The 1,153,433-nt window shown below is 38.2% G+C and overlaps 7 protein-coding genes, 2 long non-coding RNA genes, 1 other non-coding gene and 1 pseudogene across 80 annotated transcripts in view; 7 read left to right on the top strand and 4 right to left on the bottom strand.

Moving 5' to 3' along the window:
• The window catches only part of TCF7L2 (transcription factor 7 like 2), a 235,416-nt gene extending 171,092 nt beyond the window's left edge, over positions 1-64,324 (bottom strand). For 26 of the 43 annotated variants that reach the window (XM_072622737.1, XM_072622552.1, XM_072622558.1 and 23 more), the window contains exons 1-4: positions 63,341-64,290; positions 63,026-63,092; positions 62,647-62,771; positions 49,930-49,998 (exon numbers count right to left, since the gene is read on the bottom strand). In XM_072622737.1, the coding sequence (XP_072478838.1) occupies positions 49,930-49,998; positions 62,647-62,771; positions 63,026-63,092; positions 63,341-63,529 (450 nt within the window). In that variant the 5' untranslated portion in view covers positions 63,530-64,290. Of the gene's footprint in view, positions 1-49,929; positions 49,999-62,646; positions 62,772-63,025; positions 63,093-63,340 lie in introns of all 43 variants that reach the window. The other 17 variants (XM_072622650.1, XM_072622679.1, XM_072622746.1 and 14 more) reach the window with 1 other exon arrangement.
• A 93,334-nt stretch (positions 64,325-157,658) lies between these two features.
• On the top strand, positions 157,659-159,517 carry LOC140510640 (transketolase pseudogene; annotated as a pseudogene).
• A 100,739-nt stretch (positions 159,518-260,256) lies between these two features.
• Positions 260,257-656,274, bottom strand: VTI1A (vesicle transport through interaction with t-SNAREs 1A). 5 transcript variants are annotated; one of them, XM_072622511.1, is made up of 9 exons: positions 656,143-656,274; positions 642,257-642,315; positions 638,425-638,535; positions 582,604-582,681; positions 576,137-576,157; positions 571,424-571,508; positions 421,606-421,676; positions 420,815-420,887; positions 260,257-261,418 (listed from the first exon to the last, which is right to left on the bottom strand). In XM_072622511.1, the coding sequence occupies exons 1-8, from the start codon at positions 656,234-656,236 to the stop codon at positions 420,822-420,824; spliced, it is 585 nt and encodes a 194-aa protein (XP_072478612.1). In that variant the 5' UTR covers positions 656,237-656,274; the 3' UTR covers positions 260,257-261,418; positions 420,815-420,821. The 5 variants fall into 5 exon arrangements, with proteins under 5 accessions (XP_072478612.1, XP_072478595.1, XP_072478622.1 ...); XM_072622494.1 differs by having other exon boundaries at positions 420,826-420,887; XM_072622529.1 differs by lacking the exon at positions 260,257-261,418 and adding an exon at positions 418,984-419,173 and having other exon boundaries at positions 420,826-420,887.
• Positions 656,275-656,680: 406 nt separating this feature from the next.
• Positions 656,681-671,940, top strand: ZDHHC6 (zDHHC palmitoyltransferase 6). Of its 2 annotated transcripts, XM_072622480.1 has the most exons (11): positions 656,681-656,815; positions 659,030-659,505; positions 660,835-660,926; positions 662,350-662,509; positions 663,209-663,370; positions 664,251-664,304; positions 666,530-666,697; positions 669,521-669,562; positions 669,649-669,794; positions 669,880-669,926; positions 671,314-671,940. In XM_072622480.1, the coding sequence occupies exons 2-11, from the start codon at positions 659,239-659,241 to the stop codon at positions 671,415-671,417; spliced, it is 1,242 nt and encodes a 413-aa protein (XP_072478581.1). In that variant the 5' UTR covers positions 656,681-656,815; positions 659,030-659,238; the 3' UTR covers positions 671,418-671,940. The 2 variants fall into 2 exon arrangements, with proteins under 2 accessions (XP_072478581.1, XP_072478585.1); XM_072622484.1 differs by lacking the exon at positions 669,880-669,926.
• A 306-nt stretch (positions 671,941-672,246) lies between these two features.
• LOC140513155 (uncharacterized) lies at positions 672,247-676,950 on the top strand. Its single transcript, XR_011970085.1, has 3 exons — positions 672,247-672,374; positions 675,562-675,700; positions 676,724-676,950. It is a non-coding gene; the product is annotated as an uncharacterized lncRNA (long non-coding RNA).
• On the bottom strand, positions 676,455-730,062 carry ACSL5 (acyl-CoA synthetase long chain family member 5). 6 transcript variants are annotated; one of them, XM_072622453.1, is made up of 23 exons: positions 706,794-707,076; positions 706,497-706,630; positions 704,542-704,727; positions 702,807-702,915; positions 696,949-697,013; positions 696,746-696,847; positions 695,598-695,697; positions 692,041-692,219; positions 690,922-690,954; positions 690,775-690,826; positions 688,329-688,402; positions 687,942-688,019; positions 686,312-686,446; positions 684,722-684,856; positions 682,602-682,697; positions 682,256-682,328; positions 681,915-682,003; positions 681,325-681,441; positions 679,437-679,580; positions 678,650-678,751; positions 678,158-678,229; positions 677,459-677,605; positions 676,455-676,807 (listed from the first exon to the last, which is right to left on the bottom strand). In XM_072622453.1, the coding sequence occupies exons 3-22, from the start codon at positions 704,695-704,697 to the stop codon at positions 677,465-677,467; spliced, it is 2,052 nt and encodes a 683-aa protein (XP_072478554.1). In that variant the 5' UTR covers positions 704,698-704,727; positions 706,497-706,630; positions 706,794-707,076; the 3' UTR covers positions 676,455-676,807; positions 677,459-677,464. The 6 variants fall into 6 exon arrangements, with proteins under 6 accessions (XP_072478554.1, XP_072478526.1, XP_072478561.1 ...); XM_072622425.1 differs by lacking the exons at positions 706,497-706,630; positions 706,794-707,076 and adding an exon at positions 729,974-730,062; XM_072622460.1 differs by lacking the exons at positions 706,497-706,630; positions 706,794-707,076 and adding an exon at positions 729,974-730,062 and having other exon boundaries at positions 676,455-676,735.
• A 3,899-nt stretch (positions 730,063-733,961) lies between these two features.
• LOC140521802 (U6 spliceosomal RNA) lies at positions 733,962-734,066 on the top strand. The gene has a single exon (XR_011973093.1). It is a non-coding gene; the product is annotated as a U6 spliceosomal RNA (small nuclear RNA).
• Positions 734,067-749,886: 15,820 nt separating this feature from the next.
• Positions 749,887-828,243, top strand: LOC140510562 (guanylate cyclase 2G-like). Its single transcript, XM_072619313.1, has 22 exons — positions 749,887-750,238; positions 751,883-752,231; positions 756,061-756,170; positions 758,109-758,294; positions 760,534-760,678; positions 767,261-767,396; positions 770,033-770,136; positions 771,839-771,999; positions 773,952-774,089; positions 775,364-775,447; positions 777,480-777,584; positions 778,635-778,706; positions 786,909-787,077; positions 788,831-788,986; positions 795,096-795,273; positions 796,523-796,663; positions 797,713-797,905; positions 803,563-803,737; positions 815,098-815,196; positions 816,536-816,627; positions 818,412-818,513; positions 822,382-828,243. Exons 1-22 carry the CDS (start codon positions 749,909-749,911, stop codon positions 822,406-822,408), a joined length of 3,252 nt encoding a protein of 1,083 aa, XP_072475414.1. The 5' UTR covers positions 749,887-749,908; the 3' UTR covers positions 822,409-828,243.
• TECTB (tectorin beta) lies at positions 827,906-852,502 on the bottom strand. The gene is made up of 10 exons (XM_072622417.1): positions 852,302-852,502; positions 851,289-851,479; positions 849,706-849,848; positions 849,530-849,602; positions 840,306-840,409; positions 840,122-840,205; positions 836,605-836,767; positions 831,794-831,863; positions 831,171-831,203; positions 827,906-829,132 (listed from the first exon to the last, which is right to left on the bottom strand). Exons 1-10 carry the CDS (start codon positions 852,375-852,377, stop codon positions 829,056-829,058), a joined length of 1,014 nt encoding a protein of 337 aa, XP_072478518.1. The 5' UTR covers positions 852,378-852,502; the 3' UTR covers positions 827,906-829,055.
• A 17,962-nt stretch (positions 852,503-870,464) lies between these two features.
• On the top strand, positions 870,465-901,679 carry LOC140513083 (uncharacterized). The gene is made up of 4 exons (XR_011970060.1): positions 870,465-870,531; positions 898,600-898,667; positions 900,759-900,854; positions 901,146-901,679. It is a non-coding gene; the product is annotated as an uncharacterized lncRNA (long non-coding RNA).
• Positions 901,680-905,900: 4,221 nt separating this feature from the next.
• Positions 905,901-995,975, top strand: GPAM (glycerol-3-phosphate acyltransferase, mitochondrial). 19 transcript variants are annotated; one of them, XM_072622347.1, is made up of 23 exons: positions 905,901-906,205; positions 956,131-956,185; positions 956,474-956,547; positions 957,202-957,332; positions 957,654-957,770; positions 959,845-959,918; positions 962,535-962,648; positions 968,187-968,336; positions 970,245-970,341; positions 970,760-970,896; positions 972,093-972,192; positions 972,935-973,147; positions 976,743-976,856; positions 977,926-978,011; positions 978,881-978,999; positions 981,590-981,660; positions 982,368-982,632; positions 983,377-983,519; positions 985,508-985,585; positions 988,574-988,714; positions 990,120-990,309; positions 991,287-991,345; positions 992,245-995,975. In XM_072622347.1, exons 4-23 carry the CDS (start codon positions 957,231-957,233, stop codon positions 992,359-992,361), a joined length of 2,487 nt encoding a protein of 828 aa, XP_072478448.1. In that variant the 5' UTR covers positions 905,901-906,205; positions 956,131-956,185; positions 956,474-956,547; positions 957,202-957,230; the 3' UTR covers positions 992,362-995,975. The 19 variants fall into 19 exon arrangements, with proteins under 19 accessions (XP_072478448.1, XP_072478476.1, XP_072478498.1 ...); XM_072622327.1 differs by lacking the exon at positions 905,901-906,205 and adding an exon at positions 926,465-926,554; XM_072622329.1 differs by lacking the exon at positions 905,901-906,205 and adding an exon at positions 926,465-926,554 and having other exon boundaries at positions 956,131-956,189.
• Positions 995,976-1,153,433: the final 157,458 nt, after the last annotated feature.

The following is a 1,153,433-nucleotide window of genomic DNA, read 5'->3' as shown; positions in this document are numbered from 1 at the left end:
ATATACACACACATATATGTATATGTACACATATAAAAGTGGAGAATCCTCTCACAGACAGTTTAGCATGTATTGCCAGTGATTCTGTGATTCTGTTTTCCTTTCTGTCCCAACAACTAATTCTTGTCATTAAGGGCAAGGTGGTATAGGGAGCTAGTGATGAACTCTTACTTCTATCATACAAAACCTGACCAAGCCAAGCTTGAAGAAATACCAGAAGACTCTCCTCCCAGTGATTAAAAAAACAGATTTTCAAGGGATGATTCATTAGAATAAAAAAATTTAAAGTTGGGCAGTACCTTAAATGTCATGTAATCCAGTACCTTCATGCTTCAGGTTTGGAAAATGAGGCCCAGAAAAGTTAAATGATTGAATCCAAAGTAATCAAACTCAAGGCAGAGCTTAGATTAGAAAGCAGATCTGAATTAAAATCAAACTTTCTTCCCATCATATCACAGGTGTGAAGGGTTACGATTTGCATGACGGATAAAACAGCCACAATAATGAAATAATGGAGTTGAGAAAAGTATCTATTACAAGCTCAATGATCCTCTAGGAGATTGAGAGGGTTAGCAGGCGCCTGAGTCTATCCTTCGTGAGATCAGGGATATGTCTAGGTCAGACCAGTGCCGGGTTAGACTTCTTTTCACTAAACAACTGAGGCCTAGGTTAGGCACCATCTGCCTGAGTGTATCCTATGTCAGTCTTCACATGTGAATGTGCTCTAAAGGAGAATGAAGCAGACCAAGTAGACTAAAAATGGAATCTTTCTTTAAACAAAAAGTGAACAGTCCTGCAGAGAGTAAGACCTGACAGGTGTAATCTATAGTGGACGCTGAAGTCATCAAGGTCAAGAAAAACTGCTCAAGAGGACTACTGCTTAGGCCATTCAAGTGCTTTGTGGGGGAAGGACAGGTGAACCAAAAGGGGGCATGCTAGTAAGGAGTAGGGGGGTGGGTTACTTAAGTGGGGATTATACATTGGAATGAAGGGAACAGATGTTTTTATGGGTAAAAGCGGAATAAGGAAAAAGTCAAGACATACAAGGAAAAGTAAAGAAATTTGGATATGTTTGGTTTCAAGAAGACAACTAACTAAAAAAAACCAAAGATAGGGACCATACTTTCAGTTAAATGACAAAAGAAGAGATGTAGCTACATAAGCTTTGGGGACTGAGACCTTACATTAATATTTACAAGAATTTTATTTGCTACAAAAATAATGATGCCATGGAAAAAGCTTTAGACTTTGCATCTCAGAACCTGGATTAAAATCTTAACTTTGGTATGTACAGTACCTGGGTTGTGTGACGTTGGACAAATAACTTATCCTTTCTGGGCTTCAGTTTTCTTGTCTGCAAATTGAATAGATTGGACTAGATGACCTCTAAGATCTCTTCTTACTCAAAGTCAGAGGTTCTTAACCTGGGGTCCATGAACCTCCAAAGTGTCTATGGATAGATTTAAGGTGGTTCATGAATTTGGATGCGGGAAAAATGCACTCATTGTCACTAACTTCTAACTAAAATTACAAATTACAAATTCATACAACAAACAATAGTATTATTAGTTTTACCAAAGTGCCAAAGGGATCTGACACAAAAAGAAGTTAAGAATCTCTGCTTAAGGTCTATGAAACTAGGATGCTAAACTGCCCACTGGTTCCCACTGGCCTGGCATAAAACAGAGGGGAACTGGCTATACCAATTTCATTCTCACTTCTGATTCATTTTAATTTCACTTTCTGTTTCTCATGCCCCATTCTCCTTGCTGCTACATTTGGGCTATAAACAACTCCCTAAAGGCAGAGTCAAAGCTGTATTCCTATGCTCTCTGAATTCTGCCATCAATTAAAAACACAGAGCTAAACTGGGAGTGATGGGCAGAGGTCCAAGCCACAAGATAGGACTCTTAATATTCAAAGGTCCAGAAACCAGGACCCAGAACCAGAACTAAATCAAGTATCTGGGAACACTGATCAGATGGTAGAACTGCCTCACTTAGCCAAATCATCATCCCTCCTTTTCCCTTCATGTTTTCCACACTTAAAGAGGCAAGGAAGAAACGAATCCAGCTCACCCTAGCCAAAAGTCATTCAAAATGTAAATAAATTCCTTTTATAATATTAGGTTCCATTTCCAGAGAAATGTGGCCGAATGGCCGGTGTTTACTGCAGTCTCAGTCAGCAATGCAGCCCAACCTTCAGTCAAGCTATTAACTTGAACGTTGAACTTCACAGCGCTGGCTGTCTTTCTCAGCCATCCTTTTGATGTTACCTCCAAAGCAAAAAAGATCAAAGGCTTTGAGTGTGGTGAGGGGAAGTCCCAGGCTCTTAGCCTACCCGCCTGTGATATATGTTAAAATCCTGGCCAAGAGAGAGTGTGCGCCTGAGTGAGCCAAAGCACTAGAGAGACACAGTGTAGGGGGATGGGGGAACCAAGGTGAAGGGAGGAGGAAGAGGAAAGTGGTCAGAAAGAACAAGCCATCAGAAACCCTAGCAAAATGAGGTCTTGTGACATCTTTACTTGTACCCAAAATTAACTGCCCCTTCTCCTTACCACCACTCCTGCCCTACCCCAACATATACGAACTTTTAAGTCTTCCCTTAAAACCCCTAAGTACTATACAAGTAGCTCCCCTGAAATCTCCCTCCATCCCTCCTCCATTGAATGTGTATGTCCTCCAAATAGCAGAAAGCATATCTGAACTTTTCTGGCTCCGATTATTGCCTTGGAAGAAAAAAAAAATGAATAAACCACCAATTTACCTAGAGAATCCACTAGGATTTTGTTGGCATTGAGTAACATAAAAAGAACTCAAAGGCCAGTCAGTTACCTGCTAGATCCTAGAGAAATTCAACCTGTCTACCTGAATAACACACCATAGCAAGGGGCACCAAGACCTAAAAAGATAACTCTGATCCCCAAAGAAAGGATTTAGTGGGAAACATCACATCTAAATTCCAAGGGAGAAAAATGAAAAGCACCCCTTCAGTCCCCCTAAAAACACAAACAGTACAGTAAATGTAAACCCTGAGATATTCTTTGGGGAATGGACTAACACTATATTCTCACTCCCTAATTTCTTTAGAATTTTTTTCATTGGGGGGTGGTGACAGTGTTGCTTTTTTAAATAAAACTAATTTAATGCCATGACAGACAAATTTATTCCCACCTTCTGAATCTCTAAGAATTTCACTCCTCTAAAATATTGACAGATATTCTTCCTCCTCCTCCCCTGTTTTCCATTGGGAGTTCATTCTATAGCTTATTTTAGATACTTTTAACTATTTTCTGTACTTCCTTTCCCACATACCAAAATCCTAACCCTCCCCCTACTTGCTTGGGTTGGGGTTTGTTTTTTGTTTTTTTTTTCTTTGAGTTATGTTTTCTTTTTAACATCTTCCCAGAATACACAATAATATTCCACATTCAGACAATGACATGGAGGCTGAAGTGGTCAAAACAAATGCAACAGAGGGAAACTGCCCAACCAAGTCCCTCATCCATCAGCTACTGTCCTTGTAACTACAGGGTCACAAAGAAATCAACAACTGTCATGTTGTGCGCCTCCCCTCCCTCCCACCCCCTTGACTAAAGCCTGGCTCCTATAGGAGCTTCCATGGCCCACTGCTGCCGCCATGGCTGCCTCCTCTTCCCTTCTCTTCCTCATAGGGGAAATCAAGCCTCATTTGCTAATTACTTTTGAAGCACTGTGCCCCAAAGAGAAGCAATTCACCCTAAAACCTCTGTCAAAAGAGTTTGAAGAGAAGGTTGAGGGAGTGGTGCCATCAAAGTCCCTTCCACTCAAGCAATTCAGGGCATTTGGAGAACCATCCCCTCCCTTCTCCAAAGGATCAAAAATGAGAAAAAAAAAAATTTCACAAATAGAAAAGCTGAAAAATGTATTGGAGCATAGAAACACAGTGTAAAGAACACAAAGGTATTTAATAGATGCTGGTTCAAATGAAATGGAAAAGAGTGCTCTACTTGGAATCATAAACTCTAGGTTCAAATGGGTCACCTTAAACAAGTCTCAATCCCCTGGGACTCAGTTTCCCCATCTAAAAACTAGGGGGTTGGATAACACAACCTGAAGGTCCCTTCCTGTCTTAGATCTTACAAGCTGAGAGACAGATTTTCCATCAGCTCAAAGGAACTTCAGGGAGTGGCTATTAATCTTATTTCATATGAGAAAACCAAAACCCAAGATAACACAATGTAGTAGTAGCAGGATTGATAAGAGTCTGGTTCCTGGCATCCAGTCCAGCATGCTTCCTAGTATTTCATACTATCTTATATTATTTACATGGATAAAAAAAGGGGTCACTGCAGCAGTACATAAGCTCTTGGAGGGCAAGACTCAATTTCATTTTTGTCAATGTATCTTCTAGTCTAGCAAAGAACCTTAAACAGAGTAGACACAAAGTCTGTTGAGATGAACTCTGCCTTCAAACAATATATCTAATGACCCATGCACAGCGGAACTGTACTAGCATTGAATTTTTCCTTTTATGAGTTTAAAATCAAATATAAAATTGTAATCCAAATGAGAATGATAAGTGTACAGGAAAGGCACCAAGAAAATGCTGCTCACTCCAATCTAGAGAGAGATTACTGGCATAGGGAAAAAGGAAGCGGTGAGGAGAGGAGGAGGTTAAGAAGAGCTATGGTCTACTGACAACCAGTATCTACCTTCTGTATTCTGCATAGAGTTCCATACATACATATACATCACAGATTTAAAGTTGGATATGACCTCAGGGGTCTTTCAATTCAACTTTCCTGTTTTACAGATGAGAAAACTGAGGCTCAATGAAGTCATTAAGGCTTTCCCAAGATCATAGAGGTGGAAAAAGCCAAATTCAAATCCAGACCATGATGCTCCTTCTACTTCAAAACCCTACTCCCTTTTTCCCTCAATCGTGCCTTGCTCCATCCTAAGTGGTTTTTTCTTATCTGATATGCATTCTTCCTCTATCCAATTAATAATACTCAGTCTCTAATAAGCTCTGCTCAAATTTCACCTCTAACACAAAGGATTCATCAACCACATCTTGCCTTCCCAAACAGATTCTATGGTCTTAGAGGACAGGGATGTTGCTTTTAAGTCTATGAAGCCTATACACAGGCTAACACAAGATAGGCCACAAGATAGGCTCTCAATCCTTGTCATGAACTGATTGAACCTCATGGTCGAAACTGTAGTGGTTTCTCTACATTTCTGCCACTCACCCCACGGTTCATCTAGTAAAGATGAGTTGAAAAAACTATGGAAGTTAGAGATTACAGAGAAAACCAGCAACTGATTCAGAACATAAAGATTGGAACTCCAAGAATAAATAAGATAGGAGACTGAAAGGTCATCTTAAAGTCAGGTCCAAATTCTAGGACCAATTCACCTTGTGGCCTTTGCCCCAAAACTCTAGGGACTAGAAGGCTTAAAAAGGAGGGGAGGGGACACACTTTAGCAGGGTCTCAAAAGACTGAAGGAAAGACAGAAGTCACAATTTACCAGCAAAGCAGCCACAATTAATATTTGCTCAAAAGGTGGGAGAAAAAAAAGAACCATCTTCCTCAGTAGTATCTAGAAAATGCAGACCTACATGTCCACTGCTAAAGAAAGGCCCGCTTTATACATTACATAATGGAAAGACTGTTCACAGATGGTGAGCCACCTTACATAAGCAATGCCACCTATAGGAATGATATAGGTCAGTGGCAGCTTAAAAGAGATCAGAGAGGCGAGATAGATTAACACACACACACACACACACATATACACATATGTGTGTCACATGCTACACAGACTATGTACAATACATACTTTTATACAGAAGTTTAAGAGGGAGTAAAATCATTATTCTTGTTACAACAATAACTGTGGCAAACTTAATCTTGAAAACAGACACTGATTTCTCTTATTTAGGAAGTTTTGCTTGTTGGTTTTGGGGGAGATGATTATGTTCTGAATCAGTTGCTGGTTTTCTCTGTAATCTCTAACTTCCATAGTTTTTTCAACTCATCTTTACTAGATGAACCGTGGGGTGAGTGGCAGAAATGTAGAGCCACAGGTGGCTTCTGATCTTAAGCCCCCACTGAATTAACCCCAGGCCACAGAGTCAAGGTGCAAATCCCCATAATAGCCACAAACTAAATTTCAAAAAGTGTTCTTCCCTTAAAGCTTTAAAGAAATTCATTCCAGTGAAACATCCAACATCCCTAGCCTCTCAAATATTAATAATAATAATAAAGAAGATATAGGCACTTTAACCTTGTGGCTCTAACACCTTGAAACGCCTCTAGCCAAACATTTAAAAAGCTAAATGAGAGACCAGGAAAATATCAGAAAATAACCGCCATTCCATCTTCATGAGACCTCAAAATTGAGTTCCTGTAAGGAACAAGTACCACCTTCTCTCCTTATCCATTCGTATTACACAGAGTTCTCTGCCAAAGAACAAGAAGAAAAACAAGGAAGCACCTATTATCCACTTGCCCTCTTGGGGAGTAAGAGAAAGTTTTCACTTTCTTCATGGCTTACAGGGCCCATGCCCTTCAACCTGTACCATAAAGCCAATAAGCACGTCCTAGACCACTGCTTCCCTTTTACCACACAATTTAGCACTTAATTACATTACATCTTGTGCTGTTTGCTGACATCTCAGGGATCTAAGTCTTCTCCCCAGAAAGGCTGTAAATTTGAACAAGGCACTTGCTCTGTTTGGGTCTCAGTTTCCTTGAGGGGGCAGGAGAGAAAAAAACTGGGGGTGAACTATAAGGTCCTTTCCAACTCTTGGATTCTTTGATCCCATCCAATACTTTTGCGTCACTCAGAGCATCTAACCCAGTGCTGGGCACAAAGTAGACATTTTAAAACCCTGAAAATACCCATTAAATCTTATCTTTTCTTCTCAGTCCTCCAATTCTAGCACCCTCTTGTACTAATATATTCTGCTGATGGCCTTGCTTACAACTTTGTGGAAGACTGAGGATACCATGAACATCCTCAGCTTCCTTCCTCTGCTCTTCTAAATCTTTCTATCTCTGCTATTTTCTCTTTGTTCTTTCTGATCTCAATGTAGAATCTATCTGAAAAAATCTACCTGTTTCCAAGGACTTCCTTGCATCAGGAGAAGCATCTTCGACCAAAACTTTTATTACACTAAACAAAATAAACCTGCCCATTTCCTCCCCAAAAAATCTACTAGTATGGGAAATTCTACCTCCACATCTCTGCATAGCCCTGATCCATCAAGAAGCAGCTCACCCACCAACACCTCCTGTATTCGCACCTTTGCCTCTGCTCATAAACGTGCTCAGATGTCCCCTTCACCTAAAAAGCAAAACCTTCTCTTAAGCCTGGTACAGCTCAGTTTAGTATTTTCTTTTCTTCCCTTTGAGGAAGAATAGTTGACGCTCACTTTACTTCCTCATATACCTCATTACTTTGTGACCTTCATGTCTTCACATGACCCTACCAAAACAGTTCTCTCAAACGTCACTCTGGATCACTATACCCAAAAGTCATTGGGGGGGGGGGTCCTCCTTGGTCTTCCAGTACCACTTGGTACTGCTAACCACCCTCTCTTCTTTCTGATACCCTCTGCATCTCTGACACTATATTCTCATTATTCTCTTATCTCTCTTTAACAGCTCTTTCTCCATTTCCTTTTCTGGTTTCTAATCCTTTCTTGCCCTCCTTAAGGAAGTGTGTGTGTGCCCCTAAGGTTTGTTCTTGATGCTCTCTACCCTCTGTCTCTATCCCTTGACGATCTCATCTACTCCTGTGGCTGCGGGAATCACTCAATGCAGGTGATTCCCAGACCATTCATCCAGTCTCATATGCCCAACTGCCTCTTGATCATATCCATATGGGTGTCCAACCAGCACTTCAAACTCAACATGTCCCAAATTAAACTCATCCACTTCCCCTCAAAAATCTGACCCTCATCCTAATTTCTCATTCATTATGAACAGAAAGGTCATATTCCCACTCACCAGACTTGAAAACTAGCATTCAGATACTGACTCTTCTCTCGCCTTCACCCTCAGCTGCCACATCCTACAAAGATCCCTCTCATATCCATTTCCTCCTTTCTATTGTCACCTTTGCTCAAAGGTTCATAACATTTCAGCATCTGAATGGCCCCTCAACTGATCTTCCTGCTTCTAAGTTATCCCCTCTCCAGTCAACCCTTCACTTACTCACCCAAGTAATCCTCCTAATGTACACCTTGACCAAATACTACCAAAATACCCTTAGTGGCTCTCCATTGATTATTAACATAGAAACTCCTGCTCCTGGCATTCAAGGTCCACTCCAATCTACCTCTCCAGTTTTACACTATGCCCCTTCATATACTCTATCTTCTAAACAAACTAGTCTACATACCTGTTTTAATCCTGTTCTCTCCATCTCCTTTCTTCTGTTTGCTCTAGCTCCCACCCAATGCCAGAAATGGACTTCCCAATCCCCTGCACATCAAATCTCTACTGAATTAAGTCTCTCTCATCTTAAGGGAATGGGAAAGTGCCCTAACACCTAGGCTAAAAGCACTTAGCTTAGGCCTATCTTGCCTTTACACTTATCATATTTTCCCCTTGTATCATAATTAACTGTACACATACTTCACCTGTCTATTCGCTATATCCATCTGGCCTCAACCATAAAAGCCAAAACTCATCTAAAATAGAGCCTGTTTCAAATCAATCTTCATATTCATAGCACCTAGCATAGTTCTTTGCCCCTGAAACACTTAATAAGTGTTTCAGTTGCACTGTAACTTTTTAAAGTCAGAGGCATATGAATTGTTTTTCTCAATTCATTTATTAACTCATTCAGTAAAAACTGAGTAAGTTAGCACCTAGAAGGCATCTTAATTTTGTAGGAAGTGAATTCTTGGTAAAAAGAAAAGAAAACAAGAATGTTTATTGGAAATTATGAATTAAGAGACTTAGCTTCTACCTAGTCTTTGTACTAGCTTCTCTATATGACTATGGGTAAGTCTCATGCCCTTTTTGGCCTCTTCTTATCTGTAAATGAAATGATCTCTAAGCTTCTTTCCAAATAGGGCTTTCCATATTTCTATAATACTCAATGAACCCACAGACTAAAATCATTTCCCCTTGGTATAGGTTTGACTTTGTTATTGAAAGAAAATGGAAGTTCCTCCTTATTAATAAATGGATGATAATGTAGGACTTTGGAGAGCCCATAGCCTCACTCCTCATTATCCCAAGTGCTTCTGCTCCCTTCAGAAGATGATGATGATAATAATAATGGTGAGATAGTTGGGCACTGTAGATGGAGAACTGGCCTCAGGGTCAGAAAGACAGTGTTCAAGTCCCAACTTAATCTCTCATTGACCCAGGTAACTGGATAAATAGGCTAATACAAGTCACAAAGAAGCTGCCAATTTGGATTGAAAGAGATTGTTCTTTTATACCAATAACAGGTCTAGTTGAAAAGTAATGAAAATAAGTCACCTGGATGAGCACTTTGGGTAGCTAGGTGGTGCAGCAGATAGAGTGCTAAGCCTGGAGATAGGAAGACCTGTGTTCAAACGCCACTTCAGATACTTATTAGCTGTGTGACCCTGGGTAAGTCACCTAAATGTCTGCCTCAGTTTCCCCATTGCAAAAAGGAAATGGCAAACCACTCCAGGATCTTTGCCAAGAAAACCCCAAACGGGGTCACAAAGAGTTAGACATGACTGAAACGACTGAACAGCAATGAGCATTTTAAAGATGACAAAAAATCTTTTATCACATTTGCCCTAGGAGGTGAGAGTATTATTATACTGATTTTCCAAACACACCAAACAAGGCTCAGAGAACCTTATTCTGGGGTCATGTGCAAGAAGAGCCAGGACTCAAATCAAGGTTTTGTGATGCTAAGTCCAGTGTTCTCTCCATCATATCAGCTGTCCCAACCTCTGAGGCACAGTTCACCCTTCTTAGAGAGAATAGGTAAGGTACAGAAGGTCTCCCTAGGAAAAAACTCTACTGGCTAACTCAAAGATAACAGTCAGCAAGGCAGGATAATCAGTGAATTGGTAGCATCTCCCCAGCTACCTCTCAGCAAACTAAAAGCACAAACTCTTACTCAGGCTGGCCGGCTGGGCTTCTACTTACCCTGCAGGCATTTTTCCTATTTCAAAGTTTCTATTAACTCCCCACTGATGTGCCCTAAAAGAATTTTTAAGGGCTTGGAAGCACATGAATAAAATAGACTTTGTTGGACCAGCACAGCCAAATGAAAGTCTTTCTCCTGTGGCAATGCTGATAAAAGTTTCAGGACTGGCTGCTCTTATCAACCAGCCAAAGACTTTGGGTGAACCTGGGATTCCCAAACTATCAGCCACACTGCCCTGCAGGCCTCGCCAAGTCCCTTGCTGAGGGAAGGGTGAGCCGAGGACTTCCCCGTCACAGATCAGACACTGCTCACACGATGCAGTCAATCCAACCATATCCAAAGAGCAAAACCCTCACTGATGTCTGGTTGAGTGAAGAGACAAAAGGGGGAGACCCACTTCCTGCCTTCCAGAAGCTCCCTACCCTCTCATCACTCCCTTCCCCCCTCCAACAGATCCCTAAATCAGATTTATCAAAGCTGAAATCTCAAATGGAGGCACTAAAGAGAAGGCATCAATGCAGGTCAGCCGAGCAGAGGCAAGATGATTTGGAAAGGGACGAAGAGAGGAGATGAAAAGGGACTTCTGCAAGGAGGGGAAATGGAAATGCAGCATATCAAATATTCTGAAGTAAGCAGAAAGCTAGAGGTTTGTTTCAAACCTGCGGCAACACACTAAATCTTCGGTCCTGTAAGACATGCACAGCTGTCACACCTGCCCCTTCATGCACCTAGGACTCCCACACTCAACACATTCTATCATGAATATTATTTCGTGACTTTGCCTCCAGCACCACACGGTAATGGTTACCTGCGAAATGATTCCAACAATAGCACTAGGTGTTGTCACACAGCAAACCTTCCTCCAAAGTGATCTGAACATGAAAGACACACTCACTCATGAAATCTAACCCAGAAAGCACACTATCATCCCCATTTTACAGATTAAGTCAATGAATCAGGATAAGACCAGGGGACTTGCTCAACCAAACCAGCTCTAGGTTGGGTTTTATTTCCATCTCTCTCCCCCTATAGAGCTTTGGTTGTGAATTTGAGCATGACAACATCCCCAAGGCTAGTAAATGGGTAAAAGGCTTAACAATTTTGCCTTTGTGGCCTCCACCTGGATTCCCCCTTCCCATGGTGATATTTTTCTCTAACTGCTGACTAGTGAGATATATGGCACTAATGCCATTTGAGAAATAAGGCTGAGAGAAAATCCCAGCATCAGGGATGGAAAAGACCTTAGAAATCATTGAATCTAACCCTTGAATTTGACAAATGTGCAAACTGAGATCTAGAGATAGGATATTATTTGCTCAAGGTCACCTGGCTAATAAGTGACAGAGCCAGGGACTACTTTTTGCTGTGCTAGGTTGCAAATGAAGTTCAATCCCAACCCAGAGGTGGGGAACCTGCAGCCTCGAGGTCATATGTGGTCCTCGAAGTCCTCAAGTGTGGCCCTTTGACTGAATCCTTAAGTTCAGCCCTTTGAATTCCATCAAAGGGCCACACTTGAGGACCACATGTGGCCTCAAAGCCACAGGTTCTCCACCCCTGGCAAGCACTCCTCTGGGTCTGGAATGACAGGATCCCTAGGAGGGATCTTATGGTTCAGTTCTACTGTCCACCAAGGATCAATCAGTAAAGAGAAACTATAGCCAGAGGAGTAAAGGTCATAATTTCCTAAGTATTTCTGACCATCTCTACATTTTAATTCTCTTATGAACATCAGCATTATTGAACCTTAAATTCACAGTCCATGGACTGAAAAGTAAAAAAGTGCCAGTAGTAATTTCTACCTCTTCCCCATCTTCCTCCCAAGATATATAACTAGATAGTATCTATAAAGCATCTTGTACTTCTAAGTAGAAAGCACCTTCTTCTGTTGGGCCTGTTATATGCTTAGAAGTGTCCTAAGTCTCATCACAAAGAGGCAGGCAACTTATAAACACAGATTTCAGAGGACAGGATTCATTCCAAGGTCCATCACCACCTTCAGCTGGCCCTGGGTCCACAGATCCCTGGATGTTATCCATGATAACAGGCTCACTGTAGGATGGACTATCACTCAGTTAAATACAACAGATTATTGGTTTGAAGACTAAGACCAGGGCCAATAGAAGGGAAGAGAGAACCAAGAAGGCTGTTTGGGGAAGTCTAGAATGGAGTGTAGGAAAACAACAACCATTGTTAACACTATGGAATATCTCTGAGAGTCACTCTCATGCTTAATATAAGCTGATTTTGCACAAAAGATAATAATTAAGTGTCTGTGCAGAAAAGAAAAACCATCAAAGAGAATTTTAGGCTTTAAAAAATTCCAGTCACTTTTTTTACTGCCTTTCCCCTGCAAATTACCCATTTAAAAAATTGTCAGGGATCTAAAATCCTAAAAGTGACTGAGCCTATCCTGATCTGGGTGACTTCTAGAGAACCATATCTAACCCAATCAATTCTTTCTGAGAAAAAGAATAGGGAGCATAATGCTAAGATCCCTTTATCTTTTTAAGTTAATCTTATATAGAAACTGAGGAGGACAGGAAGCAAAAACTTAAAACCTCATTATTTTCAACTTCATTAATTTGCAACAATTTGAGGAGAGGCTAAAAAATTTGCCTTTGCACAAGGGACAAAAAAAAAAAAAGACAAGCAAGTGCTAAGCAAAATAGTAATGCAAATAATAGGAATGTTTAATCTCTAATATCAGCACAATACTATATAATATCTAAGAACTGAAATAAACGGGCAATACAGAGGCTCCTGGTGGCCACAAGCAGGCTCCCCTTATAGTATAACAAAAAATTACTGTGGTAGAAATGGTAACAAGGATGTCTGAAAAACAAGATATATCAATTACATAGAGAAAACAAGAAATGACTTATGGACAGCTCTCTGTTCTACTACCATTCAAACAACTTTAAGTGATGGCATGAACAAATATAGAACAAGATGGGCAGATGTGGATGGAAGTGTTACTCTAACACTGATGAGATCTGTTAGTATATCAAGATATTTATGAGAATAAATTGTTTTCCATAATTTAAGGACTACTGATATAAAAACAATTCACATTCTAGTTCCAAGTTGTTTATTAAATATTGCTCCCCAAAAGACCTCTGGTCTTTTTATACCTGAAAGTAATAAAAAATTATTTTAAATATTTGATAATTCAGACTTCTATAAATCATAAAGAACTTCCCAGATTAGTCTGAAATTGATGAGTGGTGGTCAAGTATCTTTCACCCTTTGCAATTCTGGAAAATCAAAACAACCTATGTGCCTATGACAGCATCTTCTCCAGACTACAGAAAAATAGCCTTGATACAGATGCTGTCCTGGACACGAGACACTCTCTGCAGAAAATGGGCTTTCTCTCTAGCCTAGTAATCAAAACAGTAGCTTTGTTTCTTTGTCAAAATTAGTACTTCATCATTTTCTCCAAAGATGGCTGTAAGTCACTGGGAAAGAATGGAAACTAAAAGGAGGAGGTACATCAGGAATTAGGAGGTCCCAGGATTCAAACAAGATGAGGATTCACCTTCGAGAGAGCTAGTGCCTAGATTTGGAAAGCTATGCAAATGAGCTTTGGCTTTCCTTGGCAACACTACCACACATGAATCCTCAACTCAGTGGAAGGAAGAACAATTTGGACTCCATTCAAAATGGATCCTAATTCTGAGGATGAGATTCCTTAGCAGGCAGGAGCCAGTTCCCTAATATGGTTCCACAGGATATATCCAGGCCAATTGAGGGTGTTTGATATTCAGTCATTCCTCTTTGGCAAAGTGGGAAAGGACACTTCCTGGCTCACCTTTCTGTTTAAAAATATATAAACAAGAGCTTAAGAGAGATGAGGGGTCTTTGCCTAACCAATCTCAGGAAGGCAGGGATATTCCAACTCTCCCTTGGAGATTTTGTGAGCTCTTGGGACAGTTTTATGCAGGGATGCCAAAGAAATTACAACTGTCTGCACCTCCAGGCCCGTCCTTAGATAAATGCCCATTACAGTGGAGTCACCTTATGATGAATATTCTATCCACAGGGGAGATATGAAATTTAAATCCTCAACTTTTCCAAAATATTTCTACAACTGAAGGCCTCACCCAAAGCAAGGAGGCAAAAATTAACCATTAAACTAATCAACAAATCCCACACCAAAAAACACTAATATGTCCTTTCTTAGATCTACTTCAGAAAGTCATTCCTCTGTGGTTTTCCTTCCAAGCAGGGAGAGCTAGAGCTTAGCTCAACCATCACTTTGAATCCAGCCCAACAGCCTTTCAGTGATGTCATGTAGGAGAAATCAACCCCACCCTTTTTATTCAACATTCTTCCTAAATAAAATATTGCAATTTCTTTCTGTTCCCTTAGGAACGGAAGAAATCCATGCAGTTCTAGGAGAGCCCACATAATTCCACAGAGTAAAAGTTTCACTGCCCACTATATGTCCCCACAATTTGCAACCCTACCATATTCCAGGAAACCCTCCCCAGAGTATTAAACCATGAGTCAAGAGAAACTGGAGTCTGGCTCCAGTTCTGCCACAAACTACTATTCTATGACTCTAGACAAGTGGCTTCACCTCCCAAGTCCTCAGTGAATAGGTCTCAGGATTTATAGCAATTCTCTGTAAGTCAAGAAAATTGGACTTACGAAACAACAGACTGTGAGCTCCTTGAGGTTAGATACTGTTTCATTTTTGTCTTTGTATATCCAATACCTAGATCACTGACTGGCACATAATAAGTGATTCATAAATATTTCCTGAAGAATGAAGAATGACTCTCAAAAGGCCCATCAAATGCTGACATTCTAGAATTCTATAGTTTGAAAAGATCCTTTGGGAATGGTCTACTTACACTTCTCTGGTCCATTTCACAGACTTAGTTTATTGGCCTAAAAACTCAGCTCCTACACAACTGACTGGTTGAGTCAAATAACACTTTCCAGGAAGAGTCTACAAAAAGCCTTTCTTTTGATTTTTAAGATAAAACTAATTAAGAGGGTCTTCTGGCTCCTTCAGAACTCTAGCCAAAGGGGAAAGATGGACAGAACATGGTACAGTGGATAGAAGTACTGGGTCTGGACTGAAGAATACTCATCTTCATGAGTTCAAATCCATCCTCAGACACTTAATGTGTGACCTTAGGCAAGTCACTTAACCCTGCCTGCCTCAGTTTCCTCATCTTTAAAACGAACTGAAGAAGCCACACACACACACACACACACACACACACACACAAATGGGGTCACAAAGAGTTGGACATGACTGAAAACAACTTAACAACAAACAGGCATTAAATAACTCTTTTCAGCTACTGGGACCTCCTTCTATTTAATCAATAGCTTTTAAGGATGAATACATTTACCTTCTATGACACTTTCCTCTAAAGTCTATTCTTGTGGTACCTATCATTTCTTCCAGACATCCAGCATCCTACCACTGCAGTGATAGAAAAACAAAGAACATACGGTGCTTGTCTATTGAGTACGCAGTACAGCAAGGAAATTGGCATGTACAACAGGTGACAATCTTGCAAAGCAGAATGAATAAGGGTGACATACTTCTTTCTCTATATAATCCAAGGAGGGATCCGGCATTTCCCACTAGGAAGAACAGGGCAGTCAATGCAGAGAAATTGCCATTTTCGCTGACCTTTGAAAGATGGGTAGAATTAACACAAATGGACTGAAGGAGATGAAGCAAGAAATTTGAGGAATAGGGAAAATTAGGAGCATCAGGAGGAGAGTTTGGACCAAAGCTGGGACAAGTTCAGGAATTACTAAAAAAAAAAAGTTTTATTGCTAGTGATCACAAAGATCTCTTCCCACTCTTCTACCTTTTCAAAAAAGACCATGGAAAGCCTTGAATGGTGAACTAAGGAATGTAGCAGTGAGTTCACAGGTGAAAGAAAGACAGGAAAAAATGCTGAGCATTCATACACCATCAAAGCTATGCCCCTACTTCTGTCCAAGTGCTTAAACACAAAAATCATCACTGTGTTGATCCTATGGAGAACAACTGGGTACCACAAAGAATATTGGTTCCCAGTGACATGACAGATGCCTACTTCTTTATTTTGGACTAGACATATGCTTTCATAGAGAATTCTTCATGAAGAGCCCGCCCTTCCCAAGGCAAGCCAGGCTGGCACTGAGAAGTTAATCCAGCTCTTCAGGTAACATAGCAAGTATATCATAGACAAAACTTGAACCCAGGTCTTCCTGGGTTCCTCTAGGCAACTTTCTGCCCATTATCCAACACTTCTCCTTTACTTTTTATGTAGGATCAAAATGTGTCCTGGCTGTTCTGATTCTCATTTACTACCTGGCTCCTCAACAGGAATTTATTATAAATACTAATTTTGACTGTTTCTTTGGACTGACCTAGACTGTAAACTGAGGAACCTGGCTTTCCAGGGAGTCATAACTTTGCCACAGTAAAGTGCCATGGCCCAAGGATTCCCTTCACTATAATCTACACCTTGCTGATCTCTAAAAATTCAGTAATAATAGTCATTTATATACACATATACATAAATGCTTTGAAGTTTATAAAGTACTCTTTAAAACTCTATGAGACCGGTAGTAAAATTATAATCGTCTCTATTTTACAAATAAGGAAACTGACAGAGAGTTTAATTAACTTCCCATATACCCATGGACAGCAAATTAATTCTGTGAGAGTCAGGATTTGAACACAAGTCTACCAAATGATTCCATATCCAGTGCTATTTGTACTGAATGAAAAAAATTTAATTATTACACTACACAGGAAGGTCAGGGAATTCAGAGCCAGACACAAGCTCCTTCCTGCAATCCAAGATAATTTTACAGGCAAAATGGAAAATATAAGCTATCAGAGGGCAGGATTCAGGTTAAAATTTAGGGTTAAAATAAGCTGTGCATGAACATAGGGTCTGGGTGTATGGCAAGCAGATTCTAGGGAGAGTTCCCCAAAATGCGATTCTAGAGAGAGGGAAGAACTGAGGAGAAGAGAAAAGAAAGAAAAGCAGCAAGGCAGGCCGACCATAGTGAGGATGGAGTGGACCATGTGCCCCCTGTCCATCCAGGATTTGTTTTCTCATTTTTTTGGCTGAAGACAAGGCTGGATGGCAGAAGCCAGAGATGAAAGAAACAAATTATGAAGCAACAGAAACTTGCCAAGCTGATATTGACTGGAAAGGAACTGCCTGGGGAAAGAAGAAAGTTCATAAAACTGTTATAGCAGATCAGAAACTTTGATTTTACTTAAAGACCACAGAAAGAAACATTCTGTTTGAGTTTGAAAAGGTAAATATGTTCACCAACCAAGGATGATGCACTTCAACTATCCTAAAGTCCAGGTAATATTAATAGCAAACATTTACATCATCACAGACCATGGTGAGCCAAAGCAGTGACAGAAATGCTCCCCAGGAGCTTCAACCAGCTTGGACTTGCCCATGTGACTACCTTAAGGAGTGGTAGAGCATCTGCCCAAATAACATGTGGATGGAAAACACCACTTGTCAATGAGGATGAAGATGAGGAAAGTGAAGTTCCAGACCTTGATGAGAATTTAGAGGAGGTTTCCGAGAACTAAATTGAGCATCAACTTCTAAAAGTTAAAACTTGAAAAAAAAATTATACAGAAATGCTATTTTACATTCTGTGACTTTTTTTCTTTTGTCTATGTTTACTCATCTTAAAAGTTAAGAATCCCCTTGAATATTGCTACTCTTTTTATTTATTTCTTCTAAACAATTCATTCTTTGCAGATCAACTCTACTAAACAAGAATATAATTAAAATTTGAAACAAAGGTTATAAAAGATTTTTCCTAGTATTAAAAAAAAATAAGTTGTGCACCTTAAGTCATAAGAACCTTGGGGTAGTTCTGACAAAACCAAAGATTCAAATAATCATGAGAGCCGATGGGGATTGGAGTTCAAAGGAGACTTAAAATGCCCAAATGTTAGATGTTAAAGGCACCTTAAGAGTTTGTGCAGTGGCAAGGGTGGGGAACCTGTAGCTTTGAGAGCACATGTGGCATTCTAAGTCCTTGGGTGCAGCCTTTTGACTCAGTCCAAGTTTTATAGAACAAATTTTTTTATTAAGGGGATTTCTTCTCTGAAGTTTGGATTCAATCAAAAAACAACACTTGAGGATCTAGAGGGCCACACGTGGCCTCAAGGCCACAGGTTCCCTACCCCTGTCTAACCTCACTTCCTTATATTCACTCTAGAAATGGAGCAACGTCGCTCAATGGAAAAAGTCACTAAATGGGAGTTCTTATCCAAGTTCTGCCTCTTCATGCATATGATCTTGGACAAATCACTACCTCTTATCCCAGGACCCCACTTGAGATTCAATTTCTTCATCTATAAAATGAAAGGGTTAGATTTGAAATTTTTAAGATCCTTTCCAGCAAAATTTGTCCATAGTCATAAAGCTACAATAAGTGGCAAAAACGTAACAGGAACTCGGAACCCTCGTTCCCTGTCAAAAGTTTTTTCAACCATACTATAGTTGGTAAAAACCAAACAATGGACCCCAGATGGATAAGAAGAGGCCTTAAAGTAAAGAAAAGCAAAAAAAGGCATCCTAACATATATAAATCTACATTGTTAAAGTGAGAACAAGCAAAAATAACCATAATAAACCTAGTCATTATCAAAAGACAGGTCACATAGCAGCTGACTCTACGGATGGTCATTGGTTGCTACCGGAAAAAAAAATCAGAACAGCAAACTTTGCATAGATAAGGAAAACTGCCTTCCCAACTAGACTCCTTCCAATAAACTATCCAACCATGACTTCCTCACCTTTAGCATCACCTTAGAGCAGTTTTTCACTGATGTTTCCTCTTTTAAATAGGATCAAAATTGGCAGATGATGGTGCAGAACTACCACAACTAATAGTGATATGACCTCTCCCAACCTGCCTCAATTTCCTTGTTTTTAAAATGGGGATAAGAATACCTGTCCTACCTACCTCACAGGGGTTTTTCAGGGAAACCTTAAAACTACATAAATATTACAGTGTCTAAGAAATGTGAGTTGCATCTTCATCCTCAGTAATATACTCCTAGAGTCTTATTCAAAATTACCCATGGCCAATATCACCTGCTCCACCTAGGTAGAGAGAAATATTTGAGCTCTGTCCTGTCAAAACTAATGCTGAAATGGGCAACTGATGCAGCGATGTAACTAGAAGCAAGAAAACAATTTGCATATTGACCACTGGAAGATGTAAGGAAAATGACACTGAAAGATATAAGAACTCTGACCAGTGCCACAGCTAAACGTAACTAGCGAAGCATGCTTCTCCTCTTCCAGCAGACAAAACAAAGTCAAGTGCAAGTCATGTCATCATTTCTCTGACAGCATGGTCTTCTTCAAAAATGAAGGATGAACACAGACATAGTACACTGGAGAAATGGAATTAGGCATACACTGTGAGGCATGGTAAATGAATTGATTTGTTTTGATGATAGTTCTTTGTTACAAGGAAGGAAGGATTCTATAGGAAGTCCATCAGCAAAAAACAGAGATTTTTTAAAATAAAGATATTTATTTTCAAAACAACAATACAGATTCTACTAGATGCTGGAGGACTTTAACACAAAGGGGAAAAAAAGGAAAACCATCAAGCCACCTGAAAAGAAGTCTAACTACCTAAACATATGTCTTCTTATACCTGCATGCTCCATCGTTTCTAAACAATACATGTCGCCCTCTAAACAATACACATCTCTTTGTGATTTACAAAGGTAAAGGCATGCCCCCATCCACATCTTACAGAAGAGAACTCTAAGGATTCAGAGGCAAAGTGACTCACTTAAGGTCACACAGCTGCTAAGTGTCACATCTGGAACTCAAACCCACATCTTCTTTCTATGTCTGATTAGATCTCTACTATTCACACCACATCTGCTACAGAAAACTGAGTTTTGTTCTTGTACACAATACTACTCAGGAACAAGAAAGTGCAGTGGAAATAGAATAATGAATTTAAGCCAAAGGTATAGGTTCAAATCTCACCTGACACTCACCACCTGTGGGACCTTAGGAAAATTACAGAACTTCTCTGCTGTGGTATTCGATTGTCTCATCTGTAAAATGAGGGAGGTGAACTAGCTAATCTCTGAAGTTCCTCCCACCTCTAAAACTATGATTCAATGATCACAGGCTCTCTTGCATCATGAATTAATTCACAACAGAATTGGAAGATTAAACCACCATTCTCCCCAGAATTGAATGAACACACTTCTCTGGGGTAAGATTACATATAATTGCTGCAGAATATTTTGGCAACAGGTTCCAGAAAACTACATTCAATTCATTCTTATCTAGCTTTGCAGCATGACCATATAAGTTCTAGGTATCTGTCAATAAATATTATGCCAAATCACATGTGAGCCTTATTTTTCTTAATGTATAAATTTTGTTGCTCATTAATTTACCTTTCCTAGTCATCTATGCATTTTTGGGAGGGAAAGCATTCTAGGTTAAATGACTTGCCCAGGGTCATACAGCTAGTAGCAGTCATCTATGCTTTTGAAGGACAAGGCAAACAGAATATTTTCAGTATGGCTCGAGTATGTTCCTTATGTCAAATAACATGATTCAATCACTTTCTTGAATATTAATTTTAGAGATTAATATTAAATACAATGCTTCATTGGGTGCTATTTTATTTTTATTCTTGGTTACCAACTTACATATAGTTCCATCTTATTATCTCCTATCACATACATACATATAATCTTTTTTTTCATTTAAATCCAATAGAGAATGACAAAAGTCACATATGAAGTTTAATGGTAGCACTTTATATACAAAAGACTAGGCTTCATCTATATTTCAGTGGAGAGTCACACTGAGGTTATCCTAGGCATTTTATAAGTGGGTAAAGAGATTAGGACTGGGTTCTAGTGAGATTGGACCATACAAGTGCACACACATGCACCCAAATATACACACACTTTCAGTTCCAAATCTTTGGATTCAAAGGTTCAAACCTTTGGCACCCACCTGAATACTTCAAGCATCTATCACTTCATCTGTATAGATTTTCTCTACACCAAGGTAGATCACAGCCCTTCCATGACTTTGTAAAATGTTTCCTGAGTTGTTGTTGTTTTTATTTTCTGTGTTACAAAAGACTGAGTACACACACATGCACACACACATACATACATTCTTATCCATATACTAGCCTGTGCAGACCACCAGCCTCACTTCACCTCCGGAGCCATCTGAACCCAACGACCAGATATTCCTCAGGATGACTGGAGATGACCCAGGATGAGGCAATTGGGGTTAAGTGACTTGGCCAAGGTCACAAAGCTGGTGAGTGTCAAGTGTCTGAGGTGAGATTTGAACTCAGGTCCTCCTGACTCCTGCACTGGTGCTCTATCCACTGTACCACCTAGCTGCCCCCAAATACACACACACACACACACATGAATGTGTGTATGTATATGTGTGTATGTTTATGTATATATACACATATATACACACCACACACATAAGTATATATGTATACACATGTGTATCTGCATACATGTAAGTATGTGTATGTGTATATGTATATGTAACTACTTTCTTATGATGAGCCTCTGCCAACTTAGCTAGGATTATATGTGGATAAGAATTCATTGTGAGAATCTTGCTTTTGAACTCCCTCCAGCATAGGTAAGGCCTGCTTTGCCAGAGCCTCTGTTCTTTTAACATTTAAGGAGTCCAAGGTCATTTCCACACCACGAAGAAGCATCAGAGTAGGACTTTAATATGCACATATGTGTATATATTTACACAGATAAATAAACAAGAGCTCAACAAGTACAATTCTCTTGTTTTACAGATCCACAAGCATATGTGGAATTTTCAAATTGGCCACTGTCTCAGCCTCTACCTTGTCTAATGTATCATTGAAATAGAGACACCACAATGTATCTGGTAAGCAACTGACATCCATACTCAGCTTCAAGAGTCCTAGTGAAGGCTGACTCACTATGTCCTGAGGCGGCTTACCCTAGTTTGGGACAGCTCTAACTTTTAGGGAGCTTTGCGAGACTTAGTTTTTCTTAAATGTATCCCTATGCAACTTCTTTACCCACTGCTACTGTTCTGCCCTCTTGGGCCAAAGAGAACAAATGATATTCTTCTTCTACATGACAATCTTCCAGTCTCTCAGAGGCTTGTAACCTTCTAGGTCTCCTCTTTTCCAGAGAAGAGAACATTTCCAGTTCCTTTGACCAATCCTTACATATCATGGACTCAGTCAATTAACCAATAAACACTGATTAAGTGTCACTCAGTGTCTTCTGGGAATTCAGATACTAAAGTGAAAAGAAAGTCACTTCCCTCAAGAAGCTCACAGTCAACTAAGAGGGCACAACATGTTCACAGGTAAGTACATGCCAGAAATACACAAAGTAAACACAGTAAAGGGGAGAACGGTACTATCACCTGGAAGAATCAAGAACGGTCTTTTAAAGCAGGGAGCACTTGAGAGCTGAGTCTGGAGGAGAACACTGGGTTCTAAGAGACGAAGGTGAAGAAGAAAGGTAATTCCAAATTCTTCTCTCTCCTCTCCCTCTCCCCTCCCCAAGACAGTAAGCAATCTTATACAGGTTATACACGTTTTTGCATTTTATCTGAAGTGTAATACAGGGAGCTGCTAAAGTTTCTTGAGCAGGGGAATGACATCATGGAACTTTGACTTTAAGAAAACCATTTTAGCAGCTAGGTGGAGAGCTTTCGTTGTCCTAATTGCCTTCCTCTGGAGGTTTTCCATCTTATCAATGTCCATACAGCACAAAAATAATGACACCCTTACCCCTCCCCCCTTCATTTATCAAGTGAGTTAACTTGTCAAAAAAGAAGATAAAATTAGTCTGGTACTAGTTTTTTTATGAGGTCATGCTGGGTCTAAGGGAGAAAAGGAAATGATATGGAGAGAAAGGGGATGTCTAGGAGGGTACTACTTTACCCCCTGTCTTGTCCCTTTATTACTAGTATTAAAAAATTCTTAGGAAGCCATTGAAGGAATATGAAACTGTGACCAGGCCTAGTTGGCTGGCAAGGAGAGAAATCATGGCTAGATACAGAAAAGTTCCAGAACTGATCCACTGACCTGGTGCGGACAAAGACAGAAACACAGAAGTTCCACTCACCAGCCCCCACAGCTCCTTAGTCCACACCCTGGATGCCTTGTCTCCACCCTTTACCTCCACCTAACTAGAGTCCCTTGCCACAGAAGGTACCATCAGTGGCTGGGAGGTGAGCAAGTCCTAGTCTCACTTTCAGGAGAGAGAGAGAGTTGGATTCCCCAAATACAAAGCCAGAGTTCTGAATATTTCCCACAGAAACTTTGTTACCTATGAGAGTTATAGTTGATAATGCTACGATAATATTGCTAGTGCAATATTCTGCTTCAGATTTCTGTGGAATGGCCTGGGAATAACTGCTATGGGTAACATTGTTTCTGTGGGAGAAAAGCTTTTTCCAAGAACAGACTTAAGAGAAGCATTGAGAACCCAAACCATTGTTGAGATGGGTCTGCCAGCATTCTCTTCCCCTGGCCTGTTTCCTTGTTCCTGTAACACAGACCATAGGACTGAGGACTTAAACAGGACCCTTCGATGTCATCTCTTGGGATGTCCAATACCCTCCTCTGATATATGGACATGATTTCACCAAGGCAACACAATCAACAAACACTTATTAAGAACCTACTATGTGCCAAGCATTTTTCTAAATGATGAGGATACAAAGACAAAATAAAACAATCCTTGCCTTCAAGGAGCTTATATTCTACTGAGGAAGACAAAATGTGCATATTTAAGTATATAGCAGCAAGCAGAGCAGGGATTTAGGGTGCTCTGAGCTCCCAAACAGTGCTCTTTCCATTACCTTTTGCTCTTTCTATTTTACTTTTCCAACTGGGAGTACAAGCTCCCTGAGGGCACAAACAATGACTTTAAGTTTAAAAGACTAAGTAAAATATAATTAATAAGTACAGATTAAAGGAGTCCACTCAGCACAAGTCTTCCATGCTAGCAAGGGTCCTCAGGGTATGATTGTCTCTCAGTCCTCAATTCATTCTTAGTTCTCTAAGCCAGTTGGGCATTGGGTCCAAAAGCTACTAAGCATGGGGTTCTCAAAGTGCCAGTCTGAAACTGAGCCAACTGGCAGCTAGTTGAGAACAAAATTTGGGTGTCCTGACTTGCAAGGGAGTCTCATCTTTTCTACAGGGATCAGCTGGAGGCATGTTTCACTTCCTTGGAAGGAGAGAGATGAATGAAGGGGCAGAAAATATATGGACCATTAGTCTAATTTCAGCTTCATAGCTACTCTTCCCCCTAAGTCAGTGAAATCAGTTTGGGTTCTGCATGGGGGAGAGAAAGAAGAAAAGCCTGGCAAGGGTGAGTTGGAGTTCTCTATAATCCCTGAAAAAAAAGACACACATACTTCCTGCGTGTATGTGTGTGTGTATGTGTATATATGTGTGTGTGTGTGTGTTCATCCAATGCCTGACTGACAGGCCTCTTAGGGCCTGTATCCCTGCCAGTGTAACAGGCCTAGGAGCAAACATCAGGACGCTTGTTCAGACAAGCTCTTTTGGCCCAGTGAGGTTACCCTCTAGAAATACTTCTAAATACACACATAAGCCAGCCCATCATGAGGTCTACAAGCAACCCAGCTCAGGGCACAATGCATGCCACGGCAGCATTTCATTTGTCAGCTGCCCATACAATTACAAGCACCTCTATTGTGGTGTGCACTCCACCTTCACCACGAGATTGCCTCAGAAATCAGAAGCGAAAACTATAAGCAGGCTGGTTTATGGGAAAAAGAGAATGGGTGGGAGAACTGGGAGAGTGGTATTAGGAGGGGGAGGGTTCAAATACCATCTCCTCCATCCCACTGAGTCTCCCCTACACACACACACACACACACACACACACACACACACACACACACACACACACACACACACACACACACACACACACACACACACACACACTTTAAGAAGAGTTGTGGTTTTAGAGCACTAAATCTTCTTTAAACAAATGTAGCTTGGCTATTTCTCCCCCGCCTCCTACATCAGATTACAAGTTTCTTGAAGCAATCACTATGTGTTTCTCATCTTTGCCTCTTTAGTGAAGAAAAGAGCGGAGGAAAGGAGGAGGGCAGGAGGGGAAAGGAGGGGAGGAGAGAATATAGGGGAGGCAGACAAGGGAGGGGACAGGAGAAGAGAGAAGAGATTTTTTTTGATGTGATACTCATCTTAATGGCATCCTCCCAAAATTTCCTGTGTCTTAACCTAGGAAATGATTTCTAGGTCATGTCACAGCTAAATCAAATATCTATTTACATATCGACAGTCTCTTTTTTATTTTGAGAGTACAAACATAAACATTTGATTCACAAAAAAATTCAGGGAAATGAACAAAGCAGGTGGTATTGTCTCCATCTCACAGACAAAGAAACTGAGACATAGAGGAATAAAGGGATTTGCTCAGTTTTTTAAATTTTACAAACCAGGACTTCTCTGACATTTCATGAAGGAAACTAAAAGGCCATTCTTAGAGCAACAGATAAATGCACTTTGAAAGAATTAAAAAGGCTCATGACTTTTTACTATAGGAACTGGATGAGACAAACTTCCTAACATACACTATACTAAATATGTAACTCCATGGAGAAATGCCTATGTTGGTAGTAGCTTAAGAGGTGGATAGTTTTTTTATGCTACTGATAATAATGGGAATATAACTACTAAGAAAAGTCATTTTTACATTACACCAACTTGGAACTTTCATTTTAGCATACAAGTCACTATGAAGCCAAGAAATTCTTAGAAAACCTCACAAAGGAAAGGGGGAACATTAAGGGAGAAAGATCTGGTTCTCTCTCTCTCTCTCTCTCTGATCCATTTGAAAACACTTTTTAAAAAATCTAACACTCTATCTCCTGTGCAACATTAAGTAATCAGAAAATTATTGCTTAGAAAAATAATCAAAAACATGCCTTCAATTTTTCTATTTAGATCCCAACCTTGTCGCATCTTCCACCACCACCCCCCTCCAAACCAAACTGGATAACATTCTATCATGTAGCTAGCTAAGTATCAAAACAGTGTCCAAAAAAGGTAGAAAAGGTTACCCACAGCAAGCAAGGACTCCGATCTTCACCATAGCAACGAGCCTATTTATTATAGCCTACCTGCATCAAAGGGATTCAACAAGATGCTAAATGCACGTCTAGTGGTACATTCAGGCCCTCAGATGAAGAACCCCTCATAAGCATGTCAATGAAACACTTCCAATTACATTACTAGGCACAATTATTAGCATTTACTCCAAATATCTTTTTTTCTTTTTATCCCAGGGAAAAGTAAGAGAAAAAAATGAATTTTGAAAGGTTCTAGTACAGAACAGAATCAAAGAAAGTGACTTCCTAAGCGTCTTGGCTTTTAAAAGGAGTGACTCCAAGGCCGGGGAGGGGAGGGAGTGGACAGTCGAGAAGAGCCAGACCACAGAAGTAGGGTGAATCCTCAGGCATCCCAAGCAGCACTCAGCCTGGTCAACAGAGCCGCTGATTCCAAAAGGCAGCCTCTGCACTCACTTTGCCAGAGGGAGATGATCTAGGAAGCCAACACCAAGTGGCCTGGTCTAATACTAACAAGCAAAAAGGCTTTTAGAGAGAAAAGGGACTAGGAACCCAGAGATACTTTACTCCCTCTAAGGTAGATTTCATTGCACCAAGGATTCCAACAGATTATCCACATCTCTTACATACTAAATTATTCACATTTACTCTGAACTCTCCCCCACTTTTATTTCAGGCATAACACAAATAAAAATAATTTTTACAAGGTTCTGGTGCAAAGTAAAATCAAATAAAGTGATTTCTTAAGTGTCTTGTCAGTTAAAGGAGTAACTGTGAGGCAGCACAGGGTAGAGAAACTGGCACTCAACTGTAGAATCAGAAGCCTTGGTTGGATTCAACTCTAGACTGGGCCACTTTCTGGCTATCTGGCCATAAGTAAGTCCTTCCATCTCTCTGAGCCTCAATCTACTTATTTGTAAACAAGAGATAATCTCACAGCACTGTTTGTTGGCGGGTGAGGGGGGGATGTATTTTGTCAATTGAAAAGCTGCCTAAACCATATCATGAGGCATATTATGGCTGAAACAAACTCTTTTGGCTACTTTCTGGTGGTCACCCACAAAGACTTTTCAACCCCCTAACTTTTCCAGACCAGTTCTGCAATCCTCCTCTTCCCCCCCCCACCTCCACCTGCCAAATAGCAAAGAAAAACCAAAGAGAATGAACTACTGACACTTAACAGTTGCAAACACTTTCACATAGATGAATGATCTCCTTAGCCCTCCTAACAACTGTGATATAAGCAGGACAAGTATTTTTTCATTTACCAGATGAAAACAGATTCAGAGGAGATACATAACTTGGAAAAGATCACACAAAAGTAGTGAATGGCAAAGCCCACAATCTGAATCCTAATCTCCTCACTCCAAGTCTATCTATGGATCAAAATTCAATGGATCTATGGAGGGGGAAAGGAATCAGGGATAAACAAGTACCCCATAATACACAACTTGTACAGATATTCCAAGACCTAAGAGGAACATCAAGGGCTCATGGGAAGTGGGGGGGGGGAGTAAAAAGAAGCATTCATGGAAAGATGATTCATGAAATATTGATTACAAATTTCCCTTTCAAAATCTAGTTGGGGGGTGAGGGTAGGATTGAGGAAAGGCAGTTAATAAAGGTAGAAACAACTAAGAAGAAAAGGCTATAAAACATTCTCTTAGCGAGAATCTGAACAGTTTTTTCCACCAGAGAGGCAAAGTGAGAGCAACACTAGTGACATCTAAGTGTGCAGGCCGATTACAGCTTTACTTTTAAAAAGAGCTTTGATTGATCTTTTTTGATAGACCTGAAATAAATTAAACTAGATTGACTCACTTGAGAATGGACTATAATCCCTTAGTCAGATCCCGGAGAACTCAAACCAAACCAGCTGTTAATTTAGGCTTTATAAGATAAAGCATGAGAAATCCAAGCTGATGTACCCCAGAGCAAAGCTTACATCATCTCTGTAAGCAATCAACTTACTGCTTCTTTTAGGAACTAATCAGAGTTCTCCAGTGCCAAGCTTGCACTCTGAGTAGAATAAGCTAAGAGAAAGGGGGAGGAGGAAGAGGAAGAAATAGGAAGAGGGAGGCAAGGGGGGGAAATGGAAGAAGAGAAAAGAAGAAGAGAACTATGAAATGGTTTAGACCTCAATCTCCTTAGGAATTTTCATTGCCCTTTAGAAAAGCAATATTTTGAAGATGTTCCTTAACAAATAACCAATAGGTTTAATAAGAAATGCCCAATAAGATACCAACGAAAGAAGTCAATTATATTGCTAATTTAATAAATAAAATAAAGGTGGGCAAAATTCCTCAGGATCCTTTTTTTTATTCCCTCAGCTTTGAAGCTCATACCGTCTGTCCCCTTTATCTCTCCTCTCTGTGCCTTTGATTTGAATATAGGGATTCTAAGACTTTATAGTGTGGCAGATGCAAAAGGCACTAATATACCTGAGTGATAAAATTTCAAGTTCTGTCCACAGCTAGCTAGACCAGATAACAAGCAACACCCAATTTCCAAGAGTCTAGTTCCTCCAACATTCTCCCACCCCCGCCTGCCCCATCATCAGGTAAGTTTCCATCCTTCTTCTCAGGGACCCACGTACATCATGACCTCATGAAACTTAGATATAGTATAGTTTCTTTCTTAAAAATGCAGCTCTGCCAGCAAATTATTCCTAAACAATGATCTTTCATATAACACTCTGTTTACTGAACAGAAGGGGATCAAGGATTGAAATCCAATTTAAGGAATTATGGTGCCTTCAGACTGTTTTTGCTCAACGATGAAAAAAGACAGGCATGTTGTTTCTGGAATTCGGCCAGAAGAAACTGATCCTTGCAGTAATACAAAAAAAAAAAAAAAAGGGGGAAAAAAGAACCACAAAAAAAAAAAATACAGCCACTCCCCCTATGTGAAACATGAGTTAAAACTTGATTAGCAAGTGTGCGGTTGTGATCAGGTTATGGAATTATTCTCAAGTTTATTCCCAAGTAGTGTTTTGATCTCCAACTGACGAAGCAGAACATGGTTTGTTTCTTGATGCTTCACTGGGGTATTGTCTTTATTCTATCAGTTGAAAATGGACAAGGTGGGGGTAGGGAGGGAAAGAATCAATGAAATCTACTAAAGAGATGGAGGAAACTGGCTACTGGTGTCTGCTGGAAAGTAAGAGACCCATGCACTTCAAAGACAGCTACACTTAGCTCTGATTCTTAGACTAATTTCACCTCCTAACAGGAAGTCATAGCAAGGTCTTTTAGAGGACACTTTTACAGACACTAACTTGGCTCACCACCAGTTAGTGAGCCCATTACTAAAGGAGTTTCATCAGTTGATCAGTTGACAAACTGAGGCCAAAAGAGATACCTACAGTCACATAATTCAGTGGCAGTGCTGGGAAAAGAACCAAGGCATTCAGAACCCCCGGTTCCCAGCTCTAATTATGAAGCTTCATTCCTTTCCTTTAATTAATTCTTCCCCACTGCCTTCCAGAAAGACAATGAACTCTCAGGAGAAGAATGCATTGTCTCACCAAGTGCCGCCTGGGGAAATAGTTGGTGGGGTTTTTTTCCTTCCATGTAACTATTAGATTAAGTAAATTAAGACAGATTTTGATCCATACCTAGCAAATCCTTATTTTGAGAAATCAACCAACTAAAAAGGGCTAAGGAGTTACATTTCAACATGTTCTCCCCCTGAGAAAGTCACCATCCACCATTCCAGAGGCAATGCCTGCGGGAAAGGGTGGCTTTGAAGGAAGGGGAGAGAGAAATGTAAGGCACTTCCACAGCCTTGGTCAACTGAGAGAGGGCAGAGAAGCTTCCTTCACATCAGGAAGGAAGCCAGAGACGGTGTCATAAAACACACTGGCTTTTTGATTAAACAAAGCCTGGCTGAAGTAGCAGTCAGTGAGAGAGAAAGAGAGAGAGAGAAAGGGAGAAGGAGAGGGAGAGGGATAGAGGAAAGAGAGAGACAGAGAGTGAGACAGAGGAAGAGGGAGGGAGAAGGGGGGGGAGAGAGAGAGAGAAAGAGAGGGGGGAGAGGGAGAGGGAGAGAGAGAAAAGAGAAAGAGAGGAAAGAGAGAGGGGGGAGAGGGAGGGAGAGGAAAGAGAGAGGGAGAGGGAGAGGGAGAGAGAGAGAGAGGAAAGAGAGAGGGAGAGGGAGAGAGAGAGAGAGGAAAGAGAGAGGGAGAGGGAGAGAGAGAGAGAGGAAAGAGAGGAAAGAGAGAGAGGAAAGAGAGACAGAGAGACAGAGGAAGAGGGAGGGAGGAGAGAGAGAGAGAGAGAGAGAGAGAGAGAGAGAGAGAGAGAGAGAGAGAGAATGTGTATGTGTTTGGGGGAGGGGGACAGAGAACAGAAAAGCCACAATCTCTTATTAATCTTGTGTTTCACACCTCCTGAAGCTACAGCCACTGATTAGGGCGGCTTTCTGGTTCCTCCAATCACATGGGGAGCTCAAGAAAGGCAAACATACCTATCTTTAAGAATCTAGTTTTAATTCACACATCTTTAAATGCAGAGTGTTGCCTCAACCAACTTCTGAGATCAAAAAGGCAGTATAGAACCCACTGTCCTGACGTCTTTCCCCACCATTAAAAGAATACTGAACAAACCATTTCTTCCTATGGCATCACTGCTACCAACTTTACAATTCTAAGAGGCCAGTTTCGTGGCTGTCGGTCTCCCCAACACCTGACTTCCTGTTTGGACTTATACATTGCCCTATGTGAAAATAGAACTCACTCAATCCATCCATCTGCATCGTGGGGCTGCAAGCAGGCACTGGGCTATAATTCCCCAAACAGTCCCCAAAATCTAGAGGCCCTCTGTTACTCAGGGACAGAGCCAATCTTTAGATAGCACAGGAAAAGTCCTTTCCCCTCCCCCCTTGCCAGAAGCCAAGGGGCACTGCTTGTCTTCTGAGGCAAATTGGAGGAGAGGGCTGTTACACGCTTATTACAAGCTCAGAGAAACAATACTGAGTTAAGTTTTGGCCTTAGAAAATACACTCATAAAAAAAAGAAAGAAATTGGGTTCATCAACTAAGCTAATGTTGAGATTCTTGCCTTCCAAAGAGTAGAAGGGTCTCAGCAGAAAGGAAGAGACTTGGAGCAGTAGAAATCCTGCCAGCAGAAAGACAACAGACATTACCAACTGGCCACAAATTCCCCACTCGTTGTCACTAATTTCATGCCCATCAAAAACCGAATAATTCTAAGTCCAGTCTCCCCCGAAGCCTTTGTTTTCTCTCCACAGGGAGATAAATTATGTCACATCATGGACTCTTTCACCCTAGCTCTCTTAAAAAGTATTCAGGCCACCTGCCTCGGCCCACTCACTAGTGAGGGTCACAACTTGAAATTTTGTGCATCATTTTGTGAGGTTTCTTTATTTATTAACATTGGAGGGGTGTGGTTATGAGGGCAAAGGAAAAAACAAGCTAATTATCACACTTTGGATCACAAAATCATAAATTTAAAGCTTAAAGAGATTTTTAGATCTAAGACTGGCTCTTTCGTTTTACAGCTCAGGAAACTGAGGCTAAGAGGGGCAGTAATTTGCCCAAAGTCACACAGGTTAAGTGGCACAACCAAATGGTAAAAATACCGCAACCATGTCTCCTGGAACAATGTGCTACTTCGTTATCTTCCGCAACATTCTGCAGGTTAGCTAACCCAAGGGGAAAAAAATCTAAGGAATGGATTAGCTCTGTACTACGGCTCATCAACAACACATTAATAACTAGTTTTAACTAATACAATGTAATAACAATATGGTGGTCTAAAGGAAATTGAGGCAGTCAATTGAAGTATTCCCTAGCCTCCAATCTAGTTAGTAAAGAGAAAGTATTAATGAGAAGGAAAAGAGAAAAATTAAGAAAGCTAGGACATCCAAGAAAATGCACCTGCATGGTACAATTTTATTTTTAATAGCCCTTAGGACCTTTAGATTGACAAGACCAAAAAGTTAAATCCCAATACGTTAGTTAAGATCGCTTCAACAAAATATGCCCCAAACACATACACATACAGTGGTTTGTTGTTATTTTTAATAGTACCTTCTAAGAAGAGGTCTTTCTCCAGTCATACTTCTATCATCCCTTTGGTGTAGAGGACTGCTCTTTCCTTCACACTTCCCTCTGCTGCTCCTGCAGCAACAATTATTACTATAAGGGAGAGATGGCTAAATGGAGAATAAGATGGGGGCTGGACTTGAAGTCAGGAAGACCTAGGTTCAAGTCCTGTCTCTGTCTGTGACAGGCAGTGTGACCCTGGGCAGATCATTTAACCTCTCAGTGGCTCAGAAACTCTCTAAGAATATAAATCTCAAAACAGGTGCAAATCTGGATTGGTAGAAGATTCCACACTGGTAGTTCTCTATAACAAAGAAATCACAGGGCTGGTTCAGTAGAAAATAATAACTGACAACGGTATAGTGCTTTCAAGTTTCTAAAGCCCTTTCCATACATTATTTCACTTTCACATAGGACCAAACTGTCGTGAGAGCTCATATCTTAAAGAGAAAAACAACAAAACAAAACACAGTGAACACGATCAGTCTAGAAGGTGGTACAAGAACTTAACTCTCAAACAGCTGTTTCATGAGCTACAATGACAAATGGAAGCCCTGGTGAGTATTACCAATAAAACCACAAACCTTTTGTGAACTTCACCAGAAACCAGATGAAAGTTCACAGAGGGAGAAACAAAAATCCACTCCCTGAAGACAGAAACGATAGCAGACCCACTGAGGCTGAAATCAAAACCATTCAGACTTTGCATGTGGTTTTGTGTGTATCATATCAGTAATAGTGCAGTATGCCTTTCCTTAAACAACTATGAACGTACTTTGGTTAGAGAGATTCTAATCAGTTTCTCAATTCTAAAAGATTACAGGTAGGTACCGATACTTTGCTGCCTTCTGAGGAGAAGGAAATAAAAAGAATCAAATAATTCAAAAACCTCAAAGGCTGCTTTTTCTATTAAGAAAAGCAGACAGAAAAAAATGCTCATCTTGATATTCTAAGTCAGATATCCAAGAATAAACTAATAGATTCTTCTCATACAGAATCTCCTTGATTAGAAGGAATTTTCATTTTGTCTTTATATTCAGTACATAATACATCCTGGGGGGCAGTTAGGAAGTGCAGTGGATAGAGCACTAGTACAGGAATCAGGAGGACCTGAGTTCAGATCTCACCTCAGACACTTGACACTCACTAGCTGTGTAACCTTGGCCAAATCACTTAACCCCAATGGCCTCATCCTGGGTCATCTCCAGTCATCCTGATGAATATCTGGTCACTGGATTCAGATGGCTCTGGAGGAGAAGTGAGGCTGGTAGCCTGCACAGCCCTCCCTCACTCAAAACAAGTGCAAGTCATGTCATCAATTCTCTCATGGCATGGTCTTCTTTGGCAAGGAAGGATGAACACGCACTCACACACACACACCCTAGGAGATTAATAAATGACTAACTAGGGTATAGGAATACAAACCGCACTTCAAATCCTAGCCCATCTTCTTGGGGGAGAATGTTCTTGATCAGAAACCTGCATATCTCTTCCCCCACCACCTTTAACATTACTATAATATGGTAAAAACAGAAGGTGAATCTAAAACCCAGGGACTTCAAGTTAGGACTTTAGCAAATGTCGACTTAGTTAAAGATAACACTAGCTCCTCGCTGCTCTCTCTCTCAGTAATCTCTTTCCAAATGGAATAAGTGAACTCTCAGATGCAGGCAAGGAAAACTCAAGATTTCATTTGTATGAACTGATGCAAAGTAGAATAAACAGAACCAGAACAGCAACATGTACAATGACTACAAAAACATAAGTGAAAAGATTTTTTAAAGGAATTCAAATTATATTCCAAGGACATTAAGGACAGAGGGAAAGGATTCATACATACTGAAAATCAAGTGCCTATCAGCTAGGGAATGGGTGAACAAATTGTGACATGTGAACATAACAGATACATTGTGTCATCAAAAGTGATGAATATTATAGCTTCAGAGAAACATACAAAGATTTATATAAAGTAATATAAAGTGAAACAAGCAGAACCAAGAGAACAACTCACAGCCTAAGGATAACATGAGGGGAAACAACTTTGAAAGGCCACAGAGCTCAGGTGAAAGCAGGAGCCAATCAAGATTCATAAGAACTGACAAGGAAACATACCTCCTGACCCTGGAAGAAAATATGATTGACCAGAGATCTAAACTCAGACTTTCACTCTCAGAAAAGGACAACTTGTTTGTTTTGCTGGACTCTACAAATTTATTAAAAAGCTTCCACTGAGCTGCGAGGGGAGAAGTATGTTATTTGATAGGGAGAGGCAATCATTCGTTGTTACAAGGGAAGGTTTGATGAGGATGGGGCAGGGGTGTGATTTCTATTAATAACTATAAGGAAAAGCATCACTATTTTTTTAACATCAAAGTTACAATCATAACTTCAGAAGACTAACTGTTGTCTTGGCAGAAAGGTAGTGCAGTACAGATGGGGAATAAGCCTTATGTTTCTGAGCATGATGCTTTATCCAACTTGCTTCTTTTTCAGAAGAAAAGATACTACTAGGAGAGGTGTGAGCCACCGGGAAGTGACGGCGATTCAATAAAAGCTATCAATAAAACATCTTTAATTAAAAAAAAGCTAAAGGTGTATTCCATTTGACAGTCATTATCTGTCATTAGGATTCAAACCACAAATTAGTACAATGTTAAATTTCTAAGTAACCTAAAGTGGTCTTCTTTCAAAGGTAAGAGTCAAAATTCTGAATTTTGCTTCTCCTGTACATGCCACTTCAGGGTTGTTTGGCCTGATATACCAATTCAGCATAATAAGGCTTTCCTTCATCTAGAAGAGAAGAAATTCAGAACCCTTAACCTCTGACACAAAAATAGAAGAGAAATTGAATTTCAAAATCACTTTTTCTAAGAAAGTAATTTCTTGTAGAACTAAAGATCTGAGATCTTATTTCAGTTGTTTCACATATTTTATGGAATATTGATATGTAAATTCCCCAGGGGCCTTTGGTTGCTACTTTTATTTCTTAGAATCTAACTAAAAGTATCTCCTCAGCTTTTATATCTGAGTTAAATGTAGTCACCAGAAAAGTTCAGCTGTAAGAACTACCAGGAAAACTAACATTCAGCAATCTATCTAGCGAGCTCTGAAATTGACACACTTTCCTTTAGACGAGAATCTGTTCTCCAGGAAGATTTACGTTCATCGCACTGTCTATCCGCCCTCCTTCATGAGTGTAAATCTGATGGCTGGCTACTTTCCAATCACAGGACAAAGTTCCTTGTAAAATTCATGGAAGGCCATAGTGTACTCCCTTTTTTAATACGGAGACACTGCAGTGAGGCATGGCATAGCAACATTCTGTTTCTACCTTTGTTTTTTGTTAAATGACTTAAACGTTCTAAAACTGAATGAGGAATACAAGTGATCAGGACGCATCCTATCTGGTCCAGCCAGTTTGGGGACTAACTCCAACTTGTTCTCTGTTTATTTAAAGTATTCGGTCTATCTGCAAAGCAGACATACTTTACATTGGTTTATTCAGTGACTAGATCTGATTCTAAGCTACTCTCATAATTCAGGGTCAAGATTCTGTAAGATGCTAAAGAAGCTTCTGTGAGGTCCCTAATGGGGTTTGAGGAGAACAGGGAAAGAGGGAGAGAGGGAGAGAGGGGGGGGGAGGGGGGAGACAGAGAGAGAGAGATCCTATAGAAAATAACTCAAGAACAAAAAGTACATTTGCCTTCTGAAGAAAGACTGCTTCACTAGATTGAACAAAAACATACCCCAAAACAATTTGGTACCCCAATTTCAAAACACAATTTTATCCCTTAATGTATGTGTATACATATACATACACACATACACAAATACATACATGTGTATATATACGTATACATGTATATATACACACATACAAAATATCTCAACACTGAGTACTTACATTTATGGGCACTGAGGGTGATCAGTGGGCAAGATCTCAGAGCCATGAACATATTAGAAAGAGGGTCAACATCTCTACTTACACTAGAGCCTACCACTACAGCTTCTCACAGAAGATAAGGCACCTTGCATCTAATTCACTTTAGAAACTAAAAACTAAGGAAACCTCATAGCCAACACAATTCAGTTCCCTCTGAAAGACACTAACAGACAGTTGGCTCTGCAACTCAATAAGGATAACTGCTCAGACAAAACCAAAACCATAAAGAAAAAGAGAAAACTTAAAATATACCTCCCCCCTACACTAATTGCTGCTGAGGCATCTAAGCTAATCCAATAACCAGTTATAAAGTGCCTAGCTTTACACAGATGGTCTGTTCTATGTAGTAAAGATACTAAGACAAATCAAAGACAGGTCACCACTCTCAAAGAACTTACATTCTACTAGTGTGAGAAGCAACACCCAAGGGGATAGTTATTTAGATTTTCTTAATGAATTCTAGATGGAAACCTACAACTGGGGCCATAATATTGCTTTTAATAAGTGCTAATTATTTCAATTCATTCAACAAATATTAATTGAACATCTATTGTGTTTTCACCAGATAGTGTTTAGGGAAAAAAAGAAAAGCAAAAAATGAAGAAACTCTTAGCTAAATATTTTTCAAAGCACCTGAGATACAAAAATCCCACAAATGTTACAGAATAAAGTATCTCCTCTTAAGATTTCCAGGTGATAATCCAAAGCTCAATTTATTAATTTCTATTTAGTTGTAATTTTTTATTAAGCTTTCCTGCTATTACTTAAAAAGCCCACAAACTCTCCTATGACATAGTCAGTGCAATCCATCATGGAGTACAGAGTTGGGAGGGGAGGCAGGAGAACTACAAATTTCCTTCTCAAGTCACACTGTCAATAGTGTTTAAGAAAAACACTGCCTCCCATTTCTGCTCCAAACATCTTGGTTATTGGCTCATTTACACAGCAGTGTTCTCAGCACAGCAGTGAGTACATCTTTTTGCCATTTTTGCCTTTTTCAGCCATTAGTAGCAGCTACCGAAATGATACAATCACTTGCCATCAGGGCTGAACATCAGTATAGTGCATCTCTTTTCCCCCAGTGGCTCCCTTCTTTGAATAATGTTCACCAACACTCATACATCATTCCCAAATTGGTCCAAATGAATTAAACACAGCTCTGCTTAACATTACGAGATTTAAATGGATTTTCTCTCTACAGGTCGGCCCCATAATTGGGTTTATCCATCTTGTTGAAGTACAGTTTACACTTGTGAACATCAGGCCAATTCAAGCTACATTTTCTGCTCCAGTGGCAGGAGGAAAGCAGATTTGTCATCGGATCATAACAGGTAATTCAAACAACAATTAGTTTGATGACGGCCTGTATGTCAATGTCTGTTCCCAGTCAGCCTAGCTCACACCCCGTGCTCTCTGTTCCCCGAAGATGAATTGTGCTTACAATTCTTCAATTTCAATCATCAACAATGCTGACTGAGACAACTTAAACTCTCCTGGCACAAAACTATCTTCCCTATACCGGCAGCCCCACCGATACCCTGGTGAAAGCTAACTTCTAGCCTCACCCCACCATGGAATTAATACCACAGATCCTATTCAAGTCAAAACCCAAAATTATTTAAGATCTGCAACTAAAGCTAAGTATTTTGGCTCATCTTTATAGCCATTTATGGCAATGGAAGAACTGGGAAAAGTATCACATATTCATTTGTGTGAATTCCTCCAAGAATCTGACGGTATTTGGGATTTCTTTATTTATGGGTTTTTCTATATAGGCAGAGATGACAGTTATCAAAACTTCTGTTAAAAGGAATAACTCAATGAACAGATTAACTTGGTAAAAAATAATTGACATTTAAAAATTTTAATGAAGCATCAGGGCTTTGGAAAATATGAAGGGCTTTGTAACTGCAAGCTGGAACTATCTTTATTTTTATTCTTTCGTTATTACCCACAAGCTAAGGGGATTTTGGATTTCTGAAAGTCCCTGTGCAAATCATTATATGAGGTAGCAGATTTAGGCTTAATACAATTTCAAACTCTGACAATTAGAGCAGTTCAAAAATGGAATCATGAGCTTATTCATAAGATTCTGAGATCCCCAATCCTAGAATAACAACTTACCACTTACTCTGTACTTTATTTTCCTCAAAACAAGGTGGCAATGAAAACATTACTATCCACCCATTCTGCAGATGAAGAAACTGAGACTTCAAGGAATGAACGCTATCCAAGATCACCAGGCTAAATGTGAGAGCTGAGACTCAAACAAATTACTTCCAAGTCCAATAATCTTCCCACTGGGCCACCCAGCAGACCATTTGTCAGTAAAATTATAATTGACGTCCACTTACCAGACAGAGGCTGGCCAGTGGCCTTCCTTCCAGCTAAGCCTAATCTCTTCACTTATGCCTATGGCATCTCCTCACTCCACCTATTATTCCCCTTTTTTCTCATATTCTCTGTGTTCCTCTCTACTGGCTTCATCTCCTCTGCCGAGAGATTGCTTGGTTCTGACCTTGCTACCCATCACTACCCACTACTTACATCTCTTCTCCCCTTATCTGCTATAATTCTCATGAGTATTTGCTGCCTTCACTCACTGAATAAATAAATACATAATCCTCTGTATCCTCCTCCCTCCCCTTTACAATCTGATTTTCATTCTTCGCATTACTAAAACTACTCACTCCGAAGTCAGCAATCTATCCTTTTAATCGCCAAGTCCAAGGGTCTTTTAAAGTCCATTTTAAAGGCCTTCCAGGCCTTTGTACAATAGTGTGATAGTTAGTTATCATCCTCATTCTTTTTTTTTTTTTTTGAGACAATTGAGAGTTGTGACTTGCCCAGGGTCACACAGCTAGTAAGTGTCAAGTGTTTGAGTGCTCTGTCTATGACACCACCTAGCTGCCCCTCATCCCCCTCATTCTTGATGCTCTCTCCTCCCTTGGTTTCTATGACACTACTCTTTTGGGGTTCTTTTCTTTGGCTCTCTTTTCCTTCTGGACTTCTGGATCACCCCAAAGTATGTTTTCCCTACCACCACTACATCTTCAGTATTTCCTCCCAGTTAACATTTTCATGAATTCCTATGGATTCAATGATCACTGCTATATGAATGACTCCCAAAGAGACCTTCATCCCCAAGCTCTCCCCTAAATCCCAGTTCGACATATTCAACAGCCTGCTAGATATCTCCACTTGGTCACTCCCATGGCAACAAAGTCAACAGATCCAAAATGAACTCTATTTCTGTTGATGACTCCACCATCCTCCAGGCTCTAAATCTAAGTGACCTGTGATTATTCTCCATTGTCCCCTAAATCTAATTAATTGCCAAATGCTTTCATCCCTACACAATTTCTCTGGGCATTCTTCCGCTATTTTTTATTCTCCCTATTGCTAAACTAGTTCAGACCCTCTTTACTTCTCATCTAGACCACTGTCATAGCCTTCTAAAGGGCCTCCATTTCTTTCTTACAAAACCACCCTTCACACAACCAGCAAAGTAACTGTCCTAAAGTACAAGTTTGCCCCTATCACTTCCCTGCTCAAAAGCCTTCACCAGCTCCTTATGACCTCTATAAGAAGAAGCAAACCTTGCCTATTAATGGTTCCTCCCTACCTGTCCTGCCTTATTTTGACACTGACATTTCACAATGATGGGAATAACTGGTATGGAATCAAGATAATCATAAGAAAGGTAATAAATAGATAATAAAATAGTAATAATAAGATCATTTAAGGTAACATTAGATAAAAGATAATATAATAATATTAGATATTAAATAATCATAAGGTGATATTCCCTATGTATTTATTTACCATAACAATGCTCTCCTTAGCATGTCTAAGGTTAGGAAAAGGGAACTTAAGCGATATTGTCCTTTTCAATCCAAACAGCAATCTCCAACCCTCAGCCTAGCCACTCTTTATCGATCATTCCTTCTCGAAGTTTAAAGTGTTATATACTAAGGAGACACATTCATTTATTCACTCAACAAAGAATAATGCATTCCTTTACTCAGCATTTGTACTGATTGCCTCCAACATGTCAGGCTCCCTAGATATTGTGTTATGCAAAAAGAAATCGCTTCCTGCTCTTAGGGACAACTAGGTGGCCCAGTAAATAGAGCTCTGGGGAGTCAGGAAGGCTCCAGTTCAAATCCGACCTCAGACTTCTACTAGATGTTTGACCCTGGGCAAGTCACTTATCCCTGTTTGCCTCATTTCTTCATCTGGAAAATGAGAGGGAGAAGGAAATGACAAACCACTCCAGAATCTTTGCCAAGAAAACCCAAAATGGGGTCACAAAGAGTGGGACATGAGTAAAATGACTGAACAACCAGAATGTCCTGCCCTCAAGAAGCTTACAGTACAGTGCAGGGGCTATTAACCTGGCTCTGTGAGAGTGTTTCCCTTGTAATATGCTTAACCATATTTCAGATACTTTGTTTCCTTTGTATGTATGTATGCATTTTAAAAATATTATTTTGAGAAGTTCATAGGTTTCAACAGGCTTTCAAAAAGGACCATGACACACATACAAAAAGGTTAAGAACCTCTGGTCTAGTGGGAAAGATGGCAGGATTTAAAAGTGTAGGAAACCTTTGTGATGATATAAAGTTTAATTTCATTTTACTTCTGATGGGATTGAGGCCCAGAGAGATTGTGACTTACCTGCAGGCAGCAAGTAGCAGAGGCCAAAATCAAACCAAAGTCCTCTGCTGCCAAAATTCAAGACCTTCCTACTACACCATAGTGGCTCTCCTAAAACAATATACTTCTTCAGTATTTCAAGGAGTCAGGCCCTTTCTCAATGAATGGCATTCATCACTCACTATACTAAGACCAACTCAAAGCAATCTGCAACTTAGGAGAGAGTCTTTGAGAGCAGTGGAGCCTCTCCAAATCAAGCAAGGTCAGTCCTCAGAGATCAGACATGAAGTCCATCCCCTGGCTTGTACTCAAAGACTTTCCAACAGGGTGATATCCCACAGTCTCTGTGGCCATAGCCTTCAAGAAACTGGGTAGAATCCAGGACACACTGAGGCATCAGGAAGTGAGACTTAAATAGTACATAATAACCATGAAGACAGTTGCCAATAAAATTTAATTAAGATTGGGGTTTTTTTTTGCTAGGAGAAAATAGTATGCAAATAGGAGGGGATGCATTCTGATACTCAAGTGCCCTTGCATGATCACCAGCATAAAAATAATAATTATCCTAGCTTTCTTAGACAAAGGCAATGCTATTGGCCTGTTATTAATGTTTCCAGTACTGGGTATGTGTTTCTAGGATATAGAGAAAAACTCTGAAAATCTTAAAGCCCTACATAAACCCTGTACAAATGCTACCTGTTCTTATGTGTAGAGGTCTTGTGATATGGAATATGGGCTTGACTTAGTCAGGAAAGGGACGGACTCAAACTACAGACACTAGCAGGGTGATTATAAACAGGTCATCTGACCCCAGGAGGCCTTAAGGTGCCTCATCTGTAAAATGGTAATCATAACAATCCCTGTGGTCCAAGGTTTTTGTGGGTATTAAATGAGAGTTTTCTAAACCTTAAAACGCCGCATGTCAACTTACTAATTAATAATAGTAAATTGACCAGCCAATAATGCACATGATCACATTTGGAACTATGTTCCAAAAGTGAATATACTCAACATATTATATATTTTCAAAAAACATGTTTTATATGAGAGATTTAGTTTCATGTTCTTCCTGGTATAAAGAAATGTTCATATTTACTCATGTTTGTTAAATTCACAATAACAAGAAATAAAGCATTTATTTAAAAATTTTCTAAAATTATTCTAATTGACTGAGCTAATAGGATCATGTAGTCATAGATGTGGAGCTGGAAGAGACTATACAAAGCATCTAATCCAGTCCTTTTGTTTTACTGATGAAGAAATTAAAGCCAAAGAGGTCTTCTACAAAGGTCAGAGGAAAAATCACTTTGGATTCAGTCATTTTCAATGGACCACACTGCCTCTGGCCATGATCACATGGGGTATGTTGATGCACACCTGGGCAAATTTTCCTATTCACAAACAGTAATATATTTCCTATCTATAAACATCCTATTATCATCATAGCACAATTCTAGCACCTCGGCATCCCCTAAGTTTCAGTTATTATAAAAATCAAAGGCAACCTGACTTCTGTATTATCAGTCCACTTGCAAACTAAGTTGGATAATTTCTTTCAAAAATAGTCTGAAAGGTTTCGTTATAAATGCTTAAGGTGCATGCCAGCATCTGAATTGATACAGGCATCTGTAATCTGTTCAACAATTTCGATGAAAAGCTAAAAATTTGTTAGACTGATCCATCTGATGTGGGCAACACAGTTAGCATTGGTACTTACAGGGGGGCTTCCACCCAAGAACAAGGAAATGAGATCTGACTTAAGCAAGACATGAATTCTAGTCCTGCCTCTGTTTCTATCCATCGACTTGCTTAAGTAGATGGATCTTCTTTTGCTCAAAAAGCATGAGGATCAGATAGCAAAGCAAAGAACTGTGGGTCACATGACCTGGGGTCCTAAATCTTCTACCAAGTGGTTGTATAACCTCATATAAGTCATTTCCCCTCTCTGGACTTCAGATACCCCTCTTAAAATGAGGGAATAGATGATTTTTTTGGTCTCTTCTTACTTTAACTGCCTTCAGGTCTATGGGAGTAGAAGCTACTTAAAAACAGCCACACTAGATTCTTCTACTGCGTTCCAAACATTCATTTTTGATCAGTGGCACTGACGCAGACTAAATGGGGCAATGCTACATACTGACGACATGGTCACACAGTCCTAAGTCTGTGCTGAATGTCTAAATCAAAATAGTTTATCCTAGAGCTTGAGCTCAGAAATGGAACTATTCCTTAGTTTCATAATCTTGCCATCTGCTGAGAGTCAGCCCTGCAGTCAACCTACAGGAAATACTATTCAAGAAGAGTCTCAGTCCCCGTTATATTTAATTCTATGCTGACAGTGAATATGATAAATTCTCAAGCATGGCCTCTGGCTCCCAAGACCATGGAAACTGTCCAAGAGTTACTCCCTCTTCCCCCACTGTGACTTGGCCCTTCCTCTGGCATTGCAAACCTGCCTGCCTGGTTCTGCATCATCGCTAAAAAGCTACAGAACAAACAGACCTAAACCATCATGTGAATGACTTGGTTTCCCTATTAAATTGCAAGTTTCTTGAAGACAGAGATCATATCTTATTCCTCTTCATCCTTCCCTTAGCAACAAGGCACAGGATTTTGGACATATATTAGGTGCTCAGTGTTTGCTGAGGATGGGGAAATGACTTTCCCCTTCTAAATCATTATAATACTAATTAGTATAATACTACTAATCAGTATAACAAATTACTATTCTCTCTTGTACATTCATTCATTCAAACATGTATTACGCATACCTATAAAGCACAAAATATTATGTCATTTGCTAAGAGAAAACAATTTATAAATAAGACATGCTTCCTGCCCTCAAGGAACTTACCATCTATAAAGGGTACACAAATAATCATAATGTAAATCAAACTATGCTGAGTATATAAGAAAAACATAATATTGAAAAGATTGGGGGGGAGGATTGTGTTAACACTCAGGATAACCATTTTCTTCTGAAATGTAATTCAATCTTCTTCTAATCCTTTGTGTACAAAGAAGCACCATTAGCACCCATGTAGAACTTTTACCTTTCATTTCAAGATCTAAATTAAAAAAGGAGAGATGAAGAGGAGGAAATTGGAGAAAGTAGAAAAACGTGGAGGAGTAGAAAAGGTAGAAAGGTGAGTTTATTCAATTCCTATCTATTTCTTCTCTTTTTCTTTTTTTTTTTTTTGTGAGTTGTAAAGCCTCTTTGAAGACCTCAAAATCTCCTACTCAGCAGTGGGGGCATGGATAGAAGGAAAATTGGTCATTAGAGGCAAAGGAAGCAGGGAGGTCAATGCATGGGGCTCAAAGAAGAAAAGAAAGTGGGAGTGGGGGGCATCAGGAGCTGGCTAACGGTTCAAGAAGTTCTAGAACTCCACATCCCTTTAGCCTCTGTACCCTGGAGCTCCTCCCCTTGACCATCGTCTCCACCCCCTCCCCCACTGACTTGAGAACTTGCTCCAGCTTCACCCAGGTAGGGGGAGAGGTGTTCCTGGAATCCCAAGTTCAAACAATAAGTACCTTTCCCCATAGGGATGTTGTTACCACTGTTCATTACAAGTTATCCTTAGGTTCTCTTGTACTGAGAATTTGTGCAGATCTATATGTACTTTCAGGTGCTGTACTCAGGGCACATAAGGGGTCCTTTATGGGCTAGCCTGAGGACCTAACCACTATGCAGAACATTGTTTCTATGAGGAAAATGTGTTCCAAGTTCCAAATAACTGACAATTGATCTTGTGGAATACAACCCAGTGGGTAAATGGGGGTGGAGGGGAGGGAGAAGTCTGCACATTATTTTTGGCAAGGAGGGGGTAATCCTAGTTTGAAATCCTAAAGTATTAAAACACCTGATCCAAATCAAATGGGAAGGTGCACAAGTCTTTAAGGCTCTGAAGACTATCCCTGAAGGAACAAGCAATGCCTAACCTACCCATCCTCCTCCTATCTCCAGGGCACACAGGAAGAGGTCAAACCCCACTTCTCTAGGATGTAGAGCCTTAAAGTCCTCCAAATGCCAGGAACAACTCTCCCCCATCTGAGTGAAACTGAAGACTCTTTCTCTCTAACTCCTCTCCCCCACATTTCACTTGTGGCTACTACCTTCATCTGGAGCAAGATCTCAAGTCAATGGGGGAGGGGGAGGAGATGATGGGAAGGGGAGGAGCTCCAGGGTATAGAGGCTAAAGGGCTATGGAGTTCTGGAACTTCTTGAACCTTTAGCCACCTCCTGGTTTAGGAGTCCACAAAGATCATGAACATTAGAGGATCCTTTATAGTCCTAGCCCTTCTTCTTCAACCCCCAACACACTCAACAGCACCTGGAAATCAGCCCATGTAGGCAGAGCCCACGCACAGTCACAGGGGAAGAAATCACAAGGTAAGACTAAGATATGACTTTGTAAAAGTCTGATAAGGACCTGAAAGAGTGAGGGGAAGAGGGTAGTGCAGCACCCACTGGAAATTCTCTGAAACTCAGCTGTATAAACAAATAAAATGGTCCATTTCTTCTGGATGCTCCCCAAGTTGACTTGTATACACACATAATTTCACATCTTCACAAAAGGAAAACAACCCAAGAAGGTCTACGTGGGTAAGCACGTGTGATCTGGTGTTAAAATACCAATGTTTGGCCAAAGTACTCATAAAACAAAAACGTAATTGCTTCAGTGATAGCCCTTCTGGAAACCAAGTGGAAAATTATCTGGAGGCCTTGACCTTGATTGCAGCACTGCTATTAGGGTTGGAATAATGATGGGTTGTGAAGTGTTGGAAGAGATCCCTCCAGGGAGGCATTAGAGAAGCACAAACATTTGTCTAAATCAGCTGCAGAACTTCTACAAGAGAGGAAAGGCCAGTCAGCCTATTCATTTTTACCCACCTAACACGGGTATAACCAAACTTACTGGACTGAAGCTGCTGAGGGTCTATAGAGGAACTATAGTAAAGGTCCAGCTCCAAAATGCTGGACTATGCCAAAAGAATTAAAAGGTGGGTCAAGGACTTGGGAGTATGATAGAAATCACAAAATCAAGGGAGAATAGAATTTAGCCCAAAATCTGTCACTCACCAGCTGTGTGACCTTGGTTAAGCAGTAACTGACTTTTTTACTGGGGGCTTCATTTCCTCATTTGATGAGGGGGCTGGTCTAGATCAGCTTCTCCCAAACTGGGTTGTTAGAAAACATGTTGATGGGTTTTGTTTGGTTTTTTTTTGTTTGTGTATTTGGGGGGTGGGAGTGTTGAGATGTGAAGAGGGATTATATGCACACACATACTTCAAGATATCATTTATGCTATGGTGCATATAATTCCTACTTAGCACATTAAAATATATATACACATTTGTGCCAAAAATACTTATTACCTATGGGTTTTTTTCCTATATTAAAGTAACTCCAATTTCCACCATTTGGAGCCAAAGAATGTCTCCAATGTTTCATCCTCAGGGGCTCTATAGCCTCAACCACTACTTTATGGTTTCTTACATTCTATTCCAATCCTCCAAGCTTCCTATGGCCAAAGCAGTACAAGAAACACTGCAAGGAATGATTTCTAAAGTCCCGACCATGCTATGGCTCCATCTTCTCCAGGACACTGATCACCATGAGAAAAGACCAAAAGTGGCCTTGTTCTCTCATAATCTCAGAGCCAATTTATCGCTTTTCACGTCTAACTCAACTCTGAAACATGGAAACAATTATGTTAACGAGTATACATAAGAATACTTGAAAAGAGGGGTTCTAGTCTCACTTAAAAAAAAGAAAGCCTGGCTAGTAGATTGAATGTTCTTAAAAAAAAAAAAACAAAAAAAAAACCTCGTACTGTTCTACTTGGATTTGGCAAGGGGAGTAATGATTATTCATGGAGTTAGATTTGGGACTTCCATGCTATTTTTAGCTTTTAAAACTGAAAGTAAGCAAGAAGGATATTAAGAGGGAATGATCCCAACATAGCAACTGATAGTGTCCAAACCTTTTATAAGAACATGACACATGTATAGAATCATCCTCATGTCATTCATATAAATTGTAAACTTGGCTGGTGCAGAGAGAGCAGCAAAAGGGCAGGAGGAGTGGAAGGGGACATGAATCTCATGTGATGTACAGTGTCATGCTGCCCTGGGTTATTTTAGGATACAGCTGAGGAAAGCGATAGGACTGGGATCAGTTCAGGTGGGAAGGGGGGTTGCGGGGTGGAGGGGAGATGTTCCAGTCTTGTAATTTTATCAATGAAGGAAACTCTTGGTGTGGCAACTCTCTCCACAAATGAAGACTGGCAACTCAGTCTGTTACTTATAATCTTAGAGAACTGCTCAGGACAACGGGAAGTTAAGTGACTTGTCCAGGGTCTCATGGATCTAGTGTATGTCAAAAACAGTATTTAAGTCCCGGTCCTCCTGATGCTAAAGTTGGCTCTCATATGGTATTTTTAAATAGTTGAAGCTCCAGGACAGAAATTCTGGCTATAGAAATGCTTTGCTTTTATATACTGAAAGGCAGCCCCCCCGCAAAAAAAAAAATGAGAGAAATTTTTCATCATTTAAAATGGGATCAAAGCAACAGAACTCTCTCCCCCAATCAAAACTGGCCACTTAAATTCAACCCCGATACTCAGAAAATTTTATTTCATCCACTTTTTTAAAAAAGAAAAATTTCCTCATTTTTTTTCATCGTTGATCAGACTAGTCATTTGTTCTTTGAGGATCAAACTAAATGACAATGGGTGACATTTGGCTTTATCAACTTCAGTCTGGTCTAGCAAGGGTCTGGAAGGATAATGAATACTGAAAGCATTCTAGGGCTACACATCTAACAAAATGTCTGTTTGTCCACACGGGCATGCAGCCTTCACAAACAGAAGCAGAGGAGAACAATACTACCTGTTCGTGAAGGAATATTGATGGTTTCACTTCTCTGAACAACGAGCTCTGTAATTTACTCCATCCTCGTCCTGAGCACTATCTTCACATGGCTTTCAGGGCCAGGTAGTCTGGAGGGAATGACTATCTAACCTAACAAGGGGCACTTCGGGAAAAGGTGTAAAGATCCAACAGCTGGGTTGGTCTTCCATCACAGAGGCCCAGCAGACCTCCACATTCTGACAGAGATCACGCTGCTATTTAACTAGCGGAAACAATTGCAACATCAAAGGCAACAAGATTTTCAGAGAAGCCTTACACTCTTCCAGGTCATAGAATCTACTTCATATATCCCATTAAGATTTGTGGTTTGGATTACTCTTCCAGAATTCAACCAATCCTTCCTGAACTATAATCTGGAACGCTTTCCCCAAACCTCAACATAAACTAGAAGGGACCTCAATTTATGAACATGGAAACTATCGTAAAGAATAGGAAATGACTTGCCCAAGGTCACACAACTTATTGGCAGTTCTGGCACAAGAACTCAAGTTTCTTAATTCCCTCAAGTCATAGCTTCTGCCCCTACACTAATACGTACCACTCTATTAATAAACACAAAGAACCTCTCTATTCAAGCAGGAAAAATCTCTAAGACATTTACCTACTCCATTTTCTACAGAACTTACTGATCTCAAAGATTCTAAGCAGGTTGTCCAGTAAGGACAACAATACCTTAGGACTCAAGATGCCCTAGCCTGAAAACGTTTTCAAAAAGCAAAAGTAAAGTCTCTCTTCCCCCTAAAATACAAACACTTAACATCAGCACCACAGCACAGTGGAAATGATCAAAGGAAGACAATTTATTGTAGCCTTGCAAATAAGTACCAAAAAATCTTAGGAACCCAGAAACACACATAAAATAAGTAAGTTTGCTGGCCTAGGTAGCCTCAGGGATACAGAGGCAGTGAAAACAGATGTAATCAACGTTCTTTATTTACCACTCCAACATAATTCCAACTTCACCTTGGGCAAGTGGCTATTTGCAAGGCTGATTTACTGACTATCTGGTTCAGTTAAAAATGAATCCTGCTACAAGATGCAACTGTTACTCTCGATCTCCATCCTGCCTATCTGGACACGTAATATTATCTACAAGGTTAGCAGTGGCCAACCTTCAGAAAAGAAGAGAAGAAATAGAAGAATATTTTTAAAATTATGTTGCAAAAACAAATTAATTTGGAAGAAAAGAATCTGTAGCCAGGCTTTAAAATCCCTACAATATTTTAATTCCTCAATGGAAGGAAAGAGTTAAATCTCAGTGTTCAAAGTTAGTTGTTGTTATTGGTGGTGGGAGGAAGATGTAAAATTATTCTTGAGCATATCCTTTCTTCAAGGGCTCATTTCACCAAGCACGACAGACGGACTGAAAACCTTATTAGTTGGCTTTCTCGCACTACAGCCCTGTTCTTTTGGCATGAATTCTGCTCTCTTGGTCTATATGAGTCTTTGATTGGTTCAGCCTTTGAATTTAAGAGAACAGTCATACTACATGAGCAGGAAATAGGACCTCTCAACAGAAGCTGGGATCTGTCCCTCTCCTCCTTCTAGCACGTTTAGTTTCATATATCAATAGGTCACATATAAATCAACATTTCGAGACAATCAGGTCAAAAGCGATATTCTTAGCACCACTTAACATGATTTTGAGCCACCGGAAACAAGCAGCTGGCTAGGACACAACCTCTTCTCATTCCCCCCTCATTTGCCACATTGCCTTTTTGGCTGCCTGTTACTCACCCTGTCCAAGGTCCTTCCCTATGCAAAACAGTTTCCTCTCTAGGGGCTACACCCTTCCATGTGAACTGGGAACTCAAAATAATTGATTTGACAATAGCTGGTTCTTCCAGACATCTTTAAATTATTTTCACATTTCCCCTCAATCCCTCCAACCCCTGTTTCTTATTTGCCTCCCCCTCCCCAAAGAATTAATCAATAATAATATTATAGTTTAGGGGGGGAACCACACACACACGACCTATGTATTGACAGCTCAAGCTTCAGGTTCACTTGAATTTCCTACCTGAATTGCAATCTGGTGTTCAATCGTTTTGTACGCAGAGTAATGTGTGCTCCCCGACTGAATATGGAGCTGTGAAAAAAACCAAATCAAAGCATTCTGCTTATGTCACAAACTACAAGAAAACATCTTAAGCAGTTTATGAACAGCAGACAAACCTTCCTAGATTGGACTACAGCCTTGGCATTCAAGGAAGACGCGTGGCTTTTTATTTGTTGCTATGGATAAGATGATCATAATAATCGAAGGGGGGAGTTAAAAAAAAGGCTATTCAATAAGCAAAAGGGGGGGGAAGAGTGAGAATCAATGACATGAGAAAAGAAAAACTGATGCCCATTAAGACATAAAGAAAGCCAGTGTATTGTGAGTGATGCTGAAGAAAAATTAACAGTGTGTGCTGCTAAGGAATTATTAGAATTATAACATATAGGGGAAAGGAAGGAACATAAGATGCTTAGGAATCTGCAACAGGTAGAAGCCCAGATTTTTGGTACTCAACCCCTGCTTATTTAAGGAAAAAAAAAGCTACTAATAACAAATCTATTTCTGGGGCATCAGATGAGTTGTGATGAGAGGGTTACCCAGTTTATCATGCATTCCATTAAGATAACCACATACTGGAACTCTCCTGATTCTCCCTCTACAGGCTGCCCAATGGTATCCCACTCTCCACTTAGCAATGTCACAGCCTAAAAAAGTGGCCATAAGTTTTGCTGGCCAGTGATTCTGTTTTCTTTAGCCAATGAGAGAATGCTGGTCACTGGCTCCTCCATTCACAGTCCCAATTCAATCTTCAAATTTCTTTGATTGACTCTTCTGCAAACCTCCCACCATATCTAAATTATAAAGGGTTAATTTGGCCTGAAGTATGTCCATCTTTCCAGGGAAGCAGCTAGAGAACCCAGGTACGCTGACTTAAAGAGAAGCAGAAAACTTCACCCAAATGTAATTTCCTCCAATAATTTCACTCTCATTCTAAGACAGTAACTGGTTACAATTTCTTTTATACCGACAGCAGCAGAGGGCCCCAGGGATAGCTGACCACATACTCTAAATCACCCTATATGCGCAATGGTTGGGGGATCATAGAGTCACTTGTCATAGCCAGAGCTCTTACAGAATCCACTTTATCCAAAACTCAGTCACATCTGACTTCTATATTGCTTCAAGAAAGGCATAACTGAGGTTTTAAATGGGATTTAAACCAAGTAATCTGCATCTCGATCATTGTAAGAACAATCAAGCAGCTCATCCAGTTTTGAACACACACACACACACACACACACACACACACACACTCCAGCTTCTGAAGATACTCTACACAGTCATGATAAAATCCAACATTTCAGCTGAATCCTGCACTGCTCTGAGTGTATAACAGTGGTCCTTTTATTGGCTGCAAGTGACTGTTTTTAGGATACAAGTGACTTTGAAATAAACTCATTTGTCCCTCCCAACTGAAGTGCAGCCATAGAAATACAGGTCCCCTCCTCCCGCAGGCTTTAAAAATCACTGCCTCCATTTACTGCACCAACTTCTCCAACACAGAAAAAGCAACCGAAGGTAAAAATAGGATCCAAATAAAGAAAGAATCTCTACAGCTTCTCAAGACTGAGAAATCAACCAGGTTCCTCTAAAACAAAGAATTTAATGATGAGCAGTTGAAAATGTGGCCCCCCACACACTCCCCAGCAGTTCATCAAAAGTGAATCAGTAAAAGAGAAAGATGAATTTGGACCCTTTATCCCCTGTCCTTTTTACACAGACTGCCAGTCAGTGAGCGGAGATTGCCCTAATTACTGTGACAATTCTGCATCGCGTTCAAACAACTTTTGTGTTCTGGACAGGTTTCTCTGCGAGTTTGAAATTCTTGGCCTGAGAACCGCTCTTGTGTAAAAGAGGTTTCTCCTTCTAAGCAGAGAATGCAACACTAACAAGTTGTCCCTCTTTTCAGCCTGTTTTATTCTCCTCTTTTCCAATTGCCTGATTCAGAGCTTAATGGAAACTTGTCCAAGCTTTTCTTCCCACAAACCCTGTAGAGCCCTTAGGCAATCTGTACTCGGGGTAACCACAGGAATCTTATATTGTCAATTAAAATTGAATGGACACCTGATAACTAAGTATATGTCTTGGGGAAAAAAAAGCATTCAAAGAATCACAGTCTTCCAAATAAATGAATGAAAACTGTGGATAATCCAAATTCAATCTTCTTCCTTGTCCAGTTCCATTTTAAATCTTCATTTTCATCACTGGCTGGACAACAACATATCCCACGAGTGTTGAAATGAAGGTGAAAGCTTTGTTTTTAACTGTGGCCAGAAACTCCAAAAGTGGCTACGACCAGAGAGAGACCAACTCCGTGCAAACTAAGTCGTAGTTTTCAGCACTGCAGGGCAAGGATAACTCTCCCCCCATGGGCCAGGACCAAGACAGAAAAGCCAGAGCCTGCTCACAAACACACAACACAAGGAAGTCATTCTCTAGAGTTCAACTTGTCTTTGCGAACAGCCTGTGACTGTTGCTGAAGACGTTTACTAGTTAAAGAAAAGGACTTGAGATGTCCTTATTCCTTCTCTGTTTCCCCTCCCTCTTCCCCTTAATGTACTTTTCTTATATACACACAGTTTAACTGCTTTCCTTTCCCCTGTAACACAAAGATGCCTTGTTCCATCTATTCTGGCTTTTTAAGACAAAGATAAACTAAAAGTACCCAGTAAAATCTTGGCACCCTAACATGGAATAATAATTTATACCCTCCCTAAAATGCCATGAGAAAGAAGGGAACAAGTAGTGGTTACCTCTTTTCATTTTTTTGGATGATGGGGAGGAGGTTAATAAACCCATTAACAAAACATTCAGGAATCATGGCTGAACCAAGGGAACGTTATAAGCTCCAAGGCCAGATAACTAGTTCCAACGTTACTAACTTGCTGCAACTGCCCTTCTCTGTGACCTGGAACACCTCATTTAACATCCTAACCCCTTCATTTTGCCATCTATAAAATAAAAGCAATGTTATTCTCCATGGACCTGCCTTCCAGGGGTGTCCCAAGCACTCATGAAACAGGAACCCCAAAGGGACTTTGAACTCCTTATAATTAAGTAGTACCACTCAACAAAGATTAGTATATTTTCCTGAGTTGCTTTCTAAGGTAATATACTTCACCTATTCCGAGCTCCTTTTAGCTCACCCAGACATAACTCTTCACAGTGGTCCCCAGGAGGTTTTCCATATCCCAGAGCAGGACTAGTAGAGACCAGAAAGAGAATAGAAGGGTGGGACTTTGCATGTCATGTGATCTAGCAATGAATAAATCACCATTTCATGCAACTAGAGACTATCAGAAGTACAAGGAACATTGGCAATCACCATATCCCTCATTCAACGGATAAGGAAACTGAGGCCCCAAAAGCAAAAGTGGCTTCAAGGTCACATGGGGAATTTGGGACAAAGCAGAGACTAAAATCCAAATCTCCTGACTCCCTATATACACAACTCTTCCCACTAACCTTTTTAAGGAATTACTGTACCCTGTAATTTCTCAATTTCTCTTCATTTCATCTGAATCAGCCTCACTTTCTAAGATGCCTTATGTTGAGAAGGTCACACTAAAATGATATCCAGAGGCTTCGTGGATGGTCAAGGAAAAAGAAGACAGTGACCACCGGATCCATGTTTGGAAAACATTTCTTTCAGAACCAGCTAGACTAAATACAGGGCCCAGAAGGGCAGAACCTCACTCAACAGTAATGGATTCTTAAACACACACACAGATATACACACACACATACACACACACACACACACGCACGTGCACATACACACACACACACACACACCTCTCCCTATCCTAGATATTTCCACAACTCAATTTTCAGTGTCTTTCAGTTTACTTTTCAGGATGTTCATCACACATGGAACTGGAAAGGATTGGGCTGGACACTGGACTTGGGCCTTACTTGGCTCAACAGAGTCTATTTTTTTAATGGGCTGATTTTGGGTTTATTCCACCAACCCTTCCCCCCTCCTCTAGTTCAAAAAAAAAAATAAAAACAAACAAAACCCTATGCTCCAGATCCTATTTAAAAAAAATACTTATAATTTGATTTCCTGGGAAACTATTTCATCTATTTCTCAAGAACTATTTCTTTAGTCACCCTCCTCTTTTTTTCCTCCTCCCCCCAAGTGACTAGGGGACTTGTTGGGGTTCTCCCATTTCTATATCATTAGCCCAAAAGATAGCAAACAGGCAGATTTACGTAAACCCTTCTCTTATGTCTTAGGTGTGCCATGCTTTGGGACACATGGACACCCACAGGGCCAGAGTGGGTGGGGCCCCGGGTCTCCACAGGTGCTAAGGCTGTTGTGTCAGAGAACAAAGTTTGGGTTACTGCCTTCCTTTTTACAAAGCAGTGGTAGGGGACCTGGAGCTTCCACGGTGACAGCAAACCAGTATCAACTGGCAGGGACATGGGTTTAAATGTTCCTGCAAAGCCCTATAAAAGCTGAATATTCAGGGCCTCCAAAAAAAACAACTTCACAAAAGCTTCCCTTTCTGAATTGAAGGGCTATATCCCTTCAGTCAGTCATTCTGCTACAACAAAATACATGTCTATGGAAGGAGACAATCTTTCCCACTGTCTAGTTGTTTCAGCAAATGTCTATTTACCCTCATTAACTTTTTTTTCCTTTTCCTCAACCTGAAACCATCAGCTATGAGTCAGAGAACAATCATTAACTTTTACAGCTTCCATACAAATCCACCTACTCACATAAGAGAAAGAAGTATTGACTTGCAAGGTAGCCAGAGACAAAAATCCTCTAAGAAAAAATGAAGGGGGAGGGTATGACAGAAAGAACTCTACAAGAAAGTTCTCTCTAGAGTGGGGAAGGCGGGCAACAAACACCAATCACATTCACTGTTTTTCAATTTAGGGCTGCAGTCTTTTAAAAGAGTTGATTCTCTGCTTGGATATGCTGACGTACAACTCAAAATTTCTATCATCATCACAGAAGAGAGTAATATTTTTCTTCCCGACACCAAAATGTAAAAATCAACCATTTCTGAAATTGCAGAGAGTAAACCAAATCCAGTCTCCGGGGCTTGTAGTAAACACATTTCCACCAGAGATAAACATACGGGGGCTGCTACGCTGAGACATGTTCCTAACACAGCATTTTTCATTAAAAGTTGCTACACTAACAGTCATAAAATGATGCCCAATCATTATTACTTCACTTAGCAGTCACTGTGCGGCAACTCATAACGAATTAATTTGCATTAATGTGGGCTTCATGTGTATTTCCCTCAGCATTCCATTGTGATTCAGGCTTCATAAAAGTGAAATGAAAATAAAAAAACGATGCCTTTTATTTCACTTTCCAAAACAAATCAACCCACCCAAAGACCTGCATATATCTTCTAGATTTTAAAACATTTTTTTTTTGCTAATATATTTAGTGCATCATAATTGGCCCAGCATGGAGGAATCTAGTTATCTTCTCCGTAAATATTTATAGCATCACTCTTTCCCATTCATTCTGCATTTTCTTAGAGAATCTCACTGTAGCCTACATCTGCAATTCATTGACTTTACAATTTACCACATGTTGAGATGGGAGAGGTCTTAGCTCCATTTGTATCACTGCACAAATATGCGAGTGATTTATCAGTTTAAAACTGAAGACTGCAGAAGGAGGACTCCACTTCTGAACATGACTCTTCCTGGCAAAGCATGGACAATTACAGTATGCACTAATTAAGCTCTGTGAATGTGCTGTGCCCTGGTAATGCCTACCAGGCCTCAAATTTATTTTCATGATGCCAAACTTTAGCAAGCAGTTTAACTCATTCAGGGCTGATTCAGTCATGGATGCCCAAGTGACTTGGGTGAATCCCCTTGCTCCTCATTAGGCAGCTTGGGGATCTCTAAGACAAAAGAATGAGATATGACAGATTGAATTATCCATGTAAAATTAGATGAGCCAAAGGAAGAAAAAAATATCAAGGGAAATCTGAAAAACACCACTGCTGATAGATAACCTGTTCAAAGGTCCCACACAGCACCATATTCATAAAGTCCTGTTAAGGGATTCCTTTCTGTCCCTGAGGGCTAGTAAGTTTCAGGATTCCACTGATTAGGAAATTAAACCCTCCCAGACTTGTTTGGTTTTGGGGGAGGGAGAACAGCCCCAAATGACAGGGCCCATCACGTTCCTGACCTCCTTCAACGTCTATGACTTGCACACAATTTCATAGACAAAAAAAAAAAAAATCAGTCCTCTCACTCTGACTCTTCTTTCTCCGGTCTTCCTGTTTTCCTATCTGTGATCAATATGTGAGGCAATGTAGGAGGATGTCAGAAATAGAAAGATTTTGCTTTTTACAGAAATTAAAATCTGGAAGTCCATACCCCTTTTATACTGATCCACTCCAATGCTAAACCTGCGCCTATTATTTTAAACAATGATTTCATTAGACATATTAGGTTATCGAGAGAGAGTGAGCAAAGCAGTAGTTTTTCTCATCCTCCCTCCCTCCCTTATGTCCTTCACTACCACCATGGATTCCTGACTCTCAAGAGGCAGTCCTTGGATCCCTAACCTCCAGCTGAATCTGTAGTACAAATATGCTTTCCCCTAAGTTTGTAATCTCTCTCCTCACATTATTCTCCCCCCGGTCTGGATTTTTCAGCATACTCCAGCCCCCAGACACCGGTTCTCTTCCCCGCCCCCAGTCTTCCCCTATCTTCCCACCCTCAAATAAGCCTAGCTTCTTCCCTTAGTCTAGGTTCCCAAGGCTTTTTAATCAGCTCCCCCTCCCCCGAGCCCCCTCAAAAAAAAAAAAAAAAAGCTCAATATCTCAAGATGTTAACTGGTGCCCTGTGTTTGTGTTTTCTCCCTTTCCAGCTCAGTGGTACATCAATAAATTAAAGAGCAGTTCCCCGTATCAGGTTTCTTTAAGTATTCTGGGAAATATTTTGTTGGTTTGGTATCAACACACACACTCCACAATACAGGCAGTGTTGTTCTCTAAAGATGAGATGAAGAAACCTGTAGCAACTTTGTTTTTAAAACTGCATTGTTTTCAGTCCCTGCTCGAATTCTCAGGCCTGAAAGTGTTAACCCTAAGCGTAAGGGCAGTATCAACATAAAGTGAGAAGGGTGGGTACCCAGAGACTCAGATTTGGGAGGTGAGATTGGGGGAAGAGGATGAAGGAAGAAAGCTTTGTGACATTCCCCCTTCCCATCTCATTGCTTATAATTAGTGAAAGAAATTTGACCCACTGCCAGTGTCTACGGACCTTGGATATTATAAGGCCAGCGTGGCGTCAAATATCTTAACATTCATAAGTGTTATAGGCTGTAAATAAACCCTGCGGATTTATGACCCAGTGGCTCTTGCCAGCAAATGACTGGGGCACATTTCTTTCAGCAGCCCTGGTGAGGTGCAAGTTAGCTTTTGGTTGTAAAATTAGCCAAACAAACGTGCCCAATTAAAAGTCAAAGTTTAAGGTTTGCTTACATATTTGCCACTAAGAAAAACCCAGGCTCCCCTACCCTCCAAAGGGCCAGAGAACTTTGAAATCCTCCCTCCCCCACCCTTTCTAAAAACTCTAAAAAAAAGTTTCCTCCGAATAGTTAAAAACGTGGCTCCCAATATTGTCTGATTCTCCCCCCCCCATATATATGCACACACCTAGATACTCTGAAAAATGCCCCATGCTGCATTTGAAAATGTTTATTTATTCCTTAACACCATAGTTTAAAAAAAAAAAAAGGCAAATTCCCTCCTAGCCTGTTTCTCTGCCTGAAGCTGCCTGGGCCTCTCTCTTTCCCTTCCCCCATATAATGTCATCTACTTCCTGTGTAGGAGAGAGCATTTGCTAAATCCAGGTTGTCTCATACTTAACTGCCAATAATCCAACTTCCACATAACTTCCAGACAGCTGGGAAAAGGTCCTCTGAGTTTTAGTCATGGTTCAAAAACACACGTCCACACAAAAATGCACAGCTGCTCTGTTTTCTCTACACTGCATTTTTAATATGATTTGGGGGCCCTGTTGTGAAACATCTGACAAAACGTAAAATCCTTTTAGAGACCTTCCAGTTTACATGCTGCCAGTGTGGAATCGGAGTTCCATGGGTAATACCCCTGCCCTCCCCAAAACCAAGAAATCGATGCATTTGGTGTTAACACGTCCCAACTAAAAGGGAGCCCCTGGAATGTATGAAGGCATTCAGGAAACTCCCTCGAAAGGCCTCTACTGTAATTCTAAAGGCAAAGATCGACCTGGTGCAGCTCTTAAAATGTGCAATTTCTAGGGCAAATATTATTTTTAATGAAGTGCAGGGGTCCAATTATCCTGCTCACTCACAGTGCCGCATTATTTGGTTTGCAAGCTCTCTCAAACTTTACAGCAACTTTTCCCCAGCCCACTCACAAAATTCACCGACTACAATAGCACTGTCAATGAAGTCCAAAGACATTAAAATCCAGGTGGAAAGGAACAGAGGCTAGCCTGTCTGCCACGGCCACGGAAGCCAGTCTGAACTGGAGATGGCCCAGGAAGCCCCCTCCCTCCCTCGGGCAGGCAAAAGTTTCCCCCAAACATCCTCCTCCTAAACTTCAATTCAAGTCTTCATAAATTCATCACTGCACACCATTTTAGAAATTAAAGAAAACGCAAGTCACTGACATGTTTGGCTGTATCTACTTCGTTAAACTAACGAGCTACTATGGAAACCATAATCTATACAGTAGATATGAAACCTAAAACTCAATAAAGATTAGCAAAGAATTAATACCAATATATTGAGATTGAAATCAAAACAGGCTGGTCATAAATATTTCTGAAGGAGATGAAAAACAATTAGCATAAATGCCAAAGAAGGGCAAGAACACCTGTTCTTTTTCAGGGGCGATAAGCATTTTATTGTTCTCTATTTAAAATGTAATGACCTGTGTAATTACAGTAATATTACATTGTTATGTAGGGGCTTGGAATGTCACACTTTGAAAACTGTTGTCAAAACAATCAGAGGGAAAGAAGGGGGGTGGGCTGGGGGGGAGGGAAAGGAGGACCACCATTAACCCTTCACACTCCTGGCCTCAAAGCTTTCGCCTTGGGCTTCTGCTCTGGGAAACATCCACTTTTCCTATATCTGTAAAGAAAAAGTTTCTTAGCTAAAAAAGGCATCCAAGTGATTAGGTTGCCCTTGCTTTTGCTGAAATGAACGATTCCAAATTTTTAAAAATGCATTTGAGATGTTGCTTGCGTTTCCTATCTAGTAGCAAACAGATCACTTAGAAAATAAATAACTTTGGATGATGGAAGCTGCAAAAACCCTAACAGGTAAGCTTTAAATAAGCAAAGACCTCTTGGAAATCGTGACCCCCACAAATCTTCTCTGCTGTTTGCAAGTACCAATGACAATGGCTCGTAAAAGTCCCTTGTTTCATTTTCAACTTTAAAATGGAAACAGTTTCCTTTTATCCCTAATATACAAATGTAACCAAAATTCTACTATCTGCAGCTAGATCACTTCCTATCTAGTTAACTAGCCCTCTTCTTAATGCATGTCTCTATTTGAATCTGTACTCTTAAAAGCCATTTACATTACTGTATCAAAGGGTAAATTAATGTTATGCAGAAATTTTTGTCGTTTTAAAATAAAATTATTACTATCAAGCTTTATGGAGTCTTCAGCAATTAAAGTATTATTCTTGAGATAATGTATTATTCATCATAAGCTGGTTTAATGATACTCCTTAATTCTTTACATTCTTAAACAGAAAAGCAGAAATCAGGGTTCTTGGGAGTTTGCTTCTGAGCGGCAAGCAGCTGCTTCCAGGTAGACTCAAAAGTAACAGAAATCCTAGCACCAATAAGGCCTAAGAAATGAGGAAGGTACACATTGCTAATTTGTCTTTTCACCTTGCTCTCAAAAACCAAAACCCCAAACTGCATAAGGCCAATACAAATTTCTGATGGTCACTGAAAAGTCTGCTGTCTCCTCTCTCCATATTCCTCCCTGCAGCAAATCTGGAATTCAAAGCTGGTACCTCAGATAGAAGGTGTCAGGAGACCAGGATGCCACAGAGCAGCTATCTCGATTTAATCTAAATTATTCAGCTTTTGGGCCTAAATAAATAACTTCAATTCCAGGAAGCCCACAATTAAAAATTAAATTAATAAGGTATGCTTAGTGCAGGGGGAAAAGTGGTAAATACCAGGAGAGAAGTATTGGTGTTTGAGATGCAAATACAAAAATTGCCTATTGAGTACAAAGCAGTCTTTTTTAGGCTCCATGTGATGTCACACTACAATGCCACCTGCTATGTCAACAATAAAATAGCTAGAAGTTTTTCTGTACCTCTTAATTCCCACAAAAGGACTAATCTTAGGGAGTCATTTTTAACACAGGGCAAAATAATAATCTGATGATCAAGATTTGCCTTATTTTTTAACTACTGGAAAATTTCCACTTCCAAGTTTAAAAAAAAATCTATACTGAGTTGCAGCTATATTTGTGAAATAAAGAAAGAGAGAAAGAAAAAAAGGCCACCATGCCAAAATTCAGCGTCTCGAACTTCTCCCTTAGTTTTAATCACTCTCAAGTAAGTGCCACTCAAACAAGAATTTTTAAATGGAAAAATAACTACCCTTTCCCAGAAACTCTCAAATTCGAGTAGAAGGGAATAGGAACAGTCCCTGTTAAGGTTACACTGTAATATTTTGTTTCCTTCTGGCTAGTCACAAACCATCAGGTTTTGATCCCAAGGCTCACAAGTAAAGAACCCCATACACAGAAGCTTCTAAGGAAAAGACAAAGTAATCAATCTATGCTTCCCCTCAGAACTCCAATCACTACAGTGCATAAGCAGTCACTCTAGCTCCCATGCATCTTTAAGGAGCAGAGCAGGCTTTTAGATGCCATCTAAGAGGAAGTCAGCCACAGACGCGTCCTCTTAGCTTCCCATGCAAGCGAGTGGGGAGGGGGGGAGATGTGGGGAGAGACAGAGAAAGAGAAGGTAACTATTTCTCATTTCCAACCATGCCCCTACTATTTTCTAGTGGTTTAAAAAAATCACAAACAAGTCAAACCTGATGGTTAATATTTTAATTCTATAAAACACTTGTAGATGATAAGATTCAATTTCTGCAAGACCTCGGCCATTAACACCGATTCCACGGCTGCTAAACAGTGGATGGATTATTTCAAACTGCTATCTCGAGTTACCAAAAAAAAAAAAAAGTGTAAATAACACAGGCACGAGGTGGGGGTGGGGGGAAGCTAGGCGACCCCGGGAAGGTGAAACAACAGGGGGGGGGGGGGGGGGGGAAGCATTCACAAACACGTATTAACGTTTTGTTCTCTCCAGGGGGTTGGCAAGCCAGGCCCCGGGTGGGGTGAGATTTTTTTTTTTTAGGGGAGTTAAGGGAGGAAGGAGAGGAAGAGAGAAGAGTGGGCAAGGATGAAAAGGGAGGGAACTATTCTTAAAAACAAAAATGTCAGTGGCATCGCAGGAGATCGGGTGGGAGTGTATGCACACTGCAGGAAGCTGACAGAAGGCACCGGGAAGCCCGGCTCTTCCTTCCTCGTGGCCCCAAAGTTGAGGAGGATCCTTATTCAGCACTCTCCAGAACTGAACCTCACTGCCCCGCCTCAGTCACCAAACAGATCTTTCTAGGCTTTTCTCAGTTGTGTATCATTTTTAAAAATCCCTCGAAGTATTTAGACTCTCCTTAAGTCCCGGAGAGGAGACAAAACGAGCGGCACACAAGTAAAGGACGCGATCAGCAAGCCTCCCTCAGCCCCATCCTCACCCCGGCCTCCCACCTCGACCCCCACAGCCGCATGGCCTGAGGGGACGGGAGGCACAGGGCGATGCCAAGTTCCCTTCTACTCTGCGCTGCCGGCCCACTGTGGCAGTGCTTCCCTCGGCCCAGAGGTTTGAAAGCCGAGCCAAGAGTCAGCAAGCAGCCTCAGGGCCACCAAGTTTGCAGAGACAAGTCGATGAAGCCTGACCTTGCAAGGGATGAGGGGGGGGAGGGTAGAGAGAGGGAAGGTGTAATACTAACAATACTCGAGAGGATAAATAAATAGAAATCCTTCAGAAAAAGCCAAGGTCCCCTTCTAGCGCATGGGGCTCTCCTTTGGTAAAGTCCATTGCCTAATAGGAAAGATACTATCTAGCAAGCAACTCAGTTTGGCGGTTTCGCTAAATCAGTCACCAGAGGGCTTTCTGCAGCAGCGAAATGGTTAAACGGGGAAAGACGAGAGAAAGAGAGAGAGAGAGAGAGAGAGAGAGAGAGAGAGAGAGAGAGCCAGTGATCACAGCAATCTTCCCAAGGAAAAGAAACAAACAAAAAAAATCAGAGCGCAAAAGTTACTGATCTTATTTTTTTTAAGCCTTGGTTTGAAAGGAAGGTTTCGAAAACAAACGAGGCACCAAACTGAAAGCAACAACATGGCGAAGGGCAAACAAATCCCAGTCCACAAAAGGCAGAAAAGTTTGGAAAGTTTCTGGCAGCCTTGCAATAGCTGGTGAAGGGGAGGGGAGAGGAGGGGAGGGGAGGAGAGAGGAGGGGGGAGAAGGAGGAGGGAGGGGGAGGGAAAGGAAGAGAAGGGGCTACATGCAGGGACCCTTCGAGGTCGTGACTCTAAAGCGAAGGAGGAGGGAGGGAATTTACAAGAATAAAAATGTCACTTACTGTTCTTGCTGTCGGAGAGAGGGATCCGTTGGGGAGGTACGGGCTAGTCAAGTCGGGTATCATAATGAAGGGATAACCAGGGTACGGTGGCCCCTTAAACAACCCTCCATCTTGCCTCTTCGCGGCTAACATGGCGGGGGAGCGAGAGAAAGGGAACAGGGAGGACAGAAAAAAAGAGAGAAAACTTTTTAGAAAGTGTCCCAAAGTTGCACGGCTACACAGCTGGACCAGCGCACAGCTGGATCAAGGCAGCCAGCGAGTTCTGCAAAACAGGATTTGGGTTCAAGAAGGGGGGATTCTTGGTGGGAGGGAGGAGGAGGGAAAGGGGAAGGGAAGAGATTGCTTTGGGGGTAATTTCACTCATTTGGGGGGTACTCACCTTCTTCTAAACTTTCTCTGGATTTATCTCGGAAACTTTCGGATCGAGGCGGGGGCCGTCTTTCCGCCTTTCGAATGGGTGTTGGTGGGGAGGGCGAGGATAATAGAACGGAGAGGGGAGAGAGAACAACAAATGGGGGGTATTAAAAGGGGAGAGAAAAAAAGTGTTACAAGTTTTTGCAATGGAAGAAACCCACAAACAACAACCAGAGCGATGCAATCTACTCTACTGACCCCCTCCCATCCATTTTTTAAAAAACATTTGCCAAGCCAAGGAAATAGATTAAACCCCACCAGCCCGAGGGGTTCGCCTTACCTCGGAATCTGAGGAGCTGTTTTGATTCGTTTCTGATTCATTGACTAGGGACGATTTGACATCAGCTAAATCCCTCTCGGCCGAGGAGTTCTCCGAGATTTTTTCCTCCTGCTCCCCTTCGTCTTTGAAGGAGATCAGCTCATCGTTGGCGCCTAGGTCATCTCCTCCACCGCCGTTCAGCTGCGGCATTTTTTTCACCCACCAGCAGCAATTTTGGAAGAAAAATAAAGGGGGGAAAACGGGGGAAAAAAAACCACAAAAAAAAAAGTTTTGCCAAAAAAAATTGCAAGAAAAAGGAGTCCAAGGTGAAGTTTTTGATTTGGGGTCTTTTTCTCCTGGGGAGGGGAAAAGAGGGAGGAGGGGAGGGGAAGGGGGGGGAAATCTCTTCTCCTTCTGCACGCGTGAGTTTGGGTTCCTTTTTTCTCTCTCTCCCAAGGATCCGATCAATGTGCAAAAAAAATAATAAATAAAAAAGGGGGTAAAAAAACACACCAACAACAACAAGTCAGATATAAAGAGCGAAAGGGAGGGGGGAGCCGTAGATATAGAAGGAGCTCGTGCCGCTCGGATTTGAGTGAGTTGAAGTTAGACTGAGAGCTTTTCAGTTCAAAGGCGGCGCTGATTGACAGATAGAAAAAGGGGGATCGAAATCCGGAGAAACGGAGAAGTCTGGGAGCCTAGATTATTGACAGGGAGAGAGAAACACACTAGCCCCTTAATGAGATGCAGGAGGGGGCGGGGCCAAACCGGGTTACGTGTGCATAAATAAACAGCGCTGGGAGGGGGAAAGAGCTAGAGAAACTAACAATGATCCTTTCTGGCAACCAAGAGGGAGGGAGGGAAAGAGGGAGGGAAGGAGAGAAAGAGAGATAGGGGGACTGGAAGAAGGAGAAAGAGGGAGGGAGGAGAGGAGAAGGAGGAGAGAGGGAGGGACAGGGAAAGACGGACTAGGACTGAGTGTGAGAGGCCGAGAGTATATGTAAGTGTACAGGGGAAAAGGAATGGTTTTAGGAAGACTATGCAAATTAGGAGAGGAGGAGAAAAGGGGGGCTGGCAACTGAGTTTGGAGTGGGAGCCCGGGTAGGGCCTAGGAGACCCCACATGGGGGGGAGGGTCCAAACAAAAGTGCACTTTAGAATCGAGTTAGGAAGGAAAAACTGCGCGGAGGACGGGGGCGGGGAGTGGAATTAGGCAAAGGAAAATATTTTATGGTTCTCCAGCAATGGATGCACTAACCTTTAGGTGGAGCAAATCAGCAGTGTGCAAAAGGGGGGGGGGGGGAATACTCTTAACTTTTGAGCACGAACAGAGAAAAAGGAGTTCCTGGAAAATGTTTTTTATTTCAGTAGCTCGGCAGTCTCGATTTAAAAAAAAAAATTTAACCAAAACAGAATTTTTCTTCTTTACAAACAAATGAGGGGTTGTAGCAATATTCACTCGTTCCCCAATTAAAAACTCTCCCATAAAGATAGATTTGCAGAGATCATTTTTTTAAAAAATCAATGACCGAACACTTCGGAGATTTAAGTCAGAGAAAAAAGAAACTATGTGTTTAAAGTTATCTATATCTTGCGGATGTGTACTTGTTTAAGTGGATAGTTGGGTTAGATACAAAGCATTTGAAATCAACATATTGGTGGGAGTGGTTGGTAGTGTGGGATCCAAAGTCCTTCCTGGTTCTGGAGGTGAAAAGTTTGGGTGTGGGCTCCCCTAGAGAGAAATAAAGTTACACAACACTGGACCCTTGGGACTTAAGCCTCCTTCTTAGGGGGTCTTGAATTAAATCGCTAAAGGATACAAACAAGTGATCAGATGTAGGTCAATGACTGTAGAAAGAAAGCAGCAAACTGAAATAACTAAACTATTTTAGTGCTAAAATAGGGGTCCAGGTAAGTGAGAATTGGAATATGTTTGTTATTGTTTTAAGGCAGGAGCCAAGAGGTAAGCATTTTGGTGGCAAAGTAGGGAGCAGAAAAATGGAAATGGAAATTAGGCATATGGCCCCTACATACAGTGGAGATAGGGCAAGCACATTGATGTCCCCCAAATGCCCAATTATATAATGGAAGAGTCCATTGGAAACTTTAAGTTCGAAGAAGACAAAGGGGGTCAGGCAGTAAATTCGATGGGAATTAGCCAATTGTCTCATAGATGGTGGGAAGAGAGTCATGTTGCACTAAGTATTCCAAACATTCCCAAAGAAATCTAACCTGCTGCTCTATAGAAAGGGCCACATTCAGCACCCAGGATTTGCCAAAGAAAGACAATTTATCATGTAATAGTTAGGGAATTTGGGGGCTTCAGCAAAACTGTCTTATAGGTTATGTTCTCTAAAAGCAGAGGACTGAGAAATCATAATGCAAAGATTGACAAAGCTAACAAATTCTCAAGCCCTAAAAATTTTCACCATCACATTTGCACACAAAAGGGAAAGATTCAGGCAAAATAAAAATAGGAGTAGGGGGGTGGGAAGGGGGAGGGAACCACAGAAACTTAACAACTTTAATATTAATCAGAAAAGCAGAAAGAGTGAAAGGAGGCATAAAAAGAAGTAAAACAAATGTGTACATTTAATCAGACAGGATTGCATAGGATACAAAGAACAGGGCTAATTAGTCTCAGCAGGTAGGGACTAACCTTCAGACTTCATAAATAAATAAGGCTGTGAACAATGTCTAAGTACGAGGATGGAGACAGAAAGGGGATTATTTCAAGACACCAAGTAAAAACAAGAAGAATGAAATACTTCACTGTTAAATCCACGTACAAAATGGATTTATCACTGCTTTTTCTTTGGGCCTTTTGACTAAGTTCCTTTTGGTTGTAGACTTTTGGTGGAAAGACTGTCGCTATGCACACTTGCCAATTGTCACCTATAGCCTGGATGTGCTCTGTATGCATGCTGCCGACTTCCCCAAGGCTCTGTTTTAAAAGGATGTTTACCTGCATAGCAACATTTTTGTAGTAACTTAATTTTAGGGCAATTTATTTGTCTTCTGGGTTTATTTTCTGTTTCCATTTTCTTTTGCCCCTGTCCTGAATTGAGTCAGAAAACAAGTTTTCTTATTTCCTTTATAGTCCTGCCTATTTTAACAGAACCTGGCCAGATGGCACAGAATTCAAATTTTCAAAGATATCCGTATTCTTAAACCCTGGCAAGTATTTTTGCCAAATTCCATAGCAATTCTGCAATCATCAGTTAATAACTTTATGCATTTGGGTTTGCTCTTACTTTTTCTCTTCCAAAGGCGAATTTTTTGCACCTTGCCTTCTTTTAAAACCATGATCTAATTAAGCAGCAAAGTTATTCCATGTTAGAATATGTGCCACAATTAGTTTAATAATTTAATAGCATAAACTGCTCAAAAATGACAAGAGAGTTCTTAAAGAATCAATAATTCCAGTTCGCTAGAGGAGCCTCATGGATGCCTTGATAAAGAATTTGTTTTCAACTTGTAAGAGCCAAAGTCATGTAATGAAAAGAGTCAGTCTCACCAGTAATAGGGATGTTGGATTTATAGATTTGGTTTAAAATTTTCAAGAGCAGAGTGGTGTGGAGCCAGATGCTGGGGCTACCCTTCCAGAGCCTCTGATGAATTCTGGTCTTCAGAACTAGTGGCCTTGTATGGACAGCCAGTTCTTCGTGATTGTAAAGGAAATTTCAGTGGGTCTATCTAATATAGCAATGGGACAAATTTGCCTTTCCTGTAGAAATCTGGCTTGAAGTGCCATAGCTAAATGTCCTGTGAAGACAGAGTAGTGTTTCTTCAAATTCATTGGTCCCAGTAGTCTTTGAAGCCCCCCCCTGTTTTGGGAGCATTTTCCTCAAATGGTGCAAGGGAGTATCTGTGGCCAGGACTGGAATGGCAAAAGGCCTAGGTAAAATTTCAAAGTAGGTAAAGGACTCCTGACTTGGTTACCCCTTTCCCACAGACCCTTCAAGGGCTTAGAGCCTGAGTAGTCTCTCCTCCCTTCCGACCTCCCCTCAGCAGTATAAGAACTTAGAAATAGATTTGGTAGGAAACATTTACATTCTAGTCTAAATTTCAGTCTGTATTCCCTCTCTCGGGGATACTAGCATGTCTAGCTTGATCTGTATTGTATAAATGAAAGGCTTTGTTTCTGTTAAAATAATTATAGCAAAAAAACAAACAAACCAGCAAGCAGCTCAAAAGAAAGCCTCTGAGCACCCTAAAATGACATCGGTAGATCAGCTACAATGAGGTCAGTCTTGTCAAGAATCGCGGTCTACATAGAAGTCAGCTGGTTGTCAGTGCGATTCGATTCATGCCTGCCATGTTTTCAGAGGACATCGCAGCTAAGCAAAGATGTCTAAGAGTGTGCTAGCACAAGGATGAACTGCAGTGAAAGCTCAACTGGTTATTTTTAAAATAACAATACACCACACCCATCCACCAGAAGCAGAGAATACATATTGACAGCCATATTCAGCTGGACTAATCACTAAGTAAGAGTCCATTAAATTCCACTCAATAAACACACATTTAACCATTTTAAATACGTGTATATACATATATAGATATACACACATATGTATATTTATTAATTCAGCAAAACTGAAATGATACTGAGAGAAACCAAAAAACCTAAGAAAGCTAGAAAAAAAGGAAATCTTTAAAATCCTAAGTTGTTGTTCCACTCTAAAGCTCCTTTTTGATTTTATTTTTCATGTGATTAGTCTTGGAATACGAGTGTTCTCTCAGCTCAGGTAAGGACACTGGGATGCCCAGAGACCTCACTGATGATCCTACAATGTTTTTCATTTTCAGTTGGAAACAGGGGTGGCGGTGGTAAAGAGGGCCCAACTTCTCTGGTCCCATGGTGCACTTTTCACCAGCACCTAGGGAATTGGAAAGAAATCGACCTACCTCTCTAAACCCTAAGGAAACACAGTTCTGTTCTGGTACTTCCAGGATGTGCCTGGCTTGATCACCTTGCTTAAGCTAATAAAAGGTACTTATAATGAAGTGACAATGATGCCTGATGATCCAAAGGTTAATGGGGAGATGTATGCATTTGTACAGAGTTTCATCACCTGCCTTCATAAGCTGATAGCTACTGTTATAGGCATATATGACAAGAAGCCGTTTTCTGAAAGACATCCTCCCTCCATAAATATACCTTTCTTATTGACAAGATGTCTTTTAACCCTAATAGTAATGGAAGAAGGCCAATAAATGAAACATTTACTGCATAACTTTCCTTATTTTCGGGTGGTGTGTGATTCCTTTCTAGCTGTCTCTAGAAGATGTTTTCAGCCTAATTTGCTCCCTAGAAATTTCACTTGCTACAGTTATACGTCTATGACGTTTTATTGCCTGAAGCCAAGTCTGAATAAGAACTTTCTTAAGATATACTTATCCTAATGCCAGTCTACACGAATTGGGCTGTTTTATTCTGAATTATTTGTGCACCCTCACTATAGCATCCACAGGCTTCCTGATGGCCCTTGCCATGGGGGAGGTCTAAATGTTTCTGAAATAAGGGAGGAAAAGGTAGAGAAAGGGATGATAAGTGGGGCAGCAAGAGAGATTTCAATAGAGATTTAGAATTAATCATATGTGTGTGTATCATATTAAAATACCCAAGGTTTTTGTTGAAGTTACTTTATATCAATATAACCACATTCCAAAATTATAGGATACCGTTTTTCCCAAGGTCCACCAAGTAGATACTCGATCCCTTTAAGTCTCAATAAATCAAGTCAAATTAAATCAAAGTTGGCACCAGGAACCTGATATCTCAGTACAGTGAAAAAAGTTCCGGCTTTGGAGTCAAAGAGTTAGAATTCAAATACTGGCTTTGCTACTTACTAGCTGTATGACCTTGGGCAAGTATTTAACCTCAACTTTTCCCTTCTCAAAATTAAATTTTAGATCTGATTCCCCACAAAGTTCCTTCCAGTTCTAAAATCAGTGATCTATCACCTTGCATTGAAGTCAGGAAGAGATCAGCCAGCCTTGAGCTGAGAGGGCAGTTGAGGCCCCAAGAAGAAGACTGTTGAGGACAGGTGGAATTTAGGGAGCAGAAAATGTCATCCATGGTAGCAGTTAATTTATGTGACCACTGTATAGACTAACCCACAATGCCTTGATCAGGTAAGGAAAAAGATGGGAGGAAATTTTTCTGTTTAAAGCCTGTAAATATACTCGCAGGGATTTCCCTTGAGGAAGAGTGACTGTAGCTTTGAGGCTGGGTTTCTGCTTAGGGTGGTAATGCCAGTGTTTATGCAAGTCACTTGGGGTTGAGTTAGAACAGCACCCTCCCCGTCTTCGAAATCCCAACTGATTTTATACATTCCACTGGTACAGATGGGTTGTTCTTCATGCTTCCTAATGAAATCCTCACCTGGACAATAAAAAGGAACAAGGGTAAATGAATGAGTTCAGGGGCCCAGAAGTGAGTTTGGAGTCTGGTGTAGACAACAGCCTCTAGCAATGGTGGAGAGGCTGTGAGTTGATTGTCACCCTCAGCAAATCTGGTTTCTTTGTAGCCTGAAGGCACACTGTAAATACACAGAGCAGAAGGGAATTAATAGTTATTTCTTAAAGGTTCCAGGGATGCTGAGACTGCGAGGTAGTAATGACCCAAAACCCCACAGGAAGTACAGATGCCTATGCCACTGATTCTCTCACATTGAAAAATGAGCTTTTTCTTGCCTCCATGCTGGGGTGCTTACTTGGTCTTTACCCTGTCTCAGAAGGGTATGTATCCCCAAAAGGGATGCTCTGGACCCTCTGCCTGATTGTGATTCTCTTGGTCTGTCTTCTTACTGACTTTGCAAATGGATCTGCCCATGTCCGAGTTCAGGAGCAGTCAGAATGTCCCTAGGACTCCCTGTTCCTCAACCTTTTTCTACTTCTGAGCAGAAAATCAGTAAGAAAGAGAGAAGGAAAGGGTAGGGATGACAGGGAATCCCCCTATGAAAGCAAGTTCCAGGCCCAGACTTGCCAGGATCCAAAGCTACTGGAGCACAAACAGAAACTACAATTGTCACAATAAGAAGATATGGTCCTTGGCACTGACCTGGTGTCTGCCCTACGATGTAAAAATAGCTGAGAGCATGACATCTGACATCCAGGTTCTGAACTCACTAACCTATAATATCCAGCTATATACACAGATTACTGACCCTAAGCTGTGTGACCTTGGGCAAGTACCTTAACCTCTCTAAGCCTCAGTTTCCTTCTTTTGTCAAATGGAAGATAATAGCACCTGCAATACTGCTACCTCAGTTGTGCTAAGGCTTAAATGAGATGACGTCTGTGAAACACTTTAGAAGTTTTAAAGTGCTATATATTAGTTGGCAATAATAATAATAGTTCTAAGCACTACTATATTCCCTAAACCCCTGCCACCAGAACACTCATGTGTCCTGGGAGCATGGTGTTCTTGAGGTAGACTAAGAAGAGTTTGGACCCTGGAACAATATAGTGAATTGAGGCCAGAGGATTGAATCTGATTTATCCCAATCTCTGTAAGTAAGTGTCCAGTTCCTTAAGGCATTTTGGAAGCTATTGCAAATATCCCAATGCCAAGGTATGGATATAATGCCACCATCACGGAGACTGGGGCAGGATCTTCATGCAGACTCCCAAACAGCACCCGAGCAGCACCAGGGATGAGTGCTTCGTGAAGCTGCTTTGGGGAGGGAGTAGGTGGAAACAGGGCAGTGCGGAGGAGATAAGACTTTGATGCCAGCGTTAGGAAGTAATACTATTCCACCTACTCTAGGAATGAATAAACAGATGGAAATGCCTGAGGACACATCAGTCCCAAGAACCATTCGAATTGATTTCTGGAACACACTGACTTTGAGATCTATAAAAGCAAATTCAGGGGCAAAAACCACTTGACTGGAGTTGTGACACATGGCAGTACAGAGCAGCATCGGGTAAGATGGTGAGGTATTGGGACAGTGTTTGCTACAGAGAAAAAAGAAAACTTGTTTCCATCCCCCAAATTGGCACAAAGCCTCACTGCATCTAGTTGACTATTTGTTCCCCACCATTTCTACCACGTTAGGGTCTTGGTTTCAAGGTTTCCATCCCTCCTCTCAGCCTTGTCTCAAGTCTTCCCATCTACTTCTTGCCTTGGGGTGGAATTCCTGTTCCAAAATTGAAAGGGAACCTTTGGGAGGGAATGCAGTTAGAACCACTCCCTCTTCACTCTCACACACTTAAATGGAGTCTTGAGACCACTTAAACTTGAAGACCCTGGGGCAACTGGCTCTTTTGTTTCCAAGGTAGGGTATCACTCTGTCCTTTATTTCTTCTGCCAATAAGATATCTTGTCAAATTGCATTTCTTCAGTGGTATAGTCCCTGGGAAGAGTTAATTCATACATATATTAAGTAGGATGTACAGCCCATGAGCAAATATTCCCTAACTATTATACACCAACTGTATACACACCTGGACACTTCAGGGATGATGTCCTTTCTGGCTATTTCTGGCCATCCTTTTGGGAGTATACAGAAAACCTGGAGTGGTCTTTTGGATCTCTTCTTCCCCCAGTCCTGTGACAGTGCCAGGCAGATAGGGAACTTTGTCAATTAAAAGGACAAATAACTTCCATCTTGCTCTCTTGCTTCAGTTCTACTATATAGAAAGTAATACTTTCTGCTACTAGATTTCCATTGAAGATGCAGGGGAGCAAGTGATGATTTTCAGCTGTTTCATTGGAGCATGGATTCAATTAGATGAGCTTGTTTCTGAGCTCCTGACTGCCTCTTCCACTCTGTGGAAGCTTTTCCATTTTACCGTAAGATATGGGCTATGAGATGATTGGACAGTGCAGAACCCAGTTAAAATGTAACAATGCCAACTCAACAATGTTCCAGTGAAGTATCAGCCTCCTCAAGGAATAGGATAATCGTTATAAATTAAGTTACTGAATCATGTTTTAAATTGTTCTGTCAATCCATGATTGATATCTTTCCTGTCTGTTATCATTTTTTTTGTGCATATACATAGGACATCGATGTGCCATACCTGATTTATTTGTGTCTTGAGCATTGTTCACCTTCTCCTTTGGGGAGACCTAGACATAAGCCAAAACCTAAACTTTCAATAATTTGTCTCTGGGACACAGGGGTCAGGGTTTAATAAGCCAGATATTATGAGAAAAAGGAGTCTAACCCTACTCTCATTAGAGACCCAACTCCTCCATTCTCTCTGGCCTGACTACAGACCAGGATCCAGAGCAAAGGGATATTTTAGTCAGGCAATAAACATTTATTAAGCACCTATTATGTGCCAGGCACTATGCTAAATATAAAAAGAGGCAAAAGATAATCCCTGACCTCAAGTAGGGCAATCTCTGTAGGTCCAGTGCTATTAGACTCAGTAGATGTTCTTAATATTCAGTATAATATGAAAGTAAAGAAAAAGAGAAGTACCTAAAAGTAATCTATCAAAAATAATCTGGGGTGCTTATAAATTTATTGAATCTGCCTACCCATTTCCCTGTGAATCCTGGTATGGGATCTGACCCTATAGCATATGTAATGGTGACAAGGTTGAGTCAGGAGAGGTCAACAGCTTGTCTTTATTATTCCCAACTTCTCACCAGATTTTTTTTTCTTCCAGTATTCACTTCACATGAGAGTGATTCCACCCAGCTTCCAGTTTCCCAGGTTTATCCTAATGTAAAGTTTTAAAAATTATCACTAGACCCTCACCCAATCAAGAATAGTTACAGATGATATCTATCTGATTCTAGGTACTTCACCATCATATCAGAGGGTCTGACTCCATCAGTGACTCATGTCACTAATCCCTTCTCTCCAAATCATGGAAGAGAAGGAAAAGGAACTTCAGATTAAGTGTAATGTGACATTGTTCCCATCACTCAAAGATTAAATTATCTCAAACACCAGTTCAATCTAGAATTTATCCACTTATCACCAGCAAACCTCCCACCAACTCTATCAGGCAAAGGATTCTTTGAGAGGTGTATACCAACTATTTCTCCTAACCCTTTATGGGTTCAGATCATTCCCCCTAACTCCCTCATCTGAGGCAGTTAGGTGGCATGGTATATATAGAGGACCAGACCTGGAGTCTGGAAGACCTGAGTTCAAATCTGGCCTTAGACACTTAAGAGCTGTGTGACCCTGAGCAAGTCACTTACCCTCCACCTGCTTCAGTTTCCTCAAATGTACAATGGGCATAATAATAGCCTCTTGCTCATAGGGTTGTGGTGAGGCTCAGTAAGATAATATTTCCAATAAATTCTTGTTTCTTTAGCTTCTCCATTATAAATCTTTGTTTCATCAGATCTCTGTTCTAGATGGTCCTATTTTGACATCTATTTTCTCATTAGTAACCCTGCAAATGGTTACTCACCTTGATTGGGAAAGTAATGCCACCATTTTACCAAACCCTTTTATCTTCTTAGACATTCCAGAAAGTCCCTATGCAACAGAAGGTCAATAACACTTCCAAGTTCTGTTGAATTTTTATATGTAAGATCTAGCTCTATCTGCATCTTATCCCTGATCACTTTCCACAGAAGTCAGAATTCTTGGTCAGGTGGAAATAGATTCTATGGCAGGAAGGGTCCATGTTCTGGAGAGCCTCTCTATCCGTGTTGACTAATATACTATATAACCTTCTAAGGAAAAAAGTCATAAATTTAGGAGTTTATACGTTATAAATAATGTCTTTTTCCTTATGTATTTTCAGTCTACCAAGACACAAACTGCAGGTGGCCAGAGGACATCAGCTGAGAGTTTAATAGCAACCTCTTAAATGTACCCATTGAACTGATCCATCATCATATCTATCTTCAACGTCTTTTGTAGATAACAAGGCCAGATTTTCAACAGTCACAAACTGCTCCCTCACATAAAAATTCATTAGTATTCTTCTAGGGATGTAATATGTCTTTGAATTGTCAATCAATCAACATAAATTTACTTAGCATTTTTTGTGTATCATGTACTCTGGTAGATAGATAGTCAAACAAAGCGAAATAGTCCCTGGCTTTAAGGAGCTCTCATTCTGTTGGGGAAAACAACACAAACCAATATAAGTAAATACAAATTAGATAGCTAAAAGGGAAACATGAAGTCTCTGGCTGGGGGGAGATGGTGTTAGTAGCAAGGGACATGAGGAAAGACCTCATGTAGAAAGTGGCATTTCATGGGAGCTTTAAGGAACCTAGGGAAGTGGAATTCTAAGAGCCAGAAAGAAAGAGGCAGTATATTTCCAGGATTGGGCTGGGGGGGGAGGGGGGTTTGGTAGTGGGCAACCTATGTAAAAGCAGAGAGATGGAAGATAAAATGTGTATGAGTAAGCCAGTTTGACTGATATGTAGCAATATACAGAGGTACAGAATATATCCTAAGTCTGGAAATATAACAGCTATTATATAACAGTTATTATATAATAATCTATATTACATACCAATTACATGACATTATATAACGTATCTGGATAAATGTTTTGAAGAATGACATGCATATAGATAATACTTGAATTTGTTAAAAGTTATTTTACATGGATGTTATCATTCAGTTCTCAGAATACCCCTGTGATGTAGGCAGAACTAAGATAAGTCCCATTTTTTCAACTAAGAAGACTAAGAGTCACAAAAGTTAATAGAGTTGTTCTAAGTGATGCAGTTTAGAGGGGACAGAGCCAGGACCCCAACACAGATCTCCTGGTGACTAGTCCAGCGTTCTTTCTACCCTACTATGCTTCTGGGGATCAACTATCTGAGGTTCTTCCAGGCCAAGAGACAGTTCACAGTTATAGTCTACTCCAGGGTTTATAAAGTGTTTGGAGAAGTAGAAAGTGTGGAGAGAGGCAAGGGGATAATCACCGTCACAATGCACAGGGGACCAGCAACTTCCTCAGGAGCAAGGTTGCTGCTACACGGCTAGAACCCCCATAATGTGGGGTGCTTCAGAGCTCGTTTTAAAAGTTCAACTCATATAATTTTTTAATTAAACTGTGTTGCCCCCCTTTCCGCTTCTCCCTTTTCCTACCAAACCAAACCCTTGCATAATCAAACAAGATAAATTCTCAAGTTGGCCATGTTAAAAAACATATGTCTTATTGTCCATAGAAGTCCAGCACCTCTAGGTCAGTATGTGGGCTGCATTGTTCATCAGTCATCTAGTATCATCGTTGATATTTGCATTGAACAGGGCTCTCAAGTCTTTCAAAATTGCTTTCCCTTACAATATTGTTATTGTTTCAATTTTATTCATTCTGCTTATTACACTCTGCATCAGTTCATAGAAGTCTTCCAGGTCTCTGGGAAATGATCACTTCTTACAGCTTGATAACATTTCATTGCCTTCATGTATCATAATTTGTTCAGCCTTTTCTCAATTGACGGACAGCTCCTTAGCTTACAGTTCTTTGCCATCACAAAAGAGCTGCTATAAATATCTTTGTACATGTGTCCTTTTCCTCTTTCTTTGATCTCTTTGGGGTATACAGGCCTAGTAAAGCAGGGCCAAAGGGTATACACAGTTTAGTAACTTTTGGAGCACAGTTCCAAACTGTTTTCCAGAATGTCTGTTCTGATTCCCAGCTCCACCAACAACTCACACAATTTGAACACAAACATCCTCTTCTTTTTTTCTCAGGCCTAGAGCCAGGGCTGGTTCCTCCTACCTTCACAGTCTCAAACAAGGCCCTGGTAGATTTGAATGGGCCCCAAGGCTCCTTCTCAATTGCACAGTAATTTAATAATATCCAACCCTTTGTGAATACTAATTAAGCTGCTGCCAGTTCCCCAAAGAGGCAGGTGTTATTACCCACCCACCCCCTTTTCAAAGGTGAGAAGCTCAAAGGATAAGTGGTTTGCCTCAGGCCAGAGAAGGAGCGGGTGTCAAAAGGGAAAAGTGGAATTCAAGGTCACTGGGCTTCTGAATCCTGGGCCAAGTTAGGTCAAAAAGTATTATGTGAAGGGGACGAGGGGCACCGAATGCCACTAACACTGTCAGGTCCAGTAGATTGGTTGTTCAAATTTTTCTTTGCTACAAGGGAGGATTCCGTAGTGTGGGATATAATGAGAAATTATTCTAATATGAAAAAAGACAAAAGTAAAAGTTATGTATTGGGAAAATAATGATAATAACATAGTCCAAAATATAGCATGGTAGTGTTTTGAGAATTGGCCTGAGTCAGGTTGACCTGGGTTCAAGTCCTATCTCTAACATATGGATTTCCCAGGCAACTAGGACCCTAAATTTCAGTTACATTGGTAGAGGGATTCAAATCCAGTTTTGTTTCCTATCATTAGGAAACTCCTGTTTGTGAATAAGAAGAGGAAATTGAAGGAGCTGGAACTCATACTAGACATTTTTATCTGTCTGACCTGGAGCAGGTCATTCCATTTTTCAGTCTCAGTTTCCTCATCTATTAAATTATCTGAGGAATTCATTTTGTCAACTATGAAATGCTATATAAATGTAAGCCATTAGCATCTTAAGATTCCAAAGGTCCACACTTTATTTGGAACCTAGGTCAATTCTGGAAATACCAAGTTGCCCAGTTACAAAGTCCAGTGAGTAGAAATTTCCCTGGAACAGCTAAAATGTAAGCAAGGTGAGTCATATAAGACAACTGACTTTGATAGCACTGGGTTGTGGACTTCTCTGTTCTGCTTCCCCCCCAGATCTTCCACTAAATCCCTGGGTCAGTCAGCCACACCATTGGTTACATGGCTAACGCTGCTGACTGGGTGCACTTTGGGGAGGAGAACAGGGAGAGAGTAGTTAAAGAAAAACAAAAGAAGAGGCATTTTGATGACAATTTCTGTCGGGAATTTGGGGAAATATAGTCTGCAGCACAGGTTGATCTCCCAAAGGTCCACCCTAACCATTGCCATCCACTGAGCAGGGTCTTAGGGGATTCAGTCCTTTCCTGGCTGGCTGGATTATCCCATACAGAAAAATTCTCCTTTCCCCTAAGTAAAATGGGAGAATTGTGGGGAGAGTGTTAACTCCCAAACCTGAGAGCCACCAGCTCAGTGTTAAAATGCAAATATAGGGTCTTAAGTATTTTAAATGTTTAGGGGAAGACAGTGGGAACTTTCTTGGACAAGTTGGAGATGATCTTTTAGCATGCAAATGTGTATTGTGAATCCCTGAAAGGAGATATCACAAGGGGAATACAAAAGGACTCCAGTTAAGACTGGGTTAGGGGAGGGCATGCCCATGAGCCAGTACAGGGTAGAGTCAGAGACAGCTGAAGAACACTTTTTGAGAAAACCACTAAGGAAGAAGACCCAAAGTAGTACAAGTTACATCAACATTAGCTCTCCAGTTGACAAACCACTTTTCTTGCCACAGCCCTGTGATTGTAGATGGTGGAGATGTCATCTCCGTTTTACAGATGAGGAAACTGAGGCTCAAAGAGCCCAGTGTTGCAAAACGAGTAAATTTCAGGACCAGGATTTGAACCTAAGAATTCTGACTTCCAATCCACTGCTTTTTCTGCATAGAATAGGTTTTTTAAAAAATATTTCAATAAGCTTTGATCAGCATTGCAGGAAATAGTGACAAAAACTCTAGAAAAGCTTATGCCAAAGACTAAATAAAGCAAATAGAAGGAAGATGTGGTTGCCAAGACAATGTTGGGAAAAACCAGCAGGGTCAGTAAAGAATGTGTTTTAAATATACCCTAGAAGCCCATGGAAGCAGCAAAAAGCGGCAAAAAAAAAAAAAAAAAAAAAAAAAAAAAACCAAAACAAAACAAAAACCAGCACTGGACCCAGAAGACCTAAATTCTAATCCTGATTTTGCTGATAAATAGCCATATATGGGCAGCCTTGGGCAAGTAATTTTTTTTTTCTTGACCTCACTTTCTTCACTCATAAAAATATAGGGTTTAGACTAAATTAAGGATTCTTGACCCTTTTTGTATATGTGTCATGGCCTAATCTAGCAGTCTCTGGTGGGATTTATGAATGAAGCAATGAATGAAATCTAGATTCATATTGGTCCTAGCTGTGGGATCAGCTTGTCCAAATAATGACTTTAAAATGCATAAGATAAAATCCACAGGATTACAAAGAAAATCAAAAGTACTAACTCTTTCCCATTCAAGTTCACAGACCTCAAGTAAAGAACTACCAGACCAAAAAATCTCTGAGGACCCTCCCAGTTGACCTCCTATAAGTCTGTGTCCTGGAAGGTGTGTCACCTGCCATTCCAAAAGGAGAAGGCCTGATTCACTGGGGAACCAGAGGCAATGGACTCATCCAGTACCAGAGGAGAGATGGCGGGGGGGATTTGGAGTGAACATACCTCCAAGGGGCCAGGCCCAGGGGAAGGACCTGCTGACTAAAGGGGAGTGCCCACAGGGAGTGTTGGGATTGTATGGTGCTCTAAATCTGTGAAAAGAAAGCGGGGAAACATTGTGTGTCTGCTAGTCTCACTTTTATAGATCAGGGGACTGAAGGGACTTATCTAAGGTCACATATGCAGTCAGTGGCAAAAACAAAGACTCGAGATCAGATTCTCTGGATTCAAGTTCAATCATCTTCCAACTATATAAATGTCATTAAACTGGGACAGAACATGAGGAGGAAGTAGAATCTGCTGAAAACTGTGGGTAGACCATTTTTGAGAAAATTATTTTCCAAGGTAGCCTACGGCTTCTCTTCCCAGATACTAGCTAAAAAAGATATTCTGTTTACTCCTCCCTTCTTAGAACACCTCCTATTTATAAAATGCTTTGAGACTTATAAAACTCTTTGCTTGAAGCAGATTTGTTGAGGTAGGCAGTACAAGTGTTTATCATGAGGGAAACCCCCAGAGCACATTTCCTTGTCTTGTAAAAAGTGAGGCGAGGCTGCAAGCCTCTCTTTGTTAAGGAAGAGGAAGCTCATACTCCAACAGAATAAGTGACTTGCCTATGGTCCCACAGCTAGTTGGTTTCTGGGGCAAATTTGAACCCATATTTCATTCATTCATTTAGTAGTGTTTAAAAGCTCCTACTATGAGCTAGGTTGCTTGAACATAGAGACAGAAATGAAATAGTACCTATCCTCAAGGATCTTACGTTCAAGTAGAGTGAAACAATATGTACACAAGTAAGTCAAGGAGGAGCCAAGACAGCAGAGTAGAGGCACCATTCCAGGTGAACCCTTTCAACATCCCTTTTGGAGTGGCGTAGCCCACAAGAAGTTAGGGTGAGATATTTTTCCAACCCATGTCAACATAGGAACACGGAAGGGGGTCTGTGAACTTGTATGGGAAAGATTTCTTATGTAATCTTGTGTATTTTATTTTATGCATTTTAAAGCCATTATGTGATACTGGTATGGGGGCTGGTGCAGAACACATTGTAGAAGCACTAGTTATGAGCCCTGGAGGCAGGTGAGACAACAGAAGCAATAGCTTTGGGAATTCTCAGCCCACAGGCAGTAAGGGCTTTGGACAACTGGTCAGAAAGAAATTATAATGAGATTATAGGGACTCCTGTGTTGACACTGGAAACAGGATGGAGCACTATTTGGCAACTTTATTAGCCATACCCAGTTCAAGGTCGCAGTCCAGGTTGGAGAGAAGTGCTAGTTGGCACGTGGCTAAGGAAGAATAGAGGTCCTACCTGGGGAAGGACCAGAGCCCAGACCAGAAGAGGAGTAGATCTCCCTAGATCACACTATGTTGGAAGCACTGAAAACATATAGGCACCTCAGAAGTAACTATAAAAAAAAAGCAGAGTAAAAAAGCTTAAAGCTTGGGACAGAACCTTTCTACCCCAAGTGAACAGAGCTCTACTTTAATATAAAGTTCAAAGTTCAGAAATAGGCTAGAAAAAAAATGAGCTAACAATAATTTAAAAAACTGACCATTAAAAAACTACTGTGGTAACAGGGGAGCTCAAAACACAAATTCAGAAGAAGACAACAGTGTGAAAACAGTTTAAAGCCAAGCATCACATAGAAACGCAGATTGGACTCAAGCCTAGCAAGAATTCTTGTAAGAGCTAAAGAAAGAGCAAAAAAAAATTTTTTTTAATCAAACAAGAGTGGAGGAGGAAAAATTAGGAAAAGAAATGAGAACAATGTAAGAATATTATAAATTAACAGCTTGACAAAAGAGGTACAAAGATACTAAGAAAAATAAAACCTTAAAAACTAACTGGTAAAAAAAGAGGCACATTTTTTTCACTGGTGAAAATAACTCCTTAAAAATCAGAATTGGTAAAAAGAGGTACAAAACTTCACTGACAAAAATAATTTCTTAAAAATAAGAATTGGAAGGTAATAATTCCATGTGATATCAAGAAACAATTAAAACAAAATCAAAAGAATGAGAAAAAAAGAGAAGACAATGTGAAACATCTCACCAGAAAAACAACTGACCTGGAAAATAGATGGAGTAGGGGCAGATAGGTAGAGCAGTGGCTAGAGCTCTTGCTAGCTATATGATCCCTGGGGCAAGTCATTTAACCCCAATTACCTCACCCCCCCCAAAAAAAAAACCACAACAGAAAATATATACAAATAAATGTGTGGAGGGGGGTATGTGAATGCAGATATGAGAAAGGATCATAGGATTTAAGGTTAGATGGAAATTTAAAAATCATCCTGTCTAGTACTATCCCCCTTTTTTTTTTAAGGAAAAAATGGAAACCAAGAGAGGTGAAGTGATTTCCTCTAGGTCACAGAAGTAGTAAGCAACAGACCTGGAATTGGCCCCAGATGCATTTCTGTGGGGTAGAGATCACAAAATGAGCACTGCTTTGTGGCCATTTTTGTTAAGTTAAATTGATGTGTTCTCGAATGCATCTGGGACCTTGAAATAGATTAGGTCAGTGAACATTTTTTTTTGTGGGGGATAGGAGTGGGGGTGGTCAGGGACAGCAAAGAACCATCAATATTAGTGATAGGAGGGACTTAAAAGTCATAGAGCAAAAGAGTTAGAAGGACCTCAGAGGTCTAGTCTAACCCCCTCCTCTTACTTTGGGAGGCTCTCAGGCCCAGGATGTCCTTTGTAGCTGTGAATTTGAACAGAAACCCTATCTCCCCTTTCCCCCCAGCCCTTGTTTAGCAAATGACATCTTGCCCTAGGCTTGGTTCCATTTTGTCCTTGTTCCCTGAAAACTTTGGAAACCTTAGGAAGACTGTAGACAAGTACGCCACCAAGTTTCACTTTCACAGACAAACCAGTCATAAAAGTGTTTTTCAAGCATCTCCGGGAAATAGCTCACATGTCAACCCTGGACCCCTCCCTATTTGTTCCTGTCTTTATAATGAAGACTTCGGTCCTATAGAATCTGAACTCTTGTACCTGAGGAAGGAAAACACATGATCCCTTGCAGAGCATACCTCCCTAATCCTTGTGTAAAGCTGAAGTGGGTTAGAGATGTCTGCCTCTCCCATCTCCTTTTTTTTCAAATTTATTTATTTATTTGTTTTCAATTTTCAACAATCCCTTCCCCTCTTTCTGGCCTCCCTTCCCAAGATGGGATGCAATCTTATATGGGCTCTACACATACATTCCTATTAAACACATTTTCACATCAGTCATGTTGCACAGAAGAATTAAAACAAATGGGGAAAACCATGAGAAAAACAAAACATATCAAAAGAGAAAACAGTCTGCTTCATTCTGCGTTCTGACTCCATGGTGCTTTCTCTGGATGGCATTTGCAGCATGTGTCTCTCCCATCTCTTTAAAAGGAGTGAGAGACATGACTAGGTCCCATCTGCAGGTTGTTTAGAATCTCCAAGAGGTCTATAGTGTACTTTATAGGTGCCTGAATTTACCTGTGGCTGTCTGTAGAGCCAAAGACTCATCAGCATCGCTAAGGAATGCCCTTGGATTATACCAAAACAAGCTTCAACTCTGCTTTCTTATTTGGTGAGAGGGAGGTTGTTAATTTTAGGAAGTTTTTATTCACTTTATACCAAATAATATAATACAAGTAAAACTCCTTGCAAACCTTTTTTAAATTTAATTTTATTAAATTTTTGTTACATTTTAGGTTCCAAACTGCCTCCCTGCCTCCCCACCAATCCCACACTAGAGAAGACCACTGTTGGACACAGACACGTAAACATGTGCTTTTTGCAAACCTTAAAGCTTCCTCTAAAGAAACAACTATTATTTTTGCTTTGTTTTTTGCCTACAATTTCAGCTGTTCAGTTTCAGTTTAAAGTTTATACTATGAACTAAAGCAATGATCTGGGATTCTATTTTTTTTTTCTAGTACCGCTTGCTTCTCTGCCAGTTTGAAGGATGCAGTGGAAGTGGCAATATCATCTGGCTTGGTACAGCACAATGTAAGCTTTCTCAAAAGAGTCTTTGACATCCAAGAACAGAGGAGCCACACCAGAGATCCCCATCCTTTAGATACAGAAATCCCTTGGGGAAGCACCAAGATTGCCTAGAAAGTATGAAGTAGAGTTGCTCAAGATTTGAACCAAGGTCTGATTGCAATTCCTGTGCTCTTACTAGCATTATGTTAGCTTCTTTTAATGACACTGTAGCCCTGGATGGACTGACAGACTTTCTGTTTATCTTTCTTTTCTCGTCAGGCAAACCTCTCTGCCACTACCTTTGGCTGAGGGTTTGCAGGACGTGGATTGAACAGTGAGCTGCTTGATCCTCCCTACTCCTTGCCTCTTAATACTGCCATGCCTTCTCCCCATCCTGGTGCCCTGCTCTACCAACCATTTTTCTAGCTTATCTCTGTCCACTAAATTTCAGCATTCTCCAGACTTACCCAATTGCTCACTCCCTAGTTTTCAGGATATCCACTGCAATATATCCCACCCCATTCTCTGCCAGCTTTCAGGACCCAGAGGAGATAAACATGCACATTTTCCATTTATTGGAACCTGGCTCTTTTACTCCTGGGCAGGGATGTGTTTGGTGGGATTTGATAGGAACTTCTAGCTGCCTTCCTAGGCTTTACGTCCATGTAGTTCACGTGATCTGCCCTAATACTGTGCTATAAAGTGAACTTGGACCATCTACTTTGTCCTTGTTTCTGGCCATTTTCTCTTGACCAGCTGTGGCTTCTGGACATTGATCCTTGGACCCAAATATGCTGTTATGCTTCTATTCCCTACCATATGTCTGCATCTCCAGACATTTATTATAGCTCACCTTCTTGGACTTTGCTCCTTGTTTATTTGGTTGGTTGTCGTCCATTTTTGAAGAGGGCCAAAATGACATCATATGCTAGAGTCAAGTTTCAGTGTGTCCAGCTGTGGCTGATCAGACCAATAGGAGCTCTGAATGTTCTACCACAGGTCAGGCACAAATAGTCCATGTGAACATTTGGGGTAGATTTTCTAAATTTGCATATCTTGTTTATTTTGTTTCAGACACTCGCTGGATCCAGGGTACATGCTCATTGTAAGCTCCTTGAGGGCAAGGGCTGTCTTTTACCTCTTTTGTATCCCTAGCACTTAACACAGGGCCTGGAACAGAGTAAATGTTTAATAAATGTTTATCGAATTCAACTCCTTTTTCTCTATGTATTGACTTTTTAACTTTGACCTTTCATTCAGTTTCACATATCTGCCAGACATCAATGTCCCTACCCTATTCCTGGTCCTCACCTCATCTGTTGGTGCCCAAGACCAGTCCCTGACAACATCTGGAAGCAATTGTTGGTGGCCCTTCCTACCATATATGACCTGAGTATCCAATGAATCATTTTTTTTATACACCAGTCTTAGGATTGAGAGCTGGGAAGGACCTTCTAGATCATCTACTCCATCTCCCTCATTTCACATATATTTACAGTAAAGAAATTAAAGTGAAGAGAAGAAAGGGACTTTCTGAAAGATAACAAATAGCTAGCAAATAACACAAAGATATCATATAACCAATGGTTATATGATAATATAACCCAGGTCTTCTGAATCCAGATCCACAATTTTAACATCCAAATGAATGTGGTTCCTTCCAAAGGCTGGACAGCACCATAGCTGGCATCATGTCCTTCCCCCTTCTTTGGGAATTGGCTTCTGAGGTAAGCTAGAAGCTAGGCAAGAAAAGTTATCTCATTACTTTATACTTACCCTGTGTTCTGTGGTGATTAGAAATGATATACTACAGACTGATATTCATCTGACTGGGCTCCAGTTAACAGTAGTCTGTCTCTCCACCCCCCTTCCCCCCAAAATCAAACCCACAGTCAAAAAAAGAAATATTTGCCACCTCTGAGATTCCAAAGACTGTTGTTGGCAGTATGGGCAGCTCTCCAATGGAGTTCTCAACAAGTTCTTGACAATGGTTGCAGCATATGAGTGTGTGGGCTCCGAGGGGACTATTTATTTGGACTCTAGTCCAGGGGTGGGGAACCTTCGACCTTGAGGTGACCTGATGGCTGCGGGTTCCCCACCCCTGCTCTAGACTATAGATTATTGGATGATTAATCAATCAGGCAACTGATTTTAAAGTTTATAACTCTTTCTTTTCTCTTTTCCTTCTTCTTTCTTCTATTCCTTGTGGGCTCCGACTCCCTTTTTCCTTCCTGTTCCAATTTCTTCACACACACACACACACACACACACACACACACACACACACACACACACACACACACACACAGAGTCTCCATTCAAAGCAGCGGATCAGCTGCCAGTGCCTAGGAAGGGCTAAAAGGTTGCTGACCCATGGCACTATATGCGTCTCAAAAGCTGTGGCCAAAGTGCCCTCATGCCAGCATTTCCTCCCTATTTTTTCTTTTTTTCTGCCATGCTGCTGTGGAGCCTGCTGGGTTGCGGAAGTGCTAATTAGCCCAATTAGCCCTTTCTGTATGGTCACCCACAAAGCTTCCCCAGAATTCTCTGGAGGAAATACATAGATAGTTAGTGAGCCGCATGGAAAATTTTAAAGAGAGGCAGGTAATTTCTTTAAATCCCTGTGGGCCAGATGTGAAGGGCTCCTAGGAGAGAAGGTATAAAGGGGGAGGGAAGGAGATATGAGTTTACCTTGGAGCCAGTATGATGACTCAACCAATAGCCTTGTGATTTGTGTCTAGTATCTAACTGTTCTCAATTCCAGAATCAGGGAGCCAGATTTTCCAAGCTAGAAGGGAGATCTTTAATTCAGTCTTTTATTTTACAAGTAAGAAAATTGAAGTCAAGAGAAAGGAAGTGATCTTTGCCCTACCAGCACCTGCTCCTGTACTCTGAGCTGCTGCTGTTGCTTGGGTGTGTCCAGAGGAACAATTGATCTTTGGTGGTATGCCAATCAGAGCTGTAACTAGCACAGAGTAACTAGAATTTTGCTAGAAACAAGCACAGAGAGGAAGTGAGTGTATTTCTTCCCCCTAATAACCCCTACCTCTGGGTCTTGCTCCATGGTCTTCCATTGACCATAGTTGCCAAGTGGGTGTATGGGGTGTTCCTGGAGGGCTAGCACCTCTGGTGTGAGGGCTTGCCTAGCCCTTTTCAGGGCTGCTCATCCACCTTTAGGTCCACCTGTCACCCAACTCTCACTTGTGGCTCCAAGAAGATGTAGTATGCCCACAGGCCATACCCCGGTAAAACCATCTAGACAGGCAGGCTAAACCAGGTTGAAGCAAACTGACAGAAGGGATAAAACTGTCAGTGAGTTAGAGGGATGTCTACCCCCAACCCCCCAGCATACAATCACTTTCCTCAGTGGAACGGGTAGATAAGAACAATTTGTCCCAGTAACCACGAGGCAGCTGAAGCAAATGCTGTGGAGTACTTAGAGCTATAGTCAAACATTAATGCTGCCAAAGTCATCCACTGCACACCAGGCAATTGCAAGCAGTTTTGTCCTGCCATTGAACTTCAATGACACTGGAAGAAAGAGTGAGGCTGATGACTGTGCAACTGTGCCTCAATTAAATCCAGTTCTTGAGAAAGTCCCAAGACATCATCCCATGATGTCATTGCTCCTTTCCAAAAATGAAGGACCACCGTCACCACCACAACCAATAGCCCCTAAACTGCCTTCACTAGAAAAATGACTCTATCCTAACACCTGCTTTCCCTTTCCCACCCAATTTTCTAATTCCCATCAGAACAAGGATTGTACTCTCTGGGGATGGGTAACCTGCACCAACATCTGCATTGTTCTTTGGGCTATCACCTTCCTGACATACACATATATGCTGAATTTATCTAAGCCTAAGAATTACTAAATTATGACCCTAATCCCAGAGATATTGTATTCAGCTGCCTCCTCCTCTTCCTCTTCTTTCTCTGCCTCCTCTTCCTCTTTCTTCTCCTTCTTCCCCCTTAAGAAATAAAACAAGCATTTCCATAATGTAGAAGAGGAAAAAAAGATGAGTGTACATGAAACTTATAAATCTATTATATGCAACTTGCTATTCTTTTTAAATATGAAATAAAGTTATGATGTAATTTTCTTTCTTTTTTTCCTTTCCTCCCTTCCCTGCACTAGAGATGGCTATCATTAGACACAAATATGTGTGTGTGTGTGTGTGTATGTGTGTATGTTCTTTCTCTGGAGACAGATAGCATCTTCCTTCATACTTCCTTTGTAGTTAATTTTGGTGTTTATAATTGTCAGAATGACTTAGTCACTCAAAATTGTTCTTAAAACAATATTTTTGTTACTGTATACAGTGTTGTCCTGGTTCTGCTCATTTCACTCTTCATTATTTCATGCAAGTCTATCCATGTTTCTCTAAGATCATTGAGTTCAACATTTCTTATAGCACAGCAGTATTCCATCACAATCATATTCCACAACTTGTTTAGCATTCTCCAATAATGCTTAAAGCTTAAAATACAGATGAAAACATTAAAAATGGTTTAAGTAAAATAATAGAACAAGACAGCTATTTTCCATTTTCAAGTGAATAAGCATTTATTAAGGATCTGCTATGCATCAGGGAGGCTAAGTGCTTTTCAAAATTAACAATTTCCAGAATGAAACTGTAGGGTTTTATTTTTATTTGTTTTTGTCTCTTTTTGTATCCCCAGCACTTAGCACACTGCCTGCTACACAGTAAGTACTTAATAAATATTGTTTGATTAATTGATGATTGTTTAAACAGTCCAAGCTAACAGGAGAGGGCTCTAAAGTGTTAGTGTATAAGGAGCAACCCTCTCAGGGTTTTAATCTACCACTGGGCATGAGTAAGTGACTTTTCAGGATCCTTCAGTGCCTGGAACATCTGATTCCTTGGTACTTGTGAAAAAAAGTTTAAATACCTGGAAGGCATCTTCCAGCTTCAAGGTAGACTCTGTCCATGAGAGCAGGATGGAATGACTTCATGGTAGGTGAATCTCTGCCAGGGCTGAGGGTGCTAGTTGCCTTGTCTGCCAAAAAAAAAAAAAAAATGAGGTGGGAGAGCTGGCAAGGAAGAGCCAAGTCCAACCGGATTTTCTTCCCTCTTTGGTGCAACTCAACTTGTCTTACAATCCTTTGTTCTTAAAAACAAAATGGAAAAGAAAAGTCACTTCAGCCCCCAAACGCTAAGGCTCCAAACCTAGCATTAGAAAATGTTGCAAGGATTTTCAGCAGCTAAAGCCCCTTCCAACAGCCTCCGAAGACCCCAGCAACAGCATATCACTTCAGTCCTTTAGCTTCTTGTCCTTATTTACAATTAGGCTTTTAAGAAGCCTATCATTAGTATCTCATTTCTTCATCCCTCCCTCCAGGTCCATGATACTGATATATTAGAAGCAATGAATTGAACCACGGGCCACAGGATTATGTCAGAGAAGTTGCGTGGGAGACATCTAGGGTGTTGGAATGTGAATGTATGAATGAGAAAAATATGTCACTGGTTCCTCAGGCCCTGTGCTTGCTCTCTGTCTCTCTCTCTGTCTCTCTGTCTCTCCCCCCCCCACAATAAATTTGCAAAAGGGACAAAGAAAGCAGTTTGTTTCCTGCCCTATATGATACCAAAATGTCTTATTGCTCTGATGAAGGTCTGAGGTGGATAATTTAGGAAGATATAATAAGGCATTCTCATACACCAGCTAAATATTGGACACAATGCCACAGCTCTTCCTGCTTAGGGACTGGAAGGCTTGAATATTATTAAAGGATCTGTCACAAAGTACACCAAAGCTGGCATATGCTAAAGCTAGATAGTTATTTGCCAAGAACTGGGGGGAGGAAGAGGGAGGAGGAAATCTCAGCAGGCTTACAGTCAAGGAGTAGTGGACACAGCTTTGATTTGAGAAAGTGCTGGCATATACAACTTCCCAGATGCCGAAAACATCATGGACTTTGGGGAACATATGAAGTTGCTCCCCTTGTGGCTTGGTAACTGCTCTGGATGTGAATTATGCAATTCTCAATTGATATGTTAAGGACTTGAATGATTCCTGTCTCCAACCTGTGCAACCTTTGAGCAATCTGCTTTATGCTTAGGGTTAGGTGGCTCATTCCATATGGGATCATGGTTCCCTCTCCCACCAGGCCTATCCTGAAGAAAAACAAAATTAGAAAAATTAAGAAGTGTCCTTCTCACTGGGTCTGAACAAGAAACCAAGCACAAAACCTTGAAGGGAAGGTCCTTTCTTTATATAAAATTAGAACTATAAATGCTACCTCCTATTTGCATAGCACTTAGATTTCTTTAAAAGCTTTTTCACAGTCATTTTCTTATTTATTTCTCAACCACCCCTGTGAGATCGGAAAAATGGATATTATCATTAACCCCATTTTTAAAAATCTTCTTCCAATTGTTCTTCATATTCATATCATATTTCAGATACTTCAGAAAGGTCCCCGACTTTGCTTCCACACCTTGGTGACTGGTCTTCATGAATTACTGCAGCCAAAACTATCATTGCCTCCTAGCCAACTTTCTGGTAATGAGCCTTTCAAAATTTCTCTAGGCTAGTCCTCAGACAACAAACGTACAGTAGGCTGCCAGGTCTGTACTCAAAGCTTTTCCCGCTTGGTAAAATCGGCCAAAGCTTGTGCCCCACTGGGATAATATTGAAGAACTCAGGGTTATCTCAATGTCATGATGAAACATCAGGGTACATCTTAATTGTTATGATGATGATGGCTGTAGTTGATACCAATGAATCATGCTCTCATTTTCTTGAATTATATTTTTCCACTAAACCCAGAGGAAAATAATGATGATTAATAGAGCAAGTGGTACCTTAGGTGTTAAGAAATGCTTTTTCTTTTTTCTTTGGAAGCCCAGACCCTTCAGATTATGCTTCTGCCTCTACAGGCATAACTGCCTTCTTACTCTGAACTGAACTTTTCCTCTTCCATGACAGCCTCTTCTCCCACTGGTGAGTTCTTTTCATGGTCTCCATTTTGGGTATAAAGCCATGCTTCATTCCCTTCCCAGTAGTTCATTTGCTTCATTACCATGCCTCTTAGTAGGTATCCTCCCTTTCCCCCAAAGAAAAGCAGAAATGGAGGCTTTTTGTAATGAATTATCCTTCTTTATTATCCTGAACAATAATTTTGCTTATGTTTATGGAGCCTAGGTCAGCAAGGTTTTCCCTTTGCCCATCTTTGAAGCTTTTGGGGTTGTGGGCTACTGTAATGTGCCTAGAGGGGGTCTTTTGTAAATGTGGAAAGTCTGATGAGACCTCTGAACTTGGAGCTGGAGTAATGAAATTCATGTTTTAATGGGCAAAATAGTAAACTGCCCTTTCTTACTGGTATGTGCAAAAGTAACACCTTGTTTTTGTGTAAGCCTAGGGAAAGTAGTGCATGAGCTGTGTGTAGACTGCTTTGGTCCTTCAGCACTATGTGTCACATATAGCACTGGGATACTCACCAAATACCCAGAGAACTTGAAATATTGTCATGTCATTAGCATTAGTAACCTGATCATTAAATAGGACTCTGAGATTTCTCTACTCGATTGCCCAATGAGGTCAACTCTTCGATAGCTTCTCTCCACTAAACTTCTTTTGTTTCTCAGTTACCCAAAGAGATTTTCCTCCTGAGAACATTTGAGTTTGAGTCATTCCTAGGGCACCAGATTTGCCTTCAAAACCCAACACTACCAAGACACATTTGTATATAAAATATATTTATTACAACACATGAGGACAGAGATAAGGCTTGCCTCAAGCTCCAATTAGCAAAGGATAAGTGATATATCACTCTTCCTTTTTCTCTGAGGAATCACCTGCTGTCCCCACAAAAATAAACCTGCCATGATGATAGGGGAAGTCATGGTAGGGTGAGTGAAGCTGGGAACTTCAGTGAAAGCAGTATCAGCCTTCTGTCTCCTGGCCTGCTTCCCTCTAGAGTATCATTGGCCAGGCTTGTGTCTACATCCATACACCTGCCTGCATCTTGTCTCTTCCCTTTCCAAGTCTATATTTCTACATACCTTAAAACAGTAGTTCAAACAGTGAGGGTAGAGGCACTAACCATATGTAAGGATTTCCTGTGGACCATATATTGACTTAGTTTTAAGAATGTAATACTATCTATGCTTTATTGTATTTTTATTCATTTTGTTAAGTATTTCCCAATTATATCTTAATCTTGTTGCCATGGTACTCCAGGTATTTGACACCTGTGCTGTAAAGCATAACCTTTGGGTCTAGCCCCCATAACCTACCTGGTGCTGTTTGATTTCAGATAGCCTTGCTTTTGCCTGTTCTTCATTCCTGATTGGTACCATAATTAGCAGACACATAATTTCCATTTGCCTGGCCTGCCACAGCCTTTTGGGGGACTGGTGTTAGGGGAAGAATGTTTTATAAATGCCCCATTTTTATATTTCACTACTATTTCCAAACAACTCCCCTCTCCCCTGAACCTTCCTTTCTAACAAATAAAAATACACTTAAGGAAAACAATTCAACACATTGCCTAGCTTGTTTTCTTGCCCTCAACATTCCCCATTTTTCTCTAATCAATGCTTATATCTTGACCTCATGGCATTAGAGGACAGAGAGTTCTTTCCTATCAATACCTGTGCCTCAGGCTCACAGAATTATGAGAAAGTGAATCTTTTCCTAAAGATATTATGATTCATCTATTTTAAGCATTATTTAGTACTATTGTCATCACTGATAAACATCTCTTGTTTGTGGGTGTTTCAAGGTACTGGAATGATAGAAGTGTGTAAGACATGGCATCTTACAGAGTAGGTTTAGTTGGGGACATAATGATGGATAACAGTGTATACACCACCACAGAAATGGTTACATACTCTCCATTTCTCCTTTCCCTGAGGATTTGGCTGGACTTGGGATCCTTTTATACACTGGAAATGTCCTATCTAGCTCTAACTTGGAGGGAATAAGGTCAAGAAAAGGTTGAAAGGAATGCTGGTCCTTTTCTAAAGTGGGGCATTTAGTACTAAAGCTTGAGCTTCTTAAAGTAGGGGGGAGATACAATCAAGTCACAGGCAAGGGAGATTCAGTTCTTTTGCTTAGACCCAGAAGACAAAAATAGGAGCAGTGGGTCGATGCTACACGAAGTCAAATTTAGATTGGATGTAAAGAAAAAGTTCCAAATAAATAGAGTTACCCCAAAATGGAAAAGTCTGCTTCTGGAGGTTGTGGGTTTCTCCTCACAGGAAGTCTTTAAACAAAGGTCAACTGGATAACCACTTGTTGTGTATATTCTGGAGTGTGGGAGGGAATGTTTACTAATTATAATAGCTTGCATGTATATAGCACTATAAGGCACATAAAATATTTTATATACATTATCACATTTAAATCTCACAAGAAATCTATGAAATAATTTTTCTTATTGTCTCTATTTTACATATAAAAAACTGAGGCTCAGAGAGATTGTGACAATCTCAGGGTTATCCAACTTGTAAATGATGGGTTGGAATTTTGGATTGAGGTTTTTCTGACTCCAAGTGTGGAAGAGTTTTTCAACTTTCTTTGTATATCATGGACCACTTTGACAATATAGTGAAGCCTCTGGACCCTTTTCCTGAATAATAATTTTTTTGCTTACATTCAGAATTGAAGAAAATGCTAAATTTCACTTAGAGGTTAGTGAAAATAATGATGTAAATTTTTTCCACTTCCAAGTTCATGGACCACCTGAAAACTATCCACAAACACCATGTGGGTCCATGGTTCCAATGCTAAGAAAGCTTGTACCACATCATATTTCCCTGATCAAGTTTGGGTTAGACTCAAGAGTGTCTAAGGTCCCTTCCAACTTTGAGATTCTATGATTCTGTGGGATTTTCTTCTCTAGGCTAACTGGAACAAAATCAAACATTTCAGATCTCCATTTTTAAAATTACCTGACCAGTGTCAAAGATTGAAGACCAGTGAGTTCAGTAAATTAGCCACCTTTGTCGTTCTTGATATTTTTTTGGTAAATCACACCGTATTGATAAACTAGTCTATCCATTGGTCTTCAAAGCGACCCAGACCTAAGTCATGTATAATTGCTTTTCTTGATAAAGAGGAGTTGACTAAGAAATTAGGAAAAACTTTTCCACCCAGAGAAAGCATATGCATATGACATTAAGAATTTCTTTCCCCAGGGGATTTTGTAGCTGCGCAAGGTTCCATCCAGATGAGGTTTGAAAGATAGAGACCTTTCACCAGCAAATGCATTTTGAACCTCTTATCCATGCTTTCCACTGAAAATTCTCCCCCTAGGTGCCTCTTTTTAATGGGTGGACAGACACTGTAGAAATTTTAATGGTTTCTGTATGAAAAAGGCTTGCTAATTACCATATCTAATAATCCAAATGTACAGAATTCACCAAGGAGAAGGAAGACAGCAACTTTGCCTGAATTTCGCTCCATCAAATAACCAGGATTGATGTTGGCCAACATAGATTTGTAACCCTCCAAATATTTTTATGGCTTTAGAGTTTAGGATTTTGACTATATTTATAGCTTTACTTTCTTAGATTCATAACCATATTATGGCCATTTATTCTTTATTATGCAAGGATGGTTGCAATTATGAACATATTTAGAACTCTGCTAATAGCTATGCTTATTGAGAGTGACTTTTTTTTCACTTGTTTCATACCCAGAACATAACTTACCCTAACATGGTAATTATAGGTATATATGTATATGCAAGTGTAGATGTGGGCATATTAAATCTTTGTGCAGTTTTGAAACTTTAAATAACTTAGATTGTAGGTATGCTGGAAACAATGAATTGATTTTTCTTGTAATGAGCCCCAAATTGTCTTCTGACAGCTGACATACATTTCAATTATTCCTGTTATAGTATATGGGATAATGGTAAAAATCCATATTTATATTGCATTTTAAAGTTTGCAAAACATTATTCACAACAACCCTGAGTGTGGATAGTATAGATGTTATTGCCTTTGTTGTACAAGTGGGGAAACAGAGACGCAGACAGATGGAGTGACTACCCCAGATTACATAGAGAGTTATGGAAGAAGCCAGGACTCCAATCTAGATCTCCTGAGTCAACTCAAGTCAACAAACACTTATTAAGTGCATACTATCTGTCTGTAACTGTGCTGAGTGCTGGAGATAGAAATGCAAGCAAAAATAAGACAGTCCTTGCCCTTTGAGAGTTATGTCCTAATGGGGGAAAACAATATATAAAATGAGAGTTGAAGAGTGGAGGTAGAGAGGGGAGGAAAGGAGGTACTCAGGCGAGGGGCATGCTGGCAATAAAGGATGGCTGGTCTGGGGCCCTTCCCCAAAAATGGAGATCCCAGAAAGAATGGGAGAATGAGGCCCATAGGAACACAGTCAAGAGGCAGCTGAGCATCTAGTGCCATACTCTTTTCAATGTACCTTGCACTCATAGGCTGCAGCTTGTTTCCTTGTTACATAGGCTATTTTTTTTTCTAATTACAGATTCTGAAATAGGAATAAGCTGTGTATAATTGTGTTGTTCCCCTTCTGGCTCTGCTTCTGACTTTCTAGACTTTGTCACCATGTATCAGTCACATTCTTACCCTGGAACTTCCCTCAGGACCTGGGGCTTCCTCACTTTTGACAGTCCTCAGCCATGCCAACCCACTTCTTTCATAGCTGAGTTCCTCCTGGGCCCTTCATATTGAGGAATCTGCCTTCATTCTCCTCCTGGCTTTGCTTCTGACTTTCTGAACTTCATAGCTATCACATTCCTACATATGAAGCTTCCCTGCTGCCACCTTCAGCACATTTGATTCTCTCTTTTGGGTGTTATCTTTTCCCTTTAAACTATAAGCTCCTTGAGGACACAGACTGTCTTTCTTTTTGCCTCTATTTCTAGCCTCAACCCTTAACACAATGCCTGGCCCGTAGTAAATGCTTAACAAATTCTTGCCATTTTGCCATAGTGCCTTATTGAACAGTCGTTAAAGGAAACAAATTTGCTAGCAAATGTACTTCATACACTAATGTGTACCTTGAAGTTTCATGAATTTTCTGTAGAAAAATGTATATTTATAGCCATGCAGTTTAACTTCATGATATAATATGAGTTAGAAAGTATGAGTCTGAGTCAAGCTTTACTATGTGTTAAAACTTTGTATACAAATAAAGTCAGATCTAAATAACTAAAGTAATGTTTATTGTTCATGGTAGGTAAAGACAATATAATTTTTTAAATGACAATTTTACCTAAGTAATCTATTCATTCAATGTCATCCCAATTAAATTACTAAAAATTATTTTACTGAGAAAAAATAACAGTTCATTTCTTTTTAAATTTAATTTAATTAATTTATTTTAAGTTTTCAACATTCATTTCCACAAAATTTTGAGTTCCAAATTTTCTCCCTATCTCTCTCCTCCCCCCACCCCAAAATGCCTTGCATTCTGATTACTCCTTCCACCAATCTGCCCTCCCTTCTACTACCCCTCACTTCCCTTATCCCCATCTTCTCTCTTGTACTGTAGGGCAAGATAAATTTCTATACCCTATTACCTGTATTTCTTATTTCCCAGTTGTATGCAAAAACAATTCTCAACATTGGTTCCTAAAACTTTGAGTTCCAACTTCTCTTCCTTCCTCCCTCCCTACCCATCCCCACTAAGAAGGCAAGCAATTCAATATAGGCTACATATGTATAGTTTTACAAATGACTTCCATAATAGTCATGTTGTGTAAGACTAACTATATTTCCCTCCATCCTATCCTACCCTCCATTTCTTCTATTCTCTCTTTTGACCTTGTCCCTCCCCAAGAGTGTTTACTTCTAATTGCTCTCTCCTTCCATTTGCCCTCACTTCTATCATCCCCCCCACCCTGCTTATCCCCTTCTCCCCTATTTTCCTGTAGTGTAAGATAGGTTTTCATACCAAACTGAGTGTGTATATTATTCCTTTCTTGAGCCAAATGTGGTGAGAATAAGTTCTACTTTTTCCCCTCTCACCTTCCCCCCTTTCCCCTCCATTGAAAAAGCTCTTTCTTGCCTCTTTTATGAGAGATAATTTGCCCCATTCCATTTTTCCCTTTCTCCTCCCAACATATTCCTCTCTCACCCCTTAATTTTATTTTGTTGAGATATGATCCCTTCCTATTCAACTCACCCTGTGCTCTTTCTCTCTCTCTCTTTCTGTGTGTGTGTGTGTGTGTGTGTGTGTGTGTGTGTGTGTATAATCCCTCCAACTACCCAGATACTGAGAAAAGTTTCAAGAGTTACAAATATTATCTTTCCATGTAGGAATGTAAACAGTTCTACTTTAGTAAATTGCTTGTGATTTCTCTTCCCTGTTTACTTTTTCATGCTTCTCTTGATTCTTGTGTTTGAAAGTCAAATTTTCTTTTCAGCTCTGATATTTTCATCAAGAATGCTTGAAAGTCCTTTATTTCATTGAAAAACCATTTTTTCCTCTGAAGTATTATACTGAGTTTTGGTGGGTAGGTGATTCTTGATTTTAATCCCAGTTCCTTTGACTTCTGGAATATCATATTCCATGCCCTTTGATCCTTTAAAGTAGAAGCTGCTAGATCTCATGTTATCCTGATTATATTTCCACAATATTTGAATTGTTTCTTTCTAGCTGCTTGCAATATTTTTTTCCTTGACCTGGGAACTCTGAAATTTGGCTACAGTATTCCTAGGAGTTTCTCTTTTTGGATCTCTTTCAGGAGGTGATCAGTGGATTCTTTCAATATTTATTTTGCCCTCTGGTTTTAGAATATCAGGGAAGTTTTCCTTGATAATTCCATGAAAGATGATGTCTAGGCTTTTTTGATCATGGCTTTCTTGATCATGGCTTTCAGGTAGTCTCATAATTTTTAAATTGTCTGTCCTGGATCTATTTTCCAGGTCAGTTGTTTTTCCATTGAGATATTTCACATTGTCTTCCATTTTTTCATTCTTTTCGGTTTTTTTTTTTTGTCATTTCTTGGTTTTTCATAAAGTCATTAGCCTCCATCTGTTCCATTCTAATTTTAAAGAACTATTTTCTTCAGTGAGCTTTTGAACCTCCTTTTCCATTTGGCTAATTCTGCTTTTGAAAGCATTCTTCTCCTCATTGGCTTTTTGGACCTCTTTTACCAACTGAGTTAGCCTATTTACAAAAGTGTTATTTTCTTCAGCATTTTTTTGGGTCTCCTTTAGCAAGATGTTGACTCGATTTTCGTGATTTTATTGCATTGCTCTCATTTCTCTTCCCAGTTTTTCCTCCACCTCTCTCATTTGATTTTCAAAATCCTTTTTGAGCTCTTCCATGACCTGAGACCATTGCATATTTATTTTGGATGTTTGGGATGCAGAAGCCTTGACTTTTATGTCTTCTCCTGATGGTAAGCATTGTTCTTCCTCATCTGAAAGGATGGGAGAAAATATCTGTTCACCAAGAAAGTAACTTTCTGTAGTCTTATTTTTTCTCCTTTTTTGGGCATTTTCTCAACCAGTTACTTGACTTTTGGGTCCTTTGTGAAGAGTAGGATATACTCTGGGGACATGTAAGTTCTCAGGTACTCCAAGGTGGCATAATCAAGGGAGAGGAGGTTACTCCTCAAGGACTTCCAGCTCCACCATGCCCCAGGACTGTGCTCTGGGTTGAGCTTCAGATCAGCTGCTCAATTCCCCCAGGGGCTTTAGGGGGAGGGTTCCCAGAGCTAGGCAGCCATTCAGTGTGAGATTAAGATTAGCTGCTTGATTCCTCCATGGGCTTTAGAGGGAGGGCAGGGCCACCACTCAGGGCTAAGGTCAGATCAGCTGCTCAGTTCTTCCAGGGGCTTTAAGCTGAGGGTTCCAACAATGGACACTGGCTACTGTCTGCCACGGCCACCACCACTGCAGCTGCCACTGTCCGCTGCTGCTGCTGCTGCCACTGCCACCACCACCCAGGTCCAGGGCTAGGGGAGGACCCTGCTCCCTTATCATTGAGGTGAAAAAGCCCTCTCATTGACCTTTGAAGCTTCCTTTGGTGCCTATGGTTTGAGGGATCTGAGAACAGCTGCTGCTGCTGCGGATTCTGCCCCTGAGGCCTGCTTTGGTCCTGCTCCTCCCAGTGCTGAGCAATCAAGTCTGGGTTGGGCTCCACTTCTTGTCCAGTGCAACAGATCTTTCCCATTTGCCTTCCAGGTCACCCTGGGCTGGAAATCTCCTCCACTCCATAGTTCTGTGGCTTCTGCTGCTCTAGAATTTGTTGAGAGTCATTCTTTACAGGTATTTTATGGGCTGTGGGGGAAGAGCTAGAGTATGTGTGTCTTTCTACTCCACCATCTTGGCTCCTCCCCACCCTCCCAAGAACAAAATTTCAAGAACTTCAAAGAAACCAGGGGAAAAAGACATAAAGGAAATAGATTAAGGAGTATCAGACCTTAAACTATATTATGAGGTGAGAGTGTTGTTGAAGTATAAAATGGCTAATTTTTATGATTTTAAGTGAAAATTTTCCTGTATAAATAAAACCCATGTAGCCAAGAAAAGTAGGAATGTAGAAAATTGGGGGGAGAAACTTTCATAGACAATCTCTCAGGTAGGATGGGATTGGGTTGGAATACTGCTGTTATAAAGGAAATCATGAGTAGCTGATTTAGAAAAACATAGAAAGACTTGGACTTATGAAAGAAGATGCCATCCACCTTCAGAGAAACATGACAAACGAAAATAAGTATGGTCTTTATATACGTGGATGAATGTATATGTGTATGTTTGTAGATATCTATGTTTCTATGTACAATTAAACATGGATATATATGTATATATCCATATAATTAAACATGGATATATATGTGTATATCCATATAATTAAACATGGATGTGTGTATATACATACACACACGCACACACACATCCATGTTTAATTGTAACATTTTTAGGCTGAAGTGTACAGGAGAGATCCAAAGAAGGCCTACAAGGAAGCAAAAAAAAAGCTGGACAGCTTAGAAAACAGTGGGTAGTATTTATTGTATATAGATTTTCTTGAAATGGAAATTTATTGCTCTATATTGAATCCTCTCTTATGTTCTGCTGTGTACATGGCAATGGTTTTTTTTTTCTCATTTTGTATTTAGGTTTAAAACAAATTTTAAAACTTACAAAAAAATCCTGTTAGCATTATAACCACAAAGAATAATTATGTGCATCATTTGAGGTGGTCCTTTTTCCTTGTCAAGACAAAAACTACTCTAGATTCACTAATGTTCCCATTCTATCCTGTCTTTTCCAATAAATGGCCTTCTTTTTCATCCACACTCTCTCACTTCTATTGTCAATTTCTCTTTGTCTATTGGCTGCTTCCATTCTGCCTACAAATATGCCTATATTTCTCCTATCTGCAAAAACCCCTCACTTGTCCATCCCTCACCACTAACAATTATCCCACCTCACTACTCCCTTTTGTGGCTGAACTCTTTGAGAAGGCCATCTACAATAGGTTCTTCTTTCCACCTCATAAATCAACTGAAGTTACTTTCTCCAAAGTTGTTACTGTTCTCTTAATAGCAAAACCTGTTCTCACCTTTCTTGATCTTTTGGCACCCTTTGGCACTGCAGATCTCCTTGTCCCTGATACATTCTTCTCTCTAGGTTTTCAGGACACTTCTTTCTTCTGATTATCCCTCTTAAGACTCCTTTGTTGGGTCTTCATCCTGATTATGTCAGGTATTTCTGAGTTTCTAAACTTTTTCTGTGTTATCATGTGCTGGCCTTCATATGTCATCTGAAGCTTCTTCAGAACTCTCCAAAAATTCCCATTTAATTTCTTATGCCAACCAGCCACTTATTGATACATTCCTCAGATAGGGAAACTTGTGATATAGAAAAGATAGCTATATAACAGAAATATGAATTTCACAAAGCAATGAGTGTACACCATACACCAATATCAGCTTGATAATTTCTGGGGCACTGTACATACGCAAATAGTGATCGATCAGTTGGAGGTTCCAATGTCTATCTTGGACTGCATTCCCCATAAGTCATAGGGAACAAAGAGCTACACTCATTGCAATAGGATTCAGAATATGATGATCCGTAGTATACGTGCTGGACATGGAGGTCATGAAGTCCAGGGCATTTCTGAGCCTTGGAGGTTTTTTTGAAAAGAAGACTGGGAAGGAGAAGTCAGAAGAGGAAAGTTTATGTTTGTCAGATTTAATCTCAGGTGAAACCAGTCAGAGTGGTAGAAGCAGCAATACAGTCCCAAGATATGGTATTAGGTCCCATCAATGAGAGGCTTTCTATGCTGGTATGGCAGCACCATGCTGTTGTAATGCATCCCTAGTAGAAACAGTAGTAGGAGGCTTTCCCCACAGATGCATGGAGACCATGCTGAATTAGTGAGGACGTTGCTGGTAGAACAAACAGTAGGAGACCCTCCCCTTCCTGAGCAATTCCTGTCCAGATAACCAAGCCTGCTGGCTTCCATGCTTCCCAACATACTCTAAAAGCTACAGCAAGGTTTTCTTGTAGAAGCATCTAGGTGGCACAGTGGCTAGAAACACCATTCTCAGCATCAGGAAGAACTGGTCCAAAGTTGGCTTCTGACAGGTATTAGTTGTGTAATCCTAGGCAAGTCACTTAGCTTGTTTTTGTAAATATTATTTTTTTCCAATTACATGCAAAGATAGTTTTCAACATTCATTTTTATAAGATTTTGAGTTCCACATTTATCTCCCATTCTCCCTCCTCCCTCCCCAAGATGGCAAAGCAATCTGATATAAGTTATACATGTGCAATCATGTCATGGAAACCTATTTTCCCATTAATCGTGTTGTGAAAGAAGAACAAGACAAAATGAAAAAAAAAAACACAAAAAAACAACAAGAAAAGTGAAAATGATGTGTTTTGATCTGCATTCAGACTCCATAGTTCTTTCTCTGGATGTGGATAGCATTTTCCATCCTGAGTATTTTGCTTCACTTAACCCCATTTTCTCCTCTGTAAAATGGGGGTAATAATATCTACCTCCTTAGGTGGTTGTGAAGATAAAATGAGATACTATTTGTAAAGCACTTTGTAAATCTATCATTAGCAAAAGCTATTCTTGTTGACGTCATTATTGATTATTGTTATTACTCTACCACCTCCTATGAGTAGATGGTTAAATGATTCTCCTTCTTGTTGTGTTAAGGGCAGCAGAGGGGCTACTTGGGAGCTGGTGCAACTTCCTGTAATTGCCTGAGTCCTTCTCTCTTGGTGCCAAGTGACAGCAGGAGAAGTTAGGGATCTGACCCTTATAGGGAAGTGGAGAAGCGTGTTTTCTGTTAGAATCTGTGGGAAAGTTCATCCCTGAGTGAGTGGGAGGCAGTGGCACAAAATTTTCCTGGTTGTCCATTTTGCTGTACTGTTAAATTAAATGTTTATTGCTTGGACCTAATGTGTTCTCTGGTTGGTTTAGTGAAAAATACTTTGGTGTGGGCTAGTGAGCTCTTGTTTTGTCTGCCTTCTGACCCAAAACATTTCTTAAAATTTGGATACAATGTTCTTTTGGTTCTGCTCATTTCACTCTTCATTATTTCATTCAAATCTTTCCCTGTTTTTCTAAGTTCATTGAACTCATCATTTCTTATAGCACAGAAGTGTTTCATCACAGTCATATAGCACAACTTGTTCAGTCATTTCCATTGATGGGCATCCCATCTCTACGGCAGAGGAGGAGGGAAGAAAAAAAAAGAAATTTACATGATAATCTTATTATCTATTTAAAAGGAATAGCAAATTGTGCATAATAGATTTGCAGTTTCATGTGCAATTATCTTTTTTATTATACTGTTATGTTAATGACTATTTTATTCCATAAATTAAAAATAAATAAATATGAAAAAATACTGGAATTAGCTCCCCCCTCCGAGGTATGAGATTTATCAGATGATCAGGATACACACACACACACACACACACACACACACACACACACACACACACACACATACACACAAATGCTCACTTCTGTTTGGGAGGAAGTATGGTGAGGAGAGAACACTGGTCATTAGACCTGAGTTCTTACCTTGGTCCTGCTCCTTATTAATTTGGGACCTCAGACAAGACCTTACTTCTTTATTGGTCTCAGTTTCCTTCTTTGTAAATTTAAGAGGGTAGACTAGATGATTTCCAGCAGTTTGTTGTCTCAATGGATAGAGTGCTGGGCCTGGAGTCAGGAAGACTCATCTCATAAGTTCAAATTCAGCCACAAACACTTGCTACCTGTGTGTGACCCTGGATAAGTCACTTAACCCTGTTTGCCTCAGTTTCTTCATCTGGAAAATGAGCTGGAGAAAAAAATGGCAAATCACTCTGGCATCTTTGCCAAGAAAACCTCAAATGGGGTCATGAAGAGTTGGACACAACTGAAAGAACCAAACAACAAAAGATGTTCTATGCCCTTTTAAGCTCTGATATCCTGTGTTCTCAATGATATTATTGTTTAGGCTAATTCTAGATGGTTCCTAAGGCCCTTTCTAGTTTTAGATTAATGACTCTTATGTACAGATATGATCATGTGACTCCCCTCATCAATAAACTCCAGTGACTCCCCGTTGTCACTAGAATAAAATATAAATTTCTCTGTTTAACTTTCAAAACCTGTCATAAGCTGGCTCCAAACTGTCTTTCCCACCTCCTTGTACTTTACTTCTCTTTCCATACTTGATGACCCAGTCAACTGACTCTCTCTCTGATTTTCACACAAGTTATTTCATCTCCCATCTCCACACTTTTGCACTGGTGTCCCCTGTGTCTAGAATGTACTCACTTGTCACCAGTGCTTCATTGAATCCCTCTCTTCCTTCAAGATAAAACTGAAGAATCACCTTCTGTGTGAAAGTTTTTCTAATTCCTTGTCCCTCCCTCTAGTACATTTGCTCCCCCTCCCCCAACCACTTTATATCTAGGCACATTTTTTTTCTACTTCTGTTTATTCTGTATGTACTTATACACTCCTTAACTCTAGATTATAAACAACAATAGAGACTGCTTCATTCTTTGTATTTGAATCCCCAGGGCCTAGCTTAATGCCTGAATAAATAATTGGTACTAATTTGACTAATTGATGGATTGATTCTATCTTCTCATTGGAAAGGGTATTATGGAGTTTTTCCTTTCTGGAATTTTACTTATTTCAAATAATAACCACTTTGGGTTCATCCTGAAGAGACTAAGACATTCTGTACATATTCATTTTCTCTCCCCTCCCCACTTAATAGTATTTTACTTTTTTACAATTACATGTAAAGATAGTTTTTAACATTCATTTTCATAAGATTTTGAGTTCCAAATTTTTCTCCCTCTCTCCCTTCCTTCCCCCCCTTTCCAAGACAGCAGGCAATCTGATATAGACTATACGTGTACAATCATATTAATCATATTTCCACATTAGCCATGTTGTCAAAAAAGAATCAGAACAAAAGGAAAAAACTATGAGAAAGAAAAAACCAAAAATAAAAGTAAAAACAAATGCTTCATGCATTCAGACGCCATAGTTCTTTCTCTGGATGTGGATAGTATCTTCCATCATGAGTTCTTTTTGGAATTGCCTTGGATCATTGTATTGCTGAGAACTTAGTCTATCATATTGATCATCCCACAACGTTGCTGTTACTGTGTACAATGTTCTGCTCATTTCACTTAGCATCAGTTCCTTATACATGTTCACTTTGAAAGGATTACCTCAATGGGCTGGTTCTTCCAACTTACTAATAAGAAAGAAGGAGGAAGGGAGAATAAAGAGCATCTGTGTGGTGGAGTAGGAAGTTCGACTGACCTATTGCTCCACTGTTATTCTTACAAAAAGAAATGTTTTTGAAATAGTGGGAAGTCTTCAAGAGTAACAAACAATGTATTAAAAAACGAAGTAAAATAAATAGCAGTACATTGTATCAAGGAAGGGAGTGTAAAGGCAAGAGAAAGACTTGGGGATAGCAGAAGAGGAAGCTTCCTGGGGCGATTGTTTCCGTCTTCTGATCATCTGTGGAAACCTCATGATAGAATGATGGCAGGTCTTCAAAAGCCATAAAAGCCAGATTAAGAAACTCAAACACACACACACACACACACACACACACACACACACACACACTCCCCCCCCCCCCCCATTCTTAATTATAGTAGGGAGGCTTGTATAAAATTCAACCCATTTTGAATAATGTTGTGAAGATTAAGCCCTAAAAATGGACATTTTCTTCTCATTTTCACTTCATTAAGATACTATACTGGCTCTAGCCTCTTCTGGGATGATATCACCAAAAGCTGTCTGCAGTGTGAATATTGAAGGTTAATGACTGAACGGCATTTGATTACGTTGTTTATAGGCTATAAATAAATGGATTTCCTCTATAGACATTGGACATGGGTCAGGGAGGGCTGGAAAAAGGTTGTTGTTGGGGAGCATTGGAGATTTTTTCTTGGCCAAGAAGAGTAAGAATCTAAACTATTGTTGACCACAGCCAAACAAGAGGCCAAAGAACAATTTTCCCTTTTACTATGTTCTTAATGTCCTTAGGGCTTATAGGTAACTCCAGGAAAAAGGAAGAACCAGAGAGGGACATTTAAGAGGAAAACCAGATAAAAACAAATTGAGCCTGATGACTGTGAGTCATATCAAATGTCTTTTAACCAGCTAGTTTTAAGAAACAACAGCTTAGTACTTGAATTTAACCTCTGAATTTCAGACACTATAGATAAGTTTGAGAAGGAACACTTCATTCAAGATCTACATTTAAGGAAAGAAAGGACAAAGGAATCAGAATGATTCCTCCTCATATACACCAAATGTGATCATGTCCCCATTCTGCGCCCTGTTTCCCAAGTAGGGTTTTACCCATCCATCTATCATTCTGGAGTTTGTTGGGATAGGGAAAGAGAGGGAAACAAAATTAGTGAGAGAAAAAAGACTAGACGAGAGAAAAGAAAGTAGAGAAGTGGAGAATCAATAACAGAATCACAGAATTTCAGTTGAAAGGGACCTTGGTGACTGTCTAGTTAAACCCCTACATGAAAGAAATTCCATTATGACATACCTGACTAATCATTATCCAGACTCTACTTGAAGACCTCTAAGGAAGGTCTTCTTAAATGACACCTCTTGAGAAGAAGGTCCTTTTTTGGTAGTTATGAGAACACTCTCGTGAAGGGCATCAAAACTCCCCAAATTCCACTAGTTTACCCTTACCTCATCTTCTGTCTGAGATTAAAAATCCAAATGGCAGAGTATCACTCAAGGGAATGACAAAGTATAAATGAAGTGGCCAGTAGGTATGTCACTAGAGGAAAAAGCACAGGTGCAAGAAAGAATGATGGAATATGAAGTAAAAGAATTTTGAACTATGACCAAAACTATGGGAAAGTAACCCCAAAGGAACCCCAGACAACAGATTATCTCCAGTGGGCATACAGTGGAGTATCTCTGAAGGAAAAATAGGAGAACATAAATTACTGGAGAAATTGTTTGATTTTTATCTTTGTAATCCTAGCCCTTAGTACATTGCCTGCCACACAGGTGCTTAATAAATGGTTATCATTTCCAGAGTCAGAGCAGGAACTAGCGCAGAAAAGTCAGAATTTTGTCTTAGAGGCTGCTGTTGGTAAGTCTAAATTTCTTAAATTACCCAACAGAGCACTTCATTCATGAACCAGCTTATTCCCTGAACCAGCTTAACTGCTTCTTCCCCTTCCCTCACCCCCATCTGATCTTGTTTTCCCACTTGGTCAGATTACCCCATGTACCTGCAGACCTAAGAGCCTACATCACACAGGATGTGAAGGATGAATTAGAGATCTTTTCCTTGTTGTTCAGTTGTGTCCAACTCTTCATGATTCCATTTGGGGTTTTCTTGGCAAAGATACAGGAGTGATTTGCCATTTCCTTCTCCAGATCATTTTATAGATGAGAAAGCTGAGGCAAACAGTGTTAAATGACTTGCCCAGTGTTACATAGCTAGTATCAGAGATTAGATTTGAACTCATGAAGATGAGTCTTCCTGACTCCAGACCTGGCACTCTATCCAATGAGCTACCTAGCTGCCCCTTAGAGATGTACAAGGGATCAGAAGTGAAGAGGCATCAGTTCCTCCCCTCCTTCACAAAAGTAAATTCATTTTTCACTTCCCTGTAGGCCCTGTCTTTTCATGCCCTCTCATCCCACTATGTATACCCTTTGGTTTCCAGTCTCTATTGCCAAATTCACCTTCATCCTGGATCTCTTCCCGTCCTCTTCCTCATGTCACCTGAATCTCACTGAAATCAAGTTCTCCTTTGAAGGCACCCTATTTCTGGGTGGCTGCTCTCTATGAGGTTAGCTGGCACCTGGGGCAAATTAAGTTAAGGAGCCACTCAAATTGGGAGAACCAACAATATGTACCTTAATGAACCAATCCCTAGCACTCATGACACACACCCTGGCCATTAACAGTCAGTCAATCCAACACTTATCAAGCCCCTACTATGTACTAGGCACCGTACTAAATTCTGGACATATAAAGACAAGCAAAAGATAGTCTCTGCCCTCAAAGAACTCACAATCTAATGACGCCCCAGCTTCCAACATGGGAGAAAGAGGGTACTGGGAAGATGATCCCTGGGCAAGGGGCAAATTTAACCCTAGGTTAATTTGAGGAAAATTTGCTCCATGTATGATGGGAATTGTCATTTGAACCTCTGATCAGAAGGGATAGGGGAGATCCTCTCTATCCCTGGAATGCAGGATTGTTGTCAGAAGGAATGGAGGGGAGAACATCTTTAGAAAGAATAAAAAGGAGGGTATAGTCTCAGAAAGGTTACTAGATTAATGATAGTGAGACCACGCTTTTGAAGGAGAGAACAAAAATGTTCCAGATCTTTTAGGGAGACTTGGTGAAGCAGCCTCTCCCTTCCGACCTTGTCGAAACTCTCCATCACTCAGTCAAACTCTCTTTAAGGGCAGCCACTGGGCACCAAATGGTAGTTGGGGTGGGGGGTGGGGCCAAGAAGAAAGGCCCAGTGACTTGTGCCAGGTGCTATTTTCCAGTTCAGTCCCTTTCTCTGTTTCACGATTTGTAGCATTTAATGAGGTAAGACATCAGATTACAGAGACTTTTTTTTAAAAAATGAGAATTCAGGGAAGTTCCTGGGTTAGCTGAGAAATATGAAAGTATTTAACCTCAGTTCATCAGAGTGCCCTTTATTAACGTTTCCCTTCTACTCCTCCTCATATAACTGAGCTTTCACAAGCCCCGGCTCCATTATTTGGTGCTTGGATCTGGTTTTAGCCAGCCTGCACAGAGCCCTTTAATAGCCTACAAATCAGCTCAGAGCTTTATTTTATGACCAGAGGATTTCTCAGGATAAATACTTGTGGGAAAGAGGAGAGTGGGCCGTAGAGGGAGAAGGGGTAGAGGTTGAGGTGAAGAGGGCCAGAGGAGAGGGAACTTTAGATCCCTGAGTTGAAATGCAGCCTTCTTCATAGCAGGACCTGCATTCATAACAGTCTGTGAACACACAGGCTGTTAAAACTACAACAACCCTAAGAGATCAGCTAGTCCATTGAACCACCCCTCATTTAATAGAAGAAGTGGAAGCTTGCAGGAGGAAATGACTTTCCCAAGGTCATACCATCAATCAGTGGCAGAGGTGAAATTAGAAATCCATTTTTCTAATTCTCACTTTCCCCTTAGCCATGCTGATTCAGGTAGAGCCAAGGTTATCAAAATTAGCACCATACCTAGGTATTCTGGCACCTGGGGCAAATTAAGTAAAGGAGTACCCAAATTGGGAGAAGTGACAACATGTACCGTAATGGACCAGTCTCTAGCTCTCATGACACACTCAATCCCCTGGCAATCCCCTGGCAATAAATATTTATCAAGCCTCTACTATGTACCAGGCACTGTACTCAGTTCTGGGTACATAAATACAAGCAAAAGATAGTCTCTGCCCTGAAGAAACACAATCTAATGACACCCCAACCTCCAACATGGGAGAAAGAGGGTACTAGGAAGGTGATCCCTGGGAGAGGGGCAAGCCTTTCAGCAATGGCAGCATGTGATGGGGAGGCAGAGAGTCTCCAAGAAGCTACAGCATGCACAGCAGCCATACCCTAACGAACCACCTCAGCAGACAAGCTAAACCAGGCTAAGGGTAACTGATGGGCCTCAAACCAGTTGATGAGTTAGGGAGGATGTCTTTCCCAAGCATGTGATGACTTTTCCCAACCTAATGGGTGGAAGAGAACAACTTATTCCAATGTTCATGAAGGCAGCTGAAGCAGGCACCATGGAGCAATTAGAGCTTGGTCAGACATTGAAGTCACCAAAGTCATCCATTGCACCCTTGGCTGTTGCCAGTCATCTTGACTTTTGTCTTGCTGCTGGACTTTGATGATTGTGGAAGAGTGAGTAAGGCTGATGATTTTGCGCAACCTTTCCTCACTTAAATCCAATTTACTCGAAAATCAAGACATTGTCCATGATGTCATTGGTCTTCTTTGAAAATGAACAAATAGCAACCTACTATGCTATACTGCTTAATATTTTTCTTCCTATTTTGAGACAATAGAACTCCATTTGAGATAACGGTTTTGTGGGGAAGCGTAATACCTAGGTATAGGTTAACTATTTTATGTCAGACAGAGGTATGTTGGGAAGACTGGTGAACCCGAAGGTGAATTCCATCCCAGTTCTATCATTTATGACCTCTGTGATCTTGGCAAATCCCTTAATCTCTGGGCTTTGGTTTCCTCATCTATAAAATGAGGGTGTGGATCTAAATGATTCCTAAGGTCCCTTTCAGCTATTGATCTATGATCCTGGGCCAGTTCCAGGTCAAGTGAGCAACAGCATGGTGGACATTTACTCAGATTCCCCAAGACCTCTGAAACCTTTTTAAGATAGAAATTATGGGTCTAAGATAAAGCAATTTCAGTTGTCTCCATGGTCTAGGAGAGACAGGATCCAAAAGAAGGTTAAAAAAACCCCAACAAACAAAATGTGCAAGTCCAGAAATTGATGCTTACTCCTTGAGTTCCCTCAGCATCTCTCCCCGACATTCCACACTGCTAGCATCAAGACTACACTGGCAGACCCAAGGACCTGACACATGGACTATTAATAGAAGACCCCTTGGACATTACTTACAACAACCGCCTTGCTTTACAGATAAAGAAACTGGGACTCAGATTAAGTGATTTGCCTGAGGTCATAGAGCTAAATCCAAGTTCTTTGACTCCAATTCTAGGACTATTCCACTAAATGATGCTTCCTTGGGAGTATAAAGAGGAGAGCTAGAGGAAAGGGGAAGTTACAGGAATGCAAGACATAGGTCACAAGCTCTACCAACCTGTCCAGTGTACCTTAGCAAAGCATTGTACTCAGACTGCTACCTTCCCTATATGAGGATGGGCTTTAATTCAGCCTTTTGGAATCTATAATGACGGAATTTATGACATGTTCTATTAGATTAATGTGCTCGTGAAAGGGGGCTGAAGACATCAGCAGTGGAGGCAGCTGGACGGCACAGTGGATTGAGTGCTGGGCTTGGAGTCCGGGAGACCTGAGTTCAAATCCTGGCTCAGATGCTTCCTTGCTATGTGACCTCCTGGAGAGTCACTTAATTTCTATCAGCCTCAATATCCTTGTTTGCAAAATGAGGATAATAATAGCATCTCCCTCATTGAGTTGTTGGTAGGCTTAAATGACATAACATATGTAGAACAGTTTGCAAACATTAAAGCACTTTTTCAATATTATTCATCATCATCATCTTCATCATCAGAAACCAGAGAGTAAATTTTACAAAGGCATCAATAATTTCTGTTACTTCCCCTGCTCTGATCTTCTTGCCATCAGCTGGCCTATACTGACAATGGATGCTACTAGGTTATTCTTGGCCATCCCCGGTACAAAAGGGATTACCTTATTTTAAAAAGGTGGTAAGAGCCTTGGACAAGGGTAACCTGGGGTCTGGTCCCAGCCTTACCACCCTTCAGCTGTTTCACCTTGGACAAGTCATTGAACTAACCTTTTTGGGCCTTAGAAAGGCTAAGCGATCTGAGGACAAGAATAGCTGCACTTCCTGCTTCACAGAATTGTTGTGAGGATCCAATCTGGTGAGAAGGCTTTGAAGAAAAGACTTTGAAAAAGTAAAAATGACTTTACAAATGGAAGGGATTATTATTGCCTGGAGGACCAAAGTCTGGGTCAAGTCTATGGCATGTAGATTGTAGAGAGAGTCTGAAGCAGACACTCTCCTTCCTTGACAACTGGCTCAGAACCACCAACACATTTTTCTAAAAGCTGTCAGGGAGCCAGCAGGTAAGGACTAATAGCCCTGGGTAACTGAGTGACCTTGGGCTGGCTTTGCAGTAATGACCCTGAATTCTTAGTCTCTGTGGCCTTTTTCCAACTCTCAGTTTCTTCTCCCATGGGAGACTTCCACCTCTTAGCCCAGCTTCCATGGTATTACTGGCCTGGACCCATCCACTCAGACCTCTACTGTGCTGCTGATGTGTCTAGAAATCCCCCAAAGAAAAGCCAGCTTCTTGTTGTTAACCCTTTGTGTGTTGGGTGCTCCGTGACCCATGCTGGGCTGGCAGTCACATTAACATTCCAAGGCCAGCGGCTGACTGGGCTGCCAGGACAGCCTGTACCTGCTACATGAAGCAGTACAACAAGTGCTTTCTGCATGGATATACCAAGAACACTCAGCAGCAGGCAAGCCGTTTAGAAAAAAAAAAAAAGAAAGAAGAAAAGCTAAACCTTGCTATCCATTAGGAGAAATAAAAAGAAAGGAATTTTTTTTTAAAAGATCTGAGATGAAAATTTCAAAGTCATGCCAGGTTTAAGAGCTAATGTACCAGGAAGTGCAAAGAAACTAGTTCAGAGGAAAAAGCTACTTTATCAAAATGTGGTCCAGTCCATTCCTTTCAGTTGAGGATTTCAAAATACCTCCTAGGGAATCATTAGGTGTATAGCATCATTAGAAAGTTGGCATCTTCTTAAGAGATCCAGTGAGCAGGGCATCTGGGGAGACTAGGGGCCAGGACTGCCCCACCACGTACCTGCAAGTGACTCACTATCTGATCTTGAGCAAGTTATTTCAATCTCTTGCTGACTCGGTTTCCCCACATCAGAAATGGAGATGACATTGCTTATTAACTTCTTTTTAAAAAATTAACATTATTATCTTATGCTGTCAGTCAGGAAATGTTTTAAATCTATTTTATAGCTATTAGTGAGAAGCAGCATGGATGTGGTAGGTAGAATGTCAGTCTTGGAATCATGAAGACCTGTGTTCAAGTACCTGCTTCAGATAGATAATGGCCAAGGAGGACCTAAGTTCAAAACCAGCCTCAGACACTTACTAGCTGGGCAAGTCACTTAACCCTGATTATTTTTAAAAAAAGATTGTAAGTTGTAGAGTTGATGATCTCTATATAGCGAAAGAATTTGCACAAAAGTTTGACATACTATTGAAAACACAAAGTTCAGACATAAATGTATGTATATTGTTCAGTCATGTCCAACTCTTCATGACCCAATTGGGGTTTTCTTGGCAAAGATTCTAGAATGGTTTGCTATTTCCTTCTGCAGCTCATTTTACAGATGAGGAAACCAAGGCAAATAGACTATCCATTGTCTTACCTAGCTGCCTCATATGCATGTATGTATGCAACACATAAATATGCATAATATAGTTCAATATTTCAATTACCTGTAATTTTTTCAGCATTTCCTCCAATAATGCAGATTAGGGCATTTTTCCAAATTCATGTATTTTAATAGCCCATGGCCAATAGTAATGAGCCTCTCCGAATTTAGTTGGGCTTATTTGTTGTTCTTTAAAAACAGTTATGTAGTCCATCATTAGATCCATTCCTGAAGTCCTTCCATACTGGTAGAACCTACCAGAGTTAGGCAGGACTCTACTCAGCTAGCTGGCTTAGGATCTCTTCCCTGTCATGATAAGGTACCAAAAGAAGACCTTAATGGATGATATGTGTATATGTTGTCTACATACATAAACATCATTTAAGTACTTGACAGTACACTGCATGGCTACCACAGAGTAACTTCTGTTCTTCCCTGCCATCTTCCCTTTTAGAGAACTTTCAAAGGGTAAAGCAGGGAAGTTTGTATAACCCAGTTGAGTTGTCTTGGAGGTCATTGGAAAATAGACAAGTTATTGAGAGAAAGGGCATGAGGTTCCCCCTAGCTCCCCCAAACCCAGTAGGAAGTGCTGATACAAGACAAATGAAGAGAGAGAGCATGAATTTCCACTTGAAACCTAAAACCTAGTGGGAAGTGCTGGCATGAGAAGCTGGCATGCTATCTAGGGGGTAGAGAAGAGAGGAAATAATGAGATTAACCCATCATGGCCTAGTGACGAGTAGGAAACAAAAATTCTCTTGAGTAGTTCAAGAAGGAAGTTTTCCTACAACCACCTAAAGAGACCCTTTGGGTGTATGGGGTGGGTGGGGCTGGAGGGGGGCTATAGCATAGGACCTAGGTTTACGAGAAAAAGTAGAAAGAACAGTTAGTTGAACAAAGGCATGGAGAAGTAGTTTTTCATTTTAACACGTTGGGAAAGGACCAAAGGAAGACTGATGGAAGGATTACATATACTGCAAGTCCATTGCCAAATCTATACTTAAACTTGTTCCAGCTTGGTAGATCCTGCCTGAGTGTAGAAACCAAAATTCATCTGCATGTGATGAAGATGAATCAAAGACATATAAAAGATAAGTATAAATTTGTCACATGTTGCCACAAATTTATATTGCTTCCACTGAAGATCAACCCTGATCTGTATATACTGGATGTCCCAAAAACTTTAGTGTAGATTTAAGCTACTAAAGCTTTTGGGACACCCTGTATATACACTGTATGAATATAACATATGGTAGTATGTGAGTATGCAGAGTATATATGCATATGTGCATATACATATATTCTTTACATGGTAGAGTATGTGTGTGTGTTTACAAGGATAAGGATTAAATCTTTAATTTCACTGGCACAGGGAACTCCCAAATAAGGGATATTCCCTCAATCAATGTAAGTTAGAATTAGGTAACTCCTACATTAGTAATGTTTAAATAGAATTAATTTATTTTTTTCTGATGATATCTGGTACTTGCTATATCCAGTGCTCATTGAATCATTTCTCAAAGAAAATATTCTCAAGGTAAAAGTGTAAGGTTTTTGTGTTGTCTACAGTTTTTTTACTTCTCTCCTTCCTTATTATTAATCCATGATTCTCAGTGTACTTCCCATCATTCCCCCACTAGTCCCATGGTTTGCACCGAAGCCATCTAATATCGAAGTTGTTTCTGTGGTTGTTGATTTGATCTGTGTATAATCTACAATGATCTTCAAGGTAATTTTTTGTTTTTGTTTTACAAATACCTATGAGCTGGATGCTATTCTGATAGGCATGTCGTCTCTTCTGGATACCACCAGACACAGCTCCACAGGACATAGGACAGTGGATCTTCTCTCTGCTTACATCTCCCAGCTTCAGCTCAAGCCCTTGACTATCTTTTCTTGCAAGAAATTGGACTCATGCAGATGAAAAGCCAGGGGTGTTTTTATAGCCCTTTTAAGAAAGCAGCTATGATCTGCCATAGGGTCAGCAACAGATTAAACAATAACAGTAATACAGTTTTTGGATTCTCTGTAAACTTTGATTTGACTAACCATTAGCACTCTTTTCATGAGATCCTTGTTCAATGACCAATGGGAGGATGTTTTGCTAGAGGAACCAAATTCTAGCAATCTTGACATTTTTGCTATAAATGAAACCACAAGAAAGATGAGTGGCAGCTAAAGGGAAACATAGGTCACAGATACTCTTTGGAGAAGCAAGTAAAGGAATTGGGAAAGTTGGCTTTTATCAAAGGCAATACACAGAGGCCAAAGAAACCTTATTCCATTAGATGTCTAATTCTCTCCTGCAGTATTATTGATAAGTATTTGCAAAAAAAACCACTATAAAATAACCACAGCTTCTACACTTACATCAGATTCAGAGAATGAAGAGGCAGAGAACTCTATGAAAAAAACTCTCCAAATGTAACCAACATATGCTCTGATAGCTGGTGATGTCTGCCAAGTTGGGAAAAGGTGAGGATGGTAGAGAAAAGCATGGTTTACAAAAAAGAAATGAGAGAAGTCAAATCCTTAGGGACTAAACAGAAACCTTTCACCATAATGGCATGAACAATCTCCTCAAGGAAAGAAATGGTAGAGGACGTGAAGAACAAAAAGTAGCAGAAAAAATGAAGTGTGATCAGTATGGAAGGTATACCTGAATCACCTGTATTTCTGTAGTCAGGTCACTTACTTGACAATGTAAAGATCAGAATTAGTAAAAAGCAAGAAGAAAAATGAGAAAAGCTCTATATTGAACCATTTAAATGAGTAATTCGCAAGGAGGAATAAGAAATGAGCATCAGAAAGTACATCAATGGCAATTCCAATAATATGACATGGAATTAAGACTATAAATCTTCTACTTTAATAAGAAGTCCAAAAGACTCCAGAAATTCTTCCTTTCTCTTTCTTTTTTAAAATGTTTTTCTTCCCACTTTTTCCTTACTCCCTTCCTTTTTTTGCTTTCTTTCTTTTTTGAAACTGGGTCTCCCTATCTCACCCAGATAGGAAGTATAGCAGTCATTCATAGACTGTTTCTACTATCAAAAGTCATGGGAGCTTTGACCTACTCTGTTTCTGAGCTGGGCTTCTTTGATCTTCGTTGGGCATCCTGGTGGCCTCCTCCTTCCAGGGACTCCCCACATTGGTACGAGTCTTAGTGTGGACACTCAATTACCTTACTCCCCTGTACTTGAGAACTCCCAAGACCAAGGAACCCATTAACCTCAGCCTGCCCTAGCATCAGAGATTTCAGGAGAGCTTTACCACATTGTATAGTCTCAACACAGGTCCAGTTCTCTGGCTTAAGCAGGGATCTCAGTCTCACATTTCTGGGCAAAACCCACATATTTTCCTGCTTTGCTTCCCTGGGGTTTTGTGCATAATTTAGCTATTCAGGATGGCTTAGCTCCAATGTAGCATTCTGTTTGTGCTGTGACAAAAAAAAATCCAATATCTTCATTTTTACAGCCCAGGTCTTTAGGTGAGAACAATAGACCCAGGGAAGGGAACAGAGTGAACAGAGAGACAGACTAAGGAAATGAGTCAAGAACATGGGCCCTTTCTTTCCAATGCCACCCAGTCATCTTTTGGGGCTTAGAGAATAAGGGAGAAAAAAACAAACAAAAATCCCCCCACAAAAGTCGGGGATTCCATTACCTGGAGGCTTCTTAGTCAATGATGTGCCACAAATAATTTTAAGCCCCATTGTTTGTTTAAGGGACGCAGGTGTCTTCCACTCTCATTCACACTATAAACAAAAAGGCACCCAGAGTAAGGCCATTGGGGACAGCCATTACAACAAACTAACTTAAGGGAAATAGAGAGCCTCTATTAGCTGTTTGAGACAGCTCTTAGAAATTACAAAGGACTTTTCTAGAAAATTTATTCATAGCAATTACATCTTGGCAAAGTCACTGGATCCAATCTGACTTGACCATACATCCAAGTATCAAAAGGGAATCTCTGAACCAGACTCAAGTCAACTCCCAGTTATCTGGACTGGGCTTTGCCTTTTTGACATCCTTGACTATCTTAGATTCCTAAAACAGCCCAGGATCCCCTGGGCCCACTGGTCTGATGCTGACTGTTACATGAACCTGGAGGATATTACTACGTTGTTAGATGATTTGGGGCCTGGAAAGAAAGACAGGATTATTTAAATTCCATAACAGACGGCCGCTACCATCCACAGGAGATGACGATGGTCATCTCTGGCAAGTCTTTTATGATATTACTACCACAACTTCATTTTTAATAAAAATAATGATGGTAACGATAGCATTTACGTAGTGCCTTAAGGTTTGTAAAGTGCTCTGATCCTCAGAAGAACCCCAGGATGTAGTGCTATTATTATCCCCATTTTACAATCAAGACAACTGAGATTAATTGAGATTAATTTACAATCAAGACAACTGAGACAAAAGAGATTAATTGATTTGTCCAGCGGTACATAGTTAGTGTTTGAGGCTGAATTTGAACTCAGGTCTTCCTGACTCCAAGACCAGTACTCTTCTGAGCCCCCTAACCATCTTTTGGAGGAATAATGCCACTTCAATGATTCTACACATACAATATTAGAGCTAAGAGGGACTTGAATCCCTCTACAAGTCATTCTCTTCATTGTACAAATGAGAGAATAGATCTAGAAAGAAGTATTTGCCAAAGTTCACATATTAAATTAGTGGAAAGGCCAGGACTCCATACACATGTACTATGACATGTGCGTCTAGCACTGTACTAAGTGTTGGAAATGAAAAAAAAAAAGCGAGAGCTCTCAAATAACTCATATACTAATTAGAGAGTAAGGACAATTCGGCTGCAGAGTGAATGCAAAGTTTCTAGTCCTCAGGGTGCAACACCAGGGCAGGGCAAGTCCCAAGGGTCTGGAGAGTACAACTAGAGGTTGTATGAGTACCTGTCCATACATGGAGTCTTATCATCTGGCAATGTATATAAAAGTACAGCCAGATCATAAGACCCAATGGTTCTGGTGGAAAGGTATATGATAAGGTCTGATGGTTTTCCTTTTACCGGAAGAGTTATACTTGGTGACTCACTACTTAGGAATCCAAGGGATCCTAGAGGCCAGGGGCCCAGAGGATCCATGACTCTTAGGAAGAGGAGATCAAGGTAGGGTCTGAGTATTGGTGGGGCTAGAACATTTAAAAGAAAGGATTCTGTCCCAGTCCAGTGGATTCTGCCCTTCATGGCATGGTAGTGAGCTAACAGTGCATGAGGATCAGGTGGGAGTCATCAGGGAAATGCTTCATCATCCTCTCCGGTCAGGCCAGAAAACCTAGAAATTCTGTGTACAAAAGTGAGACTCCATACTATTACCCCTACAAGTTTTCAACATCTACTCATTCTGCCTCCTTCAGTTACTAAGACTTGGTTATGCTCTCTACCAACAACAGAATCACCTTCTAGCAGTTTTGCAAACTTGGGATGGTTTGATCTTGGCAATGGGAACTACGAAGTCAGGAACACATGAATACTTGTGAATACTTGCTGCTTTCATGGATCTATGCTCCCATCAATGTCTATGTTCCCATCATTGCTACAGATTTTGATCTCTAAACTTTTTCATTCTGGGTGACTCTTTTCAACATCTTTTGGTAGACCTTCCATGGAAGACCTAACCAGTAGATATTCCTCTGGTTTTAAAAATACTTTGTAGCTACCAGTGAAACATTCAATTATTTATTATCTACTCATTTATTATCCCTCATTCTCACTACAACACTTATTCATCTACTCTTCCATTTATATCTCTCCTTGAAGGTTTTTTTTATGGTAATAGTTAGCAAGTGATTTACACCCAACATGGACCTTTCCATTACCCTTTGGGTTACCTCGTTCTTCTGAGATCTTGGTCATTTAGGAGGAGAAGATCAGGACCAAAAGGACTGACATTTGTGATAGTGAACAGCTTGAGATGATTGAAAACATCATACTATTACCTAAACGTGAGACAGTTCATTTTTCCGTATTGTTTTGTGTCTAGTGCATTGTCCTACTGTAGAGCTTATCTAATAAAAATGTGTGCTTATGGACCAACTCAATGGACTGCCAGTTCAATTGAGTATTATAATCTGAGCATTATCTATGCATGTTTTTTTAAAAATCTGATAACATCCTTTATTCCACTTCCAGCTTAATTCTTCACTTTTAAAGAATCCTAGCCCACTCTTGACCATCTTACCCCTCTCCACTGACTTTTAAAAATTTTAAAAATGTTTATTTATATTATTTTTGACTTATGGAATAAAACAAGCATTTCCATAAAAGCCTATTTTTTCCTGCTGTTACTACTCCCCATGTAAGTAAAAACCAAACCAAATAAAAATATGCACCTTATTGAGAGGTCCTTGTACTGTTTTGAGGACAGATATCACAGTGGATTCCATGAAGAGAAAAATCGAGAGAACTCTCCTCCAGTACTCTGTACTTCTATTCTTTATGTTTTTTTAGTCAGTTGTATGACTAAAAATATGGCCCGTCTATAGAAAATATTCAATAAAAACTATCTTGTCTTTGTTTATATTTTCCATGAAGGATACCTTTGATATATACCGAAGTCATTTTCAAAAAACTGTTTTATAGAATTGAAAAAATAAACGTAGCTATGTTTGCAGATCCTACTGCTGGTGTTTTCTTCATCTTTTTGGAAGGGGCGGAGTATAAAAGTACTCTCTTGATGTTTTCCATTCTTTTGGAATCTTTTTGTCATGGAGCTCTCTTAAAAATCTTTTCCTGAATGTCTTTAAAATTGTGTATCCTCCAGTACGGCTTTCATTTATGCCCACGTGATCAGTTCCAGCTGCTCTCTGTGACTTCATATCCTTAAGTGTCCTTGACACCTCCTCACATAATGCATCAGGTACAGAGTACTGGAGTCCAGATGAGATATTCCACCAACAATCTATTGATAGGGAAATGACAGCGGATTAGCTTCATTTCGTGTCCTTTCATTTCTTCTCAAGTACTTTTAGAATTAGTGACAGCTATTGTTCACACCAACCTCTCTACATATGTGTTTAACTTCCACTGATTTTTCTGTTTTTGTAGGGAAATATTGCTCATAAACTCATATTCTCCTCTATTTTGTTTACCAATGAACTTTTTCTCCAGATCTATGTTGCCCTTCTGCTTGACCAGAAGATCAGCTGTTTGCTCATTCTAGTGCATCGAATGAATTCAGACTCCTCTGCCTGGCATTGAAGGCCTTTTGCAACTTGGTGCTACCATTTCTGTATATCCTTATTTTACAGGACTACTTCCCACACTCTGTTTGTCAGATAAACTAAATGACTTTCTGTCCCTCAAACGCATGTTCAACTCTCATGATACCAAGTCTTTGCTAAGACTGTTCCCTATGCCAAGACTGGCTTCTCTTCTTCTCTTCATATACTGAATTCCTACCTAGTCTTTAAAACCTATCAAAGTGTCATCTTCAGGAAACCTGTCCAGAGGCAGATAGGTGGTACAGTGGATCACAATAACAGTAACAACTTTTATATAGTGTTTACCATGAATCAGGCACTGTGTTAAACACTTTATAATTATTATCCCAACTGATCTTCACAACCTTGTGAGGGAGGTGCAATTATTACCTTGTTACAGTTGGGGAACCTGAGACAGGAAGAGATTAAGCGATATACCTAGTTTCTGAAGCTAGATTTGAACTAGGTCTCCCTGACTCCAGGCATAGCAGACTGCCTGCTTCACCGCTTAGCTGCCAGGGCTATGCCCGGAGTCAGGAAGACCTGAGTTCAAATCTAGCTTCAGAAATTTAGTAACTGTGTGACCCTGGGCATATCACTGAACCTTTCTCTGCCTCAGTTTCCCTAACTGTAAAATGACAGTAATAACAGCACATGCCTCACAAGGTTGTGAGGATCAAATGAGATAATAGGTGTAGCAAGTAGTAGGTGCTTAATAAATGCTTATTTCCTCTCTCCCTAACCCTCCAAATTAGTCCTGAACTTTTTCCATGATTCATATTCAATTATGTAACTCTCTAATGCATTTATGATGTAATATTGTATCTTGTCATCATTATTTATGTCTTATTTCCTTACTAGATGGTAAATTGCTTGAGCATAAGGGGAGTGTCTTATCTAAACTTTATATCTTCTTAAAATGTAGCACAATGATCTCCATTCTCTAGACACTTAATCAAGGTTTGTTGTATTATTCTAGATAAAGTAGTTTCTGGACTCTTTCAGTATCCTTGTTTAGATATCCTGCATTGGTTAAACTTTTCTAAGAAAAAGGATAGTTAGAATTGATGACTTTGCTTTTATCCAATTTCCATTTTTTGGCAGTGACAGCTTATTTAAAGATCTTGGGTTGAAGTGACTATAATCATACACAAGATCTTCTTATCTTTCTCTTCATCATTTTCTTTAATTTGGTACTGGTTTTGACCTTCACTTTCACCAGTTAATGATTTTATTACACATCAGTAACAGTCATTTTCTGTCTGTTAAAATAGAGTTAATTTCATTTTGGGGATATTATCTGGTGCATGCTGCATCCAATGTCCCTAAACACTTTTTGAAGCAAGTATTCATGTTAATTCAGGTTTCTGATTTGTTTACAAGGGTTGCCCTCTTTAATTTCTGGATCTGATGCCTTCTTATTCACAATTGTTTTCACTATCCTTCTATTTGCATTAAAGTCACTGAATATCAAGGTCATGTTGTTTTAGCTTGGTGGAGCTTTTCAAGTTTTTCATAGAATTTCTCTACTTTATTTTCTGCAATTAAAAAAAAAATCCCACAATACGTTTAACCTATCAACAGCAATTGTCTTTATTGTAGACTATTGACTCCCTGAGCCCCAAGTCCAAGGATTAGAAAGGACATCCAAGACCATTTACTCTAACTCATTTCTGTCCAAGGATCCCCTCTTAAATATTCTCAAGAAGTGATCCCAGTGTCTTTGAAGATCTATTTGAAGATGTGTTGTTCTTCCTGAGGCACCCATTTTGCTTTGGATATCTCTAATTGTTAGGCAGTTTTTATTTGTTGTTGTTGATATCATTCATCCTTCCCTCTTGAAGAGACCCATTGACATCAGGAGAGGTGATGTCTTGACTTGTAAGTGAATTGGATTTAAGTGAGGCAGGGCTGTGCAAAGTCACCAGCCTCACTTTCTTCTCCAGAGTCATCAGAGTCCAGTGGCAAGACACAGGTCAGGATGATTGGGGATGCTCCCCTCCAAGGAAGTTCTTAGTTATATTAAGTCTAGATACCAAAACAGGTTTTAAATAGGGATGTGTAATCCCACCACTAATTTTACTGTAATTTTTGAGAGAAGAATCATAATAACAGATTTAAGGTTTGCAAAGCACTTTATAAATACTTACAAATATTATCTCATTTTTCCTCACAACAACCCAGAGAGATAGATGTTATAGTTATCCCCATTTTACAGACAAGGAAACTGAGGCAGACAGATTAAAGTGACTTGATTAGGGTCTTACTTAAGGATCTAAGGCCAGATTTGAACTAAGATTTCCTGATTCCAGGTCCAGTGTTCTATTCACTGTGTCATAGCAATAAGGCATGAAAAAAAAAAATGGAAGAAATAAGCATTGGCCTTTAAAGCAGTTAAATAAATATATATGTATATGTGTATATACACACATATACATACATGTATATATACACATACATGTCTATATATACACATACATATATAAAACTTATTTATTTGAAGACCACATGATTTTATACTAGAGAATTAAGACAAATAGTAACAAAATATTAATGAAGATAATAATTTTAATAAATTAGTAGGCTACAAGATTTTGGGGGGTCCACTTCTCTGATTTTATTCCTCTGAAAAAAATTCCTCTTTTCATGCAAGCAGCAGCTATTCTGCCACTTATAGTCAGAGAGTTGCTTGAGGGCACTATGAGGTTAAATGGTTAGTCTAGGGTCAACTGGCCAGGATGTGATGAGTGCAGCTTTGGACCCAGGTCCTCCTAGTGTGAATTTGGCTCTCTCTCCACTATACTACACTGAAAGTGTACAGGATATAAACTACCCTAGAAGAGTTGTAAGAGTTTTTTGTATTTGGAGATCAGTGGTTACAAGAAGTCTGCCAGGAGTTGGCTTGCTGCCTGTAAGACCTTATTCTCACTTTCACACATTGGAATTCACAACATCTTAAGATCATGGGTCTAAAGCTGGAAGGACCTGAGAGGTCATCTAGTCTAATCTCTTACAGATGAGGAAATTGTGGTTCAGAACGTTTCTTTGTTTTGAAGTGGACATTCAGTGATAAATTCTGAGGCAGTGTATAACAATCGATTCAATTTTGGATGAATGACAATCCCTTGCCCAGAGCTAACTTTCATGTTACTAGCTAGAGATGAACTGTAATTCTGGCCAGCTATGACTGCAGCATGTATTACCAATCTTGGAGAACCAATGTGGATGGAGACATCCTATATCTTGGGCAATATGCATCAGAAACCACTTAAATCTTCCATTTGTCATCTGCCTGGTCCTGATCTGTCCTCCAGACCATTGGACTTTGCCATCTCCCCTATCACTGGACACTTCAGACCACAAACTATGTTAAAGACTTAATCCTCTTAGTGCTGGAATTCCCACTCTGGGATCTGTGCCATCCTGATTAGTACATTACTTTTAAGGGAATAGCAGAAGTTGAAATTATGCTTGGGAAAACTGTCATAGGCGATCACAGATCCTACGAAAGATAGGAGAAGGCAGTTCATGTTGCCTATATCCAAGGGATCCATGACTGCAAAAACCATCCATGATGATTTTTTTGGACACGTAGGTAATGATAACCCTCTGGCTATGGCACAGAACAAGTTTGATTGGCCGAGGACTGACATAAATGTATACAAGAAGGGAAAGACCCATGCCTGTTATGCTCAAAGGAAAATGATAGAGACACATTGCCCACATGGACAGCACAGGCAGCAACAAATCTTTGGAGATGATGTGCCTAGATTCTTATCTCTGGAAGACACAAGATTGAAGGACGTAAGTCAGGTCCTGTGATGATGGACCAATTTACCCAGTACACACTGACTTACCAGATCATGAACCAGAAACCTTGCATGATAGCAGAGGTTTTATAGGAGAAATATTTTTCAGTGCATGGCTTCCCTGCTAGGATGCATTTTGATCAGTGTTAGGCACTGAGAGCAAGCTATTCAAAGAAGTGTTCTATCTGTCAAGAATGAGGAAATCTGGAACAAAATTCCCAAGGTGATCCCCAGCTTGAGCATTGTAATTATAACTTTCAGAACACCCTGGGGATCCTAAGGTCTGAGGAGAAGACTTAGCTGAGTGAAAATGTAGCCTTTCTTATATATACCTTTGATGGTATTAAGAACAATGTCACGACTTCACTCTTTTTTTCCTATTTAAAAGATCTTTTTTATTCTAAACTTAAACACCAAAAAAGAACCTTTCCATATACACAGAAGAATAAGAGAGGACTCTGAAACCATGAGTCTCCATTTCATACTGCTTGTCTTTTTAAAAAAAGTGTATAATAAATTCTATGTTACTTTCAAAACTGTTCTGCTTTTCTGTTCTCCCTTCTGAATTTCCCTCTGTACAAAACTTTGGTGTTCTGTGGAAAACACAAAATACTGGACCAGGAGGAAGCCACCTGAAAGTACGAAGTAAAAATGTTAGAGTATGCTGCTAAGATCTCTCCAGAGAGTGGTTACAGCCTTGCAAGTATGATGCATTATAATTGCTTATTGCTCCAAAAAGAGCTAGATTCTCTTGCATGCAAGAAGACAGGAAAGACATGGAGTTGAGGAATCTGTGGAGAACTTTAGAACTTGAGGACGGAGATCATTGTATTCCCAGAGGTTAGCACAGTGCATGGCACATAGCAAGTGATTAGGAAATGTTTATGGACAAACAGTCAATGGCCCATAGGAAGGAGATCCAGTTCAAAATGCAGATAAAAATGAAGCAGAAAGTGTGATATCCTTCCAGGAAGTAGGGATGCATGCCAAGACAATCCCAGTCTGACACTTCTCCCTGAACAGGAGTGTGCATAGATCCATGTGGCATCCCTTTCTTGCCCAACACTCCACTTAGAACTTAGAGATCTGAAGAAAATAAAAGTCACCTATAGAACCTGCCCGGTTAGGTTCTATGTATCCTATCTGTAGACAAGTGCCTGAGGTCACACAATGGATAGAGCATTGGACCTGAGTCAGAAAAGCCTGAGTTAAAATCTAGCCTTACTAGCTGTGTAACCCTAGGCAAGTCACTCAGCCTCTCTCACCTTCAGTTTCCTGATCTGTAAAATGGGGATAATACAACACTTACTTTCCAGGGTTATTATGAGACTAAAATGAAAGGATAGCTGAAAAGGGTTTTCAAATCTTAAGCCACTATATAAATGCTAGCTATTTTATCTTGGGTTATCCATGGACCTGGATTTGGAATTGCAGACCATTAGATACCCACAGAGAGTGAGGAGATTGAGAGTGAGTAGGAGTGAAAGCAAATTATCCATCAGGAAAGCATGAGAGATTTTGTCAAGTCTTGAAATCTAAGTATCTTATGCTTAGAGAATCTCTGCCCTGCATGGTACCTCCCCATACCTCCCTTCTACCATATTACTTAATGGGAGGTTGGTATGGCAAGGTACCCTCAGAGAAATAGGAAATAGCATGTACCAGGTGAATCAAATCACTGATATCACCTTGACACATATTTCCCCTCAAACCCCGTTGAAGATAGCCCAGTACCCTAAATCTAACCCCATCTCCAGAGCATCGGTCTTGCTTCCAGTCTGGCCCCCATACCTATTGCTGAGATAAGTAATCCCTAAGGAAAAGGAACCTACTTTCCTCATCACATCAAAGACCAACCACAGACCAACTGGCACTGATGGTTAGATAAGCCTAAGAACCTGGAAATGGGCTCAGCCCAGCATCTTCATCCATCATCCCAGGAAGCAAACCCTATAAAGATTGGACTTAGCAACTATTTCTGCAGGTACCGAAGACACCACTGCCTCCTTGTGAACCTTAGTGACTGAAGACCCAGAAGAGAACCTTCCTAGCACCGTCAAATGATTCAACAACAGACACAGAGATGGTTTTATTAGAGGAACCACTTTAAAGAAGGTGCATTGCCATCTACTTTGCTGCTAGATCCTAAGGACAATCAGATTTTTCCAGCTGAGTTGCAGCTGAAACTTTCCATATGTCCTCTTCCCTATTAGAAAATTAGTGCCTCAAGAGCTGAGATTATCTTTCTTTTCTATTTGTGCTTTCAGCACAGTGCTTTGCACACAGTAAGTACTTAATAAATGACTTTTCATGCATTTATTATCATTGTGCCTTATGAAGTCACAACTGTATTTGGTAATCATTTCTTCTCTTTTTAAGGGCTCACAAACCATTCCCTTAATAATATATTCTAGAACGTTGACAGGAAGTCAAGTTCACTGTCTTGTACTTTGCAGATTGTTCCCTGTTACCTTTTCCCCTTTATGTTTGGACATGTTTCCCGTCTCCAGTATTTTGATGACTTCCCTATTTTTTAAAATCTTTCAATAGCACTGACAATGGCTTCACAGTCACTTTGTCAGTTCCTTCAGGATGCTAGGGTGTAGTTTGTCTAGAAGTGGTGACTTTAACTCATCAATGGCGAATGGTCGCCATCTCACCATCTCCTCACTTATCTTAGATTGCTACAATTTGCTAGATATTTTTGTTGCCTCCTTCCCATTCCAAGGATCATTCTCTGTGGGAGGGAAAACAGAAGCAAAACAAGTTGAGTAATTTGAATTCACTCTCGTCCATTACTAGCATCCTGCCCACTCCGAGAATTAGTCCTAGCCATTTTGTTTGTTTCTCTCTTTCTTTGAAAGCTACTTTAAAAATCATTTTGTGTATTTTCCTTAACATTAATCCCTAGCCTCAACTTTTTTTCAGAATGTAATATTCTTGATGTTGTTCTTATGGGACCTTGTTACCCTTTGTGTTTCTTCCACCATTACCTGCTTTTGCTTCAACTTTTTATGATTTGAAATGGTCAGTGGATTTTCCATTGCTTTTTCAATCTCCTTAATTCTTTTCTTCTTTATCAAAGTCATTTTTGTTCAGAATTTCATTTTTGAAAGTTTCTCATGAGCTAACTTGCCCAACAAAGTGTTGTGCCATTGGATCCTACCTATTCTTCCTCTGATCACTTTGAAATTTGTTTTTCCTAAAAATCCAAGGTGTTCATCAGTCTTTGAAAGCATTGTTCTTTCCTTCATGTCCCTGAACTCTGTCATGGACTGGTCACCTGCTCTCAAGGTTCCCATCATTTCTATTTTAGCCACCAGTTCCTCCTTTCCAGGCAGAATAAAGTCCAAAATAGCAGCTCCCATGGTTGCTTCCTCTATTTCTTGAATGATGAAATTAACATTAGGCCAAGTCACAAAATTTTCTTCAGATTTGCTTTTGGGAGAGAAAATATTCTAGCTTATGGCTGAATGGTTCATAATTTGTTCTCCTGGTTTCACTCACTTCACTCTGAATTCATTCATATAACTCTTTCCAAGTTTCTTTGAATCCATCCTATTTGTAATTTTTTGTGGTGCCATAATATTTCCCATTAATATCCCACAGTTTGTTTAGTCATTCCCTAATTGATGAGCATCTACTTTCTTTCCAGTTCCTTACTACAACAAAAAGAGCTATTATAATCATTTCTGAACATGGTCTCTTTCCCTTTATCTAAATAACCTATAACCTGTCTACATAGACTATGCCTAGTCATATTATCTCTAGGAAAAAGAATATGCAAACTGTTCTTTATTTTACCTTCACCTCAAATAATGACCATTAACAGATTTTTATGAATCTCAATGACAAGTTTTCACACAGCAAGCCCTGGGAACAGGGGGATCAGAAGGTGCTTGGGTTCCAGTCTCAGCTTTGTCCCTACCTAGCAGTGTGGCCTTGGGCAAGCAATTTTCCTCATTCTAGGCTTTAGTTTTCTCATCTTTCAAATGAAGGGAAAGATCAAATGATCCAAAGATCGCTTAAGATTAAGATCCTCTCCAGCTTCTACTCTCCATGGCCTAAGAATCCATTGAACATCTTTTGCCATTAGGGAAGGAGATCTCAGGACCATCCAAGATGATTTCTGCCTTCTGGAATTTCTGTTCTCGTTAGGATGGATGAGACATAACGTACAATAAACAAGCAAAGAAAAATGGAAGCTAGAATTGTGACAGGACAATTAATGCATTGGTCTGGTTGGCCAGTCACTTATCTTTATGCAGAAAGAAGCTGAATTCAGTCCAGATCTTAGAGAACATTTCCTGAAATTCTTCATCACCTGGAGAAATTGGGCCTCCTAACCTCTGGTACCAAAGGCCAAAGAGCGCCATGCCACCTACCAGATATCAGTGCCTTCCCAACTAGGAACAAGCAGGATCCAGTTCTTCCTCTTCTTAAGAAATCTGGGTGACCCCTTCAGGCTCAGCTTCTGTGACTCTGCAATTATGAAGCCTCCACAAAGCTGGGGGTAGGAAGGAGGCGGATGGTTAAACTTTCGAAATTTCAAATTAGAGAAGTTGAAGGTTCTGCCTGGCACATTTTTCTTTTAATTTCTTTTCATTCCTTTTTTTGTGGGGGATGGAATTTTTTCTGTGATTTATTTCCCAGAAAGGGGTGTGTCCTTTCCCCTACCTTTCAGCCCTGCTTGGCAGCCCCTGATATTTGTAAATTCCCTTGCAGCTCCTCAATTTACCTGCTAATCCATTTCCCTCCTCCTCTAATTAGGACTCAGCATTGTGTTAAGGAGCATTCAACTGTCCCAAAAGGCAAACAAAGAAAAGGGTAAAAATGTAGTTAGGGAAAGAAGAGGGGGTTGGCAAAAATGATCTTCCATTGAGTTCCTTTGCCCTCTCTGGCCCAGCCAGTCAGCTGATTATCTAATCTCTAACCTTACTGCCTTTATTTACAATGAACTGATGATAGGCTAAGGAGGGACTCAGAAAAGGGGACTGAGGTGCTGAAATCTCATTGTTGGAGGGGTTAAAAATTAAATTGGGCTCCAAGTTTGGTGTTCCTTAGCTTTCAATTTGGCCACACCTTCTGGCATAGCTGTGAGGTGCTAATGATCCCATTCACGTCTGGGTGAGTCAACATTTAGAAACTGGTGCTAAATGGTGGCTCTGGTGAATGGAGCCAGGTGTTGCTATGAGACTGCTAGATGAATCTGTCAGGATAGAGAACAAGTTCAACTGTTGTTTTTTCCAAAAAGCTAAACCTAGCTTATTCCTGTCTCCAGCCCCATATGGAAGAGACTCACTTTGGCCATGCTGAAGAAACTTCCTTTGTAGGTCCTGACCTAGAAGGGAGAGAAAGTAAAGATGCAAATTGCATAATGTGGGGTTCTTTTTTCCCCTGGAAGCTCTTTCTCCCTATGAGCCCTACTGAATGCAACTCAGCACAGGAGTAAACAATATTTAACATTCATGAAGATCTTTTGCTTGAGGATAATATTGATTAAGCAGACCTTGGAATGCCTTAATCTCTCAACTCCTCCTGTTGAAATCTTAGTCTAGCCTCCAAGGCCCAGCTCAATGTCCACCTCCTCCAGAAAGCCCACTCTAGTTTATGGGGGCCATCAGACATTAAATGGCAGCTTCCTCTTCTCAGATTCAATTCAGTTTAATTCAGCTAGTATTTATTAAGCTCCTACTATGTGCCAGATAAAGAAACAGTTCTCAAGGAGCTTGGATTTCTTGGGCTCCCATATTTTTTGTAGGTACTCCTCTTATTTCTATATGAGAGAGAGAGAGAGAGAGAGACAGACAGACAGACAGACAGAGACAGAGACAGAGACAGAGAGACACAGAGAAAAAGAGAGACAGAGACAGAGACACAGAGAGACAGAGACAGACAGACAGAGACAGAGACAGAGACAGAGAGAGAGAAAGAGAAAGAGAAAGTCAACAAGCATTTATTAAACTCTTAATATGTTTCAGGCATTGTGAAAAGTGTTGGGGATGCAAATAAAGGTACAACCCCAAACTGGTTCAGTGGAAAACCCATTGGATTTTGAGTCAGATCATCTGGGTTCCTAACTTTGTGACCTTAGGCTAGTCAAGTCACCTCTTTGGGCATCAACTTCCTCCTCTGTAAAAGAGGGGGAGGGGTGTAGAGTTCTAGTTCTAGAGCTGTGATCCTAACACAGAGGTTGGAGCTCTTATTAGGCTAATCATACAATCATAGATTTAGATTTAGAAACTGGAAGAGACCTTAGGAAGGGGTCTTAGTTCAAATAGAGATGAACAAACAGAAGCCCAGAAGTGACTTTTACAGGTAGCAAGTAGCACAGCCAAAGGATCTGAAACCGGGTCTTTTAATGTCAAATTCCTCATTCTTACCATTGTTACCAAACTCACTTAACTTCTGAACCTTGGTTTCCTCATTTGTAAAATTAGGGTAATAATATTGGCACTATTTACCTTGAAAGTGACTATAAAGAAAGTACTTTATAATCTAAACTGATATTTAAAGGTGATCTATTATTTTAATCACTAGATGCTAAACTTCCTGAAGGCAGGGTCTGTGTCTTATTTTGACTCTCTCTCAGCTCCCCAGCACATAGTAAGGACTTAACAATGGTTTGTTGAATTGATTCAAATAGGAGGTATATGCATAAAAGAGACATATGTAGAAAGGAGAGGAAAGACTGAGACAAAGAGAAAAAAATAAACATAAACCACAGAGAGAAACAGAGACATGTAAAGAAAAAGACTACATATAGAGAGACAAAGTAAGGGAAACACTACATGTGTATTTACTGTACTTGAAATTCAATGACATTATTCCAGGTTCCTAGATTAAAGATTTGTATCAGAGGCCCAGCATGGGGCTAAGATGCTTGGGTTCTAGTCCTAACTCTAACTGTAATCAGTTATATGATCACCAGGAAATCACTGCCTCTCTGAGGCTCAGTTTTCTCCTCTGTGAACGGAGGAATTGAATGAGATGCCCCCTCCCCCATGCCAGAGAGGTGACTCAGAGGCAGCTAGGTAGCCCAGTGGTTAGAGTACTGGGCTTGCAGATAGGAAGCCCTGAGATCAAATCCAGCCTCAAACACTTATTAGCCGTGTGACCCTGGGCAAGTCACTTAACCTGTTTGCCTTAATCCACTGGAGAAGGAAATGGCAAATCACTCCAGTATCTTTGCCATACAGGGTTACAAAGAGTCAGACACTACCTGACTACTGAACAACAGCAAGGATCCTTTCAGCTCTAACATATAATTCTCTGACAGGTATAACCCTGTTAGCAAAGTTAGTCTTTCCTTGATTGATAGACAATATGGAGTAATGATAAGAGCTATGGAATGAGAGAACCAGGGTTCAGATTTTGCCTCTGCTACAGTAATATCAATCAACCAAGCAAGCATATTTAGCAATTATTGTGTTCTAGGCACTGTACTAGGTTCTGGGGAATATATATAATAAACCAACCATTATTCTTAGGGGGTTAACATTCAATGAGGTGAAACCGTGTACATATGCGTGCACACACACAACATGGTAATAAGTTCAAGATAGTTAAATAGGGAGGGAACTCACAGTTGAGGGCTCATTGAAAAGATGATTCTGGCTAATTTGTGAAGGAAGAAGAGTTTTATATGGCAGAGGTGAGGAGGAAATGAATTTCAGATATGGTGGGGGGGGGATGTAAAGGTAGAGAGAAAGGAAATGTGAGGAACAGAGAGAAGGTCAGTGACTCTCCTGTAGAGCTTGGGAAAGAGAGTAAAATGAGTTGTTGTGGTAGTTCAGTCATGTCAATTATGTCGGACTCTTTGTGACCCCATTTGGGGTTTTCTTGGCAAAGATACTGATGTAGCTTGCCATTTTCTTGTTCAGCTCATTTTACAGATGAGGAAACTGAGGCCAACAGGATTTAGTAACTTGCCCAGGGTCACACAGTTGCAAAGTGTCTGAGGCTGGATTAATATATAATGAAGGTCTCAAGATAGGAGAAAGTCAGGTTGTAAACAGTTTTAAAAAACAAACATCGGAAGTTATATTTTATCCTAGAGGAAATGGAGCTACTGGAGTAGAGGTACAGCCTATTAGGTGGTCAGATCTGTGTTTAATGCAAATCCCTTTGGCAGCTGTGAGGAGTATGGATGGGAGTGGAGAGAGACTTGAAGTAAAGAGGGTAAATGCAGATCTGTGCAATAGTAAAGAAAGACGATGTGGTCCTGAGCCAAGGTGGAGGCTGTGTGAGAAGAAAGAAGGAGGTGGATGTAAGACAGGATACAAAAAAAAAAGTCAAGTGCAAGTCATGTCGTTATTTCTCTGATGGCATGGTCTTCTTCAGCAACAAAGGACAAACACACACACACACACACACACACACACACAAACACACACAAAAGTAGACCTGGCAATGGATTGGATATATGGGGAGAGGAGTACAAATCTGGAGGAGTGTAAGAAGGGGTTACCCTTGAAAATAGTAGGGAAGTTTGAAAGGGAGGTAGACTTGTTGAAAAAGTTCTTCAGATATGTTGTCTGAAGTGTCTGTGGGCATCCATTTTGAAATCCCTCAGAATCTGGTCCCCAGAGGAGTATATTCTCCCTTCCTAGGCTGCCTTTCTGTTAGTAAATCAATATTTGGAGTTGAGCTTTCCTATCCCCAAGAATAGGCTGACTCTGGAGCCGTACTCTGTATGGCACAGAGAACTCTAGAACCTTAGAGTTAAAAAGATCTTAGGATCAGATTTATTTTTTCCCCTGATATAAATATATTTTTATCTATTTTATTTTTGATTTATGGAATATAACAAGCATTTCCATAACATAGTAGAATAAAAAAGATAATTGCATGTGGAACTGCAAATCTATTATGTACGACTTGCTATTTCTTTTAAATATGGGATGAGGTAATCGTGTAAATTTCTTTTTTTTCTACCCTTTCCTCCCATCCTAGGGATGGCTACCATTAGACACACATAAGGTATACAGATGTAAAATCATTCCATGCATTCTTCTATTCATCAATTCTTTCTCTGGATGCAGATAGCATCCTCCTTCATATTTCCTTTGTAGTCTTACTTATTACTGACTTATTCATTCCAAGAAGCTCTTAAAACACTATCGATGTTACTGTATACAATGTTCCTTGGTTCTGCTCATTTCGCTCTACATTATTTCATGCAAGTTTCTCCATGTTTTTCTAAGATCATCGATGTCATCATTTCTTATGGCACAGTAGTTTTCTAGGATCAGATTTAAAGCTGAAAAGGACCTTCGGGGTCACCTAATCCAGTCTCTTCTTCATTTTACAAATAGAGAAACTGAGAGCCACCAAAGCTAAATGACTGTCCTAAAAATCACAACATGTTGTCAGAATTCAAACTCAGGGCCTTTGATTCTAAATCTGTGCTTTCCACTGCACCGTAGTGCTAGGCTAGGCATTGCAGGGTTCTCTTCCTCTGAGATTGCCATCTCTGAGGTTGATGTGAGCAGTCAGCAACTAGCATCCCTTTCTCCAGGCAAATTTAATGAATGTTTTGAAATCTGAACTAGTGTGACTCTCTGAGGTTCCAGCTACCAGGTGAATTATTAATCATCATAAATTTTGTTCCATGGGAAATTACCTTGGCCACTTTTATCTCTGTCACACGCTTAGGGACAGCTCCTGAGCCAAAAGTTCTTTTCTTGTTTTTTTCCTCCACCAACCCACTCCCCATCTACATCCCCAAGCATCTCACTCCTACCCCCTGGCCTCCATGCCTGTGTAAGGAAACAAAGAAGGAATAATCTAGAGCCTTGGAATCAAACTCAAGTAGAGTGAGGGGCTACATATTGACTCAGAAAACCACAAATTCATACCATTTATATTTTATTATATTTTTACTTGTTTTGTTAAGTATTTCCTACTCACATTTTAATCTGGTTGGGCCCATCTCAGGACAATTGATGGCCCCATGTTTGACATCTCTGATTTAGAGTTTTATTTAAATTTTTAGATTTAGAAAGGAATTGAGAAATGACCTTTCCCTTTTACAAAGGAAGAAACTGAGGTCCAGAGGTCTTCAGGTTGCCTAAGGTCACACAGCTAGTCAGTGCTAAGAGGCGCTTGAACCCAAATTTTCTGATTTCTAAGTCTAGTGCTCTTTCCACTAACACACACACACACGCACACAGACATACATGAGTCCCCAGAGTGTATTCTGCTGAGAGCTTTTGAGCTCTCAGACCTAGTCCAACATGCAATATTAATTTGGATTATTAATCGTATTTACTGCAACAGAAAGTCTCACCCTGTTAAGGACCACTGCTATCAGGTGGGCTCAATTCTGTCATTGGGAACGTTCAACCTGCTACCTTCTCTCAGAAATCAAAAGGCAAATGACTTCCCCTTTTATTAATCATCTCTTTTCTTACAAGATTTCACCTTTTGTTTTTCTGCACTTCACAGGGAGAAGGTGTGTTTTTATGCTGTGTTGAGATCTTGGCGGTTAATGGGAGTCTTTGATTCTTAAGTAAGACTTATTCCTCAGAGTGCACAGTATGCGCCTTACAGGCAAGAGACCATACCTTTCAGTTCATCAGTTTCCCCAGCGCTGTACTGGAAGGATTGGACTGAAACTTTAAACATTTCTAGCAATACCTAGAATATGTATAATTTATAAGCCACACACCGTTTGCTGTCAAATAGGCGATTGATCTGCCTCGGGTCTCGTTAATTATCCTCCACATACATTATACGTTAACAGATCTTCAGTATACTGTGTATCAATATTAATAAGATTATAAAACACTATTGATAATTAGGAACAGAAAGAGACTGGGCCTTTGATTCAGCCTGTTACTAACACCCCTGTATCTCCAGATTAAAAAGAGACCACTTTCCATTAAATAATATCAGATCAGTACATCCATCTTCTAAAATGCTTTATTAAGAGAAAGTGGAGATTTGCATCCCTCCGTAAGAGGCTATTTGAAATTGATTACAGAAGCAACACTTCCATAAGGGGGAGAAATGTGGGACTCCAGTCTAAGGGGAGCCTAATGGGCTAGGAGGGATGGAAGGTGGGGCTTTCCACACTTTGATTGGCCCAGTTTCTAGTTTTCTTTGTCTAAGGTGATTTGACAAATCAGCTTGGCTTATTTTGCAGGAAATTAAAGGGCTGGCATTTTATTTTGATTTCTTCAATTGGATAAAAGAGGCCCTTCCTGGGAGACCTGGAGAGAGGGGCTGATGAGTTTCAAGGTAGATTTCAATCCCATTTTGATGGCCCTTTCTTTTATATTTTTCCTCTTTGGAAGACCCTAGTCTTTTATGTTTTCATGAGGTTCACAAACTCATTAACATCAAACAGACAGAACAGCCACTAACTAGGGAGGCACAACCAATTTTGCATATAAATAGAAATCACTGACCTTCCAGTGTTTGGGGTCTGGCTCCAATGGGGTCTCTCACCTGGAGGAGAGGAAGGGGGAGGGGGAGGATGAGGAAGAGAGAGAAGAGATGGAAGAGGAGGCCAAAAAAGAAGAAGAATTTAGGATGATAACATAACAACAATAAGGAGGAATAGAGAAAAAGAAGATAAAATATAGCAGAAGACAGGAAATGGGAATGCCATCCAAACTCATAGACTATCAGAACTGAGCAGGATTTTAGAGATTGCCTTGTATAGTCTAGGTCAACAAATTCCTCCCCATGGGGGCCAAATTCCTACGACCTTTGCATTTTTAAGGTTTTTTGTATTTAACAATGTAAAGACCACTCTTAGCTCACTGATTGGTTTGTTTTGGCCCTCAGGTTGGAGTTTGCTAATCCCTGGTCTAGTTCAGTCCCCTTTCTTTACGGCTAAGGAAACAGAGCTCTGGAGAGGCTGCTCGATTTGGTCCAGACCACCCAAGGAGTTAATCGCAAGGCCAAGATTAGAATCTGGGTCCTTTCAATCCTAGTCCTGTGATGTTGCTACCACCTTAGTCTGTTTCCTGGTTCCTCAGAATGATTTTTTGAGAGGGAAGCAGCAGTATGCTTTGGTCCTGTCAACTTATTCACACCTTAGCCCAGGTATGAATTACTGAGTTTCACCCATTTGTGGCACACTTGACTACATTGTACTGTAAATCCTCTATTAGCCGGAACCCGATTCAAGGACACCTCAGTTAGCAGGAACTTTTTACTTCTATCAGAAGAGAAGAGCAATAAGTTCGCATTAAGGAGGTGGTGAGGAGAAAACAAAACAAAACTCACCACTCAATTGCCAGTCTGTATCTTGACCAAGACCCAGTCTATAATCAGCTCAGTCTCCTGCACATTCCACAACTACATCTACAAGACAGGACAATGAGACAATGAGAACTGCCATTCAGAATGGTGACTCTCAATTATCTGGGAAAGATTAATGCCAGAGTTCACGACTGACTCGACTAAACCTGGAAGGGGGGATTCCGGCAAAGATTTCAACAACATAGTCTAACACAAAAAGTGGCTTGTGGGTAGCCTAGAAAATTCAATTGACTGGGAAACAGTTAATTTGAATGTCTCACTCCTCTAGCATTACGAATAACTAAAGATTCAATGCAGAGCCACAAAGCAATGTCCTTTAAAGACACCCAGGTCTTGTTACAAAGCAGCTGCTTATTCACTTTTCTAAACATATCAGTTTTACATAGTAAACAAAAAGGCATTGCACCCATCTGTCTCTGCCACATACTTGCTATGTGAAGTTGGTTAAGTCATTTCTTTGTGCCTCACTTTCCCCATCTGTAAAATGAGGTAGTTGGATTCAATGACTTCTAAGGTCCCTTCTGGCTCTAAATCTATGATCCTTACAGTGCGAACATCCTGTAATTCCATGATTATAAGGTTCCTTCCTGCTCTAGGATTCTTTAGTTTTATGAACTAAGTCAGGCTGCTATTCCTAACCTTGCTTCAAAAAGGCTATTATGGCAGGAGTCAGGATCACCCCTAGGGTTATGTGGCAGGGAAAATCCTACTATATCTCTTCCCCTTCCCTCTAAATGTTCTCAGGTGGAAACAGTTTAAATATTAAGGGCAGTGTTAAAGAGACAAAGGGGAGGAGTTGACGTTGCCTATCATAGCTTCAAGGACCCATAGTGACCACAGCCAGAGAGCTTAGTTCCCTGAGGACTATCAGAATCCTAGGAGATCTGTAACTAAGATGGGTAAGAGTTTAAAACTGCAGTTTTAAACTAAAAAAAAAACTTCTCTGCCTTTCTCTTTTACTCTCTTCTCTTTCTAAATCCACATCTCTGGACATATTCTTCCAGATTTTATCTTGGCCACAAGTCTCCTGGGAGTCTGACAGTTCTGACTACAGCCTCTAGCTATGGTCACTATAGGGCCCTTGAAGCTATGCTGGACAGCTCCATTAAGGGCCCTGCCATAGCTCTAAATTAGGGATGGGAAACCTGCTGCCTCAAGGGCACATGTGGCCCTCTAAGTCCTTAAGTGTGGCACTTTGACTCAATCCAAACTTCACAGAACAAATCCCCTTAATAAAAGAATTTATTCTGTAAAACTTGGACTCAGTTAAAAAGCCACACCAAAGGTCCAAGAAGGCCACATGTGGCCTCAAGGTCCCGGCTTCCCCACTCCTGCAGTCTCAACTATGTTAAAGCTGTAAAACTAAAGTTTTAAGCTAAAAAGTTAAAAGTACTCATGAAGCTAATATGAAAATATGTTTAACATGATTGTACATGTATAACCTATATCAGATTGCTTGCCATCTTGAGGAGGAGGGAGGTAGAAAAATTTGAAACTCAAAATCTTATAAAAGATGAATGTTGAAAACTAAAAAAAAATAAATATAGTTTGGATCGGGAAAAAAAGTCGTCATGAAATAAGGAGTGGGACTCAGGAACTATAATACAAGGCAACAGTGATAAATACCAACTCAGTAGTACAAAGCATAAATGTTTATTGAGTTCAAAGGAAAGAGTACTGTTTTCCAAGAACAAGTATGTGGAGTTCAGTGAAAGCATGTGAGACATTTGAGTGGGCAGGAAAGCGAAAGGAGTTCAGAGAAGCAAGAGGTCATTGCGCTCTAGGCTGGCGTTGGGAAAAAAAGGTAGGGACCTGAGCTGGGTCTTGAAGAATGGGTAGGATTTGGATAGATGTAGGAAGAGTACAAAGGGAAATAGTTGGGAAAGCAAGGTTTGAAAGCATAAACAAACGCTAAAGGTTGTTTGGGGCATAGGTAAAGAATGAAAAGGAGTCAGGATAGGAATAGAGACCTCAAAAGACCCTGACTCCAGATGTTGTCTGATCAGTAGGTGTAAGGACTTCAAGGCTTTCGGGCAGAATTTCAGAAAAAACTTCAGCTCAGTGGCACAGTGGATAGAGCATTGGACACTTACCATCTGTGTGGCCCTGGGCAAATCAATTTAGCTCTCAGCCTCAGTTTTCTTTTCTGTAAAATGAGAGTTCTAATAGTAGCACCAACCTTACACCAATTGTGAGGATGAAATGAAAGAATATTTATAAAGCACCTTGTAAACTTTAAAGCATTATGTACATGCTAGCTATTATTATGATTCTAGGGGGAAAAGTAAATTAAAAACGATTTCTGATATACACCTTGACCAAAGAGAATCTCTCCCCTTGCTACTTCCAGCCCTTATCAGGCATCTCCCCAATGAAAGTAAAAGAACAAGGGACATTGATTGGATAAATTCTTTAAATATTAACTTGTAAGGACTGGCAAACAAAGGAATTAATGGAAATAATTGTAGCATGCACAGAAATAATGCAGAGTAGTATAATAATTCACCATTCTCCTTGCCTTCATCATCATCAATAGAAAACATTCTGTCCATTCAATAGCTTTTTCATGATGACAAATCCTATTTTGAACATCACTGCAACAACCTGAAAAGAAATAACTACAGAGACCCCCTGCTCTAAGCAAATGCAATCAATGGAAATCCAGTTTAGCACAAAAAGTAAACTGTTGGGTAGGGAAGATCTTTCTTGGTACAAAAAGGTTATTTGTTTTATAGGAGGATTCACCTTAGAATTCTATTTAAGATGGAGTTCCTTTCCCTTTCATGGCTAAACTCCTTGAGAAGGCCATCTACACTTAAAACTGTTCTCTCCAACGTTACCAACGATCTCCTAATTGCCAAATCTAATGCCATTTCTCTGTTCTCATCCTTCTTAATCTCTCTGTTGCCTTTGACACTGTAAATTGTTTTTTTCTCCTTGATACTGTTTTCCCTCTAGGTTTTCATGATGCTATACTCTCCTGCTTCTCTTACTTGTCTGACTGCCCCTTCTTAGGAGCATCTGACTGTGTCATGTCCCTCTTCAATAATCTCCAGTGCCTTCCAATCACCACCAGAATCAACTATAAGATCCACTATTGTTCAAAGCCCTTTCTAAATTTTCCAGTCTAATCACATCTGACTCACTTCCACACTCTCTGCAATCCACCAGCACTGGCCTTCTTGCTGTTCCTGCCACAAGATGCTCCATCTCCAGACTCTGGGCATTTTCACTGGCTGTCCCTTGTTCCTGGAACACTCTCCTTCCTCATCTCCATTTTCTGGTTTCCCTGGCTTCCTTCAAGTGCCAGCTATAAGTGCCCACTTACTATAAAATGGAAGCTGATCTTAGAGGGAAGACATTAACTAGCACGTTGGGGAACCATGAAAGGCTTCCTGAAGAAGGTAGTATTTAAGCTGAGACTTAAAGGGATCTAAGGAAGCCAAGAGGCAGATATTAAGAATAACACTCCAGGTATGGGGAACAGCCAGTGTAGAGGCACAGATTTGGGAGACCATGTCATGTGGAGAAAAAGTAAGGAGACTCATGGAACTGGATTGTAGGGTGTGTGGAAGGGAGTAAAGTATAACAATTGGAAAGGTGCAAAATGGACAGGTTCCAAAGTGCTTTAAGCACCAAGCAGGGGATTTAATATTTGTTCATGGAGATAGTAGGAAGCCACGACACTGAATTAAGCAGAGGGAGTGACATGGTTCGATCCACCCTTTTTGGAAAATCACTTTGGTGGCTGAGTGGACATTGAGTTGGAGTGGGGAGAAATTTACAGCAGAAAGTTCAACCAGGAGGTTATTATAATAAAATAGGTGTGATGTGTTGAGGAAGCAGTTATCGTTATGGGAGTGGAGGTGAGAGGACATGTATGAGAGATGTGAAATAGAAACACAACAGCAACAGATTAGATATTGGCAAGAAAGTGAGCAAAGAGTCAAGGATGACATTGAGCTTTTGAGCCTGGCTAATGGAAGGAGCGGGGTAATATCCTCACAGAAGTCATCAGTCAGAAAGAGGATAAGGTTTGGGAAAAGATGATGAATTCTGTTTAGGATAATTTTGATCTTATTCTTATGGAACATGCAACTTCAGATTTCCAAAAAACTGCTGGTGATGTGAGCCCAGAGCCCAGAAGACAGACCAGGGCTGAATATATAGATCTGGGAATCATCTACAGAGAGATGATACCTTAATGGATGAGAGCTGATGAAATCACCAAGTGAAATAGTAGAAGAAGAAAAGATGACTTACGACCGAAGTGGGTGTGGTTTGGATGAATATCCACCAATGGAGGCTAAGAAGGGGGGAAGAGAAGCAGGATAGAGTAATGTTATGAAAATCTGGAAAAGAAAGAGTATTAAGGAGGAGAAAGGCTGATCAACGAGAGTTCAAGGAGGGTAAGGATTGGGGAAAAGACCATTAGGTTTGACAATTAAGAGATCACTGGCAATTTTGAAGAAAGCAATTTACAGAGGAATGAAGAAATCTGAAGTCTGATTTTAGGGGGTTTAGAAATAAGCAGAGGAAATAAAGACACCTAATGTAGACAATTGTTCTTAAGGAATTTAGCCAAGAAAGGGAGGCGATATATAGAATCATAGGTAGAAGAAATGGAAGAATCAAATCATATATATTTTTTAAGAATGGAGGAGACATGGGCATGCTTGTTGGAAGCAAGGAAGGAGCCAGTGGTTAAGGAAAGATGGGAGATTAGAGAGAATGAGGATGACTGCAAGAGTGATCTGCTGGGGAGAGGACTGGATAGGATGGAATCAAGGGAACATGGAGAGGGTGTGGTCTTGGAAAGTAAGGCAAGGGTGAAGGAGGAGATAGTGGAGGAAGATGACTGAATGATGTGAGACGAGGAGGAATTTTTGGCAAATGTCCTCAATTTTTTGGAGTGAAATCAGACAGTGGAGGGAGGATTTGACATAGGAGGGATTGAGGAGGGACAAAAGGGTTCGAAGTAACCTCTGTGATAAGTGGGTTAATCAATCTGTTAGAGTGGTATAGTATTGCCTTGCTGTAGTGAGGGCTAGGCTGAGACTATCCAAATTTGTGATGGATGCAATCAGCACGATTTTGTGATTTTTCTCCAGCTCTGTGTAGCAGAACGAGAACAGGATCAAAGGACACAGTTAATAAGAGTAATTCCAGGTTGAAGTTTAGCAAGGTGTAAATGGTGAGAGGAAAAGGGGCTCCGAGATTTGAGTATAGAGGCCATTAGATGGGCAGTGGAGAGAATGTTGGACTTAGAATCCAGAAGAAGTGAGTTCAAATCATGCCTTAGATACTTATTAGCTTTGTGACATTGGGCAAGTCACTTTGCCTTTCTCAGATTGTTTCCTCCTTTATATAATGGGAATAATAAGAGCATCTACCAATTGAATGAAATACATATTGAAAATGCTTTACAAACCTTAAAGGCCTATAAAAATACTAGCTACTAGCATTATTACTATTAGATTAGAGTTGACCTGATTCACTAAGGTGTTGAGACAGGGAGGAAAGAGAGCATAGCTGTTGCAAATATGATGGTCTGGGAAAGAATTAAGGGACTGAGGAATTAGAGGTGATAGTAAGGACAAAGAACATGGTTGGGGAGTCTTAAGGCATAAGAAAAAGATGGAAAGACAAAAGGTTATGAACAGATAAAGGAATTTCAGGGTTCATGAACATAGAAACAGAAGAGTTCTATAAATGAGCAATACCTGTACATATAGGGAGATATTTACAGAGCAAAGGGCAAGGACCCAAGTAGGAGGGATAATAAGATTGTTTTTTGTATTTATGTAGCTGTTATGCTCCAAGGAGCTCAAGATGTGATGATTCGAATGTTTCTGTCATTTCTATGCAGTAGCTTAGGGACAAGGGACAATCTTCTCATCATCCAAATAGGGAAATTCAGGCAGTGAGAGGGAAGTGACTTAACCAAGGTTGTAGACAAGACAGAGCTGCCTTGGGAGTAGAGGTGGTGTGGACCAAAGGCTCCCTCATGCTGCCCTTCTTCACCTCCTGGTCAAATATAAAAATATCCAAACCTGTCTCAAATATTTTTGAAGAACCAGTGGTAATTTAAGCCTTCAGTCCTCCTTCTCCTCTTTGTCTGGGACATTGGAGTGACCTTGGGTCAGACATAGGGAGAATCTGGGTTGGGGGGGGAGCTCTACATAACATTCCCAGGATTCTCCAGAATTACACTACTCTTCTGCCCTCCACCTCCTCCTAAGGAACACAGAGGGTGGTGGCCCTATGAATAATCGATCTGTCAATGAGGCTCAGCTAGACAGCTGGCCCTTCACATTTGGTATGAGGCACCTGTGAGCACAAGAAAAGACGTCTGGGTGCTTTCACATTCAGCCAGCAACTGAAAGGAATTAGAAATGCCATTTGCGTATAGCAGACCTGTGTGGTCTCCCCCTCAGAGACGCCAGCCTAAAGGTTCTGGCAGTTGCCAGTTCCGCCGGGTAGACTCCATTGGATTTTTCTGGGAGAACACCAGTACAGCAGGGGGCTCCCATACTTTGCAATTCTGAGAGCCTGATCACTGCCCAAGGGCCCCTAGGGCAAGAGGTAGTTTGCATATGGAATCTTTAAGTACAGGTGCCATAATGGAAGAATTAGTGTGTATGTGTCTTTCCAACAGAATGTAAAAACCTTGAGGGTAAGGACTTTTTCTTTATATCCCCACTGTGCTTAATGTATTGCCCATGTACTGTGTATTGCTTAATAAGTGATTGTTGATCAATTTATTGATTGATTTTGGCATTAAAAATTGCATCTGGAAAGCTCTGTCTGGGTCTCTATCTATCATACCATATTACATCAACTTTTTAGAGTCTGCTTAGTTCCCTCACTTCTCTGACAGAGCTTTGTATATGGCTATTGTTGTTCAGTCTTGTCAGATTCTTTGTGAACCCACTTGGGGTTTTCTTGCCAAAGATACTGGAGTAGTTTGTCATTTTCTTCACTGGCTCGTTTTTACAGATAAGGAAACTGAGGCAAAGAGGGTTAAGTGACTTACCCAGGGTCACATAGCTAGCAAATGTTTGAGGCCAAATTTGAACTTAGAAAGAGAAGTCTTCCTGCAAGGCAGGACACTATCCACTGTTGCTGTATATTGTGTGTGTTCATCCTTTGTTGCTGAAGAAGACCATGCCATCAGAGAGAAATAATGACATGACTTGCACTTGACTTTGTTTTGAGTGAGGGAGGGCTGTGTAGGTCACCAGCTTCACTTCTCCTCCAGAGCCATCTGGATTCAGTGACCAGATATTCATTAGGATGACTGCAGATGACCCAGGATGAGGCAGTTGGGATTAAGTGACTTGCCCAAGGTCACACAGCTAGTGAGTGTCAAGTATCTGAGATGAGATTTGAACTCAGGTCCTCCTGACTCCTCCACTGGTGCTCTATCCACTGCACCACCTAGCTGCCCCACGCTGTATATAGTATCATTTGGCTCTTTGATCAATTGGCTATTCCTTCTTCTTAGGAATAAAGAAATTTACACACATCCTATATAGATATTCATGGGCAGACAAACACAGCTGAATCAGAAAAGGGCAAGGTAAGCTCTAATCCCTTACCATATCAAGACAGAATCACAAAGCAGGATGAAGGATCATAGGATCAGAGATTTAGAGTTGGATGAAACCTGAGAAGCCATCAGCTCTAACCCCCATATTTTGCAGATAAGGAAACTGATACCCAGGGAGGTTGTGCGACTTGAGAGAGATACATAGCTAGTAAGTCTTTGAAGCAGTATTCAAAACCAGGTCCTCCTGACTCCACATTCAATGCCCTAATCTAGTGCTGGCATGAAAAACCCTGCATTTTAGGAAGCCAGATTGGACTAGACAAATGATCAGCTTTCTGGTACTCCTTGCCCTTTTCCTCCTACTCCAGTGCTGGCTTCCTGGCCTGACTCTGGGTGAGTAATTGTCAGACTCAAGTCAGCCCCTTGGATTGCCAGCCTCTGCAGCCTCCCTGGTGTCATAGAGGCCCGATTTAGTTTTTGCTTACTCTATATTTGGACCCAGGTTGGATCAGTCCTGCTTCTACTTGAGTGTTTTCTTAATTATCTCTATGTGTTGTCCTTGCCTCAGGTGAGGTATGATACTTAAAGAACTTCTCAGCACATCTTGGAGTATTTTAGAGAAACCATGATACAATACTACATGTTAGAGTCAACTCTAATTATGCTCTATCCTTTAAAGATGTCATAACAGTGCTAATTGGTTTATACACATACACACACACACATACATACACACACACACACACACACACACACACACACACACATGCACGCACACTCCTTGCAGCTTAACATTGTCTCTGTGAAAATTTAGGCATGTCCTGCACAGAGGAAGGTAGCCTCCCCCTTCCCCCTGACAAGTACACACATCCCTCCCCCTTCCCACCATCGAGTTCTTCAGCTCAGAATACTTGTCCTTGGGAAACATTTCCTTCCTTTGAACCTAAGAAGTGAAAGAATAAGGAAAAAAATATATGTATGTATGTATATGTATATATAATGTAGTTATATAAATACATGACACAGATAGTTATATATGTAAATGTACATATATATGCATGTGAATGCATATATATTTAATTGAAACCTATGATTTATCATTATAAAGAACTTTCAATGAGAAAGCCCACTCTACCAATGCAAATTGGTGACCATCCTACAAGTAACAATTTTAGGATAGGGTGGGAGGGAGTGTCTCCCAGATAGTAAGTAACTTGCACAGGATCACACTGTGGCAAACACTTTCTCAGGGCAAAGACTGTTTTATGTCTTTCTTTGTATTCTCAACACTTGGGGTTTATGGGATATTCAAAGAAGACTAACACCTCTGGTATGTTGACTTGCCAGCCCTTTTCAAGGTTGCTCATTCACCTTTGGTATCTACTTACCACTCAACTCTCACCTATGGTTCCAAGAAGTTGTAACATGCACAGCAATTACAGTCTTGTGAACTGTCTCCACAGATGAGCTAAACCAGGTTGAGGGTAACCCCTGGGCCTCAAACCAGTTGGTGACTTAGGGGTATGTCTATCCTGCAATACGCGAAGACTTTTCCCAACAGAATGGGCAAATGAGAACAATTTGTTCCAAGGGGTACTTAGGGCCTTGTCAGACATCAAACATGCCAAGGTCATCCACTGCCTCTCAGGCCATCGCCAGTCATCTTGACTGGTCTTGACAGACTTGCCATTGGACTTCAGTGACTCTGGAAGAGAGAGGGAGGCTGATGATTTTGCGCAACTCTGCCTTACTTAAATGTAGTTCTTGCAGGAGTCGAGACATTACCCCATGATGTCATTGGTCCTCTTTGAAAATGAAGGACAAACAACATTCTCAATGCTTAGTGCAGTGTCTGGCATACAGCAGGAGTTTAATAAATGCTAACTGACTGACACAACTAATGTATGTCAAAGGTGGGACTTTAATCAAGGTCTTCCTGAATTTGAGGCCAGTCTCTATCCACCATACCATGTTGCATAAATTAACAAACAAATGGACCACAAAGTCACAGCATTTGAGCATTGGAAGGACCTCCATGGCCACCAAGTCTGACACATTAACAAAAAAAATCCTTACTGTAGCATACCAACAACTAGTCATCCAGTTGCTACACGAAGACCTCCAAGAATGGGAAACCACCAGCCATTCCAGCTTTAATTGTTATAGAGTTTCCCCTATATCAAGATTTAGTTTTCCTTCTTATAAATCCTACCCATAGGTCCTGATTCAACCCTATGAGAACAAACAGAACAAATGCTTGAAGACAACTACACTGTCTCCACTGAGCCTTATTTTCCCTAGGCTAAATATACTCAGCTCCTTCAAGAGATCCTCACATACCAAGTACATGCCCTTTGCTATACTGGTTACTCACCCTTGGACACATGTCCTAGTTGATCAATATCTTTCTTAAATTGTTATGACAAGAATTGAACACAATATTCTAGTCAAGGCCTGACTAGGATAGAGTTTAGTGGTACCATCATTTATGTGTTCCTGGAAGCTATGCCCTTCTTAATGTAGCCTAAGAACACATTAGCCTTTTTGATTTCCCCATCACACTGCTCACTCATTGAGTTTTCATCCACTTAAATCTCTAACCATTTTTAGAACAACTGCTGTCTGTCTATGTCTCCTCCATCTTATATTATGAAATTGATTTTTTGTACCTAAGTGCAACACTTTACATTTATCCCTATTGGATTTCATCTTCTTAGATGAAGACTAGTTCTCTTGCCTGTCAAGATTCTTTGGTATCTTTCCTCAGTCATCCATGTTTTAAGTATCCCTCCCAGTTTTGTGTCATCTGAAAATCTAATGATCATGCCATTCATGCCTTTATTTAAGTCCGTGGACAAAATTTTCTGCAGACAAAATTTTCTGCTCCCTTTCCAGATTATTAGCTCTCTTGTGGCAAAATAGAACAAATAAAAAATTCAATATAAAACTTTATTTGATAGCATATACAATATTCTGTTCTAGTAGTCCCCCATCTCTCTGCTATGAGGTATACTCTTATTTTAAGTAAATTTCTTTCAGAATGTCAAACGAGTAAAGTAGTGAACTAATTAGTTGTGCTTTTTAAAAAATTTTAATTAATACCATTTTAACATTAGTCATTATGCTACATTATACCCTACCCCACCCTACGTTGTCAGTTAGGCAAAATAGAACATTAAAGCAATCTTGTTTGACAGAATATGTGACATTCTGTACCTATAATTGCTTCCTCTTTGGTGGTAGTGGTTGGGGTGTTTTATTGTCCATTCTTTAAAACTGGGATTGCTCATTGAAAATAAGCTAAGTGAATTCTGGGGGACCTCCAACAAGATGGAGGACTAGACATTTTCTCCAGTCCTCATGATTTCTCAAACCTTTCTGAAATAGGAATTATGTCCAAGAGGCAAGCCATTTTCCGCTGTCTTCATGGTCTGGACATCAAAAACCCTAATTTGGTAAGAAAGCTGATAAACAATGGAGAAGACTAATCCATAACTCCTAAAACACTCAATTAATGTCCCCTCCCCCATAATACGCCACATTCTGGAAGGATTGTACATGCCAAACCACAGATTTCTAACAGAAGTCAACTCTACTCCCTTTGCTCCAAGTGCAGAGGAAAACCAAAAGGCAGAAGCATATTCAGACTGGAACGACTTACACAATATTCAGTGCTATAACAATACTCAACTAGAACACTGAGGAACATATTGATCTAGAAGACAGCACACTTAGAGACAACCTAAGGATTATCAGTCTTCTAAAAAGAACAAGGCAAGTGCAAAAGTCTGAACACCACAATGCAAGAAATAATACAAAAAAAACTTCACAGAACTCCTAAACAATAAAACAGTGATCCAGTCAAAATAATCCACAGATCAGGGGAAAAAAAAACTGTTCTGTAAATTGTATGACTCTACTGACAAAGAGCAAATTCTCTAAGTAACCAGTAGAAAGAGACTTTTAAGTATAAAGAAAGGAAAATTTATGCAGAAGCTGTGTTTTCTAGAACAAAATTTACTATGCATCAGGTGAATCCAATTTGGTCAATGATGTCCTGGGTGAATTTCTGTAGTTCATTTGACAAGACTTTACTTAATTTTTTGAATTCGTGTTTATCAGTGACATTAGTCTATGTTTCTCTTTTTGTGCTTTATTCTTTGTTTATGTATTAGGACTACATATATCATAAAGAAATCTGGTAGGATTAGTACTAAATATTCTTTTAAAAGTTTGAAAGATTTCTCCCACAAATCCCTCAGGATCAGGAAGTTGTTGTTGTTTTGGTAATTCCTTTACAATTAGCTGTTTTCTGCAGAAAAGTAAAGTACCACCCCACCCCCATGATAAGACAATTTGTTCCAATGACCATGGAGGTAGCTGAAGTAGACACTGTAGAGCTCTTAGAGCTTGGTTAGACATCGAAGATGTCAAGATGTCAAGGTCATCCACTGCATCCTGGGCCATCTCCAATTGTCTTGACTTTTGTCTTGCCATTGGACTTCAATGACTCTGGAACAGAGTTAGATAGACAACTTTGTGCAACCCTGCCTCACTTAAACACAATTCCAGTGCAAGTCAAGGTTTGACCCTGTGACGTTATTGGTCCCCTTTGAAAACAAAGGACAAACAACAACCACAGAGATAAGTTCAAAATGGGTACATGATTTAGAAATAAAGGGTGTCATCATAAGCAAATTAGGGGAGCATGGAATATTTTACTGTCTGATTTATAGAGAAGGGGAGAATTTATGTACAAAGCAGAGATAGAGAGTATTTCAGGATATAACATGGATAATTTTGCTTACATTAAATTTAAAAGTTTTTGTAAAAACAAATCTAGTACAGTCAAAATTTGAAAGAAAGTAGGAATTTTGAGGGAAAATTTATAGCTAGATTCTCTGATAAAAATCCCATTTTCCAAATATTTAGAGAAATTCATTCCCCAATTGATAGTCAAAGGATATGCACAGGCAATTTCCAGAAGAAAAGAAATCAAAGATATCTATAATAACATGAAAAAATGCTCTAAATCACTCTTGACTAGAGAAATACAAATTAAAGCAACTCTGAGGTGCCACCTTACATCTATCAGATTGGTTTATGTGACAGAAAAGAAAAATGAAAAATGTTGGAAGGGATGTGGAAAAATTGGGACTCAAATGAACTGTTAGTGGAGTTGTGAATTGATCCAACCATTTTGGAGAACAATTTGGAACTATGCCCAAAGGGCTATAAAACTACATATTCTTTGATCCAGCAATATCCTAGTAGTTATGTATCCTCAAGATATCAAAGAAAAAGGAAAAGGTTGTATATATATAAATGTATTTATAATGGTTCTTTTTGTGATGGCAAAAAAATTGTAAATTGAAGGAATTCCCATTAATTGGGAAATGGCTGAATAAGTTGTGGCATATGATTATGATGGAATACTGTTGTGTAAAAGAAATGATAAGAAGGATAGTTTCAGAAAAGCCTGGGAAGACATGTAAATTCCCGCAAAGTGAAGTGAACAGAGCTAGAATATCATTGTACGCAGTCACAACAATATTATATGATGATCAACTGTGAATGACTTAGTTTTTCTCAGCAGTACAAAGATCCAGGACAATTGCAAATGACTTAGGATGAAAAATGCTATCCACCTCCAGAAAAAGAACTGACAGAGTCTGAATGCAGGTTGAAATATATTTTTATAAACATTCATTTTTTTGTTCTGTGTTTTCTTTTGCAACATATCTAATATAGAAATATGTTTTTCATGATTGCACATGTGTAATCTATATCAAAATGTTTGTCTTCACAAGGAGGAAAAGGGGGAGGGAAAGAGAAAGGGAATTTGCAACAAAAATTATTTTTAAAATGAGCATTAAAATGTTTTTATATGTAATTGAGAAAAATAAAAATATTCTTTAAGAATTTTATTTAGCTCATTAATCCTCTCCTTTTCTATTTTGTGAAGGTATGTATATAGTGTTATCTATCCCCCCCACCATGCCTCCAAGACTGCTTTAGTTACTTACCTCCTAGAAATTTTGGTATGCTGCTTCATCATTATTATTTTTTCACATAATTATTGTTTCTGTGATTTATTTTTTTACCCACTCATTACAGGATTTCATTTTTAAGTTTCCATATAGGTCTCTGTCTTTTGTGAGTACTCCCCAAACTATTTATTATTTTTATTGCATAATTATCTGTAAAGGACATGTTTACTATTTCTGCTTTTTGTTTGTAATATCTTTGTGCCCTAATGTATGGTCAGTTTCTGTAAAAGTTCCATATGGTTCTGAGAAATATGTATGTTATTTAGCAGTATTATTTAGAAGATGCCATGTCTTAAAATTTTTTATTAACTTTTTATTTTTATTTTCAGCTTCAAATTCTCTCCCTTCCCTCCATTTCCTTCCCTATTCATTGAAAAGTCACACTTAAAATACTCATTATATATTTGTAGTTGTGCAAAACAGATGCATTGTTTCAAAAAGAAAAAAAAGAAAGTTAAAAATATGCTTCAGTCCACACTCTGAGTTGATCAGTTCTCTATCTGGAAATGGATAGCTTTTTTCATCATGAAACCTTTGGAATTGTGATGGATCATTGTATATATCAGAATGACTAAGTCTTTCATGGTTGATTATATTTACAATGTTGCTGTTATTGTATAAATTACTCTGGTTCTGCTCACTTCAGATTGCATTATTATCCATTCATAGAGATCTTCCCAGTCCTTTCTGAAACCACTCCCTTCATTATTTTTTACAGCTAGATAGTTTTCCATCACATTCCATAACTTCTTCAGCCATTAGCCAATTTATGAGTATTTCCTGAGTTTCCAGTTCTTTGCTACCACAAAAGGAGCTGCCATAAATATTTTTGTGTATAGGCTTTTTTCCTTTTTCTGTAAAGTCTTTGACATATAATAGAGTACAGTACAAAGTAATAGTATAACATAGTATATAGTAGCATACCACCAAGTAATGGTTTGGCTGGGTCAAGAAGTACTTTGTTTTATAGCTTTGGGGAGAATAGTCCGAAATTGCTCAATAGAATGGTTGGACTAGTTCGTAGCTCCACCAACAATGCATTAGTGTTCCAACTTTTCTACATCCCTTTCAGCATTTGTCATTTTCCTTCTTTGTCATCTCACCAGTATGATGGGTGTGAAGCAGTATCTCAGAGTTATTTTAATGTGTATTTTCCTAATTATTAGTCATTCAGAACATTTTTATATGACTATTAATAGCTCTTATTTCTTCCTCTGAAAACTGTTTGTATCCTTTGATCATTTATGAGTTGGAGAATGCCTCTTAATTATATTCATTTGGCTTCAGTCCCCTATATATTTGAGAAATTAGACCTTTCTCAGTGAAATTTGCTACACATCTCCTCCCCTAGTTTTCTTCTTTTCTTTTAGTTTTAATCACATTAGTTTTGTTTGTGCAAAAATTTTTAAATTTTATGTAATCAGGATTATCCATTTTATCTCCTGTAAACCTCTCTCTCTTTTCTTTGGTCATGAATTCTTCACTTATCCACAGTTCTGACAGGTAATTTCTTCCATGCTCCCCTAATTTCCTTATAATATCACTCTTTATGTCTAAATCATGTACCCATTTTGAGCTTATCTTCATATATGATGTGAGATATTGGCCTATGCCTTGTTTCTACTAGACTACTTTCCAGTTTTCTAGTTTTTGTCAAATAATGAATTTTTGCCCCCAAAACTGTAATCTTTGGGTTTATCAAACACTAGCCTACTATACCCATTTGCTTCTGTGTATCATGTACCTAATCTGTTCTATTGATCAAGCACTATTTCTCATCCAGTACCAAAGTCTTTGGATGATAACACCTTTGTAATATAGTTTGAAATCTGGTACTTGTAGGCTCACTTCCCTCAAAAATTTTTTTTATTGATTCCCTTGATATTCTTGACCTTTTGTTCCTCCAGATGAATTCTGTTATGATATTTTTAGCTCTGGAAAATAATTCTATGATAGTTTGATTGGTAAGGTATTGGATAAATAAATTAATTTAGATAGTTTTATCATTTTTATTAAATTGGCCCGGCCAACCCATGAGAAATTAATATTTCTCCAGTTATTTACATTTATTTTTATTTATGAAGAGTTTTGTAACTGTGTGCATATGGTTCCTATATGTGTCTTGATAGATGGATTCCAAGTATTCTATACTATTTACCATTATTAAATAGAATTTTTCTTTTTATCTCCTCCTGATGAATTTTGTTGGTAATATAGAGAAAGGCTGATGATTTGTGTGGACTTATATACACTGAATTTTCTGAAATTATTAATTGTTTTGACTAGTTTTTTTTTTATTTGACTCTCTAGGATTCTCTGAGCATATCATCATATCATCTGCAAAGAGTAACAATTTTGTTTCCTCATTGCCCCTGTTTGTTCCTTCCATTTCTTTCTTGTTTTATTTCTATAGCTAGCACTTCTAGTGAGTGTAATATAGAATACTAATGGTCATAATGGATATCCTTGGTTCACCTTTTTAAGCAATTTTGTTATCTTTTGCCCTTATTGGAAAAACTTCTAGTTTATCCCCATTATAGATCATGCTTGCTCTCAAGTTTTAGATAGACTCTATTCATCAGTTTAAGAAAGAAAAAAGTTATTTTTTTAAGAAAGAAAACAAAGCTGCTTTTATACTTTCAACGGTTTTTAATAGGGTTGGATATTGTCTTCTGTCAAAAACTTTTTCTGCGTCTATTGAAATAATCATATGACTTTTGTTTTTTATTACCCATATTGCCAATTATACTTATAGTTTTCCTAATATTGAATTAGCCTTGTATTCTTGGTATCAATCTAGCCTAGTCATAGTGTATGATCTTTGTGTTATATTGATTTTATCTCCTTGCTAGTATTTATTAAAGAAATTTTAATCAATATTCAATAGGAAAATTGGTTTATAGTTTTCTTCTTCTGTTTTTCCTTTTTGTGGTTTAAGTATCAAACAATATCATCTGTGTCAAAGAATTTGGTAGGACTTCTTTACTTATTTTTTTTTCAAATAGTTTATATAGTAGTGTTGGAATTAATTGTTTTTTAAATGTTTGATGTAATTCTCTTGTGATTCTACCTGGTCCTGGATTTTTTTTTCCTTTGGGAGCTTATTTATGGCTTGCTCAATTTCTATTTCTAAGATAGGGTTATTTAAATATTCTATGTCCTCTTCTGTTTATCTGGACAATTTATATTTTTCTAAATATTCATCAATTTAATTTTGATTGCAAGTTTTATTGGTATTTAGTTGGGCAAAATTACTCCTAATAATTGTTTTTATTTTACCATCCTTGACTATGTAGTCATCTGTGAGGTCATCTTGCTCAAATTTGATACTAGAAATTTTTTAAAAATTGAATTTGCCACTTCCCCCCATTAAATCAGTTTTATTTGTTCAATTATTTTTTTACTTTCAGTTTTATTAATTTTTCCTTTGCTTTCCAGGATTTCTATTTTAATTGGAAGTTTAAAATTTGTTATTTTTCTAGTTTTATTTTAGTCATATGCCCAATTCATTGATCTCTTTTATTGATGCAATTATGTAGAGATATAAAATTACCCTCTGCTTTGACTGCATTCCACAATTTTTTGTATGTTGTCTTATTGTTGTCATTATGTTTAATGAAATCATTGATTGTTTCTAGGATTTGTTCTTTGACCCATTTGTTCTTTATGATTAGATTATTTAGTTTCAAATAATTTTTAATCTATGCTCTAAAGTACCTTAGTTGAATGTAACTTTCCTTGCAGGATTGTCAGAAAAAATATTTTTCTGCAGTTTTTCTGAAGATTTTATGCCCTAATATACTGCCAATTTTTGTGAAGGTATCACAAATAGCTTAGAAATAGGTATAGTCTTTTCTGTTCCCATTCAGTATTCTCCAGATGCCTGTCATATTTAACTTTCAAAAATTCTACTCATCTCCTTACCTTCTTTTCTACTTATTTTGGGTTAGATTTATCTAGGTCTAAGAGGGATAAAATGAAGTTCCCCTATTAATATAGTTTTAATGTCTATTTCCTCCTGTAACTTATTTAACTTTTCCTTTAAGAATTAGGATGCTATACTATCAATATTGATATTAATTTATTAATCCTATGTTATCTTTTAGCAATATGTAGTTTCCTTGATTCTCTCTCTTAATTAGGTCAATTTTTTTTTGCTTCATCCAAAATCATGATTTTGCTTTATTTTACTTGCTTTATTTTAATTCTGGTGTATAATAGATTCTTCTCCAAACTCTTATTTTAACTGTGCATGTCTTTCTGTTTTAGGTCTGTTTCTTGTGAACAATATATTATTGGATTCTGGTTTCTAGTCGATTCTGCTAACCTCTTCTTTTTCATGAGTGAGTTCATCCCATTCCCATTCACAGTTATGTTTGCAAACTGTGCATTTCCCTCCCTCCTATTCTCCTATATTTATCCTTCTCTTCTTTTTTTATCATGTCCTCCTCCTCAAGAGTCTGCTTTGACACATGCTTTCTAACTCTAATTTGTCCTGCCAATTTGTTAAATTCTAAATTTTTTCCTTTTGTTTACCTTTCTATTAGGTTGGCGCAAAACTCAGAAGACATTGAAATTTCCTGCTACTATTATATCACCATCTATGTATTCTTGTATTTTAATTATTTTTTCTTTATGAATTTAGGTGCTAAGGTATTTGGAACATATAAATTTAATTCTGATATTAGTTTATCTACAGTTCTTTTCAGCATAATGTAGTTTCCTTGTTTGTCTCTTTTTATACTGTGAACATTTGCTTTTGCTTTGTATAACAATAGAAACATTACATCTGCTTTTTTGGACTTTTTTTGAGGCAATGCTTATAGGTGTTTAGGAGTCCTCTTCTATGGGTGGGTCTTGAGTATTCCTGCCACCACAATAGTTCATTATGGTGGGGTTATTTTGTTTATTTGTTTCCCTTTTCTTTCAACCTGCTTACTGACTTTAGACTTGACGTTAGGGCTAGGCATTGTATCACTTTCTTGGAGGTAATGAGTGTTGTATTATTTCAGGCTCTCAGGGACAGGCTGGGCATCTGCAAGTGCTTCCAAAATGATCTGATCCAGGGCAAAATCTGACTACTGCCCCATTGCCCAAGTTCTGCAAGTTTCTGACTTGGGTTTGGATCTAACAAGAATAGACTGCTACAGAACCTCTATTAGTGAACTGGAAAGTTCTATTGATTCAATGACAAAATTGTAGATTGTCCTTTGGTTTGGGGCTCCTGCCCTGATTATTTCTCTGTATGCTAGGCTAGATGATGAAGATGAGTCTCTACTTTGCACTTAGGATCTGAGTCACCTACAATTTGTTGCTAGTGATTTCTGAACTTCCTTCTTTTCCAGTGATGCTTTCTCACACAGAAAGCTACTCTGTGCACAGGTTCCTTCTCAGTCTACCCTGGATTTGTCACCTAGAACTAGGTAGTTGACAACAAAGTTGCCATTTTGCACCTATCCCAATTGTAGGACACTTTTATAGGCCTGGTAGTGCTTGAATGTGAGTGCGGGACCTCCTCTTACCCTATTGCAGAGCTTCTGCCTTGTCCCTGGAGTAATCTGACTTGGTGTGTTCCTGGTGCACCACCGTCCTCAGCATCTGCACCTTCCTGTCTATCTTCTTATGTCAACTGTGCCTTTTTCTAGTTCTCCCCCTCAGGATTCTGTTCGGTATATTTTCTAGATTTGTTTGGAGGGGTTTGTGAAAAGGAGCTCTGCCATACTGCTTCCTATCTCTCCACCATCTTGACTGTGCCTCCCTAGATGTCTTTCAAAAGAAGAAATGCAGATTACCAACAACTAGATGAAAGAATGCTTCAAATCACTAATAGCAATAAAATGCATATTGAAGAAATTCTGATGTTTTGCCTTGAACTCTTGAGAATGACAAAAATTATGGAAGACAAAACTGGCAAATGCTGGAGGGGCTGTGGTAAGATAGCCACACTCATGTGCTATTTAGGTGGAACTACGAATGGCTCAAACACTTGAGAAAACAACTTGGAATTATATTTAAAGAGCCATAAAACTGCCTAAACCTAGCAATATCACTACTAGGAATATACTCTAATGAGATTAAATATATGGAGAAAGGTCCCATACGTACAAAATATTTGTAGCAGCCCTGTTTGCAGTAGCAAATAAATGAAAGGCAACTGGGTGCCTATTGAGTTGGCACCCAGAACAAATTTTATGTAATGGAATATTACTGAACTATAAGAAATGAGAAATATAAAGAACTCCCTGAAACTTGGAAAGTCATATGAACTAGCACAGCATAAAGTAAGTCAAACAAGGAGAACAATGTACATTATTACTACCATAATGTAAAGGAAAACAACAATGAAAGACTTCAGAACTCTCATCGATACATTTACTAATTATAACTTAAGATGACTTGATAGTGAAGTATGCTTCCTACCTTGCAGCACAGAAGGGTTGGACAATTGGTGTAGAATAAAGTGTACATTTTCAGACATGGCCTGCATGTTGATTTGTTTTGTTAGATTGTACTTATTGATTACAAGGAAGGTTCAATGATGGTAGCCCGTTAGAGAGTGCCTCAAGAGAATCGTTGGGAAATAACAGCGATGTAAGAAAGAAAAGAGCTTCAACAAAATATTTAAAAAGAAACAAATGGCACTGAGGACAGTAACTTTGAACCCTCTGTTGTCAGAGTGAATAGGCAGAGAATATAAAAAAGAGCTATTTAGGTTTTAGTTTCTTCATCTTATCCAGCTCCCTTATTTTGTAGAGAAACTGTAGTCTAAGTATTTTTGCTATTATTATATTTTATGCCTGATCACTAAACAAAATCCTAGTTTATTAAAATAGCATTGCTAGCTTAGAATAAAGAGAAAAGATATCAGGAAATATGCATGGTGAACTTCTTTGAGTTACCTATCCCCTTTTAATAAAACAAAACAAAAATAAATGAATCAGTAAATAAATACAATTACCATAATTGGCTCACAGAATGGAATGCCTTCCCCTAGAGGTGTTCTCTCTAGGGAAGAGTATAGAGGGATGATTACCTTCCTATTTCTCAAATGATTCTTCTTATTGAAGCCTCAGATTGTTTTAGTCTTTTTGGTGGCTACATGACACTGCTGATTCATATTACGATTGCAGTCTACTAAACCCCTTGATCTTGTTCAGACAAACTTCTATGCAACCAATCCATCTTTTACTTGTAAAATTAGTGTTTTTGAACCCAAGCATTAAGACTTTACATTATCCCTATTAGATTTCATCCTAGTAAATTCATCACTGTGTTTTAGCAAGTTGAGATTTTTTTGGATGCTGATTCTCTCATCTAGTATGGTAGCTATTCTTACCAGTTTTGTGCTGTCAACCGATGAAATAAACATGCCACCTTTTTATACAAGTTTGTGATAAAAATGTTTAACAACACAAGGATGAACCCAGATTCCTATATCATTACACCAGACCCTCCTGTCAAATTGGATATTGAGCCATTAATGATTCCTCTTTGATTCTGGTAATTCAACTAATTCCAAATTCATCTAATTTGCGTTATAGTTTAGCTTGCCAGAGTGTAAGGGTAAGTCAAGGAAGACTAGAACCTTTGGTGTGAAGGCTTGCTGAACTCTCTTCAAGACTGCTCATCCACCTTTGGTGTCCACTTGGCACCCAACTCTCACCTCTGGCTCCAGAGAAGCTATAGCATGCACAGTAATCACATCACAGTAAAACATCTTGGTAGATGAACTAAACCAGATTAAGGGCAACCAACAGACCTCAGTACTATTGGTGCATTAGGAGGATGTCTATCCCAAACATGTAAAGACAGCAGAATAGGTGGGTGGGAACAATTAGTTCCAATGGTCACGAAGGTGGCTGAAATTCTTAGAGCTTGGTCAGACGTTGAAAATATCAAGGTTGCCTACTGCAAGCCATTGCTAATCATCTTGACTTTTGTCTTGCCACTGGACTTTGATGACTCTGGAAGAGAAAGTGAGGCTAATTACTTTGTTCAACTTTACCTCACTTAAATCCAATTCATGGGCAAGTCAAGACATCACCTATAATGTCACTCCTCCTCTTTGAAAACAAGAATGAGCAACAAGTTTAGCTTACTTCTCCATCTTTTCAACAAGAATAGTATGAAGAGATAACCATGGTCTCATACAAGGAAAAGCAAAATTGGACTTGATTAAAAGAGATAAAAAGGCAAACTACATCAAGTTGAGAGGTACCATAAATAATACATTACTATCAATATTTAACTTTTATGCACTGAATTGTATAGCATTCAGATACTTAAAGAAAAAATTAAAATGTTACCTGGAGAAATTGAAAGTAAAAGTATATTAGTGGGGAGCCTCAATATATCACTTTCAGATATAAAAAAATCAAACCAAAAAATAAACAAGGAAGAAATTAAAGACCTCAATAGGATTCTATAAAAATTAGACTATAAAAGGTAGACATTTAATAAAGGGCAATTTAAGAAAGAATTAAACTAAAAAAAACCCTAGAAAATAAATTTAAAACCCTGAATAAATACCATAATAGAAATTCTGAAAATTAAAGGAAAGAAAAATGTTGAATTAATCTAGAAATGATTTTTTAAAAAACAAAATAAAGTGTTAGTTAATTTGATTTTCGAAAGAAAGAAGAAAAAATTACCAGTATCAAAAGGTAAAAGAAGAATTCATAACAAATGAAAAAAGTAAAGGAAATGATTAGAAATAATTTTGCTCAATTATATGCCAATAAAACAGAAAACTTAAATGAAATAGATAGATAGTTACAGGAATGTAAAATGCCCAGAATAACATTATAAGAAATAGGGAATTTAGATAATTGGGTCTCAGAAAAACAAATAAGCCATAAAGAATTTCTAAAGAAATAATACCTAGGAGGAGTAGGGAGATTTTACAGGTAAATTATACCAAACATTTAAAGAGTAATATATTCATATATACATGTATACGCACATATACAGACACACACACAGAGACATATATAGGCTTAAATTCCAATATATGTAAAGTATTTGAAAAAGAGGTCTAAATTATTTCCGATATAGAGTCTTGATATCTAAACCAGAAGAAGTCGACACAGTGAAAAGAAATTATAGACAATAATCCCTAATGAATATGGACTCAAACATTTGAATAAAATATTAGCAAAAAATATATGTAACATACATCATAATTTGTTCAACTATTCCCCAATAGGTCTTCCCTTTGTTTCTAGTTTTTTGCCCATGGCAAAAAGAGCAGGTTGTATTTATGAATTGCATGAATGGGTTGTATTTATATGAGAAATGTAGTGTTGCTACAGTGTTAGGAAAACTAGCTACATGATATATCATAGGAATAACCAGAACAAAAATTATATCATTATCTATCTACTTTTTGATAAGATATAATACCCAATTTCATTAAAATCAACAAAAATGGCTCTTCTTGCCTTCCTCCTTGCTTTTCAACTCCCCTTGTCTGCTTGCACTGGGCTTGGAATCCGCGCCAAACCAGCTTCGCCATGGAGGATTACCATAAGCCAGACCAACAGAAACTGCAGGCACTGAAGGACATTGCCAACAGGCTGTGCATCAACTCCATCCAAGCTACCACCGCGGCCGGATCTGGCCACCCCTCATCATGCTGCAGTGCGGCAGACATCATGGCTGTCCTCTTCTTCCATACCATGAAATATAAACCCCAGGACTCCAAGGACCCCAGTAATGACCGCTCTGTGCTCTCCAAGGATCATGTGGCTTCCATCCTCTATGCAGTCTGAGCAGAGGCTGGCTTCCTGCCAAAGGGTGAGCTATTGAACTTGAGGAAGATCACGTCCATTCTAGACAGTCACCCAGTCCCTAAACAAGCCTTTACAGATGTGGCTACTGGCTCTCTGTGTCAAGGGCTTGGAGCAGCACGTGGAATGGCCTATATAGGCAAATACTTCGACAAAGCCAGTTACTGTGTCTATTGTTTGCTGGGTGGTGGGGAAGTATCTGAAAGCTCCATGTGGGAGGCCATGGCCTTCGTGGGATTCTACAAGTTAGACAATCTGGTTTCCATCTTTGACATTAACCAACTAGGCTAGAGTGACCCAGCACTGCTGCAGCCTCACATGGAAGTGTACCACAAATGATGTGAATCCTTTGGGTGGAACATCATGGTTGTGGATGGACACAGTGTGGAAGAATTCTGCAAGGTCTTCTACCAGGGCTAGAATAAGCCACTGGCTGTCATTGCAAAGACATATAAGGGCAGAGGGATCTTAGGTGTGGAAGATAAGGAAGCTTGGCATGGGAAGCCCCTTCCCCAAAACATGGCAGAACAGGTCATCAAGGAAATATACAGCCAAATCCAAAGTAAGAAGAAGACTCTAGCTACTGTCCTCAAAGAGAATGCCCCCACAGTGAACATCACCAACATCTGGATGTCATCTCCCCCAAATTTCAAAGTTGGAGACAAGTTAGCTCCCTGCAAAGCCAATGGCATGGCCCTGGCCAAACTTGGGCACACCGGTGACCATGTGATTGCCCTGGATAGAGACACCAAGAATTCCACCTTCTCAGAACTCTTTAAGAAGGAGCATCCCAATCGCTTCATTGAGTGTTTCATTGCAGAACAGAACATGGTGAGCATTGCCATGGGATGTGCCACATGGGATAGGACCATGCTTTTCTGCAGCACTTTTGCTGCCTTCTTCACTAAGGCCTTTGACCAGATCTGTATGGCAGTCATTTCTGAGAGCAACATCAAACTGCATGGCTCACACTGTGGGGTGTCCATTGGTGAAGATGGTCCTTCTCGGATGTCACTTGAGAATCTTGCATTCCCAATGGGACAGTCTTTTACCCAAGTGATGTTGTGGCTACTGAGAAAGTGGTTGAGTTGGCTGCCAACACAAAGGGCATCTGTTTCATAAAGACCAGCCGCCCAGACAATGCAGTCATTTATAATAACAATGAACACTTCCAGATTATCCAGGCTAAGGTGGTTCTGAAGAGCAAAGATGACCAGGTGACTGTGATTGGAGCTGGAGTAACCCTCCATGAAACCTTGGCAGCTGCAGCGCAGCTGAAGAAAGAAAAGATCAACATCTGGGTTCTTGATCCCTTTACAATTAAGCCCCTGGATAAGAAACTTGTCCTTGACAGTGCCCATGTCACCTGTGGCCGTATCCTAACTGTGGAAAACCATTATTATGAGGGTGGCATATGAGAGGCTACAGCTGCAGCTGCCATGGGTGAACCCAGCATCACCATCACTCACTTAGCAGTTGCCACTGTCCCCAGAAGCGAGAAGCCAGCAGAGCTGCTGAAGATGTTTGGCATCGACAAGGATACCATTATTCAGTCAAGGTGGTTTTGTCTTAGGCCTCTCTGAGATGATGCCTGCTGTTGATTCTGAGACCAAAACAAGGAGGAGGGAAGAGAGAAAGAAACATTCCTGTACTTTTAGATCCATTTGTTTTTATTGAGAATCAATTAAAAATAAAAATAATTATTAAAAATGTTTTGAGAAAAAACCTCAGCAAAAATGGACCTTTCCTTAATAAGATAAGAAGTATTTATTTAAACCTAAGAGCCATCATTATATGTGATGGGGATAAAGTAGAGGCTTTTTTAAAAAGAATAGGGAAAAGCAAAGATGCCTATTATCATCACAATTATTTGATACAGTGGGAGAGATGCTAGTTGTCACAATATGACAGGAAAAAAATTGAAGGAATAAGCATAGGCAAAAATGAACGACAATTATTGCTTTTTGCAAATGATATGATGGTTTAACTTAAAGAAACCTAATGAGACAACTAAAATTAATTAAGATAATAATTTAAACAAAATTGAAGGATATAAAATAATTATGCATAAATTATCATCATTTTGGCATGCTATCAACAAAAGCCTGCAAGAAAAGACACGAAGAAAAATTCCACTTAAAACAACTATAGAATTCATAAAATACCTGGTAGCCTCCCTACCAAGTCCCATCCTGTACCCCTAATAGTAAAGGGACAGGGAAGATCAAAGAAAGTAAAAGGGACAGTTTTGAGTATGTAATTTTTTTAAAATTTGTAACCAAAATGCTTTTGGCCAAAGTTAGAAGGCAAGTAGATAACTAAGAACAAAGCTTTGTAGCAGGTTTCTCTGAAAAAAGATCTCATTCCCAAGATTTATAAGGCACTGATTAAAATTTATAATAATAGGAGTCATTCTCCAATTGATAATTGAAAGATATAAGCAAGATTTACTTAGGAAGAAATCTAATCTATCAATAGTCATGAAGAATGCTTCAAATCATTAACAATTAAATAAATGCCTATTAAAACAACTCAGATTTCACCCAAGATTTGCAAATTTCCCAAAAAAGGAAAATGACAAATGTTGATGAGGTTATGGGAAAGTAGGTACCATGTTCCATTGATGAAGCTGTGAATTGGTTCCGTTATTCTGGAAAGCCATTTGGAGCTATGTCTTAAAAGTCATTAAACTATGCATGTTTTAGTGACACCATTACTAGGTTTATATCTTAAATAGAATAAAGAAAGAGGACAAGGACCTATATATACAATAGCAGTCACAGCAGCTCTTATCGTGGTGACCAAAAAACAAACAAGGAAGACCTGTTGGGGAGTAGTTGAACAATTATGATATAAAAATATAATGGAATTCTATTGTGCTATGAGAAATAATAAAAAGTTCCTCAGTTGATAAATGGTCAAATGATATGAATAGACAGTTTGCAAAGGAAGAAATTAAGGTTATCAATGGTCATGTGAAAAAATGCTCTAAATCACAAATAATTAGGGAAATGAAAATTAAAACAACTCTGAACTACCATCTCACATCCATCAGACTGAGTAAGATAACAAAAAAGAGAAAAAACATACCCATTGGATATGGGAAAACAGGCACACTAATGCACTGTTGATGGAGCTATGAACTAGTCCAATCATTCTGAGAAGCAATTTGGAGCTACATCCAAAAGGTTATTAAATTGTGCATGCCTTTTGATTCAGCAATACTCAAAACTTGGGCTATACTCCAAAGAGATTAAAGAAAGAGGAAAAGGATCCATGTAAACAAATTATTTGTATCAGCTCTTTTTTGTGATGGCAAAGAATTGGAAATTGAGGGGATGCCCATCAATTGGGGAGCAGCTTAGCAAATTATGACATATGAATGAGATAGAATACTATTATGCTGTAAGAAATTATAAAAGGGATGCTTTCAGAAAAATCTGAGAAGACATATATCAACTAAGGAAAGTGAAGCGAGCAGGTCTAGGAGAACAATCTACATGATAACAGAAAAATTGTAAAGATAATAAACTTTGAAATATTTATAATTCTGATCAATGACCTGCCACAATGCCAAAAGACATGATGAAATATGCTATCTACCGCCAGGTAAAAAATGGATAAGCTCTGAGTGTAGAATGAAGCATATTTTTTCTTTTGCCCTTTTTCTTTCTCTTTTTGGGGGGAGGTATTGAGGGAGACATGGATAATGTGGACATTTGTTTTGCATGACTATATGTATTCATAATAGTTTTTTTCCTCCTTGGATGAGAGGGGGGAAAGGGGAAGGAGTGAATTTGGAATTTTTTTAAAAAAGGACAAAATTTTAAAAATTTAAAGCAAAAATAAATGATGAAAGGGATGGTTTCAGAGAAACCTGGGAAGACTTGTATGAACTGATGCAAGGTAAAGACAGAATTAGGAGAATAATGTATACGTTAACAGCATTGTACAGACAGTGTTGAAAGATTTAAGAACTTTTATCAGCGTGATGACTAATCAACCAGGATTCCAGAGGACTTAACGATAAAGAATGGTAAATAAAGGTACAGCTTAAGACTTACAAAATGGCAAACATGAGACACTGTTTTGCTTGACTATGCATATTTGTTACAAGGGATTTGTTTTTCTTTTTTTTTTTTTAATGGGAAGTTAAGTTGAGAAATAAAATAGATTTTTGGTCATTAAAAATAAATAAAAAACCAATAATACCATTAGGTAATTTTCAAACTGTAATAATCTGACAAGATTATTGAAATATTGTAATAAAGCTGGCAAAGCTTTGACTGACCCCAACAACCCAGAACATTGTTATTCTTACCAGTTTGGGAAGCGAGGAAGCTAGTATGAGGTTAGGACTAGAAAGTAAGTGTTTTATACGTACAGCAGAAGTTTTGAGATGCTATCTCTAGCAAAGAAAGGTGAGGTATCAGGTGTCTTATGGTGACAGTGTGACTATGGAAGCCAGTGATCATGACTTCTACTGGTCCCTTTTCAAGACCCTCTAAATAGACTAGTGGAAATATGTGTGACTATTTTAATCACCCTGTTCACTCTAGAAGCTGGAATGCAGAGAGAAAAACATACAAAAAGAAGAACTGGTCCTTATCCCACACCTCCTTTCCTACTTCTTAACTGTATTAAAAAAATTCTGCTAAAGATTACATTTGATGAATTTAATCTCATTTCTTGAAACACCGATGGTGGACCCTATCCATACTTTGCCGATTATTCCTCTGTGGTATGAGATCAAGGAACAGGTCTGGGAGCATCACAGAAGAGAGTGAACTTTCCTAGTTCAGGCCTGGGATCTCAAACCTCAATTCATTTCTAGAGAGTTTTGTGGGGCATAAGCATGAACTATTTCATTGCTACACTTTCAAGTTCAAATGGACGTCACCTTTTTTTTTTTTTTAAACAAATCTCTCTCAAAGACAGGACTCTAATAGAAATTGAGGGTTACAAAATGCTTGGCTAAAATCCAAGCAAGCTATATCTTTAGATTTACCTAGATCTACCAGATTAGTAACCCTGCCACAAAACAGAAATAAAGTCTGTCTGACATGAATTGTTCTTTAGACCTACCCAGTTCTTTGTGATAACTTTATTTTTAGGTGTTTGCTAACTATTTCTTTAATGATGTGTTCTCGACTTCCCCTAGAAATTGAAGTCAGATTCACTTTTTTTAATTCAACTGCTTGTTAATGTCGTTTTAATTTATGTTAATATAGTCACCGTATATAATGTTCTCTTATTTCTTCTTTTTAAACTATGTATCACTTTACACATCTTCCCATATTTCTCTGAATTGTTTGTATTTATTACTTGTTGTATAAAAATATTCCATCCCATTCTTAAACCACAATGTGTTCAACTCTAACATACCGACTTCATTTCTGAACTAATTCATGTCATAGAATTCTCTGATTTAAGGGATTTTTCTCTTCTGCACCAGATTTCCTTCAGGCCTGGAATATATTCCCTCTTATCTCCTCCTCTTAGGATCCGAGGTTTTTCAAGGCAGCCCAGATATCTCTCCTTCTCTATAGAAAGCCTTTCTTGGGTGTTAATGCTTTCTTCCAGACATCTATTTACTTGTCTTCCTAGTAGATTATAAGTTCCTTGAGGGCAAGAGCTATTGATTATTTTTATCTTTGTTTACCCAGAATTTAGCAAAGTGTAGAACATGGTTAAATAAGTGCTTCATATGTGTTTGCTGAATTGAATGAAATTCAGACCGTGGGAATCTGCGAGTCAACAGTAGTACCTCAGCTCTCTTAGTCTCTGTGAAGTGTGTTCATCCTTCGTTGCCGAGGAAGACCATGCCATCAGAGAAATAATGACATGATTTGCACTTGACTTTGTTTTGAGTGAGGGAAGGCTGTGCAGGTCACCAGCCTCACTTCTCCTCTAGAGCCATCTGAATTCAGTGACCAGATATTCATCAGGATGACTGGAGATGACCCAGGATGAGGCAATTGGGGTTAACTGACTTGCCCAAGGTCACATAGCTAGTGAGTGTCAAGTGTCTGCGGTGAGATTTGAACTCAGGTCCTCCTGACTCCTGTACTGGTGTTCTATCCACTGCACCACCTAGTTGCCCTTAGACTTTGTGAAGTACACACAGAAAGAGAAGAAATATTGCTAGATTTCCCAAGCTTCAAATGTAGGCCAAATGATTGCCTGGCACATTTTTCTGGTCTGGCAGAGGTATGATGATGGAAGAAGGAGAATATATAGAACAGTGGGAAGTATACTGGATAAGGAGTCAAAACATTTAGGGTGTAAGTCCAATCACTTGAGGTATGACCTTGGACAAGTCAATTTCTGTGGGGCTCACTTTTGTCTTTCAGAAAGTAACCCACTTCACCATGTTGTTGTAAAGTCCTGGTGCAATGATGCATGTAAAAGAGATTAATGAACATGGGATGCTTGCTGGGGTTTATACCGTCTTCCCTCCACTATGATCCATGGAAGCCTTCAGAAGCACACAACTTATCTTCCCATCTCTGGCCATATTTCCTTTCCTCTATTTTCTTTCCTTACCCCAAATTCCTAAATAAGAGATATTCAGAGAAGGACATATTCAGAGACTAATATGGAAATGAAAGCTATTTTGGTTCTCTTTTCTTCCCACAAGATAAGCCCTGCCACTGGTTAACCCACATACTCTAACTAAGACACCCTTATGGCCAATGCCACATTGTGAAACTCTAGCTCTTAGTGATGTAAACATCATAGTTGACAACCAGAAACATTCTTGTGCTCTGGCATGCAGATGTTTGACAGGAAACAAACAAATCCCCATGTATTTGGCAAAAACCACATCTCTACTGTGCAAGAATTATCAGCTTGGTCAGCTGTCAAACATGCTGGGATTATAAAAGTCCAAAGATGCAAGTATGTGGAAGGAAACAAGTAAGAGGTATGGCAACACAGCTGGGATGGTCTGATCGCTGGATGCCATCACTGAAGGTAGTCAACTGAGTCTATAAGAACCACTTTTAGGTATAGACTTGTAGCTCAGAAGCTGGTGATTTATTGCTGGTCATTTGTCTCCATCTGACTTGCAAATTATCACAGAATGAAAAACTATGCAGTGTTGTGAACAGGAAGCAGGAGAAAGAGCAGAAATTCTCCACGTGCAGTATGGTAGAAATCTATCTCTCTCTTCCTTGGTGTGGGAGTTTATGTACCTCCATTAAGATTCTCCCTTTCAAGTTCAGTCTCAGCAGGTGGTTGTGTTTCTATTTTCCTGGGAGAGTAGAAGCCTCTGGGTCATAACTCTACTAGTTTTGCCATGGATAGTCAGAAAGAATGGTTATTGGTCTGAGCTGCTAGAGGGTAATAGCTGTTAATGAGAACTGATTACAGATTTGGATTTTGTTTGGGAGGGTAGCTCTATGGCTCTTCTTGTCTCCTACGGAATGTCATCTAGGAATAAAGGGAATATCCTAACATGGTCACAAGTGGTCACAGAATTAAATTTTATTATGAGTATGTTAGCTTATTTAATATGTTCTAAGTCTAAGAATTAGGAACTCTTGCTTGGCCAAGAAGGGAGTGGTGGCTAGGTCAATCTCCTTCTCTAGTCAATCTCTGGCCTGTGTCACTCCACTCACACTTGAGATCCAAACCAGATTCAGTCCAGGGGGAGAACTTGTCCACCTAGAAGCAGACAGGTCAGATTCCTTTGTCACACTCTGGTTCATTAACCACCACAATTGTGGGGAATATGTAGTGAAGTGCTCAAAATACAATGTAAATCAGGTATGGGACATGTATGAATTTCCTACACACAAAAGAAATGTTTAACACAAAACACCTGTAAGCATGCACTAACACAAAGACTTTAAATAGGTGGTAGCACTAATTCCTGTTAAACTCTATTGGGAGGCTTATACTTAAACTTTTTTTCAACATAAAGCAGTTTATGAAGCTGTTGATAAGGCTTTTTATGTTTCACCTTGTTTTTACACTGTCTCTCTCAAAGACAATGTCTTCTGACAACCCAGACCAGAGATTAGGCCAAGGGTGGGAACGTGCAGACTGGAGGCCCATGTGGTCTTCCAGGTCCTTGGGTGCATTTTTTTGACTGAGTCCAAGTTTTACGGAACAAATCCTTTTATAAGGGGACTTGTTCTGTGAAATTTGGATTCAGTCAAAGGACTGCACTTGAGAACCTAGAGGGCCGTATGTGGCCTCAAGGCCACAGTTTCCCCACCTTGGATTAGGCTCATCCCCTGACTAGTGGTCATCATATCCAAGAGCAGTGCAGTGGGTGTTAGAGAGCATTTCTGAAGTGCAGCCTTTGATGACTGAGGAGCTAGAAACCTCAGATCTCATCTGAACTGAACCTCTGGAACTTATCAAGTAACACTGAAACTTGGGACAGGTCCATTTTGGTATCAAAACTTATTCACAGAAGACTAGAAAAGAACAAAGGCAGAAAATATCGCCCCAAACCTAGGGTTAAGCCTGTCTAGGCAGGATATAAGTTTTAGATGCCATGTGCTTATGACTTCACGGAAGCCAGAGTGGAGGATAGGACAAGTAAATTTTATCCAGACCCCTTACAGAAAGCAGCTCAAAACAATCCTGGCCTGTAGCTAGGAAGAGAAAAGGAGAAAAGATAGCTAGGGATAGAGTCACTCCATTTTTTTAAAGGTTCATTGACTGATCAGCTCTTCTCCCTTATTGGTCAGTAAAGGGAATCATCATCTCAAAGCAATGATCCCTCTTGACACTTAGTATAGCACACATGTGGTTGGCTAGAAACAGGAAGGATGGTACTGTTCAACCCTAGTTTACACTAGCAGTTGTATTAATCGACTTGGTTTGTTGTTGTCCTTCATCTTCAAAGAGGACCAAAATGAAACCACCTTTGTAAAGGGAAATTTCAGTGTGTCCAACTGTAGCTAATCAGACCAATAAGATCTTGGAATGCTCTACCACAGGTTGGGCACAGACAGTCCGCCTGAATGTTTGGGGTGAATATCCCAATTTGCGCATCCTGCGGTTACTTTGTGCTGTCTCAATTTTGCTTTGCTCAAAGAGCATGGCACCTTTTCTGATGGGGGCACGCCATGCTGAGTCCTGTGCCAGTGTCTCCCATGTTGCACAGTCAAATCCAAAGGTCTTGAGAGAGGCCTTGAGAGTATCCTTGTATCATTTCTTCTGGCCACCATGTTATCACCTGCCCCATGCAAGTTCTTCATAAAATAGTCTTTTTGGCAAGCGTACATTTGGCCTTTGAACAACGTGGCCAGCCCATTGGAGTTGTGCTCTCTGAAGCCTAGTTTGAATACTTGGGAGTTCAGCTCGAGCAAGGACTTCAGTGTGTGGTACCTTATCATGCCAGGTGATCCTCAGAATCTTCCTAAGACAGTACAAATGGAAGCAATTCAGTTTCCTGGCATGGAGCTGGTAGACTGTCCATGTTTCATAGCCATACAACAATGAGGTCAGCACAATGACTCTGTAGACCTTCAGTTTGGTAGTCAGTCTAATACCTCTTCTCTCCCAAACTTTTCTTCCCAGTCTCCCAAACACTGAGCTAGCTCTGGCAATGCATGCATCAACCTCATTGTCAATGTGTACATCCCTGGAAAGTACACTGCCAAGGTAAGTGAATTTATCCACAGCATTCAATACTTCTCCATTTGTTGTAATTGATGGTTCCAAATGGATGGCTGATGGAGCACCTGTGTTTTTTTGGTGTTAAGTATTAGGCCAAAATTAGAACAGGGGGCAGAGAATTGATCCATACTTTATTGCACCTCAGCTTCAGAGGCTGCATTGAGTGCACAATCATCTGCAAATGGAAAATCATGCACCAGAATTCCCTGCACTTTGGTCTTTGCTTGTAACCTTTTCAAATTGAAGAATTTACCATCAATACGGTAGTTGACCTTGATGCCGTGTTCATCCTCATTGAAAGCATTTGTCAACATGGCTGAAAACATCATGCTAAAAAGCATGGAAGCAAGCACATAGCCCTGTTTCACTCCATTGGTGATTGGGAAGGCACGAAAGCTTTGTCCATTATCCAGAACCCGGGCAAACATGCCATCATGAAATTGATGTACAATATTGATGAGCTTCTCTGGGCAACCAAATTTTGACATAATTTTCCATAAGCCCTCAAGACTAACAGTGTCAAAGGCCTTGGTCAGATCTACAAACGTTGTATATAGATCTCTGTTCTGTTCCTGGCATTTCTCTTAGAGTTCTTGGGCAGCAAACACCATATTGACTGTTCCTCGGCCCTTTCTGAAGCCACACTGGCTCTCAGGTATATGACCGTCTTCCAGGTGAAGGATTAGCCTATTAAGGAGGACTCTAGAAAGAATTCTGCCAGCAATGACTAAGAGAGAGATCCCCCTGTGATTGTCACAGTACAATCTATTCCTTTTACCTTTGTAGAGATGGACAATGGAGGCATCCTTGAACTCCTGGAGGATAACCTCCTCTTGCCATATAACCTAGAAAATTTCAGTCAGTTTTTGTATGAGCAATGGTCTCCAACCTTGTAAATCTCAGCTGGAATACAATCAGCACCAGGTGCTTTGTCACATGAGAGGAGCCTAATGACCCTCAAAACCTCTTCTTCAGTTGGAAGTTCAGCTAAGGAGGGATTAACTTCAATCTGAAGAAAACGGTCAATGGCCTCAGCATTGATTGATGATGGTCTATTGAGAACACTATGGGAGTGTTCAGCCCATCTGTCTAGGATCATGTCCTTATCACTAATTAATGTGGTTCCATCAGCCCTGAGCAGTTGTGATGCACCATAGCTTTTTGGTCCATAAATAGCTGTCAGGGAACCATAAAAGTGCTTTGGATTGTTACTATCAGCATAAAACTGAATCTCATCTCCCTTCTTACTGAGCCATGAATTCTGCATCTCTCTAAGCTTTGCTTGTACTTTGCTTTTGATGGAATTAAATGCTGCCTTCTTAGAGGTGGATGAACTATCCTGCTGGTACATCCTGTGGAGTTCTTGTTTTCTGTTTAGGAGCTTCTGAATTTCCCCATCATTTTCATCAAACCATTCTTGGTGTTTGCGAGTTTTCTGACCTAGATGAGCAAATGCAGTGCTGTACACCAAATCTCTGAAAGCTACCCACTCCTTTTCTTTTCTTTTTTTTTAAATTTATTTATTTAACTTTTCAACATTCATTTCCACAAAATTTTGGGTTCCAAATTTTCTCCCCATTTCTTCCCTCCCCCACCTCAAAACGCTGAGCATTCTAATTGCCCCTATCACCAATCTTCCCTCTCTTCTAACATCCCTCCCTTCCCTTATCCCCATCTCCTCTTTTGTCCTGTAAGGCAAGATAACTTTCTATACCCCATTACCTGTATTTCTTATTTCCTAGTTGCAAGAACAATACTCAACAGTTGTTCCTAAAACTTTGAATTCCAACTTCTCTTCATCTCTCCCTCCCCACCCATTCCCTTTGGGAAGGCAATCAATTCAATATTGGCCATATCTGTGTAGTTTTGCAAATGACTTCCATAATAGTCGTGTTGTGTAAGACTAACTATATTTCCCTCCATCCTATCCTGCTCCCCATTGCTTCTATTCTTTCTTTTGATCCTGTCCCTTCCCAAGAGCGTTGACTTCAAATTGCTCCCTCCTCCCACTGCCCGCCCTTCCATCACCCCCCCACCCTGCTTATCCCCTTCTCCTCCACTATCCTGTATTGTAAGATAGGTTTTCCTACCAAAATGAGTGTGCATTTTATTCCTTCCTTTAGTCAAATGTGATGAGAGTAAGCTTCATGTTTTTTCTCTCACCTCCCCCCTTTCCCCCTCCACTGAAAAGTCTTTTACTTGCCTCTTTTATGAGGCCCCCATTCCATTTCTCCCTTTCTCCTCCCAATATATTTCTTTCTCACTGCTTAATTTCATTATTTTAAAATATGATCCCATCCTATTCAATTCACCTTGTGCTCTGTGTGTGTGTGTGTGTGTGTGTGTGTGTATGTGTGTAATCCCACCAACTACCCAGATACTGAAAAAAATTTCAAGAGTTACAAATATTGTCTTTCCATGTAGGAATGTAAATAGTTCAACTTTAGTAAGTCCCTTATGAATTTTCTTTACTGTTTATCTTTTCATGTTTCTCTTGATTCTTGTGTTTAAAAGTCAAATTTTCTTTTCAGCTCTGGCCTTTTCATCAAGAATGCTTGAAAGTCCTCTATTTCATTGAAAGACCATTTTTTCCCCCTGAAGTGTTATACTCAGTTTTGCTGGTTAAGTGATTCTTGGTTTTAGTCCTAGTTCCTTTGACTTCTGGAATATCATATTCCATGCCCTTTGATCCCTTAATGTAGAAGCTTCTAGATCTTGTGTTATCCTGATTGTATTTCCACAATACTTGAATTGTTTCTTTCTAGCTGCTTGCAATATTTTCTCCTTGACCTGGGAACTCTGGAATTTGGCCACAATGTTCCTAGGAGTTTCTCTTTTTGGATCTCTTTCTGGTGGTGATTGGTGGATTCTTTCAATATTTATTTTGCCCCCTGGTTCTAGAATCTCAGCGCAGTTTTCCTTGATAATTTCATGAAAGATGATGTCTAGGCTCTGTTTTTGATCATGGCTTTCAGGTAGTCCCATAATTTTTAAATTGTCTCTCCTGGATCTATTTTCCAGGTCAGTTGCATTTCCAATGAGATATTTCACATTATCTTCCATTTTTTCATTCTTTTGGTTTTGTTTTGTGATTTCTTGGTTTCTCATAAAATCATTAGCCTCCATCTGTTCCATTCTAATTTTGAAAGAACTATTTTCTTCAATGAGCTTTTGAGCCTCCTTTTCTATTTGGCTAATTCTGCTTTTTAAATCATTCTTCTCCTCATTGGCTTTTTGAACATCTTTTGTCAATTGAGTTAGCCTATTTTTAAAGGTGTTATTTTCTTAAGCACTTTTTTGGGTCTCTTTTAGTATGGTGTTGACCCTCCTTTCATGCTTTTCTTGCATCTCTCTCATTTCTCTTCCTAATTTTTCCTTCACCTCTCTTACTTGATTTTCAAAATCCTTTTTGAGCTCTTCCATGACCTGAACCCATTGAATATTTATTTTAGATGTTTGGGATACAGAAGCCTTGACTTTTATGTCTTTCCCTGATGGTAAGCATTGCTCTTCCTCATCTGAAAGGATAGGAGGAGATATCTGTTCACCAAGAAAGTAACCTTCTATGGTCTTATTTTTTTCCCTTTTTTGGACATTTTTCCAACCAGTTACTTGACTTTTGGGTCCTTTGTCAAGAGTAGGGTATACTCTGGGAATCTGTAAAATCTCAGTTCCTCCAAAGTGGCACAATCAAGCATGTAATAGTCTGGGCTCAGAGAGGGATTTTTCCACAGCCATCTGGCCTCCCTCAGGGCCTCTTCACAGGACAGAGGCAAGAATCAGCTCCTCAGTGCCCCCAGGGGTTTTTATGATCCAACAATGGTCGAGGGCTGCTGTAGGGGCTGCCATGAGAACTGCTGCCCCCTTCCCAATGTGGTCTCTGCAGCGGCTGCCTAAGACCAGAGCTATGGGAAGGCCCTTCTCCCTTTCTGGCCAGCTGAAAAAACCCTGTCACTGACCTTTGGCGCCTGTGGTTGAGGGAATCTGCTAACCCACTGCTACTAGGACTAGGGATTCTGCGACTTGAGATTCTGCCCCCGAGTGCTGTTTGGGAGCTGCGTCCAAGGCTGGCCTGGGCTCTGCTCTGCGTCTGGTGCAACAGACAACAGACATTTCCAGTGGGCCTTTCAGGTCACCCTGGGCTGGAAATCTTCTTCACTCTGTTGTTCTCCACTTCTGCTGCTCCAAAATTTGTTGAGAGTCCCTCTCTACAGGTATTTTATGGGCTGTGTGAGGAGAGCCTACATTTTTGTATCTTTCTACTCCACCATCTTGGCTCCACTGCCCACTCCTTTTCTATTCCACTGTTGCCAACTGTGTGTTGGCTCAACTTTCCCTCCATGTCAGCAGCAAACTGTTCATGCTCAGAGAAGAGCTCTAATTTGTTGACATTAATTCTTCTGGTAGTCATTTTGCCTTGGAGTTGGTGCTTTTGATGAATACCAATATTTAGCTTGGAAAGGATAAGTCTATGATCAGTCCAGCACTCTACACTACACATTGCCTTTGTCACTCTCACATCTTGTCTGTCTCTTCTCCTTATAATCACATAATCTAAGAGATGCCAGCATTTGCTGTGAAGGGTGCATCCATGAAGTTTATTGTGTTTAGGTAAACAGAAGACAGTGTTGATGATGAGAAAGTCATGTGATGCACAAGTCTTCAGCGGTAAATGACCATTACTGTTGCTGTTTCCAATGCCATTCCTCCCTAGGACTCCCTGCCAAGTCTTGTAGTCTGAACCTACTCTATCATTAAAGTCACTCAAAATTATAAGTTTGTCCTCTTTTGGCACATTGATGATAAGGGTCTCTAGGTCTTCATAAAATTTTTCTTTGACTTCTTCAGGGTTTGTCATGGTGGGAATATAGGCACTGATGATGGTGGCATGGCATTTTCCTGCAAGTGGTAATCACATTGTCATGAGCCTGTCATTCACTGCTTTTGGCAGGCATGCCAGTTTGCTGATTAGATTGGCTTTGATTGCAAAACCCATGCTCCCCTTCACTGCACCCACTCCAGAAAAGGGTGTATCCAGATCCAACCTCAGAAAGCTGGCCTTCATTTGCCAACCTTGTTTCACTCAGGGCTGCAATTTGGATGTGATATCTGTTGAGTTCTCTTGCAACAAGAGCAGTTCTTCTTTCAGGTCTACTGAATTTTGTGTTGTGTATTAGTGTGTGCACATTCCATGCGCCAATGGTGAGTGGAATCATCTTTGCAGATATTTTCGTACATGTTTTTGCGTTTCGATCACATGGTGGGATTCCCAGCCTGCTGTGGTAATCAGGCCAGAATTGGGTAAGCAGGCAATGTTTAGGGCACCTTTTCTAGCCCCCTTCCTCACACCAGAAGGTGAGCAGAGCAATCCTTAAAAGGCTGCTCAGACACCCAGGGGGTTGCTGAGTCCCACTGCTGCTTCCGGACACTGTAGCCTGAGCCGCCTCTGTGCAGGGTTGTGACTACAGCTCCCAGTGTAGCCACACCTGTTGCTTCATCACTTGCCTGTCACCACAGGACTTTGAGGCATAATAGTGAAATGGTATGGGTGATGTCTTTTGATTCATGCATAAATTGGATTTAAGTGAGGCAGAGTTGCACGAAGTCATCAGCCTCACTCTCTCCTCCAGAGTCATCATAGTTCAGTGGGAGGACAGAGTCCAGATAGCTGATGATGGCTCAGGATGCAGTGGATGACCTTGGTGTCTTCAGTGTCTAAGCTCTAAGTACTTCACATCACCTGCTTCATCTATCTTCATGGTCATTGGAACAAATTGTTCTCATCCGCTCATTCCACCAGAGGATATCTTCACATTCTTGGGGTAGACATCCCCCTAACTCACCAATGGGTTTGAGAACCCTTGGTTACCCCAATCTGGTTTAGCCCATCTGCTGAAATGGTTTATTGGGGTGTGGCCACTGCGCATGCTGCAGCTTCTTGGAACCACAGGTGAAAGTTAGATGGAACAAGTGGACATCAAAAGTGAAAGAGCCTGAAAAGGGCTTGGCAGCCATCACACCAAAGGTACTGGTTCTGACACTGGTACTGGTATTGGTCCTGCCTGAATACACCCTATACCTCTTTATTAACCGGCTGTTGCAAGAATGACTTATCAATACCATTTTTCCCTTAGTCCTCTAAGAGCTCAGTTGGCATACAAATGAAGATGTTTCTGTAGAGTGTTTGTTCAGCTGTGCAGAGCAATCAGGGCAGCATCGATCCACTTAGATATTAACTACAGTGCCAATACCAATGACTTTCTGAGAAAGAAATGACAGGTGCAGACACAGGAAGGTGGACAAGTGCTCCATTAGACTGTAGGAACCAACTTCTCTAACACCTTCATACTTTCTTCAGAACTTTTTGATAAAGATGCTTGATGATACCATTTTTTATGTTGTTGCTTTGCATCATAACAGAATAAGAAAGACATATGAATGCATGCCTTATAATACAGTTTGGGACTAATTAGGACAATGAGTTAGACCATAGACTAACAATGAGATAAAACTCACGGGTTCATGAGTGGGGGGTAATTAGCGTTGCTACATCTTGGGCTGTTCCTGTTTCCTTGGCCAACTATCACATAAATGGCCATTATTGGCCACCAGGGGACTAGACAAAAGAGTGGGGATGGATCACTGTAAATCCCTCATCATTCACTATCAAAAAACACATCCTCTATTGAGGAGGTTCACCATCAACAGCTTTTCACATAAAGGGCAAGATAATGTTAGTAGGTCAATGTATGAGACTGATTTTTTTTCTCTTTTTTAAAAGCCTTTTTAAAGATGTATTGTTTGTTTTTACATCACCTTTCTTTTTAAAATTATATCTCTTTTCTCTCCCACCCCAGCAAGTTTCCCCTTATAACAGAAACTGTAAAAGAAAAAAAAAGTTCAGTGGAACCATTCAACACATCAACCATGACTAGAATATTTGAAATATTTCATATCTATGGTACTCCTTCCCACTTCTGAAAATAAGAGAGAGAGAGGTGCATTTTCTCCATTCTTATCTGAGGCTAAATTCGATCATTATAATTATGCAGAATTCAGTTTCTTCATGTTGTTATTTCCAGTTATGTTTTGTGATTATTGAGCATATTGTTTCCCTGGTTCTTCTTACTTCACTCAGCTTTAATTCAATATACATATTTCCATATTTCTTACCATATTTCTCTGAATTCTTTGTATCTGTAGTTTCTTAAGCACAGTAATGTTCGATTCCATTCATACACCATAAATTGTTTGGCTGTTCCCCAATGGATGGGCACCCACTTTCTTTCTTTCTTTTTTTTTGAAGGCAGAAGAAAAACATTTATTTAGACACTAGAAAGCCAGATTTCAGGACCAGAAAGCAAAATGTGTCATAGCAAACAAGAAGTTAATAAACACCTACTTTATTCCTAATTCCTTGGTGCAACAAAAAAAGTGCTGCCCTGGACATTTTGATAGATATGGGATCTTTCTTTTATTCTTGGACCTATAGCTTGTGTTCATTCCTCTCCAGGTTCCACTCCTGACACTCCAGACTTTGTCTACCTTGTCTTCTCTCCCCCAATACTTTTCCTCTCTTTCCCCTTGTTTTTCTCTTAACTGTTATGTATTGTATTACTCTATTAGAACATAAGCTCCTTGAGGGCAGGGATTTTTTTCCTAACTTGTTTTTGTATTCCCAGTGCCTATCATAGTGCCTGGTACATATTATGTGGTTAATAAATGTTTCTTGACTTGACTTAATTTGTTCTTCCTTTACCTTATCCCTTATTTGTTGTCTGACTGATCCCCAGGCAACTGAGCACTGAATTTTCAACAGAAGTAAAAATATCTACCAAATGCTACTGGTTAATGTGTGGTTAATTTTAGGTACATCACAGGCTATGCGAAATAAATGGTACCTCATCATAAAAGTCGGATTCTTAGTGATATCTTACACATACCTTTAGACATCTATATGAATGGCCAAAAAAAAAACCCCACAAAAAACCTAAATGGAGTTAGGTCAATATAATTAAAATCATAGCACTATATAAAATAATTTACAAATTTAGTGCTAGTTTAATTAAACTACCAAGAAGATACTTTTTTAGAACTTGGCTAAATAATCACAAAATTTATTTAGAGAAATGAAAGGCCTAGAATTGCAAAAGGAATAGTGAAAAAAAGCAAAAGGGGGAGCATAGCATTGTCAGATCATAAATCATATTAATAAATAATAATCATCAAAATCTAATTGGTGCTGGTTTAAAAAAAAGCACATCAGTGTGACAAATTAGAGAGGCACTTAAAACAAGAATCCAGTGTTTGGTAAACTAGTTGCTGTGAGAAGGATAGGATGCTTACCAGAATTGCTATGTAAATCAGAAGGCAGTTTGTTAAAAATTAGACTTAGATAAGCATCTTACACCATATACCACAATAAACTCCAAATGAATAATGACCTGAATTTAAAAGGTTACTTGATGAAAAAATTGGAGGAGAACACAAAGAGATACATTTTATAAAGATAGAGGGTGAATTCTTAAGAAAAAGGATAAACTAGACAATTCTGATTTGATTATGTAAAACAAAAAAGCTTTTGCATGGACAAAATCAAAGCAAATAATATGAAGAAGACAAATCAGGAGATAATGAAAAAAATCTTTGCATCAAATATGACTAATAAAAGTTTGATATCCAAAGGAATTAACACAAATATTTAAGACCATGATCTATCTTTTCTGGTAGATAAATGTTCAAAGATATGAACAATATTCTTTGAAAATGATTTTCTTTTTTTTTTATTTGCAGTGTTCTACAGTCACTAACATATAACTTAGATTTTTTTCCCTCCCTCCTCCCTCCTTCCCCGAGACGGCATACAATTTTATATCGATTCGACACATACATTCCTACTAAATACATTGAAAATGATTTTCAAAAGAAGAATGGTAACCTAACAGCAATAATATAAAATTATAATCCAAGCAGCTAATAATAAGAGAAATGGAAACTCTAAATTAGTTTCACCATATACACAAAAAACCTGCAAAGAGAGCAAAAACGTAAATAGTCAATATTGGAGGGCTTGTGGGAAGAGAGCTAGAGTTGTGAATTAGACCATTTCAGGAAATGATCTTGAATTGTGAGAGAAAACTTACTAAAATGTTTGTACCCTTTGACACAGCATAGATCTCAAAAAGATCAGAAACAGAGAAAAAAGATCTCATACATACCAGAATATACAGAGCAGCACTTTTTGTTGTAGCAAACAATTGAAAACAAATTGAGTACCAATTGGTTAGAAAATGCTTGAACAAATTGTGACATATAAACGAAATATTATTTTTAGTGAGAAATTATAAATGCAGTGTTCAGAGAAAGATTAGAAGATTGGTCTGAACTGATGTATTTTGAAATAAACAGAAGTTAGAGTATAATGTATACCATGACTACAAGAATGCAAATGAAGAGTACAGCAAAATTATGTTGCTTTCCCTAATTTGGGAGTAATTATATAACTCATCTTGGTTTAGGAGAACAGATAATAACATATATCTCCCTCCTCTCCAGAGAGGCAAAAGTCTACAGGGTCACCTGTGACCTACATTGTCAGAAAGTGTATTGATTGGTTGTTTTTATTTAACTGTTTATGTATGTTGCAAGGGTGAGTTAAGTTCAGAACACTGAGCAGGGAGTATGTTTAGAAGTGAACATAATTTTTAAAAGAAAGGTATCGTTGGGACAAAAGGTAACATAATTAAAATTTTAAAATCTCTCATAGGTACTCCTGCCCTAATCAGGCCTATGAAAAAGTGTTTGTTAAATCAATACCAAACCTAAAACCAGGGTAGGCCCTTCCCTACAGGCCCTAAAAATCCCACAACAGCGGGAGTCTCCTACTCAGAAGAGTCAATGTAGCGTAGTAGAAAGAACATCCAACTTTAAGTCGGGACACCTCGGTCAATCCCAAGTAAAGAAATTAATTTAATCTTTATTTAATCTTAATTTAAACCTTGACCAAGGCAGTTCACCTCCATGGGCCTCAGTTTACTCACCAGAAAAATCAAAGTGTTGAATAAAATAGCTTTTCAGTTCTATGATCCCTCCCCAACCTGATCATTGATGTCTGATCCTTTTAATAGTGATTGAAGCCTGGAGTGTGCTGGTAAATGTTTCACAATCAGCTCTTTGAAAGCACAGGACATACCTTAAAGTTTAATCTGCTAAATCAACATGTTCTCCATGACTTCCTTAAGTCTAGACAATCCACAAAACAATAAATCAAGCCCTGACCTGTAACATTTGTTTATTTCCAATGTATAAATGCCCATACACTGAAAATTCAACTCCTGAGGTTTAAGCTGGTTCTAGAAGACCTTCCTTTTTTATAACAAGAGAGAACCCTCAGAATTCAGAGTAGTGACAGCAGTATCAACCCTCTCAAAGCCTAGGATAGCACACATGTCATAGCAGCTGGGGAACAGTACACAAAGGAGAATATTAGTAAGGACGATATAAAGTCGGAACACTGGGTACGGCAGAATCTCTACAGTAGCTATGAAGGCGTGGTAGAAACCCTGAAATATCTTCTGCTGATACCAGTAATTGGATTAAGATCCTGGTCCAATGTTAAGGAAATTGTCCTATGAATCTAAGACATAGATAGTTCAGCTTAGGACTTTATAGGAAACTAAGCCTGACACCAGAGTCGGTGGAGTGAGTGGCACTTCTTTGGGATCTAGGCAAGATTTGTTGTTGTCATTCATTCATTTCAATGGTTTCTAATTCTTTGTGACCCATTTAGGGTTTTCTTGGCAAAGATACTGGAGTAGTTTGCTATTTCCTTCTCCAGCTCATTTTACAGATGAGGAAACTGAAGAAAACAGGATTAAGTGACTTGCCCAGAGTCATATGGCCAGCAAGTGTCTGAAGTTGGAATTGAACTCAGGCTTTACTCAATCCAGTCCCTGTGCTTTATACGCTGTGCCACCTAGCTGTCTCTCCGGGCAAGATACATTGGATCAAATCAGAAAAGTCAATACCTTATGGGCTGGAAAACCTTGGTGCAGATGCTATTGATTTTTAAAACAGGTGAACCACGTGTTCATGAAATGGACTGAAGATAATGAATGTTTTTGTTTGGGGCCAGTATTACTTCATGAAAACTGAAAACAAATACTGCCTGTTATAGGCAAAGACTTCATGTTTTTGTACACAGCATTATCAGCCTCAAGTTACAAAATGATGCATTGTGGGACAATCATAAGAAATAACTTCATTCCAAAATGAAAAGGAGATGAACATCCTTAGAATGGAATTTTGAGAAATCCTTCTGGCGCTTAACAGCATAAATTTAACCAATAGGTCAATTATACCAAAACAAAGGAATTCAAAATGGCCAACATCTGCCATAACCAGGATGGACAAAGACATCTTCTTATAATATTTGACATGGGATGTAAAAACAATTCAGGATCTTTGAATGAGTATGTGTTGTTGCTCTTGTTGTGGTGATAACTGTTGAATGGAAAGTGGGGTTATCTAGGAATACTCTAAGTATGGGTATCAAATACCAGTTCCTTGAGAGAACTATAGAACAATTTTGGAAAAACAATGGAAGATTACTTCAATATTTAACTGATATGCGCTATAGAAAGCTTGAGCATCATATTACTTGATTAAAAGCAAGAAAAAAGTAACATGGGAAAAGGAATCTGGAATATATATATATACATATACATATACATTAGAAATTCTTGTTAACCTTAATCAACAACTAAAAGTGAAAGCCCAAAGTTTAAGGGGATGCAAAGATTCAAAATAGCACAAAGAATTTAAACTTTAACAAAAACTATGCTATTCAGTCAAACTATACAGTGAGATAGCAAGCATTTATTAAATACTTATGTGCCAGGTACTGTGATAAGCACTGGGATTATAAAGAAAGGGGGAAAAGTCAGTCCCCTACCATCAAAGAACAAAAGAGCCAACAAGCCAGAAGTTGAACATATAAGATATATAGAGTGTAAATGGAATGTAATCTCAGAGAGAAGGCACCAACCATGAGGGGGACCAGAAAAGCCTCTTGTCGAGCTGAATCTGTTTGAGTTGAATCTTAAAGGAAACTAGGGAAGGGAAGAGGTGACAGGAGAGAGAGAGAGAGAGAGAGAGAGAGAGAGAGAGAGAGAGAGAGAGAGAGAGAAAGAGAGAGAGAGAGAAGGGGAGAGAGAGAAAGAAAAGGGGAGAGAGAGAGAGAGAGAGAGAGAGAGAGAGAGAAAAGGAGAGGGAGAAATCTGAGAAGAGGGGACCACCAGTGCTAAGGCACAGAGTTTCAGAGGGAGTTCAAATCTGACCTCAAACACTAGCTACATGACCTTTCAAAAAACAGCCCAGAAGATATAAAGAAAAACATTATTTATTCATTGATTATTGCACCAAGTGCCTGGAAGGCTGCAACATTGACATCTTTATTGGTTATAACAAAACCTTTGGCTCAGTTCTACACTCATGGCTTAGTCGGGCTCTGCCAATATATAAAATAGATCTAAGTGAAGTAAGAGCACCAGAGTGTGATGTTTACGTGAGAAATTAAAACATGTCACTAACATAATAATGTCAAGAACAATGGATATAAAATGTGGTACCTTTCAGGGAGAGAATTCAAGTTCTTCATACCTCTGACTAGGCTGAAATCTATCATCTCTCCCCAAAAGAACTGGTTATGGCTTTCAAGTCAAAGAGGGAATCATACTAAAACATTGTATCAATCCCTTGCTATCAGCACCAGGATGACATCAACTTACATGTCACCATTGAAAAGAATTTGAAATGGCTACTTCATCTAGTGAAAAATTTTTCCAATGATGTAAAAATGTTGCTTGGACTTAATAATTATATAATTCTTAATGTGTGCCAAAGAAGAATTGAGCTTGAATCCACAGGTCAGAATGAATCAGTGGATGAAAGTGAGCCTCATAAATAATTTGGTTTTCTCTAGGCAAGACACATCAAGCCTAAGAATATTAAGGAGAAAGTTGTGTATGTCAAGATATAGCCCCAAATCCTGAAATCAAAGCTTAACAGAAAGAACAAAATTAGGCAATAAACACCCACATGATATATAAGATGTACTTTTGGCTTGATTTCTCATACGTGGTTTCCCCCATGCCTGGAACGCAGTCCCTCTTTTCTTCTGCCTCTTAGAATCCCTAATTCCTTAAAGGCTCAGCTAAAGTGCCATTTTCAATATGAAGCCTTCCCCACGATCCCTCTGAACTGCTGCTACTGCCTCTGCCCCAATTATCTCTTATCTCTATAAACTTACAATCTAGTGTAGGGAGATAGACCTACCTGTCTTTGTATTCTTAGCATCTGGGACAGTACTTGGTCATTATTCTGCCCTTTCAGTCATGTCTGACTCTTTGTGACTCTATATGGGGTTTTCTTGGCAGAGATACTGGAGTGGTTTGCCATTTCCTCCCAACCTCATTTTACGGATGAAGAAACTGAGGCAAATAGGGTTAAATGTCTTGCCTAGGGTTACATAGCTGGTCAGTGCCTGAGTTTGGATCTGAAGTCACAAGGGTGTCTTCCTGACGGCAGACCTGGCACTCCATTGGCAGTGCCACCCAGATGCCCTGTCTGAAATATAGCAGCACTAAATCAATGATTGCTGATTTATTGTTTATTGTTTGTTTATTATCTATGACCCTGATGTCACAGTCCTCTTCGAGAACAAAGCACAAACACAGCCTGTGAGTGAGTAGCAGTTCCTCCTCTCTTCCCACTTCTTTCCCCTCCTCTCTCCTTCTTCCCTCTCTCCTTACCTGGCCGTGCTCTGCACCGGAGAGGGTACATTTCAATGGCTAAAAGCTGCCTTTTTTCCTTTGGATTTACTGGCTATATTTCTTTCTCAAAGACCAAGCCTTAAGCCCAATTTACTCTGGAGCTCGTAGATTGGACAATAGATCTACTGAGTGAACGTAAATACTAAATAGTAACTATTTCTCTTTTGACCAGCAATCCTGCGGATCTTCTCCTCCCAGTGTGATTTTTATTTTTAAATTAAAGGGGTCGTTCCTTGACTCACTTTTTAAAGAGGCCTATTCACTGAATGAGCATTACCTCACTTAAAGTGAGAACTTGAAAAGATCTTAACCTAAAAAAGGCCTTGGTCTCCCATTGTATTCTGAGCCATCTCCAGCCATCCTGATGAATATCTGGTCACTGGACCCAGATGGCTGAGGAGGAGAAAGTGAGGCTGGTGACCTTGCATAGCCCTCAGATCAAATCAAAGTCAACTGTAAGTTATGTCATCATCTCCCTGATATCATGGTCTAAATGTCATGTTTGCTAAATTGAGTTGATCTCATTTGATCCTGAATATTCCTCTGAGTGAGTTAAGGTAAAGATTATCTCTACCATTCTATCAATTCCTGGGATGATAGTAGAAAGTAAGAACTACAAAGAATCTTAGAAATTCTTTATTCAATTGCCTGTTTTTATAGGCAAGTTTCCAAGATATAGAAGGGAGTTGTCTAGGGTTACACAGAAGGTTAATAGCAGAGCCAGGCCTACAATCTCAGTTTTTTGACACCCATCCCAAGAATATTCACTAGACCAAACTCCCTCTTCAGCTACATGGATGGGATGTCACATCTGGGCTGGCAGCACTCTTGGAGAAAAAATTGGAAAGACAATTCAGTGGTACATGAATGTCACAGAAATTAAGGTATATACAAATTGTGGAATATAGTTACACCATAAATATCTATGAATAGGAAAATTACAAAAAATTATGAGAAGACATGAAATTATGAAGAATTAAGTTAGCAGAATTTGAGTAACCATAAACACATGGATTATAATTGTATAAGTAATAAGAGCAACAAATCTCTAAAAATATTTTTAAAAAAGTTTTTAGAAAGTAACATGTCAACACCAATATTTTTGTTAAAATTAATACTCATACTGGGTATAGTGGTGCCTACCTCTAGTCCCTGCTACTGAGGAAGCTGAGGATGGCGGATTACTTGAGTTCAAGAGTTCTAAGCTACAGTAGGGCTAAAGCTGAAGGGGTGTCTACACTGTGTGGCACCAATATGGTGAGTTCCTGAGAATGAGGGATCATCAGGCTACAGAAGAAGGAGTAAGAAGCATCTTACGTTGGGGATGGAGAAAGTAAAATCTTCCATGGTGATCAGTAGTAGAGTTGGCCCATAAGTGACCACTGTACTTCCATCATGGGTGAAATAGATACCCATTTTCAAAAACAAAACACAGTTCATAACTTTTAAATATAAAACTGCAAACAACAGAAAATCATGGTCTCATCCACATATTGAAATTAAATTCTTATTTGCATATAATTAGAAGCAACCAGGTGGCACAATGCATAGATCTCTGAGCCTGGAGTCAGGAAGACTAGTTCAAATCCAGTCTCGGACATTTACTCACCCTGTAATCTTGGGAAAGTCACTTAACTTCTCAGTTTCCTCAATTGTAAAATGGGGATAACAATGGCAACCACAGCCCAGGATTGTTGTAAAGATCAAATGAGATAATATTGTGAAGTGCCTAGCCAGAGCCTGACACATGGCTCTATATAAATTCTAGTTATTATTAAATTTGAATGTTTGTTTTTGCTAGGACTTCAGCACTGTCTATGGACAAAGCACCGGGAAATGCATCACTGAAAAGTGAAGGAATTTGAGATAGGTTATACAGCTGGCTGGAGGCAGAGTCAGAACTTGATCTCCTTTCTCTTGCCTTCCAGTCCAGTGTTTTGCTGGTGTTGTTCTAGACATGTGATCTCACTGATAAGAAAACTCTTTATGTCAATAAAGATTGGCACTCGCTCTGGAATTTAGTTGTGTAGGGACATACGGGAAAGTCGAGTGTCCAGGGTCACACAGCAGAGTTTATTCACCCAAAAAGTAAGTGCAGAAACCCAATATTCATTTCCTTTGGGGGTCTCCCACAAATAGTATAACTTTCAGAGCCAGAAGTGGCCTAAGCCCTCAGCTATGGGGGAGGAGAAGAGGAAATATAAACATACAGACACACATATGCACATGTGTGTATGTCATGTATGTATGCATACATGTATGTAGGGTTTCAGTTAACAGAGGGGTAAATCTTTCCATTTGGTATAGACCTGGGGTTTTAATGGTATGAGAAACTCCTTCCAGCGATATAGATGGCCAATTCCTTCGTAATTTAGCGTTAGAGAGTGACTGGAGGCACAGAGAGGCTAAATACTGTGTTCATGATCACACAGCTGGAAAGTACCAGAAGCAGAACTTTTGAACCCACTTTTCTCTCTAAGGTTACTTTCCATCTGTTCTGAACGTATCTTATAGGTATCTATTTCTACACAAGTTGTCTCTCTCATCAGAAGGTAAGCTACTTGAAGGCAGACATTGGGGCTTAGTAAATGCTTCCTGATTCTCTGATCAATGAATTGTTGGTTGAGAGCCCTGACCCCCTCACGCACATATTCACGCAATATCCTTAGCTAATTCTAAGTTACAAGTGAGGCATCAAGCCTACTCTCTCACACCTTCGTGCCTACTCCTACATATATTAAAAATATTCTTTGCACTTCATTTTCCTAGGCTACTTCTTAGGAAAACACAGGAATCTGGCCAGGGTCTGTCTGAGCCAGGCCCACCCTGAGATGAGAAAGTCAGATTCAATCTGAAGGCAGGAGATGGTTCCCATCCTGACAGCCCTCTGGGGCTCTCGAGGGATCTGTAGCCCCTTGTAGCCATGCATCCAGTGCTTCGGCTTTTGATCTCTTTCTGCTTCAAGTGTGACTGGAGCTGAGCCAGGGAAGAGGGACTCCAGAGATTATCTAATCCAACCCTCTAATTTTGCAGATAATAATAGTAGCTGACATTAATCACAGCTTGAGGTTTGCAAAGTATTTCACATCCATGCTCCCATTTGATGGCCATAATAAACGTGTGGGATAGACATTATTAGTATTACATTATTTCTATTTTACACTTAAGGAAACTGAGGCTTGCTGAAGGTTTCTTAGCTAGTAGGCAAATCCCAGCAGAGATGGGATTTGAACTCTGATCCTTGGCAAAATTTCAGTTCTTTCCATTATACGGAGCTGCATCTCCAAGCGTACCCATGGTCATGTGGGCTGGTTTCTACAGGAACCTGCCCAAATGCCTCTATCCTTTCCTCCTCCCCCTGCTCCATAGCCCTGAAATTAAACTGTATTCATTAATCCAATCTTAAAATCTCGAACAGCTCCTGCTTCGAGTGGTGATAAATATTTCATGCCCAATTGTGCTGCGTTCCTCACTGTGTTTATTAAATGGAGTTTCTCATAATTCCAGTTATTCATTTTAATAGGTCAGGACTTGGCTGTGATTTAAACAGACCACTGAGGAAACAGCCGTGGTTAAACATTGTAACAATATGGATTATTAATTTAATTGGCCGGCTATTACTTGTTTGGACTCTGTGCTAACACATTTAGTTCAGTCTCTGGTGGCCCATAAACCACAAAGGTCATGACTTTAACATTCAGAAGAATGGGGAAAAGAGAATCCAGGCTGAGATTATGAGGGAAAACAGAGAAACGGCATGCGGAAGACAGAATGAAGGAGCTCAGGGCTTGCTGGAGGCAGCACAGGGCAAAGGGGATTCATTTAGCTTCTCCACATTAGAACATTCTCCACAACCACTGGCTGGGTTGGCAGCTGCCTTCAGCCAACATCCCTCTGAGATGATTTCTGAAAGGTCCTTACCCTTAGATATGGTGATGGGAGCACCACACAGTGACTAACACACTTGGTTTGTTTCTGTATGTTGGACTATTATGAGAAGTTAGGTGAAAATAATCAACCGAAAGCCACAAGTCAGTAGCTATTGAACGAGTTTATACGCTCATTCATTCAACAGTGTAGAATATAAGCTCCTTGAGGGCAGGGATAATTTCTTTTCTTTTTTTGTCTTTGTATCCCCAGTGCTTAAAATAGTGTTTGATGTGTTTAAGAAAAAAAACCCACCAAACAAACAAACAAAATTTGGACCTTACCAGAACAGCACCTCTTCTGTAATGTAGAGCAGCAATTGTCAAAGTGTGACCCAAGGTCCCCTGGGACCCCTGAGTCCTTTTCAGGGGTCTGTAATGTCAAAACTATTCTCATAGTAATACTAGGGTGTTATTGCCTATTAAAATATTCTTCCCCTTTCCCACTACATTGCCGTGTGTGGCCAGGCTTTTCCCATATACTTCAAGCATCACAACAGATTTAATGCAAAAGCAGATATGAGAATCCAGCTGTTTTCTATTAAGCCGGATGTTAAAAAGATTCACAAAACTTTGTAAAACAATGCCACTCTTCTCATTAATTTTTTTTTGTTTTGGAAAGTATAGTTACTTTTTCCTAAAAATTTATTACTTATATTAACAAGGAATGGGTTTATTGTTATTTTAAAATGCATTAATGAATATTTCAAAAGTATCAGCTTTAAATTCTAATATTACAAGTTTTGATAGATACAATTCACATAAAGAAAAGCTCTTTGGGGTCCTCCATAATTTTTAAAAGTGTAAAGAGGTCCTGGGACCAAAGAGCACCTTGCCAAGCTTAAGGTTCTGTATAAATGCTCCGCATTATTAAAGTTCATTGGCTGGGGCACTAAGAGGTTAAGTGACTTTTCCAGGATAGCTTAGCCAGTATGTGGGAGAGATAGAATTGAATTCAGGTCTGAGAATGGCTCACTATCCACTACATCCTACAATTAGTATGGATAATAATAAATGCTTGTTGAATTAAACTTAATTCTTAACCAACCATTGTATGCCAAATACTACGTTAGATTCTGGAGAGGAGTAAATTGTACGTAAGGCATGATTCCTGTCCTCACAGAGTTCATAGTACACTAGCAGGATACAGCACCGGGCCTGAAGTCAGGAAGATTCTTCTTCATGAGTTCAAATCTGGCCTCGGACAATTACTAGTTACATGACCCTGAGCAAGTCATTTAACCATTTGCCTCAGTTTTCTCATCTATAAAATGAGCTGGAGAAGGAAATGGCAAAGTACTCCAATGCTTTTCTTTGCCAAGAAAACCCTACATTGGCTCATGAAGAGTCAGATGTGACTGGAACGACTGCACAAGGCAAATATAGGATTCATGACATGAAAAATGTGTTAGCAGAATAGAAAAAAATGCTATGCAAGGGAATCAGGGAGGCTTTAAGAGAAGTTTCTCCTGAGTTAGGTTTTGAAAAGATGGGCAGCTATTAAACAGGCAAAAAGCCAGGGCATTCTTTAAGGGAAGTTTCTCAGAAACCATTTAGGTAACCTTCAGTTTACAAAGGAGGAAAGTGAAACACAAAGAAGTTACTGAACTTTACACTGGCAGAAAGAAACAGAACTGAAATCCAAATCCAGAATGTCCAACCCCCAAATCCAGTGCTTTTCCTACCATATCATGTAGCTGAATACATAGTAAGCACCCAATATGTATAAGATCTTATGCCAGGCACTGGGAATACAAAGGTAAATAAGTCATGCTCCTGCCTTCCAGGAGTTTTTAATCTAACAAGGCAGGTTCCACATGATAAGTACTTTAGACAGATATGATAAATACATGATAAGTACAGACAGTACATGATAAATATTTTATTTATATGGATAAGTAAAATGCAAATTACAACATAATGAGAGGGGAATTCACAGAAAGAAGAGACTCTTTTCATCTTGGGAATCAGGGATAGTTTTATTAAGGATGAAGTGTTTGAGTTGGGTTTTGAAAGAAGGGAAAAATGACAAGTATCAGAGAAGGGAAAAACCCATTTCACGGATGAGAGAATGAAACCAGCCAAGGTACAAAGATGGGCAGGAAGGGCATGGATGATAATGAATAGTACAATTTAGCTCAAATGTAGACTATAGGAAATAGAAGGTGTCTAATAGAAGGTTTGAAAGTTAGGTGGTAGTAATATTATTAACTCTCCCAGGGATTTTGTCTAAAGTATAGATCTGATCATACCTCCCCCCACCCCTCCCCTTCCCCTGCTCAGTGAACTCTAGTAGCTATTAATTACCTTGAGAATCAAATACAAACTTCTCTGTGTGACACTTAAAACATTTCATAACCTGACCCTTTCCTACCTTTCTAATTACCCTCTTAGATTGTATCCTATAGTCCAGCAAGACTGATCTACTTGCCATTTCCCACCTCTCAACCTTTGCACTGTCTGACTCCATACCTGGAATGTTTGCCTCCTCACTTTCACCTCAGAGTTTTCTGGACTTCCATGGACTCAACTCAAATCTTATATTTTGTAGGGAGCTTTTCCAAGTCTCCCCCCCGCCCAGCTGCTTCCATTTCAGATTACTGCCATCAACTTTGTATGTATCTTTCATGTACTCAGTTAATTATATGTGATCTCCTTCAATAGAAGATGAGCTCTTTGAGGGCAGGATGTTTTTTGTTGTTGTTGTGGGGTTTTTTGGGTGGGCGACATTCTTTATATCCACAGCACTTCGCACACAGCACCTGGTATACAGTAAGTGCATAATAAATATTTGTTAACTGTTTTTGAGAATATTAATATTTATTCACCATCCACGATGGGGGTAATATTTTGTCATTCAGCTGAACAGAGTTAAGTATAGTCCTGTTGGCAAGGAGCATGAGTAATTTCTGATATTGACATCCTTGCACTATCCAGAAACACGTATGGACAATTCTTGTATGCATTCACCATTCTGTAGAGTGGATCTAAAGTTCTACAGGTTTACCAACAATCTTCAGAAAGGAGCAGAAACATTTTTTAAATGAATTTAAAATGAAGTTAGAACTTCTACTTGGTAGAAAGTGATCCCATCGCAACTTAATAGGTTCCCACAGGTTTTTCACTAAACATGAACATTTAACTTAACTCAGTTCTGCGAATATTTATTAAATGCTCATTCTGTGTAAGACATTGGAGATACAAAGACCAAAATGGCATAGTCTCTGTCCTTAAAGAGCTTGTGTTCTTTCTCTTTGGGACAGTATATAATATGCACACAGATAAAGTCGGAAGTTATGTACAGAAGAGACCCAAAGTGCTCTAAGAATATTTGAGGAAGGAAAATATATTTTCAGATAGGATGATCAGGGAAGGAAAAGGCATTGAAATTGTGAAGTAAAATGAGAATGTTGGGAGGAAGAAAAGAGGAAAGTTGAATTTCAATTGTGAGGAAGTCTATGCAAATACACAAAGAAGGTAGATGGCATGTTGAGTGCAGGGAACAGCCACTAATTTAGTTTGACTAGAAAGTAGTGTGTGTAAAGGGGGCTAATGTGAAATAAAGCTTGAAAGTTAGGTTGGAGTTAGCAGGTAGAAAACCTTAAACGTCAGACTGATGAGTTTGTACTTTATCCTAGGGGTAACAGGGAACCACTGAGGACTTTTGAGAGAGAAGTGATATGGTTAGGCTCCTTCCTTGGGAATATTATTGTGACAAGCACCATAATTTTTATGGTCTCCATTCACAGACTACATTCATCGGTCATGTTTGGGCTGGGACTAGGGGTGTGGGCAATAAATGGGAATGATACACATCTACGTGAGGTAGTGCACCATTTAGACAAAGGAACCCCAGACTTGTGAATCAATTATTGGGGAAAACAGGGCTAGAGAGGTGGAAGAGACAAGTTTCTAGCTGCAGTGAGGCTTGAAGTGAAGAAAAGAAGGGGAACAGAAGACCTGAGGCACCATTTCAGTTGGAGAAATAAGAAATGCTGCAATGTTTGCATCCGTACACAGGGGTTTTGAACAAATCACATCAAGGTGAGTGGGATGGATTCTGAGTCATCTTGAGGCACTTAAACTGTGCCTCTGAGACTAGGGAGGTGAGCACACTTTGCACTGCCAGCTTATTTTACTGCCAAAAAAAATGGGAATGAATCATTGTTCCTTCAAGTAGAAAAAATAGTTTTCAAATTGCAAATGGATGACTTGTGGTTCTCTCTCTGTGTGTCTCTCTCTGCGTCTCTCTCTGTGTCTCTCTCTGTGTCTCTCTCTCTCTTTCTCTCTCTCTCTCTCTCTCTCTCTCTCTCTCTCTCTCTCTCTCTCTCTCTCACACACACACACACACACACACACACACACACACACACACTGAGCTGTCTAATGATAGAATGAGCTACCTTTTCAAATACTGAGCTCCCCATCATGGATACATTCAAACAGAGAAACTGGATGACCAGATTGAAATGGATTCATTGAAGAGTGTTCCTGCATGGAGTGGAAGCTGCAGTTCCTTCTAAGTTCTGAATTCTTTGATTCTACATAGATAAACTGGTATAGGAAAAGCAGAGTGGAAAAAAAAATGAAGATGAAATCTCATACCAGATTCTGCTGTTAGGAGATCATCTTGTTCATGACCCACCATTTTGTATTGCCTTGTTATCTGGCATCATAAGGAGCAAAGACTCCATCTCCTATGGTCCTGGCTTTTGGTATCCTGTGCCATCAGATCCACTGGTGGCAGCAGTGAGAAAGGCCCCAGTGCATGGGTATCTCTGGGTGTTTATTAGGTTTTCCTATTTCTTTGTTTTAATTGGTTTCAGATGTGAGGGTGCCCAGCAGAGGCCCAGAATAAATAAAACAGATCATAAAATGTGGCCAAGCAAAATGGGAGTGAGTACTCCCTGCATGTATGGAAATGCAGTCCCAGAAAGAGCTCATAAATAATGAGGTGGAAACAGTAGTCTATTTTCTCTTTAATGGAAAGCCAATTAAGGACTCTCTCTGGACTGTAGTGAAATGGTCAGATTTCTTTGTTCTGCATTATAAAAGGGAGAACAACATAGCCACAAAGACTGCTGGAGAGGCTGGGAAGAGAGAACTCCACTGGTCATCATTTCTGAGGTTTGTAAAAGAGTGAATCAGCATGTTGGAAGGTGGCTTGTGTTACCGATTCCACTAGCAGCCAGAAGAAAAACTTCTAGACAGAACAGAGTGTGTAGGAAGAGAGAGCAAGATTAACAGAAATGTAGACCCTCAGAGCCCTTACCAAGAATGACTGTCTGGGATCACTGGCCTAAACACATGGAGATGGGCTCAACATTGGCTACAGCTCCCGTTAGTCAGCTTTGCAGAGGACAGCAGAAATCAATGACTCCTTTAAGAACCCAGGGAACTAGGTTTGGATTAAACAATAGATTCAAGAAGAATGTTTGAACACCCTTCCCACCAGTGAGGGATACCTAGAAAAATCGTCTACATCCCAAGGCTCTAGAGCATTTTTGTCTTTACATCTCGTGATGTCTTAATAATAACCCCCTTTCTTTGTAGGGTGATTTCTCCTTTTGTAAATATTTTTCCGTATACTCATCACAATCCTATAATATACTATAAGTGTGGAAAGGATTATAATCTCCACTTTACAGATGAAGAAACTATGGCATAGACAGGATGAAGACTCTTACCCAGATTACACACATAATCTGGAAGAGCCAAGGGTAGGGCCCAAATGTCTTAACTCCTGAATCTGTTTTATGTTGTCTCTACTTCACCTTAGAGAAGCTTTAGCTAAGATAATCTTCAGTTGACCTGGTGTCTATCTGATGAAAGTCAGGCCACATGAGATAGCTTTTTATTTTTTTACAAGTTACATTGAGTAGTTAGCATGCCTCAGAAGATCTCTTGGGAATATTTGGTACTTTGTGCATTACAATAAGTTCTAGTTGTGTCAGGGAAGCCTGGTGGGCACTGACAGTTTGGGTGGGGACTTGTGCAGTATAAGTTGGGCAGTCATGCTAAAGAGATCCATTCATCTAGAGGAAACAAGATTCAGAGTTAAGATTTCTTTGCCAAGTGTGATCCATAACTCGATGCTTTGGGAAACTGGTGTCAAGGAGTCAAATGTGGAAGATTCAACTACAAGCAAGAAAGAGAATGGAGGAGCTACCATAGTTCATTTTGTGGGATGTGCCTGTGGTAGGTTTTGCTGCCTCTTGGATATTTTATGTGGGTATGATTCACCCTCTTGTGTCTTGGCTAATTAATTCTCTGTACCTCTTATGCTGGTGATTCTGAAATGGAGAGCACTGTGGTGTAGTTGACAGAGTTAGAGTCAAGAGACTCAGTTTCTAGCCCTGGCTCAGATACGAACTCATTTTGTGACCTTGGGCAAATCATCTTCCCTTGTTGAGTCTGATGGAAAATGGCGGTTATACCAGGTTCTCTTGAAATTACCTTCTAACTTTCAAAACGCTTTGACTTATTTATCTATTGCAGGGATGTGCCAATAGAATAGAAACAGTACCCCCTTCTCCCACCACTGGTGGGATAGAAGGGGAACCAGAGAGTACATGTGCAGAAAGCACTCAGCAGGCATTAAAAGGTCAATAACAAAGTGAGATGTAAGTGGCTTGGGGTACAACGTGAGAAGATGGTGTCTCTAGTGACAGACATCTAGGGAGCTGTGCTGACAGAGGGTGGGAGTAAGGCCAAGCTGCATAGACTGCCTGTGCAGTACTGAGGGACTCCCCCTACTCTGAAACAAGGGGCTTTTGCTGACTTCAAGAGGCAGTCCTCCCCACTAGATACCAAGAGCATATCAGAGGGAAGGAGGCAAACAGAGGGAAGGTGACACTGAAGAGATCTTGGGACCTGCAATATTGTTGGATGACATAGAGACTTTATTAAATGGTACTGGGAGTCTGCAATGTTTGTGAACCAAATCTCTAGGGAAGAAAACAGAGCTCAGCTTGGGGATGGGGAGAGGTGCTAAATTTTTCCAAGGGCTCAGTATAAGTCCTTCTGTGTTTATTGTTGCCTTTAATATACTGTGTGCTTGTGTGTGCGTGAGTACGTGCATGCATGTGTGTGCATGTGTGTATGTACTGAAAGTACTTGGTGTCCTGATACTTGCATGGGAGGCTGAGGGTCATTTGAGAGACATGAGGCAGATTCTGATATTCCCAAGGGATACTGGAGTAGGGGGAGGCATGAGCCATTGAAATTGCTATTAGAAAGAAGTACTTGAAACTGAACCTAACCTGTCAAAGGTCAGGGTCTGGCATGTGCTAAGTAACATTCTCTGAGTTTACAATGGTTTCTGGAAGCTTGTGTTCCTGATGGGCAACTTGATCCAAATATTCAGGTAAAAGTCTCAGGTTTTTCAACCTTGGCTTGGACTCAAACCCTAGCTTAAAATTAGTTTTAAGCACTAAGTGTTGACTGTGACAGAGAAACATGGAGACCAAGGGGGTCTGGAAAAACCTCATTGTCCATTCTGGGTAGGTGCTGATTTAGGTGCCATATCACTGACAGAACAACTTCCCATTCACACTCCATACCTCACCTGTCCACTGATCTACTCATGGACTATGAGACAGTTCAAAGAGGGAGCTGATCCAAGAGGGGAAGCAGATGGCAGTATCTTAAACAACACATTCCATCTGAATGTCATTAGCTGCAGCTGTAGATGGAGCTGACTCAATTGATTGCAGCAGCATTGTCAGAAAGGGATGTAGTCCAGGGGTTAGATCAGGCTGGGAGTTGGTTGGCAAGATTTCTGGTCCAAATCCTCACAGTTCAGTGGCAAGGTATGCTGCTTCTTAAGGATATAATTTAATACTGTCTTTAAAAATGTGTATACTATCAACCATCTCACAGGGGTGGTCATGATACCCAGATGTAGCTCTATTCATCTATTTACCTAGCAATTTATTCTTCTCTCTGTCTCTGTCTCTCTGTCTCTCTGTGTCTCTCCCCCTCCCCCCCCTCTCTCCCCTATCCATCTGAATGAGACAGGGTAGTGGGAAATAGCGACTTAGCTTTGCCTCAGCATGTATGCGAACTGGATGAGTTATATAAATTTGGGGGGGTTTGTTTTTGGAACAGAATTGACTATACCCACTTCCTAGCTTCAGTTGGGCACACTACTGCTTGTCCACAAATCTCAGTACTGACTTTTTCTGTCTCTTCCTCCTTAGCTATTTCCAGGTCATGGGTACTGCTTAGGCAGGGTTCATGCCCCCATTTAAGAGAATATCTGTGCTAGGGGAAATAAAGGGGAAATGAAAGAGATCTAGAAGCATTTTAAGAATAAGAAAGTGCCAGGGAGAAGTAGGGAGGGGCTGTGGCTTGCTCATCATGGGAAAAGTACAGGCCAATAGGAAGTCCTGTGGGGGAAGGACAACCAAATTCTCCCAGAGATTAGATGTGGGAGAGAAATTGATACATGAGAACTGTGAAGAGAGTGCTTAGATGTTTTAGAGAGTAACCTGCAGATGTTCAAGATTGAAAGAATAAAATATAAAGCAGAGGATTATGGGCAAGGGTGTGCTAGTAAGTACTTACCAACCAGCTCTACAAAAAAGTACACCTAACGCACTTTTAAATTTCATATGCATTAATAACATTTTTCTTTATCATTCTTGAAGTTCAGACATTGAACAAAACAATAAGTTAAGTCCTGATTTCTAGCATTTGCTGATTTCTAAAGTGTAAATGTTTGCAGTGAAAATTGAATAATTCATTGGCTCCAGCATACCCCTGATTATGGGGCCATAAAGTGGAAGGGGTTTCTCACATGCTGGCAGAGGAAGTGACTGCCTTGGGAGCTGGACAACATACTGAGATCCCAGTATCTCACTACTCATTCAGTGAGAGTTGAAATTCTCTTACCTGGGGACAGGAAATTCCCTTGCAAGAGTGAAACTCTCAATAAGGTGCTGATATCTGTGCCTTTCTAGGAGCTAGAAGAGAAGGGCACTGGAAGTCCAAAAGATGGAGCAGCCCCAATGAGTGAAGGAAAAGCTCCTGAGTGGGCTATGAGAAGGAATTTAACCTACTCTAAAATTTTGTCTTGTCTTGGCCGCTAATGAAAAATAAATACAGTATGTGGGCATTACAATGGTTGGAAGGTCTTAAAGTCAAATGGATGAGTATGATAGATGAAATAGTGTCATGTATTTAGTGCATGCTGTCTGGGCTTATTTTCCTGACATCACCACATCAGCGTTCTAGGGGTACCCCTTAGGTTCAGAGGTTTCTTTTTCTAACACTATTGACATAAGCCTCTATTCTGCTCTCTCCACCTCCACTAGCAGTTGTCAGTGACTAGTTCCTAATTAACATAAAATTCAATTTTACAAATGGATATTTGCTTTGAAGACACAGCAAGAAACAAAGTACTCATATTTCCTTCTAGTGCCTTGGAAGACACATTCTCTCCTGTACCAGTCTCTGGAGATGTTGGGCTCAGACTTAATACAATTCTACCTGGCATTAGGTCTCACCATGTTCATGTCCCAAGGTGGCATTACTGTCAGATGAGTGCTCATTTCAGTCACTGCTGGACAGGGTTCCAGTATTTGCTCCTTTTTCCTTGGGGAATGCATGCTGGGTTGGCTGTAAAACTTAGCATACTCTTTATTCCTAGACTATTGGCCCTTGGGTGGCCTCCTGGCCTTTCCAAACTCAAAAAGTTAGCCACATGTAGGCCTCTGATGGGGAAGGCCTCTCTCCCTACAGTATTTTGTCTCTCTTCTCTCACCAGACTGTTGTCAAGCAGGAAAAAGTCAGAAAGAAAAGAGGTCAAAATGAAAAACCAGTCCTCAGTTGTGGCTACGTGGATATGACCAATCAAAGAGGCTCCTCTTCATCATGTAGTAAGCAGCCCACACCCAGTTTTATTAACATTGATGCATGCTCTGAAGTGTCTTTAACTGATTTACATTGTACATCATCACAATTGTTCTAGAAGCTAGCTCTCCAGCTTCTTCCACGTAGGAAATTGTCTCAGTGGTACTTTGTGAATGCAGGCAGCTAGGTGGTGCAGTGGATAGAGCAGCAGTGCAGGAGTCAGGAGGACCTGAGTTCAAATCTCATCTCAGACACTTGACACTCACTAGCTGTGTGACCTTGGGCAAGTCACTTAACCCCAATTGCCTCATCCTGGGTCATCTCCAGTCATCCTGATGAATATCTGGTCACTGGATTCAGATGGCTCTGGAGGAGAAGTGAGGCTGGTGACCTGTACAGCCTTGCCTCACTCAAAACAAAGTCAAGTACAAGTCATGTCATCATTTCTCTGATGGCATGATCTTCTTCCGCAACGAAGAACAAACACACTTTGTGAATGCTCATAAAGAGGGAACTCAGTCTCCTTATTACATGTGGGAGAAAGAATCCCAGAGACATGGATTCTTAACTGGGTTCTGACTACAATCTAGCTATTTGGGACAAATCCCCTCCCCTCTATGAGCCTCTGTTCCTCCTCTGTTAAAAGAGGGGTTTTTTGCTAGATTATTTTGTAGGTTATTTCTAGCTATACCCTTTTAGGATTCTACAAATTGGCAGGAAGGATAAAATACAGAACAGTGTCAGAAGACAAAAACCCATTGGAGGTGTTTTATGTTGTTGACTCTGGGAGCAATAGAAATTCCCATTTGTTCCTATTAGTTTTTATGTACCTTATAATGCCACGTTTTCCTGGTGACAATGAGGGACACTTTGGCCTAGAGAGAGAAAAAGATGCTATAGGGAATACAGATGCCCCAAATTATACAGGCATATATAAGAGTGTTAAAACTAGTGTTGGTTGAGTTGGATGCTGAGAGTCAACTGTAGAAGAAGTAATGGAAGAAACTTTTATGGTTGTATATATATGGTTCTATATAAGATAGTGAGAAAACAGTATTACAAGTGGCAAGTAAGTCCATAGTGAGAATCTTTCACGGGTTTATGCATAAAAATGACAGTGTGAGTTCATGTACATGAGGGCAGAAAGGAGGTAGGGAATCCCTACTGTTCTTTGAGACCTGGTCTGAGAAACACTGGGACTTAGGTCAGTGACTTGGATCCTAATTTCGTAGAAGTCCCATTCATCTTGAAACAGTGAGAGACTAGGAGAGAGGACCATGATGAGGACCTGTAAAATTAAATTTTTACATAGCACATCCGAGTCTTGATTTTCTAAGCTGCAACTGGGTCTCTTTAAGGAAGAGACAACACTGGGTGACCTTGGACACTGGGTGTGCATGACAGTAAGTAGTAGGATACCTAGTACTTGACCAATCATTTACTCACCAAGTAATAGTAAATTGATTCTTGTATGGTGCTTTAAAGTTTTAAAATCCTTTTCATATAGTAGGCCATTTGAACCTTACAATAATCCTGTGAGGCAGAACCAATCAACAAGCATTTATTACGTACCTGCCATGTGCCAGCACCTGTACTAGAGAACGTCAATACAAAAAAATGGAGCAATCCCTGCCGACAAACTTACATTCCAATGCAGAAGATGACAAATACCATCGACATACATACTATACATACAAATGTGTGTGTAAAATGAGCATATGTAGAATAAATACAACTACATATGAAGTAATCAATAAAAGGCAGTTTGGGAAGGAAAGGCACAAACGGTTGAGAAAGGCTTCACATAAAGGTAATATTTGAGCTGAGTCTTGATGGAAACTAGGAAATCTGAAAGATGATGGTAAAGAGGAAGTACATTCCAGGCACGGGGTCAGGCCAGGGCAATGGCGTGAGACAGGAGGGGGATTGCCTTCCTTGAGAAATAGAGAGAAGACCAGCTTGGTCAGTCCATACAGAGTAATGTACTGTGTGGCTAGAAAGAGGCTGATGCCAGTTTGTAAAAAGCTTTAAAGCTAAATAGAGGTATTTATATTTTATCTGAGAGACAATAACGAGTCACTAGAATTGATTGCATGGCACTCACACAAGTAGATCTGGGCTTAAGGAAAATCACTTTGGCAGTAGTGTCTACTACGAACGGGTGGGGGGACACTTGAAGCAGGCAGGTCAATTAGAACTCTGCTGCAACAGAATAGTTGTCATTGTTTGTCCTTCATTCTGGAAGAAGATAGTAGTCTAAGGAAGAAAGGATGAAGGCCTGAATTTTCGAAGGTGGTAGTTGTATGAATGGAGAGAAGAATTCAAATGGAAAAGGTATTGTAGAGATGGAAACAGCAAGATTTGGCAACTGGTTGGACATATATGGTGAGGAAACATGAGGAGGCAAGGATAATGCTGATATTACAAACCTGGGAGAAGAAAAGTTTGGTGGTGTCTTCAATAGAAACAAGAAAGTTTGAAAGCAGAAAGGTTGGGGGCACGGGAGAAGAAAATAAGTTCAGTTTTGGACTTGGAGTTTAAGGTATCTCTGCGACATCTAGTTGGAAATGTCAGATAAGGAATGGGAAATGTGAACCTAAAGCTCAGAGAAGAGACTAATCATGTTGGTGATATCTGTCTATTTAGCTATGAGATGGCAGCTAGGTGGCGCAGTGGAAAGAGTTCAAATCTGCCTCAATCACTCATTTCTCCCATTCCCATTTTCTCAAAACTTGTTGACATCATCCTCCACTCTCACTTCCTTTCTCCAGTCTCTGACAAGGAGGTACTCTTCTCCTTGCCAAGGCCAACCCTTCTACATGCATGCTTGAACCAATCCCCTCCCCTTTTCTCCAGCAGATTGCAATCTCAACCATCCTTTCCCTTTCTCTTTAATCTTTAACCTCTCTCTATCAACTGTTTTCTTCCCTACTACTTTCAAATCTATTCAATTCTCTTCCATCCTTAAAAAAATCTTTACTTGATCCTACCATACTTTCAAACCAGTCCTCTCGTACTTATGCAAATATCAAGAAAAAAATCTGTTTACATTCACTTTCCTCTTTTACTCCTCAGCCCATTGAAATTGGATATCACTTAAATGAAACCACTCTTTCAAAGTTACTAATGCTCACATCAAATGGCCTCAGTTTTCTAAGTAAAGAAAGAGGCCAGGTCCTCACCTGAGAGATAGTTGGGAGGAGATAGAAATGTAATACTGAGTGGATTATTATTGTCCAAAATCATACAGATAAGTAAATTGAGGTGCTGAGAGTTAAGTGACTTGCCCATGATCGCACAACTAATAAGGGTCAGAAAGAATAAGTGAATTTCAGTGTCCTGAGGTTGACACTGAATGTCTCCTACATGCCCAGTGCTATGTTAGGTACTGATGGGGTTACAAAATAGTTATATATTCTATTTCTTCCCTCCCCACCCCCCAGTTTTTAAGCTTAAGTGGAACAAAAAAATAGTTAATCGCAGTGTTCCACAGTGCATGGCAAGCGCCTCCATAGGTGATATTGACCATTAGTCCTGTATAACACAGAGAAAGGGGCAGCTGCTCCCTACAGGCCTGAGATGATAAGGGAAAGTCTCATGGATAAGGTGGGAACGCAACTGAATTTTGAAAGTTGGCAAAGGTAAAGAAGATTGTGAAGGGCACTCTAGGAAAGGGTAACAGTGTGAACAAAGATTTAGATTTGCAAATAATTGAGACTTGTTCTGTGTCCATTAGGGTTGATGGGGCCAGAGCCAAGCATTGTTAGTTTAGTAAAGGTGTCTACTGAGTAGGCACTCAGTAGCAATAAAAAAAGTGCACTTTCCTAGGTCATGTGAGAGATACAAGGATAAGCACATTCACTTTCTTGAGTAACTACAATTTAAGAACTTGTAAGAATTCATCTGCTCAGCAGAAAATTGTCAGATAAAGTTAAGGTACTTTACCTCTATCAGTTCCCTGAGATACTGCTGGTGGCAGGAGATGGGGTCATGGCAGCTAGGTGGTGCAGTAGATAGAGTGCTGAACCTCAAGTCAAGAAGATTCACCTTGTGACTTCAAATCTGGCCTCAGACACTTACCAGCTGTATGACCCTGGGCAAGTCACTTAACCCTGTATGTTTCAGTTCCTTATCTGTAAAATGAGAAGGAAATGGCAAACAACTCCAGTATATTTACTAAGAAAATCCCAGATAGGCTTACGGAGTTGGACATGACTGAATGACAACAGAAAGGTTCAGGGTCCATACTCCTTTATTCCAATGAGTCTCAGGTCTCCTTGAAGTGATCGTTAATGTCCCATAGATTGCATATTCAGGCAACTCTTAACCACATCGTTTATTAAGTTCACCCCATGAAATTCACTCAGAATTCTGGGGACCTTTCTCTATTGTACAGATAGCTTGAGGATGCCATTAACAGACTGCTCCTCATCTATCCTTCATTCTCCCAGCATGACCCACCTAGCTTTACACTTCTCAGATTCCACTTACACTTAATTTACAGCACTTCACAGGTATATTTGCTGCGTACTTCTACATTATCCTTTGGGGTTATACTTCCACAATCATACATCACTAGAAAAGCATTGGTTCAAAAGATGGGCCACTTCTGGGGTCGAGAAACATGGAGCCATTTAAAAGAGCTTTGAACTTTTCCAAAGGCAATCCAGCACTCTCTCCTCCTCCTGTTCAAATATCAGCCCAATTCATTGGCAGATGAGCTGTAGAAGTTGCTCGTCCAACTTCATGTCACAGGCTGGACAAGAGGCATTCTTCATCTATTGGATTTTTCTCATGTGATTAGTTAGGTTGAACTCTTTTTAAAGGATTGTAGATTTAGGAGGCTTGGTGGTTTTCCAGGGCTTGATGCAATCCGCATAATGTTGTCCTCAGACAGGAACATCTGGAGGACCTTCCCCACAAGGAACTCTTCTTTGACTTAAAATCTGCACTGGTCTTTGTCTGTGACTATGCTGATCACTTTTGGTGAGTATATATCATTCAGTTTTAATCTTCATAGGACATTGATGATCATAGGGTCACTGCACAAGATTATCTCTCAATTGCTATGTCTTTGGAGGAATCATAAAATGTATTTTTAACTTTTTTTTATTCTGAACTTAATTAACACAAAAAAATGTACATTTCCACATGTATAATATTAGAATAGAAAAAGGGGATTGTATATGAAATTGCAGGTATTGTGTACAGCTTGTTTTTTTTTTAAGCAAATAAAAAGATTAACCTATAGCTTTCTTTTTTTAAATTTTATTTGTTTTCAGTATTCTACAATCACTTCCAGATATTTTAAATTTTTCCCCTTCCTTCCCTTCTGCTTCCTACTCTCTCCCTGAGATGGCATACAGTTTTATATAGGTTCTACACATACATTCCTGTTAAATACATTTTCACCTTAGTCATATTACATAGAAGAATTAAAATGAATGGGAAAAATCATAAAATAAACCAAAACATAATACAAAATCAAGTTCCATAGTTCTTTTCCTGGATGTGGAAGGCTTTTTGCCTTAAGAGATCATTGGGAATTATTAAGTCCTTGCATTGCAATGAAGTACCAAGTCTACCAGAAAAATTCCTCGCACACTGTGGTTGTTGCTGTGTACAAAGATCTCCTGGTTTTGCACCTTTCACTCATCATCAGTTCATATAAGTCTTTCCAGGCCTCTCTGAAGTCTTCCTGTTCATCATTTTTTATAGCACAATAGTATTCCATTACATTCATATGCCACAATTTGTTCAGCCATTCCCCAGTTGATGGGCATCCCCTTGATTTCCATTTTTTGGCCACCACAAAGAGAGCTGCTATAAATATTTTTGTCCATGTGAGACCCTTTCCCTTTTTTATGATCTCTTGGGGATACAGTTCTAGAAGTGGTATTGCTGGGTCAAAGGGTATGCACATTTTTGTAGCCCTTTGGTCATAGCTCCAAATTGTTGTCCAGAATGGCTGGATCAACTCACAGCTATACCAACAATGAATTAGTGTTCCAACTCTCCCACATCTTCTCCAATATTTATCATCTTCCTGTTTTGTCATGTTAGCCAATCTAATAGGTGTGATATGGTACCTCAGAGTTGTTTTGATTTGCATCTCTCTAATCAATAGCGATTTAGAGCATTTTTTCATATGACTATAGAGAGCTTTAATTTCTTCCTCTGAAAACTGCCTGTTCATATCCTTTGACCATTTATCAGTTGAAGAATGACTTGTATTGTTGTACATTTGACTCAGTTCTCTATATATTCTAGAAATGAGGCCTTTATCCCCAAGATTAGCTGTAAAAATTCTTTCCTAATATACTACATCCCTCCGAATTTTGGTTGCATTGGGTTTGGTTGTGCAAAAACTTTTCAGTTTAATATAATCAAAATGATCCATCTTGAACTTCATAATGCTTTCTATCTCTTGTTTAGTCAAAAATTCTTCCCTTCTCCATAAATCTCATAAAAACACTATTCTTTGCTCCACTAATTTGTTTATAGTATCACTCTTTATGCTTAGATCATGGTATATTTGGACTTTATTCTTGTGTATGGTGTCAGGCATTGGTCTATACCTAGTTTCCACCACACTGTTACCCAGTTTTCCCAGTAATTTTTGTCAAACAGTGAGTTCTTATCCCAGAAGCTGGGGTCCTTGGGTTTATCAAACAGTAGATTGCTATATTCATTGATTGCTGTGTATTGAGTATATAACCTATTCTACTGGTCTACCATTCTATTTCTTAGCCAGTACCAAGAGGTATTGATAATTGCTGCTTTATAATACAATTTGAGATCTGGTAGAGCTAGGCCACCTTCCTGAGCATTTCTTTTCATTAGTCCCCTTGATATTCTGAAACTTTTGTTCTTCCAGATGAATTTTGATATTATTTTTCTAGCTCTAAAAAATAATTATCTGGTAGTTTGATTGGTATGGCACTGAATAAGTAAATTAATTTAGGTATAATTGTCATTTTTATTATGTTAGCTTGGACCACCTACCAGCAACTGATGTTTTTCCACTTATTTAGATCTGACTTTATTTGTGCAAAAAATGTTTTGTAATTGTGTTCATATAGTCCCTGGATTTGTTTTGGCAGGTAGACTCTCAAATGTTTTATAGTGTCTACCCTAACTTTAAATGGGATTTCTCTTTCTATCTCTTGCTGTTGGGCTTTATTAGTAATACATAGAAATGCAGAAGATTTGTGTGGGTTTATTTTGTAACCTGCAATTTTGCCAAAGTTGTTTATTATTTCAAGTACTTTTTTTACTTGAGTCTCTGGGATTCTCTAAGTATATCATCATATCATCTGCAAAGAGTGATAACTTTTTTTCTTTGCCTATTCTAATTCCTTCAATTTCTTTTTCTTCCCTTATTGCTACAGCTAACATTTCTAGTACCACAATGAATAATGGACATCCTTGTTTCACCCCTGATCTTATTGGAAATGCATCTAGCTTATCCCTATTGCATATAATGCTTGCTGAAGGTTTTAGGTAGATGATGCTTATTATTTTATGGAAAGTTCCATTTATTCTTATGCTTTCCAGTGTTTTCTATAGGAATAGGTGTTGTATTTTGTCAAAAGTTTTTTCTGATCTATTGAGATAATCATGTGGTTTCTGTTAGTTTTGTTCTTGGTATGATCAATAATGCTTATGGTTTTCCTAATATTGAACCAGACCTGCATTCTTGATATAAATTCTACCTGATCATAATGTATTATTCTTGTGATAAGTTGCAGTACTCTTTTGGCTAAAATCTTATTTAAAATTTTTGCATCTGCATTCATTAGATAAATTGGTCAACAATTTTCTTTCTCTGTTTTGGCTCTTCCTGGTTTAGGTATCAAAACCATATCTGCATCATAAAAAGAATTTAGGAGGACTCCTTCCCTGATTTTCCCAAATAGTCTATATAGTATAGGAATTAACTGTTCTTTAAATGTTTGATAGAATTCACTTGTAAATCCATCTGGCCCTGGAGATTTTTTTCCTAAGGAGTTCATTGATGACTTGTTCAATTTCTTTTTCTGAACTGGGGTTATTTAAGTATTCAAATTCTGCTTCTGTTAATCTGGGCAATTTATATTTTTTAAAATAATCATCCATCTCATTTAGATTGTCAAACTTATGGGCACACAGTTGGGCAAAGTAATTTCTAATTATTGTTTTAATTTACTCCTCATTGGAGGTGAGTTCACTGTTTTCATTTTTGATATTGGTAATTTGGTTTTCTTCTTCTTTTTAATCAAATTGACCAAAGATTTATCGATCTTATTGTTTTTTTCATAAAACCAACTCTAAGCTTTATTTATTAGTTCAATAGTTTTCTTAATTTGAATTTTATTAATCTCTTCTTTCATTTTCAGTATTTCTAATCTGGTATTTACTTGGGGATTTTTAATTTGTTCTTTTTCTAGCTTTTTCAACTGCATGCCCAATTCATTGATCTCTTTTTTTCTCTATTTTATTCATGTAGGGATTCAAAGATATAAAGCTTCCCCTAAGAAGTGCTTTTGCAGTATCCCATAGGATTTGGTAGGTTGTCTCATTATGGTCACTCTCTTGAATGAAGTTGTTGATTGTTTCTATGATTTGTTGTTTTACCCACTCATTCTTTAGGATTAGATTATTTCGTTTCCAATTAATTTTTGTTCTATCTTTCCATGGCTTTTTATTACATATAATTTTTATTGCATTGTGATCTGAGAAGGATGCATTTGTATATGTGCCAAGTACTGCTGAGAAAAAGGTATATTCCATTCTATCCCCATTCAGTTTTCTCCAGAGATCTATCATATCTGCCTTATCCAGAGTTTTATTCATCTTCTTAATTTCTTTCTTGTTTATTTTGACGTTAGATTTATCAAGTTCAGAGAGGGAGAGCTTGAGGTCCCCCACTAGTATAGTTTTGCTGTCTATTTTCCCCTGCAACTCCCCCAATCTCTCCTCTCAGAATCTGGATGCTACACCACTTGGAGCATATATGGTTAATAATGAAATTACTTCATTGTCTATGGTACCTTTTAGCAGGATATAGATTCCTTCCTTATCTCATTTGATTAGATCTATTTCTGCTTTTCATTTGTCTGAGATTAGGATTGCTACTCCTGCTTTTTTTTACATCAGATGAAGCACAATATATTCTGCTCCAACCTTTTACTTTTATCCTGTGTGTATCCCCCCACTTCAAATGTGTTTCTTGTAAACAACATATTGTTGGATTATGGCTTTCAATTCATTCTCCTATCCATCTCCATTTTATGAGAGAGTTCATCCCATTTACATTTACAGTTATGATTACTGTGTCTTTCCCTCCATCCTCTTTCCCACCGTTTGTGCTTTTAGTTTTCTCTTCTCCCTTTCCCTCCACAATAGAGTTTTAATTTTTGACCACCAGCCCCTGCAATTTTTCTTTCCTTCTTTCTGCCCCCCTTGCTTTACTCCCCTTTATTCTTATGACTTCTTCTTGCCCTTTAAAACTCCCCTCCCCTTTCTTTCACCCCTCCCTCCTACTGCCCATAGAGCTAGTTCGATTTACATACTTAAGTTTGTTGCTCCCTCCTTGAACCAAATCAGATGAGAGTAAATATCAAACAATGCTCATCTCCCTCCCCTCTTTCCTTCTACTGTAATATAATTTGAGGTAAATTACCATTTTTCTGCCTCCTCCTTTTCACATCTCCTGTTACTATAACTGCTCACCCTTAAGTCACATTTTTGTCATCACATCATCTGCTTTATAGCCACTCTCTCTATGTATATCCCATTTATATTTCATAATAAATGTACAATTCTCAAGATTAACAAGTATCATTTTCCCTAATAGGGATGTAAACAGTTTGCTCATGTTGAGTAACAAGTTTTTTTTCCCCCTGTTTACCTTTTTATGCCTCTCTTGAGACCTGCATTTGAAGATCGAATTTTCTATTGAGTTCTGGCCTTTTTATCAGGAAGGTCTGGAAATCTCTTGAATGAACTGACATTGAATGGACATTGAATGTCCATCTCCTTGCCTGAAATATTATGCTCAACTTTGCTTGGTGATTGATCTGGTTGTAGTCCCAGCTCCTTTGCCTTGTGGAATATCATATTCCAATTCTTCGATCTTTTAATGTAGAAGCTGCAAAGTCCTGTGTGATCCTGACTGTAACTCCACGATATTTGAATGGTTTCTTTCTGGCTGCCTGTAGTATTTTCTCCTTCAATTGATAGTTCTGGAATTTGGCAATAATATTCCTTTGTGTTTTTAGTTTGGGATCCCTTTTGGGAGGTGAATGGTGGATTCTTTCGAGGACTATTTTGCCCTCTACATCTAGGACTTCTGGGCAGTTTTCCTGAATGATTTCTTGGAAGATTTTGTCCAGGCTCTTTTTTTTCATGATGGCTTTCTGATACGTCAATAATTCTTAGATTTTCTCCCCTGCATCTATTTTCCAGGTCAGTTGTTTTTCCTGTTACATATTTTACATTTTCTCCTATCCTTTCATTCTTTAGATTTTGTTTGACTGAGTCTTGACATCTCATAGAGTCATTAGCTTCTACTTGCCCAATTCTAAATTTTATCAAATTGTTTTCTTCAGTTAACTTTTGCATCTCCTTTTCCATCTGTCCAATTATTCCTTTTAAGGAATTATTTTCTCTAGTTAGGTTTTGTGCTTCCTTTTCCATTTGTCCAATTTTCCTCTTTAAGGAGCTGTTCTCTTCAGTGAATTCTTTTCTCATACTTTTAAAATCATTGGCCAGTTTTTCTTCTATTTCTCTAATATGACTTTTAAAATTCTTTTTCAGTTCTTCCAAGAGTATTCTTTGTGTTTGCAACAAGTTCATAGTCCCTTCTGAAGTTTCAGATGAGAGTACAATCTCAATGCTTCCCTCTTTGGTATTCATGTTTTGGTCCTTGTTCCCATAGAAAGATTCTATGGTCTTTTCTTTCCTGCTTTGCTTCTTACTCATGATGATGAGGCTTTGTGTATTGTGGCCTTTGGTTCTTTTAGTTAGAAGCTAAAGAACCTGGTGCTGAGCTGGCTGGTGTGAGAAAGAAGAGGTCAGGTGAAGTCTTTTTATGTTTCCCCAGATTTGCCCTGGGGTTAGCTTGTCAAGTGTTGGGGAGGGTGGTCTGGCCACAGGAGATCTCCTTAGCTGACCTAGAGCAAAGGTAAGCTCAGTGGTTGGTGATCTCAGCTGTCCTACTATCTTTCCATTTCCCCTGGGGGGCTGAGGCACGCCTGGGGCTCTGGTGTTGGTGGTTGTGGGGCTCCACCCCCTTGGGGCTTTGGATCTCCTCCCAGTTTGCTGAGGTGGGGCTATCTGGGACATCTCTGGTGCTGTACTGGTTCCCTTCTACCACAGCTAGAGGGATCTTCCTTAGCGATTTTCCTAGCCTCACGTGCTACAAGACTGTTTGCCTCTTGTTCTGGTCCCACTGTTTCAGGATTTTTCTGGGGAAATATTTTATGGTTCTTTCAAGATCAACAATGGGGCTGGGAGAGACCATTTTCTGATCACTCTGCCATTTTGGCTCCCAGAAGTTCAAGTAGGTGACTTACAGACATTTACTCTGCAGGCTTCTAGTCTCAGGAGCAGCCACTGCAGATACATGGGGCTCTGTAGTTCTCACTCACTCAGTTCCACTGGGCTCCTGTCCTGGGCTGATATGCCCAAGATTCCGCAGTGCAGCTGCTGCCTCAGACCACCCAGGGCTTCCTGCTTGGCCCCACAACTGCATTGTGTACTGTGTGTTCCTCTACCCACGTGGAATAGAACCTTTCCATTGACCTTTCAGTCTGTCCTGGGCTGTAAATCTGCCGTAGTCTGTCTCCTATTGGATTCCACCCCTCCAAAATTTGGTCAGATTATCTTTTTAGAGGTATCTGAAGGAGTTTGTCTAAGAGTTTAGGTGAGTAGTTGTTCTCACTCCACCATCTTGGCTCTGCCCCCCAAACTGTAGCTTTCAAAGCTGTCTTTCCTGTGTTTTTCTGGGCTTCCTTCTGTTCTCTTCTTTGCATTTAAAAGAAATGCCTCAATGGTCTCATTTTTTTCTTTTCTTTGTGGTCAACTTGTTCCTAGCTTCCTTGAGAGAAAAAAATAGACACTGGAGTCAATAGTAATTGATGTTCTTTTGGTTGCTTTTTTTGTATAATAATAACCGCCCCCCCCCCCAAAAAAAACCCACACATACACATTCGTTGTCTTCCCCTAGTTCAGCTTTCCTGAGGACTGATCCCTCAGTGCCCTTGATATTATGTCTCCTCCAGCACAGACCTACTCTGTATCTACTTGGTTTAGTCCAACTATTCTTCTTGTCTTTATTTTCTTCAGTAGCATTTCTACTTCTTCTACATATTCTCCTAGGACTGTAATACTAGAATCCTAAAGCTATGGCTCAACTGTCTTGATGGTGAAAAGAGTTTCTCAGAAAAAACTTTGCAGATCATTTTCATCTTTCTTCTGATTATTGTCTTCCTTCTAATTTCATCTTAAATGCCCCAAGGATGATTTTGTTTGGTAGAGTCTCTTGCCAGGCTTTCTTGAAACTTATTTTATTCTGTATTCCTTCTCACTACTTCATGAAATGATACTGTCTATAATCATCCTTTTATATATTATTTTACAAATGTGTTTATATTTTCAACTATCATGACCCTTAGTTGTCATATTTTTCTTCTGGGTAAGCAGTCTAAATGTTTCCTACCTGAGATAGATTTAGTATCTTTTGGTTTCTTTATGGCAATTTATTTGCATTAGTTTAGGTATATGATTATAAAATGATAATCAATGTTAATGTCCTTTCTTATATCAATTTCCCAATTTTTCTTAGCATTAAAAACTTGTTTGAATAAGCCAGGTTGGAATCATTTTGATAATATGTCAAATATTTTTTACTTTTCCAATTTCATATTAATTTTAATCTGTATTCTAATAATCTTTGTCCTAAAGTTGGTGGTCTGATTGCAGGCAGATAGTTAATTGCATGGTTTCCACATCAGTGTCAAGTTATTTCTTACATATTAAAGTCAAATCCATTTAGTTTTTTTATTTTAATTTGAAGCTCATTATATCCAGAGCTTTCTGTTTCTTTGAAGAAAGTATTGATAATGTATATAAACATGAGATATCTGAATAGTCTACATGTCTACTGCCTCTCGTTCCTCACTTTTAAAGCACATTTTCCAATGTATTTTTTCTTCATTTTTTAGCGAGGCTTGCCTTTGTAGTGAAGTCTTCTAGTTTCAAAATATATGTGTATTTAATTTGGAAGATTACATGAAGCTCTTCTTAGAATTCATTTATCCTTCATCTTCTGAACCAGAAGCAGTGCATCAGCTGCAATTATTTTCATTTCTTTTCTTTTTGAAAATACTTATCACAAGTATAACAATGCAAGATGACCAAATGACTCATGAATGGTTGCTTCTTGCTGCCTTTGTACGCAGGATAAAGACCAACTCTTTTGTTTAGCTCTCCATGAAGAATGGATAACCTATCCTTTCTTTCAAACTTTGCTTTGTCTCTTGATTTTTTTGAATACATGAGTGTCAAGACTAACTTGATTAGGTTCTTGGTTACCATAGAATACAATGCCACTTGATCATTGGACAACAGTGTCTCATTTAGAGTATTCTTTTATAGTATCGTTAGTTATTTAGTTAATGTTTATGGATGATCTACAAACTTTGTGGTTCTTAGGAGCCTTCTCCCTTTCTCCTTCTACTTTGCCTGCCCCATCACCAAAAGTTGTAGAAAGTGACAATAGAAGTAACTGTGGGGTTTTTTTTGGTTTTTTTTTTTTTAGTTTTATAGTTTGCCATGGTCAAAGAATTCTTCACTAAATGACCAGCCTGTTGGTAACATACTTCTCTGTATTTAGCTATGCTGGTGCTCAGAAAGCAGATAGCTTGCTGTTAGGATCTTTGTAGCGTGGTAGAATCTACCAGAGTTTGTTCTCTTGGTCACACTTTAAAAAAATTATAATAAAGTGCAATTTTTTTTCCCCAAGCCTTTGGTATTTTCCCCTTCTTCAGATGCTTGAGAATTGAACTTTCACTGCTCTCAAAATGCCCCAGTAGAACTTGAGTATCTTACTCACACCACGATGAGGCATAAGTAGGACTTTGTGGGGTTCTCATTATTATTATTTAGAGAAAAAACAAAACAATAATCCTCTTTAGAGGTTGAAGCTAGTTTACAAAACATAGACATGAATCATTAACCTTATTCCTAATAATACTCTTTAATTTTATTTCTTTTGTATTTAGATCTCTTGCTTATCTGAAATGAAGGGCCAAAAATTTTTTGTGAACTTCCCCTCCCCCAACAAGCTATGGATCCTATAAGGCCAAAAATTCTTTCTTCCTGCCTCCACTTGACATTATCTCAGCTTCCTTTTTCAATGGATACATTTAACATTCATAGTGTCTTATAATACTAAGTGAAATCAGAAGAAAATATGGTAATTAATCCATTGTGCATTCAAGGATTCAGGTTTGAGCAGCAGATGGGAAAAGTTGTGGATCATAACCCCATGCGATATTTGACAGACTATCAGTCAAATATAGTTCACATATCTACATGTTTCTGTCAGTCCCTCTTATATAAAGTTAATTTAAAGTGACAAGAAGTACATCAGCACTTTTCAAAGAGTAACACCAAATCTCCCAGAGTCTTCAGTGCTCAGTTCAGTTTTGTTAAGCAGTATTTGGTCTCAGACACTTAACAAAACACTAATTAATCGAGATCAGGATTGATCAGTCTTCTTTCTCTATAGGACCAAGCCTTCTTCACCATATCCAAAGAATGCTTCTGATGGAGGAATCGGAATTTGCAACAGTTCCATTTCCTAAGAATACAAGTTTTGTAACAAAGTTTCATTAAGGTTTATAAGGGTTGCCAATGTTTGGTTAGCCTAGTTAGGTAGGAAGTACTGTCAGCTGGTAAAACAAACACATGTGAATGAGACTCAGGTTGTATACTGCATGGAGTCCTCCAGACAGGAGGGTGCTATTAGTCAGCTAGAGTGTCAATGGCAGGCCTTTTTTAAAGCCTAGTTTGTGGGTTGTTGATTTTTCTACTTGTGAACAGGCAATCACAATTTCATGAAACTTACATGAAAACTAGGCTTATTACAAGAGGAATGAACATGCATGTGGAACCTGAAGAGTTCATAGTCCATGCAGAAGTCTGCATATTTATAGCAGCAGGACAAAGAAAGGAGCAGATACCAGGATTCTCTACCTAAAGGGGTGTGGCATGGGAGGGGGAAAGATGTATAAAGATGGGAAAAGGGGAGAGACAAGGCACTTTTCCCTGGGGAACTGTTAGACCAGGGTTGGGGAGCCTTCAGCCTGGAGGCCACAGGTTCCCCACTCCTGTTCTAGACCATGAAGCTAAGATGGACTGCTTATCCACAGGGTCCCAGCTGTACAATCAATTTCTCAGTCTAGTGCAGACTCACTGGTGCCTGTCTTGACTCCCCAGGAAACTCAGGAAGTCCAGTTAGAGATGCAAACAACAAATTATGTCAGCCTGGGAATGGGGGAAGGGGGAGTGAGGCTTCATCCTTGACACATTCAGGGCCTTCTGAATACTCCAAGACCAGTGTTTCTGGAAAATTTGGCAACTTCAGAAAGACAAACTCAGGGGACCCCTAAATAGTCCTTAACATACTTTAATATTTTAAGGTCATTAAGTCAATCCAATTCAAACTACACTTATTAAATATCTATATGTATAAAGCATTATACTGGTGGACCAGTAGAATGGCTCCTGACAGGGAGTTGTGGATACGCAGACTATTATTTTCAAGGGTTCTGTTTGTTCTTTATTGCTTTCTAATCTTGCCATGTTGACCTGTACTGTCATATAGTATTGAAGGACTTCAGGAAAATCTAAGACTTTTGTGAAACTTATTGATTGATTTTCTTTTTGGTCACATTAGAAGGCATAGGAAATCTGGCTTTGAGGGCAGAGAAATTTTAATGAGTTTGTGGGGAAAGATGGTAGAAACTAAGTGGAAGAATAAAGTAATAGAAAGAGTGCCAGGTGGGACACAGTGAATGTGTTCCACCAAAATGGGGAACCTTCCTGTTAACCATCTTGGAATAGGCTTCCATCCCATCTTTGACCTGGAAAGAAGTATGTCATCTGATATTTTCCCATTTTAACTAGTTATTCCGGTTAGCTAGTTTCCAACGTCAGTTTTTGTATGTTGCTGAGAGAAAGTCCATGTTATAAGAGCCTTCTAAATTTCAGTGTCCTGGGGCAATATCCAATGACCTTGCCCTAGTTACTGTTCTATAATGTAGCCTGCAAAAATTCACAAATCTTCAGGTCAGTCATCAGAGTGGTGACATTACCATTGGATAATATATTGCTGATGACAACCTAGGTTAGGTGGAGATGGATAGCCATAGCCTATCCAGAAAACATTATTGCCCAATGTTTAATGGCTATAACCAACAATAGCTTACTAAGGAAAAAGAATTGATAGTTGCTGGCATTACTCAACTAGAGCTTTCTAATGATTAATTAATTATACTTCACCACACACAAAACTGGTTGGGCAAGTGTTTTGCTGTTGGACACAGACTCAGAGCTGGCACAAATTCAGTAAAACTAGGCCTGAGAGGTGAGTATAAAGGAAACAAAAGGCAAGGAAAGGAAATACAAGGTCACTGTTTATGTCAGGAATGGTGGTGGGAAGGGTTGATCTTAAGAGAAAACAAAGGGAGTTTGTCCCCAACCCACCTGAGACACTTCAAACAAAACCTATGTAAAAGGGCCACCTTATATTTGGTGCCTTCCTGTGTTTTAGAGGATGTAAGTGAGAAGAGGAGAGAGGGAGGAAATGTTCTAGAGAAATATACATAATACAGTGGGATCAGACCACTGGAGCTGGGGTGGGGTAGGGGCAGAAATCAGTATTCTGATACTACAAGTATTACATGTGCACTTACATTAATAAAGGAAGAGCACTGAGAGCAAGCTGGCCCTGTTCGAATCTGCTCTTATCAGTCTATTATGTCTAGTTCCCAGATTGAAATATACATTTTAAAAAAATTTATTGATGCCTTTGGTTTTTATACCACAATCTTTTCCTGTCATAGATCTCCTTCCCCAAAGAACTGAACTCTCCCTTGCAACAAAACCGTCTAACAATATCCTGCACCTGAAGTCCCTCGTTTTCCACCGAAAAGAGAGTTGTATTTCACCATTTGGTTTTTGAGACTGAGAATGGTAATTACAATCAATCTGACACTGTCTGCCTTCCAGCATTGTTTTCATTCACATCTTGCCATCTTTTTGTATACTGTCCTCTTGATTTTGTTGACTTCATTCTGTTATCATTTCCTATGCTTCTTCCCATGCTGTTACGTTAAAATGATTTTCCATTATTTTTATCTATTATAGTTCAGCAATTTTTCTAATTATTTCAAGGTTTAGGGTTCTTTTTATACCATAAGAAGTGTTGCTCTGAATGCTCTGTTATATATGGGGACTATCTTTTGGCCTATAATAGCATTTCTGGGTCAAAGGGAAAAAACAATTTAGTGACTTCTCACATATAGCTGCAAATATTTTTTTTTCCAGAATAGTTGAACTGATTCAAAATTACATCAATGTCAAGAAAAAAATCTTACAGCAAGTTTCACTGAAAGAAAGTCTGATATCCATAATATATAAGGAAGGATTTAAATATATAAGAACAAGAGCTATTTTCAGTAGATAAATGGTGAAAAGAGGATGTGAAGAGATAATTCTCAAAAGATTCGAACTGTCCAAAATTATGTGACAAAAATGCTTCAAATCGCTAATAATTATACAAATCCAAATGAAAATAACTTGGAGGCTCTACCCCATACCTATCAAATTAGAAAAGTAGATTAAAAAGGAAATTGACAATTAATGGAGGGGTACAGGAAATTGATTTACCCATTCTGGAAACAACTATTCTCCCAAAGTCATTAAGCTGAGTATACCCAATGATTTCACTAGTAGGTCTGTAAGATATCAAGGAAAGAGGAAAGGTACTCATATGTACAACAGTAGTCATAGAAGCTCTTTTTGTCATATCCAAGAAATGGAAACTAAGGAGATATCCACTGATTGGGGAGTACCTTAATGTGACGGAATTCTACTGTGTTGTTAAGAAATGATGAAAGGGATGATTTTTCTTTCAATGACTTATATGAACTGATGCAGAGTAAAATGGACAGAACAAGGAGAATAATATATTTAATAACAACAACACTGCAAAGAAAAAACACTTCGAAAGACTTAAGAATTCTAATCCATACAAGGAGTGTGATTCCAAAGGACCAATGATAAAACATGGTACTTAGCTCGTGACAGAATATGATGGGGCAAGAGGCAGAATGAGACATACATTTCGTACACAATGTGGGAATCTGTTTTGCTTGATTATGCACCTTACAAGATTTTTTTTCCTTCAGTTGGGTGAGGCAAGTGATGTAGGAAGATAGAGGACCTAGTCATTGGGTTGACACAAAAGAAGAAGTAAGAAAAGCGAATTGTTGAAGCATTTTTTTTTATTGCGCAGAAGAGAACAGAAGGAAATCCAGAAGGAAATGCAGACAAGCAGGACAGCTTTGAAAGTAATGTGTTGAATTTATTATATCCTTAAGAATAAAAGCAATCTGTATGTAATAGAGATTTGGAATTTCATGCACAATTCTCTTTTTTTCTGTTCTACTTTGTTCAGAGAAATGCTCAACTTATTTGTTTTTTGTTGTTTTCTCTCTATATATGTATACATATGTGTGTGTATATACATGTGTATGTATATATGTGTGTGTGTATGTATGTTTGTGTGTACATACATACAAACATACATACATACAGTGTATCCCTGTGCCTATATTCCAAAATCTGAGCCTCATAATTTTAAGAAGGATATTGTGACAAATTGGAACAGGTCCAGCGGAGGAGGACAAGATTCAGAATTTCTGGAAAAGGAAAAACTAAGAATTCAACTGACTCTCAGAGACATTTTGTGCCAATAGCAGTTTGTCAGAAATCTAGTAGGAGTGAAATCCTTGAACTCTGGGGGCCATGGAATTAGTAGCAATGGTTTTTTTTTTTAGGAATCCTAGAGGACACCCGTGCAGGATTAGGGATTGGGAAATGGGCTCGAGGCAGGAATTCTCTGCTGAGATACTTGGGCAAGAACCTGAGGTTTGATTCTCCTTCCATGATTATGAGCATTTTCTAAGGGATAAGCTGTCTCTAAGTCTATATGGCACAGTTCATATCTGGCCTCAGACACTAACTGTGTGACCCTGGGCAACTCACTTAAACCTGCTTACTTCAGTTTTCTTATCTGTAAAATGAGCTGGAGAAGGAACCGGCAAACCCCTGAAGAATTTTTGTCAAGAAAACCCCAAATGGGGTCACAAAGAGTCAGACACAACTGAAAAACAATTGAATAACAACAGTAGGAAATCTCCACAGAAGTGTGGAGGTATGCCAGTAGTGGGTCCTGCTGCTTATCCAAAAGAGGGTAAGATGTGGCTCATTTACAAATTTTTTGTCAGGGCAAGAAGGCCCCATTGTCTATGTCCTAGAGTTCTTCTATTTCTTTTTTCCTAACTCATAACCCTAGGGTTTGGCTCCCTAGCTCCTCCTATTACCTTTTACCAATTCTAACTTTCTATCATTTCTTCAGAACTTCAGAATGGTGTGTTGGATAGAGGGCAGTTGGGAGTCAGGAGGACCTGGTTCAAGTACCATCTGTGACAAAATGATTTGAGATTGAGTGTGTGACTTACCCCTTCAGGGCCCCCAGACAATTCCTCAAGGCTGTAAGCTGCTGATCTGAACTTACAGAAGGAATTATCTCATCAAGAGTCCTGATACCTAAGGAATCACCCATCCAGAGGAAAACCAAACAAATCCCTTCAAAATTTAGTTGCCCTCATTCAGTTCCTTTGAAAGAGGAGGCATTTTTCCAACTTCTCGCCTTCTTGGTCATCACTAGAATAAGCATATAACCCTTTTCTAAAGGTGAGTGTTTTGTTTTTTTTATTCTAGTTTAGAATGGCAAACAAAGGGGAAATTTTCACAGTTTTGCATAAATCTTAAAAGGTTATACATGCAGTGGAGCTTGGCCTCCTAGGTTCTTCTCAGCAGTTTCTCTTTACTAGACCTTCTGTCTTAACTCTTTGTAGTTACCTAGCCTAGTGAGATTTGCGTGGAATACTAACCTAATCTCCCAGGCTCTTAGCCCAAGGTAGGTTTAGTGGAACAAGGAAGAGTGGAAGGAAGACGGGATATGAGGTCACAAGTCCTAGGTTCAAATCCTACTTCTACTATGAACTTGATATATGAATTTAGGTGACTCGTTTTCCCCTATTTGGCCTCAATGATCTTACTCAAAGTAAGAATGTGGAATTAGATTATCCCTAGGTCTAATATTCTATGAATCTGTGAACTAGGTTTTTCATCCTCTGTGTTTCCTAATCTCATCTGCAGTTGTTGGACTGCAGAATGTATTTGTTTTTTTATCTGGCTCCTCCAAAGATTTCTCCCATTATCTACAGATTGTCCTACAAGGACTTTGTAGCCTCCTCTGTTGTTGAAGGTCACAACAGATCTAGCTTCTTTGAAAATTGCACCCTCTGCACTATCTTCTTACACAAGGAAGGCATTTTCGTGCTGAATCCCCAGAGATTCATCATCTGCAATGTGGGATGCCCTTACATCACCCCCTTCTTTACCTTCCTTAATATCCTTAAAAGTTCTTTGAAAGTCCCAGCACAACCTTGATTAGGTCCTTTGTGTCCTTGTTAATTTGTTTGAAGTGAGATTAAAGTCACTTATCAAGGCTGGTCCTAGACACTTGGTGAAGCTAATCTCTTGAGCTAAATCAGTTAAATTATACAAAAATTTATTAAGCATCTTACTACGCATCAAGCACTGTGCTAGGTTCTAGAGATGCATAAACAAAAACAAAACAGTCCCTGTCCTCAAGAAGCTTACATTTTATTGTGGGAAACAGACATATGCACAAATAAGCAAATATGAAATAAATACAGAGTAATTTCCTGAGGTCAGATGAGGAACACTAAGGGAAAGTTGAGGGAAACAGGAAAATCCTCTTGTCCCATACAGATCTACTTGCTCAGAGCCCACATGCCCTGTGGCTTGAGGATCTCTGTGGTGATTCCCATGGCTACTGTCTTCAGAAACCTCCCATAAACTGAACTCCTGAATCTTCAGTTGGAGCTCCCACTCCTTTTCCTATTTCTGTTCTGGGGAATGCTTTATTTTATAGTCCGCAGCTCACTAGAGCTGGGATGAGGGAAAGGTCATGAGTTCAGTTAATGATCACAGCCCAGGTAACTAGCTCTACCCATTTCCCAAGTATTTTTTGATAACTCCTTTCTCAAATATTCCCCTCTTCACTTTTCCTTCTACCCCAGGGGAATCATTCTTTCTAGAATCTAGGTTTCCAATTGGACAGCACATAATAATGACAGATAATTCCTTCCTCTGCTAAGAGAGATAATTTCCCCACAGAAACTAGCTCTCATTGAGGGCTAAGCATTTGGTTTGCTCTTAAATTATCTGAGTGGTGATACCAGCGGTCAGGTGACAGAGGTGTTTCTGAAGTCAAGGGGCATCCAAATGGAGGGTATGCATTAGGAATTAAAGGACCTGGGTTCTAATCCTGGTACTTCTACTTCCTACCATAATAGCCTTGGAGAGATAACTTAACCTTTCTGGACTTCACTTTCTCCACGTATAAAATGAGGTGATTTGATTAGATTATCTTTAAGGTTCACTGTAGCTCCAAATCCTATAAATCCTGACATCTATCAGGGCCATCAAGCAATCAGTGAGCGTATAATCACAGAACTGCAAAATTGGAAGAAACCTCAGATGCCATCTAGTCCAACGCATACCTGAAAAATAGAATTCCTTCCATAACATTCCAGACGAAGGGTCTCCCAAGCCTTTCTTGAAGACTCCCCAGGGAGGGGGAAACAACTGCTCCTCCAGACAGTCCATTCCATTTTTCTATAGCTCTAATTATTAGGAAGGCGTTTCCCCCTACATCAAACCTAAAGTAACTTCTTTGCCACTTTCACTTGGTACTAGTTTCACTTTAGGGACTATATAGAACAAGTCTATTTTTTCTTCTTAACAATCCTTCAAAAACTTGAAGATAGTAATCATGTCTCCGCTTAAGTCTCCTCTTACCTAGGCTGAACATCAGCTGATTCTCATAATGCATGACCCTGAGGCCTTTCCCCATTCTGATTGCCTTCTCCTTTTAATTGGCTCATACTCTGGTGGTAAAAGGAATTACTGTTTGTGAATTGGTTGAATTAGGTGATCTCCAAGTTCCTTTCCAATACTGAGATTCTGTGAATCTTCGTCTAAGTGACACATCTTACTGTAGCTTAGAAAGTAAGGCTCTTCGGTCCTTTGATGTCTTTATTTTGCTTTGCCTCGTTAAAGGGCCCAACCCCTTCTTAAACAGGCTTATTCAATGAATGGGTTACCTCACCCTAAGTGAGTACCTGAATAGACCTTGGCTTAAAGGGGACAAGGTCTCCCACTGCATCCTGGGTCATCTCCAGTCATCCTGTGAAACATCAGGTCATTGGATTCAGATGGCTTTGGAGGAGAAGTGAGGCTGGTAACCTGCACAGCCCTCCCTCACTCAAAACAAAGTCAAGTGCAAGTCGTGTCATCATTTCTCTGATGGCATGGCCTTCTTTAGCAATGAAGGACATACACACACGCACACGCACACGCGCGCGCACACACACACACACACACACACACACACACACACACACACACACACACACTCTGGTGGTGTAATGACAACAAACACCCTGGTCTGGGAGTCAGAAGAGCTGAATTCTGGCCCAACTCTGCCACCACTAAGAAGCTGTGGGACTGTCACTTTTCTGGTCTTGGTCTACGAGAATCATCATCCCTGCTCTGTATCCCTCATTGGATTGTGGTGAGGATCTGATGAGATAATGCCCATGAAAACACTTTGTGAGTCATAAAGTACTAGACACACTAGACACACGTCACTGCCTGTTCCTGTCCTATGTGCATCCCCTGCCATTTACAACAGCAGCCATGGCTCCTCCAACCTAGGAGAGTTCCCAGCAGATCAAAAGGATAGTTTGGGCATTTAATAGATGAACAAAGCATAATTCTCAAGGCTTCCAAACTCCCAGATTGGACTCTGATGTTGTTTTGTATACCTTCCTGTTCTCAACTGTATCTTTCAATCTAGTACTAAACCTAGGTCATACATTTAGAACTGAAGAGGACCTTAAGTTCAACTCTCTCATTTTAGAAGAAACTGAGGTGCATAGAAGTTAATGACTTGCCAAGGGTCACACGGTTAGTGAGTTTCTGAGCCACGACTTGAACATAGGCCTTCCTGACTCCAAATCAAATGACCTAACTACTAATCTGGGAGTAAGTTGGTAGCCTTCCTATAGAATCACAGATGGAGAGCTGGAAGGGACTTCAAGGGCAATTAAGTCTACGCCTCTCCTTTTCTGAAAACCCAAAGCCCAAAGTGAAGCCCAGAACCTCCTCAAGGTAAAACAAGCAGCAAGCATCAGAGGTAAGGTTTGAATCCTAGTATCTGACACCAGAACAATTGGTCTTCCCATTGTACCTTGTCGCCTTAGAAACAGGCTGTCTTTAGGAGTATGGATATGTATTCCTCCAGCTCCTAAGGGTATCCATGGGGAAATCTTTGGTGGATGTTGACCTGTAGCTCCATATTGGGCTGTCTCCCCAATACTCTGAGAAAATTGCCACCTTTCAGATTCCACATCCCAGCATGGAAGCCAGTTTCCTTGCTCTGAGTGGGACCAAGTAGGATAGAACAAAGTATCCCTTTCAAAAGAAATAGTATGGTTTAGTGGAAAGAGCGTTGGACTTGGGGGTCAAGAATATGGGGGTTCACATTCTGCCTCAGACACAATCTGTGTGACCTGGCCAAATAACTTAGCGCCCTTGGATCTCAGTTTCTTCAGCAGTAAGTGGAGCTGGTTGAATTTGATGATCTCTGAGATCCCTTCCAGTTTCAACTCTATGATGCCACGAATCTTCCAGGGGCAGAAAGAAGGGGCACTCTTCATAGGACGGTGGATATGATCCCTCTGTGGCCAAAATGCCACGGACAGATGTCTGTGGAGTGATTTTTCATATACTTCTCTAGTCTGGCCCTGCTAGTGACCATACTCTTGTCAAAAATGTGGGCAGAGGACCCGTGGGGGAGAGTGATGAATGTCTGCTCTGTGCCCCTACTTTACTGGAGACCCAATCACCTGTGGGGCCTCACTTCTCTCCTCAATGGGGCAGTCAAGAAATGAAAGGTTAAATTCCTCTTGGTTTAAATATCCACTCCTGGGTGGCTCTGATCATTAATACCCTTTTCCCTCAGGCAGGGAAAAATGAACATCTATTTTCCTGAATGGGCATATTTTCTAGCTGACTCAGATTCTCTTCTAGGGCACAGTATTAATGGGAACTATGTCAAGCCCTACAGAGGAAAGAGGAACAAAAGGACTTCTATTCCCAGAGCTGGAGCCCAGAAATACATTTTGAGGATAAGACCAATTTGAGTGGTTTTCCCCACCTTAAAACAAAACAAAACAAAACACTCATCTTTTATAATATTAGCACCTGCAAATATCGTGGTGCCTTTTGGCCACAGAGCTCCAGGAGACTTGCCCACATTTTATTTTTCTTCTTTTTGGTTTTGCTATAGAACGTTGCATTGCGCAAAATGAGAACACACACACGCACACACACACACACACGTACACGGAGGACATCTCTATTGCTGGTTTCATGATTTTATATTTTCAATTTCTGCTGTCCATAGCCTAAGACAAACCAGTCTGCTTCCATGTCCTGTCCTCCCCCCACCCAACTCTCAACTCCCAAGCCCCAACCCCAACCCAAGACACTGGAATCATGAGCAAGGTTTTTGAACTCACTTCCTGAGGTGGTAGAAGAGGAAAAGAAGGTAATGATCTCACACTATGTCTCTGCATATATTCTGTATTTCCAGCCAAGCTGAGCTGTTGCCAGTTCCCAATTAGTGCAAAGGATTTTCCTAAAGTGGCTACGTTATTCGAATTATACTACATATTGCCACTGGGTTGGAACCAATCATATTTTATAGAATTTATAACTTCAGGTAGAGTAACGCAAATGTGACTACCCCAGGAGAGTCATTATTTGCACTAATTGGGACTTAGCTGTATTCATCTTCACTTGTTCTCTTCCTGCCCTCTCCCCCTCCATGCCTCTGTTCGTTTTGTACCAATCCCTAGAATGGACTTTCCTATACTTGGGAGTCATGGAAAGGGCATTCCTTCTCCAAATCTCTCATAGCACTTTTTCCATGTCTCTTTTTTGCACTTATCACATTTTCATTTGTAGCACACTTAACTTAGGTGGATGACTTTCCTCTCCTTAGATTGTAAGATCCTTGTGAGCAGGGTCCATGTGTGACCCTCTTTGTAGCAAACATAAACATATATATATCAGTTCTATTATATATATTTGTTGAATTAAAGTAATTGAAAAAAAAGGAGAAGAGAGAACATAGGTAGTCCCAAAGATGAAGTAATAAGGTAGATAGAAGTGAGGTGATTTCTCCAATATTCTATGGCACAGGAGCCAGGAAAGTTGCGACTTGAAACTCCAGTATTTAGAATATTGAGAGCAGGGATTGTCAGCCTTTGTCATAGAATGGTTTTAAGAGATAGCAGCAGCATGGAGGCCAGGTAAGAGAAGCATATGTTTCTCTTCCACATGAGAGTCTTAAGAGCCCTTACCACTGAATGGTTTTAAGTGTTAGGGCTAGCAGGCTAGCAGGATAGAAGGTCTAGGAAGAGAAGCATATGCCCACAGTGCTGCCCTATTGCCATGTTTCCTCTTGAAAACTTTTCCCCTCCAAGGGGCCTTGGCGCTTGTCATATGGCCCTGGTTGAGTCATTTCAACTCTTTAGTTATCAAAGGCTATATTCCTCAGTATCCATTTCATTTTCTATAAAATTAAGGGATTGGCTGAACTATAGAGGTAGGTAACATGTCAAGAGGGGCAGAGGGCGCTGGGCGGAGGCACTGTAGGCTCTCCACTTCAGCACATGCTTCTTTTCCCAACTCTAGCTACTGCTTACCCTTCCATTTAAAACTAGCAGGTTTTTGACCCCTGCTCTATTCATGGAGGGTTTAGGACTCTAAACTCTCTTCTGATATTCTCTATACTCAGTACCTAGCACAGTGCTCTGATCACAGTAGGTGCTTAAGTGATGCTTATTAAATTAACCTAGCTATGCTTTTTCCAAAAAATCAGTGATCAAAGGATATGAACAGATAGTTCTCAAAAAAATTTCATACTATTAACAACCATAGGAAATATTGCTCAGAGTTGTTGATAAGAAAAATTTAAATAAAAATGACCCCAAGGCTCTACTTTAAATTGGTAAAGATGACAAAAAAGGGAAATAATCGATGATGGGGGAGTTGTGGAAAGACTAATAGTGCTAATTAGTATTACACTAATACACTGTTGGTGGAACTGTCAACTGGTACAGCCATTCTTTTTTTTTATTTTTTTTTAATATATTCATTTTATTTATTTTTAATGTTCTATAATCACTATCATAAAACTTAGATTTTTTTTTCCCTCTACCTACCCTTCACCACCCCCCTCCCTCCCCAAGATGACATACAATTCTATATAGGATCTACACATACATTCCTATTGAATACATTTTCACTATAGTCATGCTGTGTAGAAGAACTAAAATAAATGGGAGAAACAAACCATATAACCATATAACAAACCAAAACATCACACACACACACACACACACACATGCACACACACACACACAAAATGATCTGCTACATCCTGTGATTGAATTCCATTGTTCTTTCTCTGAATGTGGAAGGCATTGTGCCTTCGAAAACCACTGGGAATGTTTGTTTTTGTTGTTTTTTTTTTTATGTCATTGCATTGCTATGAAGATCCAAGTCTATCAAAAAAACCTCTTACACACTGTGGTTGTTGCTGTGCACAAAGTTCTCCTGGTTCTGCTCCTTTCGCTCAGCATCAGATCATATAAGTCTTGCCAGGCCTCTCTGAAGTCTTCCTGTTCCTCATTTCTTACAGCACAATAGTATTCCATTACATTCATATATCATAATTTGTTCAGCCATTCCCCAATTGATGGGCATCCACTTGATTTCCAGTTTTTGGCAACCACAAAGAGAGCTACCATAAATATTTTTGTACATGTGGGACCCTTTCCCATTTTACGATCTCTTGGGGATACAGTCCTAGAAGCGATATTGCTGGGTCAAAGGGTATGCACATTTAGTGTTCATGAACATTCATTGAAACATTAGTGTTCCAACTCTCCCACATCCTCTCCAACACTTATCATTTTCCTGTTCTTTCATGTTTGCCAATCTAATAGGTGTGATGTGGTACCTCAGAGCTGTTTTGATTTGCATCTCTCTTATCAAAAGTGATTTAGAACATTTTTTCATATGATTATATATATATCTTTAATTTTTTCCTCTGAAAATTGCCTGTTCATATCCTTTGACCATTTATCAACTGGGGAATGACTTGTATTGTGGTACAACCATTCTTAAAAGCCATTTGGAATTATGCTAAGAAAGTAACTAAGAGATCCACACTTTTTGACCCAGAAATATCATTCCTAGGTAGATGATTTCAAAGACAGAAAGGTCTCACATAAACTAAAATATCTGTAGTATGACCTTCTGTAGTAGCAAAGATCTGGCAACAAAGTCTATGCTCATCGATTGGGGAATGGCTAAGCAAAGTGTGGTAAATGAATGTAATATATTATCACTGAGAGTAAGGTATCTGGAATATGAAAAATGCAGAGAAGCATGGAAAGACATGAACTGATGCAAAGTGCAATAAGCAGCAACAGGAAAACTATAAATGACCATAATTGACATAAAGAAACAATAATATGACACATATACATTTTATACACACACATAAAACTATAATAAATGTGAAAAGAAACCCCCAAATGGGAACTAAATATTGTATAATTATAATTACTAAGCTTAGCCCCAGAGAAACAATGTGAGGATGCATTGCACTCTTCTTATAGAATCATGAATCTAGAGTTTGAAGGGACCTGTTCCAACTTTCTCATTTTATAGGTGAGGAAACTGAGGCTCAGAAGATGAAGTGACTTGCCCCAAGTTACATAGCCTCTCTCCTTTCCAGAGGTGGAACACTGGGTATGCTAATACTATTGGACTCAGGTGATGTGTTGCCCATTTTTTCCCCCACTTTTATTCTGTTATAAGGGATGGCTCTTTGGATGACAGTAAGGCAGGGATATATTGAGAAATTAAGGTGATGTAAATTTTTTTACAATTTTAATATGGTTGATTTCTCTGTTGGAGCTTGGGAAGTGTGTTCCTGACTCCTTCTCCACAGACAGACTCAATTAGTCCAGTTTCTCAAATGTATATGACTGAAATTCCTACCCACCATGCATAATGGAATTAATAAATGAATATATAAAGATTCAGCTGGTACTTGGTAAAGGGTACCACCAACTGGTTTGGGGCACCAGTGATCAGACAACAGGGACCAGGTCTTGATCGTACGATGTCCGTTTCCATGGGATTATGTTGCTAGCACCATCACTGATGGTAGTTTATCTGTTTTACACTGTTATTTTCAGGTAGTCAACAGTATTGAGTACCCATAGGAGCTGGGAAGTGAAGGGTGTCAAAATAAAATAACATTGTAATATTGGCCTTTGAGAAAGGCACAACAAAATGAGATAGCAAGAGACTCCAAGCGAAAGATAAGAGATGTAAATGTGTACAGAATAAGTGGGAACCATTTTGCCAGGAATTTAATGGGTGACCCTGGACAATTCACAGTTCTTGGATTATCAGTTTTCTCATCTGTAAAATGAAAGAGTTGAATTAGATCAGGGCTTCTTAGCCTTTGTTGTGCCCTGGACCTCATTCACAGTCTGGCGAAGTCTATGGACCTCTTCTCACAATATATGAAAGTAAATACATAGGAATACAAAGGAAACAATTAAATTGAAATACAATTATCAAAATATATTTTATTTTTAAAAATGAATTCACGGATTCCAGGTTAAGAACTAGAATCTAGAGGTTCCCAAAGTGGGTGATACCATCCCTTGGGGGGGTGTGGGAATGTTCCAGAGGGGCAAGAGTAACCTCGGGTGCAATTGGGGGGCATTGAATAAAAATAAGGGGGTAGAGAAAATATAAGGAAAGAAGAGAAGAAAATTTTGAAAAATCATTTGTACATGTTTTATCTGTTGTATAACATAAAGTTGTAGTGAATACATTACTTTCCAAATAAACATTCAAAATACAAGTTACAACCAATCAATGCTCAAGTCCACCAACAGGTCTTAACAAGCAAGTGTTAGCTTGTCATACATTATCAGGAATGCATTGGCAGGAATGTGTGAGTGCAATGACTTGTTTACAATACAATACTAAACGGTTACATGACACAATGTTGCATCATCAAAATTTCAATGCAAGAAAACCCCATATATTTACAATAGATTATTAAATTTAATATTTTATATTTTTTGAAATGACACAAAATTTTAAAAAAAACTATTAAAAGGTTAAAGAAAGTAGATTTCCAGAGGGGCACTGAATAATTTTTTTGAAAAGGGGGTGGTAGACCAAATAAGTCTGGGAAACTCTGAGCTAGATGATCTCTAATCAATTCCATGGTTCTAGCTGTGAAGAGCTAAACACCTAAATGCTGAAGGCAAACTGGTTCTGCCACTTAACAACCACTTTTACTTGGGCAAGTCAATTAACCTGTCTGGGTCTTGGTTTCCTTTTCTGGAAGCTGAGAGGATTGAATGAGGTGATCTTTAAGGTGCAGCCCCACTATGACCAGAATCAAGTGGGTATTAGGGAGAGAAGACTTTCTGGAAGAAACCTATGCAGATTACTCCTAGATCTCTGTATTTAGCTTATCACTAAGGATCACATTTCTTATGAAAAGTACTTTTTTTTCAGGATGGTGAAATGGACCAAACAGGCCCCTTATTCTGAAGCACACCACTGAAACACCAGGCTTGAGATATGGAAGCCTGGTGCTTATGATTTATACTTCATTTGCCTCAGCAGGGTTAGCTTGAGGAATAAGTCCCAGTTCTGACCCTCAGACTGTCATAGAACTCAGAATGTCAGATCTGCAAAGAGCCTTCAATATCAGTTTCATGTCCTCGTTGCACAGATAAGGAAACAGCCTCTTCTCCTTTTCTTCCTTTTCCTCCTCTTCTTTCTTCTCATCCTCATCCTTTTCTTCCTTCTCTTCTTCTTAATCCTCCTCTTCCTCCTTTTCCTCCCACTACTCAGCCCAAAAGGTTATGTTGAGAAAAGGCAATTATGAATTGTAAAGCATTACAAAAATGTGGACTATTTTTCTCACTCACGCTAACAAATGAGGTCTTGACATTTCATTTTACCTTCAGTCAGTTCAAAAGCATTTATTAAGTTCCTACTAAGTGCCAGGTATTTATATTAGGCCCTAGAGATGCAAAGACAAAATTAAACAATTTAATAGAATAACAATTTTTAAGTGCCTACTATGTGCCAGGCAGTATGCTAAGTACTGGAGATACACAAGAGACAAAAGAAAGTCTCTGATCTTAAGGAATTTACAATTTAATGCGGGAGATAATATACAAACAAATATACACAAATATATACAAAGCAAGTACATACAGGATAATAGGAAATAAGTGTGTGTTCATCCTTCGTTGCCAAAGAAGACCATGCCATCAGAGAAATGATGACATGACTTGCGCTTGACTTTGTTTTGAGTGAGGGAAGGCTGTGCAGGTCACCAGCCTCACTTCTCCTCCAGAGCCATCTGAATCCAGTGACCAGATATTCATCAGGATGACTGGAGATGACCCAGGATGAGGCAATTGGGGTTAAGTGACTTGCCCAAGGTCACACAGTTAGTGAGTGCCAAGTGTCTGAGGTGAGATTTGAACTCAGGTCCTCCTGACTCCTGCACTGGTGCTCTATCCACTGCACCACGCAGCTGCCCCCAAATAGGAAGTAACTCCCAGAGGGAGGGGACTGGAATTAACAGTGGTTGGGGAAGACTTGTTGTAGAAGATGGGGATTTAGTTGAGACTTAAAGGAAGCCAGGGTGGTTGATAGCGGAAAGTGGAAGAAGGAGAGTGCTCCAGACATAAGGGATGGCCAGAGAGAATGCCTGGGGTTGTGAAATGGAGTACCTTATTCTTCTGGAACAGTCACTAGATCAAAGAGTACGTGTTGGGGAGTAAGGTTTAAGAAGAGTGGAAAGGTAGATGGGGGCTAGGTTATGAAGGGCTCTGAATGTCAAATAGAGCATTTTGTATTTGTTCCTGGAGGCAACAGGGAGCCACTGGAGTTTATTGAGTTAGGGTAGATCTGAACTTAAGGAAAATCACTTTAGTGGCTAAATAGAGAATGGACTGGAGGGAAGAGAAATGAGAGAAAGACCCATCAATCCCTGACTTGAAGGTACTAGTGATCAATTGTAAAATCTGATGGCTTTTTCTTTATCCTCCTCCGTCTTAACTCTGTAGCAATTGATGTTGTTGAACACGCTTTCCTCTGGACTCTTTCCTCTCTGAACTTTCATGACACTCATCTTTCTTGGTTTTCCTCTTGGCTTTCTGACCACTTCTTATTCTCCTTTGCTTGATTACCATTCATATAATACTTCCAAACTGTGGGCATACCTCAAGGGTCTATCTTGGACCCTCTTCTTTATCTATACTGTCTCACTCGAGGTGGATGAGGTATTTTGGGAGACAGCACCTCTGTTATGAGGGCTTGCTGAGTACTTTCCAGGGCTGCTCATTCACTTTTGATGTTTACCAGTCACCCAACTCTCATCTGTGGCTCCAAGAAGTTGTAGCATGTGCACAACCTGGTAAAACCATCTTGGCAGATGCCACGTTGAAAGTAACAGATAGACTTCAAACCCATTGGTGAATTAGGGGGGATGTCTACCCCAAACATGTGAAGACTTTCCCCAGTGGAACAGACAAAAGAGAACAATTTATTCCAAGTGCCATGAAGATGGCCAAAGCAGTTGCCAAGGAGCACTTAGAACTTGAATACATTGAAGATGCCAAGGTCATCCACTTTTATTCTTACCACTCAACTTCAATGACTCTGAAAGACAGAGTGAAGCTAATGACTTTGTGCAACTTTATTCTCATATCCCCACTACATAATGGACATCTCAAACTGGATGTCTCAGAGATAACTCAAACCCAACTTGTCCAAAATAGAACGCATTATCTTTTCCCCTCAAAACTCCAAACCCAATCTTCTTTGGAATGTCTCTATATATTAAGTATGTCTCCATTCATTTGTGTTACATGAATAATACCATAATCTTGATATTATCTCAGACTCCTCATTTAAACTCATGCCATATATTCAATCACTTGCAAATCTTGCCATTTCAACCTCCATTGCATTTTTCAAATCCATCCCTTTCTCTCTACTCACAATATCTCTCTCCTAATTCAGGCCCCCACTACCTCTCTTCTGGACTATTGCTATTACCTCTTAATCAGTTTCCCTGCTTTTCCCACTTCAAACAACTACCTAAGTGACTTTCCAAAAACACCGGTCTCACCATGTTATTTCCCTGCTTAACAAACTCTGATGGCTTTCTATTCCATGGAGGATCAAACAAGAGCATCATCATTTGGTATTCACAACCTGGACTCCACTTGCTTTTTCAGTCTTATTCTATATTACTCAATCAAACAATCAAGAAGCATTTATTAAGCATCTCCTACATACGGACTCCTTTGTGCCAAGTGCTAGAGATAGGAAGACAAAACTGAAACAGTCCTGCTTTTAGGTAGCTAGCATCCTAATCTAAACATGCATATTTGGAAGTTTATGCATAAGACAGGTACTGAGCCTGTAGTTTTAATGGCTCACAATTGCCAGAGTCTGTCAAAGGTAGGACATGAATTCAGATTTTTTTGGCTTCAGGTCTTTCTCTCTGGTCATTATACTATACTATCTTCCATTATTATGTATATTTATACAAATGTTACTATGTATAAATGCTCAGTATATCTAAAATTTAAGGGGGGAGTATACTAGAAACTAAGAGGGCTAAGAAAAGATAGACTGAGGTGTCTTTCAGGCCAAGTCTTAAAGGAAACTACTGATTTAACACAAATGAAGAGCATTCTAGGAATGAAGGACAGCCAAGGTAAAGGCATGGAGATGTGAGATGGAGGTGTGTGTGTGTGTGTGTGTGTGTGTGTGTGTGTGTGTGTGTGTGTGTGTGTGTGTGTGTAATGGTAAGGAAGGCAATATGACTAGATTATAGAGTTTAGAGTAAAGTAATTGGTATGAAGATCGGAAGGGGAGATTGTGAAGAGATTAAATATTCCCCTTCACATACACTACAGTCTAGTCAGAATGTTCCTCACATGATACTCCATGTCTGTTCTCCAATCCTTTGCACCAACTGTCCACCACATTGGAATGAAATTCCTTCTCACCTCTGCCTTATTTCAATCCATAGTTTCTTTCAATCTGAAGTCAAGAGAAGCCTTTCTTGATCACCCATCCTCTCCATTCCATTCCCCCATTATTATTGCCTTTTTCCCAAAATCAGCTTCTATTTTGTACTTACCTATATGAGTGGAATGTACACACTAAAATGTGAGTTCCTTGAGGGCAGGGCTACTTTCCTTTTTCTTTGTATCCTTTAGCATGTAATACAGTTACAGGCATACAGTTAGCATTTAATAAATGCTTGGTAGTTGATTGACTCAAACAGCTGAGGTGGTGGAACTCCAGGGCACTTGAGTATTTCATTGGGAGTAGGTAGGGTGGCCAGGTATCTTCATCCAGGTGAGGAGGGTAGTTGACCTGGATGAATCTCTAAATGCTGACTTTAATGTGCTGGAGCATGTTGAGTAAGGAGGTTTGGGGGGGACTCTTGACAAGCTACTCATGGGAATGGCAAGAGGGTTTCCTAAGAGAGGAAGTGGCCCTGTTTTTCTGGCAAGCTGAGAAACAGGAACAGACGAGAGCTAGGGGCAGGGTGTTGATTTTCTATATTTTGGGTCAGTTTCTCTATGTGATCCCACTTCCCCTCTCATGCCTCTCTCTCACCACCTCATGTTTCCAGCTCCTTTTGTTCTCTCATAAATGGCTTCCTGAAGTGCAGTAGGTCAGGGTATTGTGGTGTGGTATTGTGGAAAGAACACTTGGTTTACAGCAGTCATAGGATCGGAGATAAAGGAGGCCACCAAGTTCAACCCCTTCATTTTACAGAGGGGGAGCCTGAGACTCCCTGAGGTGAAATGACTTGTCCAAGGATGCACAGGCAGCAAGCATCAGAAGCGGTCAGACTGTTGGGCAGTGAGAACACTGCTCTTCTCTGAGATTCAAGTTTCCTCATTTGATACCTTACAGAATTGTTGTAAAGCTCAAAAGACAAAATATTTGTGAGGGCAATTTTATAACCGTAAAGTGCTACGGACAATTCTCTTTATCCTCTTCCTTTTGTGTCTGTTCGTTGGAAAAACCAGGGAACAGACTCTGGTGCTTTGGGTGTGGGCTCTGATCCTGCTCGCAGGCAAATGAGACAGAGAACCAGAGGGTGGGCAAGACAGACTCATTTTTAATATGCCTAAGGAGAATTAGGGAAGTAAATTCACACACACGCACACACACACATACACACACGCACACACACACCATCCCAAAGAAACAAGAAGACCGAAGAATATTACCTCCAAGTCAGAAGGCTTGGATTCAAGTTTTGACTATTGTATTTATTTACAGTATAAATGTGGGCAGTCCACTTTAGCCCTTTTGAGCCTCAGTGTCCCTCGTCAGGAAAACTTGAAACACCCATCCCAACAAAGTTGATTTGAGGATCAAATGAGAAAATGCATATACAACATTACATAGACAAGAGGTGTTACTGCTATTTCTTTTAAAAAAATCAGTCAAGTGTCTCAAAGAAGAGTTGACCCTCCCAAACTCAGTTTTATTTTGTTTTGAAGTACAAATGAAGTTCTATTTGGGAGCTGGGAGAGGGAAGAGATGAGAAGAGGACAAGATTGGTGTGTCATATCATCATGTACCGGTCTGTTCTTTAACCAGAAGTCCACCTCCCACTGACCAAATGTTTCTCGTCCAGTGTCCAGGAGGTGACCTGGGGCTGGCACCACTGCAAACCACACCCAGGGCCATGTGCCGAACGGTCACAGAACCCAGTTCCTGCACAACCAAAGGTTTCTCTTCAGCCAAGTCTTTCAGATGTTTATTCAGGCTGGAGCTTCCTGACCTTTGGCGGCTCATGTGTCATTAGTGGCTGTTTCTGATCAATGGAGGACAGTGAGATCAACAAATAATAAAGTCCATTTGCTAGCTGCTCACTCATTTGTGACATTTAATTAGAATAATTGACCTAAACTGGTCTTTTTCTCCTACCTGAATTAAAAAATACATCAATGCACCCCAGTGCAGGGAAGGCATTGTCCTTTTTTTAATGAGGTTTTAAGTAAAGCCCAATATCAAAACACCATATAATACTTTTATCTCATTGAAGACATTTCATGCTTATTAAAATATTATTGCTCTAAGGCATATTTTGATTTTCTGCTTAAGAGTGTGTGCAGAGACTTGCTATGGAGTGGATAACAAAGGAACCTTAAACATGAAAAAAAAACTCACACACATATGAAAGATAATATGTTGGCCATTAGTCTCAGTATCATTTCCCCAGGATTACATCTTCCCAAATATAACATTGGTTTAAAAATGAAAAAGTAACGTACAATAATTTGTACATTCTTGGGGTAGAGGGGCCCTGTGAGTGGCTGGCATTGGTAACAGCAATAGGTGTAGTTTCTCCCAGCCTGGCACTCCTTTGGTGCCCTTGTCACGGGCCGTTGACTGCCCTGCCCTGTATGCTGGGCCAGGGATGGCTAGACCTCCTCACTGAGCTCTCAGAAGGTGAGGGAAAGCATCCCCTTTGCCTGCTTTTCCCCTAGAGATGAAAGCCTTGAAGAAGCTGAGGAACAATCTCATCCAATTGGCAGATGATTGGCAGCTTTCTGAAATGTGTCCACTTGTTGGATGCCTTTGGGTCAGGGGCACAAGGGCAGGAGGGGAGTCTTTCTTGGCTGTCTCTTAAGGCAGATTTCTTTCTTAATTCAGGGCCTCTCTCAGATTTCAGAGAGTTGCTAGACTGTTGCTTCGGACAGGGAAAATTGCTATCCATTGGGAAGGCCACTTGGCAATACATTTAAACTCCTTTTAGGTTGGCCCAGAAGTACAATTTAGATTTCACTGAAGATAATCAAAGCCCATTCTGAACTGATCCTCATAGAGTGAGATAACACTCTCTAGTCAAGGGAGAGTAAAACATTTACATAAACAGAATAAATCAGGTAGAAGCAATGATTCATAGAGGCCTGGAGCTGAGAACAGCCTCCTTCCTGGAAGAGTGGACAGAACCACGCAAAGGTGCTGATTTCTTGTCATTTCTTGAAAGGGGAGCCCACTCTTGGATTACTTAGACCAGTTGGAGCTAGTTTTCATCAGCACCACTTAGCAATCTGACTGTATCAGGATATCCACAAGTATTTCACTGAATCACAGATTCAGAAGTCATGTCATTTTAATCTCACACTTATCTCTTTTACTATCAGATTGACAAAGATGACAAAAAAAAAAAAAGGTAATTGGTGGAGGGACTGCAGGAAAGCAGGCATACTGCATGCTGGTGGAGCTATACATTGGCCCAGAAGATATCACTACTAAGCCCATACCCCAAAGAGGTCAAAGGAAAAGGTAAAATATATACAAAAGTATTTATAGAAGTTTTTTCAAAATTTATTTTTTTTCAATGAACAAAAATCTCTTTCTTTCCTTCTCACCATCCACCCTGGGGCAAAACGAATTCCTTTCACTGGAAATGTGTGTGTGTATGTATATGTGTGTATATATGTGTTTGTGTGTGTGTATATATATATATATGTATATATATATATATGCATACACACATACATATACATACACACATACACAAACATACATATACATCCTGAGTCCATCACTTCTCTTTCAGAAGGTGGGTAGCATGTTTTAACATGGGTTCTCTGGAACCGTGGCTGGTTACTGAATTGATCAAAATACTTGTCTTTATTTTTAAAATATTTTTCATGCAATTTTTATCATTTTTTGTTTCTTTTATTACCAAAACTTAAATATACAATAAGGAAAGAAAAATAAACATACATGAGCTTAAATACTGAAACTTAAATGCATAATAAGAAAAAAGCATGTCATGTGCACAGCAGAACGTAAGAGAGGATTCAAAATATATAGCAATAAATTTCCATTTCAAGAAGGTCTATATGGTAAGTCCTATGCACTGTGTTGAGAACTATCCATCTTTTCTTTGCTTTTTAGTTTCCTTTTGTTCTCTGCTGAGCACTTTCTACTTTGTTCTTTTTTCCTCCTGCTTCTCCCTTACCCCCCATCCAGGCTACAATTAAGTTCGGATGTATTTACGTTTAAATATAGATACATAGAAACACATACACTTATATACATGCACATACATATATACTTGCACACACGCATATATAGACACATATTTTCCCTAACAAATTCTACTTCTGATCTTTGTTTTTATGTTTGTGTATATCTCTTATTTCCTATCCCTCCTAATTCCTTTTACCTTGCCCTCCTATTACTTAACCTAGCCCCCTCTAAGGATTCCTCCCTTATCTTCCCATTCCCTAAAATCTAAAGACCCTTCTGTACCCCATCTTTAACTTATTTCCTCATCCTCCCCTCTAGAGATCCCTTCCTTACCCTCTTCTTGTCCCCTATCCCCTTAGCACTTTATCTCTTTCTGAATTTAGAAGACTTTTATACTCTTTTCTCCCTCTCCCTCCCCCCTTCCCTCCTCTCTCTCTCTCTCTCTCTCTCTCTCTCTCTCTCATTACCTCTTTAACCCATTCCTGATGAGAGTAAGTTTCCAGAACTATCAGCCCTCCCTCCTGATCTAATTCCTCTAGGTTGGTTCTTCCTCTTGTACCTTGTTTGCATAAAATAATTACTCTTTTTAGCTGTTCCTAAACAATTTTACTTTTTAAAGTCATATCAGACTCAGGTCTAGCCTAATCTTTCTTACAAACCACCCAATTACTAATAACAATCTTAGACACACATTTTACATTTTATATACATAAAAAGCAAACAGTCTGTCCTTATTGAGTTCCTTGTAATTAGTCCTTGGTATGGATCTTATATTTCTCTTCGCTCTTGTATGTCAAATATTCTATTAAGTTCAGGTTTTTTTTTAAACTAACTCCTGAAAAATCTGACAGTTCGTTAAATGTCTATTTTTTTTCATTCAGGATTATGCTTAGCTTTGCTATGTATGATATTTTCGGCTGAGACCCCAGTTCTTTTGCTCTTCAATATATAGGGTTCCAAGACCTGCAGTCTTTTAGTGTCACTACTGCCAGTCTTATGGGATTCTAATTGTGGCACCACCATATTTAAATTGCTTTCTTCTTGTAACTCATAATATTTTATTCTTGAGCTGGGGATTTCGGAATTTGATCTCTTTTAGGTGGTGATTGGTGAATCATTTCTATTTCTACTTTCCCCTTTTGTTCTAATGCTTCAGGACAATTTTCTTTAATTATTTCTCACATTATTGTAACCCAATTCTTTCTTTGATCATAGGTAGCCCAATTACTCTTATGTCTTCTCTTATTGCTCTCTTCTCCAGGTCAGTCAGTTGTTTTTCTTGGATGTTTCACATTCACTTCTATTGTTTCATTCTTTACATTTTGTTTTATTATTTCTTGATCTCATGTAACTTTGCTGGCTTTTCTTTGCCCAATTCTGATTTTCAAGGAGTCATTTTCTTCCTCAAGATTCTAGATCTCCTTTTCTAATTGGTTGACTTTCTTTTTGTAATCTTCTTGTTTTTCTTGGATTATTATTTTTTTCTTTTAGTTTTTCCTCAGTCTCTCTCATTTGATTTTTAAAGTTTTTTAAAAGTTCTTCTATGAATTCTTTTTGAGCAAGTGACCATTCAACATTACTCCTTGGGGTAGAAGAAGGTTTCTTTGCTTCAGTATCCTCCTCTGAAGATGAACTCTAGTCTTCTCTATTCCCATAGTAACTCTCTATGGTTGAATATTTTTCTCCTTTGCCTGTACATTTTTAAAAAAAATTGTAGTAGCTCAATTTTTATAATTACCTTTAGTCCTGGTATGGGGGATGGTCCTCTGGCTTCATATCTTCCTTCAGTTCTCCACCCTGACTTGGAACTAGAACCAAGACCTCTAGCTTCTTCTAAGTGCAACAGCAAGTGGCATCCCAGCCCCACTGCCTCTGCACTCACTGAATGTGTGCTGGCTCCTTCTTGGTCCTAGCCATGTATCCTAAACGAGGTCTAGTGTTCTTTGTCAGCAGAGGTTCCCTCGGTCTTGGCTCAGAGCCCAACACTTTTCACTGTCCAGGGAAAAGGTGGGGTAAAAGTTCATGTGGCTGGGGGTAAGGCCACCTCCCAACACAGATAAACCCAGGGCTTGCCACTTGTTATTTAAGCAGACCCAGGACCTACCTTGGAGGTGTTTACTCTCCACACACAGACCAAACTTGTCCTGGAACTTTTCTCCAGATCTCTGATTGTCTGAGGAGGACCCCTGTTCTGGCCCTGCTCTTATTTATTTGTATTGCTTAATATTCACCCTGAGCCACTATTTCATGTCTTTTGTGGGGAAAATTATGAGAGCTTGGAATTTTCTGACCTACTCCATCATCTTCCCAGAATCCTCTCCTACTTCAGTCTTTTAAAGTTGTTTGTTTTTACAGTGTTGCTGTTACCGTATGAATGGTTCTAGTTTAAATCATTTCACAGTATATCAGTTCAATCAAGTCTTCCCAGGTTTCTCTGAAGCTATCCCTTTTATAATTTCTTATAGCACAGTTGAATTCTATTATCTTCATATAACTTAATTTGTTCATCCATTTCCCCAATTAATGGACACGCTCTTAATAATAAATAATAATAAATAAATAATAAAAAAAACTCTTAACAGTTCTTGTTGTCAGTAGTTTTAAGGTAAACTCCATTTTTCTCATATACTCTCTAATGTTTTTTAACAGGAATGGGTACTGCATTTTTGTCAAAGGCTTTTTCTCTATCTATTGTCAAAGGGTTTTTCTGCATCTATTCTGCATGATTTCTATTGGTTTTGTCACTGATATGGCCAATTATGTCGTTAGTTATCCTAATATTGAGCCAGCCTTACATTCCTGGTATAAATTCCAGCTACTCATAATGTATGGTCCTTGGGAAATATTGCTGTAATCTCTTAGCTAGCATTTTATTTAAAATTCTTGCATCAATATCCACTAGGGAACTTGGTCTATAATTTTCTTTCTCTGTTTTGGCTCTTCCTGGTTTGGGTATCAGAACTATGTTTATGTCATAAAAGGACTTTGGAGGACTGCTTCTTCATCTATTTTTTCAAATACTTTATATAGTGCTGGGATTAATTGTTCTTTAAATATTTGGTAGAATTCACTTGTGAATTCATTTTTTTAAGAAGTTCATTGATGACTTGTTCAATTTCTTGTTCTAAGATTTGGTTATTTAAGTATTTTATTTCAACTTCTATTAATCAGGTTAATTTATATTTTTGTAGATATTCATCCATTTTATTTAGACCGTCACATTTATTGACATATAATTGGACAAAACAGATTCTTACAATTGTCTTAATTTCCTCTTCCTTTGGTGGTGAATTCACCCCTTTCATTTTTGATACTATTAATTTGGTTTTCTTTCCTTTTTAAATCAAATTAACCAACGGTTTATCTATTTTATTTGGAGCATTTTTAAAGAGTATTTTTATATAGCTATTGATAGCTTGGATTTTTTCCTCTGTAAATTGTGTCCATATACTTTTACAATTTATGAGTTAGAGAATGGTTTTTATTCATAGATTGAATTGGTTCTCTATATATCATGGGAATGAGACATCTATCAGAACAACTGACTTCAAAGACTTTTTCCCATTTACTTGCTTCCCTTCTAATTTTAGCGGCCCTAAAATGGTTTTGGTTGTGCAAAACCTTTTTGATTTTATATAATCAAAATTATCCATTTTGTTTTCTGAGATCCTCTCTGTTCTGTGTTATAGCAAAGAATTGGAAACTATCCACCATTTGAGGAATGGATGAACAAATTATGGTATATGAAAACAATGGAATAATGTTGCACCATAAAAATTGACAAAAAGGATAGTTTCTGAAAAATCTGAGAAGACATAAGAATTGATGTTGAGAGAACTGAGCAAAACCAGGAGAACAATTTATTCAACACAACATTGTAAAGAAAAGAAATTTTCAAGGATTTGAGAACTCTGATCAATGCAATAATCAATCATAATCCCAGAGGACTGATGATAAAGCATGTTACCCACCTTCTGTCAAAGAGGTGATGAACTCAAGAGACATACATTTTTGGACATGACCAAAATAAGAATTTGTTTTGCTTGATGATGGCTATTTGTTACAAGGATTTTTCTTTTCTTTTTTTAATTGGAGTAGGAGGAAGAGGAGACTAGTGGTAGGGTTACAAAAAAGAGAATAAAAAGTAAAAGAATGAAAGGAGGATTATTGAAATTTTTTTTTTAAATGTACAGGAGAGAATAACAGGAAAGGGAGAAGGAAACACAGATGAGCAGGAGCGCTTTGAAAGTTATATGCTGTGAATGTAAGGGAATACTATTGTGCTATAAGAAATGATGAGCAGGTGGAATTCAAAAAAACCTGGAAAGACTTACATGAACTGATGCTGAGTGAATTGAGTAGAACCAGGAGAGCACTGTGCACAGTAACAACAACATTATGCAATGATCAACTTTGATACAATATGATGGAAAATGCTATCCACTTTCAAAGAAACAACTATGAAGTTCTTTCCTATCTTCCTATCTGAATACAGATAGGACACGTACTGTTGCCATTTTTAATTTTTTTTTTGTTTTTTCATGGTTTTTCCTTTTGTTCTATTTCTTCTTTTATAACATGACTAATGTGGAAATATGTTTAACATGATTGTACATGTATAAAAATATATCAGATTCTTTGGGGACTGTCTTGGGGAAGAGGGAAGGAAGGGACAGAGGGACAAAAATTTAGAACTCAAAATCTTATAAAAATGAATGTTAAAAACTATCTTTACATGTAACTGGAAAAAAGTAAAATACTATTTACCAGAAAAGTTACATGATGAATTTTCATATACTTAAAGGGAAAAAGAAACTGAATACAATAGAGGTTCACTGTATCTATCATATATAATCCTCTTTTTCTGTTCAGCTTTGTATGTGGAAATGCCTATTTTATTTAGTATTTAAGTTTGTAACAGAAAAAAAATTTAAAAGTAAATGAGCTCAGGAGTCAGACAGATGAACCTGTATGTGACCAATATCCCCTTTGGAAGTATTACCAACAAAGAGACATCTCCAGGGGTGAGGAACCTGTACCTTGAGGCCACATGTGACCCTCAAGGTCCACAAATGCAGTCCTTTGACTGAATCTAAACTTCAAATCCCCATTGTTTTGTGACGTTTGGATCCAGTCAAAGGGCTGCACTTGAGGACCTAGAAGGCCACATGTGGCCTCGAGGCCACAGATTCTCCACCCCTGATTCTAACCTCTACTTAAAAACTTCCAGTGAGGAAAGACTTTTACCTCTTAAGGCAGTTGGTTCTGATTTTAGATAGTTCTGTTTATTTGGAACATATTCCTTATGTCAATCCCAAATTAATCTCCGCAATTTCCACACACAACTCCCACTTATGTCCTTAGGAACCAAGGAGAACAAGTGTAATCCCTCTTATACCCAATAGCAGTACCTGAAGAGTTCTGTCATCTCCTGTCTTCTCTTTAGGCTAAACACCCCAGACTCCTTTAACCGATCTTGTATGATGACACTCTCACAATCATGTATTCAACTTCTCTGTGTAAAAGACCAGCGGTGATATAGATGACATGGAAAAGGGTCCTTCATTTGAAAGAATTGAAACTGTAGTTAGAGATATGACAAATGCAAGACAAGCTAACTAACAATACCAGCCCATTTCTGCTAAGTGGTAAAATGGATAGATTGTAGTGCTGTCTGTCTGTAGCATAGGAAGGAGAAATCATTGTTATCTTAAGTTTTCAGGAAAAGCTTTATGGAGCAAATGGGTCTACAGATGAGTAGGATTCAGATGAGTGGAAAAGAGGAAAGATAACTTTTTAGACAAAGTCAGTAGTATGAACAAGTTTGCACAGATGGGGAGAGGTATGGTGTTCAGGAGGAATCCTACATTTGGAATCAAAAGGCCTAGGTTTAGATCCTGATTCTGATCCTTACTTCCTGTGTGACCTTGGGCAAATCACTTCTGTAGGCCTCAGTCTCCCTAGCTGCACAATGAAGAATCTGGGCAGATCTATTAAATATCTTCCAGCTCTAAATCTTGAGATCAAATAAAAGGTGTTTTCAGGGATTAATGATAATGCATTTGTCAGTTTTAGAAATTTAACAGGTGGTTACTTGTTTTAGACACCATTGATTGATTAATTTTTTTTTATGTGAGATGGTCAGTTTTGTGTTCCTTCAGGCGTACTCTCTGCCACAACTTTGGGCAGATTTCCTGTACAAACCCGATCAGGCACACCTGCTGTCAAATAATCACCTTCCACACGTTGCTATGAAAGGCAGCAGGTCTAGTGGTTTCACAGAAGTACAAGGGCAGATAGAAAACTCAGAGGCCAAGTTCCTCAGGCCCACAGAGGAGACACACATATCACTTGCATTTCAAATTTGCTCCAATGGTCACTGTCCAGAGAAACTTTATTTCTGCTGAATAAGAGCCATTAAGAATTCTCTATTCCTCTTTAATGAATAAGGGTCTCCAGGAAACATTACCATATTGGAAATGGGGACGGTCTGAATGATATAAGTAGATGGTCTAAAAGCTAGAGGTTATGACTTAATGATCTAAGTACCAGTTTTGAAATATTTAAACTCCCCTGGAACCACCTAGAGTCAAGGAAGAGAAAATGACTTCTCTGAAATTGACGCCTCCTGCCAGGTCGTGTGGAATAACTACAAGGGATCTTTTGAGAAGCACTAACCTCCTATGGTCCCTGAGGCCCCCGAGGCCAAAGGTTCCAGGGCTCCCTTGAAGAAGTCCTCCACTGAGAACCTTTCTGCTGCCTGACAAGCAGTCCATCACCACAGAGCTTTAGTTTCTGTCCATTTCTAAATCCCAGCGGGCTTTCATCCATGGGGGGTGAAATGTGGACCCTGAAGTTGGTTGACTAGAAGGAAATGAAGGAATTAGCTAGGTTTGTGGTCCATTACCATTTTCACGTATTATGTTTCTCCTCTCTCGGTGAATGTAATCTGACCCACCAGGATGTGAGACTTTGGGGATTTTCGAACCTGCCACACATCAAATGTGCCCCTTCTCCACTCCTGAGAAAACTGGAGCCACTTTGCGATAGATTTGGCCAGCATTTGATTGTATGGAACACATCAAACAGCCCAACTCTAATTTGTAAAAGTTTTACAAGAAAAGCATTGAAGACCAGCAGAGCTATCCTTTTTCTCTCCTCCTTCTTAAATTCCAAACTCCAGCCGATATTCTCGATTCCCACACTTTGGTGTTGCACAGGCGAGAGCACCAGCCAGCACACACTGGCGGAAGCAACAGCCCCTGGATCATTAGAATTGCAGTCCACAGCTTGTGGGATCTAGTGATTTGGACATATTTTATTTAACCAGCTTAGTAAAAGGTAATATTCAGCAGCTGTGATCTATAGCAGAATTACAATTTTCAGGGTCAAGGAGGGATTTTGATATTAGGAGGTTGGGCAGAATTGCTGCAAAATCTCATGAGCTGTCGTTAAAAATAAATGAGAAAATAGGTTATCCAAGAGTCATTGTAAGGGAAAAATCAATAGGCAGTGTCTATTCACTTGGGCTATCAAAATCCTTGAAATTTGAACAAAAGTTTCACGTTTAGTGTGCTGTAGGTTTTGAAATATCAGTGCTGAAGGCTCCGTGGGTACAAATTCATTGTGCTATGCATTCCAACGAGGGAAAGCTTGTGAAGTTTCTCAGCTCCCTATTAAGATGGGAGAATATCTCAGTGACCAAATCAGGCGGGTAAAACATGAGGGCTCTGCCAGTTCTTTCAACTAATTCCATCAGGCAGTCAACAAACACTTGTTAAGCTTCCCCTGCTCCAAGAGAACCATACTTAGCATGATGAATTCTATAAGTGCCCCTTTGCTCTCCAAGAGATCTGCTCATGTGGCGACAGGGGAGAGGTGGGGGTGGGGAGGAAGTACAGTGGAAAGAGCACTGACTTGGGACTTTAAAGAATCATAGACTGAGACCTGGAAGGGACCTCGGAGCCCAACCTTCTCATTTTAAGATGAGGAACTGAAGACCAGAGAAATTGATTCACCCAAGTTGCACAGATGGTAAATGACAGGGATGGGATTTGACCTTGTAGGCTCTGACTCCAAGATCATTTCTCCTTCCACTGTACCACACTCTCTCTCCAGGTTGAGGTCTGGCTGGCTGGGTCTACCATTATTGACCATGTGCCCTTGAATGAATGAATCACTGCTCTTGTCGGAGTCTTTCTTCATCTGTAAAATAGCAGGGTTGAATGAGATGCTCCCTGAGATCCTTCCAGTCCTGGCATCCTGAGAATCTGGGTCAAAAGATAATTTGTCTTGCACCACTGCCAGTGCTTTGGTCCAAATAAATTATGGGAGTGAGTACTTATATAACATGAGAGTTACAGATAATAGGGAACATTCTTTTTTTGCCAGGTTATTCAGAGACTATGATTTGGTTTTTTGTGCAGTCTTTTTCAGTCATAGCTGACTCTTCATGGCCCTGTTTGGGGTTTTCTTGGCAAGGACACTAGAGTGTTTTGCCATTTCCTTCTCCAGATCATTTTACAGGTGAGGAAGCTGAGGCAAATAGGTTAAGTGACTTGCTCAGGACCACATGGCTAGCAAGTATCTGAAGCCGGAATTGAACTCAGAAAGATCAGTCTTTCTGACTTCAGGCCTGGAACTCTATCCACTGCACCATTTTGACCAGGAAAGATGAGACCTTTGGAAAACTCCTAACTTCTCTTTGCCTTAATTTCCTTGTTGGCAAGATGTACGAATAGAGTAACCTTGCTCATCTGAGTGAGCCCTCTGGTTCTCAGGTGTATCCAGACATATACAATGTGTTGCTAGCTCATACATGCTCATGCCTCAATGGTCCCTCACCACTATTGACTAAAGTACAAGCTCCCCAGCTTGGCATTCAATACCCTAAACAATCTAGTTCCAATTTTCCTTTCTAACCACATCTCATAAGCTACCTCTCCTGTCCTTTTATATCCTCTACCTTGTAATTAACTCAGACCACTCCCCACTCCCCTTTCTTATCTTCTTTGCCCCACCATTGGGGGTCTTTGCTCATTATCTCCTTTGAGGTTCAATTCATATGCCTCCTCTTCCATGAAGTCTTCCCTGAACCTCCTCTCAAATTTCTTTTAAAACTCTGTACCCGTCTCCTATGTGGTTCTACTTAGTATTATAGTTATCCACAGTGGTTTGTTGTTGTTTTTTCTTATCTGGTACACATTCTGGCCAGTAATTAATACATGTTGGGAGACTTGTCAAAAGATGCACACCTAACTGTATGTTTCAGTCTGAAATGGGAAGCTTCTCTCATACCTGTCCCATTCTTTCCACTCATAGAGTTCTGATCATCACCATCTCTTGGAATAGTCTTGTAACTGATCTCTTCTCCTGATTTCCCCACTCCAATCATCTCAGCTGCAAAGGGGATTTTTCTAAAGCATCTGACCATGTCACCTCCCTGTTCAATGACCTCCCATGGATTCCCTATTACCTCAATGAGCAAATGTTTGTAATCTTTTGGGAATTTGGGGGGATTTAACACTCTTTATAATGTACTCTTCAAATATTCTTACACTTGCCTACCCACCACACACACAGAGATGCAGCTACACTGAACTACTACCAGCCCTCTCCCTCTCTTGTAATACATCCCTCTTCCTCTCTTGTCTTGGCACCTTCTCACCCTCTGTCTCCCAAACCCAGAATGTGCTACCCACTCATCTCTGCTTGGTTTGCTCAGCTTTCTTTTAGACTCAGTTACCTTCTGCAAGAGGCCTCTTCTGGTATCTTCCCTCATTCCCTCCACCTGTTAATATTTTCTCTTCCATCTGACAATCGCTAACATTTATATAGCATATACTGTGTGCCAAGCATTGTCCTAAGTATTTTACAAATATTATTTCATGATCCGCACAACATCCCTGGGAGGTTGCTGCTATTATTGTCCCCATTTTACAGATGAGGAATTTGACACAAAAGAGGCTATGTGAATTGCCCAGGGCCACACAGCTAGTATCTAAGGCTGGAATGGAATTCAGGACTTCTTGGCTCTGGGCCTGGCATTCTATCCACTGAGTCACCTGGCTGCCCCAAGTCTCCTCTACAGATATCTTGTATGCACCTAGTTATTTACGTTATTAAAAATGTATGTTGCCTGAAGGCAGGGCTGTTTTTGTCTTTGCTTGACATATGGTAAGTACTTAATCAATATTTGTTGATTGACTGATTGACCTAGAGGACCGTCCATTATAAGTTGTAGAGAGCTGGAGAAGTATGAGTTATCATCATCATGGATGGAATGAGGAAGACTAGAAGGAACTTTAAAACACCATCCGCTGGCCTTCAGGATAGCACAAGCCTTTCAGGCCTAGTTTTAAACATCTTTGAGTGAATGTATCTCCATTTCATCAGGTCTTGTGAACTTGTAATAAAGACTAGGCCTGAAGATGGGTTCTGCCACTTTCTTAAACTGTGTGACCTTTGAGGAGTTGTCCTCCCTCTCTACGCATCTCTTTAGGGAGGAGATTGAATGCTACTATTGAATCATAGAATGTCAAAGGTGGAAGGAAACCTTAGAGACCATCTAATCTCAAACCTTAATTTTCCAAATGAGGGCAGAGGATGTCTCCAGTAACTGAATGCTGTGTTCAAGCTCACACAGTCAGTTAGTGGCTGAGTCAGGATTGGATCTGGGGCTTTGGATTTCTGACTCAGTGTTCTTTTTCACTATATTGAGACTGCCTCTTTTAGGTATCTTCCAACTCAGACTTACTGTAATTCAGAGACTAGCTAAGAAATTTTCCCATTAGGACAGGCTTCCTTTTATCTGACTTCAGTCCTTCTTACTTCAATTTAAATACTTTTCACAAAGGGTAATGTTCTCAGAAATCAACTAGCATTTATTAAGCTAATAATAGGATCATATATATTTCTAGCTGGAAGGGACCTCAAAGTCCAACCACTTCATTTTACTACTACTACTACTACTATTAATGATAATAATAATAATGATAGCTCACATTTATACAGCCTGCAAAGTACTTTATATAAATTTTCTCAGTTGATCTTCACAATAGGCCTGTGAATAATATGTGGCCATATTATTATCTCCATTTTATAGATGAAGAAACTGAGACTCAGAGAAGTTAAACAATTTGCCTAAGGACATACAGCTAGTCTGAGGTAGGATTTGAATTGAAGTCTTCCTAACTTCAGATCCAGGAGTGCCTTATCTACTATTCCACACTGCTCGTCAGTGTGGTCATACAGAAGAGCTCCCAAATGAATTACTCATTCAAAAACAGCATATAACAGAAGCCTTGCAAATGTCATCAACCTTTCAACATGACCAAAATCAAACTTGCAATATAAAGTAAGAAACCTTGGAATTATTAATAGAAAGGAAATTTAAAGATCCTCAAATCAGTTTATTTGTGCATTTTTTTTCGCCAAACCTAAGACATGTAGCTGGGCTTCCCAAAGGAGAAGGTGGTAAGTGAGAGAAATTGAAAATGAAAAAAAAATCACTGTTACTTTGGAATGAAATATTTTATTTGGATCATCAAATAAAGTAAAAATACCAACCAAAATATGGTCCTATGAACAATATGTAAAATAACAATCCCAGTAGATTTAATGAAAAAATGATGCTTCAAATAAATTAGCTCATTGAATACAGTAAATAGATTCTACAAACATTAACCTGGATGATGATGGGGAGAGGAAGGGTTAAAGAGGTGGGAAGAAGGTAGAAGATCTAAGAAAGACCAGAACTTGAAACTGACACCCAAGTCACATAGAAGAGTAATATATTAATGAAAATTAGAAACAGGCATTTTAACTCCTCTTTTTCATTTTTAGGATTCCGGAGGGATTTTCTCTTCTTAAATCTCATATACACACTTCTGAACATTGCTGGTGTCACCCACAGCCCAAGTGATCCAGATAATATAATCTAACCATCATTAGGAACCATGAAATTGCAGTCCCTCAGGGAAGAGGAGCGAGCTCTCTGTTCCATACAGAAAAGTCATTAATTAGGAGATCTGAGTATTTAACATGATTGTGTACTACACTGATTCCAATCTCACCATCGAGCAGCTATCATTGCTAATGAATTATCAGGGACAAAGTTGAATGAGTGCCAGAAGACATCAGTTAAAATAAAAATGATTCACAAAATATCTAGGAGTTATGCTTCAAAATCTCAGCAGAAGCATCTTACTTATCACCTGTCTGCAAATCATTACAATCATCACTGTAAACAAATTTAAGTTAAAACAAATTTTAATTTAAAGTTCCTTTTAAATGCATTTTAATCTGGCAAAAATCCATTTTATAGAAAAATGACATTATTGTCTCTGATTTTATGTAACCGTCTGATCACTTGTCAACCATATCTTCAAATCTCTAGGTGAGGCTGGTGTTTTAAGAAATATCCCTAAACTAGTTTTTAAGACTACAGTGATGTGGCCTTGAAAATTAATACAAAATATAACTTGTAGTGATGAAATTAGAACCAGTATCTTTACTATAACATGGTATAGTGGAAAGGTTAGAAGACCTAGGTGTGGGGGCAAACTGCTGGGTAACCTTAGGCAAACCTCTAAGCCTACTTTCCAATCTGTAAAATGGATATAATTGGTAACGACCAATCTAAAACAGGTTGTTGTATGACTCAAAGGAGATCAAACGAGGTGACGTGAGAATGCCTGGTAACCACAAAGTTATACTGGAAGCCAATATCATAATTATTGCTCTCTTTTTGTGAGTAGCAGTTTGTGATGCTACATTAACCTTCAGCACACTATTGCTGGTAATAGACTAAAGGTTCTGACCAGCAGTGCTCAAAGTGCAGAATATTTAGGTAGCACCACACTTCCATGCTAGTGTTAGAGACCACACTTCACTACTAAATCTTATTCTGATGCCTTATTATGGAATGAAGGATCCTGTGGGTTTTCCAAAGCTATGCTAGGGTAATCACTCAGTTAGAAAAATATTGAAAATGCTTCGATGATGCAACGGTAGCTACTGTTCAAGGATCAGACGAGTGGATCATGGAGAGGCTCATCACTAGAGAAAGCTGGTCATCTTGTGTGTTGGTCAATCAATAATTAATATCTTTAGTCATGGAAAGCCATGAAGCTTGGATATAGAATTAAGGTCCTTTAGTAACTATAACTTCCTTGGGAGCAGGGACTGGGTTCTTTTTGATCTTTGTATCTCCAAAGCCATGCACATTTGAAGATACATAAAAATATTTGTTGAATTTTTAAAAACAATTTAAGTTTTATTTTTGGTACATTTTCTTTTTTTTTTTTTTGGTGGTATCACAAACATCAATAATATGAATTTTTTATTTATGAAGAATAGAAATAAAGGATTGCATATGACACCATGAATCTCCATTATGTACATCTTTTTTTTTTTTGAGTTCATAAAACTTTAATTTGATATTTCCAGTAAGGTTCTGCTTATCCTTCTCTGAAGTTCTTTCTTCTGTGTATTTTTTTCTCATATTTGACACTTTTCTTTTTATGATATCATTATTTCTAATATTCTTCCCTCTCAATAAATCTCATCAACTCTTCCCACATATACTTTCTGTTTAGTTTAGTAATAATATTAATGTAATTCCCCTGTGTGTTGTGAATGAATGAATAAAGCATTTATTAAGTGCTTACTATGTGCAAAACACTGTGCCAACTGAGAGCTAAGGAGTCAAAGATTGCTCTCGAGTAAGAAAAATCCCTGCTCTTGGGGAGCTCACATTCTAATAGGGGTGACAACATAAAGATTTCACCTGCAAGTGAGATGGTAATGTTTCATAGTGTGGCAATGTAGGTATAGTGGCAATGTAGATATTAATGCCTCCTCATTAAGTTCATTATTTAATGTCATTATGCTCAAGACTCTTGGGTTCACTGCTTACCTCTGCCTTATGTGCTTTTTACCTCCATACCCTTTGTGGTTATTAAGGTATGATTGCTGCCCTGTTTCCTGCTGCCAATCATGATCTTTCCTGAGAGTACCCAAAGAACACATGTACATGCTTCCATTTCATAATTTCCTAAGTTAATTATCAATTCACTATTTTTGTAATATTGGCATTTATTGTTCTTTGATGGAATTAATTTCCATCAGGTCCTATTTTTCCCCCCTTGAGAAGTTCCATTATGGTTTGTTCAATTTTTACTTAAAGTCTCTCTTGCTCTGTTAATCTGGACATTTAAAATTTTTATAAATATTTACTAATTATACTTGTTATCAATTTTTAAAAATATTTCAGCAAAAGTTTTCAATGATTGTGTTTTCTCTACATTTGTTATGAATCACCTTTTCGTTATAAATTTTGGCAATTTGGTTTTCTACTCTTTTTTGGGAGGGATCAGATTATTCAATTATTTATCCACTTAAAAAAAAGAGGTTCCTAGTTTTATCAGCTTACTTTTTGGTTTTCAATTTTACTTATGTTTCCTTTGATTTTCAGAATTTCAATTTTTGTACTTAGCTGTTTTTAAAAAAATTCTTTAAAAAAAAGTTTTAAAGTTTCTTTCCAAATCATTGATCTATCCTTCTATTCTCTCTTTGTTGGTGAAACTGATTAGTGATATAGATCTTTTAAGGACTGCTTTGGAATACATACCAAGGGTTTTGGTATGTTGTCGCGTTGATGTAATTTTATGAAATTTGATGTTTATGTGATTAATCTCTGACCCACAAAATCTTTAAGGTTAAATTTAAGCTCCAGTTAAGTTTGATTCATCTCTTTAAGTGATCTTTATTGATTATGTTTTTTATTGCATTGTGGTCATTAAAAAATGTTTAATATTTCTGCTTTTCTGCATTTGTTAATGAGGTTTTTATGTCCTAGAATATGGTCAGTTTTTCTAACAGTGTTATATAGAGTTGAGATATGTGTATTCCTTCCTATTTCCATTCAAAATCTACCAGAAGTCTATCATATCTGACGTGTAAAATTCTATTCAACTCCTTTTTTTTGTTGTTGTTAGATTTGTGGTGCTTTTAAAGGCTATATTACAATTTACTGTCCATTTCTCTCTGTAACACAATTACCTTTTCCTTTAAGTATTTGGATGCTATGCCATTTGGTGCATATATACTAAATGCTGATATGATTTCATTTTTTATGGTACCCTTGAGCATAATACCTTTCCCCTACTTGTCTGATATCCTGATTTCTACCTTAGCTTTTCTGAATTCACCTGAAGCATAATAAATTCTGTTCTAGCCTCATATTTTAACTATGTGTGAATCTTTTTTTAAGTGTATTTCTTATAAACAACGTAGTTTTGGATTCTGCTTTCTAATCCATTTTGTGACTTTTTTTCCTTTTATGGATGAGTTCATCTTATTCATCCTCATGGCCATAATTGTGAATTGTTTACTTCTTTCCATTACATCTTTTTTTTTTTTTATTTTTGGTTTTCATTCCTTTGCTTCCATTTCTCTTTTTCCAAAGGAAGAGATGGAGAAAAAAAGGTGGAAAAGGAAGAGACAGAAAAAACACTAATAATCTATAATTCAAGTGTTTTGTTCTTCAACCTTCTCTTATTTCTTTTCTTTGTCTACCCTGAACTTACACTTGCTTCTTCTCTTTTTAATATCTTCCATTATGATCAACCCTCCGAAGATGATGCTTGTTTTGCTTACAACTATTCTTTCCCTGATTCAGCCCTCCCTTCTTCACTCTTCTTCCTTACCTTTTTCTCATTACATTTCTTCTTTTGGTTCTTTCCCTTTCTTCTCTGAAAATGAATAAACCAAAACAAAATCTTACAAAGTTTCTGTGTTTGCATGTTACTTAAGCCCATTTATGACTTTTGAAGACAGTGAGATTCTAAGGGACACAGGTTTCTTTACTCCCCTTATTAGAAGATAAATACATTATAATCATTTTTTGTTCTTCCATGTGCTTTCTAGCTTTCTTTTGACTCCTGTGTTTGTGTTTGAAAGTTTCCACTGAGTTCTGGTATTTTCATCAAGAATGCTTAAAAGTCTCACAGTCTATTAATCCATTCTCTTCTCCCCCCAAACTCCATGGGATTATACTGTCCTGTATGATAAAATCTTCCTGGCTATCAGATTTTATCTTGTGCCTTCTGAAATACTGTATTCCAAGATTTTCTCTCCTTTTTTAGTGTTACTGCATAGTCTTAGGTAATCCTGACTCATACTCCCTGTTACATGAAAACTCTTTCTTTCTCTCTGCTTGCAGTATCTTTTCTTCAACTTGGAAACTTTAGATTTTGATGATGATACTCTGGTGTTTTCAGTTTGAAGTTTCTTTCATGAGGTGTTTGGTGGATTCTTCCCATATTCACTTTCCTCTCTGTTTCTATTAGATCTGGACAGTTTTCTTTTCCTACTTCTTGAAGTTAAGTGCCCAGAGCTTATGGTTTTTGGAGAGACTGATGATTCTTAAGTTATTCCTTCTATACTTGTTTTCCAGGGGAGTTGTTTTTGATGGTAGAAATATTTTATTTTCATCTATTTTTTTCCCCAGTCTTTTGATTTTGAATATTTCTTGTTGTTTCATGGAATCATTGAGAGCACTGATTATTCCATTCTCCTTTTAGGGAGTCTATCACTTAGGTAAAATTTTCCATTTTTCTAGTCTCCTTAAAAATTTTCCTTTTAGAGTTTTTAAGTTCCAATTCCATTTTTATCTCGAGTTTTATTTTTTCATGCATTCTTGTAGTCTTGTTGGCCAAGTCATTTTTTTCTTTTCAGCTCTATTAGTATTTATTGTGGATATTCTCTTTGGACTTCTCAATCTAGAGTATTTTTTTCATTGTATTTGGCTGTCTTTTTTTCTTTCTACTCATATTTTTTTCTAGTTACTCATTTCAGCTACTGATACCTTTTTTTCAGTTCTGAATTATGTGGAGGTGCTTACATTATTTAATTTTTCCCCCTTCACTATGGAGTGCAGGAATAAGAGTTAGAACTGAATTTGAATCCTGCCTCAGACACTTAACAGTCATGTGACCTCAACTTGCTCATCTGTAAATTGGGGATAATAATAGCATCTACGTTACAGGGATGTCGTGAGGATCAAATGAATTAACATGTCTAAAGCACTTTCCAACCTTAAAATACGATATCAATGTTAGTTTCTATGATTATATTTGCTGGGGTATTTGTGAGAGGTATTTGTCTTCTACAATCCTTCACATTGTAATCTGAACCAGAAGCACAGGAAGCATTTTGTTATTCTGTCTCCCTAGGGTACTGTTATTGAGCAAAGAACCAGGGTGTTGAGTCTTGGTATCAGTTACTCTTCTTGATTAGATGGGGGAAGGGCAGGTGACATTGTGAGGCCACGGTTGACTAGTTATGGCCCTTGCCAACTGGATTGAGTGAGAAGGCTCTTGTTAGCAATCATCAGGGCATCTCATTGCAGGGTGGGGTGGTGAGAGACTGGCACTAACCAGTAGTCAAACCTATCTTTGGTCATGAATCTGGGTGGTGTTCATGGGGAGGCAAAAGGCCATATTTGCCTGATTTGCTGAATGAAATGGGCTGTGATCCATGACAATATAAGGACCTCCCACGATAAGGAAACCATGGACCTTTCAAACTATCAAAGTAAAATGGAAGTTCCATTGTGACTCACACACCTACATCATGGCAGAATTCACATAATAAGCCTTTTTTGGGGAAGATAGCTTCATTGAAACTGTATGTTCTCCTGCTTATGAGACTTCTGAGTCTCCTGTCCTCTAGCATCCCCCACCCTGGGCCTGGTGCAGTTTCATACACCTGGGAAGTGAAATGATTTTTTAAAAAAAAAATTGTAGTTGCATTCTGGGACCTTATATTGAAAGAAACACTTTGTTACTATAATGAATGCTGAAAATAACGTTGTCTTTGATAATAGAATTTAAATTTAAAGAAAAATAGATGACTAAAGTTGGATAGCCAAGGAATTGGAGTTCTTGAGTATCACTGGAGATACTGAAACCACATGAACAATTCTTATGCTGTCAAGGCACGTTTACTTAAAAAACACAGTCAGATGTATATTCTGACTTTATCTTCATGACATCTTTATGAAGCACGTAGGGACAAATACAGTATTGTTGTCTCCAGTTATAGATGCATACGTGTACGTATGTATGTATGTATGTATGTATGTATGTATTATATATAGCTGAATTTATTGGTAGAGCAGTATGATAAAGAAGAAAGTGCTGCGTTTAGTCAGGGGACCTGAGTTCAAATCTTGCCCCTGCCATTTACTAGTTTTGTGACCATGGACAAATTAAACCTTTCTGGTCTTTAGTTCTCTTAATCCATAAAATAAGAATATGTTCTGGCAATAAGTCTATGATCCTAAGGACCAAGGGGAGCCATGCATCTTGGAACACTGCTGCTATTTCCTAGGGAATGACTGGGGCTCTTCTATGGTTAAATTGAGAGAAAGGTTGTGCCTGTGGCAATGACAGATAAAGGGCAGGATTCCAAGACTTACAGGAATCAAACATCAGAAATCAGCCAGGATGGTTTTAACACAAGGCCCAAAAGAACTGAGAAGAGCTGGAGGAGGGATTCAGACATGGCAGAGAATGACCTATGTCCGGAGCCATTGGATGTTAAAGATTTATCTTTCTAGTCCATGGAGTCCCGAAAAGGTGTCAAGGGGAGGAGGCCAAGGAATTGGCCAGCCCAGTCACTGCCTCATTGTTTGGCCTTGGGGAAGTCACTTCCTTTCTCAGGGTCTGTTTCCTTATATACAAAAAGAAAGGATGGAACCAGATAATCTCTAAGGTCCCTTCAAGCTTGAATGTCTTTAGGTCTCTAAAGGTAGTTGGCTTTTGCCATGCTGTCAGTTCTATATCGTTCCCCCAAACCCTGCCCTCCATTTCCCTGTCGCTCTGCTGGCTCAGTGCCACTAAAAATGAATGTAATTTTTCCCTCATAGAACATTTCAGAAACTAGTCCCATCCAAATTAAGCAGAGTTCTCTTAATCCCTTTTCTGAATTCCAAGCTTTTAGATGAAAACTCACCAGTCTAAGTGTGGCAATGATAGGATGGAGGGAGGGAGGCAGTCATCAAAATGACCATTTCCCTAAATTGGAATTTAGCTTCCAGAGGGGAAAGAAGAAGAGAGAGAGGGAGATGAAAGTGAAAGCCTTTGAACATGTTTCCTGCTTCATATCCTGTGATTAAACAGGTTAGATGGTGAGTTTATCCAAACTGGTAGATAATTCTTAGCCCTGTGCTAACTTTCTGATTGTGTGCCAAGTTAAATGCTTCTAATTTAACAACGGGTTTTAAACACTTCTACGTCTGAGATTTGCACAATCTCCTCATTTGAATGGTCCCAGCTTCTTTACCAGCTTCCACTCGTTTGCATCTCATATATATATATATATATATATATATACACACACACACACACACATACACACACACACACGTGTGTGTGTGTGTGTGTGTGTGTGTGTGTGTGTGTGTGTGTGTGTGTGTGTAAACCTAGGATCTGCTTTCCCTAAGGGAATGGAGTTCCTATATGAAAGTGCTGTACTGGTATAGCCCAAATGGTTTATTACCTAGAAAAATTTTACACCTGAAGGGTAAGTTCCAGCCTTTACACACACTCAGTTTTGGTTCTTTTATAAAAACATTAAAGGACATTATAAAGGAAAAGGAATGTCCCAAACTGTCCATTGGGTTTTCCACAGTACCCTTCTCCAAGTATTTCATTGTGATGGGGACATCATTCTCCATCAATTGTGTGGTGGAGGGGCTCAGAGATAAGTATTAACAGTAGGCAAAATATGGGCAAATGACTTATCTAAAGCGATACAGCCAATTATGGCAGAATTAGAAATAGAAACAATGCCTTTGGATGATCAGTCCGGTACTGCTTGTCCATTCTTCCCTGTCTCTGAGACTAGAATCAGTGTGAATTAAGAATAAATCTATCCCACTGTGACTGATTTCATTTTTTAAAAAGTGATTTCTTAGCCAATAACAATGACACAGAAAGCTTCTGGGAGTTGCATTTAGCCTCAGTGAAGCTATCAACCTAGTACTGATGGCCTGCTTCATAATAATGGTAAACATTTACATAGTGTTTTCAAGTTTGCAAAATACCTTACAAGTATTAACTAATTTTATCCTCAAAACAACCCTGAGAGGCAAGTGCTTTTATTATCTCCTTTTTACGGATGAGGAAACTGAGGCAGACATAGATTAAATGACTTGCCCAAGGTCACTTACTAGGCAGAATTTGAACTCAGATCCTCTTGACTCTAGGCCCAACTCACTATCCACTGCATTTTGGTCCCTTCTAAAGCAGCCTGCTTTATCATCCATCTCTTATGGAGGCAAATGGGGGCACTGTATGGTTTCCCATGCTATAGAGATGATCTATTTAGGGGCTATCTATTCTCCAAAAATAAAGCAAAATATTTCAATAGCCTAAGCTTCTACCTGACCTTTACCTAGGTGTTTTTAGAGGAAATGAGGATCTAGGTGCTCATGGGATTGAGCCACTGGTTAGAAATTTCGAGTTGTGAGTTCTCTGACTGGTGTCCCTTTTCAAGTCCTATTCCCATCCTTAGCTAGAAAATGAGGACAATGACCTTGGTCTCTAAAGAGCAGTTATAGAAAGTTTCTTGTGAAAATCATCCCCTAGGATTTTGAAATCTCTCTTGGCAGTGCCAATTTTTGTTGACAGACAATAAGATCGTTGCTATTTTCCCCAGGCTGTCCTTATGGAACAAGATAGGTCACTGGCCAACCAGATGAAGTGGAAAGGTTCTGGGGACTGTGCAGCATGTTAGACTGCTCGGTGTCCAAAATAGACTACTAATTACACATATGTTAGCAATGACAGGTGAATATTACTCCGTAGGGTTAGACCAACATAAAATCATGTGGTTGGAAAAGTTTGCATTTGGTATCCTGATCCTCCACCTTTTCTACCCTAATCCCCAAAACCAGTGCTGTCCCCTCTTGCTCGGTTACTGAGCATGCTGCTATATTCTTCCCTTTTCCCCTATCAATCAAAACCTGCTCTCTAGAAAGGATTTGAAATTCACTCATGCTTACAGGTAAATGACTGGGAAACACATTACCCACCTCTAAGGTTCCTTTCATTTTTACACAGGACAAAACTTTCATCCAAAGGAACAAATCATTAATAGTGAAATTTCAGACATCTTTCAGTTCCTGGGAGAGACTGTAGACCTCTCTGGTATCCATAAAGTTGTATCACACATAAGGATGCTTGCATCTCTGCTACACAAATTCTCAGAACCACTCTAAGCTATAAGACGGACTTCTGATGCAAGGATGTTGGGAATGACAAATTTCAAATGGAATTTAATTCTCACGATATTATTGAAAGGGAGAGTGCCACCAAGAAACAGGCAGGCTGGCCTTAAAGTTTATATGCAAACTTCTCAGATTTAGCAACCCATTATTCCTTTCTTTTCCTTTCTTTAATTTAGTCTCTTCTTCCCAAGACACACAGATCAGTTCTAAATTCCTTGCTATGTGTTCTTCACAAACCATGAGCTCAGACACTCAGGTACCTTCCTGAAGAAGAGTGATACCATATAAACTCCATCTTGCTTTCTGCCCTGCCAGATTTCACATCACAACCACTCATAGAGTTTTCCAGATTTAAAAAAAGAAAGAAAAAGAAGAGGCTGAAAAGCAAAGTGGAGATAGATAACGGACTCAGTTCTCTCTGGATCTGTCCCCTATTGAACACATCTGGGGGAAGATGGAGATGGAAGGCATTCAGCACTGAACTGTGCTGGTCATACCTTCAGGAAAAGTCCAAGGAACTATCAGTGGACTTTTTGTGAGCAACAGATCAATACGAAGCTTCATATCAGCCAAGCTATTATTCACGCCAAAGGCGGTTGTTTGGATGAAGGGAAGGACTGAGTGCACAAGTTCACTGAATCATAGTACAGAGCTCTCCTTTTCGGTGTTTTTCCCCCTTTCTGTCAATGCCTTCATTATTTATGTAGGACAAGTAAAACACAGTGGGTTCAGGATGATGAAATATTTTTCTCTGTTGTCCCTGCCATGATTAATACCAAGATGTGTGTGTGTGTGTGTGTGTGTGTATCTTCTTGGGGTTACACAAGATGTGACACCCCACATATCCCTGACTGCCAGGCTAACAGAGACCTCTGCACTAGTAAGAGACAAAGGGGTGGGTAGGGGTCTATAAGCTCTAAGATGACTTACGCTGCCAACATTGGCTCTGTTGGGCACCTTACCTAAAGACTTTACTCCAATTGAGGAAGCTCTTTGGTGAAACTTCCCCGCACCTGACTCTGAAGCCTCATTGCGAAACCTGAGGAATTATCACTGAGCCCCCTTAGGGGTTCAGCTGTGTCCCTGGCTACTCTACATGGGGGCCCCCAAGATAGTTGCAGAGTTCTCTTATCTGAGAGCTTTGCTGAAAACAACTGCCTGCCACTACTCAGTAGCCTGACCCATTTTTAAAAAGAGGAAGTCTCATCTGAAATCTTTACATCCACAAAATGAATATTACCTTAGCTGCTAGAAGGTCAGGTACTTTTTTTTTTTTTACAGTACCTAACATGTTAAACAGGTAATAAAATAATAAAAACAAAACTATATACTTCAGCCCCACTGAAAACAAGACTAAACTCTCTAGCCCTGTCAGTACCACTGGATGTGGCCCACCAGCTCAGGAGGTTAAAGGCTGACTATGTGGAGCCACATAATGTAACCTATCCCTTACCTCCCTTCATGCCAGCCTCTAGGCACGTAAATGCTCTCATGGAGGATTCCTGAATGAGAGAGACGGCTCTGTGCAGAGTCTACCATATAAGGACTAAAATATGTATCATATAGATGGGGACTCTGTGTATCTTTGCATACAAAGGGTGGGGATTATAACCCATTGTTTTTTCTCATGAGGGTCAGGTTGGTGAAGTGGATAGAGGGTCATCTTAGGAGCCAGAAGGTCTGGGTCCAAATTCTGTCTTGATACTAGTTCCTCCATGAGAGTAGGGACTGGTTTATTTTTTCTTTTTGAATCATCTTTGCTTGGCACATAGTAGGTACTTAATGAATGCTTGTTGATTGATTATGTGGCCATGGGTAAGACTAATTAGCCAGAGTATAGGTGGGTTAATACTTGGATTATGATAGAAAATGAAGGAGTTTCCCACATTAACTCATCATAGCTCCTTAACATATTGATGCATGTTATTTCTAATAAATTAAACTATTCAATTCAAGGTGAATAGTATTTATATGACCATCTTATGCCTTCAGGGCTCCTTTAGTGTCTAGATAGTGGCAGAACTTTAGGTCTTGGGAATGGGTAATGTTTGTAGCTAGTTCCATCATGGGTGTAATTGATACATTTGTATCTTTTCAAGCATGGGAAGCAAAAAAATGTCCCTTTGTTAATCTGTTTTGTCTGCTTTCTTCTCTCCTCCTCTAATTGTATCTCATGCTCATATGGTTTAAAGGGCCACGAGTTGTATTGGCATGGGAAGGGTTCCAAAAAAGTTAAGAGAAGTTAGGAGAAGCATCAAGTAGAACCAGAGACTCTTCCTTCTGGGAAGGACCTAAGAGATTATCTAGAGAACGTCTTTCCCAGATTACATAATTAACTAGTAGTAACAGAGCTGGTATTAGAACCCAGATCTCCTGAGTTCCAGTCTGATATTCAATATCCAACATCACACAGCATCTCCTTCTGCTACTCTGATGCTGCCTGACATCCCTGGGGGTGGCACATCTCTGCTCATGAACTGTCAGTGTATTGGGTCCTTTGGGTCAGATCCCTTCCATATGAGTGGGCTGAGTTGGTGAAGTAAATAAAATCTTTAGATGCATCAGATTCCACCAGACGTGGCTCCTTCCCCCCATCCCCATTCTCCCCCTTTCAGGAAGCTGCAGCAGCTAGAAGAATGCCCTGGCCTTTGAAAGTAAATTGTTCTCTGATTTACCATGACATAGCTTTTTATTCTTAGGCCCCCCAAAAGTATAGCACCTGCTGAAAGGCAGATCAATTCGTTGATAGCAAGTCATAGTCAAAAAATGGCCAAAAGGTCAAACTCAGAAAAGCATTGCTCCTGTTACCCATTATTGAAACATTATTTGCAATCAGCTATGGTCGACTACACAGAGACACGCTCCCATCACGCCTGGCCCCAGACAGCCTTCCAAACAAAAGCCTGCCTTTCAGATTTCAGCACTGACTTCATTTTAGACCATGTTGTTCTAAATACATGTTCAGGCAGAGCAGCAGACAATTGAGCAACAAGGCTGTGTGGAACCACCACATTTCTCTGCAAACCAGCTCACCAGCTCATGCCACAGTCAGCAACACCGGCCCAGCTTTTCACACCTAACTCCTTCCTTCTCCTGGGAGACTGTGGCCAGAGAGTAGCATTCCAGGCCCCCTCCTAGGCCAGTTCTCCAAACCAGAAAGATAAGGAAATTTTGGTTTGGACCCGGCAGAAAGTGGGTAATTCACAACTATGGCAGGAAACGGGCCTATGTTAAATGACAGGAAATCTCATTATTTAAAATCAGGCTCCAAATTTCCTCCCCAGCTCCACTAAGGAGGATGCCTGCGACACAGGTTGCAAATTAAGAACAATTATTTCCCTCTCTTGCACTTGGATCTAACTTACAGCTAAAGTCATTTAAAGGGGTTAACATCCACCGTAATTAAATATTAAAGTGCGCCTGTACCTGCTGCTGTTGTTGCCCCTTCGAATAAGATATAACCTATTTTTGACAAGTTTTCATCTTTCTCTGCGGAAGACGCTCCATGAAACCAAATCAGTGGCAAAGAGGAGGGTAATGAATAATCTATTCCATATTCCAACAGTACCCAGAGCTGAGTGGGAAAAAAAAATTCAGTCAGATGATGGCAAGAGGCTGCCGAGGTACCGCATGACACAGCTGATGTTTAAATAATAGTAATAAAAAACCGTGATCAACAAACCATTAGCCCTTCACCGTTGTTTAATGCAATTTGTTAATGAACGGAACGGTGGAGACTAATAATGAAGGAAAATAAAAACGTCTAAACAGGCGCCAAGTTGCCGGGGATGCGCAATTATTTCCTTGTCAAGTTTTTATGATTTAATGAGCTCCTCTGGGACTGACGGCTGTCAGTCAGTCGTGACTTTTTGACACCATTACAACTTCAAATACAGCAGCAGGCAGGCTGTTTTCCTCGGATTTGAAATACTGAAATGATCTGACAGTTTTAAAGAAAAGATGTGCAAAAAAAAAAAAAAGAGAAAGAGAGAGAGGGAGAAAGAGAGAAGACAGTTTCTGGCTCTTTCTTTTTTCTTTCCTTTTTTTTTTCCACGGGGCAGGCAATCTTTGGATGCTGTTTGGTAATGAAAACCCAATCACTGAGGTCATTATCTGATGAGGTTTTTTGGACCGGGCAGGGTTTCTTCCTCTTTATTTCTTTACTTAATGATAACCCTCAATGGGTTTGCCCCGCATGGGATGGTCAGAGCTGCACAATTTTGTTCACCATTAATTTCTGCCTTTGAAGCTCGGGGCTCAGAAGCAGGAGCAAAGCAAACCCCCCACCAAGCTAGTTCCAAAATAAGACAATCCAGCCTGCCTTAAACAGAATAGCAAATGGCCTTCCAGCCCCGGGATGGGAACTGACGTCAGGCCCGCTGCATTTTCAGCTATTTTTCCTCAATGTGGAGCATTTAAAACTCTTTAAAACTTAAGCGTCTTTAATTAAATTGCTTTTGATTTTGGATCAGGGTAACAGCGTTTTATTTATTCTGTCAGGGAAACGGTTTAGTCTGCATGAATTTTACACAGTAATATACCGCCCCCCCCCCCCCCCCTTCTCCCATGCATCATCTCCAACAAAGGCAACCGACATTAGAAACACTCTACTCTTTGAGGCTTACATTTGTAAGTGCTTAGCATCATTCACAGATCCAAGACCTGCTTCCAATTTGACAAGCTACTTCCGGCAAATGTGGGAATACCCGAATCTGGGGAGGGGCGGGAGGCGAGGGAATATGTCCTGGGGGGGGACTTTCTTCCTCAATCTTTCTAACATCCACTCAGGGGTCGTGTTGGGGGAGTTCAAGGGATCCTCCAAACCTACTTCCTCCCAACTCTCCCTAGAGACCAATGGGCTTGCCTTACCACAGGGGGTCATCACGGGAGTAGAGGAAAGTGGAGCTGGGAAGGCGTGTCTGTTCAAGTTTGACACCCCAATCCCAAGGTGCAGAAATGAAATTTGAGTGACGGTGTATACCGACAGGGACATGGGCAAAGGGCAACGACTGATGAAGGGGTGATACTTGTGGAAAAAACCCGACCAACTAGTCCTTGAAAAGTTACCATTCTATTTACTCCCCCCCTTCACAGCAACGACTTCAACATGAACTGTAGGTTTAAATAAAATACTTTAGAGCTGAAAAGTCTAGATTATAAAATTGAGTAAGCTCACTTGGTGGACCCCAGAAGTCACAGCTGGGTACTAGAACATGATTAGGTAACTCAATAACTAGATGTATACTTTAACTAAGACCAACAACCAAACGAACGCTAGAGGGGACGTTCTATTACAGCCATGCTATTAGTGCTCCCAAACAGGAAGGAATGTTTTCAGAAAATGATTTCTGCAATGTTTTTAGTGTTTATAGATTTTTGTTATCTGAATAAAAGATTCATGACCAGATGGATTCCTAAAGCTGATAGGAAAATTAACACAGGCTCCCATTCCTTCTCCAGATCCCACTTCACTCCATCTTATTCCCTCCCCATCATTCCAAAGGAAAGGCTGCAGCTTTATTCACACCATACTAAATGATTTATCAGAACACATGCATGCCCTAACCTGCTTAGATAAGTACCATTTCTCTGGTGAATTTCACTATCCTTGCATCCCTGCATTTCCTTTCTGAACCATAATAGTTCTCTTCTGAGTTGGTTTGGAAAAAAAGAAGGCAAATGCTCCAGCCAGATGATTGCTGGCCAGGCATACAAGTTATTAAACATTTTTAGGAGAGACAACAGGTTTGATTTCGAAGACTCTGAAGCTTCAATTCTATGCAAAGGTTGCCCTAGAGCTTGAAGCAGCTTAGAAAACTGTTATAAAAACACCTTTTGCTTCATGGCCAGGAGAAAAAAAAAAGCCCAACTAATCAACTTCACAATCTTTGCTTGAACAACTTTAAGCCTGTTACAAATGAACTTGTTTCTACCCAGTAACTTCAGAAAAAGAAACCTAAAATCACAAATCAAATTACAGGTTTGAACAAATATTCAATTCAGGGAGGTTTTGAGAATACTGGTTAGTCAAAGCACCACCTAATAGCTTTTCCCTAACCCCTGTGCCCCCTTCCTTTTTTGTATTCCGCTGTAACTCACTGTTTTCAAGGAGGTTAGTGGATGTTTCAGATAAAGTTTATTCAAGTCTTTCTTACTACAGAACATCATCATATTTATAATCACATTTGAAATTTCACACTAATGGAGTCATGTTCCCCCTCTTACTGAAATATTCATGTTCTCTTTACATACGGAAATGGATATGGAGAAAACCTTGTCAGACCTTTTACTTCTACTAGGGGCTGCATTTGGCAGCACAAATATTAAAACTGGAAGGATAGAGAGATGATTAAACTGGTCTGGAATGCCCAGGTCACAATTAGATGTTGTGCAAGGCCTCATCTTGCTAGTAAATATGAGAAAGTCTGAGCTCTTACAGAGCAAAGAAACACTTCTCACAGCTAGTAATGAAAATTATAAAAAGGGGACATTAGGCAATTTTAGTAAAATATATATTCAATAGAAAAACAGGGAAAGCTGTAGGTCAATTTACTACATGGCCTGCATTCCACAGCCTCCTTTACAATTTAACCAGAGAGGTTTGTTCATTTTATTTCCCTCTCCCTTCTCATGAACTAGGTTGGTTCTCAGAAGAAATTCACTTTCTTTCTTCATTACCTGGTTTCTTTATAACTTATACATTTGGACACCACAGAAATGCATATACAACAAGGGGTCTGACAAACAGTCTGACACCCAACACAAGCTGACAGAAGCTTTAAATAACTCATATCTCTGCCCCTCCCTTCTCCCCCCATTCCCCTAATAGCACCTCCCCTCTTTCCCCCCAACAACCTGGCCGTTTTTGTTTTCATAGACAGGAAAAAGAATTTAACAAATACTATTCTGATCACTCAGTGAATTTTTTTCAAGTTAAATATTAAGCTTCCCAAAAAATATCTCTGTGAAGAAATAAGCAGGAGGGGACACTGCCCCACATGCAATCAGGAATAGAAAACATCTTTTACACTCCTTGCACCAAAGTTGAACAGTGGCAAGAGCGGGGGAGGAGAAGGGGGCACTCGGGCCTGTCAGTGCAAAGGCATGATTCATGCGACCACTTTGTCTTAATTACTCGGAACAAGGCGTGTGGTGCTGGGTATCGGGGAAGAGCGGATATCTCAGTGTCCTTTGACAGAAATAAAAATAGCCGTCAGGATGGTGAAGACCACAATGATTGCCAGGATAACCACCAAGATACGATTTTGGATGATCCTACAAAAAAGCAAAGAAAAAAAGAGGAAAATCAATCAGAGAAACTGGAATAACATTCGGCAAACCACACATAAAAGAAAAATTTGTCTAATCAAACAGTGAGGGGAAAATTGGTCCCTAGGTACCCATAAAAAGGATATGTGTGTGTGCATGTGCTTGTGTGTGTGTAAGGGGGCAGGGAAAGGGGGCATGTTCCTGAACTCTGCAATTTGGGGACTTCACAAATTACAATACAAATGAATAACTTCATAATGATTTTCATGCTGCACTAAGTGATGAGCCGCAATGCTGACACTCAGAAACACTTGCTGCAAGCTAAGTAATGCAAAAACTTTTCTGGGATCTGACTGTAATATAGTCTCTTAAGTGATCAAGGGACCCATGTCATCTTCTCCTTTTAATCTAATATGTGAGACAAGGCTCATTTTTAGTGGTGTTTCTTTTTAAGGTAAAAGATTCCAAGGAATCACACATCAGGGAGGTACTTACCTGTACAAAAGTACCCAGGGAAAAGTATAAAAGGGAGCTGGGGAAAAAAAAGGATAGGGATAAAGAAGCAAGTGTCAAACTGTGAAGCTTATGTTGTAAAAGCCTCATCTGTCACTGGAGTGTCACACATGTTCCATTATGCTGGAAGGGAATGTTACATTTGCTCGGTCGCAAAAAGATGGAAATGAGAAATAATAAAAAAAAGATGCTGGAAATCCAAAAGCTCGGTATCATTCCACATTTATTGGGAAAACCTTTATCACTATGACTGCTAAATAGGAATCGGTCGAGGGTCTATGGAACAAAGAGAGGTCAACCTAAATCTAGATGAACAGAGACAAACATCCCAACATGCCTGGAGAAAGCTTCTGATCAGCAAATTTCATAATTTGTTCTTTGGTTATTGGAAAAGGATCTCAGTATCATAATGTTTCCTTAAGACAGAGGAAACTTGGGTCACACATAGTCTGGTTTACTGTCACAGAACCTCAAAGAAACATAGACACACACACACACACACACACACACACACACACACACACACACACATACCTCTGCACTTTTCTAGATACAGTATTTTGAATGTAGAGTTTCTACTTAGAGTCTAAATAAATCCTCCAATTTATGGAAGACAGATTTTTTCCATGCACTCCATTACTATATCTACTTATGTAGATTCAAAACTCTACATAGATTGTGGATGAATGAATGTGTTGTGTGTAGCAATAAATTAAAATGCAGTTTTACCCAAGTTCAACTCCCTCTTTTCCACCACTGCCTCCCCCATGACAATTCCACCCCCCACCCAAGTAAATGGATGGAAGAAAACTGTCACATCAGACAAACACACTCCCTTGTGACACTCTAAAAGGACTAGCTCTCTATCCTCCTGACAGGTTACAAAATGATCACATTTGCTGACACGTCTTCCGCAAAACTGCTTTAGTGCTTGTGTCCACTCTCCTCGCAGGAGATGAATGGCCTGTTTTGTCCTCATTTATCACTTAAAGCTCAGCCAAGATCCGTCTCGTTTATTTCTCCCTTTCCCACTAGAAAGGCTACGCCAAGACATTAATTCTTTGTGATGACAGCTAATTCAGACTTAACAGGACATATTTACTCAGCCAAAGGGAGGTATGGGGGATTCTTTCAATAAAAATACTTAATGCCAAAGCAAAGGGAATCTGCTTTTATAGGTATTGGTTTATGCAAGTTTGGCTGCAATTTTCACCTGGACTGGAATTCTTCTCTTTTCTTCTTTGGTGCCTGTATCTCCTGAGAATACTATTTCCCTTAGTCTCTGTAGGAAATGAGATTTCTGTTTTTCCAGAAAGCTACCATGTGGCTGGCTTGCAAAGACAATCGGCAAAATTGGAACTCAGCAGTAAACTAGATTAGAAGCATGAAAACACTTTAAAATTCTGCCCTAAGTAATATACGGTAATAGGCCTCTTGTATAGTTTGGTTGACAACCATTTTATTTGTGGGTTGAAGGCCTCAAGGCATCCATGATGCTAATTTACACAAGATTAACCATGGGGGAAACTTGTTTAATCTAAGGCATGTTTAGAAAAAAAGTGTGCACAGGAACGCTTACATCCTCAGCTCTTCGCTGGCCTGTTTAATTGGGTAACCTCATTTCCAGCCCCAAACAAGATTCCATCCAGAGAGCTGTCCTAGTCTCATGTGTTTAGTTCACTTAGGGTACACCTATTCTGAAGATTATTCTGTCTCTAGCTTTCAGAGTCTCACAATGAGACAACAGAACCCAGGATGAAACCACACACCGGTCAATGAGTACTTCTATTAAAGAGCAGAGGATCGATTTGTCTGTCTTTCTGTCTGTCTATCTATCTATCTGATTTTTGTCAGCACGGTTACTTCCTCCACTGACAGATCATTCTCTCTCTATGATTTAGTAAATGGTCGGTAAGAATCCTTACAAAATGGTAGGTCACAGTCCACCCATGCCTTCACACCCCGTGCATCTCTTGTCTACGCCATTCCATAAATCCATTATAGGGGGTTCATCCAATATACCGGAGGGCTTTTTCTAAGTCCCTTGATATTACACAGGTATCTCTTTAGAATGTGGGCAGTCCACTTGTTATCTCTTGTCACATGATGGGCCTATTTTTTTCCTGGTAGTAGATTTCTCAGGTGATATCTTTTACTTTTATGTACAGCTGGCAATAGGCTACCACTTATTTACCACGCATCTCTCCATTGCTCTTTTGGTGACCCAAAATTTTGTCTCCATGGAAACTGTTCTAATTTATGACTTGTAGCCATAGATCAGCTATGTGGCACAGTGGGGAAGCTAGGTAGCGCAATAGATAAAGCTCTGGGCTTTGAGTCAGAAAGACTAGAGTTCAAATGTGACCTCAGACACATACTAGATGTATAACCTTGGACAAGTCACTTAACCTCTGCCTGCATAAAACTGGAGAAGGAAATGACAAACAGTATCTTTGCCACTAGAGTATCTTTGCCAAGAAAATCCCACGGAAGATATATGGAGTCACAAAGAGTTGGACAGGACTGAACAACAAGTCACAGAGCATCAATGGGAGAACCCTGGGTGTTAAGAATGACTGGATTTTGTTTTAGGGAGAAGTTTGCAAGGTCCTACATTATTTACCTGATGCAGTCTAGCATGCTATGTTTCTCTTGTTCAGTTTACTGTCCATTTGCAGTGTCTATTCAAGATAGTGATGGACTGGGCAGCTAAGCGGTGCAGTGGATAGAGCAGCAGTGCAGGAGTCAGGAGGATCTGAGTTCAAATCTCACCTCAGACACTTGACACTCACTAGCTGTGTGACCTTGGGCAAGTCACTTAACCCCAATTGCCTCATCCTGAGTCATCTCCAGTCATCCTGATGAATATCTGGTCACTGGATTCAGATGGCTCTGGAGAAGTGAGGGTGGTGACCTGCACAGCCCTCCCTCACTCAAATCAAGGTCAAGTGCAAGTCACGTCACCATTTCTCTGATGGCATGGTCTTCTTTGGCAACGAAGGACGAACACACACAGTGATGGACCAGTTCTATGGGTTTTCTATTCAACTGTATCTTGTAGTCTGGACAGTAGACACACATTTATGTTTTCTGGTGTAGCTACATTGGTCAAACTTTTAAGTGATTATTGGTTCTTATTTATAGGAAGTTCTAAAATGTTCCAGCACTCAATGCAGTGAACACGTCATAGCGAACAACAGTATTTTGATTATCTCCATGTGTAGGGATTCCCTTTTCTAGACTCTAACTTAGCTATTTTTTAAGACAGTGGCAAATATTTTTGAAGGAACATCCATCTTTCTATTTATGTCTCACATTGTGTTGATAATCAGAGAATTATTAAACAAAGTTAACTCTGTTGCTGTGTCTATCAAGGAATCTGTTATAGTCTTAACTATGGTATGGAGACCCTTTGCTGGAGGAAAGTCTTTGTGGTAGCTTTCTGCTCTATCACATGAAGTACTGAAACCAAACCAAACCAAACCCAGCCTCCAAAAAATGATACGCCCAATCAGATCTTATATTCTCCTCATCTTCAAGTTAAGTGTGTGACTGTAAAGATGTAGTATGCTGTAGAATATAATTTGTGAAGGCTTTCCTGTGCCCTTCTGATATTGCTGCTAAAGATGACCTTGATATGGTATAAAGGAGCCTCAACATGATTCTGTAGATTGGAGGAAACAGGCATATAGATTAGTAGTATTGAGGTTTTCATGAACCTTTGGGCAAGGTTAGAGAGTTTTTTCTAATCTTTTGGCATTGTCCTTTCTTTCAGATATGAGGAGCACAGTACAGTGTAAAGGGTGCACTGGTTGGGAAGGCAGCAGGTTGGAATTCCACACCTGATGCTCACTTACTGCCTGGGTAATTTGTGCATGTCATAACCTCTTTGTGCCTCAGTTTCATCGTGGCTGAAATGAGGAAGATCACAACATAGGCCTTAGGTCCCTTTCAGCTCTAAATCTATAATCCTAAAATATCTTGAAAATTTATTCCTTAGTGCCTTCAAAGTGATGTAAATTAAGTTCAAGCATTTATTAAGTATCTTTTATGTACAGATCACCGTGCTAAAGCACTAGGAATACAAAGGCAAAAGTGAAAACTCGTTCATCGTCTCCAGGAGCTTCCAGGCTAAGAAGGGAGTTGTCTCTTGTACCAGCCTTCTCTGTGTATATATCATCTAGTCCAGGTACCTTTTCCCTTTCTTTCTCTTTTCCTTTTTTATCTTCTTTCTTTCCTCCCTCCCTCTCTTCCTTCTGTCCTTTCCTTCCTGTCTTCCTTCCTTCTTTCCTTTCTACTTTTCTCTCTCCTTCCCTCCCTTCCTTCATTCTCTAATGCTTTCCTTCCTTCCTTCCTTCCTTCCTTCCTTCCTTCCTTCCTTCCTTCCTTCCTTCCTTCCTTCCTTCCTTCCTTCCTTCCTTCCTTCTTTCCTTCATCAACACATTAAGTTGTGATGTAAAGAGTCCAAATGCACTAGCTCCAATGTCATTGATGGATAAAATAGTTTGTTATAGAAATCTTGACATGATATACATTCTGAAGTTTACCTTTTAGGAATCTGCAAGGGAGAAGGGAATCTGCATTACATGAGTCAGTGTACTTCGGTTCAAGTAGTGGCTAGCTCCACTACTTACTACACATTTGAGCTGGAGCAAGCCACTTCACTTTTCTATACCTTAGTTTCCTCATCTGTAAAGTGAGATTGGACTGGATTCATTCATTTAGCCAAACATTTATGAAGCATCTATTCCGGTGAGAGTCTCTGCAAGGGGATGGTGGTGGTGGGGAGGGGTGTAAGATAAAAGACTTGGGTTACACAGGTCGTTTGCCTTAGGCAACCTAGAGTTTTCTTAGTGAGACAAAATATAAACATAACAAAGCATTACACGATAAGTCATTAGAGAGAAAAAAAAAAACCAAGATGTGTCTATGTGAGGGACTGAGATAAAGGTCTTCACCATTTAGGGCATCAGGGAAGGAGTGATGGAAGATGTGGCATTTGACTAAATTGCGCCTGAAATGTAGATGACTAGAGGACCTCTAGGTTGCTTCAAAAACATTTTGTGGTTCAAAAAGAAGACCATATTAAAAAGAATAAGTTAAGTCAGAAAAAGATGAATGAAATTAATTGGGATGCTATCTAGATTAGATGAAATATAGTGTATTACTCAAGATCAGAAAAAATAATCATTTTTTTAAAGTGGGGGAAGGGCACATTTATTTTTAAACTGAAGACTGGCAAACACGTGGACATTGTGGAATGTCAAGAAAAGACCAGGAGTTAAAGCAGAGAGGTGCATGTTGGGGTTTTGATTCTGGCTAGAGTTGTCCTCCAAGACGACCTTAGATTTTCTGAGTTTAGGTGGGAATAGCCCTTCTGAAGAAAGCAAGACTGAGAAATGAAGGACTCTGAAAGAGAAAGAACAGTTAGGCCAGCTTGGAGTCTGGAACAATGGTTGGCATTGGCAGGGCCCATCTGTAACAAAGCCCACAGTACAGTCGCAGCCAGACACTGCCAGTGGGTATTGCTGTAGGCAAAGCAGAAAGGAATCTAGAGAGGGGAGGCTGAACAGGGGGCTTCCCTGGCTTATGAGAAAGTAAAAGTCTGAGGAGGAAAATCCAAAATGACTGGGTTTCTAACTTGGGGAGAGAGGAAGGACCTAAAATTCAACCAGATATTTTGAAAGAGGAGCTCCAGTCTACCCCCACTTTGAAAATGCAAAGTGTGTTTACCAAGTAAATAATTTAAGAAAGAATATACACTTGAAAGAAGACACCCATTGAAACAGCCAGGCTAAACTGCCTCAAGGCAAAAATTGGTGCATTTGCATGTTGCATTCTATTAAGTTAGCTCGCTGTAGCTTTAAAAGAACGCAGAGTCAAATTAAAAGGAATGTGTGACTGAAACATCAAGGATTCTCCAAGTTTACATTATGAATCACAGTGCTGTTGATACAAGATGAATTAACCATTTACTTTGAGGCTGCACTCACCGAGTCCTGTGGAAAATACTGATCTCCGTGTGGAACTGAGGAAGAGCCTAATCTTTTCACTGCTCTGCTCTCTTCCCTGCCTGAAAAACAAGCTCAAGTTGCTAGAAGAAGGCACTCTAGACGAGCTGCTCTGGTTTGGGCAGTTCAGCAGTGAAGATGCAGCAGAGGTTACTTACCACCTCTGCCTCTGGGAATCCTACTCCTCTTAAGGGCCTGAGAACCAGTCAGTCATGAGGTTCTTTCTGGTTTTGAGTCCATTACTTTTTCTAAGTCTGGCAAGAGCTGATACCTTTCCTTTTTTGTCTTTTAAAACAGGGATGGCTACTCTTCATTTGAAAAGGCTTGACCCTCTTCCCTGGAATGCTTGGTCATAACACCGTAACCTTTGACAGGAGTGTCAGAAGCTGCCCTCAGAGGCATCTGTGCACTGATAAACCAGGTGCTTAGACATTCATTCACTTTCAGCAAATCACTCCCCTTCCTCCAGGTCCCCTGGCTTCCAAATCAAGTTCCCATTCTGAATATACACATTCCTCTGACTTGGAAGCCCTAGTAAGATGATATCTTCTATTTCTCTACTCACCCAAATATTTGTGAACAAAACCCCGCTCCGTCCTTTTCTTCCTGACTTAGAAATGCTACTTGTAGACAAGAAGCTCTTTCAGCAGAAGCTTATTATCAAGCTTACATTAAGGATGCCAGTGGTGTCTAAACCCTTTTACAAACGTGCATTCATTAGCTGCAGAGTGCACGACATCTACGCAGGTTCAACGCGATGTCTTGTACATGCCTTCCTGTCTGACTGACCAGCATTGAATAATGATGGCTTGCCATTTAGGGTCTGACAGCCCCATAGCGATTATCATGAAAACGAGCAATCCTGGGGACTGGTCATAAGCTTTGGGGCAAAAGAGTCAGTAAACATTCCTTTCCAAGTGCTTACCTGAAAGGAAACAGCATCTAGGTTCTAAACAAACTCAACAATGGGCATTGGTATATCCACCATCAATCACATTTACACATTGATTTCAATTTAGGATTTTCAAAGCAAGGCATTATTATTTCTTCAGCACAAATGTTGTGCTGATTCCAATATGCACAGCCTACAGACATGTTTCCAAGATCTTCCATGTATAGTTCAGGTGGGACTGTTCACAAAGCAATCACTAAAATCAATGAGATGCTGTGGATAGAATGAAGTCCTTTGGATTTAGTCAAGTGAGACTCAAGATGAAAATGAACACACTAGTTTACTTTTAGATTATACAATGTTCACTCTTGCCAGGTATCTTCTATATGTGACTACTTATCAGAGATGTTCCTGGAGCTGACATATGCCTATTCCCAGGATAGCATGGTGGTCATTATGGTTTAATTTTATTTCTGATTATGTTTGGTAATTTTGTATAGACTTGAATCTTCAGACCCAGTGGGTTCTTTCATATCATCATTGTCCTAGAGAGGGAAAGTAACACAATGGAAAAAAATCTTGGCCTTTCAGCCTACAGATTTGGCTTTCAGATCTGGCACTGCCACTTAATTGTTGTACTTTGGGTAAGTGCTTGCTTCTTTTGGGTCTCAATCCTTCCCTCTAACATAAGAAAGTAGGAGAAGTTCATATTTAGGGCTCCTTTTACCTTTGAAGGTCTATTGTCTTCTCTAAAGCTCTGAGAAGAGTGTGTTTTGGGGTCTGTCTCCCCAGCACAGGGCTTGGCACACAAGGACACATCATAAATGCTTGGCAGTGACTGGGTGGTTTTCCATCTCACATATGACTTCAATAGCAGTAACTCTGAGGCTGTCATTTCCATAGCAGCTTGAGGTTTACAAAGCACTTTACATATATGATTTCATTTGATCCAGTACGTTATTTCCTTTCATGCTGAACAGATAATAATCTTGTCAGATAGGCAGGGTATAGAGGCTTGATGACTTGCTAAAGGTCACATAATTATTAAGTAGCAGAATTGGGACATGAGTCCAAGTCTTCCGACTCCCAAGTCCCAAATTGTTCCTTATATTTGTCCACCTAGGGCTGGGCTTCTTTGTGCACAGGTGGAATGAGAAGCAGCCTAACTGGGTGATTTGAAAGAAGCTGAAAGGTCTCTGGCAGAGGTTCATGGAAATTCCCACATTACTCATGCCTTTGGGTTATGACACCAAAGGACCTGTTAAAATGCAAATGCTACCATAGCACATATTAAGCCATTAATTAGTCATTAATATCTAGCTCAAATTAGTTCATCAGGTTAGGTTAGGGCTCTGAGGGAATGGGAAACAGGGCAGAATTTTGATGCTGCTGGGGCAGGGGTCTGCCCACCCAGCTGGATGGGGAACCACAGGAGGGGGCTCTGAGTCGCGTGGTTGAAGACACTCAGCTCCCTAAAGAGGGAAACAGAGCAAGAGTGAAAGAAGGGCAAAGGGATCAGGCAAACTCTAACCAGTTTCCAGATTTGTGGAGAGCTAATTGGTCCACCCTCCTTCTCACCAAGTGGACTGCCATTCCACCACTTTATACAGAACAAAGACATGTTTAAGTCCCTGCCCTCTATGAGCTTACTGGGTTGGAAGGAAAAATCACAGTAACAAGGGAACAACTAAGGTTATAATTATAGCCACTCTAATAATAAGGCAATTTGTTCTGTGACCATAATCCTGGATTTTCTGTGGTGTGACCTGGAGCAAGTCACTCCATGACACTCAGCATTCAAGTTTCCTCCTCAATAAAATGAGCCGACTCACCTACCCACAGGGGAAGGAGGATTAACTAATTAAAGATTCTAAAGCATTTTTCAAAGGTAAAGCCCTTTTAATACACATACTAATACTACTCTCAGAGAGGGCTGAAAAGAAAATGCCATCGCAGGAACAGTAAGAGTCACCAGCCGGCTCAGGCTGGGGAAGCTGAGGTGTCTCATTTGGAATGCTTTGCTGGGGGTGCTGAGCTGGCTTTTCCTTCGTTGGGCGGGATACTCCCTCCCACAGATTGGCATATGGGCTTTGAGTTGCAGAAGCCTCCCCAGCAGGGCTGAACTTTCTCTCCAAGGTGGTAACAGCTACATCAAACAGGGGGGGAAGAGGCATCCTATTGGCTGGAATTCATGATACCTTTTCAATCTGGGAAGGCAGCCAAGGAAGACCTGTCAGAGATCACTCCTAAGTCTGATAGGTTTTGATCAGGAATGTGTCATTCCATTATATTGTACATTGCCAAATGTGTATATCACATTTCCAGGCAGGTGCCATGGCTACTGTCACCATTAGAGATGGACTTGAGCAGGGTGGCTTTGGACAAAGTTTTTTCACAGGATGGCCTGATTCAACACTGCATTCTGGTGAGGTGACCCAATCAAAGATCTTGGAAGCTGCTTATGGCCCAGGGATTCATAGATTTGTGGAATGTTAAAATTGGAAGTGACCTTAGAGACCGTCTAGTCCAATCTCCTCATTTTTCAGGGGAGGAAACCAAGAATCACAGAGGAGAAATTGCACAACTAGATAATGACAAGACTAAATAAAGAACCAAGGTCTTCTTGCTTTTAGCCCCAAACTTTTTTTGTCATACCGCAATACACTGATCATATTTGCTTGTTTTCAACCTCCACTTAAAAATGTAGTTGCCTTTGTGAATAGATAACATTTTAGGAGAACACAAGAAACAGATTAGGAAAGATCCCACTGATTAGGCTACCACCAATCAATCATGTATTTACTAAGTTCCTACTAATATATAAGATATCACCAGATGTCATCTATTCTACCTGTCCTTAAAGACCATCAAACATCAATTCCTAGATGGGGAAGATTTTGTAATTGCCAAAAACAATCCATCTCAAAATTTAATAGCTCTTCCTGTCAAGAAGGAACTGGAGTGATTTTGGCTCAATATAAAAAAGTTTCAGCCAGGGCATGAATAATGAAAGGGATTTAGGAAGGATGGGTAGGTGTTACCTTTTTTTGGGTGGGTAAAAGTGGCATCTGGACCTATGATTTAATTAGTATGGAAAATTCTTGCTATGGAAACTCCTTCTCTTGATATAAGCAGACAAGTCATCAGTCATATATCATCTTAGAAAAGTGCCCAGAGTATTGGGAGGTGAAACGACCAGTTTCATGGTCACAAAGCCAGTGAGCTGTCAGAGGGAGGCCTTCCTGACTCCAAGACTGACCCTCAATCCATTAAGCCACACTACTCTTCTATTATGTACTGTTACTTCTTTAAAATGAACATTTTTGAACATTGGACATTTATTTTAGTCTGCAATGATTTTATAATATTAACAATATTCGTATTGATAAGAGATTCATGGGAAGTCTTGAAGCAGAAGCCACTTGTCAGTGATGTAAAGGATTCTTGTTCATGTTGGACTGGAAAGGCTTTGCTTTGCTCTCCAACTCTGAGATATATCTCAGAGATAATTTTAGATCTGAAGGGCCCTTAACGGTCCCCTAGTATAACCTCTCATTTTACAGAAGAAGAAATGAAGGCCCAAAGAATTTGCGTCACTTGCCCACAGTCACACAGGTTATATAAATGGCAGAGCGAATGTTCAAACCCTGGTCCTCTGAATAAAGATCCAGTATTCCTTCCACTGTACCACAATGCTGATTATAGTTCAATGTTTGCATACAGTCTTCAGTGCAGTATTAGAACCGACTCACAGCAGTGCTAACTTCAGGCTTTATTTTAGTCTCAAGTCAGAGAACTCCAGAGGATTAGCCATGCATCTGCCTACTTCCTGGGGATGTAAACTATTCTTTTAAATGGTCGGTCTGGAAAGTGTTGTTCTGCTATCACAGAAACTCTCAAAAATGTCCTATAATTATGAAAAGTTGCCAGTATATTAGCCCTATCAGGGTCAGAAAGAATGTCTTATTCTTTGTTTCTCTCTCAGCACCCAGTAGATGCTTATAATTTGTTGAATGGAACTGAGTAATTGAAACTAACTCAGTCGAGGTTGAAAAGCCCCTGAGGTGAGTGATAGCTTAAGGAACTTTACATATTCACTTCAAAGATGTGTAATTTAGTTGATGCGGGCAACTCCCTCCACTGACAGGGACTTCAAATCCTCTATAATTTAGTCTTTGAGAGTGACTGTGGTCAAAAAAATCCATCTCCCTATGGATGACCTAGTAACGAGTCTCTTGAAACTTAGCTGGGTTGGAACTCGGGCAATAGAAGGACAGGCTATCATCGAGCACAGACCTGGAGCCTTCAGCTTGGTAAGACCTGCCAGAATTCAGTCCACTGGCAAAACCTTTTGAGAAACGCTTCCACTCCACAGTGTGGCGTCAGTGCAGGCCTTTTGTTGAGGAATTAAGTAGCATGTTTCACCTGCTTTCTTCAGTCTCTAACAATTGTACACATTCTTCAAATACTGTTGGTGATTTCATTAAACTATTCTAGCTTGACCCAAAGCTATCAGCTGATCCTCACTCTAAAGACTATACTAGAGAAATGATATTCTTCTCTAAATCCATTTCTGGGGCATCTGCAGAATGGTTTTCCAACTCAATTCCCTGTAATTTTGGCATGTTGTGTTTGTACAAATGTATCCATTTTAAAATATACTACAATGGGTAAAGGCCATGAAGGAAAAAGATCCAGGTGTATTACAGGATTTAGTAAATTGAATTCTCTTGGTATAGTGGCTACAGTATTGGACCTGGACCGACAGAAAGACAACAATCCTCAATCCTTTGTTAGCTACGTAACCTAAGGAAAAGACAAAGGTACCTGAGTTTATCTAACTGTAAAATGGTAATAATCACATTGGTTCCAAGCTTGCTCACAGTCTCTGTAAGATCATACCATTGCTACTGTGGTAAAATGTGTGTTCTCCAAGTCCTAATACCATCCAAGCAATGGCTTGAATGCCCAAGGAACATCAACTGGATTGAACTGGTCAGACGTTACAAAGGAAATGAAAGTGGTTATGCCTATCAGTGATACCCAGAGCACAGGGCTTGTCAGCCACACTTTCCAGGGGTCTTTTGCCTTTGGGCAGCCTAAATCATAGCATTCTTCTCCCTGACATCTTGCCTCCCTGGGATTTAAGGTTTGAAAAAAGATTGCGAGGAAAACCACAAGACAGTGTCATTGTGGAGCTACCTGTCCTGCCATGAATATGGCGTCTGGATTCCCTACACAAATATCAGACAATGAAACTGAAATATCATAGGAAGAAAAAGCACCCAAATCGCTGAATCATTCATTTCACCATGACTTGACTCGCTGGTGAGGCTTGCCAAATTAGTGGCAATTTAATAACACAGTTGTGGTTAGGGAATGGCTGGGTTCCTTCTATCTCACCCCATGGATAGTTGTAGATCTTTGTTCAGAGCATTTAAAACAATTGCCTTAACGAGGTTGACCTCTTTTGTAAAAGCTGAAAGCATCCACAGTCCATATTTCTGCAAAAATGTTAGCTAGATCGTTACCAGGGCCTCCTTGAATGATGGCAAAGCATATTTGTGTGTGTACATATTTGGTTTTCAGACACTATAAAGAAAAGAAAACAATCAGAGCTGAGGCCATTTCTGAGATGGCTCTAGAAGGACCTACTCAGAGATGGATAAAAATAATGAGAATCTTTCTGTCAGGAAAGATTTAGAAAATATCACTGGCATTATTAAAATTTAATTTTTTACTCGGCTTTTTGGTTCTCCTTTCCCAGTGATAATGAGCGGGACTGCACACCTACCTCCACATAGCTAGCACTTGTTTTGTGCAATAAATTCAGCCTTCCAGTCTGAAGACATTTCAGACAACAGTTTTGACTGCTATAGGCTTATTTTTCAACCTGTGCTGTGCTTTGAGTCTTCCTATAAAAACCAGTTCATGAGATAATTTTCCACAAGGCCAGTGAAACTAATAAAAATCAATTTTTGCCGAACTGGTTCAGAGAAATCCTGGGAATAGTCAAGGCAGAACAGCAAAAAAAGAAGAAAAAAAAGATCAATGTATTCACTTAATGGTTTACCTGATAGAGAACTATCAAATTAGCTGACAGGAGATGCTCAGCTATAGTCATTTTCTTTTCAGCTTGTATAGTTCATTTTTTAAGGGGCTAGAAGTATCTTTTCTTTCCAATGGCTGGAGACATTTCAGTATTAGAATTCTCCTTGGTGCCTGAATGACTGGTGAAAAGAGAGGATGAGACCCTAAGTTAAAAGGGTAGCAGCAACCCAGGACTTTCAAAATCCTATTAAAGTAAGTCATCACCACCACTCGACAATGTGTAGAGAAGCTGGGTTTTACGGCAATGTTTTGGGGTCATCATACACTAAGGTGGTGTTGGGGCCCTCAAAATGATCGGAGTATGTTATTTCTTTGAGGCTCCTGAAACAGAAGTGGTCTTTGGGGGCTGATGGCTAGAAGCATTGGGCTTAGAGTCAGAGGATCTGTTTTAGAGTCCTGCTTCTCCTAATTCCCTAGCTGTGTGACCTTAGGCAAATCACTTTACTCTTTAGGCCTGAATTTCCTCTCATATGAGAGGGGGAAGTTGGCTTTTATTTAGACTCACAATTTTGGCCCCTTGCACAAAACAGATTAGGGCAGAGCTAGCAAAGAATGCAAGGGGCAAGTAACATGAAAATAATTTATAAATCCATTTTTAAAGACAAATTTAGTTGGGAGAGACTGGAGGATATCAGGGAGAAGAGTACCCATGGGGGTGAGATAGAAACCCCAAAAGACCACAAGGACACTGAAGGGGAAGATCTCACCAAGGCTGTGGCTATTTTAACTTACTGTTGCTAACTAGGTGCTAGGCTCAGTCATTTCTATATGGCTGAAAGGGTATAAAAGCTGTCAATGCCCTCTAAATTTTGATGCTCTAGGGCAAAAGCATTATTTTCCTCAACTTAGTTCTGACTCTTTTGTACTAGATGGTCTCTGAAATCCCTTTCAGCTTTAAATTCTATAATATTCTGTCACAATTTCTCATCTATGCAAGTATAATTTAAAGTGTGCATCATTTGAGTGACATGATACAAAGTAAGGATTTTGGGGGTTTACTGTTCTAATTCTCCAAAAGAGATATCTGAAGAAAGAATAGATGTGATCTTTCTGCTTATATTTGTTACAACATAAATATTTCATTAAAACACAATTTTAAACTAGGTGAGTGGTTGCAGAGAGAAAAATATAGGAAGCTCTCATTTACTCAGAATGTTTAAAGAATGGGAAAGGCAGTACATTATAGTAGAAAGATTTTTAGAAAGGCAGTTTCAAATTTCACCTCTGACACTAAGTAACTCTATGACCTCAGGCATTTCATTCACTTTTAGGGTTTTAAATTTCCTCATCATAAATAGAGACACCACCACTGTACACAACTTACTTCACAGGTTTTGAAGAGGAACAAACAAGATAATATAGATGAAAGTGCTTTGAAGAATACAAAATTCTATTCAAATGGAAGATATAATTAACATAATCTTAATTATTCTGGCTAAGAGGTATAATACATGAGACCTGACTATGTTAAATTTTTTTCAAACCACTAGAATAAAATGATCATCTTTTGGGAATGACCCAACAATCTATATCTCCAACTGCTGCCTTTCCTCTGAGTTCTAGTCTCACATTTCTACCTTTGTGATGGATAGCTGCACCTTCACGTCCTACTGGCGCTACAAAATTAGTGCAAACAAAACTGAATTCATCGGCAACCCTCCCCAAATATGCCACTCTCTTCCTATTTTCTGTTACCACTATTCATTCTTGCAATCACCTGGGCTCAAAACCACCTCAGAGTCATGGGTGATCCTCATGCCCCATATTGAATCACTTGCCAAGTCCTGTGAAAAGTTTGCCATGATATCTGCCACATCCATTCCCTTTTGTTCATTCCAACTGTGACCATACTGGAGAGGTGCGAGCCAGATTGTAGAGGGTTTTTAAATGCCAGGCTGAGGATTTTGCTTTTTATCCTACAGAAATAGGGAACCGCTGAAGATTTCTGAGAAGAGATGACATGGTCAACTTGTGGTTTAAGACATGAATTTGGGCCTCTTTATTCACCTCCCAAACTAGTCAAACTGATTCACTTCCAATTCCTTTACCATATACAACCTTCTGCCTCCATGCCTTTGCAAAAGTTGTTCCCCTGTCATGCCATCCCTCCTTACTTCTTCATTGTAGACTCGCTAACTTTCTTCAAAATATAATTCAGAAAAAGGACTTCTGTGTTCCAAAGCATTTGGAGTAGCTTTTTAAAAATGGTAGCAAAGAACTGGAAACTAAGGGGGGCACCATCACCTGGAAATGGCTGACCAAATTACAGTATAACAATGTAATGGATTGCTGCTGTGCAGTAAGAGATGATGGAAGAGATGGCTTCAGAGAAGCCTGGGAAGGCTTGCTTACAGGAAGTGATACAGAATGAAGAGGGAGGAGCTAAGAGTATACTCTACATGCTGAAAACAACATAATAAAGACAACACTTTGAAACACTGAGAACTCTGATGACTATATTGATCCACAATTATTTCATAGGCTTTCAGAGCTAAACACAAGAACTGACATTTAATATTAGAGGCAATAATAGTGAGACCCTGGAATCCACTGCACAGGTGAGTGACAAGGCCAGATTGGTGTTTGAGGAAAATCACTTTGGAAGCTGTGCGGAGGTAGGGTAAGAGTGGGGAGAGACTTGAGACAGGAGAGTGGTTAGGAGGCCATCTCAATTTCCAAGGGAGAGATGATAAGGGCCTGAACTAAGATGGTGGCCATGTGAGTAGAGAGAAGAGACTGGATGCAATGGCAAGATGAAGCAACAGCCTGGCTATGTGGGGTGAGCAGGAGTGAAGAGTGCTGGATGGCACCATGGTGATCAATTTGAGAGGCCAGAGGAATGGTGGCATTCCTGACAGAAATAGGCAAGCTTGGAAGAAGGGTGAGTTTTTAGGGAAAGAGAATAAATTTTATTTTTGATATACTTGATTTGAGACATCTCTAGAAGTCTGAAGTGCCAAACAGACAGGGGTGCTAGACTGGAACTAAAGAGAGAGAGACTTGGGCTATATCTATATTATATTTACCATATATTATCTATATACATTATAAATAATATATATGTTATGTTTGCTATATATTAACTATATAGTAAAATAATTAAACTCATCTAATCCTCTTTGTATCTCCAGCTCCTAACATATTGCCCTATATTTAGGAGCATGTAATAATCATAATGATAGTACTACTACTAATGATATTCAATTCTATTGACCTTTAAGGTTTATAAGATATCCTCCTCACAACTATCTTATCCAAGCATAATTATCTCCATTTTACAGATGGGAAAGTTGATACTCAAAAAGGGAATGTGACTTGTCCATGGTCACAGAACTAGTAAGTATGAGAGTTGAATGTGAATCCAGGTTTCCAAGTCCAGTATACTTTGTTGTACTTTCCAGGATAGCACACTGCTTTCTTTGCCTAAGTGTTTGCTGAAGTGAAAATAAGATACAGTTAACACTAAGACTAAACCAAACACAGTTTATTTGCATTTTGCTATGACTCAGCACAAGCTTCTGGGTCATGCAAAACATTGGAGTCATCAGTCCAAACACCAGTTAGCCTGTGAAACAAATTCTAGTTATTTGAACCATGCAGCTTGGATTCTGGCTGCATGGGAGTCTGCTTGGAGTTCGCTTTAATTATTACAGCAGATGAGGTGGAATAAAGACAAACACAGCTTGTCTTCTTGATGGGCACGGGTTTGCTTATGGTCTTTACCGTGTCTAACTTGAATGTAAGACATTGTGGGGCAAAGATAAGACCTGTAAAGTATCTTCTGGATGTGCATGGAATGAATGAGATGACAACAGTGACTGGGAAGGCTAATATAATGGCCTAATCTTTCTCCCTACCTGAACTCTTTTATCAAAGCCCCTGATCATTAGCGAAGCACACAAGAATCACATTGGTTGGTAAACAAGGCCCATTTTGGATTTCAAGCACTGACGCTAGGAAGGTTTGTTTATTAATTTTAAAAGCAGCCGATGTGAGTTGTTGCATCAGCATCATTTTCATGCCTTTGGCATGTTTTGGCCATTTCAAAAGAAGAAACAGAAAGGACCTGAGTATAGGACTTCATAGGTATTTGGCAAAGTCCTGCCATGAAAATATTATAATACACTCTGGAGATTATCCTAGGGCCAAAGAAAACATTGGTCGATACATGGAAACTCATAATGTATAAAACTCTGCAGCTGAAGGGAACTTGTTCAGAACGCCCATCCATACTATCAGGCATTAATGTGGAATGCCAACACTTCAGCTTAAATCAAGACAAGGACCCATGCCCTCGACACTGCTTTTCAACAGATCACAAACAAGCACAAATCTGGATTTCTTGTACTAATCGGGGAGGTTTCTAATTTACTTATGCTATCGGCTTGATATGGAGCTAATCTTCCCTCAGTGAACTCCTAATGCTGTCTGAAATAATCCGCTTACTGCCGGTCTGTCTTCCGTACTTTACATCAAATACTATGAGCTCTCGAGCCACAGTCAAAGCAGGAAGCAGCTAAACTTGTTCTCAGGTCCCACTGTCACCATGTTCCGGACAATTATTGGCAGATGTCACTACAGACACATGTAGTTTAGGCTTTGATTATGTCAGAGGATGAAACATGGGCTAAATAGCACTAATTAATGGCTCAAAGCATAATCGGATAGCTGTTTTGAAAAAACAGATAATTTTGCTTCCTCAGACAGGCAACATATTTCAGGGTATTCATCCAACCAAGGTAATTATTATTGTCAACATCCAAATTAAATATATATATATATATATTTGCTAAATCCAGAGCCACTCTGTGAACCCATATATACATTTAATGACATCGGCCAAACACTTAACTGATGCGGGTAGAAAAGTCAGTTTCAGCAAGTGGTTTTCCTTTCGTTACTTGATTTGAGCATTTAAGAGGTACACAAAGAATTTTAATGAATGGAATCCTTTATACTTCACTAGCCAAAGAAATATGAACACAGAGCATTCAGGTGGAATTCTGTTCTGGCTTAAAGAAAAATAATAAGCACAATGTAAGCTGCTTGAGGATAGGGGTTTATTGCTTTCTTCTTTCCCTAACACAGTCCTTTACCCATAGCAAATGCGTAATCAAACAATCAATCCATAAACATTTCTTAAGCACGTACTAAGTCCCAGGTACTGTGCTAAGTGCGGTGGATAAAAAAAGAGGCCAAAGACAATCTCTGCCCTCAAGGAGCTCACAATCCACCGGAGAAGATGACATGCCAACAGATGCATGCGAAGCAAGATGTGTACAAGATAAACAGGAAACAACTACAAAAGGGAACGCAATGAAATTAAGAGGGGTTAGGAAAGGCCTCTTGTAGATGGAAGGAATTTAAGCTGGGACTTAAAGGAAGTCAAGGGAGGTCTGTAGTTGGGAGTGGAGGAGGGAGAGTATTCCAGGCATGGGGGACAGCCAGAGAAAAAGCCCAGAGCTGAAAGATGCACAGCCAGGAGGCCCGTGTCTCTGGATGGAAGAGCCTGTTCCAGAGAGTGAGGTATAAGAAGACTGGAAAGGTAGGAGGGAGCTAGGATATGAAGGACTTTAAATATTCAGTACAGTACTTTGTATTTACTTTTGGGAGAAACAGGGAGCCAGTGAAGTTTCTTAAGCAGAGGGGAGTCATAATTGGGCCTGCATTTTAGGAAAATCACCTGAACTGAACTGAAAAAAAGAAATTTGTGGAAGTACTGAAGCAGACTGGAAAACATAACAGTAATAGTAATTGTAACAATAGTTGATATTTAAGGTTTGCAAAGCACTTCACATACATAATTTCATTGAATTCTTACAACAGCCCAACTAGGAGTACTATGATGATGCCCATATCACAGATGAGTCTGAGAGAAGTTAAGTGACTTGTCTAGGAAAACCCAGACAGTAAATATTTGAAGCAGTTTCTGAACTCAGATCTTCCTAATTCTAAGAAATCTTCCTATACTATCTTCATCACTAACTCAGAGGCAAGAGAGCTGGATTGCAGATTTAGCTGTCACTAGCTGCATGACACTGGACAAGTCACTTAAGTTCTAGGAGATTCAATTTTCTTATCTGAAAGGGCTGTACTCCATATTCTAAAGACCTTTTAATTTCAGTTATATACGACGGAATGGCAGTGGGGTATTAGAGGAGTACTAGGCTGAGAGGCAAGAGGCCTGGGCTGTAAGTTAGACTCTGCCATTAAATTGTAATGTGACCTTTAGCAATTCACTTTATCTCTGTGAGCCTCAGTTTCCTCATGTGTAAAATGAAGTGGTTAGATGAGATGAGAGCTCAACTCCTAACAGCTTTACCATTCTAAGATTCCTTATTGAAATTTCCTTTTATTATAAGGGTAACTAAATGCAATAAGCCAGCAACGATGAAGCCATTCCTCTCTCTCAAACCCTTCCCCCATCTAAACAGAAAGCATGCTTCAAAATATTTTTTATTAGATTTTTAGAGGTTATTGAAGGGGGAAAAAGTTATACTGTTTAATCTGACTTTATTGGAGTTTGCTCTTTTATTAGAGAACAGACCCAGAACAGTGATCAGTTAGGTATATGTGTCCAAAAGGAAAGGTGGGAGGGGGAGGGGGAGCGCAAAGAAAAGAAAAAAGAGGCTGCCTTCAAGGGCCTTGTGGAAATGTAGAAAACAAGCAGCGATATAGTCCTTTGCCAAACACTGTCATAAATTTTTTATTTGGCAGCTAACATTCTCACTAGTTTTCTTGGCAGCAATTGGGACCTTTAGCAAGAAAGGTGCAGGAGAAAAATACCTTGTTTAGAGATGTTTTCAACACTTTCTGGGATTTTTCCGAACTTCTGCCTCCAGCACATTTTTACAACTACAGTCTCCAATCACCTGATGAGTGGGTGGTGGTTTTCAAACTTTTTTTTTTTAAATACAGACAGCTGCTTATACCCCTCTCTGGCCTTCCACTGAGAGTACCTTTCTCGTTTTCTTTTTTGGTATGATATATTCCAGAAATACTCTTTTCTGTCTGGACAAAAAACTGAAAATAGTATTGGGATGTACCTTTTATTGGGTCTGTTACTACCTATATCATATTGCCAGATGATAGAGAGAAGTGGAGAGATAACATGCTAACAGTTGTGGCATTGTGCTTTAGTGGGCCTTCCCAAAACAGGGCTCATGTGCTACTCTTGGGCCACTTAGAGGGTAGGAGATGATAAAAACCAGGAGATGCATTTCAGCATACGATTTCTTCAGCCAGATATTGGGAATAAGGGTTACTGACCTATGCAGCGAGTCACACCAAGCCCTTTGGATAATATATACTTTTAGTTGCAAACCATGACAATTACAATACTCCCTTACAAACACTACGAATGTGGGAACATATATATATATATATATATATATATATATATATACACACACACACAGACACAAACGCATATACACACATATGTATGTATATATGTATACAAATACATACACACACAGACACAACTGGCCAATAGTATGGTCTTTCATACTTGCCAAGTCTGTAGACTAGTAATAACTAAAGAAGAACAAACTATTAGATAAGGAGATAAACAATACATGCTTAGGTATGATTCAAAATGGCAGACAATGCCAGACAGGGGAGAGAGACATGAAAGTTGCTTCAGAATGAAGATGGAAGGGAAGAAAAAGAATATAGTTCTACTAAAAAATCCAGAGAACCCCAAACAATACCAAATGGAAGTTACTTATTTGAAAGCAGAGTTTTTAAAAGTTCTTAAAGTACAATGAAATCAGATTAGTGGAGAGCAAGAGTTACAGCTTTATGGTTTCAGTTAGAAGTATCCCCCCCAAAAAAACATCTGGCAGCACAGCCAAGACCCTATTTAGATAGGCCCCCAAAGAGTCTGGAGGAGAAACCTTTGCCACACCCTGTAGCAATCATCATTTGAGTATAAACTCAAGAAGTGTGGGTGGACACTTTTGGGTACCAATATTACTCCTACGCAAATCTCACAGGTTGACTCTAGATGTCACATAGTGACCAATGTCCCATTATATCTTGCTTTCTATTCCATCTGATTTTGGTGGGGGAAGAGAAAATTTGAATATGTAATGAAATAAAATAAAATAAGATGAAACAAAATAAAATGAAAAGTAGTACTTGTATTTAGGGCTAGAGTTCTTTCTTTGCACAAGCTTGTTGTATAGAAAATGGAGAGAGCAAAACCAGACACGAACATGATCCCAAAGAGAGAAACACAGATCTGGTTAACTATTGGGCTTGCCATCATATAAAACACATATATTCATTCATTCTGTAACATGAATGACTTAATATTTCCAGAGTGTAATTCTGGATATAAGCAAGACAGATGTGGGTTTTGAAGGCCCTGCTTTCCTTCCTCTCCACTTCTCTCTTCTTATTTATATTTCTTGTCTCTAAGAAAGAGGATGCACATGGAGGGAAATGATGAAGCTAAAATCAAGACAAAGATTCAAAAAAAATTGCTATGTGATTATCCTCTTAGATCTTCCTTGATTTTGATTAAGTAAGAGTATGAGAAGTGTGTTAGAATTGGGAAGTATCTATTTTACTTCCAAACTTGAGTTTTACATTCTCTTGGGAGATAGGGAGGGTTAGTTAGCTATTTGCTGACAAGAAAGAAGGCTTTTGTGAATAGCTCAAGTATACCATTGGCTCACTTTAAAAAGTATCAAGTGCTATTTTAGGAGAAGACGTGGTTGAATGAGTCAAATTAGAACGTTGACTTATTGACCAATTTAGCAATAAAACATTAGAGCTTACAATTAAGACTACTCTGTTTACTCCAAGAGCGTTTGTCAACATTCTGCAAGTATATTTCTGTCATAATAAGCTTGAGAAATTATTTTTTTTACTACTGAAGTAGAAATTGTGGTGCCCATCAGAACACTGAAATTTGAACGATTATCACATAAGCAGCCCCTTTCCCGTGAAGAGTAGAAGCTGGGTGTAGCTAAAGTAGTGTATAATACGTTTATTCTCATTCACAAAACAGGAATCACTAAAGGGCCCCAAAGTAAATCTAGCATAAGAAATGTACTGGCAGATTTGCTACAGATGTGGGTTGTGGCACGTATGCAAGGAATCTGCTATTAATCACATGAGAAGATTTCTAACATTATGGAGCACAATTCAGACAACCGTTAAGTTCAAGGTCTGAACAGAAAAAAAAAATCTCTTGACAAAAAAAGGGATTATTGTACCTATGTCTGTGATTATGTTTAAACGTATCCCTTAAAACGATGTCATCCATTCATTTCTCCCCCATTTGCCCCATTTTATTTCAAGGTTGGTTTGGCTTTTGTTCGGTGATTTTCACTGTGACATGGATGACAGTTCTTGGGGAAAGTGCAGCTCTTGAGCTCTCTCATTTGCTGGACTATGATAGGAATGTTCCTGTTAGGCATTTGTTTGGGAGGGCTTAGACTCCATGGATGTCAGGAAATAGAGGAGAGCAAGGTAGAAATGTTCCAAACATCTCCTTCACCTAGACTCTTCTGCTTCTTTGTCAGCACATCATCGAGCCTTAGCTTGATGGTTAAGATGGCTATGGTAATTATACCATGGAAATGCACTGCTCTGACAAAGTAATCAATCAAATTATTTCTCACAATTTTGTTTCAGCCTCCCCCCCCCCCATTTTCCTTACCTCCCAAACCAGCTGGATATTATATTACTGAAGCTGTTGAAAGGGCGTAACACTAACCATGAAGCCAAAGGCCACTCAAACTATGCAATGCATAAATTTTTATTGTTTGTTCAGTATTGAAATCTCATTAGGGCTCATAACTCATCTGTGCACTATGGACATTTACATCTGCTGATCATGAGAACACTGGAGGAATGTACACCTTTGGCTAACTTGTTATGTACATTCTTAAAGGAAGACAGTTCATATGTAAGTGTGTGTGCGTACATGCACATGTGCGTGTATCTATTCATGTTTTAGGCACTAACACAGCTGCCAGTTAAATGTCCCTTTCCAAAACCATTTCCAACATGAATTGTAAATGTCCCAGAGTTATTTTCATTTTGGCAGCTTCCAGGCAAAGACTCAATTCTCTTAGAATATGGCTTAATCAATGTTGGAAAATTCTCCTCATTGAATAGTTAGTCCTAATGCTGTTCTGTCGCATTAATTATACCAGAATGTTCCTAAAGATTACATACCCTTCATTCAACTTTAAAAAGCATTTTATCTTTAATGTTGGTCTCCAAAACCCTCAAGACAGAAAAGACAAACAGAACTCCTTCTACATCATAAGGATGCCCATGTTTGCACACTGTTTTTCCTTATGACTAACTTTTCTAGAGACTTTTGTGTTTTCTTTATTGACAGGGCTTCCATACACACATATGCATGCACACATACACCCATGTGCACAGGCATATAGACACACAGATGGCTCATAGCAAATCCATGAAGCCCAAGGCAATCTCTAAACTACTCAGAATGTCACATGCACACAGGAATGCAATCGTTTTAAGGATGAGCTATGGCAGCAGCTGAAAGGGTCTTCTACTTAGCAGTTTAGGGCAGAGATGAAGAACACTATGATGAAAACTCCAGAGGGAATTTAGGTAGGCCAAATGTAATTCTCCAGTCTGACATTTGGCTTGGACATCCGACTTAACAGCCTTACTGTAATTCCTGGTGATGGCAGTGACACCTTCTGATGAGAGTCTTGTCAGCTACAAGCTGCTTTTTAGTGGAACTTCACTAATGCACTGTGATGGGAAAATCCAATACAGATGTTCTCACTCAGAAGGCCTTGGAAATTCTCAAGTCCCATCTTCTCTTCCAGTGGAAAGTGCAAGCACTTCCCTGAGGACAAAAGGAACCATCAGGTTGTAATGTTGAGTCAAGAGTGACCCAAGGGTAATTACAGCTAGCTTTTGGGGGGGAGGCAGTGGGGCTGGGTTAGGGGAGAGGTCCAGACCTGTAATTTCATTGGTACAAGAAACTCATAGTGAGAAAATTCCTTCTACCAATGCAGATCAGTAACTGCTTTACAACTTAAGAGTTTTAGATTAGAGCTTCTTAACCTGTTTTGTTTTTTTTTTTGGAGTCATGGATGCTTTTGGTAGTCTGGTGAAGCCTATGAATCTTCTCAAAACAAGGTCTAAAACACATGGCATTACAAAGGAAACCAATTTAATTGAAATAAAGATACATTTTCCCCGCAACTTAAGTTGAGATTTTTTGAAATCTATTCGAAGATTCCTTGGGGGTTTGTAGACCCCAAGTTAAGAATGTCTGTCTTAGATGATTGCCTGGAGCACTAAGGGATTCAGGTTCAGGTTCACATGAACAGTGTGAACGTAAGAACAGGTCAGCGTAAGGACTTTCCTGATTCCAAGGTGGGTTATTTAATCATTTATACTATACTGCTTCTCTCCAATGTACTTTTAGGATTAGCCCAAGACCTGACAGGAAACAGGAGTTAGGCTGCTGTTGTCAGGACGACTTCCAGGCAGTGACATCTGGGGAGGGCTGGGAAACTGTGGAATAGATATTCCCTAAGTAGAAGTCCCCCCCTCCTCCCCACTGAGCTCTTTTAACAAGTGTGACAAATGGTAAACATGAAGTTACTTCTTAATGTGATTTTCAAGGCTTTAAAAAGATTTATTCTGGAAATAATTTGCATAAATCTCAAGCACAAAGCAAACTGCAAACAAAATGGTTCCTTCTCCCACAGAAAATTTTTTAAAAAAGCAAAAACAAAAAAGGAGCCTAAGTTGAAGGGGCTATTCATGGGCTCTGTCAATTACCTATAATTATACATATACACATGGCTTGCAATGACACAATTATTATAGGTGAATCAGAACTAAGAAACTGCCATTAGCTGAAAGCTCGTTTTTTGAAAAGTGGCTCAGTCAATAAACATTGATTAAGTATCCACTATGCTGTGCTAAACACTTGGGATAGAAAGAATGGCGAAAGGCAGTCCTTGCCCTTGAGGAGCTAGAACTTTCAATAAGACGCACAATTTTCAAGTGAGGAATTTGCCTTTCTGAAACACATCATCACACTGAACAGCATATGAGAATCAGAATGCTCTGTTTTTCCTACTTCCTGGGGCCTTCTAGTTCACCTGTTTGTGCCAGAAATCTTTTAAAAAGTGCCTTTTTTTAGATGATTGTGATCCACTAAAAAAGAGGAAATACACGAAAGGGAGCTCATACTTAAAAAATATAGCTAGACCTACTGTACTTACCCATCCAGTAAACACACTTCTTCCCCAAACTACTCTATGTACACTCAAAAATTTTCATTTCTAAATCACTTGAGAATATAATTCTAAGTTGCTTAATCTTTCTCTTTAACTAGTGTAAATACTGTTGTATTTCTGAATATGGCCCTTTTTTCAATAAAATTTTCAATAAATTGTCCAAGTTTATAATTGCAAACATATCTGTATCTATCTGTCTCTTTGTCTATCCGTCTGTCTGTGTGTCTATCTATCTGTCTGTCTGTCTGTCTGTCTGTCTATCTGTCTGTCTGTCTGTCTATCTTTGTCTATCTGTTTATCCTTCCACTGTAGCTGCTAACTCAGATTAGTTCCATTCTTACAGAAAACCAACAGGTCATTTTTCAGCTTTCCTGGATGGTCATCCTTTGGGAAAATGGGTGACTAGAATGCTGGGCCAGATTATGTGAAGAAGCTGAAACAAGCCTCATTCTTCTAATTTTGGTCACATTTTTAAAGGTCAGTTAACATACAAAGACAATCCAACTACAAAGGAGAAAGAATAGGGGCCCTCACCTGGATATATTTGTAGTCCTGCTTAAGCTGTTTTCTCTGTGCTATTTTCAAAGTTGGCAGCCACTTCGCATAATGCCATGACATCTTAGTGTGGTGGAAAAAACAATAGATTTAGAGTCAAGAGATTTGATTTTGACTCCTAACTGTGCCAGGGAGATTAGCTCTGTAACCCTGGATAAGTTACTTAAACTTGGGAAGAATCAGTTTCCTTATTTGCAAATTGGATATACTTATGCTATCTAATTCGCAGGGTTGTTTTGAGGAAAGCACTTTATAAATTTCAAAGCACTATAAATGTGAGATCTTATTATTTTCATTCCTGTGTCAAAACAAGGAACTAAGTTCTCCTGAAAGAAAAGAAGCCCCACAAACCAGCCACTGCCCTGTCATATCAGACACCACTTTCTTTGACTTCTTAAACATCCCCCAAGTACACATTGCTATTATTTTCAGCTGTTTATCTCCTCGTTTGTTCCATTCAAGATGATTTTGACTGAGATGGACACTTAGAAGAGTGAATAATACTTCAACTATTTGGCTTTCACTCCTGGAAATCTCTGGATGACACAATGGGAATAATAACCAAAAGAACTGGAAATCTGTATATTCTTCGGTGTTTTTTCTCCTTTGCTTAAAATGTGAGGTTTCCACACTCACCTCAAACAACACAAAAAACCTTCTGTGAGAATGTGAAGGTATCCAGCAAATCAACTTAGAGTCTTCCTTAGGTAAAATTGGTCATAACTCTCCCTATCTTCTCTTGAATACTTCTATTCTCAACTATTAGGTCATCGAGATTTATCAAAAAGTGCTTGGATCACAGAGTAGAACCTAAGCATACTAGACAAGAAGCTCTTTATTTACATGGAAAAATATTTAACAAACCAGTTACTTGTATAGCCCTGTGTAACAGTAGGCACGGAAACATACACGGGGGCAGGGCTGCTATCACAGGTTCTTAGATCTGTATTCATAAAAGGAAAGGCAACTTTTGAGGGATTAACAATCACTTTAATCAAGCACATATATCATTCAGCTAGTTCAGGGGAGTCAGCACCCTGAACTTCAGAGAAAATACAGAGAAATCTGTATGATATGATATAAGATAAGTAAGATATGACTTCCTCTGTGACCATAATCAATACATATATCATAAATCAACAGACAGGTTCAACTGTCTGAGCACAGTTATCAGAGAAAGAAGCACCAACATCTGGGTTTTCAAAGCCAGGGACCTGCTTAGTGGCTTCCCAGAGTCTCTCATCTGACACGCAAACCTTCTTGCAAAAACTAAGCCCCAAAGTAAAATTGCACCTCAGAGTCTTTACTTTTTAGAGCCAGAGGGCATCACATCTCTTGAGAACTAGGGCCTCATTAAGACCTTCCTACAAATCTTCCCTACAGATCCTCCTTAATCACACTATTCAGAGGCATTATACTCCTTGGTATAAACAAAAACAGCAAAAGATCCTATTTTGCTTGTCCTCACACTCTGTGAAGTTGAGGGGAGGCCCACCATTAATCAAACGTGTTTCTAAAATAATAATAATGATAGCATTTTAAGATTTACAAAGCATGTTATGCATGTTGTCTCATTTGTTCCTCATAACAGCCTTATGAGGTAGGTGATGTTATTATTCCCTTTTTATAGATGTGGAAACTGAGACAGATTAGGCGACTTACTCAAGGGTCACACAGCTAGTTTATGTCTGAAGCAGAATTTGAACTCAAATTCTCCTGACTCCAAGTCCAGAGTTCTTACCAATACAATATGCCACCTAGCTTTAAGTAAAAATTGTGGAAGGAATGCTACCTGATTGGATTATTCTGTGCTTCTTACATAGAGACTGACAGAAAGGTTAGGGTACTTTAAGAGAGTTTTGTTTTATTTTTTAACTCAAAAGCTTTCTCCCCCTGAGCTTGTTCCATAGATTTGCCCAATAATTTTTCAGAAAAGTACAAGTTTTTTTTAAGTTGTCATTCTTGGAACCCCCAAAATTCACATCCGTCAGAATAGAAGCTTCCAGGGACAGGGAAGAAATTTAGGCTCAAATCTAGATTAGCTCATATTTGGAAATGCTGTAATTTGTGGACAACATTTTGCATTTTACCACAGTTTGGATTTATTCAAAATTGTGGCCAGTTTCTTATCCAGAGAACTAAATAGTAGAATTAATAGCAAAGGAGGAGCCTCAGAAGAGGAATTAAAATCACTTCAGGGAGCAGCTTGACTTCATTAAAAACCTTCTGGAGTCCTTTAATCACTGCTAGAGAGACAACACATGCTAGGAAAACTATGGTCCAAGTTTACTTCAATGGCTCAATGATTTAAGTGGCATGCAGGAATATTCCCTTCATGTGTTCAAATCACACAAAAATCTTCCTCTGATACCTCATCATGGTATGAAGGTGATGCTGGATTGTCAAAGGCTAGACCGGGGAACAAGTACATCCTCTAGCAGATCCTAATAAACTGGAAAGACTTTTAGTGTGGGTGCTGGGACAAATGGCCTGTGTGCCACCTAAGGACCAGCCTAGCTAAATATAGAGAAGCTCGTAACAACAATAGCTAGCATTAATAGAGCCCTTGAGGGTTTGCAAAGTGCTTTACAAATATTATTTCATTTAATCCTCACAACCCTGTAAGGAAGGTGGCACTATTATTTCCATTTTATAGATGAGGAAACTGAGGCAGATGGAGATTAAGGGATTGCTCAGGGCCACCCATCTAGCTAGTGTTCACATCTGAACTCAGGTCTTCTGAGTCCAGGTCTAGTGGACTATGTCAATCAGCCACCTTAGACTGGCCACCTGATGACAAATTTTTTATCCTACTCACCCAGTGACTGATGCCTTGACCATGAGGAAGGACCAAGGAAGTTTCATTTACCTTGTACCAACCTTGAATTCCCAGTTCCCATGCTACCTCTTGGTCATGGACTGATAATCAAGTCAACATTACTATTCTTAGAGTGGAAGATGGAAAAATCTCCTGCCTTTGACTCCAATCAGAATGTTGGCTCTGTAGGTCAAAGCTCTCTTCCTTGGGCACTGTTTCTCTCTCATCCCTAACCTCATCCTTCACATATACCCACCCCACTCTCCCCCTGCCCTTCCTTTACTCCCCTTGGGACTTTTGCTGTATTGCTAACAAATTGCCCTTCGTGTTAGATCTATTTCTCTCCCCCAGAAATTACTTCGTATATATTTTGTATTTAATTTTCTAGTTACATGTTGTTTTCTCTGAATAGAACACAAGCTCCTTGAAGGCAGGAACTCTTTTCTTATCTTTTCTTTTCTCTCTTTGTATCCCTGACATCTAATCCAGTGGATGGCACATAGAAGGAACTTAATAAATGCTTGTAGACTTGAACTGAATATCTGAATAATTGAACTTGATATCAAATTAAAAAGGTAACGTAAGTAATGGTGTCACCGATTACCAAATTCCTAGGGAAAGTGTCTGCAATGAAATTTGTCAAAAATGAAGATTTCTCTAGGGTTCTATGACCCCAGTAAGATTTCTACAGGTACAACCACTAGCAACAGCAATGAGGCTTTTTACTGTTCCTCTTCCCAAACTCAAAGAACACTATGGCACAATGTAAGTCATGTTCAGGACTTTTTTGAAAGGCAGTCAGAAGACTTACTATGCAGGGGGGGAAGGATGATATGAAACTGAAAAGCATCAGTTTAGCATTTTTGAAGACAGCCAGGCAGAGAAGTATAACGATGCCCATCTTCTTGGTGAGTAACCAATTAAATGATTTGCCTAAAGATCAAATAAATCAGACAAGGGCAGGACTCAAATTCTGACTTCATGTTGTCTTTGGCCAAAGTTACCCATATCACATTATCTCTACGGTATGGCTTTTTTAACCTGATCATACCAGTGCATGAGATATGAATGAGATTAAACAGCTTATATGTTTTTTTATGGGAGGGGCTATAAAATATTATTAGTCCTTAAATTTCATATTAAAATTCTTTTTAAGTGCTCTTCTCTAATGTCCTCACTGGTTTTTCTACATCATCTCTCCCTAATGTGGGTGTCCACCAAAGCTCTGTTCTTGGCCCTTCTTCTCTCTCTAAACTGTCCTTTGGTGACCTCACCATCATCGCATTCATGACTGACTTCTATGTGGATGATGATAGATCTATATTTTAAGTGTCAAGCTTGCTGATGAGCTTCAGACCCACACATTTTCAATTACTTGTTTGACCCACTGACCTTGAGCCCAAGGAGTCCAAAACTAAAAACCATCTTTCCTCTCTCACGATCTCTACTTTAAACTTAATCATTTCTTTTAATGATTTTACTGCTCTCTCCATGTTCCCATCTTCTAGCCCTAGAATGTACTCCTCAATCATATATGCTTGCTGAAATTCTATCTTTCTCTCCAGGTTCAGTTCAAAGGCCATCTCTTTCATGAACCTTTAAAGTTTGATGCCCTGGCTGGGCATCCATTTTGGAACTGCTCAAGATACACTGTTGGCACCTCTTCCATATGTTAATCTCATTCTACTATCTATTATAATTATCTGCGTACATGTCTTTTCTCCTTCATTAGTTCATAAATTCCTTTTATCATGAATACTTCTATCTCCTTCAGTACATACAACACTGTTTTCCATGCATAAAGTAGGTAGCAATAATTACCAAATGGCTCACATTTACACAGTTATTTTTAGTTAGCTTTATAGTTCACAAGATAGTAGTGCAAACATTATCATCTTCATTTTACAGATGAGGAAAGTGAGGACCAGAGAAGTCAAGGAATTTGCCTTAAATCACAAGATGATTTGGTAGTAGGACCATGATTTACTCTAGGGCTCCTCATATTCATTCCACTGAGCCATACTCTCTACTGATTGGGTTTTATGGCCTTCCTTCCTTCCTTCCTTCCTTTCTTCCTTCCTTCCTTCCTTCCTTCTCATATATTACACAATAATAGGTCCCTGTTCAAACTCCACTTCAGGGCTTCAGAGAGATTATCAGGAGTAACTGTTGGTTGCTCTTTCCCTCCCAGCTGGATTTACTTCTTCTTTTTTTCTTTCTTTTACTCATTAAAGGGGCCATTCCCTGTTTACTTCTTAAAGAGGCCTATTCACTGGATGGGCATTACCTCACTCTAACTGAAAAGGCCAAGGTCTCCCATTGCATACTGGCCCATCTCCAGTCATTCTGATGAATATCTGGTCATGATGACCCAGGAGGGGAAAGTGAGGTTGGTGACCTTGCACATCCCTCCCTCACTCAAAGCAAAATCAAGTGCAAGTCATGTCATCATTTCTCTGATGTCATGGTCTTCCTTGAAAACGAAAGATGGACACAGAGTGTCTACCAAGTAAGTGCTTGTTGGATTTGAATTTTGTGACATCTGATTTTATACTTTATAATTAGTAGGTTTAATGGCTTTTATAATGTTGAGGAGGCCTTATGGGAGAACATGTGTGAGGTCACATGGGATGAGAGGCTATGTATGGCCTTTGCATCAATGGAGAAAATACCTAAACCAAGGAGATCACAGATCCACTGAAAAGTACATGCATGCTCACAGGAAGTAAGGAAACAAGTATTTAGATGCCTACTATGTGCCACGCACTATGCTAGTATTAATTTATTTGATTCTCACAATGACCCTGGGAGGTTGGTACTGTATTATCCCCATTTTACAGATGAGGAAACTGAGACCAACAGAAGTTAAATGATTTGCCCAGGATCACACAGTTACTAAGTATCTGAAGATGGATTTGAACTTAGATCATTATCACTTCAGGCCCAGCACTCTATTCATTATGTCACATAGCTATACACATAACATAGATTTATGCTAGGAGGCGTCTTAAGAATATGTGAAATACTAACCAGTAAGGAGGTTGTCCCTTCAGCACTCCATATCAAAGAGCTACGTTTAAAATATGCCATGTGAAAAAGAGATTGGGATTGTGTTGTATCTCTGTCATTCACATAAAGCTTTATAACTTAACCCCCTTTCTATCCAACCTTCCAATGTTCTTGTACCTCTCACCTTCCCACATAATTTTCCATTCAGGGACACTGACCTCCTTGATGTTTCTCTAACAAGCCACTCCATTTCTTAGCTCTGGGTACACTGGCTATGCATCATACTGGGAATGCTCTCCCTCCTCCTCCTCTCTGCCTCTTGGCTTCCTTCCACTTGGCCTTCCTCTCAGCTAAAATCTCACCTTCTACAGGAAGTCTTTCCCAGTGCCTCAAATCTAGTGCCTTTTCTGTCCATTATTTCCTATACATAGCCTGTTTGTACATAGTTGTTTAGTTTGCTGTCTTTCCCAGTAGATTGTGAGCTCTTGAAGGCAGGAACTTTTTTTTCCTTTTTTTTTTTTTTTATTATAGTGCCCAGCATATAGTGTGCATTTAATAAATGCTTACTGACTGACTGATTCTGCGCCTACGCATGGCTATTCGATAGTGGCTACCTGAATTATCAGCTGCAAAATATCAGACAGGTAAATTAACCTTCCCAGTGGGTTAACCTAATGAATTCAATCCTTCTACAGGGATGGAACAGTAAGTCACAAGCACAAGGAATAAAGTCAGGAGATCAATTTCCAAAGGTTGCACCTGGAAATCAGACCCACCACTTTATAGTTATACTATGCACATAAATAAATTTCTACAAAGAGGTTTGTACATGATTTCTCAAAAGGCAAAGTCATGCTGATGTTGATACAGATATTAAATTCCTTGCCTTTTTAATAATAAAAACAATAAAAACCAATTTAGTTAGCATGAGAAGAAAAGTATTGACACTCTACCTTCCAGGAAAGAGGGATGTAAAGGGAGTTCTTTTAGTTTCTTTTGCATATTTTACCAATCACGCCTCAAGAAATAATTTTAAACGGTAAACCAACACAAGATCTAAAGCTGTGAAAAAAACAAGTATCCCACTCCTCCATGTGGGTTAAAATAGCTCCTCTATAAAGGTTTCATGAAACACATGCTCATGGGCATAAGGAGAGTAGCCTTACTGTTCTTGCTAGAATCTAACACAGATGAAATTAGACACATTCTCTGTACGTGGGCTGTCTTGCTTATAGGTCACAGACCAGGATGAACCACTTAATGCTACTGTGCCATTGTAGATTGGCCCAGAGAACATTTATTGCACTAGCCAGCGTCAACACTGACTCTGAGCTCTCTAAGGTTGCGTTAGATGTTAAAAACTAAAGTTGAAACCCTTGAAGCCGTAATGATGAAGTTCACAGGGTTCATAATCCCAGTACCCCACCCCAATTCTCCAGTGATCCTGCTGAAAGCTTTAAAACAGTCCACAGCACTAACATGGAGCAGAGCATGTTCAACATACCGATCTGCTCATGATTACTCTTTGCTGCCGTAAAACAATCTAACTCCTCAAGTGAATGGAGTCTGCAGCAACAATGGTGTTATTGACTTGTTGCTCCAGCTCTATTTAGTTATTACCCTCGAGGCCACAATCAATAGACTTTGCACCAAGTCAGCCTAATAAATCCCAGGCTTCCACTGGATCTTTGCCAGGACCAGCAAGAAAATCTATGGCAGTCCAACACTTAGAGTGCAGAGAGAGAGAAAGCTTCACTGACAGCTGTATAAATTAATTAACAAGGAATGTTCTGATTCTTTTAAAAAGATCAGATTTACACATTTGTTACCACCAAAGAAGGTACAGATAGACTATGAGAAAATTATCTAGCACCCCCAAAAATAACAGGGCTGCCCCCCAAATAAAGAACCTCCCCCGACCCTTTCTATGGCAAGTGGTTTCCCACTTGATTACATTTTCAATTATTCAATGTATAAATTTGCTTCCTTAGTGCTGGTCTGGTCAGTCCATTCTATCCAGCTGTATTTGGACAAATGCAGTCTGCCTTGATAAGTCTTAAAGCTTGTAGCTTGAACAGCCTAACACAATCAAAATAAAAGGTTGATCATTAACAGCTTTGGGCTGCAGATTTTCTTCTCTCTCTGCTGGTAGGAATTTGAATCCTGCTTGTTATGTTGTGGGGGTGTAGGTGGGCCCCTCAGAGGCAAAAGTGCTAAAAGGTCAGTCACAAGTGAAGTCCTCCTGGTTATTTCAGCAGCTTTACTAGTGAATTCCAGATTATTCCAGTTCCTTATGTAATAAGCAAATATTCTGCAGACTCAGCAGACAGAGGCCCTAGGTTCCTAGTGCTTTGAGACACACTGAATGGACCATGTAACAAGGGCTTGGTGACTGCCTAGGAACAAAAGAATTCTTCTCCCCATGTCTTGAAAACAAACGTATGAGATCAATATGCTCTCAGAACTTCACCACCCTGGTGGTATCTTCTAGAATCATTCAGATTGTCTTAAATTGTCACTGCTTTCCAAGCAGAAAACAAAAACTGACTTATTAATAAGCCTTCTCTTTGCAGCCTGATTCTGTCTAGAGAGGGCGGTCTCCAGTCATCCTGATGAATATCTGGTCACTGGATCCAGATGGCTCAGGAGGAGAAAGTGAGGCTGGGGACCTTGCACAGCCCTCCCTCACTCAAAACAAAGTCAAATGCAAGTCTTGTCATCATTTCTCCAATGTCATGGTCCTCGTTGAAGATGAAGGATGGACACAACAACCTGTCTAGAGAAGTGCATACAACCCGTGGCTCAAAGGACATCTTCTATAGTTTCATTCTAAAAATGATTGTATTTTTAAATATAGGGCTGGGAAGGTCCTGGAAATGGTCTCTATGCAGACATGGGAAAGTTGGACTCAGTAAGCAGTTTCCACCTCAGTAAAATAAGTTGGTTGGACTTTGGCAAAGTCCATGCCAGTTCTATGATTCTATAACTGTGATTAAGTGACTTATTGGAGTAGGAGTGCCTGGGTTCAAATCTCTGTTCTGCTTCTCTTGGCTCTGTCAAATGGTTGGTTCAACATTAGATACTGGTGTGGCTTCATCAACAGAAATGACATTAAAAGGGAGTCATTGCCATCAGCTTTGTCTCTGTACCCTAAAGACCAAGGAATCTTCCCATCTGCCTTGCAGCTAAAACCTTCCACATGTATTATCTCCCTCATTAGAAGGAGAGCTCCTTGAGAGCCCTCTTACTTTTCTATCTGTGACCCAGCATAAAGCACAGTATGTTGCACAGTGAGTAGTGTACTTAATAAATGTTTCATTTATTTATCTGTTCATTCATTTTCCTCTTCTGAAAAATAAAGGGACATGGCTAGATGATCTCTAAGGTCCCTTCTTGCTCTAAATCCTCCTATGACCTTCCTTCTATGTGCAAGGCCCTGCAGGAATAATTCCCTGTGTGACATATCTCCAGTATTGCCCCCAAGCCATTAAAAGCTTAGTTCATTGCCCAGATCTATTCCAGACCTCACCTCCTTTGTATGTCTTCATATGCACCTGGGCACATACGCAGTCATTTCAAATTGTCTCCTTTTAAAGCTGTTTAAATTGACAGCACTCCCAATAGGCCTCCTTCAGGAACACAGGTGCATATGCTTTATTACGGTATTGCTAATTGTGTTGTCCTGATTATTTATTGCCTCTTATAAAATGGTTTCAAGGTAATAAGATCTAATTGACTCAAAAGGCTTTCATCCATTGTAATTATCTCCTAATACTGTACATTAGGCCCCTGGAGCTCCTATCTGTAAGATCAGTCTGTCATAGACAATGGGAGACCTTCCACAAAGTTCGTTGACAAATAAAAATCCTGAAACAAAGTCACTACCAAAAATAAGTGCCTATTTTCACAGAAAGTTTCCCCTCATGGCTTTTGGATAAATTTACTAATTTCCATTCTACCAGGTGATAGCCTTAGAGAGTGAAAACAATCAGAAAGTTTGATCTAGGAGGAATCTTAGACATCCAAAGCCTTTATTTAACAGAGGAGGAAAGTGAAGCCTAGATAGAGCTTCAGCAGTGAACAGTGGAGTTGGGGGGTTGTCATGTGAATACCTTTTCTCCATATTCTCTCCTCCCCCATGATTCCCATGTTTATGCTGTTTCCTTGGCTTCACAGGAACACAAAATCATAACCTTGGAGCTGGATGTGATCTTAAAGGTCACTGGCTCCAACTCCCTCATTTTACAAATGAAAAAAATTCAGCCTAGACAAGTTTAGCGACTAATCTAAAGTTACCGGCAGAGTAGTATAGTGGTAGAGCTGGGAACCAGACTCTGTCGTGGAGGGCAGCCTTACATGAACATTTAACTTACACAAATTAAACTCTGTCTTTCTTAGGGAAAAAAAGGAATAACTATGACAATGGTGATGAGATTATGAGGAATGGTAATGATCATCTTAGTGGTAGATTAGCAATAATATCCAACAGAAATGGTGAGTATTCATGTTTACAATTTTTCATTTTTAAAATTCTTTCATTTTTCTATGTGTTTCTTTTATGGAATTTAAAATAATATAAAACTGTATTTTACATATGTACTCTTTATTATATCATTATATACAATATACATTATGTATACATATTACTATATCAGAGTAAATACACAAGATTATTGAATGGTTGGTCAGTCAGTCCATAAACATGGAGAGAAAGAAAGGTAAGAGACAGCCCCTGCTCTCAAGGAGCTCACAGTTTAATGGAGAAGACAGCATGCAATTCACTATGTACAAAAAAACTACAGACATATAAATGGAGGTAATCAAAAGAGGAAAGGCACTAGACTCAGGGGGCTTCATGAAGAAGGCTGGATTTTGGTTAGGCTTTGAAGGAAGCTGGGGACAGCCACAGAAAATGTCCAGATCCAGGAGGTAGAATGACTTGTTTGAGGAACAGCCACTGGATGACAAAGTCCATAGAAGCAGCAGGGGTTGGGGAGAGAGAGTAGAGGGGAGGTTCTGAAGGGCTTCGTACACCAAACAGGATTTTATCCTGGAAGGGACAGAGAGTCAATGGAGTTTACTGAGAGGGAATGTATTCAGTTGGACTCAGACAACTCTTCAAGGTCAGATTAGCACTTAAGGAATTTCATTTTGGCAGTTAAATGAAAGATAGGCTGGAGTGGGGAGAGAGACTTGTGGCAGGGAGAACATCTAGTAGGGAACTGCAGTGGTCCAGGCATGAGATAACAAGGATCTGTGCATCAGAATGGTGGTAGTGACAGAGGAGAAAAGGGGACATATAGGAGAGATGTTATGAAGGTAAAAATGACAGGATTTGGCAACCGATTGCACATGGGAAGTGGAGGATACACCTAGATCATGAGCCTGGGTGACTAAGAGAACAGGGGTAGCCTCAACAACAATAAGGAAGTTAGAAAGAGGGGAGGTTTGGGGGGGAAAGATCAGTTCAGTTCTGGACACGTTGAGTTTAAGATATCTGCAGGATATCCAGGCTGAGATATCCAAAGACATTTGGAGATCTAAGACTGGAAGCCAGAACTGAGGTTAGGGCAGGAAAAGTAGATCTGAGAACCATCAACATAGAAATGATAACAGAATCCATGGGAAATGATGACCAAGTGAAATAATCTATAGAGGGAAGAGATAAGAGCCCAGAACAGAGCTCTGTGATACTCCCACAGTTAGTGGGAATGACCTGGATGAAGATTCCACAAAGGAAACAAAAGAGTGGTAAGACAGGTAGGAGGACAATCAGGAGAGTAGTATCATGAAAACCCAAAGAAAAGAATGTATCAAGGAGAAGAGGGACTCAGTGTCAAAGGCCACCCAAAGATCAAGAAGGATGACGACTGAGAAAAGGCCATGAGATTTGGCAATTAAGAGATGAAGTTGGTAACTCTTGAGAGAATAGTTTCAGTTGAATGTTGAAGTCAGACCAGTAAGAGCAGACAAGAGAGTGTGAGGAAAGGAAGTGAAGGAACCTATTGCTTACAGCCTTCTCAAGGACTTTAGCCATAAAAAGGAAGAGGGACATGGGATGATAGCATCCAGTAATTATGGATCAAGAGAGGTTTGTTGTTGTTTTTTTTTTTTTTGAGGATGGGGGAGACATGAGCATGTTTGTAGGCAGTAGGGAAGTAGCCAGCAGAGAAGAAATTAAAGATAAGTGGAAGAGTGGTGATGATAGAGGAAGCAGTCTGATGGAGATTCCTGATGACTGAATAGGATAACTTGTCCAAGTAAAAGAGTTTGCCTTGGCAAGGAATGGGTCACCTTGTTATGAGAGGCTGGGATGAAGGCAGAGATAGTGGCAGAAAGCATAAGGAAGATGTGAGTTGAGGGAGGAGGGGAGAAGAAGAAACCCTTAGTGAATGGCCTCAATATTTTTCAGTAAAATATGAGGCAAGGTCCTCAGGTGGGAAGATGGGGGTAGACCCCAGTTGAGATTATGTAAGATGAATGTATAGTAGATCTCATCAGCACAGCTTCTTGATTTTATCCACCTTTGTTTGGCAGCTTGTAACTAGGAAAGAAAGCAGTAGATAATGGGAGTAATCCAAGACTGAGGCTTGGCAAAGCAATATTGGTGATAGGATAGAGGAGCCAGGGATTCAAGAGAAGAGGACAGTGTAGAGCTGAGCTGGTTTTGTAAGAGGTCAAGATGAAGAAAGGAGGAGAGTGTAGCTAATATAGGGGTGATGACCTACATCACTGAAAGAACTGAGAGGTTGAGGGTTTGGAGCTAGGATGGGGGTTACAAACAGGTGAGAGTTTGTTAATCATTGTGTTAATAGTGGGTGAGTGAGCATTCCTAATGCCACATTTTCTGAATCTTATTGTCTCAGAGAACTACGTTAAATAACTTAGGTGATTTATCCAAGACCATACAACCAGTATATGTCAGAAGACATATCTGGGATGATCCCTAGAAAGGACTTAGTTAATGTCCCGAGTAGATGCCCCTGATGGCTCAGGCTCTAGATCACAGGCTCCTGACTCCCTTGCCATATCTTACTCCCTCAGTAGCTTCTGGGTTCTTCCTCCATTTATTGGGGAAAGAGAAAAGGAGGGAGACAGAGAAAGTGCTGGGATAGAGAAAAGGTACTCCACTGGGTAGGCACTTGTGATACATTATCCACCCCATTCCCCATACAGTCTACCCAGGCTTTACTGTCAATTCTTATCCCTGATCCAACATACCAAAGGCTTGCTTCTGGTGCACTGGTATCTAGGTCCCTTAGCTGCCAACAAGGTCCATCTTGTATGTCTTTTCTTCTATCATTTGGCTTAATACGGTGAACCAAGGTCTTTCTAATCACTTTTGCCACTGCCTAGATGTTTAGTGATGGGTAGCTTCCAGGTAAAACACCATTAGGAAAATAAAACAACAGTTCATTGGCTATTTCTTTCACCTAATGGATATATTTTACAATCCACAGAGCAGTTCCTTTTAGTAGATGAGTTGGAATTTTAAAAGAGGTGATAGCTGCCAGACCCACTCAGTCGTTCCAAAGGAACTGGGCTCTAGTACAAGAAATGCTGCCGCTACCCTTGCTCTGTTTGTCTGATGGACTTCAGAGAACAAGTAACTTAGGTTGGAGGAGGTGTGTCTTGGATGGTGATCTCACACCACACTATAACTTTGCTTCCATCAAAACTACTTCACTTGCTGCCCTTATGCCAAGCTGCTCTAGAATTTTGAGGACAAGCTTCCCATCTTGCTAAACACACATTCAAATACCCCTCCTCTGACTTCCTAATAACCTGCTTCATTCATATCAATTTTGCTGAGCATCTCCCCAGATGTGTATCTGTACAGCTATCAGGTTCTCTCTATTCATTCCTTGAGTGATGAAAAGAAGAATATTGTACACACTCAAGGAAATCTTGGTTTCTTCTTTGGAAATCTGAGGAATTATGAAAGTCTAAGGGAAAAAACTGTAATCATATAACAAAGAGTGTGGCTTCTTTTTGAACTTGGGTTCAAATAGCACTTCTGACATATACTAGTTGCATGGTCTTGGATAAATCACCTAAGTTATTTAACCTAATTCTCTGAGACAATAAGATTCAGAGAATGTGCTGGTCTATATTGGTAGAAAGGGCAGCTAGGTAGTGCAGTGGATAGACAGCTTGACCTAGAGGTAGGGAGACCTGAATTCAAACATGGCCTTACTAGCTGTGTGACCCTGGACAAGTCACTTAACCTTGTTTGCCTTGGTTTCCTCATCTGTAAAATAAGCTGGAGAAGGAATTGACAAACCACTCTAGTACTTTTGCCAAGAAAACCTCAAATGGAGTTACAAAGAATCAGACATGACTGAAATGGCTGAACAAGATCCTCCCAGGGAACTCCCCACAAGAATGGAATCTTAGGTCTGATCAATATATCTCTGTCCACACCTGCAACTATAAAGCGCTCAACTATAATATAAAAAAATATAAGATAGTATAAAGTAATATGACACAGTATGACAGAAATATAGAATGCTTTCATCCTAGCAATATTTTGAAGTAGTTTGAGCTAAGAGTATTATTTCTCTTTTACAAATAAGCCAACAGAAGCTTTATAGTTGGTTAAATTACTTGTTCACAATCTCAGTTCTAGTAAAGGAGACAGTTACTGAACTCAGGTTTCCAAATTCCCTGGTCCATAGGTCTTTCCACTACTACACCAACCCCCTTTCTCCTCCCCATCTCTTCCTCTCAAATGTGCAGAGCTTTAGACATCTGTACCCTCTAGGGTGTCTGGAATTCTGGGCATGTTTAGGAACCTGTACACTTCAAAATCAAGGTATTTAAAAGCTTTTGAGGAATCTTTTTTCCTTTGGGAGCTGGAGCTGAATTGCTGGTCTTTTCAGATTTCTTCATGTGTGAAATTATTTTATGTCTAAGGAGAAATTCATTCTGTATGTTTTAAGGAGGAGTGACTTTGAAGCTAGATGGTAGAAACAGAGCATTTTGGAATTTAATTATGGAACTTGGTTACTTTTTAAAAGCCCTTGTACCTGTCTGTTGCTCAGAAAATGCGTGAACCAGGACATAGCATTTGTCTAATTTTGGCTGTTATAAGAAACTAAAAAAACTAGATGCGTATTTTATAGAATTTATTGACCTAGTCTTGGCCTATTACCATTGGCTTATATGTCCTAGTAGTCCTAAATTTAACACTAATTTTGTGTGTGACTTTGGACAAATTATTTATTATCCCTGGGCCTCAGTCTCTTTAACTGAGACTTTAAATGAGGATTTTGTAGTTGGACTAGTTGATTTCTACCTAAGGTCCTTATAGACTCTCATAGTCCATAATACTTTCCAAAATTACATTAGGGAATTAAAAATAATATTCTGAACAAATAATCTACTAGATGAATAGCTTAATTTCGATGAGAACCAAAGCCAAGTTACGGGAAAAACTTTTAAAAATATTACCCTTTGAACTCAAGTTCAAGACCATCAATGAGACTGAGGATTACACATTATGTATAGTATATTCTATCACTTCACTATGTTTGAACACCATACCTATGCCCTACAGACCTATGGTCTAGACCCATGTAGACCTATGGTCTACAGAGCAAACTAAGTCCAGGATCTGGCCTGTTAAAAAGCAAATCCTGAAAAATCAGCTATAGCCTAATCCTCATATCTCAAAGGAATTTAGTGCCCAAGTCACTTAATTTGCTCTTCTGCCAAAATGGACAAATTAAGATATCTCAGACTAAAAATAAAAGATTGGGATACTCCATTTTCTGGGGCATCATCATTGATGATAGCATGGCTAAAGGAAAGAATACTAGGCGTGAAGAGATAAGATAGGGGTTCAAAGACCTGCATTCTTGGCCACTTTCAAATACTGGGGCCTTAGATAGAGTAATTCAATTCTTTGAAAGAGTAAAAAAGCATTTAATAAACACTTCGAGTGTGCCAAACACAGCTCCACAAATACAAAAGAAAAGCCAGTCCCTTGCCTTCAGAAGTTTACACTTTAATAGAGAGAAGTTGCATGTCTAGGGAGGCACAGTCCTTTGAAAGCTACTGGGAAGGGGAGAGGAGCCATAAACCTCTTTCCCAGGAGTGGTAATAGTTGATTTGATTATATTTCTAGAATTGGAAGGGGAACAAAGGGTGGAATACAGAGGACACTGTAGGCACACTGAGGTGTGGAAAGGCTTCTGGGGAAGGAGGTGGCTGGAAAGAAGGGGAGAATTTCTGGAGGTGGTCCTGGATGTCATGGGTAACTGAGGCAAACACTAGTCAGGACAGGGCCCCCGGGAGTTTTCCTCTTCTGTAAAATCGTGATAATAATATCTGCTCTAACTCTTGCAAAGGATGTTATGCATATGATGCAAATGAAATATGTGAAAGCTCTTTATAACTATAAAATGTTCTAAAAATGGTAGTCATTAATAGCATTTATTATAAACTAAGCTCCAGGTAGGTAAATTCAGTTGAGATCACCTTATAAAAGAGGCATTTTGGGTACTACAAGAAGTAGAACTCTGTATGGGATGCAAGCTGAATTTTATAGAATTTTGTTCTATTGTAAAAAGACTTAGAGTAAAGACCTGGACTATTATAGGGTCTCAGATTTCAAGCTGAAAGGAATGTTACAGGCCATACAGTTCTTAAAGTCTTAAGCCTCTAATTTCTCCATCTGAAAGTGAAGATCCTAAGAGCATCTACCTCATAGGGTTCTGGGGAGGATCAAATGAAATAATGCATATAAAATGTTATGGAAATATGAGCTATTATTATGTTTATTAAGTGATTTGTCCGAGGCCATCCACGTAGCAAGAGGCAAAGTCAGACTAAAATCTGGGGCTCTAGACCCTAAATCCAACTATCTTTCCACTACACCACACTTGTTAGTCGTTAGAAGAGCTACATTTCATCTAATTTTAAGTTATAATTAATGGCAGATTTCAACTCTATCCTATGTCTCACTTTAATCATAAGCATTTTCCTTCTCTCTTTTTTCTAACCCCCCCACATGTATGTATGTATGTATGTATGTATGTATCCACAGTCTAACAATGTTAGAAATACTCCCCAAAAGAGCTTCACAAGGACTTTAAGGGCACAAACCAGATTAGATGGAAGTAGAGGTAAACTCTTATAAAACAAACAAACAAACCAACCTTGAGTTATAACTATGTACTGAGATGGCTAGCCAGTGAATTGTAGCTGCACTCACACTAGACAGCGGCTTCAATAAACACATCATAAACCCAACTATTGGAAATAGTAACATGGAAAGTTAAGATTCCTCTTTCATAAACTTTTCTCACTGCCATGAGCCCTGGACGGCCTGGTTCTGAGTGTCCTAAATCTCTCCCAGAAAGGCATGGCTGTACCCTAATTGCATTTCTGGGGACAGGGGCAGGGATGGAGCTACTCTTCCCTCAGCTTCTAAGCTTACAAAGCATGGGAGTCATTCAATTACGACACAACCGCAGATCCCCACACAGCTCAAACAATTCTCTCCAATTATGCAAATCACCCCACAGGGTTTTAACAGTCTACAATCCATTATAGGCGAAAACAGCATATGGGAAAGTATGGGTGGAAGTTGGAGAAGTGGTTCTGGGAGGCTTGGGTTTGGAGAAATGGAGGGTAGGATGAAGTGGTCAAGAAAAGCATATTCAGAGCAGGTAAGTCCTTCCATAGTTTTGGAGTGCTGTAATGTATCCTAGAATATTAGGGGGGAAAGAGGCCCTAGGGAACATTAAGTTCAACTCCCTAATTTTACAGATGGAGGAATGTAAGACTGAAGATAAGGGAAGAGAATTTCTTAAGGTCACATCTGTTAATTGGTCACAAGGTCTCAAGGTCATAAATCCAGCAGCAAGGTCAGTGAAGGGGCTGATTGATTTTAAAACCTGAAATTTCAACATTGGAAATAAATGAATTTGGTTTGGGTCAGTCAAATCAGTCAACAAGCATTTACTAAGCCATGACCATGGGCTAGATACTGTTATAAGCACTGGGAATGCAAAGAAAGACAAAAACAATATTTTCCCTCAAGGAGCTCACGTTATAATGGGGGAAAACATGTGAATAACTAGGTACATGCAAGATACATAAAGAGTAGATGAAAGGTAATCTCCTGCCTCAACTCACTACCGGGGGGAAGGAGAGAAAAGACAGGAAAGGTTTCCTGCAGAAGGTGGGATTTTGAGTTTCCAAGGAAGCTAAGGTGGATATGATGAGGGAGAGCATTCCAGGCCTCTACAACAGTCAGTGAAAAGCCAGATATCTCCAGATAGAAATGGAATGTATTTTTGAGGAATAACAAGTAGAACTGTGCAGCTAGATGGTAGAGTAGATGAGAAGTAAAAGGAGGGGAATAAAATATAAATAGACTGGGGAAAACTGAATGGGATCAGGTTGTTGATGGATTTAAAAGCAAAATTTGATTTTTTTGATCATTATATATCTGATCATGCAGCTAATAAAGAATCATTGTAGTTCATTTCAGTGTTTCTTCATCAATAAAATGGGGTTGTTGAACTACATCAGAGGTTGGCAACCATTTAAAGGAAAATATAAAATTGTGGCTAATATTCTTTGAATATATATTTTTGAATGGCCTCCTTTTTGCATTTTATACAGACACACACATGCACACACATACACACAAACTGACCCAGAGATATTTGATACCAGGTTCATCTATATGGCTTGACACATCATTATTAATATAGTAACTTAATTTATAGTAGTTGACATTAATCTTACACTTTAAGATTTGTAAAGGACTTTACACTATCTCATTTGAGTCTCATAACAATCCTAGACAGTTAGGACAACAGGTATCATTCCCATTTCATAGATAATGAAACTGAGATTTGAAGAAGTTAAATTGCTTATTTATGTTCATGTGGCTAATAAGTATCAGAGGTAGAATTTGAACCTATGTCTTTCTGAGACATGAAGTCTAATGCTTTCTACCATGACAGCTACTTTTCTCATACCACATGGCAGACTAAATAATAATTATGCATTGTCCTAGAAGCCCCTTGTTAGAACGCATGCATGGTCTGAGAACTAGAAGAGATGACACTGAGAAACTCCTGTAGCCTTTTCCTATTGTGCAGTAATTTACTGGATCAGCTAAATGTCACTTAGGAAAGCAGAATTATCCTGGCCCTTCTCAAGAATGAAGTATTGGGCAGCAGGTGACGGAAAAGGTTGAGGTGGGGAAGGGGAGTAGTAAGCTGGGGGTATCATGGGGGAGAGGGTTCAGTGTCCTCATTGGAACAGAGACTAAGAAGAGACAAACAAAGATGTGAGTGGAGGGGAGTCCGTAGGGATAGCATGACACAAAAACACTGAGTCTAAGCTCTGCTGAGCTCTAAGGCTAGCACCAGATTGTTCTGGGTAGAGGAGGCATCTGCACCTTAAGGAGATGGGTCAGCTCACAAGGACTGACTCACCCACTCACTTTCACCAAGAGGGACGTAGTGCCTGAGCTGTTGGCCGCCAACTACTGGGCTGGATGAACTCTGTGATTTCTCATGGCTGTGACGCTCCATGATTTTAAGTCACAAATCGCCAAAGCAGAGGCGCAAAGGCCTTCTGAGGCTTATTTCCTGTGACCCAGGACTTAGGCAAATCAGAGCTTTCTTTGGTTTAACTTCACTTATTTTCAGAAATGACATTAATCTATTATGATACAACAGACTATAGTGGCATTTCTATGTTCATGACAGTCACGTTATGAGCTTCCAAACTCAACAAACAAGTCTTTCTATGTCTTCTGAAGATCTTTGTCTACAATCAGGACACACTGTCACAAAGCGCCACTGGTGTGTGAGAGATTAAAATGCTCTTCCACTTAAATAGAAGTATTTAAACAGACATCTATTTTGAAAAGCAAATTTACATAAAATTTCCAAGCAGTATTACTACGTCTCTTTAACGGGACCTACATTCTACAATTTTTCAAAAAGCACTTGAATTTAATATCTGTAATTCCAATGTGGATGGATGCAAATTTAATTCCTCCTCACCTTTCCCTAGTAAATGGTCTCCATAAGTTGCTGTGGGCAAAAATAAAAAATTAATCACTTGATGGCCAACCTTCTGGTAATTACCCTTTTGAATTTAGCTAAGTTGTTCTTTATATGAAAGATGCTTCTGAGAACCTAGAGCTATTTCCATGCAAAATGAAATACTGCACTTGGTATTCAGCAAAGGAGGGTGTGCATATGGAGCAAAATTTAAAGAAATATATATTACTGTGTTAGCGAGAAAGACACCAAATTATACCTATCATGATTCTTAGTTCTTCACCAATGTCCCTTGTAATCTTAAAGATAGACATTTTGAACCTTTTTCTCCTCCCTATTTGATTTGGTGCTGAAACCTATAGATTTGTGAATTTCTGGGTTCTTTCCCTATGTCCTTAAGGTTTTCTTTACAGTCATGGCCTATTTTTCTACTTTAGTTTTTCCCTCAATTACTTAAGGAAGAATTTCTAGGATGATGAAGAAGGATGACACAGGATGATCCCTTTTCTAGCATTCCGCTCTGAATACTGCTCCTATATTGAGCAAAAGTCAAAAGGTAGAGAACTAGTTACCTATCCTACATAGATCTATGTGTATCAGATGTACGTATATGTATACATAAACATAAATACGTGTCTGTCTATCTATCTATCTGTATCTCTCTCTCTATTTTCCTCCTTCCTCTAACTGTCCTAAATCATTAGATACATGAAGTTTTTAAGTGTTTGCTACTTGCCAGGCTCTGTGATAAATGTCAGGGGTATAACTACAAGAAGCAGGAGCTTACATTCTAATCATGGGGAGACAACATATAAATGGGAACTAGAAAGGGGAGATGATGGCAGGGTAACTGGAAACGGTGGCTAAGAAGTGGTGTGGAGGTCTGGTTATAGGCACCATAAGGTGAAAGCTCATCTATCAGAACCCAAGGTTCTTGTAGGTAGGGAGATAAGGATGATGGCCTAAGGGCAGGCAAAATGGTGGGTAAGAAGTGACTTGGAGAGGTGGTCCCAAGGTGTAAGCTCCTGAGAGCAAGAATTATGTCTAATTTCATTTTTGTAGAGGTAATACCTTACACAAGGAAAGTATCTGTTTAATTTAATTGAAAAAGTAATAATTCCTCTTCCAACAGGGATCTAACCTGTTAATTTAATTATATTGGTATTTAATATATTTAATTAATAAATAAACATTAATTTAATTATATTGGTAATACTCTTCAGGTGAAGTTTATAACATTCAATGGATATGTGTGAGTACATATACACACACATAACACTAGGATATAAGCTGCTTGGTGATTTAGACAACTATCTTGCTACAAATCCAAAATTATACTGGGGTACAAGTTTGTAAAATAACTTTTAAGCCAAACTTCAAAAACATACACATATTACAGATTTAAAAATCAGTTTCATGACAATGGTGTTTGCTGCTAAAAATGTTTTCCTTAATTCACTGAATTAGGATTGACTTTCACTTATCATGTAATAGATCTGAAACCAATCTGCGGAGTGGATAAGCCAGTCTCTTTTTAAATTCCAGTCTGGCCAAAGTGTTACAAGTGGCCTTATAATATTTTCGCATTTATATAGGTATAGACGGTTTAACTGCCAGTGCTTCACAGAGTACCTAACACATGATAGGTGCTTAATAAATGCTTATTGATTGACTGAGTATGTCTTGCATAGGGAAATATTAGAATTTACTCGAATTCTGAATAGTTGTCTGGTAGGCATCAAAACAAGTAATAATAACAAGCACTTCTGCAGCACTTTGAAGTCTATCAGAGGCTTTATTTGATTTTATGCTCACAACAGCCCTGGAAGGTGGGTTCTATTATTATCCTCATTTTACAGATGAAGAAAGTGAGGTAGGGAAAGGTTAAGGGATATGACCATGGACACACATTCAATTAAGAAATATCTGAGGGAAGATTTGAACTCAGGCCTTCCTAAGGCCTGTGTGCATCCGGTTGTTGACATTTTTCTCTATTAGAATGTGAGCTGACTGAAGGCAGGGATTGACTGACTAAAATAATGAGGATGGAGTAAATCCCATTCAATTTAATAAGCATTATTAAGAGGCTATTTTTGTATTCCCTTCTAGTCTTTCTATTTTAGGAAGGACATTGAAAAGTTGGAGACTATCTAACAGATGCTAAGTAGGACAACGATGAGGCTTAGATCCACTGAAGGAACTAGTTAGTGTGGAAAAGGGAAGTTTCATGGGACAGCTGTTGCCACTTATTTTTAAAGGCCATCAGCAGATATTAGACTTATTCGGTTTGGATCCAGAAGGCAGAATTAGGACTGGAGGTGGAAGTTGAAAAGATGAAAATTTGAACTTGATGGAAGGAAGAAAAAAATCCCCCACCTTTCTTGTAATCAGCATTATCTCAAAGAGGAAATGGCTGCTTAGGAGGCTGCAGGAACCTTCTCACTGGAGGTCTTCATGCAAAGGGTAGATGATACCACTTGTCAGGTGTGTTGTCTAAATGTTTATTTGTTTTTAGTGAAGTTGGACTAAATGGCTTCTGAGGTCCCTTCCAAGTTTGAAATTCTGTAATTATGTGCAAGGCACTCTGCTGGGTATTAGATTAAGACCTTGAAGGCCATAGGGCAAAGTGCAGACCATCTCTAAGCATCCTTCCAGCTCCAGTGTTCTAAGATCCTGTATTTGTAACATTACTACTTCAACAAAGCATCTCTTCCCCCACACCCCCTTCAGAGAGCTCTAATTATTAGAAGAGAAGCAGAGTAGAATGTTGGGGAGAGAGCCAGCCTCAGACTCAGGAAGATCTGAGTTCAAGTCCTGTCTCATATAATGGATGTGCAGCCTTGATGTTTCAGGCAACTCTCTAAGACAAAGGTTCTTACTAACATTTTAGGGGGTCATAGCCTCCTTTGGCAGTCAGCTGAGCACTATAGATCCTTTCTCAGAATATTGTTTTAAATGCATAAAACAAAATACATAGGATTACAAAAGAAACTAATTGTATTAAAACTCAGTTGTCACGGTATAAAAAAATCCCAACAAACCAAGTTCATGGAACCTTAGATTGAGCACTCCTGCTCTAAGACATTAAATTACAAAATGGTACCAATAAAATTATTCCAAAATTGTTAAAAAGTTCTTTTAAGTAAGCCAAAATCTGCCTTCCTGCAATTTCCACTGTTGAGTCCACATGGGGAGAAGACACCTTATTTATATCTTTTAAAATTATATACTCCTGGGGAATAATGTGAGATGGGGAAAGAATACTTGGTGAAAAAAGAATTTCAAACTGAAAGTTTGAAAGTTTGAAAGATCATCTTCATAATACAGATAAGGAAATTGAGTCCCAGACAAATGAAGTGATTTATTTAAGGCCACACAGGTGATCCAGTTTTGAGATCTATTTTTATTAAAAAGCACTGACCTTGCAGAGTTGTTGTGAGGATCAAATGAGGTGATGTTTGTAGAGCGTTTAGCATAGTGATTGGTATGCAGTAGGTATTCTATAAATGCTAGCTATTATTATGAAAAGTGATATTACAAAAATCTGTAATATGAAATTAGCATTTGTGCCTACAAACAAAAACGACCTCCTTTAAGCATAACACAGAAGACTTCTACACTCAGAGTATAAATCTTAAAATGTTTAAAATGTGTATTAACTGCCACTTGATTATAAAATTCACTTTTCAATGAGTTGGGACAGCTTGATCCTGGTGCAAACAGGCAGAAAACCAAGCTGGAGCCTCGCTGCGACCTCATCCTGTTAGCACAGGTGTTACCTATAAACTTATGCTTGTAAATGAGCCTGTAACTAAGGTAAGTGGTATGTTTTTAGTCCAACAGGAGGCCCAACTCTCAATAATTTATTCTTGACTAACCAAAGTGGCAGAGCCAACTAGCTTCTGTGATGGGTGTAAAGTTATAGTGGCTGTTTGGGTTCAGGTTTTGAGCAGAGCCTGCAAGGAGAGCATGAGGATGTGCAAAGCCTTCCTCTACCTCTAATTGTGTCTTCCTTTTCATCTTTGCTCTCTTTCTGCCTCTCTGGCTCTTTACCTAACTTTTCTCCACTCTCACTCTTTTGGTTATTTATTTCTTTGCACTGCCCTAAAATGCCTTAAGCATAGATGACAGGCTGATCAGTTCTATATCAATGCACTGATCCATCACATACAAAGCTGCTCACAGACTAAGAGAAGCAGTTGGTCTGGGCCTCAAGTTCAGGAGGACCTTAAATTTAGGAGCCCAAACAAATATCACTTTTTGACTAGAACGCCAACATATCTGAATGGTTTCACTGTTCAATATCAATAGCAATGCAGCAATAAACTAGTATTTGCCTCAATAATTTGTGCATTTGCACAGTAAAAAAATTTGAAATTTACTTCTTTGTAAAATACAAGAAATTTAGATGGTGCCTCATGGGGAGGTCTTATTTTGTTTTTATGTATCATCATAATTTTAAAAAATTATTAGTAAGGGCCTCAAATGCTGGTAGTGCCCTGAGCCTCTCCTGATTCATGTGTTTCAAACAAAATTATAAAACCAAAGGGTGGATGCTGACCAAAAATGCCATCTAAGTCTATTCTCAAAAGGGCAATTCTTTCCAATAAAGATAAGAAACAATGCAAATACTATAGCAGCATGATTTTATTAGGTTTATTAGGTTTAGGTTTTCCTCATGAAACAGGTATGATTGTGTACATTTTACCATTAAGGAAACTGAGTCACAGAAATGTTAAATGACTTGCCCTGGGTCACAAAGTCTAGAAGTGTTACAGCTTGGCTATGAACCCAGACATCTACTGGCTACGCAGATGGCACAGTGGTCACACAGCTGTGTGACCATGGGCAAGTCACTCTATCTTGTTTGCCTCAGTTTCCTCATCTGTAAAATGAACTGTAGAAAGAAATTGCAAATCGCTTCAGTATCTTTTTCAAGAAAACCCCAAATGGGGTCCTGAACAGTAGAACATCACTGAACAACAAAAACCTGTTCACTCCAGGTGCAATGCCCTCTTTATTCCATAAAACTACGTCTTATAGTAAGGTTTTACAGCAAGTTAGTAACCTAACATCAGATGATTAAGTTCAAGTTGGATATTAATGGTAACTCAGTTTATTGACTGAACTAATGAGTTACTCCCCTTGAACAACTGCACTAACCAATAGTCCTCTTTAAACCCCAAATGATCTGATTAAGAAGAGTTCTATTGAAGTTAGAATCTCCTTAATTGAAATCCCTGGTCCAAATGTACTTTTAGGACCTAACTATGTTTGAAGATAGATTTAGAAAATTCAAAAGCAATCTGTTCCTGAGTGGCTAAGCTCTTGTAGAAGGCCAAAGTAATTTCAAATTCAATTTAAGAAAAATCTTAACATTATGGCTCCACTTCCAGTTCAGAGCAATCTTCCCTTTGTTTCTTCCTGTTTCTGGTTTACTATCTGCTTTCCATTTCAGAACAACAAAAAAAATGTTCTCAGGCTAGTTTTGTCCAACTTCACCTCTGCTTTCACTTTTCAGTGGCCCCATGACCATTTATACCTTGCAGCTGCATAGCTGTATCTGGAATGCTGACTGCTGAGCGACTGGCTACAGCATCCCTTGTGACTGCAACTCACCAGAATGTGCCTGAAGTCCTTGAAGCTGAATGAAATAAGACCCAGGACAGCCATAACATAAGAGATTGGCCATCCCTCATTTGAATTCATGAAATCTAAGGAGCTCTCGAACTTTCAAACTGATTTTATTTACAAGAAACTTTAAAACAGTAAATAAAACTTGATGTTCCTAGTAAAACAAACGTCAAAATGCAGCTATTTTATTGTCTGCGGTGAGCAAGGAAGCACTGTCCAGGGCTGCAATAAATCAGTATATTGAAAAGAGTTTAATGAGACCACTGAGTAGTTATGAAGAAAAGGAAGCATAAGGTCAATTCTTATAGCATAAAGAAAATTGATTATATCTACCAGCAATGGTAATAAATGCAGTGGAGATATCAACCATCTCACAGCTCAATTGCAAAGGAGAACATTTATTTTTCAAGCCTGCAGGATTAAAACTGGATTTCAACCTAGAGGTAACACATTGAATTGACATTAGGAATAATATCAGGCTATGTAAATGTTTCTTTTTTTAAAGAAAACGTAGTATTATTAACTGAACTAAGACACAACTGCTATGTTTAAGGAAAGAAAGCCTTTATTTGTTCCCTTATGCCATCATAACTCAATCAACCAAACAAGACCATTTTTCCCCCTCAAGTCTCCATTATAATGGAACTTTTGTGTAAGCTGCTTGTTTGTACAAAAGCCTGAAGATACAGTCATGAGGGGGAATCCTATAGCTGTAAATAAGGTCTAAATTAAAACAAATCTCACTAGCAGATTTGTATTTTTAAGACAGATTTATTTAAAAGGCCATGCTGGTCAGACCACAAGATAAGCCTCCCATACAATCTAAGTTTGATCACTTTTGCAAACACCAGTTTGCCAAGCAGTTTGGGAGTCTTTTCACTTTGCAGGATGAGCTGGATCTTGCCATCAACTTAATTATCAAGTGATATAAGTTCAGGTAGCAGAGTTCTCAAGACAGAAAACAAACTTTTGTGCACATAAGGCAACTTAAAAGACTAGGTTCCACCACCTTTTGTGTATGTATATGTGTGTGTGTGTGTGTGTGTGTGTATGTGTGTGTGTGTGAGTGTTCTTTGACTTTAATGCACACTCATAGGAGTGGGGACCAGTTTGATTTGTACTGAAACAAGATAGAAAACTGCATTTGCAAAACACATCCGAAATTAATTAATATAATGCGTGAATAAATGCCCAAGTCATTTTCAACTTTTCTGATATACTTGAACCATAAATCACTCCTATTTTCCCAACCAAAAAGATCTTCAGAATATTCCCACTGTCAGACATAATGCCCAGTCTCAATAGTGAATCTGAAGTACAATTGAACAGCATAGAATAATATGAAAGTGGTCAAAATTTTTTTTAATATCTTAAAACTCCACAGTATATATGCTTGTCTTTGTTTAAATTATTAGTTTCTCTTTTATTTCTTAATCTTCGCTAATGGTTTTGGGATGTATTTACTTCACTCCTGCACTCCTCGAAAGTCCCAAGCATTTTGTTCCTTGCCCAATGGTCACTCTCCCAGACTTTGAGGTATTTCTGAGGTTGGCATTTTAGTCTTGTCCAGCTCTTTTAGCCAGACTTTTAAGCTCTACGACTTTCTTTCTTGAGGTTAGAGACCAGAAATGCTTCAGGAGTCTTTTGAACTGGGCAGCCTTGGAGGACTGAAGCAGTGGAGTCATCCACTAGTCTAGCAGGCACTGTCAAACTGACTATGAACCAGGAGTTGATAGGCTAGTTAAGGAAGCCAGAGGAGACTCCCACAGGAAGGGAGCAACCTTGCTTGGACATAGATGATGATCATTCAATTCTTTTGAATCTACTTTTGGAATCAATTCAATTCTTGCTTCCTTACAGTTTGGGCAGAATTGTGGCTGCCTGGAGGCTGCACTTGGCTGGCTGGTCCTCCCCAAGCCTGAGAGAAAATCAAAATTGAGGGGAAAGAGAAGCTACTCCAAATAACATTTTGTAGTTAGGCTGCTTGGGACGGGTGTCTGTTTCTAACAAAAATACTTTCCAGGGCACTGTCACTAAAAAGTTGGCTCAGTGGTGCTTGCAAACTAGCTTAATACACTGGGGGAAATAAGAAATGGATTTTATTAAGTTTATTAGCAGCTAAAAACGCGATACTTCAACACTAGGAAGAAAGTTATCCACCCACACAATTTGAGTGGAATGCATATTTGGCTTTAACTACAGCTTATATACGAAACCAAAAACCAACTTTTCCATTTGAAGACCTTTGGGGTCCATTTTTACACCATCTTGACCAAACCAGGAATTAAAGCTCCAGTTGGTTTCTACCATTGTCCTAAAATACAACTGCGAGATCTCCCATCACACCTCTTTGTGTCAGTATTTTCTTCAGCTTATCTTTCCCTCCTACTTTAGCTTAACTTGGCTTCTAACCAAAGATGCATTTCTACCAGTCAAATGCTACATCCAACTTGTTCTGCCAACAGAACATTAGAAACAGAAGAAGCCTCACCGAAGGCAAGTAAATGGTTAGGGCAGGAAATTCTCAGGGTGAGGTACCGATAAACGCATCTGTTACAAACCAAAAACTGGCTAGGAAGAAGGTGAAGATGAATGGTTGTGATGCAGGAGTCACACTCAATCATTTCTGTGGATCACTCTATTTCCTATTGAAATGTGCACTTCTAGGTACATAGTATAGATATGGACTTCTGATGCTGAACTGACAGAAAATTAAGTGGTAATTACCAACCTGCAGTTTCTTGAAAAGGACAGTTTGGTCATACCGGGGTTTCCTTCTTCCCAAACAATAAGAAACACTACCCAGAAGCTAAGACATGGCAAATGCCATGGGATTCAGATCCCATTTCCGTGAAGCTGTCCCTACTTCTGTCTTCACTGATCTCCCCTGTGTCCTCTGAACTTCTATGGCATTTATAGTCTCTGCCACATGATTTAACACTCACTTATATTTACTTTATACTGTGCATTATTAATGCAATTATTCATACAGTCAATAAATATTTTCTAGGCACCTACTATGTGCAAAGTAGTACAGGCGATACAAACAGGAGTAAAACAATTCCAGCTCCCCATGAGCTTGCAATCTACTAAAGCAAAAGAGTAGGATCATTAGAGGTGAGGGAGTGGAAAATGTTCAGGGTGGGAAGGGTGTAGACCTCTCTGTTAGTCTTGTCTCTCCAACTAGGTAATATGCTCCTTTAGGACAGGGACTGTATGTACATACTTCTTGTATAAGACCTTTTGGCACCTAGTGTAGGAAGAAGCCCATAGTAGGTGCTCAGTAAATAAAGCAAACTCGGTCAAATCAAAAGGATGGATGCCAAGCTGGATGGCAAACTGTCCTTTGGGTGCCCCTCTACAAGAGCAGCATGGCAGCTACCAATCAGTCACCGATGAATGTGTTGGGCAGAGCCAAACCGACTAATTGCAAATACCATACGTAGCTGAACACTTTTTTTTTTTTTTTGCTAGAAAAGGCAGACATGTACTCCCAGCTCTTTATCTGCACCAGCGGTCATGCCTTAACATACTGCCACACCCTATCCTTTTCCAAAAAGATTGATAAGCATAATGATGATGTTTTAATGAGCTTAATTGCACATTCCTTATGTTCTTGCATAGTTGCCAACCAGCTACTTCAGGATCCAGCAGTTTATTTGTAATAACTTTTCCCCCTTCCTCCAAACCAGGCAGCATAATTATTCTTGTGGTAAATCTCTATTTCAGCTCTCTCTCCTTCTCTCTTCCCTCCCCTCCTCCCTTTCTGGGAATTACTGTAAATGGGTGTCTTTGAAAGCAGGGTGGCAGGCTGCTTTTGGTACAGTGCTTACCAAGAAACCTTTCATCAAAGAAGCTTTTGTGAGCATGCTCTGGAACAAAGCCAATCAGATCATCTTGCTGTCTGTCTCGGAAGAAAATTTGGCCCTGGTATGCAAGTCAAGCCAGACTCTGCAGACAGGGTGACTGCACTCCTAGTCCAACCTGTCTTAGCTGAGTGAAAAAATGCTGAAGGGAAAATTACCTGTTTGGCTCCAGACTGAATTAACTTTTTAAATATACAAGTATGTTTATTATTTTCCCTTAAAAGTACCTGCCGATCTAATATATTCATTAATGTTATCTGGTCAGTACCCTTGAAACATTGTAAAATATGTGCAAATACAATAAGACTACAGTGCTGGAGGCAAAGCAAGATGCATTTTCTAATTATGTGACAGAAAACTACATTGTTATTAACAAATGATAGTACTGTGTAATCTGCTTACTCTGAGCTAGCCCGTGTAGGGATATTTTGGCCCATCATCAGCAACTATTTGGTCTAAGTGGAATGCAGTAATGCTGTCCCACTCCCAAGCATACACATATAGTTAACTTCCAATCAAATACTAAAGATGGATATCCTGAAGGCTGTATCTTATAGCTTTCTTCAAGAGATGCCAGACCTGTTTTAAATAGGATGATACATACAGGTCTCTTACCACTTAGTACATGTTTCATCCTGGCCCTTTTGTGCTTAGGATATTCAAGGTTTGGCCACAGCATTTAAAATCACTATATTGTTCAAAAATGTTTTAGAATGACACAACTCCTCTCATCCACCAAAGAAACTGCCTTGAAAATATACTTTTGAGGTTTTTTTAAAACCATTCCTTAAATTCATTGTTCTTATAATAATTCAAATTAACAATTATTCATTAAAAGGCTTATCATCTGCAAGGCATATAATAGCAGTAATAACTCTAATTATTACTGGTATAATATTGTTGGTGTCTCAGTTAATTAGAATTAGGGAGCTGAGAGAGAATTCAGCAATCATCTAATTCAGGGGCTCTTAACCTTTTGTGTGTGTATGTCATAGACCCCTCTGGCAGTCTGGTGAAGGTTATGGACCCTTTATCAGAAAAATGTTTTCATGGATAAAATAAAATATATGGATTACAAAGATAATAATAATGTTGAAATATAATTATCAAAATATTAAAACAAAACAAAATGAGAAGCATGTTCATGAATCCAAGGTTAAGAATTCCTGATTTTATCTGATCTAACCTGAACAGGAATCCTATCCATAATATGATCAACAAGTGATCATTCAGTTTATGGCTATTTAGTTGCACAATGGGTAGACTGCTGGGCCTGGAGTCAGGAAGACTCATCTTCCTGAGTTCAAATCTGACCTCAGAAATTTACCATCTGTGTGACCCTAGGCAAGTCACTTAACTCTTTTCTCACCCATAAAATGAGCTGGAGAAGGAAATGGCAAACCACTCCAGTATCTTTGCCAAGAAAATCCAAATGGAGCCACAATGAGTAGGACATGACTGAAAAATGAGTGAACAAAATACCTGAATAGGAATTCCTTCTGGAACACTACCACGTGGTCATTCAGCTTCTGTTGGAAGACCTTCACTGATAGAAATGAACAACCTCAACAAGACAACCCATTCTACCTTTTGGCTAGCACACCTTTTTAGGAATTTTTTCCTTATTTTGAGCCAAAGTTTCCTTTTAGTAATTTCCACCATTTGGTCTTAGTTACACAGCCAAAAAAACCAGATAGAATTACTTCTTCCATGTGACAGACTGCCCTTGAAATATTTGATAACAGCTACTGTTGTTGTCTTGTCTCCAGCTTAAGTATCTCCAGTTCCTTCAAGAGATACTAAGTTTTGGTTTGGTGTCCTTTCATCCATATTCTTTCTTCTTACTCTGCACTCCCAGCCTGTGTCCTAGACCCTCTTTTTACTTCTCTTTCTTGCTAATCTCATCAGCATCCGTGAGTTCAATTATAATTTCTATAAACATATTTCTAGCCTAACTCTTTCTCTTAAGCTCTAGTCTTACATCACCAACTGGCTACTGATTACTTCAAATTGGATGTTCCATAGGCAGCTAAAACTCAACATCTCCATAATGGAACTCATTATATTTATTCCGAAATCCACCCCTCTTCTGAAATACCACTTTCAATCACACAGGTTCACAACCTTGGCTTCATCTTCAACTCCTCCCTGACCCTTCCTGTGCATATCCAAATAGTGGTCAAGTCTGATTTTTACTTTCACAACACCTCTCACACCCGAGTTCAAGCCCTCATTTACCTCTTGCTTGGACCACTGTGATACACTATTGATTGATCTCCCTGCCTTCAGTCTCTCTCCTCTGCAATCTGTCTTCTTCCTAGATACTAAAGTGATATAAAATATCACCTACCTAAAGCAAAGGTCTGACCCTGCACAAGAAGTTCTAATGGCTCCCTACTAACTCTAGGATCAAATACAGATTCCTCTGTTTGGCATTTAATGCCCTTCTTGACCTGGTTCCAACCCACCTTTCCCGATTTATTATCTGTGTCTCCCCTTCACACACTCTGGTCAGGGCAAACTTGCCTTTTTGCTATTACTTACACAAAGCATTTCATCTGTCACCTCTGTACATTGTACAGGCTTTTCCCCAGGCCTAAAATATACTTTTCCCTCACTTCTGCCTCTTATTGTAGTAATCTTAATTTCTTTCAAAGCTTAGTTCAAAGGCTCCACCATAATCTGGCCTTTCCTGATTCCTCCTACTGCTAATGCCTTCTTTTCTGGCTTAGATTTTGTTTATTTTTTCTATATTTTATATATGCTTATTTTGTAAATACTTGTATGTGTACAAGAGGCAGTTATGTGACAGTGGAGACAGAACCAGGCCTACAGTCCGAGAGATCTGAGTTCAAATCTGGCCTCAGATACTTAGCAGCTGTGTGACCCTGAGTAAGTTACTTAACCCTGTTTGCCTCAGTTTTCTCATCTGTAAAATGAGAAGGAAATAGCAAACCACTCCAAGAAAACTCCAAATGGGGTCATGGAGAGTCAGACATGACTGAAACAAGTGAACAAAGCAGTATGTGTACATGTTGTTTCTCCTTATAGAACGTACACACCTTGAGAGTGGAGATGTTCCATTTTTGTCTTTGTATTCCCGGTAATTGATACAAAAAGGAAATATTTGTTAAGTGATTGGAGCCTGACAGCCTTCCTTTGGACTCCAGCTTGCCAACGTTCACTCTAGAACCGGACATCCATAAATGATGACAGATATTTTCTGACCTGGGCAGAGGACAGAACTCGAACCCAGGATTTCTGACTGCAATCCTGCTAGTCATATGTTATTACTATACCTGCTCTTCCTTACACCAATGCTATGTCAGTGCTTCCTTTTCCCTTTGCAACCTCAAATTCACTTCAGGCCACTTCTGTTTATTGTCCTTTCTTTGGCTAATTCCTTCTTCTTTTTATGCCTGTTGGACTTTAAAATTAGTACCTTGTGAGTGTTGGACAGGAAAATCACCATATCATGCCTCACATTAATATAGTAACAATAGGCAAAACAATGGACAATTATTTTACTAAGATGTCTAAACCAAAAGGGTGGGATTTTAACAAGCAGGGTTGTTGGAATATTGCATCTGGTTTAGTCTGAGAGCCTGCAGTGTTCAACCTACTAATAACAAAAATGTGGCTGTGTTTTACATTTGAGATTTCATAACTTCCTGAGAAGTAAACAGCTCCCATCCCTTCACCATGAACGAGCCAAACCAGGAAGTAGCTGAACAAAGCATTCCCAGAGTTTCCCAAGTTCACATGAAAGCAGAATGCTTGAAATGTAATGTTTAGGCACCTTTCTATCTTTCCATTTAACAAGAAGGCCAACAGCAGATAACAGGGAGTGAGATACAAAGGTACAACGGAAAGAGCAGTGGTTGGAATGGTCGAAGATTTGGGTCTAAGTTTTGGTTCTGTCCCTTAACTGTAGCCTATATGCTTTTGGGAAGGACCTAGGAAAACCTAGTCTTCCATTTCCTTACCTACAGAATGACAGGCTTGAACTCAATGATTTTCTAGTCCCAGCATTTGGTGATTATGTGATAACAGAAATATTATAGCAAAAGCTAAAAACTTTGAGTGGACAGCAGTCAGGGAATATGATCTTCAAGCCTGAAGGGATGTAATTTTAAAATCTTGCTTAAGGTATCAACACCTTGTCTCAGCTCTGCTAATGGGGCTCCAGAAATAGTTATGGGGCAAATAAAGATGCCAGTTCCTTGGGGTTAGAATGGTGGGCTTTTTAGCTGGCTCCTCAGTATGCCTACAGGATCCTGGATCCCAATGTTTCAGTCTCTTTAGGGTTCTGTGTCTCTTCCCTTGCACCCAGGTTCCTAAATTCTCACTGTTAGTATGGGAGTACACCCCTGTACTCTTTTCTACTGGTTCACCCAGAAAGCACTGATAGGATTGTGTTCTTTTTATGTTGTTACCTGAGAACAGCTGCTGGGATTGAGGACATCAGAAAAAGTGAGGACTCTTGACACTACAGGTGCTAGCCAGAGCACTCAATGAAAAACACACGTAGAAAACTTGATGAACAGGACATGGTATATTAGAAAAGCTTTTGATAAAACGAATTCTGGGTCCGGTCTGATTGTTGTTGTTTTTCAGACATATAATTTCATCCTTGCAGGAAACTCCTGGAGAGAAAACTTCCTTGACTTATTCAGGTTGGTAACTGCTCTGCAACCCATGCTCCTAGAATACAGAAGCCTGGAGGCACTGAGAGGCTGAGGAATTTCTCCAGAGTTACTCAGCCAGTATGTCATGGGATCCCAGGCTGACAACTGGCAGGGACCTTACAGGTCTTGTAGTCTTAGCCCTTCATTTGAGAGAAGAGGACCCTGAAAGGTGAAGTGACTCCAGGCTCACAAAGCCAGTAAGTGTCCGAAGCCAGATTCAAACCCGGGTCCTGTGGACTCCAAGCCCAGCACTCTATTCACTATGCCATGCTGCCTTTCTTGGCCTTCCTTGTGAATAAATAATGAGCTGCTCATCCTTTAGAACGCAGCACATTTTTTTTAGGTCATGCACGTTACATGACTAAAGCACTTTGTATCCTGCAAAGTATGACATAAACGGGATGTACTGTTATGTCTGACTTGCTACAGTGTTCAGAATGCTGTCCAGGAGGAGTATACTTCCCTTTCAGAGGGAGAAAAAGTGGTTTAAAGGAGTTTCTTCTTTCCAAAATTGGCATTTTGAGGGGGTACTGGGCACTCCTGTTCAAAATGGCCCCTGACTTGGTCTTCCTCTCATACATGATAGGTGTGGCCAACATACAAAAAAATTCTATGAACTAAGTCATTTGGTCTGATAGCTGAAAATGATACCACACTATGGGGTAAAAATGTAAGAGTCCACAAATGACAGACCTCGGATTACACAATAAAGTGCAGTTAGGAAGAAATCAACACAAGGGAATTTAAAGACCTACAAGAAGCCGGCAACTTGCCCAAAAAAGGGATTGTCCCGTCATGACTGATCTTTGAACAAAAGAAGTGTAGATTCTTATGTTTACTTCAACATCAGAGCAGGAGTACGTTTTTCAGGAGTATGAGATGGTGAGATAACAGGTAGGCCACTAGGATGGGATCAGTCCTTGTGACTAGAGTACTTTCCCTAAATAAGTGGTAAAAGTTAATAGTGTTGAGTAAATCATATTCTTGCAAATCAGAATTTGTAATTCATTTTCATACCATTCTGAAGGATCATGTCTCAATGTGGAATAGCATTTAGAAGCACTAAAATCTTACTTCAGTTGCCTCTGCTGACTGAAGATGCACAGTTCTCTTAATCCATCTTTAATTTATAAAAAGGGTTTAAAGTGACTCCATAAGATCAAAGGATCGCAGATTTAGGGCTAAACTGAACCCTTCCTTTTGCAGATAAAGAAACTGAGGCACAGAGAGGTTAAAGTGACTTGTACAAGGTCATACAACCAGCAAGTGCTTTAGGTGGGATATGAACTGAGGTCCTCCTAACTCCTAGCTCAATGCCCTATCCATTACTCCACACTTGAAAGTTTCTTGAGGGGAAGGACTTTATCTTATACTTCTCTTCATAAATCTGTACTTCAAAGAACCTAAGAACTAAGAGGGACACTGAGGATCACAGGTAATAATCTATTTTACAGAAGAGGAAACTGAGGTCCAAGGAGGTTACTTGGATTCAAGGTCACAGGATAACTAGTAGCAACACCTAGCATAGTACCGAGCACATGGCAGCTGCTCAAGAAGGATCTGTATGTCAAATAGTAAAAACCAACCAGGTCCTCTGAGGGATATTGTCCTTTGCCTCTCTGGATCCCAGGTGACCTAGTGTAAAATGAAGACAATAAGGCATGCACTGCCAATTTCACAGGGTTATTGGCAAGAAAATGCTTTGTAAGCTCTAACGCGTTACATAAATGTGAACTACCATTATTATCACTATGGTACAAGAGGTGTCATGGGGAATGTTGCCCTGAGCTCCTCGGACAGAGAAGTGTTGATGGTCTCAGACATTTTACTATATTTCTCTATTTCTACAGAATAGTTCATGTAGCTAACACACATTCCTCTGCACTCTCATCACCTTCCTCTTCTTAAGTGGTTTTTTCAATGTTCTCTTTGTCGATGCACGTGTTACATTCTCGTATGAAAGCATCTAACGCTAATAAAATTTTTAAAAGGTACTGCCCAAACAATGTTAATAATATTACTTTATGTAATTAATGAAAATGAAGATGATTACAAATAAGGATCATTACCATAATCTGTCCTAAATGCAACCTGGGCAAGGATGGTATCAGCAAATGTATTATAATACCTGGACCAACTGTTACCTAGGCAAAACTTTCTTGCCAGTAGTATTTGTGATAGGAGTTTCCACATGCAATTAATTACTGTCTTGTTTTTGCAATGCATCTAGCTAGAGTCATCCCTAGGGCACAATGAGTCACTCAGAACATATGCTTTAGGGAGAACTACACTACTCTGGGGAGAAGTCAGTTGGGCAGGAATCAAGGAGGAAATTAGAAAGTAAGGGGGAGATGGCTTTACTTGTTGCTGTTTTAAAGAAACAAAATTTAGAGAGATTTGAAGCTAATGTTCAGTTGTGTCGGACTCTTTGTGACCCTATTTGGGTTTTTCTTGGCAAATATTCCTTCTCCGGCTCATTTTACAGATAAGGAAACTGAGGTGCACAAGGTTAAGTGATTTGCCATGGGTAGAGAGCTAACAAGTGTTTGAGGGCAGATTTGAACTCAGGAAGATGAGTCTTCCTGACTCCAAGTACAGTACACTATCCACTGCGCCATCTAGCTGCAAGACTATATTATACAACATGTCTTTCCATAAATTCTCCTAATTAACAATATCTCAAGAGAGAGATTAATGAACATCTAGTCAAACTCACTCATTTTACAGATAAAGAAACTGAGGTCCAGAGAGGTTAAATGACTGGTCTAAGCCTACACAGATACTAGTTTTCCTCAATTACATACAGTTTCCCTCAATTACATACAGTTTCCTTAATTATAAAACACGGATAACAACCGCACCTACCTTGCAGGGTTGTTGTGAGACTCAAATGTAATAAAAAGCCTATAGAATAGTGTCTGGCACATAGTAGGCGCTATATAAATGCTTGTTCCTTTCCCTTACCCTAAATAAAGGAGCTGGGAGGCAACTACGCCTAGCTCTTCTAATCTAATCTATTACCTTTCTGCTCCACTTCAACAGCATTCAGAGCATTCTATCTCCTCCCCCAGCTAGGTTTTCTGTTTACAACATTCCAATCTGCTATTTTTTCGATATAAAATTTAGGGACGAGATGGTGGGGTCATCTCTAGGGACAAATGGGTATTTTTACAGAACAATTCCCCAATGCCCTTCTTAATTCTATTGAATAAACATCTACTAAATGCCCATGATACATAGGAAAATGAACTGGGATCGGATGGTTCAAAGATCAAAGAAGATACAGCCCAGTAAAGGATACACGATTGATAGAAAAATCAACAGATATAAATCAGAGAATAATTCTGAATGGGAGATGATTGCAAAGTGCTGTGGGAAACCTGAGAGGAAGATCACTCCTAGCTTAGTAAAAATGGAAAGATTTCGAGGAAGAACTAAGTTAGGTTCTGACAGAAGAACAGGATGATGGAGGAGAATCTATAATAAGTATGGAGGCCAGAGGCTGCAGAGAAAAGAGAAGGCAAGATGAGAATAATGGATAGCAAGTAATCCACTTTGGCCAGAATTGTTTAATTAATATAATTTCCTCATACATCTCCTACTTCCAGGAAACGGTTTGGTGTACTGCAATGCCTAGAGCCCAGGCCTGCAACTATACTGGGGATTCCCAGGTGGAAGTTCCATTCCTTTCCATCCGCAGTCACTTATGAAATTATGAAAGAGACACTATACATCCATTCTGCACTATTTTCTGTGGCTTTGGCATCTCCCAAGGAGCAAGAGATAGCTGACTGGGACTTTCCTCTTGTATTTAATCAATGAATAGTAAGGGAAGAAGTACATATGTGTTCAATATTTCTACTTTCCTGTTAACTAGCTGGTTAAAATGTCACTCAACATTTAGCTTACCAGCAGGCAATTAAAAGCAGAAACAAATAAGCAAACAAACAAGCAAGATCCACTGCTGGCCAATTTATCACTTAGCCAGCTAGAAACATCGGCAGAAACGTAAAGGTTTCAGTGATCTTCCCCACAGGGTAAATTTTAATTTTCAGATTGACATGCTTCATCAAGCTATATAAACTATAATTATTTCTGAGGTCTTATTAGTATAAAATTTCTGCATATGGCCTCAATAGAATTATTGGTGTCTTATAACATTTTCCTTTTGAAAACTGATAACAAAAGCAACTACTAAACCAATTATTTTCTCAGCTAGAATTTCACCAGTCTAAAGTAATCTGAAACATATTTCCCTTTCTTCCCTTAAAAAAGGTAAGTACTGTCTATCATACTGCCAGTTCTGACTACTGTTAACATTGGCCTTTATAACCCTGTAAATCCTTGATGTTCATATTCATCTATCAGAGAAGACTGATAAAAGGAAAAACTCTGTTGATAGTACCATCAATTTTCTAGTCACTAAGGTTTTTGACCATTGGTCAAGTTATCCTTGACACATAGCTTTCCCTACTCCCTATATCTTATTGATTCTCCCAGGAAGCAGCATCGTACACTGTGGAGATAGAACTGGCTCTAGAATCAGGTCAAAGCTTACCTGAATTCATATCCCACCTCTGATGCTTACTACCTATATGACTTTGGAGAAGTCATTTCCATTCTCTAGGCTTCAGTTTCTACAACTGTAATGTAAGAGGGTTAGATGAAATGGCTTTCTCACTCGAGCTCTCGGATCCCACCTCCACAATATATCTTGCACTTGTTCTCTTTCTCTATTCATTTGTCGTTACCTTATTTCAGATCCTTTTCACCTGGACTATTACAATAGGAAGTCCAAATTGGACTTCATGCCTCCAGTCTCTCCCTTCTTGAATGCCAAATTGACGTTACCAATATGCAGATCAGGCTGTATCAATCCTTACTCAAAAGTCTACAATAGCTCCCTGTGGCCTCTAGGACAAAACAGAAGCCCCATTTTGTTATTTAAAGTCCTCCACTTATGTGTTTCCCATCAACCTTTCCAGTTTTATTTTCTATTATGCACCTTCATGCCTTAATTTTCTCATCTGTAAAATGAGGGGGTTGGACTTGATGGCTTCCAACATCCTTTTCAGCTGTAAATCAATGATCATATGGCCCTAGGCATTCTCCCTCCCAGTCAAACTGACCAACGAGTTCCTTGTACGTGACATTCCACTGGGCCTTTGTACCAGGAGCTCTCCCTCATTACAATCTGGTATGCCCTTTTTCCTCCCTTGTACCTCAAAGACTTTCTAGCTTCCTTCAGTGGAGAACCCTCTGCCCCCAAGAGAACTTTCCTGACCCTCCCAGTTATTAGCACTCACTCCCCCCTGAAATTCCCTTGTATAAATTCTATTCCATTCAACAAGCACTATTGGGCACCTATTATGCATTAAGATGCTGTGCTAAGTAGTTAAGAAGACAAAAATGAATCAACTCAAAGAGCTTACATCACTCTCCTCCCCTTTTCTACATTTCAGAATCCCTGGATACACATTCTAGTCTCTCTTACTTTACTCCAGTTTCTGAAAAAGAGGTTACCATTCCTGCCAAAACCATCCCTTTGACATGCAACCACCTCTTTCCTAGGTCATTTTCAATCTATTGCTTATAAACATGCTCAAGTGTCTCCCATCCTATTAAAAGACACACACACACACACACACACACACACACACACACACACGCACACGCTAAAAAACAAAGCAAAGCAAAACTAAACCAAACAAACCTTTATAAGGCCTTATCATCCCTGTAAGCTATTGTCCTATATCTCTTCTCCATTTCATAGTCAAGCTCCTAGAAAAAGTTTTCTGAAGTCATTGCTTCTACTTCTCATTCACTTTCCAACTCTCTTCAATCTGGCATCGAGCTTCATCACTCAACTGTGCTCTCTCTGAAATGGCGAGGAATTTCTCAGCTGTCAAATCTGCTGCTCTTTTCTCAACCCTGGGACTTTGTGACCATTCCACTGTATTTGACTAAGCTCTCCTATTCATTACTTTCTTTTCTATGGAATTTGTGACACTTTTCTTTTGATTCTTGTTTTCCTTTGCTGGATCATTATCCATATTGATCAATTATGAATCAATATTTATGAAGCTCCTACTGTGTGCCAGGCACTATGCTAGGCACTAGGAACACAAGTACAAAGAATGCAAGAAACCCTGTTCTCAAGGAGTATCTGTTTTAATGGGGGAGACAAGTATAAATAAGAACAGGAAGGAAGAAATTGTTTCTGTACAGTTTGTTTTTGCTTATCTGGTAAGATCTCTGAGGACAGGGCTTGTATTGTTTTCACATTTGTATCCTTGGTACCTTGCACATAATAAATAAATTAACTAACTAATAAATGCTTGCTGGATGAAACAGAAATTCAAGTGGGCACAAAAACTAAAACAAAAATCCTTTGCTCTGTTCCCACAAACACAAATCTTTGAAATTTGAGAAATTACTGGAAAACAGTTTTCTTCTTCATCTAAAAAAAAGCCTTGTGTCATGTGTGGGCCTTGGGGAAGTGTTCTTTATCTCCAAGATAGTGGAGGTACTGAATGCTGCTGTTACCATAGTACAAACAGTATTTGATTCTGATTCAACTACACAATATCTAATTACACAGAACCTGATAAAATTATGGATGCTTAAGCTCCAATTAAGGCCATTCTAAGGAAGTCTTTATGCACATACTTTATCCGTAAGATTTCTTTTTTTTTTTTTAAATTTAAAAACAAATTTGGGACAGCCTTGCTTGGTGATTTACAGTGCCTCCTTTAACCAAACTCAGGTCATTTCACAGTGGAATTCTCCTAAGTAGCAAGTGGAGATTCATGAAGCCCCTCAAATGAAAAACTGCTGCCTCATGGGCAGAAAGGGTTTGACCAATGAAGTTATTTTTCCACAAAAGCACAAGTTGAAACTACAAATTCTTTTTACCAAGACTATTTCACAGTACACACACTTTAAAAAATAACCTGTTGGCTTCCTCTTGAAAAAAATGAGGGTAAGATTTGCCATCTCTATAATGGCTAGGAGGTTTAACTTTCTTTTAAAAGATTTTAAAAGATTTGGCTAATGTGTGTGCGCGTGTGCATGTGCCTGCCTGTATATGCATGTTATACAAGAGAATGTATGCAAAATATGTGTGCCTGTGCTTAGCACCATCCAGGCATTTCCCTCTGTCTCCATGCTAAACAATGCAGCATTCTGTTAGGAAATCCTCCTGCTTTAGTGCTTTGAAAGGAACAGAAATAGAGGAGTTAGAGAGAATGTTAACTGCTTGAGTAATCTGATAATATGGTGTCCTAGTGATGTACAAATTATTGATAACAGGGGTAAAATTCAATAAAAAAATTTTTTTTCCAGTTATGATGAACTGAAAAGGCAGTTAGAAGATTTGGGTGTGAGCCTTGGCTGGGCCACTTACCACCCTAAGATCAGGAACCAATCACTGAGTCTTAGCTTCCTCTTCTAAGATAGTGAAGATGATGGCTATATCTAATAGTTCCTGTGTAAGAAGCTTTATAGACAGTAAAGCATTATTAATCAATCAACATCAACCAATCCATTAGCAAGGAATGTTGCACACCTAATATGTGCCAGGCACTGTGCTAGGCACTTGGGATACAAATAGAAAAAATGAAACAATCCTGACTCAAATGAATTTACATTTTAAAGGAAGATTCAAGAAGTACATATATAAGTATACACACACACACACACACACACACATTATAAAAACAAAGTGAAAACAAAGTAGCTAAATGTAAGGAAGTCTGGAGGGGAGGGAATTTGCCATGGAGAGAAGGGATGGGAAGGCTTCACGCAGAATATGATGACTGAATTGTGTTCTGATAGAAGAGAGGAAATTGATGAGGCAGAGGTGAAGCACTTCAAATGAAGACCCAAGTTGGCCACCCCTGGTAGACTGAGCCATGAATACCATTTTTATTTATTTCATTTGTTCTTTCATTCCTATAGGCTGAGAATAAAAACAATCTGGGAAAAAAGGAAATTTGAGGCATTTCTCAGAACAGCATCATCTCAGGATAATTCTCATGAATCAAATTCATCTCAACCGTTGGTACCATTTAATGACTTAAGTACCAAATCTTATCTAAGACATGTGAATAAGAAGGTTCTGGTGGAAAGCCCGAAGAGCTATAACTAATGTGGATTTGGAAAATTTAGTGCTAGGGTGCTAGCACCCAATCTGTTTCTTGCCTTGTGGTCCTCTGCCAGTTCCTGCTTCTGCTGCCCTTTCCCCCTTCCAGTTATCACTGTAGTGGCATCTTCTCCTGGACTATCTCTGTGGCTTCCTTTCTCCCTTCCAAACCTAGGCTTTTTGCTACTAGGCCCTTTTTCTTTAATCCTTTTTAGAGACCCTATCCTGTTTTTCCATTCAAGTCCTCTTCTGATATTTCATTATGATGTGGAGGTGACCACAGGATTTTAGAGTTTGAAGAAACCACAGAGGCCATATAGTACCATTCGTGTATGAACAAAAAAATCCCCTATACACTATACTTAACACCTGGTGGCCTTCTAGTCTTTGAAGTAATGGGTAGAACTAAAAGTTCCTGATTGACAGTGATCGGTAAGAGTGTCTCACAATCAGAGCACATTGGGCAGCTAAACTTGCTGGTATGAAAACATTCTAACTGCATCTTTTATCTTGCTATCAGAAAATTTAATTTTAATTTCAAACATTTAATGAACATCTATTATGCACTAGGCACTAGGGATACAATGACAAATTCAAAAACTAGTTCCTGATCGCGAAGAGTTTACATTCTATTAGGAGATACAACCTGTGAACAGATAAACAAATACACAGTTATTCGAGGAAATAAAAAAGCACCAACTAGGTAGGAAAAGACTTAGTTTAGGAGGTAGCATCTGTTTCAAGCCTTGAAAAGAAGGAAGGTTCCTAAGAAGAGGTGAGAAGGGAGTACATTCTAGCACATATTTAGGGGATAGTTTGTGCAAAGGCAAGAACACAAATTGGAGCACTTGCAGTAACTCAGATGAGAGGCGATGAAGGCATGAGTGAACAAGAGGGGACTGACAGAAAAACTTTTAGAAAAAGGAGGCTAGATAGAACTTGGCAAGTGACTGAACATGTGGATTTGAAAGGATCATGTGGAGGTGACATACCTTAACTGACTGGAAGGCTGGTGGTATCCTCTAGAGAAACAAGAAAGTTTGGAGGAGCTTCACAAAAGACAGAAGAGTAAACAGATATAGAGACAGAACATTTATGAAGTGTTTATTATAGATCAGGCGCCGTGCAAAGTCCTGGAAAGCAGGGTAGAAGAGGGACATCCACAGTAGCATGGTATGGAAAGTGGCATGGAGATTGGTTCCTGGCAAATTAGGAAAACTCTCCCCTATCAGAACTAGAGGACCCAGGGATAAAGTCCAAGGTGGGAGGAAATGAGAATGACAGCAGAAGTGTCTCTGGCACGTGAGGTAGTTAGGAAAAGAGGAAGATAACGAGTTTGATTTTGAACAAGCTGATTTTAAATACCTGTGAAACATCCAAGTGGAGCTATCAGCTAACAAACATTTATTAAACACTTACTTAGTGACAGGTACTTAGCGATATAAAGAAGGCAAAAAACAAGCAAACAAAATGGTACCTCTCCTTAAGGAGTTCACATTCTAGTGGGGAAAAACAACATGCAAACAATCACATACATAAAAGCGACACACAGTGTAAATGGAAAGCAATCTCAGAGGAAAGGTACTAGTATCAGAAGGGGAGACTAGGAAAGGACTCTTGCGGTAGATGGGACTTTAGCTGAGTTTTAAAGGAAGCCAGAGAAGCTAGGAAGTGTAGATGAGGAAGGAAAACATTCAAGCATGGGGGATAGATGTGCCAGGAAATAGAATGTCTTGTGCAAAGAACAGCAAGCAGGTTCTGTTGTAGTCAAGCGTAAAAAGATTGGAAAGGGAGGAAGAGGCCAGGTTATGAAGAGCTTTACAAGCCAAAGAAAGGATTTTACATTTGATCCTGGAGGTCACAGGAAGCCACTAGAATTTACTGGAGGGTGGAGTGCGGGGTGGGGGGGAAGGGAAGATAACATGTTCAGACCTATGCTTTATTAAGATCATATTGGCAGCTGAATGAAGGATGGATTGTAGAGAGGAGAAATTCATGGCAAGGAGACCAACTAGCAAGTCACTGCATTAGTCCAGGTGTCAGGTGATGAGGGTCTTTACCAGGATGGCAGCTATTTGAGTGGGAAAGGACATTTACAAGAGATTTTATGAAGGTAGAAACCAAAAGACTTGGCATTAGATTAGATTTGTGGAGGGACTGCAAGTGAGGAGTTGAGGATAATACCAAAGCTGTGAACCTGAGTGACTAGAAGCATAGTGATGTCTTAGTAATAGAGAAGTTAGGAAGAGTTTTTGGGAAAAGATAACTAGTTCTGTTTTAGACATGTTGAGTTTGAGATGTCTTAAGCATATCCAGTTTGAGAGGTCCAACAGCTGGTGATAAAAGACCTGATCTCAGAAGAGAGGTGAGGACTAGATGAATAGATCTGAAAATCACCTGTGTAGAGATGATAACTGAACATATAGGACCTTCTGAGATCATCAAGTAAGAAGGTACAGAGCAAGAAGAAAAGAGAGCCCAAGACAGAGATTTGGGGAACATCATGTCCATTAAGGACATGACCTAGAAAAAGATCCAGCAAAGGAGACTGAGGAGGAATCAGAAAGGCAAGAAGACAAAGAGAAGTAGTGTACCAAAAATTTAGGGAAGAGAAAAATATCCAAGACCAATAGTGCCAAAGTCAGTAGAAATGTCAAAAAGGATGAAGGTCAAAGAGGTCAAAAAGGAAAAAGGCCATTGGATCTAACAATTAAGAGATAATGGTAACTTTGGAGAGAGCAGGTTCAGTTGAATGATGAGATTGGAAGTCAGTCTTACAAGATAGTAAAAGGAGAGGAAATGGAGGCATCAGTTATAAAGATGACTTTCTCAAGGTATTTAACTACAAAAGGGAAGAGAATAGAATGGGACAGTTAGCAGGGATGGTAGGATCAAGTAAGTGTGTTCTTTTTTCTGTTTATTTTTTTAGGATGGGGATAACATGGGCATATTTGTAGGCATGAGAGATAGTCAAGAAGAGACTGAGTAATGTGAGATAAGAATAAGGGGAGAGGAGGAAGCTCTTTGTGGATGGCTTCAATTTTTTAGGTGACAAATGAGGTAAAGTTCCTAGTTGAGAAGGTAGGAGAAGGAGCCATGAAAGGTTTGAGGAAGGATAAGAAGATTTGGAATAGCCACTGTGGTTGCTAGGAAAGGACAGCCTTACTTCAATGAGGACCTAGTTGAGATTTTGTAACATAAATTTGTAATGGGCCCATTTTTATGATTTTTCCCAACTTTGTTCAAGCAGCAAGAGAAGGAAGGAGGCAGTGGTATTAATACAAGGATGAGGTATGCCAAGTCATCACTGGCAATAGGATAAGGGTCAAGAGATTCAAGTATTAAAAGGCATGTAGAGTTGAATCAGTTCATCAAAATGTTGAGATAGGGAAAGGAGAGTGTAGTTATTCAGGGTAAAAGCCTAGGAAAGACCTGAGGAGTAGAGGGATTGTAGGTCATGGTAAGGATAAATAATAAGTTTAGAGGTTATAAGGCAGAAAGAGAGATGGAATGAAAAAAAGATTATGATCAGATAAAGGAATTTTGGAGATCAAGAACATGGAAATAGATATTTATGGATGATGGAAAGAATTAGGGGAGTAGGTTGTGGGATCTGGATAAACTGAAGAATTAGGAATTTAGTATGCTTATTGTTCAGCTGTTTTCAGTCATGTCTGACTCTTTGTGACCCCATTTGGGGTTTTCTTGGCAAAGATATTGGAATGATTTACCATTTCCTTCTCCAGATCATTTTACAGATGAGGAAACTGAGGTAAACAGGGTTAAGGAACTTTCTCAGGGACACACAGGTGTCTGAGGCAAGATTTGAACTCAGGAAAATAAGTCTTCCTGACTCCAGGCACAGCACTCTATCTATTCACTGTGCCACCTAGCTGCCCCAGGAAAGATGTGATATCTAGGAATTGTGGTATTATAATGAGCAATATTTCCCCTTGAATTCTCAACTGAACTATTAAGGGAGATATAAATGTACACAATTATAACACAAGTTAGTATATGTCAATTGCCTAAGAGAAGTTTTTTTTAAAAAAAGTACTAAGTTTAAATGAAACAGATCATTTCCAAGTAGGGAGATCAAGAAAGACTTTGTAGAAGAGGTGGCATTTTATCTGGTTCTTGAAAGATGGACTGGATTTCTACCATCATCACTATGATTCTTATTTACCCTTTTATTATTATGACTACTTAAATAAGAACCACTAGTTCAAATACAAATATAACTAGGGACAAAAAGATTTTAAAGCACCCTATAAAAAGCTCACTTTTGTTATTCCTCTTAGGAAAGTATATTGAGAGATAGGAGAGGAGCCAATAAAAGAATGTACCCCTCTCTTCTCTGAGTCATTCACATGAGATCATCTTATGAGCCCCTTGAACATTTGAATTAGCCATCAAAGTCATTATCTTCTTTATGAGAAACAACAAACATGTTTAAAAGAGATGGATTTGGCATTGGTGATTGGAGGATCCCCAGTTAGAGGACCCCAAGGTTTCTTATTTGCCAGGGATTTATTTAAGAATTTAAAGGAAATTCAAACCAAATGTGTACTGCTAATTTTGGCTGAAGAGGTACATACTTCAAAATCCTCGACATTTCCCTTACTGATCAGGCTTATCAGCTCACACTTGTTAGTGTAAAAACCTCCTTTCCTCTCTCTGCTTCTGCCACTTTACTTATCCTGTCTTTCCCCTGGGACAAGTGCCCTTGAAGGACTCTATACTCTCTATTTTGGCAAAGGCCCCTGTCCTATGAATATGCGGTGCTCCCAGAGGTCAGTCACACTAAAAGTAGTTTCTTTTGGGCTACTTCCTTTCTGGATCTGATGAATTAAAAAAAATTAAATTACAAACTTGATAATTGTCAACAAATATGACTAAACTTCTTTTTTTTTTTTTTACTGGTTCTTAGAAATTAAGGATGAGTATTGCACTTAATTTATCAGCCAGGAAGAGTAGATTGAAAAATGCCTTTAGATGGATAATGAACTACAAAGAGAGCCTTTCATATTGACTGGCAACATTTCTGGAGAAATTTGAAATTCTACATTCTAGTTATAATGGAGGCTACACAGCTGTTAAAATCCAGTATTTTGAAGGAAGTTTGCATAGTTGTTGGCAAAAGACCACAGGTATCTAGGGACCTTATAGACAATTTGTTCTGAGAACTTGACAGGACTTTATGAAGGAATTTTGTACTAATGGGTTCATACATGTAGTTCTGGGACACATAAAAATGTTAAGTGACTAAATGGCCTGGAGGAAGGGCTGTGTGTGTGTAGAATTGGGTGTCCCTAAACGCTACAATAAGGTTATGACACCAGATCTTAATGTCTATTGAAATGTTTCCCATGCAAAGCACATGCAATGTTAGATACAGTAGGTTATTTTAAAAAAAGAATAAGTCCTTCCATCTTGCAGTTGTATATCATTGTGGTTCAGTGCAGGAAGATTATAAGCAGGAGTCTGGGGAACTAGATTTTAGGCTTAGCTCCATCCTATTACCTATTTATGTAACTGTAGATACTTGTACCTTCCCTGTGGAACTCAGTTTCCACTTCTGCATGTTATGTGAGGAGGGGGTTGGACTAGAATATTTCTAAGGTTCCCCATGGATCTAACACTCTAGAATTCTGACCTTTCTGAGTTAGGCTGTCTACTTTAATAAGGCAAGATGAGTAAGAACATTCTGGATCTCCCAAGGGAGTTTCAGAGAATCAAGACTGGCTCAAAAGAACTGGAAGTTCTAGACCTCCTCTCTTCTAGAGGTTCATGAACTTCTTTGTAAAAATATCTTGATAACTATTTCAATATTATTGATTTTCTTTGTAATCCTATGTATTTTATTTATTTTAATTATTTAGGGCCTTCTACCAGACTGTCAGAGGAGTTCATAATGCAAAAAAGGTTAAGAACCTAGACCAGGGGTAGGGAACCTGTGGTTTTTAGGTCACATGTAGCCTTGTAGGTCCTCAAGTGCAGCCCTTCGACTGAAACCAAACCTCACAGAACAAACCCCCTTAATAAAAGGATTTGTTCTGTAAAACTTGGACTCAATCAACAGGCTGCACCCAAGGACCTAGAAGGTCACATGTGGCCTTGAGGCCACAGGTTCCCCACCCCTGAGCTAGACCAATCCACTCTTTTTTACTGATGTGGAAATGAGCTCAGAGAGGTTAAATGATCTGTTATTAGTGAGTCCACAATTCAAAATCAGCAAAGCGTAAACTCAACAAGTGCAAAATGGAACTCCTTATCTTTCACCTCCCAACTCCTTACCTTACAAACTTTCCTATTTCTGGTGAAGGCATCATTATTTTCCTGTCTCCCCGGGTGGTAACAAATCTGATTCTTCACTTGACAAATCTAATCACTTCCCAAATCTTGCTCTTTATACTGTCCCATCTCTTGCATCTGGTCACCCCCCACCCCCACCTTAGTTCAGGCCTTCATCCCTTCTTGGCAGGTTATTTCAATAACCTTCTAATTGTTCTCTGTCTCAAGTCTTCCCACCCCAGTCTCTCCACTACATAACTGGCAAAGCAATTTTCCTTAAGTGCAGATCTGACCATCTGCACATGACACTCCCCTACTCAGTCACCTCCAGTGGCTTCCAATTGCCTTGAGGATAAAATATAAACTTCTTTGTTTCACTTTTACAGTCTTTCCAATCCCACACCAAGCTATCTTTCCAGTTTCATTGTATATTATTTCCTCTCCTGCACTCTATGATCCAGTCAAGCTGGTTTTCTGAAGGCATTCTATTTCCCATCTTGGATCCTTGGAACTATGTGTCCCTCTGGCCTGGAATGCATTCCCTTTTTGATTCTGCTTCATAGAACCCCTCTGTATATAGTTTAATGACCACCTTCTAACCCAAACCTTTTCCAAGCCCCTAAACTGCTGGTGTCTTCTCTCCTTAACTACCCTGCACTTAACTGCCTTGATTTTCTTATCTATTTATTCTGCATGTGCTTATATATGTCCTTAGCCTATACTTTCTTAGGATCGTAAGTCACTGAGGGTAGGAATTGCTTCATTCTTTAGATTTGCATCCCTAGTACCTTGCACAGTACCTCACGCATAGCAGGCACTTAAAATTTGCTGACTGTCATAGAATCATAGATCCTTGACTTTCCAGGTAATTTAGTCCACTCCTCTCATTTTACATGTCAGGAAACAGGTTATGCCTAAGTCACACATACAGTAAGCCACAGAGTAAGGATCTGAACCCAGGTCCTCTGAGATTCCAAACCTTGCACACTTCCCATTCTACTACATTTCTGCCTCTAAATCAAATGTTTGTTTTCTCTGCTCCACAAAGCCTCTCAGAAACATCTATGGGGTCAACTCCTTCTGCTCTGCTATCTCAAGAACTGTCTGTGAAATGTACTCATGAAACCCTATTTCATCATGCTCAGAGCCAGAGTTTAAATCAAAATACTGGCAAACATGGACAGTTTCCAACTTCCATAGCTGCAAAGTAGGTTCAGTGCGAAATCTTCCTCTGGCATATGAGACGTGTGTAAAACGGCTTTGGCCAGCTGGTGAGGAAGTTAAACCTCTCAGAAATCTGAGCTTAAGATATTGTTGTTATTAGTTAATACTTACTGAGTATCAACAATGTGCTAGCTACGAGCCATATAGAACAACGAATTAGATATGGTCCTTGCCCAAACAGATGACTTGCCAAAGAATGGAGGCAACAATTTCTTTTGTGGAAAAAAACTGGGCAACTATTGAAAGAATGAAAAGGAAAAAAAAAACCACATCTAAGATATCAGGTCTGGGAAGTTGTAAACATTTTTATGTGTGAATTATCTTCATTTTATATACTTAACATCAATGGACGTGATTTATTGTAGGCCTGCATTATGTCCTAGAAAGACTAGTGTATTTTTTGTTGGAACAACAGCAAATCTTAACCCTGAACACTAAGAGTGCTTAATTTCCCTGATTAGTTCAGGACTTTTTATATTATAATCCAAGCAGACATAAATTATATTCCATTGGAAAAAGACCTCACACAATAGAAAACAAATTAATTTTCCAAATGTATCACTCATCCAGAAAGAGCATTGAATGAATATCTAGCATCTAAATTGGCAGCATTAGCAAAATAATATCCATTTATCAACTCAGGATACAGATGTTTGATGAAGCCGATGGACTTACAAACTATTCAGCAGCAGCTCATTCTCCTAGGCAGTATTTAGTGTTGGGATCCCAAATCTCATCTCCTGCTTAATGATGGTTGTTCCCACCACTTACATTTGTAAATCTTTCTTAAATGCATGTCAGAGGGAGCCAGTACATTTGTGAAACAAAAGCACCTCTAATTAATTCATTTTCTTATACCGTAAGACTATGTCTTCCCACTGAAAATGAACATGAAATTTAAATATTGGCTAGAAATATTAATTCTTTTATATGCTTAAAATAATACTAACATCATTTCATCTTATAGATTTTGACTCAAAAAAGTAATATCTGCTTAGAAGTAAGGTAGCTTGTCATTTATGACTAATTATTCTTATGCCTCAGTTCTTTAAATTTTTTGAATAGAGTGGGTTGTCTTTCCATTCTATGTTCTCTCCATCTGACTTGTCTTCTTTGTACCCCAAAGGGAAGCAAACAGTTTGGTATATCCTTTAGTCCATGAATACTGGGCTATCTGAAGTCTAAATTTCAATTGTTCTTATACAGTTCAAATACAAAGACCTGGCTGTGAAGGTTAGGAAACTGGGACTCCATTTCAGGCTGTTTACTTAACACATGTCACATCTCAAATAAGGATTGCTTCAGTTCGGAAAGCAAGTCATTTATAAGCGTGCATTTATAAGGGCAAAAGTCATGGCAACTGTGCAAACCGCTTGTCAACTTATTTAGAGGAAGTTGTGTAATCAACTTAACATACCCGTTAGACTTTACCTGCAAGGTCAAGCTTAGAGTTCCTGTATGTCACCACTTTGGCCTATTAATCACTCAGGAGGAAATTCCACATTTTTCTTTAAATTAAAATGTAGAAAGTGGAGCAAGAACAGAGCTCTGAGAGGATGTCCTCTCAATTTCTCTGTTTCCTTAAAGCCAGGTTGATGTCTAGTAAAATTAAAAAAAAAATTTTATGACTCTCTTGTTACAGAATTTAAAATATGGTCAAAAGGATATATGTCAACATGCAGTGATTTACTGCCCAGAGACAGACCCATAGGCTCTGGAGACTGGTAGCAACTCTAATGCTAGTTTTCCAACAGGTGCCAAAGAAATTTTTGGCAGTGTTGAACCAGTACCAGATCCTGCATTAAAAAAAAAAAAATCAAGTATTAAATTTAAATTTAAAGCACTACCTCCCTTATTTGTGGCCAGAAAAAAGATTTTGGTATTAGATCTCCGGACATGTTTACATTTTGAATAGGGTGGAATTTTTCTTATCAACTCCAAATGTACCTTTAAAAGAAAATATCAATGATGAGGTTTATTCATTGATTTCCCTAAGTCAATATTATGAATACAAAATAATTCTGGGTTAGCAGTATCCCTTAAAGCAAGGTAGAGGAACCTGGAGAAAATAGACTCTGTAGACAGAAAGAAGACAATGTCAAGTTTCTGTTATCACCAGCTTAACATTTTATCTAAAAGCTAAAAAAAGGTCTAAATTTTGAAGACATTTTAGAATATCAAAATGTCCATTATCTAGAGGGTCCAGAAGAACATTCAAAGTGTAGAATATTTATTGGTATGACTCAATTTGGAAAAAAGAAAATCAACTTTTAACATGTTATTTTAAATGGTTGTTTATGCTTTTAAAAATGCTTAAAATTTACTTTTGATAAGTCATTTAAGCTACTATTTAGCGTGAGCAGCCTCCATGGCTTCTGTTTCCATTTTTTGAGAGGCTGAGACATTGCAACAGAAGAGATAATCCTTCTTTGTGGGCATCCCTACAGTTAACAGCACACACATCTGGATGGCAGTTCAATAGTCCACTGTTATTCAAACAATCTGTAATCACACATACTGTGTATAAACTAACAAACCCAGGCATGTAGCTTTTCATGATCCTGTAGCTTACAGTATGTGTAATTTACAAATGAAAAAATGCATAGCAATTACAATGGTCTATTCTTCACTAAAAATCTGAGTAAAAGAATCACTCTGTTGAAACACTGAACATCACTTATTATTTGGATAATAAATGGAAAAATTTTAGAAGTCTATGCTTCATTTGTTAAGTCTTTAAAAGCTATAGAGTAGTATATGTGGAGCACTGCAAAATATGGGGCCATATATTTTTCTGAGTTGGGGTCCATGTAGAGATGGCACAAGACCACAAGAAGTGTGAAATTAGCTGACAAAATTCTCATCAATCTTAAGACTACCTGGAATGTGGTAGACTAAGGGAAATAGAAATCTGCATCATGCCCAAAATTTTTCTCATTGAGGGCTAGTGTAGGAAATCCAAACCCTACTTGTCCAGTTGACAGTTTCTGAAACAGAATGCCTGATAAAAGGGAATCTGACATTGAGCCATCCCTAAGAAGGAGGTCCGGGATGGGTTCTCAACACACTGAGTTGGTGAGACTCCAGGCAAGTGCAACAAGGTGGCAGAAACAAGGTGCCAGTCAGCATGGGATGTTGAGGTGCTCAAGACTGTGTCCTGAGCAGTCACTGGGTAATGTTCTGTCTACTGCAGCTACTTTTTGGCCATGGAGTTCCCTCCACCAACTCTCTTAGGGCAAAGGTCACATTGGTAGTTTTGCAAGTGATGCTTTTCTGACTCCTGGTCGGTGATGGCTCCTTTATAGTTATGTCCTGACTTGATTTCATGAGAATATAATCATAACAGCTCTTATCTATGTAGCACATAGTTAACTGAGTACTCTGCACATATTATTTCATTTGAGACTTGGCACAACCCTGTGAAGTAGATTGGGTACGGATTATCACCTTCATTTTGGAGACAAGGAAACAAACGTGAAGAAGTACAATGAATTGCTCAAGGTCATACAGGCTAGTAAATGGCAGAGCAGAGACATAAATCTTCACTCTCACCTCCAAATTTTCCCCTATAAAGCCTTGTCCAGAAAGCCAATATTTGAACAAAAGATCACATGAAGGTTTACAATTAGAGAATATATCTTGAATCATAGCTTTGTCATCTTGCAAGACTTAGCAATAATGTTGTAGTTCAGTAGTTCAGCCATGTCCAATTCTTTGTGATCCAGTGGACCATACCTGTCCATGAGGTTTTCTTGGCAAAAATACCGAAGTCATTTGCCATTTCCTTCCTCAGTGGATTGAGGCAAACAGAGGGTAACTGACTTGCCCAGGGTGATGTGGCCAGTAAGTTTCTAAGGCTGGATTTGAAATCAGATCTTTCTAACTCCAGGCCCAAATACTCTGAGCCACCTACCTGCCTCCATTAGCAAAAATACAAGGTAATAATTATAAGGAACCATGAGGCACATGCTAGAAGAAAGTTTTCAAATGTTATCAGTTCAATTTGGAGAAAAGATTAACTTCACATCAGACTACATTTGTCCTAAATTCCAATCACATCTCTCTTCTCCTGACCTTTTCAGACTCCTAAATCATTCTCTACTTTTTTAACTTCTTATGCAGCTAGGTGGTACACTGGATAGACTGCTGGGTCTGGAATTAGGAAGATTCTTCTTCCTGACTTCAAATCTGGCCTAAGACACTTAGTAGCTATGTGACCTTGGATAAGCCATTTATCCTCTTTCTGTCTTAGTTTCTTCAACTATGAAATGGGGATAATAACCACACCTACCATGCAGGGTTATTTTGAGGATCAAATGAGATGGTAGTTGTTAAAAAAAAAAAAAAGTGCTTAACATAGCACCTGGCACAGAGTGGATATTATACAAATGTTTATTCCCTTCCCTTCATCTTTGCCCCTTCCCTTATGGACCTTCTGTTGAGACTGATTCATCTGGAGGCTTCCAGGCACTAAGGTCATCCATTTCTTTTGGGACTGATTAGGTATTATCAAAAAATTGACAAGTATACTGTGAGTTCTTAGTTATTCAATCTGATTTAAGGGTGGAACAGCTGTAGTTGGAGTAACTTCAAGGAAGAGTTGGACCTGGGGGAAGGGAAGGTAGGCAGCTATCTAGGCTACAACATGATATGGGGGGAAAAGCACAATATGGGGCAATACTAATCTTCCTTTCTCTACATACTTCATGATATACAGGTACTCATTTTGTGAGACATCAAGTCACCTGTGTTCCGGTGATGGCTCACAGCTTCCAGAGGACAGCATTCATGCGATATATTTAAATGCTGAGACCTTGCATGGGTCACACAAATGCCTTACTGTGCCTCTGCTGGGAACCCCTCATGCAGTCTCTTAAAATGGAATCCACTGAGTTTAACCACAGTAAAGTAGATTAAAAGAACAAAGATTAGGAATCCAAAAAGGTGGGTCTGCATCACACCATTTGCAGTATTTCCCACTTTTAGTTGATAGCAAATAAAAGAAGGATAGTATGGTTCTGGACATTACCCGGACAGAATATTAATCTTGATCTTTGGAAATCTGCTAAGGCCTGCAAGAGGGTGTTTTTATCAACACTTAGGGCCTGCCAAGATTGCCCAAAGCATGCCTCTTCTTTGGGCCCTAATACTGCACTGCCATACGCTGGAAGGAAGGCATGTGGTGTAAGGGCTCTGGTGTCAAACCAAAAATTAGGGGAAAAAAAGAAGGATTTGGATTAAATAAAAAAGACCCAGCAGCAAGTATCCTTCCTTATCTGAATGTTTTGGGGGCTCTGGAAAGTGTATCCTTTGACTACCGCAGGCCACATACAGCTTTAATTTGCACAGATCACTGTAGGTCTCTGTGACCTTGACAATCATTTTCACACAGATGAAGTGCTCCTGTTCTATTTCTGCTGTAGAACGACTATATTTCACACAAAGAGCTTCTGCCTTAATATTCACAGAAATGGATAAGACTCACTGCCCTCTCTGAATGCAGGACCACTACTCAGAACACATCTACCTTACTGGCTAGACGAGTTTAAAATGCCCCAGGGCATAGAGGAAAGGGTAGGGCCTCTTCTCAAACTGCACCTTCCTCTTCAGTGAGAAAATCTGCTCCCCTTTCAATTTTGTCACTTGCTCTTGTCTTGTGGGCTCAGGGCTCCCTCCCCACCATTGATGAGATTTCTGTTCTTCAAATAGCTGTCAACTCTTGAAGGATCTACTCTTCTCTCCTTTCATGATGTTTCACCAAAGGGAATGAAATGTGTACTCTTAATTTTCTTATTAAAACTCAGCTATCTCTACCATTCGCTAGGGCAGAGGCTTTTTTAACCAACGTTCATGCTTCCGAGTTTCAATACCTAGAGTTCCATAGTTGTATAACAAAGTGTCCTAATGTCCAAGGATAAATTATCTTTTAAGATTTTATCTTTTCTCTAGCTGGTTATAGATGTAATAAGACCCTCAAATATTCTGTATTCCCTCTTGCTCCACCATTTTATTGCAGAAGGCCTTACAAAGTTATGTTTTAGGGACATCTTAGGAGTCAGTAAGAAGACTTCCCAAAAGGGAAGACAGCAGAGCAGAAAGAAAACTGGGAGAGGAGTCAGGAGACCTGGGTTTGAGAGTGGTTCTATTACTTACTAGCTGAACAACAATGGAAAATCATGTATCTAAGCATCAAATTCTTTCATCAGTGAGATGGCAACAATAATCTTTTAACTCTATACTTACAAGTGAGAGAATCAAATTAGATAATAAGTAAAGCCCTAAGTACCACATAATTATGTTACTATTATTTATTAAAAAAAAAAAAAAAAAAGGTGTGTTAAGCTCCAAAAAGAATTGGGGACATTTTAATAGCAAATATAAGTTAACTAACTTAAAAGAATCTCCCCTCTAATTTTTAATAACTTTGTTTATGAAGCCTGCTTTGAGAATTAAATTTTATTACAATATTTTGAAGGTGAGGTATATAACTTGGCAAAATATCGATTAACAATTTGTATATGTATGATATAAGGAAAATCAGTTTTGAACTGAATTGCAAACAATGCACAAGCAGAGTGCTTCAACTATTTGTAGAAGTAGAGCTTGCCAAAATATAATTAGTTGCAGGTTTTCAATTACTTCTCAGCAAACAAAAGTTTTACATGCATTGCTTACTTTTCATTTAATTCAAACTGGACCTCAACTGGTTGATTTCAAAGGTGGCACAAATTTGGAAGGCCCAAAAACAGCAGATAAATTTTTAAGTAGCCCTACATCTGCTTTTTAGTCTTGAGTGATAAAAGTATAAAAAACTTGGCAAAAATTCAATCAGCGCAATCACATAATCTCAAAATACCTCCCATGTAATTTGTCAAAAGAAGATTTTTGGCAATAGCACATAAAACATTTGGAGATTGATAATGAAGAATATAATCTGAGAAAAATAAGCAAAAGTCAGTTTTTTTTTTACCAACTGAAATTGATAAACCACTATATCATTCAATTCCACAGGAAATCAAAGATTATGAGGATTTTAAATTTCTGTTTTAGTTTTATTCCTTATCTGTTCCCCCTCTCCTTGGCGCATTCCTTTTTTGGAAAAAGACAATATACTTAGAAAATAATTCTATAGCCTTAAAGGGTACCTGATAAGGTACAACAAATTTTTAACAAAATCAGATACTCTAATAATTTCCTCTTAGGTCGAGTTGGCAGTGATGGAAAGATGGCCAATAGTAGTTAGACTTGGTTTCAAGTTCTGACTCAGCTAACATATTGGCTGTGTGACTTTGGGCAAGTCACATATTTTCTCTTGCCTTCAGTTCCCTCATTGCTGAGTAGATTCAATCTTTGAGGTCCTTTTCCATCTTTGATGTTCTGTATTTCTGATCCCCAAAGAAAAAAAAGCACAAATGTAAAACTGTAAGAAGATTCCCATATACCCATACTGTTTGGAGTTTTTAACTGATTCTCATGGGGGTGAACTTACCCATAAGAGTAAGTGTAGCCTTGGTCCATATTTTGCTTAAGTGGCTGGGACAGAGAGATTTTGGGGTATTTAATTGGCAAGAACATTTTTCCTCCTACAGGCATAGCCTTTACTTGGGAACCACTTGCACCTTAGCTAACTTGCTAATGTAAGGATGCAATCTGTAATTTGAAAGACATATTTTAGGCAGTGGGCAAATAGCTATTTGAATAGCCAGTGGCAGGAAAGAAAACATTAACAAAAACTTGCTGGTCTTTAGATTAATCATCAGCATCCTGAGTGGGGGATAGTGAACTCTTTGGTGTTTAGGCAGCATCATTATGTTTAAATTAGTGCTTACAATGCCAACCAACCCTCTAATGACATTTTAAAAATCAAAACATATTTTTGAGGTGAGGTCTAGAACCTGAGAAAATATCCCCTTGAAGACAGAGCTGCATGACCTCGGCAGTGAAGAATATTGCAAAGGAACGACTGAGCTTGTCTGGCATTCTCCTCATTCTCAAGTTGAATCTGATCTGACAGATGTGGTGAGTAATTAAACCCTTGTCCATTCAGACTCTGAAAGCTTGCTCAGCACAGAGAATGGGGCAAGAATAATGAGAGGCACACCCCCTCTGGGACTATTCAAAAGTGTTCACATTTGCATGGTCACATTAACCCTATGGAAGTGGATTATACTGGCCTCATCAGAAAGAGGGGACCGCCAGGGTTCTTTGATTTGCATAAATCATGGGGATGGAAGGCAGAAGAGGCCTCAAAGTCTCTCAAAAAGGGAGGCCAGATGTGGCTGCCTTCTTTTGAATGTAGCATATATATTTGTGGCTAGGTTATTTTCCACAAAGGTCAAATAGGTGAATTTCTCTTGCATTATGTATGCACTAGAAGTTTGGTAAACTTTTATAATTAAACCTCCAAACCACGTGGATTTTCATAGACTCCTAGAATGACAGAACAGCAAGTGACTTTAGAGAGCCTTTAGTCTAACTCTCTCATATTATTAAGTGTATTTGCAGTTGAGTTATCTAGTTTGTCTTTTTTTTTCCCTTACTCTAACAATTTCCTCTTAGGTCGAGTTGGCAGTGATGGAAAGATGGCCAATAGCAGTTAGACTTGGTTTCAAGTTCTGACTCAGCTAACATATTGGCTGTGTGACTTTGGGCAAGTCACTTATTTTCTCTTGCCTTCAGTTTCCTCATTGCTGAATAGATTCAGTCTTTGAGGTCCTTTTCCATCTTTGATGTTCTGTATTTCTGATCCCCAAAGAAAAAAAAAAACACAAATGTAAAACTGTAAGAACATTCCCATATACCCATACTGTTTGGAGTTTTTAACTGATTCTCATGGGGGTGAACTTACCCATAAGAGTAAGTATAGCCTTGGTCCAAAAGTGATTTGAGAAGAGGCATTGTTTGCCATTATGGCCAGTGCTGTCAAAGAATTGCTTATCGCATGACAAGGTGCCTGGGTAAAGCACTGTTTATTGCTTTTTAAAAAACAGTTAATGCCTCTCAAAAAGGATTACTTACTTTGGAAGTTGCTGTTTCAAATGAAGGATAACAATTAATTAATCCATTTAAATAAAATTGCCTTGGATCAGCTTACTACAAAGATAAAGGTTGAAATCTAGCTTCCATTTAGGAAGAAAAAATAAATTTCAAATTTTTATTCTTTAACAGACAGAAGTAATCATCTTTAAAACCCCAGAAATAAAGAATTAATTAAAAAATAGAAATGTCAGAAAATGAGTCTCTATTTATGTAAGAGACATAAGGCATATTAGGCCTACTTTGCTTACTTTACTTTCTGAATAAGTTTTCCTGTGGTAAACATGGCAATAAAAATCAGAGCCCATGGGGTCTAATCCCAGTTTGGTCACTATTACTTTTCTATACATACAAAACATTCATGTAGTGTTGTCTAATAGAGTTTTCTGTATGTCTGGTAATAAAATGAAAGTCTTATTTCTCAACTAAACTCTAAGCTCTGTGAGGCCAGCAACGATCTCATCCAAACTGTGGATAAATCACTAAACCTCTAGTTACCTCAGTTTAACCATATGTAAAACAAGGATGTAATACCACCTGCCCTGCCTAATCCAAGAGAGCTTCATGAAGATCAAACTTAATACAACATATGATGTGAAAATGCCTGAAAAACACTCTAGCATTCACTTCGACATTCTGTCTCCCTCTTTGTCTCTATGTCAGTATTTGGGATTTTCTCAATGTGGGTATTTGCTTCAATGATACATACTATATTTATGTAAAGAAGTTTATTATTAATTCCCTGCATTGATGATTTTATCATTGAACTACATGCAATACAATAAGACATTTAAAGGACTCACTTTTGAAGAGATTGTGTGGGTAACTCCTTTCAGCTTTGAATGAGTCCTATTCTTGATACAAACAGTTATTATAGACTCAGAATGGAAAAAAGAAGGCAGATATTTACTAGTAAAAACTGAGGTTCTTTAACGACTTTAATATCTATAATCAAATGAAAATTATACATTGCCTAAACTAATTGTATATAATTTCTTGGCATTAGGTATAACTAATTCAGAATATGACAAGAAAAAGATGAATATATCCTCCCTTATTTATAGGAAGATTTTCAGAAGAAAAGCTAACAAAGCAAAGCTTTCTCCTCTCTAGTCTCTTACCTCTGGTGATGCTGTTAACACAAGTTTCTTTTTTTCAAGCTTAGTCCCTACTATTGTCTTTTTCATTGGATTCACAGATATTAAATCATAGTCACCAAGGAGGTTTTCCTGAGACATATAGGATTTCTTATCAGCAGAAAATATATCAAGGCCAAAGAAAACCTGTGTAAAGATTGTGAGAGAGGATAGAGAGAAGAGAGAGGAGAAAATACCAGGAAACAGAAAGGAGAGAGAGCAGAGAAGAAGGAAGAGAAGAAAGGAACTGTTAATTCACAATAACCTACCATTTTCTGGAGATGCAAAGACAAAAATGAAAAATATCTGTCCTCAAGCAGTTTAAAGGTTTTGATACCTCAGAAGTTAAAGCTTAGTGTTTATTTGATAGACTTGTTAGGCACATAACTAAAGACCACCAAAGCTGGGTTCCTTTCCTACTGGGTCTGAGAGTTTTCTGTCAATGGATCCATGAAGCACTATTATTAGAATGACAGCAGTATCTCCCTCCTTTGTCATGGCATCTCATCTCAGGATCCTCGACCCATTCCCCACAAATACCCAGGGGAATGATGACTGACCACTGACTGAGAGACAGTGGAAGAGGAAACAGACTTGTCCAATACTAACAAAAAACAGGACTAGAAGAAAAATGGTAGAATGAAATGGCACACTAGTACAGGGAAAAGTAATTTCCCATTTCCATAGTCTTGGGAAATTTGATAACTTTCTTGGAATAAAGTAGAATTCAAACAATTAAAAGATTCTCTGCAGAAAGGGAGTGAGAAGCATATCTCACAATTTTAGATTAGAGCCCATCAGGGTCAGTGCATAGAGGAGAATGGGACAAAATTTTATTTATTCAGAGCTTAAAGAGAGAAAACAAATTGAACTCAAGGTTAAATTAACTTCTTTAAATGAGTTAGTCACTCCTTGAGATTGACAATTCTGAATTTGATCAATATACAATCTGTCCCTTTATTTTTAAATTTGAAATTCCTCAAGGTTAACAAAAAACGAAGGGGTTAGTCTAAATCTTCCCATCCCAACCAAGAATTTTTCTGTTTCATAGTAAACTCCCAGGATGAATGTATGGAAATCCAGAAGAAGAGGTGAGGAAAAAAAAATACAGTTAGGGTCATGGTACCTAAGGAGCCCTAATGCATCATAATCTATTACTGACTAGCTAACATTGTAACAGTCTCACAAGAGGAAGACCTATCAACATTTACAGGTACTTTATCAGAAGAGAGAATTCAAGGTCTTCTAGGATCTGGCACCATCATACTTTTCTAGTCTTATTTCATATTACTGTCCTCCATATACTTTATGTTCTGGTCAAACTATTACACCCTATTCCTCAAATGTACCTTGTGCCCTCCTGTCTACATACCTTCGCTCATGCTGATCCTATCTTATTCAAACTGTATCTCTTCTAGTGCTTAACATAGTGCCCTGAATGTAGAAGGTACTTAGTAAGCATTTGAATCAAAAAATGCAGAGGTGAAGTAGTTTAGAACTCAGGACAGTCAACATTCTGTTGTCTTTTTTACCTTCTATCATGATAAAGCACACTGCTGCCCATAAAACAAGAAAAATGCTCCTTGGGTGTATAAGGCTTTTAATCTAAGGAAATTTGAGTGACTTGTACAAATGATCTACATTATTCTTATGACCTTTGGTGAGACCAACATACTCATTTACATTTGGGAAATGAAAACCAGAGAAATGAAATAACTTGTTCAAGGTCACATAGTTGTGGTGCAAGGACTAGATGTCAGGTTTTTAGGCCATTCCATAGAAAGACACCACCAGGAAGTTGAGTATTTTCCTCAGGGGTGATGCTGATGAAACTAAAAACTAGGTGATGCTAAATACAATAAGAATTTTTTTTTAACATTTCCTTCCTCCCTTACTAGCTACACATACTTGTGGAGGGGTTGACATATAGAAGAGGGAATAGATTTATTCTGCTAGAGCAAAACTAGATGGGTAAAAGTCAAGCAGAAGTAGATTTGACTTAATTTAGTGAAATTCTTATAAATAAATTTCCAAAAAAAATGGAACGGGCTGCATTGGTAAGTGCCCTTTTACAGAAGATCTTCAAGCAGAGGAAGGATAAATACTTGGGAATTTTTAGTAGGGATCCATGTCTTAGGCAGAGTTTGGACTAGATGTCCTCTAGGATCACAGGATTCTCTTTTCATTTTACTGTGAAGTCTGTTAATGTGTGATAGCCTTTACTTTCCTCTCTAGGGAGTTGTGAGAGAAATAGCTGTAAATGTATTGGGGAAAGAGTCTAATATTATTGTCATTACATTACCACAAAGGAAATTTTTTCTCTATACTCTTCTCCAGGGCTTAGTTGAAATTGTGTGTGTAGTCAAGATGGCAGAGTAGAAGGACTGACATGCTCTAGTTCTTCTCCTGCAGCCCATAAAATACCTGTAAAAAATGACTCTAAACAAATTCTAGAGCAGCAGAAGCTACAAAATGACAGAGTGAAACACATTTCCAACCCAAGACAGCCTGGAAGGCTGATAGGAAAAGTCTATTGCACTGGGTTCGGAGCAGAGCACAGCCCAGCCTGGGTCCCACTGCACGGATAGGACTGGAGCAGGCTTTAGGGGCAGAATCACGGGTAGCAGTTGTGGTTCCCAGATTTCTCAATCTACAAATGCCAAAGGCAATTTCAAATGTCAATAAGAAAACTCTTTCACCTGGGTGAGAAGGGAGTGTGCTCAGGCCCCGGCCCCGGCCCCAGTCCCAGCCCCTACTGTGGCAGCACGTCCACTTCTGAAGCCCTCAGCCTAAAGACCCTGGGGGGTATTGACCAGCTGATCTGCGTCTCAGTCCTGTGTGGCAGTCCTGGGATGAGGAGAAGCACTGGCTCTGGCGAGGTGGAGTTGGTGGTGGTTGTGGAGAGGGAACCCTACTTGCAGTTCCAGGGCAGAAAAGAGTGCTTGTGGCTTCTCACAGACCAGAGTGCAGGCCAGGAGAGAAGTAAACACTACTCCTTTGATTGTGCTGCCTTGGAGGAACTGAGAACTTACAGGTCCCTAGAGACATCTCAGAGAACAGATGCACAAAACCTCTGAAGCCTAAGGTAGTATACCCTCCATTTGACAAAGGACTCAGAAGTCAAGTAACTGGCTGGGGAAATGTCCATAAAAGGGGAAAAAATAAGACTATAGAAGGTTACTTTCTTGGTGAAAAGGCATTCTCTTCCATCCTTTTGGATGAGGAAGAACAAAGCATACCATCAGAAGAAGACATCAAATTCAAGGCTTCTACATCCAAAATCTCCAAAAAAATATGCAATGGTCTCAAGCCACAGAAGAGCTTAAAAAGGATTTTGAAAATCAAGTAAGAGAGCGGAGGAAAACCTGGGAAGAGAAATGAGAGCTATTCAAGAAAATCATGAAAAGCAAGTCAACAGTTTGCTAAAGGAGATAAAAAAAAATGCTAAAGAAAATAACACCTTTAAAAATAGACTAATCCAAATGGGAAAAGAGGTCCAAAAAGTCAATGAGGAGAAGAATGCTTTAAAAAGCAGAATTAGTCAAATGGAAAAGGAGGTTCAAAAGCCCACTGAAGAAAATAGTTATTTAAAAATTAGAATGGAGCGGATATAAGACTCTATGAGAAACCAAGAAATTATAAAACAAAACCAAAAGAGTGAAAAAATAAAAGACAATGTGAAATATCTCGTTGGAAAAACAACTGACTTGGAAAATAGATCCAGGAGAGATAATTTAAAAATTATCGGTCTACTGGAAAACTATAATCAAAAAAAGAGCCTAGACATCATCATCCAAGAAATTATCAAGGAAAACTGCCCTGATATTCTAGAAACAGAGGGTAAAATAGAAATGGAAAGAATTCACCGATCACCTCCTAAAAGAGATCTCAAAAGGAGAATATTGTAGCCAAATTCCAGAGTTTCCAGGTCAAGGAGAAAATATTACAAGAAGCCAGAAAGAAACAATTCAAGTGCTGTGGAAATACAATCACGATAACACAGGATTTAGCAGCTTCTACACTAAGAGACTGAAGGGCTTGGAATATGGTATTCCAGAGGTCAAAGGAGCTAGGATTACAACCAAGAATCACCTGTCCAGCAAAACTGAGTATACTGCTTCAGGAGAAAAAATGGAATTGCAATGAAATAGAGGACTTCCAAGCATTCTTGTTGAAAAGACCAGAGATGAATAGAAAATCTGACTCTGAAATACAAGGATCAAGAGAAACATGAAAAGGTAAACAGGAAAGAGAAGCCTTAAGGAACTCACTAAAGTTGAACTGTTTACATTTCTACATGTAAAGATGCTATTTGTAACTCATGAGATCTTTTTCAGTATTAGGGTAGTTAGAAGAAATATATATGTAGGTATGTATGAGTACGTATGTATGTGTATATTATATGTGTGTAGGTATGTATATGTACATGGGTGTATGTGTGTATGTATATGTGTACATATATGTGTTATATATATAGACATCTATATGCATATATATACATATATGCATATATATATATATACACACACATAGACAGAGGGCACAGGGTGAGCTAAATATGAAGGGAGAATACCTAAAAAAATAAAATTTACTGTTGAATAGAATGTACTAGGAGTAAGAGAAAGGAAGAGGTAGAATGTAGCAAATCATCTCACATAAAAGAGGGAAGAAAGCTTTTACAATGGAGGGGAAGAGGGGGGAGATGAAAGGAAATAAGTGAGCCTTACTTCCATGGAATTTGACTTAAGGAGGGAATAACACACATTCAATTGAATATGGAAATCTATTTTATCCTGCAGGAAGGCAAGGGGGAAGAGGATAGGAGAAGGAAGATAACAGAAGGGACAGCAAATTGGGGAAAGGGATAATCAGAAGCAAACACTATTGTGGGAGGACAGGTCAAGGGAGGGAATGGAATAAATGAAGGGCAGGATAGGACAGAGGGAAATGTGGTTAGCCTTTTACAACATAATTATTATGGAAGTGCTTTGCATTGTTGCACATGTATGACCTACGTTGAATTGCTTGTTTTCTCAACGAGGGTGGGTGGGGAGGGAGGGAGAAAATATGGAACTCAAAGCTTTGATAATGAATGTTAAAAACCGTTTTAGCATGCAACTGAAAATTGAGATATACAGCAAAGGAATATAGAAATCTATTTTGCCTTACAGGAAAATAGAGGAGAAGGGGGATGAAAGAAGGGTAGGAAATAGAGGGAGGACAGACTAGAGGAAGGGGTGGATAGGGTGCATGTTGTCCTGGGGTGGAGGGTGGGGAGAAGTGGGGAGAAAATTTTGAATTCAAATTCTTGTGGAAGTGAATGTTGAGAACTGAAAAATAAACAAATTATATATTTAAAAAAAAGAAATTGTGTATATATGCCCACATATATATGTATACACGTATATGTACATGTATATATGTATATGTATGTGCATATATATATATATACATATACATGTAAAATGCTTGGAGTAGGAATTTTTAACATGTGATTTGAAGAGGTCTGTGAACTTGGATAGGAAAAAAAATTGTCAGTTTTCACTAGCCTCTAACTGAAATTTAACATTTCCTTCAATTATCGAGACAACATAGCGTTACTCTGAGAAGGGATCCGTGGACTTCACCAGACTGCCCAGGGGTTCTTGACAGAAAAAAATTTAAGGATCCTTGGTCTAGTGAGACTATTCCATGATCAAGCAAGTCATTTTACTACCAAAATCTGCTAGGAAATGAAGAGGATAGAATGCTGGACTTGGAGTCAGGGAGAGCTGAGTTTAGATCCTGCATCAGATATTACTTTATCCCTTTCACATCATGAGGGTTAAGGGGATGGAGCATCCACAATCTGGAAAATCTGTGTAAAATTTTGTGGCCCTCCCTTTGTACAGAAGAAGAAGTCTGAATTATTATGGTATTAAAAGATAAAATATGTTGATATTGTACAGCACTATACATATATATATATTTTATGCATTTCTGAGTTTCTAAACTTCTTCTGTGCCATTTGCTGGTCTTTGTGTGTCATCTGTGGCTTCTGCAAAACTTCCTCAAAATTCTCATTTAATTTCTCTTGCCAATCCATGATATATTGAAATTGAGATGGAGAAAGTTATGATGTGGAAGGGATAACTGTAGTTCTATATCCTAGGGAAGTCAGTTCACCTTTCTCAGTCTCAGTTTCTTTATCCCCAAACAGGGATAAATAGCACCTACCTCCCAGGGTTCTTGGGAGGATCAAGTGAGGCAATATATAAAAGTATTTTGCAAACCTTAAAGAGTTATACAAATGTTAGCTACTGTTGTTGCTCTTATTGCCAAGAAGCATACTTGTAGATTATCGGCTTATACTTTAATTTTTGTTTACCATAGCAGATGAATAACATTTTTTCCCCTCCTTGGCAATTCAAACACAGAAAATTACCCTTTTGTAATCACAATATAGCATTTAACACAAAATTCAGAATTGGAAGGATCTCCATAGATGTCTAGTCCAACTTGAGCCCAAAAGAAATTCTCAGTATGAGATACCAGATAGGTTGTGATCTAGACTCTACTTAGAAATCTTCAATGATGAGGGAGAGAGCAGATGGAAGACTCTGCCATTGTCTAGGGAAGCCCATTCCACCTTTGGAGAGCCCTAATTATTAGGAGGTTTTTCCTGACATCAAGCCCAAATTTCCCTTTTGCAATTTCCACTCATTGTTCCTGGTTCTGCCCTCTGAGACTGAACAAGACAACTCTAATTGCTCTTATATATGACAGCTATTTAAACACTTGAAGACAAGTATTATGCCTATCCCCTCCTATCATGTCTTCTTCATGCTAAACTTCTCCAGTTCCTTCAACTGCTCCTCATATGATATTGATTCAAGGCCCTGTATTATATTGGTTGCTCTCCTCTCCAGCTTATTGCTGTCCTTAAACTGTGGTATTCCAAACTGAACACTATACTCCACATATTTTCTGACTGTTGTTCAGTCATTCAGTTGTGTTTGACTCTTCATGACCATGGACCATGGACCATGGACCATGGCATGCCAGGACCTTCTATCCTCCACTATCTCTCAAAGTCTGCTCAAGTTTACGTTCATTGCTTCTATGATACTATCAATCTCATTTTCTGCTGTTCCTTTCTCTTTTTGCCTTCAATCTCTCCCAACATCAGGGTCTTATCCAAGCATCCTTTCTTTCATTATGTGGCTTTAGCTTCAGTATTTGATCTTCCAGTGCACAACCTGAATTAATTTCTCTAAGTATTGACCAAATTGATGTTCTTGCTGTCCAAGGAACTCTCAAAAGTCTTCTTCAGCACCACAATTTGAAAGCACATATTCTGGGACACTCAGCTTTTCTTATAATCCAATTCCCACTGCTATACGTTGCTTCTGGAAAAACCATGATTTTATATGGACCTTGGCTGGCAAGGTGATATCTCTGCTTTTTAGTGTGCTGTCCAGATTGCCATAGCTTTCCTTCCAATGAGCAGATATCATTTAATTCCATTGCTGCAGTTGCTGTCTGTGGTGAACTCTGAGCGCATGAATATAAAATCTGACACTACTTCCACTTCTTCTCCCTGTTTGCCAGGAAGTGATGGGGCCAGTTCCCAAGATATTAGTTTTATTGATGTTAAACTTCAAGCCAACTTTTACAATCTCCTCCTTAATTCCTCTTCACTTTTGACCATCAGAGTGGTATCAACTGCCTATCTAAGACTGTTGATATTTCTCCCAGCAAACTTGATTCCAGCTTTTGATTCATCTAGCCTGTTATTTCCCATGATATATTCTGCATATGAGTTAAACAGAGTGATAATATACTGTCTTGTCTTATTCCTTTTCCAATCTTAAACCAATCAGTTGTTCCATGTTTGGTTCTGTTACTTCTTCATCTACATACAAGTTTTTTATTTTATGGTTACTCAAGGAGACAAGTAAGATGATCTGGTACTCCTGTCTTTTTGAGGACTTGCCACATTTTGTTGTGATCCACAGTCAAAGGTTTTAGTGGTGTCAATGTAGCAGAGTAGATGTTTTTCTGGTACTCCCTTACTTTCTCCATAATTCAACAAATGTTGGCATTTTGGTCTCTAGTTCCTCTGCCTCTTTGAAAATCAGGATGTTCTTCAGATAATTCTTGATTCACACATTGCTGAAACTTAGCTTGCAGAATCTTAAGCATAACTTTGCTGGCATGTGAAATGAGAACAATTGTTTGGTAATCTGAACATTCCTTGGTATTGTCCTTCTTTATGACTGAAACATAAACTGACATTTTCCAATCCAGTTGGCCACCATTGTCTTTTCTAAATTTGCTAGCATACTGAGAGCATTACTTTAATAAAATCATCTTTTATGGTTTTAAATAGCTCAGCTGGAATTCCATTACCTCCACTAGCCTTATTGTTAGCAATGCTACCTAAGGCCCACTTGACTTCATTCTCCTGGATCTCTGGCTGTAGATCAGTAACCATAACCACTATTATTTTCTGACTAGGGCAGATTATAAAAGTACTATCACCTTATACCTAGAAGTTATGCCCTTTAATGCAATCCATGATCACATGAGTTATTAGGATACCACATCACACTGCTGGTTCACATAACTTACCAAAAATATATGCACATAGGTTCTTTTAAAATCTCAACAATTTCTCTTATTTCTTTTCTCACTTACAGTGTTATTTTGCTTTTTTCCTACTTAAGAGTATGTTCTAACTAGACATACAAGAAAAAAATGTCTGAAGACTGCCTATCATCTAGACAAAGATATGCAGTTAAATGGATATTTATGGATGAGTTTATCCAGAAGCATATAGCTCTTGAATAGACATTGCAACTAGACAATGAGTAAGGTCAAAAGTTGAACAGGAAGACGGGAGTAGGTTGAATTATCTTTGAGAAACTGTGAAGTTTCCCACTGCACCTTCTACCTTTATCTCCAACCAAAACGTGAAATGATGATTTAGTATACATGTGGTACGCTCATCTATGGAAAAAACAGAATCGATCCAGAATATCTAAAGGGTCTATAGTATAGAACTAGAATTCATTATTGGTTTCAGTAAGAGTCATACATTAAAAGCTGTCCTGTATCAAAGACGATTGAAATGGGAAAGGTGGGAAGAATCCTATACCAGATGATGGAGAAAAGAGTTTTGGGTCAGGTGAGAGTGATCATATAGTCCTAGATCATATGATATCTCCAAAAGCTTTAGCAAGGTGTGATGAGGTCAGCACAATCAGTCAATGGACCTCTGCTATATCCTTCTCCTCTTACTTTTAACTTGTGCATTTGATTTTTTCTCTACTTGGCTTTTATAACAACAAAGAAACTGACATGTTTGTGTTAAGACAAATCTTTTTAAAAAATGATCTGAAGCTTCTCCGTAAAAAACAATAAAAACCTAGCCCATATTTTTAATATTAATATTCCTCCAATGATGCTGCACTGCTGAGTCATGAAACACCCAATCTTCAAAGAATTAAATGTTAGGATCACTAACAGGGTGACAGAGAGGTCAGTGGTGGATATGAGTAGGCTGCAACACATTACAAACAAGTAATTGAAAGGAAAAGCATTTATGAAGGAGGAGAATTTACAAAGGAGGGTAAAAGTATCAGCAAGGAAACAAATGAATAAAAAGGAAGATGGGCTGGTTATACAGTGAGAATAAGGACAGTCTGAGGGAGCCATTGGTATCCCTGCAATGTTAGAATTTGAAGAAAATCTTAAATATGCTGGATGGACCCCAAGTGCTGAAATTACGGTAGCGCATGGCTAAAGAAAGAGTTAGTGGACAGGTAAGCTCTTCAGCTGGGGAGAACATCCATATCAGTAAAACATCAATACATTGGCATATGAGAACACTGTACTTTCTCACTTTATAGTGGAAGATCTTGCTATATAGCTGACTAGTTCTGCCTTTAGAAATATGCATTATCATATTGCTCCACGATACAGAACTGGCCTGATTTTTTTTATCATTATGCTTAATAACTGGCATAATATACCGATTGGAAAGTTCCCAAAGTGCTTTTACATGTCCTCTTATCTGATTCTCACAACAATCGGTTACATGGGGCAGAGATTTAATCTCCTCAAGGGCCTCTGTATTATTATCATTGTACTTGGGTTGGACTCCCAGGAACACCTTATTTAAAGACTACATTAGTAAAGTTAATCCATTTGCATGAACAGGGACCTCCCTCTCACTGGCACATCTCTATTAATTATTACCTCTTGGTGATAGTAGTACAGTCCCTTTTCACTCCCTAGGACAGGGTGTTGTGAAATCTTTGGGTCTTTGACACCACAAAACACTCTTAATTATGGGGAAAGGAAGCTTTTTTCTCTTTTAACTTATAAGAAAATGAAAAGAAAATCCCACACAGGACACAAATCTGATAGGCCAAGTACAGTTTCTAGAAAGTAAATCTTGCTAATGATAGAGATAATTGGGGCTTCCATTTACCCAAAAGCCTCTTTGTCACTTCTTCCTTTTCCCCCCTCCTAATTATTTTTTTTTTTTTTTTGTTTTCCCTCCTCCAAATCAGGAAATTCCTTTGTACTTGCAAATAGTCTTTAAGCCCAGTCCTTTGTGATGCATTTGTTTAAATGTGATAGTGGCAGGGGTTATCAGTCCTTTCATTTGCTGGAGATAAAGGTCATATCAGACCCTACCTATTGTGCATTTTCTGGGCCCACATACTGTTGGCAAACTCCTTTCTGCATTTAGCATATACCATATACCATCAGGTTGGGGGCATGTTATCTTTATTCTCAGGAGGTTTTCAGAATAGAAATTTAAAAAGGAATGAATTTATGCCCCTAAATACATGATGATTTTCAGAATACTTCAAAACAAACCCACTTACCAATACTAATTTTGCCAATTTGAAAACTACTCAACTCTTCTCCAGATGGCTAAGCTAATGTTTGGGAAAGAACGCCTAATTCCATTTAGGAAAAAAAAAAAAACTACCATTGCTATATATCCTTTTACTAGCTCAGAATTTGAGAAAATGTCTAAAACAAAATTCCTCTCTCTGGTAAGTAAGCCAGCTGGTGACTCTGAGTTCATACAATACACCCCACAGCAGCCCGGTCAAATCACAGATGTTATGTACAGTTGTCTGTAAGACTGCTGAGCAGATCCACTGGCATAGCTCAGAGTATCAAATGGACTGTATCAGGAGACTGCACTCAACTCCATCTTTAGGGCTGTTGGTCCTCAGGCTGACATGGCTTTCAAGAGCCAGAGGTGACTTTCACAAGGGACCAATTTTCAAAGACTAGCCTTTAGTATGCCATTCCTTCAAAGGGCAGAATTTAACTAACCCCATGTTTGTAGGGAGAAATAAACTGAATAAAATAAAACAAAATAGGGGGTAGAGAAAGGTGGGATAGGGAATAGGTTCCTAAAGCATGTTTTCTTTCTAAACATCTTACAAAGATTTTAAAAAAAATCTTTTTTCTTCTTGCTATTATGACCCATAGTAACTAGGACCACTGCAGTTTTTCTTCCCTGAAAATGGACAATCATTTCTCACTAGCTGACAATTGTTGACTGCAGTGATATGTAATCTTAAATACAATGTACACAGAAAGCTTTAGAAATTCCACATTGAGGACCATCTGTTTAATGTTACCTTGGTTATTCCTTGTTCAGGGAGATGTCTGAAGCAGTTACAAGGAACACTAATAAGGATGATATGCAACAAATATTAATGATTCCTTTTAACTCATCTTTCAGATGATAAATTCTTCATTGTCAGCAACTTTTATCTTTTTAGGAAATTGTCTGAATTTTCTTCTCCAACTGCAAAATGTATGCTTAACTTTTAAAGTTTCCACTAGGGGGACACAACTCTCTCTGTCTCTCTGTCTCTGTCTCTGTCTCTCTCTCTTGGAGGAGCAAGGGGAATAATTCCTATAAGGCTTTCATTCCTTTCTTCTAGAATTCTAAAGAAAACTGAGTGGCTACAAGGTGATGAACTGGGCTTCATGAACACAGGAAGTGGAAGTCACATCCTCCCCTGTAGGAGATAGCTTGACATAAATTGATAGAGAAAGATAAGGGCAACCCAGGTAGGGGGAATAGTAGCACTCTGGTTGTCTGAACTAACAGCCACTGATACTCTGAAGCCAAGTGGTAGGGAATTCTAGTTGTCAGGTTTCAATACTAGTACTTAAGGCTTGGAAAATACTGTGCTTTCCTGTAGTGGGTAAATTTCTTGAGGGCAAGGACTTTCATTTTCATCTTTGTGTCCCTAATATCTCCACTGTGCACAGAGTATAGGTATTTAATGTTCTGTGGCAGAGAAACCCCAGAGACTCTGAGGGAAGTTTCAGGTTGAAAAAGCAATAGAGGGATGGTTTTGAAGTCTGGATATCAGGGACAGGGCCAAAAAGGTTAAATTTTCTATTTTACTTCAATGAAATGAATGAAAAAAAATTGATTAAGTAACTTAGTATATGCCAGACACTGCTCTAAGTGCTAGGATTATAATACAGGAAAGCAAGACAGTCTCTGTCCTCAAGGGAATTATATTCTTATATAGGAGGCCAACATGTAGGGAAAATTTGGGAAAAAGGGGTATGTATATGGCCACATGTTTTGAAGCTGGTGAGAAATGGCATGGTGGCCTGTTAAGTAAAAGCTTACCTGTCAGTGTAAAGTTTAAGCAAGGGGCAGAATTCTGAGTTCTAATAGTACGAGGGAAAATATATGTGTGTACATGTATATATGTATGTGTTCACATGTATATACAAATATTAAATTATTTATATAATCATATATATACTCCAATTGTTTATTATTTATTTCCTTTTCACTAGGAAATGTATGTACGTGTATAAGTGTACATGTATGTGTGTCTATATTTGTGTGTATAAACACATATGCATTTATTCAGTTTTTCCTCTGATAAAACTTGAACTCCCTGGGGGAAGTTTTATTTTTGTCCTTTTATTCCCAGTGCTGAATGGTACCTGACACACATGAGGCACTTAATCATTCACATGAATCTATGATCTCACAATTTGTATGTTCCCTCCAATGGCATCAGTTGCAACCATCCAGGGTTGCTCATCCTAAGCCTCTCTTGTCCGTGTCATCCCAACAGTTCACCATAGGTGATCCACTCAACCAGTGGGCTGAGGCCTTCTCAATTTTATCTGATGTCATAAGGATGCAAGGTAAACACTATGGCTTTCATTCGTAATTCCTTGCACTTATCATGTGACCTGCTCATCTTCTCTGCCTATGGTACATTTCTCTGCTGACATCTTTTACTCCTGTTCATCCTCTTCAAAGCTCTTGACTGGTTACATGCAGTCTGCTCACACCCACCATGCACCAATCTCCTCTGTGTCAAAATCATTTTCAGTTCTTCTGAAAGCCAGCACAGTGTCCAAATTGAAGAATTCTCTGTGGATGGTGAGCTACTCCATATGCTTTAATTTGACGAAGACATTGTACTAATTACTTTAATCCCCAGAACGTAGCAGAGCCTCTGAAAAGAGAGCCATAACTATTCAAAAACCCAGAAGTATTTGGCCAGATCATGCACACAGGAAAGACTAGGTAGACGAAGAATTTCTACTGCCCATATTTTGATTTGTACTTGGATGGATAATCTATAACACTTGTCCATTAGAATGTTTATCTGGGACAGAAAGTACAAATGAATGATGAATTGTGTCCAAAATTAAATAGGAAGAGGTGAAAGGGTTAGATTGCCTTTAGGAAATGGCAAAGCAGCTTCTCCAGAAAGAAGGCTTATCTTTTTGATACCAACATTCTACTCAAATTTTTATATGGCTTTGAGAGATAAAACACAATACCTTCCAAAGAATTAGGCATTTAATTGTTTATCAGTTATCAACTGATTGAATTACAGGGCTTCTAAACTCAAGGGAGACAATGAAAAGGCAGCACTCCATGCTGTGAAGTCACAAAAACGTAAGGAAGGATAACTAACTTTTCTAAGTAGTATAACGATATTAACAACAGTTTGCATGAGTGCAGTGCTTTCAGGTTAACAAAGCTGCATCCTCACAATGACTCCACGAGGTAGGCAATCCTCAAAATCACCATGAGTGGAAAAACGAAAGGCTATTGTGAGCTCTTAAACATTAATAGAAAAACTATATATGTAACCACAGAATTGAAATCACAGAATCTCAGAGTTGAAAGGGACCTCAAAAGTCATTTAGTCTAACTCCTCTAACCTGCTAATGTTTTTCCACATGGATTTATACTTTCCATTGCAAGAGGGCCTACAGGAATCCTTTCTAGAACATGTCTAACAAGTGGTCAGCCAACTTTCACTTCAAGATCTCTGGAGTTCCAGGCATGGGGGTAAAAATTCATTATTTGGCAAAAATTGCTAAGAAAACTGGAAAGAATGTCTACCAGAAACTAGGCATAGACTAACAGTTCACTCCCTATATTAAGAAAATATATGACATAAATACATGACATAAATACATGACGTAAATACATAACGTAAAAGTGACATCAGAAACAAAGTAGAAGAAGAAGAAATGATGTTTTAGATCTATGGATGGTGGAAGAATTCATTAGCAAACACAGGATAGAGAAAATTACAGAAGATAAACCAAACAATTCTGAATAAATCAAATCAATAATTTTTGTACAAACAGAAAGAATGCAGCAAAATTAGAAGGGAATTAGAAAACTGTGGAAAAAAAAATCTTTGGATCCAGTTTCTCTGATCTTATTTCCAAGATACATAAAAAATTGATTCAAATTAATAAGAGTAAGAGTCATTCCCTGATTGCTAAATGGTCAAAGAATATGAATATGTAGTTTTTAAGAAAAAAAATCAAAGCTATCAATGGTCATGTTAAAGAAAATGCTCTAACCACTACTAATGTAATGCATATCAAGCAACTTTGAGGTTCCACCTCATACCCATCAGATGAGCAAAGTTGTTGACAAAATAGGAAAATGACAACTGTTGGAGAGGCTGTGGGGTATCAGGCACTTTAATGAATTACTGATAAAGTTGTGATTCAGTCATTCTGGAAAGCAATTTGCAACTATGCCCTCAAAGTTATTTAATTGTGCATACCTATTTAACCCAGGGATAACACACTCCTAAGACCATCATAAAAAGATTTTTTTCTTTAAAAAAAAAAAGGAGGAAAGGGACCCACCCATATGTTTAAAAGTATAGCGGCTCTTTTGTTGTGGCAAAGAATTAGAAACTAAGGGATTTCATAAGCAAATTAGGAGACCATGGAATAATTTCGCTGGAAGAAGAGATGATGGAAGGATTTAGGACCAAACAAGATACAGAGAGCATCACAAAATGCAAAGCGGATCATTTTGATTATATGACATTAAGGTTTTTGCAGAAACAAAATCAATGTAAAGAAAAAGAGAAGCAGAATTGTTTTTTACATTAAGCATCTCTTCTAAAGTTCTCATTTCTCAACTACATAGAGAACAGAGTCAAATTTATAAAAGAACAAGTCATCCCCCAATTGATAAATGGTCAAATGATATAAAAAGGAAACTTCCAGATGAGGAAATCAAAGCTATCTATAGTCAAATGAAAAATGCTCTAAATCACTATTGGTCAGAGAAACGTAAGTGAAAAGAACTCTGTGGTACCACCTCATATCCATCAGACTGGCCCATAAGACAGAAAAGGAAAATGATAAATATTGGAGAGGATGTGGGAAAACTAGGACACTAATGCATGGCAGGTGGAGTTGCGAACTGATCCAACCATTCTGGAGAGCAATTTGGAAGTATGCCAAAAGGCTATGTACAGCATTTGATCCAGTAATGCCACTACTAGGTCTGTATTCCAAAGAGATGAAAAAAAAAAAAAGGAAAAGGAAAAGGAAAAGGACCTATTTGTACAAAAATATTTCCAGCAGCTCTTTCTGGGATGGTAAAGAACTGCAAATTGGGGGGAATGCCCATCAACTGAGGAACGACTGAATAAGATGTAGTATATGATTAGAGTTAAATATTACTGTGCTATAAGAAATGACAGGCAGAATGATTTCAGAAAAACCTGAGAAGACACACGTGTACTGATACAGAGTGGAAGGACCAGAACCAGGACAAAAGAACTGCGAATGACTTGCTTAGTCTCAGCAACACAATGACTGAAGACGATCCCAAAGGACTCCTGATGAAGAATGCTCTCTGCCCCCAGACAAAGAGCTGACATTATCTGAACACAGACTGAAGCACACTGTTTTTCTTCTTCTTTCTTTGTTTCTTTCTTCTTGAGCAAAATGACTAATATGGAAATGTTTTACACGGTGGGACATATATAACCCATATCAGATTGCTTACCATCTCAGCGAAGGAAGAGGGTAGAGAGGAAAGGATAGAATTTGTAACTCAAAACTTTAAAAGAAAAACAATGAAATGTTAAAAAATTGTTTTGACATGTAATTGGAGGGAAAATAAAATATTTTTAAACAAGAAACTAAGGGGTGTCCTATCAGTTAGTGAATGGCAAACAAATTGTACTACATGAACATGAGAGATTAATATTGCACTATTAGAAATCATGAAGATATAAGGTGGATTGATACCTTTTATTATTTTATCAGTTATTTGTTCATATTTTCTCTCCTCTGGAATTGAACTCTTCTTTGCAACAAAGAGAAAGTTACACAAAAACAACAAAGAGATACAAATACTAACAATGTTTGCAACATTCTGCCCCCAGTTCAGACCATTTTTAGATAGCTGTAATTGTTAGGAATTTTTCTCTTATATTAAGCCTTCATCTATTCCTCTGCAATTTCTCCATTTTATTTTTCTACAGAAACGAAGATCTTGGAGAGTAAGTCTAATCGCTCCTCTATGTTGAAGGCAGATCTTATGCCTGCCCACGTCCCCCACCATGACACTAGTTGGTCAGTGTTTTTAATTCTGGAGTCAGTTTTCCAGATGTACTCCACTGCAGAGCACATCTGGACGATCACCTCTCCTAGTCTGGATGCTGTATCTCTGTTGATGTGTCTTTACCTTTTCTGATTGCCACATTGCACTCTTGACTAAATTCAGCTTACAGTGCATTAAAACCCACAGAGAGTTTTCACATAAATGTTTCTTTAGCAATACATACATCTGTAATTGCCATATCACATTGGGTTCTGCAACCAACAGGGAGATGATTGCAACCAAAGAGTATGATCATCTGCCATGAGAAAACGAAAAGCAAGTCACCTCTTTCCTCAGTCCTGTGCCCATCTTCTTGTGTGTTATTATATGTTTAAAAGCTATAATAAATTTGGTCACAGTGGGGGTCCGGTCTGAAGCAACAATACTCTACTTGATACCAAAATGATCCATTGGGACCCATAATATCTCTGTGCCAGCTTTTTTCAATTAAGTGACCACAGCTAGCAAACAACTATTAACATGGGGACTTGCGTGGGATACAAAGATATGCAGTGTCTGCATTGGTGAACCACAAAATACTTGTAGAAGAAAAAGAAAAAAAGGTTCTCATATTGGTTCCTGAGACAAAGATGCTATTCACTCTTTATAATCTTTGTGCCCCTTATAGAAATATTCCACCAATTTCCCCAAGTGCAGTTGGAAGCTGCCTTCATATAATCTGTCTGCTAACTCAATCTATAATGGTCACATTTTCCCTAAACACTACACACAATCACTACCTCAAATGATTCCTTCGTCTTCTGAAAATTAAACTGTGCTTAGTTTTGTGATTTAATTATTCCCCCTTTCTCCACTGCTCTCTCCTTTCAAAGTTCAAATCAGACATTCATACTATTTAGCATCTTACAATGGTAAGCTTAGGTTAAGTGGTATACATGTCCACTGACTCCTATAGAGCACTGCTTTTCTAAGTCGTTATAAAATACATTCTAAAGGTTGTGATACAGTCATTTACTTTTGTTACGTTGGTGCTCAATGTTTTCATCTATAAAATAAGAATTTTGGGGCTAGAAGGCTTTGAAGTACCTTTCAATTCTAAAATATTACAATTTTATACACTTATATTCATCTCTGTGGCTCTGAGAAGTGGCCTGATTTATATAATAGTGAATTATATTGTTGGAAGGAACCTTAGGAGACTCAATCAGAAGAATTGAACAGGATTTCAGACATCACCTGGTTCAGACCATAACTGAACAAGAATTCCCTCTACAATACACACACACACACACACACACACACACACACACACACACACACACACACACACGACAATTTACATCCAAACTTTACTTGATGACCTCTAATGAAGTGGAAACTACTATCTTCCCCAAAACTCATCCCACATCTTTACTGCTCCAACTGCTAATCAATTAAACAACAAATCAGTCAGTCAACTAGCATTTATTAGGTATTTACTATGTACTAGGAACTGTGTTAATTGTTGGACATACTAAGAAAGGCAAAAATGAATCCTTCTCAGAGAGCACACAGTCCAATGGGGGAGAGAACATGCAAATAATTATGGAAAACTAGAATATACACAGTATAAATTGAGGGTGCTCTCAGAGGGAAGGAATGAAGAGAAGGATTCTTGAAGAAGGTTGGACTTCAGTTGAAACTTGAAGGAACGCAGGGAAATTAGGAGACGGAGATAAAGAGGGAGAACATTCCAGATATGAGGGACAATCAATGAAAATGATCAGAGCTGGAGATGGAGTTTTATGTGTGAGGATCAGTAAGGAGGTCACTCTCATAGGATCTCATAGTGTATGGAGAGGAGTCAAGTACAAAAAGACTAAAAAGGTAAGAAGAGCCTAGGCTACAAAGGGCTGAAAGTCAGAGGATTTTATTTTTGATCTTGGAGGTAATAGGGAACAGCACTGGAGTTTATTAAATGAGTGTGAGTGTGAGTGTGAGTGTGAGTGTGTGTGTGAGTGTGTGTGTGTGTGTGTGCACGCGTGTGTGTGTGTGTGAGAGACAGACAGACAGAGACAGAGACAGAGAGAGAGAGAGAGAGAGAGAGAGAGAGAGAGAGAGAGAGAGAGAGAGAGAGAGAGTCAGACCTGCTTTTTAGAAAGATAAAGCTGACATTGGAGTGGAAGATGGATTGGAGTATTGGAGTGGGGAGAGACTTGAGGCAGGAAGACCAAACAGCAGGCTTAGCAAATAAGTTATTAAATGTGATTAAATGTATTTACTTTTCTATATTTTTTCTTGAGTCCTCCAAATTTTCTATGCCCCACAGGCTTTTTCTTCAGTAGTGCTTATAAGTCCTCTTTTATTTAATGTCTGCTCTCCCTCTCTGCTGATTTATATTCACTTTGGTTGGACAGGTCATTCATACTTGTGAAGTCTTTCTCATTTATCTTTTGGAGTATCATATGATTTCCTCTCTTTTAAGGTGGTAGCATCTAAGACTTACGGAGTCCTGACTGTGGCTTCTTAGTTCTTGAGATGCAACTTCTTGGCTTTTAGCTCTTCTTTCTTTTGGTTGATTCCAGTAATTTTCCTCTGATTTAGAAGCTCTTGATTTTAGTCAGGATATTCCTGGAAATTTTCATTTGGATTGTTTCCCCTAGAAAATAACAATAGATTCTTTCTATTTTCAACCTACCCTCTGATTCTAATAGGTCTGGGAAGCTTTAAATTATGATATCTTGAAATAATTTCAAGAAATAAAGTTTCTTGGCTTTTTTTTTTTTGGTCATGATTCTCAGGTAGACTGATGATTTTTAGGCCTTTTCTTGACTGATTTTCCTGGTCACTTAAAAAAATTTATCTACTTTACTTTCCCCTCTAGTTTTTCAATCTTTGTATTTTGTTTTACTATTTCTCATAGTCACTGGCTTTCTGTTTGGCTCATTCTAAGTTTTAGGGAGTTAACTTTTGGGTAAGAATTGTTACCGTCTATTCTAATCTATTAATTCTGCTTACCAATTTTTCTTCTGTAACTGTCATTTCATTTAATATTAAATGTTTCTTTCTTTTTCTTCAATTTTCTAGATGTTCTTGTAGTCCTTATGGCCCAACAGTATTTTTTCCTGAGGTTTTATATTAATTTATAAAATATTCTTTTCTTTGGAGTCTATCGCTAAGAATTTTTTTAATCCATAGTATTTCTTTATAGCATTCAGAATTTTTTTCTGTTTACTCACATCTCCAGCTTTGACACCTAGCAGACTCTGCTTCTTCCCATATTCTTGGATGATTTCAAGAGACAGTAACCCTTAATGAACATCATTTTACAGATAACAAAACTGAGGCACCAGGGAGGTTAAGCAATTGGTCTAAGTCCACCTAGAGAGTAAACAGTTTTCCTTAATTACACAGTTTCCTTAATTGTAAGATGGTAATAACAACAGCACTTAAAAAGTATGTGGCATAGCACCTGGCGCACAGTAGACACTACATGAATCGTATTCCTTTCCCTTCTCCCTAAATAAGGGATCTGGGGAGCAACTGAACTTATATCCTGCAATCTATTACCTTTCTGCTCCGTTTCCCCAGCACCTGGCCTATCTGAACTCTCGCAAATGAGTCTTCCTGATTCTCAGCCCAGGGTTCCATCCACTGCTCAGATGATCACCATAGTGACTTGCTATGATTGTTGCTGCCTTGAAGGATTACGAGAGATTTTCTTTCCCTCAAGATACTTACTGTTCAACTTGTTGTAACCATATCCTACTAAATAATGTCTATTCCCAGAATGTCCTAGTCACCACTGTGTTACTTACTATGCCCTAACTCAACTTTGTATTCCCCTCAATGATCATTCAGTTTCATACAATCTAATTCATTGATTTGTCTTATTAAATCAGTAGAAAAGATTATTAAAACAGACCTTTTGGTTAGCTCAGTGAAGAGCATGGCTTTGGTACCCATTAGTTAGATACATTAATCAGATCACTGGATGAATTTTTCAGGAACAGTAACTTTAATGATGTAAACACAAAGAATCCCCAAGCCCCAAATTGAAAAGTTGTGTAATTACAATGATTAAGCTTGGCCCCAAAAGAGTGAAAAATGCATATCTTTCCTTCTTTGCACAGGGAACTCTGTGTGTGGAATACTGTATATAAAGTCATATTCTGTTAATAGGATCTGGACATTTACTCTCTCTAATCCTATTGTATCTCTCATATTTGTCAGTTCTTTCAGTACCACAGAATGTAGTTCATTTGGGTCAAGTTACAACTCATTAAGGTCAGTTGGGTCATTTTCTACTATCTTATGACAACATTGATAATAATTTTTTTTGAGCTTTCCAGTTAAAATAACATTCTTCTTGGGAGTTCTTCCTTTTAACCATTATCAGATATCCCATCTACTATACGCGATGGATCTGGCCTGTTATTTGAACCTCTTTCTCCCAATATGACTACCCTCCCACCTTCTGTTATTCTTGGTTTTCCTTGACAGTCTTAGCTCATTCTGAGCTTTTAGGACTATTCTTAGTATCTTGTATTCATTCTTCATTATTGACCCTTGCTTTTAATCTTTTTTTAAAATAAATTTTTATTATCATATTTTGATTTTTACATTACTGAAATTTCTACCACTAACCCTGCCCCTTCCTTTCTCCAACAGCCATCTCATATAAGTAATATTTTTTTAAAAAAGAGGAAGAAAAAAATTTGTAAAAATGATCATTACAGTGAAAAAGTAAAAAAAAATGTAATGTTCCATACCAGTGGACTACCAACCTCTGCAAAGATGGGAGTATCCTCCTTAAAAATAAATGGGGGCCAATTAAATAATTTTCATTTATACTATCTACAATTACAGAAGGTTATATTTGGAAGGAAATTAGAGTTCATCTAGGCCCATTCCTTGTTAAATGCAGGAATGGCCACTTTCTACACTCCTGAGAGACACTTTTCTAGTCTCTACTTGAGTATTTCAATTGATAGAGAAGTTCATCATCGCTCACAAGAGAGTTCAACACACTTTTAGCCTAATTCATAGGTTCATAGGCTTTAGAGGTAGAAAGGTCCATAAAGAGGATCAATTATAACCCTTTTATTTAATAAATGAGGAAATGGAAGCCCAGCAGGTCAGGTGATTTGTCCTTAGTCACTGACGTAATTCTTGACCTTTACTAATAACATATAAAGAATAAATAATAGAAACAAATAAACTGTATCTGTTGAATGAAGGAGCAGAAGCTGGTTTTAAATCTCAGTGTTTTGGCCCAGAATCTAACATTGTTTTGACTATAGCATGCTGACTAGGAATTCTTAGAAAGTTCTTCCTTGTATTGAAGCAAGATTCTGGTGTGAACATAATTTCTGAGAAAATGTTTTACAGTTTTCCTTGTAATTCCTGTCAAAAAAGGAAGTTTTTCTCCAAGTAAATTATTTTAAATTTATCGAACACTGTATTATTGAATTCAGTTGTTTCTAGTGTATGAAACATATACCTATGTTTATATATGGATATAATATACACACAAACATACCCACATACATCCATATACATAAATATTCCATTGAACTATTTTCTATTTTTAATAAGTACCAAATAGTTTTGATATCTATAGTTTTAAGGTATCATCTGAGTTGTCAAAGTGCTTTGACCCCTTTATTTCTACTTTTTTTATTATTTCCCTTGAGATTTTAGGCCTTTTGTTACTCTAACTCTAGATCTCTGGAGTATTCTTGGTAGTTTGATTAGAATATCTCCACAGCTGTAAATTAATTTAGGCAGTACCATCCTTTTTATTTTGTTGGTATTAAATATTTTAACTCTAAGCACTGAATATCCTTCCAGTTATTTAAATCATTGTTTTACTTGCTTAAATGGTATTATGAACTAAGTTTATGCAAATTCTGATTGTGCCTTGTGTATCGAGTCCCAGGGAGTTTATGCATTTTGCAATTATTTTGAATGGGACTACAGTTCTCGTTTTTTCCTGGATATATTTTATATACACATATGTGTGTCTATGTATGTTTCACAAGCACGAATGTGTACACACACACATATGTGTGTGCGTGCAGTGGGTTTATTTTGTGCCCTACTATTTAATTAATCAATCAACAAGTACATTATTAAGCACTGTGAGGGGCATTAGGGATACAAATATTTTTAAAAAATGAAACATTCACAAGCAGCTTAACTTCTAATGAAGGTGACAAGTACAATATGTACGTAAACACACGCAACAATCTGGGAGGTAAGGCCTCCTGTAGGAGCAGATACTTGAGCTGAATTCTGAGGAAAGATGAGGTAGAAGGAAGAAGGAAGGAGATGCCAAGGATGGAGGATGGCCAGCGTGAAGGCACAGAGAGGAACTAGATACGGAATGGGGCGTGTGAAAGACAGAGAGAAGTTCAGTTTGGCTGGATCTCAGAGGGCAGGAAAGGACAAATGACCAATGAAGCTGGAAAGATAGGCTGGGAACAGCTTGTGAAAGGTTTTAAAAGCTAAACAGACTTTACATTTCATCCCAGAGGTAACAGGGAGTCACTGTAGTTGAATTGTGTAGGAGAGTCACATAGTGAGGTCATTAATGGAAATGGAAGAGTTTAGAAGAGGGAGAAAGAACATGAGTTTGCAGTTTTAGACATGTAGAATTTGAGGCATCTCTGGGACATCCAGTTTAAAATGTTCAGTAGGCAAATGGTACTGTGTGCCGGAAGCTCGTGGGAGAGACTGGGCCTGGATATATAGGTCTGTGAGTCAACTGCAGAGAATTACATAATAACATGATAATGAAACCTTTCTTATCTTGAGATGAAATCTGTCTCTGTGATAATCTAGTTTTGTTCTCTGGAGCAATATACAGGAAGTGATTTCTTCCTTATTCATTTATGAAGAACATTTTCATGAAGCAGAGCACTGTAGTATAAAGAACACTTCATAGTTCAGGCATCAGAAGCTTTGGATTCTAGTCCTGATGCCATCATGACTGAGCAGTATAACCTGAGGTAGTTTCTGCAACCTTTAGAGTTTAAATTTCTGTCTCTGCTCTACTCTCTAGCTTTCTCTCACAGTGTTCACTTTCACTTATAGCAGACTGGATAATTCACTATTCCCCAGGTACATCCAGTGCCTTCCTGCATTGGAAATTTTGAATATTTCTATTCAGTTCAATTTGCCTACTATGTGAAAGGCATTGTGCTAGGTTCCAGAGAAACAATGACATAAATGAAATAGTCCCAGTCCTCAAAGGTCTTTGTGGCTTCTTAGCTGAGCTTTAAAGGCAGACAAAGCTTCTGAGAAGCAAAGATGAGGAGGGAATGCATTCTAGGCATGGGGAATCACTTGTGCAAATGTATGGTGGTGGTAGATTGAGTGTGATAGATTGAGTGTGACCACTTATTCTTTAATATTCCTTTAACACTATTCCTCTCTTTTGTTAACTAATCATACTGTTTTATAAAGTGAGCATTTGTGTACATCTGTACCCCTGCTAGATTATAAACTACTTTCTTGAGGCAAAGAATCATGATCTATTCATTTTTGTTTCCTATTCAGTGTCTACAATATAGCAGTTAACAAATAAGTGTTTTATAGACCTTAAAGTACTTTGCAAATTTAAGATATTTTCATTATCAGTTATATAAATGATATGTCAGTAACCAAGATAAAATTTAGGTCATCTTCAAAATATTTTACTTCAGCAACATGAACAAAATGAAATTTTACACAAGAGAAACCAGGTGCTGGAAACCTAGAATAAATGAGAGTCTGTAGTAACGTACAAAGCACTGGTTACTAATTACTATAAACAATGAAAATCACCTTACTTAATAGTTCTCTCCTGTAGTTCTAAATCCTATATTTTCACTGACTCACATGACACACCAGTTCTGTTCTTTTTCGAGAGAAGAAAGAAGTGAATAAGTGCTCTAAACAGGTATCTGTAAGAAATCTGTAGCAGAGATATATACTCCCATTCAGAAATTGGTGGATGAGGGAACCTTGCCCTAGAGGCAAAAGGTAAAAAGAATATATACACACTTCTTTCTCATACTTCTATGTACAACATGAAAGTTTCTGCAACCTCTAGAGTTCAAATTCCTATTAAAAATTTAAAATTCTATTAAATTTCTAATAAAAAGTAAAATATGAAAGCAGCCTTTATGTTATCCTTACCTTAAAAACTAGTTTGAAAAGAATATTTCATTTTCTTAAATGAATACACAGAAGGTCTCTTCCTTTTTGGGGATCCAGAGTCCTTGGTCCTGCTTCCAACTCTGCCACTGGCTGTCTCTGTATCTATGAGTAAGTAACCTCCCTTCTCTGGACCTTTGTTTCCTCAGCTATAATACAGAGGTATAGTTTAAATGATGTCTGAGGTTCCTCTTCACTCTAATATGCTATTTTCTACTGAACAGTGGACCCCCTGAGGTCTGAGACTATATGTCTTCCTTCTCTTTGTGTCTCTCCCTGGGGTGCTTAATACATTTTCAAAGAGGTACACAATGGTGTAGTAAAAATATCAAAGTTTGGAGTCAAAGGATTTGGTTCAAATCCAGGCTCTGCTACTAACTCCCTCCATGACATGGGGCAAGATAGAGTCTCTTAGGGTCTAGTCCCTCGTTCCCTTTTCTATAAAATAAGGGTATTGAACTAGATGATCTTGAAGATTCATGCTAGCTTTATATCCTATGTTTCTATGCCCTAGGTTAACATACTAGTTTTGACTGTTACTAGGTGTATAATCTTGACCAAACTACTGAATATCTATGATCCTTAGCTCCATCCAGAATCACATACCTGACTTACAGGGTTGCCTTGAGGATGAAATGAAATACCAGATATTAAAGAACACCGCAAATTGTAAAATGCCATTTGAATACCAGCGATTATTTCTCCAGTAACATCCTTATCTGATGCTACATCTCGTTGTGGAGGTGACACTGGGTTCTAGAAGGCATAAGGTCAGCAGGTGCCTTACCAAGCTGGAAGGGCTTTGGATGTGGCCTGGGGGCAGGTAGACTATTTGTTGTTAAAAGAATAGCCCAAGTTCAGGGAAGTATTACTAGACTGCCTGCAGGGTAAATAAGGTTTGTTGGGTTTTTTTGAGGGGGGGATAGGGGGTCACAGAAATCGTCCAAGATCATCCATTAAGCTAAAGAGGGGTTATAACTGAAGGAGGAATAGCTATACCAATGGATTAACACATCTTCGAAATACAGAAGTATTATTTGATGAATGAATGAACATACCTTAAGCCTTATTGTCCTCTACTTGAGGGGACTGGACTAGTCTTTTCAGCTAGCACAAAAGAGTTACATACCGTGGTCAACATGAACTTACAATTTCAAATATATAATATTTGATATAAGATTCTTGAACATCATCAATTATACACCATTAAAAATGATCACTTTTTAAATGATGACATACTGTTAAATGTTGTCTATATTTAAAAATATATACCTGAAGGAATCTAATCTAGACCTAAATAACAGCTTCAAGCCCAGGGCTGTTATCTTTCCTTTTTCCTTTCTTCTCTCTCCTTCTACTCACTCCATTTATAATGCCTACTGGTCTAAGTGTGGACAGAGACATAGGGATGCATAAACCAGTGTAATCTAAATCTGATTTATTACAGAATCTTTAAAAACTTCATGGAAAAAAATTAGCACCCAATTGTCATTGTCACCAATTGACTAATTCAGTTGCAACTTCTTTTGTTATATCAAAGTGCAAAGTAAATTTAAAACTGCCCTCGAGGTCACATTTATTTTGTCCAAGAGCAATTAATGCTGATAATTCTTTGTCTAGTTATCTAGACAGTTTCCTTACATATAGATCATTCTTCAAGAAGATGAAGTTTTAAAAAATGCATAATGGAATGTGCAAGGATATTGCTGCCTATAACATATATTTCTTTTCTTCTAATCCCTAGGATTGTCTCTGCAGCACAAAATACCATTTTAAGAGAGAATGACAAAGTTTGAATGAGAAAATGTATTTTATCACAAAAGATAAAAGTATTTCCTTCCCTAAAGTGAATACAGGTAATTTCAGAAGCAGCAGCTCCTAATTATTCACCCCTGAAAAGCTAAAAAAGGTACACATTGAAAAGAGTGACCTCCAGTTTGCTCTGTGAATGAATGGAAGCACAAATTCTCATTTTCCTGGAATGCTGGTTGATAACTGAGTTAGGGAAAACATGCATTTCTTCATTACAGTAGAGTCTTCTGTTCATTTAAATAACAATAACCAGCATAAAAGACACAAAAGCATTATCTGGCCACTAACAACGGTGACTAGAGTAAATAAATGACTGTGGTCTTATTTTCAGCATTATTTCAGATCATGGCTGTCTAACATGATCAGTGGTCACAACATTCACAACACTTGGTCAAAAGGATCTACTTAGATAACTTCTAAACTAGAATTCATTTTAAAATGCTACTGTATTCTTTTTCAGATTACGCTGGGGAGGAGGTGCTGGGGGAGTCTCCTTTCTCTGAAGGCACATACTCAGAATGAGCTAAGACTTGCTGAAAATCGTGGTATAGTTTAGAAAGAGAAGGAAAAAATGAAGGTAGTTTATTGTTTGGGTAGATGGCCTAATGTTAACTAGATGACCAAAAGTAGAACTATTCATCTCTTACTTTGTTTTTCTCTTCTTTATCAAGAAGAAATTTCTGCATCATGCAGGAGGTTGGATTAGGGGAAGTCTAAGGTCCTTTTCCAACTCCAAGAGTCTAAGAAATACCTATATAGTGTTTACCTTGAAGCAAAATCATCTTGTTCTGTCACCAACCCTCAAACTGAACAAAAATGTATTGAGTAACGGACTGAAGATACCAAGACATAAATGAAAAACAATTCCTTTCCTCAAGAAGCTTATATTCAATTGGGAAATAAATATATCACTATAAATAAATGCAAAACAATTTGAGGAATCACGAATACTCACATCTGGGAAGATCAGGTGCAAGAGATGGCACCGAGTAGAGCAGAAAAGAAGTTGGAAGGAGAGAGGATGTTGGAGCATGGGATGTTTCTGAGAAAGGCAGGCAGATGGGGGGCAAATTGAGGGTACTATTTGGGGATGATCTCAAGAGACTGAAGATAAGAACAACAAAGCTGAACAACCTATTTTGCACAATTTTTTTTAACCACAACTTTGGTGACAGTCACCATTCCCATATGTCACCTAAAATGGTCTCACATAGACTTTTAATATGGTTGCAATATAATTATTGATGTGTGTGTTAAAACATTTCTTTTTCCATTTAAACTTAGAGGGCATATGATAAAGTCATATTTTTAAAAATGTAATACCAAAGACTAAATAGAAAATAATTACTGATGCAGCCACTAAACTTTCACTAAGGTAGATAGCTATTTAAATTTAAATTTACTTTCAGTTAATCCTTGTTGACTATTGAGTGGATGAGAAACTGAGCTGAGATGAGGACAACTCTTTTTGATCTCAAATAAATGATCTAGGAAACATATGAGACCTACCCAGGCAGAGTGTATGTTTAGGGAAAACTGAAGACATTATTGACTGGTGACCTGCCAATTAGCATCCCAGGGCAATTGAATTAGTCCATAATGCTCCACCTTCAGAGAGCTAGTGACCTCACAGTGAGTTAATAAAACATGTTGCTATGTCTTGTGCATACTCTAGGTCGATTCTGTACCAGAATTTTCTTCTTATAGGATCTAACAGCAGGTAAAACTTTTTGGATCATAATATTTAGCAAGCTAAATAATTACACAAAGCTCAGTACTCATTTTCCAAAGAGCATCTATATGGTTAAACATCGGACATTTAAAAAATAAAAGACAAAAATAACAATTTTCTTTTCAAAACAAGAAGCTTTATATGTAAGGTTTTAAAAGTGGTATATTTATTTTATATACTTTAAAACTTTAAATGTCGGTCATTTCCTATACGGTTCCTGCTGCCATTGAAACAGATGGCAGTGACTGTACTTCAGTACTAGATGGTCTTCAGTAGTTCCTATAGGCGAAAGATATCATTACCTAATGATCAAATTTATGGTGATAATCTTCTGACCTTAGGTAGACTCAACCTCAGAGAACAAACGTAGACCATCACTGGACCATACCTGAAGCCTTCCATTTCTGGCAGGATCACGTAGAAGTCGCATTCTACTGATGTGTTCTTTGAGAACATACAGGAAGAGACCTTCATGCCATGATGAGGAGAGATTTAACAATTGTGGTACTTAACAAGTGAACACTTGGTTGAATAAATGGTCTAGAGGAGACACAGCAGATTTTAGTTTTCTAGCATATTATCAATATTTTATTATTGCTTCCTGTTCCTGTGGCTAAAAAGCAACAGCCCATTCCCACTATATGATCTTAAGACTGTGTATAAAATAATGGAAAATGTTGTAATAAGAAAGTCTCTTTAACCTGTTTTATAGGTTCTAAAGGTAGTAGAGGTGAATCTGTTGATATTTAGGAGAAAAAAAACGAGTGGAATGCTACAGTCCATACTCTTGCAGTGAGGTACTAGGATTCAAATACGTTACTCGCTATATATAATTACAACTCCTTTGTTAGTATGTTCTCACATGTTATAATTATCTTGATTCTTTTCTACCCCTGATGTATTACCCCTTCAATAAGGATTTACTGAGGGGCAAAGGCTGAACCATCAAGGAAAGCACTTGTCTCTTGAGGAGTCCTCTGGCCTACCTTAGCTCTGAATTTATGAGAGTATACTCAAAGTATATCTTGTCATGATGCTTCACCTTAACTATCACCTTTACTAAATAAGTGTACTTCTCAATCTAGTGAAGTGAGATTTGTAAGAAGACAGCAATTTAAAATAGCTGTTGATTTAGTTAGCTTGATCAAATAGGACATCTAAAGCCATTTGAAAGGGAGGGAAAAGAAAGAGAGACAAATGTTTATTTTTCATAGTGAGGAAGAAAACTATAGGTTTGTAATAGAAAGGCCCTTGATAGTAAAAAAAAAAATTTTACAACATCCTTTCACATTAACAACATCACAAAATCTTGAAAGGCAGGAAGTATCAGTATCACTATTATTTTATAAAGGAGGAAATTGAGGCACAGAGCAATTTCCCCAATATCACATGGTAAGTTAGTGGTACAGCCAAAAAGGAAATAAACAAACGCTTAGTAAGTACCTACTATGACCAGACACTGTGCTATAAGTGCTTTACAAACGCCTCATTTGATCCTCACAACAACCCTGGGGTCTTCTAATGCCTAGTTTCCTCTACACTCTACTGGCTTTCAATTATATCGAGATAATTATTATCTTATTTCACCCACAAGCCTGCTGGGCTTTTTCTTAGGAAGATATAACATAATCTAAGCACAAAATGGAGCATCAGATGAGATGGGCAGTTAAGAGACGGAGTTTCTATTCCTGTTTCTGAACCTGACAGATTTCTAGGCCCTGAGGCTCTCTGTGCCTCTGTTTCCCTCTGGGTAGCATGGAGATAAACATATCTACCCTAAACTTATTTCACCAGGTAGTTGTAAGGATTGATTAAGTAATGTCCATAAAGCAATTTCGCTTCCCTTGGGAAAGAAAGCAGCAAAGTGTCAGGTTTCATCATTAGCTGAATTGATTTAGTGTGGAGGAGGAGAGGATTAGAGAGACAGTAGAGACAGCAGAAACAGGCAGAGAAAAGAGGAAAAGAAAAAGAGGGCAAAGGACTGAAGTCACATCTGGCCTTATCCACAGATACCCTCTGCTGACCCTTTCTCTCCTTTTCCTTTGCATCTCTGCAGGCTATTTCCCAAACCTATAAGGCACTCTCCCTATTTCTCTGCCTGTCAAAATCCTTCCTTTCCTCTGAGATCTGGCTTAGGTGCCTCTTCCTTCCAGAAGCTTTCCCTGATGCACCCTCCATCTCCCAGCTACATACAATACAACATTTATTAACTGCCTATTGTGTGCTAGGCTCTGTGCTAAGTGCTGGGAATGATGTCTCCCTCCTCAAATTTCTTGTAATGTTTTGTCTGTACCTACTTTGAAGTTACAGCTTTTTCCTCTAGGCCATACTTAATTTGTACTCAGATCTTATGTGTCCTGTTAAGTTTCCTGTGGTCAGTGAGTGTGTAATCTTTCATTTTTGTATCCCGAATATCTAATACAGAGCTTTCATAGAGTAGATACTTAACAAATATTTGCTGAAAATTGTCCTACAGATTATACGCTAATGAATACAGACCAAATAAGATAATATAAACAGATATGTGATAAAATATGGATCTTCACAACTGGAAGGCTCTCTAGAGATCACATTGTCCAATATACTTCTTTCAGAGGCCCCCCAAAATTAAGTGAATTGCGGAAGGTTATAGAGAGAGTGATAGGGCTGGGAAGTAGAATGACATGGTGATCAGAAGAAGGGATACAAGGACAGTCTCCAGAACTTTGGATATGACTGTTCAACATGGGAGACACTGGCACAGGACTGCTCAGTGCGGCGTGCTCACATCAGAAAGGGTACTGTGCTCTGTGAGCAAGGCAGAACAAAGTACACGTAGGATGCATAAATTTGGAGTATCAACCCCAAATGTTCACACGGATTGTCTGTGCCCAACCTCTGTGGGAGAGCACTCTGAGCTCATATTAGTCTGATCAGCCACAGTTGGACAAACTGAAATTTCACTTTATCATGGTGATGTCATTTTGGTCCACTTCAAGAACCAAGGACAAAAACCAACCAGGAATCCTGTCCCTGTACCAGGGGACCTGTACTTTCCAGCAACCCACCCTGTGATGGCAATCAAACTTGGATCTTTTGCTGTCTTTGTTTTAGTATAATCAAGTGCCTCTGACTGAATCTTGCCTTTATCAATCAAGAGTCTTTACAAGGAGTAAAGTACAGAAATGAGAGTTTCTTTAACTAGAAGCAGTGTTTGTATTTGTATTGTTAATTACTTTAATGTGGTTAAAGATCTTTCCCACCCATTGATGGGTCTGTCCATTGTGGGAAGCTTGATTAGGGGAGCTATTTTGCAGAGTACCTTTTGATTTTTCTATTGAGGCACTGGGTCAAAGGGTTGTGATGCCCTCTGGCTCTAAAAAAGGTAGAAATAACTCTTAGTTGAGGTTTTACTTTGGGACTTAGTTTTGGTAAGAATGTTTGAGTGCCAGATGAGGACTCTGGGAAGCTGCTAAGGAATCCCTCCCCCCCAGTTTTGAGAACCCAGATGTCATCCTTCCTGGTAACTCTGGTACTGGTAACTGGTCAGACAGCTGTACTTGTCTGTTAGGCAGAGGAAGCCATGTCTGTTACTTTAGGGCTCACTGAGGAGGCCAGATGAGAACTCTGGGAAGCAGCTAAAGTAGCCCCCCAGCTTTGGTAACCCAGATGTTGTGCTTCCCTCTCTAGTAACGATGGTCAGACAGTTGGGGTCCAATTGTCTGTTGAATTCAGGCAGAGGAAGCCATGTCTGTTGATCTTTGGATTTCTCTCTATTTTCTTTGAAATTCAGGGTGCCGACTCCCTGAACTAACTGTGATATATGTACTAGGTTAAAGGAATGATACATGTGCTTGATTAAAGTGATTGTTAACCCCTGAAAAGTTGCTTTCCTTCTATGAATGCAGATCTAAGAACCTGGGATAGCAGGCCCCTCAGTGTACTTTGGAGTGCTTACACACTCTCTCTTACGGTAATCATTGTTTGTGACGCATAATTTAAAGGGTTAAACAGAATACACAAACTGTAGCCATGGAGGAACAATGTGTAAGCTTGATTTAAAGTAATTTTATGCTGCAACCTTGCATTAAGGTAGTCAAGTTTTCTCTGGGAGAGAAAGTGTCATGATTTGCTCCTAAAAACAGTACATTTATACAATTGAAAATTCTCTAAATGACTGCATTTTTCAAGGGCGACTCTGAGGAAGCTGAGGACTGGGGACTTCATGGAGCCCATGTCACTCTCTATGCCTTTTAATTAGGCTAAAACATTTAAAAAGGTTTTAAAAATGAGGCCATTCATTAAATCATTGATTTTGCTACAGATTGGGAGACTGAATTTAAATGATACCCAAAATATAACTAGGTGTACTCAAAGAGAGAAGGGCTGATAGAGAGTCTTTAAATGGAATGCAGTAGTTTAAAATGCTATTATTATTCAGATTCCCAAGAATATTAAAACTGCCCATTAAATGGAAACCTAATAATTGGCACTACTGAATTGTGACATTTGTAACCTGTACAGAAATGTAGAAATTGTGGGAGAAAAGTCTTTTTGAGACAGAATTTGATTTGCACAGTAATAGCATCCTAATAACCGTAGTACACAACACATAAAAAGGATAACAACAAGGATAACAGGCTAACAAAAGTCTGAAAAGACCATTTAGACTTAGAGTGGAAACATCTGATTTAAAGTAGAAAGGTGCGTTATTTGTCTGGCACAATGCTGACACACAAGAGTGAGTTTAAAAATCAAGCCAGATTTGAAATTAAACTCCCTCTTCTCTCCCTAGAATTTGTCTAAAAATATAACAAAAATGGTATCACCCACATTTTTCACGAATACCCACAATATCTAGCCTTACTTTGGTATAGCCCAGAACAATAGAAATTGTAGCAGCTAGGTTCAAGAAGAGCTAATGCCATCAAACTGGGCCTTTTCAGATTCTTACCTATGGGTTGACTTCTCTGAACCCAGGGGCTCCACCAATTCTGCCTTCCTACTGACCACAGAAGCCAAGGTAATAGGGAACCTAGAAGAAGTGAGTAAGCTTTCTTACAGAAAAATCTCTATTTAAAAACCAAGGGCTCCTCTATATGCTTTCCTTGAGGTAAGTTGTAACTCAAGATCCTTACCATTATGTGGCAGCAACACAGTGGGAATGGGGGGGAGGGGGAAAGAAGAGGCATAAACATGAGGCAAACACATTGATCTCAAAGTGGATAAAAGGACAAAAATGCTGACGTAGCTGGAGTCGGCAGTGTCTACTATAAGAGTTTCTTAAGAAATATTTGTTTAATCAAATGGAATTAAAAAGAAGGAAGTGGTCAGAGGAAAAATGTGACAGAGCAGGAAGAAAAGGAGAGCAGTGGGTGGTAGCTGAAGGAGGACAGACAAGGAGGAGAGAAGAGGAAGAAAAGGAAGAAAAGAAAGAAAAAAGAGTGAAGCCAAGGGGACAAAATACTTCATACAGTGACCATATATGTGGAGATCAATCACCTTGAAGTAAAGTTACCCTACTACCTGCCCTTTCTTCCAGAACTCTTGCAGACTACCTGTGGCCTGAAGTTGGGAGTCTCTACATGAGGAGATATAGTGAAGGGAGATTCATTCCTGGCCTCCTCAGGCTTTCTTCATGTCTGCCTAGGTTTAGGGTACTTCCTTTACCTCCTCTCCCTGAAATTCTACCTGTCAAGGTTGAGCTTAAACTTCTCCCTAATCACAATCCCCTTCCTCAGCAGAAAGCGATCTCTTTCTCCTTAGCCCTTGGTTTCTTGATTATCTCTCACGCTCTTCCCATATTTTCTTTTGTGTTATAGTTATTTGTATCCTTGTCTTATCTTCCCTACTAGGCTGCAGGCTCTGTTGGCTGCTACCATGTATTCTTTGTCTTTATATATCTCTGCCAATGACTAGTAGGCCCTTAATAGATATTTGATGAACAGAACTGAATGCAATTTCCCACAGAAATACCAGAAGTCATACTGGTTAGGTTCTACAGTCCTGTTGTAAAATGAGTTCTATTTGGCTGCATAAGCTTTTGTAAGCTAGCCTGTGAACCTAGACATTATATATGACATTGGTTCTACTTCTAAGTTCCAAACAACAACTTACTGGTAAAATGGTAAATGATTTCAAAATAATGTTAAATAATTTTATGCCATGCTAGGCTGTGTTGTGGAAGCCCAGCCAAACTTCAGCCATGGATTACTCTCACCATCCTTTGCCTTCATGCCTACATACCTGCTGCTAAAACAAAGGTGAAGAAAAATCACTCAACTGTTTTGACTGGGTCCATTACAAACTTATGCTCCACAAACTCCACTGAGACCTCACTGTTGCTGGGCAATCTGACTATACCTCTGATCAATTCATTATGCCACTCTCCACAGAGGTTCTCCTAAACCTTTCCATCTCTCCTCAAACTTCCCAAAATTCTTCTAATACTACTCTCTCACTTGAGAACCCTGCCTCATATTTTACAGAAAAACTGAAGTCATTCACTGTGAGGTCTCTCCTTTCCCTTATTCCTCATTTCCTATCTCTCAGATGCTTTCTGCCACTATCTTCTCCTTCACCTGATGTCTCACATGGCCAAGTGGCCTTACTCCTTACCAAGATGAATCCCTCTACTTCTTCAAGTGATCCCATTCCATCCTGTCCCCTCCATCAAGTTGCTCTCTCTGGAATCCCCACTCTTTCACTTATCTTTACTCCCTCCCTGTCCAGTGACTCCTTCCCCACTGCCCACAATACATCCATGTCTCCCCATACTAAAAAACCTCTTCTATGATCCTTCCATCTCTGCTGACCATTGTCCTGTTTCTCTTGTATTCTACAGCTTGCTGATTATCTTCTTTTCCTTGGTTCTCCTCTTTCCAGGTTTTCAGTACACCACTTTCTCCTGGTTCATTTCCCATCTATCTGACTTCTCATTCTCTTGTCTCTTTTGCTTCATCCCCCTCCAGACCACACCTTTTAGCCACAGGTTTCCCTTATGTTTATCCTCAGGCCTCTTCTTCATCTACACAACTTCACTTGGTGATCACATAAGCTCCCATGGATTAAATTACTCATCTACACTGATGATTCTCAAATATATTTATTCTTCCCCAATCTCTCCGTTGACCTTCAATCTCCAGTATCTCTGCTTTTCAGACAACTTGAACTAGACATCCAATAGATATCTTAAACTCACTATGTCCCAAACAGAACTTATTATTATCTTTCTATCCCCTGCCTTATTACTCTAGAGAGCAACACCATCTTCCCAGTCTCTCAGGATTGCAACTTAGCAGCCATTCCAGACTCTTCATGATATCTCAAACACCCCCCCCCCCCCCCCCATCCAAGGCCTGTTGATTTTGCTCCCTTGGCTTCTCTGACATTGCCACCACTCTAGTGTAGGCCCTCATCACCTCAAACCTGTACCACTGCAATAGCTGCTGGTGGGTCTGCCTGCCTCAAGTTTCTCTGCTCCAATCCATCCTCTATTCAGCCACTAAAGCAATTTTCCTAAAGCATAGGTCTACTCATGTCACCACTCCCACACTACCCCCTAACTCAGTAATCTCTAGTGGCTTCCTACTGCCTCTAGGAGCAAATACAAAATGTTCTTTTTGGCAATCAAAGCCCTTCATAACCTAGCCCCCTCCCATATTTCCAGTCTTCCTAAATCTTATTCCCAACACGTACTCTTTGATCCAGTGATACTGGCCTCTTGACTATTCTACAAACAGGACACTCCATCTCTTGACTCTGGACATTCTCTCTGGCTGTCCTGGAACACTGCCTGGAACACTCTCCTTCTCTGCTCCAACTTACTGATCTCCCAGGCTTCCTTTAAGCCCTACCTAAAATTCCACCTTGTACAGGAAGCCTTCCCCAAACCCTGTGAATTCTAGTGCCTTTCCTCTGCTACTTATTTCCTATTTATCCTATCTATATTTGCCTATATGTATTTGCATGTTGCCTCCCCCACTAGATTGTGAGCTTCTTGAGGGCAGGGGCTGTCTTTTGCCTCTTTTTGTATCCCCAGTTCTTAGCACAATGCCTGGCATGTAGTAGGCACTTAATAAATGTTTATCGATCGATGTATATGCATTGCTCTTTCTTAAAACTTCCTAAGTTCATACTTGACATACTTGGTGGTACTCTTGTCTCAAATGCTAAACGTGCTTGTAGTAGATCCAAGAGCACATACCCTTGGGAATATCTCTGAGAAGCCAGAATGACTACTGCAAACACAGAATTATGTCAGAGATATAGCAAGCACAGCACTGGACATCAGAGATGAGTGTTTACCCATTAGCACTATTAATAAAACACTCCATTCCAAAAAGAACACAAATAGATTTCTATTTAAAAACTGAAGCACGAATACTAATAACATTCTTGAGTCTACACTAGTGGTTATAATCAATAGAATTTGTTTACACAAACCCAAGTCACTTCATTTTGACAAATATGCACACATATAAATTATAAACTGTGCACATGAATACATGGCAGTATTCCAGCCTTCTCAAGAACACAGAGGTTTCAGAAGCATCCTACTTCTACATCATTTCCACATCGTAACATACATATGCTGTACAGACTAAATTTAGCCTTCTATTTTTGGGACGTGTGCACACAGATTTATAAACTTTACTTAACACAGTGGGAGCCACTTGAGTGGGCCAACTCAAGAGCAGTCGAAGTAAAACTCATCCCTCCATACGTAATTTGTTGAATGTTATCAAGCACAACAGTGATCTCAGAAAGGAAGGAGAGCAATGTCTTTTATTCCCTAACAAAAATGTTATCAATTGTAGATATCAAAATAAACTTTATTGAGGACAAGGTTGAAGGAGTTGACCACATGCTTGTAAAAATTCAATCAGGAGCTGCTAATTTTGGCTTGATGTTTTTATAGACGTAGGTAAAAGGAAACCATGAGGCAGTTACATGATCAAATTAACTTTTTCACAGTTTACAAGTCATATTCAATAAACAATTCCAGCAGACTGGATTTTTATGTGAAAATACATATTTTTATTATTTAGGGTACTGTCTTTATAAATTTTGTTTAATGCTACATTTAGGGATAAGATTATTTCATTAAAAATATCATCTGATAGTTTACTTTCTTCCCTCTTCCAGATAAATGAGAAAAAAAATTCCTTTATTCTTTACTAGAAAATTATTGTCAACACGAGAAAAAAAAACTAAACTGATAATGTGGAAAGAAATGTGCTAAAAGGGAGCTGGGGTCTGGGCACAAGAAGAATCACTCTGATATTTCTATAAATGTTCCAAACTTTGGTAGAGTGGAACCAGCATAGATTCTGAGGTCAGAAGGCCTGGGTTCCAATCCTGCTTCTCTTAGGTACCAGCTGTGTGACTGGGGCAAGTCATTTAATTTCCCTGTGGGTCAGTTTCAGTTGTAAAACAAGGTAGCTGGACCACAGGGCCCTGACATATCTTTCAGCTTCAGAATTATGACCTTAAGACCCTTTGAAACAGTTTTTCAATACAGAGGCAAAGAAGTAAAACACTAGATGGAATGCTGGACCTGGAATCAGGAAGACCTGAGTTCAAATCCAGCTTCAGAAAATTAGCTGTGTGATCCTTGGCAAGTCACTTAATCTGTTTGCCTCAGTTTCCTCAGTTGTAAAATAGGAATAACACCACCACCAACTTCATAGGGTTATTGTGAGGATCAAATGAGATAATATTTGCAAACCATTTAGCAAAGTGCATGGCACACAGTAGGCACTATATAAATTCTTTATTTCTTTTTTCCTTCCCTCCTTTCCTCCTTCCTTCTTTTACAAATAGTTGAAAAGACTGGTGAATCTTGAAAAACACGAAAGTGAGATGATATATCCTAGCAGGAACTGCCGAGTACCAGACAGCTTTCTCAGCATTCTAGTTATACTAGTTATGAGCAGTATGACCTTCGCAGTAATTAAGGAGTCTGCCTCCAGTACTGACATCTGAGGCGACACGAATTCTTCCCACAGTGAATAAATGAATGAAAAAAGTTTTAAGAGCTTCATATGTGATAAGCACTGTGGTCTAAAGACAGTCACCTCTCCATCCCTTGGTCCTCTGAAAACCTGTATCCCCAGGGACACTGGAGGGAAGGTAGCTCCAGGGGAAGGGAAGAGAATTAAGGTCATGAATTGCTGAAGGAAAAAGGGAATGAGCCATCCTTTCCTCAGTCTCACTGGACCTATGATTGACTAGTTCTCTGTACCTGTGCCCCATCCATCCTAAACTGGCAACAATGCTCTACCCTCAACCTGACAACTGCCTTCGTCTAGGTAAAAAAAATTTCTAGTTAGGCCACTACCCATGATTTATACTACACCTTCTCGCACTGGCCTTTGGAAGAGTATTAGCCAGGAAGAAAGCAATAAGCGAACTCCTTTCCCAAAGGATGTGAAACCACAGCTTGATATCTCCTGATGGGAACTGTATAAAAATGATGGAGCTGACCGATTTAAAGATTTTTTTTTCCCCTTTAACATAATGACAGGCAGAATATTAGAAGCACACAGCTATGAAGGAGGAAAGGCTCTCAACTAAAAAAGCTGAGAATATAAACAACATTAAAACAGGTATTTATGACAAAGGGACAACAGTTATTTAATTAGCACACTGTTGATTAACTTAACCCCATGTAATCACAGTCTTCGATACTGCTGTTTTTGAATTAAAATGAAATAAAGTAGCTAAGGAGTAATTAAGTATGTCAAGTTTTCTTAAGCTTGTGGTGAATGCTGATTGGGTGGTTCCAAAAGATGTTTGCTGTTTCAAATAGATGTTTAAATAGATCTTAATAGAAAGCCTTTAATAAAGACATGCTAGCAGTGGGATCTGAAACAAGTCATTAGGTCTCAGATTCTCTTTCATAAAATAAAGGGGTTGGACTAGACAGTGTCTACCATGACTTTCAGATCCTGAAAGCTATGCTCTATGAAAGACATCTTTGTCAGCCAGACATATGTGTAACACTTTTACCAACCATGGACATCAAAGAAGAGTAGAATTTGCAATCATTTTCATAAATTCCCTTTAATAACTCTGAAGAGAATATTAGCAGATATTCAATATGACATGGATGTACAATTGGTTGATGAGCTGTTTTTTAAAAGAAAACTTTTTAATATGGGACAGGGAAAGTTCTTATATCCTGGATATAAGATTGAAAAATGAAACATATGTATAACCCTTTGATCCACCTAACTGGGCTATATTAATTACCTCATCCATGAGGGTGATAAAATTCAGTTGGGTCTAAATACACAAATATACATTTTGAAAACATTCAATGACAACAGAAGCTAAGCTTTTTGTGAAGACAGTGATTTTGTGGTATCAAAGAACTGGAAACTAAGTAGATGTCCACTGACTGGAGAATGGCTAAACAACTTGGGGTATGTAAATGTAATTACTGTGTCATAGGAAATGACAAATATGATTAATACAAAAAATTATGGAAAGATTTACGTGAACTGATAGAGTGAAATGAGCAGAATCAAGTGAATATATGAAGACTCCAACAATGTAAGTAGAAAGAATGACTACCAAAAAACAAAAAGAGCATGTAGCAAATTTATAAAGAATAAGATTGGACTCAGAGAAGAGATATGAAGATACTTCCCCTCACTCCTTACCAGAGAGGGGAGAAGAGAATCCACAGGTGTAGAATACTGTTCATACTGTCAGTTTTGTAAAATGATTTAATAATTTAATTTTTTGATCAATTTTGCTCTTTTTTTTCCTCAGAAAGGTTCTTTGTTACATGGGGGTAGCTCTATAGGAAGAGGAGAGGGGAGAATAAGGGAGGAAATAAATGTGATATAAAAACTAAAGATATCAATAAAATTTATCTTCAAACAAAAAGAACAGCAATTTAATAAAATAATAACTTTTTTTTCCAGGAGAAGTCTACATAATATTTGTCTATGTTGCCTAATCATGTTTTAGAGGGGACCCTGAGTTCTGATAGGCTGTTCTAGTAAAACACAAGTTCTGATGGGTTTTTACCAAGCTGGAAATGCTACAAGTACGGGTTCAATGATAGACTGTGTATCCATCATCCAAAGAATAATTAAACTAAATCAAAGAGATTTATTACCAAGGTGGCTGTATGCGATGGTTTTGTTGTTGTTGTCATTGTTGTTTTTGGCTATAGCAACCCTTAAGACCATGTAACAAGTCTAGAAGGGTTTTGATCTACTTTGGATGGAGGACCCAGTAACAAGTCTAGAAGGGTTTTGACCTACTTTGGATGGAGGACCCAGTAACAAGTCTAGAAGGGTTTTGACCTGCTTTGGATGGAGGACCCAGTAACAAGTCTAGAAGGGTTTTGACCTGCTTTGGATGGAGGACCCAGTAACAAGTCTAGAAGGGTTTTGACCTGCTTTGGATGGAGGACCCAGTAACAAGTCTAGAAGGGTTTTGACCTACTTTGGATGGAGGACCGAAATCATATTGGCAAAATCACTAGACTCTAAAATAGTGAAATAACATGTCAAATAACTAACGTAAGTGGCATATTTCAAAATTTGTAACTGGTTCATGTAGCATTGCGTAATCAGTCTTTAGTTGGTGAAGCATTTCAGCTGCTTAGGTAAAAAGAATATTTATACCTAATAGTTTGTTTCTTCCTCCTTACTCCTCATTCCTAAACATGATATTATCTGTTTCTTGCTATTTGTGTTCAAGAGTTAAATCAAACCAAAGACTCAAGTCTACATCATTATTTGTTCATTCTTTGAAATACTCAGATAACACACTAAATTGAAACATAGATTAATTCAACTGTTTGCTCAGAGTGACATCTGGGTCTATGTTGCTTTCTTTCACAAACAGGCTAATTTGGAACGTGTGTGTCTCTGTGAACCTATAGCTTAGTTGAGTAATACTGTATAATGAAGACTACATCAGACACCAGTCTAAAGACATAGGTTCTTAGACCTAGCTCTACCACTAATTTGCTATGTGATCCTTTCTGGATCTCATAAAATTAGGATGCTAGCCTAAAGGATATCTAAATTCCCTTCTAACTCTAAAATTTTCCATTCTATAACATCAGTTTTACAAATGAGGCAATAGAGGTAGGCAATTTATTGTAGCACAAAGAGTAACCTTTTCTTTTTAATTTTCCAAAGGCCTTTTGTATATACTATTTGATTTTAAAGATAAAATTGCTATGTAATTGTAAATTTCATGCCTTCAATACTTCTAGGATCCACGATTCACTGTTACATACTCTTTCTCAATCTTTCCACGCCTAAGAATTTTTAACATTAGAAGGGCCAGATGTATCAACTGATACAATGTTTTTTTTTAGAATTTTACTACAGCTAAGTATAACTTCTCCTATCTGTGTAAATACACTTTAAATACAAATAATTATAAATAGATATTATAATTTTACTTTGAAATAAAAATTGTATTCAGCTATGTCTATTTTTCTTTGCATTAATGCACTGTGTTAAGTGACATAATTTGGTACTAGGTGTTCTTAAATTTCAGTCCTTCTGGGTGGCTATTAAAACCATCATCTGTAAACTCCCTGAGGGCAGGAATAATTAAATTTTTGCCTGGCACATAATAGGCACTTAGTAAATGTTTACTGATTAACTGATAATGGTGATTTACCTTGTGGCAATGTTTCTCTACAACATCACAGATACATCATTACAACCAAGGATCAGGCAGGTCCTCAGTTGACAGTCTATCCTTGCACTCATTTTCAAAAAAGTTTACATTTTAGTAGAACTTGCAAGAAAATATATTCACTGTTACCACCTTCTAGAACCCAGGGTCACCTCCACACCACAGTGAGGTAACAGAGTAGCGCCTTTGTGGGGGTAAGTGTTATGGCCATGGCACTAAAAGCATGAAATCTGTTTATTCCCCATCTTTTATTTGCTTCATCAAAACAAACCAGAGCTACATCGTAAATGCCACTCTACCACTCTAAACAAGGAGTTGAACCAGCTCATTTAAGGGAAAACAAAACAAAACCTTCATTCAAATATCTGGATACTCACAAGAATTAAAAAATGGATGATCCAAATTTAGCATCATTCTGAGAGAAAAACAGCAGCTTTTCTTGGACATACCCACAAAGAAAGGAGGTCCAACCATTTGCTGTCAGTATGAGAATTACTTATAAAACTGAATGTGAAGACTATAGGATATTCTTGGATTTTTACTTAGTGATTAAAATTATCAGAGGATGGAAAACTAGTTGATGGGTCTAATTTCATAATAATAAAAGATGACAGCAGAATCTAATCAATATAATTTTTTTCTATCACAAGCCCTATATATCTATTTGAATATTGATAGCACAACAAAATTTTTAAACACACCTCCCCCACAGTACAGTCATATGAAAGGGCCTCTCTCCCCAATTTTGTACACAGCACTATTTTATTTTCTACACATGACTTAGACAAAAGGTCAATCCACAACTTTAAATATTTAAACTGGTCAACGACAGTCAAGTAGTCAGAAATGTTTCTAGTTTACTGTTAAATATGGCTAGCCTCAGAGGTAACCTCAAGCACATGGCATAGCTCTCTAATGAGTAATTAGCTATGAAATTATGAAGCAATTCTGAATTTTAAGCAAGGCTGAAAAATAGATTGGAGTGCAGCAAATTAAAAGAACTATAATTATGCAACATCATGAGATATATTAGACAGTCACACTATGCATATATCAAAAATACATTAATAAACCTAACACAGTAATAAAAAGATGAGCCTGGCCCTTCAAGACCTCAACACTAATTGGAAAGGATTTAGACAGCACATCTTGAATAACTTTCATTATCAATTTTGGCAAGTCATTTTTCAGCTACCTAAATAATGGTTATTTTCTACATTCTGCACTGCATCTATCAAAATCAAACATCTGAGAAATATCATTAGTGAGTGTGAGTGAAGGAGCAACTGTTCAATAGCTCCAACTTGAATAGAATATATTGGTCCTTTATAACTCATCTATAAGACATATATATATTTTTTTCCATTTATAGGATTACTTTTTAAAAAATAGTACCAGTTTCAAGATCACAGGCTTTGGACATAGAAAAACTCTCTTCACAAGTTGATGACTTTATAAACTTCATTATTAATGAAGGGGAGATGGCTTTCAACTCAAAAAATCAGATTAAAAAAGTTTATATCCAGGAATAGACACACTATTGGTTAGAAATATCAAAGAGATTCTGAAAGTAACATCGAATTTTTGTAACCAAAAAGGATCTATTTTCCAAACATCTGTGGAAAGATGGTTATAACAAAAGTTTAAATTATAATGAGCTAATCATTTACCAATATTATTTGAAGAATAAGTAATAATGTTAGTTATTCCTCCCCCACCAATAGCTTCTATAGCTTGAAAAGAAGCTTGTCATATCAATGCCCCAAACTGGCCTTGACTCTCAATATTTCATTTAGGGGAACAAAGGGAAAGGGAACAGGCATTTAAGCACCTACTATGTGCTGGACTATGCTAAGTGCTTTACAAATATTATCTCATTTGGTTTATTTGTGGAGTTAAAATATCCAATATGGCTGCCAATTTGGGGAAATGATCACAAAAACAGTCCTTGGTGAAGGACAATAACCTTATTTACCACCCTTCACCTATGTGAATTAAAGCCTTTCTGAAGTAAAGTTGTCTTTAGAGAGTGAAACAGTCATAGAAATGAGAAGTGACTTGCTCAGTGAATGAGAAAAAATACACTGTAGTCAGGACAAGAGAGCCTTTCAGTTAATGCCTCCTTTGGGTGTACAAGCTTTATAGGAAGAACTTCCTCTATGCAGGTTGGTCCTTCCTTTTTTTATTTTAATGTTGAAATTAAACTTCAACCTATGCCACCTACTCCTATCCAATACAACACATATCTATTATATTCAAGGCCTTATGCTAGACACAGCCTATACTTATAGTGTTCAAAGAAAATTATGATGGTATAAATTAAAATCTACAATGAAGGCTATCTCTCATCTATTACTCCTTTCTCTATGTAGTGGTATTCATTTGTGAATCATTTGCTTCATGACTCTAAAGCTGTGTGATTTGTAATGTAATACTCCAAGAACCTCTAGAGTCACTGCAATGTTAGTTACAAATACAACTTGCCTCTCTGCAGATCTTAACCTTGGGAACGTGAACCTTTAAGTTTTAGAGATCAAATACCAACATCCCCGTAGGACCATTGTGCACATCTGCATTTCTGGACATCTGACTTCTTTTTTCTAATCAAATATAATCTCACTTCATAACTTCTCCTCTTGGCTCACCCTTCCCTCCTTTTCCAGGCAAGCTAAGAAATGAAGGCTCAAGAATTTGTACTCAGAGGCTTGGAGATTTGGCAGATGCTCCCTCAACTTTTAAGCATTTGATCTCCAGCCTCAACATAGTGAATTTAGCTGAAATGTAAAGAAACCAAAATGTAGCTCCACACCCTCTCCATCTGCACCTGCGGTTTAAGGCTGCCAGCTATCTGAACTAAACATTTTGTGTGGAAAAGGAAACTGAATGATGACCTCAAGCCTCCTTCTGGGATGGTCTAGCAAGGAAAAGCAACAGCCGTTATAAATAACGATTGATTTCTGCTCAGTTCTGCAACTGTGTCAACTAGGATTGCTATCCCCAGTTAGATGTTATTCTTTGGTAAACTGGTCCAGTCTCATTTTCTTATCTGGGTCAAAACAAATTAACACAGATAGTTAATACATTCATACCAGATAATACCCTTTTGAATATACAAACCTGCTGAAAATGTAAGTGAAGACTATATATAGAAGACTATAAAGTTCTATGAGATCAGATGAAGGAGAGATCATTTCTAGCTTACTGGGGGTATGGTGAAGGGATTAGAGGTGCGATTAATTTTCCCTTAAGATTTAGGTAATAAGGTTGTTTACATACATTATCTCCTTTGAATCTCTCAAAAAACTCTAAGGTGGGTAATGGAAGCATTACTTTCATTTTAATGAAAAGGAAACTGAGGCTTAGAAGAATTAAATGATACCCATGTTCCCATGGCTATGAAGGTAGTCAGAATTAATTATTTTTAACTATGAGGCATGTACTTCCAAGTCAAGTCATCGGTTCTTTCCAAGGCTCACTCAGTCTTGACAAGACAGCCTCCAATAAATGAATCAGAACTAATTTCATTTTATAATTTCTTGAAATATTATGTTTAGGGTCTTTTGTTTTTAGTCATAGCTTTCAAGTAACCCAACAATTACTAATTTTTTTCTCTTCGATCTGTTTCTCATGTCAGTTACTAGGAGATACCCTTACATTTTCTTTTTTTTTTTTTCAGTCCTTCAGATTTTGTCCTTCAGATTTTCTTTTAATATTCTCTATTGTCCCATGGAGTCAATGGATTTTTTTTGATCCATTTTGATTTTCTGGGAGCTCACTGAGTGAATACTATTTTGTATCCCTTATGCCAAGCTGTTAATTCTCTTTCCAATTTTTTATTCCATAGATCTCATTTCTTTTCCATTGTTTTCACTAGTGTTCTTATTTCATTTTAGACATTAAAAAAAACCTCTTGGTTCATATCTTCCAGTAATTCTATTTGAATTTGTGCCCCAGTTGTGTTTTTCTTTGAGGCTTTGCTTGTAGATATTTTGGAGTCATCCTCTTCTGGATTTGTGTCATGAATATCCCTGTTACCACAATATCTTTTTATGGTGGGATTCTTTTTTTCTTTGCTCATTTGGTCAACTATTTTCTGACTTTGGACTTAATGGTAGCGAGAGGCTTAGCTTCCTTTGGAAAGAAAGTCTCAGTTTGCTACTGCTTTCTTGGGGTATTGAGTATATTGTGTTATTCCAGTATCTCAGAACAGTTTAGACTGGGGACTTGCAAGATATTAATGCTTTCAAAGTGGTTGTGGGTAACAATTTTGTCTGTAATAATGCTTGAGTTCCAGTTCTTGTATTCTCAAGGATCATTTGAGGTCTACGTTTGTAGTATGGGGATTTTTTTGTCTCAGTTTTAAGTTACCAGGACGTATCTTGGTAGGTATCCAAAAGGCGATACATTTTTACAACTTACAGTGAAATGCTGTAGAGCTGCTACTGTTTCTTCACTTAATCTGCATCAACCAACACATCTAACCTCTTTAAGGATAATCTTCCTGAAATTTCCAGAGGTGATGACCTTATGCTACACTGGCATCATAATCCTCCTGTTCTCTTTTCCCCATTTTCATAAGTAAACCTGCATGAGTTATTACTGTTATTATTTTCAGTGTACTACAGTATAAGGAAGACTAGACTGGAAATTAGGAGACTTGAAATCCAAATCAATGCTATCACTTACTTTCTTATTAGCTACATAAGCAAGACCAAATCCCAGTCTCCTGAGTTTTGGTTTTTCTACCTGTCAATGAGGATAACAACACATATAACGCCTATGCAAGAACTTTTGTAAATGAGTCCTTGCTAACAGTTTCCCTCTCCTATCCCAACATTATCTCACAGAACTGAAAATAGTTTTCTGTTCTTAAAATATTATATTTACCTATGAATGAGTCTTATTTCAGATACCTAGACTGTAAATTCTTTGGAGACAGGAAATGTGCCTTATTTATCTTTGTCTTTCTATCCGTGCCTTTATATAGTAGAACTACATCCTAACATCTTTTTTTTTGTTCAGCAAGGCAAATAACAGGATGACCTTTTAAAGTTGTTATTAGGAGCCATCCTATTAACTACTTACCTTTTTGTAAAATACCTGCTTTCATACCCCCAAATACTTGATATTTTCCAGGATTAAATCTTCTGCTTGATAAAACTATAGACAGAAAAGTCAAGTCCCTCCTTGAATTCTCAAGGGAAGTTCTCTATTGTTTAAATGAAGTGAGGACAGTTATTTGGGACTAAAGTTGGGGCACATGTACTGAAGAATGCCACACAGCATGCATTATGACTGCAGACATTCACATTACAGAAATGGCCATAGAATATGAAGCATAACTAGAAAACCCTCACTGAAAGACTAAATTGATTTTTTTTTCTGCTAACATGTTTAGGATTCAGGAATAAAAGTGTCCCATTAAGATTACTGTCTAATTTTTAGAAATGAGGGGCACAGTACAATAATGGGAAATGGGCTGAACAGGAAGATGAAAGATCCCATTTTACCTAACTCATAGGGCTGTTGACAGAAAAACTGTTTTATAAACAATATAGTGCTACAGACATGCTTTCTAGAAAGTACTACGTAAATGTCAGATGTTGGTATTATTTGACTGCTCAATGTGGAAATATCTTTAGGGACATAAGACTCCCAGCTGCACTAAATCACTTCAAAATAACTCTGACTAGAGGTGTTCCAGAGAAACAGGGCTGTGGTAGGCCATCTTAGATAAGAGTCAAAAGAATTCCCCCCTCCAGGCCAATTGTAGAGACAGAAGTAGGGATGTCATCCTCTGAGAGACAGCTATTATTTTACTAGCCACCACCTTTTCACTTAACAGTCTGAACCAATGAACCTTTGGAAAATGAGACCCTAGACCATACCCAGTCTTACATTCAAGCATGAGTGAACAAAGGGTGTCAAAACATGTGTTGGAGCATATGCGGACAAAGAGCATAAAAACGTGTGAAGACGGGTGTTAAAACATCAGTTAAAACATGTGTTTAACCATGTGTGAGCAAAAGGGTGTTAAGCCATGTGGTAAAGGCAAGTGTGAGAACAGATTCTATTACAAATGTTTCTAATTTTTGGTTTAAATTGTTTTCTGTCTGGCCTAGTGTTGCTAAGCAATATCTATGTGTTATCCCAATTTAACACAATAAATTATGGTGACTTTTTGATTCAAGCCAGTTTTGTGTGTGTGTGTGTGTGTGTGTGTGTGTGTGTGTGTGTGTGTGTCTTGGATCCATCAAAGAGAATTTAATACTTTTCAAATGATATGATGCTACTCCGCTACATAAGGGAAAATGGAAAGGAAGTCAACATTTATTAAAAGTGTATTATGTGCAAGGGGAAAGGAGGGAATAAACATTTATAGAGCACCTACTATGTGTCAGGCATTGTGCTACATGGTTTACAAATATTATCTCATTGGATACTCATAACAACCCTGTCAGGTATTATTTCCCTTTTGTAGTTGAAGAAACTGAGGCTAACAGAGGTTAAATGACTTACCTAGGACTACACAGCTAGTAAGTATCAGAGGCTGGAGTTGAACTCAGATCTTTCTGACTCTAGGCCCGGCACTCTATCCACGGCATCACATAGCTGTCTACTTAAAGCTAAAGCCAAGAAAATGTAAAATAGTGAAGTGTAACTCTTAGAGACTCTATAGCTAGACTCTGGCCAACATATATATGCAACCTAATGCCAAACCTGACCCTTAATAGTCTGATGGTCATGCGGTAACTACTCACAATTACAGAATACTTTATGACTAATAAGTACTTTAAACATATAATTAGATCCTCACAACAACCCTGAAAGCTAGGTAATACAAAAATGATTATTTCCATTTTATAGATGAAGAGACTTTATCTCAGAGAAATAGCAAGATTTACCTGGGCTCATAGAGTTAGTAAGTAATAGTCAATACTCAAACTCTAGGCATCTGACTGCAAGTCCAATGCTCTTTCTGTAACTCAATTCAATAATCATTTATTAAGCACCCACTGTATGAAATGCTGTGGACACAAGACAAAAAATAAAAACCAAAGCAGTCCCTCACCTTTTCCCTTATACTACCCAGCCTCCATACAATAAATACATTTTCCCACCAGCTGCCTTCCTTATGACATCTTGCCACTGGTATGATTCTTTCCTCTTTCTCTGTATTATTCTTGAGAACAATTCTCTAGAGAATATTGTAATTGCCAAAGATTTTGATAGTTTTCTTAGACACAGAAGTGGAAATGAGATTAGATTTAAGGCTTTTCTGACATTCTTTGCTAAATATTTTAGCTTTCAATTGAATACTGCATTGGGAAGCTCCCATTTAAGAAACTAAATGAATTCTCTTGCCTGAAAATGTAAAAATACAACCCTTAGAAGAGATTTAAAAAGAGACAAAAATCAGAATGTGGTGTTGCAACTTTTTCAAAAGGACAGGGAATGATGCCAAACAAACATACACATGTGAACACAAAGGAAAAACAAATTCTACTAAGATTATTTCATTTACTTGTTTTAAAGCAAAGTGATGAAGAAGTGAAATGGAGTAAACAAATTGTTTTAAATGCAGCTATTTCAAAGTTGGAAGCTGGAATGGAAACAATTTTTTAAAAAGTAAGTAGAATGGAAGAAGTGCTAGTTTTGGTTTCAGAAGATATGGGTTCAATTTCCAAGGAATACCAGTAGTGTGACCTTAGGTAAGTCACTTTATCTTTGAAAGTCATCATATCTTTATCAATAATATGCAATTAATACTTGTTCTACCTACCTTGCATTGAATAAGACATCAAAGTGTTTCACAAAATATAAGGCAGTAAACAAGATTCCACAATGTAATACTATGCTCAGTATGTAGTAGCACATAACAGATCCACCTTAATAATAACTAGGATTCCAGCAGAAATGCTAATTAAACAAGGGGAAAATATTTTTTTTCACTTAGGATTTTAATCCCACCATCTTCTAAAAGTGGTTTGAAGTGACTACAAAAGTATTCTGAACCATTTTTAGAAAAGAATGCAGTAGAAATCATCCATTAAAGCAGTCATTTGCTAGCAACATATACTTCCTGATTACCTTTCCCCACGATCACTACATGTCTCATTTTGACGAAAACTGACAAGAGGAGGAAAACAATTAAATCAAGTGCATTTTGTTGCCCATACTTGTGGCAAAGGTCACAGAATTTCTGAACTATTCTCTCCTGCTCACTCATGTTAACTTAATGACTTGGCTGTACTGTTCTGTACAAACCAAGCAAACAGAATCCATCAGCCCCAAAAGAATCATTTTTGATTGGATTGCTATGACCTGACTCTTTGCTTAAATAAATTCCACAGAAAACACTCCTTTGGGATTTTTTTTTTTACTTTCAAAGATTCTGCCAAAATAAGGAAAGCTAAAAAGATAATTTAACCAAAATTAGTTTTGTTATTAAATGCATTCATTTTAATAAGCTTGCAATATTTCTTCAAAATAATAAAGCTCCATTTTCAATGTTACAAATGGGAATATAATAAATTTTTACTTTCTGGGAACGGAATATGTATGTACATATATGCGCCATATATATGTAGCAGACTGCTATCAGAGGTCACTTTACTGAGGAAATCTCAAAGTGCACATTAATCATTCTAGGTGATCCTGAGATGTTACCAGATAAACAAAATGCATTAGCAAATATAAGAATTAACTATGGAGAAAACCGTTTGGACAGGTTAAGGGCCTGCATATGGGAAGGAAATGTTAGGCATTTAAGACTAAACTGAGGATATCAACTTCTAGGATAATGAGGTTATATAAACATACCTACTATAGCAGTGTAGAAGGCAAGTCAATAATTTTGGTTTCCAGTTTGATATGTTACTATTGCTATTTATGACAAAGACAAGATTGAGAAAAATGGTTTAGATGATAGTAGAACTAGGAATATTCCTAACTTGTTGATGCCTAAGCCCCAAAAGTAGTCATTCATGGTTCAATGATGATTTGACAGAAGACCTCTAAGATCTCAGCATGGACTCATGCTGTCTGATTTAGGCATATTTATCGAATATGAAAGGGGTGCAAATTTCAAAGTGATGGTTAACATGTAGGATGACAAAATGAGGATACTAAAAGGTACATGAAAGGTTAAAGCATTGATCCAAATCAAATAAGATGAAATATATTCTTATTCCTGGGCCTCAAAGTTAACATTGCCAAGTACAAGATGAGACAGGGAGGACTAGGAAGGAGTTCATCTGAAAAAGAACTACGAGTAGCAGCAGATCACAAGCTCAATGTGAGTTAGGAGTGTGATATAGCAGCTTCCAAAGCTCATAACATGTTAGGCTGCATTGAGAAGCATACTCCTCTGTCTAGAACTAGAAAGGTGATAACTCCATTGAAAACACTTTGCCTTAGTCAGATTCCATGTAGAATATAATGTCAGTTCTGTGCACATTTTAGGAAAGACACTAGGTTACAAAGGAAAGTGACATGTTTTGCCATGTCCTTTAACCCAGTAGAATGTTAACTCTTTGAGGACAAAAACTAAGTTTGTTTGGTTATTTTGTTTTCTGTCTCCTAATACTGTGCCTTGCACATAGCAGGAACGTAAGAAATGCTGGATGGATTGGATTTGACCAGGATTCAAAGAGTAGTGGAATCACATCGTTTGCAGATTGGTTGAAGGGGTTGAGGATATTTCATCTACAGAAGAGCAGATTCAGAAGAGGCCATGATAGCTACTTTCAAGCATTTGAAAGTCTGTTAAATAGATGAGGAACTAGAATTATTCAACACAGTCTCAGAGAAGAACTAGGACCAGTGAAAACTTGTCAAGAAGAAACTTCAACATTGATATGAGAAAAAAGTATTAACAGAGATATCCAAAAGTGGAATGGCTTATCTTGGAAGTCAGTGGGCTTCTCACATTGGAAGTCTTCAAGCAAAGGCTATGTGACTTTTGTCAAGCATGTGGTATAGGGGATTTTTTTTCAGATAGGGAATGGCCACCAAAGTCTCTAATGGATCTAAACTCTGTGAATTTATGTTAATAACAATAAATTTCCATACTTTGCAAGATGCTTTGTATATATGTATATTATTGAATTTCTATTCAACAAATCAGTGAGGTAAGTAGTATAAACATTCTTATCTCTAAAGAGAAGGGAATGTAACTCAAAGAGTTTAGATGACTTGCCAAAGGTCCCACATACACAGCTAATAAGTGAGACTTAGGACCTGGATTCAGGTCTTCTAACATGAATCTTTCTGATCTTTTGATTATACCATGATGACTTTCTGGATTATCTGGGGGTTTCATTGAAGCACAGCTAAAAAAAAAAGTTTGTTTTTTTTTCATGAAAGATAATCTGGGTAAAAAACATATATTAGCAGATAGTACTAAATACAAGGATATGGAGCAAAGAAATAACATATTTCTAGACCACTCCCTATTATACCAAGTTGGTTGGTTGTTTGGTTGTTGTCCTTTGTTCTCGAAGAGGACCAAAATGACATCACCATGACAAACTCAAGTTTTAGTGTCACCATCTGTGACTGATCAGACCAACATGAGCTTGCAATGCTCTACCACAGATTAGGCACAGATAGTCCATGTGAACATTTGAGGTGGAGACTCCAAATTTGCGCATCCTACGTTTACTTTGTGCTGCCTCAATTCTGCTTTGCTCGTAGAGCACAGCACCCTTTCTGATGCTGGCACGCCATGATGAGCGATCCTGTGCCAGCGTCTCCCATGTTGCTCAGTCAAGTCCAAAGTTCTTGAGAGAGACCTTGAGAGTATCCTTGTATCGCTTCTTCTGACCATCATGTGACTGCCTGCCCCACACGAGTTCTCCACCTTTTGGCAAGCGTACATTTTGCATTCGAACAACATGGTCAGCCCATGAGAGGTGCACTCTCTGAAGCATAGTTTGAAAGCTTAGCAGTTCAGCTTGAGCAAGAATTTCAGTGTTTGGTATCTTATCCTGCCAGGTGATCCTCAGAATCTTCCTAAGACAGTTCAAATGGAAGCAATTCAGTTTCCTGGCATGGAGCTGGTAGACTGTCCATGTTTCATAGCCATACAACAATGAGGTCAGCACAATGACTCTGTAGACCTTCAGTTTGGTAGTCAGTCTAATACCTCTTCTCTCCCAAACTTTTCTTCCCATCCTCCCAAACACTAAGCTAGCTTTGGCAATGCATATGTCAACTTCATTGTCAATGTGTACATCCCTGGAAAGTACACTACCAAGCTAAGTGAACTTATCCATAGCATTCAAAACTTCTCCATTAGTTGAAACTGATGGTTCCACTGGCTGATGGAGCCCTTAGGATTACTGGCAGTGATAATAAAAGATGGAAATGGTCATTGTTGGAAGGGCTATGGAAGGATGGGCACATAAATATACAAAGTAGAAGTGTGAATTGGTCTATCCTATAAAATAATTTGGAATTATGCAAAGAAGATGACAAAAATGTCCCTAAATTTTGACCCCAAGATTTTGACCCAAGGATGTCAATGAGAAAAACTAATCACCTATACATATCATGTTTTGTATTAAGGAATCGGAAACAAAGCATATAACTATAGATGTGGAATAGCTAAATAATTTATGATAAACAAATGTAATACAATATTATTGCTCTATAAGAACAATGATTATGATGAATATAGAGAAGCATGGGCAGATTTCTACGAACTGACACAAAATGAGTTGAGCAGATCTAGGAAAGTAATATACATAATGACTTTTATTGTTTTTCAGTCGTTTTCCTGTTGTGTCTGACTTTTCATGACCTCATGTGGGGTGTTCTTGGCAAAGATACTGGAATAGTTAGCCATTTCCTTCTCTAGCTCATTTTATAGATGAGAAAACTGAGGCCAACAGGGTTAAGTGACTTGCCCAGGGTCACACAGCTAGTAAGTATCTGAGGCAGGATCTGAATTCCTTCCTGACTTCTGGCCAGGTACTCTATCTATTATGCCACCTAGCTGCCCCATGACCATAGCAACATAAACAATTGACACTGAATGCTATGAAGTTATAATTATCAAGTGTGGCAATAATGAAGAGATTTGAGAAGAAATCTCCTTTTTTGCAGAGGTAAAGACTACAGGTGTGGAATAATGCCTGCGGAGTCAGTCCTGTTCAATACATTGGCTAGTTTTTCTAAATTGTTAATTTTTGCTCCTTCTATTCTTTGTTATAAGGTATGACTCTCTGAGAGGAGGGTGAGAAATCACTGGTATGTGTGGGTGATATAATATCAGTAACATTACTTTAAAAAAGACCTAATCATAAAAAAGTTACCTCAGCAGTTCTCTTGTCCACCTTCCTCATTTTACAGATGAAGAAACTGAGGCCTTGGCAGAGATGATTTGAAACCAGGTGCTTTGATTCCAAATCCAATATTCTTTCCAGTGGCCCATATTCAATCTTTCTTAATAGTTTACATTGTGATAATTATTAAACCTTCTCAGAGACGATTAAGATGCTATATGAACCCTTGACCAGATTGGACCAATTGGAATTTCTAATTTTCAACCAAAGTGACTTTTGCTAATATCTCTAAAGGAATATAAGAAGCAACATGGTTAAATGGGAAAAGCAGTGACCTTGAGAGTCAGAAGACCTAGGCTCAAGTTGAATCTCTGCTGTTTACTAGACAGGAGACCTTTAGAAAGTTATTTCTCCTTTTCACACTTTAGTTTCCTCATCAGCAAAGTAGGGAAATGATACTTGTATTCTCTTTCTCAGGGTCAGAGCAATGATCAAATGAGACAAAAATAAAAATGTCTTGTAATTTTCAAATGCTATACAGGCGTAAGCAACTATTATCATAGTTTCCAGCGCCAGTACTACACATGGATGAAGGGACTTTTGAAGAAATGAGCATTTCCTCTTTCACCATCTTGGTGATTTTATTACAGTCATTGCCAAGGATCAGGGCCAGCTGCTGGCAGTGTTAGCTTGACAGGCTCAGAATGCATCATCAATGGGCTGTTGTCTTCATTTCTAACAACCTTCTCTCCCCTCCCCCCTCCCCCATCCCTGTCCTTTTCATGGCTGAAGTCTGCCAAAGATGCCGAATTGGGTAAGAGTAAACAATACTTAATAAGCCTGAACCGAATCTGCAAGTGTGTATGTTTAAAGTAAACTTGAGAACTTTCACAATATCCTGCAATAGGGCTAAGCAATTACCTCTGGAGGTTGGCAACACTTCCCTCTTTATGAACAAAACAGCCTCAGCAATTACAGGAAAAAGGAAAACCAACACAAATAAACCAAGAAAGCCTTTTATCTCTTTCACCTCACTAGGTGGATTTTTTTTAAAACTTCTTTTAAAGGCTTAAAAAAGCATTAGGTGCTTTTTATACATCTAAACATTTATGCCCTTGTTCAACATACTCAATATATTTCTTACTAATGCTTGTAGAATTAATGGAATCAACCCAAGAACTAGCAGTATTGAGCTTTTTAATTGCCTTACATAATTAAATGCTAATACTTCAATCAGAAACAATAACACCAAATACCACGAAGAGGGGCTTAATATAGGCCATGTATGAAGACAAATATTTTAGTGGGTTTCAACCTTTTATTTTCTGTAGTCAATTGAGAGCAAGGAACCATAAAGAAAAAAGCCCTAACAAATAAACCCTTTAAAAGTGTCTTCATTTTCTGTCTCTGAAGAAAAAAAAAACCAAAACCAACATATCAAATGAAAAATAATCCAGCAACTGAATTATGGAATTGTCACCTCTAGTTTCTCGCACCACTTTGGTATATTTTGCTATCTGAAACAAACACAGATCTATGGAGCAAGGTGGGTTTCCTTTCATTTTTTGGCAATCATAAAGTCAAATGCAAGTCATGTCATCATTTCTCTGGTGTCATGGTCTTCGAAAATGAAGGACAAATACAACCAACAACGACAACAGCAACAACATGGGGCTTTATGGTTTTCTAAGCGTTCTCAGTGACATTATTTCATTTAACCCAAATAATGACATGAAGGAGGGAGGTTAGGAATTACTTACCCTAGTTTACAGACAAGGAAAAGAGCCTAAAAGAAGTCACATGGTTTGCTTGGAGTTGCCCAGCTTACAAGTGCTAGAATCTGAACTCTTATCTCTATTTCCTGCCTCCTCACCCAATGCTCTTGCCACTATCCTACACTTCTTCAAATATATGTGTAGGGCCTGACTTTGTTTAGAGAACTCTGGAGCTTATCTGATTCCAAATAGTGATGACACAACATTGACCAACAAACATCTATTCCATACAAGAGGAAGTCCGTGCCCTAAATATGACTCCTCTCTCCTTACCAAAAGGTAGGGAGCTAAGACTACAAACTTTATATGAATAAAAGTAATGTTCCAAAAGGTGTAAATGGTTTGGATTAAAACACATGATCACCCTTTCACCCAAGAATGTCCCTCCTAAGGTTATACTCAAAGGAGGTCAAAGATAGAGGGAAAGGACCCATATATAAAAAATACTTATGGTTGTACTTTTTGTTGTAGCAGCCAGCTGGGGGGAAAAGTGAGTGCCTATCAATTAGAGAATGATCAAATAGACTATGGTATGTGATGATAATGAAAAACTATTGCACTGTAAGAAATGATGACTATGATGAATTTTGAGAAAGGGAGAAGACTTGTACAGATTGATACAGAGTGCAATGTTAATAGGATCACAGATGTAGAGCTAGAAGGGATCTTGGAGGCTATTAAGTTCAATTTTCTCATTTTACAGATGAGGAAACAAAGGCATAGAGAGGTTAAGTGACTTGCCCATGGTCATAGGGATAGGAAATTCAGATCTTCATGATTCCAAGGCCAATGTTTTATCCACTATGTCAATTTACCAACTTGTGTCAAACCAAAGTAACTTTCATGACAATCACAACGATATAAAAGAAAATAACTGTGAAAAACTATAGAAGTCTCTCAGCACTGACCAATTATGACTTCAGATGACCGAAGATGGGGCAAGCCAGATATCTCTGGGTATAAAGCTGTTGGACTAATGGTATAGAAAGGGATCTGCATTGTCAGATATGGCCAATGCACTGACTGTTTTCCTTGATCATACTTTATATGAGAACAGCCAGGTGGCACAGCTGATAGAGCATTGAACCTGAAGTCAGGAAGACATCTTCCAGAATTCAAATCTGGACTCAGACACTTACTTGCTGTGTGACCCTGAACAGGTCATATAACCTTGTTAGCCTTAGTTCCTCATCTGCAAAAAGAGCAGGAGAAGAAAATGGAAAACCATTCCAGTATCTTTGCCAAGAAAACCCCAAATGGGGTCACAAAGAATTGGATGAGACTAAAAAGCAACCGTCCAACAAAAATACTTTATATAAGGCTAATGGGGAGGCTTTCTGTTCTGGGGAGAGGAATGAGTGAATCTCTAAGTGAGACAGTTTATAAATAAGGAAAAGGATATCAATAAAAAATTTAAAACAGGGAGAGACAAGGCAATTTTGTCACTGTCATATGAAATGTAATATACACTTAAAAACCCCCATAAACTGTATATAGCAGAAATCATAGTTTTATATACAATCGTTTCTTCGTTCTTTTTTGTATACTGAGATGTATGTTTGTTGATGATATTGTTAAGTTCATAAAGTTTTAAAATAAAACATTTAAAATAACGGTAAAAAAGAAAAACAGATGAAGTATTTCTCAAGGCTGAGATCTACAATGGATTATTCTAGTAACTATGTAAACATCAGATACACCAGAATTGCACTAGTGCTATTTACTGTGATAGACTAACATGCATCTATGCAGTATATGCTGATAAGCCCAAGGTTGAGCCACACCTTTGTTTATTGGAGAGTAGAGAATGTCAATTGTCATTCAAGTACAGCTGAAAGTGGATTTTGAATTCACTTTCTACTCTTCCGTTTGAGAAGGAACTGGTTCACTTTCATAATAAAATCCTGCCCCCTCCCTTTCACTGTAAAAATGAGATGAATCCAATCGCAGCTTTTCTACATCATCACTAACTGCTTCCCCACCGTAGTTAACAAAATCTAAATTAACAAAAAAGACAGCAACATAATATGACATCAGTAAGAAAAAAACAGCCTCTGTGATACAATACTGGTCAAGAAAAACACCAGTTAGTGCACAACCCTACTCCTCATGCTGGCCCAGACCCAAAAAATATCCCCAGACTGCCCACTGGCTATCGTGTCTTCCACTTTGAGGTACTCTCTTCCACTTGCCATTAAATGTTTCTGCCCATTTGAAAGTACTTCATACTCTAAAATTATCCCTCCTTGCTTTGTCATACACTATCCCCCTACTGTCTCCCAGTACAAAAAACAAACTACATCTTAGAAAATGATTAAGTGGCTTTAGAAATCAAGGATAAGAAGGCGATATTTCTAGTTGGGCAAGGAGAAAGGAGGGGTGGAGAATGTATTCAAGGAAGACTGCATAATGGAGGTGACCCTAGAGCTAAAACACAGAAGGAGAAATATTTCAACAAAAGGAGATGTCATCTATCTATCTATCTAAAAGGAGATGAATCTATTTCAGCGATGGCATATGAAAGGCGGAGAAGATAGGATCAGATATTCCTTTCTGGCTGGAGCATACTGTGCATATTTCTCAATATATAAAGTATACTGTGAAATGAAGCTGGAAAGATAAGAACCAAACATGGAGTCTTGAATACCAAGCCAAGCTGTATGCATTTTATTTCACAAACAATGGGGAGTCACTGAAGGTTTCTGAGGAATGATCAGATCTAAGGAAAGATTACTTTGGGAGAGGTTTGATGACTGAACTGGAGAAGACCAGCTAAGAGGCTAGTCTAATAATAGTTCTAGTGATGAGGGCTTCAATTAAAGTGGGGAAGGTATAAGTGGAAAGGAGGGGGCAGATACAAGAGATATTTCAAGATTTCAAGCTTGAGTCACTGAGAGAATGAAAGTACCATTAACAGGAATGAGGTTAGGAGGCATGGCTTTTGGAGCAAAGACAACTTAGTTTTGGACAAGTTATAATTGTGATGTCTGCAGGACATGCAAGCAGAGATATCTGGCAGTTAATTGGAAATATAGAACTGGAACTCAAAGAAAAAGTCAGGGCTGGGATATGGATTACAAAGTCATTGGTATAGAAATGATAGTTGAAGTGATGTCTATCTGATCGATAATCAAAAGAATAGAGAAAGAAAAAGGAAAAGAGATTTACGTAAAGGTTGTTTTTTTTTAGCAGATGTCCACACTGAAGAGAATGGGAGGAAGAGAAACCAGTGAGGGTTAGTCAGAGAGGTAGGATGTGAACAGGAAAGATCAGAGTCAGGGAAGCCAAGTTAAGGGGAGAGTAGTGTAAAATGCAAATTGGGAAAAGGTCAAGGAAGATGGGGATTAAATTGAATCTGGCAACTAAGAAGTCACTGGTGATTTTGATGAGTATATAATGTTCTTTAAAGAACATTGGTCTAGGGTTTAGATTATTGCAATTCATTCCTTTGGCTTACATTTCTCGGTCTGTTTATATACAAAAAACATGGGAGGTATGACTGCTAGACACTGAGTTGGGAGTTGAGTTCTAGTTACTAATATCAGTTACATCTTCATGGTTGTTATTTCCCTTAAGGGTCACTCCAGGTCTAAAAACCTGTGATTTTTCAATTAAGTAAACAGCAGCATTTCTGATCACTATCCTTGCTTTAACATTGATTTCCTTGTGGGATTTTAGCTCCAAGAAATCCTATATTTCATGTAGATTATACTCTCATGCTTAATGAACCCATTCCATGGTGAAGTTCAAATTGAACAAGATTAAGAACATAAATAATTAGAGGTAGATGGGCAAGAAGTACAGGTTTTCTAATATCTCATCATATACTTCCTGATCTGCATCCCCAAAAAGGACTATAAATCTGGGGATGGGAGTGAGTAAAATCTTAAAGGACAATAATTCTACTGGTAGGAATGGGTTGATTTTTCGAACAATAAAGACAATAGTTTTAGTACTTCTATAGTATAGCACTTTGTGATTAAAACACGTAGAATATACATACATCTTATTTTATCACAATACCCTCATGAGTTGGTGTGTGTGTGTGTGTGTGTGTGTGTGTGTATGTATGTTTGTATGTATGTATGTGTGCATTACTTTCCTCTTACAAAAGAGAAAAATGAGTGGCCTAGTAAAGGTTAAATGGTGGAGCTGGTACTTGAATTCAGGTATATTGACTTCAGATGCAGGGCTCTTCTTAGCATTCAAGGTACAGTAGCAGGTATGGGAGAAATGAATAAGGAAGAAATTAGAAATGCCTTGTATACAAATGGAGAAGTCTGCATTCAGATGTAACATGCTACAAATTGTAGGTGAATATCTCTGCCTTCCAGATACATCAGTCTAATCCATCCACAAGTACAGATCTGGTGACTGGCTTTCCCATGGGATATTCAGAATGACCTCCTCAATTCTGTTTCACTATACCACTTAGAAGGACAGTTAAGCCTCAAAGAAGATGCATCTAAGGCAACTAGCATGTGGGATTTCATTTTTCCCTAAGGCTTCCATGTTGAGCTTCAGTAAATCATCAATAATTAAATAGTAACAGTTAAAACAAGACCACCCAGGTACAGAGGCTCAAGGGTTGAGCTACAGACATAGTTCTTTTGGCCCCTTATCTATAGAGCAACCCAGTCTGAAATATCACCAGCTCACAGTAGGTATTTATTTCCTTTTGGTGCTTGCTATCAGAAAGATAAATTTCCCTAATCCTAGAACAGGGACACCTGGGTCTACTTCCTCTCTGCAACATCCCAAGGGAGATGCAGACCTGCTTTCAGTTTTCAGCCAGCTACAAGTCAGTGATGAGTGAGGAGTACTTCATTTAGCAGGCTGCAGTCCCTGGGGGAATAATCAACTCACCTAGTTTTCACCGAAACACCAAAGATGAAAAACACATGGGTATTTATCTTCAAGAAAGCCCATTTTAGAGGCACACTCCATGGCAAGCTAGTCTCATCCTACCTCAGTGCCATATTTCTGGTTGCTCTTTTTCTCCATTTCAAAGAAAAACACTGTAGTTCACTTTAATGTTCCTGGGGATGGAGAGAGAAGGGTGACTTTTTATGTGTGTGAAAGAATGGCACCCCCAGCCCATAGCTATCGGAGGACAGTTCCTCCCAGGAACACCTGTTTGCTCCAATTGAAGCTGGTCCAAATTGGGTCCTGAGGATCTTGGGCTTGCTCTTCAGATGTACCACCATTTTACAATATTTATTCCCCATCTGTCTGATGACGGTGATGGCTTGGGAATGCTCCAGCCAGGGAAAGCTGTTCCATGGCCCTGTTCCTTCACAAAACTAACAGCAGCTAATGCTCCAGTAGAAGCTGGTTGGAGGCTAGCTGCAGTAGAATTAAAATTGGTCTCTCCTCCCCAAGTTCTGACCTGCTCAGTACAAGTTCTCCATGAGGAAGATATGAATGATTTTCATTAATCTTTAGATTCAGAGTTTACAAAATAAGATCTACCTTTTGACCTCTGGAATGCCAATTTTGCTCATCAAGCCAGCTCTCCAGTATGTTTTTAACTCCAACTCCAACTAAAGTAGCAGTTGCATAACATTAAAAATGGAGATTGGTAGAACTATCTCGACAGCAAGAAAATCATTAAAATCCAGAAGGTAGCATGCTACAGAGATGATCTTAAACACATACAGTTTAACATCTAATAGAGGAAAAGAAAAAGGTGCCCACATCAAGCTCCAATTATAATAGTGAAGTAATGTTTTATTTAAAAAAAATTCTAGCCATGAGAAAACGGTATATTTGAAAAGCCTACAATAAAGGCTTATAAAATAAGGGACCTTTTATCTCCTCCACATCCATGAGCTTGAAAATATCTATGCAATTTGAAGCCACATAAAAAAACCCAGTGAATAAATAAAATGTTCTTTTTTCTCTATACAGAAGCTAAAAAAAATTATCCATACAAATAGCTTGGCCTTGAACAAACAGATTAAAAGACCTAAAAGGCTACAGCTTCAGATCATGCATACAGAATAGAAAACGAAGGCTTTGCTTTATTGGTTAGGCAAGTTTTCTGCTAACTAAATTTCTATCTGGAAGGAATTTATGTGATGAGAAATAATTCTTTAGATGATAAGAAAAATTTCAATATTTAAAAATGTAATACCTATTAATTGAATATATTGTGGCAATAAAAGGATGTGAATGTCTATCTGCATCTTTTGACAGTATGTACATAATCGAGAATGCGATCGGATTTCAGTTAAGAATACAAGGATATACCAAAATATTTACAGCAACATAACAGCAAAGGTTCAGACTTTTGTAGGTATATAATCCAAACCAAGTTAAGAATTATTAGCAGTTTTCTAAAAATGAGGTGTTTTTTTCTTTTTAATTTTTCACCATGAAAACTACTCATGAGTTAACCCATTATTTTCGGTTTGGTCAAAAATTTAACTTCATCTCTCCAAAGTTTTCCATAGATGTTTATCTTAATAGAAAAAAGGAAATCTTAAGTATGATACTTTACTCATTATCCGAGTATAATTCAATAAGTTGACTTTGGTCTATAAAGTTCTTTCTTGAATTTAAAATGAGTGCTAACCTAACTCTCAGGTTGTTTTCTATTCCAGTGTGCCCTGAGAATAGTCAGGCCCAGGGAGATGCTCCTGATACTATATTACCTTCTGAGAAGCATGAGTTGGAATCTGTTAAGAAATGGAAAATTACTTTTTCCTTATGTTGGTTAAAAACTGTTGGAACTCAGTTACAGGCTGAGTTCAAGTTTCATCTCCTCAAGGAAAAATGCCTTTCTTATCATACACTAATCTCTGAGCGTGTTTCTCCCAGCACTCAGTGGTGAAATATTTTTGTACACAAAGAGTCTTTTCCTCTTTTTCGATTTGTTTTTGCTATGATAAAATATTGGAAACTAAGAGGATGTCCATCAATTGAGTAAAGGCTGAAAGAACTAGGGCATATGAATATAGTAAGAGTACTATTTGGTATAAGAAATGAGGTAATGGTCATTTTAAAAAGTTTAAAAATATTTTAAACTAGAAGAATAATTTATATCATAACATCAATATTATGAACAATTTGGTTACTTTTATAAACTAATGAAGAATAAAAAGTAGAACCCAGAAAACAATACCTGGGAAAGCAACACTATAAAAATAAAGAACTTTGAAAGCTGGAAGAATTATGGTCAATACAGTGACAATCCTTAACTCTCATTTTTCCTTATCTAAGTCCTGCTTAATCTTTATAATTTTGCTATGTTCACTCTTAATTTTTTGATGCTATTGTTCTTTCTATTGACATTGGTGTAGTTACTGTATACATTGCTTTCATGGCTCTACTTCCTTCCCTCTTCATCAGGTCGTATAGATCTTGGCAAGCTTTTCTGTGTTCATCACAAGCAATATTTCTCACAGCACAGTAACATTCCATTGCATTCGTGTACCACAACTGTTTAGCCATTTCTCAATTATTAATGGGCATCTACTTTGTTTCCAGTTCCAGGTGTAACAAAAAAAGCTGCTGCAAATATTTTGGTATATATAGGGCCTTTCTTCTTATTGATAGCTTCCTGAGGGTATAAACCCAACAATGGAGTCTCTAGTTCAAAGTACATGAATATTTTAGTCACTGGATTTGCATAATTCCAAACTGCTTTCTAAAATGGTTGTACTGTTTCACAGTTCCACCAATAAAGTATTAGCGTGTTTATGATTCTACAACCCCTTCAAAATTGACTATTGCTAATTTTTTGCCATTTTTTGCCAATTTGTGAGGTAAAACTTCACTGTTGTTTTGATTTGCTTTTCTTTTATTATTAGTGTCTTGGAATATTCTTTCATGTGGTTTTTGAATACTTTTGAGAACTATGCAATCATGTCCTTTGACCACTTCCCTATCGGGGAATGACAAGCGCCTTGATTTCAGATGACATTCTATTTTAGTTTCCCATTATGGGCACTACTTTCTTATTAAAAATTTTCACCTGATTTTGTTTCTGTGCTTTGACCATTAAAAAGGGGGTCTTAATTGTCAAGATTTTTAAAAACTTTATCATCAGGTTCAACAAGATAAGATTTCATCTCCTTGTTTCTTCTCTTTGCCAGTTTGTTGGAAATACCTCGATTCACAATAGGGAGTGCACATCATGAGCTTTTTAGCAAGAGAAAAACTGAATTGTAAATACAGATATTAAATATATCTGCTTCATCCAGTGTTTGTGCAGGAAAGAAATGGAGCCTTCCTTAATGCCTAAATAATAAACTTCCAATATATGGCCCTAAGTTGTTTTGTTAACTTGGGCTATCTCTAGAAAACATTTCTGGAAAACCACAATTTCCAGCTCCTTACTTTGTTTATTCCCCCACAAAACCCCTAGTTGGGTATAAATAGAAGTGTTCTTCATTGCTACCGAAAAATAAAATACCACCATGAAAAAAGGTCATTTCCTGTCCTAAAGGTTTTTAATTCTACAGTCACTCTAAGGGCCGAGCCTGAGCATAAATTATAATGCTGAACTGTTGCATAATGTGTAGGACAGCATTTTAATTTGGCAGTGAAAAAAATGTACTATATATTCCAAAGATGCCTTCTGAGAAGCCAGCAGTAGAGTTCTTATGCAGTAACATGATGAAACCCCCTTTTGTCCTCATACGTCTGTGATGTCTATCTGTAACTCTTTCTCGGTGGTGGAGATAAGCCTTGCCTTGTGTCCATCGTTGCACTTTCAAAGGAAGATTCACAGTTGTTTGACTTTTGATCTGGGGAGCGACTAGCTCGACCACCTGCATCGTGCATGAGCTGTTACTGAGCTTGCTTTGTACCATCTTATAACACAGCAAGTCTTTTAAAACTGAGCCTACGCTGATGGGTGAATACGCTAATTTACAGTGTGAGCGTTCACACAGAAAATATGGTGATGGTGGTGGTAGGGAAAAGAGGGAGTGATTTGTGAGTAGGGCGGGCCTGACAACCCAATTTAGAAAAGGACAGATATTGTTTACTGATTATATCATTAACTGAAACAGATGGCTGAAGGCCCCTCTCCACCAACAATGGGGCAGACAGTGGGCTAATAGTGCTGTGGCCTGGAATTGTAAAATGCTGTTTGGTGATGGTATATGTTAATAAATAGCCATTTACAAGGGGGGCCAAAGGCTCCATTGCTTGTTTACAAGCAAGGCTCAGGGCCCTTTGCTTCCAGTTAACAGTGCGAGGCTGTATTCAAAGACTGTACTGAGGGCAAAGGGAAAGTGTACCATTCATACTCCTGCCTGTATTAAAAAATGACAATGGTTATAGAAAAGAAAAAAAAAGAAGAAACCTAAAAAGAAGGAAATTGAGGAATTAGGTTCAATTGCATCTACCACTAAAGAATATTATAATCATGCTTTTCAACAGTGACCAAATAATGAGGTGCAGAAATAAGTCACCACGAAGTTACTTGTTTTTATTTTGTCTTAGAGAAGAGCTTGCTTAAAGTAATAATTTAATACACAAAAAAATCTGAGGTTTCTATATGATAATTAAATTGGTAAACTTTAAAAGATTTGAAATTATTTTATTTTGAATAATTTAAAAATTCAAAAAGCAGAATGTTGGCATGGATAGCTTGCTAGACGTGGAGTCAAGAAGACCAGTTCAAATTCACCTCTAATACTTAATACCTAAGAGACCATGGCCAATTCATTAATTCCCTCTGAGTCACAAGCACCTCTCTATGATAATAATTATAGATGGCTTTTGATATGTGTAAGTGGATAGAATTCCTGCACAGAAATGTATTGGTGTAATTATTTTGTCTGAAAAATGGTTTGGGGGATGACTTAGGGTTAAGCATATAACAGAATATCTTAACAGGAAACCTTTGCAACTTAGGAAGCCTATTGAATCTCCTTAATAGCAGTTTCTTTTCTTAATAGCATATATTCTATATTTTCTGACAAATTCATTCAACAAGAACTTACTATGTATGCCAGGTGCTGGGGACATAGAGATAAAGATGATAAAGTCCCTATCCCCAAGGAGCTTCCAGTATATTGGGAAAAAATAATATATACAAAATTTGTAAAACCCTTTTAAATCATATGATACAACAGAAGCACTGAAATCAGAGTTAGAAAACCCAAGTTTGGATCCCAGGCCTGACACTAATTATGCCTCTGGTTAAGGCAAAAGGTAATGAAATCTTTAAACAAAAAGGATGGCAGTAGGAATGGAAAAGAAAATCATGGATTTGAGAAATATGGCAGAAATAGTTATTATAACACATTTCATATTATTAGATATGGGGGTTTTGGGAGAGATGGGAAATGAAGTTCAAAAATTACAGTGATTAAGTCAAAGACTACCTCTTCACATTCAAAAATTACTGAGAAACCCAAAGACTTTTTGTTTATATAGGTTATATCTGCTGATATTTACTATATTAGGAATTAAAACATCTTAGTTTTACTACAAAAATAATTTTGACTTCATTGACCTTCTGAAAGGGTCTTAGGGACCTCTAGGCATCCCCAGACCATATTTCGAGAACTGTTAATCTAGAGAAATTGTGTAAAGAGGTAGAACTTTTGGGAATACTAACATTAGTCTACTTGATTCCACTGCAGGGTCAGTAGTGAATTACTTATACACTTCAGTAGTACTTTCCTACTGCTCTTGGATATGGTCCTTACATGCCCCAATAGGAGCATTTTAGATAGAATTTAAACATCTTGGCAACTAAAACTGCTTTTTTCCTTTGTGACCTTAATACTTAGCCATAATGCCTAGCACATAGTAGGTGTTTAATAAATGCTTATGGGTTTCACTGACTGACAAGGACCATAAAATTATTAAAATATTGACATTCTCTAGAAAGACAATCGTTGTAAATTCAGTTTTTAGGTGCTGAAGCTAAGTAGAAGATTAAAAAAAATTTTTTTTTTGATCTGGACCTGTAATTTCTTGAGTGTTAGGAATTATTAGCATAAGAGCTCTCTCTATCAATGCAGACCATCATTGCTAATCTCAATAATTCCTAGTTTTAGAAAAACACAGAGGGTTTAATTGACTTGCCCATGGTCACACAGCTACTACGTGTCAGAGGCAAGAACTGGACCTAGGCCCTTCTCTGCCTCATCTTACTGGGCCCCAAGGTTTTCATATCTTTTCCCTCTAGTCTCCACACCAAGGGCAGCTAAGTGGCACAATGGTTAGAATGCTGGGCCTAGAATGAAGAAGATCTGAGTTCAAATATGACCTCAGACACTTACTAGCTATGCGACCTTGGGCAAGTCACTTAACCTGTTAAGCCTCAGTTTCCTCATCTATAAAATGAGCTGGGGAAGCTATTGGATTATCATTTTTACCTACCTTCCAAGAGGATCTTGGATTCCACCCCTGGGTTTCCCTAGCTCAGAAGAATTTTGGCCTCATCTTACTGGGGCTAAGCATGGGCCTAATTCTACTCTGTTTACTATGGAGGCTTTATCCAGCTGGGTATCCAACCTGGACCAGTTTGCCTCTTCTTAGGGAGACCTTGGGAGCAGCACCTTATCCCCCAAAAGCTCAACATATTAATGCTGATAGTATGAACATGCAATTAGTTTAGCCTACTGTAGCTCAGAACTCCTGAGTTTAAGAGATCTGCCAGCCTCAGTTCCACTCCCACCCCCAGCATAGCTAGAATGATGGCTATGAGTGCCACATCCAGCAGCCATTTGTTATAAAATAATAAATGCCCTATAAAAAAGAAAAAGTCTCTTAGGCTAGGGATATAGTCAACGTCCATATTCAATTAGTAAACATGAAAGTAGGAAAAAGAATGTGATACACAGAGAGGAAAATACAAAGATAAGATTCTAAGAGACAATCTATGCTTTTCAGCACGTGGAGCCAGTGAGGGAATTTTCAAGGACATTTCTCTTAGAAGACTTGGAAACTCTTTGCTGCTCAATTCTCAGACAGTAATAAGAGCAATTAAAAATGTAACAAAAACATTTCCTAAGTGAAATGGTAAAAAAGGGACAACAGAAGAGTGATTATTTTTTCCTTAGTAGCACTGACATATTTTCTTAAACATAATTCATTCCCACCTTATTTTTAAAAATATTTATGGCTTAGAAGTTCTCTGGTTGGAATTTCTATCAATGAAGACTAATTTACCCTCAGGAATCTCTATGAAAGTATATTTAAGGTATCCAGATGTTTTACCTATCACATTAACATAGTCACAGACTGCTCTTCCAAAACAGGGAAAACATGATTACAATGAAATTAGTCCCCCAAATGTTTCAGAAAGTAGGTCCAAGAAAAACATATGTATTACTTAGCATTAGAGGAGTTTAGATTGCACAAGTTATATCAACTGCCCTTAATGCTTTCTGTTGCATATGTCCAATGAATTACTTACAACAACCTTAACTAACCAAGTTGCTATATGCCATTAGGTGGAAGAATAAGCAAAATCCACATACTGAAATGAAATCTCTTTCTGATTTTTTTCAATTTGCAGAAATAGTTGGGCAGGTAGTTTGTGGAGGGAAAAACAAGAAATAATTTAATGCTGAGATCATTTTACAAAGAATGCATTTTTTTCTTATCATCCACATGGTTTCCTTCCAAAGTTGTTTGCCTGCACACACTGCACACCAACTAACATGACTGTGTACTGTTTCCTTCCAAATTTATGATGATGAGTTTGGCAAATTGCTTTGGATCTAAATCATTATTCCTTGAGAAAAATTTAATCTTTAAAAACTAAAAATTACTAAATCTGAGGAAGGAAAATAAATAATCACAACTGCTTTTTTTTTTCTCATCAAAAATCTTGGGAAATTATTCTTCTTCTTCTCAGTGGTTGCTAAGCGCTAATGCGAACAATGTGGGACCAACCCCCTAGTCAAATGCTAATCAAGAGTTATCTCCAGAGAAAAAATGTATTCTAAGAAAGAGCAACGTTTAGGGCAATAAGCCATACAAGTGTCACTTTTTGTCACTTTAAGACATCCAATTACAGTAATCAATTTCCATGAATGTCTTTGGAAATCCATTTTTTGGGACACAATATCCAAAGAACATGAATGGCCATTTGTTTCGCAACCATTTTCATTATTATTTGAATACTATACTTAAAACATTGTCTACCCAGCCAGGAAATGAACACTTTGTCCCTACGCAGCTCTCCATCTTATGTCAAACAGGAAGAAAAATTACTTTATAAAAAAATCAGCTATATATTTATTTTCATGTAAAGTTTTCCCATTATAATCTTCAACATACTGAGTTCCTCTTTTGTTGACCCAAAGATTCATGTACTTCGGGCTGAAATGTTTATTATATTATATATAAAACTTTTCTTTTTTCTTCACTAATTATCCTTTTAACTTCAGACTATTTAATAAATTTCTCATTTCATGAAATAAAACCTGATCATCACCTTGTATTCGTTTTCTAAAATCTTTGGTTTGCTATTGACTTGCACTACATTTTCTACTCATTTACAGCGTCTTTTCCTTTAGGCATGATGCCTCACAAACAGTAAATACTTAATAAATGCTCACTGTTGTTCCCTTTTTAATTATTAGCAGGGATTAATCTGATTTGTAGCATGTATGATTGTTTTTTAAGCAGTTACCCTAAGAATTCTAGAAAAGAACTCTCATATTGATTGAAGGTTAGTGGTGATAAAATTTAAAAAGCATAGATCCCTTTATACAGATATACAATATTGGTTGACTAAAAGACTGACTATAAGCTTGAGTAAGCTTAATCCTTATCTTTTTTTCTCTCTCACTTAATTTAGGTCATCTTGCAGACAGTCACACAGATAGATACCCAGCTGGACTGGACCGTCTTAACCATTCATTTCAATTGTCTTCATGATAGATTTTCATAGATACAATCTAATCATTTCTATTGTTAAAGTGATCAAAATAAATGGATTGTCCAAGTTAGAGTTTGCTGATTTAATATATGAAGGTAGTCTAATTCTGAAAAAAAAAATAATCTTTTTTCTTACCAATTAACATCTGAATAATTCAATTCCGCAGTGATAAAATGTTTTGTATATTTAGGAATACTTTATTTTTAAATCTAATTCTCAGTAACACAGAGGAATTTATTACATATAAAGAGCATAATAAAAATAACAATAAAAAGGAAATTCAAAAACTTTACATCTGAAGAATAACCCTACAATTTACAAAACTTTCAGATACATTTCATGTGATACTGACTACAATCACTCTGTGAGACAGGAAGGACAGGTGTTACCTACACTCCTTGTTTTACAGATGAGGAAGGTGAGACTCCAAGAGGCTAAGAGATGTGCCAAAGTCATATATACCACAGTATGTTAAGGACCTGTGATTAGGGAAGGAGTGTGGCACTGTGAACAGAGTGCTGGTCTTAGAATCAGAAAGACATTCAAGTGTTGACTCTGATATGACCTATATGATCATGGACAATTTACTTAACCTCTCTGATGCTCTTCTGCAAATACATGATTGTCAGAATCAATCAACAAGCATTTATTAAGTACCTACTATGTGTCAGACACTGTGTTAGGCACTGGGGTTACAAATAAAATGAATAAAACAATCTTGACTTCCAAAGGACTGGGATTTGAATACATATTTCCATACAGGGACTGAAAAGTGAATCTGGAAATGGTTTTGCTTTCTTGTGCCCCACAGAAAATTTATATCATGTAGGACAGTAATAAAAAAAGGGCTAAGAATAATATCCTATACTTGGTCCCCAAAGACCCAGTCAGTCAGACAACAGCATTGATTGAGTGGACCTGGTGAACTCAGCATAATACCAAGTGCTGTATCCCAGCAGCTTATGATACAATACACAGGATGAAAAACTACACAGGTGGAAACCAGAACTTCCTCTGCTGAAATCCAGCATGGTGATTCAGAGGGGGATATTTTTTTAATGCTTATCCCCCAGACATATCCCAAAAGGGATGACTCAGTGATTGACTGCATTTGTGAACCCCAAGCAGATTTCACCAGTGATTTTCTTCTTTGGGTTTCTGAAATAGAGATACTTAAGTGTGTCTCCCCAGGAGCAAGCTCAGCCAAAGGTTACAATATTTGTTTGTGGTTCGCCCTCTCCAAATTACTTGCAAATGTATTCAAACACAATATAGGGAGATACTTCATTTCCTTGCAAATAATGGTTTGTGGTGTCCTGCAAAAAAGGGTGAGGTGCATCAAGCATAAACGGGGAAAAAACACATTGGTTTAGAAGCCCATAAATCCTTATTTGAATCTGCCAACCTGAAAGCCTGGAAAAACTGTTTTTCCTAAATGCTATGTCTGATTAAGCCATACCATTAAATGACAGCTGAACTTTAACATTAATATGATATTATTTAAATAACTGCATGATTTTTTTACACTAAAAATGATGAATGATTTCTGGACAGCTCAATTGACATAAAGCAGGAGGCCCCTTTAATGAGATTTGACAAAATGGAGACATACGCAGAATATTCGTTACAGCTCATATCGCAGGGGCCTTGCTGGGGAAGCTATGGAGGGTTGGTATTTTTATTATTATTGTCTATGGGCACTGAAGCATCTCTTTCAATTGCCACTTTCTTTCTCTGTGGATTTTGAATTTAGCTTATGTTATTTACATATTATTCTTAATCAGAGAATTTGGTAGGGTACAGTTCAGAGTTGAAATTGTGAGAAAGCTGTGAAATGGAGACTCAGTGTGGAGTCAGGTCAACATTTGCTGGTAGAGCATACAAGGAACAGAGGAAATGATTTTGATTAGGCTTATAGGGGGAGAACACCAGACTTGAAGCAAAATTATTCAGCTTGATTTGTTGTTATAGTCATGTAAGTGATAAATGAATAACTTAGCTAAACCAGTTTTGGCAAATTATTTTAAATGAATACATAATCAGTGGAGACTTAGGACATTTGAAAAGAGCTGTTTTCAAAGGACCAACTTTTTAGGAGATATTTTTTAAAGCCCCTATTAATTTTGTCTATCCAAATACAATTCCTAAATATGTACATTCCACCCCCAAGCCAACTGGAGAGAAAATGAGAAGTGAGCTAACGTAGTTATGTGGAAGATGTCTTTCTTAGATTCCAAAAGAGCAGGGATTCCTTTCCAAATATTTTCAAGTAAATAACTGAATAAATTTTAAGACTGATACAGATATTTCAGGTAAAAGTAAAACATTTTTTCTTAGATTCAGAACACTGTCTTTCATTAATTTTCCCACATTTCCAGTATCTTTTTTCTCATCAAATACAGGTAAAAACCATATAAAGTTCTGAAATGCATGAACTAGTATTTATAAATTCAAATCAGAGGAGCTCAGATTTTAAAAATCATACCATATACATAATACACATATGTAGATACACGCATACATCCATATATACACACATACATTTAGAAGTAAGTATTTTCATAGACCCTATTTCTAAATTAAAGAAAGGAAGGTTAATTTAACACGTGGTTATGTACCTGATCATGGCAAAACCAGAGTCACTATATAAGAAAAGTAAGCTATTAAAATAGGAAATGAAATCAGGTTGTATCTGCCATGGGACCTACCTCAGGCTATGAAGAAATATTTTATGTCTAACCCTAATTTTTTTTCCATAACTGGAGGTATCCTCTCTACCCCTGTGAAAATTTTTAATCTGATTTACTTAGTGTATCCAAACAAGAGTTAATATCCACATGCTCTCATTTCAAACGGGTCTTGACAGAGGAAAGCAAGACTAGAAATGTGTACACCTGTAAAATGCCAAGTTGCAATTAGATGAAAAACATGGAATAAAAAAAGAGGCTGATCCCTACCTTGCTCTTACCTTCGCAACATTCCTGTCAAGATCCGAGAACTTTTCCCCAAGTTAGCATCTGTTTCTCGAAGCTAAGAGAATAAGTATGTATTAAAAACAAGGTTTTATACAACTGTATTGTTTTAAAGTGAGTTAGTAATCAATAATTTCATTTTATATTGAGAAAACAGCATACAAAATACCTAAAGATACCAAGAAACTACCAAATAAAAAAAAACCGCACCAAACACTCACAATGACATCTAAATGAACTCTTAAAAATCTTTGGTTCAGAGAACTGTGCATGAGAGATAATCCCAAGAGCATTAAAAGATTGAATACATGGAACACATTAAAAGATGGAATACATGAACTTGAACTGGAGAAAAAGCAAATGTCTTACAGGCTGACAAAGTTTAATATACATCTGGTAGTCATTTTTCAATTTATGAATGTGCAAATTCCCAAAACATAAGTGGGAAGAAAATGAATAGAAGGAAAATGAGATTAAATGTTTTAGCAGTTCTTTGTTTTATTTTTATTTTTCAAATACCCTGGATGGAGGTACATAAAACACTTCTAGAACCTCCCTCAGTAGTCTGCTTTTTCACACTAAAGTGCCACATGAACATACTCACTTGGGGTATCCCTTAATTTTAACTTCTTTCCTCATCCAAACACTCCAGTGCTCCTTAGACAGTTCTTTAGGATTATGTGGCTGCTTACTGGGACACCATTATTCTTGTAATTTTTGTATACTGGGTTATGTGTTACTGAATCTGTAAAAAGGCTACAAGATACCCAACTCACCCTTTCCCGAGCACGTTGGATCTTCTCCCTGTCATGGCTGAGGTTTTCCAACATCTCCTGGCCAATTTGCTCTGCATTTAAACAGAAGTTTAAATGATGAAAGAAAATCCCTATGCATGGGAGCAGCTTTCAAAATGTCAAATTAAAATGGCTGTGGAACTAACTTCAGAAAGCACTGCTACCTTGGCTTAACAGCGGAACATTTTGATTCACATAATTGAAAAATAAAATATTTTTTCCAAAGCAAATATTTGAGATATGATTTACTACATCATTAGACAAACGTTGACCAAATCATCCTTCTGGATACTCGCCCCCTTCTTTAGCTTCAGAGAAATCAGTTTATCCTTTTTTATTTTAAATTTCAGTAGAATGTAGGTTCCTGAGGACAGGTACTGTTGCAGTTTTGTTTTTCTCTCCAGTGCCTGGCAAATAATGGCATTTAATAAATACTTGTTAAATTAAACTCATTGTCTACTCATCTTTTTTTTCTGACTCTGAAATATACATACTCTGACTCAGAAATGTACATACCTGCAAAATGCTAAGTTGAAATTAGATGAAAAATATGGAATAAAAAATTCCCCAAGCTCTGTTCTTGGCACATTTTTCTTTTCTCAATGTATTTTCCCTCAGCAAGTTTCATTTGATTCCATGTTTTCAATGATCACCATTTAGGAAGATGAATTGCAAATCTAGACATCAGCCTTAAACTCTCTTCTAAGTCCCAGATGTATATATCCCACTGCCTATGAGACAATTCCACCTGGATTTTGCACAAGCAGCTCGGACAATGTGTTAAAAAATTGCGATCTTTACTTCTAAACTTGCTCTAGCTCACAAAATTACTATTTATATTCATGGCAGCATCATTTACTTTGTGTATGGTCTTAGAAACCTTGATGCAACCTTTCACTTTTTGTTTGCTTTTCCTACTCAATCAACTTTTAATTTCTACCTCGGTAATAGTTATCAAATTTATATCCTCCAGTCACCCTAGTATAGGACCCAAATGTCATCTACTTGGTCTATTGCAGTAGTTTCCGAAAGTCTTTCCACTTTCATATTTTATGCAGTTGTCAATCACCCTTATGAATAAATACAGTCAGATAATTCTTCTGCTCAAGAATCTCCAGCGGATCTCTTGTTGCATGCTAGGCAAAGTTCAAACTCCTTTGCTTAATATTGCAAGTCCTTTGGAGTCTGGTGCCACCATATTTCCTACTCTGTCTTATTTTGTAGAACAGTTCACATAATGTACAACTAAAGGGAGGCCACATGCTTTCTCACTTTAGTGACTTTACTCAAGCCATTTTCCCTGTTCCTATCCCTAGTACCTCCTGTCTACAACAATTTTGTTTCTTTTCTTACTTCTCTGAACCCATGATATCCTATTTGGACTCTGAAGTCTAGTTCAATGACACCTTCTACATGAAGTTTTCTCTGATTTGTTAGAACTTTAAATCCATAATCCCTCCAATCAGAAATAACATCCCTCCTTCCCCCTTGTAACACTTGTCATGTAAAATTTCTCTAATGTAGTACTTGCATAATATTGTGTATTATGGCTCTCTGTGTCTTACTCCCCCTGCTAGACAGTAAGATTTATGAGGACAGGGACCATGTCTTACCTACATTGTGCACCTCCCCAGTGCCAACCGTAGTGCTTCACACATAGCAGATAACAAGAGAAATATCTGTTTAATTGAATCCAAATGGTAAAAGACTATTTTGGCAATTAAGTTGTAAGACAGTAGAGAAAGAATGTTTGCACTGGAATTTGAATTTTCAACCAGGGTGGCAAGTTCTAAATATCCTAAGATTTTAAAACAACTTTACACATGCCCATTCTGAAAGACAACAGAAGGTAAAACTGAACTCTCCTTTCCCAAAAAATATAAGGGACATAGCTTCCACTGCATTGGAAACTCAATAAAAAAAATGTTAGTGCTAAAGGGACCTTAAAGGATTATTGAGCCCTAATCTCTCATTTTATATAGGAGGAATGTCCAGAGATGTTGAGTGACTTGACAATACCACATATCAGGTTACTGGCAAAGTGGCACTAGAACCCAGGCTTCCTGAATCCTAATCAAGTTCACTTTTCATTATTTTGTATCATAGGTTGCAGAAAAAATTTAACACTTCCTATTTTCATGATTTGATGTGGAATGAATCTAATTTAGAACATGGCATTTACCTTAACATTTCCCTGTATAACTCAAGAACCCAGGTTTAAAATACTGTATATCGTCAACAGTAAGTCAACCTTTCATACAGGTTGACCTGAATTTTTCTTATCTATCCATCCATCTACCTACCTATCTATCTATCTATCTATCTATCTATCTATCTATCTATCTATCTATCTATCTATTTATCTATCTGTCTGTCTGTCTGTCTACATATGTATACACACATACATGTTAAGATGAATGAAATTAATCTAAGCAGAAGATAACACACACATATATATTCTCTATATCTCTTTTAATATGTTTATCTATGTCAGTATCTACAGAGAGAAACAAGACACATTTTTTTCTTAACTTATTTTAAACTAAAATGCTAAACCTTAAATACACAATAAGAAAAGAAAAAGAAACATATCATAAACTTAAATACAAAATAAGAAAAGAAAAAAGCCTATATAATAAATGCCATACATTGTGTTCAGAGCTGTCCATCTTTTCTTTGCTTCCTCATGAGTTTTCTTTTGTTTTCTGCTGTGCACTTTTTACTTTTTACTGTGCACTTTTCTCCCCCTCCTTCCTTCCTCTTCTCCCAAAAGGCTACAATTAAATGTGGATATATTTATTTTTACATACACACACACACACACACATATATACACACATACATACACTTACATACACACACACACACATATATATACTTCAATATCTATCTATATATATTATATTCATATGCATCTATTTGAGACTGCACTATACTTGCTTGTCCTGTTTCCTTGATAAGTCCAAGTCTTTCCATATTATTCTAAGTCCACCAATTTATGATTTCCTACCCACAGCAATATTTCAATCTTATGCTGTCTAGTTATTTTACATAGTATAAAACAATAATTATTAATATGGCTGACATTTGGTATAGTTTCCCTAGTTTTCTCTTTTGATTAAATCTATTTCAGCTTTAACTTTACCTGAGATCATGATTACCACCCATTTTTCCCCTAACATATTCTATTCCTGATCTTTGTTTTTATATGCATATCTCTTATTTCCTATCCCTTCGGACTCCTCTACTTTACTTCTACCTGCTACTTTGATATCCTATGACTTAATCCACTCCCCCGCACTCCCTGTGGTAAAAATTCCTCCTTTCTCCCCTTCCCCTTATCCTCTTGTTTCTGTCTGAATTTAGAAGACTTTTATAGCCTTCCAAATATATATTATTCCTTCTTTATCCCATTCATGTTAATCCAGACACCCTTCTATACCCCCCTTTATCCTTTCCCCTCACCTTATTTCTGTATAAATTTACAACACTCTTAGTCCCTTTTAAATGTATATATTGTTCTCTCTTTCACCCAGATCTGATGTGAATAGGGCTCCCTCTGCAAATTTCTCCCTTATCCCTTCCCCACTCCCTATCCCTTTAGCCTCTTATTTCTTTCTGAATTTAGAAGACTTTTATACTCTTCTAGATATACATGTATTGTTCCCTCTTTAACCCACCACTGATGAGAGTAGGGCTCCAGAACTACCAGCCCTCCTCTCTCATCTAATTCCTTTGTGTCAGTTCTCCCTTTTGCACCTCATTTGTATACTTGTTCTTTTTGCCTTTTCCTAAATGATTTTACCTTTTAGAATCACATCATACTCAGGTCTACCCCTTCAAACTACCCAATTACTAATAACAATCTTAGGCATACATTTTAAAATTCCTCATATACAAAGTCATCAGTCTGTTCTAATTGAGTCCCTTGTAATTAGTCTTTGATGTGTACCTTATATTTCTCTTGGATCTTGTATGTCAAATTTTCTATTAGGTTCAGGAGGGTTTTTTTTGCAACAAAGTCCTGAAAGTCTGGTAATTCATTGAATGTCCATTCTGTTTTCATCCAGGATTATGCTTAACTTTTCTGGGTATGCTATTTTTGGCTAGAACCCTAGTTCTTTTGCTTTTTGATATATATATATTTAGAGAGAGAGAGAGTGTTGCAAGATCTGTGGTCTTTTAGTGTCATTGCTGCTAGGTGTTGCGTGACTCTAATTGTGGCTACACCACATTTGAATTGGGTATTTTTTATTGTTGCTCTTAGTAATTTCTCCTCGAGCTGGGGTTTTTGGAATTTGACTATGACATTCCTGTAGGTTTTCCTCAAAGAATCTCTTTCAGGTGGTGATCAGCAGATTTTTTTCCTATTTTTCTTTCCCCTCTTGTTCAAATGCTTCCAGACAATTTTCTTTAATTATTTCTTGTATTATTGTATCAAGATTGCTTTATTTTATTGTAGCTTTCAGGTAGTCTAATAATTCTTATGTTTTCTCTTCTTGATCTGTTTTCTAGATCAGTTGTTTTTCTTATGAGATGTTTCACATTTTCTTCTATTTTTTTCATTCTTTATATTTTGTTTTATTATTTATTGGTCTCATAACTTTGCTGGCTTCCCCTTGCCAAATCCTAATTTACAATTTTTTTTCCAATTCTAATTTTCAAGGAATTACTTTGTTCCTTAAGATTTTGGATCTCATTTTCTAATTGGTTGACTTTCTTCTTATAATTGTCTTGTTTATCTTGGATTGTTCTTATTTTTTAAATTTTCCTCACTCTCTTTCATTTGAATTCTTCTATAAGTTCTTTTTGTGCAGGTGACCACTTGACATTACTCTTTGGGGTGGGAGAAGCTTTTTTTTGCTTCTGTATCCTCCTCTGAATATGAACCTCAATCTTCTCTATTTCCATAATAACTTTCTATAGTTGTGGTCTTTCTAGTTTGCCTCTTCATTTTTTAAATTTGTAGGAGCTTATTACTGTAATCACCTCTAGTCCTGGCATGGTGATGGTACCTCTAGCCTCAGATCCTCCTTCAGTTCTTCCCTCTGGCCTGGAACCAAAACCAAAAAGTACACTCTCCTGTAAGTGCCCACAGCCTGTAGTATCATTGCTCCATTGCTTCCGCACTCACTGGGCATGTGCTGGTTTCTGCTCTTGCAAGACTGTGTCTTGGCAGCACAACTGGGCCTGGCATCCCTTATCAGAAGAGGTTCCCTCAATCTTCCCTGGCTTGGATGCTGACTATGACTGAGGCCAACATACCTCCCAATCCAGCTAGCCCAGGGGCTCATGGTTTACCGTTTCAGCAGAGCTAGCCTGGAAGTATTTACACTTCACAGGGACCAAACCTTGGTCTTGAGATTTTCCTCTGGATCTTGTCTGGTTGTTCTGGAAGGACCACTGTTCTGCCCCAACTCCTGTTTATTTTTACCAGCTCTACGTTCACCCTGAAGTGCTATTTTATCTGGTTTGTTAAGGAAATCTGGAATTTTCTGAAGTGCTCTGCTGCCTTCCCAGAATCCTCCCCACCTATTCTTTCTACATGTATCACTCCTGGATTTTTCAGTAGTTATAGTTCACTGACAGTACTGCTTTCTTTAGGCTTTTGCTTAAGCTGCAACTGATGGGCAAAAATTGTTAACCCATTAGCAGCATCCACTTTGGCTCCAATGACCACTACAGGTTAGGTAAAATCAGTCCAATTCCAAGAAAAAAATTAGCTTGATGGAGTCAGAGTACATGAAATACTCATTAAAACTTGATAGTATAGCTACTTCAGGATAGACTGTATGTCAATCATAGTTTGTAAATTATTTTTTTAAGTGTCCCCAAAATGGAAGTACTGAACCTACCCTGAGTGTCAGTTTTGGAGTCAAAGGCTTGACAAATATTTGGCCCTGCTGGAGAACGATTATCTGACTCACTCTCTTTCTGTGATCTCCAATGCCTGCGATGCTACCTTGCTTTGGTTATTGAATTTAGAAACTTTTTTCTCTTTTGCCCTTCCTATCAATCAGAACAGAGGAATTCAATGTATAATTTGAATGCTTGGCTCACATTGCATCTCTGATAGCGGAGCTCATAGCTTTTGAGACTTTCTGAGACTTCAGTCATACTTTTTGTTGCCTGTCCTTTTATCCATAAATTATACTGGCATTTACAGATTACACAATTACACCGCAGGAAAATCTAGGTTTAGAGACATGACTATTCAGTCCTCCTCCCCACTTAATATGTTAGCATATCTTGTTGAAATTCTGAAACTGTTTACATTTATTAATGGTTTTGGCCATTAAAGTATAGACTCCAAATGCCAAATAACATTTTCTCAACCACAAATATCAAATCTAACATTGTCATAGAATGGTAACATGTTCTACTTATTAATACTAAATAAATCAGGCCACTGACATTTGATCTTCAAAGTTAAACAAATGATTCTTTTAAGAAAAAATAGGAAGTGATATGTTTAAGAGTTACTTTTGCTATACTGGTACTGAAGAATGTGAATAAAGATATTTAAAGATCACTCCAATAATGATTTAAAATAATTGATATGTAATGACAAATATTTTCATAGTTAAAGTTTCTCAAGACAACTATGTAGTAGAAAGATCTCAGGACTAGTAGTCAGAAGACCCAAATTCAAATTCTTACTCTTTGCATTTGCCAAGTCACTTTAGACCTCTTTCTGGACCTCAGGTTTTTTTTTCCCTTTTGTGAAAAAAAGATAATACTGTCTTTCCTGCTTCACAGGTCTGTTGTGAGAAATGAGGAAATGTAAATGAAGATGCTCTGAAAGCTATAAAACATGATACGATTGAAATATAATACTGTGATTGATTTTTGAGGGGTTGGTGAAAGGATACCTAACTCTGTATTAAATAATCAAAAACTACAGCTGAGCTTGCACCTCAGGATACATTACTAAATGCAGGGAAGGAATGGCAAGTATGTCTTCAGCTCTCTGACCACAAATTGGCATTCCCATTGTTATCTTCTCTCACCTGACTTGCAACTGTTTTTATCTGTATACAATGCCTCCCCAAGGTGAAATGTGGTAAGATGGGTGGTTTCTCAGTGCAGAAGCTATATGGTACAGTATTCTACAGATGACAGAGAAGTAGGAATATGAGTTTTTATCTCTATTTATGTCCACAATAAACCATAATATAGAATATTATTATGCTCAATCCTCATTTATAATGCATACTTTTCTTTTACTAAGATATATCATAACAACATAGTGATTTCATTTATTTTACACAATGTTCATGGAAACTATCACTATCCTAATAATTTAATTTTAAAATACTATAATTTATACAGTGTTTTTTTTTTCCCCAGTGGAACTCAAACTACCTTACACACATTGTACAAAATTCAGGATTCAATTTTCTGGCTAATGCTCAAAACCTATCTATCTGGGAAGATTGCTATCTTCAAGTAACATAAAGCGAAAAATAGAGTTTATGAAAAGTTTAGTGATTTTCCATTGCAACAAAAACAATAATAACAACTGACATTTATACTGAGCTTCAAGATTTTCCAAGTGCTTTATCATTACATTATCTCATTTAATCCTCCTAGCAACGCTGGAAGGTTAGGGCTACAATTATTCCCTCTTTCCTTTCATTTCATTCATTTTTACAAATAAGGACACTAGAGGTGAAAGAGGTTAAATGACTTGCCCAGAATCCCATGGCACGCATCAGGGGTAGGACTGGTACTCAGGTCCGGCACTTGCTACACCACGCCATGCTGCCTCTCTATTCCCACAATGTATCAATGGGAAGGTTGGTATGCTAAGTAACATCTGGACTGTAGACAGCTCTAACAAGCTCCCGGTAGCTATTACTCCTGTTTACTATATAGATTCATTTTATGAGCAAGGCTGATACATTGAAAGAACTCTCTGTTTTGATAAAGAGTTGGGAAAGCTGGAGGAATTTTATAAGAAAGAAAGGAATGAATCAAAAGGCATTTACTAAGTACTTACTATGTGCAAAGCACGGTGGTAAACACAGGGAATACAAAGAGAAATGTAAGCTCCTCTCTGTTTCCAAGGTCTTCATATTTTGTTGCGTTGGGGGGCAGGGGGAAGGACAATGAGATAACCCCTAGAGGAGATTGTAGCCGCAAATGACATCAAAGTCCCATGGTCCTTAGTGCATAGCAGTAAAGAAAATGGTAATGGATCTTTAAAATTCTTTACACTGATAAAAATCACATATATTTCTAAAGTTGAATCACTGAACACTGCAAAAGACTTTGGTGGTAATTTTCTTTCTGGGGTCTTTGGTAGCTGTGGCAGCCAAGGAGGTAGGATGTATCTCCACAAAAGTTAATTCCTGACATAATGGCTTCAGGGGCTTGGCTTGAATGGAAGTACAGTCAATGCTCTAAGGAAGTGGAGTGTATAGGCTGCTGTTTGCAAGCCACAGGCTCAAGGTTCTGGTGTGTGTCCATCTGGATCTGAGAGGTGGTAGTCAAATGGTAGGAGAGTTCTGACTTGCCTGGGACATGCTATCATCTCTCTCTCTCTCTCTCTCTCTCTCTCTCTCTCTCTCTCTCTCTCTCTCTCTCACCCTCTTACCTCCTTCCCTCCCTCCCTCCATCTGTCTCTGTCTCTGGTGCTTTAACTGGGTTAGCTTCACTGCCCTATGGTTCATAATAAGTGAGTAATTGGTAGTGATGGCTGACTCTTTCTCCATAGAGGATGCTCATACCTGTTTCCTGCTTTCCCAAAGAATTTTATGGATCTAAGTAGTCTGGCTACATACCTAAGGGATACCACTCATCTGGCAAAAAATAAAATATTAACAGAAATATATGCATATCAGTGCTGGCACCCAAATTTAATAGATTCATTGGGTAAGGAATTCCAGTTTCATTCCTGCCATGTTGCTTTAAAATTTTAATGTTCTAATAAAGAAAATTCCAGGTGAAAATATATTAGAAACACTCATCTTTATAGAATGGAAAATATGCATACATAGAATATTATAAGTGGGTTTTCATACTATGTGCCAAAGTGAAAAATAGATTAGGGACATGATTTATTTTTTTTTTATACAAAAAGGTCCCAAAGGTATCTCGGGCAAGATGAAGCTATTCTAAGACAACAACTTTTAAGAAGTTAGCGGTTATTCCATTAAGTTTTTCATGTAATCATTAAGGTGGTAATAAAAATGAAGGATAAAAGTATATAACTGACAACGTGACAGTCTTTCAGTTTGCAAATAATCACTAACACCAAGAGAGGAGACTGTTGGCTAAACCTGTGGTTTTGCCTGATGCTCAGTACCTGAAGCTTTCAAATTCTGCATCTTAAACAGAGTGGAAGTAGCTGTGCTATGTTCACAGAAAAATAATTTGAGAAAACATGGACTTTTATGGTACTTTACAATATAAATACGATTCTATACTCTGTCCCTTCTTGAGCTAAAAAAGCTGAGGTGGAAGAAACTCAGTGATGTTGTCTGAATTCTAGATTTTGGTCTGAACATTATATACTAATTCTAGGAAAAGAATACTGCTCTCTATATTTATTCCCTTTACTTGGCTACTCAAGTGTAATTATTAGGTATTTGGTATTGGAAATATAGTATCAATTCCCATAAAATGTGCTTCTAAAAAAAGCCCCAGCTTTATAGGAATACTATTTTAAATGAAATAAGGTTTTTGTCTTTTTTCCCCTACATTTCAACTTACATATTTTAGTTTTCAACATTCACTTCCACAAGATTTTGAGTTCCAAATTTTCTTTTTTTTTTTTATTTTTCTTTTTTTTATTTAACTTTTAACATTTATTTTCAAAAAATTTTGGGTTACAAATTTTCTCCCCTTTTATCCCCTCCCCCCCCCCAAACCCAAGCATTCTAATTGCCCCTGTGACCAATCTGCTCTCTCTTCTATCCTCCCTCTCTGCCCTTGTCTCCATCCTCTCTTTTGTCCTGTAGGGCCAGATAGCTTTCTTTACCCCTTTACCTGTATTTCTTATTTCCTAGTGGTAAGAACATTACAGTTGATCCTAACACTTTGAGTTCCAACTTCTTTAGCTCCTTCCCTCTCCACCCCTTCCCCTTGGAAGACAAGCAATTCAATATAGGCCAAATCTGTGTAGTTTTGCAAATGATTTCCATACTAGTTGTGTTGTATAGGACTAATTATATTTCCCTCCATCCTATCCTGTCCCCCATTACTTCTATTCTCTTATGATCCTTTCCCTCCCCATGAGTGTCGACCTCGGATTGCATTCTCCTCCCCATGCCCTCCCCTCTATCCTCCCCCCCACCCTGCTTGTGCCCTTGTCCCCCACTCTCCTGTATTGTGAGATAGGTTTTCCTATCAAAATGAGTGTGCATTTTATTCTTTCCTTTAGTGGAATGTGATGAGAGTAGACTTCATGTTTTTCTCTCGCCTCCCCTCTTTATCCCTCCACTAATAAGTCTTTTGCTTGCCTCTTTTATGAGATAATTTGCTCCATTCAATTTCTCCCTTTCTCCTCCCAATATTTCTCTCTCACTGCTTGATTTCATTTTTTTTTTTAAGATATGATCCCATCCTCTTCAATTCACTCTGTCTCTATGTATGTGTGCATGTGTGTGTGTGTACTCCCACCCAGTACCAGACACTGAAATGTTTCAAGAGTTACAAATATTGTCTTTCCATGTAGGAATGTAAACAGTTCAACTTTAGTAAGTCCCCTATGACTTCTCTTTGCTGTTCACCCTTTCATGGTTCTCTTCATTCTTGTGTTTGAAAGTCACATTTTCTTTTCAGCTCTGGTCTTTTCATCAAGAAAATTTGAAAATCCTCTATTTCATTGAAAGACCATTTTTTCTCCTCAAGTATTATACTCAGTTTTGCTGGGTAGGTGATTCTTGGTTTTAGTCCTAGTTCCTTTGACTTCTGGAATATCCTATTCCATTCCCTTTGATCCCTTAATGTAGAGGGTGCTAGATCTTGTGTTATCCTGATTGTATTTCCACAATACTTGAATTGTTTCTTTCTAGCTGCTTGCAATATTTTCTCTTTCACCTGGGAATTCTGGAATTTGGCCACAATGTTCCTAGGAGTTTCTCTTTTTGGATCTCTTTCAAGCGGTGTTCTGTGGATTCCCTGAATATTTATTTCGCCCTCTGGTTCTAGAATCTCAGGGCAGTTTTCCTTGATTATTTCATGGAAGATGATGTCTAGGCTCTTCTTTTGATCATGGTTTTCAGGTGGTCCCAGAATTTTTACACTGTCTCTCCTGAATCTATTTTCCAGGTCAGTTGTTTTTCTAATAAGATATTTCATATTATCTTCCATTTTTCCAATCTTCTCGCTATGTTCTGTGATATCTGTCTTTCTCACAAAGTCCTTAGTGTCCATCTGTGCCATTCTAGTTTTGAAAGAGCTATTTTCTTCAGTGAGCTTTTGAATCTCCTTTTCCATTTGGCTAATTCTGCTTTTGAAAGCATTCTTCTCCTCATTGGCTTTTTGAACCTCTTTTGCCAATTGAGTTAGGCTAGTTTTCAAGGTGTTAATTTCTTCGACATTTTTTTGGTTCTCCTTTAGCAGGGAGCTGATCTGCTTTTCATGCTTCTCTTTCATCCCTCTCATTTCTCTTCCCAGCTTTTCCTCCACCTCTCTAACTTGATTTTCAAAATTCTTTTTGAGCTCTTCCATGGCCTGAGCCCATTGGGTGGGCTGGGACACTGAAGCCTTGATTTCTGTGTCTTTGCCTGATGGTAAGCATTGTTCTTCCTCATCAGAAAGGAAGGGAGGAAATGTCTGTTCTCCAAGAAAGTAGCCTTCAATAGTTTTATTTCTTTTCCCTTTTCTGGGCATTCTCCCCAGCCAGTGACTTGACCTCTGAATATTCTCCTCACACCCACCTCGCCTCCTGGTCCTCCCAGCCAGCGTTTGGGGACTGAGATTCAAATGCTGCTTCCCGCCTTAGGGCTTTTGGCGGGGGCAGGGCTGCTATTCAGTGTGAGAATTAAGTTCAGGTGGTCAGGTCGGGGCAGGGCCACCTCTCAGGCTCAGTTCCCTCAGGGGGTTTATGTACAGACCTTCCACAATGGATCCAGGCTCCTGCCCGCTTGGGGAGCCCCTGTCTGCTGCTGCCTCTCAGCTTCTATCTCCCGGGGGGGGCCTGGGCCATGGGGGCATCCCACTCCCCTCTCGACCCGCCAAAGAGACTCTCTCACCGACCCCCGTCACCTGTGGGTGGAGGGGCTTGTGCTGCCGCTGGAGATCCCGTCCCTGAAGCCTGCTCGGATCTGTACCTCTTGGAGCCGCGGCCGCCGCAGGTCTGGGCTGGGCTCCGCGTCTGTAGCGCGACGGACCTTTTGCGGGAGGTTTGCAGGTCCCTCTGTGGGTGGAGGGACCCACGTGGCTGCTGGAGATCCCGTCCCCGTAGCCTGCTCAGATCTTTTCCTCACGGTGTCGCGGCCGCTGCAGGGCTGCCCTCTGCTCCCAGTCCCGGCGCCCAGTCCGCAGCACGAAGGATCCCCCGCGAGAGGTTTGCAGGTCTCTCCGGAACAGAAATCTCCCTTGCTCCAATATTCCGTGGCCTCTGGGTGCAGAATTCACCGTGAGTTGGTCCCCTCTAGCCGTTCTGTGGGTTGTGGGTTTGGACTATGTGTATGTGCGTCTTTCTACTCCGCCATCTTGGCTCCCGATCCCAAATTTTCTCTCCATCTCTCCCATCCCTCACACCCCATGATGGTGTATATTCCAATTACTCCTTCCCCCAATCTGCTCTTCTATCACCCCTCCCTTTTTCTCTTATCTCCTTCCCCTTCTATTTTCCTGCAGGATAAGATAGATTTCTATACTCCATTGCCTTTGTATATTATTTCCCAGTTGCATGTAAAAACTATTTTTAACATATGTTTTTTAAAACTTTTGAGTTCCAACTTCTCTCCCTTCCTCCTTCCCAATACACCACCTTCACTGAAAGGGCAAGCAATTCGATAAGAGGTTATACATGTGTAGTCATGCAAAATACTCCCATAAAGTTCCAACACTTTCATGTTGTGAAAGACTAATTATATTTCCCTCCATCCTATCCTGCCACCCCACCCCATTTATTCTATTCTCTCCTTTGATCCTGTCTCTCCTCAAAAGTGTTTGCTTCTGATTATCCCCTTCCCCAATCATCCCTCCCTTCTATTAACTCTCCCTCTTATCCTGTTCTCCCCAACTTTCCTGTTTGGTAAGTTAGATTTCCATACCCAAGTAAGTGTGTATGTTATTCTCTCTCTAAATCAAACCCAATGAGAGTGAGGTTCATCAATTCCCTCTTATCTCTCCCCTCTTCCCTTCTGCTGTAAAACTTTTTTCTTGCTGCTTTTATGTGAGACAATTTACCCCATTCTATCTCTCCTTTTCACCTCTCAGTATATTCCTCTCACCTCTTATTTTTATTTTTTAGATATCATCCCTTTATATTCAACTCACCCTATACCCTCTGTCTATATATTTTCCCTCCAACTACCCTAATAATGAGAAAGATCTCATGAGTTACAAGTTTCATCTTTCTATGTAGGAATGTAAACAGTTAACTTTAATAATATGATTTCTCCTCCCTGTTTATCTTTCATACTTCTCTTGAGTCTTGTATTTTTCTATTTAGCTGTTTTTTTCTCAAGAACACATTAAATTTATGTCACTGAATATCAATTTTTCCCCTTAGTTGATTACACTCAGTTTTGCTAGGTAGGTGATTCTTGGTTTTAATCCTAGCTCCTTTGACCACTACAATATCATATTCTAAGTCCTCTGATTGCTTAATGTGGAAGCTGATAAATCTTTGTTATCCTGATTGTGTTTCCACAATACTTGAATTGTTTCTTTCTGGCTGCTTGCAATATTTTCACCTTGACCTGGGAACTCTGGAATTTGGCTATAATATTCCTGGGAATTTTCCTTTTGGAATTTCTTTTAGGAGGTGATAGGTAGATTCTTTCCATTTCTAGTTTACCCTCTGGTTCTAGAATATCAAGGCAGTTTTCCTTGATGATTTCTTGAAAGATGATGTCTAGGTGCTTTTTTTGATCATGGTTTTCAGGTAGCTCAGTAATTTTAAAATGATCTCTCCTGGATCTATTTTCCAGATCAGTTGTTTTTCCACTGAGATATTTCACACTGTTCTTCATTCATGTTGGCTTTGTTTTATAATTTCTTCATTTCTCATAGAGTCATTAGCTTCCACTGCTCCATTCTAATTTTTAAGGAATTATTTTATTCATTGATCTTTGAACCTCTTTTTCCATTTGATCAATTCTGCTTTTTAAGGCATTCTTCTTAGACCTCTTTTGTCATTTGGTGTAGTCTATTTTAAAGATGTTATCTTCTTCAAAATTTTTGGGGATCTCCTTTGCTGCTAACTTGGAGTTTTCTATTTCTTTCGAATTAATTAATTAGTTTTTGGGTTTTAATGTTCACTTCCATAAGTTTTAAACTTTTTCTGCCTCCCTCCTTCCACCCTCCCCAAGATGCCATGCAATCGATATAGGTTCTACATATACATTCTTATTAAGCATATTTTCACATTAGTCATGTTGGATAAAAGAATTAGAATGAATGAGAAGAACCACGAGAAAAGAAAAACAAAAAAACAACAACAAAAGTGCAAGTAGTATGCTTCAATCTGCATTCAGACTCCATGTTTCTTTCTCTGGATGTGGAAGGCATTTTCCATCATGAGTGTTTTGGAGTCGCGTTAACTTGTTTTTCATGATCTGCTTGCAGCACTCTTATTTCTCTTCCTCATGTTTCCTCTACTTCTCTTACTTGATTTTTCAAAATCCTTTTTGAGCTCCTCTGTGGCCTGAGGCCAATTCATGTTTTTCTTGGAGGCCTTGCCTGGAGGATCTTTGACTTTACTGTTGTCTTCTGATTGTGTTTTGATCTTCCCTGTCACCAAATTAAGATTCTATAGTCCAATTTTTTTTCTTTGCTAATTTTCCCACCCAACTACTTGACTTTTTAACTTTTGTTAAGGTAGGGCTCTGCTTCCAGTGTGGAGGGGGTACTGTCCCAAGCTTCAGGATTTTGAATAGTTATTTTCAGAGATACTTCTAGGGACTATAAGTTTTCAATTCTTCCAAGAGGGTATGATCTAAGGAGAGATCACTCCACTCCTAGCCTGTGCTATGGTCAGTGAGTGACCACAAGCACTCCTGCCCTGTAACTATGAGGAGGGTTCCCTCTTCAATGCTGCCATAAGTTCTGCTATGCCTGTGCTCCTCCTTACCCTAGAATTGCCACTCAGATCCAAGTATGGGCAAACCAACAGAATTCTTCCTCAGTGCCAGTAAAGAAATTCTTGTAATCTCCTTCTGATCAGTTGTTCAGTCCCCTTACCATCTGTGGGCTGAGAGCTCCAGAAGCAGTCACTGCTGCTACTGCCACAGCACCAGGGCTGCTCTGAGGCCAGGGCTAGTATGCACTCTTCTTTCACCCAGGTCCAACAGACCTTTCCCACTGACCCTTTAAGTTGTCTTTGGCATTTCTGGGTTGAGAAGTCTGGAAACTGCCTCAGGTGCCAGGGATTCACTCCCCTGAGGCCTGCTCTGGGTTTGGTGGGCCCTGCCATGGCCCACGTTGGACTGCTCTCCTCTCCTGGCCTGGCATCACAGACCTTTCTAAGAGACCATCCAGGTTGTCTTGACCTGGAAATTTGTTTCACTCTGTCTTTTTGTGGGTTGTGGTGCTCAAGAATTTGTTCAGAGTAATTTTTTACAGGTATTTGGAAGGGTTTGGGGAGAGCTTTTACTTTGCTACCTTGGCTCTGCCCCTGAAATAAGGTTTTTAAAAAGTAAATAAAATATATGTAGATGCTTAGCATACTGACTGGTACACAGTACTTGCTATATTAATGCTAATTACCCTGTCCTACCTTTCTAGTCCACTTTCCCTTATACCCTACCACATATTCTTTAATACAGTGACACTGATTGCCCTGCTGTTCTTTGAATAAGATACTCTATCTCTTGACTCAGGGCACTTTCGGTGGTTGTCCGTAATGTCTAGAATGCTCTCCCTCTTTATCTCTACCTCCTGGCTTCCTGGGCTTCCTGGTGTGTGGTTTGCCCTTCATTCATGAAGAGGACCATGACATCAGGGAGAGGATGACATGACTTGCAATTGACTTTGATTTGAGTGAGGAAGGATTGTGCAAAGTTACCAGCCTCACTTTCTCTTCCAGAGCTACCTGGGTCCAGCAGCCAGATATCTATCAAGATTACTGGAGATTGCCTAGGATGCAGTGGGAGACCTTGGTCCTTTTAAGTTAAGGTCTTTCCAGATTCTCACTTTGAGTGAAGCAATGCCCATTCAGTGAATAGGTAGGTCTCTTTGAGAAGTGAGTCAAGGGATGGCCCCTTTAATAAAAAACAAAAACAAAACTGGGAGGGAAGATCCTCAGTGTTGCCGGCCAAAAGAAATAATTGCTATTTACATTCACTCAGAGCCAGGAGGGTCCAAAAAATAACTATTAAGTGGTGCTTGGAAAGAGACCTATTGTTGTCCAGTCCATGAGATCCACAGTGAATTCAGGCTTGGTCTTTGAGAAAGAAATCTAGCCAGTAAACCCCACATTAACTAGGTAGCTTTTGGCCATCAAAATTTATCCTCCTTTGGGCAGAGCACTCTCCAGGAAGGCGAGGAGAGGAACTGGCTAGTTGGGTCGCCATTCAGCCAACTCAGACTACTCCCACATTTTGTTTGTCCTTGGTTTTCAAAGAAGACCAAATACCTTGTGCAGAAAGGCTTTCCCAATCTTTCTTAATTCTCTCTGTTGATTATTTTTTACTTACTTTGTACACAGCTTGTTGTAGATAATGTTTGCATCCTGTCTCCTACCATTAGATTATAAGCTCCTTGAGGGCAGGGACTATCTCTTGCTTTTCTTTGTACATCTGCTGTTTTGCCCAGTATCTGACAAACAGTAGGCACTTCATAAATATTTTTTAACAGACTGGTCAAAAATGGAAGGAAACACTGGAGATTATCTAGCTTGATGCCTTGATTTTGCACAAGAAATTGAGATCCAGAGGAGAAATGATGCAGTTAGGGCTAGGACGCAAGCCTCCTGACTCCCGGGGCAGTGTTCTTCCCTCTACACTAGGGGCTCTTAACCTTCTCCGTGTCATGGATCCCTTTATCAATGTTGTGCCCATAGGACCCTCCCCTTCTCAGGATAGTGTTTAAATGTCTACAATGAAATGCATGGGTTTACAAAGGAAATCAATGATATTGAAATAAAGATACAGTTTTTCACGGACCTCCCAAGATCTATCCTTGGACCTGCTGGGAGGTGTCTATGGATTCCAGGTTAAGAAGCCCTCCTCGAGTTTATTACATTACATGATCAAAGAGATTTTGGTCAACTTTGTCCCTCCTTGTTAACATATGAAAAAAGGTACACAACATAATTTGCTACATACAAATTTTTTTTTTTAAAGAAACAAGAAACTATAAATAGATCAAGACACTACTTTCCAGGAAACTTGAACTACTAGCTGATTCCTAAGTGTAATATTTCTGCTTTTTTTTGGAGCAGATGCCCCCATTTTCCTTAAGTCTTCCACGATCTCTCCTTAGTACTTTTCTGTTCTTCCATTTATGCTATATCCATCAAGGAACTCAAGCTCCTGGAGGCAAAGGACTAGTTAGTTCGTTTTTGGCAGTGTAATTTCAATGCCCAGCACAGCAGGGAAAAGGGCACAGAACGCTGGCCTGGAATCACATGGTGTCTGGCACTTACTGGCTCTATGGAAAAGAGTAAGTTATTTCACTCTTTTGAGCTCTGATTCTTATCTGCTGAAATGGGATAATAATATCTTTAAAACTTGCCTTCTAGTGTTTTTGTAAGCATTAAATTTGTTAACATGTAATAGCAATATTGATGATGACACATTTATATAGAATTTACTTTGTGCCAGGCACTGTGCTAAATGCTTTACAACTGATACTTTATTTGATCTTCACAACAATCCCATGAGGGAGTTGCTACTATTATCCTCATCATATAGATGAGGAAACTGAGGTAGATAGAGGTTAAATGATTTGCCCAGAGTCACACAGTGCCAGAGAAAAGATCTGAATTCAGGTCTTCCTGACTCCAGATCCAGTGTTCTATCTACTGAGTTCTAGCCACTACTCCTGTATAAACCATTTTGTAAACCTATAACAATTTAAGCTATGAAGTGGGTCCAGATGACCTCCAAAGTACTTTTCAGTTCTAACTCTTTGGTTCTATGATCCTGCACTGAAATCAGTGTTGAACAGAATTAAATTCTTTCTGATAAAACTGACTTGATATTGCCAGTGAAAAGACTCATTTGAAGAAAGAATTTCTTTAGCTCTTTTGGGCCATTCTCTAAATGTACCTAATGCTAGACAGAAATCCAAAGTATCCATCTAACCATGTGCATTGCTTCTGATTATCAAAAAAGAGACTGGGAATATCAGAAATGGCTCCAAGGCCAATATGTACGAAACCTTCTAAAATGTATTTGATTTGGAGATAGCCTGATGAGTATAATTAGTATGAAAAGGCAATAGTGTCCAAAACTCATTTAATGCTCTATTGTTGGCATTGATTGGAACAACAGTGAACCTAGTTATTCATTATCAGTAACTGCCCCTAATTAGACAAATTCAAGCCATTGACCACTTCTCAAGCAATGAGGCCATAAACATAGATTATGTTGAAAGATACTAATTATTCCTTGGCACATCTATAATTAATAATTTTCTTTTACATACTTTCTTAAGGATGTAAAGAATTTTCCAAAGAATGTTTCCAAAGAATTATCTGAAAAGAGACAATAGTTATTTGAATCTTCTTGACAGGAATAAAAGTGAGACAAAATTATTTTCTGCCACTCAAAAAAAAAAAAAGCTAACTATTGTGTTGGGAGTTTTATGTGCCAACCAATGAAAAACCCTAGATTTTAGGGATATGTTTTAGATTGGGAGCTCACACCAAGCCTGTAGATCAGCACAAGATAATGAGGATAAGGGCAGTCTTTATAAGAGCAGATCTTCAAGCACTGGTATACACACGTGCTATGTATGTATATATCAACATAAACATACTATGTGTGTACCAGCTTTACATTATAAGATGGAAGGTGATATGATCAGCTATATCTTTATTTTAAATTTTAAAGTATTTCATATATATCATCCTCATTTCCTGATATATCCCCTCTCTGCAACTGTACAAGGATCCATCTGTAATAATAAAGAATGAAAAACTAAAAGAAAAAAAGAGCAGTTCTGCAAAGCTAACAAAAACATCAGGTATGTCTGACTGTATATGCAGTGTTCCAAATACGTAGCTCTCACCTTTTCAAAGAAATAAAGGAGGTATGAATTGGCAAAGAACAGGAAGGAGGTCATTGTCTCTAGATAGCAAGAGTATGTGGAGGGGAGTAAGATGTAAGAGGACTGGAAAGGTAGGAAAGGCCCAGGTTATGAAGACCTTTAAAAGCCAGAGAATTTTATATTTGATCCCGGAGGAATCACCACTGGAGTCTACTGAATATGGGAGTTTCACGTATCCCCAGTGCTTACTTAGCATTCCAGAGTAATTGGAACAATACGTAGCTCTAACAACACTGTGCCTGTCTTCCCACAACTCCTCCAACATTGAGTATTCTAACCTTTTGTAATTGTTGCCAATTCGCTGTCATAAGAATCTTCTAATACTCTAAGGTGTTAGGATTTTTGATAGGTATTTCCCAGTTCCAAGGATCATCTTGTGGAGATGGAAACTACTTTGTTGCATAGTAAACCAAAGGGACTAAAAGGCATAATTCCTAGGAGAAAACTGTTCACTAATGAAAACCTTCAACATTGTGGAGAAAGAAACACTTTACTTATAACCAGAAAATCTGAGTTTAATTCAACAAATACTTATTAAGCACTCATGAGTAAAGCACTGTGCATGTGTTACAAAGGCAAGCATAAAATAGCTCCTATTCTCAAGGAACCTATTCTTCTGGGTGGACACAACATGTCCAATAGGGTCATTTGAGGAGAATGAGCATTCTCTCCAGGAGGATGAGTGAAGGTTTATATGGAAGGTGGAACCTTAACTGAACCTTGAAAGCTCATAAAGACTTTGAGGGAAGGACAAGGAAGAAGAACATTATAGTGAAATGCATGGAGGCAGAAGACAGAATTTATTTGAAGGGAAGTGTTATTGAAAAAGTCCAGAAAGGTAGGCTACAGTCAGACTGTGAAGGGTTTTAAATGCCAGGCGGAGGAGTTTATATATTTTTTTCTTAGAGGCAATAGGGAGCCACTGAAGGATTGTGAATAGGGTAGGGATAGAGTGGATTTGTGCCTTAGGAAGATGAGTTTGTCAGATATGTAAAGGTTTTATTGGAGGGAAAGACTGAAAACATGAAGAAATATTAAAGGCTACTATAATGGTCCAAAGAAGAGATGAGTTGGGCCAAGTGTGTAGAGAGAAGGGAATGGATATTAGAGATGTTAGAGGAAGAATTGACATTTGGCAACAGTATGGAAGTGAGGACGTGGGAGAGGTATAGTGCGAGAGAAAGCCTAGTCAAAGGCAAATCTAAGGTTCTGAATTGGGATGCCTGAGGGAATGGTAGTAGCCTCCGTAAAAATAAGGAAATTCACAGGGTAGGATAACTTGTTCCATTGTGGACATGTTGAATATTAGGTATGAATGAGATATCTAAGAGGAGATATCTGACAGGCAATGGATGATTCACATCTGAAGTTCAGTAAAGTGATAAGAGTTGGATATATAGTTTTGTGAGTCATCAGCATAAAGATGATAATCGAAACCGCTGTATGTTTAATTTTTCACTCTACCATTTAATTAGCTATATGGCCTTGGGTAAATCACTTAATGACTCTGATCTTCAAAATCTCATCTGCAAAAGTAAAACAATATTAACATAAAGTTATTCATAACTGTAAAAAGCTAAATAAACGTGAGCTACTGTTGTCATACTATCCAGTATGGCAGGGATTCTGGGACTATGGTCCATGGGAGTGATGCAGGAGCAGGTCATCTCAATATATACTTGATTTACCTTTGATCTCCTGACATCTGATCTTATTTATAGAGAGTGACCTGAACTCTTTCTACATGGGAAAGAGAAAAAATGGGAGGAGCATTCTCCTTGATATTCACCCATTCTAAACTGGCTAGCATGTTATCTTTTTATTATTCCTTTTAGGTACAATAAATTGGTTGTAGAGAATTGTATATTGTTAGCAAGACCAAAATCTTGCTATATAATTATCTAGAAGAGCAGAATCAACTTTAGAATTGAAGGGGAAAATGAGAAGAGGAAAGAATATTAATTCTTCAAAGTTGGCACCAGGCCAGAGAACAGGCAAACAAGGGACGAGGAGAACACTGATGAGTAGTTGGGTTAATGCATTAATTTTCCCCTCCACCATGGCCTCCAGTGATGACAGAACCATCTACTCTGCCACCATTACCCTGGCCACTCATTGAAAGTTAGCTGATTTTTATCTCCATAAAGAACAGAAAAAGAGGATACAGGCTTAAGAATAGGGTTTAGCTGAGTTGTGAGGCTGGATTTCCCAAGAGTAAGGTATATTACAAGTAGGAATGAGTTAGCAAATGCCTTCTCTAGAAGGATCTGAAATTAGGACAGCTCTGCCTGCAGGGAAGGGAATGGGCCAGGTAAGTTCTCAAGGTTCTCTCTGTACTTCTAATTCTATAAATGAATACAATTTGGTTGTGAGGTACACTAGATAATGAAAGGAGCGCTGAACCTCATGTGAAAAGATCTAGTTTCCAATCCTGGTTATTCTTCTTCCAAGCTCTGTGATTTAGGGCAAATAACAACCTCTTGGGATTTTATTCAATTTTCTCCCTCAATAAAAGTTATATAATGATTCCTGTGCTACCTACTTCAAAGGACTGTTAAAATGAAATTAGGCAAGATGAAATTAAAAAAGAATATCAAATGTTTTATAACCACAAATGTTATGAAAATGGAAGCTATCACTCATATTATCTCATAAAGAAGCAGTAAGCAAGTTGTCACTAGACCCAACTGACTCTGGGCAAGTAATTTCACTCCCTTTCAACTGTAAACCAAAAGGTCAGACATGATGATCAATAAAGTCATTCTCCAGCCACTACATGATCTGACTATCTATATAGAGCAGTCAGTTGTGTCAGAAAGAACTGTTTTGAATCTGCCTTAGATGCTCACTAGATGGCTAACAATGCCTAAGTCACCAAATTTCCCTAGGAGGGTTTCCTCATTTAGAAAATGGAAATATAATAGCAACTACCTTACAGGGTCATTGTGAGGATCAATGAGATGACACATTGCAAACCATGAAGTTACATAAATGCTAACTTTTACTGTAATACCTGGTGGCAGAGTAGGTAGTTTTGTCACAACTGAAACTTCTAACATTTTAGGTACCTTGTACAATTAAACACTTAGGTATTTTTTATAAGATTTTCTCTATATTCTCTTCCCTGGAAATGTCATGTTCTCCTATGATTTTAACGATCTTGACTCTGTAGATTAATTTCCAATATATAAATACCTCTAAACAACCAAGCTTATTATACTTTACCCTAAGTTTGCTGTTCCTTCTAATCTCATCATTTCCGACTGTGGCAATACCATTCCCCAGATTCAAAATCTTGGTGTGCTCACTGACAAATCTCCTTCAGCTACTTTTTTTAAACCCAAATTAGTTATCAGGTCCTTCTGAGTACAATTATTCCTCAATGAATCACTTCCTTTCTATTCCCCGCCAATCCATCCTTTGTACTATTACTAGAATAAGTTTTCTTGACTATGCATATGGTCATGTCATTCACTCAAAAATCTCCAGTAGCTCCCTATTACCTGTTAAGCTGTTAGTGCTTTCAGTCTTTTGAAATTTGTATTCTTTTCTATTCACTCTGCATTTACTTATCTGAGTACATAATTAAATTAAATAAAAGTTCCTGGAAGGTAAGGACTATTTTGTTTTTGTTATTAAATCCATAGTGTATAGCACAGTGACTTGCACATAGTAGGTGCTTAATATTTACTAGATTACATTCCCATTCAAACTCCTCTTTATGGCATTCATGACTTTTTACCACCTGGAGCCTTCCTACCTTTCTTTCCATCATTATTTCTTATTACTCTCCTTTACACACTCACTACTCAAGTTAAACTGGAGAACGTTCTGCCTCCTCAGTAGGCCCTGTGCTCTCACACCTTCACCTTTCCTTTCCAGGGGTGGGGAACCTGAGGTCACATGTGGCGTTCTAAGTCCTTGGGTGCAGCCTTGTGACCGAGTCCAAGTTTTACAGAACAAATCTTTTTATTAAGGGCATTTGCTCTGTGAAGTTTGCATTCAGTCATGCGGCCGCATTTGAAGACCTAGAGGGTCACATGTGGCCTCAGGGCCACAGGGTCCCCACCTCTGCCTTAGACTACAGTGTTCCCAATACTTAGAATGCCTTCTCTTTCCTTTCAACTGCTGAAGAGCACCGTACTCCCTTCCTTTCTAGCCTTACATTACCCTTTACGTACTTGGCACTCAAACTGTATTGGATTGGATTATCCTCCATATAGAACTCATACTTTCAGAACTTTGATCAAGCTATTTATTGCCTATCTCTGGTGCCTCTCTTTCCTCACGACTCATTAAATGTGGCTAATCCCACAAAATCCTGCTCTAATGCTACTAACTCCATGAAGTCTTCCCTGATCCTACCAGTAAAGCATAGTTTACACCTCTGTACCATAAAGATATCACACAGATTTTTGTTTTTACCTCTCATGTAATTTTTATATATAATAACCTGTCACGATTCCTATTATAAGTACTAATATGTATATGCTATCCCTACTAGACTATGAATTTGATGAGTAGAGGTACTAGGTTTTATCTAAACTTTACAGGTCTTCTAGCACCTAAGGCAGTGATCTGCATAGTAGAAGCACTTAGCAAATGTTTACCATTCATGTCATTCTAGGCATTGGCATGCTTTTTGAAACCAGTGATGATGATGAATTTATGGAAATGTACAAGTGTTTTATAAAGTGATGTTTAATTCATACCATCTTGGGAGGAATATGGTAAAACAATATTTACTCTGCAGAATTTAACATACTCCTTAAATATCTAAGCCGACAGAAGGAAAATACTGTACATTATATTTTGCTTGAACTTTATCAACTCCATCACTAAAGCAATTAAAAAAACAAATCACCACTGCTATTTTTGTCAAACTCAGAGATGTAGTGCTTCCTCTTTGTTATTTGCAGACAATTAACAAACACTATTCCCACAGTCCCCATAGATATCAGTCAATGAGACTGTTCAACAAATAATGACTCTTTCTATGAACAGGTATTATGGAAATTGATGCTCTTAAACAAAAAGAACCATGTAAGTTACAGCCACGTTCAAAAACATGGAAAATGAATCTGTTTTGTTCTATGAAACATGACCATGCAGGCAAGGACCCTTTTTCACAATTCCATAAAGAATGTAAAAGCTAATAAGAGAGTAGTAGGAAACCTGAATGGACAAAACTATCAAAACACACACCAAGACCCTATTGCAAAGTCTATAAAGAATAAGATGAGGAGAGACCCAGATGTTCTGAAAGAATGTGTTATGTACTCCTCAAATATGACATCACTGACAGATGACCAAAAAGTAATTGATGTTTGGATGATATGGTAAACACAGATTCCTCACAGTTTAGAATCATAGAATTTTAGAGCTGGGAGGAACCTCATAAATCGTTTCGTCCTACTCCCTCATTTTTCTGTGGCTCAGAGAAGTTACCGAGATGCTCAAGGACACACAGCTAGTTAATGGCAAAGACAGAACTAGAATCCCGTATTCCCAAGTCCTAATTTAGTGCTTATTTCCATTATATCACGCTTCTTAATCTTTTTAAGAAGTTTTAACAAGGTAAATGCACAAGGGGACACCATTTACTTATTGAGTTCTCCCTAACTTCCCTGACAACCCCTAACAATAGTAATAGCAACAAAATCTTTGGGAATCCAGTGGTATTCAGCTCATAAGATTTAGTCACGATAGTGCTTCTTGTTACTGATAATACTGCCCAAAAAAGTTATGGAAAACTGCTGATTCTTCCCTAAACCTGGTTTCTGGGAATACCAGGAATTCATGTTACTTGGCTTCAGTTACACAGCATGTAACCTTACAGGAGAGAATGCCTCACTAAAAAGTTTGGACTTGCAGAAAGAAACAGGTGGAAAAATAAAGACATTTAACTATCATTTGTTCAGCCTGGGACATTACTGCAATTTTTGACCTTCATATCTCCTTTTTCTTTAAATACTTTTCTGGTTTCAATTCCACCCTGAATATGAATTGAACCTGGAAAACTCACTCTGGGCTTGATGGTATAATATAGGACGCACATTTTTCATATGACTAAGTTGACCGAGAATGTGTGGTCACGTGAAAATAGCTACTTAAAAAAATCCTAGTAACAAAAGTACACAATCTTTCTGCTTCTAAGTCTTACAAAATAATGAAAGATCATTTACCAATTTGCGCACATAGTCCATATTCCTTTGATTCAAAAATCTCAACATATACCACAAAATACTTTTACTAATATGAAGCATTTGAAAACACACCTGGAATGGGAAATATTATTCTCATAACTCTAAAGTACTGGTTTTCTTAGTTGGGAAAAATAATTTGGTTCAATATAACAATTTTAAGCACATACTTTATGCAAGGCACCTCAATGACAGGGGACATAAAGCCAAAAATAGAACAAACCTTGCTTTTGGGGAGCTTACATTCTACTGGGAGACAGAGGAGATAGGAGAGGCAATACAACATGTGCACAAGCAAGTAGATAAAAAAGCAAGAGTAAGTTTAATAAGAGAGAATGAGTGCTATCAACAAGGGAGATCTAGGCAGGCCTTGAGTAGAGATGGCATCTGAGTGATATTTTGAAGGATGCTGGGGATTCTACAAGGCAGTGGTGAGGAGTGGGTATATTCAAGATATGAAAGACTTCTTGTGCAAAGCCATAAGGAAGCAGATAGAGTAGAAGAACAGTCTGGTTTGAGCAGAAAAGAGATTTCAATTATATCTCAACTCAACACACTACAATATTTAAAGTATTTCAAGAGATCTGTGAGTTCACTGGGTATTCCTATTGACACAGATCATAATCCCTCAATGCCTTAGGGGATGGTCTTTATGGCACACATGTATATGACATATAAACATAAAATACATATGTCAGTGTATTCGATCTAGAGAATGGCCAACTCTCTCTCATGATGAGACTCTCTAAACTGAAGAAAATGGAAGCTACACACTTCACAGCCAGGCTGGTATTAAAAAGCTTTTCAGCTTGAAGAGCCTTTTGAAGTTTGTATGCCTCTTGTATAGCCTTCAGGGCCACATTAAACCATGATAAGACAGAACAGAAGTTTTGTGGAGGACCCAAACTTAAAGCCTGGAGAAATTATTTACCACTATTTTATTAAATCACTGAAATACTAATTAGTTTTGGAAAACTTTGTAAAACTGTTCTTCTACAGTTTTGAGAAACCAGAAGAAAACATGTAGGCCATCATAGCTAATCGAGGAGTGAAGCAATAGGAAGTCCCCTGAGACTAGAAAGTACTAGGTGGATGAGGACAGTCAGAATTTGGGATTGTTGTAAGAGAAGAAGAGGAACAAGTAAAGAATTTTGATATCAAAGATAGTCAGAGATAAATCATTCTTGGGAGAACAAGGTTACACCTACAGGGAAAAAGGCCAGAAGAAAAGAGAAAAAAGAATAAGTGCTTAGAAACATAGACATATGTTCAGAGTTTGAGGATTTAAACTATGGAAAGTCTTAAGGTAGATCTTGAGACATAAGGGAATATTTTTAATACTGAACCATGAAATGGACAAGATGATGAAAGTCTTTTCATTACTAGTTCTTGCGCTTGAGAAACTATGGTACTTAAAAGGAAATTCAAGAGCAGGTGATTTTACAGCAAAGGAAAAAAAGGAAAAATCTGGAAAAAAGGACAGATGACAGAAAGTACTGCAGTGACAGCAAGTTATACTAACACTTAAGGTCTATGGGAAGCAAAAGAGCCTTGGATTAAGCCAATAATTATCTTGTTACTGAAAAATAAATGTTACAATGGAACAACAAATGGGATTTTCAAAAAACAGTCATATATCCTAATATTAAAGGAAAAATTAAACAGAGATTTTGATAACCTAATTCTAGGTGGTCAATGTCAGTGGATGGACAGTACCAAATTGCTCAATCTAGTAAAAAGAAATATATTTTTGATCTTACGATAATAGTACACATGTAAATATGTACTCATGGAGCTGTTTTATTAAAACTACCCCCTCCCCAGGGGAAAAAATTGGTATTGAGTATAGTAAAGAAGACAATACTGCATAGGGTCTTTTTTTTTTTTTTTGCAATGGTGACTCAAACAAAGTCCTTATTGTTTTTAAATACAATAGGGAATCTCTTAGGTCTCATCTGTTGTGTTGTATATTGAACTATTTAGCATAATTCTAAGAAGGAGCTTTAATTATATCTCAATAGGTTCTAAAAGAGAGCAACCAAAATTATGTGTTTTACAGAATTTGATTAAGTGGAAGAGTGTTAAACAAAGGCCTCTGAGGTCTCTTCTGAATATCCAATGATCCTAAATTGAGATCAAATCTTTTCTGGGGTAGAGAGGATGGTATTCAAACTTGAAAGTTTAAGAGCAAGCTTTTACCATAAACTCATTCATCCAACAAGTTTAATGAGGGCCTGTCCTCTGCATGACACTTTACTGTAGTGGAGAAGGTATATAAAATGTAATTCTTATTTGAAATCAAGATTCAAGAGCAAAAAGGAGTAGGCATTTTTGAAAGAAACCCTGTGAAATATTATGGATCAGATATGATTCACTTAGAGTAGGAGACAAAATGACAAATGATTGTTGGTCTGTTCCAGAGAGAAAGAAAGACAAAGAGAGCTTGCACAAGTCCGGTAACTTCATAGGCTCAGTAACACACTTCCTTACTCTTCCCTCTGCCACCCACAAGTCCAGATTCTGTATTGTATTTCAAGGATTTCATGCTGTTTCTAGAGATTCTCACTTACTTTCCATCAGCCTGCTGACTTAAAAAACTGCTCATTTCTCATGAACAAATTCCAATCACCCATCTATCTCAGCTGCCTTGCTATCATTCTCATTGAGACATTCACAGGAGGTGGCAGCCTTTGATTCCACTGAGGGTTTGTCTACATTGAAGTTCAGTCATTCTTACTAACCTCTAGCTAAGTTATCCTACCCAAACCTCCCTTTACATTTTTTTTCTTTGATTCATATGGAATTTTCTCTTGGGTTAAAAAAAAAAAATCCCTAACACCTTTGTATCCTAAGCATTATTCTGTTTTCCTGTCCACTGTAAACATCCTGTTATGAGTCATGTGCAATCTCCAACCAGTGGGGGATCAATTTATAGGGCTGTCTCTCTCCTCCCACTCTGAGTTGGAGTCTGTATTCAAGGGAAACTTCAGAAAATGTAATGGAGGTATAGCCCTGAGGCTGAAAAATGTCCACTGAAGAATGAGGCCCAGAGAAGCTTATGTAAGCTCTCTAACCACAATATCCCTTCAACATCTGGCATATCTACTTCCTTCATGGAGGGTCTAATCCCAGAAGTGAAGGGGTAACACACTGTCCACCTAGCAATTCAATTTCTATCTCTCTACAAGAAGAGCAAGACCCAAGTGCCTTTCCTAATGTTCCTTATCACGGACATTTAGTATAGATAAGATTGAGATTATCAACAATCAAAGCCATGAGGGCCTCAACCTAACTAAGAGATTCTATGACTTCTGGCATATTTAAAGAGATGACATAGTCTGATCTTTGAGATACTACAGAATGTGAAAGTTACTCAGGATTGTAGAATTATAGATCTATAAAAGGAAGGTACTTTCCTTTAAGATGATCAAGGAAATCAAGATACAGAGAGGTAAAGGGTCTAATTCAAGGTTACATAGCTAGTAGATGGCAGAGTCAGGCCCTATGATGCCAGTCCAAATGCAATGTATCACACTGGCCACTTATACTGTTTCAATTACCACAAGGCTCTGTGATTTTGCAGGGATGGGGAACCTGCAGCCTTGAGGCCACATGTGGCCTCTTAGGTTCTTGAGTGTGGTGTTTTGACTAAGTCCAAGTTTTACAGGACAAATTTTTTTATTAAGGGGATTTGTTCTGTGAAGTTTAGATTCTGTCAAAGGGCCATACTTGAGGACCTAGAGGGCCACATGTGGCCTCTAGGCCACAGGTTCCCTACTCCTAATAGGTTCTCCTTTCTCCAATGCAGATTATACAATTCCTCCAAAATTTAGCTCCCTTGTTCTCAGACTATTGGTGAGCTTGCACTCATGAAAAGACTTTCCATCTAGGCAGGCAGGGCCTAATAGAGCTCGTGCTCCATTGGCATGATAACCTTCTGGAACCCAAAGAGGAAATAATGAGGGGCCTTTAATAAGCATTAACAGGTCAAGACTTTTTTTTTAAATCTAGGCCTGCTCCCTTTCTCCCATGTCAGAATGAGATTCTGAGTAGCGTTCAAGAGTCAGAGGTAAGAGGTCAGATTTGACAATTAGTTAAGTGACAGAGAAATCACTTCAAATTCTGTTCATTAGAAAAGGAAGAAAGAAAAATACCTTAAATCCAAGATGCACATTGAAGACTTGGAATAGACATTTCAATGCAACACCAAAGCTGTTTGCCAAAGAAACAATAAGAAATGTAGTATGATCCACAGGGTAGAGAGTTAGGATGATTGGGAACACAAGGAAACATTTAGTGAGTCTGAGCTGGGAAAACTTCAGGTGAGAGCAGGAGAGCTTCCTAATAATGAAGGTTCTGTTCAGGTCTCACCTTCTGCAAAAGGATGTTCCAGCTGCCAGCAGCACACTCTCCTCTTAGACTTCTTTCTGTCTGTTGTGTCCGTGTTCTATTTGGACCTAGTTACATGGATGTTGTCTTTCTTATTAGAATGTGTGATTCTTGATGTCAGGAACTAGCTTTGCTTTTCTTTATCTTCCCAGAGTTTGACATGGGGCCTGTCTGACTCATGCTAAGTGCTTAATAAAAGCTTGCCAAATGAAGGAATGCAGAGCAAGCTATAGCAAATGAGAAGACTGTTGTTGGCTGGATCTACATTTCATAAGATAGTAAGGAAACACTAACTAAAGAAGTCTTTTGAAGATAGACCATCTCTTAGACACTTCATCCACCCCCTTCCTCTCCATCTAGCACAGTATCTCACTCTGGTATGGAGGAAAGTGGTAGCAAGAATGACAAGACCTGGCTTTGCATTCCCTAACTATGTGACCTTAGGCACCTCACACCAAGTCTTTTACCTCATCTTTAAGATGTGTATTCATTATCTCCATTTCATTTGTACTACCTAACACGCAGGGTGGTTCTGAGTACCAGATGAGACTAGATAAGTGATACTCTACATAAATACAAGCTATTATTATTATGGTATATGCTCCATAAATACTTGATTTAATTTTATAAACTGTTACAATTACTCGAGTCAATATAGTGTGTGGTAGGCTATAAGCATTTCCAAGCACCATGTAACACCAAAATAAAGCCCCAACTTCTTTTTCACTTACAAACCAGAGAGCTCACAAAGCAGGTGGACAGCTCAGCAACTTAGAAACTGCCTCATACAACTCCTTCTCTGAATACGAATTAGCAGTGGGTAGCGGCAGCATATTTATGAGGTCTCCTGCCTGGGCCTTTCCTCCTGCGAATGCTGTATAATTCATTGCGTGCGCCCTGACCCTAGTGCGCTCCTGTTCTGACAAATCACACTTGATTAAGACAAATCTTTATTAGTTAGCTAGTCAACTTCCCCATTTATCATGGGCAAATCCCATTCTCCTTTTCAGGTACAGAAGAAGTGACTGAAACACTCAAACAGAAAACAAAACCAAAAATGTACCACATGTTAAGGGCGGTAAGTCAAAACAGAAGTCAGGAACAGATGATAAAACAAAGATTTAATAGGTATAAATTATAACTGGCTGCCAAACTAAAATACCACCAAATAGTCTGCTAGCCTAAGGGAATGTTAATTAGTTAGTCCTTTTAGGAATCTTCATCTTCTACTTGAAAACAAAATGCCATATTTGAAAAAAAAAAAAAAAAGGCTGTGAAATAAGGGGCTCAAAATTCTGAAGCTAAAACATTTTTTTAAGGACTGCTGAATAAAGAGATTGTTTACGGCTTCCACCAAAATGAAAAACCTCTTGAAAAAGGCAATGAGTTTAAAATTATTCATGAACCTTTGGCGCCATAGGAAAATGCATCACTTTTTTGAAGATGGTGGCATTTTTTCCCCTTATGAACTTCAATATAATATTGGCTTTGCCAAAAGAGACTCTAAAACTCTGAAGGTTTTAAGTGTGCTTTAGAGAATGATACTACCAGTCCTAGTTGTGGGGATGGCAAGATCTCCGGAGCCCTCACTTGATGCCCTCACCAATTTAGGATGATGCCACTTTCCTCAGCATTGACTTAAATACTAGTTAGTCCCACAATATTTGCAAGTGGGTGAAATAAGAAAACATCTTTTGACACGTTTCAAAGGTACTCTAGTTTCCTGGAGGTGGAATCTGGAATCAAACCAAAATTCTTGTATTTTAAGAAAACTGACTTTAAGGGAATTTTTATAACTTCACACTTCTACCTTGTCTTTAAAAAGGAGAAAAATCTTCTAATTACCAAACTTTTTCTTAGGAGAGGATACAGCTTTATTTTATATGCATATTTGACTTTCACAAAGCAGAAACCTCATCTATACTTCATAAGTGCAGAGAAAGATAAACTGGAAAGGGCTCTGGGGCTTGGAGAGAGAAAACCTAGGTTTGAATCCCATCTAGGTCACTCCCTAGCCAGACATCTATTTATCTTCTGAACCTCAGTTTCCTCATTTGCGAAATGGAAAAAAAAATACTAATTTGAACTACTTACTTCCCAGGTTGCTTGCTAAAATGGCATTTTGTAAACTACGAATCTCAATAGATCTTTTCCCTTCAGTTTTGCCAACGTTGGTAAATTCCATGGTAACGAGTATAAAAGGGGAATTCTTGGTGTGTACCAATTTTCATGAAATTTTTATTTATGCTGCATAATGTAAGTGATATCATGAATAACAGTTTAAAATATTTGTTCTACATTTTATTTTACTGAAGTATCCACAATCCAGTGAGGCTGGATTGTATTTGTTCAAATTTCCCCTCAAGAGAACGTGTACATAGATACACACATACATATATATACATGCATACATATAAATATATACAATATGTATCATATACATACATGCTTGGTACATATGAAAAATTGCTTGACATGAGAGACTTCAAAAGGATATCAAGGTACATTGGGTTATGGCATTGCTGATAATCCTGTAAGCAGCCCCACTGATCATGCCTATGAGTTTTCATAAAGACATACCTAAAGGAGAACCACCCAAGCACTCCATAAGCATGAACAAAGTGAAAACTGACAAAGATTCATTTTTGAAACGTCTTTTCTATTTGAAAAAAACACAGAAATGTTAAGTGGTCAGTAGTATAATGACAGAAAACAGAGGGAGAGTTTCTAAGTCCCTCTGTTTTTTATATATTAATTTTCCAATTAGTTTTTTTCTCTCCTGACACGTCTGGGCAAAGCAACAACAACCAAAAACCCTAATAATTTATCCTTTCCTACATTATAGATTACTGTTAGAGCCAGAAGGGACCTTAGAAATGATCAATCCAATTTCCTTATTTTACAGATCAGTAAACCATGGCCCAGAGTAGTTTAACACTGTGCCCAAAGTAAGACTATCAGAGAATGGAAGGGCCACAACCAGAATAAGGGTTTCTTGGGTCCCAGAGGATTAGGATCCCCAGAAGCTAATGGAATGGGCAGGATTAGAAACCAGGTCTCTTGGATCCCAGGTGAGTATTACTTACACTCATATTGATTTTTTTTTTAATAACAGCATTACTAATTTCAGGTGTTATTTTTAAAACAAACTGAGGTTCTGCTTCTAAAAATGGATGCCCTTATATGCATGTGCATAAAACAATTAAAAAGAGACACAGATTAGTGCAATAAGAGGTAATGATTTTTCAGTTTTTCCCTCTTAATAATGTCAGGAATGACATGATACTGACCTAGACTGGGTTTTGTATAATGAGATAACATAGCAGACTGTTTCCTGTTCCAAATGACAAATGATGGTATAGAAGGTTGAAGAGGGAGTAAGGTAAGGACAAAAAATAAAAATTAGGAAATGGAAGAGGAAAAAGGATGAAAGAATGCAAAAGAAGCCACTAACTTTTAGAGGGTGACACAGTCACGTCTGGGATTTGAAGGACACTGAAGTCCAGAAAGCTCAAGTGAATTGTCTGAGTTCACACAATGAGACAGTGGAAGATACAGAACTTGAACCCAGGTCTGCTGAACCCTAGTATAGAAACTTTTTCATTATACAACACATATAAGCAGTGCCTGGGTTTTTAATTTATTTTTAACATGCCATCTAGACTCTAAATATTAGAGTAAAGGAAAAGCTTCAGGCCAGGGTTCCTTCACAAGCATGATCCTATCAGTTGGTTCAGTAGGTGTTCATTAAGGACAACAAATAAGATTGAATCCTTATTTTACTATCTTTGAACCCAAAAGTTATGAAAATGTAAATCTTTGCCCATTAACAGCCTGAGATCAATCACTACTTTAGGGATATAGTATTAGGAGAAAATAATATCGCTTATTTCTTGAAGTAAGTAATAACTCTATCAAATTTTGACGAGAGAATTCAGGCGTGGGGCATGTTCAGAATATAGTTTTTGTTCGTCAAAATATACCTGCATATAAAAATGCCACCAAACATTCAACAGTTCTTTAGAGAGTGAAAATTAAAAATACTGAATATTATTAAATATGCTGGACAGGACAGGACTATTTCAGGTTAGTAGACTTTCTACATAATTTTAACAGATTGTGTACACATAATTGGTACTTTCAAGTCAGAAATCTATTCCTAGAAAGCATAAGAAAAATCTAATAATTTAACTGTTTTAAAATTATTATGTGCATCTATGAAGAAAAACAAACTCTTCGCATGAAACAACAATTTTGCAATAAAATGTCAGATTGGTAAATCAATGCAATCTTGAATTTGAATGTAAGTCTTTCATAGAAAAAATATAATTTTTTCTGCAAATTTTCAGAATGTGTTAAAATCGATGTCAGTGTCTCAGTAATTTCGCAGTTTAAAAAACAGTTAGAAATGTAATGACTACACTACACTTGATTAAAGCATTTACAGCTCTAATCAAAAACTGACAGCGAGATCAAAGATGTTAACTTAAATCTCTCTTCTAATTATGTTTAAAATGCCACACCTCAGGCCTGTCTCTCCTCTTCTTTTTCAAACCAAATTCTGCTTAAGAAAGATCTAACACTTCTTAACAGTTCATTATCCAATAAAACTATTCAAAGCTTAAAAGCAGTCTACACAATTATTCAGGACCTCAGGGAGTCCACCGGTAGTCTTTATTACAGGACTTCATATTAAAACACCTTAATTATATTTGTCAAATGGATTTCATTAAAACCCATCGTCACTTTAATTTTCATATTTTGACAGTGCTGGCATAGGCATTATTACCACCTGCCAAGCTAGGAACTACAACAAAATTATTGAATTCCTTCAAATACTAAGCAATTGCTTTTGTACCTGACTGTGAGTTATCCCCTGTGTGGGGAATTGACTACAATTAGGAACAAGGATTAAAATTTCCCTACCTAAAACACAGTCTACATATATGTCAACTGCAGGTGTACAGACTATCATCCTATATCCACGCCAAGTTTCAAGGAGTACTTTGTAAAGGGTGATACACAGGCTTTGCAGGGCATCTGAATAGCAAAGCCAGGACATCAAACAGAATGCAGTGCACTTTCATAGTATCCTAACCATCAGGAAAGGACAGGATATTTTAAACTCCTATTCATTATGCTGACATCTTTCTGAAATAGACTGATTTTTCTGGTCACTTACCTGAAAGCCAATATTATTTTCCTGAGTCAAAGCAACTAACACTATTGAAAAACTGAAGAAAATATACATTTTTTTTTCCTTTTAACTGCATTATATTCCATACTAAGAGGCTGCACGCTACAGTGCAGGGGTTTTTAACCTTTTTTTGTATCATGTATCCCCTTGAGGCCTATAGAACTCTACTCAGAATATTTTTAAACGCATATAATAAATTACATGGGATTACAAATAAATTATATTGAAATATAGTTATCAAGGGGCAGCTAGGTGGTACAGTGGATAGAGTACCAGGTCTGGAGTCAAGAAGACTCCTCTTCTTGAGTTCAAATCTGGCCTCAGACACTTACTAGCTGTGTGACCCTGGGCAAGTCACTTAGCCCTGTTTGCCTCAGTTTCCTCATCTATAAAATGTGCTGGAGAAGGAAATGGCACACCACTCTAGTACCTTTGCCAAGAAAACCCCAAATTAGGTGATGAAGAGTCAGACATAAAATGATTAACAACAAATGTGCCAGAAATTGTGCTAAATGCTTTACAAACATTACCGTATTTGATCCTCACAACAATCATGGGATAGAAATACTACTATTATTCCCATTTTACAGCTGAGGAAAGCGAGACGTAGATGCAGAGACTTGCCTAGGACCACAAAACCAGAAGTGTCTAAAGCCACTTCTGCATCACAGGCCCAGTGCTCTATGCCTGAGGACTGTCTTGTACACAAGAAAAGTATGGGTTCAGGTATTTGCTCCGACACGTCCTCGTATGTGACCATAGACAAATCACTTAACCTCACATCTCTCTAGGACTAAAAATTGCCTATTAGTCGCTGATCTGCATCAGTGGAAGGAACGGGCAGGAAATTGCAGAAAAATGGTTAATCTGGCCAATTCCAGCATTTCTCTAAAATGCTGGGGTCCACACTAAATTCTGGTTTCTTGCTTTGCTGAGATTTTCAGTCTTCTGTAACTCATAAGACAATTCCTGTATGAACCTATTAGATGGATGTACACAACATACAATTTTTCAAGTGTCGGAGATTATATTCTCTATAACAATAGAACAAGGAGAGCAAAGGAGAATGGGCTTTTTAAAAATATCATCATAAGAAATAAAAAGCAGAGAGGTTTCTGCCTTATGTCTAACATTACTCCACTGCTTTGTACAATGGTCTCAAGAGTAACATTCTCTTTGTGTTATGAATATTTTAAATCTTATTAAATGGTACTGTAAGTAAAGCTAAGATTTTAAAAAATAACTACCACTATCACAAGACATTCAAAAGATTAAAAATGCTTATTGATTTACAATTCTAAAATTTCATAGAGTTTAGTTGGGAAAAATCATCAATGTTCATGTTTATTTATGGACTACAATACTATAGTGCTATCATTCTTACAGAATCAATATTATCTTCCTTCTCCCTGGTAAATCATAAACATATACATTATACTGCCAATTCTACTCATCCTACAAAGTCCCAGTCAAATGTTATCTCTTCTGTGAAGCCTTCCCAGATTTCTTAGAGGCAGATGGGAGTCTATTCTTGGAGGTGCCTTTCTTAGAGGCAGCTATTACTAGAGCAGTGGGCCTGCAGTAAGCAGGACCTGAGTTCAGATCCAGCCTTAGGTACTTGCTAGCTGTCAGCCTGCGCATGTTAACTTAACCTCTCTTTACTTCAATTCCTTAAGTGTAAAAAGAGTATAATAATAGCATCCACCTCATAAAGTAATGGTGAAGATCACATGGGATAATGTTTGTAAGGTACTTAGCACAGTGCCTGGCACACTTCGTAGGCTGACGTAGCAAGTACTTCATAAATGCTTATTCCTTTCCACTTCCCATCCCCTCCTACATACACCACCATCTTCAGTAACAGAATCTCTTCCTCTTCTGATCCACCCTTACTTATCTGCTTCTAATAGTACTTTCTGCAAATCGTCCTTTATCATTGTTATTCTTGTAACTCCTGACCAGGCCAGCTCTCTTCCCTAATTTCTCTCTCTCTCTCTCTTTCTCTCTCTGGGGTCCTCTGGGAGCTAGTATTACACAGAATCATTAGCAAAAGGTAGGTGGCACTCCCTTCCCCCAATAAACAGGAACCTCCTAGAGCTTAGGGCCTGGCTCTGTCACTTTCCATTGGTCCCTCTAGCCCCAAGCATAGTATACTCTTATACGATACAGTATAAGTACTCAATAAATGTTTGTTGACATTAATAAAAATGGATATGTCTCTTGTTAAATAATCCACTTCTTTATGCTTGGTAGTCTCCATGATTAGTAAATTTCTACCTCCTTGGTCCTCTAATCCTTTAATTTGAACCCACCTTTTCTTCCCTAGGGCCTCTCCCCAGTTACCTCTTCTCCCACCTTCAGCTCCATCTAGCCTGGCACCAGTACTCCCCTATGCCCTTTCCTCCTCTTCTCTCCCTTACAGCTTCCTATTGTTAACAGCCTTCCCTTCTTCAGATATTTTCCTTTCAAATTACTTTCATCTTCTTGTACTCACTGAAATCTATCTTTCTTCTGAAAACACTCTATTTCTTGGCAATCTCTCCAAGGTCGTCTGCTACTCCTTTTTTCAAATGCTCAGACACACAGGGAAAGGAGTAAGAGCTGGTATGTTCCTTATTCCCTTTCTACTTTCAGACCACTCCTCATCCCATCTGCCACCAACATTTAGGAACTCTTTTTTTTTTTTCAAACATCTGTGAACCCCCAGGTCATTCACTCTCCTTTCTCCTAAGTACTTGACTCATAATTTTCATGCTAACTATTGCTTCTTTTAAACATCTTCATTTTCTACTTGTTCAGCTTCTTCAACTACTGTAACTTCAGGTGCCTCAAACATGCCTCTGATGCCTCAACCTACCCCTCCAATCAACCTTCTGTCTCAGGTTCTAGAATTCCAAGTTATGGCTCTATCTTATGTATTCATTTCTATCCCCTATTGAACGGTAAATTCTGTGAGAGCAGGGACAATATCTTATTCTTCAAATGTATTTTGCACGATGTTTTACACTTAGGATGCATTTACTCAAAAATTTCTTAAATACAGAATAAAATATTCAGAGGAATATACTAATAGAGGCTGACAATCCCATTTTTACCCTAGAATTTGTTTTAAGCTTGTTATTATAATTTTCCTTATAATTTTTTAAAATTATGAATCCTTCCTTTGGGTCCATTTCTTCCCTCTCCATATTTCCAGTTGCATCTATCAATGAACATAGGTATGTCAGAGGAACACAAGGTAAATACTTTGCCTTAGAATTAGTGTCATCCAGGGCTCAAAAACTAGGAACTATAAACCATTGGAACAAGTGAATAATCTATCTGAAGCCATTATTATTAATAATTATAAAACATGTGGGATTTTCTGACTAGTAAAAAGCAAGTACTCTTTCCTATTTTGAGATACTTCTCAAGGAACACTTCAAATATGAGACAGGTTGTAGGCTTGTTGTATGATATTTGAAGTTTATTTGATACAAATAGAGGCCTACAGAAATCCTGCCGACACACAAGTCATGAGAAGCCCATAAATTTGTGAATACTGCATTTTGTACATTTTATATGCAATATGGGTTATCATGGCACTCAATTGCCAGATTGGATTCTGACAATGAAATCTGACAAGTTGTGTTGCTGATCCTGAGGAACTTGTAATCTATACTGTGTTAATTTTCCCTCAGGGGAACCATGACAGAATTTTCTGGTCACCCACAAAGGTTAACAATTTCTTATCTCTGTGTTGGATATTTCTGATGAGACAACAGGTCTGGAAATGGAAAATTTGGAATGGCTTGTACAAGGAAATGGGTCCCTGTCCTTGGGGAAGGATTGTTGAAGGTAAAAGCTTTCCTAATGTGGTGCTACTTCTACAAATTAATAATTACAAACACTGGGGGTGAACACCTGGAAAAGGCACAGCTGTTAAAGGTGGTGGGTAAAATAGAAAACAAATTCAGGGAGGCTTTTGGTAGTAATAGGCCACTGTCTGGTGCTTCTTTGGTAGTCCTTTGACTGGGACTTTAAAAATGAGTAGTCACAGAGTAGGTAAAAATGATCTGGATTGCCTCTTGTCTTCATTGCTAATGCTATTTTTAATTGCAAACTTCAGCTTGTCTTAGATTTTGTCTTGTTTTGTGACAGTCTTTTTCTACTCCACTTCTATAGTTCCAATCTTAAAGAGAAATATTTAGTCTAGATTAGCGATGTCACCAAATATTTGAAGGTCATTAGAAAAGGTATTATACTTATTTCAAGCAGTTCCAGAGGACAGAATAACAACCAATGAAGAAGTGGATGTTTCACCTCAACATGAGGAAGACATTTCTAACAAGTAGAGCTGCCCCAAAGAGGTAGCCCTTCCAAAACTGTATGTTTAGTGATGGTATTCAATTAGAAGGTTGGGGATACATCAGGTAGGGGAGAATATACAATAGATAACCCCTCAGGTCCTTTCGATTCTGAGACCTACCGGCTGATCTATCGTTGACCTCATGTGTGGCCTAGACAGAGTCCTAGGCCCTTGTTACTTTGGCTTGGTGACCTTATCAGCTCCCATAGATGCAATTATCATCTCTGTGTAGATGATTCTCAGATCTATTTAGCCCTAACTACTTTCTTGACCTTCAGTTTCACATTTCTATATGGCTCCTGAACAGCTTGAATTGGGTACACCACGGACATCTTAAAATCAATATGCCCAAAACGGAAGCCATCTTTTCCCCTAATTGCTCCTTTCATCCCAACTTCCCTATTACCACAGAAGGTATCACCCTCTTCCTAGTCACCAGGGCTCACAACTTTCACGTCATCCTTGCTTTGACTTCACTCTCTCTCACATCTCCAATATATAATCTGTTGTTAGGTCCTGTCAATTCTACCTTTGCAACACATCTAGTAGATGCCACCATTACTCGTCTGACACTGCTGACCCTGGTGCAGGCTCTCATCATCTGAGGCCTAGGTTACTGTAAGAACCTTGCCTCAAATTTCTTCCTACTTCAGTCCATCATCAAGTCAGCTCTCAGAGTGATTTTCCTCAAGTACAAATCTGACCATGTTGCCCCTCACCCCCTCCAATTTAACATGCATTAGTGGTTCCCCATGACCTCCAGGAACAAATATAAAATTTAGTCCAGCTTTTAAAGTTCTTCATACCCTATTCCCTTGCTGCTTTTCCAGTCTTGTTACACCTGCCCTCCATGGACTTCACAATCCAATGACACTGGCCTCCAGGATGTTCTCTGCATATGACACTCCAACTCTTGACTATTCATTTTTGTTGTCTGTCCACATGCTGTAATGCTCTCCACCATTGTCTCTACTTCCTGACTTCTTGGGCTTTCTTCAAATCTCAGTTAAAATCTTACTTTCTGCAAGAAACCTTTCTACGTCCTCTTTAATGCTAAGGCCTTCTCCCTGGTGATTATCTCCAATTTATAATAATAACAATGACAATAGCTAACATCTACATTTGTTATTGCTGAGTCATTTTCAGTTATGTCTGAATTCTTCATCAAAGTTTTCTTGGCAAAGATACTTATTTGACAGAGGAGGAAACTGAGGCAAACAGGGTCACATAGCTAGTAAGTGTCTGAGGCCAGATTTGAATGCAGAAAGCTGAGTTTTCTTGATTCTGGTCCCAGCATTCTATCCTCTGAGCCATTTAGCTGCCCCAATATTCATATAGCACTCACTTATGTGCCAGGCACTATGCTAAGCCTTTACAATTATTATCTCTTTTGATACATCTTATTTGTACACAGTAATGTATATATTGTTTTTGCCATTAGCTTATAAGCTCCTTGAGGGCAAGGCCTGCTAAAAAAACCTGCTACTTAACACTTGCTCATCAATTTGATTAGCCTTTGTGAGAATATTATTATTTCTAGAGGAAAAAAGTGAATCAAAGAAAACTTTAATTCTAGTTTCCCTCTTTACAAGAAGAGATTGTCACACTTTTTGGGGTGAAGTGATTGGGGAGAAAAGGGATACCGTGGTATAGAGATGATAATAGGTCAGAGAAGCCCATGGTCATGGTAGTTAATGGAGTGGAAAGCTTGAGAACCACATATTGAAAGAGGAAACAAGAAATGCCTAGTTCATGATCCCCAAAGCCAACCAAAGAACAATCAAGACTTCAAACTATTTAAACAGGGACAGTGTGGGGAGGGTGGGAAAGGAGGAATCTTTTCTTCATACAATTAGTATTTCTTTTTTAGCAAGATAACAGTCATAACATTTGTAGTAAGGTTGTGTGGGTGGGAAGATTTGCATGACAGTGACCTTGAAAACACAATCACCTTTTCTGCAGCCCCATTACAAAACAAATAACATTTAATATTCTTATAAGTCATATATGAATAGCCAACCACAAAAGCTCTGACTATTCATTGTCAGGCTCTCTACATAATAACCTATGCTTTCATATAACAAAATTTGAATGATAAACCAGTATTCCATTGCAATGTTTCTAGAGCACAGTTAATGGATTTGTTTCTAAACCAAGCACTCTGTTTAGCATCCAGACTACCATCAGGGTGACTCCTCTTATACATACAAAAGAATGTCCTATCCCCCTTAAATGAGAAATGGTTGTCTAATTTAATAACAGCCCCAACTGGTGGCCCAATATTAAAATTATTCAGCCAGCTCTGTCTTTGGGAACCTAACACTTGATCCCTTAATGCAATTCCTTCCTCTATCATTCCAGTCCCTAACCAGTGCTAACAACCTGATCCATTTAATAATAAAAAACCGCTAACATTTATTCAGCACTTACTGTATGCCAGGCATTGTGCCAAGTTCTTTACAGTTATGATTTCATCTCATCCTCCCAACAGCCCTGGGAGGCAGGTGCAGTTATCATTATTATTATTCCCCTTTTATTTTTTCAAACTTTAACTTGTAAAGTTTTCCATTTTCTACAATCACTTAGATTTTCCATTTTCTACAATCACTTAGATTTTCTCCCCCTGTTCCTCCCCTCCCTCCCTGAGGTAGCATGCAATCTAATATGGATCCTACACATACATTCTTATTAATCACATTTTCATATTAGTCATGTTGCATAGAAGAATTAAAATGAATGAGAGAAACCATGAGAAAAACCCAAACAAAACAAAACAACACAAGAGAAAACATTCTGCTTCATTTTGCATTCCAATTCCATAGTTCTTTCTTTGAATGTAGATGGCATTTTGCCTCAAATGAATCAAACTACCAGAAAAATAAATTTCTAGGGCTTGAAAAAATATATCAAAATTTATCTGGAAGAATGAAAGGTCCAGAATATCAAGGGAATTAATGAAAAGAAATGCTAGGAAAGTGGCCTAGCCTTACCAGATCTCAAATTGTATTATAAAGCAGCAATCATCAAAACCACCTGGCACTGGCTAAGAAATAGAGAGTGGAATAGGTTAGGTACTCAATACACAGTAGTCTATGAATATAGCAATCTACTGTTCAAAAAACCCAAGGACCCCAGCTTCTGGGATAAGAACTCACTGTTTGACAAAAACTGCTGGGAAAACTGGATAACAGTGTGGTGGAAACTGAGCATAGACCAATGCCTGACACCATACACAAGAATAAAGTTCAAATGCATACATGATCTAGGTATGAAGACTGATACTAAAAACAAATTAGGAGACCAAGGAATATTATTCACATTTTTTAGGAAAATGTAAACTAAGTGACTTGCCCAGGGTCACACAGCTAGTATCTGAGGCTAAATTTGAACTCAGATCTTTCTAATTCTCAGCCTAGAGTTGTGCCACCTTGCTGTCCCAACTAAAAGAGTTACCTTTAGAAACTCATATTGTTTTTTGTAGAAATGCATTTGATAGAGCTCAGCATTACTCTAGAATTCTCTGCAACATCAAATTCCATAAAGAAGCCTGTTACCCTGGACTGGTATGTTACAGGTGGGAGGTGGGGGTGAAGTCTCAGGGTGAGATAGGTCAGAACTCAGTGATCAGCTATGACGTTTCATCAACATTACAGCTCTTGCCTCTTTTTCCAACATAGAAAAGTAAGAAACATATAGGTATAGCTCACTTTCTCTATTTGATGTGTTTGTGACAAGTTGTATGTGAACTGACCTGGCTCCTTCCTACCTTTCCAGTCTTCTTAAATCTAATCCCCTGCTTCCCAATATAGTCTGCGATCTATTGACACTGGCCTCTTGCACACTCCTTCTCCAGACTGGGCGTTTTCATTGGCCGTTACCTATGCCTGAAATGCTCTCCTCTTCTCATACTGGTTTCCCTAAGTTCCTTCCACTCCTACCTACAATTTCACCTTCAATATGAAGCCTTTAGTTTCTTCCTTCTTTTGCTTGGTTCCTACATATACAAGTATGTGTAGTGTATTCACAGACTTGCATATATGTACACGTTCATCCTACATATGCATAAACACATACATATATTTACACACAGCTGTTTGCATGTTGTTTCCCCATTAGACACTTTGAGAGTAGGGATTGTCTTTTGTCTTTGTATCCTCAGTGCTTAGCACGGTGAAACACTTACTGACTGATGGCTCAGTTTTAAAAAAACTGAATATTTTACTAATGAATATTTACTACCGCATTCCAGTCAGGGCCTAAGTTGCTAAATAGATATACTTGTCTTGTATTAAGTGCTTTAAGAGTTATGTTTTCTTTCTGATTCTAAGTAATACTCAGCCCTTATACTATTAATCTGAGATAGCATGGCACAGTAGAAAGAGGACTGCATTTGAAGATGAAGGACTTGGGTTCACATCCCAACCCTACTACTACTTGTGTGACCTTGAGTAAGTCCCTTAACTTCCCTAGGCTTCAGTTTCCTTATCTATGAAATGGACGCAGGGAGCTAAATAATCTCTAGGTCCCATCTAATGCTGGATTTATGATCCTACACATTCTTCTTAAAGTGAAACTTTTTTTTTTATTATACAATAATCAGATTGATATAACTTAATTGATATGCAGAAGAAAAGTTGCCTAGAGAAAGTGTTAGTTGTCAATGGTTATAAAGAAGGGTATCTGCTCTGCTATCTTCCTGGTTTACTTCTCAGATTCCAGAACTACACTTTATCCCAAAGGCAGAGAGTAAACAAAACACATGTCAAACTAAGAGTATGAATATTGTTCTGTTTGGGGGGCTTTTATAAGGTCAGAGAAAAGTCAGTAAAAAAAAAAAAAAAAGATAAAATAAGGCATTTAAAAAAGCCAAACCCAAGCAAAGATACCTAAAATTAAACTCTGCTCTTACTAAAAAAAACCTCATATATAATAGTCTCTAATCACTGCCAAATATAGATTGCATTCATACTAAGTTTTTGATGCAATAACATCAATTATTGTATAAATAGGATTGCTGTCCAGTTAGATTCTTAGCTTGCTTGATTTGGGAGTTGTCAGACTGTTCCAGGGCTCTTTGGTTCAGAAAATAGCATGGTAATGTCAGTTCTTCACACTTCCATGAACAAGGGCAGTCGATGCATATGCATTATTACTAATTTGATTAATGAGTCTATCTTGATGCTTATATACACACATACACACACAATAAAAGATATCGATGTGGGAGGGTCATATACAGAAATACATTCAAGAGTTGAAGGATCCACTCAATTTGAAACAATTTGGCCATCTTTTTCAATGATAATTGTCAATATGATTCATAAAAACAAACACTGGAAAATAAAAATCTCCTGCAACTCTCCGTACTTGATATCTCAACAATATCTTGCTTTTTTAAATAACCATGTCAACTCTGATTAAGTCATTTTTAATTGTCAATGAAATTTTGTAATAAAAAAAGAAAGCCTTAATTGAAATGCTTGTAAAATCCTCTTACTTGGAGAGTTTGTGTGAGTTGATTAATTAAAAGCCTTTCACAGTTTTCATATTGATTGGCTTTGTGTTCTGAACCTTCTCTCTGTCTCCGCAGAAGTCAGATCCAGTCCTGAATGAGATGAGATGTAGGATTTTCCTGTGCAAGTTTTCCAATTTAGTAAATACAGCTTCATGGAGAGTGCCACTTTTTGTCTCTGCTGCTTATTGAAAACTTGATCTTTTATGCTGAAGTGATTGTCTTGGAATCCTGATTTCATCTTCTCCATACTATTGTGATTATTTTCTTATTAAACTGTTATGCCAAAAAAACAATGCTAGATAGATCTGACAAAGGCTCAGAAGGAAGTGTGAGCCTAAGCATAGTGATTCTCTATAGCAGAAAGCATAAGAGAATTTGAAACAGTTTTCTGACAATGTGGCATATTAATTTGGGGGGCTCAAACTACTAAGCAAATAAAGAAATAACATATTTCCAGGCAAGAAAACTCCCTGGTGCGGTAATTAAAGGTACTTTATGATGAGTTTTCACCCCAAAACAAGAGATTTAAAACTGGTCTTTACTAGGCCTTAGAGTTAAGATTCTTTCTCTTATTCGGCCCCAACAATTGGGGATTGCTAAAATGTGAAAATTAAAATGGTTTTTGTTCAGCATTTTCCCCCCACACACAGACAAGATCTTCTTCTCTTCTTTTGAACTTTTCAGCATATTTGTCCAGCATTATTTTTTCATTCTCTTTTATCCCCCGGGCTCTCAATGTTTAAATAGCTCCCTCCCATGGAAAGCTTTGCACCGATATCGATCACCTCGGGTCTGGAAGTTACCATGAGGCATTTTCAATAATCAGCCCAGCTGTTCAGAGAGCTTCTTGAATATAACCCTTAGGTAAACAGCATAATACACTGAGAAGTTTTTCCCCAGCAGCTAGCCCATCTCTGCAGTCTTAAAGATTGCTACTAATGCTTCACTAAACAAAGAACTTAATTCTGATTTTAACAATTGGAGGCCATAGGCTAATTCAAACAAATCCCATCTTTGATTCACATATGCAGAATGTGAGGGTGCTTTTTTTTTCTTTTAAAGATGCTTGCATTTCTGATTAACTTCTAAAGTAATGTGTGTTTCAACCAAAGTCACTTTTCACAGATCTGAAAAGCAGCTGTCTGCTAGGCAACCTTCTAATCTCAGTAGTTTTCTCTTTAAGTGTCCATATTCAGGTTTAAATTTATCCAGGTTAGATGTGATGTGTCAACCTTATTATAGACCTACGCACAAACCTACCATGGAGTAAAGCAAATATAGACAATGAGATACTTGTCGTTTTATTTTTCCTCAGAGTTCATTGTTTTGTTTATTTTTCTAAAGTGTTTATTTCTAAAGGAAAAGAGAGACCTTTACTTAAAAACACCTAATTGTGCTTTGTTGTTGGATAGCAAGCAGGAGACCTTAAAGGAAAACCCTGTATAAACACAAACTATGTATAAAGTGAAATGTAAAAATAGCTTTAGGTAGCTCCTCTGCACCTTGTAAACCCAATAATGTTCACACCCTTCAGTGGGCGAAGAATAAACACCATAAAAACAAACAGCTTTCTGAAATAGATGCCTCCTATAAAGTGTGTAAATAGCACAAACTGGCGTGTCCTCAAAAAGGCACAAACCAGAACCTTTACATATACAATTCTTAGTGCTTTGAGATGCCTGTGGAAAAGCTTTTCAGATCAACATTTCAATGAAATACGTTAAACAAGTGAATGTCTCAATGACCTCTTTGAGATCAGAGCATGAGCATTCCAGTTCATTCTATAGAACACTGACTGACAAACTGAAAACACTCCTTTAAAAGGTCCAATCCCCACCTAATCCCCCTAAAGGTTACTGAATGAAATCCAAAATTATCAGTGTCATCAGACTCTTTCTATATCTGCGCCCAAAGTGACCAAGTACTTCCCTATGATATCCAGCCAAACTAGACTTAACCTGCCCTGAATTTTTGCTCTCTCTATCCATTCTTAAAAAGCCCAGGAGTCACTGTCATCATCTTCCCTGAGTCATTTCATTTTCTCTCAGGAGTGGTCTCCCCCTCTTAAATGCCTTTCTTATGATACTTTTAGTGATAAAGTCATAGGTTTAGAACCAGAATCGAAGTTCAGTTATCTATGTCCAATTCCTTCGTTTAACAGATGAAGAAAACTGAGACCCAGAGAGATGAAATGATCTGTACAAGGTTACTAAATGGGATTCAAACCCAGGCCCCCTTCCTTCAAATTCAACATTCCTTCCATTGCTCCATGCACCATTGAATGTTTTGTGTATATATCTTACCTTCCCTATTGGATTGTAAGTGCGTTAGGGGAAGCAATATTTTTATTAATGGGTTTATAAAATTTAGAACTAAGAAGCTCTTCATTTTAATATGTAAGGAAACAAGTTTACCTGGTCAATCAGTAGCAGGGTTCTACTTCTTAAAACCTGTTTCTTTGACTCAAAATGTAATGACTTTTTGTCATCCCTATAACACAGCATAGAATAGTTTCCACAACACATCTTTAAGTTATCTTTTGAATTGACAATTGACGAAGGAACAGAAGCATTTCATAAAGACTATCTTTAAAAGTGGCAAGTATAGGCATAACAGAGGTAGTACTTTCCACAATACTGTTGACAAACTAATTGAATTATAAACTTTATTTCTTCAATAACACTTATTATTTGTGAGATGTAAAGGTCAAGTGGGAGGGAGAATAAGAATTTATGAAATCCCTAATAATTATAACATAATTCTCTATCACTTTAAGGCTGAAAAAGCACTCTCTTCACAACAACACTATGAGGTGGAGAGTATAAATTTAGACCCAATTTTGGAGGTAAAGAGATTGTGAGATGAAGTGGCTTACCCAATGTTACGCAGCTGCTAAGTTTCAGAACTGGGGCTCCAAGTCAGGTCTCCTGATTCTGGATCCAATACGCCTACTACGAGGCTTCTAAATTAGGGAATTAGAGCCACTGAATGCAAGGTATGACCTCTACCACCAAGTGCCATTCCTGGTAAGTTTTAAGTCAGGTTTTGTAGAAAGGGCAGCCGTGACTTACAAATTTAATTTAAATTAGGGAAAATAGGCTAAGAAACAGGCTCAAAAGGTCACAAGAAAATTTAAACTTAAGAATTCAGTGGTGTGATGCCTGGGGGAAGATAACTGTAGAGTAGATTTTAAGAGGCTTTATCTAGCGTAGAGTTTGGTGATTAAGACAAACTGTATGACAAGTTCAAAAACCTGGAAATGCAATCACTTCTCCAAGAACGAACATATACCATTTAGTCTTCAAAATGGAGAAATTATTAAGAATATCATGTCTGTTTCGAGGAACTTGAAGAGTCATTGGAAAGAATATGATGGTATTGATAAATCTTTGAGAAAGAAACTTCTTGCACTGTCAAGTGACTTACAACTTGAGGCATAATACAAAAATAAGAATTAAATAGCTCAGCAGAGTATAGCCAACTCCATACAAGAGAGTTCCTTCAGGGCAATACATATTGCTGCTAGAAACACCAACCAAGAAATGGACAATCAGGATCTCCAAAGAGATGAGTCACCCCAAGGAGCTCCAGAGGACTAGTCTAGGTTCTCAGCCTTCAACAGATGTCGTATGGCTCCGGGCAAGGAATATGTTGCACTTTTTCACAAAGTAAATTTCAAATGTACACCCTGCTAAAGTAGGATTTAGGAAAAAATGGCTAATAAAGAACAAAAATATTAGAAAAGATCTCAGAACAGTTGCAGAATCACTAGATGCATAAACACCACATTCATTTCCTCAACAATTATAAAGGGGAAAAAGTTTTAGTCATGGAATTCTGGAGAAATTTATACAATCTGAGAGATTGTTAACAAACAGAAACTTTGTTATGTTTTATTTTTCAGTTGACTGAATTTTGGCTGGTGATTCAGGATATGTTTCTGACCTCACACATTTCACCAATTCTGTTATCTCCTTTGGAGGTAGCCCAGCCTTCCTGGAACAATAGATTTCTCTGTCCCTTCTTCCAGTCCTCTGCCACAACTTCCATCATGCCCTTGTCTAACTTCCTTTCTGGCTCTTCATTGTCCCATTGTGTTTTTCCTCTTGTCATGCTTTACTACCAGCCACATTCTGTTTGGACTCAACAAAAATAATTTTCCTTCTCTAGCAAGGTGCAGTATCATTCTGATTTATTTCAGAATTATATGAATGAATGAAAAAGTTTAATTATGGACCTGCTTTGTGCAAATCACTGGGGAACAACAAAAAAGTAAGGAAGTCCCACATTGTAGAAGGTTTCAGTTGTAAGTGAGATGAAAATCCTTGATGCCTTTAGGGTAGAGAGGCAAAACACAGGATGATATACTTTCTTAAACATGATTTCTATTACCAAAAGTATATTAGCTTCTGATGTTGAAAATTTGATGGAGCCAAGTACTTTGGATGTTTGGACTTGGAATTTCCTTTTGTAGTTTCCCTTGGTTGTAGCTGCTGAGTATACAGCAAGGTGCCAGGTAACCCATCTAACATTCAGTACAACCCGCCCCCCACCCCCTTGCCTTTCCCACCCCAGGATTATGGCTACAGGGGCCAGGCTGCAACGAAAGCAGGGCTGGTGGTCTAGGCAATGCTGTTCTTCCCAAGGATCTTGTCTATGGGTGACAACTGATAAGTTGCTAGCGTTTAAGGGTAATGGGCCTTCTCTCCATGAAGTTTACTTCCCTTAGCGATGATTACAATGACCAAGCTGGAAGCAGTGGTCTGGGGTGAGCAGTTGGGGGTGTAAGGGAGAGGAATTAGTGTTACTTGATTTCATGAATTGACATAGTGGTAAGCCATAAAGGGAGTATGAATGTTTGGACTGTGATTCTAGTTGGGGTGCACCCTTTCTCTTTGATTAAATGAGAGCAATAATCCCGTAAGATTATTAATCATGTTTTCATGATCTACTACATGCAAGGTACTAGCACAAAATAACTGTTGATTATTGATGATGGTGGTTGCCTAGAATATTGTTTGCAATATGAGCTTAGAGGTTATCTAAACTAAGGGTTCTCAACTCCTTTTTAGTCTGGTGAAACCTATGGACCCCTTCTCAGAAAAAAATTTGGAGGGATATAAAATAAAATACCTAAGGTTACAAAGGAAATCAATTACACTGAACTATAGTTACATAAAATGTTTTTTTTTTAAAAAGTTCATGGTAGGCATCTTGGCAGCACAATGGATAAAGCACCAGGCCTGGAGTAAGGAGGACCTGAGTTCAAATCCAGCCTCAGACACTTGACACTTCCTAGGTGTGTGACCTTGAGCAAGTCACTTAACCCCAATTACCTTGAAAAAAATAAAAAATTTAAAAATTAAAAAAAAAAAGTTCATGGACTCTAGGTTAAGAAACCCTGATCTATACCAACTTTTTCATTTTACAGATGAGGAAATGAAGAGAGATTACTCTGTAGCTCTTTCCACTATAACATGTCATCACTCAATTCTTCTAGCTCCTGAAAGTATTATAGGTTACAAAAAACATAACAGTGACCCTTCCAAAATTCAAGGAGTTTGCCACCTAAAGATTTTTTTTTTTTAATTATGATACTCTTTCTTTTTCCCTGGCCAATGGGTTAGGGTGAAGGGTGTCATAAACTTACGGGGGGCAATGTTATGTAGAGGTAATGAGTGTGATAGGGAGAGTTGCAGACACCCTGGTGATCAATAGTCTTAAATATTTTTTAGAAAGTGTGACCTATGGATAGTCCACTTCTGGACTAGCAAGATGGGGCCTGTTCATTTCCATTAAAAAATTATAGATGGGAGACTTTAGTTCCAGGGGTACATTACTGTACTCCCTGAGATCAAGCTAGGGAAAAATAAGCAAAATATGTTATACACAGGCACCTGTTTACAAAATAAACATTTCTAGAAAGAAACACCCTTACATAATTGAGTCTGACAAAAGATTCTCTGAAACTTTTATCTTTTGATCAACTGGGAGACAAATCAGGTATTAATAATTAATATTCTTTTTACTATGTGTCTTGGTCTTTTTCACCTTTTATACTCAGGCTTTGATCATTAAAAAAGATGTTTTCAGGAAAAAAAAATTCAAAATCATCTTTGTAACCTAGAACTTCTAGACTGTCGATCTTGTAGATGTGTGAGTTGAAACTCCCACAAACACAGGACACTAAAAAAAAAGCCATTTTATTTGTTTATAGGGAATGTAACTACCAAGAAAGAAGTTAAATGGCTGACTGTAATCACTGTTGACTAATATGTGAGCTCACAAACCAAGAGCAATATTGCATAAACGGCTCTTTTGAAAAAGAGTAGATCTTAAAACACATTTTAATGACCAATATGTACCTATCAAGCATTGTTTCCAATGAAATCCTACATTTAAATCAAATTTTGCATTCAAAGATGATAGTCTTGGTCAGCATTAGTAGCCAGTTAGAGGCAGGGGGGAGACAAGAATTTATCTCAGCAAAGCCTTACTTAAGGGGGTGATCAGCTAGTTTCTTTTATTAAAGCCTTTCCATATGCTTTTGGCCTTTCCCAAATTCAAGGAAAGCATCAAGTTCCTCATTTGGAGGCAATTTAAAACTGAAAAGGTATGTGGTAGGAGATGGGGAGCCCTCAAAGGTGAAAAAAATAGTAGGGATCTTGACAGATGTCATTTTGTCTACAACCAAAACAATAAGTTCTCTTTAAAAACCAAAAATGACTTAAGAGAGCCTTCTGGCACTTTGGCACAGAGGAATGAACATAAATCTTAATTCCCAACAATATCTATGGGGAGGAAGGAATTTAAGGGCTCAGTCTTTTCTTGGGTACAGTGCTATACCCTAGGAATACAAATCCAAGCCATAGTCCCTTCTTGAAAGGAGTTTACATTCAATTCCAGGACAACACATAAAAAAGAGCTGGAAGGAGGTGGGGAGTTGGGGAAGAATCCAGAAAGTAAGAAATAGGACCAGCAGAGGGCACTTTCACAAAATGGATGTTCTAGGGAGAATTTACTCAATTTCTAGGAATTAGGAAAGGAAAAGTAAAAGGAATAAGCATTTATCTAGTACCTACTATGTGTCAGGTACTATACTAAGCACTTTACAAATATTATTTCATGTAGGCAATCAATTGCTGGTACAAGTTTTTAAAGTAGTCTTTGGATATAGATGTTCTAGATTATTCAGAATAACTATGTAAGAAAATGGGGAATTCATTGCTCATGAAAAGATTTAATTAAGAAAATTTATAGTGAGAACGGAAAATAGAATATTGATCAAACACATTCGCAGAAGTCAAACATAAAGGATATGTTTACTCCTTAGTTTTTTGAATTTCCTTCAGGTCTTAGCTAAAATATCACCTTCTGCAAAAAGCCTTTCCTCCTCCTTCCTTAATGCTGGCACTTTCTATTATCTTACATTAATATACACACACAGATACACACACACACACACACACACACACATATGTTGTTTGCACGCTGTCTCCCTCATTAAAATTTGAGCTCCTTGAGGGCAGGAAATCCCCCCCCCCTTTTCTTTGTATCCCTAGCACTTAGAGTAGAGTCTGGCATATAGTAAGCATGTAAATGGTTGTTGACTTGACATTTAACTACAGAGTAGTTAAGAGAGTCAATGCTATAATAACTAATGCTATAATAACAGAAAGCAGCTTCTCCTAGTGAACAGAAAGCCTAAGAAGAAAGGTAGTAGCTTCCAAAAAAGGCAAAATAAACTCTCTCCATGAACTTTCCAAAAAATTAAAATTAATTTCTAAATGAACAAAATAGGTCTCCTTAATGCAGGAGTTTTTAGCTTGGATTTCATGGATAAGAATTTGGATAAGAGAAAACTTGGATAAGAAAAAGAAAATTACATCTTTTTGTTCATTAACCTATAATTCAATTCAGCATTTCTTTCCATGATGAATTAAAAAACAATAATAACAAACCACATCATTATTCTAAGGAATCCACAGGCTTCAACAGATTGCAAAAGTAATCCATGACACAAAGAAGGTTTAGGAACTCCTGTCTTTGGAATATAATAAGAGTTTTGCTTTTTGAGAAATAGGATGTTGAGCCTGGAATTAGGAAAAGCAGCTCAAATCTTCCGTATTAGTTGCGTTACCAGGTTAACTTCTGAGTCTCAGTTTCCTAATCTGCAAATCAGGGATAGTAATTGTTGTAGCATATACTTCACCAAGCTATTCTGAGGATCAAATCAGATGATCTATATAAATACATATATATATGCATGAAGTGCTTTGAAAATTTCAACACTCTACATAAATGTCATTATTCTATTATTATTACTCTAAATTTAAGTAGTGCATTGCTTCTTATAATACTCAGGTAGTGCTTAAAGTCATTTGCGTGTTCGTCCTTCATTGCCAAAGAAGACCAGGCCATCAAAGAAATAATGACATGACTCACACTTGACTTTGTTTTGAGTGAGGGAGGGCTGTGCAGGTCACCAGCCTCACTTCTCCTCCAGAGCCATCTGAATCCAGTGACCAGATATTCATCAGGATGACTGGAGATAACCCAGGATGAGGTAATTTGGGGTTAAGTGACTTGCCCAAGGTCACACAGCTAGTGAGTATCAAGTGTCTGAGGGGAGATTGAACTCATCCTGACTCCTGCACTGGTGCTCTATCCACTGCACCACCTAGCTGCCCCACTTAAAGTTATATGGAATAGCCAAAAGAAGAAGCTCAGAAAGAGAATTTAAAAGCAGTCATAACATTTGACACAACCTAAATAGATAAAACCAAAACAAACAAAAAAACCTGATAAAGAACATTCAATTCTTTTAAATGGAAAAGTACCTTAAACATTAAAGTAGAATGTAAACTCCCTGAAGGCAGGGGTTTATTTTTTGGCTCTGCATCCTCAGCAGTTAACCCAGTCTTGCATGAAATACTTCAATGGATGTGCGATCTCCTAAGTTTGAGTATTCCTTTGAAAAGTTCAATTAGAAATTTCATTTATGCTTCTGAGTCTCTGAAACTCTTGTTCATGATCGCTTATAAATGTTCTACCAGAGGTTCACCCAACATGATAAGTCTTTCACATAGGAGCAGTTTAAGAGGATAAATGGGAATTCTGGCTTTAAATGTAAAATGACTTTTGCATATGATTGGGTACCAGAGACAGAACATTTGACTCTAAAACAGTAATACTGCATTTGACTGATGTGATTCAAATTAAATTTACAAGAAAACTACAGTATGACTGCTATATTACCTTGAATGTTAAAATGATTACACAAGAATTAGAGCATAGAAAGTCCTACAGAAACAACACAATTATACTATCCAATGCTAAAAATCAAGAGTGTTATTTTTAAAAATCCTTACTATGGATTAGATTTAGAGATCTTTAATTTCTCCAGGGACAGTCTGTTTTGCAAAGAAAATAATTACATAATTCAAGGCTTTTTTTTTTTTTAAAGGAACAATGATCATGGTCCTATCCTGTTAAGGTTTCTTTGAGGCTAGATGGTGACAAGTAGCAGATTAACATAGACTATCACAGATGATCAAATGAGACAACGCATGTAAAGGACTATATGCATATGTGTTATTGCTACATTTAGTATGAGAGGATGCAAATGAATAGGTAACTAGATAGATTTGATATTTACTGTATACAGGTAACAAATAAATAGAAGGGAAGAAATTGCTTTGAGCAATATTTGACCAGACTGCCAACTGAAATGCTCTTTGTTACATACATAGTCACACACCCATAACATGTATATATATATGTATATATAATACACACATAATATACACACATATAAATATACACATACATATTAGAATTAGAATATAAAGACAAATATACTTTTTGCATTAAGGGCAGTAGACTGAGATCTGGACTCCAGTCATTGGCTTTGCTTCTCATTATCTTTGGGACCTGAAGTCACTTCACACGTCTCTGGACCTCAGTTTCCTAACCTCTACAACAAGTGGGCTACACTAGACAAGTGCTAAGGTATCTTCAAAAAGAAACTTTAATGAAATATATTCATCTTTGCATTTACACAAGATGCTTCTGATGCTGATGTTGTACATGTGGGGGCTGAGTAGACTGAGTCTAATAGCAATTTCTGACAAAAGTATGAACACTATAGACTGATAAAACTGTGAAGTAAAAAATCTGTATTAAATCCTATTTCTGTTCACCTAAAGTGCAGTTTAATACATTTATTTAAATATTTAAGTAAATATTATTCTAAAAATTATTTTAAAGTAAAATTTATTTTCAAATGGAAAACATCAACAGTTTAATAAACAATTTAGTAAAGGCCTGTGAAGGCATCAGAAACCATCTTCAACAGAAAACAATTTGAGGAAGAAGCTGCTTACAAGGTTATCAAAGTTTCAGTGTGCCTGTCATGTCATTCTTCACTTTCTACGTTTTAAAAAGATAAATTTAGTAATAATCATTTACCCCAACAGGAAACGCAACTCTAAGACAAATGGTCAATTGGCCGAAAAAGTCTCTGCCAATTCCTCCTGACACTGCAGATACCGGTGAGTTTCCACAATACTGCAGTGAGATTGGGATACGGAGACAAGTACAAAGTTCCACAGATCTATTTCTTCAACTTGTTCGAGATTTACCAGGCAAGAACGGAGAGCAGCCGAGCTGCCAGAATCCGCACTACTACAGGTGGGATTGCTGGAGATGGGAAAAATGAAATGACAGAAAGGAAAGGCCTCTAAGGGATGGCAAAGAGAAAGATCACAAGGACGTTGACTGCTAATTAGCAACATATTATAAATATGGGTAAATGCACTAGACTGTCAGCTCTGTGGCCCCTGAGTTCATCTCCTACATGGAAGTGTAAATGTGTTTGTTGGTTCCATGCTGGTCTCTGCTCAAAAGATTCCCAATAACTGGAAAGAGAGGATGAAGGTTTACTCAGAGCTGCAGCTGAAACCTCCATTGTACCCTGTTCACAGCACTGTGTCTGGCTCTGACCAGGGTTTCTGTCTCTTCCTCCCAAGAATCTTGTTTATACTCAATTCTAAAAATCTTAAAACAATCTGATCTTTCAGCAAAAGGCTTCCCCCTCCCCCCCAAACAATCTAGCCGCTGTTTATCAGAAACTGGGAGTCCTCACTTTTGTTTTATTTCCCCCTAAAGCACTGAAGACTTTGTCCAAAGCAGGAGGAATCCTCTAGGACAGGATTAGAAAACACATCTGCAGGGCTGGGTACTAAATCTCATTGTCCTTTGGGAAGGAAGGCTGGGGCTCAATTTATATAGGCCCATTCTCTTGTTCTTCAGCCTAGTGGGGAGACTATACCTTACGCCATTTAATAGCCAACCCTGTAGCTGTTTGAGACACTGATGCAATCCAAAGAGAGTTCCTCTCAGACAGCAGGATGGTGATGATCACTGAGATACTGAATGATCCCAAGGAGAGAAAAAACAGGGGTAGTTCTGGCAAAAAAAACAATTAATATAATATTACTTAGGAGAGGCATATACGCACATATACACAAACCAACTTGTTTTCCCCCCAAGCTATACTAATAAAACGAGGCCATGGAGTTTTCAGCCTTTCCTTAAAAGCTCCTAAACCTGCCCCTCTCCTGTAAGATTTACAATGTTAAAGGGCAAAATCCCAGAAACCTATTTCTGTTTACTTAAGGAGGATAAAATGTTACCCCAAAACAGAGGGACCTTTTACAGACATTGGAAAACAAATGGTTTAAGAGCATTAAGATCTACATATCTCTCATGCCAGGACATTTAAAGTCATCAATCATACATAATCCAGAACATACGAGGTGCAAAAGTGCTATAAAGGCCCCATTAAAACCCAAGCCCTTTCAGGTGTACCACCCAATCATGAAAATTAAACTCAGGGCTTCTGAAAAAGCTCCAGTTTATATACACGATACCATTAGGGACAATTTATCATGTCTTTTTAAAGTGATATATGGTACATTGTGAAATTGCTTATTAGCTCCAGCAACAACAAACTTGGCTGGCCTGTGAATATGCGAATGACCACAACTGGCATTTTAAAGACCTTAGATAGATTCGAACTTTCTATAGGACTTCCTTTTTAGTCTGCATTTTATATTTTAAAAACTAATATTAGAAAGCTACTTCTTGTGTTGAAAAGAAAAGTTATGAGTCCTCTTTTATTAGAATACATTGAGAAAAATTTTTAATGACAAATATTCAACAATGAGGATTAAGTGTATGACCATATTATGTACTCAAATTTACTATTTTTTAATTCATAGGATCATTGGTTTACAGTGAGGAGGAATCTTAGATGCCACGGAGTCCAACCTCTTCATTTTATATCTGAGAAAACTGAGGCCTAGAGAGCTTAAATCAATTGCTCAGGATCACAGAGACAGTGAGTGTGTGAGGCAGATTTTGAATACCATTCCTCTTGAGTGACAGGTCATCACCCTGGCCACTAAGTCATGCTGCCTCTCATTGTTTCCTTTGAATTTTTAACTTATTTTTACACTATGAATTTATTTCATGAGCCTGAAAATTTAGTAGATCATTTGTGCTACCCCTTTGTAAGAAATCAGTTTGATTATTTACAATGAATTGTTTTTCTCATTTTTTTAGATTTTTTACTATAAATTAAAAACAAAATCTATCCATTATAATAGAACTTCTGGGCTATGCTAAATCCACTCAATTTATAATAAATAAATATGGATAAAAGACAAAAATCAATCCCAGAAACAGGAAGTATACTTATTCCTGAATATCACAGCCTACTATGGGAGGTGAATGTCAGATCTGATGGAGGAAGGTCAAAACATCCATAGTCTGAGGTTTTATTCTTCAGCAAGGGGCTACTTGGTAAAAAGCTGGGCACAGGAGCAGACAGACCTACTTGACAAGATTGCTGTGAGGAAAGGGGCTTGCAAATATTAAAGTGCAATGGAAAGGTTAGTTATTATTGTTATCATTACAACTTATGGAAACTTAGATTTAGGGCTGGAGGACATACCTGAGATCATCAAATCCTACAATCTCACTTTACAGATGAGGAAAATAAGACTAAAAAGAAAGGAAACGACTTGCCCAAGGTCACATAGGTAACAAGTAGTAGAGCATGATATAAACTGAGGCCCTCTGACTCCAAATTCTATGCCTCATCAACTTGTTTGTAGGTAGGTTCTTTATCTCGCTTTATGTTGAAAAAAATTAGCCTTGAGTTCATATGGGCTTTTTAATCATATACTTTTTTGTGTGCCTAACTTTTTGAGGATTTAACAGTAGCTATTTCTCAGTCAGAGACACTGTTAACCAAATTATGTAAAGGAGATACTATTTGAAAAGGACAGACATACCAGAGAAGATAGAGCACACCGCACTACATCTAGAACTAATATCCAGGTTTCCTGATTCCCACTCTAATGCACTAACAATATTATACTTGTCAGGCTGAGCTGTGCACAGAAGTCAATTAAGGATTCAGGACTGAATCAGGCCTGGGGAAAGTTAGTGTAGAGATCAAGATCAAAGCTAAAGTGTCAAATCAGATAAGAAATCCAGAACATGAATGAGGATACATGATGGTTAAAGGTAGAGAAGAAAATGAAAGTTGAACAAGACAATCACTAGGCACAGAAAATTTTAGGTGGCACAACAGATAGAACACTGGGCCTGGAGTCAGGAAGACTTTTCTTCATGAGTTCAAATCTGGTCTCAGACACTTACTAGCTGTGTGACCCTGATCAAGTCACCTAACTGTTTGCCTCAGTTTCTTCACCTGTAAAATGAGCTGGAGAAGGAAAAGGCAAACTATCCCAGCATCTTTGCCAAGAAAATCCCAAATGGAGTCATGAAGAGCCAGACACGACTGAAAATATTGAACAACATCAACAACCCAGAAAGTAGTAGTCAAAGGCAGACTAAAAGGCTGATGTCAAGCAAATAATCAGGACAACTGAAGCAGCCACAACAGACACAGAGCAAAAAGAACTTAAAATGGAAGTTCCTGGTGCAGTGCAAAGAGCACTTAAGTTGGAGCATTCAACCTGCGAGGCACTGGGTCTGTAGTGTGGATTGGCTCTACCATTTGCCACCTCTGTGACACTAGTCAAGTTGCTTCCTCTCTCTGGACCTCTGTTTCCTCATCTGAAAAATGAGAGAGCTAGCCTAAATGACCTCTGGGGTCTTCTAAGGTCTCTTCCAACTCTAGATACATGATCCCATGTCCTTCCATAGTACTCTAGCTGGATGGAGAACAAATGACTGACTTCTCACAGATAGCACAGATCCCGAAGGTTCAAAGACTGCTGCTAGCAGCTTTCTAGAAAAGGACAGCATCTGTTCCCAAGTCTGGGCAGATCTTGTCTATATCAGTCTTAATGAAACCATAAATAATATTTCTACTCTTTATTTTAATTGTGTAAATGATTTGGTAAACAACAAATATGATTTTTTAAAGGCTGCTTGACAATAAATAAATCTGCTAAAACCCATACAACAATTAATAGAGGCATAAGAGAAAGAAACCTTAGTTCTATGATCAGATAAGAGTAAGAGATTCACAAAGACATAAATACTCATCATTAACAAGATGATCTAAAAAGATAAGGAATCAAGCCCCAACTGGGTAATGTGGATTTTATTCATAATTCTATAACTAGGCAAAATTAATGATAAACACTATTAATGATAGATGCAGGAAATTGCCAGAATATATTTTCTAGGGCTTGTTACTCTTAAATTTTCTCCCCCTCTCACTCGCCTCAAAAATTCATTTAAAAATTAAAATTATAACTTTTCTTAAGTAACTGCAGTCCAGTGTGAGAAGATCCATAGTCCATCTGCAATATGTCCCTTTCACCAGTGGAATCGCCACTTCCATCCTCCCTCCCCCAAACTAATCACTTTCATTATCAAGCAAAAAGTTACATTTCATCCAAAGCCATATTAATAAGGAAAGCAATTAATTAAACTCTCATCTGTGGACATTCCTCTCCCAGCTGCAGTTAGTCATAAGAAACACAATGATCACATGCATCTGGTCCAGAAGTTAAATAGAAAAACTCCATTAAAAATCAGGTATGTTCTCATCATAAAAGAAATGGTTTCTATACTTTGCAGCAAGTTCTGAGATTTGTGTTTTAGTGTGGCATGGAAGGTGGTTAGTAAGGGGGTGAAGGTAGTGGTGTAGAGCTTGGAGATATGCTTTGCACATTTCAGGATTAGTACATCCTCAAATGCCCAACTGAGAGTAGTTTATGTATGCAATGATGCCTGTTAATGCCATACATTAGCACATCTGTTTTGTTTCCAGATTTTGCTCTGCTAAGTCCATTTTCCATTGGTTCATCCAATAGTACAATTTTATTAAATGAAATGTAGACTTCAACATTCCATGTGCACGCTTCTACTTCCAAGATGTAATTATCCCCATAGCATGTGTCAAACAACACAACAATTTTCTTAGACTTTTCCAAGCATTTTTCAGCTCCTGATAGGTAACTAACATGGTACTGCAATTGTTTATGCCAACAAATATATTCCACCTCCCTTTCCAGCTTCATACATTTCTCTTCAAGATGGCATAGCACCACAAACCCATTAAATCACATTCATACATGGCTTGAGTTGTAAATTCACAAATCTCATTAATAGCTTTTTTTGGATATGACATCAACAGAAGCCATACCACAATACTACTATTGATAGAGCACCTGCCTGGTGCTGAGCTCTCCCAGTCACTGCTAGTTTCAAGCAAAGCTCTTCAAACAGGCAGAATGTGATGTGGCACGTTGTACACCATGTGGAATGCATTTTCACTACAGACTCCCATAATTGAGGGCAGATGCAACATGCCCTTAAATTTGCCTTTAGTGAATATTGTGTTGTTTAATAGGGCATTTAATGACATATTTGCACACGAGAATTGGCTTATACAAATGCATATATGTACGTACATACATATTCAAAATACATATATGCATCAATATATCAATGCTAGAATTCTTCAAATGCATGCAATATCTGTATATATACATTTGTATATATAAGTATATACATATACACACATATGCATATACAGATACAGATACAGAATATTTAGGTTTTACCACATTTATTGTTATGTTTGTGGGTTAGTTGGAAAGATTTGGTCTAGATCAGGCCCATATAACCTGAAGAATTTCAAGTGGCCTGTGAAAAACGTATAGATGTTTTCCTCTACATTTTTTATGGGCCACCAGAAATCCTTTGGCGTGCCAGGGGAGGCCAAGGGTCATAAGCAGCCCACTGGTCACAGGTGTGCAGGCCTGGGTTAGAAGATAGCAGAGTTACATGGATTTTGAACTAGCTGAATTAATTGACCCGAATGACCCAGTACTTATTAAATAGTTGATGTCATCTTGGGGCAAGCTTTCTAGGAAAGGCTACTGCTTGGCCCTCCTGCTCAACTTTTTTATCAATGTCTCATATGGAATATTTACTAAATTTGCAAATGATGTAAAAATAGGAGGGATAACTAACACATTGGATAAGAGAGGATAGATCCCTGAAGACTTAAAAACAGTCTTAAACAATGTGAAGTCCTTCACTTGGTTTAAAGGACCAACATCACAAATACATAACAGTACCCATGAATAATATCTTTAGGTTTTGGTGGACTGAAAGTTCAATAGAGTGACATGGCAGACAAAAAAAACTAGCAATAACAGGCAGCTTTAAGAGAGACGTATTGATCGTAACAACAAAAATAAAAGTTCATTAGTCTTAGTCAGTACACATTTGGAAAACTATGTTGAGTTCTGGGCATCCCAAGTAAGGAAAGGAATAGAAAAAGAAGAGTTTACACTACACATACATGAAGGTGAAACAACTTGCAAACCAGCCATATGAAGAATGATTGAAGAAACTAGAGATGCTCAGCCTAAAGAAGATAAGACTTAGCTGGGTGGCATGATATTCATTTTTAAATATCTGAAGAGCTGTCATGTGGAAAACCTGTAAGGCTAGCTCCATGGAAGATGCAAAGGGGAAAATTTAGTCTCAGTGGAAGGAAAAATTTTCTAACAATTAGAACTACCACAAAGTGAAACAGACTGCCTTAGGGGATAATGGGTTACTCTCATAACAGAAGTCCTTCAAGCTAAGGTGGAATAACTGTTTGTTGGGAGTGTTGTATAAAAGATTCTTTCAGTTCAGTCTTGGATTAGATGGCTTCTGAGACCTATTCCAACTCTTAGAATTTCTACGTGTGTGTGAGAATAGATTACATAGATACAAATGCATACAAATGTATATACAACATATACAAGTAAATATAAACATAAATGCATGTGCACATACATGCAGCAGGGGGACTAATTCCATGTGTAAAGTTGTGGCCAGCTTTAAAGTTAAACAGAGTTAACTTTACAGTGAACTTTATTCCACTGGTAGTATATTTTTATGGTATCGGTATATAAAATTCCATCTTGCGATTTTGTGTTTGTTGCCTTGAGTAGGCAGCAACAGTCAAGATCTCTCATTTGCTGGTCAGATTTGCATATATTACCAAATTTTTCAGTTGAAATGATGGGTGCACAGGGATGACAAATAGCCCAATTAAGGACACACGGAAGGAATATCAGTTGCCTGGAACAAATGAGAAGCATAGACAACAAAGCCTAGTCCATCTAATGTTTACTTTCATACAATACAATAACTATATTAGCTTATATTTTGTATACATTTAGAAAGGAAAAATTTATATTAAAATGTATATCTATATTTATATATCTCCTAAGACAGTAATTATTTCCCTATTGATCTGTTTTCAAAATGAATGCTTGAATTTCTTTTGTAAAGTTATCCTATATTTCTCAAACTTCTCTTTCAGTAACTGACCACTGTAAATCCTTTAATCTTTGCTTTCTGAATATATCCACAAATCCAATAACTATTCCATTGTCTTCTATTTTTCATTTTTACCCAAAGAGATTTTGTTTTTAAATTGCTTTGCATTCCTTAGAAAGGAGGTTATGCGCCTAAAGTTCATGATTTGCTAAACTTCATTCCTCAATTTTCATGCAGTTTGGTGTGATCTGAAACTAACCATGCAATCGGACAATTCACATGACAAGGATTTCAAATAAATTAGGTCAGACTGAAAAGAAGTCAAGCTGCACATGAGAGAGGTGGTCTAAAACTGAAAACAATCTTCCCTACTGTACTTGGGCTCAGTTCCTTCAGATTCAGGAGATCCATGAATAAGGCTTTGATGGGTCTATGATTTCAGTGGTTGTGGGTACTCCCTTCACATGCACATAAATCACAACCCACATTCCTTCTTATCTTTTTCAATTTTTGTTCATTTCCCCCTAGATTCTCCTCAGCAACTAATTCAACATGCTAAAGGACTTCTTATTCTTTTAGTATCTCAGAAGTTTCAATGCATTTCTTGGGTTATCCATCTGTTCTCTTTATTCTTGCTACATAACTTCCCAATTCTTTGGCCATTCAAATGTATGCTCTCTTATGCCCTTCATGCTGATTCTAGCACATCGTTCATTTTTGGGAATACGTTAGAACTTATTAATTCCCACCATTGGTCTTTATTTGCCATTGAGTTATCTGAAATTTTTAAGTCTTCTTAAGACAATGGTATTCCATGATTTCCAACCACTGACTGCCAAAATATTGGTTTTTTCAATAGTCACCAGTCTGAGGTCACTGAAAAAACCATACAACTTCTCAAATGTACCTCAGTTTAACTCTCTTGCTCCTCCCAAAATCATAAATAGTTAAAAGAAAAAGAAAAAGAAAACATTCTCAAAGCACCTGGAGTTCTTGTTCCATCTCTTTTTGCCAAAAGAATCTTTGGTTTAGTCATGTCAAAGCTGTTGTTGTTGTTTTGTCCTTCATTCTCAAAGAGGACCATGACATCAGGGAGGTGATGCCTTGACATGCAAGTGAATTGGAGTTAAGTGGAGGAGGGCTGTGCAAAGTCACCAGCCTCACTTTTTCCTCCAGAGCCATATGGGTCCAGTGGCCAGACATGGATCAGGATGAGTAGAGATAGCCCAGGATGCAGTAGGGGCCCTTGGCTTTTTCAAGCTAAGGTCTTTAACAGGTCCCAGTTTGACTGAGGCAGTGCCCATTCAGTGATTAAGGCTTAATAGCAAAATGAGGAAAAGAATGACCTCTAAAAAAAAAAAAAAAGAGATCTGGGAGAGGAAGACCCTCAGTATTTCTGGCCAAAACAGAAACAATTGTTATTTACATTCATTCTGAACCATTGAGGATCCAAACAGTGACCAAGTAGGTCTTGATCTGGGACCAGAGGGATTTGAGATTAAGGCTGGTTTTTAAGAGGAAAAAAAAAACCCCACCCCAAAAAGGTTCAGAGATTAAAAATCATATTTCCTTTGGGTAGAGCACTGGCAGGTGAGGATTAGATACCCTATGAGAGAGAACAAAGAAAAGAATGCGCGAGAAAAACAGAGAGAGAGAGGGAAGGAAGGAAGGAAGGCAGGAAGGAAGGAGAGAGGGAGGGAGAGAGGGAAGGAGGGAGGGAGGGAGAGAGGGAAGGAGGGAGGGAAGGAGAGAGGGAAGGAAGGAAGGCAGGAAAGAAAGCAGGAAGGAAGGCAGGAAGGAAGGAGTGTTGCCCACCTGGAAGTTTGGTCCCAGGTCTTTCTGTTTTGGCCAGAAACCCTGAAGGTATTCCAATTTTCCAGATCTGTTTGTTTGGTTTTTTTTTAAGAGGCCATTCTTTGTCTCATTTTTTATTAAGCCTTAATCACTGAATGGGCATTGCTTCCGTCAAGCTGAGACCTGCTAAAGACCTTAGCTTGAAAGGGTCAAGATCTCCCACTACATTCCTGGACTATCTCCAGTCATCCTGATCCATATCCATATCCAGTCACTGGACCCAGATGGCTCCAGAGAAGAAAGTGAGGCTGGTGACTTTGCACAGCCCTCTCTCATTTAAATCTAATTCATTTGCATGTCAAGGCATCACCTCCCTGAACAAAGGACAAGCAATATGTCAAAGTAATGTCAACTATATCCAGACTTTGCCATAAACATGAGTACTGAGAATCAGTAGATAGGTTAGCTGACCTGGGGGTCACTTGAGGATGAGAGCTGCCAATATGCCACAAAACACTGGACATGCACCTGATACACTAGCACTTCCGTAGTCCATGTCCTCTATTATCACTACAATTTGCTCATAAGCAATGGACACATTGTACAGAACACTGGGGCTGGAGTCAGGAGGATCTGAGTTAAAATCCAGACTCAAATACTGGTTAGCTGTGTGACCTGCAGCAAGTTACTTCAGTTTCTTCAACTGTAGAATGGGAATAATAACCTCCCAAGGTTATTTTGATGATTAAATGAGATAATAATTGTAAAGTAGTTAGCAGAGTCCCTGGCATTTAGTCAGTCTTTCTTTCCTCGAACCTAGCATTTTAAATTTTCGTTTTATTTCAAGCCTATAAATCCATAATTATTGATTTCTCTCAAACTTTGTTTTCTTACACACACACACACCCACACACACACTCTAGGATAATGAAGTGTTCTCATTTAAAGGAACACAAAGGAAGGTCCACTTTTTCAAATGGCTATTTTTCCAACAAGAAAGTGACAAATTTACTATGGACCAATCAATCCAAAATGGTCTGTAATATTCCCAATCTTGTCAAAGTAAGAAAGTTCATATGTTAAGGAAAGTACTAACCATCCCTCCTCTTGATAATATCATTCAAGAGTCATACCATGGGAAAGTTTCTAAACATTAATTGAGCATTATCTGCTGTAATCTGCTCTCCAATTGGAAATCTCTCCATCTATAGTATCTCACAAAAATCACTCTCATGCTAAACTACTGGAAGACTTGATTCCTGAAAATCATAATTTTCTATTCAAGATGTTCAATAACTTTACACCTAATGCAAATATATGTCCTCCAGAAAACCAATATCTCTAAAATGCCACACTGTCTTATTGGCAATCAACCCATCATCATTTTCAACTCTAGATAATTATGGATTTTAAAAAGTTTTCAGCTAACAATTTTAGTGATGATCCATTTGCCATATACTATGGAAATCCGAATCCCATTATCTTTATACTCCATCTGTTCTCTCAGATTGATCCACCAAAATGATTCTATTTAAAGCTACTACCTCCTGTTGGAGTTGTCCTTATGGAAAAAAAAAAAAAAGGGAGTGAAGCACCCATATACTACTTTGTCCTGTTTCTCTTGTGCAGTGGTTGACCTTGCCTTACTCTCCATGAGGCACTCCCTCTGTCTGCCACAGTTCTCAAAGGATTTATTTTGTTTTGATTAATTTCAAACAGCTTGTTACTAACATCTGACAACAACCTCTTGGATTGGTCTGACTTTATAAACTGATCAACCCCATAAAATCTCCATAAATTCATCAAGACGCTTAACTGTGACTTTGTCTAACTATCCATTAAAGGAGACAGTAGCTCTTATTAATACAAACATAATTTTAGGCATTTCATATATACATATATATATACACACAGAGAAATTTATCCTAGAACATATATGTGTGTATATATAGACGTACATATATATACATACATACACGCATATGCATATGGGCATATATACTATATATAGGCATATATACTTTACATATATGTGAATGCATACCTACATACATGCATATGCACACCTACATGCATGTATTATTTATGTACATATTATTTCTTTTAAATAGAGGGTATCACCTTAAAGATAATTTCCTGTTAAAAATCCAGAAACGTTTTTGGTCAGCTAGTCACCTGATGTAGTTACGTTTGAGGTAGTTAAGTCTTCTCTTGCAAATCTTACAGTAAATGACAAAATAGTGATCCAAATATAACTGCTCATCACATATTCATTTTTATTTTTATTTAAGTAAGTTTTAACTTTACACTTAAAAAAGAAAACTGCCACCACCTTAACTTACAGTCCATGAGTAAACAATAGATAACGTGGAGGAAGGAATTGGAGGACTTCAACACTGGCTGCCTAGTGCTATTGTACTATGTGAGAAGGCTTGGAGAAAAACTGCTTCAGAATACTCAAAGACTGAGCTTGGCACTGGTACAAATGCCAGTGAGGGCTGACTATAATTCCCCTCTTTAACAACAAACTCCAGAGTTAACCACGCAGATTTCCATGAGTAAAATCGACTCATCTGAACGCATATGAGTTCTTTCCTCTGAAACCGCTTCTCTTTGTAAAAAGCTAAAAAACCATGAACACGCTTTCACCAAATCAAACACGAGTTACTGGAGAGAGCTGAATGAAAAATGGGGAGGGGGGAATGAAAGGGGAAAAAAAAGCATTCCAGGAGGCTGTTGCTTTTCCCAAGCACAGCAAGCTGAGCTTAATTGAGGCTGACGCATGACAGACTCGCCTGTACAGTATTGCCCAAGCTCTGACTGAAGCTGCTGACAGAGGGTAAATGGTGCATGGCAGTGGGTCTTGCCCTGGCCTGGCATGGCAACATAAGTGCACACAGCCTGTCAGGAGTTATCATGAGGGCTAATGAAGGGCAGCCCTTGATTTTAAAATTCTTCTCACTTAGTTTTGGATCAAGACTCTACACCATGAAGCCTTCTCAACCTTTTAGTGCTTGGTTAAGGATATGTGACACCTATTTAAAAATTAATGTGTTTTAATCAATTTAAAGTTAGACAGCGAAGAGCCTGTGAGAGAGGGGAGACAAAAAGAGAAAAAAAGGCAAAAAGTGAAGGAAAGCAAAGACAGAGAGTTTTGTATAGAGAGGAAAGAGTTAGGAGATTGAGAGAAAAATGCTATCTAAGAATTCTAAAAGCAGAGAAATGTTTTCAGATATCTTGGTAACAACTTAATTCAACCAATGAATTGTGGAATACCTTTATAGAAAGAATATTATAAGGAATATTCACACAAAGATATCAAGTCAGATAAGGATATATCCTTTAGAATAATATAAAAAACCATGCCAAGAATGGAAGGTTTACTTGAAGTTCCAACTATAATATATAAAAAACAAAAGGAGAATATGTTTGAGTAAAAAAGCTTGTAAAATATTTTAACTTACATTTATGAACTTAGTCTTTTTATAACATTACAATGGACAATATATTTCTTCTTACTAGGAAAAATCTTCATTATTTTGGAATACCTATCCAAATATGACAGTACATTATTAATAATTCAGTTAGACATGTTATCTTGAAACAAATAATTGCTGAATGGAGACATTAAAACAGAAAGTATATATCAGCTTTGGACTGTCTTCGTTGTCAGTGTAACAAAGTCTACAACCTGCAAATTTTATCTAATTTTTATGTTTTTATAGGCAAAATTCCCCAAAGACATTTCAATATGAAATCTATATAAAATATGAACTATACAGATGAAGAGGGAAAGTGCACTGCAGTGGTTAAGACTGCTTGGTTTGGATTAAGGGACTCGGCTAGGAGTGCTAAGTCTGTACCCTCTGTGGCCTTAGACCTCTGGAGCTCAGTTTCCTCATCTATAAAATAAAGGGGTTGGACAAGATGATCTCTAAAGTCAGTCTCTTCCAGATTTAAAGCTATGACCTTAGGATACCATGTGTATATCTGCTTAATATTTATACAATATTCCCTAATGGTTCTTTGAAAAGAATGCCTTTTTAACATAAATAAGAAAAACAAGTTATTCTGTGCTCTCAATTCCAAAAGAAATATTTTGAAAATATCTTTTAGTCTGAGATTTGACAACCTAAAAAAAAGGCTAATGGAATTTCTTATAAACCTAAACTAGAGAAAGTTAAACCTAAGACTAGAACAAATCTTGATTCAGAATGTCCCTCAGGTAGTGAGGATTTCAGCCTTTGGAATTCCTGCCCCTTAGATGTGGCCATCTAGGTCCTTGGGTACAGCCTTTTGAATGAGTCCAGGTCTTACAGAACAATCCTTTTATTAAGGGGATTTGTTCTGTGAAGTCTGGATTCAGTCAAAGGGCTGCACTTCACGACTTAGAAGGCCACATGTGACCTTGAAGGTGCAGGTTCCCCATCCCTGCTAGAGTTTGGAAGGAGGTGGGAAAAACTGTGTTTTAAAATTAAGTTTGGGTTTGAATTCTTTCTTGGTATGCTTTCCTGTCTCCCATCTCCCCTCCTAGAGCATAAATTCTTTGAAGTAAGAAACTACAACTTATTCTTCGTAGCATTCATAGTATTTCCTTGCATAGCATCTTGCACAGTGAAGGGTCTCAATAAATATTTTGTGAAAAATCAGATAAACAGATTTGGGAATACTATAGTTTTGCATGTATGGAAAGAGTTTCGTTAAGCAATACAAATCCATGGAAGGAAGGAAGGAAGGAAGGAAGGAAGGAAGGAAGGAAGGAAGGAAGGAAGGAAGGAAAGAAGGAAAGAAGGAAAGAAGGAAGGAAGGAAGGTAGGTAGGAAGGAAGAAAGAGAGAGAGAAAGAAAGAAAAAAGAGACAGAGAGAGGGAAGGAAAGAAAGAGAAAGAAAGAGAGAGGGAAGGAAAGAAAGAGAGAAAGAAGAGAATCTTATTGGTTTTAAAAAATAATAATCATATTCTGCCCAAGCAATTCTGACTTATATACAAAATATGTTAAGGGGCTGATTTTAAGAATGATATATTCCTAATAATGACATCATCTTCAGTATCTTTAACACAAAAAGCTGCAGGCAAAATCTCTTACTCAGTCTTATAGCATCCATGTGAGAAAGGTCATATACCAGGAAGTTTAGTATAAGTGACCAGAACAAGTTAGTAAATTACTGTCAATCTTTTAAATCACTTGCATACTGCAAGCATGAACAGCCAATGAGAACTTTTAATCTCTTAACAACTTATTTGCCTAGTGTTATGATCATGACAACAACTAGGGGGGATGATACTAACAATAAAACCCAGCAAACAGACATTTCATGCTACTCTACCAATGTTGAATCACTGGATTTCAGCCAAAGTAAAACAACATTCTTCCATTATTGTTTCTTGTTGAAGATTAGTGCTTGTCAATGTCACCATCCTGGGACCACACTCATTACAAATGGCTCCGATTAAGATAAGGAAAGGTTTCAACTTAGCATAAGGAAGTTTCAGAAGCATTTTAATGTCGGCCATCTTGTCAAGGAAATGGCAGCTATCAGCCTGACGACTACTGACAGGAAATTCCATTTCATTTGTTGATTGGATAGTTTGGTATATTTGCAGTGACAGGATAAAGTCAAGAAACTCAACCTATTTCTATTCTGACCCTGCCTAAAATTCAGAGGACAAATCTCCTAAATATAACTATATCTCTGTCAAAAGAATCAGATGATTAATAGCAGCTGATGATTCGTGACATTAACTAAAAGAGGGGAAAAAAACCCTGACAAAGCAAAACAACAAATTGTACAAACTTAGCATTTCTTTTTTTGGTCAAGGCTATTTTATTAATAGTGTTTTAAAATCAGAGTCAACCACCATACTGCATAGTGTTATGGTAAGAGAGTTAACTATGGAAAGAAAAGGAGCAAGAATGCTTTAAAGGAATTCTAGAATGTGGAGGATTTTACCAGGAGAATCAGCAGCAAAATGTGAGAAGCAGCTAGTGATTAAGGCCTGTTTCTCTGAAGCACTTCAATTTGCTACTGTAATTTTCTTGACTTGGCTGCTTTTCAAAAGCTAAACCACTATGTGGCTCCTGAACAAAGAAATTAAATGAATAGAGAAACATGAACCTATTATAGATCATAGGATATAGGATCATAGAGTTTACTTGATCAATAATCACTTTTAAGACGATACCTTCTTCACTAGATTATCAACACATCATTAGCAGATCATCAGTTGAAGTCATAATCACACAGACATTTGAGGCCACCCGGTTATTATATGTTATTTTTTTCTGCTCCATAAGCAAATAATGTACTGGTAAATGTTTAACAACTGACTCTCTGGGGGAAAAATCATGTGCATCACACACTTTTAAGTTTAATCTATAATTATTAACATTTTCTCCATCACTTTTTTTAAGTACACAAATCAACAACATTATAAATCAAGTCCTAATTTGTAAACTTTGCCAACTTCCATTCTGTAAATGCTCACAATGAAAATTTAATAATGAGCACCGTGAGTTGATTTTATTTGAGTCTAGCACACTCCTCCCTATAACTATTTCTAGGACCCATTGGAATAAAATTCCTATATACTATGCTATTATCAGTTCTAAAATCCATAATGCCATATTAATTTCTTTAATCCAAACATTTATTTTTTCAAATACACTTGCCACTTAATCCTTTTATCAAAACCCATATCCAGTCTGCTGTTAAAATTAAGCAACAATATATAAAATAAATAGCTATTTTTAATAAGTCACTGAAGCTGTAGTTCATTAACAAAGTAAGCTTTCCCTTACACCATCAGTACATCCAAGTACTTCAGTATGACAGTGGATTCATCATATTGCTAACAGGGATTCAGTCCACCAGTACTGACTAGACCCATTTATTTTCTCATCCTGTATAGTTCTTATCTGCGTTTTTCTAGAAATCCTCTATGGAGCCTACTCAACACACCAGAGGCCTTCTATTAATATCTCCTAAGTAGCAGTATGAGACTTGGGCTGTTCATCCTTCACTCTTTTTATGTGTTCGGCATACTCCCTTTACTGGTAACACCCATCCTTGCAATGTCTTTAAATTGCCTTTTGTCAGTGTCATTGCTGGGAATGAACTATGCCTTTCTAAAACCCAACGGTAGTCTTTCCATAGTTTTTGAACTGATCACCTACAATCTTTATTCTTTTGATATCACAGTATTCCATGATTCATAGTCATATAGCAAGTATCACTGGGAGAATACTGGCATTGAAAATATGGGCTTGAGGTCAGCCTGAGATTTTTGAAGGTGTGGCACAATTTCTCAAATTTAATCTAACCTGTGTTGTCCTCCTACTGAATTCTGGGCCACTTGTTCTACCTAAGATATACATAGTGGTGATCTAACTTAAGTGATGACCCACATAGCTCCACATCATAGTCTTGTTGATATATACTCTTCATCTCTTTCCAATAAATAATTACTCTTTTGAGTAACTATACATCTCATTCAGAAGACCCTGTAGTGATCTGGGGACTAAATGCCAATCAACTGATCCCCACAGGCCAGCAAATAAGCCTGAAGAAGTGAGGTACCCTGAGAGAGATAAGAATCTTCATGTGCAAATCAAACCACCACCACCACAACCATCTTGATCACCATCTCCCCTCAGACCCCAACAGAAACAGCCCAACACCCTGAACACAAGAATCTTGGGAATAGCAGTATCCTCCCTCTTCACAAAACTACCAGAACTGCTTCTAGCCCAGCAATCAATCAGTGAGGGAAGAAATCATTGTGGAGAAGGAGTCTACCTTCCTTACCACTAGTAGCAACAATTGCCACTAACAGGCAGATAAGCACAAGAACTTTGGGATGATAGTACACCCTAGACCATCAGCCCTGCCCTCACAGCCTGACATTTCTCACACCAAGAGAAGCAATTCCTGTGGAAAAGGGATCAGTCATCTCCCAACTGCCAATCAGTTGCAAGCCCCAAAGCAGGCAAGTTAAAGTAGCTGAAGCAACTGAAAATCCTGAGGGGACAGAAAAGAAACAGTAGGTAGCAGGCAAGCTGCACCACCACCACCTTCACCGCCATCTCCTCTCAGTCCTCCTGGAGAAAGCCAGGGACTCTGACCCCAACAGCCAATGCTTCCAGTCTTGTGCCTGCATCTAATACCCGGGAAGCAACACCTGGAGACATGCAGCATGGCAACTGCTCCTACAGGTGCTATAGCCACAGCTACTGAAGACCCAGAAAAGAAAGTTCTTGCTACTGCCAAATGGTTCAATGTCAGAAACTAACATGATTTTATCAGTGGAAATGCCATTAAAAAAGATGTATTCCCATCTGCTTTGCTATATGGGTCTTTTCCATCAGACCTGAGGCTGAAACCTTCCATACAAGTTGCCTCTACCACTAGAATGGAAGCTCTTTAAGAGTAGGGACTGTCTATTTGTATCCCCAGTGAAGTGCTTAATAAATGCTCTTCATCCATTTATTCATTCACCCATTCATTCAGTATTACTAGTACAATATTATTGGAAAATCACATAATTGGGGAAGGATGAAAATATAATCAAAAACTGTATAAAAAATCTTTGATCACAAGGAATTCTTTTCAGGAATTTGTTTCTCATCCCAGTTTTATTATATAACTTTAGAGAAACAACAGGATGCAGTAGAAAGAGTGCTGTACTGGCAGTCAGAAGCCTGGGCTTCCACTTTAGACTCTACTGCTTATCAGCTGTGACTCCAATCTCAGTTTCTTCACCTACAAAAGTGGGAAGAATAATCCCTGCAGAAATATAGCACAACAATATTGTAAGAACAACACTTCATAAACTAAAAAATGCGATGCAAATGTGAGTTCTAAAATTTTTTTTTTAAACATACAAAGTTTTGGTAGAGGGGAAAAGGAAGTAAGTGATGGTAGAAACTGTTATTCATGAAAGTTGTATCCACATATGATTGCTTATCAAGATTCCTGGTTGCCTTAACATCAGGATCTGACAATATTTGAGAAAGTAAAGGGAAAAAAATGGAATTGAAGTCAAATTTAAAAAAATTTTTAAATTCTGGACAAGGTCAAACATAGTCAATCATCCTGTAGCATCTGAAGAAATTTACTATTTTAAATGTTAAGATTTAAGTGAAAGGATTTAGTTCTCAAATATGAAAATCATTATGGTAAGTGTTGACCTTAAACTAAGAAGAAAATGACAAGCATTAATTTTTCTTCACATAAAACTGTCATTTATTGCAAGTTTGCTACAGAAAAAGCCTATTTCTCCTTTTGTGAAATAAGTAGTTATACCATGGATTCAACAGATGTCAAGAAATCTACATGTGTTTTTAACTTGGTATTTCAATTATCTAAAAATAGCAAATAATAACTACAAATATAATAAATAGCTTTAAATACCTTAAAATATATGGTCTGAACAGGCTAAGGGATGCTTGTATCATTTTTCACTGGCAAATCACTTAGCCTTCTCAAGAACCCTTCCCACTATGTCAAACACAGAGTAGCCAGAGTTTCTCTAACAATACTAGATATAACCTCTCCTTCCCTCAGTCTTTACCTCTCTTTACCTAATATTTCTACTCCCTGTCAAGATGGTCCACAATGTACATTCCTTCTGAACTGATTTCATTTATAAATAATCATACACACACATACACATATGTACGTATGTATATCTTTAGCCAGGGTTGGGTAACAGTATGATTTGCTCCATGTCCTACATGACTCAAGGATAGGCTTGGGCATCATCAAAACTTGAGAATGGCGGTAAGAAGAATGGTCTAATAGTGAGCAAGTAGGTCTGCCTGAAGAAGGTAAAAGATTCATGCTGCAGATTAGTGAAGGATAAAGCTGAAAAGGTAGACTGGAAAAACAATAAGAAATCTCTGAATAGCAGGCTCACAGTTTAATCAGAAAACAAATTAAAGAGGGAGGTGGGGGGTGGGATGTAGGTTCATGAGTACTATGATTTGATGTATTACACTTTTATTTATATGTAACTTTTAATATAATAAAAAGTGAAGTATACTTGCAGTGCAGTCAAAAGTGTGATAGAAGGAAGTATGTCTCTCATTTCATTGTTTTAGATCTATGACTAATGAGAGGATCAATGACCAAGGCCAAAAGAACATATCCTTCAAATGACTGTACAAGCTATTGAGTTTGGCTAGACAATTTATGACAAAAGGGTCCAATGGTTTAGGGGACTATATGTTCAATGAGTCAATAACATGATATGGCACCCAGGAAAGTTAATGTAATCTTAGGAGAAAGATTAAAAATTAAAAAATTAAGAAAAATGAAAACGTTAAGAAGGACAACGTACTCATAGCTATGAAGTTGCACTCACTGTATTCAGCCCTGGTCAGATACATTTCAGGAAATATTTTATTAATTATTGATGATGATAATAATAATTATTATTGCCAATATTTATATAGTGTATATTATGTGCCAGGCACTGTGCTAGCACTTCATAATTATTATCTCCTTTGATTTTAACAACCCTGGGAAGTAGGTGCTATTATCTCCATTTTACAGACAAGTAAACAGTGGTTAAGTGACTTGGCCAGGGTCACATAGCTAGTGTATGAAGTCATATTTGAACTCAGGTCTTTCCAGCTCCAGGCCCAGTGTCCGACCTAGTTGCTGTGGTACATCCAGAAGAGAGTACAGGAAGGTACCGATAGATAAGTCCAACATAAGAGGATCGGATAAAGAAACTGTGCTTATTTACTCTGGAGAAAAAAACTTAGCAAATTATCACTTACAATCTGGCCATACCCCTCATCCCTACCCTCTCCACCAGAAATTTGGACTTTGCTCCCAGGACACTGGGCTCTGTAGGTGAGTTGCGGCCTTATCTTGCCAAGAACCAGGCCCCCTTGTCACTTTTTGGCCATTTCCAAAACATGCTGCCATGCCCTCCTCTCCCCTTTCATACACTGTCTTCCCTCATCAGAATATAAGTTTTTTGAGGGACTTTTTGACTTGCATGCTCCTATTTGTAACCTTAGTTTTTTTAGCACAGTGTCTGGCACACAGTAATACAATAAATGCTTTATTATTCATTCATACATCATTAGCAGGGACATGAATATTTTCTTAAAGATGTGAAGGCCTGTCATCAGAGGGACTGGACTTACCCTACTTGGTCAGAAGGGCAGAACTAAGAGCAAAAAAGAGGAAGAGGAGGGTGGGGAACAAAAGAGAAAGAAGGAGAGAAACAAAGAGAAAAGGAGGAGAAAGAGAGAGAAAGTGAAGGAGAGACAGACAATGATGAAATATGTGGATTGGGACAGACTCTTAGGAGTTGGAAGGGACCTTCAAGGTTATCTAATCCTGAACAAGAACCTTTTTTACCTCTTACTCCATGAATGGTCATCAAGCTTCTTCTGAAGATCTCTGGGGCAAGAGAACTCACTCCTGCCCCGGGTGGACATCCTACCTTTGAATGGCTTGAATCATAAGGAAGTTTTCTCTTCTTTGCAGCACCTATCAAATGATCCTAGTTATGCCCCCACGTGCTATGCAGAATAAGTCTAAACCATCTTGGATGTGACAGTCTTTATCTTGCCCAGTTTCTCTTCTCTATGCTAAACACATCCAGTTCTTTCAGCTGATCCTTATGTGGCACAAACTGGAGGCCCTTCGCCATACTGTTTGTCCTTCACTGGACGTCCTCTAGCTTAGGAATCCCCTTCCTAAAATGTTTTACCTAGAGTTGAAAAAGAAATTCTGGATCTGTCCTGAGCAGGGCAAAATTCAGAAAGATCATCACATCTCTAGGTAGTCCTGTATAGGGTGTCTTTCTTAATGCAGTCTAATAATGCAGCTGCCTTCTGAGTTGCTGACACATTGAATTTACAATCCAATAAAATCCAACATATCATTCTTAGATGAACCGTTATACAGAAATGCTTCTGCAAGCTTGCCTGAAGATGGACAATGAACTAAAGCCAAAACTGAAGAAGGGGGAAGCAGGTTAGAACACAGTTACTAATTGAGTAGCACTTTGGAGAATCCTAAGATGTTCTACCTGAGCCAATCTTTTCAGTACATCCCAGTGAAGCTTGTTAGTTCTAAAACAGGAAACAAAACACTAGATTAATCATTAATTACTAAAGAATCAAAATCACAAATGACTGAACCAAAAGGCAATTAATGCAAAGACACACAGAAGGCCTCCACAGGTTATATTGTATATTATTCATGACACCCTATATACCAGAAGTGGTGGTGGTGCATGTCCTTCATACTTGAAGACCAATGACATTATAATGTTAGGGTCAAGGTACAGTGTGTTTGACTGTGGGTTGATCAGTCCGATTTGAGCTTGGAAGGCTCCTACCATAGGTCAGGCACACATGATCTGTTTGATCATGATGGAGACGTCTCTCACATTTCTGTTGGGCTACAGTGATTTTGCTTTGCTCATACAGCACAACATCTTTGATGCAAACAAACCATGCTAGGTGCCAGTGTTTCCCATGTCTCACAATCAATACTAAAATTCTTTAGGGAGAACTTGAGAGTGTTTTTGTACTGCTTTTTCAGGCCTCCATGTGAGTCCTTGGCTTGTGTGGATTCTTTGTAGTGTAGTCTTAGGTAAAAGCACATTTGGCATTGAGGTTATTGGCCAACCCATTGGAGCTGCACTCTCTGCAGTAGAGTTTGAATGTTTGGTAGTATAGCTTAAGAGAAGATATGTCCAGCACCTTATCTTGCCAAGAAGCTTCCTAAGACTAATGGAAGTGGTTCAGTTTTCTGGCATGGCACTGGAAGACTGTCCAGGTTTCATGGGCATACAACAATGAAGTTAGCACAATGGTTCTACAGACCTTCAGTTTGGTAGGCAGCCTGATATGTCTTCTCTCCCACACTTTCAGAGCTTCCCAAACACTAAGTTCTGGTGATGTATGCATCAACCTCATAGCTATTTGGATATCCCTGGAAAGTATACTGCCAGAATAAGTCAACTTGTACAGCATTCAAAATTTCTCCATTTACCATGACTAAAGGTTCCGTAAGTGAATGTGATTCTGGCTGGTAAAAGACCTCTGTTTCTTGGTGATGATCGTTAGGTCAAAATTAGTACAAACAAAGGAGAACTGATCCTCTGTTGCATCTCAGTCTCAGATTGTTCATTGAGCGCATAATGATTTGCAAATAAAAAGTCAGGTATCAACTCTCCCTCCTCTTCAGTCTTGGCTTGTAGCTTTTTTAAGTTAAATAGTTTTCCATCAGTGCAGTAGTTGACCAGGATGCTGTTTCCATCTTTGCTGAAGGTTTCTAACAACACTGTGGAAAACATCATGTTGAAAAGCAAGGGAGAAAGCACACAGCCATGCTTTACTCCACTGTTAACTGGGAAAGCATGAGAGCACTGTCCTTTATCCAGAATCTATGCAAGCAACTAGTACACAATACCAAATTTCTCCATGATTTTCCACAATTCCTCATGACTGACAGCATCAAAAACCTCCCTCAGGTCATTGAATGTTGTGTACAGACCTGTGTTCTAGCAGAGGGAGGACCCATACCAATGACAAACCAGACCTATAAAATTATCAAACTTTTCGGGATAATTTGAATGGGAACCTGGAGCCACTAGAAAGAAATATTTGGTTAACACTGCCACAAACGGAAGAGTTTCCTATTAATATGTTACACAAGTTATAAATTAATCAAGAGGTGGAGATTCAATGTCCATATATTTCTTTTGATTCATTATAGCACATACTACCTATTTCTCAAATTTATTCTTCACTTTTCTAGCAGTATTTCGAGAACATATAATGCATTTACTATTCAATCCAACACCAGAAGAGCTAATGTGGAAATGCTGACTTGAAACTGCCAACAGATATATATATTTCTGTGTTTATAAGAAGTTTCAAATTACTTAAAAACTGCAATGTCCTAAAAGGCACACACTGGCACATGCACACAGTTCTCTCCCAAAGGCATTCCACCAACCCCTTTTAATATCATTTGGGGTTTCCTCATTTCCCAAGCTCTGAGATTTTGGTCTCTGCTGCTATGCTCTCTATTGCTTTTTCCCCCTCACAATTGGACTCCCAAAGAAGAATCTGACCACTCATCCTCTACCCCCATATTCACACACAGACACACACAAACACACACCCACACCCACAGACATATACAACTACCTTGCAAAATGTCTTCATCAAGAGCTGAAAATAGAAGGGCAAAAATCACAACACTACAAGGTGATTGCTATCAGAACAGAAAAATAAGAAAAGATAGACCACAAGCCAGAATTTAACAAGAAAAAGGATTTTTTTTTTCAAGGGAGAGCTCATGATTTTATTTTGGTCAAGTGCCTGAAGGAAAGAAGCACAATCTGCCAAATCTGCTTTACCAGTAATTAGACAAATAGCCAGGTCCTGTGTCAGAGACAGGCTATTATTGCTTAACACTAGTCGAGCTCACACAGAACACTACTTGCCTCCCATACAGGCTGACACAAGTATTTTTTTCACAGACTGCCTACACAAGCCATGAGCATCTCAATCAGTAGATGAAATGTTTTAAGTTCTCAGTAAATGGTCTGGAAAAAAAGATTCAAAGCATGAAAAAGTCAAACTGAAGAAAAGAGCACATACTACTAGTAGATAAGTTTTACTGTTCTGAAATTTTTTTAAAACTTTGTCATTATTAATTGTTAAAAGAAAAATACTTTCTACCACAGACACTATAAAATATCTGCGAGTCTACCTGCCAAAACAAACTCAAAGACTATATGAACACAATGACAAAACACCTTTTGCACAGATAAAGTCAGATCTAAGTAAGTGGAAAAACATCAGTTGCTTGTGGGTAGGCTGAGTCAATATAATAAAAATGACAATTCTATCTACATTCATTTACTTATTCAGTGCCATGCCAGTCAAGCTACCAGATGATTATTTTCTAGAGCTAAAAAAAAATGATATCAAAATTCATCTGAAGAACAAAAGGTCCAGAATATCAAGGGAACTAATGAAAAGAAATGCTAGGGAAGGTGGCCTAGCCCAACTAGATCTTAAATTGTTTTATAAAGTAGCAATCATCAAAACCACATGGTACTGGCTAAGAAACAGACGGGTGGACCAATGAAACCCTGCAGACACAATTAAGAAACCATTCCAGAGAAAAAGAAAATGGGAAGCCGTCTAACACATCCTACAGGAAACACTTCAACCAAGATTCTGAGGATAGGTGCGAGGGATGGGAGGGCAGCTAGGTGGCACAGTGCATGGAGTGCCAAGGCTAGAGTAAGGTAGAGTCATCTTTCTGAGTTCAAATCTGACCCCAGACACTAACTAGCTGTGTGACCCTGAGCAAGTCACTTCACCCTGTTTGGGCTGGAGAAGAAGTGGCAAACCACCCCTGTATCTTTGCCAAGAAAAATCCTAAATGGTGTCCTGAAGAGTCAGAAACAATTAAAACAACTGAATAATGATAACAATAATAACAATGGCAAGAGATGAAAGCATGGCCACATTACAGAATGAATGAATACATGAGTATTCCATGATCTTGAAAGTATCGTGGCAGGAGTACAGAAGCTCAAAATAAGCTGAGGTTGGTCAGAAAAACTCAGGACAGGAAAAAAACTTTTTTAAAATTCCATTGCAGAAGGTTAGATACTCAAGACACAGTAGTTAATGAATACAGCAATCTACTGTTTGATAAACCCAAGGACCTCAGCTTCTGGGATAAGAACTCACCATTGGACAAAAACTGCTGGGAAAACTGGATACCAGTGTGGCAGAAACTGGGCATAGACCAATGCCTGACACCATACACAAGAATAATGTCCAACTGGATAAATGATCAAGGTATAAAGACTGATACTATAAACAAATTAGGGGAGCAAGGAATAGTGTATTTATCAGATTTATGGAGAATGTTGAAATTTTTGACCAAACATGAGATAGAGAATATTATGATGTGCAATATGGATAATTTTGATTACATTAAATTGAAAAGTTTTTGCACAAACAAACCCAATCAACCAAGATTAGGAAGGAAGCAGAAAATTGGGAAAGAATTTTTGCAACTAGTGTCTGTGATAAAGGCCTCATTTCTAAAATATATAGAGAACTGAGTCAATGTACAAGAATACAAGTCATTCCCCAACTGATAAATGGTCTGAGGATAGGAACAGGCAGTTTTCAGAGGAAGAAATTAAAGCTATCTATAGTCATATAAAAGAATGCTCTAAATCAATATTGATAAGAGATGCAAACAATCAAAACAACTCTGAGGTTCCACATCACACCTATCAGATAGGCTAACATGATGAAATAGGAAGATGATAAGTGTTGGAGAAGATGTGGGAGAGTTGGAACACTAATTCATTGTTGGTGGAGCTGTGAGCTGGTCCAACCATTCTGGAGAGTAATTTAGAACTATGCTCAAAGGGCTACAAAAATGTGCATACCCTTTGACCCAGCAACATCACTTCTAGGACTGTATCCCAAAGAGATCATAAAAATGGGAAAAAGTCCCACATGTACAAAAATATTTATAGCAGCTCTCTTTGTGGTGGCCAAGAACTGGAAAACAAGAGGATGCCCATCAATTGGGGAATGGCTGAATAAATTATGGTATATGAATGTAATGGAATACTATTGTGCTATAAGAAATGGTAAACAGGAAGACTTCAGAGAGGCCTGGAAAGACTTATATGAACTGATGCTCAGAGAAAGGAGCAGAACCAGGAGAACTTTGGGCATAGCAACGACCACAGTGTGCGAGGAATTTTTCTGGTAGACTTAGTACCTCATTGCACTGCAAGGACCTAAAAAATTCCCAATGGACTCGAGGGAAAACGCCTTCCACATCCAGAGAAAGAACTATAGAACTGGATCGCAGAATGAAGCAGACCACTTTCTTTTGTATTATGTTTTATTTTGTTTTATGATTTCTCCCATTCATTGTAATTCTTCTATGCAACATGACTAAGGTGAAAAGGTATTTAATAGGAATGTATGTGTAGAACCTATATAAGATTGTATGCCATCTCAGGGAGGGAGTGAGGAGGGAAGGGAAAAGGAGGGTTGGAAAGGGAAAAAAGATCCAAGATATATGGAAGTGATTATTGAACACTGAAAACAAATAAACAATTTAATAATAACAAAAAAAAGAAAAACTCTTTGTAACTCTGTCCTACACTGATAGCTTCCAAAAGCCTGTGCTTTTAGAATAATCATAAAAAAGGGATGTTTTATGGTACAAGTATTTTAAAAAGCCTTTGTGCTACAAGGGAACCAACTTTTAATCCCATTACACTGTCAAGGAGTTCCCTATCTGAATGTAATGTGTTTTTAGCTCATCATATATGTTTATAAATAAATACCACAAGGCCCCAACCAGTTTAAAGAAGTCATTTGCCACCCTTCACTCCCTAATCCTGCACCCCTGTATGAATTACAGAACAAGACAGGCATTACCATGGAGACATAACTTATCATTGTTAATTATTGTTAATAGAAGCCCTGACTATAGTTCTGTTCAAGCATTGCTATAGATTATTTTAGAAAATTTACAAATAAAGTTGAAAAACCTCCTCGTCCAAAGAACATTGTCACTACATATGAAGAAACTTCCAATCATATAAATATGTTTATACAATCTAAGTAGTCCAGTGGTTGAGCATGCTATTTAGACAATACCATCAAGTAGTATGGGGCAACAAAGCTATTACTAAAAAAAACCAAAAAACAAAACCCGGCTCTTTGAGATGTTTTCATTTTAAAATGTGTTTCTCTACAGCCAAGACTACTATAACCTATCAGCAAAACAAATGTTTAAAAAATTAAGATAAACACTGACATGAACTTGCTTGAACTCTGCTCTTTTATTGTTTGACTTTTTGACCACAGTTTCCCAGCAAACATATACACAAGCAGCTGATTCCTAAGTATTTGTCAAACAGTAAAGTAGATGAGACTGTCTCAGAATTTTGTAGGGATTAGAATGTCCTATCAGCTAAAGATTCATCTGCCACACATTATCAATTACAGTTCTAGTCTCCTTGAAAAAAAGCTTAACTGTAAAAGTTAATTAGGCTTCAAAACTAAGGATTTCTTTTTTCTAAAAAGAAGTGTTTGGGGAAAATTCAAGTAGGTCTATTTTTTTTTTCATTTTTATTTTGGAGCAATTAATATTGAAACTTGAGACTGTTTACAAAGTCACCATTTTCCTTCAATTAAACAGAATGTCAGTTTCTCGAGGACCTTCTAAATAACAGAGTTGTTTGGGGACTTTTTTTTTTGAAGGGTGTAAGGGGGGAAATTCACATCAAGCACATGTTTCTGTGGATTCTTTGTATTGTACATTTATGAAATGTGTTATAGTGGAGGACTAGGAAATAGTTAGAATTAAAGATTTAAATAAAGGCACTTACTGACAATTTCATCCTTACACTATCATGAGAAATGCCAATATTTGAAAGTAGGGATGATTAAATGTCTGCTTTATGATAGTGACAGCCAAGCAATGTCTGATATACCCTGTTTTGTACCATAGCAATAATAATAATGATAATAATAGAATTTATGTAGTGTTTCATGGTTTGCAGTGAGCTTTATATATATATATAAAATCTCATTTTATCCTCTCTCTCTTTGTCTCTCTGTCTCTCTCTCTCTCTCTATGTATATATAAAATCTCATTTTATCCTCACAACCTTGGGAGAAAAGTGCCTCTTACAGATGAAGAAACTGAAGCAAGTAGAGAGAGGTTAAATGACTTTCCTAGGGTCACACACTTAGTATCTGAAGCAGGATTTGAACTCAGGTCCTCTTGACTCCAAACACAGTGCTCTATCTATTGTACCACCTAGCAGCCTATTACTGATGGTCTCTACTTAGCACTGCACTCTGATGGTCTGTGGGTACATTACTCACAATTTTAACAACATGCTTTACGAAAATCTTACTTAAAAGTATTATCATGATCAAGGATTCAGAGCAAGAAGGGCCCTCGTCTAGGCCGTCCTCTTCATTTTACAGATGAGGAAACTGAAGCTCAGGGAATTTTAAACGACTTGTCCAAGACCGACTTCAATTCACTAAATATTTATTAAGTGTCTACTATGCCAAAGCCATTGTGCTGAACGCTGGGGAGACAAAGAGTCAGAGTGTAGCCCCGCCCTCCGGGAGCTTACAATCGAATGTTGGAGACAAAAGGTAAATTTATACATTATGCACACACACACACATACACACACACACACACATATACACATATGTATATGACACATCTCCTGTTATTTGAGTAAATACAGACTTGGTTAGTATCTCTCTTTGAATCAGTCATTATCAATATTCACCTTCACAAAGTTCATTTCTACTACTTTATTTATAAATAGACGTTTCACAAAAAATAAGGCAATTTAGGTATTTGGAGGATACAGATTGAAAACTCACTCAAGTGTTTTAGGTCCACTAAAAATGTTGAAGTAACAAATACATTTTTTTTAAAGTTACTTAAAAGCTCTCACATTAGGCCAGCAACTTCAACCTTAGGAGTACAAATAAACAATGTATGTTAGACAAACATTAGTCATTAGACTAAAACATATCTTTTTTTTAAAATTAATTAATTAATTTTTAATTAATTTAACTTTTAACACTCATTTTCACAAAATTTTGGGTTCCAAATTTTCTCCCCATTTGTCCCCTACCCCTACCCCAAAACACCAAGCATTCTGATTGCCCCTATCACCAATCTTCCCTCTCTTCTATCATCCCTCCCTTCCCTTGTCCCCATCTTCTCTTTTGTCCTGTAGGGCCAGATAACTTTCTATACCCCTTTACCTGTATTTCTTATTTCCTAGTAGCAAGAACAGAATTCGACAGTTGTTCCTAAAACTTTGAGTTCCAACTTCTCTTCATCCCTCCCTCCCCACCCATTCCCTTTGAAAGGCAAGCAATTCAATATAGGCCATATCTGTGTAGTTTTGCAAATGACTTCCATAATAGTCGTGTTGTGTAAGACTAACTATATTTCCCTCCATCCTATCCTGCCCCCCATTGCTTGACTAAAACATATCTTAACATTAATATTTTAGTAATTACCCACTTAAAAAGGACAAAAGTATAATTTAGATATCACCTCTTTCACTTATCTATTAGACATCTAAGCAATTATTTTCTTTGGGGAATTGCAAAAATTCTGTCATATTATTCTATCTATAACTAAAAGCAGTATGTCCTCCCATTTAATTATTCTCTCTCGCCCACCCCAATACCACCATCCTTCTTTGTGACCCCACCCCTTTTTATAATACGCTATCAGACCATAAGAATTAAAAACACTCTTGACAATCTCTCATGTTTTGGGCTAAACATTATATAGTCTAAACAATGCAGTTACCATGATATGTATGGACATGTTGGAAAAATAAAAACTTGGGAGGTGGAGTGAATCATATTTTTCCAAAGCAGTAAAAACTACTACGAAACAGATAGCAGTGCCAAGGTCTGTAATTCCCTAGAGGTTATTTCCATGTGAGGTTCAATTGTTAATGAAATCAGAAAGGGAAGGTAGATGGTTTACATATTCCAAATACTAACAGATAATATAACAGACGAAAACACAATCATACAATTGCTAAGTTGAAAAGGTCCTTAGAAGTCATCTGGTACAACTTATTTCTGAACAAAACTGCCCTCTAATATCACGTTCCAGAATGATCATCCAGCTTTTTGGTAAAGATCTACAAGAGGAGAAATGCATTACCTCTTCCAGGGTAGCCTATGTCCTTCCTCTTTAGGAAGTTTACCCTTATATGGAGCCTGGAATTTATCCCTTTTCAGTTTCCACCTACTGCTGCTAGTTTTACACTGTTGTACCAATCTAATTCCTTTTCCATGTCGATAGTCTTACAAATACTTGAAAGTGGCTACCAAGCTCTGCTATTTTTTCTTCTTCAAACTTAACATGCAAAGTTCTTTTAACTGGTGTTCATGTGGATTGAACTTGAGGCCCCTCACCATTCTGAGTTTTCCTCCTGTTGACAATGTATAATCAATGTCCTTCCTAAAATGTGATGCTTAGAATTGAACACAACACAAAACATACTAAAAGAACAAAGATATTTAGATGATTACGGATACTAACTCACCCCTTTCCCCCTACATTTGAACTTGCCTATCACTTGCAAAGTTAATCTTGAAATTCCACTTTCAATATGCCACATCTCTGCTCAAAAGACTTTTGTGACTTCCTTTTCTCTGGAGAGGGTAAATGGTCCATTTCATTAGCCTAGAATTCAAAGCCCTCTACAATGTGGTCTCTGACTCTCCTTTAAATTTTTTTCAATTAAAAAATACCCATTTTCTATCCCTCCTCACTCTTCCTCATTAAATACAAAAACAAAATGCATGTAACAATTATGCATAGTCAAACAAAACAAATTCTCCTCTTGCTGATGTCCAAAAATACATGTCTTATTCTTCATCTTGAATTCCCCACCCTCTTACTGGGAGGTGGATCGCATGCTTCATCATCAATCCTCTGCAGATGTGTTGGCCATTGCTTGGATCAGAGACCTCAACTCTTTCAAAGTGTCAAATGAACTTCCCAACATTATCTCCCATTTCCCTCCCACGAAGCATTCTGTTAGAGCCAGACATTTTGTCTTTGAGTCTTTTCTCAAAAAGTTCCTTTTTTATGCAATGGGTGACCTCCCTGTCTTCCTTTATTTAAGTCCTTCTAATTCCTTAAAAGTCAAGCTCATGAGTATCTCTTCTCTGACCACTCCAGTGCAGTGTCTTCTTTTATACCCTGGTGGTATTTACTGTCCACAGAGCTTACTTATTCGCATACATTAGCCCCATAACAATGTTTCAGAGTAAGAAGGGCAGATAAGATGATGAGATGACAACAATAATAACGATAATGACGATTATCATAATTCCCATTATTCATAGGCCACTCGTAAGAATTCCCAGAAAAACACAGATACAGGCTAAGAAGATCAGGTTGAGTCACAAGAATAATGAGAGAGGAGGTCCACAAACTGAGGAGATTACAAATGCAATGAAATGATAGAATAACTGTTTCCAGTTTTCCAGACGAGGTACCTAAGATACTAAAAAGTTAACTGACTTGCTGAAGTCCAGAGCAGTCTCAAGGCCATATGTGGACCTCTAGGTTTTGTGCAGTTTGCATTCAGTCAGAGTTGCACCTGAGGACCTAGAGGGCCAGATGCGACCCGGTGGATATCGGTTCTCCATGCCTGATCCAGAGCAAAGATCTGAACTAACATCTTCTAAGCCCAAAGGTAATGTTCTTTCTCCTATATAATGCTGCCTTAATTTCTTCCATGTGAATGCCTTGTTTCAACTAGACTTGATGCTAAATTAAAGAAGGAATCATTGTCTTCAACTTTTTAAATACCTAAATTGGACTGATGTAATTCCCTATAAATTTATTTCTCATAACTTAGAGTAGTGGACAGGGCACTGGACTTGAACTCAGGAAGATCTGAATTTAAATCTCACCTGAGAAACTTACTAGCTATGTGACCCTGAGAAACTCATTTAACTTCTTTGAGTCTCAGTATTTACATTTATAACAAATGAGGAAATTGGACCCAAATGTTTCTCTATGGTCCCTTCCATCTCTCTAGCTATGATCTTTTGACCTCAGATGGATCCTCATTGTTTCTGGCCAATACTTGTCTCACTGATGCTCTATCCCCTTACACCCAAAATGCCTATTTCAAACCTACTTTCTTTTTAAGTCCCAGCTCCTTCTGCACTCTGTCCAATCATAGCAGATTACCTTGAGTCATACTTTTTGAAGAGGATCAATTGTAAGCACCTACTTGCCACCTCCACACTTCGAAACACCTCAGTATCTTTACTCATCCTTTCCTAATTCCCTCATTTCTCAGGAGTAAATAAATAGTGGCTTTACTCCTTGCCAAAGCTAACTATCCCATTGGTGCCCTTAATCTAATACCTTCTCTCACATTTGTCTCCTCTTCATTTATATAGCCATAGCCCTATTGCAAGTCCTTATTGTCTCAAGCCTGGATTATTGCAGTAGTCTTCAAATTGGTGTCTGTCTCAAATTCCCCTTTCTCCACCTGAAATTCATCCCTTACTTAGCTGCTGAAATGATTTTCCTAAAGCACAGGTCTGACTATGTCAGTCACCATTCTACTCAATAGATTCTAGTGACTTCCTGTTACAACCAGGATCAAATATGAATCTTCAGTTTGGCATTTATGGCCCGTCAGAAGCAGCCCCTTCCTGCTTCTCCAGCCTTCTTACTCCCCTCCACATACTCCACAGTCCTGGTTACTACCCTACTTCATGTTACACGCATAGGACAATCCTTATTCTCACTCCATGTTTTTGTTGGCTAGCCCTCATGTGGTAGATTATTCTTCCTTTTCAACTCCACCTGCTGGCTGCCTTCAAGACTCAGCTCAAACCCCATCTTCTGTGGGAGGCATCTTCTGGTTCCCCCTCCTCGACTTTCAATTTCCCCTATTTCCACACTGCTAGTGCCTTCCATCTACGATAACTTTTCTTTTATAATGTGCATTTTTGTTTAAGTTGTCTCTCACATTAGAACTCTTTGAATTTTGCTTTTTTTGAATCTGTAGCACTTATGAGCACCTGAAACAAATGAAAAGCTTAATAAATGTGACTAAATGTACGACAGGCCAAAAACACCTCCCTAAACACAACACTATTCAATTTAATTCAACAAATAGTTATTAAATACATGTGCAAAACAATGTACTATGTGCTACATGTAAAAAGAAGACTATCACATACACCCTATTCTCAAGGAGCTTACAGTCTAAAACATATGAGGGTAGCAACATGACAACCTAACTGAGACACAGCTCAACCTGGAGTCAGAAAGATCTAAGTCCTAACTTTGTCACATACTTGCTGTGTGACCCTAGGCAAGCCACTTAATCTGTCAATGTCCAGGCAATTCTGTAAGACTATGTTGTAGAATAGTTACATATCAGCCTTGGTAAGTAGGAGTTTTCTCTTACATCAAGGAAATATAAATATATATGTATATTTATATAAATCTATATAAAGCATTACACCAGGTTGAAGAGCCAGATAAACAGATACCTCTTAGATCTTTATTCTCAAGGGGCTCTATGACAGGGGGACCTATGATAAAGGACAGCTAGATAAATGTCCTACAGGTACAGCGTTACAAGAAATTGGAGAAAAAAGAAATGGCTTTCACTTGGGGATCATTTTCCAAGAGCAGTTCTGTTTGGTTTCCACTCCACTCCACAGCACACCATGCCTCCTACAGGATAAGCTGATCACCATGCTGATTCACTCTGTTTTTGATACTCAACATCTTCTTAGCTCACCCAGTTAACTGTCCCTCACTTTTGATCAGAAGATGAAATAATAAACTCCTCCCAATACCTCCTTTTACAATCTGAACTTTCCATGAAACTCTCCATTTTCCACCAGCAGCTCTGCTTGGTTTCAATTCCAAGAATATTATGCCCTTGGGTCAGTTATTCGGAGTCATCCCTCCCCTCTACCCCATCCCCCTCTTTTCAGCTACCTTTTTTGTGCTGTCTTCCCCCATTACATTGTATTTGTATCCTCAGCACTTAGGACAATGCCAACACATAGTAGGTGCTTAATAAATGTTTATTGGATTGAACTGAGTTGAGATGAGGTAGAAGGAGGAAAAGATTAGTGAACTTTATATAATAAGTGTGGAACTTTGGAATGAGTTCTAGAGTTGGACTCAGATGACCTGAGTTAAAATCCTAGTATGGTCACTTATTACAAATGTGGCAGTGGGCAAATCATTTAAACTCTTCACTTCAGTTTCCCCATCTGAAAAAATGAAGATGTTGGACTCCTATACTAGTATTCTTTCTATTGTATCATGCCACTGTATACTGAAAACCAATGAAGATTCTTTTTATTCCTACTTTACATTAAAAAGAGGAATCTTCTGCGTCACCTAATGAAGGCAATCATAATTCAAACCCAGTTTTTGCAAACCACACTCTTCATTGTTCTGTTATTTATCCCATGTTCTAAGTTATCAAAGCAAGACAATATATCTAAGGGAGGGAATGTTATTAACGAAGGAAATATTAAAAGGTTATACTTTTCCCTTGTTCTTTTGTCTTCTTTGGAAATGATTTTGAAGGTCATTTTAAAAATATACTGCAAAGCCACAAAGGCTCCTAAATTTTTAAATAACACAATGAAGCTCATTTTTACATTGTATTCTGAATGCACCTCACAAATACTTCCCAGATATGTCAGAAATAGAATATTAAGAATATGAAGGTGAATGGAAACACTTAAAGGAAGTGATGCAATGATTCTGCAGAAGGTAAGAGAGGAATTTTAGTAGGTTAAAAAGAATAGAAATTCAAGGGAAAATGCAACTATTGACTCCAGACAATTAAAAAAAAACCTATCTAAGAAAGGAAAAAAAGAAAGAAAGAGAAAGAAAGACAAAAAAGGAAGGAAGGAAGGAAAGAGGGAGGGAGGAAGGAAGAAAGAAAGAGAGAAAGAAAGAAGTTAAACCACTATATTAGTCAGAAAGACTCAGATTGTTTTATTTATTTATTTATTAGTATATGACAGTTTACCTCTCCTGCCTGGTTCCTGGGCCCTTTTCTAAAAACTACTGGACTGTTAAACAACTCAAGGTATATCAAGGACTCAACTGGTCATTCTCTAGCACTTCCCTTCCTGCAACATCAGAGGTGGAAAATCAATCAAATGTGGCTGAGCATGATTTTGGTCCATCCTAAAGAACCCTTGAACCTTGCCAGATGCTGTTATCTCTTTTAGGCTGCTCTGCTGTGGAGCCTATCATGACACATGGATCTAGCCTTTGGTTTGGAGCCAAACCAAGGATTCCCTTACTGAATCAGGAGTGATAAAAAGGCTTTAGCATAATCATGACTTTCAAAGCCACGGCTGGCCTATATAACAAGACTGTCGATGACTCTTTCTCCTCTTGCTAATGTCTGAAGATCACTGTCTTTGAAGCCCAGTGCCCTATCTCCAAATGCTGAGACCAACCTGGTGGTACCCTTTGCCTTCTAGACCCTATCACCCATGATCTTGACTCCCAGGACTTTTGCCCTTTTGCGTTCGAAAACAATAACCATTGAGTTCTATTGCTCCTACTATCACTATTGTTTCCAAACACAAAAGGGCAAAAGTCCTGGGAGTCAAGATCATGGGTGATGGGGTCTGGAGTGATAGCAGAAAAAAAAAAGAGGTTCATTTACCTCTTCTGTGAAAATGTTTGGGAAAGTTCCAAAGCAGCTTCAACTGGAACAACTAGGATAACACAATAAACTTAAAATTAATATGTGACCTGAATATTAAAAGTCATAAAATAAAATCATAAAAACAAAGTTTAAAAATTAGCAGATTAGACAACTTTCATAGCTATGACTAGAAAAAATAATTCTTTAAAAAAGGTTAAATTGATGTCTTTTTTATAATATCATAATTTCCCTCAGTATCCGTCTCCTTCTTCCTCCTAAAGAGCCAACTAATTAATAATAATAAAACTGAAACATTTACATAGCACACACTATGTGCCAAGCACTATACTAGGTGCTTCATAATTATCATCTCATTTAATCCTCACAGGTTAAGTAATTTGCCCAGCGTCACACAGTGAGTAAGTCTTTGAGACCCAATTTAAACTCTGGTCTTCCTGACTCCAGTTCTCATGCTCTATTTACTGTGCCACCTAGCTGCCAAATATAACAAAAACTATTTTTAAAGAAAAAAGAGAAATTTAATAAGGGTAGAAATCAGTATAACTGATCAACACATTGAAAAAGTCTGAAATGTATTACCGTCATGGATCTTCATCCTCTGCAGAGTGGTGGGATAGGGGTACATTTTTATATCTTTTACAAATCGTGCTTGTGCTTTGTAATTTGGCAACATTAGCTTTTGATTTTTTGTGTAGCTGTTCTTGCCACTGACACTGTTGTGCTCATGTATACTGTGTTCTTGGTTCTACATACTTCATGTAAATCTTTCTATACTTCTCTGTATTCCTCACAGTCATCGTTTCTTATAGCCAAGTAATATTCCTTTACATTCATACACATCTACTTGTTTCCAATGTTTTGCTGTCGGAAAAAGTGATGCTATAAATATGTCAGTGTACATGGGGATTATCTTTTTATCAATGGCCTCCCTGGGATTTAAGCCTAGTAGTGGAATCTTTGAGTCTAAGCTCATGGACATTTTACCTACTTTATTTACATAAGATCAAAGAGACAATATCTGTAAAGTGCTTAGCGTAGTGTCTGGCGCGTAGTAGGTACTATAGAAGTGCTTATTACCTTTCTTCCCAGAAGAAGAAATTCTTAACAAAACAGACAAAATCATGAAACTGAAAAGCTTCTGCACACACATGAAGAAAACTAATGAAGTAGGACAAGAAAGGAAGTGGTTGATTAGGGGGAAAAAAGTTTCAATGAGAAGCTGCTTTTGTAAGACACCTTCTTGCCATTCATCCTGCTGCTGTACTCTCTGGACTTCCAGAAATCATGCCCTGGGCAAATTAATCAGATCAGGTTGAAAACTTCTGCCTTAAAGTTAAGCTGTTGTGATTTGTAAGAAAGTGAGCACAATCTCACACAGCCCTCTATATACGACAAGAACAAAATGTCCACCCAGGCAGTCTTCATGTCATTTACCAGGGTAGTATACATGTTCCTATTCTACTCCCCTCTGACCTTTTTATTTCTTTCTCTGGATATAGTGTTTGAATCAACAATAGCATAGCTTCTGGAAGGAGAATGAAGATGTCCTATGCCTCCATTTACCATTCCAGTAACTTCCTAGGTCAAAACTTCCCTTCCTGGCCATCATGCTTCCATACATGTTGTCAGTCCTGCTAAACTCCTTGAAGGCAGGAAATATCTTGCTTTTTTATCTGTATCTCCAATGGTTAGCACAATGCCTGAAACATAATAATCTCTGAAATCCCTTTCATTCATTCATTTATTCATCTAATATCTCTCATGAGGGTCTGATACAAAAAATAGAGAGAGAATATTAATATATAAGACCAAAAGCTATTCCTCAAATGAGTAAAAAAAGATAAGAATAATCCTTAAAAGAATTAGTATCAATAAACATATCAAAGACTGCCCCAAATTACTAATAAGAGAAACACAAATAAAAAAGAACTATGAAACTTTTATCCATATCCGATAAATTTGCAAAGATATCAAAAGAGGTGAACAGTCAGTATTTGAGGAATGCCAGTTTTTGTGGAAAGACAGGCACACTATTGGTAGAAATGTGAACTGATCTATACATTCTGGGAAACAACTGGGAATTATGCTTTTGAAAAGTAAATAAAATGTCCATCCCCTTTGACTCTGTGATCCCACTGCTAGACATATACCCCAAGAATACCAATGATAAAAAGGACCAATATAAAACAAAATATTTACAGAAGCACTTTTTGTTGTAGCAAAGAATTGGAAATAAACTAGATAAACATCAACTGAGAAATTTTGAAGAAACTGTGGTACATGAACATAACAGAATATTACTATTCTAGGGAACGATGAATATGATAAATACAGACAAGCACAGTAAGATCTATATGAAATGATGTTCAGAAGTATATAATTTGAAACTTGGAAAAGTCCTAAGTGGCTAATTAGTTCAGGAAAATGAATGATTTTTAAATAATCAACCAGTGTAAATACTTTTTTCTGTTGAAAATTTTCTTTTTTACTTGATTATAATTTTTAGAAATGCCTGGGTAAATTCTTTGGCCATCCTTCAATTCATCCATACCTTCTCAATTTTTGGAGGCTCATGAAGTGTGTAAATTGGGATGATTTACCAAGTGAGCCCTAATATGGTAAGAGTATTTTAGTAGAAGAGTAAATTATATTCACTTACTTCTGAGTACAAAAATACCATTTCATGAAACCTAGAAATCTGTACTTAAATAGCACCCTAACATTAAGGCTTTTACCCTTCAATCCCTATACACATTAAGTCTATAAAAAGGAAGAAAAATATAAATCATCATCTTGTAGGAAACACTTGTTTCAATTGCCATGAAACCAGAAACTGAGACTTTTCTAATGTCAAACTCTCCTTTTTTTGGTTTAATATTTTCCAGTAGATATATAAATTTCATGCTATATATGTATATGTACATACGAACACATGCAGAAATAATGTTTACAGCATATATATATACATATAATTTATGTTATGACAATAGATTGATATCTAAATGTTTAGATTTTTTTAAAAACTTCTTTTCAACAACCACAGTGTGTGAGAGTTTTTTCTGGTAGACTTAGATTTGTGTAATAACACAAGAACTTCTTACCAAAAAAAAAAAAAAAATCCCAATGGAGGATCTCAAGGCAAAATGCCTGCCACACTCAGAGAGAGAAATATGGAAGTCACTCACATATTGTAGCAGATCATGTTTGTGTATGTGTATGTGTTTGTGTATCATGTTCTGATTTGTTATACGATTTCTTTCATTTATCTTAGTCTGACTACATAGCATGACTATAGTGAAAATATACTCAATAGGAAAGTATATGTAGAATCTATACAGAATTGTATGAAGTCGTGGGGAGGGAGGGGGGGAGTGGGGGGCAGGTGGGGGGGATAAAATCACAATTGTATGGCAGTGATTGTTAAACATTACAAAATAAAATAAAAAAAAAATTAGGTTATAAAAAAAAAACTTCTTTTACGGGGCAATTATGGAATGTGATGAGAAAGCATCTTTATCATGCTTTGGTTACTTAACACTAATCTATTACTATTAGAACTGTTATTTCACAAAAGAGATTGCCAGTTTGTGTGTGTGTGTGTGTGTGTGTGTGTGTGTGTGTGTGTGTTCTTAACAAAGAGTACTGGCTTCATTTTCCTTAAAACCAAAAAAATCAAATCAAATCATCTATTTAGAATGCAATTGTCTTTTTATGCAGGATACAGGCCTAACACGAAACTGCAAAATTCTAAATACAGAAAAGGAGACAATAAGGGGGCAAAGTGCTGAAATTTAAAGGGAAAATATTCGCAGAAGCCTATAACTGCTTTGGGCTGGACTAAATTCCTTAATCATTGCCAGAAACTATGTTCTGTTAGCAGGCAGAAGGTGTTATGGAAGGTAGGAAAGCGCTGAGCGAAGGTGCAGGGTGATTAAATGGTCCTCGTGCTGATTTGTATGGAAGTTAATATGGCTGCTTGAGGGAAGGTGTTGAACATATTTTAAAAGGTGGGGTGGGCCTGCATAATGGCAGCCTATGTGACAAAGACAGACTTGCAAAGCTAAGGAGAGTACAAATGGGATTTTATCTTTTCATGGATCACTGCACCCCATTCACTATCTTGAGAATTATTAGACAGAAAATAGGACTATCCATAAACCTCTTTTATTTATAATATAGCTTTTTCTTCTTCATTCTCTTCATTTCTAAGTGGGCATTTAGCATGCATTTAGCATAGCAGCCCAAATCTGACTTTTAAAATATGTTACAATATAATACTCTATTCCATTGGGTCAACATGTAGCAATTCCTAAATATACAATGTTTTGAAGTGATTTTTTTTATATTTAATAGTTTTAATATCGCTTAATTTATAAATTAACTATGTTAGGCAATCTGAAAGAAAGGGAAAAATTGATAGTAAAAATGCACAAATTACAGTTGTTTAAGGGGAGAGGGAATAATGTTACTTTTATTGGAAACCAATCATCTTTCCAGAGGCATATTTTTGTTGCTTTTAGACTTTTTTATTTTTATAATTCTAAGTTAAACATGGAGAAGTTTAACACCCAATTTCAGCTTAGTTCAGGTTAGCATACACGGCAAAAGCCACTTTAAAAGCACTATAAAGATTTTTAATGCACTTTTCAGTGCATTAAAATCCAGCTCATTTTTCTTTCATGACATCAGAATAGTGGTTTTTAATTTCACTCCATCAGAGATCAACTGGCTTTTAAATTCTAGTTTTCTAAAATCAACATAACACAATGTAAGAGTGAATAACTTCCTAATTAAAACAAAGCATTAAGACAGTAAGAGAGCATCAGAACCACTTAGGATAGCCCAGGAAATGTGGGAGGTAAAGAAGGGAGGTCTAAAAGGGATATAAAAGGTAAAGAAAAAAAACCCTTTTTGGTAATGTATCATTATAGTTAACACACATTTGCGTAGTTATCATAATTTATGGTTATAAAACATTATGTCTATGATCTCATTTTATCCTCAGAAGAACCCTGTGAGGTAGGTACAACTGTATCATTCCCACTTTACAGACTAAAATATTGAGGCTTAGAAAGGTTAGAAAGTGACACAGCTAGGATTAAATTCAGGACTTTTCCCATTGTATAACACTACCATCTGTTATGGTTAAGGGACAACTATGATTACCAACAATTATGAGACTGTGTTTACAAAATATAGTTGTTTTGTCAATTAGTTATATCTGACTCTGTGACCTTATTTGGGGTTTCTTGGCAAAGACACTGGAGTGGTTTGCTATTTCCTTCTCCAGCTCATTTTACAGATGAGGAAACTGAGGCAAACAGGGTTAGGTCACTTGCCCAGAGACACAGAGCTAGTAAGCATCTGAGGCAGGATTTGAACTCAGGGCCTCCTGACTCTAGCCCTAGTGCTCAAGTCACAGTGCCACCTGGCTGTGTCAAACATACAACACACTACTTACATATTAATGCCTTGGAAGCTTTATTATCAGCAATAAATCTTTTTTCTGACTGGGCATTATGACATCTAAATTTACACAATCCTTTAAAATTCCTCACTTTTCCAGTTCTTCATAATCGTAGAGATTGTTTGGTCTTTTATTCTGTCTATAATAATATCTACTCTCTGTGACACACACAACTCTGTGAACACATCATCCTTCATTGCGAAAGAAGACCATGCCATCAGAGAAATGATGACATGACTTGCACTTGACTTTGTTTTGAGTGAGGGAGGCTGTGCTGTGCTGGTCACCAGCCTCACTTCTCCTCCAGAGCCATCTGAATCCAGTGACCAGATGTTCATCAGGTTGACTGGAGATGACCCAGGATGAGGCAGTTGGGGTTAAGTGACTTGCCCAAGGTCACACAGCTAGTGAGTGTCAAGTACATGAGGTGAGATTTGAACTCAGGTCCTCCTGACTCCTGCACTGGTGCTCTATCCACTGTACCACCTAGCTGCCCCTATCTACTCTCTATGGCCAATAGCAATAGCCAAACACTATTGCTTTTTCTTCAGCCTTCTACTTTTTTTTTAAACAACTTTCAGATAGATCCCAATTCACCAAATTTTAGAAGGGAAATACATGTTGGCAGTCAATACATTCTCATTTCTTTCCATATGCTCATTATTTAGAATGTTTTAATTTTTTTCATCTAAATTTTCATGACTTGCTTCTCACAAGATTATAAACTCTTAGAGGATAGAGACAAATGTGATCTTGACTTCAATTCCTGGCAATATTCTATGATGTATCATTTTAAAAGATGACTACTGGTATCTAAAAAAGATAGCGATGACAAGAGGCTTGCACAATTTTATCAGGAACAGGTCATACTAGACTAACCTAAATCCCTTTTATTACTGAGTTATTAGACTAGTAGATCAGAAGAATGATCTAGTTTACTTGGATTTTAGGAAAGTGGTTAATAAAGTCTCTAATGCTATTCCTGTAGACAAATTAGAGAGATGGAGGGTAGATGACAGTACAGTTTCCTAGATGTGGACCTGGTTACTTGGCAAGATCCAAAGAGAAGTCATTATCATTCAATGTCAACTTAGAAAAAGATGTCTAGTAGAGGTCTTCCAGGATCTGTATGTTTGACCCTGTGCTAAGAGGAAGAGTTAACATACTGGATGACAAAGTCAGGATCTGAAAGGATCTTAACAAGCTGGAACACTTGACCAAAATGGTTCCTTTCAGCTATAAAATCTTTGCTGTAATGAAATGAAAATGAAGGGAACGAATGTAAAGTCTTATATTGGGATTCAAAAAGTCAATTCTACAAGAAAAAAATATGCTAGAGTTGGCTAGATAGTCATTCATTTGAAAACTATTAAATGGCTTTAATGATTTAAAATGATTGTTAGGAGACAACTGTGCACTATTCTAGGCAAAAAAAAAAAAAAAAGCTAACATTATCTTCGGGTATAGAGAAAGTGAAAGACAATAGTCCATTTGACTATTTTCATCACAAGTCATCACATTTGGAATGTTATGTTCATCTGTATATTATATTTTGGGAAGTAAATTGTTAAAATGGAAAGTGTCCAAAAGACCATTTTCGAGAATGGTGAACAGCCTCATGAGCATAAGATGATTAGCTAAAGGAACTGGGGATGTTTAACCAATAGATGAGGAGACTTAGGAGGGACATGCATGCTGTCCTAAATCATTTTAAGGGTTATTACGAAGAACATTTCAATTTCTTCTGTATGGCCACTGAGGGTAGAATTAGGAGGAACTAGTAAAAGTCAGAAAGAAAGATGCTGGTTAAATACAAAAAAAATTATGACTTAGTATTACTAAAAATGAAATGGACTGCTTTGGAAAAAAGTGAGTTTCCTTTCACTGGATCAAGCAAAAGGCTAAAAGACTACTTGTCAGAGATTAAAGGACCATAAATGTAGAGCAGAAAGGGGTTCTAACGGTCATCTAGTTCAACCTACTCATTTTACATATGAGGAAGCTGAGATACAGAAAACTGACATGACTCACCCTCAGGTCACACAGGTAGTAAGGGGGCAGAGCTGCAATTTGAGTCCAGATTCTCTGAATCCAGATGCAGATTCATTGTACTGGACCATGCTGCACTTCTCATTCAGGTATAGGTGAGACAAGATGGATTCTGAAGTCCCTTCCAATTTCAATTCTATGTCCTCATGATTTAACTGAAAACATTCCTGCAATATCATGCATTAGCCTATACGGTAATGATTTCCATTTTATTTCAAATTGAATGAGGTATACATGCATCTTAAATATAATTTCATAAACAACTAAAATAGATGAAAATGAACTCATATTCTAAATCTGCCCTTCATCAAGGAAATGTTGACAGAATTTGACACCGACAGAAGTTTATGTTTTCTTGATTAAACATTGGGATAGTGAAGATAAGGGAGGACAGACACCAATCAATACAAATGCAAATGTATATACCAATAGATGGCACTAAAACAAGTTAAGTCTATGAATAAGAAATTTTAAAGCTTAAGTCTTAAGGCCCAGAAGAGAAAAATGTTGCTGTTAAAAACCACTAGCCATTTTTAGGCAACTAAATCACCAGTGGTTACCCAAAGACTAAGTGCCATAATAATAGGATATGTAAAATGGAGATGTTGAAAATGAGAAATTGTGAATTTGTTTACTTTGGTCTTTTTTACCATGGTTATAAGAGTAATTGTCTTGACTTCCTACTTTGTTAACCGCAGTTGCTTGTAAGGAGGCGGAAGGAGGAAGAGAGGTAGGAATGGTGAGTATAGGAAAGGATGAGAAGATGAGACAGGACAAGGAAAAGCAGGCTGATGCTACGCAGTCATTCTGACTTTATTCACACATTTAATAATAAAATACTTGTCTTAAGAATTTTAATGCTGAAATGAAATAATAAAAAAATCACATAACTTATTAAGATTAATGGATTGGACTTTCATTGGAAATAATGGGACTTAATAGTGTAACAGATAAAAAGATGAAAGTTCATATTTATCATATCAACATTGGTCATTCCACATTAATGGGGAAAACTCTCACTTAATTATTTCAAAACTTCCTTTTCCATCCTCACCGAACAATACAATATATTGCATAAGAAATTTCATAAAGAGAAAATAGAAGTTGGCATTTTCTTTCATGAATATTGGGATAACTTGAAGATAAACAACTTTAAAAGCGCAGAATAAATGGCATTTTGGATGAAGTACTGAACCTCTTTGAATGCTTTTTTCACCATGAGCAGTAATGCTGCCACAAAAATCTGTTTTGCATCATCTAAATGCTTGAAACAAGAACACATAATTTAGGAGGGAAAAGATGGCCACCACTTAGCCATAAAGAGCAGCAGCAGTGTTAGAAATAGCTTCCCTATGATATTTTTGTTCATGTTCTGGGTTTCTTCAGCAGTAGAAGTAATTACTGTGGTTTGTGAGGGCAGCATTTATCCCTATTACTGTTTATATACTGTATACAAACAGAGAACTTGACTCCCAATACATTGTGATGAGCACACAGGCTTACAGTCACATGCCTGCCTTTAACCTTTAAGAAGGTCCAGGTGGTTTTATCAGAAGGAACTTTTGCCCTAAAGCAAAGGTTTATCAATTTTTGATACTATTTCTGTTTCTCTAAAAAAAAAAAAACCAAAACCCAATTCAACCTAATACTATTTTTCTGCTTAAACACAACACTACTATTATACGCTCGCTGTTTATATGCCATACTTCACTGAATTTATCCCTCTCGTAGATGATGCATGATGATAGACTGAAAAACATAACTAAACAAGCTCTACCTTCTGTTTCTTCCAACTTTATCCCTGAAATCAAATCCTTTTGCTCCTACCCAAAGCTAATATGCAAATTGAAAAGTATTTTCTTGGAGGCAGAAAAAGAAACCATGTAACATAGAACATCCACTCTTATCTAATCATTACACATGATATTATCACTACATACTTTACTGTTTTATTCTACAGTAAGTTTTTTTCTTTACAATGCCACTCCTTTGGAGTTAAGTATGCTCAGGTGTCAAAGCTCTGAAGAAATGGAAAGTAATAAGTTGTAATGGATGTTTGACACACAAAGAAGAAAACCATGTTTTTAATATCACTAGAAGTGCATCCACTGACTTGGCACACTTGTAAGTGGCGCACCCATTTAATTGGGCCAATGGCCAAAGCCTTGACTAAGTGATTCAGGGCAATGGTACAACATGCCTAGTGCTGTTTGAAACACTATTTATACTAATGCAGAGATGGGAATCAACAGTTTTTCGGCACACATTGCCTTCTGTGTGGCCCTTTATTAAATCCGGGCTCATTCCCAATTGCATTGTATTTTCTACATGAGTAGAAATTTATAGAGCCACTAAAAGTACATGCATGCCTTACAATTAAAACTATTTGTGTGACAAAATGAGGATAATATTATGTTACTAGGGCCTATGAGGAGCCTCTAGTAATCAAGGTATGACTAATTTTCACAGTTCTATTTTCAAAAGGCTAGGTTAAATGAAAAGTCTCCCATTATAAATTTCCCATGACTACTCCCACCAAAAGAAAAAGTTCAACATGCTAATCTTGAGGGGTGGGTGTGTGTTTGTGTTTGTAAACATGTATGTCAAAGGTCAGAAGTAGATGTGACTTTCTTGTCTTCTGTGGAATTCAATTTGTTGGAAATCTCACAAGTATGATTTAAATGGTTAGAAAGGGATAAAAAAGGGATTAAAACCATTGTTAAATGCTGGCAAGAAGAGTTGCCACACCCAAAAGAAAACTGTTGCCTGTGCTCAATAAGTATACTTGAAGTTCAAGGAGATAAGATGGAAGTCAATTCTGATTCTTTTCTAAAATGAACCTAGGATACAGTGTTTTAATACAGTGGTGCCCTCCTCAAATTTATTTCTTCCTTATTGCTTGGAAAATGTCCATCCTTATTAATATAACACTGTCAGGTGTTTCAATGCAGGAGAAGTGAATAAATGCAGCAGCCAAGGACAGCAACAACAATACAGAGCTAGTAGAGAGACAATAAGCGATTTCCTTCTAGCAGACAGGTAAAAGTAGAAATCTGCTGGAGGTTACAGTGAAGATGCAGGTTGGGAGCACCATGGACAGAACCTGGTGACACCCTGTATACTTGGGAAGTAAGGGTGCTCATTTCATGTAATTCAACAAGGGAGGTACATGAAACGGAGAGAAGGGAGCAAAGAGATATAGAGGAATGCATGATGTACCTAGACCAAAACAAGGGCTAACAGTGAAGGGAAGGTGACCTTCAGGGGAAAGTGGTTTCAGCAAGAGACCCAGAGGAGTGGGTGAAGAGAAGTAGGGGAAGAGGAGTGGAGAGATTGAAAAGAGAGAGAGATAAAAGAGGCCATGATTTAGTAGTAGAAGAGGGTCTGTGAAGGGAGATGGGTTCTTTGCACTGGGTGTGGTCTGTGGGGCATGGGGGGTGGGGTGGGGGGTGGGTGTTTGATGTTTGAAGAGTTCATTCATACCATCTTGAGATAGAGAGTTGGAACTCCTAGGGGCAACTGGTATCTGGGAGAGTGAAAGTTCATGAACCCAGGGAGGAGATTTTGAGGAAAAGAGGAGGGTATTGATAAGAGGTGGGCTTCATAATCAGGGAAATGGTAGAGGTAGAAGGAACTATCATGTGCAAGTGTCTTCTCTGATATCTACCAGCAACGACATTATTCTGGAATAAAGTTGAATGGAAAAGGGGAATGTGGGGTTGGGGGGTAAGCTCTACAAAGCAGGGGCAAAATCTGCCTAAATGGGGGGACCTAGAATGCATACCTTGGAAAATCTGATTTCATGAAAACTACAGAGAATAGAGAGACAAGACAATAATAAGCATCATAAACAAAAATATGAGGACTTAGAGTAGACAGAAGGATGGATAATGAAGAGAGAGAGAGAAATCCTTGGCAGAAAGGGGTACAAAAAACCAGAAATTTACAGAATTTAATAATAAGACTACTTGAAGAGGAAGAGAGGAAGGGGGAGTCTACTTGGCTAACTGAGAGGGGAAAATGGGTGTGTATGTGGAGAATTATATAATCAGATAAAACTTGGAAAGAAAAGGAACTTATAAACAAAATCCCAAAGAAAAGGGTAACAAACAAGAAGAAGAGAGCAGTAATAATAGGTGTACAATAGCCAGGGAGAACAGAGTCACCTTAAAAAAATATTAAAGAGAAATAACTGAAGGAACATAGTACTGCATTTACAGCACAAGAGGAAAAAAATCATAACTTAAAGAAAACCCAATATTAGAGACATATAGAGGAAATATAAAACTGACTCATAATTCGAATTATGAATGGATTAAATAATCCAATAAAATGAAAAAAAAAGACAGGATAAGAAAACAAAATCCTACAATTTGTTGCTTACAAGAAAGACATATAAAAACAAAAACATGCAAAATAAATTTAAGGAATAGAAAAAATCAAGAAAATATTAAAAAGTAGGAGATGCAATTATGCTATCTGAAGAAGCAAAAGAAAACATTTAAAATTAAGAACAAACAAGGAAACTACATTATGCTAAAGGGAAGCACAGACATGAAATCAATAGCAGTATAAAATATATATGCTCTAAATGCCTTAGCATCTAAATTCATAAAGGAAATAATATCTGAGCTACCAGAAGACATAAACAGTAACACAAAAGTGATAGGAGACTTCAATAGCCCTCTCTGTCTTAGATAAGTCCAACAGAAAGTAAAAAGCAAAAATATGGAATTGAACAAAATGCTGAAGAAACTGCAGTTAAAAGACTTATGGTATCTTCTAAATGTAACAACAGAAGACTAGACATATTTCTAGCACCATCTGGAACTTTTGCAAAAACTGATCATTTACTATGGTACAGAGATACTGGAAACAAAAGTAAAAAGGAAGAAAGAGTTAATATATCATGTACAGATCATAATACACACACACAAAAATAGATATGGGTTCAGGGATTCCAAACAAAAAATACAAACCTAAATGGAAACTCAACAATGCAATCCTAAATAATGAATATGTCAAGAACAAATCATAGAAAAAATAATTACATAAAAAATAATGATAATTATGCAATAACATACTAAAACGTCTGGGATATAGCTACAGCAGGCTTCAGGGGGAAATCATATCCTTACACATATATTTTTACCAAATAGTAAAAGAGGATTAATTTATTGAATATATGCTTTAAAAAATCAGAAAGCTAAAATAAACTAAAAAATAAAAACAAAAGAGGAAATATTAAAAATTAAAAGAGGAATAGATAAATTAGAAGCAAAAAACTAAAAGCTGGTTCTTAGAAAAGACAAATACAATTGATCAACACTTGTCCAATTTGATTTTTTTAAAGGAGCAGAAAATCAAATAAATAAAATAGTAAATGAGCAAGATAAAATCACAACAAAACCAGATGAAATGAAAAGAATAATCAGAACACATTATGTACAGTTATATGCCAACATTATTATTTAATATGGTTCTGAAAATGTTAGCAACAGCAGTAAAACAAAAGAATTTATTTAAAATTATAAAAAAATTTATTTAAATTTAAAAATTTTTAAAAATTAAAAAAGAATTTAAAAATATCCTTATTTGCTGATGATATGATGATGTAATTGGAAAATTCTAGAGAATGAGAAAAGATATTGAGAAAATAACTTCAGCAAAGTTTCAGTAATAATAAAAAGGGAAATCCTATTGCCAATAACTACAAGATAGATAAAATATCTGGGGATGACCTTCCAACGCACACAAAAGACTCTATAACTTCAACGACAAAGTACACCTTAAAGAAATAAAAAACTAAAATGGCTGCAGGAATTCAGTGTTCATGGCTAGGCCATGCCAATATAATAAAAATGACAATGCTATCCAAAGTAATTTTTACTTTTAATGCTATAACAATCAAATTACTGAGCAGATGCTTAACAGGACTTGATAAAATAATAAGAAAACTCATTTGTAAAAACCAGAGATCTACAGTACTACAAGAGAAAAGATGAAAAGAACTAGGAACAAATGAGGAATAGCACTTTTCCACATCCCCTTTAATGCTAGTGCCCTTCCACTAAGATTGTTATGTTTTTCTTCAGTTGTTCAGTCATGTCCAACTCTTCATGACCCTGTGGACCATAGCACACTAACGAAGCCTATGTGGTCTTCTTGACAAAAATACTGCAATGGTTTGTCACTTCCTTCTCCAGTGGATTGAGGCAAATAGTTGTTGTTAGGTGACTTGCCCAGAGTCACACAGCAAGGTTCAATTTGAACTCAAGTGCTGAAATGTATACAAACTTTGAATCAGAGATTCTACTACTGGGCTTACAACCCAAGGAAATCATCAATAAGAAGAAAGTCCCCATATGTATATATATCAAAGCATTTATAGCAGCACTTTTTATGATAGCAAAGAATTGGAAACAAAACCCAACTGAGGAATGGTTAAGTAATTTATGGCATATGGATGTAATGGAATATCACTGTGGTATGAGCAATAATGTTTGTGATGAATACAGAGAAAGCCTGGAAATATCTACATGAACTGATGTAGAATGAAGCAAGCAAAGCCAAGAAAACAATGTACACGGTAATTACAATATAAATGGAAGGAATAACTACATACTAAAATATCAAAAGTGAAAGTAATAAAGTTACAAAGATCAAGCAGGAATCAAGTGAAAAGATATGAGTGGACACCGTCAACTAACCCACTGAGGAGGAAGGAGGTCTACTAGTATTACATATTATACAGGTTTTCAGACTTTTCCAATGTATTGACCAATTATGCTGATTTTTTTCCTCTCCAAAAAAATATAGCTGAAACACATTATTTGCATTTTGTATTTGTGAATTCACCTATTCACTAAAATTATTTATAACTTGAAATTCACTATTCAAGGCTTTTTCACAGTTATTTGCTGACATGTAGAGCAAAGAAAAATTTGAATCATCTGACCCCTACACATTCCCAGCTGAGACTGAACAAGGTGATGCCCCCTGCCTTCTTTCTGCTCTCATACTATAAATGAGAATCATTTTTGCAGTCCATTTAATCTTCATTTTTTGCATTTTTGTGGTTTTGTTGGTGAGTTTGCTGTTTAAAATGGCCTCCAAGCAGAGTGTTAAAGTGCTGTCTGGTATTCCTAAGCACAAAACAGCTGTGATAGGTTTTATGGAGAAAATACTTATGTTAGATAAGCTTCATTCAGGTAGGAATTACAGTGTTGTTGGCCATGAATTCAATGTCAATAAGTATGGTACATCCTGCAAAAAAGAAGAGAAAATTCACCAGTCTACACATTAAGCCTTTCCAGAAAGTGTTAAAATAAACCCTGTGAGTAGAGGCAGGCAGAAACCTAAGCCCTCCTCTTCTCTTGGAGAAGGGGTTCAGTACGCACTAATTCAGTGTTAATGGCGACTTTATAGAACATTAACTACCACAAATGACAAGAACTGGCTGTATTTGTTATATGGGATGGCTATCTTGGAGGAAGAGAGAGGATACTTGATATGATGATAACGATGTCAGGAAAAGAAGGGCCATTTAAACAGCAAAATCATTGACAAAAGCATAATTTTTTAAAAGAGAAAAAAATTAACAAACTAGTAATGATACGCTATATACTGTAGGCAATAAAGCACTGCACTTGGAGTCAAGCAGACCTGAGTTCAAATTCTGACTCAGAGATATCAGCCATATGACTCTGGGACCTCATTTAGCCTTAGTTTCATTTGTAAAATGCAGACTACAATGACATAACTGCTAGGTTATGGTGAGGATTAAATGAAAGTCAAAGCATTTTGTGAACCTTAATATACTATATGAATGTGAGTTACCATTAAAAGTATGTTACTATGTTAGTCTAATATTAACCCTTAGCATCCAGGCATTTTCAGGCCCTTGACAATATGTGATGATAATAGACACGAAACTCTTTCAAAGGTAGACAAGGAAACTACTATGGTGAAGTATAATAGTAAGTGTCCTTAGTTTGATCTAACTTTGCTATGTTATATTTAGGATATAAGAAAAGAAGTATACTTAAGTACCATATGACCCTGACTGCTTCTTTTTCAAATGGAATTTCAAAACACAGCAGAAAGTACTGCCACTGTGCATCGCCTGTCACTTTAAGAGCAGAAACAGGAAAACCTGTACCATTTTCGTACTTTTGTTCACTCTTTTCAACTCATTCTAAGTTGCCCCCTGGGAGTTAGCCCTCCACCAAAAGTCTCTTTCAGTACATAACTAGCTCTCTCTATTAAGCTTACCCACCCCTGCTCTGCTTTAACACTGGTTTCTTTGTACTTGCCTGGTGAACTGACCAGCTATACAGTACAATGGCTACAATGACTAAATTGCGCTGCCTGTCACTGCCTTTTGTATCACACCTCTAACAGGTGCCATTACCATGATAGGCAAATTGTAATAATCCATTCACAGCACCCATAGCCTTAATAATGTATTTTTTTATTTTACATAATCTGTGTGTGAATACCACAAGGCGCTTGAATGGTTAGTAAATACATGGGCCTGAAAGACAGAACTCCATGGAATGCAGCTAGTCACAAAAGCAGTTAGGACAACAGCAGTGAACACTACGACATTCCTGAGACAGTGCCTATACACACAAATATACGAAAGCCTCTCCCCCTTCCCCAAACACATGCACACCTCAATTTGCTGCTTACAAACACCACATTTATGACCTAATATTAAAGAAAAAACCTCAACAACCTTCTGCATTTAAAATATCTTTCAGCATCAAAATAAGTAATACTACACAAATACATTCAAGTCAACCTAAAACTGATGGTCAAAGAAAGGGGAACAGTCAGATGAGGGCGGATATTGCGAGAACACTGCCCCTTGATTTTCCACATATTCTTATAGTTCCCTTTTTATTCTGCACATCTAAGGTTCTCACATATCCATGATTGGAGAGACATGAATACAAGTGAACCCTTCGGTTCATGGAACTGCCCATGTAATAACTGACTTACCAGTGAATCATTGTTATCGAAAAATACAAGAATGAGTTACTGATGTAGGCATGGGGGCTAGGTTATCACAAGGGTTTTTAAACACTTAACTAAAAATGACTTAACAAAATGTGATCAACGAGGATAACCTCTTTGGCCGAATCTGACCTGTTTCTAATATTAATGCTGACAGCATGACCATTTCTACATATTTGAAGCACTCATTTAATCATTCATTCAAAAATTACTAGATAGGGATCCACTAGGTCCAAGATTGTACTAGGTGCTCAGAATAAAAAACACAAGACCAAAAATAGTCTCTTACCCTGAAGGAGCTTACACTACTGAAAAAAAAAGAAAGCTACATATAATAATAATAAATTATATATGTAATTCATATATATATGCATCTAGTGCCTTTAGGTTTGAAAATCATGACATATACATCATCTCACTTGAGCTTCACAACACGATGATGTAAGCCCTATGGGTAGCACTATCCTCATTTTACAGATGAAAAAATGGAGGTTTAGAAAGAGTCAGTCATATGGCTAAGAATGGCTGGAGCTGGGATTCTCATACAGTTCTTTCCTCACCCCTCACAAGTCCAGCGCTTGTTCTGCCAGAGATGCTACTGGATGTGAACATCCAAATAAGTATAGAATATGTACAGACATATAATGTGGAATTATCATCACTTTGTTTTGGTCATGAATTGATGATTTACTGGTAATCAGCCTTAAGAGTACTACTCTGATATCTCACTATGGTATAGAAATGACCCTAAGTTATAGAAGACTACACCAGAGGGGTACCTCAACTTTCAACTTCCACACCAGGAAAATCTCTACTTTCTGGTACTTTTTCCTTCTGAGGAAGAACTGTGTCTCCTCCTTGGCAAGGTTACCTTTTCCATTTGCACTCTTCATTTCATTCCCTCCAGAAATTTGCTCCAGCAATTATCTCTAGTATATTAAATATTAGTGACAATAATAACTAGCATTTATATAGTGCCTACTATGTGCCAAGAACTGTGCTAACTACTTTACAAATATCTAATCTGATCTTCACAACAGCTGTGTGAGGTAGATGCTATCATTATCCCCAGTGGCCAGTCAAGGGAACTGAGGCAAACACAGGTTAAGTGACTTGCCCAGGGTCACAAAGACAGTGTCTGAAGCTGGATTTAAACTCAGGTTTTCCTGAACCCAGGACCAGCGCTCTATCCACTGAGCCATCTAGCTATCAATCTCTCTCATAACTTCAATCTTTTCTTTTTCCATTGCCTCCTTACATATTAAGGGTAACCCATAAACATGGTAAAGCTTCAATCTTCTGTAAACTTAAATTATCCCTCCAAACTTTCTTCTCATCAACAAATTTGCAAAAGGAGAGGTCTGCACTGGAACCTAGGTAGCGATGTGAATAGAGTATTGTACCTGGAGTTAGGAAGACGTAATTTTGAATCTGCTTCACATATTTACTGGCACAGGACTCTGGTCAAGTAACTTAAATTTTCTTTGCTTAGTCTCCTCATCTATAAATTGGGGATAATAACAGCACTTATTTCAGAAAGTTGTGTGTGTGTTTGCCCTTCGTTGCCGAAGAAGACCATGTCATCAAAGAAATGATGACATGACTTATACTTGACTTTGCTTTGAGTGAGGGAGGACTGTGTAGGTCACCAGTCTTACTTTTCCTCCAGAGCCATCTGAATCCAGTGACCAGATGTTCATCAGGATGACTTGGAAAGGACCCCGGATGAGGCAACTGGGGTTAAGTGACTTGCCCAGGGTCACACAGCTAGTGAGTATCAAGTGTCTGAAGTGAGATTTGAACTCAGGTCCTCCTGACTCCTGCACCGATGCTCTAATCCACTGTACACCTAGCTGCCCCCTTTCAGAAAGTTATTGTGAGAATCAAATGAGATCTCAAATGAGCTAAATGCTACAGTGGATAGAGAGCTGGACCTGGCACCAGGGAGACCTGAGTTCAGAATTGACCTCGGACACTTCTGGGCAAGTCACTTAACCTCTGTTTGCCTCAGTTTCCTCATCTGTAAAATGGATAGTACCTACCTCTTGGGGCTGTTATGAGGATCAAGTGAGACAATATTTACAAAGTGCATAGCGCGGTGCCTGGCACATGCTAAGCACTATATTAACCAATTAATTGTCATCATCATACATATAAAGTACTGCATAAACATTAGTTTTACTTCTCCCTCTCTGTTCAGTGATCTTCATTCTTTAAGCCCTTGTAAATTAGCTTTTGTTGTCTCTACTTTACTAAAATTCTCTCAAATGTCATTAATGACCTCTGTCTGCTGGACATCTTCAATGGGATATTATGACAGCACCTCAAACTCAACATATCTATAACCCAAATCCCCACCTCATCACCAAACCTCCTTCCTTCTGCTGACTGACCTTACTGATGTTGGTACCATCATTCCCCCAGTGCCTGTGACTCTTAGACTTTCTTTATGTCCTTCCCTCCACCTGCAATTCCTTCCCCCAATTTAAGTCCTCTGTACTCTGCAAGGGTTACATGAAATATCAACTCAACCACGAAGTCTTACTTCAGCTACCTCCCTGCCACCAATCCAACAGAATCTGTTTCTCTCCTGAAACTTCAGAATATTCTATGTTCATGTGATATATATATACACATGTGTATATATAAGATATAGATATGTATACCCGCATATACATAATGTTTTGGTTTATATTTATTTGGGCACTTATTTGACTTATCCCTGAATGAGACTGTTAGGTTCTTGAGTTACAGGGACTGTATATTATATAATATTTGCCTCTACCAGTGCATCATAACAAGCAGAAACTTAATAAATATTTATTGAATGAATGAAAGTATCTTGAATTGGGCAGTAGGAAACATTTTAAATATGGTATAAATTTTCATTCTTATTTTTTTGCATAATAGGCCCTAAAATTTATTTTTGTGAAATCATCAGATCAAAAGCAAATATAATATACTATACATTTAATATATGGCACCCAGAAAAGAGCAGTCAGTACAAAAGAAACAATATATTTTGGTCAGAGATGAAAATATTATGATGAAAGAATTCATAAGGATGATAAAGTAGGGCCAATGGTAGAAAAAAATAAAATGGAAATTCTAAGAGTCAAAACTGGTTTCAAAATTCTGTTACAGGTTTATCTAATTCCATGGAACAGCCCCTTCATCATGAATACATAAATAGTGGTCACCAAGATAGCATGTCAGTGCAAATGAAGAATCTGATTGTTGAAAACACAAACTAGGGTATGACAGTTTATCAGCTGAACTGAAGGGTTTGTTGAAGAAAACACACAGGAAATTTTTGATAAAAGCTACTGGCAAGTAACAACAAAACCCATAATATTTCTATACATTATAAAAACAACGGAAATGATTTCTTTGAGTGATATACTAAACAATCTTTTATTTAATAAATTTAAAAGTTGTTTAATGCTATAATTATTCAATATTACTCCTCCAGGAATTTCAGTTAACCAAGTCTGATCCTACAAGTCTTTACTGCTGGGACCCAGGTCAGAGGGGGAGAAATGTTACAAGATCCTTCCATGCTCACACCATGCCATCTCTGCAAATCAATGGAAGTATTCTGAAGTACCAGTTCCTCTAAAAACTCTGCTTTTCTCCAAGCCCTGGATGAGAGGGAATGGCCTTTGTGCTCCCAATAGCCAGGGATCACCATAAATCAGTGATATTCAAAGTCATCATTGCGGCTGTGTGTGTGCAGTTTGTCCTTCGTTCTCAAAGAGGACCGTGACATTAGGGAGATGATGACATGACTTGTAGTTGACTTTGATTTGAATGAGTGAGGGCCAAGAACCTGAAAAGATCACTGTGGACTCCCCCTAGGTGTAAGGCACAGGAATGACACCAATATACCCTTATGTGAAGGCATAATATAGGGAAGTGATGTAAAAACTAGAGGAACCTGGTCAATGTGCTCTGTGTATCTTACAAAGCAGATAGATATAGAAGTTGGTTTGAGAAGGAGTACCTGGGATGCTAGAGGAAAAGTCCTAAGACATTTCACATACCCTTTTTCATATTCTTCATCTAGGGGCCTTTGCACTGGTTCTCTGTACCTACTCCCTTCTCCATCCCAAACTCTTAGACTCCCCAGCTGTTTTCAACTCCCAGCTCAGGTGGCTGCAGCTGGACCCTTTCTGGGCCTGCCTGCTTTCTCCCTGCTGAAATTCCTTTGTATTTGTTCATCTGTGTACATGCTGTATTCCCCCCTCCCCATCTCCCCACTGTAAAGCACATATAATCTCCTTGAAATTGGGGCTGTTTTTTGGTTTTGATTTTTGGTATCCCCACTACCTTATTTGCACCTAGTAGGCATGTCACAGTAAATGACTGTTACATTGAATTGAATCTTACTCTACCATATGCATCATGGTGTTCTTTTAAATGGATGGTTAAAAAAAAGTCAGTTCTAATTTCCAGAGGACACAAATCAAATAGTAAGTTCAACTGTGTATTTATTCAATCACTTTCATACATAATGGTTTGACTATTACATGTGACGCTGTTGATTAAAGGGAAAAAAAAACTTTTGGCATCTTGTCTTTTATCAAAAAGCCATTTTAGCAAAAGGGCTTAAAGTTAATCAATACTACCTCAATGCCTCATATATATAGTAAGCATTTGTTTGCACGTATTTATGAAAATATCGATAATAGCTACTGCAAAAGAAAACATGCCAAAAACATACATAAAACCACAAAAGCAATAATAGTCAAATCAAATGCCATTAAGGGTAAGGAAGGGGGGCATCATTAGGATTCTACTTGACAAAAAGTGTGAGACTGTCAAAGAGGATCTGGGATTAAGAATACAGGATAGGAGTCCCTCCCTATCCCCTCTCACATTCCAGCAGCCTGATGGGGTACAGAGGGCACAGAGGCAGGAGAGATTAGTACAGTACTAGAGGACAGGAAGTAAAACGGTTTACTCAAAGTACATGAAAAGGAGTATCAGAAAATAAGGCTGTAAAAGTGGGTCTGAACCAGATTATGGGGGGCCAGCACCGGACTTAGTTTGAATCAACTCCCCACAATTAATTTAGTACTGAAATCTCTCCTTGCTATCAAGGCCCAGATTAGCTGACATCTCTACCATGAAGATTTTTTGTTCTTTTAAAATGTGTTTAATCTTATTTACAGTGGCACCTTTTGTTTTTATATTATCTTCATTTACAAATCTATCCTTCCATCTCCTACCCAGTAACATATCTGACATAATAAGAAATAAAAAAGGGGGTGGGGAGATAGCAGGTCAGCAAAACCAACCAACTGTATTAGTAAGCACCCCGACATACACAGGGGGGCCTGCTATCACAGTTTCTGAGATCTGTATTTATAAAAGGAAAGGCAACTTTTGAGGGGTTAACAATCATTTTAATCAAGCACATGTATCATTCAGTTAATTCAGGTAAAAAAGTCAAAACCCAGAACTTCAGAGAAAATACAGAGAAGTAAAAAATCAACAGACAGAGCTTCCAAACTGTCTGACACAAGCAATACTTATATCATAAATCAACAGACAGGTCCAATTGTCTGACCACAGTTACCAGAGAAGGAAGCACCAACATCATCTGGATTTTCCAAGCTGGGGTGCAGCTTAGCGGCTTCCCAAAGTCTCATCTAGCATACAAACCTTCTTTCAAAAACTAAGCTCCAAAGTAAAACTGCATCTCAGAGTCTTTACACATTTTTTAGAGCCAAAGGGCAATGCATCCCTTGAGAACCAGTGCCTCATTAACAAAAGGTGTGGGCCTTCCTACAAATCTTCCCAGGCCCATCAATGGGTAGGAAAGATCCTCCTCAATCACATTATTCAATCAGAGGCCCTTTTAGTAAAACACAAACAGCAAAAGATCCTAGTTGTCTTGCTCTTATACCAAGCCAACACCTGTCTGAGAGTATACATAACATTACACACACATAGCCACAACCTCTGTGAAGAAGGAAGAAAACACATTTCCTCAACTTTTCTACATATCCAAGCTCAGTCGTTTTAAATTACACAGTGCTCAGTGTTCCGTTTTGTTCTGATGTTGCTGTCCAGCGTGCATTGTTACAGTTGTTGCAAATACTGTTCCCCTCATCCTGCTTTACTTCACTCTAAATCAATTCATATAACTCTCCTCATGATTCTCTGAATTCTTCATAGCTGTCATTCCTTACGATGCACTAACATACCATTATGCTGAGATACCACAGTGCACTTAGCCATTCCCCAGTTGCGGGGCATCTCCTTCGTACTGTAGCCAGTCTGTGAAGATATTTCTAATCCCTCTAACCATAATCTGAATCACTCCAATACATGTATCTTCTTCCCCTAAAACCGTATCACATTTGCTTCTATGTACGTTTTATGCCCTCTAAACACTGTAAACTCTTTTAGGGTGGGAATAATATCTCGTTTCATCTAAATATTCCTAAAACCTAGCTTAGTGCACACATGGCACTGAACTTTGCAGCAGGTGTTTAATAAATATTACATTAAACTGATGCTGATGTAAACTATTCAATGATACTACTAGGACCAGTCAAGTTCATCTAATACATTTCTTGGAAAAACTATGGAATTGACAACATCAGAATGTAGGAATTAGAATTCTGGGCTAGAAATAAGACAGAACCTAGGGTGCAACATGGTACGATGGAAAAAGGACTGAATTCAAAGGCAGATCATCTGGGTTCAAATTCCAACTTTTTCATTTATTACTCACTTGACCTACAGCAAATCACTTAAATTCTACAGGCTTTAGATCATCATTAGTAAAATGATGGAATAGGTAGACAATCACTAAAGTTCTTTTCAGCTCTAAATCCTATGAGGAAAAAACACTGATGGGGCTAACTCTCAAAATCTAATTCTCAAGTCTGTTCCTGATTAGAATATACCATATCAACTTTACTTTTGCAACCTCAGTTTTCCCATCTGTAAAATGTAAAGAAAACTGTTCAATATTAGCCTGTAGCACAGAATAGAGGATAGAGTATAGGATCTGGAGTCAGGAGCACTTGCATTTAAAATCCCACTTTAAATACTAACTGTATGATTCTGGGCCAGACATTTAACAACTGCGTGCCTCACTTTCCATATTTGTAGAAGAAGGGGAGGAGGGGTTTGAACTTAATGGCATCGAAAGTTTTTTACAACTAAATCTATGATCCTAAGAATATCAGGCCCCAGTCAGAATAATGAGCTAACATTTACAATGAACATTATTATGTAATTGTGAGGATTTACAAAGAGGTATCTATATATAGGAAGCCTCTGGATAGCATTCTTATGGGACAAAAGAGTTTTAGCAGAAGACAACCAGTGGGACTCAGTGTTATGACAGTACACACTTTGACAAGCTTCTCTTATTACCTGAAATTTGGGAAATGAAAAATCAGAGTTTCCTCAGTTCAGTAACAGGAGAACTTAGAAAAATTGAGTATTCAAAGGTAGAAAATATTTCCAAAGCCCAATTGTAGGTCCTAAAATAGATTGTCTCTCCACTCTCAACTCCAACAAAAGGACAAAGGGCAGGGGAGATCTTTAAAGCAATATAGCTGCAAAACTTTCAGTACTTTTAAAGCAAAGACAAAAAATATTGGATTTAGAAAATTGAAGCATTTTTTCCAGGTTACCTTTGGTGCACACTTCTGATATTTAGGACATAAATAAGTCTTGTTAATGGCCAGGTGCACACAGTAATAAATAAAGAAACAATAAAACACTATATTGAGTTGAGGATAAAACACAATTTTCTACACAAATATCGTATTATTTGTAATAATAATTTTAAAAGCTGATGTCATCACAAGCAGAGAAAGGAGAAATCGTTCCTCCCCACATGACTGTTCTTAGTTTAACAGCTAGATGAAGAACAGTAAATACATTTTTCCTAAAGCCATTCAAGGGCTTGCTCCTTTATAATCTTCCAGTTATTTAGGTGGTTTCCTTACTGATGGAGTATTTTCTCTGATTCTTGTTGAATATTTCAAATGTTTATCAAAACACACATTAATGCCTTGTTAAATGTTATTTATTGATGATACTTATATCATCAACAAATAGTTACTTTGTACCTACTGAGTGAAGGGCATACAAAGATGCATGAGGTACAAGCCATATCCACATGGACTTTAAAATCTGTTTGCCATGGGATATAAAAAGGCCAATTACATTGTAGGCACAGCATTTGCTAAATGCCAAATGAATGCCATAGCAGTAAAGTTCATAGAAGTTCAACGCAAGGTATCACTTCTCTGATATTACTGGTGAAAAAAATTTCCAGATAACTAAAGCTTACTTCTTCGATGAGTATAACTTTAAAAAAATCAATATTTGGAATTGAAATTTTTCTAAAAAGAGACAAATAATTGGAGAGAAAGTCACAGCTTCCAGTGGAGTCATGCCAACATAACAAAAATGACAATACTACCTATATTATTTTACATGTTTAAAAGTATACAAATCAAATTACGGACATGATGCTTTGTAGAACAAACAAAATCATAGCAAAATCCATTTGGGGGAACAAAGATCCAGTGTCTCAAGAAAAATAATGATGAAGGGGGCAGAGCATTACCAGACTTCAAACTGTATTGTAAAGTAGAATTCACCAAAATTATTTGGTACTGGTTAAAAAACAGAAAAGTACATCAACAGAACCAACTAATTAAGTGAGAAACAGAAGAACGATTATGAAAATAGTGGCCACTTGTTTTAAAATCCAATAAATAACTAGGGAAAGGACTCCATTTCTGATAAGAACTACTGGGAAAATTGGAAAGTAGTTTTGCAGAAATTAGAATTAGAACAAAATCTTATCTACAACATATAACAAGTTCAAACAGATATGCAACCTGATATAAAAGGACATGTAAGTAAAAGAAAGAGAGAAGACTGCAAAATTGGGTATCTTTCATACTATGGGTAGAAGGAAAACTCTTAACCAAACCAGACAGAGAAATTAAAAAATGAAAACTGACAATTTTGACTGCAAAATTAAAAAAAACTTTTGCATGAATAAAAATGCAGAGAGAATTAACAAAGAAATATTATCGATGAAAGTCTGATATCTAAAACAGAACTTGTTTGTTGCTTGGTGAGTCATTTTCAGTTGTGTCTAAAGATCCCCTTACAAGGTTTTCTTGGCAAAGATACTGAAGTGGTTTGCATTTCCTTCCCTAGGCCATTAACACAACTAGTAAATATCTGGGGCCAGATTTAAACTCAGGTCTTCCTGACCCCAGTCTTGGCATTCTATAAGCTATACTACCCAGTTGCCCCATAAAGGGGATGTTGGGGGTTTTCGTGGTAAAGCTCTGGAGTGGTTTGCCATTTCTTTCTCTAGTTTATTTTACAGATGAGGAAACTGAGACAAACAGAGTTAGGTGAACTGACCAGGTCATACACCTACTATGTATCTGAAGTTGGATGAACACAGGTCCTCCTTATTGCAAGAGTTCACTGCGCCACTAAGCTGCCCAAAATAGACACAAATTGACACATATACACCAAAAATAGTTCCTCTATTATATAAGTACTCAAAGAAGATGAATGCATAATTTTAAAAAACAGTTTGCAAACTCTAAATGACCACATAAAAACTTACTCCAAATCATTAATAGTAAGAGAAATTCAAATGAAAATAAGGGACGTTTCAGCTTACTTCATGAAAATTGGCAAAGAAAAAAAGTTACAGGCCAATGTTATAGGGTTTGTCCATCTGCTCTGCTCTGGATTTCAATTTGTAATTGTGCAAGAAAAGTAAAGAAACTGTCTCTCCCACTACTGAGTACCTACTCCAAAAGTAGTCAAAGACAGGAACAAATGTTACCAACATTCTTTGTGTTGGAAACACAATGAAATGAACTATGAACAAATTACGTGGCAATCATTGAGGCATGGCTACAAAATTATGGTATATCAATGTAATGGAGTATTACTCTGCAATAAACAATCATGAATACAAAGAATTCAAAGAAACATGGAAAGACCTGTATGAACTGATACGGAGAAATAAGTAGAACCAAGAGAACAACATACATGACTACAACGGTGTAAATGAGAAGATTACTAAAAGGAAATTTACTCTGAGTAATGGAAAAACCAATGAAGTCCTGGAGAAGAGATAATGAAACATATCTAATCTCTCATAATAGAGGGTGGGGGAACTGCTAGGACAACAGAATGTATACCTTGCAGAGAAGGTTTTATTTTAAATGCTTTTTGTTTAACAGTTTTTATTTGCCACAAGGGACAGATGCAATCTTGGAATGGGGTAGAAAATTACCGTTATTTAAAGACGAAAGAATCAGCAAAATATATTTAAAAAGAAAAGAAGATGTATTATTTACCTCTGTGCCTTCTTAAATAGAAAATCTAATTTAATCTTTTTTCAGTGACTAAGGATGATCATTATGAACGTGTATTATAGCACTGTGAAGCAATACAGCCCTATACCTATTTTAATTTTTCTGTCTCTTGCTTCAATGTTCATTCCAACTTCTGTCATTATTTAAAGTCCCTTCCAACCTCTTCTACTTTCCCCTCAGCTCTGTCCTGAGAAACCTGATAACCAAGATTTTAAGAATTGTACATTAAGATAACTGCATATTAAATATATATGAACCAATAAGGCTCTTGCTAAGGAACTAAGGAATAAAACTGTTGTGTAAGGATTTTATGACATATTTTAGTCATCCAAAGGTCATTTTTGTCAACTTCTGACTATAGCTGTTTCTTGAAGGACTAATGATGCCACAAGGCTAACTTGTAGATAAGTAACAGGGTGAGATATTATTTTTTAATGATAATATAAAAAGAGGAAAAACTGCCAGGTGAACCCAAGATTAGTGATATCCCAAAATGCCCAAGTCTACTATACTCTACCAGTATCCTTGCATTTGATGCATGACTGTGTCCATCTTCACCCCTGTGCTTTAATTTTCTCATATATATTTTGGGGGTTTATATTTCTTTACGGAAAGGTGGATTATGGGAACTGTAACTGGGGGAGAATACAATTTTGGATGAGTTAGTAAAGATTGGCTACAGTGTTCACTTGAAAGAAAGGTTATGGAAATTAATGACAAAATGTAGTCTGCACTTGCATTCTTGAGAACACATTTTAACTTTTAAACTTCTCTTCATTTTAAAAATCCACTATCCAGTGCTTGGAGTACTACTTTCTACTTATATCTTGATAGAAGATTCAAGGTTTAATATGATTCTACTTGATAAAATAATTTTATCCAAATTCACCTAACTGGAAATTACTCTATTCCACATCTCCAAAGTGGTCAATTTCTAGTCTTAATCATTTACATTCCTTTGTGAAGGCAATGACAATGGTAGGTTCTAACAGAATAACAATCCTTTCTTTATAGGTGACTATCACTTTCCAAACTTAAGAAAAAATTGTAGTCACCATCAAGATTATGAAATTCCCAAATGTAAATCCTAGTTCCATTTTATTCAAATGATTATTTCACATTTTACCACTGTTTTGTCCTATACAATGTTCCTGTTTATACTTAAAAAGCAAGCATCACTTTATGATGATACATTTAGCTCTTTAAAAAGAAACTACTAAATACAGTGGGGGACTTCTGGGTAACAAGTCTGGAGGACTAGACAATTCTCAAAGATTCTCTGTTCCTCTCAAACTTCTCTGAAACAAAAAACTATGTGCCCAAGATAAAAAAACTTGTTTCCATGATTTAGGACGGCAAGAATCCAAAAGAAGGGTCAGGTGAACACGGAAGCAAATCCATGAATTGACTTCTATACTGAGGTTACTCAACACCCCTCTCCCACACCCCATGCTCCCTACAGGGAGGCTGTGCTGCCCAATCCAATTGCATGTCTCAGACTCCCCTCCTTATCCCAACTCCAGGCTGTGGAGGTCTGCTCTAGCTAGGACAGATAGCCAGTGTCCCTCTGCAGTGCTCCAGGGCATGGAATCTTGCTAGGACCACACAGCCAGCAACTCGTGGGCAGCATTCTGTGCTGAAAAAGATCTCTGCAGGAGAGCCCAGAACAGAGGGAAAAGGACATGACACTTGTCTGGGCTGAAAATAATGAACTGCCAGTGATGGGCCAGAAAACTGAGGAACAGAGGGAATGAAAAAGGACACTGAGATAGGCCACAGGGTGAATGAGGGCTCTGTGGCACCCAGTAAACCTCAGGGAAAGCACTCAGCATCCAGCTGGGACCAGTTCTATCCACCCAAAAGTTGCTTGGGGTACAGATCTAGGCTGGCGAATTGTGAACTACCCAATGTGGGAGGATGTTGAGAAATTTTGAGACCCAGCCCCCACAGAAACCACCATCAGAGGGGAAGGGAGTCAGTCACAAAATGAACAATGGGGAAAAACAGGGGAGAGAAAAAGACTGAAATCAACGAAGATCCCAGGAGGTATGCTCACAGTAACTAAATGAGCATCAGATTAAGAGCAATAATGTCTGAAAGTTCTATTGCACGTTTAAAGGGTGCCAAGTGCCAAGCCTAATATTACCTCAAATGAACAGCTCAGCTGCTCTGTAAGATAGTTGTTACAAAAAAGGAAACTGAGGTTCAATGAAGTTAAATTTAAATGACTTCCCATGGTCACATAGTTCCTAAGTGCTACTGGCAGGCTTTGAACTTAGTCATCCCTAGTTCTAACTCCAGCATTCTACCCACTACATGACTACATCATGCTTCTTTTCAATGGCAAAAGAGAGCATGATATGGTGGAAGGGTACTAGATTCAGAATCCAGATACCTGAGTTCAAGTACCAGCTCTACTGCTTCCTTAGCTGTATAATTGGAATAATCATAACACCTACACTACCAATCTCACAGGGTCATTTTGAGAAAAGTGCTTTGTAAATCTTTAAGAGTTACATAAATGGGAACTGTCAGTGTAACTCAAATGATTTGTTACTGGAAAAAAAATCCTGCTTTGCGAAACAGAACAGGATCTTCACATAAGCATTCAGTAAAAAATGACTCCAAATAAATTCTGCAGCTGTAGAACCCACAGAATGATGGAGTGAAGCAAATCTCCAGCCCAAGACAGTCTGGAAGGTTGCTGGGAAGCGTCTATCATGCCCTGCTCAGAGCAGAGCACAATCCAGTATGGGCCATGCAGTCACAGACTGGACCTGAGCAGGCCTTGGGGGGACTGAATCTCTCACACCTGTGGCAGTTTCCAGACTTCAGGACCCCAAAACACTGAGGACAAATTGGAAGGACAGTAGAAAAAAAGATCAGTAGAAGGTCAGTAGATCTGTGTGACAGAGTAGAGTGGTCAGGACCCAGCCCCAGGGTGGCAGAGGGGGTGGAGGAGCTGGCAGAGGAGGAACCTGCAGCATCAGCAGCAGGGGCAGAGGTAGGGGCACTGACTGATTCTGGGGCTCCAGGCCCACAAATTGTGAGGGGATTGAGCAGCTGACAGTACACTCCCCCAACCCCTACTGGAAGCAGAAAACTACCTTGACAAAGAGCTCAAAAGTCAAGTAAATAGCTGAGAAAATGTGCAAAAACCAGAAAAAGAATCAGACTATAGAATATAAACAGAAAACAGCAAAGTCAAAACTCCTACATTCAAAGCCTCCAAGAAAAATTGTAATTGGTCTCAGGCCATGGAAGAGCTCAAAAAGGATTTTGAAAATCAAATAAGAGAAATAGAGCAAAAATGGGGAAGACAAATGAGAGTGATGCAAGAAAATCATGAAAAATGAGTCAACTGCTTGCTAAAGGAGAGCCAAAAAAATGCTGAAGAAAACAACACTTTAAAAAAAATAGACTAACTCAAATGGCAAAAGAGATCCAAAAAGCCAATGAAGAGAAGAATGCCCTAAAAAAGCAGACTTGGTCAGATGGAAAGGGAGGTCCAAAAGCTCATTGAAGAAAATAATTCCTTAAAGATTAGGGAATGGAACAGATGGAAGCTAATGACTTCATGAAAAATCAAGAAATTATAAAACAAAGCCAAAGGAATGAAAAAATACCAGACAATGTGAAATATCTCACTGAAAAAACAACTGACCTGGAAAGTAGGTCCAGCCAAGACAATTTAAAAATTATGGGACTACCTGAAAGCCAAGGTCAAAAAAAAAAAAAAAGTCCAGACATCATCTTTCAAGAAATTATCAAGGAAAACCGTCCTGATATTCTAGAACCAGAGGGTAAAATAGATATTGAAAGAATCTACCTCCTGAAAGAGATCCCAGAAGGAAAACTCCTAGGAATATTGTAGCCAAATTCCAGAGCTCCAGGTCAAGGAGAAAATATTGTAAGCAGCCAGAAAGAAACAATTCAAGTATTGTGGAAATACAATCAAAATAACACAAGATCTAGCAGCTTCTACATTAAGAGATCACAGGGCTTGGAATATGATATTCCAGAAGTCAAAGGAGCTGGGGATAAGAGAAGGGAGGGGTGTGACAGAAGGGAGGGCAGATTGGGAGAACTCGTAATCAGCACGCATACTACCTTAGTGTGGGTGGAGGGGAGAGATGGAGAGACAATTTGGAACTCAGAATCTTGTGGAAGTGTCTGTTGAAAACTAAAAATAAATAAAATAAAAAAATAAATTTTTATTTTAAATTATATTTTGCATATTTGATGGTGCTGTGATCATGTGTTCTAGTCAGATTAGGGTCATAAATTTTAGAGGTGAGGGAAACTAAGAGATCTTTGAGTTTATATACCACCTTATTTTATAGATGAGAAAACTTAGGTCCCAAGAAATCATGTAGCAAGTGTCTGAGGTGGAATTTGAACCTAGATCTTAATGACTCCAATTGTAGTACTCTATCCAATATACTGCAATGTAGTTTTAAATGACATCACATTTTCAGAATATATTCTTATTTTTCAGTGATGGAAAAAATATATTTTGTGCACTTGAATTAACAATAAAATGACAAAAAGTATCACCTTAGGAAAGGAAAATCATATTTTGACATTTGAAATTAATATTATGATTTGTTGATTTTTTAAAATATAATGCATTATACTCTAGAGAAGAGATTTCTATAAACTCTAAATAAGCCCTATTTTCTGGTAAATATGGACATTACATCTATGAGAGCAGAGGAAAAGACAACCACAATGAATGAAGTTGGAAGGATAACTTAAACACCCAGTTGTCAATCATATAAAACTTATTTATAAACTTTTTATGGACTGGGAATAAAGTGGTACCTGAGAACCTGCATGTATAGGATATTACATTGTGGTCATTTATGCAGGAGCTACTTTTACAAGTGAACAAAGACATATATAATATAAACACACATTCAGCATTTACCATCATTTGAGAGGTAAATATTGTGGATGAAATATTCAGCATCAACCTTTCTGTATTCTTAGTACACAGATGCATGCTTCCTCCCACAATAAAATTATGATTACTCAAATCCAAAACTGTAAGAACAACGATCTATGTAAAATAACTCAGCCATCAAAAGTATGTCCTATGTTTCTAAATTTGCAAGATAAAAGGGTCAGAGTCGTATGTAACTCTTGATTAGGAAGTACATTCTTTAAGCTCTCTTCACTTTGACTTCACTTAGTTTCATCATTGAGAAAGGGTTATTTTTCTGGGATAAATTCATTAAGAAATTTACATCTTTCATTTAAATTGTTTTTTATTTTACATAACACAAGTATTTGTGAATACAAATAAAAACTCAATATTTTATAAGCATCCCCAGACATATACTAAAAACTCCCCCTAGACTACATCCCATGTCAGCTATATCTAGTATTAATGTTATACTATGTTATACCATGTTAATGTATTTTATACATTCATCAGAACAAATCGGCTCTTGCTCAGATTTGCAGAATACTTTTCCATGTTCCATTAGATGAGTAATAATAATAATATTCATTTTGACTTCATAAATCTTTTGAACAGATATGAAGATTAATTGGTTGATCTTAAAGTTACTGTATGGGCAAGATTTTGTGACAAATTTAAAAGCACTTGTTTAAGTATATCTGTCACATGAAAGCTATTTTAAATAAAGCTATAAATACCTCTTAAAATGAAAATAGTTTTAAATAATTTTCAATCAAAAACTTTGAAATCTTTTGTGTGATGAAATTGCAACTCATATGTCTGCCTATCTTTCTTATATATAATATGTAAATGCTTAATTAGAAAAGTTATACATATCTCACAAAGAACTGTCCACGCTAAAAAAAAAGCAACTTTACAATTTCTAAAAAGTATTCATAATTGTAAGTTACAATTAAATATTTTTGTGATGTATTTAATTTCCTCTAAATTGAATAATTCTAGTAAATATAAAAAATGCTGATACCTAGAAGTTTCCAGTTCTACCTAATACACAATATCAAGTTGGAAAAAAAAAGCATTTTCTTTGACTAGTGGCTCAATGGCGCAGCCTATGTGCAGGCAAGTAGAACACACAAAATTCACTGTTTTGTAAATTACAAAGAGCCTTGGAAGGTATAGATAAGTTTTTAAAAATTTAACAGGATTTTGCAAAATGATCAGTTGTATATTTCAAATCATTTATTTCCTTAATTTCAATAAGACTTTTACCTTTATTTGTGAAATCACTTAAAGAGAGTGAATAAAAATATACTGTGTGTAGTTATAGCCTAAAAAAAATACAACGGGATAATATTTACATCCATGTTAATTTTCCTTCAAATAAAGATTTTTTCCTATCCAAAAAGTATGTTTTTACATTTGTTTAGTTTCAAGTTTACTTCTGAATAATGTTCTGCCATGAAATTTGATGGTTATACTATTTCCTAAAGATTCTAAATATATTTACTACACAATTCAAAACTTATTGTCAATTATTTTAATTTAGTATGTCTATGTTATTAATTAAATAAGGTTTCACTACTGCATGCTGCGGGTGATAGAGAGGCTAAGGAGAACCTGATCCTTAATGCTTCTGATGAGTGAGTAACCTTCAACACATTATATATCTCCAATAAAATACACTTTGCTGTGTTTCACTTCAGGATAGTAAAGTTACAAAATGTTATGTCTCATGACTCCCTCACCCTCCATAACATATGATGTAGAAAGTATGTTTCTGAATATTAAAATCAATCTACATTCCTTTCCCTTGGTACAGGGCAAGGGAGATATTCACAAAGACATACTGCTGCTGCTGTTAAGTCTGAGCAAAAAAAAAAAAAAATCAATAAAACCATTTTAAGTACATGGCAAATGCACATCTAAAAACTGCATACAATAAACTTTTTTGCATTTTATTTTGTAAGAAAATCTTTTAAAAGTCAAGTCGGTTGGTAGAGAGAAGTCTTGTTTCTTTTACCACTGTGCCCCCTCAACCTAGCTGCTAATCCTAACACAGAAAAAGAACTTTATTCAAAATTTGCACTCTATCCTTTTTTATATTTTTTTTAAAGTGACCCTGTAAATTTACTCAAGCTGTTTAAACACTGAAGATATGCAAAAACACAGGCTGCTTGTATTCTGTATTTATAGACATCAGCGGGGAAAAGTGCTTTAGTGGCTCTACAATTTAATCATTTTATTCTATAAGAGAGGCTTTAAAAAAAGTACTTCAATAACACTAGAGAGGGCTAATCAATTTGACATTTGTTAAGAAAAACTAAATCTCAGTGCATAGCCACACCACACAAGGAGCAGTGTCTCTGTGCCCCTCACTATCACTCCATCTATTCTGTGGATTTGATCAAAATGAACAGTGAACTCATCACAATTAAAAATAATAGCAACTTAAACCTTTAGCTTTCAATTCCCATCAAATGATTCAATTCCTAATGATGTTATCATTCCATTAAGGCTGAAGTAGGGAAGGAAGAATTCATTTTTTATGACAAGATTTTCACATGTGTGATTGTATGTACATATATATGGATGTATATACTTATATGATATAGATATAAAATGTTCAAAATAAAATTTGGTCATAGATGTTAAGAGTTTCTTAGTCTCCTTGTTCTTTCATGAACCCACAACTGTTTCCAATATATAACTTTTTTCAGTCATCATTTTAACATGGCTTGTGTGATTTCTAGTACCTTGAAACCATGTGCTGTTACTAATTTACAAGGCTTAAACATCAAAAACTGGTAACTGATATACTGTGCCCCACTTTAAAATTTTCGTAAGGATGACAGAATTTGTCATCCTTACATAACACAATAGTTATTTTCATATACAGGAATAGTCATGTATAGGTTTAGAATAGTTATATGGGACAAATTAAGATGAAATTTGCTTTTATCTACTCTTTGAGTAATTTTCTCTATTTAACAATCAAAAAGCAACGTAAAATTTAACAATATTAATGCACATTAATAAACTAAAACCACCAAAAAATCATTTCACTTCTATTTTACATTATTTTCAATGGCATCTTTTTTCTTTGTTATTTCCTCAAGCATATATCTTTGTTTAGGAGGACAAGACAAATGCTCAGTGTAAACACACCATTACTTAAAATTTAGAGAGAAAATGCAAGAATACTGATAGGACCTTGAGAGGAGATATCTTTGCTTTTGTCAAATATGCATACAAACTATTATATTGGATGACTATTTTTGAAACAGAAAATGGTTACTCAATTACCCTTTAAAAATTCTCAGGCTATATTTGGTTTAGCATTCAAAGTGCCTCCAGGATGAAGGTGGTCTGCATGTTGAACTTAGTACTGTGTGGGTTATAGTCTTTGTTTGCAGTCTTAACTGGGGATTGCACCTTAGCTACCGTAGTTCAAGCGTAAAAATACTTTGTCTGTAACACTATATACTGTTGCCAGTGACCCTCTAAATCCTTGAACCAACTGTGTCTTCTGGTGTCACAGAAGATAATGCCAATTTATTGCAATGTGTGGCTTTTTTAACTGATTAAAATTAAGCCGTAAACACGTGACAATGGAATTAGCACATTTAGAGAGTCTGTTTTCCCACATCCCATTTTGCGCTAGTGCGGCTGATCCCTGCAACTCTACGCGGGTGCAATTTTAATGACTTTCCTGGGTTTTGATGTTCTTATGAAAAAGCACTGCTTGGTGTTTGTGGAGAAGGTAGATATGGAGGCTGAGTAGCTGTGATTGGGGACATGGTGACATCGTTTCTGTTTTTCGATAGGATCGGTGTCATTTTCCTCTCAACGATAAGACACCTCCACTGACAGAGCCCGATTAGGGAAAATTTTATTATAAAATTCACTTTTATCGAACGAGGAAGGAGTGATAAACAGTTCAGCCTCAGGGAAGAAATAGAACAGATTTTCTTTCTTTTTAAAATTCCTCTTCCCCTCCCTTCCCTATTCTTCCTCCTCTTCCTCATCCTTCTCTCTCTCTCTCACTCTCAAGCTCTCTCTCTTAAATGTGATTGTGTTTCAGTTATTATTAATGGGTACATAGGAATTCCCAAAACATGTGATTGTTAAGATAAAAGCAGATGGATCAAAAGATACTTGAATGTTGCTACAAAAGAAAATTTATTTTACAGTGTGGTTAAAAAATGTTAAAGGCAAGACTAGTCTGCTTCCTAAACTTGCCTTTCCTGATAAATTGCTATACACTAGCTCCTTAGGAAAAGATGAGATCCTAAGGAAAATATTAAAGCCAAGAGAATAATGATTTTATTTTCAACATATATTAACATTTCACATTTGCTTCTCTTCAGGAATAAGCATTTGCCAAGTAGGCTGCAGGGGAAAGAAGAGAAAACATACACTTACGGCCTTCTATTGCTTTAATAAAAATGTTTTTTTAAAACACCCTAATGCTCCAAGGAAGAAAATAAAACAAATATAGATTTTTAAAAATCTAAAACATTTTTACTTCTGCATTTGATAGTTTACAGAAAATACCTTCAACCTAGCCTCCAGTGTCATAAGTTCTATCTCTGTTTACCCATTATGAAATATTTATAACTTAAAAATTTTGTTTGGATGATTACTACATGAAGAATCATTTGAGACATTATAATGTACATTTGATTTTTGTTCTATGGTTGTGGTTTCTGGTTCTTTTAAATAATTTTCCTAAAGGGTAGCTGATCAACTGATTCAATATATCTTCTGACCTGATGAAACAAAAAGAGTCTCCCTCCCAGGACAAAAATGTCAAAGTATTGGTAGATACTAATGCATTATGAAGAGATTTGCAATGCTAGATTTTTTTCAGAATGTTGATGCTATAAGCAACTAAAAAGGGAGATTTCTTTTTCATTGAATGGAAATGTGTGAGGGAAAATGCAATAGACGGCAACATTTTGGTTTATTTTTATTTGGAACTCTAAATTCTATAGTAACTATAAACATATATAAATGAAATTTCCAAGGAATGTTTTGACATGTTTTATCAACTCCAATTGAAGGAATGTTATTTTTTGCTTGTGCAAACCTTTTCAGTGTACTAGAGATGGTTAGATATCAACAATTACTGTAAGAGTTAAATCAAGTCACCCCATTCCAGTATTAGTAATATGTATGTTTGTAACAAAGTAACAATGGTTTTTACAAAAGTAAACTATTTTCTATGATGCTATACAATCTATTGTACCATTGAATATTTTTAAAGTTAAGTATAATAACAGGCTAATCAGAAATAGACTAATAACTTGATAATGAAAATGGTAGCAAACATTTATCCATCATATGCTGAAAGGGAAAGGAGGAAATGTATTAACATGTAGCAACAGAGAAAAGAATCCTTAATCTGCTCCTTTATTCCTGATTGTCTTTGCTTCAGGATTTGGCTGTGAATAAAATTCAGACTGCATATCCAAATGACCAGGTCATGGAAGGTACTTATATGGGAATGCAGTCATTTTGTTTCCTTATATTGATCATTCCCCTAATATTCACATAGAAAAAGATCACTAATTACCAAAGTTTGTTTGTAGTTTTATATGTATGTAGTTTTACATGGAGAAACAAAGTTTCCTTAAGAATAAGAGAACCAAAAGAATAATATCAATTTCTTATTTTCTTACGTTCTTTTCAACCAGATGCTTTTTAATAAGCATACAGTACCATGCAATGTGAACTTACTTGAGTATAAGAGTCTCTTATGCAACTACTCCATTCATGTACAAAAGACAATATTCAAAAGAACAAATAGACCTAATAATACTTTGAAGATAAGTATGACTTTAGAAAGAATCAAACTTGACAGGAGAGTACAATAGATATGAACTGTAAAACATAGAAAATAAATACTTAAGGTGCATCTTTCCTTAATTTAGAGTTCATTATGTGTAAAGCATCCCTATTGGAAGACCCATGGTTTGCTACAATATTAACTTTTAGATATAATGTAGTACCTTTTCTATGTTTGATGTTGGGAACAGCTGTTAATTATTATAATGCAATAGGATATTGGGGAGCTTATTGAAGTGGATGTTTTGGGGGGCATATATAGATCATAGCAGTCTACTCAAATACATACAATATATTTGAACATATATGGACATACATGTAGATATACACTTAGCCATAAGGAAGAGAGAGAATGTTTTTAAATATTAGATTGAATTCTAAATACACTAGGCAATTAAAGAAAATCTAAAATAAAATCCTTTGAAAATCCAAGAATTCTTTTGAAAAAAGAATTAGGATATAACAAAACACATTTCATACTAAACCTACAAATAAAAGCAATTTTCTTTCATTATTCATTTAGTCTCTCACAGTTCCTAAGGGCCATCATTACAAATATTGGAGCTGTGGGTAATTTGTTACAGATTCGGAGCCAAAAATGGTCTTAGAAGCCAACAAACTCTCATTGTATAGATGAGGAAACTGAGTCTCAGAGAGGTTGAGTGACTTGATAGGTAAAGACAGAGATGAGATTTAAACCTAGTTTCCCTAACTTTAATCTTGTGCTCTTCTCCTTTGTATCATACCCACGATGCAAAAGTACTTATTGATAGAGAGCTTCCAATAGTGATACACAGGATAAACAAGTTATCCCATTCTTATAAGGTAGATCAGAAATGCATGTGTGTAGAAACCCACATAGAAAAGAATTAGCATGGTAAACAGAAAGGAGAACTGGACCTTGAGGCAGATGACCTACAGCTCAAATCCCAACTTCACTGTTACCTGGCTCTATGCACATAGGCCACTTACTGTCTCAGTCTGCTCACTTTTATTCTATAAAGTAGTTTTGAAGCAAGCACTTAGTAAACTACATAGTGGGTATATAAAGTTATTACTCTTATGACAAAAAACCCCATCTGGTGTAACATTACTATCTTTCTACAACTTATCAATTCTTTAGAGGCCCCATATCTCAAGATATCTGACTACATTTCTTAACAGAAGGTCAACAAAAATATTCTAGTAAGGCGAGCTGGTACAATGGACAGAGTGCCAGACCTGGAATGAGAAAGATGAGCCTTCTTGTATTCAAATCCAGCCACTTACTAGCTCTGACCCTAGTCAAGTCACTTCACCCTGTTTGCCTCAGTTTCCTCATCTGTAAAATGAACTGGAGAAGGAAACGGCAAACCACTCCATCTCTGCCAAAAATAAACCCAAGTGGGGTCATGAAGAGTCACATGTGACTGAAATGAAAGAACAACAAGCATGGCTTTCTGTTTCTGGAGCCTCTGGTATCTAGAGTGGCCAGTGTAGGCTTATGTGGCTATAAATACATCTCTCTCAAAAAAATTGTCAATCTTTTCAAAGAAGAATCTGATTGGTTAGAGGAAAACTGATACGATGGAATAAAGAAATGTTCCTCAGCATGGCAGCTTCAGCTGTCATTGAGTGGCAAATGTAGGGTGATAGTGGGGGGAAAAGGGAAAGTTTCTGTGGTTTGCATTTGAAGTATGAAGGGGCCCAGAACTGAGCCAACTTCAGATGTGAAAAACAGAAAGCCATTGTTTTCCACTATATCATCTAGATATTTTCTTTATACTAATTGATAGACTGGATCTCAAGCTGAAGCCCTCCAGAATTGTATTCTAATAGCATATAATTACTAGTCAAGATAATTTTCCAGAAAAAATAAGATTATTTAATCATTAATATTTGTAAAACAATTTGAGTTTAACTCTAGGTGCCAATTTGGTCTCTGAAAATTCAAAACTGCCTGTATCTCTACCTCCTTTCCTCATATTGTGCATACCAATTAGCCCACTCAAAGCTTTAAATCAGCTTTTATAAAGCTTATATTCAATAAACATTAGCATTCCTTCCATAAAGTTTAACATTCCATCCTTCTTTACCTTCTTGGATAGGACAATAGTACTTAAACTGGTGCTAGAGCTGAGTATGCCAGTTACAGGAACACTTAAGCGCCCATTGGCACAGCAAGACTCAAAGCCCTGGTAGGCTTCAAAGAAAGACATTTTTTTCTTCTTCTTCTTCTAGAACTCTTTGCTTTCTAGTAAAGCTGCAACCACAATGTTCTCTCTCTTAATGCCACCATAAAAAATCAAAACACTTTAAAACAAATTGATGTACTCTTTAATACAGTCATCACATCATCACAGGACCCTTGCACCCTGCATGGCGACAACCGTGGGGATGCAAACCACACATCTATCTCTTTGTTGCCTGCTTCAATGCTTTAAGAAAAAAAATGGAGCGAGAGAGCCTCTCAATTGAGATATTGGCACCTTTGATTGACAAGACCTAATCAGCTTATCTCCACACTAATAAAGTTGATGGCCTGTGGAGCTGGTATGTGCCCAGCACTGAGTGAACTTTTAGTAGGCAAAGCCTCAAGGGCCAGGGTCTGAGGCTCTTCCTTAGCTAAACTGGCTTAAATCAATTCTTAATGGGCTATTTCCATTTGGATCCACCTGAAAAGATGGAGACCTGCAATAACTGACACAGTTGTCTTGATTCACTCTGGCATCCTGGTCAATTTAGCTGAGTATGTTGTCAAGTATGACTGCATTACAATTAGACTCTAGAAGTAAAAAAAAAAAAAAAAAAAATTAAAGCAAATACTTAATAATATAGTATCCTTTATATTCCCTATATTATTACCAAATAAAAACACTCAATCCTCATAGAAAATCCTAAACTAATATTGTCTTCCTATTTTCAACCTCCATTCAAAGATTTTCTATCTCTCTACTAAGTACCATGAATTGTTCTGAGTGCAGGGAGAAAGAGAAACATGGTATATTATGGCATGTAATATTATTAAATAAGTTGAGGTTCCTGTACTTAAAGAATGATGTAACTGATAAAAAGAATAATGTAATAGGGCAGGTAAGACGATCAATGAATAGCTGTAATATAAACTAATATATATGTGCATAAGTTATATGAAATACTATGAATCTGGATAAAAGATCTTTGTTGGTTTAGGAGACTGGAGATTTACTTAATAAAACAACTGATATTTGGGGTTGCTTTTCTGAATTAAAGATGGCAAGATCTTCAATAACTTTTACTGCACATCAGTAAGCAATTGACCCCTTTAAATATTTCTAGAGTATAGTACCATTATTTTCTTGTTTGGAAATGGTTTTGTTATGATATAGTTGACTGAATATTCACCTTATCACAAGAGTGAAGAATAGTGGTATTCTTCTCCTCTGAATTCTTATACTAGCTATTGTCTGTACATTATTCAGCAACTAACTATTTGTTGGCTTCTAACATTATCTACGTTATATTAAACTGTTCTTTATCTCTTGTAATGCTATTTAACTTTTCATATTTCATCTTCTTTCTCCTCTGGATTGTAAACTCCTCAGGGGTGGGAACTATGTCCTACTTGTTTATATTCCCCCAGAGTACGCAGCATTAAGCCTGGAATGTAGAAGGCATTCAATCAACTTTTGTTAAATGGTTGGTAGTTGGGAGAAGGAAACTATGATATAAAGCTAATAAAGAAATATGAGTACGCTGCATGTAAAAAAGTACACTATCCCTTCAAAATATGGCCTTTTAACCAAGAGTTTGCATGCAATTTATCAATCGCAATGTTGTTTTATTGTGGTTGTTTTCCTGTGAGTATACAGGGAAGCCACAGCCAAGGGTCCAAGTGTAAAGGAAGTGATGGAAGCACCAAACATCTCCTCAGACAAGTGCCTTAGGAGTCATTACATAATGCCTTATTTTATTACCAGTATGAAGGAATAAAAACAGAATGGACCTCATGATTGTGTCATCACAATGGGTAGGTCTAATGAGAGCTAGAAATTCGCTTGGAATAAACCTGATACAAATGAGGGTCTCCCAGAGAAGAATGACAACTAGAAACTTTGACAGTGGTACAAATTCTGCACCCCATTGATGAAAGCAAATATAGATGACCCTATTACCCACTATACTTACAGAGTGGTCATTGAAAACCATCAGGAAGGTTGTTTTCAAACAGCAATATACCTTAAGTATATAATCATTTGTTTATACTCAGGTCATTTTAACCATTTTTCAAAACGGAACTTTATGTATCAAATACCAGATTACAGAAAATCTTGAGCAATATTTTTCATTCAGATTATAGTCTTCATGCTGTAATAGACTCATACAAAATCCACTCTAGCCTTATCACTCAATATTATCTTCACTGCTGTACAACAGAAGATAATTTTGCTATAAAATTTAATTTACAGAGCTTATTTTCCATTAATCTCCCAACGGAGAGAAAATGAAATCTACTAAGGTACACACTCTAAGTTATGACCCTAATGGCATTTTTTATTTCTGGGAATATAAACCCCAAAATGTATCCATTTTATCAGGCAGAAATTATTGACATATTTTAATTATGTTAAGACTGTTTCTAGGAACAATAAGTAAAACAGGTGATCAGGTACAGAAATGGATATGAGACTACTCAGTATGAATAAACATAGCTTCTTTGTGAAGACTTGTTTTTTAGAAAAGGGAGGAATCACTAAAAATACAAATATTAGTTACGAACATTCATTTTTATCAATGTCACTAATTTTGTATGTCACTATCAGCAATCACTGGTAATCATTGATTGCTCAGCTTAGTGATTCTCACTTTAGAAAGACCATGCATGGATGTCAAACTAATTTGGCAAATTTAAACTAATGACATAAAGTCTGCTTTGATGGGTTATAGTGCCAGTTTGTTTATAGAAACTGTTCCTCTCTTGATGAAACAACAAAAGCAATAATCACTTTCTTATCCAATATAGATTCCATGACAAATAATTAAAACCATCACTTAAAAGACACATCAATAATGAAACTTTATTTTTGCAATATGATATAAAGTAATGTTAAAATATAGTAATATGATGAAAAAAATTTTCCTAAATACTATAAGCTCATCTAAAAGATAGTTACATGTTCTCCCACTAATCCCAAATAAACAACAAGAAACTATGACAAAATACTTTAAAAAGCATTTATAATGTGTTTACTAGGTATCAAGCACTTTGGTAAGGAAGATGTACATACAAAAGTAAAATCAGTCCTTGCCCTTAAGGAGCTTATATTCTAATAAAGAGTGATAGCCAACCTAGGGGAAGGGTGTACATAGAATGGGGCCCTTTGATCAGAAAAAATATAGGGATGATGAGTGGGAAAATAGGGAAGCAAATAAGCATTTATATATCACCTACTATGTGCCAAACATTGTGCTCAGTGCTAAGTACTAAGTACTTTTTACAAACACTATCTTAGTTTTTTGTGAAAACAACCCCACAAATTAGGTGCTATTATTATCCCTATTTTATAGTTAAGAAACTGGGGTAAACAGAAGTGACTCACTCTGGGTCAAACAGCTAGTAATGAGGCCATATCTAAACTTGGGTCTTCTGGATTTCAGCACTCAATCCACTGAATAATAAGCTACTTCTATAAAGGAATAGACTGATACACTTCTTACGAGAAGATGGCAGAATTTTATTTACTTAGGGTTTAACAAATTGGAGAGGGAAAGTGGAGGAAAGTAACATGTACATGCAAGGAGACTGCCAAGGATGCTGTGCAGGTGACCAGGGAATAAAGACTAAAGTGAATCATATCTGGAACCTGCCTCAAAGTAGGCAAGATGAAACAGTCAGCAAATAAGGAACCCTGCCCCACATGTTCCCCAAATTCCAGAGATTAAAAGTTTAAAACTCTCAGGATATATATGGTCTCTGACAGAGAGTTGGGGGCTGAACAAGATGGCTGACCCAGCCATTGAGAAAGATGGTCTAATTTGTAGTTTTTGTCTTGTGTAAAGGACAACACAACCCTTCAGCCAGATTACCTCTTCCTCTTTTTCAAGCTATATCATAACAAGGTCAAAGTGATATTAAATCATTTATGAGGTTTCAAAGTTTAAATATCAAAGTTACATATGTGCAAAAGTATTGTTCTGACATTTGAATTTCAGCAATAGACAATTTTGAGACATTTCAAGTAATACAACACTTGACATTTCCATGTTGTGCAAAAAAGTCATTTGCTCATCAACACTTGTCCTTTCAATAAAACTTTACATTTCTAGTATTTACTTAAAATATTAAATTTTTCAAAAAGGGATATATTATATCACATTCATAATAGATTAGACTTTTGTACTGCACTGATAATCACTTTTCAGTTTATATCCATTTATTGTCTTTTATTCTTTAGATGTTTATAAAGTACTATTCTATCGGAGAAGATAATAAAAGTTTCTGTGAGATATTTATCCTAGTTTAATAACTATAAGATGGGAAACAAAATCAGGGAAATTTCATCATCTAGTGCAAGGTATAACACTGCTCCTGGTTTATTTTTTATGAAAAGCCATAGTAAACATTTACCACAATACTCTCATCTCCATAACCTCAGAACAGCCAGAGCAGAAATATTTTGACATAAAAGATCTCTAGGTGGAAACACAGAAGACATTTTTAAAAAGGAAAATAAGTAGGGTAATAATGAAGAACAAAATGTCTGACATTTTCTAGCTGCCATACTTTGCAAATTAACAAGCAGACATTGGCTTTTCTTTGAGGTCAATAACAGCACTTATTGATCTAAAAAGTTAATACCCACTAAGGTCAATATTAAATCTCCAGGGTCAACAAATCTGGATACTGACTTGGGCTTCCTATCACAGATAAATATCACTATGCTAAAATGGGTACAATTTTCTTTAGAGATACCAGGAAATGCTATCTGAAATGGAATTCTGGTTCAAAAATGATCTAAAAGAAAAAAAGCCATGATGTTGAAATGTACAAAAAGAATTCCTTTCATTCCTCTATACTAAGTTCCATCCAGTAAAATATTCAGATAAGTCAACCTTTGTACTCATTTACAGCAAATACTTTTTCTTTTTTTCAAAGTCTACTATTGTATCAGTTATTTAAATAAAGAAAAATAAAAAATATTTAAAATCTGTGTTCTTTTTTGCTTTTAAAAAATCACTGACAGTCAATCAGCAGCAAATAATAAATAATGCTTGACTAATATAAAATTAAGAAAATTCAATGTAAAATAATTTTTAATGGACTGACTGTACCAAATTCTTTATGTCTTTCTTATACTTAATGAAAAAGCTGAACACAGTTCTACAAGTTCTAACTTAGTAGGCTCAGGCAAGGCCATTTTGGGGACTACTTTATATGTATTTAACTTCTATATAGTATAACCAGTGTGCTCTGATGAGAGAGCCTTGACATGATCAGTGATATATATACAGGCTATATTAATTTGTATTTTTTGATAATTTATAGAGTAAAGGATTATTAGACTTCAAGGTTTACTTTTCTATAGCAAACCTCTAAAAAAGAAAATTCCAAGTATAAAATAAAATCAAAAGGGGAATGTTTAGAGTAAGAAAAAATGAAAAAGAACAAAATACTTGTTTTAGCACTTCACAAATATCTTGTTATATACAATTGATATGCTAATTACAAATAACTTTTGCATACTCACTAAAGTGACCCATAAATCTTTACATTTGTCATTTGTCATGCGATTTTGGAAAGTAACACAACTAAATTCCCTTTAGAAGACTCTACAATTCAAACTTCACTCAGTTCATAGAAAGTGGAGTGAGAAAGAGTGCTAGACTTTATGTACATTAATCTCATTTTAAAGATAAAGGGAATCAAGAACTTGGGACTTATCCATGGTTAAACAGGCTACCAGGAAGAGCAGGGATTCAAACCCAGGCCTTCTGACTCCAAGTTCAGCACTCTTATCTGCTACACACACACACACACACACACACACACACACACACACACTCCAAAAAAAATTATCAGTAAGCTCTCACTACATTTGTTATTAATGGCGTAGTAGAGGGGCTAAAGCTAGGGACAGATTAAAAGCCAAATCTCAAGTTTGCTTCTAGAATCATGCATCATAAAACACATATGGACAGTCCAAGTCTTTGGTAAATTAAAATATGCTAAGTGTAGTTTTTAAAACACTGCATAGTTTAGTTGAATAAAGTATATAATCTAGATCCTCAATTCATATTCCTTAGAACTTGTTTTAAAATATTCAATTCAAATATTTGCCGACTACCTACTACATATGAAGTGCTATGCCCAATGAGGACATACAATGTTGAAGAATTTACAATCTCTATTTTCTGGAGTGGAAAATAGAAAACATTTTATTAACAGAATCCTTCATACAACTAGTGGTAGTTCATACTTCTCCCTCCAGCCTAGCACAGTGCCTGGTAAATAATATGCACCTAATAAATGCTTCTTGGTTAGTTTAGGATTATTAGTAGCACCAAAAGATGATATCAAAAGTAGCATTATGAAAACAACAGTATAGCAAAGGTAGGCAAATATTTTATTATGGGAACTCAAATATTAGTCAAGGAGATTATTATGCCAGTTATTCCAGCATGAATCCTAAAGGTACTACACATATGCCTTATGATACCAACTGTCAATGCTTGGTTGAAAAAGGACACCACAGAAGTCTCTTATCACATCTATGAAAGATGACTCCACAATAACAAATGACAATGGAAAGTGACACAGGGAAAAAAATAAGAAAACATCCACAACTGGGACCTGAATGTGCCCACTACTGGGGAGAGGGGAGGAGCAGGGATGAAGTTTAATTTTCCACCCATTTTAGAAGTTTCTATCTGCTAAACCAACCCTGCAGGCAATCCAATTAACACTCTGGCCTTCAACAGCAGTCAAGACAGGAAAGTTAGGAGGTCTACACACACACACACACACACACACACACACACACACACACACACACACACACACACACCTTTATGCCACATAATGGAGCTAAATCTGCACGTTCCTTTTCTCTCCCCCCACTTCTATTCCCCTATTTTGCCCCCTCACCACAACATACATACATACATTTTATATGGTAGGTACAGGGTCAATATTTTTAAGTGGTTGGTGGTGAAAACCACTAACTGGTATGAATTTTTTAGCATTCTCCAGATCAAGATAAATGTTATACAAAAATGCTGAAGAGAAAGATACACTTCAACTTTGTTACCTGCTGATAATCTTACAGTGTTTAATTTGAGCGGAGTCCAGCGACTTAGGAAGGGCACGATAGAACTGTTGCTTCTTGAGGTTTATAGTTAACAAAGGAGAGAATAGAAAGACTTACTTGTTCTTACGATGCTATGAATTTAAAGGATATACAGGAAGTCCAAGTAGGAAGAAAAATGAACCACTGTGCCTTGTACCCAGCAATAAAAATGAAGAAATTCATTGTAGTAAGAAATATTCACAGCTGGTAGGCAATGTCACTGAGGCAATAAGAAATCTGGTATATCTTTGTGCTTACCTTTTAGAGTCACAATGTTAAAACATCTGCCTCTTTAAAATGAACATCACATCTTGTAGATCTTTTCCAGAATCTTAAAATGTTAAGCCAGAAGGACCTCAAACAAAGTTCATCTAGTCCAGTCCCCTCAATCTATACATATGGAAACTGAGGTTCATAGAATGACTTCCCCAATGTAACACAAGTTAATAAGTACGTGGACATGGAGCCAGGATTCTTGATTCTTACTTTCATTCTTTTTCTATCACTACCCTGACACCCAATTATATGAAAAATTATATGAAAAAAATATATATATATAAACCAAATTTAAAAATATCTCCTCTTTCAAACCCTACAAAAACAAGTAAGATGAAATGTGAAAATGTTTTGACGATAGAAATTCATAGAAAGCAAGGACCAAAATAACCAAATGCCACAACGGTATAAACAGTCAAATGACACAAGCATTATGGATGATTCATAAAATATACTAATTGATAATGCTGAAACACAAAATACTTTTTATTTCATTTAAGTGAAATTTAAATAGCACAATGGCTGGACAGTCAGCCTTGAAGTCAGGAAGAAATGAATCCATTTCCTCCCTCTGACACATACTGCATACGTGATTCTGGTTGTCACTTAACCTATCAATGAATACCACACACAAATCTCTAAAGCTGTAAGTTGCAGAATAGATGCATATGTACATTTGTAGAGAAAATTTCAGCCAGAGTTCACAAATCAAAGAAATCACAGGTTCAAATTAAAAAATAAAATCAGATGAGGAGACTTGTCTGCTTCTTATTACTGAAGATGGGAGTAAAGGTAGAGAAATTTCGTTTTTGACAATAAGTAACAATTATATATTTGTCCTGCATATTTCAAGAATCCGTGATTTCATTCATGTGAGCATTCTCTTTATCAGGGAAGATCCTAAACCTTTATTTAATACCTTGGTAGACAGGTTAATGAGTGGTTGTGCCCTTCAAAAATTCATTACCTGGTGATCAATTCTCTGGAGTCAAGCCCTTCTATGTTTAAGAGCCATGATCTTCAGATAAGTAGCATAATATATCATAACATCATAGATTTAGAGCCGGAAGAGACTTCAGCAGTCACTGAGTCAAAGCGCACCCCCCTCACATTTTACACAATAAGCCCATCAACACAAGCTTTCCGATCCGTCATAGCTTATGTTCTGCTAGCCTAGCTTTCAAGAACCTCAGATCACCTCCATATCATGAGGTGGCATTAGAAGACAACTTTAGTTGGGGCCTGGGATTAGTATGAGGATAATATATGATATGTGAAAGCTTCTAGCAATGTGCTTTCCATTGCAAAGTATTTTTATTACTGTTATCGTTAATTTTTGCTACCTGATACAGAAAGTAAACAATACTGGGGGAAATGAGCTCTTAGGATTTGAACATAAAAAATACTTAAAGACATACGTAACAAAGCTCCTTATATCAATCCTGAAACCTCATTCATTTAAAATTAATTGAAAAGATGAGTCCAAATGGATACATTTGAAATAGAGGCTATTTAAAAAGAAATGCGGTTCAATACTCTTCAAATACATATAAGTATACTAAAGTTGCTAAGGAGAAAAAGGTTTGTAGATTTTCAAAATCTACCAATGTCAACAAATTTTAGATAAGATTTTCATAAAAAAAAAATTCCACGAGGGATAAAAGCTTGTGTTTTTATTCCCATCCCCAGTCTTTCCCAAATCATTCTTATGGCATTACTTCCTTGGCAAAATTTTTCTTTAAAACACTGTACAGTAACTTTCAGCCCAACCCAAATCCCAAAAGAGAAATTTTAAATTAACAAACTATGAATCACTGATGTTTGACAACATTTTAATTCAATTGAATTTCAGTCAAGTGCAATATTTGTACTAGCAATGTCAAAGACTGAAACCCCAGGAACTGTATTCATAATATACTTCTGTTTGTTTTAAAGTTTGTTGGACTTCGAGAGGAGACATCCTTCACAGACGTAGAAAAGCAACAGCAGCCTCTTAAATTGTGCCATGATCGTTAGTGATTACACACCTATACAAGTTAAATCCAGTGAAAAAAAGATGGACTGGCAAACACAGGATTACAAACCAACCTGCTTATTCTTCCAACAGGGTGCATTCTTCAAAAGTCTATTTCCTTGTCTGGCTTTAGGGCAGTTTCATCCTTTATCTAAATAAATAGGTATTTGTTTAACTATGACTTGGAGTTTATGTCTCAAGATGCAAAAGGGCAACACAATACTATACATGAAGGATGACCCACCATGACAGCTTCTTTGATACTGACTTGACTTAGAAAAACATATTCTTCAATAAAAAAAAATTATTTTTTAATGCTAACTTTGTTCTTCAGTGCAAACGAAAGAAAACATTGTTAGCCCAACAGGAAATATAGACTAAAGCTTCAAATGTAGAACACAAAAAAGCCATCTTAAAGCTTATGCCAGTCAAGTTTTCCACTTGATGTAAGTTGTACACAAAAGTCTTAGTCCAATGTGAACACATGCTGTGAAAATTCTGTAGCACCCACCTCAGAAAACTCTATTAAATACATAAACACCTGCTAAAGGGAAAACTTCTTGGCACTAGAAGTCACACTCAAAGGAAAACTAAACTTGATTTCTAAAAAAACCTAAAAAAAAAACTAAGGAAAGGTACATAAGTGCAGTGCCAGCAAGGTCATAAGCTTAACAGTCCTTCCCTGTAATATCTGAAAGTAAATTGGCATTTTAGCTTTCTTCTCTTTGGTTGTCACTCTCTCAAGTTACAAAGATGCAACAGAATAAGAATGGTTTCAGGTGTGTCTTACAAACCAACTGGAAAACTGATAAGGCATTATTGGGTGAGGAATTTAAAAATGAGTATAATACTTTTTTAATGGATTAAAAATGAATTGTATGAATTCACTTGGACCACCCAAGGAGAAGACTTTCCAAACAGGGTTTAAAGGCAGTCCTTTCCTTGCCATTATGACTCTTTCCAATCTCTCATGTAACTTCAGAAAGTGAATTTCAGCACATCTTGAAATTCTCTAACAGTTTCACCCCAAATGAGATCTCCCTCTGTTCATCAAGGGTAGTGTAGTTTTCAGATGTGAGAATTTAACAGGGTTGTTGTAATTACAAACTTCACACATAACAGCCCATAAAAAAGATTACTTTACAATTTGACCATGTATGACCAGATCATGCGGGGCATAATCATGTAATTCTAATCGCCTCCTGAAAATAGCTCACTCGCGTAGAGGTATCTTTGTATTTTCAAAGCATGCCCAAATTTTTTAAAGGAAGAAAAAGAAATACACAGTAAAATGCATTAAAAAAAACTTTCTTATTTTTAAAATTTTAGTGATTATTCTTATAGGAAAGATTTTTGCCAAAATTTGTATCTTTAGTTCAAGAAGATAAAGTTTATAGAACACATAGTAAATGAGTTCTTAAAATTTATCCAACACCTTATACATGGTGAGGTTCAACAAATACCTGCTGGATGAGTGAAGTATTGAATAGGAGAAGCCTATACATTCAATTTGTTGGCAAAGTCAAATCCTATAGTTAGACCAAAAAAAAAAAAAAAAAAAGAAGTGCTAGGTTATAAATGTAAATAGTACTAGAATAGGACTATATAATTGGGGGGGGGGGTGTTTTTCTCCACTCCCACCCAATAAAGTAAATATCTGTTGAAATTAATTAAACAGGAGTATAAAAGTGGTGAAGTTGTCCATAAGTGATTTATTGAAGATTCAGTAAGAATAAAATCACTCATCTGCCACAGAGCATGACTGGTTCTACCTCTCCATCATATCCTTCCTCTACACTCTGTCTCAGTAGAAAAGGACAATGGAAGGAAAGAAACATTATACCTAGTCATCTAATTCAGCTGATGGAAGCTAATTAGTTAATTGTTTCTGACACATAAAAACCAAGCTGATGATCGTGATCACTTGTGGTTAATATAAAATCAACTACTTAATCTCAATGACTTTTTCCTATAAAGAAAAATTACATTATCACTTGAACTACTGCAAACAACAATGGCTTTTCAAACAACATTATCATGTAGACTTTAGCAAAATGCATTGCACAAGAAGATACTCAAAATACCAAGTGATGATGGTGGTGCAGATAAAGATAATGATCAGAGAGAAAGATGACGGGAAAATAGGAGATTCTGATAATGGGAGTCAGAGGAGTATAACTCTCATAGAGAAGCGAAGACAATGAAAAACTTTTGAGTTTGTTGGGAATTTTGTTTCCATGTAGCCTTCCAAAATGAGAGTTTTACATGAGATTCTTGATCATATATTGATCATATTCATGGAAGGAGTCCAAAAATTGAGCATGATAAAGTTTACACAGTATTATAATCCATATGCTTTTGAAATCTGCAGACTCCATAATGGCTCTCCATGAAAAGCCTAGGAAGAATGGATTACAATAGATTTGCCAAGACTATGTGGCAATCAGAGGCAAAAGAAGGAACTTAAGAGTCCTGATATATTAAAATGCATATTCACAGGCTGTTCAAAATTCTCAAAGCACTAAAAAATTTTAACTGATTTTTAAAAATGAAAGTATTAGCACTATTTCTGATTTATTCTGAATTTGTCCTACTGTTGTTTTAATATTAATGTAACTTTTTAAAAGATAGCAAAGATGAATAATGAACAGCTGTGCACACAAATCATCATCTTGACGAAGACCACAGTCTAAGAAATATTCAAACAATACACTCCATGTGTTATTCTGGATAACGACAGCAGGACAAGTAAATGCAAATCATAGTGAGATGACCACGACAAGCAAAAATAATCTTCTGAAGAGACCAATTCTGACCACTCAAATAGAAATGTTTTAAAAGTATGTATTTCCTATTATCTTCAGATTAAACAACTATATAGTCAAATTGGAATTTTGAAAATGAACTGAAATAACTTATTTACAAAGAGTTACTCTTCATAGAAAAATAAATATGAAATACAAGAAACACTCAGGTACAGAGATGGATGCCAAACTTAATTTACAATATGAAAGGTCCTAATAAAGTTTCAGTAGAAGACATTTTACCATTGCCCAATAGGAAAAATTGGTATATGTACTTGTTCAGAAATTCAATTGGCAGATCTACTAATTAGAAATGGATTTTTTGTGACATAATGTATGCTTTTTTGTCTGAGGACAAAAACAAAATATGTAGGATTACAAAGGAAACCAATGACATTGAAAAACAGTTATCAAAATATTAATGAGTTCATGAACCCCAGGTTAAGAATACCTGTTAAGACTATTGAACAGTTTGAGACTAGACACTATGCTTTATCTCTTCATACCTGGCACAGTGATTGCCACATAATAAGCACTTAATAAACATTTGTTTTATTTATCCATACACATACATATATAAATATATATACACAGATGAGAATGAATTGCATGTATGCCATTTTGTTGTGATTGTTGTTGAGTTGTTTCAGTCATGCTCAACTCTTTGTGACCCAGTGTTGGAGTGGTTTGCCATTTCCTTCTCCAGCCCACTTTACAAATGAGGAACTGAGGCAAACAGTTAAGTGACTTGTCCAGGGCACATTGCTAATAAGTGTCTGAGGCTGGATTTGAACTCATGAAGTTCCAAGGAACCAAGTCCAGTGCTCTAGCCACCGTGCCCTAGCTGCCCATGTATACCATGAATCAATTCAAATTAATTACAATGGAATGAATAGAAAATATTGGACCAGGAAGGGATCATCAGACTATATTGATCAGACATTTGAATTAACATGGGTTCCTCATTCCAGGATGTGAATGTAATTAAGACAATCAATATGTTGAAGTACCTGTGATTTCATTGCTTTAGATACTTCCTCGATCAGTGCACATTGCTACCACCTGTGCTTCTTTATCCTTTGTAGCTTTGGTCCATGTTTCTTCATAAATCTTCCAAAGAACCTACTAGATATGCTACACTTTTGGCTGTTGATATGTTTTTCTATGTTAGCACCACATGGCTATCTCATCTTGTTTTCTGATCATGAACTGGGATATGAATACAGATGTGGTACAGTTTTTCTAACTGTATATCCGTTCAATCAAGATCACAGATCTAAAACCAGAAGGTTTTAGTCCATTTAGTCCAACCCTTCCATTTTACAAATGAGTAAACTGAGGAATAAAGCAGGCAAGTAACTTGTCCAAGGTGAGAAAGAAAGTGAGTATCAGAAGCAAGATCTGAACCCTGATCCTATGACTCCAGAGCTGTTGCATGATGATGCCCCCCACTTTGAGATGGCCTGTGCAGGGAAAGGCAGTGTGGTTTGGTAGAAAGGAAGCTGGTTGTAAAATCAGGAAGTGTTGAGCTCTAGTCCCAACTCCAGCACCTAATGATTGTGCAAGTCATTTACTATCTCAAGATTGTGGGTAAGTTTCAAGGTAGTTTCCTCATTGGTAATTCCCTATACTAATGAAACCACAAGTCCTCTATTCCTAGAGTTAAGTGAATGCTTTTAAAGACAAAAAACCAGTGTTACTGTTACCACACTGACTCTTTTCCATTACTCCATTACTATCACTGTGGAAGCAGAATGGGGACACAAATTAAGAGGGCCATTTTTATTTTTCTTTGATTTGCAGACTGACAAGACAAAGCATTCATCATCTGACCAACCAGTAAGTGTTGAGCCTCTCCATTCTCAGTCAAATCAACAAGTATTATTTAGCTAGATTAATCCTTAGAGAACAGACTCTACCTTGTTCTAAGGACCAAACTCAAAGGCCTTCTAGAATAACAAAACCTGCAAGACAGGTGGCCTAATCTTTGAGAACAAAAGGTCACTTCCATGCCATAATGAGGCACCAGAGCAGGTATCTGAATAGGAAGTTAAGATGGACTTAGATTTAAAAACAAAAACTTGAACATGTGACCACACTAGACTTTAGATTGCTACATATCATCACTGACAAGGATATTACTTTTCTGGCTTGATGGACTGATTCCACATGTAAGGCTGACAAATCATCCTGAGCCAATGAACACACACCATGTTTTTATATTCTTAAAGAAAGTAATTTAATAGGCTTTTCTTAAAATTCAACAGTTTTTAACTGTGTCTACAACAAATTTTACTCTTCCTTATTCATCCTTGACTTCCTTAGTGCTTTGCTCACAAAATGTAAAAATATTCAACATCAAGTTCCTAGCCTTGATCTCCATCAATGTAAGGGCGTTTCTATATGGAAAATGAAATATTTACTCTGGGTGTCCTGACCATACTGTGGCTGACTTCACATACGTTATGCATCATTTTGCTAATTCCAGCTATACAACACCTATAGCATACTGCCAGAAAACTAACCATATTAATTAGTTCCATACTGATGGGACAGGTAGGCCTGGAACCACTGTCGGACGCCTATTTGCTCTGACAATACTGATTAAGTATTTATTGTGGATTCTTGACTTGAGTTAAAATTGTAAAATGGTGACAGTGGAAACAATCCAGAGTTTTGAGGATGAAGTTGTTCACTTCAAATGGCATGAGTATTCACACTGCTCAATAGTCATACCTGTCCATTGAGAGGAAACAGAAAAGAGCAACTGCTTTCTATTCAGATGCACTGAGACAAGAACATTAGAAATACCAAACTACATCAAACCAAAGGTCTACTTACGTGGCATCTTTCACACATCCTTTTTCACTACTACATCCAGAAATGTTTTGGAGGAGTGCATGATAGTGGTCCTTCATGATATCAAGCTCAAAGTTGTCCAGCTTCCAGCTCTTTAACATAACACTAGTTGATCTCTTTCAGATGCTTCTTTTTATAGATTAGAGCCTTGCATAAGATAGGTAGATGACTGACATTTCTTCCTCAAGTATATATAAAATTCTCAAAAATGACTGGTCTTTAAAATATTTCTATAAAATGGCACATTGTGATAATCAAAGCATTTTTCTCCTCCGAGTATAACTTTAAAAAGATGAATATGTGCTGCTCTGCTTAATCAGCTGCTCATGAAGGGATAATAGCTGCTTCATTTCTTGATGAGACAAATAAAATATCACAACAAAATATCAAAAAAGAGATGTTCCTTCCTTTGAAAATAAGTAACTTACTTTTGCAAATTTTTTTTCATACATGCCAAGTCAAGTTTCAGAATGGTTTGGCTTTTTGATAACCCTTTTTGCTCATAATTTCAGAAAAAATGAGCAGAAAAGGGATCATTTTATTTAGAGTACAAGTGCAGAAACTTTGAAATCCAAATTTCAAACAATAAATGGTAGCTCAAAATAGCAAATCTAAAAAATTTAGCCACAAAGACACAATGGAAAGAAACTACTCATAATTACTACATACATTTCTTTTCCAAAACAGTGAAAATTAGGTGATTCCTATTAAGCCTTGGTATAAATGCATTCATTGCCACCCTTATCTTAAATGGGAAAAAACAGCTACCAATTAATCCAAAATACTAGTAGCCACAAAATACTGATGGCCCTCAAAAACGTGGAAGCCCTACTATACTATACCATTTACAGTCAACGAAGACTTATGTAAATAAAGTTATTTGATCTACTGTGATCATTATTCACTACTTAGGTAAAAGCAAATGGATATGCATACCCAAATTCTAGCTTTTACTTCATTCAGAATTGCCATTGGACTGTAAGCATTCACAGTCAGCCCACACCAATAAACTTTAGAGAATCAGAAAGGAAGAGTATTCATGCCCCAGTTCAAATTGTTAGAAGAGAGAATAAAGTTTTCAAACCAAATCTATGAATTTCAAATGTTAAAATAATTTTATGAAATATTTCACTATCTCTAATTAACATTACAATGACAGCAGGGGTCAAATACAATAATATGACATCAAAGATTTCTTCAAATGTTATGGAGAGATATAAAGATGACCAACTTTTTGAGAATAAAACGTTTCTGGATTTCTGCCACAGGGCCTTAAAAGATAACTAATTATTTTTGTATTCAGAAATTTAAGAAGATAATTTATGCTGCACATTTCACTTTAAAAAATATTTTGTAAATATAATCTAATTTTATCCCACAGCCTACAGAAATGAATGGGAAGGGTCATATACATTTTTTAAATTAGGAAATGCGCACAGAGCAGTGAAGTAGACTAATCCAAGGTCACACAGCTAGTTAGTGGTATAGCCAAGACTTTTCTTATTTCTCTCAACTTAAGATATCTTCCACTAGATGACATGCCTTCTAAATTCTTACCTATTTTTTCAATTTCTCATACATCTCAATATCTTTAAAAAAAACAACAGGAATTTTTTTGTGAATAATGTTATATTTATTTTGTTTCTTTATAAATGTTGATCATGCATTGATATTACAAAAGTCAAGGCCATGATCACTTAACTATCAAATCCTCAACAGAGATAGTGAAGGAAACGGAAGGAAGCTGTGTCAGTATTTTACTGACAGAATTCACCATTCTGCCGTTACTTCAAATACAATCAGTGATAAGGTTGTGGGGAGGTAGAATTAGTTCTTAGCCTACTCCAAACCTCTGAAGGAGAATACCAGTCTGTGATGGCATATAGGGTTCTCTGACGGAAACTGTGCCAGAGATACTGAGAACACAAGGCCCACAGAACATACCTAATCTTATCTGAAATAACACTGGCTTGACTTCTGGCCAAGCAGTAACTATATCTTTGTCTGCCTTCCCCTCCTGTGAGACTCTGCACATAGTCTTCATTTAGCCACTCTGCATGGCCAACATGTGGCTAACATTATAACATCTCACTCCTTCAATTCAAAGTTATGCAATGCTAAAGGACAGGAGGTTGCCCTGTAATTGATCTTTAATGAAAGTCTAGTTGGTGGAGAAAATGACATGACACTTTTTATGCTGGCAGAATGGTTATGATGATGTGGTTAGATTATTTTAGAACACCTGAAAATGGAGCAACCACCTAATCCAACTCAATATCATCCAGATAGGTGTGCTCAAAGGAATACTTAGTCTTTAAATCCCCTTGTCGATGTTCATGGGTAACCCTGACAGTGATACTCTCTCAGAAAACTGTTGAAAGAAAATGATCTTTTCTTTCCCCATATTTCCTTTCCCAATTTCAATTTGCAAACTTTATCGATAGTAAAAAATCCAAATTCTACTTCATAACAAGTAGAAAGACAAATGCCAGAATATTAAAAGATGACTTCTAACTGAATTAAACTACAAAAGGAAAAAAAGACATATATGAAACTTCCACTATCCAACAAAGAGAAGACTGTAAAACTGACCACTGTCCTCATATAAGAAGGCTCTCCTGGGTTATTGGTAACAGGAGAGCGCAGAGTTTTAATAGGTTGTCCATCATGGACAAATTGCCAATGTCAACTGTGTTCTTCCCATCCAGTTCTGTAGAATGTTATATGTAAAACTGGTTAGAGAATTTAATGTCACTCAAGGACCTAGGTCCCTGTTAAAAAAAAAAAAAGTAAAATAAGCCAGGTATCAAAAGAAATTGTGCTTTGAAAAAGTTAAAAATAGCCATATAAACAGAAAACTAGGCTGTTATGATGACAATACAATATCCTCACAAAAAGACTGGTGAAAATGGTATTGACCTCTAGCCTTCATAGTATATCCAGAAGGTGTACAAACTGTTATACTCTAGCACACTCCTTCAAATTCTCAAAGTACAATACTCATAAAGTCTATGCTCTACTAAAAAGTTAAAAAAAATTTTTTTAAACCAATAGAAAGGTAAACAAGGCTGTATTCAAGAGACTTGGTAAATTTCAACTAAAGATCATTCATGGATAATTTTTCACTATGTAAAATATAGTAATTGCATGGAACTTTCAGTAACTTTGCAAAAGCTTATTTATTTAAGTAGACAAGACTTTGAAGCCTAATTACTTCTGTGTTTTCACATATCACTGATGGGTGTTAATTCAGCCCATAAGTTTGGGCAGTGCTAACCAATGCTAATAATAAGATCACCATGAACTTTAACACTGCTACTTAATTTACTTCAATTTTTACATATCTGGTCACTTGCTGTATTCATTATTTTTTAAAATTGCGGAATCATTAGGTAAAGCATTCTCAGCATCAGGGCAAATGAACAAGTTGAACCAAGAAATGTAGTTCTTTGCCTCCAGATCATTTAGATTTATTAAAATGTTAATTTTTACAAATGTGACTAAAAGAAAAAGAAGAAAACAAGTAGAGACTGCACTGTGTGCTAGCAATCATTGCGGGTGGGTAAACTGACAACATGTAACTGCATATTAAGACAAATGTAGAATTTAGACAAAGTATTCCATCTCTTTTCTGATGTATACTTTTAAACCTCAGGAACTGTTTTCAGTAGATGTCATGCCTTTTAACTTGAAAAAAGATAAGCGCAAATAAGCTCCCAATTGTCTCCCCAATATGTAAACCACATCTCGGGCTGCTGTCTCTGCTTCTCCTTTGAAGTTTCCCTGAAATGTCATGTGTTGTGAAGACTGCTGTGCATAAGCAAGACAATTTGCTCACTCTCAGAATTCTTACCGGTTTCCACTGCTATTTGGTATCCAGCCTCTAGTCTCCGAGATGACCTTTCCAGCCTCTCTGTGTTATCGAGCAGATGTGCCCTCTGAAAAAGAAAAAGAAAAAAAGAAATCAGATGCCTGTCTACAACGTTCTCTTTTCCCCATCTTTCCTTTTTTAATTATGATCTCATATGCCCAAACATTTAAAAACAAAAATAAACTTCTCTAGCTATTATATCAAATGCCCCATTACCAGAACCACTAGTATGGAAAGATTAGCAATCAATCAATCGTGTACCAATTATGTTTTTATTTTGAAATACAGAATTACATCTTGTTATGAGGTTGCCATTAAGAGGGTTTGTAGATATCTTATTTCTAAATATCAGGAAATGCATAAACATCAATAGAATTTGTCTTTCCTGCCTCATCAGAGGAAAAATGTGTAAGTTATGCTTGAAGATCAACGATCCTTATATCATACTTTAAAAAATCCTAACTTCAGAAAACCATTTTTTCCTTTTGATTACAGGGGGAAAAGGGCAGTGATTTTATAATGAGAACTTAATTTTCAAGAGAATGCTTTTCTCCTATGTGGGTTGTCCAGAAAGATGCTGTCTAGAACAACATATTCTACTAAGTCAGAATACTACAGAAGTCCTTGTGACTTGTGGTTAAAACACTGAGAAAGAAGAGGTGCACATCTGCCTCAACACACACAAACACAGGAAATTATGGATTGTGAAAGGCAGACATATTGGATGAACTAACACACCGATCTACCTGGACTCAACCTCGTAATCACCATCGGTTGTTCTACTATTCTAGGAAATCAAATGCTGCTTAATTCAAATTTCATCTCATACTAACTCTACTTTCTAATTCTATCTAGTTCACTTTTTCTTTTTAGACAGTCATCCATTTGAGTTGTCAAAAACAAATACAAACTAATCACACTCATGCATACACCTATAAACATATATCTACATATTCATGTTTCTATGTTTATATACACTTCTACCTAATATCTTATACTTTCAAACCAGTATTTTGTTATCTAGCTAAAAACAAAACAAAAACCATTCCTATAACTTTGTATTGTTGACAGATGTCATTTAAAGCCCAAGAAATGCTTTCTAATAATAATAATAAAGGAGGTGCCATACATATTATCTGAGTGGCTGTCTAGCGAAACGATCTACCTTGCTCTAATGAGCCCCTATGGATCTTGGAGATGCAAGCTGTATTGACATGCACACTTAAGCTAATACACCTAGACCGGTGCCTCGGAGCTCAAGCAGCCAGGGATGCTGACAGAATATCTCGCTTCCATCTTCAAAGAAAGGAAGTGATTAGTATGTTATCATTACCATTCAGAACGTGATTTCCCTATTCCCTCCCGGCATAGGTGACACATCTGAGATGCGGCCAGACGTTGGAGGCAGCTAAAGCCACATCAAAGCTTTCCTTGAATTTTTTTTGGGGGGGAGAAAAGAATCATTAAAACAATGCATTTAGATCAGCATAGATAGGACCTGATGTGAAGGTCAGGAGAGCTGCAACAGCAGTCTATAATAATTAATAGAGTCGTCTAATACACAGTGGATAGGTTAGGAGTAAATTGGGGAAAAAAAGCTTTGTACATTCAAGGGAGGCAGAGCATTGGAAGAAAAAGCAAGAGCACTTAAGAGAATTAGAAACATAAGTTGTAGCTCTCTAATTGAAATCATAAAAGCAACTGGTTCTGTACCTAGTTGGGATGCAGAGCCAATTTGAATAATTTTAAAACTTTCTGAAGTGGACATTATTCAACGATGGCATTCCTATTCCCTGAAACCTGTCCTCATACCCCCAACTTCTCTCAATTTTCAGGATTTTAGGGCAAAGCCACCAAAAAGCTCTGTTTACTAACCCTGGCATTACATAATGCTGTTTTCTATCTTAATGAAGTTTAGTTCCATTTCAAATTATTTATGCTCCTCAGTAAGATATGTAAAATCAAAGGTAAAATGAAATTATAAACTAAGATAAGAAAACAGACATTTGGGGTTCTTCTCAAAAGTGTAAGAAAATGTAAAGTTAAAAGGGTACATTTGGCTACTATTGATAAAAGATAGTCTATTTTAATTATATGACAATATTTACTGTAAGAAATGTAACATTAAAATAAAAAGAATTTAACGTCATGAAATGTAGAAAACTAGATTATATGACATACTAATGCTATAATGGAGAGATATTATCTAAAAAAATAATTCTCTTTCAATATGTATATTCCTACGAAACAAATCTAAAGGAACTGAACATATTTTGGGACTGTCCAATTTTGCCAAAAGAAATTTTCACATGAGAGGAACTAGTTGGACACCCACATGGCTCTCACTTGATATTTCAGAACCTTTTCACTTAAATCAGACCAAAATCAAGTTCTTGTATCAGCTCTGCTATTTATATTGTTCCCCTAAGTTGTACGTTGCTCTGGCCTCTGAAAATGAAAGGCAACACACTACAGTAGCAGCTGATGCTTTCAACTTGCCCCCCAGTCTCCCATCCAAACTCATTCTCTTGCCCTCTTCTCAGCCTTTTCAAAGCAGGAAAGTGAATGAGTATAAGCTTCAGACAGAGTGTGAGAAAGTTGTGCAAACATGGAATGCTGGTGATTCAGCCATTCTCTGAGCAGGATTCAAACTGAGAGCTCAGAAATGCCAAAGCCAGTTTATCTTGATTTATGCTAAAGCACATCTTCCAAAGACCCCCCCATTAACATAGATGAATTAGAAATGAGCATTTTAATGATAAGAAAGTAGATGCTACATTATCCCACAAAGTGACAAATCACAATTTCTTAAAAGGTGAGTACAAGTTTCCTTTGGATAACTACTATTAAGAAGCTTTCATCGCTTTCCTTACATGAGAAATATCAACACCTTATCTGAATCATATGCACTCTGAATCTACCATAAAACAAGGCAAAGGCAGCAGTCACCCAGCCTAGAAAAAGCTTGCTGCATCCATAGCAAAAGTAAGTTAAAAGTATGTTTCACAGGACACAACTCCATTAGTTGAATGATCTAATTCTATTTCCAATAACAATTCCATTACAGTTTCCAAAACATGCACTGAAGAACCATTAACCCAGGAAATGTACTGCCGACATAAACAAAAGAAGAACTGTAAGTTGAGATACAGTAAAATATATATACATTTTTAAAAATGTAAATGCAACATATGCAACTTTTCCATCTAATACATCTAATGCCACACAATTCACCTTTACAAATACAGGGCTTTTGGAGAAAATCCTGACCCTTTAAAGGACACTTGTTTGCAACATGACAACATTTTGGTAAACACCTTCCACTATTTTGCTTATATTGATTAAGGCTTTGAGGTCTAACATTAATTCCAGTAACATTTGAAAACTCAAGTTCTAACATAATTTTTAATGCTACCTCCATGTACATATATACACACACTTACAGAAACATATTGTATGGGAGAATTAGATTTGAATGAATCATCCACTGTCCCTTATAATCTTATTATATGCCAGGACTTGGTTTACACAAATCTACTTAACATAGTTATCTGCTTATGTGTAAGGAATAGAAAAAGGACATAGAAATAAGATGGGAAAAACTGCCAACATTTCTTCTTCACTTTTCCTTCAAGGCACTGTTTATTAACGAAAATGCAGCAATGATGTACCTAGTTAGGAAAAGCTGGTGAAAACCACTCTGCCCATAAGTCCCCAAAACAGCATTAACATAGCCTAGAAAATGCTGAAGTATTCCTAAAACAATACAAAACCATTATAACAAGAACTTTCTCATCACTGATGTTATGCTGCACACAAGGATAGTTCTGACTGCTCCTGTTACAATATATGATTTAAATTAATTTTAAAACTATAATATCAGTTATTGTTTAAACCCCAAACTGATGGCAGCAAAGATCAATCATGCTTCATCAAAATCATAGTAATTGTTATCATATATTACCCTTGAGAGAATATAAAATACCTCACTGCTATAGAGAGAACATGAGAAATCGTGCTATAAATATTTTCTGGGTCTCAAATAAATTTGGACTGATGGCCAACTGCACTCTAAAACAGACCATCATACTCCAAGAAATAAGGGCACTTTGGATGCTGTTTTCCTATAAAATAGATATTGTTTAACAATGACTAAAGCTATTGATAAAACTAGGAATCTGGGCACATTGACCAGCAGCACATTTATAATACAGACATACTTCCCCAAAGAGAATTGTAGATTAGAAGAATCTCATATTACATTTAACAATATCAGGATAAAGGAAAGGATTTTTCTTTTTTTAAGTAGTAGGAAGTTAATTAGAATATTATGAAGATACTTGCCCAATCAACCACTTTCAGAAAAACAATACAGTTACAGTTTTCACAACTTAGCAAATTTTATATTTCACAGATGACGCAGGTACAGCTTTAAGATACACTTTTATCATTCAGCCCTTTTCCTGTTTTGAACATGCCTAAATTTCCACTGTGCCACCAAAGATAATAACTGTGATAGATATTCTTAAATAGTTATTGAGGAAAGGCACAGAATAGAGAATTGTTTTAAGCAATATAATCAATACTTGTGCTTTGTCAATTTTCCTGTAACACTGAATCAAGAGATCTCCTTGAGATTTAGAAACTCAGCCTTATGAGAAAGCCAGACAACAACAAAAGCTAGGAAGTACTCACCTCTTCACGTAATTTTATCAACTGCAACATGAACGCACCAAAAAAAAAAAAGATAAAAAGGAAAGAAATGGCAGGAAAGAAAGATCAGTTGTATGACAGGATACAGAATTAACATTGACAATTTATCTGTTTACATGTTTAGCATTTAAAAATCACAGACAAACACATTAAAAGAACCTAAACATAGACTACACGCAGAGTTTTTTGAACGAATAAAGATCACTTTCTCACACTGTCACATTAAACAAAGAGAATAGTGTGAAATTCTCTTTTAAAGTACATCTAAGACACCATCATGAAATAAAGGGGAATGACTTCATAGAAGTCTATATTATAAAGAAAAAAAACAAGTTTACTGTTCCTCTCTTCTAAGAATGTACCACTGAAGAGGTTTTGTTATATACAAGTTTTTAGGATGTTTCTCTATTTGAGGTCTTGACAAACGATTTCTATTTTTAACAACAAATGAAACAGATTATTAGTTTATACTATTTCACAGTTAATAACTAATACATCAAAGATCTACATATTAGCTACAAAACATGGCTCCCTAATCTATTAGGATGGAACTTAGTTGCCTTTAAGAAATGAACAAACTATGCAAAGAAAGAGAATGCTTGTTTAGGCCATGAGACTTAGTACAAGATATTTGACATTAGAAATAAATGTAATCATCAGCACTGATTTTTTTATTTTTTTATTTTTGGTGAGGCTGTGATAAATGAACTTGATATTTTGATTTTAACATATCTTGAAATTTCAATCTGAATAAGTACTTTTGCAAATCTATCTAATTCCATACAGTAAGTATTTTGAACTTATTTATATTTCAGAACCTTTTTAAGTGAAGTCAAACTAAAATCAAGTTCCTGTCATAACTGTGAAATTGGTAAATTCTATAATACTTTGATCATTTCATTTTCTAAAAAAATTTAACGCCACATGCAAAGTTACTTATTTACAAAGTACAAAAATAGATGCCCAAGAATCTGGTTTATCCATTTTGATATGCTTCTTTGACCGAGTCCTTGTAAATGTAAGTGAACTGTTGAGCTGATTGCCATTTTTTTCCTACCATGAAACAGACACATCATGATAGACTATAAAGGACACAACTGCTACAAGCCTGAAACTTGCATTCTCGCTTCTTTCTCCATTTAATTTACAGCCTGTGGTTTCAAAACATACACAAATCCCACAGGCTAGTTATTAAATCTACCTAATTATTAAATCTATATATTTATTAAAAGAAAAATCTTGTACAATCTATCTAATTAGATCGTCATTTCAGGAGCAAAAGTAGAACTAGTTTGCCAAAATTCCCTCAAAAAGAATATGCACTACTTAAACATAGTTATCTCAATACCAACAGCTGATTTTTGATACCAACATGAACCCACAAAATTATTCCGATTCTTCATTTATAAGATTAATTTTCAAACAAACAAGGAAGTAATATATGACCGTATGGAATCCCTTCACAAAACAGAGAGCAAGAATCTATCACATCAAAAATGCCTAGTGAATTCATTTTTAAAGAAAATTCACTGTTCTCTTCTCAAAATGGACATTTTGTAATTACACTCAACCAGCAAGCTCACTGGTGCAGTAACCACCCAGCATGTAAGATAAAAGCTTCTAATAATTTCATAAGAAAATAAACTACTTTTTACCAAAGAAATTAAATTTTAAACTCAAGTACCTGGCCTATCATAAATTAATCTCTCATTTCTTTTTTCCTCACCCTAAAAAAAAAGAGGCAAACATTCATTCGCCTCAAACAGAACTGATTTGGGAGCAGATCTCACAGCTATCTTTTCTTTCTGGGGTCACCATTCTTCAGCTGACTATGATACTTAAAAGGGCCAAAGTTTAAAACTACTCTTCTGCAATAGAGACCATTTGGGGCATACCACCCTGCCATAATCAATGAGTGTTTAAAAATGCTCCCCATTTGTTTTTTCAATAGTTTCCAAACAAAAAATGTTCTATCTTGTTTGTGCTGCATGGCTGGCTTTAAGCTTTGCCCAGGATTTGCTGCTAAGCTAGGTAATGGAAAGGGGTTTGGGTTTTTTTTGGTGTCTTTTTTTTTTTAAGTTTAGGCTGAAAGCTATTCATTCAAGTTAACAAAAGATGGCTGAATTTTTTATAATTAACAATTAGACTATCCCGAAACCTAATAAATTTATTTTTGACTGAGCTCATCATTTGTTCAATTGTTAATGTATTTGAAGTGTGTACAGACACCATTTTAGGTTATGATAACTGACATTTCTTTTTGAAACAAAGATTTTTTTTTCAATGCAGAATTTGATACAAGAGGTAATCTGCTCCTTTGTAGGCCGAAAAAATCTGGTTTACGCTGGTTTGAACCAGTGGAATCTCTTGTGGCTAAGCCTTCTGCTGTGACTAAAATCAAAACTGCGCCTCAGAGCATGTGAGAGAGTATGTGCGCGCACACGCTTCTGTGTGTGTGTGTGTGTCTATGTGTATAAGGTGCATCACGTGACAGAGGAAACTACCAAATTTTTTTAAAGCTGATAACGCGACTGCCGTCTCTGTCCGCATACAGATAACGAATAAATGCTGAACTCTATTAAACGCCCTTTACACATTATCGTGGGTCGAACACACAATTTTCTGAACTTATGATGACAGTCTATTTATTTTGCTATAAACCCTCAGCACGTAACGAACAGATTTGTGTCTGGTAATGATCTGCTCTGCCAGGGCTATATGAAATGATACCGACCTTCTTTAGATCTTGGGGAATTAAATTGACCGACTTCACCCCCTGGTCTGGAGCTGAAGTTTAACACACTTTATGCACAGCAAGTCCAAATCAGAACTTAAGAGAACCTTGTAGTTAAGAAATTAAGTAATCATATCTCAGCAAATACTGATTTGCCACAAACATTTCAGCAAGTATTTGTAAATATGCCACTCTTCATTTAATTTTTCATACCTTTAGGATTGTCTTGGATTCATTACTAATCAATGTATTTTGCATATAGGAAATAAAAGACTAATCTAGTTCAAATGGTAAAAATTAGACTCCTATAACTGTCCCATCATCGTACTTTCATACAAAAAGGCATCCACGGAACCTTGTAATTTCTTTTTGTGGGTGAAGGAATGGTCCTTACTAAAGTGCAGCAATTTAGTACATATTAAAATGAAGATACTATTCTGAGCACTGTATTTGTATATCCAAGAACTCAGCTCCTGTAAGGCACTAATAAATGCTGCCAGTCAGGATGGCTAAGATGCTTTGAAAATAACAGATTAATAATGCGTAAGACAACATTCCTGGGAAAGCCGATGACCCAAACGCGTTTCTAACATGCAGAGGAGGTAGTTTTGTTTCTCCTTTGTAAATCAGAAATGAGCCCCATCTGATTGGACTCACTGGATTTGAATCAGGAATGGATTAATGTGTACAAAGCAAAGTAATTACTTTATTAAAACAGCATGGAGTCAAATGAAGTAGTGTAATAGTATGAAGGACATCAAAGATAATTTTTTTTAATCTTAATTTATGAAATTTTGGCATACTTAAGTAAGGGAAGTAGCTATAATTTTACATACCTGAAAGTTAATTAGTATATTTACAGTTAATTAGATGATTATAACCCTACATATTATTATTACAGTTTTAGGTACCAAGTTGCCTCATTGTAAAGTATTAAAAGAGTAAGAAGGAATGGTCATTGTATTTGGAGTCTTCTGAATTCTCAAAAGAGTCACTCTAAGACATATTACTACAAAGACAATAATGAAGCAGTTGGTCTCCACTTAGCTTATTTTATTTACCATATTTTCCATTTTTAATATTCAATTTTATTATTTTTTCTTATCTGAATCAATTTTTTAAAAAAAATCTGATTGTTAAGATGCAAACCTTAAGTCAAGAGCATGCTGTTAGGTTAACTATCTCACACTGCTCACCAATAAGTGTTTATTTAAATTAAACAAGAGGTTCAATCTAAGCATTGGAAATTTCAAAAATCAGATTATATATTTCTTAATCAAATCTCTGAAAATAAACTTATTGTAGATTGGAAAACATATATATTTTGTTTTAATACACACCTAGTTTCTCAATCATTGATGTATGAGAATTTATATTAAGTGTCAAGTTAAAGCCTTTGCTTGAAAAAACATAGCTCTCCTTTTTATTCTAGAATCTGAATATGGAAGGATTCACAAGAAAGTGGTCACACCTGGTTGTAGATGAGATGGGGGGTATGAATATATCCCTCTGGAATAATTATTTCATAAATGCCAGGTTCAATGATTTCCCTCATTACTTGGGGAAAAGTGTGATTTGGCAGCAAAATATCCCCCAAAATGGAGTGTATGTGGGGGTGGGGGGGAGGGTGTCTATCACAGCTAACTCAAATTCCATACTGAAAAGTTCACAAAAGTCACAATCTAACAGCTACATGTACTTATGACTATAATTTATCACACTGTATTTATTGAAGTGACAGTTCCCTTACAACTGAACTTCAGGCTTTCTAAGCACTCTCAGAATTTGTAAGCCTCCTTTATCTGAGTCCAGGAGAAAACTCTGCATAATCACTTTAAAGTGACAGGATTATAATTTCAACTATTCTGAAAATATGAATGCACCCTATTTTTGTGGAATATTTTTCTCTAGGCATTAAAAAAAAAAAATCAGGCTTACAGGTATATGAGGCAAATGTTTGAGGCACATAAAATGTCCATGGAGAGAAGAGAACATGTTAAAAATGGGATCACTGTGACAGTACTACAACATCTCTTACAAAGAAGTATTCTGAACCAGGCAGAAACTCCCCTTACTCTATTTCTTCTACATTAAGCATTAGTTTCAAATGAGGGGATGATCTATAGATTTTAAAAGAGTTGACATTGGAAATATGGGAGGTTTAAAGGCAAGACAATGCTTTTGTTGTAGCAAAAACAAATAAAATCATGATAAATTAAATACTTACGAACAAACTAAATCTTCTTTAACAACACAAAAAGAGAATATTCTCTTTTCATCCTTACACATATTTAATCTATTATGAGTAAACCCCCTTTATCATAACTCCCCTTTTATGTCTGATGTACTCACCATTTTTTTTCCTTAGGTATTCTCACATTTCAATCAAGGTCCTGAAATCCCAAGTCATATCTTAACATGTTTACATGTCTGCACCCATGCTGATAACATCTAAATATTATGGGGGTTGAGAGGAACAGAGTGGGAAGAATCTATATACAAAGCAAATATATCTAGCTTGGTGATTCTTCCCTTTGAAAAAAAAATCTTATTCACACATGCAAAGTCTCTATACTTAATGACTTCTAATATCAATATTGGAATAGATAAATAGATGCTAACATCAGGCAGGTGTGTACCATTCTCTACTACATCTACTCAGTGGAATGGAATAGAAATATGCGATTTTTATAGAATAAAGTATTATGAAGCAATATGCAAATTCAGTTTACTCAAGAAGTCTTTCATGTACATTTTAATTTGGCCGAGGTAAAGATCATTATGACATTTGCCAAATTAATGTTAATAAACATGCTCAGGTTCTGTACCATTAATTTCTTTTGGAGTGTCAAAGATAGTAGAACCACTTGAGAAATTTTTTGCAGGTAACCTCTGTAGTTAGGCTCCTTAATTTTTTTAAGTCATGCATTTAACCTGCGCTAACTAAATACATTTACTTAGTCTAATGACGGCTACAATTTTAAGTCAGAAAGCAGAAAGCAAGAATTTGATTATAGTGGTACATTTAGAACAATATTTAGGCCCCAGTTCGAATTGAGAGTTAAACTATATGACCCAGTTAGAAAAAACTGTACTTTCTTTTGGACTATGCTGATATTTTACAGTGACAACAGATTTTCAAAGAGGTATTTGTCATGAAAATTATTTCTATACAAATACACTCTCTATGAAAACATCCTGGTTTCTGTCATAATGTTGCATTTAAATCTAGAATTTGCTAAATTTATTATTATTTTTCTAAAGTGCCAAATAATAAGGAGGCTAGCCTTCTCTGCTGAATTCTGAAAGCTTTCTCTCATTTCTTTGGCCTGTATCTGTTGATTTAATTATAATGCCTTATTATCAAAGCTGTATTATGTACTTTTTTTATTCCTTTTACTTGTGTTTGAGGTGAAGACCTTGTCTTTGTCTGCAAACAGTGTGTTTCAAGTTATTCTTTAAGTACTAAATAATAAAGAAAGAGAAGAAAAGATTTTTTTAAAGATAGCAGACAGTGATCACAAGGTAAAGGGTTAAATGTAAGATCTCCAAGAAACATTTTGAAGTTGATTAAGACTCCAGCTTTGCATTAAACAGTATCACTTCCACATGAGTTGTTGCTAATGCTGTTAAGGAGCAGCTTGAGAAGCCCAGTGTGCCACTGACCTCCTTCACCCTCCAGCCACCCACCGGGGTTTCCTGATTAGCATTCTACCTGGTTCTCGGAGGAATTCCCATCATCCCCTAGGAGCTCATTCCGTACTTCGTCACTGTAGGCGATCCGTGACCTTTTCTGTAAAACAAAACAAAACAAAAAGAGAGGAGCGTTAGGAAGTAAAGGCGCCGAAGCATTATTGGTATCAAGGCTGATCATCTTAAACCTAGGGAGCCCCCTAATGGATACCTATTTGCTAAAATCTGCAAGTCAAAGTTATTGAAAGTTCTTGAACTTGAGAGTTTCAGTGAAAATCATCTGGGGAAAAAACCTTGCCAACAATTCAACAATATGCTGCAAAGTACAGTGTAATATACCTCACTATCATTAATGGAATTAGAAGAAGTTGTATATTATCAATTATATATCATTAAAATAAGACCATTAAGTGGAAGTAAAAATTAGTATATGGGGGGGGGGGGGGAAGTGTCCTGGTTGTGATCAAAGCAAAGATATGTGGAAGTCTTTAGTAGTCTAGAAGGAGATGGATTATATGATTTATGTCTTTTCTATGGCTGATTACTATTATAATGCCATAGTCTATTCCCTGCAAGTTGTAAATTCAATTAGGACTGTGATGTTATTAAATACAAGAGGAAATTTTCAAACTCTTCCCATCTGAAAACAATGTTTTACAGCATAGTTTAAAACTGAGTTGTGCATGTGTATCTCTAGGTCTTTGGTTTGTGATGGTCGAAGAAGAAAGGATAAAAAAAAGACGGTAAGGGAAGATGGTTTTCATGGATCAGGTTGTTGTTTACGTAAAACACAAAGCAGGTTAAATGTAATAATCGCAGTAAGTTAAGACAAGTCACTTGTGATTATACTCAGTTGACTTTTCAAACCATGATGGGTACTCATATAATCATGTTCTGTTTTTTCTCGAATAAAAATACTTTTGAAAATGCTAGGAAATCATGAAGACAAGTGATTAAACAGGAATGACCTATTCATCATTATCCTCAGCATCATTATTTCTAGCATAGTTATCTCATTACCCTTTCTGCTTCTGAAATGACTAAGCAAAGACATAAGTAAAGAAAGGACCAGGAAGGTCACCTGACTTCTCCAATAGCTACTTCCTTCCCCCAATATATTCCTCCCTTTGTAATTATAGCTACTAATTCCCTACCTGCTGAAGTATATGCTAGAAAAATCAGTATTTGTTATGACTAAATGTAGGTTGGCTAGTCTGGTTACATTAATAGGTAAATGGAAACAAACAAAAATATATAAAATGATAGCTGAAATTAGATAATAATAATACTTCTCTTTTTCAGGAGAATGGATAATCAAGATACATTAAAGAAAAAATCATAAGCACATCAGAGTTGGATGGGATCTGAGACAGCATATACTCTAATTCCCCTCACATCAGAGGAAACTAGTAGCCCTACAGAGATTAAATAACTTGTCCAAGTTCTGAAAGTCAGGAGTAGAACCAGGAATAAACATAGGTCTTGACTTCAAATCCAGTGCTCTATCATACCACATGGCCATATACTTAAGGAATATATAGATTCTACAGATTTTTCATAATGCAGAAAGTGATGGCAGCTTTAAAGACAAATTTTTAACCTATGCTCAATTGATAAATCAAGCAAAATAGATATTACACATTGGCAACTGATAAAAGTTTCAGACAACATGATTGAATCTTTATAAAAGGAGAAACTGAGGCTGAGACTTTAAGCTTTGGGTCAATGAGGAAGAAAACTCAGTCACTTAATGTACAGATGGCATCTGATTACCATTATCAAATAGCATTCTTTTCTTGTTTCCATTCACTCAATTACTTCTTGTCTAGCCATGTCTATTGATTTAATACTGAATCTTGTTGAAATTAAAGCTGATGTAGAAGGACAGAGCACATCAGGGACCTACTACAATATTTAAATTATGCCAAATCTTTCTTTTGCCCATTCGTAGATCTCAGCCACAGCAGTGTCAAACTAGCTAAGCAAAAAGTATTCTACAGCATTAAAGGAAATGAGAACCTTTAAACAGGCTGTGGTATCAGAGCTGCCGTTTTAATTATTCATTTCATCACTATAGGGAACTAAAACATTCCACAGTATGCAAGAATATCATCTGGAGATTGTTTTTGTTTTTCTCTTTTTTCACCCAAAAGCCAACAAATTGGCATAGATTGTTCAATTATATTATTGTCATATTTTTATTCGATATACTTCAAAAAGGAGAGGAAATTACAAGTGTATAGCAATAACTATCCAATCTTGTTTTGGTTACCATCCATTTCTTCATTTGAAGACCAGGACTTAACGTGCTTATGCTCAATAGCAGCTTAGTAAGCTGGTCTGGGGTCATGTTTCCTCAAATTTAGGGTATATTTACCCAATAGTCTTATTCTTTTGCATTTTGGAAGGCAAAAAGAAGGATTTTTGATGGCTCTGAGTAGTATAATTGATTTCTTTTAAAGATGCAGAATCTGTAAATGGTCCTCTCATGCCACTTGGTTTTTTTAAATTTTATTTTAGCTGTGTAAAGTACAACATTTCAAATATCATGAAGAGCTTTTTATGGAAACAGTGCAACACAGGTCAGAGAAAAGTTAAGTATTTAGGCTTATGAGGGTTTTTAAGAAATAAAAATGCCTTTATATCATTACTTATAAATACCATCTTTGAGTGCTTCCATTTTCTCCCACATAACGATTTCTAAAAATTTAAAAATTAAAACATAGTCGTTGTAATTGATTAGAGGAGAAAAAGGAGAAGATTTTAGACTACAGGATTGCAAAATTAATTGAATACAAAAGAGCAAATACTTCTGAATGCTACATTGCTAGACTAGGAGTCTTCCTCTCCCCCCATCCTCATAGCAATTGGTTTGATTGTTTTAATAATAAAAAAAAAAAACAACTAAGAAACTTTGCCATATACTACAGAGTATGTCAATATTCATGATTCAAAATTACTGAAAATGAATTATCTACTATAATTAGATAATCCTAACTAAAATATTTTTACTTTTCTATCAACTGTATATAAATTTGTACTTTAGCCAAATGCAAGCATGAGAATTTGAGCTGGAAATGTCACACACTCAGCTCCAGTTTGAAGGAACCCAATTCATAATGCATTTTATAAATAGTTAATGACTTCTATACATAAGCTAACCAGGCAAATCAAGAAATTGTCAACATTTTTAGTCTTAGTTGTCAGTTACCACTGTCTGCTGGCGCTTCATATGTGAGCTTCTAGAGAAGAGAGAAGCTCTATGCAGTTTGTAATCCAGGGAAATTTCTGGACTGTGCCATATGGGTTGAAAAGGTCCAACTGATAATATTTTTCCACAAAGATTTGTTAAATACCACAGCTTCTTCTCATATTCAGTTGTGTGTTTGTGTGAAATTGTGTTATCCATTCCATCAGGATACCCTACATTGGCACTCACTGAAAATTTCTAGGTTATATGCAGGCCTAGAAAGATAGAGCACAATTAAAAGTACTGGTTATCTTTTGTAAGAAGTTCGAGGCACAAAGTTTCTCTGGAGACTACAAAAATGAGCCTGTGGTTGCAAGGGGAAATTTCAGATTCAAGGCAGTTCTCAGTATATGAATGAGATTTTTGCATACTGATTGGTTGATTTTCTTAAAGCCAAGTTCAAACAGATACACTTGCTCAGTTCTGTCTGGCAATTTGGCTTGAAACAATCTGTCTACTTGACCCGAGCCTTAACATTTCCCAACTGAACTGAATATGTTCATGGACAGGCACTGCTAAATTAGAAACAAAATGAATTAACTTAGCTTAAACTAATTAAGAACTGTGATCTGCTGTACCACCTCCTGTATGATTCTACATGTGAAGTAGGGTACATGTAACCAAACTGAGGATTCGACAATCTACTACTAATAAAAGCATAACAATGAAGTTGGTTTATTACTGAAGCATACGAGAAGTTAATTTCCATGGCGTGCACATGGCAAAGCAATTGCTTAAATTGCCTCACCTGGGAATTTAATACAATGTTATCATCAGACCAGCCACATTGTAAATAGATTTATAATGCTTTCCATGTGCTGTGCTATGTTGCATATGAATTAAGTAATGATCTGGTATTACAATAAAATCAGCTAGTCCCCACACCTGGCAGACAGGATATTTTGCTAAATTAATACCTATACAGCTACATCAGAAAGGAAGAGGGGAGAAATCATCTTCATAGTATACAACTGTAGCTTTATGTGGTAAGATAAATAAGCTATAACTGTAGAAAAAGGTGCCCAAGCTATTTCTAAACATTTTGGTCACGGAATTTCAACTCCACTCTCATCCTATTTGGTCTAATTTTCCTTGTTCTCTACTTTAATTATCCAACAGTATTTTGCCACATTCACAAACATTAATGATGTCTTTTGTTATTATCTTTGTTATTTGTCATATAAGTAGCAGATATAAAATGCCCCATGATTTTTATAACCAAAGAAGCTTTCCCAGTTATTAATCACACCACTTTAGAGGGGGGAAAAGGCTTGTGAATTTTTCCATGTCTAAAAGAAATGAAGCAATCAGTTTACATTTTTCTATTGCTTTTTTGCCATGTCTTTTAGCTTACCGATACTTAACAATGTGCAAGGATTGTTATGCATTTATATGCAATCAATTGTGCTCTATGTATTATAATTAATACTTCTGTCAAGTCCTGTACATCTATAATAATATTTATCACTAACTTATTCACATACTTGTCATTTATTTTCTACTACCTATTACTCAGTTTTATCAAAATACTATCATGCTACTGAGATGGTATTATTTCAAATACATTTAATTCCAGATGAAATTCTGACTTTAGTGCACAAACACCCATTTCTAACTTCACTTCTACTCTTCCAGCCTCAACACCCTTCTTCTCCACCTACAGGTTCTTAAGAGGATTATTAAGGCATGAAATGTAACTTTTACATATTGATACCAAGTATTATGATGGTATTTTTTATTAAGTTTTATTCTTGCTATAACACAACAGACACTCAATGATTTTCTAGTCAAACCAATTTAAGGTTAAAATATATTACATACATGAAGTAAAGACAAAGTAAATTACTGGACAAATGGCATTTTGTTGTTAAAACACAAACACTTATCTTTAATTTATCCTATCCAGGATGACAAATAACATATTAAGAAGATATAATTTAAATTTGTATCTCAGATATCCCAGCTCTAGCATCATAACAAGAAAAAAGAGAATGTCAACAGAACCAATTTCATTTTCTAGATATTTTGTAGCTCTCTGTGTACTAACTTTAAGTTCTTTTTAATTTAAACACATCAGGAAATAACTGTGTGTGTATATACATACATATATACATATCACAAATATCAAAAGCAGCAATATATTGTCAAGAAGCAAAGAAAAAAAAGACTTGAGGACAACTAAACCACATACCAAATATTTATGAATTCTTGTTTTGTTTGTATAATAAGCATTAGATAATTAAACCAATCTACAATGAAATACTTAGAAATTTCCAATATGGTCATTTGATTAAAATCAATGTCTATATCATTCTAATCAAGCGTGAGTCTTCAAATATAGAAAAAACCATTGCCACATAGAACACCAAAAGGTTTTATATTATAGCCATTGTGCCATGATAACAATAGCATGACCAAATCAAACTTTTAGTGGTAAATGACAATGCAAAACAAGTAGAGGGAAGTCATCCTGTTGAGTAAGTGCCAATGTTTCTCCAAAGCAATCATTCCTCTAAACATGGCTTACTTTTGCTCAAGGGAGAGCTTAGAGTTAAAGGTCAAGCTCATTCCCTTGAATCTGTACATACCACATATTGCTGAACACTACAGCCTAATAAAGAAAAACAACAACCAAGTTCTATGCATGGCCAATGGACCATGTTCATGTCACCTAGATGGCTAATATTAACACACCCTGCTAGCCTGCCTTCTAGTATGGTAGGGAAAACAGGTCACCTGTAAGAAAATTGTAACTCATTGTATCTTGGCATGCATTAACAGAAGGAGATAACTGATTTGAAAGGCCACAGACCTGAATTCATTTGGGAAAAAGGGGAGAGAAAAAGGAGCCAAGCTTAGGATTTTTTCCTTTTTCTACATATTACTTTTTATTTCAGTCTAATGTATTATTATTATATGGGTTTTTAACTTTTTAATGGAATAAATGTTTATATTTTGTAATTATCAACAGATACATAAATACATCGTACATCTTTATTCCTTTTTACTACTTAATAGAAAATAGCATATTTTATAGTCACTTATTTTCTAAATAGTAATGTATATATGATGCAAAACATATAAGCCAATAATTATAAAAATATTTCACAGGGACAGGAGTGAATTTTATTTATGTTGAGAACCTAGACTGTTTCACTGTTACATCATTTTGTAATCTGCAAAATGGGAGTCAGGAAATCATGACACTGAGTGCCTTCATTTCCCCCTTAGCGCTTCTAAGTTTAAATGTAAAATTGCAGGTTCATATTTCAAGCAACATAAGAAATGAGTATTACTGTACTTCTGATTAAGATATACATTTGATTCTGTTTTAAGCAGAAAGTGTGACTATGGCTATGCTCAGGTTAGCTTGCCAGAAAATTACTATATTTGTCCATAAGGAAAGCATACAGTTTCTAACATTTTGGATAATACAGCACACAATAGAAATGAATTAACCCTGTCAAGTGTTTCTTAATTGTGAAATAATAAACAATTCTGATTACACTTTAGAAAAAAATATCTAAAAGTTTAATAGTGAATATACTATACACTGGAAAGCAACATTTTCCTATATATGTGTATATGCTACTCAGGAGATGTTTTATTCATAACTGAAGGGGACAGCATGAATAAAATGTAAATTAATATAATTATAGAGTAACTCATATAATTTATTAGTAGAAATAAAAGGCTTTATTTGCATGGCTGGTGAATGAAAGGCATTCCTTCAGTTCAATTCAATTCAATCAACAAGCATTTATTAAGCACTTATTTCATTCTTAAATAACGTTCTCTAGTCTAGCCACAATCTTGCTTCTAACACTTAGAGATGGCTTACTCTAAGGGTCTCCTGGATTATTTGAATCTTTTCTACTGGAGGATCAAAGAGAGAAAATCTTCATTTTAGAGAAGGGAAGACTGAGGTCCAGACAGATGAGTGAACTTGCCCAGGGACATAGAGCTAAGGTATTGCTGGTAATGAAGTGCAATTAAGACAGCAACTAGATTACATTAAGGCCCAGGTGACATTTTATCATTCCTTTACTACATCCACAATACTTCAGGCTTTTGTGACATGGTTCAATGCATTTAATAATTTCTACCATATTAACTTCACATAAGAAAGGTGATAATCAAAATGATTGTTGCTGGTAAATTAAACCTAAAAAGCAACATTTATTTGTATAAATGTCATAAATGCTTGTTGGGGGCCAGAGTTTTTATTTCATAAAAGGCCTAATCTTACAGAGTAGATCATAACCAGATCTGCAGGTGTAACTACTTACTTCTGGAAATTAACCTTTTCAGACCATCTAGAACAATCTAGCTATCTAGCCACTGAAAAGGTGGCTCACCTATTACTAAGCAGCATCAGGGTATATTTAGCATAGCATCTATAAGATCTAATATACTGGAAAATATCCTGGAAATAGCATAAAAATTGTTCTTGAAATATATTCAGTAGAGCCACATTATTGGTGAAACAAGGCTTTAAAAATGTGGTTAGAGTATTCAAATCTTGAACCTAGACTATGTCAAATTCAATACAATATGGTATATAGTAGACATACTAGTATCACATGTTACATGCCTTTTAACGGTTTAATCAAAAGCATAAAACTGCAATATAACAAACTAACTCACCGTTTCTCCTAAGCAATCATCCCTCTAAACGTGGCTCACTTTTGCTCAAGGGCCTGCGCTGAGTTCAAGGCCAACCTGACTCCCTTGAAACTACATACCACCTGCTGGTGAATCTGGGTGGAAAACATTTGACATTTAAAGCTTATATCTACATATGCATGACAACAGTCTATATGACATAACAAAGTGAATTCAAATTGGTTGTGCTATATATGATTTCTAGGAATGATGTTCTTCAAAGATGGCTTTTAGTTTTCAGCTGACTAAATTAATTTCTTTTGATCTAGTTCTTGGAAATATATTACATAGGTATTTTGCCTTGATATTTGGTGAAATCCAACAAGCTTTTCCATTTGGATCTTGTGATTTGACTTTATTGATACTCATTTAATAGAGTTTCTAGAAATCTTGAGGAAGCCAAGAAAGTGGATATCAAAGAATAAAATCATGTTTAAACTAAAGATTGGATACGATGGAATCTTAAAACCCTTACTTCTTACTGATGCCATTTTTAAAAAAACAGTGAAGCTTAAGTAAAGCAAGAGTTGAAAAAAATGCATATATTACATAATTTTACATAATGAGGCTCTGTGTTAGTGCTTACAATGATACAGTCACATCAACTATGGTTTTAAATTAAACACAAAATTTTGAAGAATTTTTTTTTTACCATTCCATTCAGATAGCTCTGGAGGGAGAAGTGAGGCTGGTGACCTTGCACAGCCCTCCCTCCCTCAAAACAAAGTCAAGTGCAAATCATGTCATCATTTCTCTGATGGCATGGGCTTCTTCGGCTATGAAGGACGAACACAACAACAACAACTCCAACAAAACAATGACCTCTCCAAAATGAATTATTGTACCATCTTTAAGATATCTCTGCAATATTTAAAATCAAAACATCAAATATGTTTCAGTGAGGAACAGAGTGGTTATAAAATCATTTCTATATTGCAATTAGTCATTTTAGACTGACAGAATAAAAAAATTAGTTTTTTAATGATAAAATAGTACACTATCATAAAATAATATTCATAGTATGTTATATTTAAAAAAACAGATTCTGTTATCCTTTTATGTCCAATGGGGAGAAATTAATTTCTAAATAATTTACAATCTTTTATCCTGATTTTTCCTAAATAGAATAATTTAATCTCTCTATTAGAGTCCTCTTTTTAAACTAATCTTGGGCTTTTTTTCCAGTATCTAAAAGCACAGAATAGACCTTAAATGGAACTATAACCTTATAGCTAGTGAGAAGAACTATTATCATATAGTGAATAAAACATATTAGAAGAAAAGAAATGAAAATTTAAAATTAATGATTTAAAGTCTATCTTCCTTGTTCCTATTGTCAAACATTAAGTTATTTTAGCTCACTATTACACAAAACTAAAACGTTTTTCTGATAAGATATTACCTATAATTTATCACTTTAAAACCATAATTTCCTAAATATCACAAACCAATCTCCTCCCTTCATACTCAAATCTGTTTCTCTGGCCCCTGTCAACATACAACTAAAAACCTGAAAAGAATTTTTTCCCCTGAATTTGAGCTTATTCATGGTCAAATTCTGATACCTCTTCTGATATCTCTTCAACCCCATATCTTTGGTACTTAATGGCTTCAGTTGTACTTTAAAAAGATGAAGGTAGATATAAGTTATGTTATTACAGATGCTGTCTTCTGTATTTTATATCATTTTGAATTGATACATGCTTTTGCCAACTGGCTTATAAAATGTTCAAGATTCATATGTAAATGAAAGAATAGGCTACAATTTGGAGATGACAAAAACAGAGGTATTAAGACCTTGTGCCTTGGAAAAGCTAAACTAAAGCCCTTATGTTTCTGAGAAATTGCAATAAAGAGTATTTTCAATTTCTTTCCTTATGACCTTTTTCTACTGTGCATTTCAACTGGGTTATTATATACAAATTATATTTGTGGGATAACTTCCATGAAAAGTTTCATCAATATCTTGAGAGATATACAGAAGAGCTTGCAGGGGCAAAGTCCTGACTCTTCATCTTAGGGAAGAAAAGTGACCCCTTCAACTCCATCCCAGGCAACTCTGAAAGCCACAGAAGAAGCATTGGCTCAAGCTACAACCTTTTTCAGAATAGCTGTAAGTTAGAATGGAAGGAGAATTTCCTTAACAAAAGCCAATATATCCTGAGAAAATTTTTAAGCAACGAGCTGCTGTCTGTCTTTATAAGTCAATATGGCATTTCCTTTTAATTTCAAATAGAAGCATCTCTCATATCAGCAATCTTATTGTTCTCCTAGGTTAGATATTCCCATCTATTATTAGAAAGAAGCTACTAGACAATCATCTCAAACAAGCTGGTGTGCATACATATTTCTCCTTTGTTTGTTTGATTTGTGGACCTGAGGAATATGGATGACCTCTGTTATATGCACAAACAAGCTCTGCTTCCGTCCTGGCATTCAGTCAGCTTTGATCTTGGGGACCCCAAATTGTACCGTTAGGGAACAGAGAGCACCCATCTAGATTGAACTGTCATACAGATAGATTTTTGTCAGCCACTCAATTTGTATTGGGGAGCATGCCAACAAAAACAAAACTCAGCAATTTAAAACAACAAAACAGTACCTGTGCTGACAGGAACAAATGACTACATTCCAAATGAATAAGAATTAATGTAGATCACAGATTCTGCATATGAACACTCCACCAAAAAGTAGGGGAAAATCACTCTCTGAAGTAGTTCTATCTATCTACTGTTTGCGGGATACCCTAAAGAAGGCAAATGGAATGCTTACTACAAATAAACATACAAAGAAGATACAAAATACAACTAAAATGACTTAAATATTAGTAATGGCTATTAGCAGGACATAATAACAGTGGGGCCTTATTAAAGTTCCACTTCAAAATTCTAAAACTGGCCAAAGTGGGTCATTGTCAGCTACATTCCTAACTTGAAGAGTGATTCATGAACCACTAACCCTTTGAAGGGTCAGTACCCTGGAGAGACTCATGCTACTGTCCTTTTTGGGGAACAGAGGTCAAACTACTGTCCACAATTTCTGCTTCTGGCAGGGTAGAAGCCCCAGGACTTGGACAACTAGATCATTGGAAATCTTGTGCTTCCATGCAAAATACCCACCTTTGAAAGCATATAGATTTTACTGCAACAAGGCCATTGTGATGCTACTAATTTCATTCTACATGAAATTCCTCTTTGGGAAAATCTTTTAAAAGAATTGATCTGTTTACATATGGTCATAATACTAGATGTCAGTATTTAAAAGGTGATTTTTTTTCTTCTATGTTTGGAAATTCAAATGGAATAATGTACTTACACTTTGGAAAGGAAAGGAATCACTTAACCTGTCATTGTCTAAAATATTTTAAAATTTGCTTTTCTACTATTTTGGCATGAATGTAATTTCATTCCCTTCAAAGTCACATAAGACAAATTTCCCTTCTGATAGCTATATAGTTACTACACCTTTACTGAAATAAGATCCTGGATTTCTGAAAGCACAAACAAATGTCCAAGAAGTAACTGGATGTGCAAATTCAGCATTATTGCTTCACTAAAGGATAAAAAGGAAAATAATTAGGTATGAAGGACAAAAACCTCAATAGAGCCCAAATAATTTTACTAATTAGGAACAGTCAGTAATTCAAATGCAAATATTTAAATTTTGAATATGTGTTATCTACAGCATAGTTGTATAATATGAATTAAATAGCACACTTGTATAATTTGAATGAAATAGTCTGCATAGTATTTGTGACAAAGTTATAGAGAAATTTTAGAAGGATGGTTATGATGTAGTGGAAAGAGTATTGGATTTGAAGTAAAAACACAACAAAACAAAAACCTTAGGTCTGAATCCCAAATCTACTATCTCCTTACGATCTGACTGCAAACAAGGCATTTCAAATCAAGTCAACAGGAATTTATTAAGCATCTATTACATGCCAGGAACTATGCAAAGTGTTGAGGATACAGAGAAATCGTTCCAGTTCTCAAGGACTCTAATGCAGGAGATGACATGTAAACAACTATATTGTTTGCTATATAACAAGCTACAAACAGAATAAGTTGGACATAATAAAAAGAGGAAAGGCACTAGCATTAAGGGGTGGGAAGTGGGGAGTGGTAGGGAATAGTTTCTTGTAAAAGATGGGATCTGACCTGGGACCTGAAGGAAGCCAGGAGGCATGCTGGACATCTAGTGAAAATGCAGTCTGGAGATGGCCTCTCATGTGTGAGGAGTAGCAAAGAGGCCAGTATCACTGGATCACAGAGTACTTAGAGGCGAATAAAATATAAGAACACTGTTGTAATTCCTTCAATTTCTTTTTCTTCTCTTATTGCTACAGCTAACATTTCTAGCACCATACTGAATAACAGTGGTGATAATGGACATCCTTGCTTCACCCCTGATCTTATTGAAAATGCATCTAGCTTATCCCCATTGCATGTAATGCTTGCTGAAGGTTTTAGGTAGATACTGCTTACTATTTTATGGAAAGTTCCATTTATTCCTATGTGCTCCAGTGTTTTCAATAGGAATGGGATGGTGTTTTTTGTCAAAAGCTTTTTCTGCATCTATTGAGATAATCATTTGGTTTCTGTTAGTTTTGTTGTTGATATGATCAATAATGTTAATAGTTTTCCTAATATTGAACCAGCCCTGCATTCCTGGTATAAACTATACCTGATCATAATGCATTATTCTTACATTTTTGGTTTGTTTTATGATTTCTCCCATTCATTTTAATTCTTCTATGCAACATGACTAAGGTGAAAATGTATTTAATAGGAATGCATGTGTAGAACCTATATAAAATTGTATGCCGTCTCAGGGAGGGAGGGGGGAGAGAAGAGGAAAGGAAGAGGAGGGAGGGGGCAAAAAAATCTAAGTTATATGGAAGTGATAGAACGCTGAAAACAAATAAAACAATTTTAAAAAATAAATAGATAAAATAAAATATAAGAAGACTGGAATGGTAGAAGGAGGCCAGGTGATGAAGGCCTTGAGTAGCCAAAAGGACTGTATATTTGATCTTCAAGGTAACAGGGAGCCATTGGAGTTTATTAAGGAGAGGAGTGACATGGTCAGACCTGTGCTTTAGGAAGGTCATTTTGGTAGCTGAGTGCAGCATGGACTAGAATGAGGGTATTTGTAGCAGGCAAACCAACCAACCACCTATTACAACAGTCCTGGCATGAGGAGATGAGGGCCTGCACCAGAGTGGTATCAGTGTCAGAGGAGAGAAAGGGACATATACAAGAAATGTTATGAAGGGACAATCGATAGGACTTGGCAACTGATTGGCTATTGGAGGTAAGAGTGAGGAGTAGAGCATGACACCTAGGTTGTCAACTTGGGTGACTAAGAAAACAGTGGTACTCTGGATAATGAAGACAGAAAAGAGAGAAAGGTTTTAAGGAAAAAATTATGAGTTCAGGTTGGGACACGTTCGGTTTCAGATGATGACAGGACATCTAATTCAAGATGCCCAGTAGGCAGTTGGAGATGTGAGACTGACTGGAGGTCATGAGAGAGCTCAGGGCCTGGATAAACAGATATGATGATCACCGAATAAAGGTGATAATGGAACCCAGGGGAGCCGATAAGAACACCAAGAAAAGTAGCGTACAGGGAAAAGAGGAGATACATAGAAGAAAGAGACAGACAGACAAGAAGCTGCTACCAGTCTTCCTTAACATGATAATAAATTTCTTTTCCTTAAAAACGGACAGGAAAAGAATTCTCATTCATCTCAGGTCTCTCCTCATAGAAATCTATCTCCCACCTACTAACAAACCAACATCAGTGTCTTCCTTTTGCCCTCAGGATAAAATATAAACTTCTTTATTTAGCTTTTATAGACCTTTACAACATGGCTTTAATCTATCTTTCCAGACTAATTCTACGTACTCCTTCCCAAGCTCTACCGTTCAGCTCAACTAGCTTTTTCTCTCTCATCCACATATGGTACTCCTCCCATCTCAATGCCTTTTACAGGTCAACCCTGGACCTTTAAAAGTACTCCTTCACTGCTATTTCACAGAATCTCTCTCTTTCTTCAAACTGTAGCATTTTTTCCTCATTCTCACTTCAAGAGGAAGCCTAGGCACCATCATTTATGTGAAATCCTTCCTGATATCTCAAAATGCTAGTGATCTCCTAGACAAACTACCTTGTATTTAACTACTGTTTATACATTTGTATGTACATATGTGTGTGTATGGTACAGTGGGGAGAGCTGGTCTTAGAACTAAGATTACGAAGTCCCACTTCTTATCATACACATTTTGGCTATGTAACTGTAGTCAAATCACCTAGCCTCTCACTTCTCTAGACAACTCTAATGAACTCTAATGCTGCAAGATGTAAAGAAGACGGCAACCTGCATGAGAGAGCTCCCTTATACAAGAAACCCCTCTATCACTGATATCACAGATACAGTTCCTATTTCCCATAGGTGCATATTCTTATTCTGTAATATTTATATATTTGTACATATTGTTCCTTCCAAAAGACTGTAAATTCCGGAAGATTAGGGATTATTTCATTTTCTGCCTTTTTAACCTCCACTACCTGGCATGCAGCAAGTGTAGAATGATTATGAGTTTGATTTCTCTAATTATTCCAGACCATGGGATTTCTGAGCTATGTTCTCAAGTCAATGTAGTTCATCCTCCTCTTTGGGGAGACAACAATGTATATCTACATCACAGCAACACAAAAATTTTAGTCATTCAATAAATATTTGTTGATTATATACTTCATTACTAAAGAGAATGAGAGCTTTGTAGTCCTTAGCAATATAAATTTCACACTGAGCATGAGCTAACAATCCAGCTAAACTCGAGTCATAGACTGATATTAAATATTAGCTGAAACATATGGGTCTCATGTTTGCACACGCTGAAAAACTATTCTTATATCCTGATATGTTTTTGTAGTCAATGATCATGTCACTCAACCCCTTCAATTTAGAGATGAAGATCGTGGTCATTACAATATATGGCAATGGTAATTACTAGATTTGTTTTAGGCAACCCAGAAGGTATGCTTACAATATAGTTTTAACTGATATACTATTTATTTTTCTGTATCTCACACCTTTATCACATTCAAGCACTCTCAAAAGTCAAAGAGGAGAGGGAGAATTATGGAGGCAGTAGAAAGAACATTGGATTAGGAGACAAGATATGTTCTGGTACTGGTTATGCCAATAACTAATTTGTGTGACTTTAACAAGTCACTTAACTACTTCGAGTTTTAAATTTTTTTGTAGTGGGCTGATGGGTGGAGCATCTAAATATACACATGTGTGTACATACACACATACGCAACAGATTATAGATGAAGCATTTATTGCACTTATTATGTGCTAGGCACTATACTAAGCACTAGGGATACACAAAACAAGAAAGCAAGATGGTTCTTATATCCAAAAAGCTTACATTAAAATGGGGGAAGACAAAACAAAAAGGGGAAATGGAAAAAAAGGATGAGTGCTGCGGGGGGAGGTAGCCTGACAAGGCAAAGTTGGCTACTAATGAGGTGGAGAAGTCCGGAGGATGAGTTGACCTAGAGTGAAATGAACATAGCTCAGGCCTCTCAGAAAATGTCAGTCTTGACAAAAGGACTCACCAATCAGGAAAGCAGATGAATTCTAAGGTCCCCTCAAGCACTACTATCCTGTGATTCTGAAATCAGATTGAATTTGTTTCTTCAAATGTTAACAAATCTAACAGGAGAAACACTGGAAAATCTTTACCCAAAAATTACATTCATAATTTCTTGAGGTTAAGTCTCACCAAATTCTCGGGCATTTGTTCTAAATAGTTCCTACTTTTTGTCTCTTTTTCACTTTCATTTTATGTAACACTCAAAGTCATGGGGGCAAAAATCTTAAATCAGCACTTTACTTAAAATGTTGCAATTATCTGATTTTCATATAGGAAAATAGAGGAATACAACAGAAAAAAGTCCTCATAGTATTTTAATCCAAAGAACTTTCCAATATGTCCTTGCATTGTTCTTTTATGTTCTTGAACAGAATATTCACCTCTGATAGTCAGAGGTGTGTCAACTAAACTTTGATTTTATTTGGCAACCAAAGTGTTGCAGGTCTGTCTAAATTTGACTATGATAGCAATGGACAGGGAATAGCAATAATTCTATAATAATTCTATCCTTTGAAAACAGCCTCATACAGTTGAGTGCTCAATAAAAATGCATTAATAATAAATCTTAGGGCTAGAAGGAACCTTGAGACATGATTGAGTCCACCCCCCCATCTATAGGCAATAAGACTTGAACATTACTTATCACTGAGGAGAATCTTTCCATTTTGAAGGCCTCATGATGGCCATGGCATAACTTCTATCAACAGTGCTTAACAACACTCCTAGATTTTTTTTTATAATTTACTGTCATGGATTTTGTTATAATTTACCAAAATCCCTGATGCTATAGTTAAATTCACAGTAGAGACAAAAAACAGCTGGTGGCCATTCTCTGTATAAAAGCCCTTTGTAGACATGAAGACAATAAGTACCCCCCTCAGCTTTCTACTTAACGGGGAAAACAATCCCAAGACCATTCTGCATCAGACTGATTTTCCAACCCTTTAATCATCTATTTTACTCTCCCCTGAATCTCTTCCACATCCTCTTTGGGCAAGGAGCCCTGTACTGGGCTAAGCATCTGATCACAGGGCCTCTCCAAAGTTTAACATATGCTAAAACATACTCTTTCTCAGGATCCAAGTCTGATGAGAAGCCATCTTTACTAAGATCCATTGCTGGACTACACAGTACAATGCTGGAGAAAAAATATTTCCCAAAAGCCAGCATGAATCTTGAAGACTTTATTTTTAGATGGCATTTCAGGACTTACTTGCTGATACTTGCAAAACGGTTTAAATAATGGGGAAACAATGCACAAGATTAAGAAAATTCCTTAACCCTGAGATTTTTTTTTAGATTGAAGCATTTCCCAAGGGAAATAGAGGAATTCTCATGTTTGACCCATCATATGAAGTGGACTGAACAGAGGACATTGAAGAGTATGCTACAGGGAACAATCATACTTTGGGCCCTTTAAGAGGCAATAGATGCTCTAATGAATCATTCATTACTAATTTCTACAAATCTATGATATCAGGTTGATATGCCTGGTTGAGATTAGAAATTGTTTTCATTGTGACTAAATCCCCATGGGATGATAACATTAGTATCATCTGAAGGTCAGATAACAATGCACAGTAAAACTTTTAATATTTAGCAGTTTAAGTAACAAGATACTTTCTGTCAGACAACTATTATGAGAAATAAGTTCATAAATATTATGGTTTTCCATTTTTTTTCTACCTCTCTGGAGTCTAGACACTTAGAGAAACAGTGTACTGTGAAAGGGTATTTTAAGAAGCATTTATTGAATACTTTAATTTTCATTTTAAGATTTCATTCATTTCAGAATCAGAAATACAGTATATATGAAATCACTACTTCTTTACTAGTACCAATGAAGAAGTGGAAAACTGGATATTTTGTTTAATAAGGAAAAAATAAGATTAATTTAAATAAAATGAATAATCCAAATAACCATGAAAAATCACCTATTTTGTTTCTGGGAGACTGAGTAATAAGGTAACATATAGTGGCCTGAAGTATACTAAATTTATGCAAATGGAATAAGTACAAAGTATAAAATTAGGAATATCAAAAGAAGCAGGTTTAACTTTAGATTTCATTATTATCTTCAAAAATCAAGTCTTAGTTATTTCAGAGCTTAAATTTTATTTGGAGGGGATATCATGTAATCACTATACTAATCTATGGGAACACTCCCTTAATTGGTTACAATCTGATGCTAATCAGGCCAGTGTTATGCTTTTGCTTCAAAAGTGGAATAAGGCTGAAATAATGGATGAATTAATATAAATCTATCTCCATTACTAGAAATACAGCTAAAGCCTGATGACCCACTACTGACAGTGGGCTACTTGGATCAGCACAAATTTTAATCAGATATGCTGGTATTATTGTTATATATGCAGGACTGTAAGTGATCATATGGGGTGACCATTAGAATTTCCATTAGAAATTAAGCCTATTTTTTTATTGGGTGATATACAAATGAAATCACATTTTACATTAGCAAATAGCTAATATCCTTCATAAAAATAGTATGCTAAGTGAGAATGTGGCCAAGTCAACACTTTATCTTAACACCAAATCTGTGTAATGTACTGCACAGGTTACATCACAGGTACTTACAAAACATCTCTAGGGAGCTAAGAAGTTATGGAATATTGAAAAATGAAGTGTAAAGTGACACTTAATTAGAAATGACAACTTTAAATCTTCGCATACATAAAGCAACAGGTTTGGTTTTTAGTAGCCATGCTCAGCAACTCCCCAACCTCCTTCGTTATGCCCTGTATATAATTATGTGTTCAAATAAATCATGAGGGTGAATCATTTAAAAAAAATCAAAAGCTTAAAATTTCTAGACAGAAAGCATCTCACCAAACTATTAGTTAACATCATCAGCTATGATAAGAAATTTCACAATTTTAAATTTTCGTGAAAAAGTCAGAACAATATAACCTCAAATAATCAATCCCTAAAAATTGTTCTCATGCTTCAACAAAGGTTTTACCTGTGGGAAAAAAATGAGAAAATTAACACTCATCCCAAAATGCTAGGCAGGAACTCAAAGGAATTCACATCTGTTATCCTTCTTTAATGGTTAGTACTATTTCAGTGAGAGGCCCTTTAATAATAATAATAATATTGGAGAACCATTATATACAGTCATCCCTTGACATCTGTGGGGGATTAGGGACCAGGACCCCCATGAATCTGAAAAATCATGGATAACTCTAGGTCCCACCCCCAACCTTTATTTTTAATAATTCTGATCATATTTACTTAACACAAAAAACAACTAAAGCAGCATACTGAACCCATAAAAAAGTTGTGGTTTCTATGAGAGAGAGATTTGTGTCACACTATTCAGTCTTCCCTGTCATTGGTATAGCTGCAGCAACTGCTTCAGCTATTCCCTTCTATGAAAAACTCAAGATACCAGGATAACTGTGCAAAAAAAATCACTTGACTGTGTCTGGCCCATAGAGAGTCAAAGAGGGGGTATTCCCAAAGAGAGTGCACAACCCTTAGTTCTTTAGCACACAGAAACTTTTAACAAAATTTAACTGTTTGAACTCATGTATATACATTAATTGTAGTAAATGATAAAACAGATTAATAATATCCAGTACTTATGCATTTATGACTTACTAAATTTTTTTTCCTTTTTTTTACATATGTCCTGTCATCTGCGATTTTCTGTAGTCTGCTGCTAAAGTCCATAACTTCTCATGTAATAACTGATGGCCAACCCATGAATAGCCAAAATCAGGACTGTGAAATCCATGAATGTCAAGGGATGACTGTAATTCTTTAGGATATGAAAAGTGTTTAAATGTATTATTTCATCTAATCCTTATAACAATGATATGTTACATGAGGTATGTGAGATAGGTGCTATTATACCCATTTTATTGATGAGAAAATGGAGGCAAAAAGACTTTAAAGGGCTTGCCCAGGGTAATACAGCTGGTAATTATCTTGAGATAAAATACGAATTCAGGTCTTCCTGACTCCAAGTCCAGGCATCTCCACTGTGCCACTTGGCTACAACTTATCTCATCTATTTATCTCATTTGGTATGACATGTGAAATCAGGTAACCATTAAAGGTTAGAAAAACTTAAATATATAATTTAAATCGATACTTTAATGTAGCTAATAAGCATAAACAAACATTCAAACCACAAAGTTATACTTCCTTACAATTCAAGAGTTTACAAGGTATAGTCTAGGGTCTAGGCAAAAGTGCATTGTAGTAATTGCAAATTCCTATTTTGGAAGGTTGTGTGCTTTAACTTAAACAAGGCATTGCCAATTTCAGCCATTGGCTTTAACCAGAACTTTGTTGCCACATGAGAGCACCTCCATTTATGTAGTTTTAGTGAACGCTTTTATCAGTCTTTTGGATCTGCCTTCTTCATTCTAGCTGATACAAATTTGTCTTTTAAAAAAAAATAGCAACACTATGAAGCAAAGTTGGCTGGCTACTATGGAACTTTTGGTAACAAATACAATGAACCAACCAACAATACCTAGGGCAAATCTATCTGTTCAGATAAGGGAACTTCTAAACATTTCTGGCCATGACTAGAGACAGAGAGGTGTGTTTTATAAACAAAAGCAGCATGAGCTAAACTTAGAATTTTTTTTCCTTACCAATATCCACAGTGAAGAAACTGCATACACCTGAATTACCACAGGCTGACTATTTTATTTATTTATTTTGAAGAGAACCTTTGCTGACACCTAGCAGATGAATGATTAATTGCACTCCCCCTCCCATTCCCTTTCTGGGCAAACTCTACAAGGGAACATTTTAGCCCCTGAGGTGAAAATAGGAGAATTCAGGTAGAGAAGCTTTGGGAGATATTTGTAAAACTGACAAGTCACCTGAATGAGAAGACTAACATGTAAAGCAACACTGTTTCTAGAAAGATTATTCTTCTGAATACAATAAGGTACAGAAGGTCACAAGAGGAGAAAAATTAAGTGTAAAATACCAAAATGTGAAGGGTTCAAATTCAGTCTATTTATTTGATTTAGGGCCCCACATTTCTAGTTCTTGAAGTGATGAATATATCACACAATCACCACTGATCCATCTTAATCCAGATTAAAAATGCTTGTGAAATGAAATAAAATAAGCTTTTTGGAATGGATAGAGCATATTTTAAATACTTTTCTAACTTAAGAGCGGCTAGAGTACTGGCTTGGAGTAAAATTTGGCCTCAGATACTTATTAGCTATGTGACCCTGGGCAAGTCACATAATCCTGCTTGCCTCAGTTCCTCATCTGTAAATGAGCGAGAGAAGAAAATGGCCAACTGCTCTAGTATCTTTGCTAAGAAAACTCCAAATGGGGTCATGACAAGTCAGACACAATTGAAAACATCTTTTCTAACAATATTCTACCAAAATATACAAGGACCATTCAAGAAATTGTGATTAATTGCCTTTAGAGTCAAAAGTATTATTTCTTTTAAAGCTACAGAAAGGGAGCATGGTATAGAGGATGGAAAGCCAGCCCAGAAGCCAGGAAGATGTAGATTTGTGTCCTGCCTCTCATACGTACTGTGACTCTGGGCAATTCAGTCAAGCTTCTAGTGCTCAAGGCAACTAAGATTGTAAGTTTCAGAGAGTGATGAACTGCATTGGTAGAGAGAATTTCATCACTCATGAGTTCTCTACTCAATGAAATGAGGGTTTCCACTTGATAATACCATATGAACACCAAAAGATTAATCTCTTAAACGCCACAATATCATCTGCAATCTAAAAATCAGCAATGATATTTAGTTAAAATAAGACTATTAAGATGACCTTTTATGAATTCTCGAATTATTTCATTTTAGAACTGGAAGAGACTTTAGAGATCTTCTAGTCTAATACCCTTACTTTATAGCTGAGAAAAAAGTGGTGATTCATCCCTGATCAGATAGCTACTTAGTCGCAAGTTGAGGACTAGAACCCAGGTCTCCAGGCTCCCAAGACTATATCTTTCTTCAAATACTACCCTGCAAACTAAATCATACTTTAGTCAATGCTTCCTTTGTGGACTAGTAGTAACATCCTAGGCTAATTTCCACTTACCCCTTGAAATGTCACTGGAATGTTTTTGACCATTATCAGATAGGATGTGTTCCATTAAGGCAAACTAATTTTAACATGAACCTAAACAATAATAATAATTAAGAAGGAGTCGGGGTGTAATTAATCACAGAGTCGGAAAGCACCCTTGTCTTTCCTTTTGAACTCAGAGTAAAACTTACACGAATAATTCTAAATCAACAGCTTGCTTAAAAATTAGCCATCATTTGACTTTTTTTAAACCAAGATAAGGAAAGGAAAAAAAATCTTCACTGTATTTTAGTCCAAAACAACTCCCCAGTACGCCATAGTCTAAATCCTTCTTTTTACAGAGGGAGGAATTTAGGCAAAGAGGGCTAAAGTGATTTACTCAAGACTAATGACTAGGACTAGACCTAGGTCTACTAGTCCCCATTTCAATGCTCTTTCCAGTATACCAGACTATCAACAGTCTAAAAGCAACTAGGTTATTCAAGCCAATATTTCCTAACATTAGCACAGATAATGAATGAAGCTCTTACTCCAAAGAAGAGTCCAATTACTTGTGTCAAACATTCTGGATCTTAGAGATTCATCATATTGCTTTCATCCTTTCTTACTTGTAGAAAGAAAATTTCTTTATGAATACTTTTACTTGTATATATGACTTGGAAACAGCAGTGTGGACACTAATATAAAAGCTAAACTTCAGAGACAGTTCTTGATCTAATGGAAATGTACAGGTAATGTATATGATATATAATAAGTGATAAGCACCATCTATTTAGGCCTTCTCTTATAAGAATTATTTTATTCAGAAAAACAACTTTGGCAAAACAACATAAAACAAGTGATTTTTTTTTTTTACTACGATGGTCTCTAATGAGGAGTATCCATCATACAACCTAAGAAAAATCTAATATTGTATAGACAGTACTGACTTTACTTAATTGGAGAATTAAGCAGCCCTCTACTTAAAGTGATTTTTACTTAAATGAATTTGCCTAGGACTTGGAAAGGAAGTGAGACAGCAAGGGGGCCCCCAAGAAGGGATGGGGCATATGCTTCAAGATGCGATTCAAGATATGTTCAAGATGTGGGGGCAAAGGACAGAGAAGAGAAAGAAAGATGTGGGGGCAGCATGTGGGAGCTGGACAGGGACACCGAAGAGGATGTGGTCTGGTGAAGTGACAAGACTGTCACACTACACTACGTCATAGACAAAGCAATGGATTTGGAAGAGGATGACTTGAGTTCAAGTCCTGATACTTCCAAGCATCAGATGTGCTATCTTTAGCACTGACTCAGTGACCAGCAGATTGTTTAATCTGATCTGACCTAGAGAGAAATTTGCTTTTCTTTTATATGGTGGATGACAGTAGCCAATTTTGAAACAGCTGGATGGATGAATGGATTATTAAGTGAGATAGGGGAGGGGGGAGAGTGCGAAAGAAGAGGAGAGAGAGGAAGAGAAAGAAAGGGGGGGGGAACGAGAGAGAGAGAAAGAGAGAGACAGAGAGCACAGATGAAAAGAAGAAAGATGGCTGAGTAGGGCAAAAGTCTCCTCTCTGGCCAACAAGGTCTCAAGTTAAGCCGCAGATCAGGCAGCAGAGAATGGTGATTTCTCCCTATCTGTTCTGCTTTCACTTGAAAGGTTTTGGTTTTTTTTTAAGGGTTTTGGGTTTTTTTGGTGGGGGCAAGGCCACAGAGTGCCAAGGTTTGAGTGGAGTAGAAAGTTTGAGTAGAGTAGAAAGAAAGAGTATACACACCCTTTGACCCAGCAATATCGCTTCTAGTACTGTATCCCCAAGAGATCATAAAAATGGGAAAAATATTTATAGTAGCTCTCTTTGTGGTGGCCAAAAACTGGAAATCAAGGGGATGCCCATCAACTGGGGAATGGCTGAATAAATTATGGTATATGAATGTAATGGAATATTATTGTGCTATAAGAAATGATGAACAAGAAGACTTCAGAGAGGCCTGGAAAAGACTTATATGATCTGAATGCTGAGCAAAAGGAGCAGAGCCAGAAGAACCTTGTGCACAACGACCAGTGTGCGAGAGCTTTTTCTGGTAGACTTGGAACTTCATAGCAATGCAAGGACTTAAAAAAATTCCCAACGGGCTTTTAAAGCAAAATGCCTTCAATATCCAGCGAAAGAACTATGGAATTCAATCACAAAATATAGCAGATCATTTTTTGTGTGTGTATTACGTTATGGTTTGTTATATGATTTCTCCCATTCTTTATAATTCTTCTACACAGCATAACTACAGTGAAAATGTATTTAATAGGAATATATGTGTAGAACCTATATAGAATTGTATGCTGTCTTGGGGAGGGAGAGGGGAGGTAGGGGAAAAAGTCTAAGTTATATGGTAGTGATTGTAGAACACTGAAAATAAATAAAATTTATATAGATATAGATATAGATATATAGATATATATATGTATGTATATAAAAAGAAAGAGTATAGTACCATACAGTAAAGTTAACATGGGTGTTTTTTGGAATGCAGATTTCTTTCAGAAATCTTTAACTAAAGTGGATTTGTGTAATATCAATTTACATAAAGTGAGAACTGTCAACATTTATTTTCAACAGAAGTAATACTCATGCCACATATTACCCCTAACTCTTAGGAAGTACCAGATAGAACTGTAGAAACCATTCCACTTCTCCGGGCCTCAGTTTCCTCTCCTTGTAGAATGAGACAGTAGAACTAGATGACATCCAAGTATTAGCCCTTGAGATTCAATGAGACCCATCAGTAAAATGGGAATGCTGGTAGTTACAAAGCCCTGTCATATGGACTGCTGAGCTATGTCAAAAGAGCACAGAGCTACAAAGATTTTTCTGCACGGAAAAGAAAAAATTCAAGTCACTTGTGTTTTGTACACCTTTAAAAAAAAGTTACTGGGACCTCAGAGAGAATTCAAATCAGTGAGTAAAGCTTCACAGGCCTCTTCTGAGACTTTGTTATATCCCTACTTTCTTGTTCTGGAAAACAAGGCAGCAAATAGTCACAGGTTTAAAAAGAAAGAAGCTGGACTATAAGGAAATCAACTTTTATCCAAGAAAAATCTGAAATAACATCAAAAAGAAGTATAGATTGGCCATGGAAATTGCCTTGATATAGTGCACAGGATTTCTGAGATTAGTAAAAGATCTTTTTTCAGGCTAATGTCAAAGGCTCCCCTTATACCCTATATCACACTTTTTATACAAGAAAATACATCAAAGTACCCCCTGCTCCTTTAAGTATCCCTTCTCTGTTTATAATAGAAGAAATAAAATCTATCATCCACTTAGTTTAACATACACTGAAGTGATTCCATTTTGACCCTGATCTCCAGATCCCACAGTCTCATCAAGGGAAAGAGTAGGGTCATGAGCCTCCATGGGGAGGAGGGACCCACAGCACAGGAAGCCACTGCCTCTCACTGTGGAACTCTCTTCGAGGTGAAGTGGTGGTTTAAGGCCCTTTACCGGCCTGCCCAGTCATCTGCTACAAATGCCACAAGGAACAGTCCCACCCCAGCAATTAGAATCAATCATTGGAAGAATCCTAAAACCTTACATCTGCAAAGAAATATCACAATGCTTTGAAGAGGGATGAGCTGATCTAGCCAAGGGCACAGAGCTGGGCAGGGAGAGTCAGGAATAGAACCTGGGCCTTCTACAGCCTGGTCCAAGGGCTCTTTCAGCAACGCTGCACTGCCACAGTTAGAATAATGATAATGCCTTAGTCTGCACGGACCTTTACTGTCCACAAGTTATTTTCATACATTATATAATTATATACATATGTACATATACATATATACACATATATAATTATGTAATTTAAGCTTTACTATAATTTTGTGAAGTAAATAATTCAGGGATTGTTCTATCTGCTTTACATTTGAGGAAACTAGGATGTGGTCAGACAAAGCAACACGACTGTCAGACTACACTACATCACGGACAAAGCAGTAGAGAAGGGGGTGACTTGAGTTCAAGTCCTGACACTTCCAAGCATCACATGTGCTATCTTTAGCACTGACTCAGTGACCAGCAGACTGTTTCATCTGGTCTGACCTACAGAGAAACTTGTTTTCCTTTTATATGGTGGATGACAGCAGCCAATCTTGAAATAGCTGGCTGGCTGGCTGGATCATTAGGTGAGTTGGGGGAGGGGGAAGAGTGGGAGAGAAGGAGAGAGAGAGGGAGAGGGAGAGAGAGACAGAGGGAGGGAGAAGGCAAGGGAGGGAGAGAGAGTTTTCTCTAGGATCTATAGGCCATACCATGCCTACACACACATCCCTGGAGGACAGTAGATATTCCCAATGATCTACCTCCAGTCAAATAAACAGGATAAACAAAGATGATTAGATCTCACATTCTACCTTTATAACAACAATAACAACGACAGAGAAGGTTATATGTCAAAGGGCACTGGCAAAAATTCCACAAAAATAAACTTAAGGAAAAGAAAATTGGGGGGGGGGGGGCGCTGTTAAGGAGAAACACAATGAAAATAATGCTTTGTGTTCCTATTTTAAGTGCCTCTCTCAATGCTATATGCATAGCAGCTAGAGGCAAGCTGGAAAGCCGCCAGGTCCTGGCTGCCAGCAAAAATTTTGTCACCTCCTTTGAACATCTGAAGTATGTTTACCCAATAGATTTCATTAAATTACACTTCCATTAGGAAGCATACAATGTTGATACTCATCTCAAAGATCAAAGGGATCGCTAAGAGGCATGTCATCCTGCTCCCCAGCTGATTGCTATTTCTGGGCCAATCAAGGAAAGGAGCCAGAACAATACTTAGTTAAAAAAAAATGCAGCATCTCCCCAAGGACTATATACTAAGAAACTGCAGCCCCATTATCAAAATGAGCATCTCATTAATGACAATACACATACAGTGAGTTATTTTAACACAACTCCTACACAACAAACAAGCTGGATATGGGTCATTAGCTGAATTTGTAAAACAGTATTTCCAAGGGTTAGAAAACTCTTCACAAAGAAAGGAAGTTCATAAAAGGAGGAAAGCATTCTTCAGGTGTAATGAAGAGAAAAATCAATTTTATTAATTAAATGATGTTTTCAAATCAACCAACAGGTTAAGCAAATAGGGAAATATAGATTTATTAGGAGCAGCATAAGTTTATTTTAGTCCGTGTGCTACCGATTCTTTCAAAGAATAATTTTTAAACATGCCACAAGCATATTAAAATGACAAAACATTTCCATCTTTGAGTGCAGTAGGTTATGATTTAAAAATTAATTTTTTTAAAAAAGGATTAGCTGCCAGATAAGAAGAACCGCATCTCAAAGAAAATAAATGTGGTCATCAAGTAAAAATTAAAAACAAAAGCAAATAAACATTGTGACATGGGCTAAGGAAAGAAATATTCAATGTGGGATGGGCAGAGGATCATAGCAGTGAGGGAGGAGGTGAATCTACCAAACCGAGGCAGATCTCCTCTTCCTTCTATTCCATTCCATAGACAGTGGAGTTTTATTACAGAAGGTAACACTGAATAGGTAGTTTCTAGAAACTATCCATTTTCAAGTTCAAGAACAACTTCTAGGATATGATCCTGGCCCAAAGTGGGGACCCTATACTAAAGAAACCAAAGGGTAGAAGAATTCAAGTAGGAGACTTTCCTATCCAACTGTTTTTCAGCAGCCTGTGCTCATTTAACATCAATCATTTGTCCAGATCCCCACACTGCAGTCTACGTTTCAGCTGCTCTGTTTCAACATGGAGACAACCTCTTGGTTACCCATGTTTGACACATCATATGAACTCCAATTATCTATCTTTTGCAATTAATCATCTCACAATTACATTTTCTGCACTTATAAGCATCCAGCTGGGAACTGAGTTTTAATCTAGGAAAGAAAAAAAGAGGATTCAGGTTGCTAACAAATTACTTCTAATTAACCAGAACCTTTTCTAGTCTTCCTAATGTAAAGATGCCTACAGCTAATCAAAGAATTTATTGTTTGCATTCTTAATGATATTTTAAACTTTTATTTGAATTTCCCCAATGAGCAGTTGCCAGTAATACATTGTAATAACATTACTTAAGCAAATATTCTGTTAGGTAATATACAAAAATTGAAAAAAAAAAAAAAGATAAAGATTTCCAGGGAAAAGTTGCTAACATTATAATTAGAAAGAGTACTCAAAGAAACTGAATGAAGCAGAGATCAAAAAAAAACCTGCTTCAAAGTATAAGTTTGATATCTTCCACTAAATACAGGAAATACACAGAACCAAATCATAAAACTACAGGTTGTTAGAACTCAAAAGGACCTGAGTCTTACTCATTTCCCTCAGTAAAGTAGAGAAAAACTGAGACCTAGACAGGGAGAGAATGACCTGTCCAAGGTCACACAGCTAATAAGTAAAAAAGATGGTGCTTAAATTCAGGATTCCTTCTTTCCAGTCCAACTCACCACACCACAATGTAAGAAAGTAAAATTATGCCTCCATGTAACTGCTCCACTGGTTCTTAAACATTAGTGTCAAAACCCTAGGTATTAATTTATGTTGATATGTCTTATTTTGACACATCAATCACATCCCAATAACTCTGTTTTCTCCCCCATAAGACCTTCCAAAAATAAAACTAATAAAAAGGGGGTATAACAATTATGACTGACAGCACAAGTAACTCTCTATTTTACAATTTCATAATAGACGTGTTTTAACCAGTCATGAGGAAGAATACTGACCATTTTCTCTGCCCTAAATTCTGTTATCTCTTAGGTTTTCTTTGTTTACATTACTATTTATTGTCTACACTGTTCTTTTGGTTTTGCTTTCTTCACTGAGCATCAATTCTTATAAGTCCATCCATGTTTCTCTGAATTCTTCATATTCATTATTGCTTATGGTGTAGTAATTTTCCAACACATTCGTGTACCACAGTTTGTTTAGCCAATCGCCAAATGTGTGGCACATAATTTACTTCCAGCTTTTTGTTAAAATAGTGCGGCTGTGAATATTCTGATACATATGGGACCTTTCATGTCACTGACCTTAATGGAGTATAAAACCAGTTATAGGATCATTGGATTAAAGTGCATGAGCAATTTAGTACCTTTTCTCACATAATTCTAATTTTTCTTTTAGGATGGTGTGGTGAAGTTGTGCCACCAAAAGTACATTAGTGTACCACAGTTGCTAAAACATCGACTACTTTCATTTTTCCTAAATCAGGGCCAACTTAATGGATATGAGGTAATTATTGTAATTTGCTTTTCTGTTGTGATATGGAACATTTTTCGTAATTGTTTAGTTTACATTTCTTTTTTAATTGTTCATATACTTTGACCAGTTGTTCATGTTAAATATTTTTTCAGTTCTTTTTAAATTTGGTGTGTCAGACTTTTATTAGACACGTATAAGCAAAGATTCTTTTTCCTTAGTTCAGTGCTTTCTTATTCTAATTATTTGGTTTTGTTCATATAAAGACTCATAATTTCATTACAATCACAATTGTCTATTTGGGTTTTTATAACCAAAGGTTCAATCCCTGCCTTTATCTCTTTCATCTAGTAAATGTCCCATCCTCTGAATATAGGCACCCTATAGGCCAGGGGTAGGGAACCTGCCTTTAATAAGGGATTTGTTCTGTGAAGTTTGGATTCAGTCAAAGGGCCTCACCTGAGGCCCTAGAGGGCCATGTGTGGCCTCCAGGCCACAGGTTCCCCATCCCTGCTCTAGGCTTTTTCCTTATTCATTTTCCACAAAAAGACTAGATCCCTCCATTGGGGAGACCACCAACTCTCATAATGTTAAGTATCACCTCAATTCAGACGATTCCCAAATCTATCATGCCATCTATTTCCTTATCTAAGAAGCCATCAGCTTCCGTTAAAACTTGGTTCAAAAGCTGCCCTTCTTAAGAGGCCTTTTCTAATCTCTTCAGCTGATAGTGCCTTCACCTCTAAAAGCACCTTCCATCTACTCTGAACACATCTAATTATGAACATATCGTCTCTTCTATTAGACTGTGAGTGCCTTGAGGACAAGGACTTTTTTGTTGTTTTTTTGTTTGTGTGTTTGCTTTTCTTTGTATCCTGAGGTCTTAGCACAGTACCCAGCACATATCAAGAAATTAATAAATGCTTGTTGGTTGGCCGAATTGATAAAAAGGTTAAATAGCGGTCCACACAGCTTGACTTAATTAACCCTTTTGTTTCTAAATGGGTCTCTGTATCTGGAAGCATTTTTGCCTCAAGTAGACATAGGAAAATGGAAGGTTCTTATTAGTCAGCTCACTCCTGTAATTCTTCATAGGTGGAGAACGACAAACGCCGAACAGATACTTTGTTACGTGTACCCATCTGCTGTCACATCTTTATTCTCCACGGGGATCCATGGAACACTAAGAGATGCTACTATAGCCACTTTTTTATTTCAAAAAGTCATGTCATCACTTGTTAAGTAAATACAATGATACATTTTCCACTTCCTTGGTGGTCAAAGCAGATCATTTCTGGGCTTACTGTTCCTTAGGTTTTCAGAAGCTCTTTCCTTTTATTATTTGGTATTAGTTCTTTGAGAGTTGCTAGGAACCATCTTCATTCTTGGTGGAGGAATTCTAGAGTTTCTCTGATACACAAAATTCCACAAAATACTGCTCTGTCAAGAATATATGTGTCCCACATAATCTTAAAAATACTGAGCAGAATAAGATACTTTATTGCTTTGATTATGCCCTGGGGGGCACTAGTCACATTCCTTTCAGCAAGCAATGTAATCTGTACTATCATCAACCCTTTACTACATATTCCCTTCCCACAACCTTTCACACCTCCTTCCCCCCACCAAGCTTTCTCTACCCCCACTTCCTCCATCCTTTGGAAATAACTATAACTACATTTTGATGGGGGAAAAAGAAAAGCCCATAGGTATGCCATTGTAGCCTATCCCTGTACTCTTGTAGCCCACAAAGTCAAAGGTCAAATTAGAGACCATTTATAGATAAGGTCAAGTAGGTTGCAGAGAAGCTGGGAGAAGACAGAAGAGAAAGCAATTTTCCTGACTTCAAAGTCTTGTTCAGGTTCTTAAGCAAGCCAAGGAAAAAGGCTGGGAAAGAGTGTGGAGAGGTGAAACAAACACGTAATCATGATTAAAAAGCCAAATCAGGGAGTCTTTCCTGGGCCTTACTGAATCTATAGATCGTCATCTGTAAACTCATCTTTAAACTTCCATGAAGAACCAAGTTCTGTGATACATGAATTTCTGCAGATGGTTGCTACTGCTAGAAGACACTATCTGATTGGTATTAAAAGTTTCTTGAGTCTAAGAAGGCAAAAAATCCCAACATAACTGTGGGTAATCATGGTGCTCAGAAAATATGTCGGTGGTAGAGTAAAAAAAATGAATGGTTGAGCTTCATTTCATTTCCTTTTTGAAGAGTACCATATTTGCTACCTGTCTACTTCTCTTAAACCTACAATCAATCAGGTATACAATGTCACCTAAGAACAGAGTTTAAATTTCATCCATTTTAGAAAATAATCGGCATAATTATAATCCTGTTGCCTAAGATTTTCAAACATCGTTTTAGCTGATGAGGCACATTCCTTGAATCTTAAACTAAAAACACAGAACATGTCAAAAACTAAATCTAGAAAATAATGCCTACCTTTTCGAGAGTGAGATTCAGCCTCCACTAAAATGCTATGATATGTCTGATATGTCACACTAGCTTAAAAGTGATCTTGGTTTGGAAAAAGCCATGCTATGTTGGGGAACAAGGAACATTACAGAAGGGGCCAGGCCTTTGCTTCAGGGGAGAAATGGCAATACGGATAACTGAGAATCATCAGAGATACTCATTTCTCACTCTGCTTCTTTTTTGTCAGCCAGAAAAAAAATGTCCATTGTAGGGGAGATGACAGAACAAAAATGAGTCAATAGGGAGTTGACGTCCAAGGTAACTTAAGAGATCATAAGAGAAAAGCTAGTTTCCTTGATGAAATTAAGTCACCTGGACTAGATGTGAAAGCATTGGCAGATATGACTGCTGAGGCTACTAGCAATTATATTGAAAGATAATGGATACTGGGAGATGTACTCTAAGAAGAAGAGTAAATGCTCCTATTTTCAAAAAAGGGAAAAGATAGAATGTGTAAAGTACTGTTTGCCCTTCTACATGACAGGGGTTAGGGGCAGAGTGCTCCCATAATCTGGAAAATCTGTGTAAAACTTTTTGGCCTTCCCTTCATACCAGAAAAAAAATTGTGCATATTTATGGTATTAAAAGATAAAATATGTTGATGTTACACAGAATAGTGCTATACATATATTTCATACATTTTTGAGTTTCTAAACTTTTCTGTGTTATCGGATGGCCTTCACATGTCATCTGCGGTTTCTGCAAGACTACCTAAAAATTCTCATTTAATTTCTCATTCCAACTCAAGATATTTGGAACTGTGATGGGGAAAGCCATCATGGGGAAGGGATAACTGTATAGGTCATGGAGTTTGATTTTGATTCCTGGGGAAAATTCTAGAAAAGATCATTAAAGAGATGACTGGCAAACACCTAGGCAGTCAGTGAGTCAATAGCCATTTATTAAGTACTGGCTGTGTGATTTTCCTAAAGCTCAGGTCTGATCATGTCACCTTTTTACTTGATAAATCCCAGTGATACCTAAGTGGCTCCCAATCACCTCCAGTATCAAATACAAAAGCCTCCAAGTGGCATTCAAATCCCTTCATAAAGTACCCCCTCCTACCTTTACAGTCTTTTTACACCTTATTCCCCATCACATATGCTTTGACCCAGTGACACTGGCCCAAGAGCTGTTACATGAATAAGACACCCAATCTCTTGGCTCTTGGCATTTTCTTTGGCTGTCCCTCATGCCTGGCATGCTCTCCCTCCTCAACTCTGCTTACTGACCTCCCTGGCTTCCTTTAAGTCCCAGCTAAAATAGCATTTTTTATAGAACTGCTTCCCAGCCCCTCTTAATTCCAGTGCCTTCCTTTTGTTAATTATTTCCTATTTGTCCTGTATCTAGCTTATCTGTATATATCTGTGTGCATGTTGTCTCCCTCGTTACATTCTAAGCTCCTCGAAGGCAAGGACTGTCTTAAGCCTTTTTTCAGCATCTCCAGCAGAGAGTATCTGGAATATAGTAGATGCTTAATGTTTATTAAATGACTGATTGATCTATGTGCCAAGCACTATGCTAAAATAGATATAAAGAAAAGCAAAATACAGTCCTGACTCTCAAGAATTTCACAGTCTAATAATGGAGGAGACAACATACAAACAAATATTTGAAAACAAGATGTATACAGTTTAGAAAGGGAAGCAGTGATTTCAACACACCAGCAAGGCTTCCTCAAGGACAGATCAGACCACACTAATCTAATTTCCTTTTTTGAACAGAACTACTGAAGTGTTACATAAGTTACAAACCTTGGATATAGTTTATGAAGTTTTGATAAAGGATCTCATATTCTTCTCATGGAAAAGACAGAGACATATGGACTAAGTGAATGCAGATGTGGTTGCATGGTCAAACTTAAAGAGTACGTGCTAATGGTTCAATGTCAGCGTAAGGGGAGCTCTCTGATGGAGTGTCCCAGGGATCTATGCTTGGTTATATATTACTCATCTCCTTAATAAATAATTTGGACAAAGGCATAAATGGCAAGCTAAACAAATTTTTCAATGATGCAAATTCTGAGATGGCTAGCTACAGAGATAGATAAATATATAAGTATAAATACCTATCTATACCTATATTTATATCTATATATAGGTACGCATACAAACATATAAAAATATGACAGTGATGACAGAGTCAAGATCCAAAAAGATCTTGAGAAGCTAGAAAATTGGGATGAATATAAGAAGATGAAAATCAACAGGGATTAATATAGGTCTTATACTTGGGCACAAAACAATCAACTTCACAAATACATGATTAGATAGCAGTTTTTTCTCTTTTACCTAGGAACCCTGAGGGTCTTCTCCTCCCAGTTTGACTTTTTTTTTCTTTTTTTGATTAAAGAGGCCATCCCTTGAGCAACTACTTAAAGAAGCCTATTCATTGAATGGGTGTATCTCACTCAAAGTGAGAATGCTGTAGGACCTTAGCCTGAAAGGGCCAGGGTCTTAAATTGCATCCTGGGTCATCTCCAGCCGTCCCGATGAATATCAGGCCACTGGATCCAGATGGGTCAGGAGAAGAAAGTGAGGTTGGTGACCTTGCACAGCCCTCCCTCACTCAAATCAAAGTCAACTGCAAGTCAGGTCATCCTCCTGATGTCATAGTCCTCTTAGAGAACGGAGGACAAACACAACAGCACAAATTGTTTTGAATGGACTACAAGCTCAACATGAGTCAGAGTAGCATGATGAACAAACAAAAAAAAGCTAAGGAAATACTGAACTATAGTGGGAGGTGTAGTATTTAGGAATTTGGATGTAATCAGCCATTGTCATACCTCAACTGAAATACTGTTTTCAATTCTAGACACAACCGTTAAAGGCTATTAAGGAACCTGAAAATTTCCAGAAAAGGTTAAGCAGAGAGAATCCTGAAGTCTTAAGCACGTCATATGAGGCTGAATGACCACTTGTCATATATATGTTATAGTGAGAATTCCTTTCATCAGTGCTTAGTATAGTGCCTAGAACATAATAGGTACTTTAAAAATCTTTATTGGCTGACTGTTGGTTGACCTAGATGACCATTAAGACCACTTCCAACTTCTGAAAACTGTGACTGTGATTCTGCCATGAGGGTGCAAGTTCTGTAGGTCCTACCAAGGTGTACAAGTTCCTAGTAGAGGCACAGTGATAGACTACCTTCCAAGATACAGCCCAGTTAAGTTCATAGAAGCTCATAACCAAAAGGAGAGCTACTGTATGATGATTTTTGGAGGATCCCAGTGACTCATGAGTCCCTCTAAGACAAAAAGGATGTGATAATCTGTGTTGGGGGTGGAGGAGGTAGGATTGTGTGACAGTGCTAGCATCCACCAAAAAAATGTAATGGTTGACTACTGACTCTAGGATAAAATATAAATTCCTTATGCTACCACTGAATTCCTGCACAGTCTGTCTCAATCTACCTTTCCAACTTTATTTCATTTTACTTCCTTTTATACATTTCTATCTTTTAATAAAACGATGCCCAGCTGTTCCCCAAACTTGACACAACCTCTTCTACCTCTGAGCATTTGCAAAGACTATCTCTCATACCTGGAATGAATTCCCCTGTCATCTCTACATCTCAAAATTATATCCTTCCTTCAAAAGGGCTCTTTTATTTTTGTTTTTGTATCCCCACTACCTAGCATAGTGTCTTCAACTTAATGACTGTGGAATTGAATTGAAAGGCTCTTCTAAATAAATTGAAAAAAGATCATACTTGAATATATTTTTTCATTTATTCAACAAATATTTATTAAGCACTTAATTATGGGTACAGCACTATACTAAGGTAATACAGGTGTTTGTCTCTTTCATACAGGTGTTTACCATCTAGTTTGTGTGACAAAATGAAAACGTAACAAAATTTAAAGAGAAGGTAGTAAATTTTAAGGTCCCATTTTGCCAGTTATTTCCCTTCTGTGGGGCCATCTTATCTGTAAAATGGGGCTGGATGGATTATCTCGAAGGTCCTTCTGGTTCTCACATTTTAAAATTCTATGTGTCAATTGAATGGTAATGATGAGTGCTATGTGATTTTGAAAGAGGAAGAAATCATTTTGGGCCAGCATGGTTATGGAAGGCTTAAAGAAGGTCACAGAAATGGAATATCCCCTTGATACTACAGAGCCCAAAGTAGGTAACCAAAAAGGAGGGTAACTATTCTTGCCCTTTCCACACTATCCATTCCATGACTCTTAAGGCAAAAGTTAAAATTGTTTATTCATACAGAGACTTTTACGTAAACTTATATGTGAACTTTAAAATATTTTTGAAAAATTTTGGGAGAAAACTATCATTTTTTCTTTCAGGTGAGTAAAATACTAAAAGGATACTAGACAAAGGAATGAATGTTTAATGTGGTCAATTCTGAAAGACTGATTTGGAAGGTTGATTCGAGAAGCTACAAACTGAAGACCTATAAATGGAGAGGAAGGAGAAAGACATGCTGTACAACAAGAACAAGAACAATGGCAAAGGTTCATGACTAGACAGAATGGTTGGTGCAAAGCGTCTGTGGAGGCAAGTCATAAACTGAGTTGTTGGGATGGTGGGAGGGAATCTGGAGGAGGAGGAGGGGGGAAGCACTTCTATAACACTTACTAGATGCAGGCATTGTGCTAAGCACTTCACATGCTACCTCATTTGATCCTCACCACAGCCCTGGGAGGTGAGGCTATTACTATTCCCACTTTACAGTTAAGGAAATTGAGGCAAACAGAGATTATGTGACTTGCCCAGAGTTGCACAGCTAGCAAGTGTTTAAGGTTGGATCTGAACTTAGGTCATCCTGATTTGTTAAATAATGGGCGACCATTGCAGCTTCTTTAACAGTGATCATGAAAATATTTGAGGGAGCTTGTTTAAGCAAAGCTGAATACTGAATCAAAGCAAAAAAGAGAAAGAAGCAAGGAGTAACAAGTTGTCTGCTGCTTCCAGGGTGCTAGCATGCGATAAGGCCTACCTTAAAGGAGGCCCACCTTCGAGAAGAAGAAACTAGTTTCCAACTCATAATTTTAAGTGGGTCATGCAAAGACAATAAACATTTTTCTTATCTGACATTTCCCCCAATTTATTATTTATTTATTTTTGGCTTTATGAAAAAATTTGAATGCTAAATTCTCTCTTTTATTAGGTGGCCCTCTTAAGCCTTAGGATCTTGGGAAACATTGGACAGATTTGAAGTTTCTCTTTAGTTTCTAAATGTTACATAGGCCGATGACAAAGTTTTGGAGAATAGGTACCTGTCTATCTGCAAGCAAAAACAAGTACAGGAGAATATATAGAGCAAACTTAAGATTATGGGCAGCATCTGCAGAGGCATCGTATCACCCATAAAAAAGGGCCGCTTGGCACTGTGCAGCTCCATCCTGGCACAGATGTAACTGCAGCATATTAATACAGGCTCTGACACAAAGCATAGGGGAAATCTTGTCATAGTGCCCTTGGGCGCCCTTACAAGCCCCATATAGTTTATGTCATTAAACTGAAGGGAAATGCTACAGAATGATTCAAAAGATACAAAAAGAAAATGGAAAATAAAAAGAATTAGGAAACAATCTGCATTCAGCTGTAGTCATTTAAGTCGCATCACTACAGAGAAAGGCTCTTAAGTGCAAATCTTTCTTATTGCAGCAGTTTCTTTCAGTGGCACATGAAACAGCAACGATAACAGGCACAGGGAAAAAAAAACTTTGAAATAAAGTTAAAAGATACATGTAACTTAAAACTAACATCTTTTCCTACACAGAAAGGTTAAATTGTGGGGTTGACATTTGCATTTGTTACATTGTCAACGCTTCCTGCCTATCAGCTTACGTACAAACAATATCTAAAGATGTCATCTACATATTTATACCAAAGGAGCTTATGAACAGGACCTGTCAGTATATTTTAACACCCTTCAGAAACGTCAGCTTTCATCAGGTGTAAACACAACATGTTTAATTTATTAGTTAGGTTTTAATATAAAAACTTGACAATCACATGTCACTACAACTATTGATAAGGTAAATAAGGACTACAGGAAAATGTCAAAAAGTTATTGAAATATTTGCTGGCATTCTACATCAAATTGTGTTTATCGGTTCATCCCTGCCAATGAATATGTCATGTTTCCCGTTACATGGCTATTTATGAAAGGATGTACCCAATGGTGCATTTCAGAAATCTCATTCCTAAAGCATCTTAATTCTCAGGTCTAAGAAACGTAAAAGTAATCACGATAGAGTAAATACATGCATCATTGTTTCATTAAACTAAGTTAAACAGAAATTCTCTTGAACTCAAAGTACAGTTAACATGAGATACAACTTTCCAGTTAGGAAACCTATTTCTCATGACCACCCTGCTAACTGTAACTATTCTTACCGTAGTAGTGTTCTCTGTAACTAAGGCAGTATTTCAGACTTTCAACTGATAGTCTCATGATTCAAACTAATTCAGCAAATAGATAATGAACAACTAATATATCCAGAAATTACCAACACAATGGTGAAGTCCCTTACCTTGAAAAGTTTATGATATAAGTGTGTTACCAAAACATAAATACATGAACGAACTAAAGGACCATTCTAAACATAATATAAATAAACAAGAGGGAAAGTGAGAAATGCAAACAGTATATAGGAAACGCAAAGAAGGAAATAATTATAGGTTGAGGTCAGCTAGGAACAAAGGAGGTGAATGTTAAGGTGGTGCAACAGGAGGACATTCACAGAGGACTTTAAGTTTTACGGGAAAGTTATTGTTTTTGTTGTTCAGTTATTTTTCAATCAGATCCCACTCTCTGTGACCCCATCTGGGGTTTTCTTGGCAAGGATACTGGAGGGGTTGGCCATTTCTTTTTCCAGCTCATTTTACAGATGAGGAAACTGAGGCAAACCAGGTTAAGTGACTTGCCCATGGACACAGAGCTAGTAAGAGTCTGAGAACAAGATCTGAACTCAAAAAGATGAGTCTGACTCCAGGCCCAATACTCTATCCATGATTCCCCTGGCTGCCCCAAGTGGAAAGGAAGTATGTCTTATTATTACCATTTTACAGATGTTCCCAGCATACTACCTGGCCAAGTATTAGTCACTTGACCTCAAAGTCCTACATTCACTTTACTACATTATTACTGCCTGTCTACGTTGATGATATATCTGTAGTAGGTAACTACATTAAATCTAAACTCAAAGTTCTGATGTGTGGATGCTTTGATATAAAATAGGAACTTTTCCAAATCCCTAACTGGCACAACACCAAAACAAAACAAAACAAAAAACCTTCTACTCTTGGTTTATATCCAGTTTGAAGTGGAAGTTAAGGCTGATTATTACCACATCAGGGAAAGTTTTCTTTCACTTAGATATATCAAATGACTTAGTGAATGACAATTCTGTTTCCCTCTGGCTGTCTTGTATGAATATCTTTTTTCAATGGGGTAGTCATTATAATTACAAGTAGTACAGTAATTATAAAGTTAGCAAATCTCAAGGAATTTTCTTTTTAAACATTCTCCAATATGTATATATGAAAAACAAATAGGTTAGAGACCTTCATGAGGTCTCTCAGTTTAACTTTCTCACAGCTCATATTATTTGCATGTATTTTAAAATACCCATTATTTCTCTCTTAGGGTCTTTAATTAGATTTGCCATTCATGTCCTAAAGATCAATTATCTTCAGTCTTAAACAACAGTCACCACAGACCCAAATAAAAATACCTTCCATATACCACTACCTTCACCTGAATATTATAGTGCAAATATCCTACCTATAGTAGTAAAAGAGCAACATATCAGTACCCTAACAACTAAAACACCTGCTGAATTAGGCAAAGAAAACATCCCTAATTTGGCAGTATTTTTGGCAGAAATATAATCGTACTCACAGCCTTTGTGATACCCATCTACCTTTCTGAATACAAATAATAGCTCCCACTAAAGGTGAATACATTTTTATAGGCATATGGGAAGAACTTGGTGAAATTTCTTCTGCAAATTCAATTTTAATATCAGCCTCATACTATTTTTAAAAAGTTTCTAAACAACAGTAAATATCAAAGGCCAGGAAGATTTTTCCTAAAAACTACTTAGACATATTAATGGTAGGCAAACATGGCATGGTTGGCATCAGGCTACCCCTGCCTAACATATGCATATCTCCCTTCTCTCCCCTTCCCTGTTTTTTTTTTTTGTCCCTCTTTTACTTTGGCTTTATCTCCCCTTTTTCTTCCTGCCCCTCCTTTGCCTATGATTCAGGCCTAATGGGGACCTTCATGAGATAATTTAATAGTTGCAAAATCAGAACAGTTGGTAGTTCACGATTTAGAAGCAAGTTCTCAAAACGATGGCTACAAGGAGACAGTAGTTCAAAGTTCAAAGCAAGTATCACAAAAATACTGTTTGTGCTTTTCATACTTTGAAAACAGTGATTTCTAAGAGGCATCTTAAAATTGACCCAAGTGTGAAAAATATGGATCTATGTTATAGCTCTAGGAAATGTAGTCATTTATAAAGTGTATTCATATCTCTAATTATAGCAGCACAAAAATTCATCTTCAAAATAAAAAAACGCTGTTATAAAAGGGTTATTTTGTAAATATAGTTGGTCTTAGAATTTTCTCTCATGCAAGGCCCATGGTTCTATAGAATTCATAATCTACTTGAAGCTTTTCCAGTACCCCAGCTGCCCTTCAAAAACCCAAGGCATGACAGTACTATAGGAGGATTATGTGGAGGAAAGCTCCACGATGAGGAACATTTTCAATGACTACTTGAGCTCCATTGACATCTGTTGTGGCTAGGTGGTACATTGCATAGAAAGCATTAGGTTTTAAGTCAGGGACATCTGGGTTCAAATCCAATCTCAGACCCTCATTATCTGAAACCTTCTATCTGCCTCAGTTTCTTCAGCTCCAAAGTAGACATAATAATAGTATGTACTTCACAGGATTGTTATGAGGATCAACTGAGATCATATTTGTAAATTACTTGGCACAGGACCTGGTAATAGTAGGTGCTAAATAAATGCTTATTCCATCCATCCATCCATGGCCCCTCCAGTGCCATAACAATAGTAGAGTACCATTTGTCAACAGTAGTCTCTGATTAAAACACCTTCTCAGTCAGTCAATGAAGACTTATTAAGTGCCTACTATGTGCTAAGCACTAAAGATACAAAGAAAGGTAAAATGACAGCCCCTGCTCTCAAGGAGCTCATAGTGTAAAGGGGGAGAAAACATGCAAACAATTATGTGTACAAACATGCAAGATACAAACAAACAGCATAAATGGGAAATAACCTACAGAAAGAAGGCTCTAGATTTAAAGGAGCTTGGGAAAGGATTTCTATAGAAGGTGGCAATTTAGCTGGAACTTGGAAGAAGCCAGAAAGTAGAAATGAGGAGGAAAAGCATTCCAGTATGAGGGACAGCCTGTGAAAAATTCAAGCTGGGAGATGAAGTTGAAGAGATGGGAATGTTTTATTCTGGGAACAAGAAGACCAATACCACTGTACTTCAGAATATGTGTGTACTGGGAGTCTGCGGGGATGAATGGGAACTGGAGTGTAGGGTGTAAGAAGACAGAGAAGGAAAATTCAATATCCTTGTCCGTGACCAAATGAGATACTATTGGTGAAGTGCTGAGCACAATGCCTGGTACACAGTAGGCCTTGATAAATGCCTGTTCTCTTCCTACCCCCACTGCTCCCTCATTGACAAAAACTTAAGTTCAAATGTCCATATCATGCTGAAAGAGCTTTCTATTTTTTCATTATTTAGAGGACTTTGATGAAAATGTTTTGAAATGAAAAATATCTAATTCTGGAGGAAACTGGACAAAATATTAATGAATCAAAAAATCGCAATGAATCACATAAAGAAATTAGGGAAAAAACTTGATTATCTTGCCTTGAAGGTGACACAGTTTTAAAATGGTAATATTTGGCACATACCATAGCATTCTTTTTCCAGTTGTCTTTTTTTTTATTTCTGTAGACTAATAATTTACAAAGTTACTTTATGATTTCAGTAGATTTAGAGTATATCACCAGCAAATTGACATAAGACTTCAGTTATAACAAGTTAGAAATTGTCCAATTTGGTCACAAAAGCAATTTCAATTTTACACCCCTGCTCCCAGCTTCTTAAAAAAGAAATCCTCTAGTAATTCTACTATCAAGTTGTAAGATTTTTTCCCCCCACTAATGCACAGCTATCATCATTTGGAACCAAGTGGATTTTCTCTTTCTCTCTGCTCCAAATTCACTAGGCTTACTGCCAAGAGAAAGTACTGACACAAGGGAGGGAAAGAGTAATTTCTGTGGAGATCAATGAAGATGTTGACCATAACAGAATCCTATTTATCTACCACATCCAGTGCTTTTTCCTTTCTGATTAGAGATTACTGGAGATTTCTGGACAATCCATGTGCAAGAAAAAGCAAGAAGTTACTAACAGCTTTGTCAGAGTAGAAGGAGAAAAAAAAATAAACCTCTTTCCAATTGAACACACAGACAACTTTTGTTAACTTTCATTAAGGGAACTGGAGTGTCTGCTTTTAAGGCAGCCAAAAACTGCATATTGGAAAATGGAAAATTCATGTGAAGAAGGTCCACTGGCATTAGTTTAAGGTAAGAGACCAAAAGCATAATCTAGTTAGTTTTTGGCTAACAATAAAAAGTCAAGACTTTCTTTTTTTTTTTTTAATTTCTGGTTCTGATTCTGATACAATGAGCAAAACAAAAGTGTCAGTAATTCCATCTGTATAAAGAGAATTATTATTTTTATCTGAGGTGTAAGTTCTTATTTTTAAAAATCCATCAAAGGGTATCAGTAATTCAATTTTAGATCACCAGCAAATTAATATTTAAAATACTTTGATATGTGAGAACAAGTACACAGATAAATGTCATGTAATATACTGGATTTTGCCAGCATTTCTCATAGGTTGACTTTTTTATGGGCATGATGATTTGTAGGAAAAAATTATTCCAAACCATATGGAAGTCAATACTTCCACTGATTAAAAAATGTCAATTTCCAGTATCTAAACTGCAACAAACCTCCCAAAGTATGCTCATTTCATTGAAGGAAAAAGAACCTCACCACCTGTTTCAGTTTTCTTTTCCAAATGTTATTCCACATCAACAGTCAAACACCCTCTTTATTTGTTTTTGAAGTAGAAATTCATTTGAAGTAGGTGGGTATTTATTTTATAGGTAATGGTTTGACTGAAATTGTTTTAACTTTGGCCATATTAATTCCAGTTCTTTAGTATATCCTTATGTTTAGAGTATATGCATGCTTTTGTTTATCAGAAATAACATTTCCAGTCTAAGATAGTATAATAAAAATTTCAATTACAGATTTGAAAAAAGTAACATAACCAATTTCTTGAGGACATTAATCATAACTTTTAGGTATTGTAGTATATAGATTCCCAAGTTTTGGAAATGACCACTCTCTTACTAACCCAGGGGATTAATTTATTCTTAATAAACTGGAGAGAATTCTAATTTCCTTCATTTTACTTCTAGTATCACTTCCAAGGGGAGTGTTGATTGATTTAATAGATAAGCACAAATACACAAATGATTAAGACAATATCAAAGATTTATGATTACATTTGGCTTATAATACTATCTCAGATTTAAGCACTTGGGCTTCTACTTATTTAATATTGGGTAATGAAAACCAATTTTAATGGACAAGCTTTAAATTACCTTCGTAAAGTGATCAATTAATTTACTATATTGCATATTAACCTTAGGGAAAGATTCTATTTTCTGGAGAAACATTTGGGTTTATCAGATGGAATAGCTTTTGGTAGGTAGGTGGGAAAAATAGTAAGACTAGAAGGGTAGAGAAAAGGAAATAAGCCAGCTAATTTCTTTGTGTTAAGACCAACTATTTCAAGTACTAATTCCCAAAGTATTTCAGGATGAGGGAAACTGGGAGGTGGAGAAGTGAGGAATCAGAGCAAAGATTACAAACCAGAAGAGTTCCATATATATTGGCAGATCTAGAGGAAAGACATTTTCATTCCATTCCTCCAAACCTCAGGCTGAGAAGACAGCCCCAAAGGGTGGGCATTTGATAGATCTATTTAAAGTTCAAACGTAGTAGGTCACTTTGAATATCTGCAAGCATGTGCATCTCTCCAAAGACATTGCCTTTTTCTAGCAGCACCCCTTTCTAAACTATTTCACACCTCAATTGCTTCTAACACACTAAGAGACACAACACCCTCAAGGAGTCCAAGAAGATTTTTAGCTAATCTTAACTGGCAACACATTAACAATTCCCTGTCCTAGGAAGGGGTAAAACATCTTGTAACCAAGACAAAGATTAGGAAAAGTCACTCTGTTGTCACCTTGGAAATAAGTCATAAACCAGCTTTTACAAAACAGAATAAGTCAATACTTCATGGATGTGTGCATCACAACCAATCAATGAACGCCTTCTCACTCTGCAGTTCTTGTCTTGTTCTCTCACAGATTTCCTGCAGAGGATCCACCCAGAATCCTGAAGGTCTTTTTCTAGGTCTTTTTACATTTTCATGAGAACCAGCACAACACTCAGACAGTCCATTTCAGACTGGAAAAGAAGGTGGACTCATTGTATGTAGGAAACAAAGGAATAACATACAAACAAAATAAAATTCAATAGAAAATAAAATAACCAAATAGTAGAATTGAGAATGGGATTTGAGGTACACTGCTAGGCATTTCAATCATAAGATCCACCTTACATGTAGAAATGCCTCTGTGACTAAAAATAGCACCTCCCTCCCTCACCCCTGCTACAAGTACCTCTTAACATTTCTCAAAGCATCTGTATACGTATTATCTTATTTAGGTTATTTCCACTACAGATGTCAAAATGCAGACAGTTTAAGACATTTAGACATATCAAAAATGAAAATTACTGTTTTAAACAGTAGAAAAGTTTTAAAGAAAAGTCATTATAGTGCTATAGTTAGCCATTTCAGGACAATGCCAATGTGATGAATCATGAGTTTCTAAAAAAATTAAATCTGAGGTTCTCCCTTCTCAGCTCTAATTCAATTGCAAGTCAACTTCGGCCATGACAAAAGTATTAAAAGATTTCCAAGTCTCTTCTAATGGACCACTTCAGAAAGTATTTGCTACAAGAAAATTTCAGATTAATAAAATTTGGATGCCCTCTTAAAATTTACTGTAATGGGATATGACCTATAACAACTTCTGCCACACTGCAGAGGCTTGGAGTCATAAGAATTTATAAAATGAATTGGTTTTTAAAATCACTTGTTTCCTGACAATCTACAACATCAAAACACTTATGCATTACGGGGTCATTCTACGCAAAGGCTTTTAAACCATGACCTGATGGACTTCTTGAAAAGAAAGCCAAAAAAGCAATTTGAGTAAAATGTTTGTTACTGTGTGGGGTTTTTAAGGGCTGCTTTTTTTCCATTTATGGTAGCAAAAGAATAAAAAGTCAAACTGTGTAATGCTGAGGAATAAATGAGATTATACATATTAACTTTCCTAGCAGGCCTATAACAACTTGGGTCCTAAAGATCATCAGAAAAGTTCTTCTGACTAAATCTTTCTTGTTTTCAGTCTGACTTCTTACGAAGGTCTAGAAATGTATGATGATGCAAAAATCTTCAACTATAGTGACAGAAGTTAAAAAAAGCTTCACCTTCTTTAAGTACAATCCACCACTATCTGAACCTGTTGAATCCTCGTTAAATTGTCACAAGCTACTGAATAAGTCCCTCATTTGTTTTGTTTTGTTTTAGGTTCCTGATCAAGAGCAAAAAAAGGCATGAAAAAAAAAAAAAGCTTGAAAAAGTTCACTAAAACGAAAGGGAGAAACAACCCCAGGCCAATAAGGTTCATTTCTACTTCTGCTAATCACACTACTAATCATCGCTCCCCACAAAAGAGGTATGCCAGTCACAAAGATGAAACCCAGGGAATTTCAAAGAAAAAAGCTTAAAAGTATATTGTTCTGTTTTACATGATTCTTGACAGAGAAACAGAATTTAGAACTGGAAGGACCTTAGATATCATATAGTCCAACTCTCATTATTTATGGAGAACTGAAGCCTAGAGAGAGGAAGGGACTTACCCAAGGTGATACAAGCAGTAGCAGGATCAGAGCTCAAATACAGATCCTCTGAAGCCAAACCCACTGCTCTACCACACTACCTTTCATGTGGTAATATGATCAGTAAAATGTAATTTCCAAGAAGTAGGGAGCACATAGTATAGTTATTTTGTATGGAGCCAAACACTCTCTAGGTACTACAAAAATATCAGATAATATCACCATAAAAGTCCTATTCTGATTCCTCATGATGGTGTGTTGATCCTAGGATCTTGAGATTATGCCAAGACAGTGCAAGGTCTGGAGAATTCTACCAAGTTGAAAAAGCTTGAGTATAAGCTGGTAGCAGTTGGTTGTGTGTCTACTGTCCAAAATCTAGCCTAGGTGAGTCTGGAGAAATACAACATTAGAAATTTGATTAACAAGAGAAGAAACTTTTCAACCTCAGAAACTTAAGCAGTCTTATCTATTGGGGGAAATAGGGATTTTCAATTTGCATCAGAAAAAGGAACAAAACCCACATGTGGTGAAATCACAGATGAAATCATGGGTCCGTGAAGTATGTATGGCCCATGCCATATGAATTTGCAATGACATTTTACCTTTATATTTCAACATTCTGTGAGCAAATCATTTACTCAAAGTAAAGGAAATATCATCTTTCAATGAATTAAATGATTTCATTCTCAATAAGTACGATTTCACACACAGGAAACAAGCAGGGTTCTAAAGCATATGTGAATCAATTACTTTTCTTATAAATGGTATCTTTATTCAATATGGCATGTCCTCTTAAAATTTACTGTAATGGGATATGACCTATAACAGCTTCTGCCACACTGCAGAGGCTTGGAGCCATAAGAATTTATAAAATGAATTGGTTTTTAAAGTCACTTGAGTTGACCCTGAAGGGTATCAAAGAGCACAAACTCTGACAGGTCCTACACCAAGCAACCAAGGCTTCTAGTACCAGCTAGATCATAGACATTATTCTCTTAGGTCTGGCCTAGCTAAGTCCAGGGACATTCATCATCAGAAAGTTGGTCATCAAGGAAAATAATTTTTTGGACATAATAAATGAATAGAACTGCCTACTAAAGTGTCTGAACCAGAGAGTTGAAGAATGGCAATCTACATTGTAAAAGAAATACTTACATTTTTGAACCATGGACCTTTTGAACTATTCAAGTACTGAAGAAAATAAGACAGAAGGAGCAGCATGGTATACTAGACAATGTGTTATTCTTAGTGTCAAGTCAATTCAACAACATCCATTTAGGGCTTGCTATGTGCCAGGCACTGTGCTAAGTTCTGGGGATACAAATTAAGGCAAAAACCGACTCTTTCTCAAAGAGATCACATTCTAGTGGGGGGAGACAAAAAGCACACAGCTATGTACATACTCAAGACATATATAGTTTAATAGGAGATAATCTCAGAGGACAATCATTAGCAGTAAGGGAGACCAAGAAAGAGTTCTCGTAAATGATGCGACTTTTGCTGAGATTTAAAGGAAGCCGAAGAAACCAGGAGAGGGACATGAGAAGGGAGAACATTCAAGGCATGGGGAATAGCCAATGAAAATAGAGAGACAGGAGATGGAGTTTCTCGTATGAGGAACAGTTAGAAGGCCAGCTTTAGGAACACCTGAGTTCAAATCTAATCTCTGATGCTTATTAGCTATCTGACCATGGGCAAGTCACTCTCCTCATCTATAAGATGGCAATAATAATACCCTTACCTCACAAGGTTATAAGACTCAAATGAGATAATGTATGTCAACTGCTTCGTGAACTTTAGTATCATATGCTATATATGTATACAAACATACACACACACAAACACACATATATTCTTATTACCACTTATTACTGATTACCACTTATTACCACTACAACCACTCCAAACTACTACTATTAGTAAAATTAAACAGAAATCTGACCAATCCAATGAAAGAATTCATTTTTCCAGAATATCACATTCTATTTTCAACTAAGGGTGAGTTTATAAATAACCAGCAAAAAGTTCACTATTTGTGAGCAAACAGCTTAACCTTAAAAACAGGCTATTTTTGACTGTAGCAATTAGTCTCTTCATGTTCCAAACACCAAATAACATTTTCCCATTAATTTTTAAACCAATGTGGCTTTAACTTAAAATAAACTGTACATCAAAAGAATGGAAAATAAACAGCCAAGGAACACAATTTGACGAATTGGATTTATTTAGTTTATTTATCTAAACAGGGTCCATTGGATCTCTTTAATAGGCTGACAGTTGCACTGGGCTGGTTAATAAAACATTCAACACAGTATCTTCAGCCAATATAGAAATGCAAATCCCACTAGAAATATTTTATTCATGAGGCAGTAATTTCAGTTACCACCAAAGTTAAAAAGAGAGAGAGAGAAAAGAAAAGAAAAAGAAGGGGGGGAAAAGAGGTGCTCTGCAAACAAACACTGCCATCTAGTGACCAACACTAGACTCAAATCTGTACCAGGCTCATAACCCTTCAAAACCTTATCTCCTCCTATCTTTCTTTGCCTTTATGTCTTCAGTTTCTTTCCAGGTGAGAACAGAGTGGCTAGGAAAAAGACAGAGAAAAAAGGTCATCAAGTCATTGAGTCATTTTTGAGAAGTCTGAGAGTCAAGGTCGACCATCTTCAAGGCCAAAAATAGTGTTCTCCTTTGGCATATTGGTATCATCTCTAAGTTCTTCTACTAAGAGAGCACATGGGGGAAAATCAACCCAGTCACTAATTCCTGCTGTTTGAAAAATATTCTTCTAACTTCTCTTTCGTAAGATAAATTCTAGGGAGGACAGAAGAGGCCAAGTGACAGCCTGGTCCTATCTCATTTTTAACTATATCTAGAATTAGATACAAGGTGTTTCACAAGTCCAAGCATATACAGTAAGGGCTTAATAAATGCTTGTTGACTGACTATCTAAATCTATTCTGTTATTATTCTATCCATTTACTACACAGTGTCCCAAAGTGTGGTTTTAAGCTTTAGTAGATTTAGCAGCTTAAAGATGTACTAAAACTTCTGGAATACCATGAATACCAAATAAACATAATAATGGCATATGTTTAGATAGTCAAAAGGCATATATGAAACCCTTACTATATGCACTTTACTGTTATCTCACTGCATCTTCATAAATAACCCAGTGAGGTAAATAGTGCAAGTAGTGTTATGTTCATTTTACAAATGAAGAAACTGAGGATGGAGTGGGGAGGGATTTTTGCCTGGGATCATAGTGCTAATAAAATGAGACTTAAAAATCTAGGTCTTCAGACTTTCAATTACATCCTGCTGCTTCTGATACAAATTCAAATGTGTACATTTTTATTGATGTTAGCATACTTATATGTAGTCATCTGCATAGACATACATATAAATATACACACCTACATTTATTTTTGCTTGTGTATGCATAGATATGTATGCATGTAAGTATATATATATATATGTGCGTGTGTGTATATACACACACACACATACACTCACACACGCAACCTACAGCAATATCTATAAAATAACTTGTACTACTTCATCAACTGAATAAGGATGACATGGAAGTTATTTGAGCAGATCCCACAGTTGTGCAAAAGGTAATGGTTAGAACCCAAAGCAGCCATTATAAAAATAGTTGTACAGACAAGAAAAAAGTCACAGATTCCAAAGTGAAGAAAATTTATTAAGGCCAAGCTCAAATGCAGCCCATACTGCCAATAATAAAATATTTAACACAAATTCCTGTTATGTTCAAGTATACATGGGAGGGAAGAGGGTCAGGAGCACTGCACCTGGATCAAGAGACCAGAATGACAGAAATAAACACAGATCAGCACCCTAAAGGCATTTACTACAGCTTGGTGGATAGATTTTCAGCTTCCTCACCACCCAGAAGATTCCTTCTATGTTGGCCTTTGAAGTTAATGGGAGCTCTGTGAGCAGACCTGGTACCTGAGGTGAAGACTGGAATGAGAATCTAACCAAAGAATGCCAAATGCACACTGATTTCCTAATAATTTTAACCAGGCAAAACTTCCCCTCAAATAAAGTGCTTCGGTTCAGTCTGGAAAACTAGAAGCAAATGTCAAGGTCCAGTTCACCCAAGCAAGTAAAGATGACTTTCATCTGCCAATTGAGATATGTTTATCAAGAATTTATGTGAAATATGTTCCTAGTCTTAGACCAGCTATTAGGAGAAAAGCATCAAATACATCCCAATATCCTTAAGGCTTTCCAAAGGAAATATTCCAGGAGATGTGTCAAATAAGAAGTTTAAACAGTAATTATCATGGGAGTCTCTTACTCCTGAAAATACACTTTTCAGGATCACATATTGGATAGGAGTAAACTGGATGAGTAAGATATACATTAAAATGAAGTACTTGAAAGATACCAAGAAGACTGTAGTATTGAACAAAATGAGGAACTGCTTTCAGGGGAAAACTCTGTCTTAGTTTGGCTCTGAATTCCATTTCTACAGTGGCTGTTGGGGTGGACCCAAGGTGGGAGCTATATTGGTAGGAAAGAGGATTTGCGGTGACAGCCTCGGGATGATTATATCAGATTTTTAATGCAGAGTCTCTCTGTCAAGAGATCCAAATCATACTCAAATATAGAAAAAATAGCAGATGAGAAAGTATGTAAACAAATGAAACAATACTTGTTCTTTCAACTTAAGCTAAAAATCAGAGGACTCAGCTGTCATATTTGTACTTCTTTATACTCCCTCAGGCTTGTGAAAGGTACCAGAATGTCAGGCCTCGCTTCTCCTGAAGTCTGATACTTAAGTTGTCTATTCACCTACCTAAAGAGAGAGCACAGGCAGTGTCAGTGAAAGCTTCAAGCCGTTCCCCAACATCCCCTGAACCCTGACCTAAGGGACCAGCTCTAATAGTCTGAAGAGAGTTGGGTTTCCAGGACTACTCAGCCTCACTGCTGAGACTGTCAATAGAAGTGCCATTCTCTGATGTAGACAGCTATCCACTAGGAGCTGGTCTAACAATCAGATCACATAGACTGCTTGCTAAACAGGAAAATGACAGCATTTAGTCACCAATGACCTGAGACAGAAGTGAAATATAGACTCAAGGTTAAAAAACCCCTCTACTTCTAACATCTAGCATGATCTAATCTGCTATCTGAAACCACTGCTTTTTAAAAAATGAATTCCTTTTAGCTATTAGAGAAGAAAAAAAAATTATGCAACTATATTACCAGCCACAAGATGGTGCCATGGCCACAGAATTGAAGGCCATTTCATTCAACACAAAACTACATTCCTATCATTTTTTACCAGGGGAAGGTAGTGCCTAGCAGGGACACTTCTCCATCTTCCTCCTACTTACTTACGGAGACCCTACTTGGTCAGAAGAGCCTATCGAATCTTTAGCTGGTTTTTCTTTTGGTTTGTTTGTTTTTTTAGAAATAGATAATAATGTTCATCATTTGAAAAAAGATGAATCGCTACCATAGAGATTCAGGCTACTTATTTGATTTATAATGTTTCATATTTACTGGCTACATTTTAGCTCACCAGGTAAAAAACCAGAAGGCCTAAGGTTTAGCTAAGTGAAACATTCAATACAAGCCCTATACTAATCCCTCATATAACTAGTTTTGCTTTGTATTTGCTTATTTGTGTACATGCCCTACCTTATAACCCTCCCTGAAATGCCAGCTATCCAAAAACATAGTCTGTTACATTTTTGTCTTTGAATGCCTAGCATTAGGAAAGCATGTAGAAGAGATTACATATGTAAGTGCTTGCTGAATTAACTGATCATAATAACAACTTTTAAAATAATTTGTCCAATCATACTGTTCATTCCAAGGTAAGGCAGATTTTTAACTAAAATCCTCTATGCTGCGGCTGTAAAGTGTTAGCTATCATAATTTTCTCTTTAAGACAACATTCTCAGATAGAGGCCAATAAGAACTTACTAATCAGATCTGAACAGATGAGAAAATGAAAAGCTATAACTAAAGAAACCAACTGAAAACAAATATACCATTTTTAAAATTAGCCAATAATTATACAACATTGTATAGCTAAATAGTTCTACAATCACACTTCTCCTTAAATCACAAAAACTTTCAACTCTGTTCTGTTAAAGAAGCACTAGTCAATGACTGAAATCTAGTGGATTAAAAAATACACTGAGAAACAAGAGACCTTAGCCAAGTCATTTAACTTTTTTCTAATCACAAAATTAAGGTAATCACTTCTGGATCTGTTTTCTTTTACCTTGATAGGGGGCTGGACTAAATGATTTTTATGGTTCTAATATTATGAAACTCTATGATAATTGCTTTTCCTTACACACAGCTATTACTACTACTACTACTACTACTACTACTACTACTGCTACTACTACTACTACTACTACTACTACTACTACTGCTACTAGCTATTACTACTTCCAACTTACTACTACTACTACTTCTACTACTACTAATGTCTACAGCCATTATATGGCTTAAAAGCTCAGGAGCTCAGCAGGCCCAAGCAACTGATCTGAAAATTAGAGTACGGAAGTTTCAGTGTTATCTCTCTCCTCACTGATGCAAATTTAAATTAATTCAACAAAGGATATTTATAGAATGTTACCTGAGATCTCTAAAGCTCCTCATACATTAAATTTTATAGGATATTTACTTTTTTTTAAACTAAAGTCTTTAAAGTTGTAGGATGCTAAAGATCAGATTGTATTGAGTGTTAATTATTTATAAGGCTATCATCAGTCAGGGGAAAGAAAGTACATCTTCCTTTGTCTCTTTATTTGGCATAAAAATAAAAAATTACAATAAAGCTGGGGAAAATTCTGATTTAACATTTAACAGTACATTAACAAGGGAAGAAGCACTTTCTGACATTTTGTTTAGTACTCAAAACTTTTAGCAATGCTACAGCATTCCAATACATTTCAACAACGATTTATTAAGCATGTAATACAAATAAGGCACTGTGCTAGAGGCTGGGTATGTACAGACAAAACCAAGTACAAGGGAAAAATAAGATGTACACGAATAAGAAAACCCTAAATATATACAAAATAAATACAAAATGAGGTGGCAGCAGTGGAGGGGTGAGGATTAGGAAAAGCCTTGTATAAAAGCGGCATTTGAGTTGAGTCTGGGACAGAAAAATTCCAAGTTAGAAGTGACAAAAGAAGACAGCTCATACAAAGGCAAAGAGGTAGAAGGAATAATACATCATTTATCAAGAACAGAAATGCCTAGCAATCAGGACATGCTTAACAAATGCTTGTTGGTTGCCTAATTAGTTGATTGGGTAGAACACAGAGTATGTAGGGATTGGGTTTAGGAGAATATAAAATCAATCTATGGAGATCAATTGAAAATAGATTATAAGGGCTTTAACTGCCCCCTAGAGGAGTTTGTACCTTAGCCTAGAGGCATTGGGATATGAGCAGGGTAGTGCCATGATCATAACTGTGATTTAGGAATATTAGTTTTGCAGTGGCATGGAAGCTGGACTGAAAAAAGAGATGAGAACCAGGGAGCACAATTACAAGTCTATTACATTCATGCAGGTGAGGTGTGCTAAGGCCTGAACTAATATGGAGGCCACGGGAGCGGAAATAAGGGGATAAATGTGAGAGATTGCAGAGAGATAGAATCAAACTGATAACTGCTGGCAAATAATTAAACATTGGGGAGGGGAAAGTGAAGAAAAGCAAAAAATGGAAGATAACTGCTAGATCTCAAATTCCAGTGGTTTCCCATCACCTCCAGGATCAAGTTCAAATACAGAGTGCGGCTGCTTCCTACCTTTCCACTCTTCCTACACTTTACTCCCCTTCGCAGGTCCCATGATCCAGCAACAATGGCCTCCTTGCTGTTCCTCATCCCCTGCAATCCACTGCCTGGATCCATATCTTATCACTAGCTGCTCCCCGTGCATGGAATGCTCTCCCTCCTCACTTCTGCCTCCTGCCTTCCCTCTGAGATTGCCTCCCATTTATTCTATATATACCTGGCATGTACATAGCTATGTGCACATTGTCTACTCCATTGGAATATGACATCACTAAAGGAAGGGACTGCATTTAGCTTTTTAAAAAAATTTCCTAGCACTTCATACAGAGTCTGTAACATACTCAGTACTTAATAAATGCTTAATGACTAACTGGACATGATGAATGAGTTGCCTACGGGTCACCTAAGAGAAAGTGTCCAGTGTAGAGCTGGTGATGTGGAATGGGAGCTTGGAAGACTGACAGAGTTTTGTGCTCAGGTTGGGACAACTCAAAAGAAAACCTGTACTTTGGGGTAGGAAGGAAGAGGTGGCTAATATTATGCCATCCCTGGAACTTCTATGCCTCATGACTTAAGAATTATCCTACCTTCTGTGCAGAGATGTCTTACTCTTATTATATTTGTTTGTATCTTAGTGTAGCATGACACTATTCAGAGGTGGTTTTTTTTCCCCAATGTCTTCTCAATAGGCCATCCTCATAATATTATCTCTTCAACAAATTTATCAAGTGTCTGAAATGGATGGAACACTGTGCTAAGGCATTAGGGTAGATAGGCCCCTGACCTCAAAATGGGCAAACTATCAATAGCTATAATATAAAATAATGCGCAATAATCTCATTAGACAGTCTTTGTGAGGTTTTGGAGGGAAACACAAATTTCAGACTGGGGAAGACTTCTTGGACAAGGTGTTGAGTTGGGCTTTGAAGAATAAGTTGGAATTCAACAGGTCAAGGGGATAGAAGAGATGTGGGAAGGTATATTCCAGGCATAAAGGAAATAGCAAAAAAGACCATCAGAAAAGGAAGGGGAATATACAGAGGATGGTGAGTAATGCAATAGTATCCCCTTCTACTGTTTCTTTTTCTTCTTCCATTTATAGTTATTCCATGTTAACGAATTTCAATTCCAGACTTCTGGGCTTAAAGCTGGGAGACTAAAGCTGAATACCTTCTTCTCTAGTACTGACTAGCTAAAAGACATTAGAAGATGAAGTCCAAGTCTTCTCTCCCCCCACTCCCTCTATACTTATGAATCAGTTCCCCTATTTGTACAATATGAATGATCTGGATGGTGATTTTACATCCTAACTAAATAATACCTGATTTGTTCTGTGGGACAATTTTGTCTAAAGAAAAAGTGAATACATAAATACCTATCTTCTACTTTTGACCTCCCACCTCCACCTGATAATTTATGTTAATTCTAATGGTCTTTGATCCCTGAATGGAGCTGCCATCTGACAGAACAATTCTAAGCTACGTTGCAAGCCACTGGACAATATCATAATGCTCTTAATTTTATGATCATATTTATCCAACTAACATCACATCAAAGGAATGATTTGAGATATTCAAAAGGAAAAGTAACTTTACCTCACACTCAATCACTAAGAAATACTGCTGTGACCTTCAAAAGAACTTTGTGAGGAAAGGAAGGTCATTACCTCTATTTTTGCTGAAGAAATTGCTGGTAACTGAAATTTAAGTGCTTTCCCTAAAGACAAATGATTGATGTGTGCCACAGACTTCACTGGAACCCAAAGTTTTGTTTGATTTTGTTTTAACACCTAAACTGAGACAGTACTTTTTCCATTATGCTGTATTGTCTCCAAGAAACTGGACAGTACTCTGGTTCCAGAAGTTAGTACCTCCTGACATTTATCACTTTCCTTTCCCTTCTCTAAAGCGAGGATGAGTAGGCTGAGGACAGCAAAGACTTGCTAGGATCATAGTCACATCATCGTATTAAGTATGGGGTAGAGTTGAGGCTTTTCTTTCCCAGTTCTAGAGTCCATGTGTTTCAGAAAGCCAGGTGTTTCAGTTTCTTTCATGAATGTATGCCTAATATAAAGGATTACTTTCCATTTAAAATTAATATGACAGATAGTGCTGGTTTTATTCTCTGAATACCTAAAAATAAACCATACTAAATAAGATATATGCTTAAATTTAAAGAGCTTAAATCAGAATCATAGAAAGAGAAAGACCAATGTTGTCACACAATAATATAACAAGAAATTCAAAAATATAATTAACAGAAAAAACATCTTAATCTTCTCTCTCTCCCAAATGAAAAAAGCTTATTTGAGGGAAGAGGGCAAACTGAAATCCTTCAGGTCAGGGACTATGATTTATAAATTATTCTATGTACTTCACAATGCTCTCTCTATGTATTACTTGGGAATAATGGAACACATCATTTGAACCCATGTTTGAATTACTGATCTAGCATGTCTGAAATTCCACTGCTGGCAAAAGATAGCATCAGATTCCCTAAACAAAATTTCGAATAAGCAACTAAGTTCTCTTCATTTAAAACTGGTTAAAGGGAATAATGAAAAAGTCAGAGGCGAGGAATTTGGGACAAAGTCCTACAAATATGACTAGGAGTGAATTTGACTCACAAAATCTGTTTCAAGTTTTCCCATTTCTTGCTTGTAGCTCCTCATTCTGCTGGTATATATTCCTCTGTTCTGTGGAGGGATCTCCCGGACTTCCAGATCCATCTGTTCAAGCTAATAATGGAAGGAGAAAAAAAGTGATTTGAAGACTATAACAGAATCACAGAATTAAGAGATAGAAGGGACCTCTAATTCTATGCCTTGATTTTAAAATGTAAGAAAAGAGACACAGCTACTTCATTGTAAGGGTGAGGTTAATTATAAAACATAAAAGTATCTTCTGCTTTACCTTGCTAAAAATCTTTCCATGACAAAATAGAAAGCTTTTTCATGCTATAAAAGCAAATGTTAATTTAGATGTCTTTGGAGTAATCTAGTGATTAATCTAGCAACTGGGTTCTTATTTCCTATTCTTGACTTACCCAGAAGTATAAGGAGAATGGCAAATGTGGCAGAAAACAGGATCCATTACTTAAACCAGCTCCCTTCAGCTCCTTCCCTTCCTTCTGAGAGTTGTCAGAAGCTACTTTTGAAGATTACTACTGATACTAGCTGCAGTTGAGGAGGTTTTGGGCTGCAACCTTGCAAGAGCTCAGGATGCCCTTGGATCATTTGGGAATAAAGAAGGGAAATAACAGATGCAAATAGGTTTTTAAAACTGTGCAATGGTAGGGGAATTTGAAGATCTCCCCTACCCCTTTATAGACCCCTTAATGTGACCTGCTTTGAGCTTTGGCCCAGCCCACAATCTGAGTCACATGGAGCTGATGGTGGTAGGAGCTTGCTGAATGGGTGGAAGAGGAAGGGTGCAGTAGAAAGAAATCAAGGCAGAGCTGGGACAGAGCAGAGGAGAGCAGCTAGCATGAGTAAGAGAGGGAGGAATTTTGCTGAAGAGAGCTTGTTTGTGGGGAGGACAAAGGGAGGAAAGACTTGGGGATGGTGGTGCTCCCTTTATTGGTAATATGTACAAACTTCGTTGTTACCATGGTGTAATTGGTTTTTTGGTATCTGAATAAATATTTTGGTTTCGTCTTTACGGAAGAGAGTTTATATTTTACAAATCTACCCTGGAAATACACATGCATAATAACCATAGTAGCTGCTGTGGGTATCACATTGATGTTACAAACTGGCAGGTAAATTTCTATGAAAATGAGATTTTTCAGACAGAGAAGTCTGATTTACTTATAGTGCTATTTTGGAACCTTTGCCAATATGAAGTAAGATACAGATATTACATCACAATGTTATTACTTTCAGTTTCAAAATGTCAATGTAGGATTGTGGGATTTTTTTTTTCAGCTTGAGACTACACAGTATCTAGTCATTCTGACAAAAGTATCAAACTTTCTGAAACCTGACTGTACTTCTATCCAATATAATCAATGGATAACATGTGCAAAGTGTTTTCCAAACCTTAACATGCTATATAAATGCTGGCTATTGTCACTACTACGATGATGATGATGATTACTATTACCACTGACAATGACATTAAACATTTATCTCTTACTACTATTGAATGGTAAGAAATTGGTGCCAAGTAGCATAAGTGTGCGTGATGTGTGTATCCTCTGCTAAAGACCTACTCCTCTAAGAGGTAGATGTAGTGCAAAGAATATTGGCCTTGGAGTCAGGAAGTGCTGGACTCAAAGCCCTCCTCTAATACTTACTAGCTGTGTAATGTAGACAAGTAATTAAATCTCTCTGAAACACAGTGTCCTCATCTATTAAAATGAGAATATTATACCTTTATCACCTACCTTTCAAGGTTGTTGTTAATGAGAACATATATACATACAGCTCTTTGCAAAACTTGAAGTGCAATAAAAATGTTAGATACTGTGATTATTCATTGTGGCATCGTCTTGATGCTGAAGGCTATATAAAGTTACAAGCTGTGGCAGAGCCTACACCAAGGCTTCAAGTATGGGCCCAGGGATAGACCATATATAACTATTAACCAAGAACCAAGCTAGATCAGAAAAACTCATCATCAGGTTTCCCATAGAGAGATGAGTTTTTTGGTCCAAACAGCTTTTAAAATCATCTCTTAAGTTATGGAGTAATAAAAGGAAAGAGCACCACATAGATCCTTGAAGCATACCAGTCTTAACTCATTTTCTAAAAAAAAATAACAATAGCTTCTTATGAACATTTAAATTTTCTTAATTAGATAGCTTTATCTTAGAAGAGAAACATTTTGTAGTGGGAAGTAGTGGGAAGCCCAAATAACTACAAGCAAAACCACAGGCAAAGCAGTGTGTATATGAGGAAACTGGAACAAGCCCTGCTTCTGATAGCAGCCACATGACAATGGGCAAATCACTTCAGTTCTCAGAGTCTCAGTTTTCTTATCTGCAAAATGGAATAATAATCCTTATACAGCTTCTCTGCAAAAAGTAATGGGGAAGAAGTAGTTTCAGGGCAAAGCACTTTTCAAGTCCTAAAGTGCTATCTTTATAAAGTTGAACCAAAAACACAAATTATTTGCAATATTATAAAAACAAGATCATCCTGGGCAGATTTTCTGCAAGAAAATCTCTAAAAACAAATAGACTGTAAGCTACATGAAGCCATGAATTCTATTTCTTCATATAAAAACAGTTTGCATTTAAAAAAAAATTCTGAAATGGAGACTAAAATTCCAGCATCCTGAAGTCTCTGGAAAAAATCCAAAACCACAGTAATGACTCCCCACCACAAAACACACAATGTCGTTTGACAGGGGAAGAAAGCTACTCCTAAGATCTCAGCAACAATGAAAACAGCTGAGAAGAGATGCCAATCTGACGGTTATGCTTGATGCACAGCAGTCTGGGTCAGTTTGCCAACCAGAAGGAATGGAGCACTCTGATTAGCAGATGATGGCTAGAAAGGAGAGCAGCCTTTTTGCTAGAAAGCCAAGAAGCAGGGGAGAGCCACAGGAGACAGAAAGAAGAAAAGCAGAGAGAAAAGGGAAGAGAGCAACAGACAGCTGAATCAGTAGAGATTAAAAGCAGCAGCAGCTGGCAAAGATTAAAAGCAGGGAAGGGGATGGTGAGCAGCAGACAATCTGACAGCAGAGAAGAGATTCAGCAAAAGAAAGCCAAGAGATGGAACAGCTTTGCACCTCAATAGCAGAGCACTTGATGTCAGACATAAGGAATCTTGAACTTCAAGAAGGGAAGGTTAGGTCAAAAGAGCCAACCCACCTCAATTGCCCCGAAGGGCATCAATGAATGTATCACGTTAAAGACACACAAACCAGGTAGTTTCAGTGATCTATAGTAGCAAACTGTCAGTCTAAGTCATTAAGCCCCATGTCTTATCTCATTCATACATGCATTTATATTCACAGCACATGATTGTGTTAACAACAAAGTGTTAAATTATGGTTCATATCCTCTGCTTAATAAAGCAAGGATGCAAACAGTATGTTAGGAAAATTCCCATTAATAAAATAAAATAAAATGGTTTGATACATAAAGGGTCAAACCCTTAGCTCTAAGGGAATTTCTCTTATACAAAAATTCAGGGTCTATTCTAGTTAACTAATGTCCTACTATGGAAAACATAGGTATTTCTGTAGATAACAGAGATCTTACAATTTCTCCCCATTATCTAACAACATATTATAAATTGTAGGCAGTGAGTAAATCTTTTGTAAGTGATAACAAGGTATTAAATCTTCAGTTTTCTAAGTTGATGAACTATTTTATATTAAGAGACCAATCAAGGGTTCTTCCATCTGCCTCAAGAGTGAAAAAACAGACAGGAGAAAAATTCCTAAGAAGACATTTCATTCACTATTGTGAACCACTGTACTCTAATTTAATAGCCAAATTCTACTTACCAGTTCCTTTGCTTCTTCTAGCTGTTTCTCCACATTTGCAACCATCTGCTTCTTCTCATCTGAAAACAACCAGTAAATATTAAAGAGCCAAACTTAATATTTGTCAATTCCATTTTAATCATTATTTTCAGTTGATATTTTCTCCTTTGTGTTCAGTCAGCCCAAGAAGGTTCTTTAATATGAATGGTTAGCCCATTAGGATTTCTGAATACAAGGTAAGAATGCAGGGCACCTCCCAAGAATCATAAGATTATTAATTTGGAGCAGGAAAGGACCATGGAGGATACTTTCTAATAAATATATGGCACATGGCAGTTTTGATTAACGGGGGGAGGGGGAGGCGAATAACTAAATAAAAGCCAAAAACATTAGGTTATTACAATGTTAAATAGGCTGTCAATTGCTGATTCAAGAATACACTTAAAAGAAAACCATACATATATAAATACAATACTCAAGAATGCTAAAGTCCTACCACAAAAACATGCCTCCTTTCAATTCTAGTTACAAATATATTTTCTATTCTTTGTAAAGTTGCAAAACGTAGTATATGTATGTATATTATATATATGTCTATATCTTTATACATATATACACATACATGTATATCTTTAAAAGACGTACATACACACACACATATAGTTGGATTAAGATATAACTACAGAAAATAAAAGACTAAAGATTTAATAAGATATTGACAGGCTAGACAAATTGAGTTGAATTTAATGAGATGAACTTCAGTAAGGATATCGAGTCCTACACTTGGGTTCAAAAAACTAAATGCAAAAGCACAAGATGGGAGAGGCCCAGTTAGAAAGCAGTCTGCTAAAGAACTGAGGATTTTCATGGACTGCAGGGTCAATGTGAGTCAACAGTATGATGTAACAGGCAAAGAGAAAAATGCTAATTCAGATTTGGGCTGCATTAAGAGAGACATGGCTTCCAAGAACATGGAGGTAATCATTCCTCTTCACCCTGTGCTAGTCAGACAATATCTGGAGCATTGTGTTCAGTTTGGGGCTCCGCAGAGCAGACAATGACAGGTAACCAAGATGGCTTAAGAGGCTTAGTTCATATCCTCTGAAGGGTCTAGGAATATTTAGCCTGGAAAAGAGGATCCTAGGCTGTGTTCAAGTATCTGAAGGACTGTTCATGTACAAGAAGGATTAGACTTGTTCTGTTTAGCCCCAGAGGCCAGCACCAGGAGCCAGCGGAGGAAGCTTTATAGCAGTCAATTGAGGCTAATGTCAGGAAAAACTTCCTAAAGATTAGAGCTGTCCAAAAGAGGCAAAGGGTTGCCTCAAGACGTAACAGATCCTGGAGGTGTTCCTGCAGAGGCTGAGTATCTTAGAGCAGGGATTCCTATCAGGCATAGGTTTGGACAAGATACTACTGGGGTCCTTTCAGATTCTAAATTCTGTGGTTCAATAAAGCAATATCATAAACAAAACTTCTGAAAATCAAATTCAGGAATTTTTCTGGAATTAGGAACCAGGGTTATTATTTATCCAATGTGATGAGTTTGCAATTTCATTTGCTTTCCATCAGCACTGTCTGAAGATCACTGACATGAGTCAAGAACTTCTGAAGTATATATTAAATCATCAGGTAGATTACTTTTTTCTTTCAAACCATTTCAAAACAATTCCATTCATACTGTACTACCAAGCAGCTAATCACAGAATCACATAATTTGTGAAGTGGAAGGGACTTCAGTGACCATCTAATCCAACCCATGCATGAAAGGAGTCTGCTTGAAGATCTCCAAGGAAGGAGAGTCTACCCCTTCCTGAGGCAGCTGATCCCACTTTTGGACAGCTCCAATTGTCAGGAATTCACTCCCGATACTGAGCCTTTGCCTTCTTGTCACTTTTATCCATTGGCCCCTCTCAGGCCAAAGAGATGACTCTAATCCCTCTTCTATGTTCCCCTGGTATCTTCTCTTCTCTAGACCAAATATGCCCAGTTCCTCTTCTGGATCTTCATATGGAATGGATTCCAGGCCCTGGTCACCCTCTGGACACTCTGCCTTATGAATGTCTTGTACCCAGAACTAAGCACAATACTTCAGAGGGTGTCTGATGAGGGCAGAGTACAGAGGGATGACCATCTCCTTATTCCTAGAAGCCAGGTTCCTCTTAATGCAACCCCAGAGACCATTGTTTTTGTTTTGTTTTCTGTAATTGTATCCCAAGGGCCTACTATAATGCCTACTGGACAGGAGGTGCTTAATAAAAATGCCTGTTCATTAATTGATATAGCTGCCACATCACACTGCTGACTTGTAGTGTTTGTTCAAAATTTCCATCTAGCTGTGCCCTACTATATTTATGAAGTTGATTTTTTTTCGTACCCAAGAGGAAGTTAGGTGTCTCAGTGGATAGAGTGCTGGGCCTGGAGTCTGGAAGACCAAAAATCAAAAATGCTGCAGACAATTACTAGCTGTGTGACTGTGGGCAAGACACTTAACCTTTGTTTGCCTTAATCCACTGGAGAAAGAAATGGCAAACCACTCTAATATCTTTGCCAAGAAAACCCCACAGACATTATTGGTATGCTATAGGCATGGGGTCATCAAGGGCCTTGGGTACAACTGAACAACAATAACAACACATAACTTTACATTTATCCTTAATGAATTTCATCTTGTTAGATTCAGTCCAATGCTTTAGTCTGTCTAGATCTTTTTGGATATATTTCTACTTTTGGCTGCCAATTCTATGAAAATGAAAGCCTAGGAAGATTTTTTTGGGGGGGAGGGAAACTGTTGGCAGAAGGGAAGGGAAAGGGCACCAATTCAGTTAGCCCCAAGAAACCACATAACACTACCTGTCTCATCTTTATCTTTTCCTTCCATTGCTCTTCCTAAATTACATCTTCTCTGATTCCCAAAAGGATGGTTTTTTAAAAACTTTTTTACTTCTTTTCCTGTAGTAGCACAATTCTTTAGCTATCACACAGTGAATAAAAATCTACATTACTAAAAATCAAGTTATTTTTATTGCACTATTTCTTCGATGAAAGACCCCAGTAAGCAGCCACTCCACAGTATTTTCCTACCAAGAAACTCCTCATTTACAAAGGATATGAAGATGAGGAACAAGAAAGGGTGCAATGTATCAGTAAACTGAAATGTGCTTCACGTGGAACGTCTGCATGCACAGCACCACCTCTGAGGCTGCAGGTCCTTACTAGCTATCTTCCCTAACAAATACAAATACTCTCATAGCATGTTAAAACTGGAAGGAACCTTAGAGACCAACTAGTCCAAATTCCTTTTATGGATGAAGAAACTGAAGAACTGAAGGCTCAGAGAAGAAAAATTATTTACTTTACTCTGGTTACATAGCAAAGGTAGAATCAGAACCCAGGCCTCCAGGTCCAAGCTCAATGTTTCCTCTGTTACATCATGTTGCCTAAATAGTAACTGGAGATAACATGTAGTGCCTAGAATGCCACTGATAATATATTCTCATATTTCCAAATAACTTATTAGTATGGAAGTAATAACTTGCATTCAAGCTTTCAAATGCCTTAAGGTTCACAAAACACTTTTAACAAAACCTGGTGAGGTAGGTAGTGCCTACCAGTCATCTTGACTTTTGTCTTACCACTGGACTTGATTACTCCGGAAGAGTGAGTCGGATGACTTTGTACAGCTCTGCCTCACTTAAATCCAATTCATGCACAAGTCATCATGATATCTCTCTGTGATGGCATTGGCCCTCTTTGAAAATGAAGGACAAATAAGATCCCCATTTTACAGATATGGAGGATTTGAAAGACTGAATGACAAGTATCTAAGAATTCAAACCTGATATCACATCCACTGCTCTCTCCAATATGCCAAACTGTTTCCCAGGGCTAACAGGGGTGCAGAGGTGACACAACAAATGTTCAGATCCCCTTATGACCAGACTTGAAAAGCCATAAGTCAGACATTAGCACATCAATCACTATATTACTCTGTTCCCTGTGTACACTGAGCATATAATTATTTACCTGATAGATGCTACAAAAAAACCAAACAAACAAATATTAGAACTAAATGGGAAATCCTTAGTGGAAACTTTGTTTAAACCAGAAGTCTGTGAATATACGATTATAAAAGGAAAAACGCCAAACCACCGAGCCTCCTCCTTGGTGGCTTTACATCTACACGAGCTACATTGCAATGGTGATTGCAAAAGAGAAAGTCACTAAGATAAAGTTGTAGGAAATCTAAGAAGCAGTTCTGGAATTGCTGATGATGATTCTGTATTTTAAAAAAAAGATGAAATTGCTGATGATGATTCTGTATTTAAAAAAAAAGATGACAATTGTATGTTTCCAATCATCTCTTCTCATTATAAATGAGAAATCAGTTCCAATGATCCCAACTTCAAGGTCAAGTCTGTACATGAACAAACTAATTTGGCCTTATCTTTTTATTTCAATATTACTAACTTCTTCAAATATGTACATTGGGATATCCTTACTTTTACAGCATTCACTAGAGTGTAGCACTCACTGCAAAATGGATCCATATTGTCCTCCATTCAAAGGGTTTTACTTAAGTTTCAAAAAGACTGTTTGACTTTCATGTATTCTATTATGATCTTATTTATAAAGGAAACTCACAGTCTGGACCCTAAAGACTTTTGTGTTTTACTTTCGTGTATACTATTACGAGCTTATTTATAAAGGAAACTCATAGTCCGGAACCTGAAGACCACTTTTTACTGAGGTTGGTTCTCCAAAGAGGCTGTTCTTTTAATCATCATGGCCTCCTTGCTTCCAATCTTTCCCTGATCTTCTTAAAGAACTAATTTTTTAATTTCATTATTCTATTACTATGATACAAGATAGTATTCAATATCTCCACTGCTAAATTATAAGCTCTGAAAAACAAGTTTGTCACATTCATGTCCATATCCCCTTCAGCACCTAGCAAGGTAGTGAACGCTCAGCTGATGTTTGTTGAATGAAGGAACCAGTCTGGCCATTTAGGACATTCCTTGTTCTTAAAAATAAGGCAGGAGGAAGGAATAAAAAACTGTGGTAAGTCAGATGTCCTTCCACTCAACTGAAAAATGGAAACGTTGGCAAGTTTGGCTTATGACTACAATAAATACGACTTAAATAAGACTTTATTTAAAATACAGGGCTCTGTTAAGTGCTGGCAAGACAAAGGCAGTAGTGAAATTGTCATATGAACATAAAGTTCTCAAAATTTAATTTCAAACAAGTAACAACCATATGGAGAGCTCCAAATCACAAAAAATAAGGGATATTCATATCAAAACAATCTCATGTCTAGCAAACTGACTAAGATAAAAAATGGAAATAGTGTTGGAGAAGCTTTGAGAAAGAAGGCATACTAGTATACTGTTGAAGTTGTCAATTGATCTAATCATTCTGTAAAGTAATTTGTAACTTTGCTAAAGAAAAAGTAACTAAAATTTCCCTAACCTTTGTCCCAAAAATACTCATGTACCCCAGAGAGTTCAAAACAGAAAGGTCCTGTATACATATATACCAAACCAAACAAAACAAAACCCTATACTTCAAGCCCCAACACACAGTGGTTAAACTGAACCATTTTAGTAAGAGTGTACAAATTCTGCAGTTAACCTGGGGAAAGGCATTCAAATAAAAAGGAAAGGAAATCTGAATAATACAAAAAGATTCTGTACCCACAAGAAAATGAAGGGAACAGAATAATATATTCAAAAGAACAAAGCAACTCAAGATGGGAAGGTGACAAACCCTGCAAATTTGAGTTTAAATAACAACGAAAAAAGATGGAGGTTCAATAAAGAAAACTATTTGAAAAATCCCTTTAAAAATTGAGCAAATTAGTTCTTTCTTCAAACACTCCAGACAATACCAGAAAAGAAAAGAAATACAGGAATCAAGTAAAGTAACCAAGTAAAATATTCCAGAAAAAAAGAAAAGGACAACTACAGAGCTAAAAAATAACAATAACAACAGAAGAACCATTAAGAAATATCTTTCTAAAAGCACATAAGGAGATAAAGATAAAAATAGAACTTAAATAAAAGTGAATTATATTATTATTTAGGAACATGTCTGAAACAACAAGGACTAAGTCACACAACACTCTATACACATGTGAATCAATAATTTTATGGGACTAAATTGCAGACTGGGAAGATATATAAAAAGAAAGTAGAGATAAAACATAGAAGGGAATGTGTGATGTTCCCTAATCAAATCAATGGTAAATAACAAAGAGAAAATAACATCTGTAGTCTCTCAGGAAGAAGAGAGGCCACAGGAAAACGGATGTGTTGGTAAAAGGAGGAACTGACGAACGGGGGTAAAAAAAGGAAAAATCTTGATTCGTTAATGAAATGGGGTCCCACAAAAGAACACTCCCATGGAAGGAGAGAGATATTTCATAATAGGAGAGAGTGACTTTGGATTGGGTATCATCTGAAGGTAATTGGTTCTTAGAAAGAACACTAAGAGACTATAGTGTCTCCATAGATAGCAGTTTGCCTCAGGATAAGGGAATCAGAGCTCCTAGAGCCAATCAACAATGAAACCAGAAGCTAGGTAATTAAAGTAACCAACCCTTGACCCACAAAAGAGTGGAGAAAATGCATCTCCCTTCCCTCACTGCCAAGTTGACGGGGACTATGAGATTTTAATATTGCATAATCTGTCAAATGTGACTAATATGCTGGTTGGTTATGCTTAGTTCTTTTTTTCCTTTTCCTATCTTTATTACTAGGGATGACTTACGAAGAGGGTAACGAAGAGGGGAGGGATATAATCTGAAACAAATGTGATTAAGCTAATATGAAAATATGCTTTGCAAGAGTTCACATAACTGACATCATATTGCTTACCTTCTCAATAAGTGGGGGAGGTTTTGGAGGGAAGGAGAGAATATGGAACTTAACATTTTAGAAAATGAATGTCAAAAAGGAAAAAAATTTGGAAGCAAACAGGTTTAAATGACTTTCCGAGGGTCACATAGCTAGTAAGTGTCTGAGGCTCGATTTGAACTCAGGTCCTCCTGATTCCAGAGTCAGTACTCTATCCAAAGAATTTTTTTTTAAATAAATGAATGTGATGTGAAAACATAAAAAAAAAAAATCATTTTACTATAACCCATCTTCCTCATCCCTGGACATGTCAATTTGAATGACTTTGGTGGGTGAACCTTAACCTCTGAGTATGCCATAAAGAGCAACTACCAAGTTTTAATGATAACACCAAAGGATGCTATATGAGACAAAATTCTATATCCAGGCTCTCAATGGCTCAAAGTAGTCCACCAGGTTTATTCATTCATTCAGGCAACTTCTACGAAGCACTAATTCTGTACAAAATACTTTACAATGGAATGAGACAATTAAAAAAAGGTCTCCACACTCATGAAGCTTCTACTACAGAGAATACAACTCAAAGACAATGATAAAAAACTAAACAATGTATAATATCTATAATACAGAATAAGTGCAAAAGAGAGATATATAGGATATATCTAAAAAAGGAAAGATCATTTCTGGCTGATAAGGATCAGTGAAGGCTTTACACAGGAGATAGCAGCTGTGCAAAGTCTTAAAAGAATGGACAGAATTTCAAAAAGTGAAGATGACAGGAGGGGGAGGGAGAAGCAAAAGGCAAAAAGCAAAAGCAAAAGTGGGAAAGTAGTAGAAATGCAGAAGCAGCAAGTTTTGCTGGAGCAACACACACATCCACAAAGAGAGTAAGACAAGATGGGCAACTACCCAGAGTACAGAAAGAGATATTTTTTAATATTACTTTCTATAAATGCACATATTTTTAATACCAGAAAATTCCATTCCCCATGGCACACCAATATTCATTATATAGTGAGTCAAGTTGGATGTGTCTGCAGTAAAGGCCTCTCATGGAGGGTAACATACAAGGGGAACGATTTTCCAGCTTTGCCTTGGGTTCACAATTTTGTTCTTACTGAGAGATAAAGCCACAAATATATGGAAGGACCAAATTCCGGAGGGATAAACTGTCAGGCTAAGGAATTTGGATTATTTGGTAGGAAATAGGCAGTCATGAAAGCTTTCAAGCAGACAAGTGCTACAACTAGATTTGTGCAAAAGATGAATCTGACAGTGGTATGACACATGGAAGTTATGCAGCATGGGTGGGGGTTAGGAGGGACAGAATTAGAAGCAGAGAAACCAGTTGCAATAATTCAAAAAACTTGGTGATAAGAGCCAAATTAGGGTGATGATGATGAGAAAAAAGATGAAAGGATGAATACAAGACTTATTTCAGATTCAAAAGCTCTTGGTAACTCACTGAATGCAGGAGGTTAACATTCAAACAAGCGTTTATTGAGAACATACCATATGCCAGGCAGCGAGGAGGTACAAAGCATAAAGACCTCAAATTGCTCCCTTGGCAAAACATTTAACTTCTCAAAGCCCCAGTTCCCTCATCTGTTAAATGGGGATAATAATAACAAAGACCTGCCGAAATATTGTAAAGATAAAATGAGATAATACTTGTAGAGCACTTTGCAAACCTTAGATCATTATAAAATTATATATTATTAATTATTATAACCATGTCAGGCCATTGTATTAGTTGTTGGGAATATAAAGACAAAAATGTGAAACAATTTCTACCTTCAAGGAATTTACATTCTAATGTAGACAGACAGCATGCACATATATAGGGATATACAAAGCAAACGTGAAACAGAAACGAGGTCACATTGGAGGTTAAAGACACTAGTAGCTAGGGCTACTAAGAAGGGCTTCATGTAGAAGATACCGTTTGAAGTGATTCTTGAAGGGAATGAAAGATTCTAAGAGGCAAAGGTAAGAAGAGAGGGCATGCCTCGCATGGGGGGGGAGTGCAAAAGCACAGAGATGAAATGGAGGTCAAGTGTCAGGCCTAAGGAATGTTAAGAAAACTGATCTGGATGGACAACAAAACACCCAGAAGAGAATAATAGGAAATAAGACTGAAAAGGAAGGCTGGAGCTGGGTTATCAAGAGTCTTGATTGGCAAAAAAAGAAGTTTATATTTGATCGTAGAGATGACAGAGAGTCCCTGGACTTTTTGAGTAAGGGAGTGATGTGGTCAAATCTGTACTGTGGTGGCTGTGTGGAGATAGGAGTGAGGTAGTAAAAGACTTGAGGCAAGAAGACCAATTAGGAGACTATCGCAACAGTACTGATAAGGGAGCTGATGAAAACCTGAAAAAGAGTGGTTGTTGTGTCAGCAGAGAAAAGGGGTAATATATTAGAGATGTTGTGATCATAGAATTCAAGGGAAATATAGTTTCTATTTTTGATGTATTTTGAGTGTAAAATGCCAGAAGGATTTCAAGTGAAAATATCTAGAAGGCAGTTAGAGATGTGAATCTGGAACACAGAAGCTTTGGAAATCAGCTCCATAAAAATGACAACTGAAGCCATGGACAGGAGGATTGCCTAAGGAGAAAAATGGAGAACTGGGCATAAATTCTTTCAAAAGGTAAGGAAGAAAAACCAGTAAAGGAGAAAGAGAAGGAATAGTCAGAGACGTAGAAGGAGACATGTTGATATGTACTTGTTGAATGTGATACTTCTGAAACCAAGGAAACATATTAAGAAGGAATGGATAGTAAACAGGATAAAATTCTACAGAGGAAGAAGAGGATAACTTGAGAAAAAAATAAACATTGGATTTTATCTGAATATCTTCCTGCCCTTAGGAATGGACTTACCATATGCTACCCTACGATTCCAACCCTTCCCCAACATAATTTAGTGTGATATCAGTTCAGTTCCAATACAGTACCTAAAAGTCAATGATTACCCTTTCTTCTCTCTTGAACTGTAGGTACTCAACACAAGGGAACCAGCTTTATTCCCAACAAAGGAAATGCAGGGATAGGGTTCAGGGCTTCTGCAAAAGCTGAGCTGGTATCACAAAGACTGAGGAAATTAATCCTGGCTAACCCCATGCAGTACATAGTAGCAATTAATGTTTAATATGCTTTAGGCTCTAGTCACAGCACAATGGGGTTTCATATTACCTAGTTTTATTTCCTTAAGAGTGGATGACATAGGCAAATCCAACTCAGCACACATGTCATTCTCACCTTCATCATACCATCTATGGCAGACTTCATTAGAATCCTTTGTTTGATATTCCTAGAAGCCCTTACCAAAAAGCAAAGAAACTTTCCCATGACCACAACAGAAACAAATAGGTGGGATGGAAAAAAACAAAACACATTTATATAGAACTTACTATGTTCAAGGCACTTTTCAATTATTATCTCATTTGATCTTCATAACAATTGTGGGAGTTGAAATTATTATTCCCATTTTACAAATGAGGAAATTGAGGCAAGCAGAAGATAAGGGTTACAGAGCTAGTAACTGAGACTGAATTTGAACTCAGGTCTTCCTGACTCCAGGCCTAGTACTCTTATCTACCGTGCCACCTAGTTCACTTAGTAAAAAAGTGAATATCAATTAATGAGACTTCAAATTATGACAGAATCTGCTAACTAGACCTCTACTGACCAGCCCTGTGTTGATGTGAAAGATCTCTCAATTGTTTCCACTGCCACCCTCAACAGATTTCTTTACCTCCAAAAGAAAATTGTTTCCAAATAAGTTGATATTTTTTATGAGAATTTGCTGCAAAACATAAAACATCATTTTTTAAAACTCAGCATTTAAATAGTGTCACAGAAGAATTTAGCAGAAAGACTCTAACTTCCGAATTAGTTTAATTACTGAACATACTTCCAATTCATGACACAAAGAGACTTCAATTTAAGAAAAAAATATTTATTATGATTGTCCCTATTACTAAGGCTTATGCAATATGGTAGTTGAATCATTGCTTCTTTAAAATAAAAGTTTTAGAGAAAAAGATTATTTTCTTATTTAAATACCTGGATGCAAGGTATTATGTTCACAAAGAAGGGACGTTGTGAATCTCACTAATCCAGTGTGTAAGAATGAGCAGCTTGGGTTGAAGACTTATTCATCAATTTCAGACCTCCTATGTCATAACATTTAGAATCTTCACTAAGGTTGACACTGCTCACATCACATTTTCTTAGCCAATTTTATCTCACTCCCCGTTAAATAAAGACAGAGACTAACACGCTGTTGTTCACCACAGCTGTATTCACTAACTGCAAAAGGCCTTCAGATGACTTTTTAGAAACCGCCTTTTTCTTCCTGGCTTCTCCCACCTACTCCCAGGAAGTATTTTTATTTATCTTTGCTGATAAAAAGAGAACGGGAAAGTACATGAAACATTATGGAATGAACCTTTAAAGAGAAGATCACATAATGACACTGTCGAGCTCAATATGTATTATTGAACATCCTGTCTGCTTAGTGTTATAAAATCTAACACACACTTTCCTTTTAACAACTCATGTTGAGTTTATAAAGTATATTAAAGTTTAATTCCTTCAATTTCTTTTTCTTCTCTTATTGCTAAAGCTAATGTTTCTAATACCATATTGAATAACTGGGATGATTGTTAAAGTTTATAAAGTGCTTTTCTAACAACAACTCTCATTATCTCCACCATGTGTAGGGAAGGGGATATAAGAAGGGTGGTTAGGGGAAGAGAAGAGAGGCAGGAAGAAGAGTGACTAGATCTGTGATTTCATCTTTGTAGGAAATTTCCAGTATGGAAACTCTCTCCAATGATGAATATCACCACCTCATCTGTAATTTATCTTCTTAGAGAGTTGTCCAGGACATTGAGAGATTGACTTTTCCCATAGTCACGCAGCTAATATATACCTGAAGTAATACTTAATTGAACCCAGGTCTTCCTTACTCCAAGGCTAGCCCTCTAATCGCAGCAAACCATGCTGCCTCTCATTCCCAACTTACAAATGAGGAAACTGCAAATCTAAGAAATTATGTGACTTGCTCATGTTCAAATACTTACTGTTGTTTTAGGCAGTTTTAGGCACTCTTTCCATTATATCATGCTATTATTCATGTTATATACCTGCTATGTTTAGGTCACAGATATGAAAAGGCACAGCTTTTCCTGCAAAGGTTTCCTTTGTCGTTTGTGGGAACAAATCTCAAATGTTAACACAAAATTACAAAGGGAAAAATATTGTTACTGATAAAAGTATTTGTTTCTTGAAAAAAAATTTACTTTTGTAATTCTTCTGGTACAGCAATATTTTTGCTATTTTTTCACTTCAGAATATTTTACATAGTCTTCTAATATCATTCCATTTAGTTTATACACTAGTCATCAATAAAATAATAAATCTCCTAGTACTCAAATTTTTACAGGTAAACAAAATCTAAATGGAACAATAAATCCTGTTATTCCCAGATTCTGGGAATCAATTCAAAATAATCTCTACCACTACCACAGTGGGGGACTAGGAAAAAGAAGGAAACCCACAGGGATTAGGACGATCTTGAGCCCTGAAGAAAGCAAAACTGGTGAGAAGAATTGAATGATGCATCATGAAGTGCTCAGGCCATCAGCCACTTCCTCCAAAAAATTTCTGCAACAGCAGAGCTGGGTAATAAATGCTATCTTGTTTTGGCCCTCTTGTTCCCTTACTTGGAATCACATCCCTATTTGAGATATGAGCCATTTCCACAAGAGCTAACTGAAACTGCAAGAGAGGAGTGAGGCCCAAAGTCAGAGTTCCAGGTTTCAAGCAAATATTCCTATTAATAGAAAATAAGTTGTAAAGAGAAAGAAAGATAAGGAAGGAGTTTGAGAATTACTCAAACACTTTTTTTTTTTCAGATTTAAGAGGCAGTTTTGGGTTGCAAGGAAAAACCTGGGAATAGATATTGGATTTACCACTAGGAAAATTAATATTCGGGCAGCCAGATGGCACAGTAGATAAAGCACTGGGTTTGGAATCAAGAAGACTCATCTTCATCAGTTCAAATCCGGCTTCAGACACTTCCTAGCTATGTAACCCTCAACTAGTCCTTTAACTCTGTTTGTCTTAATTTCCTCATCCATAAAATGAACTGGAGAAGGAAATGGCACATCACTTCACTGTCTTACCCAAAAAATGGATTCATGAAGAGTTGGACACAACTGAAACAACAACAAAACATTAATACTGAACACCATAACAAACCCCAAAATCACACAGTCTCTACCTTCAAGGACCTTACAGCTTTAGGAAGGGGAAGAAAACTATATCGTGGTCCTGCTCATCATTATGGAAATCAGAATTTAAGTGTGTAAGAAGAGTTAAAAGTGTTACATTATTTAAAAAATGAGAGATCACATTTTGGCTTTTTTGGAGAGGAAGGGGAAGCAGGAGAGAAGAAAACTAGGAAGAATCTTAATTAGAATCAGAGACTGGTATCTTAGAGGCCGTCCGGTTCAACCCCCTCATTTTCCAGAAGAGGAAAACTAGGGGTGAGAGACGAAGTGACTTGCCCAAGGTCACTTCCTCCGACCACGAATCCAGCATCCTTTCTTCTTCACTCAGGAGTCCTTTTTGAACCATGTCTTTAATTCGTCGGGTAAGGAGCGGAAGGCTACGAGTATTCCAGCAGCAGAAGCTAACAGGTGGAAAATCTTGGTTAGCGCTCAGTGTGGCTGGAGTCTGGGGCAGCGGGAGGGGAGCAGGGCGAAGGAGTCTGCAGTCGGGCCACGTCCCTAGGGCCAGGATGTCCTAGGACTGTGGACTTTTGTCACCGGGGCCACGTAGAGTCGCTGAAGCTGGGCCGGCGGGGCGCTGACGGAGATCCGGGCTGTGCCCGCGGGGGCTGCAAAGGGCTGAGGTCACGACGGACGAGACAGCGGCCCAGGAAGCCCTGGACCCTGCCACCTCCCTCCTTAACTTCAGTCTCCATCCCCGGCCCTTCCTCCCGTCGCTCTCCCCCCGCCCGGCGGGCTCCACCGCTCACCTGGAGAGAGTTTGGGGACCCTCCCGATCTTGCTGGTTATCTCCGCGGTCAGCACCGCGAAGTCCTGCTCGTAGCCTTCGAAGTCTGACGACATGGCGGCTGTGAGGGTCTGGGGCTCCGCCCGCCACGGGTAGGGTGCAGCGGCTCCGAGACGCTGAAACCACTCCGGTGGCGGCGGCAACAGCGAAGGCGAGAACCCGGGACAGCTCCCAGACCGGCCGCTTCCGGGTTGTGCTACTGCTGTCTCTGGCCCGTCCGGAAACTCGGCCTACTCGTACTCAGTTCCCCCTGATCCTTCCTTCGATCCTGCGAGACCTCGGGAGTTAGGAAGACAAATTACCGTACGTCGGTGGAAAAGCATCGTTTCTCAAGGATCACGCTAGAATCCTCTCTCTTTCGGCTCTCCAGGGGCCGGTCCCCGAGCAACAAGTGATAGGAAGTGGTTTCCGGAGGGACCATTTCGGAGAGGGACCTTCGGGAAGTGGCGATGACCCGGGCTAGCCACAGCGCCCGAGGGTGCTGCGGGGAGGCGGAGGCTCCGTGGGCAGGATTGTGGTGACCTAGAAGCGCTCGCTCCCCGCCTGCGGCCTCCAGTCTAACTCGCCTGTCACCCGGGAAGGGCGGAGGAACCGGCGACGGAAGGATCCCGGGAAGGAGGAGGAACGTATTCCGGGTGAGGCCAGCCCTGCCGCCCCGGAAGTGCCCGAGGGCGGCGATGGCTGAGGAGTGGGCGCGGGGCGGGGGGAGCGCGGGAGGGGCACCCGAGCTGGTCGAGGCCCTCGGTGCATCGCGGCCTCCTTTACGCCGTCCTTCCCGGGGGGTGAGAACGGGCAGAGCGGGGGGACGAGTATCCGTGAGCTCCCGAGCCCATGATGCTGAAGGGGAAACGGAGGCACGAGGCAGAGTTCTGAGGCCCTGCGCTTGTTCCACCCGCCTAGCCTTTCGTGTGTTTCTTGGACACGCGCGGGCCCTGGTCGCGTGAGACAAGCCTCAGCTCCAAAGCTTCTCCCGGCCCCGCCCGCTCAGCCCCCGCCCCCGTGGGTGGGGAGGGGAGGGGGAGCTCTCGGGGGGGGGGGGGGGGGGGGGGCGTGCTGCCCGGCAGTTAGCGTACACGCGGATGAAATGCGTGCAGCTCGCGAGCTAGCGCACAAGTCTGAGCCCCTCCGAGCCGGTGCTCCCCTTCTGCAGAGGAGTAAACTGAGCGCTGGAGAGAAGTGACTTGTGTCAATATCACGCCCACGCTGGCCGGCCACGTGCGCGTTCGGCTACTTCTCTGCTACTGTTGCAGGTCTTTGCTCCGAGCCTTTTTTTTTTTAATTGAAATACAAACTCTGGTTATCGCCTGTGGTTTTTGTAGCCCCAGGGAAGTTTTCTGGGAAAACAAACAGATCTTGACCAAGTTTTCCAAGTAGTTTCCTAGAAAACCAGGATACTATGTGGTTAATTATTCTGATTTAGAGGCTGGGATTATAGTTGGTACTACTTTAATTATTATTATTATTCCCTATCATTTACCAAGATTTTATATCTCCAATTTTGACATACTGGTCACTCAGTAGATGTTCATTAAATTTAGTTACCTCACTATGTTCTGAATCGCTTTTTGTGCTGTTATTCCGTCTTATTGCTTAATTGTCCAAGCTGCACAATCTAACATTTTCACAGATTAGTAGAATGTTAAAGCAAAGAAGGATCAAAGAGTTTTTAGTTAAGTACTGTCATTTCATATATATGAGGAAATTGAGTGAAGGCCACCTGACAAATGGCATTCTAAACTAGAACACAGATTTTTAAACTCCCCATTTTCAGTTTGTTGCCTTTTGAAGTTTCAGTGATCTTGTTGAACTTGAGACCCATTATTGCTTAATCAGGTAGCAATTGTTAATAGATATTAATATATATTAATTAACATTATATAATAATTATAATTCTTAATATAATTATTATAATATTAATATAATTATTATCATAATTATGTGATAATTATTATTATAATTATATTAATAAATATTAAAGAGAAATAATCTACAGATCTAAAATTAGTCACTGGCCATTAGACACAGCATTCCAATTCTTTTTTAAAACACTGATTTATTGGTATAGGGAAATCTTCTATTGGAAACTCTTTCTATTTATGTATATTTTGCACACGTTCTGTAATATATAGTCCTGAAGACTTACCTGGGACACTCAGAGGTTGAGTGATTTGATGTATAGTAAGTCCTAGGTAGGATCTGAACTCAAGGTCTTCCTGACTGGGGGCTATGCTGCCTTTCCTTCCTGTTCTACTGTTTGTTATGATGATGATAGGTACTTAAAATAAAAATCTTGGTTCAAATAAAAAGTAGCTTTCTGGTATCTTTGCATCTTCTTTCTCCTTTCCCCTGCAGTATTGGCATGGAAACAAAGGCCTTCAGTAGACTTTCTAGCTTTGCCTCCTGCAACATTCTAGAAAACATTAGGTATTTTTCCATTCATTCAGCCAATACTCATTACCAAGATGCCTCCCTGGGTTGATTGGGAGAATTTATTTCTGTACTCAGCTTAGCAAATGAGTAACTGTGATCTTAAGTAAGTCATTTCACCTCTCTGGGCCTCAGTTTTCCAATCCAAAATTATGTCATTGGATTATCACTGAGACCCCTTTCAACTCCAAAATTATCTGATTCCATAGTCCAAGTAACGTTCTTTTACGGAGTCTTTATATCAGATGATTAATGTATTAAATGAATGTAGCTAAATGATACTAAAGAGCTATAGGACATTGTGTTATGAATACAGTTTCTCCTGGAATGAGATCTCACAACATTACAGGCTTTATGTTTTGAACTAGTTACCTTCATATAGTCTATTTTTCTGCTAAACATTTATGTTTTGTTTTATTTAGGTTGGTTTTAAAGCAATGAAATTCACTTGTTCTGGTCAAGACAAAGAGCTCTGAACACCATACAGTTAAAATGGCTTACTCAAATTTAGCATCTCACAGTTTGAAGTCATGAGTATTAATGAAGACACATGGACTTTTGACACATGGAAATGTGTATACAAAAAAGGAACTTTACAAGGCTTTTAAAATAGAAAATAACTCTCATCATTATGGGTGTACTCTGCTCAGTTATTAGATTTGAAAATCTTCATGAGTTAAAAAGACTGTGCCACTGGGGTCCCATTATAGCTCTTGGCGTTATAGCAATATGTTCTACGATGGCCATGATTGACTCGGTTTTGTGGTATTGGCCTTTACATACAACTGGAGGAAGTGTGAATTTCATCATGTTGATAAATTGGACTGTCATGATTCTTTACAATTACTTCAATGCCATGTTTGTGGGCCCTGGCTATGTGCCTCTGAGATGGAAACCGGTAAGAAAAAAAGATATTCTTTTAAAGGTGAAGTCTGATGTCAGTCTTATTTTTTTTTTATCTTATTTAAAAGCCACATCGCAAATACAAAAACTGAGCACAGTATTCTTGTTGCCAGTTGGCAAAGACCAAAAACTCTAATTACTTCTTAATGGTGAAAGCCTATTTATTTTCTTTAAACTATTTACCTAAGTTTACTGTTATGTAAATATATATATATATATATTTAAATGGTATAAATCCTTATAAGATATGGTGTAAAACCAGCTTGGGTTTTCTTTAAAATAATACAGACTTTTTATGTATCAAATCACCATACGTTTATTTAGCACCTATTTCATTTAAGATGCTGTATATAAGAAGTTTTAAGATTCTTTAGTGAAGGCCATTGAACTTAACAGTGTTTTATAAAAATTATCTTTCTGAGTGGTTATTAAGTAGTGGAATTAACAATCACTTGGAAAAGAAGGTATGGAAATAGATGAGGAAGCTGGAAAAACAAAGAAATAAGGAAGCAGTCAAGAAACTGTAGGAAAAAATTATTTCAGAAGAGAGAAATTAGAAAACAGCTGGAATTATATCTTAAATATGGAGACTCAGGAAGATTTCATTCAAAATAAAAGTAACGATTATATTGGCCATAGAGATAAATTATAACTACTGAGATTTGAAATAATGAAAACTAACGGTCCATTTTCCCCAGTAAAAATTTGACTGAACGCGTGGCTTAGCTCAGGTGCCACCTCCTGCCAGGGACCTTTTGTGATCTCACTTATTGCTATGCTTCCCCTTAAAATTATTTTGTGTTTGGTCTGGACTTGGGGTGGTCACTCAAAGCGACCTAAGCTGATTAGACTGTAATGTGGAAGTGAGAGGTTCCCCTGAGGCATAGGAAGGGCACACAGCCAATGGACTTCAGAGGCCTGAGTCCTGGTCAGGTCTACCTGACTGTCTATCAACTATGCAATTTTACCCCTCACTTTGTATTTACTTCATTTTCTTATTTATCAAGGTGTTTTCTGTCTCCCTTCAGCAGAACACAAAACTCGTTTAGTGCAGCAACTGTTTCATTTTTGTCTTTATCTTCCTAGCACCTGGCCCAGTACTTGGCATATAGTAGGTACCTATTGAATGTTCATCTGGCTGAATCAGATTGTGAGTTTTAAGAGATGGACCTCAGTTTTCTCATCTGTAAAATAAGGGCCTTGGATTAGGTGGCCTCTGAGGTCCCTTCCAGCTCTAGATTCTATGATCTTGTAAGAAAGGTGTTCAGCTCTTAGTCCCAGGTACCAATATATATTGTTTCTTTTTTTTATTTTCTCAACCAAGGAGAAAGCTCAGGACACCATGTATCTCCAGTTTTGTAAGGTGTGCCAGGCATATAAGGCACCGCGTTCCCATCACTGCCGAAAGTGTAACAGGTATTAGTTCTTCATTATTTTTCATTACAGATTAATTCCCTTGATTCTTGGTTGCATGTATGCTTTCTTCACCACACAAAAGTCACTTTCATGAGAATATTTTGCAAGTCTTAGTGTTTATGAAAGTAGCAGCGCTGCTAAGGGCCCTAGCCTTAGAAGCACAACAATTGCCATCAGTTTCCAGTTCTGTCACTTCCTAGTGGTGTGATCTTCATCAAGTCATTTTTCTCTTTGAGCCTTAGCTTTTTCATTTTAAAATGAGCAGGACCTTTGAGATCATACAGTTCAGCCTCTTCATTTGCCACAAAGCCCAGAGGAGTAAAAGGACTTATCTAAGGTCACATGCTCCATACTCGGCAGAGCTGGACTTTCAATCTGGGTTGTTGGGCCCCACGGTCAGAGCTGTTTCCACTGTACCACTACCTGTCTGATAGGATTGGAAGGGAAACGTTTTGAAAATAAAGCCCTATGTAAATACAAGCTAGCATTTCTAGAAAGAATGTCAGAAGTCCTTTTGTAGTCATAATAAGATGTATGCATTTGGCTCCTTTGCATAGCCTTTGCTATGCAGTCCATTGAGCAATCTTGAGTGTTAAAATTTTTACTTGTAGAATTTTGGTCATTTTATATTTATAGTTTGAAACAAAGTTCTTAAAACAAAAAAAAAGAAAAGAAAAACAAAGCACTGTGAACAAGTTTTGAAATATTCACTTGGAATGTTTTTTAAAGAACAGCTAAACTTACTGTTAAGAAACCTCTGATAAGAAAGTGGTAATACAAAGAAAGCACGGGAGGCAGCAACTACTTCCTTCAAACATTTGATTTGGCTTTTGAAAAGTTTATTCTATCAATAGTAGAGCTAAAGGAAGGGAAGGACATTAGTCCTTTGGTCATTGTACCATATCTTACACACATGGATAGGTTATTATGCCTACAGGAGAGTCCAACATCTAACAGTGTACATAAAGGAAGGAAGTCAGAAACATCTGGTTGGACCTGTTAATGCTTCCAGTTCCAGGTGGAGATTTATGAAGGTTTTTTAAAAAATGTTTTCATTGCATTCCACTTCAAACACTACTTTTCAGAAATCTAGAAAAGGTTGAAACTTAGAACTATGCTCATGTATGTATGCTGCATGTCTCAATGGACTTCCTGACTACTTAAAACAAATTCATATGTAGGAGGTACCACCAGATCTTCAGGAACTGCATTGTGCTGTTTTGACTTTGAGAGCATTCATCATTTATGTTTCTTTGTGAATATTTGAAGGAAATTTTTTCCTATTCCATAATGTGTAACTTTTCCATGACTTATGAATATGATAGATTCCCTATTCAGTAGATTTCTTTTGAAGACAAATTTTATCAAATACAGACTTAGGGTTTTCAGCCACTGTTTTCTAATACCTTTTGTTTTCCATTAGATGTGTTATGAAGATGGACCATCATTGCCCTTGGATCAACAATTGTTGTGGTTACCAAAATCATGCATCATTTACGTTGTTTCTCCTCTTAGCGCCCCTGGGCTGTATTCATGCTGCTTTCATTTTTATTATGACCATGTACACACAGCTTTATAACAGGGTAAGAGATTGTCTATTGGTCATCCAGGTGTCGGGTTAAACGTTAATTGTGATGATTACTTAGAATCTTACTGTAACTATTCTCCCCACCATTAAAAGAATAAAATTAAAATCATGGAACTTGCCTTTATAAAATGTTTTCTGGCCTTTTTTCAAAACAATATTAAAATTTATAAAAGTTTATTAAGTCCTAAAAACTGAAATCTAGGTGTTGAATACATCTTCGTTGTTGAATTGAAGTGAATGAGGCGTTTAGGTGGGATGGGCCATTAAACAGAGAACACCAAGTCCTGGAGATCATTGCTACTGAAGGAATCATTGAAACACTTGATGCGTAGCACAGGGGAAATGAATAGGGAAAAGGTTAAAGTTAACTTGGACTAGTGTTTTATGCACGTTTTAATATGTACATTTGACTTAATGTCACCACAAAGTTGTTAAATTAAGTAGAGGAGTCTTGCCTGGCCGTGCTGAAAAATGCCCAGTTACGAACATTTACGAATTGATTTTCTGCAAACAGATATGCATTGGAGCCATTGTGCCAGATCAGATTCATGAAAACAGCTCTTACCTTAGTTACCTTAATGAAAGTTCTGAATTGACATTTTAAGGGGCAGTTTGTAGTTTGGAATATTTTGAGTATATACGTTTGAGTTTCCTCATTGTCTACTACCAGATAATTCCAGTTTTTCCATTGTAGATCTCCTTTGGTTGGAATACAGTCAAGATTGATATGAGTGCAGCTAAGAGAGATCCCCTTCCTATCATACCCTTTGGATTATCCGCATTTGCTGCCTCATTATTTGCCTTGGGATTGGCTGTAGGAACAACTATAGCAGTTGGTATGTTGTTTTTTATCCAGGTAAGTTTGACAGTTACCAGTAGCTAAAAGGTTCAAGGTTGTCGGGGTTGAGGAAACTAAGGCTGAACTTAATTTATGAATTTGTGAAATGGAGAAGTGTTTTTTGGTTTGTTTGGACCTCAATGTAGGCCACAAATTAACTTTGTCTGGAACAGAATTATCTAGATAATTGATTCAGTCATTCACTTTATTTTGTATGTGTAGATACAGACAGCTACAGTGTAGAAAAGGCTAAACATTTTCAGAATTAAAATGCTTAGTCAAAAACTAACACTGGTTTGGAAAAGTGGTTAGAGCAGAATGATAAAATGAGTTTTTGGTTGCAGTTCATACTTACTCTTGACGTAGCATTAATGTCTTTGAGCTGCAGCATCCCTGTAAGCAGAGGTGAATCATGTCAGTCATAGATTGACATCCTTTGATTGGAGGACCTGCATAGGTACAGAGTGATATTAAGTGACGTGTAAGAAACAAGCGTGTTGAAATGAAATGAATTAAATCAGGAAAAACTGTATTGTTTCTTGCTTACCTATACATAAATTGACTATAGTGGTTTATTATCTGGATATATATGAATATATCTTAAGCTTAGCATAGACTAAAGAAAAGGTGGTACAAGAATTTAATAACAAAGTGTGTATATATTAACAAGTAGGAGATAGCAGCTATCTTCTTTGTACCGTGAAAGCCTTTGCCTGCTACTCCTGTGAAATGTTTATCTGTATTTGAAATTAATTACTGAAAAGAATGAGGTGTTTTGCTAGTCTTCTTTGAACATAGCTGATTTCACTATTGATGTGATTTTTGTGTGACTAAAATTTCATATAAATGAGACCCAGTCACTTTAAATAATTTTTCAACTGTGTCATTTAATTTTCAGATGAAAGTAATTCTTAGAAATAAAACTTCTATTGAATCATGGATTGAAGAAAAGGTAAGCTTTGATGCAGCATCTTCTTGATATTGAAATAACATAGTTTGAATGTTAGCTGAAAATGTCTAAACATTATTTTTCTATTTAGTGGCTTACAAATTCCATTTAAGTTAGAAATAGAATACATTTTGATTAATCACTCATTTAAATGTACCAAACAATCAAAATGTGTTTCAAAAAGATTACTAAAGGGTCCTCAGTCAATCAGCAAGCTTTTATTAATCACCCACGATGTGCCTGGCATACCTGTTGACCATTAGCTGTCTTCCTAGAGGAACTCCAACCCTACTATCACCAAATCCTTCTTGGATCTCCTGCTTCATCTCCAATTAAGAACTAATTCCTGAAATCAAGAGAGCCACATAGAGCTTATGTTTTTCATGAGTGAAAATTGCTAGCAGTCACTTAGTTCCTTTTTACTAAATATATATTGTATGTAACATTATGCTACAGAAGACCCATTGCACTAACACAATGCATCATCATCCCCAGGAAAGATAGGGCTTCTCTCTGTGTGCTAATTATGATCCTCAGTTATATTTCTCTATAGGTGGCATGGACCTTTCTTTTCTAAAACCTCTTCTATTTGGAAGACTACAGAGCTTTCTAATTTAAATGGAAATGTCAAGATACATTTATATGGCAGCCACAATTATACTGTGTTTTAGAGAATCTTGTATTTTTAATAATTTTTGATCATTTTTATAGTTATAAGATCATAGATTCAAAGTTAGAAAGGACCTTATAGGTCATCTAGTTCAAACCCTTTCCCCCCCGCCATTTTGCAGATAAGAGCCCAAAAATACATTTTGTCTAAGGCACACAGCTATAGAGTCCAGATATGAACCCAGGCCCTCTGATTTCAAATCCAGCAGTTTTTGCACTGTACTGTGCTCTCTCCCAATTCACATCACTGTGTAGGTAAGTGCCACAGACTTTCTAGCATAAAACATTTTTTAACCAAATCACCATCCTTCAAGGTGGTTTCCAAGTAGCAAAATATAATAATGATGGTGCTAATGATGATATAGCACCATCTAATATCCCTAAATAATATAAAATGCTTGTGGCAGGCAATCTAAGTAAATTGACTTATTGACAAAGAAAGCAATTTATAAAACCTTTTGAATTTAAGAAAGTTTTTGGAAGCATAGAGTCCAAATACCTGCATATGTCTTGCAGTACTCAAGCCCCCTCACTTTAGAAATGTTAAGATATATTTTAAAAAAGGATCAAAAAGGTAAAGTAGGCTGTCTGAACCCCCATAGCCAAACATGGCAGACTGAAGACTGGAATCCATATCTCTCTAGATCAGGCCTGATTTTACTCTAGTACTGCCTCAGATACAGAGACAATGGTCATTTTTTAAAGCAGACATATCTTATTTGATTCTGAATCACTAGCCTCAGATATAGAATGTTTTGCAACATTCAGCAGTATTCCTTTTCCAGACCACTAGATGTCAGTGGTATTTACAAAATGGACAGCGACCCATTAATTTCACTAGGCTAAATAAAGCTACTTAGAATTTAAGGGTGGAAGGAACTTTATATATCATCTAGTCCAACCCCTCTCCCCATTCTAATACAAAGGCCATTGCCAACCGTCCCTTTTATAACCGTGGAGGGGAATCCTACCCAAGGATCACCCATGCTTCGACTCTTGATACAACATTTTGCTCATGAATAAACTCCACCTCTTGAACCTATTTTTGATCCATTTCTGCGCTGTAGCAGTAATAGCTTCCAGTTGCTTGTGTGTATAAATTTTCATGTAGGAATTTTCTAAGTGGTTCAGACCCATTTTTATTTTCTGCTTTAGTTCCTTCCTATATTAAAATGAATAAAGTTATCCATTTAGAAAGTTTAGTTTGGAAAATTGCTTTGAGAAGGCAAAGTTCTAACAAAGTCTAAGTGTTAATCTATATATAGAAAACTAGTGTGGAAAAATGCATCTTAACATGAGTTTTAGTCTCAGTTCTACTGCTAACTTACCATATGACTTTAGGCAAATTATTTAACACATTTGAAATCTCTGCTTCCTCAAATGTAAAATCAGAAGGTTGGATTAGATAAGCTTTAAGATTTTAAAGTTGTATTATTCTATAATTCATATCCCAGGAAAATATAATCAATTTACAAGTTAGAGTAACATTTTATGAAATAATTTATGAAAATTGGTTTTCTAGATTAGCGGTGTATCTTACTGTTTGTTTAAATCTACAGGCCAAAGATAGAATTCAATATTACCAGACAGCTGAAACCTTTATTTTCCCTTATGACATGGGAAGCAGATGGCAGAACTTTAAACAAGTGTTTACATGGTCTGGGGTTCCTGAAGGAGATGGACTGGAGTGGCCAATAAGAGAAGGATGTCATCCATATAGCTTGACAGTAAGTATTTTAGTCAGAAGTGACTTTCACTTACATGAGTCCTTCTGTTTAAACTACAGCATGACAGAACTACTTTTGTATTAAAATTTACCAAATTTCTCAAAATTGTCTTTCTGTAAGTTCTGTGTTCATCATATAGTCCGCTTACTCAAAAAATTTTAATGGTTTCCCAGTATTCATGAGATTGTCTAAATTTAACCTGATGTTTGGAGCCCTCCACCTATTTTCCCAGCCTTCTTCCACAACTCCCTTATATGGACCAGTTCAGTCAGACCAGCATTCCTCACCATTCTCAGAATATACCATACACACTCCTGTCTGTGGTTATATTTTCCTGCCCCACCCGGGCAGTCTAACAGACTATCCAAATCCTATAGAATAATCAAAGTCTACCTTTATAAGGCCTTCTCAATCTTTCCCTCTTCTGAACTGACACATTGTCTTATGGCTTCTTTTTTGTTATTGTGTCTTTTTTATTTAATTCTTGTACTTTTATTTAGCTGTTATTTAATGTTTGAGGATCTATCTTGTGTCTCCAACTACAATATAACCTCCTTGAGAGTGGGAACTATGTATTAATTCAATCCAACAATCATTGATTGATTGTCTTTGGGGTGTAAGACCCTTGTTAAACCCAGGGAACACAAAAATGAAGACAATGCTATTGCTGACCCCAAAGAACATGCAGTTTAATAGGGGAAATAAAGATAGGAACACAAGTAAAATACAAATTAGAATATGAGTTCACAGATAAGACACAAAGTGCTATGAAAAATTCATAGAAGGAAAGATCTCTTCTGGCTGGAGGGAATTAGGGGAGAAATAAAGCTTGAAGATTGGGATGGATTTCCACAGGTATAGACTAAGGGAATATTCCTCATAATGTCTTCACAAATACTGATGTGGATACGGCAGGTGAGAGGTGGGGGTGGGACAAGCAAAAGCACAGAATTTGTACATTAGAGGTAATGTTTATGTTCCAAACACACATAGGGCACTAAGTACATTAGCAGATTCTTAATTATTATTCAGTAAAATAAGATCTGAGTACCATGGAGTTTAATGATTGTAAGAACCATCAATTCTGACAATACCTGACCAAAAATCCCCAACAAATGCTCACTCAGCCTCTGCTTAAATACCTTTAATGAGGGGAGATTCCTTAGTTGTAGCTTCTGGGGCCAAACAAAACAAAACCCTTTTTCCTTCAAATTCTTGAAAACATCCATCATTTCTCCTAAGTCTTTTATTCAGTCTAAAAATACCTAGTTTTTTTTAGCTAATCTTCATGTTGCATGTTTTTAATATCCACGTTGTCTTTTTCTGACTGTTTTCTAGTTTGTCGGAACTAAACTGTGGCGCCCCAAATGGAACTCATTATACTAGCTGTGACCTGACCAGGGCAAGGTAGAGCAGAGCTATAGCATCCTTTGTTCTGGACACTACATCTCTCCATGTAGCCATTAACTGTTTTGGCTGCTCTGGCAGACTGTTGATGCATGTTGAGATTAATGTTTATTAAAACTCTCAGATCTTTTTCATTAGAACTGTTGTCTGTTTATGCCTTCCATACCCTCTATATTGATAATAGTAATTTTTTTTAACCTAAGTATAACTTAGGGTAGTGGATAGGACAGTGATTTGGAGGCAAGAAGACCTAAGTACAAAACCTGTCCTTATGTGTACCCTATACACTGTGTGATATTGTCCAGATTGAGGAAAAATAAGGTGATGAGGATTTGATGGCCCACAAAGGTCTCTTTCATCTCTAAATCATTTATACTATGAATTTCATAATCCTTATTAAAAATTTCATTTTATTTGGTTCAACCCATTGTTCTAGCCTCAGTATTTTTGAATCCTGTTTCTTTCTTATCTAACATATCATCTAATAAATCTATTCCTCTCAGCTTCATGTTGTCTGCTAATTTGATTTTTTTAAAAAAATTCATCTGTTCTTTTCATCCAAATCAGTTTAAAATGTTGAACAACACAGAGTAAAGGACAGATGCTTAGGGCATATCATTAGATGTCTTCCTCCAACTTGACATCAACTCATTAATCACTACTCTTTCTCTTTGGTCATTCACTCGTTCCTAAATCCAGCTAATTGTATTGTCATTTAGCCTGGATCTCTCTGCTTTGTTCACAGGAATAATATTAGTAGATTTTATAATTTCCTTGTTTTGATTTACTGTCTCAAGTCATTCTCAAATCTGATACAGGGATTTAATGAGTCTAAAACTTTTATTAAGGACATTTATTCTGTGAAGTTTGAATTCAGTCAAAGGGTCTCATTTGAGGACCCAGAGAGCCATATGTGGTCTCAAGGCTGAAGGTTCCCCACCCCTGGAAGCAATTTCTGTCTTCTGCCACCATATACATATGGTCTTTAATTTTATGATAATTTTAAGTGCAAAAAACTTGTGATTTACTGAAGTTACTAAAAACAGATACATGATCCTTTTTTAAAATTTATTTTTATTTTTTATTTTTAACGTTCTACAATCACTACCATAAAAGTTAGATTTTTCCCCCCTACCTACTCGCCACCTCTCTCCTCCCTCCCCAAAACGGCATACAGTTCTATATAGGATCTACACATACTTTCCTATTGAATACTTTTTCACCATAGTCATGCTGTGCAGATGAACTAAAATAAATGGAAGAAATCATATAACAGATCAAAACGTAATACACACACACACACAAATGATCTGCTACATACATGAGCCTTTTTAATAGAACAAAATGGTCTGTTTTTAGCACTGGAAGAAATTATTAAAGCATTAGCATGTTTTCCCTTTTTTATTTTCCAAACAGATGGAACAGCTGAAACAGAAAGCAGATAAGAGAGTCAGAAGTGTAAGTGTTTCTTTCTTTCTTTCTTTTAAGGATATATTGATATATTTTATTTTTACATCATAGTCGTTTCTCATCTTTGATGGCAGGTCCGCTATAAAGTAATAGATGATTACAGTGGTGCTTGCTGCCCTTTCAATAAAGGGATCAAAACTTTCTTCACAACTCCATGTACTGAAGAACCTAGGATTAGCCTAAAGAAAGGGGAACTGATTTTAGTTACCAGAGGTTTAAGGTAAGTAATTTATTGCACTGATTTCTTTTTCTAATGACAAAATTGGTATCAATCTTAAAGTATTTTAATATTTTAAATATTTCAGACACTGGATGTATGGAGACAAAATTATTGATCATTTGGCTACAGAAGGTATGGAAATGGAATAAGTTGTGGAACATGTTAGCATGCTATCTATAATTTTAAATTCTAGGTATTAAGATAATATGGCATCTAAACTATCACTTCCACATTTTGTTAAAGGGGCTAGCTTTTATATTCTCTTAAGACATCTGTATTTAACATTGCTTTTTTGATTATCATTCCTCTTTGTGTAGTTACAATTAACTACACAAATTAAGTAATTTACTTAAGTTATTGCAATTAATGTAGAGTTATTTCATTAACAAAATGAAATGTCAGTAAATAAATTGAATACAAATTGTACTAATCTGATTTTTTTTAACATTGTGCCTTTTGTGATGAAGCATTCAGGATTCAAATTTTTGAAAAATGAAACCTGTTTCATTTATGTAGTGAGTACAGACAGGCATACTCTGTTAAAGTAAAATTGATGTTAAAGTCCATATTTACTTTAAAAAGAAAAAAATTGAGTGATTTGCTTTACAAAGGAATTGCCAAAAAAAGTGAGCTCTTTAAATGGATTTGAAATCTGATTCAAATTATAATAGATACACTTTATGTGCAAGTAAGATATTTGCATAGTTGTGTGAAATGCCATATTCTGTACCTAGTAAAATCTATACATTGTTTCTTAGGATAATGTGTTTATATAGTTCTTTAAAATTTATAAAGCACTTTATATTCATTCTTACTTGACCCTTAAGTAACCCTTTGAGGATTGGCATTACAAAAAATATTGTGTTACAGATGTATAATCTGATGGTTAGATGTTCAACAATTCATAACTGCAGAGCAGAGTTCAGACTCAAAACACAGACACAAACACACACACACACATTTTCTAAGTCCAGTGCCCTTTTCCTTGTGCCATATTTGTTCTCCTGAATTAACAGAAACAGACCGTTTTTCCCGTTTGAGATTATTGAAGTTGGAAAATCTTGGAAGGTGATCTCCATTATCTTCATTCAGTTGTCTGAAGGGAAAGAGAGCATCTTTAAAGCAGTTGAGGCCCTGAATGTTTATAGGCCATGGTAGCAATATGGTAAAAGGTGATTCAATTTAGAATTATATCTTGGATTTGAATCCATGCCCTGTCATTTACTTTGGGTAAATCACTTCTTTGCACCTCAGTTTCCTATCTATAAAATAAGGGGCTTAGAGTAAATTATTTTTTAAAGACACTTTAAGCTTTCATCTATATCTATAATTCTTGATTGTATGCAAAAGGAACAGCTGTTATAGAAAAAAAATTATATTCACTCAGAATGACTGAAAGGGGAGGGAGCTTTGGGAAATAATAGGCATGACTTGCTCATTTGCAGCTTGAATTCAGAGTATTGACATCAGATTGTTTGGTACTTTCCTTTAGCCTTACAGAAATTTCTTTTCTCTTTAGATGGATCCAGAATACGAGGATGGTTCCCTAGGAAGTGTGTGGAAAAGTGTCACTATGATGCTGAAACTGATCAAGTATCTGAGGGAGAGAAGAAAAATAGATAGCTACTGCTTTAGGAAACGACTTATTCTTTATGACCACATCATTACTTGAAAATTGTATATACTACTACAGAATTATGCAATGGGCCTACTCTGGATAAAGTGTTCTTTTCCTCAAAGGTGCCCTAGTGCCATGATTTAAATATTTTTATTACCATTTTGTAACTGAGAAGCCATTCTATCTATGCCTTTGAATTCCAACCTGCTCTCATCATTCCTCCCCTAAAGGGAGGAACACTTCACCCAAGTAAGCATTATTGCATTTTCTATAGAATTTAATTTTTTAAATTGCGTTGCACACTACGGACCTCACCTACAAATGTAGTTCTTCCCTCCCAGGAAAAATCTGCATGTGACGTTTATTGCTTTTGCTCCTTCCTCAGTTGCTGTTTCTTATGAAGTAGTATTCTAGAAACTGTAGAATATATTTTGTCAGGTTAAATACAAAGCTCAATTTTGTTACCTGTGTCTTTTAATAATGCAGATTTTGTCAATCACAAATAAAGACCAATGAGTGTTCTCTATATCCCATGGACCTCACAGTGAGTCCTGTTTTCCCCTTTCCCTCTTTAGCAGTGGTAAAAGGATCAAGATAGAAAACACTTGCCTTAATTCATAGTTAGATTTAGGGCCTAGAAGACTCTTCAACTCAGTGGAAAATTGACTATTGGAAGTGTACAGAGATCTTCTGAAATAAATATCACTGATATAAAAAGAACAGCTAAGAACTTCTACTGAGCTTAGGTTAGGATTTTAGAGAAAGACTTCTAATCTAATCCATTCAAAAACATGTCAAGGAGGTGTGATTGTAACTGTATTTTTAATGCTTTAGGATCTCATTGCTCAGACTGGTGAAGACATCTTGTTTCCGGTGATGGCAGTTAAGGCCTCTGCAACTTTTAATGACCAGATCATGGCTTGCATTCTTCACTGAATGCCTGAATAGAGTTGCTGTGACTGGTGAGTTGAGGGGTTGTACAAGGGCATATTTTAAGTACACCTGTTAGGGGACATACTTTGAAAAAGTATTCTTTTGAAACCAATATCTTTGTCTTTATTTCTCAATTTTATCTGACCATATCCCTTCCCCTACCCTATGAGCCATCCCTTGTAACAAAATTTGAGGAGGAAAAGCAGTTCAACATATCATCCAAGATTGAGAGTGTTTGTAGAGTTCCATGACTGTAGCAACCAACAGCACATTTTTTCCAGTTCTTCTGTAGTGCTAAGTATATTTATCATAGTTCCAGCAGTAGTCAGTTTCATTATTTTGTTCTTTCCATTTATATTGTTGTAATCATGTATTGTTTTCCTGGTCCTGCTTACTTCACTCTGCATCAGTTCATGTAAGTCATCATTTCTTATGATATAGTAATATTCCATTACATTTTTGTGTCGTGGTGAATTTAACCATTCTTCAAACAATAGGCCTCTACTTTGTGACAAGTTCTTTGAGCTCACAGAATATTGTTAGGAGTATTTGGGACATTTCTTGATATCCTACACTTCTTACTGTTCTCACTGCTTGCCTGCCTAGAAGCAGGATCTTTGGGTCAGATTTTAGTCACTTCTTGAACATAATTACAAGTTACTCTTCAAATGATTGGGTTAATAATTAACCACTGATTCACACCCCTACCAGTCAATCAGCTTTTATTAAAAACCTACTATGTGCTGGGCTCAGTATATACAGATTCTTAAAGCATTTATGTTCATATTCTTTGTCTTTTGACAGTCTCACCAACCATTTCTATTTTGTGTCATCTTTGCCAATTTGCTTGGTGTAAAGTGAAGCCTCAGATTTACATCTCTATTATTATTAGTCTTCTGGAGCAGTTTTTCATCCATTGAGGAATGGCTCATGGTCTTATATATTTATAGTGTGTGTCAGTTTTGTTCTTAAAGCCCTCTAGAAAAGGGAGCTGCATTGGTTATCTATTTCAGATGTGAAAGGCACCATTTCATACAGGAGAATACACAGAAGGAAGGTTAGTCACTAATATTAAGTGCTACAAAGAAGTCAGGAATGACAGGGACTTGGAAAAGGCATTTATTTGGCTTTGGCAGTGGTCAGTAGTAACCTTGGCAACAGGCATGATCATATATTTGGGAAGCCTACTCAGTAGTGCAGGCTTCTCTTCCCAGAGGTTTGACAGAGTTGAGACAAGATGATCCAGTAGGTAGAAAATTAGCAAAATAAGGCCAAAGAGACATTAGCATGTAGGTACTTTCTATAGTTTTGAGGATCAAATGTGAATGGATATAAAGTGCTTTGCAAACCTGAAGTCAAACTTTGACCATTATTATTTTAAGTGGAAAAGAGGAGTCCCTGTAGAAGGGGAGACTAAAAGTGCAAGAGGTAGATGACCAAGAGAGAAAACTGAAATAGAAAGGGAAGGGATGGAATCAAAGGCATCAAAAGCGGGGGCGAGGGTGTAAACTTTGGCAGAGACAGATCTGAGAAGGAAGTGAGATCATTTCTAGAAAATGCTTCAGTTTGCCGATGCAAAGGAGTGAGGGTGGAAGGCCGTGGACTTAAAGAGCATCAAAAAAAGTTTCAGATATTTGTAGTCTTATGACTGATGGAGGGTTGTTTCAACTGAAATAAGAGAGGGTAAAAACACCTCCCAGTTGGTTTGGTGGATGTCTGTAAAGATAAGGTATCTGTTATTGGGATTAGCAGGGGTAGAAGGAGAAGAATAACAGAAAATTAGATCCGTAGTTGATGGCAGGCTTTAGCTGAGAAGAGAGAGGTTCATTCCTAAAACTCATGATTCCATCTATCAGCTGTATAAAAACTTAAAGCATGTGTAGCAGGATAATCACAAGCAAAGAAGTTAATCTGACAACACAGACTTAGTAAAGAATTAATAAGGTGGGGTTAATGACTGAAGTATGGTCATGGAAGGTGGTACTTTATTCTAGGAATAGGACTGGCCTGTGATTTCATTGACTCCTGCCAATGTAGCTCGGCACATTCTCTACAACTGAAAGCATAACTTCCAAGAGTTATCCTCACACCCATAAGGTTAATTACTTGTCTAGGGTCACACAACCGATAGGTCTTAGAAGCAGGACTTGCACCCAGGTCTTGCTGGCTCCAAGACCAGCTCTTTATGCACTGCATCATGTGGTCTCAAGTAGAATAATAAGTAACATATAATGTTATTCCCCTGTGTCAAGTAATAATACAGGCAGGAAATGACACAGCCAGGATTCGAACCCAAGTCCTCTTACCCCCAGTTCAGCCCTTGCCGCTGTACTACCTTGAGAAAACTTCAGTAAGAGTCAAAGGAGGGAAAAATAGAAGTAATTTTATCAGTATGCTACAGGTCACCTGAACAGAAAGTGTTAATAAGTGAAGTGAAGGAAACATGGCAGATCTGAGATGGAGACACCCAAACCCATCCATCCCTTCTCCAAGCTTCTCTTTTCTTGTTGAAGGTATCACCATCCTCGTTACTCAGATATGCAGCTTTGCAATCATCTTTAGCTCATCCTTTAACTCCAGTATCTAGTCATTTGCCAAATCTTATCCATCCTTCTTACTCCTCTCTTGCCTCTCGTCACCTTCTCTTGAGTTACACAACTGCTGCCCTACCTCAGACCCTCAGCACCTCTCTCCTGGATGATAAAGCTGCCTCGCTCCAATCCATCTTTAACACAGCTGCCAAATTGTTACTTCTAAAACACCTCCATGAGCATGTCATTTACCTACTCAGAAATCTTCAGTGACTCCTTGGTACCTCTAAAATAAAATACAGATTAAGCCTGGCACTCTATATTAGACCCTTGTAGCTACCTACCTATTTCCTACACATAATGTTCTGTTTCCTGTCTCTGCCTTTACACAGGTGATCCCCCAGCCCCCAACTTCCCTCCTAGAAAAGGTATTTCCTAATCTCCCCGTTGTTAATGCTCCCTCTCCTTCCTCATCAATATTGCTTTCTGTTATTTTGTCCTTGCTTTATATTGCCTTATTTGGGCTCAGTGCCTGCAGGGCACATTGTAGGCACTTAAATGTTTATTGATGATTACGTGTTATCTCATGTTGAAATGAGCAGTAGTGATGGAGAACTTAACTTTTCAAAGTTACTGGAGCACTCTCTGCTTAAGGAATAAGTGATAAATTCTTGACTTTTCTCAGTGAGAATTTCAGTTTTCAAGAAAGGGAGGTAGCAACAAAAACCTGGTTCTGACTAACAAGAAGGAATTGGAAATGATGAAAACATTGGAGACCATTCCATCCTAAAACTGGATAAAGAGCATTCTGGCAGGATGGCCAAGTGAGTGACCATGACTAAGCCCAGTTCTTATTTGCTATCTTAAAATGAGCAGTGAGTGGCAATACAAGGGGGAAAAGGGAAAATCTTCCTCTTTTCTTTTAAGAGTGAAAGTTCATGGTGGGGAAAAAAGGGAGGTGGAAAAGGAGGTGTGTTTGGGGAGTGGGGAGTTGCTGTGAAGCATCAGAAGGGTAGACACGTTGATGGATATATTTTGTGGGGAAACGATGCAATCAGGCTTCTCTTGGCAGAATGGCTCTGCTTCTGGGTACTTAGGTTTGGTCTTGCTAAAGGGGACACCGTTGTGTGTTCATGATGCACTGCATACACCTTGAGCTGGTTTTAGCTGTGGTAGGAAAGAAATGCGGGAATATTTAGGTCAACAGTTCACATTTCTAATGTGAAAAGGACTAATGTGTCATAAGGGTAGAAGGGAACATGAGATAGTTCTTCAGTATTTACATGTGACCCAGAACAACATCTCAAGATCATATAAGGGCTTATCAGAAATGGCTGAAATATCTGAATTTGTCTAATCACAGTGCTCTCCATTAGGGATCAGGAAACCTGGGTTTATACTATTTTGTGACTCAAATTATTTCACATTTCTGGGTCTCAATTTCCCCTTCTATAAAAATAGCTAAGCTAGGTGATCTATTTTTATGTCTACCCTGTTTTATGTCTACAACTAAATGAGATTTATTCCTTGCGGTAAGAGAGGAGGTGACTAGCTTACCAGATCAAAGAGAAAAGCCTCAACCGTTAAATATTTGCATTTTATTGTAAAAGGTTTACATTTAACAGGAGAATTAGCATATGTAATCTCTTGGGAGTTGGGTTGGTGGGATGGTAGTCAAGATGCATAAAGGATGAAAGACCATTTCCTTTGTGGGATACTATTTCTTCTGGGTCAACAGTTATGGTAGCATCTCACTTGCCAGTGGGTCTTCATTCCTAGTTTGACTGGTTTGACCTGGACTTGCTTGATTTACTGGAAGAGTACTTTTTTTCCTTTGTGGCTTCCAGGTCAGCAGCACACTGCAAGGAGATGTAGTACAGGCTACTACAGCGAAGACCAACACGGAGGACAACATTTGGAAGTGAGTGTCCCTATGAGAATCAGTATTTCATGAGGCAGACATTATTGGAGAATACTGGTATCCCCAATGCTTTAAACATCAGACACACAACCATGGCCTGTGTTTGACCAAAAAACAGAGTGGAAATAAAAATGATACCCAGATAATCAGAAATGAAAATCTATTATTCTGATAGCAATGTCTCAGAAGTCTATGGTCATTGTTGGATTTAAACATTTTAAGTTTAAGGGTTTAAATAGTGACCAAGCAGCTAAATTTCCATAGGTGAAAAGGTACTTTTAGTGTTCCACCATGGCACCTAAGTGTTAGAGCTATTAGTCAATTAGAACTACCTGAAGGAACAAGAGGAGGATATAATGAAGTCACGTCAGGGGGCCTTTCTGCCTGTCACAGATTGTCAGCAAGTTAATAAACCTGAAAGCTTGGACGTGGGGCTCAGACTTTGAAGGCGTGCCTATAATGTTAATAAATATACCCACAATAGCAGCATAATTTGAGGAAAGGTCAAAATCCCAGATGAGGAATCTTTCCTCTTCACTGAAAAGATCATCAGATTTTCGTCCTTAGGGTAAAGCACCTAAAGTTTTTCATCCACCCCACAGAAGGCAGCACAGTGAATGAGCAGTCAGACTGCCTCAGTGTTCCCTTCAGCCAGAAGTACCTCAAGCTACTCTTTGATAATTTCATATAGGTTATCAATTTGGCTCCGAAAGTATTTGGCAAGCTCTGCCCGCTTTGCCTTCATTGTAGGTGTCAAGAGTCCATTTTCGATAGAGAACGCTTCTGGGTGAACGTAGATGTCTTTGACCTAGGGAGGGGAGAAAAGGGGGAAAGCCAATTAGAAGCCCATTTACTGACATTGATCACAGCTGGGGCCTTTTCTCTCAAAGACCTCGGGGTTTTATCCCACGAATGTCACATGTTATTTAGGTTCAAGTGAAGATAATGAAAGGAGAAGAGAAACAGGGAGTGAGGGGAGGTTGGGACAGAAGGATTTGAGATCTAGCCTAAGAAGATTAGACAAGCCTTATTCAGGACACTAATTTACTACATGCATAGCCCTGACAAAGACCAGGCTTCTGGTGTACTAATGTCTTTCCCTATTCCCCCATAACAAGGTTACAATCTAGTTGTGTTGGTAGCACACATTCCAATGTCAACTTCCAGAAAGTTACTACACATTGTCAAGTCCTACACTTAACAACTACAGTTGCACTTAAAGAAAAAAAATGTCAGCTGAGGAGATGCAACCAAACATATTATGACTATCAAGGTAGCCCAGAAAGAATAGTTAACTTTTAAGTCATTTAACACAGGTGAAGGCTACCTGCTTCCCATTTGGACTTGAAGTCATACTTACTTGTTCAAAGGACTTGAGACCATTCTCTTTGCCAATTTTCAGCATGTCTTCCAAAATGGTCTTCTTTACAAGCTAAGAATATCAAAGAAGGGACTTAAGTACAGCTCCAGAAAGTGGTTTTTTGGGGGGGGAGGGAGGGGGGGAGCAGGACCTTTTTTTTTCTTTTACACATACATTTATGTGTATACATGTTTCTCCCCTGTTAGAAAACACTTCCCTTGAGGGTAGGGAACTGCTTTCACTTTTGTCCTCCAACACTAAGCAAACAATAAGTGCTTAATGAAGTCTTTTTTGAATTATCTGTTAGCTAGAAGACTTATAAAAGTTTACTGGTATAACCTTTCCTTAATTCTAACGTCCCAAGATTATGAGGAGAGTTCCTACATCTCAATCCAAGTGGAACTGAGAAAACTCATGAGAAAAACTCATCTGATCTTCTATTTTATTTAAACAGCAGGACCAAGATAAATGAAAGATGCTCTTGAAACTTACCTCATTTAGGCAAAGCTCCTCATGGGAACCCTGGACCCCAAGTTTTGCTGCAAACTTAGGAAGTACATCTGGGTCAGGAACAACCACACCCACTAAGGATGACTAAGAAGGAAATAGATGAACTTAGTGCTTCTAAGTGGCCCAGAAGTTTCTTTTCCACCGTTAAGGGAATTGGGAATGGGGGCACAAGAAAGGGAAGCTGTTTTTTCTCTTGGGTGTGGCTATCAAAAGTACTTTTTCATAAAATAAGTCAAAAATATACATTTTAGCCACTTTTTTTTTCCTTTACCCATTCAGATGCAATAAGGATATCTCTCTCTTTACATAGTCTCTTTGTCCCCACCCATAACTGCCTTAGGCTCATTTCTAAGATGTTATTTTTGTTTCTAACTTATCTTAAGTGGTTAGTACCTCATAGCACTTGGGCTTGTAAAGTGTCTGTAAATTTTGGAGGCAGCTATGTGGTTCAATGGAAGATTTAGATTTTCAGTCAGAGCACTTGGGTTCAAATACTGGCTCTGCCACTTACTATGCTGTTGAACTTCTCTGGGACCAAATCCATGATCCTATCAGTTGTTCTTTCCCCCTTTCCAGGTCCTTAATCTATAAGGATACACATATGTACTAGCAGTACTTATATTTAAAAAGAAATATGGGGTGACCATTCCCAAGTTCCAATCTTAAATCCTTTTACTCAAAAGGAATGAGCATAAGGTTTTTTTTTCCATCTCTAGAAATGCATAGTCTTAATTCCTGAATTCCACCCAAAACTGTTTTGTCAAGTTACCTGTAAACTATCTCCATGTACAAAAACTTGGGATACAGGACCACTCCCAATATACACATTTTCTATCTTCTCTGGGGCAATGTATTCTCCTTGGGCCAGTTTAAAGATGTTCTTCTTCCGGTCAATGATCTTCAGGGTTCCATTCTATATGCAACAACAATAACTGTTAGTATTCTTTGGGCCCAGCCCAGGACATCGACCTTTCCTAGTCAGTCCCTGCTCTTATTTCTGCTGTTAAGCAAAAATAGTAATAGCTCACATTTATATAGAATTCTTATGGTTTCTTGGAATATTTTCCTCACACAACCCTTTGAGATAGATAGTGCAAAGTTAATACAGTCTTTGAGCCTGTTTCTTCATATGAAAAAAGTGGATACATAGCCTACCCACCCAGGATTACACATCTAGTAACCTTTAGGGCCAAGGTTCAAATCCATATCTCTGACTCCAAAGACCAATGAACTATTATTACCCCACCTCCTCATTTTCTCCATTTTCCTGTTTAAATTGGCAATAAGGGTATAGGGGAGGGAAACAGAGGTGTGTAGAAGGGAAAAATATGATTCTTAGCACATAAAAGGCAGAGATGGTATGGTGAGTAGAATGCTAGACTTGAAGTCAGAAGACCAAGTTCAAATTCTTACGAAGATACTTACTGGGGGGGATGGGGGGGTGGGGGGTGCAGTCTTAAGGCAGATGGATGGATGGTAAAATGGGTAGCATACTAGACTTAAGAGTCAGGAATCCTCAAGTTCAAATCCTCACTTGGAGACTTGCTAGCTGTGTGACTCTGGGCAAATCACTTGCCCTTTCTTGGCTTCAGTTTCCTTATCTGTAAAGTGAGGGGGTAGGACCTAGTGACCTCCAAGGTCACTTCTAGCTTTAAATGTATGATCCTAAGAATCTTTATCTTTGTCAAAAAGGTCAATATCAAACCCAATTAAGGGAGAGTTTGGGGTCCTTGTTATTTTTAACTGATTACATCCGTGTTTGCCATAGTAAAGTATATTAACCCATGTCCAGATCCCTTAGAAATAGCAATGGACTATATGAGTTTAAATTTTTTTTTTAAGATTCTCTACCTAGGTCTTTCTTTTTAGTTATCACTGAACATAGGGTAGCACCTTTGTACAATTTTGGAGAAGACAATGAGACCTGTTTGTTGCAGTAAAAATATGTCTGGGTAGCCAAGACCAGTTAGCCGAGGTGACGTGCTCAGGATGGTATATCTGTTACGTTTCTTAAAAGTGTATTTCATCATCATCATCACCATGAGAGGTACTCAGCATTGACAAAACTGATAAAGAAGAAACTCACTCTAAATTTAAATAAGCATGTGAGGTCCAAGAATTATTAGCATAGGTTAGCCCTTATTAGGTTTGGATTTGTGTGTAGGGCAAAATTCAAAAGAAAAACAGATTCTAGACCAACAATTAGGTTTTGGTATGTGGAACAGAGGTAGTATTTTGAGCAATATTACTAGACAATTCATAGTACCATGTAATAACTGGTATTTCAGTCCTGAAGGACTCATTTATTCTATGTAGAAGAGACCTTCCCTCATCTTATAGTAGAGATTACCGAGGCCCCAGGAGAAGGTGTGCTTGCTTAAGGTCGTACAACTCATTAGTGGCCAGGCATGGTAATAGTCGGACAGCCCAGGTCTGACTCCTAGGCCTGGTATCTTTCCCATTCTATCACATTGTCTCCTGACATCTCACAAAAGAGCTGGGTGTAGCAAGAAGAATTCTGAAAGATCCGATGCTAGCACCAAGTGAAATAAGCCAACTAGCATTTTATATCTGTGGTTTCTTGAATAATAAAATAAGCCCTTCAAACTCAGGTAGTTTGGGTTGGGGCAGGGATAGTTCTACTAGAAGTGACTCACTGGTAACCAACGACCGATGTCTCCTGTGTGAAGCCAACCATCTTTGTCAAGGGCTTCAGCTGTTTTCTCAGGATCCTTCAGGTAGCCTTTGAATACATTGGTGCCTCTGATGCAAACCTATAACAAAAATGCCCATACCAGGTAAAAAAAAAATCATAACCAGGGTAGCTAGGTGGCACAGTTGAGTAGAGCACTGACCCTGGAGTCAGGAGGCCCTGAGTTCAAATTTGACCTCAGACACTTGACACCTATTAGTGGTGTGACCTTGGACAAGTCACTTAGCCCCAGTTGCCTTGCCATCCCCCCCAAAAAAACCATAAGCTCCCCGATCTGCCAATTAGTCTGCTCAGCTCAACAGTATTCATGGACTCCCCCATGGGATCATCATATTAATTTAGGAAGCATTTATACACATTCCCTCATTTGATCCTAACAACCCCATGAAAAAGGTGAAATAAATACTCCCACTTTATAGATGAAAGAAGTGAGGCTCAGAGTAGTTTAAAGGAAATGCCCAAGATCACATCCCCTGAAGCCCAAGTCTTTGTGCCCCGAAGTCCAGAGCTCTGTTCCACCAGGAGGCCACAAACCTCTCCTTCCCCATTCACTGAGAAGTAGTTCATGTCTACTACATCTTCAAGCTTCACTTCATTACAGGGTAAGGGAACGCCAACATGGCCTAGAACAAGTCAGAAAGGAACATCCATGAGGTTTGGAAGGTAAGCATATGCTAGACTCTTAATTATGCTTGTAGAAGTATTCCACAGGAATGAAGTTGGGCAAGCCATTTATTTGACTTGGGATTTACTGATAGGGCTGGGTGACCCTGTTACCTACCTCCCACCTCCTCAAAATCTGGCTTTAAATGAGAGATCTCTAACTTCAGGTTGGACTAGAACCCTGTATTCATTTTCCTGTCTAGATGCCTTACCTGTTGTCCAGTCCCCAGGTGATGAAAGTGTGCAGCCAGCTGTGCACTCAGTCTGACCATAAGCTTCATGTACCTGGGGAAATGAAACAACCTTCAGACCCGGGCTGGCTTTGAACAACCTGGAAAATCTTTCCCCTAAACTACATCACAGGTTGAAGCAATAACTACCACAAAAAGTTCAATTACTTCCCTTTTCCTTCCCCCAGGGTAAAAACAAATAGAACAATCTGTCTTTTGATCAAGCCTTTCTTTTCTAAGCTTCTGCTACCCAAGATCCAGCCACCAAAAAAAAAAATACTGTTTTAGAAGAGTAAGATCCCCAAACTTCCAGAATTACACAGCCTACCCGGCAGCCCAGTGCAGCTCGGAGGAACACCAAGACTGGGGATGAGATCGGCGCAGCTCCAGTTACCACCAAACGTACCTTCCCACCTAGACTTGTCTGTGCAGGAAGAAAAAAAAAGACTTTTACTCATATTGGGGCACTGGTTAAATCTAATCCATCAAGCAAGAAGGGACTTTGGAGATTTTCTCATCCACTCCATTTCATAGACAAAACAATCTTAGGAAACTAAGATGAGGATGTGTGACCGTGGTCAGGTGGCAGCGCCAAGATTTAAATGCCAGTCTTTACTGCTACAGTGTTCCATCAGACCGTATTGCTACCAGGAATTCAGTTCAGCAAATATTGATTCATATATAATCCTGAGAACTGAGTGATCTTTTCTAATTTCATAGATAGCACTGTAATCCATGTCTTTTATCACCACTAGATCACACTTGATTCCTCATTTCTTTTATTTTTAGTGCCGTATAAACTGCAATGATAGCTTTCTTCAACCCCAGCCAGCATCACCACCACTCTTACAAAAAAATTCTTGGGTTACTTTTTTTACTTGAAAATCTTTGCTGTTGAATTACCTACAGACTAAAAGTTCAGACTCTTTACCCTGGTATTCAAGGTTCTCCGCAATCTATCCCAAGCCAAACTTTCTAGCCTTATTTCCTACCACAACCCTTTTTACAAACCTGCTCTAGTCAGATGATCTTGTGGTCACTGAATCCCAAATGTAGTTTGTACATCCCCAGTTCTGTAGTTTGGCTCCTACCATTTTCCTTTCTGACATGCCTTCCCTTTAGATCTCTTTGTTGGCTTATCCAGATCCCATCTGTCTATCCCAAAACTACCATGTCAGTTTCAAGAAACCTTGCTGACACCCTCCTATGAAGCATTTCAGTACTAGAGAAAGGAGGAAATTATCTGGAGTAAAACTAAGTACTTGTTTATGCCACTCCCTGGGCAATTTATTGCTTAAATTTTCAAAATAATTTATCATTTACTGATTGAGACTGGTGGGAATGAGAGAGGGGTGAAGGTACACTCAAGGACAGAGACTTGACCTTGCGTCTCTGTATCCCAGTACGAAATCAATTTGTACCTAACTGAACATCCATTGAATGTGACATAAAAAATATAAGACAGTCCCTGGTCTTGAGAAACTTAGTCTTTTGGGGGAGACTTTACATGAAAGACGTGAAAAATTGATTAAAAGACTGCTCCTGTCTGTGTGGCATTCTGTTAAGCATATTAGACACATCTGTTCTTTACAAAACAAGTACACTTTATTAAATAGAATGTATTGGTAGGTAAGAAAAGTAAAACTAAGAGAAATTGCACAACTTGGCCAGGATTATATAGTTAACACGGCTAATAAGTAATGAGACAAGCACTCTAATGCAGTTGCCCTTAACTCCTACATCTGTGCTCTTTCCTCTAAGTTGTTGCCAAGGTTAAACCAATCACTAACAAGATTCTAGGGGTATTAGGTGAGGTAACTGAATGGGCTGATTCAGTCATGAGCTCACAAGAAAAAACAAATGGAGTGGATAAGTGAAAGCTCACTAAGCACTCCAGAAAAATAAGATTTCAAGAAACCAGAGCCAAAGCTTATTTCTTCATCAAGTAGAAGAGCAAATGTAAACTTGGTGACCTTAACAGCCCCGCAGCCTGCTGTACTCTAGCCTGAGCAATTAGAATCCCAGCTCATTAATAGCATGAGGCCCTTGTACCTGTGAAATAATGGAAGTTCATGCCAAGAGATTTTGCATGAAGGCACCTGTTTGGATACCATTCAGGGCCCAGGGGGCATAATTTTCTGTGCTCTGCCTTGTATTCTTGGGTTGTTGACACATTGGGGTGAGACTCCCTGAGGAAGACAAATGGGCATTTGCCTCTGCGGGGGGTGGGGTGAGAAGGGGGTCAGAGATAAAACATCTCCTTTTATAGGAAGAAAAAAGGGAAGAAACCATAGCAAAAATGGTCCAATCTAGTTGCAAAGAAACTTGTCCAGTCAGCTTCTTGGACTTAAGCCAACTCTAGCGTAATCCTAAAGATAAAAGGAAATACCCACATATAGCTTGTCCCGCAGGCAGCATGCACATACACACACTTACATACAGACATACCTGGATTTTTTTAAATATGAGTGTATCCCAGATGCTATCCTGCCGAAAAATGCCTTGCTTTACTTCACTGAATTTCCTAGAGACAGCCAGATTCAACAAAAACTTCTTGAATGGTGTCTTGGCTTCACTATGTACCTGTAAGGAAACAGTTCCACTTGGTGAGAAATGTTTTAGATGCATATCTGCTTATTTCACCATAAAACCACTAAATGTGATTAGTCACACAAGCAAGAGAGGTTGACTTCCAGCTCTGTATATGAAAACAAGCCACAAGAAGATCACCAAGGAGCTTCATGGTACCAAATAAGCAGAAAATAACTGACATTTTACGTTTTTTCTCCAAATTTCTGGTCTGTAGGAATCAAAAAAATATTTCCTAAGTACTTCCTATGTACCAGACATCATAGTGTCTACTAAGTACCAGGACATGCCAAAAAAAGTAAAAACAGCCCTTGCTCTCAGAGACTGTATACTTTAGTAAGGGAAGATAACATGTAAATAGCTAGGTATGTCAAGATCTGTATCAAACAGATGGAAGGTGATGTTGAAAGCGTAAGCATCCAGGGTTGGGGTGAGCACAACAGCAAGGGAGTAGATCATTCCAGATGTGGGGAGCAGCCAGTATGAGCAAAGATAGGGAGACGAGATAGAATGCTCTGTGATGGTAACTATAAGCAAGCCAATGTAGCTGGATTGCAGAGAAGGGAATATTTGGAAGGGAGCAAAGTATAAAAAGACTGGAATGGTAGGAAGATGCCAGGTTATGAAGAATCTTCAATGACATGACTTTCTATTTGATCCTGGAGGTAATAGGGAGTCACTGAAATCTACTGATTAGGGGTAGGGCAACATATTTAGACTCAAGCTTTAGGATAATGACTTTGACAACTGATAGAGGATGGATTGAAGTAGGGAAATCACTTGAGGCCAGGATATCTTCAACATCCCCTGTGGTTGAATAAATTGGTCTTGATAACAGAAAAGTTGAACCTGAATGTCTCCTCAAAAATATCCCCACCCCATGCCCAGGCATAAATTCCCTAGTAACTATAGGATTTACAATTGGAAGGAATGGTAGTACCTAGCATCCAAATGGATCTAGAGTTCCAACGTCATTTTATAGAGGGGTCAGAGGTCAGGGAAGGTGAAATAATGCCCAAATCACATAGGTAAACAGATAGCAGCTGTAAAATTCAAACTCAGAGCTTTTAGACCTACATCCAAAGCTCTTTTCATCGTGCCATATACTGCTCACATTGTTTGGATTTAGTAATGGACTAAGAAATACTGAGAAATTAATTTCATTGTAGTTTAAAGATTTCCCAAATAACTATGCTATTTTGGGGGAGAGGGGGGAAATCACCCTTGGTCATTAAAAAAAAAAGATCCAAAACCTGTTTTTACCAGAATATAAAAGGGAATAATAGTGGTTCAGAGAATGATGATATTTTAAGAGGGATATTTTCTAGGAATGGTTGCAAAAGACCAGACTTTTTTGTTTTAAAGGATTACTACTCTAAAAACTTCACAAGTACTTGAAAGAAGAAGTATCTAGTCTCTTCTTTATTTAACTATCCATATAAAACAAACCTTATCATAAACCCTGTTGAGAAGCCGAGGAACTACTGGGAACACAGTTGGCTGTAGGGCTTTCATGTCATCGGTCAAAAGCCGGATATCTCCTTGGAAAAATCCCACTCTGGCACCCTTGGTATAAACAACAGCCTAGAGAGAAAGCAACATGAGTGGTCAGTTTTCCTAAGATCCAAGGCAGGACCTATCCTAGACAAATGCATTATGTGGCCAGTTCATAGGCTCCCAGATTTGGAAGGGACCATAGAGGCCATTGAGCTCAACCTGTCCTGTCCAAGAATTCCCTCACTACAGCATCCTTACACATCTTCATCCAGTCTTTGATTGAAGACTTCTACTGACAGAGGAATTCCATTTTTTCCACTACCTCCCGGGGCAACCCATTCTAATTTGGGATGGCATTAATCATAAAGGGGAAACATGTCCATATCAAGCCTCAATTTATCTCTGCCATTTCTACTCATTACTCTTAGTTCTGACCTTTGGAATCAGACAAAACAAGTTTGTCTTTTGGTCCCCCAATCTCTCCTCTCTTGAGTTTTTCTTCTCTACTATGTGTTATTCCCTTGCCCCTCCATATGTGTAATATCTTTTGCTTTCTTCCCTTTTTAACCTACGAAAGCCTGCCCTCAGGAAAGGTTCTGAAATTCACTCACACCAAGGGGAAAATAATTAATAGAGCTCAGAGCTGTCTCTAGTACAAGACAATCAGGGCTTTAATCTAGGATACCAGAATTCAGAGGTACTGACAAGCACCATCCTAGGCTATCCTGCTTCATGCTCCAAATGAGTTCTTCCTTGTCTTATCCAACCCTCAGCAATAAAAGCCTTGTCACAAGGCATTGTTCTTCCTTCTGCTCCTAAGTAGTGTAGGAACTTCTTTTTCCATGGTGTATTTTGCTCCCTCCAACAACCACGCAGCAAATGAGTTCTACCCCTTGCTTGCCACAAGTTTAAAAAAATTCTTATATAAGAAATACACTAAGTTTCAATGTGTTCCTTCTAGGAATTTATTTCCCATACAGGGACAATCTCTAACCTAAAGAAAGAGTGATTTTTCAGTATTTTCTCTTGGTTGACAATCTAATGGGAGATATATTTGGAGAGAGGAGAGCTCTGGTTACTTAAAGGCTGCCTTGCTTTCAGTCATCAGATTAGCCTCAGAACAGCTCCAAATGATAAAATTAAGCTCCCTCATCTTATTCAAGGAAGAGTCTCTTTTGTTGTACGGTCTCCTGCCTGATATTACTTTTGATCAATTGCAAAGACATCCATGTTTTTGTATTCCAAATTCCCTTATTCCTTTCCCTAGTGAAATGATTTTCTTTTCCTGGTTAAGATCAAGGCTCAGCAATTTAGGGGAAATGGCCTTATATATCCATGCTTTTATTTCAGCTGTGTTGATCTTTTAGCAACCCTTCTAGGTAATATTATTACCATTTAATAGACTGTATAACAGAGATGCTAAGTGGTCAAATTGCTCAGTTGGCTAGTGGCAAAACTGAGGCTTGCTTCCCCTTCTTTCCACTAAAGAATGAGCTCACCAGAATGTATAAATCTGTCATTATGAGAATCTTAAGAACAGACCTCTCTTCTAAATATTTAGGAAATGATTCAAGATACTTACCTGTACAATTCTTTCAAACATATGAGCCAGAGGAAGGTATGATATTGTCACATCCTCAGGTGTGGGTTCAAAAACATTCTAAACAAAGACATTAGCATGGATTTGAAAAAAGAATGACATGATTCTATTAAACTTAGTTTTCTTTCATAAATTTAATTATCTTTTCAACCACATTTAGTACTATAATTTACAATGGCCCTACATATCCAAAGACGGAAGAAGCACAAGACCCGTAGTGGGCAGGAATTAGAGGTATGTGCTTTTTGTTCACGGTGGACCCATAGTTTGTTTCATCCTTCTAACCAGTCCAGTTTTCGTTCAAGACCCCAACAGATTCAAGAGGGATTCACTTTCAAGTCTCCCTTCTCCACTCCAACAATCACTAACCTCAATAGATTTAAGAAAAGCTGCAGAATTTGCAACAACATTCTGGTGTGTCAGCATGGCTCCTTTAGGATTACCTACAGGAAATGAAAAGTGAGAAGGATAATTTTAATTCTTTTTTACAAGGAGAAGACAGATGCAATCGATTTTCTTCCAGATAGGTGGGTAATCTGTAGTCCAATTTATGTTAAAAAAAAAAACAACCCTCATTGTCAAAAACTGCACTGTTACTGAAGACCTTGTATCTTAGACATCCTACCATAGAAAGCCTTTATCAGTTTCCAGTTCCATGTAGATGAAGCCAAAATCTCTGATCCCTCTCCTTTCCTGGATCTTCATCCAAGTCACATTGGCTAACTGGGTGTCTCCCACAGTTCTTGGTCTTCTTGTCTTCTCCTATTTTACTACTTCATTTGGTGGTCTCACCAACCCATGGATTCAACTATCATTTTTACACAAATTATTTTAAAATCTATTTGTCTAGACCTAACCTCTCTCCTGACCTCCAGTCTCATATCTTCATCTGCCTATTAGCCATTTCTAACTGATTTCTTGTAGAAGTCTTAAACTCAGTATGTCCAAAACTGAATTCTTTCCCTTCCAAACCCTCCGCTCCTTCTAGCTTTCTTATTGTTGATGGTACCACTATCCTCTCAGTCATTCAGGCTCTTAACCTTGGTGTCATCCTGAACTTCTCGCCCTCCTTTATCTCCCCTATCCAATCAATAGCCAAGTCTTGTCATTTCTACTGTCACATCTTTTCTATATTCATTCTCCATTCATTCTCCTTCAACACTGCCACCATTCTGGTGCAGATCTTTATCACCTCACATCTAGACTGTTACAATAAACTTCTAGTCTCCCTACCTCAAGTCTCTCCCTATTCCATTCCATCTCCCCCCCACCAGCTGTCAAATTGATCCTTCTAAAGCTCATATCTGACCATGTCATCCAACCAAATTCAGTCAACTCCAGTGGCTCCCTTTTGCTTCCAGGATCAAATAGAAAGTCCTCTGTTTGGATTTTATAGCCCCCTAAAATCTAGCCACTTCCTACCCTATACCTTATACCTATACCTTGCTTATACCTTACACTCCCTTCTATCCCTCATGGATTCTTTAGTTCATTGATCTCCTTTCTGTTTCTCATATATAACACTGCATTTCCAACCCCAGGCATATGATCATTTATCCTCTATGCCTAGAACTCTCTCCCTCCTCCTATCTCCAAGCTTCTCTGGCTACCTTCAAGTTTCTTCTAAAGTCCTGTTTTTTACAAGAAGCCATTCCTAGTCCTCCTAAATCTAAGTGCCTTCCCTCTGAGATTATCTTCAACTCTCTCTTTTTTCCTTCTTTCCTTTCTTTCTCTTGCCTTTTGTTTTTTCTTTATCTCTTTCTCTTTTCTTCCTTCCTTTTTCCTTCTTTCTCTCTTTCTTTCTCTTTCCTTCCTACTTTCCTTTCTTTCTCCTTCCTTTTTTCCTTCTTTCTCTCTCTCTCTCTCTCTCTGTATATATATATATATATATATATATATATATATACACACACACACACACACACACACACACACACACACACACACACACACACACACACACACACATCAGGTTGTTTGCATATTGTCTCCCCCATTAAACTGTAAGTTCCTTGAGAGCAGGGACTGTTTTTTGCATTTCTTTGTATTCTTGGTACTTAGCATAGTGCCTGACACATAGTAGGTGCTTTAAAAAAATTTGTTTACAGATTCTGTTCCCCAAGTTGCTGTCTATTCCTCTGATTTAATGAAATTCCATTGAAATAAAGTTCATTGAGGCCAACAGGACAATTCAGAGCTTGAAAACTCCAGGCGACGTCAAACATCTTCACCTTCTAAAAAGTCTAATATAAACTTTTAAGGATGGAACTTTAGATTCTCCATATGCCTATCCCAACCCCACAGGTAGGACCTTCCCCCTGTTTCTTTTCATTAAAATGCCTGACACCTTCCCATTCATTTATTCCCATATTGATAGGATCTTTATTCTGCTGTCTGAACATCCTTTACATTGGTGTATATTCATATTAATGAGCCTTTTATTCCTGCCCTCTAGGTAACTGTATTTTAATTATATAATCCCTAGTATAGGATAAACAATTTGCTTTTAAATAATATGGTTTATTGATAACTACCTCTGTGCTTTCTGCGGAAGCATGGTCAGTGTTTAGAGGTTTACTAAGTGCTTTCGTCACAATTCTGTGAAGTGTGAAATATATCATCCCCATTTTACAAATTAAGATGTAAACTAAGGCTCTGAGAGGTGAGATGACTTGTTCATGATCACAAAGCTGTGCAAGTATCTTAGTTGGAATTTGAACAAAGTCTCCCAACTCCAATGCTTCAGTTATTATAATATGGTAACACTAACTTCTGACTTCTCATAAGCCCATCAGTAAGAATACCACTGACTGACCTGTTGTCCCACTGGTGAAACATATAATGCTGAGGTCCTCAGGTTTGGGAGGCTAGAAAGAGAAACACAAACACTTTATACTACTACAGCTCTTGATTATCAAAAACAAACAACTCAAAATATGAATATAAGAAGACATTAACTTACCACAGGTTTTTTGAAATTCTCTTTGCCCAGAGTCTGTAGGGAAAAAAAAAAAGTCACCCAGAAAGGGAAATAATTAACCGAGGTGGGAAGCCTTACACAGAAAATTTACATTGCCATACTCTTTGGGGCTACCATCTAAACTTCTCCTATAAAGAAGAGCGGGTAATAAGACTATATCAAAAAATACCTCCACAGGATAAACCCTATCCAGGACAACTCTTTCACCTCTAACGGAGGAAGTATCTGATCATGACTGATGCTGTGGAAGAAATGGGATAGAGGCAGATCTTCTATGTCTTAGTTTTGGTCTTAATGTTTATGGGTTTTACATAATATCTAACTATGAAATTTCAAAAACCTTATCTACATTTTCTTTTCTTTCTTTTTATCCCCATCGCTATCTCTGCCGGTATTCATGTACCTATCCCTAACTCTCTCTTTTTTTGGGGGGGAAGTTCTATATTTATTTTTTACATTCATTTTTTAAAATTTGGAGTTCCAAATTCTCTTCTTCCCTTCAGCCCCTCCCTCACCCATTGAAGGGAAGGCAATATGGTACCCATTATACATGTGAAGTCATGCAAAACATATTTCTTTATTAGCCATATCGCAAAAATAAAAAGAAAGTAAAAAAGAATAATATGCTCCAATCTGCACTGAGTTAGTTCATTTCACTCTCTGAATGTAGACAGCATTTTTCATCATGAGTTCTTTAGAACTGTCTTGGATAATTGCCTTGATCAGAGAGGCTAAGTTGTTCATGATTGATCACTATTACATTGTTGCTATTACTGTGTATAATGTTCAGGTTCTGCTCACTTCAAGCCACATCAGTTCATATAAATCTTCCAAGTTACCTACGTTTTCAAGGTATAGAAATGCTAGATTTGTTCCTTTCTGCTCATTTCAGAGACATCTTACATAGTCCAAAGGGAAAAAGCTTCAAAAGCTGCTTTCCTAGGCTATTTTCAATTCATACTCTGAATGCTCTAATTCTGTACCACTCTGTTGTAGTTTTCCTTTTTTTAAGCAAAGGATACTCTAAATTGCAAAAGGAGAGGCCCTTCAACCACCTCATAAAATCCCATATGGATCGTAGTCTTGGCTCCTGTATCATACCTCAGCATCATATAGCGATAAGATTTCAATTCCAAGCTTCTCTCCTCTTTCCTTAAGGCTGTCCTCAAAAGGGTCCATGAGGATTATCAGTCTCAATCCTACGGTAAGGCCCTTCTCAACATTCTCCAGTAGAACTTTTGCCTTCTGGGGTGTGTCACAGACCACTGTGGCAATCTCCGCTGTAAGGCAGAACCAAAACCAAAAAGATCACCCCTCATGGTTATATGCGTTTCTGGGGTAAGGGATAAGATTCAAAAACATTCAAAGTGCAATTGGAGATTAGACCTTCAATTAAGACTTACAGGCATGCTACATGAAACCTATCTACCAGGAAGGGAAAAGGATAATATTGATAGCATCACGTGGAGACTCAAGGAGGTTCTGAAATTACTTCCTCTTAAAGGCAAAATAACATAGTATATACAAAGGCTGGTTAGTTGCTTATCTACTAGAGTTTTCTCATTCCCCTTATGTGGCAAATTAAGCATTTTTATCAGTGAGGGTCTATGATCTCCTAAATGACTATTCCTTCACCTGTCCTACTGTATCTAATCAACCCAACTCTTTTTCAGTTTATATCCTGGGCATCACCTTACCATCAGCCCTGCCTTTGCGCATGAACTCTCCAGCAATCCTCCCTGACCTCTGCTTTCTAATTCTAGAAACCATAAACTAATCCATACTGCTGTAGCTACCTGGTAGAGTGTATCAATCTATTCTCCTACAGCTCCACTCACCTTTTCTGAGACTTTCCAAACTGAGATGCCCCTCCCTCCCTACTATTCCCCTATGTCTATTCTCTCCTCCTATTAGTATGTAAGTTCCTTCAGAGTATAGACAGTCCAGCTTTGGTTTTTGTATCCCTGGCAGTTAGGCAGGACTGGTCATGTAATAAGCACTTAGTGATTTTTCATTCATTATAAATGTAAAGTTGGAAGGAACTTTAGAGGTCATCTAACCCAAGATTCATTATAAACAAGCAAATTAAGACCCAGGGCCATTAAGTGATTTGCGCAGGGTCACATAACTGGTAAAATGGAAGAGTTAGAATTTGAACAGTCTAAAGGAAAGATTTACAATTATGGCTAAATAAATCAAAAGTGCCTGGTGAAGCTCACTAGCCAAAAGTACTGCACGTAATTACTTCTGCAGGCTAATGTCTGGTAACATGCTTATTTGTTTTGTGAAAATGCCACTATTCATCTGTGTATAGGTCATGCTGGGATTTATTTTCTAGTGGTGGGATGGATTTGCATGGACACACCCAAAATCTTGCCCTCTGTTAAATATTTTTCAGTTGGTAGATGTCTAGTCATGTCCATACCCCTGAAAGTTTTCAAACTGCTAGAAAATGAATTAAAACCTTTTGACAAGCCCTACAATTTAGACAGAGATACCTGACCATATTTGGGAAAAATCAATTTATGTGCAAGCTATTATACTTCATTCAGGCTATGTCAAGATATCTTTTGATTATTTCTGTTTACTTATACATTTATTAAGTACAATGCATTGTTATAGGTGCTAGAAGAAAATACTTTTTTTTTCTTCTTGAAGTCCCTGCCTTCATGGGACTTGCAATTTAATAGACATGATTAGGCATGCCTTCAAATTTTTTTTTTTTATTTTGTAATGTTTAACAATCACTGCCATACAATTGTGATTTTATCCCCCCCTCCTACCCCCCACTCCCCCCCTCCCTCCCCACGACTGCATACAATTCTGTATAGATTCTACATATACTTTCCTATTGAGTATATTTTCACTATAGTCATGCTATGTAGTCAGACTAAGATAAATGAAAGAAATCGTATAACAAATCAGAACATGATACACAAACACATACACATACACAAACATGATCTGCTACAATATGTGAGTGACTTCCATATTTCTCTCTCTGAGTGTGGCAGGCATTTTGCCTTGAGATCCTCCATTGGGATTTTTTTTTTTTTTGGTAAGAAGTTCTTGTGTTATTACACAAATCTAAGTCTACCAGAAAAAACTCTCACACACTGTGGTTGTTGCTGTGCATAAAGTTCTCCTGGTTCTGCTCCTTTCACTCAGCATCAGGTCATATAAGTCGTTCCAGGCCTCTCTGAAGTCTTCTTGTTCATCATTTCTTATGGCACAATAGTACTCCATTACATTCATATACCATAATTTATTCAGCCATTCCCCAATTGATGGACATCCCCTTGACTTCCAGTTTTTGGCAACTACATAGAGTGCTGCTATAAATATTTTTGTACATGTGGGACCCTTTCCCATTTTTATGATCTCTTGGGGATATAGTCCTAGTAGCGATATTGCTGGGTCAAAGGGTATGCACATTTTTGTAGCCCTTTGGGCATAGTTCCAAATTGCTCTCCAGAATGGTTGGATGCGCTCGCAGCTCCACCAACAATGAATTAGTGTTCCAACTTTCCCACATCCTCTCCAGCATTTATCATTTTCTTGTTCTGTCATGTTTGCCAATCTTATAGGTGTGATGTGGTACCTCAGAGTTGTTTTGATTTGCATCTCTCTAATCAATAGTGATTTAGAGCATTTTTTCATATGATTATAGATAGCTTTAATTTCTTCCTCTGAAAATTGCCTGTTCATATCCTTTGACCATTTATCAATTGGGGAATGACTTGTATGATTATACATTTGGATCAGTTCTCTATATATTCTAGAAATGAATGCCTTCAAATTTTTAAACACTTCAAGTTCACACAAAGAATATGAAGATATCCGTTTTGGTGAGTGGAAGATCAGGAAGGCTCTGTAGGTGATGGTCCAATCACCCCTGCCTAATAACAATAAGGATGAATCAGTTTTGCCTACTGGGATCTCATCAATATGGGTACATCCCCCCAACAGATCCCAAGCCACAGAACATTGTTCTTGTTCTCCCCTAAGCCTCTTCTAGATGGTTTACCTCATGTCCATGCTAGGGGCCTTCTTCTAGATCTTTTTAGGTGTCGTGGATACCAAGGCAGAATTCTGCCTGCCCATTGGTTACCACTTGCATTGAAGTCAGTGTTGGAAACATTACAACTTATTTGAATCTATCAGGAGTGAAAAGCACCTAGTGAGAGATTATAAATATGCACAAAAAGCATGCCATAAGAAAGTATTAAAAGCAGGCTGTTGGGATATGGGCCATTTAAAAATATCCCACCATTCCTCCACTAAATGGAGACTCATGAACTAGGCTTTAGAGCCTTCCCTGGTCCTCTAGACTGAAGAAGGTTCTTTCTGCTCTGAACAACCAGAGTAGTTTCCTTGTTCTTATACTATGTGCTTGGCTTTTTATATAGAATGATACCCCTATCTGAGCCCTCTCTAGGACACTGTGAGCTTCTTGAGAGCAAGGATGATGGCTCTCTCATTTTTGTTTCAGTGCATACCAAAAGGACCTGCATAAGAAAAGTTCGATACGCGTGATGAATGGATTTGGAATCTTAAGCATGCTAACAAAAGTGGTAATGCCACATGTGTAAGACTGCCGTCTGGAAGCCATCTCCTGAGATCCCAGGAGGAACAGAAGTGCAGGAACCCCATCTTACCTTTGTTTACAATGTACACTATGGCTTCAGGTCCCAGGGTATCATAGAGGGGGACAGCCACCATTGAGTAGGTATAGCAGGCAAGTTCCACAATGATCCACTGTACAAACAGAAAATATTACCCTCAGGTACTGGACAGTATTAGGGGGAAGCAAACAAGTCTTACTCAGTCTCTAGGGGAAAGATGAAGAGACAGGCCAGCTAAGTGCCAAACATTGAGCAGTCTCACTTTTTCTTAATTTGAGAATCAGTCACAGATCTAATAAGTACTTCCCTCACCTATTTTGGGATATTAATAATTATTAGAAATAATAATAGCTAACATATATATTTGCTAACATATATTTGTTTATGTATAATATAGACAAGTGCTTTGCAAACTTTAAAACATATACATTACATGCATATATATATTACAATATATAATACATATATAAACTTTAAAGTTTACAAACCACTTTGTATTTATTATCTTATTTTGCTTGCTAGCAGCTAGCAAATGGATAAAGTGCTGGGCTGGCACTCAGGAAGACCAGAGTTCAAACACATTGGACACTTATTAGCTGTGTGACCCTGGACAAGGCATATAACCTCAATTAGCCTCAGTTTCCTCATGTGGAAAATAGGGGTAATAATAATAGAACATAATTAAGAGTTTCTGTGAGAATAAAATGAGAAAACATTGGTAAAGTGCCTTGCAAACCTGAAGATGCTATACAAATACTGTCACTGATGTTATTGCTGAGAGCTCTCCCACAACAATACTGAGACAGGTAGCACAAGTACTGTACACAGGGATAAAATGAGGCTCAGAGACACTGAGGGGTTTGCTAATGCTTAGTAGTCCAAAAGCAACTTCACAATTCTTTGCCTAGTTAGAATAAGAGTATTGTCATTGCTTTTGCCATAAATTGACAGCATGGCGTAGCAGAAAGACCTCTGGAGGAACTAGGTGCAAGTTGAGGATCTGCCACTGTGACCTTGGGGGAAGCAAGCTGACTTCTGAACTTACCTTTAACAGAATTAATATTTGTACTACCTTCCTCAAAGGATTATTATGAGGCAAATAATTTGCAAATGGCAAGGTGCTATATAAAAAGTTATATAATATATGTATACCCACACATATACTGTTTAAATGTGATTACCTCGGGTCTGTTCTGAGCAAAGATGCCAACAAAGTGGTCTGGTGATGGCTTGTATCCTTTGTACAGCAGACAGGAGCCCAAATACTCTGCTCTGTCAGATACCTGAATAGAAAGGGCCCGAGAGAAAAGAAATGTCAGCCCCAGAAATGGGAGGAAGTTAAAAGAGTCCCTCAAGACAAATAAGTAGAAGTCGGATTGCATACCTGTTTGTAAGAGAGCCACCTGTATGGCTGATTTGCTTTTCTGGATCCCAAGCAGGGTCCGTTATCTAGAAACAATTACCAGAAAGAAAGAGGAATAAACTTTAGTTGCAGAGCCTTTAGGCAAGGAGTAGGGAGATGACTGATGAGTTTAAGGATATGATTAGCCTGAGTATAGTAATAGCATTTATCTACTCTAGGCCCAGCCCCATGCTAAGCATGTAAGAGAATGGAAGGGAGGTGGGACGAAGCGAGGGAGAATATGAAGGTAGAACAAACTGTCCTCAATGAAATCACAGTTCAGTTCAGGGAGACAAGAAACAAATAGTAAACACTACACAGCAGCATGAGAAACTGTATGATAGAGCAGAAAGGGAATCAGAATCCCTTGCTTCTAGGTCTAATTCTGCCATTCATTGTGTTGTGTTAGATTGGGGGATTAGAAGGAAGGGCAGGGAAGAAATCATTTCCCACATCAATAAGGCAGCTGGGTGATCCCATAGAATGTAATAATAGAGATGAACTTAAGATGTATTACTGAAATAGATGTACCCCTTAGAAGGAGTCACATAAACAAAGGTGTCCTGCAAAAATCGGAGTCAGACAGTTAGCTAAGGAGATAGCTCTAGCAAACCAGAATTAAATATAGTTTTTAGGGGGGGGAAAGGGGTAGTAATCATACTACTTCCAGTAACAAACTGGAGAGATGATGGGAATTCAGACCTTGCCAAGAGGAAGCATTTTGCTAGGAATTTCAAAAACAGATACAAAGGTGAGCTTTGAGGCTTAAAGCCTGAGTAGAAAGGGAGTAGGCAGAGTAGTGGTAAGAAGAAAAAATTTTCCAACTCATTGTACAAATCCAGGAATTAATGATTGAGGAAAATGTTCTCAGGGAATTCCAGCTACTTTCTTTTGTAGAGATAGACATAACACCATAATTCTGAGCACATTTCATTGATAAGCTGTTCTCCTTGACTTCTGGCCAACAAACAACGATCTATTCTGCAAAACTACTTCAATCCCCCTCACCCTACAGCCAGATTGGCTTCTTCATGTATGATCTGATCATATCACTCTTTTTCTCAGAACTCTTCATTGACTCTCTATCATTTTGGATTTTGGATGCAGGGAAACTATACCCTTAATACCCTGGCATTCAAACAAACCACCTCCCACCCTTTCTGTGTTATTGCTCCTTCCTAGATATCCACAAACATCTATTAAGTACCTATTGTACCAGGCACTATGCTAAATTCTGAGAAAGAAAAGAAGACAAGGGAGGAAAGAAAGAAAAGAAAGAAAGAATAAAAGAAAGAAAAAAGAGAAGAGAAGGAAGGAAAGGAAGGAAGGAAGGAGGGAAGGAAGGAGGGAAGGAAAGAAGGAAGGAAGGAAGGAAGGAAGGAAGGAAGGAAGGAAGGAAGGAAGGAAGGAAGGAAGGAAGGAAGGAAGGAAGGAAGGAAGAAAGGAAAGGAAAAAGACATTCCCAGTCCTCAAGGAGGTTACAGTCTAAGGAGGGAAGAAAACACACAAAAGGAAGCTGAAAGGTGGTGAGTTGTTAGGAAGGTACCCAGAGGGGGTATGATAGTGAAGTTCAAAGGAGTACAGCTGGGTAGGAAATGAAGAGACCAGATTACTTGTCACCTCCAACTCACATTTATACTATCCCACTCGTACGTCTCTGCTCACATGACCTCTACCTGGCAGGTCTTTTTCCCATCTCTGCCAATTGAGAGATCCTACACATCCTGTAAAATCTAGCTCCAATTACACTTTTTGCGTGAGAACTTTCCTGATGGCCCCTATTAGAAAGCATCTCTTCTTGTATCTCTGACAGCACTTTATGAGATCATAGAGGTAGCATTAAAACTGACCTTAGAGGTCACCTCGTTCAACCCCCTCATTAAGGCCTTGGGCAGTTAAGCGATTTATCCAAGATCAGGTTTTGAAGCCAGGTTCTCTAACTCCAAATGTGGCATTTGTGCCGCATTTGATATGATACTGTGCATCATATTTACCTGTGGTTGTATTGTAGCTCATATCCATTATATTTCATTATAAGACTAAGCCAACACCATATATATTTGTAAGATTATGGTATTGCATAGTGGGGAATCAGAGCATAAAGTTCACTAAAATCAATGGAAAAGTGTGAAGTGTCTGGATACCAGGCACTGGAGATACAAAGACAAAAACGGAATGGTCTGCCTTGGAGACATTACGTTCTACCAGGGAATCCATATATACATACAAGTATATGCAGAATGTATTTTAAACCATAAATATAAGGATGCAATGGATTGTAGTGGATGGAAGGCTGACATTGGAGTCAGAAGGACTGGGTTCAATTGCTGACTCTGCCACATAGCTATTGTGTGGCCCTAGGCAACTCACTTAACCTCTTAGGACAACTGAGCATCTCCAAGACTAAGCTACAACTTACAGACAGTAGGGGTCCACTTGCTTAAGTAAAAGGAGTTTCCTCATCTGATTGTTCCAGAAAATAAGACCACAGGTCCCTAGTCCACATCCGTCCAAGAGGCACCATGGATTATAGGAAAGGTGACATATACAAGGTGGTGTTTGGGCTGTCTTCAAGGAAAGTAAGGACTCTCTGAAGTGGAGTTGATGACAGAATACATTCCAGCTAAAGGAGATAACCACTATAAAGGCATGAGATGGGAGATGGAGGACTGTGCATGAGGAAAGGCAGGAAGCGCTGAGTATGAAAAGGGGAATGATATATAATAAAGGTGGAAAGGTATTCTGGGGTCAAGCTAGGAAGGGTTTTGAAAGCCAAATTGAGTTTATATTTTATCCTAGAAAAAGTAGAGCCACTGGGGTTTACTGAATAGGGGAGTAACATGATCAGGCTTGTGCTTTATAACACTTTCAATCTACACTTTCAGGCTGTATTTGTGAGACTGTTGGTTAAGGATAGAGACATAGTCTGTGAGCAGGACAGAATGAAATCAGCTGTCTAAAAGGCAGAGCTACCCCATGAGTATATCTATTAGCCCAAGACTCTACGTAGTCACAGGCTGTTAGCCAGGGAACCAGTACAATAGTTACCTGTGAGGTTGTATTCTAACACTGTCAACCTACAAAGCTGGAAATTTTGTATGTTACTCACATACTCCAACATATCTGCTACCATCATTGTGTGAGGGATACACTACCACGTTAGAAGAGGGAGAATGCATTCTTGTTTTAGCAGTCAGGTCATGTTTGTGGCATTTACTTCCTTATACAGACTTATTTTACTTCAGTTAAGATATAATTTAACTATTGGGGTAGGGGTGGGAGGAACCAGTGAAATCATCTTACTGCAGCACAATTTGTATAATTTACCATTCTCAACTCTGGAAAAATAAGATGACCGTGCTAACCACTACCTGTTCAGAGCACAAAGACAATTGTGTGGTTCGTATCATACTTTTCATCCCCTAAGACATTCTGAAGAGCTTTCCAGTTAGGATAAAAGAAAAGCTTTTTTAATCAAGCCTTTGCTACCTGTCTGTCCCATTCATGTATCCTGTAACCCAGCAGTGTTTGTTTGCCCAGCCCTAGAAGGTGCTTTGTGAACCTTAAATAACCCTGTGAGTTTCAGGTTCATGTATTATCCCTATCTGATCAAGAGGGGGAATGTATTGACTCATCTGTCATTATATAACTGGGAGCTTTGGAATTAGAATGCAAACCCAGGCCTGCTAGCTTCAAGTCCTCTGTACTTTCCTCTATCACCACTGAGATAACTTGGCTCTCACATAAGTGAGAAGTGACTTCCTGTAATAAAGACCTGGGATGCAAGTGCAGGGAGAGAGAGAGAAAGAGGAATAAGCAGGCATAGTTGTGTATGGCACACATCAGGATCTTAGATCTAAAGCAGGAAGGATTCAAAAGCCATCTCATCCAATCACATCATTATACCTCTTAGAAAATAGATCTAGGGCAGTTAAATGGCATGCCCAAGTAGTAAACATGTAGTATTTCAATCTGCATCCTCTTATGGGAGAGGGTAGAGGTTGGTCACTGGAGGGCTCCTCTCTAATCCTCTGCCAAATTTTAAGGAGGCACTTAGGGAATTCACCTCACCATTTTCCACTTGGCTGACCTTCTGAATTTCATGATCTTCATAAACTCATCCTTCTGCAAGATGAATTCATCTATGACACTCAAACTTCCCACACCAGCTATTGGATTTTATCATGCCCCCATGCTGGTATGCTTCTCTACCAAGGTTTTCAGCTTCCTTGTGTGTTTTGAATTCCTCTATTAAATTATAACCTTCTTGAAATCAGGTCCAATCTTTCTTTGTTCATATTTGTAGCCCCAGCACTTAGCAAAGTGCCTGGCAAATAATAGGCACTTAATAAATGTTTCTGGACTCTTGACTTAGAAGCCAGTGCTCTTTCCACTCTACCACGTCACAAGGGACAAATCCAGCGGTTTTGGTGGAACACTTGCCAATTTAGCAGAGTGTGGGCTCTATAGAGTAACATGTGACCTGAAATGAGATAGTCCTGTACACAATTCTTAGGAAAGGGTTTACATTATCATATTTCTGAAAGATTGAAAAAAATAATTCATTCTTTGATTTAGAGAAGGGGATATAACACAAAGAACCTAGGTACAGGAATTTTAAAAAGCTGGTTCTAGTCTCAGCTTTGTAGTTAGTTATATCACCCAGGCAATATTCACAGCAATGGTGATGACTATGAATATGCCAGCATAGTTCTCAATCGCAAAGTATAACAGACTCTCTATATAGAAGGCAGAAGAAAAACATTTATTCAGACACTAGAAAACCAAATCTCGAAACCAGAAAGCTAAATCCACCATAGCAGCCAAGAAGTCAATACACATTAGCACTGCAGGGGACAAAGCCATTTCCAAGTCTTCCCCACCCCACCCTTCCCACAAACAAACATTCACTAGCCTAGTTGTCTGTTTGTCCGTGTTCTCTGTCTCTACACTAATTGCTCCTTCACTTCCTCTCAGTTCTGCTCCACCATTCCTGTGCGATCTCTTCAGCAAGCTCCTCCTATTTCGTGTGATTTGGGCTTCCATGTGATTTAAGCAGATCTTCCCATTTAAATTACCATTACATTAGTTAGATATGTAATATCATCCCTTGCCTGGCCTCAGTTTCTCCATCTGAGAAAACAAAGAGGTTGGTATCCAAAGTCCCTTCCAACTCTACCCAGCATTCCAGTTCTATTCTCCATCCCCATTTACTAAAGGCAAAAATCCCCATATTTGTCTCTGTATTGAGCCCCTGATCTGAACAAATGCTTCACTTGTAATAGGCATTTTGTAAATGAAGATCCAAAAAATCATTTCTGTTGATTTTTCTATATCTAGAATATGAATTTTTAGCATGGAAAAGGTTGAGGGAAGAGGCCAGAGTGATATTTGCTAACCAAAGAACAAAACATTAGTGCATTTATTCTGATTCTTCGTAGACATACTGGTATAGGGACCATCAAGGCTAATTTCACTGTGACTTACTAATCTTTGCAGTGGTCAAAAGGCTCAACCCGTGACCAGTGTGGTGTTTCTTGGATAACAGAAACAGTGTTCCTGGTTGAAAAATTATGACCCCATCTGAGAGTTACAGCAAAATTGCTCAAGCCTCTGAACTGTGATAAATAGAATTTATAATAGAATATCTACATCGTGAAGCATACAGTATTTTCTGACATCAAAGTATGCTTTCTTGAAACATAAAGTAAATCCCCTCCCATCATGATCATCCCCACCTTGCAAATGTGATTGCCTACTCCTAATCCTGCCTCTCCTTACAATACGATGTGACTTAATCAAGTTATAAAAAACATGAATAAAATGGTTAGTAAGCATACCAGACACACGGAGTCCTCGTTGGAAAATTTCATACACTGTTCTGGCATCAGAATAGTAATAATCAATGAAATCCTCATTGCGTTGCATAGCACTCCGCCGGGCTCCTCCCTAAAGAACAAGTCCAAGGTTAGCCTGAGAAAGGCTTATTTGAAACTCCCCCTACCCCCAAAAACAACCCCTAAGAATAGACATTTTCCCGAACCTTCTCCTTTACCCTCCACACCCATGGGGTAGAAGAGAGCTTTAGCATTCTATGAGAAACCTCATATCAAGTGACGTAGATGGCAGCTCCCAGTCAGAATTCTCAGGGAAATAGTTCCCTTTGCATAAAATGTCTTCTTTCAGCGAAATATGATGCCACTGGATGTATGAACTGAAAAAGCTCAAGAATTATGCAGTCTACAGGGATGTGCTAGAGTCAGTTTGAACAGGCTGAAGGATTGTTAAATTTTCAGTTGGGAGGATTGTTAAATTTTCAGTTGGAAGGACTGTTAAATTTTCAGTTGGGAGCATTTTAAACTTCAGAAGTAGACAAACTACAAATTAAGGCTCTGTTATTTTTTTGTTGACTGTCTAGACTTAATAATGCCGACTAAACTTAAAAGAGTGTCCTGAAGACTTTTTTTTCAACATTTACTTACTCATTTCTGCCAGTATGTATGCCAGGATTCCCAGAGTCCTTTAGTGGGGAGACTTTCTTAATATTTTGTGTCATAGACCTTTTAAGCAATCTGGTGAAGCCTATCCCTTCTCACAGTAATGTTTTTAAATGTATGAAATAAATACCCAACATACTGAAATATAGCTATCAACATATTTTGAAAAAGAAAGTTCACAGATCCCAGTTTAAGAACCTCTGCTGTAGGTAACCTTGTCTATGTGGTACAAGCCCTCAGTATCACTTTTCTCTCAGAAAGCCTGAGCTAGTGATGAGGATTGGAGAAGTGGGGTGCGGGGTGGGGGGGTAAATTCTGAGACCCTCCCCAAAGACCAGAGCACAGGAGAAGGCCATCCATCTGGAATGAATTCACAGACTCAAGCATTCTTGAAGTCAAGGTGGTAACAATTTATTGTTACACTTTTCAGTAGGCAAGAGTTCTTAGGAAACCTGCAGTTTGAAAAGGGTACAGGTAAAGTTTATATAGGATATTCTATAGTAAAACATGTGCCAAATATGCTAACTAGGTTATCCAGGATAGGATTAGGGAGTGGTTAAGGAGTGGTTAGTTGTTAAAGGAACATACACTTTTAGTATCTACTGAGCAGGTATTTTACCCTGAGTTCACTGGGAAATAGTCCAAGAGATGGCTACACAGAGGTATTATATATATATTTGTCTAGGATACATATGATAGGTCAGTGAGTACTAAATGTCTTTTTGACCCAGTGCACAGTCAGTTCACCCAGTACACAGCTGGTTCTAACTAATAAATTCTATAGATGATGCTGGCTACTGTATCAGGAAGAGAGATAAAAGTTTTGATAGGGCAGGCAATCTTTGGGCTTGGGAGAAACTGCCTGGGACAGTATTTTGAGGCTAGGGAGAAATGTGATTTTTTAGAGAGAAATGTGATTTTAGAATTGGGGTCCAAGCACAGGCACTGAAGCACCCCTTCTCTAGCATTCAACTCAACTGGGCAGTTCTCTGTTGGTAAACTCATTTAAATATGCAAGTCGTCACTTTTCAGCAGCATCAAGTTATATTTGTTGGATAAGGTCAATAGCGGCAGTTACCTGAACTCCCACTGACTGCTTTTGCAGGTCCAGAAGGGGCAAGACTGGTCTAGGCTTGTTAATCAGCCATAGGAAGATGGTGATTCCAACTGTCAGTAGGCTGATTACTACTGGGGTTGGAAGCGGGGAGAACAAAAAGTTCAAGATGAAAAGCATCTTTGTGGAGTGGCAACAGGAAACTTAGACCTAAAAAAAACAACAACTATGAGTTAGAAATGTTCATCACTTCTATCAATTGCTTTACTTCTCCAGAGAATTTGGGACGATTTGGGGGAGGTGGAAAGCTTCCATGTCATTGGCTAATGATTGCCCATAATTTTGTGAAAAGCAAGGGAATTCTTCCCTGGTTTCCTTTGAGCCCCAGCTAAAATCTTCCCTTCTGCATGAAGTATTTCTTGATTCTCTTTAGTTCTAGTGCTTTCCATCTGTTGATTATTTTCCAATTTATCCTGTCCGTAGTTTGTTTGTACCTAGCTGTTTACGTGTTGTTTCTGCCATTAGACTGTGAACCCCTGGACAGCAGGGAATTTGCATTTCTTTGTTTTCCCAGCACTTAGTAGAGTGCCTGGTAGATAGCAGGTACTTAATAAATGCTTATTGACTATTGACTAATTCCCCTCTCCTCTGAGGGGGAGGGAATAAGATGGAAATAAGTATTTTCGCAGACAATTTGGAGAGAATGGTTTTCTTTTTATCTATGTCATTAGAGGAGGGAAGTGGCCAATGAGAAGCTCCAGGAGTTAGCTTTCAACTTGTTATCGGGAAATTATTCAGCAAAAGGTTCTAGGCTTGTAGGAACTAATGCGCAGTGAAAAGAGCAGATCCAGGAAGACATTGTACAGAGTGACAGCAATATTTTAACAATATCAATTGTGAAATACTTAGCTACTCTGATCAATGCAATGATCAACACTTCCAGAGGACTCATGATGAAAAATGCCCTCTGTCTCCAGAGAACGATGAACTGAGCAGAGATGGAAGCACACTTTTTCACTTTATTTTTCTTGGTTTTTGTTTTGTTTTGTTTTGCAACAAGACTAAGAAGGAAAGAGGTTTTGCATGACCTAACATGTATAATGGGCATCATATTGCTCACCTTCTCAATGGATGGGGAAGGCGCTGGAAGGAAAAAGTGCATTTGGAGCTAAAATTTAAAAGGTTAATGTCCAAAGAAGAAAATAAGAGAAAAATGAAAAGAAAAAGTTTCCAGAGGTGAACTTCTTACTTAAACAACCTCAGGACCAGACTTAGCTCCCAGAGATTTCAATACTATAAACCAACTGGAGATGAATCATCTCTAAGAACGACAACAGCTGGTGAAACACAGTATAGCAGCAGGCCTGCTGTACTACATCTGTTTCCCATTTAGATAGGTATATTTTATGGAGTACCTATCAAAAGAATATTTCATATTATATATAATATATATATATATATATATATACACACATACATATGCATATGTTTGGCAACATTTGACAATATCAATGAGTTCTGCAGTTGTCACAGAATGGCCTTTGTAAGAGCTACTACATTGAAGTCACTGGAATATTTGGAAGGACTAGTTCACATAAGCAAAGCATTACAGGGATATTTTATGTAATTAGAATTCAGGACAGAAAATATGTTGAAGATAACTTAGAGTAGCAGTTCTTAAAATGTGGTCCAAGGACCTCTAGGTTCCTGAGACCATTTCAGGAAGTCCATGAGGTCAAAACGATTATCATCATAATACTAAGATATTTTAATTTAGAATATGGTAAATATTGATATACTTATGTAAATACACACACATATATGTATATATAACAAGCTTTTTGGTGGGTCCTTAATAATTTTTAAGAACATAAAGGGATCCTGAGAGCGAAAAGTTTGAGAACCACTGCCTCAGAGAGAGACACATGTTGCTTCCCCTTCATAGGAAGGGGCTCTTCTAGAGCTATTTTTTTTCTTACCAAGTCAGATCTTTGAGGAGCACTTCTAGTAGATGTGAAGCTTTTTCCTCCATAAACAGTACCTCCACTGAGACTTTCCTCCTCTAATTTTCGTCATTTACTTGCTTAAAATCTCCAAGAAGGGTTTAAAAATCCTATTCTCAACCAAACAAAAAAAAGATTATTTATTTGCCTCAAAACCAGCTTCAGGCCCCAGTCGATCTCTAGGGAAGTACTATGACCACTTTTCCACTGAAATGAAGTGAGAAGGAAATTTAAGAACATTCTTACTTGGAAACTCAAGAAATAGACACATACTTCTCTTTTATCGCAAGTGACAGACTCCAATCAAAATTAGGACTCTTTTCATAGGACTTTGATCCTGGGGCCATTAGTTCCAAAGAAAGATTGGTCTTCCCTTAGGACAGTCTAGTTAGGGCTATCAAGGATGGGTAATGAGGAACCCAGAATCCTGATTCCTTGCTTTCTTTTGGATTGTTTATCACCTGATATGAATAAAAATACTTCCCACATTAGTGAAGAAAACCTTTGCTCTATTGGGTAGACCATCATCTATTTCCCTAACTCCCTTCATGTGTCTGAGATACTTTTAGACAGTGCAGGTTACATGAGAACAAGGGTAGTATTATGACAGCATCACCTACCAGAATTCTGAAAGCAGTGACATCTGGAATTCTGGCTTACCAAAGTTGTTTGTACTATAAGCAGAGTCAGTCAATAATACTCAAGTAGCCACCAAGTCCACCTTCAGGCAGCCATATTAGACTTTCTGCATGGGGTGGGCCCTTGACAAAACCAAAGAAGGCAAAATTGTTCTTTGGCAATCTCTTCTCTTCTCAGGCCAGCTGTCCTCATGCTCAGCTCTTATCTAACTTTCTGGACAGAACCTCTTAAGACCTATGGCACTTACCACAGCACTTTGTAAGTGACCTGAAATTCTCTCTCTTTTACCTACTCTACTCCCCTCATCCTCAAAAAAAAGAAGAAAAAAAAAGACAGTTTTTTACCCAGACTTTATCTCGTTAGATACTCTTTGGGAATTGTTTTCATACAGTGGGGAAAACTCTTTACTTGAGTCAGTGGGTTAAAATGCTAAATCTGATTCTCACTGTGATGTTGAGTAAATTACTTAGTTTACTGAGATTTTATATCCTTATGTGTACTTCGAGAGGGTTGAGAGAGTTGGTTCTGAGGCTTCCTCTGGCTTCCAAATTTGTCCAGATTGGATTGAACCTTAGAAGTTTTGTTCAATTATTTCCATTTGTACGTGAGAAACAGATCCAGGGAATTAAGTTATTTGCCCAAGGGGACATGATGGAAGTTCCTTTAGAAAATTACCTTCTGCTAGTAAATTTGTTTTTATGAATCAATTAGTGCATTTCCACTCCCGGGTTTTTGTATTTTACTTTAAACTTAAACTAAAAATTTCCTTCAAAAAATGACTAATGGGAAATTATCAAACATGCCTTATCAAACTGGTGTAGAGGGTGACACCATTCTCCCAGTTCCTCAGGGTTTCAACATAGGAGTCATTTAAGACTCCTCACTATCTCTCATCACACACACACACCCTCCCTCCCTCCCGCCATGTCCAAGATGTTAATTTCATCTTTGTGCCATCACTCAAATACACCTTCTTCTCTCCTCTAACATGCAGACCCTCATCACCTCATGTCTTAATTAGTACAACAGCTATGGGTCTGCCTACCTCATTCTTTCCCCATCCCAGTCCATCCATCATTCAGCTACTAAAGTGATTTTCCTAAAGTACTAATACAATCGCGTCATCTCCATCTCTCACCCCTACCCAGTAAACTCCTTATTGCCTCCAGGATCAAATACAAAAGCTTTGTTTGACATTCATAACCCATCTTAACCTTATTCCCTTCTACTTTTCCAGTCTTCTCACAGCTTATTCCCCAACATATACTCTTCAGTTCAATGACACTGACTTCCTGGCTGTTTCACTAACAAGACAATTTGTCTCAGCTCCAGGCATTTTCTCAAGCTATCCTCTTGCCTGGAATGTCCTCCTCCTCCTTCACTTTGACTACTGCCCTGCCTGACTTCCTTTAAGTCCCAACCAAAATCCCATCTTTTACTGGAAGCCTCCCCCAACCCTTCCCAATTCTAGTGCATTCCCTCCTTTTAATTATTTCCTATTTTTCCTGTATACAATTGGCTTTGTATGTATTTGTTTACATGTTGTCTTCTCCATTAGACTGTGAGCTCCTTGTTGAAGGCAGGGACTGTCTTTTGCCTCTTTTTGTATCACTAGCACTTAGCACAGCGCCTGGTTCATAGTCAGTATTAACAAGTGTTAATCATTTGGGGCTGGCTGAAGGCTTTTAATTATCATTCAAGCTTATTGGACACGAGTTCTGACTACATCTACGTAGAGGGTTGACTTCAGTTCTGAACGAGCTGGCACTCAGGCACTAAACTTTAGTGTTTAGAAACACTAAAATTTGTTAAGAGATGTTAGTCAGTCATGTAATAAACATTTATGAAGCACAAGATACTGTGCTAAGGTAAAGATACAAAGAAAGGCAAAAGCCAGTACCTGTCCTCGAGAAGCTTACAATTGAATGGGAAAGGACAACATATAAAAAGAGGCTGAAAAGGAGGGGCTGCATACCCAGCACTGGGCAAGATGACACACAAAAGAATGTAGCCAGTTGGGAAATAATAATATGGATGCCCTGAGCACCCTCCTTAATTGTAGAATATGGGAGGAACTCTTTGCTGTCCATCCTATTTCTCCGCTAGTCAGAGGGAGAGAGGGGCCCCACGGGCTGGGAGTACTGAGGAGGTGTGGATTGTAAGGTTGATGTGACCTTACAGGATGATGAGGTTCTTGGGAGGATGATGATGTTCAGAGGAATACAACCAGGTGGGAAAATACCTTCCCATTTCAGAGAGGAGAAAAAAAACCCCTCTTTCAAAGGAAAATAGATAACCACTTATCCCCAATCCTTTCACATTCCATTTAAGGTGACAAGGTATGTTTTCTTTGCCAGTTACTGGAGAATGATGCTGATCGTGTAAATAATGACAGATTTTTATTCCATACCAATCTAAAGACAAACACCATTCATTTTATAGATTTTTTAAAGATTCATTGCATATGAGAGCTGAGAAAGTCCTATAGATCTAGTTAAGTTCCCATATTCTTATAGGAGGGTAAACAGAGTCCCAAAGAAGTGCTATGATCATACCAGTAGCTAGTGTATAAAGTTAGGCTTAATAAAAATCATTTTATATAGCATTTTATGGTTTACTAAACCCTCAATATGCAACATTACATTGAATTGTTATTGCCTATACTTTGAGAGGCATTGTAGCCTAGTAGGAGGAATATTATGTAATAACTGTGCTGTGATGAACAATCCATCTCTCATTTTTGAACCTCAGTTTTCTCATCTATAATATGGGGATAATATCTTTAGTGACTTCCTCAGAGTATTGGGGCTTAGATGAAACAGTTTTTATAGGAACAGAATTTGTAAACTTCAAAATCTCAAAGGATTGTTTTGAAGAATTGTCCCTATTTTACATTTAAGGAAACAGGCCCAGAGAGATGAATTCATTTTCCCAAAATCAACACAGAAAAGTTGTGGTGGAATTGGGACTTTTAATCAAGTCTTCTTGATAGATTGTCAATAACATGTGATTTCTAAAAGTAGAACTAGACATCCAGACTCTTAATCCATATGTTATAATAACTGGTTAGATTTTCGAGGTAGACTTAAATAGCTCATAGAAATGTACCACTATCCTTCAGTATCACATATATTATAGGGTTCTAATTCTATGACCTCTATAGGATGGTGTTTCAAGCAACTTAGCATGATTCATTTTCTTTCTCTTAAACCATTCCTAATTGTGAAAGAATTGGGTAAGGTAAGTTTAGAGGAGGTTGGGGGAAGAGGAAGAACAAAGAATTTTGTGGCTAAGAGAAATAAAGAACTTTCTACATGTTGTGCTGAGAAGTCACCTGTGGTAAACACAAGTGGCTTATTCATATATCACTATTTCAAAACGGGCTCAATGGAATCCTTTAGTCAGAGCCTCTGAATTTTAAAAAATGATAACTATCATTCAACAGAGTTTCTTATTTAATCCTTCATATTTATTTTATGCATTTAAAAACATCATTATCAGAGAATGTCTATAGGCGTCACCAGACTGTCAAAAGGGTCCATGACACACAAAAAGTTAGTAACTCCTTCCTAAGCAAAAGACTTCTTCCCAAGACCATGTTTATAAGGTCATAGTCCTTACCTACATTTGACTAGTATCTCTTACTTTATCCTACCAACATAATTCTGCTTCATGGTAAAGTCTAGGACCACTGGTCCATCGGTTCCCTTTCATCCTTCCCAACTGCATAGTTCACTCCTCTAGACAAACATTTGCTCAAAATGCAATAAAAACCAGATTATCTTTATTTGAAGACTAAACCCACTATAAAAGTGCGTACACAACAAACAAAGTTTAAAGAGAGCAGGAAACTCCTGAGAGTAAGTGATGCCAGTTCATTAGGCAGCAATGAAGCAGAAGGAGTGGAGAGGGAATAAATTCACCAGACTCCAGTAGCAGCAATAGTGAGGGAAATTGTAAAATTTGGTCCAAATAGGTCACTCTTTAAGGGAGTCCACAGACCAGAAGACTCTGATTGATCATGATTATTCTCACTTTAGGGTGGTAGTGTCCTTCACTTGTAGTCTCATCTTCAACCCCCATACGCTGGGGCCCCTCTTTCCTCTTCAGCGGCTGAAAAGTTCCTGGACTATCCTTTTCTATCACAGTTTCTACATCCCATAATCCTTCAGTCCTCCTTCAGGCTAGGAAGGACCATACTTTCCATCATCCCCCTTGCAAATAAAGGACTATGCTTGATTAATGAGTTAACTAGTTTGGTTAGATTTCACTACCAAGACAACTCAGCCAGCAAATACTGATACTTGATTTCCTTAGTCCTTTCTAGTCTCCTGAATTTTAGAATGTCTCTGAAATAATGGAAATTCCAATTTGCTAAATATGTCCTCCTCTTCTTCCCAGGTTCTATAGAACTGTTTTGAGTCAGAACTTTCTTTTTCTAAACACAGAGGCAGAAATTCTTCTCTCTTTTTCTAACTTTCAAATAAATTTTTTAACTTAATCAATTAATATATTCTGGTTAATCCAGAAACCTAGCAACCTACACCAAATCATATTTTTCTTTTCTTCCAACTTCTTATTATAAATTCTAAGCTTCCTCTAAATCAAGAATTCTTAACTCTATGTGAATCTTCTTTAGCAAGTTAATGAAGCCTATGAACCCCTTTTCAGAATATTTGTAAATGTATAAAATAAAATACAAAAGAAACCAATTATTTTGAAATAGTCAAAATATAAAAATAAGTTCATGGACTCCAGGCTAAGAATCTCTTATCTAAATGAACATCTACATTTACTTTCTTTCATCCATACTTCCCAGTTGTACCTCTGCATTGTCTGTCCTCATATTTATAGTATCATGTCAGAGATTTGGAGTTGTCAATGGTCTTAATCTCTTCATTTAACACATAAGTAAACTGAGACAGGAGATGTTAAGTGGCTTGTCCAGTGTCACAGAATAAATGTCTGAGGTCATTTGAAGCCTGTTTGTCCTGACTCCAAGTCTAGTGTTGTACATACTATGTCACACTGCCTCTTGCAGCAAGGTTTAAATATTTCAAATTCTAATTATCATGAGTTCTTATTAAACTATAGATTCAGAATTGGAAGGTACCCTCAACAATTCTAAGCTAACCCCTATCTATGGTAGGAATCCATTATAAAATATTCTTGATTTAATCATTTACTGTGTCTTAAATATTTCTGGTAAAAGGGAACTGCCCTTCTAGGGCAGTCTATTCATTGCTAGGTAGCTCTAGTTAGAAAAAATCTTCCTTGAATTAAGCTAAGATCTGACTTCCTTGTCATTTCTACCCATTGGTTATAGTACTGACTTCTCTAACCAAACAAAAAGTAGTATTAATTATGACTACATATTCTCCAGAAGTCTTCTCCAGTTTAATTCTTTCAAATGATTGCCCTGAAACAGTTATATAATCTTAGTAATGTTTTAGAAAAGAGATTCTTATGCAAATATAAACTCCAAATGTGTATGTGACCTAGATATAAAAACTCACATTAAAATCAAATTAGAGGAGCGTGGGTGGGGGGGAAGAGAAGGGAGGCAGAGAGAACTAGGAGCTCTTGAACTATGAACTATGAATTCTTATCCAGTCTATAGATAAGAGAAAAGTTAATGAACAAACAAAAAAATGTAGAAGATTCTAGGAGATAAAATGGATACTTTTGATTATTTAAAAAGTTTTTATACAAAACTAAGATTAAAAGGGAAATACTTAACTGGGGAAAAATCGTTACAACAAATTTCCCTGATAGATGTCTCATTTCTAAGATATGTTAAGAAATATTTCAAATTTACAGAAAAAGAGTTATTGCACAGTTGATGAAAGGTGTAAGGATATGAATAGATAGTTCTCAAGGGAAGAACCAGGCTCTCCACACAGCCATATGAAAAAATACTCCAAATCACTATTAATCAGAGAAATACAAATTGAAGCAATTCTGAGATTCTATCTCAGACCCATCAGAGTGGCAAAGATAGGGGGGAAAAAAAGGAGATGATGAATATTGGAGGATCTGTAGGAAAACAGGCACATTGATACATTCACCACTGGTGAACCTGGTGAATTGGTACAACTATTCTGGAAGGCAGTTAGGAATTACATGCCAAAAGTTACTGAACAGCATGTACCCTTTGACCCAGTTGGTCACTGAGAGACCTAACCCAAAAAAGGTCAAACAAAGAGGGAAAGGTCACCTATTTTGTGGTCAATTACTCCAATATTTTCATTTTACTTACAAGAACATGAAAACTCTGAAAGATCAATTTGCTCAACCTCACACAAATTATAAGTAACTGAGCCAGAGCTCCATTCTGTGTCCTCAAACTCTAAATTTACAGCTACTACAGTTGCTTCAATATATTTCATTGGCAAATCAACAAATGAAGATTCATTTGAGATCCCAACACTAATTAAACTACTTTAGATATGTGATATCATAAGAGCAGCATATTTTTGTACCAACTTAGAAAATGGTGGTATTTCAGATCAATGTATTTGGAGGGAACATTCCATACAGCGAACCTTTAAAATATATAATATTACATAATATAGAGAATGATGAGTGGGCAGGAAGTAGTAGGGGGAGGGAGACAAAGAGAAAGCCATTGGTAGGATATGAAACTTAATATTTACTTTTTAGTCACACTGGGTTTGTGACCCTTCTAAAGGGCATGCCAATTATTTTCGCTTTAAGTTATTGAGCAGCTAATTATTTTTCACACAATGAATTTTAGATTGTAATTTAGAGAAAAAGATGTCTCTGCTGTCTAGAAAGTGGTGTGTTTAATTCTAATTGGTTTCTCAATGTTCTTACATGTACAGGCTTATCCAGTGGTGACCAAAAAAAAAAAGCTCATTAAAAGAGAGAGACAGAGAGTGAGAGAGAGAAAGAGCAGTGACCAAGTTTTCCCTACCAAGTGCACAATATAGTCTTCCATATCACAAATTTCCATTCTTTAGAAGTAATCAAAAAGACTTTGAACTTAGATATTCTACAGAGGAGAATAGTGTCTGGTTGGTAAAGAGACCTTGGGTATAACTAGCATGAGATATACATATAGACATGTCAATTTCTCCTTAGGTACCAAAAAAAGAGGTCATGGGGAGCGGCAAACTGGAAGACAGATAAAATCTGAAAGTCCTAGAGATAAAAAAAAATTGCATCATCTATTAGAAACAATATGAATGGATGAATGATATGATTTCATTGGCCTAGAGAAACAGTATGGTAGCTTTAGCACGTGAGACCCAGAGCTGCACAAAGAATAGTGAGGTTAATTGATTTATCCAGGATTACAAAGTTTATGAGTTATCAGAGTTAGAATTTGAACCCAGGACTTTGTGATTCCAAATCTGGTACTCTATCCACAAGGCAACAAGAGTCTGGTTCTGGTCTCTGCTCACCAAATGAATACTGGACAAGTCATTCAGACTTTTTATTCAACTATAGGATGGGGTTAAGGTTCCTTACTTTGCCTACTTACTGCTGATAAAGAGAAGAGAGTAGATAATAATTGGCAAGATAATTCTGTAATAGGCAACAACATGGTTCTAGGAAACCCAATGGCTTTGTACTGGGCAAGTTCTACTCTGTTTCAGTTTGTACCCAGAGACTGATTTTGCTTTAGCTGTAGAGTTTGACAGAGTCCAAAAATGGCATAGATACTAAACATAATCATCTAATATGACTTAAGTAAGAAAAATGAAGAGGCAGATCACCCTTCATGCCTCATTTTCACTGGGGTCAAGAAAGAGGAAACAAGTAATTAATTTAGCAGAAGTAAGGAAGCTGTCCATACATGAAGTCTTGCAAGTGTGGTTATCTTTTCAGTGAAGTCAATAAAAGTGATTGTTTATTAATTATCTAATTAACATATATCCCTGTGTGGTAAAGGTGAGTAAGACTCAACCTCTATTTCCCAGCGACTTTAAAGCATGGTAGGGGAAAAAAAAAACATCTATAAAAGGGGGAAAAGCTATTTTGTGATAAATATTTAGGAAGCGTGCAGTGTATTGCTAGAGTTCCAAGAAAGGAGTTATCATTTCCTCCTCGGGATGGGGGAAAGTCAAGAGAAACACTTGATATTTACCACTTTTGACAAGGAATTGGACCTTTCCTTTCATTGCTCTAAGGAATCCCCAGAGAATAAGTCCCACTGCCTACGGCACACTGGCAACCACTCTACAACTTATACTCCTAGCAAGTCATCTGGGAGCAATAAGAGGCTATGTGGACTTTTCCAGAGAAATATAGGCTGCACGTTTCACAGGTAGGATCTGAACCCAAGCCTTCCTGATTTCAGAGCTGACACTCCATCTGCAACACTGATCTGCCTATCACATTTAATATATTACAGTTTACAAAGTGCTTTCATACCTGTTTTGTTTGATACTAACAACTCTCTGAGCTAAGTAGCAGTCAAGAAAGCTGAGGAGGAGAACATCAATTGCTTTGCCTGAGGTACAGTAGTAAGTAGCAGATTTGGGGCATCCATGTGTTTCAGTTTCTAGTGTAGAGCACTGTCTGCTAAATTCATACTCTGTGGTCTTCTCATCGTTTTCTGTGCACAAGAAAGCTTGTGGTGCTATTTACATTACTAAATTGTTAATCAATTCTTCTGTGGCCCAATAGTCCTGATGCAACAGCTACCACTTATCTAGGAGTAAGTGCAAAGGTACTGTACCTAATAGAGCTTGGAGCCGTTTCCTTGGTGTTAAGGAAGACTATTGGACCCCTGGGGAGATTTTCCTTGCGTACCCAACTTCTAAGTTCGTCATTAGTTGACAAGTGACACAACAGAGTCTGGAAATACAAATATAAGTAAAGAGACATACAGTCTCTGCCTTCATGGAATTTACATTCTGATAAAAGGAAGCTGAAAGCTGGAAGTAAGAGAATGAGGAGAAAAGAAGGTTCAGATAGTTAAGAACAGAGGTCAGAGAGGAAAGAAGGAGCTGACACGACTGGCCTGGGTACTTTTGCCTCCATTAGGTCCACTAGTATATATAATTTGTATTCATCTCCAGCTGAAGTCTAAGGGCTGTAGGCCATAGCTAAAGAAAGGACAAAAGACTAGAAGATGACATAGCCCAATGAGGTACTATGGACAAAGCAGGGACAAAGAATATTAAGTAGCTAAGAGCTATCTGGTTAACTTGGAAATCCATTTCAAAGAGAAATATCTACCTTGCATTGCAGTGATTGCTTTGGTAAGGAAGGGCTCCCCTGTGAGGAATTATAAAACTACACACACACACACACACACACACACACACACACACACACACACACACACACACACACACACACACACACACACACTTCCTTTTCGCAAAAACACACTAATATGAATAAGGCCAGAGTAGAGATTTCCCCAAAGTAACTGGATTTCAGACTAAGCTATTCAGAGATCAAGAGACCAAATATTAACCACCTATAAGACTGCCTGCAACATTTCTAAATAGAAAATAGTTACTGGGGAGGAACTCTATACCCTCATGCCCAAAGGAAACCAGAAAGGAAAGCTGAGGATACAGCAAGCAGTTGCCTAGATTTTGTCAGGATGTTTGAAGAGAGCAGGCTTTGAGTATTGTTTTGTAAGTACCAAACACATGATTTTTCAAAGCAAGTCAGAAACCTAATAATCCTAGATTATCCTGTATTGCTCTGGATAACACCAAAGTTATGGTGGTAACTGTCGACTAATATTTTTATGAGAGCCCAGAAAGTGTTACAAGTTTATAACTATTGTCCCATCATCAAAAGCACTTTTGACAGAAGGACAGTTTGCATTTTCCCATGCTTACAAAATGCTGCTCAGACCCCGGCTGGCCCACAGCTGGGGGATGGGAAGTATTTATTTGTTTCTCTTAAAGATAAGAAACCAGGACACAGTTGAGAGATGAGTCATGGGGCCAGAAGGGATGTGATATGCTAAAGGTGAACTTTTAGGTTAGTCAGTGGTTATCTACGTCAAAGGCCCTGTAAGTGGAGTCCTGTTTGAGGGATTTTATATAAAACTTCCAAGTCATTCTGACCTATGCTACATTCAGGTCACTTTCCAGTACTACTCTCTGGTTGGCAGAAACTGTTATCCACCAAGTAGTTTTACTTTCCTGATCATGGAGGTAAGGCTCCATGTTCCTAATGAGTCCAAGAGGTCAGCCACCTCATCTACAATATATGCCCATACACACCTTACCTAGGAAGATAGAAGCCCTATTTAACAAAAGGGGGGGGCAGGATTTCTATAAATCATTCATGTGCCATTTGCTGATGAACACACACACACACAGACAAACTTTTTTCCCTTTTGTATTTAAAGATTGTCATTTACTATTAATATGTAGAGTTATAGTTGTAATATACTTTTTTTTACAGTCAGTAGGTAGGGGAAGAGAAGAAGACGGATAGCACTGATAGTATTTGCCCTTTCTTGTCTTCTCTACTTCCTTCCCTACTCCCGTGATGTACTAGAAAACTGGAAGACAGTTTTTTTCCATTAAAACCTTATTCCATTATCTCATAGTGGCCTGAAGATGACCCTAGGTTCTTAGAAGCAATAAATTACAAGGAAATAAAGTCTTTGATAAGTCTTGGCAATCTGTAAAGGATTCAAGTAAGGGTCTAGTGACAATCTCTTTTCTGAGAACCAGTCTAACTAAAAGCCCAGATGTAGGTCACTAGTTGGTTGGTCCAAGTTTCTGATTGATCATGACAATTCATATGTTAGCAGGACGCAGCCCCAAATTATCTTTTTTCCATCTAGCCTGTCACTAAAATATTTTCTCAATATCTCTCATGATCTAGAGATCATGCCCACCTGGAAAAACTGAACAACTCAGCTTTGTTACTCCTACTTTGGGGCCATGGAGTCAGGAACCATGAGAGGCCTAAAGTCTACTTTACCTAGTAGATCCTATGGCCTTAGTGAGGCACACTCTCTCCCCCATGACATCTCCCCTTTTCTAAGAGAACTATACTGAAATCCACCATTGCCTCAGGAAAGGGCATGTCAATCAACTGATGGTGCTAGTGTCTCATTCACCATCTTTATGGCTTCTCAGGCCATCACCCTTCCTTCAGGGAAGGGACTGTCCTGTTTTTACAACCTGTTTTTGGCACATAGTAAGGCTTAAATGCTTTTTCATTCATAAAATAGGGAAAGGCAATCTTCTACATTAGAGGAAAGAAAAATTCTTATATGAAACTTTCTAATCATCACATGGCTGACTTTATATGACTATTTAGTATTTGAAAGCACTCACATACATGTAGTGGGTCTGCTGTAGATCTAGAGACATGCTCAGAGCTTTAAAATCTCATATTTATATGTGAATTTATTTTAGCAGCAGGCATCTGCCACTGCTTTGTTTTTGTTCAGCTGTGTCCGACTTTATGTAACCCCATGGACTTTGTTGATGGGGTTTTCTTGGCAAAGATACTGGAGTGCTTTGCCATTTCCTTCTCCAGTCTTTCCTTATTTGACAGATCCGGAACTGAGGCAAATAGGGGTTAAGTAACTTGCCCAGGGTCACATAGCTAACAAGTATCTGAGGCTGGATTTGAACTCAGATTTTCCTGACTCCAGGGGATCTAGTGTTCTATCCACTGTACTACCTAGATGCCCCTTCCATTATTTAGTATTCTTTACTTGCATCACCTATGTACCTCAAGCAATTAAAAGAGTTTCTATGTCCCCTGGAAATTGAGATGGTGACACCTTTGGTATTTCACTAAGTTAGGAAAAAGTGTAGATGATATTTACTTTAACAGGAAATCTAGAATAGATTCAGGTTGTGTTCAAGGATCAATCTGTGAATGAACTCAATGGTGATTTTCTGCTTTGTGGAACTTGGGCATAATTTTTTTTTATATTTTAGACTACTGTATTTGTGACCTTGCATAACATTATCTAGTACCTTTTCTTTTGCTACTTGTTTATTTGTACTCAGGAAAGACAAACTAGTTTTGAACTTTAATAAAAATTATGATTAGGAAAATGAGTTATTTTAGGAGCATTGGTAAAAGTAAAAATTTGTTCTGAAATCAAAAGTAACCTTAGATCATACACTATTTTTGGATGAGCTTTGCTACTTCATACTTCCCTTCATTAGCATAGAGCAGTAGGCCACAGACCTGTTTGGGGGAAGTTGGGGCCCCACAAAGTCATTGTGAAGTCCATTTCATTTCATTAAATAGCTTATAATGAACATAACTTTCTGTAGGTTCGAATCTCAAATGAACTTTTTCTAATGTACATGGATATTTAATTAAAATACAAATTTTTTATAAAGTTCATACTATTTTCTTATAAGCTTCTTATTTTCTTATAAGCTACTAAAAAAAAATATGTCATTTGGAGGGCCAAGAAATTAGCGTTAAACAGAGGTCTCTCATGTTTGAAGACATTGGGAATCACTGATATAGACAAATCAAGAATTTGCTGAATTCTTGTAAAGGTCCTAGCCTGGTTACCAATGACACACAAGATTAAAAATAGGCCCTGTGGTCTGGTGACTCAAATGGCCATAATACAGTGCTAGTGAAGTCACATTATAGGCTTAGAATATTGTGTAAATTAGTTTTACTGGGTTCCGTGACTTTGAGTTAAATATAACTTATAATCTGAACTTTAGTTCACAGACATTTTCATTTGGTAAGAAGAACATTGGACTGGAAACAAAGAGACAGAATTTTAGTGCTATCTTAGCTCCGTACTTATTTTACCCAAGTCAGTCTCTTCATTCATAAAACTGTTATCACTTGCCCAGCCTACCTTACTGAGTTGTTCTGAGAACAGAGGAGGCAATATTCTGTGTTCTGTAAGCTGCTGATATCTGTAAAAGCATGCTGTATATACTTTATTGGTTACAGGGTAAGGGAAAGGTAGAGATCAGAGGATCGGGTCATCCTCATTATCTTCTTAAATCTAAGATTGTGTTCTTTATCCGTTATCACCTAACTTTTAACCCTAAGCTAGGTATTTTAGGGAATATAAAAGTATAAGATAATTCTTGCCCTTAAGAGGATTATAGTCTACTTGTAAGAATTAGCAAACAAACAAATGTGAGAACAGTTCAGTGCTAACCTAATAGGCACTGTACTATATTAGAAATAATGGTTTGGGGTCAGAAGACCCCACTTAAATGTCATAGTTCCAATACTTACTTACTGTGTAACCTTGGATAAATTGCTTACCCTCTGAACTTCAGTTTCTTTATTTCTAAAATGGAATACTTCTACTGCCTACCTCAAAACACCATGTAAATGTGAATCATTACTAGGATCATACCATGACAGGATTTAGAGCTAGAAGGAAGTTGGGAAATCATCCAGTGCAACCTCTTTATTTTGCAGATGAAGTAATTTGTAGCTAGAGAGAAAAATGACTTCAGAGCACAGACGTAGTAAAGATGAAATTCAACCCAATTTGATTGACTACAAATATAATGTTCCATACTAGCTCTAGGTGACTAAACACAGCTGGAATTCCAAGAAGGAGGAGTTATTTACATAGTCAGGGAAGGTTTCATGGAGGAGGGAAGCTTTGAGCTGAACCTTGAAAGAAAAGTGATATTTAGATAAGATCAAGCAGAAGGAAATGTTCTAGGTAGTTTCCCCTTCTTGAAACCCATCCTTGGTACCTGAAGGATACCAATAAAAGCATTAATAGAATGAGCCTAGCATGGATGAGAAAGTAAGAGCTACGTGACTGGAGTACATCTTCTTTGAAAAGCCAAAAGCAAGACTGGCTGCAATAAATATATCTAATTTAGAACGATGTTACTATTCAGGATTTACTGATAGTGGCTTTCTAAAAATCAACAAATGAAAAATAATTGGCCTCACCTATGCAGAAGAAACTATTTTTAACCAAATGGAAGGAATTGGAGACAAAAACTTATTTTTAAAAACAGAATTTAATACAAAGTAGTGCCATTAAGATTCAAGGGAGAGGGGAGAAAGAATAGATTGATATACTTACTGAAAACAGTTTTCAATGGACAAAAAAAAACCTGACATCCAGAATCTAAGGAATTTATAGCTATCTTCAAAACAGTACATATTCAACTCCCTAATGGAGCAACAACGGATATTATTGATAGACAATTTTTTAAAAGGAAGAAATAAGAATTGCTAATAACAACTTGAAAATATGCTCAAATTCCTTACGTGATACAAACCAAGACAAATTGTAGATAAGCAAGAGCCTAATTTAGGACAGAGAGGAAAGAAAAGTTATCTTTTAATCTGATTGTTTTTAATGTTGTTGAAGTGGTAGGGATTTGGGTAAGATTTATTCCTCTATTTCACTTATTTCTTGATGGTTAAGTTTTTAAAAGATTTTTAAAAGAGAAGGCACTGAGGTTTGAGGTGCCTTATGAGCATCAGGTTGTGGAATCCTTCTAAAATCCAAGCCATATTGGGTCTTAGAAATGGTATTTAGAAGAACAGTCCAAAGTATAACAGTGATGAACAAGGACCTGGAGATACATCTGTCAAAATCCTCATAGGGTGGAACAACAACAAAAAAATCCCTGTTTGATATTTCAGAGTTTTACAATATTAAACCATGCAGCTCAAATAAATCAGAGAGGAGTAGTGTAATCTTGAGATTATCTTGTTTTAGTACACACACCAAAGGTTACTCCTTTGCTGGTGCTGAGCAAGTGAATTCATAGGCCTTATCGAAAGTTAAATTGATAAGAATATGTCAGATAGGAGAAACAAATACAGGGCTTGCTGTCTGGCACCCATGCCAATGTTAATAGATTAACGTGCAATGTATTGTGGAAGTCTCTTGGCTGACGAATGATATTATGAGAATCAAAGTACAAATCCCAAACTTTGCCACAGTCTCTGATTATTAAGGCAAACTTTTCAAGTCTAGCTCCTATCTATATACCTCAATTAGAGGAGATTGGGAAACAGATTAATATTCTGAAGATGAATCAGCTCAAATGAGACATTTGCTAGCCTAGCTTTTTCTCCATTGCAATGTTATTCAAGTACTCATGGCACTTTCATACATGTATCTTTTCTTTTCTGAATTCTGAGCCTCCCCTACTACTCCTTGGATCCAATATGGAATGTCATGCTAGATCATGACAATGTCTAGATCCCCTCATGTGACAGTGTCACAGATGGCAATTATTACCCTTCTCTCCAGCAGAGGGTAATAACTGAGCAATGCCATGCTTCCTGCCCCAGCTGCTTCTGCCAGGTACTCTACCCAGTGCTGGAGAGGGGTGGGGGGGATCTCTCATCTATGATACTCTAAAAGGAGTTTCAGTTCAGAACCTGTCCTGGTAGGATTCTAGTAGAATAAGGGCAAGAACCTTGAAACTCTACTTTGAAAGTTTACAGTTTTCTGATTTACACATCTGTCAAAAAAGCAAGGCGGCTGAGCTAGACTGAATCATCACTTAAGTTCCTACTAGATATAAAGCATATCTCCTTTAGTACTTGGCACAAAGATAAGTGTTTTAGAATAACTTTTAAGTTCTCATCCAGTTCTATGGATTTTCTTACTTTGGGGAACATTAATCTTAAATAAAATACTTTTTAAATTTACTATTTTTTCAATGAACAAAAAGTCTATTTTCTATTTCCTATTCTTCCTCAACAAAAAATTGAGGAAAAACCCTTGTAACAAATACATATAGTCAAGCAAAATAAATACTTCATTGGCCATGAAATAAAATACTAATTAATTAAAATGGCACAACTCCTACTGGGGCATTCTTATAATGGAAAGGTTTAAACCCCACAAAATTAGATGGGGTGTGTGTGTGTGTGTGTGTGTGTGTGTGTGTGTGTGTGTGTGTGTGTGTGTGTGTGTCCGTGTCCTACTAGTTATCCAATTTCTCAGCATGGCTAAGAAAATTTGCCATCTAGGAAGGGTATAAGAATCTAACCATTTGGGGGATGTAGTCAAGATGGCAGAGTCGAGGAAGCAACCCAGGCAAATTCTCCTAATATTCCCCTCCAAATAACTTTAAAACAACACATCAAATTGAATACTGGAGTGGCAGAGCCAACAAAACATCAAGGTGAGACATTTTGCCAGCTTAAGAGAACTTAAGAGATTGGCAGGAGAGGTCTATGACATTGGGTTGGAGTCTAGCCTGTAGCAAATGGGGTGGCAGTACCAGGGAGCCTTGGAGGTGGTTGTGAAAGTGGGAGCAGCATCTTCAGGAACTCTTGACTCAAAGACAGGAGGGGGGTTAGACGACTGGTAAGAAAGAAATTAAGAGGACCCTTTGCTGAAACTGGGTATAGGACTTGGTGCCACTTGGTTACTCTGCTGCCCATACACAATTTGTACCATGTGTGTTCGTCCTTTGTTGCCAAAGAAGACCATGCCATCAGAGAAATGATGACATGACTTGCACTTGACTTTGTTTTGAGTAAGGGAGGGCTGTACAGGTCACCAGCCTCACTTCTCCTCCAGAGCCATCTGAATCCAGTGACCAGATATTCATCAGGGTGACTGGAGATGACCCAGGATGAGGCAATTGGGGTGAAGTGACTGTAGTTCCTGGGAAGAAAGGAGCACTTGTGTCTGGTCACAAGGGATCAAGGGAACTGAACATAGTTTCAGGGTGGAAAGGAATGCTTGTGGCTACAGGGAACCAAGGGTTCTAGCCAAAGTCAGGGCTAAGAGGAGTGCTAGTGCTTGTGGCTACAGGAGAGCAGAGGCCCTTCCTTGATAAAAACTAGAGGAAAGACCAGGAGAGCAGTGATAACACCTTTCTCTAGATCATACTACCTTGCAAGCACCAAAAACTTGAAGACTCCCAGAACTAGTTCTGAAAACAGCAGCAGGGAAAAAGCCTGAAGTTTGGGACAATATATCCCTAGCCCTAGGAGAACAGAACTCAGCTTAAACATAAAGTTCAAAGTAAAGAAATGTGTTGGAAAAATGAGCAGGTAATTAAAAAAAAAAGAGCTTCCCTATAAAAAATGACTACAGTTGCAGGGAAGACAAAGACACAAACTTGGAAGTTGATGACATGAAAACAATTACAAGTGAAATCTCATAAGAAAGATGTAAATTGGAAACAAGCCCAACAAGAATTCCTGTAAGAGTTAAAGAAAGAAATGATTAGCAGAGAAAAAGCTGGGAAAAGAAATGAGATTAGTGAAAGAAAATTATGAAAAGAGAATTAAGAATCCAACCATTTACTTATAACACTGACCTCAGAACCAGAAGTTACCAGGAAAACTTAAGAAGCAGGGTCAGCTCCATACCTGAGACTGAGCTAAAAAGCCCTTTATTGCACACTACATCAAACCCTAACTTCAAGGTTCCATTACATACAACTGAGGGCATAGTTATGGAAATTTACTGATAGACCATAGAACACTTTTGAAAACCATATTTCTAAAGTTTGGAGGGGTTATAAAATGCAGTGGTGAAAGGAATAGCCACATTGATCAATTCACAATAATCAATTCATCATTGATCAATTCATTGATCAATTTTGCAATGAAGTTTTATATTATTCTTAGCAAATCAACTGAATATGTATTTGAGTACCAAAAGGAAAACCAATGCTCTGTACTGCCACAGTAGCCACTGCCCTTAGTAATCTCGTAGTCTAGTTATGGAAATAAGGTTAATATACATTGAAGTATTTTTAAAAATTAACATTAGTGTAGTAGCTATGCATTGAATAAAGGGTGGAACTACTGAAGAATCTTTCATCTCTCCCTGTCTACTGGATCCTTCCAAGAAGCCTGCAAACACGCCCCTGCCTCCCCCAATCTTAAAATAAAACCTCATTTGACACCCTCAACTAAAGTTATCAACCTACCTTTCTCCCTTTTGCAAACAAACTACTAGAAAAAGCTATTTACATCTGTTACCCCAATACCTCTCTGTTCCATCAGGTCCTTGCCATCTGAGACTCTGCCTCACTTAACTAAAACCATTCTCTCCCAAATTAACAAGGATTTCTTAATTGGCAAACTTAAAGGACTTTTCTCAATATTCATCTTCCTTGATCTCTTCCTAGAGTTTAACCCTATTGACTCCTCTCCCTTCTTAGATACTCTCTCCTCTATTCCCCTGAGTTTTTAACACACTGTTTCACATGTCTATCAGTCACCATTCCAGTCATCTTCTTGCTACCTGAATATACTCCTGAACCACATACAACCATTGTGTGTCAATTGAGAGTCCTGTGGTTCTTTTCACTAGGTCTGTTATTTTCCTGGACTGCAAGACACATCTCTGGTCACCACCCCCTATTGAAATGAAACCTCCTTGAGGAAATGGACTTGAATTTTTGTCCCCAGAGCTTGACATCAGCACCTAGCACACAGAAAGTACTTGTTAAAAGCTTTTCACTCATCCATTCATTCTATCACCCCTCTTATTCTGTTGCCAAGACCTTTTGACTATATAACTTCTCTCCAGTTCCCAAGATGACCACCCACCCTACCTAGTTCAGGCCTTTGTCACTTGACCTACTAATAATCACTTCCTAATTGGTCTTCTTATTTCAAGCTTCTCCTTTTTCTAATCTTTCCTTCACACAGCTGCCAAAATATTAGTCCTAGAGCACAGGTCTGATAGCTTCACTTCCTTGTTTAATAAATTCCTGTATTGCCCTATTTCCTCTAAGACTAAATGCAATCTCTGTTAGGCATTTAAAACTCTTGACAACTTTACTCCAAACTTCCCAGGCTTATCACACATATTTCCCTTCTTACACTCTAGAGGCCAGGCAAACTCTCAGACTTGCTGTCTTCTCACATGACACTCTCCCATCTCCATGGCAGTCCTTCATGCCTGGAATGCACTCATTCACCTTTACCCCTGACTCTCCAGCTTCCAATTAAAATGTGATTTGCTACATGAAGTCTTTCCTGATTTCCACTCCTCAAGCTGCTTCTTCTACTCACTACCCCGAAAATAACTATTGTATTAAGGAGATGTTGTCTTCCTTGATAGAGAATAAGCTTTTCAAGGGCAGGAATTGTTTCATTTTTGTCTTTATATCCCGTGCACATAGTAGGTTCTTAATACTTGTTGATTTATTGGAAAGTTTTATCCTAGTGGTTGAACTTGAGTTAGGCTTTGAAGAGTTGTGAATCTTATATGTTTAGAATTTTAAATCAAATAAGATCCTTGAAATCAAGTTTAATTTCCCCAGAGTGTAAGTGTATCATGCTTTGTAGTCTCCCTCAAGTTGGTTGTAATATATCCAATCTTTTAATTTGCTTGGTCCCTCCCCCACCATGGGATGTAGGAGAGTGGGAGAGAGAAAAAAAAAAGGGGGAGGGCAGAAATTAAACCATTCCACCATTCTTACCTTTCAACTTCAGTTCATTGCTAATACATAAAGATGCTCTGAGGCTTTTGCCATCTCTAGATCCTCCGGATATCACACAGACTGCTCCAAGATCAATAATACTATTTCCTGAACCCCAAAGACACTGAAGTCCAGTCCTGAATTTTAATCCTGCATTTCCACAAATCACTCAGGAGTGAGGGAAAATTGATCCAAGACTCACTGTTCCTTCATGCTGCTCTCCAATATAGAAGACACCTTTCAAAGTTGGTTATACAAAGAGCTCTCTCTGCCTTGGTTCCCAGAAAATAGCATCATCTTACTGCTTGGATTCTGGGCGTCCTTCCTCCACTCTCCACATCCTTATTTCAGGCAACCCAAGTTCCATGTGGTATAATTCTTATTTAACAGAGTCTCACAAAAACCTCTAAATAGCCGGGAATTGGCTAGGGAGGAAGAGAGAGAAAGAAAAAACAACAACTGGGGTTGCCCCACAGACCTTTCCCTTACTTTCCCAACACTTCTTGTACAGTTATAGACCCCTTGGGGTGCTGCCCTTACCTGGGGTGGAAGCAGCATCCGTCAGGCTGCCTGGCTTTGGGAATTCCTTCCTGAGTCTCCTGTGTGTCCCCTAAGCCTGCCTCCCACTGTCCTAGGTTCCACTCAGGCCTGGCCGGCTTCAGGATATCTCTTCCATGGGATCAGACAGATGGGTCTCAGCCCCAGAGCTGGTGTGGTCACTTTCCATTTATCCCGAGATCGTGTGTACACAGATCAGGCATGAGCAGGCTCCCCCTTACACACCCGGGGCTCTCCACTTCCTGGTTGTTCTCTTATAACTGAAAGTGGAAGTGTTCTGACAGGAAAGAAGTCGTCCCCAGCTAAGCCTTTAACTCCTGCCTAAGAGATTTCCAACTGATTTGTTTCTGTGTTACCAACCCAAATGAGCCAGCCCGAGTTACCACCTTAAACAACGCCCTGCCACTATCCCTCACCCCGCCAAGCTGAACACACCTAAGGTTTTCAGTCAGAGTCACCTAGCATGACCAGTGTTTGAACAGAGGAGAAAGAGCCTAGAAAAAGCTGATCTTTGACCATACTACTAGGAGCCAGGGACAAAGGGCAGCATGCAGCATCCTGGGCTACACCTGCCTTTGGAGTCGAAGAAGCTCCTCTGATACTGACAGCTGCCCGTAGAGACAGCTTAAAGATTCCTGTGTTAGGACTGAATGGGTAAAAACCCACCTAGAAGCTAGTTTCTAAGGGGTCCCCACCTGATCTCCACCCTGCCCCTTACTAGAGCAGTTACGATTAGCCATCTTAAAGTGATCTCATTTGCATTTTTCAAATTGGGTTTACCTGGGAATGGGAAAGCTTGGGGAAGAATAATGGAAACTGCTTGGGGAAAAAGTGTTAACTTGCTCTTTAATATAATACAGCTCCTCTTTAGCCCTACTCCTACCTCAGAAATATTCAAGAATGCAAAACCATTTTTTCCCACAGATCTTAGTTTTTTCAAAACAGGTAGAGTTTATTATGGAATATTTAGCTCTTTTTTTTCTAACCCAGTTGTCCAGTTAGCTAGGGTTCATTCTTTAGTCCAGGGTTCTTAATGGACCTCCAAGTGGTCTATGGATAGATTTAAGGAGTGGAGGTTGTAAACTTAGATGGGAAAAAATGTCTTTATTTTTACTCACTTGCAACTGAAATTTATAATTTTTTTAAATTTTCATTTAAAAACTTCCATGATTCTAAGAAGGTATCTATACTCTTCACCAGACTCCCCAAGGGATCCATGACACACAAAAAAATTAAAGACCTATGCTTTAGACAGTGCCATACTATCCTCAAAGCAGATCTAACCAAGAAGGCTTTTGCTAAGTCCTCCACATGATGAGGTGATCTAAACCAGTCTTTCCCTCTCAGAAATAACTGATTGGAAAAAAGTGGGGAAGATCTAGCATAAGGAATAATTTAACTCAATCTAGGCATCATCTTTGGCATCTATCTACTCAACCCCAAATAGCTCTTTCTATAGAGCAGAAGCCAAGAGAGTGGACTATGAAACAATGTGTTAATCCAAACTGACATACCGATTATTTAGTGGTGTATTTTCTTGGCAATTGGTAAAATTTACTGTGGCATGATAGGAAAAAAAACACTAAACTGGAACTTGAGAGTCCAAAGTGTTCTCGTCTATATCCTTTTAAGCTATGTGACCCTAAACAAATATTCCCCTCCACCTCCATTACTCATCTCTAAAAATAAGGTTGGATCAAATTCTTAAAGGTTCCTTTCAGTTCTGATATTTTGTGATGCTAGAATCCTAGTGCTGGAATATCCTGCAATTTCATGCATTTAGCTCCTACTAAAGGATTAAGTGTTCTAATTTATAGGCCTACATTTTCTTAATAAGAAAAAAATTTAGAACCATAATATTATTTTTTTCTACGTTTAGTATTGATCAAATTCAGAAGAAAACCATGTCAGAGGACCACAATGTCGGACTCCTTCATGAAGGCTTCCACTTTTTCCAGCCAGATATCAGGAATTGAATTGAAAAGTGTCTCTGGTGTCTCTGAGTCCATCTTCCTTTTACAGGGGGAAAACGAAAGCTTTGGAGAGTTTTGTTTAAGCGTCTTGTCCGAGGTCACAAAGGTGGTAAGTGGCAGAGACAAGATTCAAACGCAGGTTCCCTGACTATAAATCCAGAAATTTCTCACGGAATGATGTTTGTGAGCGTTGGGATACATGGATTTCAGAATAGACTGGGAAATTCTAACACTTCTGAGAATTATACCCATCCTGTATCTTTTCATCCTCCTATCACCATCTCCCCTCACTCTTACCCCAAAAGGTAATTCTTAGACTCATACATAAAATGTCAGCACACTTTAGAATATTAGAATTAGAAAACATTTGAGAACCAGCATGGTATAGCAGTACGGTATAGTACAGTATAGTCTAGTTTAGTATAGTGTATAGTCTACTTTAGTCTAGTCTGGCATATGGTATAGTATAGTACAGTATATAGTGTAGTATAATATAGACTAGAGTAGAGTATATGGTATAGTGTAGTATAGTAAAGTATAGTAGTATAGGGTGATGGACTAACTCTAGATACGAATTTGTTGCCTAGAAATGTCACTTAACCTCACAACCCTTCAGCTCCTTCATCTGTAAAATAAAGCTAATACCTCCTGGGTTGTGCTACAAAAATGGGATTCAGTAGAAATACAGGTTAACTTCTTTTACAGAGTACCCTTCCCCAGAGGAAAAGTGACTCGTTCCCCCTCCTCAAAAAAAAAAAAATCCAAAATAGTTAGTGGCAGAGTCAGGACTAGAACTTAGATATCCTGACTTCTAGACTTCAGTCTCGGCAAACAGACACTAACCCTGAGGCTTTCTAACCCTGAGGAAAACAAATAGAGAAAAGGATATAGACACACATAGATAAACTAGGAGGGAGATTTTATTGCAACTTACCTTGAAGGAATACTTCCTTGCTGAGTTCAGGAAATATACCCCCAGAAAGCTTGCTGTACAGTTCTAAACAATACAGTCAAGACTAGCTGTCTTTGACACAACTGTACCTGGAGCCCACTCACATTGCCCTAAGAGTGGCCAACGAGGCACCTCAGTAATCTTTGTACCTGATTGCAACAGGTTCAAAGGTAGAAATTACCTGTTCAAATAGCAATGGTACACTTCAGTGAGGGAGAATTACAAAATTTGGCAAAAGGACAAAAAGGAGATTGTTATGCAATTACTTTCCAAAATATTTTTTTAAAGGGTTGTGGCCCTGAAAGCTAATATCCAACAGAAGAAAGCTTTTTTAAAGATGAGCGATGCCTTAGAGTATATTTTTAAATTTCTTTCACTGTAATCCTTAAGGTTTGATAAGCATAAATGCACTGTGAGGAAGAGGAAGCATCCTTTTTAAATTGGAAAAAGCACAAAATGAGAGAGTCTATAAGGTAATGGAGAAAAAATGGCAAATGAGAGCCTTAAGAGTTGAATTTGAGTTCTGATCCTTCTCTTAGCAGCAGGCCCTTAAACAAATCAGTCGTTGCACCTCTGGGACCCCAGCTTTCTTTCTCTAAAATGGATAAAATAGTTTGCAATGCCTTAACCAGTTGTTAGGGGGGAAAATACTTTGGGAATTGTAGAATGCTAAATAAATGAGAGCTGATTGAATTATTATGACAAAGCTAAATCACAGATTTAGAGGTGAAAGGTGTTATTGCTAACAGATGGGGAAACAGACCCAGAGAAGTTAAGTAACTTGCCCTGGAATATGTAGCTAGTGATTTTGAAAGCAGAATCTGAATCCAGATTTTGACTGTTAAGCATTCTATCCACTACTGCTGCAATTAATCTGACCATGAGTTAAAAAAAAGATATGTTTTTCATTCTTGTTAAACCTTTGGGACAACTGTAATATCCTTCCACCCCCTTGCCCCTTATAACAAAGCATAATTAAAGCTAACCAAACTATGCCAGACTGTTCCTCTAACATATAAATTAAAGATAAACGTGTGGCTTATATATTAGTGTCACTCTTCTAAAATGAAGCTATGGCCATCAGTGTGAGAAAGTGACTTAGCTGCAGAATCCTAATTCCCCTTCCCCTACCACCGTCATTTTATAAATGTGGAAATTGAGGCCAAAAGAAGGAGTGTAATTTTCCCAGCTCCCATTCCCATGCTCTGTACAAAGTGTCCCCCACCCAGCTGACATCTTCATTTCCACTTTTTAGAATTTCTTTTGTTGTTTCATCATTTCTGTCATGTCTAATTCTATCACCTCATTTAGAGATTTCTTGGCAAAGATGCTAGAATGGTTTGCTATTTCCTTCTCCAGTTCTGAGACAGACTGAGATAGATAGGGTTAAGTTCAGGGTCACACAGCTAGTAAGTGTCTGAAGCCAGATTTGAATTCAAGTTTGGTTTTTTTTAAATTTTATTCCAGGCCCAGAGCTCTATCCACTGTACTACTTAGCTGCCCTTAGACTCAATAGTTTCCATCAAAATTCATTTCAAAGACAACCTTTTAATAGAGACTTCTCATTCTGATCCTTCCACCTTCCCATTACCTCACTCCTATGCCTTTCTGTTATACTACAAGATAAAAACCTTCACCTCTGTAGATAAATATCACATAGAGAAAAGAGAATTTCATCCATAGTAGGGGCCTCTAGATGACCCTGCTGAGTCTAACAGCCATATTCTGCTGCTAGATATAGAGGATTCTGTTTCAGTGTATAACCTAGCCAGGCTCTATGGACTTACAAGGAACTTGATCAGCTTAATTGCTGCAGGGTCATTGTTACACTACCAGCATAGACTGAACAGTGTACTGATTATCTCCCCCATTTTTTAAAGCATCTAGCTCTTGTAAGCAAGCAAGGAACAAGAATTTACTAAGTACTTACTATGTGCCAAGCCCTGGGAATACAAATATTAAAAGTGGGGCAGTTCCTGGCCTCCAGGAGCTCACTTTCTGATGGGGAAAGACAATGCATAAAAGAAAGCTAAAAGGAGGAAAGGTGAGGGAGGAAGGTGTAAGTACTTGATATTGGGGGTGGGGACATGATAGAGAAAGTTCAGAGAGTCATGAGTAAAGGAATGAAGATATGGGTGGACAACACAGCACAGTTTCTGGCACATAGTTGGCATTTCATATTTATTGATTAATTGGACATCGTCCTTAAAATGGAGGTGCTGGGGAGAAATCAGCTCTTTAGAAGGAGAGGTCACAGAGGTAAAAGGAATTTTTGTTTTAGAATCCAATCTCATTTTCCAAAGAAATTTTTATCTGTACCTGAGGAATGTCACAATAATCTCTATAGGACAATCATTGCTATCATTAAAGTCTTCAAGTTGGAAGGCTATCTAATGTAATTTTCTCATTTTACATAAGAGGAAACAGACCCAGAGGGGCTGTGATTTGTCTGTCCAAAGTCACAGAACTACTTGATGACAGAGTCAGGGCAAGAGTCAGTCAATTCTAACTATGCTATAGAGCCTAAGAGTTTTTATTCACTTCTGGCAAAAGTCTTAAAGTTGTGAAGGGCAGAAGTTTAGGATGGCATAGACCAGAGATTCATGAACTACATATTTTAATAAATGTTTTTCAATGTAATTGATTTATTTTGTAATCCTATTTACTTCATACATGCAAAAATATTTTCAAGAGTCCATAGGCTTCACCAGACTGCCAAGAGAGTCCATGTCAGTCAGTGGGTCAGTTAGTAAACATTCATTAAGCACCTATAACCTGCCAGGCATTGAACTAAGTACTGGGGACAGAAAGGCAAAGGACAGCCCTTGCTCTCAGGGAGTTTAATTGAGAAAACAATATGAAAACAATTAAGTACAATCTATGTAGAGGGTAAAATGGAGATAGTCAACGGAGGGAAGGTTTTCAAATTATGGCGATAACCCCAAAATGGTTAAGAACCCCTGGTGTGCTAGGCTTAAAATCAGGAGATCTGGGTTCAGGTCCTGAATTGCCTGATGTCATTTAATTTCTTAAATTCTCTAAATCCCAGTTTTCTTAGTCTGTCCAGTGAAGACAATACTTGCATTGCCACCTTTGTCCTAAACCTTGAAGGAATAGGCATTTTCTAATAGGTGTCAACTAAGTATTTATTGGGCAATTTATACATTTGCCATATGTTTGTGTTGAAATTCCTAGAAAGGTGTTCTTGTTTTTCCTACTCAATCTAGCCACTTAGATCACATTGAACTCAGTGTTAGGAACATTCATGTCATATCCTGCAATATCCTGGTTGGAGATAATGATATCTTATTGACCCAGAGTCTAGGTTAAGCTGCCTAGAGTCATACTAACTCTTTAAAGTTCTTCAATATAGCCCTAGTTTATGAAACAGAAAACATTTCTAGGAAGTCACTTAGGCCCTGGAGCAGAATACTCAGTTGGATTTTATTAAATGCCAAATTTAGCAAAAAAAAAAAAATTCCTACAAGCCATAAAATAGAATTGCACATGAATCTGTTCCTTGTGACTGCAGTGGAAGGGGTCCGGAGTACTGTTATAAACTGTTCTCACCTAGAAAGATACATCCACAGTGTGGGACTCAGAAGTATCACAAGGTCTCCAGGGAAACTGAAAGAAAGGGAAAGATTGAAGGCAGTACTCTGTATATGATACAATGTGTACCTGTTCACTGTTTCCTCACTGAATCTTTGCCTCATAATAACTGCAGGAGATCTTCCCCATGCAGTCATTTTGCAGATGTTATAGCTACCAATTATAAGATGCTATACAGATGTGAGCTGCTAACACTTCTCATATCAACATGACGCAGGAAGCATAAGCATTATCCTGCTTTTGTTCTCTTCCACATAGTTTTAAAAAATGCTTCAATTACTCTATTATCGACTCCCTTCTAGTTTCCAAATCTATCTCCACTGGGGGAAAAACACCCTTGTAACAAAAATGCATAGTAGTACTCACTTTAGCAGCATATAAACTAAAATTAGGAATCTAGAGAAGACTAGCATGGCCTCTGCACAAAGACAACATACAAATACATGAAGTCTTCAACATTTTCATACATATAGATAATATATATTTTATTATATATTATAAATATCTAGCTTTATCTACCTCTCTCTATTTATATCTCTATCTATATATCTATTTTTTTCTCAATTAACAATCATTTATTATGCAATTATGTTCAAGTCCAGAGGTTCTTAAACTTTTTGTGTCATGGACACAATTTTTTAAAATGTATAAAATATGTTAGAAAAGAAACAAATTATATTGAAATATAGTTATCAAAACACAAAAAATGTTTACAAACCCCAAGTTAAGAACCCTGGTTCTAAGTTACAAAAACCAAAATTTATAGTCCTTGCTCTCAAAGAACTTACAATTTATTTTGGAGAAAACAACATGCAGGTATATACAAAACAGTTGATTTTGAGAAAAAACAGGGAGCTAGGAGTAGAAAGTATAAGAAGTTTTCATGTGGAAGGTGACATCTGAGCTAAATCTTAAAGGAAATAAGGATTTCTAAGAGCAAAGGAAAGGAAGGAGTGCATTCCAGGCAAGAGGGACATAGAAACAGCATGTAGAAGATGACATATGAGGTACAGCTGACATGAAGGAGAGTAAAGTATAATAAGGTTGGAAAGGTATGTTGGGACCAGGCTGTGAATGACTTTCAAGACCAACAGAAAAAAGTTTATATTTGAGCCTGAAGGCAGCCCAGAGCCTGGAATTTACTGAGCAGAGTAACATTGTCAGTAACTTGGATAGCTGTATGGAATAGCTGTATGGTGATAGAAGGCTCCACCAGTACAAAAATACATCCTCTCCTCATTAGAGATTTATTTGGAATAAGAGAGAAGAGAAAAAGCAGGAGGTAGGTAGTAAAGGCAAAGGAAGAAAATTTCAATTTCATAATTCTGTCTTGGTTCTTGCTAGGAACTAATGTATTACTGAAAATCCTTTCCAGGTTAGGAAAACCTATGTGTCACCTTAGTAGCACAGACTCTTATGATCCATTCACTTCTCCCTTACTCCCCAGGAGACCGTGAATACAGAAGAGCCACAGGTCAGCTGGCCAACCCTCATAGGAGGATCATATGCCTACCTCCTTTTAAAATTTTAATTTTTTTTTATCTTTGGATTCCCCTTGGGACTCTCTTAAACCTATTCACCAGAATATCAGGGCCTCCTGTACAAGATATATATTTAAATAAACATTTACAATTAATATATTAAAGAAACTTGTGGGTCAACCTCAGTTACCATTGGCATGAAGTTTTTATGGGACCCTAATGTTGCCATGTAATCTTCAGCAGAAAAATAGTGTTCAGAGTCTGTATTTTTTAAAGGTCCATAAGATGATGTGTTGCAAGGAATAATACAGGGCCAAAAAAAAGTACAAGCAATGATTGAAAAGGAACCAGGCTTTGGTTGCTTCCAGCTGCTGTAAGGTAACAAAACTGATTAAAGCACTGATAAATCTATTTTCAGAAATGTACTTGAAGGGAGAGAGATGTGATTTCTCCTCTCTCTTTGTTAGGACAGAGCTGGAGCATCCTTTCATTCAATTATCCTTTCTTTACAGAGAAATACAAATCTAAACCACGTTAAGTTCCAACAAACATCCAGCAAATTGGCAAAGATGACTAAAAATGGGAATAATCAATATTGGAGAGGTTGTGTACATTGTTGGTGAAACTGCAAATCACTACAACTATTCTGGAAAGTGATCTGGAATTATACAAATAAAGTGGCTAAAATTTCCATATCCCAGAGTTTCTATTAGTAGGCCTAAAAGTGTTTCTTTTTTTTCTTAATAATATTTTTTCAATTACATGTAAAGATATTTTTCAATGTTCCCTTTTATAAGATTTTGAGTTCTAAATTTTCTCCCCCTCTCCCATCCCCAAGATGGCAAGCAATCTGATATAAGTTATACATATACAATCATATTAAACATATTTCCACGTTAATAATGTTGTGAAAGAAGAATCAGAACAAAAGAGAGGAAAAATGAAAAAAGAAAAAAAAGAAAAACTAGGATGCTTCAATCTGCATTCAGATTCCACAGTTTTTTCTCTGAATGTTGGATAGCTTATTCCATCTTGATTCCCCAAAAGTGCTTTTTAATACAGGACACTAGCTCCTTTTCTTCCTGCCTTTGCATAGGCTTTCTACCATGACTGGATGCATTTCTGGTTCTCAGAATTCTGATCTTAGTTTCAGTCAAAGCTTGGTTCAAGTACTGTCTTCTACATGAGGCCTTTCCTGCCACTGCAGTGATGATAGTGCTTCTCCCTGAAGTTACTATATTTCCATGTTCTTTAACTTGAAAAAATATAAGCTCCTTGAGGACAAGGAAAGAAAGTTTTTATTTTTATATTTTTATTTTTTTTATTTTCGTTACACATAATAGGCACTTAGTAAAGGATTGTTGCTTGATTTATGGCTTTTTCCTGTGCGCTAGTACCATGAGCTCCTGATCCATGTATTAGAATGGTAAGCATCTTTTAAGGGATCAATAAAGATTCTCACATTTTCATTTTCATTGACTTCATTGCCAAGAGATATCAAAGGCAAATTTTCCTTTCTAATCAAATCTGTGCTCAGAAGAAGGTACATAGCACATCCTATATACCCAAATGTGAATTTACCCAGGTTTCTAAACATTTCAGTATTGCAACGTTCAGTTAGCACCAGCGTTTAGGGATGGGGGAGAAGCACGCCAAAAGAATTAGAAATGGAATAAAAAAAACCCCAGCATGCTAGGGGTCAATATCTATTTTCAAGAGTAGTTATAGTCAATGTCATATGGAAGCATGAAGCCAAATCTTAAAGTATTAGCCAATGGGAACATCCAGAAAAGACTTGAAATGCAGATTTCCATCACTTTATTTCTGACTGCTTATATCTGTGCAATAATGCTTCATAAGAAAGTACAGAAAGGACCTAATGACTTTAAAAGTGTTGACTTTAAAAGTGTTCTGTTGAGTCTCCTACACGCTTGCCAAAAGCTAAGGTGCTTCAGGCTCTTGTATAATTCTGAGCAGAGGCATCCTTGAGTTTTAAATCATTCAACAAACTGGAAAATGCAGCATAATACTGAGGTGGAAAAAGTCTGTGTGTTTTTTAGTAAAATTTTTAAGTTAAAGTTAAAAAAATTAAAAAGTTAAAAATTTTAAAATTAAAAAGAAGTATGTGAGGGGAGTAGAGAAGCGAAGAGATTAAAAGTTATTCTTTGAATCCTTAGTGATTTTCATAATTGGATCCAAACTGAGTGGAATTAGTGGCCACAAATTGTGTCTGCATTGACCTTTCATCTCTGCCATGTGGAAAGTCTTGCTGAAGTTTAGCCCTTCACCTATGCACACAAGAAATGGGATTAGGCTCCTTGTGCCCTCTTGTACTGGGCTGTAATTGGAATTAGGCCCCATCTTTCTTTCTTCCATTAATGAAGCTGATAAAGGGCCAATGTGAGAATTCACTAGGTTAATGAAACTCCAGCTGAACTTTGAAGGACCAAAGTTCCAATGCCAACATCTTTGAAGATCTAGAAGTTAGCGTTCTCCCAGGAAATATGAAGCCAATAGGATAGATTGCAAATTAAACTGAGATAACTACCTAAGCTGCCCTTCTCCTTCCTTAGGAAAGGGAAGGAGAAGGAAATAAACATTTACGTAGCACCTACTATATACCAGGCACTGTTCTAAGTGTTTTTATAAATATTACCTCATTGATCCTCACAATAATTCTTAAAGGTGAATGCTATTACTCTCACCATTTTTCAGGTGAGGACTCATAGCAAGTTCCTGTTGTGGAGCAAAGCTCTCTAGATCAACCTTATCAGTTGTCCATCTCGTTTGGGACAAGCTGTCTATACTGGAACTATGACACATCCTTTTAAAAGATTCTATGTTCCCGTTGCTTATGGAGGGTCTAGATGTGCCTTTAGTTTATTACAGCTAGATATAAGGATTCATTTCCTTAGCACAAAGCTGAAGTGCCACCTCTTTGACAGTGACTACTCTTTAGGAATCCCTTCACAGCTGGACTCTGATGTGTCTACTTCACTGACCACTTAATTGGCCATAATCCAACTTTGTTTTATGCAGGAAGGAAGCCTGGCCCAAGCACAACCATGTGTTTTGACAAGAGCTATTGGTTGCACAGATTGCAAATAAAACAGAGCAAGCTTGGTTTTCTGGGGCCTTTGAAAACTTACTCCTTTATCAGCAGGTGTCTCCAAAGAGTACTTTGTGAAATCTTAGATGAAGGGTGTAAAGGTTCTTGGGAATGTTTCCAAATTTTAACCTCTTTGGAGATGCCACAGCCATGAATAACCCTATAATAAATGCCATGGTAATCACATGAGGTTTGAGGGTGTATGACAAGGTTAAATGTTGCTTTAAAGAAATGGGCAAATGTGAGACAGAACTCATTGAGAAAGTAAATTTAGAGATGCTTTTCCTCCAAGGCCTATAATTTCTAGTAAAAATCCAGTGGAGACTCACTAAACTGTAATCATTCAGGTGCGCCTTGAGACCATGCAATCTTTCTCACCTGTGATTATGAAAACAGAAATATGTTCTTGCAGGTCACATGGGGCAAACATATGGATCTTTGTGTAAAAAAAAAAAAAAAAGGAGTTTTTGCTTTCTTCCTGTAAATGTATCTTTGTCCAGAGCACAGTTGGGGTGGAGGTCTTAAATTGTTAAAGACACTTGATTGTTCATATCCCAAAACCAGAGAGTCAAGCTTCCAGAAAGCAACGTTAGAAGCATGATGTTGGAATCAAATTCCAGGGCTCTTCCTGCTCACTGAGAACCTTCGTTTAGTTGAAATACTTTTCCACCTTTTCTATTTTGATAGTGTTTGGGATTTACAAAATCTTTGTATCTATTTTCTCATTTTCTCTTCAGCTCTTTGAGTAGTATAAAAATTAACCTTCCCATTTTTCAGATGAGGAGATTGAGACTCTGAGAAATGAAATGGATTCCTGTGTGGGCTATTATATTGGGTAAAGTGAGAGCAGGTGTCATAAAATGGAATCGCCTGTAGATTTGAAGAGAGAGAACTGACTTTTACATCCCGGCTTTGTTTCTTACTATCTGTTATGATCTCTTGCAAGGCATTTTCCTTCCCTCTGGGCTAAAGCTTCCTGATTTGATGACCTCTAAAGGTGCCTTTGGCTCTCAAATCCTCTGATCAGCGTGGAATTAAAGCTATTCTCCTCGCTTTTATTTAAGAGAAAAAACTTGAGTGTTTCAGATCTCTTCAGTAAAAGAAGTCAGGAGAAAGGGCATTCTCTTTAATACTAAGGATTGTATCCAGGAGAGGGAAGTTCTAGGCCAGGAGTGCAGAATCTGTAGCCATGAGGCCCCATGTGGCCTTCTAGGTCCTTGAGTGCAGCCTTCTGACTGAGTACAAGTTTTACAAAATAAATCCTTTTATTAAGGAGATTTGTTCTGTGAAATTTGGATTCAGTGAAAGTCAAAGACCCTCCTTTTGAATCTCTCTTGAGGAGCATTGTTTCATCACTGATAGAATGTTGAACTGGGGAGACTAGAATCACTAGGTTCAAATTCTCTGAAAAAAACCTCTGATACTTATTAACCATGAGACTGTAGACAAGTCACGATTTCTGAGGCCCAATTTTTTTCACCTGTAAAATATAGATACCACAGGTAGTGCCTGCCTTTCAGAGTTGTTAAGGCACAAATGCAGGATTGCATTTTGTGAACTTTAGAGCGTCATATGAATGTCAGTCATTCACAAAGCAATCCACTCCACTGGTGGGCAGCTTTACTTTTAAAAAAATCAATGTGGAAGAAACTGGGGGAAATTATGGTGATATATAAAAAAGACATTCACAGATCTATTTAAAAAATTTAATGTGGAAGAACTTCTCAGCAAACATTTATGCTGCACATAGCAGATAGTAAATATTTTGCTAGACACCAGAGTACGTAAAGTTTGGAAAATATTCAGTATACAATATTAACATTAATAATAGAATTTAGATAGTGTTTTAAAGTTTGCAATGTAATTTTCAAATATTATTTCTGATGTATGGGAAACAAGAAGTAAGCCAGTTTGGCTGCAATATAGAATGCCTAAAGAAAAATAGCCTGAAAATGTTTTAAGTATGGGTTGAGATTAGCCTGTATACTTGTTGTCTGAGGGGCAGTCTAGGCCAGTCCTGTGAAGGGGCTGATTTTTCATTTTCTAACCCCACTGACCAGCATAATTCATGAAGGGTGTAACAAATGTGGGGGCAGCCCCCAAAATGATAACGTCAGATCTTTTGGAAGTTAGAGATATCATACAGACACGCAGAGAGACATACACACACACACACACACACACACACACACACACACACACACACACACACACACACACACACACCCCTTTTACCCTTTGTACTTTCCTATAAACATATTTTACTACAATCATCTGATAAGACAGATGTTGCATTTTTACTCCCCTGTTATCAGAGAAGTTAAGAATATAAGATAAGACTGGTGAGTCATCTGATGACTTAAAGTTCATATTTTTATGTCAGCAACATATGTCTTCAGAGACTCTACGCTTAAAGTCAATATTGCTTAAGTACCAACCTGCCTACCAGTAGGAAGGGTTAGGGTCTGGTCCTATAGTGAACTGTATAAAAAAATTTTTATACCTCCCCCACATACTAAGAAGATAACCAGGATCATAATAGTGAACTAACAAATAGCAGTTTACATAAATTCTCATTAGATCTTATCGTTACAAAATTCTTGTGAGATAAGTACTATTATCCCTATTTTATATGTGAGGAAACTGAGACCTAGAGATTATATGATTTGCTCAGTGCTACACAGCTAACAAATACTATCTAAAGCAGGTTTCAGTTTCAGGTCTCCATGATAACAAGTACAACCCTCTATCCACTGAACTACCAATTGCACATATATTTTTAGCTAACTGAAAATAGTGGTCCCTGAAATTTGAGGTGCTGGAAATTAATGGCCCTTAGGAAATTTGAAATAATGAATGTTACCATTACTGATTATAAATTCAGACATGATTTGATCAAAATTGTCCTGAAAGTGAATCATAATGTGGTCTCATTCACAGTGAGATATGTTCTATTAGGATAATTACTATAAATCAGAATTTAATGCAAAATACATTTGCTATTTGGCATTAAGATAATATGATGGGATCAGGAAAACCTGAGTTCAAATCAAGTTACTTCATCTCTGTATATGTCAGTTTCCTAATTTGTAAAGGGGATAAAAATAACACTCATTTCCCAGGGTTGTTTTAAAGATCAAACAGCATAATAATTTCAAAGTGCCTAGTACCTGGAACAAAGTAAGCACTATATACTTGCTAACAAGTACTATAGAATACTTGTTAATACTCTCTACTGGTCTTGAATACAATCAGTATAGAATGCCAAAATGATAAAAATGAATGATTCTCTATGTAAGAAAATTTGGAAAGAGATTTAACTAATTGATGTCATCTGACAGGTAATAAGTTTTGTTTCATATTTTAAATACATGATATTGTACATGTTATTGTGTTCCTAAATTTTTTTCTTATAGTGTAAAATTTGGGAAACCATTGTATCAGAAATGTTGTTAGAAAAGTAACTTCTTTTTTAATCTAGATATTGTTAAATTATGAATTGAGCTATTAAAAGAATACAGTCAAAAATGTTTGGAAACTGTTAATTATTTAATGGATATGTTTTGTCCTAAAATGGATGAATAATTATTTGACTATCACTTATGAAAATTATGAAATTGTATCTGTTAAAAATAGTATTATTGAATTTACTTACATCTTTGAGCCAATTTAGTCCCAATAGACTTTACATTCAAAGATTTTAATTTTGTCTTAGGGGTTAATAGGCAATACAGATTTGAGGCTTACAGTAGCCAGAATTTTTCTGGGGTCTTGAGTCAACTATCATATATTCCCTGTACGTATGAAACTTCAGAATGTGGTTATTCTTAGTTTATTTTTTCGTAATTTGTAAAGGATAGATAAAATGTACTTATACTTATTAATTGGTAGCTATTATTAAAACATGAGAAAAATAATGGTAACTTAGACCTAAGCTGTAATTAGTGAAATTTTGCTATTTGAGGTAAAGTCTCTCAGACTGTAATTTAAAATTGTTTTAAGTTTTGCTTTCAGGTGTGATTGTTTGAATTGTCATGAACCCAATACTCTACCATTCAGAGGGAGTTCCATGTGCTGGCCAAAGGGAGTGTGGTCCAAGAACTGCTACAGGTGTCTGTCCCTTGGAAAAATTGAGGGGAATGACCTTGCATAGGCAAAGATAGTATTCTCTTGACTCAGCTTCCCATTGTGCTATTTCCATTCTGAACAGGTTAATTCTGTCTGGCTATGATACCCTGTGAATAATGTGAAACTCTGGGCGTGATTGAATATTCACTATGACTCTTACCTGGAACCAAACAGAGCTAAAGGAGTTTCTACCCTGTTATAATTTATGTCAGGTCAGTTTGTACACTTGAAGGAAATAGTCTTGATAGTGTCATAACTATGTCTCTCCTTTGTCCTTCCGTAGCAAGTTTCTATAAACAAGGTAGGTGAACAGTAGAAATTTTTGTCATTACAATATTAAATCTATTAATAGATTAATATTAAAGCATTTGAGTTACTATAATGGTACTCAGGTATGAAAGCTCTTATTTTTAATCTGTATTTGTGGTTATCCTATGTGACTAAATGAGTTCTTAGGCTTGCCATCCTTTTGCTTACAGTTATATATTCATATGTAAGATTAGGACCTTAAAGTATCTCATTCTTTCAAGATGATATGAGAATTTCATATACATACATATCTATAGTTATATTCATATGCATATGTCTGCATGTGCACACATCCTCAAAAATGGGGGAAAGACAAAGATGTAAACATTTAAAAAAATTTAATGCAGTAGTAAACTTTGAGAAAGCAAAAAGATTAGACTGTTAGAGATCTAAAAACTAGGATGTACATATGAGTGGCTTCCAGATATCCTTACTGGAATATATAGGCTTGGAGTATATTCTAGTAAGAAGTTCTCAACATTTGGTTAAGGGTTTTACATATAAAATTACATTCATAATTGTAAATAATTTTAAATTATGTCCCTTTTACTATTTTGAAGTTCCTGTCTGATGATATTAAGAGACAGAAGGGCTCATTTTATGTCAGATTTTTGTGAATTTTGGAAGATTCTTCTTTTAGCCTCTTGATGGCATTGCACGTAGCACAAATAGAGCAAGTGGTCTCTGAAGTATCAGGTGAATTATGGGTTCCTAATTAGTAGTTCTTTATATAGCTCTGTTGTTAATAGGATTAGATCCATAAAATTTAAGTTCGTTTTCATCACATGAACTAGTTACTGGAAAAGCAAATTTAGGAAGTTGTACTAAATTACATTGAGTCTTGTTTCTCGCAGATTGTAGCAGAATTACCTAGGAATCTCTGCAAGTGACTTGGAACTAGAGAAGTAGATCTACTTCCTTAGGAGAAGCTCCCTTCTGAGCTGCCTCGAAAACAGGCTTGTTCTAGAATGTTCAAGAGATGTTTCCAGGGACTAAACTACTACACGGGACACCTGGAACTCAAGAAGAACGTTGGGAGTAGGATAACAGATTTCAAGAAGACTTGATATTATTTAATATTGATAATCATTATTGTTTCTTTCATGACCTTTATTTTTAATGAATTTTCTCAGTGACCTTGATGATACATAAATTTTCACTTCTTGTTTATAGTCACTGGCATGTGTGATAAAATTTAGGATGTTGTTCAGTTATTTTGGTCATGTTTGACTCTTTATTTGGGGTTTTCTTGGTAAAGTTTCTGGAGTGATTTGCTATTTCCTTCTCCAGCTCATTTTACAGATGAGGAAACTGAGGCAAACAGTGTTAAGTGACTTGCCCCGGATCACACAGTTAGTAAGTGTGTGAGGTAAGTTTTGAACTCAGGAAGATCAATCTTCCTGACTCCAGACTTAGCACCTAGATACCCAATAATAACAAGTGTTAGCCATTAATAATATACAAGGAAAATAATTAAACTGCTCATATCCTTTGACCCAGAGATCCCACTACTGAGTTTATACCCCCAAAATACACCAGAGACAGGTTCAATATATATTAAAATATCCCAAGCAACATTCTTTTAGCAATAGAGAGGTAGAAAAAAAGGTGAGTGACTGTCAATTAGAGAATGACTAAAAATATTGCCCATCTGGTCTGATACAGTTCCTAAATCAGATGATTTTGTTTAACTGTTTTTCTTGGCTGAAAGGAAGGGTGGGGTTTTTACAAATGTGAATGTAATGAAATATTGTGCAGTTAAAAAAATGGTGACCAGCAACTTAGGAAAACATGGGGAAGTTTGTATGAACTGATGAGGAACAAGAAGAAGAGATGCACGATAATATACAGAATGGCTACATAATTACAGATGAAAAGATGAACATTTACTTCTGAGCTACTGAAAGACCAACAAAGGTATTAGAGGACAGAAAATGGACCATACCTTTCCCCATCATGGCAGACAGGCTGAGGGCTTTTACTAGCAAGGGATACTGCTTATCTGCTCTGAGACAGTTACTGAATCAGATGGTTTTGTTTAATTGTTTTTCTTGGCTAAAAGGAAGGGTGGGGCTATAACGAATGTGATATAAAAACAAAAGATATCCCACAAACATTTAAATCACCATACTACTAGTTCTGAAGTAGAAGGAGGAAGGAGAAAATAAAGATCAAGGAGATAGATTGTTACGTGAAAGCTAGGAAGTGATTCTGTTACAGAGGTCAGTCAGTTATTAAGGATTATCAGCCTCAGAGATTTTTTTTTTACAGGAAATAGAGTTGAAAGTCCTAAGAACAAAGCACAAAACAGTAGATCTCAAAATTATCCACTTACACTGTACATGAGGTAACCCAACAAGTTGTTAATGCAGAACATGCAATAAAGCACTATTGTTACAAAACTCCTTTTGAGAAAAGGTCAAACAATGCACTACTGGCTACTTACAGCAGTAGTGAGTAAAGATTTCCTAGAACAGGTGAGGGAAGGAGAGCTCACAGGAGAACACATAACCCCTTCTTTCAGAGCCACAGCCCTCATTAACCCACCTCACTGGATTTTCTCCTCAGGCCTTTTTAGATTTGTAGAGGTTCCTTCTCTAAGCCCAGAACAAACTCCTGACTGCATTAAAGGGAGTGTTAATGATTAAGGCTCTTGAAGGAAAGGAATTCTTCCTACTTAGATGGCTGCTTTATTGGCTTTCTCTGAGGGTCAGGGAGCTGCTTAAAGGGTTGAAATATGTGGGTTGTAGAATTTTGCAGAAAACATTTAGAGCTTCAAATGATTTTGAGAAAACAAATTAGATAGTAATGTGAGAGCACAAGACAATGGTTTCCCAGCCTAGGTTACTGAAACTACCAGAGTGTCCTCAAGCTCTTTATTCCCATTTCCCAAATCCGAGGCTCTAGTTACTTGCTTGTGTTTATTTTCAAACACTAAGTACATACTATCAGGATGGGGAAATCCTCCTGATCAGTGGTTGAGTCCATACCTTTAGTGACATAGCTGGGACTAGGACTGACTCTTTCCAATTTTCAGTCCCCAACCTTTTGCTGTAAAGACTGTACTACTTTTAGATTATTTTAGGAAAAGTTCTGATAATGAAATAGTTCTATTAATGAGAGTTACTTAGAAGTTCTTCTAGAGAATATTGTACATAGTAACGGTATCCCTGTATGATGATCAGCTGTCAATAACTTAGACATTCTTGGCAATACAAAGATCCAAGACACTTCCAAAGGCCTCATAATGAGAAATGCTATCCACCTCCAGAGAAAGAATTGGTGTAATGCAGATCTAAGCGTTTTCACTTTATTTTTTTGTATGTTTTTTTCCCCTTTGGGTCTGTGTCTTCTTTCACAATATCACTAATATGGTAATATGTTTTGCACGATTGAACATGTATAACCCATATCAAATTGCTTACTCTCTCAGATGGGGGAGGTGACTGAGAGAGGGAGAAAATTTGGAACTCAAAATTAAAAAAAAAGAATATTAAAATTGTTACTTCATGTAATTGGGGAAAAATAAAAGTTCTCCTGATAATAGTTACTGAATAGGTGTATTCATTCATTCCACAAGTATTTATTATGTGCTAGGAAATGGGGCTACAGAGACAAAACCAAAACTTTAAGGAACAAGGAAAGTTTGTTGGGGGAGGCAACCTGCATGCATATAAGTAAATGCAAAGTGCAATCTCTCCACAGCATCTGAGCATTTAACTTTCTGGACTTCACATTCCTGCAATTTTTATTAGCAACCTCATTTTCATTTTCATTTTGTCAACCATGCACATTTGCATCTATTTGCAGTAAAGAAAAAACAAGGAGAAGCTTGATGTGCCCAAATTTGTGGAGTAGCTAGAATCCTACTAGGTGCTTATCCCCCTGGGTACTTCTTAAACAGGTCAGCTCCATGAATGGGTGTTACCTCACCCTAACTGAATACCTGAATAGACCTTGGCTTAAAGGGGCCAAGGTCTTCTCCCAGTGCATCCTGGGTCCTCTCCAGTCATCCTGATGAATATCTGGTCACTGGATCCAGATGGCTCTGGAGGAGAAGTGAGGCTGGTGACCTGCACAGCCCTCCCTCACTCAAAACAAAGTCAAGTGCAAGTCATATCATTTCTCTGATGGCATGGTCTTCTTCAGTAACAGAGGATGAACACATCTACAACAACAACAATCATTTTCCCATTGAAAAGAGCTCCCCATGCATTTGTTGCATATTTTCATTGTTCGCCTTAAAAATTCAAATTCTGTGTAGCAATTATGTCCCCAAAGCATAGTGCAAGTCCTTTGGGCTCTAAGCCCAAGTGTGCAAAGTCAGTGTTTCAGCTTAGTGAGAAAATAAAGGCATTAGATTCATTTCCTGCTGGAACGTCTGCAGCCTCTGTGTACCCAGGAATTTGGTGTTAACAAATACACTATTTGTTATATTCAAAAAAGGAGGAAAGTATTTATGGCATTATAGATTACATGTGTTATGAAAAGTGAATATTGTCTGAAATAACTTTAAAATTGAGATGGTAACACAAAAGGTCACAGAATTCTGGGAAGAAAAACTGTTTTGCATGTTTTTTGTGTATTACATTTTATGGTTATTTTATAGTTACTGTGTTAGGAAAAGTGCATAATGTTTTATTATAAAGAATTGTATGCAGAAAGGTGTATATTCAGCAGTCTCTAGTGAAAGCCTAGTTTTTGGTGGCTGCAGGAAGTTACGCCCTATTCTAGGTTCAATGTATCAGCATTTGCGTTTTTTGTCTTCGTTGCCATTTGCTAGGAATGTTACCCTGTGAAAGTTGAGGATTGATTCTATGTGCAAAGTTAATAACAGAGCCACATTTATGCACTCTATAAATGAAAATCATTAGTAAAACATTCCCTTTGAGGAAAGCGATAGTGTCATTATCACTAATGGATAAAAGGATGACATAATAACAACTTTCCACAGAACTCTGGTTTTGTTCGCAACGTTTGCATTGACATTCGTAAACTATTTGCCTGGATTAAGGCTTTAAAGAAAGGAACACATGTTTCATGTTTTACCACTTGGCTACAGACAGAGCGTCCTAGATAAATATGTACTTAGTCAATGAGAGGCAGAGACTCTGAGATTGGATGGAAAAGCAGACATGGCTAAATCTACTCCAGAAGAGGACAACCTAACGTGTCTAAAAAGAGTTAGTGTGGTATAGTGGATGACTTGCTGGAAAATCCAGATAACCTGCATTATATAATATTGATTTCTCTATTAGGAAAGCCATTGGGTGTAGTACAATGGATGCAGAATTGAGAATCAGAAGAACTAAGTTTTAGACTCACCTCTTCCATTCACTTGCTATTGTAAATCTGAGCAAGGAACTTTTACCACATCTGTCCTTTGAGGGGTTCAGACTATGGTCACTTCCTACTGGACATTCTGTGATTCAATAGCATTCATTAGTTGTGGTATAATGGAAAAAGAGTTGGTCTTGAAGCAGCAAAGACATGGGTTCAAATCCTATTTCAAACACTTAACCTTTCATTACTTTAGACAACTTTCTAAGATTAAATTGTAGTGAAGAGACCTGCATCAGTAGAGAGGAGCTCCTTAGGTGGGAGTTTGTTAGTTTCTATCTGTTTGACTTTGGCAAATCACCTAAATTCTCTGTGCATTAGGCTTTTCACTTGTAAAATGGAAATTAAACTGCCTTCATGAAAACATTGTCAGGATCATTTGAAATAATATACTTTATAAAACAAAGTACTGTAAGTGATTACAGTCACCATTGTAAAGTGGGAAAGTCTAAGGAAAATTAAGAGTTAAAGGATTTAGGATTATTGGACTAGTAGGTGATGAATCACCAGCAGCCTCTTGGTGTAAGAAGGAAGAGTGAGCAGAGAGATGACGATTACCAGCTATTATTTTTTTTCACATTTGTCCATTTGTTTGAGTGAAACAAGAGGAAATAAACATGAAGAGAAATGAGAACATGAAGAAGGTCTATACAACACTGAAGGCAATTCCAGAGGCCAGTTGGAGAATTGGAGCTTCACTGCCATTGTGTTTTAGAATGTGACGTCCTTGAGGACAGGGACACTGTTTCTATGTTTCTCCTCTCTCCATTATTTAGCATAGTTTGGGGCATATAGTAGGTGCTTAGTAAATGCTTGTTGACTGACTGACATTCAAAGACTTTCCTGGAGTTATAGGCATGGCTAAATGCCCCTGGAGAATTTACATTTGTGATGTAAGCTATAGTTTACATACTAACTTTTTACACGTCATCTCATTTGATCCTCACAACAGCCCTGGAAGATACATAAAGGAGGTAATTGCTATATTAATACACTCAGATTCAGAGAAATGAAGGATGACGAATGCTCTTTCTAAAATACTCAGAGTTTCTTACTTCAAGAACAAAACTGTTACTACTGACCCACTGTAAGCAAGACAGATTCTTTGGGTTGAAAATGGATTTGCCTTGAACTATTTCTTCTCTTTCGCTGGGTCCTCCTTGTATATAATAGCACACATCTATGTGATGGTGATGGACTTGGGTACGTGCCAATGTATTTACATAACTTTTCTTTTTTTTTAATCTTTTAAATATGAATTTTTTAATTTAAAATATTTTGCAATTATAAAATATTAATTATACAGAATAATATTCTACATAAAATGAGATTTAAGTATACTTTTTTCCCCAAAATATTTTCTCTCCTACCTTATTCTCGTGTCTTCCAAATACCCTGATTTTTCTTTTTTTTCTTTTTTTTTCTTTTTTTTCTTTTTTAATGTTTAACAATCACTGCCGTACAATTGCGACATAACTTTTCAAAATATTTTTCACAGACACAATCTGTTCCTGATCCTCCCTTGCCTGGAGTGGGGGGTGGGTGCAGTGAGACTCAGGAAAGAAGCTGAGATGATTTTATCGTCCTCAGTTTCCAGATCAAGAAACTGATCAAGAAACTGAAGGAAAGACAGTCTGAATGATCTCCTCTAGGTCATGTAGTGAAGGGATAATGCTGGGATTAGAATTCAGGTTGTTCTTCTGTGTAATGTTAGAAGAGGCTCCAGGGAAAAGAAAGGTTCCAGTTAATTAGTGCCACTTAATTAAAAACTAGACACAATCCCTGCGGGGAGGGAGTGGGACTCACTGTCATTTAAGTTGCCAGCACAAGCAGCTGGGAAACTGTGGCTCCAAGTCCTGAGATTATCTAAGAGTTAAAGACAACCCATGTTCTCAAGATCATCAGAAGTGCCTGCTCAAGCTGGGTTTGTCTGGGAGGATGTCCCATTGTCTTCTCCGCCTAACCCTTATTTTTGTATTCTTTCCCAGTCTGTTGGTCATGTGTTTAGAGGATACTAAGCTCATTGTGGGCTTCCAAGCTCCTTGGAACATCTCAAATTCTTTTAGTGCCCAGAGGCTGGGTGCTGCCATCCAGATTGCCATGGAGAAGATCAATTCTGACCCATTTTACTTGGGTAACTATACCATGGAGTTCACTTACGCCAACTCAGCCTGCAGTGCCAAAGAATCCCTTGATGCTTTTATCAAGCAAGTCCAGAAGGAAAGGATTTCTGCCCTCTTTGGACCAGTCTGCCCAGGGGCAGCAGAGGTGGAGTATGCAATGTTCATGAAATTTTTACTGTGATATGTTTTTCTGGAAAAGGGAACATCTCAATGGTGATGTTAGCCAATCTGGTGATATTAACCAAGCTCAGACCTTCTGATAATCATGACTATAATTCCCTAATAAAAATACCTGGGTGGATGTTTTCATGAGTTTTGAATTGACCATTACAAATAATGCTACCCTTTGTGTTTCCATTCTTATAAGCCATAAGTATTTTTTTGGATATAATCTCTGCAGAAATTTATATAAAGTTTTATAGTACTTTAAAGTTTGCAAAGTGCCTTTACAAATATTATCTCCTCAGATTCTTACAACAACCCTGCAAGGTAGGTACTATTATTAATTTTCATTTTACATATGAGGAAACTGAGGCTGATATAAATTAAGAGACTTGTCTAGGTTAGAGCAGCTAGTGTCAAAGTCTATATTATAATTCTGGTCTTCCTAATTCTAGGTCCTGCTCTCTCCCTATTGTACCATTTAGCTGTCCTTGGCTAGCTATAGGGGAGGAAGTGGGAGACAAAAAAGTTTGTTAATAGCAAAAGGTCATCACATCAGGTCCAGAGAAATAGAACCTTGTTCTTCTACCTTTGGGAGTGAAGGTTTATCATGAAGAAAAACTAAGAAATATTTTTTAACGTAGTAAGATCATAGAAGTTTAGAATTTAGATGGGTCTTAAAGGTCATTTTACAGATGAAAAAACTAAGGTCCAGGGCAGGGAGGTGGCTTAATTAGAATTACACACATCACAGGATGTAGAGCTGGGATCTAAAGCCAGGACCTCTGATTTCCAGTCCAGTGTCATCACCATTCTGTGTTCCCTATCCAATCACTGGTAGTTCATTGGTTGGTTTCTGAGCTTCATTTTCCTCATCTAGAAAGTTCAGATAATGATTGTAATACCATCCTATCTTCTTCATGGAATTGGCGTGAAGCTCAAAGAATGTGTACAAATACATACATATTCTCTGCTGTGTTTGTATATACAGGAAATACAGATAGATAGATCATGTAAAATCTCTGCTGTCTATATGAGTGTGTATATTTATATATGACCTGCTTGCATCTGTGCTGAGTAGGCATTCTTTAAGCCTCAATTCAACCTTAAAATCTAGCTCAGATACTCCCAGATAGCTGCACTAAAAATAGAGGTACTTTCATCAATGGGAAAACCGTAATGGCACTTGATTTCCTTTTTGTGTATCAAAGATGGGTAAATAGTTGAAAAATAGTACTATCCCCTCCCTTTTCCATTGATTCTGGTATAATGGAAATTAGATTATTCACAAAGATTTCAGAGGTTACTACTACAAGTATAAATGAGGTAAAAATTTGCAATTATACAAATAAAGATTTGAATTGAATCCCAAGATTGCAAACCATGCTTTTACTATAGGAATGCTTATTCTCTGTCACCTCTTGAGGTGACAAGGCCTCTCAAGGTCTCTGTTTACTTATGCATAAAAATAAAGATATTGGATATTTAATGGTATAGGGTCCATGACTTATCCAAGTAGGGATACGGTTTGATCTCACCAAATGATTGGCTTATCAAGGTGCTTTAGAATGATGCTTTTGATGAATTATGAATACCTTCATGAAGAAGACTCCTTTCAACTTCCCAGGTAACTGGCTTGTTGGCTTCCCAATGGAATATTCCCATGTTTGGATTTGTCAGGCAAACAACTACACTAGAAAACAGATTCTTGTATGATACCTACATGAATCTCGTGTCACCTGTTCAGAAAATGGGGGAAGTACTCCAGTCAATTCTACACTATTTTGGCTGGAAACACGTTGGGTTGTTTAGAGGAACCTCAAGGGATTCCTCTTGGCATGAAATTGATGAACTATGGACAACTGTGGAAAACCAGCTCAAATCCCATTTTGTCATCACTATGCAAGTCAGATGTGCCAGCAATAACCAAACTCTCCTGCAAGAGAATCTCCAGTACGGAACGTCCTCTGCCAGAAGTAAGTAGAGGCTGGGGCTGGGTGGTTTAGGGGAGGAAGGTTGTTATTTTTAATACTTGACCAAAAGAATTCCATATTTAGCAAGCAAAGAAGTTTTCACTTTTACAAATGTGAAAAATACTGAAATATGCTTAAAATGATCTGATTAATAATATAACTAAATGTGTCATCTATATATTCTTCTATGTGCGTACAAACAATACATAGTTAGTCCTCAGTTTCAGTAAGACATTTGATTTTTCTGAAGTCAAATTCCAATTGTTTTTACTGCAATGACTTCCAAATTATGGTCTCTGAAGGCTTTCCAGGTAATACATAAATTGGCTCAGTCTAACATCAGTAATTAAATTACGTGTGCTTGTATTTTTCTGCCATGAATTAACAATTTACTTCTATTTAAATAGGTAAAAGGTATCATTTAGCTAATTTTTATAAAGCAGTTATCACTTCATTTGTGTCACATAAAAAGCAATGTTACATTCTTCTTCCTGCTTTGTTTTTACTTACTGGTGAGCTCTGTAGATGTCCAATGGGAAGAAATGACATACCTAGCTTAGTATACCTTTCCCTTACTTCATCTTGTGTGATAGCTACATGAATCTTGCATCTGAACTCACTGAAAAGAATCTGCAAGTCACTGTCTTAGCTGGGTGGGCTTAGTGGGCACTGGTGACACCTCCTAATCATATGGATTGCTAATGACATATGACAACTAATCACTTAACCTCTCAACATCCCAGTATAACAAAACTGATTTCACAGGGTCATTGTCCTGCAAAGAAAATTTGAGAAATTTCAATCATTTTAAAGTCACAAAATGTTATTTTGTGGCTGAATAATAGATATTGAATCAGTCCTCCTATCCCATTTCTGTCCTTCATGCCTTGTTTGATCCTTCAGTATTTCTAAAATTAACTATACTGCTCTTAGCTTAGGTCCCTACAAAGGCAAACACATTCAAGGGTCGTAAAGGATTCTTCTTAAGTCCCCCTAAACTTTGATTCTAAAATACTTGCTTCTGAAGCCCAGGAGTGAGATTTTCAGGAAAAGGCTCTTTATTTATGCAGAATGCAGGGAAGGGAAAAACAATTATGCTAAAACTTTGCCAAAATCCCTTCCCAACCCCCAGGAACAAAAGGGGTCAAATGGCAAAAGAATGGGAAAAAAGAAAGGGAAAGAAAAAAGACAATAGTTATGGGGAATGATGTCAAGGGAGGGACTCTTCTTCCCTGATACATCCAGATCCAAGATTGCTGTTTATTTGAGTAATTCCCCCCGCCAAAAAAACATTCCCCACAGTCAGATGCCCTGCTCACCCTGTTCTGGGTACAGCATAGACTATCACTAAAGAGGTGACATTAATAATAATAACATATTATTATGCCTTATGATTATGACATTTTGTATGCATTTTCTCATTTATTCATGTTGGTTGGATTCTATCGCCCATCTTTCTGGATTCCATGTGCACAGCATCTCTTGTAACCATTCCTTTACCTATTTACATAGTCATCACCCCAGTTCAGACCTTCATGGTCTCTCACCTAGACAATGACCTTTGAATTAGACTCCATGGTGCTGGTGTCTCTCACCACATAAATTACAAGTCTGTGCATATCAACAAGCCCCTTCTCAAGAACTTTCAGTGATTCACCATTATCATTTGTACAAAAACAAACTCTTCCTCAGCTTGACATCAGAAGCCTCATAAGCAGGGGTGGGAAACCTGTGGCCTCGAGGCCATGTGTGCCCTTCTAGGTCCTTAAGTGTGGTTACAGGGCCACATGTGACCTTGAGGCCACTGGTTCCCCTCCCCATTAGGCCTTCTTGAGGCTCCCATCTATCTTCTAATATTAATTTTATGCTATTTCTCTTCACACATGTGAAGCCAAACTCACCTGTTCTCTCTTCCCCAAACTCAGCATTCCACTTCCCACCTCTGTGATGAGGTCTTTCTCTTCCTCTAAAAAAGTCCTTAACTTCCTTCACATTTCCCATGAAGTCTCCTTCAAGATTTCCATGAGCTTAGTTATTATGTCTGTACATACGACTCCCTGACTTGTAGATCTAGTCCCAGTTTTTCTCACACAATCCAATACCATATAAAAAATTTTGGACATTTCATACTGGGTGTTACATAGTCTCTCAATTTCATCATGGCCGAAACAATTTGATCTTTCCTTCAAAACTCGATTCTCTTCCTATTTCTGCTGAGCATACCACCATCTTTGCAATCATTTAAACTCACAACTCTGGCATTATCCTTGGCTCCTTTCTTGAATTTACTTCATTTATTTAATGCCCCACAGCATTTTACAGAAGAGGAAACTGAGGCTCAGACAGTTTAAGTAATTTGCCTAAGGCATCACTCAAGTAATAAGTAATAACCCAAGCCCTTTGAATTCAATTCCTGGACTTCATTGAGTTTTTTCATCCAATAAAAATTTATTAAGCACCTACTATGTACAGAACATTGTGTCTGGGGAGACACAAAGCTAAAAAAAGACAAACCTTCAGCCTAGGATCTTACAGTCTTGTATGGATGATTAGACATAAACTCTGATGCATTCAAATAAATGTTGGTGAGATTTTTTAAGTATATGAAAAAAATTCTATGTGTTAGGGAGGGATCATGAGATCATTTATAGTCAGAAGAATCAAGAAGGTGTTTGAAGGAGGAGGCATTTAATGCGAACGTTGAAAGTTGAATAAGATATCTTGGGTTTGTCTTGGATAAGATGATTGGGGAGCTTGGAGCAGAGATATCCCAAGCACAGAAAATAGTATGAACAAAGGCACACAGGGCTCAGAGCATGAGGTTATTCAGAAAACTGTGAGGTCAGTTTGGCTGGGACACATAGTCCATGGGGTATGGGGTATATATGAGATAAAGGGAGAAATAAGGGTGGAAAAGTAGAGTGGCACCAGATTGTGGAGGACCCTCTATGCTAAAGTGTTGGATTCTGTTTTGCAAGAAATGGGGAAGCACAGAAGTGTGTTGAGCAGAAGGGAAATATGATTGAGGCACAGCAACAGCTGTAGTGACAATAGTTACTGTGTATATAGCTCTTTAAGATTTGGAGGATGTTTCGCCTTCAGGAAAGCGCCTGACACAGTAAATAATGAATGCTTATTGATTGATATATTATCTCATTTCATTCTCCTAACAACTCTCTGAGGCAGGTACTATTATGATACCAATTACACACATGAGGATGAGAGAGCTTAAGTGACTTGCTCAGGATTACATGGCTAGTAAATGTCTGAGGGTTTGAATTCTGGTCTTCCTGACTCCAAGTTTAGTGTTCTGTCTTCTCTGGCAGTGCTGTCAGGGAATGGATGATTAGAGACCTTGAAACAGGGACTCTGTTAGGGCAAGGTACTCTGCTGTTTTCAAGAATGAAACTTTTTTCCCCTTGATTGAACCCTTGATTTTGTCAGGGAGGTATGGATGAAGAACTTTTACTTCTAATAGCATCTAACCAGCATCTTTGTAATTTATAGGTTCTGAGAGTTGCCTAAGGGCATTTCAACTTTAAGTAACTTGCTTAGGGACACACAGCCCTTAGGTAGCCAAGAAGAAAATTGAATTCAAGTCTTCTTGGCTCCAAGACCTGCTCATCATCCAAGATGCCACTTAAATTAAAAAAAAAAAAAAAAGCCCTGCATCACATGCTGGGAGGTTTTCCCCTCTACATGATGTGCTTAAAAAAAATGATTGAAATGTTTTTTACTGTAATCTTATACTTCAGATTAGGATTTGGTTTCTATTAAGGGGGAGGGAGCACTGGGTCCCCAGAATGGCTAATTCTGTTTTCTGTTCCTCTAGTTATCATTTTAATCTGCAGCATGGCTGATGCCTGGACTATTCTTTTGGCCACAGAGACATTGGGATTAGCCCCTGGAAAATTTGTCTTCATCATTTTGCAGCAGTCAGAGGTCAGTGAATAAACAGTAATTGTTTGTGAGGCCAGTTGAGGATCAGTGATGTGTTTGTTGCCTTCTGACTTTTGCTTTAAGACTGAGGTACTCCTAAATACCTCTGAAGTATGTAATTCTTTTAGGATAAAGGCTATTTTCAGCTATCTAACTGAATGAAAGCAAGAAATGGTCTGAGTAACCTGAGACAGTGGATAACCCAAGGCCCTTTAGAATTCTACAAGGAAGGAAAGTCATTTTTTCTTTCCATCCAACAATCCCTGTGGTGTAAAACCCCAAAGTTATAACCTTTCAATTGTGTCAGTGAAGCAGAGTCTGGTCCTATTCTGACAGTATGTTTTCAAGTACTGGGGGTGTGCTTTCTTGTTTCCAGCCCCACTCGCTCATATATGAAACATGATACTGATTTCATTAAACTATTGATTTAATTGAAATTATCCATAAAGATACATTTGTCATACATTATATGATTTTTCTGGAAATCTTTTCCTACTACACATGCAACTAGATCTTAATAAGGATAAATAGAAGCAGCAAATTCCCCGAATTAGTTGCATGTATTCAGGTTAGCATTAATCAAAATTATGTAAAATAGGTAAATTGGTTCTAGCCCAGTTGCTAGAATGCAATACAATATGCAGTACAAATTAAAATAATTCAACACCTTCAGGGAATTCATATTTATGCCAACTGAGACCTGGCTCTTTAGTATATTGTGACAGAAAGAACTCTGGACTTGGAGTTAGAAGACCTGGGTTCAAATTCTGCAGAAATACCATATAAATTTGGACAAGTAGCTTCACCACTCTGGGCCTCATTTTTCTAACTATAATACGAAGACAAAATTTGTACTGAAATCCCCTTCCTAGTTATATACCCAAAGGAGGTCAGTGACAGAATGAAGGTTTCCATATACACCAAAAATATTCATAGCAGCATTTTTTTGTAATAGTAAAGAATTGGAAACAAAGTAGATGCTCATCGACTTAGAGAAAAGCTAACTATGTCACTGTCTACAATTGTAATGAAATAGTACTACACTTTAATATTATACATTACAACAATTCTTATGAAATAATGGATACGAATTCTGAGAAGTGTGGGAAGACCCGTATGATCTAATGCAAAGTAAAGTAAGAAAAGAAAGCAATAGACATGATGAGTACAAGTATGTAAATCAAAAGAACAGCAATGATGACAAAAAGTGAAACTAAAGGTAGCTGAATTGTAATGACTAAGCTTGGCCCTGAAGGAGAAAGGAGAAAATACACCTCCCAGCTTTCTTTAAAGAGGTGGGGGACTACAGGTGTTGAATACTGCATATTCTACTGGATGTGGTTGATAAGTTCATTGCTTTTGCTGAACTGCTCTTTTTTCTTTCTTTTTATTCATTGTTACAAGGCGTAAGTAGAGGAAGGGGAAAAGTCATATTTGGAAAAGAAGGTATCATTAAAAACAAAAGATATTCATAGAAAATTTTTTTAAATCAAGAAAAAAATAACACATATTACTTCAGGGGTCCTTAACCTTTTTTGTATGTATCACAGGCAGCGTCTAGTGAAGTGTATATACTCCTCAGATTTATGTTTTTAAATGCATAAAATAAAATATGTAGGATTACAAAGGAAACCAATTTTATTGGATTACAGTTGTATATGTGTATATAAGTACATACATGTATAAGTACATATATGTGTGTGTGTATCTATACTTTACGTTCATGGACTGCAGTCCATTAAGAACTGCCCCTCCCCCCAATCTGTCTACTTTGCAAGTATTAGAAGGATCACATAATATAACAGAGGGTGTTCCAAATGTCTTACCACTAGTTTAAACACAGAGTGCTTTAATCAGGGGAATTGCTAACATTATAGTATACACTATGAAAAAATTGGAATTGATAGGATATGGAACAAAACATTTCTTTTAATATTTTAGGGTGATTTTTGGAAAGAAGTGTTGACCCATCAGAAGAATGATCACCTCCCTAAAGCCTTTGAAACTCTGTTTCTCATAGCCATCACTTCCTCTGATGAACGTTCCAAAGACTATGATTTCATGAAGGAGGTCTATGAAAAGCTGAAGGAGAAGCCCTTTCTCAGTTCCCTTTCATCAGTGGAACAGGTCTGATTTAAGACTCACTTATGAGGGTATTCATTTTAGGATTGATTCATAAATGCTGCTGGTGAACTTCTTGGCTACCTTCATTTCAAGGATGACATGCTTTTGAATTTGACCTCTTTGTCATCTGTTTCTTCCCATCCTCTCTGCATGATAGGGCATTAGAGTAGGGCAGAAGCAAGGGCATTGGACTAAGAATCAGAAGACTTGTCTTTTAGTTTTTACTCTGCTACTCACTAGCTTTGTGATCTTGGTTAAATTATTTCACCTTTCTGCACCTTGATTCTCTCCCCTACAAAATATAGAAATTGAACTAGCCAACTTCTGAATCCCCTTCAATCCTAAACATTTTACGATTTCTATATTTTGTGATGTAAACAAATCTCCATAAATGATGTGCTAAGATGATGGATACCATAGAGCGGGGGTCACTAATTGGATTTAAAGCCAAAGAGAGGTGTAGCTAGCAGAGGTCAAGAAACAAGCAAGGTAGGATGAGCTAATGAGCACACACTTTCCAACACAGCAAGGCCACATGTTCATAATCTGAGTCAGGAAGACAGAAAAGTCAATGAGTTGAACTAGCCATGAAAGTCCTCTCAGGCATACCTGATACTGATCCAGCCAGGGGTCCCTTAGATGCGTCCTGTTGGGGCAGGCAATCCTCCTAGGATATGGATGACTCTGTGCCCTCAAATGAGGGTAGGTGAATGTACCTGACTAGGAGAGAGAGTGGTAGATCCTAACAGCCTCAATCCACAAATTATAATGTGATGTAGTAAAAAAGGAGTCTTTACTATTGCACCAAAAAGTCTGAGTTCAAGTCAAGATTCTACTAAACCCTCAATCATGTAATTATAGGTTCATAGAGGGGTCAGCTAGGTGGTGCAGTGGTTAGAGCACCAGTGCAGGAGTCAGGAAGACCTGAGTTCAAATCTCACCTCAGACACTTGACACTCACTAGCTATGGGACCTTGGGCAAGTCACTTAACCCCAACTGCCTCATCCTGGGTCATCTCCAGTCAACCTGATGAACATCTGGTCACTGGATTCAGATGGCTTTGGAGGAGAAGTGAGGGTGGTGACCTGCACAGCCCTCCCTCACTCAAAATAAAGTGCAAGTCATGTCATTATTTCTCTTATGGCATGGTCTTCTTTGGCAACGAAGGATGAACACACATACACACATAGATTCATAGATTGAGAGCTGGAAGGGACTAGGGAGGTCATCAAGTCCAGTCTCTTCATTTTACAGGGGAGAAAACTGAGGTCCAAGGAAGGATTCTAACTCTTAATTCAATGGTCTATCCACTACATTAGTTAGAATCCTTTTCAAGGATTCAGTATTAACATCTGTAAAATTAGGAGATACTAGCTCTGTGACCCTGGGCACTTAACCCTGCTTACCTCAGTTTCCTCATTTGTAAAATGGGCTGAAGAAGGAAATGGCAAACCATTCCAGTATCCTTGCCAAGAAAACTCCAAATGGGATCATGAAGAGTTGAATATGACTAAAATAAAGGGATTGGGATTTCAGCCTTGGGTCTGTGAACTTGGTTTTTTAAAAAAAACCTGATAACTTTTAATTACTTTCCATTATTTTATATATTTGGTTTTATATATTTAAAAACATCATTCTGAGAAGGGGTCTATAGTCTTCAACAGACTTCCAAGAGTCCATGACATAAAAAAGATTAAGATCCCTTTGATTAGATAACTTCTAAGATCTCTTCCAGCTGATTTGTTCTTTGAGTATTTCCATAAACAGTTTTTGTACAGATATTATATTCTAGGCACTGGATGACATGGGAGTGTGGATACTAAGAACTCTAAAATACAACCCTTCACTCAAGGAACTTATAATCTAGGGAAGAAAGACATAAATATTCCACAAAACTAAACAACACAGGGGAAAAGAAGCAGGTCAACCCAATAGTATAAATGTCACAAGGCAGTATATGATTAAGAAGATGAAAAGTAGCTCAGTGTACAGTCAAATCAATGAGATATAGAAAGCTACTTGAGTGAGTGACCAGAGGAGAGTCACTGGGTCAAATGGAGATTTAAAAAAAATACCATTTTCAGAGCAACCAGATGGCACAGTGGATAGGGCACCAGTCCTGGAATTAGGAGGACAAGAGTTCAAATCAGACAATTACTAACTGTGTGACTGGGGACAAAGTCACTTAACCCTGAGTACCTCCCCCCCGCAAAAAAAATTATTTCCTTTTTCTTGCTTAAGGTGAGTGCTTACTCTGCTTACCTGCATGATGCAGTCCTGCTTTATGCTTTGGCTGTAAAGACAATGTTAAAGAAAGGAAAGGATTTCCGGAATGGGAGGCAGCTTGCGAGCACCATGAAAGGTGACAATCTGACTGAGTTCCACGGTAAGTAGCTGTCAGTGTATTATCCTTGACCCCCAACTCCTGTTTCATGTTATATTTGAATGCTAAGCATTTCATTTCAGGTCAGCCAAGGTCTGTTCCCACTATTAAATTAATATATTTTGGTTTTAAAAGCACCTCAAAAATCTCTTTCCCCAACTCAAAAAAGGCGGATCAGTCTCCTGCATGCCTATACTTGTGTGTCTCTGTATAAGTGCATACATGTTATTAAGCATTGTGTTGTAGTAAGGAGCCCAGCCTTGGCTTCCAAACCTGCTGAATTCAGGTCCTGCCTCTGACACCTCTTGGCTGTGGGGTCATGGTGTTGCTGTTCAGACTCTTCCTGACGCTGTGGACCATACTGTCCAAGGGGTTTTCTTGGTAAAGATACTGGAGAGGTTTGCCATTTCCTTCTCTAGTGGATTAAGGCAAACAGAGTTTAAGCGACCTGCCCAGGGTCACACACCTAGTAAGTGCCTGAGGCCTGATTCGAACTCAGGTCTTCCTGACTCCAAGCCGAGAGCTCTATCCACTGAGCCACGTAACTGTCCCATCTAGCCAGGCAACTGTAGTAATTTAACCTCTTACACTTTCTAAGATTACAAGTGACGGACGAGTGGCCAAATTGCATCAATGGAGGGAGCTTCTACCTGTTAGTTGTTTTTGTGGAGGATGTGACTTTATTGTAAAGTGCTTTCAAAAGCCTGAGTATTTCTATGTGAATATATGCATATAGATATACGTCACATATATACATGTATGCATATATGTATGGAGTGTTGTTTTTTTTAACCAAATCTATGATTTTATGGGTGTAAGGAGCTCTCATGCAAATCAACATACTGCCACATACATGTAGACACAAACATGCCTCTGTGTGTGCAGGTTTGTATGTTATATGCATGTGTACATATAATACAATATGCATCCAGACACACCACACATGTGTGTGTGTGTGTGTGTGTGTGTGTATTTTGAACCTGATCTATGATTCTGGTGGTGTGAGGATCTCTCAGTGAGGACCTCCTTATACCAATGAAAATCATCTCACTGCCACATACATATATACCCATTTCTATATATTTATGTGTATATATACAAGTGTGTATACTGTGTATATATATATATACATATACACATACAAATACACACCTATATATATATATATAACATGCAGGATCTGATACATATTGGCTGTGTGACTCCATGAAAATCACTTAATTTCTCAGTGCTCTAGACACCTCTGTAAGACTATTAAAGAAAATGTACCAATAGGATTTCTTCATCTTAGATTTCCCTTTATTATTTAAATCATTAACCCAGTCCCCATTCCGCATACATACACACACATAAAGACATATATTTATGTCATAAAAATCCAACTCTGGACCTGTGATTTCATTGATGTAGGGAACTATATTTGTATAAGTACACATCCCTAGTGTTTATGTGTGACATTAGGAAAACCATATAAACTCTCTGAACCTTAGTTTCTCATTTATAAAATGAGGATAATAAAACTCATACTTACTATTTCACATGGTTTTTATGAGAAAAACTATTTTAAACCTTAAAATGCTATATAAATGTGAATTTTAAAATTATTCCTATGTGGATACACTCTCCCTAAAGTTATACTCCTTATTGTGATCAATCAGGCTTAGTGCCTGATTTTATTACCTGTTCAAAGCCAAGTTTAGCTATATGAAGAAGACTCATCACCAGGTTAGCTCCAGGGTGATGAATTTTTTAGCCACAATAATTTAGCAAAATTGGTGGAACATTCCGGTAGCTGGGGAGAAAGTTCTTTCAATGACAAAAATATAGATTCGTGATCTCTTTGTCTTTCTTCCTGTCTGTCTTTCTGTCTGTCTATATCTCTGCCTCTGCATTTCTCTCATTTCTCTCTCTCTGTCTCACAGACACACACACACACACACACACACACACACACACACACACTATCTTCTATCTGGAAAGACAAAGCCTAGGAAGGAGCATGATCAAAGTGTTTACAAATTATGAAGAGTCTGGATATCATCCTCTTGAAATTCTTATACTTCTATATTCATGAGCTTTTCCCCACTCCCACTCCCAACCAACTGAACATGACCCATCTCTCCCCCAAATTCATGTGTGTGTATACATATACACATACATACACATATACATGCATACATACACACACATAAAAAATCTTGAACCTGGCTTCCCAGTCAATCCTACTCATTTTAGTTTCCTTTTTCCTGAACTCTTTCTAGCTCTATGTTAATTGCAATAAATGGTGCTGGGGGCACAGGGTGACCTTATTAACAGGATTTGAATAATATAATCACCATCTTTTATATTTGTGACATTCACAACATAATTTCTGACATACTTTCATGATGACATTTGATTCTGCTTTTTAATATGACAGGAATCTTTCAAACATTGTTCATAGCCAATCATTACTTCTTTTTTTTTCAGTTGTTTAACTTTGATGAAATATAGTGTAGGGTCATAGATCTAAAGATGTAGAGGACCATGGAGAATATCTAGTCTAACCCTGTCATGTTATAAATAAGGAAATTGGGACCCAAAGAGGTCAAGTGACATGTCCAAGGTCATAAATGTAATAAATAAGCAGTAGAACTAGGATGGACCCAGATATTTGCTGAGTTTTCTGCATGTGAGGAACTATGATAAAAACTTGGATAAAGAAAGGTGAGCAAGAGACGATCTGTGACTGTCAGTAAAGTTGATAATCTCATGGGGGAGATGGCAAGTTACATCAATAATTATAATCCGCCGTACAGGATGACAAGAGCAAAAAAGGGAGACACAAAGGGCAGTGAAGGTTATCTCCTTTCGCTGTTCTTTTCATCAATTGTTTGTTAATCATCTGGGGGAAAGACTTTCAAAAGAAGGAAGATCAGATCACCTCTGGTTCAGGGTGTCAAGAAGTGGTAGCTTTTGACCTTGACTGAGAAGGACAGGTAAGATTTCAGAAAAGTGGAGATGAGGGGAGAGCATTCTAGGGACAGTGGGAGCAAAGGCAGGGAATCAGGAAAACTCAAGACATACACACACTCACAGACACACACACATTTACACACACATACACATACATATATACACATACACACACACACACACACACACACACATATATATATATATATATATACATACATATGGTGAGAATACTGGACAAACAAGAATGGAATGGTCAGGGACATGGTAAAACTTGAATGTAATATTAAGAGATTTGTGCTTAAATAATTTAAATATTGGGGAACCACTGATGAGTTCTGAGCAAGAGAGCAATATGTTCAGAGCTGTGTGCTAGGATGATAACTATATCAGCAGTAATGGGCTGGAAATGGGGAAGTATAGGCTTTACTCAATTATGCCACATTCCGAGTGACTTCCCCTAGCCTTCTACACACAACACAGACCCAGGGACACACAGACACACAGACATAGACACACAGACACAGACACACAGACGGACACACACACACACAGGAACTGACCAGCCAGGAACACACAGAGACACATAGACACAGACACACACACACACACACATACATACACATGAACTGACCAACCAGGGACACACAGACACACACAGACACACACACAGACACACACAAGAACTGACTAACCAGGGACACACAGACACAGGTACATACAGACATACACATACACACACACACACACAAGAACTGACCAGCCAGGGACACACAGACACAGACACACACAGACACACACAGACACAGACACACAGACACACACAAGAACTGACCAGCCAGGAACACACAGAGACACACAGACACAGACAGACAGACACAGACAGAGACAGACAGACACACACACACACATACATACACATGAACTGACCAACCAGGGACACACAGACACAGACACACACAGACACACACACAGACACACACACACACAAGAACTGACCAGCCAGGGACACACAGACACAGACACACACAGACACACACAGACACAGACACACAGACACACACAAGAACTGACCAGCCAGGAACACACAGAGACACACAGACACAGACAGACAGACACAGACAGAGACAGACAGACAAACACACACACACACACATACACATGAACTGACCAACCAGGGACACACAGACACAGACACACACAGACACACACACAGACACACACACACACACACAAGAACTGACCAACCAGGGACACACAGACACAGGCACATACAGACACACACACATACACACACAAGAACTGACCAGCCAGGGATACACAGAGACACACAGACACAGATACACAGACACAGACACAGACAGACAGATAGACAGACACACACACATACATGCACACACACGAACTGACCAACCAGGGACACACACACACACACACACACACACACACACACAAGAACTGACCAGCCAGGGACACACAGAGACACACAGACACAGACAGACAGACAGACACACACACACATACATACACATGAACTGACCAACTAGGGACACACAGACACAGACACACACATACACACACACATACACACACAAGAACTGACCAGCCAGGGACACACAGAGACACACAGACACAGATACACAGATACAGACAGACAGACACAGACAGACAGATAGATAGATAGACACACACACATACATGCACACACACGAACTGACCAACCAGGGCCACACAGACACAGATACACACACACACACACACACACACACAAGAACTGACCAGCCAGGAATACACAGAGACACACAGACACAGATGCACAGACACACACACACACAGACACACACACACAGATACACACAGATACACACACACACACACACACACACACACACACACACACACACACACACAAGAACTGACCAACCAGTGGAAGAGACTGCAAAGAGTAGCTTGAACTTCCAGACTCTGGCAGCCACAGAAGACTGAAATGCCAGGGTGAGAAGGCTGCTGTGGTGTGGCAGAGAAATCCTAGACAGTCAGGAGACAAGCTCACCCAATTTTCTCTGGAAACCTCAGAACACAGTTCTTTTCTAGGTTTCTTACAGAAGTGAGTTAAAGCTCTGCCTCCCATGAAAACAGTTAAGATAGCTATACATACATACACACACCCACATGCATACATACACACACACACACACACACACACACACACACACACACACACACACACACACACACACATATATATCAGATACCTTTATTTTAGCCTCACAGAAAATGCAAAACAACATAAAGGAAGAACACTAACCCATAAGCAGTTGATATAATTCCTCCCTTTCTGGTGAGACTTGTCTTTAGGCCTCCAGTCTTATAGTAATATCCTTAGGGTATGGACTCCCCCCCCCCTTTTTTTTTAAAAAGAGGAAATAAACTTGGGGTTGCAGAGAGGAAGCCAGGTGAGTCTCACTCTATTCTAAGGTCCAATACAGGCCTCTTGTCAGATCCTATCACATGAAAGGTTTAAACTCTCCTAAGAAGGGAAATTCGTTTGGAACTATTGGAAAGTGTGGAAGTATTAGAAAGGTAAACTCCTTCTTATCAAACTGGGAGTATTCACTAATGACCCCATATCTGTCATATACAACAGTAGAGGGTGAAAATCTAAGTTTTGTTCCTCTGTATCATGATTCAACTCTCTTATTGCTCTAGCAGTTCTAGGATTATGCTCATTCCTCAGGCCAGAATTCTTGGCATTCTTTTAAATCAAGGTCAATGGATTGCCTGTAAGTTTATTTCATGTCCAGGGGCAGGTAGGTGGTGTAGTGCATAGAGCACCAATGCAGGAGTAGGGAGGATCTGAGTTCAAATCTCACCTCAGACACTTGACACTCACTAGCTGTGTGACCTTGGGCAAGTCACTTAACCCCAGTTTCCTCATCCTGGGTCATCTCCAGTCATCCTGATGAATATCTGGTCACTGGATCCGGATGGCTCTGGAGGAGAAGTGAGGCTGGTGCCCTGCACAGCCCTCCCTCACTCAAAGCAAAGGCAAATGCAAGTCATGTCATCATTTCCTGATGGCATGGTATTCTTTGGCAATGAAGGATGGACACACATTTTGTGTCCAGAGGAGACTGAACCCTTAGGTTTATGTCATAGCTAATTTTAAATTATTTGTTTCTTAATTTTAGTAGAAGACTGAGAAAAATATATCCATTCTTAGAATGCATGTGAGATCGATTAGAATCTCAGTGTTGGACTGAGATTTTGTACCAATTGATCATGGAATGCAGGGAGTCACTTGTGGTTTTTATGACCTTTCTGGGTGGTGAAACAAACTGTTCACTTTCTAGTTTTGTGATCTGGGTATTTACTTAGGAGCCATGCCCTTCTACTCATATTTGTTAAGTTACATTCTGAAGTTCTCAGAGGAAATTCTGGGTGGGAGCAAAATAAGTCAAAGAGATATGATTGGGGAGCAACTGATTTGTGGAGGTCAGGATTTGGGGTCTTGTAATACACAGAGAAACCCAATATGGTGTGTTAGATTTTTCAGAAAGCATGGTGCCCTCTTGGGCAAATCCATTCCTTTCTATTTGTCTTACCTTAAGAAATTCTCTCTCTTTCTAGGAATCACTGGACAAATCAGGATAGACGAGTTTGGAGAGAGGCAAGTGGATTACTTGGTCCATATCCTAAAGAAAACTGGAAATTCTTCCGCTTTCATTCCTTTTCTTCATTACAACAGCCATAGGAAAATAATCAGGTATAAGATGGACTTTTTCTGAGATGTGAGCTCTCATGGAATAGAAACTCCAAGTGGAAACAACGACTATTATTTATAGCAGGGATAAATCGCTCGAGGCTGGACCATTTTCCAAACTGGCTTAAGATTCTATTGCAACTCAGCAGAATTGCTGCAATTCAAATAAAATTGGTAACTGAACTTAAGCCTCTCATACTGTTATATCATCTTATTATGGTGTATGACTATGATATATTCATTGGGATTTAATTATTTATTTTAAATAGTATATCTTTGACCCTTAAAAACACTACATTTTTGAGGATGTAGTTCTAAAATTTAATGTACTTTACTTTTTACTAACTTTTTTTTTTGTTTTGAGAAGCTGTCAGGTGATGATCATGCTCACCTCATCTTCGATACTTTACGTATTGGAGGACCTTGATCCATAATTGTTGGATCATATGCAGAGTTTGACTCTGAAACAGATCTGAACGGACACTTTCCTAATTTTCTGTGTTGAAACTTAGTCTTAAGGTAGGGTCTGGGGATGCACATATTTAATATTCATGAGTTTGCCTTAGTCATTAAAAACCCCCATTTCTGTTCCCTCCCCAACCTCCAAGTTTTGAGTCTTCAGTTCCTTCCTGATAATTTTTTCCTCTATCAATTTGCAGAGTCCGCTTCCTTATGGAGGACCCAACTTTGGTAGAATAAGCTTCCTGGTACAGGTTAAAATAGGTCTGACCAAAGAGTGAGGACACTTGGGTTCACATACCATAGGCCCCTGTGTCCTTCTCGGTAAAACCAGACAGACTATATTAGTGGTGTCAAAATAGAAATAGGGCCATTTATCCATACACAAAGATCCCGGCAGACTGCATATTGACCTAGTTTTAAAATGTGATGGTCTCTTTATTTTATTGGATTTTCATTTATTCCGTTAAGTAGTCCCTAATTTCATTTTAATTCGATTCTAGGCATAATACAGAATGTTGCTGCAATGTGTGGCCCATGGCAACATGTTTGATGCCTCTGGACCAAATGATCTTTAAGTTTCCTGGGAACTCAAAGGTTCAATGATCTAACTTTTGATACCAAGGGAAAGAATGACACCAGCTTAGCAGGTTTTCTCCGTTCCCATAAGAAATGCAGGGAGGGAGAAGGCATTCGGTGTTGTGTCATAGCATGGTTTTGTGATATTTAAAATATTGAAGTCACTCCCTATGAGTGCTGCCTTCAACATTTGTGCCTTGACCCGATGGGAAGCATGTCCTCTGCATGTCCACTCTTCGTATAGATTTTGTGTACGTTTATAAGAGAATGTGTTCTAGGTTCTGGAGAAACTATTTTATTGTTACTTTTCTTACTATACTATCACATTAAATGTCTTTAAAAATATTATTGATACCCTAGAATGGATAAGCCACCTTTGGACTAAAGTAGAATTCTTAATTTGGTGTCCATGAACTTTTTGCAAAATGTTTTTAAAAATTATATTGCAATATAGTTGATTTCTTCTGTAATTTTATGTATTTTATTTTACACATTTATACACTTAATTTTGAGAAGGGATCCACAGATTTTTACAGATTGCCAAAGAGGCCCATGATGCAAAAAAAGATTAATAGCCCCTGCTCTAAATGTAGATGGTTAGTTCAGTTAGCAAAAATCCATGAAATTTTATGAATTAACCTTTTCCCCTAAGTGAATCCTCCTTCCAGACTTCTCTGTTTATGTTAAGGGCCCCCTCCCACAACATTTGTCTTATCACTCATTCCCTTCCCTATACTCTCATGCCTACTACTATAGTCCAGGCCTTCATTATCTCTCCCCTAGACTGTCATAATTCCCTTGGCTTCCTCTCTCTGTCCTTTCCAATCCATCCATCTTATATCTGCTTTACCAAGGAACAAATCCATCCATGCCACATACCTCTGTCCTCCTACCCCTATCCTTTAATGACCCCTTCTTCTTTTCTTTTCTTTTCCTTTCCTTTTCTTTCCCTCCTTCCTTCCTTCTTTCCTTCTCTTTCTTTCTTTCTTTCCTACTGTTCCTTTCCTTCCTTCCTTCCTTCCTTCCTAAAATACAAGCTGCTCAGACCTGGCATTTAATGCCCTCTATAATCTAGTTCCTGTTCCCCTCCTTGCTCTCTATATTTCAGCAAAATTGTACCTTTCATTGTTCTCAGCATTCAAAAATCCATCTCCCATCTCTCTGTACTTGCAGAAGCCTTTTCCCAAGCTTAGAATAGATTTCATTTTCAGCTCTGCCTCCCTTTCAAGGCTCAGCTCAAGCACTATCTTTCCTGAGTCTCACAATTGTTCTGTACTCTCTCCTTCCTCAAATAACCTTGTATTTACTTCCCTATGTGCCTGTTTCTTATTCCCTCAGTAGAATGTAAGCTCTTTAAGGGTAGAGATTATTTCAGTTTTTGTCTTCATATCTTTAGCATTGTGCTTTGCACACAGTAGGCACTTTAATATGTATTTATTGAATTGATTGAATGATTGTGTCCCACTTGAAGAACTAAGATTTATTCAGAGATCCTATGAAATGGTTCACAAATCAAGATGGCAGTTCATTTGGTCCCGCTGCCCCCAAGGAATGAAAAGTCTGAGTAGGCACTGACACTCTACTCTGTGTTTCCCTATTAGCCCCATAGGAAACTTTTCCAATGGCAGCTGGCCTCACGGGTCTCTTCCCAAAGATAAACCTGCTTGTGGCTTTTCTAATGAACACTGTCAAACTACATTTATAAGTAAGTATCTTTGCTCTGTGAGAAGGAAAATTGCAGTTCTGAAGGGAAGGGAACCAGAAAAGAACTGAGGCAAATATTAATCTCAGTCCAGTCCAAAGTCATGGCAGAATTCTAGGAGAAACCTTGATGTTCTAGATCCCATGGCAAGGAGACAGAGCTTCTGGGACACTAAGTAGAGAGAACCCAGCACAGAAAAAATTTCTCTTGTAGAGATTAGAGGGGGAAATAAGTTTCCTATTTTAACTAATTATTTTTGCCAGCTAAGTGCAAAGCTCAGTTGTTAAAGCACTAATTAGCACAAGCACTAATTCCACCTTCTAAATTTTGGCACTGGAGTACCCCACTTCAGTTAGGGCTGAGAAGTGCATACTTTCTAAGTCTGATGTGATCAGGAGGCTTCGTCTTGGTTTAATTATTTTATTCGAGGAAACTTACTCTCCTATAGCCAAAATCCAGGACTGAATGCTTGTCCCTTCATTCTGAAAGAGAGCCTTGCTCTGACTTTGAATGTTAATTCTCCTCAGAAAAAGTTGTTTTTTTATTCCACTCTCTCATCTTATTTGACAACAGAAGTTAATAAATATGCCTGGAGATAAGAAGAAATCATATCAAACCAGGAATCTAAAATGAATAATTCTGGAGAATTTTCTGGGCATTAGTGTTTTTTTTCCACAGAATTTTAGCACCTTATTGATTTTAAAACCAAGAGATCATTAGATTTGTGCAAATGCAATAAAATGAACAGAGCTAACTATGTGTTTATTTGAAGTAGATCTGCAATTGTTTTAGTAAGGTTTCTCTTCTTTTCTCCTTCCATATAGCTCCATAGTTAAGCTTAAAATTCATGGAATGAAGATAAATAAGTCATTCCATCATCTGAGCTTAGATATGCAAATATATCTAGATAGGACACATTGACATTTACCTTGTGACTTGGAAAGTCACTTGATACTCAGGCCTTCAGTTTCCTCATCTTTCAAGTGTAAAATGTAAATACATCCTTGTACTATCCACTGCGCATAAAATATATTGTTACTGTACATACGAGTTAATGTTGCAAATCATAATTCACACAAAGATACAAGCAAAATCTTTACTAAGAACAGGTTTTGGTGTGAAGATAGAGATGTGAGTGTAATGAAGAAGGAACTTGGGGAAAGTAGAGGCTGGTCCACTGAAGATGATTTTTTCCCATTTCACGATCTTATATTTAGGAGCTTCTCAAGAGCAGGAAGCTGATCTCATCATTTCCACCTGCTGTAACTTGGGGCAGTGTCCCTTCTAACCTTTGCAGACTCTTAAACGTATGTTATCTTAGAAATGGGTTAGTCTTCTTTTCATGATAGTGAACTCCTTGTTACTGGAGCTACTGAAGAAGTTAAATAGCCACTCTTGAAGGAATATAGTAGAAAGGATACTTGTGGTAGGGTAGGGACCGGTAATAGATCTCTGTAGTAGAGGGCAGATAAGATAACCTCTGAGGTCCCTTTAAACTCCAGTAATCTATGCAATGAGCAACAAATTATATACCCCGTTATTCCCAGTGCTTAGAACAGTATCTGGCACAAAGTAGGCACTTAATAAATGTTTTTTGACCAACCCATTACTTCTATAGCTGCATGTGAATGTGCTAATGTATACATGTGCCTGCTCAGTTATGACACTTTATAGTCCTGAGTAATCAGGTGTCTTCTTCATCCAGGTGTCATCATGGCCATTGTGCTGACTCTCATCATCCTGGTCTTTGGAGCTGCCAGCATTGTATTGTTTTTAAAGATGCAGAAAAAGAACCGGTTAGTAACCCATGATAATGCCTGGTGGAAAATCAACTATGAGGACATCATCATTTTGCCCCTTAACAAGGTACAATCAGGCACATAGGTAATTGTTACGATTGTTCATTTGTCGTGGTTTACAGTTTTAGATTGACTCCAAGGTATCCACTGAGTTTCCTAGTTTTTAAATGAGACCCACGTTAACTTGTATATAAAGAACCTCATTAAATCCCTGTGGTGTACAGCTTTATGCCCTGAGCCATGTGCTGCCAAGAAAGTAAACTATTCTCAGGCCGTGTCTAGTCGTTTGTTTGCTTTTGCAGGATCCTGTCCACTTTCTTTGGCCGCCGGAGCCACTAGCCGTTATTGATTAAATCACAACTTCCATGCAGTAGACTAGAAGGGGTACCTAGTAAGATGAAAACAATGAAATTTAACAAGGAAAAAGGCCAAATTCTGCACTGAGGTTTTAAAATTCAATTGTAAAAGTATATTACAGAAATCTGGCTTGACAGCAGTTTCTGAGAAAGAACTGACTTCTTTTTATTTATATTACATGTCTCAGGGCCCAGTATAGTGAAAAGCATTATGCTGGACTCCGTGCACATGCTCAGTAAATATTTGCTGAGCCAAATTGAATCTACGCTCAGCATGAACTAGTGGGGTGATTGATATGAGACCCAGCTTAGTCTCTCTCAGTAGACTTGTAGCACCTTGGTTACAAGAGGTGATACTTTGCACTGGAAATAGCATAGCTGAGCATCTTGCTTCATTCTGGGGGCCACATTTTAAGAGACTGACAAATTGAAGACAAGTTTGAAGGACAGTGACCAGGACAGTCAAAGGTCTGGAAATTATGTTTTCTAAGGAATAGTTTGAAGAGACTGGAGATGTTTAATCTGGAGAAGAGAAGAAGTGATAGTTGGTTTAATTTAATTAAAGAACTGTCCTGTGGAAGATGAGTAGACTTATCCTGTTGTGGCTAGGGGGGAGCTGTAGAACTAGTGTCTATAGACTGTGATACAAATTACCTGGAGCTTTACCCCAGGGCACCAGGAGTGCATTACTAGGGGGAGGAGTAGTGAGTAGGTAAAATTCATCCCTGTGATGCAGTCCCCGTGACTTGCTGCATGGGCCATTTCTGTGTGTCTCCCAGGGTCCTCTCACAATGATGTTGCTCATCTGAGTCCCCAACCAAACTCTAAGGACTATAGGTTTGCCCCCTTTCCCAGCATGACTGCACTTGTCAATTAAATTGTCCCTCTGCTACCACAGTTTCCCTGCAACAAACGAATTTTCCCCAAACCCAATAATTCCTAGTTCTGGCTCTGTCATTAGGCAAAAGCTCATGGAAACAGGTTTCACCTGTTTAAGGAAAATCTTTTCTATCAATTAGAATGGTCTAAAAATAGAATGGTTTGCCTCATGAGAGAATAAATTTCTAGTAACTGGGAGAGGCCAGTTACTTGACATTGGGCAAGAGACTGAGGTAGATGATTTTTGCAGGTCTCTTCCAACTCTGAGATTTTATGATTGAAAAAAATTTATAACAAGATCAAAGGATAAGTAAGGAGATATCTTCTACTATTAGCCCAGCAGTATCACAATGCATTGCACATAGCAAACATTTAACATATATGTTTTATATCTATGTATAAATGTGTCTGCCTGTATGTATCATCTGACTACACATACACAGAGTCCTTGAGGGAATTCCTTCCTTCCTTCCTTCCTTCCTTCCTTCCTTCCTTCCTTCCTTCCTTCCTTCCTTCCTTCTTTCCATCCTTCTGTCTCTCTTTCCCTCCCTCCTTTCCTTCCTTGCTTTCTCCTTTGTAAGAAATCTTTTGTCCTCTGTGCCCCTTGCTTGGTATACAGGAGAAGTTTATCAGATTCCTACTAGATGATTTATTTAAACTTGGTATCATCTTTCACACCCATGGTTCAAGGCAGGGATTTCCCTGGCCAACTCTGGGGGGAGCCAGAAAAGGCTCAGATTTATTTTGCAAAACCATTTTACCACCCTGCATTCCTTCCTCGCAGCAATCACAAAGGGGCACACCTGTATCTAGAGGAAATGAAAGCTGTAGCTCAAGCATGATGACTTCAAGCAATCTGAGCTCAGACTTCCAGGACAAGCATGGAGAAGAAGCCTTTTATACCACTGTGGGCCTTTACCAGGTATAGGTTTCATGAGTCGGGTCCTGAACGCATTTTTCTGATCCCACTTACTTTTAGCTTTTGTATTTTGTCATCCTGGGATGGCATTCTGAATTGTGTGAAGCATTACATGAGCTGCATACCCTGCCTTCTCCAGCAGATATTATTACCTTCATTTTATAGATGTAGTTCTAGGGGAAAAACATGAGTGTTGCAAATATTTTATCAACAAAATGGAAGGAAGTATAATTGCTGTTCGAACCCTGGAGGCTTTTACATTCGGAAAATATAACTTTTACCTTGATGGACTGTGTGCCTAGCTACTCTTTTCAAACCTTCAGAGGGATGCAAGCTACTGCTAATAGCTGTGGTTACCATGTCTTCAGAAGTTTTGGCCTGGTATGGATAACTATCCATAAGGGGAAAATTTATACAGAGAAAAATATATGTTTTTCTCCTTAAATTGAGAAAGAAAGGGTTAAAAAGTGTAATATGTTATGCAGAAGAAAAGGAGGGAGGTAGCAGACATATATTTTCATATGAAAAGTGTCTCAAGATCATTTGAAGTCAGCATTTTCTTACAGAAAGAGATTTTTTTTACTTTTTCAGGTTATTAGAACTCCCAAATATCCATAGCAGTTGCTGTACTCTTTATCAAACAAATCATTTGTGGAGAGAGAATCCTTTTCAGCAAGCTTTCATACAGTCGTAATGCTGCTTAAAATGTCACTCCTCTGCCTTCAGTTTTGAATTCATTCATTCAGGAACTATTTTAAAGTTCCACCTCCCCTTTTGTGTGTGTGCAAGCACGTTCTCTCTCTGTCTCGGTCTCTCTCTTTCCCTTTCTCTCTCTCGTACATATATCTATATACATCTATCTATCTATCTATCTATCTATCTATCTATCTATCTATCTATCTATCTATCTATCTGTCTATCTAAATGTAATCTCACATGATTTTTAAATCCATGAAGGCAAGTAAGGCAGGTATGATTATCCCCATTTTGTAGACTGGAAACCTCAAGTTCAGATAAATTAAATAATTTGCCCAAGGTCATACAGCTAGTAAATCTGGTGCTCTTTTCCCTCTACCTCCTTATTTCCTATCCTTTTGTCTGTCCTCTCACAGTGCCTAGAAGATAGTAGATGTTTGTTAAATATCTCCTGATTGCCTGGTCAAGCAGTTGGTAAGGCTCAGACTCAGGGGATGGTATCAAAATGTTCTGGGAGTGCATTGAACAGGTCTGTCCATATTCCTGGTTTAAGAAAATCCTTTTTCTCTCTCTGATTCCAGGGCAATCATGTTGCCATTCGATATATTGAAAATGAAAAGGAATCCTGCTTTAGGAAGCCATCCATTCTGAGAGAAATACAGCTGGTGAGACGACCTTCTGGTCTTGATTAATAAACATCTATTAAGCACCTACTGTGTGCTAGGAAGAACTTGTAATGTTACTGAAATTTATTCAGCAGGAATCACCACTCATAGAATAATAGAATGAACGAGTTAGAAGGGTCTTAGAAATCATTTTGTCCAATCCTCTCTCATTTTATACATCGTTTATGTCAAGGATTTAGGATTTTTGCTGGTTGAAGCCTAGGATGGTGAAATAACTTACCTAAAATGCCACAGTTGGTTAGTGGAAGGATTAAAACCAGAATTAGGTCTCCTACCTCTAAATCCAAGTATTTCCCCCCTAAATTGCATTGATTCAATGCCTTCTCGTCTCTGCCCTTGCTTTGCCCACTCCTCTCCTTAGTCCAAAGTGCCTCCAGGTACTGTTCTCACTTAACATGGTTTGGAGCTATTGTGACTGGCTCCTGCCTCATAGAACCTCAGATGCACTTCTCCCGAACCCAAACCTACCCTGATTCCACCCCTACCTCCACCCTACCACACACTCCGGGCATCTCTGGCTCTCCTGCATGGAGTAATGAACTGGCATCTCTGCACCTGCCCAAATGATTGTTTTTCTTGGGTATTTGATTTGATGCTGCTCTTTGTGACACTTATTTCAAGTAGACTTTGTCACGGAAGCCAGAATTGCTCGTTACTATTCTGTTATTGAATCTCTAGCCTCTGACCTCCAGCTGTAGACCCTTCTGCTTTATAATACCACTTTTAAGGCTTCTTTCTGGTTTCTTGCTGCCTGTCTGAGTACTTACTTGATTACTATGAATTCTAGAGATTGCCTAGTCCACCCTTCCTTCTTTCCCACCCTCCTTCTCTCCTTCCCTCACTTTCCTTCTCCCGTTCTTCCTTTCCTCCCTCCTTCTAATTCCAGTATCTATGGTAGACCCCTCTTTATCTTGTCTTTTGCACATATTAGGATTCCCCAGTCCTGCTTTCTCATCCTACATCAATACCAAAAGTTGTCAAACTTTTCTTGCTCATGGAACAGTATTATCTTTTGCTACAAGGAATCAGGGCACACTAGGAAACTCATGAGTGCAAGTTCCATATAATTTGAGGGAGATCCACCCTCGCACACACCTAACTACAAGCCTAATATAATACAAATCCATATAACTTGTAGTAAACCTAGAAGAAATCCGTGGCATACTAGCATCCTGTGACACACCCTTTGACAATCACTGGCCTTACGCATTGGTGCTGATCATCAAAGGATTGGCAAATAAAATAGCTGTGAGATATTACAGGAAGTTAAACACGAGAGCTTCTTTTTGCTTATAGTTTACACGGTTCTATCTGTTAAATAAAAATAAAAATTACTGAAACAGATTAGAAGGGCAAAGGAAGACTTAGAAAAACCTACCAAGGCCATGGAGTCCACCCTTTTGCCTCTGGACTGTATGATTACTGATTGAACACCAAGCTGTTTGGGAGGACTTTTCACCTTCTTCTGGAGTAGCTCGTGCCAAGCAATAATAGAAGAGCACCAGACTTGGAGTGATGGGACCACTTCTGAAGTTGCTGAGTTGTGATCACAGGCAGGTCACTTAGCATTTCTTAGTGTCTATTTCTTCATCTGTTGTTCTGTTGTTTTCAGTCACGTCTGATTCTCTGCAACTCATTTTTTTTTTTTTTTTGGCAAAGATACTGGAGTGGTTTGATATTTCCCTTTCCAGTTCATGTTACAGATGAGGAAACTGAGGCAAACAGGGTTAAATGATTTGCCAGGGTCACATAACATACCTAAGTGTCTGAGGCCAGATTTGAATTCAGAAAGATGAGTCTTCCTAACTTTGGGGCTGGTGGTACTCTATTCACTATGTCACCTAGCTGCCCCATCTGTAAAATGTGAATAATAATATTTATATTGCCCCCTCACATGCTTATTGTAAGAAAAATGTCTGGTAAATAAGATGACATGTAAATGGAAATTATTATTGTGTTTTCTGTATGTCCAATGTAACCTCAGCTACTGCTACCATTTCTTTGCCTTCAGATGTGTGAATTGAAGCATGAAAATCTAGCTCTCTTCTTTGGCATTTGCAGCGAGCCACCCAACATCTGTCTTGTTATTCAGTACTGCAGGAAAGGAAGTCTCAAGGTAGGATAATCATGGTCCTTCAATGGGGATTAGTAGCTTCTAGCAAAGGAGCTCCTCAGGGTCTGGCCGGGTCTTTTTAGGATATTCTCTCTCTGCCTTTCTTTACTCTGTGTCTCTGTGTTTCTCTCTTTTCTCTCTGTCTATCTCTCTGATTCTGCCTGTCTGTGTCCTTTCTTCCCCTCTCCTTCTTCTCTCCCTTAAAGGGATAACTGGTAGTAGGTGTTAGGCATTTGGGATAAATGCTATGGACCTCTCTCTCTCTCTCTCCATCTTTTTCTCTTTCTCTCTCTGATTGAATAATAAATTTGGATTTACCTATTTAGTTGTTTACGTGGGTCAAGTTAAAAGATTAACTGCCAAGGACCCAATTCATTTGTTTAGGTCTAAAAATATCCTGAATTTGAGGGAAAATGTCACAGACAAGTCTTAATTTCCTGCCAAGGCCCACACTATATAGCTTGTGTATGTTCTAGGAATGAGGAAGTGTCCTTAAAATCAAAATGGCGTACTCTCATTGTGTTGGGTCAAATTTGTAGCTTCTCCATTCCCCAGAAACGTTTTTGGCTCCAGATTTGGAATTAAAATAACAGTTCATTTTTACGTAGTATTTCATTGTTTACTGAACACTTTCTTCACAATAACCCTGTGTGTTTGGTAGGGGTGTATTGCTATTTTCATTTTATAGGTAAGACAAATGACATTCAAAGTGGTTAAATGATATGACCATACTCATATAGTTAGTCAATCTCACGTCATACCACTAATGGGTCTTAAAACGAAATTTTATTCTTTGTAATGCCAACACAGTACTTTTTTCCTCTGTATTATAAAGACTACTAAAAATAAAACACTCCAAAGAGCCAGATTCTGCTATGTCTGACTCAAATTTTATATGCTTATATACCTATGTGTGTATGGAAGTACATTATATATGTACATACATGTAGCTAAATGTACAAAGAGATTCGTTTGGATGTATATCCTAGAATTTGACTTTGTTTTCAGACTGAATCACAGAAGAATGTTTTCTTGAATAATTATGTTTTTCAGGACATTCTAAGAAATTCTGACATTGAATTGGATTGGATATTCAAGCTCTCTTTTGCATATGACATAGTCAATGTGAGTATCAGACAAACCTTTGTGTTTAACAAAGGAGGCAAAGGACAATTATGCTTAAGACATTCTATGCATATCAACATATTTTATAAAGTGGGAATAAATTTCTTCAGCCTTGGCTAAGCACTAACTGAATGAGTACGATGATGCATTGCGATGCAATGTAGAATTTAAATGGGTGAAATGAAATTTCATATAATGAAGGAACTTAGGACAACTAGAAGAATGGGTGGTTCTGGGATCCCACTGCAGAGCTGGTTAACATATCTCTTTGTAATCTCAACCATTTGCCTAACTGCATTGAAATTCAGTATAAATTGTTGAAGAGATGCCTATTTGGAAACTTGTCACATTTTGTATGAGGCTGCCAGGCTCTGATCCAGACCACAGTTATATATCTTGGTTCCCTTTCCTGATTATGTCCAATCTTATTGCATACCTCGGGAACTTTTCCTAATATGACATTTCGTTAAAGTCACTACAATCCTTTGTTTATAAATTCATAGATTGTTAGAGCTTGAAGGGACCTTGTTGATCAACTCTCTAATAATGTCATTTTACAGATAAAAAAAATGACAGTCAAAGAAGGCAATGTTCTTCTGACTGAAATTTCTTAGAAAATCCACCACACTGTTCAAAATAGGAGATATTTTCCAGTAATATTTTCCTGTAGATTTGATACTTCAAAGCCAAGAGATTATTTCTTGAGAGGCTACTGCAAAGCAGTACTATCCCAGAGTCATAGAATTGGTGTTCTTCATGGGAATGGAATCTCATTAGTGGAGTCTTCTTTAGAGACAGCTAGTAGCACAGTGGATAGAGCACTGGGCCTGGAGTGAGGAAGAACCGAGGACAAATGTAGCATCAGACACTTACTAGCTGTGTGACCCTGCAGAAGTCACTTAACCTCTGTTGCCTCAGTTTTCTCAACTGTAAAATGGAAATAATAACAGCACTTACTTCTCAGAGTTATTATAAGGAGTAAATGAGGTGATATTTGTCAAAGTGCTTAGCACAGGGCCTGGCACGTAGTAGGTGCTATATCAATGCTTCTACCCTTTTCTCTTCCCTTCAAGCTCAGAGATGGTGTTTTCAGTTTCTTTTATATTCCTTGGACTACCTTAATACAATGCTTTCATTAATAATTAATTGATAAGAAAGAGCCCTTAAAGAAAATTTAGTTGACCTTCTTTATTTTACAGGTGAGGAAACAGAGCAAGAGAAGACAAATTTATAAATTCCTTAGACTGGCATTTAGGGGTCGAGTCACAATCTGTCTCCAATGAACATTTCCCTCTTTCTTTCATTTTATGCTCTTGCTTGGACTTTACAAACTGGTCTCTTTTTTTATTTCCAAAACTCGACTTTCCCGTCTCCTACCCTCATTTACTCCCACCTCATGCCATCTTTAAAGGTCCCTTTCCTCCTTCAGGTCTCAGCTCAGATGCCATCTGGATCCTCCAGTTACTGCTGCTTACTCTCTCCTCAAATTACTTTGGATGTACTTAGCAGTAACTGCTCTCAGTACATCCCTCCAGTAGAATGTAAGCTCCTTGGGGAGGAACTCCATCTTTTCTTCATATCCTCACCATCTAGCACTCTGCCTGCTACAGAATTAACGTTTATTGAGTGACCTGCCTCAAGTCACAATACTGGTAGCAGAGCAAAGACTTGAATCCAAGTATCCTCATTTCTTGTCCATCTTTCTAGTACATTCTGCTGTTCACTAGAACCAGTGCCTTAGGGAGGTAGCTCAGGGAGAAGAAAACGGTGGTTTCTCCAGTCAGTGCTAATTCACAACAATCTAATCCTCTTCCTTCCTCTATCACCACTGATGACATTTTCTCCTCCACTCTACAAACACACTCTGCATTCTGTTCCGATTTCTTTTCTTCTCAGAGACTATCCTAAATATTCATTTCTCTTTAATTTCTCCAAGAATAATTGTTGGAGGAGACATGCATACAGTATAGCTTGCCCAGTCCTCTAATGCCACCAGGGATGCCCTTAATGGTACGACTGCAGCTCACATTGAATATCTGGAATGTTATAGTTCTCCACAACAACATAATGGATGAAATAATCATCAAATGTTTCATAAGTATACGACCTCTTCTCTTATCATTCTCCACTAAAATATATAGAACATTGCTCTTTAAAAGGGGATTTGTCACTCAGGGCATATCATTTTGGCCAAAAACAGTCATCTTGTTGAAATAGTAGAAGAGAACTCTGTGTGGGCACAAGACTAGGGGTTGGGATACCTGGGTTTTAGTATTCACTTTGCCAATGCATTGTTCTTAGGCAAATCACTTCCCTTCTCTGGGCATTAGTTTGTTTTTCTTTCAAAGAAGTGGTTGGATGAGACCATGTCTGATGCCCCTTTGACACTGAATGGTTAGTATCTTAGATTTGGCTTGGTACCAATTATAGTTTCATAGCTTGTCTTATTAACAGCACCAAGTAAATGACTAAGAAAAATAGAAGCAGTTACCCCTGGTAAAAATGGACAGGTAGTAGAGACAATGTCTTCCCAGAGGTTATTTTGAAAAAGGAATCACAAATACCTTCAAGAGTAACAGTGGGTTATGGCAGCACTTTGGAATCCATGCTATGCAATCACCTGAATAAACCAGAGCTTTTTTGTCTTTTGAGCAAGGACAGGAAGGAAGAGCTAAACAAGTGGGCAACCTGAGAGGGAAATAGGGCAAGATCACCTTGATGTGATCGAGCACATCCAAATGTTTTGATCAAGAACCAAGTTCCTCAGACTGTTCTGTTGCTTACTTTTTATCTTCTTCCAGAAAAGCAAATATATATATATATCCCTTAAGTCTTTGTTTCTTTTCTGAAAATAGAAGGAAAGAAAGTAAAATCCCTCAACCTATCAAATAAATATCATTTTTTCCAGTTAGCAAATTGATATTGTCCTCTCCTAAGAACAACTTTTCATCCTCATCTCCATTCCTTTGCTCAGGAGTTTCCCCAGCTCAGAATACCAAGAGAATCACAGAATTTAAGAGTTGAAAGGGACTTTCTTTCACACAGCACAGTGCCCAGCACATAGTAGGTGTTTGGTAAGTTCTTGCTACTGATTGACTGATAGCAGTTGTCTAGTCTAAGCTGTATCCTACGAAGAATCTACTAAAATACATTTAACCAGAGACCTTCAGCCTCTGAAGACCTTCATTGAGGATGAGCCCACTACATCCTGAGGCAATCCGTTCCTTTTTTGTGTGTGTGTAATTATAGTCATTAGGAAGGTTTTTCCCCCTCCCTTTTTGACATTAAACATAAATTCACTTCTTTTCAAATTCCACTTACCTAGTAGTTCTACCATGGGCTCATAGATTTGCCCAAGGATCTGAACTTCACCAGGGATGCCCTTAATGGTAGGACTACAGCTCACATTAAATATCTGGAATGTCACAGTTCTCCAACAAGGACATAATGAATGAAATAATCACTGAATGTTTCATAAGTGTAAGACCTCTGCTTCTTATCAACCTCCACTAAAACATAGATAGATGGATCCTAGAAGTCATCTTATCCAGACCCCTCATTTAATGAAACTGAACGCTTGAGAGGCTGATGCGGTAGGACACAGCTGGGGTTCAAACTCATATCTGATAGCAAATTCATCTCTCTTTCTACTGTACAGTACTGCCCTCTGGGGCCAGGCAGAAGAAGTGTAATATAATCCCTCTTCCAGGTTATGCTTTTTCAGGTACAATACTTGAAGTTAGCTATCACTTGCCTTCTGGCCTTTTCCAGGCTACATAAGTATGCTGGGTTACTTTAACGAGTCCTCATAAACATGAAAGTGGGATCTTTCATCTTTCTTAGTTACTCCCATTGGATGATCTCTAGCTTTAACCATAATGTGATATCCAAACCCACATATAACATCCCAGATGTGGGGACAGGTAAATAAAGTAAGATAATCAATTCTTATAAACTATACATCTCTTAATGAAGCCCAAGGTTACATTAGCTTTTTTCACTACTGTTGATAGTATCGAGTTTTCAGAGTACTAAAACTCCCAGCTTTTTTCAGATAAACTTGTCCAGCCATCCAATTCTAATCTTTTACTTTCTTGCAAAATAGACTCCATGAACCTGTATGTATGGTAGGAGCATTATCCTAACTTCTGCATGCAATGTAGGCCAGTTTTTCCATAAAAGGTATTGAGAATTTGTGGACTTAGAGGACTACAGGCTCAGGGTGTTGACATCATGTACTGGTTACCTGAATAAGAGGCAGCCAGAAGGAGCTCCAGGTGTACTCTGACGCTTGGCTGATATAAAAAGATGGGCAGCTCAGGAAAGGGACATTTGTTCAACTGAATCAACTCGAGGTGTTCTCAGTACATTGCCTTGTTGAAGAATCTTCTGTTATGTTAAGTAAGTCTGTTTTGTTAAGTGACCTGTGATTTTTGTTCCAATGTTGAGCTTCAAATAGAGCTGTTCTTAGGCCCAGGGCAGAACACCAAGGTTAAGATTTTTCATTAATAGTAATAATAATAAAATTAACAAGTATTCATGTAGCACTCTATGGTTTGTAAAGCAACATTTTATGTATGTATGTGTATACATATATATATGTATATATTATATACATTAGCTCATTTGAGCCTTAGATCAACCTCGTGAGGTAGGTGCTATTATTTCTCCCACAGATAATCTGAGGCATGGAAAAGTTAATTGACTTGCCCACAGTCACACAGCTAGTAAGTATCAGAGGAATGATTGAACTCAGGCCTCTTTTTACTGCAAGTCTTGAGATCTCTCCACAGTCCACTGTTCTAGCATGTTAAGATGGGGATCCTGACTCTGTCACTTAGGGTTAGCTTTTCCTTCTAGCTTTGTGTTAGTACTCAATTTAATTAGGAAATTTGATAGGGTAGCTAGGCAGTGCAGTAGATAGAGTGCTAGACCTGAAGTCAGGAAGACCTGAGTTCAAATCCAGCCTCAGATACTAGCTGTGTGACCCTGGACAAGTCACTGAACCCTGTTTGCCTCACTTTCCTCATCTGTAAATTGAGCTGGAGAAGGAAATGTCAAGAAAACCCCAAATAGGGTCACAAGGAGTTAGACAGGACTGAGAAGACTGAATAAAAAAACCAGCATACCCTCTTTGCCCTGATCCATGTCACTGGTAAAAAAAAATGTTGAATTGTACAAGGCCAAGTGTAGATGATGGGAGCACTCCACTGGAGGCATCCTTTGAAGTTATCAATAATTACTCAGAAGTTCACAGATACAGAGTTTGAAGAAACATTACAGGTCATCCCATCCAATCCCTCATTTTACAGATGAGGAAACTGAGGCACAGAAGGCTTCAGTAGCTTTCCCAGCATCACACATGCTAAGTGGTAGAGTTGGTAGTTGAACAGAGGCTCTTGACTGACCATTCTTTCCACTATACCGCACTTTTTACTCTTGGAGTCCAGTCAGTTCATAGATTCAAAACCATCTAACTATCATATTGGTTGGTTGATTGTTGTCCTTCATTCCCTACAAAGGACCAAAATGACATTACTATTAGGCACATCTCCTTATCTTTTCCATAAGAATAGTGTAAGAGAATTTATCAAATGCTTTACTAAATTGTAGATGCGTTAAATAAGATGTCTGTCATGACCTGTTTCTGAGAAACCATTCTTGTTCTTTGTGAGCACTGGTTTTTGTTTTTTATCCCTAGTTGTTCAGTAACCATCTCTTTAATAATAATTGTTAGAATTTGCCAGAAATTGAAGTCATTTACTGGCCCATAGTCTGTACATTTAATTATCTTCTCCTTTTGAAAATTAGGGCAACATGTGCCTTTCTCCAGTCCTGTTGTACTTCTGTTCTCCATAATCTTTTAAATATCACTGTCAGGGGTTCAACAATCACATTGCAAGCTCTTTCAAATACAATAATTAAGGATGAAGGTCACCCTCTCTCAGGCCTCCATCACATCTTACCATGACTACTGTAACTGACTGCTATTTGAGCTCCTTGTGAGCTCTCCTAACTTTAACCCATCTGCCATATGACTGTCACAGCAACTTTCTTAAAGTTGTCACCAGCTGCTATTTGCTTCCTCTTAGCCCCTAAATTATCTTATTTTTGTCTTGTGTGTACTGACCTATACGTAAGCACATATCATTCTTCCTGCTAGATTAGAAACTCCTTGAAAAAATCCAGGCACTCTTTTGATTTTGTCTTTGCATTTCTAGCACCTAGCATACTGTCTGGTACATGGGTGCAAAATAAATACTTGTTGGTTCATTGCTTAATTGTTTTGAGAATTGAAAGATCAAAACTGGGGAAAAAGCCCTGCCTTCAATGAAATTACGTACTACTGGAAGGAAAAAAAAAATTCTTTTCTATTCATTCTGTTTTCTCAGGGAAATCAGAACCTGGCTTCTAGTCTTTTTTTGACCCTTACTCTTGCCTTTGCCAAATATATTGGTGTATTTTCAAAATCCTTATCTCTCATTTCATTAATGTTCTAATTCCTATGATTTATACCTTCATTCCATTTTAGCTAGCTATATGCAGAGATATTCAAACCTTACATCTTTCTATCACCCATAATTGTTGGTCTTACATTATCTCAGCTCTGAAATCCCTCTCAGATCATTACCTTCTGCAAATGAACCACTCACCATATGCTGTTTGCAACATTCCTTACTCTACTTCTCTTTCTCATAGACTATCCTCTATGTCTCTAATACTGTCCTTCCTCATCTACATGTCTTGAAATGTCGAATTCCCTTCACGGGGTCAGCTCAAGGGTGACTTCTTATATAAAGCTGAGGTTTTTTCAGATTCCCTTAGTGGTTAGTACTCTCCCCTCTCATGAAATTGCTTTCTATTTACTTTGTGATATACTCACTAATAGAATAAAAATGCATTTATTAAATGTTTACTTTTTGCTAAGCACTGTACTAAGCACTGGAAATACAAATAGAAATTTGAGAGTTTTTGCTCTCAAAGAATTCACATTCTATTTGTGGGAGATAATAGGTGTATAGGAATTCAGCTACAAGGAGAATGCCAAGGTCCAGATTCCATGGCATGGTAGATAGCAGTTCTCAAGATTCTGGTAGGCACAATAATAGGACAGATGACAAGGCTTAATGGTCCTCAGAACTCAGTGGCAGAGCAAGTAGTCATTCTTAGTGTTTCTTTTACTGAAAGGATTGTAGTTGGTAACTGTCCATCAAAGGGTTCTGAATGGCAATGTCAGGTTGGGGCCTTTGAGGTAAGAGGTTTCTTGTTGGTTTGTGTCAGCCCCACCATCTAACACCCAGTGGTAGGTGGCGATTGGGCTGAGGGTCACATGAGTACAGATCTATCTATCTGCACATACATGTACTATGTATATAGAAATATAACCTACATACATATATCATATACACATACACACACAAATAATCTATGTATTCCCCCAAAATGACATATGCTATTTGAGGATGAGAACTCTTACTTACTTTGTGTATTTCCTTTGCTTTGCACAGAGTGAGCACTTAATAACTGTAGGTTGAATTGAATTCATAGCTTACAATACCTTTGTGACATAGAAAATCAGTCTAAGTATTATTATCTTTGTTTCACATTCTGTCATGTAGTTAATAAGAGACATTTGAACTTAGGTCTCCGACTTTCAAGTCCAGTGATTTTATTATTTGATGTCACTGCCTATTAACTTATTTTTGACAATTAAAACAACAATGACATTTATAGAACACTAAAATGTGCCTTATATCAGTAACCTCATTTGAGCTACACAATAAATCTGTGGAACAGGTACCACATTTATTTTGCCCAAATTTTACAGAATAGGAAACAGATTAAGTGACGTAAAGTGATTTGCCAATGATGACACAGCATCAGAAGTAGGATTTTATCTCAGATCTTCTTACTCCAAATTCAGCACACAATGCACTGTGCCATGTTGCCTTGCTTCCTCATGGAATTGGAATCTTCTTTAGGACAGGGCTACTCTTTTCACTTTCTTTTATATCCTTTGTAGTGCCTAATGGAGTATTTCTTTACAGTAGCATTGAATAAATGACTGCTGAATGAATGCCCAGTGATGTCCCTTTCCACTTCTCTCTGCCCCCTTTTCATATTTCTTTTTGCCTTTCCTCTGTCATGTTCTGGGAGAGATTGGTTTGGTACAATTGACCATGTTTTATTTCTACCCTGTAGGGAATGCTGTTTCTTCATAAAAGCCCTTTGAACTCCCATGGCAACCTGAAACCTTCCAACTGTTTGGTTGATAGTCGAATGCAGGTGAAGCTCTCTGGATTTGGGCTTTGGGAACTGAAGCAGGGAAGAAAGTCTAGATCAAAGAGTGAAAGAAATACTTACTACTCAGGTAATTTACAAATTTTGGGCACCCTCTGGATTCAGAGTGATAATAAGATGTTTTTTCTTCTCTCTGATTTCTAGAAGACATATGTATGCACACTCATGCACCTATAAACATGTACCTTCCCTTTTTTGTTTGACTTGAGTTGGCTGCCATGTGGCTGATTTTTTCATCAGGATAAGGAAAAGGGCCTTCTCTAAGTGCAAGTGAGTTTTTCACATGGAAGATTCCCTGGACTGGGAGTCAGGAGATTCAGTTCTTATATCATCTCTGTCACTTACAGTTGGATGACTTTGAGCAAGTAAATTCATTTCTTTGTACCTCACTTTCCTCCTCTGGAAAATGATGGATTTGAATTAGGTAGTTTTCAGATCTTACTCCCTGAATTGCTCTGTAAATGTTATTTGTAGGACACCGAAGGTAATAGAAACTGATTATACTGTTGCTGTCTGCTGGGGTGTCATGGGGTGACTTTGAAGGGACTCTGCAAGTTCATGAGTTTTTACAATGAGGACCTTCACTAAGGATGCATGATAGGAGGAAATTACATAATTTCTCTCTATCCTTTCCCTCTACCCCCAGCATTTTTGTATAGGTGAAATAAGTATAAAATGACATTTCAGAGCTACCTAAAAGAGAAAAATTAGCCATCAAAATGCAGCATGAAAAGTATGTGTAGAAAATGGCACAGTGTTGTTAAAAGAATACTAGAAAAGGAGTTAGGAAACCCATATTGTAATCCTTTCTCATTCATTTTCTAGCTCTTTGACCTTTGGCAAGTAACCTAACCTCCCCAATCTAATGAAGACCCAGTTTTCTCCTCCAGTTGAGGGACTTAGATTAGCTTATCTTTAAGGTCTCTTCAAGCTCTTTTGATTTGGTGGTATGAGGACATGCCAAACTGTCTGGAAATTTAGGGTCACCTAGTCGAACCCTTCCCTCTCACGGATTTGACTAAGAAGGAAAGAAAAACAAGATCCAGAGAGGTTGTTGCTTAATCAAAATTATTCAGGTGTAGAACCAGGATTTGAACTCAGCTTTAAGTGCTCTTTCCATCGTACAGCACCACTAGTGCTACAATACTAACTAGTATTTATACAGCCTTTCCTTGAAGACCACTAATGAAAGAGAATTTGCTCCCTCCAAAGGTAGCCCATACTATTTTTTGGACAGCTCTAATTATTAAAAAAAACTTTTCCTTATAGCAAGTCTAAATCTGCTTCCTTTCCACTTCTCCCCACTGTTGCTAAATTTGTCCTGTAGGGCTAAGCAGAATGAGTGTAATCCTTTTTCCATGTGACAGTCTTTCAAGTATTTGAAGGCATCTATTATAACTCCTTCCCTTCTACAAGTCTTTTCTATAGGCTAAAAATCTTCAGTTCTTTCAACCAGTTTTCACATGACATGGTATTTATTCCCCTTGACATCCTAACCATTCTCTTTTAGATTTGTTCCAACTCAGCACCAAGACCTAATGAGTTCCATTAGCAACTTCCTCTGATGCGTGTGGGATGAAGGAGTGTAAGGGTCAAAGAGTTGAAGATGAGATGGGTAGAGTGGAATCCTTGGGAGATATGAGAGATGTCATGGCATAGGAAATAACAAACAACTAGTTGCTTCCCTTAATATATTTTTAATTTTTAGCAAGGAGTTATTTTTCTCTCTTGCCAGGTCTCTTTTTTTTTCATTTTATATTTTCCTCAAGAAAAGTTGGCCGCAGAGTCAGTCATTCCATGATGATTTCCTCTTTGGCTTGCAGAACTCTACTGGACTGCCCCAGAGCTGTTACGACTGGAGAATCCTCCTGCTCACGGCACCCAGAAAGGAGACGTTTATAGTTTTGCCATCCTAATGAGGGAACTTATTTATAACAATCAATGTGGGCCCTTTGAAGACCTGAACAAGGAAGCAGAAGGTAAAGCTTGCCCAATTTCTTGGTTTTTCTTTTTCCCCCGTCTCTGGGCATGTGGGCTCTTGTTTGTCTGCTCTGTCTTTTAAAATATTTAACCAAGAAATCAAAAGTGAAGGAATGTGCTGGAATGTGCTGTTCACAATGAGTGGACAGGAAGAAGTGAATTGAATTTACACAACCCTTAGTTCCCAAAGTACAAGTTTAACCCAATCAACAAAACTGGAAGTAGGGAAAAGATGTATTCTCACACCACTTCTATGCTACTGTAAGCCATCAATCCATTGAACTTGTATGTATGTAGATTGTTTTATCTCCCTCTTTCCCTTCCCATCCTTTTAAAGCCCAACTCAAATGGTACCTCTTTCTGAGATCACAGGATTTAGAGGTAGAGTAGTCCTTAAAGATTATCTAGTTTAGTCTGTCTGTACTCATTGGAATCTGAGCCTTATCCTTGTGCAACCTCCCATTTTACTTTTTGCCCTCCATTCTTTTATCATGTTTGATTTTATATTTCTGTTATTTGGGGACATGTCATAGCACCCTAGCAGGTCATAAACAAAATATAGTGTTGTGAAAAAGAGAATTAGACTTGGAGCCATCAGGTTTTTTAACCATTATCAATTGTGTGACCTAGAGCAACTCACTTAATTTTTCTGTGCCTCAGTTTTGTCATTTATAAAACAGAAATCATAATATTTTCATCATTTACCTTATAGGATTGTTGTGAAGGATGCACTTTAAAGTTTGCAAGTTAAAGTTTAAAATACTATTATGATTAATAATTGAAAGTTAATCATGTGATTTTCTAAACTTTATATCCTCCAGCACAATATTTTGCATAAAATAGGAACTTAAATGTTTGTTGAATTTAATGTATTCTTCTTCCTCTCTTCTTCTTTGTTTTTTAATTAATCAGTAAGTAATTATAAAGTACCACCGTATACCAGGCACTGGTTCATAGAACCAGAATGTACTAAGTACCAGGGACTCTACAGATAAAAGTACGAAGAATGAAACAATCTCTACTGGCAAGAAGCTCACCTTTCTAAAGGAGGAAATAATAGGGATACATTTTATTTACATATGTGTATGTATGATGAATACAAAATTACTAAATACGTACACATAGGCAGTTTGGGAGGGATGATACCAGCAGCTAAAGAAATCAGGAAACGTTTCATGCAGAAAATAGTGTCTGAGATTCATCTTGAGGTAAAAGAGTCTATGGAGTTCTTTCACAAGAATGATATAAATGTGACTATTAACACTTATCTACAGAAATAAAGGCAGACCTAGGTCATTGAAAAAATATTAATTGTCCATGAGTCAGATAAGCCAATAAAGTAAAATGAGAATATTACTTAAATTGATATACTTTATTCAGTACCTCCCTAATTAAACTATCAAAGGATTACTTTACAAAACTAGGAAAAATAACAACAAAATTCACATGGAAGAAGAAAAAGGTCAAGAATCTCAAGTGAAATAATGAAAAGTCATGGGAATAAAGGGAGTCTAACAGTTCCAGATCTCAAAATAAACTACAAAGGATTTATTATTGAAAGAATTTGGTATTAACAAAGAGATCGATCAGTGTAAAAGTCTAGGTTTGTAACACACAGAAACAAATATAATCTAATGTTTTAGTATTCAATAAGCACAAGCCCTACCTCCCCAGCAATTGTGATAAAATATCACTATTAGAAAGCTAATATTTGTATAACACTTTCAGGTTTGCATAATGTTTTACATATGTTATCTCATTTGGTACTCACAATAACCCTTTGATGTAGGTGCTGTTATTACCTTTATTTTGCAGATAAGGAAACTGAGGCTGAGAGAGGTTAAGTGACTTACTCAGGATCATGTCTAAGGCAGGATGTGAACTCAAGTCTCCTTGACTATTTGCTCTACCACTTAGGCTGCCCTCACAGCACAACATTCCTTCCCTCCTCCAATGAAACTGCCACCTAGATGCTGGCCCTCATTATTTTATGTCTAGACTATCACAATAGTCTTCTGGTTGGCCTCCATAGCCTACTCTTTCCCCAATTTAATTTATCTTCCTCCAGGCTTCCAAAGTGATCTTCGCAAAGTGCAGGTTTGACTATGTCATTTCTTTACTTAATAAACTCTAAGGGCTTCCATTTACTTCCAGGAGAAACTATAAAATCATGTCTTTGGCTTTTAAAGTCCTTCATGATCTTAGTCCTTCCCACCTTTCCATTTTTATTAAACCTTCCTGCCCTCTGTGTATGCTGTGATCCAGGGAGGCTGGCTTCCCTGCTTTTCCTCACGCAAGACACTCTAACTCCAGACTCTGCCTTTTCGCTAGCTGTACCCCACGTCTGGAATGCTCTCCTTCCACTCTCTGCTCTCTGGATTCCTTCAAGTCCCAGTTAAAATTCCACCATTTTCCCCCATTCTACTGATTTCCCTCTAAGAATACCCCCAACGTGTCATTTCTATATCTTACAAATACATGTTGTTTGTATGCTGTCTCTCATTAGAATATGAGCTTCTTGAGGACAAAGAATGTTTTGTTTTTATTTGCATCTCTAATGCTTAATATAGTGCCTGGCACATTAAGTAATGGGCACTTAATAAGTGCTTGTTAACTATATATAATCAAATCCTTGATTTCAGATCAAAATCAATACTAAATTAGCAGAAAGGATCCAAATTAGAAGAAAATAGAGCACCCAATTAAACCTACTCCAGATTGACCTAAATGAGCAATTCCCCGAAAGGGGTGATGGATCATAGACAAAGCTTTGACAACGTTTTCATTTCCTAAGAAAGTTTAACATATAAATCATTTTCCACAATAAGGAAAACAAGAGTCTAGAAACTCACTCAGTCAATATTTAATTTCCCTGTAAAAGGAAAGGATCCGGCAGTTACGTAGAAGATATATTTACAATGTAAACTTGTTTAGGATCATAGTGGAATGTTAAAAATGGTATCATAAAATAGTTACAAGAAAACATTGGTAGTGTGAATAAATTTATTGAAACCTTGGCAAGAGCTCCAACTCATTCACATCATTGCCAGGACTTTTAAGAATGAAAGTGAGAATAGATTAGTGAATAAGTTAGATGGATAAATTAGAGAGGCTCAGAATTAAATTCGAGAAGGAGTGTACTGGATTTTCATTGGGTAAAAAACTATGTCTTCTCCCTGAAACAAAGACCCACTTTTTAACATCAATATTCTTCAGATGATTCTATAAGATTCCAAATCATGGAATACCATAGTCTCCCCCCCCCCAAAAAGTCAAATGTATGGGTCACCAATAGAAAGGCACATGGTAGATATGTGTAGGTTGTATTACACTACCAAGCAAAAACTTTGCAAAAGTAGCATAAGATATTTCATCAGTGGTATATGTGACAAGACACAGATGTGTCAATCATATAGTGAGAGCAAGGACTAACTGATGGGATGTTCACATGCCATATTGGTATACATGAAAGATCAAGAGATGAAGAGAAATCCTAGTGTATAGAGAGTTGACCCCTATGGAGGATTTATAGGAAGCCATCTATAAGAGTCACATAATCCACTAAAGTGTGGAGGAAGAGTCACCACAAGAAGTTATCAACTCAGGAAGCTGTCACTCTACTCTAAAGCCAGTTTCAGATATCTACATTTAAATAGCCCTCGATTAATTAAGGGAAATGGAAGCAAGAGTATTGAAAAACCATTGAAATCTGCTTTTAGAAAATGGGTTTTTACTACTAATTCACTATATGAACTTGGTTAAATGATTCCAACCATTTTGAACCTCAGTTTCCCTATTTCAAAAAAGAAATTATCTCCAGATGACTTTAAAGTTCTTTCTAATTCTAATATTCTTTTATTCTATGTAGAAATAGGCATGCCTCTCTCCCCTCCCCCTCTCACTCTCTGGTTAAATTCACAAAAGCCTCAGTTTTATTATTGATAGCCAGGGAGTTGGTGAGGGAAGAGAGGAGAGAAATCTGTTTGTTTTAGTTTAATGGTGAATGGGATGTAGACATTATTTATGACCAAATTCATACTTTCCTGTAAATGTTTCTACTCCCCCACAGGGAAGCTTAAATAACAGATCTCGTTAAGTGTGGCCAAAATAAAGTCAAATAAATAAAAATCAATTGCTGCATACTTAACTATTAAAAACAATTTCAGGAAGAAGTCATAAGTGGTCTCTGAAGTCAATTAGGCTCCCCAGGTAATAATGGACTTCCTGAGACATTTAGACCCTTGGTGTGATTTTGCTGTTAAATTTTTATTTTTTCTTCCACTTTATGTAAGAGAACCGAGCACAAGACAGTAGAAGAGGTGATCATGGAATAATTGTTTCTTTCCTTGATATGTATTAGTTATTACTGTAAGGCCACAACAGACGGTTTCATCTAAAATTTCTCCTGTGATAGTGAAACATAATTACCTGCTGGGTCATTGTTTCAGATACATTTTATTCCATTAATGGATACATTTTTCTGAAAATAATGGTTTCATCCCAATGTGCTGTCAGACTACTAAATAAATTGCTTATGGGAATTAACAATACAAGTGGGGGAAGGAAGCTGAGATAAATAGAATATGGCAACATTTTTTGTGAAGTAAATTTGTGTATAGGATTTTACATAAAATGCTATAAGAAACAGAATGAATAAAATGAGCTTTCAGTGCAAAATGCCTCTAAACTCCTGAACTTTTGTATCAATGCACTTCAACATAATGCCAAACAATGTAAATGTAGAGAAATTGAACTTTAAAAGACAAATAAGGAGCTTTTTATTTGCTCACAAAAGATTCCTTCATTGCCAGGAATTGCTTTTTAGGTAGTCAAATGAATTCAACAAGCATTAATTAATCACAAACTGTATGCTAGGCACTATACTACATGCAGTATAGTATGGTATAGTATAGCATAGCGTAGTATAATATAGTATAGTACAGTATAGTAAGACAAAAATAAAATAGTCCTGCCTTCAAGGAACTTACATTCTATAGAAGGGAAACAACATGTACATCAAAAATGAAATACAAAATACCTACAAATAATTTCTTGGCAGAGGATATAGATCTGATAGGAAGGCCAATTTATTAACAATAAAACATCCATGCCAGTGGACACAATAGAAGGACAGCATACAACATGGGAGGGATATGGCTAACATGGATGGGCGTGAAATGGGTGTGGTGACTAGCAAAGATAGCCTCAGCCAAGGTAACCGTAAACGCACTTTGAATGATTTTGAACATGTCCAAAGGGCAATATATTCTTGATCCCTTTATGATGAAAATGGTAATATTATTTTATTCATCACTGAGAAGTAGGTGGAAAATGCTGGGTGAAAGTATTCATGTGGAGGCAGGATGGATATATATCCCTAATCCTGCTTGATGATAAATGAAATGTTCAGGGTGCTCAACCTGCAGTTTCTAACAAATCTAATGATTAATGTTATTCAATTAACAGTTTTTTTTTGTTATTGAAATACTTAATATTGCTTTTGAATATATGGTGGAATGTTATATAATCTTCCATCTCGGTTCCTCTAGTAGAATGGATAATCCTTGAAATCAAATTTAAATCTTCCTTTTTGGCAAACAAATAAAAAACAGGAGGTGGCCCCAGTCCCATGTGACTCTCTTCTACATCTGTGGTGATAGGGCACAGTGGGAGGAAAGGGGCAGAGAGTCCTGAGAATTAATGGTCTTCAGGCCATTTTTCAATGTTAAACCAGTTGTTGGCATACTCACTGTGAGGTCCTTGTCCAGTGACCAATGAAAAATGAGTCAGATCAATCTGGACATCCTTGTTGTCATCTAATCCAGAAGATACAAGGAAGTCACATCTAAGGGGATGACTGACTGCGAAGTCTTTCCTAGTCAGGAAGACCAGGGAGTTGGTGAAGTTCATTTTAATGGTGTGCCCAAAGCCACTAGGCAACGTCATGTCATGCCCCTTTGGTTACCTGGCACCACAGTGTTCATGAGAAGCGTTTGCAAGAAGAGCTCCATGAAACTTGGGGAAACTCATGCCTAATTAACAAGTCATTTAAAGTAAGGTAGTAAACTCTCAAGATTTATAGGTGTCCATACCCCAACTGAATTGCAGAAATCATCAATAGAATCAAAGACCCTCCTGCTGCTGTTCCCCTGAGACCAAAGCTGTCAAAGGAAAAGTGTAGTGAGAAAGTTGTAACCATGTTGAGGACTTGTTGGGATGAGTCTCCAGAGAAAAGACCAACATTCTCCCATGTCAAGAGAATCTTAAGAGAAGTCAGCCCAGAAGGGTGAGTCCAATTCCAACTTTTTGTTTGGTGTTTTACAGAGCGATACTAAAAACTAAACATTAGCAGAGATTTGAGTAAAAGGGTCCAAGGGGAATGATTATTGTCCTATTATCTTAAAATATCAACAATTAATTTAGAACATCCAGCTTCTAAGATTCTTTAGCTAGAGGATAATTGCTTCAAATTTATACTTTATTTGACTCAGATATAGCCACAACACAGGCAATGAGCCAGTGGAAAGAGGACTGAGCTGGTCATTAGGTGACCTGGGTTCAAATTTGGGCTCTTCCACTAACTTTCTCTGCTACCTTACTCAAGTTTGGGCCTAATTTCCTCTTTTGTAAAATTGGTCTCGCTGGTCCTTTTCACCTTTAATATTCTATGAATCTGAGTAGAACTAGGAGAATAAGTCAAATCAACAAGTAGTTATTCAGTGCCTATTGCATGCCAGACAATGTGCTAAGGATACAAATAAAATTAGAAAAAATGTGTAAGATAAAAACAAATTATAAAGACAAGCAAATTTTAAATAGTTAAGAACTGTGATCAATGCAATGAGCAGTGACCATTCCAGGAAGATGAAGCACATTGCCCACCTCCTAATGGAGAAGGGATGGACTCAGGGTAAAGAATGCTACATTTATTTTTTGGATATGGCCAATGTGGAAATTTGCTTCACTTGACTATGAATATTTTTACAAGGGTTTTCCTTTCACAATGTGAAAATGGAAGAAAGATATTTTTGTTATATGAAAAAAATAAAGAGGAATATTCTAGAAGTCTGAGATCTGAAAGTATAGGAATCCTACGTCTAGGTGGTCTGCATAGATAAGCATAATGGACACAAATAGATGAGTCCCCCCTATCTGTAGAATCCTGGAGCTAGAGATGGAACTCACCTATTTGTCCACATTACATAAAAATGACGAGAAATGAACCTACTTCCGTTAAGTACAAATTCTCTAACAGCAGTTAGAGTATTATTGGTAAATTCTTGGGTTGGGAGGGCCGACAAAGAGAAACTTGGCAAATAGGGTGGTAGAAATGAAGGGGACCATCGAGATGAAAAGTAATTTAATGATTGCAGCAACTGAAACCTATAGCTACTCTTATTCTGTAGCATTGCACTTTTCACATTTGGAAAACCCCAAAGGGGAGAATAATTTCGTGCGTAGTATTGTTGCTACCTTGGTTTCCCAGAGATCACTGACTTCTTTGCAAAGATCTTACTATTTGAATTCTTTCAAAGTCATGTGAGTATCCTGGACAGCATGGTGAACAAGCTAGAGAAGTATGCCAATCATCTGGAGGAGGTGGTGGAAGAGAGGACCACACAGCTACTGTCTGAGAAGAAAAAGACAGACAACCTTCTATCTACCATGTTGCCCAGGTAGTTATGACTTTAGCATGTACAGAATTTTGCCCTCCCAAGTATCAACATTTTCAACTAAGTGGGATTAAAGAGACCTCATGAAATACGAGACACTTATTTTATCATTCCCTACACGAGGAAGCCAAGGCAATTAGGTGCACTGTGTAAAGAGGAATGTAGAGAAAGAATCCCTAGTCAAAAACTTGGGTGTGTTTGTACCTCACAGTGCTTTTTGCAAGGAAATAAGTCTAACCTTGAAGTCCCACATAAATGTACATTGTTATTATTACCATCTTGGGTCCTTCCCAGCACTTAATCCATGATTTTATGAGTTATCTCCTCAGTAGGGTGCCATTTTATGTAGTCTATACTGGTAAACCCAGCAGCATGAACTATACCACTAGATGGCAATCTAGCTTCGTAGGTCTAGTCATTAAGGTCTCCATCCACAGAAAAGTGTATTTATTGTTGTGGGCTCTGCAGAATGGACTCCTAACTGAATGTTCTAAATCTAGACCCTCTTTCTTTTGTTTATTTGTCACATATGAACTTCCTACATTAGCAATAAGCAAGATATATTTTTTTATGTGTTTTCATTTAAAATCTCTTATCTTCTTTGCCCCAATAAAAATGGGAATATTGATCTGTGTGTGATTGATTGAAACAAAAATATTGATTTGTGTGCCTGTATGGGACTGGATTGTCACACTGTCTTCCATCACTGGAAAATGAGCCTTTACTTTTAAAAGGGATGTAATCAACAGGAGAAAGTGTGTTGTCCTAGAGAGAAAGCTTTTCTGTAAATACTTCTTCCCTCTTTATTGTCTTCTGTTAAAAGTCCCATTTTCAAACATCCACGCTGAGAGAGGATGACTGTGGACAGACTTTCTCCATAATAATTAAGTGCTGTAATGAGAAACAAAATTCCTTAATGTAACAGATGATGTGGAGATGTATGTGTGTAAAGTACCCCAGAGATGTTGTGGTATGTTTGAGATACATGAAGAAAAGATGATTTCCATGACAATTTCTCCTCACTCCCACCCCCACCCTCACTCCTATTTCAGCTTCATTGGGGAGCAGCTTATAGCTGGGAGATCTGTGGAACCAGAACATTTTGATTCGGTGACCATCTTTTTCTCTGACATCGTTGGATTTACAAACCTGTGTTCTCTCAGCACCCCCCTGCAAGTTGTGGGCCTCCTCAATGACCTCTACAGCTTATTTGACAATATCATTAAAACCTACGATGTCTATAAGGTGAGTTACCCCAGTTATGGATTAAGAGGAGATACTTGCTTTTCTTTGGTTGGGCTATGGACATGAGCCTGAAGTCACTAGCAGACTTCAGTTGTGGTGAGTTCTCCATCTCAGGGTTAGAAGCAGGGTCCCCTTCCTTGGCAGAGGTAGTATTTGATCCCTTTTTAATTTCTTGGACAGGGTTTGATTAATAAGAGAGGTTTTGCTTCTCAGGGCTCATCAGTTGAGTTCTGACTTTTCTTTATCTAAAGAAATAAACTGTTTGTGAAAGAGCTTTAGCATTGTCTTGGGTAAGATCCCTTCTTTTCTTTAGGCTAATCCCACCCCTCTCCAATAATCTAGAGATAACACAGACTGTTTTGTTGTAAAGAGCATGCTGAGATCTTGTGGTGTGATTTGTGTGCTTGTGGGTGTGATAGTTAACTTTTCTAAGGAGGAGAGAATGATAATGTGGAGGAGATTTGAGTTTCTAGTTAAATATTCACATAGTGTTTTTGAAGGAATCTATGATTAATATCTAGGTAAAGTGAAAATTCATTTCATGAGGGATAAAGAGAAGAAATGAGGGGAGACACACACGTGCACACACACATACACACACACACACACACACACACACACACACACACACACACACACACACACACACACACACACACACACACCTTGGCAGGAGGAGGAATGATCTGAATGATGACAGAAAATGCTGAATGGTGATAATAGACAGATTTATAGTTTGCTGGATTGGAGAAAGAATAAGCATTAATGAAGCACCTACTTTGGGCCAGGCGCTGTATTAGGCATTTTACAAATACCTCATTTCATCTTCATGAGATTCTGTGGGGTAAGTGCTGATATTATGTGTTTCCTGATCTTCTAGAACAGGATAGATATTAGGGTGGGATCTGAGTGCACATATGTGTGTCAGAGGGGCCGCAGGCTATTTTCACAAATAAGAAAGACCCCAGCAATTAAGTTCATTAGACACTGCAAACATTTTGGAACAGCGCAACAGCCTTTGTCCCACAGTGGTGCTATTTATATCTAGAAGATTAAAGCAGAGAGAGAGAGAGATTGCAGGCCTCTTTGCTGGTGTTTGTTAAGCTGTTCCATTATATAGACAGCATATATGTACAGCTTTATATAAATTTGACTTTATATAAAGAATTTTGAAAGATGTAACAGAATCCTGTATAAAGAGAGTTTAAAAGAGAGTACGAAAAGTGTGTCCACAATGTGTTCCCGATTTTCATGGATTTGACAAAAAATGAAATGTTCAAAGAAATGAGTAAGAAGACTGTAAATTTAGCACAAGAATTGAAACTATAAGTGGATGAAAACGATGTGCAGGAGTTGATTGAATCTCATGGAGAAGAACTGTCTAATGAGGATCTGATTGAGCTGGTAGTTGCAAAGATTACAGAAGAAAGGGAAACTTCAAAACCCAAGGTCGAGCTAAAAAGGTTCACAATGAAATAGTTGGCAGAAGCATTTTGTCATTTGAGTGAATTTTTTTCTTGTATTGAAAAGATGGATCCAAATACTTCAAGATTTTAAAAGTTCAAAGACTAGCTGAGGATAATGTTGCTTGCTATCATCAGATATACAAGGCAGAAGAGAACCAGCTGTCCAAACTATTTCTTGATAGCATCATAAGAAAAGTTGCACAGCAAACCACCAATGATTAAAGACTTGGTGCAGTGGGGGGGAAGGGCAATATATGGCACACCTGTGTTAACTTTACTGTACTGTACTGTATATACTTTATCATTAACTTTACTTTCCATTTCATAATTCTATTCATGTTACAATATTTACCATGTCTGTATTTTAGTTTATTTTTTGACTTGCATAAAGGTATTTTGTGTATGCTTTTGTTAAATAAGTGGAGTGATTTTTGGTATGAGGCAAATTTGCATTACATAAAAATTTTTTTGTGTAGAGGTCTCCAGAATGGTTCATTTATGTAAAGTGAGAACTATCTGTATTTCTAGTAACAGAAGTGATTGAGTTGGAAAGAGGTCAAAGTAATGAGCCAGATGGTGCCTCTTTGTGTTGGAGCAATGTGACTACAGCACTCTGGTGTTTGGGGGTGACTTTCCTTCTGTACCTGTGTTTGTGTGATTCTCTTGTGCTGTATGGATCATTGGGAAGACACTGTGTGCCCAGCCACACTGGAAATTGTCTGGGGTCTTAGATATGGAGATTAGAGAAAGCTAGTGAGAAGTGGTAAATCTGTATCACAAATAAGGCTGCAACTGTTGCATTATTGACTGCAAGTTCTGGGCCCTGCCTTATTCTTTTGAGCGTGCCTACATTGTACTAGTTGAAGAACCTTGTCATAGATTAGTGATCCCATAAGAACAGTATTTTGTCTGTAGGAGGGTATAAAATATTGCTGACTTCTATTATAGTAACTCCAAAGCTTAAGGATATACCCCTTTAAACATTCTTAACTATTGACTTCCTATTATATATGCAAATGAAAATAAATTAAGGCAGCATTCTTCCCTCAGATCATTTTTATTCAGTTGCAGAAAACACTTGTGATTTCTAATTTATTGGATATATTTTTCTAATCATATTTTGCTTGGAATAATATTAAAATCAGCTTGCATTCCCTGAAGCATACATCAGTTGATGGGAGAGATAGCCTCTTAACCAGCTGGCTTTTGCACACCAGATTAAGTGATTTTCTTCCTTGTACATCTGAAGTTCACATTCAATCTGTCTTGCCTCCCTTCCTGCTCCAAATTCTCCCTCCCATTAAAGCTCATCCTTTTATCTTAAGACTTTGATTGGGTTATTGCAAATTCCCCTGGGAGCAATCTCATTCTAAGTTGTTGTTAGTCAAGGAAACTTTTGGTATGGATAAAGAACCAGAAAACAAATTTCTATAAGGGATTGAGAGAGAGAATCAGAAAGTACAAAGCATGTGAGGAGTGGAGGAGAAAGAATACAAGATGGGTGGGGAGAGGAACAGAACAAGGAATAGGAATGTATTCATTTTAAAATTTGCTTAAAGATTAATGCTGCCAGGAAGGGTGCTAAGTGACCAAGGTAGACCAACCTAGGATTTAAAACTCAATGTATAATCTAAAAAGCATATACCCCCAGTGTAGTATTATCAATGTGCATGGGAGTATGTTTGTAATTGTAACATGAACGATGCAGTGTGCTGTTGCTTGGGCTGACTTTTTTTGAAGGGCCCCTTACCGGATCACGAATGGGAAGCCTATTTACTCCAAGGAGACAATGTCCTTCTAAAGAACATGTGAGGCTTTTCTCTGAGGTGCATTTTAAATAAAGAATAAGAAACTTAAAAAGAAATTCTAAGAAGAAAAACAAGTTTGACCTTTTTTCTTTTCTTTCTTTGAGTTAAAGCCAAATATAAAGTTTTAATTCAACTCAAAACTGTAGCAAAAAATCAGCATTTTTCATGGGTGTGGGATGGGGAATATGGGGAAAGAAATAGTCAATGATTCAATTACACAAAAAAATAGAATAAAATTTTACCAAGTATTTACTGACTAACTAAGATGTATTCAGCCTGGTACTAGGCACCCGTAGAGATACAAACAATAGACAAGATACCTGCCCTGAAAGAGTTTGCACTCTAGTTAAGCATCTAATATTAACTAAAAAGTATCAGAGCTGGAATATACCTTAGGACATACAGTCCAAGCTCATACATGGTGTCAGAATTTCACCTATAAATCCCTGGTTAAGTGGCTATTGGACCCTTTGATTAGATCCTTCATCAACAAGGGAACTCAGTACCTTTACAAGGTAGTGTGCTCATTTCCTTTTAGGACCCCTCTAATCATTAGGAAGTTCTTTCATATATTGAACCGAAATCTCCGCTATGTCATTTCTACCTCATTGGTCCTAGGTTTGCCTACTAGGGCCATACTGTGCAATTTGCTACCTATTCAACATGACAGACCACATAGAACAGTTAAGTAACAATAGGAAATCATATGTCATTTATTGCAAACCTTTTATGTTGCTCCCTAAGTAATCCGTTTGATAAACAAGTGTATTCATGTCTCTCATCTGATCAAAATCCTTCATTGATTCTCACTATGTATTGAATATTAAATGGAAGGCAGACTATTTAAGTTTACATTCAAGATTCTCAGTGACTTGACCCAAACATATCTTTCCCACACTGTTTTATGGCAATCCTCTGTATCTATTCTGGGATATCACTTATATCACTGGGATATCCCACATTCTGGGAACACTTCAGTGCTCCTTGATGCCATCCACACCTTTATTCGTTCTGTCCCCCACCTCTTAGAACATATTGGCTGATACTTTCATCACCAGCCACTGACATTCTTTTCCATCCATAAAAACCTAGCTTAGATGCATTTCCTTCATAAAATTTTTCCTAATTTTCCCAGTTCAAAATGATCTTCCATGTCTTGAGTCTTAGATTCCATCTGACCTTTCTTACTCACTCATTTAGTAATATGATTATTGATGTATATGTTCTACACCCTCTACTAAAGTATAAACTCTTTGAGGACAGGAACAGTGTCATTTTCATCATTATATCAACAGCACTTGGTGAAGTGCCTTGAAAATTAATAAGCACTTAATTGTTATTTATCCCTTGTTCTCAAAGAGGATCATAACATCAGGGAGATGATGACATGACTTGCAATTGAATTTAGTCTGAGTGAGGGAGGGTTATACAAAGTCACCAACCCCACTTTTTCCTTCAGAGCCATTTGGGTCTAGTGGCCAGATATTGATTAGGATGACTGGAGATGGCCCAGGATGCAGTGGAAGACCCTTTTAAGCTAAGGTCTTTTCAAGTTCTTACTTTGAGTGAGGCAACACCCATTTGGTGAATAGGCTTCTTTAAGGTGTGAGTCAAGGGATGGCCAATTAAATAAAAAAAAAAAATCACACTGGGGAAGGAAGGTCTTTAGGGCTGCTGTCCAAAAGAGAAACATTTACTATATACATTCACTCTGAGCTGAAGGGCTCAAAAATAACCATTAAGTGATACTTGGGCATCAGTGAGATCTGTGATCAGAGATCAGTGAGATCCTGAATGAACCGGATTTTAAGCTTGGTCTTTGAGAAGAAAATTAGCTAGTAAACCCCAAGTTAACTATATGGGTTTTGGCTTTCACAATTTACCTTCCTTTGGGCAGAACTTGATACATGGCTCTTGAATGGAAAAAAGAAAAAAGTCAATATAGATAAAATGAAGGAGAGAGAAAGATGACTAAACTATGAATGGCCAGGAAAAGTTTCATGGCAGAGCTAAGTTATGAATAGGATGTAGAAGAAAGTGTAAGATTCAGGGTTTCTTAAATTTTTCCCACTTCAGACCCCTTTAGCACTTCTTAAACTGAGAGTCTCGACCCCATTGTGATTCACTATTTAAGATGTGCTCTAGATAGGCAGGGAGGATATAATATGACCTTGAGCAAATAACTTCCCTGATTGAGAACTTAGTTTGCCTCTATATAAAATAAATAAGTTGGATTAGATTATATCTAAGGTCCCTTCTAGCTCAATTATTCCAGGAGAAGCGAAGAAATACCTTTTTTGGGAGGGAGGCACCATTCAACTTCTAATTTCCCCCTTGTAGGAGTGGGATTGTGCTGTTAAATTTGTTAATTTCCTAATTTCAGGTTGAAACCATTGGTGATGCTTACATGGTGGCAAGTGGTCTCCCCCTCCGCAATGGAATCCGACACGTGGAGGAAATTGCTACAATGTCACTATACTTCCTTAGCGCCATAGTCCATTTCAAGATTGGACACATGCCAGAGGAAAAACTGAAGCTTCGGATTGGCCTACATACAGGTACATTTCACAGAACGCTACAACTTTTATAATGCCAATTTATTTCTGTCATTCCTCATTTCTAAAACTGTGTTTCAGGGACATTCTTCACAACTATTAGTTTGCCTTTAAAAACAAACAAACTTGCACATAGAGTGAGTTCATAGAATCATGGGATTTTAAAACAAGAAGGTACTTTAAAGATCACATAGACAAATTCCTTTGTTTTACTGATGGGAAAACTGAGGGCCTGGAGAACTGAAGTTATTTATTTATGGTCAGACAGCTGGTTAATGGTACCAAGTGAAGAATCTAGGGATGGATAACTTATTATCTTGGCAGTTTGTTTTACTTTTATATAGCTCTAATTCTGGGAAACATTTTCTTTAAGCTGATCTAAAATCCCCATTGGTCCCAGTTCTACCTTCTGGGATCAACCAGAATTATCATCCTCAATTTTGGCCTCTTTCTCATGTCTCTTAAATCTATTCTTTCCCCTCATTGTTAGCTTCATTTCTTCCATTTTTTTCCTGTTCTCTCAATCCATCATCTCTGATCTGCTTTCCTCCTCTGCCAGTCTCGACTGGTTCAGTGATGTTAACCAAGTCATCTATGTACCTCTGAATTTCTTGCCACCATCTTCAAATTCTTCTAATCTTCAATCATCCATATTCCCTGCTCCTACTTCTGAAGGAAGTCACATAATTGGGCTAACTGAATCACAGTATCTCAGTATCTCAGGGATGAGAAACCATCATATTTAACATAATTTAACATATGTCTGTATAAAAATCCCCTCTACACATGCCTGAAAAGTCATGATGACCTGCTATCTAACCAAGCCTCCTTTAGCGTGTGTGTGTGTGTGTGTGTGTGTGTATGTATGAAATTGATTTTTTCAGCTTCAGTGCAGGATTTTCACAGTGGTGCCCACTGAATTTCATCCCACTCAATTTGACTCAGTGCTCTACCCTGTCCAGGTCTTCTTGAATTCTGAATCTGCCATCCATTGTGGTAGCTACCCATTCAAGCTTTCTAGCATCTATAAAAACAATAAGCCTCTCAGCCCTACTGTTTTTCAAGTCATTCATAAAATGTTAAACAGTGGATCCTCATATAATCTATCGGAAACCATTTTCTAAATTAACATTAAACCATTAATGAATAATTTGTGGATCAAGATAGTTCTAAATCTATTGAATTGTTCTATTGTATGATATAAATCTATCTTTTTTACAAAAATAGTTTAATCACTGGATGGTGCTACTAGGCATTAACCTAAGTCTGTTTGCCAAAAAGAACAGGTATGGGGAGCACTATATCACCCTGACAGTGGACTAGCATAAAAGGATTGGTATCCAACCCCAAATCCCAGGAAACTCTGAGGAAACCTCTTTCCTATAGCTCCACCTCTTTCTAGGCAGCTTCCTCATTTCATTAATTTAAGGGTGATCGTGTGGAGTTACTCACTCCGAATAACTCTATACCCAAGCCCAGTGGGAAACTTCTTGTTTTCCCTGAGTCTTACATTTGTTCCTAAGCACAGTGATATGATCATTGATTAGAGGTATAGACCAGTGGTACAAAACTAAAATAGAAATAGATTCCTATCAGGTGCATAGTGACATAGGAAACCACAAGTTAACATTATCTGTATGGTACTGTATTTTTATTTTGTTAAACCTTTTCCAATAATCTGGTTTTGGCCACATTTGGGAGTTTTTCCGGCCAACAGAGAGCCTGCAGTGTAGAGAGATGTACTTAGTGGTTTGTTTGTTTGTTTCTTTTACTTTTAGGCATAGAATTAAAAACTAAGGAACAAAATTATAAATGAATTTAATTTAAGATTAGTCATTAATGGTTTAATAATATTGTCTTCTCTATCTCTCTGTTTCTTTCAAGTCCCCTGACTCTCCTAGCATTTAAGTTTTAGATTGGTGGAGAAATACATCTCTTCCCTTTTTTGTTTCCTCCAGTAGTAGTCAGATTTAGAGATTTCCATTTCCTCCCTTCTACGGTGATGAGAGATGAGTGAGTGGAGCAAAGCCATTACTGTAGCAAGAGAAACTGTTAAATGCTTTTCTAATAATCAGGTAAAAACAATAATGGCAGTTTCTTTTGATCTATCAGTTTAATAACATGTCACAAAAGGAAGTATATTTTGGCATTATCTATTCTTGATGAAGTCACCTTGGATTTTTATAATAATCTTTTTCATTTTGAGATATTCACTAACCATCCTTTTAATAAATTGTTTAATCTTTAATGAAAATCAAAATCACTGACATATAGTTTGAAGGCTCCAGTTATTCCCTGTTTTGAGAACTGGAGCAACATTTGCCCGTTTCCAAATAAGAGAATAGGAAAAAATGTTTTAAAGCTCATTGGCAATAGTTTTGTGTACACATATGACAGTTCATTCAGTACCATGAAATGTAGTTAACTGGACTTGTAGTTAACTTGCCTGGTGTTGGGATTGGAAGCTCAAATCCATGTGGATGGTCTCGGGCGGGTAAAAGTGGGACTTCTAAATCTTAGAGTCTTACGAGGCCCTCCATGAACAGCGGGGATTCGAGAAGGTCAGACTGAGCTAGCTCGGCTAGCTCGGGTATTTCCGCCTCTCCCCGGGAGATACGTGATGGGTGGAGTCTCCCTGCCCTCGAGGTCGTCCTGGATCTGGGCACACTATTGTTATCTAACAGCACGGTATTTAGATGCAAACTGTGCGGCTGAAGGTTAAGTAAGATTGAGGAAGCCCAAAAAGCTCTCTTAGGAAGTGAGGAGCCAAGAGGACAGTAGGCTCCGCTTCTCTTCTCTTCTCTCTCCCCTCCCCCTCTCTCCCCGCTTGTACTTCTATTTCCAAGCCCTTAAGATCCTAGCCTCCTTAGGAAATCTCCCCCTCTTCCTCCTAAGGAAGACCCCCCTGCACTTGTAACTAGACCCTGAAATAAAGCTCAACCCTTGTTCGACTCTGGAACGTCCTTTCTCTCATATGTGCATCCGGCGTGGCCAGCCGAAGACCTCGGAGGTGAGGTAAGAAAGACTCGGGTAGCCCACACAGGCCTCTAGGCCTGGCAGCCTGGATTGTCTTGGACTCATCAAAGGTTGGTGGTACTTTGTTACTACCTCCATTCTTATCTTGGATGGTTGTTGTTGTTTAGTCTTTTTTCAATTGTGCCTGACTCTTCATGACTTCATTTGGGGTTTTCTTGGCAAAGATACTGGAGTGGTTTGCCATTTCCTTTTCTAGCTTATTTTACAGATGAGAGAACTGAAACAAACAGGGTTAAGTGACTTGCCCAGGGTCACACAGCTTCTAAATGACTAAGGCCAGATTTGAACTCAGGTCTTCCTGATTCCAGGCTTGATGCTTTAACTACTGAGTCACCTAACTGCCTCCAAGTCTTACATTGGATATTATTAGTCGTTTTCATTTTGTTTCTTCTAGTCCAAACATAATTCTCCTGTTCCTTTTTTGATCCCTATCATTTCCCCCAAATAGCTAAAAAACAAACAAATGCCACCCCTCCTCCTCCTCCCCACCTTTGCTTTTCTTGGTCATCTCAGCTCATTCTGAACCTTATTATTCCTATGACTCTTTTAGTACCATACCCTACTTTTGTATTCATCCTACATTATCTGCACTTGCTTCCATATTCTGTATATGACTTTTAAGATATGTAGAAAATTTGAATTAATTTAAATTATTTTGTGACTTCTTTATGCATCTATGTCATTTTCTTCATATAACTTTGTTTTCCCCTCCTTATCAGAATTGTTGCCCTTTGTGTTTTCAGAATTTAATTTTCAGAACTGCCCTTTCCTTTTGATCTGACATACAGAATTTTCTTCCATAGGATCATAGCTATCTTTTCTTAGAATATTTTAAAATATATTCTTTATTAATCTATTAATGTGCTTTTAAGATTCTGCCAGGGATTCACTCCTCTATTATGAATTTTAAAGATAGAGTGGTTATGTCTTCCCAAGTTCCCAGTCATTTACACTTCACTAACCAGTTCCTTCATGGTGGGCAGAGTAAGATCCAAAACAGAATTTCCCTTACTTTGTTCCTCCACTTTTTGAAGGAAGGAGAATCATTGAGGATCTATCTGATCATTGAGGCAAGTCAAGAATTATTAGTTTCTCTGCTTTAGGAGAGTTCTATCAAACCTCCAGATAGTCAAGGTCTCCCAAACTGCTATCATGTCATGGCTCTATTATAGGCTTGTGATACATTTCCCAAACATCTGTTTCCTCTTTCTGTCTAAATGATTGGTAGGATACTCCAATAACAACATTGTTTCCTCCTCGTTGGTTTTTACCTAAATGCTCTCTACCATGTACTTTTCTCCTCCAGGTTACTGTTTTCACATGAGTGACAAATATACAATTATACACTGCTTTTCCTTTTTCCTATTCTGTTTTTTTAAAATAAGGTCCATCTCCAGAGCCATATTCTAGTCATGAATTTCACCCCACAAATGACATACACATGAGATCAGATATGCTTGCCTTCATTAGGATTACAAGCTCATCTTGCTTGTTATCTACATTTTGTACATTTGCAGATAGACCTCTGAAGTCATGGGTTTTGTTATTATGTTCATTCTTGGATTACTGTCTGCTCTTCAGATTATTAGATAAAATGAAATATTTCTTTAAGTGTCTGGCCTCAGACACAGTATCTGTGTGACCCTGGGAAAGTTACTTAAATCTGTTTGCCTCAGTTCCCTCATCTGTAAAACGAGCTGGAGAAGGAAATGGCAAAGTACTCCAGTATCTTTGCTAAGGTAAACCCCAAATGGGGTCATGAAGAGTTAGAGATGACTGAAAATGACTGAACCACAACAGAGCTTTCTTTAAAAGGACTCCAATGTGAAAACAAAGAAAAAGGATCTGAGGAGTTAGAGAAGACCTGACCCATGTCAAGAAGGTGGAAGGTAAAAGAAATGTTACACGGAGGAGAAAGGGAAAATATACCCCTGAGTGCTTTGAGCTAAGGAGAGATATGAGGTGACTCTCTCTTGTGAACTATACTGTGTAGCTAATTCTATTTTTCTTCCCACATTAAAGCTACTCCCTGTGGTATCAGGCTTGGCAAATATACAGATAGTTTTCTCCCTTTCTTTTTAGTTTAAAGTCTTTTTGATTAGATGCATAAAATTTCAGGCAAAAATGCACTCCTACCAGCCCTTGCTGAGTATGCATCATCTCTGACCGTAGAAGTCTGTTATTTCTCTGTTTTAAAACAATGGTCCTGAAATCCAAATTGTGTTTTCTGGCACCATCCACTTAACTTTTTATTCACTTCTCAAACATTTAATTTTTCTGAATCTATTGCCTTTGATTTGAATTAGTGATAAAAAAATGTAAGAAAATAGCCTACCGTCTCTGCCTCCAAGATCTCTGGTCTCTCACCTAAGCCTTAGTAATATTCAGTAAAGCTTTGGGTTCCTTCTGTCACTATCATTTGTGCCTATACAAATCACCATAATTAGGTGGTGGACATTTAGCTTCATGGGCCTTGGGAGGTTTTCTGTCAGGTCAAGGATACAAATAGGAGGAAGACTTCTGTGATGTTTCTTGTTCCTTATCATGATCAGAGTAGTGAAAAGCTGACTCAGTAACCCTTAGCCAGGAGTGGACAACCACCCCTACTTGTCTCATCTTTCACTGACCTTTACTGGATGGTCTCTAACCTGAGAATATCTGTGGATTTACATGATCATTCTATGGAGAATAGGCACCTGCATCATCTTCAGGACATCCAGCTTCCTCCTGGGGAGGAAGAGTTTCATTATCTATCTGTTGCTTAGCTTCAAGTGTTCAGTGGTCATCCTCCCTTCCTTTTCTTGTCTGTGTGATGTTCCATCTAATCTGTGACATTTTGACACAGATCAGGATTTCCCTCTGTCTCTTCTGATCTTTTTTCTTTGTTTTTGTATCTAAGCTGCTTTTGAATAATACTCCTTTGTCCCTATTTACCTACAGACTTCTTTACCTTCTCTTCTATGAGGGAGATCGTCTTGCACCTTAAGTATCAAAGTCATTCACTTGTCTTTGGCAGAAATACAAACATCATACTCTCCATTCAGGTCACTGGACAGTTCCTCCTGTACTTCATACTTGCTAGAATGAGAACTTCCGCAGTTGTCCTTCTTACTAGTAGCTCCCTTGAGGAATTACTATAATAAACTGCTTTAGAGGATCTTCAACATCATTATTGTCACTTTCCTGCAAAACCTTGACAGTCACACGCAATATTTTCTTCTTTCTCTTTTCAATCTTTTATTTATCAACTTACCTTACCTAGCTATTCTTACCAACTACCTTTTTCTAATTAAAAAAACAAGCATTTCCATAACATAGTATAGTAAAAAAAAAAAAAAAAAAAGATTGCACATGAAGCCGCAAATCTATTATGTACAACTTGCTATTCCTTTAAAAAATAATAAAATTGTCATGTAAATTTTTTTTCTTTTTTCTTTCCTTTTTTTCCTTCGCCCACTCACCCTAAAGATGGTTAACATTAAACACAAATAGGGATATGGTGTGTGTATGCAAAATTATCGTATACATACTTCTTTTTTATCAGTTCTTTCTCTAGATGCAGATAACATCTTTCTTCATATTTCCTTTGTTGTTAATTTGGGTGTTTATAATAGTCAAAATGACTTATTTACTCAAGGTTGTTCTCAAAACAATATGACTCTTACAGTGTACAATGTTCTCTTGGTTCTGCTCATTTTATTCTTCATTATTTTGTGCAAGTCTTTCCAAGTTTTTCTAAGATCATTGAGCTCATGATTTCCTTTTTTTTGCATGTTTATTTATTTTTAGTTTTCAACATTCATTTCCACAAAATTTTGAGTTCCAAATTTTCTCCCCCCACCCTATAATGCCTTGCATTCATTACCCCTTCCCTCAATATGCCCTCCCTTCTGTCACACCCTTCCCTTCCTTTATCCCCATTTTCTCTCTTTTCTTTTAAGGCAAGACTGATTTCTTATTTCTTATTTCCCAGTTGTATGCAAAAACAATTCTCAACATTCATTCCTAAAACTTTGAGTTCCAACCTCTCTCCCTTCCTCCCTCCCCACCCATCCCCACTGAGAAGACAAGCAATTCAATATAGGCTATATATGTGTAGTTTTGCAAAAGACTTCCATAGGAGTCATGTTGTGTAAGACTAACTATATTTCCCTCCATCCTATCCTGCTCCCCATTTATTCTATTCTCTCTTTTGACCTTGTCCCTTCCCAAAATTGTTTATTTCTAATTACTCCCTCCTTCAATATGCCCTTCCTTCTATCATACCCCTCACCCCACTTGTCCCCTTCTCCCCTACTTTCCTGTAGTGTGAGATAGATTTTCATACCAAATTGAGTGGTGCTCATCATTTCTTATAGCATAATAGTATTCCATCACAACCATGCACACAGCTTGTTTAACCATTCCCCAATTCATGGGCAACTCCGAAATGTCCAATTCTTTACTACCACAAAGGGAGCTGCTACAAACATTTTAGAACATAGAAGTCCTTTTCCTCTTTCCCTAATCATCTTTGGAAACAGACCTCTTTTCTTAAGTCTTTCTCTTCTTTGTCCTTAAATGATTCTATGAGCCCTCAACCTCCTTTAGTTTTTGCCCTTCTCTTCCTCCAACTTCTCATGAAGTCCATCCAAATTTTCCAGCTCCAAGTCCAACCTCCAGCCTTATTCACAGTTCTTAAGCCCTCCAAATCACCTTCTCAAGTCTTTCTCCTCTTTCTTCTTCAGCTGAAGTTCTTATCCTACTTGTTCTCCTTCAGAAATCAGAAGTTGAAAATGAATATGTCCACAACAAATTCATATTATCCAATCTCAATCAAGCTCTCAGTGCCTAGCACTCCTTTTGTTCTCCAGTTATCAGCTATCCCACACTCAGCACTGGCAGTTTTGAATCTTTTCTTCTCTTTAATACTCTAACCATCTACCTCTCCACAGATGACCTGACTTTATACCATACTGAGAAAATAGAGTCCATCAGTTATGAGAGCTCCTTACTATCCCATCCTCCACACTTCAAAATCTCACTATGTCATCACCCTTCCTCTTCTCTTCTGATCTAGTTTCTGAGGAGAAAGAAACTTTTATGCCAAGGCCAACACGTCCATGCAAAAGGTCTAACTTCCTTCAGCTACCTCTATTTTAATCCTCAAACATGTCCCCTCCCATCTCCCTGGTGTTTGTCTCATGGATCATTTCTTTATTCTCTCTCACCTTCTTTATCTATCTACTCATTCATTTCTCACAATTCTGGATCAAACCCATCCTTAAAAAAAAAAACAACAACTCCTTCTTTTGCATATAAATTCCTGGAAAGAGTCTTCCATATGTGTTGCCTCAAATTCCTCACTACCCATTCTATTCTCAACCCTTGGTTTCCTATTTTACCACTTGACATTGCTCTCTGAAATGTTACCAATGACCTCTCAACACCTAAAATCAATGGTCTTTTTAATTCTTACCTTATCTCATTCTTTTGCAGCTTTCAATATTATTAGACACTTGCTTCTTCTGGGTACTTTTTTTCTTCCTTGGCTTCCATTGCCTTGCTTTCTTCTAGTCTTTTGCCTACATGTTTAAGCCTTTCTTTTTTTCTCAGTCTCCTTTGGAATATCATTATCTACCTTCCATTTCCTAAGCTCACCTACCTTTGGAGATCACCTTCACCCAGCTCTCATCTGTGGCTCTAAGAAGCTAAAGCATACATAGCAGCCATACCCCAGTAAAACCATCTTGACAGATGGGCTAAACCAGGTGGAGGGTAACCCACAGGCTTCAGACTCATCAGTGAGTTAGGGGGAATGTGTACTCCGAGCATGTGAAGACTTTTCTTAGTGACATGGGCAAATGAGAACAATTTGTTCCAATGGCCATGAAGGCAGTTGAAGCAGGTCCCGTGGAGTGCTTAGAGCTTGGTCAGGCATCAAAGACACCAAGGTCATCCGCAGCATCCTGGGCTATTTCCAATCATCTTGACTTTTGTCCTGCCACTGGACTTGGATGATTCTGGAAGAGAGACAACTTTGTGCAATTCTGCCTCACTTAAATCCAGTTCAAACACAAGCCAAGACATCACGCATGATGCTATTGGTGTTCTTCAAAAATGAAAGATAAACAACATCATTATCCATCTCCTGTTTCCTAAGCACAGGTATCCACCAAAACTATCCTGGGCCCTCTTGCTATAAATACACTTTCTTTCCCTTTGTGACTGAATCTGCTTCCATAGGTCCAATTATCAGCATGATAGAAATGACTCTTACTTGGCACATCTCATCAGCAATGCAAATTCAATATTTCCAAAATAGTCTTCATAATTTCTCCCTCCAGACTGATCCTCCAAAATGACGCCTTTTCCTCCAAATTTCCCTGTTTCTTGTAAGGGTACCACCATCATCCTACTTAACTATGGTTGATGTAGACTCATCCTGAGCTCCTTCCTATCCTTCACCTCCTGCTTCTTAGGTTGTTCCACCTTCCAAACCACACTTTGAGAGTCCATGTCTGGGAGGATCCAAGTTACTCAGCTCCAGAATCCCTGGAACATCCTTCATCTTCACATCAGCCATTTTCTGTTCTGCTGCAACACAAGTACCCTCCCTTACCCCTTCCACTGTTGGCTTTGGAAAGGGTGGACTAATAGACTGCTCTATTATTCCACTTAAGATTTTTGTGACAAAACTCCCATCTTTGGTCACTATTTCTGTATATGTTTTGTATTTCCCATTAGAATTTATGCTCTTGAGGGCAGACCCTGTCCCCTTTTTGTATTTGTATACATAGGGCTTAGTGTGGTTCTTGGCACATGGTAAGCTTACTAAATGCTTTTTGTTTATTTTATAGCCTCTCAGTTGTCCTGTCAATTTCACCTCCTGTTAATTTCACCTCCAAAGTATCTCCTGATTCTATCCCATTCTTTCCTTAATCCAGGTCATACCCTCATCACCTTTCACTACTGCAACTGTAAAAACTTCTTATTGTTTCACTGTTTTCTCTCTCCATCACTCGAGTCCATCTTCCATAGGAAATTCATCTTCCTAATTCATCTTCAGACCATGTTTCTCAAAAGCCTCGAGTAATTTCCTCTACTGCCCTTAAAATAACATACAAACTTGTCACCCTCTTTTTAAAGACTATAATTGGGATCCAATTTTTCCATCTTATTTCATGTTAGTCTACTTCCTATACACAAATTCTAATGAAAGGGGATTGACTATTAGCTGTTTCCTGATTTTAGCATTCTATGCCCTGACTTCATGTGTTCAAACAAACCATTCTCCATGCCTATACCCACTTCACCTCTACCCCTAGGGTGCTGAACTTAAATAAGGAAGATGTGAATTCAAATCCTGCTTTTGTCACTTCCTATTTGTGCATCTGGAGAAAGATTCCTTGATCTCTCTCAGCCTCTGCTTCCTCATCTGCCAAAAGGAGACAACAATACAGTAGTATTTGCTTTACAGAGTTGTTGTGGGGTTCAAATCACATAATGTATTTTAAATGATTTATAAACCTTAAAGTGCCATATGTGCTATCATTATTTATTACTCATCATTCAAGGCTCATCTCAGTTGTTAAACTCTCTCCTTCAAATTGTTTCGTATTCACTTACTTGGTTGTATTTTGCATCATCCCAGGAGGTTGTAAGGGCCTTGGATACAGGAAATGACCCATTTTTGGTTTTGGATCTCTCATGTCTACCACAATGTCTTGAACATGGTAGGAACTAAACATGTGTTAGAAATAAATTGAATTCTTTCTCCCATATTATGCTGCTTTACTTAAGCATTCAGAGCCTCAATAAATTTATCTGTAAAAGTGGAAATATGTACCTAGAGAGTTTTGTGAGGATCAGATGAAAACATGTAGAAAGGATTACAATTTTAGATCTGGAAGAGACCTTAGAGATCATCTATTCTAAACCTCTGGTTTTCAACATGAGGAAACTATTGCCCAGAGAGTATTCAACTTCCTCTGGGTCACGTAAGCAGTACTTGACAAAGCTAGAATTTGAACCCAGGACCTCTAGCTTCATATCTAGAAACAAAAAAAAAATTCTCTGGAATTTTAAAGTATAGTGCAAGTGGCTTTTATTATTATTGTCCTATACATAAGCAGTCAGCTGACAAGCATTTCAGATGTACTTGTGATACATTTAGAAATTCTGATACCTAAAAATCTCTGTTGTTCATGGCCTTGCCTTGTGAAAGGAAACTGCCATATTTCTTGAACAAATGATTGTGTTTGTGTGCCCTTGGATACTGGAAACTCTGTCTGGCTTGTGGTTTCCTGGCTCTGATTCACTAAGACCTTGCTTCTTCTCATCTTTAGGTCCTGTAGTTGCTGGCGTTGTGGGGATCACAATGCCCAGGTACTGTCTATTTGGAGATACTGTGAACATGGCATCCAGGATGGAAAGCAACAGCCTCCGTGGGTATCCTTATTTCTGACTTCCAAGTCTGATACCCTTTCAGGTCTTTGAACTTTAAACAGAGACTATTTTTAGAAAACCCATTTGCATTTTTATCTCCTTTTTTTTTTCCACCAGGGAGATAAAGAAGATCACACCACCCTTATCAAATATCACTGAGAAAATGGCTTTCTGGACATCTTAGTGTGCATAGTGCTTTTAGCAGACAGAGTCTCCTCCCTCAAAGAGTTTGCATTCTAAGAGGCAACCAAGTCATCAGACTAACACATAGAAGAATGAAAAGATATGGAAAGTGAGGAGTTGGACTAGATCTCTGAGATCCCTTCCAGATGGAACATTCTGGGATTCCAGGCTTCTATGACAGGAAACTCCAATGAACAACAAATTGTTTTATTCTACTGAGATTTTGTTAATCAGAATTACTTTGAATTAAGTGATTAATTTATCAAGTGGAAAGAGAAAATTACTTAGAAATTTGACCTGTATAGGTTGTTATTGTTTAAAATACATATATGTGCACATATATATCTATACACACATATATATGTATATGTCAGGATACTGTCTCTTGAAATTTTAAAAAAGGGTGTGTTTCATTTTTTAAAATGGACTTTTCTCTACAACTAATTAGGAATCCAGACCCCTAGAGCCAAAAGGGAATGCACAGAACATCTAGTCCAAGTCTATCATTTTATAGATCAGGAAAAAGGTTAAAAGAGAAGGGTTACCCAGCCAGTGGTAGAGCTAAAACCACAATCCCTGTCTCTTTCTTTCTATTTCAGTGCCTTTCCCACATGAAAACAAATCTTCCTCCCCCCTTCCCATTACCTCATTGTCTGTAGGTTTTACCAAACCAAATCCAAACCCCAAACTCTGACCTACCTCCTTCTCTTGTAAGTAAAGGTTTCCAGAGTAGGTTCTCAGTGTGTATGCAACATATTGACGGCTCAAAAATAAGCTCATTTGTACTTCTAGTTACCAGAGATAATCATGAATAATACATGTAGACTTTGGCACAGTAGCTGGCCAGCCTTTCATCCTACTGAAATCTGAGGCAGCTTGTTAATTTCCATTCTGAAAAGAGACACCTATTTGCAATGCCAATGTGGCACTTCTATTTCTGTACTGACCAGATGAAGATCTGGGGGGTTACAGCTGTTGGTCAAAGGGCTCTGGCCCAAAGTTCTATCTCCATCAGGGATGTTGCATTGTGATTTGCTTTATAAAAGGCCATATCAGTCTGGGACCCCAAACAATATGCTTTGTCCTTTCTGAAATAGACATCATCCGTGGAAAAGTCATTACCACAGCAATAACTAGGCTCTTCTTTTGTTATAGCTCTTCGGATTCATGTTTCTCAGACTACTGCCAGTGTCCTGAGGTCAATAGGGGGATATGACCTGCAGGAGCGAGGCACCATTAAAGTAAAGGTAATGATGGAGGGCACCATCTTCGTTCATTTTTGTAACATGACCTGCTATAGATCAAATATCTGACTTTTTTCTCTAACATATGGAGATCCATGGACTATCCTTTTCCCATCCATTACCCTCCTCTTTCAGCAATGAGGAGGATATATTTTCCTAGGTTGAATTAACAATAAAATCAGTCTTAGGAATTTCCATATTAAAGCTTTTCTGACTTGGTGATGAAATGGAGAATTCAAAATGGTAGAACTTGAGAAGGGCTATGGAGAGGGTCTCTTTTTCTCCCCTACTAGCCCAACACAAGAAAATTCCATATTTATGAAGCCATTACTTTAGGTTAAACATTGTGCTCTTGAAGGGGAGAAGAGACTTCTGGTTTAAAATGCTAGCAGTACTGAGAAAGGTAGACCAGGAAGCCACTAACACCATAAGGTGAATGAGGTTAACTAAACACTGTCTTCCAGTAATGGAGAGCCAGGGAAAGCAGCAAAGGGATATAATATGGTGGAGAGTTCTACCTCATATTATAAAGGTCTGGTGTTTCCTCAAATTCTTTTTTACCAATTAATTTCAGGAAATTTCAGGAAAACCTCTATTTTACCTTCAAATTTCTAGTAGTCAATAGTAGTGAGGTTTTCTTTTTGAAATTACACCTGTACTATATATGGTACTTTAAAGTTTGGAAAGCACTGATATTCTTTATCTAATTTGAGTCTCAAAACATCATGGTGAGGGAGGTACTAAAGGCATCATTATACTAGTAACAGAGGCAGAATCTGAACCCAGGTCTTTTCTACTCTGTCCGCTATGCAATCCTTCCCCTCATTTAAAGAAACAATATCCTCTTGTCCCCTGTCATATTACTAAATTTCTGTTTAAACATATAATCTTACTATCAGAAGACTTGAATTTGAGTTCTAGTTTTGACCTTTGCCAGCTGTTTGACCCTAGACACATTGTTTTCTATCTACAAAATGAGCATACATGTAATTACCACTCATAGGGTTGTAATGAGGAAACTATTATGTAAATTTTAAAGTACTTTAATTGTGACTTTTATGATTATGGTTATCATTATTATTTTCTATGGTTCTTATAAAAACCTTCAAGGGCCTGAATTTTCAATAATAGTAATAACAATAATCTTTATTCAGTCACTTTTCAGTTGTGTCTGACTCTTCATGACTCAATTTGGAGTTTTCTGGCAAAGTTACTAGAGTGGTCTGCCATTTCCTTCTCCAATTCATTTTACAGATAAAGAAGCTGAGGTAAACAGTATTACATAACTTGTCCAGGGTCACACAGCTAGTAAATGTTTGAGTCTGGATTTTGAACTCAATTTTTCTGATTCCTAGTCCAGCTCTTTATCTACTACACCACCTAACTGATTCAATAATTGCGAGAATTTATATAGCTTTTTAAAGTTTGCAAAATATGCATATGTTATCTCATCTGATCTTCACAGCAACCCTATGAGGTAGGTCCTATTATATATTACCCTCATTTTATAGATAAGGAAACTTTAGGAGGTAGATTAAGTGACTTGCCCAGTGTCACACAGCTAGTAAGTATCTGAGGCAAGATTTGAACTATGGTCTTCCTGACTCCAAATCTTGCTCTTATATCCACTGAATCACCTGACTGAAGACAGATGACACCTGTCCCCCTCCCGCACCATGAGGCACTAGAACTCAGACATCTCATGAACTGTAGTCCCCAAAACTGTCTGACTCACTGAATGTGTAGATGTTCTTTGTGACTAAGCTTCTAGCTATTGACTTCCACAGGGCAAAGGAGAACAAACTACCTATTGGCTAAAAGGAAAAGCTGGGCTTGCCATATCCCTGCCAGAGTTTACTGAAGAGACTGAGCTGCAGAAACCCTTAGGGGTAAGTCTCCCTCCCTTAGAGATCCAGGTATGGCTCTTTTTGTTGACATCAGCCTGAAGAAAGAGACCTGATATTCATTGAACAAGGGCTTTCCACCATTTGTGTGTGTCCTGGACCCCTTTGGAAGCCTGACGATGTCTATGGTACCTTTCTCAGAATGATATTTTTAAGTATATGCATGCTTGACTTCAGTTAGACATTAGTAAAAAATAGACATTTAATATTTACTTCCCTCCAAGTTCATGGCTCTCTCTTAAATGTCTACAGTCAGCGGTAGACCAGGAAGCCACTAACACCATAAGGTGAATGTGATCACTTAAACATTGTCTTCCAGTAATGGAGTACCACAGAGAATAGAAAAAGAGGATAGTGTATGGTGGAGAGCTTTACCTCATACTTGTAAGGGTCTGATCTTTTCTCAAGTTCTTTTTTACCAATTAATTTCAGAAAATGGCTGTAGAGGTTTTTATTTTTACCTTCAAATTTCTAGTAGTAAAAGTCTACAAGTCAAGAAGCCTTGATTTACAGGTAGTGATTAGACATAGTGAGTTTCTTCCTTTTAGGCACATCCCTTCTGTCTAGCCCCTTTTTCCCAGCTCTATTTGAAATTCCAGTTGCACAGAGCACATGCTCATTTGGATTGGGGTATATAGTATGGAGAATTATAAGTATTTTCCTCAGCTGCCAGATGTTTCCAGTTGATTAGCTCAAGAATTGTACTGATCTCACACTGGAGGAGAAAGAGCGAGACCAGAACAAGTGTCATCCATAAAATCTCTTGCCTGCCTTTCCCTGGAAGATAGAAAAGAATGTGGATAATAATTATGCCCTTTTTTTTCCTGGATGCTACTTTCTTAAGCTGACAGACTTTGTTTTCCTTATCTGTTGAGCAGCCCTCAAAGTCTTAGAGCTTTGATTCCCAATTCAGAAAAGTCTCTAACATGTTCACAGGCACAAAACATACTAATAATTGTGTTCTCATCTGAAACGTAAAAGGGAGAAACCAGTACAGAGTTGACAAGACCAATAGCTAATACAGGCATACCTTGTTTTACTACATTTCATAGATATTGTGAGGTTTTTTGTTGTTTTTTATGAATTAAAGACTTTGGGGCAACTCTACATGGAGTCTATGGGCTCCATTTTCCCAGTAGCATGTGCTCACATCATATGTCTGTCACATTTTGGTAATTCTCACAGTATTTCAAATGTTTTCATTATTATTATATCTGATATGGAGATGTGTGATCAGTGATCTTTAATGTTAATATTGTCATTGATTTGGGGCAGTATGAACCACATCTATCTGTCTTATAAGACAAAACTGAATCAATAAATGTTTTACATATGCTGATTTCTCTGCCAACTTGCTCTTCCATTTCTCTCCCTCTCCTCTGGCCTCCTCTATTTCATAAGACACTACAATATTGAAATTGGGCCAATTAATAACCTTACAATGGCCTCTAAGTGTTCAAGCATCAATGAATATGGCAAACTTCATTATTATCTTATTTTTTAAAATTGCCACAACTGCCCCAACCTTCAGCAGCTACCACCCTAATCAGTCAAGCAGCCATCAACATGGAAGAAAGATCCTCCACCCTCAAAAAAGATTACTACTTGCTGAACGCTCAGGTGATGGTTAGCATTTTTTTTTAAGCAGTAAACTTTTTAAATTAAGGTATATGATTTGTTTTAGACATAATACTGTTGCACAAATAATAGACTACAGTAAAGTATAAACATAGCTCTTACATGCAATGGGAAACCAAAAAATTCATGTGACTTGCCCTATTGCAATATTCACTTTATTGCAGTGGTCTGGAATTGAACACCCAATATATCTGAGCTATGCTTGTATATGAGAATATGTAATAAGAACCTCCTCTTTCCGGGCTATTGATCTAAATCAATCAACCAACCAGTGTTTATTAAACAGTTACTATATGCCAGGCTCTGGGGATACACGTACAAAGAAAGCAATGATCCCTACTCTCAAGAAGTTTACATTAAAATTTAAATATAAAGCGAATAAATAAACATAATGCAAAGCCATTAAATGAAAGATAATTTGAGAGGGAGGGCACTAGCAGCTGAGGGGATCAAGTAAGGTTTCAGAGGGAAGATGATGCTTGAGCTGTATCTTAAAGGAAGAAAGGAATTCTCTGAGGCAGAGGTAGAGAAGGGATGCATTCCACATGTGATGGAGAGCTAGTGTAAAGACCCAGAGATGGGAGTATTTTGCATGAAGAACAGAAAGCCCATTTGATTAAGTTGCTGAGTGTATGGAGGCAAATGAACAAGGAGGTTGAAAAAATAGGTTGGGGACAGATTTAAATCTAATATGTCATTCTAGAGGCAATAGACAGCTATGGGAGTTTTTTTACTGAGTAGGGAACTGACATGGTCAACATCTTACTATCCAAAATTAATTCTAGGTTGTCACTTTTTTTGCTTAGCTTTATCTACTCACAAGACAAAGAAAAGTTATTTTCTGAAATCCTACCTCACTCGAATCACCAGGAGTAATCACCCTTTGACACTGCGAATATTTTTCTCTTTATTACAAGGAATAAGATTCTATGCCATGTTCTATCTAGCTATATGTGTAACAGATTTATTAAGCTATAGTACCTTTATTTCCTACTCATTGCCTACAGCTCCCCTGCTCCCACCTCACCCCAAACATTTTACATTTCACTGCTTCTGAATGTGACTGGAATACTGCAATTGGTAAAACCAGCTTTTGCTTCTAAGCCTTCTGAGACTCAGTTGTTGATACCAAGCATGACTGGAAAGCTCATCTCTTCTGGGTACGGAGCCATACTTGGAGAGAGACTTTTGAGCCTATATACAGGGAAATGTATTAAACAAGTGATGATGAGTCTCTATTTTTGCAAGTCTTATGATGATGAGTCTTTGTGTTTACTGCCTTAGTCTCTACTTTTACACAAAAAATTCACTGGGATCCTTTCTTTGGGTATTTTGTAACCTACAGGATTTGGTGCTGAATTAAGAATTTTCAAAAGAATAGTGAAACTAAAAGAACTAGAAACATTCTAGTGTAAAAAAAAATCTACCTTTCATGAACTCTCTGCCTTTCTTCTTGCCTTGGGGGGAGTGGGTTGAGTTATATAATACAACCCTTTAGTCCCCATATAGTAAGCATGTAATAAATACTTGCTCATCAGCGCCACCCCCCATCTTATCACCAGTAGCCTACTTGACATCTCTACCTAGAAGACCCAATTCAACATTTCAAAGATGAAAGTCATTATCTTTCCTTAAAACTTCACTCCTCTTTGGTATTTCTGTAAAGGGGAGGGCACCACCAAATTTCAGTGAAAAAAATGCTTAATTTACAATCTCAAGTTCTAAATTTGAATCCTGGCCCAGCTACTTTTGCTATCTCTGTGTCCTTGGGCAAACCACTTATCCTCTCTGGATCTTATTTTCTTCATTTGCAAAATAAGAGGTTGGACCTCTAAGGTCTGAAGGCTTATCATCCTTTTATTCATCTTTACCTCTTGGAATCCCTAGTTTCCTTCAGGACAACTCAGGTGCCATCTCTTACTTAAGGTCTTTTCTGCTACCTCCCCTTGGAAGCTCTTTCACCTCTCAGGAAATTCCTTTGTATATGATTTGCATTTGCTTATTTTATGTTAGATTCCCTCCTTAAGGTCAAGGACTGTTTTGTATATGTCTTTGTATTCCCAGTATCTTGCGTATAATAGTGTTTAATAAACATTTCTTGAATGAATTGAGTAAACGAATCCCAGGTTTCTACGACAATCCTGTGTTTTACTCTGCCCTATAGAAGGGAATCCATGAGTCTTCGTTAATAATCTTCCCCTTCTCATTCTTATAGGAGCTTCTTCTTATTAGAGACTCCTAAGAGAAGAAAACAGAGGCCACTTGTTTCTAAACAAAGCTTGGAAGGAGGCATCTTTGAGAAGGTACCTTCTCTCTTGGGTCAACCATGGAGAGGGCAGTTCCATTCAAGGGACAAATCCCTCTCACTCAGATTCTCTCACTCTGCATCAGAACAAGAGATTTTCAGAATTTGGCAGGATACTTGGTGAGCTGCATTGCTTTTCTGCAACTAAAGGAGGCAAGGCCCATACCTGGTGCCATGATGACTTTTGGCAATGGTTGTCCAATCTTGGCTTTTTTTTTGCTTAAGAAACCATGGTGTGGTAAGTAGAACATTAGTCCAGGCAACAGTAAATCCAAATTCAAATCCCAGCCCTGCTACTAACTATCTGTGTAGCCTTGATCAAGTCACTCCCTTTCTCAGGATCTCAATTTCCTTAATTATAAAATAAGAGTTCAGTTAGAGTATTTGACCTCTAAGGTCTCTTTCAGCCCTAACTTTCTATGATTCTGCTATTTAAAAACTCATAAGGACAAGAATGTCTATGAAAATATCAACCAAACAATTCAAATTATATACACACACACACTCACACGTACACACACATACACACATGCATTTGTTTATAACATAGTATACATGTATGTATGCATATTTGTGTGAAGTGGAAAAAACTCTGGTTTAGTATATAGAGGATGTGAGTTTGGATCTTTATTTGACTGCTTGCTACCAGTGTGACCTTAGGCAAATAAATTCACTTCTTTGGGACTCAGTTTCCTCATCTGTAAAATGACGGAATTGGACTGGATGTCCTCTTAAGTTCCTTTGAGTTCTAAATCGATGAGTCTATGATCTCGTGCCTGTCTATATAAATCAGTTAACCTAAATTATACACTAAGACAATTTCTAAACACTGTCTTGTAGCTTATAACTAACATTTGAGCTGTTCAGTAAAGCAAGATTCCTTAGACCCATCCAAGCTCATTGTGATACCTCTAATTTCTCAATAATCATTTCTAGGTTGAAGCAGCTGGTGGATCAAAGATTTTTTTAGCAATGGTAAGATTAGAGGTTCTGCAACTTGGGGATTAAAGTCTCCAGAGCTCATTCCGGGTTTTAGGGATCGTTTGCCTTCTTTTCTGGGTCTTTACAACAAGAATTTTCTCACTTGCTTATATAGTACTGGGGAGCTGGGTAAAACAACTGAGACAAAATAATCAGTTAATAGCAGTCAATAAACATTTGTTAAGATTCTACTATGTGATAAGTTCTGGGCATACAAATATGGAGAAGAAAGACAGTTACAGGGGGAAGGCAATAAAAGGAAACCAAAGGGGATGGGGGAGGAAAGGTACCCAGCTTCTGAATGTGATGGAAAAGATCAGAGGAATAGCCTGGCAGTAAATAAAGAGATAGCTAAAGTGGGCCTTCTCCTTAAATGTGGGCTGTGGGAGGAGCTCTCCACTCTTCAATCAAAGGGAGAGGTCCCAGGGGCAAAGGGTATTGATATGGTATGAGATCCAGGGATGAATGAAAACATACATGTTTTAGTGCAGGGGGAAGGAAAGGCAGAGGAGGAGGCAATTCCATGATAATCCAGTCCTAGCCTGGAAATCAGAAGAGAGGATTGACTTGTTTTATGCTTTTTGGGAGTAATAATTCTATTACAGCGTTATGGGATAGTACTGATGCAGGTCATCCAGCACCACCTTTTTATAAAATGAGTATTGTTAGCATGTGACAGTAGAAGACTTCCCCGATCTCTTAGCTCTTTTGGGATTAAAGAGTAGTTGCTATTTTTCACCTAGGAGGTGGAAGGGGAGCCACCCACACCTCTCTGAGAACTTCTCATTCCCACAAAACTTAAGCTTAGGGAGAGAGATTAATACCAGGCACTCAATTACTATCAGTAACATCTCTTCCTCTGTTGAGGTAGCCCTATTCCAAGGCAGAATGGGGGAATTGGTACTCTGTAGAGTACCATTCCTTATCATACTTTCATTTTCCACTCCTAGATTCAGGGGTGGTAATCCCCAGAAACTCTTCTTCTTCCTTCCCTTCTTCCTGACCCTCCAATAATTTATAATACATTCATTCCCAGATGACCTAGGCTAAAGAATATGTCCTGTCAGATATTTCCATGCCATTGGCTTGTGAATGCCACTGAACCTAATCTAAGAGGGAGAAAAAGAGGGCGAGAAGAGAGGCTGGGAATGTGGGTGACTCTGGTTAGTCTCTCTGGCAGCAGTTGTGCCCTAGGAATGCTATGAATTTCTATAAGTAATTCTAATATATTAATGCTATAAGCTTAAAATCATCATGGAAATCATCTGTCTAGTTCAGGAGTTCTTAAACTTATTTCTATTACAAACCCCTTTGGCCATTTTGGTGAAGCCTGTGAACCTTTTCTTACAATAAGGTTTTTAAATGCGTAAAACAAGACACATAGGATTACAGAGGAAACCACTTATATTGAAATACAGTTATGGAATACTTCTGAAAAATAAATTCCTGTAGCCCTTCAAATCTATCCATGGAAAAAGAATCCATGGACACTAGGTTAAGAACACCTATTCTAGTCTCACCTCTTCACTTTACAAATGGAGAAACTGAGACCTGACAAGAGAGATAAAATACCCTGATTAAAATCACCCAGCTAATTTATTTAGTCTGAGTGATGCTTCAAGGTTTGAGGGATTTGACAGGTCTTATAAAGATTTAAGGTCTCAGGGGTAGAGGTATCCATTAAATGTTTAGTATCTACCAAATCTGAGAATTAGAAGGGTCAAGGTTATTGCTGAACATGAATCCTCTTTACAGCCTCCCTAGCAAGCTCTGCCTAAAAGCCTTCAGTGAAAGGGAACCTGCTACTTCCAAGGCAGTCCTTTACATTTTTGGATAGGACTAATGAATAGAAATTGCTTCTTTTATATCAAACCTAACTTTGCTCCTCTACAATTTCTGCCGATTGCTTCTAGTTTTGTCCTCTAGGGCCAAACTGAACAAGTCTAATCCTGATTGCACAGGACTACTCTGATGATGCATGGACAGCAATAAGATGATTGCTGTCTTCTTTTTTTCCAGGCTAACCATTCCTAATCCACGCCACTGATGCTTTGTGGTCTCCAGCTCTTTCATCATTCTGATTAAAGAACTATACCTCTGCTCCAGCTTGTTTATATCCATTCTTTCTTTTTTTTAAGAAAATTGTTTTTTCCCCCAGTTACATGTAAAGACAATTTTTAACATTAATTTTTAAAGAAATTGAGTTCCAAATTTTCTCTCCTCCTTCCTCACTCCCCCCATCCCTGAGTTTGCAAGTAATTTGATATAGGATACATATGCAACTATAACCATTCTCAAACAATTCCCCTCCCCCAAGCTGAACACAGTACAGCCACTAGATATGGTCTGATTAAGGCAGAGTATAGCCACTCATTCATTGGAGCTGGTTATCAAGCTATTAGGAGTCAACCAATCCACTGACAGATCCTTTAATTCTTTATTTAACCTCTTCTTTTGTGGTTTGTACTTCATTCTAGAAGAGGACCATGACATCAGGGAGATGAAGACAGGACTTACAATTGACTTTGATTTGAGTGAGTGTGTGCATTTACCACTTGACTTTCTCCTCCAGAGCCTAAATATCTCACTAAATGCATCCTTGTCTCAGCTAAAAATAGCTTTGTTGTTGTTCAGTTGTTTCATCTGTTTCTGGGTCTTCTTGGCAAAGATACTAGAGTACCTTCTCCAGCTCATTTTGCAGATGAGGAAACTGAGGGAAACAGTTAAGTGACTTTCCCAGGCTCACAAAGCTAGGAAATGTGTGAGGCTGGATTTGAACTCAGATCTTACTCACTCCAGGTCTGGTGCTCTATCCATTGCCCCACACAGTTGCATATAGCTTACAACTATCTAAATTCTTAATATAAGCAACTAGCCCCTTTATATTCTTAACATCTTGGTATTTACAGCATGTCTCAGAGATAGGTCCCCTAACACTGCTAAGAATTCATTCTGAAAACCTCTATAATCAATCTGTTTGTAGCCAGCTCCCATCAGGGGAAGAGAATTCTAGCATTGAAAGGGCATTAAGTCTGGTACATTCATTTCACAGATGAGAAAACTGAGACACAGAGAATTTAAGTGACTTGCCCAGGGTCACACAGCTCATGAGTGTTTGAAACAGGCTTTGAAGCCAAGTTCATTATTCCATTTGAAGTCTATTTACTGTGTCCTCTAGCTGCTCTACTGAGAGTGGTTTCTAATTCACCTAAGTTCTGACTAACCCCAAAACACATTAAAAAGTAACAATTTAAATCCTGTTTAAGATAAAGGGTAGAATGGTTGAGATGAAGATGAAGACCTCAGTTATGCTATTTAGTATCTATGAAAGCTACAATAAGTCATGGTATCTCTTGGGTTCTCAGTTTCTTCCTCTGGGAATGAAGAGATTTCAATTTCTTCTTAGCTCTAAAAACTCCATTTTACCCTATCTTGTCCAATCTTTCCCAGTCTAGTCTAGTAAATCTATCAATCAACAAGCATTTATTAGAGGCTTACCGTGTGCCAGGTAACCTGAAAAGACCTTCGCCTAAAAGATCTGGGTCTCTCATGGCATCCTGGGCCATCTTCAGTGGTCCTGATCTATACCTGGCCACTGGACCCAGATGGCTCTGGAGAAGGAAGTGAGGCTAGTGACTTTGCACAGCCTCCCTCACTCAAATCTAAGTCAATTGCAAGCTGTCATCCTCTCCCTGATGTCATGGTCCGCTTCAAGAAGAAAGGACAAACCATAACCACAACCACACACAACTATGTGCCAGGTACTGATACAAGGTACTTGCTGGGAATACAAAGGCAAAAATAATACATACCTTCCTGGAAGGAACTATGGTTGTATGTACACATATGAGTATATACAAAATAAAGAAAATTTTGCTGACAGTAGAAATATCAGTTGAAGAGTTAAGAAAGACCTCCTGTAGGAGAAGCCTTTCCTCTATTAGTCTATTGTTTTAGCGGAAGGTGTCAGTGGCTGTTTTCCAGGTTTCCCTTACCTTGAGGATTTTGACTATCCATAAAATCCACATCTGATGCCCTGCTCCTTTTTCTTCTATAAGTTGTAAACAAGGAAGAACACGTTTCTTTCTTTCTGCCCGTATCTATATTTTTTTATGCATTTTATACCCCTAGGAGGTGACAGGAGAGCCTTTCTGGGACTATTTTCTTTAATGTTCACTGATATTGCTGATTATAAAAAAGCAGAGACAAGCAGAATTCCAGTTATATTATGATTTCCAGTTGGCCAAAGTCACTGTTTCCCCAGATATGACTCTTTACCTCTCCCCACCTGGAAATCTGACAGTAAACGACCCAGCCATTTATAGGTCACAGTGGGGACTGTGGGCCTGTGGTGTATTTGCAAGGAAGAGGAATTAGGGAAGGGTCGTCGGTGTGGGGGAGAATTGGTTATCAAGAATGAGGCTTCTAGGTCATAAACAGCAGATACAAATCATTTGTTTTAGGAAACTTTTTATTACATAGCACCAGGCAGATAGATATACAGGATTGTAAAAGTGGACAATAAAATAAACCAGACCGAACATAGACATTGATTTGCTCTGCTGGCCAAAGATTTATATTCACAGGAATGCGAACATAAATTTATGCTCACTATTTACTAGCCAAGAGGTTTCTGATTAGAATAAAATGCCTTTCTCCTGTGTTCCTTACTGCTAAAAGTTAGAACTGATAGAGCTGAAACTTCCTGGATGGGTTTGGGTTTTGTGGTTTGAACTAAAAGCTTGGACTGCTTATATAGTTATTACAATAAACTCCTACTATTGAATCAGCAACTCTTCATTTGTTTTTGGAGGGTGTGTATGTGTGTGCTGTGTAACTTGTGTAGTTTGAGGTGTTTTAGATTTTGCCAATGACCTGGGGCATGTTGAAAGCACTTTGTATGCACAACTGTGTATACAAATACTGTGTATTCCTATTTCATTCAGTTGAGTGCCTATTATCCTAGGTGCCATATTACTTTAGTATAAATAGGAAGAGCCATTCTCTGATGGTGCCCAAAATCTCTTCCAGTGATCAGAGCCCATGAATTTATTTTGTGGCCAAGCTGAGAAAAGGCTGGAGACCCCTGGTTTTTCCATAGTGCCCACTAGCTTTATACTTTGTTGTTGCACATTTGTTTCTGGGGTTGGAAGTCCAATCCTGGCCTTTCTGCACAGATAGCATCATGCCCATGTGAAGAGCTGACCTTTCGTAGGCATCCTACTCTAGGATTGGCTCAAAATGAATGGCCCTCAACTCCCCTTCAAAAGGTCAGCTTTGTTTGGTCAGTGCACTCTTATCTGTAGTTTTCAAAGGACTCTGCTGCAGTCCTTGACTTTTCAATTTGGAAGGGAAAAAAAGGCCTCTCCCAATTAAAGAAAGAGCAACTGAATGAATAGGAAAGCCCCTTCCAATCCCAAGAAGCAGCAACAGATAGAAATTAGGGAACATCAACTAAACAAACAAAACCCCTCCAAATTGAGATGTATCACTGAAACAAAAATTTGCCCAAGTTTTATACACTTTCCTGATAAAAGAATCTTTTGTTGCTTTTGGCAGCAAGAAGGAACATGAGTTTGTCATCAGCAAAGGGTGACCTTGGGTCAAGGGGCCACAGATGCCGTGTGGTCTCCTATCACAGCGCAGAAGCCAAGCATGAAGACCAGGTGATAGAGAATCTCTGCAAAGCAACCATAGGGAAAAGCTCAGTACCCCTGAAACAGGTAGATGGAGCCTTAGAGATCATCTGGCTCCACCTTCTCCTTTTTACAGGGGAAACTGAGGCCCAGGGCGGGGAAGGGGCTCGCTCAATTGATGCAACAAAGTGAAATGATGGCAGCCAGCTAATGGAGGCCATTTGAGGCGGGTTCGAGGGAGGTTTCTATAAATCCAATAAGGTGGGATTTTGTTTTGCTTTTAAAAAGTTGAATCTTATTAGAATTATAGACTTAGAGTTGGAAGGGATTGTAAGGGTCACTCGCAGGTGGTCATCTCATTGCTGCTTGAACACCTCCTGGGACAGAATTCATTCTGTTAGCTCTTGTTAGAGAATTCTTATGTCTGTCCCCGAGGAACTTCCACTCATCGATCCTAGTTTTGTTCTCTAGAGCCACATAACCTCTTCCCTTTTCCAGATGACAGCCCTTTGCTCCCCACCTTGTTCCCCAGGGGTGGGAAACCTGTGGCCTCCAGGCCACATGTGACTCTCTAAGTCCTCAAGTGCAGCCCTTTGACTGAATCCAAACTTCACAGAATAAATCCCCTTCATAAAAGGAATTGTTCTGTAAAACTTGAACTCAGTCAAAAGGACACACCCAGGGACCTAGAAGGCCACAGGTGACCTACCCCTGTATCTAAGCATTCTCTTTTCTTGGCTAAACACCCCAATTTTTGTCAACTATCTTCCTAAGAAATTGGGAAAGCAGAAGGATTAAAAATCTTAACGCATATTAGTAGCTATATTAGAGTCTAAACCTACAAATCCCAAAATAGATGATTCTTTATTTCAATAAAGGATCCCCTGACTCCTAGAATTCTTCCAAGTAACCAGCTCCTCCAGGATTTTAAAAATTGGATGGGTTTTTACCAAAAAAATCAAGTTACATACAATTTTTCAGGCATCACACCTCACAGAAATCAGACTAAAGTTGTACGATTAGGATATCTGCAAGGCTTCACACGAAGGACAAACAGGAATTAGAATGAAAAGTCCCTTATTTGGTGTCCATGTCTGTGGCCTTTAGTGGAGTGTAAAAAGTTCTCCACAGTGATCGTGCCTGAGAACAAGGTTTCTGGCAGCTCAAACTTCCTCCTAGCGCCTGCACAAAATCACATCAGCCCCTAGCTCCTCCTCTCCTTCCCCCCCACCACCTTGTCCTCCTCTCCTTTTCCACTCCTCCCTTCCTTCCTCCTCCCATTTTTCTTCTCCTCTTTCCCCCTCCCCTTTTCCTCCTCTGCCCTCCCCCTCCCATCTTCCCTTTCCCTCTCCTCTTCTTCCTCTACTCCTCATTTTTCTCTCCTCCTCCTCTAACTCCCCACCCTCCTCTCTCTCTCCTTTTTCTTCTTCCTCCCTCCCTCTTCTCCCCCTGTTATTATCTATTATCTATTGCTCTGCTTCCCCTTTCTTTTCTTCCTCACCTCCCTTCCTTCTTTCCTCCTCTCCTCCTTTTCCTCCCCTTTTCTTCATGCTCTTTTTCCTCCTCTCTAACATCCTGCTATCTTCTGCCTTCTTTTTCCTCTAGGTCCCAATGCAGACACTCTGGATCACCTCCACCTCTCCTTCCCCTTGGTGCCTTTGCTCTTTCTCACCCTGTACTTCTCTGATTACCCCTTCACTTCCTTCTACTTTCCTGTTTCTCCCTGCCTTGCCTCTGTCTCCCCAGAGGCCTCCAATTTCTGTCAGGTCAGGGATGGGGAAAGGGTTGGTTAATTTTAATATTAAGGATTGGGGGTAGGTGGGGGATGGAATTATTCCATTTTACTTCCCCCCCCCCCCAATAGAAACAACTTTCATAGAATGTTAGAGGCACTTTTAAAAAAATTAAAATTAAATTAAAATTAAAACTTATTTTTTTAAAAAGAACTTAATTCTCAGTCCTGGAAGGCTTTGTTGGGACCAAAGTGCAATCTTGTTTTTAGTGCAAGTCTAAGGGACTTAGGCTTCTTGTCCCTTACAAGCAGACAGAACCCCATTGCTTCAAGACCTGGCACTTTCTTACCTGAGAAAGTACAATGACTGGAGAAGCCTCGGCCTACATAAGTGGAGAAAACACAACTGTAATCTTAAAAAACAAAACTTCCCATAGGGAAGGTACCACAACATAATGTCTTGAGCAAAAGTGAAAGCAGGAGATGACATTTTGTTTTCATTTTTAAAAAAGCCCTTCTGGCTATCAGGACTTTCACATCCTCCAGGGAATTTGTGTTTGGAGAACAGATGTACTCTATAATCTAGATAGAGCTTCAAGTCATTCATTCATTCATTTAACCAACACTGATTAAGCTCATAATGTATACAAAGCTCCTTGCTAAGGGCTCATACATACCAAGATAAAAAGTCAGTCCTGAGAGAGCTGGTAGTAAATGTTTTCTCATGATCCAGGGCCAAGCTATGGTATGCAAAGAAGGGTCTCAAGAGATGCTGCTGACCATTTACAGGTATCCATAAATGAGGTTATGGTTCAGCATAGCCGATTTGCTACCAGTGCTAACATTAGGTAGAGGAAAAGGTCCACCACCGCAACTGGCTTGACAAGCTAGTACAAATGTTCTCACTGCTTGTGGGTGCAGGCACAGCATGACTAATGATGATGCCAGATGCTTGTAAATCAGAAGTACTTACTACGGATAGAAAGTTCCACAACTAACACGCCTCCAGTCCCTTCACGGAAGCGTTTCCTTTTGTCACAAGTCTGAATGGGAAATGGGGGGGGAGATGGAGGAAGAAGGGAAGAATGGGAAGGAGAAGGGGAGAGGAAAAGAGATGAGAAGAGAAGGGAAGGGAGGGGAAGAGAGGAGAGATCTTAGAAAATGATACAAACCTATGTAAATATTTCAGTCATTTATTTCAAAACTACATTATTAAAATTAAAACTTTATTTACTAGGCACTTTTTTAACCTAGAAAAAAACTATTTTTCTCATTTGATGAATTATGTGTCCAGCAGTAGACTGGCCTCTCACACTTCCTTGCTAGTAGAAAATTCAGTTCAATACAACTCAATAAGCATTTACCAGGTTTTACTCTGTCAGATACTGTACTCAATACAAAGACAAAAGTGACCACAGGACCTGCCTTCAAGGTGCTTATGGTTCCATGTTTTGAGATGTACTTTTCTTGGATAAAAGGTACAGTTTCCACAAATCCAGTGTTTTAGCTATGCCAGGGAGAGGGAAACAACTAAACTTGTGGGGTAAAGGGATGGGGAGGAAGGAAAGAAACAAGCGGAACAAAGCATGCACTCTTTTGGTTTGGACTCTGAACCATTTTAAAAAACGCAATCCCATTACAAAGTAATCTACAAATAAGAGTAACTCCAGCTCAGCACACAGGAAGAGAAGCAAAGTTAGAGTTAAAATTATTTTCATAATAATATTAAGACATTTTAAATTAAAACATGGTAGATTGATATGATCCTCTTTGAGGGGTCTGCAATAATTTTTAAGAGCTGATTTAAGCCAACACCCACCTTTTACAGATATGGAAACTGAGGCCTATAAAGGTGAATTGATCTGTCCAAGATCACTTAGGTAGTAAAGGACTCAAATCCAGAGCCTTGACTTCAAACCCTGTTTATGATAAAATGTTCAGTATTTCTGATACTCGAAGAAAGTCAATTTCACATTAGAAAGAGTTAAAGATGGGGAAAAGCATTCAGGACATTCTTAAGATTTCTTGCAGTAGAGGTAATAAGGTAAAATTTTGTATAGTGATGACATTTTATCTCTGAAGAAAATGCACAGTCCAGGACTTTCTCTGCATGTGTTAGAACAGAGGTTCTCAAACCTTTTTATCTCAGTACCCTTTACACTCTTAGAAATTACTGGGGACCCCAAATACCTTTTGTTTGTATGGACTTTGTCTAATGATATTTTGGGCAATAGAAATTAAAAGTGATAAAATTTTAAAATATGTATTAGTTTCCTTTAAAATAATAAATTCATTATTTGTTAACATTACATATTTTTACAAAAAATAACTGTATTTTCCAAACCTCAGAAGAGTGAGAAAAATGGCATTATTTTTCACGTTTTTGCAAAGCTGCTATCTAACTTAATAGAGGACAGCTGGATTCTCATATCTGCTTTTGCATTAAATCTGTTATGAAATGTTGTGTTGGTTTAAATATATGAAGAAAATCTGACCTCACAAAGATAGGTAGTTGAAAATGGAGGAGTGTTTTAATTTTTATATTATTATGACAATAGTTTTGATCTCAAGGACCCCCTGAAAGGGCCTCAGGGGTCTGAAGGGATCCATGGGCCAAACTTTGAGAACTGCCACATTAGTTTTTCAATCAGTGCTTGTAGAATGAATGACTTTTAAAAGTCACCACTTACTAAATCAGATTGAAATGTCTAGAAAAGTATTGTGCCCATACAGTTTAATTTGTAAGCCCTCCCACCCTAAACTCACATTGCTTGATATTGCTTATAAATATTTTTGCATGAATATAAGCCAACAGTAAGTATGGAGAGCCATAGGAGTAAAAATGGGGGAAATGAAGTAAAAAAGAAAGAGGAAAGTAATATTTTCATTAAAGTTTAAAAATCACACAATTATCGTCCGAGCCGAATGTGCTCTGGTGAGTCCCTTTCAACATTATCTGTCCTCCGGGTTTGTGTCATGGACCTGCCTCATATGTAAGACCATCTTAGGAAGACATCCTTGTGGGTTTCAGTGAGGGACTAATTTTTTTGGGTGGGGTTTAAGAAGAAGGTGCCTTATAAAATTTTAGGGGGTCTCTAGAGTTTACATATAATTCAATTATCCTACCCTCCTAAATTGTTCACCTTAGGATCAACTCCAAATCAATTTTTGCATGTGCTGTATTCTAGGAGATGCATATTGAAGCAATATCTTACTTGATGGTGCCCCAATATATATTTCTTTTTTTTTTTTTGTATGGATCTGTGATTTCATTGGTATAAGGAGTGCCCAGGGAGAAAATATTCTATCAACACGCAACAGCTTCAACCCATGGTCCCAAAGGGCTCCTGGGTGGAGGTGCTCAAAGGCTAAGTGATATGTCCAGGGTCACTCTGAACCTAGGTCTTCTTGACACCACATCTGGAATATTATTCGTTATGTCATACTGCTTCTTAATCCAATAATATGAAATTTTAAATTGGGTACTTCAAAAATGAGCCAGACTTTTTATTTTTCTTAAATGATTGTTTCAAAAGCATTGTACTAGAAATCAGGAGAACTGGTTTTCTAGTCCTGACAGTTATTATTCATATTTATTGTCTTAAGGAAGTCTTCTCTGAACCTCTGCTACTTCATCTGTAAAAGGAATGGGGTTAGAGGACCCAGTAATCTGTAAAGTCCCTCCAAAACCAAATATTCCTGTTTTTCAATATATTCCTATATTTTCTCTCTAACTTGAAAAAAAGGACAAAAGTTTGAGGAAGAGATATCTTGCTGAGTTTATGCTTGTTTTAGCTTCCCAGACTCTGGGGGACTGGAAGATAGTAGTAACTTTGTGTTTGGACCATCAGCCCTTGGGGACATCAAACAAGATTTATGCCCACTCTGACCTTGATCTCAATGGCCTTCAAAGAGCATGCTTGCAAAATATGGCCTTGGTGAATTTTTTCCTTCCAAATAAACCAGCCAAGATAACAGCCTGGAGCATCACATTCTATTTCTAGATAGAATGAGTTCAAACAAGGTCACAGGAGTAAAAACTTTCAGTCATCTGATTTCTATTTCAATACTTTTTGTGACCAGGAACTCGCTTACTCAGAGACAGTTCAGTCCATTGATGGACAGCTTTGGTTATTAACAAGCTGTCAAAAAATCAACTGAAACCTACAGGAACTTCCTTACAGAGGAAGGAGGGAAGTTGAGACACCAAAGTCTACTAACTCCTTAGCAGGAGATCTCCAAACAGAGGAATATCCCCTAAATCTTAGTGCTTAAATTTAATGATTTAAAACTGCCCTAAGAGTTCTGAGATATCTTGTATGAGTTCAAAGCAATATATGCAGCTAGCCATGGCAATGTCTTTATATAGCGTGCTATACTGTGCCATGTCATGCCATACCATATTGTACCATGCTATGATGTAGCCAGTCAACAAATATTTATTAAGGGCTTACTATGTGCCAGGCACTGTGTTAAGTACCAGGAGATACAGAGAAGGGCAAAACAGTCCTTGTCCTTAAAGAGCTCACATTCTAATGGGAGAGATAACATGTAAATAACTAGGAACATATAAAATATATACACAATAGATGGAAGGCAATCTGAGAGGGGAAGGATTAATAACTCGGAGAACCAGAGACGATTTTCTTCAGAAGGTAGGACTTGAACCAAGTCTGGAACAAAGCCAGGGAGACCAGGAAGTAGAGGTTAGTGGCTCAGACATTCTAGCCCTAGGGTCAGTCATAGGCATAGAGACAGAGTGTTTTGTTCAAGGAACAGCCAATAGTCCAGGATAGCTAGATCACAGAATGCATGGAGGAGAGTGAAGGGAGCGCAGTTTAGGGAGGACATTGGTAGGTTGGAGACAATCCAGAGCTCTGAAACCATAATGGTAAAGGGCCTCAAGCCCATGCCATATGAGAACTGGTTCAAGGAAATGGGTGTGTTTAGCCTGGAGAAGAGAACCCCAAGCAGTATATAATGGTTACATTCAACTCTTTTAAGGGCTGTTGTGAAAGAAATATGAATAAATTGGTTAATATGCATTTATTAAGTTCCTACTCTGAGCCACGCACTGTTACCAAGAAAGGCAAAAAGCAGTCCCTCTCTGAAAGAACTCATTCTAATGGAGATGACAGGTGAAAACAACTATTTACAAATTACATATATTTATTTATGAATATATGTATATGTATATGATAAATTGGAGATAATCAATAGTTCTGCTTAGCTACGGAGAGAAGAACTAAGAATAAAGGGTGGAAAGTTGCAAAAAAGCACTTTTAGATTTGGCATGTGGAAAAACCTTATGAAAAATGCAGCTATTTCAAAGAACAAAGGACTGTTTCAGGAGGCATGTGATCCCTGATCCCCGCATCAGAAGTCTTCAGACAGAGGGTAGATGATGATTTTTTAGGTATACAGTAGAGGAAATTCTTCTTCATGTACAAGTTGGGGTAACTACTCTTTGAGGTCCTTTCCAACCCTCAGATCATCCTCAGCACCACCATCACCATCACCACCAATGAAGAAGGTAACGCTCAGGTTTAAGTGGCTAATCTGAGGTTGCTAGTTGTCAAGCCAGGGTTCAGGTCTCCTGAACCCTAACCTAGTGCTCTTTCTTTCTGGAATAATTTCCATTGACCTACCACAACATTCCATTTTAAATCCTCCCTGGTTAAAAATAAAGACCTCAAAGTATTGGAATCCCCTCAAGTTGGCATCTGACCCTGTAATGCTAGCAAGTAAAATTGTTCTCTGAAGACCGATAGAGGACTGACTTACCACTGGGCAGGAGAACTTTTCACTGTCACAGATGAATGTCTCACAGTGTAGCCAAACCTTGGAGAGTTTGGGTACATTCTGGAAGCGGAAAGCATTGAACTGAAAAGTTGCTCTGTGATCCTTGCCATTTTCATGCACCAGAACAGTTTCATCCGTGGGGCATCTGAAAACACACAATGAGAAGCACAAACCAAAGAACCACTATCTCACTGATCCCTGGCTTGGTCTTCTAAAGTGATGGAGATATGATTAAGTAGAATGGGGCCCACTCCTTTGAGTCCTTAGTGTTATGGTCCATACAGATCACCAGGGTAGTGCTGGATTAAGAGCAAGTTCATAAATTAGTGGCCATTTTAAAGTGCTTCCCATAAATCCCCTTGTCCAATCAATCAGTCATACCAGCATGCCAGGGGTTTTGGTAGAGGTCAGTTTTCCAATGAAACTTCAAATCTACAGAGTTTGCTTTTTTTGGTCTTCTTCCAAATGCACCCATAATTTTTGTTTTTAGGTAGTGGGACTGGGTGGCTGAGCTCCATCCCTCAGTCTCCTCCTCTTTAAAAAAAAATTGATTTTTTTTGTTTTTACATGACCTTTATTTCCCAACATGTTTCTTTCCCTCTTTGGAGAGCATAACAAAGAAAAAGAAGAAGAAAAAAATCAGATCCACAAAAGTAACCTACACATCAATTAAATCAGACAGTATGTGCGGTGTTTGGTATATTCACTTAAAATCACTCTCCCTCCTCTCCACTCAATTTTTCTTTCCCTTTTCCTCTCCCTCTCTTTCTCTTTCTTTTACTCAGTTTCTTTCTCACTTTCTCTCCTCTTATACGTATACACATGTACAAATTCACTTTTGTATGTGCACATATTATATATGGGGGGAGGTGATTATAACCTTTCATCTCAATGCTGTAAGGAATTCTTGAAAAGGAAACTTCCTCTACCAAAGCAGTTTAGCAATTGTTCTGAAACAGTCTTAGGGAGTGACCTGGGGCATTAAGAAGCTAAATGTCTTGCCTGATGAATCAGAGGAATAAACTGAACCCCAACTTCCCATCAACACAATTTACCCTCTATCCAAAGAGCTGGGCTGTCTCCCCAAAAATCACATAAAAATTTGTTCACAAGAATGGTTCCATGTGGTGTGTGTGTGTGTGTGTGTGTGTGTGTGTGTGCCTACTCTGAGCCATGCACTGTTACCAAGAACAAGAAGAGAAAACAAGAACAAGAACCAAGAACAAGAAGAGAAAATCTCTTGTGTCTTTTATCCTCTGAAGTGGCCCTTGGACAATTGGATTAGACATTTTGCTTCTAAAAGCACTATGAGGCCAAAAAGGGACTGATGCACCTCCCAGAGTACTTTTCTCCCACTCAATACATCTGACTGAAATAGGTTCACAGATGGAGCAGAGCTACTGTGATATTTTGGGGGTATTTTCTTACAATTCTGCCACATACTTCCTAAGTGACCTTAGGAGAGTTGTTTTCCTTGTCTGGACCTCATTTTCCTCATTTCTAAAATAAGGGGCTTGAACTAGATAATTTCTATGTTCCCTTCCAGTTCTGGCATTCTATGTCAGGTTATAAGCTTGAAACAGAGCTTTAAATTTAGAGTCAGAGGCCATAGGTTTGAAGCCATTATCTATGTGACCTTGGACAATCTTTGGGCCTCAGATTCCTCATCTTTAAAGTGAAGGGGTTGAAATAGGTGACCTCTGAGCTCCCTTTAATCTCTAAATTTATGGTCCTATGATCTTCAGGGGAATGATCCAAGAACCTTTAGTTCATCAGGTCCAGATCCAACTGGGAGAAATAAGAAATAGAAACTTGAAAATTCCAGTGCTGAGAGCCAACCCTTGGCAAGAGTCTGAGCGGAGGGGTGTGTCTCAATTCTAATTCAAGTTTCTTCTCTATTGGTTCCTCTGTCTGTGTCAGCCCCAGACCAGCGATGGAGTCAGGGACACGTTCTGAGTTGTGAAATTCAACTCCCTGTTGGTCAGTAAACCTGAGATCCTTAGCTGAAACTAAGCAGGTCCTTAAAATAGCTCACTAAAATGAGTTCCCTCATATCATGCAATGACTTTCGCTGGTGGAAGAAAACAGACCTGGGGGCAGGGAAGAAGTATGACGGATGAGTAGGCATGGTTATCGTGTTTAGGTCATTCAGCCTTAGTTCCCCTTGGCACTTAGAATTCCTGGCTCTGGGCCCTTGGAGATGAATAGATCCAGGCAATGTTGCAATCCATCTCCCTCCAACCTTCAATGACTTATAATAGTATTTCAGTGGAAATGTTCTGCCATAGGGCCATATGTGATTGTCATCTGAATATTGCAAAATAAATCATATTTGGTGAATTTGTGTGTAAAGAGAAATCTCTGATGTTTTGACTATTCTTTTCTCTCCAGGAGTCCAGAAAATCAATCTTTCCTTCTGATCAGGGTGAAAGAAATAATGTTTGGGAAATTCTGGGGCCTTGCTTTCTAACTTTGGTCCCTGGCTGCTTTGTGATGAGTCCCCAGCACCAGGATTTCCAGAACAGTCACAAAGCATTGCTAAATGTCCTAGGCATGGACAAGATTTATCTCAAAGATGGAACCTTCCAGAAGTACATAATTTTGCACATCTGTAGCATGGGAACAATAAAGATGATTTGAGGAAGGGTAAACCAATGTTCATTAAGCAAGAAAGCATTAAGCATTATGATTTATTGTGTATACCTTGTCAAAACTATAATCATAAGACAAAAGAATCAGAGGTTTTGAAGCTATTCCCAGTCCACACTAGCCAAGGATTCATTTGGGGATCCTCCAAGTCATTTGGTTGGTATAATTTTTTCTAAAGGATAGAGAGTCCATCATCAATATGGATCAAATAGCTATCAAAACTGCTCTTGAAATCCTGCTGTCCTCAGAAGGAAGAAAATCTCCCTGGATTTTTCATATATGATCCAATGCCTCCCATTCTGCCTGGAAATCAAATTTCCATGGCTGCTCTACCCCCTTAGTTATCCAAAATATCTTGCCTCCCCAGGGCATCCTTCAACCTGATATGTAATTGACATCACTACTTAACTGATTCCAGTTTCCTACAGGCTAATATTTTTATTTTGTCCTAGCCCACAAGCACATGAAAAGGTCACTGGTTCTGGAGTCAGAGACCTGAGTTCATTCATTACTACCCGTGTGACTTTGGATAAATCACTTGGATAAGCCTCCCTAGAGCTCGGTTTCCTCATCTCTAAAATGAGAGGGTTGGAATCAGTGGTCTCTCAGGTTTCCTGCAACTCCAGAGCGATAATCCTCCATTTCTAAATGGATAACTGATTTAGGTGAAGTGTGATTAGACATTTACTTCAAACCAGAAGTACCACTTTAATTATTTCCTTGAATATCATAGCTAAGACACCTGGAAGGAGTTTTTCTTCCCAACACCTCCCAAAGCATGGAAGCCAAAAGCCTGAAAAAGGATCCAGATCCCATCCTATAACCTTGACCCATGAGGAAGGGTACATACCCTTTACCAATTAGCTGCCACTGCATGGGATACATGAAGTCTGCTGAAGGTGTGGCCCAGCAACTGTTCAGGACGACCTTAAACCTGAGAGGAAAACAAAGGACCATTGAACCAGAAGTTCTTTTGCTCAGACAGGGTTTCAAGTAGCTTTCTTTTTCAATCCAAATTTCAGTGGTTTCCTTACCTAATACTTAACCCTTTGGCTTCCACGCCTGCAAACAAATCCGACCCAATTTCTGATGTTTCCAACACAAAAGGGGCTTCTTTTTTAGTGGAGAACTTGGCATTCTTTGGAAAGAAATATATATATTGAGTATTATGATCCCTTGGACTGCCCAGCTGGGGCTGAATGAGAGAAACTGTGCGAAGGTCAGTTCTGGGGGGCTGGGGGTAAGGGTGATAGAGGACACAGCAGAACTACACTTGCAGTTACAGAGAAGTCAGTGAGTGATAAAGACCACACTGCCTTCAATGGGAGAACTGGGTTATAGGGAGAGGCAAGCTACCCACAACTATTTATATGGACAATGTGATTTGGTTAGAAGGATCTAAACCAGGGAAGGATTTTAGAGGTCATCTAGTCCAATCCCTTTATTTTGCAGATGAAGGTTTGATTTGTAACATAAATGAATCATTAGTAGAAAATGAGGAAACTACCTGTGTGGCCTGTAGCAAATCACTTACCCTTTTCCAATCTGTTTTCTCTTGTAACTGTGTCCTTTGGAATTCTGTTCTCTTGTTAACAAACTGTCCTTCATATTAGATATCTTCTTCTCATGCATCTTTAATTTACACATTTCAATCACAGAAACCTGGCTCCCCTTTGAAGGTAATATATCCTTGGCCACCATCTCCAGGACGTCTGTTCTCTCGTGGCCCAACCCAACTAGACCAGGACAAGGAGTTGGTATGTTTCTTGTTCATTGCTATTTCTAGACCAGGGGTGCCACCCCTGTTCTAGACCTTTCCCTTGCTACCAACACTTAACAATCTTCTTTGAAATTCACTTTGAAATTCACAATATCAATCTATTCAGATTCTAGTGTCATTTATCTACAAGCCCTCCCTTCCAAAGGAGAGTAGTGACTGACAGCTCCCATCCTCTCTGTTCTAATGTCAGCCCTTATTCTTAGGGGTTTCAATTCTCATGTCAGTATCCTCTCAAACTCCCTTGCTTCAAGCCAATTTCAGCACCTCTGCCATACACAGGAATGCTCATCCCTTTGATCTCATCATTGACCTAGTTCTGCGTAGACAATGACTTTGGAATTGTGCTATCTGACCACAGCTTTCTATTCTCTGATCTCAGTGCCTTACTTGTGCTAAACCTATTCTCTGTCCTGATCATCACCTCCAATTATTTCATCCTGCCATTCTTTCTCAGACCATTACTTATGCTGGCCTCCCTTTGCTCCCTTTGAAGTCTTAGCTTTATAATTAATCAGTTCAACTTCATATTGTTCTCTGTACTTTAATCCTTTGCCCCTTGTCCCTTGAAGCCCATTCTGTTCTATATCCTAATGCTGGCTTACTCCCACCATGCATCTCCTTTCCTTCTACTCCAGTAATATAGAAAAAGTCACCTAGTTATGCTGACTAGGTTCACTACAAATATCTAATCTCAGCTAAGCCCTCACTTCTACGGCCAATATTTTTACTCTTCTCTGTTTATTGTGCTCTCCACAGAATAGTCCAGACTTTCTCTTACTCCTATAGCTGTCTATACCACACCCTTCTGTGACCCTAGTAGATGACCTCACATCATGGCAGACCTCTCTTCTCATTCTTCTTTTTACTTCTAAATCTCAGATTCCTTTAACATCACAGCAATTTTTCTTTTTTTGCTCCATTAGTCTCTGATGAAGAGATAGTCCTTTTCCTTGTCAAGGGCAGCCTCTCTTCTTGTGCCTCTGAACCCATCCTCTAAAGTCTCTTTCTTGAGTGTGATCCTTCAGACATTACCACCATCTCTCTAATTTTCAGCTCTATTAACTAGCTTCTTCTCCTACTGCCTATGTGTCTAGATTTCTTGTTGTTGTCTTTCAGTCATGTCACTCATGTCTGCCCTTCATGACTCTATTTAGGGCTTTTTTGTTGTTGTTGCTGTTGTTTTTGGCAAAGGTAATGGAGTGGTTTGACATTTCCTTCTCCAGCCCATTCTGCAGATGAGGAACACAGGCAAACAGGGTTAAGTGATTTCCCAGGGTTACATAGCTACTAAGTATCTGAGGTCAGATTGGAACTCAAGAAGACAAGTCTTCCTGGCTCCCAGCACTCTATCCACTGCTCCACCTAGGTGCCCAAACCCAAACCAAAAATTTCATTTGGCTTTACTATCTTCTCAAGCTAAAATCCGATATCTCTCTTCCTTTTCAAAGACAAACTGAGGCAGAGAAGCACACTAACTCTTTGCCTCCACTTTCTTACCTCTTACTTCTTAACTCTTTGCAGTCCAGTTTATGATCCTGTAACTTGATTGAAACTCCTCTGTGGGGATTACCAATGGTCTCTTTATTGCGAAAGTCAATGACCTATTTTCAATCCTCATTCTTCTGACTCTTCTACAGTTTGATGCTATCAACCACTTCTTTCTTCCCTCTTCCAGGATATTCTTTCTGCTCCGCATTTTTCACAACATTGCTCTTTCCCAATTCTCCTCCAACCGTCTAACTATTTGACTGGCTCTTCTTAGTCTCCTTTGTGTGGGAGCACCACTGGGATTTTTTTTTCTGTACTGTTTTTCTTTTTTTTCTGTAATCTCTCTTTTGGCTATCTCATCAACTCCCCTGAGCTAATTGTCACCTCTATAAAGATAATTCCCAAATCTGCATATCTAACCTTCAGCTTTCTCTTGAATGTTAATTCTATGTCACCAACTTTCTACAGGTTATCTCCACCTGGATGTCCCATAGACACCTCAAACTTAGCGTATAATTCCCCATTCCAAATCATCATCTTTAACTGCTTGTTGTTGTTGTTTTTGACATTCCGTATTTTTAAAAAACATCCTTCCAGAAACCTAGGTTTGACTCCCAGGATTCATTCATTATTCTTCATTTTTCTTGACCCCACTTCATTTCCATTAAGTTATCAATACTCATCAATTTTACCTCCACAACGTTTCACATGTGTCCCTTCTCTTTGCTTATATAGCTCAACAGCTTCCAGCCTGAAGTACTACAATGAAAAGATAGCTTTTTTCTCCTTGTATCCAGACTGTCCCCCTCTTCAATCCAACTGCCAAACTTATCTTCCTAAAGCAGAGATAAAACATCCAATCAACAAAAATTATTAAACCTCTACTATGCGTAAAGTATTGCAGTGCAAAGAGAAATGGTGAAAAAGTCCCTGCCTTTAAGGAGCTTGCTGATAGATCTGATGCTATCACTTCCCTGTTCAAAACTTTCTCTAGATCTCTATTGCTTTGACGATAAAAATGGAAATTTCTTTTACTCGACATTTAAAATCCTGTACAATTTGAGTACAAACTATCTTTCACCTTGACTTCCTGACATCCAGACTATCTTTCTAGGCTGACTTCACATCATTCTCCCTCATACACTCTACCTTACAGTCAAACTTGCCTGCCAGCTGGTCTCTGTACGTAACTTTCCATCTCCCTGACCTTGTAAGGTGTCCCCCATGCCTGGAGTGCTATCCATTCCCACCTCCATCTCTGAGTCCCCCGGTCATTTCCAGGCTTAATTCCTACTACTGAAGGCTTCTCGCAATTCCCCCAGTTATTAGTAGTAATCTTTCCCCATCCAAAATAAACTTTGTTTTTTAAAATATATTTTATTTTTAAAATGTTTTGCATTTATTTTTAAAATATATATTTTATATTTTTAACATATATTTTGCATTTATTTATTTGTATAAACTTTGTTTTCTCCCAGGAGAATATAAGTCCTTTGAGTGCAGACTTTTCATCTTCATCTTTTTATCTCCAGTACCTAGTAGGAGCTTAATAAATGTTTGTTGAATTAAACCACTCTGATCTTTGTTTCTCTATTTGTAAAAGGATATGAGCCAAGATAATTTCTAAGATTCTTTCCCACCTATCCTTTGAGTCTGTGACTGTTTCAATTAAGCTCTTGCAAAAAGTAAAACCTGGGATCTGTGGAAGTGGAAATTTTCTTTAACGTTACCGACTCAGAAAGTCAAAGGTCCAATGAATCTACCTTTCTATATTTTTGAGACAGACTTCAGGCTGTGTTGGAAAGTTTATACAGTGAGTTGGCCTGTTCAGTATGCTCCAACATTCTAATCTCTGGGTTCATCCAACTAACACTAATTATCAACTGGTGGTGAAGTGGATGGAAAAGAAGATATCTTGGTCTATAAATGTGGGGATTAAAGCCCCATTTCATGTCAGCTGCAGGACTCAGATTCCATCTCTCTCTTTCCCTTCACTGCCAGACTTCTTGAATAGAAAGTTCATACTCACATCCTCACACCCTTACTCACCACCTTGCATCATCATTCTATTGAGACTGTTCTCTCTTAAGTCACCAATGACCTCCTAATTACAAAATGGAATCATTTTTCTCAGTCTTTACCTTCCTTGATCTCTTAAGGAAGTGAAGTAATTTATTGCCCCCTCCTTTTCACGGTCTTTACCCTTGGCTTCTATTACATTGGCTCTTCTCTCTCAAATTGCTTCTCCCATCATTCTCATAGTTTCCTCCTTCCTCATTCCCTTAAGAGGCATTGTCTAAGGCTCTTTCCTCATCCTGCAGCCCTTTGACCTTCTTGTCTAGGTCTTCTCCCTTGCATATTTAATCCACTCCCAGTGTCAGTTATTTCTTCTATGTGAATGACACCTATATTTGTTCAGTGTCGACTGTGTCTCTGGGCACTGAAGTCCCATCTTTAATGACTGGCTAGATGACAGCCTAGTGGACAGGGCATGGGACTTGTAGTCAGGGAGACTTAGGCTCCCATTCTACTTCAGAAACTTACTATCTGTCTGACCTTGAACAAATCACCTTTGGGCCTGAATTTCTCTAAAATGAGGAGGTTGTACTTTGCATTTAAAGTTCTCCCATTATAGCCTACATGCTCTACATCTACTGCTAGTTTAACTGATCAAAAGCACAAATTGAGTAAAATTATTACCATGTTAAAAAATTGTGATACTGCCTTGCCAAGTAAAGTCCAATCTTCTTAGGCCAGCATTCAAGGCCCTTCACAAATCTGGCTCTGATTTAGCTTTCTAGTTATTATTCCTCTCTATGAGCTACTTACACTCTTAATTAAGCATGTCTCTTTCTCCTTTTCCTTCCTCTGATTTATCCTTATATCATTTCTTAATCCTCAGGGACAACCAGGTAGCACAATGGATCAGGTGCCAATCCTGCAATCAGGAAGACTTTTCTTTGTGAGTTCAAATCCGACTTCAGACACTTACTAGCTGTGTGATCCTAGGCAAGTCACTTCATCCCGTTTGCCTCATTTTCCTCATCTGTAAAATGAGCTAGAGGTGGAATGGTAAACCACTCCAGTATTTTTGCCAAGCAAACCCCAAAAGAGGTCATGAAGACTTGGACACAACTGAAAGCAACTGAACAACAACAAAATCCTCAAATGTCTTCTCCACATATACCTACTTGTTGAAACTTACCTATCCGTCAAGGCTCAGCTTGAAGGCCACCTCCTTGATAAAGAGTTCAATGACCTTAGGGTTAAGTGATCTTTCCCTTTCAACTATAGCAGTACCTTCTCCTTAGCATTTTTAAGGTTCTCACATTCTGCTTTGTATCACAGATATCTGCCTAGCTGTATTATTTTCCCTATTAGATTGCAATTGTAACTAGATTGTAAACTCTATGAGGTTGCCTGCCTTATTAGCATCTATTTCTTTCTCAGTGGCAGGCACAGAGCCTTCCATATGCTAGGTGCTCCAATGAATGGAGTGTTTGATGGAATAAATTGAACCTGAGCCTAGAACAATTACCATTTAGTTTCATATTTGGCCCTGTGACTTTAACCATATCCTCCTTGCTTTTCAAAGTGCATCCCTTACCCATCAACTGGGGAATAGATGAACAAGTTGTGGTATATGAATGTAATAAAATGCTATTGTCCTATAAGAAATGATGAGCAGGCAGCTTTCAGAAAACCCTGGAAAGAGTTACATGAACTGATGCTGAGTGAAGTGAACAGAACCAGAAGAACATTGTACACCGTAACAGCAACATTGTGCATTGATCCATTATGATAGGCTTAGCTCTTCCCAGCAACCCAGTTATCCAAGACAATTCCAAAAGACTCATGAGGAAAAATGATCTCCACATCAAGAGAACAGACTATGGAGTCTGAATGCAGATTGAAGCATACTATTTTCCTTTTGTATGTGTGTGTGTGTGTGTGTGTGTGTGTGTGTGTGTGTGTGTGCTTATGTGTTTTCTTTCTCATGACTTTTCCCTTTTGTTCTGATTCTTCTTTTATCACATGACTAATGTAGAAATATGTTTAATATGATTGCATATGTACAACCTCTATCAAATTGGTTGCCCTCTTGGGGTGGGGGAGGAAAGAGATAGAGAAAAAATTTGGAACAAATCTTATAAAAGTGAATGTTGAAAACTATCTTTACATGTAATTTGAAAAAATAAAATACTATTAAGTAGAAAAAAATAAACAAAATAAAATTCAAAAATAAAAAAAATAAACAAAGGGCATCCCCACTGCACCAGAGCAGGATAGAAACTCTTTGAGGCCAGGATCTTTTTTTTTTCAATCTTGTAACCCCAGATTCTCAATATGGTACCTTGAATATAGGAATAGGGACTGGTTCTATGATTCATTGGCATGTGGAAATGCCAGATGAGGACACAACCAAGGTGTGTGGGCATCTTCTCAACAATTTGCAGTTTTAGAGAGTGACCCAGAGCATTGAGAGATTAAGTGACTAGTCTTGGGTCACACAGCCAGGATATATCAGAGGCAGGACCTGAACTCAGGTGCTCCTGGCTCTGAGGTAAGCTTTCTATCCACTATGTCTGCTACTTCTCTGCCTTACACATTGTGGGTATTTAATAAATGCTTATTGGGTTGGATTATATCTGGCACTCTTACCTGTTTCTTGGGCTGCTAAAGATTATGAGGTAGATAAGTATCTTATGAGGCATTTTCTTTTTGGCTTCAAAATCTGGAAAAGTTACTGCTAAAATTCCAAATTTGGAGGCGAGCAGAGGGAAATAGTCTATTGGGAACCTGCCTTTGGTGCCTCAAGGAATCCAGAGCAGTTTGCTGCGGAGCTGATTTCCTTATGCAATCTAGGTCGTGGCCCCTGACCTGCTAATTGGATGGAAATATATGCAAGGATTGGTTGCTGCTTCAGCGACACACAAGAATGCTCTCCAAGGAAGTGGAGGAAACCAGCCCTGCCCCCAAATGACAGATCACTGTCCAAGTCAGGTCCTGGAAACAAACCACAAACCTCATGGCTCTGGGGAATGCTAAACAGCAACCCCCTCCAACCCAAACAGAGCAGCACCGAGGGGGAAAGTAGAAAGAATTAGAACCCACTTAGCTCCCTTGGAGCCTAGACTTGGGGTATAATCCTGGTACCCCACTCCCCCTTGGGGAAGGCCTTTTTGAAACAATTTAAGAAAACTGAACACATGGAGTGTCCTCCAAGTCCTGACAGGAAGGCACTGAGAACATGCCTCCTGTATCCTGGACTCCTCCCGTTAAATGGATACAATGGGATGCAGAAGAGAGACCTGACTGAAAAGGAGGAAAAAAAATCTCTGGGAAGAAGAGATCCTAATAACATTGTCTTTGTTCCCCAGATGATTCTGCATTTTGTTTTATTTTGTTTGATTAAAATAATCTTAAAAAAAAAAAACTCCAGGAAAAAGTGGAAAGCTAATACAGCCTGTTGCTTAGCCACTAGCTGGTGACTACTGCACAATATATACATTGCATCCTTGGATTCCCTCTAGATCCCACATGGATAGAGCATTTGCCTCTGCCACCACCTTATCTCTGTATCATTTCGAAGCCTTGGAAGGCTACGTTGTATTGACCAATTTTGCCTGCTTGCCAAGAAAGGCTTAACAAGGTCCTTTCTCTCAGGATTAGATGTGCTGTTAACTATTGGCATATTTTCTGCAGAAGACTGCTCATAGAAGAAAGATCACTGACCTGGGAGGCAAGAGAAGAACCCTGGGTCCATTTCCTGCCTCTGTGTCTGGACCAGTCTCCCCTCTTTTCCTAGACTCAGTTTCCTCATCTGCAAAATCCTGGTTTACACTACATGATCTCAAAGGTCCCTTTGACCATCAAGATTCTATGACTATCTTCCTGGAGATGGTTTTCCTTAGTGAAGTATGTGTGTAGTTGTACATGCATACACAAATACATGTGTTTCTGTGCATGTGCATATACGTATACAAATGATATGCCTGCTCACAAAGCAGATTATATAAAACAGATGCTGGTAGAAGGGGGCAAAATAGCTGTTTGCTAATGATTGTGAACATGGCTTTTGAATGGGACTACTTTTTGTCTCTAATTAGGAAGGTACCAGTAATATCTACAATTATCTGAAGAAAGAGATGACAAGCTAAAGGCTTCTGATAGTCCAAGTAAAAGATATATATAGCATGGACAACCACACACACATATGTGAACAAACATGTACACACACACACAAACACTCACTTTCTTTATACTCTCTTTACCTTCACCCTAATCAATGGAATGTTTTGTAGCCCCTTGCTCTGAGCCCCCTAAGACTTAAGTAACAGATACCATAAATAAGATCTGACTGTCAAATATAAGGTACTAAAGTATAGAATAATAGAAAGAACTTTGGAATTAAGAGCCAAGAGATCCAAATTTCAAGCCCAACTCTGCCATTCACCAGCTGTGTGTCTTTAGGCAAGTCACAGAATCACAGATTTAGAGCTAGAAGGGACTTTACAGGTCATCCCATCTAAAGCTCTTATTTTACCGATGAATAAATTAAGGTACAGAGAATTATGTGACTTTTTCAAGATCATAAGGTCAGTATTGGGTGACTTTTCCAAGGTCAGTAAGTGACAGAGTTGAGATCTGAACCCCTCTCCTAATTCCAAATCCAATGCCCTTTCTTCATTTGTAAAAAATAAAAAATAAAATAAAATTTGTTAAATAAAGGAATTGAGCTGGATGATAACCAAAGTCCTTTTTGGCACCAACTGTCATCACATGATGACTCTAGAGCATGAAAATTGAACTGCTTAACTTAAACTGAAGTTTAGAGTTTGAATGAATCTTGGAGTCTTAACCTTAACTAGAGGGTGGGACATTTTGGGGTGAGAAGAAGAGGGAAAGAACAGATACATACAGACAAGTCCAGGGATCTCTCATATTGACCATAATGTAATCGAAAAGAAGTAAGTAAAGAAAACTCACGGTATAGAAGTTCAGAGACAACTGGCTTTCAAAGGAGCCTATGCTCCCGTTCTTGACATGTACTGTGGCCACTCTGGAAAGGGGAGAGAGTTTTGCATAAGGACTGAAACATGCAAGATTGGAAGGGGCTCCAGAGTACATGCATGCTGTGTGTCCTCTTTGCCCAGAAGACTTACCTCTGATCAAAGGCAGCCTGGTTGACCAAGTAGGTTGAATGATATGTACAAGAGAAGGAGTAATTCACGGGTTGGCTCTTCACAATCACTGTGCTGTCATTGGACACAATGTGGCTGAAGAAATGGTAGATAGGGGGCTTGTACTGGAATCAGAAAGAGGAAGAAACAAGGTCATGTTTCCGTGGCACCCCTGGGGATGGTGTAGGAAAGGGTTGGGGGAATGAATGGAGAGTTTTGTACACAGATTTTTAAATGGGCAGAGCATTTGCAAGTGAAAAACCAGAGAGGAAAAAGAATTTAGATCCTCCTCTGGAGTTTGCAATTACTTTCTTGATTTGTAGAAGGAAGTTTTGATTTTTATCAGCAAAGTCTGGGATAATATGAGCCAAAATTCCTAGAGCAGTCCCTGATAGACTCTTTCCCAGAAATTAAGAACTGAAAATATTCCAAAGTCATGTTTCACATATATCCATTTGGCCCAGGTTCTTTCTCCAGTACTAACTGACTTTCCCCTTTTATAAGATTTCTTGGTTGGCCTTCAGAGTCCAGAGCCAGTGATGTCCCAAGGGGTTACTGCAATGGAACAGCATTGTAAAATGTAAAGAGCTATGTCAGCAGGAGCCAGAAACAGTGGTAAATAACATTTTGATCATGCTACTCTTGACTCTGTTTCCAGGAAGGCAGTGCACCCTCGTGAGTTGAGTGTTAGATTTAGAGTCAGGGAAGGTCTTCTCCATTTCCACCTCTGCTAGCTAGCCATGTGACCCTGGGCAAGTCAGTAACCATCTTTGAGCCTACACAGCTTTCTAAGACCCTAAGGCAGAGAAAGTTGTGATTTGCCTTGATGGGGAGAGTTTCCATCCTTACAAAAGCACATTCCTAGATAATTGCAGACTGCAGCACAGAACATTCTGACCTGATAAATCCTTCTAAATAAAGCAGGAGTTCTTAACCTCTGGTTTATGAACTTTAAAAACAACATTTTGATGATTTTATTTCAATATAATCGGTTTCCTTTGTACTCTATTTTATGCATTTAAAGACATTATTCTGAGAGGGAGGTCCATGGGCTTTCCTAGACTGGCAAAAGGGTCCAGGACCCAAAAAGGTTCTCTGCAATACAAGAGAAGAAGATCTCTGTGGAGGAGGAACATTTTCTCTCAAATTTAACAGAGGACAAATCTGCTGACATTCAGAGCAATGAGGTAGGTAGTCAACAAATAGTCAACGAATACTTATTAAGTGCCTACTATGTGCCATGATGGTGCAAAGTGCCAGATTGGAATATGGGAAAGAACATTGTACCAGAGTTGGCATATCGAAGTTGGTGTGCAAGTTTTACCTGTGTGATCTTAAATAAATGATTTCCTGTCTGAGTCCCAGTTTCCTCACCTACTCAATTAAAAGATTAAACTAAATAATCTCAAAAGTCCCTTTTAATTCTGTGATTCTATGCTTGTTGTCCAGTATTTTATGAGGATTCATTTTTCAAATTATTTCATGTTTCTCTAACTAGGAGCTTATCTTGCTTGGCAAAAAATCCTGTGTTCTTTTCCACTGACCAGGGTGTGAACTGGCCTTACCTCAGACTGGGTTCCACAATAAGATTTGTTTTTAGGTGACAGATCAGGGATTACGAACTGGTAGTAGCCTGCCTCGTGGACTCCGTTGTAACAAACTCCTCCGAGAGCCAGCTGGTGGACTTCCCATCCATAGGGACATTCTGGTATTTTTGTGATGATAGTTTTAGGATAACAAAATACAAGAATAACATCTAGAAAGAAACACATGCATGATGTGGGATGAGACATGGTGAATACCCAAAATGTGTTTTGATTCCACTGGAGATGCAGACAATTTGAAAGCAGAAAAAGAGAAAAGATTTTTAAATGCTTTTCAACAAATAAGAATTAAATAACAAGAGTGAATAAAGCTTAAGAAGAAAGTCCAAAGAGGAGAATGGAGAAAATGTGACAAGATCAATTTTTAAAAAGTAGTTGAAAGTGCACTAAATTGGGAATCAAGAGACCTGCATTCTACTCTTGGCTTTGCTATCAATTCACTCTTTGACCCTGGGCAAATCACCCTGTTTGAGCCTTATTTTCCCCATCTGTAAAATGAAGGGATTAGATGAGATGATTTCTAAGTTCCTTTTCAAATCTAAAAGCCTGTGACTTTAAAATTCATGACAAAATTCTTATTCTATGTGTATTTCCTTGTTTTTTTTAAAAAAACCCAATATCTGCCTTGCTTATATCTGAGAGACCTAGAAACAAGCCAATAAATTGTGACTATATTAAGGTAGGGACAAAACTGACAAGAAGACCTTTTTGGGTAGCCTTTTCTCTAAGGAACAAATCTATTGGAAAGAGTTGGGCTTAGAATTTCAAGACTTTGTTTCTGACATACTGGTGTGACTATGGGCCAGTCACTTAATCTTACTGTATCCCAGTTTTCTTATCTATAGAATGAGGATAATAATATTTTCACTCCCTGCCTCAGAGATAACTATGAGAAAAGCACTTTGTAAAATTTAAAAAGCTATAGTCTTGTGAATTAATATTTTTATGATAATTTTTATCCAAATACTCTGTACCTGCTTTATTTGGGATACATGAGCCTGCCAATGTCTCAGTAAAGATGGGCAGCAGGAAAAATACCCTTATCACCATCTCTTCTCTGGAGTGTGCAGCCAAACTAAGAAAGCAGGACTGTCACAATCCTGTAAGGACCCAGGGCATTATCATCCTAGACTTGGAATGAAGATTTTCCGCTAAGGGGAAGCACACAGCATACCCCAACCTGCATAGAAAAAAAAATGATATCCTCAGAGAGATTCAAGTGTCATGCCCCGAGTCCCCATCATTCCAGACAGACATAAAACATACCAAAGGTAGGAATCATACCAAAAATCAGTGGCAGGAGCTGCCGTTCAGGTGTGGTTGGTCATATGTCCTGCTGCTTCATGCGGCCCACCTCGGATGCACTTTGTATGTCACTTTCTCAACTCCTGCTTTCCCCCCAGCTCACTGACTCAATGCTTTTTCCACTTTATATAGGCTGGTATTGTAAAAAGAAACCCTCATCCAGATAAGTCACAATGAACAAGTAGAAGCCAGGGTGGAGGGAACTCCGAGGGGACACATGCAACAATGAGACAGGGAGTTCCGTTACTGCCAATCAAAACTCGATTCTTTCTCTCTCATGTTATTTTTCATGGAGCTTTCTTAAATAATAAATGTTTTCCCTCCTACTCCAGGATGTGAAAAGCAAGTTTTAGTTTTTAGGAGAAAAAATATTTCTACACCTTTGCCAGGAAAACCTTAGATGGGGTTGTGGAGAGTTGGACATGACTGAAAATGACTGAACAGCAATTCTATTTCTATACACGTTTTGACTCATTTCAGGTCCAGGAAAGGACTGAGGTGATTTTGGACACTTCCCACCTCACCTCCCCCCAAGTTATTGGCAGAGATCACTTAAAATATTCTCTAAAATTTGAACTTAAAGAAGACTTTGAATATCATTGAATTTAATTCTCAAAAAATATAGGATATAGGTTCCATGTTTAAATGTTGTTCAGTCATGTCTGACTGGGACTTTTTGGTAAAAAGAGCTATTTGTCATTTCCTTCTTCAACTCCTTTTACAGATGAGGAAACTGAGGCAAATAGGGTTAAATGACTTGCCCAGGGATCTACTGCTAGTCAATATTTGAGGTTGGATTTGACTTCATGAAGATTAGTCTTCCTGATTACAAACCCAGTGCTCAAACCAGTGTGCCACCAAGAGGCAACATTATTCCAGAATATTTCTTAAATAAACTTAGATATATACAAATTCGACCTGTGTTATAAGTTTGGATAATAGACTAGCTATGCTTATTACTTATTATAGTGTCATAGCAAGGTACAACAACAAGAGTTGGGAAAGGACTTTAAAAAATAATTTCATTAACTCCTCTGCCATCATTCAATGCTACATTAGAAACAAATAACCAGATGAAATCTCTATCTAGTAAGCCATCCGTTCACAGTTAGAGTTATTAGCACAGTGCTATTTGAGAATAAACAGTCAGATCATCTGTGTCCGACTCTCCATGACCCTATCTAGGGTTTTCTTGGCAAAGGCACTGGAGTGATTTGCCATTTCCTCCTCCCTTATTTGTCAGATGAGGAAATTAAGTGATTTGCTCAGGGTCACATAGCTGGTAAGTGTCTGAGGCTGGATTTGAACTCAGAAAGGTGACACTTCAGGCCTGGCACTCTCTCCACTGTACCATCTAGCTGCTCTTGGAGTCAGGAGACCTAGGTTCGGATCCTGAGTGCCATTTATCACCCGTGGGACTTTGGACACGTTATTTAATTTCTGTGGGAAAGAGTTTGTAAAAGAAACACTCAAATTTGATAAACTCTAAGGTCCTCAATTTATGATTCTGTGACCCCCAAATGTGGCAATGAGAAATGACTGTTTTATTCTCCTTGAGAAGCAGTGTAAGACACAAAAGTACCAGAGACTGGGAATCTGAAAATCTGAGTTCGAATCCGCGCTCTGCTATCAATATGTCAGAGTTATGGTTTTTTAAAGAGGGGATTTGGACGGTATAACTTCTAAGATCCTTTATATCTTAACATTTAGGCACGGTAGAGAGAGCACTGAATGTGGAGCCAGGAAGACCTGTGTTCAAATCCTGTTTCGGACACTTGCTACGTGACCTGGGAAAGTTAATTTGATTTCTGCTGGCTTCAGTTTCCTCATCTATAAAATGGGGATAATAATGGCACCTACTTTCCATGGTTGCTGTGAAGATAAAATAGGACAGTGTGTAAAATGCTAGGAAGTCCCAAAACCACATAAATGCTAATTATTTTAATATTATCTACCACATTAGGCCCTATGAGGAATATAATAGCTAATAATAATAACAGATATAACTATATAGTATTTACTATGTACCTGGCTTTATAATGATCCTCACAACAACCCTGGGACATGCTATTATTATCCCCATTTTACAGATGTGAAAACTGAAGCAAACAGAGTTAAATGAGTTACCCAGCTAATCAGATTTTGAGGGTCTATTTGAACCTAGATTTTCCTGACTCCAGAGCTGAGATTCTATCCACTGCACCCACCTGGCTTGCTCCTATAAATAAGAAAAAAAGATGAGACCCTCGTCTTTTTGCAGCCTATAGTCTAAAAAGGGAAATTAAACACATAAGTAAAGAAATTACTGGCGATAGTTAGGGGGCACAGTGCATAGAGCACTGGGCCTGGAGCCAGGAAAACCTGAGTTTAAATCCGACCTCAGACACTTACTGTGTGACCCTGGGCAATCTACTTAACCCTGTTTGTCTTAGTTTCCTCATCTGTAAAATGAATTGGAGAAGGCAATGGCAAACCATTATAGTACCTTTGCCAAGAAAAGGCCAAATTGGCATCGCAGTAAGACATGACCAAAACAACTGAATAGCAACAAAAAAGAAGTTACTAACCACATGAGGCAAGCCTCCATTTCCTTTACTCATTTTTAAGCAACGAAAAGTCGGGGTAATACGGTATATACACATTTGCTAGGAAATGCTTGATAAATCTGTTTGCTGGATACAAATCCATATGGGCTGAGAAGAGAAAGGTAGAACACTTTGGATTTGGAAAGAAGATTTAGATGTCCATCCTGATCCTATGACTTTCTAATCATGTAAAGCTCTCTAAATCTCACTTTCTTCATATCCAACATTAGGATACTAATACCTGCACTACCTCCCTCATGGGATTGTGAAATAAATGCTCTATAAACTGCAAATGTCACGTCTTCAGGCAAGGCAGCAGGATATGGTAGAAAGAATGCTGAATTTAGAAACAGGAGACTAGGTTTCCTGTCCTTGAATCCCAGCTTTCCATTTTTTTTTGTGATAATGGGCAAATCCTTTGGTTTTGAGACTCAGTTTCCTCATCAGCATTACCCACCTCAGGTGGATGTTTGTTGTAGAGAAAGTACTTTGTAAACCACAAACCCCACCATAAATGCGAGTTGTTATGTAAGACAGTTTTCCATGCACCACACATTTAAGCGAATAGACGGCTTGGAAGGAGTCCCCATTGAGTTACATCATCCAAAGAGTATCTGTACGTGAAGTGGACAATAGGACCACAAATGGAACACATTTGTCGACATTTCTGTAATGGTTTTTTTTCACCATCAGTAACGGAAGAATCATCCCATGTGTTAGACTCCAAAGTGCCATGTTGCAAAAATGAAAAGGCACTAAAAAAATGAAGTAGGGAAAATTGACTCAACCAGACCAAGTACACCCTAGAGGAAAATCTATGCTCTCAATCCTGAGGGCATTGAGGAGTTGTTTCGCAAGATATCTCAGAGTAATGATACCAAAAGAATGGGAAAAAATATGGATGACATTACTGTCCCAAAAAAACAATCAAGAAAATAACAATAATTACTTAATCTTACTTTCTCATTTTTATGAAATCTTTATGAGAACAAGAAAACAATCTTTATACACACATCAGTGGTGTCCTTGAAAATTTGAGAATGAAACAGACAAGCTTTTGCCAACAATTCTCTAACAGTATGCTGCGTCTTTACAATCACATATTGCCTGAAAGGTGCAGACAGGACAAGACTGCTCTGTTTGTTGATTACAAAAAAGCATTTGATATGGTAGAACAAAAACAACATTAAAAGCTCTCCAGAGACGAGGAGTCACTCAGGCAGATGTTAAGATCATGCAAGAATCCTTGATAAAGGTAACCACAGAGATTACTTTGTTCAGCAGTTCTTTGATTCTTAAGATCAAGCGAGTAGGACTGGGAGATGTGTTACTCGTCAAAGGTGTTCTCTGTACTATAATGGATGAGATTCTGAGTAAGGTCCAGATGAAGGAGAGAGATTCCCTGTGAATGGTGAAAGTCCTCCAGATGCTTCTAAACGTAGACAATATTATGCAAATTGCACCGAGCCCTGGAACATTATAGGGTCTCTCAATGATTTCTTGAGAGATTGACCTCATGAGTCCATCCAATGGTGCCATGAAAAGAATAACGAAACCGGAACTATTGGACCCAAGTTTGAATCTTGACTGTACTACTTAAAACCTGTATGGCCTCGGATGAGTCACATAAAATCTTGGGGGCTCAGTATCTTCATCTGCAAAATGAGGGGTTGGGCTAGATGACCACTAAATTCTCTTCAAGCTCTTGAACTATGACCCTAGGAGCAAATGGATTTAAAAAATCAATTGCCCAGATAATGACATGCAATTAAATGATTAGTCAATTGAGTTAAGCTGTCAGTACATCTCTCTGGGACAGAAATTGTTGCTAGATGATGAGTAGGGTCCAGAATTGATAGAGGACATGAGGAAGATGGATCATATAGTGCTTTGACGATCCTAAGCTGTGCCTTGACTCTACCCTCCCTTTCCTCCAAAAACCCAGCAGCATATATACATATATTTTTTTTAACAGAAATGTTCTCCTGTCAAGGTTGTATAATTATAAATCTTGCAACATGATGATCTCTGAAGAATCAAGAATTTGGTGCTTCCAAGGCTAATGGAGAAACCCCAAGGGGAGGGAAAGATAAGCAGGCAGGTCACCTTGAAGCCCAATAGTATTTTGAGAGATTATTACTCCCATTTGGGAAAGTCAAGACCTTCAGATTCTTAGGGTAGGTTTCTTCTGGCGTGGATGCTGAAATATTAAAGCAAGGTAAGTGAAGGCTCTTTTGGGGGGGGGGGGATTTTTTTCCTCTTCAGAACCACGTTTACATTGTAAAGAACAGGTACTTTGGATTCTCAAAGTAGGCTAATAACTGTAATATTCTCTAGCAGGAGGGAAAAAGTCTCCTTCATCTTTGTTTCAGAGATGAGATCCTGCTAAGCTATCAGGTATGTGATATCCACTTTCAAATGAGAGGGGATAAAGCAGCTCCACTTTGTTGTGGCAGCCTTGTTCATAGATGCCAGCATTTGCATTAGAAAAACGCAACCGAACAAAGTGTACTTGGGCCCAACAGTATCTGATACTTGCTCTGATAAAAAGGTTAGGGTTTGGTGGAAGCTTCTATTTCTTCTGCTAATTAGCAGCCCCTCCCTCACCTCAACACCATTTAGTCCCCTTCCTTCCCCTCTCACACACAAAAAGAGAGCTCATTAAAAAGCAAAGGATACCACTGAGACTCACTGTCATTTCTTCAGACACACACATATGCCCACAGAGGACTGATCAGAAAATCTTAACAATCCAAGTATCTTTAACTAAAAGTAAATGAGGCTTTTATTCCTGACAGCCTGAAAGGACAGCCTGTCTCTCCTCCATCTTTCCTTTCCTCGCTGCCAGGTGAGAGGCTTTGCCTTTAACTATACCTACGTAAAGGACAGTATGGTCTAATGGATAGTCAAAGATAGAAAGATCTAGGTTCATGTCCTTCCTTAGAATGTACTGGCTGGGACAGTGACACGAAGAAAAATACTTAATTTCATTATTCCTAGATAATTCTTTATCATTATATGTTACAGAGCTCATAACAGTCTACATTGGGGATGTGTGTGGGGGTATATATAAATGAAATTATGGGTCCATTCCTGTCCTTTCCACCTCCCCTCTCTCCCCAAAATAAATGATCATATCTCCATGGTGGAGATATGATAATTGGTTCATTCTCAAACGGGTTGCCCATATGCAGACTGCCACACCATATCAGTCCTACCATAATTCTGATTCTGGACTTAAAGAAACATTTAGGCAATACACTTTTTTATTTTTTCAACAGATACTTAGTAAGCTAGCCACAAGCTGCCCACGTTCCAGTGACAGTACGAAGGAAGGATTAAAACATATCTCACCAATTCAACGTAACAAATACATCATAGATGCATTGTCTTTTCATTTGCCTTGTTACAAAATCTTTTGTGCTTTAGATAATAACCTAAGACAATACAAAACAATCTCTCTGGGTTTTTTGGAGCAAGATTTTTGACAAGCAGTATCTGCTCTAGGTATGTCTTTCCCCTCTAATTGGTATTACCTGTCTTTTCCAGAAATTTCCATGATTCAAACTTTCTACTTTAGAAACTTCATACCCATACATCCTTGCTAAATGGCAGCTCCTGACTTGTAACTCCCAGCAGTTAATCTTGAGCAAAACCTGCTTTTTCTTATAAAGTCCATGCCTGTTGTTTCTCTTACTATTCTCCTGATCTTAAGGTGTTCATTACTGGTCTAATATAGGGGTGGGAAATCTGCAGCCTCAAGGCCTCATGTGGCCCTCTAGGTCCTTAAGTGTGGCTCTTTGACTGAATCCAAACTTCATAGAACAAATCCCATTTGTTAATAAAAGTATTTGTTCTGTAAAACTTGGACTCAGTCAAAACACCACACCCAAGGACCCTAGAAGGCATATGGCCTCAAGGCCTCAAGTTCCCCATCTTCTGGTTTAGTATATGTAAATGCATCACCCCAATATTGGAAGTACCAGCTCTGGTGAGCTGCTTGAGTTTCAAAGATATTGGTTTCTGCCTCTCTGTATGCAGAGGTGGGGGGTATCCTAGTGGAAGAGATGCCTCCCCCACCAAATAAGGGGCGGCTCTGGAGTTCAAGGGTAATGGGCAGTCTCTCCATAGGATGAACTTTTAACGACCTTTCCTATCTAGTCATAGCCTGTAATCATTGCCTCCAGAGTCCATTGATCACTATCCCTTGTTGCCCCACTTCCTTCTTCTGTCCTCTTACCAACTGTTTTCTTTGCCTCAAGTCTTCCCTTGTGTGAGTTCGAACTTGCCAAAGACCTTTCCATTCAAGCATTGCTGTCCAAACTGACTCTTTTGGTCTGTATTGCCCTAAGCTATCCTAGTAGACTGGAACACCTTCCTTGACCACTCATTTCTATCAGCAGTGAATATATGAGAATCAGCGAGCTCTGTTTCAGTGTTGTGATGTTGCATCATATGTTGAACAGTAGAGATTTACTTTGAGTTTTACCCAGATTGCAAAGTTATTTATTAGTGATTAGAAAAATCACTCTTTCCCTCCAAATCCTAAAGAAATTTAAAATAAATAATTTCAAAATTTTCGCAACGGTTCTGGTTTTTTTAATTTTAAAATTTTAATATCAACAAATTTGGTTATAATAGTAAACAAACACTCTAATCAGATAGCATCTAGATTATGTGTTGGGGAGAGAGATAGAACTCCTCCCTCTAATGTACCCTGGACCTCCCAGTCCCTGGGGATGGTCCTAAACCATTTAGTTACCCATTGCCTATTCCCTCCCACCCCCTAATGGTTCTGGTGTTAGAAGAAGGTGGGATAGATGACTTGGCTAAAGCGGAAAGCCCACAAAGTTACTTGCAAACAGCTTTTGTTTGCCCACGACTTAGCACTTAGAGAAGGGCATTGGTATGCATTTCCCAGAGAGATTACATAACTTTGAAAAGCTAGGATTTCAGCAAAACTGACACCTTACTGGGTTACCTCCATACCGCTATAGCCAATGTCTTGTATGGGACACGCATAATATGGGTATTCTTACAGTGACAGTACTTTCATGATGGAAGTAACATAAAAGTTACATAGGTTAGGCTGGTTTTGCAACATCTACTTGACTTAATAAGTTACTTAACCAGGTCCTTGCCATGTGGACAAGTCTCATTTTGCTGCCCCACCTCTCTTCTGAGCCCAAGAAACAATAAAATGTTACTCAAGATTTAATTAGTCCAGGGCATAAAGGCTGGAACTTTTGACATAGTTTCTGGGCTGTCTATGGATAAAAGCCCAGCACACAAAGAGCCAAGGCTTCCTACGCTTAATGGACTCCTTGGGGCCATGTGAGTCAGCACACACCCTTTAGATCAGCCCCATCTCCCTCTGCAGACAAAGGGGGTTGTGTCTTCTTGAACCAATTCTGCAAAACGTTCTTTCATTGCTAGTAAGTAAACTCTTGTTCTTAAATGTTATATGGTCTATGACTATCTCATTTCATATCTAAACCTGAACCATCACAGTGGTCTGAGGCAGGCCTGGTAAAGAACACCACATGACTTAAAGGAGATTTCAAGAAAGTGTCAGCCTAACTACAATGCTCACACATGTTTTCACCTTAGCAGAGCCCAGAACCAGGTCTCATCCTCAGAGACTTTAGCACTCCTCACTACATCCTCACTCTCTGTGAGACAAGGATTTAGCAGAACTGTGAAAAGCATATTGGAATTATTATGACCCCCAACATCTGAGCTGCCCTTGCTCATCACTCTGTGTCTACTCGTATTGCCTCCACAGGTCTTCATTACTTAATAAATTGGCAAAATAATGGGAGAAACTTCTAGATCAAAGAACACATATAGTTTTTTTAGGCCACAGATGGTAAATTTGGCCATATTAAGCATCTGGGAAAATTAGAACCTTGGGAAGTTGCCAAAATTACCATGTAATTATTAATCTTTTGGAAATTGGTAGGGTATATGTGTTAATATCTATTATTAATATCTCACATTTACAACTAGTTCTTCAAGGTTTCTAAAGTGCCTTCTTCATAACAACCTGATAAGTAGGTAGAGCAGTTATCTTCATCCCCATCTTACAGATAAGGAGCCAAGAATTCTGGGAAGTTATAAGTCTGAGGTCATCAAATTAGGAAATGTTGAGCCAAAACTTTACCTCAGGTCTTTTGGCTCCAAGGTAAGTGTTCTTTATTCAGGTAGAGAAGGAGAAATGACAAAAAGAAAAGAACAAATGGGAAACAAGATAAGAAAAGAGGAGTACCATGTTGGTGTGTGTTCGTCCTTTGCTGCCAAAGAAGACCATGCCATCAGAGAAATGATGACATGACTTACACTTGACTTTACTTTGACTGAGGGAGGGCTGTGCAGGTCACCAGCCTCACTTCTCCTCCAGAGCCATCTGAATCCAGTGACCAGATATTCATCAGAATGACTGGAGATGACCCAGGAGGAGGCAATTGGGGTTAAGTGACTTGTCCAAAGTCACGCAGCTAGTGAGTGTCAAGTGTCTGAGGTGAGATTTCAACTCAGGTCCTCCTGACTTCTGCACTAGTGTTCTATCCACTGCATAACCTAGATGCCCCTGTTGGAATTATGGACATTTAGAGGTAGAAGGAATTTTAGAGATTGTGTAGTTCAGCACCTTAATTTTATAAATAAAGAAATGGAGTCACAGAGAGAAATGACTTTCTCAAAATCAGATGGATAGAAAACAACAGAACTGGAATTTAAGTCTGGGTTATCTAACATGAAATCTATTACTCATTTGACTATACTAGGAGCCCATTAAAAAAAAGAATTATCAAAAGAATATTCCATTCTTTCCCCACTTGAATCCTACCCATCACTCTAAACCTGGGTGAAATCCCTCCTGATCCATGACACTTTTTCGGAGCACCTTGGTTTCCTTTGTACTGGATTTGGTGACAGAACATCTGAACTTAAACTCTAGCTCTATGACTTGCCACTTGTATGACCTTGGACAATTCATTCAGTCTCTTTGAGCATCAGTTTTTTCCACCTATAAAAATGCTATAAACTGATGAAATCTTGGGGCACTTTGTTCTCTCCTGCTGTTAACCTGTATTACAGCTATAATATTTGTATTTTTGGTCTTACTATCCCTCCCAACTTTCTATTCCCCACTCAAGTTCCAATGAGGGCAAAAAGTATTGATTTATCTGTGTAATCCATCCCTGAACCATTAATATCACTTCCTCTTCTAACACACAGTCTTGGATTAAAAAAATGCTTGCTGAATGGATGAAATTAATTATTCCACCTGGATCACTAACTCTTAAAGATGACATTTATTTAAATGGAAACCACTCCAGTGAAGTTGCTGAAAATCTCAAGTCCAGAAGCCTAGTTATAATGTCCTGAATCAAACACTGGTTATTCTGTTTCTGGAGTTCCAGTGTCCAAAGGTCCCAAGGGCTTTGTGAGTTAACAACTCTAGCCTCTGGTCTTGAACTTTAAGACAAAGGACCTGAGTTCAAATATCACCTTTCCCATTTTCTTTTTGTGATCTTCTACAGGTAACTTACCTTCCTTGACCTTCAATTTCTGTAAAATTAGAGTGTTGGACTAGATGGTCTCTAAGGGCCCTCCCAGGTCTAGAACAATTATCCTAGGAGATTGTTTTACTCTTCTTGCCAACATGTTGGGGAATGCCTTTTGCTTGAAGTTGTATACTTCTGATGCCAATGTGGATTTTGCTTCTGCAACTTCATTGTGGGAGGACTGACCTAAAATACTCATTACAAGCAATATTACTTTGGCAATTACTTCTGTCTCTTGATATACATAGATGTGTTAGGTCAAATACTGCTCCCTCAGTGATGTGATTATCCTGTTGTAGTAGCTTTTATATATTCCTTGGCACTGCCTTGTTAGATTTGGATTTCATTTAGTTTTATGCATCTCATTTTAATTCTTCAGTGACTACCACATCTCCAAACTATGTGAGGAATTGTGGAGAAAGGAAAGGTGAAAAAGATGGAGCCCTCACCTTCAAAGTACTTGTAGTCTAGTAGGGGACACAAGACACATAAAATAAAATAAGTGCATGGGAAAGTTATAATCAAATCTATAGCAAAACATGGCTTATGAGAGTGAGTTCATATGATGGAGAGATGGCTTCCAACTGGGAAACCAGAGAAAGCTTAATGGAGAAATTCACATTTAAGTTAAGACTTGAAGGCTAGAATTTCAACAGGTAGAGATGCAGAGATTAGGGTATTCTAGATATGACATAAAGTAGAAATCCTCTTTGGATTCACTTTGCTAGCACATCAGAATATCAGGTCACAGGATTTAGAAAGAGAAGAGATCAGTTAATTCACCTTTCAAAATAATTTCTTCTAAACAATCATATATTTTGTATTATGAACTATCTAAGCAGATTCCAAGAAATCCATGGAATCACCCTCCTTGAAAACCTTTAGCATTACCCTATGTAAGCACAAGTCACATAGTTTGGGCTGAGGCAAAGGAAAGAAATAAACAACTTTTGTTAAGAGAGGTAGCGTATTACAATAGAGATAGTGCTGGATGTGGCATCAGAGAATCCATATTTGAACCCTGGCTTTGTCACTTGCTATCAGTGTGACCACAGGCAAGTCATTTAATCTCTCCAATCTTCATCTATAAAATGGCAGGATTGGACTAAATGACTGTGACAGTTTCTTCCAGCTCTAAATCTATGATCCTCTAATCCTTCCAGACTTTTAACATAATTGGAAGTGTCCTTTAGGGACATCTGGTCCATATCTCTATTTGATTTGTGAATTCCCTCTACAATATCTTGCAATGTTAATGGAAGTTAGATTTTCCCTGCTCATTAATAGGCCTCAGGTGGAGCCCGTTAAGGGAAGCTTGATTAGGGGAAGTTTGTTTTGTAGGGAGGCACACCTTTTATTAATTAGTATTCTGAGGTCAGGTTTTGCTTTGGGGGTTTACTCTTTGGAAGAAGGTTCATGTGAGAGGTGAGACTCTGGGTAGCCATTAAGGAGTTCTCCCCACCCCCCCTTTGAAAACCCAGTTGTTGGTGCTTCTTTCTCTGGTAACTATGTACGTAAGTAATGGTCAGACAGTTGGATTTGTCTGCTGATCTGTGATGTATGTATTGCTTATGGTCAGACAGAAGCTCTGTCTGTTGGTCTTTATTTCTCTGCTTGTATTTTCTCTGTTGGTGTGTAATTAAGGGAGATTGCTGACCCCTCAAAAGTTGCTTTCCTTTTGGAAAAAGCAGATCTAAGAACCTGTGCAGCAGGCCCTCCTGTGTAAGCCAGGGTGCTTGCTGCTATACGTTCGTTTACAAATGGTCATCTGGTCTCTTCTTGAATATCTGATTTAAAAAACCTGGATGTTCATTTACTATGTAGATCTTGTCTCTAATTGGTCTAATTGTCTCTAATAGCTAATTGGTTGTGGGATAAGAAAGGGAAATGTTGGGCACATTTAAGGACCATTTCTATTTCATGAGCATTAAATCACTGTGCTACCTCAAGCTAACAATTTTATTTTAATGTTATTAGCTTTAGGAGTCATCTATACTAATACAGGAGTAATAGTACATATTCATGGTTCAAAAGCTTTTCTCTCAATCACTATATGAGGGAGATAGTACAAGAATTATTACTACTTTCATTTTACAGATGAGAAAACAGATGAAATTCAGAGAGGTAAGTTATCTTGTCCAAGGTCACAATACTAACTAAAAAATAGGGTCAGCACTCAAGCCCAAATCTCTTGAACATTAGGGAAAATCTTTGCATCACACCCCACTGCCTCTCTGAAGTAAAACTGAGATTAACCCTTTCCCTTCTCCTATTCCCCCCATACCCAATCCTGGGCTCTTGCTTCTATAGGAAATGAATTGTAAGTTTTGTCACATACACCCTAGTCAGCTGTGTTAAGGGGGCTGAATAGTGTCTGCTTCCAAATCAGCTGCCCCATCTCTTGGACTCTGTCCCCCAAGACAGAGCAATGCTTATTCTGTTGGCAGCCAACTATGCAAAAACAAAGCAGACAAACAAACTAACCAAGAATGGTTTCTCCCCTTTTTCTGGTAAAATGGATCCCTTGCTGTTGAAATCAGGATCCTTTGTAGAGATGACAAGAATAAGGTGTCCTGGACAAAGGACTCACTCACACCAACTACAGCTCTCTTTCTTCTGAGACCAGAAAGAAAAGTTGCCTAACACCTAGGGGAGGAGGCATGCTAAGTAACAATAGTTCATATTCATTCATTCAAGAAACAGGTATTAAGCACCTGTGCCTGCCAATACACTAGATGATAGGGATACAAAGACAAAAAGAAAATAGTACCTGCCCTTGAAGATTTTTGTACTGGGGGGATACAACATGTATACAAGTAAGCAAAAACAAAAAAAATACAAAATTTTCATCCTGCTTTGTGGTAATAAAGTAACTTGATATTCACTGCCTCAGTCAAGGCTCATAGTGATTTTATGAAGAAGGTAGCATAAATATTATTAGTATAATATATATTACATATATACATAAAATATGTAAATTACTATAATTTTACAGAAAAGAAAATTGAGGGAGAGGATTGAAAATATTTATCCATGTTCACTCAGCTCATTAGTGGTAGAGTCAGTATCAGAGCCCATGTCTTTGGATGCCCAGGTCTAACCCATTGCTCTAGAATTGGCCAAAGAGGGAGAAAGGGCTGTGTGAATGGGGAATAGACATTTCTCAATTTCTGCCCTGGAAAACTCATTAGGATTATTTTGCTTGCTTGTTTGGTTAGTTCAGATCTATGATTGCATCATACAGAGAACTCTCAGTCTGAAAACTTCATTAGTTGAGATCAGCCTCTCTCTTGCTGCTTAGAATTATAGAGCTTGTAACTTAGACTTATAGGAACCTTGACTTTGCCAAAAAAAACCCCATCTCCATGGACAATATTGGCAGGCTATGGTCCATGAGGTCCTGAAGAATAAGACACAACTGAACAACAAAGGGATGGACCTCAGAGATCTTCTAATTGAATCTTTCCTTTTACATGTTGTGGGAAACAAAAGGAAGAATTTTGTTTTAACAGGATAAAAGTCCTCCCAGCCTTGAGTGATAGCAGAATGTAAGCCAGAGGTTACTGATTCCAATCAAAATCATTACCTAGCAGAGCCAGGCTTCTGCTGAGGTAAAAGGTCAGAAGCTTGTATGCAGGCTTAATGAACTGTTTGAAGGGGAGCCTATCAGGAAGGAGAACATGAAGTGGGAGGTTCAGGAAGCTATATCCAGCCAATGAAGAGCAAGGTGGGAAATTCAAATTGGTAACAATACAAAAAGCGTTGCATCTGTCTGAGCAAGTGTCCTCTCCATTAGGGAGTGTGACCTTCACTAGGAATGTAGAATAATTAGCTAAAATAAGTTGAGAATTTTCCCGGCTTCGCAGTGACTGTTGTTCTTTGTTTCAAGTGGGCACATTTCTCACAATATAAAGAAACAGATTTAGGAAAGTTAAATTTGTTGCTCAAGTCGCTTACACAAAGACAGTAAATGTCAGAAGCAGACTTTAAACCCTAGTCCTCTGACTTTTAGAGACAATCCTTTTTCAACTGTGCCACTTGGCATTCCAAAGATTTTCCCTGGCTTCCTTTAAGTCCCAACTAAAACTCCATCTTCCACAAGAATCTTTCCCTAATCACTCAGTTCCTGTGCTTTCCCTCTTTTAATGATTTCCTGTTCATCCTGTATTTAGCTTGCTTAGTATATATTTATTTGCACTTTTGTCTCCCCCATCTGATGGTAAACTCCATAAGAGCAAGAACTATCTTTTTTTTGTAAATTTTTTATTCATTTTAAACTTAAATACAAAATTAGAAAAAAAAATTTCCATGTACACAACAGAAAATGAGAAAATTCAATATAAAACAATGCATTTCTATTTCAAGAAAATCTATATAATAAATACTACATTGTTTTCAAAACTATCCAGATTTTCTTTGCTTCCTTCTAGATTTTCTTCTGTTTTCTGCTGTGCACAAGGAACTATCTTTTGCCACTTTTTTTATCCCCCAAATTTAGCACAGTTTAGCACAGTTCCATAATAGGTGCTTAATAAATGTGTATTGAATTGACTTGAACTTGTAGTCTTAGAGTGTTGCCTGGAGCATTGAGAAGTTAAGTGACCCACAGCTGCATGTTCTGGCAGAATTTGAACCTACATCTTCCTGCCTCCAAGGCTAGCATGCTATATTCTTTGCTATAGTGTCCCCTTGGCATAGGATCATAATATCCTAGTCTGAGTGGAAGTACCCTTAGAAATCCTTTAGTCTAACCTGCTCTTTTTACTGATGAGAAAAGTAAGACCCATAGAGGTTGGGTCATTGCTTGAGGTCACATATATGAAGTGGCTGAGACAGGATTAAAACTCATGCCCTCCAACTCTAAGTCCAGTGCTCTTTGTAATTTTGTGAAGATTAGGGTTCAGATCAACTTGAATTTAATTAAACAAATATTTATCAAACACTTACTGAGCACTGCTTTGGATAAAAGGAATTGAAAGTTTAGAAAAGACACCATCCATGTTCTTATGTAATTTTAAATCTAGGAGAGAAGAAACAAACACGAAATAACTATAATATACAATATTACATGATTAGAGAGATATAAAAGCAAATGTTATAGATATTCCATGGGGAAGAGTCCTTACCATCCGAGAGAGATAGAAGAAAGCTTTGTGGAGCATGTAGTATTTGCTTTTGTTTTAGTTTTTAAAGGATTATCAAGAATTTAACAAGTAGTCAAATAGGGGGCTAGAGGTGGTTGGGGTGAGGGAGTATAGCATTTGAAACACTAGACCAATCTGAGTAAAGTAATGGAAATGGGAAAGGGTGGGGCATGTGTAGTGTCAACAAGTTGTCCACTTTGCAAGGATACCATAATTAAAACTTTGGGAATTAAAGAAATTATCAAGTGAGATTGTTGTCATCCTTCCTTCTTGAAGAGGACTATGATATCAAGAAGGAGATATCATTACTTGCAAGTGAGTTGGATTTAAGTGAGGCAGGACTGTGCAAAGTCATCAGCCTTACTGTCTCCTCCAGAACCATCTGGGTCCAGAGGCAAGATATAGATCAGGACAACTGGAGACAGTATAAAATGAAAAGAATAGGAAGAACAGACCAAAGTGGTGGGGACACTCATGATTAGTGGTCATGACATGGATAAAGAACCAGTAAAGTAGACTAAAACTGAGCAGCTGAAGGAGAACCAGGAGAAAGCAGTCTCATAAAAATGCAGAGAGAAGAGAGTATTCAGGAGGAGAATGTGATCAACATTATGAAATGATTTGGGGAGGTCAATAAGAATGAGTACTGAGAAAAAGTCATTAAATTTGGCAATTATATCTTATTGCTAACTTTGGAGAAAGTAATCCTAACTGAATGATGAGGTTGCAAACTAGATTACAGAGGGTCTAGAATAGAGGGACAAGAGAAGTAGAAATATTGAGTGTAAATGACTTTCTTAAGGAATTTAGTCATGAAATGGAGAAGAGTTGTAGCCTGATAGCCAGCAGGAATAACATACAATCAAGTGAGGTTTTTAAATTTTTATTTTTTAAAATCAGAATTTTTTTAATCAATGAAAACCCATCTTCTTCTTCTCCTCTCCATCCCTTATTGAGAAAGAAAAATAAAACTGCTATTGCAAACTTGTATAGTCAAGCAAAATAAATTCTTACATTGCCTATGTACACAAAAAAATCATTCTTTACTTTAAGTTCATTAACTCTTTGTCAGGAGGTTTCATCATGAGACCTTTGGAATCAAGGTTAGTCAATGTATTGATCAGATTTTCTAAATCCTTCAGAGTTTTTTGTCTTTTCAACATGGTTATTATGTAAATTCTTTTCTTGGTTCTACTCACTTTACTTTGCTTCAGTTTATATAAATCTTCCTAAATCTTTCTGAGACTATCCCTTTCATCGTTTCTTACAGTACAAGAATACTCCATCACATTCATATACCATGATTTGCTTAGCCATTCCTTGAGTGTTAGGTACCTCCCTAGTTTCTAATTTCTAATTTTGCTACTACAAAAACATCTGCTTTAAATATATTATTAGTACTGATAAGAACTTTTTCTCTTTCTTGCATCTCTTTGGGGTATAGTTCCCAAAAGTTTTTCTCAAATACTGAGTTCCTACTCCAATAACTGGAATCTCTAGGTAATCAAACACTAGGCTACTGCCTAGGCACATGCATTGGCATATTATGTACCTAATATGTTCTAATATTTTCTGTTCTTTAATGATTGTTTTTATATCCTTTGATAATCTGCTGAACAATGACCTCTTAATACCTTGTACTGAAGAAGTATGGAATCTTAGAATTTGAAAGGACCTGAGACATCATCTGACATTACCTCTATAGGAAGCATGAATGTATACACAACATTCCTGATAATAATCATCCAGCTTCCACTTGAAGTTCTCTAGGAATGGGGACTTCACTAACTTATGAAGCAAACTATTCAAATTTTGGACAACTGTAGTTAATTGGAGGTATATACAATCAAAATTTGACCCTCTCCAAACTTCATCCCTATTTCACGGGCACCCATGATGTTTAAGATTCTCTCTCTCTCTCTCTCTCACACACACACACACACACACACACACACACACACATTCTTCTTTTTAGAGCTACAATTTTCATGTTTACAAAGTCACCGAACAACCACCATCACAGCTATTCTCTGCACTTTGAGACTTTCAAGAGCCTGAGGGATTGATTGAAATTTCTGATTGACAGGAAAGGAAGTGATCACCATCTGGGCCTATTATCTTTCTTACTAGGAGGAATAATCACAGCTATAGATGGACTCCCAAAATATGTCAGATGTTTTCATTTAACTTAGGGGCATGAGGCTTTATTTTCCTAAGTTCTAAAGTCTCAGTTTCTATCTTCTTAATACTGTTGAGTTCATACATATACATGCAAATGTGTGTGTATGTGTTTGTGTGTGTGTGTGTGTGTGTGTATGTGTGTGTGTACTGGACTATTTTGGGAACTTTGTGCCATGGTCAATTCACCTTATTAAAAGTTCATATACATATATATGTAGAATTTTATGTATATATTACATATGTTTTTGTATATATGCATATGCAAATGTATACATGTGTGTATATACATACAAACTGTCTAATATGTGTACCCATTTTTCTTTCTCTCCTTTCTTTCTATTTCTCTTTCTATCTAGCTATTGTGAATAGGTGCTGTGGGAGGAAGGACAACCAAGAGAAATTGTGAAAGTATAGACTCCAGGTAAGCCTGAAGACAGAATAAGCAGAATGTAAATCTTCTTCTGCTCTTGGAGTATCAGAGAGTGGAGGGCAGAAACTTGTGGCAGTGTTTGGTACATAGTCGAATTAGACTGGGAAAAGATGTAGAAGTAGGCAGTGATCTGGAGCAGAGACAACGGATGACTTCCAGTAAGGGGGCTCATTCCGATTCACAGTGCAATGCTTCTTCACCCTCCACTCCAATCCACCACCCTGCTTTCCATGGCTTCTGCAAAGAGAAAGCAGGCTTGCTGCTTTTCTTTGTGGTTGGTCTATCTATGTCATTAACCTCTGTGCCTTCCCATAATCCTTAAACGGTTTCTGTTAGATATTTAGAGGCAGTGGTGAAGTTTATAGTAGAGATTGGCAAAGACCTGGAAGGGAGACAGAATTAGAACTCCTTGATCCACCAGAGTGAGATTTCTGTTAGAGTGCTCACGTACCAAGGAGAGAAAGAAGTTATGGATTTATTTAAACAACTTCCCAGAGCAGAGACAACGTTCAGCAGAGTTTCTCTGGGCAGCAAAATAAATGAGTGACCCCAAGGTATTATGGTCACTGTGTGAACTAGGTGTGGCCATTATCACTTTACCACCTGGTCAGTTGGAAAGAAAACTCCCTCATAAAGGGAGGGGGAGTAAGGGTATGAATGTGGAGAAAGATACATGAATTATTATTAGAAAAGGAAGAAAGAACAAAGTGGTCAAGCAAGTTGAACTTATAGGACAGGGGGTTTGGCTTCTAGCTTTTCAGTTCAGTCCTTCTTATTGCAATTTCATGTTCTCCACCTTGGGGGTCACCCCCTGGTAGTTACTTAACTTTCCCAAGTACCACATATAATTTGCAGTTTTTCAGCTTTTGGCATGAAGCCAACTTTCTCATACAATCAACGAATGTGACCTAGGAAATCCAATCTTGTACTAAGGGCTAGAAAGATGGTGAAGACTGATAGCAAATGCATTTGCCATTCTATGAAGCATCCACAATAACCACAGCACAATATGGCATCCATTAGGAAGCTGATCAAGGGGCAGCATTGTCTAGGGGAAAGAGCACTAGAATGAAATTCAGGAGTCTCATGTTCTTGTGCTGGTTCCTCCACCAACTCCTTACATGACCTTACCTCCATTGGGACTTCAGTTTCCTTACAAGACCGTTGGTGATTGAAACTATAGCCAACCCTGTTCTCCAGAAGGAAAGTAAAGAAGAAGATGGGAATAATTATCACAGGTTTCAATATAACATATCCAACCCTCAAGGAGTCAAAGGAAACAGAAAAAGTAAGGGAATCTAGTTCAAAATATGCTGCAGAGGAGTCTGGCAACATTATGGTAATGATAGATTAGTGCAGTTGCACTATATTGGTTACGTCAATGATGTGGTAGATATGAGATCACCTTTGTTGTAAGCTGTGTGCCTGAAGTTTCCATCTGAGACCTATATCCCTTCCATCAACAAAGGTCTTGAAATAAAGGACGTGAAAATGTTTCCAAAAGTGCGCAAGTGTAGGCATGGAACCAGACCTGTGATTTCACTGGTGTTGATCTTCCCCTTCCCTCTTGCCCCTCACCCCCACCAAAAACTCCCATGAAAAAACATCAACTAAAGCAGGTAGGCAACTTCTCCAACATTTCTATTTTAAGAGATTTGCCAAATGACTGGGAGACTAAGTGACTTTTTTAGGGTCACACAGTCTGTATTTGTTAGAGGTAGATTTCTAGGTTTTTATGGATCCAAAGCCAGTTCTTTATCTACTAGCAAGTAAGTAGGCATTTATTAAGAACCTACTATATGTGAGGCACTGTGCTAAGTGTTTTACAAATATTATCTTATGTAATCTTCATAACAACTCTGGAAGGTGGGTGTTATTATCTCTATTTTACAATTGAGGAAGGGCCACACAGCTAGTAAATGCCTAAGGTCAGATTTGAACTCAGGTCTGTCTAATTCCAGGCCCAGATCTCTATCCATGGTACCACCTAGCTACCACTATACTATGGAGTATATAACACTAAAGTGTTTATACATGTATGTATATATGAATATGTATCTATAATAAATATATGTATATATATATAAACACACACATAAATACGTGCATATGTACACCCCACACAAATACACACACACACACACACACATATATTAATCATCAATGTATATATCTCTATGTCTATCTATAGATCTATGGTAATCTATATATTACACAGCCATCTTTCTAGTCCTCCAGATTTACACTCTTGGAGGACTTTGTGATTCTCTCTTTAGTCCCCATCTCACCTTTCAAGTCTTGTCAGTTCCCAAACTTCCCCTGCACCGGTTCCTTTCTTTCCCTACTCATAGGGCTGATCCCCTAGTTCACTCATCTCCTTTCATTTGGATTACGGCAGTAGCTTCATCAACATGTAATAGAGTTACTTAAAAATACTCGTTGACCTGAGGTTTCACTTCTCACCTCGCATATTTTCAAAGATGGTAAAAGATGGAAATACAGTCGGAGAGGTTTGGGGAAGATCAGCATGCTGATGTATTATTGGTGGAGCCATGAATTGGTACAAGTATTTTGAAAGCATTGGAAGTATGCAAATAAATTAACTAAATTGTCCATACTCTTTAACTCAGAGGTTCTATTATTGGGCTTATACCCCAAGGAAAACATTGATAAGAAAAAATTCCCTATGCACACCCCTTTTTGTAATAGCAAAGATATGGAAGCAAAGTAGATGTCTATAGATTGTGGAGTGGGTAAACAAGTTGTATACAATGGGATATTACTGTGCTATATGAAATGATAAATGTGATAAATACAGAGAACTTGGAAAGATAAATCGATGCAAAGTGAAGTGATATAAGAATACATGCACAAAATGCACACACAAAATCAAAAGAGAATGTTGCAAAATTACGAAGAGGAGACATGCTTTGAAATAAGAGTTATAGGAAAATACTCATTATTTGTAAAATGTAGATCTCTAATCCAGGTTTTTAGACTAGAGGTGGGAGGTCCACAAATGTTGTACATTACATATATTTTCAGATTTCTTCAAGGTATTGATAAGTTATGGTAATATTTTTCCTCTTCTTTTTTAAAAATACTATTTGTTTTATAGGATGACAATGGGAAGGAAATGGGTTTGGGGAAGAATTTGGTGCTATCAAAAAAACAAAAGACATTAATAAAAATTTTTAAAATGCTTATTGAGTAGATAGAACATTGGCCTGGGAGTCAGGAGGGCCTGAGTTCAAATTCAGCCTCAGACACTTGACACTTACTAAGTGTGTGACCTTGGGCAAGTCACTTCACCCCAATTGCTTCATCAAAAAAAAAGTTGGGTAAATGAATGAGTGAATAAATGAATGAGTAGTTTCATTGCCTTTCGTCTCTCTCCTCCTTCACCATCCTCTGAAAAACTACTAACCTGATATTCCTTAAATTCGTATCTGATCATGTTACATTCCTATTCAAATATCTCAGTGACTCCCTGTTACCTCTAGGATAAAATACAAACTCCCTTTAGTATTTAAAGTCATTCATAGTCTGGATATCTCTTTTCTTTGCAGTCTTATTTCATATTAAAACCCTCACATACTTTCCATTCCAATCAAACTGTGCTAGATGTTCTCTCTACACAACAGTTCGTCTCGAATGATTTATCTTTCCTGGAATGTACTTCCCTCCTCACCTCTAGCACATAGGATCCATAGCTTTCTTCAAAGCACAGATCAGTCAATAACCCAACAAACATTTATTAAGTGCTTAGTATGTTCTAGGCCTGGGATTAAAAAGGCAAGAAAAACCAAATGAGTATGTATTAGTGCTTAGTAGGGTATCTGGGGGACTCAGCACCTCTGGGGTGAGAGCCTGTCAAACCTTTTTTGGAACATTTAGTGTCCACCTTCACAACTGTTAGAATAACTTGTTCCAACGGCCACAAAGGCTGCCACAGCAGGCCCTGTGGAGTGTTTAGAGCTTGGTCAGACAATGAAGATGCCAAGGTCATCCACTGCATCCTGGGCCACTGAACTTCAGTGACTCTGAAACAGAGAGAGAGGCTGATAACTTTGTGCAACTCTGCCTCACTTAAATCCAATTCACAGGCAACTCAAGACTACCTTGTGGTTCTCTTAAAAAAATGAAGGACCACCACCATCACCAACAGCCATGTACCAGGCACTGTGCTAAGTGCTGCGGGAGCCAAAGCAAAGAGCCCTTGCCTTCAAGCAGCTTATTTTCTAATGAGGTAGAGAAGATGTAAACAATGAGGTACCTATAACATACATGTACACACACACACACACATACACAGAGTAGTGGAAGATAATCTGAAAGACAAAAGCCTTAGCAACTGGATAGAGGGGGAATTTTTGCTTTCTTGTATAAATGTAAAATCCTCAAGGCAGAGACTATTTCAATATTTTTTGGTATTACAGTTCCCTGGAATAATGCCTTATATGTGGCATATGCTTAATACATGTTTGTCAAGTGGAATCAAATAATTCCTCTATGATGATTTTCTTTCATAGTGAGGAGTCTAATAAAACTGGCTGTGTACCCCACAGTTATAGGATCATAGGATTATTTCTCAGCTAGACTCCTCAAGCTAATGCTATTAATATGTTCTATAGGCTGCAGCAAGAGGAAAAGTCAACATTTACATTTTACTAAATGACCCCATTTAAAAAAATAGCACCCCAAGCTACTTAGTGCTAGAGTTCTCATCAAAATCACAGTACATGGAGATTCTGAAACCTCCAAATTTAAAGTTCACGCTGCTTAAACCTTGTGTCATAGGAAAAACCACAACAACCACAGCGGCCGCAGCAGCGACATCCTTGACTTGGAGTCAGGAATTACCTCTAAGATCAAGCAGTTCGGTTCATTCAAGTCAAACATTTCCTAGCCATGTGACCATGGAAAAGTCACTTTTCCTAGCTTAGCCTCAGTACCCTCATCTGAAAAATGGGGATTACAATATATTCACTAGCTATTTTATAGAATTGTTGCAGGTAAACCTTAAAGCTCTATTTCTTTAAGTGGTGAGCTATTGCATCATTCAAGCTTGTCCACTATATACTAAGTGGGATAATTTGCAGGTGAAAACTCTTGGGAAATGCTCAATCTTGATTTTTAGTTTACAAAGGGGGAGGGAGCTGAGAGAGCCACAGTGTGTCCAATCATAATGTCTCTTCCTCACACTAAGCGGTAGCCTGTTATTACATGTGCTCATCTTTAAGCATCAAGGGTGCAAACAGTGGCTCCCTATCAAATACCATTTTGAAAAAATGTAAATATTGACCTTTCCGCTCCATGCAATATCTTGTCCTGACTGGAATCAGAATCCTTTCCTCTCAGTTACAAGGTCCTATTACTTCATTCCTGCAGTATCTTACCTTAATACACAGTCGCCATTATCCTATTATTACCCACTTTTTTAAAGTTTGTGATTTCAAGGGGTAGATTACACCATGTAGGGAGACAGCCTTATTATCAGTGGCCATTGTGGGCCAATGTTAAGTAACTCCAAGGTTGCTCTTTCTAGTCAGTTTACACAACACAGGACAAGGCTGTTACTTTATGAGAAATAAGGCAAGCTTATTAAATGAGTGTTGCTGATTTGACTACTTTCTGAAGGCCTGATCTTTCTAGGATGGGCCACATATAGGGAGAGTCATATCTCCCAGAGATCCTGAGTAGTTCCATCATAGATCCTGTTCCCTATAGGCCTAAGGGTCCTAGAAAATCTGAATTTCTAAGGAGACAGAGATAGGAATCAAGGAGTGATTCCTCATGTTGCCTGTCTTCTGGGTATATCTCATCCCCTGACATCCTGAGTTGAGTCTCCAGATCTGAAGCTAAGCATAAGTTCAGGCTGATCTGAAGGGAACCTGATTGGCAGTTTGTAGATCAGGAAACTGGAGAGAAGCTACTATTACTCTACTGATGGGGGTGGTTGTCACAGACCCAACGCCTGTGGACTAGGTTTGAAGATTTTCTTATACCAGAATCTACTGTCACACATGATTGAAGAAACCTGTTCTATTCTAGAAACTAACTTAATTCATTATGACCTCTTCTACACCGATAGCCTTTTTTAACCTTTAGAGCTGTAGGCTAGGTGTATCCTGATCCTCTGGTCACTCCTTACTGGCAAAAGCCCTGCAGCCCTGAGCAACAGGGAAGGGGCAGAAAGAGTGAAGAGACAGTGTTATATCAATAAATGTTTGTGAAGTGTAATGGAAGAGTGCCTGTGAGATCCTAACACATGCCCATGGAGACTTCAAAATGGGGAGATGAAAAAAGGGAAAAGAAAGGCTCAGAAAATAAGAGAGAGATATACAAAGAATAGTGGGGGAAGAAATGAAAAATCATATATGTATATACACACAGATATTGTAAGGGATCAAAAATATATATATTTCATGTACATGTAATATGTATATATGTATTTGTGTGTATATACATATAATTATACATATTATATCTATCTATATATCTATAACAATCCTTGGAAAGGGGTTAGCTGGCCACAAAAATTCCTAGGGATTTGCAGTTCCACAGTTTGGGAAGAAAGGAAACTGACTTGAGAAAAGTCCTTGGACAGGTGGTTTTCTCCCACAGCCACAGCAAGACTATGAAGGAGAAAGGAAGGGAACAGTGGCAGCATCCCATGTTAGTAGGGACCATGGTACCAGAAACATGTGAACCCTTTGTAGCTCCTTTCTTTAGATTATGAAGGATGACTTCTAAACGGACAAGCTGGGAAGTATGTGTATTTCTTATTGTAGGTGCTTTATCCTGTATCAGAACACTGACAGAAAGAAAGCTAGTCAAGAGAAAAGGGCACTTTCTCCTTTTTTCCTCTTCCCTTTTTGAAACCACCCAGGTTTTACTTCTGTTTATGGTTTAAAAACTTATTCTGATCAAGACTACATTTGCTGGTTTTAATATTATTTTTCATAAACACCTATAGATAAACCTGGTTGTTGGGTGTCTGTTTATTTGTGGCATGAGGGACCCTATTCATTAGATATGAGGGTAGAAGGACAAAGAGTGAAAGATGGTGACTCCAAGTCTGTGAAACTGGTTAACTGGAAAGATAATGGTTCCCTGAACAGATATAGGGGATTTTGGAGGAAAAGTGTGTTTTAGGGGAATTGTAAGAGTTCTGATTGCACATTTGGAGTTGGAGATGCCTACGGGATATCCAGGTGGGGAAGCTTCGCAAGTCATTGATGATATGAGATTGGAGTTCAGGAGACAGAATAGGGCATTACATATAGATCTGGGAGTCATCTATATAGGGATGAGAAGTGAATCCATGAAACCAGCAATGGAGAGAATGGACATAGAGAAAAGGTCCAGGACAGAGTTAGTAGGGGATGCCCACACATAATCAACAGGAGCAGATCCAACAAAGGAGACTGAGAAAGAGCTGTCTGACAGGTAGGAGAGCTGGGACAGTAATAATGTCAAAGTTCAGGAGGAAAGGATAGTAGATAATGTCAAAAGCTCGAGAGAAGTCAGGAAGAATGAGGACACAGAAGAAAAAAATATATAAGGTATTTGATCCAGCATCTAAGGAATTACTGGTAATGCTAAAGAGTGAAAACTTTCAATGTAGTGATGGGATCAGAGGCCAGATTTCAATCGATTGACGTCAGTGGGAGACAAGGAAATGGGGGTAATGAGTACAATATGGAAGGTCAATATCATCTAGTCAACTCCCTCATTTTAAACATCAGTAAACAAAATGCCATAGAAGCAATGTGCCATGTAATGGAAACAACATGGCTAATGCCATATAGTGGAAAGAGTACATGATTAGAGATCTGGGTTTAAATCACAACTCTGCCTTTTTCCTGCTGGTGTGAACTTGAGCATCCTGTGGGTTTCAATAAGAATACCTATGCTACCTTCTTTCCAAGGCTGTTGTGAGGATCAAGAAAGATAATGTATGTGAAAATATCTTGAACACTCTAAAGTGCTTTTTAAATGCCAGCCACTATTTTTCCGATATAGTGCATCATGAGCAGGTCTTTAAGTGAGGAAGAGACCTGTATTCAAGTCCTGGCTCTGACATGATGACTGGGTGACCCAGGACAAGTCACTTGATCTCTTAATGTTCTAGGTAGGAGTATAAATTGCAGAAAAGGTGCTAATCAGGATTTCCTCTCTCAGGGATTCCTTACACCAATGAAATTGTAGGTCCACTCTCTATCCCTCTGGTGCTAAGATTTTATATTTCTCCTCCTGGTATACATGGCCTATTTCTGTTCTCTGTTACCAGTCTCAGATGATTCAAGGACATGTTTCTTCTTCCGATGCAGAGAAGATGGTGTGCAGTTCTTTAAAACAATGTAGCATCTACAGTGGAACAGAAAGAGGATTTGATAGAATAAATATAAAATTGTTTTCTAAAAGTTTCTAAAGCAGGAAATGGAACAGACAAGGTCCAGTTTCAGCCAAGAGCTGTTCATGTTTTCTGGGGTCTCCCTTGCTTGTCCTTCTTTCCATTTACTACATGAAAGGCAGAACCAAAGGCTCGGTTTTGTTTGGGAGAAGCTCTCGAACATTTGAGCTGCCTGTGGGTTGAGAGACCTGGACAATAGGTTTCCTTGTTTGATCAAGGAAAAACTCAGTTTGACATTGTAGTCAGTATCCAGCTAATGGGCACTGACCTCATTTCGGAACTTTGGCCCCATCTTTACAATTGTTTGTGTTGACAACCCTTCTTAATGGTTTTGTGTATGTGGGGGGTTGGAGGGGAGGAGAAGGTTAATCCCCAATGCACTTTTCTAGTCCAAACTGTGCTAATCTTCCTAAGGCAAAGGTCTGCTTATGCCACAGTCCTGTGCATTCCTTTGCCCGTGGAATAAATTACAAAGTCCTTAAGCTGGCAAAAGACCTTAGAAATCAACGGGTCCATACTCCTGCTTTTACAGATGAGGAAATAGACCTCCAAAGGTTAAGTGATCAGGTGATATTGGGGTCACCTACATACAAGAACTCTCCTTCACAGTCAAGCCCCAATTTAACTGCAACTAACTAGTTTCAGGACTTAGGATGTTACTTTCTCTGTACCTCAGTTTTCTTAGCTATCAAATGAGTAGACTGGACTGAATACCCTTTGAGGTCTCTTTCAGTTTTAACAGACTATGAAATGATTGTCTGGGAAACTAAATTTTTCAGCCTTATCTTATATGATTCCCTTCCATGGAGTGTATGCTGCAGTCAAATTAGGTTACCTATGATTCTCTGAACAGAGTTCTTTTTTCTTCCCCTCTGAAGGCCTTTAAGCAGACTGTTCTCTATCCTCAGAATATCCTTTCTCCCTAATTTCATCTATTGGAATCTTACTGACCCCAGATGTCACCTTTTCCATAATGCCTTCCTTGATTTTCCCAGCCTGAAATGATCTCTCCCTCCAATGGACTATCAGAGAAACCCGCCTATACCTTTCCTTTAGATTTTGTTCTCCTTTGTATTATATTTTTGTGCACAGTTTACCTTCATATACATATATATAAAATATGTATATTATATGTATATATATACATACAGCATATATAAGCTTTTATAGTTTAAAGCTATAGGATGACTTTTTAGGACATCATATATATGTATACATTGCTGTTATGGATCAGTCGTGTTTGACACTTTGTGACCCCATTTGGGGTTTTCTTGGCAAAGATACTGGAGTGGTTTGCAACTTTCTTCTCCAGCTCATTTTGTAGTTGAAGAAATTGAGGCAAACAGGGTTGAGTGACTTGCCCAGGGTCACATAGCTGGTAAGTGTTTGAGACCAGATTTGAACTCTACCACTGTGGTACCTAGCTGCATAAGTACACAGAGAAATGCACACATACACACACACACACACATGAAACAGAGTGGCATGGTAGATTAAGAGTTGGCCTTGAAGTCAGGAAGTTCTGAGTTCAAGTCTTACCTCTGACACCTACTGGTTCTGTCACCCTAGGAAAGTTACTTCCTTATTGCCCCCAAGCAATTCTCTAAAACTTTCAGTTGTATATCTGCATCATTAGAGGAAGTTCCTAACTGGTATATCCTTATATTACTGATGAAATTCTCAATTTGTAAATATGCATATGTATATGTATATGGATGAATAGATAAATGAATAAACTGCCCTACCTAGAGACTCACATTCCCTGTGGTCTGAACTTTAATCAAAATGTAAATATATTTTGGCTTGCTAAAGAAGTAATTCCTCGGATATTCTGATAAATTTCATTTTCATTCCAGAGATCCATCCAGCCTTATGGTACTATGATAAGGAGCTGAAATCCATTGGAGGAGAATCAAACACATTTAGGAATGCTAATTGGTCCAATTTTTCAAATATTATCTATTTCAGTATTATCTATAGTTGTTGTTTTATGTTGTTTTGCCGTGTTGTGTTTGTGATCTGTCACTTTACCTGGAAAGTGAGGATTTGTCTGATGAAGGATGTATGGCATCCACTTTCCCTGCCTTCCTCCTCCGAGGCTGATCTTATACAGGAATTCACTCTTTATTTACTAGAAAGCTGATTTTGAGAGTCTCATTTTTTTCCCAAAGGATAATGCTATTTAATAACTCCCCATTTTTTTCTCTACAAGGTTCCAGCCCGAATTCTTAAGGTTGGGACTGTTAGAGGCAGCCTTTGGATTGGTGCTGCATAGGATTTCTTCTCTCACTAGATAGTTGGATTCTGGAACTGGGGATCTAAATACTCTCTTCTCTGGATATGTAGGTGAAAGCACATGCAGTTCCCATCTCTCTCTTTTCTATGACAGCCATTAACAACTCCCAATGGGGAACAAGAGTCATGCCTTACCCCAGGGGCTTAAGTCTACTCTTAGCTCTTCTATTCTCTGGTCTTATCTCTGTAAAGGAAAGAAAAAAAAACAGTAGAGGGATGAAAGAGTGAAAAAGGAGCCAAGTCTGAACAAAGATTTCAGGTTATAGAACTCACACAAAGGGACAGCTCTGCCCTGAAGCAGTCCAAACGAAATAATTCAACTTTGCACCATCCACAACGGCCCAAGGCAATCATCCCACTTCCAAATGATCAGGTACATATAACTAACAACCCAAACGAAGGCTGAATATTCTGCAGTTCATCAAGTTGATCAAGGAATTTCTCTGATCAACCCCCTACAATAACAAGAACATCAATAGCATGCATTCATTGCTGAAGCAGCCCATAGGTACAAAGTATTTTTGTGTCATTTATTGATTATTAATTTGTTATTTTTTTAAATATCACATCTGACCTTCAGAAAACAGACCCAGAGCCATTAAATGGCTTGCCATGGTCATACATTTGTTGACTGGTGGATCCATTACACTTTGGGGACATAGCTTTTGTCATTCATTTTTGTGTCTCCTTCAACATTTCACGTATAAACAAGTCTTATGTAGTGTGATTTTTGTGGTCCTGAACCTAAAGGTCTTCTCTACTGCTCTTCTATGGTAGATGGGCAGCTAGGTGGTGCGGTGGATAGAGCACCAGTGTAGGGGTCAGGAGGACCTGAGTTCAAATCTCACCTCCCCACTTGACACTCACTAGCTGCGTGACCTTGGGCAAGTCACTTAACCCCAACTGCCTCATCCTGAGTCATCTCCAGTCATCCTAATGCATATCTGGTCACTGGATCCAGATGGCTCAGGAGGAGAAAGTGAGCCTCCCTCACTCAAAAACAAAGTCAAGTGCAAGTCATGTCATTATTTCTCTGATGGCATGGTCTTCTTTGGCAACAAAAGACGAACACACACACAGGGCCAGTTAGATAAAATTTCCACTTATTGATATCACTCCTTTGGGTTAAATCACTATGTCTTTAGTAGACCCTGTAAATGTAAATCTTAAAATGTAATTTTTTTTTAACCTGGGTAAGTGGGTAACTGGCCAGCCTACAATCTTGCATTAATATCCTAGCATCAGTTGATTTAGGCAGCTAGGTGGTACAGTGGATAGAGTGCCAGACCTAGAGTCAGGAAAACTCATCTTCCTGAGTCCAAATCTGGCCTCAGACACTTACTAGCTGTATGACCCTGGGCAAGTCACTTAACCCTATTTACTTCAGTTTCTTCATCTGTAAAATGATCTGGAAAAGGAAATGGCAAACTACTCCAGCATCTTTGCCAAGAAAACCCTAAATGGGGTCATGAAGGGTCAGAAGGGACTGAAACACTGAACAGCAGTAACAAGCTAGTTCATTTATCCAGATAACTATTTAGTTTCTCAGCACTGCCTTGAAGGAAAGGGATTAGAAGACAGGGAATGTTTCATGAGGAGATAGAGGGGAAAAGACTGGTGTTCAGATGCATAGGACCATAGGACTTAGAGTTGGAAGATACCTTAGAGATTACCTACTCCAACTCTCTTATTTTATAGGTGAGGAAACTGAAGCCTAAACAATTACTCAACTTGCCTGAGTTAGAAAGTAGAGGAGCTGAGATTTGAACCCAGGGCCTTTGATACCACATGCAGCATGCTCTTTCCACCATATTAGTGTATTTTCAAGTTCCAATCAACCTTGGGGTCTGGAGCAGATTCCTGAGATAATCCACCATTCGTGTGGAAATCAGTTGTGAACTGGAGGTTCATATCATATTAGCACCAACTCTGTATTTGGGACTTTTGTCTTGTGTCATGGAAAGAAAAGCTCTGACAAGATTTCTGAGTTGGAATCTGCTCTGTGAAATGGGTCTCTTTTCAATGACTCACCACCTCCTTTCTGCTGATGTAAGCATTATGGAGCATGTGAGCTTGCAAAATTGTGTGAATTTGTGCAGAAATCACAGGTCTAGACATAGGGGAACATGACTCACAGTTTAAGAAGTGCTAAAGGGGTCACAAGAGGAAAAAGTTTAAGAAGCCCTGGTTTAGAGGAAGGATAACCACTCTGACTTCACAGCTGTAAGTTCCAAAGCATGTGCGCATGTTCAATGGATTCCTACAAAAGCCCACAGCCCTTTGAAGCCCAGGTATAATGGGCCAGGGAGAGACCTTGTCTTCCTTCCTGCACTGCACTCATTTTTTGCATATTCTGTGCTTAGCACAGTGCTTTGCACACATAATAAATGTTTGTTTGATTCCTTGTTTTATAAACATATTTCTATTCTATTTAAAAGCATGATTGCATCATTTAATTATTTATTTTCTGTATTAATATTACTTGCTATTAATAGCAATTTTAGGTTTGTGAAGTGCTTTACAAATATTATCTTATTTTATCCTCACAACTACTCAGAGAGGCATGTATTTTTATTATCCCTATTTTATAGATGCAGAAACTGAGGTAGACAAAATTTAAGTAACTTGCCCCATGTCACAGAGCTCCTATGTGTCTGAGACCCCATTTGAATTCAGGACTGACTTTAGGTTCAGTGCACTAACCACTGGGTGCCTCAGCTGTGTGATACTTACGAGTCTTTAGTCACTTCATCTCCAAAAGCTTCAGTTAGTTTGGAACCAGTGAATTAATCAATCAACAAGTCTTTATTAAGCACCTACTATGTTCCAGGCACTGACTAAGGGATGCCAATAAAAAGAACAAAGCCGTCCTTACTCCTTAGTGAGTTTCCATTCTAACAGGCAGACAACAGCAGAGCATAGGCAAAGAAAGTTTGATTTATAGGAAAATGATTGGGAGTTAGAACCCAGGTGTCCAGACATCCTTAGCTCTGTTACCCAGCTGTTAAACCCAGGCTCTGTACGGCAGTTTCCTCATCTGTAAAATGAGGAAACTGGAGAAAATAATCTCTGAGGTTCCTTCCTGCCCTCACATATTCTGAATACAGCTATTTTTTAGCCTTGAATTTTCCAGAAGTTTATGCTATTTCTTTTCCTCTGAACACAATTACAATTTTAAACATGAAATGCTCAGTCTCTGACAGTAACACACAGTTTGGTGCTCAAAGGAGTGGAGCAGACTGCTGAAAATAAAAGCCCCAGAAACCGAGAACCCAAAGGAGCCCCAGGGACCATCTAGTCTGACCCCCTTATTTTTCCAGGTGAGGACACTGAGGCTCAGACTTGCCCAAGGTCCCACAGCTAGTTGACAGCCAAAGTACCACTAGAACCCCGGTCCCCTGAATCCTGTACAACATTACTCTTTTTTCCTCCTCAGTAAGTGGATACAATTTGATACGGAATGTGTGAGAACAGTGGACATTGGGTGCCATTATCTCCTGGACTCTGGCCCAATATTATTAAAGAAATCTCCCAACACTGACAATATTGTTTTCCAAGGGCTCTTTGTATCCATTTTGCCTTCAGAGAAGCCTTTTCTTAATCCCCAAAGGTTGTGAAAGGGAGGAGAGGTTAGAGGGAGAAGCTGACAGATCCTTGTTCTTTCTTTGTTTCCCTGTCCAAAACTCCCTCCCTCTCCCACAAGGCCAAAGTGGAGAAAGACTGCATTGGTTTCAAAAAACCATTTTCATGTGGGGAGGGGCTTGAGGGGGACATTGGAATGAAAAGAAGCTTGTGGCAAAAATTTCAACTTTCAGCCCCTTAAATAACCTTATACTTTCGGAAAAAATTCACTTTTCGTAAGAAATTAGACTGCAAGAGAGATGGAATTTGTGGTGAAAGTGGAAAACAGAGAAGTAGATTTTTCAATTAGGTGTTTAGCATGATCCTAGACACCTGTAGGTTCTCTTTCTCCAGCTGGGTTGCAGGGATGGGAGGCTCTACCTGGGAACTTGTGATAGATGCCAGGGGGTTGGCTCAGATGGCCAATCTCTTTTCCTGCTGGAAAGATCATCCTGAAGCAGGGATGCCACTTCATCTCTTATACATGGAATCTATCTGTCTGCCACCTGTGAATAAGCTTGCCTATTGGTGGGAGAGGGACAAGTGATTGGTGGTGCTGAATGTAGGCTCCTGGAGCTCCAAGTGCTTGATTTTGAATTTCACTGATGTCTCTGGAAGAAAGGAAATCCTAGTTGGCAATAGTGTGTATTATCTCAGTCACACCTACTGTGCTAACTTGTGCTACGGAAGCATAACAAGACAGAATTTTCCCAGGACTGTTTCCATCTGTATTCCACTAAAAGAGATGAGAATAAAATTAGCAACCATAGTAACAGAATTCTATTTCTCAACCCTCTCCACCACACCCCTGGTTCCTCCCACATCCCATAGGGTCAGCCTTTTGCCTTGTCTTGCTGGGTCTCTACTACTGCCATTTCCTTCAGTCTCCTCTCTATGCCTTGCACTAATACCTTGACTCCAACCTCAACTCCGCCCTTCCCAGAATCCCTTCATATGTTGTTTTTCCCCATTAGAGCATGAGCTTCTTTAAGGTAGGGACCACTTTTCTTGTCCTTATTTGTATCACCAGACACTTAGCACAGGACCTGGCATATAGTTGTTGTTTGTCCTTTGTTTTTGAAGAGGACCAGTGATATGACAGGGTGATGTCTTGACTTGTGCATTAATTGGATTTAAGTGAGGCAGAACTGCACAAAGCTGTCAGTCTTGCTCTCTCTTTCAGAGTCATCAGAGTCCAGTAGCAAGAAAAACGTCAGAGTGGCCCAGGGTGCAGTGGACAACCTTGGCATCTTGGATGCCTGACCAAACTCCACAGTGCCTGCTCCTGCCATCTTCATGGCCATTGGAACAAATTGTTCTCATTTGCCCCATTCCACTGGGGGAAGTCTTTACATGCTTGGGGTAGACATACCCCTAACTGATGAATTTAAGACCTGTCACTTACCCTCAACCTGGTTTAGCCCATCTGCTGAGACAATTTACAGGGGTGTGGTCACTGTGCATGCTACAGCTTCTTGGAGTCATAGGTGAGAGGTGAGTGCAAAGTGGACACCAAAGGTGGATGAGCAGCCTTGAAAAAGGATTCATAAGCCTTCATACTAGAGGTGCTAGTCCTCTCAGAACACCCTATACACCCCTGGCACATAGTAAGGGCTTAATAAATGCTCTCTCTCTCTCATCTTTGTAAAGTACTTTGCACAGTGCCTACCATGTAGTAGTAAACTTAATAAATAACTTGTTTCCTCTTTCTCCTCCTCTTCTTCTTGTCATTTTTCTTCTCTCTGTCTGTCTGTCTGTCTGTCTGTCTCTTTCTTTCTCTCCATATCCTTCTTATCTATCCTGTCCTATAGATCTATGTATCTATCTATGTAAATATAACCCAGAATTCAAGTCTGGTGCTTTTGCATAAGATTCTCTTCATTGGGAGAAAAAATGATTACTAAATTTTCTGTGCCTGTGAGAGGGTTGAAATTGTCCAGAGCTTGAGAGAGGAAAGATGGTCTTCAGGTTTCTAAATATTAATAATAACTATGATATTTCAAAATATAGAGACATAGCAGAGGCAATCAATATCATGTGGGCACAGGACGAGGTACAGATGATCCCTGTTGTCCTATTTGCAAATGAGATTGTGCCAAGGATGCTTTCAGTGGGTCTGTAGAGGGTGAGCCTACATCCCAATACTTGGATTCAACTACCAAAGGCAGTTATTCTTAGAACATTAAATATAATGAACAATACCAGCATAGTAATTGTTCCAGGATTGCTTCTATCTGAACCCCATCAAGAAAGATGAAATGACTGAGATGACATTAATAATTAACATGAATAAATAACTGCTTTCAGAATAGGCAGGACTCTGTATCTAGCAGGATGCCAAAAAAAGTTGTTGACCCAATGGCTCTCATCCTGTTGTAGAAATCCACCTAAATCATAAAGCCTGGATATTGACCAGCTTTACTAATAGTTTAAAAAATCATTAGCTTGTAGAACTTTAGTTTATTATTAGTCTTTTGATAGTTCTGGGATTTCCCACGACTGATCCTGATTAATGTGGAGGAATTCTCTTGACTGAGAGGAGTAGAACCTTTTGGGAGACCTATACTTCTCAGAATGGGGCAGGGTAGGGGGAAGAGGGATAACCGTAAGTCAAAGATAGGAGGCCAAACTGAAAGCAAAGAATGTATAATCAGACTAAGAAAAATTTTTCTTGCTGAAATTCAATTTTTATTTTCTGAGGTATTAATTTGGTTTTTATAATTTTTCAGGTCCATTTAGAATACAAAGTCAATCAGTAGTCTTCTACAGACACAATACATAAGAAATACACAGAAGAGGGAGGGGTAAAGAAAGGATGAATCAGCCAAGGTAAATGGGACTTTTGTGGGAGTCTTAGCCATGCAACTGGTAGGTTTTTTTTTATTAGAATGAGAAGACATTTCCTATTCAAGGACAGGAGACAGCAAATCCATTTAGACAAAAGTGGAGGTATCTCTTATTGAAGGACAGCAAATAGCTGTTACAACAGTTACAATAGACCATCTGCTTTACTACATCCAAGTAGAGTTTATTATTTTATTTCTCCTTGAATGGGAACTTTGTACTATTAGCCCATTAGGTGGTTGGAAGATTTCTATATCGTTAGTCCATCGAGATTTCACAAAATGATTATGGTTCCTGTTTTCCCTCCACACTAGACATCTTCATGCCTTCCCACTACTCTTCACCTCATCAGCTGCCAGCATGTTATTTCATGACCTTAGGCAAGTCTCCTGCTTTCTCTGGATGCCAATTTTATCATTGTAAAATGAAAATTTTGGACTGGGTTATTTGTGATCTCCCATTTAGGTCCAAAAGTCTATCAATCTATGATCAACCTGAGAAAAACTGGAAAACGTGAAAGAAGACATAGTTTGCTGGTTTCACATAAAAGTAATGCTATTCAAACTCCTTGTCATATCTGTTACCAGAATTGGTCATTGGAAGAAAAGTCTCCCAGGAAATATATCTTAGGGGCAGAAGGTGCCACTATGCATCAGATTACAAGCAAAGCTGTGCAGATGACAAAGACCAAGAGAAAAGGGAATAAATTGTAGATTGGAATAAGGGGTTGTAGTGAGGAATACAGTTCCAGGACAATTTTTCTGGAGACTTGACATTTCTTGAAAGAACACTTAAAATATATATATATTTGGGATGAAAACAATACTAAAGAATGTAATGGTAATTTAAATGGGAAGATCTTTCCCATTCATTAATAGGCCCACGTGATCTTCCTGGGTCACATAGAAGTCTGAGTCACATGGAGCCTGTGGTGGGAAGAGCTAGCCGAATGGGTAGAAAAGGAAGGGTGGAACAGGAAGAGGTAGAGCTAGATCAGAACTGAAAGGAAGTTAGTCATGAGAGCAGTCAGAGCTAGGAAGGATGCAGGCAAGCAGGCAACTGGCTAGCATGAGTGAAAGAGATTGTTTGTGACTTTGTGTAAGGGAGTCTGCTTGTGATTTGTTTAAGGGAGCTGGTTTGTGGGAAGCCTCGCAGGGGGAAGACTTGGGGATGATGATGTCCTCAGCATTTTTATTGTGTATAGATTTTTGTTACTACGCTGGATTTGGCTTTCTGGTGTCTGAATAAATGTTTAGTTTCTGTCTTCCATGTGGAAAGTCTGTTGTATCTCATGATTCAGAATTGTGCTGGGATATTCATGGCTGCCATAGGCACTGTGAATATCACATTGTCACTACAAAGAGTAACTGAAATTAAATTAATTGCAATGACCAATCTTGACAACAGTACATATAAAACATACTTCCCTTCTCTTTCTAGAAAGGTGGGGAACTACAGGCATGGAATATTGCATATTCTTTCTGATGCAGTTATTTGTTTGGTTGCATTTTTCTGAAGTGTTTTTATTTGTTAGAAGGAAGGATTCAGTGATGCTGATTTTATCAGTAAATGAGGTATAAAATGATGTTATCAATAAAACTTAAAAAAAAGAAAGCAAAAGAATGTACGCGGAAGACTTGCTTGAGAGATGTTATTGTGAAAGGTGGAATCTTTCGATGGAATCTAGAGAAAGTGCTTGACTTGAGGAGGAGGGGAGGCAAACACATTTGGACTTCCTGTGTAATTCATAAAATGATTGCAACCATCACTCTAGGGTTGGTTTGGGGTTCAGGGCTTTATCTCTGTATGTCTTGTCTCTGAATTATTAACCATGGTCAAAGAGAGTATTGGATCATTTACATGCAATTTACAGTCCATGCTGAGTAGGGAATAGCTTGTTGCAATGTTCTCAGGTCAGCCCAAAGTCTGTTGATGATAAAAGACACTGACTTGGCTCATGAGCCAAAGTTAAATATTGGGATTGTGAAAATACCCTATTACATGGGTCACATTTGTAAAGTGTTGCATGTTGGTTCTCAGTGACTCTCTATAGTAGATGAAGCCTCTGACCAACTGCACTCTCTCCAACAGAGATGTGTCAAGAGAGCAGAGGAAAATGTTTTCATTGTGTTGGTCCCTCTATTTATCCTGGTGTCTTGGACATGAGAATAAAAGTGAGTAGGAATCTGTCTTTCTAAAGTAGGTGAAGGCATTATCTCAACTTTAGAGATGAGAAAACAGGTACAGAAAGGTTCATTACATGGTAAATCAGTGGCAGAGACAGTATAGAATCCACATTTTCTGATTCCTCATACAGTGCTCTTTTTATCATCCCCCCCCATTAAATAATAATAACAATCAATAGTAATTAAAACAAGAAGAAAAACATGAGCAGGAAGGGTATATGGGGGGGTGTGGTAAGAGACTTTGCAGAAGAATTAAATCAGCCATTTAATAACGCTCAAAGCAATACCCTTTAATTTTGTGCATTTTACTTACATAAGGGAAAGTTATATGTCTCAGATGGCAAAGGTGGAGCAACATGGATAAGAAGGAAAGGACTGTAGGACAGCAGCCATCCCTCAAGGGCAGGTAGATGATATGAAGGACAAAATGCTGGGCTTGGAGTCAGGAAGATAAATCTGGCCCCAGACACTTACTAGCTGTGTGACCTTGGGCAAGTACCTTAACCTTGTTTGCCTCAGTTTCTTCATCTGTAAAATGAGCTAGAAAAGGAAATGTCAAACCACTCCAGTATCTTTGCCAAGAAAACCCCAAGCAAGGTCATGAAGAATAAGACTGAAATAACTGAACAACAACACTACCTATTCCTCAAACTAGGGCAGAAACTGATATTTTCTAAGATGGGATAATAAAGGGTAGGAAATAGATACCACCATGTGTATGTCTCACCTGAGATTTAATTCCAGTGATCTTCAGCCATGCATGGCAAGAGGAAGGAGTGCCCTTGAAACCAAGTTTTGTGCCACTCTGCTTTGATGTTAGCAACTCTTAAGTCCTGCTCACTCTATTGATTGAGGCAGCTGAAAGATATAGAAGGTATCTTAATTAATTAATTAATGGGAAGAGCAGGGTCTCTATCAGCCTTCTGTAAATGAAATGCTTAATACATGTTTTCTCTGTTTTCCATATTGTCTATCTGCACTTAATACATGTTTTTTGTTTAATATTGATTTATCTATCCACTTATCTATCTGCACTTAATAAACGTTTATAATTGGTTGATATTGATTTCTCTACCTATCATGTATTTACCTTTGATGTTACAAGCAGAGAGCTCTTACAGAATTTAGATATTTCCAGCCAGGAACATTCAAGATATGGTGGTGGGAATGGGAATGGGGAAAAGATTCCACAAAGTGAGGGATGTGTCTACAGCATGTGCAGTCTATTGAAAGAAAAGCTCTGGTCCCAGTAAACCATGAAGATGAGATGCGGTTGGTTGGTTGTTGTTCTTCATTCTCAAAGAGGACAAAAATGACACTACTATATTAAAGCTGAATTACAGTGTGTCTGACTTGTGATCCATCAGACTGATGTGAGCTTGGAAGGCTCTACCACAGGTAGGATACAAATAGGTCATGTGAATATTTGGGGTATTAAATTTACATATCTCACATTTCTTTTGAGCTACTTCACTTTGATTCTACTTTGCTCATAGAGCACAGCATCTTCTTAGATAAGGGCATGCCATGCTGGATATTCTAGTGCCAGTGTCTCCTATGTCATGCAATCAGTTCCAAAGTTCTTCAGAGAGATCTTAAGAATGTCCTTGTATTTCTTCTTCTGACCTCCATATCAGCAGTTACCTTGTGTGAATTCTCTGTAAAATAGTCTTTTAGGCAAGTGTGCTTTTAGAATTAGAATAACATGGCCAGCCCATTGGAACTGCACTTCCTGCAGTAGAGTTTAAATGCCTAGCAGTTTAGTTCAAGAAAGCACCTCAGTATCTGGCACCTTATCCTGCCAGGTGATCTTCAGAATCTTCCTAAGACAATTCAGATGGAAGCGATTTAGTTTTCTGGTGCGGCGCTGGTACACTGTTCAGTTTTCACAGGTATACAACAATGATGTTAGCACAACGGCTCTTACAGACCTTCAGTTTGGTAGACAAACTAATACCACTTCTCTCTTCCACACTTTACTTGGAGTTTCCAAACACTGAGTTAGCTCTGGTAATGCGTGCATCAACCTTATTATCAATGTATATATTCCTGGAAAGTATACTGCCAAGGTAAGTAAACTTATCTGCAGAATTCAAAACTTCTTCATTTGCTATAACTGATGGTTGTACATGTGGATGGTGTGGTGGTGTCTGATGGAGTACCTGTGTTTTCTTGGTGTTAATTGTTAGGCCAAAATGAGCACAAGCAGCAGAGAATCGATCCATACTTTGTTGCATCTCAGCGACAGAGGCTGCATGGAGTGCACAGTCATCTGCAAACAAATAATCATGCACTCACTCTCTTTCCCCTTTAGTTTTGGCTTATAACGTTTTCAAGTTAAATACTTTACCATCAATGTGATAGCTGCCTTTGACTTCAATCCGCAAAATACTCTTGTGACTGACTTGGATAAGCCCATGTTCAGCCCACATGCCAGTTGATTTGCTTTAGATATAAGGGGGCAGGTCTAGAAGGTCAGTTTCAGCAGCAACATGATGTATTGGAAAAATCACTGCATTTATAGTCTAAGGGTCTGGGTTTAAATCCTATCTTCACCACTTAGGGTCTGTGTGAGCTTGGTCAAATCATTTAATACCCCTGAGTCTGAACTGTCTCATCTGGAAAATGAGGGAGTTAGAATAGGTGACCTTGAAGGTCCCTTCCAGTTCTAAATCCGCGATCCTAGCATAGTTTGTCAGAACAGCTACAATAGTTATGTACAGGGAGGTTAATAATTGACATCTTCCCATCAGCAAGAGTTGTGACTGTGACCATGTTAATACCTAGCTAGAAAACGAGAAACTGATTTCAGTAAAGAAAAAAAGTCATTATTTTGAAAACAAAATCTAAAATATTTCCAATTCTTCTGGTAAACTGAACTTTTAAAACTCATTGGTTGTTTGAATCTACTCTTTTAAAAAAATAAATTATTTATTATTTTATTTTTCCCTAGCTATATGTAAAAACAGTGTTTAACATTTGCTTTTAAAACTTTGAATTCCAAATTCTTTCCCTTCCTTCCTTCCCTCCCCTCATTGGGAAGGCAAGCAATTTGATATAGGTTAAATATGTGAGATCATGCAAAACATTTCCATAATAGTCATGTTGTGAAAGAAAACATAGACCCCACACTCCCAAAATTGTTCAAGAAAAATGAAGAAACTTTAAAAAATGTGCTTCAATCTGTATTCATACACCATCTATTCTTTGTCTGGGATGGATAGCATTTTTCACCACAAGTCCTTCAAAGTTGTCTTGGATCATTGTATTACTGAAAATAGCTAAATCATTCTCTGCTGATCATCTTACAATATTTCTGTTATTTTGTACACAGAACATTTCACTTTGCATCAGTTCATGTAAGTCCTTCCAGACTTTTGTGAGAGCAACCCTGTTCATCATTTCTTACATCAGATGAGCATTCTATCATAATCATATACCACAATTTGTTTAGCCATTTCCAATTGATGGGCATCCCTTCAATTTCCAAGTCTTTACTACCATAGAGGAGCTGCTACAAATATTTTTGTACATAGTTATACATATAGAGTGTATGTGTGTATGTTTCCTATTTGTTTTTTATGTCTTTTGGGATACAGATCTAGTATTGTCAAAGGGTAGGCATGATCTTGCTAGATCAAAGGGTATGTATGGTTTTATAGTTTCTTGGGCAAAGTTCCAAGTTGAATCAGTCCACAACTTCACCAACAATGCATTAGTGTCCCACTTTTCTCACATCCCCTCCAACATTTGTCATTTTTCTTTTCTGTCCTATTTGTCAATCTAATAAGTATGAGGCAGTACCTCAGAATTGTTTTCATTTGCATTTTTCTAACCAATAGTGAATTAGAGCATTTTTTCATATGGTGATAGCTTTGATTATTTCATCTGAAGACTATTCATATTTTTTGATCATTTATCAGTTAAGGAATGGCTCTTATTTTTATAAATCTGACTCAGTTCTCTATATTGTTGAGAAATGAAGTCTTTATCAGAGAAACTTGCTTCACAATTCCTTTCACAGTTATTATTGCTAAATGTATTTCCCTTAATCTTATTCCCTCCCCTATTTATTTTATTCTTTCTTTGCTTTCACTCTGTCCCTCCTCAAAAGTATTTTGTTTCTGGCTATCCCTCCCCTAATCTGCCCTCTCTTTTATTACCCTACCTCCTTCTCTTATCCTTCTCCCCTCCTACTTTCCTATAGGGAAAGAAAGATTTCTATACCCAATTGAGTGTGCATGTCATTATTCCCTCTTTGAGCCAATTCTGATGAAAGTTAGGTTCACTTATTCTCCCTCCTGTCCCCCATTTTTCCCTCCACTGTAAAAGCTTTTTTTTGCCTCTTTTACATGAGATAATTTATTCCATTCTACATCTCCCTTTCTCCCAGTATATTCCTCTTTCTCACACTTGAATTTTTTTATATATCATCCCTTCATATACAACTCACACCTATTCCCTCTGTCTATATATATATTCCTTCTAATTGTCCTAATAATGAGAAAGTTCTTATAAGTTACAAGTATTATCCAAAGTAACAATCAAACAGTTTGATCTTATTAAGTCCCTTATGATTTTCCTTTCCTGTTAACCTTTTTATATTTCTCTTGAGGCTTGTATTTGAAAGTCAAATTTTCTATTCAGCTCTGGTCTTTTAATCAAGAATCTTTGAAAGTCATCTATTTCATTGAACATCCATTTTTCCCCTGAAAGATTATACTCAATTTTGCTGGGTAGGTGATTCTTGGTTGTAATCCTAGCTCCTTTGCCCTTCAGAATATCATATTCCAAATCCTCCAGTCTTTTAATGTTGAAACTGCTAAATCTTGTGTTATCCTGACCGTGGCACCATGATATTTGAATTGTTTCTTTCTGGTTGCTTGCAATATTTTCTCCTTGACCTGGGAGTTCTGGAATTTGGTTATAATATTTCTTGGAGTTTTCATTTTGGGGTCTCTTGCAGGAGGTGATTGGTAGATTCTTTCCATTTCTATTTTACCCTCTGGTTCTAGAATACCAAGGCAGTTTTCCTTGATAATTTCTTGAAAGATAATGTCTAGGCTCTATTTTTCATCATGGCTTTCAGGTAGTCTAGCATTTCTTAAATTATCTCTCCTGGATCTATTTTCCACATCAGTTCTTTTTCCAATGAGATATTTCACTTTGTCTTCTGTTTTTTCATTCTTTTGCTTTATTGTTTCTTGATTTCTCATAAAGTCATTAACCTCTATTTGCTCAATTCTTATACTTAAGCAATTATTTTCCAAGTGAGCTTTTATACCTCTTTTTCCATTTGACCAGTTCTACTTTTTTAGAACTTTTTTATTCAGTGAGTTTTTGTGCCTCTTTTACCATTTGGCCTAGTCTATTTTTTAAGGTGTTGTTTTCTTCAGTATTGTGTGTGTGTGTGTGTGTGTGTGTGTGTGTGTGTGTGTGTGTGTATCTTCTTTACCAAGTTATTGGTTTATTTTTCATGATTTTCTTGCATTACTCTAATTTCTTTTCCCAATTTATCTTCTACTTCTTCCTTGATTTTCCAAATCTTTTTTGAACCCTTCCATGGCCTGAGACCAATTCATAGTTTTCTTGGAAACTTTGGATGTAGGAACTTGTCTTTTTCTGAGTGTGTGTTTTAATTTTCCTTGTCACTACAGTAATTTTCTATTGTCAGAATTTTTTGTTTGCTCATTTTCCAAGCCTATTATTTGACTTTTAAGTCTTTGTTAAAATAGGGCTCTGCTCTCAGTGTGGGGGGTGTACTGTCCCACGCTTCAGGGATTTTGTACAGCTGTTTTCAGAGATATTTCTAGGGACCTGTAAGCTTTCAGTTCTTTCAAGGTTGTATAATCTAAGAAGAGGAGCGTACTGCTTTCCTGGCTTGTATTCTGGTCTGTGAATGACCATAAGCACTTTTTTTGCCCTGGAATTGTGACGAGGGTCCCTGCTCCACTGTGGGTGCAAGCTCTGTCGTGCTAGTGCACCTCTTTGCTCTAGGACTGCAATCCAGCACTGCAACCTTGATCTAAGTATGGGCTTAGCAACAGAGTCCTGCCTCAACAGTAGCAAAGAGATCCCTGTAATCACTTTCTGATCAGTTGTTTGGCCTCCTTACCATCGGTGGGCTGAGAGCTGCAGAAGCAGCTGCTGCTGTTGCCGATTCAGTGGCTCCTAAGGTCTGCTCCTGGTTTGCTGGGGCCAGGGCTATGCTACTTGTTCTAGACTGCTCCTCTCTCACTGTAGTGCAACAGACTTTCCTGCTGATCTTCTAAATTGTCTTTGGTGTCTTTGGGCTAAGAGGTCTGGAAACCACCACTGCTGCTACTGATTGAGTTGCCCCAAGGTCTATTCTGGGTTTGCTGGGTCCAGGTCTACATTGGTGCAGCCTGTGCTAGACTATGCTCCTCTCTCACTCTGGTGTAACAGACCTTTACTGATGACCTTCTAAATTGTCTTGGACTGGGAAGTTCTTTCATTTTGTCTTTTTGTGGGTTCTGCCACTCCAGAATTTGTTTAGAGTCACTATTTAAAGATATATAGAGGGATTTGGAGGAGAGTGAAGGCCAGTCCCTGTCTTTATTCCACTATCTTGGCCAGTAAATGGTGAATTCACTCTTTTTAAAGTTTTCATGTTTAAATAAAGAACAAAATTCACAAAATTTGTTGTTCTCAACATCTTAGGGAGTGTGTAGCAGGAGAGTAGTTATCAGCTTTCTATCAAATACTTTGGGTCATGATTTCCAGTTTGGATTACAGTTCTAATTTACCTGCTTTTGAATTTATTTTAGCCTCACCTCAATTTAATTCATTCAATAAATGCCTCCTATTTGCATGACCCTCCACTAAGAACTGTTTGGGGTACAAAGTTATAAATCCTATGATCCCTCTTATCAAGGAATTAGATCAAAGACAAAAATGGTATATACACAAAGAAGTATAATACAAACTAGACTGATAAGTAACATGAAATGGGTACAAACCAAGTTCTATATTAATGTAGAAGAGGAAGAGATCACTTCTGATTGGAGGATGATCTGGAAAGTTTTCTAGGTAGCTGACTTTTGAGGTATTCCTCAAAGGAAGGATAAGATTTCTTTTTTTTTTTAACTAAATTTTAGTTCATTTTCAAGTGAAAATCTACCTTTTCTCCCTCTTCCTCTTCCTTTAATTGAGAAAGCAAGAAAAACAAAAACTTTGTTACAAACATTAATATTTAAACAAAACAATCCCTGCATTGGCCATGTTTAAAAAAAAAAGTTTCTATCAGCACTCTGAGTCCATCCCCTCTCAGTCAGGAGATGGGCAGTGTGTTGTATCATCAGTCCTCGGGAATTGTGGATTGGTCATTGTGTTGATCAGAGTTCAATGGGTAGTATTTCAAAGGGCAAAAATGGGGGTCAAGGTAAGGCTGGACAGTCCAAAAAAGGAATGACATGGGCAAAGGAAAGGAAGCAGGAGGTTAAGTTGGAACAAAGGTGAATAGTACAGAATAATGAGTGTAGCATTAGAAGGCAAGGCAACCAGCCAAGAGGCTGTTGCCATAGTAAAGGCCTTGACTGGGATGGTAGTAGCAATGAGACCAGAAAGAAGGCAGATGGGAGAGGGCAGTGTTAAAATGAAAGTGTTGGACTAGTTGGTCTCTAAGGGTCTTCCTCTCGGACATTCTACGTGAAAGTTTTCATTTCTTTCTTTCCTTGGGCTTGCTTCCAGTTTAAAAAAATAAAAGTACAAAATCATTTAATTCACTCTCTGGATAAGTAGGTCATATAGAGCTGCTATGTCATTCTCTGTAGGCCTGTGTTAGCTCTTTCTCTCCACCACCCTCCCTACCCCCACCAAATCTCTGCAAGTTCATTTAGCTTTACCAAGTTTTCTCATGCCTTTCAAATGTATTCATTGGCCCTGTGTGAAGCTAGGCAGCCTGAGAAACTTGGTCCGACAAAGACGGCCTGGGAAAAGTCTTCTGGCAGGGCAGGAATAGGGAGCAGAGGGAGGGAGGGGTAGAGTTAGGAGCTTTGTAATTGGGGAACAAGAATGGAAGGCTGAGGTCTTAGGGGAGCCTTAGGATTAGGGCCCCCCATAGCCCCTAAGATAAACATAGTATAGGAAATCCTTTTAAGTCAGATCCAGTTCCTTGTCCTTTCTTTTCTTTTTCTGAGGATCTCATGGATTAGGGAATACAATCTCACAGCTTCTTCCTCCCCCTCTGGAACTCTAGCAAACACATAGAAGTTTTTCAAGGGTTTCTATCACTACCAACAACAACAAACAGGGAGAAAGAGACTCCCTTCTCTGCCCTGCCTTTGTATTTAAATGCCTTGTTGAAAGTCAAAGACACAAGTTCCTGTTAATGGGAAACTTTTGAATACAAATTGCAGGTGAATTAGAATTTGTCTACATTTGAAGAGATGCAGGTCAGGACAAGTAAAGAGCTGGTTCTCCAGTCAGGAATACTGGATCCAGTCCTACTTGTGATGCATACTGGCTGTGTAACCCTGGATAAATCAGTCCTCTCAGGGCTCTAGGCAATTTTCTAAGATGATGAATTGCAGTGAAGGAGCTGATCAACTTTGGTGGAGGGTGTTCCTTTATCTGGGAGTTCCCTATACTAGTGAAATCCCAGTTCCATTCCCATCCCTTATACATTTGATGGGAAAACCAGGTCTAATCAATTTCATACATATTTCATCACAGGGTGGAGCCTCTGATAGTGAAGACATGGGTTTGAAGACTAGGAGACCACTGTTAAGGATGTTATTGAGGTAAGGAGGGAAGAAAGGTGGCATTTGAGGGAATGGGGGATATTATCATGTGGTGGACGGCCTGCGTCCCCACACAGCAGTGATGTGGTGAAGAAGAAAGACACACAGGCAGGCGGAAGAAGATAGGCCAACTCCGTTTATTGATCCGAGGGTCAGCGTATTTATGGACAGAAACTAGAAGTCTATGCAATATACTGCTCCTCTCCCATCCTAATGATTTGGCCTAGAGGGCATCTATTTTACATATCCCTTGTATTCTGTAGTTCTCTTGTTTGTCTTGGAGGTAGCAACATCCAGGGGGCATGGAGAGCCATTCAGAATGAAAATGAGCACAGTCTCAAAGAACAGTTTCCCTGAAGGTCTATCCTGAACTTGTCAACTGTACTCCATCCTGGCCCTCAACATTATTAGGGTAGGGATGGGAGAAAGGAGGTGGTTAGAGATTGTCCTCTCACCACTACCAGTCTTTCCATCGAAGAACATGCCAGTCTTGGATTAACTTGGAACAAGATCTGGGGTGGGGGGGGGGGAGAGAGACAGACAGACAGACAGACAGACTGACAGACAGACAGAGACAGACAAAGAGACAGAGAGAGAGAGACACAGAGAGAGAGAGAGAGAGAGAGATACTGACAGAAAGACACAGAGAAAGTCTGATTTCTAGCAGCAGAAGATTTTAAATCAATGAAAAAAAGAAAAAGGAGAAAAGGAGGAAAATTCTCTATCGAGGTAGTGGGCTCCTAGGAATGCATAGTTTCTGTCCCCCTGCAGATGGGCTGCTTCTTCCTTTGTTGGGTGAATGTTCACATGCAAACTTACACACCATCTTCTACGTGAAGGCTTTTCTGATTCCCCAATTGCTAGCACTGTCTTTCCCAAACTACTATTTAATTACTTTGTGTCTGTGTGTGTTTATTCATGTTACATTTATGGTGTCTATGTTTACTTGTTTTCTCCCCCGTCAGAAGGACTTCCTTTTGTCTCCTTCATGCTTAGCACTGTGACTATCACATAGTAAGTACTTATATGTCTTGGATGAATTGCTTTCTGAATATTACCATTATACATGGTGCTATTACATTGTGATCACTTCCTCTCATGTCCCCTCCCACAGACAATGGAGATGTTGAAGAGAAATGATCAAATAAGCAAAAAGAAAGTGAGACTCTTGGGATATATATTTCTGTCATCATCTTCATTACCTTCAAGTTAAAGTGATTTTTCTCCCTCATGCCATGGAATGTTAGAACTGAAAGACAATTTAGAGATAAGCTACTCCAAGTCCTTCATGGTAGGATGAAATATCAGAGAAAGAATACTGGCCTAGGAGTCTAGGGGTTATGATAATCATTAATACTTGCACCATCTACCTGCCTTGGTAGAGATAATGTATGTGAAGTGCTTTGTCATCTGTAAAGTGCTTCATAAAAATATAATGAATACAAGAACTTCAGAGTTAGAATCATCTAGCCCAAATTTTACGCATGTGGAAACTGAGACCGAGACAAAGTTTATTGATTTCAAATCTAAAATTCGATTTCTAGAATATTTAGAGCTGGAAAAGCTATTACAGGCCATCTACTCCAATTCCCTGTTTTTATAGATGAAGAAAATGAGACATCAAGGGGTTAACTGATTAGTGCAGGCAGAGAGAGAAAAATGATAGAGCCAGGATTTTAATGCAAGTCCTCTCATTCCAAATCAGTAGATGGATCAATCAGTTCAGCACCTTTCCATTATACCACTCTGCCTTTGGAATATCATTGACCCCTCCCAAGGCTTATGTGTGAAGTACTTCAAATATTCCTTTCTATGAAGGGGGGGGTGGGAACAAGAATGAAAAATATTATTGGTTGATATGTAAGTGTTGAGATATGAAGGAGAAATATATTTCTATTAACTAGTAAATCTAGACCCAGCGCATTGGATGGATGTTGCCTTATTCAGTTTTAGAAGAGAGTGATGCAAATATTTCTAGAAACTCAAGACCTCCATTTGTTACAGAACAACCAAGATAGGGGATATCTGACCTTTTCTTATTCAGTTTTTGAGGTAGAATAACTTTCCTCTACAAATTGTCTTTGCCTCTAGTGAATTCACCAACCCCAAATACAAGTTGAGATTGACTCATTGTGGATATGATCAAGTCTACTCCAACCTAGGACTTGTTTTTGATGAGAATTTCAGGTAAAAATTTATAAATCTAGGCTTTTCTCTCCTGTCTTTTTCAGAAAAGTCCTCTTTTTTGTATCCTTATCTGCCCTCCAAAGACCAAGATAAATTTAAAGAGAGAATACCTGGTATTTTATTTATCATTGAGGTTCTTTCAGTGCATTTGATTGAATGAAAATGTATTATTATAAATATTGCCATTAATAGCAAAGATCATAGCTAGTATTTATAGTTCAATTTATAGTTCAATAGTTATAGCTATCATTACCATATGAGATAGGCATTATTATTACCTTTATTTTACAGATGAGGAAATTGAGACTGAGAAAAGACAGGTCAAAGGTAATAGCTGTGAAGTAAATGGAGGCAGGATTTTGAATTCAAGTGTCCCTGACAAAGTTCAAATCTTCTGGTCACTTTGACACTGCTACTACTATGCTCAAGGCATCATTCTGGTTGTCAAGGAGACAAAAGGTAAGGAGTAAATTATTCCCTTCTCCTCAGTAAGCAGGGGATGCGATATAGCAATAAATACAAGGTAGCTGGAAAAGGAAAAGAATATGAATAATTTGGTGGGGGGAGATGAGGGAGAGGTTTGGGAAAGGCTTCTGACAAGACTATAACACCTAAGCTGAGCTGTGAAGGGATAAAAGGATTCAGAATGCTGAAGAAGACAATAGAGTTCATGCTAGGTATTAAGAGAATGTGCATGATGGGTAGCACCTACCATGTCCATCTGGTTTAGTTAGAGCCTGTAAAGTAAAGTTAGGAAAATTAAGCTGGAGCCAGATGGTGCAAAAACTTAAATAAAGACCATGCTGAGGAATATTTTATCATAAAGAGATACTAGGGGACCATAGAAAACTTTTGAGTGAAGGAGTGACATGGTCAGATCTGTGTTTTAGGTTATTCTGGCAGCTTAGTGGACAGGAGAGATAGTGGAAGAAGAAGGACTACTTGGGGGCCTGCTACCTGGCAAGGGGACAACTATACACGTAGAAAACATGTTGGCTGATTGTCTGACTTCATAGAATCGTTGAATTTCAGAACTGGAAGGAATCTTGGTAATCTACCAGTCTAAGCTCCTCATTTGGCAAAGGAAGACACTGAGGTCAAGAGAGAAAGGAACTTAACAGAGTTTTTTACTTGTTAGGGACAAAGGCAGGACTGCAACCTGTGCCTCCTGACTTTTATGACAGGGCTTGTTCCATGTTACCATACTGTTTGTCAGATTCCTGACCTACTCAGATGGAAATTATTTAAGAATTTCTGAGATTATTGATCCATGGACTCTTAATAGAATTCACAAATGCAGAATATGCCCCTTTTAAAAACACCAGGCTCATCCATCAAAGAGCAGAAACGCCCTACCTTTCTGTTCCAAGGATGTTTGAGAGTCACTGTTCCTACTAGCTTAAGAATTGCTAACAGCAACATGCTCAATCTGGTAGTGAAACACTACAGTGAAAGAGAGTTGTGTTTGAAAAGGACTGAGCATGATTAAGAAGGAGGCTATAATTCTGTTCATGTCTCCTCATCGTGATTCCTGATAGGATGCATCCAATTAGTCAAACTCTGTTGTCAATTTCCAGACTCTGGTAATTGAAGGACTGGACCTAGTTCCTTCTAAGCAACTGGCCATGTCAGCAGGTGTTCACGGGTAAGCAAGCAGGCGGACAACCACCAATGTGGCTGTTCAGCAGTGTTTTGGAACTTATCAATTCTGATTATTTACGATTCCAAAAGTCATGATTTGTCATATCCAGATGGGACAATATGAGTTATTAGACAGTTGCACAATATCACTTTGACCTTGGCCTGCCTGTGGAGTGGAGGAAGGAAAGGGAGAGGGTAATAAGCATGTCCTTAACTCATGTCTTTGTCAGACTGGTTCCAGGCTTCATGGTAGGGTCTAGGACACAGTCTGATTAACTAAGAGAATGACCTCTTTGTTCCCCTTTATGTTAGAGGACCAGAGATCTAAGATCATAGCCCTCTGGATCACTGCCTGAGGCCCTATGCCTTGTGCCTCTGACCTGTTCAGCCAATATGCAGTCACCTCAGCAGTAGACAGATATGAGGCAGTCAATGGCTAGACTCTGCTTGTACCACATTGACAGGCGAGGGTGGAGTAGGGAAAAGAGATCACTAAATAAAAGGAAAGTGTCAAAGTCAGGAAAAAGATAGAAAGGATCAATTAATCAGTTAGGAACCTTGCATTTATTAAGCCCTACTGTGTGATAGGCACTGGAATAACTTCCCACCGAAAAGGCTAGTCAGGCCTACAACACACTAAAATTAGTAATTTAGACTTGAAAATCACAACAGGTTAATTTAATTCAATAAACATTTATTAAACACCTGTTAAATGCCAGGCACTGTTAAATACTGAGCATACAAATAAGATCCCTGTCCTTAAATAATCTAATGCTCCAGGACAGATAACAGAGACCAAAGAAGGAGAAAGAAAAACTATAACAACCAGACTCAAGAACTAAAAGTATAACCATTTGGGACCATTTAGTGTAGGGGCAAACAACAACCACTGTAGGCATCACCATGCTCTAAGGTTTATGGAATAAGTTTTAGGATATTATTTTTCTCACTTTACTAATTAGGAAATTGACTCTCAGAGAAACTAAGAGACTTGCCCATATAGTCATTTATCAGTCAATAAACATTTTTAAAGCACTTACTATATACTAGTCACTATGCTAAACAATGAGGATATAAAAAGGGGTGAAAGACAATTCTTGCTCTCAAGGAATGTATTATCTAATGGGGGAGACAACTAGCAAACAAACATATACAAACAGGCTAAGAAAGGAAGGCACTAGAATTGTGAGGTTAGGAAAGGCTTCCTATGGAAGATGGGATTTGAGATGGAACTTAAAGGAAGCCAGGGAAGCCAGCAGGTTGGATGAGGAAATGGGACAGATATGGTTAAGTGACTTGCCTAGGCTCACACAGCTAATAAGTGGATGAGACCAAATCTGAACTCAGGAAAATAAGTCTTCCTGACTCCAGGTCCTAGCACCACTCGATCCACTCTGCTATGCTACCTCATCAGATGATGCGTGAATTCAATACAAAAAGCATTTAATGAAATTTTATAGCATATGATGTTTAATAAAATAGAAAGCAGGAAAAAAACAAAGACCTGGCACCCTTATAGCAAAGGTTTTCAATTTCTTTGTTTTCAGAGGAGAGCTAACCAAGCTTCCCTCCAAGCTTCCCATTAATCTCAGAGTCGTCAGCCTACCACATGAAAGGCACAGTTATTTTAAACTCATGGCTCCTATAACAGTGTGGAGTCCAGAACTTCACTAGCTAACAAGTTTCCCCTTCATTTTTGACTTAACAGGATAGAGCTCTCAGGACAGATGTGCTGAAGTTTCTTATTCTGAAACCACAGCCACCACTGAGGTCCTGAAAGGATGCTAGAAGTTCAGTTACTTGTCCAGGATCATACAACCAACTAAGTGTCTGAGACAAGAGTTGAATTCAAGTCTTTCTGACTCTGTGTTCAGCACTCTATCACCTTCACCACCTAAAGACCTCAGATATGTTTTATTTGTATCGTTCTTTCTGTTAAGCTATTTAAAAAAAATAAATTAAAAAATATATACATGAAGTTACTCTGCGGGAAACAATGATTAAGGTTTTTTTTTTTTTTTAAGTTTTAATGTATTTAGCTATCCAAATAGATTCTTTCTATAAGGATTCTTCATAGTGAAGGTTTAACTGCATTTAGTAAAGTGCTACATTGTGTAGCATAGACAGTCAGTTACAATGGAATTTAAAGAAGGAAGAATTTAGGGTTGGTTAGCATTGTTGAACAAAGTTTCCTGGAAAAGACTGCAGTCAAGCTGATCTTCCCAGGGTTAACTATGAATAGGCTATGAATAACCAGAGCCCTTTCTTCCTCCTCTTTCACAATTTCTCCCCCAACCCCCAGTCCCCAGTAGTTAAATTCAAAAAATTCTTTTTGCCCTTGGCTGGAGAGATGAATGGAACAGCTAGGTGGTACAGTGGATAGGACTGGAGTCAAGAAGACTCATCTTCTGGAATTCAAATCCATCCTTAGACACTTACTAGCTAGGTGATCCCTGATCAAGTCACTTAACCCTGCTTGTCTCAGTTTCCTTATCTGTAAAATGAGCTGGAGAAGGAAATCACAAAGTGCTCCAGTATCTCTGCCAAGAAAACCCCAAACGGGAACATGAAGAGTCGGACAGGACTGAAATGACTTCCACAACAACAACAAAATAGAAACAGAAAAACAAAGCAACTGGATTAAGTAAGGAGCGTGTGTGTATGCGTGTGTGTGCGTGTGCATGTGTGTATGTGTGTGAAGGTGGGAGACCAGGATGTTCAAGTTAGACATTTGTTCACAGGCATTGACTCCATTTCAAGCATCCTCACCAATGGCACGGTTTTGTTGCTTTCTCTTATCACTAAGGTCTTGAGTTTATTGATTAATATTAATATTTCATGGTCATAATATTCCTTGGTGTGGGGTAGTGGAAAGAGCCCTGGCTAGCATTCTAAAGTCACAAGGCCTAGATTTAAGACTGGGCTGCCACATACTATGCCCATGTTGTGTGGCCCTGGGAAAGTCACCAAACCTCTCTTGGCCTCTGTAAAATAAAGGTGGTTGCTAAGATGATTCCTAAGTCCCTTCTAGTTAGAACAATCCATGAGGATAGGGAGAAGGGGAAGGAGAAAGACAAGATTTAACTACAAAATGCTTCCATTTCTGCCTCCCCTCCCCCTCCCCCCACAAAGGGCTCTGACAGTTCTGAGGAATGCCAAATATGAAAAGAAAAAAATATACCAGCCTGGCCTTCCCAGAATGCAATAGCATAAATTACACAAACAAACAAATGTGGCACACAGAACAAAGGCCTTTAATATAGTAGAAAGATCTGTAGACTGAGATTCAGGAAGCTGGACTTCAAGCCCTCCTCCCTCTGCTCCTTAGTAGTTATGTGACCTTGAGCGAATCACTTAATCTCTTTGATCCTCATTTTCTATATCTGTGAAATGAAATGAAAATTTGGCCTAGATGATTTCCTGGCTCTAAGATTCTATTTCTGTGACAAGACAGGCCATGGCAGGCTCCCTCAGGTGGTCCCCGTCTGACTCTGTGGCTGGCAAAACTATTTGCTTTAAGTCAATTGGAACAATTAACTGGGCTTCAGTTCTCTGGCTTTCAGCAACCAAGGTAGCATCCTGAGACTATGCTGCATTGGAAAAATGAAAGAGCAGTACTTTTTGAAACGTCATTGGTAAAACAGACGAGTCAAATCATTTTCACTTGGGACAGAAGAGGATAGAGGTCTGCTCTGATTCGCTATATAATTGTAAGTATTTTTTCTCAATAGGAAAAGGAAATTGGCACCCCAAATATCATGATGAGGGAAATGTCAACAAAGTTTTTGTTGTATAAACAGTTTGCATTCTTTTCTTTCAGTCCTTCATCTTAGGGAGATTTTTTTTCTTAAAAGCTTCTCTCAGGGTGGAATATTGCATTTCCTGTCAGACACAGTGGATGTTTTTTGAATGGTTCATTTTCTTGAATGACTTTTTTCCTCTTTTTTAGGGGGAGGCAGTGGGAGAAGGATATTGTATATGTACGTGTACGAAGGTGCTGTAGAAACAAAAGATTTCAATAAAAAGAAATTTTATTTTTTTAAAGCCTCTTACAAACTTGTAATAAAAGGTACTGACTGACCAACTCCAAAGAAAAAACTGATAGAACTTGAATGCAGATCAAAGATACTTTTTCTTTAATTTCTTTTCCTTGTTTTTTTTTTTGGTCTGTCTTCTCTTTCACAGCATGACTTAAGTGGAAATGTTTTTCATGACTACACATGCATAACCTATGTCAAATTTCCTGTCTTCTCCATAGGGGTGGGGTGGGGAGGAAGGGAGGGAGAGAATTTGGAGCTCAATATTTGGAAAAAAGAATATTAAAATTGTTTTTGCATGTAATGGGGGAAAATTATTTTTAAAAGCTTTCCTTCATCAAAAGGAAGCCCTTCCCCTAATAGAGAGTCATTTTACCTGGTATTTATGCAGAAATTTACACTTTCCATAATGCTTTAAAAGAAATATCTGATCCTTAGCATAACATTATGAGGGAGAAAATAACGATTATTAGCCCCATTTTAAAGATGAAGAAACTGAAGCACCAAGGAAGTTAATTGACTTGCCTACAGGAGTATCACAGAATTTAGATTTGGAAGGGAACTCAGCAACCTAACCCTCCCTCCCCCATCCACAGTCCCTCCTACAAGATATCTAGCAAATGGTCAGCCAGCCTTTGCTTGAAAATCTTCAGTGAAGAAGGAGCCATTATTCAAGGCAGCCCATTCTAGACTTTAGATTTTTAGATAACTCTTTTTTTTCTGAAATCAAGTCAAAATAGGCTTCTTTGCTACTTCATTTATTGCTTATGTCACTATGCTCAATGTTCAGGTAGAATAAGTATAATCAGTCATCTACGTAGCAGTCTTTTAAATACCTGAGGACAAGTATAGTAGTTAATGAAAGATTTCGGACTGAAATTCAAGTTCCCATAGCACAGAACTCTTTCAACTATTATTTTAATTCATATTATTGCTTTGGAATTGAATAAATATCCTATAGTTGAACACAGAAGAACTGATTTGAGGATAAAAATTTAGATGACCTTGAAGTGACACTGAGACCTAATCAATTTCAATGTCAACAAACTGACCGTTTCTGCTATCAACAAGCAACAGAAAAACTGTTCCTACCCTCAAGAAGCTCACATTTTACCAGAGAGAGGGACACTCTGCATAGAGAAATAAGTTTGATACATGATAGGGAGTAAATGGGGCAAAAAAGATCAGACAGTGATCTAGAAATACTTGTGGAGGGAGAAAACTATAAGATGATGGAGTCCTGAAAGATAAGGTATTAGCTAAGCCTCAAAGAAAGACATTTTTAACTTCCTGCTTCTGAAGGAGAAATTTGCATGGTAGAAGGGACTGTAGAAGGGGAAATACTCAAGCAGAAGAAAGAAGAACATTTTAATGGTGTTTGGAATATGTTTGGAATTGTGAGGAAGTCCAAAGGTTGAACTTAGGGGAAAATATTTGGGAGAACATTAGGACAAACTGAAGGAGAATAACGTGAGTTAAAGGAGAAGAGTTCAATCTGAAGGAGGGCTAAATTATTAAGAGGAAGAATACAAGGAAAAGAAAAATTTAAAGAAAGGCTAATTAGTAAAGTAAGATGAGTAAAAAAGAAAACAAGTTGGTAAGACAAGGTAAAGGAGTTAGTGACAGAGAAGGAAGGTGGGTATGGAAGTAGTAGCTACGTTCTTTCCAAAGAGGAGGAGCTGTCAGTAAGAGTCTGATGAACAGAATAGTGGTGGGTGGTAATTCCCTGTTAGAAGCGGGGTTGTAGGCATACCTTTTGACCTTGATAACAACAGAGGTCTTTTATCTTCCAAGTATTCAAGACTTCATTGGTCTTCTTCAAGAATGAAGGACAAACAACATGTGATCAGAGAACTCCAAAAGACTACTCATTTAATCAAACTGCTATCAAGTATTGGTGATCTCTGTGAGTACAAATGATGCTGCCGGAAAGAACTTAGAATTGCCAAATACTACAAAGTCTTGGGAAAGGAAGTAGAGGCCATATGGGCCTAGGTGATATTCTCGTTCCTGCTGCTAAATGAAGTCTAGGGATGAAGACAAAGCAGGTTTTGGAAATGAACAGCTGGTTAAGAGGATGTTGTCTGTGAGTGGTATTTGGATTTCTGGAGCATGGTTTGAAACAGAAAAATGACAGACTCCTTGTCCAAGAGATGTTAAAAACGGAGACTTGAAAATCTCAACTTTAATTTGAAAAGAAAGGGTTTAGGGGAAAGCTGCCTATGTATATTCACCACAATAGATACTTCAGAGATTAGCTACAGTGTAGGAGGAAGTATAATAATTGAGATACCCATAAGTTCACAAGAAACAAAAATCCAAGTAAGGAATAATCTTAACCTTCAATATCTGTACATATATGTAAAGAATATAGGTACAAGAAAATAAATAAATGCAAGCAAGATGTAGAGACCCTAATGTTGTTGTGCGTTTGCTTCTCAGTTGTGTCTGATTCTTCATGACCCCATCTGAGGTTTTCTTGGCAAGGATACTGGAGTGCTTTGCCATTTCCTTCTCCAGGTTATTTTACAGATGAGGAAACTGAGGCAAACAGGGTTAAGTGACTTGCCCAAGGTCCCACAGCTAGTGAGTATCTGAGATCTGATTTGAACTCAGGAAGATGAGCTTTCCTGACTGTAGGTTGGGTACTCTAGCTACCACATACCTGTTGTCCCAGAGGCCCTAAAACAAAGAGGCTAATTAGGTTACATAGGCAACCCTGAGGTTTGATGGGATGATACTCATAACCAGAATACAAAGTTGTAGGAGTACAAAGTTGTATGAGTAAACCTTTTTCAATATAAACTATAGTTAAAAGGAGGATAGGTTGGGGATAGCACTATATATTCAAAGATATATATTGGTAGGTGGGTAATCCAGGTATAAGAAGTGGGAAGCATGGTATAAAGTATGTGTATGAAGATGAATGGAAACATAAGCTATTTTGTCAATAATGACTTGGACAGAAAGAGGAAATAGATGAGGAAGGAGTTCACAAAACAGATGAGAAGGTTGAAACAGAAATATGATAAAGCAGTGATGGTAGACAAAGATTTACATAAATAAAACTACAAAAAACATAGAAATAAAAGACGATATTATTAGAAAGATAATCACTGCTCATGGTCCACAGTTAATGTTAGCTACTTTTATCATGGCTGGATTATCCCAACATAAAATTATTACTACCCATTTTATTATACCTATAATAAAATGTTTTCTAAATTAGTTTACAGATTCAATCTTATCTCAATCAAATAATTAAGAGGTTCTTTGTAGAACTATATAAAATAATAAAATCATTTTGGAAGAAAAAAATTCTAAAATTTCAAAGGAAAATAATGATAAAAAGCATGAATGAAGGGAGAAAGCTTAAGTAAACCTCACTTTATATTATAAAGAAATGCTCATTGAAACCTTCTAGAATGGACTATAAAATAGAAAAGTGCACAAGTGGAACATGCTAGGTAAGCAAGGAACAGAAGTCACTGAAAGCAGTATTTCCATTTTTGGTAAATCCAAGAATATAAATTACTGGGAAGAATGACTCCTTTTTTGGTTAAGGACTGTTATGAAAACTAGAAAGCAATTTGGTAGAAATGGAGTTTAAATAGTCATATTATACCATATACCCACCCTGATAATGTCAAAATGAATAATTGCCTGAATATAGAAGTGCTACACTATTAAAAAAAAAAATGAGCCTAGAACCAGATCTGATACTATTAAAAATATGACTAGTGAAAAATTTTTTTTACCTAAACAATATACAGAAGAGACAAAATAGACTATTTGGGCTATATAAAATTAAAATGCCTTTTCACAAATAAAATCAATCAAGATTATAATTAGAACAGAAACTATAGCATGGTAAAATATTTGCATGCATTGTTACCTCTAAAAGTCTTATATTAAATATGTACCAAAATATGAATACACAAAATATATACAAAAATAAAAAATGTATATACCAAATATACTGTATATATACAAATAAATAATATGCAATATAATATACAATATTTACAAATTAACATGAATACATAAAATTTAGAACCATTCTCAATAGGTAAGCTATTAAACTATAAGAAAAATCAGAAATCAAAAAGATCTTAACAGACTAGAATACTAGCAGGACTTAATAAAAATAAATGTATATTTTTCAAAGCTTTAAAGACCAAATTTGGAAGACAGTCGGCTCCTAGAACAATGAGTCAACAGTTGGACATGATAGACCAAAAAGCAAATGTGTTCTGCGATTTAAATAAAGTGGTAGGGCTTCCTTGAGTAAGGAGGTGATATCCAACTCCAAAAGCAGAGTCCTGTTCAGCTGGGGGCACCGCATTTTAGGAAAGATGTTAATAAACTAGGGAGTCAGGATGGTGAAGGGCCTCAAGTTCATGACATATGAAAATGAGTTAAGGGAATAGGGGATGCTTAGCCTGAGGAAGACTGATATGAAATGATCATTGAGTATTTGAATGGGTTTTACGTGAAAGAAGAATTAAAATTACTCTGTTGGGCCCCAGAAAGCAGAACTAGAAACAATGGGTAGAAGTTGCAAAGAAAAAAATTTAGGCTGAAGTAAGGAGGGAGAGGGGAGAAAGTCCTAGCAGTTGCAAGTATCCCAAAGTGGAACGGGCTGCCTTGGGAAGGAAGGTCATAAGTTCTTCAATCCTAGACTTAATGGTCACTTGGTTGTATTGTAGAGGATTCAAATACAGGTTGGGCTAAATGGCTACTGGCTTCCTTTCCAACTCTAAAGCTCTGTAGTTGTATAATCTGAAAGGCAAAGATTATGAAAGAGAACATTTGAGACATGAATGATAATTTTTGTGTAAATGCAAGGAAGTAGGAAGAGCCATGTTAATTTCATGCAATAGCAAGTAATTCAATTTGGAGCATGGAATGTTTCCAGGAAAATAATATGAAATAAGACTGAAATAAGTTTAAGATGTCTATTAACAAGGTTAATTTTTGACTTCAAAGTTTTTGCCTTCTATTTTGCTGTCTGTTGAGGTGCTAAGGTACATGAAACTAAGTTAGCACAATCTAGCTTTTGGGTGTGAAATGTGGATCACTTTCATGAGTTAGGGGACTATACCAACTCCAAAGCTATTTCCTAAAAAGATTCTTTTAAATTAATTGATTAATTATTATATATATATGTATATAATAAATTTTATTATTAAATTTTTAATTTATGGAATAAAATAAGTATTTCTATAACATGGTATAATAAAACAGTTATTGCATGTGAAATCACAAATCTATTCCTTTAAATATATAGTAAAATTATCATGTAAATTTCTTTTTTCCACTTTTCCCTTCCTTGCCCTAAAGATGGCTGTCATTAGACACAAATATGTGTGTACATATGTGTGTATATATATATATATATACACACATATGTACATATATCTACATGTGAAATTATTATGTACATACTTCCCTTGATCAGTTCTCACTCTGGATGCAAATAGAGTCTTTCTTCATATTTGGGTATTTATAAGAGTCAAATAGTTAACTTGGGTATTTATAATATTCAAAATGACATTTGCTCAAAGTTGTTCTTAAAACAATATGGTAGTTACTGTATACAATATTCTCTTGGTTCTGCTCATTTTATGCTTTATTATTTCATGCAAGTCTAGCCATGTTTATCTAAGATCATTGAGCTCATCATTTCTTACAGTACAGTAGTATTCCATCACAATCACAAACCACAACTTGTTCAGTCATTCCCAATTGGCAGGTATCTCCACAATTTCCAGTTCTTTGACACTACAAAGAGAACTGCTATAAATATTTTAGAATATATAGGTCTTTTTCCTTTTTCTCTAACCATGTCTGGAAATAGACCTCTTAGTGGTATTGCTGCATCAAAGGATATAGGCAATTTAATATCTCTTTGGACATAATTCCTTATTGTCCTCCAGAATGGTTGGATCAATTCACAATTCCACCAACAATGAATTAGTGTCAGTGAATTTAGTCTTACTAAAAATTTTTTTCTCTTCCCCTCAGACATTAGCTAAAATTTCACTCATTCAATAAACTCTTATTAAATGCTTATTATTTGCATATTACCCTGATATATATTGAGAGAGATATAAATATAATTGATAGGATCCCTAACCTGAAGTGATTAGGAAGGGGTCATTATTCATGTATACAAATCAGTGTTATACAATTTAGAATATGATCATGCACATAATGAGAATAGATACTGCTGGTTAGTGCTGGATAGCTCCCAAAATTCACCACCTTCACTCTTACACATGTGCTGCTAAATGAAGGTGGAGAAAATCACAGAACCATTTTGACTGGGTCCACTACAAATTTTTGTAGCATAACCTTCACTGAACCCTCACTGGTGCTAGGCAGTGTTTATCTTCCTCATCAACTCACTATCTCACTCTCCACATCCCATTCTTCCAAAACTTTTCATCTCCCCTTAAGCCTGCCATGACTCCTCTCTCCCATCATCTCAGCTGAGAGACTTGTGTAATATTTTACAGAAAGAATTGAGGCTATTCTCTGTTAATTCTCTTTTCCCCTTCATTCCTCATTTTCTAATACTCAGATTCCTTTTGCTACTTATTATCTCCTTCATTCCTCTCTCACATAATGAAGTGACCTTTCTCATTATCAAAACTAAACCTTCTGTTTGTTCAAGCGATCCCATTCCATATCCCATCTCTTCCAACAGATTGCTCCCTTCATCATTCCTATTCTCACTTAGTTTCAATCTCTCCCTGTCCATTGGCTCATTACTTACTATTTACAAACATGTCCGTGTCTCCCCATCCTAAAAAAAAAAGTTCCCTCATTTGGTCCTTCCATCCCCACTGTTGTCCTATTTCTCTTCTGCCCTTTGTTAACTAAATTCCTCAAAAAAGTCATCTACAATTTACATTACAAATTTCATTGTTTTGAATATTGATTTGACTATTAATAAATAATATTTTAATTGCTAATAATTAACATGAATAATACAGCTTATATAATTTTATATAACACATACTTAAGATTTGTAAGTCACTTTACACACATTATTTCATTTGATCCTCACAACAACTCTTGTGAAGCAAGTACTACAGGTATTATTATCCCCATTTTACAGGTGAGAAAATTGAGGCTGGGAAAACTTAAGTGACTTGTCTGTAGTCACATTGAGTAAATTACAGGGGTGAGATTTGAATTCCAAATCCAACACTTTTATCACTTTTGTCTCTCTAGGTCAAGTAAATATCACGGGCTAAAATGAACATCAAATTATATTACATCTTGAGATTTGGGATCATGCTGACAATGAATTTTGGGTAAATATATAAAATACTCTAATAATTTATTTTTTGGCACAGGGAATGCCACGGCATTTCACTTTGATGCATAGTCTGTGCAGCATTAGAAAAATGCTCAAATGAAAAAAGCATACGAAATCAATAGCTTATCCTTTCTTTCTTTCTGCATTTTGACCAAATCACACTTTCTTGCAAACTATTTGGACATTTTACAATTTGATTTTCTGCTTGGATCCAGTCCTACAAAACCATGGAATAGAAGAGTTAGGGTTAAATCAGAACTGATCTGAGGTTGCTGGCTCTCAAGCCGTTGGACAAACCAAATCAAAAAATCACAGGGCAGTTTATCAATATAAAGCCACTTTGCAAACATAATGGCAAGAACAAGAAGTTTCAGATGCATCCAAATGGACCAAGAGGATATGTTTCCTTCCAACTCAGCTGGTAGCAGGCTTAGTTTAGGTTTCTCTGGCTTCAGTCCCTGAAAACCTTTCTGAATCCGCATCTCATAGACTCCCTAACAACTGCCCTTACGATCTATAAAATCTTTTTCAGTTATTCTTTTCACTAGACATATTAACCTGAGTCTCAGATGCAGATCTCTGTGCTTGGAAATTCCATATGCTCAGGCAGAAGTGTATTGTGATCTGTTGGGAACAACAGGCTTTAAGAATCAATGAACTGATCATTCAGTCATACATTACACACCTATTACATGTCCAATGGCAGCAAGGTGGTTCAGTGGATAGAATGCTGGATCTGGAGTCAGGAAGACCTGAATTCAAATCCAGTCTCAGACACTGATTAGCTGTGTGACCCTGGGCAAGTCACTTAACCTCCATTTGCCTTAATCCACTAGAGAATGGCAAACCATGCCAGTATCTTTGCCAAGAAAACCTCTCAGACAGTATTGGCATGTTATGGTCCATGGAGTCACAAAGAATTGGACAAGACTGAATGACTCAACAGCAACGACAACATGCCAGTCACTGGGTTGGACTCTGGGGATATAAGTACAGAGAATGAAACAATCTCTGTTTAGAAGTAGTATATACTGCAATGTGAGACAAGTACATATAATAATATTATATAAAGGGGATAAATACAAGGGAATTCAATAGAAGGTAGTTTGGGAGGGAGGGCACTAGTAGTTGTGAGGATCAGGATACAGCACCTACCTCATAGGATTGTTTTGAGATAACACAACAAAAGCTGTGAACGTCAAAGAGCTGTTGTCAAACTTCATTGACTTCACTTCCTCATTATTCCCTCATTTCCAAATTTTGCAGGTTGGTTTCTTTTCCCTCTCGTCTACTGATGCTGATTTTTCAAAGGTTATCAATGATCTAATTACTAAATGGTTTTATTCTTTTCAGTCCCCAGTCTTCTTGAATTAGCCCCCCATGTTCAATCAGTTGTCAAGTTTTGTCAATTATATCATCCCTCTTGCATCTACTCCTTTCTTTCTATTAATACATTTTGACATTCTCACTATCAGTTAAGTGAAATTAAATTATATCTGTTTGAGAGGATGGCTTGCAGGATCTTCTCAGAGAGATGAATTAATGTTGGAGAAATTGATTTCATCATAAGCCCAATGTAAATAAAAAGCCTCATTTCAAATTATTCTTGATCATTCCACATTTCATTCAGCGCCTCTTCAAAGCCTTCTGCCTGTAGTAGTAGTTTCCATTCTGATATCCTTTGTAGCTTCAAGTCCTCCCCAATCTACCCCCAACATATCACCAAAATAATCTTCCTAAGGTATACATGTGATCATGTCCCACCCCAGCTCAAAAACCTTTGGTTGCTTCCTATTGTCTTTAGGATAGAAAGTAAAACAAAACAAAACTCCTTCACCTCGCATTTAGGGACCTCCATAGCCTGGCTCAAACTTCTCTTTCCAGCTTTATTTCACATTTATTTCACCCCTTTACACATTCTGTATTATGAACAAATTGAGCTACCTGTTCCTGAACTTTATATTCCTTGTCTAACTTTCCTGTAGTCACACAAACTGTCTCCCATGTCTGATGTATACTCCCTCCATATTTCCCCATTTCTGAATCTTTAGCTTCCTTCAAGGTTCAATTTAGATGCTTCCATTCTTCTTCAGTCTTTCCTGATCCCACACTTTAAAGTATTCTTTCCCTACCCAAATTTTTTCAGAGCACCTTGCCAAGATTCTATCTTTGCCCCTTCTGTCACTCCCTAACTTGAATCATATTTATCTGTGTTCTTGAAGTATTTCGGTGGTATAATATGAATTTCTTGAAGGCAGGGATAACACAATTTTAAAAATTTTGCCTCACCAGGACCTAGCATAGTACTTCATAAGACGTAGACACTCAATGTTAGATAAATGAATGTTTTAGAGGACATTTCTGGTCAGGTTAGAGTGGTTCCGGATCACCTCCGAGACCTCTTCTAACTCTGAGAATCTACATGTGAGTATAAGGGTGAAGTTGCCAAGGGGCACAGGTAACTTAGTCAAGAAGTATTTATTAAGCTCCTGCTATATCTCAGGCACTGGGGATGCAGAGATGAAGTGCAAAGTGAAACAGACTTTCTCCTCATGGAATTTATATTCTTTCAGGATTCAGTGGGGATTGGAACCCAAATTTAGTATTTCTACTCCATGGGTGGAATAGTTAAAAGTAGTGGTTTAAAAATTAAAAATTCAGTCAACCTATTTATTTATTCTACAAGAATCTGTTTGGCTGAACTTTTACTTTTTTGGCTACTTTTTGTTGTTATTGCCAGAATGTGTTGGTTGTTCTAAATAGTCTAAGTCTGAGCCACTGAAGGTCAACTCTGAGTCATATTTATCATCATCATCACTATGATATTCACTATGTCCTAAGATGGCCATTTGTTCTGACTTTTTCAACTTTGCAAACATTTTGTTCTCTGCTTTCAAGATGCCATCAGGAGTGGGAACACATATAGATTTCCTCCCTAAGGTTTGACTGAGTCATCAAAGGCACAGATGTTCTGAAGATCCATTGCTATAATTACTTCACTCAGTTTCTTTGGTCAGTTTCTCTACCTTTGAGGGTGAATCTGATATACATAGTGTAAGAAAATGCTTCTGACCTAGCTTCCAAGGAAAGACTTTATACAGCCTAAAGTTAATTTCCAAACTGGGGCTTCTGATACTTGTCTCAAGTGAAGTAAAATTCATCTGTATACTTAACAATTATTAAATACTTCCTCTGTAGTGCTTCTACAAAAGTCTTATTCCAGTGCCTCTCTCTGACAGAGAAGTTACTCTGAATCCTCAAAGCTGATGCTGGTGGTTGGCAAGTTATGCCAAATTAGAATTGTTTTGAGTAGAGACTCTGTGATAGATTTTATGTTTGTTGTTCAAGGACCATGCTAGCACAACAAGTAGAAACCGACCATCAGATGGTGAAATTTTTGCCTCCATTGACTTTTAGCAGTTAAGTAACATACTGATTTTGAGTAGGAGCTCATTTGCCAAGTATGGGACAAAATAATAGAAAATTATGAGCATTATCATCTCACAAAGTAGAGAGGGAAAGCAACTGAAGAGAAAATGAATCTGAAGAAAGCTTGATATAAGATCTAATTAAGACAAATAATCCAAAGAGCATTTACAGAGGAGAATAGGAACGTAACAAAAAAATGCAAAGTAGACTAAATCATTTCATGTTACTGTAGGACATATGCAAAATGACTCTCAGTCCCATAAATCTGCTTCTATGGTAACTGATAATGGAGAAGGGTCAGAAAATGCGACGGGGAGACCTAAGAATCACAAAGATTAAAATGCTTATAAAAATAAGTTAATTGTTGGTAGTCTTCACATGATCTTTGTTCAATGATCAATGAGGTGCCATGTTGCCAGAAAAAGAATCCATATTAACATATTCACTATAAATGAAGTTGTATCTAACTGAAAGGAGATAACTTGGCTTGCAAATTCTTCTCAGAGAGAAAGAAGTAGATTAGAGATCTTTGAAAAGTTGGGTTCATACTATGCCCAAAGGCACATGAAAAAACTAATTTCATAGGACAATTGATGATTTCATATTTCGGTGCTTATGAGAACAGCAACAGAGAGTTCATTGTGGAGATAATTATTGCTTTTGCATAAACAAGTATTCCAGAAGATGAAGAAGCAGAGAAATAATATGAAGGACTTGGCAAGCTCTTCCAGGACAAATCAATATATACCTGGATAACTAATGACTTCACTGTAAAAGTGAGCACACAGGAGAATAGTAAAAATGGAATAAAAAAGGAGGATAGGGCACCCAGGTGGCATAGTGAATAAAGTGCCATGCCTAGAGTCAGGAAAACTCACATTCCTGGGTTCACAGCCAGCCTCAATCACTTCTAGCTATATGACCTGGGGAAATCACTTTATCCTGTTTGTCTCAGTTTCCTTATTTATAAAATGGGCTAGAGAGGAAAATGGCAACCCATTCCAGTATCTTTGCCAAGAAAACCTCAAATGGGGTCATGAAGAGTCAGCTACAGCTGAAATGACTGAACAATAACAAAATGTGATGGAAAATAGGGTTTGTTAGAAAAAAATAAAGGAAGCTACTAGCTTGTAATGTTCTCAGAAGTCTCACAACTTCATGTCATAATGTAAGAGACATGATTGGGTATTCTCACTTCTGTCTGAAAACTGACTGAACCGAGCCACAGAAAGGCAAACTTGTTTGAAGAACTGGTTTATATACGTGAGTTATAGAAAAACAAGTGGAAACACCAGTTTGGCCTTTTCCACATGCTTTCCTCTTCCCTGGACTTCGAGACAGGAGCAAAACAGTCAACTTGTGTCATGAAGCAGAGGAGAAGGAATTCTATCCTCATATACAATTTCCTGCCCTTCAAGAGTAGTTAATGGTTGTGGGCAAAAAGATGTGTTAAGCTTCCTACACTTGCTTACATGTACTAAGAGAAAGATCATGGACTACAAACTCCTAGCTTCCTTCTGCCCTTGTCTCCTATTCTGAGAATAGTCAGTCAGGCAACAAGGATTTAAAGACTAGGTTTCCTGAGAATGGATTTTTCTTATCCAAGATAATGGTTACATCACTGATCACTTCTATACAAGCACATATCAATAATGGGTGTGTGTTTCTACACTGTCTGAGAGAAGAAACCTTGAGAGTTCACTTTTCCTGCTATGGGAGTTACTTTATAAGTCATATAAATTACATAGTTCCTAAATTCTTGAGTTCCCAAGAAATAGAAAGCTACTGAGTTTAAGAATAAATCACTGGTCTGCTAAATGAAAAGTTGCTCAATAGAATTCTTCATGGTGAGGGAAGAGTATATTCAATGTGGTCCCCACAGATGGAAGACTCAGGGTATGAGAAGAGACGTCAAGAGATTTGGACCTAACTAATCCTCCTTACTACTTCCATGTGTTTGTCCATTAGTACAAGTCTAGTGTGAGGGAAAATAGTTTAAACGGTCCCCTAATCGATGCCCCCCCCAATATGAGAAAGTCTAATAGGCTATTTGAGCATCTTATGTTTCCATCTGTTCACAGGATCCTGTAAGTTCTTTGAATTTTATGCATTTTCTGTGGAATGAAATAAAAACTTTCTTATACTCATGCTTTTAGTTCATCAAATATCTGTCTATATAGGAGTTGGGGACTTTGTTACCACATTTTGGAAAACCTAGATACAAACTATATCTAAGCTTTATGTTGAAGATTTTCTCAGAGTTAAGCTCCAGATTGAGGGTGATGAGCCCTTTGGGGCTCATAGTTAGAACTGATCTATATTACTTCAGAGGACTTGGAGATACCTGGGTCATGGATTACAAGTCAGATAGTGCTGGACAAAGTGAACCCAAGTATCCACAGAATTCTCTTCAGAATCAGCTGCCAATCTGTAGTCAGATCATAGAATGATTAGAATAAAGGTTAAATTATTATTTATTTAGAATACATGATAAAGATGAAAAGGCAGATGTTTTAAATCCAAATGCTTAAAATCCAAATATTTTAACAACCAATTGATGCTAAAAATATTTCTTAAGGTGTTTTCTTTTTGGGGGGAGGGTAGAATTCATTGCTAGGGGAACTCTCAGTGTGGAAATTCCATTCACGGATGCTGATTGCCTGTTCTTTTGTGACTTATAGTCAGTTTTCTAATGTACTGAGAGATTAAATGATTAAATGATTAAATGCAGCCATTATGATTCAGAGTCACAACTGGAGTAGATAATTTTTTACTTCAAAGCTGGTTCTCTATGCAATACATAATGCTGCTCTCCAAAAGAACTTTAAACAGTGCAAATATAATTGCCACAAACAGGGAGGCAAAAGAACTCAGAAACTATCTCAGTCACCACAGATTTTATCTCTTTGCCAAATGGAGTCATGAAAGTCAAGGACTTCATAACTCTGTAGCATAACCTCCTTTGTAAAAACATTTTGGATGATGGTATAGGATAATATGAGAAATATCATCTCAGAAAAGAGTAAAAAATCAATTCAATAATCATTTATTATGTGCCTACTATGTGCCTGTGCTAAGCACTGAGGTACAAATAAGAAACAGAAAGACAGTCCTGCTCTCAAGGAGCTTACAACCTAATGGAAAAGACAATACACAAAAGGAAACTTAAATGTTGAGGAACAATCCAGGGGGTACCTGGTGCAAGGGCATCTTGTTCTGTGGAGTTGAAATCATGCAGAGCTGCAGATTCAAAGTGAACTAGGAGTCCAGTTTCTGCTCTCTGTAAAGAAAGGCTTTGGGAAGAGTTTAGTACTCTATCCTCCAGATCTCTAATTAGAGAGAGGTTGAGGAAAGTGGTATCAAAGGCTTGGGTAGTGATGAAATTAGAAATGATGAGCTTATACTGGGAGGAGCGTTTTATTCTGTGGAGCTGAAACCTGGCAGAGATGTAGATGCAGAGTCTTGGTGTGTGATACAAGCAAACTATCCTCCCACCAGCATTATAGAAGAAACTGGAAAGAAAACAACAAACGGATGTGATACAGGATGAATTTGTCAGTATTTTTACATTATTTATTTTCATTGTCAACTATAATTGAAGTATCATTTTTGGTATTTACTTAAAGAAAGGATGATGATAAAAGGTACAATTATTGCAACCATTGTATTGGGTGGATCTTTTATGCAGTTTTTATGGAGAATTGTAGACAAGAATTACATAGAATGAAAAGGCATGGAAAAGGCAACCCAAAACAATGAATACATGAATCTATCAAAGGTCAATGTATAATGCACTCTGGGAAATGCATGATTAAATAAGACCTAGTCCTTGCTATAAAGGAACTTTTGATTGTCTAATAGAGAGAGATGACATGACACATACACGTGATGTGTATCTGTGTGTATATATGTATATATACAAACACAGACTTAAAACATGTATATATAAACATATGCATGACTATATCACATATATACATGTAAGTAGTATGTATCCACATACATAGACACAAACCCTTTCTATTCTTACTTCTTCTGTATCTGCTCTCTTCTGTCCTTATCATATTCTGATCTGTATAATATTTATCTTTCTGTGTGTCCTATACACACACACAATGAAATGCACAGACATATATGTATGCATGCATATACATGTGGACACTTGAACCAGCACACAAAATCATGTATTTAGCCATTCATTTAATAAGCACTTATGATTTGACCCTGCTGCAAATACAACTGAAGGGGGAGGATAGTGATAAATATCAGTAGCAAGAAATGGAGAAAACAAGATTAAGTGGGCTGCCGTTGCCTTAGCAAATCTATTTGGTTCAAGCTTAATGAGCATTATTCTTTCTTGGTGACTGTAGTATGTTGAGGACAAAATGGACTCTAAATTAAGGGGGGAAACTTTATTTTTGGTAGCACAAAATAGAGAAGATCCATGCAATAGATAGTGAAGACTTCACAAAATGAAGAACGCTAGGTGAACTTTAAATGTCCTGTTAAACATTATATTTAACTGCATATTAATCGGGTCAAGCTACTATGTCTCTAATGTAGATGGATGGTGGGTATATCAAACTCGACTCACAGTCCTTGCCTTGATCCCCTTGGATGGATGGATAAATGCAGATGAAACTCCAGCCATAGCTCTGTCTGGTCCTAGGAACTTCATCCAGCCCATGGATGTCTCCAGGTTTCCTAAACTCTTTAAACTGGCCAATTAGACCAGAATATGGAGAGCTTTACTGCAAGATGTTTGTATCTTTCTGTCTTCTGTCCATTATAACTTGTGAATTATAATTCCAGTGAATGTCCAAGTGGGGCTTTTAACTGAAAAACCCGATGTACTTTGTCTTCCTCTGTTGCACAGTGATCCCTGTCCTAAGGACCTTCCTCTTTTTATCTTCAGTTTGCTTTCCATGTGATCCCCAGGATTTAGCACTGGAAGGGATCTTAGTGGTCATGTATTTCAACTTCCCTGTTTTATAGATGAAAATGAGGCCCAGAGAGAGGAAATGACTAGACCCAAATTGCAAAGATAGTAAGAAGCAAACCTGAATCCTTTTATTCCTATGCTTTGTACTGTACCAAGCTGCTACTTCATCTTATTCTTGGTGTATGTTAGAAGGAAGCACGATGCAGTGAAAACATATACATAACACTGAGATTTCACACTTGTGAGGTCAGAAGACTAGTGGAATCTTCAAACAGAAACAGGAAATTTCCAAGAGAAGTGGGTTTGAGGCAAAAGATAATCACTCTGTTTTGGAAATGTTAAGTTTGAAATATTTTTGGACATCCCACTTGAAATATTCACTAGGTATATGGTGTTGTGAGACTGAAGTTCAAGGAAGAAATTGGACTTGGATGCTCGTGCACGTGCGTACACACGTATACAATATCCATATGTATGTGCATCCCTTCATCTGTATAGAGATGATAATTAAACCCATGTGAAGTTTCGTTTCCTTATATCTAAAATGGAGACCATATCTTCATTATTTATCACAAGAATGTTGGTAGGACTTAGTGAAATTTGGGTGGAACCGAACTTCCCTGTAATTTTTATTGTTTTTATTCTACGATCTCTGGAGGGAAACAATGTGCTACAGCTCATTTACAGATGGGAAGGACTGATAGCCTCCAAAATTGTGGATGTATAAGATGAGGCTGGCTTGGTAAATTTTAGAAGAAGAACTCAGCCCAAATGATTCTTCTCATGACGGTATTTGAGAAAGGGTGACAAAATAAAATGTTAAGGCTGTTTGGTGAAGGTGTCACTGGGGAGGTGGAGGTGGGGGCATCTTCCTTCTACCACACTGCCCTTCAGAGCACACCACCTCTGCCTCCGGATAAAGTTTTCTCATTTTAATCCTCAGGTTTCTTCTGATTCATTTTGCTTCATTTTTGACTAATGTGGACTGGGAATCAAATCTTAGTGTGGGTGAGAGGAAGCAGATTGATATTTCAGTTCTTAAAGAACTGGACTACCTTCATTTCAGTAGGTGGAAACTTTTCTGAAAGGTTCTCTGGTGTTTCCACTGCCTTATTTCCCACATGTCACTTTTAGGGGGAAGGAGAAACAGAGTGGGGGAAATAGAGGGGAGGAAGAAAGGAAAAAGGCATAAAATTATCCCTTATGACAAGCCTTATAAGAATTCCCTTTGAAAAACCTTTTGGTTTTAGTTTTCTAGCTGTAAGGAGGACCTCCTCCCCTCTCCCCTCATCCCTAATTGTGAACTCCTTGTTTCTCTGGAGGGACTAGAGCCCTTCATACTTAGCTTCATCACTGGGTATTATTCCCCTAATGGTTTTTATAGAATGAGACTTCCTTTGTAATGTCCCCTGGGTTAAACTAAGAAATTCATTAGATAGGAATGATATTCTAGGCAGGGAGGGCTAGAACAAATGGAGCTCAAGGAAGGTGAAATATTACTTGTGAAAGAAGGGAGTGATACCTGGAGTTCACATTGCTGAACATGTCTAAACCTATGACTAAATAAAAATGATACAGGCCTGCCAGAAACGTTGGTATGTGGGCCACACCTTTAATAGAAACAGACTGGAGGACAATGTTAGCCAGGTAAAAGAATGTTCAGGTGAACTCATTTTTATCAATTCTAATAAGAGTCCAAATTTCCAATTTTCTTTTTTAGTGGATGATTAGGCACATGACAAAAGGGTTCCAACAAAGGTTCCTTTTTAAAATGAAACTTCCCTAATGCACTCAAATGTTTGTTCTAGGCAATGAATTCCCTAGAGTGGGACTAGAAAGAAGGGACGCTGGCATTTCCTGTTTTTCCTCAGTCATTAACACTCTTTTCTTTCTGAAATAACTGTATTATCCTGAATATTCTTTGTATATTAAATTTACCTAATAAAATGTAAGCTTCTTGAAAGAAGAGATTTTTTTTCTTTTTTTGTCTATGAATACAATTTAATTTGGGTGGGTAGGTGACTCAGTGGATAGAGCACCACTCAGCTTCCTGAGTTACAATCTGGCCCCAGACATTTACTAGCTGTGTGACCTTGGGCACCTGTTTGCCTCATCAATTCCTCATATGTAAAATGAGCTGGACTATCAAGTCAGCTCCAGATGTAAATAGATACATCTCCCCCCCCCCCCAAGGTTTTAGGAGCACTTTTAAGGTTTTGGAAGATTCTTCTAACCCTAAATACTATTGGTTTGAATCCCATTCCAATGTGTTTTCCCCAAGAACAATTGACAATTATATTTCTCTTCTCTATATCAGTGACTGATCCAGTAATTAGCACCACAATAACATTTAGGGATATTTACTAAAGATTTAGCAAAACTACAGCACAAAAATATTTTCCTCAATACCAGGGCAAATTCCCTTCTCTACCCCCTTGGTCCTTGGGGAGAATAGATTCATATATAAAAGACACAGTAAATATTTACTGAAATTAGTTCAGTGCAATTAAATTGAAAGAACAGTGAATTAAAAGCATAAGTAGGCATAGAATATGGGGTGTGCCTGTGTGTGCTGGCATATTTATATACAGGTAGAACATGCTGACAGAACACCTATAATTTAGAGGTGAAAGACTTTGACTCCAGTTACTTTATTATCAGTTATGATTTAAGGCAAGTAAAACCTTCATTTGGTCATCGGTCAAAAAAGAACAATGACACTTTCTCTACCTACCTTGATTCTTTTAAAAAAATTAAATTCTGAATTAAAGAGCACCAAAAAAGAGAACAGAAAGAGGATTATACCTGAAACCAAGAATCTATTATGTACAACTTGCTTTAAAGAAAAAGTATGAAAGAAATCCAACATATTACTTTCAAAGCCATCCTGCTTGTCCGTTTGCTCCTAAATTTCCTCCGGTTTCCTTCTAAGTATTTTTAAGATGTTTCCATGACTCTTTTATGCTTTTCTTTTTGTCAATATTATTGCTAACTTTCTCTTTTTTCTAATCCCTCTCTCCAAATAAAATGATAGGAAAGCAATCCTTATAACCAATTAGCGGAGTATATCAAAACAAGTCCACACATTTGCCATGTCCTTAAATGTATCTCTTTCTACACTTTGAGTCCATCACTCCGTTGTCAGGAGGTAGGTAGCATGCTTCATCTTTCCTGCCTTGCTCCTGTGTAATGAACAAGACAAGGGGTGTGAATGAGTTTTGTAAATGTAAAACCCAGATTTAAATGTAAAATATTGCTCTTAGGCAAGCTTAAATCTTCTGACATCTAATGATCAATTTTAAGTGAAGACTCAGTATCTCTGAAATTATAATGCAAATCAGTGGGGGAAAGGACTCTTTTTTACACTCAACTTTTCAGTGGTATGGTAATTGAATGATATGAAGTTATGGCTATTCTGTGAGCATGTGCTACCTGTATACAAATATGCCAGCACACCCCAAACTCTATGCCTGCTTGTGCTTTAAATTCAGTGTTCTATCAGTTAAATTGGATTTCAACAAATATCTACTGAGTGTCTTTTATGCGTGAATCTGCTCTCCCCATGGACCAAGGTGGTAGAGAAGGGAGTTTGTTCTGGTATTTTTGGGAAACTATGTATTCTCTGGTATTCCCTATGCTTATACTGTGATGACCTAAATACTATCTATCACCCCACTAAAGTGATGCTTCCTTAGCAGCACAAACTCTCTTTCTCCAATGAATTTGATTTTGATAGGCAAGTGTCTGTTTTCCCAAGTGACAAAATGAACATGAAGCTTTGACTTGGAACTCCATCCAGCCTGGAGGGGGATGGGCCGGGGAGGTACTTGTGTTTGCCCCAGAAATCTTCCAACCAGACCAAGCCAAGCCAAGGTAAAGAAGACACCACCTGCTGCATCATTAAATTATAACCAGAGCTGATATTCATTCCAGAAGCTTTGGGTTAGTTTGCTTTTCTTGGTGAAAGGGCAATTGTGATTGGCCCACCCAGTGAGAATTATCATGTCTTATCTCTGGCTGGTTATTATTTGATTAAAAGAGACTTCCTCCTCCTGCTCAGTTTCAAAACAGAGAACTGGTTGGGGCATTTGTGTTTGGTGAGTTTACAATCATCAGAGACTTTTGCTGAGGTTACTGGAGAATTTCCTAAGTCCTGGATCTGCTGCCCATCAGCCAGGCTCCACAAATAAGCATCTAGAAGAGTGAAGTCCCTGCTTTTAGACTTTCCCTGGCTAGTGGCGGTCTCTCCAGAGCAGTGAGCTGGCTTATTTTATATTAACCTGTTACAAACTCCAAACCCCCTCAGCATCTGAGCAGCCAGGTAACTTTTCTATGCTGTCCTATTTCTTGAGTGGTCTCCTGGTGGACAGGGTAAAGGAAACTCTGTTAGATCCAAAGGGGTGGAGGTGGTACTTTCAGATACTAAGGTCTGAATATTGGAAAAAAGAGAAGATAACTATGGAGATGCTAAATTTAGAAAAACTTAGAAACACTTCTGGCCATCCAGATCCCTCCCTGGGTTCTGAAAATAACAATGGTAACATGAGTGTGTTCCCTTGTTTGTTGTTTACCTTGGGAAAGACAACTAACCAGACAAGCTATGACCAATTAATTTAAGTTCTGAAAGGCCTTTGCTTTACCTTTCTCTTGGCCAGCAAATTTTCCTATAACTAGGGGTTCTTAACGTGGTCTATGAATTTGGTTTTTTTAAGAAAAGGTTTGGAGGATTGTATTTTAACGTAATTGGCTTCCTAATCTTATGTATTTTTTGCATTTAAAAACTATATTCTGAGGAGTCCTCAGGCCTCAGCAGTCTGCTAGAAGGGTCCATGCCAAAAATTAGATTGAGAACCTTAGCTCTAAGCTTATTGATTTTGTACAAATTCTTTCTTGGTGCTTTCTTTTCATGGCTGCATCTCCAAAGGGTGGAAAAAGAGATTAGTCCCTAAAGTTATACACTTTACCCATCCACAAATGTATGTGGGGTATGAATATAACTGTTTGCCCTTTGCACTTATTAAAGGACAACCTGAAGATGTTCTGGGAAAAGCCCCCAGTTCTGAATTCCCTTCCTAAGGCCTGCTTTCCCAGTTTGCTTCATGATTATATTTTATTTGAGATGTGTTTCCTTTCATTTGTGCCATAAGAGACTTTTAGTGGATGAGGAAATTGGCCAGAAACGTATGTTAAAGGCTATTCTCTGTGATGAAAGCTGGAGTCCTTGTGGTGACCTGATAACGGTCACTAAGCAAAGGGATGATGAAGTGGAGAGAGTTCGCATTTTTAAAAGATGCCTGGGGAAATACATGTTGTGAATATAAAGAAAAAGAAGCGGACTTTTATGGGCTTCATATGAAACGCCATATGAAATTCCTTATGCTCCGTGAGTTATGAAGCAATTATTCAAACTACTTTTCTTATACTTGATTTTTCTGACTATTTTAAGTCTTATTTTTCCTTAATGCTTTTTCTTTAATTCCTAGTTGCTGTAATCTGAGGTCTAACTAGGTTAAGGAGCCTAGACTATTGACCCCGGGTACTGAAATGGAGGGCAAAGGGACTTCATGAATTACAAATCTTGTATTCGCCATGCAGATGCTGCTACGACTGGAACGTTTCCTATCTCCCCACTAAATTGATGTTTACTTAACAGGTTGAGCTTTCCCCAGTGGTTCTGAGTTTGATGGGCAAGGGCCTATTGTTTCATGTGACAGTATGAGGCATTAGGCTTTGGAGAATGGGGAAACTCCAATTTCCTGGTGATCTTGGCATAAAAAATAGGTCACAGCTAGGTCTGCTGGAGAGAGGCTGTTCTTCAAGACCAAATACAGCCCTGGAGGAAGCAGTAGCACAGACTAAGACAAGTTCTATCCCTTGGATAACTTTCTACCTAATAATGTGGGGTTCTCACTTTGAAGGGTCTCCCTTTAAAGGGACTCAATTCTCCAGGGGGCAGTATACCTCTGTGGATCTCATTTCCCCAGAAGAGAGGGGACTTTCAGGAGCATCACAACGTATTTTACCCCTCTGGGCATAGGGAGAATTCAGGCTGCCAAGAGAGGGTGCTTCTCTTCTTCCCATTAAATTCAGAGAGAAGGTTAATACAGTTATAAGTCAGACCTGGAACAGTTCTTCAGACCATGATCTATCCTCTTTCTCCAGGTCCCAGAATCCCTAGCTATGACTCTGGCAGATACATATCTTCTGAGCCATTTTTGTTCAGGGAATGTTTTTTAGATAAAAGGCTTATTCTTTTCATATGAAATGGGGCAGTGCTACTAGCAAGCCTCCTCTGCTAATGGAACCCCCAAGATTATTAAGACTAGCAGGTCCTGTTTGAAATAATATTTGTTGCTGATTAATCTGATATTTCATTATCAGAAATGACACTGACCTTCCATTTTAATAACTTTCTGGAAGCATAAGCTTGAATGGTGTTACATAGGGATTATGCATGTATAGCACTTTAGAGTTGGATGTAACTAAAAGTGGTCATATGGTCTGATTTCCCACCAAGCACAGGAGTACTCTCTCCAGCATCCATGGCAGGTGGTTTTACTCAGCTTCCACTTATATACTTTCAGTGATGTTCTTGTCCAGACTCCTTTTCTAGAATTTCTGCCCTTTGGTTTTTAGTCCTGCCCCCAGTTACCAGACACAAGCTCTTTCTAATAAGCAATCAACAAGCTTTTATTAAACTCTACTACATGCAGGAGACAGTGCTAGGTTCTGGAAATACAAAGACAAAACCAAAACTATCCCTGCTCTTAGAGGGGCTACATTCTACCAGGGGAGTTAATGTGAGCTTACATAAAGGTGTATGAAATACTTGTGGGGGAGACTTTTTAATAGATAGAGGAGGAAGGATGGAGGGATGGGGAGACTTCATGTAAAAAGTGATGCTTGAGAAATTTTGAATGGAACAAGAGCAGAGAAGAGATGGGAGTTCATTCTAGGAATGGGGTGCCTGTTGACCTTTACTGCTAATTATGGTGTGAATGGACCTGGATTCTTCTCTTCACATCTGGGAGAAAGAGAGCTGCCAATTGTATTCTCATCTTCTCCCAATTTGGATTCTTGTGGGATTGAATTGTTTTGAGCTTTGTTTGTTTGCTTGGACCATGTTTTCACAGATTTAGATAACTCCTAGTGTGATTCCATCTTACTACGGATGTAGACTGGCCACTTGTTTGTAAATCGTTATCTTAGAAAGTTACCTGGGATCCTAGATGACTAAAGGACTTGCTGCTGATCACACAGACATTATGTTCCAATAGGTTTTCCTAATCCTAAGACTTACATATACATATGCTAAATTGTACCAGAGTCCAGCTACTGAATCTAATTGATGAATAACCATTCATCAAGCACTTACTATATGTTAGACACAGGACATAGACATAGAAAAGTAGGATGGTCACTGCTATGAAGGAGCTTACTAAATACAGTGCATAGTGATTGGGGTGAGGGATACTACTAACTGGGAGAATCAGAAAGGGCCTTTTGAATGACTTGGCATTTGACTTGAGACTTTAATGAAGTTAGGGTTCCAAGAGATAGAGGTAAGTAGGGAGAGGCATGGAGGATAACTTGTGCAAATGGAGAAGAAAGTTTGAATGCAGTGCATGAGGACCAGCTAGGAGGCCATCTTGGTTGAAGATTAGCAAGAACGAAGGGGAGCCATGTGTAATCTATCAGAAAAGATGAGTGAGAGTCAGAGTTTGAAGACCTTTACAAGTCTAATAGGGAGTTTGTATGTGATCCTAAAGGCAATGGGAGCTGAAGCTTCTTGAACAGGGAAATAAATATTCCTTTAAGGTGCCCTTTAATCATATATTGGTAGCTTTGTGGCAGCTTCAGTTGTTTGCCTTCATTCTCAAAGAGGACCATGACATCAGAAAGGTGATGCCAGGACATGCAAGTGAACTCTATTTAAGTGAGGCAGGGCTGTGCAAAGTCATTAGCCTCACTTTCTCCTTCAGAGACATCTGGGTTCAGAGGATGGATCAGGATGACTGGAGATGTCCCAGAATGCAGTGGGGAACCTGGGCATTTTCAATTCAAGGTCTTTAACAGGTCTCAATTTGACTGAGGCAACACCCATTCAGTGATTAAGGCTAGGTAAGAAAAGAGGCAGAGAATGGCCTCTTAACCTAGTAAAAAAAAAAAAAATCCACCGGGGAGGGGAAGACCCTCAGGGTTTCTGGTCAAAACAGAAACAATTGCTATTTACATTCACTCTGAGCCAATCAGGGCCCAAACAATGACCAAGTAGAGCTTGGCGTGGGCCCTACTGTTGACCAATCAATGAGAGCTAGAGTGATTTGGGTTTAAGGAGTGGCTTTTAAGAAAAAAACTTTTCAGAAATTGAAATTTACTAGATCCTAAAGTACTATATTATAATCACCATTGTTAATATCCACAAAAAATGTCAGTTTCCATTTCTTTTGTTTCAGAGATATTGTTAAATAGTTTGATCCTCAAATTTAGATTTAAAAAATGAAAAAGTGAGAGTGTCTTTCACAAATAAGGAGCAGGAGACATTTTACAACTCTTCTGGCAATTATTTAGATCAAATGTTGCAAATTAAATACTGCATATGAACCCAGAAAAATGGAGGTTTTGTACATGTGGCTTTTGGTATTAAAAAATAACAGAAGTCGTTCCAGTAGTGACTGATGTATAAATGCTCTTATAAACACTTTTGCATGACACATTGTTTAGTTTGCTCACTTCTGCTCTATAAAAATGCACCTTCAACCATTTTCTCTCTCCTTATCTTCACCTAGTGTAGTCATTTATCTGATCTCCAGTGTGACTTCAGGGCTTCCCATGACCTGCGGTTAGCCCTTATCTTAGCAGGAAATATATAAGAAGTCCCTGACCCAGTTTTGGACTCAGTATCTAATATATCTCACAGGGTTTTGATTGCCTCACTGCATTTTCTGCTTGTTTCAGATTCCTGCCTTATTGCCTGCTTTGATATTTGTATGACTGCTGCTTATATGACCCCTTCACTCCTCATCTTGTCTGCCTGAATTCTTAAAAGAAGCATTGTGACCTCTACTGACCATGAGCCCCTACCATTACTTGGGTTTCTAATTCTGAGACCCCACTAGGAGCTACTCCTGTCTTGCCAATGCAGAGTCCTGGCATAACACTAGCATCTTCTAACATGACTCTTGTCGATCACAGCTCAGGTTAGTCAAAGACACAGGATCTGAGAAGATTTGAGCTAGAGGGTCACCTGAGAGACTGTCATGTTCAACCTCTTTGTTTTATAGATAAGGAAAGTGAGGCCTTGAAAGTTATGATGTCATTCCCAAAGCTACTGAGAGTTCAAGGCACCACCTGGGTTATATAATTTATATTCACAATTCTAGATTAGTGCTCTTTCCACTCTGCCCAATGGTCTCAGTTAGAGATGGGAAATTGTGCACAATATAACACTGACTCCAGATATACCCTGCAAAATTAACAATTTAATTTTTACCCCTTCCTGCTTCTATCAGGGTCTTTCCTTCCCTCTAATGCCTTTTCTCTCCATTCTCTTCTACTCCAGTTGGTCCCCAGGGTCTTTACATAGTCCAAGGCTCCAAAAGAAAGTTCACAGGAAAGGGTTAATGTCTGAAAATGATGGAATGTAATATTCTGTCTTCCAAGGGATTTGTGTTTTTAAAATATGATGTTCATTTAAACCAAAGGATTGAATCTCTCACATTAAAATGTGAAGAATTGTGACAGATGATAGGGGAGATAATTTCAGGCAATGGGAGGGAGTAAAGAGAGAGGCTTTCTAAGGAGACCTAAAGAGATTATGAGGCAGTCTGCCTGTTTAGAAGGTAGACTTGCTGCTGGACACCAAGAGATGTTGATATTTGCCTTCAAACAGCAATGTACAATCTCAACACTGCCTAATGATTGCTTGAGGTAGGTGCATAGGCATATTCTGTTCCCCAAAGGTAGAACCAAGGTAATCCCTTCCTTCCTACCCTAGCCTTATCCACCTCTCCCTGACTGACTCACTTATTCCGTTATGGCCTCCAGTACATAGTAGTGTAGCCTTACTTTCCTGGCTACATTTAATTTCTGTTTTGTGAACTCTCAGGGCAAGGCCCTGCAACAGTTCATCTCAAGGGGAGAAAAGCTATTTAGCATCTTTTCTAGACAAAATAAGAAGTTATTATTCTTCATGGGATGGGCCCATAATCTGAAAAATTGAAACTTCTAAGTCACAATGAAAGAAAAGAATGGCAAAGGATCTGTCTACAACATCATACAGGAGAAAAAATTGGTCTTTGACTTCTTCCTCCCTCTCCTGTCTGGGCCATTTCTTCCTTCCTGATGCCCATCTGACCTCAGCTCTTCAAAAGTGTCATTCTTGCTCTTAGCTGGCTAGCTTTTCATTATTTTTATTAATCATCATCACACATTTATTTAGCATTTTAAAATTTATAAAGTATTTTCCTCACAATAACCCTGAGATGGAGGTACTATAAATATTATCCCCATTTTACAGATAAGGAAACTGAGACTCAGGGAAGTTGTGATTTGCCCATTGTCACTCAACTAGTAATAGAATATGCTCTGAACCTGGGCCTTCTGTCTCTAAGATTCGTTTGCCTCTATATACCACACTCTAGCTGCAAACTGACAACAGTTGAAGATGTGATCACTTCCAGAGATATTTAACGCACTTTGAACTCTTAGAAACCAAACTAATTTTTAGACTCAAGGGGATAAAGATAATGAATGGGAAAGGGTAGTGGGAAGGAGTAGTTAGTTTAATACAAAACGAAATAATAACCACCACCACCACTTTGATTTTCAGCCAGGGAACCTATGTTCCCATCCATTTTAACTGTGTCAGTTATTATCTGTATGACTTTAGATAAGTCACCTCACTTCTCTGAGTCTGTTTTCCTGTTTGTAAAATGAGGAGTTTAGATTATATAATTTCTAAAATTCCTTCCAGCTGTAACATTCTATAATTTAAATAAAATGGGGGATGTAGGTGGTAAGTAGGCTGGATATTTGGGGAAGGGGAAATCTAGTCCTTTCCATCAGCTTCCAGTAAATGTTTGGATTCCTTTGGTAATTCAGGAATAATGTAATTTGACATTGCGAATTAAGTAGAAATAACACTGGCTCTGTAGTCAGCCAGTTTAAATTCAATCCTTAATCTCTGATGCATACTATATGTGTGATCTTGGGTAAGTCCCTTAACTACATTGAGTTTCAGTTTCCTCATCTATAAAATGAGAGGGTTGGACAAACTTGCCTCTGTGATCCCTCCCAACTCTAAGTCTATGATCTGAAATGTGCCAGGATATAAAAAATGAGCTGGAGAAGTAAATGGCAAACGACTTCAGTATCTTTGCCAAGAAAACCCCAAATGGGGTCACAAAGAGTCAGACACAACTGAAATGATTCAACAACAAAATAAGAAATAATAGACCGAAGGAAATCTTTCTCAAGTTCTAAGCAGAAAGTTGAATCTAAGTAGAAAGGTGAATTTTTCCAGAGAGGCCATGATGGAAAAGTGAAATCTTGTTTAAAATAGAAATTTCAACCACATCTTTTCTATCCCTCATGAATTGTTTTACCTCAAGAAGAATGTAGAACCCAGTCTGCCAGCCTCCAGTCAGCCTTGGAAGCAAGCAGTGATCTTGGTTTTCACACCGAGTCCTCTCTAATTAAAATCCTCCATTACTTCTCTGATGCTGCTAGAGCAGCAACCCCCACCCTCCACCCCAAGTCAGCAGCAGACATCATTTTTCCCCCTCTGTCAGGCATAGTTGCTTCCAGAGCTTTGGATCTGGCATAAACTAGCCCTTTTGTGGAGCTAAAGTATAGTGGTTATTCAAGTACTGTTTCCAAATAATTTAATCCTCAGCCCGGCTTAGAGATAAAGATTGCTTAAAAGAAGACGGATTTGAAAGAAAACAGCAGTAATTTTCTCAGGGCTGTTTGTGAAGCAGGGGTCTCTCTGATGAAAAGAATTCCTGGCTCAGCTTGTATGTGCTATAGAACTTTAATTAACCTGGCATGGGTGTGAGGAGTTGAAGGGCATGTCTATAAAGTTTGGATGGATTTTTGGAATGAATACCAAGAGGAGAGGCACACAGGGATGGCAAAGAAAAGCCTGTGGATGTTAGTGCTTCAAAGAAAGAGACCTGTTACGAAGCAGACAGAATTATAAGTACAAAGAACTGTACCTTAGAGATCACACTCTTTGTCTAACATTAACTTATTCTTTACAGATCAGGAAGCTGTCTCAGAGTAGGGTCACTCAAGTAATTTGCCTAAAGGTCACACAGTTAATATGTGTCTATGCGGACTTTATTCTTATCAATGACTTCTTCCGGGTATAAGCCCAGTAATGGAGTCTCTGGTTCAAAGGCATGGACATTTTAGTCACTTCCTTTGCAAAGGTCACTCTCTTTTATAATCTGCTGAGTCATTAGTTCTTCTGACTCTGTAGAGAATAAGAAAATTCTTCATAATCTCAGAGTGCTCACCCTGTAGACTTGAGGCACACATGGATAGAAACAGGTCCCTAAACCACTATCTGGTTAACCAGAACTGGGAATGGCAACTCTGAGACAGTACTCACGTGAGATGGTTTGTTGATTATTTCATTCATGTCTAACTCTTCACGATCCCATTTTTTTGTTTTTTTGGCAAAGATACTGGAGTGGTGTGCCATTTCTTTCTTCAACTCATTTATAGATGAGGAAACTGAGGCAAACAGGTTAAATGACTTGCCCACAGACACATAGCTAGTTAAGTGTCTGAGGCTGGATTTGAACTCAGAAGAGGAGTCTTCCTGACTCCATGTCTGGTGTTCTATCCTCTATGCCACTTAACTGTCCCATGTGAGATGGTGCCTATAATCCATTCAACCTTACTACACCAGCATCATAGATTTGGTGTTGGAAATGACCTTCACTTCTTATGTCTCTAGCATGTCACACTATTGTCAAAGGATCTTGGGTTTAGAACTGGAAATAACCTTAGAAACTGAACAGTTCATAGAATTTAGCTTACTTTACTTTAGCTTCCTTCCCTTACTTTACTTTCTCAAGATCGCACAAGTAGCAAGTTGTATAGGTAGTGTTTGAATAGGAACCCTCTGGTTCCAAATCCATTGTTCTTTTCTCTGTGTTCTTTTCTCTGTACCAATCTTTCTTAGTAAGGACATCTTTCTCTGCTGATTCCCTTCTATTGGCTGCAGTTTTCCTACACAGTAGGTAGGAACATTGAGAATTTCATTTATCCATTCATTCAATTCACTAAATAAATGACAAGGCATTTGGTGGACTTAGGAAGAAAGTCATAGTTAACTCATCTTTTGCCCATGATTCTTTGAATTTCTTCACTTTGACATTCAGGAGATAGCAGATCACTACCAACCTCCTCTCCCCCCAAACCAAGATTCAGTGAATCAGTCTTTATCAAGAGGCTTACTGCCAGTGCCAACAAAGACCTCAACTTCAAACTTCCTGAGTTGTCTGGGATTACTCATGATCACATCTGTGTGAAGTCCTGGAGAAACAGCAAAAAACAAGTCCCTGCCCACTTACATTATATTGGAATTATTATTCTGTCTTACCTTAGAGATTGTCAGATTCAACCCATATTTTTCAGATGGGGAGCATCCATGGTCTAGTTAGTAGAAAGATCATCAGACTTAGAATCAGAAAACCTATGTTCAAATCCTGTCTCTCTCCCTTACTAAGAATTGTGTGTGTCATCTGACCTTTCTGCTGTCTTAGTTTACTGCTCTCTAAAGTGATAGGGTTGGGGGGTAGCTAGGTGGTAGGGTGGATACAGCACCAGTCCTGGAGTCAGAAGGACCTCAGTTCAAATATGGCCTTAGGTCTTACCAGCTGTGTGACCCTGGAAAAGTCACTTAATCCTGCCTGCTTCCAAAAAAATAAAATAAATTGAAAGAGTGGGACCAGATGATTTTTAGGGTCCCTTCCAGTTCTAGTATTCCATTGTTTGAAATTATTCAACAAGCTACAGACTTCTTAATTTAGATCAGAATCTCCTCCAAGAGGTTATAAGACTGAGGCTAATTGAGGTCCAAAATTGGGAACAACCATCCTGCCTTCTATCAGCTCAGAGCTGTGTGACCCATTTCAGAGTGGGGTAGGGTCTGTTCACTCCTCATTGTGCAATCTCCATCCTTTCCTAGGAAAAATTTGCCCCATTATTGAAAAAAGTCAGCCTGCCAGGGCTGGACTATTCAAAATCAGGAAGTGTCACAGCCCTTACAAAAGGGCTTCCTTTGTGTTCATAAATTCTATGATGAATTCAGCAAAATCTAGAAGTGTCATCTACCTCAGAAAGCAGAAATAACTGAAATAAAGCTATCCATACCTGTACCATTATTAGTTCCACTGTCTTTTATAGTCCATCATCTACTTTTTATAGATAAAATCATTCTTGGGTTAGCTCAGGCCACCAATTCCTTTATAACTAGCCTATAGTGTGTGATGAAAGATTCAGCCATTTAAATCACTGTGATTTTTAAAATGCTATTTCCCCCCATACCAGAATTGGTGTTGTCCAGGAGCCCTAGAGGCTCCTGTGGTAATATAGTAGACTTAGAGATGAGAACTGACGGAAATGACTAAATTTGTCAGATGGATCATAAAACATCTCCTATGTGCAAAGCACTATGCTAGGCATATTAAAAGAGACAATTCCTGAAATCAAGTAAATTAGCAATCAGATCCTGCATCTTAGCCTTTCAAAAGTAAAGATTTCAAGGCATCTCAGAATTAGAAGGGCCCTTAGAGGCCATTTAGCTCAACTCATACCTGAGAAGAATTCTCCATTCTCCATACACAACATCCCCAAAATATAGTCTCTCAGCATTTTCATATAGATCTCCAAGTAGACAAGAACTCACTGCTACAAGGGCAGTTAAGTAGTACAGTGGATAGAGCACCAGGCCTGGAGTCAGGAAGGTCTGAGTTCAAAGCTAGCCACAGGACTTATTATCCATGTGCCCCTCAACAAATCACTTAACCTCTGTTTACCTCAGTTTCCTCCTCTGTAAAACAAAGATTATAATACTGCCTATCTCACAGGGTTGTCAAGAGGAAAAAAATGAGGTAACATTTGTAAAGCACTTAGCGCAATTACTGGCATATTGTTGGTACTACATAAATGTTAGCTATTATTAAAATTTTTATTATCATTATTAGTACTTGCTAAGGCAGCTCATTCCTCTTTTGTACATGGTTTAAAGTATATTAGACCTCACAGGTAAGTGAAGTAAGGAGCTCTACATAGAAGGGCACACCTCAGTTAGATAGATAGATACATAAAATTATTATATATAAATTGGACGTGGAAGTTGTCCTTACATGAAAGTTTCTGTTGTAGTGGTATTTGTGTAATAGACTTAAATCTGGAATAGAAATACTGTATACCCAAGTAAATATTTGATAAATAGACTGTCAGCTCCTTGAGGGCAGCAACAATGTCCCCTACAGGACCTTATGCATGGAAGATGCTCTGTAAATATGTATAGATGATGATGATGATAAATATACAGATTTTGGAAAGAATAATTTCCTGGCACATAAATATGTTCCTAAAATAACACCTATTAATTTTTAATCTTTTCACTTTCTCATTGAATTATTCAAAGGGAAGGAATTCTTTTTTTAAATGATGGAACAGTTTTGTAGACTCAACAGTTTTGTTCTGACTCACTAGTAGAATCCACAATATTCTATAAGACGGTAGCCAGGAAAAGTTTCCAGTGTGCTGTTGCCTCTCCACAAGCATCTAGTTCTCTTTCTTTCTTTCTTTTTTTTTTTTGGTCATGATTCTGTCTCCTATTCTTGGAATTTAGTAGGAACTTAAAGGAAGACAGGCAGGTGAGTAGACTGAACAGAGGAGACAGAGCTTGAGAAACAACCAGAGAAAAGGCTTGGAGCTGAGAGATGGTGAATCTCGTTGGTGGAACATATCACAGAGTCAGAATCAGAGCTGGAAGGAAACTTAGAAGCCTTTAGTCCTACCCCATCATTTTATAAATGAAGAAGAAACTGAGACCTAGAGATTTAAAAAAATATATTTTATTTTTTCCCAATTACATATTAAAACAATTTTGAAAACTTTAAAAAAACTTTTTTGTTCCAAATTCTTTCTCTCCCTCCTTTCCTCCCCTTCCCTCTCCCTGAGATGGTAAGCAATCCAATATACTTTACACATGTGCAATCATATAAAACATTTCCATATTAATCATTTTGTACCAGAAGACTCAAATAAAAGAAAAAGAATGAAAGAAAGGAAGTAAAAAATAGCATGCTTCAGCCTGCATTCAGACAGTATCAGTTCCCTCTCTGGAGGCAGAAAGCATACTTCATCCTGAGTCTTTTGGGATTGTCTTTGATAACTGTATTGCTGAGAATAGCTAAATCATTCACAGTCCTTCATAGTACAATATTGCTGTTACTGTGGACAATGTTCTCCTGGTTCTGCTCACTTCACTTTGCATCAGGTCATGTAAGTCTTTCCAAGTTTTTCTGAAATCATCTGCTTGTCATTTCTTATAGCACAATATTTTCCCATCACAATAATATACCACAGCTTGTTTAGCCACTCCCCAATTGATGGACATCCCCTCAATTTTCCGTTCTTGGGCACCACAAAAAATGCTATAAATATTTTTGTATAAATAGATCCTCCTCCCACTTTTTTTTTATGTTTTTGGGATATAGACCTAGCAGTGAGATGTAGAAATATTAAGGCATTTGCCTAGGTTCACCTAATAAGTAAGTAGAAGAGGACCCTGGCCCTCTGACTCCAAATCCAGTTTTCTTCCCATTGCCCCATGCTGTCCAGAGGACATACTTGCATATATTTTCTCTCCCATATTTCCTGGAGGCAGAGACTATATCATGTTCATCTTTGCGTCCTTTCAAAGAGTCAAACACAATATTCGTCAATGAATAGTTTTCAACCTTTGGAAACGGCTACTATAAAAAGTAGTAAAAGGTGTTTCAAAACCTCCCCCTCTGCCCCCAAGTTGGTTACTCTTAGAGAAATCATGTATGATATTTTTGTCTTACATTATAACTGGAACAGGATTTGGTAAAGCTTCTTGTTGCAGGTTCTTTGGTGGAGTTCCATTACTTGACATGATCTTAGAATTATAGAATGTTAGAACTCAGAAGGCCCTAAGAACCTGAGACCCAGAGAAGCGGTGACTTATTCAGTTTATTACTGGCGGTTAAATGATTAGAATCCAGACCTCCTCACTCTCAGCTTGATTCTTTTCCCCCTCTTCCCCCACTCCCTATAACTTACTTCTTACCTTTTAAAAGCATTTTTCTATTTAGAAAAACCATTTACATTTGAGAATAAGAAAAATACATATAAGAGGGAAAAAAATCATGAGCACCCTAACAATCTATAGAAATCAACTAATCCTACCACTTATTATACAGATGAAGAAACTGAAGCCTAGAGAGGCTACTGTCATGACCAAAGGTCACAAAACTTATAATATATATCAGAGCCAGAATTTAAACCTAGTTCTGATGACAAATTTAGCGCTCTTTCCACTAAAAGCCACGAGACAGAGACAACCTTTCTCTGAGAGAACATTTGCCAGTAATAGTGAGAGACATTTGAATATTCTTGACTAATACTTCTGAGTTTTTCTGTGCTGTTAGAGAAAGGAGAATTTCTAATCCTCATTCTTACTAACTGGAGCAGAAAGAGTAGATTAACCATTTGATCTCCTCAGAGTAGCTATGCCTCATACAGCTACGCTCAGACACTATGGCAGGCCCCCAAATGCTCCAGACCAGTGCCAACCAGATTGCTGCTGTCTAGCAGAGCATTATAGAAATCCCATCTTTGTTTTGGGTCCTCTGCCTGTCCATTATTCACTACGAGCCCGATCCCCACAACACCCTAGAGACAGGGGAGTGGATATTTTTCTTTAATGCTGAAATTCCATCTCCTAAACCATTTGAATTGCTGAACTGCTAAGTGCAAGTTCAGATTAATCCACTTACCCTAAGAGGTTGCATAAGGTTTTCTGTACTAGATTAGACCCAGTGATTTAAGTCTTACTTTTTAGACTGTATCCAGTAATTCAGACTCGTATCTCACATCCTTAATTAAAAAAAAAAAAAGAAATCTCTTAGCTAGAGGTTTGATATGGGTTAGGGGGAAATTTAATACATCCTTTCCTCTGATGTGGGTTCTTTGGGGCTCACTTAAATGGTGAAATCTTAAAACAAAATCCTTTTTTGCTGCTGGCTATATCATAGGCATGTGGAAAGGTAGAATGATATAGCTGAAAAGGGTTTTGGAGGTCATCTATTCCCCATCACATTATAGGTAAGGAAACTGAGGCCCAGGGAAAAGGTGTGACTTGGTCAGAGTCAAATGGTTCATGTGAGAATTAGGCCTAGGATCAAACTCTCCTGACTCTTCTTACTAGGGAGTATCCCCTCCCCCCATGTCCCCACCTGTCCCCAACTCCTCCCCCCAGGTTTACCCAGGAAGTGAATCTGCCTCAAGGAACTTTGTGTCATGGACCTTTCTGGCAGCTCAATGAAGGTTAGAGACCCCTTCTAAGAATATGTTTCTAAAATTCATAATTGAGGGAAAAGCTAAATTTCAGAGGTTAATAAAAATTAATATGTAATTTTTTCCCCATCCCCTCTGGAATTTCTTGGGTATCCATGGACTCAAGGTTAAGATTCCAACTGCAGTATAAAGTTCATATTAGAAATGCAGTCTCTTACTTTAACTAAACTCTCCTACAGTGTCTAAAGGATCATTTTCAGTAAAGGCCAGGAATTAAAGTAAGCAGTTACTCACAGTGCCAGGCAAAAACCATGCTTCCCTTTCATTTCTCTTTTCTTTTCTAACCTGCCCAAGTCTATAACTAACAATTTATAATAATTCTTTGAACTGTCTTCCTGACAAATAGGACAAGTGTTTGCTTATAACAGGTGCCTAGGAAATGATTGTTGTACTGAATTAAAAATGAAGTGTACAGATGGGTTCTTACTGATCAATTTAGGACTTTTTTTTTCTGAAAGGCAGAGACATGCTGATTAAAACCTTACAAGCTTTAAGAATTCTGCTAAGGTTTGGACTTTCATTCATTATTGAAGCTAAGAATTTGATTGATAAAGGCTTCTGCTCTATTAATCAGTAAACATTTGCTGAGTACCTACTATGAGCTAGGTACAGTATTAAGCAATGGGAATACAAATAAAAAAAAAAAAGGCAGTACCTACCCTCAGGGAGCTTACAACATAATGGGGGAAGAAAATGCACAAATGCAGCTTTGGGGGAAAATAGGAAGGCATTGAAGGTGAAGCAGGAGTAGGTGGGAAGGTCAGAGTAGTGCCAAATAATGCAGTCAGGTGAGAAACAAGATGTTCTTCTGTCCATTGTTCTTTCTGCTCCACCCCATAACTGTCTTACTTATAAGTATACAACTCAGCAGGCAGTAGAGAATCCCCATTCCTGGTATTCTAAAAGTGAGAATGGTTTTACGCTGATTCCGCCATACTCTTTCATCATTCCCAGTTGTTATGCAATGGAAAAATTTGATTTGAGCTGGCTCTGTGGCCAGGGAGGACAACTCAACAGCTTGGCAAACTGTGATTCAGGGATTGAGTCAGTAATCTTGAGCTCATTAAATGATCTGTGCTATGTGGATTTCCAATGCTTCTCCTTGATGTTTGGTATCAGCTGCTGTTGGAAATTGGAGATGAGTAGGTGGCCTAGGAATTCTTTGCCAGAGAGGTAGCTCTATGTTATGTCCCATTCACCTGTCTGCTGGGATTTGATGCCACTGAATCACGTTTGCTTTTCTTCATGAAGACCCCTGAATCATCTGAAAGATATTTGAACAAGTGCAATATCTCTTTGAAATATTACCTTATCTGCCATCTCCAATGGGAACTAACACTGTGCTAGCACTTAGCAGAAAATCAGCTTTTGTAATCTTATAACAGCCCAGGAGAGCTAATAAGTTTCCAGCAACCTAAGCCCACCAGATAATGGTTTTGTCCCTAGTTTCACACAGAATTCACAGCTCACTTCTCTTCATTAGCATTGCTTTTATGCTTCTGGGCCATTGAATAGGTGTGAAGAGTCCAGTGATAGAGGTTTGCCCAACCAGGTTTTAAAAGCAGAATTCCATGAGATCAGTTGCTCCATCTACTTCCAAAGGGAGTTGAAAGTATTATCTTTAACTTAAAGGCATTTTCTACTTTACTTTTAAGATGGTAGGGGTGGGGATGTGTGAAAGGTGGTCTCCTGGCTAGTCATTTTAGAATTCTTCCATTCAATTAAAATAAACCCGAAATATGATCTGTATTCTCCAGGAAGCTTTTCCTGCCTCTTCAGCCCAGACTCAGTGCTCTTTTCTTCTAAATCACCAAAGTACTTTTCTTTGTACTACTCATTTGGCAGTTTTTATGATTTTCTATTTTTTTAAGAAAAAGGTTTTATTGATGTCCTTTATTTTTACATGTCATTTCTCAAGAAAATTCTTTTCATTGAATCCCATTTTTTTGTAACAAAGGAAAACAGTTAAAGAAAAATCTTTCAAACGGAAACTTCTGACAGTATACAACATTCTTTTCCTATCATCTCCCCACCTTTCTACTGAAGAGGAGAGTGTTTTTCATTCTCCAGTCTTCAGACTGTTCTTCAAGTCCTATACTCCAATACTAGCCATGTGGTTCTGAGGATGTTATTTGATTTTTCTTGTGTTTCTATTTCCTCACCAAGAGTGGTAATAATACTCATATTACCCACCTCCTTGTGTTGTTGAGAAAATGCTTTGTGAATCTTTAAAAGCTATATAGACATGAATTCTTAAATTGGTATTTATACCTCTGTTATGGCACATCATATTCTGTTCCATTTTGCAGTGATTTGTGTACTTCTTCCCTGTCTGTGCCTCCCCGTCCCAGAAAATGAGGGTCCTGCTTTGGGGTCAGTTTCTCATTCACTAGAACAGTACTTCTTAGCAACAACATCAAACATTTAAAAAATACTAATTTTATATAGAATGGAGTGGAAAGGATGCACAAACCTTAGATAATATATGATTTGTGCCTTCATGGACCATGAGGTATAAAAGGGGATATAATATAAACACAGCAAACAGAAATATATCATGTTGAACAAGTGCATTTGAGAGTTGCAAAATAGAATGCCATGTGATGTCTTGGGGGAAGGTCATTACTGACTGGGAGGAACCAAGAAGGTATTTAGGTTGGGTTTTAAAGGATACTCATGAATTCAGCAGCTGAAAAGGATGTAGGAGATCATCCTGTTATGCCCCCCCCCCCCCAAAAAAAAAGCAAAGTGAGGAATGAGAAGATAGCATAGATTCTGGGGGACAGAGATAACTCCAGTTTGCCTGGAACATACTAAGTGTGGAGGGGGGGGGGGGTTATATGAAATAAGGCTGAAAAGGAAACATGGTCCCAGCTTATGTAGAGTCTTGAATGCTAGGCAGAGGAATCTGAACTTTACTAAGCAAACAACAGGGAGCCAAAAAACGTTTGTTGAGCAGTAGAGTATCTGAAAAAAAAAAAAACACAACCAAACTAATACTAATATTGTACTCTGAGATTTAGTCTTATGTTAGAAATAATTTTTTATTTAAATTGAGTCAACTTATATCCAAGCCATGTCTGGCTTGGAGAAAGAGATGTCCAAAATGGCATAGAACCCCATGCTTTCTGGCATGACTCTTTGTCTCAAGGAGATTTAAGCTAACATTTATAGAAATATTGAATGAGGAAAAGATACCTTAAAATATAATCTAGGCTAATATTCCTGAATTGAGTAACCATGTCACTATTCCATTTCTCCAGGATCACTCCCCTCAAGTAATCTAAGAGGATTCCTTCCAAGAATTTATATTGAAAATCTAAATTTAATAGGAGGCTAGGAATGCTTCCAGAAGAGGTGAAAATGGTATTTTCCAGGGTATGGATTCTAGTTTAATCCCTTCAGGAGAATAAGAGAAATTACTCTCTGAAAAATCCACACAATGAAAGGTCTTTTTTTGTTGTTGTTGTTGTTCTCAATCTAACACCCTCCTTTCCAAGGGGTTTCCCTAGGAAACTGGAAAGGACTTTAGAGAAAATATTATGTCTTAATATTTCTAGAGAAATGAAAGATAATATTTTTAAGATGCGCTTCTATAGGAGTTACATGACTAAACTTATGCATAAAATAGATTGTCCTGAAAGCTATATAAAGGATGATTTGGAGCCTGAAGAGGAAGAGGAAAAGAAATTGGAGAATGAAAGAGATACTGTGAAGGCAGATTAAATAATACATAGTAGTCATAAAGAGTACATTGGGTACTTAAAAAATTTGTTGAATTTTCAAGAGATTTATAGTGTTAGGCTGTCTCCACTTGATGTCAAAACAATGACCTAAAGAAGAGAATTAAAACAATTCTGTTTGATTTGCTTGCCTGACACTCGACAATGCAATTGCTATGTGTTTTCTTTCCACTAAAATGAACTATTGTTTTGGTGTTCTGCAGACGTAACATGATACTAGTGGTATTATTGTGAAGGTATGTAGGTATGAGTCACACATGAATCACACAAATTAATAAAAACTGGAGTCTTTCCAATGGAGCTTAGTACACAAGTGTCTATTCCTATGTGATGTATGAGCACAAACCCTATCTAGTCTTCAAAATATAAAAGAAACAAGATCAATGAAAAGCATTTAATTGTTTTTTGAAAACCCACCTTCCACAAATGGACCTCTTTATCTTCCTGACCTTGATATTATTAAAAGTACAATGTCCAAACTTGATCACCTTCTAAAATAGGCTTTAAAATATTCTTGGTTCCATAAACAAGATAATGTCTGTATTGAGATGGTATCAGAGGGAGGGTGTTTGCATGTCTGTAACTGGCACAGCATCTATATAGTGTAATTTGCCACATGTGAGATGGTAATTGTCTTCCTGGGGCTTGAATTAATAAAGGAACAGTCAGGTTGAAAAGAACCAGCCAATCCAATCTGACATTTATCAAGTACTTTGGCACTATGCTACATCTGGGGAGATATTTGTTCAGTTAGTTTAGACCTATGTGACCCCATTTAGAGTTTTCTTGGCAAAATACCGGAGCGATTTGCCATTTCTTTCTCTAGCTCATTTTACAAATGAAGAAACTGAGGCAAACAGGGTTAAGTGACTTACCCATGGTTATATAGCTAATGTCTGAGGCCAATTTGAACTCAGGTCTTCCTGACTTCAGGGCTGGTGTTCTATCCACTGTACCACCGAGCTGCCCTGGAGAAATATTAAAGCCCCTAAAGTTATCACTTCAAATAAAATGAGCCTCTCTTAAAGAAGAGCTTTTTAAAATCGTATTGATATAGTTACATCCAGTCTAAAGACTAAGATTTCAAATGTCCCTTTATTTCATCTATTGATTCTAGAAATATTTCAAAGAACTAGGTATTTTACTATGAGATCCTAGGTATCGACTTAAATCCAACATGTCAGTAGCTTCAGCATCTCTAAATAATAACCCAGTTGGTCCTTCACTGCCTTGCAGCTGGTAATGATGCCTCTTTCTATATGTCTGGACTTGTGGACATGATGAAGGCATACATCCGATACTGAATTAAGGTAGTCAGTTTCCAGTGCTCTCTGTTCTCTGGAATAAAAGCTGTTCAGCAGAATTTGAGCAAAGGAATGATAGTGTGTTACCTTGCTAACAATTTGAACCTGTTTAGGATTTATTGCTGTTTATTAAAGTGGTACTACTGATTCAGCAAGTAGTTTCGATGCAATGTCTATCACTGCCATGAAAAATAACTATCAGGTGCTTCCATATGATGCTAATCTTTATGTCATCAGGAAAATTAGAAACCTTTGTTTTTAAATAGTTAAGCCGTTAGTATGGATCTAAATATAATTAGATTATTTTCTACTCTAGAGAATATTTATGCAAGGACTCTTCGGGTAATAGGGTGGAGTGGATGCTCACACCTAAGTCTATCTCCCTTTCATGGCACATAAAAGAAAGACACCAAATAACAACAACAACAACAAAAAACCAGCAAGAAAGAAGGTAAATAGAGAAAAATTCTCAGAAAAAGAGCAGATTGAATAAAAGACTAAAAAATTAGAGGCCAAGAAGACTTAATACTATGATGAAATAATATGATATAGGCCTAAAGGAAAAGGAGGAGAAATTTCTATGAGAATGGCATAATATTTAATTAAAGTAGGTAGAACTAGGAAGGCTTAAAACAAAGTAAAGGTAAAAGGGGAGAGCTCCCTTCTCTCCAGAAACAAAAATGGAGCTACCATATAAACACCCTGGATGGTTGAGAAATTTGAGAAGAATTAAAGGAAGGTATAAGGGAGAAAATGTGAATTCTCAGTGGAGAATTCCAAAAGACAAGTAAATAAAAGAAAAGACAAAGAAACCAGTTTAGGGTATTGGAAAACTTTAACAAAGAAATGGATACTTGGAAAAGCAAAGATGGATCTCAAAGGTATTGACAAGGAATAACAAATATTAGAGAATAATCAAAAGGCTGCAGATACGGAAGAATATTTAAAGTCTCTACAAATCAAAATGATTGCTCTTGAAGGCAAATATAATTTAAGAATCCTGTCACCAGTTTTGATAGTGTGGATGACCTAAAGCTTCAGAGGCTATGTTCAAAGATGGTTAATGAATGTTATAAAAAGAATTTGACATCATGGTGATGAATGGTTGTGAAATTATACCTGCTACTTTTATAATACTTAAAATCTTATATGTTTGTTGCACTTAATATATTCTTAAGTGCTTTAGAGAACAATTTTTTTTTCATTTAAATCTTACAACAACCAGGACATACGATTGGATAGCTATTACCACCTCTGTTTTGCAAGTGAGAACATGGACATATTTTTAAGAAAATAATGAAGGCATCAGAGAAAAGAGGAAGGGAAAATATTAGTTCATGATTTACTAACTGAACCCACAGTGCGCACTGTAACACAGAATACATCCTTGCAAATTAACTTGGAAACTTAAATTTGTAGACCCTTGAACTTTCCAAATAATTTAAAGTTTGAAAGAATATTTTTTCTTGCAATAAAATGTGAGAAATGATCTCTCAAAGTCATTTTTCAAAATATTTCAATAAATTGGAAGTGTAGCATTCAATATATAAAATTAATTGAATCCCACTAGTTTCAGCATTTGATTGGTAATTCATATCACTGTGGACTGGTCTCAAGTTCCCTTTCACTTAGCAAATTATTTTTCTATAAATCTGCAAGTATAAACAAGATTTTAAGGAGGAAATTCTCAATTTTAAGAGAATCAACTTTTGATTCAAAGTACCTAAAAATCACTCGACTTCAAAACAATTTAATATTCTAATTGCAAATGACTCATTCATTAGACCAGATAATCTATTAGGAACCCTATTATGTCACAGCTTGGTTTGAATTGAGTTCAATATTTCTATACCTGAAACTGATATTTCTTTTAAAATTCTATAATTTGGGTTTATTAATTCTGATTGACATTGTTCCCCATCAGTCCTAATTAATGACATTTTAAAATATTTTGAAATCATTAGGTAAAGTCCTGACTAAAGGAAATTCTATTTTCTTCCTCTTTTTCAGTATTCCCATCCTGAAAATGCTCTTCTCTCTTTGGTGAAGGTAGGGCTTAATATTGCAAGGTTGGTTGCCCAAATATTGAATGGAACAGCACTGATGGTACGCAGGATTATTCAGGGATTTTAATCTATATTATATGAGGATTTGTTTGAGGAATCAGTTATATTCAGCCTGGATAAGGAGAACTTAGTGGGAGTGGTGGTGCAGCAGGTTAGCTGTCTTTAGATATCTGTAGGCTTGGTATGTGGAAGTATGGACAGATTTAGTCTTTATTCTGCTTGTCCTTGAAGTGAACAACTATAACCCATGAGAGAGGTGGGAAGTGCAGGGGAAAGGATCAAGGTTCAACAAAAAGACTTTTCTAATAATCACAAAAGTCAAATACTGGAATGGGTTCTTTGGGAGGAGGTGAGCTCCTATCCACTGGAGTCTTTAAGAAATGGCTGAACTGTCAAGTATGTTGTAGTGAGGATTCATGCTTTGGCAAGGGATTGGAATAGATCACCTCTGATATCCCTTTCAGTACTGTATTTCTAGGATTCTAGTCCCTTTAGTTCAAAGGGACAAAGAAAAATAAGATTTTATGTTATTACAATTGGCAATGCAGTTGACCTTCTGGGAAAGGAAAACAGCAGCTAGTAGCACTTGGGAAAGTACTGGACTCTCTCCTGACTATGGGAAAGTCATTCAGTTATAGCATATAAATGCAACAATAGCCAAGACACCTGGGTTGGTGTTCCAAGGCCATCCCATTTCACTGAGATGGTTGAACTGGGAATTTTTAGAAGGGGAGAGAACAAGAGATCTCGGTGAAACCTTGTTGCAGGTGAAATTCTGCCGTGCCTGGCTATCCATGTGATTTTCCTCGTGGGTCTGTCTGGGTTTGGAATTCCCTGTATTAGGAGATTTCTTGGGGTTAGTTTTGTGCATTGAGCTGTGTTGTAAACTTTCTGGTCTTGGCATGCATTAGAAACTCGGATGAAGAAAATTCTGTATCACAAGGTCAGCAACAGTGACAACCTTGATAACACTTTCTGAATGCTTCCTTATTTTCTTGGATGAGTTTGTATCAAAGACTGTAGGACTCTGACAATCAGTGGTCATGGGAAACTCGGGCTCAGAGGCTGGATCTAATTTTCTTTGGTTAAGCAGTTTAGAGTATTCTGTTTCTTCAAACGCCTATGTATGAGATAAAAGACCCTTACTCAAAATTTTAAATAAATGAAGAGGCTTCTCGCTAAGAGTAGAAAATGATTTATTACAATTCTCACGAGAAAGGGGAGTCCCTCCACCAGGACAGGGCTAATCTGATGGAAGGAGGCAACTTACAGAGGATAAGAAAGAATCCCACCTCCCCACTATCCCACCTCTCCATTGGTTGGGAGGCGGGCTTACAATGTAAACTCGGAAAAACTAGACAAACCCCGGGAAATATTCACCTATCCAAACACAATTACCCAATTAACTGCTGAAAAAAGTAGGGGAGCAGGGAGAAAGTGGAGCTGGTAGTGTTGATGTGGCAACAGTATAACAAACAAAGGGGAGATTTGAGTAAATTCAAAGTTTCAGCTACAGTCCACAGCACTATCACAAAGAAAGAAGGAAGGGATAGGGAGGGGGTCAACTGACTGCTCATAAGCCCTGGATTCCTGAAACTCAGGTATCCAGGAAGAGAGGCCTTATGGAAAAGAAATTTTATTAGAAAATACAATATTCTCCATATTTTTATTATGAAAAGTCTTCCCAATCTCCTCATTTCGCTCACCTGGATGGCAGGTGGAATAAGAGTTATTTTCTCTCTAAGGCAGATTCTACTATTATAAGTTAGCACATTCTTTTTAATAAGAACACCTGGTTAGTACTACCACCAGTCAGTTTGTTTTTGGCAAAGTACAAGCCCCTTTTATTTCCTTCTGTACCATCTCCTCCCAATGACCATTGCCCTTGGTATTTCTAAAATCATCCTCTGATATTTTTCTAAAGGAATTTCTTCTAGTTTTCTAAATTGCTAAATTTATTTCCAGTCAGATAGCTACTTAATCATGTTGTATAAAATGAGTTAGATTAAATGGTCTTTAGGGTGTTTTCTATTTCTCTCTATAATTCTCGGGCAGTAAACACCAATCAGAGGGATTCATTCTCTACTGGCTACCAAACTTTCCTGTTTTGGATTTCCTGGATACCTGGGCCTAGAACCATTGACTGCCACCATCCAGACAGTCCATTACTGGGGACTTCCCCTCCCTCTTTCTAAACATACTGTTGAACTACCCTTCTACTTAGAGTCCTGAATTATAATAGCTTGAATCATAGACTAAGAGATACTGTCCCTTTATTGTGGGGACAGTGTAGACATAATTAGCCCTATGATGATGGACAGGCCACTTTTCTATAGGCTGACTTTAGTTTCTTCTACTGTAAAAAAAAAAGGGGCTGGGATAATTGTGATAATAATAATAGCTAGTATTTATATAGTGCTTTCAGGTTTGCAAAGCACTGTATCTGTTCTCTCATTTGATCCTTAGAACAACTCTGTGAAATAGGTACTATTATTATCTTCATTTTACAGAAGAAGAAATGGAAGCTGAGATATGTTAAAGTGACTTGTCCAAGGTCAGTAGATAGAAAATGTCTGAGATGAGATTTGAACTCATGTATTCCTAATTCCCAATTCAATTCAAGAAACATTTATGAAGTACCCACTGTGTGCTAGATACTGTGCCAAGTGCTGGGGATACAAATAAGAAAAAGACCATCTCAAGGAACTTACAATCTAACAAGTGAAGACAGAACACAAAATGAAGTTGGCTATGGGGTGGGGAGAAAGTATCCCTTGAGGGAGCATGACAGTGGTGGAACTGAATTCAAAGAATGTAGCTGGCAGGGTTAGGTGAGATGTTTCTAAGGTCCCTACCATTTTTAACAACCTGTAATTCTGATCTGGGTTGAGAAGGAGGTTCTCTACTCTCCCCATTTCCAGACTAGATGGCTACAATAGGACTTAGAACATCACTATCACTGTTACACAACCACGGTACTTGTAGGTGTCCTGTAATGTCGTTTACTATGATTCAACACATGTTAAAACACTGTGACTCCAACTGAGTAAAGTAGGAATTTTTCTTCCCCCCTCTCCTATTTGACTATTCTTTTTTACACAAACTATAATAGAGTATGGAGGCACTAATCCATTTGGAGATGATTGAGACTCAGCTGGAAGCACCTCTCCACAGGCACTTTATGTGGTAGTAAGAGAGACCCTAACTTGAAGCCAGAGTATTCCTTAATGCCAGTTGTTTTTCTGGACTCCAGCCTTCTAGAAAGTAACAATATATACTTTACATCCCTGACTGCTGATTAGGATAAGCTGGACTGGAAGACAAAGTGTAGCCCAAGATAATCCTTGGTAGCTTTGCAGGTCCCAGGTCCAAGTAGGATGCCACAAGGCTAGAAACAACAGACTTGTATATGAGCTGAGGTCCTTTTTCCTTTTTACCAACGTAAAAAGGTCTCTTGAGAGCTAGTGTGTGTGTGTGTTCATCTTTCACTGCTGAAGAAGACCATGCCATCAGAGAAATAATGACATGACTTGCACTTGACTTAGCTTTGAGTGAGGGAGGGCTGTGCAGGTCACCAGCCTCACTGCTCCTCCAGAGCCATCTGGATCCAGTGACATCAGGATGACTGGAGATGACCCAGGATGAGGCAGTTGGGGTTAAGTGACTTGCCCAAAGTCACACAGCTAGTGAGTGTCAAGTGTCTGAGGTGAGATTTGAACTCAGGTCCTCCTGATAGCGAGTTGTTCTGGAACCCAGAAGAGGTGGATTGAAGTTTTTCCCCTGACAAGTACTGACTGACCCTGGGGCAAATTGCTTAACTTCTCAGTATTTTAGGCAGCTAAAAACTACAAGTTGTAAGGAAGTTACAGACCTATGTTACTAGTTCTCTGTACTCCTAAAATCTGAGATTGAAAGCCTGTCCCTGACAGAGTAATATTCATACAGCATAACATGTGTGTTTCACCCTCTTATTTCATTTTACTCTTTACTGTATTTATTGTATGGCTTCTGTGCTTTCATTGTATAGTAATGTATATTTGTATATATCACAGTTTCTCTCTGAGAGACTATAAGCACTGTGAATGCAAGTTCTACCTTCTTATTATCTATTTCCTAGCACCTGATAGACATAATTAATAGTTTTGACCTTCTGGTTTAATCTTCTGAGCCAGCTCTCTTAGAGGGATTTAATGGATTTACCTCCCAGATATTTAGGTCTGGGCACTAATATCATCCTAAATCAATCTGAAAGAAAAAGACAAGTAGGTATGGTCAGGTACAAGAAAGAATAATTATAAGCTTCCATGGAGTCTATTTAGGACAGCTAGATGATGCAGTGGATAGAGTGTCAAGCCTGGAGTCAAGAAGATTCATTTTCCTGAGTTCAAAACTGGCCTCAGACACTTACTAGCTGTGTGACCCTGGGCAAGTCACTTAGCTCTGTTTACCTTAGTTTTCTCATCTGTAAAATGAGCTGGAGAAAGGAAATGGCAAACTGCTCCAGTATCTTTGCCAAGAAAACCCCAAATGGGGTCACACAGAGTTGGACAAGACTCAACAACGAGTCTATTTTATGAACACTTGAGAGACAATATTTTGAGTAGTAAGTAATACTGGTAATACCCCTCATTTACTGTCTCTATGCAAGAGGCTGTACCAAAAAATTACCTAGGAGAGCTTTTAGTAAATACAATAGTATTTTCTACAATGGTTTAATTTTTATTTCAGCAAAATCTCTCTGACTCCTGAGTGATCTTTACCAGGCCTCAATCTTCCTCTCACTGTAACCTTCTGATCAGTGAATCAACAAACCTTTATTAAGTATTTACTTTGTGCCAGGCCCTGTGGGTACCAAAAAGGACAAAAGACAGTCCTGCCCTCTAGGATCTCATGATATAATGGATTAGATAATGATCTAGAGGTAAATGATGTGGGAACAAATTTCTAAGTAAGCTAATGATTACAACCTGCTGATTAATTTTTCTCTAATGCAATTCAGTTAATTTAAAGGGAAAGGGGTCCACTTGAATCTGTAGACCCTCATTAACTAGCACAAGTTTATTAAGGATCCAATTTGGGCAAGATGCGTTAAAAAGTCCTTTCCTTATGGAGTTTATGCTATCTTGACGATAAATAGAAAATAAAAGTTGAAGAACTATTTGTTTTTTCCTAATAAGAAAACCTTTCTATTCACTATGAACAAACTTTTACTGAACATATGCTATATGCAGGATCTTGGGCACAGTGGGTAAAAGAAGAATAAACACATGGTTTATAATCTATTACTAACCAATCACCAAATATTTATAACTATGCTCTGGGGATACAACTATAAAACATAAAAGTCCCTACTTTTCAAGGAACTTACATTCTGTTAGGAGAATTGGCTCACATTCCACCCTACTTTGAAACTGGAGTTATTCGGGTGTTTGTAAAATGTGAAGAAAGGGTGTAGGTCCACAGATTTACACAATGGCATGCTGAACTCATCCTAGTGGATAGAGTGCTGGACCTAGAGTCAGCAACAGGAGTTCAAATCCAGCCTCAGACACTTACTAGCTGTGAGACCCTGGGCAAGTCACTTAATTGCTGTCTGCCTCAGTTTCCCCATCTGTAAAATGGGTTAGAGGAGGAATGGCAAACCTTTCCAGTATCTTTGCCAAGAAAACCCCGAATGGGGTCACAGAGAGGGGAAATACCTGATTCTAACAGGGCAAGCATCAAAGGGAAATCACAGGAGTCGGCCTCGCTTTCCTCGGTTCTTTCGGTTCAGTCACCTCAGCCCTCCTTCGCTGGGACAGCTTGTCTCTGTGGCTCAGAGGAGCACGTGCTGGGGGCGGGGCCTGGCAGCACCGGCTGTCCAATAGCGGCACGCCAGAGTGCACACTCCCCCCCGTAGCCCGGAACGCTCTCCTCTTGGCCCCGCCTCCTACCTCCAGCACTCGGCCTGTCTCCGGCCACCGGCGCGCGGTCTCCTGACGTCATCCGGGCGCGACGCCACCTCTGGTGCTCCGGCGACTGCGGCTGCGGCTGCGGCTGCGGTAGCGGACGGGACTAGGGAGAGAGAGAAAGAGTGAGTGAGAGAGGGAGAGCGCGCGCGCAGCTGCCGCGCAGCCGGAGCCGGAGCTGGGGCCGGAGCGGGAGCCCGGGCAGGAGCCGGGCAGCGAGGCGAGGCACGGCGCGGCTGGTGCGTGTCTGCCGGAGGGAGGGGAGAGCCCGGGGGCCGCCACGCTGTGACTGGGGCCGGGGCTCCTTTGTCTCTTTCTCCGCCCTCCGCCCCCCGATGTCCCCGGGCGGGGTCCTCGCCCCGCGTCAGAACTGCGGCCCTTCTGCGGCTTCTTGGTGTGCGGCCCGGGCCCGGGCTCGGGCTCTGCTGGCCTGCCTGTCTCCCCGCGGGGCGCGTGTGACCCGTCCCCCCTCCCCCTCCCCCCCCCCCCCCCCGGGCCCTCGGAGGGGGCGGGGCGGGATGTGCCTGGGGCTCGTGTCACCCCGAGAGGCACGTGGAAGTCGGGCTGCCTTTGGGCCAGGAGATAGACGGGCGTCTGGGCAGACCCTCCGACTGGGCGCCGTGGGGACCCCGAGTTCGGAGGCTCCTGCCCCTGGCTTTTGTTTTCTTTTGGAAAGGGGGGAGGCTGATCTTCGGCCCCTTCTCTTCAGAGGAGAAAGCCGGGGTCTGATTCCTCAGGGGCCAAGAGAGGGAGACCAATCCCCGTTATCTCTCATTGGGGAGAAGCCTCCTGTCTTCCCTTTGGTTGAAAGGGGTCGGGTGGAATGTAGCGAAGCTTCTCCAAGCCTCGCTAGGGATGCAGTGTTTTCAGATTTTTTGGGGGGGGGTGTGTGTGTCTGTGTGTCGGTAGATGGTGGAAAGAAAATGCCCTCTTCCCTAGAAATGAGTGTTGAAATAAGCATTGCGAGAACAGAAGGTACAGATGCCTACTACCCTGCCCACTCCTCCGGTTTAGCGAGCAGGTATCGAAGGCTTTTTCCTCCCACTAGTAAATACGTCCTTGTAGTCAGCAACAACTTGAAGGAAGTTCAGCTGGGATCTTTCCTACGTGAGCTTGTTGGCAGAAAATCTTTCACGTCCTTGCTCTCTCTCTTGACCCTCTTCTCCATCACCCGTGCCATTTAGTTCTGTAAACTTCAGTTTATTGTTTTATGGGTATACTCAAACCAGAAACTGATACACAAATATTGTGCTTTTGTTTAAAGCCTGATGTATATTTTTTACTCTTAGATCCTTTTCTGTTAGATTGTTAGAGTTACTGTAAGTGCTTAAGAACATAAGTATTATTGGATTAAGGGTGATGACTGTCAGACTATTTTAGATAAATGCCTCCTTGTAAGCCTTAAACCTTAACTGAGTGGCAATGATTATTGCGGCTATTGTGATGTAGGATTTTTTAAGAAATATATTAAATCGAGCTATCCTAAAATGACTGATTTAAAAGTTATTATCACAGAGAAAATTAGAAAACTTTTATGTCATATTTGTGACTGTTTCCTCTTCTTGCAGTGTGTTGTATAAGAAGCTCTATAATGGTAGGGCCTTCTGATGTATAATTGCTTATTTGAAAGGGAGAAAGTGAAGATCTATTGTGTTCAGTTCTGGGGTCTGCATTTTAAGCCTATAAAAAGGGGACCAGGATGGTGTAAAAATCATGCCATGTCAGGATTGATACAAAGAACTGGAAATATTTTTCCTCGAGAATTGAACAGTTAAGAAACATGGTAACAGTTCAAGTATTTGAAGAATTGTCATGTAAAAGAGATTTAGACTCCTGCTTGGCCCAAAAGAGTAAAAGTAGGAACGTTGGGTGGGTGTTTCAGAAGGTAAATTTCTTCTTATATAAGAAAAAAAAACTTCCTAGAAATCATAACTTTCCAAAAGTGGAATGGCTTGCCTCACTAAGTTGTGAATTTCTCATTATAAGTCTTTCAGTGAAGTCTGTGACTACTTGTTGGGGATGTTGTAGAGGTCATCGTGATGGGTTGGACTAGATGGCCATGGAGGGTCCTTCTTTCTCTGACTTTGTGAAATCAATGAGTTAAATGAGATGTATTAAAAAATACTGTGTTTTTTGCCTGGGGAAATTAAACTTATATTGGTTATTATCTTTATTTCCAAATTATTATCTGTCCTCTCCCCAGAAAGCCATTTCAACAAAAAATAAGGAGGAGGAAAAACGTTTTGCAAAGAAGGGAGGTAGGTATGTTTTCTTATTGCTTCTTCAGGGTCAGGCTTGGTCATTATAATCATAGTCTTCAATTTTATAGTGGTGGTAGTGGTCTTTTTTACATTTACATTATTATGTCCGGTTTGGGTAGATTTTGAAAGATACATTAGTACAATGACTGTTTTAGTTATTGTAACAGCTAAATCAGATGTTTTAGTCAACTAAGTTGAGAGGGTAACTTTCAAGCTCTCTTGAGTTCCCTTATCAGGTTGTTTAGACTTGATTTTTAAATTTTTTTTTCTTTATTTTTGCCACAGTAACTCATGAAAATAGCCGGAGAAGGGAGTTGTAACCCTGCATTAATGAAATCAAAACTTCTTAAAGTAATAATGTAAGATTTGCTTTGTTAAATTAAGTACCCATAATTTACAAGTGTTTTCTTTGAGGAAAACATTGATTCCTGTAAGTAGTAAAATGAAATACTTTTACCTTTTCTTTAACTGAACCTTTATATAATCAGGTGAATACAGGAAAGTTTAGAGTACCTTAAATTGTACATTGATTCATCTATTTTTAATGTGTGCTAATCATACATAGGACATTATTTTCTGTTGCAGTAGACTATTGAATTCTTTTGACTTAGTAATGTACTTCAGCTCATATATATATATGTGTATACATATGTACACACACCTCCTAATACCCATAGACACACCCACACCCACATACTCATAGTTTTAGAGTTGGAAATAGCCTTGACCACTAGTCTAACTGCCCCTTCCTTCCGGAGAGTTTATAACTTGCCCAAGGTCATACGTATTAGAATACAGATACAGAACCAAGGTCCTCTATTTCCAAATACAGAACTCCTTCCATTAAAGTAGCTTATCTCCCTCAAAGCTGTCAGTTTGTCCTCTTCACCTACCATTTTAGAAGTCCTGCAACAGTTCATGTGACATTCTCACAAGGAACAAATGATTTGCAAGTCAGTGTTTTACTAAGATATTGGAAATATCTCACTCATACATAATTTTATTTTATATAGCACATGATTTGGGATTTTAAGTTGATGTCATGGATGAGTCCGCACTGTCGCTTGGTACGATAGATGTTTCTTACCTGTCAAATTCTTCAGAATATAGTGTCAATAGATGCAAACACTCAGGTGAAGAATGGGTAAGTTTAAACTTTGTTGCTGTGCCATTCCATCACTTCCCCCCATGAAGCATAAGATTAATTTCAATTAGTAATCAAGCAAACAATGACCTTTTAAAAATTGAAATGAAAATGGATTATGGCAGAAGAGCAAAATTGTTATACTAGTGTCACTGGCAGTGTAACTATAGTTTAATAAATTAAAAATTTGTGCTTATGCCTAAGTAAATGAATGTACAGGTTGTTTTAGTCTTCTTTTGACATTTGATTACTAAATCTTAGAATTCAAAGGGGGTGTGTATTTTTCTGCTACTCAGATCTTTTTATCTTAATTTTTACTAGGGAGATTTCAGACCCACTGTCTTCCGATCAGCAACTTTAAAATGGAAAGAAACTTTAATGAGTAGGAAGAGGCCATTTGTGGGACGATGTTGCTATGTGTGTACTCCCCAGAGTTGGGTAAGTCTTTCAAAGATAGAAATTGAGAGAAATGTTTTATATGTTACAGTTGGGGTAAATTTGATATTTCAGGGTTTTAGTATTTTTGACTCACTTTTAGTTCTCTATTTATAATCTACACTTTTGATGCCAGATATGTTAAATGGCATTTTCTCTGCTCACATCTTTCATAGTATGGTTATGCCTCAAAGGAATATTATATATAACTTTTCACAGTGTCTTTGGAAGAAAGAGCTCAGCAGGTTAAAGAGAAACAATTTGACATTGAACAATATTAAACATTGTAGCAAGAAAAGTTGTAAGAGTAGAACAGAACAGAGATGACTGTTTCCAGTAGCTGCTTTGTGTACTTTCTTTAAGGCCTCCACTCCTGGGAATGTCTATTGTTTTTGCTGTAGAATAGGGGTAGAGTGGGAACAGGATATAGCGTTGGAAAGCCTCCCGATTTGGACAGATAATTGTTTGTCAGGATGAAGATTAAAACATAAATGTAACAAAAAAGGTAAAATCCATTCAGATTTTTTTATAGGACACGAACTATGTGTAACAACTACTGAATCTCTGGGATAGTATTTTAGAAGATCAGTTAAAGGAAAATATAAGAGTGGGTCAGAATAAGGAATTCTGGAACTAATGCAGCAGTGTTCCAAGTCTGTGGAAAAAGCCTCTTAAGCAATTTGAGTTAAGTTCAAATGTTAAGCTTCTTTGTCCTTAGATATTTATTAAGAAGGAAAATGCTGCCATTCATGCCTTACTTACTGCCTATAATGTGTTTATGTGAATAGATCATTATGCTGGGTGTGAGTTTTCTGCTTACTGTCTGTTTGGCCACAGAAGAAGTCAAAGATGTGACAGAAAAGAAGGGATTTACTGCCATGGAAAGAAGTTGTGTGCGCCGCTCAAGCTTTTCCTAAAAGAAGCCTAGTGATGCTCAAGAATGTTCCATCCCTAAGCTTCTGTGTTCCTTTGAAACCCAGGGGTGGCTCAGGCACATAAATTAGCTTGGGTTCAGGGAAGATGACGGAATTTTTGCAAATTGGGGCCGAAGATTGGCAAAGATTACCTGTTAGAGCTGGTTGGGAGCCAGAATTTCTTTTGGAGGTTCCCTGATAAGCTTTGTTAGGTATTGACCCTCTTGGCCCTTTTTTTTTATGTGCAAAGCATTGGTAAAAGATTATGAAATGAGAAGAGTCTCTCAAAAATAATAGATTTCTAATAATAGAAATAAGACACATACGTGCAAAGGATATGTCCAGTGAAAGTATCATGTGATCTTTGCTGATAAAGAGATCAGTTTCAGTTGTGAGGATCAAAGAAGAGCTGGCACCTGAAGGGAGGGAAAAGTTTCAATAAGTAGAGATGGATGGAAAGGTTGGGGACCATATGAGCAGTGGTAAAAGGGACTAGAAAGGACAGGATGGGATTGGAAAATCTTAAAGGGTCCAATTTGATTGGAATGTAAAGTATATGAATTGTAGGAGTAATATAAAAAAATTTTAACCACCTTCTCTAGTAATACAGATTTAAGCTTTCCCTACTGAGAAGAAAAGTCACTCAATTATTTTAAAATCTACCCATAAAGGAAGGATACTTTTTGCCATACTTTTTTTCTCATTTAAATTGGTAGCCTGAACAAGGGACTTATAAATATCAACCCTTAATATCTAGTCCATCTTAAATTTCTTCTTGATGGCCTGGTCCTAGCTTTCTCCTTTCCCTTTCTTCCCATAAAGTGTGTAATTCCTTTTCCCTTTAAAAGGAGGTAACTTTCAGAGCAGTTGAAGGTCAATTTAAGATAATGAAAGAAGGGCAGTATAGTATAATGGTAAGAGTCGGACACAGTTCACTTACCTTGAGGATTTAGGCAAATTTCTTAACTTCCCTATCTCAGTTTTCTTGTTTGCGAAATAAGAATAATTCCAAAGTATATTTTTTGAGAAGAAAGACTACCTGTTAATAGAAATAGTGCTCTTATGACCTTGAATTCCATCTTTATTGTCATGGCAAAATATTGAGGTTTGTGTACTTTCTAAACTTTTTTATGGGGTGGCTTGTCTCAATTTTTCTTCCATAGGACAAGTTTTTCAACCCAAGTATCCCCTCCTTAGGACTGAGGAATGTTATCTATATCAATGAAACTCATACAAGGTAAAGTGGCACTTTAAGAAAGTACGTAAATTGTATTTGTATCAGACTTGTTTGAGCTATCAAAATAATCAGTTACCAAACTTTAGTTAATTGTCATTTCCTGACAGTTAATAAGAATGAGGGGGCTTCTGATAGGACAGAAATTTTGTAGAGAAAAAGCTAGTTACCTAAGGGACCAGTTGTTACTACAATTGTAATGAAGTGTACCATGATATTATTTAATGTATCAGATATTAATGAACCAGATATTACTTAAAACTTTATGCTTAATTTGCTCATATGTTAGTTTTCTGTTAAAAATGTGATAGTTTTTTTTTTTCTCCAGGAAAGTGTGATATATTGTTTTGGTATTCTGTTCTAGGGTGAATATTTTTACTTAAAGTTATAGGTTATTTTAATTTGTTTAATTTTTAGTGGAATGCAAAGTGACAATCTATCCCTTGAGTAAGGTGGCTCTTGGACTGATTACTTCCAAATTCAAGGCAAACGGGAGCAAGATTGTGGACTTAAAGAAATGATTCAAAATGTTGTAGTGAGAAGAAAAGAGCTTTGTTTATGCCAAGTTGAGTGAGAGTGGAAGAATAAGAAAATAGACCTTGGGGAAAAGATGTAAAATAAACCCACTCAGCTACTCTAACTTTTTTTTTTATTAACTATAACTTGGGATGATTATAAACACTTGGTGAAACCTACTGAAAAATAGTTGAAAATCTTTGAAAGCCAGGGAGGAAACAAACATTTTTTAAGCATCTCCTATGTGCTAGGCACTTTGTGAGTATTACCTCATTTGACCCTTAAAACGACCTTATGAGGTAGGTGCTATTATTATCATCCTCTTGTTACAATTGAGGAAACTAACATCAAACAGATGTTTAGTGACTTGCTGGGGTCACACAGCTAATGTTGGAGGTGGAATTTGAACTCAGGTTTTCCTGACTTCAGGCCTAGAATTCTATTCACTGCACTACCTCACTGCCTCTGAAAAACTGATATGAGGTCATATTGTTGAGTTACTTTCTATAATGGTTTTTCATATTAAGAAAAAATGGATGCTTGCTTATCTGTCTTATGAAAATTTAATTCTCACCTTAATGGTATAAAGCTAAATCAGTGTTTTGTTGGGACATTTTGTTTTCCTTCTCAGGTCTCTCCTCCTTCCTGAAGAAATATATGTGTATATAAATACACATAAATCTCTGTTGATTTTTAATAGAAGTAATTAAGATTGAGTTCCCAAGAAAAGGATTCTCATTATATAAGTATTGCAAGCATATACTGTATTTGGGCACTTTACTGCGCAAATTGTGCAATTACATCCAGCTGGATATAATAAGAAATGGAATCATTAAATCATTGTCTAAGAAATGTCAGAGTATTTAGCTGTTAGTGGGCATCAGCTACCTAAGTATATTGCTTAATACTTGGCTAGATAACAAGTTTTTCTGTATAATGTCTAGACAAAGCCTAAAATAACCCATACCAACTTTATTTTTCCATCAGGTACACACAGTAACCTGGCAGATTGTCCTTTCCCCTCTTTGGAATTTAATTGCCTAGGAATTTCATAGCATAACAGTACTTTGTACCTGACAACATTCTGCTAGTAATAGAGAAATGTACTCTGAAAGAAGAATATTTTGTATTTTTGTAATGCCTACTTTTCAGAGGCTTGGGATGGTGTCAGAAAGCTTTTGAAAGGAAAAGCAAAAAGGTTTTAGGAGGGATTGAAAGTGGTGCTTATACAATAGTTAGGTTTATGTTTTTTTAATATATTTTTATTTTCATAGAATTGAGGTTTTTCGTGTGATCTACCATATCTTCTGGTGAAAATTTATTAATAGTGAGAAAAATAGTAACTGTATGGTCAATGTTAGTTTTGTTAGGAAGATTAACAGAATGTGTTGACAATTTGGAAACATAGAAACAAGGTTCTAGACCACGGTGCTCATGCTAGATCTTTGAATGATCATGAGCTCACCCAGACTCATTTAAAAGCAGATGCCTAGTTTTTTTCCAAACAAGCTCTATTGAAATAACAAAGATAATTCCTTTTTTTCTGATGAATTATATTGCATATTATGGACTTAATAAGTTCCTTGAAAGTGAAAACTTTTCAATTTTGTGGCATTTTCGGGGTTATTATTTGGTAAAGGAAAAGGGAAAATTACTCTGGGGTCCATGAGCTTTAAAAGAAATATAAATAGTTGCATTACAGTACAATTGGTTTCCTTTGATTCTATGTATTTTATTTTGTGCATTTAGAAACATGAATCTGTGAAGCTATCTGTGGGCAATACCAGACTGGAAAGGGGTCCATGACAAAAAAAGGTTAAGAATCCCTGGAATAAATGAATACTCATTTTAAATTTTAGTTGTGAGCCCTTGAGAAAATTTGCGTAACTATTGATAATATAATTTCTTGCCTTTGGATAACTATTAGAGATATTAGATTGCTATTCTAACTGTTACAGATCTACATGGAACATTTAAATGAATATAAAAATTAAGCTTACTTTTACAGAGAAGACTTGGTAGGGGGAGAAGATGAAAAACCAAAATGATTAAAATAATTTGTTTTAGGTGTTAATAGAATACTTGACTATTTTCATATTGCAGACATAGAGGATGGCTCGCAAGACGCCTTTCATATGTACTTTTTGTACAAGAGCGAGATGTTCATAAGGGCATGTTTGCCACCAATGTGGCTGAAAATGTATTGAACAGTAAGAGGTAAGGGGAGAAAAATTTCTATACCATTCCAACTTCTACAGAGCAGCATTTCCTAAGATTTTTTTTTGTACTTTATTGAAATTTTGTTAAACATTCTTAGAAAATACAGATGGGAGGGTAAAGTAGATTCTTTGGGGAACAATAAGCATACAGAACAGTACTCTAGGATTGTGGATTATTATATGAATTTCATGAATATCACAGAAACAAGTTGACTTAGCAGATGTGTATTTTTAGAGTTCCTGGAAAGTGTTGTCACAACAGTAATATGGGATAGTGCATTTTTACAATTCATAATTCATTCTTTTAAGATTTGGAGAATAGGAGTTGAATACTTAGAATTAGAAAATGTTTTATACTTTTTGTACTGAAATATAAGTAGTAGACTTTTACTTTTCTTTCTAGCGTAGATCCTTTTGGATTTTGTCATTTTGTAATCACTAACCAGCTAGGCCTAGTAAGTCTGGCTGTTCCAGTGAAGTCACTAAGAAGACTTGGCAGAGTTCTCATAGGATTGTTAATGGTGCCATTTATTTAAAAAAATCAAACCATTTTCCATTGTTTTCTGCATTAAATGTAACAGTAATCCAAATAAGAATTTAGAAGCGAATTAAGGGGCATGCTCCTTGGGTCAGTGAATTTTCCCTTTCAGTAAAATAGAATGGATTTAAATCTGTGGACTATATGCTTCCATCACTACTCCTTTTTTGGAAGGTAGAGAGAGCCAGCCACATCTTTTGATGTAGGGACCTCTAAGGAAGCTCCTTCTGCAAATGCTGATCATCAGCTAGTCTGTGACTGAGGGTCCTAAAAAGTTGCCTTGGATGCTGAGAGATTAAGTGATTAGGCCAGCGTCACACAATCAATATCTGTCAGATGTGAGGCTTCACTTCTGTCATTCTGCTCTCTATCCACTCTACCATGCTGCTCCTTCCCTCTACTTTGTAATTTAAAAACAATTTGGACTTCATTTTATGGTAATTTAGAAAGTAATGCCCCAAAAGATTTGTTATTATTGGGGGAAATTCTCCCTAATAGTGAAGAATGCAGTGATTTGCATGCTGTGTAATTCCTGTCTGTTTTCTCCTCACTTCGATACAGAGGGTTCATTCAGCAGGCTGGGGACCTTGCTTGCTTTTAACATTGCAAAACTATCTGTGACTGACATGGGACTGTCATTGGTTATCCCTGCTCTTGCCATATAATCAGCTTGTTTTTTTTTTGCTGATACATTTCTTTGATGTTATCCTTCACTTCTCCTTTGTAATTCCATTTCTAATGTTTTGTAACCTGTTTAATGTACCTGATCCTTTGCCATTGCCCTCTGGATGCTTATTCTCCCATTTTTGGAGATGAGTCTTCCATGCCTCAGGTATATAGCACCAGAAACAATATATTAAAAAGATGGACCTTTGTCTCAGGGCCATTAAAAGAATTTTGCAGTTTCCAAAAGGCAGTTCAGCCTGCTAACTTCCTATTCAACTTTGGGTCTCATTCGTTGTTTATTTGCAGTGCTTGTTCAAGAAATGCATATGTACACATAGTGGAAAAGTTCTATAACTTGTTCATTGAAATGCCTATCACAGTTTAGAAAATAGACATTCTTCATCTTTCAGCTTTTCATGGGTGGATTGTTAGGACAGACTCATTTGAGTGGTTATGGATCTTATCCAGGAGGCTCTGCAGTGTTCTGAGTCCTGATGCAATCTGCATTAATGTCATCCACAAACAGGAGTCTCTGGAGTACTAAAGGACTTCACCATTTATAGGGAATCCCTTCACAGTTTTGACTGTGCTGTTTCCTCCATGGCTGTGGTAAAGATCTTTGGCAAAGTTATATTTCTGTTTTGCCTGATAATAGTAATCAGAGGCATGTCAATCAAAGTGTCTCTCATATCTTTTAAGGAATCATGTTATAATTTTGAGGTGTGCATGGGAGATAACCTTATTGGAAGAGAACCTCTAAGGCAGGTTTTTGCTTAACTAAATCAAATACTTTTTTATAGTTCACAAGACTATATTTATAATGGGCTCTTGCTTCTGTGTATTTTTAGTCAGTTTGATGACTGTAAATATTGAGTTTGCAGTGGAATACTGCTTGCAAAAGCCTTCTAGTTCTCTTCTAATAGCCTCAGTAAAAACTTACTTTATGCTATGTCTCATAAAAATATTTTATATGGGAGAGTAGGGTTATTGGTCAGTTATTGGTCTTCCTTTCAATTGCATCTTATCTATCCAAATAAAAAGATCCTAAGTTGTCTCCGCCTTCTTCATTTATCTTGAAAAATTGACCCATCAGTGCCCTCCCAGTTGCATATTCTTCTCCAAGAACACTTAGTCTGGTCCAGTTTCTTTACTCATCTTTTCTTCCAGTGCTCTTTTTGCCACCTTTGTAAGTACATCCCAGGACTATGATATTAAAGTCTAAATGTGGTGTCTCTGCTATCCTTGATGATGAAAAGAGTGTTATCAACATTTTTGTACATCTTTTCCATCTTATGTCACCATCCAGCTTCATCCTTAAATGTCTTTCTTTGGTGTTATAAAGGCGGCTAGTTGGCACAATGTATTGGGCTCTGGCCTGGAATCAGGAGGACCTGAATTCAGATTTTGTCTCAGACACAAACTAGATTTGTGACTTGGCATGTTAACTTCATCTCTGGCTACTTCAATTTTCTCAATTGTAAAATGGGGAAAATAATAGCATTTACCTCTGAGGATTATTGTGAGGATCCAATGTGATAATATTCGTAAAGCCCCTAGCACGGTGCCTGGCCCATAGCAGGAACTTAATAAATGCTTGTTCCCTTATGATGGCTTTGGTTAGAGTATCTCTCCAAGCTTCCTTTACACTATTTTCATTTACAACTGTCTTTCTTTGTTTTATTTGGCAAGGCTATATTCTAAATAAGTGTTTTCCTTGATTGGCATTATCTCTTCACTCTGCAGTGAAGTCACGGTTAGTTGACTAATGCAGTTTTTTTGAGCATTTTATGTCTTTGTTATAGCGATTGATTTATGTCTGTTGAGTTTCTACCTAAAATAATTACAAGTGTTGATGTTCTTTTGTTCACATGCCATTTTTTTGTCATCAGTAACTTGTTTAAATATTAGGATGTTACTTTTTAAATGGTACACCATATTTGTATCTCATTTTTACTCTAGCTTTTTATTTGGAACTTGATGCTAATTACTCCATTGAACAGCTGAGGCAAGAATCACTTTTTTTTATATTATTAATGAGTCATTCTTTGTCTTCTAATATATAACTGGTAATTTTTTGTGATATTGTACAACACTTGCAGTGCCTAGTGCCTTTCAGTTACTTTCTTGAAGAAAGTGTTTGTAATTTACGTTTTTGGCCTCACATTCCTTACACCTGACCCATAATTTCCAACATTTTCCATTGTCCTTGCCTATTTCCACTTTTGTGTTGAAGTCATGAAGTTACTCAGAATCAATGTCTATGTTAATTCAGTTGATAGGTCTTGTTGAGTTTTTCATAGAATTTCTCTACTTTTTTTCCTTTGCAGCAGACAAGCTGCAGTTATTTTCATTGTTTTTGAAAATGCTTATCATAAACACTGCAGCACCAGATTAACTTGGAGTCCTAAATGATGTTTTTTGTTGCTTTTGGGCACATGATAAAACGAACTCTCCTAACCTCCCTTATTTGTCTTTATCTCTCTAATCTCTCTCAGTGATCGTATCAGTTCATATGAGTTTACATATCTCTATGTTGATGATTCCTAGATTTCTGTATCTAGCCCTTAATCCTTTCCTGTGTTCCATTCTCATATCATCTATTCGATTTCCATCTGGATGTCCTGCAGGCAGCTTAGAGCCCACATTTTCTAAAAGAATTCATTTTCTTTTCTTCTAAACTCATGCCTTTTCTGAACCTTCCTATTTGGGGCACCACCAACCTTCTAGTCACCCAGGTTTGCAACTCAGCATTGTCCTTGATGCCTCACTCTCCCTCACCCCACATATCCAGTTATTGCTAAATCTTGTCCTTTCTACCTCCATGACATCTCCTTTATTCATCCTCTTCTCTCCTCTGTATAGCCACCACCTTCATTCAGGTCTTCATTAACTCTTGATTATTGTATGCAGATGGTTGATGCAGGTGAATGTTCTCTTAATTAATCTTCCTGTCTCAAACTCCTATTATAATCTATCCTCCACAAAACTAAAAAGGTGATTTTCCTTAAGCAAAAGTCTTGTTGCATCACTTCCTTACTCAGTACACTGCAGGGAGGGGGAGTCCACGCTACTTCACGGAACAAATGTAAACTCCTCTTTAGCATTTAAAGCTTTTTATAACCTGATCTTGACTCCCCACTTCTAGTTTTACCTACGTATCAGTCTTGTTTTTGTACATAACAGTTTCTTATACGTGGCATTCTCTCTCAAAAGTCTTGAAACTGTCCATTCCCTGTGCCTGGAAGCTCTTCCTCTTCAAATTCCTTACTCCTTTTCAGGCTCAGCTGTCATGATATTTTCTGCTTCTAATGATTCCTCCCTGTGCCCCACCCCTCACTAGTGCCTTTCCTCCAAGTTATCTTTTGTTTAATTTCCATAAATCTATACGGGTATAAGTTGTTTCTCCTGGCTTAATTGTAAGTTCCTCAAGGCTAAAACTTTTGTCTGTGTTTCCCTCTTGTCTGACAGATGGCAGGTGCGTAATAAATTTTTGTTAATTGATTGCTTCAACAGGGAAAGTCATCCTTCCATTTAGCTGCAGCTTCCTTTGAGTTTCGTTTAAAGTGAAAATGTCAGATTGATATAATCTAGTTCTTCTAGTACAATGTCCATTTAGTTATTGAACAATATTATTGTGCACAATCTCACATTTAGATTAACAATGGTAAAATGTTTATAACCAAAAAATTATATTTAATTTTACAAAATGGATGCTATTGATGTGGTAAGGATAAGTTAGTATTTATATTGATCAGTAAGGTTTGCTAAGCACTTGACATGTCATTTCACCTGATTGTCACAAAATTCCCGGGAAGTTGGTGCTATTATTTCTTTTTTGCAGAAGAGGAAACTGAGGCTGAGGGAAGTTATGTGACTTGTCCAAGGTCCTATAGCTAGAAATTGCAGAGACAGATTTGATCTCTGGTCTTGCTGACTCTAAATCCGGTATTTTCTCCATGTGTTGCCTAAGGGAGTTATAAATTAGAGAAGGAGAAATCATGTATTTTCTTGCAGCTGCCCTTAGAGCCCTCTGGTACATATCCTTTTAGATAGTCATTTCTTTTCTTTGTTCCTTAAGTCTTTTTTCCTAGATTGTTTAACAATTCTACTTGTTACTTTGACCTAAATTAGAGCTTTTGGAATCTTTAGTGGTTACTTGACAACTTTAGGAGTTTGACTGGGAATGCCATTCTTTCTGTTGTTCTAGGAGTGTTACTCCCTTTAAAAATGTTCTGAATATTGTTTCATTTTTGTGAATGGAACACTTTAGGAAATGTTGGCTATAGAAAGTAGCACACAAGTTGTTACATTGTCTTTCGTTTTTCCAATCAGAGTACAGGAAGCAATTGAAGAAGTGGCTTCTGAGGTGAATTCCAGAGATGGTTCTGCCCAGCAGCCATCGAAATGTGTCAGCAAAGTGAAAAAAAGAGCTGAGCGGATTCTCCAAGAAATGGTTGCAAATGTGTCACCAGCAATGATCAGGTAATGACAGCCAAGGAAACAGGTTGTAGTAGAGTTGACTCTCTTAGGTAATTGAGTTAGTAAGAACAGAATCAAAAAATATCTGTGAAGTTCCTAAGATGCATGGAGTTGTCAAGAATGAGAAGATGAAGAAGTACTTCCTGTCCTAAAGAAATTGGCAGTCTCGAAGTGGGATGCTGCACTGACAGAAACATTTGTAATGTTCACTGGAGCAGTAGGTCATTGCAGACATGGATGGCGTTTGGGGAGGCATAGATAAAGAAGAGGGAATTTCAGGGATAGGGAACAATGTGAACAAAAGCATAGAGGTGGTGGGAGATTGTGGGACAGTGTCAGGGGCAAAGCATGGAGTCCAGTTTTTTGGAATATGGAGGGAGTAGTATTGATAGATAAGGTTGTAAAAGAAGGAGATAAGCTATGATATGAAAATACATTACATCCTTCTAATCTCTTTTACATCTGTCTACCCTCCTCTCTATTTTCACTGCCATCACCTTCATAATGTTCCCTACTGCTGAAATGCCCTCCTTTCCATCTCTGCCTCCTGAAAACCCACCTGTGTCTATGGTGATCTGACGCTCCATTTAACAGTATAGATGTTTTTATACATGTTGCATATACATGTTGAATTTACAAATGTTGAATGAAGTAATAATGATAGCTAGCATTTATATAGCATCTACTACGTACCAGGCACTCAGTCTTCCTGAGTGTAGCTTGAACCACATTGAAACGTAATTGAGAAATGCCTAATAAAATAAATATATAATACAACATAGTTAATATTAATTTGTGGTTTTAGAAAATCATGTCAATATATGGCCCATAGACTGAGATCTCTTTCTATTTGAGTTTGGTAATACTGGATTATAGCGTCATTGATTTAGTGTTGGAAGAGATTTTACAATTTTTTTTGGTCCATTTGGTTCCTGACTTAAAGATGATGAAATAGACCATATAGGTTAAATGACTTGTCCAAGAAAATTATATAGATTAATTTAGTAGCATAGACTGGATTGATGAAGGGAGAGTCTAAATGCAAAAAACTCAGAGAAGGCCACCATGGTAATGTAGGTGAATGGTATTAAGGGCCTGTATGACAGGATGGTGTCATACAGGTGATGGTGGTGAGAATAGAAAGAAAGGTGGATGAATGTAAAAGAGATTATAAGACTGTATTGTATTTCTAGGCAATAGCTTATCCTATCCCTTTTCCCTACAGGACTCCAATGTATTTTGTTGTACTCTGAAATATTATAAAAACACTAGTTGAATGACTGCCACTTTTGTTCTTACCCCAGCTTTCTTAGTAACCTCTTTTCTATTTCACTAAGTACCTTTGTAGTCAGGTTTTTGGGAAATCATTATTGAGTGCGAATTCTCATTTTACAAATAATTCAATACTGTGAGGGTAGTATATATGTATATATTAGCATATTAAAGGGACTTTGGAAACTGTTTTGCCTGGTGTATATTTATCAAAGTACACACTAGATTCATCATTATGTTTACCTAAATATTCCCTCCAATTTCAGTTGACTGGTGATATTTGTTTCTTAGATCCAAGTTAAATAGAAATGTAGTCACATATGACTGGAGTTGATTGATTCTCTGTTAGCTGACAAAGTATACTACATGAATGAGTTCTGCAGGAACATTAGAAAACCACTCCGGAGGCCAGTAATTTGGGATGAACTGGTGGTCTCTTTTTTGGGGGTTAAAATTGAGGGTTATGTGATGCCCATCATGATTAATGAATCCATAAATGAACACACATTGGATTTCATTGGCCATTATGCCATTCCTATAGTCCAGTTATTTGTAGATAGTTTTAAAACAAGTAGCCTCTGAGCTAGTGGTGAGTGACATTTGAGCAGAGGAGCATCTTAGCATTTTGTTCTCTCCTAGGCTGACTGGATGGGTGCTACTAAAACTTTTCAACAGCTTCTTTTGGAGTGTTCAGATTCACAAAGGTCAACTTGAGATGGTCAAAGCAGCCACTGAAGTAAGAGGATTAGTCTTTTTGTTGACTTTTAGTAAGCCTTTTACCCTCAGCCCACCATGTTTACTGAGACTGGGTTTTTGGTTCTTTTTTAGTTTCAAATATTTTGCAAGGTCCTATTTTTTTCTTTCTGAGGGTATATGTCCCTTTTTGTGGGATTCCTCATCATTGGAAATGTCTGCAGTAGCTGCATGCAGTCTAGATTAGATGGGATGTTAAGTTTCACCTCTTAGTGATAGCAATTTTCAGTGTTTAAAATGCATTGTTTAAAGCATTCATCCATGCTATTTTGACAGGATGCATTTTTGCTAGTAGTGTTGTAGTCTAGGTTGATTTATCTGCTAAATGTTGTACTATGATTTACCATTGGTATTTACCATTTAATTTAAAATTGTACATCTTTTTTCTCCCCTCCAATCAGATGAATTTGCCTCTTATCTTCCTACCAGTTCATAAATCCCATATTGATTATCTGCTACTCACATTCATTCTTTTCTGCCATAACATCAAAGCACCATACATTGCTGCTGGCAATAACTTGAACATACCCATCTTCAGGTAAGAATCAATAAGCTTAATTTGAAATTCAAAGTAAAACTGATACAAGTTTAGTTGGAGGTTTTATTTTGATCCCTTTATGTTGTAACACAATTCTTATGTGGCATATTTGGTGAGTAGAAACTTGAAACTTCTTATGGAATGTATCAGTGAAGAAAAAACAAGTAGGAAAGAAAATGACTTTGAATCATCAAACCTTAGCCTTATCTCTTCAAAGTGAAATGTACAACGTCTGTATACATTGAGATTTCCTTTATCAGTTGCAGAGAACGCAAAGAAATACAAATTGTAGGAGCCCTCTGAGTGATTAGAATGACAAGAGGATGTGAACTTACAAATGTTGAATGAATTAATAATGATAGCTAACATTTATATAGCACCTACTATGTACCAGGCACCATGCTAAGTGTTTTACAGTTGTTATCTCATTGGATGCTCACGACAGCCTGAGCAAGTTGGTGCTGTTAGTATCCCCATTTTACATATGAGGAAACTGAGGCAGATGGGTTAAGTGACTTGCCCCCAAGGTCACACAACTAGTTGGTATTTGAGTTCTGATTTGAATTCAGGTCTCTCTGACGCCAGGCCTGTTACTCTATCCACTGCTCACCTAGCTGCCCCATTAGCTTGTGGCTTAATAGCTTGATACTGTAATTGAACAATACTATTAAAATAAATAGATTATGACTTTTGATTGTTAGACACATGAAAACTTTTTTTCTAAATCAGGTGTTATTAGTGATGATTTCATCTGGACAGAGCTAAAATTTGTTTTGTAGCAAAATATGCCATAGGCAGGCATTCTAGCACTTACGTCAGATGGGTATTTTATAGAAACTTGCATAGGGATTCATTCAAGTATAGCATAAAATGCCTAAGCATAAATCACATTGTGAGTTTAGAAGGTAAAGCTCATATATAGGCCCCTTTGATTTGGAACCCATTATAATAGAGCATCTAATATAATCAGTAATAATCTAAGGACTGATGAAGAGTAATGTAAGTTATCAAAATGAGATATAAATTTAGAAACTGGAACACTTGAACTTTTTTTTTTCTATAGGCAGAATAGCTCAGAAGATATGCATATGATTCTTATAGTGGCAGAAATAGCCAAATGCTGAGTATTTGAAAGATTTGGGTTTTGAGAGATGAAGTTGTCTTTTCTGCATGTAAATGATGTTTCTTTTTTACAGTACACTGATCCATAAACTTGGAGGCTTTTTCATACGCCGAAGGCTAGATGAGACATCAGATGGACGAAAAGATACTCTCTACAGGGCTTTACTCCATGGAGTATGTGTTCTCTAAAGCTACTGTGTTAGTTATTACCTGAGAAGAAAGTTAGAAATTGTTTTGAGAAATTTTGATTTTTTACTTAAGAAGGAAGAGGCAGTATGGTAGAAAGAATAGAGAACCTGCCTTGGAGGCAGGAAGACCTGGGTGATTCCAATGTTAGTGTAGTGCAAGTATGCAGTTTCTTTGTTCCAGTCAACTCTCTGAGACTATAAGTTACAGATGAGTTGCCAGTCTGCATTGCCAAATGGAGCTTTCCGTAATGGGAGATCCACAGGCTGATCATTATCAGTCCAAACAAAATTCCTTTTTCTTCATCAGTGGGAATATTAAATGTGAGTTTTGTTATCCTGTAGTCCCCCAAAGCTAGTATAGGACAAGTTATTCTGCCATTACCTTTAAAGATATTCTGGTAGTATATGAATCTTTTCTTTTAATGTTTTAGTTTGCATAAATTAATTGTGATTACTATAATGAATAGACTTGGTTGGTTGACTTGGCAATCAGGAAGACCTCGTTTATAAATGGACACATCTGGCTGTATGACCTGGGCAAGCTACTTAACTTCTCAGTGTTTCAGGCCATCTTGGAAGCTTTAAGCTGCAGAGCAGGTGCCTCTTGGTTTCCTCATTGAGAGTGAGGAAATGAAACCCATGAAAACCCATTTTGGGTGTGAGAGAAACAAGAGCATGGTGAGTTTTATGATTTTGACTTACTGTTTTGTTTTGTTCTCTTGCCTTAGCACATAGTAGAATTGCTGCGACAGCAACAGTTTTTGGAGATCTTTTTGGAAGGAACACGTTCTCGCAGTGGAAAAACCTCCCATGCTAGGGCAGGCCTCTTGTCTGTGGTGGTGGACACTCTTTCTACCAATACCATTCCTGACATTTTGATAATCCCTGTTGGAATCTCCTATGAGCGGATTATTGAAGGTCATTACAATGGTGAACAATTGGTAAGAATGTATTTTAAACACTGGATAAAAATAGAAGATTTTTATTTTTTTGTGTGTGGGGGAGTCAGAAGGACTTTGCCATCCCTACCACTTTCTTGCTTTAATATAGTTAGTATTTTTGGTGTCAATCGAAATAAGTATTGAGCACATTCTCTTTGCAAGTCAGATATTTATTAAGCACGTACTGGGTAGGAGGCACTATGGAAATAAAGATTTGAGGTTTGTTCATAACATAAATACAGAGAGTAAGTATAAGATAATTTGACAAGGGCAAGAGTACTAACCATTGTTGTGTTTGCCCTTTGTTCTTGAAGAGAACCATGACATCAGGAGATGATAACATGGCTTACAGTTGACTTTGATTTGCACGAGAGAGGACTGTGAAAGGTCACCAGCTTCACTTTCTCCTCCACAGTTATCTTGGTCCAGAGGTCAGATATTCATCAGGATAACTGGAGATGACCCAGGATGCAATGGGAGACTCTGGCCCTTTTAGGTTGAGGTCTTTTCATATTCTCACTTTGCATGAGATAAAGGCCATTCAGTGAATATGCCTCTTTAAGTAGTTACTCTAGGGATAGCCCCTTTGATTTAAAAAAAAAAAAATCAGACTGGGAGGGGAAGACCCTCAGGAAAACAATTACTATTTAGTATTCACATTCATTCTGTGCTAGGAGGGAAGGGACCTATTGTCCAGTCTATGAGCTCCAGAGTGAATTGGGTGTCTTTGAGGAAGAAATCTAGCTGGTAAACCCAAAGGAAAAGGCAGCTTTTGACCATTGAAATGTACCTTCCCCTGGGCAGAACACCTGGGAAGAGACAGGAGGGGAGAAGAAAATTGAAAGAATGAAGGAAAGCTTCTTGGAGGAGATAGCAGCTTTGTGGGAAGAGAGAACAGTTCTGAAATGTAGGGAGAGTGCATTTCAGTCGTGGGTAGCAGCTTTGTGACTGAATGGAATTGGGGGAGAGACTGTCTTGTTTGGGTAAGTATCCAATTAGCTCTTGAGTGAATGATAATGATAGCTGAAATTTAATGTAGTACTTTGGGATTTGCAAGGTGCTTTATGTAATAATTTCATTTGAAGTGACAAAGAAGAAATAAGAATGAAAAGGTAGATTGAAACCTAATTGTTTATAGGGTTTGAAGGCCAGATTGAGCAATTTGTATTTTATCCTACTGACAGTGATGAACTGCTTGCTGACAGTTTGAGAAAGAGGAAGTGGTTGTTTGGGTAGTTGTGGCTTCTGTCAGCAGTGTCCAGCTGGGAGTTTCGGGAGTACGGTGACAGAAATCACTTTTAGACTTACGTGACATCATTAGCAGCATCTGAGAGAGCAGTTTCTTTAGAGTGTTATAGTTAAAAGGTGATTTGCAAGAGGCTAAGATGAGGGCAAAGAACCCATGGAATTTTTATTTTAGAAAATGTGGTTTGTTTCTTTCCAAGCTGGCTGCAGATGTAGTATGTGGTAGAAGAAATGTTCTCAGATTCAGCAGTACTTCTAGGAAAACTTGGTTTCCATTTTGTATTGACTGTCCTCCCTAGCTGTTGGAGTGGCAGCCCTGTAGGGACTGAATATAGAATTGTCTCTAGTGGGAGTTGGTCTCAGGCATGATGACGAGAACCTCCTGTTTCTATTTGGAGTTTTTTCTGTACAAGCTCTGAATGCATAAAGAGACTAAGCTACTACTAAAGGAAATTGATACCAGCTTTAGGAATTCACTTTGACCCTAATTTAGTTTTAAGGCTATAAGCATTGCTAATCTTGAGTTAGGTGCCAGTTTTCTGATGTGTCAGTGAAGGACATCAGATCACACATTTGAAGACTCGGAAACTTTAGAAATTTAGTGGTTAAAACCCCATTCAGGGGTCAGGGTGGGTCCTAAGTGTAGGTTTTGTATGTTTGGATTCTGGGTCAAATACTACTAACGCTCACCTTTGAAGGATAAATAAACAGCCGCTTACCTAAAGACAATGTAAGTTCCTATCAGAGTACTATATAGAATAGTTTCTTTTTCATCTATTATATGAAATTGTTCGTTTACTAGCTTGAATTTATGTATAAATTTTTTCTTTATGTGATTTTTAATAGAATATCAGACATTGTGTTTCTCATCATCAGAAGTTGTCTGATTATTGTCCATCCATTATTGTCCATCACAAAAAACTTGAGATAGCCGTAAAATTAAGAAGTCCTGGGTTCAATTCCTGTGTGTAACATACAAAAGTATGTGAAACTAGGGGAGTCACTTCAATTCTTAGTGCCCCCGCCAAATCTGTACTGCATCAGTGAATTCTTACTTTGAAAGTTCTGTATACTGATGGAATCACAGATTCAGACTCTCATACTCACCTGAAGAGTTTAATGTTAAAAATATTCTGCTAGCTTCTAGATAATGTATATTTTGTAGGTTCTTCTTCATGTGGTCATATTTTTAAAGTTATACTGTTAGCTTTTTTAAATTAAATTTTTTCAGTTATCAAGTTCTTGCTTTTCTGTCTCCTACCTCTGCTGTGAGGAGTGGCGGGGAAGAGAAAAATAGAACTTGTAACAAATACGCATAGTGAAGTTAAATAAATTCCCATGTTAGTCATGTCCAAAAATATATCTCAGTCTGTATCTTTAGTCCATCATCTCTTGTGAAAAGGTGGGTAGCATTCTTTATCAGTCTTTTAGAATTATGATTGATCTTTGTGTTGAACAGAGTTTGCTATTCAAAATTGGTTGTTTTTACAGTGTTGCTATTATTGTATAAATTGTTCTTGTTTTACTTATTTAACCTTACATCATTTCATGCAAGTCTTCCTTTCCATATTTCTGAAATCCTCTATTACATTGTTTTGTATAGTACAACATCTTACATTACATTCATATACCATAATTTATTAAGCCATGCCTCAATTGATGGGCATCTTCTTGGTTTTCCACTACAAAAAACTGCTATAAATATATATGGCTAAAACCTGCATCAAAAGGTATGCACAGTTTAGTAAATTTGGTGGTTATAGTTCCAAATTGCTTTCCAGAATAACTGGAGTAATTTACTGCTCATCAGCTGTGCCTGTCTTTCTCCAGCCTCTCCAACACTTGCCATTTAACTTTTTTGTCCATTTTGCTAGTCTAATAGGTGTGAGGGGGAGCACTCTCAGCGTTGCTTTCAATTTTAGTTTATCTAATTATTAGCCGTAACATTTTTTCCCATGACTGTCAGTGGCTTGGGTTTTTTCCTCTAACAAATGCCAGCTTATAATAACTTTGACCATTGATTAATTGGGGAATGTTGCTCTTAGTCTTATAAATTTGAATCTCTTTCCTATATATCTTTCTTGAAACAGATCTTTATCAGAGTAACTTGCTGTAAAGAATTTCTCCCCCAGTTCACTGTTTTCCTTCTGATCTTTGTTGCATTGGATTTGTTCATGCAAATCCTTAATTTTATGTGATTAAACTTGTTCATTTTATTTTCTGCCCTTCTGACTTCCGTAAACAAAGTTGCTACTTTGGTCAGACAAATAATTTGTTTTAAGGGCTTTTTTTTTTTTTTTTGCCAAATTTTCTTTTTTTTTTCCTTGACTTATTTTTGATTATTTGTCAGGGTAAACCTAAGAAGAATGAAAGTTTGTGGAGTGTGGCAAGGGGAGTCTGTCGAATGTTGCGTAAAAACTTTGGCTGTGTCAGAGTGGACTTTGCACAACCATTCTCCTTGAAGGTGAGTGAGAAGCATCGAGGTACCATGCAAGAAGAAGTACTAGCCTGAGAGTCAGGACATCTTGATTCCACTTATGGCTTTTCTACTAACCATGTGATTTTGAGCAGCTCCAAGTCATTTACTCTCTTTAGACCTTAGTTTCTTCATGTGTAAAATGAGGAGATTGGGTTAGAGTGCTCATCAGTTCTGTTGTCCTAAGACTGGAAATGGGAATGAGAGACAAGTAGTGGATATGAGGAGGGAACCCAAGAGGCAGGGTCCCTTTCATCATGGCCATTTTTTCTTTTACATAAGAGTATGTTAGTGAACCATGTCTGATAACCCATCTTTAGTATTTCAAGATTTGTATGATTAAGACTGTCCACAACTTTGTCCTGTTGCACATGTCTCTACCTGCTTTTCTAAGCTACTTACGAGCCTTTATAAGATAGTTTCTGCATTTGGTTGCATATTAATTCTCTGCAATCTTGTATTATAGTATATGTGAGTCCTGTACTACAAAGTTCTTTGGGTGAAATTGTTATTATCCTGGCTATCACTGTTTACTGTATGCCTTTTCTAATAATAAAAATTTGGAATTCAAATTCCCTGTAGGTGATGATAATCAGGTGGGGAAAATGAATTAACTGAAAAGTTCCAGTTTGATTTGGAGGATGTCTTAAGACAGTGGTTCCTAACCAATGGGCTCCAAATCATTGAGGGTGTGAGGGTAGTGTGAGGAGTTCGTGAATCCAAATTTGCACCAGCCATTGTTATTTTATAGTTTCTCAATAAGTGGAAACCAATACCACAAGTAATATCACTTGGAGTTACATGAAATTTTTAGACATTCAAAGGTTTTCATAGTCAAAAGGCTAAGAAGTCAGTGAGTGAATAAAATTTTAGTTTGCATTTAGTTTTGTATTTAAATTTGTCCCATTATTGTTCTTTGGAAGATTAGATAGGTATATTTCTCATTATGCTGAGTGGTTCTTTGAAAAACTATCCTTTTCTTAACTTATAACTTGTTTTCTAAAGACAAAAATTAGATACTGAAATGAGAGTGAATTATCATGGTGTAATTTTACAGGAATACTTAGAGAGTCAAAGTCAGAAACCTGTGCCTGACCCACTTTCCTTGGAGCAAGCTTTGTTACCAGCTATACTTCCTTCAAGGTAAAGTTTTCAAAATATTTGGTTTATTATTAACTTAAAAATGAAAATAACTTAGACAAAGTTTACAAGTTTTTTCATTGTCTTTCCCTTGTAATTTTTCTGATGGCCTCATTTTCATCTTGTTGCAAATGTTTTATTATTTCTAGAATATGTTCTTGAACTAAGGGTGCAATTACCATCTATGAATTATCTGTAAATGGATATGTGAGCATTATGTCTGATGTTGTTTAAATTAGTTCTAGTAATAGGTTTTACATATTATATGTAATTCAGTTTGTAATAGAATCTTGCTGTTTTAATTTCACAGAAGTTTTCATCAGAGCAGTTGAATAAAGTCTTGCTTTAGGAGCATTGTCAGAGTTGTTGACTCGGAAATGTTTGAACGAGATTGTTACGGTGTGCTCCTTGTTGGATGATGTGTCACGGGGAGGAATGACACGTAATGATAGTGCAAATACAAATGTTTCTTGGATATAATCTTGAAAGCTAGATTCCTTAATGCAGAAGAGCATCTTGTTTTTAGGAATGGAGAAATTTGGAAGCAATTATCCATAGGGTTGTTGACTTAGCCTGCCTTTTCACTTAAAGTGCATTTTATTTCTTGCTCTAGTGGTATGTATAAGACAAATGAACTCTTCTAACTTGCTTGTAAGAAGGTGGGAATTTCATACGCTGTCAGTTAGGGTCACTTTATGAGTTGCTTTTGCTTAACTTTTAAGTAACAAGGGGTGGGTTAAATGCTAGGAGCTGATGGCATGTGCAGTCATGACTGATAGAAAAACAAAAGACTTAAATAAAACTTTATTTTTTTAAAGTTGTGACTCATTAAATATTCATTTTAAAATATATACTGAAATTTTTTTCTCCAGACCTAATGATGCTGCAGCTGATGAAGGTAGAGAAGCTACAGTTAATGAATCCAGAAATGTAAATGATGAGCCATTCAGGAGGAAGTTAATAGCAAATCTTGCTGAGCACATTATGTTTAGTAAGTGAAAATATCAGAGCATTTGAAACTGAATTGTGTTTTGCTTTATTTTAAAGCTTAATTATTTAATCTGGCTTACTTGGAGTCGTGTTTCTGTATGTGTTTTTGGAACTCTTTTTTGATGTTAGTAATTGTTTTCATGTCCCCTCTATAAATTTGCATTATACATACAGATTACCATATACATCTATTAAGGTAGATTTACTTCAGATATCCAACTAGCTACATCATGAACTATCTCTAGCTTGATAAATTTAGTGTCTGAGCCTCTTCTATGAATTATAATGAGTGTTAAAAATGTAATATTTTTCTTCACATTCAGTTTTTCCTGAAAACATCCTACTTGGAGTAAAAGTGAAATGAGGGCTTAGTGTGGGCTTAGTCCTATAGACTACTTCTCTTATCTGCAGACTTTGCTTGAGCCCTGAAGCTTTTAGATCTACTTGACATTAAAGATTTTATTATAGGGAAACATGCTTAAGACGATCATAAGGGCTCTGTGCAAGTATTTTGTGCAAAAAGGCTTCGGAAAATTATTAGACACATAAAAATACAGTCATAAGAAACTCCTTTCTCTCTTTCTGCCAACATCACTAGCTGACTGAATTCTCAGTCACCAACTGGCTAATCAGTTATGCTTCTAATGAATTATTATACCTAGTTGAATGGCCTGATGCTGACTGAGGCAGTAGCCTTGAAGGATATTTACCTTCTCTTCTGTTTATTTGACGCAGGAAAGCAAATTCTTTCCTGAGGGCAAAATGATATACAAATTTGAGCTGTACTCTGAGCACATTAGAAGAGCAGAGGAATAATTGGGGGATGGATTTGGGATGGCTTGAGGATAGCCTACTGGGTCATGGGCCTCCCCATATGGAGCAGTGTCACCAAAAGACTCCAGTGTGTTTACAGCATTGTCTACTCAATTATTATTTATGTACAAAAAGATAATGATAGATATATCTATGTGGGAAATTTCTTCCTTTCCTTTAGTTGGGTGACCTGTGTGTTTTTAGTAGCAGATGTTTTTCCTGGTTTAGGATGCAAAGTCTAATCTTTCTTCTAGTTTTCCCAGCTACATTGTACTTTTTTTTTACTGCTTTTGATGGAGCCTTTAAATTAATATACATAACGAAAATGATGATGAGTAGAAACTTGAGAATTTAAAAACTAACTTCTTCATAATGCTAGTAACATTGCTTCTTATTAAGGTATAACTATGGTTTGGGAAAGAATGGAAAGGACCTAGTAGTTTAAAAGAAATTTGCAAATAGATATGTTCAAGAAAACAGTCAAAAAATTGGTTACTGGGTATGTTATAAACTTCTGGTCTGCCACTGTTTTAATATAGGTGAAGACTGTTAGTTTGATCCACTTGACATCTTAAACACTTTTGGATAGTGTCCTTATTCCCCATTCTTTCATCTTCATTTACCTGTTTGAGTTGTAATTTGTGTTTTTGCATATTGCTCTAAATGTTCTTTTATGAACTACAGTAATATGCTGAGACCGATTTCAACAGCAGGCTATACCTGGAAGAATGGTGAAGACATGGAGGTATAAATGAAATAGAGGAGAGTCTGGGGCAGGTCATACTGTATGAAGGATTAACCTCCAGTAAACCCTCTTCCTGTACTGATGATTTTGGAGGGACAGTATGGGCTATTGGAAAGAGCACTGGAATTGGGATCCAAAGACCTAAGTTGAAGTCTCAGTTCAACTAATTTCTAGTGAAGACCACAGTATCTAACCAGTTTAAAGAGTATTATCCCCATTTTCCTGAGGAAACTGAAGTCTAGAGGTTATCCCATAGAGCTATTAGGAAAATGCTTTGTAGACTGCTGTATACAAGTGGATTATTGTCATTCATTTAATAAGTACTAACCATGTACTCCACACTTTCTTAAACCTATAGGAGATAAAAGGAGACATTGGATGGCATCAGGACTCAAGGAATTTATAGTCTACAAAGTGAGGAAATACAAGGACATAAATATGTTCCAAATTAGAACATTAGACCTATGTGACAGGAGTACGAAGTCCTGTGGGACTCCTTTCTTGATGAAACTGTCCTTCAATTTTGGATTATATTGGGGGGAAAATAAATCCAAACTCTGTTAATGGGAGTCTATATTGGATCTGCCACATACTCAACCCTTCTCTATACTGAAGAGTATTTTATAGCTAGACTCCAGTGTACACACAGAACGTGTCAGCGATAGACTTAATAATAAATTTGCCAATTGCTTGTTTATTATCCTTTTTTTAATTTAAGGCATAGAAGTTTTCTAAGTTAAGAGGTAGCTGTTGGCTCAGTGGAGAGATCACTGGACCTGGAGTTAAGAAGACCTTAGTTCAAATGTAGCTTGAGACACTTCCTAACTCTGTGACCCTAGGCAAATCACTTAACCTCTTATTTCCTGACAGAAAGATCCACTGAAGAAAGAAATGGCAACCACTTCAGTATCCTTGCCTAAAGAAACCCCATGGACAGATAGGGAGTCTGGAAGAGTTGGGCACAACTGAACAACAGCAAATGTTTTCTGAGTTATGTTAGAAAGCTTACGCCTTTTTTTTTCCTATTTTCTAGCTGCTAACAAGTCATGTGCTGTTATGTCAACACACATAGTGGCCTGTTTATTACTCTATAGACACCGGCAGGTAAGTCTGGTGTTTTATACGTTATAAAATATTTGTTAGAGTATGTCACCAATTAACATATTCAGTTGAACATCTGCTTTGTATTCAGCCCCATGTTAGGGGCTGTGCAATATGAAAGATAAGAGTAAGACAAGTTCTGGGTCCCCAACAAGTTTGGTCTTGTTGGAGAAATGCACAGTGTGCATGTGGAACAGAATATAAAATCAGATGCTTTTTGTGTATGATAAATGCTTAGTACCGAAAAAGTTATATAGAATTCATTGTTAATGTTCATAGTTGGGAAGCTACTTGAATTTACATTTCTCTGTTTCCAAAGTGAGGAAAACACCCTCTGGAGAGGTGAGACTGTTTTAAAACAGTATTTTAAACAGGAGAGACTGTTTTAAATGGTTTCCCCTTTTATTAGCCTTAAATATCCTGAATTCTGATGTCATGTAAATAGCCACTGGTCTTTCCATCTGTGGCCTTGTAAGTGATCTACACTTTTTATATTTTGCCTGCTTTGTGACCTACATTTATGGAAATTTGCTGGACTCTTTTTTTATGCCATTTGACTTTATTTCCAAGTGTCCTAATGGTGAGGAATGGTTGTACTTTATATGAGGATAACATGACAAAAAAACAAATCACTCCTTAAATATTTTTGGCAATTTGACTTTTCCAGACCATTGCCTTAATTGTGATGAGGCTTTTTTCTGTTTCTATAGGGAATTGATCTTTCTACATTGGTAGAAGACTTTTTCATCATGAAGGAGGAAGTGCTAGCTCGGGATTTTGACCTAGGGTTTTCAGGAAATTCAGAAGATGTTGTCATGCATGCAATACAGCTTCTGGGAAACTGTGTAACCATTACCAATACCAGCCGAAATGATGAATTCTTCATTACTCCAAGCACAACTATTCCTTCTGTTTTTGAACTTAATTTCTACAGCAATGGGGTGCTACATGTCTTCATCATGGAGGCTATTCTGGGTTTGTAGATCCCTGGCATAGATTAATAACTAAGACTGGGGAAGACTTAAGTTTTAAGTGTCAGAACAGAGCTTCATGGCTCTGTTACAAATTACAAATAACGTAATTAGATGTTGTCTCATTGTGTTAGAACTGGTCTGAAAAAATCAGAAAAGAAAAAACTCACATAGTGTTCAGCTAATTCAATGAGCAAGTATTCAACACCTACTGTATACATAGTACTATAATATGCCCTGATTGAAATAGAGAAGGAAACATGCCCTCCAAGAGCTTTATTTTTGTTGTAAAGACAGACCCAGAAGTACACATTTATAACATTTAAATAACAGCGTATGGTAAAATATGATGAAGTGCCTGTGTACGTAATACAGGTAAGATGTGTAACCAGAGTTCAGGCAAGGGGAAGCTCATAGGATCAGAGTTGGAAGGGGCCCCTGGTCTAAGTCAGTGTAGACTGAGGCGGTTGGGGAAGGAAGACTTCCTGGAGGAGAGTGGGAACTGAGCTGACAAAGGCAAGGCTGGGCGGGGAGGGGGTGTGGATTAACTTAAAATTCAATAAGTATTTCTATGGAGACTGTTTTCTTCAGTAACATTAGCTTGTAGTTACTGCCTTATTTTACGTACTTAAGCAGTTGGTCAGTTTAGTCATATTATTAGGGTGATGGGTTAATCTTATATTAGTTTTCTAAGTTTGTCTTAGAAAGTTCAAGCTCCTGTTTTTCATTTTCATTTTTGTTTGTTTAGCTTGCAGCCTTTATGCCATCCAGAATAAAAGGTGCTCTGGGGGTGCTGGAGGTGTATCACCCGGCATGATAAGCCAGGAGCAGCTTGTCCGTAAGGCTGCTGGCTTATGTTATCTGCTTTCTAATGAAGGCACCATGTCACTAGTAAGTGAATATTTAATCATGGCATCTGTTCTTATTTATTTCTTTTTCTTGAAAATGTTCTTGGAAAGATTATTGCAGTCTTTCTTAATTTTTTTTCTCCCATGCTATAGTTCTTATTTCCATCTTGACACATGAACAAAATTCCTTATATGTGTTGGTTTACAATAATCATTGTACACAGCCTTGAGAATAATAGGTTTAATTAATAAGACTTGTCAATCGAGGCTTTATTATATTTGCCCTCTAATAAAAACTTAATCAAATGCCTTTTTGTGGCCTGGTGGTGACTGTAGGTTCTTGAAGGCTATGCCATCAGACCTCAAACTCTGTTGGCAATCTGGAAGGGCTTTGAATACAACCTAATGAGAACTCACCTTCTGGATCAAATATAAAATCCTCTATTAATGTAACCTGGCTCATTCATACTTTTCTAGACTTGTTGGAGTTTATTCCCTTACATGAATTCTGATACAACTAAACTAGCCTACTTGCTGTTCCTTGCAGTTGACATTCCATCTCCTATCCCTGTACCTTTCCCTTGTCTATCTCCTGTGCCTGGAATATTCTTTCTTCTCACCTACCTCCTCTTAATTTCCCTGGTTTCTGTCAAATTCAGTTCAAATCCTTTTACAAGAAGCCTTTCCTGGTCCCTTCATTGCTTAGTGGCAACTCATCTTGAGTTTTAACTTTGGTCTGCTATTTATCTTGTATGTACCTATGTATGTGTCTTCTTGACTCAGAAATAAGTTCCTTGAGGATAGTGATTTTTTTTAAACTGTTTTTGTGTCTTTAATGCTTAGCACAGTGTTTGCACGTAAGGGCTTATAAATGCTTGTTGATGGATTGTTTGAAAAGTACTTTATAGAAGAACCATTATAGTTAAGTTCAGAGAGGTTCATCACTAGATGGACTGAAAAGGTGATAATTTTTTGGCCTAACAACTCTCAGACACTGCTAAATTAGAGAGGCATTTAATTTGTGCCAGTGGAAGGAATAACTGTTTTCCAAGTTACAGAACTTTGAGGTATGAATATGTGCAAGGCATTGTGTATGGACATATGCTTATATATGTTGTCTTGGTCTTGATAGACTTGTAATGAATGTTTTACTTTCCCTGATAACTGATGATAATACCATAAATAAGAGCTAGACTTGACCAGAGAGATGGTCTAGTCCCGTTCTAGCATTTTACAAATGAGGAAACTGAAGATCAGAATAATAAAGTTAAACTTTTACCTTCTGACAGGATGTAAGTTGTTTCCAGGTGTAGTAATAGCCTAATTTTATCAGTGTGGTACCAAGTTCTTCAGAGTGAACGCAAACAAGTACCTCCGGACTTGTTTTCTTTTGGTGGTTTGTAATCCATAACATATACGTGTTCTTCAGTGTGAGACTGTGCCACAGTGGTGCAGTGGTGGCCACGGAGTGTTCTGGACTATACTTTATCCTCTCGTGCTTTTCTTCTGTAAGATATAATGAGGATCCTACTGGAGCATTCCCTGGGTAGTGGTCCCTGATTTTCTGGGTGTAGTTTGAGGTGGAGGGCTGTGCTCTCTAGGCTGGAGACGACTCTCTTCTTTTCCTTTATGGAAGTTTTTGAAGTTTCACTCCACCATCCGTAAGTGGTGTGTAAGGTCATATTTTCTAGGAGAGGGTCTTTCTTATACAAAAGAAAATAGTGTATATGTTCATTCTAAACAACTCTTTAGCCTGATCCGTTTGTTTGGGAGAAAATTAATTTAGTAAGGACACAGTCACACTTGGTGCTGCAGGATATGCTAACCTGAAGAGTTAAACAGGATACGTTCTTTTTTTCTTTTGGAGATGACATTCAGACAGAAAGGGATGATTCTGAAAAAAAATGATTTGGGAGTAAATTATAATTTGCTTTGTCTGGTGGCATTTAAAAAAATGTTTATTAGCTACCTGATAAAACACTTGGATAAAAATGTGCAGAATGTTCACTTGTAAACTATTTTTCTTTTCAGCCTTGCCAGACATTTTACCAAATTTGTCATGAAACAGTGGGAAGGTTTATACAGTATGGCATTCTTGTAGTAGCAGAGGTAAGATGAACCATTTATCTTTATTTTTGGATCTGGCTCTTTATCTTCTCTACCATTTGCTTTCTACATTATCTCCTTATCAGTAGCATTATGTAGAGGGAAAATCTTAGCCTGGAATAACTTTAGATTGTTAGTACTAATTTCTACAGTATTATGGGCATAGTATGAAAGATACTTTGATGTGATTCATGACCTGTAGAACTTTGCTAAGGTAAGATACCATGCGTACACCATTCTGTTTTGTGACATTCCTCTGGCATAAGGGAATCTGTCCTTGGAGGACAGAGGTTCCCTTTTTGACCCTAGCATTATAAGACTGGGCTCTCAGTGCTCAAGCCCCAACCAGAGATGTGACTGTCAAAAGCGAAAGTTCCTGTTTGGGGACTTGGTTTTTATGTCCAAGGAGAGGCACGTGGGCTAGCCAGAGATATCAAGGAAAACAAACCCATTAATGAGTTTGAATGCCATGGATAATATGTTGTAACAATGGCAGCCCATCTAATGTTCAGTTTTATTGACAAGTAATAGAAAGGAGTGGGGTGACCAATGGGAGAAAGGAACCTGATATATGAGTCAGACATCTACATATTAACATACACCAAAACTCATGTAAGGGTGGTGCTATATTGGAAAGCACAGAGAAATGGGTCCATTCAGGTGGTTTATTTAAATGGCAAGACTTGGTCCTCTGGGAGTGGTATCCTTCAGGGAGGGAATATTTGCTTCTGAGAAGGAGAGATCTGCTCCTGGGGAGGGGAGAGCTATTCTAGTAGAAGGGAGATATACTCCAAAGTATCCTTCTTAGAGTATGATACTTTAACCCTGATTTTGGTGACTGCCTAGACCTGGTTGATTTGCATGTCAAAGTTCAGGGAACATAGGAGATTTTACATAGGTGAGGGGAGAATGACAACGTGGGAGTTGGCAGGTAGCATTTTTGAACACACAGCTATCTGTAGCAATGATTTCCATGCATAGATTCTGTAACATACAACCTCTGTTGTAAGGAGTATATCATGGTGGTCTTACAACACATGTGCTGCATATGCAGTGTAATACATTGTTCTTTCACTAAATAAGCTCTCCTCCCTTAAGGTTCAACTAATTCTTAACTGCTTGCAAGTAAAATTCTGGTAGCTACTATCTACTGACCTCAAGGACATTCCTCTTCTTTCCTCAATGTGTTTAATATCTGATTCAGTCTTCCTCTCATCTCAAACTCCTGTCCTCATACTATGGGACTTGAAAACACATGTTGATACTCACTCAAAGATCCTAGCCTCCCAGTTCCTCAACTTAACTCATTTCTTTGTGACCTACTCCTCCATCTCACCTCAACTCCACACTGAGTTGGTGTGTGATTTTACCATCCACAGATACACCACTTTCATATTAACGAGTTCTGAAATTCCTTTTTCTGATCACATTTTGTTGTCATTCCACTTCTTCTTCTCTCTTGTTTTTGGCCTCACTATATCTTTCGGTCCCTTGACCCTTCAATTCTTTACCAAGTTGTAAACTGTGGTGGCTGCCTTCTCCTCCATTCTCCACTTTGACCCCTTAATGAACCAGTTCAACTTTACACTCTCCTTATCTCAAGTCCCTTGCCCCTCATCCTCTAGCTGCACCTGTCTTGCCAAGACTCATCCTTAGATTATTCCCATCATCTTTTACCTTCATACTGACTCATGCTGATGGATGAAGTTAGAGAAAGCAATGAAACAATCCTGACTAAGTCCACTACAAATTGTTACATATTTCCAGCTAGGCTTTCACTGGGGTAATGCAATTCTTTGATACTTTGCTCATTGATTCTCTATCCCAGGGCAGTTTTTCTAAACTTTATTTTTCCTTAAACCTCCCATTGCTTCTCCCTTGCCCTCTCAGCTGCTTCATGTTTCACTGAAAAAATTGACACTATTCCCCAAGAGCTTCCTCTCCTCTCCTCCCCTCCTCCTTGTCTCATATCACCTAGATCCCTTCTGCTACTATCTCCTCCTTTACTCCTGCCTCACATGAAGAGGTGGCTCACATGCACAGGAGACCCCCTTCAGTCCCATCTTTTCCAGCAGATTATCCCCTCTATTATCCCCACTCTCACTTATTTTTAATATCTCTCTGCATGCTGTCTGCTTCCCTATTGCTTACAAACATGCCTGTGCCTCCTCACTTAATCCATTCTTGGTAGCTGTTGTCCCATATCAAATAGATCTTCCTAAAATACAAGTCCTGCCATGTGCCACACTGTTCAATTCCCTGTCATCTTGAGGATCAAGTACAAAATTTGGCTTTCACAGCCCTTTATTACCTCCCACCTCCCACCCCCATGTACTCTTGGATTCAGCGACTCTGGCCTCCTTGCTGTTCCCTGTATAAGAAATCCATTTACTGGCTGCAGCCTGTACCTACAGTTTTCTTCCTTCTTCCTCTTCTCTGCCTCCAGGCTTCCTTTGAGTCCCAGCTGCAATCCCACTCTCTGCTTTCTAGTGCCTTCCCTCTGCTGATTTTCTCCAGTTTCTCCTGTTTATAGTTTATATGTAGTTGTTTGCTTGTTGTCTGGCCTATTAGACTGGGATCTCCTTGAGAGTCTTTTACCTTGCTTTGTATCTCCTTTCTTTAGCGGGCACATTCCTGATGGGTACATCGTAGTGCTTAATAAATGCTTGCTGACCTGTTGACTGACTGATTTTGATTTTAATTGCAGTTCTCCATGGTAGAATTGATAGGGATGTTAGGGTGAGTGTAGGCAAGCAATTTGATTACTTTGGTTAATGTTTCATAGGAATTTTAGGGAAACTGGACAGTAGCTAGAAGAGATGCATAGAGAGATTTGTAGCCTGAACCAGAGAAGGGTTCAGAAAGGACCAAGCAACCTGTAGGTGTCAATTGATTTAATTGACTCAAATCTTAAATCTTTTCTTTTTTTCTGTATTGTATGTCTGTGCTTAATTAGTGATCTATTTGACTGTTACAATCTTCTCAATTTAGCAAGATGATCAAGAAGACATTAGCCCTGGTCTCACTGAACAGCCCTGGGACAAGAAACTTCCGGAGCCTTTGTCTTGGAGAAGCGATGAAGAAGATGAGGATAGTGATTTTGGGGAAGAGCAGAGAGATTGCTACCTGAAGGTATTTTTGCATGAAATTTTGGAGTCTGTGGCAGCATGATATTGGTTTGTTAGTGTAAAGGAAGGAAGGGTTAGAAAAATCAGAAAGGTTAATATGTGCATAGGATGTTTTTGTCGATGGAAGGTGTGTGTGTGTGTGTGTGTGTGTGTGTGTGTGTGAGAGAGAGAGAGAGAGAGAGAGAGGGCGGGGGGGGGGCGGTACTTAATAGAGATATTTAAGACAGCTACTCAGAAACAGGCTGAATCTAGAAAGGACAAACCGTATTATTTATCACTTTCAAAAAAGGTAAGGCATTTTTGTATAGAAATAATCAGCACTGAGGTAGGACACCCTAAAATTTAATAACTAGAGATAACAGTATCTTTAAGTCAAGTACCCAAAGGGTGCTGGCAGAGGCAATATGGTGCCTAAGCCAAATTCCATTTCACTGCTTCCCCATACTGAGATAGAAATAGAGATAAAAAAAGATACAGAGAGAAATAAAGAGACATCCTTATGCGTAGCATTAACTGGTCAGTGTGGTTTAGTTTATAGTAGGGTTTGTCAACTCTCTGTAAATGTGCCAAATATGAAACATAGGTGTGTGTGTGTGTGTGTGTGTGTGCATGCGTGTGCATGTGATTTCTGCCTAGGTTAGGTGAAGTTCTCCCCCCCGCCCAGGCATAAATGATCGTTTTGTGAATTCCCATAGTACTTTGTATTTCATATGAACTTCCACACTCTGCTTTCTCTTTATTTGTGTCCAGAAAGATTATAAATTCTTTGAAGGCAAGGACATCATAGTCATCTTAATTTCCCTGAGCCTCTAGAACATTGCCCTGCACAGACTTAGTGCCCCAAAGATGGAATTTCAATAAATTTAATTCTTTTCATTAAACAATTCTTAAAGCATTTGTTATATACTTAACATTCTGCTTTGCAATGTTTCTGTGACAAAAATTAAATGGCCACACCCAAGGAGATTGCTCCCTTCTAATGAACTCCAGCCTGTCCTTATTGCTTATAAAAGTCACCGATTTCACATCTCTTCCCTTATATGAACCCCAGAAGGACTGGCCCCAGGGGTCAGTATGGGGAGGTAGTGAAATGGAAGTGTCAGTCCTGGAATTTGGCTCAGGCACCGTATTGGATAGCTATCTCTGCTGGCGCTGTTTGGGTACTTGACTCAAAGATGTTGTTGTTTCTAGTTATTGATGTTTAGAGTGTCCTACTTCAGTGCTGCTGATTTTTAGTAAGTGTCTGTGTGTACAAAAATACCTTTTTTTAAAGTGATAAATAATATGGCTTGCTCTTTCTAGATTCAGTCTATTTTTGAGTGACTGTTTTAAATAGTTATCCAAAGAGTATTCCTCTGAGATGGTTTACTTTTTAAAAAAATGATAACTTTTCCTATTGTACTTTCCAGGTGAGCCAGTCCAAAGAACACCAGCAATTCCTCACTTTCTTGCAAAGGCTCCTTGGGCCTTTGTTAGAGGCGTATAGCTCAGCTGCCATCTTCATTCATAACTTCAGTGGCCCTATCTCAGAACCAGAGTATCTGCAGAAGTTACACAAATACTTAATAACTAGAACAGAAAGGAATGTTGCTGTATATGGTAAGTTAAGTCATTTTCTTGAGAGAGGGTGAAGTTGGTGATAGAAATGGGGAAAATAACTTTTATACTTTGATTTGTGAATGTGATTTTAGGCTGTTGGAGTTGGAGATAGACCTTAGAGACATCTACCCCAACACATGCATTTAACAGATGAGAAACTTGAATCCCAAAGAAAGAGGCATGTATTGGTCAAGAAAGATGACAACAGTGGCAGAGCTTGACCCAGAGCTCTTATCATCCCCAGGTGTAATCGAAAAGGATTATGTAGACTGCACTGTACTTTTACTTTAGGTTTGGATCTTAAGATAAAATGACACACTAAAACAAGCTTAATAAGCAATTAAGTTTTATTACTACAAATAGTACAAGTTAGCAAGTATATTTGTATAAACAAAAGATAATAGTTAAGACAGAATAGAAAAAGAAGTATATGTCACCAGCCAAGTCTGGCACAACTGGGGAGGCTGAAAGGGGGGAGCAGTTGGCAAAGGTCTTGGCTGGGAGAGAAGAAATGGGCGTCCCCACTTCTGCAGCAGATGACTTCCAAAGATCCATCTCTCACTCAGTCCCTTTATACATATAACTTCAGGGAAAAGAGAACCATTAGAACAAAGAAGGCACTCTAGCCAAAAGTTCCAGTTGTTGACTTTGATGTGTGTGCCCAAGGACTGTCTGGGTCCTTGAACACAGACACCTCCTCCCTTAAGGAGTTTTATGACTCTTAAGATAAGGGTCCCTTTGCCCTGGCTGCATGCTTCATTAATTCTTCTGCTTCCGCTGGCACTCCCAGTGAAACATATCAACTTTAAGTTACATTCCTTATGTTAGGTCATGTGGTGGTCATGCAAGGGGCTGAGGAGAATCTTCCTCAGTTTCTCCACACCAGGCTAGGGCTCTTTCCCTTCCATCACACTGACAATCTAATGATGCCACGTTTCCCATCTTAACATCAATATCTTCATTCCCTTTCTGTACAGCTGAGAGTGCTACATACTGCCTTGTGAAGAATGCAGTGAAGATCTTTAAGGATATTGGGGTAGGTATCCATTTCAGATACTGCAGAAATTTACTTCGGTTTCATTCCATATGTATTTAGGTGTAATCACAACTTGAGCTCCCCTGCAGTATTTGGGGCTGGGGGCTGAGGGTGGTGTGTATATGTGTTTTTTTCAGGGAGACAGAGACAGTGGATGGTGGAGGATAAGGACTATTTTATAGAATATTTCTGGCTCACAATCTTGCTCTTTTCAAATGCTCTTTCTGAGGCTTCTTTGTAAATAACAATGCCCTGTGTCTTCAGCACCACACAAAAAATTGGCTAAATTAGCAATTGCATTTGGCTTTTACATTTACTTTTAAAATGTGATTATGGCTATTTCTATTAAGTATTACCATGTGGCCTTACCTTTGACTTGCTGCCATTCACTGTTATGTGTAATCAGTGAGGGTTAAGGGATGGCAGGACTGACTGATGGTGGGAAGTTTTTGAAACTACTGATTTTAAGCCACTGTTTTCAAGGCTGTATTCTGAAGGTTATTCACCCACAGTTAAAAGTGTTCTTTGCTTGCTCAAATTTTCTTGGGATATTTTTTTTCTGGCTCTCTTCTTTTGCCTATCATATTCTACTTTGTATTATACTCTATACTTGTACATGTAAAATGGAAGGAAGCTCCTTGGGAATGTTATTTTCCATTTTTGTATCCTAGCACCTAGCACAATATTTTACCATAATAGAGAGCTAATAAATTCATTTGAATTTAATCAAAATAATAGACTAGTAGAAAACTTATTATTTAAAGCAGGGATTCACATCTCCTTTACCTTCGATATCTTTGTGGTTGTTGAAGTGACCAAGTCCCATGGTAGGTGGAAGACCAGAGTGGAACAGAGATATAAAATTAGAAAATAACATGACCTGTTTGCTTTTCTCTTAGGTTTTCAAGGAGACAAAACAAAAGAGAATATCAGTTTTGGAACTAGGCAGCACTTTCCTACCTCAGTGTAACCGGCAGAAACTACTGGAATATATTTTAAGCTTTGTTGTACTGTAGAAGAATGATAGCACCTTTGCCTGAAGAGAAAAATACAGGGGGTGGAGAGCGGTGAGGCCAGCACAGTCTCCAGGATTTCACTGGCCCAACAGTTGGAGGTGCCATTATGTGGCAGGACCTTATCTGACTGGATCCACTGGAAGACAAGTGCCTTCTTCCCTCCATGGATTTGTTATAATCCTAATTCTGCGGTAATATTGTAACCTACAGTTAACACTTGGATTTACCCTCAATTTGCAAATCAAAATTAGTAGATTTAAAAGTGAAATCTCAGTAAATTATTTTGGATTTTATTGAATAGCTACATTTTAAATAACTACTTTAAAGGTCTAATTACTATGACTTTTGCAAAAATGTATTGATAAGCAAAAGCCCCAAGCTTGTTTAGAAAACTTAGTGCTTTCAGCAAATCCACCAGGATTTTAGTGCTTTTAAAAATAAGTTAAAATCATCCAATTCACTGACTTTTTTACTATCTTTAAAAACATAGAGTAATATAATTTTTCATATATGCACCTTTTATTTGAAAGCTCTTTAAAAACTGAATGGGCTAATGCACACTGTAGCCTGGAATCAATGTTGTTTTCTTTGGGGTCTGATATAGAAGATGTTTTAGAGCTGCATGAAATGAAATAATAGCTTAAGTCAAAAAATTAAAATCCCTCTAAATAATCTGGCAGGGAACGAACCAAGCAGGCAGAGTTCCAAAGGACCTGGCCAAGTGTCTTCCACTTTTGCAAAAAGTGCCATTGAGTCTTTATTGACCATAGCATACAACTGCTCATTCAGCTAGTATTCAGGACCTCCTGTTTTATATTCCTCTTCGTGAGGTATGCACCTTTCACAGCATCGTGTCTCTTTACTTCTTTCTGAAGTATGAAGGAAATTGCCACCTTCTGGATTGTCCAGAATGGACTTATTTCAGGAGCATCTCAGTGCTTCTTGAAAGGCTCCTAGCCAGCAATGGATAGGTTAGCTTGACTTTTTTTCAGGTGAAGAGATCTGAGCCTACAGTGCTGTGGCTGGAGGGCTGCTGCTATATGGTGGACAACATTTGGCTCTGTGAAAAACCCATGGTTCCGTAAAATTACAGGGAAATTACATGCCAAAACCTGTCATGTTAAATGTTATGCCACACAGTGGCAAATAATTATGAAAGGTTATCTGTGTGTAATGGGCACGTGCCATTTTGTTAGCAGACAGCATAAGTGTAGGTTAATTGCACTAATGTTTATGTTCCCTTAAGGATAATGTGACATTAAAATGTTTTGTAATGGCTTGCTACTCATCCATGGTATTATGAAATTAAGAATTTTTTTCCTAATGAATGTAGGTTATTGTCTTTAAATCTAATGTAAAATTACCAAGACTTGTTAATATTGACTTCAGTTTTAAACACTATTTAATAGTATCTCTTGAAAGATCAGGGATTTTTGGATACATGTTACTAACTAACTGTGTACAAAACTTTTCTCTTAAAATGCCCTGCAGTGATGCTGTAATAAGAATCAAATTCCAAGTTAAATGACAACTTATTCTCTAATAATGCTTTCTGGAAAACTAAGCAAATGGTTATTTTGATAGTAAACTAATCTGCAGTTTTTGCACCTCCTTTCAGGTCCTCTTGTGTTCCAAACCACTGTTCTTGGGGGGGGTTGGGGGTGGCGTGATGATGAAATTCATGTTTTAATCATCCAATTTGTTAGCCAGGCTAGCAAGAAATGAACACATTTACATTAGTTAGGAAGAAATACTTAGGAAAATTTCCTTTTTTTTTCTTAGTTTTGGTTTATCTTGGGAAATATGCCTTTTTTTATGTTAAATTCATTTTAGGGGATTTGGAGAAACCCAGTGAACTCTGTGCTTTTTTTTTTAATTCCCCAAATTTCAGTTCAAGACTTTCCCAACTCTGTTGTAGTTTGCTGATAAGCTGATGTGCGAAGGTCCACTGCGCAATCCCTTCAGCCAGGATCTGCTGTGTATAACCTAAGCTTGCTTTGAGAAATGAATAATAACTTCTCTTTTTGTTTCCCATTGATAATTTTAGATCCCATCTGTACTCCCCCACCCCATCTCCCATCCCCACCCCTTACCATTAGCCCCCATGTCTTTTCTTAGAAGTCCAGTCAAATGCTTTGGAAAGTGAAACGAATGATCTTACCACTTAACTAACTCACTGTGAACATAATTATGCATGCTTTTTGTTATTAACAGGTGCTTTGAAAACTTTTTTTAAGGAAGAAAATTCAACCAAAGTACACTAATTCAGAGATTCAGACACCAGAGATAGTTTTAGAATAATGCACTATTCAGTGCTTTAGTTACTGGAATACATTTAGTTTATTTGTAGTGAAACGGTAAAAGACAGAGTTCCATCCCACTCAACTGTAGCCAAAGCATACTCTTTGCTAACAGAGATATTTTCTGTGTAATATTTTCTTAAAACTGGTGGCTTCCATTTAAGGCTAAACAAACTAGGTGCTTGTAAATACTTTATGGTTTACTATGCCGCATGCGCTTATGTCAATCCCAAGTGCATGTCCTCCAGGGGAAGACTGAATGAAGGACAGATCAAGTAATGCGAAACTTTGCTCTTCTTAATGATAGTGTCCTGTGTAATTCAGGCTAACTGGGAAAGAATTACTTTTTTTCCTTCTTAAAAACAACAAAAAAAACCCCCACCTCCAACAGAATGAAATCTGTTGAACTAGAACAGAAAGTACTTTATAGATTTTGGAATGGAGTTGAGATGTGTGAGGAGAATACTGTCTAAATCTGGATTACTGTGAATTTAATTTGAAGTTTGGAAAATTTTACTGTATATTTTAGACACTAAAAAAAGTCAGTGCTTTAAGATGAAATGACACTGAAGCAAAAAGTAACTTGCATGCATTTTATGTGATCATGTTGCATATAATGGGCGTGTATGTGACTACACACACACACACACACACACACACATAAATTTGTATTCCCTTGGAGTTAATAAACACAGGAAATTATTGTAATGTTGTGTTGCTAAAGTGAGAACCTTTTCTTTTGGAGGATTAGCCTCAAGGCTGGTTCATCTCAAAGATCTTGGATCTCTACTGAAAGCACAAAGCCATTGCTCTGATTTGGGGCAAATGGTTATGTTCATAATGAGGACCTACAAGTCATTATTGGCATGGCTGAATGCAGACTGATGTAAACAAATAAGTCTAGAATTGAGATAGGATGGAACCTGTCCATTGATTTTTACTGAGTCTAGTTTGAAAGAGTTAGAATGTAAAAATCAGTTTGGTTCTTCTTAGGTACTGGAGACTTGGTAACTTGCATTTTAGTTTAATAGAAAATAATGATTATATTTTGAAAGAGAAATTTTTGACCTTGTTCTAATATCTTGAACTCTAAAATGCCTTGATGGCAGTTTTTAAACTACTTGCCTGTTTCTGTATATAAAAACAACAAATTAATATTGTAAAAAATATTGATAGAAAATGTTGTAAAAAAATAACTGTGAGTCTGTGAACTAAACCAGTTTGGAAATGTTAGCTAATTTCTATGCCTGTTAAATGTCATGTCAGAAGCACAGAAATGTAGTTTTATTATAATAAATACAAAATCACAATGTATTTCATGACTGCGCTTTATTTTTGAGAGAGGGAGGGGGAAAGTTATTCATTCCAAAATGGGTAGGATGGGGAGTGGCACATCACTGGCAGTCTTTTCATATTCCCCCTTAGTTTTATACAAATCATTAAATTCGTAGCATGTTTTTGGAGTGACATTTGATTTCATTGTCACTGGGAACTCCCAATGTGCAACGTCCCTTCATCAACACAGATTGTTAGCATCTCTGTAACTTAGAGTATCAGCAAGTTGTCTGGTGGCACTGAGAAGTTGTAGCATACCCATAGACAAATAGCTAGTAACGTTGCATCAGAAATGACTTACAACCAGGTTTTCCTGACTCCAAGGCTGGCTGTCTTTCCACTTTGCTATATATATTTTCTTACCAGAAACAAATCCTACTTATATTTATAAATGTAGCATGCACAGTATAGAAAGGAGTAGCTCTCTAGGCAGCTTCGCTAAATTTTAAGCTTTTTATATGTATGCATTTCTTTTGTTTGTGAACTACTCTTGAAGGTAGGGTACCAATGTCCTGCCCAAATGCAATAGCTTTGTCCCTAGTTCTTACCCTAGAATGCTAAAGTGTCAGAAGATTCAAGATACACTGAGAATTTTAAGCTTTTCAAAAGGATTCTTTTGAATTTGCACATTTGTGACTACTAAAGAGCTTATATTTAAAGACAATACATAGGAAGGATTGGGTGACTAAAGTGTTGGGAATCTCAATGGTTACTAAAAATTGTTCAGTTGGTATTGAATTAAAAACTTCTAGGGGACGGAGCTAAGATGGTGGAGTAGAAGGACCTGCTCGAGCTCTGCCCCCATAGCCCATAAAATACCTGTAAAAAATGACTACACAAATTCTAGAGCAGCATAAGCCACAAAACGACAGAGTGAAAGAGATTTCTGGTCCAAGACAGCCTGGAAAGCTGGCAGGAAAGGTCTATCGCATTGGGCAGCCGTGGCCATGCGGCATGGCGAGGCAGGGTCAATACTGGAGCAGGCTTCGGAGTGCAGAATCAAGGGTAGCAGCTGCGGATCCCAGATTTCTCAAACCACAAATGCCAAAGAGGGCTTCAAAGGTCAGTATGAAAGCTCTTTTACCTGGATGAGAGGGGGGCATGGGTCATCCCCAGGGGGGCTGCAGTCACTGTGGCAACATCCACTTTTGGAGCCCTTGGCCTAAAGACCGTGGAGGAATCAAGAAGCTGATCTAGATCTCAACCCTGAGTAGCAGTCCTGGGGAGAGGAGGAGTACTGGTGCTGGTGTGGTAGAGCTGGTGATGACTGTGGGGAGGGAACCCTACTCGCAGATCCTGGGCAGAATAGAGTGCTTGTGGTTGCTCACAGACAAAGACCACAGGCCAAGAGAGAAGTAAACTCTCCCTTGACTGTGTCACCTTGGAAGAAATGAGAACTTAATAGGTCCCTACAGTATACCCTCCACTGGACAAAGGACTCAAAAGTCAAGTAACTGGCTGGGAAAATGCCCCCCAAAAGGGGGAAAAAATAAGACTATGGAAGGTTACTTTCTTGGTAAAAAGATATTTTCTTCCGTCCTTTTGGATGTGGAAGAACAAAGCATACCATCAGAGGAAGACATCAAAGTTAAGGCTTCTACATCCAAAACATCAAAGAAAAAAAATACAATGGTCTCAGGCCATGGAAGAGCTCAAAAAGGATTTTGAAAATCCAAGTTAGAGAGGTGGAGGAAAAATTGGGAAGAGAAATGAGAGTGATGCAAGAAAATCATGAAAAGCAAGTTAACAGCTTGCTAAAGGAGATCCAAAAAAAAATGCTGAACAAAATAACACGTTTAAAAATAGACTAACCCAAATGGGAAAAAGAAGTCAAAAAGCCAACTAGGAGAAGAATGCTTTAAAAAGCAGAACTGACCAAATGGAAAAGGACATTGAAAAGCTCACTGAAGAAAAGAGTTCTTTAAAAATGAGAATGGAGCCAATAGAAGCTAATGACTTTATGAAAAATCAAGAAATTATAAAATGAAACCAAAAGAATGAAAAAATAGAAGACATATCCAATGAGAAGAAATATCTCATTGGAAAAACAACTAACCTGGAAAATAGATCCAGGAAAGATAATTTAAAAATTATTTTTATGCCAGAAAACCATGACCAAAAAAAGAGCCTAGACATCATCTTCCAAGAAATTATCAAGGAAAACTGCCCTGATATTCTAGAACCAGAGGGCAAAATAGAAATGGAAAGAATTCACTGATCACCTCCTGAAAGATCCCAAAAGGAAAACTCCTAGGAATATTGTAGCCAAATTCCAAAGTTCCCAGGTCAAGGAGAAAATATTGCAAGCGGCCAGAAAGAAACAATTCAAGTGTTGTGGAAATACAATCAGAAGAACACAGGATTTAGCAGCTTTACATTGAGGGATCGAAGGGCTTGAAAGGAATATGATATTCCAGAGGTCAAAGGAGCTAGGATTAAAACCTAGAATCACCTACCAGCAAAACTGAGTATAATACTTAAGGGGAAAAAAAAAATGATCATTCAATGAAGCAGGACTACCAAGCATTCTTGTTGAAAAGACCAGAGCTGAATAAAAATTTGACTTTCAAATATAAGAATCAAGAGAAACATGAAAAGGGAAACGGGAAAGAGAAGCCTTAAGGATCTCTAATATTAAAGTTGAACTGTTTACATTTCTACATGGAAAGATGCTATTTGAAACTCAAGACCTTTTACAGTGTTAGGGTAGTTAGAGGGAATATACATAAATACATATATATATATATGTATATATTGTGTGTGTTTGTGTGTATGAATATGTATGTATGTGTATATTATATATGTGTAGGTATATATGTACATGGATGTATGTGTATGTATATATATGTATGTGTGTGTGTATATATATACATATATATGCATATATATGTGTATATATACACATAGAGGGCACAGGGTGAGCTGAATATGTAGGGAGAATACCTAAAAAAATAAAATTTACTGTTGAATGTAATGTATTAGGGGAGTAAGAGAAAGGGAGAGGTAGATTGTAGCAAATCATCTCACATAAAAGAGGGAAGAAAGAGCTTTTACAATGCGGGAGAATGGGGGGACATGAAAGGAAAGAATTGAGTCTTACTGTCATGGGATCTGGCTTAAGAAGAGAATAACACACTTAATTGGATATGGAAATCTATTTTACTCTGCAGGAAGGCAAGGAGGAACGGGGTAGGAGAGGGAAGATAACAGAAGGGACAGCAAATTGGAGAAAGGGATAATCAGAAACAGATACCATTGTGGGAAGATAGGTCAAGGGAGAGAACAGAATAAATGAAGGGCAGGATAGGACAGAGGGAAATGCGGTTAGTCTTTTTCAACATAACTATTATGGAAGTACTTTGCGATTGTTACACATGTATGACATTGAATTGGTTGTTTTCTCAATGAGGGTGGGGATGGAGGGAACGAATTTGGAACTCAAAGCTTTAAGAATGAATGTTAAAAATTATTTTAGCATGAAACTGGAAATTAAGCTATACAGGCAATGGAGTAAAGAAATCTATTTTGCCCTACAGGAAAATAGAGGACAAGGGGGATGGAAGAAATGTGGATAATAGAAGGGAAGACAGACTGGAGGAAGGGGTGGATGGGGTGCATGCTGTCCTGGGGTGGGGGATGGGGAGAGATGAGGAGAAAATTTTGAATTCAAATTCTTATGGAAGTGAATGTGAAGAACTGAAAAATAAGTAAATTATATATTGAAAAAAACTTCCATCAAGAATGGAGATAATCTCTCCTGTATGATTTTCATTTTTTTACGCCATCTTTACTCTCAAACAGTCCAATTCATATAAACATTGACACTGCAGAAGATAAGGAAGAAATGGGAACAAGCTTCTATGGATGCTTCTATGATATTGACCTATACAAGACCATGATGCTCCTTGTCCCTTGGACGTCCACTAATGATGATAAATTACAAATAAAGACTCCCTTAGGTTGTGATAAACTGCTCATTTCTTCAAGGCTTTTGATGTAGAAGCTTTGACTTTGTTGTCTTCTGGTTGTATGTGCTGATCTTCTTTGTCACCAATGTAGGATTCTATAGTCTGAGGGTTTTTTTTTTAATGCTGTTTGCTCATCTTCCTCAGCTAAATACTTGAATTTTTTACTCTTTATCAAGGTAGGACTTTGCTTCCAGTGGGGGTGGGGGTAAGTGCGAGGTTGGGTGTACTATCCTACTCTTCATGGATTTTGTATCCGCTGCACAATCCCCTACCATTTGTGGGACCAGAGCTCTGGAAACAGCTGCAGCTGCTGGAGCCAGATCCTGGAGTTTTCCCAATGACCTTCTATGCTGTCTTTGGTATTTGGGGGTTGAGAAGTCTGGAAATTGCCACAGCTGCCAATGATTCAGTCCCCTGAGGCCTGCTTCAGGACTATCTGTGCTGGCAGCGCATGCTGGACTGGACTCTGCTCCCAGCTTGGTGCGATATACTTTTCCTGTTGACCTTCCAGGTTGTCTTGGGCTGGAAATTTGTTTCACTGTCATTTTGTGAGTTTTGTAGCTCCAGAATTTGTTTAGAGTCATTGTTTTACAGGTATTTGGAGGAGCTTGAGGGATAACTCAAGCAAGTCCTTGCTTTTACTTTGCCATCTTGGCTCCACCCTCAAACTGCTCAGTTCTGAGAGGCCAGAGAAAATGGGAAAAAAAACCACTTTGGCGACCATATAATGGTTCATTTTTTTCTTTTTGAGCAGGTTTCAGTCACTATGGATGTATGTGCATAAGAAAATAAAAATCCATAGGTGATATTGTAGTGGCTTTTACTTATTCTCCATATTCATTCCTGTCTTCTCCCTGCCACTCTTGTGTACCATTTCTTGGTTCTTTTGTGCATCAAGACCATCTTTTGTGAGCTATGGTTCAGGTTTTTTGTAGTTTCAAATTTTTTTGTGAACTAAAACCAGGTAACCACATATTCTCTTTGTGTTGCAAATACAACTGGGCATCTTTAATGTCTGAATTAATAGACTTCACATGCCAGGCAAGTTAGCTGGTGGTTGTCAGTACACTTTCTGTGAAGTCATCAACAATTTGATTGTTTTCTGGCATGATGCCCCCTTGTCCCAAGGGGACATGGAGCCCTTGTGTTGAGGTGCTAGAGGGTTCCAGTTTATGTTGAAAAATTTGGGTAGGTTGATCAGAGTTGAAAGATCAAACTAGTTTATAATCTGCCAGACTTTTGCTTTCAGTTCATAATGCTTGTAAAGGTCCTGTTTCTTTTTAGGGTTGTGAGAAGACTCCACTGCCAGTGGAGTCATATCTGCCCATCATTCCTGGGCATCCAGCTGGTACTACATTAAGATCACTGAAAAAGTTCATCTCAAGAATGCTGTTTTGGACATACTAGTACCATGAGTCAGTCTAGCATTTCTTAATTTTTAGTGTTATATACTGGTCACTGCCAGGTCAAACTCTTAGAACATAGAGACCCAAATGTTCAGAATGTTCAATAACTTACGCGAAATTCCTAGGATATAAAGATGGGAAGACCTACTCATTCAGTATATCATACAACTGCAAAGATGGAGAGATGGGGAAGACCAAAGATGAAAACCTTTCATGTTTCCTCTCTCCTATGTGACCTCCCAGTTATCCCTGATCTCTTAGTATTATTCTGCTTTCCCTCTTCATGAGGTCCAAACATGATTCATCTTAAAAAATCCCCTCAAACTCTTCGCTTGACTTCCTCCATTCTAGTTCCCTTTCTCTCTGTACTTTGTCATGAAAGTCTTCAAGCTTATGTATGCTTTATAACCAATATCTTCACATTTTAGCCCCCAGTTTCTTTCTTAACCCTATGCTTCCCCAAAACTGCTTTCTTGAAAATAAACAGTGATGTCTTTACCTTTTTTTTTTTCAGTACTTATCCTAGCAATTGTCAGAAGTGAGGGATGAGGACCAGTCTTGGGTTCAAAGACTCAAATGCAGAGATACAGGTTTAGGGGAGAAATGGATTCTCATAGCTGCATTGGCTCTCAACTCTGTTAGCTTCAGCTGAGTGGAGAGAGATATGGCTAACATGCATCAGTCATAAAGAGATCGTAGGCTGATTCTTTGCATGAGGCAAATCATTAGTAGTCAAAGTCCTTTGTCCTGTATTCTATTTGTGTTGGTATCCTGACTTTGCATTGCCTCTTGCATCCAACCCCCTTCTCCTCCCCTGCAGACAATTTTGCATCATTTGTAGAGTCAGATCAGAAATATTCTAATCCCCAGACCTTTGTGAGTTTCTGGTTTTGCACTTTGGGAATGCTTACTAGTTATTCTCTTAAGTTTCTGAAGCTAGTGATCTTTTCATTTTACCACAAATCGAGATACAGAGAGATTGGTTTTATCTGAAATAAATTTGAAGAATTTGGGCTGGAATCCGTGTTTCCTTATTTTTTGGTCTAGTGTATTTTCTTAAATACTTTTTTACTGACGCCTTTTGTCCTTTACAATGCTACAATCATACCCCTCATCTCATTGCCGTCTACATTGTAACAAATAAAAATAGTTAAGTAAACTTGATTAACAAAATAACAGCATAAACAATTACCATTTTCATAGATGCTCACTTTGACCATGAGGAGTTTCAACCATTTGTTCCCCTGAGTCAAAATTAACCCAAATTCAGCTACCTTTTAGTGCGGTTTTTGTTTACATTAGCGTAAATATGTTCTGGTTCTGCCATCTTTGCTAGGCACCCGTTTGTATAAGTCTTCTCATATTTCTTTGAATTTTTCATAAACTATTCTTTAAGGCCCAATGGTAATCTATTATGTTCTTGTACCACAGTTCCTTCAGCCATTCCCCAAATGATGGGCGCCCATTTTGTTTCTAGTGTTTTGCTACCGCAAAAAGTGCTTAAAACGTTTCTGTATACTTGAGGTCTTCCTATCTCTTTCAAAGCCTGAACTATGACATTTTTCTTACCTCATGCAGATACCAGAATAATTCAAACAGTGAGGGCCATGACATTTGGGTAGAGGATTTGCCTTATCTTTTGAAATTTTAGTTCAGCCTTCCCTGCCCCTGTGTAGTTGGAAGTGAATTCTCACCTCAACTCCCTCATAGTGCTCACTTTGTTTAGACCTCTTCTTTGAACTTAGATAAATTAGCTGTGATATAAATTTGAATGTATACACCTTTGTTCTCTTTCTGGATTGTCAGTTCCTTTGTACTTGAACCTAGTCCAGTACCTGGAACACAGTCAAGTGTTTAATAAATCTTGGTGGGATTGAATATATTTTCAAAAAGGCATGCAAATGAATTCTCTTATAAATAAAAGTTCTCAAATAAATGTTCTCATTAAGGTGAGCAAATGATGGATTTTTCTGTAGTCCCTAGGCAGTCATAGTATTTGTAGAGTTCATTTGCTTTAGAAAAGACTCTCAGCACTTGGAAATTGCCAGAAAGATTGCAAAGGTTTCTGGAAAGGTGCTAAGAGCCCTGTTACCTTGTTTCCTCCTACTGCCTCTAATATTTTTAGAGCACATGCAAGTCAGGACACATCGTTGCTCCCTTTGAAGTCTATCAGTGTGTTTACTGGGTTGGAAAATATCTATTGGAGCAAAGGGAAGAGCTATGACTGGAGGCCTTTTCTTCCAGTCCAGACCAGGCCAACTCTGATTGCTGTCCAGCCTGTTTGTCTGACCCCTGCAGAGTATCATTTTATTGTCTCCTCTGGAGACTTGCTGAGTTCAATTCTTTTTAAAAAAAATTCAATAAGAGGTTTGTCACTGATTCCTATTAATGAGATTCTAGTTGGAAGTGATACTATGGTTTTCCATCAGAGGTAAGGTTTTTAATGGAAAGTTTGTTTCAGACTTTAGATAGAAGAAACTACTGAATTTTACCTAAAATTGGTTTTGTAAGAGGTTTCTAGCTTCATTAACTTCTCACTGCATATTATCTCTTCCCTAAAGGCAAGGTGCAGAATGAATTAATTTTGAAAGTTGGGCTAAGTTAGGCAACTCAATGTAATTCTTGCCAGTGGTCAGAACAAAGAAAGAAAGTCACCTAATTTTTGTGGCAATAGTTTCATGTCCAGGTTTTTTTACATACTTCATTGTGCTACTTCTGTTTTTGAGGTCTATTATGTTAGTCTACATGGCCTAGCTGCTGTTGAATTCCATTTTCCCAATGACAAAATCTCCTTGGGTTTTGAAATATATTTTCTAGAATGTATGGGGAAATATTGAGGAAGGAAAGAAAATCAGATTTTCCTACATTGTGAAGGAAGTGGGATATATTGAACACAGCAGGGCAGCATGGTTAGCAGTAAAAGCCTTTGAAAATTCCCAGTGAACCTCACTTGATGAAGTGGGAATACTCCTGAAGAGTTATGTGTAAATCAATGCCTTGAAAAATAAAAATAAAATGTCAAGTCTCTAGGAGAGTCACTTATTGCAGCATGGCAGTGGATAGAAGAAGTCATTAAGACTTGGGTTTGTATCTCATCTCTGACACCAACTACAATAAAGGGTTATTGTGAAGATCAAATAAGTCAAGAACTGTGGATGTATTTTGAAAAGCATAAAGCAATTGTTTGAATGGAAAAATGCAAAATTATTTTTCATAAGTTACAGAGAAGGCGTTGATCTGCATTGATGAAGAGAACCTCTTCTCTTCTCAACTTCTCTTTGAAGTTCTTTATACCAGTAAAATTAAAGGTTATGTACCTATCCCTAATCCTACTATTTTTACATTGGGTTTTGTTAAAGTGGGGTCCAGTATCTGATACCTAGCTTGGAATCAGCTAAAAGAAGTACCATTAAATTAGTGTTGGAAGCAAACACACTGTCTGAAGTAGATTGTTGAATTACCTTCTCTGTTCCAGCTGTGTTGCTTACTCTCTGTAACACTGGGTAATTCCCTTAACCTCTTCTGGTCTCAGTCTGCTCATCTGTAAAATGGAGTTGGACAAAATGAGAGTCCCTTCAGTTCTAAATCTCTGATCTGTGATTATCTCAGACAATTCTCCTCCATCTTCTTGCTAAGCCAGACTACTTGCCAATCCCTTGTATACATTAAAGCATTTTCTTACCTTTATGTCTTTTTATTATGTCATTCCCTAAGCTTAGTACCACATCTGGCACGCAGTAAGCACTTAATAGATATTTATTGATTTGGGATACACTCCTAATCAATATCTGCCGGTTGGAGTTTTTCAAGGTCCAACTCAAATGGGACTTCCCCTCTGATGCCATTAGAGACTTGCTCTTTCTGGCTTTGAGAATGGTTTTTCTTCCTCATCTTTATGATTGTACATTCTGAATTGGAGTTATTATATAGGCAACTTAAAAAAGATATTTATATATATGTATATACATATACACACAAACATAAATATATTATATATATGCGCACATTTTATACAAACACACACGCATACTAAATATTCCTTTACTGTGTATTTAATGTATGGTATTACATATTAGAAGGGAAGCTAGGTGGCACAGAGGATAGTGTGCTGGGCCTGGAGTCAGTACAACTTATCTTTCTGAGTTCATATCTGGCCTCAGACACTTACTAGCTGTGTGACCTTGGGCAAGTCACTTAATCCTGTTTGCCTCAGTTTCCTTATCTGTAAAATGAACTAGCAAAGGAAATGGCAAATCACTCCAACATTTTTGCCAACAAAACCCCAAAAGGGGTCATGAAGAATTGGACATGACTGAACAACGACAAATTACATATTAGATTGTTGTGGCCAAAATATCCATCTTATATTGGCCAGCCTACTGTGTATTCCATTTTGAATTTTAGTTCTAGAGGAAGTTGGTGATGTAGTGTAAAGAATGCTAGATTTGGAGAAGACCTGAATTTGAATCCTGCCTCAAGTACTTACTAGCTGTAGGGCCCTGGGCAAGTCACTTAACCCTATTTGCCTCAGTTTTCTCATCTGTGAAATGAACTTGAGAAGGAAATGGCAAACCACTCCAGTATCTCTGCCAAGAAAAGTCCAACTGGGGTCAGGATGACCTGGACATTACTGAATGACTGAAAAACAACTTTCAAACTTCAGGTCCAGGCCTCTATCATCTCAGATATTATGATCAATAATAATAAAGTCATCATCATCAATCATTATCATCATTAACTATAATAATAATAGTGATCTTTTCCCAGAGCACTGTTACTACCAACCATCTGTATGGATCTGAGCTAGGATAATTACCTTGAGAGCTACTTCCATAGGTATGTGAGGTTACTCTGGGGGACAGGGTGCTAAGGTATAGTAAGCCCAATGGACCCATGGAACACATCAATTTTTGTAGCACTTCTATATAGTCAAGAGACCATCGGTCTTGTAGTGAAGTCCATGGCAAATCTTAACTTTACCATTCCCTCGTTACAAAACCTTGAGCAAAGTCACTTCTTGGGTCTCAGTTTCCTCTTCTGCAAAATGTTAGATGGGACTATATGAACTTAAAGGTCACTTCTGGACCTGATAATCTGAGAAAAAGTTCCACATGCACATCCCTTTATACTTCCTTGTCTTTGGCATAATCACAGGCATTGCTATAGCGATGCTTATATGGGATCAGAATCCCAAGTCTGCAGACAAATCTGACAATATATATACCTAGAAGGGAAACAAGGACCAGTTCTAATACCATTGTAGTGGTAATCTCTTTGCTCCTAGATTTAGTGTAATAACGTTGAAGTCATGCCCCTAAACCCATCCATGTGCCGATGACACAAAGGAAAAAGAATTCTGGGCTTGGAATTAGGCGATCTGGGTTTGAATCCAGCTTCAAATGCTTACTAGCTATGTGAACATGAGCAAATCCCTTCAACCCTCAGATCCTCAGCTTCTTTATTCATAAAACAAGGATGGAAATATGTGTATACAGCAATCTGTCCATTTTATGTCATAACTCATTATCCTACCATCTGTCTTGGACCTCAGACTAGAACTCAACTCCTATTCTATGACCCTGGGCCTCTAGGTCAGTGAGAATTCTCCATATGTAGCCCAATGCAGACCCCAGCACACTGATCATTCTCTCTTTCCACTAATCAAACCACCTCCTCCCCCCCAGTGCTCTTCACTTTTACTTTTGGGAATAGTGATGAAAAGAAAGCTCCCATGCCTGGAAAGCACATTTCAATCAATTTCTCTATGGCTCAATTAAGCATCTTTGTCGCTTCAGAGACTAAAACACCTTTCCCTACTCATCAACCCCTAATCTTAAATATTTTATTCTCTTATTAGAAAATAAGCTACTTGAGGGTAGGAACTATCTTGATGTTTTGTATTTGTATTCCAAGGACTAAGCTCAGTAACTGTCATGCTTAATATATGCTTCAATCAAGTTAGCAATCTCACAAAGTTGAGTTGTGCCAACTTTCCAACTAGCTTCTTAAGCTAGTGATTCACAGTGGAAATGTCCAGTTACTTCTGATTTAGAGTTGGATATTGTAAGAGTTGAAAAGAACCACAAAGGCAGGGGTATACAAGTGTTTAACAACTGGTTCATCAGAGGAAAAAAATGCACAATATGATTTAAGTTTAATCCATTTTATTAATGTTTTCTCCATCACTCTCTTGTCTAGAAGTCAATAGAACAGTAAGTCAAACCCCCATTTGTGTGTGCTTGATATCTGAGGTTTAAATGCTCAAATTCAAATTGTAACAATTGTCCAGTTTGAGCCAGCTCTCGCAAACTACTGCTTAGAGGCCAAGAATCAAAAAGAAAAATGTGGGAAGTGCTGCAAATATCTCAAAGCTATATATACTTCAGATTTCACTTTATTATGTATCTAATTCTGCTGTTTGTCAGTGGAGTCTAAACTGAAATGATCTTTGGATAATATTATGAGGAATATTCATAGGCGGATACAATAACTGTTTCCTGGAACTGAAGAATTCATTAGGATATGATTTCATCTTCTATTGGCTCATTAAAAGCTTTTTCAAGACCATTCCAGTAGCAGATAGGATGATAGGGATGACATAAATATCCATCCCCATAATGTGTCTAGTGCTCCTGCCCACGTAATTTTGATCTCCTCTGTTAGGTATTTATAATTGGAAAGCTTTTCATTCTGCATAGCTGGGCAATTGAAAATCTGGTAAGGTAAAACCTATCAAAACCATTGTTCTCAAATGTTTCTGGATTAACATTGTGTATGGATGAGTGTGGACAACAGTTTTATATGTGATAAATGCTCTGATTCTAATTGGGTTTTTTTTATTGAATTCTCAAGGTTTTCTTGAAATCTGTATTTGTAGGATTGGGAATTTGTTATCTTTTAATTCATGAAAGAAGGAAAGCTTCTGCTATTTAATTTTAGCTTCTATTAATAATGTTATTATTTCATTCTTATCATACTCATTCTTTTTCTTAACCAATCCTCCACTTTACTGAGGAGGAAACTGAGGATCTATGATAAGTACAATCAAGAAAATGATGAAACTTTTTGTAAGGTCCTCATAAGCCTTTCTGTGAAGGTAGCTAGGAACAACAGACAAAGGCAGCAGCTCTGGTCCTTGTGTGTGCAGGTGCTCTCTTCTAAGGTCTTCCTCAAATGCTCCATCATGTCATGTATGATTTTGCCATTCAAGTTGTGGCAGCAGGTTGTATCAAGCTGGAAAAGCTTAGACTATGACAACAGATTCACAGAATCTCAGAGATGGAAGGGACCTTGGGAATCAGGCATTCTGAACTATCCCTGAACAAGAAATTGCCCTGCAGTATCCCTGAAAAGTGTCCTCCAGTCTTTGTGAAGACCTCTGATGAGAGGAGCAGAAATTCCCCTACCATCAGAGGCAACCTATTTTCCTCCAACATTTCTTTCTTGACCAACCAGGCAAAGCTAAGTACAGACAAGCTGTTCAATAGCAGGTTAGTGCTGGACATCATCACTGAAGGGGATCTCTGAAGAAAAGAAGAGTAAAATGAATTGTGTCTTAACTGACAGGCAATGACTGGTGATCAACATTAGGAGTCATTCCAGAATCAGCTGTCTGTACACAGTTGTATCTTCAAGTGGTTGGAGCAAAGGTCAAATGAACATCAAACTAGAGGTAATAATGATAATAATAAAGACACAATTTACAATTAATTCTATTTAAACAAGCTATTGATACTGGATAAAAGCAAAGCTATTGAGACTGTTTTTTAAATCAGTATTTTCTTTAGAAGTTTGATACTTTTAAGACTCTGTGGCCCCATTCACATGAGTATTCTTTCTAATGGTAGAGAATATGACTAATCCGTATTTTCTCATTCTTTGTAAATCTTATCAGCATCTCCTTTATAAATATTCCACAGGGAGTCCAACCAACAATTGAAGGGTAGTTAAGTGGCTTCTTCTAGATCGCTTGACATTGCCTAGATACCAGGGGAACATTTGGGTTTTTTAAATACTGTAAAATGCTAGTCACTATGAAGAGGATGAAAGAACCCAGCAAACATTTCAATAGTAAACACTTGCTTTCCACACCAGACAATACATAGAAGCTAAGAGCAACACCTTTTTATAGTACAAACCTATTTGCAAAATATTTTAATATGATAAATCTAAACCTAGATATAGAATCACCTTTCAAAAGAAAAAGTAGTGGAAGAAAAATGACATTGAAAATTTAGCACAACACTTCTCAAACTTTTTCATTTTAACATCCTTTTACACTTTTAAAAATTATTGAGGAGCCTGTAATGAGAAGCCACATTTGTTCATGTGGGCTTATTGATATTTGTGTGTGTGTTTGTCCTTCATTGCTGAAGAAGACCATGCCATCAGAGAAATGATGACATGACTTGTACTTGACTTTGTTTTGAGTGAGGAAGGGCTGTGAAGGTCACCAACCTCACTTCTCCTCCAGAGCCATCTGAATCCAGTGACCAGCTATTCATCAGGATGACTGGAGATGACCCAGGATGAGGCCATTGGGGTTAAGTGACTTGTCCAAGGTCATGCAGCTAGTGAGTGTCAAGTGTCTGAGGTGAGATTTGAACTCAGGTCCTCTTGACTCCTGCATTGGTGCTCTATCCACTGCACCACCTAGCTGCCTTATTGATATATTTACCATATTTGAAATGGAAACATCTTAGTGTTATTATGAAAATGGTTCTGACCTCATGGATCCCCCCCAAAAAGGGTTATGAGGGCCCCCAGGGATCCTTAGGCAATATTTTGAGAACCTCTGGTTAAGTGTGATTGCCAATTAATTCAGATCACCCTGATAGCATTTATAGAAAGAAGGAAAACAAATAGATGTGAAATGGAACAGATTTGCCAGCACTTCCTCAGTAGTCTATTCCCATTATCTTGACTCACAAGAAACCTCTTCCATAAGTTCATCTTATTATCCCTAGTTCTTAATTTTCTTTTCCTCCTCAAATAATTTTATTTAGCTGAATAAATTGTTTTACCTAGCTGAGACTCCTTTCTATAAAGTGCAAGCACCTTCTGGGCAAGGGAAATTTTATTTTGGTTTTTGTATCCCTATTAAATTTATTTGAATTATGGATGGCAGTAAAACTACCATATTTAGATCCTTGTCTCTTCTGAACTTGATATCTAGATGAGTAAGTAGTAATAGTATTTAAGAGGATGGATCTGGTAATAACACTTGACTTTGACCAAATGCACACAGGAAAAAGCAATTTAGGTGCTAATATGGTTTTCAAGGTACTTTAAGATAGATTTTCAAGATATCTCTAAGACAGTCAGCTTCTAAAAGAATAGAACAGGCCACGGATAATACAGGGTGTCCCCAAAACCTTAGTACAGCTTTAAAACTGCAACAAGGATTTTGGAACACCCCATATTGCTACCGAGCTAGATCCTATGACTGTATGAATTGAGAAGAAATCAGCAAATACTGACTCCTAAGATCTTGTATCTAAAGTCAATAATCCAACCCCCCCAAAACACAAAAAACTCCTAAGTAGTTCCCTAGTTATTTTCAAAGGCAGCTCATCTGCAAATGTCCTAAGTATTATAGAAATGGCTTCATTTATTTATTTAATAATAATTTTGTGTGCCAAGCACTAGGAGATAATTAGATATTGAGTTAGGAAGGGCCTTAGAGATTGCCCAGTCTAGCCTCTTTGATGTAAAGATGAGGAAACCAAGGCCACAGAGGTGAAGCAAATTTCACATGATCACCCAGCAAAACTAGGATTTAAATTCAGGTGCTCAGACATCATATCCAGAGCTTGTACCTTGTGATTTCACAGGAAGCTTCTTGAGAAGTCATGGGCAAATTGAATCCTATCTCAACTACTCTAGAGGAGCCTTTAAAATCCTACAGATTCCTTTTTCAAAACAAAGAGCCCTCTAATTTGTCTTTTAAAATAGTATTTTTATTATTATTTTCAAAGCAAACCTAGTCTGGAAAGTCTATCTATAATGGTAACTCTTGATGCTGCAGCAATACAGATTCCTCTGTTGTCCACAAGGTGGTGCTATCACTTCATATTATTTTCTGGCACAAACCAGGAAGAAGGTTTTCAGTGTAAAATGATCCAAGAAGCCATATGTTTCCCTGGATAACTGGCCACTGTGAGACTGACTCAGGTAGCCAGGCCCTAGATTGACTTTAATGACAGTTGATATTAATCTTAATTAATGCCATTTATTTATTGTCTTTAGTGGAGTCCAGAGAGCCCTAGACTGGGGGACAAGAAGCCTAGATACTAGCCCTAGCTCAGCTACTGATTTGAATGGGTGACCTTGGGTAAGTCATTTGAGCTCTCTGATTCCTACTCCATAAAACTGAGAAGATTGCACTGGATGATGATTCCTCTGACATTTCCAGACTAAAAAAGACCCAAGATTTTATCTTCCAAATGCTTCAGTTTAAAGGAGTGAAGTGAGTAAGGACATGGAGTTTTGAAAGAAAGAAAGGGATATGAATCAGCACTGAGGATGAAGGAGTCTCTGGTGATTTGCAGAGATAGGAAATGGGATTAGAATAACATGCCTGAGTATGAATATTGTACATGTGAATTACATCATGGCAAAGAGATATGCTAGAGAAGGGCTGACTGATTGTCAGGGAACAGTCAGAAATGTTGAGTGTTAAATGAGATCCCTGTGAGCCTTAAGGTGAAGGTCACTTGGTAAAGGTTAATATTCCTTCCAAAGTAGTCTTTGGAGCCTAGGTTCTGTCCCTGAGGTCACTTGAAGGGGTTCTCAGCCCTTGCCAAGAGAAAGCCAAGGTGTTGCTGGAGACCCAGGAAAAACTCCCAGAGCCCTGGATCAGGCTTCACCATGCTACTGAGATGGGGATGACAACGTGGGGCTGGAGGGACAATGGAAATGAGGTCCTCCAAGAAGGGTTCCTGTGCAGTGGGCTGTCTTGGTGTTCTTAGCACCCTTTAGAAATGGGTTGCAGAGAATTGAGTTTGACTTTCTCTCCTGCAGCACTGATTATGCTGAATCTGGAGGGAAATGGCAACCCAGGAAGCTCTCACCAATCTTGCTTAAGTAGCCAGCACTGATTCCTTGCCCAACCTTACCTCTGTCCTCCCATAGGATGCCTATGTGTTGTGGATCTGACACAAGCCCAAATTAAACCCTCTCTGGATTTGTATGGGGCTTTTCCCCGTGGTTGAGAAATGCGCAGATGAAGGAGGGGACCTGAACAACTAAAGGCTGGGACTATCAGTACAAGGTGTTTTAGCTATCTGTGGGGGAAGCTAGAAAATTTAGGCAAGGATCAAAAGAACACAGTAAAATAAACGTTTATCAAGTCCCTACTCTCTACTGAGCACTGTGCTAGGCAAACAGGTACACAAAGACAAAAATGTAATGTTCTTAAAGAACTTACATTTTACTAGGGATGGGATGGGGGCAGATTACACACACACACACACACACACACACACACACACACACACACACACTTGGAGACATATTATATATACATATACATACATACATACACATCTTTGTTTGTATATCTATATATCTTGCTTTTATTTAACAACAAAAGGCAACATTTTTTAGTAGCCAGAATACTAAATTGAGAACCAGGAGAGCTCTGCCCATAGGTGTTATTTTATGTCACTTGGTCTCAGTTTGTGCAACTATCAAATGGGGACAATATTTTTTTTCTTTTTTTTTTTTCTGGTTGTGAACTTTTATTTTTTTTATTAATTTATTTAACTTTTAACATTCATTTTCACAAAATTTTGGGTTCCACATTTTCTCCCCTTTTGTCCCCTCCCCCCACCCCAAAACACTGAGCGTTCTAATTGCCCCTGTCTGCCAATCTGCCCTCCCTCCCTCCCCACCGCCTTCCCTTTGGAAGGCAAGCAATTCAATATAGGCCAGATCTGTGTAGTTTTGCAAATGACTTCCACAATAGTAGTGTTGTGTAAGAACTAATTATATTTCCCTCCATCCTATCCTGTCCCCCATTACTTCTATTCTCTCTTTTGATCCTGTCCCTCCCCATGAGTGTTGACCTCAAATTGCCCCCTCCTCCCCGTGCCCTCCCTTCCATCATCCCCCCCACCCTGCTTATCCCCTTATCCCCCACTTTCCTGTATTGTAAGATAGGTTTTCATACCAAAATGACTGTGCATTTTATTCCTGCCTTTAGTGGAATGTGATGAGAGTAAGCTTCATGATTTTCTCTCACCTCCCCTCTTTTTCCCTTCACTAAAAGGTCTTTTGCTTGCCTCTTTTATGAGAGATAATTTGCCCCATTCCATTTCTCCCTTTCTCTTCCCAATATATTTCTCTCTCACTACTTAATTTCATTTTTTTTTTTAAGATATGAGATATGATCCCCTCCTCTTCAGTTCGCTCTGTGCACTCTGTCTCTATGGGTGTGTGCGTGTGCGTGTGCATGTGTGTGTTATCCCACCCTGTACCCAGATGCTGAATAGTTTCAAGAGTTACAAATATTGTCTTTCCATGTAGGAATGTAAACAGTTCAACTTTTGTAAAGTCCCTTATGACTTCTCTTTGCTATTTACTTTTTCATGCTTCTCTTCGTTCTTGTGTTTGAAAGTCAAATTTTCTTTTCAGCTCTGGTCTTTTCATCAAGAATGCTTGAAAGTCCTCTATTTCATTGAAAGACCAATTTTTCCCCTGAAGTATTATATTCAGTTTTGCTGGGTAGGTGATTCTTGGTTTTAGTCCTAGTTCCTTTGACTTCTGGAATATCCTATTCCATGCCCTTCGATCCCTTAATGTGGAAGCTGCTAGATCTTGTGTTATCCTGATTGTATTTCCACAATACTTGAATTGTTTCTTTTTAGCTGCTTGCAATATTTTCTCCTTGATCTGGGAACTTTGGAATTTGGCCACAATGTTCCTAGGACTTTCTCTTTTTGGATCTCTTACAGGCAGTGATCTGTGGATTCCTTGAATACTTATTTTGCCCTCTGGTTCTAGAATCTCAGGGCAGTTTTCCTTGATAATTTCATGAAAGATGATGTCTAGGCTCTTTTTTTGATCCTGGCTTTCAGGTAGTCCCACAATTTTTAAATTGTCTCTCCTGGATCTATTCTCCAGGTCAGTTGTTTTTCCAATGAGATATTTCACATTATCTTCCATTTTTTCATTCTTTTGGTTTTGTTTTGTGATTTCTTGGTTTCTCATAAAGTCATTAGCCTCCATCTGTTCCATTCTAATTTTGAAAGAATTATTTTCTTCAGTGAGCTTTTGAATCTCCTTTTCCATTTGCCTAATTCTGCTTTTGAAAGCATTCTTCTCCTCCTTGGCTTCTTGAGCCTTCTTTGCCAATTGAGTTAGCCTGTTTTTCAGGGTGTTATTTTCTTCAGCATTTTTTTGGGTCTCCTTTAGCAGGGTGCTGATCTGTTCATACTTTGCTTGCAAGTTTTTTATTGCTCTTCCCAGTTTTTCCTCCACCTCTCTATCATGATTTTGAAAATTGTTTGGGCTCTTTAAGATCTTTTCCCAGAACTGATCCCATTGAGTGGGTTGGGATTTAGAAGCACTGACTTCCGTGTCTTCCCCTGATGGTGAGCACCGCTCTTCCTCATCAGAAGGGAGGGGAGGAGAAACCTGCTCACCAAGAAAGTAACCCTCTATAGTCTTGGTTTTTTTCCCTTTTCTTGGCATTTTCCCAGCCAGTGACTTGAGCTCTGAATATTCTCCTCACACCCACCTCGGCTCTGGATCCTCCCAGCCTGCCCTTGGGGTCTGAGAATTACATGCTATTTCCCAGCCTCAGTGCTTTGGGTGGGGGCAGGGCTGCTATTCAGTGTGAGATTATGTTCAGGTGCTCAGGTGGGGGCAGGGCCGCCTCACGGGCTCAGTTCCCTCAGGGGGTTTATGCAGAGACCTTCAACAATGGATCCGGGCTCCTGCCTGCTTGGGGAGCCCCAGTCTGCTGCCACCTCTGCTGCTGCCTCCCAAGGGGGCCTGAGTTATGGGGGCACCCCACTCCCCTCTCGACCTGCCAAAGAGACCCTCTCACTGACCCCTGTCACCTGTGGGTGGAGGGACCCGCGTTGCCGCTGGAGATCCCGTCCCTGAAGCCCGCTCATATCTTTTCCTCTTGGTGCCCCAGCTGCGGCAGGGCTGTACTCAGCTCCCAGTCCCGGCGCCCAGTCCATGGCGTGAAGGACCTTTTGCGAGAGGTTTGCAGGTCTCTCTGGAACAGAAATCTCCCTCTCTCCAACGTTCTGTGGCCTCTGGGTGCAGAATTCGCCATGAGTTATTTCTTTGTAGATGTTGTATGGGTTGTGGGTTTGGAGCTATGTCTATGTGTGTCTTTCTACTCCGCCATCTTGGCCCAAATGGGGAGAATATTACTTAACATATTTAACTCTCAGGGTTGTTTTTGACATTGAAGGGAGAAATGGAAATGGTGTTTTGGAAAGCAACAATTATTAGACACACGAAAGGAATCATATTTATGAAAAAAAAGAATTTACATCAATGTTTCATTAAGTAGCCAATTTTTCTGGTCATTTAAAAAACATAAGATATTTAATTCTTCTACAGTATTTAAAATCAGGGGCATTTTTTTTTTTTTTTTTTGCAGCAAGTGCAGCATCCAGCTGCATCCAGTCGGCTACATTTTGAGGAGAGTTTAGGGACCCAGCAACAAGGGAGGAAGCAGCTGCTGTGGAAAAAAAGGTGTCAGGAACCTCTGCCTCCCAACCAATTTGTTATGATCTGTTGATTTTTCCCATTTAGGGATTCTTCTTTTTCTGGATGGGAAGAGGTTTTATTCTTCCCTTTAGAATCTTGGAGAATGTTAGAGCTGGTGGCTTCCTCAAAGATAATGAGATCTAGGACCTTTATTTTACAGATAAAAACCTGAAGTCTAGATTAAAACTGTGACTCATTCAAGATCACCCAGATGGCTTCTAGTACTGATGTCTAGACCAACTAGATCAACTGATGTCTAGTTGGTAGTTTGGGATTAATGCTGTTCATTGTAGGTATTTGGAAGGTTTTGAAACTTTCTGTCCTCTCTTTCTTGACTGATGCTGGAAGTTTTCCTTTTAGAATTTTTTTTTTTGATTTAGATCAAAACAAAGGCTAATTCTGTTACCTAAATTCAGGCACCCAAAGGGAGAAAACACATCAAGCCTCCTCAGTTATTCACATGTTAGTGTGCTTGAGTAAGTGTAGAAGATCTTTTCCGTTAACAGTGGGAATGGGGTGGGGCATGGGAGCAAGCATGGTCCTTAGAACTGGGGGGGGGGGGGAATCTTAGACATTTCCTAAATCAGACTTTTTTTGTGGAGATTTATCTTTCTTTCAGATTCTTCATTTTTATAAATTTAGGAAGTTAAGCTTAAAACCATGAGGAGAGCAAGATTGATTCTTTAGGATAGGGAACTGGGGTTTGATTCTGGAAGGGAATGGGAGCTTGTGGGTGAAGGAGAAGGACAAGACAACTTCATCTGCTTTATAATTTAATGGAGAGTCCCTTCCGCTCAAGAAAGTCTCAGTGGGACATCTGAGTTAAGAGGAACTGTTTGAGCAGTTGTGGATCTGTAGGGAATTTGGAACTATTCCCCTTTTCCCCTAGAGGGCGCTAAAACACCATGCTCAGAGCCCCAAGGGCTGGTCACGTCCACCGTCCATACCATTGCTCCAAGACATAGACTCCGAGTCTTGGCCTGGGGTACCAGGGTCCTTTAAAGTGGACTCAGGTGCTCAAAGGCAGTGTGGTATAGTGGAAAGAGAATTGTTTTTGAGTCAGAAGATCTTGGTTTAGATCTTGGTGTAAGACCTTAGACAAATAGTTTGGCCTCTCTGGACTCATTACCTTCTATGCAAAATAAGGAGATTGATCTATATGATTTTTAAGGCTCCTTCCAGTCTTGGCACTAGGGAAAAATCAGTGTCTCCTTCTGCCTCTTTGCTGTGGTCCCCACTGGCCATCCTTGCACAACTCAATCTGCTTCCCTACCTTGGACCCTTCATAGCTGAACAATCCCACAAGGTGGGGAGAGCTCTGGTCCCTGCCTCTGTTGGGGAAGTGCACTTTATACATAATGTAGAGGGAGCCATCCCATGGAATATGTGCAGGGATGGCCCTGGCCCCTTCGAGTGGGCCACATGTGCTTGGTCCCTCCTCACTCCTCAGAGCCCACAAAGTGGGTGGTTCTTATGTCATGGGTACCAGAGGACCCACCAGTGGCTGCTGGTTAAGCACACTCTTTAGTGAGGGAGCAAGAACGGTTGTGGGCCGCTGGAAGGGGCCAATATAGAGGCCCATCCTCATGCATGCTCCATGAGATCTTTCTTCCCTCTCACTAACACAGTTCCCATAAACTCATGGAACATCTGGCTCAATTTCCACAGTTACTTCATTGAACAGATAATAAATCTACTGGGAAATTAATTATTAGTTAACAAGACCTGGAAAGGTAGAACCTGTAGGGGAAGAAAGGTGCAGAAACAGGAGCCTGTGAGTGAGGCAAAAGGACAAGACAACCTCAGCTGCTCCACCGCTTATCAGAGGGGCATTTCTGCTCAGCAAGGACTTCTGCCTCTAGGCCTTTGCTAAATATCGTAGGGATACAGAAGCTTATGTCCTGGTCCCTTCCTAATAGGAACTAAAGTCTAGGCACATGGTACTTATGAAACAAGAGAGAACAGTACTAGACAATGTAATCACGCTCTTAGCTATCTTTTCTGTATTTGTATCCTTGGAATTCAGAGAAGACAGAGACCACTGAGGGATGACGCGATCAGGGAAGACTTTGCAGAAAAGGTCAGACAAGGCCAGCATTAAAGAATGGGTTGGTTTTGTAAAGTTGGGGAGAGGATGCCATTATAGGCGGAAAGATATTTCTGCCAGCCCCTCATTGTACCTCATCATTAGTCTGATAACCTGGAAATCACTGGTTTTTAGTCTTAAAAGCTATTCTGTGTGTGTGTGTATGTGTGCATGTGTGTGTGCGTGTATATGAAATGTGTGAATTTAGAGCTCATGGGATGTGCCCATATCTTTGCTTACCAGAAAAGAAAGACGCCATGTTCTTTTGGCATGATGCTCTATCTCCCATCTCTGTCTCTTTGCATTGGCAGACCCCCATGCCTGGAATGTTCCACCTCCTCACCACTTCCTTTTTATTTCCTAGGCTGCCTTCATATCTTGACTCAAATACCAAAGGCCTGGAGCAGGCCTCTCCATGTCCCCCCAGAGTCTAGTGACTTCCTCTCCAAGATTACATCCCATCTACTCTGTAGTTATTGTGTATATGCCTAGTAATTAACCTATGATTGCCTGGTTATTAACATGCTATTTTCCCCAATTAGATGAGCTTCTTAAGACTAGGGACTTTTAAAAATTAGGATTTTTAAACCTTTCATTTTATCTCCAGCACAATGCCTGGCACATAATAAATACTTAATGAATGTTTTTAAATTGATGCCAGTACCAAGCTGAGCTTAGACTTCTCAGGAGGTAGCTGAGACCCTCTGAGGTACACGACCCCACCTTCCAAAGCATTAATGAATCAGAAAACTTTTGTTTCTCTCGAAGCCAAACCACTTCCAGTGCTCTGGCAGTGGGGAAAAACCTGTGCATTCCAGATCAAACACCATTCAGGAGCATCACAATTTCCCCAAGGGTACTAAAGTACTGATGTCAAACTCAAATATAGACTGGGACCCCGGGGGCAGCTAGGTGGTGCAGTGGATAGAGCACCAGTGCAGGAGTCAGGAGGACCTGAGTTCAAATCTCACCTCTGACACTTGACACTCACTAGCTGTGTGACCTTGGGCAAGTCACTTAACCCCAATGGCCTCATCCTGGGTCATCTCCAGTCATCCTGATGAATAGCTGGTCACTGGATTCAGATGGCTCTGGAGGAGAAGTGAGGCTGGTGACCTACACAGCCCTCCCTCACTCAAAACAAAGTCAAGTGCAAGTCATGTCATTATTTCTCTGATGGCATAATCTTCTTTGGCAACGAAGGATGAACACACATACAAACTGGGACCCCTAATTGGTACATAAGGATCCCTGTAGCATCAGATTGACTTAGTTTTAAAATGTAATGTTATCCAAGTTACATTGTATTTTTATTTATTTTTTAAGTATTTCCCAGTTACATTTTTATTTAATTTTGGTCTAGGGAGTGGTGGAGACACATGCAGGCCATGGGACACATCTGGTCTACAGCACCCTCATAAGCCTACAGAATCACCAAAGAGAGAAACCATTTCCAGGATGACTCCAGGGCAAATTGAACGACCACATTTTAATTCTAGAAAAATTGATAAATCAGGCATAGGATTTATAGAGTCAGTCTGAAAACGGTAAACTATTTAACTTGAAGGCCATTGGCCTGACAGAAGTTGAATAGTGTGATGAAAAGATGGAGTCAAAATTAATTTGAATCAAATCAATGAACATTTATTAAGCACCTATTACGCGGCAGGTTCCATGTCAGGTGCAGGGACTAATCAGTCACTGGTTGCCCTTCAGGAAGTTATGTGCTGTAGGAAGTATTTGGGCTAGGGGGTGCTGGGAGAAGTTACAACATATGAACAGATAAATACAAAGTAATTTCAGAGGAACAAGGTGCAAACAATTGTGTGAGTGGGTGGGAATCTGGGAAATTTCATGGAGGTGATGGCATCTGAAGTGAGTGTTGTAGGAAGCTGGGAATTTTAAGAGGCAGAAACAAGGGAGACACATTCTAGGCAAGGGGAAAATAACCTTTGCAAAAACACAGAGACAGAAAATGGGGTTTAGAGTTTGCACAACAGTAAAAGTCCAGTTTTACCGAAACATGAAATTCATAAAGGAGAGTAAAATGACATAGGTTTGGAAAGGTAGGAGAGAGCCAGTTTGTAAAAGGTTCGAAATGCCAGACGAAGCCATGTGCATTTTATCTTGGAGGTAATAGGGAACCAAGATTTTGGACCTGGGGAGTGATGCACTCAGACCTTTGTTTCAGGAACTTGGATATGGCAGCTATGTGGAAGATATGTTGGAGAGAGAGAGACTTGAATCAGGGAGGCCAATTTGGAAGCTATTTCAATCAGGACTATATGGTGAGAAGTGATGAAGGGTGGAATGATGGTGAGAGCTTTGAGAATGCTGAGAATAAATTAACAAGCATTTATCACAGCAGTGTGCAAAGCACTGTGCTGAATGCTGGGGATACAGAGATAAAAGTAAGCCAGTCCTTGTTCTAAAGCAGCTCACGTTCTAATGAGGGAGATAATGCATTTGGAAGGCATATGAAAAAGCAAACAGATGACAGAAATGTGTAAGTAGGACTGAAAGGATTCTGCAAACAATTGGATGGGAGAAGTTCAGAGAGAGAAGAATCACGGATAGCTCTGAGGTTCTGATGGTTGGTGACTAGAAGGATGGTGCTATCAACAGAAATAGGGAAATTTGGAGGAGGTCTGGGCTTTGGGAAGAGATAAAGAGTTCTGACTCTTTTGGGGCATGTTAAGTTTGAGATGATAGGAAATATAGCTGGGGATGTCTAGAAAGTGATTTGTAATTAAATTGGGACTGGGAGTTTAAGAAACAAATGGACTTTGAGAAGGAGGGGGAGAAAGGAGAGGGAGGGAGGGAGAGATTGAGAGGGGGGGGGGAGAGAGAGAGAGAGAGAGAGAGAGAGAGAGAGAGAGAGAGAGAGAGAGAGAGAGAGAGAGAGAACATAGAGAAAAGAGGGTCCAAGACTGAGTCTTGGGAGACATTTTTGCCTGGTAGGTAGGAGATAGATGATGATCCAGTAAAAGACATTGAATGGTGATCAAATAGTTTTGAAGAAAACTAAGAGAGAGGACTGGTATGGAAAATAAAGGAAGAGAGAAAGTATACAGAAGGAAAGCATAATTAACAGTGTTAAACTACAGAGAGATCAAGTAGAATGAAGACTGAGAAAAGGTTACTGGTTTTAGAAGAAATCTTGGATTGGAAAAGAACAGTTAATCAAAAGATGGGGTCAGAAGTCAGAGTTGAAGGGGTTAAAACTGAGTAGAAGTTGAAATAATAGGGGTGGAATTGGGAAAGAAGAGATGTAGGACTGAAAGAATGGCAGGTTCTAGGCATTATTGGTCACAGGGATGGAACCAGCAGATAGAGACTGAAGATGAGAGAAAGAGGAAATACCAGAGGTGGCCAAGGTCCAAAGCAAGACAGGAAGCGATTCATCCATCTATTTAACAAGCATTCATTGAACATCTGTTACTGGTTAATGTGACTCTGGGCAAGTCACTTAACCTCTATTTGCCTCAGTTTCCTCAACTGTAAAATGGGGATAATGATAGCTCCTACCTACCAGGGTTGTTGTGAGCATCAAATGAGATAATACTTGTAAAGGGCTTAGCACAGTGCCTGTCAAACAGTAAGCATTATATAAATGTTAGCTATTATTATTGTTGTCAAACATTGCAAAACCCATGGACCAGAGACATCAATGTGCATCAATGGATGCCCCTGAATGGGATTCATTGAACCCCCATCGTCATTTGGGGAATATTTGTAGATGAGAAGTTCCCAACCAGGTTGGGCACAGAACCAAAAAAGTTATGATCAAGAACTGTGTGCAGGAATGACAGAGGTGTGTGTATGTAGTGGTATCTGAAGCAGGCATGGAGTTACAACTAGGACTCCCAACAAAGTCTGAGAAGGAAACAGCGAGAGATAAGGTCTGGACTTCCTGCTGTAGTACTTTGGTACTGGACATGGAACAGGGTGTTGAGTTAAAGTTATCTTGGTTTGCTGCGTTTAGTTTGTCTGTCCACGCATCTTTTGATGCCAAGGGATAAGTGGTTGGCCCTCCATGCCAGTTTCTTTAGAAATCTTTCCATCTGGGGAATTTTTGCTCTCTACCCTTGTTCTCTACAAAAATAAACAAATCTGTACTCTTTAAGACAGTTGACTAGTCTGATAAGAGAGGGTAGTTTTGCCTTACCTTTAGGACCACTTAAATTTGGGCCTGAGGAACAGTCTTGGTGTAGTTTTAAGTTTTGAAAGCTTAAAACTGAAACTTTGGGATACCCTGTTAACCATACATATATAACTACACACATGTATGTATGCTTATGTATAAATGTATGTAACATGTATAGACATATATACATACATATGTTTTATTGAGGGCTTTTGCTCTCACATAATAGTACTTTCTGGACATAGCTAGCTTGTTCCCATCCCCAATTGAACCCTTCCCTCGTAACACAGAAACTAAAGTAAAAACAGCTATAATAAGAACATTCCGCATTGGGTACCCATTCCTTCCTCATCCCCCACTTCTGTCTGGAAGAGGGAAATTTGTTTCTATCTTCTCTGGAAACAAGATTGAGAATTACTCTTCATAGGATCATGGATTTAGATCTGGAAGGGATCTTAGAGGCTGTCCAGTCCTGCTTCCAACCCCATTTTATAGGTAAGGAAACTGAGGTCAAGGCAGGTTAAGTGATTTGCCCAAGCCTATTAATCACTAGAGGTGGAATCTGAATCTAGGTCCAATCATTCCAGGGCTAGTGTCCCCTCCACTTCGCTAGATATGATGAGAGTTTAGCTTTTTTTTCTTTACTGTTATACACAAATATTGCTCTTTATTTTCTTTTTTCACTCTGTTTCAGTTCATATGAGCATTCTCATGTTGCTCTAGATTTTTCATATCTGCAGTTACTTACTGGACAATTAATCATTTTTAAAGTGCCTGTATATAGGGCACTATTCTAGGGAATATCCATAAAAACAAGACTATCCCTGCTTACAAGACACTTGTATTCTATTGAAATAATATTCTGCTATGTTGATTTCCTAAATTTTGTTCATCCATTTTTCCAGCTGATGAACACCCAGTTTGTTTCTCTCTGGTCACCAGAGAGTCATCCCTCAAATCTACCTCTCTGCATGATGTGACAGTGCCTATTGTGTAGAGGTGGGTTCATCTGCACCTCTACTAGTTAGAGCTTGGCTCTGAGCCCTCCACTCCCTCCCTGGCTCATCCTGCCTTCTTTTGAAAGTGTTCTAAATCATTGGATGCCACTCACATGAACTGAACACAATGGAGTTGGTTTCCCAAGGAACTGGAATGCTATTATAAGTGTTACTCATAACATAGAATAAATTCATAAAAGTCATTAAATAGGAGAATAAATAATATTTATTATTAGTTAATTAAATTAACTTCTTGTTAAATTAGAAAAAAATAAATAATTGCTCACTGAAGTAGCTGCAAATTCTCCACTCTCCTAGATTACAGAATTTTTCTAAGACATAGATTCCATCTGGACCCAGGAGTTCTAGGACACATAGAGTTTGACTGACTTTTTCCTTGAGCAGGAAGAGGAGTGCCATACAAGTTGCCAGTCTCAGTTCATTCAGAGCATAGACGTGTGGAATGCAGGGTCTGGTGTAAGTGGGAATTCAGAAAAGTACGTACTTCTCAAGTCTTGGTGTAGGGTCATAGTAAGGGCCTCTAATCTTGTCCAACTTCAGCTAATGCATCAGAGAGTAGAGAGAGTGAAATCAGCAGCTGGCAGGAGTAAGGAACCATCCCACTATTATATATGTTTAGATTCTTTTTTTTTCTGACTTTGACCACTCTATTTTGTTATACTTCTTGATTTTTCACTCTATAGCCTCTTTTTCTCCTTGAAGGTGTTAGGGAAGGGTAGCAGCAGAATAAGGAGCCTCACCAAAAAAAATAAGGGAGCCACAAAGGAAGATTTGATACTAGAAAAGTTGGTCTTCGAAAAAGGGCTAAAGAGAGCAAAGAATTTAAGAAACTGAAATCTTTCCTGCCAAGCAGCCAATCTGGGGGATGGCAAATGGAAAAGTGATGAGCTGCTGATCAGGTCCTGTTAACAATGACAGTAGTGTGGAGGAACCACCTGCAGCCAGTTTTGCTGACTCGCCAGCACATAGGCTCACGGGACCACTGAACAATGCACCTCAGATGCAACCAAATTGTGAATCTATTAGACAGTATTCAGTGGAGAAAAGCATCTCTCTCACTAGTGACCTGCGATGTGAGAAGCAACAGCATTTCTACCAGAAACAAGCCATATAACTACAGTACAGGCAGTGTCCTGTTTCCACAAGCAGCATTTCTGTAACTCTTTTGGTTCCTTAAAAATTTTTTATAGGACTTTTATATTTCACCAGCTACATGCAAAACATTTTGGAGTGATTGTGTCAGGCACACAATTCCTACCAGCCTGGAGCTTTCCATTTAGTAAGAGGGATAAGACTTGCACACAAGTCTTACAAAGTAGAACGTGGTATGAAAAGATCATGTCTCCTTCCCTGGTTTTCTTTCCATGAGAGAAGATTCAAGAAGTCTTATAGATTGTTTTCATATTGGGCAAAGCAACACAATGAGGAAAGGTGTGGCTGTATGTACTGGAAGAACACAGTATTTTCCCCTCTACCTATGCCGAGACTGAATTCAGCCTGCATGTTGAGGCAGAGAAACAATCCTACCATTGTTGTTATACTAGGAATGGTCTCTTACAAATTTGCAGATGTGGAGCGATCAAATGCAAAGGATATTAGGGAAAGAGTTGAGTAAGATTCTCATGGCAAGGAAGCAGTATAGCTCAGGGGTCATTGGATTCTCTTCCTTTTCAGTGTATTGGTGAATTCTATGGAGAGGCACTTCTAGCCTGGGGGAGGCAACACATAAGGTATGGACTGTATGTGTCTCCCTTTGGATGTTACAGGTGTCTGAGAGAATAATGCATGTATAAAACAGTATTTATCAAGCACCTACTATGTACCAAGCATCATGTTGCCAGGACTGAAATATTGATCTGCACCAAGGTCTGGTCATTGTTGGCATTATTAGGCAGTTGAACTGTGATGACTATTTCTCAGACCTAGTAGAAGTAAAAATATTTGATTACTACCTTCTGAAACCAGTCTTACCTTTTACAGTATGCCCAGTTGGTGCAAAGGATATGACAATTTCCAGGAAGGACTGTCATGATTACTCTTCCTGTTTGGTTTCCCCTTGTTTCTGCTGCAAGTCCTGGGTGTAGCCTCTTACAAGACCATGTCCCCTTCTGCTATGACTCAGGAGACCATAAATCTGGAGGCTCTTTTCAGGTATTTATAGTTCCATCCCTTTTTTCCTTGTCAGTCTTTGGGGGGACTCTTTTTGGGGGGTGTCTATCAGTTGTTCTTGTTCAGAAATATCAGTTGCTACCACACTTTGCAGGTTGGATAGATATCTTCCTTTCTTGCCTCTGCCGCTTTTATTGTGCTCTCTTCAGGCCTTCCAGTTATGCTGTGTGGTCTTCCCTGAAACATGCCAAATTAAAGGAGACATTCCTTTCAGACTTAACTGGCTTATCTGTGAAGATCTATTAACAAGGATAAACCATAGATTCTTTATGCCAGTCTCCAGTGGATAGTATGTTGTCACTAAAACATTCACTTAGTGGAAGGAAGCATCCTAAACACTTCAAAAGTCAGTTTCCTGGAGCATATTCTTTTAAATGTATGTTTTTTTTTTATGTTCTATGAAAGTGCAGAGTGTTTTTCCTGAGAAAGGTAACTTATCCACTCACCAGCATCAAAGGAGTTCCTGACGCTGGTGTTTATAGGAGTAGGCACCTGATCTGTGATTTCATTGGTATAAGGAATTCCTGGGTGAGGAAATGTATTCTGCTAATTCAGGTCAACAGCTTTTCTGTAACTTCCAGTCTCAGAGTTGTGAAGAGTCCTGAGGGTGCGAGTGACCTGTTTAGGGTCACACAGTCAACATGTGTCACAAGTTGCACTTAAATCAATATCTTCTTGGCTATGAGGATACCTCCCTATGCATTATGCTGAATTTAGTACCATGAGATATAACTCATCAAGGAAAGTTTTTTCAAGAAGGTGACTCGAGTTCAGTTCCCAACTTGAATTGGGAAGGAGTGACAGGCAGAGGTTGATGGGGGGATCATATTATAAGTAGAGGGGAAGAGCATGAGCAAATTCATGGAGGCAAGAAAAAGCTCAGCTGGTGAAAACTAGTTTTACTGATATGGCCCCAGCTCCCCATTTAGATTCTTGCTGGAATGGTACTATTAGGGTTATAGTTCCTGCTTTGTTTGTCCTTGTTCCTCCCTTCTTTAAGGAAATGGAGAAATTGAGAAAACATAATCCTATAGCTAACAGGGCAGTCTCTCATTAGTACCATTTTGCACCTGTGTCTCAAATGACATAGGACGTTGAGTCCTGAGGGACTCTGGGTCTAGAACTGGAGAAAGGATTACAACCCCTCTTCCTCCTTGAGCTACCCACTATGGGCACGGAGGCTGGACATTGTGACCATCCTTATTAGCAGTGATTCCTGGCCCTCCCCCCTCCCTTTATGAGTAATAATAAAGTTTGTTAAAACTATCTCTCTGTGGGATAATGCTTTCCATCAGGACTCCTCTGAAATATAAAAGGGCAGGACAGAATCTGGGAATTGTGAGTCTTGCTGGGGCATAGAGTACATGAAAGGAAAACAATGTGAGAAGTTTGGGAACCAAAGGAACTAGGAAATATAGTCCCTGTAAACTCTGTAAGAGGGATATTGCAATGTTCAACACAAGTAAGCATGCCCAAAAGAGTAGGAGAGGGGTTTGGAGAAGTTGTTGGGGATACAGTTATATCACCTTTGTTAAAACGTGAAATGACTTTGGACAAATCATGACCTTTGAACTTCAGTTTCTTCATCTATAAAACATAATTTCTAAGGTCTCTTCATGTTCTAAATTCATGACCCTATGATCCTCCATAAAAAGCCCTCAAGAACATCAGACTCATATCATTGTTTTATTACATTGAGGTCTTAGCTGGCGTTTTTCTTCCTGTCAAGTGCCTCTCAATCTCTTTGCTTTCATCTGCTTCCAATGGCACCCTCAAAGTAGGAAAGATATCCTCATTAGCGATATTGAAAATAGCTGCTGTCTATCTGTTGCCACAGCTCAGTGGTTCTGGCTCCCTGATTGGAATATGCATAGGGTGAAGTCAGATAATGGAGGGGAGTTTCAACTTTATTTCAGAGAAATGAGGAACCACTGTAAGTTTTTTGAGCAGGGGGATGATGTGATCAAAACAGTATCTTTAAAGATTAACCTGGCACTTTGTGTTGGAGAGGGAAGAGAATAGTGATGAAACGACCAGCTAGGAATCCACTGAAATGACTCAGCTAGGAATCAGAGACGGCATGACATAGTGGGAATAGGAGGAGATTGATTTGAGATAAAAAGGAGGCAATTCAAGAAGTCAATGCTGTTTATTGGAAAGAGAAACTGGATTTAGAGTCAGATGACCTGGTTTCAGACCCAGACTCTGGTTTATGAGCTGTGTGACCTTAGACAAGTCATTTCACCTTGATGGCCCTGAGTTTTCTTACTTATAAAGGGAGGAGTTTGGGTTCAGTTATATCTAAGGTCCTTTCTAGCTCTAAGTCCTACAACCATATGGTAAGATTTGGTATTTGCCTGCCTCATGTTGGGGGTGGAAGAGCTAGGGAAAAGAGTCAAAATTTCTTTTTTCTCTGTGTTCTAAGTGCCCAAGAGGCAGCATGGAATGATAGTCAGAGAGTGAGCTTCAGGGTCAGGATGACCCAGGTTCAAGTCCTGTCTCAGACATGTGCTGGCTATGTGACCCAGGTCAAGTTACTGAACTTTTTAATGCCCTTGGCAGGTCCTGAAGGCTACAAGTTACAGAATTATTGCTGAACTACATTGTTGATGAAAGTTTCCTCATCTAGGCATTCTATACTTACACTGATGGAATTATAGACGGCATGATGCAAGATTCCTAATGTTTAATGTCTAGAATACAGTAGGTACTTCATATTTAAGTTTGTTGAATGAATGAAAGATGACTCTTAAGTGTTAAGTCTGAGTAACTGAGAGGATGTGGTCCCATGGACTGGGAAATCAAGAAGAGAGGACCTTTTGGAGGCAGAAAGAGATAACATGGTGTGTTTTAATATGTTGAATCAAAGGACCAGTGGGATGCCCAGATTGTGATCTTTAGGAGGAGCTGGAGGTGTGGATCTAGAGATTGGCGGGGGCGGGGGGTGGGGGGACTGGGGCTGGAGATATACATTTGGGAGCCATTTTCACAGAAACAAAGCAGGGGGGTTTCCCCCTGCGCAAGACAATGGAATCAACCTCTCTCCAGCCAGAATTGTATTACTCTCTTCCATTTCCTGAAATCCTGCCTGATGAAGCTAGTCTGTTTCCAATTACTGTACCTATCCTTAATTCGATAAAAACAAACTGAGAATAGAGCTTTTAAGGGAGCCACTGACACTGCTAGATTGCCTCAAAGCTTTTATCTCATTATTAACAAACATTTTCGTGATGAACTTTTGACCATGGATTTGTAAAAACCCAAAAGAATCCTTTCTAACAAGGCTGCTTCATTTAGACTCTACCCAGCTTCTGGGTATTTTTATCCAGTTATGAAAAAGAAATGTAAGGCAAGGAGGTCAGAAGCCATGGTTGTGTACTGTGCCCCAGAATGACTCTTTAGTCATGTGACAAACTGGCTAACTATCTACTGGGTTTGCAGCCCCGAGTGGAGGAGTTTGTGTATTGGAAAGAGACCTTAGCATCAGAACAGAACATCACAGAAATGGAGAGTCAGAAAGATCCATGGAAGCCATCTCTACATCCCTTAGAATGGAAGCCCTTTGTGAGTAGGGGTTATTTCATTCTTTGGACTCTTACCCTCATCACCCAGAACAGTACCTGGTACAAATTAGGTGCTTTATAAATCCTTATTGATTGAGGGATTGATCTAGTCTAATCCATACATGAAAGGAATCCCCAGTACAACATATAACTGCTTGAAGAACTTCGAGGAGGAGGAGGAGCCTCTGGAAGCAGCTCATCCCACTTTGGGAGAGCTCAAATTGTTAGGACATTTTTTTTCCTGTCATCAAGCCTAAACTGGACTCTTTCTAAACTTCTACCCATTACTCTTGCTTTTATCTTCTGAGGCTACACAGAACAATTCCAGGTCCTTCTCCACATGATAATCCTGCAGAATTTGAAGGAAGTTATCATGTTCCTCCAGAATTTCTTCTTCTCCAGGCTAAATATCTCTCATTCCCTGAATCGAGCCTCCAATGATATGGACTCAGGTCCTTTACCATTCCAGTTGCCATCTTGACGTTTTCCATCTTACCAATGTCTTTCCTAAACTGGCACTGAGAAATGAACATCATTTTGTTGTTGTTCAGTTGTGTTTTACTCTTTGTGAGCCCGTATGGGGTTTTCTCTTGGCAGATACTGGAGTGGTTTGCCAATTTCTTCTCCAGCTCATTTTTACAGATGAGAAAACTGAGGCAAACAAGGTTAAGTGATTTGCCCTGAGTCACACAACTAGTAAAAGTCTGAGATTAGATCTGAACTCGCAAAGATAATTTTTCCTGACTCCAGGCTCAATATTCTATCATTGTGCCACCTATCTGTAGGTGAAATCTGACACGGGCAAGTACAGTTGGATCATTTTGAAGACCCATGCTTTTCCTACTGCACTTCAAGGTCACATTAGCTCTTTTGGCTGCCTCATCACACTGCTGATTCATACTGAATTGGCATTTCATAAAACACCCTAAGCTTTTCTTTAGAACAACTGTTGTCTAACCTTGCCTCCCCAACCTAGTACTGGTGACACTGATTTTTTTAATACCCAAATGAAATGCTTTATATTTACCCCTTTCATCTTATTAGATTCTACCCGATGCTCTAACTTATCAATATGTTTGGATCCTGATTCTGTCATCCAGTGTGTTAACTATCCTTTACAGCTTTATGCCATTTGCAAATTGGGTAAACATGCCATCCAAATCATTGACAAAAGTGTTAAACACACATAGTTAAAATTATAGATCTCTGTGGTGCTCCACAAAAGACTTCTTGCCACATTGACAATGAACCACTCTTTGAGGCATTCAACCATCTGAATCTAATCCACTTCTTTCCATCTTCTGAAGCATAGGAAGAAATAATTTATCAAAAACTTTATTAAAATTTAGGTAAACTGCATATGGCATTCCTCAAATCTACTTCTTTAGCCATCCTATTAAAACCAAGAGGATACACAATCTGTTCTTTTTGTAAATTAAAGAAAATCTTATTTATTTTAAACATTCTTTTCTTTTTACATTTTGAGCTTCAAATTCTCTCCCTTCCTCTCTATCCCCACCCACCAAGAAGGAAAGCAAATGATAGCAATTCTACATGTTAAATCATGCAAAACAAATTTCCAGATTAGCCATATTGCAAATTCATGAAAACAAAGGAAAATAAAAGAAAACAAGAAAATTATACTTAAATTTGCACCCAGAGTTCATCAGTTTTCTCTCTGGAGGCAGATAAATTTTTTTCATCATGAGTCTTTTGGAATTGTCTTGGATAATTTTATTGATCAGAGTAGCCAAGTCTTTCACAGTTGGTCATCATTACAACATTGCTGTTCCTGTGTACAATGATCTCCCAGTTATTCTCATTTCACTTTGCATCAGTTCGTATAAATCTTACCATGATTTTTTGTGGGTGAGCATGCACCCTTTCATTTTTTATAGCATCACAATCATATGCTACAACTTGTTCATCTACTCACCAACTGATAAGCATCCTCTTAATATCCAATTCTTTGCCATCATGAAAAAAGCTGCTATAAATATTTTTGTACATTTAGGTCCTTCAAATTTTTCTTTTATTTTTTTGTGTACAGACCTAGTGGTATTGCTGGGTCAATGGGTATGCACAGTTTGATGCCTCTTTGGGAATAGTTCCAAATTGTTCTCCAGAATGGTAGGACCCATTCACAACTCAACCAACAGTTTATTAGTGTACTGTTTTCCTTTATCCCCTTCAAAATTTGTCATTTCTGACAGGTACAAGGAGGTATTGCAGAGTAGTTTTAATTTGCCTTTCTCTAACCAATAGTGATTTGGAGCATTTTTTCATATCACTATGATAGCTTTGATTTCTTCTTCTGAAAACTACCTGTTCACATCCTTTGACCATTTATGAATGGGAGAATGACTTTTATTTTTTTAAGTTTGACTCAGTTCTCTATACATTTGGGAAATGAAGACTTTATCATAGAAACTTAGTGTAAATTTGTTGGTTTAATTCATTCTCTATGTTACCTTTTAGAAAAATGTATTTTTCCTGATTATTTCTTTTAATTGGGTCTATTTTTGCTTTTGATTTGTTTGAGGTCATTATTGCTAACCCTCCTTTTTTTATGCTTCAGCTAAAGCCTAATAGATTCTGCTCTAACCCTTTGTTTTAACTTTGTGTATATCTCTCTGTTTCAAGTATATTTCTTGTACATAACATATTGCTGGATTTTTGTTTCTAATCCATACTATCTGCTTTCATTTTATGGGATAACTCATCCCATTCCCATTCACAGTTATGATTACTAACTGAATTTTCCTTCATTTTATTTTCTTCCTTTTCTTTTCTCTTTATTCTTTCCCTCCTCAAAAGTCTTTATCTTTCTTAAAAAGTCGTTATCTTTCTAAATCTGCCCTCCCTTTTATTGTCCCTTTCTCCTCATATCTTTTATTTCCTTCCCCTCCTATTTCCCTATTGAGCACCAAGTGTGCATATATATTCTTCCTTCTTTGAACCAATTCTGATGAGAATGAGATTTAAGCATTGTCCAATACCCTTGCATTTTCCCCTCCACTGAAAAATTCTTCTTTGTATTCCTTTTTTATGTGAGAAAATTTCCCCATCCTACCTTTCCCTTCCCCTTTTCCCCAGTGCATTCCTTTTTCTCAACCCCACTTTTTCTTTGGAGTTGATTCTAACATCATCTACTCACACTCATGCTCTCTGTCTATGTGAACTCCTTCTAACTAACCTAATAATGAGAGAGTTCTTAGTCATTTACATGTATCATCTTCTCATATAGGAATATAAACAGTTTAGTTTTGTGTATTCCCTTATTATTTCTTCTTCATGTTTACTTTTTTATGCTTCTCTTGAACCTTGTATTTGAAAGTCAAATTTTCTTGCATGCAGCAAGAAATAAACAATTCAAATATCATGGGACCACAGTCAGAATAACACAAGATTTAGCAGTATCCACACTGAAAGAGTAGAGTGTGTCTTTGGTCTCAGAGCTCCTAAAGCTGCTGCTACTACTGCCTCCAAGGCCCCCTGCTGTGCTCCTGCTATCCTCTGGGCAGATCCCCACCTCAGTGTTACATGTCTCTTCCATGGGCCTCCTAAGTTGTGTTAGGCTGGAAAAAGTTATCACTCTGATATTTTGTTGGCTCTGTTGCTCCAAAATTTGATTTGAGGTATTATTTTAAAGTTGTTTGGAGGGGAATGGTGTAAAAAATGTTTGGAGGTGAAAAATGGTGAAATTGGTACCTATACTTCACCATCTTGGCTCTACCTTCATGATCTGTTCTTGATGAAGCCATGCTGGCTCTTTGCTATCTGAACTTCTTTTTCTAGACATTCATCAACAATTTCTTTAATGATTTACTCTAGAATTTCCCCAGGAATCAAAGTCAAACTCATTGCTCTATAGTTTGAAGATTCTATTCTCTTTCCTTTTTTGAAAATCAGGGCAATATTTTCCCTTCTCTAATCTTATTGTTTTTCTCTTATTTTTCATGTTCTTTCCTAGATCATGGACCATGTTTTAGATACTGCATCTTTCGGGATTCAAGGAGATAGTTCATCTTAGATATGTGATGGGAATTCATCAAGCAAAACATCAAGCGAGCACTCGTCCATCTCCTTACTCTTCCTGAGCATGAGCTCCCTGTTAATTATTTTTGTTTTGTCCTTTCCATTAAAGGTCATTTTCTTTGGCAGAGAATATAAGTAAAATTAGGACTAGAGCACCTTTGCCTTCTCTGGATTGTCAGCTATTATCTTCTTATCTACCCCAAGCAAAGGTTTAATCTCTTCTTTAATCTTCTTTTTTTCTCTCTTAGTATTGCCACTTTGCTGTCCTGAGCTTCCCTCTCAGCCTCAGCACATTCTCATTCTTTAATAATCCTGGACAATTTTTATGAGACTACAGCATGCTCTTATACACACTTTGTTTACTTGACTTTCCTTTAACTATCTGTAGACTTCTAAAAATCTAAAAAGTTGTTTTCTGAGTTACCTTTGGAGTCACATTGGTCTCTTCGGACAAGTATCAGTTTTTCTCCTCACTGGAGTTATTTCCCATTATGTCTTCAAAATTTCATTCTTGAACACCTCCCATCCTTCTTGAGCTGACTTCCCCTATAACATACTATGTCACAGGATCCTAAAATCGTTTCTTTAAACCCTTTTAAATCTGTTTCCCCCAAAGCTAGGATGCATGTCCAATTATACTTATATTTTCTCTTTTGTTCTATCACAAAACCTAGGAGGAAATAATCACTCGCCCCAAGCATTGTCATCACCCCTATCCCAACAACCAGTGAGAATCCATTAGTAAGAATCAAATCCAGAATAGAATTTATCCTCATTGATTTCTCTAATTTCTTTTGAAGATGTTTGCCCAAGAGAACTGGGAAGCTATTGAATTAATAAATTTGTTAAGAATGAAATTGTTACGTCATGGAGAACCAATTCTGATACAGAAGAAAAGCATGAGTTGTCTAAATGGATAAACGAAGATGCTCAGACTTCTTGAGAATAATAACACAGTGCCTGACACATAGAAGGCACTTAAAAATACTTATTGATTAATAGACCAACTTAAATCTCCAAAATAAATACAAATGCAAAAGCATAGCACTGGACTGTTAGAACCATAAGAGGAGCTCAGAATAAGCTGAAGCTGGCATGGTATAGTGTAGACATGTCAAACATAATTGTGGCTAGAACCAGATTAAAATGTAATTTGGAAATATTTAACAAAATAAATACAAATACAGTAGAGTAGAGAGAAAATTAATAAGTTGTTTGTTTTCTAAGTCAATATGGTGCTGCAGGGATACTTATGTATGGCTTAGTGTCTTCATTTCTATTTGAGTTTGACATTGCTGGTCTAGTGGAAAGAATGTTGGAGTTAGAATCAGAGGGCTAGGTTGGAAGACCATATCTGATAGGCACTTGCTGTTTGACCTTGTGTAAGCTACTTATTTTTTCTGAGCCTCAGTCTCCATATATATAAAATGAGCATATTAGATTAGATGACCTCTTATTAGATGACAGCTTATGATGCTAATTTTTTGGGAGAGAAGCACATGGGTTATTGTTATTTAGTTGTTTCAGTCATATCTGACTGTGAACTCATTTGAGATTTTCTTGGCAAAGATACTGGAGTATTTTGCCATTTCTTTCTCCAGCTCATTCCACAGATGAAGATACTGAGGCAAAGAGGGTCAGGTGACTTCCCTAGTGTCACACAGTAAATATTTGAGGCTGAATTTGAGCTCAGGTCTTTTTGACTCCAGGTCCAGCACTTTGTTTACTGTACTACCTAACTTCTGGATATGGGTAGAGAGGAGAATCAAAGAAGAGATAGGCATTCTATTCAGAATATACAGGACAATATTGATGCAAAAAAATAGAACATCTCAGGTTTTAATTTTCTTTTGTTTTCTCCATCAAGGGGAGGGATCCATAGACTAAAATGATGGAGCAAAAATGACTGGCATCTGGAAAGTGCGTAAGAGATCTGGGTTGACTGATGGTCAAGATATATAAGGTGGTAGGAGAGCGTTATGATGAGTGCATGCCACCGGGTCCACATGAACTTTAATATAAATTACTGAAAGAACTTGATGATGTGATTATTGAACTATTGCTGGTGATCTTGAAGGATCATGGAACAAGGAGATGTGTCTCAGGCCTGGAGAAGAGCAAATGTCTCTTTAAAGAAAAGAAAATGGAATCTAGAAATGATAGGTCATTGAGAATAATTTTAATACCTGGATAATTTCTAGAATGTATTACCAATGAGATGGCTAGCAAGCATCTAGAAAAAGCAAGTTAGGCTCACAAAAAAACATTGCTTCATTAAGAATAAGTAAATTATTTCCCTAAGAAAACTCATTTCCTTTTGGAAAGTTATTAAATTGATATAGGATTGGAATTATATAGATATAGCTAGATTTCAGGGAAGCATTTGACAGTCTCTCACATAATTCTTGTGGAAAAGATGGAGAGATGTGATCTACATAGTGGCATAATTGAGTGGATTTGTAATTGATCAAATGGCTAGACCTAAAAACTTGTTAGTAATATCGAACATGGGTGTGGTGGGAAGCATCTGGTGAAGTTCCCTCGGTATCTCTTACTGACAAATTTGTATCAATGACAGATTAAAAATAAAGGTGTAACATGTGTCAAACTTACATATGACACAAAATTGGAAAGAATGATAAGCCAATAAGTTAGATGACACAGTCAAGATACAAAAAAATATTTTTTAACAGTTTAGCTTTGGAGCTAATCTTATAAGATTAATTTAACATGTATAAAGGTAAAGTTTGACATTGAGGGTCATATAACAATTTCACAAATATAATATAAAGGAGACTTGCCTAGATAGTTTGTTTGAAAATGAGCCTGAGGTTTACTATATTACAAGCTCAACAAGAGATAACAGTGTAAAATAAATGCCAACAAAGCTAATTCAATTTTAGGTTTCATTAAAAGAAGGATGGTATTGAGACTTGGGGAGATGATAATCCTTTGCTACTCTGGTCTAGTTTGACCCCATCTATTGTATTCGGTTCGATTCTGTATAAGGTGTTAAATACTTCAGACTGCAACACTCCAGAGTGCTGTCCAAACCAGATTAAAATGTAATTGGGAAACATTTAACAAAATAAAATATGATAGGAAACAGATAATATAATCATGTGGCTAACTAAGTCAACGCCTCTCCTTCATGGATCATTTTATATGGTTTAGTGGCATTTCTATTTGAGTTTGACACTACTGTTGTGTGTGATAAGTGTTCAGAGAAAGGTGATTATGGTGGTGAAAGGTGCCAAGTCATGCCATATGAAGATTCGTTGAAGGAGTTCAGAATTTTAGCCTGAGGAAAAGACCACTTAGAATGGGACATGGTATCCATCTTCAGGTATTAAAATGTTTTTTTTTTTTGGTGAAAAAGGGCTGATAATTAGACTTTTCTACTTGGGCCCAGAGGACAAAACTAGGAGCAACGAATGGAAAGTACAAAGAGTAATTAATGCTGAGAATAAGGAAAGACTTCCCACCAATTAGAGTTCACCGAAAGGGGAATGGACTATTTTGGGAATACACCTCATTAGAAATCTTTAAGCGAAAACTCCATAACTGTCTTTTTATGCATATTGCTGAAGTGATCCTTGTTTAAATGTTGATTGGGCTCGAGGAACATTGAGGTCCCTTCTTTCTGTATGGACTCCCATGACCTGCCTTCTCCTGCTGACTGGGCTGGTTTCCTGGGTCCTGCAGTCAACTTTTCAACTTGGAGTTAAAGCCTTTGCATGCATCTTTACTTATTAGTGGATCCTTTAACTTTTCAATTTACTCTTGATCTTTAGGTATATTTGTAAATCCAGCTCCATTTAGTGAATCTCTCTTTATAGTTATTCTTGTGTTTTTTCCAGGCTAGTATGTGTTTGGCATCTTCCACAGAGCTGGAATTACTTGTGGGTATGAAATGTGAATTCTGTTTCTCACCTCACCATTTACGGATTTGAGATCCATCATTTCTATGAGCTCCATTCTTGTCTTATCAGACTCCCTGCTCTGACTTCTTTCATCTTATCCATTCTGGTTATTGCCTTGTCCCCCAGTATGACATGCAGATTCAGAGAACTGAAGTACAGGTGGAGCCAAAATCCTGAAGTAGATAACAGGGCATGTCCCTTGCAAAGAGAAGACATTTCTCCCTGAGTCCTACCGTCTACCCTTTTGGGGATCTTTTTCTCCTTTCCTTGTCAAATACCCAATGTCTTCTTGTTCTTTGACATCAATATCTGCTCCTAGAAAATAGTCTATTAGTCATTTGCACCAGAGTATAAATTAGTATACCTCACCTTCCCTGGCAACTAGGTAGCACAGTGAATAGAGTGCTGGGCCTGAAGTTAGGAAGACTCATTTTCATGAGTTCAAATCTGGCCTTCTTTACTTACTAACTGTGTGATGGTTGGCAAGTCACTTAACTCTGCCTCAGTTTCTCATCTATAAAATGGCAAGCCACTCCAATATCTTTGCCTAGAAAACCCCAAATGGGGTCACAAAGAGTCAGATATGACTGAAAAATGATGAAACAATGACACCTTTCCTATTCTCAGGCTTGTTTGGTAATAACTTTGTCATTAGTGAAGAAGTTCTGAGCTCTGGTAAAAATAAAAGTTATGGAGGGTTTTCTTTTTTTATTTTAGATTAGGAGAGACTTTCTGGCATCCTAGAAATAAAACTAAAGAGTCACCACCTGTGGCTATTAGGACAGGAACATCAGGGCTTTCCATAGTATCTAGTTAGTAGTGACGAAGGCTCCTTGACAATGACTCAATCTACTTTTCTCATTTAGAAGTAGTTGTAAGCCCCACTTTAAAAGGTTACTCTTTATGAGTTCATAGAATTACAGAATCTTATCACTGAAAGGGAAATTCAAGCCATCATCTAATCCAGCATTACTATTCAGTGAGTTCCCTATAATGTCTCCCACACATGGTCATCCACCTTGTACTTGAAAGTCTCAAGAGTTTGAGTGTGGAGAAGTGCAACTCCTTAACGTCACTGGCACATCCCACACTACTTTTGGAGAGTTCTAACTCATAGGTCTTTTCTCTTACTTTGAGTGAAAACCTACCTCTCCAGTTTCTTTCTTTTGCTTCTGATTCTGACTTCTGAGCCCAAACAGAACAGATCTAATTCTTCTTCCACATGAAGACATTTCAAATACATGAAGACAGTAGCCATGACCTCCTAAAGACTTCCTTTCTCAAGGCCAAAACATCTCCAGTTCCCCAAACCCATCCTCACGTGCCATGATCTTCATTATCATGTTCTCTCTCCTTTGTTTGGAATAGGTTGTCAGTGATCTTTCTAAAATGCAGTGTGCCCAGTCCAGAGTGTAGTCCTCTAGATGTGGCCTGACAGTGGAAAGCACTATTATCATCTGTTTAGTCCTGAGAGTTACTTTATTATGCTGTTGACTCATATTAAGTCCTTCATGAATGGGTGTTCAATTTCTTTCATGGATTTTTAACTCATCTGGAGTGAAGACTACAAATTCTATTGGTAAATATATTTTTTATTGGTATCTTTTATCTTTAGGTCATCTGTTATTGATCCTTTGTTCTAGAAAAGGACCAATGATATAAAAAAAAATCCAATTAGGTCATCTAGATTGTATCTTTCTCCTCCTCCTCCCAGGGAGCCATCCCTTATTTATACTAGAGAATTTCTTTTTGAAAGAAAGAGAAAAGAAAGAATTGTTAAAACAAATGAATACACCCAAATCTGCTGAGATGTATTGTATTCTTTCCTTTTCAGTCTTTTTATACCTTACTTCTCCCTTCCCTCTGTATTCTGTTGTTATCCAGAGTCACTGGCCTCCTTACATTCCTTGAAAGTAACACTCCATCTCCTGAGCATTTTCACTGGCTATCTTCCTGTTTGAATTGTTTTTTGTTCTCCCAGCAGAAATCCCACCTCCTACAGGGAGCATTTCCTTATCCCCTTTATTCTAGTGCCTTACCTCTGTTAATTATTTTGAATCTATCAAGTATATGGCTTTCATAAACAATTATTTGCATGTCATCTTTCATATTATATTAGGAGCTCCTAGAAGGCAGGGACAATCTTTTGTTCCTTTTTTTTTTTTTATCTCCAGCACAGCACAATAACTGGCAAATAGCAGCCCCTTTATTACCTGGTAGATTGTTCCATTTCTGTGAACCCTGACCTCCACAGAGTAGTGGGGGGGGGAGGGGAAGAAGGTATCCCCTATCTCTTCTTAGGGCCATACTTGTTTATAATTCTGTGAAGTTTATTCCTAAGACTGATTCATGGGAATGGGGACCTTTTCAGGAAGTTACCTGAGCAAATATGTATTGCTGAATCAAACAAGGCTCCAAAAGATTTTCAGTTCTTTGTAAATATCTCATTGACTAAGGGGTTTTCCAGCTTGCAGCTCCTTGCCTAGGATAATGGACTATTACTAAAACAAACCATCTCTTCTCTCAGAGGTGAGGAAGGCATTGACTCCTGAGTAGAAGGGTAATGGGAGGGAGAGAGAAGCAGGCTGAAGTAGGGCAAAAAATGGAGAAGAGAAGACATAGCTATAGGACAACTGTCAATTCTCCTGAGAAAACCCACAGGATTTTTGGTCTGTCAAGTTTTTGTCAATCAAGATAGACCTTCTTAAAATCATTCTTTTAAGAGAAATGATTTATATTTGTAGAACACTTTCAGCATTACAAAGTATATTATTTGTGACCATAAAATTAGAGAATTGGACTAGAAAAGGACACCTAAGGTCCTTTCCAGCTCTAAATCTGTAGTTACAAGTTAGGTAGAAGGCAATATTATTGGCTCCATTTTAGAGGTAAGGAAATCAAGGCTCAGAAATTTTGAATGAATTGCATGGCCTTTCAGCAATTGAATGTCAGGACAAGGGTTTGACCCAATTTTCCAGACTCTAAGTCCAATATGCTTCCCATGACACAGCTCTGATTTTCTCTTACCAAACATTAATGGCATGTCTTGTGTGCCAGCTGTTCACCCCAAATCCCAACTTTGGTTGGATAGATTACAGCTTGGCTACAGTCACATGTTAAGATCTGAGAACAGTACCAGGGCATATGATGTGTTTAAAAGCAAAAGAATGGGTCAACAGTAAACCATTAACTTGACTGTGTACTCAGTCTGCCACAGGCTCCAAGGAATGTTTCTCTCTTGTTCCTGAAGAGGGCCCATTATTCACTCTACCTGACACCTGTCCCCCTCTCCTTTTCACCTCCTCCCAAGCAATGTTTTTCTCCCTCATTTACTTGAGTTGAGTATTGAATAAGATGTAAAAATGAAGTGACAGGGAATTAGTGTGGAGCTTTGCCAAATGAGAGATCTTTACATTTTTTTTCTCATTCCTTTTGAAGGATGCCTTGGTTTCTTCATCTGCAACATGAGGGGGTTGGACGAGATAGGGTCTAAGTTTCTTCCTCCTTCTGTTTGGTCTATTAAGTCTGTTAAACAGTCTCCCACTCCCAGGCTCAGCATGCAGATGAGTCAGCACATATAGCAATTAGTAACACTACCCCTCACATTGGGCTTAAATTAGTAGGTTAAACAAGCTTTTAGGGTGATAAGGTTAGGAGAGCAATAGGTCCCTCCCCCACCAGAGTGAGTCATCCTCTCTTGGTGCTTGGTGGGTAAGGTGGCCACCTTCAGGACGAATTCAGCAATGGCTCGAAATAAGACTTTCCATCCATCTAGGCATCAACATGTTGTTATATGTGTTTTGTATACATCTGTTGTTTAGTCACTTGAGTTGTGTCCAACTCTTTGTGACCCCATTTGGGGTTTTCTTGGCAAAGACACTGGAGTGGTTTGCCATTTCCTTCTTCAGCTCATTTTACAGATGAGGAAACTGAGGCAAACTGGATTAAGTGACTTGCCCAGAGTCATACAACTAGTGTCTGAGGCTGGATTTTTCACTAAGGTCTTTCTGGCTGTAGGCCCAGCACTCTGAGATTCACTGGTCTACCGAACTGCCTTTGGCATCAACATAAATACCATTTAATGTTCAGTCTACTCAATGGAAAAGATGCTGGATTTAGACGCTGGAGACATGATTCAAATAAGACATAGTCTAATGAGAGATAACGTGGTATAATAGAAAGGTGCCAAGTCAGGAACACTTGGGTTCTAATTCTGCTTTGGACACTTAGTTGTGTGACCCTAGGCGAGTCATTTAACTTCTATGTACCTCAGTTTTTTCATCTGTAAAAATGAGGAAGTAAGGCTTGTTGACTTGTAAGTTAGTAAGCATTTATTAAGTTCCTTACAATATGCCAGGCATGGTGCCATCTAGCTCCAAAGGTATAGTTCTCCAGTCCCACTTCTTTTACTGATTTACTCTGTGACCTTGGATAATTCATTTAACCCCACTAAGTCTCATTTTCTGTGGGATTTGGTCTCTTCTAGCTTGATGTATATGATCTTCCTTTCAAATTCATCTAGGTGAAAGGGGTAGAGATTGGTTCAGAGGAAGACTAGACTCCAAGGTTGTTGTTGTGTTTGTACTTCATTTTTGAAGAAGACCCATGCTATCAGAGAAATAACGACATGACTTGCACTTGACTTTGTTTTGAGTGACAGAGGGCTGTGCAGCTCACCAGCCTCACTTCTCCTCCTGAGCCATCTGAATCCGGTGACCAGATATTCAGCAGGATGACTGGAGATGACTCAGAATGAAATGGGAGACCTTGGCCTTTTAGGCTAAGGCCTTTTCAGGTACTCACATAAAGTCAAGTAATGCCCATGCAGTGAAGAGGCCTCTTTAAGAAGTAGTCAGGGATGGCCCCTTTAAATAGAAAAGAATGAATAAACAAATAAACAAACAAATAATTAAACACAAATAAATAAATCAAACTGGGAGAGGCAGGAATCTCAGGACCCTCAGGGTTGTTGTTTCAAAGAGAAACAATTACTATTCCACTTAAGACTCAGCAGGAAGGACATTGCACTTGCTGTCAGGAGACCTGGATTTCAGCCTTGGGTCTCGCATTTAGTGGCAAGGTGGCTTGGTTCAAGCAAAAGTTTTCCTGAGCCTTGGTTTCTTCCTCAGTAAAATGGTAGTAATACCATCTGTTCTGTCTGTATCACAGGGTTATTTTTCAAGGCTTATGTATTTGATAACTTGTGATATTTATGCATTAACATATATGAAAGAACTTTTTAAACAGTAGAATTCCACAGTTCCGTTAGTTGCTGGCTTGTTTTTGATGAAATGACCATATGGCAAGAAGAGAAGGCAAAGCCTCCTTCATTCATCTAATGCAAAGGAGACAATGGGCTCTGCTTCCAACTTAACCAACCCAATCATGATCAGTGGGAGTAACCTTGATGGTGAATGGGTACCTCTCCTCCCCATCCCATCCATACCAACTACCAACTAATTGACACTGATAAGCAACTGACCCCAAGAGTCTGGGGAATAGCTGTACCCTTAGGTTACCAACTCTATTTCTACACTTCTGCAGCCATCATCCGGTGAAGCACTCTTTGTGGAGATGCGACCTGGCATTTGCCTTTGTGCTAAGCTGCCATTTGTTCCAAATCGTTTTAGGCAATTCAGATGAAATCACTAGTTATTATATATTCTCTGGGAACTTTACTAAATCTCATATTGTCAACCATTTACACCCAATTTTCCTTCGGAAAGAAAATAGAAGCCTAGATGGGGAAGGGATCTTAGAGAATATTTGTCTAATCCTTTCATTTTACATACGAGGAAACTGAGGCTCAGATAGATAGAGTGACTTGCCCAAGGCTGCAACTATTTAATGGAAATTCAGGGTCTAGAATCTATGTCTCCTACTCTTTCTATACATAACTGCCTGCCCTAGAGAAGCTGCCAGTATAGTATAGAAAACAAGGCTTCTTCCTCTCCATGGTTTCATGTTTTGTTTTCTAGCAAACACTATTGTGTGGAATTCACTCTTGAAATTGAAAGCCCTGGTATGTGCTTTGTCAAACCAGTTTAAGGACAACACTACAATGCCTTCTTTCTCCATTACATCATGTGTATTTGCTAGTTTCTGTAACATCTTGGCCAAGTCTATAACTTATTGATACCATTAAAAAGAGTAGAGAGTTGAGAAGAGATATTGTCAGTTATATGGAAGTATATGGAATGGGGTAAGTATGTGTGGAAGCTTGGCAGTGGGAAGAACATGGAATTGATTTTTCTGGGACCTATTGGGTTGAGTTAAAAAGACAGAAAAAGGAGAATAAAATGCCAATATTTTATTGTTATCAAAACTGCTCTGGTCAATCTCTACTCTAAAGTCATGATAATACAAGACTACAGGAACTTGAAAGGAACAAAATACCTGGGCACACATATATAACAAAATGGGGATGTTCTGACATTTTCACCTCATCTCCTTTCATGATCTTATAGGAAGCCCTTTAGATCTGAAGAAAAGACCCCTGGTGGAATAATAACCCATCTAAAACTGCCGCAGGGCCAGAAGGCTGGTTCCTGCTGTGCTTGTCTTGCTCCCTAAAAATTAGCAAGTGGAAAAGAGATAGCTGCGTGATGTTAGCATCATTATTGCAGCTGACATGTGTATTGCTACATTCATATAAAAATCCCCCAAACTCTAACAATTAACTAGTAGGCTGGTAATATAAGAAAGGAAAAGAGAAATTTGACATCAGAATAGGAAAAAATGAATAATGCTATACAAAGAGCCTAGATGAGAAAGTATACTAATGAAGTTCCATGCAAAATAAAGGTACTGGCCTTTGAAATTCAAAGATGATGAAATTCATCTACCATCAGCCAGAAAAAAAACCCCAAACCACTTCATGTTCTTCCTTTAGTGGGGGTGAATATGCACTGAACCATTTGCATTCTTTTTGTCTAATTAATCCAGTGATCATTTTTGAGACTGGTGATCTGTGACTTTGAAGAGAGGGATGCAAACCATGTGACTATGATTTTCTTGGCACGGAGGCAAATCTAGCTACTCTCTGCATATGTTCAAGCACTTCTCTATTATTTTTCTCTATGTATATTCTAATTTTTAATATATCTGTATATTTACTTTATTTCCCCTACTCTACTGTGAGCTTCTTAAAATCCAGGACCAAGTCTTATTTATATATTTGTATCCACTAAATGATTCCTTGAATATAATAGGTGTTTAATAAATGTTTTTTAATAAGCAGATGACATTCTATTGACAATCCGTTGTATTTTATAATAGTAGCCTACCTTTGGAGTATTTGACACATTTCATCTATGATGAAAGCCACTCCACTCCCTCAGATTGAAGTTAGCCTGGGTAGCACTTAATTTTAATTAAAATGCCAATTCCTGAAATGGTTTAACAAAGCAGATACTTACTAGAGCCTTCATTTTAAAGATTTAACTTGATACAATAGAGTTTTCTGGAAAACAATGCTGGAAACTGCAGAATTGGATGTGAGCCTGTAGCTAGTTCTCCATATTAGTCTTGTGGCAATCAGGGATGTTTCTTCTGCAACTCCACAATCCTGAGAACACAATAAGTGGCACTTACTGGTAGATAAACACTCGATAGGAAGTCTTAGTTTGGGAGATTGGGATTTGCTTCTGAAAAATATTTAGATGATTTATTTCAGTATTGCGAAGTTTTCTCCATGAAGTTCTGTTCTATTACATCAGCAAGAAGTGAAGCTGACCCAGAGTTCTTGAAGATAATGTCAATAAAGCCATGTGCTCTTTCAGGTTCTAATGTGGTGGAAAAACTTTGCTTGTGATCCTAGCAATGGAATAAGTTGACTTTCCAAAGAGTAGTCTAGTTAAGGATGGAGAGGCTGGTCACTTGCTCATAAATTCTTTGGACGTTGCAACTCCTGAAACAAAGGAAAAAAAAACCATAGTGGCTCACAGTCTTGAACAATCACTTTTTCTCCTGCAGGGAGGGCAACAGAGTGGTATAAAAGGAGGAAGAGAGTACTAAAGATTGCAAAGATCTTCCAGGGGTGGGGAACCTGTGGCCTCAAGGCCGCATCTGGCCCTCTAAGTCCTCAAGTCAGCCTTTTGATCGAATCCAAACTTCATGTGAAGTTTGACTGGATTTGATCAAAAGGCTGCACTTGAGGACCTAGAGGGCCATATGTGGCCACCTTGAGGCTACAGGGTCCTCACCTCTGTCTAGACTATTTATAAACTTTAACTAGACTGTTGGTATCCTGTAAGATCCTTTCTAGTGATCAACATATGGATATACTGCAGGGATAATTAAACTGTATCCTGTGAAGTTCTTGTTTTAAGAGAAGACAGTTTCAGTTAAATGGAAAAATGGCCCACATTTTCTTAGAGAGATGAAGGAATTGGTGAATTTTGTCTTGTAATGTACTCAAAAGCAACAAGAAACATACTTTCATGGGACATTTGTAGAGCCAATTATGTCTGAAAAAGACCACTATTAAAAAATTGCAGCTTATACTTCATCTGCTATTGTAGGAATGAGAAGCAGAGAAATTCTATAAAGAATTTGTTAAAGGTGCTCTGGGGTAGCTAGGTGATACAGTGGTTATGGGTCCAGGCATAGAGTCAGGAAGTCTCCTCTTCTTGAGTTCAAATATGGCCTCAGACACTTACTAGATGTGTGCCCCAGGGCTAGTCTCTCAACCTCTCTGCCTCAGTTTCCACTTCTATAAATTAATAATGATAATATCACCTGTCTCACAGGTCAGGACAGCTAGGTGTTGCAGTGAATAGAACAATGGGTCTGGAATCAGGAAGATCTGAATTCAAATCTGACTTCAGATACTTACTTGCTATGTGACCCTGGGCAAGTCACTTAACCCTATTTGCCTCAGTTTCCTTATCTGTAAAATGAGCTAGAGAAGGGAATGCAGACTGCTCCAGGATCTTTTTTTTCAAGAAAACACTCAAAATGGGGACATGAAGAACTGGACATAACTGAAATGACTGAATGACAAAAACCTCACAGAGTTGTTGTGAGGATCAAATGAGAAAACGTAACTTGCTGCATAAATGCTATTATATATAAATATATATGTGTATGCATTATGTATGAGAAAATGTATATCCATGTTATCCTCATGTTGTTAAGGGAAAATGAGGAAGACCCCTAGATGGGAGATCATGGACAAGAATCACAAAGGATGGGCAGATATAGGGGGAAGAGAGAAGGACAAAGGAAATAAACATTTATATAGCACCGAATATGTGCTAGGGACCCTGTTAAGGTGCCTTTTACAAATACTATTTCATTTGAACCCACATGGATAGGTTATGAGCTGTATCATTGGAAGGAACAGCCGTGCCATTTAGATCTTGTATCCAGCTGAGTATTTACATACTGGAAAGTTACTAAGGTTCTCTGAATTCTTCCTAATCATAATTTATTACAACTTAGTTATATTCCATTATATTCAAGTGCCACCATTTGTTCAGTCATTCCTACTTTGATCAGTATCTCCTTTGTTTCTAGTTCTTTGTTAACACGAAAAGATCAGCTACAAATATTTTGGCTTAAATTTGACCTTTGTTTTTGTCTGTTCCTTTCTTGGTGTTTATTCCCAGTGCTAGTCCATATTACTTGAAGTAAGCAGACCCAGGAGAACCATGTACCTGTTGGCCATAATAGTATGATGGTAAACACTCCTGCAAGATTGCAGAACTTCAACTAAAACAGAGGGCTAGTCTTTTCATACTTCTTTTCATTCCCTATAGTTATCATTTTAAGCCGCACAATAACATTTCATTAATTCATATATCACAATTTTTTTCATCATACTAATGGAAAACTTTTTTTTTTTTTTTACCACAAAACATGATTCAATGAATGTTCTGGTCTACTTGGAACCTTATGTTCTGTCTTTTCCCTTCTTTGGTTATGTGCCCAGTAGCAGGATCACTGAGTTTATGTTATTAGAAGTGAGCAAAAGCAGGACAGCAATTTACCTGATGACCATAATAATGTGAGGGTAAACATCTCTGCAAGACATCAGAACTTAGACTAAGCAGTCACTGATCATAACTTTGAAAGACTGAAGATGAAGTCTATCCTCCATCTCTTGTTTGAGAGCTAATAGATTAGAGATTGAAAACTAGTTGTCGTGTATTCTCCTAAATGGTCAATATCTTGACTTATGTTGTTTAACTACACACATTTGTTATAAGGGAAGGTTTCTACTTCTGGGGAGGTGGTTTGGTGGATGGCAATAGATACAGGAGAAGTAGAGTATCAATAAAATCTTTTAAAGGTATTAGCCTCTAAGATCAAGAAGTGAGTGATCACCACATCAGGGGTTGTGTAACTCTTAAACTTGGCCCTTCAAAAATATACCAAGTTAAGAATAAGAGGAATTAAAGTGTTTTATATGCTACTAAACTAGCCTAGGCGGGGAGCTAGGTGGTTCAGTGGATAGAGTGCTGAGTCTGAAGTCAGGAAGACTCATCTTTCTGAGTTCAAATTTGACTTCTGTTACTTACTGGTTGTTTGACCATGGGCAAGTCATTTAAACCTATTTGCCTCAGTTTCCTTGTTTGTAAATTGAGCTTAAAAAGGAAATGATGACCCTCTCCTGTATCTTTGCCAAGAAAACCTCAAATGGGGTCCCAAAGAGTTAGATACAATTGAAACGACTGAACCACAAAACTAATCCAGAGGTTGATTCTCCTAGTAAAGATGGAATGATGTCAATGAACTTGAGTCAGACTTAATACACCCATTTTTCAAGTGTAACAACAAAACAACAACAATAAAAAATTCATATCACTTCTTTGAACTTTTCAGCTAAAAAGTTTAAAATTCCTGATTCAAATGCAAATATGTGAATTTTATCATCTTGGGGGATATTGCCTGTAAGGTAGCTCTAGGGTACAGGAAATGAAGGATTTTGATTTGATTATAAAATGCAGGAAAGTGTATAAACACTCAAAATGGGAAGGGACGAAGAGGACTCTTCTAGGAAGTACAATATGCCTCTTACTTAAGATTCTAAAAGATGATCATCTAAAGGAGTAATGCAAAGTGTTTTATTAATCTCAAACCCTGCCTGGTTTGATGACTTCAGAGATTTCTGTTTTCCCTGTGCTGCCCTCAACTCTGGCATTAGAACAACAAGCTTAAGAAGTTAATTCTGAGAATCCAGAGGGAAAACATTTTCAAGAAAAAAACAACCACCTTGCAACCTAGAACTCAAATCCCTGGTTAACATGACAGAAAGTAGTTTGAATCCAATACTAAGCCACCATTTTTTTTTTACTGCTGGCAATCTTAGAGGGATATAAGAGGAAATGTGGTTAGCCACTGGAGAGATTGTCTCACTTTATATATCATTTATGGACATCTGGCTTGCCCACTGGCTTTCATTCACTGAATAGAAAAATTCAGTGGTCAGAAACTATGATCTTGTTGAAGGAATGAGTGGGGATTGAATTATAACATCCATAGGACTCATCTCTTGGGTTTAATGAGTGATTCCATTATCCAACATGAGGAAATGACCTTCAATTTCAAAATGTAATCACATAAGGAATTTGTGATGATGCAGCAGAATCTACTTTAATATGGGGGATGGATGAGGATCTCCTCTTATACTTCACAAGGACAACAACAGCTCAATGTTGGTTAGCCAGATATCGGTTCTGTCCCAGCAGAGTTCCCCTGCACTGATTCCCTATCAGACCCATAGCTGGCATGTGCAAGAATTCTTAGGCCAGTGATGGGAAAGGAGTGTGGGATCCTTCTCCTCCTCCCACTCCTGACCTTTGTTTTGGTGAGCTGGATGGATAGTAAACCAAAAAATATTTGGAATGAATAACATATGAGCTTTAGTTAAGAAAGAGAAGCAATGACAAATCTGTCACTATAAATATGTTTGCTGACCATATCATGGCCAGGAAAGGATGCCAAGAAGTCTGTCCCCAGAAGACAATATAGAATAGTGGGAATAGATACTGGCATTATAGTTATAGGATCTGGATTGTGAGTGGCCATTTATTACTACCTGTGTGACCTTGGGCAAGTCACTGAAACTTTCTGAACCTGGTGCCTTCATCTCTAAAATTAAAGGGGTGAAATAGATCACCTCTGAGTTTCCTTCCAGTACTAGATCATTCATCCCCTTATGTATTCCTCCGAGACAGACTTGCAGGGTATTTCCCAGGGGGAGTAACAAGAAAAGAGATGTAAAAAGTGGTATGTACCTACCTGCCTTGTCTTAGAAGGGGAGAGGTCTAGAAGCTGGGAGAGACTGGTCCTTAAGAAATAGAAACCTAAGCACAAAAACAAAGCTTAGGACATACAGTATGTATCAGACACAGAGAAGATATACTTACTACAGGTCTGGGCCTTTCATAGGTTAATAATACAACTGTTCTACCCTACAGATGGGCTTACCTTGAATTTGAACTGTGTTCTTAGAGTCATCAGTAACCCTTAGTAATTAAAATTCGGTAGGAAAAATATCATTGAGGGCAACTTTTCCTTACAGAATGTATAGAATCTCTTCCCTTTCCTAGAGGTTAGGAAGAAGAAGAGATCTGAGGGTCAGGGTGCAATTTGCATGTATTGAAACTAGTAGAAATCTCCCACTAATGCTATTTTACCAAACTGTGACTTTTGTCCTTGGGAAGATATTCTGGGAGAGAGTACTAGATAAATAATGAATTTATCGAGCACTTATTATATATTAGGCACTGTGCTAGGGGTTGGGAGAAGAAATGTAAGTGAGACAATGTTTCTGCCCTGAAAACACAAATGGAGGGAGCTGAAAAGGAAGTATTGGATATGGATTTGGCAACATGGTATGGAGAGATGGCTTTGAAGGAGGGAAAGGACATGGAAGCCTGGTTATAGGCAAACTGATACAAAATCTCATGGGGGTAATCATTGCAGGGGCAGATTCCAAAGTTCTAAGAAGAAGAGGATAGATTCATAGGCAGCATGGTGTTGAGATGACTCAGAAGTGATATGAAGGCCATGATCTGAGGGCATGACTAACTCAACATACCCTATTCAAGACTACATCAGTACTTCAATTTCTATATGCATTGGGGGTTATAGTAAGAGTGGGCAAGGCCAGCAACCACTATAAAAGGACAAAAACTTTAAAAAGAAAGGCTGAACCAGATAAATGGACAAGTCTTGATCACTCTTTTCAGTTGGGCTTCCTTTTATTGCATAGAATGTTTGGTCTAAATCGTTACCTGGGAGTAGGTTTTCCTATTCATTTAAACCCCTCAAATTTTGGCATTGTGTAAACTATCTTTAAAGCAACTCAACCTGGTTTTTTGGTTTACCCTTCTCATCTACCCAACTCAGACATTGCTTACTCTGTTCCATTTGGGGTTTGCTCTTTGCCCCACTCTGTTTAATCATTTTCATGTGTCAAAGAGCCCATCTCCAGCTGCAGTGTGGTCTTCTGGGTCTACAATTTTAATCACCATTGTGGGGTGGGGATGGGAGAAAGGATTAACCTGGAAAATTATGGGTCATATTAATATAGCACTTCAAAATTCATAAAACATTCATTTGATTCCCTTTGTAGCCCTGTGAGGTAGATATTATCACTATTCCTATTTCACTCGCATTCCTTTTCTCTCCTATCCACTACTACCTAAACATTTTGGGGACTGGGTTCTATTTGGAATTTTAGGAAGATATCCATTCTCCCTTTTGTCCACCATTGAACATAAGTGATGAAAGGCTAGAGAAGATACCTTAAACCTGGAGTCCATGAACATGTTTAAAAAATTTATTTTCACAAGCATTGATTATTTCTCTTTCCTTTTTTTCCTTCTTCCAATGGAATGATAAAATCCCCCCCACCAAGGGGGAGGAGCCAAGATGGCGGAGTAGAAAGATTCACATACGCTAGCTCTGAACCCACAGCCCATAAATTACCTGTAAAAAAGAGCTCCCAACAAATTCTGGAGCAGCAGAAGCCACAGAACAATGGAGAGGACGAGATTTCTGTTTCAGAGAGCCCTGAAAAACCAACGTGAAATGTCCGTTGCACCCCGAACCCAGAGCCGAGCCCAGCCCTGCCTTGGCTGCACGGCACCAAGAGGAGCAGATCCAAGCAGGCTTCAAGGACAGGGTTTCCAGCAGCTGCGGGTTCCTCCACCCACAGGCCCCAAAGGTTAGTGAGAGGGTCTTTTCAGCTTGCCGAGAGGGGAGCAGGGTGTCTCCATAACTCAGACCCCCTCGGGAGGCAGCAGCAGAGGCAGCAGCAGACTGGGGCTCCCAACGAAGGCAGGAGCTCGGATCCATTGTTGAAGGTCTCCACATAAACCCCCTGAGGGAACTGAGCCCGTGAGGCAGCCCTGCCCCCACCTGAGCAGCTGAACTTAATCTCACACTGAATAGCAGCCCTGCCCCCACCTAAGCCCTAAGGCTGGGAAGCAGCATTTGAATCTCAGACCCCAAACGCTGGCTGGGAGGATCTGGAGGCAAAGTGGGTGTGAAGAGAATATTCAGAAGTCAAGTCACTGGCTGGGAAAATGCCCAGAAAAGGGAAAAAAAATAAGACTATAGAAGTTTTTGGTGAACAGGTATTTCCTCCCTTCCTTTCTGATGAGGAAGAACAATGCTTACCATCAGGGAAAGACACAGCAGTCAAGGCTTCTATATCCCAGCCCACCCAATGGGCTCAGGCCATGGAAGAGCTCAAAAAGGATTTTGAAAATCAAGTTAGAGAGGTGGAGGAAAAACTGGGAAGAGAAATGAGAGAGATGCAAGTAAAGCATGAAAAGCAGGTCAACATCTTGCTAAAGGAGACCCAAAAAAATGCTGAAGAAAATAACACCTTGAAAAATAGGCTAACTCAATTGGCAAAAGAGGTTCAAAAAGCCAATGAAGAAAAGAAAGCTTTAAAATCCCCCCCACCAAAAAAAATCTCTTATAACAAATATGAATAACCCAGCAAAACAAATTTCCACATTGTCGATGGCCAAGAGTTCAAAAGATTTTCAAGTTGTTTTTTCTACAATGAGGTTGTCTTTGCATAAATTACTCTCTTAGTTCTGTTCGTCTTAGCTCTTTTTTCATCAGTTCATAGAGATCTTCTTGGTTTCCTCAGAAACTATCCATTTTAAACTTTTATAGCCATAATAATATTCCCTTACATGTATGCATCATAATTTGTTTAGCTGTTCCTTAATCTGTGGGCAGTCCTTTAGTTTCCAGGTTTGAGCTTCTATAAAAAGAGCTAGTGCAAATATTTTGCACATACACATGATTTTACTCTTCCTTCACTCTCTTTGGGACACAGACCTAGTACTGGTATAGTTAGGTCAAAACATATGCACCAGTAACTTTTAACCTAGTCCCAAATTGCTTTCCAGAATGGCTAGACCAATTTACAGTTCCAACTATGGTACAAAAATGTATCTTTTCCTGCAGCTTTCCCTGTCCCAAATATTTATCATTTTCCTCTTTTGTCATCTTTGCCAATACTATAGGTATGGGGTGATGCTTCAGAGTTGTTTTAATTTCCATTTCTATAATTATTAAGATAGAGATTTTTTTCATATGCCTATTGATACTTCAGATGTCTTCCTTTGAGAACTGTCTGTACATACCCTTAGACTGTCAGTTGGGGAATGATTCTTACTCTTACATATCTTATATATATTGAGTGAGATCCTTATATATCGTGGATATGCAACCTTTAATTAAAGAAACTACCTGCAAATATTTTCCCCCAGTTACCTATTTCTCTTCTTATTTTAACTGCATTAGATTTGTTTGAGCAAAACTTTTCCAGTTTTAAAAAAAATCATAATGTTCAATTTTATCTCAGTGACTCTCTTGACAGTGTTTAGTTTTAAAATCATCACCTAGTCATAAATTTGAAACATAGTTTCTTCACTAATTTTCTTATGATACCTTTTATGTCTAAGTCATGAATACATTTGGAATTTATCTTGGCATATAAGCATAAGATGCTGGACTGTAGTCAATTTCTGTCCAATTGCCTTCCAATTTTCCCAGTGTTTTTTTTGTCAAATAGTGAATCTTTCTCCCAATAACTGGGGTATTTGGGTTTATTGAACACTATGTGAATGTGTTTGCTTGATATATTGTATACTTAATTGGTTCTCTGATTGGCCTCTCTTTTTAACTCAGTATAAAATCATTTTTAATGATTACCGATTTGTAGAATAGTATGAGACATGGTACTGATAAATTCCTCTTCCTTCCAACATGTTTTTCGTTATTACTCTTGAGATTCTTGACCTTTTGTTCTTCCATGTGGATTTTATTATTTTTTCCTAACTCGCTCTATAAAATAATCCTTTGATAATTTGATTATGCAGCACTGAATAAGTAAATTAATTTAGGGTAGTATTGTCATTTTTGGCTCAACCTGCCTATGAGCAATGAATATTTTCCCAATTATTTAGACCTGTCTTTATGTATTAAGGAGTGTTTTATAATTGGATTCATATAACTCCTGGGTGTTTCTTGGTAGATATGTACCTAAACACTTGTTTTCTGCAGTTATTTGAATGGTATTTCTTTTTCTAGTTCTTTCTACATGGTTTGATGGTAAATGAACTTGTTTTTAAAATAAGTTTATAAATAATTTTTTGATAATTATATTTCAATGTAATTAATTTCCTTTGTAGCTCTATGAATTTTACTTTACATATTTAAAAATTATTTTGAGAAAGATCTTTAGGCTTCATAAAGCTGCCAAAGGTGTCCATGATTAAAAAGAAAAAAGTTGGGAACCTCTCAGCTAGAGGAATGTTTTTAGAGAATTATTGATTGAGGGACAGCTAGGTGGCACAGTGGATAGAGCACCGACCCTGACGTCAGGAGGACTGATGTTCAAATTTGTCCTCAGACCAGACACTTGACACTTACTAGCTATGAGACCATGGGCAATTCACTTAACCCTAACTGCTTCACCAAAAAAAAAAAAAAAAAAAAAAAAAAAAAAAAAAAAAGAGGAAAAGAATTATTGTTCTAAATATTCTGAATGTTCCCATGAGGTTTTCAAAATAATGTATTTTGATAATTAAAGATAATGATCTTTCAGGAGAAGCAGCACAAGAGGGAAAGACTGTGTGATGCTTAAACTATACAGGATCAGTCAATAATGCATTAGACACGTATTATATGATTAAAAAGCTTTAAACTCAGTTCTTCTGACTCCAAGTTCAGTAATCAATCCACTTTTACTACACTGTCATAATAACTAGCTTTTCCCCTGTACCTGGGGTGGCAGCACTTGCCTGGAGCCTGTGATAAGATAGATAGTGCTATTCCCTCCAGGTCTACTCAGTGATGCAGTGGGTGTTATGAAGTCTGGGGCCTCATGGTGCTAACAAAACTACCCTTGCATTGTAGAGCATGGGAAAGGGCTCAGGTGGGGTTTTTGCAGCCTAGGTCACAGGGGAGGATGGGGGCAGAATCATAACATACGCAAATGCAGAGGAGAGGTTGTTAGCTGGCAATGCAGGGCTAAGAACGGAGAGGGCCTCAAGAGGATAGCATTTGAAGCAAAAGTTGAATTAGGGAGCTGGGGTTTCTGAGTATACAGCTAAATGAGTCTGATGACATACCAATATCTCAGAAGAAAGTTGGATCAAAGCTACATTGGAGGTGGGGTAGGGCCAGTGGGAGGTAAGGTCTGGGCTTCAGGATTCAACTATCAGGAACCAGATAAACAGTGTTTTGAGTTCGAAAAAGAGTTTCCAATGTTGTCTGATAGCTATGTGTATGTGTGCTTTGAAGCTCATCTAGGTGTGGCTAGACTTTGTCCTCCAGCTTTCCCTGAATCCTCCTTAATGGGAGAATTACCCCCGTTATTGCTGCTCTTGTCCTACACAACAACTTCTGTTTAGGCATTGATGTTCTATTTTATACAGTGGTATGATTTCCCTATAGGAAAAAGACCATGTTATTTTGAAAACTCTGTGGAAATATTTAGAAAAAATTATTTCCCAAATAGCATTCCTCCAGCCCTTTAGCACTGGGGCATATAGGAAAGAGTGAGTAGGAAGGGAATTCATCTCAAGTCCAAAGCTGACTTGGTTGTCCAAATGCTTGAATAGCTGTGGGTAGGAGGGAGGCAGGAATGAAGGTTTCAAAGAGATGCTGGAAACATGTGTCTTATTGATCTCTAGTGTTTATGCATTCACAATTGCTTTTACATCCTGTGTATGAAGGCCATTTAGCAGGAATCTATTGAAAATGCATGCTTCCTCCTCTCCCTCTCCCCTTCTTATTTCCCTCCCCCCCATCCCTCTTCCCTCCCTTGATTTTTCCACTCTGCATTCTCTCTCTCTCTCCCTCCCTCCCTCCCTCCCTCCCTCTCCCTCCCTCCCTCCCTCCCTCTCTCTCTCTCTCTCTCTCTCTCTCTCTCTCTCTCTCTCTCTCTCTCTCACACACACACACACACACACACACACACACACACTCATCTCCCAGGGAAGGACTTATTCATGTTTTCTTGTGTTCATGTTTGTTTTTTTATCACAAACAATTTGAGAGAATGGGTTTTGGGTTACAGGACATGAGTGCAATACCAATGTGTTTGTTTGGAGGTAATTTAAAAACAAATTAAATGTGCATATGTTGGGAGATCAAGTACATCTGACAAAGCCTGGATAGAATGGAACTTGGATGAAAATGCTCCTGGAAATTATGGAACAGAAGCTCACAAAGAACCACTCAGTCTCTTTCCCTGTGTTCTAAGGGCAGAACAATTCTTTCAAAAGATGGCATCATACCTTGCCTTTGTTTTCCTGGTCTACATCAGGGAACTTCATGACTTACCAAGTTTTCCGTCATAGCAATAATAATAAATGTAATAATGGGCGTTTATGTAATGCTTTACAAATGTTATTTAATTTAATTCTCACAAGAGCTCTGTGAAGTAGATGCTACTATTATCCTTATTTTACGGATGAGAAAACTGAGGTTCAGAGTGATTGCCTTGCCTGTGGCCAAATAACTAGTCAGTATCAAAGGCAATATGTGAACCCCAGTCTTTCCTGACTGCAAGTTGAGCATTCTTTTTACATACCACACTGTTTCTCTGTCATATAGTGCTTGCTTAAGAATCACCAGTGATTACAGCCTTTACTGTTAATGATATTAACTTGTGGAGTGAAAGCTTAAAGAAAATCCAAAATTCTCCCTCTCCTTTCAGCATAAATTTTATTAAATGGATGAATTCATAATTCTTTGTAACTCCAACATGTAATAACGTGCCTGGAACTAGTAAATAATAAATGCTTGCTGATTCATTGTTATGTATATAAATCTAACACACATAGTTTCAGATTTCTGGATAAAAAAGTAAGTCACTAATTTGTTGAACCTGGCCATGATGTAAAAAGTTCTTTTATTACAATAATAGCCCTCCTTTCTTAAATTTCCCTTTCCATCTTGGGAGAGTTTGCACGTGGTAGGTGTATAGGTATATGTTTGTAGACCTTACTTCTCCCCTCTTTTTCAAACTTTCTTCTTCCTATTGGAATGGAGGTCGTGATGGTGTGTGTATGTAACTTTTAAGCACCATGAATATATCTATGAAGAATTAGATCACTTGTAAGGGCTTGGTTTTTGTCTTTTTCACTGGCCTGCTATATAGTTCTGAATATCTTTATAACAACCAATTGCCAATTGGCTGCCTTCCTTAGCATTGGCTATTCTGAAAAACAGCCTTCCTCTGACTTCCCAGCATTTTAACATTCTCTTTTCATGACTTCCTGCTTCCTTTTCTCTCAAAAGGTCAATTAGTGCCAATCTATGCCTCCCCTACCCCAAATTAGCCCCTCTTTCTTTTCAGGGTTCTGTCATAAGGTATAACTACTTAATTTGAACTTACCTTTCTTAACATTTCCCTGTCTTGGGCAGACTTCTAAGTATCCCTAATCAAACATACCGTCTCTTCCCAGACCAACTTCTAGAAAGAGTAATTTACACTCATTGTCTCCATTTCCTCATATCCCACGCACTTCTTAATACCTTGCAATATGGCCTCCTATAATAATTGTAGTAGTAATACTAATAGTCATATGGTGCTTACTATGTGCCAGGCACTGTGTTAAATGCTTTTCAATTATTATCTATCTTATTTGATCCTCATAACAACCGTGGGAGGTAGATCCTATTATAGATGAAGAAATGATGCAGAGAGGTGAAGTAACTTACCCAGGGTCACACAGCTAGTAAGTACTTGAAGCCAGAATTGAATTCAGGTCTTATTAACTTGAGGCCCAGTACTCTCTCTACTGAGCTACCCACTTTACTGAAATTGCTTTGTCCAGGGTTGCCAATGATTTTTAAATTTCCCCCTAATGATACTGTGACAACAAAATCTTATGACCTTTCCTCAGTTCTTATCCCTTTCTACAGCTTTGACACTGTTGGCTACTCCATCTTTCTAGTCAGTCTCTTCTCCTTTGACCTCTGATAGAGTACGCTGGTCTTTCCTGAGTCCCCTGCTACATGTCAGACCACTCCAAATTCATTCTTTTTTGTTAGATTTTTCTAATTCTGATCTTCTAGGATTTTGCTTTGGAGCTCATCATAGTTGGTGAGTGTGTTGTTGGTCATGGTCTCAGCATGGTTGTAGCTGTATTCCTTATGATGGAGGTACACATAAGCGGCCAAAATTCTTGCCTTAAACTGTTTACTTTTCACCAAGAGATTTACTTCCTTTATCAAATTAATTGCTACTCTCAGGCAGTCCCTTCTAATTTCCCAATCACAATGACTATTTTAACTGATCTTTTGTATAGCTAAAAAAAGCTTTTCTTTTTTTCAAAATAGGTTACCAATCTTGATGTCAGTGAAAAGATGAGGAAATACATCTTTTGTTTGGAGGGGCTGTAGTCATGCAGTATACTACAGTCAAGGTACCACTGTATAGGCTGCTAAACTGTTTTTATTACAAAGGAAGACTCATTGGGTCATAAGGTGGGAGTGGGCTAGGAAACCTAATTGGAAATGATTTTATGATTTAAGAGCAAAATTATCATTATAATTTTAAAATTTAGGTCACACTAGTCAAGGAAGGCTCTTTAAGGATGGCTTGTCATACTAGAGGCTGCATAATGACTAAGGTGGTGGACTTTGAATCAGAAAACCCTCAAATCCTGACTTTAGAATTTATTAACTATGAGACCATGAAAAATGTCCTTTCAAGGCTCTGTTTTTCTCATCTATACAATGAGGATAATAACAGACAGTGCCTACTTTGAAGGTTGTTTTATCAACTGAGATGTAACGTATATAAAGTGAATTGAAAACTTAAAGCACTATAAAAAAGTCAGTCATGATTGTATTAGTGCTTTCAAAAATTGGAGCAGAGCAACTGAAAGGTGTGGTATTAGAGGGTCTCTTAGAATCACTTTTAGATTACTTTAGAGGTTGAAGTTTCCCAACTTGTTCTGTGAGCCTGTGAAGCAGATTGATTTTAGGTCTGTGAACTCTGAAGAGAAAATTATGTCATTATTTTCACAAACCTCTAACTGAAATTGAATATTCCATTCAGTTATGAATTTTAAAAAACATTTTGTTTTGAGAAGCATTCTGTAGGCATCAGGAGACTTTCAGGAAGATCTATGTTGCAAAAAGGTGAAGAACTACTCTATCTGTTCTTCTAAAATGACTGGGGGAGGGGTGGGCAGCAGAATATTAGTTCCTAGAGATCAGGAACTGTATTCCTGGTATAGTGTTTGCAGGTGCTTAATAAACTTTTCAGTTGAATTGAGTTGGATTAAGTGGGTAGTCTCAGAATAAGTGCTGTATCAGAAATGCAGCCAAGGCTTGAAACACCTGTCATTACACATTTCCCACCTCACTATGGTGGGATACTAACAAATGTTGCTGCATAATAGGAGATACCCAAGAAATAGCCTGTCTTTACTTTCCCCTCTGCTTTCTTCAGGGCTAACACATTGGAAAAGTCACAAAAGTATGCTCATATCAGGGAAAAAAATAGAAACCCAAATGATTCAGTTTCACTTTTCCCAAACTTTAGAGACTCACTTGGTTCTTCCTCACAGCCAGTGAATATGACAGATTTCTCAAAGGTACACAGTGGGGTGAGGATGATTAAAAACTACCAGGCTCTTTAGAAGTTCCACCTTTAAATATCTGCAGTAAAATTTTCATTTCTGTCTGCTGTGACAGTGCCTAAATCAGGTACTGTACTCTTCTCTTTCAATATATGCTGGCCATGGTGCTGAAGTTTCTGTCTTTGAAACAGTGCTAACAAGTGGATGTATGGAAAGCTAGAGCATCTCTCCATAATTTCCTAACCAACTATATGTGCAATTTCTACTAACTGTCCTAATGACTGTAGGAATTACCTCTCAGACAGTGGACTCAAGGCATCAGTTAGGGTGAGGTTGGCATATTGCACACAGCCTTCCCTAGAGTACATCAAAAAGTTGTGTTGGTAGGAAAACCTAAAAGACTTTTTGAACATTAAAAATGCAAGATATGCTTCCCCCTCCAGTTTTGAATCAGATATGCAATTTTATTGACATAGAGAGCACCTGGTAAGAAACTTCTTTTACCAACAGAGATTGGTACTTTTTGTTTTGCAACTTTTAGTATCAGGAGGTTACTAAGAGGGCTGAGAGGTTGTTACTTACTTGGTGTCAGTGTATGTTAAAGGCCAAACTTGAACCTGAGTCTTTCTATAATGAGCATAACTCTGTACCCACTATACCACACTGCCTCCCATTTAGGGAAGTGTCATAAAAACCATTTAATTCAAACTCTTTATTTTATACAGGAGGAAATCATGAAAGCTTAAATAATCCACTAAAGGTCCCATAGAAAGTTACTGTCTAGAATTTTAGCCCAGGCCCTTTGCCTTTCTTTACTATTTTTTACATTTCAAAATATCAAGCATCTTCAAACAATCAACAACCATTTCCAAGTGAGAACTATTCTACTGGAGGTTGGGGAAGATATAAACATTAGTTAAACATAGTCCTTGCCTTTAAAGAGCTTACAATCTAGTTAGAAGACACAACAAAAATATGCCACTGACCCATCTTTACGAAGCATGTCACATTTTCTCTCTTGGCCAAAATCCCAGAAAGTGGGATGAAATGATCTTAAAACCTCTTCCAATATCAAGATTTTTTAAATCAAAATGGAAAGTTAAATTACATTGTGCCAAGAGAGTAATACAAACTTTTAGAATGCAGTACATAATATTAGTTGTTAAATGAATGCCAGAGGTAACAAAAATACTCTTAGTTCAGAGGAGGGAGAGTTTACAGAGGAGGGAAGTTAGTGTTGTACTCATGACAGTCTCTTTGTAATGATATACAACCTCTACCTCTCTGGGAGTGGGAGGTTATTCCCAATGCAGAGTGAAGAAAGGGACACCTCTTCCCTCCAATTACATGGAATGATTTGAGTGAATTTTTGTTTGTGGTTTTAAAAATTGATAAAAAGCTGGAGAAAGAGAGAGAGAGAGAGAGAGAGAGAGAGAGAGAGAGAGAGAGAGAGAGAGAGAGAGAGAGAGAGACAGAGAGAGAGAGAGAGAGACAGAGAGACAGAGAGAGAATGAGAATATGTAAGATATGTAAATATAAGGCATCATTAGCATAACTGTTTAGTGCTCAGAAACTTGCAGTTATTACTCGCCTGTGTGTCTGCATCCTGACATGGTAATAAGTGATAATGCTTGCATTTAGAGTGAAAAATGATACTTCATTGCTTTATGTGAACTTCCTCAGCTCCCTAGACCTAAAGCCCCGTGGCTCCATACCATTAGTCATTTTTCTCTAAGGCCCTAGACTACATGTTCCAGGGAACATATATAGTGATGTATCTGTTTACCTAAATGTAGGTGGGTCATATTAGTTTTAAGTATCAGTGGGTTTGTACATCTAAAAGGATATATAATAAGATTTTTCTGTAACACTGTATTTGATGTGAATGCTTTGTGACCTCCCCTAGGCAGAAATTATTTTTAAACTAACTCTTTTTTGAATCTCCAATATATCTAGCATAGAACTATATGTTGGATAAATAATCAAGAAATAATTATTAATTTAAAATGTTTAGAGCTTCTTCTTTAGAGTTAAAAAGTTGCAGAAGACTTTTAGTAATATGCTATTATAGCCCGATCTCAATTATTCCTATGGGGAACTAAGATAGTATAGTGTAAAGGACACTGGACTAGAAGTCAGGGACCTGGGTTCTAGACTTGACCTTACCTCTTATTTGCTATATGATTGTGTGAAAAATCACTTTCATTTTTGATTCTGAGTTTTCTCATATGGCAAATGAAATAAGTGGATTACATAATCTGTAAGGACCCTTCTGTCTCTAACAATATAATATGATGTAAGTAATAATGTAAACTAATATAATATAAATTTTACTTGTGAATGAAGTTATTATTTTAGACTAGCCTTTTTTTTTGTTTTCACCACCCTTCTGGATAATATCCCTAATAGTTGGTGAGTTTTCAGAAAATAGAGACTTACTTAAATAACACAATACTTCCCTTATCTGGCAATGATTATGAAATTGCAAAGAAGCAAAAATTGTTTGAATGGGCTAACAGATACCACAAAGTCTTTACATTGAAGCTCATACATTCTCCTCTTTGGCCCTCACTCATAGATTATTCATTCTCATTTTAGACATAGTTCTGACAAGCTTGAACTATGACAATGAAATGATGATACTAACCATAGTTGTAGAGCTGGAAAGGATGTTAGATCATCAGCTCTAACTCCTTCTTTTTACATATGAGACGACTAATGCTCACAGAAGTTAAATAACTTTTCCAGGATCACAGAACTAGTAAAAATTTATGGCAGGACGCAAATCCAGGTTTTCCTGTGATTCAGGACCCTCTCCAATCTCTAATGCTATCTCCATTTTTCATCGATATGTCTTTGATCTTTCACTGGTATTGAAAAGCTCATGTAGTACTTAAAGACTATTACTTATGGTATTGCATAATGTGTACTTAGTGAGATAATGTTCTCTCAGATGGTCTTAATCACAGATTCATTCAAAGTTATCCCTAGATTCTAGGATAACTATCTGCTTTGACAAGTCAGCTTTGGATCAGTAGGGATTAAAGGGGAGACATCATATGATCTAGCAACTGCCAGGTGAATGACACCAATAGATCACTTTAGAAGTTGGTGTTCTTACTTCTTCTGGAGAAAATAATTGCTTCTTTTCAACATCTAACTTAGCCTATTTCTTGGCATAGTTCATGCTATTCTTTTGGTCTAATTACTATTGGCAATGGTTATGGAATATCATTATTAGAGTAATATTCAAGTAAATTCCTTATCATAGGCCTAGCTCATCATGTTAACAGTTGTGTGGATATACTGGTGGGATTCCCTCATTGTTCAAATTCAATATTTGAACATTAAAATCATAATAGCAACAGAAAATATATTATGACAATAGAGTATCACACATTCATTTAGTTTATACAAAAGACAAAAAGAATACACTAAGAAAATTATCCATTTAAGATGATTAACTTAAATCTTAGTCACTTACATCAGTGAACTTCAGTCAGTCAATAGACATTTATTAAGTACCTCTTATATGACAGGCACTATGCTAAGCACTGGGGATACAAAGAAAGGCAAAAGACTTTCCTTGCTCTCAAAGAACTCAACTTCAAATTGGGGAGACAACATGAAAATAACTATGTATAAATAAAGTATACATAAGACAAATTGGAAATAACTAACAAAGAAAGGACCCTAGAGATTGGGAAAGGCTTTCTATAAAAGGTGGGATTTTTGTTTAGACTTGAAGTAACTCAGGAAGAAGAAATAAGGAAGATGAGAATTAAAGGCATGGGAGAAAGTGGCCAGAGTTGGGAGGTAGAATGTCTTGTTTTAAGAACATCAAAGAGGCCAGTATCATTAGATTAAAGAGTATGTATATATATATATATATATGGGGTGTACGGTGTAAGAAGACTGGAGAAGTATGCGGAGGGATCAGGTAATGAAGGGCTTTGAAAGCTAAACAGATGATTTCATATTTGATTCTGGAGGAGACAGGGAATCATAGGACTTTACTGAGTATGAGGGTAACATGGCTGGACCCATGCTTTAGACAGATCACTTTGATAGCTAGCAGAGTGGTGGGTGAGCAGCAGTTAGGACATACTTGGGTTGGGGAGACCAACAGGCAAGCTATTACAATAGTCAAGGTTTTAGGTGATGAGAGCATGCAGAGGAGAGAAGGGAACAAATGCAAGAGATGTTATGAAGGTAAATTAGAAAGGCCTATTAATACATTGGATATGGATAACTTCAGTTATTTAGAAAATACCTGTAAGGTAGAACATTTCAGAATGTCAAAGAAGTGAGGTTTTACTGAATGTGCAAACAGGAGTCAAACACAGTAAAGAAGGTATAGACATTCTGTTAAAAATCAAAGGCATTTGAAAGCCAAGGACCTTTAAAATTTTTTGTATAATTTTGCAATATTTATACTTCTGCATCTGTCCATTAACACACACGATTGAAATCTGAATGTATTCATAATTGTAGGAATTATCAATTATGTTTAAGCACATCCATCTCCATTATTTCAACCAAATCCACCTCATGATACACTGGACTTAGCATACAATAAGAATTTAATAAATACCTCTTCACAGAATGATTGATCCAAAGGTTCATTTTTTTTAAAATGGCTCTGCTAAAGTCCTGACTCTTGGCAAAGAGGGAAAGATAGGAGGATTGTTTCCAGGAACATATAGAAGTTTTGGCAAGAAGGCTTCTTGTTCGAAGCCCTTAAACAGGAAGATTAATATTGTTTCTACTTCTTCCTGGCAGTCAGCAATAGCTGTGACTTCTGATCATTAAAGATAGAATGTCCTGATCATTCTAATCTTGCAGGTGGCACTCTGCCAGACGACAAATTCACAAAAGACCAAAAAGAAGGCGAGGTTAATAGAAAAATGCTTCCAGGTTAATGTTTTTCAGGGGCTGGGGGCAAAGTTTGCAGAAGGGGCTGGAGGCAAAGTTTACACACATTTGCAGTATAGGCAGTCATACTGGATGGAATTTCCAGCTGGGTACCGTTATATTTTTATTTCTTTGAGAATTCCCATAACACCTTGAATAATATTTTGCATGTCTGTGAATCCTATTTCCAAAACTAGGCTCTAAACTCCTTAAGGGTGGAGATTGTGTCTTTACTTTGGTGTTATTTATATACCCCAATATCTAGCACAGAACTGAGCATGTAGTATTTAATAAATATTTGTGTATTAAATAAATAATTTATTTAATAAATAAATGCAGTATTTATTTTTATTTTTCCACTATTCAGTTTTTAAAATTATTGATAAATTTTATTTTGACTAAAAAAAGACATTTCCTCCAAATTTCACCCTGCTTCTAGGAATATTACCTGAAAACAGTTAAGCAAAAATCACTTTCTACATTTGTTGTTTACCAATTGTTACCAAACGGGAAGGGTATGTACTTTGAAGGTGTGACTTCATTTTCTGTTATAGTTGGCCTCAAATGACTTTTAGTTTTGTCTTAATTTACCTTTCCATTGTGTATGTAATCATTTTGGTTCTCTTACCTTTTCTGAAGGCAGAGGGTAAACGATTGACAGAGAATGAGAATCTCTGTCAGTGAATTCCTACCAGAGTCTTGGATTATTTCTACGGCTTCTGCTTGTAAAAAAGAACAAACGTATCATCTCCATCAGCTTAGTTGCTGTTGGCAAGACATCATGGGAAAATAGAAAATACACTTCTATGACATTTGGAAACCTAGACTTAAATCCTTGCTTCAGTTTTTATTACCTATGTGACCTTGGGTAAATCACTTTATCTTTCTGAACCTTCATATCTATGAAATGAAGACAATAGTTGTACAATTTTCCAAGTTTTCCTTCTCATAAAAGGGCCCAGATATATTTTGGGGATCTCTCACTTCTTTGGCTCATTGACCCTATCGAGGTAATATTTTAGAATCTGATCATCTGTTACTCCCTCAGTATCAGCCATAAGATCCTCTTGTAAGTCTCCAGGCTCACAAGACTTCAAGACACAGAATAGTTTTATTTACACAGTAAAAGACATAGGACCAGAACAAAGCAGTCTGAGTCACCTTGAGTCTTGTCCAACATCTCCTCTGAGAGTAGATAGTAGTATAATCCAGTTAATCAGCTATTATAAGAAATAACTTGTGAGCCAGTCATGTTAAAAACCAGGTGGCTCTAAATGGGCCACCTTGTAGAAACTGAGTTATGGTTGGTGGATTCATGGCAGATTCCAAGCATCTACTGGAAGCCAAGGTTTGCATATATTTCTCTTCTTCTAGTCCTTAGTTCTGGCATTTCCTCTTGGTGCACAATAGTGATCACTAACATTTTCCACATGTGGTCTTGTGCACCTACAACCTCAGCCAGAGCTGCCTCCATCCAGATGCAAGTCCCATAAAATCTCCTGATTGAATGATGATGATGATATTAACAACCATAACTAACGCAATAACAATGCAAATAATAAGAAGGGAGACATTTATGGAGCTTCTGAAAATGAGTTGGGGCTGTTGCCAAGTAGGGATAGGCAGTTTTATCACTCAGCATCCAAAATGAATTGTGGAGCAGGAGATAACATGTTGTATTAGAATGTGTAATATCCCTAGAGTCAAGGGACCTTGGTGCTAGTTCTGTCCCTGCTATTCGTGGTTTTGGGCAAAATCTTTTAACCTCTCGAAACCTCAATGACTTTATGTGCAATAATAATTCACCTTTATATGGGCAGCCAGGTGACACAGTACATAGAGCACTGGGGCTAGACTCAGGAAGACTGGGGTTCACATATGACCTCAGACACTTACTTAATGGATGTGTGACTCTGGGAAAGTCACCCTCTGACTGCCTCCATTTCCTCAGCTGTAAAATGGAGATAGCAATGACATCTACTCCATCATAGGGTTGTCCCCAGGATAAAGTAAAATTATATTTATAAAGCATTCAGTACAGTGCCTCTCACATAGCAGCCGTTTAATAAATCTATCCCTCCTTCTTTTCTTCCTCTCTCCTCTCTTAAAAATTCACAAAATATTTTTCTTATAATAATCCTGAAAGTTAGGCAGTACAAGTACTCTTATTCTCTATTTTGTAGGTGAGGAAACTGGCTCAAGGCCATTAGAGAATTGTTTATACTCATACAGTTAGTAAATGTCAAAGATAGACCTTGATCTCCTAGTCTCTTGATTTCAAATCTGATGTTCTTTCCAGTAAATCACACTGCTGTAAAATGAGAATATTAATGCCTCTGTGAACAGGGTGTCACAAGAACTATGCAAAATCATAGGATCATCGTTCTTAAGCTAGAAGGGTCTTTAGAACCTAGGAAGTCCTATCTCCTCATTTTACATATGAGGAAATTGAGGCACAGAGGTTATGTGTGGCTTGCCCAGAGTCATACAGTAAATACCTGAGGCAAGATTTGAACCTGCATTTTCTTGACTCTGTCCAGTGTCTTCTCCAGTATATCATGCTGTATCTCATAATGAATGTACAAGTACCTTGTAACTTTAAAACACTATACAAATGCAAGATATGATTATATTGATGTATGTGAATGTAGATGTGCAAAATCGTGCACTAGGTTGAAGAATGAAAGGTGGGGAGGATGAGGAAAAGATGACCTTACTTATAAATCAATGTGTTGTGCTCTCCACACTACAGGCACTTCAGTGCAGTCTGGTTGAGTGAATGACTATTGCTGCAGTCCTTAAAGTAGCCTCTCTTCCTTCAGCACTGCATCCAGGGAGTGTTAAAGGGAGATGAATGTAGTGGCAGTTTTCCAGAAATAGCTTCAGAGAAGTTTCAGCCAATGGTTTGACAAGCAATGCTTTATTGCTTGCATTAGGTAATGTAATGTGCTTGGCTCCCCTTCCTTCTTTCCTACATGGACCAGACCAGCAAGTGGATCTTGCGCGTGCATGGTCAAACAAGGATCTTCTCTGTCTTGACAAGGTCAGGAAAAACAAGTCCAGATATACCCTATCAGGTGGCTCTCCTGCCCTTCTTGGCATGACTATCAAACCCTAGAACTTTAGAGAGTTCTTGGAGTGTAACTAGTTTAACACTCATTTTAAGGCATTAAGAAAACTGAGGTTCAGAGAATTAGCATGCTTGCTCAAGATTGCCTAGGAATTTAGTGACACTAACTTGATTCCTAGCCACTGTGCTATTGACTTCCTAGCTCGATGTAAGGATTGTGAGCTTTTGTGTCTTAGGGCTAAACGTGTCCACCTTTGGAAGCCCAGGAGGTATTTTCTTTGTCCAGGCAATGATGTCTTTGGTTAAAATGGGTAAATTGTTTTAAACTTTGGGACTCAGTGTCACGTTACTTACCGTCCCTCTGGTGAACGTTCATCCTTGAATCAGGCTGTTTGTTTCTCTGTAGGAGATTCCTTTCCTCTCCTTTCTTCTCTTTTCCTTTCTTCAGCTTACTTCTTCTTTCCTGTCTGTCTTCCTTTCTTCCTCCTTAATATATTTTCATCACATAACTAATAGCATTTATGTAGAGTTTTGAGGGTTGTAAAACACTTTTCATATGTTACCTCATTTTATCCTCACAATACTATGAGGGAGATGCTATCGTTACCCACATTTTAAAGAAAACTGAGGTAAGTTAAGTGACTTAGCCAGGGTCACACAATCTTCTCAATGCAGTCTCTGAGGCTGAGATGCAACAGGCTATGGCTCGCTTCTCTGCCCCTTGTGGTAACTTTGCCCTGATTATTAACACCAAGAAAACAGAGGTTCTTTATCAGCCAGCACTTACACTATCCATATATGGAACCATTGGTTACAGCAGATGGAGAAATACTGAATGCTGCAGATAAGTTTATCTACCTTGACAGTGTACTTGCCAGGGACGTACACAGAGATGATGAGGTTGAGACATACATTGCTAGAACTAGCTCCGTGTTTAGGAGACTCTGAAAGAAAGTGAGGGAGAGAAGAGTTAGTAGACTACCCACCAAACTGAAGGTCTATAAAGGCATTGTACTGACCTCATTGTGGTGTCTTTGAGAAACCTGGAATGTCTACCAGTGCCATGTCAGGAAACTGAATCACTTCCATTTGAATTGTCTTAGGAAGATTCTGAAGATCATCTGACAGAATAAGGTACCAGATACTAAAACCCTTTCTTACGCTAAACTGCCAAGGATTCAAATTCTGCTACAGAAAGCACAACTCTGATGGGCTGGTCATGTTGTTTGAAGGCAAAATGTATGTTTGCCTAAAAGTCTGTTTTACAGAGAACTCACACAAGGCAAGTGCTCACATGGAGGTCAGAAGAAGTAATATAAGGACACTCTCAAGATCTCTCTGACTTTGGAATCTGTTGAGTGACATGGCGGATACTGGCACAGGACTACCCAGCACGGTGTGCACACATCAAAGAAGATGCTGTGCTCTGTGAGTGAAGAAGAATTGCAGTAGCTGAAAAGAAATGTGAAATGCACAAATTTAGAGACATCTACGTTCCAAATGTTTATATGAACTATTGAGTCCATTTGTGGTAGAGCCTTCCTAGCTCATATAGATCTGATCAGCCACCATAAGACACGGTGTACCTTGACCCCAACATAGTGATATCATTTTGGTCCTCTTTGAGAATGAAGGACAACAACCAAACAACCAATCTGAGGCAGGATTTGATCTCAGGTCTTCCTGGTTGCAAGTCATTTCATGGGCTATATGGGCTGTCCTTTAGATTTACTGAAAAAAGGAAGGTGATTTAGGGGCCAGGGATAGACTTAAAAAATGAAGGGATAGGAATAAATTTCCCTGGCTTGGGTAACCCAATGTCAATCCATAGGTAATTGCTCCTGCATTATTTCTTTTGTTTACTCATAGAGAAGAAGATTACAAATTAATTTTATAGCAGTCATGTACTTATAAGTCACACTTCATCACAAACCACCTCTCTGCACTAGTTACCCCTTCCTAATAGCATTATAATAGGCTTGCCTCCTACCTTTAACATGATAGGCACAGAATTTCACAATGAAACTCAGTTTTCTCAGATTCTGGGAAGAGCATGGCAAACTCCTCCATGTGAAAGAAGATTAATTAGGCCTGTATTTTATTCCAATCACTATTAATCAGTTTGATATAATTCCATAAGAGTAGTGAATATAAGTTCCAATATTAGCCTTCAGAGCTGTGAACTGCAGATTGTAAATTCATTGGCTTAATCATAGGAAGCAAACTTCCACCCTTGTTTTTCCTTGTTATGGTGACAGAGGTGACTCAATGACATGGAAATTACCCCAGTTATTTTTTTGCCCCTCTGTCCCTCATCATCCCTTTATTGCCCATTAAGGGGAGATGGCCATGAGCCTTTGGTCAATAAATGACTCTAGGCAGCCTGTGGCTTGCCTTTCTACCAGCCTATCAGCTCACATAGATGTTTTTATGTATTTATTTTTAATAATTAATTTATTTTTAGTTTTCAATATTCACTTCCATAAAATTTTGAGTTTTAAATTTTCTTCCCCTCCTTATCCTCCCCCCTCCACAAAATGGCATGCAGTCTAATATAGGCCCTACTTATACATTTATATTAAACATATTTTTACATTAGTCATAATGTAAAGAAGAAGTAGAACCAATGGGAGGAACCACAAGAAAGAAGCAACAAAACAAGAAAAGACAAGGAAAGCAAATAGCATGCTTCCATCTGCATTCAGACTCCAAAGTTCTTTTTCTGGATGTGGATAGTATTTTCCATTATGAGTCTTTTGGAGTTGTCTTAGATCATTGTCTTGCTGAGAAGAGCTAAGTCTATCAAAGTCAATCATCACACAGTGTGACTGTTACTGTGGACAATGTTCTCCTGGCTCTGCTCACTTCACTCAGCATCAGTTCATACAAGTCTTCCCAGGTCTTTCTGAAGTCCACAATAGCATTCCATTTCATTCATATACCACAATTTACTCAATCATTTCCCAGTTGATGGATACATCCTCTCCGTTTCCAATTCTTTTCTACCACAAAAAGAACTGCTATAAATATTTTTGTACATGTAGGTTCTTTTTCAGTTTTTATGATCTCTTTGAAATATAGACCTAGAAGTGGTATTGCTGGGTCAAAGGGTATGCACAGTTTTATAGCCCATTGGGCTATAAAATTCCAAATTGCTTTCCAGAATGGTTGGATCAGTTTATAACTCCAGCAACAATGCAATAGTGTTCAATTTTCCCAAGTCTCCAACATTTATCATTTTCCTGTTTTGTCATGTTAGCTAATCTGATAGCTGTGATGTGGTACCTAAGAGCTGTTTTGATTTGCATCTCTCTAATTAATAGTGATTTAGAGCATTTTTTTTCATATGACTATAGATAGAAGCAATTTCTTCCTCTGAAAACTGCCTGTTCATATCCTTTGACCATTTATCATTTGGGGAATGATTTGTATTCTTATGAATTCAACCTGGTTTCTATATATTTTAGAAATGAGGCCTTTATCAGCGACACTGGCTGTAAAAATTGTTTCCCAGCTTTCTGCTTCTCTTCTGATCTTGTTTGCATTGGCTTTGTTTGTGCAAAATATTTTCAATTTAATATAATCAAAATCATCCATTTTGCATTTCATAATGTTCTCGATCTCTTGTTTGGTCATAAATTCTTCCCTTCTCCATAGATCTGACAGGTAAACTATTCCTTGCTCTCCTAGTCTGCTTATTTATATCTGGATCATGTACCCATCACATAGATGTTTTGATATCTGCTTATCAGCTCAGCCCATGGTTCTACTCATTGGCTCAGTAGGACCTCCTGAAAGGTCAAGATAGATCCATCAAGGTTTGCTCATCTACTTATTGCCAACTAGTGGGAATCCATACTTTGTGTAGACCCTCCTGGAGGGTCAAGGGCAAGGTCTATCAACCAGTGAGATTCTGTATTTTTGGTTTGCTTCATTTGTATTATTTGGGTATCAAACACTGTAAGGCCCTGGAGGAAGGGGACATCTCAAATCATGAGGTCTGTTTCATTACAAGGGGCCACACACACTTCAGTAAAGTGGCTTGGAGCTCTGCTGCAGTGGTTTTTCTTGAGGATGGGACAATTTTGAACCCCACACCCACAAGGAAGAACTTACATGTGTTCAGTGAACAAAAATCTACCACAAGAATCCTATGGGGTGTGGAGGATCTCATAGCTTTTTTTCCATAAGCTGGAAGGAGGAACCCCAGCCTGTACCTCTGCAAAGAAGCCACGAAGCTGCAGAAATTAGAAAAGGTCTCTCTGCCACGGTATCACATGATCTGTGCTGTTATGCTAGAAACATCCCAGTATAGAGGGAGGCCAATATCTCAAGAACAATGCCTATCAGGTAGTCAATTCATATTTCAACAGTCCAATAGAACTTGAGGACATTAAGTCAGATGGAACTATACGTACTTGAAGCTTCTACAAAGGATATTTGTAGGCTAACAGAGGCTAACAAGTAAAGATACTTGGAGGAAAGGTGACCCCATTCTTGATAATATACTACCTTCTTTTTAATGTATTATAGAAGATGTATTATAGATTTGGATCTGGATAGGTCCTTCATATTTTAGATAAGGAGACTGAGGCATATGGAGCTTAAGTGACTTCCTCAAATTCACCATTTAGTAAGTGTCACAGGCAGATTTGAACAAAGGACTTGTAATGATAAGTAGAATTTATATAGATCTTTAAAGCTTGCAAAGCATTTTAGAAACATTGGTTCATTTTATCCTCACAACATCTTGGGAGGTATGTGCTATTATTTTCCCTATTTTGCAGATGAGGAAATCAACGAAGACACAAATTCAGTGACTTGTCCATTATCATACAATTGGAACATGACTGAGGCTAGATTTGAACTTGGGTCTTTCTTACTCTAAATCCAGTGTTCCAATCATTGTCCCACTCTGTCTCTGCAGCCCTTGAGCTTTCCATTGTACCACAATGCCTCCTGTTGTAGTCAGATTCCAAGAGAAACACATCCCTGTGGGCCATATAATAGAAAACCACAAATTAACATCTATATTTTATTATATTTTAATTTATTTTGCTAAGCATTTCTCAATTGCATTTTAATCTGGTTGGGGCTACACTGGGGAGTTTTGCAGGCAGCACTGGCCTGCTGGGTAGGGGCAGGGCTGAGTCTGACACCTTTATCAGTGTAAGTGAAGTGAAGTGAAAGTGTCTTTCCTTCTAAGGTTATTTTCTAAATACTTTGGAAATGTCCTGTAGGTGTCCATTTATGTACAAGTTGCTTCCCCTATTAGCAGATAAACTCTTCAAAGATAAGGATTGTGTCCACTCTTTCTTAGCATCCTCAGGCTTTAGCCTTTAATAAATACTTATTGACTGATTAAAATGAAGAAAGAGTCTGTATTAGAGCTCTGAAGAAGTATCAGAGATCTAGGTTGGGGGGAGGCTTTCATTTATAAGTTCTTTTAAAGTTTTCAAAGAACTTCCTTTGTAATACCTCTGCAGGACCTGTAGACTAAGTATCATTACCCCTATTTTAGAAAGAGGACCTGAGGCTCCTGGAAATGAAGTTACTTGCCCAAAGTCACATGACTGCTAAATATTTGGACTGCTGGTAGATGTAATGGTTTCTTACTCCACCCCATAGGGTCCTTTCTACTATCTTTTAGAAGAAAGAACAATGCAACAAAATGCAGCAGGCCAGTCTTTCATGTTGGGTCTTACCCTCCTTCGGCTTCTGTGCATCTCACGAGTAAAGCCTGTGTGGTGCCAGCAGCAGAAGCAGCTTCCATTTGGCCATTAATTAGGCTGTCAAAGGTAAAAAATGCCATTTCTCCTAAGAGTGAGAGGAAGAAGAAAATATATATATATATTTTTCTTGACTTGCTGGAACCAAAAAGAACATGCCTTTAGCTATATGAACTAGAATTAAAGGTCTCTGTCCAGCACAGCCAGACCTCCTCCAGGCCTTGGACTCTCTCTTGCTCTGAGGCCCACTTTTGCTGCTGGTCTCATTGAATGTATTTATCACTTAGGTTTGTATAGCTGGACATCTTCCTTCTGAGCGGGCCATGTGGAGATTTCCAAGGGTCCCTTACTATGTGAAATAAAGGGGAGAGAGAGAGAGAGAGAGAGAGAGAGAGAGAGAGAGAGAGAGAGAGAGAGAGAGAGAGAGAGAGAGGTTTTGAAGAATTTTTTTTTCTGGAAATTAGTGAACTTGAACATCAAATATGCCTGAAATACTACAGAAGAAAGAGATGACAGGAAAAGAGATAGGGGAGAAGGGAGAAAGAGAATCATGTTCCCTCATTGGCAGGGCTTTAAAAAGCTGGTCCTAAAGGTAAAGAAAACCTGCAGGAAATGATAGTTTCTGTTTTCCATCGGTCAAGGCAATGTACTGAAGGGAAATTTCCATTGAAAATAAAATTAGCCAGGACATGAACCCATTCTGATCTGGCCACTGTTCTTTCATCATCTATTGTCTAGGAAACTCCAGAAATAGAGGCTCGAGACTTTGAATAGTATTACAAGCTCTGCCCCTCCCCCCAAGACCATGAATTATTTAAAATCTGCATTATCCCAAAGGACCCATGCTTTCTACAGGGAAAAGCAGGTAAGAGCTCATTACCTTAACTCATCCATTTTACAATTCTAATCTACTTGTATCATCCTCCTTCCAAAAAATCCTATTCATTGAAAATGGTAAATCAGTTCAGGATAGCCCAATCATTTCCAGATGCATGAAGATGTTCTGTAACGTTGCTTTGGTGTGGATGTGTGCATATGCATAGGTTGGGGATCATTCTCCTTTTTTCCAATGAGGACAAGATCAACGGGTCTTTTAGTGGGAGGGCTTTAGATTAGACATTAGGGTGATTTAAAAAAATTAGTTATAGCTAATTTTTATGAAACAGTTGTCATAAAAAAACTTACATTTACAATAACACTTTATAGTTTACAACGGACTTTTATATTTTTTATTTCATATGCTTCTTACAACAATAGGGCTATTTTATAGATGAAGATATCATATGGGGAGGGAAAAAGAATAAGCATTTATTAAACAATATCATGTGCCAGGCCCTGTTGTTAAGTGCTTTGCACATTTTGTTTTTTGATCATATGATTTTCCTGAAGGAACATGCCTCCTAAGTAGGGGAAATGTGACTCAAACCAAGATCTGTTTGCTCCTAGTCCAATGCTCTTTCTGTTGTAACAAATTCATTCCGGTTACTGAAAAATCTGTTGGTAAATAAAATGATTATTTATCAAATATTACTTTAAGTAAGTAGGAAAGTACACTATTTTTCCCCCCTTTCTCCCTGTCTTTAACTACCAGCAGCATCAACATCAACATTTTCTGGATACAGCTGAAAACAATGAATCTAGAATCAGAGAATCTGAGTTCAAATCTTGATTCTGCCACTTATTACCTGCTTGGGTTTGGGTCATAGTAATTTATCCTCCCTGCACTTCTGTTTCCTCATCTTTAAAATTAAGGGGCTAGCCTAGGGCCCTTTTCATTTCCTTCTAAGTTTCTAAGTTCCTTCTTTAGTTTCTCTCTAAGTTTCCTTTTAGTTCTAGACCTACGATCAGTGAAAGAGATTTACAAACTGGACAGTTTTACTTTGGGAGAGTGGAAAATTATGACCAAGGATATTGTGTTGTATCAAAGGAGCTCTTTACCCATGAAACACAAAAGAGATTGGAGAAATGAGTACAATGAAAAAAAATTGTTAAGGGGATGCAGGAAAGAGAATGAAAGCAAAGCAAAGATGTCAGGTGGCATGTATTACAAAATAAACCATCAGGTAAAGCCAATATAAAGTTCTTAGGCAGAAGAGATAGTGCCTGTTTTAGAGAAGGCTTATGGCCAGGAGTAAATGTCTGCCCTCAGGATATGTGGATGATTTTTGGAGTCAGCTGATTCAGCACAAGTGCCACCCAACTAGACATTTTCTGATTCTTAGTATTTGCTATGCTCTGGACATATTTTTGTGTGTATGTTGTATTTATGCATATATATTGCCTCTGGCCACATGGCCCTTGGGCAGTCATTTAATTTTTCAGTTAAATCAGTTCAACAAGCATTTGTTGTTCCAGGTGTTGCACTAAGCACTGAAGATATGGAGAAAGACAAGTAGAATCCCTGCTTTCAAGTGACGTTCTAATTGGGTAGACAACATGTAAACAACAATTTATATACAAAGGCAAATTGGAAGTCATTTCAGAGGGGAGGTACTAGGGGTAAGGAGAAGAAGGTTTCTTGTAGCAGGTAGAATTTGAGCTGAAACTTAAAAGGAAGGCTGGGAATCTAGGAGGCAAAGAACATTGTAGATCTGGGAGACAGGAAGTGAAAAAATTCATTAGGACTATACCTTGTAAAGAAGGTGCTGACCTGTGCAAGTTAAAGGAAGTTCCTTATTAAGAACTCCCTATACTAGTGAAATCGTAGGTCCCCATACTACCTGCGCATGGGCCCCTAGGATTGGGGTAGGGAACCTACAGCTTCAAGGCCACATGTGGCTCTCTAGGTCCTCAAGCGAGACTCTTTGACTGAATCCAAACTTCACAGAACAGATCTCCTTAATAAAAAGATTTGTTCTGTAAAACTTGGACTCAGTCAAAAGGCCACACCCAAGGACCTAGAAAGCCACAGGTTCCCCATCCCTGCCCTAGGAGATTGTAAGCTTCTTGAAGGCAGAAACTGATCTATTTTTATCTCCATCTCCAGTGCATCATACAACATCATGTCTAGCACATAGTAGTTGCTTAATAAATGTTTGCTGAATGGAAGTGAAACATGGGAAAGAAAGTGCACAAACTCTGGCTCTAAAAGAAGATTTTACAGGTTTTTGTTAAGATGAAAAAACAAATAATGCAAATCTTGGCTGTGAAGTCTTTCTGGAGTCTCCAAATACTGAGTTGTGTATAAAATAGAGTTAATAGTGGGACTGACTTGGGAGAAGGGAGGGAGAAATGAGAGCATGGAAAAATGAACATTTGCATGAATAATTGCAAATGTTTATATGAAACTGAGATGAAGATGAATTTGGAGTTAGTAGACAATTTTTTCTGGTTGGTTTGGTGGTAAAAAAGACTTATAAATATGCAGTTATGCAAATTCAATTTATAATAAAAATCCTGTGGGATATCAGTTTCATTCCTTTGAATTTCCCCAGATGGAGGAGCTTATGATTGGTGAGATGGTCAGAAACGGTCAGCAAAAAGGAGGAGTACTATAAGAAAATGAGCAGGAGAAAGAGGGACCACATAAGGAGCAGGGGCAAAGAGCTCCGATACTCTCTATGCAATAGAAACTGCCTCTGTATGAATGTTCTTGATCTGACTGTGGTGGGCACTGATGAATTTCTAAGGTGGCATGAATGAGATCTCTCCTATCTTTACTCTAGTGTGAATGATGACTTTCTTAGCCATTCAGAAATGGGACATATTCAAGTTCTTGACTGCAGACACCCAAGGTAGTATGTCAGTAAACATCTATTAATCACTTACTATGTACCAGGCACTGTGCTAAGCACTGAGGATACAGACAAAGGGAAAAGTCAGTCCCTGCTGCAAAAGAACTTGCAGTCTAATGGGGGGGGGGGGACAACATGCAAACAACTATGTACAAGCAAACTTCACCCAGGAAAAACTGGAAATAATCAAGACAGAAAGTGCTAAAATGAAGATGAATCTGGGAAGACTTCTTATAGAAGGTGAGATTTTAGCTGGGACTTAAAAGAAACGCATGCAGCCAGGACGTAGAAATGAGAGAATTTCAGGCATGAAAGACACCCAGTATCCCCTTTCACCAAGCCTTCTATCAGGCAGAATGGCACGTGCCTTTCTGGAAAAAAAGAATTGGATTTCTGGAATTTGGGAGTATTCAGGCTGTTTATCACAGCATTTTTCAGTGCCTCATTTTTAAGAACTTCAAAGCAGAATCCTTTGATCCTGGACCTTTTGAGGTCCTTTGCTTTATGCCATCTGCCCTGGTCACAGTCTTACCCTTTGCTCTCTGCTCTGTTCTGAGCCTCTGCCCTAGGAGTGAGAGGGGCTATTTTTGGCATTAGAAGTTTCAGAACAATTAGCAAGGAAGGCTTTTCTCTTTGTAGTTTGGTTTAATCACTCTATTTCAAAGTCTTTCACTTGTAAACAGTTCCAGTCTCTTTTTTTTCCATCACCTTTTACTCATTAGAGTACTCCCTCTGTTCTTGCAAAGTACTTTTGCTCAGGAACCACCAGTCTTCAATCTTCCCAATCCCAACCTTGAATCATCCGAAGCTTCAACATATGCTTGGGTTCTGTCCCAAGACTACCACTAAACTGTTCCTCTTCTATTTAGTCACTGAAATACCACTAATTCATATTAATAGCTAACTTTTATATGGTATCTACTATCTGCCAGGCACTGTGCAAAGCTCTTTATAAATATCGCATTTGAGCCTCACAATAACCCTTCTATTATTATTCCTGTTTTACAGATGAGGAAATTGAGGCAAACAGAGGTTAAATGACTTTCCATGGATCACAAACTAGTAAATATCTCAGGTCAGTGTTGAACTCAGGCTTTCCGGACTATAGGGCCAGGGATTTGTGCATTGTATGACAGAATTGCCCCTGTTAAGCCTTCTCAGACTGACCAGAAAAGATGTGAAAGCTTCTTTGAATCTTAGTCTGAGTCCTGTTCACTCACTGCCAAAAAGTTAGATGTCCTTGATGTATATCCAGCTGAAACATTGACTTGGGTAAGTAATTTCTCTCTGGGCCCAAGTTTTGTCTTCTACAAAATGGCTTTGGATTGAATGATCTGCAAAGTTTCTTTTGTGCTCCGTATTGTGTGTGTGTGTCTAAATAGGCACATGCACAGACTCAGAAGATGAGCTCTTTAAAAGCAAATATTAGGTCAGCCTAAATTATTCTAATAATCTTTAAAAGTCCTCAGTTAAATTGTTTATGACATTAGGATGCCATTTTAAAACCCAAAGTAGATCCGTGTTCCTTTTTCTACTAGTAGCCACTACCTCCTCACCAGATCCCTAGGGCTGTATCTTGACATTCAAGACCCTCTATGCTTTGATCCCAAAGTGCTATTTTTGCCCCTTCTTCCTGTTTCCCTTAAAATCCATTATATTCTAGCTGAATTGTACTCTTTACGAATCTCTAAATATGTCCTTCACTTTCCTGTCTTCATTCTGCCAGTATCTCCACTTCTGCCTTTTGAAAATCTACCTATCCTTCAAGGGTTTCGTACCATTTCCTCCCAGAAGTCTTCCTTAATTGACATCTTTGACTCAGTCCTGGACAGAAATGACCATTTCCTTCTCTGAATAATAGCATATCCTTGGTTCTGTTTGTCAGATTCTATTCCAGTTTAGTCCCAGGCATTCTTATCCTAGCCTACAAAGTCTTTAGGATAGAGATAATAAGGTTATTGATCTTTGTCTCTGGATCATAATTGGTGCTCTGCAAAATATTTGTTGAATTGGAAGGCTACTCATGGCCCCTGTTTCAGACTGTACATGGAGATTGTCATAGACATTGCTAAACTTCTGAGTTTCCTAGGGCATCCACCCTTTTCAGAATTGATCGAGTGGGCACTTGACCTTGTCTAAACTTTTCTGGCTCTAGGTACCAAGCCTCATTGACCTTGGTTTCTGAACCTGCTTGGGTCCCTAGGTTTTGAGAGAATTTGAGATCATATGTGACGCATCTCTTCTGCTTCTCCTTTTGTGCTGTATCTTGGTACCTATTCTGGTATCTATTCCCACTTTCAGTTCTTTCTCCTGTTGTCATAAGCCAGAAAATGAGGATATATTTCCTTAGATTGGCTTACAAGGAGATAGAGTATAAAGAAATGCCCAAGATAGGTTTTCAGATATTTGAGAAGGAATATAAAGGATTCTAGATATCATGGACCAGTTGGTACCAAAGCTTGTTAAGTTGATCTTTTCTTAAATTTGCCCAGGTCTACCTTGGTCAGTGATTTCTAGTGGAGTTCAATTCAGTTCTCTGAATTGAAAATTCGCTGGTAAATTTCATTAAATATAATGAGTGTTTTCATTTGTTTGCTATAGCAGGTTCAATGCAATTTATAAATGCTACCCAGGCCTTCTGATAGTTCTGAACCATAGCATGCTAGAGTTTGAATGGATTTGAAAATTAATCCTGTCCAACCATCTCTTTTTATAGAGGAGAGGGAAATGAAAGATCAAAAAGGGGAACTGACTTACCTAAGGTCACCTACAAAAATCTGTGGCTGAGTCTAGGGTAAAGTCATCATATTCTCCTCTTCCTTCTCCACATCTTCATCTTCCTTCTCCTCCTTCTCTTCCTTCTCCTCCACCTTCCTGTCCCCCCTCCCCATTCAAATGCTGTTCTTGTGGGAAAATGGATCAATGTTAGAGATATAAAGACAAAACATGAAGTGGTTCTTGCATTCAGGGAGCTTACAATCTACTGGAAAGGCACAATACATATACAGATAGGAGAAGTAACTAGACCTGAGATTTTTTTGGTTCAAAGATAAGGAAACTCCCTCTACTGAGGCAGGTTGACATCTGTTCAACTTATAGTCTTAAAGAACTGCCTGGGCATCAGACAGATTAAGTGATTTGCCCAGGGAGACCTATGACTAGTATTTGTTAGAGATCTAGAACTTTTTGATTTTGAGGCAAACTCTCAATCCACTGCAAACAGTTGCCTCTCTATGCAGATTAGTATATACAAAGTAATTTTATGGGAAAGAGAATATTAACTAACTAACTAATAAGGGTCACTATGAAAGGTCATGTGTAGGAGGTGACACTTAACTGTGCTTTGGAAGAAGCTGGAGACGCTAAGAATTGGAGGTGAGAGGGAAGACTTTTCATACAGAGAGGACCACCTGTGCCAAAGAACAGAGCTAGAGAATGTAATGTCACATACAGGGAACATCTAGAAGGACAGTTTAACTAAAATGGGCAGTACATGAAAGGGAAAGATGAGAGATAAGACTGGAAAGTTAGGTGAGAATAGATGGTAGAGGCTTTAAAACTTGACTGAGGATTTTGTATTTTATCCTCAAGGCAATAATGAGTCACTGATTTTTGACTTTTTCAGTAGACCAATGATATGATTAGGTCTGTATTTTAGGAATATGAGTTTGGCAGTTGTGGAGAGGATAGAAATGAGAAAGCCTAGAAGCAGAAAGACTAATTAGGAACTTATTGCAATAATACAACCAAAAGGTGCTAAGCACCTGAACAAAAATAGACAGCTGTGGGAGTGGAGAGAAGGGAACAGTTGTGAGGGATATCTAGGAGGCAGAATCCACAAGACATAGTAACTGATAGGATGTGGGGGTGAAAGGGCTGGAAAAATTGAGAATGAGTCATTGTGAACTTCAGTAACTAAAAGTATAATGGTATACTCAGCAGAAAGAGGGATGTTTGAAGAGGGATTTCTGGGGGGGAAAGGAAGGGTGGGAATATGAGTTTTGCCTTGCATATATGGAGTTTGATGTGCTTATGTGACATCTGAGTGGAGACAGATAACAGGCAGTTAGTAATGTGGAACTGAAGCCCAGTATAAAAAACAAAGCTATTACTTAAAGGAGCTGGCTCTGGACTTTAATGTTTTGTGACTGTATGGGGAGTTTACCAAGGAACTCAGCTTACAAAACAGTATAAATGAAGGAAGAAAAGACAAGTGACTGAGAAAGAATCCAAAAGAGTGGTATGACCTGAAAACAGCAGAAATAGGAGAGTTAAAGCCCCAAAGGAGCTAAAGCTGATGATAAATGTTATGCACAATGAAATGAAAGTGGACCTTTTTAGCTACGTTGAGGGAAATAAGAGTAACAAAGAAGGGGAATAACCATTGCCTAACAAAGATGTAATGGACAAGGAAGAAAAAGTAGAATTTATTATCCATTCGCTTCTGTTTTCTTTACCAAAGAAAATGATCCTGGACCCAGAAGGCTAGACAAAAAATAGTTGAAGGAATTGAAACCCAGGATAAGTGAAGAGATGGTGAAAGAATACGTAGCTGCCTTCATGGAATTCAGATTGTTAACCTGGAAAACTAAATCTTAGATTACTGAAACACCATTGGCTATTTTGGAGGAAGAGGGTCAAATGGGAGAAGGGCTATAGTGCTTATAAAGGGAAAATATGGTTCTATTTTTTGAAAAGAAGAGAAGGTTGACTATCTATACTCTAGGCTAATGATCTTGATGCTGATTTATGGAACAGACCTAGAACTTTATTAAAGGGATGGTTTTTGAGAAGCAAGAAATGGAACCCATGATCATTGTGAGCCAGAAGAACAAGGCAGATCAGAGAACCCTAATTTCCTGTTTGTGTACAGGGATACTGAACTAACAGATAATGGCTGGCAACAGACTTACCATACTTGAGTTTCATCCATGAAGAGAATCCAGTGTACAAGACATTAAGATATAAACTCTGACATTCAATGATTCTTATTCTAAGATGTGTGGAGTATACTTTGTGCTCTCCCCAAACTTTGTAGATCTTATAGACTATTAGTATGGCAAGAAGAATAGGGCCTTACACTCATCTTATGCTATGAATTTTTGCAATAGATTCATAAACTTGGAACTGGGAAGGACTCAGTCTTAAAGATTGTCTTGTCTAACTCTCCCATTTTATAGATGAAGAAACTGAGGTCCAGAGTAGTTAGTTGACTTGTTCAAGATCACATAGGTAGTAGGTGTCAGATTTGGAATCAGAGTCAAACTTTTCTGATTCTCAATCTTTCCACTGAACCATACCTAACTTCTTCTTAAAATATAATTCCATGTCTTTTTTGCTTCCATGCTGGCAACTGAGAAGTTGTGGGCTCTTATTTAGTGCTATTATAGCTTTTGAAAAATGGCTTTCAAGGGACAGGAACAATTCATGCTTTTTTACACATCTTACCCATTGAAATGTAAATTCTTTGAGGTCAGGTCTGCTTTCGCCTTACTTAGCACAATATCTGGTACATTATAATTGATGCTTGTTGACTGACTGATAGTTGAGATTTAGGGGCAGGAAGGGAGCAACAATGGTGTTAGAACTCTGACAACTATACCAGGGTCTCTTTCTCTCCCATGTTGAGGTAATCTGAAGCTAGTGCATAAAATAAAAGAGATACTATAATATCTAAGTTGGCTATTCCACTTTAAAATATCATGTCTTTGCTTGAAAAATGCCCTGAAACATTTTTACCTTTTATTTAAGAAACAGGAGTGAAAATGGCTTTTGAGACCTCTAGTTAGAGATGATATATACATCAAGCTCCTCGGACCCTTTTAGACCCTTCCCTTTCTCCTTTCCCTTCCCTTCCCAATACTCTCTGATTCTATAAAGAGTTTAATTTAGCCATGTAACAATGTTGTGAACATAGAAGGTTTTGAGTAAGAATTTGTTGATTCAATTTCAGAGATAATCAACAAGTGAAATATGTTTGGGTGGCACAGTGGATAGAGTACCAGGCCTGGAGCCAGGAAGGCTCATCTTCCTGAGTTTCAATCTGGCCTCTGACACTTACTAGCTGTGTGACCCTGGGCTTGTCATTTAACCCTGTTTGCTTGAGTTACTTATCTATAAAATGTGCGGAGAAGGAAATGGCAAACCATTCTAGTGTCTTTGCTAAGAAAACCCCAAATGGGGTCACAATGATTTGGACATGACTGAATTGATGGAGATGCTATTGAGTCCCTTCAATATGCCAAGCTCTATTCTAAGTGCTTTGCAGAATAAAGAAATATAAACCATGGTCCCTGCTCTTCAGGGATGTTTACAGTCTAGTACGGAGACAAAACACATATACAATAAACAAGTACAACATAACTGAAGATTTTTAAAATTAATTCCTTATTATATAATATGGGAGGATATTTTTATGGCTCAGAAAAAGGGCTTGAACCATTAGGAATGATTCAGCTGAACAAATGCACTCGGAGTGAGTCTTAAAGGATGGTTAGTATTTAGACAGAAAGGAGAGGGAAAGTATGCTAGTCTTAGGAGGAAAATTGGCTCTAGAGTCAGAGAACTTAGGTTCAAATTCCACCTTTTTATGCATGTAAATTTCATGAACATCTCAGTTCAGGTTCTTGAGTTTGTTTTAAAGCTAAAGGGTTTGACAGATGAAGTTTTGAGTTACTTTCCAAAGCTAGATGATACTATAATCCTATGAACTACATGATGAAAGACATGAATACCAGAAATAGTGAGAAGATCAGTGTGAGGTAGTGTAAGTACATGTTGGGTAGTGCTTGGAATTAAATTTGGAGATCCTGGAGAGACCTTGGAAGCCAGGCACAGAAATTTTAGGATTTGGATGACAGGAAATGGGAAGCCATGGCAGGTGTTTGATTAAGGGAGAGATATAATGACAACTGTGTTTTAGGAAGATGGATGGTAGTACCTATTGGAGGTAAGTACTGTTCTAGACTACATGTTTCAAACTGGGGTTTTATGCTGTTTGGCAGCACAATGGCAACCATTTTGAGGTAGATTTTCTTAAGATCCTTGATAATTAATATTAATTAATTTAGAGTAGCTCCAAATGACTATAATGTTAATCAATCCAAATACTCTAATGAGAAATAATTTGATAAGCTGATGAGCTAATGGAGTGTTAACAATGAGGCAGAAACATGACTCACTTAGATAAACAATTGGATTATATAGTGCACTTCCAATTATCTTCTTCCATTGATATTTTTACAAATGCATAAAGTGGTTTCATTGCACCAGATAGTGAGTAAATTTGGCGACAGCTTAGCTACTCAGCTGATAGGATCATTTTTGGATCAATATCTGGAAAATGAGAGATGAATTGCCATGTTCTTTTTCATTTGCAACTCTTAGCTGGGGCTTACCCAGTCGAAAGTGGAGAGAAAACTTGGCAGCTGTTCAGCAAATTCATTGCCTCTAGGGATCCAATCAGGGTTATTAAGCTACAACACTATACCTGACTTTATATTTGAACGGAACTTTCTAATATAAAAAATTCTTTACTTCATTTGTTCTTATAATATTTCTGTAAGGTAGGTGGGGCAGATATTATTCACCCCATTTTTTACAGATGAGGAAAGTGAGGATTAGAGAGATTAAGTGACTTGCCTATAGTCACCCAACTAGAAATTTTGGACTAGAGGTTTGATTCTATATCTTTCCACTTTAAGTCCAGTTCATTCACTTGATGTCTTAGTTATGTGGATGCCATCTATGATAACTTGTTGACTAAGGGAGTTAAAAGTCTCTTTCTTCCTTCCTCCTTTCCTCCCATGGGCATTTATTAAGTGCCTATCATTTTCAATGCATTGCACTAGGCCAGGATGGGGAACGTGTAGCTTTGAGGCCACATGTGGCTCTCTAGATCCTCAAGTTTGGCCCTTTGACTGAATAGAACAAATGCCCTGTGGCCTCAATGCTTCACACTCCCCATCACTGTACTAGATACTAGGTAAAACGCATACATACACGCACAAAATAAAATTCAAGGACATGAGGCATTGTAGAAGGGCTAGAGAGAATCCTAAAAATAACATGAAATCATAGTTCTAAAAGACACTTGTTTAGGGGGAACAGATATAATGAACTATGGCTTTGTTCAATCCCATCCGGACAAAATTATTTTCTTTAAATGTCTAAAAGAGACATAGCTGACAGAATATCTTAACTTCTAGTCATAGTTTTTTAGAAATGGGAAAAAAATTAAACAAATGATAAAGTTATCACAATCAACATGGTTGTATTGTTGTCATTTGTAAATCCTTCCTGTTTTCTAAAAATATTCCAACTCCCTTGGAAATATTCCTTGGTCATTGACAAGAGTGCTGGAATTCAAACCAAGAGAGACTTGGGTTTGAGTGTTCCTAGCTGTGTGATTGTGGTCAAATTCCTACTTTGTCTCTAAGTCACACTTCCGTCATGCATAAAAGGGGCATAATAATGTCTGTAGAACCCACCTCATAGGATTCTTATGAGGCTTCATTAAAAAATCTAGGTAGAGTGCTATATACGTGATTATCATGATTATGACCATCCTCCTTTCTCAAAATCCAATGATTCTGTGTCCCTTTTAAGATATAAAAATAGCTGCAAGGGTTCTAATCTGGTCTACTCCTTAGCCTTAACTCTTCTTCTTCATTTATCACAGAGCTACCCTTAGCCAACGGTATTGGCCTGTCTTGTCCCACTTCAAGGCAAGTGGTTCTTTTCCCCCCTCTAAACTTTTAAACCTTTTTCCTCCGTGGCATTCTTTTAGGAACAGTATCAAGATTTCAAGTTCTGGGTCCACTGTACCAGCAGACACTTTAGAAAGGTTTCCTTCCATGTGACTCACTGCAAAGTGAACAGATTTTTAGTAAGGAGCAAGCTCACCCCTCTTTTAGTGGATGACCTGGAGACCTGATGACAATTCTACATTCTGGACCTGGTTCTCAGGCATGATATTTGGGTCCTTGTTTTCAAAGCTTTTAGGCAAATAATCATTTTGTTTCCAAGGAGCATCTGTTTTATTTCCTGAAATACTGCTTTCTAGGTTGCTAGCTTTACTAACAGCAATGATGTGCCAAGGCTAAATCATATTACTTAGCTCGCAACCACTGTCAAGATATTCGGGCTTCACCTCTTAGTGTTGGTCAGGAATGGATTGGACCAAATAACTCTGGAGCTGCTTTGCTGCTGTGAGGGTGTGTTCTGACAGATTTTATTGGAAATAGAGAAAAGGGATGGGGGAGGAAAAAGGCTGACTATGTATATCCCCAAAGTTAGATGCTATAGAGAGTAGTCAAAAAGAAGAAGCAAAGTAGCATCTGAGATAACCCACAGAATGACAGAAGGCAAAACCCAATGCAAAGAGAGCCCAGGAGTGATGGGGCATACTAAAGAATAAAATTCTGCAGGCACAAAAAAATCAGTTGAGAGGAGGACAACTGAGATTTTTCTGACGAGATACCATGTGACTGCATGGGGAATTCACAAAAAAAGTTTTTAAAAAAATATTCCAAAGATAGAAAGAAATCTAGGTAACAAACAATTAATAAAGGTGTAGAATGCCCTATAAAAATACTACCAGAAATGCTAATGTTCAGAATCAACTAAGACTGGAAAAGAAAGCTAAGGACATCAAAAAAGGTCTTACTTAAGCAATAGTTGGGGAAAAAGGAAGGGTGAAAAAGAGATAGAATCTTTGCTTGGGAAAGATGGGACAATGATAATTGACAACAGGGAGAAATCAGAGATACTTAATTGGTATCTTGTTTCTGTTTTCTCTGTAAAGGAGAATATCTTTTGTGCTGAAAACATCAGAACAAAAATAACTAATGGGGAGTTGATCCCAACTCAACAAAATGAAAGGAGATAGTAAGAGAGTACTCAGCTTTTTATGATTTCAAGTCAATGAAATTAGGTGAGCTACACTATTGGATAGTGAAAGAACTGGCAGATATGATTTGATATTTGAAACATCATGGAAAATGAGAGAAGTGTCACATGACCAGAAAAGGACAAAAACTATTTTGATTTTCAAAAATGAGAAGAAAGAAGAGCCTGCAGACTATAAGCCAATGAATCTGACTTTAGTTCCCAGGAAAATTTTTAGAATCATTAAAGAGATGGTTGGTGAAACTCTAGAAAGGGAAGCAGTGATTACAAAGATCTAGCATGGTGTCATTGAGAACAGGTTGGGCCATAGTTACTTCATTTTCTTTTCTTAACAGGATTACTAAAATTGTGGATTTGGAAAGTACAATGGATATATTTTACCTGGATTTTTGTAAAGCTTTTGATAAAGTATCTGTACTATTCTCGTGGAGATGGAGAGATGTAGACTAGATAATAACGTAATTAGATGTATTCAGAACTGATTAGATGGGCAACGTCAAAGAGTAGTTATCAATGGTTCAATGTCATCATGGCCGGATATCTCCACAGGAGTATTCCAATGATTTGTGCTTGGCTTTGTGCTTTTTCACAATTCTGTCAGTGACTTGGATAAAGGCATAGGTGGTATGTTTATCAAATTATATAAAGTTGGGACGGATGGCTAACATTAGGTGACTGAAAGGGAGTCCAAAAAGATTGGACTGCATCTAATAAGATGACATTCAATAGGGATAAATATAAAGTCTAAGAGTTGAGTCCAAAAAACTACCTTCACAAGTATAAGGAAGGATTGGAATAGTCTATGGATGATAAAGATTTATTAAGTTCCTACTATGTGCCAGGCACTGTGGCAAGCAGGGAGATATGAATATACTCAAGGAGCTTATAACCTAATGGAAGAAGACAATGCAAAATAGAAAACAGAAAAGCTGCTGGTGGTGGGGAAGGTGAAGAAGTCAATTAGAAAAGTCCCAAAGTAGTGCAGCCAGGTGAGAAATGAGGAGATGTTTGAACCTGAGTTTTCCTCAAAAGGAGAATTGGAGTTTGTGGGCCCCATCCTTCAATCAGAGAGTCTGAGGGGAGTATTAAGGTGGGGTCTCAAGGCTCATGGGATCTTCTAGGAAGATGAGGCTATCCCAACAATCAACATGCTGAGGCATGGTAGAGAAAACAGTGGTGAGAGAAGTCCCAGAGTAGTGCAGCCAGGACAGACTGAGATTGTTCTCGAAAGGATCTGAGAATTTTTGTGGACTGCAAACTCAATGTGAATCAATAATGTGATGTGGCAGCTACTAAAAAGGTGATGTGATTTTAATTTATATTGAGGGACATGACCTTAGAAAGATAATAGTCCCATACATACGTACGCTGTCTTTGTCAGACCTCATCTGGAGTATTACATTAAGTTCTAGGCACTGCAGTTAAACAGGGACATTCATAATCCAGAGTGTCTAGAGGAGAATTAGCTAGAATTGGGAAGGTCCTTTAGTCTAGGACAGAGGAAGATTGATTAAAGGTCATATTTAGCCTATATAGAAAGAAAACTTGAGGGAGGGATTTAATAGCTCTCTTCTGTAAATTTAAAGGGTTTGCATGTTGAAGAAGGGTGGATTTGTTTTGCTTGGTCCCAGAGGGCTGACCTAGATTCGTAGGTGGAAGGTACAAGGAAACACAAGTAGATTTGATTCCAGGAAAGACTTCCTAACAATTAGAGATGTCCAAAAGTGGAATAGCCTTTGAGAGAGGGTGTTTTCCTTTCCTTGGAGTTCTTTAAGCAGAGGCTGGATGGTTTCTTATTGAGTAGGTTATAATGGGAATTCTTTTGAGTTTAGATTGGATTAGAAATGAACTACTAAGTTCCCTTCCAGTTCTTAAATTCTATTATTTCTCTCCCTTGTGTTCTTTCCATAAAAACCAAAATGCATTCCTTGAATCTTATGGAAATTAATATTGACTTTCACATCAACAAATCTTCCTTGTTTACCTAATTTTGAGTCAGCAATGGGTATTCATCCTTCGTTGCCAAAGAAGACCTTGCCATCAGAGAAATAATGACATGACTTGCACTTGACTTTATTTTGAGTGAGGGAGGGCTGTGCAGGTCACCAGCCTCACTTCTCCTCCAGAGCCATCTGAATCCAGTGACCAGATATTCATCAGAATGACTGGAGATGGCCCAGGTAGAGGCAATTGGGGTTAAGTGACTTGCCCAAGGTCACACAGCTAGTGAGTGTCAAGAGTCTGAGGTGAGATTTGAGCTCAGGTCCTCCTGACTCCTGCACTGGTGCTCTATCCACTGAGCCAACTAACTAGTCTGGCAATAGGCATGATATTATACCTGAATGACAAACAGTCACCATGTTCTGTTTCTACCAAATTGAGTAGAGCTATTAGTCTATTCTGCCTTCAAGGGTCCATACTATAGTTAAACATTGTACTTCGCTCAGGAAGAAAGCACAGATTCTCTGAGTTAGCAGGGACCTTAGAAGCTATCTAGTGTAGTGGTATCAATCTCAAGTGGAAATGGGGCCCACCAATCTCTATATAAGGATCCCTGTGGGCACATATAGACTTAGTTTTAAAATGTAAATGTTATTTATGTTTTACGTATTTTTACTTATTTTGTTAAATATTTCCCAGTTCCATTTTAATCTGTCTTGGACAGCACTCAGAAGTCCCCTAGAAACTCTGACTGTCTTCATACAGGGGGCATTGAGTTAGCTTTTGGGGCTGCCAAATGTCACTGTTGAATCATATTCATCTTCCTGTCTACTAACACCCCCAGGTCTATTTCCTGAGGCACTGTTATCTAACCATACCTTTCTCGTCTTCGAGTCCCACAGCAGAGTGTTTGATGTCTTTGATCTTGTACACCCTGAGCCCCCAACAGAATTCCTACCACAATACAATCCAGGGCAAATTTCCATCCAGTCTTTGCATTTAGACCTCCAGTGAGAGGGATTCCACTGCCTATCACTTTTCAACAGCTTTAATTGTTAGGAAGTTTTTGTTTCACATTAAACCTTAAATTCATGTCTTCCAACATCCACCCGTTGCTCATAGTTTTGTACTTTGGGATCAAATAGAATAAGACAGTCTTTCTTCCCCATGACAACATTTTCAATACTTGAAGACATTTATTATGTTCCCCTGAGTTTTCTTTTCTAAAGACTTGGTTTCTTCAAGAAATTCTTGACTTAAGGCTAACTATTCTGATTGCCTTCTTCTGGACATTCTCTGGCTTATCAAACTCTGTCTGAATTGAGACACCTGGAAAAATGAACACAAAACTCCAGATGTCATTTGTCTAGAGCAAAGTACAGCAGGTCTATTGGCTTCTGTCCCTTAGAAACTATAACACTCTTCATACAGGTGACATTGAGTTAGCTTTTTTTTTGGCTGCCAAATGACACTCCTGAATCATATTCATCTTCCTATCTACTAACACCCCCAGGTCTTTTTTTCTGATGCACTACTATCTAACCATACCTTTCTCATCTTGTATATGTGAAGTCACTTTTTTTTAACTCAAGCTTAAGACTATTCCTATTAAACAATCTGATTGAAAGTTAATGAGTATGGAAGTTTGGAGAACACTAAAAACATCATACAAATGAAACCGATCACAATAAAAACCCAGTAAATTAACTATTTTCAGCCATGTGGGAATCATTTCTTAGTCAGGTGTCCACATACAGTTAGATCATCAACTTGTCAGAGCAAAAATGAAAGTCAATACCAAACTAGAAGAAAGAATAACAATAAGAACACATGGTAGAAGTCAAGGTAACTCCAACCTGATCTATTTAAAAAAAATTATTGATACTGCAAAAGAAGAAATCAATAATGAAACAGGAATCATCATGGACTAATAACATTTTCTGAGGAAACTTAACTGATATAAATCAATTACCAGTGGAAAAAGTCTAAAAGAACCTTAACATTTCCTTGGATAGTATACACTTGTACTACTCACCAAGCAGGAAAATGGCAGCTAAGATCAACATCGGTTTTTAGATGACAATAATTTGTCAGTAAACTATTAACAGAGAAGGACTGTGGATAGGTATTAAAACTATTACCTTATAAAACAATAAGAAGTAAGGGAGGCTAAAACAAGTTTAAAGAAAACTTAGTGAGACTCAGTTTAGCAAAATGGTCCTGAGGGCATTTAAGGATGAAACAGAAAGGAGAGCAACCAATGAAAAATGGCGTAAATTTGTAAGAGTTTTAGAACAAAATCTTTTTCTTAAGAAATGGTAACAAGACCTCCACATCTGGTCCTTGTCATCATAGTCCTCAGTGTGCTTCAAGAAGCAGATATGAGGGTGGAGAAAACAAATATGGGATGAGTAACTAGTCTAGATAATTGCACACAGAGGAGGCCCATGTTGAAGGTAATGCTGCATCAAGATGATGAATTGAGACCAGAACTGAATATAAGGAAGAGAATGAACTAGACTACTTTTGAGGAAACTGCAGTTCTTTTATTAATGACTCTAAGCTACTCCCTGAAAGAAAAGTTTACCTTTTTGCCTTATCTTGACAAGTTTGAGATCTCCACACTACTTCTTATCTTCTTACTTTAAACCTACTCTCTAATTTCCAACTTCAATCCCATCCCTGATTCCCCGAGCTCTAACAGGTGAGGTTTTTGTCTTATGTTGTAAATGTCTGAGCATCCATGAAACTTTATACTGTTTTCTTCCATTGTCCAAATGATTACCTTTTAGTCTCCTTTCCAGCATGACTTGATGTGTCACCCTGCCTCCCATTGACTGTAGTCTCCTTGAGGATAGAGACTATGTTATTTGCTTGTAGTTATATCCCCAGTGCTTAGCATTGTGTCTGACACATGGTAAGTGCTTAATAAACACTCTATGTTACCCCTCCTATCATTGATGCTAAAGGTTATGAGTCATGGAATACCCCAATCTCTGAGGGAATAACATCACTTAAAGGGTACCCAAGAGGTGAGCCTAAGTAAGTTGCAACCCATTGCCAACAAAGTATTGCAACAAAGTAGTAGAGTAAAGAGTGCCATCAGGAAGATGTATAATGAGAAGAGAAGGTGCCTGTTGTGATCGAGGAATAAATGATGAATGGTCCATATGCTCTGTGGCTATTCATATAATCCCAAAGAAATTAGAGCAGGAATACTTGCATATTGAGTGGATTTTCTGTCAAGTGTTTATGGAAAGATATGGACAACAGTCTGGGTGGCTTGTGATTGGCATTGGAGGGAGTACCTACACTGATGAGATGCATTAGAAAATCTAAGTCAACTTAAAGAGCTTCAGTTTCTGAGGTATTATCTTCTCTACCTTGAGATCTACAGATTGGGTGTACAGATCTCTCTAAAGATGAATATATCTCCCCTTTCCTCATACCACTTTCCACTCTCCCACCACTCTACCTATTGGAACCCCACTCTTCCTTCATAACTCACTACAATGTCATCTCTACTGTCATATAGTCTTTGATGATCAACTCCTCTAAACTTTACTTGTAGCCCTGTGTACATATCATGTGCTTTGCTTCTTTGGATATGGGTCATTCATGAGGGTCCAAACTCTGCTTTATTTAATCTTTATATCTCCTTTAATGCACTGTTCAGTATCCAGTGCATTTTCAGTAGATGTTTGATGATGGTCAATTGTTCATTTTGGCAATGTCAGGAATTCCTATGAATTATTACATGGTGGATTTAATGGTAGAGCTGTAAAGAGGGCTAACTTCATTGGCTTGTCCATGCAATGCACATTTTTGCTTGAGAGCCATGAGTCAAGACCTGCATTGGGGATTTCAGGCTGTTGGAGACTAGAATGTTTTCCAGACTTTTATTTACAAGCACTCCTTTCTTCCCACGAAGGTTGTCTGGGTGGGTGGAATAAAAGTCCATGCTAATTATACCACAAAGGAAATAATTGGACAGGTAGACTATGCTTCAAATGTGTCTGAGTTAAAATTGAGCAACCCATGACACCCTCCATTAATTTAATTAAGTTAATTTTTTAATGCATCCCTTTCAAAATTATAAAGTACTTTATGGTAAGAGGCAAAATGAGATAATGAGATAATGTTTTATGGAAACAGTTGCAGCAAGTTTCCAGTCATTAGTGAGACAGAAGAATACATTAGAGAATCAAGGATAGAAGAAAGGTCTAAAATAGTAACTTAAGGAAGAACAAAACACATTGTGAGCTATCGAAGCTCTTCTGAGGTTCTCTATAGACACAGCCTTGATGTACTGGCCAAGATCTAGAAAGGGTCTAGAATGAAAACAGATGAATATGTATTTTTCCCCTGAGAAGGAAGAATAAAGCACACTTCTATGAGTCCATTGGAAATGATCACTAACCTGCAAAACTGGGCCAGTACCTGCCCTGGGAGTCAGAGGACTTGGGTCCCAGTACTAGTTTTGTTTCTGATCTCAGATAGAAATGATCATGTGACCTTAGTGAAGTCATGCCTCCTTTTGAACTCTCAGTTTTTTTATTTGTGATCATAAGAATAGCTGACATTCATATTACAGTTTAAGATTTGCAAAACACCCTTGCTAACACTGTCTCATTGGACTTGTACAACCTCCCAAGGACTATAGGTAAAATTATCCCCCTTTTACAGATGGGAAAACTAAGGTTTAAAGAGGTTTCATAACTTTCCCACGATATCAGTCTTCTTAGTGTCAAAAATAGGATTTGCATTCAAGTCTTCCTGATTTTAAGTATAGTACAAAAATGAAGAGATTGTATTACATGTAGGTCTTCCTGACCCCAAGTATAGAACTAAAATGAGGTGTTTAGATTAGGTGATCTTCAAGGCCTCCTTAAGCTTCCAAAGTTCTGAGATCATTGGATTTTCCCTCATGCAGCTATTCCAATGAAAGGGACCAAGAGTTCCCTTGGGGGAGCTCCAGAGGAATTTAACCAGGATGTAACAGTCTGTGCCCTTAAATTAAAAGGCAACATCTATCCTAAAAAAAATTCATTTTATTTTATTGCCGGGTTTGGGGAGAGGGGACAAAGTAAAGGAAACTTGATCTGCTTGGTGCTACCACAGAAACTTTAGTAGGTAAACTGGTTTTAGGTGCAACATGTATACTGGTGAGTTGACAGTCTATCACAAGGAATAAGATTGACAGAGGTCAAAAAATCCCTCCCATATATCCTGCTTACCTTTTATGATGCTAGTAGAACAGAAGCTCCTTAAGGAAATTCTGTGTTCCCATAACCTATGACTATGGTTTGTGTAGAATAGATTCTAAATAAATACTTTTGAAATTGAATTGACTGCCTGAAAGATGCCATCATTCTTTTGAGCTTAAGTTAATATCAAAGTACGAATGTGTTATATGGGTAGATATGGACTGGACCTGGGATTCATTGGTGCAGAGTATTTCCAGTGTGACTGGGTAATTTCTTTGCAATTTGCGCCTAGAGTTTTATAGAGCAGGGAGAGCGCAAGTGACTTGTCCAGGATGACACAACGAGCAGGTGGCAAAGATGAGACTTGAATCTGATTCTCCCTGCCTCTGAGGCCAGCACTTTCTCCATGATGGTTCACACCACACTGCCTCACTGCTTTGTAGGATGACATATGAATCTTTTTTTACAAACATCAGAGCTGGAAGAGACTGTCAAGATCAATCTAGATCAAATGTCACTTAAGTGAGGAAGAAACAGACAGATTGAAGTTAAATGAGCTGTCACATAGCCAGATAACAGCAAAGGCAATGTTAACCTAGGTTTCTGGATTCTCAGGTTAATGCTCTATTTGTTATGTCAATCTGTCCTTATACAATTGATGCATCATTTTTATCCTATTAGCATACTACAAAGGGGATCAGATGCAGGGACAAATATTTTAGTGGAAAAGGTAGGATATAGTCAAAGGCTGCTAAATGTTATAATAGGTAAAAAGTTGGACTGGGAATCAGTAAAATCTGAGTTCAAATCTTGCCTCAATCACTTGCTAGCTGTGCGTCTCTAGATAAATCACAGCCTATGTTTGCCTCAGATTCCTTATCTACAAAATGGTGATAAGAATATAATAGACCTGCTTTGCATGGATGTGAGGATCAAATGAAATATGTAAAGTGCTTTGAAGAACTTAAAATGCTACATAAATGTTAGTGATGATGATAATGAAGATGGAGTTCCTTATATAGGAATCAAGAGTTTGGAGGTGTGAGTGGAGGAGACTCCACAAGACCAATCCTGAGAATTTGGCTGTGGCAAAGAAAATGTCTCAGCACAGTGAGTAACTGGTCACAGAATCCTAGATTTAGAAATGGAAGGTGTCTCAGAATCTAACCCCCTCACTTTATGGATAAGAAAACTGAATTCTAGAGAGAATAAGTAATTTGTTCAAACTCATAAGGTAGCGAGTAGCAGAGCTTAGAGTTGAATTTTGCACTTGCATTCAGGGGACTTAATTTCAGATCCAGGCTTTGATACTCACTATGAAATCAGACAAATTACTTGATCTTTCTTGGACCTGGCTTTTCTTACCAAAAATGGGCAGGACCTTAGCAATCACCAGTTCCAATCCATTTATTTTATAGCAGAGGAGAGTGAGACCGATAGCCCCAAAGTAGTAAATGAAGGAGCTAGTGGACTGAAACCCACCCAGGTTGGTCTCCTGACACTCAGTCAAGTGTTCAGTCTACTGCATTGCACACCTCAGTTAGGCCCTTGTTTTTTCACACATTTTAAATGTTTCTTGTTCCATGAGCAGCTGTGGGAAAGGCTGGGAAAAGTTTGGGCAGGGTGATAAGCTCCTTGTAATAGTGCTGGTGATGTTACTGGTAAGGGATTTGAAGATAATCTCTAGGTCAAGATAGTCCAGTGGTGTGGATGAGAGCAAGACTGGGCATCTTATGTCTGTCTTTGAGGCCCTAAGAGTACCACTTCGTTTGGTTAAAGAAAAATTATTGACGATAGATCCACATTTAAATGTAGGATCCATTTAAATATTTATGTATGTACTTAGATATGAAACATCCTGGTCGTGTAACCTTGTGGTTGTGTAATTGATCATTCAACCAATCCGTGACTCAGTTAGCTCTCTAAATCATGTTGCAGAGCAGTGGCCAGTATGTGCTATTTAGTATACCCTTTAAAAAAACACACAGGAATTTCATATACTGTTTACATGGTAGGTCTATGCAAAAACAAAACAAAACAGGACATAAGCCTTTTTGGAGGTGTTATTAGGTTTGCCTTATTCATTAAATTAGAAGCTTCTTGAGAAAAAGGGAAATTCTTTTCTCCTATTTCATAGTTCCTTAGAAAAAATAAGGTCCCCATTGGCATCTAGGTGGTACAGTGGATACATCAGAAGACTGAATTCAAATCTGGCCTTAGATACTTACTAGCTGGGTAAGTTACTTAACCTCTGTCTAACTCCATTTCCTCCGTGGTAAAATGAGGTAATTACCAGCACTTAATGGGATGTTGTGAAGATCAAATGAGATAATAGTTGTGAAGCACTTAGCATAGTGCCTGGTCCATAGTGGGTGCTATATAAAAGCTTACTCTCTCCCCCTTTCCTTCCATCCAGACATGTATTTGATGGACAAACAGTAGAGAAAAATCTATGAAGTCATCAGGTACCATGATGCCTTAGGAAGAATATGTTGGTGAATCTGGGACAAATAGAAATCAGGGGTCTCAGGAGGCAACCTTGTGAATGGATAGCATCCATTGAGTTTCCTAACTTTTATCCACTTTTGCTGACTTTGTGATTGAGTCACATATAATATTTGCTAAAGAGTATAGCATGTTCCCTCTTCCTTGTTGTTTTCAGTCATGTCTGACTCTTTGTAATCTCATTTGGGGTTTGACATTTCCTTCTCCAACTCATTTTACAGATGAGGAAAGTGAGGCAAACAGGGTTAAGTGACTTGCCCAGGGTCACACAGCTAGTCAGAATATAAGGCCAAATTTGAAAGAGGCAGATGAGTTTTCTTGACTCTAGGCCTGGTATACTATCATCTGGTCTACCTAGCTGCCCCACCTCCTCCTTTCCCCTAAACAAAGACAAAGACAAAAAAATCCAACCCTCCACAGGGCTTACTTAAAGAAGAGAGAAAAAGAAAACCTCTGGTTTCTGTTTAAACAAGATGTATTTTTCAGGCTTGTTATTGATTTTGGGGTTGTTCCTGCAATGTGTTATGGGGGAAAAAGGTGATTGGATTTCATTTCCACTAGGAAATAAACAACAACAACTCTATGGCTTTTTCTGAATGCCACAAATCTGCTTTCAGAAGAAAAAGGCATTTTGTAGGAAAACACCATAAATCAGAGTATTGGATCTTTTTCTAGATGGGGCTTTCATTTCTTATAGACTTGCATAGTTCTTTCTTCTCTCCCACCCTCACTTCTTCCTCTTGCCAGCTTAAAATATTGTGGATTTTTTCCCTTCATATTTTAAGACAAAGAAAATAATCTCCATATATGATCATATATAGAGAAGATAGATTTCTGTCTTCAAATTGGAAGATTCTTCAGAATTTGTCATGTCTACTCTCCCTCAATTTATGTAATGAGATATCGAGATCCAGAGAGATAAATAACTTGGCCAAGGTCACACACAGAGGAGCAAGGCCTAGAATGCAGATCTCCTCACTCCCAGTTCACAGCTCTTTCCATTACCCCATGCTGTCTCAATTGAATCAAGATACGAATCTTACTAATGAAATAGCATTTAGAAATATGACTTGTATTCTTGGGTATTGCATTATTAGTAGATAAGTCATAACGTTTCTGAGCATCCTGTCTGTTGTTCAGAAGCATATTTGAAATAGCACATTTCATGGGACTAAAGAGAGCTATTACTGGTTGTTTTCTTCTGTGGACAGTTACATAGAAGATAAAAAATGAGTTCTTTTAAAAAACAATTAGATGGGAGGGTAGCCAGTTCCTGAGATGGAAGGAGGCAAAAAAAATGAAGAGAAAATATAATAGGTTTTGGATATTAAAAAGCAAGTTAATTTGTCTTTGCTGTGCAGAAGAGACTGGCTGTGTGGTGCTCATGAATTGCTGGTCATTCTGTTTGCATCACTCAGTCGTAAAGGCATGATAGTGTTCTGTGAGGTACTGTGGTTATTTTTTTACATCGAGGTAGGATAATGCCCTCGAGAAATGAAGAATTTAGGGAAAAGTGAGAAAAGACATATAAGAGGCTGTGGGCTTCTTAACTCACCGTGCAGGATATTAAAAGATTTTGCCAATACCTATGCTTGCCTAAGAGGTTTTAACAAAGCAGAAAATCTTAGAAGAGACTCTTCTGAATAGTGACGCAGAAAAAGTATGTGTGTATATGAATGTGGCAGGCTAACCTTGGAAAAACATGATCATTTCAAATAGACTGCCTAATTCCCATGCCCATGGGCAAAGCTAATATAACAGCGAGATCACCAGTCTTAAAGCTAGAAGACTGAGATTGAAATCCAGCTCTAACATTTACTGGCTGGGTGAACCTGGGCAAATCTCTTACTCACTCTATGTTCCAGTTTCCTCCTCAGTAGATTGGAAAAGGGATAGCTAGGTGGTGCAATGGATAAGAGACTGGGCTTAGAGCTAGGAAGATCTGAGTTCAAATCAGTCTTCAGACACTTATTAGCTGTATGATCATGGACAAGCCCCTTAGCTATTTTTGTCTCAGTTTCCTCATCTGTCAAATGAATTGGAGAAAGAAATGGCAAACCACTCCAATATCTTTGCCAAGAAAATCCAAAATAGGGTCATGAAGAACTAGACATGACTGAGCAACAACAAATTACACATTAGATTTTTGTGGCCAAAGAATTCATTTTTAACTGGTTAGCTTACTGTGTGTTCCATTTTGAATGAGAGTCATAAAGGAAGCTGGTGGTATATTATATAGAATGCTAGATCTGGGGAAGACCTGAATTTGAATCCTGCCTCAGACACTTCCTAGCTATATGACTTGGGGCAAGCCATTTAACCCTATTTGCTGCAGTATTCTCACTTTGTAAAATGAGTTGGACAAGGAATTGGCAAACCACTTCGGTATCTTTGCCAAGAAAACCCCAAATGGACTCATGAAAAGTCAGACACAACTAAAATGACCAAACAACTGAACAAAATGGGAACTGTGATATTTGCATTGTCTGGAGGCTAGGGTTCTTGTGAAGAAAGCACTTTGTAAGCTTTAAAGTACCATAGAAATGTGAAATGATATTAACAATATTATAATTCCTCAGTCTGAGGCAGTGAGGGTACCCATGTGATTCAAACTTTCCCTCTCCTTCTTCATAATTCATCATGATAAGCCTTGTAAAAAAAGAATCTAGATTAGGATCCAGCATCTGTTACTTGCCAGCTGTATGCCTTTGTGAGCCTTAATTTCTTCTGCTGTGGAATGCTAACATTAATATTTGCACTAGCTTCCTTACAGGGTCATTGTGAGGAGCAAATGAGATAAAGGAGATTCAGTGCATTGAGGCTAAAGTCAAGAAAAGCTGCTATTATTTTTTATTGTAAAATTGCCAGCTTTGAAAGAAGTCTGCATTTGTACTCTCGCTGACTCCCTGTCCTAGTAATGCTGTAGCTGGCTTCACAAATATAAGACAACTCTGTGTATGAAGTACTGAAATGTATGAATTTTAACCTATTTAACACACTCTAGGGCATACTTTAAAATTGGAAAAATTACTGGAAGGGGTTGAAGACGACTAAGTCAAGCCATGTACTTAGGCCACAGACAGACTTAATGGTACCATGTTTATTTGGCCACTTTCTATCCTTCAATTTTTGAGCTACGGGGCACCTTGTTCAGACTCCTAAGGAGCTCCAGCCACATAGATGATGGCCAACTGTGCAAAAGGTTAGGCCATTACTTCTTTGAATGAATAGATAACAGGGCTACACAGCCCAAGCCCTTGAGTAAATCAAAGGACTGAGGATTCTAATCCTGAGCTCAGCCACCTCAGTCTTAGCCAAACACCACCACAGGACAACCAAGAAGCCTCAGAACTGCTGATGCATCACCAACATATGTCAGCGATGCAGCTTTTAAAACTTATATATGAGGCAAGTAAAATTAGCCCTTTTGGGACTACCATATTCTTTAGGAATCTGCTTCCTAACTGTGGTCAATTAGACCAGATGATCCTCCAGACCTGGTGCAGTATCTCTTCTACCTGAAAGTGTCTGGGGCTCCATCAGCAGCTGGGTTTCTGGTACCTTACTATTAATCTGAGGATCAGTTGATCACTCTTTAAAATCTCTCTCTAAAAAATTCCACTAAGATACATAAATTGGGTGGTTGGGGATGTCTTTCATTTTCTCTGGTGTGAATATGGAGTTACTATAAAATTACCCCTTTATACAAAAGGCATTTATTAAGCACCCACTATATTCCAGATCCTGCGCCAGGTACTGGGGATATGAACACAACAATTAAACAGTTCCTACCTTCAGGGAATTTATGTTTGTGAGGAAGATAATACATTCACATGAGTTTATACAAAACAGATACAAGTAATTTTTTAGGGAAATCATTAGCAGCTAGAGGGAATTAGGAAAGGAAGTGGCACCTGAAATGAGTTTTACATGAAATTTGGGATTCTAAGAGGTGGAGGAATGGAAGGAGAGTATGTTCTAAGCATGAGGTATAGCTTGTGCAAAGGCTTAGAGAGAAGAAATTTGTTGTTTCTGACAGGCAGTAAGAAGGCCAATTTGGCTGGAAAATTGAGAATATGAAAAAGATTATGTATAATAAAGTTGGAAGATGGGAGAATGGAAACACATTGTAAATGGCAAAAGGAAATTTGTATTGGTTTTGGAGACAATAGGGAGCCACTAGAATTTATTGAGCAGAAAAGTGACATGGCCAGATCTGAGCTTTGGAAATATCAATTTGGTCATTATATGGAGGATGGATTAGAGTGGGAAGAGTCTAGAAACTGGGAATCCAATCAGAAGGCCATTGAAATAATTCAGGCAAGAGGTAATAAGGATGACGGTAGTGGCTATGTGAATATAAAGAAGGGAATGAATGTGAAAGATGTCTGGAGGTAAAATCACTAAGACTGTGTAAGTAATCAGATATGTTGGATGAGAGAAAGAAATGAAACAAGGATGATTCTGAGGTTGTGAACCCAAGTGACTGAGAAGAATGGTCTATTTTCCATTTTCTAATTTCTATTCAACAGAAATCTGGAGGTTCAGATTAAGGTTGCGATTTTTAGGGGAAAGAGATTGAATTGACTACGGGACATCCAGTGAAAAAATCTTCACTATATCATTGATATTGGAAGGGAGCTCAGGAGAAAAGGTATAATCATATAAGATCATATTATAATTATTATTATGGCATAATTATGTAATACATAAGATTATAACATACTCATTATTATAATCATTATGCAAATCCTCACCCTAGAGATGATAATTGAGCCATGAAAACTGGTAAGGTTATCATGACTGAGAGTGTCAAGAAAGAAGGGAAGACCTAGCCCAGAACCTTAATGACACCCAAAGTGAGAGTGTGAGATATGGATGATGCTCCACCAAAGGAAACTCAAAGAACTTTTAAAAAAAAATAGAGAAAGAAGCAGGAGAGTCAGTCACAAAAACCACAGTAGAGAGTCCTCAGTAGGAGAGAGTGGTCAACAGGGTCAAATACTGTAGAGAGATCAAGACAGATGAAGACTGAGAATATGAGACAGGCAGATAAGAGATTACTGGAAGCTTTAGACAGAACAGTCTAAGGTTATTGATGAAACCAGAGGCAAGATGACAAAGGACTGAGAAATAAGTGTGAAGACAGGATATGTAGGCAATGATAATAGATATCTTTTTTTCTAAGACATTGGATATGGAAAGGAGGCAAGGTTAATGTGACAGCTTGAGGGAAATGGTAGGGTCAAGTGACTTTTTTTAAGGATTAGGAAGACCAGAAGTGTTTGTAGGCCATAGACAGGGAGTCACTAATTAGGGAGAAATGGAAGATTATAGATAGAGAGTAAAGGATTGTGGAAGCAATCTTCTAGAGAGTAGGGGAGAGGACAGCATCAATATTATTCTATATGTAGAAGGGATGGTCTTAGAAGGGCTGCTTCTTTATTGGAGACTAGAATAAAGGAAGACAAAGTGTGGAAAGAAGAGGTAGCTCATGGACAGTGTTTTTTATTTTCTAGTAAAATATGAGAAAAATTTCTTTGCTGAGAGGGTAGGAGGAGGAGGTGGTGTGAAGGCTTGGAGAAAGAATGATTTGAAATTGCCTCTGTGGGCAGTGAGACAGACCAATAAACCAGACAAGAGTCTGGATGAGATTAGATAACATAAATTTGTATATGACCCAGTATATGGCTTTGTGACTTATTCCATTACCCTTACCCAATAATATATGTATAGGGACAGAGGAGAGAGGAACTTAAGGTTGGCATTTAATAAAACATGGGCTAGGATGAAGCAAAAGGGCAAAGGATTTGAGAATGGATGACAGTGTAACAGTGAACTGGTTCTAGCTATATAGTAAAGACTGGAAAAGGAGAAAAGTGGAACCAGAGCAGAGATGGTATTCTGGGAGGGAGTGGAAAGACTGGAAGCCTTGGTAGAGATGAAGAAGTTTCAGCAGGAGTGAGACATTGGTAGAGATGGAATGATGGGAAATCATGATTGGGTAAAGGAAATCCAGAATCCTTCATCATAGTGTAAAAAAGGTGATACCTAGAGCCCATAACCTGGAAGAGGATAACATTCTTCATCATTAGTCAGAATGCACAATGCATACACATTTTTGGATATAGCCAATGAGGGAAATTGTTTTGTTTAATTATGTGCATGTTTATTAAAAGTTCTCTTCCCCCTCCTCCCCACTCTAGCGTACCCAGAATGACCTGCTAACACAGGTTCTTGGATCTACTTTTCTTAAAGGAAAGCAACTTTTAAAGGAGCAACAATCTTTTTAAATTACATTTACTAGCTCAGGGGAAAAGTCATCATCCTGAACTTTAGAGAAAATGCAGAGAAATTAGCATAAAGACCAACAGATGGAGCTCTACTGCCTGAATCAAAGCATTATTGCCATCCACTTTACATACATCCCTGGATCGAGAGAGCCTTTACATCTGAGTAGTCTGGGGTCTGAACATACAGCTACTCAGAGTCTTGACCAGGGAATCACAAGATCCTTCTCAGACATGAGCCCCCGAAGTAAATACCAACCTCCCAGTATATATAGTTGTCAACCAATAGGCTCAAGAGCAAGAAGGCATCACAAGCCACCTAACTCAGCATGACTGTGCACTACCATGGTTGAAAGGAGATTGAGCCTTTGGGTGTTTTCAATGAGCCTGGGAAGCTGAACTCCAGAAAGAGAACAACAAAAATCTTACTTTGCTTGCTTTCGCAAGGTAACAGAGGGAAAAATGCTTAGTAGTTAAAAAAAATAAAAATGAGAGAAACCGAGAGACAGAGAGAGACACAGAGAGAGAACCTACATGGATAATAGGAAAGTCCTATGGGTTGTCTAAATGTATCAATGAGACTCATGGGTAGATATGATTGGAGACCCAATCTGTCTCTGCAGAGAGGAGGAGAGGCAAGGGTGGTGCCTGTACCATCATCACTTTAGAAAGGAGGGAAGGGATAAGCAAATTCCAGGACCACTATGAGACTTGACAAAAAATAGAAAGCATTTGTTGCTAAATAGTGGGAAAGTAGATAGGAAAGCCTGATGACTTTTCCTGCCTCCAGTATACCCCCTGAACATTTCTGATGCAGTGCCACACAGGAAAACTCCAAATGAACTAAAGTTGTGCATGATGTTTCAGGCATGTGGTTGTTCAGTAAGTGTTCTTCAGGGACAATTTCCATTGAAATCTGCATCATTTCTCTGGATGTAAATATTTGTAGGCACTGCACTTATTTTTCTTTTGACCTTGAGTATGGAGACTAAATCATTTAATTTTGTCTTTATTTAGCCATCAAAAGCAATCAGAATTCACAACTGCCATGTATAACTTGGGACTATGATGTTCTCTATTGGTTAAGGGTCACATGAGTGACCTCCAAACAGCCTTTATTATTCCCTTGGAAGAATTCTCTCCTTTGTTTCTAATTTGCCTTCAGTACATTATTAATACAGGTAGCTCTCATATAATGAGTACATTCGTTTAATTTTTTACCCAGTTGTTGAAGGGTCATATGCAAGATTTGGATTTAAAGCATATGAGCCTAGATATAGACTCTCCTCTTTACTACTTGTGTGACCATGGGCGAGCCTTCTAAGTTTTCTTTTGGCATCTCTCATTCTATGATCCTGTGAACCTGGAATGCATTTTCTAGCAGAAACATATTATAACATATGACTGGATTTTCAGACCTTCATTCTCATCTTTCAAGCCCCAGGTCCAATGTTGTACCCTTCATAAAAACTTCCTTAGTTTTCATATTGCCTCTAACTGGCTTTTAGCTCTCCTTTTCTGGAGCCTCATCTTGTCTTTTGAGTATCTTGCCTACAACATTCATTATATTTTGCATTTTATTAGAGTTGTTTGTATACATATCCCAACTTCCTTACTTGGTCATCAACCTCTTGAAAGAAGGAACTGTGTGTACATTTTATTTTTGAATCTCTCGCAGAGTCTTGCACAAAGGACAAACTCAATCAATATTTACTCTTATTTAACCCATAATACAGGCTGCTAAGAACCATACAGGATGAGAAAGCTTAGAGGGATCACAACTGGCACCTACATTGCTGAAATCACAGGATCATCTCAGCACTGATGTATAACCGGAAGATATTTGGGCTACAGCCTAAGAGTGCTGTAGAACCTAACTATACTTTATTTTTTTTCCTTGAATCTTTAGGAAAATCTAAAGTCTCAAGTGAAGTCTCAAGGCGGCGGGGGTGGGGGTGGGGGAATATTGGCAGCATATATTGCTTCCTGTGGTATCATAGATTTAGAGCTGGGAGGAACCTTAGAGGTAATTTATCCAACCTCTCCAGTTTATGGTCAAGAAAACTGAGGCCCAGAGGAGTAAATTCAATTCAAGAAAAAAAATTTAGTGAGTATTGACTGTGTGCTAGGTATTGTTCTGGGGATGGAGAGAGAAATGGAAAAAGGAAACAATTCCTAGCCTATGGGACTTTGATACCCCTTTAGTGGGAATTCTTCCTCCCACATCCCATATTAACAACTCCGAAAGAGTCTCCAGTTGGAAGACAAATAGGTGAGGACTGTTGGACAGGAAAGAGATGGACTTGTATAAGGGGGTATTGAGAGTCTCTAGTGTGATGGTATCCCAATGGCTTCTAGGGGGACTGGATGTTTGAAGTTGGGGTAAGGAGAGGAATAAAGGAAGGGGATTGAGTAGCAGAGGGGTACTACAAAAATTTTGCACATTGAATCTAATGAGGGTAGTGAAAAGGGGGTGACTCTATTAGCACTGAATTCCAGGGGAGGAATTATCAGATAGGAGGGTGGTTAGCTAAGTCGCACAGTGGATAGAGAGCCAGGCCTGGAATCAGGAAGACCTGAGTTCAAAATTGACCTTAGACTCTTATTAGCTGTTTGACCCTGGGCAAGTCACTTAACTCTGCTTGCTAGAGAAAGAAATGACCAACCACTTTAGTGTTTTTTTTGTTAAGAAAACCTCAAATTGGGTCACAAAGAGTCAGATATAACTGAAAATAACTAAATAGTAACAACAGAATAGAAGGCTTAGGGACTTTAATAGCATTGATTCTTTGCAGCAACTCAGCTGAGCCATGTAAGAAGGTGGTTAGTGGTTTTGGCCACAGTGAAGTAGGAGTAATCATTCACATGTGGAAGTCATTCAGAAGTCTAGTTTCTCTAAGTAGGGGACAGCATTGAGAAGTAAGTTAGATGTTTAGGTGGTCCTTTTCTCTTCTGTAGGTCATTTCTTAATTGAATTGTTATTTTCTGTCATTTTGGCATGTCCTCCTTTCCTTTAATTACTTATTAGTTCCACACCAAGGAAAATGGTTTGTGACTTAAATTGGATTATGATCAATCTGTACACATGGCATGATCTTGCCTTTGAATCTGTCTAATTGTTCTAAGTCATTAGAACATCTCAACTGGGCCCTCTCAAAAATGACTCCTAGAGTAATTGTAAAGGTTTATTGACTGGAAGGAAGTTTTCTTTTATCCTGTAAATGGATGTTTTATGGGCATCAACTAATTTCCTTTTATATTCAGGGTGCTAATTACTAGAGGAAACAATTTCCTATTTTACTCAAAATTAAGCAAGATGTTATTTTTCATACTAAATTTCTTAGGACACAAATCTGGAAAAGTCACTTGGGGTACAGGAGGCTATTTGTTAATTTATCCATGGATAATACCAAAGACCATTTGCCTAATCCTGTTTAATAGTAAGGGCCAAATGTTGTCAGTTTCATATTCGCTCATGTACTCTTCTGAGCCCTAGTGTGTTCTGGGGGTATTGCCAAGCTCTCTGTAGCTCCCATTTCTTCCTTTTGTGACTGACTATTCTCATTTTACTAGTCAAACAGTGTGGTATCTACGAGTGTTTTCAGATTGTTATGATTCACAGTGTCTCTACCTTCTGGGAGAACATTACCCTTTTGTCTTCACTGATGCATTTCAATGGAGTTAATCATACAAACATAACGTAACTGCGTATAATTCTTTCGTCATAACTATCAAAAAAAAAATAAAATCCACACATTAATCAACTGCAGTAGACATCTTTTTTCCTGCCCATGACTCTTCATAAGCCCAGTAAGTCTCTAACTTTTTAGTCTGTTGTCAAGCCTCCCAAACATAGAAATTCAGGGAACATAGTTTGGGTGTTTAAATTCAAACTTGCCCTCTCCTGTTGCTGCAGGGAAGGAGGGATTATTAGCTATTCATGGAGTCCAGTGTCCCAGTGAAGTATTCTAGATCCTTTCTAATTCTGTTTGCTTTCCTACTTGTTGTTCTCCTTTATGAGAAAATTTTGGCCTACACAGCACATGACTGGCCCAGGTTCAGTCCTGTCCAAGTATCCAGAGGGGAAAAATTCACAGGTGCCTTTAGCATCATTTCTCTGTTTTCAGTCCTTTTGTCTTCTTGAAAAGCCCTCCCTCACTTGGGTCTCTGTCATATATTATTTATGACCATGTTATGCCCTTTCTGTATTATTTTCAAAGCTTATTAGGTGGATCTGGCAGGCTCATCCATAGGTTAGGATTGGCGGTAGGGCAGGGTGAGTGTGGGGAGATGTGTAGCTACCCATCAATGTTAAAATCATCTTCAGATATAGTCACTTGTGAAGTGGAGATATCTAACCTTGTCTGCTATAGAAGGCAGTTACACAAACCCAAATAACGAGTCATTTTCATTATGGAAATGCAATCTTTGCAGCTCATGAGAATCCCACCATGATATGACCATAGTCAGAGAAGAAGAGCTTGTTTTTATTATTTCTTGTAGACTATGTTGTGATTTGCATTATGTATCTAACTGAAAGCAAGGCTTCCCCTTTTTGAAAGGCAATTGTTCTGATTTTTAGACGCATTTTCTGCCAAATCAAGTGGCCATATTTCAGAAATATAACCCTTCTTCATAGCTTCTTGGGAAGTCTGAGAGACCCTTATTTGAAGTGATGGTAACATAATCTGCTGCATATGTTAGAGGGTGAGGTAGTTGCATTAACACTCCTACAGATTTGATTTTTAACTATGGTGGCAAAGTAAGAAACATCCCAGGGAACCAATTTTTTTTTTTTATTTTTTTTATTTTTTATTTTTTTATTTTTTTTATTTTTTAATGTTTAACAATCACTGCCATACAATTACGATTTTATCCCCCCCACCTACCCCCCACTACCCCCCTCCCTCCCCACGACTGCATACAATTCTGTATAGATTCTACATATACTTTCCTATTGAGTATATTTTCACTATAGTCATGCTATGTAGTCAGACTAAGATAAATGAAAGAAATCGTATAACAAATCAGAACATGATACACAAACACATACACATACACAAACATGATCTGTTACATTATGTGAGTGACTTCCATATTGCTCTCTCTGAGTGTGGAAGGCATTTTGCCTTGAGAACCACCTTTGGGATTTTTTTTTTTATAAGAAGTTTTTGCATTATTACAAAAATCCAAGTCTACCAGAAAAAACTCTCACACACTGTGGTCATTGCTGTGCACAAAGTTCTCCTGGTTCTGCTCCTTTCACTCAGCATCAGGTCATATAAGTCCTTCCAGGCCTCTCTGAAGTCTTCTTGTTCATCATTTCTTATGGCACAATAGTACTCCATTACATTCATATACCATAATTTATTCAGCCATTCCCCAATTGATGGACATCCCCTTGACTTCCAGTTTTTGGCAACTACATAGAGTGCTGCTATAAATATTTTTGTACATGTGGGACCCTTTCCCATTTTTATGATCTCTTGGGGATATAGTCCTAGTAGCGATATTGCTGGGTCAAAGGGTATGCACATTTTTGTAGCCCTTTGGGCATAGTTCCAAATTGCTCTCCAGAATGGTTGGATGCGCTCGCAGCTCCACCAACAATGAATTAGTGGAACCAATATTTTAAAACTCATGCCATCATGGAAATGAAAGAGGGAAAGAATAAACAAGACATCTTGTTTCTGCTTGACTTGGCTCCTTCTTCCCTCTAATAAGTTTGGACAAGACCCTTGTTCCGTATTGTTTCTCCTGGAGATTTGCTTCAAGATGACTAAGTGAAGCTAGCATCTCTCCCCACTGATATGCCAAATCAACCAATCTCATTCATTAGAAGTGGCAGAAAGAACAAGGAGTGATTTGATGGTCTTAAAATTAATTCAGCAAAGAGATGCTGTTGCAGGAAGAATTTCAGAAAAACATATTGAGTGGGAAGGAGAAGAGAGAAGAGGAAAGCACTAATCATTCAGGAGCTTGAGAAAATGGGGATTCCTGAAAGAAGATGATATGGGGCAGTTAAAGGAGTAGACAGCCATCAGGAATTTGGAGAGCTGGTTCCTCTAGGGCCATCAAATATCTAGTCCTGCTACTAGGCAGATTCGGTGCCCTTGGATGAGTTTTTACTTCTCTAGTCTTCATGTTTTTTTTTAATATGTAAAATTTCTAGTGGGGAAAAGAGAGGGATTAGATGGTCTGTAAGGTACATTTGAACTTGACAGCTCTTTGGTTGGTGTTAAGCAGGGAAAGTGAATAAGGAGAAACAGAAGTGCCCCAGGAAGTCTGAGGGGATCCAATGGAAAATATCAGAGAAACTAAGTAGAAGATTCAGGAGAGGAAAAAGCTTTTAAAACAACAACAACAACCAATCCAAGCTATTTGGATCCCAAAGTGAAGTATATCTTTCATTCTCTCTCCTCCCTCACTTTTTTTCATACCCATGATCCCTGTGCCTAGTGTATCACCCTACAAACCTTCTATCTTTTTAGACCCAAGATTTCTGCTTTTTAAGATGTTAAACAATTAATCTATTTGTGGGAACTTAACCTAAGACAACCTTCCTGCCTGAAGCAGGAAGATGCTTAATATGGAGACTGACTGACAGTCAGCCAATTGGAAATGACTTCTGCCTGTCCTGGGGTTCACTAATGATACCTTGTGGCAGGGATGGGGAACCTGAAGCCTGGAGGCCACATGTGGCATTCTGGGTCCTTGGGTGTGACCTTTTGACTGCATCCAAACTTCACAGAACAAAGGCCCTTAATTAAAAGCCTCAGGTTCCCCACTCCTGCCTGAGATACTAATGGGCTGCTGGCAAAGAGTAGATTTGGTCTATGTTTCCTTCTACAAAAGGAGGAATGATTTCTCTCAGGAGAGATTAAAAGAGAGTTTTGGTGGGTACTGATATACAGAAACAATCTGGAAGTAAGAAGCTGGAAAAGTCTAGAAGTAGAAAGATGCAAGTCAGTTTCCTGTGTGTGTTCATACTTCATTGCCAAAGAAGACCATGCCATCAGAGAAATAATGACATGACTTGCACTTGAGTGTTTTGAGTGAGAGAGGGCTGTGCAGGTCACCAGCCTCACTTCTCCTCCAGAGCCATCTGAATCCAGTGACCAGACATTCATCAGGATGACTGGAGATAATCCAGGATGAGGCAATTGGGGTTAAGTGACTTGCCCAAGGTCACACAACTCATGGGTGTCAAGTGTCTGAGGTGAGATTTGAACTCAGGTCCTCCTGACTCCTGTACTGGTGCTCTATCCACTGCACCACCCAGCTGCCCCTCAATTTTCTGTACAATTTCTTGGAAGACCTGAGCCAATATTTAAGGTCTCCATCACTTTACAGCTTTCCCCTTCATTATTTTAAACCCCTATATATTTTCCTGGAGTTAGTAATTAAGAATTTATAAAACCTAAAGAGGGCTTATGTGCTGATTTTGGAGACATCTAGGAGAAGGGCAGGAAAGATGTGAAAACAAACAAACAAACAAACAATAGGTTTCCTTTCTATGGGGAAAAAGTAAAGGGAGCCCTGGATGAAGAGAAAAAGTGGTGGAATTGATTAACCAGCAGGGGGAGCCAGAAAGCTAAACCCTGATGTGAATGAAATCTGCTTGCAGAGCCCTGGGACCACAATGTTAAACTAATCTCTCTGACTGATGTGTTGACTGGTCCAGTTTTCCCTTTCCATCACTTGTGTATATTTCAAGAGCTGGCTCTGTAGAGGAAATCCCGAGGAGTCGCTTTCAGGGTAAAACTGAAGTCAGGTAGGAGAGAAGACTTGCCTGTGGTCACATGGCTAGTGTGTGTCAAAAGCAGGACTTGAAGTCACGTCTCCTGGATTCAAAGGAAGCTCTCTTTTCACTATAACAAGCAGCTTCTGAACACTAGCTGTGAGGTCATGAGGAAGTTATGTAATCACGCAGTATGTATAAAACTAGAAATTAGAGTTACTGATCTTAATCAGTGGAATAAATTTTCTGTGCTGATGAACTACATCTCTACAGCTCTCCCAAGGAAAGCAAGTGAAGCTAATATGGAAGGTTTTCTTTTGAGGGTGGCAGGGGAACAAGATCATAGCCTTTTAGTGTTGTTCAGTCGTTTTCAGCTGTGTCTGATTCTCCATGACCCCATCTGGGATTTTTTTGGCAAAGATCCTGAAGTGCTTTGCCATTTCCTTCTTTAGCTCATTTTATAGATGAGGAAACTGAGGCAAACGGTTAAATGACTTGTCCAGGATCTCATGGCTAGTAAGTGTCTCAGGTCACATTTCAACTCAGGAAGATGAGTCTTCCTGGCTCCTGGTCTGGTACTCTATCCACTATGCCACCTATCTGCCTGTCATAGCCTTGAAATGGATCTAAAGTTATACAATCTATATAGTTTCTGATGAGTTCGTATAGAAGTATGATCAGTCAGCTAGTTTTACATCAAGTGGCCAGCTATCTGTTAATGACAAAACTAGGACTAGAATCCAGTTGTCAGGTTCAGGACTCTTTTTGCTTCACCATGATGCCTCAAGATACTATACAATGGAACATTTACAAAATGGGAAAGTGAAACATCTTCTTTGGATTCCTTGAGGGCAGGGATTGTATCACATTTAATTTTGTTTCTCCATGAGCACTAGTGAGTGAGGTTGTTAGCTCATTTTGTGGAAGCATGAATAGAAAATTGGATAGATGGTAAGAGAGGAAACTGGCAGTATATGGTACTCATAGAATATTCGAATTTCATCATAATCTTGGTGGGATGATGTCCTTTCCAGAGCATTTCAAGAATATAAAGACTCTCATATGTCTCATGATTAATTGTATCATCCAGACCAGATTTTTAACCATCTTGTGGCATTTGGGAACATTGACCCATTTGTGTAAACCTCAATTCTCTCTCTTATCAGCACGTTTATTTTGCAGGGAACAATAAAGATGCTTTGATTTTCAAGTGGAAAGTTTAGAAAGTGGATTATATGAAGCTGACAGAGGATTCAAGGCAGTGGAAATAGGATATTTAATTACTTTATGGAGAGAAAGGAGGAGAAAGAACCATTATTATAGAAATAAATGGAAATTTTAAATGGCATTTTTATTATGTTAGTTTCAAACCTTTGCACTTTATCTCAGTGGTGAACTCTGTTGTTTTTTTCTGCTGCCCATAGGGTACACATTTCTGTTTACAATCACCTGTGTACTGATCTTGACCTTCATGATTGAATTATGTGTGTCCAGGGAGCAAATTGATTCCAAGAAAGGTACATCTGTGTAGCCTTTTGAAAAAAGGCTCTGGAATGCACCATAAGCATTTGAGAAAACAGTCATTAGGTAGTAGAAAGAAGCACTAGTGTGGGGAGAAGATAGCTGAGAGCATCACTTAAGTGCACAGCTGCACCAGGTGGGGGTGGAGGTGGGGTGAAGATCCATAGCCCCACTTGTACATGCCTCTTCTTTTCTGGTAGCTTTAGAGAGATGCCAGAAATGGGGGCAAAAAAAATGAGAAAAAGGGAATGCAAAAACACTGGATAGTATCTCATTGCAAATTCAAGTACTGAGTCCTGAGGACAAGTTCTGTTCTCTGTATGGGGAAGGACTCTTCATTCAAAAGATCACTAAGCAAATAAATAAACAAATATAGGCACTGGATAATGATTCCTTTCCATGGGTGGAGGAGGTGGAGTAGGTTTATTTCTTCACTTCTGCAAGCGCAGAGATCAATTTCTATACCTGGAGGGGAACAGGAAAGAAGAGGATTGTGCATTCTAAGTCCTGAGTGTGCTGAGTAAATGGGTTAAGTCTTCACAGACTACAATTAGAATCAGAACATGAGTTCTGGTTTGGGCTCTAATTCTCTTTAACTGTGAGGCTGTGGGCAAATCATTGAACTTCTTTCAACCTCAATTTCCTCATCTGTAAAATGGGAGTGATAATTGCACTCATCTCACATATGTGATCAGCATGAGTACCACTCAACATCCCAGGGACTTGGGGCTTTCAGATAAGATGTAAATTCCTATCAGTCTATTTCAGGCACCTGTTTGCTAATCGCCTATTAACCTACCCTTATATGAGCGGTGCCAGGTTGTTAGATCATTCAGCTGTGTCTAGGGGCTTGGTATTTTCTCCACTCATTTGATCACTTGGCTTGTATGCCCCTAATTCTGATCCACTTTCATTGCTTTACTTCTCTGGTGGATGCTTCTTTGAGTCAGCTACCTCCATCAACGCCATTTAAAAAGAAAAACATTTAATCAAAGTGGTAAGCTAAACATAAGCATGTTAGTAACAAAACAATTTTCAGCGCACATTGCAAACTGAGACTTTGATTCCCCTGACAGCCGTTCTAAAGGCAGACACCATTTCTGGACAAGCATTGATTTCTGCACCAGCTGAGGTCTGGTTCATGGGATGGGAGGAATGAATATTGCTTTGTAAATGCTCAGCTCCTAATAAAACCTGCAGCTGAATACATAGTGGTTTAAATGATACAGAAACTTAGAGAACTTCTCCTTGATGATACCTGCATGGATCAATAATAGCAGACAGATGGCTTTGTAGGTCTCAATTCCCAATAGCTTGGCAGTATTCCTTCCCTTCATTTGAGATCGGGTTCCTAGATTGAGACTTACTTTTTGTTTCCATTTAGTGTAGGAACAAAGTCTATTGGGGTTCTCTAAAGGGGGTAGCTATTTCCTGCTATAAGAATCACTTTAAAGACAAATGTAGTAAGAAAGATTAGTGTCTGTTGCCATTAAACTTTCCCCAGTCTCTATGGAAAAATCTTTGTATTGGGGTCATACTTTTTCACATTACATCCATCCAGATGTCTGCTGCATATACTCTAAGAGGAAAGCATACTGTAAACTGCAGCACATTACATAATTGTGAAATATTATCATTTTAGATGTAGATTAGGACTGAGCTAGCCAGATACTGACCATCCATCCCTGGAGCACAGAATATCTTTAACAGGGAAACGAACATGGGCAGAGCAACTGCTTTCCTAATATGGATATGGAGGATGGAATCAGAGTCAGACTCAAATTGACATTTTGCCTTTTGGTTCTTCCAACCCATTGCTTTTGCCAAGGGCATCATATCTACTAACAGTATAAGGAGAAGGCTCTGGATGATGTCATTGATTAGATTGGTGACCTCTTGAGGGTGCTTCTAGTCCCATGATTCAATCAGTATTTCATCTGCCTGGCTGACTATTATATGTGTCTGTGTTCCAGGAAAAGTCTTATGAGGTTACAGCAATGAATGCTGGGATGAATATGAATCCTTGTAACTTCACAAATGCTGGACTGGCTCCCTCATTCAGACCTGGCAATGTTTCAGCCACTGTATTGGGCTAAAAGGCAAAAATAAAAGAAAATTGGACTTTTAGCACCAACCTTATTAGAAATTCCTTAAAAAGTTACCTATTCCAATGGAACAACTCAACTGTAGTAAGTGCCTACTATATGTGAAGCATTGTTATACTATGGAGATACAAAGTTAAAAATGAAATAGTCCCTGTCCTCAAGAATTCTTCTCCTCCCCTCCTCTCCCCTCATCCCTTCCCTTCCCCTCCCCTCCCCTCCTCTCCTCCCCTCCCCTTGACTTACATACATTACTTAACTCCTCTTCTAGGTTAAAAGTTCCTTGAGAACAAACCTCTTATTCACATTTCTATCTCCCACAGTACCCAGCATTAGACTGGGCACATAGTAGTCATAGCATGAATTCAAATTCTCAGATCTATCGTTTATTCCAAGCATCTAGAATGAAGACCAAATTTCAAAGTGTGTGTGTGTGTGCGCGTGTGCAGTGGCCGCAATGGCATTGCTTCCCTGCCCCCTCCCCCTCCAATGCTGTGTGAGTCTCACTGTGTTATACTTTGCTAGGGGTGCTCTCTCTCTCTCTCTCTCTCTCTCTCTCTCTCTCTCTCTCTCTCTCTCTCTCTCTCTCTCTTTCTCTCTCCCTCCCTCCCTCTCTCCCTCTCTCCCTCTCTCTCTCTCTCTCTCTGTCTCTCTGTCTCCTCTCTCTCTCCATCCCCTCCTCAGTTCTATTTCTCAAAACATTTACAAAGTCTTACTCCTTCTCTGCCTCAGTGTCTGTATTAGCCATATTACGAATTAATTGACTACCAACTCCTATCTCTTCTATTTTATCAAATTCAAAGAAGCCAGAGTTTTCCCTAAATCCTTTTCTACAATCATTCTTTATATATAGTAGACACTCAAAGAATGTTTGTTGATCCGGATAACGGTTTTATCTGGGGTTTGACTTGAGTAGAATTTGCCATTCCCTCAAAAAGAACAGGTCTGGAGCAGACAATGAAATTGGATAAATACAATCCCACTGATTAAAAGCCATTCCATATTTGTAAGGAAGTCAGCAGGAATTAATTGAGCATACCTAAGGTCATGTTGCAGTTCCTAAGGTGGTGTGTTTTATTAGCAGTTTCAGGGCCCCACTTGTCATTAGCTCCATTGAATATTTGTATTTCCTAGGTTCATTGCCTTCTTAGTGACAGCTACCTAAGCACTGTTTTAGTGATAATAGCTAACATTTACATTGTATTTTAAAGTTTGTAAAACACTGTACAAATAATATCTCATTTGATCCTCACAACAACCCTGGGAGGAAAATGCTTTTTTTTAATCCTCATTTTACAGATGTGGAAACTGAGGCAAACAGAGTTTAAGTGATTTGTCCAGGCTCACATGCGTAATGTATCTGAGGTTGAATTTGAACTTGGGACTTCCTGATTGCAAGCCCTGAGCTCTATCCACTCCACCACCTCATTGCCTCTTGATAAAGCTAGATGGGTTGTAGTTTAAAGTGCAAATGACTTCATTTTGTTTTATTTGTATTCTTTCCTTCATTTTCCTTTCTTTCTCCTTGGTTTACTGTGACTTACCATGAACAGTATGCACCTTGGAGTATCATAGGGAGTACCCAATTCATCAGTTTGGGCTTCAGGAAAAGGATGGGAAAGTGGACAGAAGTGGTAGAGTCTGGGACAATGGGAAGGGTGCTGGATCTGGGGTCAGAAGATCTTGGTTTGAATCTCCCTTCTGCTACTTACTACATACGTGACTTTAGGCAAGTCATTCCCTTTTCTGGGTCTCAGTTTCTTCATCTGTAGAATGAGGGATGGATTAGATGGCCCCTAAACTTCTAACTCCAAGTCTATAATCTTAAGATTAAAGGGAATTAAAAGAGAAAGCCGAAAGGAACTTAAAAGGCTTACATTAAAAAAAAAAGCCAGAAGTATAGTCATTTGTTGGAACCACATTCAGGCCAGAGACATTGAATGAGGATTTTTATTCTCTGTGAACCCTTTGCTGTTGACTTCAAAGGTGAACCTTGCGACAACTCTGAAAGCCTTAAATTGGTCAGGCTTTCTGATATGGCTGATTTCAGTTTAGGCAGGAGAGAAGAGACCAAGGAATTCACCCTGGATGGAACAGGAATCAATGCTTTCTAACGTCTCATGCATGACTCCTAGCACGTTATCATGAAAAGAAGACTTTCAGAGTCTTTAAGCTGCTATCCATTAGCTCTTGTAACCTAGCTTAGATTTTACAGGGGATCTATGGGAGCTTGCCATTTTTCTTGCCCTTTCCCAAACTTCCTTATTTCTCTTGAAGGCACAATATCATCCTACCTGTCACCCAGGCTCAAACCCACTATTGGAGTCATCTTTCTCTCTTCTCCCCCACTTCTCCTTTACCCATCCAATCAATTGCCAAGTCTCATCAGTTTCCCTTTTATAACATCCATGTCTTCCATTTCTTTCTTTCTGTTCCCATAGTTAGCGCCACGATTCACATCCTCGTCACCTCTTGTCTGAGTTATTCTCCTTTCAGTCTTCCTCCCTTTCCAATCCATCCTCCACACAGTTGTCAAAATAATTTTCCTAAAATATAGGTCCCACCATGTCACTCCTATCTCTGAAATCTTTAGTGTGTCCTTATTCCTCTGCTTAGCTTTTAAGGCCTTCACATTCTGGTTCCCACTAACCTTTCTAGGCTTATTGCATCCCTTTCTCCCCTACTTCATACATTCCCTTACAGCTAAACTTGCTTCAACTCTGCATTCTATTTTCTGGCCTCAGGCCTTTGCAGGAGCTGCCACAAATGCTTGGCATGTCCTCCTTCCTTACCTTCTGTCTTAGCTTCCTTTGAGACTTGCCACCCCTGCCACCTCCTACTTTCTGTTCACCAATTGCCAGTGTTCTCCCTATCCTTAAACTATCTCGCACATACTTGGCTCCAGCTAGTAGCATGTAACCTCCAGGGCAGAGATTCTCCCCTTGTGTTTTTGTATTCCAGCACCTAGCAACTGTGTCTTGGAAAGAGAAAATTTCAATAAGTGTTTGTTGAATGAACTGGATGACTTTTACCAACTTTCCTCCTGAGCTGCTTTATCTGTAGCTTGCCCAACGAATTGTCCTATCTGTAAAGTATGATTTCACTGTAAACTGTGAATTACTACTGGTTACCGAAAGTACCAAAAGTCCTTTCCATATATGAACAGCTAAAGATACCATTCCAGATATAGGGTTTATAAGATACCATTCCAATGAACTTTCAACTTTTGTTTCTTTCAATACTGGAATTATTAACCTGGAGTTTGTGAACTTGCTATAAAAATATGTTTTGAGAACTATATTTTAAAATAATTGATTTCCTTTGTAATGCTATATCTTTTATTATATTTAAAATTTATTATTTTTCAACAAATAATCATTTAATAAATTTATGTTTGATATATATAATGAAATTTATTATTTTATTGTATTTAAAGGGAAAAGGAAGGAAACAAACATTTATTATGCACATATACCAGGTACTGCACCAAGGGCTTTTCAAATATATCTCATTTGATCCCTGAGGGGCAGGTGCTATTATTAGCCCTATTTTGTCATTGAGAAAACTGAGGCAGACAGGGTCACATAATTACTAAGTGTCATATACAGAATCCGAACTCGGGTCTTCTTAGCTCCAGGCTTAGTGTTCTATCCATGTAGTTCATAGGATTCATAATATTTCCAAAAGGATCTGTGACACACAAGGGTTATGAACCCCTGCTTTTTAGTCATGTCTAACTCTTCATAACCTCAATTTAGGTTTTCTTGGCAAAAATACTAGAGTGGTTTGCAATTTCTTTCTCCAGCTCGTTTTATAGATGAGGACTGGAGGCAAACAGGGTTAAGTGACTTCCCCAGGGTCACCCAGCTAGTAAATGTCTGAGGTTGATTTGAACTCAAGGAGGGGAGTCTTCCTGTCTCCAAACCCAGTGCTTCATCTACTGTACCACCTCACTTTAGCACCATGATATGGCACTATTTTCCTAGAGATGTCTCCTGTTAGAGAAGGCCTTCTGTTCTGCTGTTTGTCAATGGGCAGATAGATGACCCAAGGAGCTTGACATGTATTTGTGATCAGGTACACTGTTCTAAGAGGAGATATCAATGCAAAGCATTTGCACTGATTACAGAAAGACAGTCCTTAATGTTATTGATTTGGGGTGGGGGAGGCGCAAGATGGAGGAAGGAGATTTATGACTCCCAAACTATCTTCTGTAGTGACTTTTTAGCTCTAGCCTGTTCCCATGGAGCCTACGGCAGGGGAGAATCCTTAAATACTAAGAAAATTAGCTTCTCCAGTCATCTAGCAGTCTTCTTGTCATTTTGCAGATATCAGCATGCGTAGCATTACTTAATTGTCATTAGCATGTTACAGTCAGTTCCTTCAATACTAAGGAAAACAGGCCAATACTAATCGTTGCTGGCATATTTTAGAATCTATAATTTGGAGTTCTGAACTGAATGCAAAAAAACAACAGCAAACAAAACAATCCCTGAAAACCTCAGTGTGTGTTCCAAAGAAGCCAAATTACTAACATTAAACGAACTTTAACAACATGCTTTGGGCGGTTCGTGTTTGTATGTGGCAGGGAGGTGGAAGGTAGCCAAACAGCTGTGAATGCTGTTGCTGGCAGTCTGAGTCTGAGCCAGGGATCCCCTTAGGCTATATGAGTGGAAGTGGGAGAATCACCACCCCAAACCCCACCCCAGGCCCTTGATCTAGTGGAAAGATGGCCAGCTTGTATTCCACTCCTCCATTCTCCCAGATGGTTACATAAATCAGACATAAGTACCTATGAAGTCCACTGGCTATTTAAAAAAAGAAAAAGCAAACTGCTCCGCTAGTAAGGGTCTCAGGTGGTGGGTAGCCTTTATACATCATTTCCTACAATTCATCTGTCTGCCCTTCATTTATTTCTGTTGCAATGTACAATTGGTGTCTGGCTAGAAAGAGCTTCTGCCAGAGGATGAATTCTTTATGGGGTAATTGTAATCCTACACAAGAATGAAAGAATGCTCATTCAGCAAATATTTTTAAGGTGGCTATTGTGTGCAGTGCACTGTGGTAATTCCTAGGACAGTTTAGCTAAGCGAAGTCTTTGTCTTTATGGAACCTATGTTCTAATAGACACAGATAACAAATATAGAGTATTATATCATAAGTAAATGCATTAGAGAAGTACAAACTGTGATGTATAAAAAGTTTGAGAGATATAACTTCTGGATAATTAATCATTTTATTAATTATGGATAACAAGTAATTAATAAAAGGATGGTCATTTGATCCATCAAGAGATGGATCATGGCAGTCTGTTGATATTTATAGGCTTTTGGAAGAGTGAGTGTTGCTGACAGATGGCAATCAATTGTGATTGGTTAAAAATTAATGAGAAGAATGAATTTTATAATGAGAAATTGACCTATTCTAATGAGGGGCTGGGAAACGTGACTTTCACCACCCAGTCCTGAACACAGAGACATATCTTACCCCAGACCATCCCAGTCTAGTGCAATCTAGACCAAAGGGGGAATCGACTTCTACTCAAATCTGTCTGACTAAGACATCATGGGCCAGAATTTACCAAACCACCTAAAATAGAATTTCTTTGCCCTTTGATCAGATCTAAGTTTTTCTGATCAAGTTTTGTCCAAGATTTCATCTCATTATCAGTGCTGTACTTCAAAGGCAGTCTGAATAGCCTACAAGGGTTGATTCTGAATGAGGAACTAGAAGGGGGACAATCCTTAGTCCTAATTCAACAATTGGTTATTAATATAAGAGAGATACAATCATTTCTCATATAATTCTTTCATTATGCAACATTCATGGAGAGGAGGATCTGTACCATCAAGGATTATCAGGGAGGATTCCAGGAGACATTTGAGTTTGTCTGTAGAAAGTAGACAGACATTCAAATGGCAAAGAGTAAGAGTTGGGACGTGTTAAGTACATGGAAAAATACTGTGATCAAAACAATAATAATAGTTAATAGCTAGAGTTTACGTAGTGCTTTAAGATTTGTAAAGTGCTTTACATCTCCTTTGTTCCTCATGTTATAGGAATTTTTAATTTTTTATTGTAGTTATTTGAGACTCAGGGACATTCCTCCTGCAGTCTTTGAGGAAACCAAAGTTTGTCTTTCAGCAGCAAGGTGTTGCAGTGGTCAGAGCATTTGTCCTCAGATCAGGAAGACTTGATTTTGTGAGTTCAAATTTGGCCTCAGACTAGCTTTGTGACCCTGGACAAGTCACTTAACCTTATTTGCCTCAGTCTCCTCATTGGTATGTGAGCTGGAGAAGGAAGTGGCAAACCATTTTTTGCAGTATTTTTGCACAAAACCACCACAACAAATACCCAAATGAGGTCATGAAAAGGCAGACACAACGGAATTGTTTTAATAGCTTACCTGGACAAAAATTTGTCCCATGGGATGTCTTAAGAGCCTTAAACATTCTATTGCTAAGAAACCAGAGGAAAAATCTCAACTGTCTCTAACTCCTTGGGAACATGTAAATCTTCCACCTCAATCAGCCTATTGTGAATCTTCTAAATATAGTTAAATTTGTAATTTGATTTAATGTGTCTTTGGTTTAACAAAGTTTGTTTCCTTAGGGGATGTATGAAATTATGACTTTCTTTCACTAAATTTATTCAACTTTAATGCCCTTGAAGGAAGTATGGGATTATGGAACTATCTCTTCTTTCACTTTTATGACCTAAGAGGGAATGTATAAAAAATGGCAATATATAAAAGAATTATTTCTCTGTCACTCTGACATCATTTTGTCTATCAAAAATCCCTGTTACAGTCCTAATGGGGTTTAGGTTTTCTCTGAGATTTGAATCAATGCTTGGGTATAATTAATGAAGCCTTGGTTTTTACCTCTGTCATTTCTGCATTTTGGTAAACATATAGAGTATTTAAAAGCAATTACCTGACACATGAACTCAGACAGGAGATATTTTTCCCGTAACACTCACAACAATCCTGTGGCGGAGGTGCTATTATTATCCCTATTTTATAGATGATCAGTTGAGGTACAGAGAGATTAAAGGACCTGCCCAGGAACTCCGAGTTAGGATCTGTGGCAGAAACTGAACTCAGATTGTCCCGACCTTAAATCCAACACTCCATCCTCTGGGTCACTTAGCTGCCTAAAACAGGGATGAGGTAGGAAAGGGAGTTGAGAGAGTAGATCTGAGCTAAGTGACTTAGGGGATATAGAGGTGGGGAATCTGTGACCTCAAGGCCATATGTGGCCCTCTAGGTCCTCAAATGCAACGCTTTGACTGGATTCAAACTTCACAGAACAAGCAACCTGTAGTAGGTTCCCAACCTCGGGCTAGAGAGTTGGATGTAGAGTCAGGAAGACCTGAATTTAAATCCAGCCTCAGATACTTGCTAGCTGTGTGACCCTGCACAAATCACATTACCTTCATCAGGTCAGTTTCTTCAGCTGTAAAATGGGGATAATCACAGCTCCTACCTCTTAAAATTGTTGCAAGGATCAAATGAGGTAATAATTGTAAAGTGCTTAGCACAGTGCCTGGCACATAGTTAAAGCTACATGAATGTTAGTTATCATTACAAATTATCACCATCATCGTCATCATCACTATCATTACCTGTTTGCTTGGAGAGCAAATGAGAAGGACTGGCATAAAACATAGGTAGAAAGCTAAGATACAGATTTTAACTTCCAAAGCAATCTTAGAAATAATCTGTCCCGACCTTTTTATTTTATAAATGAAGAAACTGAAGCCCAGAGGTATTAAGTTATTTGCCTAAGATCACCCAGCTGACTGAGCAGAAAATCCAGGTCTCAAAACCCGACATTTTATTGCAAGAGCCACGGGATTTTCTATTGAACCACACAGGCCAGGGCTAGATTAAGGAGGGTCTTGAATAACAGGCAAAAGAGTTTGAATTTGACTCGGTAAACCCAAGGGAGTCACTGAAGATTTTTGAGCAAAGGAAGGACACAATTAGATCTATGCATGGAAAAAAGAGAGATATTCTGGCAGTCATATTAAAGGTGTATTAGAGTAAGTGCTGAGAGGACTGTTAGGAGACAGCCTGGAAGGATGGGAATGATGGTCTGTACCTTGGTGGTGGTAGTGGGAGTGGAAAGAAAGGGAAGGGTGTGAGGGATGTGGAGATGATTACTAGCTCACTCGTACAACATTAGTAACAGTGACAATAATTATCAGACTTACAAGGTATCAATCTTATTTTGTTCAATGATTTTTCAGTTATTTACAATTCTTTGTGACCCTATTTGGGCTTTTCTTGGCAAAGACACTGGGATGGTTTGCCATGTCTTTCTCTATTTCATTTTACAGATGAGGAAATGGAGGCAAACAGAATTAAATGATTTGCCCAGCATCACACAAGTAGTAAGTGTCTGAGGCCAGATTTGGACTCAGAAAAATGAGTCTTTTTGACTCTAATATTGGCATGCTATCCACTGTGCCACCTAGCTGCCCCAGTTTGATCTTAAGGGGAACTTTAAATCAATTTGGACTTGCCAAATACTTATATAGGAGTTGCTATATGGGATGATCCCAGCCTAGTGTCTTCTTACCCACAGTGGTTTTAGGGACATGCTATAGGTTGATATGGTTGTATTCCCTGTTACTACCTTGGAAGACCAGGTTTGTCCTATTTTTTCCCAGTCCTCATTTTTGGTGCTGTTATTTGTCAATCTGTCCAGACATTTACTGAATCTGTTTAATTTTGCTGTCAGTAATTGCAATATTACTACTAATTAAAATGTTTACAAGCACTTTACATGAATTATCTCATTTGAACTTATAACAATTTTGTGAGACAGTACCTATAGATGTTTTTGTCTCCTTGTTTCATATGACGAAACTGAGGCTAAGACAGATTCAGTGACCTCCATGATGTCACAGTAAATGCAGAGAGAGGATTCAGACTTAGGTCTTCCTGATTCCAAGTTTAGTATTCTGAGAATGTTATATTGTAAATAGTTTACCAGACTACCATAAACTATTTCACCTTATTTTTACCTTAATCACAATTTATCACAACTTGTAATCATAACCTCACCCTCCTCAGCAATCACTCCCCCCAGGTTGAGTCCAGTCCTACTCTTGATTCTGTTACTTTTGAGTGGCAGGTTAGATGCTCAGGATGTTTACTGTCTTTGTAAACCTTCTGTTTCTCACTACATGGGAAAATATCTCAGTATATTGTTAATGTATTTTTGCTTAATTTGAAGATCTTTCCCACCCATTAATAGGCCCGTGTGACCTGCTTAAATCACATTGTCCCCTCCAGTGCTAATGTGTATTGACTTTTTTGGTTACTATGAAGGATTTGGCTTTCTGGTGTTGGGATTTGGCTTTCTGGTGTTGGGATTTAGCTTTCTGGTGTCTGAATAAAACTTTTCCTTCTGCCTTCTATATGGAAAGTCTGAAATAATTTGTGATTTGGAACTATGTAGACTTATTCATAGTCATAGTCAGTACTGTGAATATTGCCTTGGTGATATACTCAGTCACTCACAGCATGGTGGCAGCATAAGAACTGGAATATATTGCAGATGTTTCAATGATTCTTCTATGCAGTACTGTAGGGCAAGCGAGACATCAGTGCTGGTTCTGCCTAGCTTTTCCTTCATGGTCCCATGAACATCACCTGTTTCAGGGTGCCTCCAGATCTAGTCTTCCTGGCATAGAAAGGTGAAGCATCATGTCTCTCCTGGAGTTCAAGAGAGGGGGAGGAGGCAAACCCTCAGTTTTTGTATAATGAGGCATGGTCAAGACAACAATCAGCATCTCCTATTTCAGATCAACTTCCCAACTTAATAGTAGCATTGAACTCATACTTCTTTTTTATTTAACCATTTTTATGTAATTAATTAACTTAACCATTTAGCCAAATAAATATAAATATGTTTATTTAACCATTTATTTAACCTTTAACCATCACCAATTATTTAACCGTTCTTGGTCATGTTGTCATGGAAGTTATACTTGGAAATGTTCAGTGATGCTGGTCTCCAGGGAAACCCCTCCTAGAAGTTTTGGGGCTGCATCTCAGTAGATGCAATCCTTACATATGAGTCTTTGATTCTGTCTTCTGCCTAGAAATTCTAATTATTTAAATCTATAATCTACATTCACCCTGCTCCAAGGAGTATCCTTTAATTTAAACTACAAGAATATCTCAGAGTTGGAAAGAACTTTAGAGGTCACCTAGTCCAGTCTTTTTCTCAATGCAAGTGCCTATTATATGTTAGCTACTATGAATATACAAAAAAGCATCATACCTCTATACTGACCAATGAGTCAACCTTGTAGCTTTAAATGATTGCTACATGTCAGGTACTAGGGATACAAAGAAAGCTAAAGCTACTCCTTTTCTTAAATCTCTTTGGGACATAGACCTAGTAGCTGAATCAAAGGATGTGCATAGTTTTACAGTCTTTTGGGCATAATTTCAAACTGCTCTCCAGAATGGTTAAATCAGTTTATAACTCTGCCAATACCGTATTAATGTCTCAATTTTTTTTCCCACATCCCCTCCATCACTTTCCTTTTGTGTCATATTAGCCAGTCTGATAGGTGTTGGATACAGAGTTGTTTTAATTTGCATTTCTCTAATCAATAGTGATTTAGAGCATTTTTCCAAACAACTATAGATAGCTTTGATTACTTCATCTGAAAATTGCCTGTTCTTATCCTTTGAATATTTATATCAATTAGAGAATGGCTCTTATTTTTATAAATTTGACTCAGTTCTATACATATTTGAGATAGGAGGCTTTTATCAGAGAAACTTGCTGTAATTTTTTTCATAGTTATGATTACTGTGTATTTCTTTCCAACCCATTTCCCCCTGTTTATCTTATTCTCTCTATCTTCTTTCACCCTGTCCATCTTCAAAAGTGTTTTCCTTATCACTACTACCTCCACCAATCCACCCTCCCTTGTATCACCCACCTCTTTCTGTTAGTCTCTTCCCATCCCACTTCCCTATATGGTAAGATAGATTTCTATACCCAATTGAGGGTATATATTATTCCCTCTGAGCCAGTTCCAATGAAGGTAAGGTACAAGTGCTTCCCCTCAATCTCCCCTCACTTTCCTCTCCACTGTAAAAGTCCTTTTGCACCTCTTTTATGTGAGAAAATTTATCCCATTCTATCTTTCCCTTTCATCTCCTAGTGTATTTCTTTTACTCATCCCTTAATTTTATTTTTTTTTAGATATCATCCCATCATAGTCAACCCACACTCATGCTCTCTGTCTATGTATACTCTTTCTAACTGTCCTAATAATGATAAAGTTCTTAGAAGCTGCAAGTATCATCTTCCCATTGTAGGAATGGAAACAATTTAGACTTATTGAATCTCTTAGGATTTCTCTTTCCTGTTTACTTTTTTATTCTTCTCTTGAGTCTTGTATTTGCAAGTCAAAACATCTATTCAGCTCTGGTCTTTTCAGGAGGAACATTTGAAAGTCCTCTATTTTATTAAATATTCATTCCCTCCCCCCCTCCCCCCTGCCTCCAATGATTATACTCAGTCTTGTTGGTTGGGTTATTCTTGATTGTAATCTTAGCTTCTTTGTATTCTGAAACATCTTATTCTAAATTCTCTGCTCTTTTAATGTGGAAACTGCTAAATTTTGTGTTATCCTAACTGTGGTCCCATAATATATCAATTATTTCTTTCTGTTTGCTTGCAGTGTTTTCCTCTTTACTTGGAAACTCTGGAATTTGGCTATAATATTCTTGGAAATTTTCATTTTGGGATCCCTTTCAGGAGGTAATTGGTAGATTATTTCAATTTCTGTCACTCTCTGGTTCTAGAATATCAAGGCAGTTTTCCTTGATGATTTCTTAAAAGATGATGTCTAGGCTCTTTTTTTTGGTTATGACTTATAGTTCTTAAATTATCCTTCCTTGATCTTTTTCCCAGGTCAGTTGTTTTTCTAAGGAAATATCTCACATTTTCTCCTATTTTTCATTTTTTTGTTTTTGCTTTATTGTTCCCTTGATGTCTCATGGAGTCATTAGCTTTCACTTGCTCAATTCTAATTTTTAAAGAATTATTTTCTTCAGTGAACTTTTGTATCACCAGTTCCATTAGGGCAATTTTACTTTTCAAAGGATTCATTTCTTCACTGAATTTTTGTACATCTTTTTCCATGTGGCCAATTCTACTTTTTAAGGAGTTCTCTTCAGTGAATCTTTGTGTTTCCTTTACCACTTGGCCTATTCTGTTTTTTAAGGTGTTATTTTCTTCAGGTTTTTTTTTTTTGTGCCTCCTTTATCCAACTGTTGCCTTTTTTTTTTCATGATTTTCTTGCATTGCTCTCACTTTTTCCTCTACCATTCTTATTTGGGTTTTAAAATAATTTTTGAGTGCTTCCAGGAATTCTTTTTGGGCTTGGTAAATTCCCTTGCAATATGAATTTTTTCTTTGAGGCTAGGGATACAGCAGATTTGACTTTGATCAAGTTTCTTCTGAGCTTGTGTTTTGATCTTCCCTGCCACCATAGTAACTTTCTGTGGTCAGGTTCCTTTTTTCTTGTTTGTTTGCTCATTTTTCCAAACTATTTCTTGAGTTTTAACTCTATGTTAAAGTTGGACTCTGCTCACCTAGGAGTGGAGAGGCACTGTTCCAAGCTTCAAATGTAGCTATTTTCGTAGGGAGTCCTGGGCTTCTGTAAGTTTTCATTTTTCCAAGGTGGTATGCTCTAAGGAGAGGTGTATTTGCCACTCTCCTGGTGAGTCACCATAAGTACTCTTTTCAACTCGGAAACCCAAATCCCTGTGGCCACAAGCTCTGGTATGCTAATGCTCCTCCTCATGCTGGGACTGTGACCCAGGATATGAGTATGGACAAGGCAAGAGTCCTGCTTCCTGTACCAACAAAGCAATCCCTATAATCTTCTTCTGACCAGTTGTCTGATCCCTTTACCTTCTGTGGGTTAAGAGCTCCAGCAGCTTCTCATTCAGTTGCCCCCAAGACCTACTGTTGGCTTGCCCCAGTGTTGCTTGCATTGGATTGTGCTCCACTCTCACCTTGGTAAACAAATCTTTCCTGCTGACCTTCTAAATTGTTTTGGGCTGTAAAAAATTTCACCCTGTCCTTTTGTGAATTCTTCTACTCCAGAATTTGTTTTGAGGCATCATTTAAAGTTGTTTGGAGGGAAATTTGCGAGAGCTCAGATGAGTCACTGTCTTTTCTCCGCCATATGGGCTCTGCCCACTTCTGAGGTACATCTCAACAGATTGAAAGCAGATACAATGACATAATTAAAAATGTGTAAAAGATTTGGTGTGGAAACGTGCATGTCTCTTGCTGAGTCCAAGAATATTTCTCTAGCAATTTGAGTTACTTGGGTTAAGAGGTTAGGTTGCATTGAGGGAAGCATCCTTTGCAACATCTACAAATATTGCCCAGAGAGGGTATTTCCTGTCTCCTATACAAATATACAAATATACATCTTGTAGCTTTATACCTTAAGAATTTTCAGGGGAATAATTTGCAAAGCAATTTCTTCCCCCAGTTAATAGCCAATTAATAAGGAGGAGATAAAACTACCACTGTTGTATTGTGGGTAAGTAGGGGGATGTAAAGACAACTAATTAACATCTGATCTTTTAACGTAGTAATTAATCAAACTGGGCAAGAGCAGTTTACTTGGGAGATATTTCAGGCCACAAATTCCCCAAATTTCATTTTTCATCACTGTCAATAAATAATTGAAGCCTGCTGCTTCCCTTCATCCCATTTATCTCTCTTCTTTGATGCCTTCCAACTTTGAAGTGCCATTCCTAATGGAAGAAGAAAGCTATTTATCTGTTTCTTTAATGGTTTCATACATATTTCTGGGCTATTATCACCAACTAGTACTCCATAGTTTTTAAAGCTAAACTTTTCTTAACAATGTTCACATTTCCTCAGGTTCCCATTTTCATCCAAATATGTTTGAACGGTTGTCTGATCATGGGGTAACACAGGTTTCCTCAGTATGGGTCATGACCTTTTAATGGAAAGTTGGATGTCTCCAAGAGTTTTCTACTTATTGAAGTAGACAGAGTGTGAGTAAGGGAATTCACATGGCAAGGGAATTTACCTCGATTGATGATAGCTGCTTTACTTTAAACACTTCGTTTCAGTCATGCAGCAATTGTCACATTGAGATTTCGCTTTGTCCACCAAAAAGTGATTTAAGAAATTTTGCCTCTATCGGTGTAGTCAAGTCATTCCTTCCTATATCTCTAGTTCCTATTTCTTCTTTGATTTCCTTTAGACATTGCATAGAGGACCAAGGCCTTGACTCTGAGTCAGTTAAATCTATTTCTAAGTCTGGCTTCTTCTTATTAACTGTGTGACCTTGATCAGATCACTGAACCCCTCTAACCCTATTTCCAAATCTGAAAAATGGAGAGTAATCATATTTGTTGTAGCTAGCTCATAAGGATATAGTAAAAGTATTTTGTGTCTTAGAGAAGATAATATAGTTGTATGGATTTTTTCATTTCTTCAAAAGATGACCCCATTTGATACTTTTATTCTGAAATCTCACTATACAAGTCTGCTATGCTATTCAAATTATTCTATATATGATTCCTAGAACACACAGCTAGATGGCACAGTGGCTAGAGTGCTGGGTCTGAAGTCAGGAAGATCCAAGTTCAAAACTCGCCTCAGACACATACTGTGTGACCCTGGTCAAGTAGCGACCTATTTGCCTCAATTTCTTCATCTGTAAAATGAGCTGGAGAAGGAAATAGCAACCCACTCTAGAATCTTTGCCAAGAAAATCCCAAAGGGATCAGACAGGACTCAAAATGACTGAACAATTGAAAGAATACATTTTGTCTCCTGCTGATTCTATGTCATTGCCCATTCTGTTTCTGGTCTCCTGTGATATCTGTAATCTTTATTTGGTAATTACTATATACCATCCCAGTGTTAGCTTTTCATGTACACGTCTTTTTTATCTTTAACAAGTCTGTGAGTTCCATGAGAGAAAGGACCTGGCTTAAATTTTGCTGCTTCTGCAGCCCAGCAGAGAACAGAATTCTTGAACATAGAGTGGTAGGCCCTAGATAATCAGTTTGTTGATTGGGTAAGTAAATGGATTTTTACAAGAGACCTATCTTAGTGACATTTTTATCTTTATGGAAAATAATATTTATGAGGAATAAATTTTTGAATCTTCCAGTGATAACCAGGTATGGTAGAAAGAATACTGGATTTGGAATCAGGACACATAGATTCAGATCTAGGTGGCACAATGGATATAGCATTGGATCTAGTGTCAGGAAGACCCAAGTTCAAATCTGGCCTCCCATTTGAACACACTAGCTATGTGACCCTGGGCAATTCACTTAACCTTAGTTTGCCTCAGTTTCCTCCTCTGTAAAATGGGGATAATAATAGCACCTATCTCCTAGGGTTGTTGTGAGGATCAAATAAGATAATAATTGTAACATACTTAGTGTGATGCCTGACACATAGTAGACAACTATTCAAATCCTGGGTATGGCTATTCATATGACCTTAGGGAAATCATGTTGGATCAGTAAAGTAAATCTCTAATAAAAATGGGGGTGAACTAATTTGTATATTAGGATTCCTTTGGGCTACATGTTGACTTAGTTTTAAAATATAATGCTCTCTATTTTTTATTATATTTTTATTTATTTTGTTATGTATTTTTCAATTACATTTTAATCTGTTCCAGGATGCACTTAGGAGTGTGTTGTAGGCACATCCAAGGTCCTTTTCATTTCTAAATTTCTGATCTTATGTGTTCAGATGATTTAAAAAATTTTAAGTATTCCTTTCCTTGCCCTATAGAAATGTCATGTAAATTAATATTCAACTCTTCCATTCCATTTTTCATAGAATCTTTTAAATGATAAATGGGATCTCTCATTTTATAGAGGCAACAATTGAAATATGGAAAGGAAAGTGACTTCCTCAAAGTCACATAGAAAGTAGGTGACAGAGCAACAATTCAAAACCAAATTTTTCTAGTTTGGATATGATGCCCTTTCTACTAAGCCATAGTCTCTCTCATCTAGACAAATCTCCTTCTTATTCAATCCCTCCCCCCCCAATAAAATCTTTTCTTTTGCAGTATTCTTAACATGTGAGTAGTCAGCTAGATTCTTCTTAAACATTTCCAGTAAGAAGCAATTTATTGTCTTAGAAGCAGACTATTTCTTTGTTGGATAACTCTAAATTTTGGATACTTTTTATGGTGACATAATATCCCTGTAATTTCCCCCCATTGGTCCTTGTATCATTGGACTTGATTTGAAATGTAGTTATTTTCATTTACATCAAGCAAGGGTTAGGAACTAAAATTTCTACCCAAGAAGTTAAAAAGGAATTTCTCTCAATTAGCAAATAATTTCTAGGCATAAAATTTAAAACTTGGGGATTATTTTTTTTAAAGTATTACTTATAAGAAACAGAACCAAGATGGAGGAGTAGAGCCTGGGACCCAGCTGAAATCTTCCAACATTCCCCTGCAAACAACTTTAAAACAGTACCTCACATCAAATTTTGGAGCAGCAGAGCCAACAAAAGATTGGAGGGATACATTTTTATAATCTAAGACATCTTAGGTGTCTGCAGGAGAGTGGGTGCAGGCTCAGAGAGAAGCAGACCAGCAGTTGTGGGCCCTTGAGACAGCAGCTTTGGGAGCTCAGCAGAGAGAGTAAGAAAGTTGGACAATTGGTCAGAAAGAGGACCTTTTCCTGGCACTGGGGGTAGGTGGCATTGATATTTTTTTGTCTATTATTCATGTCAAATTCTGTGGCTTTATTTGGGATTTTCTTGGTAAAGATACTAGAGGGGTTTGCCATTTCTTTCTCCAGCTCATTTTACAGATGAGGAAACTGAGGCAAACAGAGTTAAGTGACTTGCCCAGGGCCACATTGCCATTAACTGTCTGAGGTCAGATTTGAACTCAAGGCTGGAACACTAACTACTTTGAAAAACAGATAATCAGGGAAATTACATTTTGCTAAAAGATGCCATGGCAATGAAGTTATATCAAATACTTCATGGTGTTTCTCTGATAAAGGCCTCATTTTTCAAACATGTAGGGAAACTGAGTGAAATTTGTAAAAATGAGAGCCATTTCCTAATTGATAAATGATCAAAGAATATAAACAAGCAGTTTTCAGAAGAATAAATTAAAGCTATCTATAGTTATATGAAAAAATGCTCTAATTCACTACTGATTAGAGAAAGGCAAATTAAAACAACTCTGAGATACCACCTCATACCTATAAGAAATGAGAAATGCTCAAAGGGGTGAGGGAAATAGGTACATTAATGAACTACTGGTGGAGTAGTAAACTAATCCTATCATTCTGGAGACAATCTGGAACTATGTCCAAAGGGCTATAAAACTGTGCATACTCTTTGATTCAGTCATACAACTACTAGGTCTGTATCCCAAAAAGATCAAAAAAAAAAAAGAGGGAAAAAGACCTATACATACAAAAATATTTATAGTAGCTCTTTTTGTGGTGGCAAAGATTTGGAAAATGATGGGATGTTCATCAGTTAGGGAGTAGCTGAACAAGTTGTGGCACATCATTGTGATGGAATACTATTGAGCTGTAAGAAATAAAGAAGTGCTTGGTTCCAGAAAAACATGACAAGACCTATATGAACTGATGCAAAGTGAAGCAAGAACGATTGGGAAATCATTGTACATAGCAACAGTAATGTTATAATGAGGATCAACTGTGAAAAAACTTGGTTACTCTGATCATTACAGTGATCCAAGATGATTCCAAAGGACACCTCCAGAGAGAGAACTGATGAACTCTGAGTGCAAATTGAAGTATAATTTTTTTGCTTCTTTTCATTGCAATATGGTTAATATGGAAATATGTTTTATATGATTTTACATGTATAATTAATATCATATTGTTTCCTTCTCATTGAGTGGGAGAAGGGTGAACCAGAGGGAGAGAATCTGAAACTCAAAATTGAAAAAGGAAAAAAAAAGGTAAAAATAAATAAAAAATAAATTAAGGAAAAAAAATAAAAGCACTACTGTAATCGATATGAAAGATTCATATTATATATAGTGATTTATAAGCAAACATATTTGCCCCCTGATTTGTCCTTCCTCAGTGAAATTACTATCAACATTAGAGATCGAAAGTATTTTCTATTCCTTTGAAACTAATTGTTAACAGCCATAGGCAAATGTTCACTCTTAAGACTCCATGGATCTTCCAAGCAAAGAATTGGTTGACTTAAAAAAAATAGTGTCAATGCAATTCATTGCAGTAGAGAGAACACTGGGAGTCAGGAGACTGAGTTTGAACCTTGGATATGTCATTTACTAGCCATATGACTTTGAGAAAGTCACTTCACTGCTCTAGTCCTCAGTTATGATCCTCTTGGGTCCATTGGCATTGATCAGCTGTGACTTAGCTATGGCTGCTGGGGCAGCCAGTAGTCACTGCAGCCTTAATGGACAAGGGGATCCTAGAGGAGTTAATCATTTTTCTAGGTCTCCCTTATGTTTTGTCAAGTAAAATTATCCACTGCAACCACACGTCTTGTTTCATTCTTGTTCTTGTTAGGCTCAATTACAAAACAACCCCGGGGAGGAGACTCAGAATGTGACTCTAATTTACCATATTCAAAGTTGATGTTCTTGGAATTTTGAAGCACTTGTAATATTTTTCTGACAAAATGCCAAATATGAAGGGCAATTCATTTCCAATTCTAGATTAGCTATTTAAAAGTACAGAAGTGATCTGAAAATAACTGGCCTTTTCAAAATTCTTTAAAGCCATGTACCACCTATCAGTTGCCAGTTGTATGCAGATACCATAATTAAAAGTTAGAGACCCTGTACTCTCTATTCTCAAATCTGAGTTGGAGATAGAAAGGCTTACTATTGAACTGAGATTTTAAAATAGATTTCATTTCCTCAAGTTGAAGTGCATTTTTTTTTTGTTGGAATGTTCTTTGCTTGTGTTGACTTTAGGCTGTTCTGTCAGAATACTTTCATTTTGAAGCTGAAATTTATAACCATTGAAATGTCAGTCATTAATATGTGCTGTTTATTTTTGCTGTGGGTTCTTAGTGATAAGAGAACAATGAAAAAAGTCTAAATTTTATCTTGTGGGGGAACATGTAGGTGATTTGATTTAATCAAATAATTTTTAACAATTTATTTTAAATATTAAGCTCCCTATTTAGAATATGATTTTTTTTTATATCCAACTCTCTGGTAGAATGTAAACTCCTTGAAGACAGGCTCTGTTTTATTTTTGTCTTTATTTCTAGTTTTGAGACCTCCCTATAGCAGACATTTTATAAATATTTGTTGAACACTTTTTTTTGGAGGGGGAAGGTGAGGTAGTTGGGGTTAAGTGACTTGCCCAAGGTCACACAGCTAGTAAGTGTCAAGTGTCTGAGGATGAATTTGAACTCAGTTCCTCATGACTCCAGGCTTGGTGCTCTATTCCCTGCACCACCTAGCTGTCTTGAACACTTATTTGGATAAAGAGATGTACATCTGATGGAGTAGACAGAGTGCTGGACTTGGTATGAAGAAGGTGTGGGTTCAAATCCTACATCAGACACTTATTACTCATATAATTACAAGGAAGCCAGTTAACCTGACTGAACCATATTTTCTTTATATGTAAGATGGAGTGTGTAACATCTAACAGGGTTGCCATAAGGCTGTAATGAGATAATGCTTTGCAAAAAAATGCTTTGCAAACTTTAAATTGTTCTATAAATAGTAACTTTTATGAGTCTGTAAGTGTATATGCCTGTGATGATATGTGAACACACACACACACATACATACACACACTATGCAGGGAAGCATTAAAACCAATGATATAATTCTAAATGGAAAATTGCTATGGGAATTATCTGCGATCAGATGTCTTTTGAAGCATAACTAAAGTTTAGATGTCTCTACAGGAGGGCTGATAAATAATTTATTTCCCTTTTCAGCTGTTACTGCTATCAACTCTTTTTTTTTCCTTTAGCTAATTCCACTAAAAAAAGCTTTTTTTCTCTAAGAACTTGAAAGAATTATCCATCTTTATTCATCTTCATAAATATTTCCTTTTCTATTATCACTTGATTGTTGGAGACATGTTTAAATAAAAGTTTTCCCTAAAGATATGTTATTTTATCTTTGTTCATGAAGTGAAATTATAATCCTCTACACTTTGAAACCCATTGTTTGGGTCAACGGATTATGAAATGATATGGCAAAGATTTTAAGAAAGGCCACTTTACTTTGTGAGGTTGATGAGCTTGCATTGCAAAGATGGAATCTCTCTAACCTTCCCTCCAGTCTCATCATGCATAATATATTTCTCTGCCTCTGTCTCCCAGTCACACACATGCAGGTTAATTCAGCGATGAGTAGGAGAGAAAATGCAGTTCTTACTGTCCATGTATCCTACCTATGACATCTAAGAGCATGCTGGAGCTAGTTCAAAGCTGCTCACTAGAGCTGATTGTTAAATCCTCAAAGTGAACATTTGCACCTTGGATTTTTGTAGTAAATGCTATGAATCAGGGTTTGATTTATCATTCTTTTGTTTGTCTAGACAAGAAAGTAATGGAGAAAATGATAGTAATGCATATTAGACTTAAAAGTGTGTTGTGTGTGTAGATGTACATATACATACAGAAGTAGATATGTTTATCTATGTATCTACATACATATATATCTATCTACCTACATATGTTGTGTGTGTATATTTTGCTGGAGAGTAAATAATTAAATATTTACCAGCATACCCCAGATTAGCATGGAAGTCAAGAGACTTGGGTTCTATTATAGCTCCACTACCAAAGAACTGTGTGACTTTAGGCTAGCTACTTAACATAGATTTGTATTGTCCCTTAGAGTTGTAGGGGACCTTAGCAGTTTCCTTGTTTAACTTTCTCACTATGGGGCAATCTCTTCTGTGGCATCTCTGATAAGTACTCACCCAACCTTTGCCTAAGAGCTAGCAGAGGGTAATGTAAGAAGTATTGGATCTGGAGTTCATTTCCTCAGAGCCTGGAGAGGTAATGTGCAAAGCTGTTAATAGTTTTTTATCCAAAGGAATGAGTCATGAGGGAATGTCAGGAAGAACCATAACTGGAATAGTCCACCTGGGTTCATTTCCTCTTCTGAATCACTTTCCTCTTCTGAAAGCATCAATATAGCAGAGCATTTTCCTTCCCCATAATGACTCCCAGTAGAAGGAAATGTGCCTTCCCCATGTTGGGAACCTGAAGGGAAGAAGCATCCTCCAACACCAGCCTGTGGGTTATATTTGCTATCAAGGCCCTCTCTTAGGGCTGCCTTCCTCCACTAGGATAATTGTACCCTACTATCATAGATGAGTCATATGTTTTAGAGACTTAAAAGTAGCAGAAATGTGATGGTGGTGGTGGTATCCATATAGTTATAGATAAAGAGGCATGGTGGCATAGTGGTCAAGGTGCAGGACTCAAGTAGACTTGGGTTCCTATTCAAGCTCTGATATAGCCAGTATGTAGCTATCTGACTCTAGACAAATCACTTAACCTCTATGTGCCACAGCGCTTCAATGTTATCCCAGGGTCAATGGGAATCAGGTACTACCATTCCCATGTCTCTACCAATCAATCAACAAACTTTTATTTGATGCTTACTATATGTCAGGAACTGGGTTAAGTGGTGCGAATATAATGAAAAGCAGAAATACAAAGAGTCCCTAGATTTAAGCTGCTTATATACTAATGGGGTAAAAACACATGCAAATAATGGGTACATATAAGATATATATAGAATAGAAGGAAAATAACCTATAGGTTCAAGGGTAGGAGGGACATCCTGCAAAAAAAATAACATTTGAGGTGAGTTTTGAAGAAAGACTGATGTTAAACAGGATAAGTGGGGTGAATATTTTAGGGGTAGGAGTCAAGGGGTAGGGTTTTACCATCTCTTGTATGTCACCAAGTCCCTAATGAACGTGTCTGCCTCCATGTAAGGCCAGGCTTGGTTTTGTAGTTGCAAATCATGTTATCTCCCTGTAATCTTGCTGACTATCGCCAAAAAGCTAGGGAGAATGTTATTGTGGATTTTTTCTGCTTTATAATTCTCTGGAGGCCTTCATTGTTCTGGAGAGAGAAGGAATATAATGAAAATGTGTGTTTTAATTTATTTTTCTAGAAGTTGGTTGGTATTCAGATTCATGTTGGCTTGCCTTTTCACATTGTTTTATGTTTACAGGTATTGGGTTGATTCCATCTCACTGGAGACCTCTGACCCTGGCAATTTCAGAAATAGGTTCTTACTGTGAATGCCCTATAGTGCTACCACCCCCTTTCAACCTCTCTGTTCTCATGCCGTCTGTCTATCAATTGGTTTCTGGCACCAGGTACAAGCAAGTCCAGCCAAAAATCCATCTGTATTGGCCTTATTCCTTGTTCTCTTGATGAATATAACATGGAGGGATAAGATAAGATGAAGTGATAGGATGTATCTGAGGATAACTTTGACATGCCTGGCTTAGGGCTACACTCACTGATACTCAAAATCCCAGGGGTAGCCATGATCACAGAACTCCTTTTGGTCTGTATATATAACTATATACAAATACTCAAAGTTTGTGATTTCATCAGCATGGGGAACTCTAAATGTGGAAATTCCCTTCATTAATGCAGCTCATTTATGACTGCATATATAAATCCTAGGTTATTGCTGAAGGAACTTAGAGGTTAAGTGATGTGTCCAGAGTGACATAGCTACTGTAGTGGGTGTATCAGCTTGAATAGGAACCCAAGTCTACTTGAGTCCAGTACCTTGTCTACTATGCCACCATGTCTCTTTATCAGTAACTATATGGATATCATCACCACCACTGCATCAACATCACCATTACCACCGCCACCACCATCACCACCACCACCGCTACCACTACCACTGCTGCTGCCATCACACATGTACCATCCTTCCAGTGCTTTACATCCTGATGCCACAATGCCACAAAACTCCCAAGTGCAACCAGAATGAAATTAAAATATAATTGGGAAATATTTACCAAAATTAATAAAAATACAATGTAACAGATGATGTCAATTTATGGCTTTCTAAGCTAATATGTGGCTTACAGGGATCCATTTCTATCAGAGTTTGACACTACTGATTTACAGTTTCTAAGGTACTTTCAGGATAGCTAGGTGGCATAGTGGATAGAGCATTGATTCTGGAGTCAAGAAGACCCAAGTTCAAATCTTGCCTCAAACACTAGCTGTATGACCCTAGGCAAGTCACTTAAGCCTTTTTGCCTCAGTTTCCTCATCTGTAAAATGAGATGGAAAAGGAAATGGCAAACCACTCCAGTATCTTTGCTAAGAAAACTCCAAATGGGGTCACAAAGAGGTAGACATGACTGAAACAACTGACCAACAACAAGGCACTTTCACATATATGATCTGGTTTGATCCTCATAATAGATCTTTGAGGTAGTTATGGGGGATAATGTTATATCTGGCCCTCCCTGAGTATTAGGACAAATTTCAGACTTAGGGAGGGGCAATCATCCCTTGGGGAAAATATCAGTATCTAAGAAAATTTAACCTAAAAGAGTGGTAAAATCAAAAGGTTATGAATGTGAGAAACCAGTTAAAGTAGCAGTGATTTAGGACAGGGACATGAGTGCTGGCTGGGCACTGAATCAGTACCCAAAGTTTCTTCATCTTTCGGTAGGATGGCTCAGAGGTAGAGCTTTTGCTAGTCACACATACATGGTAAAAGCAGGATTTTGAAACAAAAGATTGTGGTGGAGGATAATCCCTGGAAGAAATTCCACCTTGAGGATTTTGTTTCTTTGCTTTCCCCCTTCTTCCTATAATTTGCATGACCCCCAAAAGAATCTGGGAGTTGAGAAAACTGGGATGGGTAGCAGTGGTTTACTCCAAGAGAGAATCCTCAAATGACTCTGAAGGGGATCAGTTTGGCAATGGGAAATTTAACACCAAGGAAATTAAGTATGAGGACCTTTTAATCCTACACTAGATAGAAAGTCTGCTTGGGACAGAGATCTTATCGTGGATTTGGAGTGCTCTGCCTGGTTTTGTCCTTTAGTTAGGCATATGTGGTAAATAATAACTTTGGCTATGATTAAAGAACTGTCAGCTCACCCTTACTGGGGCAACTGAATTTATATATACACATACCCACACACCCCCACACACCCACACATATACAGACACAGACACACATATCCACATATATATGTATATATACATATATATTAAATTTTATAGCAACTGAACCCTATAAGATAGAATCTGAGGTGACCAGCAGATGTCTTGTATACAGAAAGCATGGAAGCTGGTAGCAGAGAGAAGATTGGCAGCTGTGAAATCACTGAAGACTTTCCACCATAAGGCTAAGGCCTGAGGGAAGACTAAATACCTTCTCTATATGCCTGGCAGAGATCATGTACCGTGGGGTATCAGCAAGAAGAAAGCCCGAAGGATATAGTGTGATGACCTTATCAGAAGACATCGATGGCCCTGTATCATCTGAAGCAAGAATTGGCCTTCCACATATGTTCCTTATGTGTGGCATGTTACCTGTAATGTGTTGCCTGTGTGTGTAGCTCTGCATTTAAATTCCCTACATGTGTATATTCTTCCCAATTATAGTGAAATAGTTGTGAATATGACTGAGTTTAAATGGAAAAATTTTATTGCACTTTTCTCATTATGCTATTTCATTAAATGCCTGTGTATTAAGCTAGTAAGAAATACATCGGTGGGGTTCATGAGACTTGGGGTGTGTGTATGTGTTTATATTCATGGATGGGTGTGCATATGTGTGTGTGCTTGTGGATATGGACCCAGAAAGTAGGGTCGCTTACTTGGAGGCTCCATGTGAGGGCTGTGCATGCTGCAGGAGAGATGCCCCTGGTGCTACATGTAAAAAAAGTAGGTTGAATGTTATTGCATCTAACATCCCTTCATACTCCAAGTACTCTACATTTTATGCTTTCATGGTCCTCCTTGGCAGCTGTGTGGCATAGTGAATAGAAGGCTGGTCTTGTCAGGAAGACAAGTTCAAATCCTGCCTTGGGCACTTACTAAGCTGTGTGACTTTCGACAAATCACGTAGCCGCTTTCAGCATCAGTTTATTCATCTGAAAAGTGGAAGTAATAATAGAACCTAGCTCCCATAGGTATTATGAGGAACAAATAATATATGTAAAATACCATGTAAACCTTAAAGCTCTATATAAACGTTAGCTACAATTATTATTGTTGTTTTTTCACATAACAAGTAAACACTTCATGAGTCAAGTTAAAGTAAATGTTGGACTTTCCCCCAAATTTCTTTTTTATGGCAGCTGCATGGGTTCTGTACTCTTGAACTGTGCTGATATATCAACAGGGTTACTGGCTGTTTGCTATGTATCCTCTAAATCCAACTTCATTGGTATGGCTGTGCTTTATTGCCCATCCATCCTCTCCCTTAGCATGCCCCTCCATTAACAACTTGGAGGCCATCAGTTGGTGGGGAGATGTTGATAGAACTGACTATGAACTCATCTATTCTCCTTGACCTTGTATCTATGTCAGCTCATCAGGTGCTAGATGGAAGTGGTCCCTTGTCTCCAAAAATTGAAAATACCCTAAACAGAGGTGATTCATATTTAGAGGAAGTAGGCAAAGATTTGGAAGGTATACCTCTAGGTGAAAGTGAGAACTTTGGAGCAAAGATCAATGGAACACCAGCCATTATTATGTACTTGTTTTCCCAAATTGTTCTTTCCTTTGAACTTTACGTTGAAATGGCTCTGTTTACTTGGGAGTGGGGAGGCACTGGGAAAGCTTCAGCCTTTTTTATGCTGTCTTTTCAGAGCTAATTCTGGGGATCTGCAAGCTTTTGGTGCTTGCAACCTTCCAAGGTTATTTTGGGAAAAATATGGTCAGAGTTCTCCTGGTCTGTGCTCTAATCTTTACCAAGGAAGGGCCCCTGTTTCCCTGTAGCTGCATGTATTAGCACTTCTTGTGACCTGGGAAATGAGACCCAGAACTGCTTATGGGCAGTAGAGTTCCCAGTCAATACCAGCTGCACCCTGTGCTAGCAAAGGACCTTTCTGATCAGTTGTCTGACCTTTTTACCATCCCTGAACTGAGAGCTCCTGAAACTACTACCACTGTTGCTGTCCCTCACTCCTAACACCCACCCTGGTGTTATAGACCTCTCCTGCAGACCTTCTAAGGTGACTTAGTCTGGAAAAATATCTCCCTTTGACCTTCTGTTGTCTTTTCCACTCCAAAATGTGATCTGAGATATTATTTTAAGTTGTTTGGTGGGGAATGTTTGGAGAGTTTTGTTGAGTCTCAGCCTGTACTCTGCTATGTTGCCTCCTCCTCCTATCATTTCTCTCATTATTTTTAATTTGACAAATAAATAGTTAGTGTTTGGGTAGGTGTTGAGGATGACTCAGACCAATTTTATATGTTAGGTAGGAGTAGCTGAGGATATCATTAAGATAAACCATTACCCCTTAATGCAGTAGATCTTGAAATATTGACTTTATGAGTCTGTGAAAGACTGTGAGGGGTCATTAAACAAAGCACATAACTTCATTTTCATATAGGTCATATACCAAGTCTGCAAAACTGTGCTGTATTCATCACCCATCCATACCAGGTTAAGGTTGTATGGCCACCAGGAGGTGTTATTTGGTGAATATCCCCAACCCTCCAAGTGATACAAGTCAGGGTATCAAGGATGGGAAAGAAAGGCCACTCTCAGTTGGTGGTAGCTTTAGGGGCTTTATTCTATAGTTATGGCAGTTATAATTTTTTACTTTTCTTTTTAACAAATAACACAAAAAGAGCACCAGTGGGAAAAGTTTAAGACCAAACAAAACTGTTTCTTATGTAAGAGCTCTAACAAGACTATTATCATCTTGACCTGGTCAAGATAATATAATATAATGAAGGGTAATAAGTTTTTTCTCATAACTTCTTTACACTCTTAAAAATTATTGAGGACCTCAAAGAACTTTTGTTTATGTGGGTAATACCTATCAATACTTACCATCTTAGAAATTTAAAATGAGAAAGTTTATAAATATGTATTAATTCATTTAAAATAACAATAATAAACCTATTACATGGTAACATAAATAACATTTTAATGAAAATAACTATTTTCCAAAATAAAGAAAATTTAGTAAGATAAGTGGCATTGTTTCAAACATTTTTCAATTATCTTTAATCCTTGGTTTAATAGAACACAGCTAGACTCTCCTGTTTCTGCATTCAATCTGTTTTGAGGGGTTGTTTTGGTTGATTTATATAAACAAAATCAGGTCTCACTCAGATATCTAGTTGGAATAAAGAAGGGTGTTTTAATAGGCAAATAATGTCTTAGCATTATTATGAAAATTGTTTTAACTTTCCAGACCTCCTGAAAGGGTATTGGGGACCATAGATATCTGTGATTCACACTTTGAGAATCTCTGACATAGGGTGAAATAAGCTCCTTTAGGATATATCCTATTCCATTTTAGTGTTTGATATCACCACTGCCTAGCACAGTATCTTGTACATAGTGGGCTCTTGATAAATGTTTGTTATTTTTATTGCACATATCTGGGTGGTGAGTTAATTGGGATCTGAACTAGTTTATTGACTAGATTTAAAGCTGCAAAGAACATCAGAGGTGATGCTTCATTTTGCTGATGAGACTAAGGGAGGTTAAGTCACTTGGCCAAAGTCCACTAGCAATAGAAGGTTGCCAAGCTGGTAGTTGAATTCTGAGTTTTCTGACTCTCAATCCAACATTCTTTTCCTTGCATTATGCTGTTTTTCACATAATCAGCCTCAATGAGAATAGCTCCACTAAACGCATCCCAATAGTTCTGGTACTAAGGGAGAGTGCTGGACTTAATGTCTGTCTTGGGGCAGTAACTGGATGCTACAACACAGGCAATGCATCCAGCAGTACTGGTTAGTGGGAAATGACTCTTACTAAGATCCACTCCAATTTTTTGAAAATAAAGTTATTTTCATTAAAAAGTTCTTTTTTTTTTTTTTTTTTACCATGTAATGGATTTATTATAGTTGTTTTAAAATGAGTTGATATTTAAAAAAATAATCCATTTTAGTTTACAACAAGTAAATATTGATAAATATAGACCACATAAACAAAAGCTCTTTGGAGTTCTCAATAATTTTTAAAAGTGTAAAGAGTTCTTGAGACTAAAATGTTTGAGAACAATTACCCATTATTATATCATACGATCTTGACCAGACCAGGGATGAAGATTTTGGAAAAGAGAGGTTTTTATTTGGTCAAACCATTCTCACTGGAGGTACTTTTGAGGTATTTATTTGTTTTTTGAAAAAAGCAAGGAATTATGACTCTGCTATGACTACAGAATAGAAATCTGAACACCATTTCTCTCTGGGGCTGGCCTTGGTTTGAATTGGTCTCAGTTCAATGAAGGGACTCACTGATTAGCTCAAAATTTCTGTGATTTTGTGACTCTTTCCCTCAGGAATTTTGTGGATCTTATTATGCAAGTTAGTATAGTGGAGAGAGAGCTCTTGACCTAGAATTCAAATCGTGCTCCATATACTTACTAGCTATGTAACCCCAGGCAAATCAATGAACCTCTGCCTGCCTCAGTTTCTTCTGTAAATTGGGCATGGTAATAGAACCTACCTCTCAGAGTTGTTGCAAAGATAAAATGAGATAATATTTGTAAAGAGCTATGCAAACACTATGGCATTATCAAATGGCATTATTATTATCATATAGCTATATATTATATATGTATAATATATTAAAAAATCTTCATTATGTATATATTCTTATATATCGTATAGGTTCCTATATAATAATGACTCACTATCTTAATATTATGTGTATATACATATATAGGTATGTATACCTATATATTATATAGGTTCCTATATAATAATGACTTAATATCTCTGATTAATTCAATGAACAGCCATGATTCCAGAGGAAAAAGAATGAAGAATGTTACTCACCTGCTGTTAGAGAAATAGTTGACCAATATGCAGTATGAAATACATATTTCTAGACTTGACCAATATGAGAATTTCTTTTGCTTTATGATATGTATTTGTTACAAAGATTTTTAAAGTAATGGGGAGAGGTGAGAGAGAATAAATGGTTGCTAATTGAAAAAAATTTATAGTCCCCTCTCCCAAGTCACCAAAGTCCTGTACGTAGGTAAACAGAGTGAAGATGTTGTTGTCCAGAAATGTGGCTGCTTTGACGGAAGCTTTGAATCATCAGCAGGCTGTTTGTTCTGACTAGACTTAAAATATACTTGGAGTCACTTGTACATGAAGAGTTTGTTCTGAGTTGTGGTGGGGAACGTGTATCTCTGTGCTGAATTTCACATTGGCTGGCAGTTGACCGTGAGGAATGTCTTTGAAGTCTGTTTTCTTTTCCTTTCCCCCCAGAAGCAGACTCTTTTCTCCTTTGGTGTATGTTTGTGTTCTCCGTGACTATCTTAGTTCTGTCTTCCTCCTTTTATAGAAACTGTGCTCACTGGAGTCATGAATGTTATCTAGCCAGGGGCTAGTAGTTAGGGAAGCTATATTGATCCTTGAGAATGGGATAGAAACATGCCCTTGTGGAGACATTATTTTCCTTTGGAAGAGCACACCAAGAGAGCTGCATTGGTATTTAGATATTTCAGTATAAGCTTCTTGCTAGACATAAAGAAATTGGATATTTATTAGAAAGGCAAAATGTTAATGTGTTACTTTCAAGCTGTGTGACCTCAGGCAACTCACATATCATCTAAGACTCAGTTTATTTATCTATAAAATGGAGTTTTACATGTTCCCTACTTAGCCAAACATGGTTAGTGTGAGGATGAAATTAGATGATGGATATGAAAATTATTTGTAAACCATAAAATGCTGTAACAATGTAGGGAAATATTCTTAAGTCCACTCTTTACCCCAAATCAATCTACAAACATTTATTAAGTATTTATTATGTAACAGACATTGTACATAAGAGCTAGGAACTCAGAGAAAAAGCCAAAACAGCCTGTACCCTCAAGAACCTTACATTCTGATGGAAGATGCAATACTTGTATGCATAAGTGCATAGAAGATATGTACAGAATAGATGGAATTTAACCTTGGAGAAGGATTTTTTTTAACTTTGATCCATGAGTTGAAAACAAAAAAGATAACTATTTCAATACAATTGGCTTTCTTTATAATCTGCTATGTTTTATTTTAGATATTTAAAAGCAATATTCTGAGAAGGGATCCATAGCTTCCGTTAGACTACCAAAGGGTTGCTTGAAACAAGAAGTTTAAGAACCTTTGCCTTAGAAGTTACTATGGTAACAGGTAGAAGAAACTGTACTTTGATTTTGAAATAGTCACCCTATCCCATGCCTACCCATACTTTTCCCCCCTCAAGATATCTTGAATATTGTTGTTATCCAGGGGGCCTTAGAGACCAGCACTCTCATTTTTCTATTCTTACCTTTACTTCTCTCTCTGATCTCTAGCTATTTTTCAAAGGAAACCACCTCTTCTCAGTTCTCATTCCTGAATGTAGACCAATGTCCAATTTGAAAAATCTCAGGATTTATCCCAAGTCTGAGCTACTCAGTTTATCACAAAGAAGAGAGTGAGTGACATCTTTCCCTTTGGACATGCTATTTTCTGTGAATAGATTTTCTAGCACTGAGCTGGCTACTGAGTAGTTATCAAAAAAAGGTGAAAGAAGAAGGGAAGAATCTTTCATTGGTTCTTTTTCATCATCAATATCACCTAGAAATTTCCTAATGTTGCCTAATTTCCCTAATAATTCCCTGATGTTTCTATTAGAGAAAGCCCTAAGATAGCTTTTTATTTTTAATCCTAATTTAAATTCTATGAAAAAATAGTTCTACGTTTTTCCCACTTGGGAGAAAGAAATCCTGACTTCACTAACGGTACACTAGAGAAAACCAGCCTGAGATTCAATCCCTAGGAATTGTTCTGAAACTAACTAGTCTCCATGTTGACGTTAACTTTGTTTCAGCAGTCATGGTTTCTAAATCTCAGAAATTATCTTTGTACATGTACCTAGTGAGACAGCTCTTTGGGGTGTGAATTGGAAAGCATTCACAATGAAGCAAAGGAAGCTCTTAGGTGGCTTTGGGAAATGAACAACAATAAAAGGTTTGGGGATTCTGGATGGTGTCATCATAAAGGTTAAAAACAAGCCACATAGTTTAATTAGAACAATCAAATCATGAGGATCATATTTGTAGGCTTGATTAAGTCTATTTAAACTCTAGAATAATTACCTATCAATAAGAAATATGTGGGGGTATTGTCTATCTGTGTTTTTTCCTGAAACATTACAGACTCTGAAGAATTAAAAGTTAGTTTTACCCAGAACTCAGTAGAGAGGAACATGGTGGGTGTGAGCAGGCTTCAACATATTACAAGAATGTAATTATAAAGGAGAAGTGGAGTGAAGGATATCATTATAGAATCAAATGAATGGAAATGATATGTCATGTGGGGAGAGCAAGGGATAACCCATGGATCATTCAGGTGTTCCATTAGTATCCTGGCAACATGTGGAGAGAATGAGAAAAGGCCCAGCCTATTGGATGAGTCCATTTTGGTGATCTTATGATCAAATGAGATGACATTTGCAAAATATTTTTTTTCAGTAGTTGGCACATAATAAGTGCTTAACAATTGCTTGTTCCCTTTCTCCTCATATGAGGACAAATATGAGAGTAGCTCAGGATGGACAATCGTAGATGGGATGTATCCTGAATCATTGAAGTTTGTAACCTGCTTCACTGAAGAATGCAGATTTATGGGAATATCATGACCCAGCACAATGCAGGTACTGAATGAATGTTCTTTGAATTAAATAAAGTGGATGTGTACCTACAGGGCTATAGGTTTATAACTGGAGATATACACACAAGGATATGTTAAGGTGATGCAATAGCTTTTGAGGTTTTTTCCTTATAATCCTGAGATTCTATAATTCTACTTTTTAAGTAATTAAAAATGGTCTTTTAGCATATGAAATCAAGAACTGTAGTTAGACCTGGCCAGGTACTCATGGAAGACGATAGTAATGGAGAAGAGAGTATTTCAAATGACTCAGGGTATCCATTTTAAAAAATATTTCAGAGGAGGAAATGGAGAAAATCACAGATAGAATTGGCAAGAAATCAAGAAGATATCAGTGACTACCAACTAATATACCTTCTTTCTCATCTTTATAAAAATCCTTATAGGAATAGTCCAGGCATGTATGTAGTGTATCCTTAATGAAAACATAAAAATGTAATAGACACATTTTACAAATGAATTTCCAGAGTGGAATTGTGCATTTGTATAGCCATAAAATTGACCAAGAGGTATAGAGACAGAAACTTTTTGCATATGTTGTTTATTACTAAAAATAGATAGTAGAACAAAGCATAACATTGAAATGTCTAAAAATGCATTCTCCATGTATTTGTTAAGTTCATTTAATATTGCTTGACAGATCATGTAAGATTTCTTGATACAACCACAGAGGTAACTTTATTTAAAACTGTCAATCTCAGTAAGAATCGAGGCATAACATAGGTAGGTATATGATTGTCAAAGTTTTAGCCACTATAATATTCTCTGCTGGCACAAAAGCCAAAAGGAAGAGGAATTTCTTGGAGATGCTAAACACCTCCAAATGGTACTCTCTGTGCTGATTGCATCAAACTCTCAAACATTACGAGTTTTTGTTAAAGAGATCCATAGCCATTCATCTTTGAAATCCACATAGACTAAACAAACATATGTGTGTGTGTGTGTGTGTGTGTTTGTGTGTGTGTGTCTTAAGAATGCTTGTTACCTAGATTATGTCTAGTTGGATGGGCAGCCCATTGAATAAGTTCATTGGAATATCTCCATTGGACAGGCATCACAATTGCTTAAAACCAGAAATGAATTGGAGAAGGATAATGGACTGGATTTTATTGGAAAATTGTGATGATTTCAATGATAAAAAAGCTGCCCTTTGGCCCCTAAACCCATCTTTGCAAGAGTAACATTGCCTGGATGATACTATAAAGCTATGTGGAATGGCATGATACTCAAATCAAAATTGGGGTGATACAAAAAACAAAGGACTCCAAATGTCATGGACCGTATATTATTTAAATTTTTATCCCCAGTGCCAAGACCTTCACGTATTTAAGACAATCTAAGAGTAATTGTTGACTTGATTTTTTTTATTAAGTTTTGAAGATCAGATCACCATTTGATTTTTAAAAAAACAAATTACATTCCTATTTACTGAGTTTTGTTTTATTATTAATACTATTACTGATAGTGACTATTCTTCTTGGAAATTCTGTAGGGTTTTCTTTCTTGGAACCTTCAAGCACTCTCTTTGGCTTTTACCTCATTCTTATAATATTCAATTAATAAAGTTTAGAGAGATATTAGACAAAATGACCATTTTATTTCTTTTCTTCTGATTTTTTGCATAGTTTCTTCCCAGAAATATTGTACCTTCTTTCTTCTACCCTTAGGAATTCATACCTCCCTTAAAGGCAAACTAGGTTGTCTGGCAAATCGTTCATTTTCAGCACTGAAAACCTAAGTGCTATTTCTACCATAAGGACTTTTCTGATTCATTTATTTGTTACCATTCTCTGAAATTTAATGTTGCTGTGAGGATAAAATAATACTTGTCACAAGCTTTGCAAACCACAAAGGATTATATAAATGCTAACTATAATATTATAAAGTATTGAATATGTACATATAGTTTTCTCCCTCTGTCTAGTAGAATATAAGATTCTCAATGGCAGAGAATGTTTGATTTTTGTCCTTGTCCTTGTACTTAGTATCTTATCTAGTACTTAATAAATGCCTGTTGAATTGAATATATAAAGGTACAAACATGTTTTCTGCCTCTCTGCAGAGAGGTGGTGCATTATGGGTCCAGAATGAGGCATACATTTTCAGATGAGCCAGCATGAATTTGTTTTGTTTGCTTTTATTTCCTATGAGGGTTTTTTGTTTGTGTGTGCACATATGAGTGTATGCCCGTATACAAACGTGTAGTTTTGTATAAACAAGTGTCACTGGAAAGTGAAAATTGTTTAGAAAAAAGAAAAGAAGATCAATTAGACATTTCAAAAATAAAAAGGGTCAGTCAAGCCGAGAAAAAACAAATGGATAGACCTAGCGCTCTACTGGTATCCAGAAAATATTAATGGGATTGGAAGAAAGTCTACAATATATTGGATAGATCTTACATGGAATATTTATGAAAAGACGCCGACAAGAATAACATTAGAGGAAAATGGGTTGCGTTCTACGCTGGTGTAGGAAGTAGCCATTCCCAAAGAGTCTTGGAACTAAAGAAGTACAAAAATAAAAAAAAATACATTAATAAATTTGATTTTCTATTGTTTTTTGGAGAGAAGAAAATGAAGCGGTTTAGACCTGTGACTTCATTAGTGTGGGAATTTCTGATAAGTTGCTCTTCTAATACATATTAGCAACTCTTTAAAATAGAGACTGTTGCCTGGGAATGTTGAAAGACTAAATGACTAGTCCGTTGACAGTGTTTATGATAAGAAAATGTAGATAAAGTGATTTATAGCCCTGGAATTGCTATATGAAAACAAATGAATATTGCACTTTGTTAGAATTCAACTGTTACACAAATCTAGTGAGGATATAATATTTAAGTGAATGAGGTCATCAATACTGTCAAATTATGAAGAAAGGTCAAAAAGATTAAAAGATCATTGGACATATAATTGTAGTGAAAGACAAAGTTGGAAGGCAGATTGCAGAAGATTTAAAGAGTGAGAGGAGAGGAAGTAGAGAGAACAAGTGTAGACAGCTCTCTCAAGGAATTTAGTGTGGAGGGGATGAGAGAACTAGGGGGAGGAGGATGACAACCGCTGTGTTTGGGAGGATCAAGTGAGGGCTTTTTGAGGATAAGAAGGACTTGGGCATATTTGTAGGCAACAGGGAAGTAACTTTAATAGCTAGAGATTAAAGATAGAAAGAGTAAGGATGGATAGGGTGGAGCCAAAATGGCAGAGAGAAGTCAGAGACTAGTCTGAGCTCTCTCCCAAACTCATCCAAAGTCCTTTAAATAGTACCCTACAATAAATTCTGGAGCAGCAGAACCCACAAACTATCCCCACCCTCTGCCCAAGACAACTTAGAATTTCAGCAGGAAAGGTCTGTTGCATGGGGTCAGACAGGAGCACAGTGCAGCCCAGGCAGCAAGAGCTCAGACAGGGGCCCAGCAAACCAGGAACAGGCCTTGAGAGTCACTGAATCAGCAGTACCAGTGGCTATTGTCAGAGTCCACAGATGGGAAAGGGATTGAACAACTGGTCAGAATGTTACATGGATCTCTTTGTTGGCACTGAAGGCAGGACTCTGTTGCTTTGCCTATACTTGGATCTGGGTCACAGTCCTGGGTCTCAATCCCAGGACAAGAAACAAAACTAGCACACCTGAGCTTGCCACTACAGTGGAGCAGGAACCCTCATCATAGCTCTCCAGGATAGAAAAGAGTAGTGGTGGTCACTTCAGATCAGAGTACAGGCTGGGAGAGAAGTAAAGGCAATTCTTCATACCACTTTGGAAAAAACCAAAAACTTACAGGTCCCGAGAAATAGCTCTGAAAACAGCTGTATAAACCCCCTGAAGCTTGGGACACTGTACCTTCCACCCTAGAAGCAGAACTCCACTTTAGCAAAGGGTTAAAAGTCAAGAAATAGGCTACAGAAATAAGCAAACAACAGAAAAAATTCTGACTATAGAAAATTACTATGGTGACAAGGAAGATCAAAACACATTCAGAAGAAGACAGCAAAGTCAAAACTCCTGCATCCAAAGCCTCAAAGGAAAATCTCAGGCCATGGAAGAGTTAAATATCTCACGGGAAAAACAATGGAGGTAGAAAATAGATCGAGGAGAGATAATTTAAAAATTATTGGACTTCTTGAAATCCATCATCAAAAAAAGAACCTAAAAATAATCTTTCAAGAAATTATCAAGGAAAACTGCCCTGGTATTATAGAGCCACAGGGTAAAATAAAATTTGAAAGAACCTACTGATCACCTCCTGAAAGATACCACGCAATGAATATTCCCAGGAATCTTAGAGCCAAATTCCAGAGCTCCAGGTCATTGAGAAAGTATTGTAAGCAGAGCCAAAAAGAAACAATGCAAATATTACATAGCTATAGCTAGGATAACACAAAATTTAGCAGCTTCCATATGGAAAATAAATGAATAAACAAATAAGTGAGCAAATGCGTAAATGAATGAATGAATAAATAAATAAATAAGAAGCGTTTATATAGTGCCTACAATGAACCAGGCTGTGTTAAGTGCTTTTATTTTTAAAAATTTTAAAAATTTATTTATTTTTCATTTTCAACATTTATTTCCACAAGATTTTTAGTTCCAAATTTTCTCCTCATCTCTCCCCTCCCCCACCCTGAAACACCATGCATTCTGCTTACTCTTTCCCCCAATCTGTTCATCCTTCTATCATACCCTCCCTTCCCTTATCCCCATCTTCTCTCTCTTCTTGTAGGGCAAGATAGATTTCTATATCCCATTGCCTGTATTTCTTATTTCCCACTTACATAGAAAAACAATTCTCGACATTCATTCCTTAAACTTTGAGTTCCAACTTCTCTCCCTTCCTCCCTCCTCATCCATCCCCACAGAGAAAGAAAGCAATTCAATATAGGCTATATATGTGTAGTTTTGCTAAAGACTTCTATAATAGTCATGGTCTGAAAGACTAATTACATTTCCCTCCATCCTATCCTGCCCTCTATTTATTCTATTCTCTCTTTAGACCTTGTTCCTCCCTAAAGTGATTACTTCTAATTACTCCCTCCTCCCATTTGCCCTCCCTTCTATCATCCTCCCACCCCACTTATCCCCTTCTCCCCTACTTTCCTGTAGGGGCAGCTAGGTAGTGCAGTGAATAGAGTACCAGTGCAGGAGTCTGGAGGACCTGAGTTCAAATTTTACCTCAGACACTTGACACTCACTAGCTGTGTGACCTTGGGCAAGTCACTTAACCCCAATTGCCTCATCCTGGGTCATCTCCAGTCATCCTGATAAATATCTGGTCACTGGATTCAGATGGCTCTGGAGGAGAAGTGAGGCTGACCTGCATAGCTCTCCCTCCCTCAAAACAAAAGTCAAGTGTAAGTCATATCATTATTCCTCTGATGACATGGTCTTCTTTGGCAACGAAGTATGAACACACACTTTCCTGTAGTGTAAGATAGATTTTCATACCAAATTTAGTGTGCATGTTATTTCCTCCTTAAGCCAAATGTGATGAGAGTAAGCTTCATCTTTTCCATCTCACATCCCCCCTTTCCCCTCCATTGAAAAGCTTTTTCTTGCCTCTTTTATGAGAGATAATTTGCCCCATTCTATTTCTCCCTTTCTCCTGCCAATATATTCCCCTCTCATGCCTTAATTTTATTTTTTTAGGTATCATGCCTTCCTATTCAACTCACCCTGTGTCCTCACTTTCTCTCTCTCTATACATATACATATACATATATATATATATATACATATATATATATAATCCCTCCAACTACCCAAATACTGAGAAAAGTTTCAAGAGTTGCAAATATCTTTCCATATAGGAATGTAAGCAGTTCAACTTTAGTAAGTCCCTTATGATTTTTCTTTCCTGTTTACCTTTTCGTGTTTCTCGTGATTCTTATGTTTTAAAGTCACATTTTCTATTCAGCTCTGATCTTTTCATCAAGAATTCTTGAAAATCCTCTATTTCATTGAATTACCATTTCCCTCCCTGAAGTATTATACTCAATTTTTCTGGGTAGGTGATTCTTGGTTTTAATCCTAGCTCCTTTGACTTTTCCAAGCCCTTTGATCCCTTAATGTAGAGGTTTCCAGATCCTGTGTTGTCCTGATTGTATTTCCACAATACTCAAATTGTTTCTTTCTGGCTGCTTGCAATATTTTCTCCTTGACCTGGGAACTCTGGAATTTGACTACAATATTCCTAGGAGTTTTTCTTTTAGGATCTTTCAAGAGATGATCAGTGGATTCTTTCAATGTTTATTTTACCCTCTGGTTCTAGAACATCAGGGCAGTTTTCCTTGATAATTTCCTGAAAGATGATGTCTAGGCTCTTTTTTTTGATCATGGCTTTCAATTTTCTCATAATTTTTAAATTGTCTCTCCTGGATCTATTTTCCAGGTCAGTTGTTTTTCCAATGAGATATTTTATATTATCTTCTATTTTTTCATTTTTTTTGGTTTTGTTTTGTAATTTCTGGTTTCTCATAAATTCATTAGCTTCTATCTGCTCCATTCTAATTTTTAAAGAACTATTTTCTTCAATGAGCTTTTGAACCTCCTTTTCCACTTGGCTAATTCTGCTTTTTAAAGGATTCTTCTCCTCACTGGCTTTTTGGGCCTCTTTTGCCATTTGAGTTAGTCTATTTTTAAGGATGTTATTTTATTTAGCATTTTTTGGGTGTCCTTTAGCAAGCTGTTGACTTGCTTTTCATGATTTTCTTGCATCACTCTCATTTCTCTTCCCAATTTTTCCTCCACCTCTCTTACTTGATTTTCAAAATCCTTTTTGAGTTCTTCCATGGCTTGAGACCATTGCATATTTATTTTGGAGATTTTGCATGCAGAAGCCTTGACTTTTAGGTCTTTCTCTGATGGTAAGCATTGTTCTTCCTCTTCCAAAAGGATGAAAGAATATACCTGTTAGCCAAGAAAGTAACCTTCTATTGTCTTATTTCTTCCCCCTTTTGGGGCATTTTCCCAGCCAGTTACTTGACTTTTGAGTCCTTTGTCAAGAGGAGGATATACTCTGGGGACCTGTATGTTCTTGGTTTCTCCAAAGTGGCACAATCAAGGGAGAGAAATTTATACCTCTCCTGGCCTGCACTCAGGTCTAGGAGCTACCAAAACATTTCTGCCCAGGATCTGCAAGTAGAATTCCCTTTTCAGAGCCTCCACCAGCTTTACCACACCCGCACTCTTCCTCACCCTAGGCCACCCCTCAGGGCTGAGACTAAGATCAGCTACTCAATTCCTCTGGGTCTTTAGGCTGAGGGCTCCAAAAATGGAATCTGCTGCTACTGCTGCAGACTGAGGTCAGGGCTACGGGAGGACTCTGGTCCCTTCTCACCCACTTGGCAAAGCTTTCTCACTGACCTTTGAAGCTGTCTTTGGCATTTGTGGGTTGAGGGGTCTGGAAACTGCAGCTGCTCCCTGTGATTCTGCCTCCAAGGCCTGCTCTGGTCCTGTTTCTGCCAGTGCCACAAAGTCAAGGCTGGACTGGGCTCCATGGGCTATGCTCTGCTCTGAGCCCCATGTGATAGACCTTTCCTGTCAGCCTTCCAGGCTGCGTTGGGCTGGAAATCTCTTTCACTCTGTCGTTTTGTGTCCTCTGCTGCTCTAGAATTTGTTGAGAGTCATTTTTTTACAAGTATTTTGTGGGCTGTGGGGAAAGACCTAGAGTATGTGCATCTTTCTACTCTACCATCTTGACTCTACCCCCT

The sequence above is a fragment of the Notamacropus eugenii genome, chromosome 1, assembly GCF_028372415.1.
Source record: "Notamacropus eugenii isolate mMacEug1 chromosome 1, mMacEug1.pri_v2, whole genome shotgun sequence".
NCBI lineage: Eukaryota > Metazoa > Chordata > Mammalia > Diprotodontia > Macropodidae > Notamacropus > Notamacropus eugenii.
This window is presented reverse-complemented; position numbering and strand designations above follow the sequence as displayed.

Bases quoted from the DNA above. Each gene is read 5' to 3' on its own strand.
- VTI1A (XM_072622529.1), bottom strand. From the start codon at position 656,236: ATGTCGTCAGACTTCGAAGGCTACGAGCAGGACTTCGCGGTGCTGACC. The intron at 642,316-656,142 runs GTGAGCGGTGGA...GGTTGTTTTCAG, and splicing joins GGTCCCCAAACTCTCTCCAG to ATGAGAAGAAGCAGATGGTT. The intron at 638,536-642,256 runs GTAAGTAGAATT...TTCCATTATTAG, and splicing joins TAGAAGAAGCAAAGGAACTG to CTTGAACAGATGGATCTGGA.
- ZDHHC6 (XM_072622480.1), top strand. From the start codon at position 659,239: ATGGGTGTACTCTGCTCAGTTATTAGATTTGAAAATCTTCATGAGTTA. The intron at 669,563-669,648 runs GTAAGTGTTTCT...CTTTGATGGCAG, and splicing joins CAGATAAGAGAGTCAGAAGT to GTCCGCTATAAAGTAATAGA. The intron at 669,795-669,879 runs GTAAGTAATTTA...TAAATATTTCAG, and splicing joins TTAGTTACCAGAGGTTTAAG to ACACTGGATGTATGGAGACA.
- ACSL5 (XM_072622425.1), bottom strand. From the start codon at position 704,697: ATGCTTTTCATCTTGAACTTTTTGTTCTCCCCGCTTCCAACCCCAGTA. The intron at 696,848-696,948 runs GTATGCAATCCG...CTTTCTATTCAG, and splicing joins GGTGGCTCTCTTACAAACAG to GTATCTGACAGAGCAGAGTA. The intron at 690,955-692,040 runs GTATGATACAGG...TTTTCCCTACAG, and splicing joins TATCGCTATATGATGCTGAG to ACTCTGGGCAAAGAGAATTT.
- LOC140510562 (XM_072619313.1), top strand. From the start codon at position 749,909: ATGTCCCATTGTCTTCTCCGCCTAACCCTTATTTTTGTATTCTTTCCC. The intron at 795,274-796,522 runs GTGAGTCCAATT...ATTCTTTCAAAG, and splicing joins AGAGAAGTCAGCCCAGAAGG to TCATGTGAGTATCCTGGACA. The intron at 816,628-818,411 runs GTAATGATGGAG...TGACTTCCACAG, and splicing joins GAGGCACCATTAAAGTAAAG to GGCAAAGGAGAACAAACTAC.
- TECTB (XM_072622417.1), bottom strand. From the start codon at position 852,377: ATGGTGATAAGGGTATTTTTCCTGCTGCCCATCTTTACTGAGACATTG. The intron at 849,849-851,288 runs GTAAGGCCAGTT...TTCTGATTCCAG, and splicing joins ATTGTGGAACCCAGTCTGAG to TACAAGCCCCCTATCTACCA. The intron at 831,204-831,793 runs GTAAGTACTTCT...CCACTTATGTAG, and splicing joins TGTGGAACTTTCTATCCGTA to GCCGAGGCTTCTCCAGTCAT.
- GPAM (XM_072622347.1), top strand. From the start codon at position 957,231: ATGGATGAGTCCGCACTGTCGCTTGGTACGATAGATGTTTCTTACCTG. The intron at 970,897-972,092 runs GTAAGAATCAAT...TCTTTTTTACAG, and splicing joins TTGAACATACCCATCTTCAG to TACACTGATCCATAAACTTG. The intron at 991,346-992,244 runs GTAGGTATCCAT...CTTTTCTCTTAG, and splicing joins AGATCTTTAAGGATATTGGG to GTTTTCAAGGAGACAAAACA.